The sequence below is a fragment of the Hirundo rustica genome, chromosome 1 (genome assembly GCF_015227805.2).
Source record: "Hirundo rustica isolate bHirRus1 chromosome 1, bHirRus1.pri.v3, whole genome shotgun sequence".
Lineage (NCBI taxonomy): Eukaryota > Metazoa > Chordata > Aves > Passeriformes > Hirundinidae > Hirundo > Hirundo rustica.
In genome coordinates this window covers 146,654,098-147,807,530 of record NC_053450.1, presented here as the reverse complement: position 1 = coordinate 147,807,530, position 1,153,433 = coordinate 146,654,098, and the positions used below count along the sequence as shown (strand labels likewise).

Here is a 1,153,433-nt window from a genome sequence, read left to right as displayed (position 1 = left end):
TGGGAGTTGTGAGGAAACATTTAATTTTATTTTGCAATTTATGCCATTATTTTCTAGCAATTCAACATCACAAAGACCCTGGAAGTCAGCTTTAGCCTGACCATTGTATACATTCCTAGGAAAAGGGATAGAGCCCCAAATCCCACCATTCTGGTGAATCATAAATCCTGGGGCCACAGGCAGCTGGGATTAATGAACAGCTGAGTGGCCCAAGGGTTAGGATGACTGTGTCCAGATTTCCTTTGTTCTCGTGCCTTCTCCGTGCTGAACACAGCTCAGCCTGACTGGCTAATCCAGCCCTCTTGTACTACCACCATGTACAAACAGGATTTGTGGAGTGGTGCTTTAACCTCGTGAAAAACAGAGTTTTCTGACAAAGAGGCAGAGCAGAGCATCAAGATCCAGACAGGTCCTCTTTGAAGCTGGGGGAACTGGGGATGTTTTCTGACAGACAAAATACCTCCACCCTTCCTGTGTGACTTATGCAAACTGCTGAGAGACTTGAGTGGAAGCTTCAAGTTGTAAAAACCTAAAAAAAAAAAAAAAACCGAAAACCCAACAAACCAAAAACTAAAAAGAAGTAAAAATAATAAAGGACCCAAATCCTGCTGGATTAAGCTGAGCCCCAACTTCTAAACTTTTGGGAACTAAGTCAGCATAAAACCCATCTAACAAAGTTACAATGCTTTCCATCCCAGGTTCTTGGATTCTTGTTCTGGTTTATTCATTATCAGCCCAAGTTCTGTAGCTGCAGCTTTATTATCATTCTAATTCCACATATAGTTTGCAGGTGAAATAAATTTTGAAACTGTACCAGATGTGATCTGAAAGAAACAGAAAAAAAGAAGCCCAGACCACCATAATTCTGTTACCATGCATTTAGATTTTGTAAACTGTAGCCTGTTTATTGCATTGGACAGCGCTACATTGTAAGGGGCTCTATTGCCTCAAATAGAGAGTCTCCAAACCTGAGAAGCCTTGTTTTGTCACAAAACTCATTAAAGGAATCCAAAACAACTAGAAAAACGCCAAACTTGTCAAGACCCAACACGAGCAACATGAAGATCCCTTTTGTCTCCTTATTACAGCATCCCATGATCCCAAGGACAACACGGAGCAGCTGAGTTCTGTAGGATTTTGGAGACAGGTACTGGCAAGGCAGAGTGGAATGGGGAGAGGGAGCCTGCAGCTCTGAGCACGGGTTTCTCTCAGCAAACGCAGGGCAAATGCCCGTGGGTGTAGATTAGCCATAGGTGTTTTTAAATACAGGGCAGTGAGAATACAGGGGATGGGGCCATGAAGGACAGGGGGGTTCTCATCTTGTGGATGTCTGAAAGGACAGAACACCTCCACCCCATGGTGGGAAAAGCCCCACTGAGTGGAACACAAGTGCGCTGGTGCAGTGTAATTCTGCTCCTGGGGATCAGCACCAGGGTGGCAGAGGGCTGTGGGTGAATGTTGACATTTACTGATGTTTTTGAATCAGTTTGAGGAATATAGTTAATACTTTAAAAAATGTATTTTAGGTTTTGGGGTTTTTCTCAGGAGAAGGTTTTGGGGGGTTACTCCTATGCCATCTTTGGTTAATTTGCAGGGAATTTTCCAGGTAGAGCACTGACCGAGTGAATGGGGCAATGAGCCCCAGAGGAAATAGGTCTGTGAAGGCAGCCAATTTAATCTCCTCCATGTAAAATCTTGTAGATGAGAAGGAAATTCCATCTGATGGCCATCTTTCATTAGACATTTCTGTCATTTGAAGTTTCCTCTATGAGGATTAGAAAGTATAAAAGCATGGAGTATTAATCACAACTCATTTGATTGTTAAAATGACCTCTATAATTTCTTTGGGGTTTTCTCTGCTTTCAGAACATCCAATTACTCCATCCTGTGCTTTAAAAGCAACATGAAAATTACTCTTACGAACACCTAAAGAGCACTGAGAGAATTTGTCTTGTTTCTTAAATAAAAGGTTCCTTCTACTTCATTATTCCCTTAAAATTAGCAGAGCTCATTGGTCATTTCTGTTTTTCCTAGATGGGGCTGGGTGATTTGGAAGGCGTGTGCTGTGATTACTCTGATCACTCTGAGAGAGAGAAAGATTTGATGTCTTGTATACCAAACACCTGCAAGTGCAATGAAACAGCTGTGAAAACCAAAGCCACCAAGGGTCCCTGAAGCCATCTGACAGATCATCTCCACATCTGCCAGTCTCTTGCCTCTGGTGATGTCCTGACTCACCAGCTGCAAGGCACCACGGAGACTGCTGACCCAGCCAGGAGCTGGCTGAAGTAGTCTGAAAAAAGAGAAATAGTGGCATACCCTAAAATAATTTCTTGTGAAGCCCAGACTGCATAAATGCCTCAGGTTTCCTTCCTTGTCATGAAAAAGCAAAAAAATTTAAAAGGATGCAAGTTCAGTTTAAAAGAGAAAATTTCAGGAAATCTTTGTGTAAAGGGATAATTCATGGTCCTTACTGAGACTGTTTCATCCCATTTCCTCCTTTTTTCCTCCCTGTGTGTCAAGTAATACATGATGTAATGCTCACATCCAGAGTGATTTGTACAATAGTCAGATATCAAATACAGCTAAAATAGCTTAACTGGAAGAAGCCACAATGGGACTATGAATTTTTGGCACCATGGACAGATTGTTCATGGGAAGGAGTGGGATTGCTGGTGGATTTCTTTGGGTTTATTTAAATGGTGTCAAAGCCATTTCTCATGGTGTTTTTACTTTCAAACCTGTGGCTGAGCATCTTCACCATGGTCCTGGAGCTGCTATATGAGCTGTACTGAAATAGCAATGATGGGTTCAAATCCCTGTGGGAGGATCCCCCCATGGAAATGGAGGAGGATGTTCCTCTGAGTCGTTAGGGAAGATCTCTTGAAAGATCCTGCATGGCTTAAAAATTCTAACAAAACCCATAAATTGTTGGGGACTTCTGATTGCTAGAAAATGATCGCCCTTCGCTGATTCAAATTTCAAGTTTTCTCCAGTGCCGTGGGAGCTGTAATTTTGAAACCTGGGAATCACACAGAGCCCCTCGCTCTAGGACAGGGCAGGGAGACAGGAAAAGCACAAGTCTGGGGCTCAGGCTGCAGGGATGGGGCTGTAGCAGAGGGGCTTCTTTGGCCAAGAGTTTAAAACTCAGTGAAGTGCTGAATCACTCAACTGGCAAAGTGATGTTACTCCTCTGATAAAATCTGTTGTCTCTGCTGTTCTCTGTGTGGCTTGTCCTGGAAGTATACAGTTCATAGCTTATTCTTCACAAGTGAAGAATAAGCTATGAATAGTATTCACAATGAATGCAAAACCATTTGTGTGATGCCATGAAAAAAACTTTATTACAAACTAATTTTGAAAGTAATTTTTAGCAGATACATTTTGGGAAGACTGCTCTATGGCAAGCTCTAGAATGTGAAACTGTGGTGGCTCTATGAAAGCCAAAATTTTACACATTAGTAAAGCTTAAAATAGTCACTGTCCTAGACTTTAGAATAATCTACAAATGGATCATTTTTCAACCTACAGACTTCAGAAACTACCTTTAGACAGATCCAAAGAAGAATTTTATTTGCCAATAAAATTTTCCAAAGGAGCTGTTTTAAAAATGGTTAGAACATAATGTAATGGCTTTACCTAACATTTTCATCTAATGGTTTTGGTTTCCTATGACTAAGAGTTTGGGACAGAGACATCTTATTATTCATGTATTAGAAAACAATTTCATTCCTATTTTAAAAACAAATGTCCACATAAACCCAAGTGCTGGGCTGCCTTTTAAATATTTGTCATCAAATCCATTAATCCTCCAAACCCTGAGTCCATTTGTGATTAGATTAATCTGTCACATTAGACAGCATCTTTTCTAAAACAGTCATCACTGGAACATTAAGTGACAACACCCACATGATGACCTGCAGATTGCAGAGGCAAGGCCCAGAAAGATATTAGTGAATGAACTCCCAATATCTCTCCAAATTTATAAGATTTTTAAACTGCCAAATTTTAAAAATAGCATACTGCCATTGCCATGAACATAATTAAAAAGGAACAATAAATCCATGGAATTGGAGATGCTACATTAGCAGATTCACGCAACCGGAATGTACCGTCAGTCTTTGTTTTGCTACAGTCCGGTAGCCAGATTGCACAGCAGTAAATCTCTGAAATGTATTTTTGTACCTTTAACAGTCCTTTTCATATGGATGCTTAAGTACAGAGTAAACATGACCAAACCCTCACTAAAAAAAAAAAAAAAAAAAAAAAAAAAAAAATCATCTAATAATAAAAAGAAAAAGAATGAAACCCCCAGAAGAAAACTTAGATTTTTCTTGTATTGTACAAGCTGCTAGATGAATGCATTTGTAAATTTTCAGCAAACTTACTGTAGTCAACTGCAACTTTCTATAGCACAAAAATAACTAAATTCCTGTTTTAAGGGCATATCTCAATTCAACTGTCAATGGAAAAAGATCTCGGTGGTTTCACATTAAATGCTGCCTCCAAATCTCCATCTGTAATCTTGTCACAGAAATCAATTGTACAACACAAATAATATGAAAAAGCTTGGATTTTTTTTTTCACACAAGAAGACTATTAACAGTAAAGGAATGATGTTTGAATAGATAAATGAATGAATCCAGTTTTAATGTTAAATATTGAATACGAACATCGTACTTCTTTTGGATGATGAAAAATTGCATCATTTGCCAGCTATGGTCTGATACTAGGAGAGGTCAATGTTCATAACAGCTATGAATGAATTTTATTTTAGTAATGTCATCACTACAGAGGCAACAGAGATTATTTTTCTGTAGGGTTTTTTTTTTTCCTAGTTACTTTTGCTTGAGTTATTCTGTGAACTAACGCTCAAATTGTGTCCATGTTGTTCTGCATTTATTCATTTGTCCAACAAAGACAAGTTTTATATCTCATGGCACTCATAAAAGTTGATCTGTTGAGCAACTTCATTCCTAGTGAACATGGAAACACTTTTCCTTTTGGACTCCTAGAGGATTTGCCTGGCTGAACAGAGCTGGTCTGGGCTCACATTATCTTGTGACTGTGTAAGTGCTGAGTGTGGACTGGGCTACTTCAGCCCATTTATCCCAGTGGCCTAATCAACTTGAGTTCGAGACATTACCCCTTTAAATTAAACCTTTCTCTGTGTGGATTTGACTATGACTAGAAACTACATTTCAATGATGACATCACTTAGCTTTGCTGTAAATACCAGCCACCTGTCTATTTTCTTTTAATTCCAAAGGTATTTGTCACTTGGTTATTGGACCATTATTGGACACCAATAATCAGAATTTTTGCAGCTTTTTTTTTTTTTTCATTGAAAAGCAATAAAACACCAGTTTCAGGAAGCCTCTAGATGATCTACCATGATCAGAATAACTTGAGTTCTAGACAAGTCTACCTCTTGCTTTGTTTTTCCTCACCTGTCACTTTGTATGTGACAGCGTCACTTTGTTTCCGTGTTGCAGCATTTGATCCTGCAGGTTGTAGCAGTGCTGGTCATTGGTGAGCATTTCCTGATCACCCTTTGCTACAGTGATCAGTTCATCACATCTCATTATCAAATAACCAGGTAAAATACATTATACAGGCATTGTAGGCAGGAGACTTGCAAGGTTAATGCAAGTACAGCAATAATTGCTCTTTGAATATAATTATACTTTCTTTGTATTCACTCAGCTCTGCTCTTTTCCTAGAGACCAGGGTCATGCTATGGAAAATGTTACTCTGCATCAGGCCTTGCTATTGGAGTTCTTGAGATTAATGTTCTTAAAATCAAAATACAATCTACAGAAGATATCACGTTTTGGAAAATTGTTGCCAGAGATACTTTATTACTTTATTTATTAAATTAGCAATCACCAGGGACACATTGCTGCAGCATATCAAGTACAGCGTAGACTACTCTGCAAAACCATCATTTGAGCAGGAACAGTCTGAAACTAAGAGTTTTCCTTGAGTTCAAAAGTTAAACATATCCATAAAATTTGGTTCCCTTGTCAGTTTTGCATGCTAGATAGATAGTGTACCGTGCAGGGCCAACAAAAGCATATCAAAGGCTGGATGATTTTTTGCATTCCAGGGTGTTTTGTTTGCTTCTGTGGCTCCTGAAGGCAGGAGATTTACCTAGGAATTATGTCAGTTTGGTGCAGAGTCAGGAAGAAAAATCATCATGGCAGTTTCTAAACATAAGTTAATTACAGGTAACAGCTAGCTGATATTCAAGATCTCCTTATTCTGTCTCTATAGTCAGGTAAGTAAATACCTGAAGATTATCTGTGGTGTAGTCCCTGGTGATTCCCAACCATGTGAAACATGCCATGTCATTGTAACTTAAGAATAAAAAAAAGTGGAGGCAGGGGATTTAGCTGGCTGCCAAATAAATAACAATAAATAGCATACTCACCTGAAAATTATTTACACCAGTTCTAAGCAATAAGGAGATCAGATGCATGGCCCAGTCTCTTTTTGAAACAAATCATGACCTTCTAGTCACTGAAGGTTAACTTTTAAATATACTTTTTCCAGGAAGCCTTCCAAAGGCAATTTACCCTGGAACTAAACCCAGTTTAAAAAAGGTTCACACAAACAAAAGAAAATAGCAAGGGCAGTATTTTTTGCTGTTGTTGCCTTTTTTTTTTTTTTTTTTTTTTTTTTTTTTTTTTTGTGTGTGTGTGTGTGTGTGGTTGTTTTTGTTGTTGTTTTTGTTGTTGTTGTTAAACTTTCCCTCTTGTTTAGGCTTTACAGTATTTTGGATGGCGAGGAGCAAGATCAAGGTCAAGTTGTCTGACATAATCTGTCTGCTTTGCATCATTATATTTTCCTTAAGATTACTGTAATCAGAGTTTAGTAAAGAAAAATTCCAGTCAAGCAGAAATTGTCTAAGCTGAGGGGTCACCAGAGATGTTCTCCAATGCCTGCCCAGCCTGGGGCTTGCCTTTTTCTTTCAATGACCATCACACAGTAATTCACCAGAAGTAAGAAAGTTGAGAGACACTGTTGATACTGAAAGGAATCTGAATATCCAGGACAAAGAAAGTATTAAAACCCCGAAAGTGCTGGAATCAAAATCTGGCTCCAAATTTCATTGTGCAAAAGTGTCCTTCTTTAGGGGAGCCATCAGAGGGACTTCTGCTGTATATTGAATTCAGCAGCTGAGAATATCTGAGGAAAAGGGAGATCAGGATGTACCAGTGAATACCAGGACTATTAGGAGGCAACAGTGTTATGCAGAGATGAGAAAAGTGAATGGAAATGCATTCACAGAAGTACTTCAAAGAGCACCAGGGAAGTTTTAATTTGAGGGAGACCTGCTCTGCAATTTGTCACCCAGCCCTGGCTAGATACCCTGGCAAAAAGTGTGAAGAAGAAGGGTTAATGAGGTGATTCTGGGAGCGGGGAGCTGATCTTACAAGAAGACACAACGGTTCCTGGTGGTGGCCTGAACAAGCCCAGTTTTGACCAGCTGTCAAACTGATCCTGCTCCCTGTATCAGCAGAAAACTCTTTTGCTTTCTGCTGGCTTATTTTATTGATTTAATCACCTATCTTATTTATACTGATGTTATCACCTACATTGAATGATCAGACAAGAGCCAGAACCAGTTGTGCAGGAAATACACACATGGATAGGAGAGAGAAGAGGAGGAAGAGAAGGAGGAGGAGGAGAAAATCAAGGATCATCCATTTCAATGGCAAGAAGCCGATGGATTGACTCAGCCTGTTTCTGGCAACCTCACCTAACTCAGCAGAGCAAGGCTTGCTCAGCCTAGAAAAACTCGACAGGGCAGAAAGGAGATTTTGTCTCCCAACATTCAACCAGACAAGACAGAAGCCAGTGCTGTTGCAAGAATAAATGGGCATATACTGCCCATGAACAGAGCTGGGCTGCAAGTTAAAAGAGTGGTTTTAGGTTCCATACCAGCCAGATTCTGCAGTTTCTAATGGGATTAGTCAGGAAAATGGGGAAGACATAGCCACTGAGGGACACCCAATAAACACTCAAGTACAAAACTTAGAGAGCTTTACTTTTTTCACCCACAGAGCAATTATAAGCATGCAGCAACAGGATTCTGCTGTTGGAGGATGTTACAGAGGCCACAGGGATAAATGGACTCAAACAGGGAATGGCCAAACTCCGGAAGGGGAAACAAATCAGTCTCTGCTTCCAACAGTCTGTGTTCCTAGGATGGAGCTCCATAAATTTGTGCAAAGGATAATATGTAAGGAATGTGTGGTAGCAGGGGACCAGAGTGCATGGTGCAGGATGCTTTTTCAAGTCCTAGATCCAAAGTGTGTGGATCACTGCAGAGGCAAATGAACAAAATTCCATGTCCTGTATTCCGTAAGAGACCAAAGGTGCATTCTTATCTGGCCAAAATATTTCCTCGCTTAAGACTAGGGTATCAGATAGTGCAAAATAAGCACAGCTTGTAGGCAAGTTTTCCATTTCTCAATTAAAAATATTTCACTTTTCTTCCCCACCACCCATCACTTTGCTGTCATTGATTTCAAAATGGTGTAGAGACTAATTGGTAAGCATAGAAAATTGAACCGATGAAAGTGAGTATTTAATTCATACAAAATCCGGTTTTGCAGATCTTATATCCATTATTTGATTCAAATAACATATTTTTCATATTACAAGTTTGTGTTCCAGAGATGCATAATACACAAGATCTAGTAAATGGTTGCACCTCTGTTACAGAGTTCCACAAAATACTATATTGCCAAGCTCAAATACTCAAAAATTGTGAATGAGATCCCAATAATCAGGACACACCCTTAAAAATATATTTCAAAAGGAATCAAGAAAATTCTGACTACATTAAAGTCAATGACAAACCTTTTGTAAAGTCAATGATGAAATCCATACGGGATCAGTTTTAATTGCCTTTTGTTTTTTATGAGCCTTCAGGACTCACCTACTTGCCATTTCCAGTCTCTGTAATCAAAAATTTAATTTTCCTCTTTTAACTGACTGATGGAGTTTTCCCACAGTATAATGAGTCTGGGAGTTGAGACAATAAGAGGAGGACAAGTTATCATAAGGTTTGTGCTCTAATTAAGTGTCTCCAGTCAATCGGAGAACAAATTTTTCTTTTAAACTCATCCTGCAGGAAAAGGGTAGTGTCTCACCGGGAGATTTGATGAATTGGACAGGAGTGCCCTGGAATTAAGGGCTGGGAGCGTGGCCCAGACAGCTCTGAGAAGATGGAGGGCCCAAGCTGGGAGACATAGGCAGGGGAGCAGTGGGAGCAGAGCCGTCAGACTGTGACTTCACCTGTGCCTGGTGTCCCCCCTGCCTGCTGGGCTGCACGTGGGACACGGGGAAGCAGAGGATTGCCTTTGGAAAATGTTCAATCGGGGCCACGTGTTCAGTTCAAGCTTGGCATCTCAAACAACGGCAGCTGATTGATGTAATTTACAGAAGATGGGTTTATGTTCTGCTGATGTTCACTGACTTTATATTTTAGACTTGACTGGCTTCACTCCTGGGAGCAGCTTCATGCAGCAAAGGTGATAGTGGAGCAGGGAAGACCTCTCTTGAGGCTAGAAAAAACCCATGGAAAATAGCTGGAAATATCTGCTTGGAAGATAAGAGCTTAGCCTAAGAAGAGAAAAAAACCCCTCAAATCCGTAAGAAAGAGAATGACAGGAGGGGGTCAAGAGGGACAGAAATGTTTTAAACTAAAAATAAACCTCAGTTCTGAAACTTAAATATATAAAGCTGTCTATTAAAAAATAGTACCAGATTACATTTCTACAGTGCCAAATAATTAATAACTTTTAATAACCCTAATAAATTTGGATTTCATAAAAATCTTGTTGCATATCATTGACTGTTCCAAGCAAGGACTTTGTGTTCTAAAGGGAGACCAGCACCTGTGTTAAAATGTACACTGCTGACATCCTTCCCAGGTACATCAATTATAATTAAAGTGTAATAAGAATGCCAGGATGGACTTCACAGGCACTTTCATGCTGGAGCCCTAGCATTTAAAATTAAATCCATTAATTGTAACTACTGTACGTTTGTGATCTCTCTGATAGCGTGCAAACTAATTCATTGCTTTTGCAGCCATGCCAGTCTTTGTTAATTAAGGTTTGTGATTTATTTAATTTGAGCAGTTATGTATCAGAGTGCCCCAAACTGGACTGATAAAAGTTCATTAGTTTGTACTGTTTAAGACAATTTGTAATCTGATAATGAAAAATGTTTCTAGGCGCCTGACGAAAATTGATGAGCAGAATGGTCTCTAATTGTTTAAAGGAAAGCTCCATATTTTCTTCAACCCACCATCTGAAAGTTCATATGTTAAGAAGCTCTTCTCACTCTGAAGTGGCTCTGAAATACATTTGAAGATAAAAGGCTGATTTAAAATTATTGTTGGCATTGCTTAGGGGAGGAGGGAGCCACTATGCTGTCATCATCTGGAAGGCTTTATTTCTTCCTTCTCTTTCCATACACAGCAGCCAACAGCAGGATCTCTGAGTGAGAGTCAAATATTAACAAAAGTAATTTTGGTAAAATTATTTTTACTTTTTTTGAAGGTTATTAAAATTACCTTCAAAAAAGTATTAAGGTAGGAGTTTCTCTGCTTTGCAAACGTGAAAGAGAGCTGAAGAGTGTGGGACTGACGTGACCAAGTCGTGGCTTAGAGGAGACACCCCTTTGTCATCAGAAAGATCTCAGCAATAGAGCAATAATCCTGACCACAGACTGGTGAGTCTCATCGTGAGGTTGGCACTGGAAGAGTCACAACAGAGATCCCAAAAGGAACCCAGAGCAACCAGATGAGATGCAAACAACCAGACCATAGCCATTATTTTGGTGAACTGAGTCACCTGTGAACAAATCAGGACAACAGATTGCTCAGCACAATGTGCAGTGTAGGTCCCCAAGGATGCAGGTTTTGCAAGGTATCTCTCTGGGTTCCAGCCAGAGTGTTTCACCACCATCAGCATGAAATATTTAGCTGAAAATAATCTAATTTCCCTTGTTGCAACTTGTGTCCATTGTAACTTGTGTCCTTGAGATGAGTTTGGTTCCACCCTCACTATCCACTCTGATTAGACAGTAATAAAATGCAAGGAGGTCTTTACTTCAGCTTCTGGTCTCAAGGCTGAAGAAACCAAATGTTGGGGAGGAAGAAGCCAAAAAACCCTATAAATATGATTGCCTATATTCTGAGAATGAGAAACCTGTAAGTGAGATAGAATTGAAAGTAAGTTTTGATGTTTGAGATGTATTAGATACTGGATCTCTGGGAAAACAGTTATGTGACCATCTGAAGGTTACCTGCAGCCAGACCCAGAGGTCAAATGGAATGTTCTGTCTCACCCCTCAATGTATGGTTCATCCCACACCTGTACCCCTCCCCTGAAGTATCAGGTATCTGTAACCCCATTGGCACAACCCTGTTCCAGCCCACCTTGAAGACCCCTGATAAGGGGTCCCAAGGGGGCTGGACGGTCTCTTTGCTTGCACCCTTCCCTGAGGACTTTCCTCTCTTGGAATTTCCTCTCCCTACTTCTCCCTTCCCCCACTTTCCTAGGCCTTGCCACGAGCTGCAGCCTGGCAGCTCAGAGCAAGGCCCCCACATCCCTTACAATAAACCTCATCTTCTAAAACCTAACTTCAGAGATCTCTCGTCTACATTCATCTACACCGTCCTGGAGTCCTCAGCAGCAAGAGGAAGCAATTTCTACAACCAAATCCTTTCAGTCTCTCATTGTATCATACAGTCCAGTCCCTTGTTGTGTTGTTGGTCCTCTGATGATTTCCTTCAGTATTTCAAAATCTTCCTTGCCCTCAGGAGCCAGAATGGCACGCAGCTCTCCAGATGCACTCTCAGAGAGAAGAGAGTGCAAAGAGTGCAGAGAGAAGCTCCATCAAGCTGCAGGCTATGCTCTAGTTAATACAACCTGCTAAACTGCTGGTTTTCTTTGCTGCAAGGGCACATTGGCCACTCATGCTCAACTTCTTGCCTAGGTGCAGCCCAGGCCCTTCTGTGCACAGGTGTTTTCAGCTGGCTTACTTGGGCATGATCATACAGCAGGTTAGTGCAAGTGCTAGGCATTTAAACTGCATCTCCTGAATCCTGTGGCAACTTCATCTCTTCCTAATGGCACTTTGAAAATCCAAATTTACTGAAAATCAAAAGAAAAATGTCATTTCTGTGTCTTTTTCTAGAGTAGATGCTAACTACAGTCTTTAGAATTGGTAAGATGGGAGTTATTCAGCAGTCTCTGACACTTTTCTCAACATCCTTCTGTGACACTAATAATAATCCTGAATAATTTTATTGCTCATTTGTCATTTAGGTCTTAAAATCTGTTTAGAAGTGCCTAAGCATCATTGCTCCTACTTTAAGGATAAAGAATAAATAATTTCTTTTTTCTTTATTGTTTTATTTTCTTTACTGGCTTGTTTTCAGTCGCATAGAAAGTGAACAGACTCCAGCTAACTTCAGCCTTGAATATGGCAAGCACTCAATCTCATAATGAACTTTCAGTCAACCAGCACATCCAGCAACCTGAACCCCTTATAAGGGAGGAGTTTAGAAGAGGAAGGAAGTGACTCTCTGTGTGGAGAAGTCTAGAGGAAGAGGTCAAACCAGATGCCTAATATTTAGACAGCTAAAATTAGATTACACTGATGTCACTTATAAAGAAATATAAGAGTAGGTAGGAGTAAAATTCAGGAACTTAATTCTAAGGCAGCATAAACTGTCTTAACTCCTACTGAATTCATGTGTACCCATGCTCATTTTTATCAATGGCAAACCTAAATGAATGGATCTGAGCCATTCAAAATCTAAAATTAGAGAAGAACCTATACAACTCATATAGGATTAAGCTAAAATACCCTTGCAGAAAATTAATCTGAATAACTTGAATGATACACAGATATAAATCAGAACAATTTTTCTCCTGTAGAGCTGTAGAAAATTCTCCAGAATAATTTTAAATATCATAATACTATTGGTTCCTCTTAGTTATCTAAACAGTTTGGTTTTTTTTCTTTCTTGTAATTATTTTCTGCGAGATTATGATTTGCGTCCCTTAAAATACTTTTTGAATGAGTCTTCAAAATACGAGTTTACTGGCTGCCTTTAATTTCAAGATGCTTCCAGATGAAGGCCGCTTCCACCTTATAAGAACTGGTCAGGGGAAATTTCCTTTCTGAGTGGACATGGTACTGACAGGTGTTTTCATTTTTATTTTTCAGTTACAGGTGCTCAGACCTGGTGCAACAAACAACCCATCTGAGTGCTCATACTTAATGAACAGAGGTTGAAGTGTTCTGGGATCTTCTTTAGACATTCAAGGCTGTTAACATTTGTAATTATGAGTAATTTGTTATGAAGGACCTCTTTAAATTCTTTTGTGAACTCCTGCATGAATATACATCCACAAATCCTTGTATCAATACAAGGATTGTATTGTATTGCACATGTAAGTATCCATGCGTGTATCTGCTTTTCTGGATCACAGGGAAGCTCAGGTGACCTAATTTTAAAATAATCTGCTCTGTTTTTTCTCAAATGAAATATTTGACTTCGACAAGGTTCTTGTTTACATGGGCACCAAGGGAGGGTAAAAATACTCCAACCAATTTAAATAGGAAATTAAATGGAACATGTTTTAACAACAACTAGATGTGTACTTGCCCATAGCACACATGTTTCTCTCAAGATAAAATCAACATGTTGGAATTGCTTGGAATACCAATTTTTATAATGCTTATGTTTAGGGAACGCTTCCAGGTGTAACAAAGGTGAGCCAAAGTTAGTAAGGTAAATATAAAGTTATGTTTGCTTTCACTCGAGGGTAATTATTCTTTAAAACCGGACTTTCAACGACATGCAAGAATCCTGAATGCTCTATTCCTAATAAAATAAATAGTTCAGGTTTTAGGCAGACTTGAAGAAGATGATCCTAATCATTACTATTTAGCTGAACATCTTTGCAGCAATAGTATTTGAATTCAATATGTTTATATTTTGAAACACCAGAAAACAAAACAGGATTTATGGTTAACTAACATTTGCCAAATAATGTCTTACAACTATAGCTCTAAAACTATAATAAGCCCTTACCCCCAGTGCTCCTCAGAAGAGTGGAATCGAAAAAGAAACAATCTAGCTCCATCAGAAGATGTGAATGAAATGCAGGCACCTCTGGGGGCGGAATTTTGCTGTGCAGATGTTGTAAAAGAGCTGAGACCATAGGCTAATAACTATTGCATCTTAGAAACTGTTTCTACATGAGGTTTCTCATCTCTTCAGCATGCCTTTAGAGGAATAAAGTGTCAATACTGAGAAAGATTCCACTTGTTTGACTCTTTTACATCCTTAAGAGCAGGGACAGAGGGCAACCAACAGATATTTTTAGATTTCTAATGGAACCCCCCAAAATCTCACTGAACCAAGCCAACAAAACATGGAATGATGGCCCTAGACTGGACTCCAAGCACATCACTGTAGTTTGCTGATGTGATTAGCTCTGTAGTACAGGATGGAGCCTGTCCATTTTTCAAAACTGGGCCAAAGCCTTGAACAGTTGTTTTGGTAATGTAGATGAGCCTTTAGGTCTTAATAGTTCCTACAATTACTGCTGAATCTGGCCTTGGCTCAGGAATAAACTCCTTGTATTGAAAAGATTTACTACCCTAACTATATCTGTATCTCAATTTAATGAAAATGTTAGGGATAATTTGATGGTTTCTTGCCAGTGTAATTTTAAATAAAATGTCTTCAGTCCTTGGCAGTGTCTATTGGCATTCAGGTTTAACTAAAGGAAGTGCTTAAGTGAAGTGCTTTTTACATTACAGTCTTGCCAGTATCTTCTCTGATAGAGTAGATTTAATTTTCAGTGTTTTACCCAGAGTAAATATATTAAAAAAAAAAAACAAAAAACCTCCCACCGTCAGTCCATATGGTAGCAAACCTTACTAAAAGCATTACTAAAAATCAGATATTGGCCTATCACAGCACTTGGACTAATCTCAAGCCTCATCTCCTGTAAATTAAAGCATTTCTAACTTATTTACTGTCCATTTTTTATGCACTCTTGTAAAAAATCTTTCTGTACCTTGGGAAATAATGTAGCACATAATGAGGCGCTGTCAGTGCATCTCAGATTTTCATCTGCGTTCAGCAAGTCAGCAAAAAAGTTTAGGACACTTTATTATAATTGCATGGGGAATGGAAAGTAATGGTAAGGTGGTGACAATTTGGCCATCATACCCTACAGAACTGTGCAACTGCCAAATACGGTTTTGATTGTTTACCCTGTCTAAATCAGGAATGTGCGTACAGAATGAGGCCAGAAGGACAATGCATCAGAACTTAAATTCTTTGGGGATAGTCTGAGAATAGAAAAAAAGATAGTAGAAATAAATCAATGCTCATTAAAAGGGTAAAACATGTGTAATATTTATTTTCCTTCTAAAATTTAAGTGCCATTGTTTTGTTTTAATACGTAGAGAGAGTATTTACAAAAATAAATTAAAAAAAACCCCTCCCTGACAGAGGCAGAGTGTGCTGCTACTTACATTAAGGAAACAGGAGCTCATAATTTTAAAAGTTCATAAGTCACCTCAGTAATGTTATCCTTGGCACCCAGCACAACTCAAGACCTTCATCATTGTTGGGAAGGAATGATTTTTCTTGTTATTATTGCTACCTACCAAATCTTAATTCCTCTTTTCCTTCTGCTCAACAAGAGACATCCAGAAGTGTCAACAAGAGACTTTTAGAAGATGGCTTTGCTCCGAGCCACTCCCAGTGAAAAGGAAGATCTTACAACAGCCTTTCGGGCACCACAGATTTTTCTTGTCCCTTGGTACCTAGAAGTAGGCCCTGGAGACACACTTTAGATAAGTTTCTCTGTAATGTGGATTGACATATTTTCTATAACCATGACTATCTTTGTGTTGCTCTTTTAATTTCTATGGCATGTATTTACAAGAAAAATATGGTATTTGCACACACTTGGGAAACCTGATGTCAGGTAGTGAAGAAAATGTTGAGGAATGGCATCTTTTTAATAGACTGCATCTGATAAACAACTGGACCAAGCCACCTGTACCTGGGAGTAGTGTGTACACGTGCATGCAAAGGCAAAAAGGTACAATCACAAGGCAGAGGACTGAGCAGGGGAACACAAAAAGTCTTGTGGAATGTGTAATAAAGAGAGGAGAAAGATGGGAAAGATAGCAGCAGGTGAGGCAGGTGTGTTAACACAGCATACATACAAGAGCAGTATTCCTACATCCTTGAGTATATGTTTGTCAGGGCCCTGGAGTGCCCTGAACAGCTTCATCCAGGGCCCCCACTCACTCACCCCACTGCTCATCGGTCCATCTGAGCTCAGGTGTGCCTGTGTCCAGCCCTTCCTCCTGGATGAACTGTGGACCTGCACCAGAGCACTCTCTGGCTTCTCAGGAATTATCCACTCACGCTGCCTGGGGCTGTCAGTGACTCCTGTGTAACCACTGCCAGGCTCTGCCCTCTCTGTCTCTCTGGATCCTGTGGAATTATGACCCTCTGACCTGGGAGGGCATGGCCTGTGCTGGGGGCATCCCCTTTGCTTTCTTCATGGAACAACTTGGTTTTGCTGCTCCCTGAGAATATTAAACCAGTCATGGCCTCGAGGGGCACAGGCAAATCATAGAATCACAGAATGGCTTGGGTTGGAAGGGATCTTAAAAACCATCTAGTTCCAACTTACCTGCCATGGATATGGACACCTCCCACTAGATCAGGTTGTTTGGAGTGCCATCTAGACTCTACTTGAACACTTCCAGGGATGGGCCATCTGCAACTTCTCTGCTCACCACCCTCACAGTAAATTTTTTTTTTTTTTTTCTAATATCTAATCTGAACCTACTCTTTTTCAGTTTAAAGCCATTCCCCCTTGTCCTGTCACTAGATTCCACTGTAAAATCTTTCTTTCCATCTTTCTTGAAGGCTCCCTTCAGGTACCGGAACACCACAATGAGGTCACTCCAAAGCCTTCTCTTCTCCAGGCTGAACAATCCCAATTCTTCCAGCCTTTCCTCATAGGAGAGGTGCTCCATCCCTCTAATCATCTTGGTGGCCTCCTCTGGACTCAGTCCAACAGGCTGATGTCCTTCCTGTGCTGGGGACACCAGAAATCACCAAGACTACTCAGACACTCCTCAGCTGGGACTGTGTCATTTACCAACCACTTCTGCAGAAGGTAACAGCCACGGTCAGCAGAAGATCTTGTGCTCTTCTGACACTGAAGGGAACATGTCAAATCTGAATCAGTGAAAACCCTGTTTCATAGAAACTACTCTCAGTAGTTTAATGTTTCTTCAGCTTCTTACATGAGGAGGGATTGCATCCCTAAGTTGTCTTTGCTAGTGGTAAAGATGGCACTAACTCATGACCTAACATTCTGTGCTAATGAAAATTAATTAATTAATTGCTAGGGACACCTAGACTAGTCCTTTTTTGTATGAGACTTACAAAGTTTATCAAGGACAAAGTCAAATCGAAAAGAATCTTGTCATGTTTGGAGAAAAACCTTGCTATCCATTTCAGTCCAGAGTGGTGGGATATTTCATCAGCAATGCAATGTGTTGAAACTATGAACAAACATTTGACATGTTTCACAATAGCCTAAACCCCATCTGCATTTGTAAACAGTATTTAAGGGGGCCAGGCTTGCTTATGCTGAGACGATGTTATCTGGGGAAATGCTTACTCTTGCCAAGCACTCCTTCCTTTATGAAAAGTCCGAAATTTTAAAATTTAGACTCTTCTGAATCATCCAAATCCAATGAAATCTGAAAAAATTTTTCATTTGTCAGTCAGCTTGACAACAGTTAAAAAGCATCGTGCTCTTGGTATGAACAGCTGCAAAGTGCATACATCTCTCCTGATGTGGGTGCTTGCCATTTGTTTGTTGTGATATGCCAATGTGAGAATCCACGAGCTAGAGCTCGTGAAATCAAATTTCCACTGAAGGGAATGAAAGCTGGATTTGGCCACCTATGTTTATTTACCACCTTGAGCTGCAGACTGATTAACTGCTTTTTGTTATTGTTGTCTGTGCCACTTCTGTATCTGGAGGGATGCAGTCACCACACTGAAAAAATGGAGGATGGGCTAGGAAATGTAAAGCAGCCTCAGGTGTAGTTTCACCATTCGGGTCTGCTGCTTTTACATTACAGCCTTTTTCACTTTCCGCTCCTCATCAGCTGAGGTCCCATTCCTGAGCCCACCTTTCTCATGGACTTTTTCGAGTGTATTTTCATGGCTGTGTGAATCGTCACAGAAGCCTGTATTGGTGTGTTCAGTGTTCAGTCCTCACCCTGATCACGAAGTCTTTGCAATGGCGCCATGTCCATCACGTCCATCTCTTCCTGGAGAAGAGATAACCTCATCTGTCCCTACAACTCCCTGAAAGGAAGATGTAGTCAGGTAGGGGTTGGTCTCTTCTCCCAGGACAGGAGAGGAACAGGCCTCAACTTACACCAGGGGATGTTCAGGTTGGACAACGTGGGGATCTTTTTCACAGAAAAGGGTAATTAGACATCAGAATAGGCTGCTCAGGGAGGTGGAGTCACCATCCTTGGAGTTCTTCAAGAACTGGATGTGGCACTTAGTTGATGGAGGTGTTTGGTCAAAAGTTCGACTCTTATGATCTCAGAGGTCTTTTTCAACCTTATTTATTCTGTGATACGCTTATGCTACTATAAGTACAAATTATATATACATACATGTATATATGTATACATATATATACACACATATTTATATGTCCGTGTGTGTAACAAGTGTGTTCCCACAGCCAAATGACGCTGAGAAGCGCAAGCCCTATGCCAAAGCCCGGCTGGACCCTCAGCTCTCTTCTCGCCCTCAGCGCGGCCCGTCTGGGCAGGATGAGGCATCACCGCGCAGTCCAGCCCCAGCCGCCCCTGCACACCCGGAGACAGCTCCCGTGGAGCCCGGAGCAGGGAAGTTTCCCGTGGAACACACGCAGCCGGGACAGCGGGGACAGGGGGACAGCGAGACAGCCGGGACAGCCAGGACAGCCGGGACTGCCGGGACAGCGAGACTGCCGGGACTGCCGGGACAGCCGGGACTGCCGGGACAGCCGGGACAGCCGGGACAGCGAGACTGCCGGGACAGCCGGGACAGCCGGGACAGCCGGGACAGCCGGCGCCGCTGAGGGCCGGGCGGGCCGGGGGCGGGGCGGCGGGCGCGGCCGTGTGTCGGGAGCGCGCCCGGCGGGCGGCGGGCGGCCGCCATCTTCTCTGCGCGGCCGGCGGGAGCGCTCCCGCTGCCCCCTCCTCCGCTCCCTCCTCCTCCTTCTCCCTCCTCCCACTACGCTCCGCCGTCGCCGCCGGTCGGGAAGGGGGCGACCGGGATAGCGAAGGCCGCGGGGAAGGCGGGGGACGGGGAAACAGCCCCGCGGGGGCGGGCGGGCCGCGGGGCGCCAGCCCGCGGGGTTTGTGCGGCCCCTCCGCTCGCCCTGCCGGCCGGCCGGGCCCCGCTCCCCATGGGATAAGCTGTAAACATGTTCAGCTTTGAAGGGGATTTCAAAACAAGGCCCAAGGTGTCCCTCGGAGGAGCGAGCAGGAAGGTAAGGAGCGGCGCCCGCCCGTGCCTGTGTCGGTTCCGCCGCCCCCCGCCCTGTGATCGGTGCTTTTACCGTCGGGCCTTCAGAAATGGGAGCAGCGATGACTAAGGTTTAATAGAGGGGGGAAAAAACCCTCCCCTCCCGATGGTGTGTTTATCTCTGATCTCCCTGACTCTCTGTTATTATTTTTTGTGTAATCAGGCCACACCATCCCAGGCTTGTAGTGTAGTAAGAATTGTGGGGAGCGAGGAAATGTCTCCTTGGCTCGTCCCCCTCGCAGGCGGTCGATCGATCCCGGCTGTCGTGGCCGGTGGCACCTCCCGGGCAGTCGCTTTCCGGATCTCCCATGGAGAAAGGACTCGGAGACCTGCTGTCATCTCCCTCCAGAGGGGATGTCTGGCGTGGACCTGCCTCGCCGGAGGGATGTGGGACACACGCAGCCTCACACAAGCCGAATTGCTGGGGGAGGTTCATCCACGTGAGCCAGGGCTGCCGGGTTGGTCTCTGTCAAGTTTAGGTTCAGTTAAGTTGTCGTGCGCGGCGTGAGTAGCAGTTAATTGTCAGCTCTATTTGATCTCCTTGCGTTTATTGATGGGAGAGAAGTAGAATGATTTATTCAGATCTTGCTGATTGGACAGGGTAAGCGAATGTTTAGTCGAGCACTGAAGGGCACAGGACTTCGGAAGAACGACAGAAAGGACAAAGTGTTTTTAGAAGTGGCCTGATCTGTAGGGGACACTTTAATTCAGTGTGCAAATCCTGAGTCTCCCGTTGTCATTGGAGATGACTGTGTGGGAAGATAATGAGTGTTTCCATTAGTATTTTTGAATTTTAATTGGGTAAAAAACCAAGTCCTAAGTTTTTAGTAATGTGCACTAAAAGCAAGTTTGATTCTTGGAAACATTTAAGGTTTGGCAGTACAGTGAGAAATGAGCAAGAATACTGCAGTATGTGATATTAAAATCACAGTGAAGTTTGCATTTTTGCATATTGACTTAATATGAAGAGAGTGTGTACAGAACTTTATTTAGATTATGCAGCTTTTCCTCTGATTCATCTTCTGTTTATCTTAAGACATTTCTGTTCATTAGGCCACGTAAACTGGCACTGCATGAGTCAAAATGCCATAAATACTCCCAGCTTAAGGAGGAGTTGGCAGAACATGCCCTGGTCCTCAGCTGTACACTTCAGGTACATTGCAACTTTTGACCCTGGCTTGCTCATACTGTTTCTTGCTGAACATGTTGCCTTCTACAGAAGTAAACAACTGTCATAACGTCTTCTTTTACACTTAGCAACTCATGAAAATAGATTAGAATTATCTCTTTTTTTAATTATATGGGACAAATTCATTAATGTTATGCAGGCATAAGTTTCCAAGGGCATGTAAAGGACTGGAAACTGAAATTGATGCCTAACCTTCACTGTGCAGTAGAGGCTGTGGTTCATGATGAGATTGATACTGACTGGTGCACAGATTTCGTGATTTTACATTGGTTCACCAAAGTGCTTGTGCTGCATCAGTGCAAATCAGTTACATGCAGCTTTGGGCATCATGGTTACACAGACATCCTAGAATGTCCTTGAAATAGCTGCTTATTTTCAGAACCTGTGTACAGGACTAACGAAAGAATTTATTTAAACAGTACTAAAAACTACTTCTAAATGCGGTTTACCTGAACTGTGAAAACATATTACAACAGAGAGTGATGTGAGAAATGCTTATGTGGGTTCCATGTGATGCCTTTAAGATTTTAGCTTTTATATTTTTCAAGTCCTATACTCCATTATTGCGTAGCTCTAAACTCCATATAAAGTGTAGTTAACTGTCTTCACATTTTGGTTAGATAAAACAATCCCTCTGGGCCTGTTATCCAAGGATACCCTACAGCCTCAGGCCCCAAAAACTATAAACAAAAATGGTTTGGGGGGGGGAGCAAACAGGAGCAATACAACTTCATTACCGGAAGCTGTAATTGGAGGATTAGTGCCTCATAGGTAGATAGACCAAACTTATATCTGTCTGAAAAACTTGTGGCCATTGTCCCTTTTGGGTATAGCCCCTTGGGAAGGCTTCGTCTGCCTTTAAAGTACCTGAAGGCCCTTCGTTAAATATATCTGCTTTTATCTTACAACTTTGTCAGGTCTCTGTTTTTAGGTAAGCCTGAATTAAGCATCATGTGAATTTCTCATTATTTCACATCATAGGTTCCTTGGGATCATGTTGCTCATATGTATTGGCTTAATTTTTACGGAAAGCTGAATTATAAATGATTTCCTTTCAGCTTTTGGTACACACATAAAAACCCCTCATTTTTTTGACAGATGCCCTTGCCTTCCCAAATGGTGTATAATTTTAGAAAGATCCAATGCTATACCTCTGCCGTGCTTTTGGTAGCTAGCTCCATATTTAATGCTGTCTATTGTGATTCCTTTGGTAGAAGAAGGCACAGTTCAAAAATACTGGGGCCATGCAGGCTGCTTAATGCTGAGAATAACTCTGTACTCAGTTTGGAGAAGTTTCCCTAACGTGGTTGCACCTCTGCAGGGCAAAGACAAAACCTTCTATGGACACAGGGACACCTGTTTGAGGAGCCAGTCAGTGCTAAAGATGCAATGGAGCCTGCTGTGAGTACAGCTACACCAAAACAATGATCAGCAACACTACTGGAAGTGTGGTTTTGCTGATGGAACTGCAGCTGCAAACAATAGGTGTGTTGGTCACAGCTCGTGTGTTGACACCTGTCTGGCACTGCCCTGTGTGCCTGTAGTGTTCTCTTGGGCCTCACAAGGGGCTGGCTTCAGTAAGTTCTATTAGTAGAAGCACAGTGATGGAAATAAAATTGGGGACTTGCATAATTGTGGCAGTTAGCTGCTGAATCTAGTGTGCCTTCTCATCACTAGCATGTATGGCATTTTTGAATTACAAAACCTGAGAGTTTCAGGTCTGTTTTTGTGCTGTTTGCATCTTATATTCATGTGTGTTATGGTCTGAATTTTGTATGCTCTTGAGAGGCACTTCAGTCCACCCATATCAAGCATCACTTGTTTTTGTTCTAGTCACAGGCTGCAAATTAATGTACTCAGAATTACTACCTTAGTGACTGATCCTTTCACAATATTATTGTAGCATTATAATAATGCATTGTACGCAAATGTAAAAATGTCAGTGGTATTGTCAGTGCTTAGACTTTTCCTTCCATACCTGCTTTCAAGAATCTGCTGATTCATCTGGACTGTTTGCCCTGTTGTACATGTTTGAAGGTGTAGATACAAGTTCTTATTTACAGTGTGATAAGCTAATTTTAGAGGGTTTTATTTATTTATTTTTATTTTTGGGGTAGTTTATTGTCACCTTTAAAACACAGTTCTTTGCTTTACAAGGCTCTTCCAAAGAAATTTTCAAATCCAGTTTAATTGTAACTGACAAACCATATTTTTGTGCTCCTTAAGTAAAGTAGCCTCCAAAAATGAAGGCTGTTATTGGAGTTCAATACGGGAACATCTTGAATTACTCGTGGTCGTTTTGTACAGGACAGTAATTGTTGCCTGCAAGACTGTGGCTGCAGAGAGTCTGTGGTGTGTCAGGCAGGAAATGCAGAGCTGTGCATGAAGAGCTGGCTTGGGGTGCAGCTCACATTGGCCTCACCCAACCCAACTGTGCAGGGGGCTGGAGCAGATGGTCCCTTCGCCCTGTGTCCCGTGCAGTGAACATATTTCTACTAAGTGGAGTGTCACCGGCCTTCTGGGGACAGCTGGCAGTTTTTGTGATTTTAGCATGAGGCTGAACACAGCAGAAAATTGATTTTAACCATGTCAGCCTGACTTGGGACAGTCAGGCCTAGTGTTACTCCATTAATTTCAGTAGTATTAAGAAAAATCTGAGGTAGCAATGCTTCAGTACATCCATGCAGGGGATCCCCAGGCCAATGCTGAGATGTACAAGGGGCTCTGGAGCTTCACGTTGTTTGATTACATTGTGAAATGTATGAATGACACCTTGGAAGTCTTACAGGAGAAATGGGTAAAAGAGTATTAAGTCAAATGTACAGTATCACTTGAGCTATCTAAACCATGCTTTTACAAGTCCCAAGACTGCTTAAAATAGAGTATTTTTAAATTATAATGCATTATGAGATGATTTTAAAAACCCTTTCCTTTTTCATAATTTGTAATACAGTTGAGTTAGCACGGTCATGAAAGTGAAAACAACTTCATTGAACTTGGGGTTCTTTTTGATCTTTGGCTTTTTTCTTGTGGAAGACATAGAAGCTTACTAATAGGCAGATATTGATGACTCCATCTCTATTTTAAAAAGTCTCAGTAATTTCTTTAAATGTGGACATTTTTACTAATCAGAGATCTTCAATTTACAAAGTTTGTTTATATTTTAACTTAGTAGTTACTGATTTGCTTTCTTAAATTAGTAGTATGACATTAAACATTAGATTCTTGTTTATATTTCCCTCTGCTTTCAGCTGAAGTGCAGAGGTAGAACTCCAGAAGCACCTGGTTTGCTCTTTGTTGTCTGTATTCTACACATGAAGTAACTTCCTGTGGAATTAAAATTAAAATTTTACAAACAGTGGGCTGTAAAATTGCCAGTGTATGGAGAGATCTGCCTGTGTTGGGATTGTTTGTTGTGGTAGATGCCTGTAAGATATAAGCATTGATGGGACAGTGAAAAAACAGTTTTGTTTCTCTCTTACTGATTGAGTGAGGAAAATGGTTAATAATTTTAGGAAGGAATGATTTCTATTTTATTATCACTTATTTGACCCTACTCCATGCCATGATGGAAGTGAAACGATGATAAGGATTTACAGTATGGGAATTCTAGATTAGAATTACAAATTGAGTGTTTATTTTTGAATGGTGGGAAAGAATTGCTGTGCTTTGCCCCCTAAGACCTTTGTCCTGTCAGGCACATGGTGTAGCTCTCTGGGCAGGTACATACTTTATTCTGAGTCAGCCATGTTTTATCCAGAACCTTGCAGGATCACAGCCTAAGTCTTTAAATACTCTTGGAATTTCAGATCTGTGACGTGGAAGTATGAGAAGACCATCATGTTGTGAAATAATGACTGCCTGTCAGTAGGAAACTACACAGTTAATGCATCCTTCATTCTTAGTCATTTTTTTCTCTCTGTAACATTTGAAATTCTCCTCATTTGAAAGCAAGCTACAAAAGATGGAATTGTAGTTAGCTGACAGCAGTGATTATGCTGTTATTTTCAGTTATGTGCTATTTTTTTAGATTCAAACAAAAAAATTTTGCTTTTATAAATATATTTTTCCTGCTTGTTCTTGAGAAAATGATGAGTCATAGAATGGTTGGGGTTGGAAGGGACTTTAAAGATTACCTAGTTCCAACCCCCCTGTCATGGGCAGGGAACTTCCACTAGAAATCGCTCACCTACAGCTCTGTGTACAATATACATCTTAAAAATTGTAATAGGGAAAAACTGAGCATAAATGTTAAAAGCAACGTTCTTGCATTTCAGTTGGCCTCTAGAGGCTCCAATCAAATTCTGACTCCACCATGTGTGGTTTTGTGGGTACCATGATAGGAGAGGTTCCAGTTCCTCCCAGCATCCCCCAGTAAATTTCAGCTAAGGTGCTGAGGTGTTTCCTAGCAAGTGCTGTGACATTGACTTTGCTGGGCCAAATGCCTCCTCCTGGGCATAGTTCAAACTCCCTTCTTCTGCAAGATTGTCTGCTCTACATGTAATCATATATCAGATTATTTACATCCTTATTAAGAAGAATCACAAACTGGTTAAAAGCGGAATATTTCAAGCTGCTGGACACACTCAGACATGTTCAATGGAATTTAAATTGTTGAGGTTCAGTTCAAGACATTGTAAGCCTTTTAAAACGCAAATTTCTTTTACCATTCAGATTTAAAAAAAACCAATTGGAGTTCATTCTTGTCTGAAATAATGTTGGGAAATAGAAACACTGTTGAGAAGGTGGGGTATTTCTCCCGGTGGTCACATTAGTTCTGTAAAAATAAATGTTAAAAAATTTCCATGTATTTCCTGGAGTTACTGAATACTTGTGTTGAAAGGAATTTTATTCTATAAATTACATAGGTCACTGCATTTGTTTTGGGAGTTGTTACATTTTTATGTGGTTCAAGTTAAATTCAGCTGTAAAGTCATGTTCCTTATTTTAAGGAAGGAAAAAAAGATTCAAGTTCATGGATTTTGTAGATGAAAATCGTACAAGTTTTTATAATTGTCCACAAAAATTAGAAAGATCAGGCTTTTTTTTTTTTTAAAGAAAATGTCATAAAAAATCATGCCTTTTGCTTTGCATGACATCTTGTAATGTGAAATACAAAGCTACTAATGATAATAAACCATCTTCGTTTATAAAGAAGCATCAAACATTTACTAATAATACTAATTTTTGGCTTCAGTATGTGTGGGTTGTTTTTTTTTTTTTTTTTTTTTTTTTTTTTTTTTTTTTTTTTTTTTTTTTTTTAAATCAGTGTTTCGCTAGTACCTGAAAATAATTATTCGGTTTCATCTTTGCACCTGGGCATATTTAGGTTTTAAATTTATTTGCTATAAGATAGCTTAATTAACATAGCTGTCCAGGAGTGTACAATTTCAGATTTTAGGAGTCAACAGGTATTAGAAGTGTTGAAAAGAATTCAATTATGTATACGTTTTGTTTTTCTGAATCTGGATTTTGAGACAAGAAGGCTGAAAGTTTATTTCTCTCAAGATAAAATCTTCAAATGCAGAAAGAAAAGAATAATAGTTTCTATGGTTGTGTACCTTATTCTGTCTTTCTCTAGGATATGTGAAAGCTAGGAGTTCTGCAAATACTTTTGCAACCAAAAGGTGTGCTTCAGCAAAATAAGGCTAAGAAAACAACTCAAATTCAATTTTTGTTAAGGATTGAACTGCTGTTTTTGAAGCACTGACATTGACATTACTCCACTGTCAGGTGGGGCTGCTCTCAACTGCTGCCTTACAGCAGTTCTGCCACCAGGAACTTTGCTGTTATCCCCACGTACAAATTAACATTTCAAGTGTTACTCAACATTTCTTTGGTGGCAGTCACACGTTTTCCTTTCCGTGTACTGTCCTCCGTCTGCTTCCCTGTTTTCACCTCTTTCCTCCTTCTGTCTTACCCTTAGAGTCATCGTCTGTAATGTCACACTGTGTTTTGCTGTCGCACAGCTTTCTCTGCTTTCTTGTTTCTTGGTGCTGTGCCTCACAGAAAACTTCTCAAGTTGGGTTTTTCATGGTGCTGCAGCTCACACGCTAGAGCTGAAGCTTGGTTGTCTTTTCTCTGTTGGAGAAAGCAACAGGCAGGAAAGGGACTGCCAGATGTTTCCTACATTGCTTGGAAACTCACGGACGGTGTACTGCCTGTTCTGCACTTGGGAGGGCAAGCCCTGAAGGAAGAAAACCATGTCATAAAAAATCAGGACTGTGATTCAGGGAACGGCTTTTCACTCCTTTTGAGCTAGAGGTGACAGTCAGGACAAGCTCACGCTTCGTTCCACTACCTTGTGTGCCTGCCTGCCTTGAAGGGAAGGCTCAGCACCTGCCGTGTTCCTGTCTGGCAGGTGAAGGAAGGCGGTGACATGGCCAGCAAGGATCAAGGCGAGGTGGGGAGTAGGAGTGAGCCAGGTGTGATCTTTGGGAGTTCCTCTCGGGCCATCTCCAGCTGTGGAGCTCTGGCTGGCGGCAGCAGGAGAGCTGCTGGAACTGCGGCTGTCGCTGGCAGCATCAGGAGACTCTGGGTGGGAGGTGTCAAACGAGTGTGGCTTGAGTAACGCTGTTGTCATTCACAACCAGCTACGGAACAGCAGCTACTGGCTTTGGCTGCTTTTCACAGTGCTGGTTGTCAAGGGCCAGTTCAGGGAGGATTTCAGAGGTGACTGCAGTTACCTCACCTTAAGAAATGATTTTGATAGAACGCCCTTTGTATTGGAAGGAGATTATTTCATGGTTCTTCTCGTGTCTTTCCTACTGCAGGTTTGTTTTCTTTTGCATGTGCATGGTTACTTTTTAATTTCTGAAGAGACAGTGTATTGCAGCTTGATTTAGTAACTCTTTAAGGGGATATATTTTCTTTAATTTAAATATGTTCTTTCGTCATAGTTATGAGCTGTGTATATCTTGTGAACATGAATAACAGTATTATTTTATGCATAATAATTTGTTAAAGGTGGGATGTACTAACCTGAATATTTTATTGTCGTAGGACAGTTCTGTTTTATTTAATTTATACTTTTACAAGTTGGCGGGTTTGTTTTTTTTTTAGAAGTACTCAAAGCAAGTATGTGGCTGATTAGAAACTTAACCTTTGTTAGTTTAAGAGTGGATTGGATTAAAGACTGGTTGCTACAAAGAGACCCAGTAAAGCTGGTGATACAGTAAGGATCCACTGCCCTCCCTCTTCAAATGACTTAAAATTGTTTGTTTCTGATAAACCCTCTGGCCACTTATCTTCCTTTATCTACTAATAATTTGTATTTCCTGTCTTTGCTTGTGTTTTTTCATAGCATTCTCTTCTCTATTCTCATCTGTTTTCCCTTTCCTGTATTTTGTTCTGCTTTTTCTTCTAATTCTCTCTGGTGTAAGGACAAATTACAGAACATTGTTTCTAAGCGGAAATGCACTTTACACGGTGCTGTCTGCGGAATGATCTAAACGGGAACATTTCACCAACTTCTTTAATGCATCAGGTATCAGCTGTTGAAAAAATCCTGAAACTTTAAGCCATTTGTTGGTTAGTAACTTAGTACCTTATTTTGTCTTTGTGTGTGCCTTTCTGTACTGCTTGAGTGGAGATAACATCGTCCTTATGTTGGATTTCCTTACATTTGCTTTTACTGTGTTTAACACATGGAACAAACCCTGTCTTTAGAGGGCAACAGCTGTAGTTAGTGGTGTCTTTGGCCATGAATACTATCTTTAGGGGAACGATGGTTAATCTTTTTGTGGCTTTTTTTTTTTCTTTTTCACTCTCTTGGTGGTCTGTGTTATTTTCCATCCTAAAGAAGCTAAGAGAATCATGACTTCACTTCCTCTGAATCATCAAAAAAGAAATGCAGAAGAGTTTGCTCTCATTTTTGTATCTGCTGATAGACATTGAGAATATTCCAGCACCGTTGTTTTAGCTGTAGTTAAATATTTTATAAACATTTGTTTGCCAACTTCAAATTGATTTTTCTGTATTAAAATGCAGTACATTTTCGGTTTGAGTGTTTTTTAATTTCTTAACTTCTCTAGGGTAATAGGGGCATATGGAGAAAATGAAATTGTCATATGTGTCGTAGTGTCAAGAAATGAAAATCGTTTCCTTAAATCTGCTGGGTGTTTTAGACTGGATTTAGGAAGGTGCCAGGGTGCGATCATCTCCTGTTGCGTGCAGTGGAAGCTGAATGCTGTGCATCAAAATTGAATTAATTTGTGTATTTCCTTGGAAATTACCTATAACCTATAAGTGTAAGACACTTGCAAATAAAGCTTTGTTTTTATATTGAAATCTATGAGTACTCATACAAGATTGTGGTTTAAAAGCTAATGCATGTTTTTTCTGTTTTAACAATATTGGGTTTTGAGGCCTCATGAATTCTTTAGTATTCTTGTCTTTTTCTCTGTTGGTGAGATCATTGTCCTGAAAGTTTTGATGTGTATCCTTAATTTAGGTGAAGAGTTCAAAATTTTAAAAGAAAAAATTCCTGCCATTTATGCTATGGCTCTCTTGACATCGTTTCTGGACAAGCTTTGAGAAAAAGGATAAGTAAATACAAGAGCTCCATGCATTTTTTGCAAGTTAGACAAAAGCATGGAGCTTTGGAACAGGATGTGATGGCTCTGAACGTGCCACAGCTTGCTGTGAGCTCCTGGGCCAGGGATTTATGTACCCTCCAGGCAAGAAAAACACTCAGACTTCTGGTGTGATCTGGTGGGACTGGGACCTTACCGTGCTCCAGCTCTGCCGTTTGTAAATGGGTGATGTTTGCCAGGGGAATTGGGATGCCCATGATCAGTAGTTTGCTTCTCTTTGCTGGTCCCTCTTCATAGGGACATAACTTCATCACTGTTCTTCTGGGAGGGCGGCATACCACGTATTTGTGAGTTCAGAATATGATTAACACCTACTTTTATCTATGTTTTACATGTTACGCATTTTGAGTAATCCCTGAAGTGGAGTCTGTAAGTGAATATTCTGAACAGGTTGAAGCACGTTTGAATGAAAATGCAGTAGTATCTTTCTTTGTGTCTTACAGGAAGAAAAGGCTTCTCTCCTTCATCGAACTCAGGAAGAAAGGAGAAAACGAGAGGTAAAGTAACCTGTAAGCGTTTGTCTGCCCCCTGGATTTTTCTTTGGTGTTCCATTTACATTGCAAAGTACTTCTGCTGCAGTCATACTTGGTTCAGCATTTTTTCTTTCAGTTTGAAAGTTCTGTATAGAGTTAAAGTATGCTTTAATTGGCAAAACAATTTGAGTGATTTAAGGTATTTCTTAGAGGTGTTTTTCATCTCAAAAGAAGATAAGCATACACTGGGTGCAAAGGGAATTTTTCCTTTTATTTCGTTTTTATTGGATCTAGTCTTTGTTGAGAAAAGATAGGGATTTGGTTAGTAAGATGCAAATTTTACCTTGTCCTGATCTCAGCAAACTTTCTTCTGCTCTTGGTTCTGCTGTAGTTTCTTGGCTGACCTTTAGTACTTCACTTTTCCAGTGTATGCCTCAATTCTGTAAAGGTAAAATCAGAACAGTAGCTTTTGAATGCTTTGAAAAGCGCTCAGGTGCTTTAAATCACCTGATAATTAAGGAGCAGTGAGAAGCTGATGTGTGAGCCTTTAAGCAACTTTAATACTGGTTTGTGATGGAAGCTTACTGCTCTGGAAAATTCAACCTGGAATAATGTAAAGGAGGAATAGGCACTGGAATGAAGAACCCAACATTTAGTAGTACAGAATTTGAGTCAATATGTTAATTTTGTAATTTTCCCCCTACCCCTCCCATATAAGTCGAAAAAATTTTGATGTTAAATACTGATTAAAAAACATAACTATGCAGGTTTCATGCTCGTGAAGAAAACAGCTCTTTGGCCCTTAAAGGTGTGTTTGACCCATGCTAGATTAAGCACAAGTTCTGCAGTGGCTCCTCAGTTTCTGTGAACTGTTGCTGCTTTTTTTTTCCTCTCCAACACGGATGTGTAGTTATGGACTAAGTTCAAGTATGAAAGTATCAGGATTTCACCCGTTAGTTCAGAAGTCCCATGTTAAGAATCAGCTTTATAATCAGTGAGACCTTAGCAACATGTGTAAAAATTCTTTGTGGTCCATAAACCCATTCAGTTGCTTGGCTCTGTCCTTTGGAAAGCTGATGCACTCATCCCAGTGGAGGTGCACATGTGCACACAGTGATTTGCTGTGGCATGGAGCACATTTTCACAAAATGAACGACTCCTCTGGGAATAAAATCAGCTATGGCTTTTAAAAGCTGCCTGTAGCAGAATCTTACCAGTGACCTCAGACTTAAAACCTTTGCAATTAGGAGTCTCTAATTGACAATTATGTGTTCTGAGATAAAACCAGATTATCTCTGTTTTAGTTGAGCCTTACATTATGGTTATGAAGAGACAGTGCCTCTCTGAAACTCCTGATTTCACTTTTACAGTCCATACTTTGGGGAGAGAAATACCTCTTGGACTATCAAAATTTTGATTTTGATCCATGATTTAAAGGCAGTTAGAGTCTTCAAGAATCTGCTTATTCAGATAAGTTGCTTTAAGAACCTTGGTTTTCCAAGAAAAATAAAAAAGGCCTTGAATAGTAAGTTCATCTGGTGTTCCCTCTGGTCAGTTCAGGCCGTGCTTTTAAGTTGGATGTGTCTTTATAGGACAGTAAATTGGAAATCAAAGTTTTGGGACTTTCCAAAAAGTTTGTGTGAACTTTCCAACATTATTTTAGTGAAACTTATGAAAACATTCCGGTGTTTTGTTTTGCCTGGTGACCCTCAGAATTATAGGTTCAATAAGGATTAATTAGGTTAAAATTTCTTTTTAAAGCAGGCTTCTTTATCCTTGTACTTTTCCTTCAGCCACTGCTTTTTAGCCCTAGATTCATGAACAACTCTTTATTTCCACTCTTTTATTCCCTAAGAAACCATATGGACGTTATTAGAAATATAATTACAGTAGCCACTTCCCATAGATATTTATTGTAATGGGATATGCCCAGGGTGTTGTCAGGGAACCCTCCAAGAGCTCTTTCTATAGCATCTCAGGCAAGCTGGCTTTCAGTTCCTCAGAGCCGTTGTGAAGGGGTGGCTTTTGCTCCTCTTTCCACCTGCTGAGGAAGATGTCATAAAAGGATTCACTAGATATGTCTGGTGTGGAAAAGAGACTAAGAATTTTTATTAATTTCTATATTTTGCTCCTGGGCCACGATGAGCTTTAAGCATCCTTTTGACAGAGGTCTCCAAATGACTGATTTGGTGTTTGGTTTTTTTTTTTTTAATATCTTCAACGTTTCTCAACATGGTATTAAGACTCTCTTAACTGTTAATGTCTTGCATTAACAATAAAATGATGTGAAGTAATAAAATATCTGTTGATTTCTGTAGTATTGCATACTTACTGAATATTAAAGTCTTTTGCAATATTTACTGGTAAATTTGCATTCAAAAACATAAAAAACATTCTCATGTATGCATATTGGGTACAAACGTTAACAAAATTTATTTTACCAATGATTACTGCTTAATTTTCATTGAAAGGCCATATTGAATACAAATATATTTGATAAAATGGGAGAAATTAGAGTCAGACCTATGGTGTTAATTTCAGTTTTCTTGGTTTGTTTTACAGGAAGAAAGGCGGAGGCTGAAAAATGCAATAATAATCCAGTCGTTTGTAAGAGGGTACAGAGACAGAAAACATCAAGTCAGTACCTGGTTATTTAATTAGAAAGATGCGAAATAATTTTGCTGAAAATGAGACTTTCTAGTAATAAATAATTTTATTGAAAAATCGTTCTGAGTGTTTGAGAAAGTGGAAGTTCTTTTTTCCTTCTTGACATTTTCATTTCAAACCCAGTATTTCAGTAAAGAGGTGTATATTCTGCAAAGCATGGATATGACTGGACCCGAGTAGGATCCAGCAATGTTTTTTTAGTTGATAAATTGGATAAAAAGCATTAGGTATTAAGTCCTTTCACACACCACTGGAGCTTTTAATTTTTTTTTTTTACAGTTTGGCTAAGGTGGTAGTGTGAGTCAAAAAGTTCTAAGTTGCTGTTGGGTAGATTCTTCTAAGAAAGAGTTTTGTTTAAATTCGTTCATTTGAGTAAACTAGACTAAAATGTTTGATGTGATAATGTGTGATAAGATTTGTTACAACTGTACTTTTTGAGTTACAGAATGGAGTTCTGGCTTTGACTACAATATTGTGTATATTTTGATCTCTTAACAAATACGTGTTGTATCTGTTTTACACCTTTGCCAGCTCACTGGATGGGAAGCTGAAATTGTGTGTCTCTGTTTTAAACCGTAACCCTTGCTGATACATTGATGCATGTTTTGTTTTTAAGTACTCTATCCAAAGAAGTGAATTTGATCGCTGTGCTAATTTGGCCCAGTCTGGAGGAACCTTTTCCACTGCTAATGGAGCCAATTTGACTCTTCTGGTTCGCCAGTTACTCTTTTTCTATAGACAGAATGAGGATTCAAAGCGTTTGGTGAGTACTGTTGCACACTTTGATCTGCAGTACTTGCATTTCATGCACTTTTAAAGTTGTCTTTCACTTGAAAGTGCACTTTTCACTGCATTCTGCTGTTTTTCGTTTAGTCTTAATAATAACAAAAACTTAAAATTAGATCTTATGAGTGTGTGTGCCCACACACGTACATAGTATGTGAAATGAAGCCTTGAAAAATCCTATGTGTAATTATTCACAGTAAGTTTTCAAAAATAATATACTTCTATTAGGATTTTTATTTTTAGGCAGTATTTCGAATTAGCCCCATGGTCGTTCCCAAGGTGTTTGGGTGATACTTTTTTTCTCACTGTTCGATATTGCTGGCGTATCAATTGCAAAGTCTCTGCCAGCTTCCCAAATGTATGAGTAAGTGTGATTCATAGTGGCTGTTAACAATGGCCATTAAAGAATTATGGCTGTTTGGAAACAAAAAAATTACCACATGGTGTAGCTCAGTCTCAGCTTTGAAAGTTTAGTACTAATAGTCATGGAGTTTATAATGAGTAAGTTTTTTTTCTCAGCTGAATGTGATTCAGTCTGTGTTTTGTACATCCTCCAAAGGTATTTACGAGAGCCATTGAAATATTACTGTCTGAGTTGCCATAGATGATAGAACTTGTTATTATAAACTGTAAACTTGTGCATGTCTTGTTGCAGGTATGGATGTGTCAGAATTTAATTAAACAGAGTTCTCAGTTTGTTAAGCAATTGGATGGTCCAGACAGACTTACTTGCTTATTCCAAATAAAAAGACTGTTGGGGCTGTGTTGCAGGTAAATTAATTTTTCTATGTGCTGCTATCTTAAAAGCGTTAAGAAATTATGTTGGGCATTTGTTTGTTTCTTTTTGTAGCAAGTGAAGTATTAAATGTACATTAATTTTATGTAGAGGACTGTTTATATTAAATATGTGTCGGCCATGGTATAGGATACCTGTTCCTGTGTGGAACAATCAAATGTTCTTATGCTCTGTTGACTTTCAAGTTCAACATGTGCTGAAGGAATGCTCTCCTAGGATAGGCCTGAGTATGTTCTTAACTGTTTTTGTATAGTGATATCATTGGCATATTTGTGAAAACCAGGCTTTTTTGGGAACTGATAGTGTTCAGATGTTATTATCTGAAGTAGACTAATGTTCCAAGAATATGCTTTGGATAGATGTTGCTTCAAAACTGATAAAATTTAATATGGCTTTCCTCACACTTTATTTTGAACTGGAGGCACATTAAGCAGTTACATTATTGGCTTTAGCATTAAGTTTGTTATTTGTAGTGGGAGGATCACAGGAAGGTAAATCTGTTAAGGTCACTTGAATATCTGGCAGCTATTGTTACTCTATTATTAGAAAACAATATATTTGTTCTTATCAATAATAGGGACTAGTTACACTCTGCAGAGCTTTAAAATACTTGTTTTTTAGAAAATTGTTTCATTTAAGTCACTGAAGCATGTGTTCTTATAAGTGTGTAAACTGTATGTGTGATAAACAGTGACACCAGATACCAAAGAAGACTTCAGTGGTGCAGTGGGACACAGCTGTAGTGTCACTGCATTGGATTGTACATTTTCACTACAGTGGAAACTGTGTTTTTGTAAATGCAGCTCTTAATATGGATGGGGAAAAAAGCACATTGTTAGAGCAAGTCAGCCCATACACATCTTGCACTAAAAAAATACTTTGAATTCTAAACAGGCTCTTAATCATCATATGTCTGTGGTTACTGGTAGCTGTTACATAAGCAACTTGTTAAAAGGGTGGGAATGGTTTTATTTTTAATATTTCAGTCTGTAATCAAAGATGTATTGTGTTAATTATGCACATGATGTTCTCTAGCACCTGTTCCCAGCCCATGTTGCTCTGGGGCTTTCATGGCTTCATTTGTAATATGGTTAGTGGTACATGTTGGTAAAACATTTATTATTCTTTGCTTCTCTTCCAGTTTATGCAGTAGGCCTCCGAATTTTCAAATCACTCAGAGCAAGAATTTAGTAGGATTTAAAGGCAGAATGCCATATTCATAGATACCCTAAAATCAGGAGTTATTAATACAAAGATGCCATCAAAAAGATGTAGCTAAACCACTGAGAGCACCTCGAAACCAAGTGGATAGAAATAAGTTACTTTAATGTGAATGTGTGGTGAAATATGAGAAATATCTTGTTAAATAATTTTAATTTCATTTACAGGCTACTGCAAAATTGCAATGATGACAGTCTGAATGTTGCACTTCCTATGAGAATGCTTGAGGTATTTTCATCTGAGAATACGTATTTGCCTGTTTTACAAGATGTCAGCTATGTGACATCATTAATTGAACAAATTTTGCACTACATGGTTCAAAAAGGTAAGTAGCTAGGAACCAGAAGTTCTGGGAAATAATCAAAAATTGAACAACTGAAGCCCATATTGTTTAATCAAATTTTTGTCTTTACCACAGACACGATGAATAAAGTGCTGCATACACTAACCTAAACATTAGGTGCATATTGTACTTGTAATGAGTTCATGGCTTGAGAAATTACTGCTTGATTTCTTTGGAAATTCTGTTTATAAATTGAATATTCTGCTAAGTTATTTATTTTATACAGACCTGTAACACAGATTTTGAGAGTAGGTGGATATCACCTGACAAAAGTTTTATTCCAGTACCTGTTTAACGCTCTCACATGGACACACACTGTGGCAGAGCCAAGCTTCAGTTGTGTAAAAGTTGCTCATTGTGTTGCAGTACTGCTCTCTGTAAATGTTAATATTCATTATTGTTCTAATTGGCATTACCTTTTCATCCTGCCAGCCCTCAGACACCTTAGCAGAGATGGTGGCCTGGCTTTTGTTTCTTGCCTGCCATCATCAGCAAAACTGTTTGCTAAACTGCAGTCAGTAACACCTGTGCAAACATAGCAAAAGTTAATGCATTGGATAGTTAACACCAAAATGATGCTTAGTTGCAAAGAAACTTTATTATTCTGGGAATATCCTAAATGAATTATTTTGCCTTTTTGATTTGGTGGCATGAGTTTGTAAAAGTTGTGGATTGTGAGGAAAGACAAAAACATTTCGAAATAAATCTCTTAGATCCAGCCTCTTTGGTATAAAATGCAGAAAAAGCATCTTCCAATCATTGATTATTGGAATATTTCTATATAATATTTAAAGTACATTCCGTGGACTTGACTACCTAATCTTTATGTTGAAGTCACTATGAGAAAAAAAATTGTCTTATTGTTGCACATTTATTTTACTTGCTTTGGCATAACAAAAACTGTATGTTTGTCTCAGTGGTTTCTGTATAATAAATATGTCTTCAGAAATGCATGTATTTGTTCTTTTAGTAAAATATTCTGTCCTTACAAATGATATATGAAAGTTTGAGATTATAGAATCATTAACTTTTTACTAAAATTTAGCTTTCTGATTACCTATAATGAAAAGAAAAAAAATGGTTTTGTGCAACTGCAAATGTTCTGTCTCCTAATAATTTTTGATGCTTAACTTGTAAAGAATCTGTTACCAGTTTTCCATTAGTGTATGTTTTTTGGATATAATTTGCCTTCCATGTGTGTTGAGTCAGCGTTGCTGAAGTCATTCCTTTATGGGGACTTCCACTGTGACAAGTTAGGTGGTCCCTGAAAAGGGTTCTAAGATTGGACCCTTAATGATGTGACACTGTTTATGCATTTACAGTGTTCCTGTAATTGTGGAACTTGTGCCTTAGTTTGGGAGTTCATTGAGCATGAAGGAAGTTGGTTTAAAAGAATGAAATCACGTGGTTCCATTTGTACTTCAGTGTGACAAAAATAAATTACTCTCTGTACATGTCTTTATGGCATGGGTGATAATGCATTTTATTACTGTCTGAGAGAGCCCTGTTCTGGAAATAGTGATTGTATTCTTCAGCCTGCTAAGGCAAGGTGGTCACAGAATTGGGACGTTCTGCCGGCAGGTCTCTTGCCTGTACGATGCAGTCATGTTTTGGAGTAGGGTGGAAAATTGTTCATTTCTGGAAGAGTGGAAGGACAAGATGACTAGAGTCATTTAAAGGAGAACATCTTTTTCATAAATCATCATTTAAAAAAATCTAATTATTTGCTTCATCAGCAAGAACTGATTGATCTTTGAAAATCAAGCTGACTCTGAATATGGTTATCTATGAATGATTTTATAATGTGATGTTTCCAAAGAGTTTGCTGGTATAGACTGTTAATTTTGTGAATGTGACTTGGACTATTGTAAAATGTTTTCCTAAGTCAAGCTTCATGTAATGAATTACAAAGTATTTTTCAACTTAATTTGTGTTGTTTTATATGGAAAAGAAGAAAAATAAAGCTGCATTTAAAAGTGATTTTTCTTTTTGCTTGCAGGCTACTACAAGTCGCTTTATTTGTTAATTAACAATAAGCTTCCCTCGAGTATTGAGTATTCTGATGTTTCTCGTGTCCCTATTGCAAAAATACTTCTGGAGAATGTTCTGAAGCCATTGCACTTTACATATAGCTCCTGTCCAGAAGGTGCAAGGTAAATAAAGATAACATTAAACATCTGTGTACTCATTTGCTATAGTCAGAGGTGCTGTTTGTTGTCTGGTGCCCGGCCATTCTTTCAGTGCAGTTTGTTGATTTATTTGTACACTAATAATTTTTGGTAACACTGTACATCACTGAAACAAAGTAGTTTCAGGTGTGTTTAAGAAAAAGGCAATAAAATGCTGAATGCTGCAATAAACAGCACAGAGAATAGCAGGTATCACAGTACATAGCAATGAGGGTGTGGAAAATTTAGATGAGAGCAGAGATGCAGCTAAGGGTAGATGAAAAGAATTTTAGAGTTCAAAAGAGCTTTGTGACAGCTGGGCTGAGGTTTATGGAGAGAAATGACTAAGGCAGCTTACAAGCAGAAAGAGTCAGGTATGTAGACAGAGGGAAGATAAATTCAGGTTGTATCACACATGGTAATGTTTTTTGTTACAATAGAATTTTATGTAAAAGGGTTTTTTAGATGTATTTTTTTTCCTCAATATTATAAAAAAAGTATTTTACTTCAGAATAGTTTTCTTCCAGTTCATGAGAAGTTTAAAGGATAAAACTGCTTGTAAGATCATCAGGAAGAGGATTTAGCGTAAGAAGTTAATTTTTGGGAAATCCGAGAAATTTGATGTACTGGGATGAAATTAATGGAGCACATCTTTGCAGTCCTCTTGATGGATGTGTTCATACTTGCAAAATGGTCTTTTATTCCATTGGTATAATTGTGGTAAGTTTTGCCTATATTCTCTATAGCAACCATTTTTCTTCCTTTCAGGCAGCAGATTTTTGCAGCCTTCACAGAGGAGTTTCTGGCAGCACCTTTTACAGATCAGATATTCCATTTCATCATTCCAGCGCTTGCTGATGTGCAGACCATTTTCCCTTATGAACTCTTTCTGAATGCACTATTACTAGCAGAAAGTGGATGTTCAAGAAGTGATCAAGCCCCATGGCTTTTCTACTTTGTGTTAACAGTTGGAGAAACATATTTGGGTGAGCAAGCTGAGTGGGCAATCCATTGGTTTTTCTCATGTTGGAATTAATATGTTATGTATTCCCAAGTAAAAAGGGCAGTATGTGGATAAAAGTATTGGATAGATCTGTTACCTATTCTGTTACCTTTTCATTATAAAAATGCACTAATTTGATAAGATTTGGCATAAATTGTTCTGGTCAGGTATTTCTGCTAAAATACTTTTCTATATATGTGTGTTCCTGCTGATGATCTTTTGTTTCAATGTGTGTGCTCTAGGCTCCCTTTCAGAGGAAGGACTTCTTGTATATTTGAGGGTACTCCAGACTTTCCTCTCACAGCTGCCTGTGTCTGCTACTGGTACAAATTGTCAAGATGCAAACAGTGATTCTGAAGATGAGGACGAAGAGATCAGTAAAATGACAACTACACCGGTAAGCAGCGCAGATTTCCTGTGAGTGGATTTGTACTACAGCAGCAGCAGCAAAGATAGGCAAAAACATGATCATTCCAAGTCCAGTGTTTTTCTACAGGTGTAGAAGGGAGCCTGTTTGCTTCTTAAAAATTGATGGCTGTTCACTGCAAGCAAATGGAATTGATTGTTTACATTAAAGCAAACTCCTAACTATAATAATAGATCCTAAACTACAGATAGCGTGCCTGTGAAAGTACAGAGGTTTTATTAAAAAAAAAAAGGCTTAAAATTGCCTTTTTACGTTTATATTTTATAGAGATTTTGTTACTTTCTGTATCCTCTAGGTCCACAAGGATGCTGAGATATCATGAAATACACTGATACTCCAGCTTAGGATTTTCTTTTTTTTTTCCTCATGGAAATAACTACAAGTTCAACTAGAGTCTTTATCCTGTAGCATAGGTCTGTATATACCCACTAACTCAAAAGCCCTCAAAGGAAACACCTGCTTACTGTGTTAATGCATAGAGACACTGTTATAAACAGAACTTCTTCACTATAGACTTATAAATAGAATAAATCTCTGCTAACTTTAGCCTCCTACCACTCACACCAAGGCTTTGACTAACCAAAGTTGGACAGATGTAAATTCAACAGTTTCTTACTGGCTTTTATGTAATCTTTCAGAAGACACAGCCATTCAAAGGACTTAGTGTGCATGCTTTCCTTCTAGAATGTGAGACATTTCACCATATTTAAAGTTTTTAAAAAGAAACTTAGGATGAGCCACATCATGGATGATGCCAGAGAGTACTTGCAGCATTTTACTTGAGTGTTTTTAGGTACTGTGTTTTACTGTTGCACCAAAATCTTTACTGGTGTAGTGTGAATAAAATACTTAATTTGCCAGGCACACACACTGTGTGCACCGTAAATACTGGCAGATTCTACTTCTGGCTTAGAGATCAGTGATGCTTAAGAGGTGGTTAGATAAAAACAAAGCAGTAATTCCTGTTCACAGATAACTTACACTAATTCATAAATTAGAAAAATAATTCTGCTCTGATGAGGATTTATATGAATAATACTATTTATTGCAATATGGTTTTTGTGTGTTTCTGCTGTGATTTTTTTGTACTTATTCTATATTTTCATTCATGCCTGTCTTACAAAAAAAACCCCGAAATGTGAGTGGGTGGGGATCCCCTCTTAAAGATTTATAACAAGTTAACTTGTGTCCATCAGTGAGCCTGATGGCTTTGCTCAGTTGGAGGCAAGATAAAGGTAGGAAATTAGAAAAGAAGAGGTGGAGGTGGACTCAGTTGCATGCCAAGAGAAGGCATTCCTCTTCACACAGTGCTGGTACTGCCCAGACATTTACTGACCACCCTGAACTTCGTTGTCATTTCTTAACGCAAGAATTGTGAATGTGAAAATATTCCTTGTAAAGGAATTTAGAGCCATCATGCATTTCTGGGTTTCATGTCCAATGCTGACTGATGTCAGTGGAGAAGAGATGATTATTAAGGTGTTTCTTGGCAGTAAATGTTTTTGCCTGATTGTATGCAAGCGTTGCAGAGCATACTTACAGTAAAGGCAGTATTTCCCCTGGCCTCAGTGAAGGAAGAATACCAAAGCACAACACTTGGCTGCCTGGGCCTTTAAGTTGGCTCTTGGATCTGATACTTTAAAGACTTGTATACACATCTGTGCTTCCATTTTATTTATTGTACAAGAAAACTTCATTCTAGTTAAATTTGGAAGTATCTTTTTATAGAAAAGGGGATATCATTAAAAAGAAATAAAAGTAAACTTTCCTTTGATGCATTTGTAGGGTGATGGGAGAATATCAGTCCAGTACATAACTGAGGAGTGCCTGAAGAAACTGGACACAAAGCAGCAGACAAACACTCTGCTGAACATGGTTTGGAGAGACTCAGCCAGTGAAGAGGTCTTTACTCTGATGGCATCAATCTGCCACACACTAATGGTACAACACCGAATGATGGTGCCAAAAGTCAGGCAAGTAGAAATAATGGTCATCTTGAGCTGCTGTACATCTAAAATTAAATTCTTTTAAATTCCTTGTGGAGTTTTTTTCTGTGTTTTCTTTTACAACTAGCTGAAATAAATCAGAATTTCAGAATTTAAACAGTAATTCCAGGCAAACCAAAGAGTGGATTCTTTGTTTTTTACTTTTCTTACAGTTCACTATTGCCTTCTCAAGATTCTTGGAAGCATTCTATCTGTTCCCTTGCTCAGAGGCAGTGTTAAGTGTCATTCTAGTAGAAATTGAATGACCTTGTTTTTAAAACATTCGGTGCTATGAACTCCACAGTCTCTCCTGGCTAGCTGAGCAACTTGAAACCAGCTTGTTCACACCCTTCTTTAGTGTATGCCAAAATTTCTTGCTACAAATTGAAATAATTCCTGACTATTGAAAATCACTATTGTTTGGGGAGCACCTGAGATGAAAATAAAGGAGATGTTCATTTGTGCCGTATTCTTTTACAAAGATTGCAAACCACAAATGTCAGAACAATGGGAGGAGATTTTTGACCTTTTTATTATCAGACTGAGACCCATAAGTATTAACACTCTTCTGGTGCAAGTAGTTTTGAGTACCTATGTAGTTGCTGGCAGTAAAGTAAGTATTTAGGGAATGTTGTAAACATAATTCAAACTGCACTGTAAACAGTGATACAGAAAACTAATTAGGTGCTGTCTTAGCCCAATGGTGTTTATAGCAGCTAGAGGAAGTAAGATGTCAGTGAAACTGTGATTGCTCGATTAGGGTAATTAGTTCTTTGTAGACTAATTGCATTAGAGCAGGATGTGAGACCTGAAGATCATAGCGGCAGTTGAATTAGTGTGCCTGCTTTATTGTTGCAAGTAGTACATTGCCTTGGATAGTAATTACTGAGCTTAAATGCATCGCTGCTTTGACTGGAGGCTTGCTGGTGAACTGTGTGGAAAAGGGTGTTTAATGAATAAAGAAGTCACCGAACTTTAATTGTATGAGTATGGCATCTATTTCCTCTGAGAAACTCTATTGGGTCTTTGCAATTATTTGTGATAACAAGCTGTTTACACACTGGATAAATTTTGGAGTTATGGAAGTCGTATTTGGCATCTTCTAGGTGACAATAATTGACAAATTGTAACTTTTGAGTAGCTGAATTTTAGAAATAAGTAGCAGATACTAAGATTTCTCTCAATGATACCAGTGCAATTACTTTCATTGTCAAAATGAACATAATTTACATGGATATTTGGTAAATTAAAGTAGACATTTAATTACTAGTTCTGACTTAGAAGTCAGCTGTAAGTGCTGGGTTTGCCAGGGATCATCATTCAGCAGGTGTCAATCTTTTGTCCTATTCTCCGTGCATTTTAGTCCTGGCCTAGGTTACCAAGCAGCTATTTTAAATATAATTTTTGAGTGGTTTTTGAACACTCAATGCTTATTTGTGGAATTTAAAAAGATAATTAAAAGACTTTTTGTCATTAATTTTTTTTGTTTGTCTGGTGACTTTTTTTTTAGAGCCCAAATAATTTAATCAAATTTAATGATAGTCTTTTGAAAGATCCTACACTTGCTTTGAAACTTTTAAATTACCTAATATCCAGAGTGAAGCATATATTCTTAATAAAACCATGTAGCAATAGTTAAGCAAAAATAATTTATCTCAAGTTATTTTTAATGTATTCTAAGAGTTTAATAGTGCTCTTTTATTTTGTGTTTGAAATCATACTGGGTCAAATGGTTTAAAATAAAGGAGTTGTTAAAAAGACTTAGTTTATTTAACAGTATATACATCAGTAATAAAAATGATGGAAAGAGAAGCTTCAAATCTGAAAAATGGGATGATAAATAGAGATCAATAATTGAAAATAATTTTTCAATAACAAGAAAATCAGGCGAAGATCAACGCAGGCTTTAGAAGGGAGCAAATGACAAATATCTCAGTATTGTTTTAATAGTTCTGAGGTTTTTTCCTCTTCTTGGACAACGATGAGAATTTCAGAATATAGATTTATGTCACTGTTAAAATTGAATTTTTATTTTCTTGAGGCTTCTCAGTACTTTTATAATTTGACTGATGATGGTGATATTGCGTGGTGTTAGGAACATTGGTGTTGCTGAATCAACTCAGTATTTTCCTTGATTTTGAGACAGAGACCAAGACCAAAACAAGATACTCACATGTATAATGTAGTTTTGAAAGGAGCAAGCCTGTGAAGTTACTTTATGATGCTCTAGACAGGGTGGTGGGATCCAGAGGTGGATATCTGAAAAAACACAGGTGGATATCTGAAAAAACACATTGCTTTGGGTTAGTTATTAGGAATTTTGATGAACAGTGAATAATTCTGGAAATGCTCAATCAAGCCAAATTAAAGAAGAAAGTCACAATACAAGAAAAATCTGACTGTAGCCTGTGTTCAGTAACGCAGAGGTGTAAAATAAAATCCTGATTGTAAAGGAGCCATTGGGAGTTCTGCTTGTTTTCAAAAAGGATGGGGCTTTATCTTTTCCCCATGAAGTTGATACATATTCTAGAATGGAGTTATTAAAAAAAGAGAAAATGTGTATCTTGAACTGTAGTTCTCATAGAGAGACTTGCAAGACATTTTTCCTCAAAAGCGTACTTTCAATAAATAGTGAGTTCTGTTTCTGTAGAATACTTTGGGGTGTAATTTAATACCTTAGGCTTCATCTTTATTACAGTGAGTATTAAATAGTGATGGAAGCTGTGCTGGTACTGGGATGTCAGTCGCTGTCAGCGCTGTGATCAGTGCCCCCGAGCTGGCCTTGGGTTAACAGCTCCATAGTCACTGTTCATCACTGCTGCCTAATGACTGTAACACTGCTCATCTTAGCCTGTGGTTCAGAATTGTTTGGCAAATGCCACTCTGGTGAGATCTGAGCAGCCTGTCTTCGTAAGTGTGCTGAGATACCCAGGCTTTACACGGGGTCATTCTGTTGGCAGCGTTCTGACGCTGCTGTGTTTTTCTAAAAGCCAAAATCATTGCACGTGCAGTTTTAACCTTCTTTTTTTAAGCTTTGCTTTACATTCTTGGTCCAGTACAAGCAGAGGCAGAAGCATAAAGCAGCCTAAAGAGCAGGACAGTTCATTTAGCAGTGGCTGTGCTGCTGTCTCATACCTGGGACTCCTCACGGTTCTGCAGTGACAGAATCCGCTGCCCCGGCAGCACTGACCTGTCGCAGGCTGTGTGAGCTCCTCTCATTTTCTGTATTCTCTTCATTAACTTAAATGGTCTCAGTGGGAAACTGGGCCCAATTTATGACCTAGACTGAAAATCTTGCCTTTAACTAATTAACTTGTAGTGGTGCCTCAGCTAAATTAAGCTTAATGGGTCATTTAATCTGTCCCATTGCACGGGAGGAATTTGACACTTTTTTTTAAACCAGAGGTGCCCAAAATGCTATTCTGGCAAGTAGACATAAATCATGTGGCCTTTGTGGACAATTAGATACCTAGAGAGAGAAACAAGGTTCTAAATAAATGATCGTTACGTACTTGCTTTTGGGAACAGATAATTTAATTTATTATGATTAAAATTGATACTTAACAGGAATCACCAAAGTGAATTTAACTCTATCACAGCCTGAGGCTGAGGCGCAGCATGTTTTTCCAGTTGAAAGAAGTTTATCCTTTCTGGTAGCACAGAAATGTTTCTTCCAAACGACCGTGCTAAATCTTAATATTGGGCTTTACAGAAAATCTATTAATGAATCCATTACATAAAGCATGTATAATGATCTCATAATAAAGAAGTTGGTGGTATTCAGTGAGATTTTCAAGAAAATGCAAAACCTCCAGATACGAGGAATTTAAACTTTAGCTGCTTGGGTTGTTTTTAGAATAGTGCAAATTTTGAAAATGAAACCCCTGAGTTGTATTTTACAAGTTTACATAAGAATTTAAATGTCTGTAATGTTTTTTATTTCTAGTGGTTTTTTTGTGGGTTTTTGTGGTTTTTTTTCCCTTAAAGAAAAAAGTGGTCAAGAGTGTATGGACACTCAAACTTATTATTAGCTGATCTCTAAACTTTGTGGATTCATAAGGCTTTTTCTTCAGGATATATAAGCTATCCCTGTACTCTTCTACAGTTTTTCAGGAATTCTTGCACTGTGTCATTTTAATGTAGCTCTGCCTGAAAAGGCTGTTTTTAAGCAGATGAACATCCTTTCTCTGACAAGGAAAAAGACCTAATAAGATAGATTTTGACCTATTTTAAGTATCAAAGTTTTAATTTTTTACTTAATTTTTTTTTTTTAACTTTTTCACAGTAGTTTTTTTTTTTTTGTCAAAAGTTTTGAAATTTTATTACAGCCAATTTTGTATAGATACAACTTTTCAAAGCCATCCTTGCATTTTGTGGTAGGTTTCTTTTTTATATTTTTCGGTTACAGTTGTCATTTTCAACTTTGAAAGCCAATTTCTGTATTTGGAGTGGAAAGGTAGCTGGTTTTTTTTCTGCCATCTTTACTTTTGCAATGGATTAAATTTCAAGTGAATCTAGAGCTGCAAATTTCTTTTAACACATTGCCCAAATTTCACCTTTCTATGTTCAGTTTGCGGTTCTGTGTTTGCTTTCTGGTCACGGTACAGAAACTTTAGAATGGAAATTTTAAGACTGATGAATTAATTTGCTTCATATTTACAGTTATTTCATATTAATGAAACAGGTTGTTGGTACCATTGCCTTCCAAACGTGCATTTTTGTACTTAACCAGATTTTTAGGAAAGGGAAATGTGAAACTTGAATGCATTCAGCATTTCTGGAACGGAGCCATGAAACAGAGCAGTTGCTACAATTGACTGCCTGAATCACGGATATGGAATAAAAATGGCTAAAACTTAGGCAAAGGTTATTATTATAAGCTCTTAAGGTTCGTCCTTTTTTCCCCTTCATTACTGCTGAATATTGCTAGAATGAAAAAAATGAATTACATTATGATAGGTTCATCGTCCATAATGTTTGTTCATTTCTGCTCAAACTGTTACATAATTTCCAGGGATGATTGTGAAATTAACAAGTTTTACTTGGAAGCTGCATGAGACCTGCCGGCAAGGTGCCAAATTACTTTTCATTTTAAATATGAGGCCGAAAACTGAAGGTCACCGAGGAAATTTCTCACTTCGGAAACCAAGACATCTAAGCTATCATTCAGATATTTAAACATTAAAATACAAATCCTTATTCTAAATTAGCTAGGTATGATAAGGCTGTCCTTACATGTTAATGCATAATTTTCACCAAATGTCAAAATAATGTAACTTTAGAAGGGAATAGAATTCTCATGTATCAAATTCAGATTGAATTTTTTCAAAGAAACCCACATAAGTAAAGTAGAACTTCATGTAACAGCAAAGCTCATCTTAAACTGGCCTTAGCTGCACTTGCTTCTGATCTGTGCATTTAAAATTCAAAGAGGCACACTGCAAACTCAAGGTTGCTTGTTTCATTTCCTATTTTTCTGTGTGGCCCTACTCTTATTTCCAAAACTGCCTGTCCCTGTGAAATGAGCCTTTGTGCTTATTGAGGAGTTCTGCCTGCCTCACACTGCTTTACCCCGGCACAGATCCTCGTCTGTGCGGCTGATCCAGCGCAGGTGAAGTGGGAGTTAAACCATTCTCCAGTGTTTTTTAGCGTTTATAGATATTTTACTTTTTTTTTTTTCTTTAATGAAATGTGTGTTTCTTTTCCTTTGCCATCTGCCAGATTTTAATTTCCATGTGGTCTACAATAAATACTTTGTTTTCTGCAGGTAGTCTCCCCTCTCTGCTCCCATTTTCCAGCCTCCTATCTCTTTTATGCCTGGTCATGGAGAATTTTGATGTTGCAAAACTATTGGCCACTGAGAGACGTCGATCTCAGTTTTTTTACTTACTTCCTAATAGGAATTAGGAGACCTAGGAGAGTAGCATCTAGAAAAAATAACTGAATATTGTTCTTTGATACTTGAAAAATGACTGTTTAGTCAGTGAAATCCAGTTTGGTTCCTAGAAGATATTGTTTCAAATGACTTTGTCTCATATGTTGTTTCCTGCAAGGGGAAGAAAATACACTAGGGGTGACTTTTTAGTTTCAGGGAGCTTTTTATTTCTCATTTCTATAAAAAGTTTTTGATACTGTAATCATGGCTGAAGTAATGTGGTTAAAGTCAGTCCTGTGTATAACTGGCTGGTGAAATTACACATTTGCTTTTCCAAATTAATAAGATATTTTCAAACAAGAAACAATTTTCAGTCTACAGATGGATTAGGGTACAAGTAGCAGTCCTGACATTGTTCTGTTGATGTTCTATTTCTCCCTGCCAAACTGAGTATAACCAGTAAAATTGCTATAGTTTTGACATAAATGAAGGTATTTTAGTCTACCTTTTGCAAAAAATTGCTGTGATGTTACTGTCAGAAGAACTACAGATGTGACATGTTAACTAGTTTGGTGTAATTTTCTATATTAGAATTTAAAAAGTCCCAGATCATTAATTCAGTGTTATATTATCTTTATTAATATATGTTGCATTCTGCAAAAGTCTGGAAATGTGGGTTTCTATTGTATAGTTTCTTGCTGATTTAATTAAAACTGTTATTTTTGGTATAAGGTTTTATATGGTTGATTTTCAGCCTTTGAGGCTTTCACCAGATTTGATCAGAATAAGACCCTTCATCTTGAAAATGTAAATTTAAATTGTTAATTTCTGAGAAATGCTTGGCAACATAGAAACATAGTGTTTTGGAAGATAATTTATTTGAACTTCTTCTTGCAGGCTTCTTTACAGTTTAGCCTTTAATGCCAGGTTCCTGAGGCATCTTTGGTTTTTGATATCTTCAATGACTACACGAATGATTACAGGGTATGTATTTCTGGAACTGATTCTTTGTTAAAATAGGGCATATCTAGTGAAAAGGGAATGGGACATTTAGAGGTACGGTTACTTGCCTCCTGTGATTTCATAAAACTCATCAAGATCTTGGAAATCGGACAAAATAAAGAAAATACTTATTTAAAATGAGTTGAACATTTTGTAGTTCTTGGCGTGCTTAAAAGCATCAGCATAACAAACACTGAAGCCCCAGGTTGTTCATCCCAGATGTGTGAGTTTTATCTCACAGGCTCTGACTAGTCCAGCAATGGATGGTGGCAGAACCATGTTCCTGGGAGCTGAGGATGTGTTCAGTGCTGATGTGCAGAGAATTATTCCCTTTGTTCGTGTCTCCAAGGTATCTGCAGTCTGTGTTAGTTAATGCCCCAGTTTATTTGTCATGGAGACGCTGAGGTACCAGTGACAAGAACTTGTGAAGAGTAACCTTATTTTCCAAGAATTGCAAATAATAGTTATTTAACTGAAAACAGCATTGTTATATTGCTGTTGGAGCTACTACCGCATTCTTTTATTAGAATGCTGAAGATAGTACTTTCTTAGAGTATTTTATTAACCCTGTCTTTCATACTGCATTTTGTATTTTAAGGTCTATGGTGCCACTCCTTCAAGTGATTTCAAGAGGCTCTCCAATGTCTTTAGAGGACTCCAGCCGAATTATCCCTCTCTTCTACCTTTTCAGTTCTTTGTTTAGTCACTCACTTATTTCTATTCATGATAATGAGTTCTTTGGTGACCCGATAGAGGGTGAGTTTTGAACATACTAAATAGCAGTGCTTTGTAAAATGTTTTCCTGTGAGGCTGGAGAGCTCCCTGGGCAATGATTTGCTGACATCTGGGAGGAAGGATCTTTTGGGCTGGCTTGCTGATGGTCCCCTGAGCACTCAGCTGTCAGCTGGCTCTTTTATGGTGATTGCATTTAGAAAAAAGAGGGAAAAATTAATGGTCTGCACCTTGGGAACCCTAGCTTTACACAGGGTCTGATATGGAAGTTCTTAATCATGATAATTTTTAATGAGTTAGTGAAGAGAGTGAACTTCTTGTGGACTGAACCTGTAGTTTAATGTATACATTTAAACATAGCAGGAATCACAAAAGAGATCACGGAGATACTATAATTAAAGTACTTGTGACTGCACACAACCCCAAGATTTGATCTCCTTTCTAAATGTTTGCTCATTCTCTTTTTCGGTGATGTTTCTTTTCTCTACCTTTAGATTATGTGTGTGAATATTAAAGTTTAATTAAATAAGTGGGGTTTTTAAAAGTCGTTTAAGGAAACTTAAGCTTGTGTTTCCTGTAGTTGTAGGTCAAAGACAATCATCAATGATGCCTTTTACACTAGAAGAGCTTGTAATCCTCTCCCGCTGCCTTCGAGATGCATGTCTAGGAATCATCAAGTTGGCTTACCCAGAAACAAAACCCGAGGTTCGTGAGGAGTATATCGCAGCTTTTAGAAGTGTTGGAGTAACAAAAAACACAGAAATGCAGCAGTGTATACAGACAGAACAGAAAAGGTGGATTCAGTTATTCAAGGTAAATTCTGTCAGTTTTCAGAACATAGCTGAATAAAATTTTCATGATTCTGCCGAAGGGTAGGAAATTAGATATTTTTTCTCTAATGTTATTGCTTTTGCAACAAGGAGTATGGACTTGGCAAGATTGCTGTTTGACATATATGCTAAAATTCAAGTAACTAAATTCTGATAACTGTAACATTTTTTTTCTTTTCCCTCTGTCAATTCTTTATTTTCTTGCTTGTCCTGATTATAAAACAGTTACTGTGTAAAATACGAGGTTTAACTCGGACTCCCATTCAGCAAGGTGCTTAAGCATGTTGTCATAACTTTGTATGGGTGTGAAATTCTAACAAAATCTAATGATTACTCAGGTACTTCTGTGTTAGAAGCTTCTTCGTACCATTTGGTATTGGTTCTGTTGGTGTTCTCCTAAAACCTGTTGGTATCCCTCATTTTGGGTTTGCTGGAGTACTAAAGGGAAGGTGAATCTAGCTTACCAAATGTGAATTTAACTATGCTCTTTCTGGTATCTGCCAGTGTTTTTCTGCTGGTTATATCTGTGGCATCCCAGCTAAGACGTGAGTTAAGAGAAGCTGGAAACGTTGACAGAAAAAAAAAAAAACCACCCTAATATAACTGTTGCTGAGAAAAGGAGTGCTTGACTTGTCATGAAAATTCTGCAGCAAACACATCCAGTCAGCTAAAATTGCTCATTAAAGAAGTGGGAGCAGAAGAAATGCATTTTCCAAATTGAATGCTAGATTTACAGTCTGTTTAATACTGGTGACCTCTCGCACACTAATGTTCAGTTCGAGTCATCAGCTGTCCCTTCAGGTCTTTTATCACTGCTTTTGTCAAGCTATCTATTTAATTGAAAGAAGTTAATTGAATGAAAATGATCAACTAAGCTTGTATTAATATTGCTAATGGAACTTTCTTCTTGGCCATGTTTGGAGAAAGATGTCATGCTAGACTTTAGGAAAGGCCCATTAAGGCTTGCACTTAACCTGATGGGCTAATTAAGGAATGCTTATTCATTCTACAAGTCTAAGGTAGCCTCTATCCAGCCTATTCTGCCTGATTTTACAACACATTTCACTTATGAGCATAAGCATTAATAGCAGCGAGAGTAACTGATAATGTTTTGATTGCACTGAATACAGTCCTAATGCACCACTGAATTTGTAATTTGCACAGATTGATCTAATATATGTTTGCACAATGTAATTTACATACTTGTCTTTATATTGCCAAATAAACCTTTGATTCAGAGGTCACTAATGAAACCCCCAATATGTCTTTTTTTTCCTGAAAAAGATGTCAGGAGTATTTTTATGTATGCTGCTCATATCATGCGTCCTTCTTTACATTTGCTTTAGTTTGTTATGCTGTATCAGTCTTTGTGTCAGTTGGTGGATTTCAGGCGAATTTGATCATATTTTGCTGTAAAATCCTGAGTTGCTTTGTCCCACTTTGGCAGTCAGAAATTAAACTTGTAGTGGAACTGCCAAAACTGGGTGCACTCTTACTATATTCAGGAGCCAGGCTTGTCTTCCATCAGCTGAATTGGAAATAAAAGTCTTGAGGGTATCTGAAAGGCTCCAGTTCTACCCAATAGCAAAGCTTCCCTTGTTTACTTCTTCAGAAACATGTTTGTTGTTACAGATAAAACTTGAATATGGATAAAGTTAATGTCATCAGGAAGTTCCCTGTGAGTCTCATAGCACTGAGTCTTTCCTGAGGGCAGCTTCAGAATTGCTTCCTGCCAGTAAGCAGGCACCAGTACCTTCTTCCAAATCATTAAAACAAAGCTAAAGTAGTTAATTATAAATTCAAGAAGAATTTTTTTTTTCTTTTGCACTATGTCAAGTATATCTTTCAAATATATGGGATTTATCTTTGCTAAAACTTTGGCAAACTGTTGGCAGAAAAAAAGGCACATTCCTTCCTTATTATCTATGCTTTTATTTTCTCTTTTTCCTTTATTTTTTTTAAGTCCTCACTTCTTTTGTTTTGTTAAACAAAAGAGTTATTTCACTGTCTTGAGTTATTCCTGTGAAATCAAGTTTCTGATTTTGCTGAATTTCAGTTTTAAATGTTGCTTGCACTGTACACATTATTGGAAAGAAATCACCATTTAAATATTTTTTATTGTAGTACATCATTCCTTTTGATGGAATACATAGTTAGGAAAATTTTTACAAAGGAATGCTGAGTTGGGGTGGTACCTGGGTTCATGTTCTCAGTATCCATGCATTCTGCAGGAGAAACTCCAATTTCATCTAATCTGATTCAGCTTCCTTTAAGGTTTCTTTAGCTGCTTGTAACATACTGTATTTACATGGTCTTCATGTGGACAATATATTCTAATTTTATTTTCCTTTTTAACAACATTTGCCTCACTTACAGTGGTAATGGGACCAGAGAGCTTCAGTGACTCATGTAACCTGCTCTGAATTTTATAAGGGAACGGTGATGAAAATTCCCATGTAATCAGACAGTTCCCTTAATAGCATTCTTTGTTCTGTCTTGAATAAAGACATTACCTGGATGTTGAAAGCTCTTTTGTGTAGCATCTAGGCACAGAATCCTTTAGAAGGCCCATTAAACTTTGTTACTCTTGACACCTGTCTATTAAGACTGTCTTTTAGCAAGATAATTTCAGAAAAGCTCTGTGTACATTTTTTTCTTGCTCATTTTTCAAGTGCAGTGCTTTAAAGTTGCCAAACAGATGGCTGTTCATTGTAGCAGTGATAATGCCTTTTTAGCCTAGTAATTTACTATTCTATTGATTCCACTTAATTATGTTTTATGTAGTGGTGGGTGAACTTGATTCAGCTTTGGACAGAAGGCATGCAACCGAGTATGGCAGCTCTGCTTGAGGTGGAGAACTTGTTAGCTTGATTTCTCTGCTTGGTTTTATTTTTTTCCTGGATTGGAGGAAACTGCCAGGAAAAACATTAAATTTGCAAGGATACCCTAGTGACCATGGTAACAATTTTTCTCAGCCTCTCAGTTTTGCTAGGAAGATAAGAGAGCATTATATACATACATAATATACATTGTGTGTGTACTTGGTTAGGTGTTATTTTCTTTTAAAAGTAGTTTAATGTTGATAATGATTTGTTTGGGCTTCCCTGAATTGACATGCAGCACTTTTGGTGTGTAGTACTACTAAATCCTGTGTAGTCCTGGTTCCTAGATTTGAAATGAAAGTTTAATCAGCCAGGGTTTTTTATGTCTTGCAAGTGAACCATGATTACTTAATTTCATTATAAGGTATTTAAGCCTAACAGCAAGTTTTTGTGAGTTAAAATTAAGTGGCAATTAGTTTAAAAAACTTGAGTTTTTTAAAAAAGCTTTTGCTTTGCAAATTACGCGATTTCATTCACATAATGTATACTGAGTGTATGTGTTTCTGACACCTAGGTCATCACAAACTTAGTGAAAATGTTGAAATCTAGGGATACAAGGAGAAATTTCTGTCCACCAAATCACTGGCTCTCAGAACAAGAAAACATTAGAGCAGATAAGGTAAGAGTCATATCCTTTTCCACAAAACTTTACAGATGCCAGATTTTCCCTGGTAAAGTGTTTGATTCCTGACAATATTAGTGATGTTGATGTTGCACAGATTGTATGGTTTAATTCCTGGAATAATGTTGCTTTTCTGTGTTGTAAGAGTCTTGCATCTGTTAAGATAATTTTCTGTTAAAGCACATTTCCAATCCATAAAGGGGAACTTGCCCTGCAGTGCAAGAGTGTAAATCATTGGCATTTATAGCAGAGGAGGTTTGGAAATCTGGTAGCATTTAGTTGCATCTTCTCATAGTAAAAATGCTAAATGAAAGAATTGCTCTATGGTGGGGAAAATTCTCTTCCAAAATAAAAGAAAATTCAGCAATATTTTCTGTACTTACCTCACCTAGAAATTATTTTTTTTTCCTAAGAGCTTTTGAAAAGAATGACATTAATCTGAAAAAGTGCATTATGTGTGTGCAAAAGAAAAAGCTAATGCCTACTGTGGGCTAGATTCCTTTGAATCATGACACATGCTCAATAAACAGAATATTTGACATCTCAAAATTCAAAGTCAGATTCTCTAGAATCATAAATACCAGAACTGAACCTAACATTGTGTGGCATTTTAAAGTACATGGGATTTATATTGTACCGTTGTTAATTGTGCAGCTCTCCTGTAAGGCACAAGTGTAAGGAGGCATCAGCAGAAATGAAAGATGTTAAGGTGTTCAGACACACTCCTGCATATGAGAACTCTGTGTATTTAGTATGCAGTAGTAAATGGTGATGTGTGATGAGGTCCTGTTTAACTGTGAAATGCTGTTAATTTGTGAGGTCACACAGCTGTATGTGCCGTCGGCCAGACACGTCTGGAGAGTCAGGAGGATGGGGAGAATAGGACCACTGCAATCTACTTTGGATGGTAAGACACTGTCTCTGCCATTTCAGCTTTGCTAAGACAAAATAAGGGTTTGCCTTATGCAAAGAAATCTGTCTTTTCTAGAACTCGGTTGAGTATTTTGTAGTAAAAACTTGGTAGCCAAAAGCAAGACAATCTTTCATAATTTTGGTGAATATATTTTTAAAAATTATGTGCTTGTATGCATGTGTGTATATTTTTAGAATATTTAATGCTATTTAATAATTTCTTTGCCCAAGATTCTGCTGGCATTGACGAGGGGAAAATGATAGATGGAGAAATGATGTGTTTTTAAAATAATGTATTAATATGTATAAAAGGCAGTTGCATAGAATAGAAATTTATACAGTTGCAGAAGATGTAAAGCATTGGGATTTTACTTTAACTGTATACTATAAAAGAAACACTTTCATTATGTATTAAACTATAACAAACAGGCTTTACATGGTAAATATTAATTCCTGTTAATATTGTCTCTAATTAGATAAGGCAGAAACTTAAACTTCTGAATTACTCAAAATATCAGGATTTTATGGAACTTGCAGAGAAAGATTTGAGAATGGCATAAACTTAGCAATCAGGGAAAATTTACACTAGATTAGTTGTGCCAATATGCTTTCTTATCTAGACAGTCTGTTTCTTCCAGCTTTTCATACCTTTTCAGCTTCACTGTTCTAGAGTTTTAGCTCTCTGTGATCAGGTAAAATAGTCATTAAACCACTGGCACTTGTGCAGAATTAATAATGAATTAAAAATGGGGCCTTTACGTGGCAAAATAATTCATCTACAAGATTCCTTCCTCTCTTTGAAGATGATGCAATCTGCTTGAGCTCGTTTAGCCAGATAGAGTAGATCATGGAGAGACTGACCCTTTGAATGCTGCTCTAGGGTTGTACAGAATTAAGAGCTTTGTCCAGGATTGAAACCTAAAGACTTCTAGTGATAATTTTTATTTGAGTAGCTATGATGGTAAAAGGTTATTTTGAGTACCTTGTTGGTGTAGTTGCCAGGTAATAACTAGTTGGCTCAGTTTAAGTACTGCTGAGAATTTTTAATTATATATTTTTTCAGTTTCGTTTCTTTCTTTGGAGGTCACCTCTTCTCCACATCAGCACTCCTTGTTTCCTACACTGACCCACTTCCACAGCTGTTTATACTGTCTGGATATTCTCCACTGTCAAACCTATTGCACATTTTTCACTTCCACATCCTCCTGGTCTCCTTGCCCTCATACCTACAGTACTCTGAGCTCTCTGCAGGGTCTTCCTTCCTCAGATGCCCCCAGTTCTCTCCATTTCATGCCTCCCTTGGTTTGGGCACTTGGGGGATAAGGATTGCCTGTGCTGTGCTGGTGTGAGCAGCTGTGTGCCCTCCTTTTCCTGGCTGGCTTCAGGTGAGCTGGTACAGAGCACTGCTCTCCTGGCTGGACCTGTACTCAGGTCAATAAAGGAATTTCTCCTCTCTGGCCCGTTGAAAATTTTCACAGTACTTGGTATTTTTGAATCTCCTATTCTCTGTAAAAGTTGAAGTTCAGCTGATAAACTCAAAAGGTGTGCTGGAGGCAAGATGGTGAGGAAAGATGACAGTGTGTTCATGTAAACCATGTTTTCATGTGAAATCAGGCTAAAATGAAAGTGCAGGCAACATGAATGTGTGAAAACAAGCAGGTAACCTTGTCCACATGACTTGTTTAATCCCTCTTGACTCCATATGGGTTAAAGCCAATTAGCATGAAAGTACTGCTGAATCACATATGGTCATGTTTATTTGTGCTTTTTCATTTACTTAAATGGCAGACTTGTGAGTTCTAAATGCCCTCTGTATTGATGACTCCATCCCATATTTCTCTTTAAAGAAAGAAGCTGTGATGGAGAAATGCAGATAAAATTGACTAATTGACTGAAATAATTGAACTGTCGAAGTCATGTAGTAGTTTACCTTTGCTGTACATGCACTTTTCATTTAAAATGCTTTTAACTGTTAGCTTAATAGGCTTCATACATTGACTTTAATTAAAAATATTTACTAAGTAAACTAAAGGTAACTACAAATAAGCATTTTATCAGAAATTTCAAAGGCTTGCAATGTTGAAACCTGCTCCCAATTAATATATATCAAGATTAGTGGTGTTCAGGGTCATATCCTATTAAATTGGTGCTTAAATATCCCTATTTGGAGTGTCTTGAGGATTTAAAAAGCAAAAAAGAACATTGAAGTGTTCAGTCCAGAAGATTGCAGAGGATGCTTGTCACCATGGGTGGAAGCCAAAGAAAAAACCTTGAAACTAATCAAAAACTTCCAGAAAGGGTAGTGACATGAAGCATTTACTTATTTTATAATACACTCTATGAATAGTCCAGACTCTGGAGTCTTTTTTCAGGGAGGTTGTTATTAAAGATGAAACTAAAATGAAACAGCCAAGGAACTGTGAGTGTTGTTACCTCTGTAGACTGAAGTCAGGACGACCTTTGGCCACTGTGGCTCGTCAGTGAGCAATAGTGTCTGCACTTAATTGATTTACAGTCAGATATGTGCTCACCAGAGTTTCCTCCCACGAATTAGAGCACGATTGTCATTTCTACTGTGCATCACCAAAAGTTGTTTCCTAAAAATACACTCTCTGGGTTCAAAGGAACTGCACAGTACTTTGGGAACAGTGTGAATGAGCCTCTCTGCTTGTGGCTTCTTGAATTCTTCTCCAGTATTTTTGTCTTAAGTACATTATGCAAGTTTTTGATGATGTTTTCACTGTTCTGCAGTGCTTGGGATTCAATGTGGTCACTGACTTTGCTGTTAGGAGAGAAAACTCATTGAAATAAGTGTTCTTTCTGTTGGTTTCCTTAGATTTGGTTTAATTCTTAAAGTTTTTACCTAAAGTGACTTGATTGAGAGTAGTGATGTAGTTGAAAGCACAATGACTGTAAATAATTTTGAGCATGAGGGTAGGAATACTGTATATTCCTGCAATGAAAATTCTAAATTATCACAGTTACTAACGGTTTTCTATCATGCGTTTTTTCCTAATTCCTGAGCTAAAATGTGTATAAGATTTTTTTGCTGAATAAGATAGAGGTACGAAAGTACGTATTTTTATATGCATTATTTTTGTGTGTTTTCACTACTTATATTTCAGTTTGCCTGTAGCAACTAATGTTTAAAGAAAGGTAAGGCTTTGAGTGGATATGTAGTAAAGAAACTATTTTAATGTATGTATTTTTATACAAAGTAAATTGAGTCACTTGATACAAAATAAATTGTTTAAAAAATGTTCTTTCCAAGCATTTTAAAATTATTATTTCTATTTTAAGTGGGTTTGGAACCAGCACCTCTTTCTGTATCTGAAGAACGACAACTTGCAATTCTGACAGAGCTACCTTTTGTAGTTCCTTTTGAAGAAAGAGTAAAGGTACCTAATTTCTAATTTAATATGCAATTGGTTTTTTTAGCTTTTTTGTTTCGAGTAAGTGTAAAAAGAGCACTAAGTGAAATAGAAACTGGATCAATTCCCTATACAGAAGGATATGACAGTCTGCACTGTTTTTATTCAGTACTCATGCATCAGCTGAACACTTGAAGCTAATGACTTCTCTCTAACTGTCCAACTTACATTGCACATCATGATATTAGAATTCGAGTTAGGAACATTTATTCCGAGACGGATGAGAGCAGTTTGCAGTCCCGGCTCAGAGATGGCTCTACGTGACTGCACCCTCTTGTGGTGGCACAGCACCGGCTGTGTGTCTGTACCAGAGTGCAGGGTCACAGCCGGACACTCGGGAGCGCTGGGTGGGTTTGCTCCAAATGAGATCATGGATCTCCATTTGGGAAAATTAACACCTAGAGATTAAGTTCCTGCATTTGTAACTGAGTAGCTGAACTCTATAATAGAGTGTATAGCTTCAAACGTGCAAGACTCTTGTACTTGGTTGATTGGATTTGCTTTTGAATGATTGAGATTTTATAGATGTAATTGTTAGTTCTGTTACCTATTTCAGTTTGCATGATAAATATTCTTAAAGGTTTTTTCCTGTTAAGCACATTTTTTTAAACTGGTTTAGTTTTCAACAGTATCAATTATTTAAAAACTGGTCCCTAAATTGTCTTGGAAATGTTACATTTCAAGACACTGTCAAGGCAATGAAGAGTATTTCCATGGGGAAAGTCAGTGTTTATTTGTCAAAACAGACAGAAGCAGCTTGGTAGAAAACGGGTGTTTTTTAATCAGGCTTCTCTGAAACAGCTGGTCCAACAAAACATCTTACTACTGTTTGGCAATCCCACACTAGGATTGCAGGGAAATGATAGGAACTGACCTCAAGCACGGATCTCTGTGTCACGACTTAGTCACTGCCTTCCAACCTCTGGACTTCTTAAAGCTGTGTTGAGATGCATACGTTATATTTTTGGAATTCATAAAGCCTTTTTTCTGCAATTGGAATTCATAGAACCTTGTGTGCTTTTATCGCAAAAACTGAAGTAACAATGGCATGGAGAGCTTGGAGATAAGGATAAAGCTACAACTGAAGTTCTCTAGTTCAAAGAGGAGATCCTGTTGCGCTGTGTTTGGGAACAAGTGTGTATGGTCATTTTTGTATAATAGTGGGAATCAGCATTCCTTTAGAGTCTCCCACTGCCTCTACAGAGCAGTTGCAATAAGGGAAGAAGATACCACGACCATAATAAGGGTTTTTTTTTCCCTTTTGGTCAGTTGCTGTCTATTGCTCTGTAATTTAATATGGTAAGCTCAGTGCTGCTTGTGTATGTGGGTTGTTTCATATGTCCTTTCATTTTCTGACTTCCTCATGCCATTTTTACCTTGACTTACCAGATAAGATACTCTTACAGGCAATTGCAGAGTCCAGTTCCATGGTAGGCTCTTCAGTTTTCTGGCCCCAGGGAGTGTTTTCCCTTTCATCCTTAAGGCACATTGGGGTGCCCCTTTCAGTCTGTGGGAGATAATGAATCCAATTTGTAGCAAGTGCCTTGGTTCTCCCCTCCTTAGGCCATGCTTTGGTCAGCTTGCCTGTGGTGATGCTACTTCCCATGGTGTGTGCTTCAGTCAGCATTGTGTGCTTGTCTGTGTTTGATCTGAAGTCATTGCAAATGCTTCAGTTGTGCATTAGAGTTCTCGTTTTCAGGACTAACATATCCATGAACATTGGGTTATGTAGGGAGTCAGAGTCAGCACCAGAAAGAGTTTTGCTATGAGATGTAATACCACATGATTTTTTCCCATTCAGAGTTGGGTAACAATAATTAATAAACTGTATCTAGTCCTGCTTCAGGAAGGAGAGTGGTGGTAAGCATATTCTCAATGCTCTGTGCATAAAAAAGGTGCCTGTGGCTGCATGTCTTGATGTTATAAAACTGTAAAAATTTAGGCCAGAAGGGACCTTGGGAGGTACTCTAGTCCACACCTTCCTCACATAAATTAATTTCAGACTTGGATCAGCATGCACAAGGACCTGTCCACATGAGTTTTGTCTATCTCCAGAGACAGAGATTTCACAAACTCTCAAGTAACCTTTTCCAATACCTAATCACTCCTATTATGAACTTCTTTCTTTATGTCCATCCCTTGTTTCTCTTTCTGCAGCTTAGGACTATTTTCTCTTGTTTTCCTGCTGTGAATCTTAGGAAAGATTCCTGCTTTGTCTGTACTGTAATCTTCCTGGTTGGAAAGCATCTTCTCCACTAGCAGCAGTTGCCCATAATAACAGTAGATTTGAGACCTTACTCTGCCTTTGTCAGATTTCCTCTTTCATGGTAAATTCGTTGTTTTTAAAAATCACTACAGACTCTTATGTAATCTACTTCATTTAAAAATGGTCTGGCATATTCCTGGGAGATTATATCCCTTGGAAAATGTACTAGACTATTTATTGAATATGGGAATGATGTCAAGAGAGAATATAGTAAACGTACACTCCCTGGACAGAGTGAATATTATTTAGGCAACCCCTTCCCATGCTACATCTTGGCATAGAAGCATGGTTAGCTACAGTTACTTTTCAGGGGAACAGGTTCCTGTTGTAAAGACTTGAAAATGGACAGTGTGAAGTTCAATTTGTACTTCACCTGGCATAATTGTTTGGAATTTTTATGATGCTCTGGTTCTTTTTTTTAATATGGCAGTAATGTCCACGATTTTAGTCTGAATTATTTGTTCACTGCTTATACAAGGGGCGCTGGTACCTATTTTCTTACTACTGAGAGTTTTCCTGACCATTGCAAACAGCAACAAAAAATTATTTACCAGTACTGAGAATAACCTCTGTGGGTGTAAAATACTCATGGAACTTTTTTCCTTTGTTTTTGAATACTTTGCATTTCAGAACCCTGAAAGTTAGGGAGAGGAAACTGGAAGCACTGGCCCAATGTCTGTAGATGTTCCTCTTCACGTAGAAAGAGCTGGGGATGGTATCTTAGCACAGAAAAGTTTTTTTCATTTCTGTCCCCCTCCTCCCCTTCCATGGGTCGTGGCTCTGTATTAAGTTTCTGCAGCTCAATGAGAGAAGATAAATCACTTGAAACTGAGTGCCAGAGGCAGGTCAAAGGACAGTAACAGTAGTGAATAACCACCTCTCGTTGAATATTTCGACCTGCACATTGACATGATTGCTCTTCTCACTCATTTTTACAGATTTTTCAAAGACTAATCTATGCTGATAAACAAGAAGTTCAAGGAGACGGGCCGTTTTTGGATGGAATTAATGTCACTATCAGAAGAAATTATATTTATGAAGATGCTTATGATAAACTTTCTCCTGAGAATGGTAGGTTTACAGTTATCAGCTTGTTACAACACTCGATTGTTCTTACCATGTAGTTCCATATTTGCTTATTTGACTGGCGTGCTCTAGGTGTATCAGCTCTGAGATGTGAAAGTTCTCAGAAGTTAGACTTCCTTGTTTTTACAGATGTAATTCTCACCCATGTTCTTTCTGATTATTGCAGTCTAAATAATCTCTTTACAACCAGTTTTTATGATGCTTTTCTTCCCATTTGCTTGTCCAAATAATTGTAATTTGTATATTTTTCTATGTAATTCATAAGGTATTAATTGCTTTGGTAATCTTTGAGAGCAAATACATATGGACTGGACAGGATTTTCTAGGTACAAATGTGTCTGGTAATAGCTCAGGGCTCTTTTTAATGATGGGACGTAGTACTATAAATTTTACTACATTGAATTAAAATCACGTTTGTGTGAATCTGTGTGAATCTTGCACTCACAATATTTTATATAAATACAATTTTCAAGTTATTCCTGGGTTCTCTTTTAAATATTTTGTAGGATTTTTTTTCTTCCCCTACCTATGATCTTAGCCACTTTTTTTTTTTTTTGACGACTCTTGAAACAAAACTTTTTCTACAAAGTGAGAATTTCACAAACTATATTCTAAAATTCAAGCCATAAATAATAAGAGTTTTGCTACTATTTACTAGGTCAGTTTTTATTCTAGCATATATAATTTATGTGTGTGGTTACATGTGTTTTTATCCATCCAAAACTGAAGCAGACAACTGCATTTGTCTCTCTCCTTTCTCTGCAGAACCTGACCTAAAAAAGCGCATTCGTGTTCACTTGCTTAATGCACACGGTCTTGATGAAGCTGGTATTGATGGTGGTGGAATTTTCAGAGAATTTCTGAATGAACTCCTTAAATCAGGATTTAACCCTAACCAGGGTTTTTTTAAGACCACCAATGAGGGGCTGCTTTACCCTAACCCTGCTGCACAGATGCTCGTTGGAGACTCATACGCCCGACATTACTACTTCCTTGGGAGAATGCTTGGAAAGGTAAAACCACTGTTCTGTGCTACAGAGCTAGGGCAGTGCTGAAGTGATTCAGTAGTGGGGGTTTTTTTTCTAATTAGGAGGAGTGGATGGGAAAAACAAAAGGCTTTCCCACACTTGAGAGACAGTAACTTTTAGATGTTGAGTATGAAGGTTACTACTACTGAATTTCTGGTTGATTTTAATGAATGGTACACTTGGGAATTACAGGAAGTTTTTGTTATCCTGACTGCCAGTTGGGTAAAGTTTCATATGTTTGCTTCTGTGTATATCCTCGTGCTTAAGGTTGTTTGAAGTCACCAGCTCTACCCTGCATATAGTGATTTTCAACCTGGAGCTTTTAGGAATATGACTGCAGTTACATTTCCATCATTTGGAATACATGAAATGAATGTTTTAAACAGTTACTAGTTGTATGAGGTATACAGTTCTTAGTAGCATTTAAAATTTGCCATCAGTTACCATTCTTAAGAGCCACATGCAAATTGCTTTTCACATATTCTGTTTGGAGTTTTGTACATTTTGTGTGTTTCTTGAGCTTTAGTGCTTGATAATTTGGTGATATGAATGTTCAAAGACTAAGAGATGTTTGCTGAGCTAGATGAAAAATGAATGGGGAGGAACAAAGAGAGAAACCATTACAAACATTAATTACATTCAATTTTCTTTTATGGTCAGGTTTAATACTGAGGCTATTTCATTCTAAGCACTTGAAATAATTCTTATAAAGCTAATAATTGTGAAACAAAATTTGGAGTACAAATTCCATTTCAGAAAAAAAGAAAAAGTATTAACTGCTACTTACCCATCTAATCCTGAAGGTATTTAAGATGTCAAAGTCTCATTTAACTGCCTGAAGTATTTTGTGGAGGATAAAATCCTACTGCTGCCTTGCAGCGAGGTTTGTTGTGCACTTGGATGTCTTTGTGGTGTAGCTGGAAATGGTTTCAAGGGATGTTGTTGGCAAATTGTAAATTGTTGAGACAGTGCTGTACTTGGGAGTTTTCAGTCATCTGATTTAGATAAAACTGCCTCTTTGTAAGCAAATTCCCTGCTGATGCATCCTAGCTACTGCCATATCCAAACATCCTAAAGAATAGAAATTACAAATTGGCCGTTTCAATAGATCATCTTTGAGTGATGTTCCCATTCCTGTTGGGAGATGGATTCAGTACTAATACAATAGTTGGTAATTATAGCTGATACTACATATCCAAGCTTCATTTTATTTCTGCATATGTAGATTTTTGGAGTGGGAAAGCAAATACTTGTGGTATTGTTAAGGAAGTTACTTTACCACAAAAATGTTTTGTGTATATCTAGGAAGGAAGCAGCGATCAACTGTCAGGGGAAGTTTGAAACATTATTTAAAAAAAAAATTGTAATTTTGAGTCTTCAGTTTCCTCTGTCAAAAGAGCACATTGCCTTCTGTAATTGAATTTCAAATATTAGCATAGAGACAGAAGTTGCAAAATGTGTTTTATCTCAGAGAGTGCTACAAGTAGAGATTTTTTTGTCTTTTTAAAATCAAAGAATCTATTATTTAACATTTTGAAAGCATAAATTGTATTTGCAGTATGTTTAGATAAGGTAAGAATTGACACTGCTACTTAATAATTACCCTTGCCCAGGTGCACAGACACCTTTTTAGGAGTGTATTTAGAGACCTGATGAATCAAACAGAAAGATAAGGCACGACCATGCTATTCAAAACTTGCCAGTATTGTGATCTTGGTTAGGTTATTGAATACCCACTCATCCGTTTTCAAAAATGTGTCCATTTTATGCTTTGCACAGGGTTATTTGAGAGCAATAGTGAATTATTAAAAGCCCCTTTGCAAACAAAGTAGATATAATGCAAAGGAAGCAATCAGGCATCCACAGCAATTTCTTATTTGTGGAAACGAGTATGTAAAGAGTGCTGCCACCAAAAACTCTCACGTAAGAAGCTTCAATGTTATCAGAAAACAAATACATTAAAATACAATAATTTATAGAAATTGTCCATCTCTCAGTAACCACTTCATACTAATATCCAAATGCATTTAACTTTCAGCACCATAAAGTTACACCTAAATTCAGTTTTTCTTCTCATCAGGAAGTTTCTAACAGCTTGGCATCTTCTTTGTTAATCGGTCAGAAGCAGAAACATCTGAAAATTTAAAACATATCTTGAAAAATGGTGTATCTGAAAATGTAAATAATTTTAATCCTGAATAAATTACTGACTTGGATGTATTACTCTGGTTAATGAAGAAACTAAAATCTGTGTACAAAATGCATAGCTTGTTCATGCAGCTTTTGCAGTCGCTGGATGAGCAAAAGGTCTTGTAGAAATAATACTGTGTGATCGTGTAATTGCGTACGTTGTCTGAAATCATCCTTTAAAAAAACCAAACCAGAAATGAGTTTGCTTAAACAGCAGCTACTCAAACACTTCCAAAGTTTACATTTCTCAACTGTCAGTGACTTTACTCTGAAATGTAAATATTACCTTAGCACTGGTGCCTTTTAAGCATTTTCCTTTCTCTTCCTTAAAAGTTAAAGCTCAGCTTGCCGTGCACACCTTTGGTAAGTCTCCTGCTGCCAGAGGGGTTGGAAGCTCTGGTGGTGCCCACTGGAAGCACAGCTGGGACTCTGAGTCCCAGGCTTTGCTTGAGAGCCAGGGCTGTCCTGGGCTCTCAGGAATGTTCACGCAGAGGAGTTCTAACCCCAAATCCTCTTTGTTCTCCTCTCTGGAAAGTAAAGCTGCCTTGTCCCAAGTGGTGTCCCAGAAGGCTGCATGGTCTGGATGCTCTGATGCTTTTACTCTTTTGGTAGTTTTGGGCTGTGGGCAGGCTCCTGGTTTGGTTCCACTTTCTTTCCACATGCAGTAGTCGTTTTGGCTGCACTAACAATCTCCCCATGTACAGACTCTGCTGTGTAGTGGAATTGGCTCAGGAGAGCACGAAAGGTGCTTTTTTGACAGGCTGCCAAGAAGCAACAAAGCAAGGAAATTTGGAAGCAGCACCTGAGAATCTCCAATGAGGATTTTCTCCATGCTGATTCTTGAGTGGTCTGCTGCAAACCTAGAAAGAGGGAAACACTGGTTAACCATTCCAGCAGAAACAGTGATAGAGAATTAAATCTGAACTTCACCATGTTCTGACCTAAACTCTGTCTAATATACAACATGTTTCTCCATTTCCAGTTTACATTTGCATTTATTCAATGATGTTACTGTGACAGATGTTGTGGAAAAGGACGTTATTTGCATTTGGAATTCTTTGACATCAAGCTGCTAATTCTTAGGATAATTTACTTAAATTTCATGAAGTACCAGCATTAGTTTAAGAATATGGCAGGAAATCCATAGATAGATTAGTATGATAATTTTTATGGTTTCCTCTTCTTCCCTTTTGACATAAACCTGCTAGTTCTTGCATTTATTTTGTTTTGCAGTGACTGTCTTTGCATGTTAAACAGAGTGACTCTGACAGTAGAGATTTTTGTATAATACACTCAGTATCTTTGAATTTACTGAATTCTACCACCTCTCTTATTCCAGAATATTCAATAGCACTTGTGAGTCACACATTCATGTTGCTGAAGAACATCTATTTTTGAAATGTAATATTAAGACCCCTTTTCTAAGCAACAGAACCTGCAGTCCTTGGAAGATATTAAGTTTTTTTGAAAAAATTTAGGTTTGTTTTGCCAAGACCCAACTTCTGTCTTAAATGATTGGGAAAGCAGTATGGAGAACAAAATGTTTTTTCAGTTGTTTTGAATTGAGTCCTTCCTTTGTGGAACCAAGTAAAGAAGTTTTATAGAAGAAGCAGCAAGTATTGAGAAAAACTAATGTGTTCGTTTTAAATTTTAGCATTATTTTGGTGGTGGATACAATCTAGGTTTAGTTCTTTGATCAATATTTAATGGTATATAGGAAATCGGTAATTTGCAAGGACTTGTGGATATTATATTGACAAAAGTCAGTTGTTTATTTTCCTAAGAGGTTTTGTAGTTTACTGATTTAAGATCTAACAGACCGTTCTTTGCACAAATCAAGATGTTATTAAATATATATAATAGAAAAAAAAAAGTTACAATATAAGTCCCTGGGTAAAATGTAGCTTTAGAAGAGTAATAGTAGATCAAATACAGATTTTATTACACTACAAGTAAATGTGGGACCAAATTATTGATTAGATTATTTTTCTGTGCATTAGAGAGTGTGCTTATGGTTACTGTTTATAACTTTGAATATTGTGCCTGTCTGGAAGGTACAGTTCTAAGATGAGCAGTGTCTGTAGAATCCATTCTGCAGAAGAACCAGAGTAGTTCTTGATCGTTCTCATCTAAGAAGTATTGAATCAGGGTGGTCTTTTCACAGCAAGATCTGCGTCAGATCCTCAACTCTTAAATAAGCTGCACATAGGGAGTTCAGACATTCAAGGAAATGTTCCTAATAACATATTTGAGTGCTGTTTGGGCGCCAAAAGCTTGTGGAAAGAAAACAAAGCAAGAAAACTGTACAATGAGAGCTGAGTTTCTTATCCTTGATTAGGTGTGTCAGACATTGCACTGCCACTCTGTTGGGAGGGTGGGATTTTTTTTTCTTTCTGATTTTTAGGCTGCCCTTTCCCTTTTCTTATTGCTCACTTAATTAGACCCTCTTTGGCTTGTTTTAAGTCAGTACACCCTTAACTGGTTTGTGCTGCAGCCGCAATTGATACTACTGGTACTTGGAATGGTAGGTATGGGGTTGGTGATACTGATGCAAAGAGGAGGTAATTGGTATAAACTCGTTGTTTTATTAATTTCAGTTACCCCACACGTGATTTTGTAGATTCAGCATTTTGCTTAAAGAGCAAGTCAGCTGATGATCATTTGTTTCAGAAATTCCTGAATCTGATATGGAATCAAAACAGGAATTTACCATGGAAAGTGGCACAGTCCTTTAGACAAACTTCCAGTGCGGAAACACAATCGTCAGAGAGCAGAATTGATACCTTATGGAAGTTATTTCATGATTTATGAATGCAGATGTAAACTAATCTGAATCTATTTTCTGACACAGTTCTTCAGCTTGACAATTCCTTTGTGTACTGGTGCATTTAACAAAACCAATTATCTTTTGATTACAAATAGCTGTGTTAGTAGCAACCTTGTAAATATATGTCTAGTGCTAAAAGACTACAGAAATGTGGTATTTTAACTCTAAATCTTTAGGGAGGAAAAGTGTTTATTGATGGATTGTGATATTTATTGGGTCATAATGTATTTAAATTTTCTTTAATGCATATGTTAGTGATTGTTTACCGTGATAAAGTGCATAGAGGTCTCTGCAAGGAGTTCTGCATGGAAAGAATTACCTCATGTCAGTGGTCACTCCTCAATTAAAAGTTCCATTAGCAGATGATTCCTGCTTCTGGTTTGTGTACTGATTGCATTTTATTGCCTCTAAATCAGGTTCCTAGACAGGGAATAAATAAACAGTTAGAGTGTGTGGTAATGGTATCCTGATCTTTTTTTCACAGTTGGGAACACCTACATCCATTTCAATCAGTTAGGTTTGGAATATTTACTGAAATTCTTAAATTGGTTTGAACTTTCAAAGTTACTCGTTTCACTGCTATTAAAATACAGATTTATGTTGGAAGCATATCCAGAGATTAGGTATATAATACTAAGTGTTTCAGTATGTCAGAAGATTAAACTTAAATAAGGAGGAGTAGTTTTCCTTTTATCTTCAAGTTCTTCCTAAATCATGTTTAAATTTAAAGCAAGAAAAACCTATTAAGCCTTTACTGGAACTTCAGTAGTGAATGATAACTATCAGTTATCTAGTGCATCCACAGGTATCTCTAGTGCTTTCCTCTCTCATCCCTCAAAAGCCCCCAAATGACATTGATAGCAATTTATATCATATTTATGGCATAAGTTACAGAGATAGCTGTTCCTGTTAAATGAGAAAGCAAGTATCAAGCTGATGAAATGGTAGTTTTCTGCACGTGCTGGCATTTCGGAAGCACTCTGTTTTGCTAATAAGCATTAATGTAATTAAAGACGTCCTAAATTCCTAGAATAAAAATACTAGCATGACTTTCTGTAGTTGATATGATCCAATGAAGTCTTCAGGAATGGATCCTTACATTTTCCTGGTCCTGTGTTCATGTGCTGGGAGTTTGGTCTGTGCTGCCACACCCCTGCCATCCATTTCAGGGATTTGCACCAGCTGCAGCACCTGTGACAGGCATGACCTTCATGTCTGAGTCTCTGAAACTTCTATAAACTTGTACTTACTGACCTTCAAATTCCCACTGAGTGGGAAATCTGAAGTAAAAGCAATTTACAAAAGGCTTTTTCTAAAAAAAAAAAAAAAAAAAAAAAAAAAAAATTAAAAATCTGATTATATTCACACTGCTGCAAGGGCTGTTAAAGCTCACAGAAGCCTAATTACAGGCATCAAGCTGTGGAATTTCGGACTCCTGTTCTTTTAAAAGACAGGACAAAGGCGAGCTATGATTTTTCACAGTAATGCAAGGAAGAAGATGCACCAGATTTTCCATTACAATGGTGATACGAATGCATCTAGACATCTGCTGCTGCTCAGAGGCTTGGAAACAGTGAATTAGAGCTCCCAGGTAACAGGACACATTGCTTTTAGACACACACCTGAGAGAATTAATTTTAGTTTATCATATTGGCTTTAGAAACAATATACTTAGGGGTTTGTTCACTTTAAAGCACATTATTAAGCGTATCTTTAAGGAATTATTTTGTCTAGAGAGTACTGAATGTTAGCTCTAAAAATGCTTCAAAAATACGAGTACATGTTAACTTTAATTTAACTTAAAATTTTAGTTTAATCTTTTTCATTAGGGTTGAAAAGTCTCTGCTGTCCCCAAAGGCTTTGTGAGTGTGATATTTCTAGGATATAAATAATAAGGCAGAAGGAAGTTCTAATGGTTTGGCTATTTTTCGATCATTTTTATTAATGGTTCTGTACAGCTTTGAAGATCTATTGCACTCTGTAAGTGCTAAGTATTATTTAATAGTAACTGTTTAAAATTACTGAAATAGAAAGGGTTATGGTCTTGGGGGCTGATTATGGAAATAACTGAATTTAAGTCCAGTCACTTACTGCCTTATCCCAAAAGCCATGCATCTTTCTGGGGATATGACTTTAGTATTGTTTATGCTTTAAAATACAGTTCTGGGTTGTGAAGGATTAATGGAAAGTAGAAGCAGTGACTGGTTTTTTTTTTTTTTTTTAAGATTTTAGTTGAAATAATACATGAGAGAATTAGTTGTAGAAAGTGTAAGTAAAGGCACTAAAGCTGCCTTAAAGGGGGGAGGTTGAATTAGTTCATCTGTGAATTTGTTTATGCAGTTCGAACCTTACTCAGCACATATATACACCTCTGCTGTATATAGCTAATCTGGCTGAAATGACTCCTTAATAGCTTACATTCTGTCCAAATTTCAAACATGGTGTGAAATCTTTTCTTTCTGAAGAGCAGTTTCCCAAATCTTGGGGTCATACCTGAACAATACCTTGTGTGACTGTGTAGTACATAAATGGTATTGTGATAGTTACCATCTGTAGACCCTGTCAGGCATTATTCTTATTTGGCTGAAAGAAGAAAAGTCCTCATGTCCAGAGAACTGTCATCCTTCTCTTTTTGCCCCTATGTACAGCTGTCCTTCAGGCCAGATCCTTCTTCCATGATATATTACAGACACTGTTTGCATGCCTGTATTCTGAAGGGTGCTTGCATTAAAGAACTATTTCTTGTTCTTCCACATCACAGATGTGTAGTGAGTGCATTCAGTGTATTCGTGTCTGAACATGATATTTTTATCTCTTCCAATCCCCACATTGTGATCTGTCACTGAACTGAGTAAAGGCCAATCCCTGTAGCAGTCAATTACTGTGGAACTGTACTGTAATCACAGGTACCTGAGATTACCTAAAAGATGAACAACAGACTTCAGGCTGCACGTGAAGTGAAAACTTATTAACCACAGTAGGCTTTCTGTTACTTTGGTGAGTTTTGATATTCTGGTGTGTTCTGCAGGCATTCACACAAAGGAAGAGACAGGTGGGTGAAGTTCCTTTTACTGAATACTAGTTTTTCCATAGTGAAACAATGCTCATGGCCTTTTAACCAGAAAAAAACCCTTATTTTAACAATCTCTTCAGAAAAATAGAAAAGGCTTGACATAATTAGGAGAACACTGGGTTGGGAAGTACTAAAAATAATTTGATGCTGAATTATAAATTTCAGAAGCCTTTAAGTTACTTTTTTTGATATGTAGAGATGTTAGCTTTAACTAAAGAGCATCCCTAATGAGTTTGAAAGAGTGCTGGGAAATCCAGGTTGGCCTTTTTAGCTTGGGACCTGTTAGCTGCCTGGGAATGTGTCACCCTGTGAGCATTACAGTGCTTGTGGGATTGCCCTTGATGTCAACATCTGTCTCTGCTTCACACCAGCTTCTTGCCCCAAGCTTGTACCTGCAAATTGCACTTCTGTCCAGCGGGAGTGTTGCTATCCCAGCCTTCCAAGGAGGCAGAGCTGTACAGGATCAGTTGAGGTTGTTTGTGTTGACCCCCATGTCTGAATGTTAGAAACTGGAAGTCTGATGCCGTATGTGACCACCAGTCGCTCCTTTCATGACTCCCCATCCGGATTTTTTGCCTTAAGTGGCCCTGCTGCAGTTTATGGGCTGCAGGGTGGAGGCAATGGAGTCAGGGGCTCAGCTGGGAAAGCTGGGAATGGCAGCTGTCAGAATTCATCATAGAAGGGCATCAGTCTCATTGGTGAAAGGAAACTTGCAAAAGGGTGAGAGTACTGGAAGTTTGAGAAGAGATTAGTTTTAGAATAGACATTGGTTAAGCTTGCTGGCTTTGATCTCCTAAAGCAGGGTGTGAATGGGAAGCTCTGATTTAGCCAAACAGAAGTAGACATCTCTGTCCAGAGCAAGCAAGTTTCTCCCATCACTGTTGTCGCTCATTGACTGTGAGAGGAAGGTAGAAGACAAGTTCTGTATGGAGAGCATGACCATATATTGTATTAAAGGTCTGTATAAGTATACTCTAATGATGCAGCTTCACACTGCAGCTGATTCATCTGGCATCTGCTTTCCTCTGGTAGAGGTGGTCACCGGTCCCTTGCCTGTTGCTGTTGCTGGGCTCCTTCCTCCTTGATGTTGATGTTGCAGAAAGCCAATTCAGAGAGTTCAGACAGGCAAAAAACTAAGCTTAAAGGTAACATAGAGCTCCCCAAGGCAGTTCAGTACGGAAAACAAGGAAGGAAGAAAGTCTTCCTCTTGGCCATTAGATTAGCTTTAGTAAGAAAAATCCCCATCAGGCTGGGCTTCCATGAGCAGCTGGCAGCTCCAAAGTTGTGCTCCTGGTGAAACAAACGGTCCTGCCATTCCCACCTCATTTCAGCCATGGCTGTGAGCTGGAATTTAATGAGCTCTAATTTAAAAGAAACTTCAGTGTCCATGCTGTGGCCACCAACACCCACTCACCCTGCAAACCCCAAATCCAACAGCCCAAACAAAGCACAGCACAGATAATTGGCAAGTTTTGAACCTTATTCCTGTTGTATTGACCCTCTACTGCACAACTGCTCTGCTTGCAGACAAACCCCGGAGGAGTCAGCAGCTGATTGGTTTCATTGCTCTGGCAGGAATGTGTGGAATTGCATTTTTTATCAACAACAGGTAGTTTGATCTGTTTATGCTGACTGAGAGACAGAAAAAGTTAGGTGGAATCCAGAAAATAAAGTTTCAGTTTATTCCTCATATTTTACACAGCATTTCTCAGCATCTCTGCACAGTGCTGGGACTGTAATGTTGGCATTCACCTCTTTGAAACCAAACCTAAGTTCATCATGACTTTATTCACCAGAGTTTTGGTGCATTTTTTTATTAAACTTTATTAGGATAGCTTGACTTTCAAACTAATTAAAACACTACTGTTTGTCTTCTTTCCAAAAATACTTTATTTTGAGTATTGCAATCACTTAGCTAAGAGAGGGAGTAATTAAAGTTGCACAATTTAGTTTATTTAAAAATGCTTTATATAGTTTTTAGATGAAGTTATAAATGTTCACTTTGGAACTACCTGAAGATTAATAGTGATGCATTTGAAATGCATTATTTTTTTATTGATTCTTAATGTAGTAAATTACTGAAGTTATTTGGCAGCAAACAGAAATAGCCAGTGATGTTGTTCACATTTATTTTCCTGATAGCATCACAATTTGCATTAATTGCATTGCAGCTGCACTCACTTATATTAAAAAGCTTCTACCATAATTAATCCTTTTTATTTCAAATCATTTTGGCACAATTTCTAGCAATAAACACTCATAAAAGACAGACACTTGAAAAATAACGTACAAGTTTCTTCAATATACCTATTGCTGTTTTTTCCTGACAAGGAATTATTGATAGGCTTCTAGGATCAAGTGTTGCAAGTGGTAAAGACTTAAGACCAGTTTGAAAAATGCTAAGTGGATTATTTTGCATAAAAAATAGACAGGTTTTGAATTTGTGTAATTAACCTGTGTTTAGAAAATACCTTGATTTATGTCTACATTTGTATTTCAGTTGCATACATTATGGAAATTTAATTTATAATCCATTTAGCTGATGTGATCATAGTTTTTAGTGCTATCATTTATTAGTCCTTGTATATTAAATGCTCTAAAGGCTTAAACCTGCCTTGTGTAAAAAATTACACCTCTGCATTTACATTTTATGAGTCATAGATGGAATTCCATTTTAAATTCGGGTAGCTTTGATATATTTAAGGAATTACAATAGCTTTATTGTTACTAATGCAGGAACAGCAAACACTGACCTTACACATTGCAAATTAATGATTTATCCCTCTAGTTTGCTTTTAAAGTCAACTATACAAATGAGGATTTTGACTTCTACACCTTGAATAAATCACATGGCTCTAAATATAATGCACCCTTTGGCTTTGAACTCGTTATTCTCAGGTTTTTTTGCAAGGTCTAACTCACCTCATAGAAAAATGTTCTTTCAAAAGTTTAAGGAATTTAAAGTCTTTGTTGGAATATCATTGAGTGATTAGAGCTACATCTATTCGTCTTTTTTCAGTTTTTTTCTTTTTTTTCTCCTTGGTGGGATTCCTTTTCTAAGGTTGCAGCAGATTATGGAGGAATTAAGTAACACCAAAACTCTGCTCTTGGAGAGTTAAAAGGGAACAAACAATGATGTTACAATGGTCTTATGTTGGTGATGCCTTTTCTGATCAGCCTGGCAGTGATATTAATGTCATTGGTAGAGATGCTGCTGATGTGGCAAACAGACTGGACAATGAGGAGGGCACCATGTGCCAGGAACGGGTCTTTCCAAAGCAGTGGTCCTTTATTCAGAACAGCTCTGAAGGGAACACCTCTCCTTCTGAGAGCTAACATAAGTATTTTCTTCCAATCAAGCAGTTGTTACTGACTAAAAAAAAAAAAAAAGCGCAAAGATACTTTGCATTACATGGAAATGTGCTCATACAGAAGATGAACCTAGAATGGTGCTGCTGGAGTTTGAAAATTCTTGAGGATACTTGGAGTTTGCAGTCAAAATACATCTTCTGTGAGTGCTGCAAATTTGGGTCAGGTACATGTTTGGTTCAGTGATGTTTTGATATCTGTAGCGGTGTCAGGCGTTGAAAGGATTGGATACAGTCAGAACTCTTGGCTTGGGAACGAGGATGTGGCACTAATGCAGTGGAATTCACCAAACTTGCAGCAATGCATCTGTGTAACATGCATGAGATAGTTTTTATTAGTTTAAAATGTGCTGCATTTACAGAGTTATTTTAAGGGGATGAGGGGGATGACAGTTCTACATGTAATGATTGATATGAATGGAATGATACTGCTTGTGATGGTGCTAATGGAAGTAGAGATGTAAACTTCTTTTGTGAGGCATTTTTGATGCAGTTGCATTGTCCTTTAACAAACCTTGCTTTTCCTGAAAACGAGTGCGATTTGGATAAGAAGGGTGACGACAGATAAGCAGTGACCTTGCATTTTAAATCACTGCATAATTAATTTGTGAGATTTGGGACCTTGGTGTTTCACAAGAATATTCGCATTGCAAATTTTGGATAAATATTGTTAAATTTATGCAATATCTGAGCTATTTCCATGCCAGAAGAAACTACTCAGGCACGGAATTAAGACAGAATTACTCAAAAGTTGAGAAATAGACAATAACTTTTGGAATTCCTACATGTGCAACAATAAAATATAATGTGCTTTTAATTGCTTTGTTTTTCAGGCTCTTTATGAAAATATGCTGGTGGAGCTGCCATTTGCTAGTTTTTTCCTCTCAAAATTATTAGGGACAAGTGCTGATGTTGACATTCATCATTTAGCTTCACTAGACCCAGAAATGTACAAAAATTTGCTTTTTCTCAAGAGCTATGAAGGGGATGTGGAAGAACTTGGACTAAACTTCACCGTGGTAAATAATGACCTTGGAGAAGCTCAGGTAAGAAGGGCTTTGATATTTTTTTTTCCCTTTTATCTATGACTGATGAATCTTTACTATCCCTACAAACTAAATTTTTAATTTAAATATGATAGGAAACAAGTGTTTAAGGTGCTGTGAAGCATCGGTTGGGATTCTGAATCAATATTTGGAGTAGAGAGTGACTAACTGTACTTAAAAAATAACTTTTGATGATTACTTAAAGGTCTGGTCTTTTAAGAAGTAAACTGCAGTGACTATTTTCTAACAGTCATACATACAAATTTCTATTGCCTGGGGATGTTTCTTGAACAAAAATATGTTGTTTTTTCAGTTGTACTTGTGATAACAGCGAAATTTAGATGATGTGAAACTGCAGAAGTACTGCCTAGTTTTAGAGTTGCAGTTAGCAGTCAGAGAGGTTTTAAATAATAATGATAGTAAAGACCCTTTATTGTGAAATAAGCATTGTCTCCTTTATCTGTAGTTTTCAAAGGAAGAGAGCCTGAAGTTTGACCAATATTATTTTTTTTACCTCCCACCCCTTTATTTTTAAAGAGTTGAGATACCAGATTAGTCAAAAGAGATAAATGGTGTTCAGTGCTTCTGAAAAGCAGTTACTTAGATTCTTAACTCTGAGCTTTTAACACAAATGCACTAAATAATTTGATCACAGCTTTTATTTCCTCTGTTGTGTGTACTGAAGATCACTCATAGTAGAAAATAAATGTCACTAGAGCTCTAAAAGCCTGCCTTAGTGTGCTAATGCAGGTAACCTTCTAGGTAGAGTCTTTTGTCCTGCTTCCTCTTTATTTTTTGAGGATTTAAAATTGAGGATTTCAAACTTACACTTGATTATGGCATATAATTGGATGAAAAAAGTAAACCTGACCACATTGTGACGAGCAGCAGCATCTGAATTCAGCCTCCTCTCGTGAGGAAGAAACAGAGACTCCAGAGAGGGGTGAGCAGTGCTCTGGGGTTTGCTGCTGGGGCTCTGCACATCTCCAGTGCAGCAGCACCACTGAGATGCAGTAACCTGTCAAGGAAATTGATGCCTTGAATTCTCTGCTGCTGCTTAAGTCACTGCAAGTTTGCTGGCCAAGACTTCTGCTTGAACAGTGTCAGGCTTGGATTTTATCTTACTCTTCTGACATCCATTTCCTACCATTTTTGGAAGATCCTAGAATCTGGATTGCATTAAATTTTAAAATTGTATGCTCAGATTTGGGGTTCCTAAAGCATGATAAAGGGGAGAGGCCACATTTGCCTGATACAAGTGATGTTTAATATTAAACACGTGCCGTATGTCATTTTCCTCCCTGGATTGCACCCCCTGTATGAGCACACCTGACCTGCACTGTCCTTAGAAAAAAACCACTCAAAAACTTGAGATAAAGATGTGATACAGATGTACCCAAGAGTACATTCTTAGAGTGCCTGCTCTGGGTACTGTGTGCTCTGGGTGGCTGGGACTGAACTGAGGTCTGCAGCACCCAGATGTTGGGTTCTGGGGTGCAAAGCACCCAGAATGGCAATTTCCAGTATTACCTGGGATTTTTAACAATGAGGGGAAAGTCTGAATGCTAAAACCGTTTATTTAATTCTGCTTAAAGTAATAGCTTTGTTGGCCACAGCCAATACAAATTCAGTTTAGTATCTAACTAAAATCAGGGCTATGGCTGCTATTTTCAAGACTTCCAATTTGTAGTTGTTTGGCATAACTTTAAAAGGATGATTTAATATATTAGTGAGTTACTGAATAACAGGATGAAATGTAATTTAAATAAATATTCTGGCCCTGGTTTGCTGTTTTTGTACTTGAAGAGAGAACATTTTACCCACAAATTATCAGCCTGTTTTTATGAGGCTCACTGCATGTTAGTGTAGTTCATCAGAACCCTTTGGTTCTTGTCACTGTCTTCTGCCTTTCAATGCAGCAAGTCTCTTTTTATACCTCATTTCATTACTTTAATAAACCTCATATGGATAAATACATTTTGTCTGCTATTTGACTTGTAACCATTGCATACTAATTGATTGTGCCAAGGTAAGGCTAATTCACTTTGGGAAAAGAGCTTAATTTGCACTCCTTATGTTGAATGTACATCATATGTAGTTTTCAGCTAAACAACCACTTTAGTGTTTAATAAATTAGTGCCCAATAAATGCATCATAAATCTATCATTGTAAATAGCTGTCCTCATGACAGTGTCCATCCACCAACTGTGGCACAAAAGCATTATCTGCAATGAAAGACACATTCAAAAGGGGCTCTATTGCCTCTGTCAGTAGTAGAAGGTAGAAATTCTATTATCAGTGTATTGATTCCAATCCTGTAATGTGCTTTTAGACCCCATTAAACTATTGTCAAAGTGCATTCACCAGAAGTTGAAAAAGGTACTTAATAATTTGCACATTAGACCTGCTAATTAGGGGAGCTATGCCATCAACCTTATCTTCCAGCCCCAAATAGCTTTTGATAAAGATCTATCTCTGCAGTGATACCAGCCTACGTTTCAGCTGTTGGGTCTCCTGCAGCTGAAATGGTGGCCAGTAGCACATTCTCAGAGGAGGTCAGCCTGTAGTTAACAGGTCTGCATATTGATTTAATTTTGCCTTTTATCTTGTAGATGACATGGTTATCAAAGGTCTGGAAGAATAAGGTTGGCAAATTCAAGAAAATACCTTCCCTTCTCAGACCTTCCTCCCTCCCCTTCTCTCAGTGGGGAAGGTGAGGTTTGTGGCTGTCCAGGGCAAGAGGGAAATGCAAATACTCATTCCTCATCCTTCAGAAATGTTGGATATTGTAGAGCAGAATCTCTGCTTGACAGTGTCAGCCTCAGGCACTGATACTTGAGAGTACATGGATCACAAGTTGAGTGTGATCGAAGATTCCATAAATAAAGTGTAAAAGCACAAATCCACAGAGAAGCCCTATGATATATATGGCAGTAGTTTTTGTGAAATCCACATCATGCAGAACTTAGTTTTGGGGCACCTTCTTGGGCTTTTCAAATAGGTGTGAATGCCATTGCTGTCACTAAAAATATGCTGACTCACCAAAGGGGAAATATTTGCCTTTACATTTCTTTGGGGGAAAATTTTGAAGCCTTAAAAAGAGTTGTGAAAGTTTCTGTCTTGACAACCTCATTCCTAGGATATAGTGGCTTTGATGGATGATGTTAGTGGTTTTCCCGCAGCAATGTAAGTAAACTGAGGCTGAGCCTTCTCAGGCAGAAAATGCATTTGTAGGCATTCTTTGGTGGTCTTCTACCTGGAACTCCTGCATGAGCATCTGGAAAGTAGATGACAGGTAAAGGAAAAAAAACCCCAAACTTTATTGACTTCTTTTCAAAATGGGGAAAAACTGTAGGGGAGATGTGAACAAAAGTAATCAGAGCCCAAGAGAAAAGAGAAAAGGTTCTCATCTTGTAGGAGTTGTTGAATATCTATAAGAGCTTTATGAATTTACATTGGAGGTTCTGTGATTCTGTGAAGAGATAATTGTCTTACGTCTTCATACAGGACTTTTCTGTCCTCTTTTATTTCCCCTGTATTTTGCAGGGGAGATGCACTTGGTGAGTAGGGAACCAAATTTGTCTGAATGATCTGAATACTTACTTAAATTATATCTACGGTTTGTTTGCCTTTAGTACATGCGATTTTGATTACAAACCAAGCTAAAATGCTTTTTGTTTGTTTGTTTAAACTTAGATCTACAGGGTAGAAACAGACGACACGGGGCTGTAGTTTCCTCGCGTGGCAGTCCCGGGTAACCTCGGTTATTGCCTTGCCCCATCTAGTGGCCAAAACTGGATGGATAAAAGTAAAAATGAAGCTGATAAAGCGTTTTAAGATCTATTAAGTCGTGCAATGGCCTTTTTAAAAAGGAACTCTTTCCTGAATTTTAGAATTAAGTGGGAATTTTACAATAGTTTCTTTAATGACATGAAAGCACTGAGTGCATCTACCTTTACTTTAGTTTTATGCTTACCAAGTATTACTGTTTTCTGTTTTACATCCTTCTTACCCTTTTTGGCATAAAATATTTATTATTTGTGTTCTGTTATCCCTTTTGTTTTGGTCTTGGATGAAACTTTGACACAACAGTGGTAAAATTAACCTCACACTGACAAACTCTGAAAATGGTCTCTGGAAAACCCCAGGAAATGCACTTAACTGAGTCCTGTACCTGTATTTGTGGTAATGCAGGGTTCTGGGGAGGAGGGGGAGCTACAGAAATGTTGCTCAGAAACCAAGATTTGTTACTTAAAAATATAAAAGGTATAATAGGATTTTTAAAAATCCAAACAACTTCATCCTGTTTTCTAAAAATACCAGTCAGAAAGAGCAACAGTTTTTTGGTCTTTGTTTTGCAGGAAGAACTTTATGGGGAGAGAATAGGTTTTTATTGTAGAATGAATACAGTTTTCCTGACATCCCTAGAGCACAGTGGAGCCAGTGCTATTACAATGCAAATAGAAATTAATCTGTGTCCTAATTCTATTTGCTGGCCTGCAGGGAAGGTCAGACATTTTACTTCACCTAGTGCTGAGATGAATCTTAAAATACAGAAGTTTTCTAGAACACACTGGCAGTAGTTCCCTTTGGCTATTTTGGGAAGGAGCTCAGTGCAGGCATCTTTTAGTGTAAATACTGAGCAGAGAGAAAGTGTTGTATGCATGTGGAGTGATACCTGTAAGTGTATTGTTGGTGTTCATATTCTTAAAAAATGCTTGATGAGTTAGGTGATACAAATATGCTTTAATGCATTTTAATATGGCCTAACTCAGTGTGTCCATACCTCAGAGAGAGGGATTGTATTAAATAGTGTAAGCAACCCAAAGAATTCTGCACTTCTGCAAAACAAGCAGAGAGAGTTTGTAAGTGGGCAGATAGTGAGATATTAGTAATACTGAGGTCACAACACTGACCTGTTCATGTGGAACATCGCTGGTTGCTCTGGTCTTGTAAAGCTAAAGAGGACAAGAGTTTAAGAAATAAGAGAAAGCTTTCTGGTCTTGTTAGGCTTTGTAAAAGGTATTTTATAGGAGGAAATTAAAAAAACCCACTGTCTTTAGTTCCACGTAAAAGTCTCTGGAAAGATTAATGAAGTTGCTGCCGTAAGTAATACACCATGGATATATTTGAGGAGGAAGGAAAGAGCTGATTAAGCTCTTCGACATTGAAATAAGGACAATGGGTATGAACAAACCTTACCCATTGGATTTGAAGTGAAAATTAGAATGTTTCTTGTCAATAATTGGATTAATCTGTTGATTAACTTTCCAGTGTCAGTAGTAAAATTACGGCAGTGGGATGAAACACAGAGAGCTCAGCAGTGCAGGGGCCCCTTCTCATCACCTGTTTCTATTCCACTCTGGTATGGAACGTGTCCCACACTTCTATTAATACTCCATGTGGACTTTACCAGTAAAAATACCCTCATCCTCAGGACAGCAAGTGGCTCCACTGGCCTGTACCCTCTGGAAATGGTCCCTGGCTGTGTCCCATGCCAGGCTCTGTGATGGGTGGATCCCAGAGAGAGAGCCCTCCAGGGTCTTGTGTCCCTGCTTCTTGTCAAAGGGAGCAACATAATGGTACAGGGTGTGAAATGGTGTCACCTATGCTGACACCTTCCTTTTGCTTAATTCTTGCAGGAGTAGGTTTTAATCATAATCAGTACCTGCACACAGACATGGTAGAGTATTGATGAGATTTTTTACTGTAGGTGTTAACAAAAGCCAGAAGCTTGCAGCTGAAGGATTAAAGTGGGACGTAAGACACATTTTTAACACCTATTGTAATTCAGGTTGTGGTAGCTTATCGAAGAAAGTGGTAGATACTCCATCACAGGATTGCATGTCTCTAAAAATGTGCTCTAACTCATCTGTGGATTTATGGAGTTAAATGCAGGAATCTGTAGACAGAATCCTTTGGCCTGTGTTATCTGGGAGGTCAGGATTCACTGATCTTAATGGTTTCTTTTGCCTTAAAGAGCTATGAATCAAGAAAAAATCTGAATGCTCAAAAGCACTGTGAATTTTTAATCATACCATTTTGCACATTTTGCTTAGTACAAGAGCAGCTCTCATTATTAGGTAAGATGTTAGAAAAGAAGCTATTCCTGTGTTAAAATCTCTGTGCTCTAAAGATGTCATCATTACCACACACTGAAGTGCACAGTTGGTGTAAATGAAGAAATTGCTGACTCCAGAGTGTAGGAAAAAAAAAAGAAACAGTTTTTTGAAGAGTTCAGAAGGTGACAGTATTTTGGCTTTTCAGGTTTTTTAAATTCGTCTCTTAAATACTCTAATAATACCTTCCAGTCGGGCTGCTGCTTAACAAAATTAACCTAATGTAGTAAATAGTAGAATATGTGAAAGCCTATAATGTTCTATTAACAGCTATCTTTGAAGCTGGTTTATATCTTAATGCAATTACAGTATCTGTAGTTTGGGTTTTTTCTTTAAAAATGCTCCCATACTGAGGTACCTTGGTGTATCTGAAGGACAAAAGCAGAGCTTCCCAGTAGAAAAACAACACTTAGGCTTGATTTGTTTGGTTGGTTTTTTACTTTCATTGAATGTGCTAAGTATGTACAACAGTACATTTTCCACAGGATGAATTGTGAATGCTGAGCATTCTGCAAATCAGGTTTGTGTCAGACTTCAAATTTTAACTCAGCAGACGTTGCTTTTACCGTAATGTGACCCTGCAGAATTCACCAGCAGCAGTTAGAGAAGACACAGCTTCCCTAACCCAGCTGCAAGGAGAGTGTTCTGTATGAGCCCTGTGGTGTTACAGGCTGCTCTCCCTTCCAGGGCACTTAGCAGTGAAGCTGTGGGGAGCTGCCGACAGCTCCTATGAAAGAGCACTGTGCTTTATCTGCTTTCTGTGATAAACCATGGGGCTGTGGGATGAGCTGCATTGGCAGCTGAAGGTCTGGCTGCACAGAATGTGCTCTTACACATGACCAGAAAAACCACCTGCCTTTGTAACTCCTCGTAATCTTCTATCTTCCTTTGAGGTGACTATTCCCAAGCGTTTTCTAGTCAGCTTCAAACGGGTACATCACTTCCTAGGGTGTTTTGCAGCCCCGTTTCATGGCTGCAGCACAGCAGTGCAGTTCACCAGGTGCTGAGAATGGCTGTGTTTGTAGGTGGTTGAGCTGAAGCCGGGTGGAAAGGACATTCCCGTCACCAGCGCCAACCGGATCGCCTACATCCATCTGGTGGCAGACTACAGGCTGAACAAACAGATCCGGCAGCACTGCCTGGCTTTCCGTCAGGGGCTGGCCAACGTGGTGAACCTCGAGTGGCTTCGAATGTTTGATCAGCAGGAGATACAGGTACTGCTGCTTAAAGTGCACAAAACTACTGCTCTAAACAGAAATAATTGCTGAATTCTGCCCGTAATGTGACGGTCTAATTTCCTAGGTTCTGACTTCCGGTGCACAAGTTCCTATTAGTTTGGATGACCTTAAATCTTTCACAAACTATTCAGGTAAGCATATTTTGCTTAAGTGAAAAAATCTATTGTGGCTGACTTGGGAATAACTGACCTTGCTTTTTGTCTTGCCTTTTAAGAAAATGTTACAGGGTCATTCTTGTTACTTTTGGCCAAATCTGGTGGATGTGACTAAATTTCAGAAAATTGGCTAAAATTACAACCCAATTTTATAAATGGTGGGAAATTGAGATACTCAGTTTCTTTTATTCACGTGCTTAAATGCAAGTCTATAACCAGGTTATTCGAGGATGTTTCTTTTCTAAATTAAAGGTAGTCACTGACTGTGTTTGATTGATATGAAAACAAGTGTGCAAATACTTTGGGATAGTAGTTTCTACTACCCCATTTAGATACTTAGCGTTACTCTGACAATCTGAACAGGGAAATCATATATTTTCCTTGTGAGAAATGCAAGGAATCTTTCTTCATTTGTCCCCTGCATTTATCATGAATATAATCAAAAAGTAGCTACCAAATCATCAGTTCACATCTGGACTTAACCTCAGGGTAGGCAGATTAATTCAGTAACATCCTGGGTCTTGCAGATTTTGCACACTCTTGGAGTGAAAGGCAATAATCTGAAGTTACTAGCTAAATGCTAAACTAAATAAAATTAATTTAAAATATGACTCAGGGAAGAAAACTGCATTTAGGAAGCTGAGGGATATAGTATCCATAGGTAAGCAATGAAACTGAAATTGCAGTGGTGACGGATCTGTAGGTACTGGAAGTTAACAATACAAGCCTGCTGGTTGTAGTATTTTCCCCATTCAAGACCGATGCTAGGTTTTCTGAAGAATTTATTTCTTACATAAAACTATTCTAGATAATTTAAATCTCATTGTAGGTGGCTATACAGCAGACCATCCTGTAATTAAAATATTTTGGAGGGTTGTAGAAAGCTTCACCGATGAAGAAAAACGCAAACTACTCAAATTTGTAACGAGCTGCTCTCGACCACCTCTTCTGGGGTTTAAGGTATGTCCTCTGGCTTACTGGCAAGCTTTAGAAATGCTGCAGATATTGGTCCGAGTGTCTCTTGTCCAGGAATCTACTGTTTGAGAATACTCATCAGTGACTACAGAAACAGCTTCAATGTTTGCATTTGCATGCTTAATAAGTACAGTTTTAAAATATGTAATGAAGTGTTCTGTTGCTCTCTATTTTAACTGTGAAATTTGATAAGCCTGCAAATCACTGATTAGGGCACTTGCTGCATGTGATGGAAGGTCCCTGCTGCCATTTCATGTTGTGCTGAAGCAGAGTTGCTACCAGTTCCAAGCAACAGGTTGAGTTAAGCCTAGTGTCTTCTAAGTCAGGCAAAAGAGAATTTAGGGTATAAAAGCAGTTACTAAATTTGATCCTCCTAAATTTACCATTTGAAGCAGGACATGTATTTTCTTCTAATTCCCATTTATCTGCTTATAGCTCACAGCTCATTACCTACCCTTAGCAGCAAAATATTTAGCTGCAGTCTCCAGATTGATGTTTACAGGGAAGCTTAATATGAAGAAAAATCTGCTGTACTGACTGGTGATAAAACTAAAGAGAGGCCAAGGCAAGGTGAAGACATTTTGAAACTAAGTTCTGGAGTTGTTCTACCCATGAATTTCAGTGGACTGCAAAATATTAGCTAAGAACCAGCCATCACATCATTTCCTCTAAAATGTGGAAACATTCAGTGCTGGTGGTGGTGTTGCCATGTGGATAGGCAGCATCCTCCATCTTCAGTATCTGTAATCTGTAGTTTAGCTACACTCCTTTTATAGACATCTAGGATTGGAACTGGCACTTTCAGTTGGTAATTGGTCTGACTGTTCTGTGTGTGTCAACTTCAGGGTGAAATGAGTCAAGCCTTAGACTCCCCAAAACATGCTAACCAGATCCCCTTTAACAGTAAAGAGTGTCCATAGATATGGATATGGAGATAATGGACTTGGCTGTTGAATCACATGAATTCTGTCTCGGGTATTTGTCGATTGATTTATGTGATTCCTTATTTAAAAGTCTGCAGGCTTTTCTCCCAAATCCCCCAAGTCCATGCAAATATCACTGTACAGCACTTTCGGTGTGTGTGCTGTATTTTTCTGAGAGAAACACAATTTTTGGTTTTCACTCTGAAATTTTCTGTGTATGCATTACATTGTGGGACCAGCATGTTTTCTGCAAGTTCGTGCATGTTGATTTAAGATTAGGAAGTATCCTGAAGGTCATAGCTTATAGATAACATAGTCCAGCTTTGCATCGTTTAAAAATTTTAAACTTTCATTGCCAGAGTCAGGTTCAGAACTACATTTACTAAAGCTAAGTAAAGTTTAATAAGTTAAAAAAATGCAATTGTTACGTACAAAAAAAAAAAAAAGATCATTAAAGCGTGTTTGAAAATTGTTAAGTTCCAATCAGGTCACATAATAAATTGATGATTCTTTTCCCTTCCAAACTATTGCAGTTTCCCGCTGTACAGTATTTAATTATGCAACAAATGGTGCCCTTGGCATGACATTTCAATTTAGAACTCCATTTTTCCATTTTTAAAGCTAGAGTAGGGGAATTCAATTAGCATTTTGAAAGGAACACTAAAAATGCAACATTTTAGCCATGAAATACTTTTAAGGCCTCCATTTGAACAATAATTTAGCTTAGAATCTCATTGACCTTTTGCCTTTGGAGATGGGATTTTTTTCCAGTTTCTAAAATCAGAACTTTTTTACCTCAGGCAAACATTTGATAAAATGAATACTATCTTACCAGAAAAAGCAGAGCTTTGGAGGTAACAAATAAATAGATTTTTCACTCTACTATTTCTTGGAAGGAGGTAAATGGGATATTATTAAAACAATTAATATTACATACAAAATGTCATTAAAGTGTTTTCTTCAGATCAGTAGCTAACACATCAGAAGAATAACCTGGGTTTGACAAGTTTATATCATTACAGTCTCACTATGCACATTGATACCTTGTTTTTGTTGCACTGTAAATTTGTATCGTAGACTGTATGAACAATAACAAGTCATTGTATTTTCCTTAGAATCATAGAAATTGCTTTCTGTATTGCAAATTAATGGATCTTGTTGAGACCAGGCAGAGGGAGACAATACACAATTAAAGAGTAATTTTGGTGTTGTGAAGAATGAGAGAAATGCCATTTCAGTGTCATTGTTTTCATCAAGTGATTGACTTCATAGAAATGTGTGCCAGCTGCTGCAGAGTAGGTTTTGGCTTGTATATTTTTTTGATATGTGGTTGTTTTTTGTTTTGGTTGCATCTTCCAGGAGTTATATCCTGCATTTTGCATTCACAATGGAGGATCTGACTTAGACAGGCTGCCTACTGCCAGTACCTGCATGAACTTGCTGAAGCTCCCCGAGTTTTATGATGAGAACCTGATGCGAAGCAAGCTCCTCTATGCCATTGAATGTGCTGCCGGATTTGAACTCAGCTGAGTCCAACCAATGCTTATTTGGATGATCTGCAGAAGAACGAACCAGTGCCTACTCTATAAGCAGCACCCATACCCAAGCAAGTTTTAAGGGAATTCTGTCTACATTTCTGCAGCTCTTGTGTCTTACCAATGCCCTCAATTAGGTTTCGTTTCTAAACACGGTTTCTTAGTTAGCTTCCATTACTGAATATTGCGTTGACACTGCTTTTATGACTCAAAACAATGAATGCTGTGTGCAGCGTGGCTGATTTCTGTGTTTATGTGAAGAAAGAGCACATTTAAAGAACAGTGACATCTCAGTGAAATTAACCAAAGAAGAAGCTTTGGCTTTGTGCTGTTCGAACATAAATCATTTTGCAAACTGGCAATAAAGTTGTGTACTGTGCGGTGCATTGGGATGAGACAGGGCTAACATCCTGTAATTAATCTTTGAGAAGGAAGGCAAGCAGATGTTTGCAGATATCCCAGAACTGAGAGCATGAAAATGCTCATTACTGACAACCTAACATCTTAACTTATATTGTAGAGTTGTTTACAAATCATAGACAGATAGGCAATCACCAACCATATGAAGTTCAACCAGGGCAAGTGCTGGATTCTGCCCCTGGGACAGGGCAGCCCTGGCTGTGTGGACAGACTGGGGAATGAAGAGGCTGGAGAGCAGCTCCACAGAAAGGAGCTGCTTGATGGCAAGTTGAACACGAGCCAGCAGTGCCCTGGCAGCCAGGAGGGCCAACTCTGTCCTGGAGGCACCAGGCCCAGCATTGCCAGCCAGGCAAGGAAGGGATTGTCCTGCTCTGCTCTGGGGCAGCCTCACCTCCAGTCCTGGGGGCAGTTTTGGGTGCCACAGTATAAAGAAGACTTTGAGCCATTGGAGAGCATCCAGAGGAGGCCATGAGGGTGGTGAAGGGCCTGGAGGGGAAGCCATGTGAGGAGTGGCTGAGGGCACTTGGTCTGTTCAGCCTGGAGAAGAGAAGACTGAGGGGAGACCTCATTGCAGTTAAAACTCCTTGTGAGGGGAAGAGGAGAGGCAGGCACTGATCTCTGCTCTGTGGTCAGCAGGGACAAGACTGAGGAAACAGCATGGAACTGGATTGGGGAAGATGGAGGTTGGGTATCACAAAATGGTTTCCTACCCAGAGAGTGGTTGGGCTCTGGAACAGCTTCCCCAGGGCAGTGGTCACAGCCCCAGAGTTCGAGAAGCACTTGAACAATGCTCTCAGAGACTTGTGACTCTTGGGGTGTCCTGGATGGTCCTGATGAACCCCCTCCAACTCAGCATAGTCCATGATTCTATGATAGTTGTTGCAGAACTGATTTTGTTTCATACTGCCTTCCCCCAAGATAATAGGCACTGAGATAAAATGGGCATAATATTCCATTTGTGCTTTCTGAAACACTTTGAAGAAAATGGATTTGCATTATTATAAGTTCAAGCTTTGCTGCATCATTATCACTTGGACTCTGTTCTGAATGGATGTGACTTTCCAGGTTTTCTCTGTCCTGTTTCTGTCTTTTGTGCCTGTACAGGTTTGTTGATTGGTTGGTTGGTTTTAAATGAATCAGTCTCCTATGGCATACACAGTACATACAGAAATCACCACTTTGGAAAAATAAACATGTAATAATCATTAAAGTTATTTGAACCAAAGTTATCAGGCTTTATCTTTTATATTTGAAGCCTGTGGTGTTCACATTCCTTTTCCCTATCATTTCTTTCCATCTTAAATGCCATATCTGTGCTGTAGACACTAATCAAATTAACTTTTTTTTTTGTGATTAAACAGCTTTTATATCCATTTCCCTGCAGTATTTCTGCTGAGAAAAGTAAGTGGGAATGTGCTGCTTAATATAATTTGATATCTGGGGAAAAAATTGCTCTCGTATGGAAGGAGCTGATCCTCTAGTAGTAGGCACATCATAGGGTTTCATGTGCAAACTCCAGGGAGTTTAAAAAAAGGAATTATAGTTCAGACTGTAAGATTCATCAGTCCATCCCTCTGAACTTTACTTTTATATTTTAAATCATCAGAAATTACAATCAAATTTGTACTCATCTCTTATGCAAAAAAAAAAAAAAAAAAAAAAAATTTGCTGTTACTGGAAACTCTGCTGGATTTCCTATTTAATAAGCAGTAACCAGCAATATCCTTTTAAATGTGGGGAAACTGAGTGGTTTTAAGATGTTTACTAGTAACCATATAAAAATGTATAATTTCCTAATTTGGGTAATAAATGAAGTGTTAAAATGCTATTTGTAGTCTTGATGTACAGAAATAAAATGATTGGTTTTCTTTTTGGTTTTGCTTTAGGCTTTTTATTTATGTTAAATGTTACATATTCAACCTATTCTTTATCCCAGATTCCTTTCTTGTATATTTTTCTACATAAATTATGAAACTTGTAAAGAAGTTGAAAAAGAGATCAGTAATAGTGAAACTGCCTCCTCCTAATTGCAAAACCTGAACACTTCTTTTAGATAGCATTATTTATTTTAGAACCTAATGCTTTAAATATTTTGAAATTATTTTTCAATTCCATTATTTTGCTACATTGGGTAGTATTGTATCTGTATTTTGTAAAATTAAATTAAATTTTTCTATTAAATATTTGTATTTTGAAGATTGTGTTGGAGTCATGCCAAGTACTGGTGACTGGTAACGTCCACTTTGTGCTTTTGAAAAGGAGCCAGTGCCCACTATTGCTGTCTGTGGCCAGGAAAGCAGCGGGTGCCGCAGGGAGGGTAGGCTGGGGGAAGCGTGACTTGCACAGAGCTGTAATTGCAGGAATCACAGAGCTGCAGAAACCTTCAGGAGAGAACTTGAGTTTGCTGCCAGTACTCTGATGTTTTATTTCTTCGGTGTGCAGCACTCGGTGATGTCTGTGTGTGCTGTACATGAAGTGTGGCGCTGGCACAGGCAGGGCATCAGCAGCTGTAGCCCCGAGTTCAGCGTGCACAGCTTCACCTTCAGAGTGCAGGCTGCAGTGAGAGGGCAGTGGGGCTTTCCTTTGGGAACCAGTGCTTCCAGCTCTGCCAGCTGGAACGTGCTTCAGACAGGCACGTTGAAGCACGAGTTCCTGCTTTTCAATGATGTATTCCTGGACATTTTGAGGAACAGGAGATGAAGGTGTGAGAGGTAACAGTCATGTCCGTGAGGAGCAGGGGAGTCAAAATGATCTCTTGTAGCACTTATGTAGCAAGAATTGTTTCTATATGAAATTGGATTTTCTGGATTTTAAAAGAAGAGCGAACTGTCCCCCAGTGGTGATGCTCCCAGAGTTTAGGTAGGCAGAGGCAGGAGCACTCCGTGTGCAGGAGCACTCCGTGTGCAAGCAACCTGAAATTTTATTGTACATTTGATCATCAGAATTATAGCAGTAATAATTATGAGTTTGGGGTTGGTTTCTGTATAGAAGACAACCCTTCCTTAAAATAAGTTTCTGTACAATGGTGTTTCTTCCTCCTAGTTCAGTGCTTGCTTTTTGAAAAAGCAAGCGCTTTCTGATTGGTTTTTGTTTTCAAGTAAGTTTGGCTTTGTGATTTTGTAACTTGTCCTACAAACATTTTTGTCAAGGTCTGTATGATGGAAGAGTTCACAAAATTTTTCATCTCTACAAAGTTCAAAGGCGTTGAAAGTGGAATAAAAAAATAAAATTAGCGCTTGGTCTCTTTATTTCAATGAGAGTTCTTCCAGTTGGGGATTCAGTGCTATTAGGTGGGTTAAAAAAATGAAGCATAGCAAACCAAACCAGGAGTAATTGGCCTTGTCCTTAATCTCTCTTGTCTTCCGTCATGGTCCTGAAAGCCAGACTTGTATAAATGTCACAAAATTGATTTCTAGGGAACATTTATATATCTTCAAAAGAGGAAAGCTTTTCATCCAGTTTCATGTGTAAACAGTGAGCTGACAGAAGTTTGATTTGAAAAGGATATCTTCAGGTATTTTTGGGGGAGGTGCTCCATAAAAATAATAAAAAATGGGCTTCCTGATGCTATTAGTAGCAATATTGACATTTTTTGGCATCACTTGAGTAATATAGCACAAGCATCCTTATTTAATCCTATAAAGGGGTTTGGAATTCAGAGAAAACACTTAGAGTGCAGTGAATTCATACATTTCAGTTTCTACCAAAAACTAATAGTTAAATACCAGTGAGACAGCACATATTCTTACCACCACTGAAAAAGATTACAGCACAGAAAAAAGGAAAAAGAAACAAAGGAGGAATGTTTGTTCAACCTGTAATATTTGCTCATATACATGAATCTGTGTTAATAATGGTCTGTGATGTAAATGCTTGTTACTTTTTTTTTTTTTTTCATGATGCTTTTGCCTGTCAGTGAAGGAGAAGAAATGAACATAGTCTGTAAAACTGATCAGGATATCTATATTTTTATTGACTTCTGCTTTTGTGAATAAAATAATATGAGTTTTCTTGAAACTGCAGAAGCACTCTTTCATTTTTTTCCAGTAAATTGGGCATTCTCTTGTTAAAAACTGATAGTACTGAATAGGTTCTTAAGGAATCTAATATTAACTGCTTGTTGGTCTTGAAGTTAGTACCGTTGGAACTCGCCACCTTTGGCACTGAGGGAGTCACCATTCATGAAAGGATTTAAAATTCCTGGAGATGTGTCACTGAGGGACTTGGTTCAGTGGTAGGATTGGCGGTGCTGGGTTAATGGCTGGACTCAGTCATCACTGAGGTCTTTTCCAGCTGAAACATTCCTGTGGTTCTACTGCTTTGGGATGGTTCATACCTTCAGCTTTCAAGCTGTCATATCCCACTCTGCCAAGGAAGCTGCAGCTCTGAGGTTTACCTTTGTTTCAGGATGTCTTTCAAACAATGCACTTTCTCTGCTTTGTAAAGACTTCTTGAGGATCTTTGGAAAGAATAAAACTCCATGGATAGAACTCTGAGAAGCTGTAATTCATAAATTTCTTTTTCAGCTGCTTCTGGGGATTCTAGCACATGTGGGCCCATTTGAAAGTGCAGTTTAGTTTTTATCTCCTTTGATAATTAGACTTATCTGCTTCCCTTTGCTTATTCATTATTTTCATTGCTAAATACACTTTTCGTTCTACTTTAATACTGATAAAGTTAGTATTGTGCATATTTATTTTTAAATGCTTAGAAATAGCAGCATATATGCTTCAGCTTACCTGCTACTAAAAATGCAGTAAACATAAAACTATAGAAAACTCTTGCAGGGTATTTCCTAATTTGTAACATTAATAAAAACATGAATGCCTGTGTATCTGACCTGTTTTTCAGTATGTATCTGGTAGTCCGGAAAGGGCATTAAATTTCTCGTGTGTAGAGAGACAAGGCAAAAAGTGATTGAGAGAATGGCTGAAGTCAGGAGTGTCTGGAGATCACCTTCTCCAACCCCCTGCTCAGAGCAGGGTCACCTACAGCACGCTGTGCAAGACCTTCACCTGTGGAGTTCTGAATGTCTCCTTGGACAGAGAACCCACAATTTCTCTGGGCAGCCTGTTTTCAGTGTTCAGTTAACTTCACAATAAACCCTTTTAATCAGGTTTAGATATATTTGCTGTATTCCAGTTTATGCCCATCGCTTCTGTGGGGCAGTACTAAGGAATCTGAGCCTTCTCCAGGCTGAACAACATCAGCTCTCAGCCTCTCCTCAGACGACACAGCCTCCAAAACCTTAACCATCTTTCCCTCTGCCTTGCTTGTTAGTGAACCCAGCAGCATCTTCAAAATACCTCTTGAGGTCTTTGATGCAACTGGGGACTGAGTTAAATGACAGTAAATCTCTTGTCAGATTCCTGTGATTGTTAATCAGTGGCACCTACCAGGTAGGGTTGGATTTAAGATTTTGTGGATTTCCTTTTTCAAATTCCAGTGCTGCTTTGACTTTCCAAGGATTTTGCAAATCTCTTATCAATGCGAAATAGCAGACTTGGTAAAAACTGAGCTCTGAATTGTTTTCACATTTTTTTTAATAGATAGAACACTAAACATTGATATAAAAACCATAGGACTAATGTTATATCACCTAAATGTATATGTGCTTCTGCCATCAACAGTATTAAATGCCCAAGTGCAGCCTCTTATGCAAACTCCTGTATTTTTACTGTCTTCTGAAGGTCCCGTAGCCCAGAATTCAGCAAAGCACATCAGACAGTCAAACAGGAGAAATACGGGAATTCTGACTGGCAAAAAATGGGACATAAAGGCAGGCACAGCTGTCCTGCAGCTTGGTTTCACAAGGATGAGGGGTGTCAAGCGATGAGCTCTTCTTGTGTGATGGTTAAATCGTTGCTACATTTATTGCCAGAATAGTTGCTCTCCAGTCTGGGACTAAGCTGCCCTGTCCACAGCAGAATCAAACATTCTGTTTGCAAAGTTGGTTCATGTATTTATAGGAACAGCATGCTCAAATTTCCTACTATATTTAACATCATTCTTTTCTGCATTCCCAGAGCAGCTGTTTGTTCGTTCTGTGTAACATTTAACTGAAAAGTAGTTTTGCATTATTTCTATTTTATTATTTGTTTATAGTTACACATGGTTCTGGATTGCTGAAGAAAGAAACAGGCATTCACCAGATGGTGTTATTTTAGATCCTCCTGCTACTGCTGCTTGCCCAAATGTTAGACCTGGGGAAAGTGTCTCTCCTCAGTTGCTATGTAGTTTTGCTGTATGTTGTCAAACAAACCTTCTGAAGGAATTGTTTCCTTCTTGCTTTTGTATCTTTATTTAAGAATAATTATTTTCTTTACAGCTCCGTTTTTCTTTTTTCTCCACTTTCAAGCAAACAGCAGCAGAGCTCCAAGTTCTGCAGAGATATTTTAGGTATAATTATCTGGTAGATCTATCTGGCTATTGATGAAAAATTACATAGAATTAACTAATATTTGGCATGGTCACATGGACAAAAAAGCATATCCCTGATCAAGTTAATGAACATAAATGCTGATCAAGCTGTCCTTGCAAAGAATAAGCACTTGGCATAAGCTGTGAGATATCTGACTGCCCCAATAGTTCCTGAGCTGTTGTGTGCTGACCCCAAATAATGAGCAGAATACATCTGATATTTCAGGAGGAATTGGCAAAAACGTCAACTACGCTGAAGTGGTTTAACCACTTTCAAAAGCATCCACTTAGCTCAGGCTTTTGTCCACAAAGAGGAGTCCAGATAAACTTGCAGCCTCTAGATTACCTAAGACACACTGTACCGATGAAAACTGAGGTTGTGCTCGGCAGGAAAACACTGGAAAAAGCAAGTGAAAATGGGTTATTTTGTGCTTTTAATGCTTTTACTGAAACTTTTAAACTCTAGGTGTATTGCCCGTTATTTCAAGTCTAATTGTTTCTGATAAGCTATCAGCAAAAAGTTAATGCTTATATTTAATTAAGTGGCACTTTCCAGAATTACTTTGCCAGCAGTTCTATAATTAGATGACGTGAGAACAGTCTGTGATACATATGCTCAAGTTCTTTGTTAACACCAAAAATAGAATCTGTAAATCTGTAAATAGAAAAACTGGATGCATTAAGCAGCAGGGTAGAGCAGCAGGCTGGGAAGGCTACAGCCATTACCACCTCAGGAGAACCAATATTAATGTCTCTCTAATGCAGTATTTTTAAGCATTTCTTGTGTTCTGATGGGCTTTATATAATTGACCTCCATAAATCATAAAAGATGGCTTAAAAAAAGAATCTGGGAACTATGTGAATTGCTAATACCTCCTGGAACGCTGCCACATTATTTCCATCATTAGGTTATAGCTACCAGTTAGGCCTGAATTCATCTCACTTAACTTCAGGCATATGTGAGGTGGCTGTCGAGGCACTTGTGGAGAAAAGGCAGCCCTGGGCCAGAGCTCTGGTGGGCTGTTTCTTCTTTACCGAAACACATCTCCAAAGAGGCTGGAATGAAATGTGCCTTGGAGGTGCTCTCTTCTCCTCTCTCTTCCCAATCAGTGGCCTCAAACTGGCTGATTGAGACAGCTGAAGTCAGGTGAAGTCACCACACCTTTCCCTCATGTTCCCAGAGGAGAGGTGAAAGTTCTTCAGCAATTAAGATTCTTTGATAGCAGCGTTTATTCTGACTCAATGACTCAGCACTTGGATATCAGCCTGGATCTCTGATACCAGCTTTAACAGACCCACCAGCCCTTCTTTTGTTATTGGAATGTTGATGCTCTGCCAGCAACATCAGATTTAATGCCCCTTAATACAGTACTCCAGGCTTCTGCTGCAAGCAGCAAGCCATAAAAACATAGGACACTTTGACTTCAGACTTTCGCAAATATCTTTGAAGGTTTTCTGAATCTAAAAGCTTTCCAGTTTTATTAGTCCTATAAATAGACCTAATTAAAAATGTTAATGAGCCAGTTATGTAATCCTTTTTGATTTCAGTAAAACTTTTGATACTGCCTCTCCCAGGATCCTTCTGGATAAAATGTCCAGCACACAGCTGGATAAACACATGATGGGATGGGTGAGCAATTGGCTCCCGGGTCAGCACAAAGGGTTACAATGGATGGGGTTACACCAGGCTGCTGTCCTGTCACTAGTGGCATTCCACAGGGCCCCAGCCTCACCCCGAGCTCTTCAACATCCTCATAAATGACTTGGATGCAGGACTAGAAGGGATGTTAAGTAAGTTTGCCAAGGACACTAAATTAGGAGGAGCTGCTGACTCCCTTGAGGGGAGAGAGGCCCTGCAGAGACCCAGACAAATCAGATGGCTGGGCAATCACCAACTCTATGAAGTTCAACCAGACCAAGTGCTGGATTCTGCATGGGACAGGGCAATCCTGGATGTGTGTACTTCACTATCCCCTGAAGTACCTCTTCTGGTGGGCTTAAACATGTGCTATTTTACTTGAAATCACCTGCCTCTCCCTGTAACAAAGAACATAAAATTAAATATCATTTGCACAATATGAGCAAACGTCTAAAAAGTAAACAATTCTTGTTATTGATCAGTGTTAGAGACAATCTTAGCTATCAAAGATTCTAGGTTAAAAGAAAAAAGAGGTGCCCTAATAAATGATATTTGTAATTGGTGGCTCTGTAAACTGCCCCTTCTGCAAAGTCATGAGAAATGTCTTCATATCTTCTTTGAAGACAAGCATAAACCACTTAAACTATATTCTGGATTTAAAAAAAAAATAATTACACAATCTTTTGTTTCAAAAAGACAAATCTATAACTTTGTTAGGAAACATTTATTTACATTCTCACTGTTGTGCTGTAGAAACTGCATTTTGTACAGCTCACCCTGCCCTCGGCTGGCACTTTACCTTCTCATACGTTCCTTTCTCCAAATAAAAAATTGGTCTCTAAGCCTTCCCAAATATTATTCCTATATGTGAAGGATGCTAAAGCAGGGCTAAGCTGTCTAGAGTCAGAACAGTGTTAGAAAATCTCTGGGCAGATTAATGTAATGATGCCAATTTTGTTAAAGAAGCCTGATTGCATTGATGCAGGCAGTGTTTTAATTCCAACACTAGTTCCATGTGGAATCATGCTCTTTGCCATGTTCTGTTTGCTTGGATTAACAGAAAGTGTTATGGTTGGTGTCCATCATACCTTAACTGTAAATATGAAATCTGCTCTTTAAACTATTAAAGCAAAGAAACTGCCTCGTGCAATTTCTGTCTTGTTTACTGCAGCTCAGGAATTAGGACTCTTCACACTTTTTCTTGCCTGTAATCGATTATGAATTGTTGGGGAAAAACCTTTATTTCCACATCAAGAAATGCTTAAAGGATTAAATCAAAATTTTATGCGGTCTCCTACCACACCACACAGAACTACCTGCCTTTGCATTTAGCAGGCTGCGAATCCTCTGAGGCTTGAACCTCACCCATGAGGAAGAGCCAGTCTAACCTACTAATCCTTTGGCTTTTTTCTTTCCAAGTGGATCAACAACTTGGACTTCACAGCTACTTGCTGATGAGAAACTAATAACAGAGTGAGGTGTCTCTTTGCTCTAATCTTGAAGAATTCACAACCACAACTTGGCATCAATAATCAAGAGTATTTCTTTTGAAGCTTGCATTTCCCCAAAGCACCAAGCCTATACTTAGGGTTGTCCTACTACTTATCCTGCTGATTTGTTTTAGGTTTTCCTCTGCCTTATTCCAAGCTGGCCTTTGTCTTCTTGAACTGACTCCACTCTCACACAAACACTTCCTAAATAATGAGTAGTCTTTTGGTTGACTTTATATGGGAAACGTACATTTTAGGTGTGGAAGCTCTCTAACTACACTTTGGTCATCTATGAATTAATGCCCACACTTTTTAAATAAGGCACAAGAAATATAATTTTACAGTAATTTAAAGCATAGATAAAGTCCACATTTTATAAATAGAATAATAACTTTGCTGCCCTGTACTTTTCTCTCAGCTATGGCACTCAGACCACAGACTTGAATATAACACAAAGGATGCTCCAATACATTCACCCAGTGCTGGGCTCTGTCCAGGTGCTACATGCAGGGAGAGGAATCTGACCTCAAAGGAATTGTGTGCCAGAGTTACAATTTTTGAGACTACAAATTAAACACACAAGGGGGAAAGAATTTTGTCACCTCACCTCTAGCAGCAAAACTCACCTATTCAAAGAGTGTGTCTTAAAATTATTAGTTGTTTTTCCACCTTTTCCTACAGCACCACACCCAGGCATCACTTTTTGCATTTCCCTCACAGAATCCCAGAACGGGTCAGGCTGGAAGGGTCAATGGGTCATCTGGCCCAACCTCTCTGCTCGAGCAAGGTGATCCAGAGCACACAGCACAGGATTGCATTCGGAGGGTTCTGGAATACCTCCAGGAAGGGAGACTCCACAACTTCTCTGGGAAATCTGTTCCAATGCACGGTCACCTGTACAGTAAAGAATGTTTACTGTTTAGTTTACTGTTTCCTCATGTTTAGGTGGAACTTCCGAGCATCAGTTTCTGCCCATTGCCTCATCTCTTGTTGCTGGGCACCACCGAAAAGAGCCTGGTCAATCCTCTCGGCACTCCCAGTTTTTGAGAGTAAAGACACAAAAGGGGAAGATTTTTTGTCATGTCACTTCTAGTAGCCAAACTCACCAATTCAAAGAATGTTTCTCAGCATTATTCTTTTTCCTTTTCCTTTTCCTTTCCCCTCAGCAGCACACCAGGGCATTGCTTCACAAAATCACATCGTCAGTTAGGTTGGAAAAAACCTCGAAGAGTCCAGCCTATGACTGAACACCAGCATGCCCATTAGACATCCTGTGATTCTGTGGAGCAGGGAGCAGGCATCGCTCCTTTGAGACGTGCGGGTGCACAAGCACCAATGTCCCCGCACGGCCCGAACACCGCCCCCCTCACGAAGCCCCGCCCACCCCTCACGGAGCCCCTCCCCTCCCTCACGGAGCCCCGCCCCATCAAAAGCCCCTCCCCGTCCTCTGCCCCGCCCCCGCGCAGAGCCGCCGGCTGCCGGCAGGGGGCGCTCTCCGCTCACACGGTCACCCGGCCGGGCCGTTCGAGAAACTTCCGGAAGCGGCGGGGCGGAAGTGACGGCGCGCGCTGCCGGCGCTTCCTGTTTGCGGCCGCTGCCGTTTGTCCCGGCGGGAGCCGCGGGAGGGGACGGGCGGGAGCGGCGGCCGCGCTGAGGAGCCACCGGCGGGTGAGTGCGGGGCACGCGGGCCCGGGCCCGGCCGGCTGCGGCCGTGCGGGAGGCCAGGACAGCGGCGGGGGCGGGCGCTCGGCCGGGTCGCGGCGCTCGGCAGCGGCGTCCCTGGTACCGGGGCCTCGCGGCGCGGCTGGCGCAGGCCCCGCAGTGCTGGAACGGACCCGGGTGTCGTGAGGGCTCTGCCTGGCTTTGGCGGGGATCGCAGGGAGCTCGGGGTCGGAGCGGCTGCCCTGGACTCCCCCCGGGCTCGGAGTGGGTTAAATCCCGGGACGTTCGGTCGCAGCTCGCACTGCCGCCTGTTCGCCGCAAGGCAGCAAAAAATTCCGGATTTCCATTCCTTACTCACAGTGGTGTGAATTTCCAGAGGATGAGGGCAATCCTCGGTTCGTTAAACAGACCTTGTCTTTAAATCTCTTTTCGTCGCAGCGTACTGCCTTGGCGGCTTGGGAGCGTTATGGTGTCCTCCTTTCTCCCGTTCTCTACAACTCCCTGAAAGGAGATTGTGATGAGGTGCGGGCTGTACTCTTTTGCCGTGCCTGCCGTGAGAGGACCAGAGGAAATGGCCTTAAGATGAGACAGCGGAGATTCAGATTGGATAATATAAAAAAAAAAAAAAAAATCTATATCTATATCTATATATCTCACATTTAGGATGGTCAGGCATTGGAATAGGTCGCCGAGGGAGGTGGTGGAGTCCCCATCCTTGGAGTGTTTGTGGAGAGCTTGGATGTGGCGCTGGGTGTTGTGTAGTGGTTAAGGGACACAGTGGCGGTGTTGGGGGGAAGGTTGGACTGGATGATCTCAGAGGCTTTCTCCACCCTTGATGAACCTAAACCAAACGCGCTGTTTTCCTCCCCCGATGGAAGCAGTTTAGTTACGTTCTGCTCTGTGTTTATTACTCAATAATAAGGGGCAGGAGGGAGGTTTGTTGTGGGTGAAGTCGGCAGAGGTAGGGTGTTTTGAACTCGCTGTTGCCAGGTTCCGAGCTGAGTTGAAAATTGACACCACCAGGTAAGCAACGCTGTTTGTCCTCGGTATTTGCTGCGCTTCACAGAGGGGCCGGTGAGCTGGGTTTACGAACCGCGTTCATGTTTGCTGTCGGAGCTCTCCTTGGCTGCTGAAAACATGTGCTGCAGCCCTCAGCCGTGCTAAAAAAGGTATTAGAAATGATACAAAATACTGAACAAATCTGTTTTAAGTTGTGATAATAATACACTGCTGCTTTTTTAGACACAGTAACATGAAAGCTAAGTTTATAACAGCGTTAATGTGCAAGTGGTCGGGCTTGTGACATGGCATAGTCAGTGATCAAACCCAAGAGTTTTTAGGGTATAAAGTGTCGAAAAGTGATAAGAGCAAGGTGTTGACACAAAGGGAACAACTGGGATGAAGCAAGGCTCTGCCTCTCCAGTCGTGCAGCAGCGGTTGCAGTCACAGCTGCCTGCTGACCTTAATTTTTGTTTACTCTTTGGAGATCCTTGTACTTCAGTTAGGGATTTTATGTTCAGCTGGCGATCAAGAGCCTGGTAGTTAAAATACCATTTAGTTAGATGGCTTATGTTGTCAAAGAAGATTTGTTTGGACCAATGAGTGAATGTATTTAGAGATCTTGTATCTGTGATTACGTTTTTTTTTTAATTGCAAACAACCAACTTTTTCACTATTGCACAACACTGGTCTAATTTTGTGTACTCTCCTTGGCTCCTGTGCTGACTTCTCAGTGGAGAATAAGAGTGTTTTGAAAATGGAAATTAAATCAGTATTAACTTTTCTTAACTAATCTCTATTGGAGGAGAAGTCTAAATTGCGACTTTTATTGGCAGCACTGTTTAGACTGCAATGCTGCTAATGTCTTTGTCTGTGAACTGCAGAGTTCCCTTTGTTCTCCATCAGAGTTGTCTTTTTAGTACTTGTGCTTTCAAACTGCAGCAGATTTCTTGCCCAAACAACTTCTCTCTCTGGTATTTTCTCTGTTCTTCCCAGATCGATGCAGTTGGCTAATTCATCTTGGCTGGCTTTGGGAAGAAGGCATACAAGGCTTTACTTTTGTGTAACACTGAAGTTTTAGTTAGAGGGCTAATGTGTTTTGCTACTGATTTTTTTAAAAATATAAATATATTTATTTACTGTCTATATTCTTTCTTTTATCCATTAGAAGTTTTGGAATGTATGTGGGGAGAGGGAACAACTTACGTTAAATCATCATCATCTTCTGTAGGCTGTAGGAGTTCCTAACAGTACAAGGACTGTCCTGAGGAAATAAATACCAGGTTTTTGGTTTGTTCTGCTTCTGTGCCGAGCTCATTGACGCAGCGAGGTCTGTGAGCTGAGGTTGCGTGGGACGAGGGCGCTGATTGCGTTTTACCCGGTCCAGAGGCGTCGCAGTTGTGGCCTGGAATCGATGGCAGTGTCAGCGCGGCTTGAGCGCCGGGCGCGGCCCGTGGCAGCCGGGGCCGCTCCCTGCCGCTGCCCGGGGAGGCTCGGCCGGGCCAGTGCGCCGCACCTGCGGACTTCCAGGAGCACACCTACTGCTTCGTGGAGTGATGCTTTGAAGGGAATTCCTTGCTGTAATTTTCAACTGAGCTGTGTGAGGTTTATGTTTAAGCGTTGTGCTCGTTAAGTAGGAAGTGCTCCATTTTTCTAATAGCATTTGTAAAGAACCTCGTTAGCTGTGTCCTGGAAACATTTTCTGTCAAAGCCTTTCCTTTGTTTTATTCAAGCAGTGGAAGGATTAGTGAGAAATCGCTTAGCTTTGTCAAAACTTGTTGGATCTTACACATGATGATTGTTTCTTTCAAGATAGATTTAAAATAAAACTGCAGTTGAGGGTATTAGTAGGTTTAAATTATATTTTGTTTTGGATGAAATACATTTGAGTGGATGTTAGATTTTCCTTATTTTAGACTTAATGAAATCATCCTGCTTTATTTATTTAACTGCTAGGGAAGAAATAATTCATGCAGATGCATTTCATTTCTACAGTTACTAGTTGTAGGTTTTATGTTTTCTATTTGTTCTGAATACAGAAATCCCACTGATATTAGTGAGGACTCAGTACTTAACAAGGATCTTAAAGGCATAAAATAGGTCTGAAGCCACTCATAGCTACATTGCAGCTGGTCTTGATTAAAACTAATTTTTCTGGTAAGAAATTTTTTTCAGTCTTAAAATGTAGTCTGAATCCATGACATCCTGTCAACACTCTGAAAAGGAGCTTCCTCTTTGCTTTAATGAAGCTTTTGGTTTGGCTTAAATAAAGTTATCATGACTCCAAAAACACTTCAGGGGAAATGTGTAGAAACTTTGAACTATTTTCTTTTACTTAAATGATCATCTGATTGCATGTGATTACTTGCCTAAAACTTTCTGGGCCTTATCTTTCATTTGAGGCTCTTACTGTATTTAATTGCTTAATCATACAGAGATAATATATTTTTTTAAACTAAGATACGAATTTTACTTCATATAAAATAGGGTTTTATGGTTAGTTTTAGGAGAGTGACAGTGTTCCAGATATTTGTGACAATTCTAAATTTGGACACCTGAGTTGTCATGTTTTGGAAAAATGCTCCTTTGCTTTAAGGAAAGATGGTGAATAAGTCCTCCTTTATCAGAGATCAGATGGATAAGCAGGAGAGTCTCAGCCAAGGGAGTGAGGGTGGCCTGTTGACTGATCAACGTCCTTGCCTGTGTTTTGTTAGCCAGCTTACATTTCTTCCACAGATGAAGATTTTTGGATTTCTTCTGTTCCCATTTTTTGTTGGTTCACTGTTTTTAGTGTTTCTTATTTGGTGCCTTCTACAGGCTTTCATTGCTCCAGCAGCAATACAGACCAATTTGTGTAATTCATGCCAGAGTTGTGTCTTGGTGCCCTGGGGGAGGAATGGAGTGGATTCTTTGTAACTTCCTGCCTTCAGGGGGGAGGGTGTCCTGTACCGGTGTCTTTTATTTGGCTGTGCTGGAGTTTTGTTGTTGCTGGCTTTTCTACAATGGAACATGAACTGCAAGGTGAAGCTGTCAGCCCAGCTGCTTTCTCCCTGTATGAACTGGTATAATAATAACTGTATCCAGATCCACTCTGCCGTCTGACATACAAGCAGGATGTTTGCTGTAAACACGAGATTAAACTAAGCTTTTTGGAATGTTCATGTTATTAAATTCATCTCCTGGGGATGCTGAGGGAGTATTAAAATAATGAGCATAAACATGGCTATTTAAGTACATTTTATTAATTATATGGTAAATTGACATTTTTCCATGAAACAATAAATTTCAGGGGCTTGTGAAGTTAAACTGACAGGTTTTCTAAGATTAGGTAAGTAAAAGCTAAAAGTATTGAAGCTGTTAACATGCTTTAGTCTGCACTGCACTGTGAATGTATAAGCGGGAAGAAAAAATTAATGCTGGTGCCTTGTTTAAATGTATTTTTCAGGTTTATTAATCACAAAACTTACACAGGTTTTCTTGCTCTGTGTTCTTGCACTCATAAGTAACTTTATTTGTTCCTTAGCGTTCTTACTCTTAGAAAAATTTTCTGGTAAACTGTGGGAATTCTTGTGTTAGCATGGTGGATTTTTGTGAGTTCAGTCCCAGTGAAGTGGGATTCAGAGCAGGGTGTTTGTTCCTCCAGAGCTGCCAGCAGGATGCGATCCTTTCGGTGAGTCCATGCAAGCAGGCAGGTGCTGGCAGCTGGGTGGCTGTGGGATTTGCAGAGGATGTTGATGACTGCCTGCTCTGTGAACTTCATGAATCAGGAGTCTGGAACTCCAGCCTGCTCTCCAGGTGACTGCTGTAGTCACTAAGCTCGAGCTGTTTTGGCATCTTTGAGGGCTCTGTGTGCTGCCTGTTGCTTCATTGCCAGAAATAGATAACTTTTCTGACTAAGCTGACTGCGAAGGTCGCATGCCCCTTGCTGTCTGAATTCTCTCCTGGCTGCTCTAAAGAATTTCTTGTTTGGAAATTTCTCTGTTCCATATTTAGTTAGGGGTGCTGCTTTGTTGTCCCTGCTGGTTGGTTGTCTGATTACTTGCTTTTCTCTGTCATCTGATTTATAAAAGTGTAGAGCTCTCTACATGTCTGTCTTCTGTAATACTTCTCAGGTTTTTTATGCAGCTGTGGACTGTGCTGTAAAGAGAGTTTTTGAGCCAGGTCTTGGGTAATGGCTGAGCGCTGGGCTGAGCTGAGCCTGGTCATGTGGCCCTGTCACTTGCCTTGAGTCACTGGTTCAGGGCCACTGCTCCATAAGCCGGGACACAGCTGCCTTCTGTGATGACTGAGAAATCGATGAGCTATGGAAACCTCTGGTTCACATAAACATTTGCCTGTTTGATTTTCATGCCCCAAAGAAGGAGTTGGAGTACTTGATAGCACACTGTAAACATAGCGCATTTTCCAGCTCAAGGAACTACTAGACTTCTGTGAGCAGGCACAAAGGCCGTGAAACATCTCCCTTTCAGCTGGCTTATTTTTTTTTGCTTTTCTTCTGAAATTTTGAAGATTTTCTGTGGATGGAGGCAGGAAATCATCTAATGTGGGTTGGCTTCCTCCTGGCTTTAGAAAGAAACTCCCAAGTGCCTAATTAATGAGCCTTGCTTCTATATTTGTAGACAAATTGTGTGACAGATTGGGTGTTTGGAGAGGATTTTTGTCATATCATTTTGGTTAGGACAGCTGAGTGGTTTCTTGCAGGGAGGTATATGGTTTGCATCTTTGAGACATGTAGGCATTTTCACCATGCACATTCCTACTAGTCTTAAAAGTACTGATTTTTTTTTTTTTTTTTTTTTTTTAATTGGCCATCTATTTTCTAAGTCAGTGGTCATTCATATTCTGCTTTATTATAAGCTGATGGTGGCTGTTTTCTTGAGTGAGTATTTTAGGTAGTTCTGTCCTGAAAAGCATGCAAATAGAGGTCTTTTCTAGTTTGTGAATATTGTTGGATTTTTTTTTGGGGGGGGAGGAGGGGATTGTGGATGTGTGTGGTGTTTTTTTTGGTCAGTCTTACTGGCTATTCAGGGGTTAAATATTAGATGACTTTTTTTCTTAAGCTGGACAAAAAAAGCTGCAGATGGATTTTTTCCTTGTAAATATTTTAAAACCCTTTTTACATACCAAAAAAGTTCCTATGATACGTAAATTTTCAGCAGTAGTTTATGCTTTATGATAACTAGCAGATAGAAATAACAGTATATCAGAGAGGAATTTTTGCTGTCATCTGACTTTCATGACACTTTGATTAGGAGAAGGAAAATGTTAAGTGTTTGTTTTCTTTAGACAGTTTCTGTCTTGATTTAATTCCAGACTTTATACTAGTGGCAAGTAAAAAATGAGCAGTAATACTCACTAAAGACAGAATATTCAATCCCTAATGCACGTCTTTGAAACAATGCTCTGCGGCATTGTTTTTAACCAAGCAGGAAAGTTTTTAAAAAGATACTGTGTTGAAATCAATATGACTACCTTTGTGCACAAAGTTCTGTAGGAAAAGATCTGATTTATTTTTTACATCTAAATTACTTTTCCTACATGCTTTTTCTAGTTAGAAGCTTGAGTTTTAAATTTTCCCTCTAACATAGGTGCCAGAGTTGAGAGCTAATGAAAGTCTTGTATGTCAGAAAAGGAGAATATGGAAAGAACACTTAGTGTTGTTGTGTATGCTCCTGTCCTTTGGCTTCTTGCTCTTAGCTCACTAGTTGTAGGCTGGTATCTCTTGTTAGGAGGGATTCTGGCCTCTAGCCTTAAGCTTGGCTCGGACTGGATCCTCCCCTTCTGATTTCTTTTTGTAATCTCTACGTTCCATAAGGCTGGCTATGGGATTTGATAAAATACTTAACCCATACTGACTTTGCTCCTCACCTCTGTGTTCACAGAGCTGTTCTAATTGTTGTGTGTGAAACGGAAAAACTAGAGAGGTCAGTTGATGGCAGATATCCTGGGATATTTTTGGTAATCTGTGTGTTTACATATTGAACCCTGCCATTACTATATTGTTATTGGCATTCTTAATGTTAATTTTAATGCATGTCCCCCAGCTTCCTTGGTGTCGGTCACAGTATTAACTATACCCTTATGGGTTTTTTTGATGTGGAGATTTCTTCAAAGGGGCAAAGGGCTATTTACTTGCTACGCTTTAATTTTGTGTTTGTGGGACTGTATGGTTAAGTAGATTGCTAAAACCACACAAGTTTTAAACATGTGGGTCCTCCAATACATTTGCTTCTGTAAGTATGGAGAGGGGAGGAAGCGTGGCAGGGTATCTCTTAAACTGGTTTTGCCATTTGAGGAAATGTGTGTGTAACCACAATCCATAATTAAAGTTAATTAAGCTTTAACCTACAGCAAGAACGTATTTTGAAGATGTACCAATTTATTTTAAAGGAAGTTTTTTCAATGTTTATGTCCCAGGATGTTAAAAGATACATGTAAAAGTAGTACAATAAATTAATTTCAGAGTATTTCACTAGGCTACATCATACTTGGTTCTTTCAGCATTTATGGGAAAGAAATGGAAACTGAGACTTTGCCTGGGCTAAAATGAAAAACACTGAATGACTTTAGGGGGGAAAGGTTATTTCAATGAATTTTTGTTGATGCACCAGATAAGAAAATGTGACTAATACATTGCTGTATTGTTACATATTCTGAGTGTATTTGGGTGACTTGCTCTGCAACAAGTTGATAACTACTGGAAAAGGTCGCTGTTTCCTTGTTCATTAAACCTGAAACAACCCAGCAGTGGTAGGATGGAAAGGGGATTGGAAGTTTCGCCAGGATGGAGACTTCTTACCGTGGTGCAGAGAAAGGCAGCATTGCATGAAACATTCTTAAAACTTTTTAGAAAGGTTCTTTAATCTTAGTGGCCATTTAGCTGGAGTAATGGTCAGTGTAAATGCTCCTTGGAATTATTCTCTAACGTTCTCAAACTGTCAGTATTTAAATTGCTTTTTTAACTTCTAGGTTTCTCAGGACTCTTGTGGTAACTATTCTTTTATACTAACAAACACTAGGTGCCTCTGCACTTGAGCTGGTTGGTTTACGTTGCAGTTGGAGCAATCTTGCCTGGTTTTGTTCTTCTCTTGGTAAACATAAAGGAGGCAAATGGTATTCGGAGCTTTGGCAACCAAGTGTGCATTTTTTGTCAAAGTGTGAGTACAAGAAAGGCTTATTGGACTTATATGTGCTTAGGTCATGACCAGTGTCATAGGTAACAGGTGAACTTTTGCATTCAGAATTACTAATATCTACATCAAAACTATGATCCCGATACCCTTCTTAAAATACTGATTAAATTTATCTTATCAGTCTTATCTGTTTCAAGAACTTCTGTATATCTATATGTATGTGTACTGTGTTTCAGTGGGATTAAAGAACATAGAAATTACAATTAAAGTAATTCTTTGATCTCTTGACCTAAAGGAAAGCAGTTTTACTTTTTGGGATTTGGAACATTTGAACTTTGTCTTTCTTTGATCAGGTGTGGTACAAGGCAATACCAGGCTATTAGCTGACTTTCATGAAGTAGCAGTAGCTGGACAAGCTTCATTTACAAGTTGTTCTTGTTACAGGATTTGAAAGACTTGGCTGGTGTTACCAAGACAACTTCTGAAACATGGTGGATTACTATGAAGTTCTGGGAGTGCAGAAGCAATCCTCAGCAGAGGATATCAAAAAAGCGTGAGTGTCGCTGGTGTAGATGTTACAGATTTGAAGGGACAGATATAGTTACATGGATTTTGGATTCACACTCTGTTGTGTTCCTGTGTTCTTTTGAAAATTCCTGCACGTGCTGCTTTATCAACTCAAGTGTCTGAACTGTGATCTTGGATGATTGCAAAACACATCAACCTAAGTGCAAGCTTAGCTTTGCCCCTCTAAGTAAGAAGTTATGAGCACTTTGCCTAAATTGTTTCATTTGAGAATAGGAATTGTGTGCAGGTGTAGCTGTCAAAGAAGGCACTGATGTTAGCATGTCACAGTCAGTGTATTCTTGGAGCTTTGTCAGCTTCTAACGTATCAGATCCTTCTTGATGCTTCCCTTGGTTGGTTGTAATACTGAATAATTCTAGAACTCTAAGGAAAAACCCACGGCAGAGATATTTTGGAATGTTTTGCTTAGGTCTCACAGATGTTGATCATCAGACGTGCACAGGAATAAGTTCAGAATAAGTAAAGAATGCCAATCCTACTTTCTAATTTAAAACATATCTGAGTAGGTGGTTCTTTGTGTACCTGCAGGATCTGTTGATCCCAACATCTAGATACAAAGCCAGGAATTTCTTACTTCAATCCCTGACAACCTCGTTAACCTGACAACATTGTGTTTATCTGTATAGCATATTCCATTATTTCAGAGTAAAATATCCTTTGTTTTCCTTCCACTCAGGTACCGTAAGTTGGCACTAAAATGGCACCCTGATAAAAATCCAGACAATAAAGATGAAGCGGAACGGCAGTTTAAGCAAGTAGCTGAGGCCTATGAAGTCTTGTCAGATGGTAGGTATTTTAAAAGGGCTCCTGAAATGCCCTTCTCTGTTCTGGGGATCAGTCTGAAAATGTTGATCTATGGTGCTTTGAATGGGTATTGTAATTTTGGTTCACCATCCAACTTGGCTACTTCCTTTTCAAAACAAAGGAAGGAGAAAGAAGCTTGCAGATAAGACAGAATAAGCAGAAATTTCATGATATCCCTAGATACGTAACCAAACTACTAAAAACTGAAATTCAGTGTCTGCCAGAAATTTCTGTAGAGACTTCTGTGAATCCCAAGATTAATTTTATTTTAGGAGGTGAGGTCAGTGTTGCCATCACTGTAGGGGTATTGTTTATCCTCTAATGTCAGGCTACACCAACTCTGAAGTATCTACTGTTGGGCCTATGGCCTCCAGTTTTTGTACAGTAAACTAGTCTTGACAAAGCCCAAGCATACTGTAAACCTTGCTGAAAATTTGGAATGCATTTGAATGAGTTCTGTAAATTCAGTCAACTGTGATACTAAAGATAGTGTTTATTTTAAATTGTTCTGAAAGAGGTGTTTAGCCTGACCTATGCAGTGCAGGAATGCAGTTTACAGCTCACCCATGCCTTATTGCTTGAAGAGTATCATTAACTTTTGCCAAGGTTCTGACAAAAGCCGCCTGAATCATAACAAAGTGATTTAAGCTACTTTGATTATTTTCCTCTGTAATTGACTGCAGCTGTCTATATGCTATTTCTGAAGTGTCCTTGATTTCACCTGAGACAGTGAGCATGGGAAAGCTCTATTTAAAGCACTAGCAGCATCTAGATTACCTCTCAGAGTTTGGCCTGATTTAGTGAGCTGCAGTTTCTGTACACTGTGTTTCTTTGCTTGGTTGTGATACTTAATTGACAGGGGTGAAAAAGAACTTAATTTATCATTAGTTCATTGTATACTTGTCTTTTGGAGTACTTCATCCTTCTTAAGCTAATTTTTTTAGCAGGATAAAAATAGGATACTGGTCTGGTTGTTATACAGATCTCTAAGTTCTTTGGAAGCAGTACACTGCTAGAATTTTAGAACATCTTCTAAAAGTACTCCCAGTTTTTGGATTTAGGCCAAATCCTAAGTTACTTAACAATCATTTGTGCTGCAGGGATACCAGAATCCTGAGCCCGGTGGTTGAGAGGCAGTCAAATGTTCTGCAAACTTAATGAAAATTTCTGACACCATTACAGGCTTGAATGATGACAGATTTTTGGCAGAAGAATAGTTTTGTAAGGGATCACATAAGCAAAGAATACTGAAATTGGGTGATCATTGAACACACTTCCCTTGTGGTTTCAAAAATGGAACATTTTTCGAGATGAATTTTAGTCTTTGTGAGCCCTCAGGGCATCCTTGCTGTTTCCTCCCTGTGAGTTTATCTACCTTCCTGCTTTCCTCTTCATAATTTGATGGGTAGGTTAACCTCCTTTCTTTGAAAACAGCTTTCTAGAAAGGCAATACAGATAATGTATCAAGCTTTGGGGATTTGTCTGCTTGTAAACCTATTCCAAGCTCCTATTATTTGAGACGATAACCATTATATAAAATTTTAATTCCTGTTAGTCAGAAGTATTTTACTTTCCAGCATTTGTTTGAGGTAACTGCATGTTGTTTCAGTGATGCTGTTTAAATTTTAAAAACATCTTCCACTGAAGAGATTCCACTGGGAAAAACATGATAATATTAAGAGACTAAAATCAAATGCCCTGATTGGTTTTTGACTGATACCTCCACTCCAGTGCAAGCAAAGTGAGCTGGCTATCTGCCTCTTTAAGGTCCTGAGGTTCCCTTCCAAAAGTACCAAAGTGCCATCTGATCTTGTGCAGTAATGTGGAGTTCATTTTTCTCTCCTTTCTAATGAATACTCTAAGGCTGGTCTGCAGTGAAATTGTCATTCCATGCCTTCTAAAATAATAAAGAGCAAGCAATTTGAGTCACATCCTTCCATGGCATTTTGGAACATCATTTCCTTCTTTATTATTAAGTTAGCAGAAGTGGTTATAATTAATTTTAGGGGTTTTGCAGTCACTCATGTAAATGCTGATCTTCATTCTCTTAACTCCCACAATGGACTCAGTCTTGTGCAGTAAAAGGGAAAGAGGCAGTGGTCAGTGTTTGCAAGTGGGGTAGAAGGAAGGGAATGCTTGAGCACTTGAACTGTTCTCCAGAGAGCCTGTAGACTCTTATCTTGGAAATTGTTGTGATCACAGCTTTATTCAGGTAAGATAGGACCAATTTCATTATTGGACTCGTGTGGAGGAGCAGGTTGAAGTCCAGAGGTCCTTCACAGCCTTAAAGCTTTTCATGGTAGCTGTCCAAAAAAGAATACTACCATATTCTTCTTAAAGGCAAACTTCCATGTGAGGTTTGTCCCTAAACCAAACTTCTTCTCATACATCAGGGCCAGACCTTCTACAACTCTAATGGTAGTAAGTTTAAAGTTCAGTAACTGTTCTTTCTGAAATAAATTGCTTTGTCAGTCCTTGTTAAAGATGTTTGTCAGTTATATGCCAGAACTTCTTTAAATAAACTAGCTTTGATAAGAGGCTTAACTGAGAAAACCAGTAAGTGTTTTTATTTTTTCACAAAACCAACAAACCTGTTTACTGATATGATATAAAACTTCTCCTTGTAGCTAAAAAACGTGACATCTATGACAGATACGGAAAAGAAGGCCTAATAAATGGAGGTGGAGGTATGTTGACAACCAGAAGTTTTTTGCTTTCTCTATTTTCTGTAGTTTTCTTTTCAAGACAGGAATCTGGAAATACTTGTACAAAGGCCTAAAACTCAGTCTTTTAAAAACTGAGATTACAATTGTTTTACAGTTTTTCTAGTTATTATAAAAGATACTACTGTTACCTGAAAACAGAGAAACTATTACAAAAAGTAATGAAGTAGTGTGTATACTTAAGTTGAATGATGTCTGAAAGGAAAACTTTGGAAACTGTTTATATTTTTAGATGATTTAAGTACCCTATAGGCCTGAACTTTCTTATTAGTAAGAATATGTGAAAGTAACTGAAATGTAACTTTTTTTTTCCCCCAGGTGGAAATCATCACGATAATCCATTTGATTTTGGATTTACATTCCGCAACCCAGATGATGTCTTCAGGGAGTTTTTTGGTGGAATGGACCCCTTTTCATCTGAGTTCTTTGGTAAGTGATCCCTTGGTTTTAGTTATGAGTATCTGAAGCGTGACTAAAACTTTACTCTTACAGAACAAACATAGCTAATGTAGTTTTATTAGAAATAGTTCTGAAAATGAGGTAAACAACTGGTATTTTATATTTGAAATCTTTGTTTCATACCTGTTTCTTGGTTAATTTTGTAGTACAAGACAGATATAGCTTGCCAATTCATGTTCTGTTGGAAGGCCTGGTTTTCCAAACCATAAAATGATATCTGCAGTGTCTCTAAGTTGAAAGAAAATAATACTCAAGAGAAAGAGTGCATGCTGGAATTTCCTCTCGAGTATTTCAGCAGGCTAATTTAGTCTGTTGGATTTTTCTCTTTTGATCTGTAAATAAATTCAAAACTTTGAGAGCTTCTGAATTGGACATTTTAACTGTAAGTGTTACACTATGACTCTTAGTGTGAGCTTGTGTCGTAGCAGGACTGATTTTCTTTATCAGTATAGGAACAATTGCATACATAATCTAGACACACTCCCAAATTCATGTCACGTGTTTGTTTGGGGTATAGAGCCCCTAGAGACTCAGATAAAACAGTTCTTGAGGCCTGAATTCTTCATTTAGGAAGCATTCCTTAAAGGAAGCAATATGTGATAAAAGTTGTCAAGGTAATCTTATTACCCTCATGCTGAAGGTCTTCTGCCTTGTGATGTTGCTTGCTCTAGTGAAGGTCTTTTCAGAGGTGCTGAGATTCTTATGCAACCTCTCTGTGTATGTTCAACTCAGCAAAATGCTGACCTATAAAGCAGAACAGTTCCTGTGTTCAGTATTTACTGTGAGAAAGTTCTGTACTGAAAACTGCTAGAAGTGTGCTTGAAAAACCAAGCTTTCTTCCTGTTCAGTGTGTAGGTATTGATTTATCTCTGTAATAAGGTCTGTAAATGTTTTAATATTTTTGAAAGTAATTTATTATCTTTGGCAGCATTAAGGGATAGTTCAGCTCAGATTTTAATTATATCTTTCTCTGATTTGCTATTTTAGGATCATCAGCTGTTAGATGACTAATGAAGGATTAGAAAAGGGGTTGAAGGGCTAGCAGTTGAGTGCAGGAGAATGCTAGTTGATGAATTAGATGAGTAGCTAGAGGAAGAATCTGGTAGAAGATAGGCAGCTGAATTGGGCAGTTGGATCCAGTGTGAAATCAGCTGAAAGTAGGAAAGGGAAGACTGGAGGAAGCATCTAGAAAAATACTGATGAGTGAAGTGGGCTCTGAACTGGGTAGATGCATCTTCTTCACTGTCTGCAGTAGAATAAGAGTTTTAGGAAGTACTAAACAAGGATTTCAGTTTAGATGAGTGATCTCAGCACTGGTTAGGACACATCTGGAGTATTGGGTCCTCTTCTGGGCTTCTCAGTAAAAGAAAGAGCTACTGGGTAGAGTCCAGTGAAAGGCCACTGAGATAATTACAGGAACTTCTCTCACCTGAAGAACAGGTTGAGAGAATTGCTGGAATTGTTCAGTTTAGAGAATGCTCAGGGTGAGGATCTCATGAGTGCATTGGGAAGGGAGTGCAGAGATCAGAGGTAATGACCACAAATGGAAGCACAGGGGCCTCTGCCTGAGCTTAAGGTGGCTGGCACAAGTGTACTGTGAGAGCAGCAGTGTGGAGCAGGTTGTCCAGAGAGATTGTGGAATCTCTGTGGAGATGGCCAGAAGGCATTTGGAATGGTCCTGGAAATCCCACTCCAGTTGTTCCTGTTCGAGCAGGGGATTGGACCGAATGAGCTCTAGAGGCCCCTGTCAAACGCAGTTGTTTTGTGATTTTTGTGGTAGAAAACCTGGAAAAATCTGAGCAAGATGTTGAGTAGGAAGCTAGTGTGGAGGAGCTGGGAGAGAGTGTTCAATTATTTTGTTTATTTTTTCATTGAAGATCTGTTAAACAAAATACTTGGTTTTCAATCAAATATCTTGATAGTAAATTGTATAGGTGAGATGCTTTAGCTACTAGTGGGATACTAACATAGGGTCTGTTTGATTTTGATTGTATTTACTTCATCAACGCTTTACAGACTTGGTATCTCTGAAAATGTCAGTATTCATGATTAACCTTAAAGCCATGAATTTTAGTTCTGCTGTTAAATAAATTACATTCTTAAAGAAAGCTGAGGCCTTGCCTTTTGTGTTCCTTAGAAGGAAGGCTGTACAGCACAGTGCACAGAGCTATCCAGCTTATCAAACTGGAGGTACCACTGCTGGCAGTGTTTCCATGGGATGCTGCAGCTGCAGTAGCCCCTTCTGTAGAGGCAGTGATTCATCTTGCATTGGGGCACCAGTGAATTTAACCACATACCTCTGCTCTAGTGACCTAGAGAGACATTCTCCCCCTGCTTAACACTCAGATTGATTTATTTATTCAAAAGCAGGTTATCTACTTCATGTATTGATTGCTGTCTTTGTCAGCTAGAAGATAAGAGTGCTGAGCTCAGGCTCTGCTTCTTGCCAAGGCTCTGGCAGTGTCAGCAGTGTCATGTGTGCTCCAATTAATGAAAAGTAATCGTTCCTAAGCTGCCTCTCTGCTGTGTGGATAGTTGCAGTGTCAGTGACCAGAGGCGTAAAACCCTCAGTTAAGCTTTGGATTTTGAGCATAAGCTCTTGAAATTTTTCTGGTCAGAAGGTTTCAAAGTGAGCACTTTCTTCTTTCTTTCTTTAAGATGCTTAAGACAGAGTAATTGTGACTCCAAACAATTCCTTTTCACAAATTTCTGTAAAAAGTGTTTGAATTGGTTTTTGCACATACATGAATGTTTCAAGATAGTACAACATAAAAATGTGTGCTTTCAGCTGAGTGTAGTGCATTTTACAATTCCAAAAGCAAGCAGTAGAATTGTGTGTATAGCATGAATATTTGTATTGGTGAACTAAAGCCCCTGTAGGTTCTGCTGTGTTGAAACACTAGTGGAACCATTCTGTCCTGAATAATAAGAGAATATATCTTCTAAAAATGAGGAGTTTTCAACTTGTTGATGAGTTTTCTGTGGAACTTCTAACTTCATAAGGAGCTACTCAAGTCATAATTGATATTCTAAGCCACTGAGTAAGGACTGAGATCATGCTTGCTAAAAATGCGCACCGGTGGAATCAAAGATGAAATTGAATAAATACTTTAAAACATTTGTACTTTTTATACAGTTTGAAGTGGCACATAGTGAAGCCTGCAGAATGCAGGTGGGACTCTCTATATCCTGATTGTCATTGAGTATGTAAAGAGCAGCTTTCATATGCATAATTCCTGTAAATTTATGGATGTGAAGAATTTCTGAAATTGTGCTATGAATTGAGTCTGTTCAACTCTACTGAGCTATACTGCACTGCTCTTGCAGTTACAGAAATTTTTTTTTATAAACAGAAGCATCTTTATTCATCTCTAGAAAAGAGGAAAATGTGCAAAGACTTTTGTGACGATTTTTAAATGAGTCCCTTCAGACTTTTCAATTGAAAATCTGTAATACTGTTGGAGACAACTCTGAACACTTCCAAATGGAGCAAAATTAATATTATGTGCTGTGTGTTGCACTGGAGACGGTCACAGTTCATTTTGACTGTTTTTTTCCAGTCAAATTCTTTGTAAAACTAGGCAGGGGTGCATGAAGGCAAGCACTTTTTAAAACTTGATCTGATACTATGACAGATGCTTAACTCTTACTCTGAGATTTGTGGACTTGCTTTTTGTGGCATGTGGTTACAGCAGAATGTGTATTCTTGGTGAGCTCCTAGGGATGGTTTTTAGCCTCTGACATCCGGCTGGGTGGTGATCCTTGTGACAGGAAGAAAAGCTGGTACTTCCTGTGCAGCTCTGCACTTCGCATTGCAGAGTGGTGCCTTGGTGAAGCAGTGTCTGGGATCTGGTGTTCAGCCTGTCTCGTACACCTCTGGCTCTCTGACTGTTGACATTGGAACTCACCGTTTACTCGTAATGTAGGGATTGGTTTCTCATGTCAGTGTACTTAAACTTTTACCCTTCAGCTATATCCTACTCCATTTATATGTGGTGCTTGCTTTGATGTGGCTTGTGTTACTTCTTGTGTTTTATTTGTATTTTACTTGTAAACTTTTCAAGGACCTTTTCTCTTCTGTTCTTCAGCAGTTCACAGAAGGGTAGAATCCCAGTGTTACCACTGGTAATGGAGGTGTATTGATGAAAGACTGCTGCTTAGGCTGAGAAACAGAGATTGATGGGTTTTGGGGTAGGCTGGGCAGTGTTTCTGGGCTGTTAAAGAATTGACTTGGTTTTGATTTAGAGGCTTTTCAGATTCTCACTTCAAGAGTGGGTTCTGTGTCGGAAGGTGTTGCCAGTGAGGAGTTCCTGTGAAAGATGGAGTTGGTACAACAAGATCATAACATTACCCAGCAGAAAATCCTTAAGGACTTAATTGTTTTTTTTTTCCTAGACTTGAAGCTGCATACACACCCTAAACCATCTCAGCTGTCTCCAGATGTATCAATGGTGCCTGAATAGTTTGTGTATGGGCTAGGAAATACAACTCAGGGCCTACAGCAGACAAATATCCTCCAGCAGCAATGTCTACAAGCTTGATGGGATGGTTTAGGGCATTTCAAACTGCTTCCAGTGCGTGTGTATGTTGTTAAATGAATCCCACAAGGATGCAGGCTTCTCTCCCTGATAGAATGTGCTACTAATGTGACATGATAAATTGCTTGTGGTGGTTGCCTCCCCCCAAGACTTTGATGTCCCAAGAGAAGTCTGTTTGTGGGATCTCTTTAAACATTGATTGTCGTCTTGAGAGTTTTGCTGTGGTTCCTAAACATTTTAATTTTCTCAGTGTACATTTGGAGATGGTAATATATAATGTCTTAAATGATTTTTTTTCAGATTGTGAAGTAGGATTCAGGATGTACTTTAATTCAGATAAACCCATAGGGATACTGTGGAGTTTTCCCTTGAGAATTCTGGTTACCTGGTTTATGTGATATTTCAGTTATCTATACTCTTGGAAGTGAAAGGTATCATGGAACTTAACGCCTTTCTACAGCTAGTTAGATACAAATATTTGTCACAGAGAATATCAGCTAGCTAGTTATCTGGTATGTAGTTTGCTTCTGTCAAAGATCAGAATTACTTCGGATTGACTACTGTAATGTTGATTACATAAAAAGAAGCAGGACTGTTCTGGAAAAGTACAGTGAGTTACTTTTAGTATCCAGGCAAAAGAGTCTTAACCTGATGAGAGAGAGGAAATTTTACATGCAGTAATCATTGCAAACTCTACATGATACGTGTTTTAGGATGTTTTTCCTGAGTGGGACAACTTCAACGTATTTTTTGTCTCAAGGACAGAAAGTTATCTTGCTGTGGTAAAAGATGCACATAAGAATCAGATCATGGTTTTAATTCACATGCTATCCATTTCTGATAATTGATTGTTTAAGTGTTCTAATGCAAAATGTATTTGTTAGTAAAATGGGTTATTAAAACTGAAAATGGAGGTGGCTTTCAGTTAAAGCTGTCTTGAACAGCAGTGTCTTTTTGGTAATTAATCTTTTTGTTGACGTAAATTTGCTGCTTTTGGTGCACATTTATGAAGTGCTCACAGATTTGCAATTGCATTCATTCTTTGGTATGAATGTACAGTTTTATTTCATAACCACCAGTCTTAGATCATAATTATTCACTGAATGGTCCAAATCTCACTATGATTTTTTCAGAAATAACTTGATACATTCAAAGAGGGTTTTTGAAGTACAGAATTGTCTCACCCAGACAGCATTATCATACAGGAGTTAGGCAGTGCTGTGGTTCCATGGCCAAACCAATACATAGTTACTCCTGCTGAAGGGAGGAGGCCTTGCTCTAAATTCTCATGTCTGTCTTAAAACTTTAATCTTTGTCTAATGTCCCATTAGATTGGGAAACTGTTCAATAGCATACTAGCCAAAGTTTGTCTTGGGAATCCCAGTCCAGTTGTGGTTGTTAGTCCCCAAGAAAATGGTTTGATTTGGTTTTCTCGGACAGGTAACTGGTTAAATTGGTCAAAGCACAAATGCTGAACGTTGCCTAAGGAGAGCAGCTCATACAGAGGTAATGGAAGTTTCCTCTGTTTTTAAGGTGTGCCTGAACATTTGAACATTCATTTGATAAGTATGAAATGCTGATTACTGTACTCCAGCATCTCTGTAATTATCATATAGATGGCATTCAAAGGTGATGTTTTAGGTCTCCTTTTCTAGAAAATAATGACTCCCAAGATCTCTGCTATATATCATTAGAAGGACTTTCAAATGCTTCTTCTGGTAATTTAGTAAATGAGTGGGGCAAACATCTGTTTGACATCTAATTTATGAAAGTGAGTAATTACAAAGACCATGCTGAAACATTAGGCAGGTGGAGCAACAGTGCTTGCAACATGTTAGTGTCTCCCCTGAGTAAGACATTAACAGTGTGCTTACTTTCTAAGGAAGACAGTATTTCCATGCATAAGTGCTTACAGGTTTCTGTGGCCCCTCCAGTTCTGATGGTATGTTTTTTAGTGTCTGAGTGCTCTCCGGAGCTGTAGCATGAGGTTTTGTGTGTGTTTACTGCAAATTTGCAACTTTTTTTTTCAGATAGGTACAAGGTAGGAAACACCTGCTCCAAGAATTCTGTTGTATTGTAGGTTTTGTATCTGTAGCCCTTTGCATAAACACATTGTTCAGACCTGCATTTGAGACTTGCTTCTGGCAGGATGTGTGGGTTTTACAAGGATGTATAAAGTCATTACAGGACAGCCTTTGCTTACTGCAGCACTGCTTGATGCCATTGGCTGTGGCTGTGCCCTTCCATGGGGGCAGCACAGTATCCTTTTCTTCATTATCCTGTGTTGCAGTGAGTGCCACCCTCCTGCATCTGCAGTACGAGCACTCGGCTCAGTGTTTTGGCAGAGGCATTGCTGAGGCTCTGATGGCAGAGAATAAAGGAAAGAAGGTTCACTGGCTGGGGAGATGGTTCAGTGAGTGGGGCCAGAGCAGTGGCCCTGCTTGGACAGGGTAATTCCCTTTGCACGCTGTCCTGAAAAGATTATCAGCATCTCTGACTGTGACAGTACATGCATGGGAGAGCATTTGCTGACAGCTCACCATTTATCTCAACACCTTTGATTTTTGGAGGTGAATGATGGCATTGCAGTGGAATGTGCTCAACACTGGGTCAGCAATAGCATCTTTCTGTGATTGAAAGAATCCTCCTGTGCTGCCTTTGACCCTTGGGCACTTCTGCTGCTGCCTGCCTTGTAACCAGCACAGTTCTGCGCTGTGAACTCTATCAGGGAATTGATGTGGCTGAACTTGCTTTCATCTGGAGATGCTCCTTTCAGCATCTCAGTTCCTGATCTAGTTCGCTAAGCAACAGCCAGAATACAGGGGTCTTGGTAGAAGTGACTGCCATAGGAAATGGGACACTTGTAGCTTATCATTATTTCAGCTAATGCCTTAGATTGCTATAATGAATTTCAAGTTTTAACTGCATTGTGGACTGCTTCAAATTGTGGGGTTTGCCTCCTTTCCTCCCTTCCCTCGTTGTATGGTGCTTTCCTGCCCATTTTTTTCCGATACACCAGTCTTTCCAGTGCTGAAAGAAATTAGCTCATGAGTGCAATAGAAAGAACAACTCAGTGTTCTCTTTTGGATCAGTGAATTAGTGCAACTTACTTCCATGATCATAAGGCAGGAAAGGAAAACAGTCACATCTTTTAAGTAGTATTTTGCCATGAGCTGAAAGGGAAAAAATCTCGTTTCTGTGTTACATCTGGGGACTCCTCACAGTGGAGAGATCACAACCTGCCTTATTTTGAGCTGCAGTGAGATATTTATTACAGTAGTTGTTGTTATTTGACCTGTTCAGAGGTGAAATTCTTTTCCCGTGACTGCAGAAAAGCAAGGTAATATTCCATGGTTTGCAGGGATCAGGTTTAGTATTCTACCCAGAGGAACAAAACAGTTGTTGCATTTGAATTAGCAATGATTTTTCTAAAGAAAGTAAATTTTCCTGGAAACATTATGTGCAATGCCATTATTTTCAGGCATGTTTGTTAGTGTACAGTCTTTTGTGTTGCTGGGGGTTTTGTGTTCCAGTCTACACGTTAGCTCTTTGGCTTCTGTAGCTTCAATCTTCCTACCTAGCAACAGGCCTGAAGTCCTTAATTTTGCCTGGTGTTTTGGTACTGGGCTACATGAGTTTTTTCCTGAAGCATTGGCCTTTTTCCAAAAAATTTCATGTCATCTGCTGGTGCTGATAGATAAGAAGTCTTTCTCACTGGCTTTCTTGAGGTTTCTCACCTTTTGTTCTCTCTTGATTTTTGCTGTTTTGACAGCACCACAAATTCTGCGTTAGAAGTGTGCTCCAACATTTTCATTGAAACTGAATCTAATACTCTGTCCTCCCATAAGCTTCTGATAATACCTAGATTATAATATACTGAATTCATCTCCAAACAGTAGTTAGTAATACTCTTAAGTATCACTGGTTTAACATTTTGATTTTCTGAAGCTTGGAAGTTGTATTTATATAGTATTTTTCCCTCTTTTTAGAAAGGCCTTGACTTTTTTTCTTTTCTTTTTGCTGCTTAGTTTTTTAAATCTGATGTGCTGCTCACATTCAGTAAAAAAAGAACTAGAAGTACCAAAATGACTATAGTAAGAGGAATCATGAAAAAAACCCCAGCACGCTTCATTTGAACTGTTTGGAAAAGGCCTTTTTTGTGAAAAGGTTATCAGGGATGGAAAGATCCTGCTAAAATAAACTTGCAGGGCTGAAATGTTGTTATTTTGCTGAGTGGTGCTATTGATGGTCCTGATTTAGGGAGTAGAAGCATAAACAGGGTCTGAGTAGCTGTGAAGTTGCTATATTAATGTGTATTTGGTGGTGGATACAACAAATGATAGTGCAGCAGCCTCCTGCTGCCTTCTCTCAGTGTTTTTGGTATTTTTTTTTCTTCTGCTTGCTGGCTTGACTTGGCTGTCAAAATCATAAAGGAGTAGTTTCTCTGACAAGTCCTGCCCCTTTTCCTGTCTTGGCATAATCCATCTTGCTTAGCATTCTGCAGTGCACTGCAGAAGAGTGCTTGGTCTTACTTGAGAGAATTGCAAGAAGAGCACTGGAGGATTGTTCCCAGGGCTGCTGACAGCGATCACCTGACGTTTGAACACGTGCTGATACCAAGTGCTGAGCTCTTCCTTTGCTGTGCAGGCTGATAAGGCACGGCCAAGTCTTGGTTAGGCTTTGGTGTGGTAATAATCAGCTGGGAAGCTGGGCTGGTATCAGAGATCTCTAGGAGCGTCCATGATCTTCCCTTAAATAACTTTGTTCCTGCAGCTGTTGTGCTGGGGAGGAGAGATTCACTTGCAGAATAGGCCGATACACTATGAGATTAAAAACTCAAAGCTTACATGATAGCTTGTTTTGTTTTTATTCAAACTCCAGGTAACGAGAAAATTTGGATTATAAATAGAAAGCTTAACAGTGGGAGTAATATAGTATAGATCATTTGTACACGTGAGTGAATGACCTTCATAACTAACCCATGAGTCATTCCTGTGAGAATAAATTGGACTACAAAACAATTAACTGCAGTGGTTGTACTTGCTGCTAGACTGACAAAACTGGCCTTTTTAAAAAATGGACGTAGTGCTTGTTTTGGAAATTATAATTCCCATATTTCCACACTGAAGTGTTGCTTAACTTCTATAAAGGTACTAATAGGTCATCTTTATATTGAGGAATACTTGCTTTACATGGGGGAAAAAAAAGCTACAAAAGAAAAAGCGTCTGAGGTAGAAAGAAGCCTTGCTTCTGCCAGTGCATGCAAGATAAAAGTTTGGTCCTGTGTTGTTTTACTCAGTGAATGTGGAGGTTAGGAGAGGTAGAGGTATTTTTTAGCACCTGCCCTTGTTCAGCATAAATACATTGTGATGTTTCACATTTAAGTAATTGCGCGTAAGTCAGATGGTAACTTATATATTTTTATTATCATATTGATTACTTGATGATGCATAATACATGTTGCATTAACTTGGTGATTTATCATAAATCAGCTTGGATTTTGTGGAGGTACCAGAAGTGGAACAAATACCGCATTTCTGACCTTCTCTTTGTCAGTTGTAGTTCTGAACAGTCAAGCAGTCACAAATCTTTCCTTCCTTTCGTATCTCTATTGCTGCTATCCCCAGGTTCTGCATTTTTCATTAGAAGATTATTCTGAGCTTTCAATACTAAGTCCCTATGTGCAAAACTTGGTGAAATCATTGGTGTTCTCAATAACACTCATTCTGGGCGAGTTGTGATTGATGAAGAGAGTAGTCGTAGTTCCTAAACTTTTCTGGTTTTAATGCAAGTGTTATGTTTATTGACTTTCTGGTTTATGGTTGCAATTCTTTTCTGTTGTTCTTTGTCTTGAGAGAATTAGAAAAAGCAGTTTTCTGATAATTCTAGTAAATAAAGACTGCTTGTATAGGTGCTGGCATTGTACCCCATGGTCTGACACCTCCCCCATCTTTTCTTTCCCCCCTTTTTGGAAAGAGACTATTGTCTTCCTGTGGGGATGGAACAATAGCTGTTCTGACTGACATAGCAGTGGAACTTGAATTTGAAATAGCATTGTATCCAGGACCTCCTTTCTCTATTTTTGCCCTCTCCCTCCTGCTTGGTACAGACCGAATGCCTCTTTGGGACGCTGTGTGTAAATCTCCGTACTTTGCTGCTAAAGGTGCATCGGAATACGTGTTTGGAGTATCTAATGTGGCGAGTGCTAAATTAAACACTTGGAACGCTTTAGGATTATGAGTCACCAATCCCTGGCTGCTGTTTTTAGATTTCAATAATTAATACAACCTATCTGGAAGTTACTTTTCAGATCATGGTGATACGCAGTAAATTTTGAATAGAAATAAGCTGGAATGTTCAGGTACCTGTATGCAATATTTTCCATTAGGTTTACTAGTTCTAAATGCTAAGCAGGTAAAATAAGGAAATCAACTACTTTATATATATAAAATTATTTATAGAATTATATATTATAGAAGAAGCAAGCAGAATTTAGACCAGAAGGAGCATAGGAATTACCTTTGGGGGAATCTTAGTTCAGTAGCCTCATATATTTCAAAGGAAGAATCTTACCTGTTAACAAAAAATGCCTTTTTTTTTTTTTTTTTTTTTTTTAATTAAGAATCCCTAATGATTAAATACACAATCATTCAGTAATACTGACCTCTTAAATGTTGTCTTCTGTTTTGTAGAAGACCCTTTTGAGGACTTCTTTGGGGGCAGACGGGGTCCAAGGGGAAGCAGAAACAGAGGTGGTGGAGGATCATTTTTCTCTGCCTTTGGTGGATTCCCTGCATTTGGAAGTGCTTTCTCTCCATTTGACACAGGTAAATATCATAATACTTAAGGAAGAAAGCAATTTTAACTCACAAAGGATTGCAGTATAATAAGCTGGCTTCTCTGTTCAGCCAATTCTGTGACTGATACAATTTATTTTTTTTCTAATTAATTCTCTCTGTAAGGTGTAAATGTAAATAAAGGCATAGTTAGAGTATTTGGGCTACCTGAAAGTTTACAGAGAGTGAACAGATCTCTAAGAAGTAGAACTTTCTGTTCTCTTTATTTTGGTGCTACAGTTTCTTTATGCCTTTAGAATTCTTTTGTTCTGTTTGCTTTCAGGAGTGTGATGGCTTTTATTACAGGTCCTGAAAACCGCATGCCTAAACCCCCTGGTACTGCTTTGAGTGCTGGGAATCTGGGTCTTGGTTGGGATGTTACTGATCCAGGACTTGTTCTGTCTGCCAGCTCGGGGCATCCCAACATCTGCACTGAAGCTGATGATCAGATTCATTAGAGTTACTGGCTTTCCCCTGAGTGCAGAGCATGGATTAAGGTTGAATGCCTTTTCAGGGGAGGAGGTGACAAATAGCTTTTGGATAATTCTGTACATTTGGAACTTGAACTGTGGGTCCATATGAGAGAAATGGATGGGGCTGGAGCTGTGGTTTTGTTCTCGTGCTGGTGTTAATGCCATCTAGTCACTGATGCTGTGTGATGCAACCAGCTGAGGGCTTCCTGAAAGTAGGATGCAGTCTGAGTGGATGATAAATTTGGATCCCACAGTCATGCAAAATTACATTTTATTCAAATGCCTTCTTTTTCAATAGGTTTTACTTCGTTTGGCTCACTGGGACATGGAGGCCTTACTTCATCGTTCTCCTCTACGTCATTTGGTGGCAGTGGGATGGGAAACTTCAAATCAGTATCAACCTCAACTAAAATAGTTAATGGCAGAAGAATTACTACAAAGAGGTAAGTGATACAAATATATTTATATGAAACTCTATGTAGAGACTTACATGCCTATAAGTGCATGCATATAAATACACTTTATCTTTGCACACACACGCATATAGTGATACATGTATTTATGTTGTTTTACTTTCATTACTATGTTCATCATATTACTTGAATTTGAAAAAACCACTTCCAGATTTCTCTGAATGATTAAAAACATTTTGAAATGTTTTATCGGATTCTCTGTTTCTTCTTGGCATTGTTGAGGTACTTAATGGTGTAGCTGGAGCTCTTTTAGGCTTCAGGACATCCTGTGTAGTGCTGCACCTTTTATTAGGATCCTTGCCTACTGTCTGCCCAGTCAGCTTGAACTTCTGGAAAGTGTGCTTGGTGTCTACTCATTGTGAAGCTTTTAACCGGGAATTGGGAAGAATTTTAGTTTTGCAGATGTTATGAAAGAATTTTCCCTAGTATCTGCTTAATGCTTTCCTAGGCAGGAAATGAAATAAGCAACTGAAGCCTGCTTTGGAGAAAAATGTGCCTGTTTGTTGGAATGTGAATTTTCAAGTCCTGTACATAGTGTACTTTCTCTCCATTTCATGCCTGTGATGGGGAAATCATTGAATTTGGGAAACCCAAGTCTTAGTTAGCTATAGAAAAACCTACATGGAATATTATAATCAGTATAGAGTACTGAACAAGTAATTAAATGTAATTTCATTACTTAATAAAAAATTACAGAAAAGCAAGGGAGGATGAATTTTGTTGGTTAACTTGTGTCCCATACTTGTAAGTGCAAGGTTCTTCTGTGAACTGTTGTACTGGAGAGCTCCTGTCATCCTGACCACTTAAAAACAGCCTCTGGATCACATGCTGGTGTGGTCATGATATTTTTCTGTGAGTGTATTCCAGAAAAATCTGCAAACTCAAAAACCTTTTAATAATCTCTCTTTTCAGTCAGGGGTACTTGAATTTTGTAACACGCATGCTGGTCATAAAGTTGATGTATAGTAGGTCTACAAATTACTTGCTCTGATCAGATTAAAAGTGGATTAAAGACTATGCTGTGTGCAAAATTGTGATCAAGAATATCATACATTTAATGAACTGGTAGGGACTAGATGCAATGTCAAGGTTGTGCAGTTGATCTGTTAGGACACTTAAGCCTAGATAACAGTGTGTGGTGTGAGTACAGCTGTGACAGTGTACGAGGTGGCAGCTGTAACTGTGAACTCTACATCCTGCCCAGTTCCAACTTCCAGAAGGCAATTTTCCTGACTAAGCAGTAGGGCAATGCACATGGTTCCTGGTGACAGCTCCAGCGCTGGTAAATACCAAAGCTTGCCAAGTACAATTGCGTGAAGCAGGTGGTGCTCCCTTACAGTTTGTTATCTAAACCCGAGGTTTGGCGTGTGTTGAAAACTGCCTGCAGTGCTCTAAAATGGCTCATGGTGTTTCTTGTCCTGCAGGATTTTTGAGAATGGACAAGAGAGAGTAGAAGTTGAAGAAGATGGCCAGTTAAGGTCGCTAACAATAAATGGTAAGGAGCAGCTGCTACGCTTGGATAACAAGTAATTCAACGCACGCATTTAACAGAAATTTTAAGCTATAACAGCCACCATTTGAGGATTGACAGGAACATTTTTTGAAGATTTCAAACGAATTCAACTTTCTGTATATCCGTACTCAATCTTAAGTAGTATAAGTAGCTCACAGAAGCTCGTATTTGTCATAGACTTTTGAGTTAATTGCTGGGACCACATCAATTGGACCATTTTTTGTCCTTAAAATTGTTGTAAACTTCTGTATGCACTTTTCTTTTCTTATCTGTGATCAAGGTGAACCATGATCCTTCAGTAGTGCTAGGGCAAGATGTACACTAACACTAGCATGAATCTTGCTTTTTCCAATTTGAAATGTGAGCCAATTAGTAGTTCAAGTCTGCTGTGAAGTTAACAGTTCCAGGATAACCTTTTTAATAATTTCAACTTTTTTTTTTTTTTTTTTAATGTTTAGTAGTGAACAATGTTAATACATTTCTGGTAATGCATTTCTGGTTTAAATAAATTAAGGATGTTTTCTAGTTGTGCATGAATGCAGACAACTTTAGTAAGTTTTGACAAATGTTTAAATGTGTAATGTAAGCAAAAGGTAAACAAAAGTGAAGCCAGTGAGCTGAGTCTTTTGTCATTTGCTAAAAAAAAAAATTCAAAATGAATAAATGCTGATGTTTGTGGTGCATTCTTTCATGAATGGCATTTGTAACCTTCCTGTGTCTGTGTGTGATTTGGGCAACTTGGGAAAACGGTGCTTTTTTTTTTTTTTTCCTTACCATCTTTTTCTTCAATCTTAAGGATGAGGGCCTTTTTTCTTCGCAGGTGTTTTCTTCAGTTTGACTGAAAACATGGTTTTTAATTTTATTTCTAAACCTATATTTGAAGCACCTATTTTTAAGAAGCATTCAGAGGCTGACTCTCTAACTCCATCTTTTGCCCTAATATGTAATTATTTTAGGTCTAGGCCTAAAGGAACTCTATTTTAAAAAGTTTTCTAAAGTTCTTCTGAGATTTGCTTCAAAAAAATAATCTGTAGTAAATATAAATATACATTTGAAAAATTTATTTATTTAACATTTAATAATTACAAAAAGACTTTGAGAATGATGAGATTTTTTGCTATTTTGAGAACAAATAATAATAATTCGAGAACAAAATTATTAGAATTATGATATCTCACTCTTATTTTTAGTCAACCAAAAAATCAAAAGATGGATTAATGCCCTTTGTTAAATTAATGTAGTGAAGTAAAGTGTTCATTTGTAGCTAAGACCAGATTTTCAAAGTTTAGTGAAAGATGATTTGGTTTTGGTGTGTCACAGAGAAAGCATGCGGGTAACTAATGGTGTATGTTCACACCTGCCAGGTTCTGGATAGTTCCATGCATAGATCGTGGATGTGCACTTTTCATCTGTGCACCAGCTTTGAACATCTGGCCTTCACAAAACTCTTCAAAGGGTGGCTTAGTATTTAAAAAAAAAAAAAAAAAAGCATGGTGTTTTCAAATGATCACCTAATGCCTTCTTGCTGAACACCATCTGCTTTGTACTAACAAATGTGTTTATTAAATACATTGAAAAAATATGCTCTTGTTTTTCATGCAGGAAAAGCATTTCAACTTAAGCCAAACCAAGCTAACAAACTGCTACAACAGAATTCGTATTTGCAGTAAAGTTAGTATATTGTACTTTTGTCCCTCTACCATTAATGCTAATTTGCTAGAACTTAAAAAAAATAACATGTAGAAGAAAAAATAAATATCTACTTTGGTTTTGGGACTAAAGCAGTTATGTACCTTTTCAAGTTCTTTGCAAAGTTCCTGTTACTTCAGTGTTGTGTTTTTGATGTAGAAGCACAAACTTAGTTTAGAACTAAACAGTGTTTTCTTGTTAATGCTGTTTTTTCCCTCCCCATGTATGTTATTTCTTGATCCCGATAACTAAACATGAAATTTATTTCAAAATTTGGCTTTGTTGTGATGTCTTGAGTTATTAAAAATGTTAATTTATATTTATAGGATGCAGTGTGCTCCTTTAAATTATGTAAATTGTAAAAAGTGCTTTAAAATTGATTAACCAAGTCAAATAAAATTAGGACAATCTGGAGTTGAGTTTGAATGCCTTCCTCTGGATACCCATAAGTTTTATATTAAAGTGCCAAACTTTGCCTTCTAGTTTTATTCCAAGTCATCTTCTTTAACATTTAAATTTCCTTGCTCAGGTTAAGAACACAATTAGGGTGGCAAATCTGTACCCACATGCTTATCTTCTTACCTAGGAAAGTGTGGTCCTTCTCACAGTGTTACACACAAACATGTCACACTAGGGTTCTATAGTGAAATTTTTTAACACTAAATGTGCTCAAGATCCAGTGTTTTGGGTAGTCTCTGTTCTGCCTTCAGATCCTTGTAGCTACTTGTCAGAGCTGGCCAAAATGCAGCATTAAAATGGCAGTGCTGCATTTCCTTGGTAGAAACTGGGAAAACACAAGGAATGAGTCAGCAGAAGGCAGAATTTGACAGTGGATTCCTGCAGGAGTGAGATACCCACACACCAGTATTTCCATAGGCTGGTGGTTGAGCTGGGTCTGTGGTCTTGGTCCAAATATATCATTGGACCAGCAATTCCAGTTCCAGGTTTAAAAAATTGTCATCATTCACTTAACCTATACCTAACAGTCTCCATCTCTTTCAGTGTGTCTTTTGAAATAATACCACATCCAACACTTTTTTTTTTTGATGCAACTTCTTGCATCCAGCTCCTTTTTAAAAACACAAAATAAATCCACATCCCATGTTACATTCAGAATTTCTTCTGCTGAATTTAGTTATTTTCTCCTGAAACCCCACTTGTTACGTTGCTTTGAAAAAAATTTTATGTAGTTCCTTTCTAATATATAATCTGCATGGATGTACGAAACCTGTTTAATAGAAGTGATGGATCATCAAGGACAGCACATTTCCTTAAACTTAAGTTTTGGCCAAAATAGTACAAAAATTATTAATAAGAGAAAAAGTTCTTGATAGCAAATGCTAGGTACAAATGTGCAGTGGGATGAGGCAGCTTTCAAAACCAGGTGCTGTTGGATTAAAAGTGCCATCTTTCAATACATGAGGGATCAGTTTTGAATGGTTAGGGACACCATCCCATTTAAATTAAGATTCCCAGAAAAAACAGCAGTTTGGAAAAAAGAAGATGGAGTTTTTGAACCTGCTAAGCCATTTACTTTTTCATGCTCTGCTTCAAAGTTCATTGGTGGATACAAGAACTTTGTAATGCTTTCTCCTGGTGCAACCTCTTTCGGGTCCCTTGTGCATGGCAGTAATTCCAGTGCAGCACACTAACCCCGGGTTCTCTGTTGATTGCATGGCACCTACCCCTTCCACTTGGCTTTACTGAAGGAGTTTGGGATTTTGTGTTAGAATGCTTCACATTGTAAAGTGGCTGCAGTCCTGCAGTGCTCAGTTCTCACAATACCTTCTCTGCTGAGAGTCAGAGGGGTTGGTTTGTGGCGTAGGTGAGTGACAAAGCTGCTCTGCAGACAATGTGTATGGAGTACTCGTAAGGTGGATCCTGTTTCAACTTGTGATTAATTGATGAGGTGAGTTAGAATGCTGAAAACAAGATTGTAAAAGATTTAAAAGCCCATAATCTGTAAGCCCAGAGGGTTTGTATCTCTTCTCAGTGTTTATGTTTGGTTATCCTGTTTCCTTGACTCCTTCAGCATTTTGGCATTAGGTGTAACTGGAGGTTTGTCTTTTGTATTTAGCTGTGCTGTGTTTCAGACCATCTGGGATGGTCCAGTGATAGAGTTAGATTTTTTTAAATTTTATGTTTGGAAATGTGAGTTCCTGAATCTGCTTTTGTTCTGAGAAGTGAGCTTAATACCTCCTTTGCTTGAGTTTAATCTGTGGTTGTAACAGGATAGTGCTTCTGAAGATGGTTGTATTGCAAAATGAGTGCTACAGCTGTTTGGTGCCTGTGGTCAGAGAACCTTTGGAAAGGGCTCAGTACTTAAAATATTTGCTAACCTTTTTGTGGAAGTGTTTCTTAGTATTTTTGGAAAATGCCTCTTTGGCTGTGATTTTTGGGTGTTCTGGTATTTAGGTTTATTTTTAAGTCATGGTATTCTCATGGGCCAGTGGCAGTATGGACATAGTAATCTGCCAGTAACCCAACTTTGAAACTTTCCCTTTTTTAACATAAGAAAGCTTGTTTGCACTGTCTGTTCCCTCAGGGCTTGTTTACTTTAGGATTGAATTGTGACCGCAGACTTGCTTTGCCTAGTACTCAACATAAATAGTTTGGGTTTTCTTGTTATTATTTGTCTTCAGGGGGTTGTCGTAGGTACAGAACATCTTACCTTCCACCTGAAATGCTGAAATGGTCCTCACATTGCACTAGGGCTGGAATGAAGAATGTTGATGTTGTTAGTGTTACAAACTGTACCTTTGAATTTATGATTCTAGTGGGTTTCCTACCTGGTTTTGAAAAAAATGCCTTGGCTAGAGTTGGTTGTTGAGTGACGTGCACTCCTGAAAGATTAGAGCTGAAGGTGGTTGTTTTTACTCTGCTATATAGGTCATACATTCACAAAATAATATACTTCATGTTTGAGATGCTGCTGTCAGATTATAAAAAAACCCCAAAAGAATTAAAAACCCGTGATGATCAGAGCTGTAACCCTGAACCTCTGCAAGCTGTGCTGATTTAAACTCTTTGAAACTTCTCTGAAAATTCTGTTCTGGCAGATTCAGTGCTGCATTAGGTGTTATCTCACTTCAAACAGCTGGTAGAAAGTTAATCAAAACCCTACATGAGTACTCTATGCTCTGTCATGCTGCTGTGGCCAAAAGATATGCAGGAGTTTGGAGGTGATAGTGCCCAGGCCTGAAAGCTGGGTTGTCCTGGTGTGAGGTAGATTGCACTGATGGCCTGACTGCTAATTATCTTCTAAATAAAGGAAGTGGAAGACTTTCAGATGCTGTCAGCTTCAAAATGTTGTGGGGATTAAAGTATGTTTAATTGAGAAGATAAGTAAAACATTTTATCTGAAAGTCACTGTTAAATAGAATTTTCTTTAGTTTCTCTGACTTTTACAGTAAAGTTAACTTTGCAACATATTGAATTAATTTTAAACTCACTAAAAATAGGTAATTTTTGAACCTGATTTAAAACTGACAGTCAAGAAAATATATTTTTAGAGGCTTCTGGTAATAACTTAAAATTTGGCTTTGGCCTATAGCTTATCCTTACCTCTGAATCTCTTATGAGGGCTCTTCTAGCTCTTTTCAATGCAATCAACTTAAAGTGAATTTCATAAAAATAGAAAAAACCAAAACCCTGTAGCTGCTAGTTGGCTAGCAGTGAAAGCAAAGCTGATTCCTTTCACTCACCTGAATGTTAGAGATTAAATAGTAACACCTAGTTTGTAAAAGCTCACGTGAGGCTGCCGGTCTGTTACGTGATAGAACAGATAACATGGTACAATGAGAACAGTTCCTCCTTTTTTTTGACTGTTAAAAGTCAAATTTGAAATTTCCTGCATTGTTTCTTATTTGAAAATTTATTTGAGTTATTAGAATGGGAGAGGAATCCAGCCTGAGTGACTGGTCATAGAAATCTTGTGGAACCCACATTCCTGATGGCCTGAAAAGAGCATTACTTGGCTGTGTCTGTAATGGAGCTCTTGAAGGTGTTCCTAAACCATCTGGAAATGCAAAGCAGTAGCTTGGCAGTCTTCTGTCGTGGTTCCAGTCACAAGCTTGATTGAATTGTGCAAGAGGGGAGTTTACCTCCCAATAATAAAAGAAGTCATAAGGCTGCAGAGGCTTTGAGACATCTGGTAGAGGAGCTGGGCAGCCTCATCCATCTTTGGGTTTCCCTCCAGAAATACATGTCAAGTCTGTGTTAATCTCTGTAATTGATACATAGAGTAACATTAACTTGCTAATTTATCACACTTTTGCATTACCATCACCATAGCCAGCTCTGGCAAAGTTTTCTCCTCGACATGTCTCCATGACTTTACTCTTCACAGAAACTAAATCTACATTTGTCATCCTGTTGTGATATTTGTCATACTTACCAACAGAACTACTGTGCTTTGCTTTTGTGAAAGAGCATTCTGCAGTTAGCAGGCTCTGTCATTTTCCTTCCAGGGGGAGCTAGACTGTGGATATTTTAAAATTGTTTTGAACTTCTCTGTGAAAGTATTTCTGAAGGAAAATGGAGAAAACTCACATGGCCAAGGCTCGGCCTTTCCTGCAGTGTTTCTTAGCCAGAGGACTAGGCCTTGTGTCGCCAGGGGACTTTGGCCAGGCTTTCTGTAATAACACTGCCTCTCATCAGAAGGCACTTTGGTGCTTTGATTTATTAGGACATCTCCTTTAAGCAGTCACTCAGACACCCCTGAGAATTACTCTGCTAATCTCATTTCTTACTGCTGGGTGCCTATGGAAATACAGTCAGGTCCTTATCACCAAATGTGCTTTGATAATGAAAGGGCACTATTCAGTCTGTTCTACACAAAGTGGGAGCTGGGTGTCCAGGAGAGCAGTAGTGAGCTAGACATTCACTTAGAGCTATTCTGGATGTATCTGGTACTGCCTGTAAGCAGGAGTAGCATTCACAAACCTCCTACCCTCGGTTTTGGACTGAGCTCCTTAGTAATTGCAAAGAGGTGGAAGATTTTCCCTTGGGGACGTTGACCGTGAGAGTCAGGACAACCACCAAAATGTTTCTTTTATTAAACACCTCTAGTGCTACTTCTGTTTTTCTTCTAGGATTGGATGGTTTAGCCCTTAGAGAACAGCGAATCTTAAGGTCCTTGAAACCAGTAAGGGAGAAGTAGGAAAACAATGCAGCTTGTTTTGTGCTGTTGACATAAATTTCAAGGACTTTTCTCCTCATTTGGTTTTTGCCTTTCTCATCAGGCAAACATGATCACGAGTTAGCACAGTGAATGCAGAAATGGTGGGTGTTTGTCTTTGTCTCCTCCTCCAGTGAACGCTGCCTGTTCTCAGGGCTGCTCTGGAGGCTGTTCCCCTGCCAGCACAAGCAAGGGAGGTGCTTCTGCAGCCTGAGGATGGTGTGCCAAATTCCACTTTGATTCTAAAAAATGTGTACACCAGTTAGAAAAACTGTGCATATCAAAGGTCGCCTTGTTTGGAAGAAGAGCGTAAATATTTGTACCAGGCCAGACAAATTCAAATGAGAAGATAAACATAACATTTTTAACACATGGATGATTAACTGTTGGAAGATGCTGCCAAGAGTAGTTTCTCTGGCTTTCAGTGTCTTAAAGATCAACTTTCTGAAAAATATCTCCTAGTGAGAAGGGAATGCTTGGGCTTTACAGAGTAGTGGAAGCTCTGGGAGCCTGGGGTGCAGAGTGAGATGCACCATAGAGCACAGTGTTCTTCCAGCCCTCCTCCGTGGTCTCTGTCTTGGCTTCTTCCCTCCTGATGTGTTGACATTACCGCACGGGTCTTGTTCCCTTACCGTGGTTTTGAGACTGGGGGATGCTTCTGTGACGCGGGGGCCGCTTTGCCACTCGGGAGGTGCCGAGGAAGCAGGGGAGCTGGCAAGAGAGGAGCCAACACCACGTGCATCTGGGGCAGCCTGATGACTATTGCCCTAAAGCATCCAGTTTGGGATGTGTAGGTGCCAAGAGTGGACTTCATGTGAGAGAAGACATTCTGGATCTGTTGAGGTAAGTTGCTTTATTGTAATGAATGAATTGGAAGTTAAGTGAGGAGAAGGAGGAACCAGGGTGAGGTCCATGATGACTGTGCCAGGGAATTAGATGTGAAATTTGCAATACAGTGAGCCCTTGTGTATGGCCTGTCTTCTCACCAACTACTGACTGCACACCTTGAGGCAGCCTAATTCCAACTCCTGAGTTGAAGATTAGGAGGTCTCTTGTTAATCAGTGTAATGATACAGCAAAGATCCATATTTCAGAGTAAACTATTGATTTTCTTGAATGCGGGCAATGTTTTAATGATGTAAAGTTTTTTATTTTTACCATGTGTTAAATCTTGTGGCTAGCAATACATGTGTTTTGAATTTTAAGTGGCTGTGATAAAAAGAGCTGGTTTTTTTGTTAATGGAATCACCTTTGGTAGTGTGCTAAATGCCTAAGACTACATTATGCCAGATAAATAGTTCTATAGAATAGCCAGGGAAGTATCCTGCAGGAGGTAGGTGTGTGAAAAACTTCTCTGTGGATGCTTTTTTGGGTTTTGTGTATAGCCAGAGCTCTGTTTATTAGGTTTATTTCTAAGGGGAACTTGAGGAAAAGCAACTTCCTAGAATTGTAACTCAGCAACATATGGGTCGTATAAGGAACAAACATAGTTTGTAACAAAACTAAGATGTAAGCTGTTGTGTGGTAAAATCCTGGTATCCCTTCCAAATTTTCTGGGAAAGGTATCCTGCTTCAAGGGTGCTGGAACTGCTGAACATTAAGTCTTCAATGGTCAAGTGAATGGTATTTTGAGATCTAAGTATTCAGCCCTGAAAATAGCCTTTGTGCAGTTTCCTTTCTGAGCAAGTAATAAAAACTGTGAGGCTTTTGCCAGTCACCAGCATGGACAGAGCCAGCTGTAGTGACACGAGGAATCTTGTTAATGGAAAAGCAAACAACTGTACGTGCTGTACTGCTCTGCCCTTCTCTGGCCTAAAGGGAGGCTCCGACAGAAGTACTTATGTCGTTTGTAAAGTGTGTAGCCTGTGTACACCTCGAATGTTTGTTAGCAGTAAACTGCTTCAAAACTAATTGTTTTTAAATGTACCAGAACTGGAACTTGTCAAAGCAAAACAATTCTATCAAATTTGTCTATGTTTTCCAAGGACCTGAAAAGATATGCATTGCATTCTGTGTGGAACCTGTTTCAGAGGTGGAAAATGCAGTTTTGTTTGCTGTACAACTCAAGTGCCCTGTTACATCACTGGCAGAGTCACTGCCAGGTGTTTGTAGACTAAACACCATTTTCTTTGAAGAAGCAGGTAGAAAATGACAAGTAGATGATTGTTTTTTACCACTGTTAAGTAAAAAGAAAATGATGTGTACTTTACTATGCATATTCATGTTTTAGAGGTGTTATATATCAATGTCAGCTACTACTATATAGTATCTAAATTGCAGGATCTATTGCAAGGGGGATGTGTCTAAATAATTTCAAAAGTACTTTTGAAACATTGCTATTGCCCTACTTTTGATCTATATTGAAAGTATTAGCCTGAAAGAATTAGAAGAAAGTCCTTTTGGTTAAAGGTTAAAAGAAAGTAATTTGTCTGGAAGCTTTCTCATAGCAGTTTTGTAGCCATTAATTATTTATTAATAGCTGTAACTGTCTCAAAAAGTGTCACAGAACAGGAAATGACTTTTAAGCGGCTTCTGACACAGTGACTAATTGAGAAGATGCTTCTTGTAATCACTCCTAAAACCAAGAAGCTCAGCTCAGGGAAATAAAACATTTTTCTGAGAAGACACAGGTGTTTAAACCTCCCAGCTCTTCTTAATGAACCAAATTGAGAACATAAGATTAATTGATTACTCTTACGTGGTTTCCACTCTTCCCTCTCCTCTAGCACTTGCTCTGAGATCACATGTATGCTTTTGCCCTCAAAATGTTTATAGAAAATGATGACTACATCCCTGGTAACTCTTTTCGTGGAATAAATCATGAAGCCAAGTGCATGCCCGTACTGCTGTGTTGCAGGGGAGGTGCTTGTTGCCCTGCACAGAATAGTTTCCAATAGTGGAAAGTTCTTTTATGAGAGCTGTTTGTGGGGGGGAATTTTGCCTCGTGCCTCTCAGCTCCTCCTGACGCCAAAAGCCAACCCTTGATTCACACTGGCCTCTAGATTCAGCTCGCTGTTGTCTTCTGGGCGTGGTGGCAAAATTATCCAAATTGTCGCTGTCTCTGGTGTTGAGTTTGGGCCTGTAAGTGGCATAGAGCCAAGCTGGCAACTTGGAGTGCAGCTTTCATGTAGGTTAGATGGTAGATTGTTAACAGAGGTCAAAGCCTCTTGGGTTTTCTATTTTTGACAATTCTATCTAATCTTTCCTTAAAATATAGGTCCTCCAGGTTTTCATTTGAAACTACGCTAGAGGTGGACACTTAGGTCCTAGCTGAACTGTCATCAATGTCTGTTTATTGCTGTTACAACAGTGTGGTTTTATTTATTGATTTATCATCTCAGTTGAGTTCAGTGCTTTGAAGTTCTTTGCAAACACATTGCATCTCCTGGAGAGTGATGTTGCTGCCCTTTTGGCTCCAGTTCTGTTTCCAGTCCACTATTCAGTCTTGACTGAGAAACTTTCTCCTTAGAAAAACAGTTCATGATTCTTTTATTTAGTATTTTTAAATATTACTGTAAAAGGAGATTGTTTCTGTAGAGACCAGGCTGTGTCCAATACCAGCAGTTCAAGCAAGGTCAGAATTTTAATTGGAAAGTGATGAAATGTTCTCAAATGTGCAAAGTCTGGGACTATTTCTGCCAGTCACTGACTTGCATGATAACAAATGTTAGGTGAACATCAGCCTTACCTGTTGTGCATCTGTTTCAGGTTTCCTTTCTCTGTCACAGTGCTGACCTCAGGACCATTCCAACCCTGCAAAGGGAGGCACAATGATTCACAAGGATGAGGAGAAATGCTTTTGTGTAAATGAAGTTTGACACCTTCACACTCAGTAAAACTCATGGCAAATGTTTCTGAGAAGATTCTGAGTTTGCTGGTGTTCAGGGAGGAGGTGGAGTAGCTCTGCTGGATGCTGCACTTTGGGCTTCCAGTAGTACAAATTTGTAGTTACACACCTCAAACCTCTGCAGTTTTGATCCTTGTTTTTACAGTTTTTCAAACATTTATACCATGCTCTAGTTAGCCCACTGACACAGTCACTTAACCATTCTTTCATAAAGCTTTCACTGCCATTGCAGAATTACAGGAGATGGGGGTGCATCTTTATGCTGGGTGATTTTGAGCAGAAGTTGGTTACGGCAACTTCAGGTGTTGAGTTGTTCAGTTGTGCAGTTTTGGTGCGTGCAGCTCTCCTCAGATCACATCCACCTCTCCACCAAGAGCCAGTGTGCTCTCCACCCTTCTGGAATGTGGAGCACTCCAGCTTCTCTGCCTTTATGGTAGTTCTTAAATTCTGGTCCCCCCCTTTATTGCTTTGGCACCAGAGATTGTGGTTGGAAAGGATTGTTACTGTCCTTGGTGCTTCATCCCCTGCACGGATCTCAAAGGTGTGTGAGAGGAGGAGAAGGTGGGCATGGGCAACCCTGGGGTGGCCTTCCTGGGTGCACCAAGGGGTACTAATGTCACTCTTCACACTCTCCTTCTCTTTCCAAAACTCACAAAGCTCTCTTGGTAAAATCTTGCCTGCTCCCACTGGATCTCTGCAGAAGGAGCGTATAAACTGACGATACTGTTCCCAGGCACAAAAGAGATTTGTAAGTATTGTTAGTGTTGGGTGGTAGTCATGTTCCTGGTTTGTGTTTGGGGTTTTTTCAGTTGAGAAAATCTTTATTTCTGTGTTCCCTTTGTTGGCCGTTTGGGTCAGAAGTTCAGTTTGAGAAGCATACATGGGACAGTTTATTTTTGTCTGTTTAAATACATGCATGTACATGTGTGCATACATTTGCATTTACAAACATTGTTACTGATAGGGTTTGAAAAATTAGTTGCATTTCCAAACTGTGGTGGGTTTTAAGGCATAGATTTTGACTATGGGTGGGAAGGGAAGAATGTTTGGAAACTTTGAGAGTTCCGTGGTGGATTGGACACGTCAAACAAAAGGTGGTGCAGCTTGGGAGTCATGTCTCCTCTAAGGCCAGTTGTAAAGGTTTCATAATTAAATACAGTATTTAGTCAGAATTACCACTGAATGTCAACTTGAAACACTATTTTTTCTTAAATTCAGGCTTGTCATTTTTGTATCAAAAGTTGAAACAGCAGCTAATGACTTAGTGTTCCTGTCATTGGGAAGATGTCAGAAACAGGACTGGGTTTTGTGGTGAAGGTTTGTGAAACACTTTGAAACCTGCTGAGCCGTCAGGAGAGATGTCCTGTTACTGTGAGCATGTGATGTTTTCAGGGTCATTTAAAAGATGATGGTCTCTGGAGCTCTGTAAATTGGGCATGTGTGCTCACACTGGAAGATGGGATTTGCTTGCTGTAGTCCTAGTATGACAGGGATGAGGAGCAAATTGCATGTTGGGTGGTGTAATAGGAGAGGGCAGGTATCCCTTCTTTCTTTGTAATTAATACGTGGAACCCGTAGTGTCAGAGCCCTAGTGTCATATTTAAGCCTCAAGGTAGAAGAGAGAATATTTTTCAAATGATTAACCTGAAAAGATGAGCATGTACAGTGCAATATGAAACGTGGCGCTTGCACTTACTGTCTCATGTCTGTGATATTTCAACAGCACTAACAGCCATTTGATGAAAGTATAAACTTAGTGATTTTGTGCTTTTGCCAAATTACTATGGAAGTGTTGACAAAACAGCTGGGGAAGTCATTCATCACATTTTTCTGAAGTCACACATGAGGATTCTTTTTAAATTTAACTGCATGGCTTTTTCTTGATGCTTCTTTCTTTTTTTTTTTTTTTTTTTTTTTTTTTTATGGTAATCAGGGTTTGCCATGCATTAAGGTTTTGAAAAGTGGTTTAAAACTGATAATCAATGGAAAAATATTTTACACAGCTGTACAATTTGCAAATTAGGGCTTGCTCAGAACTGTTCTGGAGACGCTCCTTTAGTGAGAGCCACTAATGGGAATATAAGATGACGTCTTGATACTTCAACTCTTAAAGAGTTATAAAGATCTGTTGCTAAAGTAGAAGAGCACTTTTCCTCTGCTTTTGCTGTTTGAAGAGCTTTTTAATTAGGTGGTGGTATCTCCGAGAAGGGCTGAAGACAAGAAGCAAAGTTTTGTCTTTGGAGGCAGTGAAGGAGCTGTTTCATCTGGAACTAGGAGGTTCTGGAGAACAAGTGTGAGAGGCGTGAAGGTCCATGGGGCTCTGCTTGGGCACAGGGACAGAGGAAACACTGGTGGGAGGCACCTCATGTCTGGGTACACCATGGAGGACCTGGCAGGGCTGCGTTTAGTTGCACGGTGGAATTTTTATTTCTTTGTTCTCCTCTAGTAGTGAGTATTAAGTTTCATTATAAGGGCTGGTTCCTTTTTTGTTGGTTTGTTGGTGTGTTTTTTTTTTTTTTTCTCTGTAGGATTTTGGTTTGCACTTCAAATACAATTTCAAAGTGAAACTTGGGCTGTGAAGCTTCCTCATTGTAGATATGAAACCCGTGGGGATTTCTGTCTGAGGTTGAAATACAGTTGAGATGTATTTCAGGATATTTGTTTCAGGACAATTTGAGTTGGAAGGGACCTTAAAGTTCAGCCAGTTCTGACCCCCTGCCACAGGCAGGGACACCCTCCACTAGACCATGTTGTTCAGAACCCTGTCCAACCTGGCCTTGAACACTTCCAGGCCTGTGCTAGGGCCTCACCGCCACGCAGTAAAGATTTCTGTCTAACATCCAATCTAAACCTGCCCCCTTTCAATGGTTTAAAGCCATTCCCTCTCGTCCAATTGCTATCTGCCCTTGTAGTTATCAAACCAAATCAAATAATTGGTGTCAGTGATACAGTTTCTGGAGGAATAGAAGCCATGTAAGAGACAGACAGTACAGTGTTCTGAGCTCCATCTCAGCTATGTGTTGTGTGAGGTGTGTTGGAGAGAGAAGCACAAAGAGCAGAAGCCCCTGGTACAGGTTGCAAATGGGTCTGGTCACTCAGTGTAGTGCTGTGCAATGGGGCTTGCAGGAAACTGGGGTAGACCTCTGACATGACCCTGAAAACTGTAGAAAATATAATCTTTTAAGTAGTCTTGATTGCTGTTTAAAAATCAGGTCCATTTGGTCAAGCTACGAGCTTGAAATCTTGCTAATTTGTGTTTATATATGTCAAGCTGTGAAGCTTATTCCTCATTCTTTGCTTCCTTTCAAAATTCATGCTGAAATGAATAAAAGGTCCCTGCTTGATAAAGTCTTTTAAAATTAATAAAATTCCCTTTGAGCTGCAGCATGCAAATTGGGTCATCTCTCTGCTTGCTGGAAATGTGAGGATTCATGTTACCTCCTGCCATTTGCATTTCCAACATCCCAGATCTTTTAGGATGAGAGCAACTGGCATTTTCCATACAGATGCCCTGGTGTGCTTTAACAGAAGGAAAATAGCTGCGGAAACATGGATGTGCTCAGCCTGTGCCTCCTCTCTTGCTTCAGAAACAATGTAGGACCAATTCATTGGGCTTTAAAAGGTTCTGATGAGCAAGTTTTGGCAGGGAAGAAGAAACTCCAGGCTCTCTCAGCAGCTCCCTCTCTTTAGGCCAAGCTCCAGAGCTTGATCTGGTCCAGCAGGGGTGGCTGTAGCCATTGATCCCTGACAGCCACCATGGGGAACAGCATGATGACATTTCCTTTCAAAGCAGTGCCGTTGTGGTTGGTGTGTGCTGAAAATTTGCTTTATTTTACCAGTTTGTTGCAGAGTGGGGAATCTTTGTGGTGAAATGTTGCCTTGAGTAGCTTGTGGTGTGCTGGGAATGCAGGATTCGTGTTGGTACACGCTGAGCTGAATGCAGGATATAATGGGGTTCTTGGGTGTGGATGGAGGTGGTAGGTAAAATCCACCTGAAAACAAAAAAGGAAAATCAAAAGTTTGAACTTTTTAAGGGAGCTGCTGCAGGGCAGGGAGGGTGAGCGAATCCAGCGTGGGGCTTTCCCTGCTCTGCTCTGCCGCAGGGGTACAGCTGGGCAGGAACAGTGTGAGCTGGCACTGGAGCAGATGAAGATGAGAGCAAAAATAAAAGGAGCAAGTCTATTGCCAGCTTTTAAAGCCAGAAGGGCAGAGGGCTGCTCTGTGCTCTGAGCAGAAAGCATTGAGCCCTGCCCTTTCCCGAACACAGGATGTGCTGCAGCCAGGCTTCTCCTGGGACAGAAATAGCACTCCATCAGTCTGTCCCTTTCCCCAAATCCCACACCCTTGTTTTTTCCATCACTTCCCAGGATTTTGCCACCACCTCCCTGCCGTCTGCTGCCACTTCTGGATTTTTCCTCCCCCCTTGCAGGAAATGCCTGGCTTGTATGGCAGGCGAGATAGTAGTGCTGGTCCTGGCCTGGGAAAGGCCAGCCCAAATCCCCTAATTATAAACTTAAAATGAGTTTTTGGGTTGAAGCAGGGAGACATAACCCACATCTGAGTGCAGTGCCATCGGTGCTGAGAGAGCTGAGCTGTCAGAGCCAGTGCAGGATGTGAGACAGGGAGAGGAGGGGGTGGGACACTGGGAGCATGGATTGGGAGCTGCTGGCATCTTCAGTTTCTGCTCAGCTGAGCACTCCAGGCACCACTTTGGATAAATATTTCCTTGAATTTTGCAGGACAGGAGACTCAGACAGACACCAGGAAACCCTGAATCACCTTGTGTTCTCCGTAACACTGAGTGCATTTGCTCTGGAAGGAAAATAATTGCCAATAATTGGTGAAACACACTGATCTGTGTGAGCTGACTCAAAACCTCATTGTTTGTCCTGTGCTTTTGGCTGATAATCGTCATTCCCTTTACAGTTTACAGAAGCGATGGTGCAGATGGGGCAGCTGCTCCAGCATTCCCCAGATAGTTTCTGAGTGATTTCAGGCTCTTTCAGCTTTCAAAACTATGTGAGGATTTTAAAATGGCTGCTTTTTCTTGTAAGCATCACATCAAATGGTGAGAGAGAGATTTTTAACGGCTGTCTAACGCAGAGACGTTTTCAAAGAGGGCTTGATACAAATTTTGGGTTCTATCAAGTTTGACAAACCCAAGAGAGCACAGGCTGAAAGAGGGTTTTATAACTCCTGATGAGCATCACGGTGTTGGTGTTTCCTGGCATTTAGAAACAAGTTTAAGAACAATTAATCAGAAGAACTTGCTCAACATAGCCTCTAGTAATGGTGAGGGAGTATTTTCTTGGCTGAGCATGCTGTCTACAGTTTCAGGAGAAGTGAGGGGTGTGTGTGTGCACGTGGTTTTGGAAAATACCCTGGGCTGGGTGTTTTATAATAAGCATCAGTCGTTTCCAACAGGAATTAAAAGAAACTGATGATTTGGCAACTTTCTGAAAACAACTTTTAAGGTGTGGTCCCCCAAATTAGACCATTTCTGCGTTTTAGTAGAGTCACTTGGTCTCCTGCTGTTTTCCCTGTGCTATCGTACATCAGATATGAAGCTTTCATGAGAAAAAACAAAACATCCAATTAATCTCCAGGATTTTTTCAGCTCAGGGTAATCCAGGCCTGTAGACAGATCTGTTAGATGAGTTCTCAGGTTGAACTGGTTCCTGTAAAGCATAGGATCTCCCAGCAACTGTTGGACTTCAGCCTAGGAAGAACCCTGGTAGCTTCTGCCCAGGTAAATATTGATATTGATATTGATATTGATATTGGAGCTGCTATAAAAATGGAAAAGTTTATTGGTAGAAAAATCCTATCAACAGGTTACAAAGATCGTAGTGCAATTGACTTCAGATAAATGTGTTTAAATGGGGATTTTTTTCTTTCACTTTTGATTGCTCCTTCCGTTGCCGTTCAGCTCTCCGCGGCAGCAGCGGATGTAGTTGAGTCATCAGAAACTCCAGTGCCCTCTGTAAGCACAGTGTAAATTCCAAACTCTTGTCATAGGAGGGGGGAAAAAACTCAAGAAAAGCTTTTTCCCCCCCCGCCTTCTGCCCTCTTTGTGATGTCAGCGTGCATCAGGAACAGCTCAGGTGAACCTCAGGCTTCCAGCTGAAGCAGCAATATGATGCTTTGCTCTGTTTACACTGCCCCTTTAGAGGCTTGAAGCATTAGAAAGACGCTTCGCAGGCCATCCTTCAAAGAAGATTTGAGTGGAGGAAGCTTCCTGCAAGCCGTCCTTGAATAACGGTGTCAGGACTCAGCTCGGAGCTGTGGTGCCATCAGATGCGGCCCTCACCTCCCATCTCCTGATGCTGCTGACCGGACCAGGGGCTCTCTGGTGTTGGTGGCATCAGGGAAGTGTTCTTTGGACTGAGCAAACTGCAGCACCTGCTTCTGATTTCACAATACAGGGGGAAACCCCGATTCTGGGTGTATTTCTTTGGTGAGGTGTGTAAGAACACAGCAGGGCCGCCGTGCGGGAAGTGAGCTGGTAAATGCAAATCAGCAGCTCCATCTCCCCGGGATGTTTACCCGGGTTTGGTCGGCATACTTCTGTCATTACTGTCTTGCCATTAATTACTGCTGATTCCTGCTAGGATTTCAGTTCAATTCCTGGACACACATGGATATTACTTAAACGGAACACCAAATAATAACGCTAGCCCCTGCAGGACTTCGGCGTGAAGCGCTCCGAGGCTTCCCTGTCCCAGCTCACCCGGCACGTCTCTGCCGCTGTTCTTATTCCTGCGTGTTATCTTCATTTTCCAGGATCGCGCACAGACCCTTCGGCGTAGCTGGTGGCTCCCCTAAACCCCCACCTGGGGCTGCTCCGGGACAGAGTAAAATCGAGTGAAATCGCGGTGTGACCGCCGCAGCCCGGCTGGCGGCCGCCGTTCCGCCACGATACCTGGCCGCAGCCAATATTGCCCTCTGCTGGTTCACTGCAGCTCCAGGGAGCCCTCTTTCCACGGCCACGCAGCAGCGCTTGGCTGTGAGAAGTTATTTTCCAGCCCTTCTTGCTTGGAGCAGAAGGCAGCTTTTAGCCCTAACACAGCACTTTAGGATGCTGCAGCTCGTGTTTGGTTTTTCCCTTCCCTGGAAGCTTTCGGAGGACCTGGCGCACCAGAAAACCAAATCTTAATTATTGTTTTTAAATGTTACTGGTAATGCCAAATCCGTAATTTTCGGGGCTAACCCTTAGAAACGTAACCTCTCTGAACTGGTTTTGCAAGTGAAATAACTGCTAGGTTTTTAATTATTATTTGCATTAGTAGAATAAGATCTTTTGCTCAACACCGTAACCTGGATGCTGATTCCAGCTGCCCTCGATAATTTCCCCCTTCCCTGCCCCAGCTGGGGCGGCTGCACGATGAGCTGGCTGCAGGCCCTGAGCTGCGTTAAAAATAAGCTGGCATTATTTTTAACCTGGGTCAGTCCCTGCTTGGGGTCACAGCACGGCTGCCCAGGCTCTCACGTGGGTGTGCTGGCGTGGAGGCGCAGGGGACGGCGAGAAGGAGGTGTTGAGGGAACCGAGGGCTGTTAAAGGCCTGAGCACTTCTGGAAGGTGCTCCTTGGGTGGATATTCCTGCTCAGAACTCAGGTATTCCACAGCCAGCCCCCACCCCAATACCAGCTGTCTTCCTAAAATCCATTTCTAGGACAACCATCACTGCTGACAAAGCTCTAGCAGCATTTAAACACTTTTTGGTGGTGATGTCCTTTGTGGCTGACTTCTCCCAGAGTAAATTCTATTCAAGTTTTCTATTTGCAGTGGTATAGTCTGGCTCGAATGTTTCAAATATGTAGAACAGGAGTTGATGCAAATCACGCTTTAGTTTTGCTGTGCCAGGTGTGCTAAAGATCTCATGCCGTGCATAACACTGGGGTTGATGAAGTATTTAGATCACAGCTGACATGATGTTACGCCATTTAACTAATTTGTGGTGCCATCCTGCTCTCCCACAACTCCTAAGGGGGTAAAATTTGGGTAATTTTTTGGGGTCTACTTGTCCAACTAAAATTTGCCTTTGCTTTGGGGATATGGAAGACTGAAGGACTCTGTTACGTGATCAAGATGGATTTAATCCTTTCAAATACTTTCAGAGAGCTAATAAGAAAGATGGAGACAGACCTTTTAGTAGGGCCTGTAATGACAGGACAAGGGGTAATGGTTTTAGACTGAAGGAGGGTTGACTTACATATGACGACGAAATGTTTACAGTGAGGGTGGTGAAATGCTGGCACAGGTTGTTCAGGGAGTTGGTTGGTGTCTCATGCCTGGAAACATTCAAGGTCAGGTTGGATAGGGCCCTGAGACTCCCTGATCTAGTGGAAGATGTCTCTGCTTATTACGGGAGGGTTGGAGCAGATGAGCTTTAAAGGTTCCTTGCAGCTGAAGTGTTCTGTGATTCCAAAGGTGTGCTGGTTCCCTGAGCCCAGTACTGAGGAGTTGTGTGAGTGTGCCTGGTTGGGATGTCTCTGTGATGCACAAACACACCCAGAGCCTCAGGAATGGCCTCAGCATGTTTCCCATTCCTGCATCTATTTGTGAATATAAATATTAAACATACATTAAGAAAGACTTCGCACATGAAAAAGAAATCCGTGCACTTTGTGTTTCCATGGGAGAGGAGGGATCTCCTATTTTTGGTGCACTGTAAATTGTTAGGAAATGAACTCTCTTGACTGGTTTTTGTATGTGCAGCTGATGTAAATAGGTTTTATGTGCTTTTTATTCTTAGTCTTGGCATTTTACAGGCTTACCTTCATAGACCTGGTATCATCAGCCTGATACCTGCTTCAGGTATTGTTTGTATAATCTGTAAAATCCTGTAGCCTATTATGAGTAATGATGGCAATTTTTCATCTGGCATTCCCTGAGCTTTTCCTTGCCCACTCTGCCTCTTGTGGCTGAAGTCCTGGTGCCATTCTGGCAGCCCTCTCCTGCTGCAAGGAGAACCACACACCCAGGGATTTACACGGGCGTGATGCAGGCGGGCAGAGACTAAATGCAGAAATCCTTGTCTTATCATCACTCGTGTTTCTGTGGCATTTGCTTGTGCCCCCCCCCTCAAATGTGGGGGACTCCAGGGTACAAAAGCAGGAGCATTGGGGTGGGGATGGGCATTTAACCACTCAGGAAGGAGAATCCTCTGCTAACACCCAAGCACAGCCCGTCGGATGCTCAGGCAGACGATGCGAGGCGCGTCCTGGGATCCTCCTCTGCTGCAGGGCCTCGGGTGCCTCACAGCACTGTGAAATGACTTTTTAAACATACCTTGCCTCCTTTTCCTCATGCCCTCAGAAGCATCTCCCCGTGTACGATTACAAGGTAAAGACAATGCAGCCCGTTGTGTTTGGAAGTGTTGGTGTGGGGTGCGCACAAAGTGGGTATTCCTGCTCTGTCCCCTGTTGCGTACGTGGTGCCTTTTTCATCTTCAAAGCATTTTCCAGCCATGAACTAAGAGCATACGCATTAGCTGAGAGCACACACCCCTCCCTGAGCAGCTGATGCTGGGCACATCCCAGGAAAAACTTCCAGAATATGACACACCACTTTTGATGAAAATAAAATGATGCCATATTTCATCAGCTCTATTAGAAGTACTTAAGTAATTGAACTAATGAAACTTTAAAAAGCCTTTAAGAGACAAATATGGTACACATCTTTGTTCCCAGTCTTCCCCCCTGCCCCCCTTATTTTCCCTGTAGAACGTCTTTTGTTGACTTTTTGGGATCCGTTTGTTTTTCAGTGTGTGGTTTTGCTGAGTTTTGTGTGTGTTATGGCCGTTGATTTCTCTGCTTTGCAGCAGTGGCACTGTTACAGTTTCTGCAGCAGAGGAAAGTGTCATCTGCAAAACAGCATGAGTATGACGGGAGTACCTCATCTTTCATACCAGTCCTTGCAAACATTGGGGTTTATTTCCATTGTGTTCATTGGCCTGTGCTGTGTGTGCCTGCCTTGCCTCTGGGCTGTGTTTAGCTGTCACAGCTTCAACATGATTTCTTGTCTTCATGTGTTCCATCACACATTTCCACCATCCTTCCAGCTGTGATGTCCAACATCCGGCCCCTCTGAACCCGTGTTGGCTTAATTCTTGTCCCATCACCCCTGTAGCCATCTTGGGTATTTATCTCTCCTTTCCCTTTTCCTTGAGCAGGACAGTCCAGGTGAGGTGGGATGTGATGACATGCTCCGCACAGGACAGAAATCCTGTCCAGGGCCATGTGCTCAGCTCCCTCACCCAGCCTTTTGGGAAAAAAGTGATCAGTGGCCCCTGAGTCGTCATGTCTAGTGGACTTTTTTGGGTGGCTTCAGTGTAGTGACTGGCCACTGCTGGAGCTTTCTGCTCCAGACGCTCCCCAATCTGCAGATTCACAGGAGCGCCTGTGACCAACCACAGCCAAGACGTTAGTTTTGTGCCCCCTAACATCCAAGCTGTATTGATGCATTCTGGGTGCAGCTTACTTTTCTTGCCTTTTTTTTTTTTTTCTTTTTGCAGGGGAGGCAGATGAAGAAGCGTTTGCCGAGGAGTGCAGACGGAGAGGACAACACGCGCTGCCCTCCCAGCCGACCAACCTTCGCCTGCTGAAGCCTCACAAGCCTGCCAGCTCCCCCCGCTTTGCCTGCCACTACAATAGTGATGAGGTGGAAGAACAAGATAGAGGCCGGGTTACGAGCAGCTTCGAGGCCCCTTTTTATTTATCAGGTGTGCACAAGCATGTTGGTGAGAAACGTGCAGAGAAGGACCCATCACATAGTCAAAAGCCAAACCCAAAAAGCCAAGCGAGAAGTTGGTGCTGTGTGTTGACTTAATGTTAGCTCCCTGGTAGATAATAAATAGCGGCTTGTTTGCCTTCATCCCGCTTTAGCTCTGATCTTCCATTTAGCCTAGATTCACTAACGCCCTGGGATATTTAAGGATCCAGGGCAAATACTGTTGTGCTGCTGAAGTGCCTCTGCTCTTTGTTGTTAAAAGTGAAGGCGTTTTAGAGGTTAACTCATCACAATACTTTGCACATTCATTTACTTAAATTGTGCTTGGCTTCCTTGTCCAAGGAGAAGTTCAGCAAGTTGATGCTATTTCTGGAAGCTGCAATTTTAGGGAACTAAATCCTAATAGAGGAGGCTGAGAACGTTTAGGCAAATGTGACAACATGGCAATTGTCCGGGTTATTTTTGGAAGTAATTAGTCCTTTGATATATTCCCAGTCTGTAACTTTTTAGCAATGTTGTCCAGAGGCTATCTTGGACAACAAAGTCCTCATAATTACTTGATTTAATTGGAACGTGTAGTCAGAGATCATCCAGGACTGCAAGGACAGGTTTCTCTGATATGTGAAAGATGCCTTTCTACTTGGATGCCCAAACCAAGGACCCTTCTCAGTAGTGTGAAATCAGGTGAAGCACTGGGAAGTGTGAACCTATGAGGCTTCTCAGGGTGAACACGGCACATGAAAAATATGCACTGTATCCCAAAACAGGTGCTCATGTACCCCCAGTGCTGTACCATCTTCCACTGCGTTTATGAGCCTTTAAACCTAACACTGTCTTTTGTATGGAAGATCTAAATATATTATGATGGATGACAGATTGAAAAACTAGAATAATTTAGATTAACATCTTCCTGATCAGTTGCTGGAAGCTTTGTGTCTTTAAAGATGACCAAGATGAATCTTTTCTTTTAGAAAAAAAAAAAAAGTTACAGAGGCCTGAATGTAACCTCTGGGCTGATGTCCTGAAGCCTCCCACGCAAGGGCTACAGGTTTGGGCTCCTGTGTCTGTGGCTGGCGAAACAAAACCTTGGCTTTGCCTTTGGTCACATGAGGGTCTCTGCAATCACAATATTTTGCAATGGATTCAAAGGAGCAGCTGAGTTTGACATGCACCATGCAATTTTTGGAGCAATTTTTAAGATTGCCTAGGACTTTTTGCTGTGAATTTATTTATGCTCCAAGACGCACAAGTTTCCAATTATAATTAATTTCCAGAAGTATTAATGCAATCACAAAATGCTCTCCCAGTAGATTGTGAGTTGCCAAAAATGACTCAGGGTGAAAACTTGATTGCAGTAAGACCAAGATTTTACTGTTGCTTTAAATATTTTGCCTGCTGTTCCTCTGATGGACAGGGCTGCTGAAGGACTGGTCGAGTCAGTCAAAAACCTATGTGAGTGTCTTAATCCCTCGCTGGGGAGTTTGTGCACGAGCCCTGGCCAGTACTGCCATTCCCCTTCATGGGTGTTCACCTCTGCTGACTGCCTTGCCCAGCAAGCAGCTTCACCAGCACAGCTCTGTAATTACAGAGACCACTTTACTTGCTTGGCTTCTCATCGATCACTGCCGTGCTTACACGGGCCGGCGTCGGGAGAGAATGGCATCGTTTCTGCCTCGCTCCAAAGCCCTCTCAATTCACTGGGGAATAGTTAAGTCCAATGCCCTCAAACCAGGGGCAGTTTCACCTTGAATCAGATGTTTTTGCCACCACCAGGGTGGGTCCCTTGACAGCAGGACCACGCAGCAGTTTTAGATGTCGTCCCATCTGGAGCATCTCAAGCAAACCCTCAGTCATTAATGATTCACCTGCAGGGAAGAGGTTTTCTTTTCCCACCTCTAAGAATGGGACTGTTTGAGTTTTGATTTGTAAGTCCATAGGAAATTTAAATGAAGGAGAAGGGGATAGGTTTCATCTTGACTATGTGGTGGGAATCCCTCTGGAAGTGGCATCTGTCTAGTGCCTGGGAGGAAAGGCTGGCTAGCTCCTTTAGACTGGCAACATCCAGAGGTGAGATGAATCCTCTCCTTAGTCAGGATTGCCAGTCATCACAGTGGGTATTAAAAAATGAGAGTTTAATTTAATTCTCCATCTACCGTGGGCACTTTGTGTTTTAGTGGAAATTGCTCTGGAAACTGTTCCTGGTTTCATAATGGCCTTTTAGAATAAAAATTCACCTCTTGTGCTCTGAAGTCGCTGCATATCTCAGTTCTCTAGCTGCAAACAACGAATTGTTGAAATAAGAATTCAGGTACTGCAAGTGATGTGCTCCCTGATAGTGTGATACATGGCTGACTGGTGGGATCTGAGCTGTGTCAAAGTGGTGTTAATGCCAGCAGAGACCTGGGGATGGCAGCTGTCAATGCCAGAGGTTGTGGTAACTACCCCTTAAAAACTACTGCTTTGGATTTGAGAGTTTTGACCTTTATCCAGCAAGAAGGATTGAAATGTTTAATTGTAAAAATAGTGATAAAATATAATACAAATTTCATTCTTTGGAAGATAATATTGCAAGGTTTGCTCTTCCTTTTCATAGAAATAGCTTGCATTAACCTACAACTTACAACATTAATAATTTACTTTTTGCTGCATTTTCATTTGCTGGCATCTGTGAAGAGGAAACCGCTCTAAAAGAAATAGCTTAACTAATCTTGATCCTTTCCTGGCATGGATTCCTCTGCTGGAAAGTTGAGCTGTTTGTACTTCATTTCATCTTTAATTCAGTCTCTGTTCTCTTTACCAACATGCAGTTTCCTAAATTACACTTTACTAACCAGTAACAGTGATGTTCTTTGTTATCCAAACTAATTACTTTATAATTCCATCACAAACTTTGTTTTGGGCATGTAATGGAAAGAGAAAGGAAAGCAAAGCCACTGGTTTTTGTGGAAATCTAATACATGAGGAATGCTGGAGGTGCGGAGATGGAGTTCCCCCTCCCTCTGCTCCACATCCCCTGGCTTTAACTGTGCAAGTGGGATGGAGTAACAGCTGTAGCTGTGTGGGGCAGGGGCTGGGAAGGCTGGCTGGTGGATTTGGAGACTGGCTGGTTGCCCCCAGGCTTAGCCCAGAGCTGCCTTCACGCATGGTGTTTTGGCTGCTGGTAGGAAATCACCCCGTTACCCATCAAAGATAGCTGGGCTGTGTGTGGAAGGGCTTCCATGGCTGCATAGCCTTGCAAGCTTTTGCTTGCCATTTGGGAGTCAAACCTTGGAAATCTATTTAGTGCTGGTGTTACTCTAATTAACAGGAGGCAAACAGGTGCTATCTGGCATGGTATGTCCTTGTGGGAATTCTAGGCAGAATTGGTAAGAGAACAGCATGGTGAGCAAGCATGAAGGAAGGCCCCTGCAAGCTGCTAAAGCTTTTCAGTCCCCTAAAACATCAAAGTTGGGATTACATCACCGGGTTGGCCAGTGAAACTGGAGAACTCACCCCTTGGATGTAACAGTGTGGATAATTGAATAGTGGAACAGCATACCTGGACAGGGTGGGAAGCTTTGTCACTAAGGGACTAAAGGCTCCCTCTCCACGATGCTCCATGGCACAGGCAGGAGCTGTGGATCAGGAAAGGGAATTAGTAGGTCAGGCTGTGCTGTGTGCTGGGCAGTGGCTCAGGATGAGGGGAGGGGATGTGAAAGTGTAAAGTTGTAATTACAAATTGAGTCACGCATGAAATTATATTGAAGCTGTGATCTGGGGTGAATTTTTACAATGACATGGGAGAGTGTGGTCAGTCTAAAATAACAGAGGGTGGCTGCAACTCAGAAGTAAGGCAGCTGCCTTTGAAATAGCAGTTTTTATTGCTTTGACTAGAGAGATATTTCTAAGAGCAGAAAATTAAAAAGAGCACTACAGAACCCAGCTTGAAAGTGCCTCACTGCCCTTCTAAAGCTCTGTGGGTGTTGGGGCCATGGTTGCTTCCATACTTTGAAGGAAAGCGACAATCTTAGCAAAAAGTTGTTAGATCTTGGAGAACATTTTTTCTGAGACTTGAGCTGAAAGTGTGAATCCCTCCCACCCCCAGCCTCAACATTTCACTCTGAAGGCAGAAGGAAGCTCTTCCAAAGTCTTCACCTTAGCAGATCTTCCATAAAAATCATGCCATGGCCTTTACTGCTCGCTGACGTGGTCAAGCAGCAGCAGTGCTGTGTGTTAATTGTCAGTTGTGACTGAACACCTTGTTTCCTTCTGCCGACCCCTACGCTCCTCCGTGCTGGCAGAAGGAAGGTGGAGCAGACCCGTGGCCGCTCTCTGCATCCTGGTAGAGCAGGCAGATGTCAGGCAGGGCAGGAAGAAGTCAGACACCAGAAATGCGTTGGGTAGGAGCGTCTTCCCCGGGACACTTGTGCCTTTGGATCGGCCGCCGATGGGCACACCTCCCGTGCAGCTGTCCCCCAGGAATGCGAGGAGCTTCGCAGTCAGTGACTGAACAAACTCGTGACTTTGGGAGGTGCAGATGGCAGGAAAGTAGAAAAGCCAGAAGGAAAGTCAATCTGGGACACAGCAGAGAAGCTTCCCAGTCTGTTTGGGTCCTTGCTGAGTTGAGTGATGGTTGAAGGAGTTGCACCTAAGCGTTTCTGGAAGCTGTTTTCAGCCTTCAGCAGCTTTATGGAATCTGGAATAGCTTCTGTGCTCCTTATGGCTCTTCTAGAAGTAGAAAAGAAGGGGATGAAATGGGAAGAGTTGGTTAGCTGATGCTGTTTGTTTTAGATAAGATTTATCCAAGTACTAAAGCAGGTGTAATTCCAAATGGTGTGGATTCTTGCTTCACCCATCTCTGCTCCTGGCAGCTGACAAAAGCAAGAAATAGCAACTTAGGAAGATTTCTATCTACATTTGAGTGAATCTGTTTCCCAAACGTCACAGCTTGGGGAAGCTCTTGGCAGCTTGTTCTCCCTCTGCCCCGTGAGGCATTTCTAGAGTTTGGGTGGCTAAAGTTTGCTGCTAAGGGTGGAAATTTGAACAGCCTTCTCCAAGGCCAGCACTGTTTGGCTGAAGCCAGCTCAGCCTGGCACTTCCTATGGGAAGTTTCTATGGACACTTTGGGATGCTGGTGACTTGCCAGGACACGGGCTCACTGCAGAGTGGTCAGTCATGGGGCTGCTGCTTTCTAATTCAGATTTTGTTGTCTCATGACTTTGGGGCTGGTCTGTAACCAAGGCAGCTAAATATGCTTTTAATTAGTGCTGGTTGAAGTATTTGAGTGAAATAGGCACCAAAGGGTTACAACTTCAGTGTGCAATTCTTATTCATGTAAGGAGCTGCTTCACTTGTTTGGATCAGGATTTTTGGCTGTTATCACCCAGCATAGCATCGCTGGAGCAACAGACTGGCAAAGTTTGACCTATCCTTTCTTCTTAGGTGGGAGTAGAAAAGGAAATGGCAGGCAGTGAAATAATTTATCACAGCAGGCTCAAAACAGAAAAGACCTGGCAGTTTTCTCTTGAGGAATACTCTGTGTTTGTGTGTTATCTCCTGCTTTGGGCAATCTCTTTCTGTGTGTCAGTGATAACGCTTGAAAGATTTCCACTTTTCAGCCTTATCATTCTAGAGGCTGGTAGGAGACCATGTTGTCAAATACCTAAATATCTTCATACCACAATATTTTAACGTTGGAGTTGTTTCATTTATAAGAAAATAAATTATGTGGTATTCACTTCAAGTCATAATTTACATCAACTCACGGCATTTTTAAGAAACAGTTGCTAGAATTGCTTTCAAAAGCTCAAGCATTTGAAGAAAATGGACTATTGCAAAAAAAAAAAAAAAAGTATTATGATATAAAATGGCAGCATCAAATGCTATCATGCCTGAATGTGGAAACCTTTTAGAAATACTGACACTGTTTTGAGAATGAAAAATGAAAAAAATTACAAAGCTTATAGCTGCTAGTGTTTAATGATCCTTTCCCAAATATCTGTGTTATTGTTTCATAGTTATTACACCAGCTAGTTCTGATCAGCTGATATGATGCTGTTTTTCCCTCCAGTAAAGGGAGGAATCCTTTGAATAACACCCCACAGATGACTGATTCTCAGGAGTCAGCACATCTCTTCCACCTCCATTGACCTCTGTGGGAAAGCAGGGAGATGCTTGAGCCCTTCTGGGATGGGTGCCTTACTCAGTGAATTGAATGCAAAAGGATCCTGGTTTTGGTGATGTACAGCTGACGTGGAAGGAAACTTCCTGGATGGAGTTCCTAGTGAGGAGATGTTCACACAGTGACTCCAGGGACAGGAGTTTAGCTCAGGGGGTGACAGAGTGCAGGGAAAACCCAGCATCATCTGCAATTCTGCTAAGCACTGCCAGTTTCTCTCTTCCTTAAACAAGAAAACTGGTTTCCAGTCTAACTTTGTGCAGGCTGATCACTCATGGCAGAATTTCTAAATGAAAATCCTGCCTCTTGATTCAGATGATTGCAAAAGATAAAGTCATGCTGTGGGTACGGCCTAGGAACTAGAGTGATGACCTAGAACAGTTTCCCGCTGCTACAAGTCAGTGTATTTCCTCTAAGCTTTTGATAATGTCTCAAATGGTTTTAGCTGAAAGACTTACCTCATGGTTCTCCCCGAGTCTTAAACTTAAACTGAAGAACTTCAGCTCTGCCGTGGGCACATCTCTAACTGTGCTTGGGAGGAGCTCTGGTGAGGAGCAAACTGCAGCCACAGCGTGGCTTTCTACTCCCCGGCCTCCCGCCACTTCCTTTTTCCATCTTAATTTTGCTATTGATAAGTTGATGGAGAACCAGGTGCCGTGCTTCCTTGGGGCCATCTCTGCCTGCCTGCTGACAGAACAGAGGAAAAAAGAGATTTCCATACAGGCAGAGCTGTGACTTTCCAGGGCCGTTCCTCTGACTCCCAAGTCTGCCTCTCAGCTGGGTTGCAGGGATTTCTCTGCCCTGTGCTGGTCCCAGTCACTGGATTGTGCTGATTTCCAGTGGCAGAGCACCACTGAGCTGAAAGATCCCTCCAGCTGTCCTAAAACATCACAGAATGATTGTCTGAGGGAAACGTTTACTGGCCCTCAGTTTAGATTTATGAGGGCACCTGGGTAGATGTGGTGGCTCACACAGTTCATTGCCCATGCAAGTCTGCCACCGAGTTGGATTTTATTGCAAATTTGGAGGAAAAGGTGTGAGGCCGAGCAAGAACTGTTTTTCACACATCTCTGTGGGGGTAATAAACTATCGGAATGATGATCACATGGCTGGAAGCTTGTGCCTACTGAACCTATAGCAAATAATTGTTGCTTGAACTCGATGCTTTCATGCACCATTGGGGCTGCAGTTGAATATAACCTGTGGTGCATAGTTAAGCATGAGCAGGCTGATGACCAGCATATAAAATATATATTGGTAAACACTGAGCACCTTCTTATTTACTCAGGATTCTTGGCATTCCCTAGTCTTAAAATGGAAATGCAAATTTCGTGGTAACTCTGACTACCGTGAGCAGGAAATGCCAGTACTTAAATTGCTCCTGCTGCATAAGTCTTATTTATTGCTTCCTTTTTGAAAACTATTCTGGTTTTGCATGTGCTCTAATTTTGAAGCTTTTCCTGAATGGCTTTGAAGTATTTTGAAAGTTCTCCAGATCTTTTCAAACTTCAAAGATTGGTAGTATTTTCTTTCTATCCTATGTAAGGGATATAGTAAGAATGGGGGATATAGCAGAAATGGCAATTAAAAAAAAAAAAAACAACCCAAACAACACATTAGGAAGCCAGACCTTTTCTTTAATATTCTTTAAACCATTCAGAGAACATGTGCTTTTGCTAGAAAGTCCATGAATGCTGTGAAAAGTGTTTTACAAGCCATGTTTCCTCAGGATACAAAGAAGGCAGCAAGAGGAGGAAGCAGAAGCAGAGAGAGGAACTGAAGAAGAAGAAGTCAACCAAAGCGAGTTTCTAAAATGGACTTCTCTGCTATGCCAATACCTTTATAATAATGACAACAACTTCATGTTACCTTTGAGCACACCTCTTCTGTGTGTATTTTTTTGGTTGTTCACACTGCTACCAAGGAAGTGAGTCATGTTTAAAACTGTACTAAAATTGCACTATGTTTTTCCTTTTAGTTTCACGGAGTGGCTTTCTTGCCCGTTCAGGTTAGGGAATTCAGACGAGGCTGGTTGTGGTTAGAAGTGTGTTATGTTTGCAGACTGGAAAGCGTTACAGAATTTTTTACCTCTTCCTTCCCTGGGACTAAGATGACTCTAGTCTAGTGTTTGTTATTTGTCTTGTAGGATATAAAAGGCAAATGCCTGCTTCTTTGGTCACTGGCATCAACATCAGGCCTGTTGAAAGAAGAATTCTGTTCACTCATGTCATTGGGAGTGGGACTGAGACTCTCATATGAGCTCTCATAGGGTAATTTATGCAAGATTAATAAGTGACTTTTATGGTTGGGATTTTTTGGGTTTTTTTTTTCCCCCCAGGCTGGGCACTTCTGCCCCTGCTATTAAAATGTTCCCTCATATTAAATTGTATCTTGAAGTTTTATCCTCTGGTTTTAAGAAATGTAGTGTAATGATGGTCTCCTCTAAGCACTCCTACTGACTTCTTTAGGCTTAGTTGACTCCTGATGAATCATTTAGTGAAATCATTCCTTATTTTAAAAGTTTATTTTCAGAACCTAGAGACAAATGATCCAAGTGCTACTTTAAAACTGCTCTGTTTCTTCTGAGTAGGTTTTAGATAACAAACATTTTTTCAGCATCCATTTTAGATTTTATCAACTTGTTTCTGCAAATAACTTATACCTTTATGTATGAAAGCATTTTGCATCGGTTTTATTGCAGGAGGGTTTTTTTGGTTTTTAGCTTGAAAAGATGTCTTAGATCTAAAAGAAATACATATTTCCTGGCAAGATGACTTCCTTGCTTCCCATACTCGTCTCATGTGCATGACACATTGCTTCTCTTAACCTTTTAGTGTGTACAGAGCCCCTCTGTTGCCTTAAGCATTTACCTGCATGTTTCTTGTCAGTGTGTTGTCTCCTTTTTTTAACCTCCAGGTAGGAGTTAGCAGCTTTTGGTTTTGTTTTGTTTCTTTTTCTTCCTCTTGCCAATATGTTGTTGATGTAACAGCCATAAACCTGGCAATATTGAAAGTCCACAGTTCCTGGAGAAACTCACTCATCCTAACGTTTCAAAGCTGTAGGAATGCACATAATGGTGTAAGAGAGGAGCTAAACAAAAAAGCCAAGTCTGCATTCTAGCATGGTTTGATGTAACAAATTCTGGTGTCTCTGGTATCTGAATGGTTTAGCTTCAATTACCCAATATAACCCTCTGCAGGCATCATATAACACACAATAACCATTTGTGAACTCTCTTAGGGTCTGTAAATTACGGTTAAGATTAAAAAAGGACTGAGTACTGGTTTTCTGTCACTTAGGTACCACTTTTTCTTTTTTTTTTTTTTTTTTTTTTTTTTTTTTTTTTTTTTTTTTTTGGTGCAGTGTTACTAATATTTAAAAATAAAGAAAATCTGCCTTTATACTTTGTCCTCTTGCACTGTACTGTAGACTGGCATCAGTTGTCTGGTTCATTTCCAATAAAGTTCAGGCTCTAAGCACAGCGGGGAGAGTCCTCATTCACACAACACCCACAAGCATTCCAGGTAATTCCTTTTGTTAAATCCATGAGCAAGTCAACACGGTCCCTGTGTCAAATGGCTGATACTGGAAAATGAGGGTTCTTTCTGGCTGGAAACATCACTATGAGGAGAGTATACTTCAAGCAGAGCTTGCAGATTTGTCATGCAAGGAATATTCATTCTGGATGATACACAACAGTGAACTGCATCCTGGTCAGGTTGCTTTTCTATACTCTAGGAGAAATGCCTCCCATACATATGTGAGTTTAAAGCTGTTACTTCTCATTATTTGTTGGGGACATGGTGCATGCTTTGGAAAAGCAGCAGAGGTGGAGGAAGGGAGAGGTGGCACCAGCACAGGGCTGGTCTCCACAGGGCTGTCCCTGTGCTTTGAGCAGCCTCACGTAATGGGACAGAGCGGCCCCAGATCAGGAATGTGCCTTGAAGAGTTGGAGCAATCAGGGATTTGGTACATAAATATCCCCTTGACTCAATCCCTGTGTTAGGCTTGATGGAGGCAGGTAGAGCATTAATTAGGAGACCTGCAGGCAGGCTCTAAATTAGTGAGGAAAAGCCTGTCTCAACAAAGGCATCCTTATCCCACTGGAAGGGAGCTGCCATGCTTGCAGGTGGCCTCCTACACCCAGCACCTTCCACTGGGAGAAACTCCTGGGAAGCAGAGTCCCCACGGGAGGGAACCACGGGCATCATCTCTTCCATAACTACCTAGAATCTGTCCAAGCTTGCCCAGAAATTAAGAGATGTGGGCCCATGGCCATTGAGCCCAATTCCTTCTTTCCCAGCCTAATTATTTCTGGATTTTAGCTGAAGGGGAACTGCTCAAGGGTAGCGTGGCTGTAGCACAGTGTTCACCTGGCTGTGCTGCTTCCAGAGCCTGGAGCTGGTTCTGTGTCTGTAGGAGCAGGCACATGGCTCTGTGACCCATCTGCCACAGGTGAAGGCTGCCTGATGATGTGGCTACTTAAATATGTGTCAGGGTAGGAAAAAATGCAGGTGGGTGTGAGACACCACAACTGATAACAGATGATGCTGGCCCAAGAGTGACTGTGAATAAATGTATTGTGAAAGTTGGGAAATGATTCCTGCCCATCCCACAATACTCCTGTGGAAGAGCTGAAAACAGAAGCAGAACTAGTTTAAATATGGGGCCTAATGTATAAAATGTATTGTGAAATGATTTTTTCTGGAGCGGATACCTGGACTACAAGACCCAAAATGTATCCCATAAGAGAATAAATTTACTAGGATAGATAACAGTTGAGTAACAGGAAGGATATACTGAAAGGTATCCCTTAAAAAGATACACTGAAAAAACCCCAATTTGGAGGTTGAGGGGACACAATTGCAAACAAATGCAATGCTGACAGATAAATGATCCTGCTCCTCACTTGGAAGCTGCCACTAGGAAAACAGTTTAAATTCAGTTGTTTTTTCCACACCTTTCAGAGATGTGCACTGTCTACTCTTTGAACCAAGATTTGGCAAGACTGATCTGAAATAAATGATCTCAGAGTGTGTAGGTGTCAGAACGATAAAAAAATATTTTTCAAGTTTTTGCCCAATCTCTGCCCCGTGCTGGTGCTTCGTGAGCAGCTTGCAGACCTGTACATCCTGCTCCTAGAGGTAACACAGAGCTCTGTTTCCTTCTGTCAGCTTGGCCGCCTTTACAGAGACTTCTCTTTTCCCCAAATTTCAAACTACCTCGTGAGCCTTTGTACGTATTTCTTGGAATAACACAGTGAAAAGATGGTGCACAAAGAAAATGTGCAGTAATCATCAGGTAGGCACTGAGCTGCCTGTTTTCCCAACCACACCTGAAACATGTGACTCGTACCCACTTGTTCTTCAGGAATGTTTCCCCCACCATGTGCCACCAAACTGGTGCCTATCGAGTGGTGGGATTGGCTTGTTACTATATCAAATGTCATTGTTTTATTCTATCTGTAAAGAATTCTATTAATTTCCATTTCCCCCTTTTGTTTTGTGTGCTAGTTGCACAGGATTCCCTGGATGCACAGGTTAGTCCTTCCTGCATTTCAGATCTTGGTCATCTTGTGCAGTTCTGCTCTTTTATGCCCAAGCTGAGCTCACATTTTAGGGCCCTCTCACGTTTCTTTGCCTGGGCAGCACTTTGCTGCCCTGCAACTCACACATTGATGGGAGGGTGGGGGTGGCATATTTGCCCATGATTAGCTATATTTAATTCATTTCTTTTCAAGTGGGAAGCTGGTCTTAAGAGACTTTTTATCACTCTTTGCAAAACTTTTCTCATTGCTACCTGTTGCACTAAAAACTCTAGGCAAGGCAATTTTCCTCCCTATTGATGAGAATTAAAAGAGGGCACTTACAGCCTCATACAGATCCTAGTAAATGTTCATATTTGGAACTATGATTGATTCACCTGCCCTGTGTCAGCACTTTGTCACTTCACAAGCTCTTGCAGCCAAAAAGGATTAGGTGGCGTGTTAGGAAGTGTCAGATTTTTTTTGTACCTTGTTGGTGTCCTCTTAGCCACCAGCTGATAACTTCTGACAGCTGGAGAAGCACTTACAAAGTGGCTGAGCTGATGTGAGAGGACATTTCCAAGCATGGGGTAGGTTACCGTGCTCCTCCCATCACGACAAGAAGAGACTGACCATGTCATTTGGCATATCTTGAGCTACTTGAGTTTCAAGTACCCCAGACTTGAGATAGGCAGGATCCTGCCTCTTCCTGATGGCCTCATATTGTCACTGCAAAACCAGCCCCAAAAATAAGAAGTGAGTGTGAGAGGGAGATTAAAACAGTTGTGCTGATAATGAGTCTGAATGCTTCGATTTCAGGGAAATGCCTCAACATTCGCCTGGAAGAGATCATGGATTTTCTAGGATGCCTTCAAGGAGGGAATGGGACCTCACTGCACTGGCTGGATGTCTGTTTGCATCTCTTCAGTGTCTGTTTCCATTGGCACACACATGCACCTTTCCACTGAAACAGCAGATGTCATTTTTTCCATCCCTTGTTTGGGAAGTGCTCATCCTTCGGTCAATGCTGAGCAATTTGCTTGTTCTTTGGGCTGCTGGTGGTTGAAATTTAATCAAGTCTTACATGGCAGGTATTATTTTTACATTATCTCAAGAGATTGCAGCCGGGAAAATTAACTTAAAAAACAAAACTTACTTCCAGGCTTTTGATACGAAAGCCGAGATGGCAAAATCATGGATCACACCAAAGCTTTTATGCACATACACCCCTTAAATGTAATGGGGTTAAACCTATAAAATATGTTTTTCTGCCTGATTTTTTGAGTTGTGTGTGGCACAACTCAACTTGAGTTTTGATGTGTGGCATTTTTGGACAGTTTAATATGTTTAGATGAGCAGTGCTATTGCATATTGCTACGTCAGTCCAGGAGATGGTTTGCAACCTCTGTAACAGACTGCACACTCAGAGCCAAGGAAGGGAAGGAGCACTGAGGAGAGGGAGCACTAAAAAAACACTTCCCACAGTACCTGGAAGGAACATTCAGGTGGTTGACTTGATCCTGGCAGCAGACACAAGCTACAGCCTGCCATTCTGGTAGAGCTGTGACAACACGGGTTTCACCGCTGCGGGATGCGAGGGGAGGAGGCTCCGCACTGGAGCCTTCCCTGGGCTGTGAGTCACGTTTTGTACCCATGAAAAGGATTTGTCAGCTGCCTGGCCCACTGTCTTGTCTTTGATAGTCACTAATGGTGGCTGCCTAAGGGAAAGCACACGAACAGGATAAGCGTGTTATACCTCACCTGTGTTTTCCCCGCTGTGGCACTTTGGGGCTCAGAGGCTCCTGGATCCAGAAATGGCCTTTTTGTTACACAGTGTTTTTTTCCCATTGACTTGTTGACCTAGAAAGCTGCTCAATATTCATTGTCCTCTGACGAGGCATTCCTCATGTGACTCCACTGGGTAATGAGATAGTGCTGTGTTTTAAAAATCTTTCCTACATCTTCCTTTGGCTCCCTCCCCTCCTCCATCCCAGCATGGCAGGAGACACTGCCCAGCACGTCCTCACTCACCTTTTCCGTGGCACTCATGATTTTACACATCTCACTCCTGCCAGCCTTTGGTTAACACTCTTATGGCCCAAGAGGTTCAGCACATCGAGCCACTCCTTGCAGAAAGCCTTTCCTACCTTCAATCACCCTCTCAGAATGGGGAAAGAGGGTTAAACAGTGGCTCCATAAATTGTGCTGACCACCTGGACGAGCATGAGTAGCATGTTATCAGCCTGCTAATTCTCCAGTGACAGGAGGAGAAGTGGGCCATGCACAGCCTGGGATGCAGGAAGGGCAGACCAGGGACCTGGCTCTGCTGCCCTCGGCCTCACCAGGCTCTCGCAGGATCTGGGCTGCATGAGCTCATGGCAGCGATGGCATCTCCAGAGCGTGGTCCCACACACCTTCCCTCCCCCTCAGCTGAAATCACGTCATGGGACATTCCTTGGCAGCCTTTGGGACGTGCTCCTCCTGTGGCAGGCTCAGCTCCTGCCGCCGCTCGTTGCTCCTCCAAGCGTTCGCTGCCTCTGCTCGGCTGGCAGCACCCGGGCTGGGGGTCTGTGGCCACTGCCAGGCTGGCTGCTCCCACAGAAAGCTGGCACTGGCTGAAGGATCCCTGCCAGCCAGGGAGATGGGTCCAGTAGCCCTGGGAAGGCACCGTGCTCCTGGTGTGACACATCCCTGCGGTGCTGGGAGTCCCGGGCGGTGCCACTCCAGGTGTCCCCGATTTCTCCGGCACTGCCCGTGGCTGTGCAACAGCTTCTCGTTCAAGAAGCAGAAGATGTTTCCCATCTGTAGCAATCTGGGCTCTGAGTTTCCCTGTTCCTGTCAGCATCTTTTGTGCAGGGACAGCTGCATGCAAGTGTTCACTTACTGGGTTTTTGGGTCATCCACGTCATCTGGGAAATCTGAAATGTCTGGGGAAATTGTTATGAGGAAACGTCAGTGATGAGAACATCCAGAGGGATGGGAGCGTGCAGGACAGCAAACAGTGATAGTTACAGTGCAAAGACAAAACCAGCTCATTGATCTGAGTCCCAAAAAGGTTGTGTCAGGACCTGTCAAAGCCCAGTCTGGCTCTGCAGTCCTGGGTCAGATCCAGCTCCACTGTAAATGCGATTTTGCCCAATATGTTTTTGCCCTGAGTGCAGACACAGACTCAGGTGACGGGTGACCCTGCCTGCTGTGCCTCAGCAGACAGCCCTGCTGGGGTGTGCGGGGAGGAGGTGTTCGGGTGCACCTGAGCACCTACTTTTCTTCGCAGGATTCAGGTCTGGTGGTGGCATTTTCTTTAATCAACAAAATTACTTCCCTTGGAACCACAGATTTTTCTATCATGATTTCTTAGGAAAATATTATTCAGCTCATGTAATGCAAGTCTGAGGTTGCATTATGAGATGGATGTGATAGAACACGATGGTGGTGAGTCACCTCATATCATGCTTTATTGTGATGTGTCAGCTTGGAGAGGTAGAGAGCTATAGGTGTTTCCACCAGCCCAATTATGAAACAACCACTGGTTCATGCAGGAATTAGTAAGTTTTTCCTAGGTTAGTTAGCAGATAGGTTTTGGTCTGTCATTTAACCATGTGTTTTTTTCAGTTCCTAACAAAGAGCTGCCTCAGAATCTATTTTCCACCCAGAAAAGTCATTGAACTCTTGCTAGAAAGGGTTATATGTGCTCAGAAGCTCCAGTGATCAGGATGAGACTATCTCTCTTGGCAGAGGGGAAAGGTTCTGAGACGGATTTTATTTTAGGACTATCTTCTGCTGGCATTGACTAGAAGGGGTGATGATGCCATCACCTGTTACTGCTGAGAAGTGAGACGAGAAAGGTATGGTTTGGAAAGCCAGGAGGTCACGGAACAGGCCCCGTTCTTCTCATTTTAATCCAGAGAGTGACAGATGCCTGCACACAGGCAGAAGTGCTCAAGGTGGGCTTTGTATTTCTGTCCCTGCTGGCTGTGTTCTTGGTGGTCGTTCACAAGGACAAAGGGCATTCGTTCAGGATGTTGCAGAAGTCTGTGGGATGTGGATGACGGAAGCGGTGGAAACCAATGGGTCTTGGTCCCTTTCCACCACTGCTCTGGTGACGCCTTCAGCCAGGCGCTTCGCTTCCAGCTGAAATGCCCATGGATTTGCCAAGGCTGCACAAGCAAACAGCCTCTCAGCCGCGCAGTCTGGAAGTATCTGGTCACAGTGGAAAAGTTGGGGTTTTTTTGTAGAAGTTTAGGCAAATGTCGAGAATAAGGATGTATACATTCAGCTTTTCTTGTGCTATTTGTTTTGACTGTAGTTTCCAGCCCCTCATAGAGGGGACAGATTTGGGGTAAGCATCGGTGTCTCCTCTCCCACAGCCCTTCTCCTGGCCACAGCTCTTCTGCAGCTCCCTCCCTTTAGCCTTGTGTCTTTTTGCAGCAGAGAAAATCAATTCACTGAAATGCTCTGGGGCTTTTGCCGTGTCAACAAACAGAGGCCAGGGCAGGACCTTTCCCTTCATTTTTGTACAACGGTTTAAACCTCCCTCCTCAAAGTGTTGGTCTCACACCATTAACCCCTTACATCCCTGGTCTGAGGAGATTTCCTAGTGGGGTCATAAATGCTTCAGAGGAGGCATCCAGGGCGGGAAGCTGAATAATGGAAACGTTAACAGACCTTTCATTACACACCTGATACATCATTACTTAATTTCTTTGCTTTTGTCTCCTGTTTTTATAGGTTTTTTTTTTTTTCACCCTGATCAATAGCATTCATCCTACTCAGTGAACAGTCTTGATACTGTTTTTATGGTGTGAAAATTACAGTTGCTTTGACTGGCTCCTATTACCAGGTGACACCGCCTGGCAGAAAACAATGAATCTTCCTATTCTTTGGAAAATAAATGTGATTTATGGGAGCGGCAATTGATAGTGGTCTCTGTTTTGCCATCGGGCGTGCTTGCTTTCCTGAAAGAAGGCTTTTGCCTTTGGAGCGTGAAGGCTGTTTGTCTAGTGCTGCAGATCAATTATATGTATTTTTTTTTCACCTCAACTTTCATTACAAATTTTTAAAAATATGATAAGGAAAAGATCTGTTGTCATTTTAAGGGCTTGGTGCCTCTGCAGGAAGCAGCTGTGTAGGTGTGAGGTTAAGCAGGCTGGCAGGGAAGGACGTGTTGTGGATGCTGGAGACGGTGGAAGGAGGAGGGGAAAGGGAAAAGCTGACCTGAGCACCTGCTGTCACTTCACTCACGGTAGAGATGATGGTCAGCACTGAGAATTTATTATTAAAATCCCACAATCCTGATAACAAAAAATGGACCAATGTAATTGCAGGGGGGGAGAACTGCTTCCCCTAAGAGCTGTGCAAGGCATTACCCAGAAATGTCTGGGGAGATCCGCAAGGCTGTTTCTGTTTTTTCTTTCATTTTCACTCTTTTTCAGCAATCTTTGCTGCCAGCTGGTTGGCCTTGCCAGAACAGAAGTGGGCCCTCTCCTTGCTAATGTTGATGCTGAAAATGTCTTGTGCTCCTTGAAGGACAAATAAATAAAGATCTCACCAATTTGGGAACACTTTTTAAACCTTTCATAAGGTAAATGAACTAAGAAATCCCCTGCATCACTTTGGATTTCTTTTAAATTAAAAGTAGCCATGGTGTGTTAGGTTCACCCTGGCTGGATGCCAGACACCCACCAAAACCACTCTGTCAATTCCCTCCACAACTGGACAAGAGAGAGAAAATACAAAGCAGGGTTTATGAGTTGAGATAAGGACAGGGGGAGATCACACACAGATTAACAGCCAGGCAAAACAGGCTTGACTTGAGGATGTTAATTGAATTTACCAATGAGAATCAGAGCAGGAAAATGAGAAGTAAAACAAAACTTAAAAACACCTGGCCCTCTCCCTCCCTCCCTTAATGTCCCCCTCCCCTCCCCTTCTTCCTGGGCTCTCTCTTCCCCTTGCCAGCTCTCAGCAGGTGGGGAATGGGGGTTACAGTCACCTCATCCACACAGTGTCTGCTGCTGCTCAGGGAGAGAGGTCCTTCCCCTGCTCCAGTGTGGGGTCTCTCCCAAGAGAGAGAGTTTTCCATGAACTGCTGCAGCTCTTGGGTCACTCTTCCATGGGGTCAGTCCTTCAGGCACAGCCTGCACCAGTGTGGGTCCCCCACAGGGTCCCAAGTCCTACCAGGGAGCCGCTCCTCCCTGCCCAGGTCCCTGCAGGTCCCTGCTCCAGCACGGGCTTTCCACGGGTTCTCAGCCTCCTTTTCAGGCATGGCTCTCCTCCTAGACCTCTGCACCCCTGGGAATCTCCACAGGCTGCAGGGGCACAGCTGCCTCACCATGGCCTCACCACGGGCTGCAGAGGAACCCCAGCTGTGGCACCTGGAGCACCTCCTGCCCCTCCTTCTCCACCGACCTTGGGGTCCGCAGAGTTGTTGTTCCTGTATATTCTCACCCTGCTCTTCTCTACCCACAATTACATCTGCCCAATAGCTTTTTTTGCCTTTCTAAAACACGTTATCCCAGCGGCATTGCCGTCATTCCTAACTGGTCCAGCCTTGGCCAGTAGCACATCCACCCTGGAACCCTCTGGCACTGGCTCAGCTGGACACAGGGGAAGCTTCCAGCAGCTTCTTCCAGAAACCTTTCCTGCAGGGTGGAAATTTTAACCTTACAGGAATCAACATCTCAGTCAACCACTTCTGTCCTACAATGCACTGCATAAGGGGCCACTTTTTTTTTTTTTTTGCAGAATTAGTGGTAAAAAGCTCCACATCCAAAGAGGTTCATCTGCACATTTGCACAGGAAAGGCTGAACACTGAACACACACCTATTACTGCTGCACAAAGGACCAATGACACAGGGACCAAATTATTTCCCTGTGCAGAACTGAGCCGCTCAGAAAAATAGTTAATCAAGACATTTTCATTAAGGTGTTTTGACAAAGATGAATGTTCCCAGAGGAAGCAGGTACATCAGATAGGAAGAGTTTGACCATTAATTTAAAAAAAGTCAATTTTCTGTCAGGTAAAGTTGTATTTTGGATCTGTTTTACTACTCCTTCCTGCCAGCCTGCTTGCTCTGCTTTGGAGCCAACTTCTGCTCCAGCTGAAGTGAATACCTTAAAGTTGTTTCTTTCTCCACAGAAATAGAAATTCAAGAATACACGTCCACAGGTAGAGGGACCTTAATCATCCTTTGGGATGTTTTTGCCTACTTTTATTAGGCCAAGAAGATGGATACTGTCCTAGCAGCTAGGAAGTTGAAGCATTTGAATACAATAAAGGAATAATAAAAGAATTTTCTTTATCAATCTTTAAGCAATGGAATCAGCAGGTTTATGAATACCTTGGGGCAGAGCCTTTATTTTCTGGTTTATGTTCAGGCAGTGCCTAACACTGGAGCAATCTAAGCCTTATTTGGGGTTCCTCAGTGGAATGCCTTTGTTTTATGGTCAAGAGGTGAATATTATGAAAATCTAATCTGCTACATTACATGGGACCATATCATTTCACTTAATGATGCCTGCGTTGAAGCTATGATCTCATGGCAAGTCCAGAGTGTATTTCATAGAGAAACAGCCATCCACAACTGGAATACTTATCTCTTTTCAGCACCATCCCATACAGAAGGCACTTCAGTTTACTCAGTTCCTCAAACAGCAGCTTCATCTACACAACTGCCTGTCTGGCTGCATGGTCTTTGAGCAGGTAGGAGCATCTCTGGCCAGGACTAAACACGGGGTTTGTCCTGAGTTAGCTACAAGGAATGGGTTTTAGTGAGGGAAATGGCATAAATACAGCTTCCAGGGTAGCTATAATTACATAGACTTTGATAAATATAATTACACTGTTGTTAAGGGGATTTTGGCGTATTTTATTTCTTCCACTTGCAAGAGCTGGATAAGAGATAGAGAGCTGTCAAAGGGAGTGCACAGTTTTGTTTCCTTATCTGAAATTAGAGCCTCAGGACACAGCTGTATTCTCACACTTTGAAGATTAATTTAAAATAAATACCGTGCTCTTTATATCAGACCTTTGCCTTCTGTCTGGGATTTCTGTCACGTGGATGCATTTCCTGCAGGTGCAGCTTTTCCCACTTTGCTGCCCCTTTTTGGAGGGGATGTATTTGTGTGCTCACCTGGTGCAGGACTCAGCACTGTGTGTTTTAGCACTGCATTTCTACTAATAAATACCTTTACTGGAATAATGACATATGAACTTAAAGAGGTGTTAAACGTTAATTATACCAACACAGATCCTGGAATTAATTAAGGCTTCATGCATGTAACATAAAGTATTGTTGTGTACATAATTACTTTGAATCTCACTCTTAAAGGATATTTTATTTTGATCAGAAAACAGAGAAGCCGAGTAACAGAAGTACCATGTTGCACCCTCAGAATCCAGTCATAACTTGATGACATTATCAGGATGTGCCCTCTATAAAAGATCCCCAAAAGGTCTTTCCTATTTAAATTAAACCTTGTGGAGTGCACAATGCTTTTCTGAATGGAGCTAACATTCCTTAATTTAGTCCTGGCAGCTGCTGTGCTATTTGCACTAATATATGCTGATATTCAGTGAATTAAATCTTAATGCATCCTTCCAAGTGCAGTGGGGAAGAAATCCCATCAAGGCACTTTACCCTAAAGCAGCCTTCACCAACTGCTTTGTGTCGCTCCAAACGTGGAGCACTTTGCTGTGATGAGTGAACTCCAACACCCACAGTAAACCCCCAAATCCTGACACCATTTATGAGCCTATAAGGAGCTTTGCTCCACAAAGCTTAACGTACTCCAGTCAGGTTCCTGACTTCATAAATAAAGCAGAGGTCTGCCTTCCCCCTGGGAAGAGGTTGCTGTGTTCCTGACTCTTGTCAAACAGAAACCAATACTGAAACAGCTTTTTGGCATCAGCCAAGTGCTTTCTGCTTTGTAAGCTACTACCTCAACCTCGTTTATGATACAGCTGAATTTCCCAACACATTAGCCTGATATATCAACTATGTGAAAAACCAGTATCTATTTCTCTAGAGTCCTGGTTTTCTGCAATTCCTGAGCATTTGGGTTTGCTGAACATATTACTCTGGAAGAACAATTTTTTTTTTTTTTTTTTCTGGAGGAATTTGCCCTTATAGACATGAAAATCAAAGCTGCAAATTTGCACAAGTGAGGCAGAAAATGGCTTGATGTGTGATGCACGGCCACACTACAAACAGAACTCTGTCCTTGACAAGGTGGGGTTCAGGGTTAAGAGACTGGGACTTGGAGGATTTTCATGCAGTTCCTGACTCTGCTCCTGATTTCCTGAGTCAATCTTTGAGTGGCTACCAGACAGACTCTCTGTTCCACCTCTCTCTCTCTTGAACTTCATTCAGAGCATTTAGCTCATTAATTTTTCAGACCAGGAAACCAAAAATACTGCTTCACAAGGCAAACAGACAGGGAAACAACATGAAATAATACAGAATAAACAGCCTTGTTTCATCTTATAAAGATGAAATTAAACCCTACAGGGTATTTCTCCTTAGAGCTGACACTGAGACAGCACATTTCTCCCCATTCCTGAAATCTAGACACACCTGAGAGGGAGATGGGTGAGGTCTGCTAAGTGCCCTGCTCCACCCCTGCCTGTGGCTCTCCTTGCATCCCCTCTCATTCTGAGTAATTGTATTTGCAGTGCAAGTATTTGTACAACCACCGTCACATCCGAGGGCTTTCCCAGAGATAAGGGGCCCTATTTCACTTCCATTCACAGCTATCTGCAATATAATGTAATTAATTTATCCTTTGTTTGTCAAGAGAAAACAGAACTGAACAGCTGAAATGGTATTTGGAGGAGCAGCACATTCCTGCCCTTTGGCATAATTCAGCCTATAACTCTTTGTCCAGCTGTTCCTGTGCTGTGATGTCCACCACTCCGGGATGTGACATGGAGCAGCGCTATAGGAAGATACCATCTTCATTTATAGGAAAACTTCAGCACATCCATTACTGATAAAGTTATTAAACTCCTTAAGTTATTTCTCTTCTGTATTTGTGACCTGTCCTTTGGTAGGCACACGCATTTTGGGGGCACAGGTTAGTGCAGAGGCAAAGCACCCAGTTGTCTCCTGGCTCTCCTTCAGCTCTGCCCCAGCACACTGGATGTGAGTCCCACTGGAGTGGAACAGATCCTGAGACTGTTCTCTCTGAAGGGTTTAAATACATTTTCCTGCTTGTTAGACAAACGTAATCGAACTCTAACTAGCCACGCCAACCAGCGTGGCAAAAAGATGCTGTAAAATCTCAAGAATCCAGAGCAAAAGGAGGAATGTTTAAAAAGACCCTCAAAGCAGCTATCTTTAATGGAATTAGATATCTTAGCTAAATAAATAAGAAGCTATTGCTTGTAAAAAAACCCCAAAACCTCAGTGATTTCCCTTGAGGCAAAATCAGTAGAGCAAAAGAAGGGGGGGAAAAAAAAAAGGTCTAAAAAAATCCCTCACCATAAACCCCAAAGGGACTTGTCAGCTCTACAGCAGAAATTGGAGAGACTACTCAAGCAAGAAGAGGATTAGGCTATCTCCTATCAAAGCACCCAGGGACTGGATTTTTACAGCAACTTGAACAGAAAGTGGTGCAGTTTTGGGTTTGGAATTTTTTTATCATTTTGTGGCAAAGACTGGAAGAAAAACTATACACAATATTACCCCAACAGTGATGTCTTTCCAGCACATCCAGGACCACTGCCTGTGTCCCCCTTCTAAGTCCATCAACTTTAACCATTTTAAAAGTGCTTTGCTTTGCACGGTGACCAAAGGCAGTGTGGAACATGTCCACCTTTGGGTAAATCTCTGAGGAGCCATGTCCCACGCTGCTGAACACGAGAGTGAGCTGGCCTGGCCGTGAGAAGGACAGGACACAGTTGGTGACGAAGGGCCCCTGATGCTGCCTGCTGCAGCAGAGCTGGAGGCAGCCACGAATCCTTCCTCTTAATCCTCTCTGACCTGGGCTCTTGATCCCAGACACATCTTCAGCTACTTGAATCTTCTCAGGCTTCCAAAAATACCAGGCATGGCCTGAGCAGACCCCTCCAGCATGGTCCAAGCTTGTTTGCTCCGTGCAGGAGCCCCACGCTGGCCCCTCGTGCACCTCCCTGCCCCACAGACAGCGTCGCTGCATTCACAAGTAGCAGGAATTGGGCAAATTATCACTGCAGTGTGAAGAGATCATTCCTTATTAAAACTCAACACCTTTTCCACTAAGCCCTCGAGTTTGAGACTGTGCCTTTGCTCATGTGTGTCCTGGAGTCCAAGCACTGAGGGGAGGGCACTGGTGACATTACTGCTGTGGAGTCCTGCTGTGATCTGGCACAAATCCCCTCCTTCCTCTGGTCATCTCCTTCTTTACAAGGTGCTTCCAGGGACCATCTCCTCTAGGCCCAGTCCAGCTCCAGCCCTCTCTTCTTCATTTCTGCAGCTTCTCAAGTTGGGCTGGTGGCAGCTTCCAGGGACACAGAGCAGTTGGTGGACCCTGTCTTCCTTGTTGTATGGCTTCTGCTGTGATTTGACTGTAAACTGTGCCAGGGATGCATAACTGAGCATCTTCACCTGCTCATCTTCAGACCTGTGTGCTCAGTGACTGCTCCTTCACTGTCCCTCTGCGCTTCAGTCCTGCTCCCACCATCTCCTCTATATCTTTAGCCAGTTTTTCCCCAAAGAGAGAACAAATAGGGTTTTAATTTGTAGCCTACTTCTGGGCTTTCACTTGCTCTTCTAAAAGTTATTAATTCCAGGATAAACACAATTTTCTCTGTTTTTCAGCCTCAGATTCTGGTGCTGTTGAGGTAATGTGTCTCTGTCTGTCTAACTTTATATAACTGTCTTCCTTTCCTTTTTTTTTAATTTAAAAAAAAAAAAATTTTCTTTGCCACTTTATCAACAACTGGAGAAAAACCTGTTATCTCCTTCCTACGGGCAGGGCACGAAAGAGATAAAAAATCAATTCCAAAGCCAAAGCTTGAGGTCTACCTGCCTAGCCTTCAGCCACCAACCCTCCTTGGCTAAATCTGACAGCATCCTAAGCCTGGGGCATCACCAGGTTCTCCTTGGAGATTTCCTTCAACATCCCTACATGTTCTGCATTCAGAGACACACAGCACCAAGTCTGTGCAGAAACCTCTGCACCTGCTGGGGGTCACCACCAAGGTTCTGCCCAATCTCACCTTCACAGCTGGCCCTGAAAAGGCCACGTGCCTGAAGGTGGTCTCGATTTATGCTCAGGGGATGAAACCTCCTGCTGGGGTGAAGTAACTGCAAATCTACCTCCCTCAGCTGCCCGAAGGCTTCAACAACTTTATCTGCTGCTCACAAGGCTCTGCAGCTCTAGGGAGAAGAGGAACTGGGCATACCTTAAACAGCAATTCCAGGATTTCATAAATGTGGGAAAGCTTGACCTTAACATCTGGCATCAGTGGAGTTCTCTCCATAGGAGAGCTTCATATGGAAGTGGTGTTTTTAGCCTCTTCCCCAATAACACTGTGTGAGGTCAGTTTACCTTATCTTGATGCCATTCCTTGAGGTGTTTGACTTGCAACAGTGCTCTTTTTACATATTGGAGCACTCAAGTTCTGCTTATAAACCTAAGTAACTCATCCAAGTTAAATTGCAATTTATTCTGAAGCTATCCATTTAGTTTGAATTTACATCACTTCTTTTTACCTCAAGACTTTTAAAAACAATTGCATCAGTATAGGAATATTATTTAATAATTTTCAAGGATGCTATTTGTCTAGATAGGGTTGTATCAAGGTAAACTGTATCAAAGGATCCATTGCTCATTGCTCAATATGTGACTACAATGGATTCCATATCTTTACAAGTTTACATGTTTAGCTCCAGGCATTTTATTATGACTGGCACTAAGGATAACCTTCCAAAATAAACATATGTATATTGTTCCATGCTGTTAGTGAAGTGATTCTAATCCCTACTCCTTCTAGTTTTCCTGTTTTAAAATTTCTTCTAACCAGGATTTTGCAGACCAGTACTGCCATCCTCGAATTATTTCAGATTAATAATTTTGATGCCAGGGAAATATTTTACTGGTAACTCCTCTGCTCCCTGGAAAACCCATTCATATTTTAAAATCTTAGAAGGACACCAGGAATTTGCCAGTTCCCTATTGTCATTTGCTCATTATAGCCTACTTTTGGAGAGTTGCCAGAAGCTCTCATCACTCTGCTCGTGGTGTGTATGTGGCTCTTTCAGCATCACGTATGGCTGGGGATGAGAAATAGGCACATGGAAACGACGGCCGCTGATTTCACTACGAAAATGCTCTTTGACCTTGACCCCTGCCTGGAAACCACAGTATTGTTAATTCAAGTCTCACGTTGTCCCTTCTCTGTACTGCTAATCTGTGTACTTAATACAGTATATAGGTTTCACAAACTCGGAATCAAATGACTCTGTTAGCAGGACACCCCCAAAGTCTGTCTGCCAGGGTTCTCATGGGAGCTAGTTACTCTTTGCACGGCCTCACAACCTTCCTACTGACCCAGCAAAGGAGCAGAGCTAATATCAGAAAGCTCTAAATTCACTGTTAGTGGAGAATAATTGTATTTAAAACCATTAACCTAAATCCCAATTGAATTCATTTGGCAAAACATGAGCCCCTGGAGTAGCACGGATACCATTTTTTTGTGTCTGTGACAACACAGATCCTTGCTCAGGAAGATTTATCTGATATAATGACATAGCTGCATTTAGATTGTGTGAAGCAGTAGGTGTCATAAACTGCTTGAACACTCGTTAAACCTGATGAATGAAATAACCCTCCTGGGCTGTTGCTGTTATAGATTATGATACATCATATATCACATCTGGTTGTTATTGTTCTACCCAGGTTATTTCATGTGTAAAAGGGATAGCACCAGCAGGAATAAGTCTTGCTTATTTTGGAAGAAACAGATGCTCTGCATACAGGAGACAGAGCAAAAAGCTTAGGAATTGGGAAGTCTGCTGGGAATCAGGAAATCTGCTGGAAATCTCTCTGACGGTCAGAGGAAGTGCAGGAGGACTTGACTACATGGAGAAAGCCTGAAGGATATTGTTATAGATCAGTTATTATACTGTGGGTTGTTTTTTTTTTTCCTGAAGTACACCAACTTGTACTCTGATTTTAATTCCTTTCATTCTGAGTGCTCATCCTCTGGAATGTTGCCACTGGGGCTGCTTATCCCTTGCTTGGGTCTCTCAGATTGGAGTCTGGTACTCGATGCCACTGTTACGTGTCTCTTATTCTGTACTCTGGATGCATTAGACCGGGACCCAGATCTGCATTTCAGTGATTCTCTAAACTGTCTAAATCTTGGGCAAAGGTAAATTCTCCTAAAATTGCAGGCCAAGCACCGCTCTCTTTGTGTAATCTGTATCAACTCATATTTTTTATTAACTGGTAGCACAATCCCTCCAGTTCGCAGCTTTACACTTTTGGTTGGCCGTGTATCTGTTGGCAGGCAGGGAGCAGCTTCTTTCAGCTGGAGCCGATTCCCGATGGAGGCAGCGGGTTCTGAGCCAGGCCAGCTGCCCTTGGCTGTGAACTGTAAAGTAAATATTTCTCTTAAACACCGAGCATCTTGACTATTCCAAGAATGTCTCAAAAGCCGATCTAGGCTATGTCAGCTCTTCTTCATATGCAAAGGGGAAAAATCCCTTCAGAACTGAGGCATGGGAAGCATGTAACACTGAGATGTGTCATTGTCTAAACTCTGGGCAGGGTGGGATGTTAGGGAAAGTTTCCAGGGAACCAGAAAAACTTTCACAAACTTACTGGCTGACATCCATAACAAATGTAATTCCAGATATGGCAGAGAATTAAGCAGCTCTAGAGTAAAGTAAAAGCAGATCCAAAAATAAAAATCATAATATTTATATTTTAATGTTAAATGCTAAAAAATCAAGTGCTGCAAAAGTCAGTGAGCGTAGAGAAGAGACTTACAATCCCTGACAGTACTTAAATGAGTAATTTTCTGTGATTATGATTAAAACCAAGTTAAGTCTTTAGATGCATTCAAATGTATGAATTGTTTCCTGGCTTTCAGAGGGGCCAGTCTTTAAGTTGCATGCAGTGTGTTTTGCTAAACTGTGGTCAAAATTTCTCTCACCTGGCCAGGGATACGTCATGCTGTGATGTGAAAACAGTGTCTCTAGCTTAAAGTATCCATACTAAATCTAATAAACAAATAAACAAAGCAAGCAAACAAAAGCTGCCTTTCATGAAGCCCACCTAGGACTCAAAACCTTCTCACTCAGGCTACATCAAATTTCAGAACTAAACTCTGCCCCTTACTGGTTCTCCTGTTTCACGTCCATTTGCTCCTTTCGCATCTCTCTTTCCAGTCCTCTCTGGGGCATCACTGGTTTTGATCCCAGTATCCTCTCAATGCTGACAACATCTGGATTACTGGGTTCCTTGGAAAACACCCATAGGTAGCTGTGTCCTTGGAGCTACAGCCTAAGCACCTACAGCAGACAGTGGAGCTCTGGTCAGGGCAATCCACTGACCCACAGGAATATTGGAGATCATCCTGAAGTTCTGACCTGCCTTTGGCCACGATTCCCCCTCTGGGCTCCAGAGCTCACACTGACTGGGACTGTAACAGGACCCTACACACATCCACCCTGGCAGATCCCTTGGATTCTGTGTCCTGAGCAGGATCTGGATCCTGCCTTTGCTGTCCAGACTGAAACCCTGGCACATCTTTGTGGCTGGTCAGTTGCTTTTTGTTCAGTTTTTAATCTTTCCTCACAATGTTTCCTCCTTTTCACCTCCTTTCCTAATCATGGCAGGTGATAAGGCTGTTCTGCCCTTATCAAACTCAGGCTCCCAGCCCAGCCATTGTACAAGCTGGGATTTGGCTGAGCTGTGATTACTGAAATCTCAACCATTCTTCATTTTTTGACTTCTCTAGCAGCCAACCCTTCCCAGCAATGCCCACAGGTAAACCTCTACTCCAGGCACCCAATTTTCAAGCTCAGATCCTTGCAGAAATTCAATCCCATCCTGCTCCTACCCATGGGCTACTAAAGGTCATTCTCAGCCTGGACTGCCTCTCACCTTTCTTTTTCCACACTGACACCTTTTCCTCAGACACTGACCATCAGCCTCTTGCCTTGGCTCTCTGGGCACAGCCTGGCCAGCTCCTGACCTTCTGCCTCAGCTTCCACTGCCTGCCAAGGCGCATCTCCCTGCCAGGGTGCCATCATTCCTGGTTCGCTCTTCCAACAGGAGCCTGTGTACTTTCTTCCACAAGCCCTAGGGCTTGGGAGAGACATCTTGCAAACAGCCACAAAATGACATCATTACCTGCCTTCAGAGCTCTTATTTTAATTATGCTTTTCCGTAAGGCTTAAGAAGAAAACCCTCCACCTTTGACGTAGTCCATTATACAAATAATGACATCATTACCTGCCTTCAGAGCTCTTATTTTAATTATGCTTTTCCGTAAGGCTTAAGAAGAAAACCATCCACCTTTGACGTAGCCCATTATACAAATATTTTATTATACAGAATAAATGTAGTTGTTCATGATTTCTTTTATTTCCTGTACATTTTTTATTTTTGACTGTAAGATCCTTAGGGTATGAACTTCATTCAGGAGTTTGTTGTTAGAGAAAACCAACGTACATAATTAGGATAAATTAGGAGGGCAATAACTTTTTCATTCTGGCCTAAATTTCCTGTTAGTTGGGTATTGTGAACTCCCTTTGGACCCGTGAATGTTGACATCGGTTTGCCTCATTCATTGGCTTTTTTTTCTAGGGTAACAGAGCATGGGGTTAGCTTTGGGAGACGTGAGAGCACCTTATTTCAGTCAGCCTTATTTCAGCATAAAACCCCAGCTGCTTCTTCAAGGCTGCACTTTTTGGAGAAGCCACTGGAGGGAAACCTCTACTACAAAACCAAACCCAGCTGCAGCCTCCTCCAGCACTTTCAGCCTCGTCCCTTCTGCTCCCTCTCGGATGGAAGACTCCAAACACAGTTATTTTTCCGGCTGCAGATTATTTCTGGTTTAAAAAAACCCCAAAGAACTAACGTGACATAAAGTTATCGGTTCTACAGACACAGGAGGAAAAGAAACAAAGAAAGGAAAAATGTTTGTGTCACTTTGAACCAGTGTTAAAGCTCACAACTTTTTAACAATGGGGGAACGACGTTGGAATTTCTGCTCTGGCAAAGCCCTGCTTGCAGAACACCTGTGCTGACACAAGAGAAGAATCCAAGACTGAGTGGTACAGCCATAGCTCGAGTCTGCAGCCACCAGACACTTTTGGGCAACCAAATAATCTCTGATGGCCAGGCTGCTCCTCCTGCTGCTGAGGGTTTTGTGATAGCCACAGCAAAGGTGAAATTATCTCATTCTGGGTCCCTGGAAGCTGCAGAATTTCCATTTTCCACACCATGTCTACTCCTGCTATTGCAATCACAGCTCCTCTAATCAAAATGAAGTAGTATTTATGGCTATCTGCTACTTTTCCAGAAAAAGGTAATAGTCACCAAGAAAGCGGCAATCTGGGGAAAATATGCCAAATGTGTCTAAAACATAGCTCTGTATAAACATGATTCTATTTTTGTCTGAAACAGAAGGCAGGAAGCATTTATGTTCCTGAGTGCCTAAATTTATCTTGAAAAGAATATTTATTAAAGTCACCATAGAAACAGAAATTTGGAGGTATTAGACTTATTCCAGTTGTTGCAATTACTATTTCCTCCACAGCAGGATCTGTTATATTACAAATAATGAACAGTTCAAGATCTGTTATAATCTTATTCTAGATACTTTTGCTCTTTAATGGAAAAAGCCCAACTCTCGTGGCACGAAAACCTTCCCTTTCACATCCCTGCTTTAATTCACTGACCAAAAAGAGAAAAAAAAAAATAAAAAAAATCCTTGAAATATTTACTTGGAAGTAAAGATACAAGGAAGAAGTTTGCATGGGCAGTATCCAGGAGTGTTTGTCAGATTTAAAAATGCTGTTTAATTTTCTGATTGACAAGCGAGGTCCATGACTGACCGTACACGGAACAAAGAATCTGCTCAGCCTGGTGGCCCAGTGCTCACTCCAAATTGTGCCATCAGTTGTCACAGCTGCTGCTTGCAAAGCCATTTTAGAAATGACCCCATCGCTGGCTTGCAAAGACCATTTTTGTAGCTTGACTTCTTTAACCACAGCATGCCCCAGCTGACCCGGCCATGAGCTGCAGCCCACGCTCTGGCCACGCTCAGGACATTCCCTCTGGTTTTGCAAGGGGATTACACACCCCACGTTCCTGCTGGATTGCCTCACGCTGACCACAGCTGAGCCAATGAGCTCCATTCCAGAAATATTGATAAAGAAGCATCCTACAAATGCTAAACTCTGAAACAGCTGGTTCTGTGCACTAAAAACCGACTTAAACCATGAAAAATTTAAAGTACAAAGCAGTCTCTGCTCTCATCCTTACTTTGTGCAGCCTTTCTCACCAGCTCCTCAGTGCAGTGGCTGCTCCAGAGTTTCATTGTTTCCAGCAGGGATGACACAGATGTCCTATGGTGGAAGCTTCACCTTTTCTCACTGGATGCATTTTCTAGAAGCGACAATGTAATCCTGTATGCACAGGTTATATTTATCACAGCTGGCTTAGGCAGCGACAGAATTAATTAGGAAGTGTCTCAAATGTCAGATCATTAAATGAAATTGTAAAAAGGTAAATTGTAGTCTTCAGCAAGCAAGGGAACTCAGAAGATGATCCTTGAAACAAACTGCAATTGCTGTAAAATATTCATTTCTTCTTTACAATAGGGACAGTGTATATGGTTCCACACAAACACTAAAACTTTCTAATTTGATGTGAAGGTCAGTATAGAGGTCGCGATGAGGAATTTCTTTTTGTCTCTGAGGAATGACTAAACACCGAACAAATATTTAATTTGCATTTTACATTACTATTGAATAGACTTTTCCTCTTCAAAAAATCCCTGTAGAGCTTATTTCAGTTCCTGTCAAAAATTTACAGGATTAAAATGGAAAGAACCAAGATATACAACAGCTAACTGTTGACAAATTCTGCCTTTTTTACTATTTTAGTAACAAAAACGGTAATGTAATAGCCAAAAATGGGAGAATGCAGCGTATTTCTCTCTTTCTATCCTAACATGCAAAATTTTCTAGCCTGAAATCAATATTTAGACTCAGTAATAGAAATACATTTAAAATGGAGAAACCCTTGTAATATAGCTTTAAAATCATGGATGTGAGGTCTGTTATTTAATGCACCCTTTGATTCCATGGACTAATAGGAGATTTCTCTATTGGGACGCCAATTCTCACCCACATTGCAAGAGGTAGCAAATTAAGACAGAAGACAGCATGTGGGGGACAACACATCATTTTCCTCCCTTCTCCCTCTTCCCTCCCCAAGTCAATCTGTTTGGACTGTGTCAGCTGTGGTGTCAGAGCAGCGCGTTACAAAAAGGGATGCTTTGAAGGGGCACCTTATATTATATTAAATTTAAACACAGCTCCTGTAAAGCAGGGGTCTGAAACATGGCAGGATTGATTAAAGGGTCTTGTTTCCTCTTAAGATTACCCCCATATCCACAGCTTCTGTGTGGGCACCCATCTGCCTGGTCTCACTGTGTTAAAAATGCGTGGCTCTTACACCTCCCACACTGATCGCTGATAAGAGGGTCTTGAGACTGGGCACCCTCATGGGAACCCTTCCCTGGAATTTCAGCTCAGTTGTGTGGTTGCAGAGGTGGTCTCCACCCCCTCCCCTCTGCAGAACAGTTTGGACAACCTTCTCCTGAACATAGTGAGTGCTTGGAAAGTGAAGCCACTTAAGTGGAAGGCCTCCAATATCTTTTCCCTATAAAACATTTTTGACAGCAATTTTGCTGATCCCTCCTACAATCCCAGAAGACTTTGGAAGAAGGGAGTCCTCAGCAGAAAAGTGAACATAGATACCTGTGCTGCTGCCCCTGTCTCCTCTGCACAGTGCTGGAGAGGGGAGCTCTTTCCCATCCGTTTTCCCAGCCCTAAATTCAGTAAGCAAGGGGTGAGCATGGCCTGGAGCACAGATGTTCCTCTCCACATCACTCCCTGGCACGGTGCTGGAGACGGCAAGGAACAAAAGCAGCCAGTAGTGACACTTGCAGATATGAAGCTGGATAACTGAAATTCAGGTTTCAACACTGCCCTTGTGACTCATCTTTGTCAGCACACGGACCTGCTGGACCACATCCAGAGGAGGATGATGAAGATGATCAGAGGGCTGGAGCACCTCTCCCATGGAGACAGGCTGAGACAGCTGGGGTTGTTCAGTCTGGAGAAAAGAAGGCTCCAGGGGATCCTCAGAGCACCCTCCTGTTCCTAAAGGGGCTACAAGAGAGCCGGAGAGGGACTTCTGACATGGACATGAAGTGATAGAACAAGGGGGAACAGCTTCAAACTAAGAGAGTAGGTTAAATAGAGGTATTAGGAAGAAATTCTTTACTGTGATGGTGGTGAGGCACTGGCACAGGTGCCCAGGAAAGCTGTGGATTCCCCACTTCTGGAAGTATTTGAGGATGGGTTGTACAGGCCTTTGAGCAGCCTGGTCTGAGTGGAAGGTGGCCCAGCCCATGACAAGGGCTTCGGAATTAGGTAGTCTTTAGTCTCCAATGCAAACCATTCTATGCTCCTATGATGTTGGTACCCACAGACACGTATGGCAGCTTCACCCAAGCTACAACACATCCACAACCTGCTGTAACAGAGAAAGTGTTCCCACCTAGAATTTGCCAGTTCTCCACTGCACCACCAGAATCACAGTGCTCAGTGAGGCTGGCAGAAAATGGCAGTCAAAGCGTCTGTGTTCCTAAAGGAACCCAAAAGGGACTGACCATCAGTGTCTAATCCTCCACCAGTCCCGCAGAACTGCTCTCATGCAACCTCCCTTGTGTTCTTACCTGGTATCACATGGACTCCTTCACGCACGCTCCTCCTGTTGAAAGCACAAGCCTTGGTCATCTGTTAGGAGGGCACAGTGAATGTTACATGAGTGAATTCTTGGATTTTTTTTGCTTTGTGAACTGTTAAAGTTGCTTCTGGAGGACATAAATGCCTCTCCTGACTGTCTCCACTCCTCTACCTTTATTTTTGATGCTGAGGACATTCAAGAAGCACAGGTCATGTTGCATGGGATGTAGGAAGCTTACTGCACAAATCACAGACCTTCTGTTTCAATTATAAAGAAGTAATAGGAGATTTTGTTTTCTCTTAAATAAATCTTCTGATTAACAGGATGATGATGGGCATTTTTTTAAAAGTAGACAGCAGTAACAATAAAGGGGTCTGTTTGCTTTTTGTTTCACATTATACAATGATTTGCCTGAAAGAGATATCAATTATATTTGTATAAGAACAATTTTTCCTCGCTGGTTTTAGCCCTGTGTGTTGCACTGATTAAGGGGAATTGATCTTTGCTGCCACAAGGAAATGGGAAAACAAACACGAGCTCAGTGGTTGTATAAGATGTGCTCGAGGGCCATAATTTGAGCCAAGAGGAACACTTTGTGGCTTAGACCAGGCAGACAAGTCTATCAAATGTACAGCGTGTCATATACAGATTTCTGTTTAGTGGACCTTTCTGTCCCAGCCTCCACATTTATCACTGTCTCCCTGACAGGAGCTCTGCCCTGTTATCCTGGCTTGTATGTCATTTATCAGTGTTAAGTACAACAAAAGAGTATCTCTTTAAACCCCCTTTACCCTTTCACATGCTTCTACCCTTGAATAATGATATCTGTCTCTGCAGCCACAAATATTCAATTTCATCCTTTCCTTTGTATTACGTTAGTTGCTCAAAAAATGATTAAATGGCATTAGTGCACTTTAAAATGAAAATTATTATATTATTGTTGGAGTCATGTGTAAGAGAAGAGATAAAAGCATTTGGGTGCTTTTGCCCCTTTTTTGGCCTGTCACAGCAAGAGAATTTTGTGTATATATATATGTATATACAAAAAACCCCCATCCACAAAGTCAAAATTTGCAATGCCACTTCAGCCCAAATCACATATCCCCAAGCTCAAAGCTGAATTTTCAGCTGTGGATATAAATAGCTCTCCCCAAAGGAAAAAAACATAAATTATGACATAAACACAGACATTAAAATAACATTAATGGTATTTGAACATACTTTCACACATGACTATTGCATTTGTTTTATTCAAGAACAAAGAGGAAAGAGGTGAAAACGGGCCACAGAAACCTTACAAAGGCTACACAAAAAGCGTAGTAACACTGAAAACAGTTTCTAGAAGAGATGTTTTCAAGCAGCATTTCATGGCCATGCCTGCTGCCATGTTTTATAACAACAGACTGCCTTTATAGGAAGTTGGTAACATGCTGGGAATCATAAGCTTCATAGAATTTATGTTTAGCTACTGCCTTGCTAGACATTTTATAGAGATGTGTTAGCAACTCTATATAACAGGTATGGTTCAGGCTCAGGTTATTAATTATAGCTTGGAGATTCAATTTATAATCAATAAAAAACCCAAATGAATTGCCACTTTGAAACTTTGCTTCTCATTTTCTCGTGTGTACATACGCATAAATCATCCAGTTCTCACACCTCCTGCTCTGTTTCCCAGACTTATTTCCCAGTTCTCTTTATGAAAGGCAGAAAACACCTCATCCTTCATGTTTTTTCCCAGCTTCCTCATGCTCCTGCACTGGCTGGATGCATTCCCTGGCACTCCTCATCACTGCATCAGGTCCCCTCAGACACCACTTGCAGGATGCTGGGACCTGCAGTCTAGGGCACAGCAGTGCAGGAATATCTGCAGGGGGAGAGGACACTGCACGGCACAGCCCCTGCAAAGTGATGGCACAGGAGAGGATGAAAGGATCCCTCTCTCTGCTCCGGATGTAGATCCTGAGACAGACATCATTTCTGCAACACGTGTCAAAGCCTCTGTGACAAAGAGAGGTAAGTTGTTGTATGGTGAAAGTACCTGATGCTGAAGGAATGCCCAGGAAAGGATTATTGGTTAAAAAACAGATCACCTGTTCCTGAAGCTGGTACAACAGGAATATGAGGATACATGGAAATGGGGGAGAAATTTGGAAGGTAGGGTGTCTCCAGGAGCTCTTGATTCCCAGGTCTGGTAGCTGAAAAGGCTCTTGGGGTGTCCAGGAGCTGGAGGTTCGTTGCTGTCCCTGAGCAGATTTGTCTTTTGTATTTGTATCCTTGTGACCATTTTCTTTCAATGTGGTAATGAAGAGCTTGGCCATATATCCTGCTAATTGCCTTCTCTTGTTTCGCCATTGAGTTTACTTGATCCCCTGCATACCCTGGTCTTAAATACATTCAGCTGAAAATCACTGCATTTCTACTGTGTAGACGAGGCAGGTTCTGGACCAGGATTCCAGCTGAGGGAAAAAACCCCACCCTAATAGGCTTACAAAAAGGACCATATAATGGTGTTTGCAGCACTTGTGTGCTGGCGTGGCAGACTCTGGAGTCTCCTTTTCACTGACAAGCTGCTATCACAAACTGGAGATCTGGGAGCAAGCCTCTCACAGGGGCTGCCAACTGGCACAATACATTTTCCAACTGGCAAGAAGTCCCAACCCCTGACTGTCCCAGGAGCATCTCTGGAGGGCAGTGAGGAAACCTGAACCTCCTTTCTCTGGCTGCTCTGCAAAGACACCAAAAGACCCATTGTGGTGCGACCATCACGTGTGTGCAATGCTTTGGATGAGCTCCTCTCAGACGAAGCCTTTCTCACAGCAGCACTTTTCTTCAAATGGGATAAACTGACCTAACAGCCACTTCCCAGTAGAATCAGTGCCTACCTCTTTCTCTTCCCCTCATCTCTGCTCTCTGCTACACACTCTTGTCATTAACCTTGTGGTAGGTATGTGGCTCTCTGAATCCCTCTGCAAATGGATGCAGCTCATTCACTCAGAAAAACCCCATTTTTTCTTCCTTGGTTACCAAAAATTGCAGGAGACTGGACTGACAGGCAGCATAAGACCATGAGAAGGGACTGAAGAGAATAGGGATGGTGTACAGGAGATAGTGGGAGCAGTGTCTGAGTGTAGGAAAAGGGCACAAGACTCATGTCTGGTTTTGGGGCAGGAGTGAGCCATTAGACCAGCTCAGAAGGTCATGACTCTTACCTTGATATATCCTTAGCTCTCCTAGGAATTTCACTCCTGGTACGGCTGAAGGCAGCCTCCTCCCAACTGCCCTGGGGCTGGTGGCTCACAGCTGCCACACAATCAGCTCATGACCTTTCAGTCATTTCCAATGATGAGCTATTTTGGGGGGTGTTTGTTCCAAACGTATCAGTTAATATTTTGCACCTTGAATGAATTTTACCGTTTCCATTATTTCAGTCCGAAGCACCATGCAATCCCTCCTTGTACCACATATCAGCTCTTCTCTGTTGGGAACACCTCCCAGCTTTGTGCCATCAACACACACCATCAAATGCTCCTGACATTCCTGGCAACTCAGTGTTTGCACTTAGGCTACATTTTCAGCAGACCACAGGTACTCCACAAACCCTGATGGAGCATGGCTTAACCCCATGTTGTCACCTAGTGAAGCCTTTGACTCTTTGACCCTCTTGGCAAGATTGTGTAACACCCACTGAATCACAAGGGGTCTTGGCAGGGATGAGAATGTGCCAGGCCACTGTGCAGAACTGGCTGGAAAGTTTGGGACCAATAAGTCTAAGCTGTGAAGACAGTGGTTTGAATATGCCAGTGTTTTTTTAGGGCAAATTTTGTAGCTTTTTATTGATCAATACAATGGAACACCCCGCCCATCCTGTGTTTAAACAAAATTACAGTGGATTGCTCAAAGGCAAAACAAAACTCTCTGCTCAGCTGTTTGGCTCCCATTCATCTCCCTTTACTCCTATAGAAGTGACATTTTAATTAACTGTGTCAGGTGGATGTGTAACATCTCTGCTGAAAAGCCTGTATCTGCTCAGCTGTGTGTCATAGTTTCCACACCACCACGATCTACTAGAGGTCAGGCTTTTGTGGCAGGAGTATCCAAATTCTAAACGAATACCTCCTAACACATAATCTGTCTAAGCTTTTCTTCTACTTGCACAAATGTATGGAAAGTAGTGATTTACATACACAATTTTTTTTCTAAAAGCAAGCAAATAAAATTCTATAGCAGGATCAAAAATCAGTTCTTTGTGGGTAATAAACAGTTTTGCATGGGACTGGCTGAGTAAATGGCAGTGATTTTGTTCCTCGAGTGAGTGCTTTTAGCTATGAATACCTAAGCGTGCAAATGTAAACCGCTGCTTCTGCAAATACATGTGCAGCTCTGAGGTTCACTTTCTGTGAATGTTAATGGACACAGAATTCAATCACATGAATATTCAAAGAAAGTGAACACAAAAGCTGCACAAGGGTGGTTGGAGCAAACAGATGTAAAAATGTAAGCCCAGAATTGTGGTTTCCCCTCCCTCATCAGTGTGAGTGCCTTCAACTTTGAGAGCTTTACAGTATCGACCAGATTCTGAATTTTTCAGGTAAATATAATGCAGTATAAGCCATGACAGAGTCTTGTGAGGAACATATCAGTCGTGTCAGGAAGTCTGATTTGGATCTGAAGCTTTCCTAGTCAACTGTCAGCTTAGACCTACATGGGAACACTGTGGTGCTGGAAATACATCTGTTGGGATGACAAGGATATGGTCAAAGAAGAGGATCACTAGCTTTATGAGAGTCCCTTGTCAACCAGGAGTCAGGGAAATTATACTTGTGAAGTTCTGTGAAAGGGAACGGATTAAGGTGAGCAATATTTTTATTATTTTACAAAATAACAATGTATTGCGGGGTTTAAATTGCAAGTGTGTGATTTTTAACACCGGTGAACAGCAGGAAAAAACAAAGAAGGAATAGAAATCTATATATACACTTAAACATGTAGTTGAACATATATTCTCAATCTATCACCATTAGATGTGCCCACTTAGCTGCAGCTGTGAGTGGGAACCTCTGAAAAGTCACTGAAGCGGGAGTGGGCACACGAATAGAGTAAAACTCCAGGTGGCTGGAGTACTGCATTTTGTTGTTCAGGAACTTTTCCTGATGCATTTTAATTTTACCCATAAAGAAATCACACATGGACGCAACCTACAGGGAAAGAACATTGGAGGTTATGAACGAAACCAGTTAAAATTAAAGAGAGGCAATTCACACCTTTGGAAAAGTGAGTGGCATTCTCCCAAGCACATCAGTGAGCACAGGCAGTGGGAGCTCACCACTCATCAGTAAGGGGAGTAAATGGCAACTTCCCTGGGGAAACTGAAGGGAAACTGAGGCACGTAGGTGACTGCCTGGAACTCTGCAAAGCACTTAAATATATGCTTCAAACATGGGCCAACCTCACTGATGGCAAATGTTGCTTTTCTGAACTCAGTAATTGTTTGTCTCAAATAAAAGAGGGATGATGTGATGGCTGTGTTTAGAATCATTCTGTGGTTAGAAGTATGCATCAGTTTAGTTTGGTGAGAAAAAAGCTACACGTATGTCTGAAGGCCAGAGCAGGAGAGGGTCCGAGATGGGCTTGAGACAGAAATATTGTTGAGAACATCAGGCACAACCATCACTGGGGTTTGATGGCAGTAGGAAGTGAGGAAGAGCAAGAACTCAGACTGGAGGTGACAGATGAAATACAAAAGTATGTAGGAAGCGTCAGGAAGATGCCCTGTTGAATCTGTGTTGCTGTTTCAACAGAAATTAAATGTAGCATGCTTACTTACCATGCAGAGTACACAGCAACCACCCTGGAGCTTCCTAGATAGCCTTGAACTGCATCAACTGAAGTGAGGGATACTGTGGAAAGGCTCATCTACCCTCATTCACTCTTTAAGATGGGCAAGACTGGGCAGGACAGAAACCAGCACATTTCTTTTCAGTATATTTCCTTTTAATTCTGTTCTTTAAAAACTAAGACAAACCTGTGCAGTGATTCATGTAAGCTCTATGCTCAGAATCTTCATTTCTTCATGACACTTTAATTTCTGCCACACAACAACTCGTTTCTTCAATAGCTACAGAGGAATATGGATTATATTTATTTATTTAGTTAATAGGAAGGGTTTGGGTTATGTAGACAATCTAGTAGGTCTTGAAAACTGTTCTAGCAGCTTAACAGCTGACCACAGATCCTCAATAATCAAATCTAAATTAATTTTCAAGGAAATTAAATACTACCTTTCATTATTCTATCTTTTTGGCACCATGTCAACTACTATTTTACTGATACTCCTCCAGAAAAATGAGATCTGATAAAAATTTGCATTTCAGTTTACATTATTTATCAGAATTTTAGTTTAGACTTCATAAATGTCTCATAATGATAATAACTGCAACTCTCTACACAGTTGCATGAAGACATACCAAAACTGTAGCCCACAGCATCACTTATTCTCTGCGTGGTTCCAACACAGAATAACTCCCTCTCTACTCCACTCAGTGTCAGCACCTCCTGCCTCCTCTGGAAATGCCACCAAATGATGTGGAGAGGGTATAAAGATGACTGAAATAAATTTAAATCAAAAGGATTGTGCACATTGATATATGGGGAGATCCACTGTGGTAACATATGGAAAATTGTGGAAAAGGCTGGTGCTGCCTGAGTGCTTTTCCTTTTTTCCTTCAGTGAGGCGATCTGGTGAAAAAGCAGAATTCGAGTAGGTTGCAACCCCCCTAAGTGGAGTAATTTAAGAAGCAGGCACATAGTCTACACCAGCCACGTGGGGTCCCTCTACATTCAGAGGAGAGACACCTTCATCCCTCTTATTGTGGCCTCTCAGAGCTTATGCTGAGGGGCCACTGTGATTTTGGGCAATCCTTCCTCAGGAAGACTTAATTTTCTTGGTTGGGGTTTGCCAAAAAATTCTGCCTTAAAAGAAAAAAAAAAAATCTCTTTGAGTGTATTTTTCACAAAACCCTGTGTTCTTTGAAAATGTTCTGATCCCTCACTTTGAACAGTATCCAAACTGAAATAAAACCTAAACAATACCTAGTTACTAGTTTTCTTTTTCCATATTTCAATACTCTCCGCCTTCTCTCCATTTTTTCTCTTTATTTTCCTTTGCTTTTGCAGTGGAAGGAAAATAGAACAGAAAACACAGAGAGTGTAAGGATGATTAAGCCTATTTAACTAACCTGTTAAAGGCTTTCTAAACATACAGCCAGCGATCTGCTTGGGACTCTTGGGGCAAGTATGGCTTCACCACAGGATATTCTCTGCAGAGCTGTGTGGGATTAAGTGAGCAGGGTTACCTCTTCACTTTCTCCTCAGCCATTAGCCCACAGCAATCTGCTCTCCACACTCTCAGGCTGCTCAGAGTTGAAGGGACACAAGAGAATTTACAGTAACGGCTCATTTCTGCCAGGTCTGTGCTGTGGTAGCAGATATTCCCTCCTTCCACCAACCTGGTGGCTCAAAGCAGGCAGGATGCTGCAAGTCAAACAGAGCAGCCTGGTTGATTATTCTGCAAATATTTTGCTTCTTCAAATTTGCTTACATACCAAAATATGGGTTTAGCTGATATAAGCCAACAGCTCCATCAGAGTTCATTGCAACCTATCAGGCACTCAGTAATTTCCAAATTAGCCCAATACATTCAAGCCATCTTCATAATCTCTCTTGTAAAAAAGGCCCACCGTTATAGGAATTACCTAAACATGGATTTACCAGACAGATAGCTTGCAATGTAAATGACTTGTGTTTGGATAGGTAGAACGCATATCAAAATGCATGCTCAAATGAGAGCCCATATTGACTCTCTGAGGTGTTATGGTCTATTAGATAAATATTATCTTGGTTCAGGATAGTGGTAGTTTTCTATATGCACAGTTTCCTGATAAGCCATATGGACTCTCAGATAAAATTGTGCCTTCAGATTTCAAAAGTGATATGGCTGAATAGCTGTAATGAGTACGAGGAGGCTCCTGTTAACCAATTAATCAGAACGTGTCACTGAATGCCCCCTCCCTGTTTTGTGTTAGGATGTGTTACAATACCCACCCAGCAAACATGCACTGCTCACTGGTATTTTGGCAAAAAACACATGTCAGGGGCATGGCAGCCAATCCCTGTACAAGAATGGTGGTTGTATTAGTATCGCTGCACTTCTGCCATTCCAGTCATATTATTTTTCATCCTGTTCACACAAATGCACACAGGCTTACAACCACTGCTCATCAATATTAGCAGAAAGAATTTTAATGGTGTCAAAGACATGGATTTCCATCAGATGTTGCTTTTTCTCACTTAATAATAATGTACTAAACACATTTTTCATCATCAGCGGCAAAAACTCAGTGGATTTACATTTCATCTACATGGAATGTGAGCTCCAGGGACGCCTGCATAACCTGTAAAATGTTCACATGAACTAAAGCCTGGGACACAAACCAAGAGAAAAATCATTTGCTGAAGCCAAATCCGAGCTTTGTAGGGGACACCGCAAGCAACTTCTCCCTCCTTAATAAACATGGGGATTTGTCCAGTGCATTTGTACACCACACTGATGTGGAAAATTACGTGGTGAATTCCAGTTTATTTCAAGTGACTGTGTTTCTTAGACCTGACTGTTTTTTTTTTTTTCCTTCTGGCTACACCTTGCAAAAGAGGTCTCTTGCTACCACACAAAAAACCTGTGACTTTACGAGGACAAAAAAGGACATTATTTCTGGATAAATTAAATTTTGTTCAGCTTTTCTTCATCATTATGGAGTAAACGTTCTCCTGAAGAGCAACACAAAGATGTACCTACACAGCATGGTTCAGCATCACGCAGAGATAACCGAGGCAACCTTAAGGTACCACAGGCTTTATAAATGACTTCTGGTGTGCTTTCCCCCTAACTGTCTCTCAGACTGGGCAGCACACCAGCGCACAAGTACCTGGTGAAAAGTTTTTTAAAAAGATGTAAAATGGTCCTGCAGCAGAAAAGGTGTCACATGGCTGCTGTGCCGGATGCTCCCAGATGGCTGCAGAGGGTGAGTCTCACTTTTGGGAAAGAGATGGTCCAGACACAGGCAAGGCCACGAGTGCCACGAGATTATTCCTCACAAATGGAATAGTAACAAAAGTTACTTCAGTTTTGGTTTAGACCATTGCTTATTTTACCTGCAGATCTCAGAAGTTAAGGCAGCAGACAGCATATTACAAAAGTAATTTTAACAGGTGAGAAATATAATTTCATTTGGTTCTCTGTTACATGACTTCCTTGTAATCTTAATATTATTTAAAAGTAGCTCTGCTTTGAATGGCTAAATTCATTCTCTGAAGCACACTGCTGAAATATAAACATCATACAACTTTGATTTCCTCTGAATAGAGAACACATGCTGTTCCTGCAACGACCATACAAGATTGCCACACTTTTAGAAATCAAATGTTAATTATGACTGGGGATTGGAGGACACAATAAGCTTTTGCCCGTTCATTGTGGACAAAGATAATTTCCAAGCCTCTACAAAAATTGTATTTTGCAGGTCTGTTTGGACTCTTGTATTTCATTAGGAGAGAAGTAGTTCCAGGCTCTAGTCCTAGCAGAGGAAACTGTGGCTGCAGGCACTGTCTAATGCTCTTGCCTACCTTTGCAAAGAGGACATCAGCTTCTTGCCTGTGCTCATGTTCACAGCCATCCTCCCATGAAAGAGTGTTAAGATTTCCAGCTCTGAACAGCTCTGCTGTGCTGTAAATGCGCTGTTGAACCTTTTATAGGCAAAGTTATACACAATGATGTTTTTTTTTCTGTGTACATTAGTTTGTATGGCAAACTTGCAATGTGAAAATAACACCATTGTAAACCTCAAGCATTCAGAGGTGTCAAAAGAAAACCAACTGCAATCAGTTGCTTTATCTTCCCAAAAATTTGTCCACAGGCAAATGAAGATGTGGCCTGGGTTTCCACTAAAACATGTAACTTACCAATCCAAGGTCGCACACTTTGCAAAAATTTTGAATTCCCTTTGCTTTTCCAGGCTTTGATAGTTTATGCAGTTTATTTTATCAATGAAAGAAAAAAAGTGGGAAAGAGCTGAGCATTGAGTATTTCAAAATTTTGTTTCTGCACCCTGTGTGCATCTTTGGCACTGCCAGACTCTGAAGCCAGCGGACCACTCTGTGGCTGGCCCTTCTGAAGGCAGCCCTCCCTTCCACTCTCTAAGGAACACTGCTCTCAGATTTCCATCACAGCCCAGGCTCTGTTCAAAAGGCTCAGATAGGCTTGAATAAACATCTGACCTCCTTGAGGAGGAAAATGTAAACTTCCCTCCCCTCCCACCCAAGCTGGGATCCTTTAAGGTTCTTTTCTACTATTTGTCTTTATTTATCAAACAAAGAAAATATGTTTGACCCTATATAAGAACAGAAGATTTTCACATTTAAAGAAGTTTTCAGCTAAAATGGAACCAAGTGAAGAGTTCAAAATTGTGAATAAATATAAAGTTTGTGGGAAGGAAATTTTTAAGTTTTTTATACTGGAAAGAGTAAAAAGAATAAATAAACCCCCAGGCACACAACACATGATGAGGCCCATTCCCAGCTCTGGGTGACAACTATGCTTGTAATTATATTGCAGGATTTGTGGAAAAAGTGCAGAACTGTGTGACTTGATCAGCCAGGATTTCATGTTTTTATTTTACCAGAGCACTGCTATTTTCAGTGAATTTTAATGTGTGCCATCAAACCCTAAAAGTAACTTAAGCAGATGTTGTTTTTCTTTTTTATTAAATGCATACCTTTTCTCTTGCCTTTTTTCACTGAACACTTCATGTTCTCCTCCAAACTGTTCTAGGTTCAACCTCCAAGAGAGCAGTGAGGGAAAATCAGGCCATTTAAAAATAAAATAAATTACTTCTGCACAGCTTTCTTTAATCAAAACCATTACAACTGAAGGCTCAGAGCCTTGATTACACCTCTTCAGAGGGCACCCCTTGATTTTTGCGCGACATCCCTGATTATTTTATTTACTTATTTATTTATTTATCAGCTTTTACTTTTGGCATTGATTTCTAGGTCACCGAGTTGAAGCTTTTTCTTGCTTTAAATGGACTTGCTTGTTTCTCAGTGGCAGGTTATTTTTCTTACAGGGGCTATGAAGTAAACATGCCTCTTTTTCAGAAGACGACAGAAATTCCCGTGATCACATATTCCTGGAGTTCTTTCTCTTTTGCCTTCCCCTAGCCCCTGTGGTGAGCAAGATTGGACCAAGAGTCATTCCTCCCGACCTCTCCCGAGCCCCTGCAGAGCTAAGGGCCAAAAGGTCATTTTCTCAGGTTCCCTCTGGAGGGAGAATCCAAAGGTCATTCCCTCCCCCCCCCCCCAACTTACCCCAAGTGCATCTGAGAGACATTTAAAACTCCTTTGAAGAGGGAGGGGAGAGACGGAGTCCATGTGCTTTACCTACTGCCCCTCAACAGCCAGGAGATGCAGACCAGGGTTGTGCATGAAATGTTTATCATAGAATCCCAGAATTGTTTATGTTGGAAAAGACCTTCACACCATCAAGTCCAACCATTTGCCCGGCACTGCCAAGTCCACCACTAAACCATGTCCTTAAGTGCCACATCTACATGTCAAAATATCTACAGGCATGATGACTCCACCACATCCCTGGGCAGCCTGTGCCAATGCTTGATAATCCTTTCATTGAAGAAACATTCTCCAAATATTAAATCTAAACCTCTCTTGGCACAACTTGAGGCCACTTCCTCTTGTCCTACCACTTTTTACTTGGGAGGAGAGACCGACCCCTATCTGGCTACAACCTCTCCTGTTGTAGAGAGTGATAAGGTCCCTCTTTTCTTCAGGTTGAACACCCCCAGCTGCCCTTCGTAGGACCTTGATGCTCAAAGCTACCCAGCCTGGCCTTGGGTTCAAAGTTTGGCACTGTGAACTTCAGTACGGATGGGCAGATATTGATCACACAGCTGTGTGATCAAATCAGCCTACTCCCTTTCACAGTCCCCAGAATCCTTCTTGTTCTCCCAGATCTGGGTTTTACTTGGAATTAACCAGATACCATTGGAGAACTGTGTTAAACAGCTCTGAACATCCTGATGTTCCTGCCTCTTGGGAATGGGGCCGTAGGGATCATTTTACGAGTCCCCTTAGAAAACAAGCCTCGATAGACTCCCACAGCCTCAGCCAGAGCTCCTGCTGCTGCTGCCTGCTGCCCTGTCATCCGTGAACCCTGTGGACCAGTTTTGGATTTCCCAAGACAGAAGTAAATAGTTAAGGCTAGGTCCTCTACACTTCCTCCTCATCCCTTTCAAGGAGAAAGCCTCTTCATTGCTTTCTCTTTGAATGATGAAGTAAAAGCGAGCCATTTCTCATCGTTAAATTCTTTGAGCTGCCTGAGGAAGGAAGGAAGAGAAGAGCAACACTTATTTCACAAGGTCCCCTGCAGAAGAGGGGCACCAAGGGTCACTTCCTCTCAATCTGTCCCCTCCGAAGGAGAGCAGTCAGGCTGTGTCAATGCCATGGTCCCTTTGTGGTGGGTAGGCAGCCGGAGGTCATCCTGTGCCCCAGCCCCGCTCTCGCTGGGACGCACACACGCTGCTGAGCCCTGGCTTTCTCTCGCGCCGGGGGGGCAGGGGAGATTAGTTCTTTTTTCCTCTCTCTGCTTTGTGTAGAGGGAACTCACAAGTCACTACCTGGGCCCCTTTCGGAAAGAGACAAAAGCAAAAGGGCAATCCCTAGGGTTTTTTTTCTGGGGATTTTCCAGGCTGCTGGGACACAGTAGAATTAGTTGAGTAAAGCTTTAAAATCCAAATAAAAGTGAAGTGCTGAAGTACAGACTTAGAGCCACTTGGAGGTTTTGGTGACACTCTCAGTGCAGTTGCAAATCCACAGCAAATCCATTGACCTCTCCCTACACATCAGCCTGAAACTTCAGGAAAATACTGAACTTCCATGAAATACTCTAAGATAGAAAGGATCATGTGAAATACACTGGAAAATTCACGTTCTGTGTTGTCAGACAGGAAACAATAAACAAAAGCACCTATCCTGCTTGTTGTTTGGGGTTTGAATTGTTGCAGGTGGCTCCTTTAGAGCCTGACCTCAACCTTTTGAAATAACTCAGGTGTTCTGGCTGAATTTCATGGGCTTTGGGTCAGGCCATGACTGGGCTTCTGTCCTTACATTAGTCTCTGGGCAGACCTTTAAGGAGCTAATGTGGAATTTAGAATCAAGAGCTACCTTTTTCTAGATATCTTCTGTTCTTTCAAGTCTTTGGGTCAAATTTTCTTCAGATAGGGGCTTGCAGTTCCCACTGAACTCAATAAGCAAGATTTGCTGCCTACAAAGCAGATACAGGGAAATAAGCACTGTTTAGCTGCTCAGTTTGGAACAAGAATTTGGACGTAAGATGTAATTGGTAAATACTTTTATCTTGTTGAAGTATCCTACAATTTCAGCCTTCACTATTTTAAATGGCACAAACAGCAAACTGCTCAAAAGAGATGTGCAGACTCTATATACTCCTAAGACAAGAGTAAATAATTCTGCACTTGCTGAGCAGAGAAACTAATTTAGCAGCATGAGTTAACATATGCCCAGAACCTCCATGTGAACTCATTGTCAAGATTCAAAACTCCTTTTGAAACACTCCGAGACCATTTACAGGAGAAGAAATTGTAGTCAAGGTTTCCTTCCGTCCGTCCTTCCTTCCTTCCTTCCTTCCTTCCTTCCGTCCTTCCTTCCTTCCTTCCTTCCTTCCTTCCTTCCTTCCTTCCTTCCTTCCTTCCTGCCCGCCTGCCTGCCTGCAGTAGCACTTAAACGTGGAACAACAGTTTTTATGGTCTAGATGAAATATATCTCTGTGATGCTGCAGGAGGGTTACAGTATGCTTCCAGTTCCCTTTATAAGTGTGCAGCATTGTTACTATACAGCATCTCACCACTGCGAAGCTCATCAGAAAACCCCCTTAACAAATGAAGACTTTAGTCTTTGCACATGGAGTGACAGATTGCTCCACACACTGTGTTGCAGTGACACAGGTGGGGGTCCTCTGCCAGCACTGAGCCTTTCTCCCCACACACAGAGTCATTCAAGGATGTGAGGGGGGACAGGGTCCCCTCTCCTGCACGCTCACTTGATTCATTCAAGCGTGAGCTCCTATTTCCACCTGTGCCTGCAGATCCATGTCTTTGACTTGGAGCATTCCAAGGCAAATGGAGCATTTGAAAATTGTTTATTAATTGTGATGGTTTCGTTATTGCCACACAGTGCTGTTTGTTAGGAAGACTACAATGAATTTCACTCATTGCAGTATCCTTTCCTCCTCTCCCTCCCCAAATGCAAATACAAATCCACTTAAAAAGCAGAGATCTTTTGACTTCTAACAGAAACTTTTATCCACATAAGAGGATAAGAAATTCATTAGCTTAAGTTGTGTGATCGTAACAGCTCATTAGAGAGCATTGTGCTTTTCACAGTGAGCATGCTTCCAATCCTACGTGGAATCTGTCACAGTTAAGGATAAAGGTATGGGACAACTTCACCATCTTGGAAGGCAATTTCTGATTTTTAACTATGCAGACCACAGGGTTCATTAAATGATTTTAATGAACAGTCACAGGCCTGATGTTCAAATCTTCATTTGTCTCTAATTGCAAGCAAAATATGAAATTGCTAAATTGATTGTTCTTGACAAGAGAAAAAAAATTATGGTCATTAATTATGTTTTCAGACTATTAGTTGTTGGGGTTTTTTTAAAGTAAAATAAATATTTTGATCTCACGTTTGTCTGCTGCAAAATACTGCTGTGAAAATCCTAACACAGCTTCTCTTCAAACAAGGGGGAAGCTGCCACTTCTGAACAGAAAACATAGTAATTAGTCGTACTAATTTGTTGAAAGAAAGGAAAGATGAAGAGTTCTCAGCCATTTATCAGATCAAAAAAGTTAGTGATGCAGTATATTTTCATCTGTGGAATCTCAGAAGGTATGGCCTTGAAAAGGCAGGTAGTTTGCAACATTTTATAAAATATATGAGGGGAGATTGGAATGTATTTTTCAATCTTCCCCGGCAGCCTCCACAGCTTTATTCAATTTATGCATCATCTCTTGAAGTTCAATAAGGGGCACTGGGTCCCAAAATGTACTTTGAAGCATCTATAGCAAATCTTCTGATCTCTGCTCTCACTGTCTGAGCAACACACACATTTGAGTGGAATTTGGGATCAGCTTTTAGGTTGAGGGGTGAAGCGCTTACGTAGATAACCCACAGTATCTCAGCTTCAAGTGCAATGTTCAGGTTTGGATAAATGATTGCTTTTCATTTTCCCCGAAGATAAAAGTTTTATAGATACAGTTTTATACTAGGATTTAGAGACCTCTGTACCCATATGGACATCAAGTATTTATTTTAAAATATATGTTAAATACAAATATTTCAAAAGCAGCTATTTCTTTATGCCATTCTGAAAAATGATAGAACTTTACAGAACATGATGGTTGCAGTAAGCTACCATCGCGTGCCTTTAGTGATCAACGAGCTTTTCTGCCTTCACGGCTCTTATTTATCTAAACAAAGCTCAAACCCTTTCCTCCCCCTCAAAGAAGGGAAATTACACATTTCTGCACGTGTAGCAGCACTACAACAAGAGTTAACAAAACTCCACAAAGGAATTGCATGTGGTGAGGCTCCATGTTTTCAGCACTTTTGTTTCCAGGTACAACTTCTACTACAGCAAATTTTTGGGTTGTTTCCGCCACTGTTCTTTCACTTGCATTTTTATTTTGTTCTCCCGTATGTCACCCGAGAGCAATGACTGTGTCGTGTGATAAGACAAGCCATGGGCTTGGAAGGGCAAAGCCACAACGCAATGATTATTGCTGGAGGCTGCAGTGGAGGGAAAAATAATCTGATTTTTAAGCTGATTCTCTAAAAGTGATGTGCCATTTATGGAGTAGTACAGCACGCTCTCGAGGAGCATTTCTGCTTCACGAAGACCAAATAAAAAAAAAAAAATCCTGTTTTCCCAAATTACACAGCGATTTGCACTTAAGAATCTTTGTTAGTAAAAAAGCGGGAGAAATTTACAGAGGTTTTGTATACACGGCATTTTCCCTCTGAGAAATTCTCAAGGTGAAGGTGCTTTAAAGTACATTTTTTAAAAAAAATCCTAAAAATAAACAAACGAGCAGATAACTAATCCGCTTCCTAGTGCTGAAAGCCCTCAAGTTTCCCTCAGTTTTACACAAAACTCACAGTTTAAGGATTTTACGGACACACATCCCAAACCACCCAATGCCCTCAGAACCCGCCCCACCGCCGCCGCCCGCCCTCAATTGTGCCGCGCCTCCTGATTGGTCCGGCGGCGGCTGTAAGGCGCGCGCGGATTGGCCGGGCGGTGCGCGCCGTTGCCATGGCTCTGTTGCTAGGGAGGCTCTGCCGTCTCCAGGCCCGGCAGGAAACATGTAATGAATTATGGATGCTTGGTTTGCTCAAAGAGGGCCTGATCTGTAATGCAGATGAGCTGCCAGGGCTCCCCCCCCCCCCGCACACCTCCTCCATCCCCATTTTCTTCTAGGTTCTTAAAAAAAAAAAAAGTTTAAAAAAGCGTGTGTGTATTTGTGTGTGTGTAAAATCAGTTTTAAATCAGAATCTGCCGTTTGCGCATCCCCTGCTGCAGCAGTGGCTCCCGAAGCCCATGGCAATTCTCATGCAAAGGTAGGGCCAGAGGTCACTATCTGTTATTTGTTCAGGAAAAGCTTGTAGGATTTTTCACTGAACTCCGTGACCTGCTGGGGTATTATTTTTTCCCTCCTCTTTGGTTCAGAGGCAAAATAGGATACAAACACCAGAAGTGGTATTTTCTAACAGCTGGAGAGGAAATTGTCCCCTCGGTGCGTGAGGAACGCAGCGGCCAGGCTGGCTTTTCTAGCCTCTTAAAACATATCTTTGCCCAGACGCGATCCAAGACTTTCCACTGGTGCAGCTGACGTGGCTCAGGCCTCTGGAAATGGTGCCAAAAGCCTTTGGCTGGGGAGATGTTCCCTGCGACTGCCACAGCTGCAATGTGCCTGCTTCACTTCTCTGCAAAACTGGATCTTGTTCCCCACAGATCGCTCGGCAGCTGGAACCCCCTGCACCGCTTGAACAAAGCCTCTGGTGCTTCATACCTGAATGGACAGGTTGCTACAATTCATTTAATTTCCCCTAATCTTCTTCGAATAAGAAGTAAGGTGGATGTTATGCTACAGAAATTATATTATTTTCCTATACGTAATGCATATTGATGTCGGAAGAGACGCCTCACTCTTGTGCAGATTTTAGTCTTGGCTGGGTTTTTTTTCCAAACTAGTGACAAATTGTTTCAATCCTTTCTGTGTCAAGCCTCCATGGACGAATGTGACTTGAAAAACTCTTAATTCTAGCAAAAATAATGAACCTGATCCTTGTTTTGAATCAGATGATATAACTTTGGCCAGATTCAGCTGAGAGTTGGACACCCTTAGCTGTCCAAATGCTGACATCAGCAGAGGTCTCTTTGTACCTTGATGGTTCATCACTGATGTGAGAGATGAGATAGTCCTGCTCCTCCTCAAAGCCCTATTTTTTCAGAGAATTCCACACTAAACAGTTTACTCAGAAAAGCAATTAGATGAATTTTTACTTCTTTTATATTGTGGAATTTTATGTCTTTTTCACTTCAGATCCCGACTGGTTCATGGTTCTTCCTCTGGGAGAAGAAAATACTTGAATAAGAGCACTAAGATGAAGACAAAATATATCCAACCCTCCTGTGATTCAGAGTAGAATGATGCCTTGTTTCTAGGATTGTTAAACAAAATTTTCTGTTGTGTAAAAGCCAAAGAGCACTTAAAAATAAGAAAGTCTGTGTAACACTGCATAGAGGAGAAGAAAACACTTATAGTGAGCTCTGGCCATCAGACAGTCCCTAAGAGCTTCAGCTGCAATGGTCCTTAAGTTTTGTTATTTTTTATTATTAAAGTGTTTTCTATTGAAGAAAATGATTAAGGAAAAAAGTATTGTTTATCCCACCCATTTTTTAAAGAGCTATTATCAAATTCCATTTAAAAAAATAATTTCATGCTATAGAATTAGAGAACCCACAGTGCTTATAGTTGAGAAATGTCTGAGATATGTTTACCTAAAAACATGGTATTAAAATCTGTATATATGGATTTTGGTGTTTTTTGTGGCAGTGATTCCCTGCAACATGCAGTCAAACAAAAGAAATGTTAACAGTTTGCACTTGCAGGAAATGTAGGTCATTTTTTTAAATCAAATAATTATGGCTTATACTTTTCATTTATTGATCTTCATGTTTGTATGCAATACTTTATGTCTAAGGCACTGGATGATGCTTTTTCCCACACCTGTACAAATACACGCTGCACATACCATGAGGTCTGGGATAACTTTAATAGCCAGCAGAGAGGCAGCAAATGACTTCTTAGGCACATAAGCAATTCAAACAAATCCATATTTCCAATGCTGTAAATGGCCTTAGCATCTCTCCCATGCTTTCTGTTGAGCAATCACAAGAAATTCAACCAGCAGCAGCCAAGGTCTTTCTGTAAGTCTGCTGTCAGGTTGTGGAAAGCTCTTGTAATGATGACTGCAGCACAGCTTTTGCCTTCATGCATTGGTCCAAACTTCACCAAAATAGTGCTTGAACCTTCAGGGCAGAGAGACCTGAACTCCAGCAAACCTTCCATCTTCCTCAGGACATTTTGTAGGCAGCTCCTCAGGAGGAACCTTGCTGAGTTGTCCTGATTAAGATTTTATAATTCCCTTTGCTGTGTTTGTGCGCTGAGGAGTAAAGGAGGGGCTGGAGGCCTTTGGGGTGTGGACCTAACAACCTGACTCAAATGGATACAATACATACTGGACAATAGTTAAGTGTGAGAAGGTCTGGAGTCACCAACAGGGAGAAAAATGATGCAGGAAGCTTTCACAAAAGAAGCAGCTCTTAAGGAAAGTGCTGAATGAGGAAAGGGAACATTTTGTTGCATGATGAGTGGGAGGCTGGTGTGTGGCCAGGGTGGAGCAGGAGGGAATCTTCAGAAAGCAGGGGCAGCTAGGAATAACAAAGGAAAAATAGTAAACAGTTTTTTGGGGTTTTTTTCCCCTTCATTTCTGTGGCATCTGATTGAAAAAAAGAATCAAATCTATTTCCATGGAAAATAACAAAATTATATTCCCCCCCAGATTTTTAATGTTATTGTTTCAGTGGAAGTTTCTTTATTTTAGAAACAAAGGGCTTCTTTCGATTTACTTAAAAAAATGCAAACTTTCTAATGCTCCTTTTTTATTAGGACTGTATAAACAAAAAAGCTTTGCATTTTTAACAATAATAGTTTTTAAATAGAGCTTTAGCACAAACATATTCTTCAAAAAATCCTTCTGTAATTTAAGTCATTTCAACCAGTTTATGCTATCAGTAATCTTCATAGAGTTTACATTAATCCACAAACATTGTATAGTGTGATGAAGCTGATGAGAATCAACAAAGGATAAAGTAGAGTATTGCAGCCCAGATAAAGAAACCCTCTGTTTAATGCCAGCTGCTCAGGAAATGTCAAAAGTAAAGTGAGTTTCAGGTCAAGGGCACTGGGAACAGTCTGTTAGCAAACCCTAAGACAGGCAGCTCTTGTTATTAGTATGAACAAGGATATGGTGAGTTCTTTTTAATCTATCCCTGGGCCTCCTTCTGGCTTCCCAGACATGAATTCATCCCATTTGGGCTCACCTCTGTGGGATTGCTGGGAGTTTTTCAAAATATACCCTCTTTTCTCTCTCTAATGTTCCCCATCAGGTTCGCTAAAGGCCAGGATTTCAGTGAAAATCCTGCTCCTAGGAGACCTGTGGGCTCACCGCCAGACCTTGAAAGTGAACAAAATTGTGGGCAACTGCTCTTTTTTTTTTTTTTTTTTTTTTTTTCCCCACTTGTCTTGACAGCAAGGATTTTCTTCACCCCTTGTTTTTTTTTGCCATGTACATGTGAGTGTACCTTGTTTATCACAACTTAAGGGAGTTTTACCTCTTGATAAAACACTAAGTTGACAGGTGGAACATCTGAGGAAATAGGACCAAAGTGTGGAAGTGTGGGAAGGGTAATAACTGGACGAACCTTTCTATTGGTAGCCCTTTCATGAAGGATGGGGCACTCTTTCATGTGACTAGGAAGCAGAGGAACTGGTTTGAGAGAATAAACATAATATATGCTGATACTGCTTGACAAAATGTCCCCATCAAGGTGCTGCAAAATGAGAAGACTTTTGACAACCACTCTGGAATGAACAGCAAAGCAGCTTGGTTCTTTACAGATATAAAGTGAGTTTCCTGAAGAGCCTGGTGATCCCAACACACCTACTTCCAGGACATGGGCTTGTCTCAGTCTAAGGAAGACAGAGCTAAATAAATCAAGCAAATTATGTGCCAAATAATGTTTCAGAGCCATAATAGGCACTTTGCTGTAGATGTCCCATGGATGTGCACCAAAAATACAAGGAATTTTTGTTCAGAATTGTGCAGGTTAATAGCACAGAATGACTCTTTTCTTGCTGAAGTTCCTTAATCTCTTCAAATTTTCAGGGATCCCTTAAAATTCATGTTTAGTTCTTGAATGCTGTGTTTTGGACCAGAGAAAAAATCCTAGTAGAAAACTCTGCAATATATTTTGTAACATGCAAACTGCCAACATGCTGTGGTATATGACTTGTGCATCTTTATGAAACAGCACTAGATGAAAAACTTCTTCAGTATAAAGTATGTAAGCTTAGCCAGAGCATTAGTCAAACTGATGAGGCTTACTAATTTAGAAATTGTCATAATATGCAAATATGTTCTCACATTTTATTGTTTGAATAGTGGATATTGGGAGATATGGATTGGGAGGAAGCAGATGAGTGACTCAGAGGCTGCTGGTGCCATAAATCTTTACAATTATTAGAGCCAGACAGTCTTTCAGATTTGGTTCTGTTTGCAGAGTAATTGTCCTATGAGAAAGAGCAGCCAATATGATGAAGTCTACTATGGGTCCAAACCTTCCTCTTCACAGTGAGAGCATTTATTTCATCTTATATTAGATATTTAGAGAGGAGGAATTTACAGCACAACTAGTGAGCCCAGGCATTGGAGATAAGCGTTATTTGGCACATAATTTGCTTGATCTATTTAGCTCTGTCTTCCTTAGATTGAGACAAGTCAATGCCCTGGAAGTAGATGTGTTGGGATCACAAAGCAAAAATGAATATTCTGTTAGTGTGTTGTGGTGATCCAGGCTCTTCAGGAAACTCACTTTATATCTGCTTCAAAAGATCTCTGTACAGAGCAGCCAGGGTATCACGCCTAGCCTGTAAGGGTTTATGAAATCCAGGCCTTGCTTTACCAAGCTCATCTCCTCCTATTGTCATAAGATAACCTAAGTGGGTGAGGGAAAGGCTGTAGATGTTTAAGTGGACTATAGTAGAGCCTTTTACACCATTTCCCATAGCATTCTCCTCCAGAAACTGGCTGCTCATGGCTTGAACAGGTGCTCTGTTTACTGGGTAAAAACTGTCTGTGTGGCCAGGCCCAGAGAGTGGTGGAGAATGGAGCCACACCCAGCTGGTGCCTGGTCACCAGTACCGGGGTCAATTTTGCTTGATATCTTTATCAGTGATCTAGATGAGGGGATTGAGTGTGCCCTCAGTCACTTTGCAAGTGACACCAAGTTGGGTGGGAGTGTTGATCTGCGGGAGTGCTGGAGGGGTCTGCAGAGGGATCTGGACAGGCCGGATTGATGGACCAAAGCCAGTGGTATGAGGTTCAACAAGGACAAATGCAGGGTCCTGCATTTGGTCACAACAGCTCCAGGCAGTGCTACAGGCTAGGAACAGAATGGCTGGAAGGTGGCCCAGGGAAAGGACCTGGAGGTGCTGGGCAACAGCAGCTGAACATGAGCCAGGTGTGCCCAGGTGGCCAAGAAGACCAAAGGCATCCTGGCCTGTATCAGAAATGGCCAGCAGGATCAGGGCAGTGATTGTCCCCTGTGCTGGGCACTGGTGAGGCTGCACTTCTAATCCTGGATTCTGTTTTGGGCCCCTCACTACAAGAAAGACATTGACATGTTGGAGAGTGTCCAGAGAAGGTCAACAAAGCTGGTGAAGGATCAGATGCACAAATATTATGAGTAGCAGCTGAGGGAACTGAGGTTCTTTAGCTTGGATAAAAAGAAGCTCTGGGAAGACCTTAGCACTCCCTACAACTGCCTGAAAGAAGGGTGTAGCAAGGTGGGGCTCAGTCTCTCCTCCCAAGGAATAAGCAACAGGACAAGAGGGCACAGCCTCAACTTGCACCAGAGAGAATTTGACTGGATATTAAGAAAAATGTTTTCTCTTCAAGGGTTGTCAAGCACTGGAACAGGCTGCCCAGGGAAGTGGTAGAGCCAATAACCCTAGAGGTATTTAAAAGATGTGTAGATGTGGCACTTAATGACTGGTTTAGTGGTGGACTTGGCAGTGCTGGGTTAAGGGTTGGACTCAATGATCTTAAACACCTTTCTGGCCAAAAATATCGTGTGAAACATCTCAGCCCTGCTACTCTTTGCTGTCTGTCACACAATCTTCTCTCACACAAAACTTGTTCACAGGCCTGGAAAGAGACTTTTTCTGAATGAGCCAGGAAATGTTACTCCAAAGCAACTGGTTACCGGTTTCCCCACTCTTTGAGCAGCAGCTGTTGGTAGGATCACAGCAAGTGTAGCCACAGAATCTGCTTTAGCAGCAGCTTGGTATCTGCTTCAGCTTTCCAAGACAGCTGGCAGCTGAGTTGTGAAGCTGCAGCCAGCCGGCAGTGAGATGTCTAATACATCTCCAGAAATCACTGTGTATTTGCCATGATTACCATAGTGACACGTCCCACTGTTTTGTCCATGCTCTGTGATCAAATAGAATCAGTCAAGAGGTTGCCATTTATCCAAAACTGAAACAAAACAGTGAGATAAGAGGAATAACAGCACTTTGGATGTGCATCCAACATGCCATAATTCTACTAGATTACAAACAGCTTCTGTTATGTATGGCCTGGGAAGAAAAGGTACCATGATGGATAGGTTCCTTCTGGAGAAAGGACTATGGTACCAGAATTATGGATGTTTCATAGGGAATAAGTGTCTGTGTTGCAGAGATGTTGATATGGTAACAGGTTGTGAGAATGAAAGCAGCATAGATAATTGGAGTGTAATAGTTAAAACATTACTCAGCTTATTTGCAAGCAAAAGGCTCCAATTTACCTTCAGCAATCCCTGCATAACACAGTGGGCTGCTGCATTGTGCAGTGTTTGAGCTCTTCAAGCAGGTCTTGAACTCATAGCTGCTGGCAAAGGTGGCAGGTTTGAACATCCCTGTGCATATATAAGAATTTTGTTGGAATTGGTATCAAAACTCATATTGTGATAAAGGAAAACAACGCTGATTCCTAATTTCTTAAGAGTAATTACTTCTAAGAGGGGAAAGCGTCATAAGATCCTCTAGTTTCATCTCCTGTACGACATGGTCTATTCAGTTTTAGTTAATACACAAATATTTTCATGGTTTAAATGATGGTGCTAGTTAGATTAAAGGCTTTAAGTCTTCAAGGGTAGCAGTTGCATGCCACAAGCATAACACAGAACAAGCTGTAGTGCCAAGCATGTGTGAGGCCTCAGATGATGGAGAGTTTATTAAATGGGACATCCCTAATTGATCACAAATAGTAAAAGTAGTGCTTTCTCCCATCTTTGAACTATTTTTTTTTCCAATTTGACCTGAGAAATTATTTTCAACCTTTAATCAGTATGGTTCCGTGAGTTTAAGCCAGAAATACATATGTAGTATCTAGGAATATTTGTCTCTGTCTGGTTAGAAGCCAGATCTTTGGTGCCTTTTTGTCAGTTATGGCAAGTTTGAAATTTTGAAAACAAACCACAGCCCTCAAATAGTCAAATAAATAAAAAAATCCCAATCTCCAAATGCCCAGTCATCTCCATCTGGCCAGTTGAGTGGGAGAGGGAGAAGGGGATCCTTCTTGCCCAGACTCGCTCTGAGGTTGTACTGAAACCACATTTTTAGGAAGGTGGTGATACTGCCTTGCAACCTCCAGCCAGTAGTGAGACCCTCACCTTTACCGATAATCTTTTAGTATTTAATTACCAGGTCCGCCAGAAAGTTCCATCTTGTTTAAAGGTTGAATTTGTCTAACTTCCAGCCATTCAATCTTGTTCAAGCTTTTGTCAACAAGATTGAAAGCCCTTTATTAGGTGTCTTTTCCACCAGGGAATACCTATATAAACTGATAGAGTCATTGTATAACTTACCTGATGTTCTCCCTCTAAAAATCACTTCCCAACTCTTGCTTTCCCCACACCTTCCTGCCAGAAATTTCTTCATTCTGTATGCTGGATGGTGAGAAACCAACACTGTCTTCTAATAAAAGATGAGGAAAGATGAAGAAATTATCTAAGAAAGAAAGAGGAGAGTTTCAAAAAGAATTGCTTGGAAGAGGCATTTTCTCTTGATTTCAGTTAATTTCTGCAATACTGATAAACAGTGCCATGTCATAGACCGCACCTGGCATAAACCAGACAGCCTCCAGTGGGGAGGTCAGCTCCTGTCAGTGGAGCTGTTGCTCTTTATAGCATTTGAGAATATAGAAAGTGTTTTACAAGGAAGCACATGTGTGTTAAGGAATACTGGCTAAAGCAGGGATAACCTGTAGTATCCTGTGTGGTGCTCTGCAGAGTCGCGGTGAAATCACAGAAAACCCAACCACTTAATTTAGCAAATCATGTTAAACATAAAGGAACAGTTACAATTTCACTACCAATTTGCTGTCAAGAAGTCGTTTGTCACTCTGCCCCTCCAACTGTTAGTTTATATAATCAGCACTTACCTTTCACATTACGAAAACATTAAGAGAGACCTGCAATTGTAGAACATCGCTAGATTAGGACAAAAATGTAATGTAGTCCCCATAACACCAAAATGTTGATCTATAATGTTAGCTATTTATACTGTAATATTTGCTATTTATAGCTGACCAGGTTTCAGCATTTAGTGTAAAAGGAGAGAGGCATCCAAAATAAGAAGGTGAATGCAGCTCTTCCCCAAGGAGGAGCCATGATCAGAATTCAGCCTTTGCTGGCCACGTAGTTTTTGTGTGTACCCTGTGGGTATAAGTTCTGCAGCAGTGCTTTATTTCAAACATCTTCATTTTTCCTCTCAGGGTGAAGCAAATGTTTTAAATTACAGCTATAGTATGGAAGAGAGGATTCAACTGAATCACAGATATGAGTCATGAAATGTTTGTGCCTTGTTTTCAGGGTAATCACTAAACACCTGCTAAATTACATTTTAAGAAATTACCCAGTATTTCGCAGTGGGTTTTATCCTCTTGTTTATTATTTTCTCTCTTAAGCCTCACTCTCAGTCTTTGATCTGCATGGGAAGATTGTCTCATCCATGCAGAGCTCCCAAAACTCTGCAGAGCTGTGCCTGTACTGATGCTCTGCCCATGCAGGGATGATTACAGGACAAGGACTGAGGTTTGTGCTAAGGGGACAGACCTCAAGACCTTTAGGCAGAGTCCTGGTACAGCACTGGGTGTGCCAACACAGCATGAGAGAGGAAATCATTACTCAGAGAAAAAAATAGACTTTTTTAAAAACTAGTGCAGCGGAAATAAAAAAAAAAAAAAAAAATATATATATATATATATATATAAATATATATATATATATAAAAGTGACTCATCCATGCTGATTCTGTCCAAACTTTATTTTTCCACATGTGGCTGTTTCCTTTTGTTAGCAACTTTAGTGTTTTAAAAGTGCCTCGTGGAGGAGAAGAATGTTGTAGATGGGCACTCTCCTTCTTGAGATGTGTAGTGTACACTTGGTTACTGAACCTCCTGGGAACATGGTGGAGGGCACATGCTCAGTTGCCTGTTTCACTTTTTATGTTTTCTTTAGTTGTTTTTCAGTCTGGCACTGAGTGGGCAGACAAGACTCTTGAACAATCTGTAATTACATCGTGTCACAGTTGATGAGGTTACAAAGGAGTAAATATCTAGTTGGTTTTAAAGAGGATGTTTTTAACAATACTCACTCTACATCTAATAGAGTGCATCTGTGTCTTCTGTGGGCACTTTGCCTTAGATAATATAAAAGGAGAGCAATGGGGAAAAGAGCAGCATAATTATATCTGCATAGTCTTCAGCAGAATCAGTTTCTGCAAATACACACTTGACATTTCAACTATTTCATACCAGTGCTGCTCCTATTGATGCCAGTGGCATCTCTGCCCTTGAATAGGAATAGGATTGTGTTCTGACTGTTGAATCTCTTATGACAAGAGAGGTGGAAGTTTCCCAGCATGACCTGATTGCCGTAGAAAAAGATAAAAGTTTTATTAGACCATCATGTCAGTAATTCTTGACCTGGGGTCGTGACTGTGTCTTGACAACTTTCCCTTCTTTTGGGTCACAAGGAGAGACCCGCAATCCAATATATTTTTCTGTTGTAACATGGGTCACAGCATAGAACAGAATAAAATAGTTCCATCAACCTGCCTCTGTTGGATTGTTACCTGCTGTGTTTCCACTGCTGCTAGCCAAATGTTGGCATCTTGGTGATACAGAGCAGCCTGCTCTGGACAGCATTACATGTCTAAAGCCATATGAAATCATATTGCATTTATACCACTCAGAGGTGAGGGAAAAAACCTTTTAAAGAGACAAGGGCCACTTTCACTTTATAATGGCAATGTAGAAAGACTTGTTTAAAAGGCTGTTGGATACTGAGGCTTGAGATTCTTTGATGAAGCAGTTCCTGGACACACTTGTGGTCATATTTATTAATTATTTGTACTCCAACAGCACCTACAAATGCACATGTCTGGTCCAAACATACAGAGTGACATTGCTTGAAAGCCCATAATTTCCAGCTTTCAGGGCAGGTGTGGGAACAGCCAGACTGACTTCCATGAAAGAGCATCAGCTCACATCAGCTCTACCTTTGAAACCTGAGGACGACTCAGGCTATTGGGAGCATCTCTTGCCTCTCACTTTCAGCCTTCAAGGTTTTACAAGTAGATTGAGCTTGAGCAATGACAGACTTCCCTCTGCACATTATGATGAAATGGCAGAACTCCCCTCTATAAAGGGATATTTTTCCCCCGTTTATAGTGCAGGAAAAATAACTTTTAAAAACACCTCTAGGAAAATAAGACAAAATTGAGAAAAGGCAATAGTACATTTAGTTTGCTAAAACCGGGATGTAAGTGTAGACCTAATTTCTTGAGTCACTTGCTGAATTTTTGAAGAGATTACTAATAATTTGTTTTCATTTTCCTAACCTTGCTCTGTCTCTTTCTTCTTTTCAGCATCTGACAATAGCACCACCTACGCAATACAGCAGAAATCATCAAGAAGTCGGGAGTGGTTAGGTGATCTGACTCTTGAGCAGCCTGCTAAGAACCATCTTCTGAATGAGAAAACTCAGATGCAGTGTAGGAGAAATCCATCAACCCTTCCTCACTTTTTTCCTCTTCTTTTCTCTAGCTACAGGAGACCAAAGCAATCTCTATCCCCTGGGCCTGTTGTCCTACGGAGGGATTATCCCTTCCTCCAGCATGAAGGGTTATTTGTGTCTTCTTTTCATCTGCTCTATTTTCCCTGTCTTGAAGTTCTTCCCTCTTATTTAAACAGTGCTGCTGTTTTTGGCAGTAAGGAGCGCAGGATACAAGAGAGCCAGGCCTGCCCTCATCTAAAATGCAGAAAGGAAAGAGTCCTTTTCCTTCTGGCTTTAACATACTTTGTGAGATCTCTGCCTAATCCTCACCATTCTCTTTCTCTGCCTCTGCTCCTCCTTTGGGCTGCCCACTCAAACACTCCTCTTGCTCCTCTTCCCCCTCCTTGTGATGTAAAACCTCGACATCCAAGTAATGAATGCTGTCTCACCTCTTTCTCTTCACTCATATGCCTGCAAGGTGAATGAACGCCCTCACAATGGAAGGAGGGGATAAGAAATTCCCCATGGAAATATCACAGATACTTAAAATAATTTGGAGCAAAAATCCCTGCCGGTTTATTGAAAGCACCCCCCTTGACACACAGAGATTTATTTATCTGCTTTACTGCATTTTGCTTACGTCAAGAGCTGGATTGCTCCTGTACAGCCCCCTCGCCAGGCAGATAATTGCTACATATTCTTTTGTACCGTTGCCACCACCTCCACCATTGGGCGTTTTCCCAAACAATCGCCTGCGCAGCCTCGGAGCAATCCATCTCCCTGCAACACTGGGAGAGCAGTGCTTTGGTATTAGGGGTCTTCCAGCAGCAGGTGAGAGCCTTGCCTCTTTTCTTGAAAGTCAAATGAAGTAAATGCTGTGCATTTCTCAGTCCTCTTCCAGATAATTAGCAAAGATGTTAAATAAAGCCGGGGTAGCTCTCTGACAGCTCCAGCCTCTCCTCGATGGTATCTTGTTGGCTGTCACTTCCATGCAGACACACTGACCCGATGCAGTGTCATTTATCTTTACCTTTTGTTTACAGCCACTCAGCCAGTTGTCACTCTGTGTGACAGTGTCTGTATTCAAGCCAATATGAATTTATTTTCCAAGGAAGACTTTCTGAGAGCAAAGCTTATGCCTCACTAAGGATCCAACTAAACTGCATTGCTGGCAAGACCTTTTCCTTCACCGTCATCTGTTATATTCATGATTAAACAAACGATAGCATAGCCCGGCCTTTCTTTTTTTTTGTTATTTCCTGCTCAGGATTTCTTCTGTAGGCTGATGCTTATATTTTCAGCTGAATAGTCATTAAGTTCTATTGCTGTGCATTTTGGCAATAATGGTTTTTAGGCGTTCTATGATTTCCTTCACCTGCCTCCAGCTCCTTAAGATTGGTTTCCTTCTCAGCTCCCTGGACATGGGACTGTCAGACTCCATTGGCTGTAAGCAGCTGGAGACCCCAAGAGTTCCAGGACTAATCATGGTCCCATGTTTTGTCCTAGGAGAATGATGCCTGACAAATGTGAAACCAGCGTATGGGAGGCAGGGCATAAACAGCTTTTTATATGTTGCTGTAGTCACAGCAGTGAGTCTTGGTTTTGAGCTTCTTCCTTTTCTTCCCTTGCCTTTTCCCTGGCTGCTCAGTGAAGGTGAGAGGAGAAGAGCTGGATGCAGGGGCAGCATCCCAGGGAGAGCCGGGCCACACCTCTTTATCCTCCCCTTGCCTGCACTTGTGTGGCAGTGTGCAGGTAGCAGCCTCTTTGCCATGGCCTTGGACAGAGGAAGGAGGATGCATCTCACGCACTGGGTTTCCTGCATTGTTTCCTTCTGGACAAGGGCAAAGTTGGGTGGACACAAAGTGCAGGGACTTGTTTTCCATGATGCATACCAGAAGCAGGTTCAGCAAAAGAGTTTGCTACAGTGTGGACAAATAATGACTCTCCTTTCCCTTTTTGCTGTTAATGTATTCATTGCCAGAGGAAATATTTCATTTCCCAGTACTAATGCAGCTCATGGACCAAGAACGTGTGTATTCCCTTCCCTAATGTCTCTTACCCCAAAAGCACAAAACATATAATTGCACAAAAAAAGCTGGGAGAATAAGGACATACCTTAAACTGCTTCCAGTCTGTCTACAACTTCAAAACCAGGATCCTTATGCTGGGCCCAAATACACAACCAGATGAACTATTTTATGCAAAACTTCTGGTGAACCAAGAGGCTTTGATGATTCTAAATATTTGTTGTAAAACTGTTGTAAAACTTGTAAAAAAATGTTATCTCACTGTGAATTTTGCTTTCTGATTTTATAGGAAGTAGGCTTCTTTGTAATACTGTCAGGGTGTATATTTGGTTTTTTTAATTGGAAAGTACTTTAGCTAGAAATGACATGAAAATATGTTCCAAAAAAGTTCTAAATTCTTAACATCAGATGAAAAATAAAATATTTTGGTACATGAAGCATTTTTTTTTACCTGATACAATGATTTTAAAATATTTTTCTGTTTGAAGATAAGTAACAAAGTAGTTTGGAATGAGACAGTCTTTTCAACATCATTTTTTCAGAGCCACTAGTGAGATAAAAAATCAATTTTCTGAAAAGCTCAGAGTAGAGAATCTAAGCCATGAAAGTTGTGTTGAAAGCATCTTGTGATCTTTAGATGGTAGATGCTGGCACATATATATAGTATATAGTATATATATATATGTGTATGTGTGTTTATATATGCACCTATATGAAAGCATGAGCATATATTTATAAACAAGGGCATTGTGCCACAGGAGTTTGCCATCAGATGCAGTGGCTCATGGAGAGGTGTGCAGTCAGCATTATTGTGGCTATTATTTCTTTACAGCTTTGGACCCAGGCCAAGACTTAAGCACATGGTTATATTTGAGTATGTCAATACTCGCACTGAGCGTTGTGTGAAAGTTTTCCTTAAGTCTTTCCCAAAATATACAGTGTGGATTTTGTTACTAACCCTTTTAACAGTCTCCCAACTCCCTCATTATTTTCTGTTTTGGAAGCCATGGTGATGTAATACATGTGTAAGATGCTGAGGGCAGTAGTTACACAGCTCTTGGAGAAGGTGTTCTTGCTGCCATCCCTGGCAATACCAAGATAGGTAAATTCAATTCCAAGCCCTCTATGGTGGGCATGGATCCAGCAAGCTGGCCCTGATCCTTCACCCTGAGGCCATATCTCGGTTTTGCCTGCCTCCTGAGTCAGGTTGAGCTGCTTTTGCCTTTATCTCTGGACAGAGATAAAGAGCAAGAGGTGCAGCAGGAGCAGCACAACCTGCTCAGCGATGCCGAACGTGAGCGCTCTGTCAGGGCGCAGGTGCCACCTCGTGCTGTAGGTGAAAGGAAAGCCAGGGAAAACAAGCAGATCAGCCTCTGGCTGCACAGAGCTGCAGATCAGGTCCCCAGTGCCCCGCTCCCTGCTGATGGACAGCAACGTGTTGTGGAGGCAGTGTAGCATAGCTTGTTTAATGCTGCATTATGGTAATGAATACCGGGGAGCCATTAACACGGGAAGCTCAGATTTCAAATATTAAGAACCACACACTTCAATGTTTTCTAGCAGTGTGTTGTTTGGAGCTGTAAGCACATGATTTTTTTTTTTTTTTTAATCAACTTTCTTCCCAAAGCAAATTTTCCCAGCTAAGTACCTCTTTAATCAATCTATTCACAAATATATATATATTTGTTATTAATAACATTTGTTCATATTTGCCAGAAATATAATGATGCTGTTATGTTTTATCCATAGTATGTTCTTTACCTATTTAATGTTATACAACCTTTCTAAAGCCAAATTAAGCAAAAGCATTAGTATCAATCCATTGAATTCAGGTGCTATTAAAATAAAGTAGATGTTTTCAAACACTAGGATGAATGGAAAAATATTGCCTTGACTGTCAGATTGCATTTCTTTCCCATTGAAGCTAAGTGGGTTAAATTAAGTGATTAATTAACTATGCATCTGCACAATTAGGTGGGCATTTTTATTTTGTTTGACTTATATATTTATTTCCAACTTGGGAAAAAAGAACTGTAACAAGACAAAGGGAAAGCATACCCCATAGCACTACTGTGGTGTGGTTTTTACTGTCATTTCCATTTGAGTGCTGTTAATTACTTGGGTTTATAACTTAGGCATAAATACAACATTTTCAAAATGGTGAAATTTCTCAGAGAAGATTTTGCTAAGTGTTATCAACTGCTGTTTTTAGATTAGAAAAGCTGAAACAACATCCAATAACAGTAACCACCTTTGTTGCAGGTGTTCTGAGTCTCTCCTTGTTGTGAATTGACTTGGTCCACTCTGGCATTGGGGTATCATTTCCAAAACCATCTCTGGAGCTGCTGCCTGGACCTTTGCCTGTGGCTTGCATGAGGGCAAGACAGACTAGCCCAAGCTAGTTTGGAGCAAAAGCAGCAATCAGAGTTTCAGTTTCTTCAGTCCCCTTTCCAAAGGAAACCAAACATTCCAGTAAAGCATTCAGTAGAAGGGCACCCAAGGCTTCCCCACGCAGAATGAAACTCTTCCTTCCCATTCCTTACACTGCTCCCCCAAAACAGCATCTGGATGCAGCACTGTGCTGGATTTCTCATTGAATTTCCTCTTGCATAGCAAAATGAGAAGCGCTTTTTAGCGCTGCCATTTGCCAAACCTCCTTTCCAAGACGGTTTTTATCTCGGTTCTTGCCAGAATCCCAGTCACTGGATGGTACAAATGCTGTAAATGGACTAATGTGGGCCCAGCAAGCGCTGGGACTGCTGCTTTGAGCTGAGCTTTTGAAAATAATGAGCTGGATTGGCAGAGCCCTTGGTCAGTAAGGTGAGAGAATGAAAACCCTGCTGCTCCCCTGCTCAGTTTGCAACTCTGGCTGCTGGCAGTGGCAACTATTCAACTGAAATTCCCTCCAGTGAGAAAGGTCTTTGGCAAGATGGAAATGTTGAGATTGTTTTCCCCTCCCCTGTAATTTTTGTGGATTTTTTGGCATCAGATGCCTTGTGTCTTCATACAAAAGTTCTTTTCTTTTTCTTTTTTTCCTTTATTTTAAGCTGACATTTTGATTCTGCCTTAATTAAACCACTTTGGAAGCAGCATGACTCTGTTTTGGAACGAGTTGCACTGGTACAAGTTTTGTGCAGAGGCATCTCTGTTTCAGAGTGACTACATCCCTTCTGACAGTCCTCCTACAGCTAGCTCACCTTGCCTTGCTTCAGGCCTGCATCAGGATAGGGTTTTTACCTGCATGAATCCTACTGCTCCGCGAGCATCCTGACCAGATGTCACAGGCCACTTTTCATGCCGAGAGAAAACTGCCTTTGCTCCTTTGCTTTTCTGCTTGCCTGACAGCCCTCTTGCTCCTTTTCACCCCCCTCCTCTTTTCCATTCAATTACTGACCCTGTGTGGATGTCATGCCCCAGGATTTCTCAGAGCTTTTATCTCTCCCAGAAAAAGAGCATGTCCAGTCCTCACTGGATCTGTTCTTTGCTGTGACCTCCCAGTGTCTGGGGCAGAGCATGCAGGAGGAAAGCACTTGTGGGGACAAGGGCCAGCACCCTACTGCATCCCAGGAACACGTGTGGCTTTACTGCTATACAAAGATGCTCTCTTGCTACTCCCTCCACCTGAAGTTTTGCACATGATTTTGCGAAGTTTTATATAGTTATAAGTAGTGGTTGTTAAAAGATAAGCGATTTTTTTTTTGCTGTTGCCCTTCAAACGCACCTTCCTCCTGCCCTGCTCATATGGTGCTCCTACAGCTTTATATTTTAAAAGCTTTGTTTTGTTCAGAGTGTCTAATTTTGCAGGAATTGGCCAAATATCCCACCTCTCCCTCATAGCCAGGTGCTTTATCTTGACTCTTTATAAAGCACTGTAGGATTTCAAGTATTAATATTTTGCTTACCAGGCAAAAAAATCCCCAAAAAAATGGTTCAAAAAAGCCATAAGTGAAATGCCTCTTATGTTTCCTAACTGCATTTATAGTAGAAGAGATAAATTGCCAAAATTAAACTATGACAACATGACAAAAACCCGTGGAGATGATAAGGCAGAAATTCCTAGACATCCTGTCTTGCAGCTCCACTTTCAAGCTCATGAGCTCATTCTTACCAGCTTGGGATGTGTTTCTCAGGCTGGAAAGCACCTTCATGAGGAATTATTGGTTATTTTCAGTAAAATCCTTGGAAATTTTAACAATGCAGATTCAAATCTGTTATTATTAAGTCTGGTTATTTGGCGGTGCACTTTTATAATCAAAAACCATATGGGAGAGGGTTTAAAGAAAGAAAATTAGTGCTCAGTTTCAGGGCTGGGCTATGGAATAATGGACAGCCTCTTCATGGGGCTGTGTTGATTCAGTGTTTCCTTCATAACCCAGCAAGGCCTTTCTGACCACCAGCCTGCTACGTGAGCATTGCTCCATTTTCCAGGTTTATAGAGCCTTTTGAAGGAATATACATTTCTGTTCTGCAACCCAACATTTCAAGAAAGCATCCACTTACAGAAAAGAAATCCATGGAGGTTAAGGAATAATTACAAAGCAACTATTAGAATTACAAATATTTTTACCCTGTGCTGTTGCTTAGTGGATTGAAAATTGAGCCCACTTGGATGAATGAAATGAAATGTGGGAAGAAGACTATTGGGAAGCGATTAGCTGGTCCCTGAGTCCTGGAAGTCTGCTAGGAAATTCATAGCACCCCTAAAGCCAAACAACTAAATACTGGATTCACAGGATGTTTTCCTAGGGCCTGCACAGCTACTTTGAAAAAATCCAGCTGTACAATATCCATGAAAATGCTATTAAGCTGGCATTAAAAATATCACTGAATGTGTTTAATAAAAATCTTCTATCAAATGCAATTTTTTAGGAGTGGGACAGAACTGCATAAAGACATGTCAGGCAGAACTAGGTAATTTCTGGAATTCTGGCTCTGTGATCCCACTCTTGAAAGAGAAACAACAGCAGCAGTTTAATTCCAGGAAAAGAAGCAGAGCAAATATTTCTCCTTTGGGCAAGCAAAGAGAAGAGAGAAACTGTGATCATTCCCTGTTCTGCCTGGGCTGCAGGGCAGCTCCAAGCTGTCTCCTGTGCAGGGCAGAGAGTGGAATTACAGCCAGCATATTCCAGTGGGCTACTCACTGCCCTACCAGCTATGTTTAGTGGTGGGTGTTTTCCACAGCAGGATTTTGTCTTGTAATCCACGTCACACAGCACCTGACTGGCAGATGTCCGGGTACACAGAGGGGCTGGGAGGAATCAGTAGCTTGGGAGTGCTGGAGTTTTTTTGGATGTGACAATTTTGATCATATTGTCTTTATTCCAAAAGTGAATTTCTAACTACACCCACAGTTCTGGGTGAGTAAAAAGCCAGACCTCACATAAAAACGATCAATTTTCTAAAGTTGTTGAAATGGCAAGATCTTTAAAAATCTGTCAGTTCATTAATATATAATAAACCTACGCCAGCTTGCCCTGAAATAATTTAGTAGGTAAGATCTCATTTTGCTGATAAATGAGTTTTAGAACATTCAGGGTATTTTGTTTTTTTTTTTAAAATCTTGTTTTCATTTACAATTGCTTGTAACTGTTTATATCCATTTAATGACTAAAAAAGCATGTCCACAATCTGTCCCTGGCTGAATTCCTCTGAATAGTTCACTCGTTCGGAGCAGTATTGGCTTAGCGTGTTGGTTCAGTGACCAGCGTGATTTTTGAATCAATGTAGCACAGGAGAGGGTTTACATTACTGCTGCCACAAAATGTAATCAACTGCCTAGCATACTTGTCTGCAGAATTATTAAAGCATAGAATGCAAAGTGGCAGAAATAGAAGTATAATTCTAGTAAAATCATCAAAGGATGCAATAACCGAGTTAGAAAATGCAGTGACAGATCTAATTAACGAACTAAATTGCAATTCAGTCCAAAAATAATTGTCATTAGAAGTAAAATCACATTTCTGTCTGAAGCGTCTCAGCATGTTTGCCGTAGTGATTGCTAAAACTAGAAAGAAACCCACTCTCATTATTTTTTTAATGCAATTATTACACACAAAAATCAGTCATGAAATCCAATATGCCAGTTTAGCAAACGATTCTCAGCAAAGAGCCTTCCTCTCACACCACAAGGTACAGATTTAGGCTGGGGCTGATGGCTTACAGCACTCTGTCTTTGTACTCATGTTGGAGTCAACATTATTTTTGGACTGACTCCTTCCTCCCAAAGACCTCTTTGTATTCTGACTTAAAACAACGGACCATTTAATTTTAATATTGACCTAATTGCACATCTGAATCTGTTGGAAGCTGTCTAACAAAACAAAAATACCAACAGGACATGTGCCAACTGCAGTTTAAGTTGGGCTGCTTTTAATAAAAGCTGAAGCGCTTTTGTATTAAGCTCTAACAATGGCTAATACAGCTGCTGAGCTGATTACTTAAGCAACTTCTGGATATATTCACGCATCAGATTTGAATTTCAAGTGTTTTGCATACTGTTTCCACCTATATAATTGTCCACTGGCCCTTATCATTATTTATTATGCAAAACTGATTTTTTTCCTTGAAGCGTGAAGAATGAAGTAATTTAGTATGCAAACAGTTAAAACTCTCATGTGGATTCCGATTTCATATGTGTTGATAAATTCACTTACGATGACTGACAGTGCGAGATATTTTGGGGTCATATCGGTCACTCTTTCCATGACACTGATGAAAATGATAAACTAAATGCCAGAAGTGTCCCTGGCGCATCATAGGATGAAATGTGTAAAATGTCAGTGTCTAGCCTGTGTCTATTAATAACTAAATATGATTGTGTGTAATGAGCAGAGATTTTCATGTTGATTGAAGTATGATTTCTTTTGATCTTCCAGATGTTGCTGCTTAGAAATTCATATTGCTCTTTTGCTGCTAAATGCATAATGACCTTTTAAAACCTTTTAACTGTTAAAACCCCTATTATTTTCAACAACATAGTCAAGTTTCCATCTTTTTTTTTTTTTTTTTTAATGTTGATTGGAAGTTTCTCTCTCTTCCCATCCTCACCTTCCCTTTTTGCTTTCTCTGGTCTCCTCTTCCTCTCTCTTTTTTATACTCTTCTTTTCCTCTAATACAATTCTCTAGTTCCTGACATCACACAGACTCCTGTGCTCAGAGGGGCAGACAGCATAAGAGGACAGTCACCACTTGTGTCACTTCTACCCCCTAAATGTCCCAGGTTATTACCCAGCATTGCTGGAAAATTTGTCCTGAGCAACCATGTCAGGCAAACACCCAGGTCACCTCGCTTCTGAGGTAAGAAAAGGAACAAAGGCAGGTGTCAGAAATGAAGAATCGTGTAGCTGATGTTGATAGTGGAGTGATCTGCTCTGAAGAAAGGAATTGTGGAGCATTGTGAGCTTTCTGCATGAATAATGCATTTGTGTCGCTCATTTTTGGGCTTAGTCACACCCTGCCTTCCACATTTGGCCCCTTTATGGTTGCACCTGTGCATGAATGGTGCCTGCCTGAGAGCCTGCAAGAATAAAATGAGTCCCTGAGTAAAGGCAGCAGCAGTAGCAGCAGCAGTAGCGTAAACATCTCTTCATTATTCAGCTTTTGTGCCAATCCCACACTGGCAGAAGGCTTTCTCTGGCCTGTGTGACTCAGCCATCTGAATGCAAGAGCTGCTTCCGCAACCTGAAGGTGTTTCAAGCGCTTGGCTGATTTGGTCAGCAAAGAAAGGAATCTCTACTCCTTGCACTTCTGCCAGTATGAGTTTAGGATGCTTCAAGAGCACTGAAGGGCCTTCCACAGCGCCCAGGTTTCCTCCTCATCACTGCACCCCTCCAGTGCTGTTCACACCAAAAGGGCCCTGGGACACTACCCAGTCCAAACTCCCATTTCAAGCAGGGCCAGCACTGGCCCGAGACCTATTTCACCCAACCCATTTCAAGTATTTAGGAGGGGTCTGGAAGGAGAGCTGCACCTGGCTTGTTAGGTTTGGAATGGTGTATAATTAATGGGTCAAGGGCCAAATCCTCATTATAGTCTCATTCTGAGCAAACGCACTGTCTTCAAGCAGGGCTCCTATAAATTAACATGAGGATGAATCTACTTGAAACAGTTTCACCAATTCACTGTAAAAGGGCTGTTCTATCTCAATACTTCCAAACCCTCCGTTGGACCTGCTGTCATCCAGCTTAGGAGTTGGTTCAGCTCTTCTCATTACCTGGATGCTGGCACAGGGCCATGCTTCTGTTGTTTTGTGCCCTGTGAAATGGGGAGATAGCTCATGGATCTATTTCAGCTGTTGTGTTACAGCAGGAAAATGCACCACTTCTGTTTGGGCAGGACGTAGGTGGAAAAGACAAGAAAGCAAAGCAAAGCATCTATCGAAAGAAATCCCATTTCATCAAGTCTTTTACACCTAGATCTGTTCCTGGAAATATTCTATTCTCTATTTCTATGAAAACATAGAGAACTAATGTTTTTGGTTTTAATTACAGGTTCTATGGCAAATATGACACACAGAGCCAAACCCAAGAAGATCCTAGACCCTTGGAGGCCCCAGCCGAGTCTACCATGACAGGTAAAGAGTGTCTATACCAGATGATTATTTAGTGATTAAAATGCTGTCTGTGATATGGCATCTTTGCAATGTCCTTGTGAAAGTAGATGCATTTTTTACTGGTGTCCCTGTGGGTTTTTTTTGTCCCTAATGGAATAGTGACAGTCCTGGGGCCCTATTGCTCTCAGCTACCTCCGGTTCCTGTGCAATGTGCTGCGCCCTTCATTATATATTCTGGTCCCATCTGGTCTGACAAGCCTTCTTCATCCTCAGAAGCGATTACAAATAATAATGATGACAAAACCCAGAGAATTTTTGCTTTATTTTGAAAATGATTGTTTTGTGTGGCATGGTGGCGCCTCCTGCCTCTCTCTGGGGTCGCCTGGCAACCATTTGCTAGCCTCCTGCCATCAGATCCATATCGAGCAAGGGCATCTGGAAGCTCATTTGGGATTGGAGCTGCGCCCTTTCACCATCCCTGCTGGCCTTCTATGGGCAGAGGTGAGGTTACTGTGCATGCAGTGGATTCATGACCATCACTCTGAAAGAGGCTATTTAGGCATATTGTAGCAGCTTCGTTTGTGTGTTGCCAAAATATTAAAAGAAAAGCTGGTGATAATACAGTATCAACCACCAACACTGCATAATTAAGCATGCATTATTTGCAGTTGATGTTTGTCTGTTTAATAGAATTAAGGATAATTAAGAGGAAACAGTGAGGAGATATCTCTGCACAATATAGCAAAGGACCAAAGCAAATGAAACAGGGAAAGCAACGTCTCTGAGCGGGATTCCTTACCCTGCGTGGTGTTTGACCCTTTGTTTCTTCAACAGGTCACTTATTATATATCAAAATTATATATTTGTATATGTGCGTGCATACATGGGTTAAATGAAAAAGTAACAAATCACGGCTAGGGCACATTAAGATTTTATAAAGGCATGCTCAGGTTTTGAGAGTAGAGGCATTTTCTACATAGGGCTAAGATGGACACAACCCAACTTTCTCTCATCTGGCATCCTTTCCTTTTGTTTTCACTGAGATGCCCTGTGACTGTTCCTGTCTGATCACATTCTCCACTCTCCTCACCCTGAAGCTAACATCTCTGCACTGGCTGGAGTAAATCCAAAGGTTGTTAAACACTGGTTTGGCCACTGGGTTTTGCTACAGGAGTGAAAGTGGATGAATGCCTTGTGCTAATCCATACCTTGGAAAGAGCCCCTTCTTCTGACATCCCACCTTGGGGCTAGGCCTCCTCCCCTGGCTGTGCTGCTACAGATAGAAATCACCTTTCTGTAGCTGGATAACTCTTTGCTTTAAGGGTCTGTTCCTTTAATCAAAAGCAGTAGGAACAGCGGAGGGAGTGTCGCTAAAGATGCATTTACTTGAAACATCCAGAGCGCTGAGTATATGACCAGCAGGGGCCAGAATGGCCTGGGGGACATCTGTGCTTCAGCTTTGCTCAACAAAGACAAATATGTCTCACTCAGTGCTTTGTTCTTATATAAGTTTCCATATTGGTAGAAATAATTCAATGTATCTTGGTAATTCTGTTAAGGCAGGCTCACCAGTTCCCCCACTTTGGATTCGATAGTAATTGTGTTGATATTACCTGCAGGTATCTTTGTAAGATAATGCTGTTAATGTCACTACTCCAGAAGCTTTATCAATACATTAATTGGTGCAGGAAAGTTGACAGCCTGCCCTTAAAACTGCTTGGCTTTGAGCAACCTGAAACTGAAATGATTACTTGAAATTATTTTCATTTTTGAGGAAAATGCTCTGCAGAGACAGCAAGAAGGAGCATCCTTGAATGGCACCCAGGTTTGATCAATTGATAACTAATGCAACCACTGTTTTTATTTGTTCCTGTAGTGAAGGCACACCCAAGGGCTTTGGTGAGGATTAGGGTCTCTTGGCTCAGTACCATGTTACAAACAGCTTGCAATCAAATGTGGATTCATATACAAGAAAATGAAACTATTCCCTTTCAGAAAAATTGAAATCCTTTCCCAACAGGTCGATAAGTGACCTCAGACAGCAATAGTTGAAAAGAAGAGACAGCTGCCATGGTGTGCAGCAGAGCTTCCTGATGAGGGTCCTATACCTCTAAAAGGCTCCAGCAAGACGAGTCCCTGCACTAACGCAGAGCTTTGGGGGAAAAATGTGCTGCAAGATAGAAACTTACATCTCTGTCTTCATTCATCACCTTTGCAGACCGGCAGAGTTGGTGTTTCCCTGTGGCAGCAGCGGCTGGCAGAATGCCATGCTTGGACAATGCACGTGGCAAAGCCCTCCCCTGTCCCTGGTGCCCAGTGCCTGTCTGGCCAATCTCTATTGCACAGATAGATTGCAAGGCAGATTCTGTTTGAGACAATGATTGCTAATCTGTTTCTTCCTCCTCAGCAGCAACTAAGGAAGTCTTGTTCTCCTTCCCAGGCTTGTCCCTTCCCCCTCTCACCTGATCCAGCATCTGTTCCCACTCACAAAGTTTTCAGGTAGATAGCTCAGAGACAACTTAGAAGAGCAATCTTCCCCCAAACTGGCTTCTCCCTGCTTTTCCTAGTCTTCCTCTAAATATTTTTTTGTTTTTGCAGAATTGAATTTTACCTGTAGTAAGGATCAGCCTTGAGCTGACTTTGCACTCTTAAGCTCTGCTGAGAGCTGATCCTGAATTGCAGATTTTGCCTGGATTTTGCAGAGTGCTCTGAGGTCTAGACCTTCTGACACTGCACAAAAAGCCCTGATGAGGTACCACAAAGGGGTAATGAACACTACTGCCTGGAAAAGTGCTGGAGGTCCCATCTCTGGAAATAGGGATGTTGACGGGGCTCTGAGCAACCTGGGAGATATCCTTTCTCATTCCAAGGGGGTTGGACTAGATGAACTTAAAAGGTCCCTTCTAACCCAAACTATCCTATGAATCTATGAAAGTGTCCTGATTCCAGCTGGCCTAGCTTGCATGTATGGTTGAAATTTTAGGGGTCTGGGCAGAAGGAAAAAGAGATGGATGCAGCAACATTTTGCCAGTCAATCCAAAGGTGTAAACAATGACAAAGACTTCCAGAGGTTACTCCTGTCTCCCTTATTTGAGACGTGTGAGGAAAGGAGAGGGGACTCACTGGAAATGTTAGTTGTCTTCATGCCTTTGAAATCTGACCATCACTCCTTTCTATTAAGGCAGGGTTCTAGTACTGGATGCTGCCATTTGCTATCTCATGAACTATGAGGCAGGAGCTGGAGCATTGATTTAAGATGGGGATTATCTAACTCTCAGCTTTCCTCTGATGCAGGAAGAAATGTTCTCCCATTTCCTGGATCTCCAGCCCCGATTTTCTCTATCCTGGACAAGAGCAATCGCCAACTCTTCTTTCCAAACCAAACCAGGATACAGCCAAGCTGTCAAGAGTCACGTGGAAGAGACAGCAAGCAGGAGGGAACCATGCATGGTCAGCCATAAGGCATGCCCAAGTTTCGCCATGGCTTTCTCCAAATTTTTATCCAGTCACGCTGAACTCCACCAGCAGATCTACCCCAGCACAGTGCAGCCACAACAGCAACAGGGAAATGGCTGCACCACCCTGGTGGTATCAGAACTCCTGGCTCATATGGAAGCTGAGAGAGGATGCAGGTGCCTGTTGGTCTGTGCTTGGGTTGCTTTAGGATCAGGAGCCTCAACCATGCCACGTGGACCAGCCACTGCAGCAAAGAGTGTGGGCAAAAGTGAGGCTAAACCTGTGTGGATTTAGCTGTCATCATCCAGATATAAAACTGTTGAAAAGGAGCAGTTTTGACAAACTGGACCGGTGTCTGATATTTGTAAACCAGCATGTGTCTGTGTTTATATTTATTCACACCATTCTTCAATGCTCCAGTTCCTAGATTGGTGTGAGGATAGTTCCTTGGAAATTAATAACTGTTAGAGCTTTGTGGCTCAGTGAGTTGTTTACTTCCTTATATCATTAATACTATCCTTGTAGGGAGGAGGAATGTTGAAAATAATAAACACTCTTTCCTTCATTAATATGCTGAAGGCTGTGGAAGAAAAGGCAAGACGTGACTGCTAGTTACTGTGGGGCCTCAAAATACACAGCTCCCAGCTGGTGCTTCAGTCCATGCTCTGGTCTTTTCTCCTTGCTGTAATAAAAAAGTGGTACAATCACACAAGCCCAAGTTTGCATCTCTTCTGGCATATTGACTGTTCTGCTGTCTGCCTGTCCATCTGTATATGTATTGTATATACCTCACTTAGAAAACATGCTGGATTTTACCTACTGGGTGTGGGTATCGCTCATTACAGGAATTCACCCTGAGCGCTGGGTGCTTGGTCCTTGGTGGGGTGCTGGTTCAGTAGGTGGCACTATTTCCTCTGGATTTAGGACCAAATCTGAGTTCCAGCACCATGTGTGGGAGCCTAAGGCCCAGTTTGAGTCAGTTATCAGGGCTGGTTGCATCTGTGCAGGACATGAAGCAGCATTTCTGGCCATGGGTGAGAGGGTGGGGGTTGACTTTGGCATCATAGTGAAAATTAATTTCTGTTGTTTCATTCTGGTTCTATAAATCCTTTTTGCACATTCAGCTGGGTATTGCATTGGTTTTGTTACTTTACAGTGTAAAAGCTGCTGTCTGATATTGAATATGTTGTAGTAACTCTCTTAAACTAGTTACTAACTACCCCAGAAATGGCTGCATTCCTACAGTAGAAAAGAAATGTGTCCCTATACATTCCTCCCCTCATAATGTTGAATCTTAATTAATTGCTGCTTATAAAGTGCTTTCAGATCCCCAGAGGAAAAAGAATTGTATGGAAGTGAAAGTATTGTTAATTGTTATTTTAGCACTTTAAAAGCATGAACCTGGCCCTGAAAACTAGCCACAAAATTATACACTAATTCCAAATTCTGCATGAGAAAACTCGAGGCCACGAGGGAATTTGAAAGGTTCCTAATTAGGCAGAACTCACAAGGCAGACAAAAACTGGAAGACAAAGGTTAAACAAAAGAGGCAAGAATATATTTCATAGGAATCCAAAACACAAGTAGAGAAATGTGGTGACAGACAGATACTTGGTGTGGACCCAAGGCCAGGTGCAGATGCACCCGGGGAGAAGCCTGCACATTTGCATACATCACTCTGCAAAATGTGCTGGGCAAACCAAGTCTTGAGGTAGCTTGAGCAGCTTCCCTGGAGTGACACCAGGGATTTGCTTGGCCCCTTTTGTTTTGCTGATATCACAAGAGTGGAGATGGGGAATTAGACTGACATTGATAACTGCCTGCCATGCAGTCAGGGGAGAGGGTGATCATTTGTGTGCTGCTGGCTCTGCCCCGTAGGGTCTTTGGATTTTGTGGTTTTTCCACCCATATTATTATCCTTCCTATTTTTAGAAAATTCTGTAGAAAAAGAACAAGTTGTTAAAAATGCTAACTTAAAATAAAAAAAAGTGAGCAAAAGCTTTGAGGCCAGATTTACAGGAAAGATCAGGATCCTAACAGCCATTTGATATTCTAAGTCTAAATGAATTTTTTTTTAACTGTCTCCTCCTCCCTTTAATTAAATTCATTCAAACAGAAAATGTTTAATGCTCTAAATACAGAAGTTTCCACTGGTCAGTTTTGCCAGATGCCGTGACACTGGGCATACACAGACAGGCCTTCACCTGGAATTTGATGACCCTGAGGTGCTTGACATCTGTTTCACTGTCAAATTTTCTCTCTTTCCCAGAGTAGCTGATCCTGAAGCCATCCTTTCCCTCCATAACCCTGCCTCTTCTCACAAAACACAGCCAAACACTCCTCTCTGCTACACATGCAAACCCCAGTTCTTTTGAGTATCCCTGAGACAAGATCCCTGCTCTGTGTGTTTTGGGACAGAAACTCACAGCCAGATCTCCCCTCTTTATGGAAACTTTCTGCCAGTGGGGTACTGACTAAGATAGGATGTGGCTGTCTCGGTCAATCCCATAAATTATTCTCAATGTAATATAAGCCCTTTCCTTTGCATTTGTAATTGAGTATATACAGACTAAGGCAGCCAGCCCTGCCTCTCGTCCAGTGCAGTTAAGGATGCAGCCCTCAAGGCTGCAGAATCAACTCTTTATGGCTTCTTGTTCCCTGTGCCTTAATGAATATGTATGTTTTTATTGCAGCATGGAATAGCTCAGGTCCCATGAGCACAGCAAGCAGGGAAATGTTTGATTTGTGAGCCTGAGATAGGGAGCAGCAGTAGTTGAAATTCAGGTGCCACAGGGATTTCTGTACAGGAGGAGAGCCACGGTATCTATATAATTTAGGTACCAAGGAGGTCTGGAAGATGGCTGGTTTGGAAGTTAGAACATAGACCAGCGATTAGACACCTCCAGCACCCCAGTGAATCAAGCTCCAGAGGCTGCAGCACAGTTTGCAATCCATATTCACATATTTTCATTATTCAAAAAGGTTTTTGCCTTGCCTGGAAATTAGGCACAAAGGGCCTAATTCTGGATGTTGCATGGGTATAACCCTTGGCAACTATCACTGAAGTTGATCAGTAAAACAGTGTTTCTCTTTTGCCTCTTTGAGAATGGGATTTTTTCCACACCTAACCAGACAGTTGTCGTCAGACTGATCCACACCTGCATAAGAAAGTGTCTCTTGTTTTACCATCACCACAGCATTTCCTCTTTAGACATTCACTGCCTCTTCTCAGGATTCAAAAGTCATTGGTCATTTCCCATCCCTGGAAGTGTTTCAGGCCATGTTGGATGAAGCTCTGGCCATCCAGGTCTAGTGAAATCTGTCCCAGCCCACAGCAGGGATTTGGAACTAGATGCTCTTTAAGGTCCTTCCCAACCCTGTGACTGTGATGAGTCTATGATTTTCTTGATATAAGATATGGCATTTAGGTGTAGCACCCTCAAGAGAATGCCACAAACACTTTATGGAGAGGTACAACATCTCTCTCTTGAGCTGATCTTGGCTAAGTACATGCACATTTTTAAGGCTAAATAGTCCCAAGAAAAGGTTAAGAGTTTATTTTCATTTGATTTCCCCCAGTCAGTCACAGCCCAGTTACTTAGAATTAGGTTTTGTGAGGCAGCTCAGTCTTCAGTTCAGTTTACAAAAATGTTATGTCTTCCTGTACAGATCCTGTGGTCTAACTGCTTTCCTTGCATTTACTCTGACCTTTGGGCATTGTAGCAACCAGCCTGTATCACTACAGAGGAAAAAACATTAACATACAGGAAGAAAAGCAGAAATGGGTGTTTAGTGTCCTAGCTGAGCCAATGTGAGGGACATGGTGGGGCAGCACTGCCAGCAGCAGGGGGATGTGCAGGGATAGGGGCTGTATTGCAGAGAAGTGAATTTTCCCTGTAGAAACTTCCCCCTCAGAGGTGAACCACTGTAAGATCCTCTGTAAGGTCCACCCCACAAACTTTCCAGCACAGCTCCCTATCTAGCATGCATGCAAGCAACTAGACCCAAATGCTTTAATTAGAGCATGCCACCATTACACACACCACACAGCAATCTGGGAGGGGTGTGGGAGAGAGGACCTAAGAAGTGATGCTAACTGTGACAGGAGAAAATGGATTGCTTTTCTTCTGTGTTTCAGGCTAATTATTTTACTGAGAATCTGTCTTGACTGGTGTCTTAGAGCTTTAGGGCTCAGTGCTGAAAGCAGGATAAGTGCCAGTAGCCAGGGAATGGGGTACTTGGTACAAAACAACAAAAACATCTTCATGAAGGCAGTGACCTGCAGGACTCTAATTAGCTCTGGTAGCAGCAGGGCCCAGCTGTGATGCTGAACACTGATCTGAAGCTTGAAGAGACTGGCCAGCTGCACGCAGGCTCCATGGCTGTGCCAGAGAAGAAGGGAACAGAGGAAAATTCTGCCACAGTGACATGAAAGAATGCTCAGAAGGTGTCTCGGGCTCCTGTGCCAGCTGGCTGAGTGGCTGCAGAGCGTGCGTATAAAGACCGCTTTCTGGGAAATGGAAAGACATCTATGTTTAATATTAGAGCTTGTGACTCATTTTCTGTATTTGCCACCCCAACTGCAAATCCAAACAGAGTCTCCAATCTTCCTTCCTGTGACCTTCAATCATCTGTTGGAAGGACACGTCACTCAGATGAAATGGAGAGGATTTATTCAGAAATTTCACTGATGGAGATGAAGAAACCTCTGTGCTGCATTTGTCCATCTTTCCTTGAAGACCAAAGATGAGGTGGGTCACGCAAAAGGCAGAATTTTCAGTCAGTCTGACCTCCCAGTACAGTCTCCATATTTTGTTGAATGCAGGAAGCTGATAACCTTATCCTTGTCATGTTTTCACAAATCTGTGCCTCTTTTCATCATATTCCTCCAGGCAATTCCATGTCTATTTTGTGCTTAACCTCATAGTTTTGTTTGGCATTACAGGTTGCCTATTCCTTTGCTTTTGCACATTTGTTTTGTTTAAGAAAGAATCCCATCCTAATCCCTTGAATTTGCCCATGATTCTGCCATTAATTCCAACCCCCCCCAAAAAAAAAAAAAAAAAAAAAAAAAAAAAAAAAAAAAAAAAAAAAAAAGTGCAAGATATACAAACAAAGTCTCCAACTGAGAGAAAAGAGCATCCCAGAGAACATCAGTGTTAAATACTGTTGTTTACCCATGCACTCCAAATGCACTAATAGGTTAGAAAATGGAGATGAGCCTAGGTTAAACAGACAGCTTTGTCACCTTGCAGATGACAGGCCTTTAGACTTACAAGATAAATAAGACAATTCAAGCATGGCTTTATCACTCAACATACTCCTCCTTATGTTCTTACAAAAGCTTATGCAATGGTGTATTGATGTAAAAGGCACTTTCCTGCTTGTGATTATTTATGCAATCAGTAAGGAAAAAAATCACAATGAACTAGACTCTGTGGGTCAACCTCTGATCATTCTAATTTGAATGTTGGATGAAGAAAAAAATGTCACAGGCAGCCAGTATCCTGGAAAAGAGAAGATCTGTAGGGTCACTGACAGGAGACTGGCAGTGAGGTGTCACAGTAGACTTCACTGGTTGTTTGCTGTCTTTCTGTGAATCATCTGGTCTTTGGCTCCTTGATCACAGGCTTAGGCTCCCCTGCATGCAAGACAGATGCCTCATTTGTGGGTACCAACAGGAGTCATGTCTAAGATGAATGTTGAACTGCTCAGATCTGTTAAAACTGAGAAACTTCTGGGCACAGCTGAAAATACAACATGAATTGCCACAGGAACACTGGTGCTTGAGGCTGTGATGCCTGCAGACTTTTAGATGCCCCTTGATTTCATGAAGAAATGGGGAGAAATCTGTGGCTCGATGTCTGGCTGATAGCTGGCCACGAACAGAGGGCTGGACTCTCACAAAATCCCATCAGTGCTTTTGTGTCTGGTTTGGGCTCCAGCTGAAGAAGGGCAGGAAGAAATTGCAGCAGGTGTAATGGGGGACTACTAAAATGGCATGAGGTTGGGAACTCATGGCTCACAAGAGGCCAAGGGAGTGGAGTCTGTCCTGCCTTCCTGGAGACAAGGCTAAGGGACAAACTCGTAACTAAAAGGACTTGATGGACAGCTACAAAGACAGAAGAGCCAAACCCTTCTTGGTGGTGCCAGGCACTATAAGAAGGGTTAAATCCAGAAAATCAGATTTGGGCTTTCAATCTGAAATTAAGAAAAGATTTCGGCAGGAGGCACAGCAGTGGAAGAGCTCACCAGAAATGTTGTTCAACCTCCATGTTTTGAAGTTTGCACATCTCAGCTGCAAAAAGCCACAGGCCTGGTCCCTTGTGGGTGATCAGTAGAACGACAGAGACTAGAGATCTCCAGATGTGCATTAAAACCAGCATTTCTGTGATTCTGTGATTTAGAAGATTTTTAGCATATTTTGTAGCTGAAATGCAGTTCCAGGCTTCTCAAATGAGACTAAGTCTGAGCAGGAGACTAGAACACAAAGAACTGAGAGCAAAAGTTTTGCTCTAAAAAATCAATGCACTAGAAAATTGAAAGAATTTTATCCATAAGCTATTGTAAGCTGAAGAGCTGCGTGTTTGCCATTACACTGAATGGGCTGACTGTGAGTTTCTCATCATGGTGTGAAGAGTTAGGGATAACTTCAGAAGGAGCCTGCTGGAAGGAAACTCTGCTTGCTGGAGTGGTGAAAAGCTGCCTCTCAGCTGACAGCAGAACAAAGTCTTTCTGTGCTCTAAAATGATTCTCACAGAGACCAAAGAGAGAGAGTGTGTGTGGGACCCCTTCTATCTCTTGACAGTGGTTGTGCTGTGGATTAAAATGTTGGGGATAGAGAAGGAAATACCTTGGGGAGAGAAGTCAGCATTAATTTTACTCTCACTGTGTTTTGGAGTGAGCCGCACTGAAGCCTTGGGCTTGCAGATGTGGGGATAGCCCCCAATTTAGTCTGCAACAAAGAAGTCTGTTGTCCACACACACACATAAACACATCTACCTCTTTCAAATACCATCTAGTATCACTCACCACATACTTTCTATGTGATTACCACATTCCTATTGAGCGGGCAAAAGTAGTTTTTGCTGTACTCCAAGTCTTTGACCGTCTGGGCTGGCAGCTGCACAGGGAGCACAGAGTGCTCTCCATGTCACCTAATCCCGTGTGTCAAACTGAAGAAGGAAATTGCAGCTATGCCAGGCACACAGTGGTGTGCATGAGTATGAAACCTAAAAAAGAAATAAACTTGTAGATCTCCGTGGATCTATTTAAATACAATATTTTATTCCATTCTGTATAGCTTTTTATACAGTTCTCATCACCATAGCAACAGAGGTCCAGCTCTTCAAATGGTATTTAGGTGTCTTTCAGCACCCAAATCTGTCAGCTGGTTGTATTGCAGTCACAAAAAGATTATTGAGCTTCCACACACTCCTGTGTCTATTCAAAGTTCCTGGATACAGGTGCTGCCCATAGCTGAGAATATGCTAATTGTTCCAGCTCAAGCTGAAAGAGGACTTAAAAATACCCAAATGCAGAATTTCCCCACTTCACTATCCAGTACCTTTGAAACCCTGGGAAGATGTTAAATGAGCTGTGGTTCACTCAGTGGACAGCCTAGGGACAAATATGGCCCTATATTCCTTTTTACCTCTGCCAGTCTTGCCACCCTGGCAGCCCCCTCCGGCTCGGTGGTTAAAGAACTGATGTGTGACAGGCGGGTTCAAATTTTGCTCTGAATCATTTGATGCATGGAAATATGACTCCTCTCCCACATCCTACTATAACCCTGCTGCCAGCTCTCCCTCTTTGAATGAACATGCTCAAGAAAAAAAATATTTCTCTGCAGAACACCTTCCCCTCAGGGGAATGGTTCGAATTTCGTCTCAAATGAAGCACAACCAGGGAACTGAGCTGGAGTTTCCTGCAGTGCAAGATTAACAATCATCTGTCATGGTTTGGTTCCATTATCTTTTTGTAAAGGGAGGTACGTACGCAGGGGGATTTTTAAAATATACATATTTCCGTGCATATAAATTGTGTTCCTCTTTGCGTTCTTCTACTTGGATGGATAGTGTGTGTGTATTTAGCAACACTGCACAGATTTTGCATGCATAAATATTGTTGTGTACATTTTTTATTTCCCCTCTCTAAATAGCTCGATAGATGTGGAATGCAGTGACGTTTATGTTCAGGCAGTGTGCGAGGCTGCGCATGGATGTGCCCTGTGTGATGGGGGAAGGGGATCTCCTTGACACAACACTTATTAGTATCATCAATCACTGGGGATGTCATTTCCAAATTCCCTTTCCCTTACCTAATTTGCTAAACCTAATTCTTTATCACACTACAAAACCCAGCATGAGAGATGGAAGTGATAATAAGAGATGGCTTACTCTACTGTACAGAGGCAACGTCAGCCTGGCACCTTCTAGAGGGATTTCCCATTTTCTCTCTTTCCGTGTAGGGTGCTCTGTATCTGCTTAGCTCAGAGCAATTAGAAGCCCATTGCATCCCTATTTTAATGTGGCTTTATTTACTTCTGGCTCCTCAGTGAGGTCTTTAGTTGATGGAGTCCCTAAGTCAAGCATTTTGCTTGATTTGTCTGCTGGTGCTTTCTTGGCTTATTTGCTAATGCATCCAGTTCAGGACACCTCCAAAATGCACTTCATTAATCTCAACAACCTAAGGCTATATATATTTTTTTCCAAGTCTGGCACTAAATTAGCCAAAGACCTTTATCAAAAACTTGCCTTATTGAATTTGCCAGTCCTGTCCTTCTTGTGCAAATAATTGCACGTCTGTAAAACTTGGAGGGAGGAAAACAGCAAGCCACGTGTAGAATCTAAACTACTGACTCAAAACTCCCATCCCTGACATGGACAGTGCCAGGATTTCATCCTATATGTGCTGTCACTTCTATTCCATATGCAAGTCCTCTTCCTGTCAATGAATTTAACTCACCAGAAATCATTGATTTCCCTGGGTTTGTTCACAGGGTTGTCCTACACATAGACTCCTAATGGAATTAATGGATCTGCATCCTGCCCAAATAGATTATAGCACTAGATTTGGGCTCAATTATTCATGGATGTGACTTTGTTTCACCATCAAACCTTAAAAATACACCTCACCTTCTCTCAGTTGTTATGAAGAGGATGCCACAGAAAGAGAACAGAAACATATGAAAACTGTAATAATAAGGCAGGTCAGAAGCCTTAGGAGGAGACGGCCATCAAAATTTCATGCACATTAAGGGAAAAAAACCTGAACAAGCTCTGTTTTTCATAAAACAGGGAAGGTGCATCCAGTGTGTAAAGCTTTTAACAGCAGCATAAAGAATCAGTGAAGCCTGACTCTTACATTTGATGAGAAATGAGTAAGATTCAGAATACAAAGTTGACACTAATTAGCAGAATCTCTGCTAAAAAGTGTGAATATTTTTAGAAAAGTGAAAGGATTTGAGACTTATTTTTAAACAAAGAAAAGGTTTTAATCACATGAAGAGATGGATATTATGAGGGATGTTTTACAAAAATCCTTTGGGAATTTGGTTGCTTAGTGCCAGAAGGAAGGGTACTTAACTCTTTTTTCTTTTTTTTTTTTCTTTTTTTTTCCCCACTTTGAACATCTGTAATTCCCCCAGTGACAACACCTCGAGCCAGACCATTGAGAATCCCTGTTCAGATGCTGTCGTGATGACATCAGTCTTGGTGGGAGCACAGGAATTAACACTGTGGATCAAGGCACACCATGCTGAAGATTCACCAAAACCAGAGTGTTCATACGAGTCCAGTAAAACTGACCACACTGGGAAGGTCCAACTCAAAAGATGAAAATTCACCAACTCAGGCCAAGAACAGACAGGATTTACTAGGAAGTTGGGAGACAACGTTTCTGACAGAGAAGCTGCAATAACAGGAGATGTGCAATGAAGGGTCTGCCTTGACACCCGGATTTGTGGGGCTTCACCTTACTCACTCCAGGCACTCAGGCACAAAAAAAAAGCATTGTTACTTGAATGCCCCGGGGGCAGCAGCAAGAATTCCAACCATGAACTCTGCTATTTGCCCAGATGTTCTGAGACCCCTAAAACTGCTGTTCCTTTGCAGAGAAGGTACCTGTTTGCTCAGCTTCCTCACTGAAAGCCATGTTCAAACAGCAACAGCTGGGAGAAAAAAGAAAAAAAAAAAACAAAAAAAAAAAAAAAGGCTTAAACAAGGTATTTGAGATTGCAAAACTCTTCTGAGCAGGGATTGACTACTACACTTACCCAGTGCTCTGTACTCAGTTCTTGGTTAACTTTCAGGCAGCTCTGTAAAATTTATTCTCCAAGGAAAATATAAAATCTTTAAAAGCTAGAAAATTTCAGTAATTTTATGCGAGAAGTAGCTAACATAAGAAAAACCTCTGCTTGCTGCAACCGAGATGTTTATGGTAAATGTGTTCTGGTCTTGTGATTTCACACCAGAAGAGATTCATGCCACTGCCAAATGTCCAAGGAAAACACCGTACAACTCCTTGTGTCCCATTGAATTTACCATAAACAAACCTACCAGATTAAGTCTTCTCTTCTAGAACTGTAAGTACCAAATGGAAATGCCTTTTAGCATAGGGAGGCTTCAAGGAATGCAGCAAAACTTTGGCACTGAAACTATAAGTTGCTTTGCAATGGCTGTTTGCCTCCCCAGATCCAGAACTACAACTCCTCCCTACAGTAAAGGCTCCAATACTCAGATTGTCTGAGGAGTATGGGTATTGTTTTAGCCTTTTGTGGAAGAGCTAATGAGTAAAAAAATTAAATAAATTTTAAGTGTAAAATTGTATGTGATTAGACACAGATAGTAAACCTCAATTCCAGCATATTTCGTAAAGGCTGGGAAAAGTCATTTTTGCATAAAATCTGCTATGAGAAAACATTTAAAAACATTTCACTAAGTAATGTGACCATATCTGCCAGAGGCAAAGGAGCAAACCCTATACAGATGATGAATTTGAGAGCTATTTATCTTAGCTGGACGACAACAACCAACTGCAAAGATGGACAAAGATCTGGTGGCTGGTTTTCTAATCCTCCAGGGCAGGTGGAATTTAGCCACATCTCTGGTGGTTTTTTTTCAGTCTGTAGAATATTAAAGAAGATGCCAAACTGTTGCAAAGATACAACTTTCTTGCATACTTTGAAACGAAACAATATTATGCTCCATGGCATAGAACTTTTTGGCAGTTAAGTATCTTATTCATATTGGGCCTTCATCAATCACTGTAGGCCTCTAAGATCTTTTAATACTGTGCCTGATGAATTTTCTCAATAAGTCTGAAAGATTTGTTGTATTTAGATGAGTACCACGGCCATTTGGTTGTCCTGTTCTACGAAAAATATTACTTTTGCAAATCCACCAAGTCATGTACTGGGGTGCCATTCAAGCTAGGAAGGTTATGAAGGCAGTTGTCCCAATCCTCCTGCTGCTCAAAGGGCTGTGCAATAATTTTGGCCCAGGAGCCAGCTGTAGGCTTATTTAAAATATCAGCAACTTTCACCTTGGTGTAAGGTTTAGTGAAACTCATTGTTTTTAATTTGCAGCTTTGAGAAGTGTAACCATCTATGTTTTATAGATTTTTCTTTTCCTGTGAGGAAACTCATCAACTTTGATGTCTGTAACTATTGATTCTCTGCATTAAGGGATTGGTAAAACAGATTAACCACAATAGCATGTTAATTAAGACCATGTTTTAGCTTTCCAAAATGACTCTCTTTTTTGCAGAAAGCTGATGAATTGACTGGCATTAGAGACCATCCAGCCCAAGGAACCAGAAGGTACAGATCACAGGGGAAATCAGGCACATACCCAAGAGAAGGTTTGGAGAGAGTGCAATCCCATTTTCACAATGTCCCGTGTGTGTCTGTAGTATCCAAATCTTTAGTGAATCTAACAGGATACTCTGCATATGCAGAGCCTGTCAGATCTTCAGCCAGGCTGGGACAGGATTTGCCATGCATGAAAATCCCAGGATAAGGGGTCAAGACTGGAAGCAGGACCTTGTCCCACAGAAAGATTCTGCCACACAAAGCCAATTTATCAGCCCAGGAACCTCTTCAAGTTTTCTATTACCTTCAACAAAAGCAACATTTTGCCTCATTCCATTGTTAGCATTCAAGCCTCTTGTGCAGTTAGGCTTTACTATTTGGAGCAGAGCTTTCAGTGAGTTTGTGCCTAGTCCAGAGGGTGCTCACCTGAGCTGGGACATCATGGCTGCCTCTGGTTAAATACCAGTTTTCAGCAGAAAGGAAAATCCAAATATCTTTGTGTTGTGTTGTCTCACCTTGGTCCTCCAAGAGCCCTGCTCTGGAGATTGGACCCTCTGCCTGCCTTTCCCCCCAGCTTTGCTCTGCCTTTCCCAAGCCCCATTTCTGGCTGCACTCTCACCAACAGTATTTTTTTCAGAGGCTGCAAACCGCAGGGCCAGCTCAGCTCACGTTAGTGTCTGAGAAGTATTTCTTGGCAGTTTACAAAAGAAAAAATTTGAAAGTTGAGTATCATTAATGCAAAATGTGATAGAGTGCCTATGCTGTACTTCTCTGAGGGGCCCGAGGCTCCAGCTCCCTGAAAAAGCTGATAACACCTACTGCCATCCAGTGATTCAGCTCCTCTCTCTACAATGGCCCTGGCCTGCTCTGTGTGGACAACTCACAACACACAGGAACTTTTTTTTTTTTTTTTTTTTTTTTTTTTTTTTTTTTTTTTTTGCCTCAGTCTTCACTGGTAGCCTCTCTTCCCAAACCTCCCAAGTGGACCAAAAGACGGGGACTGGAGGAGCAACGTCCCTCACACTGTACTAGGAGATCAGGCTTGTGACCTCCTGTGGAACCTGAATGTCCATAAGTCTATGGAATCTGATGAGATGTGTCCCAGAGTCCTGAGGGATTTGGGTGATGTGGTTGCCAAGCCACTCTCTGTGATATTTGAAAAGTCATGGCAGTCAGGTGAAGACCCAGGTGACTGGAAAAAGGGAAATGTTGCACCCATGTTAAAAAGGGGTAGAAACCTGGACCCTGGGAACTCTCAACCTGTGCCTGGGAAGAACATGGAACAGATCCTCCTAGCAGATGTGCTAAGGCACAGGGGGGACAGGGAGGTGATTTGAGATACCCAGCATGGCTTTGCCAAGGGCAAGTCCTGCCTGACCACTCTAGTGGCCTTCTGTGATGGGCTGACTCCATCAGTGGGCAAGGGAGGGGCTGCAGGTGTCATTCATCCGGACTTCCATGAAGCCTTTGACACAGTCCCTCACAGCACCCTTCCCTCCAAACTGGAGAGAAAAGGGCTTCTCTCTCCAGTGATGTGTGGACTGTCCAGTGAGTAGGGAGTTGGTTGACAGCTGCATCCAGAGGGTGGTGGTCAGAGGTTGAGATCCTGATGGAGATCAGTAACAAGAGGCGCCCTCAGAGGTCTGTACTGGGGCCAGTGTTGTTTGATGTCTTCAATGACACAGGCAGTGAGCCTGAATGCACCCTCAGCACGTTTATGGCACCAAGCTGAGTGGTGTGCTTGATGTGCCTGAGGAATAGGATCCATCCTGAGGGACCTGGACAAGCTCGAGAAGTGGCCCAATGCAATGTTGAACAAGGGTGAGTGTAAAGTGCAAAGTGCTGCACCTGGGTCAGGGCAAGCCCCAGCATCAATATGGCTTGGGGGACAAAGAGATTGAGATCAGCTTTGCCCAGAAGGACTTGGGGATGATGGTGGAATAAAAGTTGGACATGAGACAGCAATGTGCACTTGCAGCCCAGCTGGACAACTGTATCTAGAGCTGCATCAAAAGCAGTGTGGCCAGCAGGTGAAAGAATATGATTCTGCCCATCTACTCTGCTCTCATGAGACCCCACCTGGAGTGCTGTGTCCCCAGCCTTGGAAAGACATGGACCTGTTGTAGTGAGTCCAGAGGAGACCACAAAAATGATCAGAGGGTCAGAGCACCTCTCCTACAAAGACAGGCTGAGAGAGCTCGGGTTGTTCAGCCTGGAGAAGAGAAAACTTCAGGAAGACTTTAGAACTCCTTGCAGTACTTAAAGGGGTATATAAGAAGGATGAGGAGAGAGGTTTATCAGGGTCTGCAGCGACAGGATGAGAGGTAATGATTTAAAAAGAACAAGGATAGATTTAGACTCAATATAAAGAATAATTTTTTTTATGGTAAGTGTGGAGAAACACTGGCACAGGTTTCTCAGAGATGTGGTAGATGCCCCATGCCTGGAAACATTAAAGGTCAGGTTGTACAGGCTTTCAGAGCAACCTGATCTAGTTGAACTTATCCCTTCTTTTTGCAGTGGGGATGGGCTTTTAGAGGCTCTTTCCAACCCCGACTGTTCGACAAGTCAATGATTCTGATGCAGGCTGGTAGGTAGTGCTGCTATTCATTCAAGTTTCATTTGCATTGAAGTGTTAGCTCTGCAAATGCCCAGTGCTCTTTTGATGTATTCAGTCAGAAAAAATGATGAGAGTTTGTTTTTCATGCAATGATGTGGATTGCTTCTTTAGCTATTCTGTCTGGGAGCGAGAAAAATTGAATCAATGTCCAAGGGGTGTCTCTGGTGGTAGATCAGACTGGTCTGATCCACTGCCAGAAAGACACAGTACCATGTGGGCAGAGAGAGTCACCTCCAGCAAAATCCTCTCTCCATTTCTTCCCCACCCTCACTAACTAGTGCAAGGATATCCAGCAGACTCTTGCCCTCTTAACCTCATGCAAGTTCAATGTTTTTTGTAAAAAAAAAAAAAAAGAAAAAAAGAAAAAAGAAGAAGAAGAAGAAAAAAGATATTGTTAGCACAGCACTTCAAGATCATGTACCTTGCTGTACCCAGTTAATTTCCTTTTCGTTTGGGTGTATAAGTAAAATCGAGGAACATGAGCTATACAGCTTTTGAATATTGTTTAAAAATACATCTTTCCTGGGTAGATGGGAGTATGCTAAATGTGTGTATCTTTTAGAAGAAGCCTTAATTTTATTATTGCTATGATTTCCCACTTTCACCATTTTCTGGAAGGAAGAGGGTTATTTTGTTCAGAGATTATTTTAGTTGGTTCTATCCACTTCTCTGTACTGAATTCTTCCCTCCTTCCCAGAAAGCTTTCTTTTAATAACAGTTGTTATTTCTTTGCAACTGCTGGGAAGAGGAGTCCAATAAACCCCTCTTTGGGTTCCTTCCAGAAATAAATAAAAAAAAAAATCTTGGCTGTCACTCAGGCCTGCCTTTTCATTAATTCTATTTCAATGTATTTTGTGTGACTGTGTGCCTGCCTTTGCAACAGCAAGGAATCTCAGTGGGACAGAGCGGCTTAATCGATCAGCAATCTTGGTCACCCAGAAAGAGTGTTAATTGGCCTCAGTACTTGAAGCATGTGACACTGCCTGACCTAATCATCAGAACTGGAGAAGTCAATAAATTAGAGGAGAAATGCAGATGGGTGAAATAAAGACCCTGCTCTATACAACACGTTGCGAACGTCGCTCCTGAATGGCGCTATATGGAAAAGCCAAGTCAAGCATATTCTGGATAAGGCCCAGGGGAGCTAAGAGCAGGAATAATTTCATGTTTTCAGAGTTTCACCTTTTAGTCTTCCATCATGTACACTTGATATGTCTCAGCAATTTGTCTGAAAGCTCCTAACTGAACCTGTGAAAATCATTCATTCTCCCACTCTAATAACCAGCAGTGTAGCTTGCCTCGCTCCTGCGCTCCCTGGGGATGGACTGAGGCTGGCCAAGCCAATGTGACCTGGTCAGGGGTTTGCCAGGCACATGCCCAGGCTCACCTCCCTCTGAGAGAGGAGCAGTGTTTCCACAAAATTTGATGTTTGGGTTAAATATTGCAGGTGAGATCTCGGCTGCCTCTGCCACCATGGGAGCAGGTTTGCTTTGTCACAGGGTCCAGCATTTAACTTCTGATGAACAAATAACTTCAGGCTGCTAATTTAGACCCATGAAGAGGCTCCCACAGAACAGTCAGTGAAGGAGTGTGAATTGCCCTTGGAGATAGGGCAACCCACTGTCAGGGCAGTGTTCTGTCAGCCTTATTAAAAGTGTTCCTTTCCCTGTGCTGCCGGCCGAGGACTTTGCTCCCTGGAGCCAGCAGGAATGGTTTTCCAAATGTTGGCTGCAAAGGAAGGAGCATATGCAAGCCTAAGGCTGCCCCAGTGAATGTGGAAAGGACTGCCCTAGTGACTGAACTATGTGGGATGTAGGCCCAGGCAGAAGCTGGTGAGACAGAAGAGTCCAGAGTCCCAAACCTTTCCTTAGGTGGAATGGTTGTGTAGGGATAGGACCATTAACACCCCTCCTGAGGGACTCGGCAGTGTCAGGACTGGATGTGGAATAACAAAGCTCTTTGTCCTGCCTGCTCCAAAGGCAGTGAGTACTGCAGTGAGACCCAAATCTTCCCTTAAATGTTCAGAAGAAGAAGGAAATAAATATAAATGCCCAGTAAATGCATCTATCAGGCAATGAATGAAAGGGAGGATGGTGTAAGGTATCACTGCACTGGTTTTGTCTGGGATAGAGTTAATTTTCTTCATGGTTTCTAGTATGAGGCTGTGTTTGGGATTTGTGCTGAAAGCAGGTTTGATAATGTAGAGATGCTTTTGTCACTGCTGAGCAGGGCCAAGCACAGAGCCAAGGCCTTTTCTGCTTTTCATAGCACCCTGCCAGCAAAGGTGGCTGGAGGTGCTCAAGTTCTTGGAAGGAAACAGAGCCAGGACAGATGATCCCAGCTGGGCCAAGGGGTATCCCACACCATATGGCATCATGCTCAGTATAGAAAGCAGGGGGAAGAAGGAGGGAGTGGAGAACATTTGGAGTGATGGTCATTTTTTTCCCAAGTCGCTGCTAGGTGTGATGGAGCCCTGCTTTCCTGGGAATGGCTGAACACCTGCCTGCCCATGGGAAGTAGTAAATGAATTCTTTGTTTTGCTTTGCATATGGTGTGGCTTTTGTTTTACCAGTTAAAATGTCTTTATCTCAACCCATGACTTTTCCAGCTTTTACTCTTCTATCAGATTTTCAGTTTCTTACCAGTCAGAACCACCTTGTGCTGGTGGAATCACTGGAGGGGACTGATGGGACCGGCACTGCTGCCAACCAGGTATGGGGATGCCAGCAGATCCAGAACAACCCCCAGATCCCAGCAGAGCCAATGATGTCTCCTACACCAAAAATTACAGATGTCCAACCATGAGTAAGTGTGCCTGGTAGGAATGCTGTGATGCCGTTTAATCCAGCACAAATGTCTGTAGGGACATTTACCCATCTGTTGGCCATCCACATAGCTGTGCTCTTATTTATTATCTTTCTTTTTCCTGCTGTTTTTTTATTTATGTCTAGATCTGTAAGAGATATAACTCTCTAAAAGACCTCCAGAGATAGTTGCACAGATAAACATCTGTTGCAAGGTATGGTCCATAGAGAGAAAATAATGTGTTAGTAGACAAACCAACACAAAACTGCAGCCAAAAGTCATAGGCACAGTCCTATTAGTTGCAACTAGTCAACAGAATGCATTTTCAAAAATAAATGAAGCTTAGGGGAAAAAATATCAGAGAGAAAGTTAGCAAGGTGCTACAAACTCATTTGGTTGCCCTTCAAGTTCTAGAAGATGTTCAGAGACAGCAGAGTTTCTGATGTTAAGTCAAATGCGAAAAGAAAGGAAACTAGATTATTGTATCCTGGCAGACACAAAGGAACTTAAAGAATAGGAGCAATAAAATCTCCAGACCAGCCAGGTGAAAAGTGCAAACCTGTCCCCTCTGTCCATAGCTCACTTCTTCCCAGAGCCAACAAAAATTATCTGTACCATATCCTTTACCTGCTGGCCTTCCAGTGGGGCAGAGAGGATTTAAAAATAACAATAATAATGCCTTCTTATTTGTATTTTAATAAGGAAACATTTCTTTTTATCAGATTATCAGGCCTGTCATGATTCACCTTGGAGCCCTTCGCTTGGCTAATGAATTTATGCCCATCTCTCTAGGGGAATAAGATCTTGTCATTCACAAAATGATGCCATTATCAGCGTATCTCATGCTGAGGTGAGACAGGGAAAGAAATCTGTGCTCAGCTTCCTTGGTGCTGGTCTCTCCTTCCTCCTGTGTTTGGGGCTGTGAGAGGGCACACCACTGTTTAGCTCCAACCTGTTGTGCTCAAGGGCTGCTGTCTGGTCTCAGAGCCTTTGAGGTCAGGAGAGACCACAGGGTGCCATGGAAAACAACACACCTTTGTCCCTTCCCAGACCAGGAGCTGCTTATTCTGTTACTGCACAAAGCTTCTTCATTGACTCAATTTGGGCACGAAGTGAATGCAAAAGGCTCCCCTATCCTTCACCAAAAGGTTGAATATGGGTGAAATTTTGGCTGAAACATGGTGAAAAGAAGGCTGGATTTTGGGCCAGGAGGTGGTCCTGCACCTCTGGCATGGACAAGGTGCTAACCCATATGGCAACAAAATCCCCCAGATGGCTTCAAATTTTGCTGAAGACAGTTTGCTTTCCATCCCCATCTATTCCTGAGCCCCTTTACATCATGCCAGGGCAACTTCTCCACTCTGCTGCCTACTACCTTCACCCTCATCGGGGTAACTGGTGAATTTAAGTATGAAGATGGCTGAAGAGCAAACCTGTGTCACAGTACAGGGGGCAGACCTAAGTGCTGGAACACCATCTGGTATTGGTTTTAGAGTCCCTAGCCTAAAAAAGAAAAAAAAAGTCTTTTTTTCCCCCTAAATTCAAAGTGCCAGTTATTCGTAATCCTTACACAAATCTGGCCTATGCAGGGGCAATCCTCACTCTCAGCTGTGTGCTGCAGTCCTCCTGGCACAGCAGTGAGGATTTGTGGGAGCTGGGTCTAGAAGCTGCCTGTTGGCAGAGAAACATCCCCATAAGAAATGCAGTGTCCCTGATCAGAGCCCTGAACCTGCTGGGAAATGGCAACTTCCATGGGAGACCTAAAGTCAGGTGGGAGTCCCTCCACATCTCGTGATGCTTTCCTTCTGTAAGGGAGACTGTTTCAGTAGTGTCCTGCCTGCCTAATGCCCAGCCTGTATTTTCCACTGGGAATAGTATTTTTCTGCTCTTAGCCCACAGATAATTCTGGGCTAAGTAATTCACCACTGTTTCTTTCTCTCTGCTGAAAGGATTATCTGGGACTACTACTTAATTTTTAGCTGCTTGGATTAGAGGAAGCAAATCCCACCTTCTATACCTACCTTACTCAGTGAAGGGTAGGGGAGCAGATGGTGTGGGGAGAGGAAAGTGTGTGTGTAAGTAAATACTTATTGGAGGGTTTAGAATAATATCTGTGAGCGGTACACTGCTGTGCCTCTTGTCTCCTGGAAGGTCTAACCTGCCAGTGCATTCCCTGACCCTGGATATGGGCAGGAGAAGTTTATCGAGTTTATCCTTATGCTTCCTCTCCTTCTTGCCCAACCCTCTATATCTCACTGTGCATTAAAGGCAAACTCAGACAAGTAATTAAATTACTTTTCCCTGACTTAAAATACTTAATAATATTAAATGAGCTTTCACGGAAGCCAAAAGTAAAAGCCATAATGGCATTTTCAGCCAGCATTAAATTGTTAATTAATTGACATACATTAGAAATGGTGTAACTCATGCAGCATCAGCCATCTATTCTGAAGAAACATTTAAAATGGGATGGTCTCAGTGACTCACGCTGGTCAGATGCAGCTAGACATGTATATATAGCTACAGGAATCTGCTTTAGGAGGGGGCACCAGCATTGATTATGTACGGTAGGGCTGCTTGTGTCTGCCATTTATGTAAGTCCTGCTTTTACAGGACTGGAGTTCTCCAAAGAGAATTAGAAAAGCTTTTTCAATCCAGCATTCTGCTAAAAAAAAGAACTTTTTGTGGACATTTATATGGTTCCATGCACATTAGGTGTTGTGTTGGCAACTTACAGAAAACCAAGTTAGATGCAGAAAAAGAAGATCTATGAAGATCTTCCAGGATAAATACCTACAACACTGAAAAAAAAAAAAAAGAAGTGGGTGGTGGTGGTTTTTTTTTTTTTTTTTTTTTTTTTTTTTTTTTTTTTTTTTTTTTTTTTTTTTTAACGGATAAGAACAAGATTATTAGAGACTGGAACTTGCCCAGCAATGAGATGACAGCTCTGGCAGATCACTACAAAGACGTCCATTCATTCCATTCCTGGGTGAAATGTGATGATACAAGAACCTCTGTTGTAAGCCCTCTGCTGCAGAGCAAGCACCCACATCTTTCCTTCAAAATTCTACTCTTGTGCCTCACATCCTCATGTCAGAGGGGGCCCAGCCTACAAAGTACATCCATCTCCATTTGGCCTCATGGCCGTGGGGGATAAAGGAAGAGGAAGTCGAACAGGGCAGAAATTTGGCACAACTGAGAATCCAACAAGGGTCTGGTTCAGCAAACAGAGCCATAACAAAATCTTCCAGAACAAAATACCTGGATGTCTATGAGCAAATAGTGCATCAAGAAATGTTTTATTTCCCAAGTCATCTGATTAGCTCATCGTGTTGTTATAGTGTCTTTATTCTCTGAACTGCAGAGAAAAAAACCCAGGAAGGTAATTTAACATAACACAATCAAAGTGTTTCTTCAAAAAGCTCAGCACTTAGTGATATAACTGTAAGGAAAGCCAAATCCTTACTCCTTAGGAAGACAGTTTGGCTTGGTTGCCTGTCTTGAGGGTCTTTGCAATGAAAATATATGGCATGGGCAGAAAGGTAATTAATTTCAGATTAACCCAAACAGATTCCAGCTTGTTACATCAGCTTCTATATTACCATATTTAAATATAATGAAAATACCATGTCTTCTTAGAATGAAGAGTAGAACAGATGAGAAAGTCAATGCTAAAGACCTTTTGTTCTGCAAGGAACACATCACTGAGTCAGGCCACTTACCCAGCTCCTTCAACCATGCACAGCTAGACACACCAGATGTTAAACCAATCTCCCTTTCCAAAAATCAATTGTGTATTCCTGCCTATGGAAAGAAATGTCTAAAGAATCAAAAGCTTTTTCTGGAAAAAGTGGAAGTTTGTTTTTCCTCTTCAGCCACTTACCAGAGCTCTGGCAATGCTTTTATCAGGATCACAAGGCTGTGGGGCCACTTTGGCCTCTGCTCAACAGCTCAGGTGTAGCATCAGGAACACCTCAAGAACTGCTCTTACTGATGCTCTCTATTATAATATCCACCTTCAGGAACAAGCACTTCTAACTTGGACAATACAAATGAAACCTGTTGGAAAATTGAGCAGGCTTCCTGTGTGAAGGAAATGGATGCCAAATTTAGAAACAAGTGCTACTGGAACACTGCTGTACACTAGTTTTTATTTATGTGAACTCACGCTTTTGGCCAGTTTTCCCTCTTTTGCCCTCTTGTGCTGGAAAACAACAGCGCCTTTGATCCCACACAAAGCTGTCACTGGCTGTGAGGTACATGAAGCCTTTTAGTGCTACCCAGCACAAGGGCTGCTCTCCAGCTGTGCCCTGCTGTGGTTATTGCAGCACCTCGTGCCCGGGCTTGGCACACACTCAGGTAATGCTGCTGAAGTCACAGCCCTGCCTTGAATCCAGCTCTGACAGCAAAATGAGGGTTTTCAGAAGCTGCTGCCTGTTTTGGAGAGGTAGGTTATCTGGAAAGCTGCTGTCTTGTCAGATTCCCTCCCGTACCTTCAATTTTGGTAGAAGATAGAGACTCCAGCTACTAGACACATGATGTGGGATTCAGATCCCTGAATGTAGGCATCCAACATCATTTGAGGCACTGCAGGAGATTTAAGCCACCAGCACAGGGCTGGCAAACAAACCACAAGACCTCAGACTCAGCTGTTTGGCAGGAGTGCTGCAGGCTGGGCAGGGGACCCACAGCATCTGCAGTGACATCAACCACTCACCAGCAAGCACTGAATCCTGCCCAGAGGGTGAGATTCAGCTCACGGGTTAAGAATTTATTTATAAATCTTTCCATGTGTGCTACTTGCCTGAGTGTGCTCTACAATGACAACCTTGGTGGTGGAACCCAGAGAGGGATTCTTCTGCACAAGACATCTCCTTTTAGGCAGCTGGTTGGCAATCAAGCAGCATCAAGGGAAATTTCAACGAGATCTTCAAAAGATATTTTTCACAGAGGACACAGAGAGTCTACATCTCTGGAGATACTCAAAACTTGCCTGGGAATGACCCTGAGCAATGTGCTCCAAGTGCTGCCTTGAGTGGGGGTTGCACTAGCTGAGCTCCACAGCTCCATATTTAGCCCGTCCAGTAGCTCTCCACTGACTCCAAAAGGATACCAAAGCTATTTTATTGGGTCCTACTCTATAAGCTGCATCCACACTCCTGTGTCTAGATCCTGCATAACTGATGGTGTAAAGAGGAGGGAGAAGCAACAAGGCTGTTGCAGGGGAAAGCTGTGCTGCAAAAGCCTCCTAAGAGACTTTGAAGGAATCAGTGAGTTCGATGATGTGTGGGATTATTTTGTATTTGGCTTTCCTAAAAGCATTTGGCAAAACTGTCTCATGAAAGGTTCTTACAGAAACTGAGTTGCCATTGCATTATGGGGAAGTTTTTGTGGATTAATTAAGGGTTAAAAGTAAAGGCACACGTTGTGAAGGGACAATTTTTGTAGTGATGGCGATTCCCCATTTTAAACAGTAGGAAAAAGGAGGAGGTGATACTGAGGTAGCAGAGTGTGAATGACACATTATTTCCTACCATTATAAAATCGAAAGTGTGAAATACATCTTAACAATAGAGATACAAAGATCATCTAAAGAAAAACATTTGGCATTGCTGCAAATGAGTGTGAGCAGAACCTCGATGGTCAGCAGTGGAGAAGGGCAACAAAGCATTACACATTCCAAAGAAGAAGAAAATATTTAAAATATCTAAAAACATCACTGTGACACTGGACCACAGCCTGGGCCCCGGGCACCTCAGAGTGTAGTACAAACAGAATTGGACAAGTTAAGGTGAAGGGTAGCAAAGGTGACCAAAGGCACAGGACAGCTTCTGTAGGACTCCTCGTGTGGAACAGCAGAAACTAAGGAGGAATAGGATAAAGATATTTATAAATTCAAGGTCTACAAATCAGAAATCACTTCTCTTTTTCTCACAAGTGGTCCAATGCAGTTTTGAGAGAACAGGCTTACAATATAGAAAGGAAATGCTTTTGTACTTAGCACATAGCAAAATTACGATGTTCCCTGTTTCAGGGTATGGGGTGAATAGGATGAATCACCTTAAGGTGAAGTGGAAGTCAAACCAGGTAATTCTCACTCTAAAAATGCTCTGTTTTCCTTTACTGACCACAAAGGAAGCTTATGACAAGTTGGTTTGCAGAAGTCCATGAAAAGCTGCTCAGAGGCTGTTTAAGATGAATCCCACCTGTACTATACACTGGAAATGATGGGAGCAACACATTCCTGTATCTTTGAGAAATGTGACCAAAGCTACTGCAAGAAAAATCTGGGGCAGGGAGTCCATCAGCCAAACAGCCCAAACCTTACTAGGTCTGAATTCCCAGACTGGTCAGCCACATTGAGTCTTTTATCTGTATTGCTGATTTACCTGCATGTGAGGGGTTAACTGGCACACTCTCAAGGGGAGAAATTAATTTTTGACCTAAGAATTTCCCCAAGGACTCAGTTGTTTCAAGCACACAGTGCTTAAAAGTTCCTATGTGTAAGCCAAGACTAAACCCAGCTGACCTGCTACCCCTCCCTGTGGGTGCACAGCTCTTTGCTCAGCATCCAAAGCAGGAATACCATCAGCACTTGTTTTTACAGCTGTGTGCACCTGTGCAGTGTGAGGCCAGAGCAGCACTGCCTGCATGAATGAATGATGCACAACTGATGACTTTGGGTTCACCTGGAAGATTCACAATGCTCCAGTAGTTACACAGTTAAACACATTTCTCTTTTTGTCCTCGTCTGATGTTACCAGAGTTCTCAGAAAGCTGTCTTGGAGATGAAAGACCTCCTAAATTACACCAACAGGAAAATAGCTGTAATGGTGCATATATTTTGCTTCCAAGATGAAAGTCACCTTCTTACACTGAGAAAGGCACAGGTATTAAAACATGCAACTACATAAACAAGGTTAAAGAATGTAAAATGTGATTCTTCCGATGGGAAGGAAGTGAGCTGGACCAGGACCACTTTATGTTCCTGTTTACTTTTTTCTAGTGTTTTCCAGGTAAGTGGCAAACATGTTTTAAGTCTTCTTCAAAACACAAGTGGAATTTTAACACATAACACAGGACCATGAAAACTGCCATGTCAGGGCTGTCTAAACCCAAAGACTGCTCTTTTATGGGAAATTGCTTCCTATACCCCAAGAAAAAGACCCTTTACTGAATGCTGTTTTTGTCTGGTAACCTTATACTTTATTCCTCTTAACCTTATTTAATGTGAGAGTGAGAGGTTTCCATTACCTGTTCAAATACTCCTATGAATTTCTACTATTTTAAAACTATAAGTCCTTGGCCATTTTGTGATGGTCTGACCCACCAGCCTTTCCTTCCCAAAAACATTTTCCTGCCTTTCATTTTCCTGCAAGCAGACACCATTTAATCTGTTTGTTAACTTGTACGCTCTGTGACACAGGCTCTGGGTGATTTTTTTCCGCTTCCTGGCAGTACAAAGAGGGTCCCTGTAACTCAGTGATTCTTTCACCTGCTTCACTTTCGGCTTGAACACAGGAATCTGTCTCAACCAAAATCCTGTAAGGCACAGTATTATAGGCCACACACCTGAGCCAGAGCTGGCTGAAATCTCTTTTCAGAGCAGATGAAATGTGCATACCCAAGCCATCAGCAGGGCATCAGCATTTGTGCCCGTCCCTGTGAGCTTCCTTTTCCCACCCTGGATAGTCAGACCTCACCCCTCCAGTGAGACAACGGCCCTGCTCCCACCCCCCAAATAAAAGCAAAGCACCAGCTGTTAATGCTGTATTCACAATACCATACTCCACAGACAACGTGACTTTATTCGCAATTATGATTTTTACAGAGGTAGAACAAAATACTTTGTATAATCTTTTTTCTTTTTTAACTATATACATATAGAGAATATAATAGAATGACAAGAAAGAAAAGGTTGTAAACAAAACAATATTATGCCATCAAATACAGTACAAACAGCATGCATGAACAGCTTCAAATGAAATCTTGCTGGTGTAACTTTATTTTTTTTTTTCTCATGTGGTAAATGAAGAGCAGTAAAGAGTCATGCTCTAATTGGATTGAGTATGCCACAGCTCTGCAATTTTGTTTTAATTATTTTTTATTCTTTTATGATAAACCAACAGGATCACTTTCTTTTCACTGTGGTGGGGAATGCTTTCGTAATGCCCAATGTAATATTAACAGAAAAATATAACAATCAAATCTACAAAGTGTACTCTCATTTAAAAAGCAAAACCATAGAAACTGTACAGTTTTAAAAAGCGAATTATCTCAAATGCTTCTTAAGAGAATTTTCTAAAGAAATAATAAAATATGAAGAATAAAAATGAGGAGAGCTATTGTTCTGTAACAAAGCTAATCAAATACTTGTTTTCTGTTCCAATAAACTTTTTTTTTAAATTAATGACTATTCTGGAAATTATGAAGTGGGCCAGGTTTTACTAATGTTCCACTTGACTAATAAAGCATGAACTCCTTACAGGTACTATAGCTGTCATTCCCCTGGGGATGGATGGGGATTGGTTCTGCATGCATGCTGGAGACAGGGACAAGGTTTAGTCATGGGTATTGATTCTAAAAATATTTTGAAATGTGTTAAACATTTAGTAGCTTCTATAAAAATAATCTGGCTTGTTTTGCTACTGGATTGAGATTTGGATTTGTGATTTTCTGCTGAAATTCATTCCTGGCCAAGGACTTCCACTGGGATGGGATTTACCTGGGCTGCAGCAGGTCCCACGACAGTGGCCAACAGCAATGGTTACAGCTCACACCTGAACACCTGAGCCAACAGCAAGCCCACACTTCTGTTCAGCCCTGTGCCTCAAGCTGAACCTCAAGGATGTGGGATAGGGGGAATGGTGCTGTCCTGCCTCTCCATTCCTCTAAATCCCAGCCCATGTCATGGAAAAGGCAAAGGCTGGAGAGAGCAACTGTGCATTCACTCCTGCGAAACATCAGCTCTGGTGACAACTGCCTTTCTGTCCCTCCTATCTGGACACACTGACTGCATCAGCAGGGGTCTGGTCAGGTCCCTGCCCTGCTCAGGGACAGCAGCTGTGTGTGCTGCCTGTGGGAAAACAGGGATTTCTGCCTCTGACCAGCGAGGAGCAGTGGGGTTAAATTGCCCTCCTGCAGGTCGCCCCCTAAAATGTCATTTAAAGACTCAACAGCACGAACAGAACCCGTACACTCCATTTGTCTTTGTCAAGAATGTGAGCATGTCCAATATTAAACACATGCTGTTTGTGGCCAAGAGTCAGGCACCAGCTCCAGCTTCAATTGCAATGAATTTACTAAAGATCAGCAGAAAATTGAACAGAGAAAGATGGTGGGTCTCATTTGACTTTGAGCTCTCAGGTGATCCCGTTCTTCAGGCAGAAGCTCAACTCAACCTGACAGTGAACGCGGGGTGCGTCCCATGTCCAGTGCAAGGGACTGGGGCTTGGCCTGAATAACATCCTTCACCAGATCAGAAGGATTAACTGCAGTGAAGAGAAATACCTGCCCTGCATGGCTAATCCATCTCTGTGGCTTCATCCATGGCTTTTGCATCTTCCTGGGAAATGGACAGTCAGACCCCTCTAGATTGCCCTGGTGCAACTGAAACCTGTGTTTCACTAATTGACCCTGCAGCAGATTATCACCCCCAGAAGCAGGGCATTTTTTGAGAGGTGTGAACAGTGTGCTATGCACAGACGAAATATTCTGTGTGGTTGTTTACAGTCAACAGAATAAGCCTTGCACCTCTTTGTGGAAGAACTCTACAAAACATGGCTGAAATAACAGGATTGTCGATGACGGTCAGTGGGAGATACTCCAACCCTCTGAGTAAGACTGCATCTTTCTGCTGTGTAAACTGCTCTACAAGGATGAATAAAACAATACAGTCCTGCCCCATTAGCCTTGGGGAAGATTAATGCCCTCTAATCTACGCTAAATAAACTCTGAAGCATGAAGTCCCACACTCAGCTGCTTGTGAATTAATAGGGATCACCCTGAAATTGCTATTATGAAATGCAAATATTTGCAAAAGAACAATTAAAAAATATTCCTGAAGTGCAACGAAAGGCTTGTCAGTCATGTTTGTGGTATGCACAGGGACAGTCAGGATGCAAACACTAATGAATCCCAGGGCAGAAATCTGTGGTAAAACCCCATTAGTCCATTGGCAGTGGGTGATGGCACAGCATCTCACACTGGGAAATCACTCCACCCAGTAATCAGAGGGCTTGGCTTAGGATGCCCCAGTTTTGATTCTTTGGACAGTTTGTTTGCATACAACTACCTGTATTTTCAGAAAGCTGCAGTACGTGGCTCACAGTAAATCTACTTCAAACACTTGCTGATACAGCTCAAACTGATCTCATCTGCCCTGATCTGCAATTTTGTGTTAGCTAAAGCAATAAAAGAATCCTGTTAAACCTAAATTATCAAATGAAAAAGGCAATTTTCTCATTTATACTCCATTAGTTTTTTTAGTTATTGCTAGGAAAGCTCTAAAATGCTTAGGCCATAAAATAAACATGTGGCTTAATGTACAGTATGTGTACTTAAGAGGATGATGGCATCTGCAGTAACTGCTCTGCACTGCTATAGTAATGGGATGCACAAATTAAGCAACAGCATATATCAAGTAAAGCATACAAAAATGTATGGCAAAAAGTACCAAGCCTTCTGCGCCTTTTTTTTTTTTTTTTTTTTTTTTTGGTAATACTTTAAATTGCTAAAAAGAAGAAATCACCAATATTCACACCTACAACACAATTGCAACATGGATGATATTGATTGATGCTCATCACCTCTGTGCCAGCAAAACTGTGTGATAACATTATTTTTAACATTTCACTGATTACAAGTTTATGAAAGCTCCCCTTCCCAAATTAAATTCAATGATATATTTTCCAGTGTTGAAGTTAAACAATTAGCCAAATATGGTTTCAAGCACACAACACTCGTAAGATTTTGGGAAAAAAGCACCCTAGATTCTTAATCATGGAGATGTAGGATAGCACATGAAAAAGCATCCAAGTATTCACTTTTGAAAATGAAATTAAGAGCCTAGATCACTTAGGTACCTTCAGTAATTTTACTCTGAGGCCCTTCATTCAAACACATCAGAGTACTATCAATAACGTAAATTCCTCTAGAAGAGTGCCACAACTAAACCTGTGAAATCACAGAGGCAAGATCACATATCCAAACCATTTACAGACATATTTTAGCATTACTTTGCAACAGTAGGCATTAGGCTTTTGAGAACACATGAATCTCTGAAATTCCATCTTTGTGCTGCTTTACCCCTTCAGTTCAAACAGGTGTCCTGCAGAACAAGGAGTAAGCAGAGCCTCTGCAGAGAGCTGCAACAAATGCCTGGATCAGACAAACTCAGAGAGAGTCATAAAATGCAGATTGGACATTTCTTCTTCTTCAGCCAGGCTGTTACAGAAATATACTTTCCTGGGCAAAAAGGATGGCACAGCGGAGCCTTACAGAGGGAAATGCAAAGACATGAAGGAGAGAATCCCATTTTCCTCCTCAGTAATCCCATGGAACAAACCATCTTTTTCCATAACAGCTCTGGACAATTAGCTGACTGCTGATAGGACCTTTCCCATCACCTGAGGGGAGCCTATGCTCTCCTCTCCTGTGCTGTCAGTGCCAGGTACACAGTCAGAGTTGTGCTCATTATCCCCTGGCTTCCCATTCATGTGACCAACATGTTTTCTCCCCAGTTGCAACAACCATGCAAGCCTCTTTTACTCATGGCACAAAGCTGAAAAGTAAACAACAGTTAAGAAAACATTTGCTTGCCAAAGCCTGGCATGAGAAGGTGCAAGCCCTCCTTGCCAGAGCCTGGACCTGTGTTTGCTCACACCCACAGTACTGTTTCATGCTCCAGCTTGGCATTGTATGGGAACAATCACCATCCTCTTCAGGCCCTCACTCTTATTCAGCCTTGGAGAAGTTCCAAAATATAACAGAACACAGTTTTCTGAGACTATATTGACTGCACTAATTACCCACAATATTGTATATTTGCTATTAAGAACATGAATGTGTGCTTTCAAAGTGTGACATTCAGGGCTTCAAGGATGTGGGAGGAATTAGATGGGTCGCTCTGTCACTTAATCCGAGGCTTCGATGTATTTTTAAAAATTTGTTTAAAACCCCCAAAAAACAGAAAACACATTTTAACTGTTGAACTTTTACCAGCTAAAGGAGTTTGTAAGGACCCTATCACTATGTGGTTACAACAGAAGATACACAGGTAAGGTCAGATCACGGTTTCCAAGAACATTCACAGGGACTGAGGATGAGGAGAACGAGGGATGGATTCTGCAGGAACCTTCAGGAGACTCAGCTGCTCACTGGGGAAGGGCCTTGAGTATTGCATTCACTTCCTCTGCCACCGCTGTCAAAGCAAACTCAAACTGCTCCTGCGGAGAGAACAAACGCACACCCTGAATAATAAAACAAAACCCTTTCCAGAAAGCCTAGTGCTCTATTCCACAGCTGAACGTCCTCAAGACATTGTTAAAAATATGAATATGCAGGATGAACTGCAAGGGAAAGGAACAAAATGTTCTGGGATTATTGATGTCATATAACATGTTTGACAGCATCTCGAAGCCAGAGTCATTTTAATGGAAAAAAATGTTAGTAGCAGAACCCAAGCTATTGGGACACTGATATATTGCCATTGCATGGTCAGAAGGGTTTGGGAGTAGCTGATCAGCCATTTCCTTCTGACACAGAGATGGGAACTTAATACACTATTGAAATATGAAGTAAGTGAGATGCTGTAAAGCAGAGACTTTGGCTTTTCTCAGGACTGCTTCTAGTTGAAAGAATCTAAAACAAATATCTCTTCCCCTGATACCTACTACATAGAACAGTATCAGCTTTTTGGCTTACCTGTCAATGATCTTTTTAAGCCTCTCTTTTTAACATCCTTTCCACACTCAAAAATTCCTCAATTTTCTTAAGATCACTCCTATATAAGAAATACTTGGGAAGGCTTTTCTCTGCTACTAATTTACTGTTACCTCAACACCAAAATGATTTACAAGCTTCTGTGCTGGGTTGGCAGAGGTGTGAGGGATACAGCCATGAATAGGTAACCTAAGTGCAACCCTAACACACTCCTGAACTGTGTAGTCCTACAGAAGAACAAAGTGGTTTTAAACCCTCAAAGTTAACAGGTGTTGTATTTTCCAAGCAAGTAATTTTTTCTTTATCTCAGCAATTTAGCTTACTGAAATATCTGACAGGGTGATTTGAAGTTTTGAGACTTTTCAGTGGAAAGTTTTCTCAAAATATAGGCAAATCAAAGACACCAGATAAGGACTGTGGAGAAGTTCCTGGATTTTCTGGAAGTACTCCAGAGGTTTAAGCCAGCTGGGGTCAAGAGCTGCTGAGGAATTGATTCTGAGGATGCAGGTTTGAGATGCACCCTGCAAAGCATCCCAAGATCACTGCTGGGATACTGTTTGTGTCTCCCATTAGAAAATTGGTGGTCTGCACCTGCAGCCCCTCAGCTGGTGCTGCCAGGGGCTGTACGGGATGGCTGCAGTACACAGCCACCCCCAAAAGCCATCACTGAACCGGTAACAATAATTTTCCACAGCATCTCATTTTACTGCAGAAATGGACAGGAAGGATGAAAGAACAAACTACAGATGTACAACTCATAGTTCAGAGAGGCAGCTGACTCTTAATTCCTGCGATCCAGTGCCAGTCTTCTCTGCCTTGTCTTACCCGACTGCAGTCAGCTCCCATGTGGAGACGCTTCACAGAAGCAATGATGGGCACAGTGCCAGAGCATAAAAAGCAGAACAAAACTCAGAATAATTTCTCAGTGACACTGCCATTCAAGAATTTTGCTGTCTGCTTGGTGCTGTCAAAGTGGCATCCATGTACACTTGCTGGACTGCAGCCAACAGCTTTTAATCAGACATTAATTCACCCTAAAGAGTAGGACTCACCCTCAGTAGGCACTGAAAATGGTGTGCATGACTGCCTAAGGCTCCCTGCACTGCCTAAGGTCTCTGCAATTCAAAGAAACACTGGGAATGCTGGGGGCCATCCAGGACCATCAGCTGTACTTTAACTGGAGCACAATGAGTGGGTGAGAGAAGCTGGGGAGCAGCAGGGTCAGAGAGGGCATGGACGGGACATGCTGGGGCAGAACCAAACTGGGTGCTCGTACCAGTTCAAAAAGCCTGAGGAAGAGTGTCTGCCTCGCCCAAGGACTGAGCAACAGGAGGTGTGCCCTTAATGACTGAGGCAAAACAATTTACAGAGCATAATCTGCACAGCCAGAGCTCAAAACTGACTGCAGTAAAGGGGACAGGAGAGCAGACACGAGATGGGAGGGAACGTGGCCTGCCAGGGATGGTGCAGCTGAGCTCTTCCCCCTCCATCCTTCTGCACAGCACACCCTGGTGAAAGGCAGGGAGTGCAGCTTCCACTGATGTGCATCACCACCCTCCCAGGAAAAGCCTTCCCACACCTTCCACACTTTTCCATGAGGACAGCTGCAGTTAGAGTAAATTAATGTCAGTAATTTTAAAAGGAGCTCAGTTTGTTGCTTTGTACAGCTACACTGCCATTCACATAGCCTATCTGCAGATACAAGACTGCCTGGAGATGAATTTTAACATCTAGTTTGCCTAGAAAACAGAGCTTTACAGACATTCTGTGGTGTCAGTTCACCTATAATGCAGAGGTGACAAAAATGTACTTTAAAAATGACTATGGCTATGTTTCATTAAGTCTACAAATAAAAATTCCCAGGAAAACAAAGTGAGTTCATGTAGCATACATAACACAGTAAGGAATCTATCTGCTATTTTAGGTTGTGAGAGGATATAGGAGACAGGAAAAAAATGAAATATATATATTTCACATCACAGAGAATACACTTCCTCCTTCATTACTTTTTCCTCTCACATGTGCCATATCAATTTTTTTTTACGGTTCCCCTGCAAAAAAAAATCCATCAAACCCACAAACCCTCTATTATGCTTCTCAGAAATGCAGAATGTCATTATGATAATTTCATTACAATTTATTATATACAGTGCTTTTGAATTAAAGATCCCTTCCAGAAGACAAAATGCTGCAAACAAATCTTTCCCATGCCTATTGGAAAGGTGGAGCGCTGCCTGCTGGAAACACAATAACATTGCTGAAGGAAGTTGGTGTTTATTTTGCCTAGGGATATTCTGTAATTGGCATTTCTAACCTGACTTTTAATCCATCGTTTTAAATTACTCCAAGAATCTAATATTCCTCATTTGTATTCAGTTGGGAAAGCACAGGGGTTTGTTTAAATCCATCAGAAAAATTCTCTGGGGATTGTGCATTGCTAGCATGTAACCAGATATTTATAATTTGCAAGACATTAGCTTGAATAAGTGATTTGGGTGGTTTTGAGAAAATGACAATGATGGAAGAAGGAGCAAGAGGAGAGATAAGCAATATCCTGAGAAAATTTTTCATCCTGGATGAAAACACAGGATACATTTGTTTTCTGGAGCTCTTTCAGACAAATGTTTGGAGGGAAAAAAAAACCCCAACCATGTCTTGAGGGAGATTTTCATGGAACTCAAGTAACCATTGCTGAGCTAAGCAGGAGAAGTTGTTCACATAACCTCATTCTTTGGTTCTGGAGCGATGTTTTGTTTTTTCTTCTGCTGAAGGCAACAAGCTGTAATTTCTCTACCCTGAAAAGGAAACTGAGCTCTAGGTTGCCACAGAGCTGCTACATATTTTGAATGTATCCGCAGAGTAGTCCAGGATTTACATCTTACCTCAGAGTAAATATACATGACATTGGATACTGTGTGCTATTTGCCTTTTTTTCCAGTCTGAATAACCAAAGCAGAAGAAAGACTCATGCAATTTTATGCCTTCCTTGCAGATAAAGATTAGTTAGTTTTGACTGGCTCATCTTTATTTTTCATGCACTTAATTGGTAAATAATAATTAACATTCCTCAAGCTGTTCTTCAGCAGTATTTTCCCTACTATTAGTAGGAGATAACATGACTGGGAAGAGATTCAGGAAAAATTATGAACCAATGATTCCTGCAACACACATTTATTTCACCTTTGCCCCTCAGCAATTTCAGCTCCCTAAACACTGCAGAATTTCCTATCAGTTCCAGCCTGGCCAAGACACAGTGCTGTCACATTGCTCTTGTTACTCAGTTTGGGACTGTAACTAACATTTGATATTTTATAAGGCCATAAACAGATTTATTTCACCTCCATACCATGAAAGTTTCTTTATTGTCATATTTGCAGCTCTTAACTTGCAGCACATATCCCAAAATATCATTCCATACATCACTGGAATTGTTAATAACAGGAAGTTTCATTTCTAATTTAAGGGACTAGAATTGCACCATCAGCTACTATGTTTAAAAGTTTTACACTGTGGAAAAATGTCAAAACTATTACAACTGACAGGAATTTGAGAGTACGGCATTCATCTCACCAAAGTGTAAAAATATAGTTACTATGTCACATCCATAAAGGCTGAAGGCATGATGCAAGCTCTTCCATTCAAAGATACTAACATGATTGCCTGCAAAACTTTATTTCCTTTAATTCAAAACTTTTGGGTTATTTTTTCCAGGAAAAAGCATCAAATGCAGCAGTTACCATCTTTTTAATGAGTAGAAGCATTAAAAAAATATTACATGCACAGTTAAGCACAGATACTCTAAGAAAATAATCCATAGTTCAGGATGAAAGCAAGAACATTCTTTCAAATGCACATTTTCTTTAGCAGGCTATAGATTGTTGTCTTGACTGCCCTTCATATATGGTAATCAAGATAGATGTTGGAGATGTTACAAGAAAGAACAGTAAACACCAAAGAAAGTAACCTAGATAAATCTTCAGCATAAATAAACCTCAGTTGGTAGGGAGCCAAACAGAGTAATCAGCAAGCGACCTGCGTTAAATTAGGTCATACCCTCTCTCTTCTGTCATGAAAACAACTACTGTGAAAGACCTTTAATGTATTTAAAATCCCAGTGGATTTATTGACAGTACCTTTGTCTGGACCATGCCTGGTCTCTGGTCCCTCAAGTGCTCCAGGGTAGCAGCAATATCAATCTCTTTAGCACCTGCAACAAACCACAAATTGGGCTGAGTTCAGAGCACAAGATAATCCATGCTGCATCTGTCAATCTCTTGCTATCGGGTTCCCTTTGGGCTAACAGTCCAATTGAAAATTATTACATCCATCTCTCAGCAGACTTGGCAGGCAGCTGCAATTTTTGTCTTCATATAAAAAAATAAGAGGTTGGGGGACCTTTTACTAACATTAATTCAAGAGAAGCCAGAGAAAAACAAATTCTTAAAAATGTCTCTGCACCTAGAGCAGGATATATTTTGTGGAACCTGAGGGTCTGTGATGGCAATGCCACTGAGCATCCCTTTGTCACTTCTTAGAGTAGGCACTGAATTAAGGGCCTGAACCACACAAAGATTAATGCTGCAAAAACAAGATTTAGGTGACCTTTTGTTACCTGCAGCTGACATCCAGAAAACCTGTCAGTGGCTTCCTAGTTCAGGACCTGTCAGACCACCTTGCTGTGGTCACTGTTTCACCTGGCCAATCTATGGCATTTTCTTTAGGTTCTGCTCCAGGTGTCTGGACACAGCTGCCCTGTAGCCATTGGTAGCACCAGGACATGTGAAATAACACAGACAGCCTGACTGGTGGGAATGGCTCCCTGCCCCATGCACACAGAGGAGCTTTCTTTTAATACATGAACTATGGGGATCAAAGGAAGTCCTTGAGCCTCTTCCCTTTCTTATAATCCACAGAGACTAGAGAACTGAAGGGGACAGGGAAATGCTGATTTCCTCCTCAGTTTCCTCCGATGACTGATATTTCAAGACCACTCCGCATATCTTCCTTAAGGTGCCTAATTTGATGTTTTATGAAGGAATTGAGGGGAAATCAGGATTTTGGTTCTTCTGGTATGAACTTCAAGAGTAGAAGCCTGGCTGGAAATCCTATGAGGTGAAAAGTTCACCTGCAGAACTTGGCTTTCTTGTATCTGCTCCATTCTGCATGTCCCAAGAACACCTCACGGTACCACAGCACCAGGCAGACGGGCAGAGGGTCATCCTAATGCAAGTGTAACTACTCCGTCCCTGCTCCATTGTGCCCTACTGCCCTGGCTGGCTGTTCATCCTCCGAGGGCTGATGGGGGCCCATAGCTACAGGAGCTTGGAAACGTGTCGACCTCAGGTCTCTCCTCTTTCGTACATTCACTTTCATCACTGGATGGTTTGTCAAGGGCAAAGATTGCCCCCAATTCTGAAATCTGCTCTATTTTAAGGGATACTCAGTGGTGTGCTCTGAAGAAGATTTGTCAACCACTTCCCATTGCCTAGTCCTACAGATTTTCTGGTCCACCCTCTGCCAGTTTGGGACTTCCTTCTGGAGGCACTTAAATATCCCCAAATATTCACAGGGGTCTCAATGGCCAACCTGTGGGCCATGCACCAAAGTACTGCTGCTGTAACGTAACTTGTACACATCTAGAACACATTCTTGTTGAGTTCCCAGAACTGGATTTGGAGAATTGGATCCAACACTTACCACTCTTCCTACAACTCTTCTAATTTAAGGGCTTGTCTACCTGTAGTTGGGTTCATATCAATGTAAACAACATGCACCTCCTCATTTACCCAACTCACCTTTATAGCTCAGCACCATATTTTTAAAAATAACATCAGCTCTACAAGAATAATTGATTTCGAATATGTTCTTCAAATCAATGAAAATATGTTCTTCAGCTGTATCAGAAATGAAATGAATTAATTCTGTAAATATAATAGTTACAACTTAGAAATGGTATCTGACAGACAGTTTTTCCAATTACCACGGGTTAGGGCATTTCATGCCTTTTCCTCCCCACCTCTCCACAGGATTTACAGGGATGAGCTTTGAAAAAAAAAAATGAAGGTTGTATTTTAAAATAAAAATCCCCCAAATCTCCTTACAACAAAGCAATACTTACATGCACTGTAAAGTCTGATAACAGTGACAGTAATTATACCTTAAATCTGTTGCAGGTTTTCAAGTGGCAATTCATCTGGAAAGCATCACTAAAGGTACCCTCTTCACAAACCCTAACACTGGAGTAACACAGTAGCTCTCTTCAGTGCTTACCCTCATGCATACATGTGCAATTAGGTGGGATTTTCCTGTTCCACCACAGCTGTGGATGGAAGCAGAGCTATGTGAGTACTGCACATGCTTTACAGCCTCACTTGTAGCCTTGTTTGATTACCAGGAAAGGAAACGTTCCAGTAGCATCTTGGTTCAAAGTAAGAGGAATTCCCCTTTCAGAAATTAAGACACAAGAAATATTTAAGACACTGTCATCCATGGCCAGTGTTAAGCACAGTTCTGAGCTTCCCAGGTGTATGCTACAAGGATGAGCCCAGAGATTCTCCCACTGCAGCTGGCAGGCTCAGTGACTGTGAACATGTATGTCCCCCCACCACTGAGGGATGACCTCTATTTGCAAATACTCTACATCCTCAGGACAAAAAGAGAAAAGATTCGTGACAAGACATAGTTACACTCTTTAATGGACAGACAGGCTTCTGAGTTTACCTTTGAAAGAGTTAATTCCTCCATTTCTGTGATGCAGACTGCAGGCATTTACCACTGAAGTGATGTTTGCTTTTTTATCATCATTAAGGGAATGACATGACTAATAGCATGAACAACACTTGATTAAAAAATCCTGATTTAGAAAAACACCAAAGATTACGCATGCACTGGAACATAAGAACAACCCTAGTGGGCTGGTGTGCTTAATGGGATGCTTGTTCTCAAGTGTTTTGTCAGTAAAGTCCCTAAAATATCAGTTTTTACTCACTAATGTCCCCAGCCCATGGGCTGAGATCAGCAGGTCACCCAAAAGCATTTCTGATGTCCTCAGCCATTGGTAATTTTAAGGACAAACAGAGGAAACCAAGTGTCTTGTTCAGATGGCATTGGGTTAGACAATCCAAAGGAGAGACATGGATTGGTTTATTACACCCTTTTTTCCATCTGTGAATGCCTTGGATACTATGGTGATGGAAAATACATAAGTGCCTGGAAAAACTGATCAATGAAACTTAGTGCTGCAAAGACAGGACCCTTTTCAGAAAAAAAAAAAAAAAAAAAAAAAAAAAAAAAATCTCAGAAGAAGAAAATTCACAGGAGAGAAGATGAAATCAACAGCATAGGAAATAGCCAGCATGATTTCTTCTCTCTCTACGTGAGTAAGCCTCTCTTCCTCCTCAGCATCTACATGCTCTGCACCTATTCCCTTATTGTGACTAAAAAAAAGTGCTTAAATACATATTGCTAATCCTCTATTAAATCTCATTTTGTGATGAGGGCTTTTTTCCATTCAAACGTAGGACACTCTGCTTCTGGATTATGTAAATTCAGCTCACTGCTATTGGCACCTACAATAATCTGTAAAAAGTTTTCTGGTGACAGACAGACAAAGAAGAGATTTTCAAGGCACAAAGGGAGGTCTGAACCCAACCTGCTTTCACAGGTGAGAAGAGTTCAGTGTTTAAGTGCAGTGTGAACTTTTGACTCTCTTAAGAATTATTTTGCTGCAATCTGACACAAATTCAACACTTTCTTTGCCATGCTAAGGCTTTCTCTTTTATCTGGGAGTATGACAAGATGGCATTAAATTCTACAGTACCCAATAACAATTTATTTATGCTTTTGAGCCATTTCAGGTGGCAAAAAGTACAGCATATGCTACATGACATTGGGAGAGATGGATATTGCATCTAAGGACATTAAGGTCAAGTCATGCTCTTACTGAGATGGCTGCAAAATATCCAAACACTGCTAAGGCATCTGAAACACTGCTTATCTGGAAAGCCCAAATACAAATGAAATTTTATGCAGTGGTTTAGAGCAAAAGCTGGAAGAGCTTGATCCACTGGTTCTAAGGATATCCAATTATTGGAAGTCTTTTGCTTAGGCTTCTAACCTATTAACTCCAGTAATAGATGCAGACGTCAATTTATTGTCATACAACAAATAATCCACAGGAAGGGTTAAAAATACTCGGCTGGACAGCAAGTGACATTTGGAAAAGAAAACAAAACATCTCAAAAATGCAGTATTTTCTATCTTTTCTTCCCACCAATATGTGTCTGTCTGCTACTGGTTTCAGAAGCTAAAGGGAGGGATAAAAGAAGAAGCATTTAAACAGTAAAGAACTGCCTTTTCACCTTTTGACTATATTTTACTCTGCAGGGAATAAATCTAGGTTGTGTTTGTGACAGGCTTTTTCACAATGGATTTCATTGCTTGTTTTAAATGAACATATGAATGTAACTTAGTGTGAGACTGAGCTAATATTGTACCAGCAGTATTGTGAAAAATGACTGTGCAAAGTGCTATTTTTTTAAAAACAGAACATACATTTGCAGTAATTTACTGTGAGCCAGATACTGCCAGCCTTCCCCTGCCCCTAGCAGCTCAGTGAGCTGGCTGAGTAAATACCTCTGAAAGCACTTCCACACCAGTGCAAGCCAGATTTTAACTTCAGTAATTAACTATCATCTTCCTAAAGGCTCGAAGCATTCACAGTGAGTGCACAACAACCCACATCAGGAACATTAACTGCATAAACTAAAAGAAAACAAGAGAAGATGCAAGCCGAATGATATTTTGCCCCCAAGGAGAGAAGCGGTTTCTGAAGTTTAGGGTCATATCCTTTGCAACCCTGCAGGCATGAATGCTGGATGCATGCTGGCACTTAACAGCTGGTGCTCCTGATTAGCAGATCTCGAGGGGTTAAAGTGTTTGCCTTCAGACAGTCGTGCAAGTGGAGTATCCAGCACGTCATACAAACATGGGCAAATTCCCCTTTTCTCCTGCAATAAATAACGACCCAGCCTAATTCTGCTGCAATAGGCTCCATGAGGTTACCAGCAGCTCACAGTATTTAAAGTCAGTGCGAATTACCTAATATTAGTTTTATGACTGTAATAATGAAAGCTTCCCTCTCTTCTCATTCCCCTAGACATGGCAGGGGTCCTATTTTGCGAGGCACAAGACACACGAGAAACACTCTGTGGAGGATGGTCCCCTCCACATTGCAGCAGCACTGCTGTCACCACGATGGCGCAGGAATATGACAATGTTTGTCAAGAGGAGTAACATCTTTAAATGCATCAGATGGGGAAAAAAAATGAAGACACATCATTAAAAAGTTTTTCTCAGGTTCAGCAAACTAAGAGTTTGTGCATCTGAAAATATGCTGGGTTGGGTTTTTTTTCAGTTATAAGAACAATCAGCATTTGTTACATAAATGCATGAGAAGTTTTAGCTTAATTAAGGTAATCTTTAAGATTTTTATGTAATAGGCTTGAACATACACTGAAAGCAAAGTCAAATGTTCTGTTTTATTCAGTACTAATGAAAAGTGCAGCATAGATTCTGTGAGATGGATAGAATTTTATATTAAAGCTCTGTCTTAAAAGGAATATTTTAGATTCTAGATGCTCTGAATTTTCTATGTATTTATAAAAATAAAATTATGCTTAAATACTTCATCAAAGCAGTTATTTGTGGGGGGTTTTCTTTTAAATAATCCAAACTGAAGAGTTTTCTTTGTGAATGTTTCACAAATACATTTTGCTCATAAATATTAAATTAAAAAGGATTTTTCTAGTTGAGGAAAACTTACAGATCTACCATCATATATACTCAAAAAGATGTAACTCTGCAGAATGGCTATAACTTTGTTACTGTGAGTCCTAAAGGATGGCTTGGTCATTAGGGGGCTATGTTTAGATAGATTTCAGTTCTCTTCCAGACTGAGACTTTGACTTTTTGCACCACTTGGGCTAAATCATTAAATTCACCCTATGTTTCACACCATCATTTATAAAATGAACCGTTTTTTTTTTCCCCTGCCTAATGAGTTGTTATGAAAGCAAATCCATTAATGATTATAAGGTACTTGGACACCAGAGAGGTGAAGACCTAGATAGATCCTCTTATTTTTTTTTTCCAATACCCCTTGCACCTTTCTCAGCCCATTTTCTGTTCTCCTTGATAATAAAGTGATTGCAATACTGAACATATGAGGTAGGAGTCATGCTGAGCACTTTTAAAGGGGGGATTATTAGCACCTTTACCATTTCTCCTTTAGGAAATGATGATGATCGGTGCGGGAATAAGCATTTATCCCAACAGAAAAAAATGGAGCACTAAGGGCAATACAGAAATGATTTGTCAAATGCCTTTCCTCTTCTAGCAGAAAGTATTCAGCTTCATTCTAGTCAGATATTACCTGCCTAATGCATCTTTTTATATTTATTATATTGTATAGATTTTGAATTAGGCCTTGAAGGGCAAAGGGACTTGTTAGCTAAGATTAAAAACTGGCTTGTTAAAATCTTGAAGGGACAGTCCCTACTACAGTTCTTTATGCTGTTGTTGCTAGAAGCTGAAAAAGAACCAATTAGTGTTTGCAGGATGCTGCTGATCCGCAGCCTTTAGCCTCGGATCCTGCACGGCTCAGTATTCCCAGGCAGCTGGGAGTGCTGTGGAAGACACGCTTGTAATAATGTGAAACAGCAAAAAATACACTTGAGAAAGAAAATAAGGGGAAACAATACAGTGCCAGTGAGGACACTAAGCTGTCTCATCAGTGTGCCTGTGTTTAGGAAGAATAAAAGTGCTTGTCATGTTTGGGTGATGGCTGCATGACTCATGTCTAAAAGCGGTGCGTCATGGTCAAAGCAAACTGGCGCGGAGCGGCCTCACGCTGCCTTTCTTCCCTCCCCATCTGAAGACTGACAAAGAGGCTTTCTTAGGTACTGGACTTTCTGGCCCTTTTCTGCGTTCAGCTTTGCCACAGCAAGGAGACAGTCAACTATGGAGACCAAAGGACAGACAGAAAATAGATCCAGGTCTGTCAGGAGCCTAATACACAAACACACCCACTACACTTCTGTCTGCCGTAGTGCATAGAGAAGTGGGCTCTCGTGGGAGTTAGGAGGGTAAATCAGCACCCATGGACTATTACACTGTCACAGCCATGCTGTTTCCAATGTCTAATGTAGCTGGACATAGCATGGATATGCTGTAGATCTGCAAATCTCCTAAAGCCCTACATGCCTCCATCTTCCCACTGGCAGCTTTTAAAGGAAGGCTCATGTAGCTGCCCCAGCAAGTGTTTGCCCCATTGAGTACTTAATGTTGCAGCAAAACGTTTAATCACACCATATGAGGGGCAAACTCAATCTGATTAAAGAGAAAAGGGTCATAACTAGGGGGAGTGTAACACCACTTCTTCACTGACCATTAGTTTTAATAGCAAACCGGTAATATTTACTAACTAGCTTAGTCTCAAAGGCCCAACCTCATCTCATCTACTCCAGCCATCCTTGAAGTTCCAATTGGAGTTAGTCATCTCCTCTCTCAACAGCTAAGAGAGAGAGAGGATAAGCTCTGATGGGCAATTCATTTGCCTGAGAATTATCCTCCAGAGGTGCGTATCACTCTCCTTGATGACTGAGGGGACCCAGACAACTAGGTTAGGTGAGATACTTAACACTAGGTGTTTTATGTGTCATAAGTTAGCTGGAGTGAACCTGGGCTGAAAAGAGCTGAGTTCCTGCTCTTCACTTCTGGGCTCACAAATGGTAGAATCTGCTAAAGCTTACGGTGTTTGAGACCCGTGCTTTGCGTTTGTAGCCTTCCCTGTTTTCCTTACCTCCACATTTGGTGATTTTGAGCGAAATGACAGAAGAAAGGCAACATGGAGCCACAATATAAAAATAAACCAGCAGCACAGTGTAGTGAAGGCCATGGAAGTGAAAAATGTGTCCTATAAGTAGCTGTTGCTTGTATAGTGCTCTGCAGCAAAGAAACAAGAGTATTTTCTTCAATTTGCATTAAGTGCCCGCTAAACAAAAACATTTGTAAGTATTAGAGATAAAAAAGGGGCCTGACCATCAGTTAGAAACTGCAAAAATAAAAGCAATTTTCCTTTGTAGTTATCCAGATGTCTCTTGCTGTAGCTCTGCTCTTGGCCAGGAGGATCATTTGATGCTTTTCATGGAAAGAGAAAAGCATCAGCAAAATCCTAGTGAGGGCTACACTTTTAAAGATAACAAAAAAGATTAATGTATTCAGGTTGGCATTTTCATTATAAGCTTATTCACTCTTTGAGATGGACAAAATCTGTGTGCATGTGTGTGTAGTTAAGGATGGATCCAGCCTATGCCTGAGTCAGTAAACTGTCTGTAATTTCAGACAAAGTACGTAAGTGCTTCTATGCACCTAACAACAACCCAAATTAAAACTTCATTACTTTTATTAAAAAGAAAACCAAACAAAAACAATTTCAATAAAAGTACCCAATGGGCAAAGCAAGCATGTAAGTGGAGAAGGGAGTGCTTAAAGTGATAAAAGAGAAGTAATTAAAATTATTGTGACAGTCATGTACACACAGTATACATTACATATATGCATTACATAATGTGTTACTGTTTACACAGTTTTTTATTAATACTTGAAGACTGCATGTAATAAATGTACAAATGTCATATGGCTTTGTCAGTACACAGTCCAAATGAAGGTGACACTGAAGATTGGGCACAATCTACTGTTTTAAAAAATTATACAGGAAAAAAAATGCTTCTAAGTTTTACACCGATTTTAACAGCCTTGCAGGGAGAGAAATCCACTGCTGACATGTCAGTTTTTAAGCTAATATCCTTTGTCGATGCAGAAAAAAAACATGCAGAAACCACTCACTGTAACTGAATGCAAATGGATGCTAATTTGAGGACCTATCCTTCCTCACTTCCAGTGTGTGTGAGAATTGTCACATTGTATTCCATACACAATAGGAATTGTTTCTCTTTTACAATTAGATTTCCTCCACCCTCCCCAGAAGTTAAAATGAATATGCCTAAATTACTACAGAAGAACTGCTAAAGAAATGGATGTTAAGGAGCTTTATTCCATATGGGGTAAAATATCCTGTAATCACCTATTGTCACTGTAGAAAATACAAGTGCACACGTCTAAATTCAACTTACATGTGCATGTGCAGACACACACACACACACACACACACACACACACACACACACACACAAAGCACATACAGAGCAAGTATTGTGAATGTGCTGTTACTTCCTGCTAATAGATGTTCCCCAGGATCAGCTCCCATGGAGTTTTACACAATTTGCTTCCTTTAGTATGTCTTCCAGAAACTCTTGGTACATTACCCGAAAGGCAGTTGATCTCCAGGTGACGAATCAAACACGAACAAAGTTAAGATGCTTATTGCAAAAAATGACATTTGTGAAAACATGTCTCACTTGGCCTTAAAAAAATCTTCAAGCCCCCTTTGGAAAATATGCACTTTCTTTCCAAGAGACACAGAAGTAGCTCGCCTACATAAATCTATTAAATTGTAAGAACTACACTTTACATTACTTTCATTTTACGTTGCACGTAGGTGGTAAAGCTCTCACAAGACAGTACATGGAGTGACCTGAATAAAAGATGCCAGCGTTATGGATTCATTCTTCAAACTCTTTAAACAGAATTTATCCTTAAAAGTGACTAAACTGGTCCAGCTATAGAAACTGTGGAATAACTACACTTTAGCTACCAAATTGTGCCCTTTACAGCCAGAAGACCACCACTGGTCAACTTAACACTTCTACATGAGACTAGCTACCAGAAAAGAAATTATTTTACTCTCTGTATATAAACTTCCTTTTCCAAACACGTGTGCAGCTGCTTCCAAAGCACAGTACTTCTATGACCCAGCTTTTTCACTTTTCCATATCCAAACCTACTAATTTGTGAGAAAAAAACACTGCTCAAATTCCTTATCTGCTTGTCTCCTCCTTAGTTTCAGTCAATGACCTCTTGTTTTCAAATTAGCCACTATCTCAAGCTGCTTACTGACATCAATACATTTCTTTCAGGGTCTTCCAGCGCTCTGTGGGGACCCCCCTTTGTGCTCCCTCTCCCAAGGAATAGCCCATGTCTGATCAGTCTTTCTTGACAATTCATTTGCCCCTAACCCTGGATAATTAGGACTGCTTTCCACCATACTTTCCTACTCCCAAGTGGTTTCCAATAAAATCCTCAGAATAGCAAATAACTCAGGAAATATGGCACTTTTAGGGTAATACCTGACCACTAAATTATATACAAAACCCCACAGAAGCTAAAGAAATTGTATCAGTAACTATTGATACAATATGTTGGTTTGTTTTTTTGCTTGAAATCTTAATATTCCATAAAGGAAACATAAAAATGCAGACTGTACAAGATACAGTGGGAAACATCAACCAAGAACACCTTCCCCGTGGTCACTAATTCATTTCAGAACAGAAGCTTGTAGAACATGCTGCATTTATATCTTCTTTTTATGATCTGTTAATTGATGACTCCATACATGCAATAACATGCAAAAAGCTTTAAAGCATCCTACGTCTAAATGTGTTTATCAAAGGAAATAAACACTGTTTTAAACAGCTTTTTCTACATAGTAAGAATTTGCTGAGCATCTCAGGCTGGACTGTGAAAAACTGTCCTATACATTCCCTATACACTCGTGCATGTAGCTGGGGGCCCAGCTCTCATTGTGATTAATTATCTGCTGGGAAAGGAAAGGCTGCAAGAACGAGCACTGTTTGCCTAATTGTGTTTCCAGGGTAACTCATTACATAAAAGTTACAATACATAAATGCAGCTCATTCGAAAAACCGGCCTTATAACATACGATATGTTTACATGGACACGAGCAGCTTCCTTTGGAAATTGAAATAGCAGCATTTCAGATTTACGTGGTTGGCTTTACTGCTGCAGGTGGCCTTGTGGACAGAACAACAGTAAACAAAGCAAACCCCAATTTTTTGGCTCTGTATTTTTTTTTTTTCTGTGCTCCTAGGGATAATAATGCATCTCACCCAAATCTCAAAGACCAGCCCCATGTAATTAATTCTAACTTAGACCATGAAAACAATTACATTTTTAAGTCCTGAATTTTTTGGCTGTAAATTTTTTTCCAGAATAACACCTATTTCTAATCCCACTTTTTGACCCTCTAACCATTAACTACCTTAAAAATATATATATATTCTCCCATTTACACTATATATTCTCTCAACTTTTGTATGAAATGTAGTATGTTAAATTTTGTTTTCATGGGAGAAGCTTGATCCTGGGCTGAGGAAATATTCCCTCACTCACCAAAAGCATGTCAGAAATAGTCAGCTCTAGAATTGTATCAGCACAACAGAACAATAGAATTTTCTCAGACTTTGCATAAGGACTCAAAAATAAGCAGATTGAATCCATTTTAACACGAGTATGGGCAAGCATTTCCTTTCATAAAATCCTTTCAGAGAGGAGCTAACCCCAGAACTTCATTATGATTGTTAAATCCAAACAGCAGATAAGCAAAACCTCAGCAAGGGTTCAGATTAGCCCAAATCATTTGATCACGATGAGTCAGAAGGCGAATTAAGGAATCTTTTGTTTTGCCTTAAAATGTCACGGTATAAACTGCATCTGCTCAGGAGCTGACTCACAAGACCCTCAGACAATAGGGTAGCAGGGGCAAGGAAAGGACTTGGGGAGATAACCTCCACAGCCAGCCCCGGCCAGAGTGTGTGTGCTCATCAATTATAATCCAAGCTTTTGAATGCAAGAGAATAAACCGTTGGTTCGGCTTTGCTAAATCAAATCTTTTTTGCTGGGTTTTAGAATTTGGAAATCAATACTTTAAAAGGATTTTAAAATTCATATTCGCCTTCCCTTTGACTCATCTCGTTTCAGCTAGTTCAAACACAAGAAAATGGATGGTCAGCAAACCCTAAGCAGCTGCTGGCTGGATGAATATCTAAAAATCAAACTATTATCTACACTATCCAAGCCTCTCAGTTCAGAAAAATGAAAGTGGGAAGACTCATAGTCTCATCTTTTTTTTTCTTTTTTTTTTTTTTCCCTTTTTTTTTGTGCCAGAAACACTCAATAAAAATGTCTTGAAATATATCACACTTTTAGTCACTACAATAAGCCTGCGGGAAAAGACATGAAATGAGAAAATTCTCAACTTTCCTGTAGATCACACAAAAAGAAAAAAAATCTGATCAGCTCAGCATTAGTGTGAGTTTGGGGTGAGGAAGAAATATCAAGTAGTCTAAATCTAAATCATCTTATCTTCCCTAGTAACAAAGGATAAAACTTGTAAATACATCAAGAACATTGAAATTCTCAGCAGAAATCAGCCTCAGAGAAACACACCCTATCAAAAATCCAGCAAGCATTGTTACCTACAAAAACAATCCATTATAATTTTCTGTATTTATTTAAATCATGAAAATGCACATGGGCTGAACTAAAATCACTTCTCAGCTTCTAACTCAAAACTAAAGCTTGTTCTAAGATGGCTGTCACAGAAATGAAAGGTGATTTGGTAACTGTCTTAAAACCCTAATACTCATGTAAAAATAGTTATCATAGTTAAATAGACATCATAGTTGAAACATGTTAAATAGGATTTAAATATGTTACTGTAAGGCCAGATGCAAGACTGTTTCATTTTTCTTATTGCCTTGATGGGTATAGGATCAGGGTCTCTGCATATCACAGCATCACAGAACACCAGGCTGGAATGGGCCCCTCAAGGATCAACTGGTCCAAACTTTCTATGCAACAGCGTATGAAATTAGGAAGAAAAAAAAAATTATAGTAATAAACTACACAATAAATAGCTACATTAATTATCGGAACAATGAAACAAAAGGATATTCTCTGTGTTGAAAGTTCCTGCTGACATGACACAGGAATGACAGCACTGGATAGACACTGCTGCTCTCTGACTACTCCAGTATCTCAGATCATCTAATGCAGACGTAAGGCATAAGTGCACAGATGCAGTCACTGCATTTACTGCACTGAGGACAGTGAAATTCATTAAGAACCTCCCCCAACAGCAAATCCATCCCAGTGCCCTTGTGAACTCCTGAACATCCTTCCACCAGCTCAATTCACCCCCAAAGTACACCATGGAAGCATTTCTGCCCTTGGTACCAGCTTTTACTGTCCTGCAAGTGCCCTGAGCTGAAATGCTTTGCTTCTTTAAATTTTCATTCTTTAAAATTCCCTTCCTCAAAGGGGTTGGGGCTGTCAAACTGATGTGGCAGATGTCAAACACAAAATCCTTCCTAACTTGATTTCTTTTCTCCTGCTTTAGGTTTTAGGAACAGGTCCCTTGTTGGTGGTTCTCAGCATCTAAAATGATATGAGGGTTGGCAACAACAGGGTAGAAGATATGAATTTATAACGTGTTTAATAGACTAAGTGTTAGCACTAATTCAATGAGCAGTAGAAGAAATTGTAAAAGAAAAAAGGCATTTACAGTTAACTGTCTAAGAGAATGCAGGGAAGTAAATCATTACATGAAAAAGGAGCTCCTTTGCCCAACCTATTAAAGACCCCACTAAAGAGCCATGGCATTTATTGATTGCTTTCTACTTTCCCACTGCTGAAACTAAGTACTCCTCTATTTACTTTGATTTAAAAATGCATTATTGTCTACTTTCTAATAAACCAGACCATGGAACAAGAAACTCAAATTATTCTAAGTTTATTCTTAAAAGTCCGTGGTGGGTTTTTTTGGTGGTGTTTTTTTTTTTTTTTGAAAGACTGAAGACCTTAATCCTTAAAAGCCTTTTTGAAAGAAGGGTTCCTCGATGCTGGCCCTGCAGCTGGGCCCAGATTGAAAGTGCACTTACATTTTTATGTTCAGCGCTGAAGGACTCTGAAGTTAGCCCTCGCACTGCACATAAAAGCTTTGGAAAGGGCATTCTTTGCCACTCGTGCAATTCATTCTCTAAGAAAAGGAAATGGAAAGAAAGATTTCATGTCCAGGGCTTCAGGCCTTTGATCATTTGATGAACATTGGATCCTCAACCTGGGCCTCCAGCTTCTCAGGCCAGACAAAGAGGGCCCCGGCCGCACAGGCTGGGCCGCGGCTCCCGCCCGAACAAAACCTTTGGCGGCCGCACAGTGTGACAGCCTGGGAAAGGCCCACCTCAGCAGGGCTGAGATGCCCGCTCTGCCCTTTGATCTTTCATTTAAACTCCAGCCAAAGCACCAGGTCAGGGGATTTCGCGTCGCACACCCCCACGGGCAGAGGGGAGCAGGTCAAGAACAAAATGGGGGTGACCGATCTCCAAAAAGCCCTGTGACGCCTTTCTCTGGCCAGTTTCACATGACTTGTCTGGCATTGTGAAGCGCTAAGCCCACACTTAAAATGGAATTTGACATTACATGGTACAATGGAGTCAGTAAATGGCATTCTTCAGTGCTTTTACAACAAAGTCAACCCTCCCTTAAGTGGCTGAAAGCCCCGAGCTAGAAAATACTTCTCATTTACTTGTATATGCCAATAAATTGCATATACTTTAAATCTAGCCTTCATTATGGCTGCTGATGGCTGAAATGAGTGAACAAACACTTAACAAAGGTCCACATTAATTTTACGATGTACCACTGCTTCTATTTTTAAAGTCTAGGTTGTCACGTGGCAAGTAACGAGCATAGGAAATATCTCCACATTCTTTCACAGAGCAAAAATATATTTTCCAATGAGCAGGAAAAACTAATCTCATCCCACTGAAAAATTTATTTTCAGTACAGCGCAAAGGAGAAGGCAAACATACAACTTCTTTTAGCATCAGTGGCAAGTTCCACATGATGCTCACAGGCAAAAAATTCAGTACATGTTTGATGAGACATGTTAACAGAATCTGGAGAGAAAAAAAAAAAAGCTAAAATCTTTCTAACGGGACCGGATGCCACCATGTCCCAGAGGACTGGAATATTCAGGATGCAACAGCAGATGACTGCAAAACATGGAGAGTATTTTTAACTACATATAAAAATATGTCTATGTTAGAAGATATTAAACAAAAACTGTTAAGTGATTAAAATTCAAAGAACTAAATACTGTTTCTCTCTATAAATTAGTATGTTTTTACAACTAATCCTTTTTCATTAAATACGTGCGTGTATCTTGCGCATAATGCAAATCTGGCTTAAGAACTCAGATTAAGAATCAATAAAGGCAAATTTCTTTTTGTTTATTTGGTAAGGTTTACACACTCACTCTCATCCTCCTTCCTTCTGAAGACAGTATCAGCGTTAAAAATTCAGTTCTAACAAAGATTATTTCAGAGTACCTCAAGTACTTCCCACCATGAACAATTTACCAATCAAGAAAAAAAAAAAAAGGGAATGTTCCCCATCTCTTGAGAACCTATAAACTGTTCATTTTAACAAACAAGTTCGTATTTAGTTGACTGATTATTTCCCACATCATAAAATTACATCTCACAAGAGACTTCTAAGAAACAAAAAAGTTAAATACATTGTTCAATATCAAACAGATAGTGTCAGAACTGGCAACGGAGATTTATTTTCAGTCCTCTGTTCACTACAGTCTTTTTCCTTGTAAGAAACAAATCTGTGCCAGACACGAGGCCCTGTCTGGCATCATCACTTCTGCACATGTTGGTGGCAATGGGCAGCTCCAAAAAGGAAAATAATCACATCTGACTGTTGTTGTGGGGCAGGTGACAGGGGACTGGGCAAGAGCCTCGACACAACCTGGGACCTAGCTCCTGCAACCACTAAATTAAGGTTGTACAGCCCCAAGGCATCTATTGTAAAAACTGTAATAAACTATTTTAAATGATAAATATGAAAATTCAAATACTTCTCAACAGCACAAACACGCCTCTCATTCACAAAGCACTTCAGTTATGTATGAAAATAAAACTACAGAACATTCAGGAAAGAGTACAATTTGCCTCTAATTTATTCTCAGATTTTCTGTGAATATTGCTCCCCCACTGTTGTCATGGCAACACAAGCACATCTTTCAGTACTGAGGAAGTAACAAGCCTCTCGATTCTCACCTTTGGCCATTTTATTGAGAACCATGTCAATTAGAATGTAGGTTCCACTTCTTCCCGCACCATCGCTGCCAACAGAAAAGGAAAAAGAAAAAATAAAGCCTATCAATGTGCATCTAGACTCAACATGAAGGTACCTGCCCTTAATGTTATAGTGTTACACATGGTGGGAGAGGAGAGAATCAGGGGTTAAAGGAGGGTACTGAGGGAGGAGAGAAAGCTTGCACTGAATAAACACAAGCTGGTTGTGGAAGATTAACTACTACCCTGCATGGATAACAGGGCTTTGTTTTGATTTTTTAAGCCAAATTATGTTTATGCAAGAAAAACATTTTAAACGACAGAGGAAAACCTTAAGCCAGGAAAATTTCTGTTCAAAAAGTGTACATATTGTGTACCTTACAGTCACTTATATATGAGACAAAGAACTCAGAGTAAGTTTGACTAGAACATTATCCAGAACAGCCAAAAATGCTGCAGATTGTATTTGAACGCAGTGGTCAGAGGGAATGCAGGGATCTGCTCAAGAACAAATATTTGATTACTAAGGACTGCAATCTTTCTTCACGATATATATAGTGGTTTGTTTTTTCTCTGTACCTTTCCCTTGAATTCTTCCCTAGTAGCAATGACCAGAAAGAAATATTATCTTTTAATTCCTAAGAAATGGCTTTAACTTTTGTGTATTAATAGCCCTTCCTCAGAGATGTGAGACCCAGCCTTGGGAGGGGGAAAGCTCCCTAATCTGAATGCAGCTTGTGTCCCTTTCAGAGAGCAACGTGTAATTGCCAGCGTGATGCTCTTTTAGAGCTGCTGTTAGCAAACATAATTAAGACTTTAAGTAAAAGCTTTTTTTCTTTACCTCCCCAAAATTTTTACAAAGGTGCATGTGTGACCCATTAGGCTGGTATGTAGTTTTATTAATTAAGCCATTCGTTTTATTGATAGCTCAATTTGTGTACAAGAATTAACGAAAGAAAAAAAATAATAGAACAGCATGAAGCATGTTACTGCATACTGCATTCTACATGCAGGCTATGAAACTTAATTTCAGTAGACAGAGATTTTTTTTCTTTCAGTTACTAGATCACTGTTTAGAGAAAAGGAGCTAGCGGTAATTGTTTTTTTCTCTGTCCATGAAGGGAACAAAGACACAGTCTTATTAGTTAGGCTGAATAATGAGAGAAAAGACAGCAATCAGGCCCAATAAAAACAAAAACTGCTGAGCTCATGGTAGATATTTCCATCCATCACAGTAAGGAAAGAGCGAGAAACTTGAAGGCTCTTCATTGTGCGTCAAATCATTATTTTCTCACTTTTCCTGAAGGCAATGCAGACAAGCCCCCTCTGGAGCATTCGGCTCTGTGCATCCTCACTCGGCTGAGCCACACAGGAGAAACACATCCCCTCCCTCCCCACTCCCATCCAAAGTGAAGTGCCACATGCCTGACATCCTGTTTCTTGCAGGGCTGTTTTTCTGCCTTCATTATCTACAAGGATATTCTGGATAAACAAGTCAGAACCTCCAGTGGCAGAACCCAACATTAATGATATTATGGTAAACTTTTCCACTGAACTGCCCGACAGCTTTCGCGTGCATCTATCGCATTGTGAGGCCTAAAAGTACTCCGTGCTTAAAGAATTACTCAATCTCTGGGCTGGTTTCCACTCCCTGCCATTGCCCTCTTCTTACCCTGATTGCTAAAAGCAAGCAAAGAAGAAAGAAAACGTAACTGAGTGTTAATAAAAGAAAGCAGACTGAATTGGGAGGGCATGCAAAGAACATCTGTAATTTTGAAGGAGATGTATGAAACTGAAGTGCTACTTATACTAGAAAACGTGGCCTAGTCACAGCTCAACATCGAAAAAATCATATGGAAGGATAATTTTAGGATGAAAACAGATCCTGAGTATTAAATAGCATTAACAAAATTAGTTGAATTATACTTAAAACTTTTAGCCTAACTCACTGCTTAGTGATTTGTGTACACCTTTAATTCGCCCACTTTGTTTATATCTTTGTAAAATTCTTACACATACAGATCTCTCTAAAACTATTTTAGAAATTGTACTTGCCTGCAATGAACAACTACTGGACAAGAGCGACCCCTGTAGCACTTGTTTACTTTTCTGAAATAAAACAGACACAAAAAATTAATTAAGCATATTATACACCCTTTCTTAAGCCAACTGTCAAAAATAAGCAATAAGAAAATGCAAATATTGCTGACTTTAAAGAAACATTCAGGTTAATTGTTTCCAAATATAAGAAGCTGTTAGGTAGATAATCTTGTTTAAAGTTTGATTCTGGTTTGCTGCCTAGGAAATCCCAGAAAACATTCCATTATTACTGTTGTCTGGGCAAAATAAATGAGCTATTTTCTCAAATGGTTCATGTCTTAGCTCCTTGCGACGCCTTGATTTTGAGGCAAACTTTGAGTTCATGAGCTTGCTCAAGGAAATATCAAGGGGAATCAAACTGAATTCAAAATTAAAAAAGGTGATTCCATTACACTTTGTACAATGTGTGCTGAGTTGTAACACCACCTCCTCCCAGAAAGGCAAACACCAGATCTCCTGAAACTCTTCTGAAAAATTCTAAAAGGTAATCTTATCATAGTAAAAATAACTAAACCCATCAGTAAGCTTTGGTTCTATTGCAAAAGTCTTATATATTTAATATTTACACTGTTGTCTTTGACAGCTTCCTGCTTAAACATTCTCAGTGGCAAGAGAATTATGTGAAATCAATCAATAAAAGTACAGCCACAGAACAGGTCAGCTGATATGCAAACTCAAGGAAAGAATTAACTACTGCTGAAGCAAACCAAGATATTCAGTCTAAGAACAGAGCCCACAAAACTGGTTTACATCTATTTAAATTGCCTTACAAAAACCAAAATCCCAAGCCCTCTCTTTTGCTCTAGGACATATTTTGCATGTCAAGTATGTTGCAGGCCAAAAATCCATAAAATATGCACACATATGTTAACAAGGCAAGATGAATAAAGGCTAAAATGGGAAAGCATTGCTTCAAGAAATCAAAACCTCTGATTGAAATTATTTGATGAGATGTTTGGAGTTTACTGGACCTAGAAGGTCTCCTATAAATTAGTTTCATAGGGCAGCTTCCAAGAGGTGCTCTAATAGTCCCCAGTTAGTGTAAGTGCTACACAGGATCCTGATAACTAAACTAAAGGGAGCTGCTGAAATTTGACAACAGTGGTGTGATGTTATTATGAATTTTAAAGCATTACTGAACTACTGAATCATTTAGTTCTTGGCTGTTCATCTATTCACTAACATCTGTGCTGTGAAAACATGCACATATCTTTAAACACTGCTTACAGTACAGCCTGAAGATGCCCAAACTTCTGACAGGGTGTTGGGATACCTGGAACTCAACCCAAATGGGCTTGGCTATGGAGGTATTGGTGATACCCCATGAAACCATGTTTTCACATTCTTCTTTTTGTTACTTCAGATTCTAACCAAATTTGAGAACAATATTAAGCTCTTGCAGAGATCCCCTTTAAACATCTGAAATCAGGGATTTCTCACAATTCTTACCCTCTTGCTTACTTATGTAAATCATACTTGCAGAGCCATTCTGTCTCTATTTATATTCCCTGGATGTAAGCAATTAATGCAGTAGAACAATGTTCTTATGAAATGAGTGGTAAGTCATTGAGAAGCACATGATTTTGGAAGTTAAATGGACCATTTATATGTCCATAAATATATCCATATGCAGGCAGTACCAAACAAAACTTCAACTACTTGGGCTACAGCAGAGTTTTCACATGAATGAACCATTCAATTCCTGATGGTCATATCTTGAGGATTAGCTCCTTCTATATGATATAAAGCCTGGTTTAGTGATTTGTTTGTTTGTGGGTTTTTTTGTCTGTTTGTTTTGTTTTGTTAAATTATTATTTTACAATAAATTATATTTGAAATGTCTGCACCAACATCTGATACAGTCAGCCTGCATTCCCCAACTTACAGCGGGTCACTCTCCCCCCACCCCCATCATGTGCATTAGTAAAGAGTTGTTTTTCCATTTCAAGTATTAAATAAAAGCTAATCACTACAGAGGGGTATTTACCGTTTCTCTTTCTGCTTGTGTGGTTCCTTTGTTCCTTGCGTGGCACCACTAATATGATATTTGCATGTTGTGACTAGCCATCTACCCAAGTCCTAATATAATTTCAATGACAAACTCGATCTAAATCTATCAGACCTCTCAGTAAATCAGACAGCCAGAGACACGTGTTAGGGAAAGACACCTTATGTTTGTCAGTTTTATTGAAGGCGTTTCAAACATTTTCATTATCACACATTTCAGAAAACACATTAAAACAAAGGGTTTCAATCCAGCTGGTTCATAGCTTTGTCTATATATAGCTCATGAAAATATTTAGAAGTGCAGCAACATCTCATTTCATTCTTAGTTCTGGCTAATGAGAGTGAGCTGAAAATTCATCAGTAAGCAAAGTTCTTGAATGTTGAAGAAAATATATATTATATATATATATATATACATATACAGGAAGAATTAACTTAGAAAGAATGATTAGTAATACAAACCAACCCTTGGCTCATTGAGTGAAAAAGAAATCATCATGCAAACCATCAGCAAGCAAAGGTCAGAGGTCGTTAGAGGCTCAGAAAAGGGGTTTCCCACATTGTCCCTGCAGCAGAGTCACAGTTTCCAATGATCACTTTTGTGACTATGCAACTGGGCTCATATTACTAGCTGCAACATCACAAAAATGACACTGGCAACCGCTAATTAGCTGGCAAAATAAGAATTTGTCCATTTTTAAAGTGAGCAGTGTTAGTAAATGCCATTGCACACAGCGAGAAGTGATAGCATAATAGATATATATTTTAAGCAAAGCCCTCACATGTGATGCTAATTATCTTTTAGCTTAGCAGTCCCTCTTTAAAGTGTAAATGTTCTCCCTCTGGGCTCAAGAAATATTTAATGACACATATCAGTGCATGACTAACAAGCTAGTCCAGAGCAATAATGATTGGTCTATTGTTCAAAATGAAATTAGGACTCCAGAAGCATTTAAAACTGACCAGGGGTTTCCGTAGTAGCCTCACCTCTCAGGGACTGTCTTTTGTACAGATTTATAAAGGATATAGAATGATCTCTTTTTGGCAATTTATTCCCACATTATGAAAGTATGATAGATTATTCAGCAAGGTTTAATGTATCTGATAGATGCAAAATCATCTAAATCACTGTCTGATACAGAGCAAGAGAAACGTAAGCTTTCGGTTTTCAAAGCGACTTACAAAGTTTACTTCAATAAAAATATTTAGGTCCATATTTCCACAGACTCTGGGCAAGGTAATTTTGGGAATCCAATTTTTCTTGGTGATGAATTATAAAAAAATAGAGGGTTGGTTATGTATATGCTTAATTTCATATATGTATGTGAATATATAAATATACACACATATCCATATATATATATACAAACACACTGAATGCACATAAAAACATAGGTAAGATTAAAAGAAATGAGAGCAGCCCCTTCCTAGCACTACCCTACTAAGAGTATGGTAGCACTGTCAGACATTTTTCTGGGGGCTTTATGACTCAGCTGTCGTAATCCAGCAGAGTTTGTACTTTAAATAGAAAGCTTCAGGTGCAAAACATGTATTGTATTAATGAATTCCAAATACATTATTTTAGCAATAGTGCATTAGGGGTTTTTTTGTCATTAAAAAAGAACGAAAAAAAAGAAAAACAACCCAAAGATCAGATGACCAAGAAAACTGAGATTCACAGACCAGCTATTGTGCATGCCAAAATTCCTTTTCAGGTGGAATTTTACTATGCATTCAGCACTATGAGTTCATTGTACAAAATCTGCACGTAGCAAATGATTACAGTACCCTACACTGGACTGTGAATACATGTGAAATGAACACTCAGAATTCAATTAAATCTTAACAGGTTCATTCCCATACTGGCTTAAAATACAAAGAATGGCAGCTCTGCTACTTTTCTCATCTAGTTATCATTTTTCTTTTTCAAAGTATTACACAACACTTCTTCAACACGGCTATTTAACCCTTACACAATGTCACTCTAAGAAGCGCTTTCCTGGCGATGTGAACTGTGACTTACTGTAGATCTAATCCTGCAGCTCACGCAGGGACCTCAGTCCTTATTGAAACAAGTCAGAGGCGAGGTGCTCTGAACTTCAGAAGTCCTGGCTGTACAGGCTCATTTATGCTCTAGTTAGAATTGCTAGCAGATTTCCCACTAACTTTGAAAAGAGCAAAGCCGGACGCTGCACTGGCTCTGTGCTGCAGCCTCACACAGCTTAGTGGAACCGAGTCACAATTCTCACTACAGAAATTCACTACAGGCAACCTCCTCGCTACCACAGGCAAAGGGAAATCAACCTATAAAAATCATATTAAAGTTGAACCCAGAGAAGAAAACCTTGAAAATTCAATTACAATTTCAACTCCATCCTACGGCTGTGCTTCCTTGCTCCACTACTGCTTTTGTGTTGTGACTCTGTAGTACATCCTTACATCCTCACCTAGCAAGAGCTCCAAGTGACTCAGAGCAGCTGCACTCCATTACCTGACCTGCACCGTGTGAGATGTCTCTCTGCTTTGAAAAGCCTTGCAATACGTACAAGAATACTGAGTGGATGAAGGGTGGCGTTTAGTCCTAGATCTTTAAGGGTAAAATTCTGCCAACAGACAACTGTGCAACCGGCTCCTGCTGGCTGCACGCCAGCTCCTCCCCTCGGGTGCAGACGCACAACTTCGACTTGGATCAGTCAGAGCTCCCAGCACTCCTTGAAAGAAACAAGTTTGGACCTTTTGAGCGCTGAGCCCCTTATAATCACTTTGGGGGGTTGTAGATAATATTGTAGAGCAGAGAGAACAACACGCGATCCCACAGGCCGCCGGCGGATTGAGCACCAACTCCCCAAACCTCCTGGAGATTCTTTTCATTAGTCATAAGCGCATCGCTGTGGATTAGCTGGTACACGCTAACACCTACACGTGATGCACTGGGCACGGTTTGCAATCAAATGAAGATTATTTCGCTCCAGTATTTATCATGCATGGCTTTAATTTTCAAATTAAAATTTAGATAGGCACAGCAAACATTAGAGAAGGTGGCGAGGACTTTGACAGCTTTTGCCTTTGTATGTTTGTATTTTAAAGCCACACTGACTTTCTTTAAAGTTCCAAAGGGTATGCTTTGTCAACATTTTCATCTGCTTTCTCAAGCTTCCACTTTCCTGCAGCCAAAGGTCTGCAGACCTCGCTGTTGGATCCGTATGAGCAAACGGTCCCCCCGGGAATGACGCTATTGCCATATGACTCTACCGTCATTCTTTTTTTCCAAGCATGCTCACGCTTCCTAAATTACTTGTGAGAGTCCTGATATAAGGATCTTGGGGGAGCCACACAAAAAGCCTGGAAGTTGCAGAAATGGATAAATACTTGAAAAACAAAGAAATACAGAAGCGCTGAGATTATACAAAGGCAGGAAAGGTATTGATCTCTAAATGGGAAATGAGTATGTCTTAAACCCAGGCAACATCTCTGTGTGAGGCAACACTAAACATCAACCTCCTGAAGATATTTCTCTTAGTTTAGCATTGTGGCATCACAGGCTGAGGAGCCCCTTTCAACCCAAAAATCTTTAAAAGATAAAAAATGCTCCAGTTCCTCAGACCCGTATAGTTTTAAAAGAAGCGCCATACTTTGTGCTTTACCTGCGGAAATCCAGAAGTGATCTGGTGGAAGCAGGAACCCTCTGATCGTTCCAGCTGAGGAAGTGGAACTGTGTCACTGTGCGGGTCTCGTTCGTCTGCAGGTTCTTTAGGTAGAAGCTCCTCACGAGGAAATCCTCGCACCAGATGTGCTCGGAGACAAGATTTACCTACACCCACAGGAAGGAACAAACGGAGATCAGCAATTTTGGCTGCAAGTCACGTCTTCAGGATTGCAGGTGTAAGATTTCTGCGATGAAGGAATTGCATGAAAATTTTATTTTTATTAGCAAACTGGCCAGTATGGGGGGGAAAAAAAAATTGATTTAGCAATCAATACAGCTGTCAGAAAGGGGTTAGCTGCCATAGCTATTGCATTGAAAACATAAGAAAAATCTTGACAATTTTAATGCAAAAGGAAAATTCACCGAACTTAATCTTTACAACATTATGTGAATACAAAAGATATTTTGTATTGAAAATGTGCTAGACTGGCAGTTCCTTTCTTTTCAGAAATGTCCACAAATGCATTGCCCAGGCCACTCTCAGAGGTCTTAAAAATCTGAGTTGAATTCACATGAGAAGTGAAAATTCAGTTTCTTTTGCTATGAAGAAAAATAAGCACTAAAAAATGCAGCTTATTTGCAGAGCTCATCTTTTCAGAAAATTACTTTATTCCCATTTTAGTTTAAATAACAGTATTTCTTCACAATTTCTCCACATTTCTTCATATTTGGCATTGTGGTATTATTTTCTTCCTCTACACAGCTGGACCACTGGAAAAATCTGACAGTCGTTGTCAATGTTGCATTGCAACGTAACTCGTGATGTGATATTTTGGGCTAGAAATGCAAAGCAGAAAATAAAAATATATATTTGTTGTTGTGACTGAGGCAAGGGATAAAAATAGATAGGGTTAATTACTACAGCAATATAGAGGTTTTTCCGCAAAGATTTACATATAGCTACGTATCCTAAGGCAAAAATTCGCTAGCTCTAAAAATACTATTTCCCTATAAAATACAAATACACGCTTTCGCGTATCAACCACTTGCAAAACCGTTCAAAATGCAGAAATTATTGTCCTTTTTAATACTGCAATATTTCACTCATTATTTACTGTATTTTATTCGGTGGAAACCACCTTGCTGTGAAAGCTGCGCTCCAGGTTTTTTTGCAAATGCAGAACTACCCGAAGGCACAACCAAGTGTACTTCAGAGTCCGCAGCTCGACCTGCAGGTTAGAGCGTCTCCAACATCGTTCTGCCCCGTATGGAACCAGCCCCTGCACTTACTGTCACGTTTGCAACCAGGTATTTTGTGCAGGTACCTCGTAGATGTGGTAGAGGTTTGACCCTTCGTCTGGCCAATAGTGGTAGCACTGTTTGACTCCGTTCTCCACGAGGGGTGTCAGCATGACAATAACGACACAGCCGTTCTCCCAGACCATCTGCAGACAAAGAAAGACACCGTGGCCACATTGTGACTGCCTAATTACTGCGTGACATGTATAATTACTGCACTCAGACACACAATCAAAATTTATTCCATTCACAGGAAATTTATTTCATTTTCATTAGACACTTTTACTCTGCAGCTGCTTTCAAATCCGTGAATAAACTGGCACCATATTTCGCAGGCGTCCATGAAATATTAAAGAATTTCCTGCGATTTCAATTCAGGTCATCCACAAAATCTCTCCTTGCTCCTGGTTCAACTGCTTTTCTGTCAAACTTTTACATCCACTAAAAGAACACTGAATGGTGCTTGCAGAACACCCACCTATTTAAGATTTGATATTTAACACTGAAGCAGCACAGACCTACTAAAGTCACGTGTACTGAAACCTGTTTTTGTTCTCAACCCCATGCCTGCTTCCAGTTTTCCAAGTAGCAAAAGCCATTAAAGTGCTGCATTGCTGAAACAATCACAAAAAGTTGCATCTGAACAACAGTAATGAAGAAAAGGTAGGGAAAATTCAAAGCAAATGTGTTTTTCCAGGAACATTTTGGATGGAGAAGTCATCCCTCCAAATGCACATTTATAAAAGATTTGTTGCAAATGTGCATACTTTCTTTTTCCTTCTTTCTTTCCTTCCAGCTTTCCTTTGTTTTCTTTCTTTCCTCTTTTTTTTTTTTTCATTTTTATTTTCTTTTTCTTTTCCTTCCTCTTTCCCTCTTATCTACTTTTTATTTTGTTACCTTTTTTTTTTTTTTTTTTTCCCTGTCCCCTCCTCCTTTCTAGTTCTGTTTCTCCTTTTCTCCACATTTTCTTTTTTCCCCCCTGGAGGTAGAATGAAAGTCCAACTTGTGCTGCAGACTCACAGGTGCAGCACAAACAGAGGAAAGCAGAGTATCTTCACTGCCAGCATGATCACTTAACAATTTAGACAAGCCACAGAGTAGGATACAAGAATCAAGCACATCCTAAACTAAAGGATTTGTGGACGTCTCTCACAAACAGCGAACAAGCAGAGATGCTCTGGTCTGGCATATCTCCGTTCCAAACACAGCCTGTGACTGAACAAAAAGGCTCCTATGAATTAATACCAAGCAGCATAATCACTAAAAACTGTTATTATTATGCTGTACGTTGATGTTATATTTGCATACAACTTTCATTGTCTTTTTGCTAGCATATAAAATTACTAAATGAAGAGTAAACTGCTCTTTTTGTGAAGGGTTATGTTTATTTCACAGAAATATTTATAAGCAACTGTATTGACATGTAAATTTTGTCAACAAAAAAGGCCTTTGTCTAAACTGTGCAAAGATGAGATGATACATTCAATTCAAGGATTATTTTTTTTTAATTACATATCAAATAAAAAGGTTTCCCATTCATGGATAATGATGTTGTCTTCTCTTTTAAGAATAGCTTGCATATAGAGAAGCAAATAACATTTTTCTTCCTTGTTTTCATTCTGCAACATAATTAAAACTACTTTTAAAACCGGCTTAGAATTATTTAGAGAAATAAATCTAGGGTTTACACAGAATAGAGTTATTTATTATTTTGAAAAGAAGTGGGGTAAAAAAATTACAGTGGAATATATGATTTTTTTATTATTATTTTAACCCTTTAAGCAAGGTTTTTAAATGAAAATGTCTGTTATTTCCTCATCCTCATGTTGAAATCTCACAGTGCCACAAAACCATTTAAACATTAAAATTATAGACACTTTACAGACAGATTTATATTTATCATTCGTATCTTTTCTGTACTGCATTTGTTTCAGGCCACAGCTGGAAACCTTCTTTATACATAAGGAAGATGATACAGATTTCATTCATTCTAAAGTAGTTTCACCTTTTTCAGCCAGCAATCAGACTAAGATAAGAATTCGAAAGATGCATCTTACTTTAAAACTAGCCCCACTAAATCAGTACTTTCATCACATAACGATTTAATGTGCCTCTAGAAGGTATAGAAGCTCATTGAAGCCATTACGAAAATGAGGAGAAACACAGTTTTTATGAGTGTAATAAAAATACAATGATCTAGACCATAAACTAATCATCGAGCACTCTGCTTGTGCCACCCAAGTGTAACATTATAAAAGCCCACTCATTTAGAGAGGAATACTTGCAGTTCGGCAGCCCTGTTCATTGGTTCAAAGACGGAGCATTTCATTAGAGAGGGGCTGTCTGCCTCTCTGAAGATTTCATTAAGCATAAATCCAAATGAAAGTTAATTTAAACAAACAATTTAAAAGTTACTCTGGGGTATAATATTTCTTTTAGGTCATTGTGTGAAAAGTAGAAGTCAAATCTACTAAATCAAGAAGGCAATATGACCTACTGCCTTCATTCCTGCTACAAGCAACTGTCCCTGCATCTCCTGTGCTTACCACTGAGATGGGATTTTCACTAAGGCTCACAGTCTGTGACTGGAGGACTACAGCATTTTCTTTGTTTTCTTGCTAATTTAAATATTAGAACATAAGGCTGATGTCTATTACCATATATTTCCAAATAACTTGGAAGCAGTATGAGTCAAAGGCAGTTCACGGAGTTTTACGCTGTAATCTGCTCACCACCCTGTCTTTAAGCAATTGATGGGGTTTTCAGAAGCTGCATCTCCCAACACTTCACACTTGGCAGTGCTCAGTGTCCAGACACACCCCCAAACTAAAAAGTGGCCCCAAGGATGTGTCTTGGTAAAGAAAGAACAGGTAGCCCGGACCTGGTCTGCACAATCCCAGCACAACCCCTGGAGAAGAGCCTGTGGTTACCAAAGATATATTTCACCTGGCCTTGGAGAATGGAGAAAGAAGTTCAGTAGCAAACATGCACTAATTCACATATTTCTGACCTTTGTATGCTTGCACAATGTGAGAGAAGAATAAAGAGAACATCAGGTCCTCAGGGCAGAGGTTTTTCTTTTTATGCAAAGCCTTAGACTCTAAGTGTCTACAAAACGAAATATACTTTTATATATATATATACACATCATGTAATATACACATGCGTATATTTGCAGTATATAAAACTAAATTTATTTAAATGACTTAGCACAGGCAGGCTTGTGTTTTTAATTCATGGTAATACTTTCGGTAGAAGAAGAAATGTTGAATGGAGTCCTGTGAATGGGAGTGAAAAAGCCCTAGTTCTGTACAGGAGCTCACTGCAGAGCCTGCCGCGTATTCTTTGCTGAAAAGGGAGGACACTGCATGATTTTGTGTGACATGTCCACCTTCAGCCTGTAGGCCTAGAGAGTAACATGTTAATGATCTTTAATGAGGTTCTGCTGTATGCATCATTTTCAGAACAATTCTTGGACAAGGATAACAACATCCCATTCCATTTGTTGCAAATTAAAGGCTGAATCCTGCAACCCAACGATGAGCAGAGCATTTAAGATTCTCAGAATTCCCTGTTGATGAAATCCACCAAGTGTAGAGACCTCATGCTGTGGTTATCCAGCATTGCCAGCCCCATATAAAGGGCTTCCAAATTGGTATGAATTATATTTAGCAAGAATTACTTGAAAAGGAGCAAAGAATTGGTTTTTCATGTAATGAGAAAAACAAAGTTACAAACAGCAGAACCAGTGTTACAACACTGCCATAAATCTGATAAAACATCAGTTTTCAATAGCTTATACTTTAGAATGCCCTTGCTTTCTAGCTTGTAAATAAAATGGTTAACATGAATCCCCTTTCATTTTTCAGACACTTCATCACTTTGAAGCTTCTTTTTATAATACATGATTCTCCCCAAACTCCCTTTTCATTTCTGTCATTTTTGTGATGGGGAAATGACAAGATAGGAGCTCTGCCCAGACACTTCAGTTAATGGAGACTAGTGGAGAAGTTTCTAAAATGCAATGATTTAAAAGTAGAAAATAGATGGGATAATTAGTTAAATCCAGCCAGTTCACTAAATATAACATGCTAATCACATCAGCTGCTCTCCAGGAGAGACCTCCAGCAAACTACAGAATTCACCTTTTCAGTCTTTTAAGCTTCCCATACAATTGGTGTAACTGGTAAATGCAAAGACTTGGGAAAGCAAATGAACCAGCAAAGAGAACCCAAATAGTTTCCAAGGATTATCAAAACTCAATATGAATAAATCTGACTCCCAAAAAAACAACAAGGCAAGGTAATAACCCTTGCTGCATCAGATAACATTAATCTCATTTCATATTGTGAAAATAATTAACTCAACTGTGATGTCTTCCAAGCTTTGAAAAAAAAAAGGGGATCTTTTAACAAGGAAAAAATTGCGTTGAATTTAGATTTTTGTTACCAACTCCACAATGCTTACCAGTAAAAAAAGTCATACAAATTTTTTTTGCAAACTATTTTGTTTGTAAAGCACATAATTTTAATATGACATAGGTCAAATCTGGCAAGGTCAGAATTGCTGTTTGCAAAACCGTAACTGCGCCTGACAGTTAAGCAAATCTGTAGGTTGAAAGATTAACGATCAAGAACCTGTATTTCATTAAAAAAGTATCTGACTGCAGCTGGAAAAATGTCTTCAGAGAGGACCATGTATAAATATACAGTTTTATTATATCCCCTGCTGTTGCAGCAACACTTGTTTGGAACTCACTGAGAAAAGCAAATTCAAGATGACTGTATGTGTTGCAATAATTTCTCTTTCTACTTCCTCCTAGAGACATAAACTGCTCTTATTCTTCTCAGTAGGCTCCTAATTCAAGCCTTATTATTAAATAATTTAAATATGAACTCTGTTTAGAGTTGCACTGCTGACAATACCACATTAAAGAGCAAAAGTCCACCAAAATCATCAGAAATTAGCTTTTGCTATAGTACTGAAAATGTGGAAACTAAACAATAAGGGGATACAAATTTTAGGGGCCATTTGTAAGTACCTTCTTCAACCATAGCCATAATTAGAAGGGAGCGTGGTAAAAACAGACTCCTTCACTGAACGCCTATGGAATTTCTAATGCTATATTTATTTCTCATGGCTTGACAAGTTACTAGAGCTCTAGGGGCTACTGTTCTGTGCCTATGCCTCCCTTGCTGTTTTTCCTTTATTAAATTAAAATATGCATATTTTACACATTGAATTGCTTTCTGTTGGTTTTCATCTGCTCTTCCTTCTGAAGGTGAGAACTGATTAGACATGCAGGAAATCCCATTCCAGGCAAAGAAAATAAAACTTGGGAATCACAACTGCTTGAAAGCACTGTGTCTGCACAGAACAAAACGCAGAAGAATAAATTAGTCTGTAAATTAATTTCAGCACTCACAACACGTGCTGAACTGGGAGCACAGAAACCAGCATTTAGAGCAGACAAGGGTTTGGTACAGTTGTTCCTACTCAGCCCATGGGCTTGGAACACTGATTTTGCTGGAAGCCTCCTTCAGCCACAGGGACATGGTCCCCTGCTACTGGGATTTGCCCTTGGAGACTACTGATGACTAATCCTTTTCACAGAGAAAACAGTCAACTGATGGCATTTTGTATTTCTTTTGTTGAATTCCAAAACTGGAAGAGAGAAGCAAGTGTTGCTGATTAGACATGCAAAGATTTATCACGTCCTCAAGACTCTGATTCAGGAATCAGTTCTTAATATGCTGTTGTGATCTGGGAGGAAATCAACAGTCAGTCTTTTGGACTGATCCTGATAACTTACTCCTGAACAGGGGTAGACAAAAGTAAAAAACAGATTAAGAAATGCAGGACTGGGGCAACAAAAAGCAAATGGCAGTTGAACTCCCTGGCTCATGTTAGGGCTATGGACTTTACCCTTGGGAACCCTTCTGTACTTTACATTTAACAGTCCTGCAATAAAAGTAAAAAATAATCAAGAGAACAGAGATGGAGTTTCCCCAGTCACTATGGCCACAAGAGTGCAAGCCTCCACTCCAGAGTGCGGTCTCTCTTTGTTCATCAGCAAGATTTGGGCAGCATTAATAAGAAGGCTGAAGAGCATTTCCAGTTTCAAGATTATTTCATGTACTGACAAGTAGTGGAGGAAAGATGGGGCAAGGAAAAGCATGGGTTTGAATCAGAATGTGGAAGATGATGAAGCTTTTCCTTGTTTCCTAGAGGAGCATCCCAACCACAAAGGGGCAGCTCTTGAAGTCTGCCTTCCTGCTCCTGTCTGACTTGGTGCTGTTCACGAGTGGTATCTGCTCTGTCATCCTTGCCAGAGTAAAGCATTGGGGGATGTATTCAGCCTGAGCTACAGACCTGTTTAGGCAAAACCCACGGAGTTTTCTGGTCTAAACCATGAGTGTGTCCACTACGAATGTGGACTGTATTTAACCTACTCCCATGACTTACTGTTATAGGTGCACTGTACCTTACTCAGCATTTGCAAAATGAGGGAAATCATATTTCTCTACCCCCTCTGCAGAAATTCTGTAATGTTCAGATAATGACTAATTATGTTCTCCATGGAGGGAGGACATCACAGGAGCACAACAAATGCTTACAAAAGTATATGTATCACATGTAACTTTATTTTCTAAGGCAACTAAAGCATTGGCAGGAAGTGCTTGTTCCCTCCCCCTATTTCACTTGCTGTGGTAAAATAAAAAACCATGAAAATGCACTTCCCTCCAAAAAGAAGGAGGGGAAAGAAGGGAAAACATGGGTAGATTCATGAAAGAAAGACGTGATATGGGGTATTTTCCCGAGGGAAAATTTATGGCCTCCTACAGAAATCTCCATTTGGAGATGATGAACCTTAGCAGACATGCAATTTATAAAACCAGCATAATTAAGATTTTTTTTCAGTGAAAGGACTGTTGGTTCCAACTCTTAGAAATAGTTTCTTGCATATTATCATCCCTTGCTTCTTAGAATACTTTGCAAGTTAAGACATGTACTTAATGTCAAATATTTTTTGGAATTATAACCCAGCACATACTGAAAATAATAAAATTTTATGCCTGTAGAATTATTCACAACATGGAACTCCTGCTGTGAAAACTTGTTATAGATCAGAAATGTTCTACATCCTCTTTCTTTTGAATTATGTTCAAAGAGATGTTGAATTTTAATAGCGCTATGTGAAAGAGCTGAGTGAAATCTCACTGAAACTGCTGGACAAAATCATCACCTTTCATTCAAGATAAATGTAAGAAACAAGCAAACTCTTTTATGAAGCCTGATAACTGAAATTACAGAAGTTATCATCAAAAACAAGAGAAACATGAAGCATATGGACCCATGAGTTTCTCTAGAAACTGATATGCTTAATGCAGAGAGAGAGCATTAATCAAGGCAAGATGATTAATCCCGATAAGCAGCATAAATGTGTAAAATGAATAAAGAAACCGCCAGCACAGCTCAACAAATTGTGATGCTGGTAGAAGAAAAGCTGAAAGAGAGGTTGGGGGTAAAACACTGGGTGAATGAGGTTTGGAAAAAAGAAGTTATTGACTGTTATTTGATTCTGTCTTTGTTGAAGGAAATAAAACTCTGTTCTTTCTTTGTAAATAAAATGGAACTCTATCAAAGCAAAACCCTGTCCTGAGGATGAATTTTCTTTCCAGCTGAGAAGAAAACAACCCACAGACCAGACAAATTGTTTAACCACTCAGGTAAAAATGGATTAATACCATGTGAGGACAGTCATCCAGTTTTTGAGGAAGGGAATCGTGAGGTGGAATTCTCACTGAACAAAAATAGAATCAATGAAGGATGTATTTCTCAGAAATCATAATTGGTAAAGAGAGATGAAAACAAGACCAGATAAAATTAAAAGAAGACTTAAATCAGCTGGAGGCTTTTCAAAATTAATTAAAGTAGTGGCTGGAAAACTTCCAGAGTGGTCCAAGAGATGACAAGCGGGTAGAGATGAAATCTCTGCTTGAGCCGCAAACACGGAACATCCAGACAGATTAGGAAGCCCTGTGGCAAAACAGATCAATGAGATGACTGACAACACAACTCCTGAAAGCTAGAAAGTTTTCAAAGAAATAGGTAAGCCAGGAAAGCTGCAACTAACTTGGCACTTGATGACTTAGAGATGCTATGCCAAGGATCTGAGGAGCTGGAGAAGTAAACTGGAGGGACACAGATAACCATGGAGGTTTTTTGCCATTAGAAAAGTCAATGTAAGGCTATTGCCATTTTTATCATTATTTTTCTTAGAACATATACAAATTCGAACACCTTTTGCAAATGACCAATATCCAGGCATTTGGACCATCTCCATCTAAAACACTGTGCCTTTGAAAGAAAATCTTCCATCAAGCTGATCTCTCAGGTCAACGTGGAAACCCAAATGAATAGAAAGTTTTGTAGAAAAATCTGGGACTATTGGCCAACTCTAGTGGCTCAAGTTAAACGGTACTGAAGAATGATACCTGCTCTTCTCCACACTACCAAAAGGACATAATCTTCCAAGAAGTGGTCACTTGTCAGTGGAACTGGTGCCTCTTCAATCTCACAGTGGTACTCGGCTAGGATCTGCTCGCCTGTACTAAGAAAGCTAAACTACATGAGCTTGGACCAAGCACCAACAATGTTGTATGAAAAAAGCTCTGCCTAGTTTAAGAAAGCAAAGGCACTGAGCAACTATGATCTTTGTTTGGATCTGGGCAACTCTAATACAGTAAATGGGAATTTGATTGCTAAGTGTCTAACAGCACTTGCACTAAAATACTGGGCACTGGACCAACATAGCAGGTTTTAGAGTGGCCTGCCAGTGAAACTGGAAAAAGGATTGCCCAAAACTAAATTATCTGTTTGGTAAAACTTACCAACTTATTGTGACATTCCACAATTCCATTCATAGCAGGCCAGACGGCTTGCTACTGTAGAGGTAGTCACTGATTGGTGGAAGAATACAATGAAAGCTTAAGAGGAAGCTGGTTTAGAAAAGATGTATCTGGAATGAGAGCATGAAATGTAGACAGCACAGATCAGAAGGATTTCATTGTGGGTATCAGCTGTGCTGTAAATGATAAGAAAGTTGCCTCACACTTTCAAGTAAAACAAATGCCCCGTAGACAAGAGTTTTCTAGAAGTCGGCTTGAAGTGCCTACAGGAGTAGAAACGATTACAACAGGTTCTTGCTGGGGCTACCTTTCAGCCAAGTCAACGAAGTGGCTCATGCCCACTGTGCGCCCTGGCTCTTGAGAATCTCAGTAGATATATCTCTGCAAAAATAAGAAGCAATAGATCCGGTAAACACCTCCATGGAAGGTGATGCCAAGCTCCAAGAGTTTCTGTTGGACTTGCTAAAGCATGACATTGTGCATTTAGACAAGGAACAGCAGAACAGTCCCAGAACTCTCTGGAGTCAGTCACTCTTCTCACCATCAGTCAGAAAACTGCTTCACTGAGCACAAAATGGGGAAAACAGCAACGCAACTCTGCAACAGCTGGCATTAAGTGGAGGAGGGAGAGGGAGGAGAACCACTGAGAAGATGTATCAGGAATGAGTAATTAAATCTTTAAACAATCCCTGGTGGCAGCATCATGGAAGCACCGTAAACTACAGAAAACTGTATCCAAGTAAATATCAAGTAGTGCCTGACAGGAGTTAAGACTATTTTCTATAGCAAGTTCAGGTTTCCTATGTTTTACATTTAAATAGGCAGCATTAGGTGAAAAATAAGAATTAACTTTTCTCCTGCAACTGGGCATAAACTGCAACATGTTCAAGCCTTGGCTTTTGACTTGTACACTGGCTCTCCTTCATTTCAGTGGTTGTGGATGCAGTGGTGAGCAAGGATGAGAAAGGAGCTCATTTCTCTTGGCCTGTTTATTACATCTGTTGACACCCTGGGCTGTGTAAAAGGTTCGGGACAAGAAGTGGCACATCGAAATGTGATCTGCATGAAGTTTAAGAAAAGTGGGTAATGGACCAAACCAGGATGCTGGCATAGGTAGATCGTTATGTTGAAGTGACAGACATCATCAAAATAAACATGAGAAAACACCTTTTCTATGGAACCTAACAGAAGAAATAGTAAAAGAGCATCACATCAGAAATGTACACAGCCACACTCCAATCGAAGCTGAAACACAGCACCCAAATGGTTTCTGAGGAGACGTTTACAGCAAATCTGGTAGGGAGCTGGAGTGAACTTTCACTGATGGATTACTGAAGAGAAATAGCAAAAAGAGCAGAAGGAAAGTGACGAAACACTCTTTCACACAAAACAGCACGAGGAAAGTAAGTAAAGAAAGAGATCTTTTAAGTATGGAGTGGAATGAAGAAGATTGCACCACAGAACAAAGAAACAAAGTTGTCTCTGTGACCATGCAAACAGGTTGCCTAACTTTTCAAACTCTGCAGGAGAAGAACAAAAGATATCCTTCACACTATACTTGTATGATTGATTCTGATTTCTGCAATGCTTACTCAAAGTGGGCTTTTAAAATGCCTTATTTATGAATGAGAACATATATTTTTCAACATCTAATGGGACATTTACAGGTAAAAGTATACACAATGCAAATGTACAAATATGAAAAAATAAACAATTAAAAACCTGGGCCATAGAAATAATGAAATGTCATTAAAGAATAGCTAATATACTACTTGATTTTGCATGTGTAACTTAACAAATACATTTTCAAGTATCATGCCTGTTAGAAGGAATACATGTGCCAAGAAAAAACTATCAGTCTTCTCAATTCTAGCTAACTACCAAACAGCGAAGACAAAAATCACAAGTTACTTGAAAATTTAAGCCAGACCAAAAGCTCACCTGACTTCAAACAGAAAGCATTTGCTCTGTCTTTCTAGAAAACAGTCCCAAAATATCTTGGACCGAGTACTTCAATATCCATGCACCCAAAATTCAATAATATTTTTGGGGAATATCCTGATTTCTCATCAGAAAAACTGTGACATGAAAAGAGTCTTCAATAGGGATCAGTTAATACTTTCTAATGCTAGGTCAAGTGATCCAGATATGAAGAGATGATTTCAACTGATGCAAGCTCTGAAAATACAACATTTCTGAAATTGTCACCCAGACATTCTCTTATTTCAGAAAAAAACCTTCTAATAATGCAAAACAAAAAATAAAAGCATATATTCATGCTGATAATAAGCCCCAGCTGGCCTTCTCCCCAGGAAGCTTCTGTAAACTTTCAGACACAGTTCTGCACTTCCAAAAGAATATCTACCACTCGTATCCACCACACCATCACACACATCTACCCTGACAATGTGTGTTGGTCCAAATCTGGGAGCTGCACCAGCACTAAAACACCTGCATACAAAGTAAGCTCCTAATTGTGCATCAATAACTAGTCCTTTTAGCCCAAATCCTGCAAAAAAATTCTGACCCTACTTAAATTTATGCAGCTGGATACTAACTGCCTGTGGTAGGGGAATTGCATAAGGATTTAAGCATATTGGAGAACTGGGACGTGTGGAATAGATTTCTACGAAAAATTCATGGTACTCAGTGGTACTTTCTGATCTGGAGAATGACAACGAATTCTGGCTACACTCTTCAAGCCCTCTGAAAATCACTGACTTGGCAGAATTTTAATTACAGAGACAGGCACTAAAATATGAATACTTTGCCCTGAGGTTTTCAGTATAATTTTCAGATAAACTATTCCTTAAGCCAGGCTTGTCTTATACATAAATGGCTTAAATATCCATGTACTAGATTTTAAAAAGATGTCTGAATTAACATTATTTCACCTAGTGTGACTCAAGCACAACATCCTTTTATACAAATTACATTTCAAGAAGCACAGGAAAACTTGTGACATAAATTCTGTTTCCAAAGAGATGTTTAACTTACCTGCCAGAAGTCAGCGACAGTAGCAGGGAGAGGGCCCTGGGTGGCAATATATGCAGGGTTTCGGGGGTCATGGTCCATCTGGAATAAGGAAGAAGAGCACAGACTGGATTTATTTAAAGGAAATCCCTTGCAGCGTTAGAGACAGAAAGTATGTGAGGGCAGAACAAGGGCCCTCCTAAAGGCCTGTCATGTCCCTCCATCCTTTACTGGCAAGCAAAGTGCTTTATTTCTATTTGTAAGCTCAGAGGAGAAGCTTTCCCCCAAAAGACTGATGACACCAGATGAATATCAGCACACGTGATGAACAATGTCCCATGTCCTCAATATGCAGAGTAAGATCATTTATGGTGGCTGACAAAGGCATTTATTGGAGATCAGTACTCGTGGTTTCATAGCAACCTAGGAGCCTTTTGAAACATTTTTCTACACTGAATGCTAAGAATGCTCCACGCATCTAAATATGTTCTCCATTTCCACCATGCCAGTCGAGGGCACACGTAACTAAAAACCAGCAAAAATGGGGAACAAATTCAGTTTCTGGCTTTTTCTGGTTAGCTGATTTATCTAAATGCATGGATTTGGCCTCAATGGAGGAAGTTCTGCTTAAAGACCTTAATTATTACGTTTAATTCAAAGAGCAGAAAATTCACTGAGCGGAAAAAATAAAGAATCTAAAAAACAAAGCCATCAGGAGTAAATAGGATTAGCGTGTTACAATGAATGTTTTCGAACCGATGGGTGGTTTTCTTGGTTCTAAATCTTAGGACCCATTCTGCTGAAAAAGAAGATCTGCTGATAGGATTAAAAAACAAACAAACTCTTTCTAACCCTGAACTGGGCAGGACAAAACTTTGAACATAAAGAAAAGAGACCCATTTCAGCTCTGAGATGTGTGGGTGTGACTCGGTGACACTGAAGTCGGTGAGAGTTAACTTATACCCATGTAGCTGAAGGCAGAATTTGTCTCAATACACAGTTCTGTCCTATAAGTAAAGATCTGAATAAGAATGAATGTGAGTCACATTTGCATTAACAGGCATCTCCTGAATTTATTCATAGCCTATCAAAATTTTCAGTGATGGTACGTGTCAGAGTTAAAGAAGGCACCTCATAATTATGTGCAACATAAAAGAGGGAAGAATCATAAAAGAACAGATGTAAGTTATTCTAATGGAACAACAATATGATGAATGTTGCAAAAAGGAAGAGAACACTTTTATGTTTCTAATTTTCTGATGTATAATTAAGCTGGACTTAATATTAAAATTCTCCATGACAACACAGGTGAAAGTCACTGAATCCATTTAGACTAAAAGCTTACTTCTGATTCACCACCCATAGTTACAAAAAACCTTGACCAGGATGTCTATAATACCATCATTTTATTCCAAGTTTCATTGGGATGCCTCTCTTATCAGCAAATAAATCTTCCCAACAAGCAATTGCTCACAACAAATTTCAACCTTGCTTTCTTTACCTTTTGACAAAAGCAATTCTGATAGCAGGACATTTACTACTGTGGGTATTTTGAGACCAAGGAAAACTAGCTCTCTTCAGAAATCAGCATTAAAAAAAACGCCCTTAGGAAACATTTCAAAAGAGGCAACTTTTTTTGTTTTGTGTTGTTTTGTTTTGTAAGAACTGAGACACACACAGCTGAAAACAATAGCAAATGTGATCAAGCAAAGTCAAGCTTAAAAGCTGGGTTTTTTTATTCTCCACTACAGTGGAGTGATATGTTGTTGTCTTGTTTTGAATTCCAAAGATCTACAGGATTTAAATTTGCGGTGAAATGATTTCCTACGCTGGAACTAAAAATCTTAACTTAGAAAAACTGACCTACACCAAGGAGAATGTGCTACTCTCAGTGGAAATTGTTGTGGGTTGCATCCACTCAAAAATGATGTCACTTCTCCAACAGGTTAGAGCCTGGCTTGGAAATGTAGCCAACAGTAAATACACCAAACTTTAGAAAAAAATATTTTACTTCGAATTCTTCCTAACATTTTTTTTTTTTTTTTTTTAATGTAGACTTGCCAGAAAATAAAGTCAGAAGAAATCAAGGATGATGCAAATAGTGCTGTCATGGAGGAAATACGTCTCAACGTTCAGCTGATAAATCAGGAATAGGCCAATCTTGGCACTTCAATATTAATCAACCTCTGTCACAAAGGTGCTTGTTGGAACGTGGCAAACATTACAATAAGCACAGAGTGGTGAAGTATATCAGCAGCTTAACAATAATTCAAAAGACAATTACAATTATTACATTCCAAGCACATTGTGTTGCACAAAAAACAATTATGAGCAGAAACTCTTCTTGCTTGAAGCAAATAGAAAATGGCAGAAAATGCTATCACACTATTAAATGATCTTTAACTAAACAAAAATAAGAGCAAAGTTTAAACTAATTAAATGAAATTCCTGGTTTCATCAATTTTGTATTACATGCACTGTTTAAAAGACCACATATTTCAAGAAAAGTGTGAAAAATCCCTAGTCAGGTCACATTCAATTTAATGTGAGTAGGTGATGGCAAGGGACAGTTCTTGAATTTTTTTGCTTTTTTCTTTTTTATTCCCTCAAGGTCACCAAGAACACCAAGGGCACCTTAATCTATCAAAGTTAACAGAAGTTTGAATAAAGAAATAAAGTCAGTAATGGGTTTTAAACTAACTAATCAAGGATCAAGTAAAGAGATTTTTTATTTTTTTTATGTCAGTAGTCATTACCTTCTTCTCACTTCATGAAAATAAAATGGAAAATGTATTCTCCAGAGAAGAATGGAGAACTCCAGACTCCATACAATCAAATATTAAAACAAAAATTGATTGTTTGCTAACGTTTTACATCAGAACAACCTTCAGAAATCACCCTAATAGTAATTGGTCAAAAAGAACACGGTTTTCCCCTCTATTTCCCCATCAAAGCATCAAGTTCACAAGGCTTATATTAGAATGGGATCGAACAGCCATTGCTGGAAAGAAAAACCTACAATTATTACAACTGTTCTACTATGGTGGAATTCTCATTTTCTGCTGCAGTACAGCAAAGGCAAGTCTGTGACAATGTTTCAATCTATTTTGCCATGATTTTATATTAAGGGCCAAGGATTACTATTACTGGCCATGCAATTGATTGTACTGATTTACGTGACCACCAGTATCAAAAGCAAATGACAAGTAAAAAGAGGAGCACTGAGATTTTTTCTTGGAAAAGCGAGGGAAAACTTTAGTGGCACAACTTTTATTTTCCTACAGGGCTTTGTAGTATAAGGTGACTTACAGTACCTTAATGTAGGAAAATATATGAAGAACATTATCACAACTAGTTGCATCTTCTTAATATCAGACCAAGATTCCACCTTTGCTTTACTACAGAATAAAAGCTGGTTCTTCCCTCAAGAGTTCTATTATCTAGCTGCCTTATTCTAGGACTTTGCAAGGATTCCCTGAATAATGCTGAATTTTGTTGAGTTTTTGATAGAGATTGTGCTGCTGCACGATTTCACTGACAGTGGTGATGAAATACAGAAAAATCAATACATTGTTGAAGTAAATCCTTGAGAGTGGTACATGTAGATTCTTGTTAAGCAGTCTTGTAAAACTGCAAACTGAGGTAAAAGTGTCAATGGGCATCAATGACCACTCTGAAATTTCATGTAAATGGTAATACTGATTAATTCCTTTCCTTTACCTTCCCTTTCAGCATCTCAAATCTTTACTTTCCACAGAGAAAGATGCTGGGTGAGATGTGGTCTCAGTCACACCATATTTACCTTCACCTAAATCCTCTGTCCATCTGAAATATTCCTGAATCATGAGATCAGAATGAAATCCAGTGTAGACCAAACATGACAGAAAGGAAGTTGAAATCTGATTAGCACCTTAAAAATTCATATGGTTTAAGCTTCTGTGTGGCTTCCAGACTTAATGAGTTTATAACAGCAAGAAAATCTACTTCCATGCATATATTTATTACACAAAGTATAGACAGTCTCTAAAAGAAGAAGTGTTTTTGTTTTTGTGAAAGCAAGCATATCCAGCAAATGCAGATGAACCTTGAAATCATTCACCTCAACATTAAAATTAAAAAGGTAGACTAGTCCTCATCTTCATGTTTGAATTAAAATTTAAAACAATTTTTTAAATCCTTCCTTTTAAGCCCCTAATGGAATGAAAGAAGCAAATCTGGTTGCCTATGCCATTATGAATTTCAGAGTCTATTCTTGCTGATGAAATTTGTATGCTGTATTTGAACAAACTGTCATGCTAATGACATTCCTCAGTCTGGTGTCTTCAATAATAAGCAAACTGAGTTTTTAAATGTAGTTGATGGGATTTTTTTCTCTCTCAGACACCCTATGAGGGAAAACAGAATTTCCCATTTACTTTCATGACCTCTGATTTAAAAGCAAAGATTGCACATTATTTACTACTGGATGATTTTCCTGAAATTTAATGAGGACTAAGTACAAATATGACAGAAGTAATTATCACAGTTTTATTCTGCACAGTCAGGGTCTCCTTGTGCTGTAATTGCAAGCCTTTCATTCAGCTGTCGATACCAGAGTTATTATCATAGTACTTTATGTTATTTCAGAGAAGAGGGAAACAGATTTCTACCTCACTTTTACCCTGCAAATTTATCCCAAGGACTCATTTTGCCTGGCCTCACGCTACAGCGAAATAAAAGACATATGGGAAGAACTTGGACTAAATCTTTTCTGATTCTCCTCACCCATTCCCAGCTGCAGTGAGGCCACCGATATAACCCCAGTTTTCACATCCTACTGTGAGGTATTGAGGTATAGGGGGGGGTGAGAGCATTTTTTAAAAGGAAGAAACATGTGGGCAGGTGGCCAGCTCATTGTCTAGCACGGGGATTTTTTTACGGTGTGCTGCTGCACTCATTTAGACTTCAGTGAAGGTTGAATGAGCCCCAGCTGGAGACTGGACCACTGACCCAGAAGCTGGAGATACCCAGCAACACGCACAGGACTGGCAGCCTCCCTCTCTGAAGCTCAAATATAATTACTTTATTTTACACTCCTCCTGCACCAGACAGCTCCCACACGTGGGGAGGAAAAAGCCTCTTCCGCTCAGTTCATCCCGTACTGATCCTGTGCTATCAACGCCCATCTCACGACAGAGCTCGCTCCTCACCCAGGCACTGCAAGGAGCAAATGCACCAGGACCGTCGCTGCATTGACCGGACAATTACTGAGGTTATTTAAGTTGAAACAGTCTGAAGGAAAGAAATGGTAGGATTTTTGCAAGAGTGAGTGAAAGCAGTCGTACTGATTCTCCACATCCACTGTGTGCTTACACGGACACTGACTAAACGCGTGCCTGCTACCAGAAAAGATCCCAAGTAAACAGCAGTAGAAATAGCACATATGTGCAACTCAGGCTTCACTAGCTGTATAAACACAGTAAATATTGCAGAATCAAGTGCCCAATTCAATATTGCAGTAGGCATTGGGAGAACAGAGACTGAATATCGCTGCCATGTCTATGTTCGACCTCATTATACAAAACTACACAAGATTAACAAATATGTTTATATTAATCTGAGCATATTTAATTTGGCTTGAAATTCAGCAGTTTGCAGGGAATCTTTCCAGACCATGAGCTTGCAAGGCAGGGATTTCCTCCTATCAGCCCCCCACTGCATCACCTTCAGGAAACACATTTTGATCTACTGCTTTCAAAATAGCAAAATGACTTCTGGCTTAATGGAGCAAACTCATGTAACTAACTGGAGCATCTCCTTCCTTGGAATAGCAGGTCTACACAAACATCAGCTGTGGGACTTCTCACAGTAGGGCCTCTATCCCACCGTGAAGAAGAACTTGAAATTTTTTCTTGGCAGTTTTTTCTTGGCTATGCAAGTTACTGGGCACTTGTCCCAATCTAATGAAACACTTGTCTCTTAGAACCCACTTATTTCTGGGCATAGAAGTATTTCTGTAAGAGATACAAAGATAGCCATAAGAATTTTTGGTTCATCAGTGTGACTTGTATTGAACAGAACTCTGGAGTCTGAGAAAACTACAAAAAAGAAATACGTTCTAACCCTGCAGAAGGACCCTTATTAAGAGCTGGATGGAAAGCCAAGATGACAACGCTTTGTAAAAACACAAGAGTTAAAGCTGTGGGAAGGACCCTGTGCTTGCATGAGCTTTGGGCATCCTGATAAAGAAACCTCTTCCCTTTTTTGTCAAAGGGTATCTTAGTCCTGTTTCTTCACTTCCAACACCACTTAATTTAATACTTTACTCTTTTGTGTAATTAAAGAAACAGAGTTACACTGTAATCCAAAACTACAATTGCAACAGACATATACACACATGCAAGAATTTACCCCCTTCTTCCAGGCAAACCTGTGTACTCAAACTAGTTAAAATGCGTCTACACAGACTTTTGGGCAGGCTGCAGAAGCCCAGTTACTCAGTAAAAACCCAGCTGTCAACACTGAACCCGACTTAGCACTGTCTACAGATGCTGTAATTCCACTTTGATACCACGTCGTTGCCATGTGAATTACAACCAAGCTCTTACAAGAATACAATATCTCACTTCCAGTTATCACCTCCCACTCCTGTCCTTCCCACAAAACCTCTCAGTTTCTACTATCAGATGAAGGCTTGACCAAGCATAACTCACCAGCTGGGTGCTGAAGACACAGACAGAGCACTGAAGCCCTGGAGCTGCACCTCTGTGTATGATTTTAGAAGCAGGACGCATATTGCTTGGAACACGACCTACTGTGATCCCCTGATCCTGGTGCCAGATAGAGCTTGGTCTAGTCAGAGACATACCTAAAAGCAGTCTAAAAACTCTAATCTGTGCCTATCTACCCTTATCCTCTGAAATGGAAACTGGCAATCCTGAAACACACAGGTGCTTTGGGTTTCCCTCTACCCTAAGCCAAAGACAAAAATATCCCAAAGGTGTTTTCTGGCTTCTGTGTGTTTTTTAACTCTTTGAATAAAACGCTTTTATGCGTTGAAGGAAATGAAGCTTTGAACTCTGCTGAAACAAGGATCAGGGAACAGCTTCTATGTAGCTGCTGGCTTTTTTAAGAAAAAAACTATTGTCAACAACATTGGAAGGAAGCAGCCTGTAATTTCATGCTGTTGCAAATTGTCAGCTGCCTTGCCCACACAGTCATTTCACTGGGGGAGTGATACTCCCCAGGAAAATGAACCAGTAATGGCAAATACAGCCCACTGCAGTGAGATCTTTTTCTCCATCCTAAGTTCTTTCTCACAGTTGCACTATAATAACTTTTTGGTGCCTAATTAGTGTGAATAAAAACCGAGAAAAAGCGACTGCAATACCAGCAGTCCCACAGAGGTCAAGGACACAGTGCCTTTTTCCCCCTTCACATAGACATCCTGACACTTCCATTGAGATGCTATGACAGGGCAATGCCACTGGCAGTACCTGTTCAGTGTCTACAAATAGAGACCTTTTCTCCCTGTCCCCTTCCATGGACAAGAAAAGGATTCACATTCAGCTCACACAGCCATGGGAAATGGCAGCTGGGCCACACTGGAGTATCAGGACACAAAAATTGGACTGACCTACTTTGCAGTAGGAATAAATACACAGGGGCTAGGGGATCTTGTTCTTGCTTTCTAAAAGCAAGCTCAGAGAAGAACCAGGAGAGGTACAGAACCACCAGACTGTGCATCACTAGGTCAACAGATGAAGAAAAGTTAAGAGAAAATGTCACTTCCTAATGCAGAGGAAGCTCAGAAGTCTGTGGAGCTCAGCTTTCCATGCCTACAGATACCAGTCCTCCTACTGTAGCTAGCAGGACAATGCAAAAAAGAATTTTTACCTCTTGGAAGAAGGATAAGTTCCACTAAAGTAAAGCATTGGATTTTATAATCTGTAAATTAATAATGCCTAACATCAAGTACAGAAAAACTGACAGTATTACAAGGTAGAACAAGGGTTATCTAGTGACTTTTTCTTAGTAAATAAACTTCAAAGGTATTGCATGCATATAAATTTCTCTTCAATTTGAAAGGACAGGCTGAAACACCAGCATTGTGAGGCGCTCACAACCTGAGATTAGCAGTGAGGTGCATGAAATGAGCCTATTTTGACAACAAGGAATAGCAAGGATCAACGATTTGGAATACTTCTCATAGGTTACCATACTTACAATTGGACTGGCGTTGATGTAGTCTGAATTGTCGTGGCTACTTTCACCTTTCAGGCATATCCTGGAATGGTCATCTGCAAAGGAGAAAACAAACTAAGTACCTATACCAGTATTCTCCCCATTTTATGTTAAACAATTCAAAGTCAGATTAATGTCCTTTTCAAGACAGGTGAATATCAGAAAGGACATTTCCTTCTGACTCCCAGCCTAGCCATAGGGTTGATACAGCCACACAGCCTGACTCAGGAACGAAGCAATGGGATATTCCAGAAGCTCAGTGTCACAAAGCCTGTCTTCATGAGATGCACTGTGATGTGCTACAACCACTCATAGGAAAACTCCCTTCTGTTCAGGGAGTTTAAGATTTAAACTAGGCAAATCACTAAACCCCCTCATATTATAGCAAATGTAGTATATTTCTGTGCTTGCAAGGCTATGGAAGAGGGAAGAAGAGGGAAGCTGATGGGACTTTGTCCACCTGGCTTCTCTAAAATATGAACAGCAGGAGCATGGAAGTACAGCTGAGAGCTAGACATGAAGTTAATCTGTCCTTGTCAAAGAGCAGTGCTGTGTGGTGCTCCAACAGTGACATGGGGAGACAATATGACTTGGAGATGATCATGGGAGAGAGAAAATGCCAACAACTTCACTTAAAGTACAACTGGAGCACACACAGACATCTTACATTGCTGTTACTATAGCTACTTAAGGTACCAGTAAAGAAAACAGCAGTTCTGGACATAGGAGACTTACCTTGTTTGCCCATCATCAAGATTAATTTATCACTTTTTCACTTGTAATTTTACTGGTGCTAGCTCAATTTCATTTAAAGCCAAACTCTAGTCCTCTTTTTTTAAAATTATTTCTACATCAGAACATGTATAATGGATGGATTTTATTTGTCTATACACAGGCAGAGACAATGCACGTGTCTGCATCTCTTCCAATCATCCAGACTCACTTTCTGCTAGGAGAAAAGAAATGTTTCTATGTGATGAAATATTTCATCCTGATTTAGCTGTCTCAAACAGGCCAAACTGTGTTCAAGAAATGCCATTTCTTTCCACTGACTACAGAAAGAAAGCCCAGATCACACTCAGGTAATTTAAGAGATGTCTAAGTCTACATATGAATCTCAAACAACTCGTACCTGATACACAACCAGCACAATTTGTACTTCTCAGGAAACCTACCCTGCACAGTATATGGTAGAAAGAGGTTGTAGAGCTGCCCTTTCTGTTACCCTCTACAGCTGAACACAGATACTGATGTTTTGAGAGGATGGAGGATCTTTGCACTGATTTTTCAAATAGACAAAATAAGAGTACATTGTCTAGTGGCCTGTGACACCACTCAACACCAGGATTCCAGGTTGGTTGTTAAGTGCCTATCATTATTTTAATATTGAGGAGTAATAAATGAATTACCACACATTCTAAGGACCATACAGGAAGGTAGAGACAGAGAGTTTGGGCTTTGCTTAGGTTTATTCAACAGCAGTAATTCCATGGCAGTTCAACAGATGAGCATGACAAAGGGATGTTTGTAAGAGTGTTGTTTATTGTCACTCAATCTCACCCAACAGTGTCAGCAATCTTCTCCTGGAATAAGATTAGTGATGACCAAGTCATGCCAAATAACTGAAGATATATTCTTTACTATTCACATAAAATTACTCTCCCTGCTAAGGTTTCAGGATGAAGAATACAAGAAAGGGAACAAGTTCATGAACATTATTCATTTCCACCCCACTTTGGCACCACTGCACAAAAAAATCCAAAACATAAATTTTAACTTTTGACACCTGAGATCTTGGGCTACCCAATATTTTTTATAGGAGATTTTGCAGTGAGCGTTGTCACAGAGTGCTTGAAGAATTGCAGCTCTGAAACCTTCTGGCTTTGCAGGAGATACACAGGTTACATGCACTGAATGTGGTCTCTCACATACCTCAAGCTAAGCAAGCATTCAGGATAAGCCCTGCTCATTGAATAGCAAAGGTGTTGAACTATTCACCAAAGGAAACGTGTGAAATGGTTTCAAATGGATGAAGGAGAGAGAGCAAACAATGATTCATCAGTATTTAACAAACAGATGTCAGGGTGACTCTCCAATGAGAGTCCGGTGTGAGATCAGTAACTTCAGGATCTTTTTTTTTTTTTAAAAAACAACCATAGCATTTAATCCAGACCCTCTGATTTAATGTGCCATGTCATTACCTTGCTGTCTTGGAGGGTTTATCAGAGGGCGAGACACGTTAAGGCTTTGGTAGTGAAAAGGTGTTGAGACTTTGTATTTGCTCTTAGAAAAAAGAAGTGTACAAAAAAGGCTGTACATATTTTTCTGCATATATCAAGAGTTTACACCCATGTGTGCTTCAGTTGCAGCATCAAACATTCATATTGACAAAGAACAGATTGTGCTTGTCTATGCCTGTTATCACCTCAAAGCTTCTAGGAAGTAGCATAATAGCTCTTCTGAAACAGGCAGGGGAAGAAAAGAAAAGAAAAAAAAACCCAACAGAATACCACGGACACCACTGTTATGTTAACAATGGGAGCTATGGGGAAAATGCTGAATGCATGGCTTTTTTTTTTTTTTTGGCAAACTGCGTATCGATTATGTGAGAAGGAGGAGAAGCAGGAAATACCAGTAAGGAATGTATTTCAGAAAAGGAAGATGCATAAGAACAATCTAAAAAAAACGAGAAAGAAAGATGAATGAAGAAATAGGAGAGGAGAGGGGTGGTAATAAGGAAGTGAGAGAAAAGACAAATGCTGTTACTAGCTACTGCAATCTGGCCAAGCTACAACTTGTCATCATCCTAAGTATCTACAATAGCTGCTGCTGAATGCTGAACTGCTTTGCATTTGCTATTGCTCCAGCCAAGCCACAGCTGAAAGAAAAGCAAAATATATAGATGGACATATGTGGCAGAGAAAGACTTCCTAAATAAGAAGGTTAATATTAACCTGTAGCTCCAGAGAAACACAGCACAATGTTGCATTTTATGTACATGTAAAATATAAATTACAAAATAGAGAGGATAGAGCATCAAGGGCATGATATAAGAAAATGCACATGAGTTTGCAGTATATAAATCTCAATTTATAGACTGAAAAAGCTGCGTTTTGGTGTCTACACATAGATATCCTCACGTGAAGTGGTTAACAAAGCTTGATTAAGGTGGCTAAACATGAACATGGACTGTTTGAGAAACTGTAGGGTAGACAAGACATCGCACAAGGAAAACAGACAGGACGCAAGACCCCAAGACTTTTACCCTATTAGACCAGCATCTGAAACTCACACAGTGGCATCCTAAGGCAATTCATTTCACTATAAACCAAATACCAACTCTGGCCATTGCACAGCTCTCCTGATGTCACAGCAGTGGCTCTATCAGGGGCTTTGACACCTGGCTCATATGGAGGCAGCTACACAGAGACACTTAAATTCAGGCATCCTGATCTACAGTCTCACAGACTCATGCCCAGAAAACTTGGTTTCAATGCCTAAATGTAGGTTTCTATTGATATTTGAGAGTCCTAAGGACACTTGGGCTAGGAGGCAGGAGGGTCACAAGCCTCCCACAGAGCTGGTGTTACACCTACTAGTTCTGCATGGGCACCTTGAGTACTTTAGGCATCTCAAACAACACTGGATTCCTGTGCTTAAATGCCTTAGTCGTGCATAAAATTTCATTATCTGAATTATTAAACAGTGACCAATACTACAGTAGTATGTCATCCCAGTCTTTTATTTCTCTCACAGCAGCCCTGCAACTTAATGAACATTATTTTTGTTATTAGATGGAGATTGAAAGCCTGTAAAAGTTAAGACTCACATTTTCCCTCTGTCTTTTGTTTCCTTTTAATCAGACTTCTGAAAGAACAGGACCAACAAACAAGGTTGAAAAGAAGGAATATGGGCACATTTGGGTTGTCTGAACCCAGGCACCACAGAATAAGGCAAATTTTACATCAATCAACCTGGCACATTCTGCCTGGATCATCATTTTCCTTCTAGATTCAGACTGATTTTTTCCCCCCCAATACAAAGCACTACACAGGACTCCACTAAATTAAGAAAGTGAGGAACTACCAAGGAGCTAAAGTGGTGCATCCTGAAGACTATGAAGAATCATAATCTGCTGATTATCATTATTTTGCCTATAGATGATCTGCAGAAAATTGAACCTTTCCTTGCTCTGAACTGCTCAAGTTCATTCACTTCACAGCACAATTTGCACATGCACTTGTAACACGGATGATGCACACAACCCTCTGCCCAGGTGTTCCCATCTTTGGTGCACAACCCCAGGCTGTGCTCTAAAGGCAAACAAGCCTCAGATCTGGGTGCATGTTCTGCCCCTAAATGCTCTGCTTTCATTTAGAGGAAGGGCAAAGCACAGAGATGAACAGGTTGCTTAAATATACACCATGACCCATGGACACGGCTATGGTGGACAGTTTTTGATAGATGTTTACCACAAAAAGTTGTTTGCCAAGTGTTTAAAATACCTCTATATATTCATGATGTACATAAATAGAAACATACAGTATTGATTCTATCGAGATGGGTTTATTTTTCAGAGATGCAAAAAGAGGAAAAAAAATTGGAAAGCTTTTCTTGAGCTGCTCATGTATTCATAAACAAAATAGACATCAGTAAATTATGGCACTAAAAATAAACACCGTGTGCCCTAAATTATAGCAATCTGCTTCTTGATTGGATAAAAGGACACAGTTTTGTTAATCTAGAAGGTCCAGGTAACTTGAATTGCTACCATTTTTTAAACTAGTAATTAGTAAAGTGCAGTGTCATCGTTTTCTGCTATCAAGTATTTTAAAAGTTGTTTGTATAGAATAGGAAATAGAAAAGTTAGGTACAAAAGTAAGCTATGATAAAATTGTGATGATAATAATTAAATCAGTTATCTAATCAGTAAAAATAATATTTTATTACTTCAAGACTGGTTCAGGAAGAAAAACACAAAGCAAATACAACATCATATTAAAGCTTATTTGAAGCCTTTCTAAGAGGAAATCTTCTACATGAACTGGCAATCTTGTTCTACCTTGTCAAGGTGATTATGAATATGAAAGGGATAAGGAAACACTAACAAGGCATTTCTCTGTGAGAATACACTGAATGTAGCATAACAACTCTGCAGAATATCAAAAGCATCAGGTTTGCTTCTTCATACATTATGAAGCAAATGTATGGCTTTTTTTGCTACAGTTTCAATGTCTAGCACAGTTAAAAGAAAAAAGTGGGCAAACTGGGCCTTCTCATCTCTATCTAATCTTAAGAGTCTAAAATAACCACCACCTCATCAAAATTTAATATTGTTTAAACTCTATGCCATACTTTCCACCCATCAACGAAGTAGTAAGTAGTTCAAACATATATAACATGACAGCTGTTTATCAGTGCACAGCAACTTCAGAAAGTGAAGGCAGGTAGTTCTGTGCAATTCAGTCAAAAAGAAAATTTCCCAGGGCACTAATATTTGTAATAGAAGCTACCACATTGAAAAAACAAAGCAAATGTACCATTTTACCCTTTTAAACGTACTAAAATACTTTTAGTTAAAACTTCAGATAAATTGCAGTCACCCTATCCATGTCCAAATGCTTTCACTTCACCAAATCACCTTCAGGCAGCACTTATCCAGTCCAGACGCAGATATGGGAAAAACAGGCTTAACAACATGCCATGGAAGGAGCAATGGCAGAGAACCAAAGGCTGGTCAGTGCTGGCTGATACATCCACACAGTACATACAACGTGATGAAAAGAGACAGACCACCTGTCACCATCCCTGAGTGTATTTAGAAGACGTGTATGTGTGGTATTCAGAGACGTGGTTTAGTGGTGACCTGGCAGTGCTGGGTTAACGGCTGGACATGATGATCTCAGAGGTCTTTCCCAACCCAAATGATTCTGTGACACCCAAGCTAAAAATCTCTGCTCTTTAACACTGTCACAGCCATGATACTCCTGGATTCAGAGGTAGAAGAGTCTAGTCTGAATGTTTCTATCTTATAGCTCATAGTAGCATGAGGAGACAGCTTCTACATCAGTCAAATAACCAGCACCGATTTCTGGCAACATCTGTAGCTCCCATGCTGATTCTGCGGCAGCAACCAAAACCAGTCTAGCTTAATTTATGAGCAGAACTTGAAATATCTTAAGATGGTCTGACTGTAAGCCCATTCCATATTGATAGAACACTTTAGGCAGGAAAATTAACTTAGATCAATACGTATTTTCACGGAAAATTTTCACTGCCTATTGTGTCAGTTAAGTGCTGGGCTTTTTTTCAGGATGTAAAAGGGCACAGAAGGCTTGCACTACTTTAACTTTCATAGTGACTTCTTTAGAACTTCTCAACAAGCCTGATCCCAAAACATGGAAATCAGCAAACTGATGCTGTTGCCCCAACAGACTTTTGACCCGCACCGTATTTACTGAGGAGAATTAATACTGCCAAGTTGCTGTAATCTTCTCCTGAGTAGAAAAGTATTGCAGAAAGAGCCACTACATAAACAAAAGAGACAAACCCTGTTGAAGCAAATATGCAGGGACTGATGGGCTCAGTTAAATTATCATGTCTTTCCAAAGAATCTTCACTCTAAATCTGGCTATGACATTTACTCAACGTGTTACCTGTCATTTCCCCATTTCTAAAGGAGGAATACTACTTACTCAAGACTCTCTTAGGGAAAATTAATGTTTTCAGGGCACTTTAAAAACTAAACCAGCTATATATGTTTGCCAAGCTATCCAGCTGGATTGTGGGCACACTGATTGAGAGCATTTTGGTTGCTGTGGACTATGCATATATTCTCAGTTTCATTTTTGTTTCATTGGTTGCTTAATGAAATATGTGTCCATACACTACCAATGTAATCTGTGAGATATATATATATGTTTGCAAAGGAAAAATGTTACTTTTATTTCAAGCTCAAAAGGTGGTTGTTTGCAGGAAAGAGCAGATTCTAGGAATATGAATGTCAGTTACTTTTTTTTAAATAATTATTTTTATTTTCGTGTGCTTAGAGAAGCCTTGCAGAGACAAGCCAGTTTGCAAAGTTATCCACTGAAGCCTAAAGGGGCTCCTTCAGTACTGCTGAGTATCTGATAAACAGATCATCTATCTCTGCCAATAGACTGCTGGTATTACTAGTGGATGGACAAGAGACCAATTTATCTTGGTCAACATCCAGGACACATAGAAACCACTCCACACTGTTCACCTGCCTTCTGCAGCTTTCACACCACTGTGCAAAGGACATTGGGGAAGGCATCAAGACCTTAAAATGCCATGATGCAAAGGGAAGTGTACGTACATGGTACTACAGCCCGCGAGCGGTTCTTCTGGACGTTCTCCTCCTGCTGTGCTACGGTGCTGTCGTTGGGCTCAGCCTGGTAAGCACACAGAGCTTCCCACTCCTTCTCCAGACGATTCTTGTTTTTCAGGTGATCTTCCATGTAGGACTGGAATTAAAAAAATACTGCATTAAGCATTGATTTAGCTAGGCTGAAAGCTAAGCTAAAAGGATGCTTCTCAAAGCATGGGAACCCTGAGCTTGGGGAAAAAAAGAGGCTCAGTTTTAAAGTTCATTTATTTACTTAGGAGAGTTAACTACAAGCTTATTTGTGCTATCAAAAAAAGAGAATTATAAAATGTACCAGGACTAACACAGAGGAAATGCATGAAACATTCAGTCCCTGAGCTTTTAGAAGGAAATTATTTCCTCTTCAGTACCTAGAAAACATAAGCCCAAATGTCTCTTTCATCAGGCAATGGAAAAGAAACAAAGTTCCATTGACAAAAATTACTACAAACAACAACCTCCGTCAAAACAAAGGATTTTACAACTAAAGTTCAAGCACATATGCATGTCACAACAGTGATTGAAATAACTGAAAATATGCCAGGCTGAACTGTTGTAGCTCAAGCATTGGGTCATCAGAAACTCATCTTGCAGATGAACTGGCACAGGGAGGGCCTTGAACTGAGGAGGTGCTGTTAAAGATTGTACATTGCATTCAATAAACAGTATTGTGAAAATCATCACCAAAGAAAACTGACTGTGGCAGGAATGATGGGCCATCAAAGTATATTGGTGCTGGTCTGAAGCTTTTGCAGATCTCCCAAGGCTAGAGCCACCATTCAGCAGTGGATAGGAATTCAGTTATAAAGATTTGAGAAAAATTAACCAAGACCCTTTTCCTTCACCCCATGGATCAGAAAATAATCCAAGTTTGTGAGGGGAGGAGAGCAGAAAGGAGGAAGGGTGGGGAAAGCCAGAAATCTTCCCCTCCCTTTAACATGAAAATGAAGAAAGTGATCACCTGGTATGTTAAGCCTACTTAAACAAGCGCATTACCTTGCAGAGCCTGCCATCTTCTCCTACAACAAGCAAGAGAACCATCACACATTATAGCCCGTTCATATTTGTAAATTAAACTCCATACTGCCTTTACTAGCTAGGCTGAAACTAACATTCCTAAACAGATTTAAAGAGGACAGACTCAGGGCTGGGGTCAGCAGCAGAACTTCTGGAGCAAACATCAGTGACAGTAGTTATTGCTGGAACATTCATTAATACAGCCCAACCTGTAGCAAAAGATTATCTAGAAATATTATCTAGAAATCTTATCTAGAAGGTCCCAGAAAGGATTCACTGTAATGCATAAAAAGCACTTTAATTGCCTAGAAATCCTTTTCTGCAGACTGAGTTGTCGAATTGTTCTTCCCAACTGTGCTTTAAAGAAGAAAGGCTCTCACAACCTCCCAACAGGTTTAACAGAAGGTGTAAAAAGCTTGCAGCTTGTCCTCTGCCAAACAGGAGCTCTGCAAAGCTGTTGTGCCACTGTGCTTCCCACCTGGCTGGCAGGGCAGCACACAGCTCCCTCTTGCAGCTTGAACAGTTTTTTGATGACAAAAGAGCCCCTGACACACGGCTTTGTTTGCTGCAGGGTTTGTCGGGAGCCTGCGTCTTTACACAAGGTTTGTAAATCAAACCTCGTTCTGAAAAACCAATTCAAGAAGTGACACCTCCAGAACGGATGTCTTTAAGGACGCAGGAAGATATTGCATTTAGAAGAAAGGTTTCCAAAGGAGGTAAAAAATTGTGGTGGCCTAGATACTATCCAAACACCTACAGTGTGATTGCTTCTTTTCTATAATGAAGGAAAAAGCATTGCAGTGGACAGAGCTGTGACTGGACAGACGAGGAGCTGGGAGAGCAGCGTGGCCATGTGTCAGGGTGTGAGTCAGGTAACATGTTCCTAGCACTAACTTGCAAGTTAACGGGAGGAAACCATCCTCTAACAGTTTCTTTGTCCTTGTCAAAAGGCTGTTGCTATAGGGGAAAGGAGGGAGGCTAAAGATCCTGTTCTGTTCTCCTAGCAAATCTGTGCCTGGATATGTATACTGAAAACACAGGGGAAAAAAAAAAAAAAAAAAAAAAAAGATAATCCCTCCAGAGCAGGAGGAATTTTTATGAGGCAAAGGGAAAAAAATAGCAAAATCTTACGATACCATAGTGCCAAGACTTCTGGCTTCAGAGCAGCTGCTGAGCATGCAGCACAGATCAGGCAGTCAAGGACCAGCCTGTAGCATCTTCCCATTTTAAACCAGTTTTATAATCTGATTCATTTTGACATGCCCATCCACCAATGTCCCACAGACTTCAGGGACATTTTATGCAGATATACAGATCTGCCAGCACTGAATCTCTCCAAAATACTGCTCTGTCCACAAAGCTGTAGGAAAAGAGCCATGAACATTTGATTCCTAAGGCAGGACTGAATGTAGTAAGGAGCTTTCTGTTGACTCCAACTTGTTTCTTTGATGATTTCAAAGACTGTATTTTAAAGAGAAATTAAATTTCTTTTTTAAATCATCAAATCTGACACAATTAAGGTAAAGTTTACAGTTAAGGTAAATTGACTGCTTTTATTGCACATGAACTTCTAAATAACTCAATGCTCTTTAAAAATTTTACTTTTACCTTAATTTTTCAGATAATCTTGAGTGACATGGATTTTCAAATGAAAACACACTGAAATCTTTATTTTAACCAACCAACCATATTTTTTGCATGTGGTTTCAATTTCTGCATCATACGGATCAGATTCACAGGGCACTTCCTGACAGACCTTGAAGAGATGCTTGACTATTTGAATGGACCCATGGAAGGCTCTGCCCCATATGAACATCTGCTTTACACACATTTTTAAAAGCTACTGGGAAAGAAGCTTGCTTTAAAACATTCAGGAGCCAGACAATTCCCTTAGAGTTAAGTAATCTTTCATTTACAGTCCTTCAGAGCCCCTATGCTCATCCCCACTTTGCTAAACAGAAGCTTAGTGATTTTGAAACACTCTCTTGGGAGCTGCTGGATGTACATTAAATTGAGTGGAACTTCTGATATTTTAGAGATTGTATGTCTACTCAAATCCACTCCTTAATTAGGATGTTTTGATGAGACATTCTGCAGTGTTTGCCTGGTACAAAAGAAATTCATTACCTACATGTCAAACACGCACATGATTGTCCTTGTCTCAGAGCAGCAGGTAAAATAAATAGAGGTTGTCACCACTGTTATTGCAACGCTCCTCAAGCCTGCCGAAAAAACCAGAGGTCTATCCTCACCAATATGTGCACAACAAGGCAAGTCCTGTAATCCCAAGTACATGCTATTATTTAAGCAAACACCATCTGCTTGCACAGGTCTTCTGATGCACCTTAAATTCCATTAACCATAATTTTCCTTACACAGGGCCTCACCTGCGAGGACAATTGGTAGCCCAGTCCATACTTTTCTCTTGTTTAGACAGAGGAGATACTCTTGCCACCAAACACGCTGGGGGGAGGATGTGCTGACGTTACGCAGACAGAGTTATAAAATCTATTATTACTGTGTGAGACACGCCAGTTGTAAGGCAGAAGAGAAGCTTTCAGTCAGAGGATGAAAAGCCATCCCAGGGACAATGAATGGGCTAAAGAGATGCTGCCAGTGGCACCAAGAGATTGCATGTGCCTGAACACAGGTGCAAGCACAGATGACAGTGGCCTGGCTTAGCTTTGATAGAGCTTGGCTTTGTTAGAGCTTCCTTGATGCTGTAATAGGGCGTCCAACTACTTCTGGTTTTATTTTTTCTTTACTCTTTTATCAAAAGCGGTGTCCAACGCATCTTCTGTGACTAAACAAGGTTTAAAATATAACTATCAAATTCTAATCGACTGGTCTTTGAATCATAGTATCACAGAATCACTTAGGTTGGAAAAGTCTCTCAGATCACCGAGTCCAACTGGTAACCCAGCACTGACAAGTCCACCACTAAGCCATGTTCCTCAGTACCACATCTTTATGTCTTTTAAATACCTCCAGAGATGGTGGTGACCCCACCACTGCCCTGGGCAGCCTGTTCCAGTGCTTGAAAGCCCTTTTGGTGAAGAAATTTTCCCTAATATCCACTCTAAACCTCCCCTGGCACAACTTGAGGCCATTTCCTCTTCTCCTATCACTCCACTTGGGTGAAGAGATACCTTCTTCAGAGAGAGTATGGTTTGCATCTGTCAAGATATTGTTTTAAAAATGCCTATTTTATTAGCTGATGTTCAGTTGCCACAATTATTTTTGACACCGTACTTTCAATATGGTACTTGAGTGGGAACTGTTTTCATGACTGAGGATGCATCTTGCAGTGAAAATGTGTGCAGCTCTCAAATTGACAGGCCTTGACAGGTCTGATAGAATTTCAAATGTCAGCTGAAGACATGGATGTGAAATGATCTTAATCCTTGTGAATGGGGACCGCTCAAGCCCACACTGTTCACCCAACAGTGTGGGAGCCACTGCTTTCAAAGTGCTGGCTGCTGCTTTTTCCAGAGATGCAGAGGGCCAGGCAGTGCTGTTGTGCTTCCCAGGGTTCCTCAGAAGGAACGTGCAGAGGAGAAAATTTGTCCTAGCTATTATACAGCAAATTGTGCAGTACAAGACTATGCTTGAAAAAATTTGCTTTGTATTCTTGTCAGTTAATTTAAATAATGAGGTTTTTTTGCCTTTGTTCCTTGCTCACTCATGGGTTGCACCGTTCTGGCCCAGGACACCCCAGAATTCTTGCTACTCTGTTTGAACTTTGTGTTCTTTAGCACACATTGCATTGACTACATGTAAGAAGAATACTTTTCTGCATAAATCCAATTTGCTTTCAACACCACATATGGTTTTGTCCTTCCATTTTCTGGCTTAATACCTTATCATTAGTGGCTTCACAGTAAATTTCTCTGTTCCCACTCATATTACTCACAGCGCTATAGAATTCAGAGACAGAAGCAGCCTATCTGATTACTTGATTCCAGGCCTTCAAAGAATGTAATTTCTTGTACTTCACTAGAATCCTTCTAACATTTGACTGCTCTGTACCTAAAGCAGAAGCCTAAAGCACAGTTCATTAGTACTTCTTGGGACTCTAACTGTTCTGAACTATACATTGTATACCTGGAAATATACAAATATTTTCAATGAGGAACACTAGTTCTCATTTGAGATTTTTTTTTTCATAAAGATGTCAACAATATGGCTTTTCTGTTTTAAACTTAATTTGCTACTCGTTTTCACCAAGCCTTTTATCTCAACTTCAGTCTGCTTGCTCAGAATATTGCAGTTCTCCATAATTTCTGCTTGTATATATTCTCGTGTCTTCACAAATCATGAATTAATGGATCTATGCAAATTATAGATATGTCTTCTTGTGACTCTTTTCTTCAAAGATAATTTATTTGTTGTATGTGTTTTCAGGTTCAACATTTTCAAACTTTTGAATTACTCCTCTGTCATCATGTCTGTGCAGGATTTTAGACTGTGATGAAAATCACTGTCACTTTCACTCATTTCCACATCATTATCTAAAAAGTTAAAGATAACTGTATCTAAGAGCAATTTCTATACTCTGCCAGACACTCCTAGACAGATTTCGATCATTACTTTTTGTGTATCAACCTTTTGCCTCATTTCAATCCACATAATTGTCCTCTAAAAAATTGGCATTGATTTTTCAATTAGCTATTCATGAGACAGTGTCACGACTTTAATAAAATCTGTATGTATTACATCTGTTGTTTTCACTTCATCTACTGGGTTTTGTAGTTTTACTTAAATAAAAAGCAATCGGGCAAGATTTGCTCTTTATAAAACTATGCATATTCTTACTCATTGTTCAGCTATCCAATGGAAAGGGTGAAAGAGATTAGCAAACACACAAAGGAAAAACTCCAGCCTTCCCCATCCTCTTAAATGACACCTTTACATTTATTTTCCTTTTATGCCCTTGAAAAATCTCTCTCTAGATAATCAGCAACTCCTTTTTTAATATGTGCTCCATTATCTTCTAGGGCTGGAGTCTGGAGTCAGGGAACAGCAGCAGAAAGGTTAATTTCTCTTCTCTTTTCCTGTTTCCCACCCCTCTTTTGTGTAATTATTACTTTATTCTTCTACTTTAGTGCACCCAAAGTTTTCAGAACTGACCAAATAAATCCCCCCGAGATCAGTGTCACTATTACAACTCTGAGCCATATTCAGATCCTGCAGAGCACCACAATGTTTTTTTCTACACTTTTTAAGCATTTCTCACTTCCCAGCATGGTTTCCCAGTGACACTGAAGGGTGGGGTCTTGCTTGCAGAAGCTCAGACTTTCTCCCTGAGCTGCCCTGGTGTCCCTGCACAGACACTTGCTGGGACCTCATCACATGTCTCCATGAAGAAACTTCCAGTGGTTCTGAAACATGGGAGCAGGGCCAAACTATGCCCATGCTTCCCCACTTTTCTTCCTAGCAAAGCAGAACTTAAATAGAGGATGCACTATCTTAACCAATTTCAGTCTTTCCATCAACCATCCTGTTAAGAAAATCAGTTTTTTCCATTAGTTAGTTGTTCCATGGAAGGCCCACAGTTGTTTCTGGTGCTCTAATCCAACCAACCTCCAATTCAGAGCCTGTAACTGGTACCAAGACCAGCTCCATCTCTGAAGCATCAATCCAGAAACGTTAGAAACACCAGCTTTAGTCCTTAATATCAAGTTTTTAATATTAACTGCAAAGAAGTGTGACTTTATTGGGCTAGTTATATTTGGCTTATATAGACATATAAAATTAAAAATTCTGTTGTGGCAGCTCATTGCCAGTATCTCACAGAACTTGTATCTGGAAGAAATCTCAGTAAATTACCATCTGGCTATAAAGTCTCACATGCTTTCCATCCTGGGGAGTGTTCTGCATCCACTGCCTTACTGGAACCAGGATTCAATCACATGATTATTCAGTCATTTCAGGCTGAAGACTCCTTTCTCTTTTCAAACTTGTCTTTCTAACTATGATCCCCATTCTCCTGCTTACAGTAACCACAAACGAAAAAATATGGGAAATAAAATCTTGGGAAATTGTATTTTCCCTTTGCAAAAGACAGTGAGAAATTATTTTTCTTCCTCTGTTTGCAGCCATATTACTACCATGATGTGTTTTGATCTAACAGTTCTTGCATTTCTCAGAACATGATTACACCAGTGAAAAAAATAGTTCTGAAGCTTTTTAGTTATGTACTGTAAAATACTATGGAGCTCTACTTGTAATTTGGCTTGAAGCACTACTAATATCATACATAATATGGTAGGTGATGAAGGAAAATTTAAAAAAAAAAAAAGCCAGAGGGAAGCAATTCACTGACAAAGCAACTATTCAGTGTGGTTGAGAATAATATCCCTAGATTGCTTCAAATAGGCTGCATTATTTGGAAATAATTTAACTTCCATGGTGATACCAGCCAACAATAAAAATGACATTCCATAGTTCCAGTTTCATATTTTTAGACGTAAAGCTCATTGTAGACACCTAAGCATGCACACAGAGAGCAGTTGTGCTTTCAGCATGCCATCTCAAATAATGTTAAATTATTGCCCCTGGCTTGCTAGAGAAGCTAGAGAACCTTAGCACAAGCAGCAGTGTAAGGCATTATCTACCAAACTGGACCAGTGTGCAACCTTGGCAAGAATGGATGTAATTCACAAGTATATTAGATGGCAATCTACGTTCTGTTTGCCTAAATTAATATACCCTTGACGCAGCGCTCATCACCAATCTCCCTCTCTCAATGCTCTGATAATAGAGTTTTGTAACTTGCAAAAGGATTACTTCAATCCAATCAGCAGGTGCTGGGATCAGTGTGTGTCACACAAACACTTACTAATCCCTTTTCTTACAGCTCCAGCTGCCAAAGGTGTTCAATGAAATCCCAGGGAAATGGATGAATACAACCTGGTCTGGACTGACACAGGTTGTCATCTCTGGAGAAAATCTTGGAAAATAAGTGTGATGCTAAGCATTGCTTCAGCTGGAATGGGGGAGGCAGGTATGCCTCTAAAAAGAAATGCAGATAAGAAGTTAAACAATAAAAAAATGGAATGCTTAATTATTAAATATTTACTCTACCTGTCTCTCTAAATATAGCAGAAGATAAAGAAATTCACTCTACAAGGAATCCCTTCTTAAGGAATATCAGCTACTTAATGGTGTCATCTAGGTCTTAAAATACAACCACCCTCATCTCCTCCTCCTTACCCCCTTTCTTGAAATCTAAATTATGCCTATGAAGTTTCACCCCTGCAATTACTTTGCTTTAAATAAACCTCAACAAAAAAGAGAAGATGATTGCCATAAAAGGAATATAATTTGCTCCCTTACAATCTCTGTATTTCTATAGCTCCTTCTTGTCCAACTGTCTGAAAGTGCTCACATTACTTCTGCAGGGGAGGCAACTATCACTGCTGCTTCACAGATGGGAAATGAAAAGGAAGAAACATTGAAATGAATTCCTCAGGGTCACAGAATATACTCCTAAAACATTAATTTTTGCAGGAATATACCCGACAGCTGTTTTTTACCCAATGATTGTGTTTATAGACATGGCTAAAAGTCAGGACACATTAATAAATCTTTATCTGATAACATTTTTTAATTACAAGTATACCAAATGTTTTATCTGTGATGGAATTAGTACCAATTTTGGGTAGGGGATTTTGTTTAGAAGTACATGGTTTAAGTGTCTGGTGAGCAGATAAATTGATGCACTTGCTGAATGCTCTTTATGCAATGACATGCCAAGGTAAATAATATATATGTAAAAGATGAATTCTCCAGAAGCAGTTTCTAAAATTTCTGTACTTCTTAGAGTAGATTTCACTACAAAAATCTACATAATAAATAGCCTTCACAAAAAGGAACAATATTGCTTCAAAAAATTAACGTCTAAACCTCCTAGGCAAATACTGCTATTTCACAGCATGGGATATGTTGTGACATTTCTTAAAACCAAAAATAAATCCAAAACAAGAGAAAACTCAACACAAACCTCCCCATTAAAGACAGCTCTGCAGTACAGGAACTGGTGCCAAGGAGAGTGTCAGCTGAATTCATCAACTGAGACATTCTGGGAAGCATTTCTGGTAGCTTTGTTATAATGTAAAAGCACAAGCATGTAAAAAGTAGCTGGAAAACTGAACAAAAATATACAAATCAAGTCCTTTGACTCTTTGTGATAAATATTGACACCCAACACCATTCTCACAGAAAACTGCTATTTTCTTCTTACACATTAAATCAATTTTTCAGATGATCCCTTCTCACTTCGTTTTTTTACTAATGTTTTAACACCATACCACAATCCGAGATATATTTGTGATTCATTTATACGTCTGTTGTGTGTCTGAAATGAAAACTTTAAAAATATATTACTGCACACTAATTACCTGGCTGAAAACACAAAACCAAATTCCCTGGCTTCTTCTCGTAGCCCTGCTAACTCAATTAAGCATCTAAATTTAGGTTCCCTGTTGGGTACTGTATTTTCAAATTTAAATTTTAATGAATTACAGTCTGTGTTTCTTTTCAGAGCACTTGTATAGTCATCTTCCTTTACTATATATATATACAAATTACCAAGAGATAAATAAAGAATTCTGAAAATATCATGTTTAAAAATAATCCTCTCTTCAAGTGTGGTCAAGTTCAGAGATACAGAGACCAGTAAAACCCAGATAACCATGACCAAATGATACAGAAGATGATGTGATTTACAGATAGTCTAGAAAAATATCACTACGTTAGACACTGGCCATCTTGAGGGCAGAAAGGAAAATATTACTGTTACAGACATAATACCCCTGCTAAAGCAAAGGGATAAGTACTTGCTGCTACTCTTAAACTTGTGAATAAAAGTCAAAAAGTGCTCTTCCAGGAAAAAATAGTAACTCATAAAGGAAAACCCCTCTGCTTTCCAGTGTGGGTTTGGTTTTTTTTTTTTTTGGGTGGTGGGGCAAGGTAAGATATTAAACTGACAGCGTTTGTACGTAAACACACACAGAGGTTGCAGAAAACTGAGAACATGTAACGTCAAATCCAAGAACTCTTGCAATTCATGCTATACCCACAGCCAGAGGCAGGGTATGCATATAAGCACAAGTGACCATTAGGTTACCTGGGAGAAAAAGCAGGGAAAGAACAGACCTGATAATCTGCCTTTTCCTTAGAAATCTCCTGTGACAGAGAATGGACACCTCCAACTCCACAAACATCTTCAAGGATCACATCCTTGCACTCAGGACCATTTTGGAACCAAATCCACTACCTATGAAGTTCCATGTTTGCACATAGAGAAACAACACAATTAGTGAACTGCCAGTCCCATGGATGCAGAGCAAACTCAGTGCAACAGGAAAAACAAAGAGCTTGACTATAACAGACAGCTCAGAAAGCGGGTTGAACAAAATATTGATGTTTTTAATGGTAGGACTTGATACTGGAGGTCTCTTCCAACCTAAATGACTTTATGATTTTATGACCGTAAGAAATGAAGAAACTCTTTTTTTTTCACAGAAGCTCTTTCAGGACTTAAAAGAGACAACGGTGGGAGAAGACACTTCTGCCCTACCCCTTCCATGTCACACTCACAGCCATGTTGAAACAACATGCAGGAGGAGAAAAAGCAATGCTGGCTGTGAGAAAGATGCAGCTGGCATCTACCCAGCTCCCAAATCTGGAGGAAGTGTCCCATTTTTCAGGTAACCTTTTATCTATGCACCATGGGATTTTCAACTGGCGCTGGCCTAGCTCAGTGATTCTCAAATATTCTTCTCATGAAAACATTCAAAAGGGATTGTGAAGTGATGGTAGAAAGGCTTTAGAAGTGCACAAGCTGAATCCTGCCTACTCCTGGGACTCTTGGGTTTCCATGGAAGCCAGTAAAGGATAACACTTTAAAGAAGTTTGAGGAACACTGGTCTAATCCACAGATGAAAATATTTGAAGTGACAGAGGGCAAAACAAGAATAAGGAAAAAACATTGTGAAAGAGGACAGAAGAAGAAGAAGCCACGAACAGACTGCAGAAGTCAACAAAGAAGTGAAATGATGAAAGAAGACGCTATACTGCAAAGGAAGTCAGGAAAAAAAACCCCGGAACACAGCTAAATGCTATGGGAAGAAGCAAATTTTGGTCATAGCTGGTAACTCTCAACATTTCCTTGCATGCTGTTTCCTTTCCTTGGAACCCTTCCCTTCAATGGCTGAACAAGGAGAATACATGGAGGGAGTGACAGTAGTAGTTTTGAGTAGACAGTAAAAGTACAGCTGATTGTTAAACAGAAAGAAAAACAACCTAAACTTTGGTGCATGTGCATGATTGCTAAAGATTTAGCAGATTGGGGATATATTCTTGAAGAAAACTGTTATCAATTCAGAAGAGACTCAAAAATGTGTGGAAGGCATCCTTTTTCCATCATAGAGTTATTTACTATAGACCGCACATCCTCAGTTTGGTTTTCACAAGCTTTTTCAGTATGTATTTAGTATCTTTCAGTCAGCTCTACAAATAAGTAATATTTTGCTCTTAGATAATGAGGTGAAAACTAAATTTGCAGAATGAAATCTGACAAACCCACGCCCAGAATTCCTTTATACTTTCATGTCCTAAAAAAGAGTAATGAGCAACAAAATAGGGCAAAATTATTATCCTTCCATACAATCCTTTTTCTGTTCAAGTCAATATGATGAGTTGTGAGAGCACAGCACTGGGATACCAGGAAATGGGGATCTACTCCTGGCTCTGTTTCCAACCTTAAGGTTTGTCTTGGTCAAGATGCTTCCCTGTCTGTGCATGAGTTTCCTGGACTAAAAAGACAGGATAATGATAACGACCTTTAAAAGGAGCTTTGAATCTGTTGATCAAAAGTAGTATATAAGCACTGGATTATTATTATTATTTTGGTTACTGAAGTGAATTGAAAGGATCCTGGTGACTTTAATCAAAATGTTTTTATCAGGCCCCAGAATCCTACCTGAAGGACAAAGTTTCTCAAAATTCAGTTATGAGGACACACACGTGGTAAGTTGAAGGCTGGTGGACACCCTCAGATACCACAGAGTTTTCTTGACTACAACAGAGCTTCAAATGTCACAAAGGACTTCCATTAATGGAAGAAACAGTGTATTGCACACCATTAGTACATTTACTATAGCAATTAGACACTATTGTGATGTTTTCAATCAAACTGGTCCAATGCAAACAAAGACCCCAAAAGGTGAAAAGAGACAATGAAGAAAGCACTTTTCTCAGGCAGGTATTACACACATACACCCGAGAAGCAGCAGGACACCACTCTGCTGTGAGCCAGCACTGCCCTGGGCATCTTAGGTTGCTGTACTCAACCCTTCCAGGTTGCCTTCTCCAGCAGCAGATAAAGCAGTAGATAAATAGCTGCATCAGAAATACTCCTGCATTTAGAAAAGCTTTGTGTCTGGACTCTGCATTAACTTCATCATTGAAAAATTCCATCTTTTAAGTCCACCCCAGCCAACCACACTGGCGTGGTGACTGTCTCTTACTGCCATGGTCAACACAGTTTGTTATGATTCTTACAGGTTAAGAAGTACCCTTGATGCCTTTGACCTAACACACAATTATAATATGTAAAAACCATGGTTTTATGATGAAAGTGCCTCTCTGGCTATCATTACTGCCTGTTATTTACCAACTGCTACGTTTAAGCTTAAACTCCTTTGGTATTGTCTGATGAATGAAGTGAATGCACACTTCAGGACACTTCCTGCTGCAATGGTGCTCCCTCTGCAAGTCTCTTCCAAGGAACATTGTAGGACGACAGATAAAAGGTTAGTTCTGTGACCTGCAGTTTTTGGGGTGAGCCTAGTAAAGTTCCACAGGCTCCACACAGAGGTAAAGCTTGGAGTAAGCCCATGGTAAAGCAGGTCTATGAGGGTTTGTTGCGTTGATGGTCCTTCTATACACAGTCCATCTATTCGTGCAAATAATGTCTTAAAGCATTTAAATGATCTCTATCTATTCTACTGGTAAAATTTATCACTGGCAAAGATATGTGGCACCTCTTCTACTAGCTTTTTTCTGTAATGTGACACAGGCAGATTAAAAGGGTTCTTTAACATACATCTCCAACAGTACTGATGTGGTTGAGACCACTGCAAATTAAATTTTATAAATTATCACTGCTGTGCTTTTCACCATTTATGTCACTATATATTTGCAATTTCCTCATCCCAAGGAGCAAAAGCAGTTTTGTCAGCTTGATTTCTACACAGCTGAAAGAGACAACAATTGCAAATATTGCAAGGAAAATTTTTAAAATTTAAAATGCTAAACGGTTTTTCATTAACACGGAAAAGTTGTAGATATTGTATCTCTGCTCCCAAATATTTATCTACACCTGTGGAGGATACCATTGCTGTTAATGGTATTTGTACACAAGCATGCAAGTGGGTATAAAGCACCCACCACTGAACAGTCATCTCAAGGCACATGATCCTGAAAAAAATATACAAACTCTGAAAATATGCCAGTATTTCAAGGTATAAGAAGGCCTAAATAAACATGAAGTAACACAGTGTCATAAATATATCACCAAGATCTAGGGCCTGATTCTGACTGGGCTCCCACCTGCTAATCACTCATCTGCAGACACAGCCGTGGGTGCAATTTCAGCTCTCAGATTTTCCTGCTGTAGCTTTTTTCCCCTTGTTATCTCAGTAGACATCTTCACTTTGGTGAGATGGATATTGAACTACTATCCAGCTACACATTCTAGGAATATGCACACAGCAAGCAGCTTGGCATCAGCTCACACATGAACAGCCTTAGCTCCCATAAAATATTCATTCATTTAAAAAATATTTGCACCCTGCTGTCAAACTTAGACAAATTCATACTGAGCCTCAGAAAATAGCTGTTTTAATGGTAAATGATGTTCCAGAAACCTCTTTCAGGCTAAACACTCTCGTCAAAATTATTTTAATAAGAAAGATTAACAATTTCAACATTAGCTGCTAATCCCCTTTCATTTGAAACTGTGCTGATAAAATTCTTTGCTTGTCATTCAAATAGTAAGTAATAATTATAGATTTGGGGCCTCCATCTCTTGCTTCATTAATAGTAAATTGCATGGAAGTCTGAAGCATAAAGTCAGCTTTGATACATCTCAAAATGCAATTTCCATAGCTTTCCTTAGCTATGTACAATTAATTACAGAGTTAATAAGGGGAATATGTTAATGAAAGGGAAATTATTCACTCAGACCACCTGGTCTTATCTAATTTCTTTAATATGTTTCCTTCTTTCTGTGAATTTGCATGACAGCAAGAGCACAAATCATGGCGTGCATTGTTAGTCCTTTAGTATTTTTATTTGCAACCAGCTAAAGTCCACTTAAATACAGAACGAATGAAAGAAGTAGTCAGTGGTGAATAACTGACTGCATTTGTTTTCTCAGGTTCAGTACCTTTATAATTTTAAAATAAAATCACTTAAACAGCTTTATAATAACCAGACTCTCTTCAATGCTGAAGTACAAATACAATGCATCCAAAAAGGAGACACTGTCATCTTCTATTTTCTTTAAACAAACGTGCTGCATGTGCACATATTTAAAAAAAGATGTATAGAAACGTGCTTCAATTCACTGCAGTCTGACAGCTACTAGAGCTCAGTTGCTGTGTGCAGTAGGGTTTCTGGATGTTCACGGGAATATAATCGTTGGTACAAACAGTCCAGTCAGAAGGTGGCAAACCTTCGCATAAATCATCTTAAAAATAGCACAGTTGTGATACATAGTCCAAGAAATATTTTTTAAAGATGGGTCAAATCCAGAAACCAACTGCCTTCAACAAACCTTGATGGATTTACTACTGACCAGACAGAGGACAATAAAAACATTTTAGGACCTGGATACCAGCCCTCACAATCATTCCAGAAAGAAGAAGGCCAGGGAACAATTCCTAGAGCAATGGCAGGTTGTGTTTGGAGGAGTGATGCTTGTGAGCAGTTTATCACCCCTCCCTTCTATTCTTACTTCAATGCAAAGGTCCAACATACAGACAGCAACAAGAGGCAACTCATAATTCTCCCTTGCTATGAACAGGGTTTTCTTGGCCAGCTTGGCAACCTAAAGCAGCATTACCTCATGAGTTTAGGAGAAGAGGATAAGGGAGACATGACAGCATTGAGGGAGAGCTGCCAACTAGAAAAAAAGTAAGATATTACTCTGGTCTGAAACAAGAGGACAGTTACATAAAGGAGACAGACTCTGTAGAATTATTTCTTTTATAAAGACATACTGAGGTAGGGACGTGATATTTGAGGGTGGAATACTTTACCTGATTTTGACCAAAAAGTAAAACAGTCCTCTTTTATTGAAAAGCAAATACTGTGTCATCCACTTCCAAGCAAACTTCACAGATTATTTTAATGTTTATCTCCTTATTTAAAAATGTTTCCACAGCTGCGTCGTGGGTGCATATGCAAAATTTGATCATCACAGGAGCATTTTGTCTGTGTCCTACACATCAAATTTTCCAAATACCACCCAAATTCTGTTACCTTACTCAGAAAACACTGCCAAATTATGGTCTAATCCCAGAAGGAGTTGCAGAAAGCAAAGTATAAGTTTTTTTTAATCTTGCCCTGAAGATGAGCATAACCAAACTTTGTTGAATCAGTGGAGGGACTGAACTGTATTCATTACAAATAACCAGGCCATGTTTAATAACTTTTGCTAGCATGGCCCACAGAAAGAGAATGAGCTCTCCAAAATACTGATGGGAGTTCTGTGCATCCTAAACTGCAAGCGGCACAGCAGTGTAAAACCACAGTGACAATATCGTGTCTTTTTGGAAGTATCGCGAAGCAAGTCCCGGTTTCACCCTGAACTCTCACACATTTTGAGAAGTTCTGAAGCTGTAGTCCCATTTACCACATGTCATTTGATCTTAGCAGTGCACCATGTCTAGCAACCCATGTGAGTAATTTCTTTGCCCCACAGTGAGTCAAAACTCACCACCTTCTCATATCTGCACTCTGCCACCAGCTCAGAAATACTCTGAAACATATATTATCATCTTGGGCCTCCTGCCTGAAAAGTCTTCCTAAATTGCCCTCTTTCTATTATCCTTCTAAACAGGAATTTCCACCTGTTAGATCCAAAATATGATTTACTGCTGTATCTGCTACAATGAATTATCATGGATTTAGAGCATGATGTGAGCGTGCACAAACAGGAAAAACAAAGCAACTGAGGATGCATTTGGAGCCAAAAGCCAAGATCTCCTAGATAAATGTTCATTCTCCAGGAAACTCCACGGTTCATGAGACTCTCAGAAGCAGCTGAGTATCTAATAATATTCCTTGTCTTCAACATGAAGTATCAAAACTCAGATATCTTTCATGACATCCCTATCTATTGCTACTTGCTATAACTGATACTTGTCTTGCCTCGACGTTACCTCGATGTCCTCTAGAAATGCAAGAAGGGTGGGTGAAACAAAAAAAAGTCCAGATAGCCGCCAAGATTTGTTTCAGCCAAGAAAATGATCCTTTCTTTTTACTCGGTGCACACAGCTGCATAACCTAGTTTTGTGTCACATATTTCTCCCAATGCAACACTTTTAAAATTAGTACTCTAGAATATTAAGAGAAATGTTTTCTTCATCTTTCTACTAAAAGCCTTAGGGAATGATGCAAGTTGGATAAAAGTGTTCAACCAAAGCAGCTTAAACAAAGCTGCAATAAACACTTCACAGTCAAACAACAGAGCAAGATGTAGGCACAGAAATTTGGTGAGTTATTTCTAATCATGAGTACATTAGGGGAAAACAACTGGCATGGAAGAATTTAGGGAAAAAAAGATTCTGATGTCAATTTCATACCATGTTCCAGAGGACTGTTTTTCTCGATTTAATACTGACTCTGCAGTTGTCATTATTTCCTAAGGCCCACTCAACAAAATTAATATAGAAAATGGGGGGCAACTTATTATGAAACAAATAAAACTGGAAGAATCAAAGGGTAATGTGTTCATGAATATTTTTTCTGATTTTATTGATGTAATCTATGTAGTACATACATCCATTTATTAGATTTACGGCTCTATTAGTAGAGTTGTTTCCATATGCCACAAGATTTTTTTCACTTTTCTTTGCAGCTTTTCTTTGCTCTTGCATCTCAAGTCCCAGCTTTAAACAAACACAGGCAAATGCTTCAAAACAACTTTTAGGGAGGGGAAAAAAAGATGTAAAATGAAGGGATAAACACCCTTTCAGAAGAACATCTTTCAGGAGGCCTGCCTGTCCCTTAAAGCATGACAACTCAGGAAGAGATGGGTAAAGATTTTCCCATCCACAGTCTTTATGTCTTTTTTGGGATATTGGCTGTCCTGTCACTGAGTAATGCAATACACAACAGCCCTTTCCCTTGTGACTCCTCCTGTCCAACTGCTGATGATGAAATGGCCTTTAGGGCCAAAGCTTTCTTGGGACTTAATTTTATGAGACTTCTACAATTATTTATACTGGCACAGCTGAAAGATAAGGTGGGGTTTAGATCCACTTAGCACATGTGTAAGGAGTTCATGCTTTTAGTTAAACTTTGCCACTGACTTTTTTCCCTGCCCCTGTGAGGGAGGACTTTCTTTTTCTCTATTTTCTCAGTCGCAAGCTTTTTTTAAACAGGGTATTTATATTCTTGAGATGCATGAAGAGGCATTAATGCTGATCAAAGGAGATGGTGGGAAAAGGAGAAAAAAAAATATCAGAACCCATTTAATAATCGAACGAATGATTGTGACAAAGACCTTGTTTTCCATATCTGCACTCCTCACCTTTGTCCCTGCCAGCATTAATCACCTCTGCAGCATCTGTGCCCCAGGCAGTGCACTGCACTCATGCCCTGCGTGCTGCTTCACTCAGATGTTCAGGGTGTATATGGATTAAGGTCAAGGTGGAAAGTACACCTGCTTCTAGCTCAGTACTATTTGTCCTTACATGCTGGAGCTTCTCTCTTCTTTTAGAGAAGTGTGTTTAGATGCCTTTTGCTCCCAGTTTTACTGCAGCTTTAGGGATAGAAGGAAGGAATTTCAGCAAGATGTAGTACAGGATCTAGCAAATACCTTTTCTTGTTGCAATGTGTCTTCAGTCACTCAGTTCTACACCCTTCCATATTCAACTAAAAAAAAATCTATAGCAGCTACCTCATAGAGCTCATTTTAAAAAGAATTCACTTCAAAAAACGAGAGTGAGGTGGAAATTGCTACGAAACCATCAGAAAGTTACTATTCAGAGAATACAGGACACCAAAATTATCAAAATCCCCCAGGTTTAGTCTTGGAAACTACTCCCTCCTCATTACCCTCCCCAGTCCTATGTTACCCAGGTTTTTCTGAGTTTTTTATTAGCCTTTTGATTTTCATAAATGGAGTCAGATCTTTTAGTTACTGTAGAATATTAGAGCAGTTCTTCTACCTTTCCCACAGAAGTAATATAAACAAATCCTTTGTTTTTCATTCTTTGTCCTTTGTTTGCATATTTCTAACCTGAAAACAATTGTAACTGACAATTGGTCTGGCCACTGAGGCTGAGGGGTGGAAACCCCAAAAAGCCAATCTTCTGCTAGACCCACAAATGTATAAAAGTAAAAGAATAAACAAAGGGGTCTCTTCTCTCTGCTCTTTCAGCTGGGAGCTGGATCAGAGGAACCTCTGCGAAAATCTCTTGTCTGCGTGTGATTGCTTTGTGTGTCTCGGTGACAGTCCTATAGCAATCCTGCCAGTGATTCAGCATCAAAACCAAAGTGGCTGCAAAATTCAGCACCTGGGGTTTGCCCATTTTAGCAGCACCAGGCCCCCAACCCATGTCCCCAGCTGAGGCGGTATCACCTTCTGGGACACAACTGTCCCAGGACTTTGACAGAAAGCTCTCATTTGAGGCCAACCTTCACTTCTCTGAGGTGAATGTCCTGGTTTTACAGGCAAAATGACAAAGACAAGGGGATTAAGCAGACTTACATCTCCTAGATAAAAGGCCATAGATTACAGGCTCTAGTTCATCTGTTCCCATCACCTCGTTTAGCCCAAGTATGAAACTTTATTTTCCTTCTGAAAAGTACATCATCACAAACAATCACATATTATTATTGTTTCCAATACATAAAGCAGTTTCATACCCTCTGGGAGAAGACTCCTCTGACTTCAGCTTACAAAAAATATTGAAAAAGACCTTTTGTAAATTCACACTTTCTGAAATTCTAATTTATGTATAATGCTCCAAATCTTGCACATCTGTCTTTACAAGGAAAAAAACCTGCAAAACACAGAAAATCCTGCAAAACACAGAAAATCACTTCTGCTTCTGCAAATTCCCTCTCTTGTATGGTATTCAGATAACAACCTCATAATGTTCTCATCAAAAGCATACATTCCCTACTCGCAGCACTGTTCTTCATTTAAAATCTCATAAAAGATTATAATTATTTTACCCCAAAAAGCATGGTAATACATGAAGCAGGTGTAGGATCCAATCCACCTTGGTGCTGAACTTGTGCTACAGCACAAACGAAAAAGATTTCTTCACGTAAGCTGCAACCATCAACTGGACTATGCAGGCACAAAGGAGGCATCTCAAGAGAAATCCACTCTTCTGCCGAATTCTCTGGAGGCCTTCATAGCCACCCGCTCACCTCATCAACTAGAGGGGGAATTTATGGACTCAAGTCAACATCAACACTTCATCAAGTGCCTAAATTATAGGAGCCCAAGTTAGGGAGACTAAATCTCTCCTGATCACCTTTAAAACCCCCTCTGGTTCTCTTGCTGGACTGCAAACAGAATTATCGGCCTTTATTAGAACTTCTCTCGTCAGCTGCAACACAGACATTCACATGAGAATAAAGTGGGTGGACATTTAAGTTCCCATTCTTTCCCTTGCTGTGACCTTCTGAGTGATGTTTCCTTGCAAGACCACTGGTGACCAAAATGAGGGCACACATCCTGAGCTGCTGCTCGTGCTGAAACCAGCCAGTGCCACAAACATGACTGCATTTAACATGCTCCTCTAATTATGCTTTCCAAAGCGCTCAGATTTTTCAGAAAGACGGAATCAAAATGTGCCATATGCGCCACCCTCCTGTTAGAAATGTGATGAAAAAGACAGTGAAAAGGGGGGGGAAAAATAAAAAAGCTCTGAATGTTGTTATTGCTGTCCTTCTGGGCCTCCTGAGCCCTGCCTGCTTCCTCCTGCCAAGAGCTCAAAGCACCTCGCGGTGCTGTCAGCAGCGCAGAGGCATCGCCTTTGCTGCACAGGGAAGGGGCAGAAATGCAGGATTTCTCCCTCCGAAGGCTGGTTTCAGTCTAAGTGAGGACACTGCCCCACAGCCACAGGGCTTGGAAGCCTCCTGGCTTCTCCACACCTCGAGCGCTATAAACAATGGGCTAACACTAAACCCCAAGCTGAGGGGACTTAGAGATGACTGCAGGTATGACTGATAGCATTTTCCAGCAAATTAAACAGCTTTACAGAAATATTTCTGACCAATGCTATCTCTGAATGAGATTACACGCAGTCATTCAGCAGTCACACACTTCTAAGCTAGTTTCATTAAAGTTTTATTCTGTTTATGAATCAAAATAAATTATTTCCTGCTGCCACTTTATAGAGTAATCCATTGTTTTCTTTTCTCTAGGGAAATCCCGGTCCCTTGGAGCAGGATGAGCAATAAGGACTGAAGAACCTTAGCTCAGCTAACTACACCTTCATTGCATATTGTAGAGCTCAAAAACACATTTACAGGCCTGTAAGTGCATTTACCCTGCAAAGCAGAGGGTATTTGCCATTCTTACTAGGCCTCTTCCTAATATTTCTCATTGCTTTTTTGGGCACTGAGATATTTTTCAAAGAAAATATCTATAAATTTAAAAGGTAAGAGGATTGTGGCAGAGAGAAATGAGAAGAACTGAAAAATGTCTTTTATTGAGTGGTGTAAAAGTTGCAAAGTCCATTTGTATCTGCAAGGCAAAGTGAGGAAGAGTTCACCTCTGGTGAGCTGTTTCTGTTGCTGAGGTCCAACAAGCCACAGCATCCCCAGAAGGAGAGAAATTCAGGTAAATAAGGTATTACAGAGATGTGCATTTATTTTTCAGCAGAACATAAACTGGGTCAGCTCTCCAGTTTCATTGTGACCCACGGTGACACAAAACATGAACAAGCCCAATCATCTGCTTCTGCGCTGTAGCTGAGAGACGCTGATCCTTCCATGTAAACCTAACCCAGCTTTGCCTTCAGCAAATCTTGTATTTATAGTTTAACTGCTTCTGTAAGTAAACATCCCACTGCCTGCCTGACCCTCCTATTAGGCTTGCCCTTGTAGCAAAGCTAAATGCATCCTTTCGATGCTGCCACATATTTTCTTCCCAACTGTATCATCTGAGCCCATTAAGAACAATTTTTCCCCATCCTGTATGCCACAGGATATATGCAGACTCCCCTGAATCACTGATTTTTGTTTGTTCAGGTTAGACTTAACAAATGAACTGTTTTTCCTCTCTCGGTGTGGCTTGCACTCTCAAAACACGACAGCATTTCTTTACCTTCCTTTGAACCCTCATCATCGAAGATACATCTGCTGTTAGATAGTTAACACATGCATGAGTTCGTCCAGGGTTAAACAGGATTGACTGAATTATGGACACTGAACACCGTAACAGTGGTCTTGACCAATCTATTTTTTAAAGTTTATTTACTGCCATATGAAGACAATTCTTTCTTGCAATTTAGCAGAAATTTGCAGAGCCAGAATAAGTGGTTCCCATATGCAACTTTCTCTACTTAAAGCACGAATTGAGATGCTTTTTTTGCATTTCCCAATAATGCCACTGAAAACAATTTTGCTCAATTTGAAGCAGTTGAAACTGTTTGCAAATGCAAATGTTAAATGCGTATTTCCATCTACATAGGAATTTTTGCTCTTATTTCCACACAAATATATTGCATCAGAACTTCTTGAACCTTGCCTCAAAATCTGTACTTATTTTGAGGTTAGGTAACTGGAGATGTTTGGGATTCCCCATCCTCCCCCTGCCAGCCCCCAAGTATTTTACTTAACTATGAAAGGAAATCAAGTGAATTTTAATTACAGTTAGGCAAAAGTGGAACAGTCAAAACAGTAACAAATGGAACAACCCTTTCAAACTGCACTTGTCTACCAGATATTAACATAATAATTAATTACTTTTGGAGGGGGGGATGGCAGAGATGTATGTAGTTGAGATGATATACTCTGAGGAAGCATCCGGTTTAAAATCCTGCCCTGTTTTTGCTCAGTTTTATAGCTGACTTGATCAAGGCTGAAGGAGGTCAGTAACTTGGCTGAGGTCAAATTAGGTTTTTGGGTTTTGCCTGCCTTCATTCCTTGCTCTGTTATGTGAGGTTGGCTTGTAAGAACTTGAAAAATGCTTCAGGAGATACTACTTTCAAATATAACCCCAGAAAAATAAAGAAGTTTAAAAATTATGACCCCAAAGCATGGCAAATTATCAACTGGAAAGGGAGTTTACTTTAGGTAAAAGCAGAAGTCAAATATATAAAGCAAAGTAACACAACTTTTGGTCAAGTTCTTCACCACCACCTAACTTCCACTCAGCTAACGTCAATGCACTCTAGCGAGACAGTAAATATTTAAAGAAAGATGAAAATAAGGCACAAAAAAAGGAGGATTACTCTACAGCTCTCCCAGCAGGACAGAAACAAGCTCCAGCAGTCCCAACCACTGGACTCTGACTCTTACATACAAAAAACTCTTCCTGTGTCTATCTCCTACACTGACACTGGTCTCAAGCTGTGCTTGGAAGTAACCCAAGATTTCCAACATAGACTCCATCAATAGAATATATTTGGATCATTTCAAACATGAGAAATCCAGCTTGGAAGAAATTCATCCAAGGACAGAAAAAAAAAAAAAAAAAAAAAAAAATCCAGGCAAGGCTCAAAATTCAGATCCCTTTTCTTTTCTAAGGGTGACAGAACAAATTGTTCCATATCACATATCTCCTTCTCAGCTCAGATACCTCCACACATCGGAGACACATGAGAAAAAGCAGTGAGCTGATCAGAAACTTTGCAGCTTTCTTCAGTTGTCCAAGCTGAGGTAAACATAAATAAATAGGACAAGAGGACAGCACAAGTCTTTTTTTTTTTCTTAAAAGCAAGCATGCAAACAATTCATGTGTCCAAGATAAAAGAATTTTCCCAAGAGAAGAAAAACAAAGATACAATGAAAAAGAAATGGAAATAAAAATGCCTTTAGTTTTAATTATACGAAGTTTGAAGCTCAGGAATATTTTCCACCTGTGAAAAGACATCTTCCCTGTCTTCTAAAGCTACCTCTTTCCAAAACCTGCGCGGGTGCCTGAAGTTCTGCGGCGATTTCTCGTGCCACGAAGACCAAAGCGCCTTACCAGGATCATGTGACCGGTGGAGATGTCCATGTTGGACTGGACGGGCTCCTCACTCCAGGACGAGGTGCTGCTCCGGGCTGAGGGGCTGGGGATGGGCCCATCACTGAACTGAGAGGAAACGCTGTTTATTCGGGAAGAGTGCAGCGGCTCCGGGCGATCAGAGGTTTTCACTGCCATGCGCTGGCGGCATAGCTCCTACAGAAAGAGAGGGAGAGGAGGAAACAACCTACTGTTAAGAATAATTACAGGATAGAGTCTACTAAAGACGTATGATTTACAATATGTTTCCAGGGCTGGAAGTGTTTTCCCCCTCGCTGCAGTAATTTTTGGGCGGCTGTCTGTTCTGTTAAGCACAGCTACAAAGGGATGCTCAATGAAATTACTACACGATGACTACCCTAACCTTTCAAAAGTGCAATTATGATTGCGCGCACATCTTCACACAGATAACCAAAAATCGTATTCTGGAGCTTGACTCCTCTAAGAGATGTGTTTTTTTTCTCCCCCTAATATCGCCCCGCGTTCTGCAAAGCCACTTTTGAACCACACGACCTCCTGAAATTAATGGGGTTGCACAGGAGTAATTGAGAGCACTGCTTGGCCCTGGATATGCAAACTCAGCAAGCTCAAGGCAGCTGAATTGATGTGCTCTCCAGTGTAAATCCTAGTTGATAGATGCCTCATTTCTCTTCATTAAAATAGCAAACTCGCAACACTTCCTCCCTGATGTGGGGCAGAGAGGATGAAGAATGACATTAACGAAGAATAAAAGCAGAAATCTGTCATTGTATTGTTTAAGCAGCTTTGGCGAAGAAAGGAAATTCAAGCTATCACACACACTAATGCAAGTCATGTTGAAACACCAAAATAGATAGCACTGGGAATACGTATTTTCAGTTGCTCTCATGCATAGAATTCGTGCAAATATACAGAATTCTGGGTAGGTAACAGAAAATCCTCCTGGTAAAACCAACTCCTGATAGTATAAAATTCTAATTCTCACAGAATGAGCAGACCCACAGTTACAGTGTCATGTTGTAATGCTGTTAGAATCAGCTGTGGTGGTGAGATCACAGACATTGTAATAAAGTGATTGTTTTTTTAACATATGACTATTGACCATGAGAGGTCCTTGGCTGCCTGTGCCACACAATGAGACAGACAAGTCTATAGGATGTGGCAACGCTGCACACATGGTGTGGGTACACATTTGTCTCAGATTACTCATTCTGCACAGACGAGTACTAAGAGCACAATCTCTTGCCTCAGGCTAACAAAACAATACAGGCTGAAAAATTCATACCATTGGAATGCCATGGCTTCTGTTTTCTTATTCATTGATAATTTAGTTGCAGCCCAAGAGCCATCAGTAGGATGATCTGAAAACCATTATCTATCAACTGCAATAAAATCTTCTTTTCAGACAGGAGTTCAAAATATAACTTAAGACTATGTTTGGGGCTTTTTTTAACGTTGCAAACTTTAGGACACTGAAGGGGGATCCTAATCCATGCAGCAGCAAGCATTCAAACAAACTCCCTGAAACCACTGTATTGATGTCTATCAATGTCACCACACTGTCATGTGCTAACAAGAGCCTCCTCTTGCTACCATATGACAATGATTAAAGCACCTTCAAATATTCTTTTCTGCCCAAACTTGTCTTACTTGCCATTAGAAATGCTTATGTGGACTATTACTATTTGATGGTGTTTAATACAACATGTGTGTGTGTGTATATAAATGTATGTATGCATATACAAATTAGGATACACAGATGAAATTAGTATAATTTATAAAAAGGACATAATTCACTGTCTATTACAAAAATGCAGTCAAAAGAAGCTTGGGAAGCAGAGATTACTACATGGCATCAGTCATGCCATTACTACCTGACTCCATCACTGCATTTTTGTGTATTTATTAATTTTGTCTAGGCCATGAAAGAGTTTTCCTAATTTTTACCAAAGGTAGGGGTTTCCCACACTAGAGTAGTATGTATTCTGTCACTAGGTACTTTTGTAGTTTCCTACTAACCTTAATATGAAAAATATTAGAAAAATAAATTAATTTTCAAAAATGCATTTAATTGAGTCACAGACATCAGTGTTAGGTCAGTTAAACTATCAGTATTAAACACAAGACTTCTTAATAAAGGAAAATACGTCATTGTATCTCTTATTTTTAAATACAGGAACAAAGAAAAAATCTATTTTTCTCCTTTTCTCTGGAGGATCACACACTTCATAAGAAAAGATAGCAACAGTCCACAATGACGATTACTAACCTCAGAATGACCTTGCAGTAGTGTAATTTCAAATCCCTGCTTTTAGCAGATTTTGGGAAAAGTATAACACAGCGGAAACTTTTTAGACAGAAAAATAAATCTACAGAAAACCAAAAAGCTGCTCAGATGTTTAGGTATCAACCATTCCCAGAGGGAATGGTTTACTGGACTAAGCAAAAGCATAATAAGTAAAGGTATAAAAATAAGAAGTCTATCACATAACTGCTAGAAGGATGTGTCTTCTGGCTAGCATGCCATGTGGCGTTGATATGAATTTATTATATTCTAATAGACATCCTGCCACTTGACTCACCCCAACTCTGTGCTAACAATAGCATTTGTACTCAAACAGGATCTTTGTTTTTAAGTTGATCTGTTCCTGCTGTTCATATCCTGACTCAAGTCATAATCCTCTGCTTTTACAAGTGGTTGCTGTGGAAAGGATTATAGAGCGCTGCTAACAAAAAAGAATTGAGATCAAGCGATCTCTAAGAAATTCATGTACCATTTTTACATGAATTATAATGACAAAAGAAACAGTATTATAGACAACTGGTTCTGGAATAGATTAACCTCTAACCAAAAAGAACTTTTTGGACATAAAGTATTTAATATGTTACTAAGAAATGTTTTAAAATTAAGTTTAATATGTTCATGGTCCTCGTGGAAGAAGGTGAAGTTGAGAAACATAACAAATTTAAATACGTTGAAAAAAATGTACCTGATCTCAAATATTAACATATTTCTTTCCTGACATATATAGAACCAAACCAATTATTCCCAGAGCTGCTGTAACTGTCAAATACCTCAAACAAAGCAACCACGTCACTACACTCTGCCGTAAAAAACGTTTCATGTAAACAGGAAGGTCAAATCATAGCTGAAGCAAAAAACCCACTAAATTTCTTGATTGCAGTTTTAAATCTCCATCACAATGGGTTTTCCCCTGCCTGTAAACAGAAGTTTTTGGTTTGAATTTATTTCCAGATCATCCTGACATCCCTTGACAGCTCTTCCTTCCCCCTCTCCCATCCAGCCCAGCCGTGGCTGAGGACGCAGCCCCCTCCCCTCACACACATCAGCCACCTCAGGACAGCTCCAGCTCCTGCTTCTCCAAAGCCACCTCTCTGTTAGCCCAACCATTCCAGCTCCCACTTGGGTTTCCAGGCTCGCCCCGCAGGGATAACACGTTCCAGACCGCCACACATAAAAGCTTTGATGCATGGGGTGTTCTGGGGAGCCACAGGGGTCCCTCCAGGACATACGGACAAAGGACCCGCAGCTCAAAGCAGGGAAATGTCTTTACGTGGGATTTGGCCTCGAGATGGGTCATCAACGTTCCCTTCCTAGGAAAGGCATTGGGAGTAGTGGGGTCTCAGGGGGGGGTGTTTCACACCATCCCATGGCACTTACTGAGCTGGCATCTCCTCACAAATGCACAGAGCCCTAGCTGGTTCAGACCCTCATAAACACAATATCTGTTACCTGGGCACTCCTCTGCATGCTCAGGTATACTCTGCCTTCCCCTCCAAAATCTTCACTCTCACAAGCATTCTGCAAATCAGCCACTTACCAAACCACAACTAGAATTCAAACTTGACTAAAATGTCAAAGCTTCATACTGTGAGAAAGACATGAACTGTATTTCTTTATTGCCTCAGCCATTAAAAATATTTTCTAAAAATGAATTCAATTTACTGCTGCATTTCTATATTTAGCAGAGTGGCTGAGGCTATTTCTGCCATGCTGCGACTCAGTAATGTCTAGCCATTGTTTGTGTATACTTCGAGATCCATTCTTCATTTAAAAACATCATTTACACCTAAAAAAGCAACCATAATGCATACAGTGAAAGATGAAGAAATGATCCTCCTGACCTTCAGGCTATGATCTAATGGATGGGTTGGACATAAACATTTATTTAAAAGGTAATTTGAAGTTTATGACATTATTTCCCACCACATGGGAATTGCTATCATACTGAGGCACTTACTCTGTTTTTTATTTCCCAACATTTATTATCAAACTTATATGGTGGTCACATGCAGTACGTAATGGAGAAGTAATATCGCTGTATGACAAAAACTGCCATAACCAAGATAAATATTCTGTAAATAATGTTGAGTTAAATGAGTTCAAAGTACTGCACGGTGATCATCTGCAGTGAGCTTTTTATTTGACACACAATTGATAACCTTAAACAAACCATAAACAGTATTCTTGGAAACCCCCCAGTTGTCTTCATGATGAGGTTCTAAAACGTCCCTAATACTTGGCTGTCCACACAGACACCGGGAGAAGCACGAACTGCAACTATTTCCTCAGGTACAACAAATAGAGTCTCGAATTCATTCACACCACTAGTGAATGAGCCACTCTGCAGCATAAATGTAACTTATCCCATTCAAAGAAGGACATTAAGAGACTCGCTGCACCTCCTGGACACGACTGGGAGCCAGTCTTGCCACCAGTCTCTGCCAGCCAGTCTTTGTTAGGAGGGTCTCTGAACCTGAAGAGGTAAGAAACTCTCCTCTCAAAACAAGAAGGCATCATGACAAGTCTGTTCAGAAATGGAGCCCCCAGATACCTGCCCAGGCTGGTTTGGAGATGTGACTTGCTTACCTGCACAAGGGTCACCAGCCAGTGACAGGAGCTGCATCTTCTGCCACGTGGCTTTGCAATGAACAGCAACCACTGGTGTCACAGAAGGGTAAGAGAGCAAAAGGGAACTCACAGGAATTTCTACCTGTCGTCTACTGGAAAATCCACTTAAGCAAATTGTAAAATCCATTGAAGCCACACAGTTTACTGAAATGTTTGGTTTTAGAAGTATAAGTATACGCCCTGGTAAGGATTATGAGTACAGGTAACCATAGAACTAAAAAGCAGATGTAACTAAGGCTAATGGGTAATACTGAATCTTTTTCCTTGCTTTATTTGGAAAAATGGCATTTAAGAACCTCAGGGTGACACAGCACAGGCAGGAGAGCTGACTGGAGCATCCCAGTTAAGAGATGGCCAATGCTCACCTCAGCTTTGCAGTCACTAAAGACAAGCCATTCCACCTCAACACTGCCTCCAGAGAGGAGAATTGCAAATACTTAATGAAAATCCTTTAAGCAATTCCTTCAGGTATTCCAAATCCAGCCAGTGACCACAGCACATGAATCATTCTCTTCTAGCTGGTACCAGGAGCATGATAAATGTTCAGTACAAAGCCAACGAAAGTAGCTTCGTATCTAAAACACTGCTCTTCTTCCACAGCCACTGTCACCTCGGATCTGACTACCAAGAGATCTGGGATCTGAGGGAAATGTCAACTTTTTAGTTTATTTAGAAAAAGAAGTGTAATTTCATTACTATAGATCAATGAAAATAATCTGTTTTTTAACTGATCCCAAAATTTGCACAAAATCAAAAATTAAGTCTAGGAAATAGGACTAACACTTCCATGCCTTAAAGAATATTTTGTTTAGCAAATTAAAATGGAAATCACTTGAGTTAGAGAAACAAGTGTGGCACAATTATTGTAGAATTAGCAAAATATAGGAGAGAAGAAAGCTTTCCATGGATAATTATTAAGAAAATGCAGAGACACTAAACAAAGAAATTACTGTTTATTAAAAGTGATAGCTGAGTGTACACCAAGCCCTTCCAACCTGACCTGCCTAATATTCTATCAATCAACAAACAAATCTGGTTAAGCAGGCATGATCACAAGAGCGCTGTGTTAATTTTATATGTAAAATGAACATATTTCACAGAAATTTTAAATTAAAACGCTGACGCTTAAGTCTAAATGATTCAAGGCTACACCTCTTAATAAAATGTATAATGAAGATTAAGAATATATGTAATCTATATGTTAGGTATGAAGGAATAAGACCTTTAAAATGCCTTTTTTTTCCCCTCTCAGCTTTAATATACTTAATTTAACAGTAGTCTCATTCTCCCTTTTAGGAGGAATTATTCACAGGATGAGCTAAGGTCTGCATGTACAACCTGGATTTCACTGTTCTGCGATGGATAGAGTCATAAGACAATACGATTTAGAAAATGAAAAAATAAGGTAAGTTCTTTTTTTAACAAATGAATCTAGGACTATAAACACCATTATTCTCTAACTAAATTTGCTTAGTTTTACTACAGGGTGAAGCTAAACTCATTTGGCTGCCTTTGTTTTGCCTTTGCATACTTGATAAGCTTGCAGGTGTTATAAATTTAACTTTAACTTATTTACTGTATTTGTAGCTTTGGGGATAATTACAGCTTTATTACCATTTACTTTTGAGTTATTGAAACATACTTGTAAGCTTTTGCTTAATTTTAGCATGCTTTTTGTCCAGGAATAAAAGAGCTCTTTCCAGCTATGTGGAATATCTGCATGTGCATTTTCTATCGTTATCAGAAAAGGCAACTATATCTGATATCTCTGGCCCTTCAGAAAAGGGATAAAGGTATATATTGTTCGAGAGTAATAATTTGAAAGACACAGCATCAAACATAACATTACACATCCATACTCTGGACAAGTCGTTTTTTTCTCGACTTGTATCTGATAGCTCTTGGGAGGAGCAGAAATTAAAAATATATATATATATATATATATATATATATATATATATATATATGTATATATATGTATATATATATATATAAAAGAAGAAAGTAAAATACATTTCTTTGATTGTCAGGGCAGTCTTCATGTATCCAGTTCAGTTTGTTATCTGCCCTCTTGTACCACATTTTGTATATCTGAATATAACTCCGAACCTTGGGACCGGGGAAGGGGGGATTGCTTTGTTTGATTTTTAAATCATCTAAAACTCAGGAATGCTGTTTCTTTTTGAGAGCATCACAGCCAAATACAGACATGAGAATCATTCTCCTAACAAAACCTCGAAGTTGATTACGGCCTGTGAAACTTAAAATTTCAATTATTTTATCACAGTGTGTGTCTCCAGGTGATGACTCATGTAATTTCGATTCCCTTTTCCTCCTGTACACAAAGAAAGTCGAGGCCATGAAGAAAGGGAAAGGCAAAGAAAACATGGGTAACTTTAAATGGAAAATGACTTTTCCTTTTTTTTTTTTTTTTTTTAAATTCCTTAAATTTCTTTGTTTTATTCCCTCTCCTTAAGTTCAAACATTTGCACAGTCTTATCCTACCAAATCAAACTAAATGCTATCATGGTCTTGTACTCATCTCCAAGTGTCCAGCAGACATTAAAATTCCTTGCTTGCACAGATCCAAAGGTGCTGTATATGCAATACAGCTGGAGAAGATATTTTCCCTTTCATTCTTTCAGCAACCTCTTAACAATGAAGTAATCTGAATAGTCCAGAAGCTCCTGAAGGAGACAGACACCTCCTACATGGCTCACACTGCCAAGGAAGACATGACAGCATAGGTCTAATGATATTTCTCTGAAATAAGGATAATATTGTCCTGCAATCCATGCCAGGAAAGCACATGTATTTTTGGAGATAATACTGCTTTCCAGAGGGTCAGTGAAATATGAAGAACCATGTTTAGGTTACTCGGCTGAGCAATGTTTTCCTATACAAAAATACAAAAGACCACTGACTGGGGCTGCGTGACAGTTTAGAGCCTTTATTTCTAAAAGTTTTGTGAAACAGTTGCTGGATTAAACAGGACTGCAGCACCCCGGTCTTCACCAACAGGGGACACACAAAGGAAGGTCCTGATTCTTTAGATTGATTTGAAAGAGTATCTTCCCTGCATGATGACATCATGGTGGCTTCCCTAAGAATTTAAAGGGACAACCTGGACGACTCCAAGGAAATCAGTGTCTGCTTCCAACAGGATATATCTGCAAACTGTGTACCTGAAGGCACCTGAGATCTGCTGGTGTAAAAGCACACTTTTTTTTTTTTTTTTTTTTTTTTCCCCCTCCAGGTTGTTCCTGACAATGTCAGAGTTTTACTGACTTTGCCGTTCAGACAACTGCAATTCTGGAAGTGATGGTACATAAGATTGACCTACCTGCAACACACCCCTCCCCCCCTCCAAAAAAAAAAAAAAAGTGCTTTCAGTCAGTGCTGGTTTCTAAAGTGCATTTCCCACATTTCAGCTGTGCCTGCATGTAACGTTTTTATGGGTATATGAGAATATGGCAAGTATGAAGCTGAAAGAGGAAAGACTTCTTAAAGGAGTAACCAGAGAGATAAAAAAAATGACATCTCAAACGAACTTCACCTCTGCCATGCTTTGTTCATCTTAACTAACTCTAATACATGCTCACGAGGGCACAGCTGCTCCTTAATGCGCAAAATTCACAGCGAATTCACCTCTTGCACAGCAAGAGCCACACAGCACAGTATGGGTTACAAATAAACCAAAGCAACAATGGAATTAACCTGAAAGGCTCTGCAGAACCACGCGCAAATCCATCATGTATTTTGACTTTTGTCTAACCCACCCAAAGCCCGAGCAGCTTCCAGCAGATGCCAGCGCTCTTAAAGATAACTGCCACAAATGTTTCCTTTCTCACTCCCAGCGTTTATAGTTGCCTGGGGCCCAAAGTAGGCAAAAAATGCAGTCCCAAGACAGCTGTAGTTTCTCAGGAAAGCTATACATTAAGGCTGTGTAGTCCACTATTTTATTGCCCTGCAGGACTGAAAACAGGAGATCATTTCTGCTAGAAATAAGAATTCCCAGCATCCAGCAGGACTCAGCGTGCACTTCCAGCCTGGAGAGAAACAAAATAGCCACTGGTTTACGTCTAAAAATGTTATTTTACCCCACTGCAAAGATGAGTATTGCTTCTCCCTAAGTCTGTGTAACTGCATTCATGGTAACACTTTCTAAAAGCAGTCAGAGAAAGAGGGAAAGTCCTAAAAACCTCAAATACTTTCTGTTTTTTTTTTTTTTTTTTTTTTTTTTTTTTTTTTCTCCACAGAAAGCAGCCATACACCAGAGGTGATGCAAGGATAAAGGAAGTATTTACCAAAGATGGCCATGAGTGATAACATTTTTTTTGTATCATCTATCATGACAGTCAAAATTGCCAGTCATTACTCCTTCCTGATTTGAAAACTAAACTCACTGCTTTTCACCCATTCTCCACTGAAAAAAAATATTAAATCCCTCTTCAGCTCTGCTAGGAAGACCAAATGCAAATTTAGTGCACAAGTGTTAAAAAAGGATCTATAAAGAACAAAGTTGCTACTAAGTCACAGTAGGTTATTAAGAGACAAATCTTTAGTAATACAGAGACACCCTATTAAACTACAGGAAAAAACAGTATGTACGAGTTTCCTCGTGTCTCTGAGTACAGACATTCTTTCTATCACACGTCACAGAAGTCTTCAAGGATTAAAAAAATGCTCAATATTTCTATACTTTCACTGCATTAGTGTCATAGGAGATATTGGAAAAACTAACAGGGATTTAATTCTTGGTACTGATGGTCAGAGATAGAGACCTCATATTGTGGAGAAGACAGCAACAACAAAAAAACACGCAACAACAGCCAAAATGCACAATTTCTCTTGGGCTGCCCCACGTCTCTCTGTACAGCTGTGCTCTCAGCTGGGTCAGTGTTGTGCCCTGGCCAGAAGAGAGCTGCAGCCCTTTCCACTGTCCCTGACCTATCCCATGGCACGAGTTCCACTAAACACCCAGGAGCAGCAGCAAGGGATTAGTTAATGTGTGTGTTTGCATTCAGAGAAAATTCAAAGACTTCTCTGGCCTTTACTGAGGTTCCTGATTTTTTTTTTTTTCCCAACCCATACAAGCACAGGGGGTCACTGCTCCCCCTTGGACCTCTCCACCAAGCACCAGTTTGTCTGCAAGATGCACCAAAGGAACAGCACAGGAGGATAAGTTCAAAGTTGGCCCATTTCTTCAATGGCAACACTTCATACCTGGATTATTTTAAGACCTGAGGCATGAAGCTACTGGCATCTTCTAAAACATTATTAGATGTTTTATCACAGAATATTTTTTCTCATGAGGCTCCTTTGGTTTTTGAGATACCTGCTAACAGCTTGTGCATCAACAACATTCTGCAGAAAGTGTTGCTTGTTGCAGTTGTGTTCTGCTGATAGCTTTTCTTCTACTCATCTTTTATTTTACATACTTAATATAACAGAAAATCTTTGCCCTGTAGTGCTTGGCCAAAGGCAAAACAAAAGTTTTACTCTTTCTTCAGTTTCTCATTCTATATACCTTTTTTTTTTTTTTTTTCTTTTCTATACTACTACTTGCTACTGTTTTAGAAGAAATAATCTGTCTTTTCAATCTCTCTTCATATGAATTTTCCATGCCCTTAATCATTCTTGTCACCTTTCCCTTGCTCCCTCCATTTCTGCGTTGTCTCTTTGGCGATGGAGTGACCAGCACTCGCAGAAGCCTCGAGCATTGATTTATACTTAATTAACTTCTAAAGCCCTCAAAGAAGCAAACAGAATTCGTAGTTAACAATGCCTGCAGAGCAATTGAGTTGACCCAGAACTCCAAAAAGAAGCTGAAATTTGGAATAGCTTGCTAGGCAGCCCTTATAGATGATTTAACTTCACACCCAAGTGCATTCCAGTGAGGTTAACTTGGAACTGCAGTTCTTTCTTTTGTTCTTGGGGGTCACAATACACAGAATTTACATGCTCAAATTCCCATGTTACTATACATACATATTGTTACCACACAGTACAGAGGGAGATGTATGACATAATTTCCCTATATAAGATAAACTTGTGTACATTGTTTTTCTCACAAAAATACACTCAGCTCCATCACATTTCTCCTTCTATCTGATGTAAATAACCAGCAACTGGCATCTTGTGCTGTGAGCCACTGCAGCAAAACCTCTTCCAGCAAATCACACCATTTCATTCCACTCGAGGCACTTTTCTTTCCCAGAAAGCCAGAATGAACTCCAGCTGAGAAACTAAAAAAAGGTAAAATCCAAGTTTCTTTTCCCCACGCTGTCAGAAAAGCACCAACATAGCGAATTTTACCTTTTCATCTTTCCCTCGTTCTTTTCTTAGTAGTTAGTGGGCAAGATCAGTGTCTCCAAAACGCGAATATTCTCCCCAAATAACTTCTTAGGACCAGGGGGATGCTGAGACCAGCAGTACCAGAAAATGGGTGGTGTTGGCCCTTAGGGCTCTAGTGCAGCCCACTTCAAACCAGGCACCTCTGCTGCTGTCAGCGTGACCAAGGACAAACCTCCCTTGCACAGCTCCCCAGGTCAGACCACACGTGATGAGGGGAAAAAGAGTGATTTCAACCAGCCAAGCTAAGCACGTAATCCCAATACCAAAAGTGAGTTTTATCAGGATAATGTTGAGCTGTTCTCACTTTGGAGAGCAAGATCAGCCATTTCTGAGATCTCTTGAGAGGCTGCCAGAATGTGGTTCTGCAAAACAACAGCAGTCCTATGTAAAAGGAAAAAGCTGGAATCATCAAGAAGCCTGCAACTATGTCAACTAGACAGGAAAACAGAAAAATAAAAACTGCACCGAAAATCAACAGTGTTTTTCAAGTATGAAAGATCAGAAATGTGTAAAAACTACTGCCCTGACCAAAATCTGTGCTTGTTCAGAATGCAGTCATCTCAAGCAACCATCAATAAAACATCACTCATTTTTCTTTAGCAAAAAGTACAGAAACTGGTCAACAAAGCTAGAGAAAACCTCATGAATTTTCTCCTCTGGATAAACCACTTACCCTAAATTTGATTTTCTCCTATTCAAAAGCTATTCTCTCTCACTCTCCAAATTAATTTTGTTTCTTTGAAGGATTTAGCTTTTAGGAACATTTTTTTACAGTCTCCCTTCTTCAGTCTTGATTTGGTTGTTTGCAAAGAATACAAGTGATGAAAACTGAAAGCTGGGAGCCTGAACTGGACTGGGAAGAGCTGCAGGAATGCCCCAACTGAATTAAAGTACAGGGACAGACACAGATGCTATTAGAGCTTAGAACAAGTCACAAAAAAAAAACCCCTGAACAAAGAAGTTGGGTGAGCTGTCTCAGTCTTTTATCACGCCTTGCTGGTGTGCATTAAATCACTCAGGTTGTCTTTTACAGTTCTCTAAACTGCTAGAAAGAAATTTAGATCTCTGTTATGCACGAAATTACAAGAGAAAGAAAATATCTTGGATAGAAGGCCCCCATCCCTGGAGCTGGAGCTTTTTTTCTGTATAGAGGAAAGAAATTTGGCCTCTTGTCCAGCCAACACAAATGACATCCTCAATGTCTGACTTGTTGTAGCACAGCACACAGGCCTTCCATGGATCTCCTTGCCCTCACCTGTCAGGAGGCCCTTTGGGATGACGCCTCTCACTTGTGCCCTTAAGAAGACTGGAGCATCCCTGCTCCAGGAGAGCCCCAGCCTGTTCTACCCAACCTTATCTCAAAGCTTGTATCACAATCCAACAAGCAAAACTGCAGTCCACTCTGAACCTTCCACTTGGCAACATCCCTCCGAGAGTCCCTGCAGGCAGAGGAAAGTGGAGGATTTGAGACTCACCTCAGCTCATCCCACAAAGCAGCACAAACCGTCCCACACCTGCATGGGCTGGCCAGAGGAAAACCCCCGGTGGCTGCGGTCAGCCTCAAACCCTTCCAAAGGGGAAGCACCAACACGGTGCAGGAGGGACAAAGGCCCTTGGAGGTGAGGTGTTGGTGGTGTGGGCAGGACACAGACCTGCTCTGCGCACACAGCCAAGCACGGCACAGCCTCCCTGCACGTGGGGAGAAGGAGAAAGGGAGCGACACAGCATTCCCTGCTCCTCCTCCCTTCGACTGCCCGCCCTGTGAGACTGGGGCGCAGGAGGAACAGATGTACCAAGAAGCAAGCAGTAGGAAGAATGCTTTTATAGACCTTACAGGCTGCAGAGGATAAACTGCAACCTGTTCCTGCTCACAGGCAACATGGTCCTACAAGAACGGACAAACCTCATCTACCACAGTTCTTTATGCATACAAAATTATTTCCACTCCCTTTCAGAGGCCCAGGTATAAGATTTATCCTGAAAAAACCCAAATCCAAATCTCTCCAGTTAAAAACTTTTAAAAAAAGTATTTTTTTTTTTCTCCCAGTGCAGCACTCTGGAGGAATATGAAAGGATCAGCGAGCCAGATTGCAGTGTTAGCTGCTGAGCATTCAGAGAATATACAATAGAAGAATGTGTCAAATCTGAAACATGATAACAGAGCTGCTGAAAAAGAAAAAGGAAAACCCTAAAACAGAAAAAAGGGTAGAAGTGTGTAGGAAAGACAGGCCTGATTATCCTCTACATTACATGGGAGAGAAAAAAAAAAAAAAAAAAAAAAAAAAAAGCCACTGAAGACAGTATAGTTATTCCAGAAAGAGACTGGGACACTTGAGATGATGTACAGCCTGGGACTGCAAATCAAATACTCTCCAGCCCATTAGGCAAGGCTGTGGTTATCTTTGGCTTCTTTATAACATACAGGCACTGGGATGTAATCAATTTACCAGGGGGAGACAATCCATTGTACTTATCCAGAACCAGCCCACACTCAGCTGGCAAACAGCCTGTGGCACCACAGGGATGGGTGAAAGGAGTTCTGAAGCAGGAGCAGAATGCTCAGGAGCTGGATCCTCAGGAGCAGGAGCCCTGAGGACAGGGAGTTAGGCCAAATAAAAGCAACAGGAATTCTTACCCTCTAAAACCAGGTGGCTATAGCCATATTATTAATAAAACTGCCTGTTGAGTGCATTTATCTCTTTTTCTTTGTTTGTGCTTATTCTGTTAAGAAATTGGGGAAAGTTGGGTGGCCTGACCTGAAATGGTGCCAAGACCATTTGAAATATTTACTGGTTTAATTTACCAGGCGAGATGCAGCCTGCAAGTCCAGAGCAACCTCCAGCACATTTTCTAAGAAATGCCTGTTTGGGTAAGAACTCTGGATTTCCCATTAATTAAAAATGAGTCACTAACTTAATTTCATCTCTTACTATTTTTACTTAGCATTTTCTCACATCCTAGATATACAGAAATTATACTGTGGGATGCTTGGGGCACATTTGTCCTTGTTTCACTAAACACCAAGCTCAAACACAGTACTCTTGAAAAACAAATAAAGCTGGCTAAGAGGAGAAGGTCAGCATCACCATTTCTCTGCCACTTTGAACTAGTCTTATGCAGAAAAACGGCCAACTACTTGAAAAACATAGTTTTTTTATGAAAATGTAGACCTGCATGGCACCTTCTCATCCAAACACTCCAGGACTCCAGGACTATAGGTTCATTTTCCTTCCACACCTGTAAAAATATAAGGAGTATTTTACTCCTAGGTGTTGCTGCACTGCCACTGGTGCAGCAGCCCAGGGTCTGCGCTGTGAAGGTGAAACCTTCTCTGGTAAGGGCGAGTCCATTTCTCCAGCACTGAGTAATTCACAGAAGTTATTCAAGTAGGTAGGAAAAGGCTGGAGGAGAGCCATCAGTAATAAGCCCAGTAGGTCCCTTTCCTATGGCCCGTGTGGCTCTCCCAGGGCTGCCCCTCGGCCATGCTATGTGCATGGAGCAGAGGGGCAGAGCAAGGACAGGAGGTGACAGGAGGTGACAGGAGGTGACAGGAGGTGACAGGAGGTGACAGGAGGTGACAGGAGGTGACAGGAGGTGACAGGAGAGCCCTGCTCCTCGAGACACATACCACAAGCTCAAATAAAGACTTCCAGAAGCGCCCTCTGAAATCTCTGCCATCAAGCTCCAGCCCTTAAGATGGGCATTCCTCATTGAGCAGTATTTCAAACACACCCCAATTGGTTTGTATCCTGATTTATTGACCAAGCAAGTTTGATAAATTTCTGCTGATTTATAAATTCTTATAGTATTTTGGAATGCTATTTGGAACACTGCTACCATTTAACTCAACCTGACGGCTACCACAGGAAGCAAGGTTAGGGAAAAACAGAATCCACTGCACCACAGGAATTGTGGATAGGTCTGAACACTAATCAGATAAAAAACTGACTACAAGTTAAATCCGATTTGTACACATCATGTTTTGCTTCATTCTGCTTTGGCCATCCGCTGTCTGACTTCAGTGAAGTGTTTAAACATAAGGCAAATTCTTCTTTCTAATCACTTTGAAACACTCCCCCAGACTTTTCTCCTGTCCCAGACTTGCTATGTGCGACTACAGTGAATTCTGTGTAGTCACACATATTTTGTACACTGTGAAAACTGTCTCACCTTAAAGTGGTTTATGTAACTACTGTACATACAAAGTATCTGCAGGTTCCTGAGAATTTATTCTGAGACAAAATGCTAATCAGAGACAAAATTGTTCATGTAATACACAATAAGCAGACTTAAACGGACAAGAACACTGTTCTAATTCATATACCATGCCGTGTATGTTATATCACAAACAATTACAGTTTGTCCTGTCGCTTTACACAGCCACGAGATGATCTCTTTTTGCCTCTTTCAATAAGGACACAGGAAAAGAAAAGATTAAAAATGCAGTATGCCCTTTGTTTTCCCAGAAGAGAACACAAGCAAGCCCTTCACAGCACTCTGCCTTAAGGCAAAATTTTCATCTATCCAAAATCTTTACAAAATGTATTCCTTCTGAAATGTTTACTAAATACTCATGTACTGAATAACCTTATCCTCAGTGATATCTTCTGTGCTTAAATGTACAAGGGTCCTTGAAAATTAAGTTTTATAAATATAGAAGGCAATAAATACTTTATGGTAGGGATTATCCCCAGTTTACTGGCTTTCCTTCGTACTAAAGGTGATGTTAATTGGAATATTACTGAGAACACAATAAACGAAAAAAGGAAAATTTTCCTTTCCCTCTCCCCCTGCCTTTACTTAGTCCACAAAATTCCAGTTTCTAAGGAGCTGATATACAATATTAGTATAACATTAAGGTCTAATATTATAATAACAAGTTTGCTTTTGAAATTCAGTCTAGAGTGTAAAATATTAAGCCACATTAGAGGTAATAAGTTATCTGTATTTAAACACACAAACCATGCATGATGGTTAAGCAAAGGGTTTGTTTCCAGCAGATCCTTTCATCTGGAGCCTTTTAAAATATTTGCAGCAAAATATTTATTGTAATTGTAGCAACTAGTGTGTTCTTAACATCCCTAATAAAAAATACCAGCGGGATCAAATCTGTAAGAGCACAGAGAAGTTCTTAGGGGCTTTGAATCCAGCAGGATCATGTAATTAATAAGACTGCATTTGACAAAGGAATATATAATTTATACATAATACAATACATGTAATAATGTAGAATTTAACATATAATTTACAATTATATGCCTGCCAAATCAAGGTAATTGGACAAGTTTTTAAAACAGCTGATGATGTAAGCCATCTGCATGTAACCTTGAATACTTCAGGCAGTTTAAGAAAGAACTTCACTGTAAACTGTTTGGTCTTTTCCTCCTCACTTTTTAGAGGAAGTCCTTTTGGCTGAGATGAAGGAAAATTAAAAAGAATGTTACTGACATAAAATATTAAAAGGCGAGCTTGCTGAAGCCAGCTTCAGAGCATTTTAACTTCTGCCTTTTAATTCCATTATGGGCAAGGTTTTGCTGAGCATTATCAGTGATGCAGAAGACCACGCCCATAGGAAAGTTCTGCGGTGCAAAGTATAAAATATGCTGATGATTTAACAAGCACACCCCAGCGTTCCCCACACAGGGGTCAGAAGCCAGGGTTCAGCTGGACTCACAAATACATCACCCTGAATCAAACAGAGCATCCCTAAATCGTAGCAGTCACTACCACACACTCATTACATTAATAAATTGCTCGCTAATGGGAGCAGTGACAAGTAAGATGTGCACTTAGTGGCCCTGTTTGCTGCCCGCTCCTGATGCCTGAATGCCCGTTTTTCTCTGGGTTATGTTCCAAAGTCTTCAAAGTGCATGAAGAAAATCTGCTCAGTGCTGTGAAATAAATCAAAGAACGTCTGCTGAAAATTCCTAAAACGCTTCTGCCCTAATCTCCTGGACCAGAGAGTGGGCTTGCAGAATGCTAAACTTGCTTTTCAAAGAAGATCAAAGCAACGCCAGCGACAATTAAAAGCAGGGGTGCAGGTGCGCGCATGCGCGGGGGCTCCGCGGAGGCACCCAGAGCCTCTTTTTAGTCATCCCTGAATGCTGCCGCTGACTTATCTAATCATTACACGTGTGGTTTGAAAGGACAAGGAGATGTGCTTGTGAGAGACACAAAAACTGTCCGCCTTTATGTGTAAAACGTAACACTTTATGAGACACGCTATTTCCATTAATTTTGAAAAGCTCCTCAGCTACTGTCTAATTAAACCAGCGTGCAATTCTGTTGTTTAGTGATTCAAAGATAAATGAAGTTGCAATTGCGTATATGTCCTTTCTCCCATGACTTAGTCTTTCAATAGGGTTTCCCTACTTCAAACACTTTGAGGGGCAGCTGCTTGCCTTACCCAACACCTGAACAACCAGGTTTGGCAACTTATCAGGAGCACTGCAGCGATTTAATTTGCCTGCTTCAACTTTTATACGGTACTCGTTGTCCTGCCTAAGACAGGTCCCCTCTTCATGCAGTTACACAAGAGATACTTGTGTTAGTAGCTAAGTGTAAGGAGTGTTCGTGCCTGAGGGAGGATGATGCTGCATGACAAGTGCTACGCCTCCAGTAGCGGGGGGGAGACTTAGCAGCCAACCTGCTATTTCCCTGATAATACGGTTTGTCTGTTTTCCCCTTCTCAAGACGGCATTTCACTGCACAAACCAGAAAGGGAAGAAAAAAAATAACCCAAGCACCCCCCAAAAAACAGCCAGGGGAAAAAACTCTTCAAAGTTCACAGGATGAGTAAGGAAGGAGTAAAACCCTGAATGAACTCTCCTGGCTGAACTGGGTTAGGATGAAAAATGTTTCTGCTAAATGCTGAAAATTTAGGTCAGTCTTGTTTATGTGAAGACATAAACCACTGACATTTTGAGAAGCATGTGAATCGAAGTGATATTTCTGTGTTCTCCCTGAATCACATTGGGCCACAAGGCCCTTTTATACCGACCAATTTCTCCCCCTTCAAATTAAAAAAAATAAATCTGAATTGTCATGTCAGCTATAAGCAGCAACACATTGGAGTACTGTGCTTTAAAGCCTAGTGGCAGCAGCCCCTGAAATATTTCATATTTTTAAAAACATTGAATTAAATGAGTGGCTACTTGGGAAACATAACAGAGGAGAACCAAGTAGGTACAGTTTTGAAAGACACCTTTCCCATATTAATACAGGTTACATTGTCCCCCTACAAGTATCAAGAGAAGATGAGGGAAAAGAGAGTGGATACCTTTCTGAGACCTATTTGATGTTATCCAAAACATGCATCACACCAGATACCCACTACAGTTAACACAGCTCAACATAAGGCGATTCTGACAATGCAAGTAGGCTCAATCCTATTTCTCTTCAAATCCATGTGAATAGTTTATTATATACATACCCAGGCTCAGTTATTCATTTTTATAAAACGCTACTTAGCAGCATCAAAAATGCCTGAGCATTTTGCCTGCCTGTACTAGGGCTTCCTACTGCTGCCATTGAAACAAATGGCAGAATTCCCATTTACTTCCATGGGAAGAGAGCCAAGCTCTAAGAAACCTTTGTGTTTAAGGAAAAACATTTTTCCTCCCACTCATGACTACAGTTCCCCTGAAAACCCAATGGAACTGTTTAAGAAGTCAGGTGGTTAGGACTGGGCCCAGAGGTCAGGAACAAAGAATATTAATACAGTCTTGCTATTGAAAAAACTGAGCAGCAACCTCGAAGCATTGTTGTTGTTTTTAAAACAGAAAATGTCATTCTCAGATCTAAATATGAAGATTTAAAAATATATATAAATCTGTGAAGAAAAAAGGAAGCACACATTTCATTTAGTGTCTGGATTAGAGATTCTTATTAAACAAACCGAGCTCATTATAAAATCAATATCAACCACTACACTCCCAGGAGAAATGGCAAAAAAGGTCACTCCAAGAAATTCAAACAATTTTCCTGCTGGAAGGGCACGATTTTAATTACAGATACTATTAATTAGAGCTGTCAGTAGGAAGATTGTCCTGTTAATTATCACAAATTCAGTTTCAAGTGTGGTTTTGGAACCTGGAGGGCTTTTCGAAAAAATTAAGAATTCCTGTATTCACAATAAACGGAAAAAAAAGCCTACCTATTGCTTCTGCACTTTAAATAAGCCAACAGCAACTCACCTATTGAAATAAGAAAAATATTTATGGCAAACAAAACTGATAAACTGCTGTTTTGTTCATACTTTATCCCAGAGAACACTCCTCTTTTTGTCTAGAGTAAATGCTCTTGCTCCCACTCAGTCTTGCTTTGGAAGTCATTAAACGCAAAGATGTAATTCAATGATTTTTTTAAAAGTAAACATTTCTTTGAAAGTGAAAACCAAAACCATTCCTGAAGATACTAATGGTTAAAGAAACATTCATATTTATTATCCTGTACTTAATTCTCTCTAGACTCAGCCTTGTGGAGATATACTTAATACATTACATCTTTAACATCTAAGAGGTACAGACAGACCCAAACTTTGTGAGGAAATATGAGTTTATTCCCATATGACTCTCAGCTGCCAACTTGAATCTATCTCAGCTCCAGGATACAGAAAAGCCAGAATGTCTGATCCTAAGCAGAACAAGAAAGTAAAATAAAACTTGACAGAAAAGTGCCATTAGCGAGGCACTATGGGTGCACAACAGACAGAGATACTACGGAGACAATGTTTACACGTTCTCAGATTCTTTTTCCTGGTCACACTCCAAATATTTTTGGATAGCAGACCAGGGCTGTCTGGTATATGACCGTAACACACGCACTACCACACCAAGAAATAAGTGCCATATGATCTAAAACAAACTTCAGGAAGATACAGTGTCTCTCCACCCAACACTTTTGAAACTGAAAGAGAAAGCTTGAGGTTTCTGATTTATTTCCGAGAAGCTGAGTGCAGTCCTCCAGCATTACTGGGCACACATCTGCTATCATTGTTCTCCTAGAACGAGTCCTGGTTTACCTCCCATCTATCAGCATTAGATTTCATTTTATCTGAATAATGGCACAAGATGGCAACAGATCGGGTCAAAGGCTCTTTTCATATCAGACCTTGAAGAAGTCGATTACTCAAGAAGAGAGACATCTTCAGATAACCGTGCAATCCATTCCTCATAAATGTTAAAGATTTTTTGTTATTAATAGTGGCAGGGGTGACAGATTATGGATATTAACGTTATTTTTCTGAGCATTTCAATGGCAAGGGCTGCATTTTTTTTTTTTTTTTAATGTTTCTAATTAGGCACGAATTTACAGCAGCTACCAGAATAGCCAAGATTAATACCCAGTAGTAAAAAGCTGCTGCACGGAATCCGCGGGACAATGAATGGAACGGGGGCGGCAAGGGTCGGAGACGAACCCACCCCCGCGACTCCCAAGGCGAGCAGGGCCCCCCCGGGGGTCCGCGGGCAGCGGGGCAGGGCCGGGGGAGGAGAGCTGGCTCCTTACCTGGTAAGCGGCGGGCGCATCGGAGCCGGCGTCAGCCCCCAGGGCCGAGAGCTTCTCCTTCAGGCGGTGGTGGGCGCGGTGGCGGAGGCAGTAGGCGACCCCCGACGCAGCCAGGACCCCGGCGATGCAGGCGAGGGACAGGAGGGTGAGGAGGAGGAATTTCGCGGACTCTGCCTCTTCCCCGCGCTGCGCGAGCGGCGGGACGTGGCTTTTCTGCAGGGGAGGAGAGAGAGGCAGCGCCTGAGTTGCGCGGTCACGGAGCGGCGCGGAGCGGGGATCCCGTCGGGGGGAACACCCGGTCGCCCTAACTTTCGGCCCGGGAGGGAGGCAAACAGGGAGGCAAAGCAGGGACAGAACCGCTGCCGTGCCCCGCTCCGTGCCCTCCCCTCCGGCGGGTCGCACTTAACTACCGAGAGGCGGAGGCGCTGGATGCGCGCAAGCACCGCGGAGCGCCCCGCGGCTCCTCGCACCGCTTCCAGGGCCAGGGGCAGCGAGGGGCGCAGCAAGAGAAAATCCGGTATTGTTTTTTTTCTTAGTGAAAAATAAAACGGGGTGGGGGGGGGGGAAGAAAAGTAGGTGGCGATCCTTCCTTTTGTCTGTTGTAGAGGGAAGCGGCTTGAAGAAAACCCCGATAGTTCCAAACTCCTCCAGATTACTATTATTTTTGCAGCAATAGGAGAGAATCCTTCTAGTGCATTTCACTTGTCTCCATGTGCTAAAAAGTTGTACAATAATTTCCCCTCATTAGCTTCATTATAAGCTATATTAGCAACAATTAAAAACGCAACATGAAAATGAAAAGACCAGGCGCGCAAATTGCAGCAAGACTCATTTGGCCTGCATTCCCCCTTTCACAATTACCAGGGAAATGAATTGAAAAGCACGCCCCTGCCTCAGTCCTGGTTGCTACAAGACGAGAACAATTAGCAAACTCCTTTCCACCACCTAATTTCGCGTGGTAACAAAATGGATTTTTCCCCATGAATGCCTAGCCGGCCTATTCATTATCTCTCCTCTATTAGTAATTTTCTGCTCCGTATTCAGCTAGCCAGCTCTTAATTTCCTCCTGTCTTGCAGTGTACACAGTGGCTCTTATGTCAGGCCCGGTCCATTTTTATCTTGTAATCATAAAGGCCACCAAAGCAATTATCGCTGGTCTTGACTGTAAAAGCTTGTCATTAATTAGCCTCCTTGCCTTCAGTGCTGCGGATTAGCCGGGGCTGAGGCTGAGTTAATGGAAATGCAGGTTCAGTCAGACTCCCGGATTTTCTTGCCTGGATGCGCCTCGCGGAGGAGGATCGCCGCTCCGTGCGCCCCGGCGGGGCGGCGGGGGGCGGGCGCGGGGCTCGCCGTGGCCACCGGCCGTGTGCCGCCCGCGTCCGCGCAGCCACCGCCGCGCCCGCCGCCTCCCCTCCCCTGCACGGCGGCCGGCCCCTCCTCCAAATCCCAACAGCCACCAGGAGGAGGGGGCTGCGCCCCCACCCCACCCCGCCCCGGCCGCGGGGGGCTCCGGAGCCGCCTCCTCGCCGCCGCCCCCGCCGGGCACCTGCCCCGGCCGCCCCGGGGGGAGCGCGGCCTCGGCTCGCACCGGGCGGGGGAACAGCCGGAGGGGCAGCACCGACGGCAGCCGCCGCGGTCTCGCCGCTCCCGCCGCCTCGGGCTCGGGGGGTAAAGGGCTGCTGCGCTCTCCATTAGCATCTCCCTGAAAGGCCCCGTCCTCCCGGGGCCAAGGGTCGCGATCTGCATCTCAATAGGCGGCTCCCGCCGAAGTGCCGGCGCCCCCTCCCCGAGCGCCGCGCCCCGGGACGCTAATCCTTCTCGCCGCGGTGTTTGGCCCCGCATCGGCCAGGCAGGGACGAGCCCCCAGTCCCGGACTCCCCCGCGGGCCGGCCCCGCTCATCGGGCGGCTCGGGCCGCCTCGGACCCCGGGTGGGTTCAGGGGTACTGACGGGAGGAAAGAGGCTGGCGGGCAGTTTCGGGCACTGTTCCTGTGCTTTACTTCTCTGCTGTCTCTACTACAGTTTTAAACGATTTTCTTGCTCTGGATGCTGTGTGACAGAGCCGCATCAAGAACACGGGGAAAGGGAGAAACGAGACAATGATGGGAGCAAAGTGCTGTCAAAAGCCCCGAGTAAATATTCAGAGGAGAAAGGGCGGCAGGCTCTCCCACTGGAGTTAGAGCGATTTTAGATGTTCCCTCCAACTTCGCCAGGCAGTTTTCCCCGCAAAGCTGGGGCTGCCGTCTCCGGAGCTGGCTGTCCTTGACAAAAGAACTGCTCGAAGCCCCCCCACGACATACAGCTATATGTGCTACGTACAGCTGCACTCGGGAGCCTGAAACATGGGAGAGTTAGAAACCTTCCGCGGGGCATTGCTTACACCTCGGCAAGCGTCTGCCCCGGGGGGAGTCGGAGTAGCCGTGTCCCTTGTGACAGGCTTCGGGCAGGCGAGGGCTTGCAAAAGCCCTGCACGTCCAGGGGGAGCGGCGCCCACGCCCGCCCCGAGCCCTGGGAGGAGATGGAGGCCCCGCCGAGGGAGGGCAGGGGCGAAGGGCCAAGGGGCACGGCCGCTGCCCGCTGCCCGGCTGTCGGAACAGGGGAAGGAAAGGGAAGGGAGAGGGGCTCTGCCGCGGAGCCGCCAGCCCTTCTCCCACTCCTTTCCTCCGTCCCGCCTCACGGGGAGCAGCTCCAGAGCCGCTGCCGTCGGGGGCCCGGAAGACTCCGCTCTCCCCTCCCTGCCTGCGGAGGCCGGTGCTTCGGGACACCTCGGCCAGCTCCCACGCCTTCCCCGGGAAACACCGCGGGAAGAGCGGCTGATGCCCCCTGCGCCGTCCCGCAGGAACCACCGGCAAAGTGCCATCGCCCGGCTCCGGCTCCAGCTCCGGGCCGCGCCCCGGCGGCGTCCCCGGGCCCCTGGCTGGGGACACCCGGGACCGCAGAGGGTGGCCCGGTCCGGCCCCCCCGGGCACGTCCCATCAGGACACAGCCCCCACTGTCCCCAAGGCAGTTGGAAGAACCCGCTGGCCTTTCATCCTGCTCGATGCCTGACCGAACGTCACGTTATGAAGCGGGTAAAAATTAATCCGACGTGTTAGTTACCAGCTCCCTCCCTCCTCCCACATCTCCCCCCAGCCGCCCCCGCTGCCTCTAGCCAGGAGCACAGATTTCCCCACCTCGCCTAACCCCCTGATTCTTCCCTGCAATAAGGCCCCAGCCTGAAACGGAGCCCAGGGTTAATTAGAGGCGTCCTGTCAGCCTTGACTTGAAATTGAAAGAAAAGTGTTTAAATATTTATGAATTTGACATTTACAGTCGGATGTCTTTTAAAGCAGAACACCTCTCCCTGTGCTGGTTGGGGCTGCCATGGTGCGAGTGCCATGGTGCGTGTGCCTGGGGTGGAAGGGGAACAATAGCTGTTGCATAACAAGAAAAACAAATTACCTCCCCACCCAAGGCTTAACAAATAAATAGACCACATAAATTTCACGCAATTAAATATTAAACTCGGCTACATGTAACTATGCATTTTTTTAAACTTCACATAACAGAATATATTGACGTTTCTCTGAATTATTTTCTCTCTTGAAAAGTGTGGAGTATCACAGTGTCTTGTGAAGGAAAAACAATCAATTCCTAAATGAATGGCTTCGAAAGTGAATCTGAATGAAGAGGCTTTGGAGGTGTTCATCCAGTCTTTACTTGCTTTGAAACAGCCCGACCTAGCTTAAATGGTAGAAGGCAAAGAACAACAGTACACCCAACACACACAGTGTTTACTTGAAGTACACTGCTTCTGTGAGGGTCTGTGGGCTTTTTAAGAGGAAAGAAAATGCTTAGGGTCTGATCTCATGTAGGCTTTCCCGGTCCCTCGACAGAACACATTTTATATACACCCAAAAGTGAGTCATTAACTAGAGCAGCCATAACACTAAAGTCACAAATCACTGTTCTAATCAAAGAGCAGCATCCCGTTCCGCGGTGTCATCCCATGATGCAGCAGAACAGTCGACATTTCAAACGAATTCCAGGCAAATGTCAGTAAATATTTAATGTACGCTTTCATGTAAATAAGTTCTCACACCTATGCTGGAAGTGTGGGAGAAAGTCTTTGTAAGAGCAGAGAGGACCTCCCCGTGCAGTGATGTGGGAGCTCACCATCCAGATGCCTCAGCAGAATTACACTTCATTATTTACTTTAGGACACAGGGCATGATTCTGGTCCTCGCAAAACTCTCACTGAAGTTGAGGTTTTGTTTTGCTTCATAAATTTAAGAAGATTTAAAACCCAATTTGGCAGTTACTGCACCTGACCACTCTTCCAGTTAACAATGGAAAAATCACTACAATTAATTTTAAACATCTCAACATTATAATTTTTTGCAATTTTTTGCATGCTTCGATTTTTGCATTTATATTACACAGTTCTGTTTCAGAACAATAATAAAAAAATAAGATTTCTTAGTAAATACGGGCAAAAAGAAGAACTTCAGAATATGATTTGTTTCAAAATATTAGAACGTTAAGAAACTCAAGAGGTGCTATTTTTAATTTGGAATTCACTATAGAATCTAATAAATGAGAGAAGTGAGGCGGAAATAATCATGTATTAATTCTGTGCATTACAAAATCTTTTCAGAAGCTATTATCAGAGCAAGAGGCATTGTGGTTTGGATTCAGGGTGGGAGAAATCCTTTGTGCAACTGAAAGCTATTGTTCCTCTGTGCAGATGAAATTGTACTTGCAAATATGCCATTCAAGGAAGGGAAAAAAGTACCTAGGCAGGAAAAAAGAATTCTACAAGAAAATCATTAGTCTTAAAAATAAACTTCAATTAAAAAAAGTTTTGGTTCATTGTTAGTTTGTTTTCTAAAAAATATCCTGTGTTAACACTTGCAGCCACTGACATTACAAGAAAATATAAAGGATATGCGTATTATTTCCTTATATAGAAAGCATGGAGAAAGGGATGTGTGTGTGTGTGTGTGTGTATATGTAATGTGTGTGTGTGTTCATATATATATATATACACACACACATCCATGTATGCCTGCTCATTTATATAAATCTAAACTTAAATTCACTTCTAGTCATTTCCCTCTCCCAGCGGTTATCTGAGACATAAGTTGATACTCTCTGCTGGTTAAGTTTTGATAGGTTACTAGAAAACCAGAGAAACACTTTACGTCAGGAGGAGCCTGGCTACCGTAATCTATCCCCAGGAAAGCTACAGTAAAGATTTTTTTACCTTTCAAAAAGTAAGAAAACAAAACAGAAGAGAAAGCAACATTTCCCTCAGTTTTGGGGGGAAATGTTGTGTCTCCTCCCCTACGGCGCTCCCAGTCAGGTTAGGCTGGGGCAGCAGGGCCTGGGGATGTTCACTGAACACTCCTTGTGTTCAGCACTGCACTCCCAAGCTGTTTGGTCCAGGCTACTTGTTGGTGTTTTAAGGTACTATCTTTAGAGTTACTGAGAGATTTCTGAGGCTGCTACCTTCTGCCTCCCTGTTCACACCCCCTCCTTCTCTCTGGAAAGCTCACCTGATGCCAGGATCACTTTCAGTAAATGTCAGTTCATCACCTGAAACGAGGTCAATTTAATGCTTTTACTCGGGAGGATGAAATCGGATGGGAAGGTACTTTTTGCTTCTTTTAGGGGTCGGAAAGATTAGACAAATTGACAAACGCAAAAGGCAGATGGATTTCTGGGAACAGCAGCTTATTCAAATCACTGAGAAAGGTCACTGCAAAAGCCACAGATCTATTCATCTGTAGGGGTACAATGATCTTTCCACAACCTTCAACACCACAAAGCACTCTGGAGCGTCTCTATACCTTTTAGTAGGATTAATACCATGAACAATGACTGAATACAATCAAGAATTCACTGAGTTCAAAGATCCATTGATCAATGGTAGATATTTTCTTCTGGTTTCCTAAAGGCAAACAGAAGTGAAGTTTCTGGTTAGAGTTACAAGAAACTGGAGCTATTATTCTGAATCTCACTACAAGGTGATGCTGAAATGCCAGAATGTCCAAGCACGGTGAAGAAGTTTGTGGCATGGAAAGAATAAGGTTGTGAAAGAGGAAATTCAATGAGCTTCAAGATTTTTGTGAGGATCTGGGTATTTTTTTGAAGTCAGCAGTTTGATAAAGAGCAAAGTACAAAAGCCTACAGCATCACTGATAGTGTAGGGATAACACACAACTGAGGAAACCGGACAGCCACATCCATGCCTGTGGAAGAGGTAGGTGAGTCGGAGATGGAGGAACGCGGCCCATCCTGCCCGAAGCCGCTCAGTGCTCCTCTGAGGCGGCAGCGAGGAGAGCTCGGAGACGGTGAAGAAACCACGGTGAAGAAACTTCGATCCCCGTCTCTAAGGGCTCGGGGGCAGTTAGGGCAAAGCAGAAGAGTGGGTGCACCAAGAAGTAGGTTTCCTCCGAAGCCCAGGCTTTGTTAGCCAGAGTAAAACCGTGAAAGAGAGGGACTCGGCAGGTCTAAGTCACAGAGTGTCAGAGCCCGAGCCAAGAGGACGGTCAGCGGCAGCCGAGCTTAATCAAATATCTTCAGCTAGCAAGAGAAACACGAGCCGCAGCGCCAGCGCTGATCTAATGCTGATGCTGAAGGCACATAATTCAGGGATTAGATAAGGCGCCCTTACAGCCGAGTGCCAGCGAGCGAGCCGGCTCTCGGTAATGCCGGCAAGCTCCGTCGGCGGAGCAGCCGCCCCGCCTCGCAGGGAGCCGGGCCGGGCCCCGCGGCCGTCCCCGCCCGGGAACGGGGCTCCGCGGCCGCACGCCCGCACCCACCGCGGGGTCCCGTCCTCGGGCCCCGAGCCGGGAACACGTCCCGGCCCGGCCGGGCCCGCTGCCCATTCCGCCCCGCTCCCGCTCGACGGCCCCGCGCCGGGGGCATCCCCGGGGCCGCGCTCGGCCGGGGGCGCGCAGCGCTTCGGCGGCCGCGCGGAGGCGAAGCGACCCCTCCGTCCGCCCGCGCCGCTCCGCGGAGCCCCGGCCCGGCCCCGACCGGCGGCGGACGGCGGCAGCAGCCGCCCCATGCCGGCCGGCCCCGCAGCCCACGCCGCGCACAAGGCTCCCCCGAGTCGCGGCCGGGCCGCCTCCAGAGACGCGGGCGCTCCCCCCACCCCGTCCACCGCCGCATGTACCTGCTGCCGGCGTGCCGGGACTCGGGAGAGGGACTCTGCGAGGGCTCGGCGCACCTCGGCGGGCTCCAGCAATCCTCCTCCGGTGCCAAAACTTCCCCCTTTCCCCCCCTCCGCCCCTCCTCAGCGCAGACAAAGGCGGCGGCCAGCACAGTCGCCCCTCAGAGCCCGCAGCCTCCTCCCGGTGCGGCTCGGCGGGGGCAGGCGGCGGCCCCGGGCGGCCCGGTGGTCCCCGCGGGGCGCGGGCGGAGGATGCCGGCGCGCCCCGGCGCTGCCCTCCTTATATCGGGCTGCTCGCAGCCCCTGCCGGCTGCCGCACATGGCCCATCCACCGGTTGCTATAGCGATGCCTCCCCTCCACATGTTGCTGGCAGCAATTGGCTAAGGAGGTCTGGGCTGTGCAGAAACCCTTCGCCGGAGTGCGGCGATGAATGGACACGGGCTGTGTCACTCATTCGGAAAAGCTGTTCGGGGTTTCTGTTGGGGACGTGCGGGGTTTTGGTTTTTTGTTGTGTTTTTTTTGTTGTTGTTGTTGTTTTGTGTATTTCCCCCCCCCCCCCTTTTGGTTGATTTTTTACTCGCACCCTCCCCCATCTTTTTCTTTTTCTTTTCTTTTCTTTTTTTTTTTTTTTTTTTTTCCCCTTGGTGTCTCTCTTGCAAGATGGAAGTGGAGGGTAGAACAATGACAGAAAGCCAAAAATAAAATCAAACAAGGACAGCAAGAAAAAGCTACAAATCATCTGCATCACAATACAGCAAAGGAGCCCACAACGCTTCTCCCTGAAAAGACTTTCCTCCTTAAAAAAAAAAAAATATATATATTCACACATTGCCAAGCAAAGGAGATACAAACTTTCTCCCCTCTCGTCCTCGTTCTCCAGGATACACACGAAATTAAGAAGGAGGAGTGTGCTCCCACCAGCCCCGGGACAGTATCAAAGTCCAGGTGGATAAATCGCGGCGGGCACTGCTCAGAGCCGGCGCGGCGAGCGGGGCCGAGCTGTGCCCAGCGCTGCGCGCCCGTAACTCGCAGTCAAAGCCACGCTCCCGCTCAGGTGCCCGGGGCAGCACCGACCCTTCCAACGAAACGGACCCCGCAGTCTTCCCCATCTCCCTCAAATTCCCGCATGCCGCCGACAAGCGCGCCGCGGGCCGACCCTCCAGCATCTGCCCACGAAGCGCCCCGGCTGCGGGAGCGGGACAAGAGCGGGCGGGGAGCGGCCGGGGGCTGCCGCGCGTGGGTGGCAGGTCCCTTCGATCTTCCCTCCCCCGCCGATGAACGGCCTTCCCGCTTCCCCGTCCCCATTGTTTCCCGCTGTCACTGCGTCTGGGGATGGCAGGCAGGGCAGAGCCGGCTTTCCTCTGTCCGTGGAGGCGGGCAGTCCTTGGCAGTCCTTTCCCTTTCCCCTTCCTCTTCCCTTTCCCCTTTCCCCTTTCCCTTCCCCTTCTCCTCCGCAGCCGTCCCGCCCCCACGCCGCCGCGGCCGCTGTGCCCCGGGCGGCCCCGGCCCGAGCTGTTCTGAGCCTCCCTGCACACACCTCCCCTCGGCAGGGACCCCCGGCCCCGCCCGCCCCTTCCCAGCCGCGGAGCGGCCCCGGCGGTGGGACGGTGCGGAGAGGCAGTGTGCGGGATGGGATGGGATGGGTTGGGATGGGATGGGATGGGATGGGATGGGATGGGTTGGGATGGGATGGGATGGGATGGGATGGGATAGGGTGGGATGGGATGGGATGGGATGGGATGGGATGGGATGGGATGGGATGGGATGGGATGGGATGGGATGGGGTGGGATGGGATGGGATGGGATGGGATGGGATGGGGTGGGATGGGATGGGATGGGGTGGGATAGGATGGGATGGGGTGGGATGGGGTGGGGTGGGATGGGATGGGATGGACAGGACAGGCCGCCCTTTCCCCACACCCCTGCTGTCCCGGCAGCCGTCTGGGGCTCGGCCGCTGCCGCTTGCCCGGCCCCGGAGGGCTTTGCCTTCCCGGCTGGAGCGGGAGACCCTGGCTCTCTGCTGCTGTCCCGGGGACACCGCAGCAGAGCCGTATAGCAATTCCTATGCCCCCTTTTCCTCTCGACAGTATTCATCCTTCTAGCACCCCTCGGCAGCTGGCACCTGGGTAAGGGACATGCACCTGTGCGGGGAGCCAAGGAAGTGCAAGGGCCGCCTGAGTTCCCGCCTCAGAGCGACACTTCACTTAATCTTGCAGGACGGCACCGAAATGTCATCACCATCTCCTGTACAGGGTCGTTCTGCCGTGTCCAGAAAGTGCAGAGTGGTTGTGCCACGGGCTCACCTCCACTAACATCTCACCCACACCCAGCCTTCACATTCCAGGGCGAGGAAGATGCTCTTTACATCATCACCGTTTCCAAAAAGAAGCTTTCCAGGCAGGAGAGGTACTCCTCACCTGGCTTCTGCTCGAGCAAAATCCTTCACGTTCCCCCAGATTAACACAAATTTGGCTTCTCCAAACATTTCCTCAGCCACGTTTGTAGTGCTTGGTCTGAAAGCATTGCTTTGTCAGTCTGTCAGCCTGAGAGGACCCTCTCCGCCTGATATTCTCCTGGCCCCGGAGGAACCGGAGCATACATAATCTGCTCACTAACCTGCATTGCTTAAGTTGAAAGATAAATGAACCCGCCAAGTGATTTCATTAAAGGGACACTTGTGTTTGCATATTGATCCTTCTAATGAACCGTCTGAAACTGATAAATACTTCCGTTAGCTTTGTAGTTTGTATTTAGTATTTAAAAACATATTCATTAAGATTTCCTGGGAAAATATTTCTGTATCTTTTCAGAACTGTCAGGTTGAACATGAATTTGGCTGGCCAAGTGTCAAGAGACCGCAAAATACTTGTTAAAACAAATATTTTTTTAAACAGTGAGATTTTGAGAAATTAAAAAAACTTTTCACATTTATGTAATTTTCATTACTTTTATCCCATTCTAAATACGACCCTTGAAGCAATGACAGATACTTGTGAGGGTTTTGTCACAGGGAGAAAATATTTAAACATAGATTGTTTAACATGTTATTCATTAAAAATGTAAAAGGTGTTGAGAGATAGAAGAAATAATTTTCAATTGTTTATTAATTTAAAATTTAAAATCTGTTTTTAAAGTATCTATAGAACTGTTGGTCACACATCTGTTAACTGACTTACTGATAAATTTTCTCACATGATTTAATTAATTATAAAACAGGAAAACAAAAGAAACCCCTATCATCAGCAGCATTTCATTATAAAATTTATAGAAAGTTTCATGTCTTGTTCTCAGGAAAAAAAGTTGACATTGAAAGTATACATGACTTTGAGACAGTTTCTTTGGGCTTAGCGCATCTAAAAATACCGGTATTTTTAAGGTTTACATTAAAATTCATCCAAATTCAAGAGCTGTATTTGAACTATGCCTAAAATATTCTAAAATCTTGCCATTTCAGTGAGAATGATGCTGAAACGTATTTCCATTTTGCACAGAACAAAACCCTTGCCTGAGATCCACCAATGTTTGTCAGGGCTCCCTAAAAATCTGTTCTTCCTAACTGGGCACTGAAAACCACACTGACCATGTTGCCTTGATTTCTGACTACAGATCTGTCTGCACTTCTAAGTTTAGTCACTTCTTTCTGCAAATACATGCACAGTGTGCAGCATGAAATAGATTTTAATTCTTTTAAAGCATGTATGATAAAGCTAAAACACCATTTAATCTCATTTGTTGTTCTTTTTTCATAAAAAACTCCTTTGGAGCCTTTCTCATTAAATACAGATCCAAATACGTTGTAGGGGATTTTCTGTAGATTTTCTGTCCATGTGGATCTTGAAATCAAAGTTGAATTTCCTTCACTCTGGTGAACAAAGCATCTTTTTTCAAATATTAACTTCCTATACCACATGCATTTAAATTACTTTAACTTTAGGAATATGCGTTTTAAGAAGGAGGCAGAACTCCCATGTGTTGAAACCACACCTTTCTTATAAACAAAACCAACATCTAGGACTATAATTTAAAAGTAGAGTTAGCAGAATTTTAACCACTAGACTCCATTGAGTTTCATGTCTTATATTCTCATGCTCAGATGTGAAGATCAACAACAGACACATTGTACTTACAAGTAAATTCTAGAGCTCTTAGCTTTATTAAGAAAATTATTTCATTCTGGCTAAGATTTGAATCTAATTAATCTGTCTTGCAGTTTAAAAATGATAACTAAATTCAAGCTGCATACTATTCTTCAGAGACAGCTTAAAATATTAATTAAGTAAAGAGTGCATTTTCCATTTATTTTAATTACATTAATACAGTTTCAATAAATAAAATAGTTCTATGCTTCATCAAAACAAACTAGGATGCAGATTTTCCTATTGATTAGTTCTCTGCTCACATTGGCCCTCTTGACTGTTTATTTTTAAATTGGAAAGAGATGCAGAAATGTTTGGGGGCTCCCATTAGTGAAGTGAGGTCCAACGGTCTGAAAAGGTCAGTTCAGTTTTCCAGGAGGCTGAGAAGCCCTGTTAAAGTGGCATCCTGATAATGTATTGCTTATAAAGGTAGTCAGTGGGATAAAGCTGGATGCTTTTATAGACATTTTTAAACAAATAAAGTTTTTAGTTTATTGCATTTTCCCAGGTAACTCAAAAAGCCCCAAAGCTGTTAGATCTCTCTGATCCACTTGCCTGTGATGCTTACTGATCCACAGACAAAATATTGCAAGACCAGTGGATAAATTGCATTTTTAATATTCAATTTAATTAAAGACAACATGTTCTAGATTTGCAGGTGCACCTCTTTCTTGAGATAAATCACAGGACAAGGCAGAGGAGTCTTGTTAGTAGCTACATCAAAAAATAAAAAGTGTCATTCTACCTAATTCAGTAATAATTCTATTCTTCAAATATTTGAGCAGCAGCATCAGCTGAAGGAAAACTAAATATTGAAGACAAGGTTTCAAAATACCTTAGGAGTCACAGCGGGTGTTTTGAAACCTATCCTTTATATAGAACATTTTGAGTGTCTTTATAGGGCCCAGTCCTGCCTCCTTTATTCTAAGAAATCAAAGATAAATCAACAGAACCAATCAGAATATTATCTGAAACACAGTAGCAAAAGTTTTCATAGTGAGGCTTTACGTAAATTGGTATTTCACAAAATAAAAAAAAAAAAGAAAATTATGCTATTGAAACTTTAATTCCATTGTGATTAGGTTTATATTCACAGACTATAGATTAAAATATTAATCTAAGTTTTAACATGGGACTAAATACTATTATTGTGAAATCCTGGTTAAGAAGCTTCTATAAAAATGCCAACTTAAAAACTGTTTCATGGCAAAACATGATGAGAAATGCATGATTTTGCACTGTGATCTTGTTATAACAAAATGTGGCTATCATTGAAATGCTGGACTCCTTTTATGCATCAGTACTGAATGTGCCAAGAATTCAGAGAACTATGAGGTATCAATTTTCCCTACTGTAACATCAGCAGCTTAGTTTGTTAAAGTGCTATTTTAATATCATAATGGAAAGGGTGTTTGTTTCTTCTTTCCTGAAATGAAAACGAACTAGTACAGTTCAACTCTGAAAAAGTATTTTCAGAATAGTAGCTAGTGCTGCAAATCTGAAGGAGATCTGAAGTCACGATGTGTTTTTCCTGCCTTTGACACAGATATTGCTCTTTCTGTCTTATCTCCTAATACTGGTAGCCTCAGGACAAGCACAGGTTACGTTAGAAAATTGTCCTTCATTATATCGATCGAAATTCACTTCCAACCTACCTCAATCTGATGTTTGAACATTTTTATTAGCTTTAAATTGTTTGCATTATGAATTTAAATTAATAAAATGCTTTTATAAATAGGTTAAAGTTCTGAAGCAGATGGCTTACAAAGTTCTTATATGCTTCACAGAGTCCCACTGAGTTTCTTTTGGCACTGACCTTCCATTTCTAACTGCAGAGAACAACCATCTCTGTGGAATATTCAGCAATGCCTTCTATGAAAATGGATGGAGATAGCATTTAAACTGGTATACAAAGTTTTGAGAAAATCCAGAGTTGCAAAGCATTGTCTGGGCAACTGAAGTTCATGTACTGCTAGAATTCCACTTTATTTTAGATTTCTAGTTGCTGCTACCATTGCTTTAGGGGCCCTGATGAAAGCCTTGATTTTATGTTGTGGCACACAGAAACGGTGGAAACCTGAGCAGCATTAGAAATATCACCAGGAATACTGGTCCTGGAGCTGGGCTTCAACGGATAATTTGGCAAAGATGGCAGACACCCAATAAAATCCTAAATGTACTTTCACTGTATCTAATAAAGACACCACCTCCGCTCCCACCCCACTTCTCTATTTCAGAAAGCAATTTACCAGGGTTTTCCTCTTTTTCTCCTCCTACTGAAGAAATGACAAAATGTCCCTTCTTCGTTGGAAGCAGGCCCTTAGCCAATAAAGCAAGTGGGCACTATGTCTGTGGCATTTGTAATATAACGAGAATCCTGAAAATATTAACACTTACCAAAAAGAGAAGGAAGATCCTGACACTTAGAGAAATGAGGATAGAGACTACATAACTTTCAGAAAGTCCCTTTCTTCTCTGAGTCATGCAAGCATTTGAGAACATTGCAAAATTTCACCTTTTCTGGCTACAGAAAAACAGAAGGTGACTGCATCAGTTTATGCAACCCCCAGCTATAAAATCTAGATAAACAATCGTGTGTGACAACAGGCTAATGAGAGTGTGCTAGCATGAATGGGTCACATAGTCATTTTAAAAATATGTAGCCTCAGATTACGTATGAAATCAGAAAGGTTGTTGAAAAAGCACCTATGCTATGTTTTCCACCTAATGAGGCATGAACATGCAGTCCTAGCAGAGTTTTTCAGTTGATTTCAAAACAGAGTTCAAATTCAAAATTCCAGTTAAACCAGTATGGCTTTAGAGTCCTTGCTTTACTGACACGGGTGTGTCCATCCCCAGCAGATGTAGGTATGGTCTCTGAGCTTTTACCTGGACTCAGACACTTGGTGCTTGAAGCAATTATCATGAAGTCTCCTTTTTTTATATGGAGGAAGAAGAACAATGGTGTGATTTATATGAACAGAAGCTTTCATCCTCAGCTGTGGTCTTACAAGTGACACCAAGAGCTACATCACTGTATTCCCATAACTTTGTCAGAGTTTCCAAAGGGCAAAGAGTGGAGGGGTCATGTCAAAGCTTGAGAAGACGTGCACTGACAAGCCTCTCATGCAAAGCTAATTGCACAGGGAAAGCCAGAGTTTCTGAGATCTTCTGTTTATCAGTGTTTTTTGTTGGTTTTTTTTGGTGTGATTTGCTCAGTACTTTGAGAGAAAGACCTTGCCTCTTCCCTCCTTTAATCACTCAGTGTATGATAACTTTGTACAAGAAGTTTTTCAATAAATCTTAAAGACTTCTCTTAATTCAGCATCAAAGTTTAAATTGTCAGTAATACTTATGATGCACCCCTTTCAGACACAGAGCTCAGGAAAATTTAGGGTTTTACCATCCAAATCCATAGAATTTAGTATTCCACAATGAATTAGACAGTCACCTACACAGCTGCTCCTAAGTTTTATGTGTTCCATTTCCTTGTAAAATCAAGGAATCAATGAGGAACAGTACTTATGGAAATTTTTCATCTGGAAGTCCTTCCAGCTTCCCCCTGGTCCTGGCCTCAGAGCTCCCAAAGGTGCCATGGAGATCTCAGGATATATTTTAAATATACCCAGGGAAGAGCTACAGTCTTGGTGCCTGGATCAATTGTTTGGTGCATGAAAGTGTAACTCTCCCAGAGGCATCTGAGAGGCCAGGAATCGTGTGCCATGATCAAAGTTTGCACTCTTTCCTGCTACCCAGCTCTGCTTGTAGGAAAAAAACACACTAGGGTCTGACATCACAGGTAAAAGGAAACTATGCCTGAGAGTATTGTACTGTTTTAAAACACACATGTACAGGAAGTTTTAAGAATTGTAGCTTAATTATTAATTAATAAAATTAATTAAAAAATTCTGTTCTTCAGCTCTTCAAGGAAATTGAGAAGAGGCTTTTGAGGAAAGGATGTGTGAAAATACTCTTTAAGGACTTCATGTTCCTATGTCATTATCTCTAACTCACTGGTTTTAATAGTTTTGTTTCTCTAGCTACGTAAAGCTGTGGGGTTGACTGTCCTGTCTTCACTAAGCTTCACTGGCACTGCTGGGGATTTCTTGGCTGTAACCCCACTGTGTTCCCCTAAACATGTTTGTGCCTTTTCACCCTGCCCCTTGCTCCCAAAACCCCAAGTCAAGTCCATGAATCACAGAACGTTCTTCAGCTGAGGGCTTAGAGTGAGATGCAACCACTGCCGTGGTCTCCTGCTGGTCTGAAAAGGCTCATAACAAATATAATTTCTTTTCTTTTATGTTCAATATTTTAGTTACTCTACTGTTGATCACAATTAAAATCAAATGAAAAAATGTCATCCCCCTAGAAAAGTTACCATAGAAACAACACCAGAGAATTCCCTTTAAAAATGTCAAGATTTCCCTCACATTTAAATACAGACTCGCAGGCATTACTCATGCCCCATTAAAAACTGCAACACATCCAGTGAGTCATTAGGTTAAAAATACATCTACAAACATACACTCTTTTAGGGTAGTGATGTTTTTGTCTCAATAAATGTATATCATGACATGACCCAACTTTTGATTTTATCCTCTGCTACCTTACATCCCCAGAGAAAACTTGAACACTGTCGTCTCTTGTTCAAACACCTGATTGAGGAAGGAGAGAACAAAAATGAAGAGTGACAAAACACACAGAATGTAAGCAATGCCAGCAAAAGCTGCTTGGAAAGGAAGAAAAACTTTGAAAACATATTTATGTGGTAGTAGACAAGATGAATGGAAAGAATATCGTCTGAAATGAGACACAGTGCAGACATTCTCCACACACAGAGAGAATTTTAATGTTGTATCCTTAAGTAAGAAAATCTTAAATTGAAAAATGTCCTAATTTAATGTAATCCAGGCCATGGTACTGGGCTTTATAACTCAATTTTCATTTCTTTGTACCAATCTGTAGCATAACATTAATCTCACCTACGATGCTGCTCCATCCTCCTTCCATGGCATAGCTGGCAAACTCTGAAATATTCTGGCAGAGCAGAAGAAGTTCCTTCTGCATTAGACACTTTGATCATATGGAAGCTGAAGAAAATAAGCTCTAGTCAAAGTGGAAGGTGCTTTACAAGTAATAATAATGTAAATTTAAAGAAAATTCAGAGCTGGCCACAAAGAAAGCTGATAAATAGTTTATTCATAAACTCTTGCATATTTAGAGAAGATAATAATATAAAGGCATTGTGCCTTCCCTTTGCATTACTGGGTCTGCTGTAGATAAACAGCATGGCTGAATGGAACCAGATTAATGATAATAATGATAGTTTTCTCATTTTCTTTGTAGTAGAGCCAACCTGAAAATGAGGAAAAACAACAAAATTGAACTATTTTTTTGTTCTTCAGGCTCTTATAAAAATGTTTCATTTCTTTCATTTTCTTAATGCAGGGAGTCTTAGAAATTTGCTTCAGAATTTTTAGTGGTAAAAATCCTATTTTTGCTTAGCCCTATTTCCTCTTTTTTCTCCTTTTTTTTTTTTTTTCTTTACTTCTTTCTCTATTTTTTCCTCCCTTACTAAAAGAGAGAAAAAAATCCCTTCAGAGGACAGATATAAGGAAAAAAACAAACCCAGTCAAAAAAAAAAAAAAAAAAAAAAAAGCATGAAACAAAATAGTTTTTCTTCCTTCCAATACTGAGCTTCCACTGAGCACTTAGATTTGCCAAAAAGGCTGCAAACATTTTCCATATTAAAGAGGATTTTCAGATACATTATTTTATCTTCTTCTTGTTGTTGTTGTTTGGTTTGGTTGTGGGGGGTTTTTTGTGTGTCTGTGGGTTTTTTGTTTGTTTGTTTTTGTTTGTTTGTTTTGTTTTGTTCATTTGTTTGTTTGTTTTTTAATCAGAATCACAACACGGAGGAGGTTGGAAGGGACCAATAGAGGTCATTTAGTCCAACCTCCTGCTCAGACAGGTTATGCTAGAGCATATTACTCAGGATTATGTTCAGACAGCTTTTGAATATCTCCACAGAACCTCTCTGGGCAACCTCCTTCAGTGCTCAATCACCTGCATAGTAAAGTTCTTCCTCATGTTCAGGGGGAACTTGCCACTACCCACTTGTTAATTCATATAATCATCATACTCTGATTGTTAAAATATAGTTTTAGGTTTTCTGCTATCAGAATTGGATTTTGTGTTCCCAATTCAACTATATGACATGGAAAATGAGAATGAACCCAAGGAGCTAACTGAGATTATATAAAAGTGAGGAGCAGTATTTTATCAGGACAGATGTTTGTAGAACACCCCATCAGAGAAACATATTCTGGAAGTGATGCCACTCTTTAAATTAACTTAAAATTTTGATTAGAAATTTCCTGCCACTCAGAAAGATAAATGTAGTATTTTCATCCCAAAACCAGGAAGGGCAGTGCATAGTACAGCTGTAACTGAGGTATCCTTGCTGTGCTAATTTATTATTTCTGAAATGAAAGAACAGGTTTTGGAAATACTTAGATATGATTTATATACTTGGATATAGTTTTTCACCAGCACCAGTCTCACAAAGGGTTATATTCTGAGTTATACCCCAAATTGTAGCCCAGCCGTACTGATAACAGGCTTTGCTCATTAGGCATTAGCAAGAGGCAGAAATTTGCCACTGCCAGCATGGACTGAAGGGAAAGGTTTAGATATGAAACACAAGCATATTGTGGCAAGTTTTCAGCTGGAAGTTGATTTCAAATCTTTGGTAATTATGCTTCTATTCAGTGCCACAGAAGGAGTTTCACATAGCAGTAGATCTGTTTGTTTCCAAACGCAGTTGTTCAACATTGTCTGGATCAGCAAAACACATTTTTTGGTTTATAGACTCAGTGCCATAACATTCAGGGCTGCCCATGAGAGCTGGACGTCCTATCTGGATATCAAAGGCAGGTGATTAACGTGCTGAAGCTGCCCTGGCAGAGAGCTCCCCACTGACCACACACCTGAACAGAGGCTATTTTTACATGAAGTGAGAAATTTGCTAAAGGGAGGTGCTAAGTTTCTTCAGTAGCCCTCCTCACCTTGTTTCTTCAGCAGGATATATTTAATGTCTCCATTGTGAGAATTTCTCTGTGTTTACCTCATCATTCATCTGCCTTTAGATGAAATACAAAATGGGACTAACTCAAATCTTCAGCCCTGAAGCTCCTTCTGCGTGGTCCTGTTCCTCTGCCATATATGAGTAACAAACCTTGCCCTAAAACCATGACAAAAATCTCTGTGCCACTTCTCCTGTCTCCTCTCTGAGAGACAAATCTGTGGAGCTGTAACAGTTTACGCTGGGGAAGGTCTGTCCTCATCTATTTTTATTCACACGTATGAATCACACTTCCATGCACCACAGCTAGAAATAAAACAGTAGTCCACCTCAAAGCTTTAAATTACTTAGGGCTTAATTAAGAGGATGATAGAACAGATATGAAATTTAGGATGCAGTCAAGTGGGTAAATTAATGTAGACACAAACTCATGTCTCTGCTCTATACCTCAATCTGGTGGTTTCACACAGACCAAATTTCCTACCCTTTTTTCCCCCCTAGGCATAACGCAGTGTAACAACCATAATTACCATTATATGACAATTATACAATTTTGAAATTGCAGGGTTTGGAGACATGACTATCATATGTACGACAAAGAAAAGTGATATCTTTCTGTATCAGTTTATCGCCTCCATGAATGAGTGTTGGATCTTGGCCCACTCCAGTTGCTTTGGGCCACTGCAGTTTGCAACCAACTGCAGGGCTGGGGCAGGCAGGTCCTGGAGGATTCCCTTCCATCAGAGAGGCGGAATAGTGGCTGTGTATTGATTCCTCTCAGCCTTGATAGAAAAGCCACTCCTTCAGGATACGAATATGACATTGAGTGCATTAAAACAAGAACATCAAGCTTCTTGGTAGAGATCCCCCTTCTCACTTTGAGAAGGTCCCTCAAAATGGGAAATGTCTCAGGAAGAAGACCAGAACTCTCCAGTCTTATCCATGAATCTTATGAGTCCTGCATACTCTTCATGACTTAGAGCATTCATCCACATGGAAATAAGAGCTGGAATAAGCTTGCAAATGACTTCTCATCCCACCCATTTCCTCTGGCACTTCTTTCAGTAGGACTCCTTGTTACAATTGAGTTTTTTTACAAGGAATTTCTCCACTGCACTTGGTAACTTGCAATAAATGCAGAACTGGGCTAAAATACAGCTTATTATCCAGTTTCCTTGACAGGACTTTTGTTCTGCCAAAGCTTTTATTCCAAAGCCCAGTTTACTTCAGCTGATGGAGGAGTGGAGGGGAGATGCTTAGGAACAAGCTCTGACTCTTTGCCCTATCAGACAAGTTCTAACAGAGTATCAGACCAGTTTCTAATTTCTCTTGGCAGTTCCCATTCTGTCTCACCACTTATATCTTTGAAACAACCTCTCCATACGACTTTGGATTTTAAAAGGCAATTCATCTGCCTGAAGGAAAACGAGCAGAAAACCTAACAAACAGATCATCAAGTTCATTATTTATTTTTAAGCTACTATCTTTCTGTGGGTTTCCTACAGGGCCCTGACTTTTGCTTTCTGTTGTGCAGAACAGAATTTAAGGAGAAGACTATGGATCCAAGACCATGAAGGCTCTGTTGTTTTATACTCTATTACAACAGTGAATTACGAGATCCAAAAGTTAGGCTTTAGTCCTGGTTTTGTGTCTAACTAATGATGTGCTAAGGATGGGAAGAGAATTTCCAAAGCGTGAATTAACAAAATACAGTTTCGATTGCAATTTGTTAACACATTTATCAAAATGGATGTTAAACAAAATGAACTCTACATTTGGCCAGAGAGCTGGACCTCATTGTAATCAAGAGCTAGAAAACAAGAATGTTACAAATTGCTTCCAGTGGCTAAGAAAAGGAATAAATCCAGAGGGCTTTTGAAAGGAGAAGAAATCAGACAACTCTGCTACCACACACTTACAGTGTATGGTTTAGAGCTACAATTACAAATCGTATTTTTCAAGGGTGTACTTCCTGAGGGGTGAATACAGGCTGAGCTACTGCATCTCTCAGGTTCATGCTGAGGAAACCCGGGCTGCCAGCGTCGGTCCATCAGCTGCTGTGCCTGCATCAGCAGGTCACTGCTAATTGCAGGGCTGCAGAGCGATGCTGCAGCTCCTCTCCTGCTGCTCAGAGCTGGGGGGCATTCCCTCCTTCCCGCTCCCGGGCGGTGTTTCCTTGGGGAAGGGCTCCTGGGGCACTGGGGCTGTGCCCTTTTTCAGGGGGGAGAGAGAGAAGGTTGCCGGGAGCAGACGTGACGCTGCTGGGAGGGAGGGGAGTCACGACTGCAGGAGCCCGCACACCCGCGATGAGCACGGCGCCGAGCAGCAGGGCCTGCAGCTCCAGCCCAGTCCTGCTCCCAGAACACCAGGGCACTTCGAGCAGGGGAGCAAAGATCACCTCGGAACCATCCTCTGTGCCTCTAAAAGCTGCTCGCAGCCCACGCTCAGGCCCAGAAGTGAATTTTGTCACATGCTGAGACTCAGGCATCGGAAAACTGTGTAAGGGTGGGGTGGGGAGAGCTCGTTCCGTAGCACATCTTTGACCTCTCTCTCAGAGATGAGTGCTGGAGCCCACCACCACCTCTGAGCAGAAACACCGGCCATCCCCGGGCAAACTGGCCGGCCAGGCTCGCTTGCAGAGAGACCTGATGTGGGTAACACAAATAATTGCAGACGAAGTCAAAAAAAAGTTGATACTTTCTGCTAAATTCACAGATCCTGGAATGCCGTGCTCTCGACTGCCGCAGACAAGCTCTCCCAAAGGCACTGGGCTGCCCTCACCAGGCGCTGCCTGCGTGTGACCGCTGAAGAAACCAAACACAAATGCTGCCAGACCTTCATGATCGCACAGAGATGTGTCTAACTGAGGGAGAGAGAAATGAGGGCGGCTGGACTACAATTTTGGATGTAGGCTCCTAGATCCTGGGCTGAATTCAGCCCCAGGTTTCAGGGGCAGCAGCTGCATTATGCATTTTCCTCAGTGTCAGCTCTCAAGCTACTCAGAGTAGGGACATTCATCATCTACCAAACTCCTGGATTATTTATCATTGAGAAAAATCAAGGACTCTTAGTTATACATTAATTTAAAATATTAATATCAATCTATTTGTCAGTAAAACGCTCTAAATGGCTATGAAATATGTGTAGTGCAACAGATTTTACTTAGAGGAACACCAAACCGTTCCTTAATATCTCTTTTGTTGGAATTCGGCTTTAAACCCTGTGACTAAGATGTGCTATGTTTTTAACACCTCTCCAGTGGCTTGCTGCTTCTCTTTATTAAAAAGGATCCCAGCAGAGAATTTTTTTTCTTGCTGTAGATCACTTTTGCCCCTCACAGTAGAAAATGTGTGCTCACACTAATTTCTATATAGCAGATTATTATTATTTTATTGTGATTATCAGATCTGAACAACTTGTCCTGGCAGAATGATTTATGTACCTCATTTCAATAAGAATAGGCCTCCATTTGATTTTAAAGAGAAGGCAGGATTTTTTTTTTTTTTTTTTTTTTTTTTTTTTTAAAGCAACTGAAGTTAGAGAAGATTACAGAGACCTCCGGAAAAATAAAAGATGCAAACATTTTGTTTCTTTCTTTCCTTACATGTGCCTAATAATATCGTCAGCACAAAACCCACAGGTTTATTTTAAAACCTAGAGGATATCATAGGCTTTTATCGGTAGGTATAGGCTAAAGCTGCTAGCTGGGGGGATTTAGGCAGGTAGGAGGGGGTCTGTGGATTTTATGGGCTGACTGGGACACTAGAAGGAGAAATCAAGATGCCTGCCTGGGGTCAGAACAAGACACCTTCATGGAGAGCCCTGTTCATCCCTGGCCACGCAAGGCAAATCACACTGGCATAAAACCATCACACAGCTGGACCAATAAATCCACAGCTGGGGTTGGTACCAGTGCACCTACTCCAGATGAGGGGGAAAATCAATACCTTCCTCAACTGCAGCATTTATCAGCTCTTTCTAAATCCTCCAAGGTGCTCATCCCCAAATTAAAATATTTAATTTCATACATTATCCTCTCCTTTTCAAACTAAAGGATTTTGTTGGCACACAGTGGGTCAGATGGAGATGAAAGGATGAATGGGAAGAGGACAGGCTGATTTCCATCTTCAGATTCAAGCCAGATCTCATCAGAGCAGCCTGAAAAGCCCTCCAGAACTAGCAATGACAGCAAAGTGTTTTGTTCTACAGATTTCCATATGTTTTTGGACCTTGGGAAGGTAAAGTGATAAGTGGACAATGAATTTCTAGTTTTCTTCCCGTGTCTGCCCATGATACTTGGTATAATCTTTCTCAAGTTACAACATTTATCAATTCCCCAGTTTTCTTATTTGTAAAATGGACATGGCAGAACTTCAAACCCTCACAAGGCTGTTGTAGAGTTCGATTCATTAAAATTTATAAGATGAATTCAAGTTTTTAGCCAAAAGTTACTGTATAAATTGTGAAGATTGTAACATCTGTTTCCCTACACAGCTGAATACAAACCAGAAGAAAAATAAAATCACATATACAGGTTTTCTTGTGTCACCATAGCCATTTTCTACATTTTTCTTTGGGGCACAAGTGGGAAAGTTATAGGTGGGTATCCTAAAGTGGCACATCCTTTTTGAAGAAAGTGTAACTTCCCCTTGGGACCACCAAAGGAGAACTGCCTCTGGACTCCGTGGATTTCCAGCAAACAGAAGTAACATGAACTCACTGAGTGTAGGGTCAGATCTCCAAGCTTACTGCAAGACTTTGATAGAATACTACTAACAAAAATTTGAAAATAAGACCAGACACAGAAAAAAATAAAACTAAATGAAGTAAGATGTCCGAGTATTTTCCAAGTATTTTCAACCTGGATGAACAATAAGCAAGAGGGACACAATGCAGTTAATTTAAATATCACAGCTGATAGACAGATGTTCAGACAGATTCCTGTAACAAATGCCATAAAGCAGGAATAAACAAAGGTGTCTTTGTGAAATATACCAAACACAAAACACTAAGGGATTTTTTTTTTTTTTTTTTTTTTTTTGTGGGGGGGGTGTTTGTTTGTTTGTTTTATGTCTGAGGATTCCAACAGATCTTCAGGATGTTTACTTGTATAATTGCAGTGCCAATGCTGCAATTTCATAACCTCCCTCAGATCTTATAATATGTCATGGAAATGCAAAGTCAACTCCACCCATAAGATGAAAAATCTAAAGTTTAATGAGATGGCTGCTAAGGGATAGTTAGTTTCATTTAAAAAAAAAAAGACAAAAAGAACCTTCTGTTTCAATGCGGTCTTGGGAAGAAAGAAAAAATAAAGAGATAATGATTGCTTGGCAAGCCCCAAACACATGAATATCTGAACAATGGATTTGTTACCTGCAGGTGGGTCAGAGGGATGAACTGCTTGGTCTAGCTAGGAAAGTCTAATGACTTATATTCCAGTACTGTGACAAAAAAAACCTCAGCCCCAAAACAGAGGAGATATCAGATAAAATGAGTAGCAAATTTAAGTTGGGACCAGAACTCTCAGGCTCTATTTCAAGCTTTTGGCTTCTCCTGGGAATGCAATTTAACCTCCCAATGAAAGATTTTTCATAAGCACTCAAGGGATTCAGAAGTGCAACTCATTAATTTTTATTAGACTTGTGGAGCTCTCACCCCCTGGGTACTTTGAAAATCTCCCTCCCTGTGTTTTTTAGTTGACTCCCCTGTTAAATAGGGATAATAATTACAACAGATCAACCTGTTTAAATAATACAGTTTTAATATCACTATTATTTTCATAGGTTATACTCAGCACTGAAATAAATGCATCATAATAAATAATGCAGAACTTTAACATCTGTTCTGGTTAGTAAATAATTCACAAGTCAATAATTAATTTTCTAGCTGTTCATTTATAATTCATAAATATTTTCCAAATATTCAGTCTGAAATTTTTTATATGAACTATTATATGAACTTTTCCTTTTAATTATTACATACTTACAATTTGTGTCATTTAGTTGGGCATTTAATTAACACAGTATTATGTTCCTTATCCTGACTGATTGAGTAAAATTTTTCAAAGGTTGGAAAGGAAGTCGCTGTCAACACCGAGTCATGAATATTCACTTAGCATGACTTTTCAGTGCCCACAGAAGCTCCCAATGCTTTGAGGACTCACCAGGATTTTCATGAACAGAATGATTTGTGGAGTCATCTTGGTGCAGTTACTCATGTAATGTACACTTGTACTATGAGACTTCATCAGCCAAGTCTCCTACTTCCCAGTTGTTCCATTAGCCAGTTCTCCAGTTGACTCCCAGTTCTTATCTACTTCAACTATTTAATATCTTCATGATAATTTGGAGCTTGAGAATCAAATTTAGGTGGCAATATTTTTTTAAACAGTAACAGTTTTTACAGGAAAAAACCCCAAACCCCTTTAAAACATTCATTAAATAATACTCCGAGAATTTAAATGCCTTTTATACCCTGTCACATTAGGAAATGGGACAAAAGCATCTTTGGCACATCCGACTATGACTGTTTTACCAAAAAAAAAAAAAAAAAAAAAAAAAAAAAAAAAAAAAAAACAACCCAAAACAAACAAACAAACAAAAAAAAACCCAAAAAAACCCCAAAGCTCAATCCCTGCTTTTTATTCTGCAAAACATGCAGTGCTAAGTATTGCAGATAATCATTACCATCAGTGTGCATTTGCAACAGAGTTTAGCAGCAAAAGTCCTGAAAGATTGAGATTATCCAACCTGAGGCACCTTCCCTGGCTGGTTAAATTGGGGAACTAATTTCTGTAGGCTACTTGGACTATGGAAAATAATGAGTCTGACCTGGCTGTGAATTAAAGTATTTGAGGACACATATCTTGTTCTTTCTCCAGGGGCTCCACACCAGGCCAGAACAACTTTGCTCTTTGATCACTTAATGGCAAAACTGAGCCCTTAACCGCTGTCTGAAGAAGGTCTTCTTGTTTCAAAAGCAGAACAAATAAATATTCACTCAATACTTTCCCCTTGAAAAGGATCTCTGCATTCACCAAATGGTCCTGATGAGACTGCTGAAATATTCTAGAATCAAAATTGACAGGTTTTGTCTGGTTCTCCAGAGGATGCAAACTATGAAACTATTTAACATCTGGATTTAAATGCTTGTTCAGGATAACTTTCTGCATGCAGCTCGTGCCTGTGTGGGTGCATGGATAGAGGTATAGGGATTAAAAATGTGTCTAGAAGACAGGCTCAGGGCACAGCCTTCTGTCTGCAGCACCAGTGGCTGCACTTCTTTCACTAATTAGACCTTGATCAGATTAATCATGTATGCAGTCTACTGAATGCAATGGGACTACTGCTGGGGACAAAAGTAAAAAGCAAGTTTAAGTGCTGCAGGTGGTTAGATCATCAATAACCAGAGCCAGAACCTTTCATACAGCAACTCAAGTAGGGAGAAGCTATCTTCTACCCAGCATTTCCATACCTATTACTTCACCAGAACCATTAGGATTGTTATACCGTGAATATCCCTGAAACAGCAAAGTATCATTATAATGGATTTTTTGTTAAGAGTTCATAGCATCCATAAGCCTATTCAGACGGCAATGTGCAGCCACAAAGCTTTGAAGAGAGAGCAGAAAAGTAGCACAAAGGTAATTCAATAAGATGTTGGTCTCACAAACAGTATCAAAAGACTAACTTTTACATAGATCGTGACATTTACTTTTAAAGCTAAGAAGATTTTTTCTTATTCATATTATTTTCATTAGGAAGCTACACTTGTTACAGATTTTTTCCCACTTGGGCACAGATGAATGAGACAAAAAGCCATATATTTAAAACATTAATATAATGGCCTGATACCTTGTAAATAAAGCTTTGTTGATTACCCATTTGCTTTAAGTGTCTCTTTTGTTAAGCCACCAGTTTTTAGGTCATCTCTGCCATTTAATCCAAAGTAGCTGTAACAGGTATTGGCCCTTGAACATAAGCATCACGTACAGATGTAGGAAGCAGATGGCAGGTGTGCTCATTGTACTCTGCCAGGAGGATCTTTGCAACTTTTAAAAGGGATTTTGTGACACCCAGGGTAGGGTCTACATTTTTATCCATGCTAAAATGAATTTTGAAATAACAAAAATACTCAGGGAGATGCCACTATAAAGACTGTCAAAGGCACTGCCACAGTTTCTTACCTTATCTTGTTTTAGCCATATGTGCACTTGTTTAGCAATGGACACATATGGATTGGGGGGTGGAGTTCCTCTCCTCTGAGGAAAGCCTGAGAGAGTTGGGGTTTTTAGCCTGGAGAATAAAAAGCTGTGGGAAGATCTTACAGTGGCGTTTCAGTACTTGAAGGGGACATTTAAAAAATATGAAAAAGGTTCTAATAATAGGAAAAGGGGTAACAGTTTTAAATTTAAAAAAGGGTATATTTAGATACAATATAAGAAAGAAATTCATCATGATGAAGTTGGTGAGACATTGGAATGGGTTGCCCAGAGAAGCTGTGGATGCCCCATGCCTGGAGAAGCTCAAGGTCAGGTTGGATGGGGCTTTGAACAACATGATCTAGTGGAAGGTGCCCCTCTGTGCCTGCCCATGGCAGGAGAGTTGGAACTAGGTAATCTTTAAAGGTGCCTTCCAACCCAAATCAGTCCATGAATATATGATTTCATGATGTCGGCCCCTTCTAGCCCAACAATCATTTAATTACTCTATGTACAATGCAACAACTTCAACAGGACAGCTTGAAATAAGGCATCTGAGAACACGTTGGTGAGTTACAACAACTTCTAGGAGACCAGACATGTCAGTATATTTCTCAAAGCATGGAAATTGAATGTGGTTGTCCCATGTCCTTGGTGATCTACAGGTCAGAAGATAAGGCATTGTCCATGGACAATGTCTCCAACTACTATTGTTTTCTTTTTCTTGAAATCTGTCTGGTGGATAAAAACCTACAAGTAGAATAAGTTTCAAGGTTTTAATTCCCATCTTGATCTCCTAATCTTTTGTGTTTCCTTAAATATATGTGACTTAATCCTCTTTGGCTTCCTTAGGCAGTTCCTGGTCAATTTTATGGTTCATATATTGTATCTGCAAACCCCCCACACTGAATGAGTAACCTGCATGGTGAATTTCTCACATGTAGTCTTGGTTAATAAACTAGTTGTCATTACTGAGAGTTTTTTAACTAAGAACACATAGACGAAAGTTACTTTCAGAAATGCTTATGAATTGTGTTACCTTTATTCTGATCACATCGGTGAGAAATTAAATCTGCATCGTATCTAAAGGAATAATCTAAGTCACAAAGAGGTAATTTACTCCAGCACCTAAAGTGTCAGGAGTTTTGTGAACAATTGATAGATCCTGAAAGTAGGCAGACTTTGACAGAGAAGCATGTTTCAGGTAAAAGTATAGGCAGGCTGATTGGGAGTGAAGGAATCCATGGCAGTTTGCCCAACCTTTTCCTCTCGATTCTCAAATAATGTGTGATTTGAAGTGAGAGCAAGTCAGCATCTCATTATGTGCTGGGCCCTCCTCTCACAAGTCACATCAGCATGCAGATTCCCAAAGTGCTGATTCTCAAAGGTGCAGCAGATTGTCCAAGCTGTTCTGAGCATCAAGATGCATTTTATATAACATGATATTGGAAATAACTTCACCCAAAATGTCAAGTTTATCCTAAGCATATTTGATGACAAGAGTTCCTAATAAATTGCAAGACTAGAGAAGCCTAAGGAAAAGAAAGCTTTGTAAGTCCTTTGTTGCAAAGGGACTAGCTTTTAATTTTTTTTTTTTTTTTCTGAAGTGATGACATTTTGCCTTTGGATGAATTTCTTGGCAAATACTATAGACCAGTGTCAGACGGGGAGGAGAGATAGAGCGACTGTACAATACTTTCTGTTATATGCATCACACAGTGCCTTTTGGTTCAGTAGACATAAACAGCTTTAAATTTCAAGGCTAATTCAAATTGGATTTTAGAAACACAAAGTCTTAAAATATTTGCACCAAACTAAGAGATTATACTCTTATCTTATCCTTAGAAAAGCTTTTGGTTTATGGTATCTCAGATTTAAATTGGATCTTCAAAACCGTCTTGTCTGTAGCTGTGTCATCTGCTTGGTTGCCTATCTTCAAAAAGGTAAAATGTTGTATAGAGAAAAGGATTTGCATAAAATGCTATCACCTGCTGGCCATCCAGGTTAATGAAAGGCAGGGGGAAAAATAAGGAAGAAAGCCTTTGAGCCTAATCTTTCTTGACTGCTTCTGTGCCAAAACAGATGAGCAAAATATTACTGTGATGTTCTTCTTAACCTGCATTTACAACCTGGGCCTGGCCTTTCGTATTGCTATCACTGAAATCTTTATCTCCACCTACTGAAATCAGTTATCAGAGGGTGGAGGAACCTTTTGATTGCACAGATGCTTTTAGCCTTGTGTTCCCCACAGGCGCCAGAAAAAACGTAGTACAGGAAACCGTGGGAACAAGCTGTACCAAGAGAAATTCCCCTTAGTGGCTTGAGCAGAGCATACACAGTAATTGAACAGTCAGGCCAGAAACAACAACATGAACAAAAAAAGCATTAGGGAAATGGTTGTACTCCTAAATTAATTGAACATTTGGTAAAGATGGGTTAAAAGGGCAACCTTTAGCACCCTGCAGCTACCTAAGGGTTGAAAGAGGTGACAAAGCCAAACTCTTTGCAGCAGTGGTAGATGACATATGAGGCTAGTGGTCACCAGCTATGGCCTGGGAGATTAGAATAACCAAAAAAAGGCAGTAGAATTTCCACCCTTGGCATTTTCAAGATTTAGGAAGACCAAATCAGGACTTATCTGAGAATGCATTGGCAGTAGCTGCAGTTTGAACTGGAGTTTGGCCTAGGACTGCTCATGTCTCTTCCAATCACCATTTCTGTGACCCCAAATAATGTTAAGTTAAAGTTAACATGATGAATATAACTATTTACACAAAAGATACTAAAAAGTATAGCTGTTGTGAAAGCAGTAATTTTGTTCTGAGGGATAAAGAATGGTTCTGACAAATTACTACAGCATAAGGAATTTTACCAGTCATGTCAAATGAATTGGTTTTTATAGTGTCTGTTCTTTCCTGTTTAGACAATTCTCAAGAAACTACCATTAATATTCATGGGGATTTTATATTTACATCAGAAGAGCAGATAACAGAACAACAGAAAACATTTAACTACAGGTGAATCTCATTTCAGAAGCAGTCTCCACACTACACTCTATTATCTGATATAGTTTGCCATGTATGACTCTCCAAAGTATACTCCTTTGGGGGTGCAGCAGAAGAAAAGGAAAGTTGGCTTATTGCTGAGGATTTTTAAATAGTTGGTGAGACTGACCAAAGCGTAGCCTGGAAATCTGAGCGAAAAGTAACTGCACACATCAGGCTATTCTGGTTCATGTGCTATAACAAATAAATTACCACATATATTGAAACACATTTAACTGAGAATGATTATAGTAGTGAAGCCCTGGATTATGCCCTGTAAGATGATCTATACATGAAAGAGGTGTTTGAGGTACATCTGCATTATTGTTCACAGGCGAATCAACTGTGCTATGCTGGGACTGCTGCCGGGTTTGTCTCAGCTGCACCCAGCTCACTGCACAGGCTGTGCAATGCAATACTCGGGTTTCTTTCAGGGAAATCTCTGATTGATTTTATACCTGGCTATATGAATGAGTACAAAAAGCAGTGCAAGGGATGCCCACAGAAAGTTATTCCATTTTCAGAAGTTGCTAAGTAACAGAACCCGGAGCTCAGGATTACCTGTTACTTGACAGCTCATCCCAAAGACTTTGACATGTGTTTTTCTTGGCTGAAAATCACTATTTCTTGGTAGTCTGGGCAGTATGGGTTGAGGGGGAAAAAGAGAAAGCCCTCTGTTGATTTAGATGTGCCTCGTCTCACAATTGTGAAGTTTGAATTAACATCTCTGTAAAAACTCCCTAGTCATGAGAAAATGCAGTGGCTTCTGGACTGGTATATGCTAATATACCAAATGTTACTCACTCTGGCTACAATAGCACTATCTCTTTAGAATGCAGAAAAATTCATTAGAAGGCAGGTGGAGTAAATTTGATTTTGTGAAGCTATCATGTGAGTGCAGTATTACATATAGAATGGAGCACACTTATGTTTTGCATATCCTAAGTAGTTAATTTCTGTTTGCTGGAGGTTCTTTTCTGTCTGCCAGGGATTTTTCCTCCACCTTTTTAAAGAAATAATCCATCAAGTTTCCTCACAGCACACAGGTAAATAAACATTTACCAGAAACCGGATTAAGGTCACAAACATAACCAATATTCTGTAAATATCCAAGATTAAAAAAATGTATTTTTATTATTTCTGTTAGAAATCTGTCAAATATTTGAATGTTGTGACATTTGAAAAATAATAATCTTTTTGCTCTCACTGACATGAGCATTTTTGTCAGCAAATACTGTAACACATGCCTTTCAGATTCAAAATAAAGTTCTAGCAAACCTTTACGTAAATTAAGAACAAGACCAAAGCCAAAGGATCTACATTTGGTTCATGGCTGTCATTCTAATATTAGTGAGTAATGATGTACGAAATAGAATATTAGCTAAAGCTTATTTGATGTAAACAAAATGGCTATTTCAAAAACATTTAAAAACAATATAAAAGACATCAATTAATGTAAAACACAATGAACATGCAATTCCTCGTAGTGAAAAACATATTTTACAGGACTTTGGCAGACAGCGTGTGTGTAACTGAAATAAAAATCAGCATAATTTGTTGTATAACGTAGACATAGCTTTATCCTCTCCTACTCAAATTAATATATGGGTTAGCAATTTATATGCCAAGTCTCAGTTCTCAGGGATTAGAAACAGCTGAGATATACTGCAACACTGAGGTTTATGATGTGAAAATGCTGACAGACTCAAATGAAACGGCACTGCTGCTACATCAGGTTGGAAGAGTGATCCATGAGCCATCGCTGGTTGGGTGTAAATGCCTGAATCCCCAGCCTCAGTCTAAAGGGTGCACGTTTGCCCAGAGGATGTTGCCTAGCCTATATCTCTTTGTTTACAACACTCTTCAAAGTGATATTGTACAGTAAGTGAGCCTCAAATCGGCTACTTGTGGAAATATGCTGCAGTGGATCACCAGCACAAGGCTTGCATGACAGCTGAGCCTGCTTAACACCTTAAAGAAGGGATTAACAGATGTATTTTCTCAAGCACTGTGAGTGAGCCTCCTTCCCTCTCCTTTCCTTGCCTCTGGGTTTGTAGCACTGTGGTCCCTGCCCTGCTCTGATACCCCAGTGCCCAGCGCACCTGGTTACTGCAAGCAGCTTTGCAATTCAGAAGCACCCCAACGGAAAAGAACACTCTTTCTAAATACATTTTTTTGTTGTGGCCTTACCCTGAAGCTGAAATGCCTAGATTATGCAGAAGCTCACAGCTAGACCTCAGGCTAATCCCTCTGGATGAGGGGATGTTGTGGCTTTCACCAAGTAAAGCTTTTTGTCAAAGTCATTTTACAGTGCAGCATGTCCCTCTCACTGAGGAGCTCTTCTCACGAGTCCTGACCATCCTGGGCAGTTCTAAGGGAAAACTCAGCCTCAGTCAGTGCATTTGATCCCCACAGAGATGATTATGTTTTACTGGCTCCTCAGGACATGGCTAAACAGGGCTCGTAGTACCTTGGGAGTATAAAGGTACATTTTTCTTTCAAGACACATCTCTGCTCTGCTTTCTCCAATACTTCTCCGAAGTACAAAAAAAGTAGCCAAATAAAAACAAAATAGCAGGAAGCATACTCCGAATGCTGTACTAAGCATGAAATTCCCTGAGGTGTGAGGTAATTGCAGCACCTAGCTGTCATGGTAACAGGCATGACTGCAATTAATACAATTTAAAGTGCACTAGATGTGGAAAATGGTACAATCTCCACGAGCCTGTTTGTTTATAGCTACTGCAGCCTTCCCCCTTATCCAATCTGAAAACTTTCCTGATGCATCTCGGCCAGGCATCAGATCTCCTTCAGGGATTTCAAACCTTTGTGCAAAGCTGCTGCCAGCCATTCATAAACAGAATGGCACTCAATTTCTCCGCCCTAAGGAATAACACCAAACACTTATAATTTGGAGAACGGAGCCTTCGGTTTTCCGTAATGTGTGCTCTTGAATACCAGGAACTAACCTAATACTGCATAAACCTCCTTTCAGCGCTCTGCTGGGCAGCCATCACATCAGCATGGCTCTCTAGCCAATGTCATGCTGCCCTGGAACTGCAAAAATCAATGAAGGTTAAAATCGCACACATGAAGGCATTGTGTTGATCTGCACTGCCATTAATTTAAACCATTTGGGGAGGCTAAAAAAGCAACCTAATTATTTTCTATTTGCAATTCTAGTGTAGGGCTAATACACACAGCAATACCTAGTATATGAGGAAATGTAAACCTGTCAGTTTGCTGCTAAGTGACCCATCTTATACAGATGTAATTAGAAAGTTATTAAACCAGAGTCCCTTTAGCCATGGCTTCAGCTGAACAGCTCTGCTACTAATACTAGCCATTAAATTGCATCCATTTATAGCTGGAACACTATCACTTTTTAATAGCTCTACTCCTAACAATCAGCCAGCATATGCTGCTTTAAGCATTAATCCTTGCATGCCATTGACTGCTTACACAATATACATTAAAATAAAAAGAACTGCGGTAGCAGTACCCTTGCAGGTGGTGATTAGGAGGTGCTCCCTCTCTTTGAGGTGTGCAGGTGCCAAGAACCAGACCTAATCTCTTCTGGTGAGAGCAGAAGAGGCCAGAGGGGCTACACCGTGTCCCTGGGTGTGGAAGTTCACCTGGGGCAATGGCCCACCTGAGCACAGGAGTGTGCTGTGTCACCTGCACATGACCTTGTCACCCTGGTGGTACCAGAGGCCTTTCTAGAATGCCTTCACAGCTCTTTAAAGAGTCTGTGACCAAGAGAAGGCAAAGTTTAGCAGAAATCAGACAGGTAGGACTTACATCAAGGTGCAGCTGATTTCTTTTCTGGGAGAATTTTTGCCCCATACCCATCCTCTCTGAGAACAGCCCATGAGATCAAAGAGGAACCTGATTCCAAGTGCTAGTTGAACATGGGGATTTTTGGCATGCAATCAAACACCAGATCTCCTCTGTCTAGTCCTTGAGAAAGGTTGAATCCTATCCCCAGGAAAGATGTTCTCATTCCACTGAGCCCTCTGGACATTTCTGAAATCCACACCTCTACACAGGTATGTACAAGAGTTCATTAGATTCACAGAAAAAATATCTTCAAAATAGGTTCAATTGGAATGCAAATAAAGGCCTGTGGCAAGATGACAAAATTTCCTCTTTTTGAGTTGACTTTTTCTATTTCCATCCATATTGACTAATCCATATTAGCATGAGACACAGTGTAATTTCAGTCGCAGCACCTTTTGAAGTCAGGTATTTTCCAAACTCTCTACTCTCTCAGTGGAAGGTACATTTACTAGACATTGAATCTGGAATCATCCAGGCTTCTGAGGTTGTACTGTGTGAAATAGTTTAATTAGGTAATGGTACATCAGTATTTTTAGGAGAACTTTAATTTATTACATGGAAGTGATCATAAAAGTTGAATGAGTTCTGAAAATAACTTGTTCTTTTCTGAGACTATTCAAAAACCTCATCTTTATTTTTAGATTTAAAATCTGTCTTAATTTTATACTGTATAGATACAGTGTACTTAGAACATATATAATTAGAAAGGAGAAGTCTAGATTGCTCTAGATCAAGAGCAGTAAAATTTTCCTTAAGCCTGGTAGAAGACTGAGTGTGGTTTAGCATTGGAGAAAAAATATTTCTTTATCATAAAATGACTTGCTTCTCAAATTCTTACAGGTATAATCTTCTGTCAGCTGGGTCTGCTGGATCTAATGTCAATTCTATAGACATCAAGACTAACAGAAATGAAGGAATTCTCATCCTTTAATGGCCTCTATGTAGTATTTTCTTTCCGTCTCCTCTTCTGCATAGGGTGTGATATTGAGCTCTCAGCACAAAGGATACCACAAGGGACAGTGCCCAAGGTCCAAGGCGCTGCCCATCCCACACTCCCCATGCATCTGTGGGGGACTCTCACTTCCCTGGAGACTGCAGGAACTGTGTTTCTGATCACATAGTTTTCTGTATGGATTCCATCTGAGAGCTTCCTCATTTTCAACGAGGCATCTTTAAAATGAAAGCATTCAACTCCTATACTCCAAAAGTACAAAACACTAAGGGGCAAAGAGAGAGCCTAGGTTTCAAGCATTTCTAAGAAAGACCATGACTTCCAGCAGGTAACTGGCATTAGACAGAGGAAGATTTTAGAAGTAACAAATCAAATGCAGTTCTAAAATACTGCTAACTGCACAGGAATCATAGGTTTTGGAGCAATAAGAAGTATATGTGCACTTCTCCATAAGAAACGTGTGTACTGAAAATATTAATGTGGAAAGAATCAGTGCAGACAAACTTCAGCATACTGAGGTAGGCTGTCTTTAACAGTGGGGAGGAACAATACTTAATCACAGATGAGCAATCTTAATTGCCCTGATCTTTGAAACAGCAGAAAACTACAGCACAGCTATGGCATGATTTTAGATAAGCTGCACAAAATTCTTGCACTGTTGACTCAACAGTACGTGCTCTAGATGAGGCACGTATTACAAAAGAAAATTTTACTAGAAGAAAAGTCTCCTTTCAAATTTCTGTTTCGTGAACAGTGATTGTATTAGCACAGAAGACGCAATGTTTCCTGCTCAATTAGATGTTCTATGGTTCCTCAGTTATAGCAGTTGACTACATATATTTATATGTTTTACAAGTAAAGGGCACAAAGGGTCCTATCCAAAGAGAACTCCTGAGCCTGCACATTACCCCATTATAATCCATATAACCAGGTCTGACCCAGTGTGGCAGCTTGCTGATATATTGCAGTAAGAGCTACGTATACACATTGTAATACAGTTCAGGCTATTACCAATAAAAGTCAGTTATTTGGCCTCTGACATTTATACAAGCCATGAATATACAGAAATAAAAAAGCTAGATCCTGCTTTCCTACTTCTTGTCTTCCTAATGATGCAGGTTTTTTTCAAACTTGTTAACAACCCTGTGTCCAAGAGCTGTTCAGCTCTATGCAGTCATTGTGCACATTTCTATTTGCCTAAATAAATGCAAAAACTTTCACTGAAGCTCTTTAACAATGATTTTTCCCTCTGTGCTTTTGACACCTCAGTTACATTCTCTCTACATTGTAAAATGAAAAAGTCTTAGATGCTCTTACAAATAGTCCAGTTTTGATGATTGTATTGTGACGTGCTTCCCTCCAAGGAATCATTTGCAGTATAAAGCAAAAGCTGGTAGATCAGACCAAAATTTTTTTATATATATACTGCAGCTAAACCATTTCAAAATAAAAAATAAATGTAAAACAAAAATACATTTTCTTAAATTTTGCGAAGCAGAAACACAAGACTTTTTTTTTTTTTTTTTTTTTTTTTTTTTTTTTTTTTTTTTTTAGAAACCCCAAATATCCTCTATTCCAGGCACACTTGGACATATTCTGTTTTAGATTGGCTTTGGCCACTGCAACTGTCTTCTACCAGGCATCTATGAAAACTTTAAGTACTTCCATTCAGCCTTGGCACAGGAGCTCCTAGATGCACTTGGATGGTTTAGTACCTTTACTAAAACGTCTTAAGTCACTTGGTTCAGATAAAACATTTAAGTGTAAATGGAGAGAAGCCTCATGCCGCACTCAAACTGTCCAATCTCAGCAGTCTGATCTCAGCACCAAAACTCCCTTAAATGTGCCTGATTTCTGATTTAAAGAGCTGGTGGGACCACACAACTCATCCAACTTTAGACATGGGGTAATGAACACATGGAGAATTGTGCCTATTTTGACACTTAAATACAAGCCTTGCTGCCCAACCTGACTGTCACAGTAACAAATGTGGGATTGTTCCAGACACAGCCCTAAAGTCAAAATTGCACTTCAGGTCAATGGGGATTTGAATTAAGCCTAAAGGTTGTGTGTAGGGATGGTGAGCAACAACCTAGCTGGTTTGTTGTACAGCCCAGCTGGGGCTGGCCCATCTTTCCAAGTGGCCACTCTGCCAAGATATGTAGGGTGCACGTCACCAAGTACAATCCCAAGACAAACACAAAACAAGCATCTACATGACAATCACCCTAAGAATTTTGTCCTGCTTTGAAACCTGACAAGGCCTTGACTGCCAGCTTCAGACCCCAGCATGTTTTTCCTGCAATGCCAGCATTTGGTCCCAGGCCCCCTCCTATCTTGCTGGCATCTGAACTACTCACCTCATACCACACTCCTGCCTTGCCCTTGTTTTTCAGAACTTCCATTTGTGGAAGTCTTGTTTGTCAAAACTTGTGTTTTTTCACCCTTATTCAGCTGAGTTAACCAACAGGCAGGACCACCTGTGCTCCAGTCAACACAAACTGAATCAGACAACAGCTTGATTTCCACAAAGTTTGAGAGTCCTGTCTACTGCAAACATATAATAAAAGAAACTTGTTGAGACTGGGAGAATCTACACTCTGCTCAGAATTTTTTTTTAAAATAATCGAATGTAACATGATGATTTTGGGAATGGCACATCTACTCTCCTATACAATTTTAAGGGGAATGTTGAAAGTGAGTTAAAGGGAGAAAAAATATATATTAAGGGCTATTAAACACAAAATACCATCCCTGATGCAGGAAGTCCCTGAAGCACATATCACCAGAAGATGTAGAAATACATCAGCAAAGTGTCACTGGTCCTACTCCTTCTGTTGTCTGAAGGTTGGACACAGAGTTCCATGGTCCAAGAAAGATGTTTTTATGTGCTCATGTAGCCAGGGGGAAGATCATCATCAATATAATCAACTATATTTTTTGCTGGAGTGTGGTTGGAGTGTGTGTGTGGGGGAAGAAATTGGGAGGACTGAAGGTGGGAGTCCCCATCTGCTTCATAAAACCACAGCTTTGGGTACCTGGCCTGAATGCCAAAGAACCAGTCGATGGCACCAGTAGACACCTTCCAGAACAGCACTATTTCTATATGGGTGTCTCCTCACGAACTTTAAGGCAGTGCCTTTCCAAACAACTGCCTCCTAGCCGGAGAGAAGATGGTGATGGTGGGAAGAAGGGAAGAGGGAAGGCAACAGGGGATCTAAAGAGTCTACTGAATTAATGGAAGGGGACAAATTGGAACAGCAACCCCATCCCCGCCAACAGAATACATGTCTTCTGTTAGAGGAACCAAAGAGCAAAGTCCCAGGCACAGAGGAAAAGCCGAACTTTTACGGCCTCTGTTAGCAGAGAAGACCTGAAAGAACTGAGCTGGGCTATGAGTTTGGATGGCAGATGCCCCAACAGAGAGGAGCCTCCTGATAGGGGTTATGTGCAGGGTATATATCCCTACTGTCAGGAGATATCACCTTTTGAAACCCCCCTAACAGGGGGTGCAGAGTTAAATAACGTGGAAACTTGCCAAAGGCTAAAGAGGATCACTCAATTTCCGAACAACTTTCAAAATACAGGGCCATACTGTGCAGACTGACGGAGCAGTGGAGCTTGTTTCAGGTTTTCACAAAGAAGGACAGGATCAGTCAGCGTTTGGGCTGGGGTAGCACAAACCCTGAGCCCTAACACTGTTGTATCAGAAAGCAGATGTGTTTCTTTTATGCCCTGAACATGCTTGCTCATCTCAGACCCCAAGTGCCGAGGAAAGGAGGGTGCCTGCCACCAGGCCCAGACATGTGGGCAGGAGGTGCCTGAGGCAGGTGCAGAGACACCACAGCGCGGGCGGCTGACATGTACCATAGCCCCGAGCTGCCTGGGGATAACCTGAGCATCTGGCAAGTCTATCTGCTGCAATGTTCTACACCATTTGTCCAAGATATTCTCTTCTCTCCCTCTGTGCGGCTCTGTGCAGTGACCTGGTGGACCCCTAGGAAGAGTCCAGCTCCAATGCAATTAGCACGAACATCAGAAAACGTCTCCCTGCTGCACAACTCCATACAGCCAGGGCACAGCTTGAACGTGTTTATTCTGTGCAAAGCTTATGAAGAATTTGCATTAGAAAACAGAGACAAATGGAAATTTTGGCTTTCACTGCTGTTTTTAAAGGAAGTGCCACCCAAAGAGCTATTTACCTATTATCTAGATTCTGTTGTTGATAGTGTTAGCTTTGCAATATGAATTTTTGAAATTTATTTAAAGTAATATTAGGAAATGCATTTTACACCATGTAATTATATTAATAAAGAAATTTGTTTGATGTTAAATATTTATTCTTCTCTCCCTGTAATCATACTTTTGATGCCGCATACATTTAAAATGAAAAAATGCAATTTCAAATGTCTTCAACCTAGTTTCATGATTGTTTGTCAATCACAATCTATTAAAACATTTAGCTTCTGAGTGGAGGGTTTGGGTTTTGTTGTTTTTGTTTCATGGTGTTTTATTTGGATTTTTTTAGTGGGGGTCTGTTTCACTTTGGTTGGCGAAAAGTAATTTGGGTTTAGCATGTAGAATTTAACTAAGCTTTATTTATTTTATTGTCAAAAGTAATAATAGGGAGTAATTTAAGTACTTTGAAGACGTGCCTTTAGTGGTCTTTGAAGCATAATCCCATTAAGATTAATAATGAATTACAACTGAGAAAGACTAGGTCCCTTAATGCTAATGTCTTTTGCAAGGTGGATAAATCACTCAATTTAACAGCAGAGACAAATATGCTGAGGAGCTGTAGTTGCACTGGTTTATTTGAGGTTGGGAGGGTCTAATTTTGGTTTTTGTTTGTCTGCTTTAGTTTGTTTTTGTGTAGTAGTGACTCCTGGTGATTGAAAACAATCAGGTGCATCAGGCCCAGCATCACCAGCTGGGCAAGGGAGGGGATTGTCCCACTCTGCTCTGGGCTGGGCTGGGGCGGCCTCACCTCCAGTCCTGGGGGCAGTTTTGGGCACCTCATCATATGACAGGTATAGAGGTGTTCGAGATCTCCCAAGGGAAAGCCATGAAGATGCTGAGTGGTCTATAGGGGAAGCCGTGTGAGGAGCAGCTGAGATGGCTTGGCTTGTTCAGCCTGGAGAAGAGGGGACTGAGGGGAGGCCTCACTGCAGTCTTCATCTTCCTCATGAGGAGAAGCAGAGGGGCAGGCACTGATCTCTGTGATGAACAGTAACAGAACCTGAGGGAATGGCCTGAAGTTGTGTCAGGGGAGATTTAGGTCAGACACTCGAAAAAGGTTCTTCACCCAGAGGGTGGCTGGGCACTGGAACAGCTCCCCAGGGCACTGGTCACAGCAGCAGCCTGACAGAGCCCAAGGAGCATTTGAACAATGCTCTCAGGCACATGGTGTGACTCTGGGGTTGTCCTGTGTAGGGCCAGGAGTTGGACTGGATGATCCTTGTTGGTCCCTTCCATCTCAGAAAATTATGTAACTCTATGATTTGCATAAAGCCATTCACAGAGAGGAGCAGCTCCCTCAAATAATCACCATCCACGTCTCATGACTGCAAACCTCACTGAAAGAGTTTCAGCATTACCAAAGGCTTCCCAGCAGGTCTTGGTCATGGTGTGCACAGAAAGCTTGAAGCAGCTAAGATGGGCTGAAGAGCTAAGCCCTAGTTCTAATTTGGCTTGATAAACTGTGCTCCTAAGCAACTTGGGGGGTCTTTCACAGACACCAGCATTCAGGATATCAACTTCCCTCAAAGGTGCTGCAGTGCCCCAGAGGAAAGAGATTCTGCTCCTTTGCCAGGAATAGCAGCATGTTTTGTGATGTGAAATAGCTATGAAGTAAAAAGTAGATCAACGTTAAGCCTGTTTTGGCTCTTTTAAGAGCAAGATGAATGGACCCAAGGACTGACCCAGAGCCTGCAAAGGAAAGCCCTAAGTTATGGCTCACACTAGCCTGAGGAAGAAGCCATTTCCCTTTGGCATCCTTTCAGGTCCTTGTAGCCGAGACCTGGCGGAGCAGCTGCCCATTGCCACTCAGAGAGGATAGACATCATTGGCAGGACACCAGGCAGTAGTTCCTCCTGTGCCCTGGCATTACATTTGTGCCAGTCAGCTATGTCTTCATCCTGTTTAATTTATAAGAGCTAAAGAGATTCACATTATGCACTGGTACAACCACAAAATCAGTGCTGCTTTGCCCAGCAAATAATGGTATATGTCGCTTCTGATTACAATTGGTTCAAGGGGGCAACAAACCTCACAGTATGTGCAGCCTTCAAAGCACCTATTAAAAATACACTTTTATGTTGTAATTGCTTACTAAAAAAGATGCATCGATTTCTTTCCCTCACATCTGAGAAGCAATTGCTCAGACCTATTCAGAAGAATGCACATAATATACTTGAAAAACTAAGCGTGAAAAATCAGTTTAGATTTCACTGAGTGTGAATTTGGGGAGAAAAATTATCCCTCCACCTTCTCACTACTAATGCAGTAGGGTTTATTTTTGAATGAAGGCAATATGAGCTTAAATTAAATGTCAAATATAATTTAACATTAAGGCATGAAGTGGCTGAGCATGTGCGTGTCAAAGCTAGCAGCTCTTCTGAGTGGTTAATTGCTATCTACAAAATAATAACCTATAAAAAGATCTCTCATTTTCAGTAGTGAGGCTTAAATTTACTGTACTGGAATAATTCTAACAAAATAGAGCTTTTTAGTCACCCATGCAACATGAAGACACACAATGACAAATAAAAACATCTGCAATCTGGCTGCCTACTTCTCTGGGAGATGTCTAGACTCCTTTTATAATCAGCAATGAGAAATAGACACTTCTAGGCTGTAGTTCATCTTGTCCTAAACTAGATATCTAAAATAGGCCAGAAGAATCACATCTGAAAAATGCCTGTTTCTCTCCACTGACTGTAAAGAGAGCCAGCAGTGATTAATTCAGAGGTAGAAAGCTACAAGGCAATGTGTAGTTTTGATTATTTTCTGCCAACATGATCAACTGACCAATTCTGCAATAACGTTTTTTTTCCCACTGACATCTGATAGGTAATTATTATTAGTGTTAGAAAGAGATTATTTTATGCAACATGCTGCCCACTTTAGAAAGTAGTGAAATCCTTGCTAAAAGAAACTCCCAGTCTGAGACTTTATCTTTGGGGCAGGACACCAGAAAGATATTACAGGAGCCAGAACAGGTAAAACTGAGCAAAATAGTCCCAAGAGACCTAACCTTCCATGCAGTTGCTTAATTCTAGCTACAAAAATGGTCCCATGGGGCAGATATAGATGATTTTTTAAAATGAATGTTGGCTACCAGTGGGCAGAGCTCGATGTGCTGTAGTACAATGAGCTGGATGGAAACCACCACTGAACCAGCTGAGTTCTAGTTGAAGGAAGGGGCAGCTCCAGTAGGGGAGAAAAAACAGAGAGGCCAACACATGGTTTTTTTATTGGTACATTTCTTTCCCAAAGTTAAGTTATTAACTAAGTTCCCCATTTTTTTGTTATTGTTTGGTGGTATTTCTAAATATGTTAAAGTAAATAATACAGAAAATCAGAATCAAATGCATTAGGGACAGCTAGACAAAATCCTGATATGTGAAGCTAACAGCAAAGCTGTCACTGACTTCAATTGATTCACAACTTCAATCCTTCAGTGTTTAGAACAATTAAAAATCTAAGATTTTTTTCCAGAATATGAAATAACAATATGTGATTATAATATCTCTGTACAAATATATCTGCAAGAAGAAGGAAGAAGAAATTTGAGATAAGGAAAACAATAAATGATTTTTGTAAAGGCATTATCTCTGGGGTCAATGAATATAAAAACAATAAACTGTAATTTTCATCAAGATTTCTTGTTTGTCTCCAAAGTGTTATATCCACCAGTACAGAAGTTTTGATATAAAAGCTGACAAGTGTCATGCAAGTTACATCATGGAGAGTGCTGGAAAGTTAAATTAACAGAGAAATCTGAACATGAAATACACCTTAAATAGCAAGAATTACTATACAATCATAAAACATAGAGTTAGGCTTCTAAATGCTAGACATAATGAGGAGTGAGTAATATGGATGAAAGAAATGGAGCGTAAGCAGGAATCACAGGGAAGCAAGTACACAATTCTTGTCCAAAACTTTCTACCAAAACAGGTGCCTCTAAGTGCTACTGCAGTGCCTTCTTCCTTTATGACTAAAAACTTTGATACCAAAGCAAGGCCCAAGTCTCGTTGGAAATTACTCTGTTGTTTGCTCTCCAGTGTCCAAAGTCAGCACAGACAGCGGGCAGGAGCCCAACACGGGACAAAGCCAAGGCAGCTCGTGCCCTGGTGCCACAGCCACGCTCTGCACAGCCACTGCCAAATGTACAAATCCGTGGGAGCCTTTTACACAGCGGCACCGTCCTCGGGCACGGTGCTGCCGTCCTCCGCTGCTGCCAGCTTGGCCGGCGCTCGCTGTCCCCGCGGGCAGTCGGGTGCCAGCCATGAGCTCCTCCTGCCCGCTGGGTCTGGGCTCAGGGGCTGCCGCCTTGGCAGCGGCATCCTGGCACCGTCAGGGCAGCCCTGAACCTCCCCACGTGCAGCAGCGGGAGCACAGGCCTTGGTCTGCCACAGCTACAGGGGAGGCACAGCAGCCATAGTCTCATTCCTGTCAGCTCTGGCTGATAAAGACTGAGGCCCAGAGCGCTATTTCCAGCCCTGGCACAGTGCGCGCAGGACAATCCTCCTCTGCTGCCCTCCCTCCCTTTGACGTACCATGAACAAGCACAGGGTTATTTCACGCTTCCAGCCAAGGGCTAAGTTGGTGTGGGCCTGGAGGGGAAGCCGTAGGAAGAGTGGTCTGGAGGGGACTGAAGGGAGACCTCACTGCAGCTCCAAATTCCTCGTGAGGTGAAGAGGAGGGACAAAGACAGATCTCTGTGGGGGCCAGTGACAAGACCCGAGCCTGAAGGTGTGTCAGGGGAGGTTTAGGTTGGATATTAGAAGAAAACTCTAGAACCAGAGAGCGGCTGGGCTCTGGAACAGGCTCCCCAGGGAAGTGGTCACAGCACCAAGGCTGACAGAGCTCAAGGAGCCTTTGGACAGTGCTCTTGGGCACATGGTGTGACTCTTGGGGACGGTCCTGTGCAGGGACAGGAGGTGGACGTGATGATTCTTGTGAGCCTCTCCTAACTCAGTTTATTCTGTGATTCTTTGTATTAATTATTTCCAGTTTGATGACTGTTAGGAGCTTGCTGATGTGGCTCCTGCTCCACATGTAGCTTGTGTTAAGCTGTCTACAACCTCAGTGCCTTTCCTGCTCTGGGACTTCTGCCAGCTCTCTGCTGTATGGGCTCACAAAGGAACATGGGACTATCTGCCCTGGTAATAGGCTCTGGTCCACACCACAGAAAGCAGAAGGCTGTGATAATCATATCTTCCTCATTTCAGAGGTATCCTGTATTTTGATACCTTTTGCCAGCCCAAGACAGGAAAAACCAAAGAAAGACTGGCACTTTACTGGGTATAACAAACACCAACTCAGTTTACTGAAACAGACAGTGTAACATCCAGGGGATGCTTTACTTTCTGGAGCAAATTGCATTGAACTTGCATTTCAAGAGAGACAAGAACGTCCCTGTGCAGTGACTCGATGATTACATGGTGAGAACAGAAAGTGGGTCAGAAGAAAAGGATGTGGAAACAATGGCAGTAAAGCTTGGGCAGGGCAAATGTTACTTAACCTGGCACAAGGTCTGCCGACAGCAGTCCAGCCAGGAATATTATCTATTAACTGTTAGTAATTTGGAACTTGTGCAGTAATCACTGATTTATATCATCTTATAATCTAAAAGCTCCTTTTTAGCTTTAGTTCTCAGGCTACTCTACAGACCTAGAGATCTCTACTCCTGCTACCTGAAGTCTGGTAAGATGCTCCATTAATGCCAATTCACCAGCAACTCTGTCTTCTGAGGTCATAATGAATGTTTTAAAACAAGAAGTAAATACCTTGCCCAGCAAGAGAGGATCTGCATACCTTTATGGTCATCATCTTAAAAACCTACTGGCAGTATTTGTTGTATGGTCTCCTAGTCTTCTGCAAGTTAAACTTCATCATAAATAATTAGGAACTTTGAAGCCTCAAGATTTGCTGATTTAACAGAAAAGATATCTTGTAGCAGATGAACTTCAGCAAATTTTGCTGAGGTAGTTTAGATGTTACTGCTCTCAGTTATTTTTCCCATCTTCCTGCCAAAGTTACTGCCCCTGGACAGAAGGAAAAACTAAAACCTAGGCCCGTATCTCAGACAGCCTTTTCAAACTGCTGAGATATCAGTCTGAAAAGGGATGTCTTTGAAGTACAGGTGTCCAGTCTTTTTCTGTTGACCTTGACACTGGGCAAAGTTGAAAAAAATGTCACCATCAAAGCCTTAATAACAAAATATATAACCCCCCAAATTTATAAAAACTACCTCAGTTTTCCCTCCCACTTGTTCTCAATGAATTCAAGTCACAGCTTTGTATCTTTACAACTGTCCTGTCTCTGCTAGCTTCTAATTTTAGCCAGGGTACTCCATTATAGGGCAAGATAAAAAGCAAGATATGAAAGGATCTGAGGCATAGCTTTCCTAAACCTTGGTATTTTTAAGTTCCTCACTCAGCTCCCAAATACCTTCCCTAGTTCTCTCACAATTCTAGCATACAGAATGGAAACACAAAGTGCCAAACAGATGCAGCTATTTGTGAGAAAAAAGCCAAAGCCTTCTGTCCTCTCTCAACGATCTCTGACTTTCAGAATCTTGCCTTAACATTCATCAAATATTCCCTTTGTCTGCTGTCATCCCTCTTAAATACATAAAGAGCTCATTCATGAATGTATAAACTTTTGTCAGTCTCTAAAGTAAATGGAGTTTTCTTTTAAAATGCTTTAAATCAAACTCAGTGCATGGTGCTCTGTACTGTTATCCTCCTTTCTTCAGAGACTGTGTCTGCGTTTGATCCTTTATTCCTGACTTCTCCCTAGCACTGATTTCTCTGTCAATTTGGGAGCTGTGCCTTGTGTTAAAGTTTAGGAAGAGTATTTTGATGTTTTTCCTGTCTCACTTCTCTTAAAACTGGTGCTGATAAAGGTTAAAGATACTCAAGGATAATGTAATTGAGACTTTTGTTCTCTCCCCCCAATCAGCATCCCATTTTATGAAGAAAAATTCAAATAAATGTTGAAGGACCAGAGATTCCATTTGAGATGCATCAAGCTCTGCACCTGCACAGACAACAAACTTTGGTTCAACCCCCTAGAGTGTTAGGGCTCAAACTCACATAGGACCAAAGACCACAGTCCAGGAAGAAGTTTCCCTTCAGGAAGCAGTACTCAGTTTCTAAATTTCCTACTTGAACCTATTGCATGCTGAGGGAAATATGATCTTGCCTTGCTAAGCCCTTTCTGTCATGCTGTGCAAGGACGCCTCTACTTCGGATTCAGGAGTCAGGCCATCTCTTCCTCAAAACCATTCGATATTCTTTGGACATTGCTTAGTGTAATACCTTTCTCTAATGGTTAAATCATCTTTATTCTTCTAGTGAGAAGACTGGCAACAAAGAAGCAGACACTGAATCAACTTTAAGACAGAATATAGCTGAAAGAGCAAAGAAATCTTTCTTCAGTGTATGTGTGTATATATACACACATTTATTTTTGTATAAACTTTAGTATTACACTCGCTTGCAGAGATAGAGACATCTCTGTTAAGAAGCAATGGAGAGCTCTGAGATAGAGTAATTGGAAACGTGTCCTTCTGCAGCTCCTATTCACTGCTGGTGTTCAGCAATAAAAAGAGAATTGCAACCATGAATCACAAACACTACTGTGCTGTCTTAATACTGCCTTTCAAGAACTGAAAAGACAAATACCACTTAGTCAAAGAGAAACTCTCATATATCTGATACACCTCCAAATGCTCTGTGATTAATCTTTTTTCTTAAAGCCAAAAAAACCCCAAAACAAACAGTGGCTGAACAAAAAAATCCCACATCCGACAATCTAGATTTCTAAAGCTTTGATGGAATGAGGCCACTGGTGAGCAACAGTAGAACTTTACATAGAAAAAAACCCCAAACACTTTACTAAAGCTATCAAAAGAGCTTTTCTTTTAGGTAGTTTTGGAGTAAATAAAACAACACTTACTCCTTTAAGTGATTTGTTTGCATTAATGATTCATTTGCATTTATTTGTCTAATCCCAGAGAGGTTATTATGCTGCAGCATACTCACACATTCAATTGGGCTGATCTCTAAAGCCAAGTGGTGTGGCTTCTAAAGTGGGAGTGTGGATGCTGGATTGCAGCAGAGTTGGAATCCACTACATAAATTGAAAGAGTTGGCTATTCTGTATTGTCTGTATCACGCTTGCTTGTTGAAAGAGCATCAGCCTTTCAGCAGTGGGAAGTGGGTGGCCTGGGCAGCAGGAGGGATTCCTGAGGCATCGTGTGGCCCTTTGGGAATCCCTGTGAGATGTGCTTGCAAAAGCTCTGGTGGCTGCCTCTGTTCTCGCTGTGAGCACTTTTTGAACAGCTTCCACAAGCCTCTTCAGGATTATGGTCTCATAGTGCTTAACTGGAAGGCAGTGAGAGTTTGTAGTGCAGATCCTTCCACAACATCATGAACGGCCCTCATGCTCCAAGACAGGATGAGAAGGTTTTGGTTAGGCTGGCTGCCACTGCCATTTCTGCCTACATGCTCTTGCTGCTTCTCTTGCCCCATCACCGGCCCTCATCTGGATCGGGGAGCTGAACCAAGAGACTATAAAGAATACAATGTCAGCAGATTTTTGTCCATTTAGCATCCTGGATTGGTTCACCATGATTGACCGTGGGTTAAATATAAGAAAGAAAAAGGTCACAGATAGCTGGGATAGGTCAGAAGAAAGTTTTTACAATTGTTAATTTATATTCTTAAAACATACCCTCAGTTTGTCTATCATCCATCTATCTATCTATCTATCTATCTATCTATCTATCTATCTATCTATCTATCTATCTATCTATCTATCCATCTATCTATCTGTCCTTGTCCATGTGCCAGGATTTAGGAACTGTGGCTGAAAGAGACACTTATGTAAGTGCTAATGCAATCTGAATAAATGGTGGCATTTAGGCAGGGACAATGTGGGGGTGAGACAGCCATTACATAATGTAATTGGAGATTTACCACCAAAGCTTTACACTTGGAGGGGGACAAACTGGATATCCCAGAAACCAGCAGTTAAACAAACACTGAATTTGTAAACCCATTCAGAATTTGTAAAAAGTATTGTTGTTTTATTACTGTTATTTATCTTGATCGCATTTGTTCTGCTTAGAAGAAATAAAACACTGGCAGTCTTTGCCTTAATTGCTGGGCCTATTCTTTAGTAAACAATGAAAAGTGATTAGAGATGTTTTTTGGCATGCACAGTCCAAAACCACCTAGTGAGAGTTCAAAGAACAAAGCAAATGCTTATTGAACGAAATTACTCAGCTAACTAAACTTGTATATCTTTGAGTCAGACATTTTTTCGGCATCTTTACCCCATTTATCAATGCACAATTACTGTCAGTATTGTGTTGTGTCATTAGGCGTAAGGTTACAAGTGCCAGTCGGAATAAAAAAATTGCAGTAATGTTGGCATAATTTTTCATTATCATCTTCATTAACCACAGCTAGTGGGAGTAAGAGTTTATCCTTGCTGTTGTCATTGTCATGACAACGCTTCCAAAGCTTGTCTGCCGAGAGTTCACCAGATACAAAAAACTGAATGTCCTCATTATTCCACTTCTCACACTCTCACCCATGCCAAGGGTGATCTGAGATGCACAGGGCCCTTGATTTATCCCCTGTGATTTCTCTTGACAGCCTGGTATGGTGTCTCAGCTTAAGGCAATCGGTCTGATTTCACAGTTTAATTACTGCTAATCTGAAGGAGCGTGGCCAATGCTAATGAGCCAGCAGCAATCAAAGCAGTAATGGCTAAACTCACCCTGTTTAATTCGTCTTCTTCTTTTTTTTTTTTTTTTTTTTTTTTGTTTTTTTTATTTACAACACCCCTGTCCTGAAATAAGCAAGTAATTTCTCTTTTTCAGCACAACTGCAGTGAAAGAACAGATGAGCTTCATGTACAATTTGATGTTATTTCAGAACTTTCAGAACCAGACCATTAGATTCCTTTCTATTTTGCGCTTAAACCTCTCCTTAATGTTAGTTTCCAAACAGCTTTGAGTCAAGAAAAGGATCAATAATTAGAAAAGACTCATTAGCAGATCACTAGCTCAACTGCAGAACATCCATGCTGGCACACTGGGGCCAAATTTTGGATGGAGGTCTCCTTGATTTTTGCAGCTGAGCATCACTGAAAAATGCAGCAAATAAAAATATCTATAATGGTACTGCAAAAGAGAACCAAGAATACCCAGAAAGGGCTTTATTGTAACAGGAATTAATTACATAACTGGGTAACAATCTGCCCTGCAAAATGACCTGCATCTTCAGTTAACACCATCCAATAGCAGCAACTTGCACATTCTTCCTTTTCTTGAGCTTCTCTCCTATTGCTGAAATGGATGAAGAAGGGCATGGAAAAAATCTTCAGAAGTGATTTTTGTCAATTGTGGCAGTCAAATATCTGGAATAACTATAGAAAAATAAACCCAATTGGGTGGGTCTTGCATCTGCTTTTCCATACATCCTACAGCTGTGTCAAAAATTTCTTCAGAATTTTTCCTTGGTTTTTTTTTTTTTCTTCTTCAGCAGAAGTTCAATTTAATTTTTTTACCAAACTTCACTGTGATGATTTGATTAACATACAAAAGCTTTCATTCTTTAATGATTCTCCAAACAGGAAGCCACTTATGAGAAGCAAGACCCCCAAAACCAGTCTCAAGCCAGGCAACTTTAGCCACCTTCATACAGATATTCCATGTTTACTCTGGTGAGCTATGTGTATCTCATTTGAAGGGAGCCCTTTTTGGAATGAAGAAGAAAAGCTGTGTTTTGGTGCCACTGTGTGTGATACATGATATATAAATAGAAGGTTAGGCAATATTTTGCTGGTTAAATGACATGGGAGGAAGATGTATAGAGAAATCCTCCATAAAGAAAAGGGTTTAGAGCAAATTTTGAAGAATATAAACTGCTTGTCTCGTGCTTGTCCCAAGCTTATCTGCCATTACTTCAAATTTGGTGTTGCTCAGTTAACCTGAAGGAAAATATTTTTTTCACAATTCTGTGGCACCTAGGAATACCTGACCAGTGCACAAAATCATATCTTCCTTGCAGGAAAAGGTGCTCAATAAAACAGTAAATATTACGATGTATGATATGCTTTCTACAGCAGCATAATTTAAATATGTAATATTGCAAGACAGTGGCCCTTTGTAAGACTAAGTCCATTATAAACCATTTAATCTCATCCATTCATTAAAAAGCTATCCCATCAAGGATTGTTTCACATTCACAATGTTGTATTCAAAACCACGAAAGTCCAGATTGTAATGCTACAGAGAGCTGTTCTTCTGCATTATTTTAAAAATTATATAACTTCCTTTCCCCCCTTTTTTTTTTTACTCTGTCTCAGTACACAGAAAATAATGCTATGGGTACTTACAAAATATGGCTATTTCCATAAGATATATGAGAGAAATAGAGTGTCACAAGAGGGGAACATCATTCTAATAATATTTTGTACTTCATCATAGCACTGTCAGAAGATGCCAATGGAGACTCTAAGTCATTTTAAAGAACCACTTCATTTACAGGGAAGGAGTTCACTCCTAATTAAGTTGGAAAGCCTCCAGGGCTTTTTCCAGCCTTTGCAATTCTGATTTCCTTGGAGAACTCTTGGTAAATCTAAGAGATCCAGAGATTTCAGTGTGATTAAGACCCTATTGACACAGACATTAAAATGGCAGTAGTCAAACTATGCCATAAACCTTACACAAAAAACCCAAACCAACCTGTCGACAACAGCTTGGGTAAACTGAACTGGAAGTCCTTTGGAATGACAGTAATGCAGTGTAGTTATGAAGAACAAGTGGTAAAAAGGAAAAGAAGGAGAAAAATCTCGGTCCAAATCGCTAAAAAAAAAAAAAAAAAAAAAAAAAAAAAAAAAAAAAAAAAAAAAAGCTAGGAGCAAAATTCAAACTCCCTATGAAAGTGTTACAATCCTCTTATCTTCTCACTTAGAATGATTCTATATCGCAAGAATTTAATCAGATGCCACCAAGCTGATGTTGTATAGCTACATGAAAGATCTGAAGCCCTGTAAATAAAACTAACATTTCCATATAAGGCTAAATTCTCTGGTTTGGTTCACTGAGAAACTCCCCAAATCTATCAGTACAACAGGCAGCAGAGAAGAAAGGTGGCACAGTAATAATAATAATAATAATAATAATGATTTACAGCTCTAAGATGAGACTCAAATAACCTGATTTCCTATTACCTCATTCTGAACTCAACTGTTTATGTCTAACATATCAGTGGACTGTCCATATATACCCTCTCTGACCCAGAAGGCAAGGAAATATGCATTCTTATTTGTAGTTTGTCCTTTTTTATTGAATATCCTTCAGAAGGTCTAGGTTGATAAGAAGTTGTCAGTCAGGAGTAAGTAGCAAACACAGGGACTTGGGCAAAATTGAGGCCTTGTAAATTTGGGTCAAAGAGAGCAAGCTGCACTGAAAAGAAGTAATTTTATGTCATTCTGAATAATGGAAAGTACCACAGCCATTGAATTATCCTTCTCTTCCCATAAATGGGAATTACTAGCAGAAGTGGAAAGCGTTTTTGTTACAAAAGTGATAGAAGCATCAAGTTAGAGATGTCATTAACAAATGTAGGGTATTTTAGTGAAGTGTGGTGTGATGGACCCTGCGACAAAGGAAACACAATGATGAGAAAAGACTTCTAAAAAACGATGCAGGGACACATTAATCACACAGAGGCAATGAAAACCAAAGAACAGACTGTCAAGAAATCTCAGTTGATTTCCTTTCGGATGTGGTGAATTGGGAGGTCATCTGTTTTAGTCAGCTGTGGACTGGCATCCTGGCACTCTCCCCCCAAAAAGGAACTGCTCAGATAATAATCTACCATAGAGGCCAGACCCAGAGCTGCTGAGACTGCACTTCTTGCACAGGTAGAACTGCTCAATTTTTAAGTTACAATAAAGCAACTGCCTTCTATTATTCTAGAATAATGTTACTGCTGAGGCTTTTTCATTGCAAGACAGGAGTGAGACTGCAGTATCAGGTCACTGCTGTGGAAAAGAAGGGATCTGAGTAATCACACAGAAGAGTCAGGAGAGGGGGCATTTGAAGTGAACACAAAGGGAGAAAATGAAAATGAATAAAATTGGAGTGATCTTCAAACAGAAACAAACGTCAGAGGCAAAGGAAAATAAAAGAAAGCAAACTTGGTTTGTTTAGCCACCAAGACTAATTCCCCTTCCTGTTAGAAAAGACCTTCATAGATCAAAGTATTAGAGTGCTCTGAATTTCACTTGGGCTACCAATGATATCCTGATTAGATTTGTATTTAAACAGAATTCTCATACATTTCAATTATCAGAATCATTGGAGCCAAGTGCTCTTTCAAGTTAGACCTAAATTATCCATTCCCTAACAAAAAGTGAAAAGGCATACAATATTGATACCCAGCATTGCTCTGCAGAGCCATATATACTTTTAGCAGTCATGAGCATTAAGAGAAGTGTTCTGTATTCATACAGTTCCACTGGCAAACTTAACACTTGCTACAGCAAACAAAAGCAAGCTTGTTCTTGGCTTTTCATTTTTTTAATATCCAAAGGCTAGTCTTTCATCCTAGTCTTCAAAATTGTTCTTCGGAATAAATCCTCCTGTGTGCTCAAAATGATGAAAGAAAATAATTAAAAGATACTACAAAAGGTACTGATTTTCATGTATTTGGGCTAGGCACCTTCTAAAAAAATTGTCCTTGATGATGTGCCATTTGAGGGGTAAAACCAGAGGTACCCCAAACCAGGGGTCTCTTTAAACAGTGATGTGTGATCTAGGGAGTTGCACATTTCCATACTCCAAGCAGTGAACAGGACTCTAATATATATTGATACAGCCCTGAAAGGTAAACATATTCAATGCTATTGACAAACACCATAACACCATCCAAACACGACAAAGAGAAATGAAAGGAATCCCTACAACAGGTCTGGGCATCAGCAGGAATTGTAGCTGTTACTTAAACGCACATGTATATATATAAGGTGAGAACATTCATTTGTCACTTTGAATTCATCAGACTATGAATTTTGCAAGCATGTGCTATTCTAACTTAACACCTACGTTTTGGCCCTTGGATTTTAAAATTACAAAGACTGTTTTGGGTTTTTTTTGCAAGGTGGTTCCATATTGTCTTAACTTTTACTTGCTGTTGTTCAGTATACCCTAGGGGTCATGCTGTTACCGTGTTTTATGCTGTCTGTAAAATTATGAAGAGCATGCAGGATAATAGGGAAAATTCATTCATCAACACAGTTTTTCAGCAAATAATCTTCCAGATTATACCAGCCTCCTACCTTCCATAATTTTACTGCTCAAAGGTGATTCTAAATGACAATACAGCGAGAAAAATTTCATCAGTGCTTGATGCTATTGTGGACATTGCATATCGTTGATGCTTTGTGGCTGCTTCCATCCTCCCTGCTCTGCTGCTGACAGCAGCCTCTTTGCACTCACTGTGTTTTCTCACAAATCCTTTCCAAAGTATCTGCACAAGATCCTATTTCTACTCCCAGACACTTTCCTTATTATAGCAATTTTCTCTGAAGGATGATGCTGTCTACCTCATCTGCAAGACACAGTAGAAAGTAAAAGATGCTTAAAAATGTTGGGGTCACCCAGATATAGCCTTCTCCCATATCTCCTGCTCAATTTCATCTAAAAGTTCCACTTTCGCTGTGGGACCACATGCAGTTACCTGGGACAGAGACCAGCTATTTCCCCATCTCACAAGATGTATCTTTGAAACCTTAATAATAATAATGCACTATAATAACAATTAAATACCAAAGACTGCTTGCAACTTTTCCCTTATCCTGATGAAGTCAAAAGCGAAAGAAATCTACAATATATTCTTAACACCACACCACCAACATATCTGAATTATGGTTTTCTTGGGTTTGATAGTTTAAATAATTTTAGAAAAATGTTAGGTGAAATGTTAGGGGCACACCTGCTATTTCCACAGAATACTTTGTCTGGAAGGTAGGATAACCTACCCACAATTCACTGTTCTCTTGCACAGAAAAATAAACAGAAATTATAGTCTGAATTTACCAGTCAGGTTCAGGCCTTATTTCAAGTAGGCAAAATGTCTGGACTGGAAAATTTAGATGTAATCCGTATGTGCAGTGCGTCCTCTTGGGATCCTGTAGAGTGTAACTGTCCATTACCCAGTTCTACCTCACCAGGTGAAATTCCAGAGTCAGAACCTCACTTTGCTTCTCATCACTGAGAAGGAAAAACATCAAAGGCCCTTCCACTGCTAGAGAGAAACAAGGTCATCATCATTATCAGTGACAGCAGATCTAAATGGATGTACAAAACTTTTGCAGAGTGGGAAATGTGGCACAAAGAAGCTCAGATGCAAACTGTTCTGTATTATCCAAAGCCTCTGCGCGCAGCATTTTTTCCTTTTTAACCCTTCTCTATCAAACAGCAGCTCTTTAAAAGGATGCCTGCAGCCTCCCTGCCATTTTTGTGGCAATATTTAGTATTCACAGAGTCACGTTTCGAGGTGTCAGTAGCTGCAGCTGTCTTTATTTGTGTGGTCCCAAAAATAAGGTTTGAATAAGACTTCTACTTATATGGCCTGGTGAGTCTGTCAGCCTGCAGCCCCAACATTTAGCAGATGGCCATGTTTAGCCAGTGAGCCATGGGAATGACAAAGAGCAGGAACCCTCTCTCCTTACGCCATTCAGAAGGCACAGAAGCACAATTATGAGCAGGGGTTCCAGGGCAGTTATTTATATAAAGGGGGGGAAAATCAATCTTAATTCTAAACTGTTTAATCACTTTAGTTGAAATGATGAGCTAAGTCAGGCCATTCTACCTGCCCCTACTATTTAGTTGTCTCCCATGACAGCCAGTGTTATCCTCTACAATAATCTGTGTAGGACAGAAAGAAAACCAAACATACACCTTCTATTTCTAATTATTTTTAGTAAGTTGTATGAGCCATCTTTGTCAATATAACCCAGAGGATAATGAAAGCCTTCAAAAAAGCTATCTCAGGTTACTCTTTCCATCACACCATTAAGCATGTGCAGAATTCTTTTAGTCATGCTCTGTAATTTTTTTTTAAATGTTGTTGAGCTTTGAACCCATGTTCCTGAAATAAGAAGAGATCTGATTTTTCTTATATATGTTTCTTGCAAATAGGAAAAAGAAAAAATTTTCATGAACAATCTTTAGGCTCCCTGTTTGGTATCTTCATTTGATTCAACACATATGTGTAGAACTAGTTTAATTAAGCTTAATTACTACCAAGGAATTATTTTAAAATTATTTTTGCTTTATTTTTTAAATTTGCTCTTTCCCAGCTATGCTAAAACAACAGCGGATGGTAACAGGCAGTGTCAAACATTTTATACTTTATGTATAAAACACTATGTGTCAATATTTTCTACTCGTCTCCTTCATAATTTTTAGCAGTAAAAAAAGAGGCAATATCATCCTAGCTGGACATGAAGTAACTCATCAGTGCAATGAAGGCAGTTTGCTTTTGTCGTGTTTTAGACCATCTTCTGACTCATACAATCTCATCCTGTTCATTTACACTTAATTTGCCCCATTATCTTTTCAAGCATAAAAAGATGATAACGTCTTTGCTACATAAATAGAGACTCTGGACATAACAAAACACTCCCCATGGACAAAAAAAAAAAAAAAAAAAAAAAAAAAAAAAAAATCAAATCCAGACCACACTGCACACTGTAAGGATATTTTTAATTTCTCCTTTGCCTTAAGCCAAAGTCACCTGGGCTACTGAACAAGTAACATTGATGACCAATTTTGGAGTTGTACCCCTTTGTGGTTGTTACTTGAGCCGGTTTAACTGCTTTTTATCTCTAGCCGGAGGATATGCCTGTTCCTGCCTCCAGTCCTCTTCCAAGAATCCTCAGTTTAGCATAAACAAAGCAAGGGAGTGAGATGGACAAAAAACCAACCAACCAACCAAAAAAACCAAAACACACAAACAAACAATCAAACAAGTCCAAAACAGCTGTCTGGGAAGCCAGAAAGATGGGGAGAGGGAGAACAAGTTTGTGTCTCTTGAGGTTTACCAGAAGAGCACATGCTGAAAGCAGAGAGGGATGGGAACTTCTTCCCTTCAGAAAGATGGGAAAGGTATTAAAATAGTAGTAATATAATTTTCCAGACTTGAGCCTCAGTAGTCCATTCTCATGAAAGAAAGCATGTAAAATATCCAGACAATTGAAGGTAGCTGAAAAAAGGATTCTTTTACCAATCTGTCCTCATTTAGCCCAAAGCTGCCAGATGATATTCCCCTAACATAAATTTCTATCTTCTCTCAGTTAAAGATTTTGTGTTTTTCTGAGCTGGAAGTTGTAACCAGACCATTGTATTTATCAACCTTTGCTGCATCTTTCTGTCTTGAATTTGTCCAATCTGTTCTTCAAGTTCTTTAAACATGTGGTATCCAAAGAATCCTGTATCAATGAAATCCTCAAATTATTTTGCATTAGTAATTAAAAGTGCTTTCCTGCTGCCTAGCAATTTCATGGTGCCCTTGCTTCTTATTCTGTGGTAGCAGGGGATGATCAATGCCTTCCTGCATCCTCTAGATCATTTATAATTTTGTACATCCCTTTCCATCTTTGTTGTTCACACCATTATGCACATCATGAGACTGTTTTTTCCACAGGATGAAGAGATTTGGTGCATTCTGTCCCTGCCTGTACAGAAACTGCTCAGTTCCCCTGTTCAGGCTGGCATTTTCTCTGCAGCTCTTCCAGTTCCATCACATCCAGCTGGAGAAGGGTAACAAAAGCTGCACATAGCTTATGAAACACAGGAACATCACAAGTTAGAGTTGGAAGGTATTTTCTTCTCTGTTCTGCTCTTTTTCGGGTAACTCCCGTTTGTCTGATGAAGCTGCATTTTTACAAGCTTCTGGGCTGCATGCCAGCATGATGTGAGATGACTTGATGGTTTTAGTGCTATTCTTCTAAACTCTGACTTCTCAGCAGTCATGTGTCCTGTGGGATAGCTTCCTGGGAAAAAACGAATTGGCCATGACTGAAGTGTCACTGCTACCTGTGTACCAGCCACCTCTGCTACAGATATCATCTCAAAGCAAGTGTTGCTGCTCTGGGAAGGTCCCTGTGGGAGAAGGCAGGTCCACACCATGACTGAGCAGCTGCATTAGACACCACAGTATTCTAATGTAATTAGAAAACAGCTGGGAAGGAACAGTCAATTGTTTTTTGGCAGTCACGGCCAATTTTGCACCAATGCAAATGATGAATCAAATCCTGCAAGTTTACAATATCTGCTGGGAACATAATGGCAGAAGCCATGCTAATGATTTTAAATCTTGTTTATGCCATTTTTGGCTGATGGAGTATTTCCCTGTCCCCAAGAAGCCTCCAGTGTGAAGGAATCCCCACATGCTGCACCATTATACCAACTGGGCGAGGGAGAGGAGAGCCAGTCGGTAGGGTATGGAAATCAGGCAGCCACCTTTCTGCCACAGACTAGACATAGTGTGTTCTTCCTTTCTGGAGCAAAACCCATGCTGTTGAGCCATGCATTACACAACCTCAGCAAATAAACATAAAATTTTCAAGAGAGAAGTACCCCATTACTGCCAGGCTGATCCTCCCTGACTATCCAGCTCAGTCCCCCCTCTATATAGCAAAATATCAGAAACAGTCATGCAAGAGAAGAGTATTATTCCTTTAAACATGTTCCTTGTACCAGTTCTTTTAACAAACATCCCTTAAGGCTATCAAATACAGCCTGTAAACTATCATCTGCTCTTAAAATGTGTGCAACTTTACTATCTCAATGATGATGATAATCTCTAGGGCCACATTCTCTTGCTGAGGCCCCCCACACGATCTTTTGAAATTATGTGTCAGCTGGGATTGAAAATGCTTCATGGGAGGAAAAGTGCTAAAAATATATTTTTGTGTTTGCAGCAGTTCCTGTTAGCATGAACAAATGGAATCCACTTAGCAATGTTTGCATAAGTGCAAACTTTGAGATAAAGATGTTAGAAACAACATTTCAAAATGGCCCTTTGCCCTTGTTCTGGCCCAAAAATAACTACATGTTAAGTCTTGAGACGGCAGTACTTTTGGCCAGATAGTCAATAATTTTAATAGAATTAGCATGGGACAGAAATGCCATCCAAAAATGGATACATGTTTAATCTGGTAATCTGATCCCATATGGCACTTTAAAGAGTGGGAGGAATTAGTGTTTGCTGCTTAAAGAAATTACCCAGAAAATGACTGCTGAAGACGGACCAAATAGTACCTCATCAGCATTCAGTGTGAAAAAGGCAAACAACACAGGAACAAGAGAAGTTAAAAGGTGAGCCAGCAAAGAAAGCCAAAATTTGTTCCTGCATGGCTGGGAAAGGGATAACAATCAGATGCTAAAGGCAATCTCACAAAGTACTGGATATAAATAAAGAGGAATTAGAATATATTGCACAGGAGGGTAGAAGATAGTTTAAAACCAAAGCTAACAATAGGGCAAGCTCCATCCTTAAATGCCCATTCACCTTCTCTGCAGTTCTGAGGCGTTAAGAATGCACACTTTTGTCCCATAGTTATTCCTAATCATTCTAATAAGGGAAGCAAAGGTTTGGGGCACAAGGATCATAATGACAAACTTGTTTCTGACACTTCACTGTGTTTTACTTCACAGTTTCAGGACACATTTCTGGGAGGCAAAGCTGGCCAATGTGGCTCTTTCTGCCTTTGTCCTTCAGTCCTGCAGATGTTTGTCTGTCTGACCTTGTGGTGGACTACATAGGGAAACTGAACATACAACCAATCCTGTTAAAGAACTACAAGAAAGGACTGAGTATCGTTTTCATATAGGTGAGGTCAACCAGTTCATCTATAGCCCTGCAAAAAGTGGCAATGGCACAACTGAGGAGCCACCCCTGGAGAGAACAGTTGGAGCTAAATGGAATAAACAGATGGAGTTGAAGAGGAGAAAAGCAGGAACAGCTCACGCTGCCTTTGATGCCAAGAGCGACGTCCGCAGAAACACGGCCTCGGAGCTCCCAGTTTGTGCCGTCTCTGGAAGTGTGTTAATATCTGCATAAACACAGTAAATACGGCCTTTGTGCTAAAAAAGAATTGTAATGGCCAGAGAATAAAAATAGCCGAGGGATGAAATGTGATGAACATCCAAAACACTTCAGATTTGGGCAGGCAGAACAATAATGTCATGATGCCTTTTCTGTTCTTTGTCTACCAGGAGGCTCAGCTAGTCTGACCTCCCCCATGTTGGCAAATCTCCGTTCATGACATCGACCTTCCACTTGGCCCATCCCCAAAAATCCTACAAGATATGAGGAACTCTTCTCTTTTACTGAAATTACGGAAACTGAAAGGCACCAAAACAATGGCTAGTGAGGTTGCAGATAAAGCAGTGCATGGGTTGTGGCTTGCAAATGTATTTGGTGTTTCTATAACTTGAAATAGACATGTAGCATAGGTTAAAAACCAAAGAAAAGCTATTTTTGCCCTTCACACCTCTCTGGAAAAGAAAGCATTTAGCAGAACAAAACAACTGTTGTAAAATGAAATAAGATGTGACTGTTCCCATATAGGGATTACACAAAATACACCCCTAAAGAATTATTCTGTTGCTTACTTCTGGGGCAAGAATACAGGATTTATCTGTAAAACCAGCTCAGACCAAGGGCAGTGCAGTGGCTAATGAAACCCATGCCAATATATGTCCAAATCCTTTCCTTTGTGTCACCAGTCCAAGCACACCAATTTGTGACAGAGCTCTGAAATGAAAAATCACAGCCCAGTGCACAGAGATAATACAGACAATAACTAAGCTTTTGCTACATGCTTATGCACACATGCAACACCCAGCATTCAGCTCAGGCAGAGCTTGGCTGGCTCACCAAAGCCAAAAGCCCTGAGATGGAGAGTCCAAACTGGGGGAGGAAAAAAAAAAATCTCTTACGTGCAAGCTATAAAAAAACCTTACAATACTTTTCCGCTTTTATCCTATGGTTCTGAACAGGCACAGGCTCTGGGTTCTGCACCAATGTCCAATGGCAGGATTACTGCTATGGAATTACATCCTTAAAGGATATAATTTTCTATTTTTATATATATTCTCTTTTTATTTAATATTTTCATTATATATTTTCTCTCTTTATTTTATAAAAAAGAATTTGCAGAATAAAACATTTTTTATGTTTTGTTTAGGCAGCAGTAGAGGCAGAGGGAGAACAATATCCCTTTCTCTGAAAAAATTACAAATTCTTGAGTGAGATTCCCTAAAATTAAATATAACATGAGTGCCCATAGCAACTTACATGTCCTCACTTAATAACCTGGGTTTCGCAGCCCATGGCTAGTCTGGGTGTCAGAGCAGCAGCTCTCAGCTCTGCACATATTAAAAACTTCTTTGATGAATGAAAGAAAAAGCCCCACCACATTTATGAGAGCAGTATTTACTCACCAAGGGGGTAAATCAATACAGGTGTCTGTGCGTGTTCAGCCTTGCCTGCCCTTTCATACCATTTTCTATCTGTGAGATGCAAACAGACTCTCAGGGTCCCTTTCACTAAGGACTGGGCACTTCTGGCAGTTCCCCACTCTCATGCCACACCAGACATATTTACATGATTTTATGTGGGTATACATTAAGGCAGAAAGGTTATGATTTGCCAGGCTGAATAGAGCCAGGCTAGAGGCCTTCCTTAATTAAAAACACCCAGGTTTCACCAGGGACATCTTCCAGGCTTGATTTCTCTTGATTTTCCTTCTTCCATTTCCCCTTTCCCTCTTCTAAAGGCCTTGTTTAACTCTTTGCAGAAAAATAACGACAAGTGAACTGAGCTGACATAAAAGCAATTTCCCTACACTCACATTCTTTGTGCTCAGTTCAGCCAAGATTTCCTTATTTCACCCAAGAGAAAGGCAAAGAACACGTTTCTAAACCCAGCTTTTTATTTGCCCAGCAGTCCATCGGGTTGTGCCGCTATTAGAACATCCAGCTCACTAACAGCACAGTGGTCACTTTCCATCAGCTTTTGCAATAAAGTGTTTATTGACAGGTCAGAAAGGAAAAATGTCAGATTGAATAAATCAGAGCAACTGTAACCATAATCTTTTGCTAAACATACCCCAGAAGTGCCCTTGACACACATTCTGCAGTGTGATTAAGAATGTCAATAAATTATGGTTTTTATTTCAGGATTTGGCTAAAATAAGGATGATAGCCTGCCTTTTTGACTGCAGTATTATTTATTTATTTTTGGGGTTTTTTATGGTCTTTAGATTGTGTCCCTTGTTGTGTTCTTTCCAGTTCAGGAGTTCAAGTTCCAAGGACTTTCTGCATGTCAAATAGAAATATCACCACTTTGCATCCCTGAAAGGGAATCACATTTAGAAATCAAAAGGTTAAACTCTATTATCTGGAAAGATCAAGTTCCCCTTGTATCTCTGCAAGCTGACTGCTTTTATGCAAGTTCAGATTATTACTTAATATGAAAAGCACAGGCTGGAGATGGGACAGGAGATATGCAAGACATGTCATGAAAAAAGTTGGAATTAGTGGATGGGTCTCATCAATCTCATCCTGTATTTGTGATGAAGACAGTGCAAAGTGAATGCACACCTTTAATAAGAAAGAGAATGTCAAAAACATGACAGCTCTAAATCCAAGGTCAACTGTAGCCTTCAAAGAGTTTTCTTAAGCAGTTATGATGGATTCCCAAATTGCTGAAAGTTTTACATAGAACAGCTTGACGCTCTATTACCTCACATTTCACAGCATAAGAATTTCAAGGCTTTCAGCACACACATCTGAAGGAGATTATAGAACCTTGGCCTCATTCTTGGTAGCCATGTTAGTGAAGCCATGAAGGGGTTCCCAAAAACAGGAATGCCAAATTTTGCTTAGCAGTGGCCATAATTTTATCTTTGACTAGTTATAAACAGCTTAGAATAAGCCAAAGCCCACAGAACTCTTGACAATATTACCAATGACTTTCAGAGAAAACCCATAATGTCCTTTTCATCTTGGAGGCTATGTAAGCATCCCACACCTTCATACACTGGTGATGTTCAGCAGCTTTCAGGCTAGTGTACAGCAACCATTTAAAAATTTAGAGCAAACCTACACAATTCTTTAAAAGCAAATGTGAAGTCTACTCTAAAACAGCACTTCCAGGGTTATTTTAAGTGGGTACAATGTAATCACTTTCACAGTTTAACAGCATATATTTTGCCTTCGATCACTTTATAGACCCTCTGAGAACATAACCTTACATAACTTAAAAAAAAATATATATATTTTAAAGATAATCCCTGAAAAAGCTTTACCTTGTTCTCCCACATCTTTCTCAGTGAATCCCAAAGTCTCTAAAATCCACGTAAAGCCTCCAGTTTTCAGGGAATGACACAGCAGTTCAGAATAGGTTTCCCAGAAAGACAGCACTTTCAGGCTGCTGCCATTAAGCACTGCTCTGCTTCAGTTCCTGTAACTTCTTCCCTGTTTCCTCTTCCTCCCCAAATCAGCATCATTATCTTTACACTGTTAACACTGCAGCTCATTAGCTGCAGTAGTGGGCAACCTAGCTTTGTATTTTTCTTCTTCCACTGGTTTTCCATTATTCTCTGCCCATCCAAGTATGTTAGTACATTTCTAGTTCTTTTACAGGAGTTTGTTCATGCCAAATCAGAGGACAGTTGTTAGATACCAGAGCAGACAGACACACAGATGTATTTATATGTGGGATTCCTCCCAATCTCCTTTATGAGAAATGATTTTTTTTTTCTTCCCCAGCATATATTGTGAACTAAACCAGGAAAGCAAAAATACAAATATTAATTCCGCAGAATTACCAGAACAGAGCATTTGCACTTGTACTGTGGCTCATACTGGCATCAGTTATAAAACAGCACATCCACGAACTGCAGCATGTGTCATGGTCTTATTTCTAGCCATAGAAATAGATTCCAAATTTTAAATCTGGTCTGAAAGACAATTTCCGTGAGCAACCCATCTCCTACTTGAAGGAGCACAACTTTTGGCGCAGTCTCTTTTCAGGGGACTGGATCCTTCGCTGCCTCGCCTCGGTATCGATACTTTGGCACAAAAGGTATAATGTGCTACACTTCCTGCTGGAGCACTCACTCCACTCTCCTCTCCTGCTGAGCAGGTGAAAATGAACAAAGAAGCTGCAAGGCTGCAGCAGTAGAAATCCTTACACTTGCTTTTCCAAATTGTTTCTACCAGAAACATAGCATTTGAAAGTCCTAGCAGAGACGAGCTTATTTTCAAAGACAGAGAAATTAAATTTTTCTGTCAACATTTCAAAAATTCAAAGGGCCCTGTATAATTTTAATACTATTTTACATCTGATGACATTCTGAAAATTATACTTACACCTTTGAAAAAACCCCAATATTATTAGCTTTATTAAAGTTTTTCAAACGTTTCCTTTTTTGGGAATATATTTTAGAGCTTTGGTTGAAGGAATAAAAAAGTACCCTTTCCTAGTTAGACTTCTCCCTTGAATGAATTTGATCCTCATTCCAACCACCGTGTCCCCTTTGCTTCTCCTTGAAGCTCCTAAATGAGCTCTGAAGCGATCATGGGAAGGGGCTTGCCAGGTAATGGCAGCCAGAGGCAGCAGGGGGGGCTCACACATAGGGTTACTTTGCTGGCCTTGCATATTTTCATCTTTATTTTCCCTCTTTACTGATGGTAATGGCAGAAGACAGAATTTCCATAGCAGTACTAAACTTTGGAACCTAAATTTTCTGATAATTTTCCTTGGAATTTCTGTACATGAATGCTTTTGATGATAATTTATATCTATTTCTTGCATCGAGACATTCATCAGTAAATCTCAAAGCACTTTAGAAAGGAGATCAATGTCATTATCATCATTTTGAAATTAGCTTACCAAGAGATTATTATTTCTGGTACAACGTGATTGCTGTATAAAAGCAGTATGAGTGCAATAGCATTTGCCTTTGTGCCATAATCCTAACACTGCTATCTAAAGATTTCTTCAGCCAAATCAGAGTAAGACTGCCTTAGTCTTTTCTTCTATCTTGAAAAAAAACCCCCCAAAACGCGACAAAAACACAAAAACAACAAAGGAAGGATTTAAAGAAGTATGAGTCTTTTGACTAAAGGAAGAAATAAAAGTTAATATTACTATATATTTTACTTAAATCCAGACGTATAATTCCAAAAAGACTGACAGACATCAAAAGGAACCATGTTCACTAAAGGAAAGCTTTGCTGCTTGAAGGCTTGCTGAGTCCTCTCCTTCACAGAAAGGGCTTCACTGATATATTGTGGAAAAACTGGCCCAATCTTGAATAACACTGTGCTTTCTCTCTCTAAACAGAGAAAAAACCAGAGACCTTCAGAGAATTTCATGCTAAAATGCCATATAGAAAATGCTGCAATGCATCCATGACAGGGTTTCAGTGTCACCCTTGCAGCGCAATGCAAAACTCAGGGAAGCCCCAAGAGCTCCTTGCAAGAGAGGGAAGAGGAAAGGAAAACAAATAAGTAATAGCAGCCAAAGGATCTCTGAGCAGTATGTTCTTTTGTGAACACCCTTAGTACAGCACAAATCTACTTTTTTTTTTTTTTTTTCAGTAAGTGCGTGAGAAAAAAAAGTTAGTTAAAGAGAAACCTATAATGGTTAGTCTGAAATCGTAATTATTACACTGCCAAAAGAAAAAATGTGGACAAATCTGTGCTTTGAAATGAAGATACATGTATTGTAAATAAAAATGAAAGGTGTGGGGTTTAATAACTTGTCTGTTTTTACCATTCAAGCATCAGCCTCAAAACAAAAAAAGCACACAGAGCAAGAGAAAGTTCTGTAACTTTTTCAATATTCTTCATTAGACTCCACCATTCACAGCCCCCAGAGTGAGCTGCATCATCAAATCAATTGCACCAAAGCCTCCTCTGATTTATGAAAGGCCTCACCATGGAGTTTTCATATAGTAGTTATTTAAGCACTGAAAAGTCTTACCTATAGATCCTCAAGTAATTACACACTGAGAAGGCTCACGCAGAGCAGACTTTCAGCAAAGGGAGGCCGCTGTAGGAACAAAAGCCTTTTTACAGCCGAAATCAGGCATGTATTACAGGTTTGTGTTTTTATAGGGTTGCATTAAGAGCTGAGCCCCAAGACTAGCACAAAATGAGAGCAAAGGGACTTTTCCAGTGATAAATCTGAAGAGATATAAAGGAATTTCCAGGACCATCACTATGATAAAATCCAGGCACAGGTTTTTCCTTTACAACTCTCTGTTTAAATAATCATTTGATGACCTTGATGGCACACATACATACGCGTATAGTAGGTGCTCCATACATCACCTTTCTACAGTTCAGCTTGGATTTTCACTTTTAATGTTCTCATCACCTTTTTTCCCACCCCCCACCAGCACAGTCAAATAGAACAGTCAAGTTTCTGCTTGCAGGAGTAGGATCTGCGGCACTCCCGCTTATGGAATTTGGGCAGTGGACTTCCAGCCACCACACTGTGTCATAATGGTCTGGGTAAAAAGAATGCTCATCCCTTTTCTCTGAAACTTGTCCTTCAAACACAGCAGAACGGAGCTTTACCCACTCTGCAACAGAGTAAAACCAGCAAAAGCAGCTGCAGCATCCTCCTCTTCACCAGTGGAAGTATTTTCTGCCTTTCCTTCCCCCTGTCCAAAGTCTGTCTAAAAAATGAATTGGATAAGTGAATCAGCACTCATCCCTTCAGAGAATGCAAGAAGACCATGTTTATATGCTTTATCCCCTTTTTAAAAATTTATACACAATTTATAACCATCGACACATGTTTATGCTCATTTAGGAGGGTGGGCAAACAGAAATTTTCAGGATCTTTACACCAAACTCAAACAAACATAACCCCTCTGGTCAGCATCAATCAGTTCAGATGGCAGCTGTACATTCACTGATATTTTGGAAAAATTGCTGTATTTTGTGACTCCTAAAGAAATCTACACCCCCTCAGTAGCAACACCTAAATTGATCTCTCTGCTTCAGATTTAGCTGGAAAACAGTTACACATCATCAAGTTATATAGAAATATATTTTATATATGTTACATCTCTACCAAAATGCAAATGAAATTTTAATACAGAAGAGTGAGGTATTGCATCTCTGTGATGCAGCTCATGGGGGCAACTCATGAGCACAGCCACGAGGCATTACGAAGGCACCTTACCTCTGCTACTTCTGTACAGTGATATATTAATAAAGTTACCATTTCATTGACATCCCAGGACCTACAGCTACTTATGGGTGTCCTATTGTTTACAATTATTCCAAGTGATTAAATATCACAGACTGTGTGATACAAAGACGTATCTTTGGTTAAAATCTACCGAAACAAAGACCCTCAGCTGCTACACCCTAACCATTATCAAATAAAATCTTAACCTTGGCCCCATTTGTTGAGAAAGCACATACTAGTGCTTTATGGGGAGATTAGGAGGAAGATTAGGTACCCAACAAAAAAAAAAAGCTAAAACATCTAAAACTGCCAGCAGGTGGGCGCAATAAGACATCCTTGAGTTTTAGCCTGTGTTAAGGCTAAGAACTAGCAGCCAACCTGATTGTAGTTGGACACTTTTATTTTAAAATATTTTTTGAATAGAACATTTTGAATGAGGTTTTTTAGTCAAAATTTAGAGAAGGCCAGAATTAATTTTGCTATCCTAAACAAAACCCCTACTACAAAGTGAAAAGGGCAGGTATTTTTAAACGGTAAAACACATGAATTTGCACTGTACTTGTGCGTATACAAATCACCGTCTTCTCCTGGGTCACCTAGCAGATGCTCTGAATGTTTATGAACATATTTTTCCTCTGGAAGCTGAAACCTCATTGTAGTCTTAAGATAGGATTTTCAAAAGATTGAATCCCTAACTCCATTTAGGATCTTTCCCATAAAACCTAATCCTAACTGCTTGATGGGGCTTTTCTCTAGATACCCTATCTTTACTATTTTTAAAATATAAAGGCAGCAGAGCCGAGGCTTGGGCTCACCTAATAGAACTCAGAATAAAAATACAGCATCAGGTCACCAAGATTTTGCTCTCAAAAGAGGCTGATGTTTTCTGATTTGTCATTGATCAATGTGCAATTTATCTTGGGGAAATAGGAGTGACACAGTATTTTCCAAAAGGCGTGACTCACTCACCGCTTTCTCCCGGTGAACTTTCAGTGGCAAAATCATCATCAGGTTTGGCACTGGGTGTACTGGCTGTCCCACAGCTGCTGTTCCTGCAGTGTTAATGACTTGTGCTTGTGTTGGATCACACTCAATGGCCGTGCCACGAGGCTCCCTGTGTCCTGAGGGATGCTGTAGCTCTCCAGCAGCACATCTATTACCTGATGTCAGACAGCACTGTCCCCAAGAGCAGCAGCATCCATCAGCTGCCACAAGCTAGGGAAAAAAGCAGCTGTTTCCAAATCTTTTTGATATGATGTGCAATACACTCAAGCGAACCTCTCTTCCTCTCCCCTGGGATATATTATAAATATTATGAATTTGTATTATTAATACTGTATGAGTGCTGGAATATTTACTGTTAATGTGGGGCCTTAACATTTGTACAACTCAAGTGTGTCTAGGGAATCTCTCACTAAGTGCTGATATGCAACTGCTTCTAGATAAGTGTAAATATCACAGGACAGGATTGCACAACTGTTTAAGATGGAAAGTAAAAAAATGTCACATTATCCTACAGGGCTGATGCTGGAAAGTATGCAGCTGTATGACAGGCAGCCGAGGGTGAATTTTGACAGGGTATTAGGCAGCCAGCAAAAGTGTAATAAGATCATTAATGAACAAAAGATCAATAGCCTTTTAATTTCTCCACCTGAAATACTGTAAAATGCTCTCTCTAACACGAGGTTTTTCAGGGAAGGATGTCAACTACTCACTAATCAAAGCTACTTTCTGCAGCAGTGCTGCGCCTCACAAACCACCCTCTAAGAAAGTGTTCCTGATTTACTTGCGAATCAAATTGCTCTCACAGTCCAATGTGGGATCGCTGTAATAGGAGAGAGCAACAAGGGAGGACACCTACTGATACATTACTTTTCTATTTTATTAGCAGGAACCGTGCTAAAGCCAATTAAATTTCATAGAACTGAGATCAGTTGCGCTCTTCTGGAGATTCCTGTGAAGGTTTAAAGCTAAAATGAAGAGCCTCCCACTGAAACCGTTAATTATAATTGTTCTTAATAAAGAGGGAGCACAAATGCAACCAGAATTTGAAACTAGTGCTGCAGATCTGGCAGGTCTGCTAATAAAATTTTGTTTGTAAAGTCTCTTCTCAAAACTGTCTTTAATAGTCCAGTAACATCAAAGCTCATCACAAGCAAGACTATTTTCTGATTTTCAGTGCACAGAAATGTACGACATTTTTAATTAACTAGAAATTTCTGTCAAAATTTGGTATTTCATATTTCCAGCTACCAGGACCAGGAAATGGCCATTGAATGGAATTTTTCTCTTTTTAATGCAAAGCACAGTCTGTTCCGCTGGACCTTTCATAATTGGGAAACATTCTCAATTGTTTGTAGTTTAAAGTGTTCAAGAAAACTAACCTAGAAGAGAGAAGTTTAACCTAAATTCCTAAATATATAGTTAATTCTTTTGGAAATAACAACCATTTTGGTTTTATTTATGATTAAACACCGCCCCCCCCCCCCCCCCCCCCCCCTTTGTCAAATTTCCCCTCCCCAAAATGAAAAATTGCACTTTACAATTTTTTGAATGGCATTCTTGAGAAAATGTGATCAGGTGTTGCTCCAGGAAAGAACAGCCATCCTTGTCAAGCTGCAAGTATTTCATGGCTGACTCAAAATAATGCTCAGGAGAAGGAAAAGCCAGACTACCCCAATATATTATCACCAAGTTACTCACAGTCTCAACAGCTGCAAAATTCTTTCTGACCTCAGCAAGCTCCAGCTTTTGGGAGCTGCCACCCACCTTCTCACACATGCTAAGTTATCACTGCAAACCAACTCTCCCATAGCTCCAAACACCAGTGTAAAGACCTTCTCATTTTAAAAATTGTGCAGGAATTTGCTTCTATCACCATCAGAGTTTTTCCCTGTTTATTTTGCAGTTTCTTCTGATAATTTTTGATCACTGGGCACATTTCTGCTCTGTGGTACAAGTTCTATAGCGTTACACTGGAGTCTTTCAACCCAAACCTAACTTACACATCAGCCTCCTCTTTAGAGCCTCCACTTAGACCTACCCCTCTCGGCTTTGCCTTGGTTTCCCATCTCTTCCCTCTGCAGACTTTCTGCTTTTTTCATTTATATTTATGTATAAATATGTATACATGCATAGAAAAGAAATATAAAATAAATATAAAGTGGTATCTAAAATATTCTGATTTTTTTTTTCTTGTGGAAGAAACATTCATACTGTTAGTAGAGGTCAGAACAAGATTCTGATGCAACTCCCAATTCAAACGTGAGTGGTGGTGAGTAGGGGTGTAGTGTTCCCCTTCTGCTCTGCCATAATCTTATTTCCCCTACACGAAGGGCTCACACTGGAGTAGTCTGAATGTGCCATGTATGAGCTCCCCAGCTGCCACCTTCTGGAAAAACACGTGCAACAAACTGCTTTAAAATTGGTTTCTACTTATTCATGCATTTGGCACTTTAAAGCCGTGATATATAATTTAATACAAAAAAATAAAATCAATACTGATTTAGTTCCAACTATAAAGCAAGTTGAGCACAGATCAATTTTCATAACATGCTTATAATCATTTAAACACCAACTGATGCCTGATAAAAAAATCGGAGAAGCATTTTGCTGGCTGCTGCCTTATGGAAATAGATTAATTCTGTGGGATAAGGACTCGGCACTCAGTAAAACAGAGAATTCACTCTACAATCCTCTTCCTCTCCAACATTGCTGTGTTATGGTCCCTGTACAAGAAGCACTGGATTAGGACTTCACAAAGAGCTATTATACTCCAGCATGTCATGCAGAATTAGCAATTTTCAGTCCCAGAAACTTCCACAGAGCTGTGAACCTGAATTTACATAATCCCAAAGAGGCCAGATTAGCTGGGCCATAAAAACTTTACTTTTTGGGGCTGCCAATGCTGTGGCAGGGACAATATGGGTCAGCCTCTCCAAGTGACTTTAGGCCTTGCACTGTTGCGTATGAATCAACAAAATGGAGACAACTGGGCTGCTTCTGGGCAAAAGGACCCATTTTCATGGGGTTCACAGTCAATTCTTGTAAAAGAAATAATGAGTACTAACATAAATGCATTCCATTACACTTGAGAAAGCCTCATGAGATGTTGAGACAGCTCCAGAGGGGACCACCTCATTCTCAAACATATCATCAGCCTCTAACTTGCTGTATCTGTTGCTGTTACAACAGAGTCTTGAGCTTCTGTGACACCTTTGTGCCCTTTTGGGCTGGAGCCTACCTCCAGCTGACCTGGGACTTGGATCCAGAATCAAATCCACCAGGAAATATGTGAAGGAAGCTGCCCAGGTGTAGCTCATCACCTCTCGCTGCAAAGGACAGATGTTACACCTCTGAGCTAGGTGGCTTAGACTTAAAATTCACCCTGAGGGTGGATGTGATGGACGCCTGGGCAGCCAGAGGAAAGGGACCATCAGTTCACCAAGATGAGCGGAGACAGCAATAGGTTCCAATTCTTCAAGACTTATTTCTATGACAGCACAAAATACTAACCCCCAATGCAGTAACTACTCATCAGGTAGCGAAAACTCAGCAATGGTGAGGCTAAGAGTTTTGGAAATGGTGACTTTCAGGGCCTTACCGGATCAACCCAGCCCTGACATACAACTCTGGACACATGGACAAGTCTCTATAGGCTCAGTGTCCTTGCAGCAGGCAGCTCTCCTCCTCTTCCCAAGCATCTCTTCTTCTCTACCCTTGCAGTAGACCTCTGTTTGCAGCTCCTGCCCCCTGCTTCACCTGCAATCTCTGACACCTGAGATCTGGTGTCCTGATTTCTGCCAGTGGAAAGGGAAACAGCCTTTTTGGAGAGAGCAGAGCCAAGATGAACAACACAGATAGCCTGCAAACAAATAAACCAGCTAATTATACCTTTGCCAGAGTGAGACTAATTTCAGATCCTTTCTTCAGCAGCATTTCATTCTGAGCTAATATAATAAAGGATTAGTTGCCAGAGGAGTGGCTATTCAGTTTTGGGTAAACTTGGATAAGTGACAGCTAACTGAAGTCTACAGCTGCCTCAGACATTGTGATGTACAATTAATCAGATATCCTGATAAAGAGTACCATTTCAGACCAAACTGACAAGCTCAGATCAGGGGAAGGCAAGATTTTGCATTAGCAAGGTCTTTGCTGGAAACTAGCAAATCCTCCATGAAGATGTGTAAGCTGTGGAATGGATCCTCTTCTCTCACTGCTTCCTGAAGCTTTAAGTGGGATTCCCTATATTTTAATTAAAAAATTGGCAAAGCTCCCAATACCCTCAAATGCATGACATTCATCTTTCCCCAGTAAAATGTGTTTTGATTTACTCTGGGGACAGAAACGCGATCAAGAGTAGCAATCATTTCCCTATTGCATTTTTTTATTTTGATCTTATTTCAGATTAAAAACAGGAACACCTTTTCAAACCAAGAATTTCAATAAAGAGATGTCACTGCTGCAGCGATATCTAGTGACACAGATATTTCTTTACATAGAATTGTATTTACAGGGCAAAAATTATTTTCTCAGTAATGCATAAGCGTCCTAAAGAGGCAGCTCAGCAAATTATTTTGTTAGTGCTGACAATTTACAAGTTCCTCATGTTAACACGTGAAGTTGTGGGGGATTGTGTGAAAGCATTTTTAGGATCTATTCTGCTTATCTGCATAATAAAACTGACTCTTATACATTTCATGTCTTCTAAAAGATGTCAATGTTCCTCACAACTTAAACTAATATTCCAGCTGGAGAGACAAAACCTAATTCCTCACTGAAAGTCAGCATTGGTTTAACAACACACATCACTAAATAGGAAATCATCATGTACCCTCATACCTGCTTCTGAAAAATGTAATAAAGCACTAATGAATGGAAAAAGATGAGCTTGCTAGAGTTCAAGGGAAGCAGTTAAGATAGTCTGTTGAAAATATGAAATAAATTGAGACACCAACACCAGCAAAAATAAAGCACTTCAGTCATTGACGACTTACCAGAATTTACACCCGCTTCATATTTTTCCAACTTCGATGGAAAATAGATGAAACTTTAACCTTTTGTGGTTTATTCTCCCACTGATACTGGGGTATCCCAATATAAGCCTGTAATGAGTCGCACTTGGAAGAAGGGAAGCAGCCCCACAAACCTTTCCAAAGTGGGGAGAGCTGGGGGCAGAGCAGGTGAATTGAAGCAAAGCCTTAGCTGGCAGAGGGATATGAGTTGTTTTGCTCTTTCAAAGGTCAAAATGGGAATTGACCTTTCCTGGTTTGCAAAGGACAATCCAGGATCTAGATTTGTATCAGAGACCTCGTTCCTTGTGGTCAGCAGGATACTCATTCCCAGACCCAGAGCTTTCAGTTCAAGTCTTGCTTCTTCCATCCTTTTGGAATAATTTCTGAAGTATGTAATTCTTTTCTTCAAATCTGAACAGACTTTCAGTCTTCGTTGAGAGTGCATTTAGAGTGAGGTATTTTTGAACAGAAGCATCAATTTCCCAGAGGGTGACTATTTGCTAGAGCAAGCTAGGTAATTCTTGGTAACACTTGCATTTTCTAAACATTTTCATCCTTAGATAGTTATTTAGAAATACATTTTGTTCTTTATTTACTTTGCTCTTTTCAATTGCATTCAACAATATTAAAATCAGGGTTTCTTCAGTGTTTCTTGCCCTTTTGCAAAATCAAAAATTTGAAAAGAAAGAAAAAGCAAACTCTTGAAACTTTGTTTTAAATGTACTAAATCCATACCAATCATATTGAGGACATTTGATTAAGGCCATAATCATTCTCAGAATGTCTGTGTTTCACTTAAAGTGTGCCACACAGAATTTAAACATTTAAATGCAGAGCAAATATTGTCATATAATTTCATTTCCAAAGCATCAGCGTGACATTTTTCACCTCTAAATAATACAAATGAATCCAGGAACAATCTGCTTATAAATAAGCATGAACCTCTGGAAGCCCTGAATGATGAGCCACCACTACAGGCAGTGGAAGTGTTTTTATTCACAACACTAGGGGCCTGACCCAGACCCTTGATGAGTATTGTAATTCCCTGCGTACACAAAACAAAACAGAAGAAGAGTTAGTGACTGGAATCAAGTTCTGTGTCATAGGTTGTTTTAGGAAATTGCGTTTTTCAGTTCCTTCTCTTTTTGGGTGTTCAAGCCATACCTCTCTTTCCTTGTTCCTTTTATCTCCCTTTCTTGTATTTCAGAATCAGAAATGTTTTGCTCGGTCTGTCTGAAAAAGAGTTGTCTCTTGCAGCTAAAGTTGTCTCCCACAGCTACAAATCCACATTTGACCTTCACACTGCGTTTCAGTACATCACTGCTTCATTTTTCACACATAATCTGATTTCATTATACAGGTCAGAATTACTCATAATGAAAAGTTGAACTAATAACAAGGGGCACAATTGATGCCTCTTGTCTCCTCATTAAAGCATAAGGCTTTAGTTACAATGAATGAAACCATAACCAAATATACATGCATAGGTACCGCCAGATATTTATGCTTTTTGCCTTTTTTTTTTTTCTTTGTATTCTTATTTTCTGAATAGCAAGTATTTAAGTTGGTTTATTTAGTTTTATTTAGATTGGAAAGTCTTTCATTTATGTGTTTGGATAAGATGTTCGGCTCACAATACGACAGCAGCAGCACATTTTTTAATGCACAGCTCTGCATGAAAACAGAACACAAATCCCCAGCTCTCCACCCACTGTGCACTGGAATCTGTGGGTGACAAAGTGCAGCTAGAAAAGCACATTTGCAGCCTGTAACAAAACAAATGTTATGATGGAGAAGAGAGGAAAAAATGAAGCAATTTTTAGAAAGGGTTTAAACCATCATTTACCTTAGCGGGAGGATGTGACTGACTTGCCACTTTAAGGCTTTATTGATTAATAAGATTTGAGGATACAGCATAGTAAGAAAAGTTTCCTTCCTTTTCTAAAATAAAAATAACTTCAAAAGATGGTACACAGCTATTCAAAGTTGCTCGTACTTGCTTTGGGATTGAAATGAAGCCTTTGAGCATCAGGAATCCATTCCAGTGGGAATGAATGATGTATTTTGATTTTTAGGTTTGCTATTGTACTTTTAACACATCTTTTGGCAACAATTCAAGTTCTTATTAGTTTAAGTTGGAATGACTTGCTTATCTGTGGTTGAACAGACCAAAGCCGAGGAGCCAGAGTTCCTGTATGCTGCTGTGGAAAATGGGATGCTTACTGTTTTGTAAATACAAAACAAGGCTCCAGACCTGCAGTTGACTCCAAGCCCATTGCAGTCAGTTCCATGATCAGAAGTTATGTATTATTTAAAAGTGATGGATTTTTATTAACCTGGAAAGAAACAATAATTGTAAATGTGTGTGAATTGTAAATTATTTTCACGTGAAACCCCTGATCTTGTTTGGATCCAGTCAGCGTACATCTTTGTCTGAGAGAAGGCTTGAATGGCAAATCTACGACCTCAGTCTCTAATAAACAGCTCTAGAAGGAAAAAAAAAAAAAAAAAAGGAAAGGGGTAAAAGAAAAATGTGTAGTTTAATTCCATACTAGTTGAAGAAATGAGTGTTTTCACAAATGGATTTAGGAAAAGCAAATTCTAATGTTGAGTGCCATCGCCCAGGCTAAGCTAGAGACTTGCCCTGATGGAAAGCTGAAGCCAGAGAAATCTAAGACCAAAAGAGTTTTCATTTCTTCCAGCTATATTCTGTTTCACTTATTATTTCTTTTATGTCATGTACTAGAAAGGACTCCCTTTTTTCCCCCCACAACACTTTCATTAAAAGAGAAATAAAAAGCCCCAACCCAACAACAGTAATTCAAAGCTCAGACAAAAAATAAAGGATGCCAGATATCAAGAATGAAAGAATATTTTTCTTCGTTTTCCTCTTAAAATGTCCTGGTTAAGAGTTCAAAGCCATTTTTTTTTTTCCTTATAGGCTAAGCTGGAATAAAATGCCATGCCCAAGATTTCAAGTACAATTTTGAAAGTGCATGTAGAATTCTAATTGGCAGCAGCAGGAGAAAGTGCATAACTAAGAAAAATATAATTTTTCTTCAGAATCACTAGCCTTTGCAATTTTCCTTCTTTAAAGAATGCGGATCAGAATTTAAACCACAATAACTAAGCTGCATTTTCTCATCCATTTAATTTAAAGACACTGACCTAGACCTATTGCATTCACCAGGGATGCAGCCACATGCAGCAGCATCCTTGTAATGTGGTCACAAGCAGGCCAGTGGAAGAGCTGGGAAGTGAATGAAATCCTGTGCCTCAAAGGAGAGCATTGCATTCATTAGGCAGGACAGCATTCCCATTTGTAAGCAGACCCTTGTGATGCTTCCAGAGTTGCATAAGGAATGGAGGGCAACCAATATATCTTAAAAATTTGAAGACTCTTCCTGCATTGAAATGAAAACCGAAGAAATAACAAAAAAAAAAAAACCCTGTCAAAGAATAACTACTGATGTGCAGAATTTTCTTTGAATTAAACAGATTGCATAAACCCATCATGATGGCTGCCTCTCTGCTATATAATTTCACTTACCTGATCACTCTATATAAACATTCAAATTTTCTCTCTGACATTTAAAACAGTCCAGCCTCTTATTAAGGCTCTACACCAATTTTTAAATCATAATACTTACACGTGCCACAAGTAAGGGGCACATTCTAAATGTAGGAAATTCCGAAGATCTGTGCTATTACAGTAGTTTGCTGCACTGTGGACTTTAAAGGGCCATTATTTGTAAAAGCCCCCTATGGCCAGCATCCAAATTTCAGCTATCGATGAGTATTGAGTCCTTGGGGAAACATAATAAACAGCAGAGTTAAATAGAGCTTTTTAAGAGCCTGGGATTTGGGTTATGCCCTAATTATGAAGTTAGAATTTGTTGCTGTGTCTGGCTGTGAAAACAAAGCCCCATGCAGGCTATACTATTACAATCCCCACCAGCAGCAGAATGAGCAATCTGCACATTTGCTGTGACTCTGTGAGTGTTGCATCACTTCATAAAGATGTTTGTCATTTCTCAAAAGATACAAGAGCATCCTACAAAAAGCCTCCACCGCTCTAATTCAGATTTTTTCTCCTCTGGAATATAATGTATACAGACATGCTTTGGGTGACAATATACATTCAAGAATGGTTACATTCAATGAATCCTTGACTTGAGGGTCAGTGATTTAAAAACATTCCTAGATTCAAAAAAGAACTGTTTGTACTGTAAATGCTGGTGAGCAGCCCAGTATGAAGGACTGCTTTTAAAGATTTTTAGAACCTCTCTCATTTGTGGGGTTTGTTTTACTCCTTTGGGTATTTTGGCTGTTGTGCTATTAGCTTTCTGTTAATACATAAAGTAAATTGCTGTCATGCATCAAAGGGACAAATTTTGGCTATTTGAATGCTAAAATGACCAGCGGTTTCTGTTTATTTTATAGCTGATTAGAAATCTGCCTTTTGCACCAAAGCAGTATTTACAGGGTATTCATGTAGCAGGCACACAGTGTAATCTTCTTTCTCTGCAGCTGACAGCACACAGAGATGTTCAATGTAAAACTCAATGATGTACAAAGAATTTGACTGCTATGAGATAACTGGTCCTTTTCTTAACCCTCTCCTGATGGATTATGGGAGGCAGAAAAAATAGGGATCTGCTACCAGGCTGATAAGTCATTTCTGTTCTCTAAAATAGGAAAGCAGGGCCATATTAAAGGTGAAACCATTTATAAATACAGTCCTGTGGAGAAGGAGATGGACAAAAGGTTGTATGTGGTGTTTGAGTACCTATCAAAAGAAGCAGGTACACAAAAACTGAACAGAACAAAATATGCCTGTTTGCATATGCCTATTAATTCAGAGGCAAACTTTTGATGAAAACTAGCCAATATATTCCAGCCTGAGTAACAAAACTGGGCTAAGTTCACAGCAAAGCACTTAAATAAATCACTGATTTTCAGAGGATATTTGAAACACAAATACAAAATATAATTGCCTACCTTTAGGCATAAAATAATGAAGCTGCTGACAAAATTACTAACTCTCAGCAGCCATGAGTTCAAGGAAGCTCAAAGATTGAAACCAAACATTCATACACAGGTAATAATTATTTTTTCTTCCCCACCTCCCTCCCCCATGTTTCTATACAATGTCATATGTGATCCAAATTTTTGTAAATATATAATATTGTCGTAGGCACAGCCATACCTGACAATGAGTGAATGTGATGGAAAAGCTCACAGTAACTGGCTACTGACTCTGACTTTAATCCCTCCTTTGGTGGAGATTGTCACAATAATAACAGTTTTCTCCTTTAGATAAATGTGCAACACTGGCATGTGTTCATCTCTCTGGGATTTAAGAGCGTTAATGAGATGGTATCTTCCCAGAAGGCTTTATATATGTATTTACACTCATGTATACGTACTCACAAGCACATGTACATGGGAAAGTTCTAATATATTTTATAAAATTTTACCTTGAAATTGTCCTTGCTTAAAAACATTTAATCCTCTGAAAAAGCCCTTGCAATGTTTATTTCAACGCAATAAACCAGTGATGTAAGAGGAAGTTGATTTTGGGTGCTCTGCTTGGAGGCCCACCTCTAGCAATTACTGGCAATTTTCCATTAATCTTTTCTACAGTTTTACAGAGGAATGGAGATACTGAAAGTGACATAACAACCACAGAAACTAGGGCAGGCCCTGTTTCTAGGTGAAAATGTAATAAAATTATTTATCAACAAAATATTTTTATAAGAATAGTTTAAAAATAGTTATGTGGATGTGTATTGTGATTCTGCATTTCTCTAATCTTCAGTTAAACAGTTAATCTCCTTACTGCTCTGTCCAGGATGGTAGCACAGAGAGAGAGACCTTGAAAATCTTATGTTTCAATGTAATCTTATTTAAAAAGTGCAGAAAAAATTCTCTTTCTTGAATTTTTATATTAGCCTATTCTGACAAAACCTTTATATTTTAGATCTAATGCTTTTTCTTAGCTGTTCTGATTAAAAAAGACAAACTTCCTCAACACATTTTTTTCTCCACAGGAGCCAGGGTTTGTTTCAGTTTCAAACTTCACTTGAAGCATCAGACATCAAACCTTTGCCCTGGAAATTACAGGCTGCACAGACAGTTTCTGAAGGATGTGCAGGAATTTTATTTACATGTTTTTGCTGCTTCTAGTACTTTGCCTTTACTACAACCCCTGTGCAGAGAATGTGCAAGCTTAAATAAAGGGGGCTGGAGTGATAAAGATCTGAGATGATATTTATTGGATATTTTAAGCCATTCAATTTAGTAGTTAAATAAATCTGGTGACAGCCACCCCAAATTTCCTTTTTAAATACTTTAGGTAGTCCCTTTCAATTCTGATTTCTGAATTTTTAACATCACCTACATATGTAAGGCAACTTGCATGAGAGTGGGAAGAGATCAAATTCTTTCTGTGAGTTGGATCACGATCTCCGATCAAAACCATAAAACTCTTTCCTCTGCCTTCTATCAGGAAGGATAGTTTTCACAGACTGACTCTTCTGCTGGAGAGACAAAAAGGCAGTTTGGGTTGTTGCCTGGTACCCAAAAGCCAGGTAGGCTCTTAGAAGCAGCAGGTTTGGGAGCCAGTCATGCCTTCTTTTGCCACACTGACTGACATGCTACACATGCAGAAGAAATGTTTTAAATATTAAGATTACAGTGACAAGTACTCAAAATTTAGGAAACACCAAAGTCCATCTAGCTCATAAATATGTATTTTGCTCCTGTTGTTGATTACATGATCACAGACCCCCTTTCAACAAAGTCCTCAGCTGGTGCTCTCTGAATGAGCAAATGCTGAATATTTTATCTTCACTATGTAGTTTTTGCACTAAGCCTTGGGGATAACGTGAGAGAAGGTAGCCTGCATTACCCATGAAGTCAAAATACTTGAGGAAATGACTGCTGTGAAGTAACTGAGCATGCTTTTGGTTTGCTCCATTGTGGTAACTCTTCTGTAACCTACCCAATTAACTGCATTCTTGGAAAGTATCAGCTGGTCCCAAAAGGGGTCTTTTGGGACTGATGCTGGGCCCCATGCTGTTCAACATCTTCCTAGTAAACTGGCTGTTGGGATTGAAAGCACCAGTTTTGCTGGTGACACAAGCCCAGGTGGTGAGATGAACACAGCAGAAGAGTGACCCACCTTACAGACAGCCCTGGACAGGGCTGGGAGGGTGGGCAACGGAGAACAACATGAAGATTAACGAAGGCAAGTGCAAAGTCTTGCTCTTGGGTGACGTAACTGATGAGCCCAGCGCACACCAGGTTCTGGGGGCTGTAGACACACCCCAAACAGGAGTCAGCAGGACACCTCTGAGCAACAAAGGCAAAGCAGATCCTGAGCTGCATCCACAGGGCGATACTAACAGGGACAAGAGCTGTGATCATCCCACCCTGCTCAGCACTTGACAGTCTGCACCTGGAGCACAGCCCGGTTCTGAAACTACAATTCAAGAAAGACACAGATAGACTGGAGATAGTCCAAAGGAGGGCCACAAAGATGATCAAAGGGCTGGAGAGCCTGCCCCACGTGGAAAGATTTAAGGAGATAGTTCTTTTGTCCCTGGAGAAGAGAAGACTCAGGGAGCACCTTGTCCCAGTATTCCAGCACTTACGGGCAGAAAGAAAGAGGATGGAGTCTTTCCCTTCACAAGGAGCCACATGGGTACAAGTTCCAGGGAGTTCCAGGGAGAAAGGTTTCATGTCAATATAAAAACAATTGTTTACAGTAAGAACAATCATCAACTGGAACAACCTCCCCAGGGACATGATGGAGTCTCCATCACCACGGGTTTTCAGTATGCTGTTGGACAGATAATCTCACCGGGGTTCCCTTTCCAATGGCAGGATAGACCTGATGATCTCTTGAGGTCCCTTCCAATCTGGGCATTTTAGGCAATTGCAATGGTAGACAGTGCTGCAATTTCTCCCTATGCATTAAATGTCTTGAATATTTTGGTTTTATTTATTCCCTAGAATTAAATTCAAGTGATAAAATAAAGACAGAGGCCTATATAGAGGCAGGTAAATTCAATTAATGTGAAGAAAAAGAGTAATTAATGAATCTATATTAATCTGAAATGCTAAGACTTTTCAAATGAAAACATATTGCTGTTCAATGTACAATGAACACAGAAAGGAGTTTTTATGGGAGAGATAATTGTATAAAAATAATTCAAAAGCAAAAGATAAAATTAAAACAGCTTCAAACTAATAAATACAGATTGCCAGCTTTTGAAGACTTAGAGCTGTCTTTATGAATACAAAAGAGTTATCTGCATGTAATTGAGATTATTGCTTCTGAACTATGCATAAGACAGTGATTACAACAATGCTTCACTGGCCTGGTTAGCTGGGTTGAAATACTACTCCCATTAAAATTGTTAGAAAGTTACAAGTTTCACTTCAACATTACTGAATTTCTAAAGAAAATTTAGGAGTGTGGTGACTCACATGGCGATCAGGCTTGATTTGCAGTGAGGATGCCATTAGTGAGTAAGATAGAGCCCTGAATTTCTTTAACTCTTTTCATTCTTCACTACATGACACACAAACCAGCAGTACTGAGCTGGAAATAGGGATTTTTTGCCTTAATTTTCCCGATTTTTTTTTAAAAATTAAGAGGTTTCAAAAATCAAATTGTATTCATCATTCACACACAATAACCTGCATTTTGCCCTACGGCAATTTTTAACAAATTATTTGAATCACAGTAAATATTTCATTTAAATAAGGTACAATGATTGGCAATTTTTAAGTTCTAGATTAGACTTATTTCAAAATTTCAGAAAAAAAATATTCATGCAGTTATGCAAACATACCCAAGTGTGCATCTCAAAATTCCAAAGCTTATTAAAAAAAAAAAAAAGCTTGAATTCAAATAATTCTTTGAAATTGTCTTCCATTAGAAAACTTTTAGATCCATCCTTTAAAACAATTTAAAAGGAAAATGTTTGACTAGTCCCATGAAGTGTACCGCATGCAGTGCATAAACCTAAGTATTAATTCTACATTTTTTTGCTAAGTTTGGAAAGTAAAATTCTAACTGCTTTATAGCAGCATTTATTTAATTTTTTATTATCATTTGGTTTTGGTGAAACATCCAGAAGTGCCTGGCTGGGACCTCAGGTCACTTCCCAACATCCCAGGCTGCTGTGTGCTTGTTCCACAGTAAATACCCACATCCATGTCCTGCCTTCCTGGCAAATTGGAAATCAAGTGAAGAACATCTGACCATGCATCACTCCAACAAAAATGTTAGTTACCAGCAGAAGCCCTCCTTGCAATAAGATCTGATCATTTCCTAATCTGCCACAAGCTTTCCCAGTGCTCAAGCCTCAGCTTCCCAGTGATTGTGATTGTTTCTCAGGACTTATGGTAAAATTAAGCTGAACAGATCTTAGAGAATAACTTCTGTTGGTCACATCATTGAAGTGCTAAGATCTTCATTCTGCATGTAGCTCTGTTATTAGTCCAATTGAAGCACAAGGAAATATATCCAATTTGGGAAAATTATTGAAATGCAGAGAAATTGTTCTCCCAGCATGAATAAATGTTACGAGATTTTGGCTAATCTGAGTTTTCAATAGTAAGGGTTAGCAGATTTAGGGTGTATTGTAACTCAGTTTCAGACATTGCGCTATTTATTGCCAATCTCTTTCTTATTTTTAATTGTAATGCTAGAGTTCATGTAATGAACAAGAACATTAGCATACCAAGGACAATGACAGGACTTCCCTTGCTGCTGTGTCCCTGCAGCATCCAGCTAATCTCCTGCCAGCACCAACCACCCAGAAAATGCCACCTCCCTGTCACACACAAACACTTCACAACCTGTTGATATTCAACAGAGGAATTAGAGCAGACCACTTCCATTTGCAGCTATAAATCAGTGCTAGGGATGTAATTAGAAGTGCCCTAAAGTCTGATTTCGTTAAAACCATAGGAATTACCCAAGAGCCAAAAAATCATCTTGATTAGCACAGATCCGTTCCAGCAGAGCCCTCATGCAAGCATGGATTCATCACTGCCTTTAGCAAGAGGACTTGCAAACACAGTTTGGGAGTGTCACATATAGATGATTGCTTTTGTTCGCAAATAATCCTGTGGGCAAGATCTGAACCGTGCTACACCAGCACACTCAACCCCCCCTTAAAACAACAGAAATAACTTTGCACTGTAGCATTGCAGCTTTGGATGCAGTCTCAGCTTAATTAATAATCAACCCTTACACTTTGAAGGGCCACCTCTCAGTGCTGTCACACATTTCTTTCTGTACGCTTGCTTACTTTTGGAGAAATAGCTGCAAGATTGACAAGTGCATGGAACAAAATTACCCCCCTCAAACCAGAAAGAAGGTGTCCTCTCAAGGTCATGCTCAGACAAATGGCATGAGCTGTGTGCTAAATCTCCAGCAATTTACCTGGGCTCAGGGTAAACAGATCCTTCAGTATCCTGTGAAGCTCTAACGCCAACTCCTCCTCCTTTTCCTCCTCTGTCTTCCATATCAAATTCACTGTGAAGTTTCAAGGGGGAAAAGTACTCACAAAGGTTATTCTGAAGCTGAAATCTAAATGCATTTTTAAGCACTACTGAACTCACTGCAGATGCCACACACTAGACAAAGAGCTGCAGAAGGCCCACAATAATACGCTAATTCCATTGCTAGAAGAAAGGCAGAAGACTTCAATCAATCTCGAAATTAACTTTGCATTTAAAAATGTAACAGCCTCTGCACTGCATTGAGTGTCAATTCTTTTACCATGATTACTTGTAATGTGTCAAACCATTTAGTCTCACCTCCCATTGTGCTGTGATTGAGTTCATGACAGCAAACATACTGGCCATAAAAACAATGGAAGCTTGAATGCTGTCTGAAATATTTGTTTCATCGAAGCTGAATAATCAAATGCACATTATGATTTTTTGTCAACAACTTTAATTTAGTTCTGTTTAATTGATTGCCTATGCCTTATCCATTTTTTTTTCTCCATAAAGGAGGCCTGTAGGACAAACAAGAAACAAGATAGCTAGCTAAAGCTCATACTCTGTAAATAAAGAAATGGCTGAGAGCTTTTTTATGAATTTGTTTCACAAATCCTCCTCTTTTTCTAATATCCCTTTTGTCCATTTAAAGCTTCTGCACTCAGCTGGTGGCTTCAAACTTTTTGACCTGGATGCCTAAAACATTTTTGGGGAGCTACAAACCATTACTTGGATGGCTTGTAACATCTGTGAACTTGTTTCTTTCAGACATGTTTTGGTGGTCCAAAGTCTGAAAATGTCTGGACTTGCTGGAGTGACCACTCCGTGAGCGTGCAGGATGTGTGGGATGGGCAAACGTTCCGCTCAAAGGGACTGGAGAGAAAATGGAGGCAAAGCTCCCCTCATCTGCAGTGCTAGTGTGTCACCCTGGTTTTTCTGAGGTTTTTTTAAGCCTTCTGATTGTTCATAAGATGGAGTCAGTCTCTTTAGCTTCTGCACAATATTAGGAGCAGTTTTTGCTTCTTCTCACACATGGTAACATAAACAAACCTTTTGTTTTTCATTCCCTGTCCTTCGTTTACATATTTCTAACCTGAAAACAACTGTAACTGACAGCTGCTCTGGCCACTGGGCTGAGAGGTGATAACCCCAGAAGCCAATCCACAACCAGACCCACAAACGTATAAAAAGTAAGAAATAAACAGGCAGAGAGCTCTCGGCCTTGGCTCGGCCTTGGGCTGTCTCTGAGGAGCGGCTCTGCCCTGCACATCTCTGGTCTCCGTGTGGTTGCTTTGCGTGCCGCGATCACACTCGTGAGCACCGATGAGCCTGGTAGAGAGGATGTCCAAGCCTGAGGGTCACTGTGCTGCCTGGGGACACCCTGTGAGCGCCCCAGTGCTTCTGGCATCTGCTGTTGGATGTCCCAGTCCCACTCCGCACCTCTGCGAGTGCAGAAGGTGTGAAAGCATGGAACGGACAGAGAGGAAAGTTTAAAAGTGGCACGGCCAAGGAGGGAAATAAATCTTCCAGCACGCTCAACCATGTTATTGATCTTCTGATAATTACTGTTGGCCACAGCTGCAGTAGACATGGGATCCTATGAACTAAACTTATCTTGGGCTTATTTGTTTGTTTTACCCTTTTAAACCATTTCTGTTTTTAAGAAGTTCTGAAATTTGTATTGCAACCTTTTAATGAAATCCCTTTACTTGAAATCTTGTGTGAAAATCATTAAAGTTTTGATTTTTCTAACAACTAAAGAAAGGCCATGTCCTGTAGCATACTTTTTATCAAATTCCAGTTTGATAAAAAATGTTTTACTTCTTCTTTGAAGTTAGGTGCCATCTTACCTTCCCTGTTTATTGCAAAGACATTTTCACCTAGAAAACAAAAATGATGCTTCAGCCTTGTGGTCCCGGTGTGAATATTTGAATACAATCCCACAACTAGATGAAGAAATATGCCTGGGTGAATATGTATAGAGAGGGAAAAAAAAAAAAAAAAAAAGGAGAATGGGCTGTTTTGGCTGTGGTTAAAAGCAGAAAACAGGGGGCAACACAATGATGGAAGACATGCATTGTTATTCACTGTGAATTTCGCAGATCATTTTCTCTGCTTCACAACCTTTAAGTGCTAGTCCACTTTTTAACCTGCTCCACAGATCTGAGAGCACTGCAGTTCTGCCCACAATACTACTTTATTAACTGCAGATAATGAGGTATGCAGCACTTCAAATAACAATACATCAGTCAGCAGAACGGGGAGCCAAATGCCTGGCTTGGTTTGGCTTGCTGTTTACCTTCGCACCAGCAATTATAACGGCTCCAGGCTCAGGCTGAGAAAATGAAAGAGATGGTATAATTTGTCTTTTTTTTTTTTTTTTTTTTTTTTTTTTTTTTTTTTTTTTTTTTTTTTCTCCCCCTCCTTTTTTTCTTTTTTCCAGGAAAACCTTTTTAAGAAAGAAAGATATTGTTATTTTAAAACTGAATTCGTGTTTCTTATTTATCCTTTATTGTGAGTACATTTTTGTCCTACAGGCAAAGTCAACCACTGCCAGAGATAATCAAAGGACTTTGGTTCTTCTGCCCACTTTGACCATGGCACAGCACTGACCATCCAGGCTAAGAAAGGGAAAATTTAGTATGTGACTTCTGCTGAGGTAAAGGTTGGAGGACACTGTTTCCACTATGTCCAGATTTGTTCCTCACATCTCAGCAGTAAGGGCTTCATCCTCTCTCTCCATCCCTCTGCCTGTCCCTTGGACTCTGGATTAGTAAAATTTTTTTTTTTTTTTTTTTACTAAATAGTGGCTCCATTTTCTATGTATTAAACTCTGAAGGAGAGGATGGAAAGAACTAGACCATCTAATTTTCCCAGTTAGAAAATCAGGCCCCTAACATCCTGTGAGACAGTAAAAAGTGAGAAATATTGGGAAGACAAGTAAGAATAGAGATCAACTACATTGAACATTTTTCTATTTCAAAAAACGATAATGAAAAAATATTTTCATGTGTTTACTGGCTTATTTTTGAAAATAGATATTAAATTAAATCAAAACTGTCCCCACTCATACTGTCCAAAACTAAAATACTTGCACAACAGCCATTCCAAAAATAAGGTATCAATTGTATACTGATATTTCTAAGGTCTTAGAAACAATGTAAACAAATAACAGTCCTTCAGATCATGCCATATTCCTGATGAAGGCTGAGAATATACTCAGAAAACAGAAAAAAAATAAATTAGTTCTTTGACATTTTATTTATTTTTGTGACATTAATGTTTTCTGTCCATCTACATTTATAAATATTTTAGAACAAATTAAGAAATTATATAAGTGAGGGGATTATTTTAATACATTCACAATTTAGTTACAGGACACCTTAAATTGCCTCACTGAAGAAAACTATTTCTCATTTTTAAGAGGGGAAAATTAAAAAAGAAAAAAAAAATAATTAAAAAAAAAAAAAAAAATCACCCCACCCAGCCTGTGGTAATTTTTCTCTGTTTTTGTCCACATTTTCTGTCTTACTCAGAAAACCCATGATCAGTGAGAAAAGAATCCTCTGTTTTGTTATGATTTTCCATTCAGGAACCATGGCATGATCTGGACTGTATTTGCTTTATAAGCACATACCGATGGGTGAAAATGGTTCCAAGACTGGTACAGGGGGAAAACTGAGGAAAAGCTAGAAATGCTCATTCTATTATTGGAATCAGTTACAGAACCAGAGAGCTGTTTACCCACAAGTAAGACATGCTGATCCTCCTCCACAAAGGGGCTGGAAAGGGGCAGTGGATCCCTGTAGGTGATGTGGGATGCTGCTCTCATCCTCACATGACAATACCAATGCCTGAGTCACTGATCCCCTTATCATTACAGGACAGGTCTTTCAACATCCTGGATGAAAATCCCACAATTAGAAGGGCAGAACCTCCCTCTTTAGGAAGTTTCAACTCCTAATTCTGCAAATCTCAGAGGTCAGACATGCACCATGTAGTTACCCAACAGTGCAAGAGTGCTGGGATTCCCTCCTTACTCCTCCTGTTGCATCCATGTCTTGATAGCAGAAAAAGTAAAAGAATTCTTCAGTAAAAGAATTCCCAGTGTCAAAAACACATCAGTTAAAAAAAATTGTGGTTAAAAAGCCCAACCTAATGTGCCAGGTTGTCAGTGCTTCTACAAGTAGCATACTTTATAAACCTGTCTGAGAGGCCAGAAAATGTCTGAGAGCTGTCTATTTGCCATCATCTTCATATTAATCTAATACTTATTTCAGTGGTCACTAGCTGAGATTGACAGCTTTGTGACAGAGGTGTAGTAGTTTTAGATTCTAAATCAATTTAAATAGCAACCACAGAAAGACTGTCTGGAAATGACATAAGGAATGGTTTGTAGCATCAAGGTTTGAGGTTAAAAAAGTTATTTTCTGCCTGTATTGAAATGGAAAAATCTTCTATTGATATGGAAAACTCCTCTCGAGCACCTAAAAGCAGCTAGGGAGTGAACAATAACTACAGATTGCAAACACCCAGATCAATGGCAAATGAAACATATGGTAAAAAGAGACAGTCTCCTTTAGAGGAACACTGAGCTTGGCCTAATTTCCATTGAATTGGCTATTGTGTTTTGAATTCAGACTAGGGAATTGCAACTGTCTTTTTTGGACTTCCAACTGTCTTTTTTAGACTTCCAACCTCCTCTGTTCCAGTTCCACAGCTGGAGCTCAAATCCAGAGATCAACCTCCTGGCTCAAAAGGGTGCTGCAGAGCAAGAAGGGAGAATGCCAGACACCTACCTGACACTAGCAATCCTTCCTAGCCATGAACTGGCAAAATAATGTCTCTTTTGAAAAAGAAGGGAAGCCAAGGGGATTTTGGACTTCAAAGACGTTTTGTGTTTAAATATGTGGGAAAATAATTTTGCATGGAGCTTCGTCCCAGTTAACTTCAGGACTATGAGGCCTGAGGGAAAGATATTTCCAAATGTGTGTATAAATTTAAGAATTTAAATAGTTATCTGACTTTTAGTTTCTAGATAGCTGTAATTCTCATTCACTAATTATTGCTGGCTGTTTCCATTTACTGAAGTCTTTTAAATTAGAACAGGTGAATTTGAGAATATTTGCCTAAGCACTTAGCAAAATTTGGACTCACAAACTTATGTCCAAAGGAAGGAGTACTCATTGTGTGTTAATAATGATAAAGGAGGGACTAAGACCTGCTTTCCTCCTATAAATGCATTATTGTGTTGTGCTGCATCAAACCAGCAGTGACCAATAAGCTGCTGCAAAATTCAAACTAATTATGGAGACAGAAAATATTGACTGAGAAAAAGGACAGGTAAGAAGGAAAACACCAAGGTAAACTTCTCACAAAATCTATATTTTGTATCATCAAGTCCTTTCATGAAAAGCTCCATCTCTGCTCTTTATATACATAGAAAAAATTAGCATATCATTTGATGACCTATCAAAACCTATGCTTTGATTACAAGCAGCTGCTTTTGATTACAATCAATGAATCACTAATTTGTGCTCAACCACATAACAGTTGGACTCCATCTATTATTCATTCTTGAAGTGGAGATCCTATTTAGAACTGGATTCCGAATTTGACTAGAGCTTTTTACCCTCTTGGCTATTAATAATTTTGTTTTGAAGTTAGGTCTCTAAGGTTTCATGATGGCCTCTTTTGTTATGATCAAACTCTGAAATAATATGCTCAGCTTTTGCCCAGATGTATACACCTTTCTCCCTGACTGTAAGCGTGGAATGGCCTTATTTAAGTCTTTTAACAATCACATGATACTCCTTTGATTTTCAAATCTTTGGCTTTTATTTCCACTGTAGACTGAGCCATATTCACAAGGGACTGGTATGACATTTATTGTCAGTGGTTGTATGACGTGAGATCTGTAGATCTCTGGACTTCTTTACAATGAATATATATATATATATATATATACACACACACACACACACACACACACATATATATATATATATACACGACATGATGAAAAAATATACAAATGTCACATGGCTTCTCAGTTCAAGGTATTTAGCCTGAAGTCATGGGATATAATCCACCTTTGTGATTATATTCTGTGTGCATAAACAACCAAATTCTTCAGATAATTCCAAACCTTTCAAGCTCCCAGATGCCATGTTCAACAGCTTTGATTATATTGTTGCATGTTCAAGATAAGGAACAGTATGTTGTTTCTTTTGGATTACCAATGATATTGTTCATAGGAGTGTGTGAATGACTTCTACTGTGGAAAAAAAACCTCTCTGGTCTGAGCTGCTTCCAGAGTAAAACTGTCTGGCCCACAAATCTGTGTGACTCAATCAACCAAAGTGACACCACATTGGGTAAATGAATGATGATTAGACTCAAAATGAAATGTGTGTTGGTTTTCTATCAATCCCAAAATAAAAATAATTCACCATCAAGCAAGTCAATTAATTTATGAGCCAGAATGTCAAAAAAATGCTCTATCATTCTGTTTGGGTGGTGCAACTGAGAGAGGGATGCCTGTAATTCAAAAGGTTCTATTCTAAAAACTGTTAAACATGTTCAATCTATGCAGAAACACTTCATAAAGGTGCTCACGCCTCAGAGTCTGGGTACTGTCCTTAGTCTAAAACTGAAGAAGGCAGCTCAGGATTGGGGCTCAGCCTTGAAGAGCATCACCAGTGCTTGGTGAGGGTGAACACAACCTTGCTTCCCAGTCATGCGTTCTCTTACGCCTCAGATCTTGTGAAATGTGGCAAAAACTGTGGCCCTGAAATGCAGATGTAAACCAGTTCCAAGTAGCCTGGGATGATTTCCCAAACTGTAAACCTGAGGAAAGAAACTATTAATATCTTGCTTATAGTGGGGGAGTACAAAGAAAAAAACCCCAGTTTTTACAAGACAGTCTGCTTGGAAACCAATACTCTTTCTTAGATTTACTCCTGAATTGCACTCTACTTCTGAGATTAACCACCCACGAGAAAAAGCTGAGTGAAAGTGAGATACCTTTTCAGTTCAAAATGATGGGCAGGAGTAGTTGCAAGTGTAAAGTGGCACCCACAAAACCAAAGATGCAATTTAAAAATCACACTTCAAGCTCGACAAGCACAGGCTCCCAGGGACCCCAGTGTAGTCCATGACTCTAATGAGTGCCTCCTGCTCTTCCAACCTCTGCCCGTTGACTTCAATATGAATCATTCCTCATGATTTTTTAAATAGTCAACAGAACGCTGAAATCTGCAACTATTACTCATGTTAATAAGTGATTAATCATCTCAACAGGATTTGGATACACATTGGGACTGCTCCTGAGAATAAATTACTTCCCATTGAACATAAGGACTCAGGCCCATTTTTATTTACACATTGTATGTGAGATTCACAAAAAGCCTGTGAAAATTCAGCCCGAGGTCTCATTGCAAGAGTTGCTGGGAGCTAAGTGCCTCTGAATAGCTGGCACATAGCACCAAACAGCTGACAATCAGTCAATCCATGAGACAAATTTTGCCCTCAGATATATGTTGCTTCCACTAAAGTCAGCAAGTTACACGTACTTCACAAGGGAATTTGATCATAAAATAGTTGCTAAAGCAGACTGGCATTTTAGAGTTCATTTTTAAGCAAGGTGGTTCATTAGAAAAGTTGCCATCTAACTAAATGTCTAACAACAACCCCATAGATTTGAAATGTTAGGGAGGAATAAGTTTTTGCAAGCCTTTTTGCTTCCCAGGGAAAGATGCATAATTCACTAGCCCTTTTATAAACCAACTAACCAACCAACCAACCAACCAACAAATTAACAAAAAAGGAAAAGAAATGTCTGCCTGCTGAAGAAAATCTTCTGTGAAAGAGAGTGGCTGAGTGGAGCCACACAGCAATTCAGCTACAATGGCCAGTAGCAGACTGAAATCTTTGCCATAGAGTTGTTTTCTATTAAGACTCAACATCACCATATGTTCTAATTACTGTTAAAATTCAGTGTATCATGTCTGAAATCTTTCAGTTTATAAACACACCCACAGGTAGGTACACAGTGGCAGCCCACGCTGAAATTATTCTCAGCAAAAAAAAAAAAAAAGTAGGAGGGAAAAAATCCTCACCTAAGTGACAGAATTTTGGTGCTCAATACCCTCTGTATGTGACCAGACCCCAGGCAAAATCATAGCCTCTGCTTTGTAAGATATCACCTAGAAAGTAAAATTGAACCTGTGTGGCTCATTGCATAGATCTAGGCTGAGGGAATCAAGCTAATGACATCTTTGTGTTGAACACAAAACACTCTTCTAAATGTTTTCTGGTTTAGCAGAATTTGCCTGAATGAAAGTGGAAACCAACCACGTAAAACTGAATTCAAGGATTCTTGAGTGGCTCATGCTGTTTTAAATACATAAAATATAAAAGATATAAAATCTCGATGTGATTATAAAGGTACTTTCCTATGGAGACAAAACCTAATGTGAACAAAATTTTCACTGACGTGTGAGAAGCATTATGAATTATCATTATTTTATATGTATATACACATATACTCAATGCAAGAAAATATATATGTACTATGTACTGAACAGTATGTATGTATACACACACACACACACACACTCAATGCTGAAAAATTGGTAACCCCATCAGACAACCAGGATCAAGTGAATTCACTTGAAACCAGGTTCCTTTCTGGTTTGCTGGGGCACTAAAGAGCTCTGGTAGGTTGCAGTGTGGGGTTTTGCTACCAAATGATTCAATACAGAAAACACATTTGGGGAGCCAATACATTTCATTGTTAGGATTTTGCATTATGGTGAATCATTCCCTAAATTTCCAGAAGCCTGGTGTTGGTGAGATGTGGCTGTCTCATGAAATTTCTTTTTGTTCATTTAAAATACAGTTTCTTTAAATGAAAGGCAGACACAGAAATATCTACACACAAGATCCATGTGCGCTTTCCTTCAAAGTTTATTTTTTCTCCTAGTTTTCCTGAGCATAAACAAAAAATTTAGACAGTGAAGAAATAACAAAATCATGTAATTAAAAATTCAGTAATTGCTTAGTTTTGAGTGGTGCTTTAGAACATGAGTGGGGTGATATTTCAATGCAACTATTAATGAAAGAAGTCCCATAAGTTGGATGAATATGATATGCAGCACTGAAAGACAGGTATTTTGCAGCAGTAGCAATTATCTTGCATGAGATTTAAAAAACACCGGTGAAACATGTGACTTGACTTTCACATGAGAGGTAATTGCACCTTCTCTAAAGTTCACTGTGGTTCCTGGTATTCTGGTGCTTTGCTCTGAAAATTGACTTCATCAAACTAACTGTATGAAAGACAGAACCTTTTATTTAATAGCTTTCCATTAACTATCATTTTGTCATCTTAGTACAATCTTTGGTAACATGTCTGACCAATTTGCCATGGGAATAAGAAATCGCAGATTGGGAGAGGCTACTGAGAGGAGCAAATAAGTTTCAGAACCTACAAGTATCTCCAAAAGATATTCCCCAGTCTGCCATATGCCAAGAGACTTCATCCTGTTGTTTCCATTCAATCTTTACTTCTGTTTAGAGCTTCCTTCTGAAACTGAAGATCTAGGGTTAAACCAAGCTGTGGGTTATCATCAGATAGATCATAAGAACGAAAAAGAGGACAGGATAAATGCTGCACAACAAAGGGTATAAAAGCAAAAAGCAAAATGGTAGGTACCTTCAGAAAACAGAATTATTCCCAGAAAAGCACTTTCCTGCACCTTGATGAATATTAGTCTTTCTGCCATCCGGCAGCCTAGTGCTGGCTGGTTTTCCCGGTGGTGTATTTCTGGAGGCTTCTGAAGGAGACACAGGGCTATAGCACAACTATGACATAATTCTGATTTTAAAAATCCCCAAAACTATTGTTCCCTGATGTCCATAGATTGGATTGATTATGAGTGAAAAGGATATGAAGTAAAGTTGAATTTTTAAATATTAAACCTGCCAAGATCTGAAAAGCTGGGCAGCAGGTACCATCAAATTGGAGAGACATACACTCTTCAGGGGAACCATTCCCAGGGGTGGTATGCTGCTCTTCTTACCGATTTGCATGTCTGGGAGCACTTTAAAAACATGATTAATAGTTCTAGAAATGTCAATATTCACTGCCCAGGGAGCTAAGTGAGTGTAGCTGCATGGGAAAAGAACTGGTTGTGACCTTCATTTTCCAAAGTTTAAACCTGCAAAGAAACACAGTCACCATTTTGTTTCACCTTTGTGGAAGCGTAGATGAGAGACAGCCTTTCAAATTCAGCTATGGTGAAAGTTAAATTAACATAATGTCAGCATTTCATATTGCCTTTTCTTTAAAAAAGAAGATGCACCAACTAGGAATCTTGAATAATCTGATAGATTTTTTTTTTTTTTTTAATCAGCTTGTATTCTGATGCTTGAATTGGTCTCAGAACCACCTCCCTTTTAGTATAATTTTCTTTAACTGTGGGGAAAGGAGGAGCAGAAGGCACGGGTTTTGAGAGAAAAACAAACAGCAGAGACTAAACTTAGGTCTGTGTATTCCACCTGTGATGCCAAAACTAGCTGATTACTACATAAAGGGAACTAAAGGCATGACCTATACATTTATTTTTGCTCATGGTTTTCACTGTTCTGTTGGTTTTTATTGCAAGACTTAATTAAAATTAATAGCAAGTCAGACTGGCTTCAGATTGTTTGGAAACACTACAGAACAATTGGATTGTATCTCCACCTACTGTTAGTACTCAGCTTGAGAGGGGTGTGACTATGGCATTTTAAAGCACTGGCACAAATGATGCTCTGGGATGCAAGCTGGGCAGGTCATGAGTAAAAAAACAGCAGACTGAAATAATGGAGAAAGTTGAGTTTTGGCTAAACCCCATATTTTATTATTAAAATAATAAAAGGGCTGCAACTGGGAGCTTTGAGCTTTTTCTGTCTACTGTTTCCTTTCTTCTGTCAAAATCAGGTGCATTCATGCAAAAGGAACAAACAGCCTTTCCTCTTATTTCCAAACATTACTTCGGAGATTTTCTCCTTCTTTGTATCTATGGCAAAGTTTCTTGTGAAGCCAGGGCTCACAGAAGCACCAGCGTGCTTTGAAGTGCATAGTTTGAACACACTTCAGAAAAGGCTTCTCAGGAGCAACCTTGTATTTTACATTAATGAAAAGCTTTCCTCTGAGATTATGCATATTTCTCTGCAGATGCTACCTAAGAATGTGTGGATTACATCTTGCCATGCCTAAATATCCTTTTTTCCCCCTTAGGCTAAAGTAGCCAAAGGGCATTTGGTAATTTCACTGCAACAACTGCTTCCTTAATACCATCGTGCCAAGGGCTTTTCCCAGCTGGAATTAGGCATTTTGGGGTAAGAAAAAGGCCAGACTGAAGGGTTCACAGCTACCACGTCACTGGATCTGCCCAGCCTGGTCAGTAGAAGATGGATATGACTTCAGCCTGCCTCATTCAGGGCCTCACTTGCACAGAGTCCCTGAGCTGCACTGAGGGCTCAGACAGCTAAACCCATTCTTCAGGTAAGCAAAGGAGGTCTGGTCTTCCTTAAGAGCAAGACGATAGTGCCCCTTTTCAACCAGTAGCTCAGTATTTAGAGCATCTGACCATATGATGTGGGCCCCTGCCTTGATCAAACATCTCCCCCTGACCTCAGGGATCCCTCCTGCCAGACAGCTGAAGCCACCAGAGCTGAGTGTCCTGTGGAAGCTCCTCTTGGTCCATTCTGATGGAACTCTTCTACTTTGTATGGCCCAATTAAATATTCATTGGGCCAGAGAGTAGTGAGCATCCCACTGTAGCTCAGTAGTTTCGTCAGCCCCTAGGGACAGAGCCCCATCTCTGCTGAAGTATTTTCTATGATGGATTTGCCAAAACAAACATGTTCTGGTCAACAGACACCCAGAGGAGCCGAGCACGTGGGGTCAAGTGCTGTGATGGGGAGGGGAATCTGGCCTTTGCATCCTGGATCTGGGATGCAGGTTGAATCAATTTGTATGCCCAAGGATTGAGGTCTTTTTTTAGATTTACCTGCTGCTCTCACTTGGACCAAAGAATCCTGGGAAACTTTTCTTTCATTACTGGACTAAGTTTGGAAAATAAAGTGCTCAGTGTCAGGAAAAGCCAGGATTATGGTTGCCTCATCATCTCTATCTCGCCCTCTACATGTATTTTGAAACGGTGTTTTTATAAGGACCACTCTTTGTTCAGGGCACAGTATTTTTTTTTTTTTTTTTTTGCTTATTTTTGCATTTGGCCATTGGCCTTATTTACCTCACATTACACAATGCCCTCTGTGATGACAGGTGTCAGCTCTAAGGATAGATTATTAATTTTCAATATTTTCATTTCATTCTTTGGTACTTATTTTCCTAGTATGCAAACACTACATTATTTTAATGAATTTCATGTCCTGCTGGGACATGTGGGTGTTATTCCCTCTGTACAAAGTGGATTTGAAGCACAGAGAGATTTATTTCAAAAGGTGCTCACTGATTTTGGGTACAGTTTGAGCTGTCTCTTTATTTTTTAGTATTTCATATATTCACATACACTTCAGTTCATACATTTGTTGTGCGAGTGCTCATCAAACCCATGGGTCAAGTCCTGTATGGAAGGTCTTGTACATCCAGAAAATGAGAAAGAATTGGGAAAACTGGTGTAAGAAAATTGCCTGCTGTCATAAAAGCCTCTCTGGTCAAAACAAAATTAATTTTGCTGTATTAAGCAAGAGACTATCCTGTCTGATTCACTCTATACTTTCTGACTTACCTAACAAAGAAGGTGGGGGACTCTTAATCATTTGCTTTACTGAAAAGTCCTAGTACACTGCCAGACCTGACTCTTCCTGCATATGAATGAAGCATGAGTCTGTAATTAAACATGCTAGCTTAATATACATGGAAAAATGAGACAAATTAAGGATGTACAAAAAAAATGTATGTCAGGCATTAAATTTTGAGGGCTTAACTTTGCATTTTTTTTCAAAGAAATTATTATTTTCAGAATAAAAAATTATATCCACAAGGTTTTGATTCTGAGAGAAAAAGTACTGTCCCCTTTGTAGTTTAAATCTTTGCTTTCATACTGACTCCAATATAGCTTGTCACTTGACTCAATATCCATGATCCAGACCTATGCCATTTAGGTTACTGGAATAAGGTATAGAGTCAAAGAATCATGGAGTCCTTCAGGTTGGAAAATACTTCTAAGATCACTGATTCCAGCACTGCCAAATCCAGTACTAAAATGTGTCTCTGAGTTCCATTTTTACACGTCTTTTAAATACCTCCAGAGATGGTGATTCCAGCACTTCCCTGAAAGAGAGCCACTCTATCATCATTGGTTCCACATCTCTCTGCTGATGCAGGGAGTCTCTCAAAAAAAACCCAGTGACTTCAGAGCACACTGTGAAGAAAGTTACTCTACGTAATGTCTTCCACATCTGAGCCCATCTTTTTCCAGACCCTCAGTTTTTCGCCTACCCAGTCCCAGTATGAGTTTCTCTCCACGGCTGTACCTTTCCTGTCAAATTCTCCTGTAAACCAAGGTGTGCATTACTCCTGGTGGCCTTGGTACATTTCTTGTCACAAGATGTCATCCCTGATATCCATCCAAAATCTTGACTGCTGTGTCCTGTGGAATTGCTGGTGCAGCAGGGAAGTTAAAGTCCCCTCTATTAACTAGGTCTGTTTTACAAAATCTTCCTTGTTCTATTTAGAAAAGATCTCATATATTTCTCACCTTCATCATGCAGTTTATAACACACTCTCTGGATCGTGGTCCACAAGCTCTCAACAAGCTTTTTGTCTACCCTGACCAATGATGGGATGTAGTGCCTGGTGAATTCAGATGCTAAAACACCGCAAAATTCTTCAGGGCATGTGCAAACCATAGATATACACAGATTTATAACTACCTTGGAAAGGGTTTCCTTCACTTCCATTAAGAAAGGGCAAAAGATCCTTGTAACATGGCTTCCCCTATCCATCAGCAACAAATGAAAAAGGGATGAATCACTGGGACGGTTAAAAGAAAAAAAAAAACAAAGCACCATAACTTTTTCATATTGGCTTAGGTTCAGTTTTCAACACTGCAATTTCAGAAATGACTGAGTTGTTTTTGCTGTAATTTTCTTAGGAAAATTCAGCCAGAGGCAGAGAGTACGTTAGGTATTTTCAAATTATTAAAGTTTGCAGCTGAAATTTCTAACAAGAAGAGCCAAGAAACTTTAATGGTTGGTAATGTTGTCCAAGGTATAAGCTATAAACAAAATAACTAAGGAAGAAGTTTTTATATGCTTGTATGTGGCATATTTTCACCATATCCTGAAAGATGCCATGAATGGAGACAGTCTGTACCTCCATCAAAAGTGCCTTTTATCTTCCAGAGAAAACACACATCATACAAATCTATCCTCTGTTCTGCTTCCAAAAGCAGAAAAACTTTAAAAACAGATTTTAAAAAAGAGCAAATACTCAACAGAATTGCACAGTATTGAGCTCCTGGGCTGCACCGTTTCAGATTCAAGTGGATTCATTTAGCAAGTGCAATTGTCATAATTTTCCATTAAGCTCTCAGGACTGGTGGGGACAGCCAGCTTAAAGGAAGACTGCAGCATGTATAAACACCAACTTGTACTTCTGTCAGTCCCAAAATTAAAAAGAAAACTTCATGAATTTTGTGGGGCCCTCCTTTCAGCCTCATCTTTAATATAAATATGATAATGGATTTAGGATTTCTATTTTAAATGGGTGCATACCTTGCTTCTTATTTATTGGTTATGCTTTCTGGGTTATCTCTTTTAAATTAAGTCTGTGATTAACTTTGATGTGTCTATCAACAGTAGATCATAGGCTTACTCATCCAGTACTGCTGGGAAGCTGAAATAATTTAATGACAATCTAGAAATGAGAAAAACATTAAATAAAAAAATTACTAAGGCTCCAAGAAGGTAACATTACATTAAAGCCTACCTCTGAGATGTCCACTCAAACACACAGTCAAAGACAGAGATGAACTTCACACTTTAGTGTTGCTACAGAGTCTCTCAATTATTGACTATCATTGCTAAAAAGTGAATTGAATGACTAAGAGTCCAGAAATTTGATCTTTGCTACAATATTACCAGATTGCTACAGAATTAGTCGATTATGAAGGTACAACCCAACAGTCACATCACTTACATTTTCAGATCTTATCCAAGCAACAGTCTATAACTTTAAATAATCTGTGTGAGGAAGTCAAATGAGTTGAATGGGTCTACTGAAGCATCCTGGAACACGTATTCCTGATTGACTGCAGAAAAACATGAACTATCCTCACAAAGAGTTATTTTAATAGTCCCAGGAATCAATTTTATCTGCATAGCACTTTAAAAGAAAACTGAAAAAGCTAATGACAGTAGAAAAATGTATTTTGTGTCTCAAAGGTGATGCAATCATATAATTATTTAACAGGTTTTTGTTTTGTTTTTAATTTCTATTATATCTTTTAATTTGAGCATTTGGTATCTCCCAGTGTGCGAGGGAGGGCTTCCTCCTCCCGCAGCCTTCTGCTCCAAAGCTGATTCAGAGTTATGTGCTGGAGCCAGGAGTCTGGAGGAAATGCAAGTCCTCAAGAAAATTACCCTTGTTCTCAGGAAAAAAGTTCTGACTTAAAAGAGCCCCTCCCCTGATATTGCAATTGTAATTTCAAATGTGTATGGGATATCTCCTTTTATGTTTTCCACTGATTGTGCTGATAGTGCAAGATAAAGAAGAATGTTGTGTTATTGCAAACCACTATAATTTTGATGTATATAATTCATTTTTAATAAGGAAAACTTATTAAAATTTGCCCACATATTTCCCCTTAGAAATGTATTTAAAAGAGCCTGCAATAAACTACATTCTACAAAGGAAGGCTATTTATAGGCAAAAAACCAAAACCCAACTAATGCTAGTTTCAAAGAAATTGCTTAAGGAGGTGCATACTAAAAAGCTGAGCTTGTTTGTGCACAAAAGCTCAAACAAAGATTTTTACTGGTAATTCAGAAGCTTGGTGTGCATGTAGGTGGGCTAAAAAATAGCAAGTATACAGTATTTCCATATCAAACAAATTTTGATATCAAAGATTGTTCCTGAAAAATGTAAAAAAGCAACAACTTTCCCTATAAATAGATATCCTGTCTTCAGAAACAAGTTTTGAGATTGTTTTACTGGAAAAGGAGGTAAGGGACAAAGGATCTCAAATGAGAGGTCCAGCTAGAGCAGCTTAGTGCAGCATTTCAGTCCAGCCCCTTTGAAAGCTACCCCTGTGTTTTCCAAATCTGAATCCCTCTGCTTTCCTCTCCAGACTGATGAGAACTGTATTTCTCCTGTTCACAGCTTCCATAGAGGATGCAGAATACAGTGCTTTATGCCATGCAATGTATGGATGTCTTCCATACACTCATTTATGCCATGCAATGATGTCCTTCCACACTTCCACTGAAACCATCAATAAACTATCTTTACACTTGAACAGTCAGGGAGTTTAGGTTTGGATGTTAACACAGACAGAAATCAGGTGTTGCTGTGCATCTAGCTGCATTTAGGTCCCGCCCAGCCACCCCCCTGCTCCTCAGCACTGGTTAGGATTTCTTCCTCCGATGAGTATGAGAAATGGAGGAATTCCACTGAGGAAAACCAGCCCTTTTCAGCAAATCCAGGCAGCCTGGGCGGGGATGACTTCCTCAGGGGTGCATTCCTTGCAGCAAATGAACACTGCAGCAAAGACAGAAGGGAGAATGTTGCAAGAGCAAGGAAGGTGTCTATTTTACCCCTTCTCACAACTGAAGAAATGACAAATGTCATATTGGCATTCTAGTTCTGCCATCCCCCTTATAACAGCTGCATAATATACTCCAGGATTGCCTGCTCTCTGGGTCCTGTTTCCAATGCCTGGACTTGGCCCCCTGCACGCCCTGCCTGCATGCAATTTATGGACAGGAGGTCAGTATGTGATAGGCTGGGCCAGCCAGCAAAAGCCTGTCAAGTTCCTTGGATGCTTCAAGGAAGAGAAATGGATGAAACATCCATTGTGGCCTTCAGCACCCATTTAAGTTGGGATGATATGAAGAATAACAGAATAATAGAAATTTAAGAGTGAATGAATGATGACTCATATGGGTTAAACTCAACTTCTAAAAAATACACACTTGACATATCTGGCCTACAGCCTGCTCTGCATTTTTACGTTGTGTTTTCAGAAATAAGAGGATTTTTTTAGGTTGATCAGAGGCAGCTGTACTTTTTGAAATGGCTTATACTCTATCTGTACTTTACACTACACTAATGGACTTCTCTGATGCAGCAATCCTAATCCATTTGGGCTGCTATGGATGGCTACGTTTCTGTAAACTGGAGATAGTTTTGTTCCCAATTTAAACATGGATTTGAATGAACATTAGTGATGGGCAAACTGAAATTCTGGAGCTGCAGTTCAGTTTGAAAAGGACTGGCATATTTGTTTTTCCAAACTTCCTGGCTTTACACAACAAATAACTTCAAATGACCTCAGGAAGAGAAAAGCCTCTTGTGGCACTTTCAGCACTTCATGTATTCAGTGAAAACTAAACCCACAAGGAAGGAAGTGTGAGTGGATGAAAAAAAACGTAGTTCAAATGACTATTTTGTTAATGTTTTGGGCTGCACCAGTCTACCCAAATTGGAATTGTTACTGGTTCATTTATTCATACTTTTATTAAAATTTAAGGCTGGAGGTCACCAGAAACTGTGCTGACAGTATTTTCATGCTGCTTTCTAGTACTTTCTAGTTCCAAGGGTGTGCTACATTGCTCTGAAAGCACCTTCTCAGATATACCAACAAAACTTCTGAAACTCGTAGCGTTCTCTGAGGGCAATAAGCAATTTTCTCAGCACTAAACACTTTCAGCACAGCACTATTATAACAGAATCAGAGAATATTCTGAGCTGGAAGGGATCCACAAGGATCATTGAATCCACCTCCTGGCCCTGCACAGGACACCCCAAGAGTCACACCAGGTGCCTGAGAGCATTGTCCAAACATTTCTGGAACTCCATCAGGCTGGTGCTGTGACCACTGTGGAGCCCTGTGGAGCCTGTTCTCACCCACCTTTTTCTAATATCCAACCTAAACTTCCCCTGACACAACTTCAGGCCATTCCCTCAGGCCCTCTCACTGTCACCACGGAGAGATCAGTGCCTTCCCTTCCTCTTTCTCTCACAAGGAGTTGTACCTGCATATATAAAATATATATTCTATTTATTGTATTGATTGTTTTGTTTATTGGGTTTTGGTGTTTTTATAATTTTTATTTGGAGATGGTCCATGATACCCAGGAACATATCTCCATGCAGTGCTGTAAATCTTTAAGAGGGAGCAGCATTTGATCCTATAATACTTGACTTGAACCTTGACACGTTATAAATAAAGTAGAACTATTGACTTCTAAATTCCTTAATCTAGGAATGGAGGCAAGATCTCTTCTCAGAGTGCCAGAAGAGAAGGAAGGCTAGCCTGTAGTCACTGTCTTCCTACAGAGAAAGCATGAATATGTCATGGGCTCAGCCTTCAGAAAGACAAATGACAATTTGGACGCTTGTAGAAAGAAACTGAATTAAAAAAACAAAACAAAACAAAACAAAACAAAAAACAAAAACAAAAACAAACCCCCCAAAAAAAAAAAAAACCACCAAAAAAACCCCCAAACAAACAAACAAAAAAAAAACCACAAAAAAAACCTTTGGGAAATATGTTGAGTGTGTTTTCAAGAGAGTCCTTTTTGCCTTTTCACCAATAAAAACTTTATACAAGAGTAAGCCTAAATTATGGGCTTTCCCCCCTCTGCTTTTACTACAAATCTCTCAAAAATTTTCTTGCTTCAAAATCAGCAGCCAAGTAACTTTTGTCAAAGACAAAGAAACAGAAATCTCAGTGTTGCTAATTCTTCTTTTTCAAGTCAGGTACAACATTTAGTCCTATCTCACTGCCTCCTGCGTGTGTCACTTTTTATGAATGGCTAAAAGCAGAAGTGTGTGATTCAAAGAAAAAATCCAGCAATTAGAAGGAAATATTTATGCTTTGATTATTGAGTTTGACACAGCCTGTAAAGCAGACATGTGGCATAAATACACATTCATCTTTTCGGCTAATGGAAGAGATTTCAAACAATTTATATTGGTTATTAAATAGAAAACATGAGTGTAATACACATATTTATGCCTAAAAAATGCTTCTAAAGACATCAAAGATAACTGGAACTATTTAGTGAAGTATTGAAGCTGCTATCAGTTGTAACTAAGGTGATTGCAACATCTGGACACTTCAGCTCTGTTCCTGACCTTGTCAGGCAACAATCAGTGCCCTGGAGTCCCCTGTTTTCTGGCCTGGCAGAGTCGGCTGCTGCCTTCTGTACTATACAATATAAACTGGGACCAAATTAAATAGATTTAAAAAATCTCTTAAAAATAAAACCATGACAGAAAAATAAAGGCAAATCAGAAAATCTGATTTTTTTTCCTATAATTTATTTAAAAAATTGCATTTTTCATAGAGCTGGAGGTGCCCTTACTTATTATTACAGGAACACCTTCAATTTTGCATGTTTCTCAGTGCTGACTTGCTGTCCACAGGGTGCATGCAGAACAGCATATGGTGCACTCTGGACAATTCTTCCCCCTCCTAGAGAGCCACAGTACAGCTTTGGCAAGCAAGCATTTTAAGGATCAACAGAAAAGTTGGGAGTTTATTTTCTGTGTTGGTCCAATTAGAGTTACCCTGTGTCTTTCTATTCTCTCACCTACCATAGCTGTCAGGAATTTGGAAGTGTGTACTCATTTGAATCGATACCAGATTGCTTTAAAACCACTCACACAGTATGCTCAAGGCACTATTATTCTCTTCAAGAAGTTCCCTGTTTCCTTTACATAAGGGCCTTTCTCAATTAAATTCCATTTAGGCATCTTGTCCGGTGTTGATTATTAAATGAAATTGTTTTTTACGCTACAAAGATGATGAAGAATATGAATCCTACACAAATATTTGATAAACCAATCACACAAGTACAAACACAGAATGAAACACATACCAAAATGAACACTTGTCCATGTATGTGCAATTTGGAAAGTAAACCCCATTTTTAGCATTTGGTTTTGTATTTCTGTGGTTTGTACAATATTCTCATCAATAAATCCCTCAAAGCACCTCCAGGCTCTTCACCTAAAGTCTGTAGGCATTAGCATACTGCCACTGCAGCTGATAGGAGTCCTGTTTTCTGAAAGTCAACTGTGTGTTGAGTCAAAAAGTTGAGACTTCTCAGCATCTGAAGGATGCAAGCTACAAGATAATTGGGATTCAGTTAAACAGGGATTTGGAAATTCAGCTCTATTCAAACTTGTACTCCCACTGATCAATTTTTTTTCCCCTTAGTCTTACAGAGCCTCATGCCTGTGTATCTGATTTATGATGTATGGGAGGTTACTTTTAAAAATATTTTCACAGACCCAGAGAACTCTAAACAAGAAATTAGACTAATATAATCGAAGACCAGCTGGCAATACATGTTGGGCAAAAAAGGAAGATGTGACAACTTCAGCTAAACCAACAGACAGAATTACTTGATTTGGTCTCTGCACATCTTTGAAATCATGCTCTGTGAACATTGTTATGACAGGGAAAAACAAGATTTTTTTTTCCCCTGTAAAATTAAATGTCACTCTTGATAGCATAATATCTGAAACATCATCCTTCCAAGTCCATAGCAATACTTTACACAGAAAATTAAACTCTCTCTCTGTTTATTGAGTGGATAATGCTGTCTTCGAATGTGTGAGAACCCCTGCTAGGTGAGAAATTAAAAAAGAAGCACTATAAAGTCTAATGGTATGTATGAAATACAAAAAAGAGAGAAAAAGGTAACTTAATTGGTAATCAGAAGAAATCATAAAACTAATCATCCAATTAATGTCTTAAAAAGTCAGCATATGAGGTGTGTATAATTACCAGAAAACAATGCAGTGATGGTTTCAAGGATTAATGAATTAATGATTGTTGGGGGGAGGAGGATTTGATCTGCAATTTTAGATGTTAGCTTTAAATCCATGCTTAAGCTATTACTTTACTTTGTTTACAGGAAGTGCCCTCACCATACACATAGAGAATTTATCTCTGAAATTAGTATTTTTTCAATATTACACTGGAAACATTTTCCTTGATAAAGATGCAGATGCTTTTCCTTGATACAGCTCCCTATCCTCCCCTCTTGTTCATGAAAATTGAGGACTCTTGGCAAGGAGAAGAGTTTGGGCAACACATACATCAAAATGACACAAAGCCTAGAGAAATTCACCAATTGCAGGTGCCAGAATAAATTAAAAAATATCTTGACATATATAAATATTTTAATTTTCTCTTTAAAATGTAAAGTGCTACACCACATATTATCAATTGTCCTTTGTTTTGTACACGCATTAAAAATAAATTTGTGTTCTGGTGCTGATTGCTAATTTACTGATGATCTTATATATCAAGATGTTAATTTGTTGATAAAATGAGGTGATAGAAAATTACAAATGATTTAAGACTGCTGTACATCAAAACATAAGCATCCCTTTGATTTAGTTGCCAGCTACAAACCATGGTACGTAAACATTGGTCTTTGTTCCTTTTTTTTTCCCTGTCGTGTGGTTCAAATGTGTGCATCTGCTGCTAGACGTGATAGCAATGCATGACGGATGGAGGGAAGGATGAAAGGATTCCTTTTTTTATGACAGCAGAGTCCCAGAATTCAAAAACATTCAAGGAAGGGCTGAGAGGATGGTCCAGAGAAGAGGATGCTGGCTTAGGAATGAGGAGATCTGGGATACAAAACGCATCCCTAGGGCAAATAGCCCACCCCTGACTTGACTCCCCATTTGTAATTGAAGGATACACATTACTTTCCTACCTTCATGAACTTTTATAAAAGTAAATGCCTTCAAGGCTGCCAGGTAGATGGATGCTATAATAAAAGCAGAAAGGTGAGTAATACAGGTAGCAGCTTTAAAAATTGTACAGCTAATAAGGCAGAGACTTTTAAACCAAAAAATGGGTGAATCCTTGTAAATTGCACCACTGCTAGAAATGTAAGCCCTTTCTATGAGAAACTTGGCAGCGGCTGGGTTCTTACAATATCCGTGGTGCTCCAGGACTTGAGCTGCTCGTGGGTAGCTCAAGTCACAGCACAACTCCTCTCTTCAAGTCCAGATAATGCTCTTAGCTAGGGAAAGGAGGAAGGGAAGGAAAAAGCAAAGGAAATTTGGAAATGAGACTGAGAAGATATCAAGCCAGTTCTCAAGTCTGTTGCTGTCTTTCCACATGGGTTAGGGGCACTCACAGTTCATTTATACGTTCCAGCTCCCAGCTGCAGCAGTGGTTGTGATACTTGGCTGCCCCTCAGAGGGGTTCCATCACCCCTCCTTTAATGGCTGGAGCAGTCAGTGGCAGGGACAGGGCTTTGAGACAGGCAGAATAAATATCACAGGTGAAAACTGTGTTTGCACATAGGGTGTCTGTACATTGAAGGACTGAGGTGCAGCTGGGCAACAGTAGCCACTTTGCATTGAACAGTCACTCACATCTAATAAACTCTGAAGTCCCTAAATCCAGACTGATCCAGCCACTGCTCGATGCAGCCCCATTCTCATGTGTCTGCAGGAAGGCACCAGAGGGAATAGGATCATCACTTCTAGGTGTTGCGGCCCCAGGGCTGTCAGCTGCCCCAGAGAGGATCCAAGTTTTTTTCAAAAGAATCACGCTTCTTTGTTTTTAGTGCATTTTCTTCCTTCAGTGAGTTTGGGACTTGTTTTGGTGCAAGCTAGAAAGTGTTACAGCAGTTTTGGTATTTCTAGATCACTAATTTCTATTTGGCTGTTGCTGAAGCTCTGTGACCCCCTGAGTGAGACACTGACTACCCTGTCATCCCAGTGAAGTTAGTGGCACAAGGCTGCTGGGAGGGCTGGACAGGATCATATTTGGGTTTGGCAGAGCGATGACTTCACTGACCCTCACTACTGAGGGCGAACAGATGCCTTTGTCTGATTTTGCATAAAGCTGGACTTCTGATGTTCTTTGAAATCACAGTTTGTGCTGTGTAAATAAGATGTATTGCTGCTTTTTCTGCTGGACACAGAGAGAGGAGATATTTGGAGACAAAAAAAGACATAGTCTAAATCATATACATCATCATCAGTTTTCTCTGTTGCATTCTGCAGGATAAGCCTTGTCTTTTCTATTTTTGCGCCAATAAAATAAACACTGATCTACAAAATTAGCATCTGATCAACAAGAGAAACAATTATTTTCTTAACAGCCAAAGAACAACTGAGATGTGAATTTCTGAGTCTTTAAAAACATACGTGTGATTTAACCAAGTTAGACCAAAAATGTGCATATTGAACCAATATGGGTTCAATATGTGTGGGTGCTCGGAGAAGAGTAAGAACAAATAGAGAAGAAATTCAGGACACTTGCACTCACTCAGCACTGGCCATGTGATGATTCTCTCCCAGTCTCCACTCTGTAACACGGTGGGATTAATTTGGAGGCTCCAGGATCTTGAGCTCTTCTGTGGATACCCCCTGACCTAAAACATGGTCTGACATCCTGTCTCTAAACAGAGAGGAGAGGAGAGGAGGGGTATTCCTGAATCTCACACTGTGGAGGCATCCCATTTAAATTGTCCTCATGTACTGAAGTTTTGGAATCTCTTGACTAGTCAGAACCAACTCTTTCCTAGCTTAAGATGTTAAGAGATTTAAAGCGAGTTCTAAGGCGTTTGCCTTTATCTCGCCTAATAAAATGTCCAGCAAGATTTGAATTTTTTACTGATGGAAATTTGGTTTCTATGCTTTATCAAGGGGAGCTTGAATTCAATATTTAACCCCCAAGCATAATTGTGCATTTCCTTGAGATGAGAAAGCAGGGCAAGGAAAGGCTGAACCAACAAATCAATGGCTCCTGCAGTTCTGCAGTCTGTCTCCTTATCCATATCCTGCAACATGACACAAGGGTATTCGAGAAATTTCACAGAGTTCTGCCTTGCTCTGACAATCCATAAAGTCAACAAAAATTAACTCCCTCATTTTGATGAATTTCCCTTGACAAATATCCAACCTCAGGAAAATTCTACTTATAGCGCTAAAAGAAAATTTCTCAGTACAAGTCTTTTCTAGGCCTCAAAGCCACTGAAAACAGTCAGATCGATTAATTTTCCTTTTCATAAAAGTTATTAAAGTCTTAACATTTCTAACTGTATATTTTATAATCAGAAACGTTAACACTTCATCTTGATGTAAATCAAAATTTTCAGATCAATTTAAGTGAACTCATTCTTAAAAGTTAAACATAAAAATACATGTTTTGATTAATATGACTTGTTAATGCCTGAGTTAGAGAAATAGATTAATGGAATTTCTACCCTAAACCCACAGTTTACTGTATAAAAATTTATGCTGTAAAGTTCCAAAAATAAGACTTCATTTTCAAAATCGTCTGGCATTTTGGATCTCATCTGATTCAAACTGTAGCTTTGAGTACTCACTAGCTTTGAAAATCAAATGACAGTGACACATGCTAAACACTGAGCTCTGAATCTAAATAATTCAGAATTAAAAAGTACTTTTGAAACTCTAGTGAGAGCCTTGATAAAAAGTGAAATAAAGTTTTCAGCACAGCGCAGAAGAATTTCTGAGTCTTCTACTAGAAATATTCAATCATGTCCACAAGGCTGCTTTTACTCCCCAGACATGATCTAGTTTATGCTAATTTCTTTCACCCAAGCTGTTCCTTAATCTCATTTTTCCTGGCTTTTTTTTTTTTTTTTTTTTTTTTTTTTTTTTTTTTTTTTTTTTTTTTTACAAAGCAATTCAGCATTATTTAATCCTATGTGACACTCAGACAGTGACTTAATAATTAATATGCCAAGTAAACTAAATCACCTCTTAAATTAAGAAACCAGATCCTTTCTATTAGAGCATAAACATAATTTAAAACATTGGTCTAAATAACTCATGCACTATTAAAGAAAGAGCAGGTGACTTACTGTTGCTAATGCTGAATTTATAGTACAGAAAAATATGAGAATCTTAGGTTGGTGTATTATGTACTTCAGTTGCTTTCTAGCTGTACCATCAGCATTTAAACCATTAAATTAGATTCCTATTCATGAGACACACTCTTCTGAATTTTAACGTGCATATTATAATTATTTTTAGAAATTTTAGAAATTAAGGGATAATGTTTATTCCTGGTGGATACTATTTTTTTTTTTAAATTTTATTTTTAAAGTAGCGTGGTTTTAAACATTACTAAACTGCAGGAAGCAGGGCAGGTATCTCCCTGATAATCAGTAACCAAACACGCTCTTTCCATAGCAGGTTGGGTGAAAACAGAGGCTGAGTTGGTTCAGTGTACACTGAGTGCTCCAGCATTAGAAGTTCAGCAAGGGTCACTGATGGGACTGCAGACAGTTTTGTTTGGCTCTTTTGCAATGGCCATTTAAAATATCCCCCCCCCCCTCTTTTTTTTTTTTTTTTTTTTTTTTGTGCTGACAGACCTTCACCATAAAGTTCTTGTGCACAGTTTACAGCTGCTCAGCATCCCTTCCAGGCAGAAATGAAGAGTTTGTCTCCTGCCTGCTCTCCAGACCAAAATTCACCCTTGGTTTCTGCAGAGCAACATTGTACATCCTAGAGAGCCAGGAGCTTCCACTGTGATACATTCAAGGAGCTGAAAATAGGGACACACTGTCTCCTGCTGTACCCTGTGCCAATTTTGCAGTGGTTTTTGCCCTTTGTGGTGAAGATGTATCATTTAAATACATACTGCAGAGCAAGGCTGAAAGCAGATGCCTAAATGGTGGTATGTGGAATCCACTGTCACATCATCATAAATTATGAAGGTAAATTTGTCACAACGGCCACTTACTCGTAGAACTTTTCTGACTACCCCTTGTATATTTTGAGCCTTTAGATATTCATTCATCTTCCCCCTAGTCAAACAAAACCTTTGTTAAAATACTGGTAGTATTTTTGCATCTAGATATTTGCATCTAGATCTCTTTTTCACATTGGGCACATTTAAATGATGGATTTATTTACACAACAACAGAATGAAAATACCAGGGAAAATAAATATCACAGGAGGAAAAATCTTTACACTGTGACCTGCAAAACAAGATTATTCATTAAAGGTAAGTGTAGTTTAAAATGCCTTACTCTAAGATCTGCAAAGACCCTGTAAGAAATAAAGTCCAGACCTGGATGCAAACTCAGTCATCTTTTCTGTCAACAGAAATATCAATTCAGGCCAAAGTCTACTCTTTTAGATTAAAAATAATAATAATAAAAATGTAAAAAGTTCTACAAGCAGGGATGTGCCCCGTAGGAATTTTCTAGTTGATAAGGTAATGGTGTGGTCCAGGGCTGTCTTCTGACTCATCATCACCTGTGCCATGATGATGTAGTTTTACTACTGTAAGATTTTCATTGAATGCCCTTGTTGATACTGAGGGTTGACAGAAATTGTTATGAATTTAACACTAGGATGGAGGCAGAGTTAGTGATCTCACAGATAATTTAACTTGTGACAAGTCCTTTCACAGGGAATACAATTTTCAAAGAGTTCATGAGTGCATGTGAAGCATAGGTGTCAGGGGCAGGTGCTGCTCACACCTGCCAGACAAGCATTTGTGTCACAGCACACAACACAGATTTCAGATAAACCACTTGCTATTTAGATGACATTTGTATCTAGAATGGTTCAGGTTTTGGAGGGATTTGGGTATACAGGCTCTATTTTTATAATTATTCACTTAGGTGCTGTTAAACAGGTGTGCAAAAGAAGGGAATGAAACCTGTTGTTACCCAATGCCAATGGAAGCAGAGGCTTTCAGTTCAAAGCTTTTGTTGAGTGTGAAATGCGGCAATAAAAGAGGATCAAACATGCAGCAAAATACTCTTCTGGGAGCTAAAAACCCTTAGTGCAGTCAGTGTTAAATAATGTGCTCACATCAAATTGAAAAACAATGTGGCCAGTGCCAGAAGAGCCGTGCATGTGACGTTGTCACATAACTAACAAGAGATTGCTCCTCCAGCACACGGCCCAGGGCTGTGTGCACTCTCCTGAGGATGACAGGGAGGCTCCATTCGAGATGTCATTAGTAACTCCAAATCTGCCTGCTAGGATTTGAACATCACTTATTTGAAAAGAATAACCACGGACAGGGGAATGGGAGACAGGAGTCTTTGGTCCCAGTTTTGGTCTTATTAGCTTAATTTAACAAATAATTTCCCGTTATCTTCATGCTGCTGCTTGAAAGCTGCTTTTGATGAAACCAGAAGCAAAACACCTCCCTGTACTTTCAAGCAGGGCTCACATTCAACACAGTCAGTTAAAAAGCTAATGAGGCAGGGATGTAGCAACAGCTCCTTTCACTAGCCTGATCAACCACTTTACAAATGAACATGGTGCTTCTTTAAGAGACCCAAACATGCTGAAATGGTCCTTCAATCAATCTCCAGCTATATTTGCCCCTCAAAACACAAAGAGATGAATGTTTTAAAGTTGCCGTGGAGCTGACTGGGAGAAAGAGCCAGACACATGAAAAATGCTATTTTTGTGGAGAACGGCAGCTGCCATGGTGTAGCACCACTTTGTGGTCTGGGGCTGCTGCTTAATAAATGACAGCACAAATCCTGCTGCAATCCTTTAGGAAAACTTCTGCAAGACAAAACATCCTGTATACATGCAGTGATAACCACACATTAGAGAATGAAGCATAAATGGATTGTATGGCAAGAGCCATCTGTTGTACCTGCAGTTTATATTTAGTACTGTATGATAAAATATCTCCAAAATCACATAAATCATTGTGATATTCTAACCCAACCCCTGTGATCTCTATTCAGAAACTGCTGCAGCCGTCTTTAATAGGGTCCTTTTCAACAGTAACAAAAATCTGACCTTATTAATGAAATTAAAGCTTAAAATTACTAGATACTACATGATGGAAATTATTGTTCTGTTACAATTAATAAAATTCAACCCTTGTAGCCCCATAAAACACTTAAAATTTTATTAAGCTATAAAAAGATTGGGTTTCAGCTCACACTAACACATCAATAGGAACTGGGCTTATGTGATGCAGATATATGTAGTCCAAGGAGTAGGATTTACAGTAGGAGCATAAACTTATAATATATTGTAATATATTATATTGTAATAAATTTTTGTCTACAGTTCACAGTAGAAATAAATTTTTGTACATTTATCTCTTTGTGGATTCTCATAGACCTTATAACCATTAGTAGCAGATTTAAGTCCCATTAAAAGAGACAAACAGAACAAAACTCTGCCTGCTCTTCCCTGTGCTTGTAAGTGTAACTTGCACGGGTCTGTGAGATACCAGCTGCAATCTGTTGAAGCTTTAAGAAAGCCCTGAACCTGAAGCAAGTGATACAAAACCTGGTCTGTGCTTTTAAATCTAGCAGATGCTATGTGGTGGGTGTTTGAAACTCAGACTAAGGTTGTACTCAAGGAGTCCACACCAAAAAATTCCCAAGGGGAATCCCTGAAGAGATCATGGCAATGCCACGGGCAGCTACACCACTGCTTTCAAAGGGGACAGCTCTTCTTAGCAGGGTATTGGCAAGCAAGGTTGTGCTCTTCCTTTTGGGATAGCTGCCAAGTGGTGTTTATGACATGGAATTAGACCAAGGATGTGAACCCAAGGACTATAGGAGAGCTCCTTAATTTTCCTTGTCTCTTCCTTGTATTCAGGAACAGATGGGTGTAGTAGACTTTCTACTATTGGTGCTTTATCTTCCATCCTAATGATTCTAATGTATTTGAGACCTAATCAAAGCATTTCCTCCATTTTTTTTTCTTAGCATTTTCAATTGCAGCAGTTGTAGGCACATGGTCCCCAGCTCCTTCAGAGCTGGAAGCTGCAACAGGGGAATAAGCTCTGCCACTGACTGTGTCCAGAACATTTCTAGTCTATTCTAAAAGCTTTTCTAGGACCAAACAAGACTGCACACTCCTGTAAAACCCCTGGTGACACACAGAAGGAAAATAGCTGCAGGGAGCTTTAAGTTTGTTTGTCAAGCTAGTTCAACCAGCCAATCCACAAGGTAAAGAGAAAGCCATGAAAATCATGGCATTCCTCACCCTGCACAGGCCTGCCAGGAGAGGGAAAGAAGGTTCCCTGTGATTATGGGTGCCAAAGACATCTGTGGCAGATACATTTATTACATGCAGAGTGTTTGATGTATGGCTTTGAGCAGGTGAAGGAAGACAAAGAGAACTCATCATTATTTATCACATGCCAGATGGCAGGAGTGCCAGAACCAGGATGGTTCTCCTAGGGACACACCAATACTACCATCAGTCAGCAAAAGAGGACAGAAAACAAATCCTTGGAAAAGGCATGAGACCAGATTGCACAAACAAGTCAGTAGCATCCAAAGGATGATATTTCCTTACAGCTGATGTCATAATTCCTGCCTTTTCCTTCTGCCTTCAAAAATTTGTCCACATTTTCTAATGCTGGAGCTCAAAGTGCCAGTACAGAAGGGAAATCTGACACAGGATTGGCAACCACCCCATTTTGAGCAGGAGATGAGACAAGATGGATCCGGGGTCCCTTCAGACAATGTTTTCTAGGCTTTGTTTTCACTTGTCCAGATGCTTGTAGAAGCAAAGAGGCTTTGAAATATGACAGCGGTATGAGGAAACTTGATCATTGAAACAGAAACAACCTTGCAGTCAGCATGGATGGGCATTACATGGTGTGGTCATTTGGGCCACAGGAAGAATAAGGCACAGCTGACAGTTCACCTCTGTCCTTTGGAGCTACGGACTTCATACAGAACCAAATGCTGCACGCCTGAAGGATGGCAGTAAAACCATGTGCTTTTCCTGCTAATCTAGAGAATTCACTGTTCCAAATTTCATAAATGCGTCATGCAGAAAAGAGGGAGGATTTAGAGGATTTTCAGGCATTTGATGAAAAACATGCTCAGAGCTAACTGATCTTTGCAACAGGAGAAAAAAAAAAAGAAAAAAAAAAAAAAAGAAAATGTCATGGTTTTAGTAGAAAGTTGTAAGGTTACAAAAAAGGGTAAAAAAGTACCCCAAGGAAAAATACCATGTGAAGGGTTGCATCAAAACACTCAAGCACTGCTGAAGGCTTGATCTAAGTTTGTGGCAGTCAAGTCCCACTTACACCATGTTGTAATATCTGAAATACTGGGTCATGAATGCACCCCATGATACTGCTGCATCTGAAAGATCATTTCTCTTGCCTGGTCCTAGTATGATGTGGGAGATGCAAACAGTCTGTTCATCAGGAGATTTGCAGGTAAAATGTAAATTATAAAAAGTCCCAGAAAATGACACAGATATCTTTTTGGCATTTCATTATTTTCCCTTGGTAATGTACTTAAGTTGTAACAATCATCTGAAAGACATAAAATATGATGAGTAAGGTGGAGGAAAGGAAGCAGCTTTCTGCTAACTCTATGCTGGTGAGATAAGCACCAGTGATAATCTGACCTGATATTAATTTCTGTATGAGAAGGGGTTTTCAGAAGAAATCAAATACTAAATACTTCTATGTAATTGTAAAGAAAGTAACCTGTGAAGTCATGGGCTATTAACTAATCACCATACTTCAACTAAGGACAGCATACAGTTGCTAGGTAACCCCTGATAAGATGTGCTGGCTGAGAATTGCTGGAGGAAAGTGATTCCCCCTGCCAGCACCACCACCACCCAAACCATCACTGAGTCAAACTGATTACAAAGGAGTTTCTGTTTTGACTGATTTTATAGGAGATAAATGGTGACTACATTGTGTTTAGACAGACCAAATCCGCACGCTGGTTGATAAAATCTAAAAAAAAGCAATCAATGAAGTGCATTTGTTGCTTTTTCAATGGGTTCATTTACCCTTGACATCATAATGCTGCATGCTGCAATCCAGCTGATTTATTTTTATATATTGCATTATATTTCATAAGATGTAAAGAGTCAGATGACTGGAAGCTGACTCTGAAAATCAATGAGGAACAGATACCTACTGGCATATATGAGCAGTGCTTCCCTTCTACAATATTTTAATACTTTTTACTCTCTATTTCACACTATCACATTTATGTGTTTGATAGAAACCTCAAATTCAATTCCATCTGAGCATTTTTTTTTATTTTCATTCACCAAGTTAATATTAAATAAAAATGAATGCTAAGTCAATTCAGTAAACAGCTTTTGAGGAAACATTATACTGACTTATTCTGAATTGAATAGAAATGAAAACAAGTCTAAAATCAAAACAGAGAAGACATCCCCAATATCAAGAACTACATGGAAACTACTGGCAGAAAGGAATAGGTTTAATTTTTTTATCCAACTTCTTAACACTCAGTGTAGTACCCATAAACTCCAAACTATTTTGGAAAAAAGACTTAATGACATCTAACAACGACCTGTAATGCTTTCCGTGCCCTGAAAAATCATACACTCTCAAGTAAATTATTTAAAAGCAATAAAGATAAATTCAAAGGTATTTCATCCTTCTAAAGTTCTGATTACAGTGTGGGAGAGTTGTCTCCCTCTTCTGGATGATTCAGACAATCTGAGGGAGCTACAGCTTCTTGAATACAAGAGGCCTCAAGTTTGCAGTGAGCACAAGCAAGAGTCAGCTGCCCTCATGTATATGAACTCATATAGATATTTTCTTCATGGTAAGATCTCCTAGAAAGGGGTGAGGAAGCACTGGAAAGAAAGAAAGAACAAAAATAAGAGATGACGACATTATTGTCTTTTTCTTCTGAGTTAGCTTCGAGATTCCAGGGACGCACCAGGGGTTTCTACACTACCAGAAGAGAACCACAGTTGTTTGCATACACTTCAAGTGGCATCACTATTTCTGCATCCCCATCGCTCATCTCCAGTGCTGGCATCAGCCAGGGCTCTTTCCATGGCATACATTGCTCACAGCTTGATGCGACAAACTGCCCGACAACTATATTGAGAAACAGCTTGTTTGGTTTTTCTAATTTGGAAAACAAAGGCGCACTGCAAGCTGTGCTGACTGGGAAGTCATACATCTTTAACACAAAATAAAAAGGAAAAGAAAAGAAGGAAATATCCTTTAGATACTGCAAACACCCTCCTATTCCCTTGTAAAGTGCCCTGTCAGCATGGCCGACCCCATACCACTTCTCAACATTAGCCAAGAAAGAATGAACTCTTTGTTCTATTTGTGTTCAAAAGTTAATATTAGGGAATTCGCCTGTAAAGAGCGGGTTTCAGGCTACTAGAAAAGACTCTTGATCAGCTGTGAAACTAATGCAGACTACAGACTATTCACTGCTTAGGCCAGCAGTTGTCAGAGGGTTGCCCTGGGAGGTAAATCACCCACTGGGCCATCAGTACATGGGCTACATGAAGTGTAGGACAGAAATAAAGACCTCTCATATAGACTCCTAGGAATGCTCAAGGGTTGGGAGACCTGCTGGACTTTGAAATCTGACTGCTCAAGCTCAGTGTGCTCAACCAATCTGTGGGCACAGCCTCAGTGCTCTGTCAAAGATGGCCATAAATGGTTGGAGATCAATCGGGTATCCCCAGGACACGCTTATCAGACTGACATGGAGTTTGGTGAACATTATTTGCACCATTTGCACCTTCAGCTAACACTGAAGACTGTGTTATCCTAGTTTATCTAGTTATTTATATGACACAACCTTCACATCTTAGATGTAACAGAGACCTATTCAGTCTTAGATTTTAAACTGAATTCCATTTAACTATGCAGCCCCAGCTTTTGGCTTTCCCTCTAATCAGCAATGGGAAATAAAAGGCAATTCCAGTCATAGTTGGACTCTGCTGATTATAGAGCTCAGCTGACTACACTCCTATCACAGATGATTTAGTTAAGTGTCTGTACAACTAAGTTTGGGGTGGATAATGTCACTTTTCCAATCAGAGGACTCATATCTCACTGGAGGCTAAGGGTGCAGGAAACTGTGAGCCAGTCTTTCAAAGCCCTGGGAAAAGTCGGAGCCAGTCTTCTGGACTGAGATCCTGGAAACCACAGATCTGTCATTGCCCACTCCTCCAGTATCCCATGAAACAAGAGCTGGGGTAAAGTTCTGTAAATGAGCAGGATTGCACCCAAGAAGTAACTTGCATGTACCATTTACCTTCTCAGGAAATGATCCAGCAAGCCCCTGAGCATCTGCTAATCTGTCAGGTATTTAGCACGAGGGAATGCAGCCCAGTGGTTCCCTGTACCTGCTACACCACAGTAATTAATAATAAGCATATTAGAGACCTGGCACAAAGCAAGGAAGAGACCTTGCTCTGAAAGCTGTGCTTCCTGAATGGGCTGTGCAGGAGCCGAATTCAAACCCTGCAAATAAGTCATTTTACTACAGAGGAATTCTGTGGTTCCTGTTCTCCTGAGCCAGAAAAGCCACAGTTGACACAACTTTTCATTCTGCTCTCCTGATTTGTGATCTGATGGCAGATTTTTTAGACTATGTTTTAAATTAAAGGCAGGTGCCAATGCAATATACTGTTGTGACATATAGATATATTAAAGATGGCTTCCTTCCTCTGTTTCTTTGGTTTATTTGCATTCTTAATCAGAGACAGAATTTGGCTGAGAATCTGGGAGTCCCCAGGATGAAATAGAAAATTTAGCAGAAATTTAATTGCTCAAAATGCATCATGTTGCCATATTTTGTTTATTTCCTGAGATTCAATTACGAAAATTGCCAGTCTGCAACTCCAATTTGCATGACAACTGTTGAACTTACAGTCTCACAAGGATAATCACCCCAGAGCACAACAACACACACACCACTCCACTACCATCAATTAATATAAGCTACCAGTAATTAGAAAGGGCAGAATAAACTCCACACTTCCTTTATTCCCTGACTAGTATAATGAGGATGTCATTCTATTGCCTCCTGGGTGTGATCTTTTGGCACCTCTATTGTTACCTTTTTTCCCAAGGCATTTTGGGTACAAATATGGTTTCACATCACAAAGTGTCTCAGTGCCCTCACCAGTCTGTTCATCCTTGTCAAATCAGGATTTCACACATTGTTTTCTGCACATTCCCTAATCTTAGCAAAAGTTTCATTTCCCCAGCCCATTGCCACTGGCTATTAGTCTGGCACAAAACTCAAGCTCAAAATGAAAAAGATAAAACAGAGAGAAGACAGCAGACACAGCCACTATTGCTCTGTTTTATCTTGTCACACCTAACAAAATATGGTTAATAGCACTGTTGTGTTATTGGTGAGCCAGAGGGACAACAAGGTGTGTCTTGTCATGCCCTGTGAACATTCCTGAAATATTCTGTATCTGCCCATTAGTGTTTCCAAAGTTCAGCATGTCAATAGACAGAGGAACACTTCATTGTCTAATGAATAAAACCCAGGAATAACAACATGGTATTAGCCACTGTGGATGTTACCCACCAACAGGGTCACAAACAACACCTGGATCTACTCCAGGCTTTGACTGTTGAAACCAAAATAGTAAAGTATAAAAATGGTAACTTAAAATTTAACAATTAATAATATTTTTTAATATTATAGTATCCTGATATGATCTTACGTATCTGACAGACTTTTAGCATTTTTGCCTACTTGGTACTAGCAAAGTAGAGAACTTGAACTTGTTTAGAAAGGAGACAAAATTATTTTTATTTTATATATTTATTATATTTTTAAAGATGTGATGAAACCCATCAGTATGTTAAAAAAGTTATCTGCAGATTCTGGCTTATCTGCATGAAAAACTCTCTTCTCTGGTTTAGAAAAGAATGATTTTCCTTTTAGCATTCAAATTTGCATGCCAATATACTTTGCATATAATTTACATAACATACAGTATCACAACCACTTTGCCTCTTATTGTAAAATCCAAGATCAGCTCCTAGCATTTCACAGCTAGGATTATTAAAACATTTTGTTAAGTCAAGTCTGAAGATAAGCTTCCACCCTGATGCTCCTGGAATTGCACACTAATGGGCAGGAAAGGTGAGCGTCTGGTTCTGACACTGGATAGGTCTTTGGGTCCTAAAAATTTCTCATGGGCTTGTTTTTAAATCTGGGTAATTTAATTTCATATCTTTATAGCTTGTATACTTAATTTTAAAAGGAGAAAGGTGATAATTTTTATTCCCTTTCTTTCTTAATCTTGTCTTTTTCAGTGATTATCTTAATCACTCAAAGGCACAGCTTTCCTGTCACTTTATGTGTGGGCAGGTACCCACTGAGATCCCAATCCTGTCTAGAAAGCGTTACTTTAATGCTCCTGTTAATCAAAACTGCTCAGCCTTTTTTCAATTAAATGATTTATGCAAAGAAATATCAATTTGCTGCAGAATTATTTTTTTAATAGGTCCACATAAGTTTTAGGGAAACTGAATAGGGAATTTATTTTTATGTCACAAGCATGATTTTTTGTTAATGTTCAGTTGATAGAAAATTCTATCACCATTTATGGTTTATTGTCAGAGGGCTCCTATGGGAAACCAAAGTCCAAGCCTTCACCCATCTGACTTGGAACAAGAATCTTGGTATAAATCAGGAGCCATGTTGAACAAACACCTGTCCCAGGGTCTCGTAAGCTATCTAGAATATTAAAATAGCTAAAAAAAAAGAGAAACAATTCTAGGAGGCCAATGCTCAGTGTAGCTAACGAGGTTCAGCCCACAGAGAAGAGCCAAGCAGAAGATCAGGGTGTCCTTCCTTCTGCATGAGGACCTACACCTCCCCTGAAATTTGGGTCTCTGCTGTGTTTTTGTCACAAAAATCTTCATCCAAATGGGAAAGCATTAATGCTCCACAATATCAACAAGCTCTGCAGCACACAGAACTGACTCCTGCTGAGAGCTGCCAAGCATGCACGTGGTACTTTCGTGGGGAAAATCAGAGCGCACATCCTGAAGCTGCCCGTGGTGCTTCAGCAGTGTGTGGTAGCAGCTCCCTGCATGAAAGTGACTGGAAATGGGACCCAGGACCACAGCTGAGGTCCATGAAGCACCTGAAGCCTCTATCCTACCTGTGGTAAGAACCTGAGGACATTACTTCATACACGGCCACCTTAAAAAGTTAAAATTGGCTGCAGGGGTCAGTGGTGTGAGTCATCACACAATGTTGATATATTGCTCACAGGTAGCAGCATTACACTGCTTTTCTCCAGATACTGCTTTGAGGTGTACTATGGTTTAATATATATGTGGCCTGGATGGCACCTGCAGCCACCTGGTGTAGTGGAAGATGTCCCTGTCCATGGCAAGAGGGTTGGAACTGGATGATCTTTAAGGTTCCTTCCAACCCAAACCATTCTATGGTTCTGTGATTCTACGACTGATGCTCCTCTGATCATAATCTCTCCACTTAAGACAAACTCGAATCAGCATTTCAGTGGAAGCTACTAAAACTGGTTTGGTCATTTTTCCTATATATCCATCTATTTTAGCCAAGTTTGCTTATTATTTATGAAGGATTAGCAATGTTCACCATGAAGAAACAATGCTAAAATTAATAGTAAAACATGTTAGAAGGTGAAGTGAATAAAGAAGAACTCGGTTCAAATTACGCTGCCTAACCTCAACACAGGCTGCTGCTGTTCTACTGCAGAAACTGATGAACTTCGGAGCCAATTTAGTGTCTTAGGAAAAGGCAAAGGGGAAAAAAGTCAGTTCTCTAAGAACCACTCTGATCAAATGGGAAAGAGTTAAGAGGGGCCATTAATACTCCCAGGTATGCATCTTGCTGGAGCATTGCTGGTAGCACTAGAAGAATCTTTCTTTTAGGAACAAGTAATGGAATTTCCCAGAAAATATCTAACTACCTTACATCATCTGGCACCTGCACACCAGACACCTGTACAGCTGAACACCCATCTGCTATATATGCTACATGCATTTCCTTTCTCTTTTTTTAAGCTTGGCAAAGGAGTTGATTAGGAAGATAAAGTCTCTGAAAAACATTTTGGACAAAGATGCCAGCACAGATTGTACAGTTAAAGATATCAGGTCTGCCAGTACTTGCACACCACACTCTGCAGGCTACTTATACTTGCCTCACAACAATCTATTGCACAAATTACTGGAATTCTGAAACAAGTCATATCTCCATATTCCTATTTCATATAGATTTCATAAAGAAAGGGTGTAATCCCCAGAACAAGCAATATTTGTATTCTAACTAACCTCTTTTCTTGGTCAGTAGGAATATCCTTCCTTCCAGAGCAGGCTCTGTCTATCTGCTCTCTCCTGCTACAGGCAATATACCTGTATTGTTGCTGATATATTTTTTGCCCAGTTCCAAATCTAAAAAAACCATGCTTTTTGTATGGCAATTTCTCCAGGAATTCAATAAACTCAGTGAAGGCGTTTTGAGTTTTAAAAAGACTGAGTCAGATGTTGCTGGTGTGTGTACAATAATCAGGAGCAGAATGGAGTTGTCCAGTGTCCAGTAACACCCACAGGTCTGTCAGATAAATGTCAGAAAACACAAGACCCTTCCAAAAAAGGATGTCCTTCTTCATACACACAGATACATATTTGTATATATGTATATATATATGGGATTATTTGTAGTCTCAGGATCTTACTGACATTCTAAATTTTTTAAAAAGGTCATAAAATCCCTGAGAAGCCCAATGAAGAACAAGATACTGTGGACAACTACTGACAATAATAATAATAATAATAATAGTAATAATAATAATAGTAATAAGAGTAATAATAATAATAGTAACAGTAACAGTAATACTACTAAAAATAGTAAAGTATTTCAAAGCAGACACTTTTTTAGGACAAATCAGATTTTCATACTAGTAAAGACACAAAGAAGTATGAAGAAATATTTTAAACTGAGTATTTTAACATGCAAGTATATTAGTTGCACAAATTAACTGAAATAGAAAACATACTAGTCTCACTTCTGGATAAATTATAATACATTTTTTCACACTATATTTTTGCCCAGCCAGTAACAGCCTGACTCTTCTGTTCAGTGCGCAGCACACAAAATACAAGTTAGCTCTTCAGGCTGTGCATGTGCACACAGATACAGAGATACACACAAAAAATCCTAAAGCAGCAAACTGCACTTATCTTCTTCCCATTTTTATATCATACATATTTCATTAAGCTTCATGCAGAGTGTCTTCTGATTTATGGTAATTGTCAACAAAAGCAAAAAATGCCGACAATTTTAACCCTGCAGTACTGAGGATTTAACTGGGATAAAATTAAAATGTTTAGAGGGGGAACCCCCGCGCCCCCCCCAAACACCCTAAGCCACTGGGAGCTTGACCCTTGAGATGTTGTCAATTTTTTATTTTATTTTATTGTGTTTGTTGTCTGTAGAAGCAGATGCCAGCAGCAACATCTGATGTGCCGGACACCTCCAGTGTTATCCCAGCATGCTCATGGCCTGGAGGACTTGGAGTAAGACTAATTTCCATATCAAACCCAATTTAGATGAAACATCTTGGTTAAAAAAAAGAAAAAAAAAAAAAAAAGAAAAAAGAAAAAAAAGAAAAAAAATAAAAAAAAAAATAAATTAAGCCAGTGCATCAATAGCCCCTTGATTAGATTTTCATCTCCTGAGCAGACAAATATGAATATTTATTACCATGAATGCAGATTTCCCTCTTTCCATTGCTCTGATCTTGAATATTACCCACTGCTAATTTTTATGAAAATTTGGGCAACATAATGTTTTCACATAAACTGACAGTTCTTGAGATAATCCCGTTATTGTTTGGTGGGAAATGACAGTTTCCGCTTATTCATGTGTTAACGAGGGATTAAATATTGTTTTTCATCACCATAATCTAAGATGGACTGAAAATTAAAATTCAAACATTGTGCATTAGCAGAGCTTTGAGGACCAGAATTTGTTTGCATTCACTTAGTAAAGAACTGTAAATTAACAGTTTAACAATCAAGTGAATTCCGAATCACAAAACCAGCACTGACATTTGTAAAATGAAGTCATTACTCTACCTGCTAAAGGTAAAGGAGCAGACAGGCAATGACATTCCTCGGTGAGAGCAGCGGGCACAGTGAGCTGCTGGTCCCTGGGCATTAATGGATAAGGTCACTTTTCCGTGGCACAGAATCATGTCCCTTTGCCTTGTCACAGGTGCTGGTACTCACACTCTCGATATGCTCACATTGAAAAATCACATTGAAAGATCACGTTGAAAAATCCTTCCATGACAGATCTCTCCACAGCACTAAAAGCAATCTCACTGAGCCTGGAGCTCCTTCCAGGGCTCACACCCTCCCCAGCTCGCAGTGTGCAGTGCACAGACACATATAATTCTCCACTGAGCTGGGTGTTTTGCTGGACCTGCACTGTATCTACCAGCTCTCTCCTTATCTATCAGTTATCTCCTCGATGCTTGTGCATAATGTCCAGCAATGCAAATCAAAGATACCTGCATGTTCCAAAGTAAACACAGAGACCTGCTGGGGACATTCTGCAGTCCAGAACCATTTCACTGTTGTTTTTACAGAAACTTCCTGCAGTCCACTTCATTGTTCTTTCTATAGAAACTTTGAGTTTGTAAGTCAGTGAAGTATGTTTGCATTCTTATTGCAAAAAACCCCCAACATTTTGATACCAGTCAAAGTGCACACAGAACTAAAACTATGCTTAGTCAGAGCAACTCCAACATGTTTTTTTTTTTTAACTAGATTTTAAAACTATCTCATTGAGATGAGTCTGCTGATTAATGCAAAAAAGAAACAAAACAGAGCTCCGACAAACTAACTCAAGAGGAATCATCACATTTACATTTAGAGACTTGTTGAAAGTTTTCTGATGAATATTCGCTTTAGTATGTATAACAGATATTGCATTCTGAAGGAGTTTGAAGTGATGGACGCTACAGCCTTGTTGCCTTTGAGGGTGGAAATTTAGTGATGTACACGTGCAAACAGTGTGCAAGTGCAAAATAAGTGCAAAACAATTCTGAGAAGGATGAATAAGAATGTGTTATTAGGCCCCCCCAGAAAGCAAAGATCTTAAGGTTTTACTTAAGGATTTAAAGCTTAGTACTAAAAACCCTATAATAAATGACACAGTTATTTTAACCCACAGCTGAAGTTTTAATTCTATTGTTCTTTAATTTTAACATGCCTTTACACCCATGCTCCAAAGGTGACCACACTGAAACTGCCTGCTGTGATCCTGGCCAGAATCCTGCTTACATGGAGAAGCAAACAGCCTGAAGAGTCCTAACTGGCACAGGACACAATGTGAGTGACTGACAACAACTTGACTGTACTGACAAATGTGGGAGCATGACAGGCTCTGGATCCTGTTCCTGTTCATTTTACCAGCTCTGATGCAGCTACAGGGCCCTTGATGTCAAGGACTCCTATTGGAAGGCTGGATGTCTCAAAGTTTGAATCTTAGAGCCAGACCCTTATTCTCTTGGGCTTACAGACCCAGAGCAGAGGTCCTGACAGGTGTCTTTCCATGTTGATCTATGTGGGAACATTTCCTGCCCAGGGTCTGCTAGAGAGAGGGCTGAGAGATTAGGATCTTCCACTTCTTCCTCTCTTTAAATAGTTAAATATGTGTTTGAGATTACTTAAAATCCATGGGTTCCCGCCAGGATCAAGCTTCTATTTGTGGAGATGGAAGAATCTTGTTTCTTTACAATTTCTGACCATCTCTATCCCTCAAACTTTAGACAGTTTAGGAGAATTTATTCTACAGATTTCCCAGCTGACCCATTACACCACCCAAGATTTTATTTTCCTTTGAGTCATAATAACCTGGCTGATGGTAGAAGAAGGTTGCTGAATTTCATGAATCAGTACGATATCTAGTACAAACAATTGTGTTCTCCTATTTAAAGATTCTTTATAAATATATTGAGTGCAGGCTGCCAAATCACAGTTAAGGTGAATAATAACATTGATTCTTAAACAGAATTACGCTGCAGTTTGCTCTATGTAGCCAGGCTAGTATCTAAATCTCTTTTCTCTGCAGGTTTATAATGGTTTGTAAGGGAAACTCTGCTTTAGAAACAATGGCATGACGTGGCCTAAACCCGAGTTAAATCCTTAAAACAAACACACGCTACTTTTTAACCAGCACAATGTTAAATAGGACAAAAAGGAACAACACTGGTAGGATGCATAAGTTCCTAAAGCCACAAGGCAAACCACATCTTGTTTCATTTTACATGATACTGAATAAAAATTGAATTGCTGTAGTTGCCATGGCAACTGCCACATCACTTGGCACTTCTGCTCCTTTAAATCACACAGTGCTACTGTAAAGGAATTCATGAACCAATGTGACACTTGAATACTTGTGCTTTATATACTGCTTCAGGAGGAAAACATAAATCAATATAGACGGATAGTTGTCTCTGAAAATCAGGTTTGCTGTATTTTTCTTTACATTATAATCTCCTCATTTCCTTGTCGTGTTCTTTAAAAATTTGTAAAGAAGATGGAGGGCGTTGTCACAATCAGAGCACAAGAAAAGAAATTACTACTGACACATGATTTCCAAACTGAAGCTGTGACCTGTCATTCAGATGTCAAAATACCTCTGCTATGCAATATTCAAATCAAATAAAGGGGGTAAACATTGGAACTTTGCCCCTCCACAACCAGAGACGGTGTGATATGTGACAGAAGACAGTCTCAGGAGCATCCAGGCATCTCTTTAACTCTAAACTTAGCAGCAGCTTAAAAGGAATATCTAACTATATACTTAAAGCTAAGCACATCCTAAATATTTGTAGATTTGGGGCCATGACTTATATTGTATAAGTATGCTCTGTATATGACATGCAGTAGCAAAAGATAGTTGACAAAATAATGTGGTCAAATGATACACATATTTCTGCTGCATATTTTTTGTTTTAAAACATTTAACACTTTTATTAACACTCTGGATGCAATTTATTTGAAAAGCAGCCCTCTAGTGGGCTATGTACTGTAATGAATAGTTAATAAATAGCATTAACATTATCTCTAAATATTAGCTAGAATGCATTTTTCAAAAGCATACAGGGTCTTAAATAAATGAGCCATAGATCTTCATCATTCTCTTTGAAGAAATTTAATGTTGTTTAGCTTTATTCCTCAAATTTCTTAAAGTATTACTTCTAAATGCTACTGTGTGACTAAGTTCTGATCAGCATAACTTTACTATTCATGTAATTACAAACTGTAATAGTGAGATATTATTCACTGCTAGTGAAATTCCACATAAGTAGTATATTACTACTAGAATTCTATGTAAAATATAATATACTAATTTTTAAAGGTTACACAGCTTTAGAATCTGTAAATTGTGTGTGTGGGATAAGGCAAGTCTCTCATTATGCCTTCACCAAAAATATTTCAAGGATTGTACGCCTAAAAGTTTTTTATTTAATGTTATAGCTCTTATTTCTATATATAGAATTAAAGCTGCAAGCCTTAAGGCAAAGAACTAGATCCCTGCCTTGCCCACAACAATGCATGTGGCTCCAAACACTGCCCCTCCTGGAAATCTCTGTTTGGCTGCTCATCAACACAGCCACAGTGATCAGCAAAAGCCAACAGCAAGAGCTGTCTGTGGAAACTCCAGTCTCACATAACAGGGAAAAATAAACCTGTTGATCTCTGAGCCATGGGGTTTGCACGAAAAAATGCTGAAAAAATGCTGAAGGCAGGCACAGGGAAAAAAGCTCTCCCTGCTGTCCCCTGGTCTAAGAACGCTTACCCTGTAGTGCAGAGGTGTCTGCCCTTACATGGATGTGCCTGTGCCTGGCTTCAGCCTAATTAGTTCTGGTAAAAGAAGGGTGGGTTTCCGTGGAAGTTGAAAAACCTGGGGCTAAAAGTTGAGTATTGAGTTGGTAAACCCAGTATCCTCTCCTGGGTACCCCTGGGCAGTACCTGCTCCAGGTCAGGAGCATTTGGATTGCCAAGATGTCATAGTAGCAGAGACAGCTGGAGTAGATCCCAGGCTAATTTGGTCTTTACAAGCCAAAAGCCAGCACTTAGCATTTTACTTAGTAGCCAAAGATCAGAAGAAAGGTTTACACCTTATTCTTCAACAATTAAAAATGATTTGTCAATTCCACACTCCATTTTTTTTATGGATTTCCAATCCAGTATAATTCTAGGTAAAATCTGGATATATAGACCTAAGTGACAAAATCTGGCAACACTAAGGAAGGTAAGCTAAAAAACTGACTCCTGCCTCAGAAGCTTGCACATCACTGGAAAGTCTGTCTTATCACCTCCTCTAGCTTCACTGGAATTTTTAAATGCTGATTTTTTTTATTGTAGTGACATCACTTTATGCAACATCAACATAATTCTACACCTATCAAAATATATATAAATGAGAATATCCTGAAACATGTCAAAATATCACTGCTCTATTTTAGAACATCTAGAGGTATGGTGAAGTATTCATTTTGCATATATTTTGAGTTATTTCCATTTGCTTTAGAAAACTGTTCTAATTTTTATGTCTGCCATATGAGAGCCATGATTCAAATCCTACAAATGATGTTATGATTCCAATGATTAGTTTCTTCTGTGCATTCTTACTGGGAAGTTGAAAGAGATAATTTAATATAGTGGGTGCTGTTTTGTCAGTTCAAGACAGGAACAGTGCCATTCCCATGGTTTGTTTCGGGCCTTATTCATTGATTATTCAAATCACCGACTCTTATATCCCAAAACCTGATTAAACTTTCTTGAGCCACTGGAGAGCCTGACTTGTTATTCAGAAACTGTGGTTGAAAACAAATTTCAGCCAAAAGCTGAACAAACATTTATCCATGTTACAGTAATTCTGGTCAAAGCCAACCAAAGCATGGAATTGAACTTAAAAATACTGTGCTTCTATACAATCCAACAGCGCTTCTGTGAAGAGATAGAAGTAGTTAAGTTCCTAAAGGATGCTGAAGGGATAGCTGACATCATGATCCCTGGGCAGGGCTTTGGCTCATGGTGTGTGCTGAGCTCCCTTGGGCTGGAGAGAAACTCCTGGGTACAAGTCCAGTGGGAATAATGTTGGTGTGGGACTGGGGCTCCTGCTGCTGGTGATTCCTGAACTCAGGAAGAATCAGGTGGAGCTGTGCAGCTGATGAGGAGGCTTTCCCTTCATGTGAGACAAAATGTTGTCTCCAAGGTCTTGCAGGAGTGCTCAGCCATGCAGAGAAACAAGTTCAACTCAAGTAGTGGTTCACATCAAGTTGGGGCAAAGAAGAACAGAAAATGCTGTTTAGCTCTTCAGGGTTTTTTTATCAGTATTGTGTCTCTCATGGTATTATGCAAATAGACAGCTAAATAAAGACACCGCACATGCATTCATACCCTCATGGATACTCAGCTATAGGAAGTCCTTGAACAGCTGAAGATGACCTCAGAACTTCAGAGATTTATTTCATGTGTAAGAGATCAAAAGAAAATACCTCAAAGCTTCATTGTATCTGAATAAACAAGAAGGTGTAAAGTGCTCATGATGGATTTGTGTGGCACAAACACGCATAACAATGAGACCAACAAATCTCACACGGATGCCGTAGAGGAGTACAAGTTTTTTAGTTTAAATTTTTTTGCAGCTCCTGTTATAGCTGCTGGAAAACTGCAAATAAAAAAAAGAAACACCTTGGCAAATATATCCAGAGATAATCAGTAGTACAGCACTGCACAGATCCTCAAGATTACAACCTCAGCACAGGTTTTCTCTACAGCAGAGTTATTCTGGATTTCTGGTATAATAGCCTTCTTGCAAACAAGATAAGTGTCAAAATAATTCTCATTTTAAGAGTGATACACATAATATCAAATTCTAACTCTCTGGATCTTGTATTGCTGAATATTCTGTTACAAATGTTCAATGTTGAGGTGGATGTACTGTGGAAATACTGGTAATATCTGTTCTATAATGGCCTGAAAGAAGATCTGCTTGCCCACAGTCCAGAGAGTGCTTTGCATTTTATCATTCACACCTTCCCATGAAATGTACAGAACTTTGAAGTCAACATCCTGAAACATGAGCAGCTTCTGAAGTTGCAGCTAAGGAACTCATTTCTAATCCTGCTAAAGCAGAGCCTACCCTACACTGACACAGTGCAGCTAACTCAGGCCTAGCCAAAAGAATCACAAGCTGTGGAAATCTTTTACATGAGATAAAGATGATGAACTGCATTGCAGCTGTGGTAGACTCCAGACTCATGTTGTTAATGACTATATAGCACATGTTTATGCAGTGACATAAAAGCAATTCATCAGCCCTCCCTGGACTTGACTGAATGGCTCAGTAAGCTTGGTGAGAATTTTTATAATCTGTTGTAGCTTTTGAAATGTTTTTCTTGAGATAGGGGAAAGGAAGTGAGAGATTGAGGAGCTCTGAGAAGCATTTCTCATCTCCACAGAGGAAGAGACAGTTTCCTTCTAGCATAGCCAAGGCATAGGAAGTCACAAGTGTCCACATATTCTTTACTCAGACAGAAATCCTGTTATCATAGATCGACACCTATAACAGATTCCAAGGTCCAGAGCCACACATGAATTACTGCTGAGCTTAGGAGAGTACCTGCATTTGTTTGGACAGCAGCTCCATTTCCACTACCTTCTGGGCTATATTTCTCTTGAGGTATTTCAGATATGAAAATTGCCTTGTAAAAATCAATCCTTTTTATTTTACAGGGCTGCATGTGAAGATTATATATCCATTAACTTTGTCATGCATCTTACCTGCTGTCCAAACAAAAAGGCCATTTCTCATTCTCTACTAAAGTTTTTTTTAAGTACTTTTGATTTGAGCATCTTGACTTTGATTTACTGTCACCATTATATATCATTCCATTCCTAATTCCAGTGTGAAGTAAAAGGAATCCTTATCAACAAGAAACTCCTTCATTATCTTTAAATACATCCTTTCTATTATTTCAATAATAATTATTCACCAGGGTGAATAAAACCCAAACTGCAAAACTGGATTACCATAGTTAAATTTACCCCGAAATAGCCTGAATTTGATACTGTATCGACAGAGAAACAGCTTGGTTACAACACTCCTCTTTTTTTTGTTTATGTGAGACCACAGAAACGTATTCATTATGTACACAATCATATATCTGATAAGACTTGGAAAGGGGAATGTACACTGCTGGGAGAATTCACATCCAACAAAATACATAAGCAGCTGAATCAATGTTCTTCCATCACCCTACTTGGTCAAAACCACTTGGTTCTTTCTCTGCTGATCACCCTTTTTTGGATATAACCTGGAATATATTTAGGCTAAAATGTCTGCTTTGCTTGGGTTAACCAGTTTTCACTTTTTGCCTTCTAATAATACATATTTTTAGAGTGTAAAGCACAAAATTCTGTCAAAGTCTTCATTAATCCAAGTAGTATCATTGTTTTTTTATAAAAACTTACGACAGCCTAAATATATGGAAGGTGAGTTCTACAGTGACTTTTTCTAAACCAAACACAAGAATCTGGCTGTTGAGGTCTCTGACCTAAGAACTCTTCAATTTTTCCCACTCTGTTAGCTAGTGTTAGAATCTAGGAAGTCCTCAAGGTTATGGCTCCAGCACATCCTTAGACTACCATGGTTACAACAACCCTACTGCTACAATGGGGATTAATGATACATTTAGCAGGTGAAAACTTCCTGCATTCCAACTGTCCAAGAGGGAATTCTTTCTGCATTGACCACATATAATACAAAAGCTGATTTAACAGCAAGCATCTGAAGTGGACTTTCATTCTCCAGCTGATTTCTCAGCAGACTGGAATCTGTTCAATGACTGGAATTGGACAATTGGCACATGGAGGTATTTCATTAGCATGGATGAATCCTATTGGGTAAAATTAAACTGAGTCTGGTTTCCACAGCCTGTATCCTAGTCCTGGTTCTCCTGTTATTTAACAGAAACCAGGGGCTGCAGACAGCACAAACACGAACTTCAGCCTGGCCTGAAGTTAGGGACATAGCCTGAGGTGCACAAACATGCCCCAGGATGTACTTCCCAGTTTCTAAGGTTATGCACCCACAAGAAACAATCCTAGATAAATCAGGTAAAGAGAAATTATGGCTTTCATCTTCTGATGATTTCACCTATCTTTGTTTCCAAGTTCTAATTCTTTCAGCTTCAGCCCTCAGCATCACAGCAGATCTCAGTGTTATTACCTCTTCAGGACCAAGTCTTTCAATAATGTGAAGGAAGTTGCACAATAAACCTCACAAATCTTGGCAAGTTAAGTTCTTAGGCATGAACTGATAAAAATCAGAAATATAAACCCCAAAAATCAGTAAAGAAAGAAAACAACCTATTCCTTCAGTATATTAGAAGTTAGTAATTCATTATTTTTAATGCTGAGAATAATGCAATCATGAGAAAAAGGCATTTGCTTAGCCCTGTGAACATTCACCACTAGTAAAATTACTTAAATGAAAAGGAAAAAAAGAGATAACTGTGTACACAAAATTAGCACGAGAATTAGCAATCAACTGTAGTTCATACAAGGTTCTTAGCAGATAGCATCATATTTATTAATAAATGATGAACTGCTTAGTGGAGTTTTTGCTTAGTGATATCACTATAATAACAGACACATGTTTTATTTATGTTTCAAGTTACATCCAAAATAAGTGAGACATTCAGATGTCAGATTCTCTCTAATATTTAAAGATTCTTTACCCCAAATTTCAACTTCCACTGATCTAGATGAGATAGCACTCCATCAAAACCAAGGGGAAGAATATGATCACTTCAGCCGCCATGCTCAACTTTGGGGATTTTTTTTCCTCTGATACAACAGAGCAAAACCTGCATTTCTTCAAGCTGGCTGCACTTTTCTCATAAGGATGATATATATTTTTTTTTTCTCTGTGGGATACAGTGCTATTTGTGCAGCAGATTGTATTTTGACAGATGCAACTGTATCATAAAAAGGCCCTTAGCACTATGAGACTGGTAGCTCACAAACGTTCATGAGCTCCAGAATTTCTTAAAAAAATCCCAATAACTAAAATATTTTTGAGAATGTAAAATGCCTGAAAACCACTTACCTCCCCCACACCAGTCTGCAGAATTTTCAGTCCAGTTGTTTTTTCAAGCTTCTCTTTGTTTATGGCTGTAAGGAAAAATTAAGATTGAAAGAGTTAAAGGAAAGCTGGAATATGTATGATTTTGCAGCATTTCTCACCGACCTTCTTTCCTTCATCAATATATTCATGACAGTTCCTACCTGTTCCATCTATGGAATATCTTTCCCTGAGAGCAACTCTGTTAGTTGGTTTTTTGAATGCATATTTATGCTATTAATTGTTCATTACTACGTGAAAAAAGAAAACTGAGCTAATTTTGTTTTACACAATATTACATACATTTAACACAGATACACAATTTGTTTGGAAAGTTCTTTTCTGAGGATACTTCCCACTTCCATGCATTGAAGAGCAGAGCAGTAGTTTACCATGAGAACAGCTCCTCAGTCACTGTGTAGGACTTTTCACAACAGATACAGACTCTTATCTCACAGGTAAAATAAAGAGTTTATTTCACACCACTAGGATGCCATGCACAATCTTCTTTTTTTTTTTCAGCATCTTTATCACTAAAAGCATTACAAACTAAAATAAAACAACCCAGCATAAAACAGTTAAATAAAGGCAAAAATCACTAAGACTACAATTATACTTGCAACCCAACACGCTCAGGGCATGAGCTTGAGCGCTGCAGTACAATTGCCCATTCTCTTAAACCTGTATTGGGATATAATTTTTGGCCTGTGACTGTTAGAAGCCTCGACAAAACAGTGTTCAACCCCAGTTCTGGGAACAGCAGAAGGATGACATTATTCCTTGCTGGGTGTATGGGTAAGGCCATCCCATTCTGGATGGGAAGGTTTTAACCTTCTAGATGCAAACGTTGTCAGCTGGACTCGTGGTCAAAATCCAGGCACCTGGCCTGGTTTATTTATGAGGAGCAATGAAGCCTTGCAGCCTTGTTAACCTCTCCTTCCTTTAGCTGCCAGTAATCCAAGTGAGTCATCGGGGTTCTCTCTGCTGTCTTTGGAAGGGGATGCACATTTAATCTGGTGAGTCATCCCACACATCTTACACATATCTGCAGGCACCTACCTCTTTTCTTTGATAATAAACAAAATTTGATAGATGCAACTTCTCAATTTTGGTTGCCTAAAGCAAACCTTCCAATCAGGTCAAGAAGTGCTAGGACGTACTGCACACTGTAAATTTACATGAAAAACCTAAGGTGATTAACACATTTGTTTTTTTCGTTTGTGAAGAATTCTCTTCAACTGTTGCCATTTGAAACATTCAAAACAGCTCAGATTGCGGCAGACATTTCTTGAAGTCACGTTATTGTGAACTGATACTTTATTGAGTTTGTCCAAAGTGTAAGAGAAATGACTCACGCTTATTACAGAGGTAAATCGGATCATTAGGCTCCATCTCACCACTTATGGAAAGATTTTTGTAAGAGTTTTGACATGCAAACACTCAAGAAGTTACACCTCTAGCAATTCTAACACAGAAAAGCTTTTCTGACTGCCTTCAGCAAGGGGTGAAAAATGCCCTAAATTTAAACAAATTTTAGATCCAGACACTTTTATTTTTGCATATTTTTAGTATGCTACTGGTGAAGCAGAGAGAGGAACATGGAGTCCCAAGCTAAGAAAGCTTAAATGCATGTTTTGCTGAATGACAGCCTAAAACCTGCATGTAATACTCACAACTTAACACCTGTGCCATATTTTACACATTCACAAACATTTATTCCACACAGAGCCAAAGGGACCATGCGAAGGAGAGTTGACAAAAATGAGATTTGAGACCACGTTTTTCAGTGTTGTATATCTTGTGCAATATGAATTTCCAAAAAACCAGTAAATCTTCGCAAAGATATGCCATGCTACTACACTGACCACCTCACACCCAGCAAACACATTAAAGGCAGATTTCTATCAAGCGCAAACATGTAGATCTATAAAATGAGAAAGTTCCACAGCCTTCTTCAAAGAAACTGAATGGTCCAACAAATGATTCTTTGGCAGCTCTAAGATAAAGAAAGCTGCACAGCAGAGTGGCTGCAAAATAAATGGCTGTAAGTAAACAACAAAGCTCAAATCCCACTGTGTAATTTCTTACCACATGAACAGTTAATAGAAAATATCGGGTTTGCTGAATCGCTGAATTTTATAATTACTATTACAGATTTGACCTCCTTTCTGTAGGTTTCCTGCAGACATTAATTATTGAAGCTTTGATATTAAAACAACAACAACAAAAAAGGTTTATTTAATACCCCTGCTTTCCCCCTTGATATTGGCTGAAACACAAAGGACAGGTCTGACAGCCATGCTAACACAAACCCTGCCAAAATTAGGAGGCATGAAGGCATGAGGTGTTATTGATTAAATCATAACCGGAAAATGGTCAAGCGCAGGCTCTGTCAGATCGTGGAGAGAGACACAGCCGACAGTCTCCGGCGTGCTCACTCCAGGCGTGTACAGGAGAGAATTTTAGCTAACCTTGAACTCCACAAGCTGCCCAGGAAGGTCAAGAAATTCTGTCAAAAATGGTGCTGAAGCTGAAGCAGCAACTACATATCAAGCAGCTGCTTCAAGCTGTGGAATGGTGAATAGGACCACTTAACCTTTTCTATGCAGAACTATAATGGAGAATTTAAGATGAGAAGACCTGGTCAATATAGATAGATGGAAGAAGTGGTGGGAAAAATGTATTCAGATATTACGAACAAGCTACTAATTCTCTGAAAATTGGCCCAAATTTTTGAAAATATTTTAGTGTATTAACCGCTAGCTGTTATTCAAATACCAGTATACAGCAGCTGATGTTTCAGTAGAAAAATTTTATGAAAATGGAAATTACAATTCTGGGTAACATGGTATATTGCACATTTCATCAGTTATTTTTATGGTCACAGTTTAAAGTCCTATAATACTAATGGAGAACTGACAAACTCATCAGTAAAGAGACATAATAAGAACAGCTATTCAAAATAATAAGAAAAAAGAAAAAAGAAAAAATATCCCAACAAAACCCCCCTCAAACCAGTTAGCAACATATAAATCCATTTTTTAATCTTCCATTGAAACAAAAACGGCTTCCAAACACACAAAAAGGGAGGCCTTTAAATTAAATTCACTAGATGAAGGATATGCAAATTACCTGAAGAAGCAGAGGCCTATAATGTTCTCAAAATTCTGCAATAGCCTATTTAATTAGTATTTTAATTTATCAGAATAATTCTTTGCACTTGACAATTTATGCAGCATTCCATATAATTAAGCACGTAGCTACAGTGGAATAATTTTGCCTACTCTCTGTATACCAGTTATTTTAACCTGAAAGAATCTGTGGAAGACTCTTCTGTGATCTAAATTACAATGGGGACAATTTAATGGCTTTGCTCTATTAGAGAGCATGATGAGGGTGTTACTGAGTGTTTAAGGGTAGGGATTGTCACTGCTCAGTCTTCACTAACCTGAGGTAGGTCTGATGTGTTTTCTGAGGGCAAACGTTTATTTCCTTTAGCAAAGTTATCAGTCAGTGGCACAGTCAGGAATTGGAGTGTGTGGGTTTGGCAGGTTTAACCCCAGAGCCCATCAGTTATTAGAAGGAGCAAGTTATGGAGAGCTCTGAGCAGAGCTCCAGTCTCATTACCGCGCTTCTGGGGAAAGGTTTTCCATCAAGCAGGCTGCAAGCACAGCTGCACCCTCCAGCTGACTCATGGCAGACTGAGGGGAAGGGAGCCAGGGAAAGGGTTTCACCAGGAAGCATCCCCAGTTTGTCTCCCAGGCTGTTGGAGAATTTACCTGCCACAAAGTAGAAACCACCATTGAGTATGAAAAACGTGTCTGGGAAGACGGCATCACTCACAAAGACAACCTGATTTTTGGTGTGTATCTGACTTCGAGTGTGTGCTGTATTTAAATGAATGTAGGAAAAAAAAAAAAAAAAGTACTTATGGGCATATGATTCCCTTGACCTCTATTGCCTGCCCATTTTAGAATGAGCCAATTCATGTTCTAGACGTGCTAACTATATTGACTGGACCTCCAGTCAATAAATTGAGGGCAACTAATTCAGATTTACTGTAGGCTGTCAGAGGAATTCCACAACCACTGTTTTCTTCCCATCAGCTTTGTTGCAAGGCTCCTTTCAAAGAGCCACATTTAGAAGAATTTAATTTATTTCCCTCTCTGAGGAAAGAGAAAGGGAGGAAGGGAATTCCAGAGAGATGGAGCTTATTACAGTTTTTAGCTTGTTAACAAGTATCTCCAAGACAAGAAAATGTTACATTTATTTATGTCAAGTTAGACTTTTCTTTCTCCTCCCCTAAGAGGCGCCCTAGAATATTTGGAAAGCTTCTTCATAGCATGGTTCAGAGAGAGAGCCTTTGTCTTGGGCAGGGCCACGCATTGTGCCACTCACATACACAGCAAGTCAAGAGCAAAACATGGAATATGCAGAATGCACCAGCTCAGAACTAGAATGACCAACACAAGTGGCCAGACAAAGTGAAAAGAAGGGTGCTCTGTACTAAATTTTACAATGCAGTTAGCGAGGAACAAGTACACAAGCTGCAGGCAGAAGGTATTTTGTCCTCCAATCTTTACAGGGTGATGGCACGAGATAGCTGCTCTGTGTACAATCTCTATTTAACTGGCAGCCAGGCCTGGAGTGGAAATAGTTGCAGAAAAGTCAAAACCACATTGCTGTGCTAGCAACAGCCTGCTAAAATACTATGTCATATTCAATTTTCAAGTCATTTTTCAAGTGATTTTAATTAGATATTGTTTCAATCTCATGTGCTTTAATTTAATTTCTGATATCAACATTTCAGCTTTCAATCTGTTCAGATGCAGTACCTTGCTGCCTGGAGTAATTTGAAATATTGTTTGCATCTCCAGCAATTTTGAGAGCAAACATCCTTTACAACCTACTCTAGCCAATAAAACCAGCAGATGGAAATTCAGACCATGCTCACCACTCCTGTGTCCCTTTGAGCTCTCACAGATTTTGGTGTGAGGCAGCTAAATCTCCATGCTCACAATCAAGGAATTTTCCATCTCTGTTTGTCTTTAATTCTGTACAAAAAATACACACAAAATCCCTTTGTCAGGGAAATAGCAACACTGCATGTTTCCCTAAGAGGGAAATTGGGCTGTACTTGAATAGCTGTCAAGAGCTGTACACTTTTTAAACTTATTCACTGAAACAATGTCACTTTTCCCACTCTAAATTGTCTGCCTCTTACACCCATGACCAGGTAATCAAGGATAGAGCAGCAATGATTTTTATACAGCAGGATCTCAGGTACCTATGTCTTTGCATAGATTAGGGTGTATTTTAAACACATTCTTTCAGCATGACTGCTTGTATTGACTTACTTCCACTTCTTCAATAAGTAACTGCTCAATTGTATGTCTTCCATTACCTTTCCTTTAAAATGAGCACACTGCTATTCCAATAGCTGATATTTAAATTGTAGTAAAGGAGTTTGGGATGTATGAAATGACTTTTTTTATTTCTCTGGAGCTTTTTTGCTTCATGATGGGATCCATCTCTACAAACTTTGCTGCTTCAACCAAGAAATCAGGCAGATTCCCTGCCTTGTCAAGAGAAGTAGATAATTACCACCAGAGATTTACTTATCCCATCCTGAGGTTGATATAGTTTATTTATGATATATATATATATATAAAAATATATGCCCGGAAAGGCCTGTTGTACCAACCAATCCTATTTATTTTTTTCTGCAGGCATTCCCTTGTAAGAAATATACGAAGACAAGCTCCAAATACTTCAGCAGTAAAACATTTCAATAGACAATGCCATGGCCCCAGAGAGGGATTTTTGAGGTGTGGTGTGAGGATGATCAAGCTTCTGAGTTACGAACAAACTCAGTTTATATGAATTAGAACTGCAGGAATGAAAAACCTTTATCTATCCTTCTTTTTGGCAGAGCTTCAAGAACCCATTATCAAAAAATATTCTCTTAAAAAATATAAGCAGATTGCTGTCCATCAAAAGAAGAGGTTTGAGGAATAACAAAAATAACCATACTCTGGATATGTATCTTTTGTTATATATTGTGTATATGCATATATGTGTGTATATATGTGTATATATGTTGTTATATGTTGTATCTGCTTTAGAAACACAAAATATATTTCAGTGAATGCTTAGCAGTGACAGTTCTTAACACTACTGGCCATTTCAACAGCGACAATTCAATGCTGCACATTATTTGACAGAGTGCAGTACATGTATGTGCAACAACTCACTTGCATACTTAAAACACTTATCCATTATTTATAGCAAAAGTTGTACCAATTCAGCCAGTGCTAGCAGAAAATGAAAAAAAAAAAGAAGTGTCATTCCACTTTTCACAACAAAATTTGTGCACATAAATAATCCTTGACAAGTTTCAGCTCTGAACAGAAACTTCAGATGAAACAAATTGCAGGATGTTGAGCTGAAACTGGAGCAGAGCAGGTTCAGGGAGACCAAAGTGCTGTGACTACCAATGCAGTGCTTCTCTGCAGAGTTATTTCTGTATGATTGCTAATGTCTACATCAACTATTACTTGTCCTTTTTAAAGTCCCACTTAGCTTAACGTCAAAGTTCATCATCATGTCTCCAAACTTAATGTTTAAAAAGCAGATGCCAAGATTTGTGGTCCCAGGGGATGGATGGGCAAGAAAGACCACCTGGACCTTTCTTAGCCCTTCCCATGAAGGGCACTCTTGGTCTCCTCACCTTCACCGCACTGTGAAAAGCAACAGTCCATAGGACAAGCACAAAGCTACAGCTTTTTTTCCTTTTAAATAGATGAGTTTCTGGAATAACAGTATAAAAGAACAGGTTTTCTGCCTTGTTTTATTTATAGTCAAGAATTCAACAGATTGCTTTAATTTTCTTAGGCTGAAAATACTAGCAAAAAAAAAAAAAAATCAAGCAGATAATAGCAGTAAGTCAGCTTTTCAAGATTAGCTAATATTCTAGTTTTGTATCTGTTTTTTCCTTCTATTTGAATAGTCTTTTCTTCCATATAACTCATTTTGATCTCTCAGGATATCCATTGCATCTCCTCTTTGTGATTGATTATTTTTAAATAAGCAGAAAGAACCACTGAAGTCATCCAGAGGTTGATACTTATGGCTGTAGCTTTGTAGAAATTCAGAAAACCCTGTTATCTGGAAATTAACAGACCTTCTGTGCTTTCTTTAGAATACACAATGTCTTACTGGGGCAAAGGAAAGGACTAAACCATCTCTCCAGAAGTCTACAGATACTTTTTTTAGAGTTTCCATTATTTTTTAACACAAACAAAATGGATGGACTCAGGAAAACAAATCCAAAAATAGTTGCTGCACTTTCAAAGCAATCCACTCCTCCCTAGGGTATCCCTGGAAAGTACACTGACCCTCTTTCATAGCATAATACATAATATTTTAAAATACCCATATTAGCATCTAATTAATTCTCATCTTTGTTATGTCCCACTATTTTAGCATTCTCCTGCTTGCACCATTTTGAGTCTTAGTCTGAAACAGTAAGATATGTATGAATTATTCTTACACTTATTTAAAATCTGTCAAAATCTTTGGATGGACACTGTGGTGTATTTGCACTGGTTTATGAAAAATTTAACAGACACTACCACTAATTCTCAGCATGTCAAATGTTATTTTTAATAAATACACATTCAAGAACTGTCGTTTTTTTCCCAGTCATTTCCTCAGTTAATAAAACAGCACCCTGTAGGTTCATTTCTTTAATGATCCAAAACACAACTTCGAGACATGTTATTTGTTATTCATCTACGACTACACTTAATGTCATCCTCGTGGCACAAATGTAACAAGACTGAGTCACAAAAAACATTAGCAATATTTCAACTGACTGGCTCACTAAATCACGAGTAGCACAGCTAATGCACAAGGTCATTCACTAACAAAATCTATTTGCTATGCCTCAGAATAAAATGAAAATATTTATTACCAAGGATGCCACTAGTAGCAATAAAGCTTTCAGATGAGAGTGAATAGGGACAATGTTAACTTGCCCATTGTTTTTCAGAGCAGTTTTTCATAATTCTGCCTTCATAAAAATTCTGGAGGCTACTTCACTACCTTTTAAAGGAATTCTTGAAAATCAGCAAGAATGGAAGAACCCTTACATTTCAGAAATACAGGCCGAACACTTTTTGAAGAATATAAACTTTAATTATGTAAAAAAACCCATTATTTTTATCCTTGGATGGGTGAAGGGCAAAATAAGGAAGATAAATTCTTGCCTACAGAGGTGTGTCCTAAATGCATTTACAGCATCTGAATGTGCCTGTGTCTGCAGGTATGCGCATTTGAAGGGAATGAGGAGAAGGATATAATAGGAAAGATCTGGGTCCATGAAGGATGGCTGCTTTGCAGTACTCAAAGTATTATGATTATTATAACAACCTCACCTACAATGCTTTTCATGGCCAGAATCACTGTGCCAAAGGCACTGTGTAAGCGTGCTACTAAAAGGTGGCTCCTGTGCAAAAGAGCTTATGTCTACCAAATGAGTGGAGACAGTAACTGGCGGCAGAGGGGTAGAGATAACAAAGAATGGATATTAGGCAAGAGAACAGCAGAATGCCAAAGCTGCCTCCATCCACACAACATTCTTTCTCTTATTTTTTGGCATGGGAAGTGATGTGTTCAGCTAAGCCTTATAAATCCTTTAAAAGCTGCAGCACTTTCACTGTTTCACTGTTAGGGGCAGAAGAGACTTATTGGCAGGGTTTAAAATAAGGAGAAATGGCAGGAAAGGACACTGATCAGCTCTCCCAGAAGTGCTGGAAGCAAAGGCAAAGCTTTCCCATTCTGTAAATGGTGTGATGGAGAGGTCTCTCCTTTGTGGTAGGTTTAACCCAGTGCACACTGGAATGAGTTTCTGCTGGCACCATCCCTCCTCTAATGACGCTATGGAAACATATTTTAGGACATCTCTTGAAAGTGTAGAAAAGGATACCTGGGCCGTGCCACTCCCCAAGGGGCCAGTTCCATCTGAGCAGGTTATAAATCCCAGTATAAACCTCTCATTGGGCAAAGTGCTGTTCTGTGTCCCAGAACTCTGTGTGCTTTCTGTGAGAATCCTACATCCCAAAAGAAAAGCATTTTGTCATGCTGCGTTTTTAAAAAGAAATCATAAGCAGCTGCAGAAATATTTAAACTAAAGAAGACAGGTGAATTGACAGTGAGAGGCTGTGGAATAATTCTGAGAATCAGGAGTCTGCCCTGCTGATAAAACTGTTCACTGTCCATCAAAATGCCAGCTACACCCTCTTATGAGTAGCCCCTTATCTTTCGTATTTTGAAAATGTGCATCATTAGCAAAAAATCTGCTATTTAAACTAGTTGAGCCTACTTGGTAAATTTTGGCTGACATGGTTTAGAGAGTGACCACAGGAGCAGTTCCACCAGCAGGCACACAACAGCAGTAACCCCTCTCAAGGGTATGATAACCTCTTTCATTGGCACTGATACATTCAAAAGGAGACATTGGCCCACAGCCTTTATAAGACTGTCAGACTTGTATGGATTATGCAATTTAACACATAGGGATCATTACTGCATACAATTTTCGAGAAATGTAAATGAAATGCCTATCTGCTTTATGCATACATGGACATAGGTCACTATTACAGTGCCAGCAATTTCAAGCAATTTCTGCATGCTATTTTCAGAAAAAAATTAGCACAATAGCATCCTTGTGGGGTGAAAATCTATAGAAGAGTTAAAAGCTCAGTGAAACATTTTCTGACTTCTGTCTGACTGCTGTCTTTGTCTGGCAGATGCTGTCCTACCAAGACAGGCTGTAAAGTACCCCACAGACTGAATAAAGCCATGCTTTCGCCTCCCTGACACTGTGGCCATAGCATAGGTTTGTTTCCAGGATTTCTCCTTCATGGAAATACATGGAAACTAGACTTAAAAGTAATATTTGCTACTGACAAAAAAAAGGTGGCTATTGCAAGAGCAATAGGAAGATAATGGCTTCCTTGGGAAATAATTCTGTGAGAAAGGTGTTTGCATATTTCCTGGCCCTCTTGCTTTTGTAGACTGCTGGATCCATGACTAATTTCTAAAGGAGAGCATGCAGTTGTTTTAAAATTCCATTATATATCTATCTATATCTATATCTATATCTATATCTATATCTATATCTATATCTATATCTATATCTATCTATATCTAATCTATATCTATATCTATATCTATATAATCTATATCTACATGCCTATATATTTATATTACACACCAGAGCCCTGTACCTTATAAATACCTACAGTAATCTAACACATACACACATAACATGCATGTCTCAATATAAGATGTACACATATAGCTTATTCCACACTCTAGTCTTCAAAAGGAATACAGAACTGTAGTATAAACATAAATTAAGTATGAGGTATACATCTCTACCCATCAAGATTAATGTATATTATTATCCCTTGACCCCTTCTTAATGTTCCATTTTACCACGTTTCTAAAATATTTATACCATACAGGGTGTTAAATTATAGCAATTAAGACCACAGTATGGTTTTATTAATATTTCATCAAGAATGTTTCATAATTTGAATTTCCTTGGTGTCCTTCTGTTGCTTTGCTGAACACAGGGAATGAAGGGCATTTCTCTCTTGTTCTTCTTCATCTTTGAAGAGCTTTACCATCATTTTGCTTTATTTAGCCAGATTCAGAGCTTTGCAGCTACTGCCTTTTTACCTGGTAACTGATTCATGTAACAGTTTCGGGTTTGTTATGGCCAGCTCTGTGTCTCCAACAAAATAAAGACATCAGCAAACCAGAGAAGGTCCAGAGAAGAGCCACTAAAGGGACTGGAACATGAATGAAAGAAGAAGCTGAGACTCATGGGTTTGTTCAGCCTGGGGAATAGAAGCCTAAATGGTAATTCAAATGCTGCTGGCTGCTGCTTGGGCAAAATTATAAAGAAGATAGAGCCAGAATTTTGCAGAGACTCACACCAAAAGGACTTGAGGAAAATCACTACCAAGGAAATTCTGGTTGGACAGAAGGATAAACCAATTTTCTTAGTAAGTGATGAATAAGCACTGGGACAGGCTGCCATGAGAAGCTATAGAATTCGTTGATATTTTCACAATTCAAGTGGAGCAAGGACCCAAGAAGACAAATTTCAGATTTGACACTTCTTTAGTCTGGTTGTTGGACCCAATGAGCTCCAGACATTCCTTCTGACTTCAATTTTTCTATGATTATAAATACATATGTATAAGACACCATTAAAGACAATTATTCATCACAAGAAACTGTGTGATTTCATCCCAACATTTCTGAAGTGCTGACAAACCCTTCCTTGAAATGGGTGCTACATGCTCTTTTGAGGAAAGACTGTCCTCAAAAGTACCATCCTCTGTCAGACCTGCTATCAGCAACGCAGTTTTATTTCTGGATCAGTTTGTTCTTATGCAGCCAAGCATGTTCAGCTGATCAATCACAACCCAAAAACATGGAGTGAAGAAGAGAAAGTGAAAAATTTGGGAAAATTCAAAACCAATTAACATTTGGGGCATGCAAATCTTCATGGTCATCATAATAAAACTGAATTAGGTTATAACAGCAAAACTGGAGACATTGCAAGAATTAAAAATTGGAATATTATGTGAATAGTGAAAAGAAAATAAAAGGAACTTTTTTAGGGAAAAGGAAGTTCTCTTCTTGAAGCAGTGTAATGTCACTGCATAAATGGGAGGTGGTTAAAGGACACAGTGAGTTTTATCTCAGAGAAAGCATGAGGCAGACAGACACCAAGGGAGAGGAGAAAGAGAGGTCAACCCATGGAAACACAGAGGGATGGGGTAAGGAAGAAATACTCAGGACTTCAGGTTAGGTTTGGCTACTCCCTACACTTTCCAATCTCTAATTCAAAGGTGGTTTCCAAATGTAGTTTTAGATATCTAAAATTAGGCGTTTAGTTAAAGTTTCTTTGCTACTTATAGCTGATAGAGGCACTTCCAGAGAGCACTTCATCCTCTCTGAGAAAGACATAATTCACATACAAACACAATGTCACCATCCATTTGACATGCAGCCACGATACCCCAAAAGCAGTTGGGGGCTGATGCAAAGACTCCCGGAACTGACTTTCATTTTACAGAAGCAGGTAGGTGATCTTTCGAGGAAGGGGGGGATATCAAATTAATGGGAAGAAAATGAACATGCAAAGAAGGGGAAATCTCTCCTAATCACAGGCTGAGTCACCCAGACTACAACAAAAGAAATGGTAATATTTTGGAGTGAGGTTTTCCTATGATCGTGAAAGTCCAATTTCAAACACAAAAGTAATTCTGGATTTTCTCCTTTAAAAATAAATAAATAAATGAATAAATAAATAAATAAATAAACAGTATTTTTTTCCCCATTCAGATATATATTTAAATTTTATACAGTCTAGAATATAACATGGTAATATGTTAGTAATAATAATAATATTACATATTAATATATAATAATAATGATATTAATACAAACATAGAGTGATAAAATTGACCTAGAAATACTCAAAGTGAGAGAATAGAAGACTTAAAATTACAGTTGTAAATTATTTCATTAATTTCAAAATATCAAGAATGTTTTTTACTAAGCACAGATTACAGCACCCTATTTTTGTATTCTGAATGATTAAAGTGGTTTTTTTTTTACTGCAATTATGTTACAAAATAATATATGAATTGTTTCATTCAGTACTTGCAGCCTGTTTTGAAACTAATGTAATGTTAAAGTTTTTTGTATTTCCACTGGGGGTTAAAAAAAAAAAAAAAAAGAGAAAAAGGCAGAATTATGTTTATTACAAGAATCAGGTTTGATTGATAAGTTGTACAAAAAACTTCCTGGCCCATAAAATTTTCTGAACAGATAAAGTTGACAAATTATCAGAAGGAACAAGTACCCCCAGGGTTAAGCTGAAAAGATTTGGTTGTTGTGGGAATTCGTATAGATGGGGGGCCCAGCAAAAGAGCAGTTCTCTGTCTCTGTATTTCATTGTCACATTGCAGGAAGGCTCCTTCAGGTAATGTTGTGCCAAATATAAAAAATGAGCATTTTCAAGCAATTAGTGGCACCAAAGGTTGAATGAGAAGCTGAATGTCCTGCTGCCTTACAGCTGGGGCTAGGAAGGAGAAAGGAGGATTGCTTTTCAGGTGTTTTTGATGGCTGAGGAGATGAAGGCAAGAAAATTTACAGATTGCTCCATCTCTTTTTGATGGCTAATATAATTAGATTTTCTGTAATTTTGTATCTGGATAATTCCTTGGGTCAAGTTAGAAACTCAAATCCTACAAAAACTCATCTTTGGCATTTAATGGGTAAAAACACCAAAGTCCTGTAAATAAAAACAAATGTAGGATGGAATTATATGTAAGGTGTATGTGTTTTGTGTGTACGATGTATGGAGCTGCAATAGGACTTGCATATATTTGAATATTCATTAGATCTTCAATATCTTGTGAAACAAAATGCAATAAAGGAAGAAAGAGAAACTGAGATAACAGGGAGAAGATGCATCTCTTTCATTTCCCTAATTTCACAGTGCATAATGATCTACTCATCTATTTTCTTATTTAAAAATATCAACAAGATGTTTGGTATTATAAATTACATTAAATAATAGACATTAATAATGCATTATACTCTTGAATCAATTACAATCTTTAAATTAAATCCAAATATATTAATACTTAGATAATAATTAATATAAAATTAACTTTTAAATATAGCTCTGTATTACTTGGTGGGAATTATATTAGTAGTTAGAATACTTTACAGACATAAGCCTATCTAAATCAAATTACAGGCACTGCTGACAATTCATTAAAAGGAATTAGAATATACCATCTATTAGATAATTGCAACATGTAATTCCATTATTATATAGATGGCATCTACCTCATTCTTTTAAACTGCCACACTATTACTTGTGCAATTTTACTATGTACTGTGCCACTCTTTAAAATTATTTCAACAGCAGTAGTGCTAAAGGAAAAGAGCAATTTTTTAAAGCCTAATACATCTGAAGGGGAAAGCACTCAGAGTATCTAAATATGTTTTCTATGCGCAGTTTGAACTGCAGTTGTTCAAAGTGGAGCGTTGCCTTTGGTGTGGAACATGAAGTACTTGGGAGAGAAGAGCAGAGCGGCATCAAAGGAGGCCCCACCATCTGATGCCACAGAATGCACGTATTGATTTCATATTTTGAAAGGCTTCCTCTACCTTGAACACTTTGCAGATCCAATGAAAGTCTGAGCTGACCCCAATGAATTTAAATCCTGCTCTAACTAAAATGTAGCATTGGAGAAGGACACACAAGTTATTCTATTATTAGGCTTGTTATCAGCAAGCATGGTAGTAATTCAGAGACAAATATATGACACATTGAACTTTTGGACCAGAGAGATGACAAAACCTACAAATATTACCTGTATTTAAAATTATCAGTAGACTGTGAAGAAGAAGCTGCTTCAGAGTATCTTTTATAAGGTAGGCAGAGGTTGCTTTTTTAACAACAATTAAGTTAAAATACCTAAATAGCCATTTTTTCTGACCAGTTAATATTATACATGTTTTTAGCCTTCAACAAGTCAAATTAAAGTGACTTTTGGATTTGGCTTTGGCATTAGGTCTCTTTCACACTTGCAGCTTTTAATTTTATACACTGTTTAGTTTAATTATTAATTAACTTTCAAAAGGACCATGATAATTTTTTAACTTGTAGCAGAATCAAGAGATTCTTGTCATACTCAAGATACTGATCCCATTTTAAACCTGGGTGCTAGGTAATCCCATATGTGAAGATGCTCCCGGTAGGGAAGGGAATATTGCACATATGTTAAACAGTTTCTTCACTAGACAATGTGGTTTTATGAAAAGGGAAAACAGAATAAGTAGATAACTGTCTTTTACTTCCATTATTAGGTGTTGCTTCAAATTTGTTTTAAATTAGAACTGTGTTTCTAATGAACACAATTCTTCCCACTGTCCATGTAATCAGCACCAGACCCACGGACAAACTCCCTGGCAGTCTAGGGCACACACTTGAGGGAACCTAAGATGCTGTTAATAAAAGTTGCAGCTGGTACTCCTCTCACAGAAATTCCTACTCTAGAGCAGGATCCGTGTTTGTGTCTGGGCTGCCAAGGTAGAATGCTGCATCTTGGCATGCCTGGCAGTGACAAGGGACAGCTGGACATATGCCCCAGTCTGTTGAGCTGCCATGGCAATGATAGCCCTTGGCAAAATGAACGAGTAAGAGCCATACATAACATTTCCCATCTTGCAGCTAAAGCTATCAGAGCATGTCTGCCTCAGTCCCATAGCTGAAACCATCCCTGTGCATCCCTGAATCTCAATACAGCCAAATTAATCTCACTTTATTTAGAATTCAGCTCTGAAAAAACCATATTTTCCCTACTGAGCTTGCATTTTTTCCTGTTTTGCAGTTTTTGAGCACTCATGGGCTAGGCACAGTGTTGGTTACTTGGCTGATGATAAAAAAGGTGTCTGAACAATGTTTTTGTTATAGTATAAAAGTCATAGTATAAAAGTCATAGCATAAAATACATAAATATGAATTCATACAAAATTCTTACATGTGTTTGCAAGTTGTCTCCAACATCTTAATCTCATGTCTTTGTCAGACTTAATTTGAAGAACAGTTTTCTGGGCATAACTCCTAGGTCATAACTCAGAAGTTCACCCAGGGCTGAAATTTGGAGTGAGCTCGTGGCCACCTCACTGATTTCACTGCCTGCTCCATATCGGTGCCGTCAAGGGGGAACCATACCCTGTTGATTTTATAGGGTCACGTTTTCATGGGCAGCTGGTTCGACACCCTCAAAATATAACTGCTGTGCATCAACTTCAGTTAGACATAAAAGTCATATCAGGCTGCTTCTGCTTTGTGATTGGGAAGAGATTGCATAATACAGACACATTCCCTTTATACAGAAACACCTGCATCAGTAAAAGTCTTTGGCTACCATATAAGATAGGATAGTTGTGAAAGGGTGAGATAAAAGTGATTTGTGTAAGTCACCAAGCAGCCTACTGCCAAAACCAGAACCCCTCAATGTCCTGTCAGCTATGAAAAAATATAATATTTCTAAAAATACTCCTAGTTTAATATGTCCACTCTGGCACAGAACCTGTAATCAAACACTCCTGGGGGTGCAGGATAAAAATAAATAAGTGAAAGTAAAATAAAAGTATAGAGCTAAATAAATCAGCTGGGATAAATACTTTTTCTCTTTTTACCCTCAGCTTTTTCCCAAAGAAAGTTAAGGAAATTTTCTGTGGGAAAAAGAGAAACCACCTTTGGGAAAACAGCAGCAATCAGTGCACAATAAAATAACAGATTAAGTGAAAGATTCTTTATTATAAATACATCTAGCAATTCATTGTACTTGATACTTTGGCCCATTTAAAAATGAGCTTATAAAGCAACATTATTTCTTAGACTGATAACCAGCCTGTTGGATTTCAGCGAGGTCAGAGGCTTCCCTGTTTATTTAGCTGAAGTAGTCTTTTAGCTCTCTGATCTCCTCAGTCTGTCATTATTATTAGTCTTCCTTGAGTTCTGCTTTTCAAATACCTTGTCTCCAGCTCACTTTGCATTTCCTAGTCAGCAATTTAACCCTACAGACAGTTTATAAAACAAGATAAAAATCCATAAATTAGGCGTCCATGGGTGCCTGTGCCCTATATCTTTGTCAAGGATGATCACAATCAAACACTTGTTTCTCGAGACAGCCTGTCAGCAAGCACAATTACAGGTTTTCAACTTGCCCTGCCATAGCACAAGGCAGGAGACTCGTGTAGCAAGGGAAATAGCTTCATTTCATTCTTCACCTGTCTCTTTTCTGTCTCTTTTCTTATTTCTACTTATTTTCTTTACAGATTGTCATTAATACTTTTTTGAGAAACGAAGACTTTATTAACAATGCTATATTATTCATTTATATTCCCATATGGGCTCAGTTATTTTAGAGACAGTGTAAAAAAAGAAAAAAGGAGATTTTTAACCCAGGGAGTTTGGCAGCTCTGTCACATCACCACAGCAGCATGGGGAGGCCAATGGGAGGCACAGGTCCAAGGTGCCAGAGCTGAACTGCGAGTATCACCCCCACTAGTGCAAACCCTTTGAAACACTGACATCCTCAGGATCCTATATTTCTAGAGATGAAGGCAAAATCCTCACACAATTGTGTAGAGCAGAAATTTTGCCATGGACTTCACTGAAATCCTAATTGTGTAGGGGTTTGTTTGGTTTTTTTTTCCCCGTTTTTTGTTTGTTTGTTTGTTTGTTGGGTTTTTTTGTTTGTTTGTTTTTGGTTTTGTTTTGTTTTTCCCTTTTTTTTTTTTTTTTTTTACAGCTGAAGAAGATATGCTAAGGACTGAGAATGTAACTTACAACTATGACTCCTGGTGCTTGGATGGTAGGAATAGTGTATTTAGAAACATCTTTCCTGTAAGTAGTGGCAATTTTTGGATTAATGCTGCGGACTACTCATCATCTGAAGCAGCACCTATTATAAGAAGCTCCAAATTGTGCTCTGTTGAGGGAGGAAATATGATAATGATGTATTAAAAGCCTGTATGCCTGTCATGGGTTTGGAATTCTTTGGTTTAATGCTCCCACTGAAAGTGTGCTGCCAGTTGCCTTCCCTTCCCTCTGCCTCCTGCAGTGGGATGGAGAGGAGAATTGGATGAACAAAAGGCAAAGATCATGGGCTGAGTAAGGACAATTTACTGAAAACAGCAATGACATAAGAAAGAAACAAACAGTAATAGCAACAATACTAATAACAAAAGTTAGAGAGAGAGTAGGTGTTGGTTTGGTGGGGGTGTGTGTGTACAAAAATTAATCCTGTTCTGAGGTTAATTAACCTGTCCAGAACCAGGACAACACCACAGGTCATTATGATGGAGTTTAGTGACAGGAGAGAAAATGGGTACGTATTTAAAGACCCATCCTGAAGTGAGCCTTAGTACATTGCTGTAAGGAAAAACAGGATGATGCTGTATTAGTTTAGTGTCTTTTCCTCTCAAATTCCTCCAGGAACCATGATATATTAGGAAATTCTGCCATGGTCTGAGGGCTTCCCTATGCCTCAGAGCCTCCTCCAGGAGGGTTCTGTCTTGGAGCTCTACCAGGAACACCCACATCATATCATCCTTTGCTCCTGTCCCTGATGTGTCTGTCTCATCACCCTCACCCTAATACGGCCCCAAGGAACAGTCACTGGCCATGCTCCAAAGTCTCATCAGAGTCACCATGCCAAGAATCTCCAGGTACAGGTAAATATTTAAGACACTTTTACTTCTCTCTCTGCATGCAGCAAAGAACTTAATATTGCAGTAAGACTCCCACCTTAATTTTCTATTTCTTTCCTCAAGGAAGCAGATCTATTATCCCAAATATGAGCAAGCATTTAGACAGCCAGGCAGAGCACTGACACAGTGGTACATCTCAGTCACTAATTCCAATGCTGTCTCCTGGCTGTCACATTTTCTGCTTTTCTGACAAATATTGCCACTTGCACAATATTATTCCACTCATAACAGGCCTCCAGGCAGATTACAAACAATTAATTAGTTCCCTTTGATTCCAACAATTCAGGCAGTTTTTCACCTTTGTACTAATATACTCATTGAGACTGAAATTCTGAACTTAGATTCATGGAAGCTACAGGAGATCACATTAAAAGCCTTGTTTAGGTCACAGTAGATAACAGTCACTCTGTTCTGGTTATCCACAGAGCTTGTCATTTCCTTGCAGAAGGCAATGATGTTGGTCAGACATGGTTAACCTGTGATTAATTCATGCTATCTAGTCCCAGTCATCATCCTGCCCTTCATGTGCCCAGTAATAGCTTCCAAGAGAACACAGTCCATAATTTTCTCAGGGTTCAAAGAGAAGCTGACCAGCCTCTGATTCCTGGAGTGCTCCTTCTTGGTTTTTCTGAAGATATGTGCAACGCTGGCTTTTATGCAGCCTTACACCCCAGTTTTCACAATTTTCAAAGAATATAGAGTGACATCAGCTACCTTTCTGACCATCATTCTATGCATCAGTCTTGACCCATGGACTTTACTGTGTCAAGATTTCATGAGAGATTTTTGACTCAACTATCTTCTATTATTGCAGATTGCAGTTTCTCTCCTTAAAAACTCAATCTGCATATACTGGTATATTGGCTTGGGAGATCTTATTTTTGCTGCAGATCACAAAGATGACGCTGAGTAACTGCCTATTCTGCATTTGCCTGTTTGTACCATCTGCACCTTCTTTTTTTTTTTTTTTTTTTTTTTTTTTTTTTCTTTTTAATTTCTGTTACTGTTAATGCAGTGATAGAAGTTCCTCTTGTCAGCATGTCCTTCCTGTATACACCTTTTTGGCACTGGAACTCACTCCTTACTTCCCAAGCCATTTTCCTGGTACATCTCATTTTCCAGAGTACCAGGAAAGATCATTCTTGAGCTGTCTTGGATACCTGCCCGCTCTCCTGAGCTGTTTTTTTTTCTTTAAAGTTCCCTCCCACAGGACCTTGCCTACCAGTGTCCTGGAAAGCCAAAGCCTGACCTCTTGAATCCTAGGGCCTGGTACATGTTTTCCTCATTCCCCTCAGTCTCAAATTCCCTTTTTCTAGGTCACTAATTGCCATAAGTTTAATACAATTATATATGTTGAGATGAGTGCAGAAACATGGTTTATCACATTCTGTATGGATTTTCACTTTTACATCTTGATTCAAATTGTATTTGGACTGGATTCAGGGAATCTTGTTCCACAGGAAGGACCATGAGGTTTAGGCATCAGGTTCCCAATGTAGTTACATATTTACGTTGTACAAGGGTACTGATCTGGGACAGCCTGTTGCCTGTTGCCTTGAAAACACTCTGCTCGTGAACATATTCCTTAACTCTGACTTTTGTTCAGTGTTCAGTGTTTGGGCTCATTCATTGCAGTAGTCCACACCTTGGCACCACATGGTGTCATTTGCAGTTCCTGCAAGGTATTTGCCTTTAAATCATACCAGCTGCAGAGCTATAAATTAATTAGATGTGAGGCAGGAGAGGATCAAATCAATGAAACACAGTGCTATCACAACAAGTGGTGTGTATTTTCAGAAAGCCTGTTTTTTCCTGGTGAGTCTGAACTCATCCAGAATTGCTCTCTGTTTCACTGCTTTGGTGATTTACTTTCTGGCCTTTCTAAAAAGCTTTAAATAAATTTCTGTAGCTCACCATAGTTGGGAAGTCATGGACTTTATTCTCCCTAACTTGAAGTTATCCCTTGTGAGGATTTTAAGACTTTTAAGTTCAGCATTCTCTAAATTAATCCAAGCAAATAACCCAAAGAAAGCAAAGGAAACAATGTCTGGGATCTCAGGGCTCTTGTGGTCTAACAGCACCGTATCATCTCACAGCATTTCAAAGTCTTCAGTCAAATAAGTATTCAGTCCAACAGCAAAATCTCTTGGTTTTCAGGAACCAAAGCTCTAGGGTTTTTCATCTCAACTCTAAATCCTTAATCTTTAGATTTGGCAACGTCTTCTCTTTTGATGGACCTTATTACATGCAGGGTCAGAATCTGAGATGGCTTTTTGTCATTTTAAATAACTTTGCTTATTTATTTATTACAATTTTTTTTTTTTTTTTTTTTTTTTTTTTTTTAGTTCTGAGGACATCGAGGAACTGCAGAAGTGTTGCTCCTTTGGTCTGTCATTACATGAATCTTGCTAAGAAGTCATTAAAGCATTTCAAATAAATAAATGTATCATTACAGTTATCAGCATGTGACCCTTGATGCTCTTGCAGTTCCAGTAGCCTTTTCATCAGATAGGAATAAATACTTTGAGAACTGTTGTACAAGGAGCTGCTCAAAACAGGCAGATAAATGACCTTTAAGACAAGCTGTGTGGTTTGTTTCATTGGGGTGTGGTGTTTTTTTTGGTGATTGTTTGTGGGTTTTTTGGTTTTTTTTTTTTTTTTTTTTTTTTTTTTTCCAGTTAGTTAGTTAAAGAAATAAAACCTGTAAAATAAACAGGAATTCCAATCTTCAGAATGTAAAGCATTGAAGAAGGAAAATATATGGACCCATCCCTATGGATCAAGCACGAACTGTTCCATGTTGATCTTCTGCTTTGAGTTTACTTAATAAACACCAATCCCCTCCAGAGCTTGCCTCCAGCCCACAGTGCTCCTGATTGATGGATCTGTTCTGGATGAGCCAGAAAGGGGAGAAGCAAAAGGCACAATTTCAAGCTTCAAATGAAGGACCATAAGGTTGGTTTGAGAAAGGAGAACCTTTGCTAGTGATCTGAAAGATACAAGTTAAGTCTGAAGATAAATTATCCAGAGAAATCAATAGAGATTTCTATACAGTCTTGGGGTGGAATTCTGATAAGAAGCATTAAGTTCAAGAAAAAAAAAATCCTAAAGGTGAGATCTATCAGATTGTGGAACAGTCTCCTGCTAAATGTAGTGAAAGCAGAATGGTTTGAGTTACATCATTCAAATGCTTCACGTGGTATCATATTTACACTGTCAACAGAAAGCATTTCCATTAAAAAAATTGCTGCTCTACATTTGTGTCAAGCACTTTACATTTAGAAAAGTGAAAGACAATATTCACTTTTTCACTTCTTCTATGTTTCTAGTTATTATTTTCTTACTATTGGGAACACTTGTATTGCTTTCTGTATGTTTATTTGGTTTGTTTTGTTTTTATGCAGGTGGCAAACAGAAGAATAGGAAAATGCAGAGTGTTCATAATGTGGAGTTTCAGAGGTGGTTTTTTCATCCTTCAGAGAGTAAAGATCAGAATGAAATTGTCTCCAGCAATTTGAATGTTTTATTTTTCCTGAATGGAAGAACACCTGAAGTGTGGAGCTGTAATGTGGTGAAGAATATGTACTGTTACATTGCCAGGAATATATTTCTCAAGGACCTATTCTCCTCTTATGGCAGACAGAAGGACACTAATGACAACAAAAATTATACATCTGCCATAGGAAACTGATGATGGTTCTTGCCCTGATATGGCCATTTTGCTACACTGGTATTTCAAGCACTCTGTACCTTATACTAACCACAGGTTAGCAAAATGTTTCATAAACATGATTTTTACTCACCAAAAATATACACATATGGAAACACAGACATTTAACACTGTTGCATGCCAATGCCTAGACTTCAGTAGCATAATTCCTAAGGGAAAAACGCCTATGTGTATATATAAAAACACACTTAATATAAAATTGGACTGAAAACCAACAGGCCCTTCAAAGCACGTATCTGTTTGAGCAGGGATGTATCACTGCCAGTACACAGCCCCTGGACAGCCGAGGCCTTTGGTGGATCAGAAGTGCTTCAGAGACAAAAAACCAAGCATAGCTCAGCTCCCTCTGCCAGCCTGGCTCCCCTGGCTGCTCAAGGGCCCCGGCAGCACTTTGTGCTACCTGGTGGCCCAGATGATTTCTCACAGAAAATTTGGCAGCAGAGATATGTGAGGTATCTTTCAACGGGCTACATTTTGCAGCCAAACCACTTAACCTGGCACTTTGCCTGGGCTAATTAGTCCTGCAGAGAAGATGGGCAAACCAGCTCATAAGACCATAACACAACCAGTCTGCTCCTTGCACCTGAGCTGGCCGTGGAATGTTACCTGAGGCTTCTGTTCAGGGTGCAGCAATCATGGGATATTAATTAGTGGTGTATCCAAAGTCATCAGCCCACAGATGAGGGGGCAAATGAAATGAGCTAATGGGAATGCACAATAAGAAGTTTAAAAAAAAAAAAAAAATCCTATTGTGTTTAGTCTCTCAAAAATATCATTCTCTTTGAGCAGATACCTCTTGACAGGACAAGCTTATTTTCAAATCTTAGGGTTATATGAAGGCAAAGTAGTGCAAGAAGTTCTATGAATACATATCATGGTCATGTAAATTATTTATCCGAGAAAATCACTGGAGCTATTTCAAAAATATCCGTAGGTCATATATTTTCAGGTACATGAATCTTGCCTTAGCAGCATTGCTAGCTTTTCTTGGCTTATAATGCTGTATTTTTTTTGAAATTCACACAGAAAGCTGGTGAGCAAATGGAGAAAAATATTGTAGAAATTGAATAAAATTGAATAAAAATCAGAAATCTCTTTTAGCTAATTCACTTTCTGCCAATGGAATTCAAATGTACTACGAGAGAATAAGCTGAACATAAATGATTTTGAAGTCACAGTGAAGTCGATGATGAGCACAGAACAGAAAAGTTAACTCTTTAAAGTTAAAAAACACAGTTAGTACTGTAAGTAGTAACTCTAGTTCTAAAATCACAGAAGGGAAGAGGCACTAAAAGCGTACTTCTAGGACATATACTTAGCTTTATAAAATGCAAGCATCCTACGTGAAACTGCTGGGAGAGAAACATGAAATTGAAGATGGCTGTAAATGGTGAAGTTGTCCAGCTCAAATCGTATGCTAAATTATCCCAGCAATCTGGAACTTGTAAGATTCTTTGGTTTAACTTAATGTTTGATTCATAGTCATAGAAAATATCAACTTAGAATGCTGGGTCGCTCAGCAATTTGTAAGAACATGATAACTCACCCCACAACAAAATTATTATTTCTTACTGGTTATTTTATTATCTGTTCAGTATTTCAAAAATCCAAATACTCTGCTAATTTGTCCACATTTTGTAGTGGTGTGGATGAAACATGTTTTGCACAGATTGTCTAAGACTTCCAAAATGCTTTCATGGTTTTACTGCTGCTGCTCCGAGTCAAAATGCAACAAATTGCTTGGAACAGTATTTAATCTGTCCACAGTCTAATTATTTGTTTCAAAGAATGTTCTTGTACCAGAAGATAAATGCTATGGCTCTCTAAAGGCTTCCCCAAAAACAAGGCTTTATACCTCAAACAATAAGATCTCATACTTTCCCTTATAGCACTTACACGGATGCACACTTATAACACCAATGTGTTGCGCTCTCCAAACTCAGAAGATGGAAATTCCAAAAAGTCTTCTGCACAGCAGAGATTAGGGCTTTTCATGGATCACCTTTGACTCAAGCTTTTGCATGAGTTGTGTTTAGCACTACCTTGGCCCTGAGCAGAGGAAGTGTGGAGCGGCAGAGGAAACCTCACAGTGATCAGGGCAAGCACATTTATGTCCTGATTACAAGTTTCCTGCCAAGGAATGGGACACAAAGAGACCACATGTGAAAACTGGCCCTAACTAATAATTATGGTTGACGTTTTAAATTTAGTTGTTTTCTACGGTTTCATTCCTTTCTTAGAGAAAAGATACTGCCACCACCATCTATTTCTACTGCACTCAGATCCAGCATGCTATTGTGCCAGGGTGCTAAATCATGCAAAGACAAAAAAACACCCCAAATCCTCTAACTTTAAAAGCTGGATCCTAGATTCACAATAAACCAGTTCAAAAGATGAATGCTCAAACCCACACTTTATCATCTGTGTAAAGACACTTGTAGGTCTAGAAGGAAAAGCTCTGAAATATCCTAGGTACCTATCAGAAAAGAAAACAGAGGTATCTACCTCTCTGTAGGGGCTACAAGGGTATATAAAGTGACTAACTCCCACTTACATGTCTAACTTTTGATGTGTAGATTAGGGCAGATAAATGTGCTCCATACTGTGAAAGAAAAAAGTGACTTAGAAGAATGGAGCAGAGTACAATCAAATATATGCATCATTATTTTTTATTACTATGTAAGAAGAATTGTAAACACCATCTATATTCATCTCCCTCCAACCTGCCCACTGGTAAGTGATTTATGTTGACACATATTATGAGACAAGATTTGTAAAAGAAGGCAACAGCTTTAATTCAATAGATCATATAGTTGGGGTTTTTGCAGCTACAAGAGTGGGCCAGAAAAAGGTATTTTCATCTTTAGAATCCCTCCTCCTCTCACATCCCCAAGGAACACAACTGTAGGAATATTACCACACAGAGAAGTTGCATGATAACAGAAAAATCATTTGAAGAAGAAAATGCTAGCTAGCGGGTCAGTTCTAGGAGACCCAAGTCACAAGTCCACTAAGGAAAAGAGTTATTTTTATAAAAAAACCAGAAAATTGTAAGATCAGAGTCATTACAAAATAACAGGTCAGGATAAACACTGATTATACAACCTCGTGAGAATGATTTGCATTCTAGCACATGCACACAGTAAATTAGAGATTGGGGTGCTATCAAACAGAAACTCCTAAGAGGAATCATTGCATTTGCTGGTTCTCATCAAGTATTCAATCAGTGCAGAGCTCAAACCAAGCCAAGTCTTGACACAAAAATACATTGTTAGTCCATTACTGAAACGGCTCAAGCGAAGGCTGACCTTTGGGAATTGCAACTCCAGTCATCATGGCAATCTTAGCTGGAATCAGAGTTAACCAGACAAATCATAACATCCACTCTGAATAGTCATGCACCACTTCCCTATCTCTGCAATCAACAGAGCAATCCCTTCTGTATTCCTTCCTATGGGACACGTGAAAAAAATGCACTTCGGCATGCCCTTGTAACAACCTGCATTTGTTAGAACTGCAGAGTCCAATAAGCTTCAGTGCAGACGAAAAAGCCAATAAAAATACTGATTAAAGTGAAAGCAATGGATTTGCCAGTAAAGCACACAGGAGAAACAGCACTTCAGTCCTTGTGTGCTGATTGCCACATGCCTGATAGAATCGTGCTTCATCATTGGCCTCTTTATTGTAAAACCACAGAGAAAGGAGAAGAGAAAACTGCTGGGACTTTGGTGAGAAATCTAATATGTAAGAAAAATTGGAGCACAAAATCAAAAATAGTGACATTCAGAAAAAAACCCTCTGAACCTGCTTTAAAGGGGAAGGTACTGGGTTGTCAGGTTTTTGGCTCCCAGAGTAAACTGAAGAGGATAAATTAATCTGCTTTAGAATAGAAAGATGTTTGTGAAAAATGAAGATGAAAATAAAAAGGTCCTTCAGCATTTCCTGGGAAGGAGTGTACTGGGTTTGCATGGCCAGGTTTTGGTAGAGGGGGTTACAGGAGTGGCTTCTTGAGAACCTGCTGGAAGCTTCCTCCACATCCAGGCATCAATCCCAGCCAGCTCCAGGATGGACACACCACTGGCAAAGGCTGGATCAATCAGAAATTGTGGTAATACCTCTGTGGTAACATATTTAAGAGGGAAAAAATTAATTACTGCAAAGGTGTAATTGCAGACAGAGAAGAGCAGAGTGAGAACATGTGAGAGGAACAATTCTGCAGATGCCAAGGTCAGTGGAGAAGGAGGGGCAGGAGGTGTTCCAGGTACAAGAGCTGAGGTTCCTCTGCAGCCCATGGTGAGACCATGGTGAGGCAGCTGTGCCCCTACAGCCCACAGAGGTCCCTGGGGATGCAGAGATGCACCTGCAGCCCATGGAAGAGACCATGGAGAGGAGGCTGTGACCCTCTGGGAGGCCTGGCAGGGACCTGCAGACCTGTGGAGAGAGGAGCCCACACTGGTTTAATGGTAGGATTTGTGACCCCGTGGAAGACCCATGCCAGAGCAGGCTGTGCCTGAAGAACTGCACCCCATGGAAGAGTGACCCACATTGGAGCAGTTCATGGAGAGCTGTCTCCTGAGGGAGGGACCCCACACTGGAGCAGCAGCAGAAACAACTTGTGATGAACTGACTGTAACCCCCATTCCCCATCTCCTGAGTAATGGAGAGTCCAGGGAGGAGGGAGAGGTGTGGAGAAAGTGTTTTTAAGATTCATTTTACTTCTCATTATTGAGTTTATGATCTCATGGTTTTGTTAGAAATAAATTCAATTAATATTCCCAAGTTGAGTCTGCTTTGTCTGTGATGGTACATGGTGAGTGACCTCTCCCAGTCCCTATCTCAACCCATGAACTCTCTGTTATATTATCTTTTCCCTGCCAGCTGCAGAGGGCAGTGACAGAGCAGCTTTGGTCAGCGCCTGGCAAAGTCAGGATCCTGGAAGAGCAGACCAGTGATGGTGTGGGAATCGCTTACAGGCACCAGAAGCAGCAGTGGTGGCTGTGCTCTGCTGGCTGTTGGTGGCCCATGGGACACCTCCATCACCAACACCTGGCTGCCATGTACTGTTCAGTGACGTGCACTACTGGTGCTGAGGAACAGCACTTTCTGCACTCTCCAGTGGGTTACACAATTTTATGCTTCATCCCCCTACCTCACATCCCAGGGATGACATCCCCCAGAGAACACAAAAGCAGATAAATGTGAAAAAAGTTACTGTATGAGGTTTGGGAGAAGAGTTTTTTCCACCAGAGTCAAGTTAAAAGAGGTTCCAGGTGAGAGGAAGCCAGCTGCGGCTGCCAGGATAAAAAGGCAGCTATTTGAACCTAATTTGATATTTTAATTCCAGCAGCCTAAAAAGCCTTCAGTTAACTAAAGGCCAAGTGATTCTCAGCAGAAGAAAATTAAAAAAAAAAACCTGTACAGAGAGAAGGACGCTTTTTAGTCCCTCTAAAGTGAAATGCTGTGAACCATACAATTCCAATTTCAACCTCCCACTTAAGTATTCATGTGGATATCCTTTGCACTGCAGTGGGAGTAAAGGCACTCCCAAAGTCACAGTAATATAGCTCTTTTTCATGGCAATATACTTCAAAGGAATAGGTTTACAGATCTACTTACAGGTGCTTAGGATCGATTTGAAAATGTGTGAGGCATCAAGACTCATCTGACCTCACAGATTAAACATGATATGTCATTTCTACTACAACTTGCATAACCTTCTCATGGATACTCTTGTCCCCATAAATCTTGGGGTTAGCTAACCGAAGAGTGAAGAGGAACTTCTGTTTGCCAGTGTCTCTGTAGCATATTCAATCATCAGGGGACAACAAAGTCTTTCACAAAGCCATTATAACAACAGCTAGCAATGCAAAAGAAGATAACAAATACGGAAACCTGAACTGAGGAAACCACTGTTTTCTTTTGCTTTTGCTTTTGTTTTTTTTTAATATTATGCAATTACATCTATTAAAAATACATATTTGTGATCTAAGAGAATGAGGTTGGGAAAGATGGATAAAATGGGAAAGATGGACAAAATATGAAAGAAAGGTTCAGAATTAGTAATGCTGTAGTGTTATGTTCTGTACTTTATGACTTAATTCTCACAGGTAAACATGTTTACACAATCTAGATTTTAAAATGACTTCAAATATTTACTTTTAACAGTATGAAAAGAACTACTCTGTAACTTTATTAGTCCTCTTGAAACATGTTTTTAGACATATGAAGAAGAAGGACATAGATCAGTCAAGGAGAATTCACCAAAATTAAAATGCACCTGACCAACTTCACAGCCTTTGACAAAAAATGGATTTGTGTATGTGCAAAAATGTGTTTCTCACTTTTAAGTGCAGCATCACCAATAAAGTGAACACACTTAGAAATAATAGGTATCTTCAAGTTGTTGGGCATGATTTATCTTCAGATTTCAGCATGTGGCAATCCAAAATTTTAATATGTGTCACCAGTATGATGCTATTGCACAACAGTACATTTCATTCTGAAACACAAAATTCTGTTTGTATTTTTCCTTTCGTGAACACTAATATTAGGGAACTCTGATGGTTGGACTGGATGAACCTCAAGGTCTCTTGCAAAATCGATGATTCTATGACTCGATTCTATGAATGTGAGTGGCTCTCCTCTCCACTCAAGGCCCTGCTTTTCCCTGGGCTGTGTAAAATGTTACCTCATCCCTCTCCAAAATGTGATTTTGGATTGTATGAAACATATTATTCAATCATTTATAGCCTTCAAGGACTGTCATTTCATCTTAGACAAGGTATTAGTCATATATATGAGCCTGTTGTGTTAGTCACCTCTTGGCTTGGCTGTTTCGATTTCCTGGGTCTGAAACAGAGCGAGAACATACAACACTGCTCTTTGACAATTAGAAAGGTGTTCAACTACACATCAGCTTACATGATATTATTTTACATACAGAGTATTTATAGGATAAAAAAGCAGTAATTGAAGGAATAGAATGGAATCACCAAGAAATGCTGATTATTTTGCATTGTGAGGAGGAAGCAAAGTATCCACCATTTTAAAACCTTTGTCTTCTGCAGAACAATATGGTGCAGGAGCCCTGACGGAAACACAAATGTTTAATTTACATAAATGTTAATTTACCCAGTGTAGATGGTATTCTATTTTAGAGATATGCAAGATAACACAAATTAAGAAAAACAATTTTTATGCTACATTTGTCAAAATTTCTCACTACTATTGTAGCACATGCTGACCTTGTAAAGACTGAAAACTGTGAAGAGTTGCTTTGCTGAAGTAACAAGAGCTACAATATTGTGAAAATTAACTGAATGGAAGGTGAAAAAAAACAGTCTCAGACCATCAGCATGAGAATACACTCTTTCTGGTGATAAGGAAAATAAAATTTAAAGGAACAAATAACTCTGGCTTCCTGTCACTATTAATGAAATTTCATTTACCTTTTCTATTTAGCAGCTATCAGTCTTCATATATCAAATTTAATTTTGCACAGTTATACATTATTCTTCAGTTGTATCAAGAAATTAACCTCATAGATTGTAAAGCCAGATGGGACCACTATGAGCATCTAATCTGACCTCATAAACCAAAGAACATTTCTCTTAATTAAGTTCAAGCTGAGTGTGTGTGTGTGCACACATATACATATATATGCATATTTTTTAAATTGAGTGCCTGCGATTATAACAACTCAAGTCCTAATCTAAACCCAAGTCTGCTTAAACCACTGGATTATGGATAAGAGCATTAAGGCTGACACTTCCAAAAAATAAAAATGGTTTCCTTTTCTTTTTTTTTGGTTATTTGGTTGCCAGATTGGAAAGATAGTGTCACTTGCCTTTTAGCGTTCACCAAATGTATTTCAGTGTGGGAAAATAATCAACGTTTTAAAATTAAAATTCAACACTACCTTTTACTTACAGCACCTGAATAATTGTTAAAAACAACTAATTACCTGCATACCAGAAAGCACATTTAATTAGCTGCTCATAAACAGAATACATTTCAAAAGCCCTCCAGGGGGATAGGTGCAGAAATTCCATTAACCAAAGTTGTGCATGAATTTGAGCACTTCGAAAATATACTCTGGAGACTGCTTTTATGCATATTAGTTTTTCTCTTCAGAGTACATTTCCCTCTTCCATGTGTGAATGCATGAATGGGAAGTTCTGTCCACCAAAGGAGTATGAGATTTTATGAATGAAGGAACAGCGGGGTTTTTGCCTTTTCTAACTGGGGGTAACAAAACTGATGTTGGGGGTCTTTTCTTTTACAGACTCAGGAAAAGCGATGGAAATCACATCGACAGAAAATGGGAAATTTATATGCAAGAATTAAGAGAGGGACAGAGTTGGCAGTCACTGGGAGTCTGGCTTTGCCAGGCAGCTCTGCCATGGAGCGTGAGTCATTCAGAACCTTCTCTTCCTGTTTTGCTACAATATTAAGACAATAGCAGGGTAGCGGAAAAACACATCACCCCCTTCTTGCCCAGCAATATTAGGGCCCTGGGAGACACACACAGACACACATCCCCGCACCGTCTCTCACATGCATTCGCTTCATCCAATTTTCTCCTCTCTCCAGCCCGAAACAAAGCTGCAGCCAACTTATTGAAGCAAACAAATGCATGGTCTCTTTCTCTTTTAAATAGTACAAGTTTTCTGGGTTCCCTCTTGATGAAGTAATGTCAATCCTTGTCTAACTTAATTCTTTACTGCAGAAATTGTCACCTTCAAAATTAATGGTCCTTTTCAGAGAAGAGTGCCTATCTCAAAGCATTTATCTGATAGAGCTGGCAACATTTTCCACGAACCATCCTGCATCAGGAAACCCTTTTTCATTGAAATTGAAAGTCTTACATGAACATGTTGATTTTTATAGCATTTGACAGAAATTTTTTTTATGTTTCAAATAAAACTGGAACATTGAGCTTTCTTACTTGGTTTTGTTGTGATGGTACAGTCTTGTTCTATTTCTATTTGCACTTGTTTTAGAACTTAATTTCTAAATAATGCAATATTGTTTCCTGTAATTCAATATTATATTCTAATGTTCTGAGATTGCCAGGCTGAACTGTTTTGACACTGCTGAAATGGAAGTTTTAGTAACAGTTATATAGATGTCTAGAAATATATTTACTTCAAAGTTTCTTCTTGGTTCTTCGGTTGCAGTGGTTTTATTCAGTGTTAAAATATTGATATTTCACTGAAGAAGGAATTTGGTTTTTGATCAAATGTCTAATAACTATGTAAGTAGGTAAGTGCATGCAGACAGTTTTTTACGTAGTGGTTTTTTTCCTCTCTCTTGACACAGAGAGTTCAATGTATTCTGAAATACAAAAAACACATGGATAACTTCCACATGTTCAGATATGAATTACCTGAAGGCTACACACATTACTGGTTTTCTTGCTTAAAGAAGAATTTTGAAGTGACTCTATTTGTATTGGTTGTAGCAAATTGTTTAAAGCTATAGGACATATATTTGCATTTATGCGTGCATCACTGTATATTTTCCTCACAGTTTTATACATCATGTAATGACTTGTGAACTGTGATGACTTAAGAAAAAATTAGGCAAGTCCAATGTAGAAAGTCTTGCAGTTTGACTCTCTAAATGATATCTCAGAAGCTGAAGCCAAATTTCTTCCAGTATTATTGATCTGCTGGAGGCAAAGCAGCTGCACCTACAGGATCACGTAGGTAGTTTGTCTCATGTGATTTCTGCATTAATAAGCAATTTTACGGTACTCTTAGACGCTGCTTATATTGCAATAATGGCGTCAAACAGCCTAATCATAACGTGATTGATTCCCTGGTCAGAAGAGGTGAAAAAGATGTCGAGTAGGCAAGATGATGAGGGGACGAGACCTCACCATGTGCCTGGAAATACTAAATCCCTCAGCAGACTCCTGTTGTATCCTAGGCAGCAAATGATAATGTTTGGAGAAAGCCACACATTTAATGTGTGATTTTGCCAAGTTTCAGACACCCACTGGTTGTGCTGTGGCCCAGTCTCCCAGTGGGTACAACGTAAACAGAGACAGCTCAGTCACCTCCTTTACTTTGCCTTTGAAACATTAAGCTCTACACATATGAAGCCAAACCTTCCCATCCTTCAGAGGAAAGATTTTTCTGCCTTTATCGTGCCAAAAATCATGTTCCTTATCCTTAGAAATAAATAATAATAATAATAATAAATTAAAGAAAAAAGGATGGGTCTGTCTAAATATGTCTTTAACCATGAATTTAAAAAGTCATCTTTTTTTCACATTCTAGATAGAGCTGATGAGCAATCACAGTCTCCAAACTGAATAGAAATTTGATTTGAAGAGCTTTACTCTTTCTTTTGCATTAAAGACAAAATACTGTAGAACACAGAAAAAATGTTTCTTGACATTTTTGAGCAAAGGAATTATGAGATTTTCTTTTATATTTTTAAAAGTGCTTTGAAATTATGAAAATAATTTCTATTATTTGGTATTTCTTATAACATTAGTCAGGATGAAATAATTTATAGCAAACAAGGAGTTCCTTGTGAATATCTTCATGGTATTTCCATAATTTCCACAGTTTTTCAGCATTAAGTGAGTGTAAAATATCAAAATTTTTAGCATCAGCTGAGACAGTACATTTCACATCTACATTAAGACACATGGATTAAAAGAAAAAAGAAGAAGGTGCTTCATTGTTGTAAGAAAACCTATGGTAAAACAGCAAGGCTTTTCTTGCCTCAGGCTACAATAGCTACTAGTTTAACTCAATGGTCAGAGCACTCCCTGGAGAACAAAAAGCCTTAATTCTATTGCTGGCAGTAACTTCCCTTTTGTTAGTGGCACACGTACAAAATTATTTTTAAAATAACACCACATGTATTAAACACTCACTCCAAGATTACTTATAAAAACAATGTTCCATATGTGCAAATGAGATTTTGGCAAGCACAAAATTATATGCAGAAATTACATTTGGGCATGGAAAAGACTCTCTTCACTAACACAGATAGATATTTAATTTCTATGGGATAAATTGCATGCTACCTATTCACTAACATAATTTTCCTGCTGATGATTGACATTTAGATATCAAAGAGGAAAAAAGATAGCATAACATTAGATTGCACATCTCGGAGGAGTAAAAGGTATTCATTAGGCAAGGTATGCCAGCAAATGGCATGCTAAAGTCTTAACAAAAATCATGTCAAAAGTCATGTCAATCTTTTTTTTTTTTTCTACTTCAAAAGCACATCTGTCTGTGGATGACAATCACTCATTCTGGCACCTGAAATATAACAAATAATATCCACACTCGAAAAAATGAAAGCTGGAATCAATGTGCAATACCTAGCATTGCTGACCGGTATTCAAGGACATGAAAATGCAAATAGAGAGGGCTTGCTATTCCCACGGGGAAGGTGTGCAGCTGAGGGGCAGCGTGGAAAGAAGGAAACCACGGCAAAGGAGCTCAGGCCTTCACAGGCTGTTTAAATCCCCAGAAGGGGAGTGATGCACAAACAGCAGCAAAGCCCCGGAGCAGGGGGCAATTGGCACACTTTCCTCCACAGGGCATCCTTCAGCCTGTTCAGAAATTGTGTTCAGAAATTCTCTCTGGCTCCAGAGAGAACCCCAGCCAGTGCCTGGAGTTGAAAAGAAGATGGTGTCTCTGATGAAACATATTTGTGTAAGGGTTAAATCAGAGGGGAAAATGAGGAATGATTTTTTTAGACTTTTTATGGGGATGGGGAAAAAAAAAAAAAAAAATCAGACTTCTCCCAGTGGGAGAAAGCCAAGACCTGCATTGAGAAAATAAAAAGAGAGCTGCATTGCAGAGTAACTGGACAAGGATTACTTTCTCCCACCAGGCTGAACTATTCGGAGGAGATGCACTACATATGAGAATGTGTACCCTGCTTTTGTGCCTAGTTTTGCTTCCCTTGAAAAGAATAATGTGAGCAATATAACAATAGCAAAATAAGGGAAGGAAGAAGATTTGGATTATCTGTGTTCATTAACCTAAACTATAATGCTTCTCTTAAATATTAAATACCTTTCTATGATTAGAAATACATTTTGAAAGGCTAAAGAAATAGATGGTGGATTTTTTTAAAGAATATTTCTCTATGAGACAATGAGCCAAGCAACACAGCTCCTCTAATCCTGTAATCTCTCTGGTAGCAATCAGCTTGGGGTACATTTCAGTTTGTTCACTTGTCATCTACATTAAGAGTCCTTCAATGAGCTTTTCTTTTAAAGTAAATACAGAATGACACATTTATAATTAGATCTCCCTGACCATTCCTTTCTAGGTTTGAAGGATATGAGACATGGACATGTCATGCAGACCCTGCTCCTGATCAGTGTGCTAAGGAGCTTAGACTTTCACTGTTGATTAGTGGATTGTAAAACAACCAACAAAATACACCATGGGTGCTGTTGGTTCAGATATTGTAGCCTCAGTTATTCCCTGCATTCAGGAACAATCAGACACTCAAGAAATGTTTTGAACCACACTGAAAAATAAAAGAAATTCAAACCATTCCTGAATTTCAAGTAAAGATTATTCAGTCATTTAAGAACATAATCCTCTGTGAACACAGCAGCAAGTAAACCTCCTGTTTCTGTTGAGCCTAAGAACAATAAATATGTCTTAAGATTATTAAGACTACAGTATTGTATTATGGGTTAGTGTTTGTAATTCCTCTTGATATTTAAATAATTTCTTAAACTTCATGGCCATTCAAAATGTCCATAACATTATTTATTACTAAGGGATAAAATGAGATTGTCTTGCTTGTTCCCTCTAGTTCAGATTCGTGTTTAATCACTCATATCTTTGGTATTGATGAGAAAATTTTTCAACAAATGTATCGTATAATTTTCTTTCTAGGAATAGCCTAATGAAGGTTAATTTTTGTTAGCTTTCTAAAATAAGAACTGTGTTCCAATATAGGCATCTATGTTTGCCAGCTTTCTTTCTTAATATATATATAAAAAAGAGGTGGGTTTTTTTACATCCTTAGAAGAAGAACCAGAGTTAATTACTCCACATATGTTCCTTGGTTCTATGTATTCGCTGATTAGAGGAAAATACAAGAATCACTCCTCAGTACTTCAGTTGTGCAACACTAACTTTACTAAGGGAAGACAACTTTGGGGATTTAGTGAATCAGCAATGTTCTTGAGCTTTCTGATTTTTAACATGGTTATTCAGCACCAATGTGGACCTCCTGGGGCCTCAACTCTTTCACTTCCATCATGATTATAATGTTAAAACAGATAACATTTGCCACTGTTCTGATCTCCCTCACTGTACTGGGAAAACAGAGATTTCCTGGTAATAACTTCCCACATTTAACTTCACAAAGTTTTCCATCCATATTTTCTACAGTTAATAAAATCTCCCTTGCCCATTTTAGTTTGTTCTGCTGTGTATTCTTCATTGGGTTTTTACATTAAGTGAGTCATTTTACCAAATCCCCAGCCAGTATCACCTAGCATTTAAACATTATGTTCTGGTTTTGGCTCAAACTGGCTATTTACTACCTCTTTTCCATCAGACCTTTTTTCAAACAATAATACTCTTGCAAATTCTAAGAACCCTGATCCTTCCGTTCTGGTAAGTATAGCTTCTCCAGCAGATCTAAATGAAATATGGCCAATGACTCAACTTCAGCCTTGAGGCACTACTTAATCTCCTTCACACTTGGCCATGGGCCTCCCTTTGGCCATTGCTCTACCCTATGATCATAACATGTAACTATTTAATATTTGTAGGGTGGGTTTTGAGACATCTGGGAAAAGGACTGTGTTGTAGCTCACCAGAGCTTTATCTGAAATACCTTAGTTGGCACCAATTTTCTCTCACACTAACTAGAACCTGAAAAGAATGATTACACCATCATTATGTAGATTAGATGTCATCTAATGTTTGGGATTCTGAGAAGGCTGCGTTCATGGGATTCTGAGAATGCTGCATTCAAGTCACTGGTTACAACACATATTGTCAACTATTCTTAATCTAACATTATGCTCCAAAATTAATTCTCAAACAAGCAAACTTTACCACAGTGAAATATTTTACTTGTAATTCACAAGAAACAAGAGCAAATTGTTCACCTGTCTCAGGTAGTATTGATTTCCTTGGGCATCATAAGTACACAGTTCCTCAAAAGAGAAGGATTTTTTTAGATATGGACCTAAATATGAATTTGGGAGCTTGATTTCAGACATTTAGCTTTACAACAGGAACACTAAAATTCTTGGAAGATTATGAAAGTAAAAATTATAAGAAATATTGTCAGGAAAGTTGTAAGGGATATAATATGACATAGAGAAAAAAATACAATCAGGTAAACAGGAAAGAAAAGATCAAGAATTATAATTGTGTAATGGAACAAAGGAAGTCTGTACAGATACTTAAAGAGAAGAATGAAATGGTCAAATCACAAGCTACAAAAATACACCTGACAGATACACTTGGTAATAGGTTTGAGAGCAGATGCAAAGACAAAAGGTTTGAGAATTAGCAAAACTTCTGTACAGCCTATAGATAAAAAAAAGAACAAGGGAAAATAAAGGAAATGACACCCAAGTCTGTGGGGAAGACGATGTTGTCACCAGCAGTATGCCTTAGCTACCTACACAAATCAACTCCCTGGAAGTTACAGGCCATCATCCAAGAGAAGAGGTTCAATACATTTTAATTTTGCTGTTCAGTTTTAAACTCAGCTCTGGAGTACAATCTGCATAAATTAAATACAATAACTAAGCCAGAGGATTTTCAGCAAATACTGAGGAATCATTCCATGGGAAAAGTATATTTAATAGTTCAAGTGAAATCTAAGACTGCACCACTTAGCAGGACATGGTCTGATTACACTAGGCAAGGCTCTGTGTTAGCAAATCTGATAGCTCTTTCCAAACCAAAGCAGTAATTGATGTTAAAATACAAGAATCAGAAAACAGAATATGAAAGAGTCCAGTGACAATATATGACATTAAAAAAAGGCAGCTAATTTCTCATCAGTGTCTTATTACTAGTAAAAACAGTAATAAATTTCAAAGGACACTGATTTTCAGAATTAATGGAATTACAGATGAGAAAACATTGGACTTTTTTTTATCTTCATAGCATTCAATATGTGATCAGAACATCTCATACTGTTATAGCTCCATTGATTTCAATTAATTTAACTTTCTGGCTAACTATAAATCAGAGACCAGAATCAGGACCAATTATCCTCAATGAGCACAAGTATTGCAAGGAGCCAGCAAAACTCTCAGGACTACTTGTAAGGAAAGAGCTTTCAATCTAGGGAATATTTCATGTGTCTCAGTGGGAGTCACCAAGCAGTCAGTGTAATCTTTGCATGGATTTTTATACAACCATGTACTAGGAAAAAAACCACCTTAATTGAGCTAATTTAGAAATGTTCTCTCTGATCAATTTATTGATTTAGTTATAATTTGATTCTGAGCCTGGTGATCATCTTTATGTAGCTCTGTAAGTGTATTGTGAATTTGAAATGGACACAAATACGTAATGAAATACATTAACTAATAAAAGAATGATCAGTCAGCTAATGAGAAATGGTGCAGGTTTTTATGATGAATGGCTAGTTTTACACAAACATTGCATAATTTGATGCTACAGCATCATCTTGTTTAATTATGAGAGAATAGTGGTGTTGTAAAGAACATGAATTTGATATTTATTACTACTTTTAGAGGAAAATACAGTAGCAGGGGATTCCTGTCAAAACCAAAAGGAGAGCTGAATTTGTTCTTTCGTACTGAACCCTAAGCACTCACCAAAATACTCTATTTCTAAATATATATTCTCTCTTCACTGGACCTTTCATCATAAAAATGTTGTTTTGAAACAATGATTCTATATTTTGACCCACTCATGATTGCCTACATGCCTGTGAATCTGGTTTAAAATCTTAAAGCCTGGTCTCCTGCACAGGATAGTATCTTTGTAAGATGTGCCACAGAAATCCTGTTCTTAGAATGAATAAAGTTACTCAACCACATTTAAAGGAAGAAAACTAATGGATACCCTGTGGATGAATTCTCATCTCTTACATCACTGTAATTCAAATCCCTCACAGTCTCTGGAATGAATCCAATTTAAATTAGATAACATTGCTGTCTTGATTTAAATTAGTTGATATTGCTGTCCTGCTGTCCCGATCAGTGTTCCTGATTTATTTCTGCATGGTGGACAACCAAAAGATGTCCTGAGAACTCCACAGTGACTGCAGATCTGATACTAGTTCTTTCCTCTCTTGAGAATACAGAACAGAATTTACAACCAGTTTTCTGTGAAACACCAAAAGCAAAAATACTTTCCATTTTCTTTTTTTTAAATGAACTTTGTATTTATTCAAACAAACAGTGGAATTCACCATAACTAGAGAACTTTGGACTTCCTGCACTGCTTAGTTCAACTTGAGCAGGAGGCAAAGATTTTCATTTGGCCTCATCTTTTGAACATTTATTATTTCCTTGCTGGCATGTGTTTGCCTATTGTCAGTAATAATCTCCATGTTTTTACATTTATAAAGAGCAGCTAAACAATCTAACCAAACCCATAAACTTTTTTTTTCTTTTTCCTAGGGACCAAAGTGGCAGCTTTCCCATTACATATCAATTTACAGCTCAAAATCAGGAAGAGATCAATGCAAACCATCTGCACCTTGCAAGTTTCAGCCTATCTCCTTTTCGTCACTCTGAGTAAAACAGAGGAGGTTATGCAGAGCATGTGGTCTGCTTTCAAAAATAATTTCTATGGAAAACAGCAGTCAGACAGTAATACAGGCCCAAGGTGACCTCATTACTGAAATTTGTTCTAGTTGTCATTAGACATATCACACTGTGTCACTCAAATCAGGAAAGGAATAAGAGATACTGACATGCAGCACCAGTGATTAGAGATGAAAAATACTGTTACGCCATAAGAATCCCTTGGTGCAAAAGAAATATGTAGTGTTTAAGATTCATTCACACCCCCCCGATCTGTCACTACCACCTTCATGGCTTTATTCTTTTTTCTCCTGGTTAGTTCTCCTTCACAAGGGACAACACCTTTTCTTGAAGGATATTTAAGGGGCCAAAGGTCACTGGCTGGAGGCCTTGCATAAAGTATTGCTGAATTTTTGGTAGTGACACCCTTATGTTGTGTATGGATATTAGCTGAAGTTGCAGCAGGACAACTTGGACAGATCCTTTCCGTGTTCATCAGTGCAGACTCTTGTCCCTGCCCAACTGCAGTCATGGCCTCATTCCTCACAGTTGCAAGTTATGGTTAGACCAAGCCAAGTTTTGCCATGACCCTCTCCAGATTGATAAGCTACGAGGAATGATACCAGCGACTCAGAAGATGGTATCTCCCTGGTCAGAAGCCAAGTATGGTTGACAAAGACCCTACTGCTCCTACAAAGTTCTGATTTCCAGCTTTCCCACTTGGTGACCAAAGATCTTGGTCAGTCTGGCTTTACGGCCCTCCTGCCAAAGGATGCACTTCCACCCTGGATAAATATTCTGCTGCTGTGTGTCCCCACAGAGACAACATCTCTTGGGAGTTTCAGGACACATCGCTTGAAGCACAACAGTTTGGATGAGATTAGTGCCACGTGCTAAAATTTAGCCAATCAGAGGAAAAAATAATAAAATTTTCACCTCAGTTACTCAAACATAAATCTCACTTTAAAAAGTTTGATCTTCCATGCCCCAAATATATACTTAATTATTTTGTATCATGTTTCTTATTTATGTCCTGTTAAATTCTTAATTCCTTTCCAATGCATTTTGTACTTTGTTAAGTCTATAGTGAAGAGGAATGCTGAGCCTGATTTCCTTACTGAAATTAAAATATTTGCTTCTTCATTGTCCCTTGAAAATATTTCTTTTGCCATTCAGACATCTGCCACAGGTACATATTTTCTTCAAACAAATGGATTTACTGTTAACCCTCTCTCTCTGAAGTCTAACATTTTAATTACTGTTTAATCACAACTGTTTAATCACTTAAAAGTAAAGTTTTAATCACTGTCTTCAGAAGGACCACCACTAGATTTTTTTGTCAAAATACAATCTCTCTTAAGCTTGTCATAGTGTAGAATTTTCCCCTGTCACTAAAATTCCTTTCAGTGCTAACAGCACTTACTGCAGAGTGTGAAAATAAGTTATTGCATTCAATCACAATGTTGATAGGCTAATTTTTTTTCTCAAGATGTATACTTTTTTATCCATATACTTTCAGATTGTTGCCTACTACATTTATTAGTCCTTTCTAGAATAGTGGCAGTCCAATTCTACTATTAACTTTATCAGTAAAAGAAATAGGGCAATCTAAAAATGAGAAGTCCAGCCTGTGACAGCTCATCATACATTATAAACCAGCCTCAGCACATCTGTGGGTAAATTGTCTCTTGTGAACTGTTCTACAGCTGTTAGGGTTCATGTTGTTCCCTTATAAACCAGAAATAGGAATTTTTATTACCTCTGGCCATAATTTAAATTACATGAGCCCAACTCCATGATGTAGATTAGTGTACTGTCATGCAGTTCAGCTTTTATTTTGGCATACTACAATGCAGCTCACACATGAACTCTACCGTCAGTGGACATGTGATAGGAACAGAAAGGATAAACACACACGGAATTAAAAATGCTAGAACAAAACCTTAGGTCTATAAAGAATTATTACTGTACTTGCACTGATTCTCATAGGTTATATTCTTGGCAGCTTTACATCACCAGAGTGAATGGTTTGAGCACTTCACTCATACTCGACAAACACTCTAAAGGTCAGTGCTGTCACCCTTTCACTAAACATCACCAAAAATAGCTACATAGCTGTTCCAGGAGCTCTTACTTTATTTATTAAATAAAATTTGAGCTATAAGGTTTTTTTTCTAGGCCTCACACGGCAAAAAATGAAACCAGGTTTTTTAACAATGATTAAAAGTTAGCATTTTCAAGTAATCTGTCCAAACAAGAAATGTATTCCACTACAATATTTTAAAAATTAAATTTACTTTTCAAATTTAAAATATATCACATCAGGCCTAGGAACTGCTTTCCTTGTCATAAAAAATGTCACACACTCTCCCTCTTCCCTACACACATTTCTCCAACTAGAAAAAGGGGTATTTTAAGAAATATGGAGAAGTTGCAAAGGATATAAAAAATTACACACCCCAAAATGCAGAGTTAGAAGAGGGGAAAAAAAGAAAATCATCTCAAAAATTCCAGAAAGAAGCTGAAGTTGTCCCTGACTAGATGTAACCAGGAACTTGTACTTTCCCAGTAAGTTGCAAGCAGAAACATTCATTTGGCACATTATACTTAATGGAAGAAATACATACATTATATTCTGAATTTTTCTCTAAGTCATATTCATTACATTCTTCTGTTAAGTCCTACACTTTGATATACCTTAGAGTGAGCTGCAGTTTATAAATTGCCAGGATGCAAAAGAACATGAATGTTACTCGAAACCTGTTCCAGCAACTTGCTTTAGAAACTCATAAACATTATGGTTAATTAACAACGTAATGGAATGCTGAGAATGAAGGTCTTACTTCTCTGTGCACTACTGGGCTTGCCTTTAATAGGTAAGAAATTTCCAGGGCTATAAAGAGAACTCAACATCTAAGCAACACTCAAAATTTACTTCTGGCTTTTCATCGCAAATAAAAATAGTCATTATCATTAGCCTTCTGATTAATTTTCATGAATCATCATGGCTGAATAAAGAGTTGCACAAACACAAGACATAGATTAAGGATTTTTGCATGTCTCCTCTTCGATTTCATTCAGTTTGTCATTGTAGGAAACAGTCTCTAAATAAGTAATTAATCTTTCATTTTGATTGCAGCACAAAATGCAACAGACAATCATGATATCATATCAAGGAGCTGTGATGGTTAAATGTGGACCCATATTCAGAAGCTCTCAGGACTCTCCTTTCCTGCTATGCCCCACTTTGAACCACATAACCTTGAGCTCAGCATCTCAACCTGCAAGAAACATTTCCATCCTTTGTCTCTTAACACTGAAAGATCAAGGAAAGTGGTGGTGGTGGTATCAAGCCTGGATTTTCAAAAAGCCCTGGACAGACCAGAATATCACTAATTTTATTAAGCTATTCCTTATTTTAACCCCTGATATAAATAGTGAATTAATTAAAAAACTTAGTCCACAAGAATTGTTTCCCACAGTTTTTTAAGCTTTCAAGATGTGACATACAAGAGAAGTAAGCTGTGATTTCTTTTGAGACTGAATAAACAGGAATACAGCTCCAACCAATCAAAGGAACTCTTCCAAGGTTTGAAAATAAAATACTGGTTTTAATTTTAGTTTGGGGGCATTTATTTGGCTTGTTTGTTTCTTTTTTCCCCCACAAGGAGGAACACAACTAGCTATTCCAGATGTGAGCTTCCCCGATAGTTCTTTATTAAGTGCGAGGCCTTGCTCCAACAATTAAAACCTCTGGGACCGTATGCAAACCAGAACATTTGCATTTGGCCTTGAGCAATATACCTCCTGCACGACAGTGTGCTCCCCACAGTTTTGAACATGCTGACAGACTAAAGTAACCAAACCACCAGAGAGCCAAGGACTAGAACCTGCAATAATCCAACGGGAAAGGTTACAGGCTTTATAAAGAATAACATGGTAAACCAGCACTAAGTCTGGGAAATAATCAGGCTCTTGAGGTGACCATTGCTGTAAAGTTGGAAAGGTTTTGCCATGGATACCAGATAGCCAAAGGTAGAATATTAAAAATAAGAGAAGACTCATTATTTTGAAGCTGATGAATATGATTTCTGTGATTGACCTTTCGGGGCCAGATTCTGATCTTGAGGGAATAGGCTGGGTGTTATCAACTGCATGGGTTCCTGGGGATCTAATGATAACATGCCCCCATGACCTATCTGGCCAGCTGCTGTCCATAGTCTTGTACTTCATAATCTCCTGAAATTAAAATGTAAATAAATATCTTTATAAATAATTTAGATAATTTCTAAAAAAAGTAGCTTGCATCATGCTGTGCAGAATCATAGCATTTGTTTTCATTTAAATATAAATCAAAAATAGGCAAAACATTGAATCTATAGTTAATTTAACTTTTAGTTATTTGCATGTTACAAAAATGCTTCTTTTTTTCTTTTCTTCTTTTGCAATCTGTGGACCTCAAATGTATAAACTCTACTCCTAGATAAGACTAATTTTATTCCTGCAAAATCAATCAGAACAGCATCTTCCTCTTTTCACAGCACCTTCAAAATAGGACTTGAGTGGACACAAGTGCTGGGGGCCGTGCCAGCAGCCTATTCTCATATCCGTGTAAACTACGTCTCTAGGGGACAGAATTAATTTCTATGCAAACCATTCACTTTCCTCATGATTCGCCAAGAATTTTATCGTATATATCTTAAAGTGAAATTTAAGAAAATATATATATAAATATAAATCTTACTGGACCAGAATAAATCCCTAAAAGAGGTTTGAAGCGATGATATTTTTTAAAGTTTACATTAAAGTTTCGCTGATTTTTATAAAAGTATGTAAGTGGACTACAAACAAAGAAACAGGTGCCAAAAGCACAGAGGAAATCAAGATCAACGTGACTTTAATCCCTGAGCATAAATCAGGAGAAGCTCTATATAAAAAAAGCCAGTAAAGTTAATAAGAGTTACTAGAAAATGTAAAAGAAATCCTCTTTGCATGTGAGCTACAGCTGCAGTAGTCAAATGGAGAAACCTGGTTAAGTTTGAGGGAAAATATACAATATGCAAACAAGCCATAGCTCCTTTTGTGATCTGACATGCACTAATAGCTAACAAATGAGAGGCTCTTTCAAAGGAGCTGGTCCTGCACAGATGAATTATGATAGGCAAAGGGGATAGGAATGAATTAAAGAGCAACACTCCCTTTCACAATATGCCTTTGCAAAAGCTACTTCTCTTCAGAAGTTATTGGCACCTGCCAAAGCCACAGGGATTACCCTTCCACGATATAACTGGAGAGCAAATTTTGGCTTCTGACCAAGAAGCCAGAAACTGAAAAACATCCTAACAAATGAAGTGAGAAAGCTAAACAAAAATTCTTTAGGAAAGCAATAGATTTATCCCTGCCCAACCCCGAGGCCTCATTGACATTTAGCCTCTGCACTGCAGCATTAGAACTGCTCACAGAGGACTTTAGGAAACGGCAAACAAATCTGGGCCTAACAGGGCACACTTCATCACCCAGCCACGATTCACTGAAAAACAGCAAATGCACAGGGAAATTTGGCCCACCAGTATACTCTGTCCCTCTGGCAAAAAAATTGTCAGTGTGTATGTCCCATGGCCCAGAAAGCAAAGAGCCAAAGCCCAGAAAGAAACCATGGGGAGTACAGGCTTGCTGTGGGCTGCTGCAGATTTCACCTGGAACTGCTGCCTTGAGTTGAACAAAATACCCTGACACAGCCTGGGACGTGTCCAAGGAATAGCTCTGATCTGCTGGTCAAGAAACAGAGACCTAGGTTCCCTTCGGCAAGTATAATAGTGGGAATCCCCATCTGGTTGCCCAATTCCTTGTACACTCTTCTTCGTTCCAGCCTCCTGAAGGTCTGAAGAACCTTAAAGCTCTTCAGCTCCATTCAGTGTTCTTCCTAGTGCCCAAATGTGGTTATTACTTCTAATTTCTTTGTACCCTCTCTCTCTTTACTAGTTCTTTTAATTTGCTAACAAATAAATACACACAGTCACAGAAAAATATTCCGTTCTGAAGTGTGTGATGACAAAAAAGGGGCAGAACATGTGCAGGACAAAGGGACAAATGTATAAAAAAGGAGAGAAAGAGAGCCTAGACATAATAGAATTGATGGGTCTGTTGTGTATGTATACACCAAGGTCCTCCCTAGACATGTATTTGATGGTAGAGATTTAATACTTTATGGGATTTTTTTTGTGAAAATAAGGTGAACTTTGTTTTTACTCTAGTGATTGATTCTTATAAAAGTTAAGTAGCCATCTATGAACAATGTTTACTTTAAGACCTCAGGTGCTAGTTGTCTCTACTATAAAGATGAAGATATAAATTCTGATCATCTAAGCTCAAGGTCGGTATTATTCATCACAGTGGAAAATCTGTTTTATTATTTCTTTTCAAAGTCTTGGAAATAATTACTGAAGACCCCATTCAAATTCAAGTATTCAACAGGTGGGAAATGCCAGATTAAAACTGCTTATGGAACACAGCTTGGACCTCTTGAATATACCTGCTATGAAGCCATCTTCTATTATGTGATTACAGACTACTTTTCCATGGCATAGCCGCAGTGCTTTTTGTGTGCACTGTGCATGGTATTCTGAGAAATGGTATTTGGGGAATGAATCAGGTTTATCTAGTGAATGAGGCTTTCATTTCTCTCTGCCTCATTTGTTTCAGGAACTGGAAGGTATATAATGAACCAGCAAGGGACTACAGAACGAGAAAATAAGATTTAACGGTTAAGGCAGCTGCCACCGAAGAAGTGAATTCCATTTCTGGATCTGCCACAGAGCTCCCATGTGATGTTGGACAAATTACTTCACATTTCCCAGAGATGACCATTAATTTGATGTTCTTCATTTTCTAGTCTCTATACAAGGTGACTGAGCTGAGCTATTGAACACTTATAGCTGCAATTGATGTAAATTAAAACTGTATTCACATACATATAAAGATTGATTAAAATTATAGAGACTGTGAAAGAAATGCTATTTAGAAATTAGCTGATACATTGTCAACTATTTTCCTCTGCCACCTATAGGGATAAAAAACCCATGAATGGCTAGGGTATTATGCAGGAAATTTCATTACTGTGTGTGAAGCATTCAGGTATCATAGCTGTGAGAACAATGAGGCAACCAATAATTTTATATTCAGTGCAGGTTTTGAATGATGTGGTGGTAAGGAAAGCCCTGGGGCCACATCCTACATGAAGAGGATGGAAAGAAACACAAGGTAACTGCTGATGAAGCAGGGTCATGTGGAAACAAAATGTATTAATTTTTAAAAGTATGTCAGAGATCCTGCACTCCAAGGGGCCAAGTTCCATTTCACAAGAGCAACCTTAGGTCTGGTAGCACTTAGCTTCTGCATGGACTTGATGTTGTTCTTTTCATGTAGATATAGAGCTGTGTTGTCGAATATATGTTAAAGGTTCTATGTGAGAAGAGAAGAATCCAGGCACCTGCCCCCTCTCCCGTTCCTAACATAGGCCACAGAGGAATGGCAGCTTGAATCTAAATCCATATCTCAAAGAGATGTAGAAGAGGCGACAAATGTGAGAAAGATTAATGATTTGGGAATGAACCTCCAGATTGACATGGCTCAAAATGAACATGCAGATGGATGTGGTCCCACTGCCTGAAAAGGCTGCATCCAAGCTTGTTGTCAGAAACAGGCTTGACTGCAAAAATGAGATGTTCCTGTGGGGAGAGAACCACTTGTTACCTGGACAGGACCCACTGTCTCAGCCTGTTCATTCAGGAAGAGCACTCGGGCTGAACAGCAATGCCCAAGGCCACCAGTGGACATTCCCTGCTCATGACCCAGAGGATCTTAAACCTTATCTGGTCCATGGGAGATGGCCTGGGAAGGCTGAGGTGTGCCCTGGAGTTTGGCTTTTACCTCACTTCTTGTCTGAGCTGGGCAATTTCACCACTGTGTCTGCACAGCCTGGGACAGGACATGTGGCCAGGTGACCCTGAGGTGTGACCTGGCTGACTTCTGTGCATGCACTGAGGCTGTACTTGTACAGACTGAAAACATGGGGAGAATTGTTATTTCCTGCTAATACAAACAGATTCTGCTGGAGGAAGGAAGGAATTGGAGATACTTTGGCAATTCACTAAAACTTGGAGTTATGATAAGGAAATCAAAGTGCAGGGAAGTCCTATCTTGTTACCACCTTCCCTATTACATGAAAGGCATGAAAAAAATGAATATTGTGACAGGGTCATGACTTTGCTTATAAAACCTGCATATTAAGTGGTGGAAAAGATTACTGCCAAATGCCTTGTTTTACTGTTCACCCTCTCTTGCAGTCTCCTATTTTCTGATACCTGCTATAGCTGACACTCACTTCACCAAAATATATTACAGGCCACATGGAAGATCATATATCAGCAAATAATGGAATCAAGTTAAAATGCAAGTTTCCTATAATGAGCTGAGCCAGCCCATTTCAGCATTATGTTCAGGTGTTACACTGGGAGAGAAGATAGGCTTTAAGGTACATTTTAAATTTGATTGCCTGTGAGAAAGAAAATACGCAACTTCAAAATTTCACAATAACATGCCTGCTTTTTAAAGCTTAAAGCAGTTTCATTCATGAGGTTTATAATTTGTCAAAGTATTTTCACTAGATTTGCATGCAAATTATGAAATACAAAACCAATTTAGTACAGCAAAGAAAATGATTTCAATCACTGAGGGAAATAAAAGTAACTTTTACTTAGAGCATGAGAAGAAAAGAAAAGCAAACAAGAGATTAAAAGTATAGTCTCCTGATGAATTCCATTGTTTGGCCTAAAGAAGATTAGCCAGAAGAGTAGAAAATATTTAAGAATTTATTCATAAATATTACCAACCCTAAATCCACATTCTGAATAAATTAAACATTCCTAATCTTTCATATCTTCATTCTACGTTTTCCTGATCAGAGCGGAATAGAACCTGACCTGGACCTTAGGACAAAGCGGGGTGAAATTTCCTCATGCCAAGCTCCAGATGGCATAAATTTTCATGGATTTATTGAAGTAATTTCAGTTCTGGTAGTTTCCACTGTGTTAAGATTCAGCTTCACATTAATTGCCTCTTTAAAGTAGTTTATGAATGCTCATTTTGAATATCACCAAACCAATGGATCTGAGTTTAAAAAAACAGTGAGTAAACATAGCCATGATATTCATAGATTATCAGGAAGACATTACTTACAGAAGTTCAATACTGAGGGGGAAAAAAAGAGTGTTTAGCAGATTTATGTCTGCTCACCTGTGTCCAAGCCAATGAAGCCCCTTGGTGTTCATGCCTCAATCAGGGCAGCATTTCAATTCCGAAGCTGTAGGAGAACATACTAAGGTGGTCAGCGCAACATTCAACTGAAATCCTTCACCCAAGTATGCATCTCCACATAAAATGTAAGTTTCCCACCTGGTATCTCATTGATACTACGAAGAAAACACCATTCCCACTTTAAAAGTAGATCTTAGAATGATAGAATATCCTGAGTTGGAGGGGACCCACAAGGATCAATCGAGCCCAACTCCTGGCCCTGCACATGACATCCCAAAAATCACACCATGTGCCTGAGAGCACTGTCCAAATGCTTCTTGAACTCTTGTCAGGCTTGGTGCTGTGAGCACTGCCCTGGGCAGCCTGATCAGTGCCCAGGCACCCTCTGGGTGTTTCCAATGTACAAACACCTACAGGAGAACTCTGAGCACAGCAGAACCTGGTGAGGGAACTGAGCTACAGGAACTAAGCACCTCCTGTCTAAGAGCCCTAGTGAGATATTGTGGAAACAAATATTTTCAGATATTCAATAGGATCTTTCCTAAAGGAACTACAGAGTTAAAAATATTTTGAATCATAAAGACTTAAAAGAGCCCTGTGTCTCATTGCCGTTTGAGTATCAGGAAATCAGAAATACATAGGCTATTATTGCTAATTTGGCTGATCACCTTGCAAGCAATGAATGATCCATGAACAAGAGGTATAATTCCTTCAAGGATTCAAATGAGCTATTTTTCAGCTGACAGAGTCAGATCCAGATAAATAGATTTCTTTGATTCTTGATATTCTTTCATCCAAGAAAAATTGTCTGAAGACAGAACAAACCAATTTCAAGCTCCTGGAAAGAATATAAACATATTCAGATATAAATTCCTAATATCTGGGTTGTTTTATTTTTTCTTTCAATAGACCAAAAAGACCCCCTTTCTTTATTAAACCCTTTTTCATTTTCTATTACCTGTTTGTGACTACAGTCCCCAATGAGAATTATGATTACATTCTGGTATCTGTCGTAGGAATACAGAAAGCCTCAAGATTTCTCTGCACAATACTGTCAGGATTCTTCCTGATGCACCTGATACAGCAGAAGAGGAATGATGCTGATTATCATAATTGTGATGATAATGATGATTTGACAAACATCTTACAAAACACAAGACCACAACAAAAAAAATTTAAGAAAATGAGACAAATAAAAGATGTAGAGGGTATTCTGAGAAAACTATACAATTACATATGGCAGTAAATGCAGAGCAAGAGCAGCTTTAATGCAAATGAATATTTTGTATGGATCCAACTCAAATATAGTGAAGAAAAAACATTGTCTTTTACCACAAAATGCTTAGGGGACCAAGAGCAGGATGTGATGCAGGAAAGACCCACGTCCCTGTGCTGAATTTATTCTGAAAAGGAGAGAGCATTTCCATACAGCTCCAGAGAGCCAATGGAGTGCTGCACAGGCATTTATGTGGCACAGCACTGCAGAACCCTGATCTCTGTGCACCACTGCAACATGAGCTGTTTCCACAGGAATTACTTTTGGGAAGTAAGGAGGGAAAATTATGCTTCCCCCATAGGTGACAAGGCAGAAGAACCTCACACCTACCTCTGACTTTGATTTTGCCAACAGGACAAAGCAGCAGGACAAAGAACATTTGGGAAGCTTCCATTTCAGCCAACAAGGTAGAAGGTGGTATTTGCAATAATTAAATGTAACATTCCAGCACATGTACATCAGTCTGAAGAAGGAGATACTGTGACCCACTCCTTTAGGCAGCACCTTGTGAAATAGTGCAGAGGTGCTTGTGGACACAGCAAACCATCACCTCATCTCAGTAAAGCAATTAATTTGTGTTTCACCAAAGCAATTTCTTAAGATGTGCTTCCTAGAATAGTGCTACCATCTGATAAATGTCTGAAGTGATAAACAGAAAGTTCTAATGTGCAAATGTCCAAGCTCCTTAACACAAACTGTCACATGGTTTTGGATCCATGTGAAAACACTGCACTGGGGACATTTGACTTTTGATAAAGCAATGATATCCACCAAGGATACCTTCATGTCTAGGGTGGGATACTCATAAAATTGTTTGAGAAAACAGTTACCATACATTCAGGCTACAACTCAGATCTAAAAATCTGGGTATAAGAGCAACCTGCACTACCTACTTTGAGCTCTAGACCAAGCCTCTGTATAACTCTGCTTTTCAGGAGCAGAGTGGGGACATTTTTTCTTGTTTGTCTGCCAACTTCTTGTTTTATTTTTCTAGTTAAGACAAAAAAGCTCCTGAATTCAAGGATTATCACCATCTCATATACCTGCAGCTCTCAGCCCCATCATACTGCAGCCTTGGACTGCTGGAATACAAAAAGCAGTGTTTTGTATTGAAGTGCAGGGCTAGACAGCATCACGAGCATCTCAATATGCATATAGTCCTACAACACGAGCAAGCACAGTTATTTCATGCATGAATTAAACCTGCATGACAATAAGGAAGTTCAGTTCTTCTCTGCTTTTAATACTAATGGGGATATTCAGTGCAAAATGACAGCAGTTCTCCTTTTCATGTGAAGTTTACATTGGAACATTTAGCAGCAATGTGGTGTATGGTGTGGATGTACTGAGATATTTCTAAATGCTCATTATTGCAAAGGAGTTGAAGGGAGAGTTTTTTATTCACTGTTTTGAAGTAACTTTTGTGTACTTTGCATAATTTATATTTAATCAAAGTGTTTACAAATAGGGCTATACTTCCCTGAGAAGTATTAGGCCAAGCCTTTTTTCTACAGTTAAAGTAGTAAAATATTAGGGAAAAAATAGCAATTCCTACTATGGAACTTCAATATAACTGCAGAATGAATTTATTTGCAATTTATCTTAAATGTACAGTAACTTCTGGAACTACAAAATTAACACTAAGGTGAGCAATTTACTTCCCTCTAAGTAGAAACTGAAAATAGATTTCTTCAGATAAGGAGGTGCTGAAGTGGGACTTGAGTGGTATAACTTAAAGAAAACTATAAAATGTTGCCAAAAATGATAGAAAACTGTCCCTGAAGTAAATGCCTCAGGAAAATACTAATGAAGAGTACATCGATGGAAGTGCCATTTTTCATACAAGAAATAAAATCTTCTGATCATTTTGTAGACATGAATGACCTTGGGTATATTTTTTGCTAATGCTGGAGACCTTTGACCCTGAATTTGTGCTGAACTAATTTGATTTAATTGCATTCTGCACACCTAATTCCTCCTGCAAACTTCTAAACTATTCTAGAGTGCTAATTTTTCTTCCCAAATACCTGTTACCCTCCACTCTAGGAAATTTTGAAATTCTCTGCCTGTATTTCTGGGTTTGATTAAGTATATTTCTTATATTTTGGGGGCAGGGGGGGGGAGGGGAAAGGTTGTTTTGAGGCAATAGTTTTTCAAAATGTAAGCTTTTAAGAAAAGAACTGTGAGACTATCAAACAACACAAACAGGAGTCTCATAATGCAATATGTGTGCAAGGATTTTTAATTCAAGAATTTGTTTAACATTCTCCTTTTGTGTTGGCTGTTTCTTAAAAAGTAAACTGTACCATCTGTATAGACCATCTGAACTGAATGGACCCTGAACAGGAACATGAACAGAATGAACCCACAGATAATCCACAGCACTTTGTTAAGCCCAAGGATAGCTAATTTACTTCCAGAAAATATGGACAGGCAATTATTACCAGAAAACTCTAATTAAAAAAAAAAAAAAAAAAAAAAAAAATTGAGAAGAATTATTTTAATTTTGCAAGCATTACTTTCCATAGGAGTTTGTTCTGTGGCATAGTTTCCAGCAGTTCCAAATTAGAAAGAAACAAGTCATCGGGGCTGGTTCTGAAACCAGCATCTGTTTTCCTACTCCTGTCAAGTCCATTTACCTTTATTTAGTGTGAAGTTTGGCTCCTACATGAGCAGTGCCTCCGATACAGGGTATCAGCACACGCCTGTGAGAACTGTGTGTGCTGCTCAGCATCTCTGGTGAGCTGCCTGTCCAGTCCCACATATGCTGCTGCTTCCACAAATGCCACCAACAGCGGCAAATAACAATCACAGAGTGGCAGATGAAGAATAATTATGTTTAAGGAACAAGGCAAGAGTATGAAGAAAATCAGAACACATCAGGATGTCCTTGAGGAGATATTGCCTTCCCAGCCTTGCTTTCACGCCTGCTTGGTTCTCAACAGCTCCATCCCCACCTAGCCTCTTCCAGCACCCTGCCTTTGGGCACCGGCCCCAGCCGCAGTGGATGGAAATCACTGGTACGACTCGACATCCTAATTTGCTCCAAGCGCTCAGCTGCTGCTGCAGGACCAGCCCGTGCACTTCTGGAGCTTGTCTCCCCCGCAGGGAAGTCAGGATAACTCGATTTGCTGCTGTCAAGGAAAGGGGTGCCAAACCAAGAGATCTGCTTCTGCTGAGCCCTTGGCACTGAAATCAAGCCTGTGGTTCTGTCATGCCCTTTTTGTTGCTTGGATTCACAAGGAACTGCTTCCTCTCCCTGCACAGCTAAACTGTACCACCGTGGGAGGCTTGAACTGTGTTTTTAAACAGGCTCCCTGCTGTTCTGTGTCACATTCTTTCTTCTCTTTCCACAGCAATTTCATATATATTACATTCTAAAACAGGGGGCAAATTCCAGAAACGAGCATCCTGCACACAATTTTCCAACGTTCATGGCCAATTTGCTGCATTGTGCTGTGAATTTCATGACAAGGGATTCAGAAACTATTAATATTGCATTTGATCCTTCCTCCTTTTTCCCTTGTACCCACAGATGCTTGTGTATTCACAGTATGTGAAACAAAGAGGGGGGATCTTCAAATTCCAAAATCTTCCTACTTACTCATTTTTACATAAATTAGATTAACCCTGACTTCTTGAAAATGCTGACTTCAAGAAAAAAAATTACAATTTGAAGGGTATAACTAATAGTACTACAATGGAAACACCAATTAATGTATTTAGTCATGTCCAGGGATTGATCTAATGAAGAATTCAGATTATTTATGTTACATTCCCATTTTTACTTTTCAGTCATTTGGGTAATGTAAAATAAATGATGTGTTAGATTAGCTTCTTGGTTTGCACTAAGTATCACCATGTATTTTCTTATAAGGAAGTGTTCTGAAATAAGCACTAATGATAAACATTAAAGGTAGGAAAAAGTTAAAATTCAAAGGAATCTCTCTGTCTTTAAGTCCCTCATTCTTTGCCAAATGCACACATACCTATATATATGTGTGTGTGTGTGTATGTATGTACGTATGTATATATATGTATATATATGTATATGTAAATAAAAATCAGAGGCAGTGAAAGAAAGAATTTCATTTCAAAAAATGTCTTTGATTTCATTTCAAGAAAAATGTCAAATGCAGAGATACATCCACTATCCTTTCCTAGATATCAAAGCTATTTTCAACAGAAGGGTCTCTGCTCAGCCAAAAATATAGTCTCTTTCCATACTGAAGATGAAGTCTGAAAAAGCTCAGAGAAAAGAGGGGGGAAAAAAATCAGTTTTCATGGCCGTGTACCAATTTCTACAGGATGAAAGATGAAAGCATTTTTGGTTGAATCAGTCGGTATCTTTTAATTAGAAGCATTTCCAAAAGTGTCTAGTTGTCTCTAGGAACACAAGTCTCAGTCACTGACTTCAATTTTGCTACAAAAATTATACTATGGCTTAGTGACATCTTTCACAAAAATGGATCGATTTTTCTTTCATAAAAAATGCAAGAAAACCTGACTTTCAAGTCATTTGGCCTTTTATTATAATATATTACATCCCAGGTACTGTCTTGATGACATTTACTGTTTCCTATGCAGGATCCCACAGTATGTATGAGTTGTCCGAAGTTCAAAGAGGGCAATCATTAAAATTTGACATTTATGTCAATGTGTGCACAGGGAGTTTACCTTTTCATTAGCTGCATATATATATATATATTTTCTTTCTGGTGGAAAAAGCTATTTATGAAGTCATGAAAGAATTGGAGTGATTTTGTGTGATCCCAGTTGAGACTAATGGGTAATTCCTTATGATCGCAACTGAGATTACTGGGTAAAGTAACTGATTAAAGATAAGGTTTTTTTGTTGTTATTTGCTGAGTTGTCAGGAGGTGTTGAGTCATGCTGTGAGAAGTTTGAGTGCTGAATCTTCTGCTGTCATATACAGAAATGTCATGTTATATTACACAGCATGCTGAACTAAGTTAAAAAAATTCTTTCTATATCATGATTTCTATATCATACAGTAGTTTGGTAAACAAAACCTATCAACTTCACAAATCTGGTTCCTCATCCAATTGTATTTTATTTTTCATGCCTGGTAGGCTCAAATGTTTTTCAGTGCACAAGTCCCAACATTTGTCTTTCTCCAGATGAACAAACTGATTTAAATACTGTAAGGATATGACTGTTGACAACCAAACTGTAAAAGTTCTTTCTTTTGGTGCAGAAGTGTTTATCAAACTCCTCCTGATAACAAATTTCATCTCTTGCATCTTTTCCTTGTTTAACCAGGGTACAACAGTCCAGAAAACTTTTGCTTCTCAACTCATCCCAAAATACTTTTTGTAAAAGCATTGTGAACTTACTGAGAAGATAGAAATATGATGTGATAGCCAGAATTAGCTTACAGACTCAAGGGAGTTTTATGCCTGGTCATGGCATGAAGTCAACATGAAGAGGAATTAATGAATTTTTGTGCTGAGTTTTAATTTTAACCAGTTTAGCTGTGTTGCAGTGAAGCCAAAATCCCATCCAGGTGGGTCTTGGCTGGCATACAGATGTGGTCCCAAATACTTGGGAGAGAAAAGGAGAGCCACTCCAAGGAGTAAAACTACCTGACAAAAAAGCATCCTGACCATTTCCCCTCCAAAGCCTGGCTTGAAGGAGACCAAGGACAGATGAGGACAAGGCCATCAGCATTCCACTTACGAACTCTTCCTGAAGGGTTCCAAAAGGAAGAGGCAGTGAGACATCACCCAGAAATATTAAGCCAAAATTTTGGCTTTAGCTCTTATTTGGTCTCACTATGATCTTGTTGTTCTTTAATCCTGTGATTAAAAGACAGCTTGACTCTCCGGGCCTTTAGGAGAAGTTTGCTAGAACTATCTCCCACTAAGTGGAGGCAGTGAGCATTAAACTCATGTGGTATTTTCTCAGCACTGCAGGTACCACCAGGTACCTCATGTTCTGCTAAAAGCAAGACCATACCATGCAGGAAGTGGCCACACATTTAAGAGAAGTAGGACATTCAGAAGTCTCAGGGCTTGTTCTTCAGGAGCCTGCATTTAGTAGCTCTTTTTCAGGCTCATGGAGGTCAAATTTGCATTAGAAAAGTGGACCTAAAGATCTCTGCAGACAATGAGAAGGAAAATCCTACTCCCATCAAAATAAGGAGGAAATTCCTACCTTCTAAAATCTTAAAAAATAAGATTTTCCCCAATTACAGCTGTACAAGCATCTTCTAGATCTCCATTCTGAACTTCTACTCTTTGCTAACCATTTGGGTGCTTAGTTAAAACAAAACAAACAAAGAAAAAGACTTTTTTTTTTCCTCTCTTTATTTTTATTGACCTAATTCACCTCAGGAAAGAGAAGCCCTTGATAAGACTATTTTATTCCACAATGCAATGTCATTAAGGTATAATTTGGCCCAGCCCATCACACCCTTATGTGTTTCCCATATGTCTCTTTAGAAATATGCGATGCAACCTTGGTTATGATATTTACTGAAAGACTTCTATTGCATGTGTTGAAGTAAATATTCTGAAAGTTCTTTTAAATAGTATTTATACATAATTATTTCTGTAAATATTTTAAAAGCTGCCCAAAATGGGGAGGAGTTTTAAAAGGTTTGTAGCTGCAGGTAAAGTTCTGCTTTGTTCAGCTTTCCACTGCCGTTTTTACTAACCAGCCTGCAGCTTCTAATGCACTGCTGACAGCCACCTTTCAGATTTCTGTACGTCTTGTAAAGACAATTACTGAATTTACCCAATGAGCCAGACTAGGAACATCCTAATAGGTGTGTGAAAGGCTAACAAGCTGGAAGCCTTTGAGGTGGTGTCAGTGTCTCATATCCCTTGATGACAGTGAGTTGATAAAATTGTTACTAGTTCAAGAAGGCACGCACCCATGGTTTCTCCTTTCAGTCATTCCTTTCAACCTAGGCTAGATAGTTAAGGTTTTGTATCTCAGATGTGGTAAATGGGCTGAAATGCCAGAATTCACTCCTCAGGAACTTCATAAACAAGGGATTTTGTGTTACAAGGAGGACTGAGCTGTAAACAGGGAAAAATTATCGCATTTCCAAATTACTTATTTATTATTATTATTTTTAATCAAAGGAGTGCCATCTTTAGCCCTCTTTCTACCCATAACCTGAGCAGGATGTTGATGAAAAGATAAGGCTTCTTTAAAGATTATTCTTTCTTGGAATTACCAAGCACAATGCAGCTGTTACTCTGTCACATATGGTCTGACAAAGTTCACCTGTGAGCAGAGATATCCCACTCCTTATTCAGCCCAGGAAACTGCTCAAGACTGGGGAAAAAGTTCAGGCTTTAACTCCTCAGAGCTGACAGCCTCCTAGCATTGTGGAGTCAGCCATTCTCAATTCCCACCAAGCTGAGCCATACCTAGGCTGAATGGGATGATTTCAGCTACAAGCAGCACTCGGTGTGAGCCCAAACAGCAGAACTCACCCAGAGCTCCCATCAGTAATCATTACAGCAGTACTAATAAACTCACCAACTTTTATGTTCATAAAACCGTGTGCATACCCATTATCACAAAAGAAATAATGCAGTAATGAATATCACCATCACTACAAGCCATTAAGAGTTCAGGAGAACGCAGCACTACAGTGTAGCAATCTAGGACAGCATGTAGAGATTAAACAGCTGAGTCTAAAAGTATCATTTGCATAGAGGCTGCCTACTGAAATCGAGTGTAAACAAAGATACCGGTCCTGGTATCTGTATAGAAAACCACTTGTACTGTGTAAAGGCCTGGGATCAGATGCAGAGCAAAGAGTGCCACCTACAGAACTGCTGGGAGCAGTCACTTCAATGTATTAGGCCCCCTTTCCATTTGCAGACTGTCTGTGGTGACGTTTAGTTAGCACGTCTGGTGAGATTAAGCCCAAGCTGCAGTGCTCTCAGAGCCAATAAATTAACCGAAAAGTGAAGCAACATAAGAGCAAAGCTGCTAAACAAAAGAGATGTTTGAAAAATTTGCTAATACTGCAGCTATAAGAAATCATCTTGCCAGCTCAGAACAAGCCTGCTTTGAATGTACACTTCCCACGTGTTTGACATCCTAATACGGCTCATTTAATACTTGCACAGAATCCGTAATACACAAGAAAACCTCAGAAATGCTGCTGCTGCCATTTTGCTTTCATAAGGGTGCCCTCAATGAAAACAAGCCCAGAAGTTAAAATCTGTGCTTTTCTTCCTACTTTGCCTCCATCAGTGGAAGTCCAGGAACTTGCTCCTGGCTGGGGTTAAGGGGATGGAAGCTTTTTTGGTAACTAGGGGCTGGTTGGCAGCTCAGAAACAGATGGCAGGTTAAATAGTCTCAGCTGGAAAGAATTCTTGCTTTGGCCTTTTCCACCTCCCTTTAGACTAACACATGACCATATTGCGAGAGGAAGATTTTAGGTGGTGGTCAAAAAGTCCAACAGACATTCCTTATCCACATGCAAATACTTCCCTATCCAGCCTATAAACTGCTGTCATGCATTTAATGATGACCATACAGTTGACTGCAATAATATGGGTGGACTGTGAACTCCCATTTCTATTAAGAAATATGCTTGTTCTGGGAGTGTTAACACTCAGGTATTGGGTCTACAATAAAAAATTAAATTATTACACTGCTGTGGCAGTGGAGCGAGTAAAAACATTTTTTTTCCTTTCACACATGATATTTGTAAAAAGTTTTAAAACCCTTGGGTTTTGTGCGTCAGATGGCTTGCATATCCTGAAAAACAGACTATTTGGGGCTGAACCTGGTCAGTCTGCTTAGCTCCTGTACGTCTGCCAAGATTTGAGCCAATAACATATTGCAAGGGCCAGTGCAGTAATTACACAATCTGATCTCTCCATGCTACCAAAATAAACTCATAGCTAATGATGGCAGTGCTACCATCATTTAGCAGGGTGAAGAAGTGTGCCATATTTAATGCTTCCTCATGAGATTGCCCTCCTAATCTGAAAGGGATTTAAGACACTTAGAAACATGCAGCTTCTCCTTTCTGCTTTTTTTCCAACTGCTCCTGATCACATTGGGCCTCTCTGCTCTATCCCTCAAATAAACAGAAAAGCTGCTTTCATAGCTCATCTCCAGATACGAAATTACTTTCACGGTGGCTGAGTGCTCTCTGCTATCCAAATTTCTCACAAAAAACATTGCTTTCATTTTCTTGTGCTACTGAGCTGAACAAAGATAAAAGAAGTCAAATAAAGATTATTGATTTATTGTTATCATTTCTCATCCCTTCTCTTCCTTAGGAGCATCATTGTGTATTTTATACCAACATATGCAGCAGCAGCAGCAATGCCACAAACAAGTCAGGTTTGTGACTCTTTGCAAGCTCCAGTTATCAGCAGCCACCTGTGCCATACACTGTACTGAGGAATTAGTGATTTGGAAAATTATCCAATCCATACTATCAAATCAAGGGAAAGATCTCTTGTTTGCAATTACTCCCTCAGAGCTTGCTGCTGCTCCTTCCTGCATTTGATAAAATTCAGGCAGTGGAACTACAGCACTGGACCTTTACAGTGACAGTTCACCGGGCTTTATAAGTATATTCTCAATGACACAAAAGATGATAGAATTATTACTCGAGGGTAATTATATTGATTTTTTCCCCCTCTCAGGTTGAAGGTAGGTTGTATAACTGGGAATTTACAGTTAAATTCCCATTCCTACCATGCACACAGCCCAAAAGCAAGGGAAGTTTGAAATTCAATGTAGCAGAAGCTAACACCCTCTGCCATGGCAATAACTACAAAATAGCAGCTTTCTCACATCTCCTGTAGATGCATCGTGAAGCAACTTCTCAAGAACCAGAATGGGAGCAGACATGAGGCCTTCCTTTTGAAAGAGCTATTAACATGGATCCATGGATCCATTAAATATTTCTATGAAGGGCAGTCCCCAGTCCCCAGCTCAAGGTGATTTGTTGTTGTTGTTGTTGTTTTGTTTGTTTTGTTTGTTGTTTGTTTTGTGTTTGTCTTTTTAGACACAGAAACTTGAAAAAGCCCCTGGCATAGCTGACAGGTCAGCATCTAAAATCTGTGCAATTCAAAAAACACCCCAACCAACTTAAAAAAAAAAAAAAAGCCACAAAATTATCACATAGTAACAAGACTTTGAGAGAACCCCAACTAGTAAAAAGTCCCTGCTGTACCTCAAGGGTATAGAATACAAATCAACATCTTGGAAACAACTGGATGCACTTGTTTTCAGAACAACAGAGTTTACATTGCTGTAACGAAGTACTCAACTTATCCTGCAGGATGTCTTTTATGACAGACTGGGAATAAAAACAGGCTAACACAGTTCCCCGGTTAGGACAGACACCTCAGGCTGTGGTAAAACATGACCTTTATAGATATCTAGCAAAAAAACATTTAAGAAACAGATATAACATCATGACCTTTTTAGATACATAGCATAAAACATCTAAGGGAAAGTCCTGCTCCTCTTCCCTTCTGCCACCGAAGCCACGGACACAGCAGGAGCTGCCCAAGGCCAGCGGTGGCACTGGGAGCTGCAGGTTTTACTGAACCCTGAGATGACAGTAATGGTGGCACTGATTACACTGAACTTTGCCACCTACGTGCCTGTTATTTTGGCTCTCCCTACAGTTGCTGGAGGGCAGGAAGGCAGATCCAGAAATGGGGTTTAAAATAAATGTCTCATGTAGAATACAGGAATTGTAAAATATACTTTATGAATTCTTCTTTGGGGACACTTCCATTGGTTTGACTACAAAGGGACTACTAATTACCAATAAGAGTTCACTTGGATGAATGGCACCTCAAGGCATGACAAGGGACTGCTTCTGTGGCTCCAGCACACAAAAAAGATCACATTTTAGTGGAATTAGTGCAGTATATAGGATTTCCTCTATCAAACAGAAGTCAAAGCTTAACGCTATTGCACTGCACTTTCACTTCTTAATGGAACATAATCTTGGAGTTACTTCTCTGACAGACTTTTTTTTTTCTCACATAAAAATAAACCAACATAAAAAGCAAAGAGTTGTTTTCATTAAGACTGAGCAACTGAAGACATGGCACTGCTGATGACAGTGTTTTCCTGCTTCTATGGTCCTACCACAGTCAATCCCATTCCAGATAAAGTCTGTAGGGCATTTTTAGGAAAACACCATGTTAGTGAACTTTCAAAGGAGAAGTTTTGGAAGAAAGATAGCCCAAAGGCTAAGCAGAACTGGAAAAACAGAAATTAAATAAAATCTCCAGGAAAAAAAACAAGTCCATTGAAGAAATCAGGAAGAAAAGAATAGTTTTGTAATAGCAAGATTCAAGACGCCAGTTAAGTTAGATGGAAGTTAATTAAACTCTGGAACAAAAGAGTAGAGCCCCAATGGAAGTCAAGAGCCACAGCCAACACTCTAAAAGAGGAGAATCTGAGAGTCTAAAACTATCTTACAGTGAAAACCAAATAAGAGATACTCAGAGGACACTGGAATAAGGAGAATGAGAACAATTTGCTGAAGACTGTCACAGGTTAATGAAGCAGTTAAGGAAGAGAAAGGTCCATCTGAGAAGGCAAATGATCCTTTGCCTCAGTGAAACAGGAGACCCTTGCTCCTTTCCACTAATTAAGAATAAATTCTACCAAAAGAGAGGTGTCAGGAATTCTGGAACAAATATCAAGTTTCTGAGAAAGCATCTAAAAGTCATCTGAAGTGTATAAAATACACTCTCGGTGCTTCTCTGATGTGTGCAGCACAGTGCAGCTGTATTTAAAATCAGTGCAGAGATACAGAATCACTTTGGGGGATTACTGACCAGTGAATGTAAATGCCATCTCAAATCAGAAAAACAAAACACTTGGAAGATGATGACAATAAAGGGGCTAATCAGTGCTGGTTTTCTGAAGAAACACTATATCTTTTCTCAACACTATATCTCTATGAGTTATTTTCTAGAAAAGCCATCTTAAATGCCCCCTAACCACTGTTTCCACTCCCCTCACATATATTGTATATCCTTACCAACAATTATGCCACTGTAATCGTTGGAGAACCTCAATTAGATTACAAGTACAATAAATTTCCCTAAAAACTATATTTAATAACAAAGACTGTATAGCCCAGCTCCCATAATGTTTACTATGGAGGAGGCAGCAATAGGGGCACAAGAGAAAAAACACGTTCTTCAAGTTTAGTTTAGTGCCAAAGAAAACATGTCTTGGAATTACAATCTTAGAAGCCTTGTGATACGTCGATAAAATAACGAAGAAAGAAAAACCTTCTGACAAACCTTATTTGGATTGCCAAAATTATTTTTCAAGATCTGTTACAATAGATGAGTGTAGGTAAGGAACTAGAAAGTAAGGAGGAAAACGCTGCCCCAGAGAACAAATGACCACAGGAGAAAAAGTCCAAAAGGTATGATTAAATGGTGCATTTTTATCATGGTGAAAGGCTAATGACAGGGCATCCTGTGGTTACTTTCTAGGTCACTGGCTATTTAATAGATTCATTAATAATCTAGGAAGGGATGGTGTGTATGTAGGCAGAAAAACAGCCACAATGTAATTTTTCATGTTATCAGGACGGAGAGGACTGAGAAGTGAGTTCAGAGTTTTGCCAGAATGTAGGCTTGCCTTTTTTGGACAATTCTGTCTTAAGTTATCACCAACTAATACAGTATCAAAACCACAGGCCTCCTCCATATAGAATACAACAGTTTTATCATCACTTTATGCTTTATGAGTTAGATGTTATTTTTATTTTACCAGATAAGTCCACAAGTTACACATATTTTTTATTTCTTGTTCTCTTTCTTTTAGAAAATCTCCCAGAAAAGAATGTGGAGTTTAGCAGTAAGACTAGTAAAATATCGTGAAACTCCAGAAATCAAGCTTAATCCAGTAATGTAAATTCATCAATGCTGAGCTTAGACTTATTTTTTATACACCAATACTCCTCATCTGGCCTATCCTTCTCTCAATGGAAGCAAAAATAAATAATATTTTTAAATTAACTTTTATTCTTTCAAAAATAAAGTAAAACGCAATAAGCCTATTTTTTATTAAACAGAAAAATGAAACTTTTATGTTTAACATCACCTAGAAGTTGATTTTTTAAAGAAATACCCAAAATTATTTCTACAATATAAGACTTGAGAGACTTGCCATCATTCTATTTTGTGCAAATGCACAGGTACTAAAATATACCTAATTTCTTTGTACCCCACAGCCCTAAGAAGAGAAAAATTGTCAAGGTCTTGAAATCCGCACAGCAGCCGTACCCTGTATACAAGTGTGGAATCATAAGACTGCTTCTTAAGGTCAATGCAGCTTATGGTAATGAATATGGAAAGGTTACTATTGTTGTCTTTTGTTGATTTCTCCTCAAAAAATGCAAAGAACAAAAAGGTCACTAAGCAATGTTTCTAAGCTACTTTGGAATTTACTAATCTATCACTGAAGAAAATAATAAAAAAATAGGGTTAATAAAATATACTCTAGACACAGAAAAGCAGATTAGAAGTGGCATTTAACTGTGAAACCGTCTTTAGACAGAGAAAAAATAACCCCAGAATCAGAAAGGAAAGCTACTTTCAGGCTTTGATCACTAAATAAATATTTACAAACTGAATAAAGCTTTTTAAAATACAACGCTGGAGCACCATAACACGTCATTGAGGAATACATCTGTGACAGCGGAGCTGACATCTATCACTGTAATGAGTGCTAGATGCAACAGTTCTATGAAAACTGTGCTTGTCCAGACCAGTGACAGAAATTACTGTGATTGAGTTTTGCAGCCAAGCCTATACAGGAAGTGATTGAAAAAGCAAACAGAGTGACAGTGCCATGGCGAGAAGAGACCCCAGCATGGTGCACTGAATTACCAAATTGTGAGATATCCAGGGGGGATACAAACCTGCAGTTTTGAGCTTGGATAGTGAAGTGTTTGAATTAGGGGAGCTTAGAGATGAGAGGAGGAGCCCTGTCAAAGGCAGTCTGGGATTGGCAAAGGGATAAAGGAACTGGGACTCTGCAAAATATGTCCAACGGCACAGTCTTGGGTCCAGTCTGGGGAAACTTAGATGGAACATTTAAAACAATATCTCTGTCCTCTGACATGCTTTGGTTCTAAACAAATTATAACTGGGTTTCATTATTTGGTCACCACCAGTGTCTCCAAGTGGAGGATTTGCAAGTCAGAAGGGTTTCCACTGTGGAAACCCCTGGTGATGACTAGGAGCTGTAGGGTCAGGAGATCACCTGAGAGAGGGATAAACTTCTAATTTGATCTCAATACACAGAGCTAGGGATAGAGAACCAGGAGAGCACTCTGAGATGTACATCTGAAACAGCATGAATAAAAGGTAATTTTTTTCTAAGAAGAATTAGTAAGAAATTAATGGTGTTTCTATATAGATATTCCAAAATATCTGTCAACAGCATATGCACATCTGAATTATTACACATATTTGTATTTCTGTGTTTTTCTCATGTTGTGTGGCCCTTTAGCTTGGCAGTGACTTGTCTACACTGTTTGTGCAGTGAGATGACAGAGCAGAAGAAGCAGCATAATCTTGACATTTTGGCATTACTCTTCATCTATCTTGCCTTTTGTGGAGGTTACTATATTATTTAAAATGCCAAATGCTCAGAACAATATAGATAAGCCAAATTCTATGAATTTTAATGGGAATATTTTATACTTTAGATTCAAAATAGGCTTCTTGTTTGAGAGGAGGATCAGCTTTGAAGATAACTGTGCAAACAGTGACATCGTCACATTGAGCCGTTTGGTAGAGTAAGTTTTGAATGAACATGTGAGAAGTATTTTCATGAAACAGCCCTTTCACTGATAGGGGATGGGTTAATCTATTTTAGAAATTGTGAAGTCACAAAGCAATGGATGTTTCCTATGTAATGGATGGAGCCGCTGGACTTATGTGATCATTTGTTCGTACTTTATAAAAATAGAGATTATGGAATAGAGGGACATAATTACACACTTTGCAGAGGAAAGAAGCACAACTAATTTATCCATTTTCTGTTACAGAGAATGACATCTTTAACAAAAGGAAATTCTAACAGAGTTTTAAATCTGAAGGGCCATTTTCTCATGTGAGCATAATCTTTTACGTGGGTACATATATAGGCAAAGGTTTGAGTCTGAATTTGCTTCGCAAGCCAATTTTACACTGCAGCCACATATGATGTTATGTTCAGATGGAATGCAGAGAGAAAAGAATTTCAGATTTCATCTGCATTTTCATTTCAGTATATATGTCAAATGCTTTGCCTTCTTTAAATAAAGGTCAAGAAAACACAAAGATTTTCTTTTTATCCTAAGACATTCTGTAAAACAAGGAAGATGTGGGTGGAATGATTTGGAAATTAGTTCTTTCTGAAATTCTCTACTGCAGTCAATTCAAGACTAATGTCCTGAAAATAAATTAACTGTTAGAAAATTAAGCACACAATTAAGAATGAGATTTTGGACAAAGTTAGCTCTGCATATCACTAAATAATATAAAAAATATGGGATTTATTTTATTGAATAATTCACAAAGCATTGTTTTTGGCAAAATAAAAGGTATTTTTAAAAAATTTGGGTAACTTAGTAGAAGGCAAATACGTAAAAACACAGCTGAAGGTCAGCCACATTCTGAAGAGAGATTCTTTTTAGTTTAACTTCTTCCTCTCTCTGAAATTACAAGAGGTCATCTCACTTTTTCCTGAGACAAATATGAGGTTGATACCTGTGGTTGTGGCTACTCCGAGGGTGCTGTAATGATTGGCTAACTCAGCCCTGCACGGAAAGGCAGAGCACCCACGCATTGGCTGGACAAAACCAGAGCATAACTGATGATGGTAATGACTCAGAAGTGATTCACGGCCACAGTACCTAACAAGGTACCAAAGAATGAACGAACCACTCCAGTACTCCTGAATGTCATGTCTTTTCACTCAATATGGGTAAAACAAAATTGAAAATAAAGTTATTTTGGGTCTTCTCAAAAAAAAGCCAAAAAACCACCAGAAAAATATCTAATTCTCTTTTACCCATTGTTTTGTCTCTGTAGATAAACTGGATTTCCACACCTTAAAGAGGAGAGGCAATTTCCAGAACAGACTATTCAGGTGGACTAGAAACAGATTTTTTCTTTCCCTTTCCAGGTATCAGAGAATTCTTTAAAACACCTGAACTACTCGAAGAGTGAAATCAGTTGCGTCAACAAGTACATGCTCAAGAGAAAGAATACATGACAAATTTGACACAACTTCTTCCACAGAAATGTTTTGTTATTTTTCACATCAGATATTAAAAAAGGGAAAAAAAAAGGACTCTGAATTTTGAAAAATAGCACCTTTTTTCTCATCAGCCTGAAAACTGAAAATGTTCAGAATTGTTGGTGAAAGTGACTTTAATAAAATATTTATCAAATGAAAGAGTTAATTACGTCTTCATTCTGATCAAAATTATTAATTTTCCATAAAAACACAAGATTGGAACTTTCAGTGCATCTTGATGCAGGTGTCCTTATATTTAAAAAATGGTTCAACTATGGTCTGTTCAATTAATATCAGCAGAAATATTTACAGCAATAGAGATGTGGTACACACATATTTTAGAATCAGATACGTTGGCAAGTTTTTTTACTGAAACATAATATACCCATTTGCAAACTGTAAAAAGCAATAGTACTCACATATATCCTTTTCTCATTCAGGGGACAAAACTCAGCTTTCCATTTCTGCTCCCTGATCGCTTTTAAAGTGCAAATACATTTCCTGTAACCATGCTTTTCAAGCAGAAAACAGCCAATGGATTGTTTTTTTTTTTAAAAAGGAGCTTTTTCAGAGCCAATCCTAACTAAAAGAAATGGGACAATTTAGAACTTTGTCCTTCTGCACTGAAAATTTTCAATTGACTTCACTTGCATTGGGACTGAGGCTCTAAAGGAGATGTAGAAATTAGCTTTGAACAGCTTACTAAGTAGCCCTAACTGCACTCCTTACTGAGATACAAAGATGATCATTAATAACTTGGTAATTTAGGAGAAAAAATCAGGGTTCTCAAGCACCTTTCAGAAGCAGACTGGAGGACTGCATTCAAGGAATAATGACAGAAATTAAAGAATAAAATTGCAACCGTCTTTCTTCCACTTAAAAAAAAAAAAAAAAAAAGAAAATCAATTTCTGGATAAGCCCAGGGTCTTGGATACTCTTCACACAGCAGAATAGAAAGCATTGTCATTACTTTTTAAACATATATGAAGATAAATGCCTTAATCGGTGAAAGATAAGCACATGATGGTGATTTGAAGATTTTTGGTTTTTTGAAAGTAAGTCAGCTATTGTAAAGAAATTCAGCAAAACTTCAAAGAGATTAAAAAAAAAAAAAAAAAAACAAAGCGGTCTAGCCTTTGCTTTATGTATTTTTCTATCTCATCAAGAAGAATCAAACTCCTGCATGAAAATACCTGTTTCGTTCCAATAACATATAGCAGGTCACTTCCTGAAGCCCTTGCACGGACTAACAGCTCGGAATTGCCTCCACAGATAAGTTAGCTCACGGCTCTGCTTGACTGGAGCAGCTGCAGCCAAAGGCTCAAATCAAATTTATAAAATGCAGGAACTGATATTTTCAAAAGAAAATAACAGCTAATATAGATGAAAATAAAAGAAGGCTTGATATTAATCTCCAAGTTATTTAATTTTTAAAGATCAAAGCTCAGAATAGGGACAGGGTCAAGCCTAGAAATGAAGCATTCTGAGGACAAGGAAATTTGGTGCCACATTCAACAACCAAATTTTAGCAAAGAAGAATAGGAGGGGTATGAGCCAGAGGGATGGAAAGCTCCTTTCTGAAAATGTTTAAATGTTTAAAGAAATTCTCTGCACTAACTCAGTTTGAAGAACTGACATAAATGATTGCAGCTCAGGTAAAGAAACACCTGATATCCTAGCCTGGAGACTGGTTTTATACCTATTCCTCAAGAAGGTGGTGTTGTAGCCCTGTGGGAGAGGTGCAGCAGGAGACCGGTGACTGCAGGACCATAGATTTAGGCTGGTGCTGCTTGGTGAGATTTGCAGATGTCAAGACCTCACCACAAGGAAGGTTTGCAGGTCTGTGGCGTTTCCACTCTCCTAAGCTCTGACAGTAATAACAAAAAGACAGAGGAGATCACAGTAACAGAGATGCAGCCCCAGTATGCCAGTTATCTTATTTCTTCATTAATGATCAGGATCAAAACTTTGGAATCAAAGATTTTAAAGTGAGGAGATCAAACTTCAAACATCCTGGCAAAATAATTCAGATAGTTCCCTCATTTAATGGCATTTTGAGACTCTTCTATAAATTTTCCTCTGCTTCAAGATCTTCCCTTCATTCTTTTTGGTGGTCTTCACCATTCACTCATTGAATGTAGGTGGATGTAGGTAGCTTTATCACTTCTGAATTTTTTTTATATTTCTTGCCTGTTTTCATCTACTATGTCCCTAAACTTTCCTTTTTATTTCTGTCTTAAATCCCCAGCTGTCACTCTGTTGGATCTCTCTACCCTTGGAGCCTCCATATACCCCTTGGTAAGTCAAGGATCAGCCTGCAGACAGGGAAGGAGGACAAGCATGGCAACAGATTTCCCTCTTCTTGTCTGGGCAAAAAGCAAAAACCCCAAGGGCTGACAGTAGCCCAGGGCAGCAGCCAGCCCATCTCCTGTATCTCCAGCTCTCCCACAAGCGGGAGGCAGGAGATTCACAGACTTGACAAAGCTCCTCTGGCACCTTCCCATTTACCTCAAAGCTGAGGATTTTTACTAGGTCAATGCTCAAGTCCTAAAGGCCAAAATTATTCCTGGTGGAGGTTGAGATGAACAATGTGCACAAGGCCGAGGTGTCATTTGGTCTCCAGGATTTGAAAACAAACCCACAATCCTTCTCTGTATGACAGCTCCTCTATTAATTGGCTATCATACAGCACCCATGCATGCAGTGCTGGTAATTAAGGCAGAGTCAACACCCCCAGATTTAAAGAAAGATTGCTTGGTTAATTAGGATGCAATTTGTTTTTGCATGCTTCTAGAAATTGCTCCAATAATAAGTTTGTGTATTATTATTACAAAATTAAAAACCGTCAGCAAAGCTGCTATAATTAATGTCTCTGACTTAAAGGTATAACTCTTGAATGTTGAGAATTACCTATTCTAACAGTAGGAGGAAAAATATTGTTTAGGTTTAAAATATTGAGTTTAAATCTGCTTGTTTATCAGGAAGATGAATATCGTATTTCCCCCCTATTCTGCCAGGATAACATATCCTATTAAATTTATCTTTTTAAAACTTTTTTTTTTTTTTTTTCTTTTAGAATCACTGCTATTTTGAAGTAACCCATTATTAGAGACAGAAAAGTGACAAATTCCCTCAGCTCAGCAATATAAGAATTTCTGGCTTAAAGACCTCACCCTAGAAACTTTACATCCTGTATATGACACTCGGTACCTGCTACTAAAGCTATGCATCTAAACACTGCAAATTGTCATTTTTGGGGCAATGCATAGCAGGGAACAACAATAACAAAGGGTAAAAAAAACCCAGCCCACCTGACAACAGTATAAGCTACAATAACAGAGTTTAGGATGTAATCACTTAGCTGCTTGTCTCTGACCACAGTGGTAGAATACTACTTTCCAGCTGGGTTTAGGCTCTGAAGGTCATTAGAGATGTGTACCAATAAACATACACTCTGCTATCAGATTAGCAGACAAAACAGTTTCCATGGCAACCCTTGGACCAGAGAGCTTGCCTGCATTCAGTATTCATTTAAAATATTTTTTTTTTCCTCCCTCAGTCTCCTCAGAGTCAGTCCTGTGAAACACAAGTGCTTGCAAGCTCTCTAATCTGCGGCTGCCTTTGAAAACCCATCCAACGGGTGTTGAAGCTGAGCCAATTAACAGGACGAGAATTGGGTGAATTGCAGAGAATCTGGCAAGGCTGTGTTTACCAATTAGGGGTTTTTTTATGATGCAAATGTTGCACACCATGCAGCAGGAATAAAAGCCAGCTATGCTGAATATGAAACTGTTAATTGCATTTTTCAGAGACACGGCTACAAGGTGAAACTAATCATACAAATGATAACTGGGTTTTACCACCTACAGTGCTTTGGTATTGCACTTGCACTAATCTGTATTAAAATAGCCCATAAATTTTTACAGCAAAAGAAAAAGCAGGCCTTAGTATACCCTTCTGAATTTTGGGGGACATAAAGAATCAGGGAAATTAGGTATAGGTAACAAGGAAAGCAAGCAAATTATTGCTAACAAATGAAATAGCAACTTTGTTTGTTTGTTTGTTTTAGAAAATATGCATTTGTTACAAAACAAAGAGAAGTATAATTTTATCAGCTGAAATGAAAATCCTCCTGACAAAAGAGATTGGTAAAGATATCAATGAATAGGAAGTTTTCTGAGGGAATCAGTCCAATGGAAAATTGGGAATGTGGATGGAAAATGCTTGAATCAAAAATCCTAACGAAAAATGGATAGAGTATATTATATTTATGGAAAAGTTTATTAGATACTTTATAAACAGCAAGAGAGTCCAATATACAAGACCCCAGATTGCTGACAGGATTTGGAAATACTCTAATCTGAACAGGGATGTATAAAGAGGACATCATGTTTAACTGGTCCAAGTTTCAATACAATAATTTAGCATAGGAAAGGGCAGGCAAATTAATTTTTTCATCTAGACTTCCCTGTAAGTTGAGCAATATTTCTCCAAGGGAAAAACTCACCCCAGTTATGGGAGCCCTCAATGCTGAATACTTAGAAAAAGTAGCTAAATTAAATCCTTCAATAAAATTTTGATGATACAGCGGTACCTGGAAACAGTGACATTTGATTTTTTCCTCAAGGATTTCTCAATATGGAAGAATGAAGCTAACAAATTTTCTACCATTTTCTCCTGTAAATGAGATGCTGAAGTTTTATCATTAGATGAAATTATGAGATTACATTTCTGCTATGCACCTGGTGAATATTTAGACAGGAAATACTGTCATTAATAACACTAAACCACAAACACTACTACTACCGTTACCTCATCCAATTGGAAGTACAAGGAACTTTGAGCATACTTGGATAATCTTTTTCCTGTGACAAATTAAATTAAACAGCAATGAGGAATAAAACAAGGTCCTAGCAACATCTGAATAAGTACATTCAGTTGTCTTCAGATAGGTTAAAAACCACAATAATTTTGGGATCCAGATTTTCACAATGCACTAGAAAATTTAATCAGTTCTTCACTGAATCCTTTTGAGAAAAATAAAAATTACTTAGATAATTTCTGTCAGGCACACAGAGTTAGAAACACAAAATCTTCTGTCATCAATGTGTTTATAAATTTATCTCTATGCCTGTACCTTTGTCTCTTAGAGGACAAAGAATGTAGCACAGCAAACATTTGGAGAGCACAAATATTTGCTAAACTAATGTATTTTGTGGTCAGCAATCACATGTACATGACACTTAGAAAGGGAAGAAAAGCATCAGGCAGAGAGGGTTTTCAAATATTGCATTTGAAGAAGAGGATCAAAGTAAAAGCTGCAAAGGATAACCACAACTAGAGTAATACACTAGACAACTTCAATTGAAAGTGGCATGGCTTAAAGTAAGATAATGGAGTTGAATAATGCAAATGACCATATCCCAAGTGGGTTTGCACAAGAGATCCTAAACCCACAGAAAATTAGGGAAAAGGCATTGAAGAGCAGATTCTTGAAGAGATTTTCCTAAAAGAATAGAGAAAATGAGGACAGCTGGGAACCTTGAATGCACAGCAGGATGAGGGGCAAGGGAATGATTTGCTCTGTAATAAGAACTGAGGGAAACAGTGACAATTGTAGAAACTGCACGAAGAAAACTACCCAGGAATGAATGGCCCATGTGTTTCTGAACTGCACTGGCAATCAATCATCTGTTTTCCAGCAAAAGACAAAATAGAAATTTGAATCGCAACTGCTGCCAGGGTGTGCTTAGCCCACATCAGTTCGGCATTAAGACAGCAAGAGAAACTCTGTCAGACATGATAAAATGGTTATTAGAAGGGACGAGTGTTCATGAGCTCCAGAAGACAGATGGGTCATGTCAGAAACGAACTGCATCTAAATGACATGCTTCTCTCCATTCCTTTGTGTATTTATTTACCTGAGTTTCTCATGTTCGTGGGTTGATTCACAGGATGCTAAAGACATCCAATAGTGCTGGCATATACACATCTCATAGCTGAACATCTGAATTCTCTTCAAAAGTTTCTTCTAACCAGGAATTTACTGCAGGTCTGCTCACTTCCACTGGCCGTAATATTAAATGACACAGATCTGTAAAATCTCTTTTGCAAGAATTTAGCAGCTATTCAAATGTGGCCAGAAATCATTTTGATTTCAATTGTTGCAATGTATAAATTCAAAGACCTTGGATCTAGGGATTAAACTGAAAGAGAAAAAATAAAGTAATTGTGATAATGATCAAAGGATAACAAAACAATTGTCACTGAAGATTATGAAGTGCTGAAAAATCTGACTGATTATCTCTGCAAACAAGCTATCAGATTGCTGGAAATTGTTGGAAGTGTGGAGGCCATTAGGAAAAAAAGATAGCTTTGCAAAGAATGATAAAATTAGGATCTGCCTTGTATCCCTGAAGTTGTAGATAGAGGAGCAAAAATCCTCTGATTCCTGAGAAAGAAACATTACTTTAAAATTACTGCATGAATAGCAGTTCAGTATCACAGTATAAGGAAAGTCATCATTTTTGAATAAATCTACCTGGCCACAGAAGGCAACTGTGAGGGTTAGGAGCACAGAGCAAGTATTTCAAGTTATGGTTTTAGAGTTATAAGTGAGATGTAGGACAATTCTCAAGGCTTAACTGACCATTTGGGAATACTTTATATGCTCAGGCTAATAAACTCAAGGAAACAATTTAGAGCAGAAGATCTCAGAGATTAAAACTGGAACCTTTCAAAATTATCCTTTTTTCAGACATGTTTTTTGTTTGGATTTTGCTTGTGGGTTTTTTTTTTTTCCCAAAATAAGAAAATCCTGCTTTTCACATTTAAAATAATGCCTTTTAAAGCTATAGTGTAGAAATAAGCAGTTGCTACCACATTCAGAATGCATGTGCTAAAAAATATTCTCTTCCTTGAAGACTGATATTATAAAGACAATAGAGGAGGCAAAGGGCAAGAATGAAACACGAAAGTTACTAAAATGGAAACCAGACAAGGTTTTGTCATACCGTTGCTCACCCTTGAACATACTTGGCTTATCCGTCTGCCTGGGGATACACTGCTCCTAGTTCTTGCTATGAGCTAGTGGGGCTTTTTATAAAAAAGATTAAAAACCAGAAAATAATTCACATTAGTGACCTAGAGTTATGAAGATATGCTCATCCTCCTAAAGAAGTCTGAGAAAGGTGGGGCTACAATAGCATCTATGACATGGATTTTAAAAAAAAAAAAAAGTAATATTTTCTATTGCAGGAACTCTCATGCTTCATTTTGCTCCAGGTTTGCAATCCCATCATAATGAAGTAGCTATATACACAACAACAATGCATTCTGAATATACTGTAAATCTGATTTTTTATTATTTTCTTCTCAATATTGCTACTTTTCAGATGTTGTAACACAGATGAAAATCTTTACTATGTCAAGAGGGAACTTCTCCAAGTTGTTATCATACAGAAATGTTTTCTCTCTCCCAGGCACCATGGTGACTGCAGCACTAAAAATAAGCACTGTCTAAAGAGAGATGAATGAAAACCTGAGCATGGCCTCCTGCAAGCCACAGCCAATAACATCACTGAAAGCTGGATTAAAATTATGTGGAAAGAACACTCACTGTCATTTTTTCAACAAGCATTTGATATGCAAGTATCACAGATCTGGAGCCACAGCAGCTTGAGTCAGGAGTATCCTACCCATCCTTTGACCAACTGGGACAGTCTCAACAGACTTCTACACACAGTTGACATCATTGCTTGACTCAAAGTCCAAATGCTGTGGTAGCCCTAGGAGGTGTAGTATCCTAAGGTGACAAGGTTTAGCACAATAATCATGATAGACCTGGTAAGGAAAACACCTAGACACACCACTGGCCCAAGGTGAACCCCACTGCCATGACTCATCAGCTTCTCCCAAATTCCGACTGACTTGGAGAAAAAATTTGCATTTTCTGAATTGCAATGGTATGTCCAATATGTTTTACAGTAATTCATCTGATGAGTTACGTAACTCCAAACAACTATGAGAAGTCAAAGTGGAAAGAAAAGCTGAAGCCTGTGCCTCTTGAGAAGTATTTTAATCAGGAGGTATTTGTTTTTTTAATCTGACCCATGTTATTGTGTGTTTACTACTTGTTTCTTTAAAAAGTTTTCATAATCTTACTGTGAAAAGGAACAGTTCTTCCTCTGTGGATCACTGAGACTCCAAAGAGAGTAAAATCAAAGTCCAGGATAAATCTGAATAGTATAATTTACAATAAAAAGCAGTAAAATATTTTGTAGATTTACAAAATAATCTTCTATGCCAATGTAAGGTAATAGGGGAAAATAAAGCCCTGGTTTATCCTTGCAAGGTTTCCACAAGTAGAATTTACCACATTCACCCCCAATGGGTAGAATACCTTTATTTCTTTCACAAAATAGGAAAAAAAAAATCCTTCTGGGTTAAAACTAAATGAAAACAAAGGATGCAAGAGCATCCTAGACCTGGGTTAACATTATGCCTTTCATTCCTTCAAATGATATGGTTGCCATGTCAAAAAGAAGCTGCTGTGTAGGATATCTGAAGACCATGACATTTATCAAGAGTCTGAAAGGCAGAAACTTTTCAGAGTGATTATTTCCCATCCTAGGCATACAAAACTCTACAAAGTAATGCAGTGCTGACTTGTAGTTTTGAAGTGATTGAGGGGAGAGGGGCAGCCAGCTCAGACACCCCTGTGAATGCGAAGATTTAGGAGCAAACCAACTCTGAGAAGGAGCGAAGAAACCAAACCCAACCTCAGGGTCACTAAAGGGATCTGCCAGCACATGTGATGAGCCTGGTGATTTGGTTGTGTGGGCTCACTGTGAATAAATGAAATCATTGAGTTGAGACCATCAGGTGAGATGACAAACACAAAATAAACAGTTTTACAATACAGAACACAGGTAAACTCAGTAATCAAGTTGGAAATATGTTTGTTCAGGTATTGGTATTGAAGATTTAAACTTGCATTGAAAACCTTTGACCTAATTTTAGAGTCTATAGATACTTAAATATATTTAGTATATTTATATTAACTATATTAACTTAGTCTCTTTTATAACAGACTAAGTTAAAATATATAGGTTAAATAGAATTGTAGTGATTGAACCTGCATTGTAACTTAGATAACATCATGTAACACATTTTAGACTTAGCAAAATTTATGACATATAAATAGGGAATTTTTAGTGTAGATTTCTCTAGTTAGCAATCTGTAATGTTAATTATGCAAATAAACAATACTTCTTCATTTTGGTCCTTCCAAACTACCAGTGAAAAGAATGAAATAATGGAAATGCACAATGCTTAAATAGCAAACTGAAAACAGATATAGAAACAAAAAAGAAAGTCAAAAGGGCAAAAGATTTCCCTTTTTCCATTTTCTTTCCTTTTTCTAATTCTTTTTAAAAATATCTTCTCAAATAACAGCAGGGGTCACGATTGCTAGAGTGGTTGCTCAAAAGTTGCAAAAGTATTTTCCAGCAATGGTCATGAGAGTTTGAAAGTAAAAACAAGAGATTTACAGTACATTTCATGTATTGATTGACCTTTGTATATGACAGAAAAGTACCTTCACTTTGTGAGCACAAATTGCAAGAAGAAAGTTTAAGGCAACATTTCTACCTTTGTACTCACAGACCTCAATTTTCTTTTCAAGACTATAATAAAGTCCAACCTGCAGCTCCACTACCCTACTGTAACCACAAATTGGCTGAATTTTGATGTTTCCTAGGGCTTCCCAGATTTTGGGAAGAAATGCATACTGACAAAAATGTTATCACCTCCCAAATGTTCCACTATATCCCAGCCCAGGTAGAAGTGGTGATCACAACCCTCCTCAGGGAAATAAGAGCAGAAGAAAATTGTATGTTCCCAGGGCACTGGAGCTGCACATCGGCTGTGGCCAAGGTTGAAAGATGAAACTCACCCTCTTCAAGACATAGAAGAGGATACCTTCTGAGTAGGCAGGGCAGGTTTTTTGAAATCTGGATCACAGAAAACAAGTTATTCTAATTCACAAGTTTGTAGCTGGAACATGAGGTTATATACAAAAAACATGTCCCCTAAAAGTAGAGAAATATCACAGGATCAGAGAATAATCATAGGATGGCTGTGTTGGAAGGAGTCTTAAAGACCATCTAGTTCCATCTAGTGCCATGGGCAGGGAAACCTGCCGGTAGTGCAGGTTGCCCAAAGCCCTATCCAGCCTGGCTTTGAACACTTCCAGAGATGGGGCATCCACAGCTTCTCTGGGCAGCCTGTGCCAGTGCCTCACCACTCGTAACAGCTGAGTGGTTCTTTAAGGAATACTCTGAGATTTAATAGCTACTTGTTCAGCCACACCAGGATGCCTTAAAAAGGAGGAAGCAGACCAATTTCACCTTTTACAAAGCTTCTACATTTTTTCCCCAGTAATATAACTATTGTATTTTGCCATAGGGAACATTTTGAGGCTTATTCTGTCCCCCATACATTTTCAGCCCTGGCAGAAATAAGCATAACCACATATCACTTAGGAAATCCTCATCAATCCTTGAATTTCAGCCAGAGCTAATATTTTTATTTCAGCATCTTGTAAGACATATTGCTAGCCATTACACTTTATTTCCCTGTTTCCATTTCTAGTACTGCATATGAAAATTCAAATTTCATCATATTTCCAGGAATTCAGTCAGGTAAAGGAATGGATCTGTAACTATACTTTTAATGATTGACTCAAAATCAAATTGTTGCTGTAGATATGGATATTTCCTCAACATACTGCTAACAAGGGGAGGGGGTAAAAAAAGCAAACCAAAGCCTGGGACTAAAATAATTCCAGAGGTCAAATCCACTTATTTCTAGAAGAGATGTAGTATAAATTACTTTATATAGTAACAAAGGTAAAGACCAGAAAGAAGTGTAAATAAATAGAGAAGCATATATTACCAAAGTTAAGCTTTCTGGATTAGTGAAACAGAACCTCCTGCTACAGATCCAAAATAAAAGTTTCCTTTCTGTTTATTTTCTGTTGCTTGGGTTACTTTTCCATTTCAGTGACTTCTGTAACAGAGGCAATTGGTTGTTATTGACCACTTGTATGGGGTTTCATTGGCAGTAGCATTTTGAAGGAAAAAAAGTGCCTTTCCAAAAGATCCTATGTTGCTTTAAAGCATGTAACAGTTTCAGTATGCCAAATGCAGGTCGTGCTGTGAGCCATCACAGCAGTACACAGATATTGATTTAGATAGAGACTAGAGAGCTGGGGAAGATAGAAAGGGCACAGTGTGCTTTCTGATGTGTATGCATTATTTAGCTTTCATAGTTTCATCTGAAGTTAGTGCCTATTTAGATAAAATTATAGAATCGGTATCACTAGGTTCAATACAGGTACATCAAATTACCTCTGCACCAAAGAGATACAGACGATATGGCTTGTTTCTCCTTGGAGCTACTACAAAAATGGCTTTTAGTGATGATCCATTTTTTTTTCAGTTTGAAAAATATACCTGGAAAAAGTACCATGTTGTGACAAACAAAGAAAAATAGCATCTTACCTGCTTGGTTCCCAGAGAGTTGCGCTAGAGAAACCTAACTCACAAATTCCACTGATTCTAATACCTATGAATGTCAAATGATTGACTTGAGACTAATTGGGAATTTCTCCAATATTGAAACATGCTAATTATTACAGAGCATGGAAGACAAAGGCAGAAGAAGAATGCAAGGAAGATGTATTCCGCTAATGTAGAGAACAATGGAGAGGTCACAAGAGATCATAACATTTACATGAGTATCTTGGATTAAAGTTCCAGTGTTTTATTTATTTTCACTTCCACACTTCCATATGTCTCAAACTGTAAGAAAAAAAGAGTAGACTCAAATCACCATAAATCATAATTTTGGGAGACTAGATCTTGTACTTGAAAATGAAATTACAATAATTTGAGCAACATTTTCCACATGCAGAAATAATCATGAGAAAAAGCTGAGACGCACATATGCCACTGAGAAATATTTTAAATAGAATTTGCTGTTTAGAGTTTCATATTTTGCAATTCTTTCCAAACTTGTGTACTATAATTAGGCCATGTGGAAATGACTGACAAATCCTAAAGTTTCAGAAGATGGCCTTTATCCTTATATTCATCTGCTCATTCTGATCCTGACCTACCAGCCATTTGCACAAAATCATCCTTAATTAGCAGTATTAGTATCAAAAGGATTATTGTGTGAATAAGCCCGAACTGAAACACGCAGAGTCTCTGACAACAAGCTGAAAAATAAATACATTCACGTGGAATCATTTATTTGACTTAGCAGTGCAGAAACATCGACTTCCAGTCAAAAACATACAAGCAGAGGATTCTTACACAGGAACCTCTGAGAGCTGAAACCTTCTAGCAACAATGAGCCATTTTCTAATAAACAAATTAAATGTTTCCTGTTGCATGTTTCTACCAAAACATTAGATAATTAGTTGATTTTAAAGATTATCTTATGCTTCACCTGACAAATATTTTTTTCTTTTAAGGAAAAATAACGCAGCTACACCTGTCACAAGCATCATCACCAACTGTACATTTATATTTAGTAGAAGGTTAAAAACCCCAACACACGAATTCCACCAAAAATGGATGTAATGGCAGGGGTTTTTTTCACTGACATTGATTTATTTGTAAACATGGTAACAATAGGAATTACTATAATTTTCTGAACACAAAATACCCCAATCACATATGGCATAAGGAGAGCCTAATTTATTCAAAAAAGAAAAGTTTCTTATTATAATTAATACTGGTCATTACATTTCATAATGTAGATGGTACCTCAGAAACACGATGATGTTCTGGGCACATTTGAAGTTTTATCTTTAAAATATTTAAAACTATACTATTCTATATTTACTAGAGATGGTTCTGACGCAGAAGTGCACAAATAGAAAGATTATATTTTGTTATGGAATTACATGCATTGCTATAGTGGCTTCTTTTCTATTTTCCATTGCTTGATTTAAAAACTCCTTGAAGACTTGGTTAATTCATGAATTGATATCAAGCAAAACTTCAAAATAGCATTTAAAATAACAAATGAGCTGTATTTTATTATTTAAATGTGGGTTAAATCCCGTTTTGTCTAAAAGTATACCACCAAACAAACCTCCTGTGTGCTACACACAAATAACCACACATGGGATCTTAGCAAAATTTACTGAGAGAATATTTCTGATAGCAAACCAAAGTTCTGAAAGTAGGAGATGCACAAGTCAGGAGGGGAAGAACACTCCTTCCATCTTTAAACCTTGGAGAAACAACTACAAGGGACAATTCAGCAGCATCAGAATTTGGGGCCCAGGTCCTGCTGGTCTTTTCTGCACAATTTCCTGTTGAAAACATCACAAGGACAGCTGCTTTCACAGGGTTATTCATGGACTCTCAGGAGATCTTCTTGTTATGTTACTACAGCCCTTTGAATGACAGTCAGACAGCAAAACCAACAAGACATGATCCAAAAAGAAGAAAGAGCGAGGAAAAATAGAAATTAAGTGAAAAGGGGGAAGGGAAGGGAAGGGAAGGGAAGGGAAGGGAAGGGAAGGGAAGGGAAGGGAAGGGAAGGGAAGGGAAGGGAAGGGAAGGGAAGGGAAGGGAAGGGAAGGGAAGGGAAGGGAAGGGAAGGGAAGGGAAGGGAAGGGAAGGGAAGGGAAGGGAAGGGAAGGGAAGGGAAGGGAAGGGAAGGGAAGGGAAGGGAAGGGAAGGGAAGGGAAGGGAAGGGAAGTGAAGGGAAGGGAAGGGAAGGGAAGGGAAGGGAAGGGAAGGGAAGGGAAGGGAAGGGAAGGGAAGGGAACGGGAAGGTGAGGGGAGGGGAGGGGAGGGGAGGGAGGGGAGGGTGAGGGGAGGGTAGGGAGGGTGAGGGAGGGGAGGGGAGGGGAGGGGAGGGGAGGGGAGGGTGAGGGGGAGGGGAGGGGAGGGAGGGGAGGGTGAGGGGAGGGGAGGGGAGGGAGGGGAGGGGAGGGGAGGGAGGGGAGGGGAGGGGAGGGAGGGTGAGGAGGGGAGGGGAGGGGAGAGGAGAGGAGAGGAGAGGAGGAGAGGAGAGGAGAGGAGAGGAGAGGAGAGGAGAGGAGAGGAGAGGAGAGGAGAGGAGAGGAGGAGAGGAGAGGAGAGGAGAGGAGAGGAGAGGAGAGGAGAGGAGAGGAGAGGAGAGGAGAGGAGAGGAGAGGAGAGGAGAGGAGAGGAGAGGAGAGGAGAGGAGAGGAGAGGAGAGGAGAGGAGAGGAGAGGAGAGGAGAGGAGAGGAGAGGAGAGGAGAGGAGAGGAGACGAGAGGAGAGGAGAGGAGAGGAGAGGAGAGGAGAGGAGAGGAGAGGAGAGGAGAATTAAAATGGATGGTTTGAGTAAGGCCTGACCACAACTTGCAGTAAGAGGCAAGAGATGAATAGAAAGAAACCTGATGCTGTGTAACTAGGAGGACAGAATAGACAAACTGTGAATAAATGGCATTTACAAAGCAAATCCAGCTTAGAATGCATGTGTTACTTTATTTTCCATTATTAACAGAAACATGTGTTGAGTTTGTAGTATCCATTTATAACTTCACCAAAACCTTGCAGGAGCAGGTAGGACTAATATGAACTTGCCTGGCACAGGTCTGGTAAACAATGATTGATTTTTCTGTATTCACATGTGGTATTTTTGGTATGTGTTTCTTCCCCTCTTCACAATAACATTGACATCAAGCTAAAAATCACTTCTAAATGCACATACAGAGAAAGTCAAGATGCAAACGTGTTTGCTTTTTTGAACAACTAAAAATGTTCATATTATATAAATGATGCCCATGGGAGCCTGTTTCTCCAATGAGACTGTATTTAAAATTTGATTCTCCTCCTTTCCAGGCACTGGGGACTCTGAAATTTACGTGTGCAGTGACCATAATGGTGGATATTCAGATAGGAGAGGGAAGACATGAGTCATGATTTGAAATGAGGACTTAAAAAGGAATTAAAGGTAGCAGCAATCATTGTGTGCTTTAAGCCTGAACCGAGGGCCAGGGATGTCAAAAGGAATGCTTTCATTAGCTTCAGTGCCCTCTGACTCAAGTCCTTTTACATTGTACAGGGCAGGAAGGATTATGTTTTGGAGGGATGCGAGATTGAAATCATACACAGGCATTAAACATCCCTCTTCTCTGCCTCAAGTGTGGCACAGCAACAATTGTGTGATGGGGGCTGAAATAAGACTGGCAACTCACAGTCATGAGAGCACAATCACAGTCACATCACTTACCAGAGTTGAAAAACATTATAATGTTTTTCCTCAAGTCACCTGGCTACTTAGTTCCCCTATTCTTTTCATTTTTAGTGATTAAGCATAGGAAAAAAAAAAAATCTAAAATGCCTAGTATTCTGATATTTCTATAAAACAATCATTCCATGTAGATTCTTATGGTTAAGTAATGTTAATTACAAGGCAGTATTTTGACTAATTGGCGAAATTACACTTCCTCAATATTACATTCTTTCTTTTCCTCTCAATATTGCAAACAAAATATATTATTTTAATGGAGAAAACCCTCCAAGTCTCCACAGACAAAAATAGCTTAATAAGATGATGCAAAATGTTATACTTCTTCTAGTCAGCCTCTCTTTTCTTTTCCCCATGTCCAAATCCCCAGAATACAACTGAAAAAAATTAGTGACAGCATGAGCAAAATAGCAGGACTACAAGTATGCAGATGTGTAATTTTCACACTTGTTTTTCTCATGTAGTTTTCTAGAATTAGCTTTCTAAAGGAAAAAAAGGAGACGTATTATAACTTGTAAATCTCTCTTTTCCATCTTAAAATATTGCTAGTACAAGAACTGAGAGGGTTATGTCTATTTTTACTTTAGAGAACATAGATAAAAGGCAGGCAAAGCTTTTTTTTTTTTTTTCCCCTGGACTACTGCACATGCACATACACCCCTTTCCAGTGTTGTTTTAATCTCAACTGGAGGTGACTACTCATTTGTAAAAGAAAAGAGGTTAAGAGGCACTAAATAAAGATGACAGATAGCTTCATAAAATAATTTAAATTACTCTGAAAAAGAACTGGGTAGAAAACAAAGATGACGCTGTTTACAGTAACAATATTTAAAATGTATTAATTAAACCCAGAGCAGAACTACAAAAGGGAGAGGTGCTTTGAAGATGGAAAGCTCTGAATGCCACAGAAAGCTTTGAAGTTTCTCAGTTTCCTTTGTTTCTCACTCATAATACATGAGGACACTCTGCAGTAGCTAAGCTTTAACTTTCAAGGGACCTTTTTCTGTTTGTTTCACCATTAATGAGAAAAAAAAGGAATCATACCCTGCTCTTGCTAGATGTCTTTAGAATTCATGGCGGAGCGATCCACTGGCGCTGCAAGAGTTTCTGGTTCCTGTTTGGGAAGGCTGATTTAATCTGCTGAAGGTTACACTGCCCTCAGTTGTGCCAAATCTGTGCCAGGCTTGAGCACAAATTAATCAAAGCAGTGGCTTGGTACAACTTCTGTTACACGGCAGAGGCAGCAGAGCCACAGCTACAAACTGCTCTTAAAGCTGAATCTAAAAGCTTTAGTTTCATATCCTACTACTTGATTTTCTCTCTATTCCTTTCCAAAATGTTTTCCCTCACAGCCATTTTAGCAGAAATATAGATCAATAATAGGACAAATTTTCTACTGCTACCTTACTCATGAATGAGGGTATAGAAATCAAGAGAAAAGGAAGAGTTTGAGGAGTTTTTTGTTCACTTGGGCTTCTTGGAAGCTGTCCTTCAGTCCAATATTTGAATATATTGAATCAAAAGGATAATTCACACACATATCTTCTTCCAAGAAGAAAAAAACAACTTAATTTCTTGCTCATGATTCCTGCAGCAACAGAGGTGATTCCCCCTCCCCTTCCTCCATTACATTTTATAGATCTAGGTACAGCAGTTCCACTATGTATATTACTTGCATTATCTCCTGAGATAACACAATCACATTGTCATGCAAACATGCAAATCACCCCTTCTAGTTGCCATGGTTTTAAATTGAAACACTGGCATCCTTTTATCATGGCCCAGCATAACTCACTGTAAAAAAAAAAGGCAGCAAGGCAGCATCTACAGGTCCAGCCTGCATTACACCAGAGGAATTCAGATAGCTCTAACCCACCTACTATTTAGAGGACTAAATCCTAGGTATATATTTTTTTAAATTCCTCCAGAACTTCTGATGCTGCATCTGGGTCCTGTTAATTAAAACATTTTTACATAAACTGGCTCACATTGCCTCTAATTTAGAACTTAATGAAAGGAATGAACGTCAGGTTCCCAGCCACAACACAATACCACTGGGAATGTGCAGCCTTCCAGTTTTAGCGCTCAGAAAATACTGCATTAATGGGGACAGAGCGGATTTACGTTAAAAAGGAAATTAAAAGCAAAGTTTTACAAGTCTGCTCATGGATTGCTTTTGCAAAGGCTTAGGAATGAAATACCACAGAAGAGGTGAAGTCCAAAGAGGGGCAGCACAAAATTCTGTGTCGCCTTGCTTGAGGTGCTCCTGTAACCCCCACGTATGAGCCAGAAACAGCGCGCTGAGGTTCACTGCTCTAACCAGTGCCAGCCCTGTATGAGTGGCTGGAGAGATCTGAACACATCTGCTGGAAACAATATGAAGGCCTCAGATTTTCCCTGTATAAAATTGCCCAAAAGCTGCTAAAAGTTTTGAGTGCCTATTAGCAAAAAAAAAAAAGGTTCAAAAGAAGAAAGTAACTGCTGTCTCATGTCTCAACAATCTGCATTTCACTGCTGGACAGCTCATTATTGATTAATTAGATTAACACATTAATCTAATTCGTGGTGTGTTTATGAAAAGGTTAAATTTCCAAAGACCTCTGGAAGAGAATGGAGAGAAAGAACCTCCTACACATGGTGAGTCAGAGCTGCATCTTAACTTAGTTGCTCTGAACTGTCCTCTGGGGAATCTTCGCTCAACCTGAGATCTGCATAAGGTGATTGTGTTTCTAATTTAGCCATATGAACTCTTTGGCCTGAATTATGGGGTCATAAACTCCTCCCCAAAAGCTCACTTCTACCTGTCTGGACAGGAACCAACATACAGACTCAGCCAACAGAGAAATAAAATATGAAGGCCAGGTCAGAAAAGAAAATCCTGCTTGTGGTAAGCTTCTAGAATGAAATCTGAGAGCCCTGGTTGTCCCTTCTCAGAATCAGGGAGCCTGGACTTGATCCTCCGCATTCGCGAGCATGGAGGAGCTGTTGTTACTCGCATGGGTGCTTCTGTGGAGGGATGATGCCTCGTTCCTGCTGCCTGTCCCACAGCAATGTTTTCTACTGGTGTGTGCCTCCAAATCCTAAAGTGTAGGAGTTGTTGTTTGTTTCTATTTCACTCGAGATAAAAAAAAAATAATATCAGCCAGGTGTAAGTCAATAAAACCCAAATGTTCTACGTTCAAAAACAGAAAGTAAACTAAGATTTAAAGTATCTGCTACACAAGAACGCTCACTGTTATCTTCTCTCCCTAAAATTAATATTTCTCATACTTAAACTATTTAACATCCATGTATACTCCGAGCCTGAATACTAAATACTATTAATTACTATGGTTAGTACTCTGACTCGTGCAAACACAAGTCACACTTCTCTAGAGTCTAGAAAGGTAGGCAGCTTTTATGAGGGGAAGTCCCAAGACACAAGCTGTGGCACTCCAGATTTTATGGAAGTTTCCTGTGTGTTTGTGACTTTTTTCAGTAAGTTAAGATGGAAAGTATCTTCACAGCACCTTGGAGCCTCTGTAGATAATGTATAGTAGCTTTAAGGGAACCTTTCCACTGCCTGTGGCACCCTCATGTCAGGGCCAGAGAATGTTTGCTGTTGTCGCTTTATTTTGTGATTTTTAGAGAAATGTGACCTCTTTGTTCACCATTAAGACCAGAAGTGAGTATTCCACAAATTATTTCAAGACAATCTATTTGCTTCTTACATCTCCCAGTGTAAGAAGACCTCCAGTTGTCTTTCTATACTTTTAAAATTAGGAATTAGAATTAGGAAAGTTACTAGGAAAAAAAAGTTTTTCCACCCATACTCTCATTCACAGGTAAGTATGCGCCTCAAACAAGAACTACGACACTTCAAAAACAACCTGTATCAAGTGCTATTTTTAACAAAATCTATAACATAACATAATCTATAGCTCAGAAAAATCAAAAATCTATTGAAATATAATTATTATTTTTAATAAAATTGCAACAATTAATATTCATGGCTGTGAAATCACAGGTCCCCAGCTACATTCTGGAGCTTTTTATCACTGCCTTTGACTAGTATCCAGTTGCTTTCAATAGTCATCTCTCTCTCTCCTCTGTAAATACTATGGTTGATAGTCAGGATAAACCAAACACTTCATGGGGCCCAAAAGAAATCCTGATTTATGGAGGCTGGGCTTGGTGCACTCGAGAAGCCTCATCATTCTTTTAAAGAGGAGTTAATGAATTTTTCACACCTAGGAAACACACATGTAAAATCCATATATCCAAATACTAATTTATTCTACTTTTTCTTTCACATACAATACTTTCCCTGGGAGTGGGGGGGAAAGAAAAAAAAGAAAAAAAAAAAAGAAAACAACAACAACAAAAAAAAAAAACCACAAAAACCACACCACCAAAACACCAGCATATGATTTGTCTTAAGTAGGAAAAGCAGCATAATTTTAATGTCTATCTTTGTATTAAGTCTCTTAAGAAAAATGTTCTGCCCCATCTGCCAGCATAAACTGAAAGGCTCTAAAGTCCTTTCCTCTCCATTTCTCACTGATGTTTATCCTCCTATGTGTTCTCTGCACCTACTCTTTCTCTGCAAATTGTGCTGGTCGGATGATTCAGAAATATGTAACTGCCTCATGGCTACTTTGTTTGAAGTAGCTTTGACATTCACATCTCTGTAACATCTTAGTCTTTGAAATCAATGGAGGAAAAAATACCCTAAAGGAGACTTTATGACAATCCTTACTTCATTGATTTCAGATAAATTCAAGTAGAAATAAATCTGGACCAAGCATCCAAGACAACATTATTCTGTTAGGAGCACTTAAGAATGTACTAATTAGTCTAAATTATTATTATGATATCAAGCTGCAAATGCAAGCATTCCTGAAATACAGAGACCCAAATGCAATAATACAGTGCTAAAAAGACAAAAGCAGGAAGAATACAGTAACTCTGCCACCTGATAAAACACCTGATGTCATAAAGGATTTGCTTAAAACCCCATCCCCAACAGTGACTAATCCTAAATACTGAGGAAAGCCTATGCAAAAATGGGACCTGGTAGAAATGATTTCCAAAACAGTGCTGCAAAATAAGTCAGAAAATTTCTAAGTCAGAGGTGGTGTTTTTTCCTTTTAGCAATTAATGTCTTTTCATTACACTAACCTGTGCATGAGGGATTTTTAATCAACCTAAACTTTAGTGTTAAAATAAAACTTAGGCAAGGTCTTTGCTTGATAGTGCATTGTTTGCAAAGGCCCTTCTTTCTGCTTGTTTGCAGCTTGGTTTCACACAGTTATCGACACTGTACATACAATGTTAGGACTGTTTACTATATAAAGCATAACAAAATTGAAAGTCCTTGGTTCCTGTTCTGAAGACAGAGGAAATATTCAAACCCTACACAATGACTCCATGCCAGTCATGATTTCACAGGCCTCTGGCATATCTTTCCATCAGTCATATCACTTTTGGCAGGCTCCTATTCTATTAAATCTTTCCCTGCACACCAGATGTTGCATACCTTTGATCTTCCTTGTCACGCCTCTCTCTATCTTTGCCCATAATAATATACTTTTTGGAGGGGAGTGGAACAGAGCTTCATGCATTTAGGAACTCAAGCACAGCATGGTTTTGTATGATCTGTTCTCCTTTTTTCTCTTTCCTTCCCTAACAAGGAATTTGCTTTTATTGCTGCTATTGAGCACTGAACTGGTATTTTCATAGAACTATACATTAAAAGCAGAAATGTCATTCCCAAGTACTTATAGTTAGCTCACTGTCCATTGCTGTATATGCAAAGTTAAAATGGAGGGGGTTTTCACCCCTAAGTATCTTATAAAATTCATAAAAATAGAATTCCATTGGCTAATTTATTACCCAGTCGCTCATATGTCCTTCTTCAATGTTAAACAGTCAGCCCTTGTCTTGAACATCTCGAATCCTCCACAAGTTATTCTGTCCTTTTCACAGATCGCTTATGAATCTGTTGAAGAGCACAAACCTCTGTGGAATTCAGCTGGAGACACCTCTGCATTGTGAAAGTGGAACATTTATTCTTAGCCTCGGCTGCTTCTCCTTTTACTGACTATTTATCCATGTGAAGACCTCCCTATTATCCCACAGCAACTTAGCTGCTTTGCTGAGAGATATTGCTGAAAGCCTTTGGAATTCCATGGGACCCCTTATCAATAGTATCTGCCTCTAACACACAATTGTTACTGAATTCAGAGGCCTGAAGCTGGGAGGCAGGACTTGCCTTTTTAAAAGTTGAACCACTCCTAACGTACCATACACACCCACGTGTCCGCTGATTTTATATTTGGAATAATTAACACAAATTTATAAAAATACAGATATTTGGATAAGTGATTTTCATTTCTGTCAATCTTCTCTGTGACCTTTTCTACAAACTACTTTTATATTTACTGTGTTCCAGAGGTGACCCCATGTCACCTGCTGACTCAGCTATTTCATTCCGGAGAGTATGAATTATTTGGAGCAACTATAATCTGGTAATGGTGACCTATTATTCTTAATTTTGTCTGTTTGTTGTATAGATTCAATTTCAGACATTGTCTGAGGAATTTCTCATAAAGACAGACTCATTCCTAAAAACCTTCATAATTACTTAAATAGTGAGTATAGCCTTATCAAATTAACTTCTTCTTCTTCTTCTTCTTCTTCTTCTTCTTCTTCTTCTTCTTCTTCTTCTTCTTCTTCTTCTTCTTCTTCTTCTTCTTCTTCTTCTAAAATTTATTGTGTCCTTTTCTTAGAGTCACTTTTCAAAACCTTTGATCCTATGGAATCTGTGAAAGGCTCCCCATCCCTAGTGAGTCTGAAAATTATTTACTATTGGTATCTAAGAATCCGCAGGTTGTTTGTTTGATCTTTTTTGCCTACTTTACCACATTTTTATTGTTCTTTCGTCATTATTATCTTTTCTTATTTTTCCTCTTGAACATGCCTCAGATTTCTTGACATAACTTTAAGTAACTCCTATTTTCATTCTGCTTTACCATGCTGTCTGGATTTCAGTCTTCTTGAAGTATTTTTCTACACTTACTCCAGTAAGGATTTTGCTGGAGTTCTTAATATCATCTCCGTAGAACTAGAACCCATGTAATATTTTTCACAGCTTCTTTTATTATATTTTTAGCTATATTAATATATTATTAATATATATATATTATTTCCACTTATTGGGTTTTCTGATTCTGAAATTAGGCACAGGAATAGCTTCTTTTTTTTTTTTTTTTTTGGGCATTTGCTGGCATGTTGAATCTGAGTAAAACATGGTTTCTCTTACAGAGCAATTATTGAGAAAAACATTATCAATCAAGTCTTTTCACCAGCACTCAGGACCAAGCTGAATTGCTCACAGATTCCGTGACTGCCTACTTCCATCAAACAGCCATTAATGGGGCCAAAAAACACAGATATGGCAATTACTCCAGACAGGACAGAGCATTTATAATCTCATTCAGCATATCACTGTATCCATTGTAATTCTATTGTATTCCCCTTACCATCTTTCTTATTTTATTGCTTGATTATGTATTTTTAATTTTTATTTTTATTCTGTCTTCCATTTTCATTTTTATATGTAGAATGGCATTTCAGTCATAACTCACTGACATGGCTTTTCATGATCTGATTTGATTATGAGCTTCCTTTAATGTAAAAACTTGAAACTAGAGCTCCACAAAACTCAACAAGAGCTAAACTGTCCTTTGCACATTTTGTATCCTGGAGTCTTGGAATCATAGGATTCTTTTCACCAGATCAGGCTGCTCAGGGCCCCATCCAGCTTGGCCTGCAAAACTTCCAGACAAGGGGCGTTCACAACTTCTCTGAGCAACCTGTGCCAGTGTCTCATCAACCACACAGTAAAGAATTATTTCCTGATATTAAATTGAAACCTGCCCTCTTTCAGTTTAAAACCCTTGTTCTATCACTATCTGCCTGTATAAAAACTTCCTCTCCCTTGTATTTATTAGCTCCCTGAAGGTACTGAAAGGCTGCAATGAGGTGTCCCCAAAACCTCTTCTCCAGGGTGAACAATCCCAGCTCTCTCAACCCATCTCCCTAGGAGAGATGTTCCAGCCCTCTGATCATGTCAATGATCAATGCCATTTATCTATACACAATCCACAAATAGAAACATTTCAAATACTACTTACAGTTCAGAAAACCATAGCATGACACATAGAGATTTTAATAAGGTTGCAGTCAGGCAACAAATATGCAGAAGCTGAAGCAGAGGTGTTGAATAAAAAGAAGCCTGAGCAATTTTGTGCTATTACCATGCTGTGGAAATCTCAGTAAGATCCAAATGGTAAAATATATTTTACATACATTATACATGCATACACAATGTGCAATTTTCCATAACTTGAGCATCCTCACTTTTCAAGGAAAAAAAAATGAGCACGTGTTCTGGCTTTACCTATGTTGAAGGAGATCCAGACTGTTCACCACAAAATATTAAATCGTGCAGCAAGCCTTCCCCACACTTTGTGGCATGCAGAGGAAGTGCTTACTTTCCTGCCACCTAAGAATGCTGACACATCGCCTGCTGTGAGTAAAGAATTGTAACTATTTACTAACCTTATCCAGAGACGGTGAGGAACAGGAAATAAAGCCAAATACTCGTGGATATTAAGCATCTGGGCAATCAGAAATATGTTTTTCATCACCCCATGTTCTGAAGTTTCTGCTTCAGAACTCCTCTCCTCTGTGGACTGCACAGCTCTTTGCAAACTTCATTAAGGCTCAGAAAACTTTCTGTGTTAGGCCTTCTGTTATTTTTCCCACTCCAAAGAAGATATAGGGGACTTTTCTAAGGCCACACAAATGACACTGGTTAAATTAAAGATATTTGTGATAAACTGATTGAGTTTAATATGTGGAAGACTGTGACGATCATCAAACATTTGCTGTCTTCTCAGATTCTCTGTCCTCAGTCAAAAAAGCAAAGAGAGCTACGGTAAACAAAATAATAGTGTCGAAAGCAAAATCCGCATCAGCTTAACTAACTTAAAAAATACTTCATCTTAAAGATTTAAGCCAATTACTTCCTTATTTTATATTTCAAATAGTCTTTTACTTTCCTGACACATGTATTGGTAAAGAGTAAATTAAGGCAACAACAAGAAAACTAAAATTATATATGATCAGCACAGTATATTACTCTTATTACCAGAAAGTACTGGAGTACTCCAAACCAAAGAAATCATAAATGTACCAACTCTCTTCCTCCTTCTCTTCCTTAGTAGTACATAAGGAAATGCTCTTCCTAACACTCCTCTAATTATAAGGGTCATTAACACAAAGGCTGCATATGAATTCACCTGAACTGTCTATATATTGCAGTTTGACCCAACATACACATAAATAAATTACTCACAATATGAATGCAAGACTGAATGTGGGAGGAACTATAAGTACATTCAAATATTTGGTAGTTAGGACACCCAATAGTAAAGAACATAATGTTATGCTCCATCATCACTGAGAGGTACAAAACCAGTACACACAGGAATCATATTTGTGAGTTCTTTCCTATTCCACTTTGGCAGCCCCAACCCCAGGCCAGTGTCTGGCTGTGTCAGGCTGGGCACCTCTGGAGCCAGTACTGCCCAGCTCCCAGACGTGTGGGGCAGCTTTTACAGCAAGGACAGAAAAGATGTTTCTCTTCCCCTTTTCCCCCTGTAAATTCCCAGTGTCTGCTCTCCAGAGACAACTTCAATGGAAACTGTGGTTTCCATTCTCCCTGAGGAGTGATATCTGTGGACTCTTGAGGAACCCAGTTCTTGGGGAAGAATCATTATGTTTATTCTCAGAATGACCTCTGTTCCCACGATTCTCAGTAAACCTTATTTTCAGCTCTATCCAGGTAGGTAAACTCTACTGAGGTATGAAAACTGAGAGAACCTTTTTATCCATTTCCCTCCCCCAGCCAGTGCTTGTGGCTTCCAGCACATTATTTAAAAGTTTTGCATGATTTTCTCTGCTTCCCCACTCTTGGACTCAATTCAGGTAAAAGGCTTCCTTTTCCTTCCAAGGTAAATCCTCAGTTTTGAGGTCCTGTGGCCTTACCTATGTCTGTAATTGTCTGTTTCTTGTGCAGTCAAATCTAAGTAAAATATTAGAAACTAAGATTATTTTCAGTAAAGGCCAGAAATGAGTAGTTGAATCAGTCTGGAAATTTAAATGTGCTAAACTTATGCTTATGTTGTGTTATGCCAGAAATTATGTAGGTATAGTCAACCACAAGAGAAATTAGAATGAGTCTGATGTGATCACAAAAAAATAGATCTAGGGGTACATTTAAAAAAAAAATTGATATAGACTATCACTTTAAAATATTAATTACCAGGGAAATTCAGGTACATAAACAGAAAAGGAATTCCCATACTCTCCTGAGAACTGTAGGCTCATACATGTGGATATGTAGTAGCTGGTTTACACTGGCATGGCTTGCTCTTGCTTGAAAGTGAACCACTGGCACCTGAAAAAGTCAGAGCTGCTTATAAAAATATATATTTTAAAAAACTATATTCAAAATGCTTGAGCAAATCCCTAGGGCAGACAGAGCTGAAGTCTAAATGTCAGTGCTCTTTTGGAGACAAGATCAACCTATAACCTTATCAGAACACAAATTATGTCAGTGAACAACATCCAAAACCTGCAGAGGCATTTGAAAGATTTTTGGCATTTCTAATTTATGGATTTCAGTTGCTGTTTTCTAACTTTCAGACTGCTCAGAAAAAGATAGTTTTTTCTTTAGTGTGTGTTTTGGGGGTTTTGTTTTGTTTTTTTTTTTTTTTTCTTTTTAATTGGTTACAAAAGTCCTGGAAATCTATCACTTTTATCCTTGTGCATTTTGATGATGCATAAAACAGATTAGGAAGTGTCTCAGCTGGTAATAAGTTTCCTTCATAATTTTTTTTTTCAAATGCTGTTTTTATGCAGTTCATACAGGAATCCAATTAGCATATCATTGTGACTGATTAAATATGCCTCATGTAAATTTACATGTCAAAATACATACTGTACTTAAACAAACAGCCAAGGATGCCAGTCTTCTGTAAACAGCTTTGTATTCATAAGCTAACTCAGGAACACAAAAGCTTATATTTAAATTCTCAAAGACTACCTGAATAGAGTGAAAGGGAGATAGAAAGGTAATGTTACTCATGCATGAAGTGAGAGAATGAATATAGACATTTGTTTCTCTTTGTCTCTGAAAAAAACTATTGACAAGAGATTCCCCATCTGCATATGAGGCTGTCACGTCAGATTAGCTCATCAGGTAATGGAAATTTGGCCTCTGATCCAGAAACGGTCCCTATGCACTAAGAATCAAGACTGTTTCAAAGAGATTGTATTATCTTAGACAGCAGGATTAAATTAATATGGGAATGACTTCTACTGGAGGAAATTTTTTGTTAAACATGTGCTAATGTTTATTATGCAGAGCATCCACTTCTCATAAGTGATCTTTCTTGACATTTATTCATTACTTGTTGACCTTCCTTGCAACTGAAAAACAAACAAGTGGACCCCCTCTGAAGCATGGAGCCAAGACCTCTAAAGAGGCATTCATAATAGCACAGATTACAAAAGAGTAGAAGAAACCACACTGTTGTCAGGTAGATCAAAATGATTCCCCAAAGGCGGGAAAATTCTTGGGGTCAATCAGTAGGGACTGGGTTCACAAGTGGATGTTGTAGACCTCCTTAGTCAGCAAAGAGAAGAATTCAGCTTCAATTCTTTTTTCAATGAATAGTTCACTAATTTACATTAAATATACAGCAAAAAGAAGGAGTTTGAGATAACTCATCAAACAGCTACAGTGCAGTGTTCCCTTTGCTCTCCAGCACTCCAGGTCATTGAATGTTCAATTATTTCATGCAAAGCCTAACAGCTTCTGGAAGAAAGGCTGAGAATCTCCTCCCAGGACTACCAGCATTGTGGTTAGGGGTATAGGTTCAAACTCACTAAGGCACAGGAAAAGGGTGAATTCCTCTATTCATCCCGACCAAGTGCATTTCTGACAACAGAAGACTGAGACTTCATCCACAGAAATGAATCAGGAAGAACTGATTATAGATTATAAATTTTCATTGTGGTTTGTAGTACAGGCCGGAGGGAATAAACACAACAGGAAGGGTATCAAGTAGTTGTAGAGCAAAAGTCTGTGTATATGACTAGATGTATTCAGCAAAATATTCAAGCTGAAGTCCAGTGTTTTCGATGGAAATCAGATTAGGGTACCACTGAGTATGGCAGGGGAAAAAAAGACCAACTTAGCCCTGACTTTAATGATGCCTCACATGTAAATAAAGTATGGTTGATTTGATCCGTATAATCTCCTTCTGATTTCACATTAACCAGAAGAGGGAAGGGAAGATCAAAACATAGCATGGAGATATTTTCTGCACAGCAATGGTGTGTGTCTACCAGAGAGATAATCTATCCAACTGCATGTGCTTATTACTCCATCTTATGTGTATTGTAGCACAGAGAGATAAACTACATCAGTCATTTAAGAGTCTAAAAGAAGAAATGGAATTGCAAAGAATTTCAAAATAAATGTAGGATGTTGAAATAGTGAAATAATAGAAATATTTGGACAATGAAATGACGTCTTGATATTAAAATTATAAAAAGCACAGGTCTCATATAGTATAAAATAACTGATATGTGCCTGTGGATGTTATTGATTCCATATACTGTTTCTGCTATTTCATTTAGTATATATTGAAAAAATTAGAACTGATTTCGGCATTTTCCAGTATCTAAAATCAGCAATTTAGACTGTTTCTTTGACAGATTTAATATTGACAGAATTAAATTCAGTTTATTTTTAAACCCAAATGTGAAAAAATTGTTTTTAACACGTTCCAGTCTACATCAGAAGCTTCAGTCTCTATTAATAGGATTCTGAATTGTGAATGTAATAAAAAATGTTGAAAATGGGAATTTGATATTTAGCTCTAACTGCTGTTGAAGCAATAACATTATAAAATTAATAGTAATAAGTAATGTAAAATTTTCAAATACTATGGCAAGAATAAAACTGTTGTTTTACTAGATTCAAATCAACTACCTATTCATTTATTTTTCTTTACTGGAAACGTGATACAGATGCTTAATAAAAGTACAAACAACCATTACTGGAAAACAACAGGGGAAAAAAATAAATCACCTGAAGAAAGCTTTTTGCCTCTTTTACCTTCCTAAAATTTAAGGATATCCCTTTATGAAACTTTATCACTAACATCAAGCTCCTATCAGTGTTTTAATTGTTGACAGAAATCTGCAAATGAGCTCTTATTTAGATAACTGTTTTCATTCCCTTAGCCTCATTTAAGACTAAATTGCAATTTGAAATGGATCTCTCACAGTTTGTGCAGAAAAGTCAAGGCAGACCTACACTTAGTAAACACAGCCAGATTTTTTGGTGCTTATAACTGAGAAGCATTTTAAAGTGCCAGGAAATCAAATTCAGAGGAAGGTATGGGTGGAATTCAGTTTTCAAATTAAGACATCTAAACCTAGATATGCTGACATATCAGTTGGCTGTATAAGCTCCCAATGTAGTTAATAAAGGGCAGAAAAATGGTGGAATATATCAGTAAATATCATTTAAAAAAAAGACATGTTGCTTTTGTTGATTGAGAGAAAAATTCCACTGTCCATTACCCATATACGCTGTGAAAAAGAAACGTACACAGATAATTTTCTAGAGGGGTTTTTTCTTTCACAGCATTGTGCAGTTGCATGTCATATGGACAAAATCTTTCACGTGTTAAAGCTGTATAAGTTTTAACTCTCAGCACCATAAGAGTTATACTGAGTACTTTTCAAAGAATGTATAAATTTTTCAGCTGCTGATTTTCAGACTCCATTTGCCTGTAATAGGGAGATGATTCAGTAGCAGTTCAACCAACAATGCATGTAATATTGTCTCTATTAAAGCTGAGAAAAATCACATGAAAATACTGAAAAAGTGAAAATCACATTGAGTGAAAGTGACAAAATCACATCTGTGACTTAGTAGCATATGGCTGTTTCCTTATTTTTTAAAGGCAATGACATTTAAAGCTGCTAATTAAGATATGTCCAAAACGGCATTCCTTGAAATTCTTATTCATAATGCAACTAAAATTGAAATTATTCTTAAAATAATGAAAAATATTGTTTAATAACACAGTGGATATTTTAGGAAGTGGCACAAATAAAACACTGTTTCATACTCAATGAGGCTAATGGTCTAAGTTTAACAGGTGATAGAATTGCATTCACTGAAATATCTGTTCCCTTCAAGTAGAAGATCACTTTCCCTCACTCTCCAAATTTAATGATACTGTGTTTTGTGGGGTTTTTTTAACAAAACACAAACCAGAAGGTCTCACAGAAGATCTGCTAACCTCCAAACATCTCCTAAGAGGCTGAGCTAGAGACACCCCCCAACAGGTTTGTAACAATGAAAGAATTTCCTTGGCAGTCTGCTTTGTGCCTAGCTTTTCTTCAGTATCCAGGAAAAGGGGTAGACAAACCAAAGTTTCTCCTAAAAGGACAAACACAATGGGAATGTTATGGCGTGATGACAAGCAGAGACTCAAATTACAGTGTAGTTAATCCCTGAAGGGATCTCCTTGCCTCTATTGCTATAAATATTGTCAAGAAATAACAAAATAAGGATAATTTATCTTTTAAAATCACAAGAGCTTTTGCCAAGAATCAGGAGCAAGTTGAGAGAAGAATTTTAGAATGTATGTATTTTGGATTTCAAGTTTCAATGTTGTGCTTTGCTGTTCTTGTCAGCAATTTAGACAGAGATCTGCTTATACATATGCAGATTGCGCATCTAACAGTATTATTTATCTATATTAGATAATTTTGTAGAATCAGATGCTCCTAGAAGAACACTCAGAGAAGCTCCAGGCCACAATAATGCAAAACACTTCTGCAGAGGTGGAAGGAAAACCGGTTGGGGGGGAAAAGTAAGAATAAGTGACAGTTTATGTCAAAACCAAGGTAGCCTTTAAAAGAAATCAATTTAAATATCAGTTGCAACCTACCAGAAAATATTTTTCAAAAAGACCTGCTGTTTCCACACACTGATGTGCAAACTGGTGACAATACTTCCATCACAAACTTCACTTGCCAAAAATGGCAGCCTGCTTGGAGAGGAGTCAAAGGCATTGACTGCTGCAAAACTGAAACTGCTGCAGTCATTTCTGCAAGAGGGTTATTAAGAGCATTACTTAATTTATTTTAAAGTGAATGGAGTTTTCTCTTAGCAGAAGCTAGATGTGCACTGAAGTAGAATAAAACATTTGAAAATTACTTCTAAAAGCCACCGGCACCCAAATACTACCCTTTGCCCTTTTCCCCCACTTATTTATTCTGTTGACTAAACACAGCAGTACATGCCCTTTGAGGTGACCCAAGCACCTAAGATACCAGTATGGGGTGGCCAGAGGTGACTGAGGGCCATGAGAAAACACCGCTTTTCTGAAAGAGCTTCTGACAGCCAATGTATTGCTCAGTGCCCAAACTACTACCAGACCATGCTGGGTTTAGTGAGGTACAACCCGTCCCCCTTGCACAAGAGAAGGTGGAAATACCTTGCTCCAAAAAATGCTGCCCTTCCCTTGGCAAAAGATTTCCATGGACATATTAATTCTGAAATGTGCTCTAAGGGTGCTTGAAAGAGATCTGAGGGATTTGCTTTCACTGGGAGATGTTGTTTAGTGCAAAATCTAAGCAGGACTGCTGTTGTAGTTAATGGAGAATAACAGGATCCTCAGGGGGATGATATATACTTGACCTGTCTTAGACACCAATCATAAGCGTGATAGACATGTATGAGATAGATGAGACAGAGGAGTTCCAGATGAGACAGACACCTCTCATGGGATGAAATGTATTACCCTCTGGAAGCACTTATTACACTGCACTGATTGTAACGGGAGCCAAGGCTGACTAGCTTATACTTAAAGCAGCTAAAACGAAAGACACCTGAGTTAGAGGAGACGAAATCCACTCTTACATTTAAATTTGATTACAAAGAATTGAGTTAGCTGACACAATACTGACCATGACTGATTGGGTCCGTGCTCAGAAGGACAAGTCCAATTCTACACTGAGCTGCAAGGTAGCCACTGTAATTAGCTGGCACGATGCTAAACACAATTGTTTTTTTCCAATGCATTCAGTCAACTCATTTTTAACAAGAGCAGAATCACCTACCAGTCAAAGGATGCAGTCTCAAAAATATGGGACAGTTAAGAATAATGCCCCTGAGGTATTTATGGAAAAAAAATTACAATTCTATTCAGAGTACTTCAAAATATACAATGGCAATAAAGAGAAAATATTCATTCCCATTTTAAAATAGGAAATTACATATGTTCTGATGAATCTGTGAATTAGTTTGAAATAAAAATTATAATTCTGCCTTGCTAAACTGAAAGCTTTTTCTAAAAAGCAGAAGTGTATGAATGAAAAAAAATCAACAAATTCTGCCATTGTAAACCGACAATACCTGAAAGTGTTTTCTTTAAAATGTGAAATTAGTCAGTATACTGTCATAAGTTGAGTGAAGCTATCTTGATTTAAACCACCAAAATTTATATTACCATAAGGACAGATAAGGGAGTTTATGCATGTATTGAAACTTTGAAATTCCAGTACCACTTACACATATAAAGATATTTATGTAAAATAACCGGTATATAATTATAAAGAGAAACAAGTGACAGCAATAATGCATGCATGATATTTTATGTTTTGCTAAAGAAGATTAATGAACCGAATTTCTATGGAAATATAGTGTGCCTGACATTCGCATACCTACCCAATGAGCTAATAATGATTACTGCTATTACAATGAATACAAAATTAATGAATAATAAATTAAATCCTTACACTAAATTGATATTAGGAGACTCTTTAAGTCATTTTTTGTAACAGTCAACTCACAATCCATAATAACCTTCTGAGAATAACAAGTTATGGATTTAATTACAGATAAAAAGAAATATCTTCTATTAAAATATGGGAAATGATGCCCTAAAAATTAAGAATGCAGCAGATTCTGGAAAGCAGCAAAGAATGTTCATAAACTAAAATAATAATATTAATGAAAAAGGAAATTAGAATGTCATGTTTTTGCTTGTGATATTTTCAAAAGAAATATGCCAGGGTTAGGATAAAAGATGAACTAGCCAAGCATACTTATGAAAATTTGACAGGTTTATGACATATAAATTTAAGGAAAATCTCTAATTTCTGTATACAAAAATCCTGTCAGAAGAATTTAGCTAACAATCAAAATAAGTGTCATGTGTAAATTTGGTAATCATCACTCAGGATTCATCAGAAATATAAAACATTGAAGGGAATTTTTGTTCTTATAATCCTTCCAGAAATCTTCTGGAGAAAAAATAATTGGAGAAGAGTAGCATTTTGAAAGCTTAAAGGCTCTTGGAAATAAAAGATGGAAGATATTTTAAAGGGGCATTACCTTCCTACCATATTTAGTGGTAGAGGTTCTGTGTGAAAATATTTCGTCAATATGGACATCTTTCAGAAGTAAAAATAATTTATAATTTCACTATAAATCATAAACATTTTGATTTATCATGATGAATACCAGCCTCTAAAACGTGATTCTGAAAAAGTCACTGCAGTAGCTTGGGCTCCCTCGCACACTGCTGGAGATCTGTGACTTCCACCTCCCGTGACACAAGGGCAGAGCCCATCTGCGCATCCTGAGACATCTTCAAGAATTCTTTAAGATCTCCACAAATAGAAGATGCACTCAAGTGCATTTCTATCAGGTACAACAGCTCCTGAACAGAATGGTGAAGAATGGAAATTACTCCTAACTGAAGTTTCAGAAGTGAAAAAAAAAAGATTTCAAGAAAGAATTGTGTGTCTCAACACAGAGAAAGATGCAGAACATTTAAAATCTGTAAAAAGTGATTTTGCCCTGGCTGGTTTCCATATGAATGGCCGTATCTGGTTCCTTTAGCCACGTATTATGGAAGGATATCCGAAGGAAGAGTATGGAAATCTAAGACGACTTGTTTCACCTTTTTTAAAAAATATGTACACTGACTTCTAGGAATTCTCTCTTTAACGTGATAAAGGTCTCATAAGAATGCAGGATATCTTTAAATATGAAGAGTATAAATGGACTATCTAACTTTAGCACATGTAAGCATCAACAAAGACGATGTTTTTGTTATCTCTCCCACATAAGTGCCTGGGAGAGGGTAGGGCTTGACCAGTGACAGATTTCATATTCCTGCAGGGTTCTACCCCAATCTCACTTTTACCTCTTATGATACCACTGTTCATTAAACCAAGAACAGTGGCTTAATGAAGGTGCGAACTGCAAGTGTTTACCCAGAACAGGGACTAGGAGCATCAAGGATGCTCATCAGTGGCACCAGTGATGACCTAAGAGCCATTACTAGATACACTAAAAGCCACATTGAAACCTGTTCCTAGGGGTGCCAGAACTTGAACTTGAAGGTATCCATGTGATAGTGAAGACATGCTGTGAACTGTCTGCTGTGTTACTGACCATTCTGTCGTGATAGCTTCCATTTCTGCTTTTTCTCAGAGAAGAAATCTGAGATTTAAACATCTTCTGGGATGCGGATTCTTAGATGCTTACTGCCTTCTGTCTAAAGCAAAGATTTATTTAACTGTATGGCAATATTCCACTAAGTTTGTTTAAAACTCTTAAGGGCAAATTATAATTCATTTTGGTACATACGACTCTACACATAAATATCTGCCAACTGTAACATTTATGGTTGTTTGCTGCATAACAGATATTAGTATATAATGGATATCAGTTTAACAGTTTAACCAAATTAGAGCTCTTAAACTCTCTGATGTTCCTTAACTAGATCTAACACAGCAAAAAAACAATATAAAGTGAGAGATAGTTGCCCTTATACACACTGGCAAAGAGTACCAGAGAAGCAGAAGCAATATGTAGAAAAATATGTAATAAATATGCAAATACTGCCACATCACCGCTTTAATAACCAGAGAAGAGAATCAGCTTCCTTGTCTATATTGTCACTTTAGCATCTACCCATACCTGCTTTCTATCCTTATCACATCTCCCAACTTCCAGCATGTTTTTGTCCCCATTGCTGATTTCAGATATCTAATTATTCTATGAGAGCTTTGTTGCCAGTAGAAAAAAGAGCCTTGGATAGAATGAGAGGAAAAGGTACCATTCAAAAAAGCAGAATTTCAGAAGGATGGAGAAAACCATTGCAAATGTTTGGATTCATCCATGTTTACATCAGAAAACCTGAGAGGGGCATCTCTTTCAGATCTCTTTCTAACAGAAAATTAAAAGATATTAACTTATCAGCAAATAATAGTCATTAACATATTTTATTAAACCTTAAAGAAAGCAGAGTATTGGGAGCTGCCAAGAGCAAACAGCTTACTTGCCTAAAATGTGACCTAACTTTAAAATTATCAAGTTGCAACATAAAATAACCGGTTCTATAGCAGGCGGATTTCTCAATTTGAAACACATTAAAAAACAATTTTAAAATACTCTTAATTTAATATAAAATAACATAACAACCTCTCTGACTTCCAAGTTCTCTAGTGGAAATATTTCCTGTTTGAATGTTCAAATCAATTTTACGGCCAAGGGTAGTAACTACACCCAGTGTGGTTGATTTTAGCTGCACATTTCCCATTAATGTTAATGTGAGTTTCACAGCTATATTGCTACACATGGGTGCAGGATATACCCTCAAGTTGTTAAATGAATGAAGAGAATGAATACATGGTGGATTCCTATGAAGAGGAAAAATGCCAAGGAAACAAATGTCAGGAATAATAATATAATACACAAAATCCACTCAGAGAAGGAAGGATGGGGAAGGGAAAAAAGGAAGCATTTTCTGATCTCTTTCCAAAATTAGTTGTGTTGTGGGTTCCCTGCAATGATATAACAGTTCAAAAAAGGCTTAATCATCTCCTATAAAACCTCAGTCATGAAATCCAGAAGGAAAAAAAAAATCTTTTTCTCAATGAAAGTCAATGTTTCAGATTAACCTACTGTTTTTCAGACCTAGATTTAAAACTTTATCTCTTTTTGTTCTGGATTATATATAAAGTCAAAAATTGTCAGAGGAGTATTTTCCTCAGTGCTGCAGCCCCATGACTCTTGACTGGTAACAGTTCTACAGTTTGTGTGGCAGAGCTGATCAGGGTTAAAAACTACTCTGCGAAAAAACAATGCTACCAATGAAGTTCTACTCCAGCTCCAACTGCAACCACTGAAATATTGCAACCTTCTCTCATTCGGTTTAGGTCTAAGATTTGGCCATCAAATCCTGACCCCTAATTCCACAGTACACACCAATCAGTCCCAAACCATTACTTTTTGATGGTCTGCATTCTTTCTCCACATACAGTAAGAATTTCATGGTCACCAAATACCTATATTGGGTATTTTAGCTCATGAAGCAAAATCAGAGGGAATGAGCACTTAATTGTGTGTGAAATCACTGCAGACCTGAGGGTCTGTCTGGAGTTTAGGAGCACAGCTGAACACCTTGAACTCCTCTGAAACATTCCCTGTTTCTGTCTTTTAGATAGATAGATAGATAGATTAGATAGATAGATTAGATAGATAGATAGATAGATAGATAGATAGATAGATAGATAGATAGATAGATAGATAGATACTTTCAGTAGCACAAAGAACACCATGATAAGGGAGAACAATAATTTTTACTTTAGTCTGATAAAGACATGAATATAACACACTATAAGATAATCAACATTATTAAACAAAAGACACATATTATAAAAATCTTCATTGTTTTCATAATTGTATTAATAAAATTATTTGTTTGGGGTTTTTTCTTTCTTATTTTCTCATATCTTGCTAAAGTACTTTAGCAGTTTAAAAGCCCTCATGATTAAACAACTCCATTCACAGAGTAGTGATGGATGAAGTGAAAATGCCTGCAGGAAAAATGGGAATATTTTGCACGCATTGAATTTTTGTATTTGACGTTTCCAGTAATTTTTTTTCCAGCACCTTTATTAAGTACAGGAAGTACATCCTTTCCTTTCCTTTCCTTTCCTTTCCTTTCCTTTCCTTTCCTTTCCTTCCTTTCCTTTCCTTTCCTTTCCTTTCCTTTCCTTTCCTTTCCTTTCCTTTCCTTTCCTTTCCTTTCCTTTCCTTTCCTTTCCTTTCCTTTCCTTTCCTTTCCTTTCCTTTCCTTTCCTTTCCTTTCCTTTCCTTTCCTTTCCTTTCCTTTCCTTTCCTTTCCTTTCCTCTTTTCATTAATATTTTTCAATGTAAATTGAAATATTATCATTATTTATCTCTGTGTACATGTATAGCCAAATGCACTCATACACAGTAAACATGTATGATGTATATGTGTGTATATATATATAATATCACACATCCATATATATGCATACAAATATACATTTACTCTGTACCACAGATTTCCCATATTTTTCCAATTTCATACTGGATGTTTACTCCTAAGCACACATTTTGCTAATTTTTGTGAACTATGATAAATGAAATTACTCTGTACTACAAGTTCATTTATGCTCAGTGCAAAACTACAGTGAAAACTGGTTTCCACAACTTCTAATTACAAAACATTAGCTACCTGAGACTTCTCCAGCTGAGAAGATTAGCATAGATCTTCTCTGCTGACAGCTTTGACCTTCACTCCAGCAAACACTTGTCAAAATGCCAAAAGTAATTACCTGGCTGTTTAGGAAGGAGTAATGGGGTGTAGCTACCTACCTTTTCTTGTTACTGATCTAAAATGTCTATAAAACTTTGCCAAGAGGCACCCTCTGGATTTTGGCATATACATTTTTTTCTCATCTGTCTTTTTTGTCTTTATTCTTTGTCTTTTTCTTTTTTTTCTTTTTTTTTTTTTTTTCATATTTGCTATATGATCTCCTGCCAGCCAATCCCATCACAATTCTGGGGGACAGTCTAAATAACCCACTAGATGGGTCTTTCAACCAAAACCATTTTATGACTGCTGTCATCCTGATTTTGTTGCACCCATGCAACCAGGAAAAATATATTTAAAAGCAGCAGAAGCAGCACAGAGACAAATGATTACAATTTGGTGATGGTACCGTCTATCCTCTGAATTAACTTACACATTATAGCTTATTTTTTTTTTCATAAAAAGCCTTTTACTGTTCATTATTCAGATTTACAATTAAGAAAACTGAGCTACAGAGAATTTACAGTACTACTTGAAAGATCTAAGGCTAGATTAAATCTAGAGATATCTTTTGACTTCAGCCAACATAAAGTCATACAGTTTCTCTTAATCTGGAAGGTACACATTTATGGAAAATTTCTCTTAAACATAACAAAGGGATTTAACATTTTCCTGAGGACTACATAATGCTAGAAAGATTTAAGTATTGGCAGATTATTGCAATGGTCAATAATCTCTAAATCCTGCAAACAACTTTTGTCAGACAATGGAAAACATCATCCCCAAATCAGAACAAGATCAAACATGATAAATCCAACTTGATCTTATCTTGCGTGTCAGAACGGATATGTGGAGTTCAGGAAAACTCAGAAGGGGAAAAAAAAACAACTTCTTTGGCCATAGATAGTCCAGAAAACTAACAATTCATGCAAATCAAGTGCCTTGCCTTGAAGTACCAAAATTCTCTAACAATTGTGCACAGTATCAGGCAGGAGCAGCAGCTGCTGAAGTAGCCTTCAGTCTGTCGGAGAAAGACTGCTTAAAGTGAAGGCAACGTTAACATACAGGTCTGAACACTGCTGACAAGTGTGCCCTTGTGAGCGCTGCCAAAAAACTTCTCTCATCTTCAAAAACTCTCCTGAAGCTCTCAAATTATTCCTAGTCCCATTATCAAGAACTCATTACTTCCCCTTTCAGATCCATCCCTCCACGAGCTATCAGCAGTAGAAGGTCATGCAAGTGCCTATTTTCAAGACAGATGATACGTGAATACCCTGGACCTTCTAACTAAGCCTTTTTCAGCCAGAAACCCCCCACCTGCCCTTTAATCCAGGGTCATATTTGTGCCTTCTTCCCAAGATGTCAACCTGTAAATTGTGTTCTACCAAGAGAATAAATTGCTCGCAGGTTCAGGGCAGCAGTCCTTACACACTGTTACCAAAACACCACACTTCTGGAGAAGGGCCTTTTCCTGTTATTACTTTTCTCCAGGTAAAAGGAACAACAGCCTGATTCTGAGATGAGTATATTGATTTTCTGTTTTTTCTCTTGTGCTTTAGATAACAACTATTTTTCATAGACTCCTGAAGTAGCACCGCTCTCCCGAACAATTTTTATTCTTTTTCAGATATGAAAGTTATCAGCTAAAATCACAAGAATGCTAATCATCCAATTTAATATATTAAAAATAGGATATTTAGTTACATCAGATAAAAAATATTTTCCTGTTTGTACCAACTAAAATAGTACGCTATCTGTTCCACATTATCCCTGTTCCACATGGTGCCTAGTGTTTATTTGCATGCATAGTTTAAAATAGTAAGGTCAATCTTGTTGAGATTCATACTTTGAGAAGTTATAATCAATCTGTCTAATAGGTGGGAAAAAAGGCACTGTCTATTCTTTTCGAGGTAAAAATGAGGTTACAATGCTATCTGATCTAAATCAGGGTTTCTTTGATTCCCATCTTTATGCTTACCTAGAAAGTTACATAACCATCAAAAATATTACATAGCCAAACTATTCTCTATATAAAAGCTGCCTGGTATCTATTTGTATTACCAGATTTCTTCTAACTGTTGCATTCCTAAATAATTTGCTTTAATATGCTTGGGATCTGCTGTAAACAGAGATAGCATCTTAAGTGTACTGCACGAAACTGCATAAAATTTTATTAAAGGACTATAACACATAGGGATGTCTGGAATTGTAATTATTATTGTTGTATATGTAAAATTGCATGTGTATTTCAATTTTCCTGGAAAACGTGCTGCTTCTCATTAAAATGCAAAATAGAAGAAATTTGGCCAAATAATATGGTGAAGTACAACATCAAGCAATTGTCTTGGGTTTGGGGATTTCTGCTTGCTCTAAGTCAGGAATAAAATTAGTTCTCAGATATTTTAGTGTGGAGACTTTTTGATGCTATGTCCACAGTGGGACCCCAAGTACTGCTGCTATACAAAAAATAAAAGTGTTTTGTTTCAGTCACACGTTCTCACTGCCATGGATTTTAGAGCTGCTATTTGTTGATTTGCAACAACTGAAAACCATCCTACACATAAAGTGTACAGGGCAGTTTCAAACATCTGTGAATGGAAACCTGTAGCAAGCTTAAATGGAAAAAGACTTCTCACTTCTGTAGTCAAAAATGCATTGGGAGATTTCTTTGGCTTGAAAGGAAACCACTTTGCACTCCAAATACAGGGCAGTTTCATCCTGGATTATCAGTTTTGTAGGTGTGAAGAAGCCAACTGCAGGTATTTGGTTATTTAATAGTAGCACACATGGTAATATTTATCAAAATTTGAATTTTTGTATTTTTTTACTTGATCTTAAATTAATTTTGAATTCTTAAAGAGCTTTAAATATGTTAGCAGAGGACAACGTGAATAAAGGAGACTTATGTAGAAAAAGTCAGGATTTGCACCAGAAGATTTTAAGACATCTAGCAACAGAATAAAAATATATTTTTGAGTATGTTACCAAGCAGTAATTACAGGAAGAATCTTTCCAGTGTACTAAATTCCACCATCCTGACTTCCACCAATCTCCCCAGATTTACATGCAGGATCTATGTACAGCAGCTCTATCATCAACAAAGTCGCAGGGATTCTGTAGATATTAGTGATGATTTCTCTCTCAAAATTTTAGCAACCTATGATAAATGTCACTTCATATAATCTATCTTTTATCTTTGAACATAGAAGCAATCTAGGCAACTATTTTTGAATAAATGCCTAATATTTAGACAGCTGTAACCCATTTAGATGAATTCTATCCTCACTATTAAAATGCATTTAGATATATCACCAGAGGGCTCTTTAAAAAATTCAGCTTTAAAATCTCTATTAACCTCTAAACTACGACATAAATTACTTAAATAGGAGACTTATTTTTACCAGTCTCCATAGGCCTGCTTATAGATTTCAGGAAAAAAAACCAGCTAACAGAAATACGTGAGTTTCAATCTAAGCTTCAATTCTGCTCTTTCCATCGAACTTTTGGTATAACTGTGCTGTTCAGGTATTAATTATTGTATTCCACAATATTCTAATACCTATTCTACACCAATGAGGTGTTTCTCCTTATTTTAGTTTAATTGACTTTTCTATGAATGGGTGTAAATAAGAGGCATGAGAATGCAATGAAATAAACTATCATTGCTTTAAATTGAAGACTATTAACTACATAATGCTACTTAGGTCTTTTTGTTTTGCTCTACAAAATTATTAAGCAGCTTTACAGTTCCCAATAGTTAAGCAGCTGGATTTATGGGTTCATGCCAGAATAGACGACATCACTTTAAAAGTTGAACAGAAGGAAGTTCTGCAATTTTCCATTAAAACAGAAAGTGGTTTTAAAGACAAGAAATATTTCTTTCTAAAATTAGATATACCTCACAGTTATTCTTAGAGGAGAGCAGTGTATGTTAAAATGAATTCCATCTTTACTAATCACAGCAATGAATAGAATAATTAGAAGGAAGTCCATGGAGGAGAGTCATAACCAAAGGTATTTGTTATTCTTCAGGATTGAGACACATTTTCTGAATGGTAGTACTTCTCACTTGTTCTGTTTTTCAACAGAAGAGCAAGGTGGGAAAGAAATGCCATCTTGAAAACTTATTAATCATTGTATCAGACATTTGGTACTGCAGGAAACGGTTCAGTTTCTGAATAATCTTCAAAACCGTAATGACATCCTTTATTCAGTAACAGAAGGATTTGAGGAAAATAATTCAGATAGATTTGGTGATACAGTAGGTGAAAGGAAATCGATCCACTACAGAGGGCTCAGGAGGTGAAAAAGGACAATATGAACTAAGGAGGCTTGAGTAAAAGAAATCAGGATTTGCACCAAACGACTTAAGAGAGGTAGGAACAGAAAAAGACCGGTCAAATCTTTACATTTCACATTGTAGACCGAAGGATCGTAATCCTGCTTAAACCAGGGACATGGCAAGTGAAAGCAGATGAACCTCACAGCCTCCTGGCTATGTTGTTCCAAGTTTCTGACACAGAAGCTGTCAGTTCTCTTCAAAGATGAACTTCAAATTATTCACAGACACATTCTTTGTTATCATCTCAGAGAGCAAGATATCTAATTGCACAGTCTACAAAAATCTAGATAGAGGGAAAGAATTCATCTGAAGACTTTAAACCTGTACTGTTTACTTCATCACAGCTGAATTATGATCTGACAATGAGTGACCAATGAATATTTTCAAAACAACCATCATTGTTCACAGTTGTTGGGTAGAAAAAGGAACCAAGATGCTTTGCCGATGTGGACATGTTGGTGCCTGAAACAACAGAACTCATCTTACTCAGACATCTCACAAGATTTGCAAAGCTTATGCCAAAAGTCAACAAGAAAACCAAGGCTGCCTGTAATGATTTTTCTTTCTGAAATTGAAATTTCCTCCTTTTGATTACACAGAATTCATATCTCCAGCACAGACAGCCACCATGTAGAACAAGGTGGATGTTATTAACAAACCAGCACAAAAAAAAAAAAAAAAAAAAAAAAAAAAAAAAAAAAAAAAAAAAAAAAAAAAGGTCGAATTTCATGATGTCAGCAAGAGAAGCAGTATATTGGAGGCAGACAAAGGCATAAATACTTTCTTCACCACCTGGATCCAGGCTCATGAAGAGCTTGGCCATTTAATAATCCTAATTAAGAGCAGAACTGTCTTCGACCACTCCAAACCAGTAAGAAAACAGCAGCTGAAAACACCATCCAGGGAAAGTTAATTTTAAGGGGTTTGAAGTATTCATTTCATTCAAAAGGACTGTTTAATGTTAAAAGCTAAGGATGAGGTTTTATCTGTTTAGAGCTGCCAACTTCAACAAAAATATTCAATGTCAAAATGTTCTATTGCATATTTTTTTGTCATGGATATTTCAGCTCCGCTGGGACATGACCATAATTTGTAGATGTTAAATCTCAAAATCTGTAAGGTCACAGATTTAATCATTCGCAGTAATTTAAAACTGCTGTGAAATTCTATGTTTTTTAATCTATTCCAATAACTTTGAGGCAGTGTCTTTATTCAAATTAGCCTATTATATTGCATAATACAGTAAAATTTGAATAACTTTTTTTTTTGCATTTTTGTGTTTCAGTGGAATTAATATTGCAATGTTTTATTTTCAGAATTAAATCACTCACAGAGAAATGATTTTTAGATAAGAAGTTTGTATGATTCAGCAACCCACTCCAAGTAAGGATAATAATCCCTTTCAGACCATATGCAGTGTGAAAATGGGAATTTCACCAACAGGGCAACAGAAAAGTAAAAAAATCCCACCCCACCCCCAAAAAAGTTAACCGCAAAACTATCCATACCATTGGTTTAGTTACAAGTTATGACAATTAAAAAGAAAAAAATTGACAACATTTCTTTATGTTCCTATATATACATTAAATAAATTGAATTTTCTGACTTTCCATACTGGTGTGCATCACAAGGTTTCTTAAGCACAAGGACTTCCACACAAGACCTGTTAATTCCCTAATATCTGGTTACGCACTGCCTTTTGTTGTGCTGTCTGTCCCCATCACTACCATGCCTACAGTATGCACACAGCCCTTTGCTTTTCAGTGCTCACCTAAACACCTAGAATGTTGCACTTCAATACAATACAGAAAGAGATGCAAGCATGACTCTAACACTAAAAAGCATTTTAGCAGTGCTGAGCACCTGTGCCCAAAACTTCTCTCTGACATCTCTTTTTCATGGGTTTAGTATATATATGACCATTGTGGGCACCTGGTGCCAAAATCTTTGCTTGGAACTTCAGAAGTTTCCACTTTTCTAATTACCACTGTCCTTGCCCACATGGTAAGATTCTGGACTACATATAAAGCAATTTCTCTCCTCATTTCTATATCAAAAATATTACAATTTTATTACAATTGTATACAGAGTTATCTCACTGATAATTTTTCTCTGCTAGGTTTCTTCTGACCTTTAATCTGAAAAGAAATACACATTTGTTTGTCTAAATTATGTCGTGCCAACTGTAATTACTCCTAGAGCAGGTCACCTATGTCTTGAGAAAGTTTATTTCTTCAAACCGTTGAGATGAAATTACACTGCACCACTGAACCTGACTTATTAAACAGAAATAGGCCAGAGGACAGCTGCTTGATGAAAGATGTATTCTATCATTTGAATGTCAAAGTGTGTGAAGCTGGCAAAATGTTGGGTGTCCTGCTCTAGAACAAATACAGGTATTGTTAATGTGAGAAAGCAAGCTATTCACAATTTTAAATTACTCTGTTGTCAGCTTCGCCATATAATTATGTATCCCTAGAAACTGAAAAAAAAAGCTCCAACCATAAGTAATCATTTACAGGACTGGAACCGTGAATTACTGGGGAAAAAAAAGTTTTATCAGCAAGAATGTCTCTAAAGGATTTTAGAGAGCTTCTTCTGCCTCCAGACAGGTTATGTGTGCACCAAGATTGAACCTCAAACTCCAAGACAACAGAGGAAACCATTTTTATTATCATACTCCCACATCTCTGGTTTTAGTGGATATTTTAAGTCATCCACCTCCTTGCATACATGTTAAATAGTCCCATGTCTTCTCTAACCTGCACATTTTTCAAACTCCACAGAGGAGGATGGAAAACTTTAAATGTAGTTCCCTATATTTAAACTTTAAGTAGTGCAAAGAAAATATGAAGTGTATCTATTTTAATTACAAAAATATATGCTACATGAATAATAAGATCAAACTGCAGCACAGAAACTGTTCCTGTGGCTATCAGAGAGACTTGCACGTACATAACATCCGCACAAATAGATTCTTTTTTGCAAATCTGAATAATTTACATTCCTACAATTATTATGGCATCTGATTACCTCAGTTTCCAAATTCTTTTCATTTCTGAGGATGTGACAGACTGTGAAATTCTTCTGTCCATTTGGTCTATTCATTTTCTGTAAACAAGATCTGCTTTCTGAGCTCCTGGAGGGGTGTCAAGTTACCTAACAGCAGTACAGCATGGAATTATGCATTTACCTGTGCCTGCCTTGGAAGTATGCTTGGATTTATTCTCCTTTGGCTTCCCTTGGTAAATTAAGTACTTGGAATACTTTTCTTCAAAACACCATTGACTTAAAAATTTTGTTACAACTAGAGCCTGAAAAAACTTCTTATGTAAGAATATATTGCTGTTGATTTTTTAAGAGAATTTATTTTTGGCTTAGAGATCTGGAAGTAAGAAGTTTGCTTAAAATAAATGAACAGCTTAATGAGTACATTGACAAGCACAGCAACTTCATGAGTCAGAAAGGAAAAATAAGATACTTTTAAAATCTAAAATATTTGATGGCTGGATAGAATTGTGAGCTTTTTGTTTGTTGTTGGGTTTTTTGGTTTTTGTTTTGTTGTTTTTTTTCTTTGTAAAGGGCAAACACAAGGTGAAGTTTTAACAATGATATAGCCTCACAGAAATACCAAGAGGAGCTTATGTAAAACTCCTATAAACCTCTTTCTGCAGCCGCCAAAACCTGAAAGTTTTTAATCACTAAGCAAACAGAAGTTAGAAAATGTCTGGGATATTAATGTAATAAAGAGAAGATAAAATTACTGTGTAAAACATGAAGTTGAATTGGTGAACCTGCAGAAATTCATAGAATCATCGAACACTATAGTTGGAAAAGACCTCCAAGATCATCAAGCCCAACCTTAATCAAATACCACCATGCCCACCGAACCATATCCCAAAGCGCCATGTCTGGTTCTGAACACTTCCAGGGATGGTGACCCCATCACTTCTCTGGACAGCCTGTTCCAGTGCTTTAAACACCCTTTCAGTGACATTTTTCCTAATGTCCAACCTGAACCTTCTTTGACACAGCCTGATGCCATTGCCCTTTGTCCTGTCATTTGTCTTGGAGAAGAGCCTGACCCTCATCTGACTGCACCCTCCTTTCAGTAGGTTGTAGAGAGGGATAAGGTCTTCCCTAAGCCTCCTTTTCTCCAGGCTAAACAATCACAGCTCTCTGAGCCACGCCTCACAGGGTTTATGTTCCAGATCCTTCACCACTTTGTTGCCTTTTCCCTGGGGTGGCATTATTTTGTCCCCAGAATCTGCCTTCTCTGTCAGCAGCATTTAAGTTAAGGAAGTTGAAATCAACTACTTTGGTTTCAGAGTTAAGAAAAATCAGATTGTTATACCTTGAGTTTTGCTGGAATAAATGAGTCACAGCATTTTTACTTTTCTGAGTAGCTTGTTAGGAACAGGCCAAGGCACATCAGGAACCTCCTGGACTTGAAAATGTTTCCACAATCTTGCTAAATTTCAGTGGATGTCAATTGCATTAATTTCCCTACATGTAAATTTTTGAACACATGTAAGCCTCATTATCCACAACTGGAAAACTATGAACTGCATTTAGATTTATTTTAAACCTGCCTTCTGCCAGTTTCATCTGTTCTTGCATTGCAAAAGCAATTATACAGTCCTGTCCACATTCACTCTGCAACTCAAGAGCTGACAGACCTTCCTCATAACATACTCATTTTTTTTTTTCCAAAATACTTTCCTTTCCTACTGTACCATTTGTTATATGAAAGATATTCCATACTTACACCAATGCCTTCTGCCTTTCTCTGAATCTTTCCATTTCAATCACAATTTCAAATCTCTCTGAGGTATGAGAAGCAGTGCTATATGTGGTATTTAAACACAGGCAAAGGACATATTTATGAAAGAACAAATGATATTATTCTGTTTTTTATCCCTTTCCAAAAAATTCTTAAAAACACTTTCCTTGTTTAACTGATAATGGAGACTGAACTGTCATTTTCATCAAACTACCTATTACTACACTAACTACATTACTGCATAGACCTTGTATGCAAAGTTATTTTTTCTCTACATGAAATTTTTTACAGTAATTTACAATGAAATTCATCTGCCTTTTGGAGGCCATTCACTCAGCTTTATACATTTCTATGATTTCACCTTTAATACTGTGAATAATTCAGTATTAGCAGAATTTCTCACCATCCTGCTCACTCTCTTTCCTAAATCGCTTATAACTATGTTGAACATTACTTACCCAGCAGAGATCCTTCCACCTTTCTTGCTGTCTTAGCCTTTTAGAAAACTAATACTTTATTCCTAATCTCTGTTTCTTGCCTCCTAACCAATTAGTGATTCACCATTTTTCTGTTCCATATTCCACATTCCAAGAAATTATTCATTTCCTTAGAAACTTCCAGGAAGACCTTGTCAAAAGTCTCTGGCAAACCAGACAGGCTCTACCAACAGCATCATATTTGTTGATCCTTTCAGAGAGATTCAACAAGTTTACAAGGCAGGGAAGGTCATTGTTATAAAAAAGCCATATTAATTTTTCCCAGGGAAAAAAAAAATCATACGCATTCATGAGACATAATTCAGTGCTTATTTAAAATTCTGAGTTCTGACAGTACACATCTAGGGCTTTTTCACGTGATAAACCCTTGCTACTCTGATCACCAGTTAACCAGACCCTTCTCCAATGTAAAGGGTTCTGCAAAGGAAAGTTCTGGCGCAGGAGCTACCCCAGTTCTTTCTGTAACTAAATTCATCCATGGTGAAGCAAAAGGAGAAGTTAATGAACAATTTGGGGCCCACAGTGCTTACTTACATGAATGTTTCATTTCTGTTTTCAAGTAATATTGCAACTTGTTTACTTCTGACTTTTAAAGCCTATCAATTGAGTAATTTGGAAGAAAATCAGTTATCAATTCAGATACCTTGCAGAAATTATTTCTCATAGTCAACACCTCCATAATACAGTTAATAGCCAAGCTGAAAAGGAGCCAATAGGAGTCCCTAGAACAGTGGTACTTATTCAGAGGCAGCTTAATTTTAGAAATACAACCTTTACTTCCAAGATTAACTTGTCATTGAAACTGTTTAAACAGCACTCCAACAAACGCATATTCCTACCATTTTTTGTTCCAGAAATTAAGGCTAAGGTGTAATAACATTTTTTCCCCTGAAAAAGGCTATCAGAAAAGTGAAAGTATTACACCCTCTTTTACAAATGACTAATGTTTTTTATGAGTTTTTCACAACACTGAAGAGTTTTTCACCATTCTGGAACTTGACTACAAGCATCTATTTAATTTTCTTGACAAACAAGGAAGCCTCAAACGGTTTTAATGGACTCAAAGATGTTAAACTTCAATTTTTCATGTCCCACTCACCTCTCAACTGTCTCTCCCTTTAAATTTCAGTCTTCTGGGAGAATAGGATGTCTGTGCTGTCTGCAGTGGTACTGACTGCTAAACAGACGTGGGTGGTCACAGTTTGGGAAAGGAGGACAAGGACTTACCTGCTTCTTTGGCAACATCTGCAGTTGAAATATTTTGGAGGTTTGAGTGCACTCGGAAGGTCACAGCTGGTCCCAGCACGCTGAAAGAGATTATTAAAAAAATGTAAGATTCATAATCAGGAGACATGGCATAATATTCCTTATCAAAATAGGTTTTTAAAGAGAACCTATTAAGATGCCATTTAGCCCTCTTCCTTTTGCTTCATTAGCTACATTTGCATACATTTTTGTACCTCTTGTGGTTTCCTGTGTGCATTTTGTGCCCGTCTGAAAGAATTTCAATGACATTAACTAAACTTCAGAATACTCCTGTAAATACTGTTCTTATTATGAAGATGGCAAAATGGAGGCACTGAAATTGCTATTCACTCAAGTACAGCATAGATCTTCGCTGGAATTCAGCATCCAAAGATTACATGTATTTTCACATTTTATATTCCTAATATCAACACAACTTCAGTTCCTGTTGTAACAACTACAAGTCAGAGGGACAATACAGAAACTCGAATTATTTATCTTATTCATATTCTGCAAGAATATGTATGGAGAAGAGATTCTGGGCATATCTATTAAAATAGCTGGTTTTGACCAGAAAAGTACCACACAGTATTTATCATTTAACAGCAGAGGTGAGCAACTCTTGGAAGAATTTTTGAGAGGAAATTATTTGACTCAGTGTAGACCTTTCTGTGTGTAGCCTGATGGTCATTTATGGCACTAAAATCTATAAGACATTTACAGAGGAAGATACTGATTAGCTAGATGCAGAGTGGCAATGTACTCAGGGTTTCACCAAAAAATATCATTATGGAGCTTTAAGGAAAAATAAATCTGCATTAGTAATGTTGCATTCATTCTCCATGCATCCCAACAAACATCCTGCATACATATCTGATGAAAGGAAAGAAGAAATTTCAGGTGCGATGTCCTTAAAACTATGCTTAAATACTTATCTACATATGAAAAAATAACATAAAAATATAGTGGATGTATTTTTGAAGAAAAAATTCTGGGGAACAAGAGACGCTATAAATAAAAATGCAAGAATTTACAGAGGACAAGAGAGTAGGGTCTCAAGAAAAAAAAGGATTGGCACTATTTTATAAAAGTGTACCTACATTATATGTATTATGCAAGTTCCTAAGGTTTTTTTAACTCATCAGTGAAAAGAATTACATTTGTGATATGAAGAGCAACGCTGCTTAAAAGATAAAGTGTGTGGGCTGGATTGGTGCATGTAACACTGACTTCCTATAGCCATGGCTTAGGAGAGAATGAAATCTGAAAAACTGCTGCATAAAAAAAATAACTTGAAAAAAATTTTGTTGCAGGGCTTGAAATGAAGTATTAAGTTATACTTTTAGTAACATGCTCATCTCTTACAATCACAGAATGGAGAGCACTTAATGAAGTGTGCTTAATTGCATCACATATATCCTAGACAGAAATACCTTCAAACTTTTCCCATTTCAGGCAGAAAAAAGCTTTTCTTAACTATAAGACTTTGCTTTGAGATCACAGAGGGAATCAGAGTAAGAATAAGAATAAGAAATATCCTTTCATCTTTTACTAGCAAAGCATGCACTGCACACATTTTATTCTGGAGTTAACATGGACTGCCATTAATCAATCATTTTTCTTGAAGTACTCTTAGGGGGAGGGGAGAAAAACCCACATTTAATTGTTAGGGGATACTGTGAAAGCCTGGTCACTAATGGCCAAGAAACACTTTTAATAATGCCAGGCAATTATAAAACATTTTTCAACATCTTATTAATATTATAGATTAAAATACTCAACAATTGCAAAGTACTTTTTATTTGAGCTACTATTATAGTTAGATAGATATTACATAAGTATTATCTAGATAAATTCTATTACAAATAGATAAATACTATCCAGACTATTCTGTCACTAACCCTGAGGTAATCAATCTTTCAGGATACCAAACACTGACTCTAACTAATCCTGCACTGTCCTTCTTTCTGTGTACCAGCCTAAGAGAAAGGCTGATTCCTCTCCAGCTGCTCAGATATTTACAGTGCTATTAGCAGTCTGCTTTAAATAAAAGCAGCATCACCTCAATATGCAGTTCTTGCATGACCAAGATATGAGGGAAAGAAAAGCCAGTTTCAGATATTCCCCCCAAATCTTCACTGCACAGTCCATTATAGCTGATAATCTGGAACCAACACAAAATTTCAACCACAATGTTGTTATGCTTTGGCTCTGTCAGCCAAGACAAAAGGTTTCCTGCCCTTCTTCCCTTACCTGAATGTTTTACTTTTATGTCTCAGCCACTCCCCACTTCCCCGCACTTTCCTGTTCTGCCCCATTCCCTGCAGCCCAGCACTTCCTGGCATCAGTAAAAACATAGAGATTAAAACTGGATCATTTCTGTGACCCAGCCCAGGCAGTGAGACAGGGATTTCCAAAGGAGTGAAGCCTGTCAGAAACCATCCCACTATTCTCTACTGACTCCACCTGGATAATCCAGGAGCGTGGGAAGATCCGAGTCATGCCCACATCAGTGTTTCCACAAGTACTGTCATGTCTCCTCATTATTCAGGGGAAACAAGAACAAAAAACAGGGTGAGGAAAACAATTCCATATGCTGAGTTAAGACCATGCTTTTGCGGGAAAGAATAAAGCTCTGAATAATTTCAAGCACCCATTCATATGTTGCTCTGTGGGACATTGTTTTCCTCTACTGTAGCAATTGAATTCTTGTATGTAAGAAATCACCTGAGCACCACATCTGCATGGATTCAGTAGGAATATTTGCAAAATACAGAAAATAAAGAGGCTTTTGTCACAACTTTTTGCACATTGGCATTATGTTTATTTAAAAGCAAACAAAAGACCTTGAGATTACTTGGTCAAAATTGCATTTCTGTTTGATGTTTTGGGAACTGACTGCTTCAGGAGCTCATAAAATGAGATTTTTCTCATGGGGGGCTTCTGGCAAAAGCACTCAATAAATAAACATTTCAATAACAAAAGATGCCCTTTAGGGAATTCCTCACTGTTCATTATGTGTTGGATGAGAACATTTAAACAAAACCAGTAATTATTTGACTGCAAAATATTTTTAAAAGACTTTTTAACAAGAGGTCAACCAGCCTTAAAAAAGGTTCCAAGATGTATAAAATGCACCCTTGACAGGAGCTTTAAGTTGGGTAGATGAGACTGCTTTTCCATGTCAGACCTTCTGAAACCTGGCTAACATTAATGGCAATTGTCTTCAAACTGCTCTAAATACAGGGGCTCACTGAAGTGCACAAATTTCTTTGTAACCTGATGAACTGCAAGTAAACCAATCCCACAGATGAGGGAGGTGCTGAGGGAGCAGAGACATCACTCCTGGCTGGTAACTTACCCCAGCTGGGCAGAAGAGTCAGACATGGAAACCACAATGGCCAGGCTGAAACCTCACCCACATCTGACATCTGCTGCAACCGAGGTTAAAAATGTTAGACAGTATTTTTGTCTATCCCTCCCCAGAGCTGCATGCTACTACAATTAGCTCCAGGTAAATCTGTAGTCATTTTTTCTGACACAAATTAACTTATACTCACTTAAATAAGTGAAGATTGTGAATTTTAGAAGGTATCTGGACTATACAATGTAATTGCACTTATCACTTTTTTTTTTTGGATACAAGTAAGCAGTTCTGGCTTCAAGGCTAATAAATAGTGATTTCTCCCCATACAAAATATGATGTCTGTTGCAATGCCCTGCTAAATTTATAATTCAAACTTTACCAACTAATTACCCCCCCATTGGCTGCCAAAACTTTTGCCTCTTTTTTTTACTTACAATAATATTGCCTTCAGTCATAATAAGGGTTTTTTAACAAAGACATTCAAAACATATTGCAAATTGTCACCCTTATGTGCTGTTGTCTTTTATTCTGTTTACTAGAGATGAAATAATTACAGTGTTTATACCAAAATGACTTGAAGGTTGATTGCTGATTTAATAATATCCCCTCCCCTTGGGTTTATATTTCCCATCTGAAGGTGGGAGGGTGCACAACACAAAGAGAAACAAAGAATATTCTTTGTGTAAGATAGAAGTACTTCCTTTTGTTAATTGTTTTACAACTAACAGCATTCTTATATTTTCCCTGTCAACAAATGAATGATCTGAATAAACAGAGCTGGAGCGTGATCAATATGGCAAGGTCCATATCACTTTCAAGCCGTAGGTTATAATTATATTTATGAATGACAGGATTTAAATCTCCATAAATTATGTACCAAGCTTTTCATGCCTGCTCCTCTCCCTTGTGTGCGTGTACTCCCGTATTTCAGTATCACACCGCATGTTCACTGAGAGATGCAGGCACAGTCTATCATACCCCCTAGTGGAAAAGGATTTGAGAAACAAGTGCCAACATGGCTCTGTGCACTCCTGGAGATGAGACATGGAGCTGATGCCAGACGGAAATGATTTGAGGTGGCATCTCATTTTTAAGATACAGGCAGAGTGCAATTTCTCAAGACTGGGGGAAGATGAGGAGATTAGGATTGGCTATTTCCAACATGAAACATTCCCTTAATGACCCTATTTTATAAAACAGGGCTTGCCTTAATAAAGCTCAGATTTGAAATGAAAGTCACTACTTGTCTATATGTTCATTTCAAAATCCTTTAATCTCTGGAGGTTAAGAAAAGCAATTAGTAACGCTCCAGAGGACTGTGCAAAGCAAATTTTATAGCAGTGAAGGTAATTGTCTCAGGAAACGTTTGGTGGGCTTGAACTAATGACTTGCAATGTGTACACATTTCTATGCCTTCTGTGTTTAGGAATTTGAAGCTTACGTCCATTGTTTATATCGCACTGAAGCCGCCTTTTCACCTTCTCAATTTTGGAAAAATTAAGATGCTCATGCTGCTGGAAATGTTTTATATTTTATATTTAGAGGTATATAAACATACTTATGTCAAATCAAATCCATGGGGAAAAGCACATAATTAGCGGAGGCATTTTTGTACTACAGTATGTTTGTACAACATGATTCACAGAGAAAAAGCAAAGGCAGAAAATTGCAGCTGGACATTGACACATAATACATGAATGGCTTAAGTGTACACTGGCTATTTTGTTCTCCTTACGGTACTCAGAGTAACTGTAAATCAATTGACCCCTTGACTCAAGTTTGACCAACATTTTTGACCAGAACTGTTGACCAGAGTTTATCTTGTGAAGCATTGCATCATGCTGTATTTACATTACACAAGCAGCTACCTGACTGAGCTTCACAGATTTAGGAAAGTTTGCAAAAGATGTGTTGTGCTGACCTGCTACAAAACAACATCCCTGAACTGTTGAGTAGAGAAAAATTGATCATCACTCAGACTTAATACTAAAAAGGCACACATCTCTCACTCTTTAATATCCTTACTGTTCAAAGATTTGCTTCACTTTGCACCTGGACTGCAGAAATATCAATGTGGAGCTGTATGTATTCTCACATTCCTATTGACAGGTTTGTATGCACAGCCAGCGATCAATTAAAAAATCTTTTTCTGATTTAGCAAAATGAGTTTTTCGAGCCCTTCTCAGGAAACACTGAACATGCCCTCTAAAGTGCAGAGTGATGCACAGTGTTCCAGAAAACCCTGCAATACAGCAAATAATATATTATCTATTAATATTTATATCCATCATATACACTAAGTGTGAACAGTTTGCACCATTCTCTGAAGTGCTCCTGCACTAAACACAGCACAGAGAGAGAAAGTTAAAGACTTGTTGTACTGCCATTACACCTGGTGTCTGACAGTGACCGGGTACTAAAGATGGGAAAGCAAAATCCCTGCTAAGGGAAAGACACTAATTGCAGTGCCCACCAGGTAGTGGCTGATTTCCTACCACCACTAGAATTTCATTAGAGAGGTTTTCACCAGGCAGCTGGGAGGCATAACAGGTAGACCACAAAGATTAGAAAGATTGACAGTTTCAGAGCAATCACATCTTGCAGATGTAGCTATATGGAAACAAAACTTATGCCTGGATTTGACGGATGCTGCCCAGATTTACTTCTGCAAGTTACATTCTTCATAAATCAGGTAAGGCCTTGGACACCTCTCCCCCTGACATGATAAGCGCTGAGGAGTGACTGCACAGAGCAGCATTTCAGGGGCAGAGAAGAGCCCACGACAAGGTGCTCAAATAATGAAATGCCTGACACACTACTGTCATTAGAATAATTTCCAGACTGAAGTCACAGAAAAGGGATGACTGGTCCAGAAAGGGATGCTTTCCAATAACAGCAGTCCATGTCTGGCGGGTCCCTGATACCGATACTAAAAGATGAAGCTTTAATTATTTTACATTAATCATTAATTCTGTATTAATCATTTAATCTATATGCATCAAAATTGTGCTAAGTACACTGATCCTAATTTACATTGCAAAAGACGATGAAAGAGTATTTTAAAGATTTTACAACTTGCTTCATCTGAGGTGAAGATTATTTTGCTAAGCCTACAATTTAAATGATTTTAAAAAGAGACAACGCTTAATTTAGAGATTGATGCTACACTCAGTTTGCCCTATTTTTATTCTTCACAAAATGCAACTTTTGATGATTACTCAATATCTATGAATAATTTGCAGAGTTTTAAAATAATTTTTCTATTAATCTGTCACAAACCATGAAACTTGACATTTTCACCACACTGAGTACATGAAAGTTGCCAGCTTTGCCTGCCATGCAAATAAGGTTCTTAATTACAGTATTTAAAAGAACAAACCATACAAGTGCTATAATTTCTTACGGTAAAAAATAAAGTGTTTGGACCCTGCGAGGGTGGGAAAATGGTCTCAAAAAGCTTCTTAAATGTACAGTAATTTTTCTTCCACTCCCCAAGAATTAAGCTAAAGGATAAAATTTATGTAATAAAAAAAAAAAAAGGCATTCTATTTATCTTTCTATTCTCCTTCTTTATACTTTTATATCTACAAACAGCACACATTTTTAATTTTCACCCAGTAAGCCTTCAATGCATTTTACTGGCCTCAGCCCCACTCACCCTCTACACACCTGTGTTGTTAATGGAACTGGCTGAAAGCACATATAAAATTTGTCTGCTGGGGTGACAGTCACCTTTTGCTCCACTTGCACAAGTGTCTTCTAATCCTTAATGAGGAGCATGACTCACACGTTAGGGCTGTTACAGAGGTGCAGGCTCAGAATTCTCAGAGCTTTGAGAGGATCCATGTAGGACACAAATTTCTCACATCAGTGTTAGGCAGCACAACAAAAGACAAAAAAACCCAAACTTTGCTACAGTCTTAGGTCAAAGGGCTACCAAATTCTGAGTGGGCAGCCAGAGCTCTCCTGCTTGTCCTCCTAAGGACCTGTTGGCTTCTCCGTTAGCTCTGAGAACACCAATGAGAAGATTTGTTCTTGAGGCTCCCTTGCCATCTGTGACGTAGTGATATTTCCTTGGCAAAGGAGGCATTGCAAGTGGAATTTATTGGGCTGTTTCTGTTGTACATACAGATGTATATTTTCCTCTGTCTTTATGGCTCTTAAGGAATACAAACCCTTGCACAGGCAGGTTGTAATTCAACTCATTGACCTGTTTATGCAATATTTGCTGGCTAGGTTGTAACAAAAATGCAAAATAATTCTTTATCTTTTTTGGCTGGGTCAACAGGTCTGTAATGCTCATGAAATCCAACCATCCAGGTCACAAAATAAGAGAAAAAAATGCGTGTTTGTACTTCTAGGAGAATCAGGTAGCCAAGTGCAGGAGGATCAAGACAAACATAGACATATAATAAATATTATATTTCTTCTAAGAAATTAGTCTTTCAAACAAATCCCTACATGAAAATCTTTTTTAATTTCTAATATTCTAAAATTCTATTTGTGGATGAAGTTCAAGAGTGAGAATCACAGTTCTCTGTTTCTATTCTCATATCTGTCATCAAGTTCTTCTACCATTTTAGGGAAAATGAAGCAAACTGCTTTGGGTTTCAATCTACCCATCTGTAGAATGGAAATTATTACCTGTTAATAATATGTGAAGATTTATATAAATTAAATGCAATGGTACACACTCAATGACTGACTTGAAAGAAAGGAGTATATCCTCCCTACCCCATAATGTTATGAACTTTGATTTTATTAAAAAAGGAATATGATAGCATTCTCAGTCACGCAGGGAGATGAATAGTAGAGAAACATGAATTCAAAAAAAGACAGACTTCAGAAGTATCGGTTAAAACCTTCTCCTGAGCAGGGACCTAGGAGTTCTTGGAAATGCACCAATAATACTGGATTTATACTACTTTTGATTACCAAGGTGCAAATCCTCTGTTTTATTGAGATGAAATGTTGCAATGGAAAGCCAAGCACCATACATTTTATTTGTAAGAATCTCCTTAGATTTTTATGGTTTTTCTCTTCTGTAACCCAGAATTCATAAAATGCTGCAGGCCAAAATCTTTCCTGTTATTTTAAAGATGTTTATATTTTTTCTAACAGGAAAGTTACAGTGGAGAAGGAAAAATTATCTTGGTTATATGCACATTCATTTAAGAAAAGAACACAAAATGTATTATACCTCAGGGGGAAAAGCCACAAGACTAATGTAATGCTAAGGCTGAGAAATCACTCATTTTTAAGTAAGGAAATGCATAGTTTAAATTTTAACCTTTTTTTTTTTTTCCCCTTATCATCATTCCTCTAAAAAGTGATGCATCTTTATATTATAAATTAGTTGTCAAATAATACAATATGTACCAGAAAATACAATGTAATTTCTTATAAATGCCTGCATGCGATGAGTTTCAGCAATACATTTTTCACATAATTTGTTTCCCAGACTCATTAAATCTGTGGGAGAAGTCAAGTTTGAATAAAAGGGGTTCCATTATTTCTGAGATATGCTTTTATAACACTTTAAACAAGATTATGTCAAATAACCACAGTTATTTTTTTGCTATTTAAAATCAGAAAGAAGATGACAAATACTGCTCAACTTTCTTGAAAGGTCTATCTTTTTATTGAGACTAAACATGGTATAGTTCAAATTGAAATACAAATCTTGATTATTTATGAACAATAAATGGAGTGGAAATAAAAAAATATATCTATTTCTTGTTAATATTACAGCACCTTAAGGAGAGCGGGATGAGTTAAAGAACATTCCTCTCAGTAAATATAAATGACATAGACAGCAAAACCCAGAATCTGACAAAACTGGAAAAAACCCAAACTTTGCAAGAATATTAATACACAGATGTTCAACATACAGAACAAGAAAAGATTAATCACACCAAATCAAAGAGAATGGAATCATGGAGAATCTGCACAATGGAGGGAACTTTTCAAATGCAAACATAACGAGACCCTGTGTGCTACCTGTCCTACCACTGCTCAGTGGGTAAATAACCCTCCCTCACACTGTCCTGCCTCTCAATAAATCCTCCAGTTGTTTACATTTAGAACATACATACACCACATGTCATAACCCATCAGCACAATGGAGTGAAAATACCAAGTACTGTTCCAGTGTTTAGGTTCTGGATGACTGAATGTGATTAACTGGTTGATTGAATTTTGCAGGTGTTATAAAAATAACATGACAAACAATGAACAAAACCTTTAGTGCATGATTGGGACACTACAGCCGATGCACATGTTTATAAAGGGTGAGGCTGGGAGATCCACTCACCACTCTGCCTGCCCAACACTTCCAATTTGAAAGTGTTTTAAGCTTCTCCAAACTTTCACCACATGGTTTGATTTTCAGATATCTTCCTCAGTTCAAGTCTGGGATGGTTGGCTGCCTTTTCAAATTGTATTTATTCCAGCCCAACCGCTCCAGCTCTTCCTAAGAGCAGAGATAATGACAGGCAGTGTTTGGTTGTGTAAGGTCTATTCTTTGAAAAGGAGGTGCAAAAAGTCTCTAACCCCAGTACTTGGAAACAAGAGATTTTAAGTACAAAAAGAATATGCTTGTAACTGCCCTCATAGTAACCCTTCCAAATTCAAGCTTTTGTTACAATCACTTTTTACACAAAACTATTAAAAAAACATGATTAACACTATGGATATGCTACTATATAACAGGAAAAATCAATCTTACTTCAAATACAGAAATGCAGCCCTTCTTTTAAAACTATTTTTCAGTAGGATCCTTGAAATACAAAGATGAATGGTGGTCAAGTAGTAGAGAAGACCAATATTTTCAAGGGCCTTAATCTCAATTTTATCAGACTTTAGGAAGCATGTTGCAAATGAAGTGTGGAATAACAAATATTTAAAGGTCTTACTGTTACTTTAAATTCTACTGGAATCATCCACTGCAGACTTAGACTCAGTCTCAGTTCATTTGAGGAAATTAATTTCAGGAATTTATTAATTTGTTTGTTTATGTTAAAGGCCAAATACCAGTGTCTGAATGGAGAGCTGACTTCTGGGGCTGCAGAATGCTCAGGTAATTGATTGCTCAGCAGATTGAAGCCAATGGGATCCTCTGTCTCAGTCAGGGAAGTTCATTTTACGAGAGGCTGAGTAAGTGTTGCGGTGAGACATCACACTGGGCACCTCGTAGTGGTAAATGCTTTGACCCCAATCTTTTCATGCATAACGCCAGCTCTGGATGGTCCTCATAAAACCCCATCTCTCATATGAGTTAAATATATCAATTCATGTTTGCCAAGCATTTTGATAGTTTAGTAAAGAGCATGATAGGAAAAAAAAAATCCAAACCGAAATAGAAGGAAATAGGGTTTCTGACCTCAAAGCAGAATTTGAATAAAGTGCAATAAATAAAACCTGAAGTCACACATTGAACAATGAAAATGAAATGAAACATTGAAGAGCTTCTCATTATTAGAGGATTTGTTTTCTGATCATGAAATAAAACAGCTGGCTGTAGAGAAATATATAGATGTGATTCAATATTTCAGAAGTCTATCATAATTACTGTTATTCAAAAGATTAGTCACCTGAACAAAACAAAACAAAAAATGGATGGAGTTCAGTCCAAAGTAATGTTTTTATTTATTCTCATCACCTAAATAAAAGCATTTTCCTTATAAGTTAAGCTTAGTTAAATTTTGAAACTAGTTAATAATTTGAATTTATAGTATTTTCTTTTCAAAATGTCAAACGGCATTGCTGTGTCTGATACAAAATTTGAAAGGTATTTTTCAGCTGAAGTTTCCATATGGTTCCTTTGTATACCTTCAGTTAACCTGAATTTTTCATTTTTCAAATAATAAACTATTTAAGTAAACACTGAATTCATCTGTAGTTCCAGTGTGGGTAGGGAGCACTGTGAGGTGAAAGCTGAACAACCAGCCTGAATCCTGGGTGTTGGAAATTTAGATTCTGAAAGATGAGGGATTTGGTCTCTTAGTTTAGCTTTGGATGCACAGTATAGATACAACAATTCATGATAGAGGAATACTGGTTAAATGAAATGGCTTTGCAATCCAGGATGTTATGTTAGATAATCAGAATCAGTCTTTTCAACTTAAAAAAAATTGTATTTACATAATTCCAAATTTAGCCTAAGTGTCCTGTTCACTCTTAACATTATATGTATAGATTATATGGTTATATAGTGAATTGTTACATTTCAAAACAACAGCAGCAGATGGAGATTAATGTAATTTTATGGAATGAATATAGAGTGGTCTGCTAGAAGTTTTTCCCTGAAAAATTAGGTATGAAAATGGAAATGCTGGTGAAGTTAGCACATCTGAAAGTTCAGTTCTTTGAGTACTGAGTTTTGGTGCATTAGAAGGTAAAAATGAGGAAACTGCCATTGAGATAAATGGGTGGAGGAAGCTAAAGGAGAACAATATGGAGAAAAAAGAGACACCTAGAGTGAAAGATCTTCAGTGGCAATAGAGAAAATCATATCAATCTAGAGAGAATGTAATATTCAGCTGAAAATCTCACTCTTAACTGGAGGTGGAAGAATGATAGGATATAAGGCCTGAAATCCTATGAAATCAGAATAATCTGTTTTCTTTTCATACAAAGGTATTCACCTAAAGTCAGAGCTGAAACTCCCCCTGTACAATGTTGGCAGTAATACCCCAAATGTGAGAGCAATAAATACAAATTCAAAAATTATTTGTATTCTCATCAGAAACCAGTTAAATCATATATGCTCTACTCAATGATTTTGACTTTTAATTCTGTGTCTTTTCCATTGCTTTCACAGTTGAGCTGAGAGCTTTTGATATTTGGATGCTTCTTGATAGTCTCATATTGTGAATAACCCAATTACATGAAGAGGGCCAATGTTGGAGACTGCTAAGTCATATTAAAAAAAAAAAAAAAAAAAAAATACAAACTCTTCTAAACATTAGTACAAATCTGACTTCAGTCCCCGATACCAGTCCAACAATCAATCACCAGGGGCATTGGACACCCATAATTAGATTATAAAATCATAACTATAGCAATTTTACGTCTGCTTGCATAATTACATCAGCATGCTAATATCCTTTTAATGGTCTCTAATGATGTAATAAGAAATAATGGAATTTATTTGACAGCTACATAACCATTAACAAAACATATTAAGCATAACTATTACTTCCATAAAGATTCAGGCTGTATCCAGAAGTGACAACTAACAAGTTGGATTTTTTTTCAATATTGAAATACTTCTAAGTCTGAATTCCCTAAATCTATTCCCACTCATCTGCTTCACAGGGTGAGCAAAGTTTATGTCAATGCAAACTTGATGACAAATCAGCTGTAGAAATGGACTGGATGCTCTGGAAGCCAAGCCTGAGGATATCCTATGAACTGAAGCCTATCAGTTAAAGTTGTCAGGATGGTGAAAAACAGAAGATAAAATAAGCTGATTACTACCAAACACCAGCTAATCAAAAGCTAACACAGGGTGTTGGTAGGAATCCATGGCAAAAGCAATTGTCCACTTACTTAACTCAAAAGCACAGGGAAAAACTAAAAATATAGGGAAGAATGAAAGATATTTGCAGACAAAACTAAGTAAAGGCAGTAATTTATTAGTGAAGCAGTTCTTTTATATCTTCTTTGGGTTTTTCTTTTTTCCTTTTTTTTTTTTTTTTTTTTTTTTTAAGAGAGAAAAGGACAATAAACTGGTAATTGAGAATTTAAAGAACTTTAAAAGAACTCACCACTTACCCTCTCTACTCAGTTCTTGCACTATTCCTATTTGATGTGATGACTTTGTCTACATCCTCAAATTAACCCCATGATTCTCATTAACATGTCATTACTCTGAAATCTTTGCAATTATAAAAAATCCGAGTCTACACTGTTACTTTCTAACCATTGGAAATTCTTGGAGGGAAAAGAGAGACTTGAGAATTCCAGACCAAGAAACTACTCGGGTCAGAGTTAAAGTAGGATAGCACAACAAATTCTCATCCCTTTTGTAACTCCTATTTCTCCAGGCTGACTGATAGTTTTTCCTACATAACGCCCAATTTTTAGAAAATAATGAACCTTTAAGAAAAAGGATACTTTTAGCTGCCAGTGAAATAAAATAAGTCACCCATGATGCCTTATCCCAAGTAAGAAGCATATTTCCTGAGAAATATTTCCTGATATATCAGTGGTGACTATGACATGACATCAGGTTTTTCCTGAAACCCCTCTCCATGAGGCCACTGAGAAGCTAACCAGAGTATTCAAATCCGTACTCTTTTCCACTGATAGTAATGCAATGGCAAGAAAACAGCAAATCCAAAAACTGTTAACTCTTTTTTTGGTAAGGCTAAAGCTTCTACTCCAGCTTTATCTACTGGTCAGCTCCACCTTCCTTTATTGCTTTGACCCAAGTCAAAGCATCTCATTTTCCTGAAGAAAGAAAATTTATTATTGATTAATTCTTCACTGATTTGAGATTTAGGATAACCCTTCACTGATTTATAGATTTTTAAAAAGGCAAAGACTGATAAAAGCATTGTATGGATAGAAAGAATGCTCAGTCTTGTTTGGATTTCCTGTAATCCATACCACACTTTTAAGGTACTGATCATACAAATATTTTCAGTACAGTCATATGACAGAATATTAATATATGCAAAATAAGCAGCTAATTCTGCACACTAAAAGAGAGGTCCATCACAGCTGGCTATATCACTGGAGGGATATTTTTTATTACAGAAGGAATCTACAGCCTATCAACTGCAATGTGTTGGGATTTATCAAATTAAAAAAATAACCAAAAGGCTTTATACTAACTATTAGAAAGGTAGGTGAAAGTGCTCTTGTACTGTAAATGATTGAAGTTAATGAAGCTGAACCCATTGATTCCAGAAGAGAAATTGTTCCATGGGATTTCTCCTTTAAACATGCAGTAGACTTTCTTTGCTAGTGTTCAAAGTGGAGGGTACAAATTCTCTTTACAAGATAATAGAATATCATATTTAAGACATTAATCAAAATAAACAAAATATGGTAATATTTTCCTTCTTAATACCTAAAACCAATATGGCCTGGTATTTTCCAGGTTTCTGAAAAGATTTTCTCACCAGTAGTCCATTTCTCCATTCAAATACAGTAATAGAGAGGTACAGTTTGTTTGTTTGTTTTACAATCAAGAATAAACACTTCCACTAAAGATGAAACATCATCAGACAATGATTTAAAACAGAGTATTAAACAATGAATTCCATTCTGTAAATGAAGATTGAATAGTAGCTGATGGCAGCACAGGTGAGGCTGAGAAAGACGCTGCACTTCAGCAACCCGACTCATGGGCCAAGGCAAGTAATTCCAAACCTTCTGAAACACAGGCAGGAGCTGGATGCTACCCATTCATCAGTTATTTCCTGTGTGCCCAAGATGTGGCTTCTTTTCTCAAAACTTCCCCCCACAGCTGACCCTTCTTTTCAATTACCTTTACATCAAACTACTTCTGTTTTATACAGAGAGGACGAAGTTTTGTGAAGTACATGTTTCTTCCAAAATGCCTTCAGAAAATCCTCAATCTAAAACGCTTTATTGGACATGGCAGATGTTCATGAGTTCATCAGTATGAATCATAGGAGGAAAACCAGGGCTCAGCATAGCTGAACTCCCTGCGACTTGTTAAAGAAGTAGCTGACCAAAATGCGTGACCTACTGCGCCGTGTGCCAGACTCAAAGCCAGGCACCCAAGTTTTTATCCATCTCTGATGTCTTTTTCCCCCTGGCAATGCTGGACATAATGACCCTTCAGAAGACATTCCTTACCTAGGAACTGTTAAATAAAGTTGGTAATATTTGTACAGCATTTGGAACAGATTATTTTTCCTTAAGAAAGCAGAAAAAAAATTCATTCTTTATAATTTTCTCAAAATAATTTGTTCCCATGTGTAGAGAATGTTACAAAGATCATCAACATTATTTCTTCCCCTCTTGCACGCTCTCCTTAATTTTGACAGTAAAGAGCAGATATTTCTTTGTAAGACAAACTATACAAAAATAATGAGACATCCAATAAAATAAAAAAGGAGAAAAACCCATGTACATACTTGACATCATCGAAGACACTCATCTGCAGCTTCAGGAGATCTGCCACTTCCTTTATTAACTCCAAGCCCTTTTCCACACTCAGGGGGCTGTTGAAAGGGAGCAAGAAAACAGAGCATTAAAAAAATGGAACTCATCAATACTTGAGAGGCTAAAGGTCCCAAAAGAGTTATCACCTTGGCCTCTTTGAGTCTGAAAGCCACCACTAACTGTATTCCTGTCACATAGTAATCGTGATATCAAGGGAATTGGGATCAGGTGCTTCTTCAGGCATGATGAATCACCTGAATTTTCCAGCAATAAGACAAACAATAAGGTGCAAATGGAATTGTTAGGAAGTGTAATGGGCCCATGATGCAGCAACCAGTTCATCTCAGTCCTCAATAAAAAATGTAATAAAGTAAAAGGACAGAAAGAAAGAAAAGGATTGACGAGACAAGGAGGGAAATAAACAATGAAAGTCAAATTGCAGGCTTGATATCAAATGGACAGGTGAAAAGCATATTTTTAAATTCATTAGATTTTAAAATTAATCTTTGCATAGTGAAAGGATACAAAATTGTTATGGATTTGAAAGTAAACAATGGAGCAAGATGCACACAGTCCAGAGGACACTGATTAGATACATAGGATTTAGCTTGGTGTGTGTATACACTGCTGACAGAGCCCCCTTTAAATCTTTTTAACCTTTGTCAATGCCACATTTACATTTTTTAATTTAGAAAACAGGTTGCAATCAAGCCTAATACAAGATGACTGCTATAATTTTAAAAAGCACTTATCTAGATGCAAAATTTATATTTGCAAATATTTCAGATTATTAGAGTTGATACAACTCTAAAGATGTATTAAGACCATTCCATCCCTAATATACAGATCAATCCTTGCTTAGTTGTTGTTCAGGACTGTGGAACAAAATAAAAAAGTATTTAGAAAGTAAAAAGATGCAGGAATGATATAATAGTGTCCAGTGAAAATAAGAGAGACAACATTTTCTGTCAAAATCATGATCATAGATTTATTCTCAACATTGTTAAGGCCTCAAAGACCATAAAATTCTACTTTACAAGCTTATCTAACTTATGCCACGGTAAAGCAGAAACAACTTTGCTGAGATTAAACCACACAGGAAAAAAGGTTTTGTATTTTTTCCTTCAGGATTTATAATAAGTAGGAGAAGGAGGTGGCAAAAAAAGCATGCAGTATTAGACACAAACCTTCCAACTGGACTAAGAGAAAAAGATTTTTTTCAAAGCTTGTTTCAAAGATCACTATTTCCACCTCAGAGCTGAAGTTTTTTAATCTAATTTTACATCATGGAAATTCATTGCCACTATTTTATTTATTGTCTGCAATAAACACTGGGGGTTTGGGTTTTGGTTTTTGTTGTTTTTTTCTTGTTTGGGGGGTGGGGTTTGGTTTTGGGGTTATTTTTTTTGTTTTGATTTGGCTTTTTGTGAGTTTTGGGGGGTTTTTTTGGTTTGTGGTTTGTTTGCACTGGTTTCTGCATGCACTGCCCTAAGGGCACCTCTATTTAAATAATGGGATATCTCATGTGGATCTTGGTTAGGGCGGAATTGCTCAGCCTCCCTTCATGCTACTAGCCCCAAATGCTCAAGAGACCTCCTGTCACACAACCAGAGGTAGCCCCTCAAGGCACCAGATAAATATAGAGTTTTTCTAGATGTCTAAGACAGAAATGTTCTTGTGTGAAAGTAACAAAAGAATCTGATTGATTGTGCAAGGAAAAAAAATGTACCATAGATTATTCATAAAACAGTTATATTTCAAGGACTGACAGTGGATAGAAATGTGATTATTCCCATCACTATGAAAGCAGATTGTCATAGTTGCATCTGGGGTTTATGTGTTAATTAAATCTTTTCTCCCAAAGAGGTTGGCTTGAATTTTACAGAAATGATTGGTGTCAGCGAGTGAGCTTTCACTGTAATAGCAAGTCTGATGCAAGCAAAGGCTGCTGTGTACATTGGTGCTGCTTTTTAACCAAGGGAGCTTTGTTTGCAAAGCTCAACCCCCTACTCCCTGCTTGCCCCTCCCTACTCCCCTGAAAAAGCATTGCCCAGCTTCAAAAACAAGGTATGCTGCAACAAGCCCATGCAGCAGCAGTAAATGGGGGGTGTAATCAGAGCATTTGAATGCTACCGACCAGCAATAATGCTGAAGGAAAAATGGGTGAGAAAATGGTGCATTGTTTTGCAGGCCTGAGCATCCAAGATCAGCCTTAGTAACTCTCACGTAATATCAAACTCAAAGGTTCACAAACTCAGATGCAGTTTGACAGGCTAAGAAATTATCATTCATAATAGCACAGGAAAGCTGCAGGATGGGCATTCTATGGTACCAATATTATTACTGATCCCACAGTCATATTTGAGGATTCCCATTATAAATTATTCCAATCACGACATTTTCCAATGCAATTTTTCCAACTTCCCAACACTGATACAATCTAGTACTGTTTATTACAGTTCTATGACAGCTGTGTTGTTGGACAGTAGAATATTCAACACCTTTCTCTAAAAATGCCAGGCCATGATTTTCCACACTCAGTTAATGCTTTGCTTTTGTTTAGCGCTTCATTTTGCTCATTCTTGCGTGGTTTGTACGGTGATCGCCTTTAACTTGGTTTACACCGAGAGAATCACACCATTTCCACCAGCACAGTGCTGAGCAAACTGGCCCACCTTGCAACAGCACCGTTCACCCACATCACCTGTCTTATCTCAGCCTTTCACAAGGACAATCTTTCAAGCATCACTTACTCTCCTGCCTGTGGCCCTCGCACACATCCTCAGTGCAAGCACTCAATACTTGCAGAACAGATGACATTTGTGATCTTTCGCATCCTATGCTTAGTTTTCAGCCTGCTTGATTCAGTTGCCGTATTAGGGAGTAGGGGTTTTCTTAGAAATATGTTTCATCTATTGATTGTGAGGGTTCTACAGCTGTGGAATTAATTCAATGGGAAGTGTTAGACAAACCAAGAAAGAAAGACAAAAAATACGTGTTCAGATAAGGAACAATAGTGAGACACTCCAGACTGAAGTTGTAACAATAGAAAGAAGACTGTTTAGACAAATCTGACAACTGAACTATTTTATCAAGGACAAAGACTTGGAGGAAAATTATGAGTAGGGTTCAGGCCACTTCGCCTGAACTGTCAAGTTGGTCATTGCAGTTCCCAGTGGGGGGACTGGGAACTCCTTTGGTGCTGGGCCTTGCTGGCGCTCCAAGCAGTACAGCGCAGAGTGAGTCCCTGGGCTGTGGTCCCTCACATTCTAGGGCCATATGCTTTTTTTCCAGAAGTCTGTGATAATGCATCTCAGTACACCAGTAACAGTGAACCCTTAAAAACAAAATCACAATTTACCTAGGCCTCAGAGATACAAAGCATGAGATAGAAAAAAACAAAAGCAGAAAAAGGACCTGTCATGGATGCTATTTATGTTTTCCAAGTTCTCTTGAGGCTGGTTTACCCTTTCTATGGCCAAGATAACTAATGGTTTCTGCAGTGCCTTTAACACACTGCTAGGTGGCCCTGGAGCAGGCTCCCCAGGTCACAGCGCTCTCAGCAGAGTTCAAGAAGTGTTTGGACAATATTCTTGGGCACATGGTGTGATTTTTGGGGTGTCCTGTGCAGCGGCAGGAATTGGACTTCAGTGATCCTCATGGGTCCCTTCTCACTCAGGATTTTACCACTACTTTTTTTGACTGCCTTGAAGGTTTCTGATCACCTTTGATCTAGATTTTGGCCTTAGGAAGAGTCAACTGCTGGATGGCAGAACACCTTTTTGCAGATGATATAGATGTTGACAGATGAGGTCTTGAGACAGTGCTTATTTCAGGTTTCATAACTTTGCTCTCATTCCATTTGCTGTAGATTTCTCTTTTGCACCTTCTTTCAAGGTAACTGTAATAATAGCAGCTAAAAGAAAAAGTGATACATCTCACTGTTTAAAATAATTCTTTTGAGGTCCTTTTTAGGTTTCCATCTCCAGTTCTCTTGGAAGATGAAAAGAGAGTCAGAAAGTATATAAAATTCATGTATAATGTACTTCCTTCCATTGCTTTATCTTCTAATACAATCTCTGTCTGTGAGCGCTACCCTAATTGCTATTTTTTTTCAGTTGAGAGATTCAAACCCTACTGAACCAGTAGCAGAACTCTGTCTCACTCAGATGCCAATCTCTATCTCATATTATTGTCAGAATACACTTTGACACACTAATGAAAATTAATAAATAAGTGGGGAATGAAATATAAATATTTCCTTTAGGGTTTATAAAGATAGATGGATAGATATATCTTTAAAGACTTTCAGAGTGCCATCTGCAAAATATTTCACAACTGCTTTTGTTTGATCTCACTTTTCAGGGCATGGCTCTTACACTGTTATACATCCTGGAGAATATGGTTTATATCTCTGTTAAAAATAGCCAATATTATAAGGTAGTACTGCATTATCCCTTCAAATGAAATGATTCCCCAGCTCAGTTCAAGACAGATGTATGATTTAACATCATGGCATAGCCATGAAAAATTCTGTATCCAGTTTAATCATGTCAAAACTAAATAATCCAATTCAGATCTGCTTGGCTGACCTAAAATAATCCCAAGCTAATCAGCTCCCTATAAATTCATCAGGAGTTTTATCTAACGCGCACAGGTCATCAGGAGTTTTATCTAATGCACCCCCACAAAAAAAAAAAGGAAAATCAAACCAAACAAAACAAAAAAAAAAAGAGGGAGAAAAATACACACACACAAAAAAACCCCAATACACACACACACAACCCCCCCCAAAAAACCAACCCCCCCCCAAAAAAAACCAAAAAACCCCACGAAAATCAAACCAAACAAAACCAAACCAACCAACAAACAAACAAACAAAAAAACCCAAAAAAACCAAAAACACAAAAACACCAGAACCAACCACAAACAACCAACCAAATAAAAAATTCTAGGATCTAGGCTATAAAACAATTTTATTTAGAGAAGAAACTGAAATGGAAGCACAGGAATAAATATCTTTTAACTTTAATCTAAGCTGCTGAGCACATCTGAAAATTAGTGCAATCCATTTAAATGCTCAGGAGTGGATTTGGAAGCCCAACTTTATGTAATTGTCAAAGTGTTTCCACAAAGTGTACTGGACATTGAATAGAAGAAAATTAGATTGTCTGGTGAAAATAAGATTTTGTATCTTCCAGTGTCTAGATCCCTCCCAGTGAGGAAGCTGAAAACAGAAATATTTTAAGGAACAATCTACTTACAGAGATAATTTAAATAATAGAACACTGAATGATAATCTTCCTTGGCTATTGACTATTAAGATTTAACTTTTCAATTTACAAGAAAAATGCAGTGATGAGAAATAATCTTTAAAATCTGCTCCAAGGAAGTTGGCACAACTTAGAACAATCCCATTGCCTTTCTTCTTAATTCCAGATGCAAAATATATAGTAATCCTAGCCTTTTTTTTTTTTTTTTTAATCTGCCTATACAATCCCACTGTCTTCAGTGGTTTTATACATAAATGAGAGGATACGTGCAGATAAACAAATAATTAATGAAGAACAGACTATGTCTTCATCTGGGAGAGGTCTATCAAGTTCCCTCAGTCGAGACATCTTCCTGATCTCAAATTCCACTGTCCATGAAATGAAGGCAATTACATCAACTTTCCTTGGCAGGTGCCTGGTATTTTTACATAAAAGACAATAATATTATTATTTGACTTGCATCAATTCTGGATCTAAGAACAGGAACACCAACACTATTGGCTCTATATACCTCTCCCTACCAAATATGGAGGAGATGTAGTAACAAATACTGTGCAACCTGAAGATTAACTTAAAAACTTCACTCATTCCCCTATCAAAATTTTTGTTCCAGACTTTCTTAGCACAGAGGTTTTGACTGGTTTTAGAGCACATCTTGCCAATTTTGGAGCATATTTGGAGAACCCTGGTCCCGGTGAAGTTAACTTCTGCCTCCCTGGAAGTCTTGATAAAAGCCTGCTATGACAAAATAGAGAAGGAGACCAGAGCCTTATGGACCAGGCTTGCTTCATGAATGGCTAGTTAGACCACTTTAACAGAAGAGTAGTGCTGAATATTGGATGCTGATCTCAAGACCAGTTCAGCTTGATGCTCCAATCCTCCAAGCAATGTTACAAATGGAGTCCACGTTTTCCAGAAATTCCCAAGATTAACTACAGATCTGATGTATGAGAACAAACATTTTGAATAATGGCCTATTTTTGACCTGGACCTAATGATTTATGCATTCAAGGCTCAAAGTTTCCCCTTCTGGTTAAAGAACAAAAAGGAAACATGTAAATGAAGGCACAGGAGGAGTTCTGTGGGGAGTGATACTGGCAGCATGGCCAGCTCTGCATGCTGAGCTAAATGGAGCTCAAACTCTAATATGAGCCAAACTCTAATATGAGTGGGCGATGTCAAAGGGAACAAGAGGAAGAACAGAAGTAAACAATGATGAAAACTATATGTTCTGTATTCCCCAACATGCCTGTCAAAACAGTCGCATAAATTGAACTGTTTTGGTAGCAAGAAATCTGATGCAGTTATACAGATAGCTTGATTGCCGGCATTTGCCAAGCCTGCTCTCAGCCCAAGGAGCACAACCTGCAGCTCAGTGTTATGCTGAGGTTATGTCAGTCCCACAGGCAGTTGGTCTCGCTTGCTTTTCCTCCTCCCAATTGCCAAGTGCCTTTGGAAACCCACTTACTGAAGTCTGAAATGCCCCCTTAGTGCCATCATTTAAATCATGTATTGTCTTTACCAGACTGTACCTAGTGCCCTCCCAATACTCTGTTTAGCAATTGTAATGCAGCACTATAATGGACATCCAGTCAGCCCTGTCAGATTAATTCAATTGAATCATTTTCTGCAAAAATGAAGCATAATATATAGTACAGTAATGGGTCTGACACAGGGAATTGCACTCTTTAAACCTAAATGTCAGTCTAATCCCCAGAAAAATCTTAAGTAAGGCAGGGTTCAATCCACCTAAAATTTGCTTAAATCAGAACACAGGCAATGATGGCCAGTTTGCCCATTTTCAAGAGTGATGAGCACTACAATGAAATTGCGAGGCATTTCTCTGTAGACTGAAAGTTGCCTAAATGCCTCACTACAGTATCCTCCCAGCACTAAGTGTATTTTCTGGGCAGGTAAATACCACTCACACCCAGCCTCTTTTGTTGTCCAAACTCAAGCACAGTGGCATGGCCACTCCATTCATCTCCCTAAGAGAATATTCAAAAGTTTGGCTACACTTGAGCTCAGCTTGAATACATACCTTAATCAGAGAATGAAGCAGAGCTTGGAGCCAGCATCTAGGACTTTTTGGGAGAAGACATTTTACTCAGACTTATGCTGATTTTAAAATCACTTTAAATGCACACACACTCAAAAAACTAAGTTTGGACCAGAAGTGTTCCATACTCCTGAGTTCTGCAAGTTAAGAGTCCTGTTCTCTTCTGTGCATTTTTTATCTTTCTCTGTTGCTTTTACTGCTGAAGATGAACCACTGAGTCATCAAGAGGATGAGTTATCTCTAATTTCTGGTACATAGAGCACTCTTCCAGCATATGGGAGTTAAAACTGCTCTGACCAACTTCAGTAAGGTCCCTTCCATCTCCTGCTATTTCTTTTTTCACTTTCCAAGCCCCACAGTAATAAGCAGAAGACAGACAGAAGACCCTGGACACACTGCCTGTCATCAGAACAGCACTAGGCATGCTGGATCCCCGAACATCCAACTTGTTTGGCATGTCTCAGTGACACAGGGAGATATTTTGCAGTTTGGCCTGTCCTCTGGAGTCTTTAAAGGTCCCTTCTAATCAGTGGAGGAAAGAAGGTGTCTAACCTCCCTGTGTGGGTATGTCTTCACCTGTCTCTCAAGAAGCTCAATGATGTGAAATGAAGTGGATGACATCATGGGGGAATATGGGCAGCATCCAGATGTTCAGTACCTAAATGAGGCAGTCTTCACTTTAAATTCTGAAATAACCACATTTCAGCTTTACATCTAGCAATGTGCCTTAAAGGGAAAAGATATTAAACACATGGGTAACAAAACACATATTCAAAGCTCTTGAAAACAGAAGCTGAATGGATGAAATCTGTTGAAGAATTTAATTTCAGTAATCAACTTTTATTAAACAGTGTGAGCTACACATAGATTATGTCCTGCAGGCCAAAGTGTTGGGTTGTAAGATTTTTTCTCATTTGGTTCTTTATCCCACACATTCATTTTAGCAAAAAAGAAAGTCTACCAGAAAATCTGCCTGGATGAGTTCACCAAATACCCATGGCTTCTTGTGGTGGTACTTTACTCTAGGATCTAATCCGAGTTTTGAACTGAAAAACAATTTTGTCGGTCCTGCCTACCACTATATTTATTCTGAATGTTTATATTTAAGATTTTTTAACAGTCATTCTCTTAGTGGACACAAATAGGGACTTTTACACTGAAGATTTTTTTTTTTTTTTTTTTAGCATTGATCTGAGAATTGAGAGTCATTTTTTTTCCCCTCAAGTCTTTTTAAATACTGAATTTTAAGAAAGATGAATTCCATAGTTTAATTATTTAAGGAAGTTCCACCTGGCCATTTCTCAGTAATATCTTTGTTTTGATTGACATCAAGTCAACTTCCTGTCACTGACAGAGCAACAGTCTATGACAGTATCTCTTTCTTAATATGCAGCACAGTTTCCTTAGTACTGAAGATAAAAAGCTAAAACCTAAAAAAAGAAAAATCAAAGTTCAGAGATCTGAATGTGGAATACCATATGGAATGGATTAGAGAGTCAAATAAGGAATCTGTCTTTAGAAGAAATAATGTTGAGGACTGGTTTTCTCTGGCTGCTAACACCATTTGGCAGCAGTGTGGACATTGACTGGTGCAGGCAAAAACTGGTGCAGACAAAATCCCTGCTGGTGGGAAGCTGGGAGGAGCAGCTTGGCCAGCTCCAGCCAAGCTGCCATCCTTCCCCCATGCCTGGAAAAGAGCAGGAATGTCTGTCACAGGCTGAGGATGAGTGACGAGACTCTGAGGTGTGTGGAGGTATTTTAGAGCTCCTATAAAATGACATACAGATATGCTAGGAACTGTCTGCTTATCCTTGCTCTAATGAATACAAAATATTAAATCCAGTAGAGGGGGACTGTTGGAACAGGTGACTTCAGCATTTTTAATCACCCACCTTCACGAGGCAGCATCAGGCTTGGTTTCTTTCCCATCTCATCTCCTCTCTCAGTGCACTGCTTGGCAAGGAGAAGCGGAGGAGCCAGAATGCCAGGATTTGGGCACTGCCTCTCCATGGTCCAGGGGCTGGTGCACACCAGCCAAAAGCAGTCAAGAGAAAAGGATAAAGAGCAGGAAAGCAATTTCCAGTTCCTGCTGCTGGGATCAAGGAGGAAGAGCCACGCTGAAGGAAACACTTTCCCCGCAGTACATACTAACCCCAGATCCTGAGTCGGTTCTCAGCAGCAGCCACCAGCACAAGACTGGAGGTGATTTTAGGCCATCTCAGACATGCTACTGCCTAATTTTCTAAAACCAGCACTAAATACAGGCTAGCCCAAAAGTAAGTGCTAAGAAATAAAGTCCAAGAAAATTCTGGAAAAATTCAAAGGGAGGGGAAGAGAAGAATTCAGCTGGGATCTGCTTCTGTAAGGACCACCTAAGGATCCATCTATCCTGGGAAAACCAATGCTTTGACAAACAAAAAACATTAGTTTTTAATTTATTTTTTTTTCTCTTTTTTTGGCTTGGGCACTGTTGTGTTTACACTGCTAATAATCAAGAAAGAAAGACGAGAAGACATTAAAAGAGTTATTGAGTAATAGCATTCGAAAAATAATATTTCCTCAGTTCCCTGAGGGAAAATTTAAACAGTGAAAGGGTGTCTGTGAAATTGCCATTATTCAGGCACTTGCCCAAAACCCAGTCAAAAAGTAGCAAAACAGATATTCTATCCTAAGAGCACTAGAAACACCAGACCAAATAAATGAGAACATTATACATGAAAAAAATCAGTCCAGCTGATTCATTCTGATTCAGTCAGAAATGGTGCCATGTTTTCCTTACATGATACTCATGAAACACATGAACCTTGTGTTCAAAAATAATATCAGCCAAATACTTTCCATTGTCACATGTGTACTGCCGCCTAGGCCAAGAACCGACAGATATCAGAAGTGAATTCCTCTTGCCTTATACACTGTAGCAAGAGTATTCCCTCTGAAAATGAATAAGATTATGGTTATAATTCTACAAACAATTAGTTAATGTGATTATGTATTTGCTTATCAATTAGAAAAATTTCTCTTAAAAAAAAAAATCTTTTCCTGAACTCTTAACCTCAGTGATATGTATTAGACTAGTTTGTGTTTTAGAAATGTTGGAAATGGGCCACTGCATTCAGGACTTGCATGCTTTCTTTTAAATTTTCAAGTCTGAAAATATGTGCCACCATACAAAGAGCAGGATTCATGTATATAGATATAGCAAATCTTTCCTTCAAATTTTCCACAGCCTCAGAGAACAGACTATGAGGAGTTTAAAGAATACCTTTGCTTTTTCTTTTTTTTTTTTTCCCTCCCCAAAGTGTTACTTTTGTTAATGTCTATTATTCTGTCACACTTATTCCAGCTGAATTTAATCTACCATTGTATTCCTTAATCCCTCAATGTATTTAAATCCATCTGGAATTTCTCTAAATCCTCCATAGTTCTTCCTACAGAGACAATTTGCCAATGGGGTACCACTAATCTCTGCGCACACTGAGGAGCAGCAGATCATGACAAATCTTTCTCTCCTATCTCATAACCAGCTCTTAATCCGCAGTGACACCCTGCCCCTTGCTCTGTGACTCACTCTCCTTAAAGTCAGTATGAAGAGCATCCCATTTATCTCCTGTTGATTTGAAGGGTAGGTACAACTTGTGGTTTTGCTGTGACAGCAGCTTTTCTCCCAGGAGAGTCTGATGTATCTCAGCAGAAGGTGCTGCGGACCTCAGGGTCTTCCATGTGTGGTGCTGCCACAAAGAAGAGAGGGTCCCTGGCACTGGCTCCTGGAGGCCCAGGCTCAGTGGCCCTCAGATATAAATAGCCAGGATTTAAATTGCGTAGATTAAAATAGTAGCTTATCATCAATGCAGCCTCAGAGTCTGTGATCAAAGCACTTCTCCATCTTAGAGAAGCTGTAAACACTAGGGAAACTTTTATTTTAAGGACACAGGTTCATTCTTTTGGATTTCCCTATTTTGTTCCTTTCTTTTTTTTTATTTCTTTCTTTTTCCTGCTAAGATAAGTAAATGTTTTAACAAGCAACATTATGGGAAACTCAACTCCTGATGTATGAAACATTGGTGTGAAATTCCTTGTGTGCAAATTTCAGTAGTAACTGAGGCATGGGAGAGCTGCTGATGGTACTGCAACAAGCAGCGACAGCTTTACCAAGGTTCCACTACAGTTTTTCACTCCCCTTTTCCCACTGACTCCTGTCTCCTGAGAATTGGCTTCTTGGCACTTTTTAGCACACTGTTCTTTGATGTGAAAGGTCATTTACCAAGCCTGGCTCATGTAGCTGCTACTGCCAACATCTGAGCCACACACCTCACAATCCAAGGACGGTTGTCCCATTTGCCTGAGGAAGGAATTAACAGAGAAGGGTGTCATCTATTCCTGCCCCACGGATGGAGCGAGTGCTCCTGCCACCTGAGGCAGCACACAGCCTGTTGGAAAACACAGGGCAACACCGTGACATGACTATGCCATCCTCCTCAGGCTGGCAACCAACAGTATAAAGCTATCAAATCCAGCCTTCTCCAATTCCTATTCCACTTTTTTTAGACACAAAGGAAGTCTTGGCCATCACAAGAACAATGCAGATTATCCATACAAATGGAGATGAAATGGAGACATTAGAGGAGTTTGCTGCAGGTCGTAGAGGAGGTAAGTGTCATGGCAAAGATTACTGGGAACATTTTTAATACCAAATTTATAGTCTTGCCATTAAATTCTTCCTGAGCCTACCAAACTTTAAAAAATCACCCCAAACACTTTATACACTTAAATTGTATTTATTTCTCTTGTCTGGAAGTGCCACTGAGAGTAACTCATCTGATAATCTATAATGAAAGTCCTGGGCAGTGATGCTTTAAGTCCATGGTGTTAGAACAGCCTGCCTTGCCTGTCTGAGTCTGACTTTTTTGTCCATGCTTCAGTGTAACTTCATATATCTTGAAGCACACATCTCCAGTAAAGACTTTGGGAAGGAATGCATTTCATGGATTTATTTTTGTTTGAACATGGTCTCTGTCTTACATTAAGTTAAATAATGATTAATTTTGTATATGGCTCACATTTATCCAGAATTCATGAGAGCAACCAAATAATTTCAAAGCACAGAGTTATTCACGGGATTGTTTGAGAGCTGCCTGACCTCAAAGCACTGTTATCGTAATTATTTTAAGGGCACTGCAATTTTATTGCATGGGGCTGCACTTTCATTTTTCATGCTTGTTTCCTCAAAGGCTTTATTAGCCAAAAAACCTTTTTAAGCTTACTTATGTTTTGACATCTCAGCAAATTCCCACTTTCCATAATTTCTTCCCTCCTTCCCTACCATCAGTAAGTGTGAATCTAAACCTCTTAATACAGACAGATTCAAGTCCAGACCAATTTGTAACACAAATGACACTTGCTAAAAATCAATGGCAGTGGTTGGGCTATGAAGGTCAGAAGAGATAACAGCATCCTGGAAACAGGAGAGTGAGAGAGAAGTTGAGAAGGATCAACTCTCTGGAGTTATAATCAAAGTGTGACACTGTGCCAGCCTGTGCTTGCATTACTTCAAACATTCAGTACCTCCAGCTGTGTTAATAGTAACAAATTCATACAGATGCTTTGTCGCCTGCAGAAGCACAGAAATAATGGCAATAATCTGTGCCATGATTGCGTTGCCCTCCCTTCTGAGGCTGAAATGGACCCCACCAAAGTACTCCCTAATGCATTTTAAGCTGAATGCTGGAAACAGCTACAGGGTTTGCTTGTCGTGCACTCTCAGTCTCTGACGCAAAAAAGCCTTGAAAATGCAAACCTGTTCTTTCATATCAAGTTACTTCTTCATACAAGTAATTAGTAAATGAGATTGAGGAAAAATGATGATACACATTTTAATGCACTTTTGACTTTTCTTTCTTTCCCTTCCTTCATATCTTCCTTCAAGGCAGCATAAAGCCCAGACCAATTTATAATGCAAAATGACACAGAATAGCCAACAATACAGTGTTCAAAAAAGGAGTTGAAGGAACACAAATACTAGTTCGTAAAGGGACTAAAACGCCTCCCCAATGAAGACAGGCTGAGGAGGTTGGGGTTGTTTAGCCTGGAGAATGGAAAGTTATGGGGGGACCTCAAAGCAGCCTTCCAGAGTCTGATGGGGGCCTACAGGGAAGTCAGACGGGTCTCCTCATCAGGAAGTCTAGTGACAGGACATGGAGAAATGGCTCCAAACTGGAAGAGAATAGTTTTAGGTTAGATGTTAGGAGGTGATCCTTTACTGAGATACTGGCACAGGTTGCCCAGAGAACCTCTGTACAAATTTATTCGTGGATTTTCTATTTATGAAATTACTTCATTCTAATTTTTTAGTGGTCAAGCATTTACATTTTTTATACATGATGTGAGCTAAGAAATTTTAAAAAAAAATAAGGCATGAAAATTAAATGATGGCATTTTTATATCTGAGCTTCCCAGGACTGGGCAGAGCAGCACTGATGAAAAAGTACTGTCAGATAATAGACTGCACTATGATTCAGTATGCTGCATTCCCAGGAATCCTGATCTTTGGCTTTCTTGTTCTCACTCATTTCAAAAGTTTAAAATTCATTACTGTTTCATAATGACCTGAATGGTAATTACCCGCAAAGCACTGTGATATCCTAGAAGAACTGACCATATGTTATGGTGAGATATTGCAGCATCTCAGAGTTTTAATGACTCCCACTATTTATAAAAACAAAGCACAGCCCCCAGCCCCATCCTTGGTTTGGGCATAATTAATGTGCCCAGTTCTTTAGCCTGGAGTCAGCAGAGTGACCTGAACCTGCCCACTGAGAGCTCGTGGGGTACCTGAACCAGCTGCTCTTCCAAAGACGGGCATGTAAGACCCAAACTCAGGATGCTAAAGCAGGGCAGAGGCATGGAAAGAGGAATGAGTGTCTGGGAATGAGAGTGTCAGGCCAGAAGCCACTCCTGTTCACCTAAGTGAAGTAACACAGATCTGAGCGAGTCCTTGTGGTGCTACAGGGGACTCCAAAATTGCCCATTGCACCAGGACCAGAGTGAATCCTTGCCGCTACTGTCGTTGGTGCAGCACATTGGCTGGTCAATTAGACCAGCTACGTCCATTAGAAAATTTTCCCTCTATGTTCCTCTAGAGGTACAAATGCAGAGCTGGTCCCAAAAGAAATGAGAGGAAAACATGTGGGAAAGCAAAGCCCTTCGAGGAGGGAAAGATGGACACTGGGAAGGACTCTTTTGTTGTGAAGTGATCTACATCAGCAGGTGAGAATCACGTTCTGTCACAATATGTTTCAACAGATTTTGAAAGCACCAAAGCTAAAGACTGCTGAAGTAGAACAGATTATCATATTATCTCTGCACATATAACAGATAATAAAAATATTCAAAGCTGAATACACACATCAAAAAGAAAAAAAAAAAAAGGCAGTATTTATTGCTCTCTGTGACAAAGCCACATTAACTACTGCTTTTCTGTTATTTTCTTGCAGATGAATAGGAAGCATGAAGTATAATTTTCCTGTGGGAATATATAATATCAAAATTGAGGTGGTGAAGCAGTAATATGGGGGATACGATCTGTCACTTTCTAAGAATCACAAGAAAACTGAAGAATTATGGACGGAAAGAAGATTTTATGTCTAGAAAACTCTAGGGATCACGAGTAATTATGTATGAAGAGTTTGCAACAGAAAATTCTAGAATTGTAGAATGTCTCTCTACAAGTTCTGGTGCTGAGACAAAAAGACCAAATTGTGCCTGCTGGATAATTTCACAGGAAAGGATTTTCCATGTGTATTATTCGGATGGGGGTCAAGCTATGTTGTCAGAAGCAAAACCTTTGGCTTTAAGATCAATGATGGACATTTATAGAACTTATTTATACAAGGGAAGAGTTATACAAGGGAAGTAAAAAACAGCAGTAAAAATTTTACATTTAACTTCTTTCCTAACGTCAGTAATGCTGTCCTTTGGTGATTTTAACAGACTTCAGTATCAACAGATTTTCTGGTTTATGTGTGTTTATAATTTCTCTTAGTTTGTAAAGCTAGTTGTAGAAATTAAGTGAGGAATATGCCCAAATATCCTTCCCATGGTAAAGTGCACTTGTAAGTAGAATAATGATTTTAAAAAGGACAATGAGATAAACAGAGAAGGTCAAATCAGAGTTTCTTTTAGAATATATGTATTAAAGACAAGACCATTCTGTTATTATTATTTTCTAAAAAGAGCTTCAAAGCCTCATGGAATATAAATGTCTAGCTTCTAAGAAACATCAAGATCTTCTAGTAACTGAGAATGATAAAACCTATCAGCCCTGTTTCATTGCTGTAGATATTGTGATTCATTTTTCCTATTAATTTTAAATTTAATTTTTAAATGCAATTAAAATTTTCCACCTGGTAGGGGAAAAATAATGAAGATCATAAAAATACAATTCTTTAATGACCTGCCTAGGAAAACAGAAAACTTTAGGAATAAACCAAGACTTCTACAAAACCCAGCTTCAGGGTCCTAACCCGAATGCCATCCTTAGGAAAGTAATCATTATATGCAAAGCAGTATCATTTATCACATTTGTAAAGGTGGAGAAATAATATCAAGCATTTGCAATTAACCCAACCCTTCAGCACGTTAAATGGGTCAGACTAATCATATTCCGTAGCAATTTTACACTATGAACACAAGACCCATTTTTTTTTCCCAGCACCTGAGCAGAATAGCAGCTACCTCCAATGAACTGCAGAGCCATGCAACCAGGATCCAACTTGGTTAACGTGCTGGGAACAGATTTACAGCCTATACAATTTTACATAGACAGTCTGGAATTGAGAGCTAACATATGACAAGACATGAACTATCCTGGAAATGCATAATACGACAATGCCAGAAGTTGGCTCACAAGCTAAGAGAGCTGCCATGAGCTGTCTGTGATCTAGTATTTGTATGAAAAACTTCAAGCACAAGCCTTCTGATAAATCACTAAACAGGACAGGTTGCTCTGCATTAGATGTCCAAGCATGGCTTCAGACAAGCATGACTTGATTTTGAAGTTTGAAAGACTTAAAGAAGCAGTGGAAAGTGATGAACTTTCAAACTTGGATTTTTCTTAGTGAATTTAAGTCTAGCTACTCAATCTCATATTTGAGAAATTGCATACCAGCTTGGATATTTAAACTGCTGAGCATGCAGCAGCTTACATTTAGATTTACTGGAGGTGGCAAGAACTACATGTTCTGGAAAGTCAGCTTTGGGTTTCCTCATGAGACACTCAGGAGACTAAACACTGCGTAAATGTTTTGATTGTGGGATCTAGGCCCTCATTTTAGAGCAAATACTGCCAAGCAAATGGGAGAATTGGCATGCGGAAAAAAAAAAAAAAATCCCAAATGTGAAGAACTAGAATTTCAGAAAACAGAAAGAGTCCAAAGGCAAGACTTCTCTGATTAGAGAGCTCACACTGATGTATCCCAACTATAACAGAGGTATTTTATAACTAGGGAAAAGTAGAATAAAAATGAAAATAACATCCTATTGATTACTTTTAAAAAATAAAATTACTTTAGAATTTTAGGGTTAGAATTAATAAAACACTTCAAAGCAATTACACTGAGAAAGAAAGAAATCTTACACAAATTCTCCAGTGGTAGAATAGCAATTTTTTGAAAGGAAAGAGAGTAAACATAGTAAATCACCAATTTGATTGGTTTCTCAGAATAATAAAGTACAGATGCAGCACAGTGGAGGATTTGCTGGACAATTTTCTACACTGAAAGTGTCAATTCATTCCAAAGCTTAGCACTGATGGATAATATGGATTGGTATAGATTGCAGTGCTGCAACCACCTGAAAGGTCACTTGACAAACACAGCAGGAGTGACCTACTGTTCTTGCCATTGACAATCAGACTGTCATTTTGACAAGCCTTTATCAAAAATCTTTACTTCAAGTATTAGATGGAAATGTTTATCTTTGGTTTGTGGCACCATTATATGCTGGCATCTTCTTAACATTTCATGGTGTTCACTGCAGCAATGCTAATACCTACTTGGATCATACTTGCAAAACCTTAAAAGTAAATAGGGAACTGTTCTCCCCATAAATGTCAGCTATAGCACTGAGCAGAATCATAGGATCATAGAATTATTTAGGTTGGAAAAAACTTCTAAGATCATTGAGTCCCACTCACTGCCAAGCCCACCACTAAATCATGCTCCTAAGTGACACATGTACATGCTTTTTAAATACCTCCAGGGATGGTGACTTCCCAGGGCAGCCTGTTTCAAAGCTTGACAACCCTTTCTGAGAAGTTTTTTTCTTTAATATGCAATTTGAACATCCCCTGGTGCAAGCTGAGGCTTTTGTCTCTGCAGATCTTTCTTGCCGTCCAGAAGATCAACACTCCCTCCTAACTTGGTTTCCACCTGAAAACTGACTGAGGACACACTTGATCCCTTCATCCAGATCATCAATAAAGATATCAAACAGAACTGGATTCAGCACTGACCCCTGTGGAACACACTTGTGACTGCTCATAGTTACAACCATGGATGTAACTCCATTCTTCACCACTCTCTGGGCCTGGTCATCCAGCCAGTTAAAAACTATTAAAAATTATAAAGAAGGTAAATTATATTTGTGTATATGGGCTCCTCTAGAACCAAGAATCTCTGGACAAATGAACTTCTTCAGCAAGTTTCATTGAATAATAATGGACATAATTCAGGGAAAACCCATCAGTGGGAGACTAGCTAGGAAGAAAATAAGGTAAGATGATACAGTGAAATATCTCCAGGTTGTGAACACTGAAATTTAGAATGTCTCTCATTTCACAGAGCTCTGACATTTCTAAACTTTGCCACATTTATGAGCCAAATAAGTCTGGATAGTCAAAGGAGATGGTGTCATTAAGATACTCTTTGGAATAAAGGAGTCTTCCAGATTGATATGAGTTAAAATAGCTGGGGGAACCAGGGAAGTAGTGATGAGCTGGGGAAAAACTGTCTCCTACTGCTTCACACAGCACTCCTAGGCAGGAATGAAGAGGTGCAGTTAAAGGATATTCCACCAGTTTCTAGTCTGTTTCTAACGTGCAGCCACATGCATTTCAAAGTATCACAGTATATGATGAAAACAAGAGTCCTCCACAACCCTATTGCCTTCAATCCCATTAATAAGTTAAGACAGTCAAAATAATCAATACATGCTAAAGAAATTTGTGCCTCAGTTTCTCTATGATGCTGGACAGTGATTTGTAAGCTTATACTAGAAATTCCCAATTTCTCACAGAAGAGGAGTCAGGATCTCTAATCACATATAACATTGTCCTACAGAAGGGAAAAGGATGTAGAAATGCCTACATGGTTCTAAAATCCCAAATCCTGTAATGAACTGTGTGCCATTAGGGGGCTAAAGTTGCCTTTTTGAAAGTATAGTATTAAATGTCAAATTCATTAGTGGCATGACCTGAAATCATTAGGTCTTTCTTTCTAAACTAGCTGCATATGTGATGTTTGGATTCCTATACATGTTATTTTCAGATCAAAATGAAACCACAGAGAAAATACAGCGCTTTCTTATTGTGTGTCATTTTTTTGAAAGAATGACTCAGGCATTGATATTTAGACTACTTTCAAGTCAAATATTTAAAGCTCGCATCCTAACCATAAGCACACTTACTGACATATTGGAAGGTCACTAGAACATGAGAAGATAGAGAGAGGTCTAAGCGAAAGACCTACAGATTTAATGTCTTCTGCAAGGGAGGAAAGGCAACTGTACAAAAACAGAACTGTTTGCTTGTATTTTCATCAAAGTACTGAACGGGTTCCAAATGGTTTCAGATGTATTAAAAATCAGGCCTGTGGCATTTTCCTCTTGTACATTCATATTTCATTAGGTGCAATGACTTTATCTTTACCCCAGTTAAAAATGCCATTCAAATTGGCTGTTGTACTTACTCTTTCACTGTCACAATATAGCCGTATTCCTTCTCCTCAGAAGATTTCACTTCAAGCTGTAAGCCTTGTCCTGTGTTTTTCTGAGGATTTTCATAGGAGTTTCCTTCCTGCATTAAAGCATTCTTAATCCAATAACTGGTCTGGCTCGGGTCTTTGGAGTCAGATTCACTGTTCTTTGCAGTTGTCAGCTCCCTTGAGAAAGTCTCACTTTTTACATTTTCCACACCAGCGTTTGTTTCTTCTGAGGAAGAAAAGTCACTTTCTTCAGATTTCTTAGTTTCTGTCTTGGTAGGTTCTTCAGGAATAAGGTCTTTATGCATATTTTCATCTAATGCATTCTCATTCAAGAATCTAATTAATTTTGCAGTGTTCTCCTGTATTAAAAGAAAAATATTATTTTTAAAACTAAACACAGGAATGTTATACTCCCCAAACCTGAATATAATTTTTCAAACTCTTATTAATATGGTAGAATCTAACCATACAACTGTTGCATGGTCATTTTCTTAATTTCTTTTAGCTGCTAGGCTATGTTAAGAATATGCTGTTTATTCAGTAATAATAAAAGAGCAATAAAATATGCCACTATATTTTCCCAGTTGTTTCCATGTCTGTGGATCTAAGTATTGATGAAAATGAAATTTTTTTAATCAGATAATATAATGACAAGGAGAAAAAATAGAAATGTACATCAATATGCCTGGGATGGGCCTGAAAACTTTCATACCTCTTGGGTCTCACAAGTTATAACACCAGAAAAGGAACAGAAATTATATAACCAATTCTGTTTCCCTTCTTCATCTCTAAAAATGGTGACAAATTGCATGTGAGTGATCCAACAAGCTAAACATATGATCACAGAAAACCAAAATCTGTCTAATAAATCAACAAAAAGCAAATGAGCTAAAGTCAAAACAGGTGCCTGGAAAAATTCATTAGCTAGTTTCATTACATAACTTTATTGCAGCCAAGTATTTGGGAGGAAACAATGGCAAATGGGCACTTTGTGCTCTGTGTCACAATAACTCTATTCAAACACTCCCTGCTCAAACTGTCACTAAGACATTTGTACATGGGATCCTCTGTAAGTCTGTTGTGACTACAGCACTTCATTCCTTAAGATTTTCGTGTGGGTGTTTAAAGCTCCTGTCACACTGTCCATGTGCGTTTTCCTTGGTTGGTAGAAGGGCTGAAGAGATTTTACTGTCAACACAAGAGGATTTGCCCGTTTATGAGTCCTGCAATATTAGCTTTTGATAGAGTACATAGTGGAAGTTTCACACAGTTTTTTAAAATATTCCTTTGACGTTTTTCTGCTCCATGCAACTTAGGAAAAGGAAAATGAATACACCTCAAAAATGGCTAAATATTGGACAGCAGTCCAAAGGATATGATTCAAAGCTCAGGAGGAATGTTGTGAATGTAATCTGGATTTAAATGCTAATTTTTATGTTACTAGCTAAGGTAAGAAATGTAATGCCTAGAGCTTTTGAAATACCTCTGATGTTCCCTAGAACTAAGGGGCAAAGGACAGGGGGAAAAAGAATTTTCAAGAACACCTCAGTGCTCAAAATTTACTGATTTGAGGAAAAGCCTGAATTTGTCTGAACTTTGTGAGTCTATTTGAATTCTGTCTATTTAAAAAGTAGGGGTTGGGGGGGAAGACTTGATTTTTCTTTTTGAACATCAAAACTCATTTTGATTTAAAGGTTCAAATAAATGCTCATTTAATATTTCAGTGTATCAACAACAACATGTCTATATGTGGTACTGAATCAAAACATAGAACAAACATAGAACAAACACAAAACATAGAACAAGTCTTATATTTCAGAAGTGTGTTTGTCTTTCACTGCACAGAACCCTGATATTCTGAGATACTGTTTTAATAAAATACTGATACTCTACCTCTTTATCAGTTCTCACACTGGCTTCATGCACTCCATTGTCTGTAGGATAAGAAAAGCACAAATATATAATTATGAAGGGCAATCATATACAAAACAAAGACTTCTCATAGGCTGCTTTTTAGCAGTGGCTTTTTTGTGTGATTTAGGCATTGAGACATCAAAGCTGAAAGGGCAGAGTAAGGAGCACTGTATCATTTTTTTCGTTATTTTAACCCCATTTTGATAGCAAATTAATGGGAGATCAATAGACAGAATACTTCAAGGGTCAATGTAATAGTGTTATTTTGCTAATTAAGTGTCAAATCATCATATCAGTTTACCAATATTTGAGGAAAAAAACAAAACAAAACAAAACAAAAAACACCCAAACAAACAGACAAAAAAAACCCAGAATAAAATGGCTTTAGCTTGCTGAATGGACATTTACAGTAAAGGAAAAGGAAACATATATTTCCCTCATATGTATTTTGGTGGAAGAAAATGACATATTTTAATAGATATCATTCACCAAAATCATGTTTCAGTTTAACTACAGTGATAATATTCAGTCACGTCCTTAACCTCAGTCAAACAACGCTGGCTTTTTGCTTTGTGAACTGAATGTCATTCATCTTTCACAGCATGATTCAAGATAAATCCTTAAGTTTGTTCCTTTTAATATACAACAAAACCTGGCAATCAGAATAACCAGAATATCCCTAACTAGTAAGAATTTCAGTATATCACCATGAAAACAGACAGTCAAAATCATTTTTTATGACTTACAGTATACATTTCTGGCATACTAGATATTATAACATTCCTAAAATAGAAAATGGATGAGCAGTAATTTATGTTCCACTGTGGTATCCATTCATTAACGGCAATTACTGCAGCTCCTGAATCTGCATCCCCAGGAAAATATGTGTGCAGACAGAAACAAATAACCATAATAATTCTTACTCCCTAAGAAGGAAAGGGAACAAGTGGGTTTTACCTGTCCTTGTCACAGATTTTCTTCTGCAAGTAACTGTGCATATTGAAAGATGATTATCTGTAAAATTATTTTTTTTTCCTCTGTATATTTTGAAATACATCTTGTAATATAATAATTTCCATTATCATTTTGCTTAAACATCTCATTTTCAAGAATAGGAAATTAAACCACACAGCATAAAGCAACTCTTAATTCAATATAAATGGGTGTGTAGGTTTATCATGTTTGTGAAGCTTGAAGACCAAGTGCTCATAAACAGATTGGGGGTTTTTTTTGTAAATTAAGAAGCTGCTGTAAAAAGTAAACAACAATCTAAAATTCCACAGCCTTTCAGGAAATGCAGAAACTTTCCCTCCCATCTTCTTTAAAACAGATTTTTAGAAGTCTAGCATTAAGATGAAGCAACAGAGGAAAATTGGGGTCTGTCTTTTGCTTACTTAACTTCTTAACTTCTTAACTTCTTACTTAACTTCTAAAACAAATACCTGGAATATTAACACTGTTTTCCATTAATCCAGTCTGAAGCTCTGGCCTTCCTTGTGCATCTCCTTTCTTCGTTTGAGTTTCTGTTTTGTCTCCTTTAGTTTTTCCAGCTTTTTTTCCTGTTTCTTCCTGAATGTCAACGCTCTGAATGGCAGTGGCGATGGTATCAGCGATCTCATCCAGTTCTGCTGAGCTGAGATTCTCCACATTCACTTGGTGTTTCTCTAGGTCCTTCAATACATTTTTAATCAGTGTCTCTGGATCACAAAACGACACAAGCACATGATTTAGCTGCATACACGAAACACACGTGCTTATATCTTTTTACTAAAAGATAACTTTCGCTTCATGGAGAGATTGTGTTTTTGAAGGAAGGCACACTCATTTATGCTGCATTCCTTACAGAAAACACAATATTGTTAATGAATTTTAAATTTTATGATGAGGTGAATCTGTGCCAGGACAGGAAGATGTACGCCATTATAACCCAGCAAAGTCTCCTAGAGAGAGGGCATGAAATTACCACTTTTTCTTTACAAGAACATTCTTTACTAGTCTAAATTGACTTAAAATACTGAAGACAAGTGTTGAAGTAGCCTAACCTTTTTTTAGCTGCAAAACAGTCCAAACAACATTACTGTTTCCTAGAGATCAGTCTTCTTTGGTGATTTGCTTTCACAAGATAAATAGCTATCCAGAGTTCTGGGAAAAAATGAGAGTCAGACATTTTGTCTCTCAATCACAAAGCTCCTCATCAGTTAGAAGGGGATAGAAATATATATCCATTATATACATGGATACGTAAAGGACAAAATTTCTAAATTACACTAATTTCTCTTGGAAGATATATGATTTTTCAAGTACAGATATAGATAGATATAGATATCTACATATAAACTTATAGAACTAGTTTTGGTTTGCCAGCTATGAATGTTTTACCAGTCACATTGAGAAAAAAAACAACAAAACAAAACAGCAAAACACCTTTGATGTGATAAAAATTTTGAAGATAACGAAATTCAAGGACAATGGATATTAAAGGTGAGTCAGAAGATGGAGCATATCATCTCCCTAGGGAAGGCACTTTTCTGACTGCATATATTGCATCTCCACTTCTCTATCAGTATGTAGAACTCTGCAAAACTCAGCCTAATGTCCCGTGGAGTATAAGACACTAAATTTAGTGCACACCAAAACCATTTCCAAACATGCCTCTGTTCTGCTTATTCATGTTGGTAAGAAATTTAACATATTTATGCATATGCATGCAAGCAAGAAAATTCTTTCACATAGTATTGTGTAGGAAGAGGATAATAAGGGCTGCCTTTAAATCTCTGTTGAATGTATGAATTTACATATAAACAGTTTGAAGACACCATCCAACCTTTTTTTCTCAGTACTAACACTCACCATATTAAGCCCAGTGATTGGACATGTTCATCACCTGTAAGCAAGACTTTGGGACCATGCTGTCAGCTTTCAGGCTCACATAAAAGTGAATTAAAAAGTAGGAAAACAGGGAAAAACAATAAGAAGGGTTAAGAATAATGATTTTTCTTTTTCCTCACAACAAAGGAGGAAGAAGTACACAGAGACTAGGAAATAAGTAAAAGCAGTCAACAGACTCCTGCTTCAGGGAAGAGGCAGTAGAACATGTGTGATTTTACAGGCAGACAAGCATCAAGGACTATTTTTCATTGGGAATAAGAGGTGAAGACCTTGGACACATCTGTCATATTTTGGACTCCTCAGTTTTAACTGAAGAGCTCACCATCAGCATCTCGCTGTCAGCTTCCCAATTCCATCTCAAGAAAAAGACTAATTTCTCCTGACCTGACCCAAAATTCACCAACCAAAACAATGCCATTTTCCCTTAACTAATTAGTCCATAAAAAGCAAAAGAACTTAAAACAGCTTAAATAAGAGGTTTACTGTGAGCGTGAGAGGGTGTTGACGTATGGGCAAGGTTGTTCTTTGATGTACTTTCTTTTCCAGGTACAAAGGAAACATCTTTCCAATAATCCACCATGATGTTATCACAAAATTCTACTGATTTATTATAAAATTCAGTAATATAAAATACAAGCTAATTTTGTAAAAAGTGAACTTTTGAAATTTCCTTTAAAAAAGCATAGTTTTAAGTACACTTAATTTTGACTATCCATAAAAAAAGACAGGTTGTATCTGTGATGTTACTTCAAACTGACAGCCAACAAAGATTTTGGTACCATACTGGAATAGCAGAGTGCTTTGTACAGGAAAGCAAGTGTTCAGAAATGTGAATCAAAGATATAAACTCAATCTGTGCCAAACTCTCCGGGCCAAGATATGTGGAGGCAGAAAAATTAATACAGAAGTTTGATGGAAGCTTAGTAACATTTCAGAGAAAACTTTGAAAAGTTTCCTTTTGTTTTATTGTATCCATCCCCTGCTATGAATTTAATAATATAGTAAAAGTATAGTGATCAAATACTTTCATTTAGGAAGATAATTTACAATAGCTAATTAATCCAAACTGCAAAAAATTTTTTCAATACATTTGATCAACTGAGTTCAAGACACTTTTTCAAGAAGCACAAGGGCTACCCGGCGGAGAGGTGGAGAGGATGTTACATAGTAACAATGCAGAAAATTAAGCTATAGGAAGAAAACAGTACTGTTGCATTACCACAGGAGCCTTGTGTCTGCTTAGGTATCATTTCTGATCTTATCTTTTATAGAACAATTGGACAATATCTTGACAGAAAAGCCTGAATTATTGAAGCGGAGCTAATAAAGTCAGGAATGAAAAGGCAGAATATATGTCAGGTCCAAATCAAAACTAAAACTTTACAAATGAAATATCATTTGAAGACAAATCTTAAAAGAGAATTATATTTCAGGACATATATAATTAAAAGAGTTATATTAATGCAACACAACTAGATTTTTGTTTATTTCATTTGATTCACAGCCAGCTGTCAAGACCAACTACTGAGCTACTCAATGTGTAGGCAATATAGCCTCGTCATTTCCGTTCCATTTTTTCCAAACTAACTTTTTTCTCTCTACCTATATTCTTAGCCCACTCTTATCTCTCCAGTCCATCTTCAGACTCATTCTTAATATCCATCGTCAACAAAAAAGCAGTCTTAATCTCAAACAAATGCGAATGGGGAAACAGGGCAAGGAATATCATGAGAAAAGAATGGCCACAGGCCCTATTCCAGATAATACTGACAGGCTCACTGCAGGTCCTTCTGGTTCACTAAAACCTCAATATTATGTAGAGGAGCCTCCTGCTCCTCTAACATTGGCATTCCTGCCCTGGCCATTGCCACCCAGGCACAAACAGACTCCTAAACACTGCATTGATGTGACTAAAATTTTGGCATTATATCTAATTTTACTTAATAACTACAATGAGACATAAAATGTCAAGGACCAAAGGCAATAACCAAAGCCAGTAAGTTAGAGGAATGTCATGTTTTTACTACTCTAGGAGGGACAGTCACCAAAGAGTCTGTAACAGCCTGGTGAAATGCAGGTCTACATAAAGAGTCTTGCTATCTTCATGTGGCTACTGATATGACATTAATCCTTGTCCATGGTAAATATGGATATTTACACTTCCTGTTATGGCACTTGTCCACATGTTTGCAATAATTTGTAAATTACTGGATAACACTGATAAACAGATAAATATCACTGCATCTGTTTACAAACACCTTCGTGTAATATGGTGAATTTATTAAAATCAGAAAATATTGTTGGAGAAAGACCAAAAAGCAGATGGATACTCCAATGGCACAGCATTTAAGCAGGACATGTACTTGAACATGCATTTACCTGTGCACAGCTTTTATAGTCTCCCACTGACTCCCTTCTAAGTAGACTCAGCAATGCTCAGTCATGTTTCACAGGGTTTGTACTGCAAACCAGATTTCTCCCTCAGCTCCAGCTTTCCAGCTGATGAATGCAAACTGCCTTTTATAGTTACCCTGGAACCATAATGGCAGTAAAAGCATATATGTCCTAGAAGGTGTAATTTTTAATATAAGCTCCACCAGTAGAATTCCCTAGAAAGGAACAATAGCACCTTATCCAGGGGAAAAAAGCTTTTTACTGTACAGCATATAAAAGATGTCTCATACTCTGCTGGCACAAGAGCCAAAGCCAGCTTGCCTGACAACCACATGGTATGGGAGCAGGAACTTTGTTAGAAATTCCACAGCGTGGTCTGTCCTCTTCAACCCCATCGCCGCACCGACCACATGTTAGCTGCCTCAGCAGCTGAGCACCATATGGAATGGTGATCCCAGCTTTGCCAGAGAGAGGACGCATTAAAAAAAAAAAAAAATTGTTCCATAAACATGGAAGTTTGCTATTTTTTTAAGACATCTGAATTACTAATCCTGTGACCTTTTCAAAGTAACAGAGAGACATATTCTGTAATATTTAACACATAAAAAAAATCAGTAGACTAGAACAAACCACATCAAACTGAGCCAAATTCTAAATACGGCTGGTGCAGAGGAGAGATTAACAATTCCAGAGTTGCACAGTGACTACAAAGGCAGTACCCACGCACATCATGCTACTCCTAGAGGTAATAACTTCCAAATCTGATAGAAAAATAACTCCGCATTTCCTTCTTTTGTATTTCTCCCTCAGGGTGCCTTGTTAGCGAATTTACCTGCCACTGCTTTGCAGCAATTCTCAGTTCTAATCTGCTCAGTACCTTCTGGATTGTTCTCCCAGTCCAGTGCCTTTGTCTAATCCTCTATCAGATGGATCAGAGAACTGAGCACCCCATGCTTTCCAGTTTTTTACAGTTCTGTAGTTCGCAGAGCACAAGAGAAAAACAACCCACAAACCTCTAATAACCAAGAAGCATGAGAGAGATTGGAGAAGGGTTGAAAGCAGACAGAGGTTGTGTGGACAGCCTGGGAAGTCTGAATCTAAACCACTTTCATTCCAATGGACAACATTTTAAGCAAGAAATATGCTGTGGTCTGTCCTCCCCACTTTCTTGTGAGATTATTAAGTGGCTCAAAAATACAAAGGCAAGCATATTATTTCCTACTCAAACAATTCATAATGCCTGGTATATGCAACATTTAAAAGGAAATGGAATGGCAAAAGTCCCTACAAGGCATATTATATATGAGAATTCAAAGTAGTACAACCCAATGAATTGTGAAACATGTTATTCCCTGGAAGTGTTAAGCATTTTTTTCCCAGTTGGCTCCTACCAGGAAAGGTGAAGTGGAACAGCTGGAGGATAATGAAACCAGCATGTGCCTAGTTTGTTTTGAGTCTAGCAACAAAATTGTCTAACCTGTGCAAGAAACTTACAGTGCCACCTGGATTTGATTTTACATTATAGTTCATTCCTTGAAACCTATTATCTCTGGGCACCATACCAAGAATGCTCGAACTTCTGAGCATCCTTTAGACTGCAAGCATTATCTTTCCTCTGCTGAAACTCTGACATTTCTCTCTGTGTGTGTGTGTGTGTGTGTGTGTGTCTGTGTGTTCTGGTTTTGGGGGATACTTAAAAAAACCAACAAAACAAATTAAAAAAACACTACACTTTATGGATGATAAAGAAGGATTCAAAGGAACCCTCTTGCATATCACCAAAATCCATTGGGATAGTAGTGACTGCAGTGTAATAGATACAAGCGCTTGGCAATGGCTGGGGATCAACTCTTTCATTTTTCAGGCATTCTGAACCACTGGAATAACATCGATAGTTAGATTCGTTTAGAGAAACAACAGAATGAATCAGAGTAACAAAGTCTACGTGATTCCCCAAAACTCATCTTACAAAGCAGTGCTTTAAGTGTATCACAGCATGGGGATGGTACCCTCCATTTTCATTTAAATATTTGTTCAACTATTATGTACAGACGAAACTGTGATCCAATCATTGTTAAACAGCAAAAAAAAAAAGGATGAAAATCCAGGAAATGTTACAGAATGTCTAGACAAAACTGGGTGCAACCCCACCTTCTTGCCTACCCATCCATGGAAACGACAGACTCTTCCCTTCTCTGGGTTCTGCACCAGAATTCATCTCAATGTTAATTTCTGTGCTTAACTTTGAATTTTACCCATGGTCCTTGAATTTCTACTTAAATAAAGAGATGTGGAACAAAACCAGGCATTTCTGTATTATCTATATATATAGTGTGGGATGACTGCATAAAAACAGATTTGATAGCAAAGATATACCCATAATTATGCATTGTTTGTAAAATGCTTTGAAAATATAATAAATTACATAAATGCTATGTTGTACTAAGTGCCATATATTTCTGCATGCATATGGAAGGTGGGCTGAAGAATGTGGGTAGATGTTTGCAGGGAAAGAGTAGCTGGAATGGTGAACATTATTACTGTGTTATGGCAGATATAAATATGCCAATACCAGGAGATATCTCAAATGTCTAATTTTATTTTCTTTTTCTCAAAAATGCTCAGTAAACACGAGGGAAACTTCAGGTAAGCAAAAATAAGTAAACATCAACTTTACCATCCACAACGCTCAGAGGGTCCTTTGGATCATCCTGCGAAGCAGATTTATGACTCAGAATCTCCGGGGTTGGCCTTAGCACTCCAGGCCTCGGCTGGAACAGCTTCCTCATTTTGAAATCTTCTGCTTTTCCTTTGGCAAAAGTTCCATCAAAAGGACTGACTTGTGTAGAGTACAATCTCTCAGCATAAACCTGAGACCCTTTAGTCCTGCTGTGAGGGCTTCTATCACTGCTCTGTGCAGACAGGTTCTGGGTGATGTAGGAGTGCAGCGCGGCCATCAGGCTCCTCTGGTCGAGCCCCGTTCCCGACTCCGGCGAGAGCTGGTCTGGTTGGAGCTGGCTGAGGGTCCTCCCTCGGGGAGGGAATTCCTGGTGGGATTTGGATGCATGGGCCAAAGGAGGTGACGGCTCTTTGGGGTTCTGCCTCGTGTAGTACTTCATAGGGTCATTGTAGATGTAGCTCTGGAGAGAGTAGAAGATGAAGAGGAAAGAGTCAGAATTGCTTTGTAATTATTGTTGTGTTGGGATTGGAGGTATAACCCTTAGTGCTTTACCAACCAGGAAAACAATAATTGGAACCTTCAATGCAAATGTAAACTTCAAACCTCAAACTGTTCAATGTGCTGCAAAGAGGCATTACTACTAATGTGCAAAAATCCAGTTTATCAAATTATTAAAAAGCAAGAGAAGAGATTAGAGAGAATAACACAATTCAATGTTAACTACGTCTGCACTATTTGTATTCAGTCAGACAAAGGGTATTTAACAAATCCACCTTCCCTTTAGTTTTAACTTAACCCGTAGGAATAACTGTTTTTCAGATTACTTACAAAAAATGAGCATGTCAAATTAAAAATGTTATTTTTAAATGAACACCAAGTAAGTAAGCAATTTTTTTTGCATACATTAAATACTTTGCTCTATTTTAAATGAAATATTTTTCTGCTAAATTAAATTGAATAAATATATCATCTGATACTATGAAAATAAAAGTATAAATGATGTTTAAATTGTTTTTTAATTAGATTATTATTTTCAGGAACAACACCACAGCAAATTAAACAAAAAAATGTTAAAAACATGTCAATCAAGCTCAAACCACATTTTTACTGAAAAAGAGATGGGGAATAAAAAGTGGAAAGGTGGGCTTGCTGCACAGATTTCTATTTTCAGTTTGTATTTTCATGGACACACCAGATGGACATTCTTTTTACTATGATTTAATCCCAGAGACATTTTTGCTATGATCACAGTCTGAAGGCAGGCCTTTCTGGTTGTTGTTTTTTTTTTTTTTTTTAGCAAACTAGTTCCATCCTCTTAAATAATTTCAAAAATTGTTTTCATTCGGTTCTTGCTAAATACAGCTTTGAACTGAGAAGTTTACCTATATCCTGAACCATTCCGATTGGATTCTTTGTTTATAACTCCCTCAGGACACCTTGCTGAAGTTACAGCTGTATGTGTGTTGCAGGATGGGTCCTGCTCCTCGGCTCTGCTTTCTGGGTTAAACTCCCACACAAACTACATCCCAGTGTGGCAACCTAAGGACAGGGACTATTTCAGCTCTCACTGCTATAAATTATAGTGAATCACCGGTGTCCCTGTGCACTGATGACACAATGATTTAGGACAGAGGGAGTTGCAAAATACAGAGGGGGTGAAGAGACTATATACTCCAGAGGAGAGCAATTAGAAGGATTCAGACAGAAAAATCATTATTTATGTATTTGCCAACGCACTTTGTACAAAAAAAACAAAAAAAGTAAGATTGCTAAACTTCTCCAGAGGTGAAGAATTACTTTTAGATTTAATCTAGGTCTTAATTTCTGGACAATAATTTTGCTCTCCATCTGAACAATTTTATCTCTTCTGATGACAGCCAGCGGATTTTGCAATACATATTCATATCCATTTATTTCCAAGAGGGTTTTCTTCCCCTTAATAAATGACTGAAGTGGTTCATTCCATGGTTCCATATCATGATTTAAATAGAATTATGGTATAGGCAATTTTATTACAGAGACAAATGGCACTTTGGCCACTTTGTTTTGTGACCTACCAATGCAAGGCTTTCGATTTCTGCAGTTGGTCTTTAACACAGAAATGTGCTTTGTGAAAGCCAAGAAATAGAAATTGGGCTGCAGTGAAGCAGTGTCAAAAAATACAGAGCTAGAGATCAAGCAGCTTTGTGTATGAAATATTTCAGTGTCCCCTGGGAACTGTATCAAACAGCAGCAGTGCAGCTCTGGTTCAGTGCTCCAGCTGCAGGGTAGGCATTGCTCTGATCAGCTCCAAGGGGGAGCCAGTTGTCAAAATGCAAGTTGAACACTGTTTACATGTTTAATAGCAAAGCCTAAATGTGAAAAACTTACAGTCAAATGCATTTATCTCCCTATTTGAACGAGTCTTTGCCTGGGGTAATTAACTCTCTAATGATACTCACTCCAGAGTGAGGAGGAGCTGCAGAGGATGACAAAAGCAGCCCAGGACACCCTGAGCAGTTCACTGAGAATTCACATAAGCTGCAATCTGCCTTCCACAGTCCTGTTCTCTCTGCCTTGCAGCCTTCCAAAGGGCCTCCTGGACTCAAGGGAAGGAAGAACAGGGAGCTGGGAAAGGGAGAAACACAACAGGGGGAAGAGGACATTCCCCATTCAGCCATGGAAAGACAAGAAATCGCTCAATCCGACTTGGTAATTTGGATCTGTGTCCCATATCCAGCTCTCTCTTTTGCCTCTTAAGCTTTACTAATAAGTGTTAGAGGGGAAGAAACTGCTGGACACTCCAACCATGTGAAAGATAAGGGTTAGGACACGTGGGCTGGCTTTTGACAAACTGTTTAACAACTCCAAATACCCTTTAGCATTAACAGATCAGTGATTTTCTGTTCTTGCAGACAAGAACATCAACAAAGAGAAGACCAACAACCCACCAAGTGATCATGCACAAATTAGATATAAGTGTGTGCCAGTCCTGGGCTCAGAGCTGCACCTCTATCAGGAAGGGGCAGCCTCTCAGCAGCTTGACAGGTCACACTTTGGGCAGTAAGGGATGAAATATTAAAAGTTCTAATTAAAGCAGAGCACTGACAGCTCAGCTGTCTTCACTGAGATAGCAGCCCTTCTGATGTAGTTTACTCTGACTTTAATTAAAGGGGTCTCACAGCTGTATGGCAACCTTCCACTTGCAGGAGAAAAAATCCCCTTCCTTGCTGCCTCCATCTCAAAAAAACACCAGAAGTTTATGTGCAACTTGACATATGCAAGGTGAAATCCAAGTAAAATTGCAGCACAGATAAATACCCTAAACTATGGGTTTTTGCCTAAGAGGTATGGGAAAACAACACCTAAGTTTTACAGAAAAATATAGGACAAAAATATCAGTCATGTAATTTAGAATCCAGAGACAATTTATATCTCAAGTTATTAATAACAATGTACAGCACTGTGATTATCTTATTTGAAGTGGGTTTTGCAAAACCCACTCCTGAACATGGGCATTGCCAGTTTGATTAATGTCAGAGTTAAATGGCATAGTCCATGGTTAGTGAAAAGAATGCAAATTCCCATATTGGTGCTTTGGAGAATCTTTGAACATTGTGGAGAAGCAAAGGGAAACACAAAGCTGGAAATTTTTGAAATAAAATACATTTCTGGATTGATTACACAGGACTCAAACGAAGTATTGCCAGTAATAGAACAAAAACCCCCACCCCAAACAAACATTAATGAAATGTACGAAAAGTAAGGAATGCACTAATTACCATACAGATGGTTTATACTGAATAGGGTTGAAATACAAGCCCCTGTTACTATCAGGAATATTTCATTTTTAAGAGGTAAAATACTGTAAAATTATCTAGTGTCACTGACACAAAGCCTTTGAAAAGTACTCTCAATTGCCAAAACCCTCAGTTTAAAAAAAAATCTTATTTCTCCATCTGCACAGGATTTCCCTCTCCTTCACCACTTTTCAAATAAGCTATCTCTATAATTCACACATTACAAAAAATCCACACACACTAACCTTTCTGAAGATGGAATTGTTAGGGCAATGTCTTCTATGGTTTAGGTACGTAACTAACTGACATTTTTTGCATGAAAGTTCATAGAAGGGCATGTTAAATTACATCTGCAGACACACTATGTAAAATTCTATGGACTATACATTTTACTGAAAAAATAAAAATTAAAAGAGGGGTGCAGGATTAGAGACATAAAACACAATGCTGTTCAATTTATCCAGTAAAGGCTAGATTGACTTGAATGTTTTACCCACGTGCAGAAAGAATAGAATAAAATTTATGACAAAATACTTCCTTTCTTGCACATACATTTGCTAAATCTTGAAGGCATATAGATAACAGAAATCCCTTAGAAATCCATAAAGAAGAAATCTTCTGCCCTCAATTTATGTTTTTTTCTGTTTGATGCATTTGCAGATATTAACCCATGTTTGCTACTACCTAAATTTCGTTGAAGCATGATTCCACCTACAACTCTTAATTTACTGTGCCTGCTTGAGATATTGACATTATGGTCTCTGAAATTAGAAGATAAAAACACAACAAACACTGGAAGGCCCGTCTTTATGCATGGTGGGATAAAATAACATTTTCCAAAGACTACCAGAAATTAAATTACCTCATACCTTGACTCACTGTGTGGAGTAAAAGTTTAGCTTTTTGTACCAGACACAGTCTAGATGTTCTGTGACTAACACACACTTGCCTCATGCTAACTTACTACATGGAAGATCCATGTATTCACATGAACCCCCAAAATAAATACCAGCAAAAGTGGCACTGCCCAACTGCTGAATCAAAGGGTACACTGTGAATTTATATTGCTTAATTTACCTTTAAATTGATAGAAATCCACCTAACAATGAAACCTGAGGGCCAAACTTGTGTCATGGAGTGGATGACAGCATGAAAGTCCCTGGGATGGGGCTGAGCAAGCAGCACTGTCCTCAGAGCATCACAGCTTAAGTCCTATGACAACAAAGCCTTAATTCTTTCACCTGGTGAGCTGCTGTGCCCACACAGTGCTGTTCTGTCAGGATATCTCAGCAGGCTTCCAGCCAGGTTCAAGCCGAAAGGGGGAAACTCCCCTGACAAGCTCTGTATGCTCTAGGCATGACCTTACATGCTCTGCACCAAATTCAGTGTTAGCTTTATCTGAAAATAATAACTACAGCCAATGAAAGTTTTCAATTGTCTGAGTAATAATGAAGCAAAGGGCTTTGCTAATGACCTTTTCACTAACGATAATGATAGTATACCATGCACAGACCCCAATTTGGAAGAATTTGGAAAACGAATTCAGAATCCAGAAACTGGAAAAGAGGCCAAACCAGTGCTTCCTGCACTGATGGGACAGCATCCCAGATTCCACAGATTCACAGGTCTAAGGCTACAGGCAACATTACAGTCATCTCACCTGACCTACTATTTCATTAATAATTTTCTGTAACTAGCTTCTATTTTCTTTCTGAAAATACAGTAGCTTTGAAACAATTTAATAACTACATCAGAGAAGGTGGCAGAGATTGTTAATTAACATCCTGTAGTCTGGAGTGTCAAAAACTTGATCAAGCAAAAGCAGCCTTCAGAGTCTGCTTTGATCAAAACCATTCGTGACTTTATTTCCTAATCCTTGTGAAACCACAGTGCAACAGGAATGTCCAGGCTCTGACTCTACAGCATTCAATAAACTCTATTGCTGTAACTTCAGTTGATTTCAGAGATTTGGCTTCTACTCTTAAACAAAACAACACTCAAAAAAGATAAAAGAAAAAAAAAAAAGAAAAAAAAAAAAACCACAGAAAAAAGAAAGGACAATACATTGCCTTCTTGCTTCTTTCATGTATATGTTACTATTTAATAAAATCATTTTTAAGTCTCCGATGTTCCCGGCCATTCTTGATCTCCTTTGGAATGATTGTATCCACTTGCCTACCCTTCAGCTATCAATAATAGACTTTCCTAAAAAATGAATAATTTTTACTGTCAGTTGATGTAATTTACTGTCTTTAGTTTTCATGACTAAAACTGCTCTTTTTCTCTATCCTTCTGACACATCTCCATCCCATGGGTCAAAACAATGTTCCCTTTGGTGGAGAAGGATGGGTGGTCTTTCCTCAGCACTTATGATTGGCTTGAGGTCAGTTTTACACATCGAGATACATGATAACCTGGCTTGTCTCCACGTATAAAGGATAAAACACATGGAGAAAATCGAAGGGTGGGCGACACCCAATAACCTGATTGATGGCAATGGGCCCCTGCCCTGGCTCCGTCCAGGGCCACCACAGTGAGCCATCAGCCATCATGGCCAGGAGTGCCACCCACCAGAGGGTTGATGGGAAAATCTCTCTGGATCACCCTGCAGACTGAAAGGGGTTAATGTCTGCAGGGGTGTGGGACTCCTTAAGAGATGCAGGACTCCTTATGGGTGCCATCTTGTCATTGTCCCAGGCATACTATGGGATGTTTAGGATAAAGAAATAGTCTGGAATGGTAGCATGTAAGCAGGCTGACCAATACACCTGCCTGACCATATCTTATGTCTGTCCTGTCTTCACTGATGCCTAAGAAGGCTGACCTGAAAGAGAGAATGGAAAGAGCTAGAGAATAAAGTAGGTTTTTATTGAAAGGCCTTTAGGGTACACCTTGGGCTACACCTGAGGTAGACTTAGAATGGTCACAAAATAGTTGACCGGTCACGAGGTCTCATATTTTCATAAGTCTGGGTCCATTTGCATATTGGGGTTTAATTGTCCAATTACAGCTTCAGGTTGTGAGGTCTGATCCTTCTTGTTTTCTCTCTTCAATCCACCATTGAGCTGAAAGTTGTCCTTGGTCTCCAGCAGGAAAAGGATTTGTTTTGTCTCCCTACTCTGTCAAGAGAACTTACTGGCTCTTAATATGAGGCTCAGAACTATGTTCATAGGCAGCACAGAATCTGCAAATATGAAAGCTAAAACTTATGGCATCATCTCAACAAACTCAATTTCTAAGGTTTCTCCTGGGTGGGAAGCTCTGTTCCGTACCTTGTGCCTCCTGGCAGTACCTGCCCCACTTGGTCACTGCCTGCACATGGGAACACAAGTCTTGGGGCATCTTCGCCTCTGCCAGGCCACTGCATTCAGGAGCTCCCTGACACCACCAGCAGGAACCAAAGAGTGACAGGCAACCCGCAGTGATGGTAGAAATTGTGCAGCCTGCTGATCAGTGCTGATAGATCTACCAGGGTGTATCAGCTTCCCTTGCCTGAGAACATTTTGCTCGCATGCCAATAAGTCTGTTACTCAAGCTTTTGGTGAATGATGTTTAAACACATTTTCTGTAGGCATATGCTGATATATTGAACTATCTCGTTAGCTAAAGATGATTTTCATAGAAACATGATGATCTTCATCTGCCAAAAGTTGAGCACATTAACACCAATTTGATATATTTATAACTCCAACACGTGAATCTCGAAAACACTTTTATCCTAAGAAATTCAAGTGAATAGAGATCTGCAGGATCAATGTCCACAACACTACTTTACAATCACATTGAAAGGAACATTCCATTTGCTGGACAAGCGCTTGAGGTCAGCTGAGGTCTTTTCCCCCATTAAAAATAAAGAAACTGTTGTTCCACTGTCCTGAAATGTCTACACCAACACACTCACACAGAGGTAGATAAAGTAAGTTTAAATTTCTACCCTCCCATTTGATAAGTATAATGGAAAAATAAAAATGGAATGCACTTTAAAATTTGTGTCAGCTCCATCATCTTCTGTTTACTGATTGCAATTGTACTGAAGTACGGGGAATAAATATTTGCAAGACAAACAGCAAACTTGCAGGAAAAATTACAGAAACTAACCCAAAATATATGGTATTCAGGAAAAAATAGTTGATTTTGAAGGGAAAGGTTTGAAAAATAATTATTCAGATAGTATTTGAGATTTTAAAAATATAAATCTATGTTTCATCTGGGAATTACTAGAAATTAATTAACTGCCCTTTTAAATAAGACTCCAGACTTGACACAGATCATTTATAATAACATTTCTATGTTATATATAACTTGTATCTTCTAATAATTGAAAAAATAATTAATCCTTAAAAGATACCTGTGTCATAAGAGAAATGGTTTCTGTGTCAGATGCTGAAACTCTGTCATTATATCCTGCATTAACTGATGGGTAGTAGGTAAAAGTACAGGTTGGATCTAAGACTTGAGCATAATACTTAGCCCTAGAATGTTCCCTTCCTAAATTATTAGTTAAAAAAACAAATCACAAGTCACGTTAGTCACCAGACTGTGAATTTATGCCACACACGACATGATTGCAATTTTGCTAGGCTTTGTAGCCATGATTCTATTAAAGCTTTAAATGTGTGGGTACCAGTCCTTCCAGAAAAAATTGCAATCTACACCAGATTCCTGTGGAATGGCCAAGAGGATGGAAATTACATTATCTCATTTTATATACTTAAATTAAAACAAATGGATCACAACTTGAAAATTCTCTTCTTCCCTCCATTGATCACAGAATGAGTTTAAGCTGACATGCACCAATACAGAAACTTTTACACGGTCAAATGATTTCTGCTCCAGTGCTTATGGGGATTTGTTTGTTGGGTTTGGGGATTGTTTTGGTTTGGTTTTGGATTTTGTGGGGTTTTTCATTGGTTAGTTTGGGATTTTTTGTGTAGGTGTGTTTGCTGGCCTTTTTTAGGAGGATTTAATGTTTCTATTTTACCAGGAGAATGATCTGAAAGATGAAATATTTTTCTGGGATTTGAGGCTTAGCTTTTAGTTTATGCTTCACCAAAAAATTATTGCATGACCTCAGAAAACCTGTCTAATCTGTCTGTGAAGTAGGGGAGTTAGCTCTTCCCTACTCTGTAATGGTTGTAGGTAAATCAATACACCAATGCTTGGGAAATGTTCAGATATCATTGCATACATATGCCAACAGAGAGGCAATTCTGTAGCTTCAAGGAGATAGTCTTTTATCAATTATTTCAGAAATATTTTTATGAAAGTGTTCAAGCACAATCACAAGCTGAATGACATTTCTAATACATAATCCCTTATATATGAAATATTAACTTTTATTTTTATATAGAGTTTAAATGTATACACTGCAGGAAGTTTTTTGACATTTTGTCAAAATTCTGATGAACTTCATTCAGCACTGCATTTAAATCAGTGTTAGATAAATAAGGGCGCACCTTTTTTGAATCAAAGTTTCGGGTTAAAATGTGCAATGATTAAGTAATTTCTTACTAGTCAATCAGTAATTATTACTTGCAGATAAGCTCAGAGTACATTTTTGAGCACTCATGCACACATTCTCTATAATAAATAATAATCCTTTTAAATGATTATCGCACATCTTAGGGTTTTTTTTTGTGATCAATTACAAAGATTCAAACAATTGATTTTTTAGGCCAGCAAATATTATATATGATTTATATGATTTTTACTTGCAGGTTCTCCCCTCTCAGCACCACTGCACTGCTGAGCCACAACTCTCTGGCACTAACCAGTCACTTTATCTGTTTCTTTTCTCCCTCAGTTTTCTGAAAAGGTTTTAACTTTATTAGCCCCTCCTTTGATGTAAAGATTCGGGGGGGGGGGGGGGGGGGGGGGGGGGGGTGGTTCCCCAGAAATCTTTGCTTTAAAATTTATAATAATACCTAAGATGTGGAGATTTCTGTAATCACTATATCTACACAAGAAGTCTACTATGAAAATGAACATAACTAAAACACAGAGTGACAACAGAAAATTAATGAAATTCCCTAATGTACCTGACATAATTTTCTCTTTCCTCGCATCCTACCCACGAGGTCCTGAATATCACTCTGGCAAAGACCTCAGCAGCAGGGAGGACCAGCCCTAACTGAAACCCTCAGAGGCCAAGTCAGGCAGAAGGAGAAAAAGCAATTCCATGAATCTCCAAGCCACAAACCCCAAACCATAGAACAGAGGTTCCTGCAAGAATAAATACAGCCACAGCACAAGAGTGATGGCAACTTCCTTATTCCTAGAGCCTGTCCAGCAGGAAGTACATTTGGGTCAGGTTTCAAATAAGTTCTCTTTCTGTGATGATTAAAAAATTTCTTGGTCAGATGAAAGCAGGACAATTGAAATCTCCTATAACTATTCAAATACAGGCACACAGACCAACAAAGCCAGCAAGTTCTCCTTTACAGCCTCTGAGCTTTAGCAATACCAGCTACGTGCTTTGAAATCCAGCAAAGCCCCCAGCCTCAGTTTCTGTAGGAATGTCAACAGAGCAGTGGGTTTTTCAGGGGTTTGAGTGTTTTGATACGAGAGGTGTTTGTTCCAGCTGGAGGGGAAAAGCACAGGGCAATACACACGTGATTTGGAGCTTCAGTATTTCTGGCCTCTGTAGCTAAGATAATCTGATTCTCATCAAAATATGTGCCTGGCTATTTTTGTTTTCCATACTGCATCCAGGTTTGGTGGAAAGGAATCACAAAGACTGATAACTCAGCATTTTGTGAATGGTAAAACTTTCACAAAGCCCAAATGTATGTGTGTGGGGGGAAGACCAAGAAAACCAAACACAAAATCCCACTAGCTAATGCTTAAGTAACAAATGCCACCAAGTGCCCATTTCCTGAACAACTCTTTTCAGCTGAACTAAAATGAAATGTTCTCTAACCCTCGAGAAACAGACCCCCCCAAACTTCTGATTTGCTGCTATTTAGTCCCTGGTAGAGTCATTATCAGCTGGCTGGATAATAGCCTGCAGTAGATACTGCCTAAATACTGAGAAATAATTGTAAGTTAGTGATGAACTTCAAGTGCTTCAAAAATCACCCCAAGAAGCTCTTGCAGTAAATAGTAGACACCATAGAAATTTTGGTCAATCACATGATTTAAGTTTACTGGTGTTTTTTCTGTCACTGTTGTTTCCAACCTCAACCTCAAGCTGACAGTTGTTTGAACAAGGGAAATAGGAAAAGAGTTACCTGTTTTAAGTTTTGTGATGTTTTATCTTACAACCTTCTGCATAACTGTATGTGTGATGTCTATTCAGTAATTTTGAAGCTCTGTAGTTTTATTCTAATAATACAAGTGACAATAAACATTTTTTGACAATAAACAACAGACATTGAGTCAGATATGTTACCTATAATTTAAACTCAAAAAAGAAGAAAATAAAAGGAAAATAATTTAAAAACTAGTGATCAGCCATGAATTTTAAATGATCCTTGAGATGTTTTCCTATCCTCCACAAATAAAATGCAACTGCTCTTCTTGAAAAAGCAAGAGGGACATGGTATTTTTATCTTGATTCATTGTTTTACTAGTGAAATAACATTGAACAAGAGAGAAAGCAGGACTTTTGCTGCTCCAAGAACCAGAAAAAAAACTCATAAAGAAGAAGAAAGTTTAAAGTCATAAAATAGTTTAAAACTCATTAAAAAAGAAGAAAGTTTAAGAAAGTTTAAAAGATCAGCTCTTGCTACAATTATTGACAGTAGGGCAACTGCAGACTGAAAGTCTGTGAAATATATTAATGATAAGATACAAAATAACCCTTTCAGGGTATAAGGAATATTTAAAACCTCTTTATCTTTTGTCTTCCTTTGTTTTACTTTTGGCCAGAGACCTCTGATGTCAGGATGGAATCTGAATCCAGGCAGGAAGTCTGTCAAGAAGCACTAAATTTCTGCAAGATTCAGCTCCACTTCACAGCACGTAAGGTATCAAAGCACCCAGAGCAGTGTTACATCTCCTAATCCCCACCAGCAGGAATGAAGTGACAAAGGTAAATATATACTTGAAAGAAAATTATTTTTAAGAAGGGCAAAACCAAAAAGTTGCAGTTCTAAGTAGGATAAATTACCTTTGTCTTGTGTTTATATTAATCAGAAAAGGACAAGAAAGTTTAAAAGATCAGCTCGTGCTACAACTATTTAATGTACGTTTGTAATTTATCTATATATTAAGTAAAAAAAAATAAGGTACCCATATTTTGTTGAAACTTGCAATTAAAGTGCATAAGGTAGCTATTTCCAACTTCAAGTGGTACAACCATATCAGAGGTAGCTCATTCAGTTACTTTTCTGCCTTCTCTTTTCAAATTGTTAAATTTTATGACTCTTTTTTTTGCTTCTTGGAGCAGCAAAAATCCTGCTTTCTCTCTTGTTTAAATGCTATTTCGCTAATAAAACAATGAATCAAGATATAAATACCATGTCCCTCTTGCTTTTTCAAGAGCAGTTGAATTTATTGGCCGAGGATAGGGAAACATCTCAAGGATCATTTAAATTCACAGCTGATCACTAGTTTTTAAAATAATTTTCCTTTTATTTTCTTCTTTTTTGAGCTTAAATGATAGGTGACACATCTGACTCAATGTCTGTTGTTTGAAAATGCTCCTTAGTAAATAGAAGTGTACAGTTTGCTCCTATACGTGCTTCATTTCCAGATTTTCTCCTCTTCATCCCACTCCCCCAGGCTTCAGAGTACCCATCTCCATGGCAACACTCGATAAGGTTGGTGGGTGGTGTTATCACAGCAGGCTTCCCCACAGAAGGTCTCAGCCATATGGATTATTTATGAACTTGCATGACAACACCAGACCCACTGAAATACTTCCTGAGCAAGTTGTTGTTGAAAGTCAGTGATTCAAAACAGAGCGTCCTCACTGCAGCCAGCGCCCATGAGGAGAGAGTGGAGAAAAGCACCACCAAGGTGGTCCCTGATCCCTCCCCAGAGCTGCCTTGCCACTGCCTGAAAGCTCCTCTTGCCCCAGATGAGCACCTGATGACATGTGCCATAAATCATAAGTGCTGGATATAAGTCAGTCAGAAACTGGGAAGGTGTGCTTGTGACAAGAATACAACCATGAATAAATGGTTGCTACAACTGGAGTTGTTGTTGCAGGCACCACAGTGGTTTGGTGTCTCTGAGTTAGACCCTGAAGTAAACTAAAGCAGTTTGGCTTTAGCACTTTAGTCTCTTTACCTAATACTTTTCCCAAAACTTCAGTATATTTTTTGGCAGATTTTGCATTTATACCATATGCATTGAAATAGCACAGACAATTTCTTGTAAAGGATTGCTGTCACAGCAGCCTAGTTCTTCGAAATCAAAGACTGCACATCTTTTGAGCAAAAGATACAGGGCCATAAGATCCTGTTGTATGGAACACCTTCATCCAGTAATTGAAATAAATTTATCAAGTTGCATCTAAGTGTGAGACAGATTTTCTCTAGGAAGAGGAAAAAATGCTTCAGTTCTCAAAAAGGCATGATTGTTGTTTTTGATATAGTCAATACTTGAGATTTAATGGTTGTGATTTATCTTCACAGCTATCTGTACATTTATAATGTATACATATGAACCTTAAATGGTCACAGTAAGCTTTCCTTTTGATCAACAGGAGTGTTGAGGCACAATTTATCAGACCCATTATTAAAACCTACTTAAAGATTATGTGAATTTTACCCTAAGCAGCAGAAATACCAGCAAGAATTCACATCCTGGTAGTTCAGCCAGGTTTTTGGAGAGGAGCAGTTCAGATGCAGAATTTCAGATCAGCCAGTCAAAATGTTAGCAGCTTTATCCCACTCTTCCTTCTTCATCACATGCAATCCATCCCTAGTTAGGGTAAAATGCTCCAGATTTGACAAGCTGAAGCATTTACAATGCTGAAGGTGATTAATTTTGAGAAAACTTAGTGCATTATGAAAATCAGTTGGAGGAGGCAGTAAAAAACAATGTCTGGTCTTCAGACAGAGGGGAAATTTAAAAATGAGAACTCAGAGAAAAAGGAAGCCAAAATCACAGAATGTAAGACCCCCATTAAAAACACTACCTTGACAGAAGCTTTGTCGCTTGTCTTCCTTGGATACAAATTCTTAGATGCAGACTGGGAGAGAATTCTGAGATATTTAAGGTATTGCTGAAGAGACTTGGCCAAGTTCACATCATTTTCCACATCGTAATTTCTTTCATTATCTTCATTCTGTCCCAAAGTCCTGTACAGCAAAAGCAAGGAAAAGAAAGTTACCAGCCTGTTCAGTGAACAAAGTTGCCAACTAAAAAGGCACTGCCAGCCAATATAGTTCAATACATAACCGAAAAGTCATTCAAAAGCTTCTCAACCATGAAAGTTTAGAAAATTCAGTATTTCAGCAAAATCAGTCAAAAGATCTTGCACTATTAACAATTTATTGCATGAATCAAAGTTAATGATTCTAGAGTAAATCAAATAAAATGCCACATCAAGGCAAAGACATATTCAAAAGAAAAGAAAGTGCTTGTAAAAAGAAAATGCACATGTTTAAATTACACCCCAAAGAAATATGAGATGGTTTTAATATTTAAAATCTTGCTGGATGATGATGACATTCAATACCAATTTGGCCCTGCACCAATGTAAAGAGTAGAAGAAAGACTACTGTATATGCAGAAATAATGGAGCAAGTGAAAACTCCAGTGAAAGGCTTGAAAAGGAATCTTCTCATGTGCCTGGGATTCACAGAATCGTGGTGTTTCCTGAGTGGTTTGGACAGATTTTGGTGACATTTGCAAAGAAAAGCTAGAAATGCGATTAAATAACGGCAGTGTGGAGGTGTTTATATGGGATTCAGAGTGCTGTGTGCAATGAACCTGAATTATTACCAGCTGTCCCCATCTATCTCAACAACACGTAAATGGTGATAATCTAAATGTCAGCATTTGTAACTATTTCATTCCTTGGGCAAGAAAGCAGAGAGAAAGTTCCCAGCCCTCTTCCTTCCCTGTGAGTGAAGCTGTTTGAGGGAAATCACCTTTTGGTGTCACCATTTCCTGCTCACATACCCACACACTTCTCCAGAGAAGAATTCCAGGTGGAAGAGCTTTACAATTCAGTGAAAGAATTTGACTTTCAACATCTCTATGCCACTGTAAAAAAAAAAACTATTCTACCAGCCCACATCTTGGCACTAATGTAGAGGCACAGCCTGAGAGAGCACCATTATATCATTTTCCAAAGCTGGGATTTAATTATATTACTTTAATCAAAAATTAACAAACTTCCTTCCATGCTCATGGTTGTACCAAATGTGTGTCCCTACTAATTTAATACTAATAGATGTAATTAATAATCTAATTTACTGTGGTGGCATTGCAACCAACAGTGCTCACAGGTTTGCTCACTTTGAAACACCAGAAAAATCCTCCATTTCTCCCCAGTGCGTAACAGCAGGTTCCCAATCAGGGACACAAACTCTAGGAAAAAGAGGGGTTACTGCACAGAGCACTGTAGCAAATCTGATATAATTTACCATCAGTCTTGCTTCCTTCTCACGCTGTTTGCCTTTTTCTCTTATTCCAGAGCTCTAAATTCTGCCTTCTCAGAGAGCATGGACATGCAGGTAACATTATCCACCTTCTTTTCAGCTTAAAGCCAGACCAAAACTGTTCTGCAGTTTTAGAAAAACCTGGGCACTGTGCTTTCTGCTTCAATAGAGATGAACTAATCCAAACAGGCCCTCTTCATGGCAAGGATCCCAGTTGCTAACACTCATCTTTCATTCATTGATTAATTCCAACACCTATCTTCTGCTTTCCTCACTAATTTTAAAAGGAAGGGAAAATGAAAAAAAAAAACAAAAACAAAAACAAAACGCAACAGACCAAATTCTGCCACAAGGATTTCCACTGAAGATAACAGGAATTGAATGCACCGACAAAGCATTTAGGTTGTTTTTTCAAACAATTATTTACAATATATAGTCACTGTCACTGGTGGTAGAAGTAAAATCGGGGATCTAAGATTTCTCATTTTTCATACGGAAACAATAATTGCATTCATATTTACATTCCACATTAGTAATAGTTTATGCAATAAATATTTAAATAATTAAAATGTAAAAGACTACAAAGCTTTATGTTTCATTTGATGACAATTTTAATAAGATACTATGAGTACATCTGAAGGATTTTTAAAAATCTCTGTAGTTCACCACTGCATGACCTTGTTAACTCAGGAATGAAAATGCTGACCAATGAAACGGACCAATTATTGCAACTAAATTAAAATATTTCTTTTAAATATGAAAAAGTCATACTGGAAAATGGATGAGAGACAAATATATAAAAGCACTTGGTGAGTAGAAGAAATGACAGTCAGACAACTTCTTTTTGTGCACTTATTTGGAAGTATTTTCAGTTTTAATTTGCTCTGAAAAATGACTTTGTATACAATGAACTTAAGAGTATGAAGACAATGCCACATATAATTATTTATCTACAGAAATAATTATGTGTTTCCTACAAAACATAGCATTTCAGAAGATTTTTTTGTGGAGATATCTAAATCACTGCACCTCTGCTATTTCTGGAATGTTCCCAATTAATAGATACCACACATTTTAGAATAAATTTCTCCCTTTTAAATGCTGAGAGTTTCTTATCACTGAATTAATGATGGTTTTATTACAGAAATAATACTATACCCCATTTCATACACTGAAGTTTGCTGGAAACATTTGTGGTTTTGCCTAATTGCACCAATGAACACTACTGACACTTATTTCCTCTGTGCAGAATGGACTTTTTTCCTTTATCTTGAGTCCTCTTTCAAGAGAGGGTTTTTTGAAATTTAATAAGGACCCAGGAAATACCACGTACACTCCAGTTAGCCAAAAAAGAAAGAACTTTCATCTTGAAATCAAACTCCCAGTTTCAGCTTTTTTTTTTTTTTTTTTTTGAGATGAAATCCATGTCTTCTGTTTCATCAGATTTCATATGCACTAATTTAGCCTAAGTCAATTTACCTTTCAAGTGTCTGAGTCTATTTTCTTGCTCTCACCAGCTCTGTGGGGATTAATGACTCATTAGTATGACTTCATATTGTCTTATTACACACGTTACCCTTAATAAAAGGCCTTCCTGACATAATGTTTCTTTGATAATTAGATACCTACTCTAAGTTGCTTTTCAAATTATTTAATTATTATCTGATAAGATTTTAGCAAGCACACTGAGCACACTGAACATATAACACACTTGATCAGAATCTACAAGACACCAGATTTCCTACTGTTCTCTGACCTACAAAACACATTGTAAATGGACAACCAGAAAAATCAATTAATGCTTTAAACAGTTGGCACATAAGATAATGCTTTCAGAAGCACAGCTTGGTGACTACAGAAAATCTATCCACAATAGAAACTGCTTTACGTGAACACATTTGAAATTCTGATGTTCCTGGAGTATCAATATACAAAATGTTGCAGCTTTTTTCTAACACATAGTTCTAGTTAAACATGTAAAACATCTCAAACTTGTTAAAAACAGGAATTCCTAAAAGGAAGCATTTGTTTTCAATCTAAACCTTAAATAATTTCCTACATCTTCTTATATTCTTTATTTTTATATAACTACGAATCTGGAACACTGCAGAATATGGCCTTGATCTCATGGAAATCTGGCCCATTTTCTTTTACTCTCATGAATAAAAAATTTAGGTACTCTTTTTAAAAAAAAATCCCCAGAAGATATTGAAGATCATTTCTGATACCATCTACTGAGAGTAATCCATTCAATACTGACATTTTGTGTATCTAAGCAATGAAAACATGTTTATGGACTCAACCACATGTTGTTATCACTTTTATGGTAATCTTTAGATCACTATCTTCTTTAGAAGGTAAGTTTCTACCTTACTGCACTTCTGAAATTGTGCTGTGATTTTAAGAAATGCTTTTGAATCAGCAAACATGTGAAATACAGGGTCAAAGTCTGTGAATTAAATTAAAACAAAGTGAGGCAAACACAGTTGAAAACACTGGGAAGTATCAATTACACAGTATTTTATTTCCAGAAAAAAATATCTAGAAAAGAAATGGTTCTGTCGTTTATGCAAACCACATCCTGCAGTATCTGAATTCCGACATTCAATATTTTGCCCATCAAGGCTAGAAGCTCAAATTTATATAATGAAAGTTCTTCTAACAAAAAGCCCTTTCTTTTAATGTTACTTCTTTTTGAGAATGTATTTCTTAAAATAATATGAGAGAAAGCAAAATTTGACAATTTTAATGGTTCCTAAAATTTTGTTCTGGCGTTTGTGTGGTTGGGTTGCACTTAAAAACCTGTAGGACAGAACAGACGTGGTAAAAGAGTCTCTTTTTATGTGTAACTGTATATGAAGATGATACAATTGTAGGTTCTACAACCATATCAGTCTACAGAATTAATGATGTGTCTCTTGCAATCAATTACTGCAAAGTCACCCCTCAATACCTTTCAAGCCATGTCCCAACATTATTTTCTGTCCTGGGAACTTGTAGGAATCTCTCCTTCCTGAACAAATTTTGCAACTACCACTAGGAATCTATGGACTTCAAATCAATTATAGGTACGTTTTGGAAGATTTTGACTTTGAAAATATAATTATTCACTCAGAATGTCATTCAGTGCTTAGTCCAGAATAAAATATCTCCTGTAGTTGAGTTTGCCTTTTTAAGCCAGTCATAGGTAGGGATGGCTGAACTGACACTAGACAGTGCATAACCTTAATGAAAGGCCTGATGTTTTGAATTCTGACACCTTAATTAACCGTAGAAAGTGGATTTCCTTAACCTGATGATAAACAGAAGAACAAGGTCCTGGGTTTTAATTCATTCTGCCCCCCTGAACACTGGTGGACACCTTTTTCACATAGATAGTGGCTTTTGTGATTTTTTAAATTCTGCTTCTGGGCCAGCCCCTTTCTTAGCATTTAGAAAACTGCCCAAAACCCAAGCAAGACTTACCTTCCTGTGTCAGATCCTTCAGGTGCAAATACATCAGGGCGTCTGCTGTGGATTTTGTGAATGGTTGAGAGTTCCTGACCGATAACATGTTGTGTGTAATCATCTCGCCAGGTAAAACCTGATAAAAAATGAAACAAACAAACAAAAACAGAATTTAAAATATTCACTATTTAATAACTTGGAAGTTTTGCAAGAATGCATCCTATATAAACAACATTAAAAAAAAAAAGCAAAAAAGAAGCCTCACTCGGCTGGAACCCAAAAGTGAACTGCAGATTCTTCTCTTCTGCATGAAAATTCTGTTAATGAAATTTTGCTAATGAAACTTCCTTGCAATGGAAGGAAGGCAGTAAGTATTTTTGGACATTTTGAAAGCCTTTGATCTTAGTAGAATCTTAGCTAGTTGCAAGCCAGTTTTAATAGATAACAAAGGGTTATTTTGGACAGCTATGGAAATTACCTGACTAGCTGGTGTCTGTTGAAAGGTTGCTTTGTTTCCTCCCCACGCACAGCACACTGCCCCCTCTCTGTTTTTCCCATGAAACTTTAAGGTTTAGAACAGAGGAGCTGGTACTGCAAGTTTTAGTATAACACACGTGGAGGTCAATTTAAGTTATATTTAAATGTTGTGACAGAGAACTTTTTAACAAGGGGGGAGCACAACTATGTAGGCAAATTACAGTGACTGCTGGTTAAGTACATGAACTTCCAGTCTCATGGTAATTATCCTTGAAATAATGGTATAATCCCAAACATAATTGTTACCTGATTTGTAGATTTTTATGTTACAGTAACACTTCAGATCATAGAATTTGCCGATGCAATTACCTGCAAATGTCTAATAACTAAATATCCCACAACGGAAGGGAGTTTCTGCTGTTTTGCCCTGTGCAACCAGGGCAAAAAAATCTCTCAATGAATATTGTTACAAGTTCTAGATATGGTTACTCTGATAATATCTTCCTGTAAGAAACCTTCACCTAAAGAAAAATCCTCTCTAGCACCAGTTGTAGGCAGTCGGATCTGGTTGTTAGAACCAGGAAGGGAAATTGCTACAACTTGGAAGGAGGATTTCTGGTTCAGTCCCTATTTTATATACAAATTATAAACTTCATCACCATCTGGAGTCAACATGATGTGTTTTGGTGTAGGCACACCCTTAGGATGAAGATAAGGCACCCCCAGCCTCAGCAGAACTCAAACTTGGCCACTTCACCACCTGGATGGGTGCTTTATCCATTGGGCTCTTCAGATTTTTCCACTGTATGGAAGCAGAATTATTTACCTGTTTCTTAAATTCTAGAATTAAAAAAGAAGCCTAAATAGGACATTTCTCTGTTCTGCCAAAGCAGACAATTCTGAGCATGCAGAAGTAAAAATTATTTTAATATTGATCAAATTTTCATCCTAGAGAGGAGATACTTAAATAAGTTCAGTATACATTTAGACAGGGCTAAGAAGCATTAAAACTATGCTGCTGTCTTGTTTTAGACAAGATTTAGGGGGGAAAAAAGGAGGGCCCCACTTGGGAAAGATTTAGGTGGCTTGCATCCCAAGCTTTTTTCATTAGTGAAAATAATAATAATACAAATCAGAACCAATGTAAGTACGCATGAAGGCTTTAACAAACAAAAAAAGCTTTCAAACATTCCACTTGTGAGCCTTCTTTCTCCTTTCCTTAAATAAAAATGTTACTCAAGTTTATTGAGGAAAAACTTCACCTGAAGCCATATTAGATGTTAATGGCTACAGCAAATTACTCCAGACACTTAGAAGGGGAAAGAATATCTGTGTCTATTTAATCTGGTTTTATTTCTGATTCATCCTTTTCAAATGCAAATATCACCTTTTCAAAGATGCCATGTAAGAAGATGGATTCAAATAGTTTCAAAAATCTAAATCTAAGGCTGCTCAGAACATGTTTTTAAGTGAACATACAAAAATGAGTCACCATGCACCTATGATTACTTTGAGGTAGTGCAGTTACAAAGATTTTTAAAACAAAGTTGACATATATTCCATACCTATTTATCTATCTATATATATGTCTATATGTTCAACTTTATTTCTCTGTTGTCTAGCACTACACATATGTGTTTGTTTTATAATCTCATGAAGGAAAAAAACTAAGATAGCTTTCAATTTAGGAGAATGTGCAACATAAAAATTACAGCTAAAATACATCTACAGTAAAATCATTAGCATAGCTTTAAAACTACTAATTTATGAACTATGAGTCCAAAATTACTACAGTTTCACTCTCTAGCTCTAAGCCAATACCAACTCTATTAAGGGCTAAAGAACACACAATAAATAACATAAATTTTGAAGAAAAATACATTGAATTATTCTGAAGAGCTTTTTCTCAAATTAAAGCAAGAAGAGTTCATCCATGGTACCTGCATACAGATGAGAAATTAATCTCTTTGAATCCTGAGAAATACGGAGTTTTGTGCCTACAAACCCCAATGTTTTCAGTAAAAGAGCATGTGAAACCTGTGATGCCTGTTCTCACTGGTCAAGAGAATGGTATGTCTCTTGCTATATTCAATCTGGGGTTTTCTTTTCTCCTGCTGCACTGTTTTAACATCTTTTCCTAATGCATTTCAAACCGGTAAAGATGCATTGTCATCCTTAATACTGTAAAAAATATAACTATGGCACTAAAAAAGAGTAAATAGATGAAAGAAAAACAAACTACTTATTATAGAGCTAGAAAGAACTACAGCTAAGGGAATGTGCCCTCCCAACTGTATCTCCAGCACTTCTAACTCACTTCAGTGTTAGAACAAGAAGACATGGATGAGAACCAAAATTGTAACTAATTCAAAAACCCCCTTGTCAGTAATTTAATATTGCTGTCTCTTATGCAACGATCTCAGGCACTGCAGCTTGCCTAAAGTTAACCTCATGCCAATCATTTTCCAGCATTGTTTCTGTTTCAAAAAAGTATCTCCCACACACTGAGCTGAATAAAACAGCACATTCAGGAGCCATAATGCCACGCTGACAGCTGCAATCAGAATTAAGGTTGAGAAGGAGCATATGATGCCGTATGGCGATTTCCCGTTCCCTTTGTCCGTGCCGTCACACCTCGCACCAGCCCTGCCCTGGCCACCCAATTATCACGATTTGTGTCCAGTGGCTGAGCAGGATCACAGCAGAGCTCCTGTGCTCGCATTACTTCCATGTCACTTATGGGGAGCGGCGTGGGGGACGCCCAGCCCCTGATTAACCATCCCCCCCGGGGCTCTCCCAGCCCAAATTCCCACAGAGGGACAATGACAAGGGAAGAGAAGGAGTCTGGCGGACGCTGAAATGACGCAAACGCTGTGACAACGGCAGACACAAGACTGCTCTCAGGTGAAGGTCATTGATGGTAGTGAGACCCCACAAAAAACAGCCATCGATACAAGTTTTCCCTGCAGAAGCAGAACTTTTCATTGGTGTCAGCCCAATGTTTAATTTTTTTAAAAAATTAGTTGGAACTCCACAACCTAAATGTATGTGAAAAGGGAATGCCAGTATAAAGACAGTGAAGACAAGACATAAATACCATTATCAAACCCAACTGGAAGGTCAAATCTAATGGAGATCATCTGGATATGACACAGTCTTTCCTATCATCAGGTAGCTCCCCATGTCTTTTATTTCCACAACACGATCTACTACTACTACTACTATTATTATTATTACTATTATTATTATTTATCCACAACTACAAAAAATAATAAAATTGTTTAGGTCCCCCTTATATTCAACACTTAGCAATGGCTATGTCAATAGAGAGAACTCTTCTAAGAATTATTAATCAAAAGCAAGCAGTTTAAACAGTGAGGAAAGCAGTTGCAGGGATCTGCAGTAGTGAAGATGTTAACTTCAGAACTATAGAATGAAAATAAAAGTTATTTTCAAATTCAACATAAAATGTCACTTAACCTGCTTAATTGCCTTTGCTGTTATAGCAATTACAGAGAATGACTCAAAAATACTCAAAATTCAAATATGTATTTCCTTCTCCCAGCTGTTGAATTTTTCTAAGCAATTGCATTCTTTTGTGTGGTTTTGACTCTGATTTCCATGTTAGAGAAACTGGATGACACTCCAACTATACCTGACCACATCTTTAATGCATGTAAATTATTACAGCAGCTTTTGAAAACATTTATCTCAGATTTCTCTGTCTAAACTTATTCTAGTTCACACTTACTTATACAAATTAATTTCCCTCCCTCTGCAGGTCTAAGCAAGAAAACTAAAAGCTTTTTAACAGTTTGGAGGAGTTCTGCTGCAAGTGAGAAGAGCTCAATATAAGTCCTTTAAAGACGCAACACTTCTCACTGCCCAGAGATCTGGCTGTGCAAATCTTCCTGCTGCTGTTCCCGACCCTTTTCCCGAGCAGCCTGAGGCTGAATCGGGCTCTGCAGGAAAGTCCAGCAGAACTTTGTTTGACTCTTCCAGCTCTTGTGCCAATTGACATCTAAAATTATTAGTTCTGCATCAATATATTATCAACAAAATTATTTTTACATACCAAGTTCATTGAATATGACAGGAGGTTATTCTAAATTTGAAGAAACCTATATACTAAAACTTGATCATTCTTTGTCAGGAAAATCCCCTTTGTAAAGGCCCAAACCCCTCAGAATTATTCAGAATCAAAGCAGGATAGGCACTATTTCTGAGTTATGACATTATTTTTTCTCCAGTTTTTGGTAATGTTAGATATTTTGTCCCTATATGGTAGATTAAAAATATTTTTTTTTTCTCTGAGCTACCTTCAACTGCTACTTCATTTCAGCCAGGAAACTCTCATCTGTAGAGCTCAGAGACTTTCATCCCCCATGCCATGTGTTGCAAATTGTTAATGCCTACTTTAGCTGTCAGAATGTCTGCAGAATTGGGAATGATTTGCTTTCTTTGCTATTTTCACAACAGACAGGTCAATGTAACATACAGACATGCCTTTCTGCAGGCTGCCTTTCCACATCCTCCAGAGGAGCTGCCCTTGTTCTCATTCCAGACCTCCCTTTTCAGAGCTCAAGGACGTACCCAGCAATGCTCACATATTTCAGCTCTGGCTAAGTCAAAATTGCAGCTTTAATGCTGAGGTTGCTGTGTACAACAAAATTAAGTCTTTCAATCTCTACTGCTATATTTTCTACCTAAGAGTGCAGCCAAAAGAAAAAATCCTGGTGTTTTCTCTTAAAATAAAACTTCATCCAAAAGCAATCTTGCAGTACAACTTAAATGACAAGTTAATGGCAAAAATAGAAATAGATAAGTTAAAACCCGCTCTTAAACTACAACCTTTTAATTTCCCCATTTCTTTGTATTGGAATATTCATTTTCAGTGAAAATTTTGACTAAGATGTTTTCTACAAAATTGGAAGAAAGTCTGCCAAAACACTTCGCATTACACTTCCACAAAAACTTACTTTAATTGAATTTTTTTCCTCTGATGTAACTTTGTGTTTGCCTTCTAGATGACAAGAAAATCTGGTTCAGAATTTATTTGAAGAAATGACTGGGGGTTGTAAGCAGTTATCACCATTCTTGTCCATTCCATTTCAGCTGGAGCTGTGGTCATCTCCTGAAAGTCCTCTGGAGCATTTTTTGTTTCATTCCCTTTTCCACTCACACAGGTTTGCATTGGTGACTTTGTTGCCTTCTTTTGGAGTTTCTAGAGAGACCTTTCTAATGTGGAAGAATTTCAATTGCTGCATGCAGCAGCAATTCACTCAGAGGCAAAGAGCTTCTGTTTTATTGAACAGATGAAAGGACTGCCTAAGGATTACTGCTTCAATTTTTCATATATTGTTTTATTATACATAAAAGTGATAATCTCCACAGAATTAAATTAAATAAAATTACAACCATGATCTGCTTACAGTCCTGATTTTAATTTACCCTAAGTAACTATCCCAGAAGGTAGAGGGAAGGCTTTTCTCTTCAGTTTTTGAAATTTTTCTATTATTTGAAAAAGCCAAATGAGTGCTTCATTTGCCAAGGAGATTATAAAATGCTCTCACAGGACTCAGTATGTAATGTTTCCTTACCTTTATTTCAGCTCTTGCAGAGAGCTACAAATAATTTGGTTTCTACAAGAGAAAGTTTCTAAGTGTTTCATAAGACTTTTCTACCGCTGGAGCTGATAGTAATAAAAGAATAATATGATAATGCAAAATATATCTCCAGACTTCCACACAGAGCAGGTTACTTCTCAAAGACTACAGCAGAATGGATACATGATTCCCAAACCCTTGAGATGAATTTCATGCTATTCACCATGTCATATAAACCTTCCCACAAACTCTTGACCCTTTACCCAAAAGCGTATCATTCCATTCACAGAAATGCTTTTCAGAAAGAGAGCTTGTCTTGTGTCGTTACAACTTTATGTTAATGTTCAACTTTAATTTAACTCATGCCCAATCCCATCTTTGACTTTAATGTCTTTCTGCCCTGCCTAGGCTGTGACATATTTATTAAAAAAAAAATCAACTCTAATACATGGTGAGTAAAGGTGCACCTCCTATTCCTCCATCTCCTTCTGTCCCTGGATTATGCACAGATATTTCCTCTGTGCTGTCAGCCCAAGGAGTTTTCATGAACATGAGGAAATATTCACAGGCACTCAAAATAGTGACACTAAAATAAAGATGGGACTACTTTGCCTGTTTCACTGAGCTTTGAACCCAAATACAGTAGCTGGCAATCACACCAAAATGCATGTAACTATTCCAAATTTAACCCAAAAAAGTCTGGTGTTAGTTCAACACTGCAAAACAGCTCTTTAATATATTAATCCTCTGCAATCTCCTTTTAGAACAAGAAGTGATGATCTTTTTCTTTCTGTCAAGTTTACTTTCATTTTTCTGTTCATTTCTCTTTCCTTTTCTATCTTATTATTTCCTTCCAAGATATCTTACACCACTCTACACTTTCATTTAAACTCAAAGTTTTTAACTCAGGATATCTTTAAGTATGCAGAAATTAGTTGGAATGCTTGACTGTACAATGCTAAGAATGGAGATTTTGTCCAAATAGTAGTTGTCAATGCATCAGCAGGTTTTCCTCCTAATTTTATTTTATCCAATTCATTTCATGCTATCAGTAAGATGACAGCCTTATTGTCACAAAAAATATAGTTCCTGGGAAAGGACTTCTGAAGTGTCTTCAGTCTGGAAATTAAAACATCACCTGTAACAAGGTAGAATTGGTTGAAAATGTGCCAGCGCTTAAATCAGTACAGAAAATTAAGTGGATATACAGGTTACACTTACTCTGGCAAATTCATCTCAGACCTACAGTTCTTCATGTATTTTTAAATGCTTATGAGCAGAACTGTTCTTTCAGCTCCACACAGTGGTTCTCACCCCTGTTTTATGTAACCGTTGGACTCTCATTGATCGTGAAAAATCAATTTTCGGCTGTCAGAGCAGAGCTCTCACTGCACATGCAAAGCCAATACCCAGGGGTGCCACCCCGGGCTGGACAGTGAGGGTGCAGCTGCAAGGGCACCTCCACCCTTGGTTCGGAACAAAATTCCCTCGGACCAAAGCACAGACAATGCACCAGCAGCATGGAGGGAGGGTTAAAACGAGCCAGAGCAAAGGCTTCTCCAGGACACTCCCAGTCTATCCCATTAGGAAACTCGATATTCCTGAAACACTGGCCCCAGGAAGGGCCTTAGGTCTGCTGCTCATCACATTCTGTGCTGCATTATGACAAATACAAATTAAAGCATGTAAAAGGTAATTTGTTTATTCTAAAGGATTGGAAGAAACTCTACACACAGTTTATGCAGAACCATATCTTCCATTTTCCACTTTTAAACCATTTCTCTGAGATTGTAAACTCCTCCTGGGAGAGACCATATATTGCACGCATTTGCAGAGTCTCTTTCTACTGCAATAACAAATAACAGTAATTGTTATTGTTGCTATTATTATTAATAAAAGCCCAGCAGCTGCAGAAGAGAGGGTTCCCTTAGGAACCTTGTAAGGATCTTGGTGGCTGAAAGCTCAGAGTTTTCCAGGGAACTGCATTAGCCAAGTCAGTTTGCCTGCAGCAAAGACGAACAATCTGCAGGTCATGCTGTTCCCCCAAAATCTGATTAGAGCTCCTCAGGTTTCATTTTGAATTCACCCCATGTAGAGAAAATACACACACTGAATTTCAGCAAACCTGAAAGGCATTTTCAGCTGGAGGAGTACGTGAATTATCTTCTTTTTTATTTTCTCTTGCACATAAAATTTTTTGGGTATTGACCCTCTAAGCAACTGCAATGGAGGGTGCAATTGTACATTGCTACAATGTACATTCAACTGTACATTGAATGACAGATAAGTTTTTAATTAAAGCCTTTTTAGTCTTTGCATCTTGGGGCTCTGATTTACAACTCAATTCCAATTAAAAAATTACTGTACTACTTGTAAGCCAAGGTACAGTGTCTGCCCATGTATTAAGCTGGTGTCCATGGGTAAAATTTCCATCATTTGATATTTTTTAGCCAACAATGAAAAGGATTTCATGAGGGAATTTCTGACTGATGTGATTTCCAGCATGGTATTCATTTTCCCTCCCTTTTCTCATGCAGTTAATACCTCAGTGAGCTTTAATAACATTTTTAGACAATTCATACAGTGCTGATTCATGGATTCACACTGATGCTTTGTCAGCTGCATACACCATTGTTTCTTTATTGCTTTCTGGGGCTGATCTCTCTAAACACTTAAAATGTGCCATGATAAAGCTGTGACTCAGTTTTATCACAGCATACCAAAATGCTACTAAAAAGTATTTTTTGAATATCTAAATTAGTTTTGAAAAAAACTGTCAATGAATTAAAATATTTGCACTAGAAGAGCTAGAACAAGTTCATCAGATATGAACTTTAAATCCCTAAAATCTGAGTCTTTATAAGGACACTTTCTGTTGATGTTTATTCATACACATCACTTAATTCAAAAAGCTTCATCAGTTTTTTACTCATAACTCTAAAGAGCAGCTAGGTTTAAACATAATTTACTGGAAACTCTGACATTACCAAAATGCCTCCAAAAAAGAAACAGTGACATAACACTGAAATAAAATATACAGAGGCAACATAAAATTCCTATCAGTCCTGGGAGAAATTTAATCTTTGTGAGTTCTATGCTCAACTAAAATCCAAATATTCTAAAATAAAAGCTCCAGTAATTTCGTGCTGCTAAGGTCCGTGCTAATTGCATGGACCTGCTATTCCCAGTGTGCTCACTACGAACTCAGAGAACTTTCTCTGGGCACAAACCATGGTTTGAGGTGCAGCCTGGACCTGCAGGTTGAGCCACAGAGTGGGGAGCCCCAGGAGGGGGGGACTGGAAGCCCTCACACCTCCTCTTGGATCTGCCCTTCCACTTGTAACGCAACACCAGCTCTGCGGCTCATTTCCCTATCTGCATCACACACATAACACAATTTCGGGGGTTAAAGTTGTACTGCATTTCAGGAGGCATTTGGTTGGATATCGTAGAACTGGGCTGGCATAAACAAGGAACAGTGGCAAAAACAGAATTCACCAGGAGCTACTGCAATGTGCCACGAAGTAAGTGGCAGGTACTTGGATTTTTTTCTTAACTTCAGTGTATTTTTATTGTTTAAGGACTAATAACTAATATCAAGGAACTCAACATATTTTCAAAACCACCATTTATTCTAGAACTTTGTTCATCAGCAGTTCTGAATGCTGTCAAAAGTAGCAAACCTGCGTTAAAGAAACACTGAAGTAAAGCAGCAATGATGGTAGAGCATCATAAAAACACCGGTAGCGTAGATCTTACTTTTCACTGTTAGCATTTTTACAGAGGGTAAGTCTGATCAGTGGCTCCCAGCTTTAAGAAATAATGATATATTTCTAGATAATCGACTGCCACCTATTATCATACTTTTGATGTGGTGGAACAGCCATGTGCCTTATTTTCCACATCCTCAGGGTATCCTGGTTAAATGTCACATGCACGTCTCTCCCATGTTAAGAAAACAAAACCTGCACATTAATTCTTTTTTAAGGGAGGCATAAAATGTAATAAGAAAAGAACATTGATTATTCTATTCATCTATAAACTACTCCAATAGACATATAAATAATACTGGGAAATGTAATGTAGCTTTAATTAACAGCAGAGCTCCCCCCATGTTATAACAGTCTTGGTAGATGAAACCTGCAGCAATCAATGTGATTGCTCTGAGGGCAGTTTAAGCTAATTCACAACAAAAGACATAAAGTTCAAAAGCCAAATCTTGCACAATTTTTACAAGTACTTTGTTTTTTAAATTAAGATCTCTGTGTCACTGACCAGATTTCTTAAGTAGAGAAATTACAAGCAACTCTCTCTGTAAATGTAACCAAGAGCTGAGGTGTCCAAGAGTTCCGTACACTCCTCCATGGCTGTTCCAAATATCAGCATAAACTGAAAAATAACCGCCCTCTTCTAATTCCAAAATGCTTGTGGTTCAGTTATCTAAATCTGTAGCTCAGTAAAGCAATCTACAAACAAAATATTTGCTATCATGGCCCCAAAAGGCACAAATCTTAGAAAGGAATGAGCAATGAGTGAATTTCACACATTGTTAGCAGTTTCAAACAGAAAAAAACTACTTTATCTAGAGGAAAAAAACCAGTTTATTTTACACTTCGGGACTATTTGTTGAAAGGAGGAAACTAGGATTAATTTATTTTATTTACTATGACAAAAGAGAAACACAGGGCATTGCAAATTCGATGATTTATTGCTAATTTGCTATTCTAACCATTTATTTCTATGTATATGTATAAAGATGAACTATATTTACAGATTTTACTTAACATGCATAACATTACATTAAAGAAAATATTTCCTTCACTCAATTACTTCTCAGCCAAATGCCAGAGGTTCAAACATATAAACTGAACATGTCTGTCTTGACAACCAGATAAAACTGAGCTTTTGTACTTTACATTATATTTAGCAGTGAGTCAGGTTTGGTTCATTTTGCTCAATGCAGTACCAAGCTATGCCCTTAGATCTATGGCATTTTAAAAGCCAAATATATCCAATGTTACTCAGAAAGATAATTTCTGATCAACCTTTTTGCTTGAAAGTACATTAGAATTGGTCAAGATTTCCAAGATTACAGCAAAGAAGCAAAGATATTCCTGTTCACTGTGATATGTCAGAAAAAAAAGACAATAAAGTCATTTTCACATCTATTCTGTATTTAGTAAAAAACCATCTGTTTAGCTGAGTGTTATGTTTATATACTTTGTGGATGTAATGGTTTGGAGGTTTTTTTGGTGGGTTTTTTTCAGCTTTGTTTTGTTTTTTGGGTATTTTTTCTGTGATCCCCATTACAGCTGAGGCTAAATAAGATTGTGCAACCACACCAGATTACAGCTGTGCAGGCACCACCACTGCAAGGCATGATGAACCTCCCAGGTGTCCTTGTTCCTAGAGCTCCTCTCCTGCACACTCAGGTGTGACCCAGCAGTACCTGACACAGAATTTATTTCCCATGGCTCTCCTAGAGATGGAGCAGGTTATGCTGTGTGGATAAACATGCCCCAAAAGAGATGGAGATCAAAGACCTTTATCTCCATCAGTACAGAATTTTAGCTGGAAGTGTTGCCCAGAAAGGTCCTGCCCCACTGTTGGTGTAGCCTTGGATGGTGTGGGGCTTTGTCAGAAGTGGTTAGATGAGTGGGTGCAAGGAAGCACTCCTGTATGGGAACTTGTGTAAATGTTGTCCTGAAAAGCTACGCTAACCTTTCCCACTCTCCCCACATTATGGCCTTACATTGCTAACAGTAATAGGAAGCAGAAAGTGATTTTTCTATTATTCCTGTTATAATTCACATTAGTGCCATATCAACAGATCGGATAGTCCAAATTATGATCGTAAATCCTATCTACTTTTAGTGCAAGCTCTTCAAATGGCCTTGAAGAATGCAAGGCATTTTTCATAAAACAGAAGTCAGGTGCAGGAAAGAAGAGCTTCTAGGCAGGTGTTTGGGATTCAGTCATCCCTAGCTATTATACAAATCACCCTTGGGTATACAGCCTGGATATATCCCTTCTCCTATTATACAGCATTTTTGTTGGCCAGGGAAAGTTCCTCTGATATAGTTTTGACAATCCCACAATTAATTTGTCTTCATTTCACTGTGTCCTTAACAACACTATTTAGGCACCAGATTTCAAGCCTTTCCAAGTGGAATGAAGCAGAAGTGAGCTCACATCACTAATAAATTGTTTATTGAATATGCATTTTTACTTGGATGACAGAGTGCTTGTGAATCTGCTGGTGGTAAAGCCCATGCTTACATGCTACAGCACAACATTTATTGAAGCAGATATTCTTGCCAAATCTATATTGCATTTATAAATCTTCAAAACAAGCCCTGGTAAATGTCACTTCTTCTTAAATGCTTGGCAGAGTCAATGACAAGTGATGCTGCATTTGCCCTTGAAGAATTCATGTTTGGATCTGAGTCTAAATTCTAAAAACCAGTTCAGAAACACAAGCAACATAAACGCACATACAATGCACCAGAGGCACTGAGGAAAGAAAGAAGTTCCCCTAAATGCAAAAGTTCAATATGAAAAGGAAAGCTTGTCTATGGATTTTTAAGATTTTCATTGTAAGCTCTGTGAAATGCACTACTTAAAGCCTGTTACCTTCTTTCCATTCTGCATTGTAATATTTTGCAATGGTCATCCATATACTACCCAAAAGCAATCAGCTCATTTTGGTGTGGCTTTAGTACCTCATCAGACACCTCTTGAAATAAGTATATATAAACTAAGAATCCAAATATGGACTTATAATACCTAATTCTAAAAACAAATGTAGAAACTACCCTAGCATAACATCAGGCAATGCTATGTGCTGTATATTTGTGTTTCCTGTGTATCCTTCACTTTCTGAACGATAATTCTGATTTTTTTTAATTATATCTCCAGCTTCCAAGAGAAAGAAAATGCAAAAACTGAGCAATACAGTTAAAAAAATGTTCTATGTCCTCCAACTCCTTGCATGCTGCCAGTGAATTGTGGAGCAGTCTGCTCAGTGTCAGTGGGATGCCCATCTCCAAAGAGTGGAGCTGCTCTGTTAGCAGCACAGTCCAGATTTCCTGTCATGCCTGACACGACACAACCCAAATGCTTTTCCAAGGAAAGCGCTGCAGCGTCCTCATTTTCCATCTGGTTTTGTAACAGCAATGGTTTAAAAGGGTCTGGGGTAGTCTAGTCAAGGCTCTGAATTATACAGCAAATAGTACTCTTCAAGAGCACGTCAGCTGGCTTAGGCTAATGACACGTTTCTGCGGCAGAGCTGCAACTATATCAGCTTTTTGCCCAGAGTGGATTTCTCAGAGTTAGGGGAATTTCCCTGAGGAGAAATGTTGTCAGCACAGAGACCAGATAAAGAGAATCCATGGAGATCCAGCAGAGAAAAGTCTTTCTCCTTCGGATTTATAATCCCCACAGCACCTTGTACCAGAGTCTCCCTCCTTTCATAAGAATATTTCCTTCTGGGGAGAATCTGGTTATGTGATTCTCCTGGCTTGACCCACAGCTGTCTTCAGGGCACCTCCCTCACTAGCCAGAACTAGCATCTCTTTTCTTTTTAGCAAAACCTACATTTGTTTCACTCCCAAATGATGCTGAATGCATTAATTAAACAGAAAATCATTGGCAGAGCTTGTCATAGAAATGACACTGCAATGACAGATGAGATCTTGGCGCAATATTAATTGATAAAACACAAAGTGAAATGGAAAAAAAGATTGGTTCAAATCAAGCCTTTCTTCTTATTGGTAGAAGTCATCAGAATTGGAAAAAAAAAAAAAAAAGTCTCCATCTTTCTCCATCTTTTGGTGCTGTCAGGCTTCTAATTGCTCCAGAATGGAAAACTGGCTTTGAAATGGCAGTAGTTCAACAGGAAACAACCCACAGCCTAGATGGTGATGATGAGCAAAAATTACTTCTCTAGCACACATCCAGGAAAATGAAGGACAAAAAGATTATGAGGTACTTTGCTACACTTCATTTCCAAGTTAAACAAAGCACATTCCCCCTCCACCCCCTAAAAAAGGATAAATAACCTGTTGGCAATTTCACCCTATTCAGTAACATCCCTGGGGATGGTTACGTTGTAGGAGGTCTGAAAAGGTTTCTTGGGCTACATGAGACTTTAGAAAATGTGATTATTACAGCCATGCATTGTTTTATTCTAAATAAAAGATAAACCCATTGCTTTTACAATTTTGATTTGTGTTTGATGTCCGCACACAGTGATTTGTAAAGCTTATAAAAAATGCTTAGAGCACACACCACTTCTTTTTCTCTAATTCCTGTATGCTTTGTTAAATAGTTGTCTTAATGCAACAACAGCAGGATATTTTGGCTCTTACCAGGAGAGATGGATTACATGGCAGCCACTAAATATTGGCAGAAGCATCACACGTACAAAGTTTTCAAATGTGTAATGCAAAGAGTCTTTCATTTCATCCACCAACCCTGAAGATATCTCAACTGATAAAAAGAAATATTCCAGCTCCCTGTTTGAAAATTACTGAGAGCCAGGTGTCAAGATGCTGGAAAGCTGCCCTTTCATCAGCTCTCTTTGGCTGTGTGACAGTAAAGCGAGAACCTGCTGGAAGAAGGAAATGATTCTCTCTAAGTTCCTTTCCAGTCTGTGGTATTAACTCCATACAACTGTAACTGACAGCCTTGACATGGAAGAATTTGGGGAAATATTTAATGTTCCCTAAGTGCAATGAAATAAGGGATTAGAATGAAATGGGAGGGAAGAAACACAACATGTTCATGGTATGCATTGCTATGAAATCTAAATCTGATACAATTTCCTATTACATAAGAATGTGTTTATTCATCTCATATTCTTCACAGTGCTCCCTGTATGTCCCTAAAAAATGTTTAGGGTTGTATGACAGCAATGAAGTGTGACAGGTTCCTAATCTGCAAAACAACTGAAAAATTATATTTTTTACAGAGGCAATCCCACATTTGCCTGCTGCCTGATTTAGAGTTTCCATCTGGGCAGTTGGCAGTCATTCCTTACAGTTCAGGCTACCTCAAAACACAGCACAGAGGCTTTGAGCAAACTCTGAGATAGATACTCAGTAAAGGAAGATTTTTCTCCCTAAAAACACTTCCATTTTCAGATATTTTAATCAAATGAACAGTAATTTCATTTCCATTATTCCAAAGCAGAAATATAGGAAAACACTTGAAAGCTGAAATTATCATCATCAGAAATTTGTTGTGTCCTAAATCTCTAGATACAATTTCAAAAAGACAGGTTTTGTCCATTCATTTCTCCTCTATAATTTTTTCATTTAGAGATGGATTTTATTAGGAGAGTTGAAAAAATGCAACTAAGAAATCTGTAATGAAGAGAAAAATCCCTTATTTCTAGAAACATTTCATTGGCGGCATTGTCTGAACATCACTGTTCTCTGCATTACACACAAAAAAATGGAACTGCAGCTTCCTTCTCCTCTTCCTGCTTCTGTTACCATGTTGTTAATTCCAACTGCGAAGCCACTGACCCTTGAAATGATTTTCACATGCCTGGAAAACACATGTGGCTTTTCCTTACCTTTATGTTTCTAGAACTGTTCCTTCAAAATTTAGCGTGCCCCCTAGAAAATACTAATTCACACAGGTGAATTAACAAATGTCAAAACTTGGCCTTTGTTTTAATCTTAGAGACCTAAACCCCCTAATGATGGAATTCTGAGTTCAGCTTGCATTATTCCTCACTAGAAACATAAAACCAGTTTCAGCACATGTAACACAGCTGCAGCTTAAGCACAGCAAGATACACCCTGAACTTGCAAATCCCTTCTTCTTATTTGTACAAGCCAGGCTATGAGAACAGACACCTCTAATGAATTCACTGAGAAACCCTCAGTAGAAGTAGCAACGGCAGACTTTGAGCTATAATATTTAAAGCAACTGCAAAATTGTGCTTTCATCAGGGAAGGAACAAAAGCTTTGTTAGTTTTGAAGCTTACATTTATATTCAGCATAATAATTCAAAGTATCATTGCCTGCCACTATTAGGACACAGAGGTCAAATATGGCAAGTAAAAAAAAGATTACATTCACAAGCTATACAAAAGAGAAAATAGGCTCAAATTGTATGAAGTGCAGTGACATTATTTAAATGTCTTTGTTAATCAGGGTCCTGACATAAGAGATGGTGCTGAGAAGAATTTGCTCTTCAGACTCTTCTCAGCATGGGTCAAATCTGCTTAATATTCCAAACGCTGAGTCTAGCTGAACTGTGTTACCCCTTTATGATCTCTCATCTATTTTTTTTTCTCCTTTGAATTCAAGATGCACTGGTATTTTCAGTTTTCATCACTGCTAAAGGGCAGGCAAGTTATAGTATAAACAGTGGAGTTCCTTTCATGCCTTGTTTATAATGATTTATACATTATATAGCTGTTAGACCTGCAGAAATTTTTGTAGAAATTCAGAACACACACACAAAGAAAAAATAAGTTTGGGAATGTTTATCTTCAACCTTATGTATTTTGGGTTTTTTCAGTTGCTCTACGAGAGACAAAGAATAGGACTAGTGCTTTTCACACTTGAGAAAATAAAAGTAATCCAGTTTCGATCCTATAGAGCCACAAAAGTGTGAAGCCCATGCAAAGCAAAGAACAGTGGGGCCCACAGAGCATTTAAGATACAGATGCTGCTGTTTACTAATCTACACCAACATCCCACTTAAGTACACCCACGAGGACTGTGAAGGATGTTTCAGGTGCTCAGTTATCACTCTTACATGGAAGAATAGAAAATAAATAAAAAGACCAAAGTTAAGCAAGTGGTACATCTTAGCCAGTAAATCGGTTTCTCCATTCACCAGCACTGTTTGTGGGGAGCAAAAAAGGATTCTTTAAAATAAGTTAGCTCTGGTTCTCATGTTGGCCCCATACTGAAGAGGACGTGCTCTGCAATCACGGGAACAAGACTTTGCGTTCTTCTATCATTCCTTCTTCCCCCAGCACTTGTGTAGCTCCCTCAGCCATCCACAAGCTTTATCTCTGCCAGCTGCTTTCCCTTCACCCAGGCTTGCTACCTGAGGGCTCTGGAGGCTTTTTCTGCTTCCCTGCCAAAATACTCAATCCATAAAAGACTTTCTCCCATTTCAAACAAGACATACAGCACACTGAGGGGACATGAAAGAGCAGCTGGCCAGTTTATTATGATTTATTGGAAACATTATGGGATTGCCCAAAGGCCTTGGTCAGAGTCCAGTTGTGCTCAGAGCTGTTCCAGCCTGTCTGCAGCAGTGCAAAGCAGGAAGATAGATGAGATAGCTTGAGACAAGAGAGATCCAGCCCACTGAGGACAAGTCTTTTCACAGTGGGGATTTAAGAGCTGCATATTACTATAAAGACCAACTGCACAGTGGTTGAAGATTTTGATAGTCTGACCTAACTGCAAGATTTGAGAAAGTGCAATGACACAAATCAGACTGTCTGACAGGACCCTTTCAAGCATTCAAATAAATGAACCAAGTTTTCACTCTACTGACCAACGTTTAAAAAGCTAGTTAAAAGCTAGTGTCCAAAATGCTCCTGTTCAGAATGAGAACCAATGAGTGAGTACTAACTACTCACTCCCCAGAATGCCATACCCTGTATTTACACTTAATGGTTATTTTTTTTAAATTGCAGAGAAAGTAGGGGATGCCACTTCAGCTTTGAGACAAGTTTCATCAAACCACTGTATGTCTCAACGGTCTCCACCCATGATGGAGAAAGATAGTGGCATATTGATCAGGTAGCTTGTGTCAGACAACGTTTTCTATGTTAGACAACAAGAATATTCTCCATGTTTCCAATGGTTTTATATATATTTCATTATTTCTTGTCTGTGGCTCTGATCCCTGCTGTAGACATCAACCCCAGTGAGAGCTAAGGGGCTATAATTAGAGCATTGCAAGTTAGAAGGAAACACCAAAAGTGTTGGAAAGGCTGAATATGTTTTAATACCTCCTTCCATGATGACCAACACAGTTAGTAGCGTAGCTGAGATACTTTTGGGAAGGAGAAGGGTGCCCAACTCTGTCTATATACAGCAAAATATAAATGCACTGTGTTTTGTTTGAAATCAGATACTTGCACTTCATTTATTTGAAAAGTCATCAGAAGAAGAAAATAAAATATAAAGAATAGATCACAAAGAGAAGAGAGAGATAACAGGAGGAAGGATTTTGAAATAGAAAGAGGGGATAAAAAGGTTTAAACATATTTCTTTCTCTCCTTCTTACAATTTTCTTCATGATGGTTTTACCTTTTTCAGGACCAGCTTCATACAGGGAGTATTTAAGTATCAAAAAGGAACTCTTCCCTTCAGTGAACCAGTTTCACTAAATGTAATGTTGACAGGCACTGTACAGCTACGGTGTGTATTTGGGAAGACATAATAAATACGATCTGAAAAGGTCACATCTCACACAGGCACCTTTGACGACTCATGCAGACTCTCAAAATACAGCTCAGAAGTAGATACAGTAACACGTTCCTTCCCTCCAGCGTTCGCAGTAAGTAGGGTTTCAAAACCACTTAAATTTCCTATTAAAAATCTCAATTCAGGAATATACCCACTTTCATTTAACACATTCCTAGAAAGGCAGTTGTGCTCTTGTGCTCCATGCAGCAGTCCAAGTTCAACCTGGAATGATTTCTTTTCATAAGAAAAAATAAAAATTACAGTTTTCAAAGGAAGAAACAAATAGGCAGCAATATATTTACGGAATCTTACTCCTTCTTGCTCACACCCTTCTGCCATTAAATATTTAAGAGACTAATGAAACTTCAAATTATAGGAAAACAATAAAAGACTGTGGTGGTTTTAAATAAAAATCACATCTGACTTGATTCGTCTTCTTTTTTCATGGTGGGAGTGAAGGGGTTAACTATTCCCTGAGACAGAAGACCTTAGATAAGCTTGCCAGTTATGTAGGCATGTCTGGGTTGCTAGGAGTTTAACCTATCAGCTTGCAAATGGAGCTATTTCAGATCCCAGGTGAACCAAAGAATAGGTCTCCTGCACTAAACGATTCAGGGATTATGTGGAAAAAAAAATTATGTGATCCCCTAATCAGACAATACACTGTAACACATAAGCAGAAAGATGCTAATTTAGGCAGTGTGGAAAAGACCAGAATTACATTCGTCTTCCTTCTGAATGCTTGATTTGCAGTCTCAGGAGATTTTTGTTTAATATTATTTTTAATATTGACAACTATTGTGTATAAAACACAGGAAATATGATACAGTACTGGGTAATAATGACACCACTGGTGTGCAGCTCTTGCTTGTTAACTGTCCTGGTATTTTTCTTATTCGGACATGGATATTCCAGTGGTTAATAATATAATATCTTCTGTATATCAGCTCACTCATGCATATGACCACTTGATTGCCTCACATACACTGTTTAACCTAATTATCATGAACACTGATGTCTCAAGAATTTTCTGTGCCTCCAGGATGCGCACTGTGGCAAGCAGGCATTACTCTCTAAGCAATTTCTGAGCTCGGTCACAACACAGTAAACCTGTGCCACTTGGCTAAGCCAGATGCATCCTTGATAAACACTGCTGAACCACTGCCAGCAATGTTCTGTGCCCTATGATATAGTTTGCATTAAAGCAAAGGCTAAAACATCTAGAGAATAAGAGCAGCAGCTTTGGGGGAAAGGGAATTGGTGCTGTGGGGTTTTTATAATAATTTATACAAGCATGAGAAACACCACAAACTACTTAGTAAGTGACTGGGTTAAAAAATGTAGGCTCGAGTTTAGCTGACAATGAAAGTAATCAGAACCTGCCGCACATTATATAAAATATGTGCAAACATATATTTGACTTTAATTTACTGGTGCTAAAGCTCCCACTGAATTAAACTGGAGTTCAGGGTGCTAAGCACCCCAGTAAATCAGAAGCTTTGTGCACGTGTGGTTGCGGTCCTGGGCTACCTGTTCAACAAGAAATCACTTTTATCATCACAGCGACTCGAGGAGAGAAGCCTATGACCAGAATGCTTTTCTTATCTTCTGAATCTGTGACTCTGTGTAAACTATTTCTACAGGAAATAAATCTGTAAATGTGGCATCAATTATTACAGCTTCAATTAAGGTATTGAATGGCAGGAGACACCATGCGTAACAGAAATGACTAATTTGAAAAGGGAACAATGTATATTTTTTAGATAAAGCTGAAGTAATTTTTTAAAAATAATTTACCCAGGATATTTATTCTCTTTTCAACAAAGGAGATGACAGTATCCACACATGATAAAAATCTTCTCTCTTCCTCTTCTAGACAAAGGCAGAGACACAAGGCTGGTTTTCATATTCAGGCCCATCACTTATTAGTCTTGCTACATTCCCAGCTCTTGCCAAAAGCCTCAGCTTTCCCTTTTCCTTAAAAATCAATGTAAAAATCCTTAATGTGTCATTCTGAACTGAGAAACCACACAGACATATGTGTGCTTGTACAAGTGTTCAGATCACTAGAAATTATTAGCTTGTGTACGATTATGCTAAAACATCTTCGTGTTTGCCTACATGATATGTGATTGTTGGGTTTTACATGAAGCAAAACAACAAACTATCTGCTTTGTAATGTTTTGGGTTAGTAAAAAAGTTTGAGGAAAAAAGCAACGATGGCAAAATTAATTAGCAGGAATTACACAGGAAGGGATCCAGTTTCCACTGAATGCAGCAAAACTACTCCATGTGCTACATGCACTCCATTTAACCCACCTTCCAGAATCACCAGCAAAGTGGTTGAGAATGCAGGGCATTTTTGCAAATGAGTAGTTGAAGTGACAGTACTGCTAATAACACAGTGTCCTACATTTATATAGTGCCTGCCACCCCCAGGGATGCTGGAATATCTAGATCCCCTGCATAAGGAGTAAAAGTCACACAGGGGTGTCCAGTCATGTCCCTAGCACTGATTCTGGTCCAGGACAGCAGATCATTTTTCTCAAAAACCTGCATGAAACTTTCCACTCCGACAAAAATGGAATCTCTCTGATCTCTCAAGACATGAAAGATCAGTCCACGTATAATTTCATACGACTCAGATTCCTCTCATGCCTGAGTCTTTTTCCTGCCTACATTTCTCTGCTTTAACTTTTCTTTCCCTCCAGTCAACTGTGAACATATATATGGAGATTAGATTTTTGGGAAGCACCTTCAACTCGATTCACTTCAGCTGAATCTTCAAATGCTCAGCCTCTTTGACTATCAGGCCATAAATATGAGAGAAGCAAATATCTGTACCTTGCAAACTCTCCCCTTCCCTCTTTGTGACAGTGCTGCTCATGGCTCCCCCAGGGACTGATTAATTCACGAGGCTGGCATTTTAAATTCAACAATATGCGATTTATTTCATAGTCCTCAACAATAACAAATACCCAGTTTTAAATTACTGAAGCATTCATTTAACTTAGTATGCCTGAAAAATATAATTTTTATGGAAAGTAATAAATTGTAATTGCAAGTAATAAAAACGTAAGTGAAGAGAACGCCTGGACGTGGCGAGAGAAAACACCTCATTCTGTAAGGGAATGTCCTTAATTAATGACGGTTTCTAATTGTAACACATTGTTTACAGAATTAGCACTTTTTGTATCTCTCTGTTAACCCCAATTTTAAAAGTTATTTCATCTGTGAATGCTAATACTGATTTCTCCGAGCCCAGCCTTCCAGAAGCAGTGAGAGGCTCTGGCAGCTCGAGCCCCCACGCAGAGCATTTTCAAGTGGGCACACAACTGGCTGTCTGGACTCGTGCAAAGGTTCACGTTCAGGCCTTGGACTGTGAGGTGATGCAGGGGCTCCTGAACACCACACAACAAGTTAATGTGCCTGTTCAAGTGGCAGCCAAAGTGACACCAGTGTAACCCAGCTCAGGGTCCTGCAGGTGCTGCAGGGACCATTCCTGTCCAGCTCCCCTGGATGACGCTGCAGTGTTGGACACATGCTGGAGCACTGGCCTTGTTGTAAGGACACGGGCACCTTTCCAGGACAATAAAAGCCTTTCCAAACTCTCCCAAGGGCTCTCATTCAAAGGCCATGTCCTGCTTAAGAGACCAGCAAAGCCCAAAGCCTCAATTGTAGGGAGTAAGCTGCTCACACTGGTTGTTGCCACACTGCTTGTACAAAACAATAAATTATCATATTTATCAATGCTGGTGGCTGCTAGTCTGGTATTATGATTTATTACTGTGAGATTCAAAATCAGAGCCTATCTCATCTCAAAATATACTGGTGATGATATTCTTTCAATGTAGAATAATCCTTTGCACTGTTTATTTCCCAAGTTTGGCAATAATGATACTGCCTCATTGAAAAAAAAAAAAAAAAAAAAAGCACCTTGCTATTTTCTATTTTTGCACTGTTTATTTCCCAAGTTTGGCAATAATGATACTGTCTCATTGGAAAAAAAAAAAAAAAAAAAAAGCACCTTGACTTTCATTTTTCATGAAGTATTATTCCGTGATTAAGGCTACTTGTGCTTTTTATTTGTTTCTACTTTCCCATTTGAATTCATCTAGATTCAGCTTCCAGCCTACTTCAGCCAAATCTTGTCTTTCTCGACTAGATTACAGAGGTAAACAATATTTTCAACACATTAAGGCCCTTCTGAGCTGTAAATAAATTGTCTCTCCTTGAGAGGAGCAGAACAGATGGAGCTCTAAGTTCCTTACTACAAGCATTCTCTCAAAATTATTTTTCTTGCTCCTTTTTTTTACCTTCTTCAGTTTGTCAACATAATTTAAACAAATGCAGACAAAGTTGAAAAAGATTTTCCAGTAGTTGCCTAACACAACACATATAGACAAAATCACTCCCCTCTCCCTAAATCACTGGTTTAATCTCTCATCCACATCAGCCTTCTTTGCCCCAGCTCTCATAGCAAGCCCCAGTGAACTGCTGGCCTGGTTTGACACCTTTCTCAACAGAACAGATATCCTTATTGAAACTGCCAGCCTCCATTCCTTTTTTTTTTTTTTTTTTTTTTTTTTTTGCTTTATGAATGTCCCAAGTTGGCAACAATTCTAAATTCTCTGGTAGAAGTCTCAATTACTATTCACCATTCCAATAGTCTATCAGTCATCTGGAAGTTTCTTTACTAGCAGGTAGAATATACATATCTCCAATTTGTTGACTAAATTGTAGATGAGAATTGAGCCAGCATCTCAATCCCTAAGGAATTTCACTGAAACAATTTACTTGGGTCTCATTACTATTTTGTGAGTGAAAAGCATCATTCTATCCAAATAAGGAGTAAAAAAAATCTAAAAAATAGTAAGAAATATATGCAAAGCCAGTATTTTCAAGGCATAGGGAACAGCGGGCTTAAACATGTAGAAGCAGGAAAGCTGTGTATGAAAATACCATTTTTGAATCAAAAACTTAGAATCAAAAACTCCTTAAAATCAGGAGGTTTTCAGCAAAAATCTTGTGTTTTCCTCGATTCAATGTGCATAAAGAAAACACAAAATAATTCTGTTAAAAAAAAAAAGTACAGGTTTATACTCATTTGGGCTACAGAAAAAAGAATCAACAAAAAATTTCAAATAACTGCAATACAGTATGGTAGGCATAGTAGATAGAAATATATTAATGCTCCATAATAGTGACATTTTATCCAACATGGGCTCTATCAGGGATATAAATTCTTTCTGCCTGTCTCTGGGGTCCCCAGGCCTCAAAAAAACATAACATTGACTTCCATAACAGACTTTTTATTTCGAGGAGGGGAAATAGGCAGAAGGAAAAATGCTGTGTCACCATGACAGAGGAAATCTGAAAAGAAATACGAGTTCATAACAGGAAAAAAAAAAAAAATACTATTTTTCAGATTACTAGAACTGCAGGATTCAGGAAAGCACTGAAACATGAAGCCCATTCATTCCTCTGGATGGAACAAATGCAATTTACAGCAATACTAAAATATTTCTTGGAGAGAAAAGCTTCTAAGGGGTATTCATGTTACTCTCCTGACTCCACCTCTGTTCCTCCTCCTTTGCTCTCTGCTAACCTAGAAAGGTGACCAAGGCAGCACATCTATGAGTGAAATTCTTAATATAATCAGTAAGATGACACAAAGCTGAATATTGGATGCTGGCTTATTATTCCCATTGTGCTTCTGCAGGTTGAGTCTCCCTCCCCCCAGCCAGCTCTCTTCCCCCTCCAGAGGCACAAACAATTTTAGCTCAAAAGCTGCATTACCTCTCATTTTTTGAAATTTCTGCAAGGAATAACCTTTAACCCGTACTTTGCCTCCTCCCCTTCCCTGCCAAAACCTTTATTCATTCAATCCTTTTTCAACCTCAATTACTTCCCATTTAACAAATGGTTGGTGTAGCAGTGAAGCACTACAGTAAGAACAAAGGTTGGTGCTCCATTGCAATCTCTTCAGGGTAGAATTAAAGGCAAATTCTCTATCAGAGAAAGCCACCTCTCCTCGATTTTTCTGTCACCACATTATTATTATACAGCTTGTCTCTGAAAAGAAGGCTCTCAGGGTGTCATGAACTCTCAGAGAATTTCTAGTCTACAATTCCTTTCAGTAAAAAAGAGAATGCTCCGGAGAGAAAATAACCTTTGTGTAAGGAAAGGTTTGTTCTGCAATATTGTCTGAGCATTGGCTTTACAGGGGAAGAAATGAATTCTTTGCATTTGCATTACCAGAGCGTAGGAACTGGTCCAAAAGAATATGACTGTGCACAGCCTGAGCTGTGCTGCTCCCTTCCCCCTGTCTCGGGGATGGGGAGGCTTGAGCAAGGTTAGGCAGCACATGCAACCCCTCCTATTGAAACATGTCCACAGCAGAACACACACAGCTGAACTGGGAAAATAGGAACCCTTTTTGCTTCAAATGATATTCTTTAATTACACAAAAATGCCACACCGCTTACACCACTTTCCTGATCTCATTCGAAAGATAAGGAATGAACATATTCCTGTTCCTTATCCCTCATTCCTAAATTATTCTCTTATTTTTTCCCACCCGATTTTAAATACTTTAAATGCAGGCATTCCTGCCTCTTGCAAGCATGTCTACAGCAGCAGTTTATGCCATCAACAGGACAGCAGCATCCTCCTGGAGACAAATTAGATTCCAAAAGAATCCTAAGGTGTCTTGTCTAGAAAAGATAAAGACAGCTTATGGCAAGTATCACTCATACAAATACAAGTACACACAGCACAGACAGAAGCGAGAGATATTCTTAAAAAACAGAGGAAATCAGGAGACAAGAGTCCAAGCTGTGCAAATTGTTAAATGTCCTTTGAAAGAAAAGGAACCCTGGCAATTAATTTCAGCTAAAGATCTGTCCCTGAGAATAAAAACCACCTCTTAACCTGCTCATATCCTACTTTCCTGAGTTACTTTGATTATACAAAAATTTAGAGGGCTTACTTTTATTTCATATAACTTCATGTATTCCAGTGGTCATTTTAAAGCATTTTGGGTTTCTATTTTGTTTTAAAGTGAACCACCCAAATAAGAACAAGAATGTTGGAAGGTAAAAGGATAGTAAAATTGTTAATAGAGTATATGACTTATAAATACATAGGAAAAATAAGCAACGGGAAAAGAAAATTAGATTTTGTAGTATTCAGATTCAGGTTGAAGCTCAACAAGACGTGTGATCAAAATGTATCCTCCCTTGAGAGTTACACATTACTGAAGACAGTGGCACTTCATATGCTTTTCTTAATACTGTTTACAAATTATATCCTTCTGGGAGTTCTAGAAAAAAAAAAATTATACTTCAAAGGCATGCAAGTGGGTTATTAGCTAAAGTTAATGGCCACCATTCCCACATATCTGAAAGATTCTTTTTCCCCCTGAAAGAAAAATGAACCAAAGAAAAATGGTATCATGCTTGATGTTCTGCAAACATTTTAATAATACATAAGTCTGAGTTAGAAAGGAAAACAACTCAAAACCAAATCAATAAAGTCTGCAAAAGTAAAAAAAATTCAATTTAGCCTCCAGTTACTCTATGTCAGTGTTTACTGCACGTCGTACAGTCTACTTCACGTACCTGCATGCCTAGGATATTCTTAGTGATGTAAATCCTTTAGATGCATCCCATACGCTAAGATAACGCTATTTAAATCTATGGAATAATGAACAATTAAAAAAAACCCCACTACTGCTGTCATTCAGTGATACTTTAAAAATAACACAGCTAAGCAGGTGGTGAGTAGTGATTACTGCACTCGCTGTCACTGACTGACTGCAGATTGTGCACACAGCACATCTATACCAAGATATCCAGTTATTTTTGTTACTCATCTTCTCCCTTCCTACTCATCAACTTTACCTAAATGTGTTTTTTAGCTGTAGCATGCTGAGTTTTAAACTGTAGCCTCCTCAAGGCAGGGATTATCATGCTAAACCTGGCTGCTACCCCTAGAAAGGGTCTTAGACTGTAAACTAAACTTTCAGCCTATGACCTTAGTAATCACTCTGTGGCATCTTCAGAGACAGATTGACCCTTAGGGGTAAATAGAGCAGTAAAGAGTTAAGCATTTTAGTTTCTGAAGTCTTTTTGACAGTCATAAGTGCTGAAAAAACAAGTAAACTGGATTTGGTATGCAGTGAAAGGAGTAACCTGCAGGTTGTAAAATTTTAGGTTAATCATTTGTTAAATTGCCATCTATTTTTAAAATTATTTCACGTTTGAGTGGGAGGAAAGATGAAGATAGACATAAATTAAGTACACTGCAGTTACCTGCAGCATTTCACATTTCATTTCCAGAATATTTTGGGTCTTGTACTCTGTGGCTCTTTTTTATAAATGGTTACTACACTTGGCCAGCTCATCATGACAGTACTTCTCCACTATGATGCAGGAGAAATCATAAAAGGCTTTTAAAAAGAAAGAAAAAAGAGGGGGAAAAAAAAAAAAAAGTAAAAAAATAAAAGGTTTTCAAAACCATTGTCAAAATGAGGGTCGAGAAATCAATTTGTAATTATCTGCCAACACATATCTAAAGGCTTTTCTGTGATAAGGGTGGTAATACATAGGGCTGTAATGTGAATTATTTCAAAGAATAAAGGACTGATTGTCTTCATGACCTATATAGCTTTTAGTGAGCTTTAAAACAAAATTACATTTTATACTTCTCATGAATGGTTTTCTCCCTCCTCTTTCTCCCTTTAAAAATGCAGGGGTTTTGTCCCATCTAGTAGGCTTTCAGCTTCAAATAGGACTTGGTTTCTCCCAACGTTGATATATTTCATTGCACTGAAAGTGATGGCTCTGGATTTGCAAAAGGGCTGAAGCTTGCCCTGTACAAAGGCAAACCTTTCCAGAATTCTAAAAGCAAATTAGAAGCCACATGATCATGTTATTTTTACACAAATGCTCAGTGCTAAATTTATATTTTTCCCTTCCTAGAAAACTTTTAGCATAAAACCATGATAAAATAAATATCCCACACGCAAAGCCATCAGGAAATAACTCCTCTTAGGTGAAAAAAAAAAAAAAATTTCAAACGGTTATGAGGGAAAAAATACAGAGCCAAGTATTTGCAAAAAACTGAAGAAAAACACAAAGTGCAATATCTTTTGAGTGTGAGGACTGTATTCAGATCACTGTCCTTAACCACCTCTGCTCCTGGGCTTGCTGTCAACAGGGTGATTCCATCTGTAGGAGGCTCCAGGCCTGGCTTTGGACCAGCAGTGCTCAACGTGCAGCGCAGTCCTGCAGAGCCAAACCCCCAAGAGATCCTGCAGGCATCACCAGTTGCAACCTTCTTATGCAAAGCTGCCCTCACACTGATTTACTTGTGGCCATTGCCTGCTTGGAAATTGTTTTCCAGGAAGTTTCCATGGTACTTTCAGTGAATCATGACGTTAAGAATATCAAACATCTTATGCAATGCATTTTGTAGGGGGTATTGCTCTATAAAATTGTTTCAATTTTTGAAAGAATGTTTGGGTTTGTTCCATTGCCTTATCCAGAGATGAAAAATAGCAATTATTACTTAAGTGTATCAGTCTGAAAATTTTTTAAATCTTGGGAAATAAGAGTTCCCTGGGATGAATACCAGTCTTATTAACAATAAACCAGATTCTTAACTCAAGTATCTGCTGTTGTGTATGTTGGGATTCCTTTGCACTAACAGCTAGGTTCTATTTTGAAAATCTGATTAATTTCTTTACTAATCTATGATTCTTAAAACTGTGCCAAAATTCATAATTATGGGATTTTTTTAACAACAGTTCCTAACAAAATTTATATTAAAAAAAAAAAAAAATAAATTTTGCTTATTTTTGTTTGTTTTTTTTTCTGCTAATCAACCAATTTTATACAGGAACTACCAGGAAATGTTACAGAATCTTCTTTGTTTTGACTTCAGGCAAGGACCTGAGACAAGGAATTTTTTCCTTTTACATAGTTTTAATCTTTAGGAAAGGGTTTTCTAATATATTAATGTGAGAACTTGTCATTACTATATCTACTGATTTTTTTCCTGAGAGACTTTCTCGTAGTATCATTTCTGTTCCATTTTGTAATCTCTTCCTGCTTGTAACACAGCACAAAATTTGTGCGTTGACCCTGTACGTTCACACACTGCCTAGAATTTTAAGGCCATATTCAGAGGCCCTGCATGAGGCCTTTTAAATAATAAATAAAAACTACAGTGCCAAGGCATCCCTGCCAACTTTTCTGCAATTGGCAGGCACTGCTCATTTAATAACTTCACTTTTCACTAGAGAGTAAACCTGTCCCCATAAGCCATATGTCTTTTTCCAACATTTTTTTCACTCAAACCTAAATTCTAAAGGGACAGTAAAGTACATAATGTTACACCAACTTGCTGATATATTTTCTAATGCTGCAAGCAAGGTTATCCAGTCCTTTCTCAAGCTCCAAATAGTTTCTATTGGGTCAAAAAGGAAGCAAGGAGATTAAAACTGCTTGGTTCCCTGTCCCCCCCCAACCCTCCATAGTAAATTAATGTTTGGTTAAAAATGAACTGGACACTTCATTTAATCTGATGCAAAACTACCCAAGAGACTCTGACAATCTCTCTTCTGTGTTATGACTCTTCAGGAAATGTTATCTCCTGAGCACAAATAGGGACAGCTCAGAGGCTTTTCTAAGCTACCCCATGGAGAAGGGAAGACGTATATAATCAGCTGGCACAAACATAAGGACACAGAATTACCTTCAGCATTTTATCCCTCTCCCTGTTGTTCAATCCGACCATGGCATCTGGTCTTTGAAACAGCCAAATGAGGCTGAAGAGAAGAGACAAGTCCACAAAACTTCTCGAACAAACTTTGGAAACACAGAAGGAAAACCCACTGCACCGTTAATCAACTGTTATCTTTTAGGGGGAAAAAAATGCAAATGTAACATCATTAAAGAAATGAAAACTTTTAATGAAAACAAGAATTACTCATACTGTTCCACAGAGGATAAAAGATCTCTCTTTGGATTCCACTCTAATCTAGTTTCTGGGTAATTGTTAAAATGTTTGAAATATCTTATCTCTCCCTCCCCCTGTTTATATTCTTGACTTCTTTAACATACAGATTGCTTTTAATTTGGTTAGTTGGGATGTCAGTTCTGTATGAGGCTCTCATTTAAATTCCAGTTAAATGAGCATTTCTCAAGAAATAACCTTCTGTTCCTTCTTCTTTCCAACGCTTTCAGCCCAAAATGCCCACCCCAGTTCTCATGTAAAAGGAAACTTATTGTCTTCTCCTCATCCCATCTTGCAGGTTCCTTCCCACAGATGTTCAAGGGAGTGGGTGCTGTTCTCAGACCCCAGTCCTCTGCCCATGGCATGATTCTGTTCAGAAGCCATCTGGCTCCAAATCATGGCGCTAGATCCTCATGTACTTCTCCATTTCCCTGATTCTCAATGACATTTCTCTGTTAAGTAGCTCAGATTTTCTCTTGATAAGAAATGTTTATCCTGTAGAGTGAATCATATGGCCTTTTTGTAATTATCAAGAAAGCAACACAGTAAACTGCTTATACTGTAAGGATTTATCACTAAGGCAATCTACTGTATAGTTTTGTTCACTCCAGTTGTTTTCCTGAAGTTGTCACCCTCTGTGCCTTTGAATAGTCCTTTATTTTTGCATTATTTTTCTGACTGCCTTGAACTAGAGATCAGGGGAACCGAAACTTTTGTGTCCCAGCAAGAAACCAGTAAAAGTTTCTCAACTTATCAACAATTTCCTCTAAGCAGTCACACCAGTGCATAGGAGAAACCATAAGGGCAGTGTAAACTCCTTGAAAACATTAGTTCTTTTCTCTGGTTGTATCTACCTCAGTAGGAAACGATCCCAACAATACAGAATAGAAAAATGTGTTAGGTCTGAAAATGCATTTTGTGGCTTGGGGTCAAAGCCTTTTTGGCTTTCTTTTCCTTCAATGAGATGCTGGGCAGCATGTGGTAGCTCAGCATGCTTGTCACTACCTCCTCACCTCCAGCTCTACAGTTTGTAGTAAGATCAGAGCTGAAGAACACTAAGGAAGATTCTATCACATGGATCATGAAGCAAGACCCAGTGTTTGTGCCCTCTGTATACAGAAAAACCTTCTGGGTACTGGCACTATGTTCTGTTTCTCTTCACTTTTTCCACACCCTGAAGTATTGATTGGTAAAATGGCTACAAAGAACTTCATTCAGAAATCAGACTTTGAGTAACAGAAGAAAACTGCTGATAATCACAAGAGAAGCTGTAATAATTACCAGCATTTGACTGAAACTCAAGTAGGTAGCAATGGTTGAAGAATCCACTGATTCCAAGGAGATTGCAAAAAGGTAAACTGTCCAACTTTTGCTTCACACTCACAGTACAAAGCAATCCACATTATTCTCAGAAATTAGAAACTCACAATGATTCAACCCACCATAATCCTATTTTTTTCCACTGAACAATTTAAAAGCAGTGTTTCTCTCCAAGTCCCATTTGAAGGTAAGTTTTACCCTCTTATGTTTTCCTTAAGATTGGCCCAAACCCATCCCCTCTGTAACTCAGTCTCTCTCAGTAATCCAGCCTGGCTCTCCACTGAAGTCACCATTAACACACTGCAACAGCTGAGAGGAGTTACAAGATCAGAGGTCACTCTGTGCTAAGAAGATTCCAAGAATCCTTAGGAAGGAGAAAATAGCAAACACCTTTACTCAAATGTCCTCTCACTTCTAGCCTTCATCCCCTTTCCCTTCTGCACTAAAGCAGGTGTCTCGATGTATGTATCACTGCCGGTATCACCCAATGATTATTTAAAGCTTTATATTCTTCCTCCAGCATTCCTAATAACATGTTTTGACAACTTGAACACCATGACAATTATCCTTTGGGGAATCAAAAGAACTTCCTATCATCAGCTGGGAACATAACCTTGCGGAAGTACAACACCAGGATTGTCATCAGGGTTGGGGTGTTTTTACAAAACGTCTGACTGAGAGCTCAAATAGGGACTACCAGGAGGGACACTGCAGTGCACTGAACAAGTGTTGGTGACCTGCTCAGTGCATCTGACAGCACCACTGAGTATCTGGGCTTTTGGAACATCACTGTTATGATGCCTACCATGAGTTGTTATAGAGTCTTCTTAGATTTAGTCAATGGGGGAGAAACAATCTCTCATTGTGCATTTGTACCATGCCTGACACAAGGGGGTCCCATCTTCATGCTAAAATTAACACTATTTACATCAGCAGCTAAACCACTGACAGAAAAGGTGATACTGCTTCCTTCATCATCTAGTAAACGCATCTTAATTTTTTGCAAAGTTATGATTATCTTATCTTCTCCATCTCAGTAGGAAAATTGATCAGACTGGCAAGAATCACAGTAAAACAACAGCTGATTTTTCAATTCTTTTCATTTTAAGTATCTTAGATTCTAAAATGACACTCTGGAATCACTGTTGCTTCAATTGTGAAATCTTTTTACTGGTGAAAAATATCACCATAAGATCATAGAATGGTTTGGTCTGGAAAGGACCTTAAACATCATCTAGTCCCAATCCCCTGCTGTAATCAGGGACACCTTCCACTAGACCAGGTTGCTCAAAGCCCCATCCAGCCTGGCCTTGAGCACTGCCAGAGATGAGGCTAAAGTGCGAATTGTCACAGGAAGACATTCCTCCTGCTAATCAACAGCTGAGAGGAGCCACAGTGGTTCACAGCACCAACATTACTGCTGTCAGATACTGCCAGTAAGAGTAACTCAGATTATGCAAATAGCCCCAGGGACATGGCCCACACTCAGGTCACTGAAAATTTAACTGCACTGCATCAAATTTACCAGAAAATCACAAGGGCAATCACCAGATGATCACTGGCCATTACTAGAGCGTGATCATTCTTTCTAATGACATCCCCAAGCCATATAGGATGTTATCAGTTTTGGTCAATTGCCAGACAAAATAGTTTAACCAATATTAATGCAATTTAGAGTTTAATGCTCCCTCACGCAAATGCTTTCTCTTTCCACTCCATCAACAATCTCTTCTCTCCATCTCATTTGAAGCAGTAATTTTCTATCAGAGAGGTATACATACCTGGGGTGATTCCTCAGCTCTGCTGAAGAATATTTCAGCTTTAGGTCTGTAAGACGCCTAATGAGAATTCCACGTACTGAGAAAAAAAATGTTGGAAAAGCAAAGCACAGAGCTTTATTGTACTGCTGGTAGTTTTGAACGGGTAACAGGGACTACTCAAAAGGAAGCATGGTTTTAATGTAGTATTAGCTTAGAAGTTTACAGAGACAGAGATTCTGTTTAAGAAAACATTCTGGAAAATACCTCACGCCAACTTGCTTTCCTACCTTTTCACCTAGGAAGAAAAGCTGTACAAGAAGTCCTGGGAGCTCCAGCCTGTCAGCTGAAAGACTGGAAATCCTGGCAATTCTTCAATTCACAGGAGCTGAAACTCCAAGGAATTCCAAGTAGGTGGTGCTTCTCAAGCCTCAGGGAGTTCTAAAGTAATGACTTATATGCAATTTATTTCAGAATTATCAAAGTTTCCCCCCAAGCATCAATCTATATGCCCCAAGACCATGTCTTTGAGATGTGAGGATTTCTCACAGATGAAAATTTCCAATATTTGATTTGTTCTACTCTAAATCCATTGTCCTGCAATTTGCTCTGGCTCAATACTGCTACAAGGACATTCCTGATTTAATTTATTCCAAGTTAGGATAAAAAAAAGTGGCACATTTTGCCCACATTTCTCAAAATTTAAGAAAGCAGACAAAATAGTAGAATTATAACTTCCTTTCCAGTGTATCTCACTGTAAATGCACAGGCTACTTAAATACGACAGCTGCACAATTCATTTGAGGGAAAATACTTTCAAGGACAATTTTAAAGCTTAAACCTCCATCAGACTCTCATTTCTCTGGATTTCTTCCCATCCTTCCCATAGCCCTCAAAATTTTGTCTCATTTTAACAAGTCAGCAGGAAACAGAAACATACACACTCATTTTTCTTAGATAACAATTTCTATTCTGAGCTTTTACTCTATCCCCATTTCACAGAATGTCAATTCCTTTTGGAATAATGTTTTCTAGGTTTGGGGTTCTAAGATTACTCCTTTTTCTTCCTTAAAAAGAATTTTGGTACCCTAATTGGCATTTCAAGAGAAAACCAGAATCTCACCATTCCTTTTATATGCATACTTCACTCTTTGAAATGACACTAAAAATGAAAGAACCAGGTCTGAAAATAGAAAATAAACCAAAAAATGATCCATCATGCTATCTTGTACTGAAAGCAATTTGGGTTTAGATTTGATCTTGCTAGTAATTCTTTGGGAAAAAAGCTGGCACTGAGCAGTTCTTTTATCTAACAGTGCATCATCTTGCAAAAAAGTCTGTGGAATGTTTCAATTAACTTGTTTAGATATATTTACTTTATTGCCATGCCCCTGAGAGAAGAGCTTTCTTCCTTGACGCAGATTTCTATAATTCAGTTTAAGACACAGAGGCTCCCTCCTGCAAAATGACAAGCAGTTTCTGCTAGGATTTGGTGTTGTTTGCTCAGACTGGAGTTATCCTGTGCCTTTCAGAAACAAGGTCTTGCTCAGTCCCAGTCTTCTTAATCTCCTGTAACTTTTCAGGTGAGGAAATAAATGTCTTGTTCTGAACTAAGACTGTAAAATAGTAAAATTTCATATGCACTCATGCAGTTAAAAACATTATTATGCAAGTATATGAACTTGACATCCATGCTGGCAGTGCCTGATTAAATGAATGTGATGGTTTACAGCTAATGTAATGTTGTGGTGGTGTGGTCCTTCCCCTCCCCTTCCTTTCCTGCTTAAGCAATAGCCACCAGTGGTGGTCATGCTGGCTGCATCTGGCTTGAGCTGGACTCTGGGAAGACAGAAAAAAAACAAAATAGCTGAAGGCCAAACATATCGCTTGACAGCTGAGGGCTAGTTGAGCACACGCCAGCTGAAATACATCCGGAATGAAAATATGACTATAAATCAATCATTTTATTCCACAAACAGGGACAGCCCAGGGCCCACTGAGCTCTGTACAGCAGTGGCCTCCATGCCAGGATTTGCCCTTGATAGGGACACCTCTCAAGGCTACACATCAAAACTGAGAGAATGTTTATAACACCAGGAACTCAGTAAGTGAATTGGAAATAAGAGTGCTGAGACTTGGGAGTCTTGGCTAAGTGATGCAAAGAATTAATGTGCACGTATAATCCTTTAGAATAAACCACTAACCAAGCCTGGGACTAAGTCTTGAACCAGCCACACCTAAAACTCCCATCAGAAAGGAATGTAGAACACAAGGGTGTGCTTTATAAGCCTCGTTAGGCAATGGCAGGGTCTTCCTGGCAGTTTTGTCTGACCCTGTCGTCTATGCAGTAAATAATCAAGTGTGCTCTGCCATTGAATCTTGTTAAACCACTGTAGCATTTACTATCAAACTCCGTTAAATCACTGGTTTATATCAATAAACTTTCTGCTACTTCTCCTACAAGCGAAGTGTGTCACTGTATCCATGACAATGTTCATTTGTTACTCTTTTTGTGAGGCCAATCATTTTTCCCACAATACATTTTTTTTTCCTTAAAATGTATTTATAAATAACTGGAGAGATAATGGATATTGTACAACCATTTATCTGAGAATACTTTGACAAAATTCACTTGTGTCCCTTAAAGCAGATTAGATGAACTACCATTTAGTGGTATTGATGATGGATGCAGTAAACAGCTTTGGGCCTGGGAATATAATCTATGACTCCTAGAGAATGTTAGTGTAGCAAGGAGGTGATTTGCAGCATTTAGACAGCACTATCAGTCTATGCCATGTAAATGGGAGGAAAAAGGTTGTGTTTTGGGATGCAGAACACTCTGTGAAAAGTAAAAGGGCTGTGGCTGTACTCACAACCTCTCCCTGGTGAGCACTTCCAAACCACCATGGGCAGTGCAAAGGTTTGGATCAATTAGACAGCAATAACATTATAATCCTTGGAGACCTGAACAGATGAACACTTATCACTGACAAAACTTCTTTTTCATCACTCTCAAAAAAAAACCTGAACAAACACTCATCTTTTCCTCTCAGTTTAATTCCTCCGAAGCCTACTAGGCAAAATTCCTGTTTGTGGACAGGGCGATACAAGAATAATTTCCCCCTCATTTCCCATTTAAAAGGCATCCATGGGGAAGCACACAATGATACCCCATTATTCATCGCTGGAACGGCAAAAAAACTTGTTTTAGAGGGCATCTAAACCTTGAATTATCTACGCACTAGAGATGGAAGAAGAGGATTACTTCAACCAAAGCACTGATTCACTGTCTTTGAAAACACTCTATTCAACTGTTCATCATTCAGTCCTGGGCTTGTTCATGCACCGGCTGCTCCAGCAAAACCAGCTGCAAAGATTTAGGTAGTGAGGTTTTAGTAACCTGGACAGTCCATACAGAACTGTATGACAAATTTTAAAGCCTACAAAACTGCTAGTAAACAAAAGGCAAATAAATCTCTTGTGCGTAGACTCGCTATCACACTAAACAAAAAACAAAAACAACAACAAAAAAATCCTCAGAGAAGTACCAGACAAAATATGCATATAGTGCATTTGAAGACACTAGTCCAGGTTCATTGTATAGAGACTAAATTGTATCATAAGAGGTTAGATTCCCATGGTAAATTAGCAAAAGAACTCAAAATCTTTCCTCTGTGAAAAGATAAGAAAACCAGCAAACTGGATAAGGCTTTCACATTGTAAGGCAGTTTAGAACAGGAAGTCAATACAAATAGGCCTTATTTAGAAATCTATTTAAGAAATAATACTCAACCCACTCTACTTCTAATGATCAATATGATGAAATCACTAGAAGTAAGCAACGGTAAATAAAAAAAAAAAAACAAAACATGGTAAGCAGAACGCTGATAACCTGAAAAATCGGTTAGAAATTTAAGATAAGGACTTTGCATTTATAACACCAAGAGAGCCTAAAATTGACCATAGATAGCATATCTGTTCAATAAATGCACTGCCACAAAGAGATACTTAAGTTGGCACTGTCGAAGCTAAAATGTGTACAAAACAAAGCACTGCAGATCTTAGCAGGGCTAATTAACCCAGGAACAGCACAATGCTGACACGGCTATACTGAATTCCATCCAACCCCGTATATTGTTCAGTGGCTAACCAGGATGCATAGACATTAGAGCATACTCTACTTCTCTAATGAAGACAAAAACATCTTGGACACTTTAACTCATTTTTTTAACATTAAAATTTCTGCCTGGATTCACTCACTTGAGGCGGCTGAACATGTTGAAAAAGAAACCTGGTGACCTGTTAAAAATATTGGTGTTAAAAATATTGCCTCTCTGTGGCAGTAAAGGGAAGAAAAATCAGGGATGAGGTGGAGGAGGAGAATAAAGGCTTCATTTAGAGTGTTCTGAGATCCCATCAACCTTGCAGCCCTACTGCAATCACAGTGAGATTTCATACAGCTGCCTGCTACTTCCCACCTGGTTCTTCCAAATCTTGTGCAGGTGAGCCTGCCAATTAAACCTAAACTGAGGTTTAATTGAGAAGAGGATCAGGTGCTTTGCAGCTCTCATTTTATCATATTTCCATTTCCTGGTTAAAAGCAGAGTATGGCAACCTCTTCCCTTTATCTCTGTCTCCATTCGGTCAGTACCAGACTTGGACTTGTTTATCTTCAAAGATCAAAACCTTAGCTAGAACTGCAACAGGATTTTGTTACAAAAGCAACCGATGAGGCCTTGGGAAGAAGCTTTGTTCATTAAGTCTACTAACAATTATAACTTCTTTGTAGAGCTCTGTGATTTCCTCTTCGCCTGCGATAACCAGGTTAGTGCCCTCGGTGCCAAATCCCTGGGCCCCATCTAAAACCAGCAGTCTGTATAATGGACATCTCTCCTTAGACAAGATAGGTTTTGTTCTCTGTTTGATATCTGGTTTCTGCAGCAAAATGTAAAAGGACTGTAAAAGCAAAATCCGTGTTGGGACTTTTCTGTAACAATCATGGTGATGGTATTAATTTTATTTCTAAAAATGTTTATAAAAATACTCTATATTCAATATAAAATTCACAGTTTCATTTAAAAATTTTATAGACATGGTTTTCCCCCCAATTTTTCCGTACAGGGACTTTTCCAGACTTTAGCATGGATAGATTTCTTTCAGAGCAGCACAATGCTCTTTACCACTTCCCTTTGGCAATGACAGGTCATTTTGTACGCTTGCCCATCCCTGCCTGGATCTGATGCTCTTGACACCAGACACACACATTTTAACAGAATTTCTAAAAGGGCTGTTTGAAAGACAGGGTAACCTGACAGTAAAAAAAAAAAAGTTACTAAAAATCTTTCACAGTACTTTTCACATGAAAATCTGTTGTGTAGTCACATCGAAGCTATGCATACTCTTAGAGCTTCATAAAAATGAAAAACAGCAGAGGAAAAAAAAAAGCAAAAATCACTTGGGGGGAAGTTTACAGAAGCCTGGAGGATAATATAACATTTATCTAAGAAAGAAATCTCATTCTTTGTTATTGAATATGTTATTGTATATAATGTAAAATAGTTTTCAGTGAAAATATTTTGAAATAACAAATACGCTATTTGGTTTCACTTTAGATACATTTTAGTGTTACAAAATGAAAGGAATAAAGCAATTTCTATGGATAATGTGGGAATGAAAAATAAACTGTTAGCTGGACCTTCAAATTGTTACTAAATCAAACAGTATTAAGCATAAAATAATTTTTATTCCTGTTAACAACAACTTTTAGTATGAAAGCACTGGAAAATTATAGCACTCTTTTTTTTCAGCTGGGATTAATATGTTGCCCTCTGAGAGCTGGAATACAGTGCCTGTCTGATAGCATAAAACAAACCTGAACAGCTGATAAGGGCAATGATTAAATAAATATAATGGATTTTATACGGGTGTGGGAGGAATTCGGTAAAGAAAATTGTCCAAATTAAGTTTGTGTCAGTCACTGAAATTTATGTGCTGCTTCATGCAAAAGGTGCCTATCATCTTTAAAATCCAGAGGGGATCAAGGCATTATACTCTGCAGTGGCATCTGTGCCTGAAAGAGCACACTCCTCTTTAGAACCATGCTGGATTATTAGTTTAATGTTAAACAGACTCAGAAAGAAGAAAAAAGATAAAATGGAACAGCAGCAAGACAACTACTTTGTATAACATCCAGTTTACCACTGGTGGTCTCCATTCAAGAGTTGACTGAACTCAGCTTCAATAATTAACTCTTGCATTTTGGTTGATCTGACCTCTTCAGAATTATATCAAAACTCCAACCCACCAGAACAACTATATTTCCTTTTTCAAACTGAAAAAAATAAAAACCAGAGCCATTGAATCTGTTCCTATAAGTACAGGCAATTTTTAATATTCCATACCATTTGGGGATTTCTCCTCCCCCCCTCCCCCTTTATGAAATGATGACACTTTTTGGTTTTGACATATTGCTCAATACCTAACGAGAATCTCACCAGAAAATAAATCCATAGTTGTTTTCATGACAGCAAATTACATGCCATAGTGTGACATTTAAATGTTGAATTTTAATAGCTTGTCAGCAGAAGTGAAATGCATTTAAAAAATTAATATGTGAGAGAACAATGTGTCTGTCTATAAAATAATTCTGTTCATAGTAGACATGAATGGTAAATACAGTGTCAAATGCATTATATTTCTCAAAGAACATCTTCATTTAGTGAGAAAGGAGCTATATGAATAGGGGTTAAATTCACCTCTCCTGCTGCTGCACTGGATCTCTGTTGCAGTAATACAGGTCAGGAAATTCCTGCCAGTATCCATTTCCAGGAGTCTGCGTGTGCAGGATAATTTTAGCAGAGGCAGTAAATGGTGAACTGGGCAGCTCTGGCGAGGGAGGGGTGTCACTCTAAGTTGTGACTGCCACACACTTGTTGCCTTTTTCCTTCGACTATAGGTAGTAGACAATACTGATTTTCAGAGAGTAAATCCAAGAAATGCTCAGCCAAAAGCATTCTAATCACATTTAGTCACATGCAAGTGTTTTCTCCTTGCTATTTATTTGAAATATATCCATCAAAATTTTTTTCACTTACTAACAGTAAACACTTGTGTTATGGAAAATGTTGATATTTAACTTAAAAATAGCAATCAGAAGAATTCCATTTTTATCCTGCATTTACAATTATATACATTTTGATTCCAGTTCAGTTCTCTTGCTGACATATAAGATCCTTTAGAATCTTTGGATTCTTCAATAATGGTCTATAAATGAGCTGGTGACAGGTGGTATGGCCATCTTCACAGGTTAGTATATACCCTGACATTAAGGAAAATCTGACAACTTTGTGAAAAATCAGCTTCTTGGTAACATGTGGGAATCTGAGAAAACAAACTGCTAAAAAATGGAAATTTGTATACATTGGTCAAAATAACCTATAGCTATACTTTGCTGGGAACAAATTTAATTATCTTCTTTCAGGGTGAAATAAATGGAAAGCTTCACTCTGCCCAGCTATGGACACAGGAGTGCAGGAATGCTGTTACTAGTCGTAGAATATTAAAACATCTGAATGGCCCCACTAAAATACTCTGCTGGCCTGCTTATCTAAAACCAAACAAGGTACAGATTTGATACCAGACAATGAGAATGGCTAAAGAAATAGAAAAAAGATTAAGCCTTTATTCCTTAAGGTTTGCTCATATCCCACCTCTACGGAAATACCAACTCCCTCCAAGTATTCTCTTCCTCTTTGTCCTGCAATTCTGTCCCATTCTCCTTAAGTCACCACGGGTCCTACACCAGAATCTGTATTTCTCACCTTTATTTACCCTTCTCATTCTTCTAAAATGTTCTTTGTCTTTCAGGTGCTCCCCTGCATCTTGTGGCTGTTTCAAAAAATATCTGTATCACCCAGCCAAACACATCAAGGAAACCCTCTGGAGGGGTATTCACTTGGGAGCTCTCCTCGAGCCAGCCACCGAATGTATACACTGAAGGTATTTCAAACCTTGGCTTTTTGTTCAAATTCAAAACTCAATGAATGACGGAGCTGAATGAATGCAATGGGCAAGCAATGATCATCCTTGCAATGCTATGTTAAAAACAAACAAACAAACAGCAAAGTCACATCAGGTAAATAAATAATTGAGAGGAATTCACTGATACCTGACTCAACGACTCTGGTAGAGGAATAACATAGGGTACTTGTTTGAGTAAATACAAAGGTGTTCAAGGTTCTATCAAACAGGAACAAGAGACACCCTTTGTCCAATAGGAGACACCTGCCCTGCAGCATTTTTTTAGAGCCAGTTACCACAGGAGAGGGAAATGCCCAAATTATAGAATCTACACAACCTCCAAAGTCTCCTTCACATCTTGTCCTGACACTGTCAGAAATGAGATACAGACTTATATAAAACAACAAGGAATCGGAGTTTTCCCACCTACCTGGACAAACAAAGTACACATATTTAGGTGAACCAGTGCATTTATCTGATCCACTTGTAACTTGCATTTTTATTCCATGCACAGAATTCCATGTACAGAAACCTGTTGTTTTTTTGGGTTTTGTTTTTTTTCCCCCTAACACTTAAACAGAGACATTCCTCCTTCCCCAGAAAGATACAGATGACTTCTGCCAGACTGTCAACATTAGAGGCTAAAACCTCACCCACAAAACAATCAGTGCAGGGGAAATAGCAAAGCATAGCTCCTTCAATGCCTTGACAGTATGTCCCCACCTAGGGGCACATCACTCCAACTCCTGTGCCTGCTCCCCTTCCCTATTTATTTTAGAAGAAAGGCTGACATGTCAGAAACTTAGCTGTTTTTTACGAAGTATCTCAGCTCCTACAATAATTATCCCTTCCTCCAAAGCACACCTCACTCAGAGATCTTAGCTATAACTTCCTTTATACTGCCCAAATTATATTATAAAAAGGAAATTCAGATCACCTGCAGTAAATCTAGGCCTGTTAACCCAGAAATAAAAGAGTTGCCTTCATACCTAGCATCACCCTAACACATTTGTTCTTCTGATGTCGACACTCATGCTTTATGATGATAACTTCTTTTGAGTTAGCTTCAAGGTGTATTTTTAAAGGAGACAAGCACCAATCTGTTTTATTCTTTAACTTTTATCTTTTCTATTTGTGGGTAATACACTGAAGTTTTGTACTCAGACTATATGACCTTGTCTCCCTTCAGGTCTATAGGCGCCACTTGCACTGCTGGCATTGAAAAGCCAGCTGAAAAAAAAAAAAAAAAAACTGGCACTAAATTCAAATCCATTGCATGGCAGTGAAATTAAATGCCTTTAATCAGTCAAGCTTCTTTAGAACAGATGAAACGAGATTTAAATTAGATTTAGGATTTGCAATTAAAAATATTTTGGTCTGTCAATCAAGCCTCAGCCAATTAGTTAGCAACATATATATTTTATTTCTAGAAAACATGTGCAAACATGATTCAAAACCAGGCAAATCAAAGCTCTCTATACTGCCAGTTTTCTAACTGAAAAGAAGATTTTTAAATCATTTAGAATATCTATACAGTGAATTTTCATAAGTACTCAGGCTGGAGACCATGTTACACAAGTCACAATGTACACAGTCCCTGGAAAAGCCTGGTATTTTAAGAGTACAACTATTGAGCAGGACTGTTGAAAGCAGCATTGTCTAATTAAGCAGCAGCGATCTGACAGAAATGTCTTCACTGTGGCTTCAGCCTCCAACATTTCAAGAACCTCACGTGGAACTGTAAGAGAAATACAGGCAGCTCCACAGCGAGGAAGAAGGGTTGTCAATACAGTGACATTAGCATGCACTTTTGATTTTCTCCAACTAAACACTTAGTTTAATAAATTGAAACCATTTTACTGCTCTAAGTGGTAATATCAAGATATCGGATGAAGGGAATCCATAACAGAATGGTAATGAGGCTGCGGTATTGAATTTACACCATTAAAATCCCCAGATAAATTCTCAGTTTTCTGGACTTTTGATGGAAGGAAAAATCAGCCAGAAACCCCAGGTATAACCTACTGATTTCCTATCACCAATCACTTGGAAAGTACAGAAGTGGTTGAACTGATAAAAATGCCTTTGCACGTAGCAGACTCGAGGTATCTAATATTCTTGCCTAAAGCTGTATGTTCAAGTCTTGACAGAAAGAATTGTGCATGCAAAGACATATCACCCTTTTCTCATCCCTGTAGGGTTCCTGCCATAGCAAAATAACTGTCCACATGCCAACCCAGGTTGTTCCAGAGTTTCCATGTGCTGCACTGATGTTCTTTAGGATCTGGCTGTTGTCTCTGAAGTTGTAGGTTCTCCAGCATCTGCCTGTACTGAGCCAATTCTGTAGGCTCACAAAGTCTGCCAGAGGAGCTTCTAACACTATGACAATACTGCAGAGTTTGGTTAAAAGATTTCAAATTCTATTATTTGGAATATATTAGTTTAGTTTTTCACTTACCACTTTTGATTAAAAAAAAAACCTGCCTGATTGAAACCAAAAGAAGTTTGCTTTGCTTTTCACAACTGTGTTCGCCTCAGGAATCAAAGATCTATAAGGATATAGATGCTAAATAAGTAATTAAACCCTTGTTCTTCAAGATGAAAAGGATTACAAAAAAGCTGTTCTTAGGACCAATCCAACCTCAATTTAAATCAGTAAGCCTACATCCTGTACTACCTTCTTGGACTCACAGGTCTTACATTTGATGGCAGGCAGATTTTTCTATAATTTTTCCCACTGTTTTACTACACTGTTTTTTAAACAGTCTTTCCTTTACTCTTCTTTTTTATATTTAACACAAAAAAGACTATATTTTTTCATGCAGGAGAAGAAAATACCCTTACTGTAACAAACAATATAATTATCCCCTTATCCTATACTTTGGTATTTACATTCCTCTCCAAAATTTATTCAAGTAACCTTTGTTGCCTTATCAACAGCTCTTACATCAAAGTGGAAGAAAGAGACCTTAGTTATTTATTTTCAAATCAGATCTGTGTTCCCAGTGGTGAAACTGAAGAACAGAATAAGTTCTTCATCACATTTTGGAAGGTGTTTTGACCTGCATGTTATTGCCAATACTGTGAGTGTCAGTGCACAGGTGACAAAAATAGCAGCAATATCTTTTTATTGATACTGTATTCAGTTTATCTCCCAATGTTAAATTTACAGCTCTCCCTAGAGAACTGATATCACATTCACATCCCCAGCATTCCAGCTGTATGAGGACCCCTCTAGAGCCAATATCAATCACACCATATGTTGGCTTGAAAAGCAGATAGTGCAGGCAGGTCACCTTAGCCTCTGACCTGGAGAATTAGGGCTTAATTATGAACACAGGCTCCACCTCCTTTGCTTTCAATTGTGCAACAGCACAAAAGAGGTTATAAATATTCAGAAATTGTCACTTTTACCTACTCTGCTTTCCCCTCACCCACCCCCCCACCCCCCCTCTGCAATTCTTCTGATACTGATTCTTTTAGCAGTACAGAGAGATTTTAGTTCTGTCCCAAAGCTGTATCTCCTCTGGCTTTTGATCCAACAGCCGTGTTCATCTCCCAGAAAGCACTAGGTCACTTGTAAATGCCTTTTTAAAGTCAATTGTGTTTTATAATGCCCAAGGCAAACAGCTATCAAAGCAGCTTTCTCTACCTCTGTCCCATTATGCTAAAACCAGCTTGGTGAGAATGGAAGGCTTAGACTTCACATAATCTCAGCAAGCACACAGCAAAAAAAGATGAACTCAAAGAACACTAAAGGGTTCAGATTCCTGTGTCACTACTGATTTCCTGTAAAATGTCAGCTAATCACCAAGGTCTGTGACCAAAAACATATTTAAGCATCTTATGTAGGTAGGAGACTTGCTACTGAAATCAATGGAAATATAAATATTTACATATCTCTGTGAACCTGACCCTTTAGTCCTCCCATGTCCCATCTGTGAAATGAGGATAACAGTAATTCTTTATCTACCAGAGATAGAGAACACAAATATTGAAAATTAAAAGGTGCTCAGATTTTACTGTGATATATATTAAAAAACAAACAAAAAAAACAAAACCAACAATCAAACAAAAATAAATTTAAATGGGGGAAAGCCTTAAAATTGGGGCGAGTGGGGATGAATATACTCAATGATCTGTTATCCTTCAGTGCAAACTTTCTAAACACAAAGGAAAGATTCTAACTTCACTTGTGCTTTTATCTCATTGCTGCTTTTCTGGAATATGCTGCCCTGATTCCCCCGCAGAGACTGGCAGTATATGATACAGCAGATGCTGAACCTTTTAAGTCTTTGACAGTTGAGGGTTTTTTCATAAATTGTAACATTAAGCCCAAACACTCTGCTTCATGTTTATGCTGCCTCATTTAGATGAACCTGCTTCTTCAACAGGAACACAGAAGCAAAATAGTCAAACTAATTCAGTTCTGCATTATTTGCCTGGCAACATGTTTTTATGAGATCCCAGAACATTTTTGACATCTCTGAGAATAAGGGAGAGAGACCCTTAACTCTCCTCCTCAGCACAGTGTGTCCCATCCAGATGCGCCTGCTCTGCTGTGGACAACATCAAATGAATTGATGCCACCTTCCCTATCACTTCTCCAAGCAGAAGGGATGCAGAGCACACCCCCAGCAAGTCTTGCTCATATGTGGGCTCTTCTTCAAAAATTCATTGGGCAAAAAAATGATGAAAACTCTTTGAGAAGAGCACCAGTAACTATTTTATGCTCACTACAGGTAGCCAGTTTTATAGAGTTAGTGGACAACCAAAAAAGTGTCCTAAGAAGGCATCTTGTCAAAATAAAACCCCTTAGCAATGACCACAAAGAGAATTTAGGTAAGGAGACACAGTTAGCCCAGATCCTGCTAAACCACTGTGGGACAGCATCTGGAGTACGCTGGCACACGTCTTCTGGCAGGTTCACAACACTCCTTTTCTGCTACTCTAATGCTTCCAAAAAATTAATCCTAAAAATCAGCTGTGTCACTGATTTCATAAAGAAAGAAAACAATATAGAAAAAAAAATTTTTTTTTTGGTGTAGTGAAAAATATTTTTTTTTCCTAGAGTAATGAAAATTCACTACAGAACATTAAAAATGAAGCTCAATTCCAGAGACAGCAATGGAAAATGGGGCCAACATCAGTGTTTCAATGCAACCAGAATTTGATACTAATTAACAGCAATGTAAGAAATTAAAGGGTAAATGAACCTATTAGATTATCTACTAAGTATACTGTTCATAAAGAAACAGCTTTTCTAACACTCAAATGATGTATCATATGGCACAGCCACTCTGAATCCCAAAGCTGTCCATCCTTAGAGGCTGCAGAGTTTCTTAGTGAAAAATAAGCCAAGACACAGATTTCAAGGCAGATGGAATGCAGCTTCCAGGAACTTAGTTTGCAAAAGATTAAGGGGCAAATAATTGGGTCTTTTCCACAGCTGGATCACAGTTAATCATGGACTGCCAAAATAGGATTTGGAATTGGTCCATGGCAGATTCAGTTTTGCTCTTAACTTTCCTGTACTTTTCCACACCATCATCATTTCAGTGAAATCTCTTTCCCTGCCCAGTCCAGAAGGTGCTGGTGTTTTCCTCTTCCATAAAAGCACAAATATATGATGCATAAAAAATTCATAATGAGAATCAGTGGTGATGCAGCCAAAGGAAGGATCTAGAAAATACAGTGGATATAGTTATGTTATATCCCAAAAAGTGATGTTGGGACAGTGGACCAATGTTCTATTACTGTGAAAACCTAAAGCAAGTCTCCTATGAAACATGCTCCTACTGTGCATATCACCACTTACAAACCTTCCAGAAACTAGTTTAATTTATGAAGAAAACCAATCTTTAACCCTGGTAGGCATAAAAACCCCCCATTAGAATAAAAATACCAGATCTAGGTTTCATTTACGTCATACTGCAGTAATTACAATTAAGGAGAAAGTGTCCTCTGATGTAGAAGGTGGAGGAGTAGCTCTCCCTGGGCTTTGGCACCAGTGCAACTTGTCCTTAGAAATGCAGAACTTTTTCCAGCTTTGACTCTAGAATAATTTAGGCTCCTTTGAGGGATGCCAAGAAGTTGTCCACAATGAACTTTGGAGGCCCTGGCCAAAAGAGGAAACTATTAATTATTTTAGAAGTTATTTTAATGAAAAACAGAACAGCCACGCCAAAATGTGCTGTATCATTTTCTTGAGAAGACTCAAGAATCAATATAAATAATAAGGATTTTTTTGCTTGCGAAAAGACAGTATTCCAAAAAAATGTCACTAATATTCAGAGACTGAATTTCAGAGACTATCACTGCTCTATAAAGCATTTTTAAGGGAACCCTGTGGTGACAAGATGTAATTATTGCTCATCTTTCCTCCTATTTCATCACATCATGGCTTCTTTGTTTTCACAGCAGCTTTTAGTTGCTTCTATGTATTACAAGTAGTTTTTCCATAGTAAAATACAAGAATTGTGAAGTCCCTAAAAAAACCAGAGTTTTAGAAGTGATACAAAGGAAAAGCTCATTCTGTACTTGTTTGGCGTCTTACACTTCTTCACTCTACCCCAACGTATCTGCTACCAATCACTGTCAGAAGAGGATGTTCAGCTGGATGATTCACCAGAGTGAGCTAACACTGCACTTCATCGTTTACCAGCCCAGAGAAATGGGTTTTTACACTTATCCAGACTTGTTAGCTGGCTAAACCAGACAATTGCTTCTGGACCTTTTATTTCAGTCTGCTGAAATATATTAGCAGACCTAATGGCTTAACAGGGAAGGGCAGGACAAATGTAAATATTTGTTTACATTTGTTTACAAAACCCTAATGGTGCTTGGTTGCCTTGGGGTAATGTCAATAAAAGCTTGTTTCAGACTCATCTACAATTAAAAAAAAAAAAAGCCAGCTACATGATGGGACTGTGCTTTTTGCATCTTCCAGGTATCAGCTGACTAAGTCTTTCCCCGGCTTTGCCAAGACATAAAAAAACAAATTGGATTCTGTTCTGAAACTGATAGGGAAGCCAAACAGAGTCACTCAAGGAACTCAAAGGCTCCCTTTGAAGAGCCCTATTGCAGGTCAGCTTCACAATGCTCAGTATGAGAAACGCTGGATGCAATGCTGGACAATTGAAGGAAATGGCCAAAGGTTCAGAGACCCTTCACGTTTGACTTTTAAACAATTCAAGTAGACACAGAGGTTAATGAAAATGATTACTGAGATTGAGAATGTAATTTTCGCAGTCTTAAAGGTATGACTTGCAAGCTAACTCCTGGCACAAAGAGCCATATATCCATAACTGGTGTGTTGGAATGAACACATGGAGCTCTCACTGTGCATGGCCCAGCTACAGCAAACCTACTGATGAAGTGACGCTTCCTTCCAACACACAGCAGCCTACAAATGTACACACACGCTGCAATGATTGACTTTTTATTGCTTAACTAACTCAATAAAACAAAGCTGAGCAATTCCACAGCCTGGAAATGAAGGATGTACTGTAATTTGATATAAAGTTCCTTATATCTCACATTTATAGGAGCTGCAGTAGGCATTTCACGAGTTGTAAAGAATGTCAATATCACTTGTGCAACAACAGACCATGCTTAATACGACAACTAAATCTAGAAATACTGAAGTTAAATCCATTAATCAGCACCATAGCAAAGCAGGTGAGGAGACTGATTGTTGATCATTCTCTATATATCTGTGATTCAGCCCCAGAGGAGTAATTTTTTCTCTCAAAAATAGACAGACACCTGATGAATCCTCCACAAATTGAAAGAGCACATGTAAAATACAAGATTCATTATTCAGAGCGTAGAGTAACACAGCAAGCACCACCAGGAAGGAAATGCTAAGTCCACACTGCAATTCATAACAGAGATAATAGCCTCAGGATATTTTTTTCTCCATCTCAGAACTGGTGACTCTACTCTCAGGGCTCTGGCACTTTGTTTAAATTGGGCTTTGTGGGATTCAAAGTCCTGCAGTGACAAAATCAATACGCATGCTCCACCTGCTGCTCACTCTTCATGGTACCACTGAAGTTGTAGCATCTGTGCAGAGTGATGGATGTTTTGGAAACTCCTATAAAAAGTTATAAATGCTCTGACTCAAATGAAAGGTTTCACTGAGTTCCTGATATGATACCGGATTTTCATATCTGGAATTAACTGTAAAAGCATCTTACCAACTTACTTAAGTACATTTGCATAGGACACAGAGTCAGCTAGCCAGACCTTTTAATAGATACACTTGGGAAATAATTCATGCAGGAGAAAATTTTCAAAGAGAAATTATTTTTTTTAAAAAACTGTAAAAATTTATAAAATAATGCCTGTGCAAAATAGATAAAGAGAAGCCATTGCACTTCTACCTTGTTCTTATGCCTGTGCCACCAGTCATTGGAAGCATAATAGCAAAAAGCCATATGGTGTTAATAATACTCTGCTTTCCAGAGAAAAACATTGTTACACTTCTTCAAGGAATTAGATATTAAATGAAGAGCTTGTTGGCCTGCAGCTCAGCCATCCAGGAAGGAAACCAAGAGACTCTTAATTCTGTCCTTTCGATCTCTCAAGCCCTAGGTGGTCATACCATTGCAAAACTGAGTTGGGAACAGGCAGTTCACCCAACCCTTCCAACATCCTAGCACAGAACCTCCAGAAAATAAGGGCAGTTTCTTCAGGCATCTTTTGACTCCAGCATCCTCGGCTTGAACTTCTGAATATTTTTCTCCTATTTTTCTTGAATTCTTGAAAAAGAAAATTAAAATAAAGAGGAACATCTTAAAATACTCCTGTATGACAAAAGTATAAAACCAATGTAATTTCCTTCTCAGCATCACACACCCTCAGCTGTATCTTGCTCAGTGAAACAGCATGGAGGTGAAAGTGTCTAAAATGCCAAGTTTTCTTATAAAAATTGATGCTTTGCATAGCCTTAGCAAAGCATGACTAACATAGAAACAGTGAAACAGATGCAGTATTTTTAAATTAATGAAATAAATATTAAATAAAGATATCCCCTTTCTTTTTAAGAGGGAAAATACTGCAGTTTAACTATTTCAACAGATTTGTTTGTACCGCATTTATGTGAAAATTATAGATAAAATAGCTTTTTCTCCCCACAAAAAATAATATTACACAACACAGTCAATAAAATATGAAAGACATGCAAACAGATAAAACCTGTCCCTAGTTCAAAAAAAAGCGGTGAAGGACAAAAATAAGTGAAATTGTAAGATCACAAGAATGTTCTCAAGGCTAAAAGCAGAACTTCTTCCAGTGAAGATGAGTTCATACGATCAGTTGTCAGGCAAGGACCTGTACCATGATCTGGCCAACTGAAGTTCAAGAAAAACCCAGGACCTATTATAGCATAAGTTGAACTAAGAAGTTCGTGCCAAAATAACACAGCAGGATTAGAAATTGCCTGAGCCCCTGCTATTCAACAAAGGTCAGAATTTGAGGGCTGATTAGTTTATGCTGCTACGTGGATAACTGATGAGTGCCCAGAGGATTCCAGAAAAATAATTAAAATGTTGCAAGAACAAGGGCCAGAGCAAACTGGAGCAAAGTAGATTTTTTTTTTTTTTTTCTCAGTGACCTTGGCACAGGGAATTTGAAATTGTTTCTCAAGTTCTGTTCAGTCTGAATAGGACTACTGATGTTGTATCCAGAAGCTTCTTATCCTTAGAGTACAAGGGAATTCCTCTAAACACCTCTTCACAGGGCCTGGAACTTGGCTGAACTTAAATACTGCACTCAGTGAGACACAAAGTACCAAATTTATGTGACTAAATGAAAGAGGAAATCAGCCAGGGACTCCCCAGTCAACGGACCGCTAAAGCAATATTGTCAGTGAAATCAAAGATACAATTCACTTCATCCTACAATTTTCTGAATTTACACCCTTCTAGGCACCCTGAAAGTGCCTGTTTCTCTGCTGTTTATAAAGAGCCCCCTAAGAGGGAGGCTGCAGAGGCCTGTGTGTGTGACCTGGGGCTGTTCACCCCATGGGAGCTCACAGGGTGAGTTCAGCAGCTGCAGAGTCAAGCCAGGGTGGCAAAGTGCTTCAAGAACCATCTTGGAAGTCACTGTCATTAAGAATGCAATGGGATGCGCCAGGGCAAATGGAATGGGATGTGATGGGAGGAGTGGGATGGGACATGAAGAGGTGGAAGATTAACAGTTTTGTAAATTTACAACCCCTTAGCTATTTATATTGACTCGAGCCAGCCCCCATAGAGCAAATGTAAGCCTGCTTTCAACAGAATTGCTAAGAGCAATCGAAATAACATCTCCATCCATTTAACATCTGCTGGAATTACCAGAATGTGGGTCATCTGTCTACACACTGAGCAAGCTGGCATAAGGAAGATCCATTTCCTTAACTCGAAATAGTAGGCTTTGTGCTACAGCTTTCTGCGACACTTAGCTGCTGGCCTAAGAGTAAGACATGAATGTCATGTCTTGCCAAAGTTCAAAGGAAAACAATTATGAACCTGGAATGAGGTGAAGGATTACAGGAGAAAAGTAAAGACCAGGCTAACAGAGAGAAGGGCAGAGTCATGTGCAAAAAATAACAGAGAAATCTGCACATCTCATTCAGTCACCATAATCTGGGAAGAAAAATGGAGTTGTATTTTTTATATATTAATTTTTACATATTAATTTTCACACTAAAGTGTCACTGAGACAGGCAAAGCAATCATGCGTAGACGAGAAATTTCGCAAGGTAGAGAGGTTCCTCCGTGCCAGCTCAGGGCTGAGTCAAGGCAGAGAGAGAGCCTCCTTGTTTATTTCTTACTTTTTATACATTTGTAAGTCTAGCTAAAGATTAGCTTTTAGAGTTATCACCCCTCAGCCTCAGTGGCCAGACCAACTGTCAGTTACAATTGTTTTCAAGTCAGAAATATGCAAACAAAGGACAGAAAATGAAAAACAAAAGATTTGTTTATGTTACATCTGTGAGAAAAAAGTAGAAACTGCTTCTAATATTGTACAGTAGCTAAAAGGTCTGACTCCATTTTATAAAAATTCAAAAAGCTTTAAAAAACTCAGAAAAACCAAGGTAACACTAAAGGAGTGTCTTTAATACACCCCAGAACGATGCCAGTAATGCTTTATTGTCAATGGTAGGCTGAGCTTTCAAATAGTTTTTTAGCGTAATGCAGGAAGGAAATCTGTTGTTTCCTAAAGGATATGAATGCAGTAGTAAAGATGAAACAATAAAATTACTCAGGAATATTTCAGCTATTTCAATATTTCAGAACATGTAAGTGACCAATTTCATCTAAAATCACATCAAAACATGAAATGGGATTGCTTATATACTAAGTGCTAAAGCTGAGCACTTAATTAGGCTGTCAAATCTGAGAGGACCAGAAGCAGATTAAACTTTGGATACTTATACACAGTGATCAGACACTGCAGAGCAAAGGAAAGATTAGATGATCACAACTAATCTAAGTTTTAATTAAAATTTAAAAGCGGACAGGTTTTGCACTGCCCACAAGGGAGAAAAAGCAGAGTTACAAGAAGATGGGTTCAAGAGTATTTTTCTAATTTCTGAATTGAATTTGGTATCCACTTTTTCTAAGGTTACTCTTAGCTAAAAGAAAATTCTCTCAGTTTAAGTAACTACCACAGAGGATCACATTCCATTTTCATTTATTGACTGGTGGAATTATCTCACAGGTTAATAAGATGGGTAGTAAGAAGTTTTCTGTGTTGATGAAGGTTTTAGTTTTAAACTTAAATTTAGAGCCTTGATTTCTGAGCACTGACTGCCCTCTGCTCAAGCCTACAGGCAATGTCAGAACAAAGTTCACTTTGATGGAAGAAAAGAGAAGACTATTGCATCGTTGTCTCTCCCACATACATGCAAAGATGTTAATGCCACGTCTTGCAGTTTTCAATGAAGACTGCTGGTGATATCAGAGACATCAGAACCCAAAACATAAAATAATGTATTTTCCTTCTTATGTAGGGCTGATTGATTATTTATTATGATTTAATTGGGTGGAGAGTTTAACCCTTCTTCTGTATAGAAATTGTTTGAAATTAATTTCTAACTTGTGCAGAAGTATTTACTACCCATAAATTTTTAAAGAAGGGTTAAGGTGAATGATTTTCCAATTTAATGAATTTTTTAATCTCTATTTCTTTTTCTAGGAAAGAGCAGCCTGGCCTAAGCCACATAGAACTGACCTTACCAATACTTTCAGTGCATGATGATACTCATTACAGTTAGGATATATAGAGAGCTTTTTTTGAAATGAGGATAAATATAACCAGTCTATCAGGTTAGAAATGTATGTATGATGAGTATCAAATACATTTGAAGACTCTAAATATTATAATTTAAAGAGCAATTGCCCAAACCTTTAGAACTTGCCTTTTACACCGCTGATCAAATGGGAAGCCTGGAATTTCAGAGAGAACAGACCTTTATCATGGAGAGTTGTAAATAGAAAATGTATGTGAGCAAACAAAATGACTGACCTTTTGACCATGTAGAATTTTGAATTAGGTTTTACACTGTTTTGCAGTATTAGCTGGTATTAAATCCTACCAGCATCTTGAATGTGACTATAAGCTGAATCCCTTCTAAAACCTAATAACTATAAAAGCAATGAAAAAGTCAATGTTAAACACTATAATGAACATCAGTAACTATAACATTATCAGAAGTGAACACAGTTCAGTTAGAATTTACTGGAAAGAATTGAAACTCATCAGCAATTAGAAAAAGCTGAGCTGGAATGCCGAAGTCTTTTCATTTCATTACTCTCTCTAGTGAAGAAGGGATGAAGGGACATCTAAAGACTCAACACAGCTTTCTAGGATTGTATTAAAGAACTAGAGGATGCTCAGGCAGGAATTTTAGCTCTTCAAAAAGAGACACATAAAAATAAAAGGAACAAAATGATGTTCTGAAACATCACAGACTCAGGAGCCTTATACTTTCTATCCCAGTCAGGGGTTTTGCATTGTTGAGTAGCTCACAGATAAAATAAGGAAAAGAAAATCAATTATCTTACCATGTTAAAGAAATGTGAGAATACAGCATGTGAGGAAAACCTCACAAACCTCAAAGTAGGGTAAAGAACAAAACATAGTTTAATAGCTATATTCATGCCATATGCCAAGTCAAGCAGGAAGAACGTTCAATGCCTTACTAAAAGACTGGAAATTATTTAGCTAAAAATGTAGTGCAGGTCTATGCAATGTTTAATTAGAAACCAGACAACAATAGGAATAAAGACTAAAAATGGGATAAAACTCCTTTTTTGCCAATTTAAGGCTGGGAGAAGCTGTAAAAGAAAAACTGAGCAATGGAAGAGTGGAGAGATACTACAATTTCATTATCATGAACTGCTTTGTCTATCCATGCATAGGCAAAACAAAACAGGAGGGGAAGCTTGAAATGTAGTGAGTATATCCTAAGAATCAGCATGAAAAAAAAGCCAAAGTAGAATTTAAAAAGAAATTTAACATTACTCAGCCTTTTCAGGAAACTGCTACATTTGTCAGAAGCACTCTGCCACAGCCATGAGGTAAAGAACGAAAACACTTTAAGGGGAAAATAAAAAAACACCAACATATTTTATATGTGTGTGTATGTGTGTGTGTATATATATATACTTTTTCTGCAGAGAAGGGGAAAAAAGAACTGTTATGGGAATTCACACTTGCTACTAAAACAAAGTAAAGATTCAATCTTATCACGATCATGTGAAGGATAAAATCTACCCACTGAAGTTTTGTATTAATATATTAAATAATGATTTAAAAAAAAAAAAAGCCTAAAAGTTTCAGAATTTAGAGTACCTATTAAAAAACTCAAAAATACGTCAAACAGAGGGTGTCATTAAGAGTTGATACCTTAAAAGAACGTGAGGCCATGTAGATAGAGATTAGAACTGTAGATAAAGATATGCAATGAATACAGAAATAGAAAAGGAAAATATTCCCCAGTAATAAACAAGTCAAGAAGAAAGCACTGGTAGTGCAATGATAAAAAACAGTCTTATGTTGAATATGTAAATAGGCTATAATTACAGATTAATGGCACAAAATGGCATAATTAGTCTGGATATGCTATATTGTTATTCACAGTTTCCAAAAGTGGTGTTATTAGAGAATATAGCAGCTAAAGAAGTAATCTCATGCTTGAATTGAGACTTGTTGACATTCCAAGTGTGGGAACAACGGGTAATGAACTGCAATTTGATTGATGCATTTTCAAGTGTGTTTTAAAAACATATTATGCACCTATATCACTTCATGCCTGGTGTTTGCCCAGGCCAGTGGTCCTGTGGAAGACTCCAGAGGACATCCAGAGGATGCCTGTTGAGCTTGTTCAGTGAAGATCAAAAGAAAAAAGAAGGGGGATCTGCATCTTCTTCCACAGAAGGAAGAAACAAAGACGGACCTCAATTTTCAAAGATCAGAAAGAGAAAAAATTGCAAAAGAGCCAGCACAGACATGGGAAAGACAAAACATTAATGCAAAGGTTAAAATCCACGGGTTGTCACACAGATCTGCTAAACAAAGTAAGCGAGGTAGGAATCGACCAGCAGCCTTGGATATTTACATTATATTTTCACTAATTTCTAAGTTTCCTTTGGAAGAAGAAACTTCCAAAGGAAAGTTAAACTTTAACAAGTTTAACTACAACTTAACTTGTAAAGTTACCTGGTCACAAAGAGTTTGAAATAATTGTCACTCCTAGTTGATAGAAACATGACACAATGGACACATGTAGACGTCTTCTCCTTTTTACCCAGCATATGAGTTAATGTATTATTTTATCAAAAACACAAGTAAAAGCTCTGATTGGTCATTCTTTTTAAACAAGAGAATGTGATGCTATTGTGATGACATTTATGCCTTCAAAAAAAAAAAATTCAAAAAGCTTCAAAAAATCAAAAAGCTTTACACAACGGTGTTGTGGATGCAGATAAAACACCATATACATTGCAAAAAACTTTCCCCTATACTTTTTTATATCTTTCCCAGGATACATGGAATCTGTTTCACTCCTATAAATTTTTTTGCAGTTCCAATGCATTCTTCATAAATACCAATTTCCCGAAAAGAACATTTTTCACAAATATATTATGTGGTATCTGACAAGTCAGTACCATGTCAGATTGTGGTATATGTCCTAAAGTTAATTTGTGTTAAAAGATATAAAATGTAATGCAATCTCTGTAAGGATAAGTTTCTGTTTTAATCCCGTATGTTAAGAGTTAACTCAGAGAAAAGTAGCTCAGAAAAGGCACAGGAATTTCTCTTGCCTGAAAGACATGGGAGGGACACGAAAGAAAAATGATTGGAATTACCAGAAAGGGAGACCCAAAAATGCCTCTGCTGGGAAACGTTAGAAGAAGAACAACGACGACGGAAAAAGGGGATGAGAGCCCGGAGACACGGATGATTACATCAGATTGATATCTAGACCGTCTCCTCCTGAAATTAACATCTCCACACCACACCTGGCCACAGCCATTAACGGCATTGTCCTCCCCCTCCGCCCTATTCAAACTCTTAGAACTGGAACATGAATGTTTAATGAAGATGCCTCGGAGGAAGAACCGTCAAAATCCCGAGTTTCTCTCAGCGATCCAGTGTATAAAAAGAGGCTGCTGCAAGCCAGAAATGTGAACTTGGGGGATAACAGACTGGCAGAGTGTGTTATTGTTGTTCACCTGGCGCCGACCCCGGGCTCGACGCTGTCCTTTTAATTGTGGCTGTCCGAGACTGTCATTCTGTCTCTCAATAAAATTCCAAAATTTTGATTTATCGAATTTGGTCGATCGTATTTATAACAAGATTATAGCTCAGCAGCTATGCAAAGAATCAGAGAGAAAAAATATAAAATCTGTGGGTTTTGGTTCTGGTGCTGTGTAACTCATGGGTGTTCAAAACAGGATCTGCTGCTCTATAAATCAATCTTTTTGCTTTTTCTGAAACACCTTCTTTTCTGAACTTCCATTTATGTCTATGAAGACCGAAAAATGTCAGTGGTGCTTCAGCACTTAACAAAGGCAGGAAATTTCTGCAACCTTTGCAGCACGTTTCTGTCCATTGAGCCAAAAAGTTAAGGCAGCGTGACAGAGATACCAGGAGAAGGTAACTATGTCCAGTCCCAGCTGAGTTCCTCTGGTGCAGCTCTTCATGGGACTTACGCTTCAATTCCTGGCTTCAGCAGCCATCTAGGAAAAGAATTTGCTCCGTAGACAGATGTCTGGGGCAGGCTGATGCCCAGGAAATGAGATGTAAGCACACTGCTCCCTGCCAAAGAAGAGTTTGCCTTCATTTATATCAATATTTCAATTTAAAGAAAAACCTGCTTTCTCCTACCTCTCAGGGTTTAAGCTTTCTCTATTCTTCTTTAATGATGTGATAATCACCTCACAAATATGTGCAAGAACCGCATTATTCCTTTTAAGTTTATTTCAAAACTGAGCTTATAAAGGCTTACTTTCAACTCTTACCTTTCTTGGAGTACAAAATTATACTTTTTTCTTGAAAAATAGTCCTGACTGAAAGAAATATTTAGCAACCCTTTTGCAATTCACAAGCTACATGTGACAAGTCACATTCATTTCAATTTTCAAGTTAACTGATTGTAAACCATTTCAGTTTTTTAAATAAGTTTGCTGTAAGAGTATAAAATTATTTCTAGCCAAGTTATATTAATCACCTTACTTAACTGATTAGAATTAATTTAAGACAGATAATTTTTTCTCCCTGCCAAGAGCTTCCTGCATTGCAAAGAAAGCAAATAAGAGGGGAAAAATAGTATTTTTTCAAATAGTCTGTAAATGTTGCCTATTTCCACAGCCTATTAATCTCTCCAGAATTTCTTATTTACTTAAGCTATATGAATTTAAAAGCAAAAACCCTTTTTTGTTCTCTTAATATTACTGTGTTGATATCTGAATATCTTAAGGAGGATTTTCTTCATATCAGAATGAAATAAACTGCTTTCTTCAAAACTATCATTTTGAACAAGGTGTTATGGCAAAAGTTACGTAGCAACAAGCATATTGAGCAATTATTTAGGAATGACTCCAGCTCACATAAAAATAAAACAAAATATAACTGATCTGTTTTTCAGTCACTCTGCACATTTCCCACAGAAAAGTGAAAAAGAGAGGTAATTCAGTTACATTTTGAGTGAAACAGAAAGCAGAAGCTGAAATACTGCTTATCAGTATAACATACTTTGTTTCTAATAACACAGCAACCTGTCAAGCTGTGCTAGAAACAGCATCCACAGAGCATGGAGCAAACACAAACCCACGACTTCCAGCTGAGGAGAACCACATGACACCAAGGACGCATTGCTGAGAAGATACGAACGCTGCAAAATTCTTCTCTGGGCTTGGAATCCTATTACATTTTTTTTCCCTTAACATGCAGTGCCCTCTCCCAGAGGCAGAATCCCAAGTCAGATGGGCATTTGTTGTGACTCTGAGCAAATCTTCTCGTCCTGATGTTTTTAAGGAAGTGTGTCCTTCATCCTCCACCTCTGAGCTCCTCTGTCAGGGGATGCTCATGGCTGTGGCAGCTGCACATTCAGAGTTAGTACCACGTTATCTGGGTACTATTTCTAACCACTGGTACTATTGCTGTTTCCATGAAACACACATAAATGCCTCTTGGACCATGCAAGCTGAGAAATGCTACTGTTCTCATTTATTACTGCTCATGATGGTATTTCAAGTACTATTTATGCTTCGTGTTTGAGTTATGATGTCCCATGCTTTGCTCTCCCAGCTCATCTTTCATGGTTCTGATTTACCGGTCAATAATAAATGTGGAACTGTTTCCACCAACTTGTTAAGAATCCTATTTTGGTGAATACTTTGCCTTTATAATACAAATGTGACTATTGTAGGGACAAGAAACAAACAAACAAAAAATAATAAATTTAAGGCACTTGGCTAAAAAAAAAATATAGGAAAAAGTATTTTCTGCATTTTAGCTTAAACCAGGAAGTGCACACATGGTTTATCATTCTTGCATACTCCAAAAAGTATCTTCTTCCAAGTTGGACAAGAGGATGCAGAAGACCAACCTCAGGGATAAGTATCTCCCTTTCCTTCAAGCACTGCTCATTCACCCCTCTACGCTGACACTTCCTTCACTTCTCTTCTCAAATGATTCAGGCCCATTAACATGGCATCCTTTTGACTGTCCTGTTTATCAGACAATGAAAAATGTTTCAATTCCTCATAAATTATTATGAATTATAATATATTGTACCATCAGCTTCAGAAAGTGATCTTCATGTTTCAGCAACAGCAAGAAGGGTTTTTCCCATATATACAGTCCCATTTGTAAACACTGAACCTCCAGAAAATCTCATAAGGGTTTGACTGACTCAAGGACAGTGTGAATGAAAATTACATGAGCAAGGGTATTTGAATGCTAAAAGATCATTTCTGTGTAGGGAACTATCTAATATTCCAAGGCATTCATTTCTATCATCAATCTACCCAGGAGATAGTACAGATAGATCTAGATAAACTCAATGTATAAAGAAGACATAAAAACAGTATCATTATGAAATCTGGATTCAATTTAAGTCAAAGTCCTTTATTAAACAGATTATCATCAGGTGTGTCACTCATCTAAGCCTGTGTCTTATCCTTCCCTATTGTGGTAAACATTTCAAGTTGGCAGAGTCACAAATTCTATTTGCTATTCACATCACATCATTGTCCTTTTTTTTATACATCTCACCACACACTCTTCCATTTGGGCCATGATTCAGACATAGGCACCACAATCAGCAAAGAGGGATGAAAAAGAATGTACATTTTACAAGGGGGTTTTTTGTGGGTTTTTGTGTTGTTGGGTGTTTGGTGGTGGTTTTTTGTTTGTTTGTTTGTTTTGTTTGGTTTTTTTTATTATTATTAATCTTATGGAAATAGATGTCAGCAGACTACTGTCAGGGTTGGGGAGGGAAAGGAAGATCTTAGTAATTCCACAAGAATACATCAGGAAGGAAACAAGACAGACCAAGTCACATTAGAAAATTAAATAAATAAGAACCTCGAAGACCACTCAAGTTAATTACCCTCAGAATATCTCATTCTTAAGTCTATATACATCTAATAAAAATAGAAAGGGTGCAACATAGGCATTTCTAAAATTTTTACAAATCATGAGACCTACTGTACAGTCTTTCAAGGAAACCTCATCCTGCTGTTTACAGAAAGTAGAGAATAAATGCTGTCCCCTATCCTTTCCAGGGAACTTGGGCATCACCAAGTTGAGCTAGACAGAAGTCTTTTGGAGACTACAAGAATGGGGTATCACACAAATAAAAGAAATAAAACCTCTGAAAAAATTAAGCCCTTTCTGGCGGTTGCCTGAAATATTTGTGCAGTTTTGACAATATTTTGCCCATCTTTACTGCAGAAATGGCTATCCCATTTTGCACACCATGTGCAGAACAACATTAACTATGTGAGTGACCATCACAGGCAGAAAACATGACATGAGAGATGGATGTTTGGCATCTGACAGCACCAGAAAGCAGCAGAGTCTGGTCTGAGCAACCTTGATCCACAGGTTTGATCGTATTGACTCTACTCCCTCCATATTTCTGTCCCCACCAAACAAAATTTGCGAGATACTAAGGGCAGAAAGAAAAAGTGATTGTATCACATCAATGATTTGAGCAAGAGAATTCCAGCATTCTCTTATGTTTCATGGATATATTTAAGATTCCCTTCATTGGAATATCTCGAGACCACAAAAAGAGCTTGCAAAAGACTTGTACCAGCTCAAATACATACATTTGTGTATGCACCTCTGAATATCACAAGTAAAGCAGATAAAAGCAGAAGTCCTTTAGTTCCACCATGGTTTCAATCTGTGTTTTCCTTGTCATTTTCATGCTATAAAAAAGTACGAGGCAAGATCAAATTTCAATGTTCAAGTTTCCCTAAAAAGAAGCATACTACGGTTTCCTGAAACAAAAAAAAAAGTTAAATCCAGGGAGGTGGGTTGTGAATAACAGAGGTCCTAGGACAGGTTGTTTTATTGATCAGAGGAACACTTAGAAGGGGAGGCCACATCAATTCCATTGAACTAACCCAAATCTTATGGTAAGCAGGGAGATGTGTCGGGGGCTTTCCCCAACATTCAGGTGGTTTCAGGGTCCTTGCTCCCCTGCACAGCTCCGAGCCAAGCCGAAGGAAGAGACGGAGTTCTCAGGTTTAGATTTTTCAATGTTGCATACTTCGTTTATTGTTTCTTATCTTACAATTTTCTCAGAGTCCGACAAGATGTTCGCAGCTGCATGGATTCCTCACGTCTCCCCCCGAGCTCAGTTGTCCTTATCTTTTATACTAATTACTACATATTTCTTGTTTACTATTTCTTACCAACGTCTATCACTATTACTAAAAAGGTCATCTTTACTTTGACCCAATCCTTACTAACTACTTTGTGCCACGTCAATGCAGCAATGGAGTGAGGTCGAAGAAGAAGGAGAAGAAGAAGGAGACAACGCCCTAGATTCTCCATCTTGTCCCCATTCACTTCAATGCTAGGAACCTAAAATTACTATTTTCTCACCCTGTGATAAGCTAAACTACTATTTTTTCACATTCTTGTGGCCTGTAAACCTTCTCTCAGTGTAGGAAGTTTTTCCCATGGACAGAAATCAAAGCCAGTGTCTCTCTGAGCTCTGGGCTGGGGTCCCAGACCCCCCTGCCCAGGTCCCTGACCCTCCAGGGCAACCAAAGGAATGCCCTGGACTCCAACAGAGATGGAGGCAGGTGAGCATCCTTTGAGATGGCCTGGGGTATCCCATCCCCTCTGAATGTTCCCTTCCCAAGGACATCAGCCTCCTGCAGGTTTCTCACCTCTCACATCCTCATAGGAGAAGCCTTACATAGGACACCTGACCTATATTCAGGCCATGTAAATAACTACTGCCTGTCGATGTGTGCATGATCACTTTAGGTATTAATTTAGGTGACTTAATGAGATGAATGTGTCCTCACCTCCTTCCTCACTATATTCAAACAGAGCCCAGACACAAGTTTTTTCACTCATACAATGTTACCCTGACAACAGAGCATTTTCATAACTTTGCTTGCATTACTTAGCCTTTAAAAAATGACAAGTGAAAGAGCCACAAGTACTATTCGCATGTAACTGTTAATCAGGCAGGAGCTACTACAATCAAATTTTGCTGAGTTTGTCTCATTTGGGTAGACTTCTAGACAGCAAATAAATCCCTGGAAAAAATTTTAAATGCTCTAAATGAGTGTCCAAACTAGTAGTCCAGTCTCTAAGCAGAGCCCCAAAGTTCTGAGAAACCATTTTTTTCTCATAAACTAGCACCATGCTAATATAATATTACTACTTTGTCATCGAGATTGTGACTGAAAAATATTTGGGTACAAACACCCACACAGATGATGCAAGTGAAAAGTTAAACATGCCAACAATATTCTTGGAACAATTTGGATTACAAAAACATCTCGGTCCAGTGACTGTCTACAGGAGACGTCTATTTCATGTATTAGTATCTGAAAGGTTTGTTCACCTTGCTGGCTTTCACTTTGTTCAAGTTTTGTTCTGTTAGTTCAAGTTATGCCATTCAAAGGCTAGAAAATCCTTTCTAGCTTTGGAAAGAGCAGGGAGATTAACATTGGAAAGGTGAACAAAAATTAAAAGCAACAGACCAGCTGCAGCTGGTAATGAAATCAAAGCAGTTTTTTATCTGAATTCATTAAAAAGTTCAGAACTGTTTCCAGCTAACTGGAATTTTGTGTTTTCTGCCCATGAACCCTAAAATATGCTGTGGTGCAATAGGCAAACTTTTTTCCTTTCCGGCTGATTTATTTATGTGACACCAGCATTCAGAGATGCTAACATTTTCTAGTACAGTGTCAGTCACAGACATCTGCTACACAGGGAGGAAACACTTCTCCTGGAATTGCTTCCCCAGGTCCTCCTGGCAGATTCAGTGAATCCAAAGGCTTTTAACTTTTATAAAGTCTACACCAGCAGGGCTGAAACACAAAGGTGTTCAAAAACTTCTGGAGACATCACCTCAGAGGGAGCACAAATAATTGTAGCGCCCAGTGCACCAAACCCCGCTGTAGAGTTCTGACTGTACCTCTGTGAGAGAGCTGCTCCAGGATGATCCTCAGGTGCTGCAGAGCAGGGGCTGAAATGTCATATTTATAGATGTCTATTACCGGCACTCGCTGACATCTCCCAAATATTCCATCTGCAGGGAAGAGAAAAAAGAAAAGGAAAAATACACATTTCGTTTTCTGAGAGGAAGAAGGGCGTGATGAGATGCGCATTTCCAATGCATCCTAATTATATACTGAAGGAACCTTTTAAAAGACACTTTAAAAAGTTATCAAAGGACCACTGAAGTCATGAGACAGGATATTTTCTATCAAAAGAAATAAATACTGGAAAGAATATTAGTTGGAGGAATATCCCATTTTGTGAGATAGGCATACAGTTTATTTTATAGAGTATTTTCAAACTTCTGCTTCCCAAATCTTTAGAAGTCAGTCTTCTTTACTGACAATTCGGTGAGAGAAAACCTTAATGTTCAATGCCTGTGTTGCAGAGGAAAAGTGCAGCACCCAGAAATATAAATATTAATTTTCAGAAACTATGGTGGATTTGCTGAGACATATTTAATGCGGGAGCTGTGTTAGGCATTGGTAAATGAGAACTGAATCCATAATGGCTAGTAAAGGCTCATTTCAAGAAGTACCCTCTAATGAATGCAATAAAAGAAAGCTCCTCACAGAACAATGAGATATTAATGTGGCCTAATTTATTTAGCTCCATTCCATTTGTCTGAAATGACAGACTCTTCTCATCAATGTCTTTTCAAATCACACCTTCTAATTAATTTAGCTTCTTATTAGTCTTTATTTAGAGAATTGTTCATTTTGAGGCAAGCTTCCTGTGTATGTGTGGGAGGAACAGGGAGTTCAAACATTCAAATTACCTTTCTCCCTTTCATACAAAAGCCTAATTCAGAGTCTAGGTGCTTCACATACAATCTGACCATCTGCAATTCTGGGTCTCTGAGAAAGAAAGTGGTTTCATTTATTGTTCAAAATAGTTCTCTTCTATATAGTGATCCAAAGGAAGCAATTTAAATGCAACAAGTTTAATTAGCAAAATATTCTACTGCAATCCTAGTTTTAACACACTAATTACTTCTGCTCTGATACTACATCTATGCTCCAAAAGGAGAACTACATCAGATGAGCAGAAAATAAGGGTAAGCATTAATTTGCAAATGTCCATTACTTTCTGTGCTACTTCACAGAGCTAAAAGACTACAAATGGGAACTACTGGCCCAGCTGTTCACTAAACACAAATAATGGCCTAAAAGAAAGTAAACCAAACCAGGATGCAGAAAAAGGGCATTATTAGCCCTCACTGTTAAACACAAATACCTCATTGAAATTAGCCAACTTTTTCTTTCTTCGCCTTTCCAATCCTCCTGTCACTTACAACTGCCAAATTAAGTTAATTCAAATTAAAACCCTACATCTGAATCTAATTTTGCAATTGGAAACTAGGTTTAATTTGGAAACCACATAGACGGATATGGTTTGGTTTTCTGACATGCAAAGTGAAAAGCAGCCTAACAGCAGATTAAAATATTAATCTCTGTTTAAAAACCTGCTGCAGTTGAATATAAGCAAAGTATATAAATATCAGTCAACTTGTAAATGGATGGATAACAGGAATAAGGTTTTGATTCAGAAAGGAACAGAAGAACATCTCAGTGTTTAGGAACAAGATTGTTCAAAATGAAACATAATGTGAAACAGCCTGTTCTATTTTGGAATACCACCATTACTGGCTACAAACCATTAGGACAAAAACTATGTTTACATAAACAACAAATATTCCATGAAATTTTGAGAGATAATATACCTTAAAAATAATTCTAATCTTATTTTAGAATCCAGAAAAGCATACACATTCAGCAAAAATGAAAGATTTTTGTATTAAGTATCATTTAAGGATATCTCCATGGAAGCAAAAGACTAGTCACTCACAAACTCTAAAAGAGACCAAACCATTTTCCTAAACTCAGAGTTTTCAGAAACCTTCAGCCTGCTTAGTTTGAATAGAACAAAACCCATTTAAATTCAAAAAATTAACAATTAGCACATGAGCCTGAGCTTCATTATACAATCTAGCCAAAAACACTGGGACTGCTTAGGGAGAAACTGCAAGTTACTTTGGCTTTTGTACTGGAAATATGGGCATAATAAGCTTTGGAGGGGCTGCAACCACAAATAGCACTGGGCTCTGCTAAATGCAGCACGGGGAGAGTGAAGCGAGAGCAGAATGCCCCAAGGAGAGGTTGGCAAATACCAGCTCTAAAATACAGAGGATCTTTGTGCCGGGGATTACAGTTGGACTGGAATCGTGCAAATAATACATTTCATAGTTCAGCTGCTTTTTCTGAAAAAGTTGGAATTTTCCGAGATTTTTCTGTTTGCTTCGTGCTTTCTTTTTTTGGTTTTGGGTGTGTTTTGGCTTTTTAAATTTATTTTTTATTTTTACTTAATAAGGTTTCTGTAGCAAGATATAAGACCTAAAAACTTCAATTTAAGTTGGGCATTCAATTTTCAGGGTGTCTTTTAAATAAACTTGCTTTCAATTACACAGACTGCAGGGGAAGAAAAGGCAAGGGAGAGCCATTCTACCAGGAAAAATTGTCAAAGGTGCCCCTCTTTTGCTTTCAAGAAACCTAAAAGGCAGCTGTGGGGTCAGAAATGGCGTAGGTCCAGCACAAAGCTCATTTTTACTTTTTTACTTAAAAAAAAGGTTAGATTAAATTAAATTAAATTGCAGCTAATGTTTAAAATGCCCAGCTTAGTCTGCCATGAACTGTCCCAGCCACTGCGGTATTTACAGCAAGTCAGTACATGGTGCATCTTTCTGCACCCTGATGTGCACCCAGCTGGCCTCAAACGGCGAGAGAAATGCCCAAAGCTGGGTATAAAGCAAAAAAGGAAGTGGGAAAGCTCCCAGATCAGATTTTACAGTAGATGTATCGGGGCAGAGGAAGTTCAAAGAGAGAGATGTTTTAATAACAGCATGCTCTATATGCCTATAGCTGCTGAGAGTGTGTTCATACTGAACTTCCATTAAAGTTGTGTTAGGAGAGGGATTGTAACACACAAAGGACACCTGCACTTTACACAAGCCCAGACTGAGGGAAGGTTCAGACTGATCAATAGGGACACATGTTTGCTATTAAGCTGTTATCATTTGCTGTCAGCAAAAAGTAGAAATTTCCATAATAATATCTTAAAAGTTACACTTAGACCTGGAAAAATCTGCATTAACAGGATACTCATGTTGGCTCTTAGACAGCTGCTAGAGTTGTTTTCAAAAAGAGAATAAACTAGAAGACTAATACACCCAATATACCCAAGGAAACAGTGAAATGCTTCTTTATCCATTTGGCTCTTTTGCTGATAGGCTTAATATTTGATAAGAAACACAAACATAATTTTTTACAAGCTTTTATTTAAAATCTTGAATTTTGACAAATATTTATATACTAAAGAGTTAGATGCTAAGATTAAAAGACAAAAATTTACTGTAACTCAGGTGCCCAGTAAGACCTCAAATAGTGTCAGATGTCTTTTACTACAGACAACAGTCTGGAGCATAGTATGCATATTTACACTGAATATTTATCAACTTCTAGTAAAAAAACTTATAACTGATAGATTAAACCATAAGCAAGTCAAAACACAAGCTCTGGAAGGCTGATTGTTGAGAGAAGTTTAAAAGATAATAGAAAACACCCATCATTATTCATTATTATTGCCCATTTGTCATGAATTAGTGCATATTTATGACCTCCATTACCTACTGAGGAAGTACCACATTACATTTATGATTGACATCCAGGTACTGAATTATGTAAAAGGAGACCACAAAAACCTATAGTTTGAAACAGTTTTGAGGAGTTGATTGCACCAGTTTATTCACTTTGTAAAGGAGATAGGCATCAAATGCTTAAGAGGTACTAATAAAATCTTTGGAAACTTGGGCTGAGTGACAACCTTCACCTTGAAGGCAGCACCATCTGTGGGCAGCTGATTCATTAAATTCTTTTTAGGCAGTCTTTCCTCAAAAAAAAACCCCAAAGCAAACAAAAAAAATCTGTATTTAATAGATGTGTGCAATAAAGAAGCTGTCCTTGGCAAGAGAAACAAATCCCATCCTGGAGGTATGGCTAATCTGGTGACTGAAATTAAGAAGTATCCAAGACATGGCACAGTGTTGAATAATACCAGCAAAAAAGAGAATGAGTTCTTGTTGAGTGTCTTTTGCTACTGAACAAACGCATGAAGACCGGTAGAGACCCTGGAGTTTGTCTGCAGGCAGCTGGAAGCTTGATATCTGTAAATTAGAAGAATGTGCTGTGCAGTAATTAATTATTTAGATCTGCATGCAGTGAAACTTTCACATGGCACTGACAAATGACCTTTGCAAAGGAGCCTTGGAGCAGATGCTTTGAAGCACCTGGTTCTTCTGCTCTTCAAACTTCCCTCAGCAGCCAGGAAGGAGCAGCTCCCCAGACAGTGTCAGTACTCACACACCTGGGCCAACCAACTCTTCAGCTTCCTGGCACTGATTACCTGACAACTGTTAGCAAATCAAAGTAAAGCTTTGTATAAAACTCAAGTTTTTCCCCATACTGCAGTCATTGTGCTTTGTTCCTGTGTTATGTAGAAAAGAAAGTCCACAGGCCCAGTGGTGTGTCAAATGGCAACTTCTGCCACCTTGGACTGCATCGTTTGTGCTCTTGCAGTTAATGAGAGAACCAGCTATAAGGTATTCAATGGGCATCATTCTCCAGCAACTTAACCTTCCATAAGTAAAAAAAAAAAAAAAAAAAAAAAAAAAAAAAATCCTTTCTTCTCACTGAATATGGGCATCACACTACTTCTTCTGGCTAGTGGTTTAAGGTGCTATAAGGTCCAGGACTAATAAAAAGGTCAGTGTTACAGCCCACAGTTAGAGCCTGAATTGCCTACTGGAGAAATTAAATCCTTTTCCAACGGGAAGCATATTTGCATCTCAAAAGTCTCAAGACACTGAACTTCAAGGTCACAGATGTCAAACGTTTTGGAAGAATGAAGGAGATTGTTGCAGTATTTTACTCTTCTCTCCTTGCTGTTTTCCACAGTATGGAGTTTGTTTACAAAATCTCTTTTCAAAAATTAAAAAGAAAAAAATCAAATGTTACTGTTCCTTGAAGGGGATTTAAGTCGTATGCCAGGAGGCTTATTTCCAAAGATATAGTCCGCAAATCCACATTCAACATTTACAAGTAAGGCCTTCAGCAAGGAACCTATTTTTTATATTCCATCTTTTAAAAAAGAGATTTGTTCATCATTTATATCTCTACTTTTATATTCACTTTACAAGCACAGTTGTGATAATACAGACAGAGCAGCAGTGGCTTCTCCAGCGCCATTTCTCATCCAATGTTTTGAAAATGTTGAGTCCAACAGCAAATCCTGCAGCGGCCGAGCAGCAAAGCTGCGGTTGCACTCAGGGGGAGCTGCACTGCAGCAGCCCTCCGAGGGACACCCTCCCCCTGCGCGACTTTTAAAACCTTCCTGTCGTTTTATTTTGCTTATCTCCGCAGCCCTTGGCTGTTTTCCTCAGCGGCCCTTGGTGATTCCCGTTTCGGAGCAGTAATAGTGGCATCTAGCGGACAGGGATCAGTCCTGGAGCACACGCTGCTCACCTCCTGAGTTCACTGCCCCCGGAGCCTTTGGCATCATCCCAACACAGAGCCGAGCACTTCAGCCACCCTCAACACACGCCGTCCTTCCCTATCCTAATGGCCGACAGGAAGACTTTAAGGCAGCTATTTAAAATTAAGAGAGATGATTTTAAAATTAAAGGCCATGACATTTGTTTCTAGAAGTAAAGCGTTATAAAGTAAGGAAAGTGCATTGAGACTGTTTAACAAGAGTATGTGGTGGCATTCTGCTTTTGCTGCCGTGTGAGGCACAAAGCATTATGCAATAGAAGAAAATCTTCAATTTCAAGCAAATCACAACATATTTTTGTAAATTTATTTTGTAAATATAATAGAAACACCATAAAAGCAGAAAGCAATGAAGTAAGACATTCTAAACATGGTTGTTGGTTTTTTTTTTTTTAATCCAACCAAAAAAGTGCTCTGCAGTGGATAACTAAGAGTCTAGTAAACCCACTCTTCCTCAGTTACTGAATAAACTGCTGCCTAGAAGGCAAAGGTAACTTTAATAAAATTCTGCTGCAATCCAGATCACCTAACAGCACTATAAAAGAATTCCAACAAGACTTAATGCCTCTTCTCAACTCTCTGGACCCAGATATGTAAGGAAAAGGGTGGATAGCGGGTCTACTTTGAAAAATTCCTCAAACCTAAAACACCCGAATATTTCTGCTGATTGAAAGAATCGGGTAGGATGTTAGTGAGTATGAAAGTCATGATATATGCTGATATTAAAAGATAAAAGCTAACATTAACAGCAGCATTAGTTAGCTGTTGTGCAAATACTGTGATAGGGCTGGGATTTGCAAAGCTCCAAGTCATTCTGAGGTATGAATAGTTCCTCTGGGCATTACAGTCCCCTTGTCTCAAGGAGTAATTCCGACTGCAAGTTCTGGAGGACTCAGTCTTTCCTTAAAAAAAAAGATTTAATCTTCAACAGAATAGAAATATAATTTCAGCAACTATTTCTCTGTTAACCTGCTAATTTAAGTGGTGGATTATACAGTCCTAAAGCAGTATGCACACTTACAGATTTTTTTTAAGTTACAACAGAAATATGTAAATTGTAGAGAAACTAACTAAAAAATCCTCAGTACAGCAAAAGGAGGGAAGGAAAGGCCTGTGAAAAACTGACTTATAGGCTAACAAAGCAAGAGGACAGCAGGTTTGCCATGAAGGAAGTGCCGCCTGCTTCCAAAAAGCCCCTAAGTTATTCAGCTAAGAGAATGAGAGGTCCAGATTTCAATGCCTACTTTATGTGATTCAGAGCACAGAAATGAAGCTCAGCCTTAACAGGTCGTACTTATGCCTTGCAAACATCGAAATAATGGCCATGCCTTGGAAGGAGAGGGCAGGGGGGACTTTAAGGAAAGGAAAAAGTAGAGATTAAAAGAACCCAAGTCTTCACATTTTGCTGCTAGAGCTAATGTTCAAGTAAATGCTTCAATAACTTGGTGCTGCTTAAAGAACCAAATTTGAACTTTCCACAGCTTAGGTAACTACGTGGCATGAAGGTTATATTTTTGGCTCTGTGATGAGGATAATAAAGGATCAGAAAACGGTGACTGAATCAACATCTTCCACATCCGGATAACCACTGCAGTCTGTGAGCCAGAGGAACCATCTGCCTCTAATTTTGATCAGAGGCAAATCCAGAAAGCCTTTGAGGAAAAAGCCCAAGAACTTCTAACTGTAATATGCTAAGAGGCCTTTTCTAAGTAAAACGATGCCTACAGTACTAACTGTGATGCTTTTAAGAAAAAAGAGCTTGCAATCAAAATCCTCTGAGCAGCAACTCCCTGTCTGGTCGATACTGGTAGTAAAGAGAAAAGGAAGGAAAGATTTAAACATATAATCCTCCTCCAAGAGGATAAATACTTTAAATTCAAGTATAAATCATGTATTAGTAGACTTACAATAAAACTATCTCTTCCTTTAACATGTTTAGCCACCGGACTGCAAGATTAACATGTGGGTTTACCATACACTGCTATCTCAATACTGAGACATCTAAGGCATCTGCCCTAGCCTAGTTAGAAAAAGCCTTTTTTTTCCTAGAAAAAAGACAGAATACTGCATCAAATTCTGACCACATCATTATCTGAAAGATACAAATAAACTAGAGAAGTTCAGAGACTAATGAAAGAAAGGAGGCAGTCACAGGGAGCCTTAGAGCACTGAACTACCTGATTCTCTACAAGACACACTAAACATTTATACAACCTGGTTGATTAATTATTTATGACATTATTGGGAGAAATAGAGTGAAAAGACATGAACATTCTGAATCAGAACAAGTTTGAAGCAGGGAGAAACTATTCTGGAGCTATTCAGCTCCCTTCTGGAAGTGTAATGGAGCTTCTATTGCTTGCACTGTTTAAAATTAAGCCAGAGCAACAAAGAATGATGAAACATTAACAAATCTTTTTTTTTTCTTTTTTCTTTTTTTTTTTACACAGTATGCATTTATGAACAGAGGTTACTAGAGGGACTAAGAATTTATTTATGGAATCAATGAAATGCAAATATACTAATGCTTATTTATGTGTAATAATTTTCCAAGTATCACTGAGATGTACTTCAGTCACTTCAAGGATCCCCATTACATTTTTGGTTGGTGCCAAGAACCACTTTGGTGCTGGCAATGTCTTCACTGTGTGATCAGACTGTAGCTGCTCTTGCATCTGTATTCCCAAGGCAAAAATAACTGCAAGGAAACACGTTCAACAAAATACATTTCTGCATTAATTTTAATTTCATATTAAAAACAAAGTAGTGAAAGTTTTAACTTGTCCTAAGTGCCAAGAGCTTGTATTTTAAGAGTTAGTTATTATCTGTTTGCAGGAGACGCTGTTCTCATGAAAACATGACTAATGACCATTCCATTCATATTCACCATCTGCAGTGTGTAATAGAGCAAAGTGGGTTTATTTCTGTCCTTTGCCAAACTAGAAGCTTTCTAGATCTTTGCAGGACAATATTTATTGAGACAGCAGATTGCTTTTGTAAGCTGTGTTACTGAATTTATTCCTAAACGGATCTGACTTCAGACACGCATGGAATTTTAGCAATAAAGATCTCCATCTTGTTCCCTAGCTGCAAAATATTAAAAACAATTTGGAAAATTATATTATGTGAACCTGAAAATATCAGCAGAAAAAAAAAAAAAAATCAGTCCTTTAGGGAGGGGAGGGGAAATCCTTATAAACAAGGATAATTTCAGAGTGCTGCACCCTGTGGCCTGATAAAAACTGTTTGCAGGTATCTCAGAATTCTTTACACCTTGTTCAAGTCTCACCTAGGCCTACAGAAGCCACTGCACATCAAGCTGCCTCTGGCAGCCTAGGCTTGGGCGCTGGGACAGCCAAGCACCTCACTCAAACTTTGACATCAGGATGCCAACACTTTCAACTGAACCGTTTGAAGAACCTGAAAAATCGGACGGTTTTCAAGAAAACTGTGCTCTGAAATAGCTAAATGTGATGCTACACACCTCGGATCACCATCAGAAGCTGCATCCAGAGAGTTATTTGTTACAACTAATTAGAGGTCCTGACACAGCTTTCCCCCAACTGTGTGCCAGACCCAGAGCACTGCCTGCAGCTTTGCTAATGGCAACAGGTGAAGAGCAGCACATGTTATTGTTCTCTTTGCCTGATTCAAACCCCAGTGTGCAGCCCGAGACAATGTGAGGGCAAAAACACAAAGAGGCTTTGGGGATATATATGAACATAACAGCAATAAGTGGGAAAAAGGAGGTGACATCATTCAGTATGCAGCATTGGTAAAGTCAGTATGGGCATGCAGAGCTCTGGAGAAAAGAAATCTGAAGATGAATGATAAATTTTGGGAAGAGCGTTGAGAGGAGCAAAGGAGATTATTTATGGGCTGGAAAAAGCCCTAAGGTGCAATGCCTTTTCCAGCACAGAAGTCTCCAGCACAGCAGATGATCTTTTGTCTCCCTAAGTAAGCCTGCAGACAGATTGAACGATATGGGAACGGGGATCAGGGACAGGGCTGGGAGCAGTTTCAGAAGTATTCTCCTCAGTTTTGTGTGCCACGATTCAAAACAACTTTTAAGACCAGCAATATCTGAAATTATTATAAGAGGGGGTCTGAAAAGCAAGACTTCTTTTGCTTTTGCAGTGGGTATAGAGACCCTTCAACAGATGTGATATGTGCAACTCCCAATTGCTTCCCAATTAACTCACAGAATACATACAACTCACATAAAATACTTACATTTCTGCATACTTAAAAGTTGTAATGGCCTTTTTAAAGTACTGCATGCAATTAAAACCCATTCTTTGACTGGACTTTGGGGGCTGGATTTAAGCTGCTCACACCCTTTGAATATCCTGCAATTGGAGTGGTTAAATACAGAAGTTGTACACTCAGCACATATACTTAAAAGATGATAGAATAAATAAAAATAATTTTGAACAAAATATTCATGCTACAAAAGGATGAAAAAAATGTTCATCAAAGATACAAAATAAAAAACTTGGAAGACAGGACTTTAGAATCAGCAAAATTAACCACTGAAATAATATTTTACTAATGAGCATCAAACTGTATCTTTCTAAATGTCTTCCTGATACTATATTGCTTATGGGTGCCAGATTCTTGATTGGAGTAACAAAACCACACAGAAAATATTAACTCTGTTTGCTGTCATTTCCTCCATTCCAGCAGAAGCCATCACTGTTTTTTAGTATGTTTTGATAGATCTAACAGAAAGGGGCTGCAATCCTACGTGAAGGGAAATGCCTCTATCCAAAATCTAGTATTCTGAAATTTCTGCTGCATTATTGAAAATAATCAGACACATTTGAATAATACTGCTGAACTTATGACATTTATTAGATGGATAACTATTCACTTTTCCAAAGCATGTCAACTCAGAGTTTCACTGTTTTGTCAGTGGTTTTCCACTCCCCACTTATCCAAAAACCAGCCCTGCCTATGCTGCTGTTCTGGCCAACAGAGAGGTTTGCAATGGGCCAGCCGATACGGGGTGGTGGTGTGGATGTCACCAGAGACCTCCCCAAGGTCAAAAACACAAACAGAACTGCAGACTCACTTATGAAAGCAAAGGGATAAGCCAATATTTTTGAAATGGGAAAGGAAACAAATGTAAATCTTGAGGAAGGAAAAAGTCACCAAATTCTCTCCCTAGTCGTATTTCATAACTAATTTTTGAGTCAGTAACAATGCTTCTGTCATGAAATGTCATGAAAGATTTCTAAGCCATGTACAGAGTGAAGCAGATTTAGATGTACCCAGATGTTTTTGTTTCATATACAACAGCATTTTCTCCTAGAGACATCAAGTGAAATAGTGAATTTTTATTTTTTAATCCAACTTTTGCATGCCTAGTAGCTGCAGTAATTTTACTTTGTAGCTCATGTGTTCTTTCAATGTCACTGAGAACAGCAGCAAGAGACAACTGCTATGAATATTTGCTACTACCTTCAGTGTAGCCACGGGACATCCCATTTCTCTCAGGTCCGGAGCACCACCCTTTCAAACAAAAATGTTTGTCCCTAAGTCAAGGAGCTGCAGTCCATAAAACAACCTGCAAAATTTTAATGAACGCAAGATTATAGCGTCAGCACCCGAAGTGTTTTGCACAAATTTCATTTGCCGCAAAGTTCATATTCTGCCCAAACCACTGACTGCTGTCATATTTGGTGCAACTTGTTATGGGTGGAAAGATAAGCAGCAGGGCAGCAAAAAGAGGAGGTTTATCTCTGGCAGCTAATCTCCTCAATCAACAGCACTCAGCTCTGCTTAACAGCCGTTGCCAAGGAACGGGGACCAGCTTTTCTTATCGGCTTCATAATGTTTCATTGACTATTCAGACTAGAATAGAAAGCTGTGACACTCAGGGTTATAAGCAGCACAAAATGAAAATGGCATATTATGTGGTGTGAAGAAGAGAAGTCTTTTAGCCCTCACCTTATCTGGACAGTGACTGTTACTCAGGAAAAAAAAATTTAAAAATCATCTATCATTTTCTGCTCTGCTTATTTTAATATCACAAAACAAACAGAAAAATATACCTACACAAATAAGATTACTTTTTTTTAACATTGTTGGCAGGTCCTCAGCAATTCACTGACATCACTGATACCTCTTATGCAGAAAGACAAGGGTTGTATAGATCCCTTATTACATTACTGAAAAGCAAGTGTTGGCTGCTTATTCTAAAGCTATGGCAATGCTTTGAGGGACTTCTCACAGGAGCAGGGATGTTCCTCAATCCTTCACAATCACAACCAGAATACGAAAATCCCTGCAAAAGCGTCAACGTTTCTTTTACAGTATCACTGCTCTTCTCTCCTCTCTTCATCTCTGCATAGATTTTGATTTTCAGGCTGAATATTGATACTCTTCATGTACTTGAACAGGATTAAAAAGGCCTTATTGCATCTCTTCTGATTATGAATTTTAAGTATAATAACCTTTCCTGAGTATCTGGTTACTAAAATTTAAATCTGGGGCCATCCAGATTCAAGATGAATTGTAACTGTCATTGTATTTTCATTTTATAATCAGCATATACAGAATTATATCATTATCCACCACAGGAAAAAGTGGTAAATAAGTAAAAGAAGATGCTTAGACACATTCACTGCATCAGAATGAATCACCTAATGAAGTACATCCAAAATTAGAAAATAAATTTGTTTACCTTTATTCTACCCCAATGAATGACTAACCATGCTCAAGGTTACATATCCAGAAGGCTATGAGCCCTCCTATTTATAGATGTCCAGAAACTCAAAGGAATATCCTGGAACAAATTTTACAGTCACAGACTTCTCTGCCTTTCACACAAAGCTTAGGTATGGACTTAAGGCAAATATTCATAAGCATTTAAGGCTGCAAGTACTTCTGAAGGATGTCAAGTTACCCAGTCTCTTCCTGTATAAGCTCCAATGCATCCAGTTACTATTAAAGATATGCCTAAATTTCCATTTATTGCAAGCCTCCCAGGGGCTACTGGGAAGGTTTTTATGCTTAAACATAACTACTTGCTTAAGCAATTGTCTTTACTGAAGCCTCAGACTAACACGGTTCTCTCACTTTTCCACAGTTTTAGGAAAAAAATGCAAAAAAATGACAAGCATTGCAAAATGCTTCTAGGATCATACCACACCCTTCAGGAAATGTTAAAGCTTTGCATTAACACAGAGACTGTGGGATGAAGATGTACTGAGGTAGAAACACACTTTTTTTGGCACTGAAGCTTCCTCTGCAGATCTGATTTCAAAGCATGGACCATGCTTGAAGTGTTTCGTGTGGTGATGGTACAGTGGGATAGGACTCTGAGCCCTCACATTCAGGCTGGGATAGATGAATTCATTTCACAAAGGCATCATTTCAGTGACAAATAACTTCTGAAATATCCTCCCAAAGCTCATCACACTTGTACTAGTAAACCTGCAGTTTTATCTAGACAACGTCCTTAAGTTATCTGGTGCAAGCTTCTCAACTTCTCTACTTCATTTCCTTCCATTTTTTACTATTAATGAGAACAGAAAAATTTCAAATAAGAGAAAGTATTCTTTCTAATAACAAAGGCAGCATTTCTACTCACTGCAAATAGCCTGATTTTTACAAAGTGCTTTTAAGTCTGACACATCTTACCAACCCTTGCGTAAGAGATTGGACAAGTAATTTAAAGGTGTATTTGTGACAGATTTACTCCATAGATACCAAAGAGGCACATGCTGTAGGTGAATTGGCTAAATTAAAATCTAAGTCAAGAAATGGAAGAGATACCTGCCTTGATAAGAATAAAAGCATGAGGCTGAGATGACTGGATTAACCATAAAAAAAAAAACAAACTCAAAAAAATGTAATGGATTCAGCCATAGCTGAGGTGCTTCTATCAGTTTGCATCCATTTTGGCTTTTCAGCTAATAAACACTAAGAGAAGGTGCTACACTTATTTCAATTTGCTTGACTACAATCATAAAGTAAGAGAAGATTCAAGTAGAGAGGTACTGGATTTTCTTCTATCAGTCAAATAAGTAAAAACAATAGATTCAAATTTATGATTTATCATTAATTGAATATATTTGAAATTAGTGCTATTTAAATAATTTGGGTTTATTTATGTTTATTTTTTGGTGTGAAACACCAAAATACGTTTCCAAACATTTTCACTTCACAGCACTTCCATCAAGATACATAAACCATAGGGGAAAAAAACGAAACTATGCACATCGTTAATTTTGGTTCTTCAGACTTTCGTTTTTTGCACTGAGGCAGAGAGTGACTGTGAAGATCTTGGTCATGGACAGCTGACAAGCTTCATTGGAAGCAAATGACGGTACAGACTGAAAGAAGCAGGATGTGCTTCATCTCTTCATCTTGGGTTCCATCTTGGGGCCAAGTGCTGTCATGTAAGGATGGATACTTCCCGAAGTTGCTTTGTAAAATATTGCTACCAGAAAAACAACTAATTCTCTTGCAGTTCATGAAGAGTATCATATCTCAAAAAATCCATTTAAATTTCTTTGAATAATGTATAATTGTCCCCTTGCTCCTGTGCCGTATCAGTAGTGACATTCCATTTGAACATTCACATCAGGATCCCTAAGGGTCAGGTCTTAGAAGCTGAGCACTTAAGGAGCAAAGGAATAAAAAATATCAGATAAGCACAGACATGGAGATTCACAATTTTGTGTGTGCATAAAATCAGTCACACAGGTTGTGTGCAGGTAAATATATGCAAATGCATATATGGGAAACATTTCTACATTCTACCATGGAAGTTAGGTAGACCAAAATCAGGGCAGAGGTTTCTGCTATTGTTTTGATGTCTATCTGTTAGAGTTTCAGTTCCAAAACTGGAATTTTAAAATTCCTGTTGTGTTGTTTCTGTCCCTTCACAGTTTTGGTATCTGAAGTAGAGAAAGGGGGGAAGGAATTGGTTGTATAGAAACTTATACTACTAAACAGAGAATGGAATAAAAATTTTGCAAAATAATTTGGAAAAAAACTTACTTCAACTTGAGTGCAAAATATTACACTAAAACCCAACAGTAATTACAGAGATATATAGTTTTCACCCAGATCCATCACTAGACATCATTCAAGCAGCAGCATTAGAAGTGCCCTCCTTTTACCCACAGGCAATACCTTATGCTAAGCTGCCTCCCTATATTTAAGGAATTGATTTTAATGGCACTCTGGGTTTATATTTCTTTTTTGTTGTTGTTCGGTTGGTTTTTTGTTTGTTTGTTTGGGGTTTTTTTGTTTTGTTTTGTTTGGGGGGGGTGTTTTGTTGTTTTTGGGTTTTTTGGTTGGGTGTTGTTTTTTTGTGTGTGTGTGTGTAAGAAGGCTTCAGAATAATTTCTACAAAACCAACATGGATCATCTTTAATTACTGCATTGCAACCATGGCTATTTAAAAACCCAGCCTCAGCAAAGTAGATGACAAACATTAATGAGCAGTAATGCACACATGGTATTGTAAATGAAAGGATAATGAAAGCAATTTATTTGAAAATTAAAATATGATTAAGAATGGCAGTCTGTTCTAGGACCCAGATGCCAACAGAAAGCAACCAATGTGCAAGCAGACTGTCATTAATTTGGGAACCATACAAAATTGCTTTCATTTCTTTGACAGTTTTTAATATAAAGTATCTTAACTAATAGACAGCACATATACCCTGGAAGCTATAAGACCTATGGAGATTTTTAGAAGAAATTAAGAACAGCACAGGGAAAGTCTCCAAGAGGAGACTCTCCAAGAGAAAAAGAGAGAGGAATACATTTGGAAGAAATTTTCAATTTTAGGAAGGATGAATTACACTCTGTAAAAGTGCCTCTCTACATTGGCTGTGGAGAGCCTGTCAGTTCTTAGCTCACATGGGAATGCCTAAAGTGAGGTCAGGTGAACTCAGAGCAGATGTCCAAAGCAAGTGCTCACATCAGCACCTAAACAGGAACAGGACAAGGGTAAGCCTTAAAAGCAGGTGCACTGACTTAGCTAAATGTATGCAGAGGAGGGCTAGAAGCACTTTGACCACAATACTTTTCTCCTTCACGTGTGTTAAAAAGCCTTTCTGAGATTCTGCATATGTGTTCAGGATCTAAATTGGTTCCATCTGCACGGTGTGGAATCCTAGTTCAAATGTCCATCACTTCAAGGACCTCTGAAATTTTCTCCAAATCGGAATAAAAAATAGCTTGAAAACATGAATTATTATTATTATTATTAAATAAAGTGAAAATGCTCTTATTTTTTGAAGTATGTTCCTACCCCAAGTTGACACTGACAACAGCAAACCACACTCAGAGGACTGCTATTAAGTTGTTGCATATTTAAGCATTCAAATGTGAAAATTTCAACTAAAATAACTTTTTCAGAGACAATACGTCAGATGGGCTTGAGTTCCATGACCAAGTACTAGACTGTATGTCTCCAAGACCTACAATCATATCAGGATGCATGGAAAAATTCATTCAGAATGATTTCTCTGATTAAAGAACAAGTTGGAGCTCTGCTCAACAAAGCCAAAGGACTGCTCCAACCTGAGCCCACTGGTTTTGTTCCAGATGCAGTAGGTCAGGTATGAAACATTTATCAGTCCAGTTTCAGAAATTAAGCATATGTTGTTCGGATAGCTGTTCTCAGGAAGATCAAGCTCCTGCTAAGACACACCTTCTGTTACAAAAGTCCGCTTCATAAATGTGTTAACCTGGACCTAACATAGCACAACCAGCTGCTCAAAACAGATGATTATACCTGGAGTGCTGTGTGCAGCTCTGGGCCCCGCAACTTAAGAAGGATGTGAGGGTCCTTGAATGCACCCAAAGGAGGACAACAAATCTGGGGCAAGAGCTGGAAGGTGTTTCCTATGAGGAGCAGGAATGGGCTTTGGGTCACCCCAAAAGGTGACCTTGTTGCTCTCCACGGCTTCCTGAGGAGGTGAATTGGAAAGGAATGTGCTGAGTTTGTTTCCCTGAGATCCAGTGATGGGATGCATGGGAATGGTTCAAAACTGCACCAGGGAGAGTTAGAGTGGACATTAGGAAGCATTTCTTTGCTGAGAGGGTGGCCAAGCACTGAAACAGGCTCCGTAGAGAGATGGTTGATGCTCCAGGCCTGTCAGCATTTAAGGGGGATTTGGACAATGCCCTTAAAAACATAGTTTGACCTCTTATCAGCCCTGAAGTGGTCAGAGAGTTGGACTGGATGATCCTTGTAGGTCCCTTCCAACTCAAATATCCTATTCTAATCTCCACAGCAGCACAGAATACTCCGCCACTATGAAGAGCATTTTGTTGTACAGCTACTGAAATGCTTGCACAGTGTTCACAAGATATGTATGCTATAGAAAATCAAGGTAATCAGTCAATATCTTCTTTCATTATCCTCCTTCTTGAATGAGATTACACTTTATGTACATAAATCATTTATTCCCCTAACAAAAGACACACCAGAAAAAAACCAAATTTCATCAATATGGCTCCCAAGAAACACTATTTTCCACTCTCTCTAAGATATGAGGAGAGCTTCTTATGCACAGTAAACACAAATCCTCCTATCAAGGATGTAGACTATTGAATGCTGCAGATATATTCCATCCATTTTTGTCCTGGATATTACATAATCGATGTATGTATTACAATTGCTAAAGTAAATATTTAATTATCTACAACAAAACCAGCAAGATTTTAGGGGTAAGGGCTGTACCCCAGCTGAGGTGCACTGATATCTTCTTACCATTAACAGCACAGAGCACTGATATCTTCTTACCATTAACAGCACAGAAAAGACAAAGAAAACAGTTTTATCTTTAGAACTCCTTGCATTAACCAAAGGCTACTCCCTGGCCAGAATAGATTTTCCCCCACATCTTTTTTTTTCTTCTTTCTCTACTTTTGCATTGCCTTAGATATTACTAAATTTCACAAAGATTCCTAGAATTTCCAGCTTCTAATTATTTCTTTTCTGTCAGTCAAGCCAATCACTCATATCTTCTTAAAAACTGCTTCTATCTCTGTTCGGACAATGCCACATTTGGGTAGGTGACAAGGGCTAATCATCAATGAAAATATATAAATAGAACCAATGGCTGCTTAAAACTATATTTTAATCCTTAGGAAATCCACTGGGATATTAACAAAAGATGGTTTTGTCTGCAAAAAGGCATTAACATAGCCATTTATAAAACTAATAGGAAAGCGAGCAGTGCTCCAGTAATAATGAAAGTACACTGCAGAATAACATTATGGAAATAGGATACCAAATTGAAGAATTGACCTTGGGGCCCTGGCTTATCCTGGATGAAGATGACTTGTGAAATGAAAATTTGGCTGTAATTTGCTCTTGCTTTCCCTAAAAGGTTGAAGGCATTTCTATTTCAAATGAATAAAATGACTGTTAATTTCCTAGCATTAAGCAGGATATTCTTAAATATAGTTATTTAAGGGTTTTGAAATATATTTTAAAGTCTTATTCTTAGAAAACTTGAACTGGTTTTCTGTGATTTCTACTAGTCATTTTCTAACAGTTAATTTTTAAATCACTTCAGGGAGAAATGTGTGCTACAGCTGAATTAGTTGGATGCTTAAAGTATCGAGTGTTTATTCTTAGCAGGATACATTGGTCTGAGCAATTGATACTATAAGTGAACATGAAATACAGAACATGAGGATATTCCTTCAAATAATCGTATCACTTTCAAATAATGGTAAAAAATGATAATCTGTTATAGGAGACAACAACAGCTAAAAATATGAGCTTAATAACTTTGCATAACGTGAGACTTTAGATTTTGGGCACCCCATTTCAGGGAATGGGAAAATGTCACAATATGGTGGCTGAAGTCAGAACTGAAATAATTGGCAACAAAGCAGAAGTTATAGGAAGATAATACTATATGTAAAGTCAAAAATTTGCATAAAGTATTCTTCGTGAAGATAGCAAGCATATATCAAATACCTCCAAGAATCACAAAGGAGAGGAACATTGCTGTAAGATCCACAAGTCCCAAAGCATGCCTTTTACATCAGTTTTAATTATTGGTATCCTTGTAGTGCCTAGAATCCTCAATAATTTTTCAGGGAATGTGTTTAAAATACAAATATACAACAAAAAAAAAAATCATTTCTATATATTGACATACAGCTGTATGGTATATGTCTCTCTCTCTCTCTAGACATATAGTATACATTTATAACATATATATGTAATTTACATATTACATACCCATATAAAATTAAATTAAATAATAATCTAAAATACTCTCCCCCAAGGAGTATTTACAGCATTCAGACACAAAGACATGAAGTAAGATCTTGGCAATACCAGGCAGAATGGCAAGTAATACTAAACACTGTCCAGTTTCCAGAGCATACTTTGTATGCTCCATGGAGGAGAATTTCAAGAAGGAATCTGAAGGACATCTTTAAGTCAGCTCAGGAAAACAGCATCTGTCAAACATGGTGGGTAAAAGGGAGAGGGGCAAAGGTGCTTATCTGAAAATGAATACAAAGAGAAATCCTGAAGTTACTGGTAAAACAGAAAAAGGAATTAAAACCTGTATTACTTATTTTAAAAAGTAAACCTAATACATTCAGAGTCTGTATTCAATGTAAGAAAAAATCTCAAATCACATGTCTAAACATGAAGAGTTTAAATTTGTAAGTATTTCACCAAATCTCAAATTTAAAACAAAAACATATGTATCAAATTAGTAACCTCTTATGAGATCGTGCTATTCAGTATTATTTTCATTTGCTCACTAAAGTGGAATCACGCACAAACAGTGAAAACCTTTCAGCAAGCCATGATTTCTAGGACAACAGCATTCAGTAGCAGCTTACCAAACTCTCCTAAAAATATTTTTTTTTCTTGTTTCATTCCACAGCAGATTAATATTTGATCTACTGCTTTACACCATGGAAAGTTCAATGGGCTACAGCACTCCAAGGCGCACGTGTGTGTCAGCGCACCTCTGCCTGGCTTTGACTGGAGATGGATCACTCTGTGCTGCTCAGATGCAGGGCCACACAGCGGGCCCCAGCCATTTCGGTGGGCCCTATGGCCACTTATTGTTAGCAAGACAGCATACACAGCAGTGGATATTGATTCTTCCAGAATGTTCTCCTTGAAACATACAAGCATCGCTCAAGCACCTGGCACCATTAACAGAAGTGCAATTTTGTGTAACAGGTAGTGTAGCAACTAAGTTTAAAGTCAAGTGTAGGATGAGAAAAGTGAAAGAAATTTCCTCTGTGTTGCATATAACATGTCCTCTGATATAAATATACCAAGCTTCACCATGTCACTGTTTTGTTCAAAGCTCCTATCGGGAAGATAGCTCCAGAGTCCAAAGTCTTGGAAGAATCTCGAAGTCTGGCTCTGAACCTACTCATGAAGCATTAGCTCTCATGCTAATGGTGGCCTTATACAGACCTTTTATCTCTCTGGTCTCTTATCAACTACACACTGACAGATATCATCTACATCATCCTGTATAGTCTGCCTATCTGCATCATCTCTCAAGGTATAATGTGCAAAGCTAACTAGAATGCCCTCCTCTAGTTTCCTCATTGACTAGAGACTTCACTCTCTAACCTTAACATCAGCCTTTGTTTTCCCATCCTTCAACTAAACACCAACTAAACTTTCTTCAATACATTTAAAAGAAAATGTCCATATGGATATTACAGGCAATGTTTTGTTAATGTTGTGCACATTGCTACTTGTTTCTCTCTTCCTCCATGTCCCAGATAGATGCATTCTAAAATTGTTCATATGGTCTTCCACAGTAACACTGTAGTAAGTAAATGAAAGTTACATACTAACCCCTCTCCTCCACCATTTCCAACCAGGAATGTTCTAATAATAGTCAAATGTTTAGTCCTTGGCTGTATCAACTTTCATTCTGTACTATTCATATGAGTTTATTGTTCTACTTCTCACAGCTGCACATTCCTTTCATTGTAATATTCTTCATCTTTTTTATCAAGAAAAAAGCACTGTTTCGAGACAGCACTATCTTAATATTTGCCCTAAAATAAAGAGTAAGAATATAAAGAGAGATCTTCTAGAAAATTAATTCTTCAGAAATTCTTTTAAAAAGCTCAGTCCAAGTACTTCTCTCATTAATACTTCCCACTGACATTCTATTAAGATGTTGTATTCACTTCACAATTCCTTCAATAGACCACTTCACAATTCCTTCAATAGACCCTGTACTCTGAAATTTAAATAAAAGTTTCTTATATAGATCAACCAATGCTCTACTGACTTCCAGTTGATGCCATTGCCTCCATTTCCTGTCTAGAAACTTAGTTCTCCTTCAAAAATGAGAGGACAAAGCAAAGCAAAGCTTTTCAGGTCATTGGTATGATTCATCTTGGGTAGATTTACATTATTGTTTTCCCCTTTAGATCAGATCTGATTCCCCAGCTTGTGTTTGCCCACCTCAAACATGAGCACTACTACCTCTGCTCCCCCTGTGCCGCTGTGTTTACAATACCAGCTGCCAGAACCACCATTCTGGAAAGAGGAATGGAGATTTTACAGCATCAAGTTCCTTAAATGGGTTTTCCTTCAGCTGGAATAACTTCTGGTTTTGCCAGTGTTTAGTCATCTTGGTTAATGTCAATTAAAAAAAAAAAAAAAAAAAAAGGCATTAATAGAGAGTATTGTCTCCTTTGAAAATCTTCATAGGCATGAAAGCAGTTCAGCTGGAATTTCTGTAGCTATCTTATCACGTGGAATATTAACTGCAGCTTTGTATATCTCCTGTCCACTTACAAGGCCATGTTTGGAATAACTACCTCTAGATGGATAGTTTTATTGACACATGGTCCACACAACCTCAGCCATTAACTAGACAACAGAAAAAATAGATAATAGTATATACGTCTTTATTCTGATAATACATTTCTTGACTAGTATTTAGAGGATCAAACAGGAAAGCACCAAGAGAGAAGAATCAGAAGAGGTCTGATATGCTACCAACAGTGTCTTTCAGCAGATTTCACATGCTAAAAGAGAAGCCTGATACACAGATGCCCTGAGGAGATTTTATGCATCAAACACAGGCTCTTTTTACTCAATCAGCAGAAACCTCTCAATTTTTCCCAAAATACGACAAGTGAGCTGATGGCAAGAGGAGCTCACAGCTCTGCACACTCCCAAGTTGACAACTCCTTTCCAATACTTGCACATCTATTAGTTTTTCCAAAAACCACAACACAAAGGATATTACAAGAGTGAATGTGATTTCTGAGACTCTCCTGTGTGGCTGCACTTAGCAATATGTTAATAATTCCTTTAGAAAACAGATGTAACTATTACAAAACAAGGGTGTGCTTGTAGAGGGAAATAAATACAGGTATTTCTCATATCAGTTTATGTAATTCACTCCCAGATAATGGTATTATGTCAAAGACTTCTTAAAGAAACACTTCAGTTTTGATTCATGAAACTAAAGAACATGCAAATTCCTAAATAGGATTAAAGTATATGAAGTCAATCTATCATGTTTCATGATAAAGACCAGCAATGTGGTTAGGAAGAAATTTCTGCACTGAAATTAGCATGTGGACTGACAATTGTATTTGTTGAACCTCAAAGTGCTCCCATTTTATTCTATCAGGAAGAGAATTGTTAAGGATAAAAGAATACATACATTTTTTGCTGGCTTGCAAGTTCAAAGATAACAAAAAATTTTTAAAAATCCTGCAGTTTGTTAAAAGTCTGAGATGTAGAATATTTTCTTTCTACTTCAATGTAATAGCATTTTTATTACTAGACTTAAGTGGGACGTCTAACTAAACAACAAAAAAAAGAAAAACAGAACTGACAAAAATAAATGACACAAAAAGCTCTCACTCTCTTCAGTGTTCAGAAAAGTGAATTAACATATTTATTGAATTACATTGGGAATGAAGACAGCAATATATTGAAATTCATTGATTTTTTTTTTCTTGACTTAAAAGCAACACAGATGCTTATTACAAAACAGCGGTTCCTCTTCTCATTTTTATCAACCTCTTTTTAACAGCCACTGACATTGACAGTTTCAAGCTTAATTGTACATTCAGCATGTACTGTTAATGACATTAGATAAATGGATCACATCAGAATGCAGCATCGTCAAAAGAGACCACGTGCCAATCTTACAAATTTAAAATCAAACAAGCTACTCTGTAGACCCTGACTCTTCAAGTTGTTTATCAACTGAGTACTAGAGAATATTTTGAATGTCATTATACATCAAAAGATGAAAGATGTGCCTACCACAGCCCATGTTCCATTTATACAATGAAATTTAATTACATGTTATAACTATGCTGTCTTAGAACTATGGTAATTAAAGGGGTACAGTACATTGGTGTTTTATTCATTGTAAGCCCTTATTTTCAGAGGGCTTAACTCAGCCATGCAAATTTACTCCCTTATCAAAGGGAGGAGTCTGTCACAAACACAGCAATGCCTGCTGAGACTATGCTAAAACAGAGCTGAAATTTATTTGCAGCATCATTCGGGATGTCATGAGAACGGGCCTTAAAAGTCTTTTCCATTGCAATTTATAAGGCCTCAGAATAATACCTGTTTAAAATACCAGTTTGTGTTGAGATGGAAGTTCGGTTTGTAGACATGTCTAATCAAATCTCTGAGCAAAACTCTCTCAGCCTTATGCAAAGTATTTCTGCAAGCCCATTATAAGCACAAGCAGTGAGCTTCCCAACCACTCTGGATGCAAAAAAACTATGTCCTTAAGCAGCAGGATGTTTGGATAAAATTTTCACCTGTATAGGCAGTTGCAAATTACAATCCTCTGCATCCACATGGGCATCCGAGCAAGACGGGGTGGCTGAGCGGAGGCAGCTTAATTGGCTGGCCGTGCTCCACAGGAGCAGTGGAGACTGCCTTGGAGAGGTGACGAATTAACACATCTCACAGATTTCCCAGTCCTCATTCACTGCTCTATAAAACCAGCCCTGCCACCACAAGTCTCCCAGACACCCCAGATTATGCAGGCTGCCTCCATGTACGTGCGGTAGCACGGAATATCCAGATCTATCTTCAGTGGTGTGTGCAGATACACCATGAAATAAGTACTGTGCTTCCTTCCCAGACAAAAGCCCCTGTTCGTGGTCTCATTTCTTGGATTTCAAGTGAAAATGAAAGAAATCATTGTACCAATTCCCCACAAACTATTCGTGATTCATGTTACCTTCATTAGCCAAAATCCAATATTTCACCTGTTCCTAATGCAAGGATATGTGAAACATGTGGGTGAGAAGTTTTCAGGGAATCTAATCTCACTAGATTTATTGCTTCCACTCAGGTTATGTAGTGTGTGTGGCATTTCTTTGTGTATGTTGGGCAAATGCTTCTTTCTCTGAACATACATACAAAATATAGAAGCACAAAGCATCAATAAAAATCCCTTTATCCTCAATCCACTGAAGGAGGCATATGATTTCCAATAAGCAGTCATCCAGTGTAGCAAAATCCTGTGACAACCAACAAAAGGGGCAATTTAAGGATGGAGCACTGCTTGCTTCTGCAGATCTAAGACTTATTTTAAGCTTTTTTTTTGTGTGCGATCAAATCAGCATCAACCCAATTATGCCTGAGGTCTATCTTCTTGTTAGATGGCAGGGTCAGTCACAAATGAGCAGCCTCTTGCAATTTTCCATCAAATCAGCTCTGTAATTTGAGAGCTAATGCAGACATCTCATGAAAACAAATCATCAGAGAGTGTCGGTTCTCCCCCTCCTTCCCAAAATGAAGCGTTCGGAGGGATTTGGGTTTCTCTTTAAAAGCCAATTCTCATCTCTGTGAAAGCCAATGCAATCTATAGTAAACAAAACTCAGTAGTCATTTTTAGACTTCAATGAATATTTCAAACCTCTGTGCACCTCTTCTCCAAAAGCTTTCTCACTTTGTTCAGTAAAAGACAGATTATCAACTTTAAGTAAAGGTATATTGCAAGAAATGAGACATTTGCATGAAACAGCAAAATGCAAATCTGTTGTCATAAACTTATTGCTGAGAGTGGAGCACTATTTAAATAAAAACAGAAAAAAAACCCTTTATGTTCAGTGCCTCTTATATTTCATAAATCCCAAAAATCTACAGAAAACCCTGGTTATTTCTAATGCAGGGAGAAGAACACTGTGCATAATGAACTACAGACAAAGTCAAACTTGAGCTGTTCCAGTCACCCAACCTCTGACTTCTTTCTGACAAACTAAGGCAATGACTCTGTACATCTAAACTGCCAAGGTAAACAGTAGGATGATAAGGAAGATCTCTAAATTATTCAAAGTGGTTTCTGGGCTTCAAAAGACTCTTTCACTTTGTTCCTTTATATATCTACAGCTATTTAAGTTTGCCTCCGGCTCTGACACAGACAGCATTGTGCCTGTGATGTTGAAAGAGAGGAGAGATTCTGTAAGTTTGGGTTGACATCTCCACTGGAGTGCAGGAAGAATGAGACGGCCACTTGGGCAGGCATTGGGATACAAGGATTGGGACACTGAAGAAGCCGTTCCCTTCTGTCTGCTTTTTTATTTACTGTTCCTTGCACACTATAGCACTTCTATGTGTTCCAGCCAGAGCTAATCCCTAAGCATCAAAAAGTAAGGTGGTATCATAGAATTGTTTAAGCTGGAAAAAACCTCTAAGATCATTGGGCCTATCCAGTAACCCAGCACTGCCAAGCCTGAGGCATGGCCTCACCAGTGCTGAGTACAGGGGAACAGTCTCTGTCCTGATCCTGCTGGTCACACTTTTTCTGGTACAAACCAGGATGTCATTGGCCTTCTTGGCCACCTGGCTCATGTTCAGCTGCTGTTGCCCAGCACCCCCAGGTCCTTTCCCTGGGCCACCTTCCAGCCATTCTGTCCCCAGCCTGTAGCACTGCCTGGGGTCGTTGTGACCCAAATGCAGGGCCCAGCACTTCATTTTGTTGAACTTCATACAGCTGTCTTCGGTCCATCAATCCAGCCTGTCCAGATCCCTCTGCAGAACCTTCCTGCCCTCCAGAAGATAGACATCCACTCAATAGCGTATCATTTGCAAACTGACTGAGGGTGTACTCAATGCCCTTGTCAAGCTCACTGATACTGACAGTAAAGAGAACTGACCCTGGGGCACAAAACTTGTGACCAGCCACCAGGTGGATGTAACTCCATTCCCCACCACTCTCTTGCCCTGGCCATCTGGCCAGTTTTTCACCCAGCAAAGAGTACACCCAGCACAGAGCAGCCGGTTTCTGCCAGGGAGTGCTGTGGGAAAACGCCAAAGGCTTTACTAAAGTCTGGTAAACACACCCACAGCCTTTCCCTCATCCACTATGGGTCACACTGTCACCGAAGGAGATCAGGTTGGCCAAGCAGGACCTCCCTTTCACAAAGTCATGTGAGCTGCTTGCCCCTTCTCCCAAAGGTCATAAACTCTCCTTTTTATTCTTCCTGAGTTCCAGTAAAACCTTTCTGTTCAGCCAGGCTGGTCTTCCTTACCACCAACAAAGATCATCTTATGGCACACTGGGGTGGCCTGCTCCTGCAACTTTAGGATTTCCTTCCTGGACCCCTTCACATTTCACATGACAGTCTTCCAGAGGACATTGTCAGCTCTTTTCACAAACAGGACAGTCAGCCCTCTGAAAGTCCAAAAGGCAGCCATGCTGCTGACCCCCTCCTTACTTTTCTGAGAATCAAAAACTAATCAATGCTATTAACATGTGCTTTAACTGCCTAACAGCTTATAGACAGCACTTACAAAAAGAGGGGCTGAGGCTTCCAAGGAGGGGGAAAAAAAAAAGATATCAGAGTCAACATCCTGCCCTAATTCACAGGTCTACTGCTGGCAGAGCTCACAAGTGTTATGCTGCTTTTTTGTGCTTCTCTAATGTCAGCAGCCCCATTCTTAACAGCAGAACAATAGGCTGACACTGAGCTTAGGCAGGTTTCTAGCACGTTGCCTCTTGGATAAAGATATCTTTTTACTCTCATATCTGCAGAAAAGGAAATATCCTTCTAAGGCCTGCCAGCTGCTGGCAAAAGGCTCCAGAGCATACAGCCTTTCATACAGGCTCCCACTGAAGTCAATGGGATCATTCACATGAATGCAAAGTTGCTAAGCCAGACACTCCAGAGGAATTGAAAAGCCATCTGCTAATTAACTTAAAAATCTATTTTCAAGAGATATTGGATATACTTTATGCACTTCTCTGTGTGCTCCTCAGATTTATAATCCAAATCAGGACCTGAAAACTGGCAGTCAGGGTGAGGATTGGGGCCTCATACCAAGAAAAAAAAATGTTAATGCAGAAGCTCATAAAAACTTTATTCACCAGCTAACCACTCACAATGCAATGCCACCAGTGTAGTCTAGTTTAATAAGAAGTTTCCAATTTGACCCTAAATTCATTATGTGCACAGTATTGCTGACACAGGGATAGCAAAAGTGGAACAGCAGCACTGGGGAGAATTTTGATGCCATTGCCCTTGGAAACATCTTGGAAAATCAGCCATGGTTTAAGGTCAAATCACAAGTATAGTCAAGCAAAAGATACGTTGCCTTACAAAGCAACACATACACTCCCCTCAACTACCATCTATCCCCAATTTTCATACAAAAGAAAAAGGCAAAGAGCAGCAAGAAAAAGGAAAAAAGTGTCCCTCAGCCCTCTGGAGGATAAGCATTTCATTTTCTTCCAGTTAGAGCCCTTTAAAGCTGTTTTTCAACAGTGGTCTGGCTCTGTCTCTGCTTCCACTAGCAGTAACATCAGTGAGCTAAGACTTATAAGTGAAGGTTGCTTTCTCAGATAAAAGGGATTTTCTAATGCCTGGTCTTCTGGATGTTTCTTGTGAAGTTGTTTGGCATTCAGAAATACTGCCTGGTTATTTCTGTTCCAGAAATCTTTTATACTTTAGCAAAGATACTGCCATGTTCCACACGCTCACTGGATCCCGTAAGCTCTCCCTGTAACACTGTGATATATTCAGAATAAAAATATTTCTCTGCAAGCCTTAAAAGCAGGCTTAGCCTTTCCAACACATCTGCCACAGTTAAGTTCACATGCAATACCTCAGGTATGTGATACAATATTGTACATACAAACACATATTATGCATTGTATAATAACATAGCTAGAAACACTATGTACCTTTAGCATAATGCAGGCTAACACTCAAATTACATCAGTTTTGGAAATATCAGTTCAGCTTCAGCAACTACTAGTTATATGTAAAAATCAGAAGTTTTTAAAATCAGCTTCTTGGTGGGTCTGCTGAGCTGGACACTGCAGATATCTACCATCCAAAGGAGATTTTGACATATGTAGATGACAGATGTCAGACCTTCATGTTGTTTATTTTTAAACATAGATTTGAAGTCCTTTTGAAGATTTTAAAGATTCTGAGTCTGTGACTGTAAAAAGTATAGTAACTAAATATTTATCATTAACTTCTAATAACTTTAATGCCCACGATAGTGAATTCTTTAGTGATATTTTACAACACACATTTTTCTGAGTTTGTGGTGTTACACATAGGTTAGCATCGTCCATTTGTGATGATCTTTCTGTCTGCATCCCAGAATTACTCAGTAGCAGCCAAAAGAGAACAAATCACCCAAGTGAAGACGTAGCTGTGGTGCAATTTCCATCATGACTTTATTCATGTGAAAGAGGGGCAGGAGGAGATAAAAAAAAAAAAGCAGCAGGAGTTGTTACAGCATTTACAGCCAGGGCTGTGCCTGTGCCTGCATTAAAAGTCATGTCTCTATTTCTAGTGCCCTGGATTAAAGCAGATACTGTCTGACTTGCCATTTATTTATTTGCACTGGGTTTCAAGCTACCAGGTGCAGCAGGAGTTCAGTACTGGAGGGTTATTTAATGTGGGAGCTAACAAGGCTTCCAGGGAAAAAATAAAATAAAATAAAATTTGGTATTCACTAACTATATCAGTAAGAAGTGTGCTTAAAATTACCCCAAACACACTTCCCTCTCTTGGGTATTTCCTTTCCATGTCAGACATCTGACTTTTCTTCTTACACCCTAACTCTTTGAATCAGATTGTGCTGATAAAATCCTGCAATTCTGCAAAAGCCCTTTAAAACCAACAAAGCATCACAGAGATTCCCTCTTGCAAGGGCTGAACCAAGGCTTTCAAGGAGGCCCTGACTAATTCCAAATCGGCGAGCAGCAAACCGTAACTAAGGGCTGACAATAAGGAATATTGCTACGTGGGGCAGGAAATGCCAAGGTCCTGCCACAAAATCCATTTATTGTACACCTCTCACAGTGAGAGCTGCACCTCAGGAAGTCACCGCCTTTGACCGCATACTGCAAACCACCAAGTAATTACCATCAAAACAACCTGTGCATTTCATTACACAAATGTATGAATTCTCAGCACACAAAGATTTAGAATGAGAAATTATCTGTATTGTCCAAATGACAAAGGTGCAGGACTGAGGTCTTTTGATATTATATTTGAAACAGGGAGGAATATTCTCATGAAAATTCAAAAGTTCTCACCTAATGAAATGCAGAGTAAATTATCCTTCTCTTGCATGTTCTTTTTCTATCTTTTAGGAAAATGATGAGAACAAAACTCTAAATATAATAGTCATATATGGGATCTAGAATGTACTCAAGTTATAGGGTAAGGAAATCAAAAATAGCAGCAATTACATGCACTATAAAAATATATTTTCAGTTGTTCTGAAAGCACCTTATAGAAAATTTGCGAAGATACACACTTTATAGCCTATAATGACAACTGAAAGAAAAATAACATTAATCTAGGAAAAACCCCCCAACCCTGCCATTTTCAGAGCCACAATACAACTGTAATTCAAGCAGGTTAGGATGAAGATATAATACAAAGCAAACCACTAATATTATTTGCTTTTTCTCACATCCTTTTTTCTTCTCAGTGGCTTATGGAACTACAGTTGCAATATCAGTTATTTTCCAATCTTCTGCAAATGGAGAAGGGGGAAGGGGAAATAAAACATCTCTTATTCACTCATGTTTGGATTTTCAATATTTTTTTCCCTTGATAGCTTCTCCTTTGAGCAGTAGCAGTGTCAATTCCCCAAGGGCAGAATTCAGGTCTCAGAAATATGTACACAGCATACAAATCTTCCCTAATGCTCTTTCTAATAGTTTGTTAAACTCTGAGAAATGTTATCTACGGAAATACATATATGCATTTCATAAGCCCAAAGCCAGGTGCTGATGCCATCTGCATTGAGCTGTAACAACCATTTATTCGCTTTATAGAAAATGCTCATAGTTTATACAAATAACTGAGTTTGAATGGCTCCTGCCAAGATGAATACAACATCTATCAACACACAGACTTCTCTGTGCAGTCCCCAGGAACTGTCTTCCAAGTCCACATGGAAATGTTCACAGGCTGCAACTTTGTGAAAGGTTTCAGAAATTACTGGGCAGGCCTGACTTCAAACTTCCAGCTTTCTACCAGGCTGAAGAAAGTCCTTTTTGTACAGCTATCCACCAGCCTGCCTCGAACCTGAGTCTATTCCCAGTGTCACTGAAGGGCAGCTTTGCTTTCGTGAACCATGAAGCTCTGAATAATTTTACCTATTAGGATAAAATGTGCTGAATTTGTGGTGTGGGGTATCAGAAAAAGAGTAGTCGCCACAGTCACAGTGGTCAAAAAACACCCCAAACCAGAAAGAACTACTAAGTACTCCTGATTACAGATTAATCTGCTGATGCACAAGCAATAGACTATTGAGGTAATGTAATTTAACACAGCAGACTTTTACATAGCACATGCCAATGTTACACTGTCCAAACTGAAGATGATTTACTGGGCAGACTGCTCTTAAATCAAATCTTTAAGTTTGCTGCAACAAAAGCACCCTGCTGACAAGAATTCACCTGCATGTATTGTTATCAATTTTCAAAATCACCCGCAGATAGCTACCATGAGCAAAAATGCAAAGATTAAGCAAAATGACACCATCTACACTGGTACAATTCCAGCATACCTCTGAGTAATATTTCAACTCTAAATATTTTTTTCTGTAAAACTGTCACAACAACCATCCCAAGGACCTTTTTTTTATTATTATTATTTTTATTTTTATTTTTTCTCCTCCACATATACTTCTAATAAGCACTGAATTCTGCTTCTTTTTCTAAATCTTGCCCCCCTAGTTTATTAGTTTAGTTTGAAGTCACAGCCTGCAGGTGAGCAACATGAGTCTTTTATCAACCTAATATTGCTCTGGTATTTTCTGAGAGATGTTTTACAAAGTTGAAACATTTTATTGAAATTATTTAATGGGTATAATTTATCACTAGCAACAAATTTAGAATTTCTACATTGTCATAGTTTACAAGTCATTAGCTAGAGATATCAACACACATGTGTCAGTGCCTTTATCTTTGCTCACCTGCAGGAATAGTCCTTAGGAACTAAATCTCTAAAAGCATTTTCTTACTGTAGAGTGAAATTCATTTTCAAGGCACTCATTTAGAGCCAGGACTGACAAATATAATGAAGCAGTTCTCTATGCAGTGCTGTCTCAGAGGAGTCTCTGAACACCACCTCACTAAAAAACAAAGTTCACAGCATGAATTAGCATTACATAGCTTAAACACAAAACACAATGCCACTAACAGCAAGTTAAAAGTTTAAAATAGCCACTAATTCTGTAATTGTAAGCCTGGGTATCTGAAAATAGCATATATACTCAGACAGTGAATGCTTTCTGAATGCCTTCCTCATTCTTTGGCCTTTATGTATAACCTTGACCGACAAAACACTTCTTAATTTTATTAACATATGGCATGAAAACTAGTTACAGAGATAGATATTTTGTGTGGAGCACAATAATTCATCTGATAAAAGTGCAAAGTCTATTGCCAGTTACTATAAATACCTGTAGGTTAATTTTATTTTTTTTAATTGGCCACTTTCAGGCGAAGTGTAGACAGTGGCAGCCAGAGCCGTGGCTTAGACTGACATGTGGCAGAAAGTGATTATGGCTATAAGGACAGAGTGAGCAGAATAGCACGTTCCCAGATGTGCTTTCCAATTCAAAGAGGCACTTGAACTTTTCAGGGAAGTTTGGTTGAAGCCCAAGATAACAAGTGCAAAAATACTATAAAAGATTACCATGGTGATTAAAGATCAAAATTTATAAACAAAAATAAAGACTACAGTTGTTTGATCTTAGGTTTATGAAAATACCCATGCTGAAAGAACTACTGAAGCCAGCCACACGTCCCATAACAACAGAATCAATTGACGAAAAAAGCCATGCTGCTGTTAAAACATGCTAGCCCGAGTCATCATGCAAAAAACACCTGATCTAAACTGATGTGCTAAATACAGCAGGCATTTATTATATATATTCCAGATATATTGTCTTCCTTCACCTCAATTTTACATACAGTGCTGTCACAAGAAAAAATTGGCCAAGTCACAGGGTTTAAATGAAATCATAGTTGAAGCGGTTTATTGATTTATTAATGGGACATAATTAACTGGCAGTCAGTGAGCTATACATTCAGGATCAATATCAACAAAAAACCAGATAAACCACAATACTAGGCACTTACCAAACGATAGCAAATGCTCACAATTTTCTACACAGTCTTTTGCTACTAGATCCCCGAAATTTCTAATGCCCACGGCCACATTCACAGTTCCCTGCACAAGCACAGCCTACTGATGGCATTGTACAAAGACTTCCCTCCTTTGGGGTACAGATTCCTATTTACAGGCATCTCCTTCAGGAGATGTGGGGGCTCCAGCTCGACACAAACCTGTCCTGCTTCCCTCAGCTGCATAACTTGCAGGCAGAGAAAAGAACCTCCCAGAGCCAGGTGGGAATGCCCAGGGTATGTCCCAGCAGTGCCAGACACCCACAGCCTCCAGCGGGGAGGAAACACCACCCAGGACAGCACAGGCTGTGACCGTGGTGGGGCAGCCTCCAGCAGTGCAAACACCATTCTGAGGCTGCTCTCCTCCCACTCCTGTCTCCCCGCTGTTGCGGGTTTTCATGCTTCTTTTACACTTCTCAGACTACCCCTCCTTTTTTTTTTTTTTGTTTTGAAGCTCCCAAAAGTCTCTAGGTAACTCCCTAGCTACCACTTCAACCAGATAAAATTCCTGTTAAGCAAACTTTGTTCTTTTTAATTTCTGCTTTAGTACTACCAGGTTCTGGGCAAACATCCTCTGAAGCAGTTTTGGGTGTTCCATTCACACAAGCTGTTTACTCTTGCATTCCTCTTCACAGTCCTGCAGGCCATGTTACTAAGAGAAGGAGCCACGCTGACTGATCCCGTGTTACCAATAGGGGATTATAATTAATAAAACTATTTTTGTTGAGCATAGGACAAGAGATGTGATAAATGAGACAGAGTTCAATGGTTGAATTCGGCCTGCAGCAATGTTTATGGCTCGACCTGTTAGCCCTCAAAAACAAATAAGTAAGAATTAATATGAGTTCTGCCCTGAGGAGAAAGATGTGGGTGGATAAGAAGCTCAACGTGATCTGGCAACGTGCACTCACAGCCCAGAAAGCCAAATGTCTGCTGGGCTTCATCAACAGCAGTGTGGGCAGCAGGGGAGGAGAGGGATTCTGCCCCTCTACTCCGGTTTCAGGAGACCCCATCTCCAGTGCTGGGTCCAGCTCTGGGCCCTCCAACATAAGAAAACCATGGAACTGTTGGAGCAAGTCCCGAGGCTACAAAGATGATCAGAGGGTTGGAGCACCTCTCCTATGGAGACAGGTTGATGGGCTGGGGTTGTTGTGTCTAGAGACCAGGAGGCTCTGGGGAAACCTTGTAACACTTTCCAGTACCTAAACTGGGCTTGGAGGAAGGATGGAGAGCGACATTTTGCAAGGACATGTAGTGGAAGAACAAGAGAAATGGCTTCAAAATGGCAGAGGGAAGGTTTAGATTACATGCTAGGAAGAAATTCTTTATTGTGAGGGTGGTGAGGCACTGGCACAGAGAAGCTGTGGATGCCCCAGTGGTGGCACTGTTCAAGCCCAGGTTGGATGGAGCTTGAGAGATGATCTTTAAGGGGCTCTCCCATCCTATTATATGGTTCCATTAATTCTCAGTTCCAGGTGGTGTTTTTGTGGAAACCCCCTCTCATGTAATGTACCCATAATCCTCAAGGATTAAAAAACCACCACTGTTTGTACATGCTCAGTACTGATAGTTTCAGCCTTATTCTCCCCAGGCCTCATTGCCCAATTGGTGACATATCAGCTTTCCCAATTGAGTAATTTAATTAATCATGTTGAAAAATGTAAATAATACTGTAGTGGTTGATATTGCAACATGTGACAGAAAATAATTATGGACTTAGCACAGGGTTTGGATGTGCTGTGAAACATACACAGGCTTATGAAAATAAAAATAAATACAGCTATGAAATACAGAATAGGTACTATTCACTGAGCACAGAGAGGCATCCTCAGCTGCTTAAATTCAAATAGCTACTTAAATGTGGACTTGCATAAGCAGAGGTCTGGTAGCATGCATAAGTACTTTTGGGGACTTGTTCCACTGATTCTCAGCCTCTTCCAAGTATGAAGTCACAGGACAGAAAACTGCAATTCTCTCTCCCACTTATGCCCAAATAATAACATTCAATTCAGAATGTTAGATAATAAATATCACTTGTGACATCATCCTAAAGGGTAAGAAGCGATTTATATTTATATGAATAGACATGGAGGACAAATATGACCTATGGGAATATGTTAAATGTCTTCATGTGAAAACCAGAACTCTAATATTAACAGAAAAATTGCCTCTCTGAAAGATATCTTCTTGCATCCCAACCAATATCAATATACACATCTGCTAACATTTGTGTTGAGTAACTAGATTCACACACCTGATCATCTTTCAAAAGGGCAAATGTCTTGGTTTCATCAACAATATACAAATACTTGAAAGAAAAAAAATACATTTAAGATTATAGATCTACTAAACTGGTTTGGAAGGCAGCAATATAAAAATTCAATTTCTAAAGTTCTCTGTGCTTTTGAAACAAAGAAATATCATTGTTACCTATTTAAATAGACTTTGCTGCTTTATTCATGTTGGCAGGGAAATGGATTCGGACCACGGCATATGCCTGGTAAGTAAACATCTCCAAGGAAAGAAAGCAGGTCACCAGTGCGTAAATTTGGGAAGTTCCCAATAGATTTGGGAACTGTTTAACTATGTTTCTTCTTGATATTCATTACAACAAAGCACCCAGGGCATCTATTTGACTTTACATTGTTTATTGCAATTTCCTCTCCTGAGAGCTTTAGACCTTGACAACTGAAGTCACAGCACCAGCCCTCAAACCAAAGTCCCTCACAAAAGGGCAGTGTCCACATTCAGTGTGACTGTGGCATCCCAGTGAGTCTCACAATACTCAGTCCTGAAATGCTTCTGGGTCTTTTTTGGTCTTGACACTCAGCAGTCACACCAGCACAGCACACAGAAATCTCTTTGATAGAGGCTGACTTTTCAGTGAGTTTAATAAAGAAATAGTTCTGCTCATCCCAAACTATATCATGTGACATGATTGACTTTCATGACATTGTATATGGGTTTGACATAGAATAATTACGATAATTCTAAATTTTGAACTTTCATCAATAGATTACTCAGTTGCTTTTTTTTTTTTTTTCTTTTCTCTATTTTGTTTTGGGTTTTTTTAATGAGTTTGACCTTAATTATCCAAATAAAGCTCTGGTAATTAGGAGACCTCTCTGATGAATTCTCCTAAATTCAAAGCCCTCTTTAATGAAAGGCATGGTAGCTAGTCAGTATTGTAACTCGACAGAAAGAAATCAAAACACTACTGGAACTCTTTTTTTCCTGTATATTCTTCATCTCACTTAGGAAGGATTTACTATATTGTCAGTGAATGAAATGCTTCACCTTCCACCAGGCAAGGTTGGGCAATGGTTCATTTCCAATAATTAAATAATTTCATAACTAGAAAACAAAAAAAAAGTGCAGAGGGTTTTGTTATTGCTCTTTTTCCTCAATGAGCAGAGATGGCAAGAAAAAGGAATAGTAAGAGTAACAAAACAAAAAATTAAAGACTATGAAATGGTATAGACAGATACTGTAAGATTATTATGCACTAAAGAAATTAAATATTTCCAACAAGAAGCAGCACTTATCACACCAGCATCAGTAGCTGGAGAAAGGCCAACTCACGAATCTCAAAAAGGGTGGAAAAATATACGTTCCAGTGATCTAAAAACTTTTCTAAGGTAGGAAAGAAAACTAATGTAGTAAGAGAAAAGTTCTGAGCGTAAGTTTTGTACTTTGACCTTGGCTTTTCTCGCCCATGAATTTGCATCACACTTTTGACTTTACTGATAGTAAACTGATGTCTTATTACCGAGACTTTATTTTCCTGCAAATACCTGAAAATAACCCTGTATTTTCACAGTCATAGATATGATTGGTCACCTGAATTAATTCTCCTGATGCTTTCTGACTACTCTTTAAATTGCTTTTTGGAGAGTGTATTTAGACCGGGCTTCTAAGCCATGAATGGTTTCATGGAGCAGCTACGATGGCTCATCTTGTGTTTCTTCAGCCACTCAGAGCAGACAAAACTGGGGAAGGCAACCCCATGCAGCCTTTTACTGGCAGAGCATTTCTATAGAGGAAACATAGAGGAAATGTGAGAAGAACTGGGCAGGATATGCTCCTAAAACTCTACATTAAGATTCAGGATGCTCATTCATCTATAGACACAACAAAACATTCAGGAAAAAAATCCTAGTTTTTTGAAAACAAATACATATCTACAGTCATGGAATTCCACCATTAAGTATTCACGAAGAATTTAGCATACACCTAAATAGTGTTGCTGAATGTTTAATAGATTTCCATTATTTCCCTTTCATCCTCCTCTATCCCAAATAAAATACTACACTCAGCGTAACTTTCTTTCACATAATGTCATAAAAACACTCTAGTTTAAGGACACAACACAAAATCTACTTTCTTTCTTGCAGAATTTAAATCTGCCATTCCACAGCTTCAAGCAGGGACATACCTTCAGGCAGATATGAAGGCATCAGCAGTGGAACAACATAGTTTTTGAATCATAAATGGAATTTTTTGACTGTTGGCATTAGAAGGACTTTGGCAAAAAAGCACCATATTTTACATTCAAAAAGCAGTAATTAATTCCAAACAAAGCCAACAGCTCACTAGTGATACAGTTCTCTCTAAATTTTCTTCAAAATAATCATGGTAAGAAAATAAGCTGGCTTCATTCAGTAGCTGCAAACATTTCTACACAACTACGCTGTGTTAGTCAAACTGACAACAACTGACTCAAGTATGGCCAGCAATTTGTGACACCTGCTATTCACAGGAGAAAAAACCCACACCACTGATCATGTCTGCCTGGGATGCTTTATTTCCAAACATGTCTAAGCTTTCCAGGTGAAAGAATCTCCTGAGAGAAAGAGAGGAAAAAAAGGATTAAATAAAACCCCCAGATCTGCATATTTGTTGTGAATATATATTAAATACCATTCGCAGAAAGAAGGAAATTGATTCTTGCTGAAGTTTTACCAGCCAACCATTCTGCTAAAGATTTTCCCTCCTGCCTTGCATTTTTTATGTGCTGTACAAGGAGCAAAGTTTGGCATGGCAAAGGTACCCTTGTGATATACACATACAGAAGAAGCTAGAGGAAAAACATTGACTTCAAAAGAATTGGCTGCACAGAATACTGGTGAATTCACTGCCAAGGTAACGTCAAACCTGACTAGTATTAAAAGTGCCTACAGATTTTGGTCTAAATGTGCCTACAGATTTTGGTCTAAATTTCAGACATGTAAGTTCATTAGAAAATTATTTATAATGCTTTCCTCATACCTTGTCAGTTCAATTAATTCCTTGGCTGAAAAATGGACAACACCAGATTGGAACTTTTTAAATTTTTTAAGATATTAAGTAATGTGACAGGTCACAAACTTGAGTTGACTTATGAGACATTCCTTCATCCCACCATTAGACCACCCCTCTGGCTATATATTTTATTAAATTATCTATTTTTATATCTATGTCATACATATACTATTAATGAAATTATTCCTGTAGATCAAATCAATGTACAACATTGAAGTGTTCCTGCAAGAATCTGTGCTACTTTTCTTCCACTTCTTTAGCTGAGGCTTAAGACTAAATACCAAAGCTACTGAAAATCTGAAAGACTGCCTTCTATTATAATCTGGAATTTTATTACTAAAAATATTGCAACTGGCACTGACTGACATGAAGAACAGGCTTTCCCCATATGATTACTCTTTTGGGTTTACTACCTATTTACAAGCATTTCCTGCATAAAATTAAGATTAATCTTTAACTCAGCTCAAAAACCAAATGGTGAGAGTCAAAACATGTGGCCAGTAGGTTTTTTTTTTTCTAGCTTTCTGAAGTTTTGTTATCATGTCTGGAACAGAACACATGGACAATATTTAGCAAGGTGCAAGTTCTGGTAAACTGCTTCCCTTCAGCTGGCTGGGATACCAACATTCCATGAATTTGACACATTACCTTTGAGTCTGCCCTAAAAGCAAAAGGCACAAGTGAAATAGGAAAAAGACAAAGGCTACAGAAGGTGAAATCAAATTATAATAATTCCAACTCCCAAATTAGTATGTGATCTCAGAGCTACACTGGATTCAGTCTTAGCTTGATCCAAGTATCCACAGCACACATCCACATTCAGCTCACACCCACTGCAGTTCTGTCCCAGCTGGCCAATATGCAAAGGATTCCATGTATTTTCCCAAGACTAGTGGCACCAGCTGCATAACTAAGTCAACCACTGCAAATCTTGTTTCATCTTCCTCACTACAATTCCAATTTTCCCCATCAATTCATTTAACTACCTCCACCGCAAAATATTCCAGAAACTCTGTTTCCCCAAGCTGAATTTTAACTTTTCACTGAGAATTATTATCAAAACTGGATATTAGCACAAGCATCCCTTCAGGGGATGCTGCTCCAGGACTGGACACAAGGAGCACGTGTCAGTAACCCTCTCTGGATAGGGAACAGTGTGTCTTGCTAAGGATAACCCATGGAGCTTTGGTGGATTGGACCTGTGGAAAAATAGCCTGAAAGTTTTGGAGAATGACCACAAATGCCCAGTGTCTGCAGTGGATTGAGAACTTTTGTTCAACCAAAGGGACACATAAGTGTTTGTATGGAGAGCCTTTTCCTGCTGCTTTGTGACAGAATTACAGATAAACACAATCATGCCATCCATCATCATTTACAATAATTTGTTTTTATATTTTCATCTGTAACTTGCTAACCTCAGACTTCTACAGCTCAGTAGATCCTTGTTTAAACGCACAATTCTTTGCAGGGCTTTCTGCTGGATAAATTTCTTCACCCAATTCAGTGATGCACACCCACAACACTCCCAATTACTGTCCTCAGTGAGCTCTGAAGGAAACCCAGCACCAAACCTTTCATCATCTAGTAGGTTACCAAACTACTTGGAACATGACATTTCTGCTGAGGTGCTGGAAGATACAGTGGGGACACAGTTACGTGCAGACTCACTACATATTGTGTGCTGCAATCTAATCCATTTACCAGCCCTGAGAACACTGACCTGCATCACCCCAACAACATTAACTGGTAAATTTTAAAAAGCCTTCCAACTCAATATAGAGGTTTTCAGACTTGGACAATGGACATGCTGGGGCACTCAGTGAATGCAGGTCCGTATTAACCTTGCAATGCTGTTGTAGAGACACCTTGGATCAATGAGGTTGCTTTTATTTAAAAAGTAAATGTGTTTGTTCCATAGCAAAGGTGTCAGTTCTGTATTCTGCTTAAAAATAGAAATATTTGCAGGGCTGTTTTGTTTCTGTTAAAAGTCAAGGCATCAACAACACTCAAAACAGCCAAAATGCTATGACAAAAATGTCTGAAGTCTTTGAAACAGATCAAAAATACAGTGATTTGTTTGATCTAATTTGCTTTAAAAGTGAATATTGAAATATTTAACATGCTTAGCTCTCACATAAGAAAATTACTGTGCTGTTTCACTCTTTCCTCTCTCTTTAGCTTTTTTTCCTGTAAAAACATTACTTCTACATCTAACTACGGTAATCAACAGGAAGAAACAAAATTAGAATTGTGCAGCTATATTCCATTCCACAGTAGCTGAATTCATTTAACCTCATGATCAAGATGAACAGTACATCTCACTATTTGCTCTCATGTTTGTAGGAAATTAATATTCTAGCTAGGTGCACTCAGTGTGTGACTAAATTCATAAATGATGTTATCAACAATAAAAAAAAATAAATCATGTTTCAAAATAAGATACTATGGCTATTTTTTAGATGAAAATTATCCTGGAAAACAGACATAAAATATAATCAAATAGACCAATAAAAGAATGAAAGAAAATCTCAGAAGGGTTTAAGTATTTGAGATAAAAGACATATAAAGCAAGTTTGCATGTAGGGGGAAAAAATCCTACTTTTGAATAAAAATTGAGAGAAATATTGAACAGGAGCAATACTGTTGTGCTTCAGAGTCTCTCTTTCTTTCAGCAATCCCAGTGAAACCAGTAAGAATTTTTACAAATACGTACTGGAAGAGCGACAACAAAATATGCAATAAATGTAACAGGAGAAACTCAAAGACTGCAAATACCCTCACTATGTGATAATGTATTTCATTAAAGACTATAATTTCTACTGGTATTTCATAAAATTATGTCAACAGTAAAGCAAGAAATACAGCGGAGAACATTGAATCAATTTTTTCTTACCAATAGGTAAGCATTTTCATAAACCACCAAAGAAATTCTACCATTCATTTTTCATACTAGCTATTGGAGCACTACTATACTACTACATTCTTTAAAAAACTTTGGCACAGCATAAACCTCTTCAGTACTTGTATCTCAGCCATGGAATATGTAGTCACAGTGAGATTCCATTTATAAAATTCTCCTCAGTTACTAGTGGGGTTCAGCAGGGCTCCCTTTTAGGGCCAGCGCTCTTCAACATCTTCATAAACAATTTGGATGCTGAACTTGAAGGTATATATAACAAAAAATCAGCCCACATCTCAGACACTGCCATGTTAAGGCACTGTCACAATCTTTTCTTAGTGACCTTAACTGCCCTCTTCACATAATACCCAAGTTCAGCACAAGACCAATTTCTGCTCAGTGCACGTGCAATACGTGAGGTTTTTTAACAGATGTCCAAAAAGTCCCTCTGTTCTCTTAGGGCTGGGACCAGCAGCAATGTCATTTCCACACTGATGAGAGAGAAGGACTGGGCTGGCCCAGTGAAATCAGCACTTTAGTGGAAATGACCAATGTTATGAGAGTGCCCATGAATTGGATTCAGAGCCTGGCAAAGGTGTGGAAGAGTATAACCTTCTTCCGTACCCTTCTGAAATAATTTTGCTGGCATTACTCTCAGAGTCAGTTATCCAAGTGAGAGTTGCTGGACATCTTGCTGGGAAGCACCTAAGCTGGTGCCCTGCCTGTGCTGTTCCCTGTTCAGGAAGAGTGGCCGTAGGGCAGAGCAGCATTCCAACACCAAATGTTTCCCTTTGCCTGAATAAAGCTTTAGAAATTAATTCACAAAGCAAATATCTGGGGATTACGTGAATCATCCCATCTCTGAAGGCTTCATTTTACACTCTATGGGACTAGTTTTAAATATTTTGCAAAATTGCTCTAGCAACAATGGGAAAAAATACAAAATCCAAGTTGAAGCTAAATTATCCTCAACAATCAGCCTTTTGAAACAGAAGCACAAATTAATCCAATAATCAATACGCACTGGAGCAGGTATTTTTCTACAAGTCTGCCAGAAATTATGGAGAACAGGAAGACTCTACAGGACTGAAAACTGGGAATAATGATGAAAGACAGGCTGCACTCAGACTAAGTCATCAACATTGCCTTTCAACTTGGCACAAGAAAAATTAGTGGAAGTTTCCTAATTGGCTAAATCACATCTGTCTAACATTTTGACAGAATTAAAAAGAATTCTGTTGCTGCCACTGTGTTATGTTAATAGAGATCAGGAAACTTGCATGATTATAAGATAGTCATTTTTATATATGTTTCTATGAGAAGTAGCATTTTCGTAACTCTAAAACTTGAAGATATTGAATGACACAGCTCTTTCCTGATTGAATTATAAGCAATGGCTCCATTAATTTATTTCACCAGGATGTTCCTAGTGAGCTGGGATGACAGAATAGTACCTCACAGATATAAAAAAATATTCCTGCATATGATAAACAAGCAAACAACAATAAAAAAAACAAAACCAAAAGCCCAAAACAAAAAAAAAAAAAAAAAAAAAGGGCAAAATCTCTTTCTGTACCCTTATTTTCCACTTCAAATATGTATTTACTCAGTGCAATGCAACATCATGTTAGAGCCAAGCTCAGCCAAACCAGTACATTTACACAGCACCATGCAGGGATATTAGCTGAGGTCTCAGAGAGAATATAACCACGTTAGAGCAACATTGTGCATGGGCTAATTAGGCCTGCCTCTCAAGCAAAGCTAATTATTCCCAGTACAGCACCATACTGATACTGCTCTGTTGCTTCTGGGTTCTGGAACTCGATTTTTCAGCAGTAGCTCAGGGATCTATGCCCCACACTGTATTCAAAGTTATAAACAAAATCGTGAGAAATGGATGCATCCTTCTGAGATAGCAGCATGACGCACTGCACTTTCTCAAGTCATCTATCAAGGACATCAAAATGAAGGATTAACATGTTTGTGCACCGAGATCTTCGCTTACATAGGAAATTCCAGCGCTAGACCAACAACTGTAGCACTGAGAAAAGCTGGAAACAAATATCCCAGGACCGGAACCCAGAGTGGATACAATCATCTCATTAGGCACATGCCACACTCAGTAGGCCCTCAGAAACAAAAACTTGTAAGCAAGGCTAGAGAGAAGCTCCAAACGTCTGGGTTTGTTGTTTTTTTTTTTTTTTTTTTAGAAGACCAGCTCTGAGTAAAAGCTAGTGCAAAACAAAAGGTTTCTTATTCTGCTGGCAAGGCAGGTCTCAAAACTCCAACAGTGCAAACAGAGCTCCTGCACCGTGGTGAAGCATTGAGCACAGTTAACCTGAGGGACCTCAGGACGTCTCACCACAAATTTCAAGGCTTAGGAGGGTTCATCTTTGCTGCTTCAGATGCTAAAGCTGAGAGCAAATCCGTGTCAGCATGAGACCTCACAGAGCCCAAAGTTAAAAAACAACAAGAGAGCTGGGACCAGAGCCAGCTGCCCTGGAAACGTGCCAGGTCCCAAGTCCGGATGCAGTTGCAGATGGGACTTTGTGCATCAGGTGGATTCAACAGAGAACAGAGTGATCTGCACCAAACAGGGAAGAAGGGACCATCTGACACACCATATAAAAGGAAATTCCAGGCTTTTACACAAAATACACACAGAGGAGTCAGCACAATTTTTGTGCATAACTTGGAAGTTTTTTATTTATTCAGCAGAGAAGTTTTCTTTGTACCTTAATTCAGCTAGCTTCTTATGAAAAAAAAAAAAAAAAAAAAGGTCTTTGTAATCAAAATGCAAGGTGAGGTCTGTCACATCACCACAGAACTGCACACATGTTGTTCTCACACATTTCTAAGAAGCAGGCTCAGGAACAAGAATGAAGACTTAAACTCCTCCAGGATTTGAGCTCTGCTTTGCTGACACACACTTCTGTGATAAGACTGAATTACCAAGAGCCTTCTGTTAAAGACAGCGGTTTTGTTCCATTCTTGTTGTGATGCCAGGTAGCAGCAAATCTAGTCTTCAAAAGAAACTCTAATTTCTAATAAGGAAATGTGAAATAATAGAAATGTGATGCCAAAATCAAGATTTGAAAGGACAAGTAATATCTTCTAATGAAAAGGAAAAAAAAAAAAAAAAAGAAAAAGAAAAAAAAGAGAAAAGAAAAAAAACCCCAACACCACACCAAACAAACAAACAAACAAACCCAAACCACAAGAGCTGAATATCCAACCGCCTGGTCTCCAGCATTGCAATAGGATTAAACAATCAGTTTTGATGAGGGGAGCACAGGGACAAGACAGAAATGCACCATCAATTTAAAGTCAATTTACCTTTGTGGTTATTGTGCTGTGAATGAACACCTCTAATAGCATAAGCAAAGAATTCATTTGGGGTTTTAACTTAATACCTGCTTTTTATAAAGGCTAGTAGGCAGAAATTCGAAGTCTTGGCCAACATGTAATAAAATAAGTCACAGAATATCAGAATTGATTGTGCCCTATCCCCTCCTATTCTACCTGCTCATTATAAATAATTTGTTATCTTTTTGTTTTGTTCTACCCGTGAATGAAAGACCATGCATTACATTGCCCACATCTCTCATGGCACAGTTTAGCCCCTGACCAACGCCCAACGCAGCATTTCAACTCCAGCAGAAGAGAAGCAAATGCCATTAAGACCAGTAGGGATTGGGCTATTGTGAATTAACACACACAGAGGCATGAAAGACAGAGAGAAGATAAAACCTGAGACATTTGGAATCTCTGAGTTAGGGAACAGAAAGAGGAGGAAACTTATTCAAAAATAATTAAATCATAAAGAACATTTTAAAATTCCAGCTTACAGAAAGGTAAATACTGATAACAACAGAACATTTAATTTTTAATGTGTGTGTCCATTTTCCACCACGTTTTCAGCAATGTGGATATCTATTCTCTATCAGTTGACAAAACGCAAGGGTTTAGTAACTCAAAGCTTATCCCATCCAACCTCTGCACTTCTATCCTGTTTAACATGCTAGTGCCTGATTGTTCCTGATAGAAAGATATCCTATAGCTTGCAAGAGCTGGTGATGTGCCAAGTACTCAGTGACACAGTGACAAATTGCCTTCTCTATTCCTGACAAAATACTCCCTCTGCTGTACAATGCACATTGTTACATAAAGCCCAATGCACAGCTATACATATTTAAACTATGAGCAGGTCATGGGTATAGATAGGATTCATAAACCAGAGAAACAATTTACTCTTCCAGAATGGTCTTGCTGAAAATAGAAATAACATTTGTATCCATAGAAATGGGAATTTATTTGTGGCTTAGCAGACAGGATGAATCTAGTACAGTATAAACTATATGGGTGCCTGGGCCTTAAAGACTATGACATCCCTAAGTTACTTAATTTTGTTGTGAATGACAGAAAATAAAAGGTCAGATGTCCTGTTAAGACATACCTAAGTCAAAATACAAATATTTTTTATAAGGAATGCAGAATAAAGAAATTAATTCAGCCACAATTTTGTTTTGCTTTCCTTGTATTTTACCGCTTACATTATGTATCCAGAATCTGCCTTGATTAAAAACTGCTCTGTGTCCACAGTTTCACTGTGCTTCTGTATGAAAGAGTAAGGTGGCCAACAAGACTGGAAAGGCTAACAATTCTTATGGGCTGGGACGAACCTCTTGAGATAAATTTTCCATTCAGAAATTACGTGGCATAAGAAAACCTGGAAACCCCAAGGCTTTCAGGACACCTCACCTGGAACAAACTGAATCAGCTGTGTCAAGGGCATTCAATGAAGATCTGTTTTTTGTCATGTAAAGACCAGCCCACAGAACTCCTGGGGTGGCATCCACATGCCATCCACGTCGTGGAGTCTCTGTGCCAAAAAGCATGGAATGACCCCTCCAAGTTTGTATCCCAAATCTGTTTTAATATTTAACAGACACAGTCACTCCTCTTCCTCAGGAGCTGAACGTTTCTAAGAGAGCACCACAGTACATACACAGCTACAGAAAAGTACATCATTACCCATAAACAGAGGCATAATTTTCAGCTTTTACATAAGTTAAAATTCATTTTTAAGGGTAGAGATTAGGGTGGGCTTTGCATTTAGAAAGTCCACTAATCTCTTTCATTTTATAATAGCAGTGCTTGACACAAACACCTTCTCTCTGCTCCAGGCTCTACCACGCATACAACTTCAATTGCTCAAAACATATTTAAGAAAACTGTAACTGGGGGACAAAATCATCTACATGTCATGATTTCATTATGTATGTTTTGGGCTTATGCCACAGAGGTGTTAAGAAATTTAAGTTCTGAGGTCTATCTTAAGGCATATTGTCATTAAGAATTCAAAATTTTATCTGTCATGAAGACAACTTAAAGAAATTAACCATTCCAGAGTAGAAAGATTAATACACTGCAATAAAAAGAATGCTGGCTTATCTGGGTATATATAGCCAAAGAGAATTTCTTCCCAGAAATTCTACTAAAAGGATTCTTTTTGAAGTAAAAGCTAAAGAAATAATACTTTTAATCACATTAAATAGAACTCACCTGTGTGAGGGTTGGGTGTTTTTTTTTTTGTTTGCTTGTTTGTTTTTAATTTAACATTAATAGTTAATATAACTCTATTTTATTTCAGAAATGCATCAGTTATCCAAAGAGCCGTATTAAGAAGAAATTCACATTTTCCTCACAGGAAGCACAATAAACATCATCCTTTTCTCTCGAACAGGAAACAATTGCAGCTAGCTGCAGTGAGTGCTAAATTGCAAATACAAGGGGGAATAAAATCTATACAGTTGATTACCGGAAATCGGAGTACTTGTGTTATATGGATATACACCAGGAAAAACACCTCCATTCAAAAGAAGGACCAGGGTGTGATTCATTACAGATTTACTCCATAGTCCATCTTTTTGCAACGTTTAAGGCCCTTTGCAGTGTATCAGGATTGCCACGGGATGGCAGAAAGAACACCTGATAATTCCCTACTTCTGTGAATTCCCAAGATGCTGCTGAAAACCTTCAGCCAGCTGGACCCTCTGCTGCCCACGTCCTGTTGCACTGCAGAACAGGCACCTGTTCCATGCAGGGGCTCACGGGCAGAAGCTCATACAACAGCGTTAGAAGCCTGAAACATTGTAAAAATCATGAGTGGTTTTACTGCTACTCATTTCCATCTTATAATCGCTTCAGAGAGACAAAAACCCGGTTGCCGTTTATGGCTCATTAGGAAAGGGGAATCAGCTGAATTTTTAAACATTATCAGTCGGTTGGTGTCAAGTAGGACATCCCCTTGTGCCAGTGTTAATGTAAAATGACCCTGTGATGTCCCTCTGAGCACACAGTCCCACAGATGGAAAAACCCTGGCAGGTAAATCTTCAGGCCTCCTGTTCAAGGGCTGCGTTGTGTGTACACAACACAAAGGAAAAGCGGCATGCAATGGAGAACAAACCACCAGCACAGTGCTTCTTGCCCTCAGGCAGAAATTCATCTCAGGAGGTATTTCATTTTTCCTTTTCAAGCAGTTTGCTGCCACTAACAGGTATTTAAGAGATGAAGAGCAACTTGGAGACAGTCACTTGATAAGAGCCTGAACATGAGGAGCTGGCTTGCATGGGACATCATTGCTCCCACAATTTGAATGTTCTCCCTGTGCTCACAAAATTAGCAACAGCCTCAGGATGAGCAGAAGTTGCTCTTTACCCTGCTCTTAACTTACAGCACTGGCACAGTGAGCCTCTAGGATGCTGCAGTGTGTCTCATCCACAGCAACCTGATGCTCTACAAGGGAAAGTTTGGGGAAAAAAAACGGTGGGAAACTTCTAAAGTTCAGAAAAAGGAACCACAACTTTGGGTTTTTAAGAAGGGATTATTGGATCGTACTTTCATCTTTCCAGTGTAGCAAGCCAAGGAGAGAAAATTTTCATCACAGACCCCGTGGGAGATTTTAGACAGAGATTTTTCTCCCTTAGAAAGAAATATTACATGATTTCACCTCAGTGCTTTTGAGCCTCACTGAAATTATGAAGGGATTTGCTTTCTAGGGTGGATAATGTTTGTTGTAACAACAGTTGAGACTTGCTTCTTTCTTGCTGCATCAAGTAATAGCCTGAATTTAATTTCTATCTTTTCCCCTTGTCCTCTACCTACAAAATCAAAGACTTTTCACATTTCAATTGCTATATTTCATTCCTTCTGAAAGAAAAAACCAAGGAAGTAACTGATATTGCAGACAAGATCTCTGCTTTGAATAAGAAGAAAACTGCTGCTTGCTGAAAGAAAGAAATTTAAGTTTCAGAATACTGATGAGAACAAAGAATAGCCTTTTCCTAGGTTTTGGACTAGGATTCAGCAATTTCAGTCAAATGAGCAATTCTTACCTTTTAGCTAATCCAGAGGAATCAAAGTGCTGTTTCTACTACTGACCGTGAGAAAAATGTTAACATAGCCACAGCCCAGTCCTTCCTGCAGTATTTGGAGTGTAATGCATTTCCAGCTGTTTTGCAACAGACCTGCTAGATATGTTCAGCTGGTTCTAAAAATCTTTTTCCCCAGCAGAGAATCCATTTCTGGATTTAAGCAAATGGAATTAATGGAAGCCTCTAGAGCAACTTTTATTTTCCAGACTCTACTTGTTTCCTCTTGCCGCTTCCTTGGAAAGTACTGCACTCTGCTCTCTGCTTTAATAAGGCACTGACTTAACCAATGTGAAACAACCCAACAGCGGTCTGAAATTAATTCCAGTGTCACCCAGCCCCTCCCATGACATCTGAAGATGACACCTCGTGGCAGGTTCTCCTTCAGCACTGTCATTTAAGAGTGATACATGATTGCAATTTCCTTCCATTTTCTTGGACTGCGAGCATAACAGCAAGCCTGGGGACTTTCTGGGCTTGCTGATAGTTTTTATGATGACAGATATACACCTTTAACACCTATGGTTATATCGGACAGTGTGCTATCAAATCACCCGATTTTGACCTGTTCTGCAATTCTGTCTGGAACTGTGTCTTCATTTTAGGCTGCACTACTGGCAAAGCTACTGATTTTTTCATCATTGCAAGCCCTAGTTTTGTTATCTAACTAGGCTTGAAACTTGCTGCATTTGGTTAAACAAACACACCCTGGATTCCAGCTGGCCCTTTGGGATCTGCAGCTGCACAGTGACATGCAGACCTTTGAGGTTACAGCCATTACTAGAACACAAACCATGTGGGATTTCCTTTTTTTTTTTCTCCAATAAAAGAGAGTGCATGTCACCTGACATTTTCAAAGAATTCTTTTCTGATTTGCTAGATCAGGGAAGTGGACAAATTGGCACTATGAATTGCCTTTTCCTTTCTTTCCTTCAGCAAACCTTTGAAATGGCACAGATTGCCCTAAAAGCAGCAGTAGAGTCTTTACACTGGCTCTGGAAAAAGTATCTTTGCTAGCTGCTTTTTAACCATGTTTTATTCATAATTTAGTGAGGGTTTCGATTTGCATTTGAGCAGTCTCCCATGCTTCCTAATGGTTTCACAATCAAAACCCTTGCTTTTCTGTTACCTGCCATTGATTGCTTCAAGGGGGTTTAATTTATTTAGTGACTCTGAAGACAGCCCATAACATTAAATAAGTTTTCATGCTCAGCCCAACATAAATTTGTGCTAAAAATAAACATGAAAGGAAAAGCATTGCAACAATACATCATACACTGGAGCAGCTCTGTTGAAATAATAACTGTGTCATGAGCATGGATGAATCAAGAACAATTGTTAACACCTCTCCACTGAGCACGTCACGCACGCTTTCTTTTTCCCCTCATACATGAATCAAGAATAATTCAGTCCTTACATCCTGACAGGTGGGGAAAAATATCACTTTGAAGTGAATTTCCAAATATCACTTTGAGTTTCATTTCAGAAAGATAGGTGGTAGATATTTCAGCAAGATTCTGCTTAACGCGCTCTGTCAAGAGATTGGGACTGTTGCAAAGAAGCACAAGGCAAATCAATTCTGATGTCTGGAAAATACCCAAAACCTTCCTGTTCCCGTCAACTTTCAAAAGTCTTGCTTCAGCTTTTCATCTGTATGAGGTATTGGAAACTTTTCTAAGCATTTTCTGTGACGCCAGCACTTTTCAGAATGTATCTCACTTCATGCTATAAATTAAAGATAATGCTCAGCACCTTTATCACTAAAAGTTAGTAGAAACAAATCTACTGGATTCTTATACTTGAGGCCTCATTATGGGCCCCTCCTGACCCTCAAAGCTCTCAAATATCCTAATTTAACAATCTGCCAGTAAACATGAGATAACCTTTGCATTTGATCATTCAGCTTTTCGTACAAGAAAATATCCCAGAAGACAAACTAAGCCTAAAGGTAGAAGCACGTCTAGAACAATAAAATAGAATAAAATAGACCCATTTTAAAGAAATTTGAATCTGCATTTGAATTTTACTTTTCATTTTAAAATTTTTGAAGACAATTTCATAGAGCAAGTTGGAAGAGGTACTTCAAAACCACGTTCTTTAATATCAAATTCTGCATACCCCTCACTTCAATTATCTCTGAATAAGAACTTTAAATAAGAAAAATATTGGTATAGATCTCATACAAACCAACAAGAAAAGGATCTTTCCGTATTAAATCCAACAGTCTGCTGCAAAGTTCTTCACATCAGTTGTCTTTTCAATGACCAGCAATGGGTTTTGGAATAAACATCCTTCATCCTTCAAAGATTATTGGGATCACATTGTTTTAAGCAAACCAATTTCCATATATGAGTTTATCTACTAGTTACAGTAAATACTGCTGCATTTATCCTCACTGGGTTCACAATTTAATACCCATTTTCATAACTACAGTGGTTAAGAGCGAAAAATCATGGTAATGGAAATTTTGATTTCAGAACACAAGATGGCAGCCTCCAAAAGGGAATAGGGCACCATCCCAAATCACTTCCAATAATTATGGACCACAGTGACAGCAGGAGTCCAAGCTTTATCATCCCTTTCCTATGTATTCATCACTGAAATCATTATTAAAAGCCAGTAAGTAAATATGAAGCCAATATATATTCATTAAGAGAAAAGTATATTAGAAGTCGCTTATGGGAAATATTTTGCACATTCCCATCTATGACTTCTCAAAAGGCTTTGCTTCCAAGGGAATAAAATGTATATTCCACAAGCAAAACTGACAGGTAAAATTTGCTAATACATACATGTAAGATTATCCAAGAATGATTCCCAGATTTACCATGTTAAAACAAAACAAAACAATCAATAAATGCTCCTGCCCATAAACAGTCCAATTTTATAATGTGTGACTATATCATGATTTACAGGGAAGCAGCTAAAAGCCAGATTTCAGTTACAAAGCTGGATAAAACTAATCTCTACTAAACTTCATTGACATCGCTGATTAGCTGAGACTATGCTAAGTATGCTATAAACCAGCACAGTTTGCTTTCCTCCTTAAACCACATGCAAAATATTTACATGCAAACTCCATGGATGGGCTTCATCTTCTGCAACTTCTACCTACCAAAGTCAGAAAAGTTCTCTCAGAACTCATGTACCAGAGAAGAAGATTAAATTACAGGTGTTATAAGGAAACCTGGGGGAAAGAGAACCTAAAAAGCTATTTTTTTTACCTTCTTTAGCCTCCAGTCAGCTTATTTGCACAGTTCTGGCTCAGTTATAGGTTGTTTATATGATCCCACAACAAAGTACAAGTAACAATTAATGTTGTTCCTTTTGAATTCGTATCACAGTATTAATAATGATTTAATTATGTCCTAATAAGTCAAAATATCTTTAAAATACCTGTACGACTAAGTCATAGCAAAATTTTATTATAAGAGCTACTCAGCTGTTCTCATTTTCTTACACAATGCATATTCCAAAACTAACAAACCTACACAGCACAAATTTAATTACCCTAATGACTAATTAATAAAGAATAGACACTTTCCACATCAAAGACAAGTGACAGTTTCCCATTCTTTTGTAAACAAAACTTTTACTCTCTCGTTTCTTTCCAGACACAAAGTCCTTTCCTTCAAAATTAACCACTAAATCCTCATCCAAAGGCACTTATTGGCATCCACTGCCTGAAGGAGAAACCTAGAGTTGTTTAGGCTAAATACCTAAGCCTCTGGATTGCTAAAACTATGTGAAATTCATCCCATATTCAAAGCTGGAGCATCCAACTGGATAGGTCCTGTGATGACAATAAAGAATACCATTGTCAATGACTAGAAAATTAGATTTGCTGTTCTTAAGACATCAGTTTAGAATACACAAGGAAGCAATTAGTACAACAGGAACCCTCCAAGAACCACTTCATCTGGAAGGTTTCTGTACTTCCCCCACAAGCCATGTGACACCTCAAACGAATCGCAATGTAAAAGACCAGAAACTTTCTCATGAAGTTTAAAGACGATTTAAAGCGGGAGGTTGGGATACAAGAGGAGTGTGTAGGCAGGCAAACCCTTTGCAAGAGCAAGGCCTGTGAGATGCTGCAGTGAGGCTCATCACCAGCGTGACAGATGGCAGAGCACAGAGCACTCTCGTGCTCTGGCACACTGCAGGCACTGCCTATCATTTGGTTGCACCTGTGTCTTTCTCTACTCAAAGATTAAAGTCCTGGGAAGCTGAACATATTTTGCTTCCATTTTTTGTCTCTTCCACACGGTTCCTCTGGCTCTCGATTCTCTGAGGTCTCCACCCAAGCCAGCTGGCAGCTCAAGAAAAATAGGAGGCACTTTCAGAGAGCTAGTGAGAGCAGACAGCCCATCACCCACCTCCAGGCAGATGCAAAAATCCCTAATCCATTCCTATAGGCTATTCTCACCAAGAATCTATTTATATACTCATTGTCTCAAGCTCTGGACATTTATCCTGGTGCCTCCTCCTGATATCCTGTGATGTAGCTTAAACTACAAGATTTTGTTCTCACTATATGGAGATCCTTTTTCTACCCTATGAGGCTTTTCTTTTTCATATCACTGATCCTTCACTGGTATTTCTTCACATCATTTCTTCATTGCTGAAGCAGATCCCTTCCAGCACCAAAAAAGCATTGCTCCAGAATGAGCCTCCCTAAAGTGCTGACTGAAGCGGAAGCATTATCTCCCATACATTCACCATAAAATTCCCTGCTAAACATACTGTTGGGATTCTTAATATTTCTGCAAAAAGGTGACAGGACTGACTCCAGCACAGCTGGCAATGCATTTTACATCTCAGAGTGTTTCTTCCTTCTTAGTTAGTCTTGCCCTTTCCTTAGAAACTATTTGGAGAAATAGCCCAAAGTCATTTTGGATTTCAAGTGCCCCCTTTCACATGTTGGCAGGCCAGCACCAGGTAAGCACCTCCAGCCAAGCAGAAGTTGCCGGTCAGTGAACGCCCCCAGGAAGACATTTGCTGAAGTCACAGCGTGAAAGGACTCAGTGCCAGCAAAACCACAGGATCCTGCTGCCCACGGGGTCTCCAAAAGCAGCAGAACCCCTCCTGGAGTGGTTTTGCTGCACCAGGTTAATGATGCTTGCACCAGGTTAAGGACGTCCACACAGACAGTACCTGTACAACTTCTTTTCAGGAACCCAAATCTGAAAAATCTCAAACACCTGATTTAATCGTGTTTACTGCATAGGCTTAGCCCAGTCAAAGGAAAAAAATTAGGTCATATGAAATCTTTTTGGGTTTTTTTTTGGACAAATCCATCTTATCTGTTTGTTGCTATCCTACATTATTTTTTTCTTTTTTTTTAATCAGAGACTTATAAGCAGACAGGTGAAGTACACATACTTTAGCATTTTCACAGAAATTAAGATATTTTTTTTTTCCTGGAGCCTTTCTATGACTTCTCAAAAATTTCTGCTCTGAGACAGTATTGACTTAATTTCACTGCAAAGCACCGGGAAATAAAGTGAGGCAATCTCATATTATCTCACTTAAATAGTTTCTGGCTTTTGCTGCTACCCAGTTCCAGCAGGGCTGTTACTCCATTGCTGCTTGCGTCAACTATGCAGAGCTAATCTTTTTTGCAGACATTGTATTGAAGAAGGGAGAGCAAACCATTTTTGTTTTCACAATAAACTTCCATTTTTATCTCTACACTGGGTAGCAAAACAACTTTGCATTAATTCATGCAGCAATGTATGAAGAAAGAAGTAATAAATACTCTCATTTGATCTCATTTTTTTCTCAACTATTCACAATTTTATTGCATTGAAAGATTTTATTTGTTTGTTTAGCTTTGCTTTTATTCCTAATGAGAAAGAGTACCCTTAAATGGGTTGGGAAAAAAATAGAAAAGCTCTGGATGATCTGCCAGAATCTCAGGTCCACAGAAGATAAAGGTTAAAGTGAAATCAGATTGATGTACAAACCTGCACAAAGAAAACAGGCAGAAACAGAAGCTGAAGACAGTGTTGTGGGAAGCAGCTCAGCTCTGATTGTGGGAAACAATCAATAACCCTGAGAAGGAGGAATACTGCTGAAAAATATAGCAGAAACAACAACAACAAAGCACTTCAGGAACTGAGGAGTGCAGCAGTGACTGTTGATAACAGCTTGGTTTTGAAAGCACCTCTGCATTTGCTCTGTTTTAGAGGATTTTTTCAGCATTGATTAAAAAATGCTGACAATATGTCAGCATGATTAAAATAAAATATCCAAGCAAACAAATGAGACTTCACCCCTTCTGCCCTCCTTTTCTACAAAATGGTCATATAATAGTTTATATTTTTCAGGGTTTGGTAAGCATTTCAGTAACAGAAGATGGTGTTAGTAGAGCACTGCCACCTTCATTGCTCTTCTGTCCAGGAAATTCCTTTGATTTCATACTAGGAAACATATTTCAGACAACACCTAAGTTTGGATGGGGTTTCCATAAGAAATTTCACATTTCAAACACAGTCTTTGGCACAAAGACTTAGAAAAATGGGAGGAAGGTGTATTTACAGTACTGTTGATTTCACAAGACATATGTTTTTGCAGCAAATCTCTGCTTCGCCCTCACTGAACACTCTCTGGCTCCCACAAAGGAGTACACGCATTCGTCTTTTTCTTGGAAATAAGCACCAGTGGCTTTCAAGCCCTGGCATTGGACCAGAGGTCTTGCAAGGGAAAGCACGTCCTGAGATCTGTGCAAGCCTGGATGTCAGGTTTGCAAATCAAGTGTTTTGCTTGGTAGGTCTGCTCCAATTGCACCACATTATGTGCAAACATAAACACAGCCAGAATCTAGCTGAGAAACATTTTGTCTTCCTTCAAAATCTATAATCACATTTACACAGTCTCTTTCTCTTTCCTTTGCAAGAAAACATTCTGTCATACCAAATGTTCCCTCACTATTGATATTTACTCGTTCTGTGAGTTTTGTTCTCTCCGAAATGGTAAAGTTAGGATCTCCTCATACCAAATACTTTCTTCCTTAGATTCGTCTGTCTCCCTCTTGTGGGAGAAGGACTGAGATTATCCAGGAAAGTGCAGGATGATATTGGAAGCTAATGCCCCTTTTCAGGCCGTGTGGTTGGGGCGCAGTAATCCTGTTTGTTCACAGCTCTGCACAGGAGCTATCAGCAGTGTGAGCACCACGCTGTAACACACACAGCTCTGCCCCACAGCAGGACCCCAGGCTAAGGTCAAGGCACAGGTAGGATAAATGGAAGAACAACCCAGCAGGACTGTTACAAACACACTGTTGCCACAACAGCCACTCCAGCCTGCACAGACGTATCCTCAGGGGTTGTGGCACGGACCAGATGGCTTCCCATTCACATTTCCTGCTGTTCTCATCACATGGCTATCCTTAAAAGGATTTATTGCCAAGTAACAAATGCACCTATTTTCCTGAATAAACTCCCAAGCAAACATGTTTTAATATTCCTGCTAAACACAGCCCTACATTACAAATGTAAGGCTTTGTTCTTTGCAAAGAAACAGAGAGCAAGAGGTGAAAGTGAGAACAAGGTATTAGAGAGATGCTAAGAGATTTCCATCAGTGCAAACCTTGGATGACAACAGGGACGGAACTACTCTTGACCTACTTTTGTCAGAAAATAAGAATGGAATTGTACTTTGCTGTACAGAGATGAGGTGCTGGAACAAACGTGGAGGATGAGAAGCAATAAGGCATAAGCCTGGTAACATCATCATCAGAACCAGGATTCAAAAAGACAATTATGCTTGAGGTGTCACAGGCAGGCGTGACAGGGTGAGAGAGACAGCAGGTGATATTTTGAGTTTGCTGAAATCAGTAGGATTTATGCATCAATCTGATTCAAGGTGTTGTGCTTCAGCATTTCCACAGAGTAAATCTCACGGACTAAAATGTATTGTTTGCTATTTTTATGACTGATCACCAACCTAACTTAGTATGGGAGTCTGAAATACTTTTTATTATAAAGCTTCCGTGCTAGTATTCAAAAGCACATTTTGCAAATAAATTGAGGTCAAGCCCCTGCAAACCATAAAATGTTGTACATGCTAAAACCTGAATATCATAGCATCTCCTGTGTCATACATGCGCCTTGTAAAGTGAATTACAAATATTTTCAGAAATTACACATCTGCCGTAAAAGTGTCAGATCTTGCTGACTCTAGGAAAAGTACAGGAAGAGTTATGGGAGCAATATGCCACAGATGAAAATTCTCCACTGAGTATGTTTTGATTAATGCTGCTGCTGCATTCACTAATGAATGACAGGCAAGGTCACAAGCAATTTCAGTAGTCCTGTATACAACAACCTCTGTACAAAGCAAGCCCCACACCTTCCAGGAACTTTTACCTGAGATTTACTAAAACACTTCAGAAACAAATAGTATGTATAAAGCTGTGGCATTTACCTCAGATATTTGGTTATATAAAGTCATAAGAAATCATCCCTCACATTTTCATTTGAAATATCAAGAAATCTTAAAAGTCTCAAAGTTATTAAACTCATTTTTCTTTCTACAGTACATTGTCTTACTTGAAAAAATTAGGGGATAAAATGAAATTTCAGCTTTAAAACAGTGAAGCAAAAGTCTGAGGACAGGGACTACCTGGCAAAGCTGGACCATTTTGTTACTTTGCCTGCTGAGACAAGCTTAATTAAAAAGTGTCTGCAAAAACTCTCTACTACTCTTAATTTGAAAAGTAAATTATAAAACACCAGAAACCCATTAGTTACTTGTACCTTCCTGCCACTCAGACAAACCCCACTTACACAAGATTTAACTCTGAATATTAGGTGAGATGAGCAGAGAGGAGTTTTTAGTTTTATCTGCATTTGACAAGGCTAAATCCCATAAGGGAATACCAATTCCAGAGTGTAGCTTTAGCAAGCCCACAACAGCATGGTTAACTGTTCAAACTCCCCACACATTCTTCACTCTCATGCTAAAATTCGCCTCAATTCATTATCAGCTGAGAATGATTTCTGTCACATCAGCTCTGCACCACTCCAGCTTGTTTGTAACAGATGTTATTACCAACTAAAGAGGAGCTCTACCTCCAAAATGCCCTCTCCCAGTTGTCAGCATGAAGCACACAATGAATAAATATTCTCTCTTTGGCCAACAGTTTTACTAGCCACTATTCTAAACAGCTTAAGAATAATAAAAGTTGCTTACTTTTCAGACCTATTCAATGCCAACTGATTTTATTGGGGTCCATATCAGCTGCAACTCCTGCTTTTAATCTCAACCACTCCTATTTGCATAGCTAAACAGAAACAGACTGCAGCAGAGGAGGGAAGGAGGAAATAATGCATTTTATGCATTTAATACCTGGCCATCTGGTACCTCAGAAATGTGTTCAACTTCAAACCAGCAAGAAAATAAAATGAGGGAGCCAAAAGAGGCTTTGATGAACCAAAAATACATTTATTTATATAAACAGCAATTGGCAGCTGATGCAGAGGATACATACATAAATCCCATTGCAAATGCTCAGGGATTGTATGAATAGAAATGCCACAGGTAAGCAGTAGCAATATTAGAATTAAGTCTCTGTCCATGCCATCCCTATCTAAATGATTTTTTTTCCCAGTTTCTCCCCAGTTTTCTCTTCTGTATGTCACAGGAAGAGATGCAAGAAAACGGAATCCTTAAGGAATTTCCCTTCACCTAGGGACGAAAACACAAGAAATGCAGTAATGTTTAGCAGCTTCAGCATCCTCAACATTTGGTGGATGTCCCAGGAGAAACAGAGAGAGTAGGTGAAATTTCTCATTAGCAAGACTACATGACTGCAGTACTAAAGAGAGAGGGAGTCATACTACTTTGACCAGAACCCATAAGTCAGGTACAGACAAATGGGTTTGTCTGTGGAGAAAGGTGGTGAACACACCACAGAAAGAACTCAGATAGGAGAAGGCCCCTGACACCTTTCAGCAAACACCTGAACTTCTCTGAAGCTCTCTCTTTTTTTCCCCGCTGAAGGATGCATGGGAGAAAAATGCACCAAGCTATGTTTGATATGAAACCACAAGTTCCACGATAGCTACAAGGGAGAGCTATAATTATCCAATTTCCCTATATTAATGATTTTTAAATACAAATGGCTTTGAATTTTTTTTCAGCAGTCATCTGCACTAAACAACTGAAGTTCTGTGATTCTTGCCACACACAAAAAAACAGTAGCAGATGTCAAAGTGGCAGAAACAGAGTGGTGCTACTCTACCTGGTTGGGGCAGAAATTATGAAGTAGTACAGGGTGATTCTGGAGATAAAGATAAATTCTGTATAATGTAATCTAGATTTATTATGGGTTTTATTAAAAGAATACTATTTGTTATGCGAGTTCACACCCAGATTAGGAAGCTGTCTGATACTTGCAATTTTTACCAGACATGCCAAAATATTTTGCTGCTCTTGAACCCAAGTCCTGTAACATTTCAAGATGAGAATCTCAATTTTTACTGTCAAATAAGTTCATACCTTACTCAGCTATTCAGAAATTGAATGGAAAACAAAAATGCTCAGAGAAAGGCAAAGCATCAGCATACAACCTTTTCTGCCACAAAACAAAACAAACAAAAAAAAAAATTATAAAAGACTTTGCCTTAATGTTCAGAGTCTCTAAGTTCATTGCAAATGATAAAACTTGACTAGATATAATGAAAATACAGTCTTCAAGTGACACCATTAGATTGCAAAGCAGGTGCTAACCTTTGCCAATTCTGAGTGTAAAACAAAGCTAAATCAACATTCTCCTTGCAGTTTGTTTGCACTTTGTAGGCATATACAATTCTCTAGGCATATATTTGTATGTATGCATACACTACTGAACAGCATTTTACAGATTTCTAATGCTTCACAATCAATTACACCAAAAAAAGGAAAAAAGTCAAGAACACTAAGTACAAAGTAAAAGAGAACTACACCAAATGCTTGCTGGAAGCAGAATGCAGCAGGACACTTTGGGCTGGTTATTTATATAAGAGCATGTGACAGCAATAGAGAAATACACTCAGCAGCTTGTTCTGGCAAAAAATAAGGGCTTTTCAAGAGCTGTCAAAGGAGCTATGGGTGCAAAAGATGGCAAAATGGCAAAGGCCCTGATTTCTTCCTAAGACAAATGCAATGAAGACTGGATTCTGGAAAGTCTAAATTTCATTGTGCCTGGAGAAGTGGTGGGTAGATAAATCCCAAGGTCTTCAAAATAAACCACTTTAGAAGCAAAGTTAGTAAGCAGGAATATAAAAAATAACAGGAATACAATGGCACAAACGTCAGAAAGATGAAAGTGTAGCATATAACATAAAGGAACAGATAAAAGGACATGCTATAAAGACACAGAAATAGTACGAAAACAGTCATGAAACAGATGGTTCAATCCTTCCCAGTTTCTCTTTCTATGGTTGCTAGATCACCTAGGGTTCTCTCAGAATACAGTCCATATATGACAGTAGTGAAAAGTGACAAGGGGTAATGGTTCTAAACTAAAAGAGGGCAGATGTAGACTAGGTGTAAGATAGAATTTCATTACAGTGAGGGTGGTGCAACACTGGCACAGAGTGGTGGTGGATGGAACCACCCTGGAAAAATTCAAGGTGAGGTTGGATGGAGCTCTGAGCAATCTAATCTGGTTGAAGATGTCCTTGCTCATTGCAGGGGGTTTGGAAAACAAGTTTTAAAGGTCCCTGCCAACCCAAACCATTACACGATGAAAATTACCCATGTAGACTGTGAAAATATTCGTACAATTTTCTGGGTAGAAAAAAATGGGAAAAAGAAAGTAAAATCCTGCAGTTGGTTCACAAATAAGAGCCATCAAAGTTATACCACGGGAAAAATACATGGATTGTTTTTGAATGATTAAGCAATGCATGGATTTCTCTGGGACCTTTTTATAAAAATAAGTGCATTGAAAATAAGAATTGCACATTACTCAGGAAAATTATGAATAGATGACCATGAGAAAACACTCAAACTGCTTCAGTTTCCTTTTTCATTAGAAAGAGAACCATGATCAGACAATTAATCACTATGCACTAGGAAAAAGAAGAAATTGAAAGCTAAAATGAAGTGAATATTTAACCATATTCTACATTTTTAAATCACAGACCTGACAAAATTAATTTTTAGAAAGCACACCAAAGGAAATTTAGAGCACTTAATACTTAAGAGGACTTGTGGGAAAGAAACGTAGCTCAAGGAGGTTGGAAAAAACAAATCAAAGTACTTCTCTTCAGAATGAGAGAAAATCAAAAGTTTTGGGAAATATGAACTACTTGGTTTAAGCTGAAGTCTCAGAAAACACTGGAGCAAATAAAAAGCACACAGAAGATAGGACAAGTTACATAAGTATTGTCAACACGAATTCTTAAATAACAGATTTCTGAATCAAGTTGATTTTCTCCATGACAGATAAGAGCCCTTGTGCAAAGGAACAAGTCAGTAGATGTCTTATTTTCACCTTGGCAGGGCTTTTGGTACCATCTCACATGACAGCCTCATTAGTAAGTCTAAATAAACCCTCTAAAATTGGTAAAACTATTTTGAAAAACAGATTCAGACCTAGCAATGGATAAATGTCAAAACAAGATGACAGAAAAGTCAGTATCAAGGAAGACTGTGAGGTGGGTCTGCCCTGGGTCCAGCAGTACCAGTTGAATAATTTCATTAATCATTTAGATGATGGAACCTAGTGAATGCTTTTCAAGTCTGATGCTTCTCTGCACACAACACAGGGCAGGGCCTGCAGCTTCTTTCGAGCCCCTAGAAAACAAGATTAGGATCAAAATAATCTTTTCAAATTGGAAAAATGGCATAATAAAAAGGACACGATTCAGTAGGGAGAAATTTGAGATGCTATGCCTGTACCTAATCAGACATAATCAGGCGTACAAGATACAGAAGAGTCATCTTGAATCTTCCTGATGAGAAATTTAGGAATTTTAATGGACTACCTACATGAGACATCATTATCACATCTTTATAAAGCATGAAGTTTGGTAAATAGCACTTGTCTTTTCTTAAAAGAGACATTGTTACGAGTCCTAATGTATTTAAATTTTCAAAATATTTAGAAATCCTAGGATGAAAAATAAAACTCAAGTTTATAATAATTCTTTATATTTTTTGTGAAAGAATTTTTTCTTCCACAGCACAAAAATATCAGGTTCATGTGAGGCAGAGACTCATATAATTATGTAAAACTATCAGTCAGGGATGAATCATCACCAAAACAAGGTCTGACAATCTCTTTTCACAAGTAGATGGAGGAGCAGCTAGTAGCCATCTGGAAGCAGCAATTTCAGATGCTCACTTGATAACTCAAATCAAGTACAAGACTTACTTTCCCACCTTGGGAGAAGCAATGCCATCCTCAGATCCCTATTACCCACAGAGCATGAGCATACTTGCTTATCACAAGAAATCCTTCCAGTTGGATAGCTGCAGCTTTAAAAATTTGAGCAAAACTCAAGCGATCAAAGATTTAAATAACTTTCCTCATAACAAATGAAGCAAAGTGGATCGCTCCTGTTGTTACAATTATCATGCTCATAAATACATATCTATGGCTTCTATGAAATGCCCCTTACCTCATTTATTTTCTCTACAGTGAATTTTTATTCTGTAAAGTACTTAATGATTATAATTTTCAGATACCTGTGAATTAACACTTTGGTTTTTACTTAGACAAAGGGGAATGGCAAAAGAGGCAAAACTAGTCCTCCTCATATCTTGAGTTTCTACAGCCAGTGTACCTTCCAACTGCTTATCTATAAGATTACAACTCCCAGGATTCTTTAAGTGGGATAAGTTTCTGCAGAGAAAATTAGTCCAAGGGATAAAAGATGACCAAAATTTTTATAAATGTGCTAAATTTTTTATCACACCAAAACAACAAATGCAAGCTTATATCTAGAATTTTAAAAACTCCTTTTGATTATTTAATGATCATGCATCTACACATCTCTAAACCTGTTCTAATTTCTGGCCTTTGCTGAGTTTTAATCCCACACACAGATATATTAGTACAAACACACAGAGCAACCTGAAGCAAAGGCAAATGATAGATGAGCTGTGAGGCCGTATTGATTCCCTCTGCTGCAGTGCAAGTCAGGAGTGAAGTACAGCATCCTTATTAGAGATGCTGTCCATTAACTTTTCCTTGCTCTACAAGTCCTTAATTATAACATATTAGCAGTGTATGCCTGAGTGAGCACTGCTCTAATTTGAAACTGAAACAATGCTTGCATCCCACCGCGAGCAATATTAATTAACATCTTTCTTCTGTTTTCCCTGAACTCTCCTCCTGACATTTCCAGGTAAAGTTAAATAAAAATGTATGTCAATATGTAAAAGCTGGCTATCGGCAAATGCATCCTGTAATTGAAGTGCTGGATGTTGAATGTCAATTAAAATAGTTTCCCTTTGGAAACTGAGTGTGTTTATCCATAATATATCATGTTATGGTCTTTGTTAATAACAGTGATCATAGCAGGCAGTCTTTCACATTTGACAAGTTGATAATATCACAAAAGATACGTGCTTGCTTAAATAAGCCCTTAAATAAGGTAAGAACTCATTTGTCCATTTATTGATATACCAGCTAAGTCACAAAAACAAATACATAATTAAAAAATTGCAAAATGAAGTGGTCCATTACTGTTCTGATGACAACCAGATTAAGCCTGTGAGATGCAAAATTCAAGTGATGTCAAATTAAATATTTTCCAGGAGTGTCTCTCATTTGAGAGAATATATCCGTTGGCCTTGAAGATTTTTGTTCTCTTTTTATGAATTTTCTTTTCTTTCAACTACCTGGATAAAAGAACTCAAAAATGTTAAAAGGCCATATTGAACCACCTTCTAAAAATAGTTTCTTTGTAGCATATAAAAATTACCAGTATATCAATCAACAGTGGCAGCCACTTCTGGCTTCTTTTTTTTCTGAAAACCAAGCCAGTAGGTTGTTTTAATGGAGCACCCTTCTACAGAAAACAGGTTCTTTTTAATATAATTATCTAGTTAAAAATATGGGGGGAGTGCCAGAAAAATAGGTTCTGATCACCTTTAACAAGAGGAACTCAATTTGTAATTTAACTGCCCCCAGAGTAACTTAATATAACTTGGCAGTACATTTTCAATTAACATGTAAGTACATTAAGCTCACATAAAATTCAAAGAGCAAGAAACTGAATTAATACATAAATATAGTTCAAGATCTGGGAGACATTCCCATGGCACGCAGAAACAGAGCCTCGTGTGTCACCTGCTATTGAGCACATATTCCATTCCTTACTATTATTTAGTAAAGCTAACAGATTTCCCTCATTTCTCGTGTAAGATATCTGCAAAAGGATGCAAATGTAGACATCCAGTCACACACACTGGCGCGTCACTCCCAGCTGCAGGGTGCCACACAACCAGCTCCCAGGTCCAGTGCTGGCTTGTGTCTGGTTCCGTCCCGCACTGGGCGGGAGATGACCTCCGGCTAGCTCGAGCCAACACAGCCACAGAATGGTCCCGGTTCGTTTCGGCTTCTCGGCTTAGCAGCTGGACCCCAAAAGTGTTGGCTCTCAGCTTAGCAGGTTAAAAGATGTTTATTAGCTCCAGAGTTGAGGAGCAGAGAGGCTCCAAGGCTGAGACGCTGAGAGAGAGAGGCTGAGAGAGAGTTTGAATCTCCCTCCTACCCCTTATAAGCGGGGGAGGGGTTCCAGGGGGGTACCACAAGACAACAAATAGGGAATTCAGGGGGTAACAAGGTGTGCCCACCCCCAAGCCTTGGACCACTAAAATCCAGAGCTAAAGGAATTCCCCCCCAGGGGGCCTATCACCTGCAGCCCTCTCCCTGAGATTTCGCAACCTGGGAGGGCTCCTCAAAGTGATAGACAAGGTGCCCCAGAGCGAGGAGGGTGGGAGGACTGACACAAAACACCTTGTTATACAGACAACACAAAAAGGGTTACAACATTGGGGATACAGTGAAATGAACATAACATAAACTTCTTATAAAAACCTAATAAAACAGTTCTGCACCACCACACTGGCTGAGATGACAACGTCACCAACCTGCAGGAGGTCAGTGTCCATTGATCTCCCACTGCCAGGTGAAAATCACACAAATCTACCTAAACTCAGCTTCTTAAGGGGCAAAGTTAGGATCGCTTGCAAGCCCTGAGATACAAGAGCTGGTCCTATCTTATCCAGGCACAATCTCTGCTTCTGTGGCTTCATCTGTCCTCACAGCTCAAGTCCCAGATGTAAGACTGTGGGTTTGTGTCCAGTGGTTTCAAAGAAGCCACATCCTCAGGTGGTTTACAAGCCAACAAGTTATCAAATAGCAAATGAAAGAAGAAAGGCCACGCCTAAATACAGACTGGAGGTAATGTTTTAAAAACATGAGGTGGCAGAGGTTTCTGAGCAGATCTTGGTACAGCACCAAGGAAGTTTTAATGGAACAGTTTCAGCAAGAGTTCAGGTTTTTCTCATTGTGAGGCCTCTTTCTGCTTTACGTCTCTGTTTCAGAGGCAAGATAATTCTTGCATTTATGTGGAAGAGAAGCAGATTGTCTAGAAGACATGTGGTAGAGCTCACATTTCTTCTGCTTGGACTTAACCCAGAAAATTTGCAGGAGTTCTAGGGGAGTGGCTACAGGGATTTGGGCCTTCATGTAACACAAGTTTCTTAGGTGTTTTCTGACCACCGGTGGATGACCACTGCTAATTTACCAAGTACTTGTGGGAAAAAACAAACTAAAACTAAAGTCACACCTTAAAATACGAAGTAGACCTCATCCACTTAAATCAATAAAACAAGAACATAAGAGTCTGACATTCTATTAATTAGTGGTTGTAGGACAAAGGGAAACTTTTTAAAAAGTAGCATCCTTTGAACCACAGCAACAGTACTTGATATCTGTAAATAAACAGTATTTTATAGGCTTTGAAAAAGGGTGCAAGAATATAGTTGAAGGAAGGAAAATATTGAAAACAAACAGAAATTTTATTCAGTGTTGTTGCAAATAGTGATGGAGAGTTATGACAGCAAGTTCCCCAGATAATTGCTGCAGTATTTAAGGTTAAATCCAGCCACCTTCAAAATATAAAATGATTCAGGCTAGTCAGAAATATCAAACAGCTTTCCTCAGAATACTTCAGTATTTGCACAACAAATTTTCAACAAACCCACTTACAAGTAGGTGCAGTTCCCACAATACTGATGTCCATGTATTTAGTACAAAGCCCAATGATTCATAAACAAATGTGCCACTAGGTGTCTTAATTGCTGCCCTTTAACTAAAACTAAGAAAAGACTTTTGAATCAGATGTAGACATTCACCAAAAGCCAAATCAGTCTGCTGTGCAATCCCAAAATAAGGTACTGCTCTACTCAGGAATTTCAACATGCTGTGTGGAACACAGCTCCTTGCACTCAAATGTCCTCAGACTTATTCACTTTAAAAATCACCTGGAAATGAGTCAAACATAAAACTCATTGTATTTTGTCACTAAAAGGAAAATTTTTTTTTTGCAGCATTACATAGTTGTGTAAAGAATATCACCCTCTGTGCTGCATACCTGTGTGTGAGGTAGGACAAAAAATAGCAGTAAAAAAATCTAGTTGTATTTATGTTAAAACATAAAATGCACTGCAAAGAATATTGATAACCTCAGTATAAAACCAGAACGACATAATCCAAGCCATTCATTCTTATACAGAATATTTACTTTTTTAATTGTTCCAACCTGCATTCATTACAATAAGCAGTAATACAGAATATTTACTTTTTTAATTGTTCCAGCCTGCATTCATTACAATAAGCAGTAATATAAATCAGACTTTATTTACAATATTCTCATCTTAGATCTGAAATCGTGCCCTCCAGTCCAAATCTGTGATATAAAATCAAACCTTTTGAAAGACTGTGGAATGCTTAACCTCCAAAAATACCACAGTGACTTGCAGCATTCCAGCAATGCCCAAGCCAATCACATTCCATTGGCATACTGAAAAAAAGGCATCAAATTCCTTTTCTGTATCTTGGCAGGAATCACAGCATCCCCCAGTGGGCATAACCAGTGAATCAAAACCACAACATACATTTTTACACAGGCACAGCACAAGTATCACCCTCATTTTACCTGAAGACTACGAGTGCTCTGTGCCAGTGCACATCCCCAGTATGAAGTCACTGGGAGCCAGAGTGCAACTGAAAATCCATCCCATGGCCAGGAAAGATCAGCAAAGCCCCGTATTTTTCTGCTTTGAAAAAATACAATCCCCACTGCCATCATTCTTGGTGGCAAACTGGAACAGCCTCTGAACAAGCTGGGAATCCAGTTCACCCAGTGTGCTGAAAGAACCTACTGGATCCAAATGCTCAGAGGGGGGGTATTCTCAGCATTTCTTAAAAGCATCTCTTGGCTGACAGGAACCGTGAGGAAGTTACACTTAGGCATATATACATATAATATTATTTTTTTATAAATATATTTTCAAGTATGTATATATATATAGAGAGAGAGACTACTGACTAGCACTTGTAACTCAGGAAATAAGAAATCTACATTCTTCAGTCTGAAGGTGGTTCACTTCCTGAGCTGCCATACCACAGGATAGTCCCAGGCAATAATATTTTAAGAGGGACTGGGACAACTCCTTTTTGCTGAAGCCATGTCAATGAATAGAAAAGCTGCATAGAACCAGAAAGGGAGCAAAAGGAAAAGTATGACTCTGCACCCTAATAGGATATTCAGCTGGAGAGAATGCAATTATAATTTCCAGCTTCTTCCCCCAGGATTGCTAATGTATTGTACATTGAGTAGCTATTCAGTGAAAATTTGACAGTCTTGGGAACAGGACTCAATCACAGCATAACCACAAGGGTACAATCCTGTTCCCTTGTCTTCTTTTTCCAGCTCTGAAAATCTTGTCTTTTCTATACAATAGCTTCAGCAAAAGGCAAAATCTGTCGTTGCTCCGTGCAGTCTGTAGCTCAGTAATTATTGTGCTGCCCCTAGGAGTTAACAAGATCTTAGGCTGTACTTGTGGGTGTTCCTGCTGACACTTTTTAAACTGTTGGCATATCTAATCAACCATGGTTTGAGAGGGGAAGGGCGAGAGGCAACAGCTCCCAGAGCCAGCAAAGGTCTTTTCTCCCTGTTTGCTTGTGGCCAAGGTTACACTGAGTTTTGCTGTTCACTTGCCCAACATAACTGGTACTTGCTTTACCTAATTAGAGCAAGTTTCCTTCACAGGGGGTAGGTTTTCCATTTCCCTTTCAGACAATCAAAGGAAGGAGACAGGAGTTATCCTGGGGAGTGCTGACTGCTTTAGGTACTTTGTGGCTGCCAGATCTTTTGTTTTGCCTGCCAGTACCAGGAACTGGCCATTATCCAAGACAGCATGAATGGGATTCACAAGGTTAAAACCAGATCTCAACAGCAGACCCAGTCATGCTAACCACTGTGTTTGCAGAGCTGCAGTCAAGGGAACAAATTATTTCTCTTACTGAAAAGACCTAAAGCATGTTAGATCAGCTATCACCTAAAAACTGCCTGTTTTACTCTCAACTATATGGCAACATCTGGGCAATCAGCTCAGACATTGACATCCAAACTTCAAATATCTAAGCTTTAGGCTGATTAATCCCCCTTCACATGTATCTTTCTCTGACTTCATCCTTTCTCCTCCTGTATGCTGACATGAACGTACTGACCACAATCCTCTTTTGGGCCAAAGCAGAAGACAAACCTGTCCCTTTTAAAATTGTTCCAATGTGCATTCCATACAAAAAGCAGTAATATAAATCAGACTTTATTCACAATATTTTCATCTTAGATCTGAAATCATGTCCTCCAGTCCAAGCATATTTCATAGCACTTCGGGTAGATTTCAGCTTCAATAAGCACCGGATCAAGTCTTATAAACTTAGAGGTTCTCTTCCAGTATCTCACTCCCTACTCAGCTCTCACTAATTTAAATAGCAAATTGAAGTAATTCTGATCATAAAAAAGTCCAGGTACTCATCACAAATTTGCAGTTCAGCCATAAACTTAAACATGTATGTTGTACCCAAAGGAAAAAAGAGAGCACAGTTCGCCCATTAGATCTAATGAAAATTTTCAAAAGCCCATCACTAGTTTTGCAAAAGAAATTAAACATGTATACCTACTTTCTTACCTGTTAAAGATGTTTTTCAAACTGGAATGTCAGACTGCAACTTGCCTACACCATCAATGCTCTGGCATAACATTCTCATCAGTGGTAATTTCTTTTCAACAGAATGGACTAAGCTAGGAGTGGCTATCATACATAACCCAGGCTTTTTAACATGGTAAGAAAGCTGAAATAAACCCATAAATTCTTCTGAGACAAAATTTATGCAGAAAAGATTAATTAAGAAACCTGGCTAGAATGCCTCCAAAAGTGAGGCACTAGACTTGGCCAGGAAGAAAGTGTTCACTCCAAAGAAAACAGTGATCACAGGATTAATTGAGACAGGGACCCAGGACTGACATCTCAGTCTTTCCCAAACCTCCCCTGCTCAGTGTACTTGAATGAAAATCCTGCCCCATCCTCGTTATTGTAAAGTGCAGCTCTGCTGTTAATGGCAAGGCTATGATTAATGCAACAGCCCTGCTCTAGGAATTGGGTTATTTCAATCTGAGGTGGTCAGATCTAATTAGGGCCATGTTAAAAATGACAATGATGGCTCAAACTCCATCACAACAAGCCATGTCACCCACAGTAGTATGCAGTTCAGAAACAGGCCAGAAATCACACAGAACATGATTTGTGTTGTTCCAAAATTATATTCCAAATGTCCTTTAGTGCAGTTACAAAAACCTTTATTACCGAATTGCAGTCTGTGTGCTCCTATGCACTGATAGAGCAAGTGACCCAAACTGCTCCTTTGCTTTGTAAAAATTGAACAGCCAGAGTTCAGGCCAGAAGAGATGATTTGGCCATTTAACCAAACCGCTCATGCCTTTCAGACTTCAGCTTCACTCCTCTCTTCTTATCAACTGCCCAAAATTGCAGGAAATACACATTCAACTCAAATATATTTTAAAAAAATACAGATCAACGAGGTTTATTTGAAGACAAGTGATAAATTATATTCTTACTTATTCTCAGTCTTTGCCCACCAATTTATATTTAGTCTCCACTCTCTTTGAAGAGATACTAATGTGTGATATCTGCTGAGCATTAAAATACTATCACACAATACTCTTTGAAAAAATGAACAAATTGTATTTTATGTACTTTAGTGCGTTCTTTGGCTTAAAATAATTTCAGCTACTCTTGTCTGTCTCCATTCCAGTCTTTGACAGCAATTTAAAAGGCTGGCATGACAGTTTTATGCAGCATTTTCATAGCAGCTTTATCACTAGATTTGATGAAAGTTAAATCAAAGCCAAACCCCCAGCTGCTCTCTGTTCTCACATCATGAATTATGTTAACCTTTTTTGCCATAATGCCAGAGTAAAACCTGTATTAAGCTCCTTGCCACCTGTATCCATTACTGAGGAGCTGCCTGCAGACTGTCCTCACCTCCTTTGCAGTGCTCCCTTTCCCCTTTGAGAAGCTCCTCTTTCCATTTGGGTGCCTGGAAGCACAAAAACAGCCATGCCCTCATCAAAACCCATTCTGACCATTACCACGGTCATTCACAATTATTGGGTTTTAGGAAAGTAATTTTTTTCCTAATCATTTTCTAAACAGAATAAAGCTACATACAGTAAAGCTACAACAGAAGAATCCTACATTAAAATCCAGTTAATGACTGGTTTGACATTGGTCAACTCTAGCTCAGAACAAGGCCAAACCAACCAAGCCATATTCCTACTACCTTTTTCCTAGCTCCTACTTCAAAATATTTTTGAGGTTTAATTTAAAAACCAGATACCTATCTGTTAAATGAAAGGATAATTACATTCTGCATAACTGGAAAAATACATTTACCTTCATTAATAGGTTTAAACAATATATTTTAATTTGTTAATTTGATTAACATATTTTAAAGTATTTAAGAAGCAGAATTTAAGAGAAATCAACAAAAGCTTCATAGACCCACATTCTGGCTTATACAATTGTATTCTCAAAGTATATTAGGTTATTACTGGGGCTTTTTGTTTATACTTCCCACATCCTCAGAATCCCTGCCTGTCTCCTTTTGTTTTCTATGTCCATTGGAAGGAGGCAAGGAAGCTCCTTTCCCTTCTGCCTGCATTGTATTTACTGCATGACTGGAGCTCCCTGCTACTGGAGCTGTCCAAATGGTGAAAACATGGAAGTATGCAAGAGGTGAATATATTGATTATTCATTTATATAAACATATATCATACCTGAAAATTAACATGTTTACAATTGCTTCCTATTGAATTTTTAAAAAAACAAACAACAAACCACAAATCCCTAAGTCCAGGTGTGTGTTCACTACAATCTCTATTGCAATTACAGGTCTAGTTAGTTTCCTAATCTGCTTTCCGAGAACTTAAACTGCTGTTTAACTTAAATTTAGGTGCCAGTTTCAATGCAGATGTTCAGCTTTCTGCTTCGTTTAAGGATTTGCAGTTACATCCTGTAGATTTGTTCTTAACTGTCAGCTCTATTATCAATAAAGCAGAACTAAATTCTGGCTCAGTGTCATCCCTGCCTTCTCGAGTTATGCATGAACCTGAGTTTTTTGTCTGTTTGGGAAGAAAAACAGCTGCAATATGGGAACTTAATTTATTGAAAATGAAAGAAAATTTTAAGACGTTAAGGAGTTTTTTTTTTTTAATTTGAGCTTCTATATCTTAATAAAAATTTCTTTATTTTTATATAAACTTTATGTGTTTATACATGTATTTGTTGGGAATTTTTAGGTATTTGGCTTTGGTTTGTTGGTTTTGTTTTGTTTTTTTTTTTTCATTTGCAACACCTGGTCATTCAATATGCAAACCTTGCTAAATTTAATTATGATACTGTACACCTGCACTTTGTTCTTTTGCCAGAAGGCATCCCTTCCTGAAAATAAAAAACTAAAAAAATAAAATAAAGGAGAATAAAAGCTGACCCTTCACTTCTGAAGGTTTGTGCTTTGGCATGGCTGCCCCTTGCATTACCAGCAAGATATTTTTCACTTATTAAATTATTACAGGTTTAATTTCAGAAAAATTCAAGTAATTCCAAGGAAGACAAATGATAACCAGCTTGTAGATACTTGTAAAGATTTAAGTTTTAAATTTTGGCACTATACTGAAGCAATCCAGAGCCTACCAAACGTGTCAGGAGTTAAAGGCATTGCACAGTTGGCACTTCCCACACTGGGACAGACACCTGGATTTGGGGTTTTTCATTATATCATTGTACTGGGGCTTAACAACCTTTAATATTAAGACGACAGGTTTATATAAAAGTGATCTGATGAGTCCTGTCCAACCTTTAGGGGACAGAAACAATCTCCCTTACATATGACATGTAACAATCCCAGCTAGAGAGATCAGCAGATGCCTGGACAGAGAGACTGATTTTTCTTTTCATTGCTGAAATGAAAAGATGAACCCAACCCTAAGTAGCCTGAATCCTCTCTGAAAAGCTTTTCCAAAACTTTCTTCAAAATTCAAATGAAACCATAAAATCCAGTTTAAAATATATTCACCTATTCTAATACTACTGAAATCCATTGAAGCTTGGCCAAAGTTCCAGGCCCATTTCATTGCCCAAACTCTGATCCACAGAATTTCCAATTGTGCACTAGACTTACATGTTTACAAGTCTTATTCACTGCAAGATAAAAGTAGCTAGTTAAGTAGCTGCATCCTCCTGCACCACACACCTTACAGTGAGTCAAGCACACCAAAATGATTATGTAATTTAATTACACCCTTGGATAATCTCTTTGAAGGCAGGTTGCACTTTTAGAGATTGAAATCCACGTAAAGCCTTCACAGAAGTGCCATGAGTCCAACACTCATTGCACAGACACACACATTGGTTCTGTCTTCTGCTAGGACCAAGCTGGGCTGTGAGGTGAAGAATTTCAGTTATCTCCCATTTTGCATTCTTAGCTACAAATTTAAGCAACAGCAACAAAATCTATTTCTAGCAAATATTAAACCTCCACATATTCTCAAAGCAGAAAAAGTTTAACACAGTGCCTTGTTTGTAAACAAAAAAAGCTCAACTCTTACATAGAAGTTCCAGTTTATTTTTATAGAGGCTGTTTCCATTTTACAAAAAGGCTCCTCTTTCGAGGAATGACTAGATATTTTAATAGTACAACTATTTATTCCCTAATAACATCATTAAAAGGACACATTTACTCTGTGAAGAATGCAGTCCAGCCAAAATATGTTGTTATTATTATAGATAATGGTTAGCTTTTCCATGTTCCCAACTGTGTGTTAGGTTGCTGACTCAAACACATTTAATAAATGACTGTAAAGGCTTGATTTATTGCTAAAGTCTCTCTTAATTACCTCTGCTGGAAAAAAAAAAAAATTAATTTCATTTCTACCTTCTATTCATTTATACTATTTAGTTTTAATGTGGAAAAATTGAGCATTTCAAACCCCGCACTTCCCATAGCAGCATGTGAACCACAACACAGAAGACAAGTTCATTAAACTCCATTATTTCAAATGAGGTTGCAGAATAGTAGGAGCAGAGGCCATGGCTCAGACCTCTGCAGTGAGAGCCGAACTGAAATGCCCACAAAGCAGAGAAAAATAATTCTAGTCCTGGAGCTGAGCTAATAAGGAAGCTGCTCAGCCTCACAGGTGAGGCAGAATTGCAGGCAGCAAACAGAATTCCCCAAGCAGTGTTTCGGGGATGCCTGCCACTCTCCCTCACCCAGCTATGAAGGCATGGTCCTTATCCACCAGCCAAACTTACTGAATTCCAAAGGACCCTAAAACCAGAGAAGAAAGGTCTGACCCAAAAAGACCACCAGGTGCTCATGGTTTGGGAGAGAGATGAGACAGGAATCACCCTGGTGCACCCTGAATTGCACCCTAAAATTCACCTCTGAGGAGAGCTGCTTATGTCAAACACAGCACAACGACACCACACAGCTGCACAGGATCCAGTTTCATGGTCACCTTCATTTTGCCAGAAAACAAAAGGGTTTGTGTGTTGCCAGCATAATTTGGTGTGCTTACTTTGCAAAGGTAAATAGTAAATGTAAAGGAAAATCTGGAATTAGTGAATGCAGCACAGTATTCACAGAATTCTGGCAAAGTGCTTAATTTCATGAAAATTCTGTCACAGAAGGCTTTCCCCTCTGACTGCACTGTGCATTGTTTCCTCAGCTCAATTTTTGTGCCATTTACAAAGTAAAATGGACAGGGAATTAATAATTTACATGCTTATGTTGATATCATTACTCTAACTCTCCTGTTGAGAAAAAAATGCAAAACAAATTAATACCTGAATTCGTCACAAAAGTAGCTGCATGTTTGGCACAATTGATTTTCTCATTTTAAATTAAGATGAATGGTTTCAGATGGATTGATCCAAGATTTTTTTTTTTTTTTTTTCATTTAAGGTATTTTCCAAACTTCATAAAGGTACATTATACATGCTAAAAGTACAACCCACCTCCACTTCTAGTGTACAGTTTTCTTCTTCATATGCAATACAATAATCTCATGCATGAGAACCTGGAAGGTGGAAACAGTCCCTGGGAGACATTTATATTTAGTTCAAGTGTCTTACTTGCTAAAAGAGCAAGCATTGCAAATTAAAACATTTACTATATAGGTGGAAATATGGCTGCTGTTACTCTTCAAAATGTCTCTCAGAAACACAGCATTACATCCAAAGATTCTACATGCCATGTTAAACACTGAGAAAAGAATAAAACTTATATAGGTTATACTCCTTAAGTCAGTCCTTTGTACCTATATGTTATGAAGCACTATTTTATCCCTCTAAAACTATTTCCTCATTCATCTCTATGTAGCTTTAGAGGGTGTGAACTGAATTCTTGCTGAATAAAGTTTTTGTGAATTCAAAAGTAGTATTTCCTTGTGGCTTTCCACTATAGCAGCTAAGATAGACTGCAAGATACAGCCATAAATGAACATGCATAAGCAATTCCAACAGCCTTAGCAGGAAATATTCTCCCATGTGGTTCGAGTTGGGTCTCTAATGGTTATTACACACTCTCCATTTCTGCTGATTTATACGACACACACTTGGTATAACTTGGCGCTGACACAAACCCGAACAAGCTTTTGATAAACACATCCTGGCACCGCAGAAAGCTGTCCCATTACACACTTGTGCTAGCATGAATTAAACAACTCATTTCTGTATTGTTTGTGGTCTCCTACCACCTAGTTAGAGAGCTGCATTTTGATCTCTAACATTGTACACTGCCAACAAAAAAAACACCAACTTGAATCCTCACCTCAAAACCTGAAAACCCAGTTACCACATGAGGGCTTCAAGAACAGAGCTTCCCCACTCACACCCCTGGCTTTCCCAAACAGAGCTAAATAAAGACAAATGGAAAGCAGCGGTAAAAAAAGGACAAGCCCAAAATGACCCGCTACCCTTTTGAATCCACTCCTCCTTTGGCACTTGTGACTGATGGGTTGTTAATTAACAGCTTCCTCACACCATTACAAATCAGTCAGAGCTCACTGACAGTTTTCCAGCTCTTTTGGCAAGGCAGTTCCTTGCCTGTAAACTGGTGCCTTCTGCAGGATTTGCTGCCCCTGAGGAAAGGTGCAGCACAGCCACGACGCCTGGGCTGCTCTCCAGTCAGCTCATCCAGAGATGCTCACAGTGAGCTCATCATGCCCAAGCCTCTCAGCCTAAGGTTTACTTTTCAGTCTTGTGCCTTTCTCTGGCACAGGTACAAAATGTTTTCCACACAATCTGCTCATCTATGATATAAGCGGGGTCAGCAAAATGTTACATCAAAGTAATTCACACCTATTGGTGCTGAATTACCAATAGGGAACACATCAGGACCAAGATGAAGCTATCTACAGCCTTCCTCAGGTGAACAACCCTTCTGAGAGGTTCCCCTTGCTGCACATGGAACTGCCAACCACACACAATAAAAAGACTTACCAGGTACCATTTACTCCAGCTATCTCTGAACACTTAAATGCCAATTACACTTGCTCTAATGATATAACAATCCTAATTTTAAGAACTCAGCTCTGCAGCCTTCTAATAGGTTGCTTTTCTATTAAAAACAAAACCAAAACTCAAACAAACAAAAAACCACCAAACCCTACCCCCTCCCTCCTCCACCCAAACAACACAAGTCATCAAGTCTTTCTTAAGTAACTGAACCAAGATGGGTTGTGGGGAGAGGTGGCTGGTTTGTTGTGCTTTTAAAACTTGAGTTTCAAAATTCCCTTTCCTTGCGCAATTTCAGGATTCACCACAATGGCCCAGACTACGAATTCTGCCGTTGAATCAGCCCTGCCCATGACACCTTCAGTGACGTTCACAGGGCACCTTTGGATCCTGAGCTGTGGCTCCTGTGCTCTCCACTCTTACACCTGCTTCTGAGGGATGCCTGCCTCGGCAGGGTACAACAGGGGGAGGCTGATGAGGAGCCAAGAGACAGAGACAGAGCTGCACTAAGGCAGAAAGTAAAAGGTCAGTACTCAAGGAGGGACTAATGAAAGGGAACAGGAGGAGAGAACAGTTCATTCTGGGGCAGAACATGCTGTTTGCTATTTTAAATTTCATGTGAATTATTTTCTCTTAAAATAAATTATTGCAGGTTGTTTTTTTTTTTTCAAGATGACAGTACTGCTACACAATTTCCTTTTCAGTAAAAGTAGTCCTATTATAATAAAAAACTATGAAATAAAACCCCACTAAATAATTATAATGCAAAACATTGCATTTTGCTGAAACATTTCATTTCCCCTCTACTACCACCCAGGAAAATATTAAAAAATTGTAAAATTATTGATGAATTTCAGCAGTTTTAAGCTTTCCCTACTTTTATTTGTAACTATTTCTCATAATAGCAAATAAAACATAAAATTTTGATCATATAAGGCTTTATTCTGCCTATTACTGACCATGAATGAACAGCTACTTAAAATAGTTTGCATATATTTGTAACACCTTGAAAAGTGCTGACAGATCCTTAACAACAACCGACCCCCTAAACACCTCTCGTACAAATTCATCTGTTTAATAAGAATGTCCTCTAATAAGGAGGTCAGAGAACTGCAAAGCAAACAGGGCAGCTCTGCTGCTGCTACTGTTCCCTAGACAATATTCCTATCTCATACAAGATAACCATTATACTATATACACCATTATTAGAAACAAATTATTTTAGATGTACATTTTCTGGATACTGAACACTGATGTATTTTTTTCTTTCAATCTGTTTGTTAAAGCCATACTCTTAGATGTGAGCACTGCATCTCTGTGGACTCTCTGAAAACAGGTCCTTAATTAATCTATGATTATTACAGCAGAATAAACCTATGTATGGGAGAGGGAAATTAGTGCCAGGACTGTCCCCTAAAAGGCACAGAAATATTGACTGACTATCAACAAGGTAAAGTTATGCTCCAAATTATGCTCCCAAAGTACTTTCAACAAAGGTATTTTGATGGTTTTCAGGTTGGTGTCAGAAAACAAAATATATATGGAAAGTACCACCTCTGCTCTGTTCTTAACATGGCTGCAAAGACCTCGTGCTGTGAGCACATCTCCAGCCACAGGAGGATTTCTCAAAGGCACATCACCAGCTTGGCAGGGACAACCTGCAGACAGGAGATGCCTCCCACCAGCAGCACAGAAATGGGCACAATCCAGAGGAATTTCAGGAGCCAGATCCATGCCCCCATGACCCAAACACAAATTCTAGCCCACCTGGGAATCGTACTCCGATAGCCAGAGATGGGCTGCAAATCTGTGTCTTTGCTGGGTCAGGAAAGGAGGACATTCTCCAGAGCAAAAATGGGATTTGTGCTTCTGCTCATGATTTTCTGATAATCTAGATCATCATGGGTTATGGAGCTGTGTGAAGGGCAGGACACACTCTTTAAGCTGGGTTTAAATCCCAGTATCACCTTAGCTCTGTGCTCAAGGGTTTCTGAGGTCAGCATACAGGACCCCACAACATCAGACCTTTGTCTAACCACTTCAGACTGGCACAAAGGTCACATGCAAGCTATGTATGGACACATTAACCTGCCTCTGCTCAAGCAGAAGACACAACCCAGCTTAATAATCAATCCTGTTCCACCTTTTTTCAATGAAAACCAAAGTCTGAAAACTTGGGGTATTCCTGGGATGAAAGCAAGAGGCACACACCAGTGGCCAGACAGGTTTTCATAAGGTGTGTCAAGCCCAACAGGAAAACCTCTTCATCCTAATGCCCACTGCACTGCACAGCCCACATGGGATATGACCCTTGCAGGGTCCAAGGTGAAAAGGTGACCCCACATCCTGCCTGCACTCTGAGATGGACAATCCAGCCACAACAGTCATGGAACAGAAAAAAAACAAGTGCTGCTTTCACATTACCAATATTTCTGACCAGAGAAAGGGGAAAAATAAAAGGCAGGGACTCATGAGAACAGCCAGACTGCCTGCTTTTGCTCATGAAGATGCCAGGGAAGATGAGCAAGGACCATCTGCAGGTTGGAGACAGCAGCCAGGAGTCTCAAACAATGCTTAGGATTTAGAAAGGGCATCCTGGCCACAACAGCACAAATAAGGTGGATTTGAAAGAACTGTATCTGCTGAGGCCATGCCCAAAACCAACATCTTGCCCAGCCAACAACTTCTTTTAAATATGAGTTTTCAAAACCTGTAGTAACTATATCACAGACACGGATGACACAAACATTACACTAACTTCTCTTTTGTGTAGTCAGAGAACATCTCAATTCTTTGACTTTTTGCACATCATGTGTGTTCCATTTTTATTTAGCTTACAAGTACACATAAACATTATTGTAATACAGGTAGCATGACACACATACAAATAAATAAAAACCACATTTCAACAAGTTGTTTCTAAGACATTAGAAAACTTTTTTTTTTCCCCTGGTGTACCGGTGACCTTACACCTTACAGAGATCCCAAATACTTTTGAAAAAACAATAAAGTATCAGTCACTGCTGCCTCTTGCAGCTGATGCTGAATCATTCTAAGCAGCAAAGGTTTGCAGAGTTGCAAAGGTCCACACAAATACTGTAAAACTTTGCCATCTTGAATTGCCTTTCTACGTATTGGTGATTTTGTTATTTCTTTTCTTTTTTATCTAACAGCTCTACCAAATTCTCAGAATATTCTGTGGCTATGAAATTCTTTGCTACCTCTACTGCCTATTACCAAAACCACATCTGAATCATCAGATTTCCACATCCTATTATGTTATTATTCCTTGCTATTGCACACCGATTTCACCGATTCACTTCCATTCTCTGACAATTAATTTTAATGGGAAAGGTACATGGATAAATGTATGACAGATGAACCAGCATTTCTAGCTCTCTCAGGCTAATCTTAAGCATTACAATTTCTTTGGATTTCTTTTCTATCACACATAACGCCACTACATCTGGTAATTCAATTATGTCACAGGAACAAAAAGAGAACACACATCAAGTATTAGAAATTCAGTACTAAAAGATACTTTTGAAGCCATATTATTGTTACTCAAGCTTGCCTTAAAGCAAGTATTTCTAAGAGACAAAATTTGTTAGATTAGTGAGCTCACCTTTGCAACTTCCTTTCCTACCAGTTTCACATTGTCTGCCACTGTAATAACGCTGGACATGCCAAGAAGGCCATTAGGTAGTTCTGGAGTAGAACTTGTCATCTGGCTGTATCCATTCATCCAAAATTTCCCACACTATCAATGGAGCTGCCTTTATGGCACCCATCCACCACTCCACATTGGCACCAACCCCTGACAGAATACATTGCTGCTTAAGTAATGGGGTTTTTCTGCAGACTCACAGGTTATGTTGCTCCATTTATGCTTCTCTTTGCAGTAATTTCTGTCCTGACCCCAACACTGTGGGGCTGTCACTCGAGCCTCTCCTGCTACCAGCTGTACCCTGCTCGCACCCTTCCACCTCATCTGGCAACCTAACAAGGGCACCAGGCAAAGAGATGATTGAGAGATTGCCTAATTCATCCAGTTGCTGTTGAACCACTGCTGGTGAGGGCAAGGCAACAAGAACAGACTAAACCTGTCTAAACAGGAGTGGTGATAGGCAGAGGCAGACAGAAAACAAACCCGCTGTGCTGGCTACTGCCTTTACCCAGCACTGGTGACCGACAGACTCTCAACTGCCCACAAATCAGGTGAAAGTCATTAAAATACAAACAACCACTTCAACTCATCACATAATTTTTCCTTTGTTGACTGACTAGGAAAACAAACAAGCAACAAAACCAAACTGACCTCCCACAACACCTACAGGACAAAAGGGATGTGCTTACAAGTGCTGGATGTGCCTTTTCTGACATGTTCTTGGGTAAGCTCCCACTTTAGATAAAAATTTAATTTGCTATTTTTTCATACTTCTTTTTATCTCAGAATAAGACTTCAAAAGGATACAAGAGATTCAGGAAAGGAAACTTTCTTCTCTCTATGTGTCTATCTTGGATTATTTTCCAGTCTTCTGGCACTGAAGCTCGTTCATTTCTCCCAAGACTTTTGGCCCTTTCCCTACACAAGCACCCTTGATCCAAATGAGCAAACAGTGGCTCATGGAATAAAATTAGGGACCAATTCTATAAATTATTTTTCCCAAGTACCTTGTACTTTTCCCCCTCAAAATGCAAGTTTCCTATTTTAAAAGTAAACAGTCTTGTAAAAAATGAAAATAAAATACTTGGTATATTTTTAAATTATAATAAATTATGGATTGATTTAAACATAAAATAAGAGTTAAAGGCTATTGACAGAAGAAAGCATGTAGATCTTAGTTCTGAATATATACTAAAACCCTCATTAGGTTCCATTTTTTACAGTTTTTTTCTTGAGAGTTGCTGGTGAGGCATAGTTGAACCAAACATTATTTATCTTTCAGGTCCATATAAGCTTTTAGAAATGCCTAAGCTACTCATATACCCTGACAGTTGACTCAAAATTCAAGACCTAATGCAGTAATATGTGTGGCGGGCTCCTTTGAACTTAGAGAAAAAATTCTGAAATTAATATTAGTTTGGGTTAGCAATTAGTTTGGGTTAGCATCCCCACAGATTTGGGGATGGAAGCAGAGTATAAGGGAGTGTCAATGGAACCTGTGTCCAAAGTTTACCTGTAGAGATCCGGTATGCTCAGCAATTTCTGTGATTTTGACTCACCTGGCTGCTGCAGAAGACAGCAGGTAAATTTATGTGAGCACCCAAGAGAACCAGGTTCTTTATGCCAGTCTTGATGAAGCAAAAATAAAAATCACTTACACTGATTTCACCCCCCCACTCCACCCTCAGCATTTCTCCATCGGTGTCCTTTTCATGTCTTCTCCTAACCCAACTCCTAGGCTCCTTTCAGTGCTCCAGAGTTCCTCAGCTATGGAGGCAAAACTAAATTTAACTGTTGGTGACACCCTGGGAAGGAAGGGTGAGGATGCACATGGGAAGCAGGCTTGGAGGAAGCCAAGGTTTCCCCAGACTTTCATGACCTTTGGGATTCCCTCATCTCTTCCTCCGTCCTGTGCATGCCTCCAGGCTCCCTCCACAATCCTAAAGAGCCTCATTTTCCCCATTCAGGATCTTTTCAGCAGCCCCACACTTGATTTGCAAAATAGTCTTCCCTCCAGTAGTAACCGCTGCTGACAGAGAGGATGCCAGGCTCTGGCAGGGAGAAAAGGTGTCAGGTCACAGTCAGACTCTGCTCTGATGAGGCAAGGACAGCATGGCCAGACACATAAAAACGCTGAACTGAGGGGCTCTGGGGGACAGAGCTCACTGTGACCCAGGTGAAAGAACGAACTACAACTTCTGCTGCCCCTGTCCCCAGCGCCAAATCTGCTGCAAGGACAAATGAAATCAGAACATCTCATCATCCCCTTCTCAGCCTTGAGAGAATGAGCTGCATTCCTCAGGTGAGTCTAAAGTTGATTCAGATATTGTCAACGGCAAAAGATGAAATTATGAGTTGTTTAAGTCTCACTCAGATTCTTTTTCACCTTCCATAAAAACAGCCACTAATTAACATTTTCAGAGTTACTCCAAGTGCAGTAGTGTAAGGTGGGGGGACAGTCAGCTCTGGGCACACAAAGCTCAGACCTGTGCAGAGCACAGACCCAGCCCTGCCAGACAGCACGGCTCACAGGCACAGGCAGTAAACAAGTAGAAATAAATCAGTCTGTTCCCCCAAAAAATTGCTGCCACTTGAACTGCAGTAGCTCACACACTGATACTGTAGATAATTCGGTTTCATCTTGATTACAACCTGTATTAACATCCAAAGTAATAAAATCTTTCACTTTCTCATTTTACTGAAGCCGAAGGACAAACCCTCTGCAGTGACATATGGCTCTGCTCCTCTGCAAGTATGTTAGACTGCTTACAAAATCTCCTTGTCTAGCAAAGGATAATGCTTTTTAAAATAAATTACCTGCATTAATTTGTATTTCCCACCCAGAAAACCTCACATATCATCATAATCGTCTATCTATACAGATATATGAGTTTCTCACATTGTTTGCACTTTTTTTTCACCTTTAATCGGGTGATTTCAGACTATGTCATTGATTATATAGCTGTAACATGCAATCTTTTCCAGCACAAGAGTCAGTTTGAGGCTCACAGACTACAGAGCAATTCCCACATAGTTCAAACAACATCGAGAACAGTCTAGGGGACATGAATTGAGATGAGATTAAGTTTTGCAGGACTTTGAAAATAAGAGATATTTCATATCCGAATACTTAAGTACAACTTTCAACCTCAGGGGATTTGGTATTACATATAGATTTTATATTTTATTTTTTAATCCAAAAGCTTTCTCTGTAGCGTGTGTTGCACTGTTACATAAACTTAAATACAAACATAAATACGCCGTTGCATAAACTTTGGGATACTCCCTTTGGTTAAAGACTCTCCTGCTCTTTCCCTGGCTGCATAATTCCTCCCCACACCCCTGCAAGATGACCAGCTGCCATGGGGAGAGCAGAGACTATTCTAGATCACTGTTCTAGGAGCAAGAACTGACACTCCCAGCTCTGGGAGGCAGAGACAAAACCATAGTCCCCAACCTCCTGCAGGAGATCTCTAAAAATGGCTCCTTGTAAGATTTCTTTGTGGCCAGGGACCAGATTTCATTTTTGTGTGATGAGAAGGTATTTCTCTGCTTGAGGAGGCAGGTTCAGATTAAAAAAGGATTAGACAAGAAAAGGTGAAAATAAATCTATTTATGTCTCCACTTGTTTTTCCATCTAAAAACTATACTTCTGAAAATATCCGATTTCAGATGAAGAAAATTCTGTTTATTCAGTGTTTTTAATAAAACATCTTCTACCTGTGCCAATGACTTTTAAACACCAAACAGGATGTGAACTGCATGACATATAGAGGTGGATTTTGTTTAGCAAATGCTTAATGTCATTGTCATGGTTCCTAAGAAGGCAGCCTGCTGCAGTGGCACTGAAATTTGCAATTACTGCAGCTTAATTAACAAATGCCCATTTCCCGTTTACGTCTACTATGGAGACATTCAAGTTTAAAAAAGGGAAATATTTATTCCTGTACCACTGTCCTTGAGTGAAATGCATGGTGAAAGCCCCTAAGCTGTGGAAATTTTGAACTATCATTTCCTTTGGTCTATGACGAACTACTGAAGTCATTCTCCCCATAACTGGGGAGAAATCATGATGTATTATTTGAGCCAGCTGATCCTGCATCATTTGTGGGAATCTTGTCTAAGCAAAGCAGGAAGGAACCACAACATTAACTTCACAAGCCATTGCAGCCCTGTGAAACCATGTCACGTTTTAACCCAGCCAGAATTTAAGCACCAAACATCCACTTTTCACTGCCCCCACCCCAGCAAGGTCGGGGGGGGAAGAGAATCAGTAGGGTAAAAGCAAGAAAACTCCCGGGTTGAGACAAGAACATCTAAATAATTGAAATAAATTAATAATAATAATAATAAAAAATAGTAATGAAAAGAAAAATAACAAATCCAAGAGAATTAAACCCAAGAAAGATGAATTATGCAAATGGAAATGCTCTCTCACCGCCCACCTGCTGATGTGCAGCCAGTCCCTGAGCAGCAGCCCCCAGGTTATGACATTGTGGGGTGTGGGACATGTCTGTGGGCAGCTGGGGCCAGCCCCAGCAGCTCTTTTGCTCCCCAGACTCCTCCCTGTGGGGTCATATGAGGAGCAGAAGAGGCCCTGATGCCATGCAAGCCCTGCTCACCAGCGCTGAGAACATCCCTGAATTACCAGCACTGATTCTGGCACAGATCCATAACAGCCCCATACCAGCTACTGTGATGAAATTTAACTCCAGCCCAAGCCAAGACACTGTGGCCTCTTCAGAATTCAAGAATTAGTTAATGTGTTGGCTAAGAGATGCCTGAGGTAAAAGAAGAATGCTTTCTGTTAGACTGATTCTTTCCTCAGATTTTTGAGATGAGATAGCATTTTTGAAGCTCCAGTTTTCTGGCCTTCTAAAATATGCCATTAACCTCTATGCCAGTCATAACTTATTTTCAATTACCATGCCAACAAAATACATTGAGACCAGTAAATCTTTTTTGGCATTGTATGTGAAGGGTAATATTTCACAGAACAAGAAAATAATTTTAATCAATGACCTTATTCCTGAGAGGGGAACGACCAAAATTTTGGGGCTAGTATAAATCTCTTGAGATATTTGAAATAAAGCCCAGAGAAAAGTCCTGACTTCTAATTGGGTATGCAGTGGATCCAGAGACACGAAATGGGCACTAACAGCCTGATTACCTTTTTAGTGAACATGGATTTATAATTTGTACTGCAACATTAAGCATGTCCATCAACCCTTTGCCACTGAAAAAAAAAAAATAGTGCTGAAAGAGGGATCCTTTTCTGCCCAAACTTCCTTCAGAGCTCTCCATTCCTTCAGTTAGAAAAATTTCTGCCTCAAGTGTTTGGGTGGGGGAGCTCTAACCGGAGAAGCAGAAAGACAATGGAGAAAAGAAATCTTAGTATTAGACAAGTTCAAATCTTTGTAACAAAAACCACTGTGTGGAAGTTTGACACCAAAAGTTAGATTTACCATTGCAAAATTGAAATTAATAAAAAAGAATTTGAGTCATGGAATAGGACTGGTATTTCTCAAGTGTATATTGATCCATTTTTGTCCAACCACTATTCAGAAAAACTTTTAAGTAAGGAAAAAATAAGTGAAAGAGTTTTAAAGTCCAATAATTTCAAAGCAATCGTTCACCAAACACATCAATCAAAATTACAGGTAAAAATTGAGAAGACACTTTTCTAACAGATACTGTCAGTGAAAGAAGTTTGTTCGATTAATTTACTCAGCATAAGCCATCACCAAAATTCCACTAATATGAAGACAAGCCGTCAACAAAGTAGGAAGCCTTAATTATTGTAGAAATCTAGTAAATCTACACATCTCTAACTTGGAAGTGGAACAGCATCCTAGAAAAAGAGATTAAATCAGAAGACTAACGATCGACTAATATAAATTGGAAAGATTTGGGATTTTTTTTTAAGTCAGTAAAGAAGGAGCAGTCAAGTTTGCTACTTAAATCTGGAAAATTAATTAAAATTTAAAAACAACCACCTTGAAAACCACTCCTCCTCCAAAGAAAACAAATCAATTTAATTTTAGAAGTACAGAAGCCATTTAAATGCTTCCACTGTGACTGGGTATTGCAGATTGCTTTAAGTGTTCAATAAGCCATGAAACTATTAGCAGTCTTGCCATCCAAAAATCCATTCATCAAATTGTCCCCCAATACTTTTCTTATCTTAACCTCACAGAAAGAGAGATGCAGCAGCATAATGTGGAATAAAGAGAAAGGACTACAGGATAAAGACAAAAATCTGAAGGAAGGTCTCAATAGTTTTCAACTCCCCTCAATTTATTTTTCCCCACCAGTACATCATAGTTTCTGGTTGGGTAATAGACCACTTTCTCATCTACTATAGTTTATGATAGAGAAAACATCAATTGCAGCTCAATAACAGACATTGTCTAAATAAATAGACATTTTTGCCAGTGCGCAGCTGTTCACAATCATGCCTGTCCTGTCACTTCCAGGAAAAAAACTAAGATGATACAACCTTATCTCCAGAAGATTCAGTGAGATAGTGCAGTTGAAAGTCTAAATACAATCTTTAGAGGGCTAACATTAAATAGATTAAATTAGGTACACATTTTAAACCTTATCATAATATTGCAAATTCATTACTAACACAAATGTTTACTACATTACATTAAAAGCATTTTGCGTTCTACCTTGAAGAGTTACGAGTCCAAACACTAAATGTTGTATTCCCTTATTTGGCCTCAACATCCACTGCTGTTACCAGCCTTAAATCACACTGATCCTACCACGGGGCACTAGAGGAACATGCTGACATAGCAGCAAAAACCACCAAATACTCTCAACTTATGCAGAGCAGCAGCCAAAGCTATTTCAGTAAAGACCAAATTACAATAAATAGTTTGGGACCATAAAATATATTTATTGGTCTGTCTACCTCTAGAGCAACTTTTGTTGCTGTTGCTATGGGGTTGGAGGGAATGGAGGAAAACTCTGTTTAAATTAGAGGCTTGGAATGTCATATAATGCAGGATGACTTTTCATTAACAGACTTTACCTGTTAATCAACAGCACCATAATTAGTTCACTTTCAGGTTGTTCTTGTTTACTAAATGACGACATATAACAATAAAAGCCTCTCACAATTCTTTGTTACAAAACATTTGTTCTAAGCACTAGAATAAAGAGAGGATATATTTTCTCATTCACTTTGGAAGAATCAATCCAAATCAAGGACTCTGAATAGTAGGTACACAACCTGGGAAAAAAACTTCTACAGTCTTTATTTAAAAATAATTTATTTTTAAAAAGCAGATGTTGAACCTCTTTAGTACATCTATTCTAAACAATCATGGTAATTAAAAGGTATTTTTGTATATTACATATTTATTTTTTTCATGTGCATATAAACTCGCATCTCCTTTAGAATATTGTAAAGTAATATCTTTCTCCTTGGCTTCTTACTTGACAAAACAGATGTCAAGAATTACAGCATATATTTTTCACACACAAGCTGTCTTGAGACAAAACAAATCCCTATTTCATGCAGACTCATCACTTTTGCTCTGCTGCAATAGATGCACTTTTGGGTGAACCATGTTGTAAGGTTTTCTATTCATTTCTCCTATAGCCTCTGAGAAGCTACTTAGCCAAGACCACAACATCCTCCCCCAAAAAACCATAAATATATTTTTCCTATTATGTTTACTGTCTAAAGGCAGACTGAGAGTCAAAAGACTATTAGTGCCTGTCAAATGCTATGAAGTCAGAAACAAAATTATGTCCACTAAATGATTCTTGGAATGCAACAGCAGTCAGGTGATGCAAAATTTGTGCAGCAAACAGGGGGAAGGATTTTAGAAGAACATTTGAAGAAAAAAAAAGCCAGAAAAACAGGGGAAAAAATGGCATCTGCTGCACAGAAAAACTTGTAACTGTGAAGAATTATCCAAAAGAATGTTATTCAGAATATACTTAAGAAATCTACAGCTTTGCCTCCTACACACTCAAGAAAATGCAGAGTAGTCAAGTCATTCATTAATGTCCTTGCAAAATTGCTACATTTCAAAAATATGTTTGACTCACGACCTCATGTCTTATGCTTATGTACTGTTAGACAGCATTACTGAAGTTTTCAAAAAGAAAGATACAAGCAGCATGAATATTTTAAGAAGCACAATTTTCCCAAGCAGGGGATGGGTTCAAAGTTTTCCAGTCTGTCTTCTTTTAGACATTCCCATCAGTCCCCTCAGTTAATTACCAAAGTACCTCAGTAATTAATCTGATTGACCCAACTAACCACGGCTACACTGAGACAATGGTCACCGATATTTAGGGGGGACAAAAGCAAACACCAGTTTCCCTTCTGACAGAGAACAGATGAAGCTCAAAATAAGCAAGAAGTTAAGCACTTCATCTTTGAAATTACACATTTTTAACCAATTAAAATGTTAAGTAGAAGGTATCCTTTAAATCACAAGACAGTTACGTAGCCATCATTGCCAACACATTTCACATCTCTTTTGACCATTTTATTACTACCTTTTGTTCATAAAAAATTTTATGGGGTTTTGGTTTGTTTTTTTCTTAGTAAAGGTGAACAGTTAAAGAAAAAAAATGTGCCTATTATTCTATTTTTCCAAAAGCTGTAACCCAAACATCTTAATCATCATGAAGTGATCCACATTCGTGAATGTCCCTTGACACAAGAAGAGCACAAACGATGATGGATTTAGAGCAGAGGCACACTTCTGCAGTGTCACTGTAGTGTCAATCTGAAAGGATTCATTTGCTTTCCACCTCATTGCCAGAGCATCATCCTTTGGTGTTCTCTTTTCTCCAGACCACACTGTCCTTTTCAGGTTCTTGTGTTTCATCATTCATAGGCTCAAACCTTACTGAGACTCCCTAATGCCTTTATCAAACAAGCTGAACTTTTCCATGGCCTCTCAAATGTTAAAACATTTTTTTTTCTTGTGTGTAATACAACAGTGAAATAGGGAACGTCCCTGAACGTGCCCACTGAATGTGCTATGTAGCTTACCCAAAGGGAGTTAACAAAAATATCCACCACACACTGATAAGAAACATGATAAAAGCAATATCTCTAATACTCAAATATATTTTCATGGAACATTTAGCATGCTAGTTTAACATACATGTTCTGAGTACCCTAACTTGTGTATGCAATGCCTCGTACACGTCCAAAAAAACAGCAGAAAAATGAGATTTGGTTGGATATTTTTAATTAACACATCTCATAAGGCTGAAGACTTCCTATCGCCTCAAATATTTCAGGGAGAAATACTGTATTTAAAAAAAAAAGAAAAGACAACTCCAAAAATTTCCTAATGTTATTCCTACTTAACATCAGACCATTACATTAGATTTTAGAGATTCATCCACCTTATCACCACAAATGCATAATTTGGAATAGAGAGATACCAGATAACCACGGTTATTGTCCAGTGATGTCAAACCCTCCACCACACACACCTCACATCCCCCCAACCTGCTGGTGGAGAGGTGGAATCCTGTAATCAAAATTCTTGACTCAAACACAAAAGTGTCCCCAAAAATCACTCAAAACTACACTGGTTAAAACACTTCTTTGCAACGCTTGCCCTGGTTCTGCAAAACCCAAGAAAATACATTACCACAACTTACAACCCTGAGAACTAAAGTGTCCTTGTGACAACACAGCAGAGTTTGTGCCTGAGCTCTGAGCAAAATCAGGTCTGTCCACATGAAATAATGCTGTGCAGCACTCAGCAGCTCCAAACTTATTTACTAGCATAAGACATGGGAATATAAAGGATTACCTATGGCTGGGGGGAGATTTATGGCTGCCTCTCATGCCTGGTGCTGAACAGCACACTGCCAGTGAAGCCTGAGTGATGCTTTTCTGCCCTGCAGGAGCTGCACCTTGAGATTCTCCACAAAAAGAACCTCCCCAAATTTTTTTACTGACAGCTGGGGCAGTGGACATCTACAGTGGCATTATCATGCTAAACTCTTTTCCTAAGAGGAGTATAACTCCACCTTTGATCACTACCCCAGTTCTAATGTCAGTTGTGCTGGGTGTTTCCATCCCACTATCACACAGGGAGCTGTTTTAACACCACATTGAGACAAACACAAGACACAAATACACAGTTTGGAAGACAGATAGGGCTTTTTTCAATGAGGGAAAAAAAAAACAACCCACCACACTGTTTCAAAGTAAAGGGGATGAAGTCATCACTGTATTGACATTTTAACCTTAAGACCTAAAATGTTAATTTTTCACCCCCAATACCTCAAATAGATCAGGGGAAGTGAGAGCTAACACGTGGGAGAACACAGGCTAATGGGAAATCGGAAGCTTCCTCCCAAACCATTCATGTAGTTGCTCCTATTACACAATTGTCACATAACCTAATGAAGAACAAGTGTGGGTAAAAAAAAAATTAAGCCAATTTTAATCCTGGTGTTTATTTCCACAGACTTGTTATAAAAGGTGCATGCATTTCCTTAAAAATTATAAAATATTCCTAATAGCTGAGACACCATCTTCATAGTCACAGATTCGCAGTAATATTTAGGTGTTAACTCACCCTTGATTTCAGTTGAATGAGGTGTACAAATACTTCTAAAAATGTGGATTTTCAGAATACCATTATACAATGGCAGATTTTAAGCTCTACTCCTTCTTGAGAGCCACACAAGATTGTGACTTCTTCTGACATTACTTCTTCAAAGTATATTTTAAAAAATTAAATGTCAGACAAAAATGTCCCATTATTTCTTTGAACTGGTATGGAAGAATCGCTGGAAGTAAATCCTAATATTTAAATAATTAGTCAGGTTTTTAATGGAGACATCCATGCCCTCTCATTTATTTCAGAACTGAGGTAAGAAATGACATCAGCTGGTATTTGAACTTCAGTTATTTGTGAAGAATCCCCACATCCTTGAAAAGCACAAAAATTCTATACTAACAATACAGCAAGTGCATGCAGAGGTACCACTTAGTGTTACTCCTCAGAAGTCTGAATTTAGTTATAACAAGCACTGATGCTCACTGAAAGGGCTCAGAAAGCTTAGGCCCAGATTTATAGCGTCATTCGACAAAAATTCAATAGCTTTTGGAGAGCAGTGCCTTGCAAACGCAGACGTTGCCGCAGACATCTGTTAGCTAAACAACGCCGAGGTGCATCTCCCTCTGCAATCCCACCCTACCAGGCAATGGTCTGGAAAACCTCAAAGCATAACACATTAAGTTCAGGAAACCATTTCAGGGATCCTGACTTCTCTCCCTTATCATCTGTAGCACACGTTTACTGTTTATGGCTCATCACCAGCACACGCAATCACTTATATTCCAAATGTTCAAGGAGCTCCGTAGCTGAGGAAGAAAACGTGTTAATATTCTGAACTACCTGCAGAGATCCAGACTTGGAAAGGTTCATGACTTTGTGCTGCAATGCCTGGGTGCCTCTGACACACCGTGCTAACCTAAGTCCCTCCTAACAAGTGCAGCTTGCATACATAAAGCAATATTGATTCAGCTGTGCCGTGCTGTTTGCCCAGCCTTCCAGAAGCACAGCTTCCTCAAACACTGCTGCAGACATCAGACCGTATCTTCCAAGGAGAAGGTTGGTGTTTGTCAGCCAGGCTTGACTTAACGATGCACTCTGCGCCAACGACTGCATTTAATTAACTTTTCTTGCTTGGCCTCACAGAGTTCTTTTCTACTATCTGATCTTGTCTGCATGAACCCCGTTATGATTTCATGCAGGAAGAAGGCTTGCAGCCAGAGCCTCTTTCATACAAAAACTGCCCTGATTTATAAGGGATCTGTTGATAGGAGCAAAGATACCGTGGTATCCACGCCCGCATAAAACACAGCACAAAGCTGCTTTCTGACGCAAAATATCTGGAGATTAAAGCTAAAGGAAAGAATGCCACCCTTCTAAATGAGCAGCTCAAACAGTTTAATAAAGAGAGGAAAGAGGTCAATAAGGGATGGTTATTTTGAAATTAGCACTTATCTGTACCACATGGTGTCTTTCCCAGTGGCATTGCTAGAATTCTATAGCACAATTTCATGAGAAAGAATAAGAACTTGTCTTTGTTTTGCTGTTTTCAAGAGCCAGTTTGTTTAAACTTTCCAACGAAGGAGATATAAGGACTCATGTTTTACATGAACTGCTTTATCTATCACCTAAAATGCAAAACAAAGCATGACATATTCCTACTTATCCGGCTGTACTAAATTTAGTATATAAATACAAGGACTGTTCAAGGGTAAGCAAAGGATTTCTGTCTCAGAGATCCTCTAAAAATTCCTTCTTGATGTCTTTTTCTTTCCTTTTCATACAAACACATTCTAGGAAGGACTGTTAAGGCAAAATTAACACACAGGCAAAGTCTTTTGCTTTACCTTCTTACCCAAACAGCAAAATGTATGTGAACATGTGAAAGCCATGTCCCTCTTTACCCACCCAGATATGTCACTGCACACACCATCATTGCAAATACTATTCCTCATATTAATATTTTCATTCTAGATATCTTCTTTAATTAAGATGTTATTTGCTTTCTATTGGCTCTGTACCAGGTTCTCAGCATTTATTGGAGGGGCAAGCATTTCCAAGCTTATAGTATGCCAGATTACTTTCTATCAGAGTCTGCAGCTCACAGGCATATTCACCTTTCCCACTGAGTCTTTTTAGCTGCAGGCTTTCAAGCTTCAAGCACTTTAGATGGGTGAAAATGTCAGTTTTCCCAACTCTAAGAAAGAAGCAAAGATAAATAAATGACAACTAAGTCATTTTACCTCTCAAAGTCCTGGCTCTGAAAAGGAAGAGTCCAGGAAAAATAACTCAGTCTTTTTGCCTGGCTCATCCTTATGCCATTAAAATTAACATGAAACAATATGTTCCTTTTTAACCACTTGATGAGTCAGTCCAGCTCAGAAAACTGATAAAAGGTTTGTGGAAATAAATTAATATTGCATGAATGCTGCTGGAGCTATTAAACAAACATAAGCAAGAACCCATCGCTAAAGCCAAAAGAGACCTTTACACAATGAGGGAAAGTGGCAGAAAAGTCAACAATCATTATTACAGCAGGTCCTTTACCCTGCAAAAATGGCATGTAATCTAAACAGATGTAAGCAGTGCTTATCTCAGATCTTATAACTCTATTACATTGCTTTTAACAACACAAGATCCATTCTTTCGACAACAATTTTTTCTTCATGAAAAGGAAAATTTATCAAAATCTTTCAGTCAAAATCTCTCTTCAGAAGAAATGAGAAGGGAAGAAGATTTTTTTAAGTGGAAGATAGATTTTTTTAAGCTATGAAATAGCTCAGTTACTGGTGTTTTGGTTATGCTTTTACAAGTCTGATGCATGAAATGCACTTCAAGTCTACAGCTGATGACAGATGTGAGACAGCAAATGTTGTGACTTATGTCTTCAGCAGGCAAACCTAGCTTTATTTCTGAAAACATGGTCAGTTCTGTTGCCTCTGCTGGAGGCAGAGAAAAAGATCAAAATTATCAGCCTTCCTGCAGGAGTCAGGAGCAGATCTGCAGATCACAGATGCATCAAAGGTGCTATAGAAAAGCAGCTGCTGTTTCTTACCCACTTTCACACTGTACTTCAGAAATCCCCACTTGTGTGACAAGAAAGGAGGCAAACCTTTTCATGACCTTGAAATACACAAAGTAAGCTCTGCTTCTGAGCACAGTGACCTCCACAAACTTCAGTTCTTGAGCTTTCAACCCAGCAAAGCACTCACATTTTAATATATCAGAATCTCTGAAAAAATTCAGAGATGCAGGTGAATCAGCAGTTTGGGCAGGAAAAATGTGAAGGACTTCTCAGAAGCAAGAGACCCACTTCCTTTCTGCTACATATAAAAAAAAGTAAATTCTGATAGTTTCTTAGTACTTCAATGTATGATCTTCCAACAATCCTGCTTATTTTCTCAAGAATGGTATATCTCCACCTGCATCAAGGATAGCATTTAAAATACACTCTAGACAACATTTTCCCAGGAACAACAAAGAATAAAATATTTTATAGTTACATTTAATTCATTGACAGAATCTCTGCAAGTATTTTTTTAAAACAAGATCAGACATTAGACAATATTATTGATCAACTGTCTTATTCATTACTGACATTTCTTTAAGTTAGTTGTGCCAAAATATGAGTAGATCTACAGAAAAGGTCCATTCAAATTCAAAGATACAACTTCCGTAATTTAGTTTTAATTTAATGAGTGTCACATGGAGATTTTCCAAACTGAATCTTCGTTTAAGAAAAAAAGTAGAGCAAGGAGTTCGGAATTTATATGTATAGGAACAGCAAAGTGTTCAATGGAGAGATCCCTTGAAGTACAGAAATTTCTATCATCTGTTGCATAAATTCCCCACTATGCTCTGTCTGCCACATTGCTTGCACTGAGGAAGACTCCAGCCTAGGCACTGGAAAACATTAATAGCAAAATTCACCCTGTAGAAATCTGTCACTGCCCTTCCTAGCGTCAATCATGGGAACTGTCAATACAGAATTCTTACAAATTTACATTTGTATGATGTTAAACAGTACTGGAAATTTAATATAATTTCATCTCAAACATCCATTAGATAAACCTTATTAATATCTTAATGTATTAATAGACCTATCTTATTGTTTCTGTGTTTGATGGAAAACAAACTGCTCCTCTACAATGAGGTCACAAACAAAATTTTCATATAAAATATTTAATTTAAAAAATTAACCCCCCTTATTACAGATCTACATATTGCTATATATTTCCATGTCAAAAGACACTATTAAAACTACTCTCTTCCTACTTTCATCACATGTACACATATTTTATAACAGTTATTGTTTCAAAGAACTCTCAAAACATCCTCTGTCCTTCACTGGGAATTAAATTATTTCATATAGCACATTTACAATCTCCAACTATTATTAGAAAACATCTTTCCTACTATTCCATTAGCCTCATCCATATGTTGTGTTGGCTTTTTTGACTTACTGAAAATAAATTATGCAGGACAGCAGAGGAAAGCTGTTTCTGCATAATTCAAGTAAAATCACAGAAAAAGGAAACAGTATAATCAACAACTGCAGTGCTCCTTTGAGACCTTCTTTTTTATTATAAAAAATAGCAATCTCCTGAAGAGGAGACTGATAATTACTCAATATCATTCTCTAAAAAGAAGAACAAACTGAAGGTAACAAAACTGTTATTTTCACCCATATTAAGACAAATTAAATGTTAGCATATTTCAGTGTTTAATTAAATTAAAATCTCTTACACATAAAACTAAATGGTTTTGCTCAGGGTTGAGAGAATATTTATTTATTTTTAGATCCATTAAATTTTTCCTAACTGCTGTCCAGATTAGCCATACCTGGTGCTTTTCCTTTTCCCCTCCTTCTCACTCACACGTGTATTTGGTTTATTGAATCAAACATATAGCAATTACAGAGTGGAGGAAACACCATCCAGCAGAAAAAACATGGAAGACTTACCATTTACACAGACTTCAAAAGATTTGCAAAGGTCATCCTCAAACAGGCAGCCTAAAAACACAAAAGAAAGGTAAAAATTAACACAGGTTTCAAACTGTGGATAATCAGTGCGTATTGAAGACCTGTTAAATGCTCTGCAAGAGTCAGACATTTGGTTGGCCTTGGGAGTTCAAACTGGGCAGTAGAGAAAGTCCAGAACAGGTCTGATTAGACAGCACATCTTACTAACTGGCTTTGTCCAGAGTAACCCTTGATGTTTCTCCTCTCCTCATTCCTCTGCTGAAGGTTCTGTTTTTCCATGTGTGTCTCTCTCTCATTTAGTCATTTGAGGGACTTCGTGTTCTCTTAATTTTGAGTAGATTGTACCACAGCACAGTATGCTGCACTACAATACAAGAACATACACCGAGAAACGAAGAGCATCCTGACAATATTGCTACTGCCATGAGACAAGCCTATAAATCAGCCTATAAATTGCTCAGATTAAGCTTGGATTTGGTACCTGCAACCACTGGACATAGCTAACTCCTTGCAGAAAGGCTTCTGAATTAAGCTATCCCTGATACATCACAGACAGCAGGCAAATCAGTATAGGTCCATGATAAATATCCTTGGATTTTTTTCCATTTAAAATAGGAAATTTGTTCCCAAACTTGCTGCTGGATGAGCCCCTGCTTCACAAGCTCCACTCTTCACCCTAGAAACTTCATCTAAGGTTGGCAATCCCAGCTCTTTCACTTGCACACATCTTCATGGATAAAGTATTCCGTTCCCTTGTCACCAAACTGTTCTGCTCCCTTGGTGTCACCCAACCAGGTATTGAGACAATAGTGATGATTGCCTTTATCCTCAACCACAATGAGGCCCTGCCTGATATTTGTGAGGGCAGTAGGGAAGTGGACAAGGTGTGCCTCTGCTCTGGTCACTCCACACGGGGGCACAGGGACAAGGATCAAGTTCAAAAGCACTGTGAAATATCCTGCTACTGTTAAAGGCACTCACTTTGTTAACCCAACCAGTCGTTTCTTCATTTTCTAACAAAGCTAAAGAGCTAGGACTGGACAAAATCTGAGGAATGAAGCTGTATGTTGGACACAAACACTGCCCTTAAGAAGGTATTTTCACAATCAAGACTTTCAATTTTCTTGGAAAATATCTTGTTTATAAATGGACACACGGAGTTACAGATATTAAGCAATACTGAACTTTTCCACACTTTGCATCAAGAAACCAGCCAGGAACTACACCAGATCCAACAAATGAGCAAATCCTCTCTCCCCAGCCATGCCCAGCTCCATGAAAGCACAGAGTACAGCATCTCTATTCACCAGGGAGTCCAGTGAATTATGTAAGATATCCTTAGAAAAAGAACTGAAAGGTTCAAAACCCTCTGACCATGAATTACCCAGCTCCTAATTCTGCTAAAAGAAAAGTTTTGGTGAGATAGAATGACTTAGGAATTACTGCAAAGCCTTTCAGCTAAGTCTATTAGCACATCATTAAGCCTGAACGAGTATGCTGGGTCTCTCAGCAGGATTGAGTAGCACATGCTAGGTCTGGGCTACATAAATTCAACATTCTGGAGAACCAACAGAGTCCTTTACATCCACCCCTGCAAAGACCTCATACACACAACCTCATGCAGATTTACAATATTCACACACCTTAAGCAGATTTACAATATGCACATGAATAAAAGAGTCCATTCATGCTTTTATCCGTGCCACAGTAAATTCTGGATATACATTTGGTCCCTTTTGAAAAGGAAGTTTCAGACCAGGAAAGCTTCTTCACACAGAGTATAGCAGAATGGCACGTGCCTACACAGTACACAAACTGGTTTGAGATGTGGATGATTTTGCTCCAGACAAGTCTGTTGTAAGAACCATTTGACCTGAAACAGTGTCTGGAAACTCACTGGAGATACCTGGCTGCATCCCTGCAGGAGGATGCCTGAACTGTATTCTGACTCATAAAGAGCATCAGACAAGATTGATGACAGGCAGCGACCAAAACACATCCGCACAGAGCTCACAGCACAAGAAGAGTCTAATTAAAAGAATTACAATGATCACTTTAGAAAGGCATTCTTGCAGAAAAAAAAATAAAAATAATAAAGACTTCAAGCACCAACATAAACTAGATGTGGAAAGGTGAAATTCAGTGTTCCTGTTTCTAGAAATCTGAAGGTATCTTTTCTAAAATAAGGCCTTACGCCTAGGAAAAAATCAGAGTTCCTTTTCTTCCTGAGAGATTACAAAAGAATTAAAAGCAGAAGACTGAAATATCTGCTTCAGGCAAAATGCTGCTGAATTTGTCCTGGGATGGAGGGAAGACAGGGAGTTTTGTAGTTATTTCCCACCCTGCAGTGCTGTGGATCCAAAAGGTGTCAGATGAGAAGTTTCAGCCAGGAATATTTCTAGTGGAGTGGCACAGTAAAACAGCGACTGGGTCACCTAGGCACTACTGATTTTGAAACACCTGGGAACTGGGACTACAAGCACCTGCTGTCTGTAGCCATCTGCCAGAGGCAGGCCATCCTATAATAATATACTGATATTCTCAGAAGCAGAAAACTACAGATACAAAATGAACAAAATGAGCCTGGCTTAGGTACAAAGAAATCAACAGTTAAGTTAGCTCTATACAGAATTCTGATTTTTCTTTATTGACGAATATATTTTCAATGAAAAGCACAAAAGAAAACTGGCATTATCAAGTTTTAGTTTCTTGTTTATTTGCTGCTCAGTGCACCAAGGAATTTGATGCAATTAGACTTGTAAACCCATGTCTTGGAGAACAAATTAATAAAGTTGATGCATAGTAAACTACATCCATGCAGGATTACTCTAAAATAAACAAGGACCTCAAAAATGCCTTGAAAAATATTTTGTTTTGAGTTATTTATTGCCGGAGTTGATTGTTATGCATATTTCACCCAACCAGACAATATGCTAATTTAGCTACTAATTTATCTCCTGCTATTTGCTGGAACATTAAGAAGCATCATATTTCATTTTAAGTATCATCTACCCACTATTAGTAATGGTGGTAATAAGTAAGCTCTGAAGAGTGAAGTGGGATCATCTCCAACATATATTTAATTCAGTTCATGCCTTATGGGAAAAAAACTACATTGCATTTTCTATAAAAAATAAATAAATAAATAAATAAAATCTGTACCAAAAATAATCTCCCAGCTCACATAAACTTTGATACAACACTTTCAAACACCAAACCTAAAGCCCCAATCTCACTTCACACAGCAGCCCTGCAATAACAAAATCTCCATATAATTATCCAGCATACCTTTCCTTGCTAAATTTAGAATTTTAAGGGTTTTCTTACCTTACTTGCATTGAAACTGAGCTCTTTGCTAACACTGCCATGGTCTCCACATCTCAATAGTGACAAAACAGTGCAATCTATTGTATATAACATATACCACAGCGCATGGTGCATTATTAAATAGCCACAAAAAGAGATTCCATAGGGCCTTGCAAATTCTCCTGCCTCCCTTTCCTTCCCCTCTATATCTCCAATGTTGTTTCTCAGAAAGGCAGCAAAACATAACCACAAAACACTGCCGCAAGTATGGTACCTAAAAGACTAAATTTCTTTTTTTCAACTTATTCTTGTCATGCTACACTAATAAATCTATTTCATTCTCTTCATCATACAGCAGTTCTGCTGTCTTAAAGAAAAAACAAGGAAAGTTTAAATTGCACTGGAACATATTGTTTGTGTCAATTTATATGAGGAGCACATGAAGGTTAGAACAGTCAAGGCAGCAAATGAAATCACTTGAACTTCATCTAGAAAAAAACTGTAAAAATTCACTTACAAGGAAAATATTATTTTAAATGTTGACATTGACTGATGATTCAAATAGATTATATTATGTTTATTTCTCTGTCCTCTCCCCCTGTTAACCAACTCATGATGATCCTAAACTAAACATCTCTCCCAAGAATGACATAAATCTAGCAATCATTTTTCTAAATTAAAATTAAAAAGTAAATCATAGACCCTGTTTATCAAAAATTGTCTTCTAATCATCAAAACAAAAAAACAACCAACAGGCAAGAACAGTTACATTCCTTCTGACACTGGGAAAATACAAAGCTTTTAAAACTTTTGTGTTGTTGAGGGCTCCCTCCTTTTCCTTTCACTCTCTTTCTACAATTTCCACGGAAATATTTCATGTTCCCTCACATTTGCAGACCTTAACAACCCCTCCCCATCACAGCATTTTAGCCAGTACACGTTCCCATAATCAAAATATGCCAACAATCTTAAACATTTTAAGAGTCCAGAGTGAAAGCACACCCCACCTTTACCTGGTTATTTCACATTTGGCTGCAAGATAAAGTCAGGAGACCTTGAAGGGTGAGCTCATCACTGCTGGTGAGGTTAAGAAACAAGGAAACACCTGGGCAGGTCAATGCCTCCTTAGGTCTTTAGCCCCAGCTGTGGAAAGCTTTAAATATGAGTCACATGTTTATTTTCCTATAATAGGATTAATAAATATGGCCCAATAATTACACTTTAGAAGTGCTCAACTCACACAGCTGGGATAGCTTTAACTGAAAAAAAACAAGATGATGCCCAACACTAATGAATGGTAATCTGAACACATTGGTAGGAAAAATCAGACAAGCAAACTGATGGGAGAAGTCATCTGTTTGAGAGAAAAATATTCTGCTCACTAATAGAGGTGAGAGATAAATTTGCTCATTCTGCTAAAGCTGTGATCTATTCAACACATCCTCATCTGTCTGCCATACATGTGTGCTTAACAAGTCTAGAATTACCCAAAATTGCAAGAAAGTCTGGGGAAAATGTACTTTAAGCTGATCACAGGCTTTAATCAAAGTTCATCCCATTTTCTCAAACCCTGGGGTTACATAGGTATGTGCACATGCAATGTAAGTATGTGCTTATTACTCAAAACTTACCAATTGCTTGTGAAAAATCAACTGATCAACCATCTTTTTTACTTTAGTTTCATTTTGGCATTCACTTTGATAAAAACCCCTGGATGTTCCCTTTCAAATTTTCATTCTTATCCCCTTTCTCCCTTGCTCGTTTTTTTTCTTTTTCTGTTCCAAACTTCTCCATTCTCTTCCTCAGAAGCGTTTTTTTTGAACTCTTACTCTCCAAGAAAACGTTGTCCCACCACCAGAACGCCCCTTCCTGACCCTCCCAAACACGTGCATGCCATCCCCCCACGGTGCCCTGTCCTTTCACTCCTGCAGGTGAGCAGCTCTTCTCCCACCTGAGCAGCACTGATTGCTGGCAGTCCATGTCCACAGATGGCCTCCACTTCCCTTCTAGCATATTCTGCCGTTCCTTATCTCCCTCCCTTCTGGTGTGTGACTGGGAGAGAGCTAAAGAGACAGGAGGTAAAAGGAGGGCAGGATTTGATCTCTCGCTACCTCAGTTCAGAGCTCTTCAGAGCAGGAGTACATTCAGTTACATTCTGGTTTGTCTCCTCAGGTTCTCAGGATATCCAGAATGTTCTACACTGAAAAAAGGTATTTTATCAAGCCCTGGAACCTGTGGTGGTTTATCAATAACTGCTTTTATAATGGCTAAGTGACGAAAGAAGAGTAAATCGATGTGGTCAAGAATAATATTGAAGTGGCACATAATACTAAAAGGGGTCTTTCTCCCAAGAGGGAAAGTGAGAAAAACATATGACAGCCTAAAATGTACTGAGCTTTGATCTTCTTTCTCTACTCCACCTTTTATGTTTTTTGAATGTAATATGTGCCTGATGTTTTTGTAATACTGCAAACTCTTGAGAGAAGGGTTTTTTCCTTTCTTTTTTAATTATGTGCATGTACAAAGCTTCATACAAAGGAGCACTCATCCCTGGTGAAGAACCCAGGCTTTACTCTAATCCAAATTAACAGTCATACAGATGACAAAAGAAATCCCTGCAGTGGTTAACTGCAGGACTGTGCAATCTTTCACATGAAAAGTTTCCAAAGTAAAGTAAGGAAAGATTTCCCATAAGTGTAACCATATGGTGCTAACACTTCCTCATCTCAGATTTACCCCTTCTTTCAATCATTTTTCATACACACGGATTTGTATATTACTCTAGCCAGCATAATTCATCACAGAATAGAGTTTTCATTCATTTAGGAAAATTTTCAGTTCTAAACTTACAGCCAAGGTTTGCTCCTGAAGCCTCAATGACATTTCATAACAGTATTTCAGTTACCTTCTTTGTGTCACTTTGCCCTTCAACATGTATGGATTAGTGCATGAAATAGGCAACACAGTACAGAAATGCTGTGGTGTATATTATTAGTTCTCATATGTAAATCTTTACTTAGTCCTTTCTGCATTTAGGGGAAAAAAATAGGTCTTTTCCTTTGCATGTAAGTAGTCTGAGCAGGTCCACCACTAAAGAAAGCAATTGGTTTGTGGTGAGAATACCATTAGCTTATCTGATTACTAATGCCATGATTGCAATGACATAGGGCTTTTCTTCTGGGGAGCACTGAGAAAAGGTCACTGCTAAGAATAATTGGAGATGTGAGCAGTAATAACAGGTCATGAAGAGAAGAGACACTGAAAGTCCATCACTAAGAAAGCTTTAGAACCGCATTTGCATTTGCCCAGGGCTCAGAAGTAGCTCATACACCTTTGAGTTGTCATTTTGTTGTTTTTTTCACAGAAAATATTAAAAGAAATTCCATTATCTCCTCTGAAAATTTGCAGTTCTCTCACTGCTACATTGTCTGTTTCTTTAGCAAGAACCCCTTCAAAAGAAAAGAAAAGAAAAGAAAAGAAAAGAAAAGAAAAGAAAAGAAAAGAAAAGAAAAGAAAAACCAAAAAAAACACCCTCAAAGAAAAATTAGGAGCATAGATATAATCTGCCAAACAAATAGCTCCACTAATACTTAGTTATACTGAACACTAACATACTCTCTATTTATATTTAAAAAATAGGAGATTAATCCATTATTGGAGAAAAAATAGAAGATTTTAAAACATTGCAAATATTACCTCTTAGGATCACGACTGAAATCTTTTACCTTTAATTGTGGCAGAAGGGGTCAAATGTCATTTACTCAAGTAACACAGCCACGAACAAAATATTTTTTGCCATTTTGGTGTCCCATATTAGAAAAAAAATAACATCTTTACAATATAAAATGTAGGATCTGTTCCTTCGAAATTACAAATTGTTAATTTGAGTGCTCACAAACTGTAGACAAAATGTCATAAAGGTCAGAGCAGACCTTCAGTCACTGCGATTCAATACCTTCTGGTCACCAGTTGTTAAATTAAATTCCTTATTGGGCAGGAACTGAAATCACCCAACATCCACTGAAATCCCAACTGCATCTAAGCAAAAATTTCTTTTGTGTCTGTCAGAGACCATAAAGACTAAATTCCACTTCACTGTTTAAATACCTCAACAAGCAGCCTGATTTTTTTACCTGCCACTGCCTGTACGATATCCTTGCCTACAAAATCTGTTGGCAGCAAAACCTTCTGGTACTCTACACAGCCAAAAGATATAACACTGAAGCTTCCATACAGCAGAGCAATGAATTCCTCAATATCATTGCACACAAGCCAGCAAGCATTGCACTGCAGAGGCCTCTGTGATATTTATTCCATGAAAGAACTGCTGCCAGCGTTACATCTGTCAACCTCATTTTGCCCATCACTAACTGCCAGTCTATTCCAGCATACTTGTTTTACGAAATTGCAGCTCAGGAGTGAATTCTAAATCCTAATTATAACATAATTCTAGATGTCTTCCACAGCGAAGGGTCAAGACAAGCTGGGTCAAAGAAGTAATGAACCATTAGCTAAAGGAAACTGGAGCTCTGTCTGGGGGTTATGTGCTTTGGAAGATAACTTTTTTATGTAAAATATCCAAAACACTTACAAGGTTAAGAAACTTATGTCCTATTCTCTGAAGCTACCTAGTCTTCAAGAGCCAGATTCAGTGACAGAGGGGTTTTTTTAAATGGCTCATTAAAGTTTTGCCTCCTGTTTTGGGAAAACTCCCATTATTTCCATAATCAAAGCAGGGAAAGAAGACATGTTTATCATTTCCCTCTAACAAGTACCCAAAATTTTCTTTTCATTATTTGGCAGACATTCTTAATGAGTATCTCCTTGGTGCTTAAAAAAACATAACTGGAAATTTCGGCAATTCTCATCCATTTATATCACCTCTAAAACTGAGCAATTACCCAATGTTTAGGAGTAATATTCCTCTCCCAGAAATGTCTTAAGCAGACTTCAAAGGCAGAAACTATTTTTACTGAGGACCTCTCTGCTATTACTGCCTTTTCTGTTCTGTTTCTCTTAGAAAACAGTACAGCATCTTTCAACCAATGATGCCTGTACCAAGAGCTGCAGTATGACCAAGTGCCTGTCACACAGGATCCCCTCTGTTTTCCTTCCTCAGACTTTTAAAAAAATCCCTCCCCTTTTTGCTTCATCTCTGCTTCACAGTTAATTTGAGCTGAGTAAATTACCATGTAGACGTGGTGAAAAAGGAAAAAAGAAACGCATAACTCCGAGAAGTCTAAAGTGCAAGAGGCTAGTTCAGAGTCATTTATTACAGGGAAGTAATTCTCATCTGTGTGGGAGGGAGCTACATTTACAAGAGCTCCAAAAAGGAAGGCAGGACTCAAACACTGGTCTAAATATGTCTGTTTCTCTGCATCCATATGGAGGTCTGATAGATGTAGAAAACAGTAAAAATTGCTGTTTGGAAAACCAGCTCCATGCCTTTATCATGCATTTCTGAATCACATTATAATGTTAATTTAGAGTGTTGAATTCATCTGTGTTCTTCTAATGGAAGAGACACTATTATATACACTTGGTAATTTCTTTAATAAAGAGTTTAAAGAGTCCAGAGTTATCCATATTAATTATTCATGTGCTGGAGAAACATAATGAAAGTCAATGAAGAAAGTCATAGTCTCTAGGAGTTCTTGAGGGAAAAATAACAATAATAGGTAAAATTCAATGGACTGTGACATCAAGATTTATCTCTACAATTTACCCTGGGAATCTGAATTGCGAATGAAGCTGCAGCATCCTCTAGGATGGGACAGAGTTATGAGAAGCAGGTCACACAAGGATACTGAGAGCACATCAAAGTTAACAGCTCTTACTAAGATGCCCAAAACTTTTCCCTTTCCACAGTGGGAAAAAAAAAAGTATATTTGTTTATCTACTAGATATTTTTTAAAAGCTACCAAGAACTCAGCTCCCCCTGTCAATACAAATTATTTCTAGACAAACAATCCATGTGCAGCACCTTGTGGCTTGTTTCAAGTCCTCTTGGGCCGTAGCGTTTGCAAGCACCTACACAGACATCACAACGACAAGGGACAGAATTAGAACAGTGCATTGCTATGCTGATAAAGAATTAATCTATTCTGTATTGATTCAAAACTCATTTCAGGCAGATGTTTAAATTTATCACAGAGTAAAATGATCTGCTTCTACTTACTTTTGTGAAATTACACCTATTTGAAAGGACTGAGAGTGAATGGCCTTGATTTTGACCAGTAATTGAGCTCTAATTACTCCTGACTCACCCTGATGTTTCTGAGGCTGGCAGTAGAGCCAGCTGTCCTAGAATACATCCTGCTGTTGTGTCTGTGAAGCAGCTCTGCCTACTCTGTGAGACCAGTGAGATGGTTTTTTCCCTAGGCTGGTTGTTGAGAGGCAGCCACAATAATGACACACATCGGAGATGTAGTTAAGAAAAAGCCTAATGATTAAAGCAATTTGGGGAGGAAGCCAAGAAAATTAGAGATGATTCTGAAATATGACAATTACTGTGCATGCTGAGTAGCACCAGAATTCATCTTCTGTTTCCTTCCTAAAAAGTACACAAAAGACTATTTTTCACTGTCTGGGGGGAAAAAAAATGAAAAGATCATTAGACGACCAAACCTCTCAGATTATAGTTCATCTGTTACACTCCTTTAAACACCATGGAGAAACTGCACTTAAGCAAATCCATTTATGAAGGAAAAAAAAATCTGAAGGTTGGAGGCTGTCAGGAGTTTATATAGGTGCTTTTCCCCATCAAGAGTAGACAAAAGCCTTTGCTGCACTGTAGCCATAGAGACACCAGCTCTCAATAACAGCCTCCAATGTCTGTTGATTTTGATGGAATTGAAGTATCTGAGCAGGGAAAAGGAGTCCAAATGCCAATTTTTTTTTTTGTCTGTTTATGTGTTTGGGGTTTTTTTGTTTGTTGGGGTTTTTTTTGTTTGTTTGTTTGTTTTGTTTTTTTTTTTTTGTCTTTGCTGTTTTTCCTTTGTAAACTTTATTTCCATATTACAGACTCCTCTGTGCTCATTCCCTATCCTCTCCTGGATATTCTCTGCTACTGAGTTACCAGGCAGGAGGCACATAATGGAAAAGAGAAAATAGAATGGAATGGGGATTTTCACATCACTATCCACCAACCAGCTTCCTCCACTGCTCCACCAAGCTGCTCTGAACTCCAGAGCTGGTTCTGTCTGCTCAATCCAGCCTCTCCCTAGTAACAACAATTAGCCTAGAGCATACACAATGAAAAAAGAATGAGACCTAAAGGAAGTCATAAAGGAATTACCAACATTTACTTCAGAGGCTTGGGTTTTTGCTATTTGTATGGTTTGGTTTGGTTTTTTGTTTTGTTTTATTGGGTTTTTTTCCTGCATGGAAATATAGAGAATCAAGGGGGTTGAGGAAACATAAAAAATTGGTAACAATAAAAGGTACAAATTCAGAAGAAAATACTGGAGGGGAAACAGAGGTAATAGTGAACACTTCACTGTGCAACACCTAAAGAAGAAAAATGTACAAGAAAAGAGGAAATGGGAGAAAATAAGAGGGTCTGAGAAAGGAAGAGCAGGAGAATAACCTCCACAGAAATTTCGGTAATGCACGATGTGTTAAAAGTGATAAAAAGTCCAAGGTACAGAGATAAGACAGTGGCAGAGATAAGAACAGCCCTGCATTTCCCTGCTAGCATCTTACACTGACTTTACACAACACTGTCTTGGGATTTCTGAGAATTTAGAAGAAGAGGACTCTCTCATTTCTTGGAGGCACCCTGAGAACAGAAGCTGTTTTACAATAATCTCATTGATAGTTCTGCAAGTTGATTCCAACGATTCATCAATTAAAAACTGGATTTTATTTTTTCCTCCAAAAATGCTTGATGTTAATATTTCATGAAGTTCCACACATGAGTCTTCAGTCTGCAGTTGACCAGCATTTGCATAATTCTGTGAGACATGATATTCAGCAAGGTTTAGAATCAGTCTGGCGCCTCATATGGGAGCCCTCCTAAAAATTCTTAAATTATTCTAATGAACCAGCATTATTCAAAAAAAATTTTTTTTCCTTCAGGATTTGAACTTCAGCCAAAACATTAAAACATTATGTTTAAAACTATACTTGGAGACTTTCTATTTGATGAATATATTACAAATCTAATTTTGTGTTGTTTCTGAATCCAATACTCTGCAGAAAGCAAGGAATGCAGTGTTTCTACATCAATGCAGTGTTTACAGAAAATCCTAATTATAAAACCTTAAGAAAACACACACCAAAAAAAGCAATAAATAAATAACCCTAAAAATCCAAAGTTTTGTGACCTTTATTCTCTGTTCTACAACCTATATATCATGCAGCAGAAGTAAAGGCACAAGAATATTAAAATTACGCCCAGATGAGTAAATGAATTACATTTTTTTACTGTGCAATCTCATTTGAAGTATTCTTGCAAACCAACATGGACTTGGACAAGAATGCCTGAGAGATCTGAACTTGTTTCATTAATGGTATGTCAATAAAAGCAAAATGTGCCGTGTTATTACACACTACTCTGTACAAGGAAACCACACTCAACGACTTCTCTTCATTTAGCTTTGTTAAGAATAAAACTTAACGATCAGATTCACATAAGCACTGGCCTGTTTTGAGAAGGGGGCTTCAGTTTCCTGCAGGCACTTGGAGAGTATCAGGTCAAGGACCAGAAGAAGAATCTCTGTATGTACAGTTCTCTTCCTTTTGTATCATTTCCTGGAACATTTTTACAGAGGGGTACACACGGGGGAAAATGCTGCTCTTGGATTATGAGCTGTATTGTTATTCTGCTGTTGAAAAATGTGCACTGGCAGACTCTTGGCTAAAATTTGGTTCAGGAGAGACTCAGGATTTTTACAGCTAAGAGGTTTTGGCTATTAATTCAACCTGCCTTTAGCTATTCATGTGATGGCAGAACAACAAAATCAAAAAAAGCTTTTGTGCCATTTCTTGAGTAATTGCCACAACATTTTTTAGCAATTTTACGTAACTAAAAACATTAAGTTAACATGTAGGTTCAATGAAAAAGCAGTCCTCAAGGAGCCAAAATCTGCTGGAGTCTTATATCAGAGTAACCCAGCTTTTCAGCTTCCCAATTTAAATGAAATATGAGGACAGGGAGCAACTCTGAGGAAGGGGGAGAGAGCTGCTCCTGGCTGAGAGTATGTGGGCAGACCTGTACCTTCCCTAACTCTCAGAAAATCCTCACTTTCCTTACACTCAGCAGCTCTGCCCATTGACATCTGATGATGTAATAACACACAAGCTATGTAATTCTTGGTTAAAAGTAAAATATATATATAAAAGACAATTACTGCTCAGTTAGTGCTGCTTTTAGTTGTAATACTTTATTTCTGCAATAGAAATGAAAGTGTCCATAAGCTTTCAAATGACAGCTGGGTACTGGAGCCATTCATCGTTCCAGATCTTCCACACCCTTACCTGCACTGTTGGTAAAACCTTCTCTAAGGATGCAGTTCCCTTGTCATTTTTTGATAACACTGTGACTCTATTCTAACCCATTCTCTACCACACCTGCCTAAGCCCAGACCCTACAGTCACCAATAAAGTCCTTATGGGCAGGACAGTGACCTTAGGCCATGGATTATCCCACCAGCCCCTACTTTCCCAAATGTGTGAACACCTTTATTGCTACTTCTGATAGTCTAGTGTAGAACTACAGAATTCTGCGGCCAACCTCAGAAAAGTTTACCATCTTTTTTCCTCTTACAATCCACACAGCTCACTTTGTAACATTTGTATCCCCAGATGCATAACTGATTCTTTAGCCTGAAGAAGTTAAAAAGAAACATTAAAAAAAGCAACTATGTCACACCGAAGAACTTACGAGTTCATTACTTTATAGAACTTTTTTAATATATTTTTTTACTAAAATATCCTAAGAGATTTAGGGTGACTCACAAATGCCTAAAAATATGGAAGCTATTTTCCTCTCGTATTCTTTTTTCCTCTGTGATGAAGGGAAGCTAAAAGTGCTTTGCTTTTGTTTCTTGTTATTTTTTGCTTGGTTTCTCCCTCCCCTTTCTGTGAGGATAATAAAGTACATTATGTTTTCACTTGCAAAGCTCCTGAGTGTGCAGCGCCTGCCCCAGCGGGAGGCACGACGCACAAAAGCACGAACCACACAGCTGCAATTACAGATCAAAGAGGATTGCTAATTTCACTGACTGCTGCACCCCAGCTCTCCCACCTTCAGTCAGTGCCAAGCACCCTGCAAAACTCACTATCACTGTTTGTCTTTGCAAACTACAAGTATATATATCTGTGTATTATACCTGCATGGATACATATCTATTAGGCATGTCTATATGATACATGTAGAAAAAACATATTCTTTATTACTGTTAATATTGCTATTATTGTAAGAGAAGAGGGTTGAAATTTGTTGCCAAAACTTTGTCTTCTACTGCCATCTGAGATAGCACAGGCTAAGGTACCCACACAGCTCTGAGAGATACAGTAGGAGAGTCAGTCCTTTCTGGAGTATCGGGGACATTAGGCAGAGTACCCACAGCACATGAAACAGCCCAAGGTACCCTTTGTCAGGCAACTGAACCCAGACCTCTTTTCTAAAATAATCTAAGTGAGCCATGTCTTTTTTTCTTTTTTTTTTTAACTGGTCTTGCAGGTTTCTCTTAGTGATCTTAAAAATAAATCAGCTGCCTGAGTATTACAGTTACCTGAGATGAGACTTCTCTACTTAAATGCGTTCCTTAAAATGTCAGAAAACCAAAAGTCTACCTCTTCAAAACCGGTAATTTTTCCAAGACTCAATCATTTGAATACTGTTGAAAAATACAGATTCAGACAACATAAGGACTCCAGAGGAAGGAAGAACTAAAAAAGGAGGCCCTGTACATTGTATTGAGCTGCTCCATGAAGTTTCAAGGTTTGCTGAATGTCTCTGCTTGATACTAGTTCTGTGGGCATCATAACCTTGGCTTGCCTGCTCCTCTGTGCCTCTTTCTCCAGCATTGCAGGTGGTCATATTTCCACAATATAGAGTGGAATAGTCATCAAGGGAGTATCTTGTTCCTGGTATAGGCACTGAAAGGCCTGCACTGATTTTTGAAATAAGAAGTTTGGATCCTAAATATTCAGGACAGGAACAGGGAAAATGCTTCTGCTGCATTATAGAAGAGATGCTGTTCCTCAACTAAATTAGGAATATAAAAGTGAATTAACCTTTCTTTCTACTTGAAAAAGGAGAAATATGCTTCCCCTTTCCTATATTTTGCTCTAGTCACACAGAATGCCTCCTGTTCTTCAATGAGCAACTCTGGGAATCAGAAATAACTCCAGGCTGGAAAACAGTTTATCCTGGAAGCATGATGGTAGAGATGGGGGCCTAGGACAAGAAAGAGTAGCCCCACATGGGCTTTTAAAGGAGAAGGTAGAAACAACTAAATAACTTTGCATTATATTTTTAGGATCCTTTCCTAAAAGTACTTGACATTATCTGCATATTATTGAATATTTTAAAAAAAAAATCTTAAATATGAAGATTTTCCACAGAGACCTCAGGCTCAGAGATGCAGTCACCATGCCAGGTCACTGGCACATATTGAAAGACAAGTTTGTGTGATATAAACAAAACTAATGGGTTTATTTTTAAATACAAGCATTTCATAATGACTATTCAGCAAGACAGCTTCAGCCTAAAAATCATCCTGGATACAGACAAGAATGGTTTCAAATAATCATTGCACCCACGAAAAAATTCAGAACATTTCTCACAGGTTGCCTCTAGCCTAGGTATTTGGGATTATATTTCTTTTGTTATGTGTGATATCTATACTTAAACAGTATTTAAAGACAGTTTAGAAAACTAAAAAAAAAGATACATCAGGAAGCAGTAAGATTCCTGATTCCAGACATAATCATCTGCCACTTGTAAATGATCGTACATGGAAGAAAGGTGATGGTTTATAAAACTTAGTTTGGATTTTTTTCTCCTTTCAACATCATGAGAAGGTAGAATCTTACTCTGTACTTGTGCTGTCAATATTAGAACCAAAATTATTTTAATGGTATTTACCCTACCTATGCTGGCCGCTTAAAGAACAGGAGAACAAAGGAAATTAACATTTCAATCTTTCTTGAATCACTGCTTAGTCATTGTAAAATCATGGGGTAATAAACCAGTCGGTTTATTACTGTCATCAAGCACACATGCACACAAACACACACACAAAAGGAAAAGTAATTAAACTTCAAAATTCAAGCAGGACAGCACCTACCACCTTCAAATCAGGATGGATGTCTTCATAATTGTGAATGATACAGCGCTGTTGTTCAATACATCTCCTGTCTATAAAGTGGTTTTAAAATTCATCCACCTTAAAATTAATGGCAAATTTCTACTTGTTGCAACTGGCACCAAAAATGTTATTTTGCAGATTTATACTGCTGATCAGAACATGAAATTTCCTTGCTGGGTACAATGAATAGGTATGAACAACAGTTAGCATATTTTTAGACCACCATCTATGCTGGGAGCAGTCAGGCTTAAAAGATGACAAAGATCTCATTCATAGAAAATTTCCAGACATTTCTCTTCTCAAATTATAAACTTGGATATCACTTATTGAATTATTCATTCTGCACTTTGTGTGTAACAGAAAGTCGCCATGAAACTGGAGATTCTAGTTATCTAAAGGCATCTTAGTTCAGAAGGTTAATTTTCATTTTGACAAGTGAAAGATTCATTCTCTATTTCTGTGCCCCACTGCATCTGAATCCCTGAATGATCCCTACAGAAAAAGTGTAAAGGAGCAAAACTGTGAGGCTATTTCAAGTCTATTTCAAGTCCTGTAGGAGTTTGACAGTATTTCATTTTTCAACATATGTTAAACACCGTGGGATGACTTTTAGCTTCTGCAGCTTCAAGCAGATAAATATGGCTAGATAGGATCTGGATGTTTCCTGCAGTCAGAGAGATGTAAGCACAGCACCAGCAGGTTCCTTTCTGCAGTGAGGTCCTAATACAGAACAGCCATGCAGGAGCCCTCCATAACCAGTCACAGCAGCTGGAATCCAAGCACAAAGAAACAGAGACCACATCCAAGCTCATTTGCCCTGCTCACAAAGAAAGGCTACACAGGAGCTGAATTATACTTTACTACAGCAGGCTAGTTCACTTGGGGCCAATACCTCAAACACTGGAGGATGACTAATTTATGATGACTAACTGAAGTGGTCTCATTTTTAAAAGAAATGGTTCAAAGCCAGAAGAAATAATGAGAAAGGGGGAAAAAAAATTCCTGTTATGTGACCCAGTTCAGGCTTAACTCTGTATATGCTGTTCCTATGCAGTGAAGTTTTTGGTCCCATTGTATTTCCTATTCTCCTGTTCTGTTGGAGGCTGTGCTGTCAACCATTTCCAGCTGAGACCTTTTCAATTCTGATACTCCAAGGGCTCTTTTATATCTCCTCAGCTCAGCGGAAGGAAACACAGGCAACAGAAGATAAAATGTTTTTTCTCCCCCTTTTATGACTGTTGCCATTCGGTCAACTCAGGTGGCACTGATGGCACAATAAAACCACCAGCGTGAAACTTAACAGGTCCCACAGCAGCGTGCGAATTTTAAGAACATCAGGCTGGCCATTTGCAACAGGGGAGTTCTGTCTGGACCTGGACTCTGGCTATGGAAGTGACCATCAGCAGATGTTCAGGGAGAGAGCATCAGATAACTGCTCCAGTGAGAGGCAAGACACTTTAAATACCTAGAGTTAAAGGCGGTGTCTGGACTGTGGTGTTTGAAAAGTATCAATTCCCCTCCAGGGCTCATTTATTCCTTTTGGTTACCATGAGGCTCTTCAAAGCCCTAGTGACAGGCAGGTAAATAAATATTATCTGCTTTTAACAGGCAGAAGAAAATGTGTTATATAATGTGTGCCAGATGTTGTGAAAACTGAGCAATTAACAGTCCTAGCTGTGGTCTATGTGCCACTTGTGTATCTCATTTTGCCTTAAAGATCTTATGGTCTAGACAGATGGCATAAAATACTCCAGCAGAACAGAAAAGTGTCTGACACTTGGAAAAGTTTTTTTTGTTTGGTTGGTTGGTTTGGGGGTTTTTTTTAGGTTTGGGGGGTTTTTTTAATGCAGGAGTACTGACTGCTTTTTTCTTTTATTTTATTGCTTTAAACCTTCTGGTTGCCAATATCTGTTACAACCATATTGCATAAAAATGCTTCCCTGTTTTTTCTTTTACTTTCTCAGTACATTCCCTTCCCACCATAAAATAGTCAGACAATTTTTTAAGCCATAAGTAGGTGAACTATTTTACAGACCAGAAAGCATGGCCATCTTCACTACAGTCCAACTACTTAATCAGTAAAGTGAATATATTATTTTCTTATTCTTCAGTCATAAGTTCTAAGTTATAAAAGAGACAAATAGTAGAATTTTGTCTAGGCTGGAAATTCAGTGTATTTATCTTTCTAACTTTCAGCAGCAATATTTACTTTCAGTTAATTCAAAGACAAACCTCTGGGATCTAAATGCCAAGGAGATTTAGGTAGGGTAGAGTATTTTGTGCTCAAATGAGAAAGGTGATATAAACATGTATAGGTTATATACAACCAGCAGCATTTTTCATGCTAATGATATTTTCTTTATGCACAAACAATATTTTCAAGTTGAGTAAATAATAATAAAAAAATCATTTAGTTTTAGTTTTCTTTGAATGATTGTAAAATTCTGGCTTTTCCTTTCCAGTTGGCAAACATAACATTCTTCTCATTTAGGTATTTGAAAGAATTTGCCACAGTTTTTCCAAGCAGATGAATCTTCTTGAAAGAACAAAACTTTTAGTTTAAGCTCTAGAGATGAAACTTTTGGAAATGTATTAGCATGTGATAAAAGAGATCAAGAACACACCTTTTATACTCTCCACATAACCTGTGTCATCAGCTCCCCCATAAAAGTGCTCACTTTTCTTCTGCATCACTTAGCAAGTTTCAGGTGAGCAGAATCTTTTCAATACACCTGAGGATTAATTAATACTGCCAGTATAGTATAACTTCTGATGTTCATAACATAAAGCCTAACTTCTAGTGTTTATAATTGTGCACTACAGGTCTATCACTTTGTGGAAAGATGATTTATCCTATCAACTGTAGCAGTACGGATGAAAAATGTCAAGGAGTAAGAGAGTTGTCTGGAATTGCTTGTATTCAGCTTTCCATGTGACAATTAATAACAACCATAATTAAACATCATCGCAAGAATAATTGCAACTTACAAACAGTTTGAGGAAAAAAATGAGTATCTGAATGTATATTTCCAGCTAAGTAATAAAATAGTGACTGGCATCTTCATTATACCTATGTTTGCTGTATAGATTGCAGAAGTTCAAATTCAGTCAAAACCTATTATATTCAGCTAAACAAGGAAGCAAGACTCCCACTTTGAAAAGGGATAAAAGATATTTGTCACATGCTCTTCACAACACTCAACAGCCTCCCTCAGCAGAAGCCTCTCATCCATGGCAAAAAAATAACTGTAGATAACATTTAAACTGATTAACATTCTTGTGCCTTCTGTTTTGCTCCAAAGAAGTTTCCACTCTGTAGAGGATGCCTTAAAAAAATTATACATCAGTTCCTTCATTCTGTGAGCAGTAGTGGTCATTCTGTCACCTGATTAGAATCACATTTGAGAACCCTGGATAAAAGGCATAATATTTTATTATCAGCAAATGTCTCCTGCTTGAACTTCACCTATTTTTAGCCACTTCTGCTATTAATCTGCAGCATGGCTCCCCACCAGGGTGACAAGCCCAAGCTCCTGACACTTGCCAAACAAGAAATGGAACAGAAAGCACAGCATGAGCAAACTGAAGGTGACAGCCATAACACAGGAAACAAAACAGACCTTGAGAGAACTCTGCTCTACAGAATGACCAGGACTCAAATCTTTCACATTTATCTTCTGTAATATCTGTGCACAAGTGACCAGGAGCCAAAGCAGAAAAGTTTGTACAAAAGTAAAAATTAGCCAATCCAAAAGAGTAGTCTGGAGGAATGCTAAATTAAAGCAGGAGTATTATTCATTGCTTTGGGAGAAAGGATAAGCACCTAGGAATTTGAAACCAAGAATCAAATTGTCAATCTGTAAGAAGCCTAAGTGCTACAGCAGATTTTTATGATTTTAAGAAATGCTTAAAAAGTTACTTTGCTTTTACTTCTTAGTCAGTGAAAAAAAAAAATATTCAAAACTCATTTTACTATCAGGTAAATACTTCATTTAAGATCTTGTCTCCATCTTGCAGCTGTATTACCTCCAGAATTTCCTGTACACTGGATGCACTTCATGGCACACATCATCTGTGCAAACGGAGATAAACACGAAACAGAAAAATGAAAGATTTTTACCTGAACTTTTCTTTCTATTAATTCTTTTCTTCATTAATACATAACCAAAATGCAAGCAATTTTGTATTGGTATTGCTTGCACCTTATAATTTTCCTCATGAACTTCTAAAATAAAAATTAAAAGAGATTTTCATCACCTTGTACAGTTTGTTCCCAACTAGTCCTCACAGTCAATATACTGCTTGAATGAAACAAAGCCACATGCTAAGAATAGTAGAAACAGAACATAGAGGATGATAAATAATACACACAGTATGAGCACAAGTCAAGAAGAGTCCTACCACAGGCTTCTGTCTGAAACTGAATTTGTACTATACATTTTCCAGTCATCTTGACGTGAAAAGAGACTTTTGAAAGAAAAAATTGCAGTGTAAGCTTCTTTGTAAACAACAGGTTTAAAGTTCATCTTGATTTAATTAATCTATATAGTTTTCTAGTGTGCAAGAAGTTAGGTGCCATAGATTCAACTACTTTTTCATGACAAGAGGAAAAATAAATAAATAAATAAATAAATAAAGAGCTAAGTTCTCTGCCAGAGAAAGATATGCTTAATGAATCCAAGGCTATTTAAAATATTTACACCCTAAGTAAAATTTCACCAGCCACCCTAGAAAGTTCTTCAATTGCCAGGTGGCAATGTCCCTGGCTGCACACGTCTTTTCATCTAGAACAAAAGGACATAGGGGCATGTTTGCCATGTATCATTCAACACCACCATCATAATTTGTTAGGAATTTCTCTATGGGTTCTTTGATGCTAGATTGTGTACTGGAATTCTGATAAATTACTCCATCTTGTGCACTTTGTTAGCATGTAGGTGTACTGTTCCTAAATCCAAAGCTGGGCAGTAATATCTGCATTTGATTATAACAGTTTTTATCCACAAGAAGGAGGATCAACAAGTCATCTGAAAGAGATAACAGGGTATCCAAGGCTGAGAGGCCTTCTGGGTCCATGGCTACTGTATTACTGGACACCAATCTGGGAAAGCCAGAGAGGCAAACTGCACTGAATTATCAGCAGTACAGATAACTGCTATAGCTTCAGTTCTCCTACTCTTTTCACAGCCTGGCTGAAGTCAGCACTGGACCGAAGACCAGATGGCTACCCCCAAAAGCCAGAAAATATGAAGAAAGTATTGTGAAAAACTTTTATTAATTTCCATTAATGAATAGAAATTCCAGCACAGAGAAGGACACCATAACAGTGAGCCCCTTCCTAGCATGTCTCAGAGAATATATATATTAATTATATTTCTATAAATTTAATTTCCAGGTATTCATTAAACCAAACTTCTAAAAGCTAGAGTGCTAGATGTGACCATGTAATCTTAAATAAAGTCTTACTCACTCAAGAGATGCTGAGAGAGATCTGTGAGAAAATTCTATTAAAGAATAAGTTAAAAACTATCCCAGTGTATGTGTCAAAGGGATCCATTTAAAAATAGGTGTTTTCCATCCTTAAGTGCCAAAGACACAAGAGGCTGGGCCCATATCACATAATGCTGTCCTGAGCTACATTTGAGGAGTGTTGCCAGTGATCCAAGGCGTGATCCTTCCCCTCTCCTCAGCACTGGTGCGACACACCTGGACCCCTGCACATGGACATACGGGAGAGAGCCCAAGGAAGGACTTCAAGGATGGTTAAGGACTGGAGAATCTCCAGAATTTCCTGGGAGGAAAACTGAGACAGCTGAGACTGATAAGCCTGGACAAGGCTTGGGGGAGATCTTACATGTAAATATCTGAAGGGGGAGTGCAAAGATGGAGCCAGGCTCTCCTGGGTGGTGCCCAGTGGTGAGAGCAGAGGCAAAGGGGACAAAGTGAAACACAGAATGTTCCCTCTGAACATCAGGAAACATTTTGACCATAAGGACAGCAGCACCAGCACAGGTGGCCCAGAGGGATTGGGGCATCTCCTCTGTCGCAGGTACTCAAAAGCCAACTGGACACAATCCTGGGCTTGAGGAGCCCAGCCTGAGCCTCTGGGTGGGACATGAGGACTTCCAGATCTCCCTGCCAACCTCAACCACACTGCGAAGAAAAGGCTAAGTCACCACTTAAGCTGAACTCAAAGAACATCACTTTACTTCTGAGTGCCCACACAGAGTGTGGGTGTTTAACAAGTGTGGCACAACAAATTCTCTTTAAATTCACACTTTTCATAATTCAGGTTATCTTGTTTATGTAGGCACATGCAGAAAAAAACCCTAAGCAGCCATATTTTCATTTGGGGGATGTGTTTGCTTTACACTTTTTTTTAAGGAAAAAAATCAAATTATCTGTAACTGCTGCAGATCCTGTGCATCAGCAACTGAAGAGGCCCTCGCCATTTAACTTGTAGGACTACACCCTCTGCTAAGAGCAGTAGAAGATTGAGAGCCTAGCACTGCTTCAAGCTGACCTTGAGCTGGGAATTAATTTTTAAGAGTCCCTTCTTTCCCCTCATTGTGCTTTAACAAATTTTAGGCTTTCCTTCTTCAAGGATCGTTATTGCAAAGTTGGAGTGCAGTTACACTAGGGTGGTTCATTGTTTTATTCCATATTGGAGATAAAAGTGCCAAGAACACACTCTGAACAAAACATCTGTCTAAACGTTTAATTAGATTTCTAACTACAATCAGAATAGTTATTCCACAAATTGGTGGAACAGAGCAGTTCTGTACTTTTATTTTAAAAATACCAAATAGTGCACGATTGTATTCATTGCTTTAAAACAGTTTCTACCTGAAGTTATAAGCTACAAGAATTTACCTGAAGCAAAATGAAAGCCATGTGCCAGCCAGCACAAGAGATCATCTGCAAAGATATTAACCAGGTAAATGTTGCAACAAGACTAAAACAAAATCACAATAAATACTCTTTATTTGCTAATCTTTTTTATTTAAAATGTTGACAAAAGACCTTCATTATTTCTAAAGGGAAACATAATTTTCCAGTTGAAAGCACTTCTTCAGCTTTTCTTTATATCAATTAATATATTTTTTCCTAACTTACTTTCAATAATGAGAAAGCTGATGCACATGACTAAAATCCTGTCACTGTTTCAATTTTAAGACTGCTCAAGGAGAAGGGACATCACACTTAGGGGGATTCCAAGTTGTCAGCAGTGCCTTTGTTTCACAGCTAAGTCCTTGCCAAGCTGTTTAAAGGCAAGCTTGCTCTTTTGCACATCACTAACACCCACCCATCCTTCACATTTCCCTCCACTACTGCCCTTTTGTATTATACATCAAAGCACGGACCTCTTAAGTAGCAAGAGGGAAAAGAAAGAAAAAAAAAAAAAAAAAAGAGACACACTAATGTTACTTACATCCCATCACACTGCTACTCCTTGCTTCTACTTGTCATTCCCTTTGAATCCCCTATTGATGTGACACATTGGGACGTGGATATAATACAGATAGAGCATGATTCATCAGGAGTATATGGCTCCACTTGCAGCATAAAAATGTTTTTAGGAGATGCCCAAGTTCTTTGACTCCGTGTTTCTCTCTAGGAGGCCATTTTAACAATTCTCTTGGCTTTCTCAGGCCACTTTCCCTGCATCCCTGCTCTGGAATTAAGGACTTGTTCTTAAAGAGCTGTGGGCAGTGGGCTGAAGTTATGCATGCTGGATTGTTCCCTTCATTCTGCCTTCAAATACCCTGAGTTGGAAGGGACCCACCAGGATCACTGAAATGCAGTTCTTGACCCAGCACATCATCATGTGTCACATCAGGAATCACACAGTGTGCCTGAGAGCATTGTCCAAATAACTGGAAACAAACTTCTAGGTGGGAGAAACCAGAGCAACCCAACCATGATAATGCAGTAACAAGAGGTAAAAGGATAGAGGGCAAAATAAAATAATCCTAATAGTTTGAGACAATAGCAATCCATAATTAAGGATTTTAAAAACATACTGTTGGCAGAAAATGTACAGAGCCGGTGGAAATTGTGACTAGATTTGATGATCCCCTGAATTCCTGACACTTGACAAGTTAATTGAGTCATTCATGCCCCTTTACCAGCTCCAGCTACTTTCATTTTCTAAGAAAAAATTCCTCTCTTAGATCAAATCTTTCTATGACACAAGAATATAATATCTCCTTGAAGGTGAGTAGCCTTGAGGAGCTTATATTGTGGTCTGTCTCAGGAAGAAAGAGGACATAAGTACCTGCAGAGATAGAAAGGAAAAAAACACTGGAAAATAACAACTTCATGAGCATTGAGTACTGGCATAGAGAGGCATGATCACAGCCCTGACTGTTCATTCCTGCCTGTTTCACCTCGGGCTGGTTTTAGCTGGGTTTAGTTCCCCCAGCCTGCAGAGGACAGCATAGATTGCCAGCTCAGGAGAAGGCAGATCCATCAGGCAGCTTTTTTGGCATCAGGGGAACTTTGTGCTATGTTAAAATGTGTGTGAAACTTCTCTGTTAATACTTACGTGTGGCCAGAACCAAAGTATGCTTTAGTACATGTTCTATAAAACCCTGGAATTCCACAGGATGAGTATTCAGATGTACTAATCCAAGTACCTGACCCCTGGTTGTGGCCAAACTAAAACTGAAGCCCAGCTGTATTCCTTGAAAATGACCATCTCTGCTGAAAGTTCTGTGCCTTCCTGCTGCTTTGCAGTTTCATTACAGTTTTGTCAAGCTTGCTACTGCATGTGAAGAATATAGGCTCTCATGTTAAAAGAAACATACATATATTCTGTAAAGTTATATGAATTTTGCTGTTTCAAATAACTGAGGACAAATCTGGCTTCCAGTTTCTTTAAAAAGTTTGTCTAACACTCCCTGCAAACCCATCAAACAGTAACTTGTCGAAAGTTTCACAACTGAAAACTTTTTGAGAGAGAAAAATCTTTTAAGCTACACTACACAGGCAAAAAATCACAGTTATCCAAGGAGGCTTTGGGACAAACAAGAAGATGGAGAGAGATTTCTTACGAGGACATGTAGTGCCAAGACAAGGGGGAATGGTTTCAAACTGAAAGGACCGGTTTAGATGAGATATCACAGAGAAATTCTGTACTGTGAGGGTGGTGAGACACAGGATCAGGTTGCCCAGAGGAGCCGTGGATGCCCCATCCCTGGAAATGCTCAAGGTCAGGCTGGATGGGGCTTTGAGCAAGCTGGACAAGTTAAAAGTTTCTCCCTGTGGCAGGAGGGGTTGGAACTACATGAAAATGAATGTCCCCTCCAATACAAACCATTCCACAACTCCAGGGCAGTAACTAGTGCAGCCAACCCGACAAACTTAATTGCCACCGATGAAATATAACACAACACAATATCAGCTTCCAACAAGAAGCTTCCACTGCTCAAAATTAAGGAAGAAATCCATAAAACGTGATTTAGATTTGATTATAAAATTGATCCTGATTTAGGAAGCATCTCATAATAGTTCCGATTTTTGCAATACTGACTCTATATTATTTGCAATCCCATTTAAATATTTTAAGATGCTAACCCATTTTACTTCCGTATTTATTAGAATGAAATTTCTAAATTCCTAACATGTCAGGGCATGTCTCTATCCCATTTCTGTTTGAAATTTATGACTAAAAATTATTTCATGAGAAAGTAGGTTATAATGGAAAGAATGTATCTGAATGGCATTCTAAAATGTAAAAACTAAAAATTGTATGAGCAATCGGAAAAGTAGCTGGACATTGAATAACTACAGTAACATAAAAAGAACTCGAGAGGGACAAGAGTTAAATGAAATGGAATGACAGAATGAATTACAACCTAGGCCTCAGTTTTTACTAAAATGCTAAATCAAATTTTAAAATTTTCCCACCATTTCTGTCAAAATTAAACACTATTTCAATTCCAGAAACCTAAATAAACAAGTGAGAGTGGCAGTACTAGCACATTTATAAACCTCAAAAGTTCCAGGGTGCAGACAGAATAAATTACTCTTTGTCCCCTCTGATTCACCTCAGTATGGGTCTGGAGCAGTTTGCTTTAAAAGCTGCTCAGTAACCAAATGCAAGATGAATGATAGCCGCTTCTTGCAGGAGGTCAGTGGTTTAACTCATCCCTGTATTTCCACTCAATTCAACAACTAAATATCACACATCCATGGGACAGATTTGAAGGAAAGAGAAATGTGTCACCTGATTTGAGATACAGCCAAACAGAAGAAAGAGATGGCTAAAAGCTGTGATTCTGAGAGATATTAAATAGCACTGTGTCATAATACCCTTAGTAAGTGATGATACAAGACACAGAAAGTATGTTCAGAGAATGAAGAATGCATTTTTCTCCTGGGATGCTTGTAAATATTTAAAGTTAGGGAAAAGACACAGTAATTTATTGGTGATTGTCAGAGGAACAGAGGAGGAAATTTTCTCACCAGTAAATCACTTCTCTTTCTGCCAAGAAGTAATCAGTTATTCCACACCACTACATCTCAGCTGCTCTTACTTGTCACTGTGATGTATCTCCACTTTGAAAAAAAGTTTCTAAATACAAAATTTATAATACTTTGTAATTAGTGCAGTTTATTCCTTAAGCTCTAAAGCAGAGTTACTATTGTAGCTCAGCGGAAAAAAAATATAATCAGCCAAATTCTATCCCAACATACTTTATGCAGAATGCAAATCAAAGTAGTCACTCAGGCCCTGTGATGATGAAAGGGAACAGTGCAAACCAGAAAACGGAATCTTTTGGGATGGAACAGGTAAGGAGGACTGAGAGCATCTGGTATCCTGAGCTTCATCCAGAGCTCAAAATGAGAGGTGAGAAATCCCAGATGACCTCACTTCAGAAGCAACTGGTATGTATCATCTTAGTTAGAACCCATTTTCAAAGCTGGCAGCCCTGCTCCAGGCTATATGCAAAAATGGGCTATATAGGGAATGAAAAAAAAAAAAAAAAAAAAAAAAACGTGAATTAAACCTAGCATCATGAAAAGAGAAGCAAAATATCCTAGCAAAGTAATCAAAAAGAATTTACATTTTTGGTCTAAAAATTCTCTAGGTTTTTGTGCAATTTTAAGTAGAAAAATAAAATTATTGATTTTTACTTAATATTAAAGAAAATTTATTATTCCTATGAATAAATCTAATCATAAACATGACAAAACAAAAGAATTATCATCTTCAAAGGAAAATTTCCCTTCAAGATGACAGCATTTCTTTACACCTAGAACCCCAGTTTTTTATGTTCAAACTTTTGCCAGAGCTATGTTCCAACTCACTTCCATTCAAAAGCCTCATAGATTATATGAGCCTTTCTTACCTCTACCATTTTGTCTGTACCAGGTTTTTCCAACCTACAGCAATTAGTATAATTCTACTCAAATTGCACACACCTACTGTTTCCTACTTTTTGCAGTTATCAGCAAATTTGGAGATTTAGAACCACACTAGTTCAGGGTACAGCATCATCTCATTAATTTATTAATTTAACTTTTCTAACTATGTCTCATTCATTACTCTTTAAGTGCCATTAGTACCGGGCATAATCTCACAAAAAGCTGATCTTTTGTTATCACTATAATGCAGTAATTTAAAAAACAAAACAAAACAAAACAAAACAAAACAAAAAAACAAAAACAAAACCCAACCACCATAGACTGCTCAATTTGCATAAATGGTCTTTAAAAGCCTTCCTAGTGTTGAAATGAGTTTAAATTTTCCACGTGTCTTGATGCCTATGAAATTGGATTTGGGTAAAACTGCCCTCCAAACTCAGGCAGTTAATCAATGTCCTCTGCCCCACAGCACTATTTTTTTTAGAGCTGATTTACTTAAACATTATAAACAAGATAATAAAGAAGCCTCAATGCAGGAGTTTTTATGGGAATCACATCTGTTTCCTATTGATGTAGAAAACCTCTGTTAACCTTAATTTTCTTCCTCTCAGAAAAGGTAGAATTACAAAATATTTCTCAATATTAGTAAAGCCCAAAATGTAGAATTATCAATATTGTGAAAAATTGCTTTTATTAACATGCTTCTTATGAAGTTTGTTTGACATTAGTGCAAACTAAGATTAGAATAACAAAATTTAGGATGTAAATGGTATTTGCCAACAGAGAGGTTAGACAAACAGAAATTCACCTCTCCTTTTAGAATTATTACTAGAGAACAACACCTTAGACTTATGTTGCTAGGTTCAAAAAAACCACCCCATGTTATGGTCAAATAAGCAAATCCAGAAAAAAACAGTGAAAAGGATTCAGTTTGTTCTCCAGCTGGAGGAGGGAGTGGGTAAAACAGAAGGATTAAAATTTCCTAATTAGCATGGAAAACATAAACATGAAGAACTAAGTTCACCATCCTGTCAACACACAAGAATAGTTTTTTTAAAGAAGGACTCATAACATTCTAGAAACTAATAAGCAAGAATGTGATATAAATTTTGATTTAGCACTTTCTGAGCTGAAAATTTCTGAAGGCTGGAAAAGTAAACTAGAGAAATGTGAGTGCCCTATTCTTTTGTACTTTTTTAGGTAAATGCTATAGGCCATCAGTGCTACAGGTAAATGCTAAATGCAAGAGAGAATGTATGGGCTGTGTGGGTCTTGAGTGTGGCCTGAGAACTGCTCTTACCAGGTTCACTGGTAAGTTAAAAATAGGTTCACTGTTAAAAATAGGACCAAGGTTAAATCAAAGAAAATATAAGCCAAAAATAGATATAGGAGTTCCCTGGGATATTCAGTTCCAAGTTCTATTTCTATAGAGCACATGGATATAGACGACCAGCTGGCTACAGGTCTTGTAGTGAAGGGACTTATATTTTAATTAGAAGAAATAGTCAGTAGGGTAACCAAGATATGCTGGAGATCATTCTAAACTCTTTGCTTAAAATGCAAATGTTGCAGAAGTTTATTGTGATGAATTTGACCAAAAAAGGCATGTTCTCACAAAGAACGGAGCAGCTGTGATGGGTGACCAGCAGACACAGCAGTCACAGAAGTGTCTACTGTCCAGCTGTCCAGCTCACTCTAAGTGAACTCTCCACATCTGATCAGCTGAAAAGGCCTCTGGCCTTGACAGATCATATTAACTATAATGGGAGCTTAGGTAAGTAATTCATTACAGACACCTACGTGGACACGTCTAAACATGGGTGTCATAATCTGAAGCTGAAACCAGCCACACTTAATTCAAATGTGCCTTGACTAGTCACATTTAAGTAATGCATATTATGATGCTTTTATGATTTTATTATCTTCCAGCCAGGCCTGAATTGCTGACCCCATTTAGCTTTCCAGTTAATAGCTGCTTGATGATTTGCCAAAACGAAAATCATGTGTACAGATTGTTCTTTGCCAAATTGATTGATTCAGGACTCATTTTCAAGATCATGTCTTCCCCATTTGCAGATGTTCTGTTCTCCTTAATAAGGACAGGAAAACTGACAAGACTTGTTAGAAAATTCATATCACTTCTCTTCTGTTATTCCAGTCTCCAGCTTGTCTGAAATTTCGCTGCTTCTATTTTTTTTTTTTTTTTTTTTTTTTTTGTCAGAACCAATAAATCCTACACTTCATCCAATTTTTATTTTCAGATAGGATTTTCAAAGAGACCTGAGGGATTCTCGGGTCTTATTAGAAGTCCCTGGGAACTGGGATTTTAACTTTTTGAAACTTTTTATCTTGTTCCAGTAAGCTTTCACATTCTGCAGCCCTGAGTCAACACAGACAGTAGATCACCACTGACACGAAGCAAGGTTTAAAGGACAGGTTTTAAATCAAAGAGCTATTTACCTGACCACAACCAAAGCTGATGCCTGTACCATTGCAATCTTGCTATCAAGTCTTATGATTCCTCAATACATAACTTTAAATGTCAAGATAACTCTGGGATGCTGCTACCCATCCTTTCAGACTGCTCCTAAAAATATATTAAATGGGCCAGCAACAATTCTCTGACCCTGGTATTTATTAGCAAGCATAGATCACATGCATTTGGCTGACTTCTGTCACTGTATCTCCTTTTCCTCCAAGATAAAACAGTTGCATCCTACCTCCCTGGATCTTGGCCCGTAACATATCCCCAGTCTTTGCCTGAGTATTATCTGCAAAAGTGCTTATTTAATACTCCAAACTGCACCATGGACAGTGACCATGCTCATAGTTCAGGAGCTTGGATGATCTTATATCTGTTCTTCAGCCCGAAACTGTGTCCAGGATTCGTTTATTAACCAAGACACAACCTCATGCATCTAGAAGATGATGTAGTTTAGGTGACAGTTGGAGGTTTATTTTTTTTCCTGGAATTGTTAAGAAAAGTAGACTTCTTGATGGGTGCATTTCACTGCAGATTTTTTTTTTCATAAAGCATTTATATTCTTCCCTGGGGAAGTAGCTTTCTCTGTCCTTTCTTAGCCTGAAGATGTAATGAATTTTTCTGAAAATGGAGAAATCACTCAAGAATTACTTAGTCGACCCTTCAGTGTGGTGGGCTCTCTCTGCCAAGGGTTGGGTGAGTTCCATAAAACAGCTTTAACAAACCCCTTAACAAAAATATTTTGAGAGATGTCTGTTTCATTCACCATCACAGTGTAAGTGTCAAAGTTGAAAGGTGAAGGCTTGCAGTCTCAGCATGGAAATTTAACCACAACTTTGAGACATGTGCCAAATCCTGATGAGAATTTAGAGTGCTGCTTCTTCTCAGCCCCCAATTACTGCTGTATATTTCCATTCTTAAGAACCACATTTCTATCAGATGCTTAACATCCTGCTCCTTGTTTGGAAAACTCTGTTGCCTAAACTGAAATTGCTTAGCCAAACAATTTATAGGCATGTCTGGCACAAGTGGTCCTAACGGTGACCAAATTCTTTGGATCTGTACCTCAGCATTTTTGCTGCCTTTTCTTGCCTAATCCAGATACACTTTCCTCTCTTCCTGTGCTATTCTCTTTCTCAGCCCCTTCTTATTTCTCTGGTTTCAGTTCTCTCTTTCTGAAACCACCAGTCATTCCTTAAACAACATGCTGTGTTATGCCACATCCTTGCTTTCCCCTCTTCCTTCTGCAACTTTTCCCGGGGAAAGATGTGCCTTGTCTGAGGTCTGTTCTCTGTCTCTCCTGCCATATATTAAAAAAATTTAATCTGTTGTCTTATTATACTCTGATTTTATTCTTCACTCAATCTTCTTCTAGATATGCAAATCATGTATTTTATATGTGAGTTCTTCCTTATGCAAAACACCAGTTTACAGTGATGTCCTCAGGGCTCTGAGTTCTCTCCCCTCCTAGAAGCAGCTCAAGGACAGTTCACTGCTTTCAGCTGTTGTGACAAAAAAGCTGGAATTGGGGACTCTCCACTCCATCTCTTGGGAGCTGCTATTATGCTAAGACCACGTCCCCTGGTCTGAACTGCACTGCAGCTCTGTTGCCACCATATCAGTGCCTTGGCACGTCCCCTATTGATCCAGGCCCTGATCCAGACCTTCAGATTTAATATCTCAGCCTGATCTCAGGCCTTCTTCATCACCATGGGCTTGCTGTGGCCCAGACTCTCAGCTATACCTGCGTGGGGTCATCAGTCTGTCCTGCTTGCCTTGCTCAGATGTGGTGGGAGTGGTTCCTTGTCCGTGAGGCTCCTGCCTGTGCCAGCCATGTTCCCATCCTTGGCTGCTGGCTCACTTTCCTTTGGGGACCAGGCTGCTTCTGCTGTTCCCTGGCAGATTCTTTCTGGGCCATTTTTCATTCAGACTTTTACTTCTGCTGAAATAGCACTTGGCTTCTACCGTGTGAGAGATAAATACATCCAAAAAGCTCTTGCTTCTTTCATTATTCTTGATTTAAATACTTTATTTAGATAGTGTGCATTGATGATAGGAGGTTTGGTTTTTCTCCTTTAGGAATCCTTCAGGAAATACGGACATTATAATCTCTTTGCTTTATTAATAGGCATCTCCCCCGAGTCTAGTAATTTCCTTTTTAGCTCTTTCTAGTGCTTTCCTTCTTTCACATACCTTTCCTAAAGTGGCTTTTCTCTTCAAAGTTACAGCTTCTATTCTTAAATCAAAAGCATGCCTCTCCAGTCTTTCTAGACTATCTTTACTACTACTTCCTCGCTTACTGGTATTGACTCCCTGGAGATAAATAGTTGGACACAAACATAAACTAGGAAATCCTAGTTTTCTTCAGTTGTCACCTGTATTTACAACTACTTAAAAGTTACTTTGTATACACCTACACTCTTATAATTCAAATGTGAAGGTGTACTGTAAGACCTGATCTTGCTAGGAATTGTTCAGTTAGTTAATATTGTTATACTTTTCTGTCTCTTGATCTTTACTTTTTTTTCCATATTTTTACCATTTTGATTCTATTTCATCAATTTCTATTCCCTTTAATATCCAGGCAAAGGACTGTGTGTTCACCAACTTACTTTGTCGCAAAAGTTATTTCACTGTCACACTCTCCTATTGTTCTTCTCTATTTTTTTTAATTTAAAGAGCGAAACATCAGATCACGGAATCACAGAATCACAGAATGGTTTGAGTTGGAAGAGACCTTAAAGATCATCTAGTTCCAATCCCCCTGCCATGGGCAGGGACACCTTGCACTAGACCAGGTTGCTCAAAGCGCCATCCTATCTGACTTTGAAAACTTACAGAGATGGAGCATCCACAGCTTCTCTGGGAAACTTGCACCAGCATCCACAGCTTCTCTGGGAAACTCACCACCCTCACATTAAGGAATTTCTTCCTAGTATCTAATCTAAACCTGTCCTCCTTCACATGAAGGCCACCCCCCTTGTCCTATCACTCCACACCCTTGAAAAAGTCCCTCTCCAGCTCTCTAGTAGCCTTTTGGTTCTGGAAGGTGCTATAAAGTCACCCCAGAACCTTCTCCAGGCTGAACAGCCTCAACCCTCTCAGCCTGTCTTCACAGCAGAGGGGCTCCTGCCCTCTGAGCATCTTTGTGGCCTCCTATGGACTCACTCCAACAGGTCCATATCTCTCTTATGTTGGGAGCCCCAGAGCTGGACGAAAAATTCCAGGTGGGATCTCACCAGGGCAGGGCAGGGCAGAGCAGAGCAGAGCAGAGCAGAGCAGAGCAGAGGGACAAAATCCCCTTGCTCACCTGCTGCCCACAGTGCTGGGGATGCAGCCCAGGATGTGGTTGGGAATCAAGAATCCCATTGTTTACTCCACCTGAAAGTCTCAGTGGTACTCTAACACTTCTCCTGTTCTTTCATGTCCAGGAACACATTATTCTCCTTCATAAGTTTATTCTGGAGAAGGCAGGATACTTATGCAAAACTATTGAAACTAAATTAGGGAGTACATGTGATTTTAGTTTTTTAAAAAGTTCTTTGTGTCACAACACAAAGGTTGCATTAAAAAAGACTGTTTTAATTGGGCCCTTGGAATACATCTTTATTAAGAACATTTACTGTCAATGATGCAATCTTTTTATGAAAGAATTTATACCGTCATGATCTGCATTTGTGTAAACCCCTTTGCTCTGAGTCATTCAGCTGATGGCTACTTTCCAAAATGCTGAAATTACTCACCACAAATCTACTGCAGTGACAGAAATGTAAGTTTTGAATAATGGATTTAAGAAGCCTATATTACATTTTGGCTCATAAGCTGTATTACCATAAAAGAGATATTAAATATATGCGTGCAGTACAGCAAGCTCCTGAAACTCATCAATAGGGTGACAAATGACACAAGAAATTTAAGGTTTTGAGTTTCAGAAGTCAGTTGGGATCCAGTTTAGAGAAAGTTACTCATACGATCAGAGACACCAAATCTTTAATACCAAATTGTTATTACTTTCAAAGAGGATGTTATTTGAAGCTTTCATCTACTTTTCAGAGCAATGAATAAACCGGGTGACAAATTTCAGGTTTTCTTGATGAGCAAAAATAACAGAAGATGCAGTACCTTCTTTCCATTTTCTACTCTTCTTCTGCCTCCTTATTCTGATATTCCAACCTTCTGTGTTCTGCCAATTAAATGCAGGCCGAAGGAGGGCAAAGGAGGATAACCTTCAATAAAACCCAACAGGTTTCCTCACCTTCCAGAGCTCCAAGCAGGACACATATATATTGTTTTTTGAGTGCAAGAAGGAGAGAAGGAACTGGGAGAAATTTTGACAGACCAGCAGCAAAATGTTGAGGGTCTCATGTGCAGAAGTAGCCCTGGGGGAGTAGAACAGGGTTACTGTTAATGTTCTTATTGCTTTTCATGTTCAGAATGCAGCTGGGCATTAGTAGGCAGCACTCCTAAATTTACTTAATTCTGTCAATAATTCACAGCAAAGTACAGAGAAATGATCATCATGAGAATCAGTGGCCTCACCACAATGATGAATCAGACTCTCAAATGTTTTAATATTGAGAGAATTGTACTGACATCAGGGTGGGTGGGAGCTGGGGGGAACCAGAGAGAGTGGAAAACAAAATAAGTAATTTTTTTTCCCAAGAGTGAAGAAAATTATAAAACCTATTTGCAAAATATTAATCCTTTTAATAAGTCTTAAACAAGTAGCCATGGACCTCACCTGCAAATCACATGGTGACAACCATGAAGAGAATCATGGCTGTGGCTGCCAACTTCACAGCATTTTATTTTATTAGTATAATGGTAAATGTATGTTTCCAGCAACATAAATAATGAAATATATTCTGAACCAGAACAGTACTGCCAATCTGACCAGTATAATTAGTATTATGTCCTATTTTCATTGTGCTTTTTGTCTTTGCGCAGTAAGAAAAATAGAAGCTTATTATAATGCTCGACTCCCCATTCTACAATGAGATCTAAATATCCTAGATGTATTGGGAGGAGTAGGGCCTTCTGCCTATATTGAGGTTTTTTGGACACATTGGTGAAGATTTCATTGAAACAGTCCTTTTCAACCCACATATGCCAACAACAATAAGAAAACCTCTGGAGTTGGTCTTAGTCAAAGATTATGATAAAATCAGGAAAAAATCATAAGAACATTGTAAAAAGGGGGGATTGGCCGTTTTTTATTTTTAAAAGTAATTTCTATCATTTCAAGTTGTGAACAGTCTCTTTTCATACAGTGAAGAATCTGTCTACACTGCAGAAAGAAAACAAATATAAACTCATTACTCTTTTCTGGCCTTCGAAGGACTTATGCATTTGAGAAGTTTTTTAATATAGGCTTACAAGCACTGTCATAAATTATTCAGAGTTTGATCTTATATTGGATTTGTTCCACAATGCAATGATCAATCTGGGCTACTTTCAGAAATGAGAATGGCAGTTCCTGTGAAATACAGAAGTTAATAAATCCTGTTTTAATTGTCTATAGTGTGTCACTGTGGGTCAGACAATGGGTCAGACATTTGGTTTATTAGTGCAGACTCTGATCACTGTTTTGCCGCATAGTCGACAATGAGTTTCTCAGTTCACTTCTAGTTTTTCATTTAATGAGATACAGAAGAGACATTTCATGTGTATTGGTGGTTCTATAACTCCAATGGCTTGCAGGTTTTGCAAAGGATTTCATCATTAGCAGATAATTACCATTAACACTTTCTGCCATACTGCTCTCCTGTTCTTGGTGTAGTCATAGAAAGGCACTTCATTTGACACCTACTTGACTTTCACATCTATCTTAATATAAAAATTTTGCTAATTTTCAGTGGATTGGGAATAGTATATTTTGCTCAGGAGATAGCTTGCCTACAGAGAAGTATGGTCAAAGAAAAGGAATTACTGTGCCTTCCAGCTTAGAATAGATGGCATCTCATGTATCTGAAGGAAGTGTGTCAGTAACACATTACTGCTAAAATAAGAAAAACTTTCTTCACGAGGAAATACATAGGCAAAAATATTCTTTATCAACTTGATGAGATCTGACAATATATATCAACATTTCTCTTCTTAAATGCTTGTAGATTTTCCCATATGTTTTCCAATATTGTCGTAATCCTAATATTTTTAGTAGATTATTATCAATCTTTCTATTTTCCCCTCTGTCCTCTCACCCCTTACTATGGGTGATCTGGGCTTGCCTTCTCTCATGATTTCCTCATTGATGCTCTCAAAACTTGCTTTACTTAATGCTGATTATAACATTCTCAAAATATACATTCAGCAAACATTTAGAATAGAATGGGATAGGATAGGATAGGATAGGATAGGATAGGATAGGATAGGATAGGATAGGATAGGATAGGATAGGATAGGATAGGATAAGATAGGATAGGATAGGATAGGATAGGATAGGATAGGATAGGATAGGATAGGATAGGATAGGATAGGATAGGATAGGATAGGATAGGATAGGATAGGATAGGGTAGGATAGGATAGGATAGGATAGGATAGGATAGGATAGGATAGGATAGGATAGGATAGGGTAGGGTAGGATAGGATAGGATAGGATAGGGTAGGGTAGGGTAGGATAGGATAGGATAGGATAGGATAGGATAGGATAGGATAGGATAGGATATAGGATAGGATAGGGTAGGATATTTCAGTTAGTAGGGACCAACAAAAATCATCTAGTCCAACTGGATGACATGCAGAAAGTTGCCAGTTAACCTTCTAAAATCTCAAAATACATAAATTAAACCGCAGTAAATTATCCACATTATCAACTGCAAGAAAAAACTTCTTTTTTCCTTCACTGTAAATTAAACTTTTAATGGAAATAAAGCAACATCAAAGGACTGTATTCTTTTCAGATTCAGGAACAAATGCAGCCCGTCTGAATGAGGAAGCTGCACGTCCGGCTGGTATGAGATGGAAGAGGCTGGATTTACCAGTGGGTATAGATTCCTTCATCCCTTCAAGCAACATGTACCTGATAGCAGTGCCAAAATCCTGAACGGAAAGACAGGTGTAATATAATCAAAACAACAGAATGAGAGCTTGAAAAAAAAGCAAGCAAAAATCTTCTTTAAAACAATAAAGGGTTATGATGAAAATTCCTCTGGGAATGCAGTTAAGGTATTTCTGTGCTTGTACCAGCATAATCCTCATGCACATTTTTTGTGAAGATCTTGGAATTTACCATGTAGCATTTATTGATTTTGAACCTCTGTAAGGTAAAGGGATTTCGTAAAGCTTTGTTCACTGAAGTGCATTGCAACTAATTTAAATAGGATATAAATATATCCCAGAGCTTTCTATGGCAGCTGGGTAAAACCAAATGAAACTTTAAACCAGCCCAGTTTTACTGGGGAGATGAGGCTCATTTTACCCATGTTGAACCATGTATAAGTTAGATCAGCAGTATATTATCTCCCTGTGGTACAGAAGCACTTCAGAGAAATATTCATCAACACAAGCAGCAACAAAATAGTGTTTATGAGCTGCCTTCCATCCAGCATTCACATATAATCATTTTGCACAAATCATCTTCATGACTTGTGCAACTTTACAGCATATAAAGCTATGAATCTTACCTTTTACTCTAAGTCTCTAAGCATTCCAGGCTGCTTGGAAAAGGTATGGGATTCCCAAGATTTTCACATGAGTTTTGCAGTTGTTTGGTTTTTGTTTTTTGTTTTTTTAGTGGAAAATTACTGACAAAACCTCCAGCCACTCACACTTGATTACAGATACAACATATCCCTGCCTTATCCTCAAATCCTATTTATCTTGAACTGTAAGAAAAATGTTGACCAAGCTGGGGATATGTCTGTGGTATATTTCTCTTTTAGGTGTATTTGTAATTGATTTTTATATAGCCATGGAAACATACCTAAAAGCATCCACCTGGTTTTAAAGTATGAAGATACAGATGCGGGCCAATCCTCTGCTGTCTTATTCCAAAAGAAGTCAGACCCTCTCAGAAAAAAAGAACTTCTCAGAAGAAGGCTGCTGTATTTCTATCAGATGCTCTGGCCTTTTGCTCAAGTCCTGGTATGTAAGATAAGCTTTTCATTAATGCTCCAATTTTTCAAAAAGCTTCCTTATACTCCTGAGCCAACAGGCCTCCAGTTTTCTGCCTTGGATATCATCCAAAGTATTAACAACAACTGCCGAAGTTTGCTTAATACCTCAGTAAATAAACGAGTTTTACGTTCCACCTCCCATGGCTGTCAGCCATCGCCTGTGTTCCCAGACACTGCTGCAGCAATGGGCCAGCTGAAGGATTTAGCTGCTACCTTGGAAGAAATGGATCTGTGAATATCTCTTCAGTAAAACAGTTCATCAGGGTGTCCTCACACGGCAGTCTTAACACTGGTTTTACTCTGGTGTTTCACTATGAACTCCCTATTTCCAGATTATATTAATTCTAATAAATAATTTTATTATCTTCTGTTCTCTTACTAAGCTATATATTAACTCCATGAGTACTATAAATTAACTCATGAACAGCATTTTTTAATATTAGCAGTAGTGGGTAAGAAAGACAAACTGTTTTGGATTCCAGAGGAGAACCACAGGATGATTTATTCACACTGATTAAATTAAACCCTGAATCTTGACTATCTTTTATAATTAACTGTGTGATTTATCCAGACTGGTCTATTGGGTTGTTTTTACTGCATTCATTTTTTTTCACTTGTATACACTTTAGGTCCAACACGATATGTACATTTTAACGGATCAGACAGGCCTAATGGCTCTTTGTAGTTTTGCTTTTCTTTTTCATTTTAAATTGTGTGTTTTTTCCCAGTTGCTATGTGATGTTTGAAAATCAATTCATTAAAATGCACACTTTTCTCATGCAACTGCTGCTTCATATTTGAGTGGACGTATTTGAAGGGCTTTTGCAGATGAATAGTCCTGTGCTTCCCCAGCAAAGAAGCTAGAAATGGTTTCCAGCTTGGAATCACAGACATGTCACGTATGTCAATGTTGATCTTTTCAACTCACTGCTAATAAAGCCTGAAATGAAAAAAACATGTAAAGATAAGAGATGGAAAAACCTATATCTGTGGAAAAATAAACCTTTTCTATCTGCCCAGCCAGATCTGCATCTTCATTACTACTGCATCACTGAAAACAGACATTAAATCATAAACTGGCTCTAGTAAGATGCTCAGCACTTTCTGGCAAAGATAAATGTAATTTGCCTGTAATTTTAGAAAGGGTGGGGACTGTGAGAGTACTAAGATCTAGTTGTATGAGGAGAAATAGAGAAGGCTGAAGCAGAGCCAGTAGTCTTTTTATTTTTAATATAATCACTAAAGACATATTTTTCATTAAAATCCCCAATAAGGATGGACATTTAACTCTCTTACATTCCTTAGAGATCCAGTCCAATCTTACTGTTCTTCTAATCCATTTTACAGGTAATAAAGGAAGACTGACAAATCCCGTATTACAGAGATTATAAACAGTCAGTCTGCTACATATTTACTATGGCATAGCAACAAAGACAGTTGCTGAGATCATTCAACATCTGCCAACTAGTTAAAACTAAATCACAGGAGACTTTCTGGGTATTTCAGCCTTTCAAGTGGGAATCTAAATTCTATGCAAATAAGTCTGTCTCACATTGCTTTTGTATTACGTCTCACACCTCAACAAGCTGTATTTTGCACTTTTTTGCTATTCTTAAAGGAAAAAATCAATACATAAAGTTTTATCAAAATCCATCTAAATATTTCCTTCCTTCCTTAAGCAAAAGAGAATGAATAGTTCAAACTGCCAGTTCTGGCTTTCTACATTTTATCAGTGTCCCTCACTCCAAGATGAAAGGAAATATTTGAATTAAGAGTGTGTTTCCTGTAGGAAGAGGAAGGCAGAGGAAACCACATTGTACACGGCCACTTGCAATTTTATATGAATCAGAACAACTGGAGCCTGAACAAAGATATGCAGCAGAAATAAAACATAACCTGTTACTGACATTTATAACAAAGCTTTCAGAGGGCCAGAAATACCATGTTCAGTCCTTAGCCAGAAAGGTGTTTCTGACTACATCTGTCACCGCTTACAAATCACTGCCACATATAAATTCCTTCAGTATATGTTCATGAATCAGTCAACCTGATATAACTGCTCCGGCCAGGCTCTGTACATCTATTTGTCTCTTTCTGAGCTGCTTACACTTGGAAAATTGACATCTGTTGGAGTCAGGGATGGTAAATCACTATTAACATTGCAGCTAAGCATTAGTGGGGATTTGTAAGAGTAGCAAGATCTTGCTTGGAAGCTAAAAGAGTACTATTTATTGGGGGAAAATGTATATAATATGTTCATACAATTAAATTCTTGCTCTATATTGTATTTATTATGAACCAAATATACTTATTTAGTCTTGGACATGACACTCAAATTGATATGTCCACATTACCAGCTCATCAAAGAATTGTGTGTATCTGCAGAAGGTGGAATTTGTTCTGTAAGGCCACCTAAAACAACCTTTTATTGAGTTACTCCCTTTATCATCAAAAGCTTTGGGGAAAAAAAAAAAAAACAACCCACACAAAAAACCACCAAAGCCTCAGACATTTACTATTCCAGCCTGTAAAATGACTAGATACAGAGTTTTCATCTAAGTATAAAAACCTCATGCTAATTTTTTCTTACTGTCTCAGAGACCAGCCAGTGGAGCTCAATGTCTCTTTTAATCTTCTCTTTCTTCATCCTGTTCTGCAGGTAGGTTTCTCCTCATTATATAAACTCAACAATAGTCTGTGAAAAATAGTATTTGACAGCTCATTCCAATCTGTGCCTCTAGGATGGCATGAAGCAGCAATTCTCAAACTTTTTGGAAATGCAGCCCTCCTTTGGTAGCCTGTCTTGGGTATGATAGCTCTCCTCCTTGACAGCTACTCAGGTTTAACCTAATATGCAGCATGATCCAGGAGTGCCAGGTTTCATAATTGTTAGCAGAGGACAGGATCCTCCAGGACTGAAGGGTGAGAAGAGGCTGCAATTACTTCTTATAGATTTTTTTTCCATTTCCCATGGAGTTGTTAAATATTGACAATTAAAAATAGGTACCACTGTACTGTTATGAAAAAATGGAAATACCTGCTTCCAGTAGTGACAGCTGCTTGTAGTTCTCTTTCCTGGAAAAAGTGAGCTGCTCCTGTCTTGCCTGAGTACTCCTATGCCATACTCCTAGAATCTCATCATAGTGCTGCATGGCAGAATTACTACCTGTATGAAAAGCATGGGTTTATTCCTCAATTTTAAAAACCAAAAAGAAACCAACAGTCTTCACCTTGTTTTTAAATACTAGATCTAGCAAATTGCTTCACTGAAGTTTGATTCACCAAAGATAGTACTTTAAACCAATCTTCACGAGACCAGTTCTAGTTCAGTGATTTCAGAACCCTGCAAAGAGTCCTGATGGAGAAATCACAATGTGGTTGCGGTTCTCTGCTATGCTGCACCTTAGCAGTGAGGTCTATCAAGAAAATGTAAGGATTTAGAGAAAAAATGTCCTTGCAGCCTCATGGAAACAAAAGACCTGCACCCAAATTTCCACTTACAACCCAAACCACCAGCAGTTCCACTGGTTGGTTCATGCAGACTATAGGAACAGATTCAAGAGGACCAGCCCAGCTTTGAGTATCTCTAGATCTCAGAATGAAATAGACCAGCTGAAGAGTCTGGTGAGAGAAGCAGAAAGCACCACATTTACCATCTTTACTATTTTGGAAATTATGGCTAAAGCCTCTTGATAGTCTAGCTCTTAATTTCTTTTTGTTCTTACTTGTAAAATGTTTGCATTTTTTCCTCAAAGTATATCTAACAAAGTATCTTTAAAAATCAAACAATTTGATTTCAGGATGACATAAATTTGCCAGGATTCAGTCCCCAATAATTTATGCTGTTCTGGCCATGCTATCTTTTAATATGCTTCAGCTAAAGCAACTTTATATCTCAAATTTATGGATTCTAGTCCAACAATGTCCGACCCTTACATCTTACTTTGTATCTCCGGTGATCTCATGTTCTAAATAAAGTGATATAACTTTCAATGGTGTTAAAACTCAAATTTTGACAACCAGAAGGAGAAATGTCTCCTCTAGAAATAGGTGGCAGCTCTGGCAAGAATGTAGGCTTTCCATCACAGGTAGTTACACCACAAGGGTTGTTCTATTCTGGAAGTAGGTGAGCAAATCTTGTAAGAATTTGGATTTAATTCAATAGTGCTAAATAAACCAATAGACATGGAAAGTTTTCAAATGTCCATAATCATATGGACCACATATATGTGCTTTAAAATATAGGTTTTCCATAATTCATATTTTTAAAAAATTCTCCTTTTCCCTCTTTTCCTACACCAAACATCATGCCATCCATGATGTTTTTAGCCTTCATCTGGTGAACTGTGAGAGTGTGCTGTGTCACAGCAAAGATTTTAGTAAAACTACCCCATATTTCTGAGGGGAAATCTCCCAATTCCTGAATCATCACACTCCTAGAAAGGCAACTCCCTCACTCTTTCAAGTAACTCTCAGACCCAGAATCAACACACATTGCCAGTGAATCTGCCTTCGTAAGCCTATGTTGCTCCAAGTACTCTGAGATGTGTGATAGTTTCTAATACATAAGACCCTCTAAAAGGCATGCAATCATTCCTAAATATTGGTATTTCTAATGTTTATAGGAAAATGTAATAAAATAAGTATTATAAAATAAACTAAAGAATCGGTCTTACTAGGTGCAATTAAAAAACAGCCAGCATGTTGTCTGACCAAGGGCAGCAGAGGTAGGTCAGTATTTGGGTGACATGGGGCCATTACCAAGAGCTGTCCTCTGTGTCTCCAGGCACACAACAGCATTCTCTGCAGCTCCAGATGCCAGAAACAGCTTTCCTTAGTGATCATTGAGTGTATTGTTTCTTTGCTGTCTTCACTGTCCAAACATTTTCTGGCTCTCTTTTGTTTCCTGTCATTTGGCAAAGCAGCTGTGACACTTCTGCACCATGAGCTCACTCCAGCTGAAGCTGCCCATACATTAAGACTGGGTCGATAAGGACATGCCTTTCTTCAGGACAATGCTAGCACAGAACACTATTTGGAAGCACCTCCCAACCATGACATTTATCTCTTAATAACTTTAAAAGGATAGAAATATTTCAGTAGCTTCATTCCTTCAACAGCTATGACACAAAAAATTTCAATAGCTTGAAAAAAATGTGTGAGAATATGGAATAAAAGAAACCTCTGCAGCTTCATAAAAAGCTGTTCTTGTCTTACTTTTTAACAGATACCTGCAGTATCTTTTGGCATAATACTATTAAATAATAATAATACTAATACTAATAAATAATACTATTATTTTTTCACAGTGAAAGACTGCAATTTATCTCCTTATTGACATTTTGAGTTACACAAATTTCTACACCATAAAATGGAAGCAAAATACAGTGAAATTATTTTGTATCTCCAGTTTTATTATCCAAGCTACAATGGCTCCTGCTCTCAACAAGAAAATTTAAGTTTAGTGCCACTGAAAAATGAGTCATCTATTTTTGTAAAACACATGAGTTGAGTGTCAATCAGACCACACCTCCTAAGGACTCCCATTCCATTTGTCTCTACAACACCTATACTTTCAAGGAAAATGTTTTTAATAACACACTTTATTTTTTTTTATAGTGATGTTTTTGTTGTTACATATAAGATTCTATTTCAAACAAGCTAAGGGCAGGTAATCCTTTCATGCTTCTGTGGTCATGGCCATTTTTGGTTTTGTTATTATTGGTATTGCCTACCAGTTATTTTTTCATGTCATTTGTGTGAAACTTAAAGCCAGCAGTAAGGGGTGAGTCATTAGGAGTAATTTTTTTTAAAAAAAGAACATTTTATTGCCTAATCATTAAAAAAAAAAAATCAGAGGACAAAGTATTGTCTGCAAAACTTTCTGTTCATTTATGAAAGATGACTGTATTTCAGCCTCTTCTTGCTCCCTAAAAATCTCTGCAGCAGCTGCAGAATGTGAGCAGAGAGAAGCTCAGATACATTTCTCCCCATGCAGTATGGGGAACACCTGCTGCCTTCCTTTTCTTTGATGTGGAGTTTGGCAGTGAGTAAGAGGACTAAAGCTCTATATGAGCCAGTGCCCACTGGGACATGATCCTGTACTGACCTGAAGTCACAGGACTCACTCTCTCATTCTCTTTCTTCAGTGTGCAACACCACAGAAAAACCTGAATAAGGCACAGAAAGCTGCACTGCAGCAAAATATCAGGCCAAAACCAATAACAATCCCTTTTCTATCAAAAGAATAAGAATTCATACAGTGCTTTGGGGTTGAAAGCTATAACTGCTATATTTTAAATTCAGATTAGTCAGATTTTTCTCTGTGTAACCTCCTTCCTAGTTACCATAAAATCAGCTGGGCTGATTTGGATTGTCTGACCTCAAATACTGCAGAAGGAACTTAACAGACAAATGCAGAAGAATCCAGAGGTAGTTCTGATGCTTTGGTGATGAATTGCAACCAGAACTCTGAAGAAGAATTCAGTGTGGAGGTGTCTGTAATGCAGTGAGTATCTAAAGGGCAGTGAATAGCAGTGAGCACTGCTAAACCAAAATGTGAAAGCATGAGAACTCTGGGCTTGATTTGATATTAATCCACACCAACTTCTACAGTCAACCCATTGCAAAATACATTCAATAAAACAACATTTTGTAAACAAATGAGATCTTAACTTAAGCTGATAAGCATTTTTGTCTTTGTATGCTGGTAAGATGGGCAAGACTTTCTTAGACCTTATTATTTAGCATAATTAAAAATTATGGTTTTTTTAATAATAAAACCACCATAAAATCATTTTACTGCAGAATTAATAGGTACCACTCTGTTATATGAGAGTGATTGATAGATTTCAAGGTCCAAAAAGACTGTGGTGAGCACATTATACATTTAAAACATCAGAGAATGTCATCAAGTATCACCAGGTGGTCAGTGAAATTAGTCCACAATTTCTGTTTGAATAAAAGTATTGTAGTGTATTGTAGTGTAGTGTGTTCCTCACTTGAATAATTTTGATGGCTTATCATCCCAGTGATTAAAAAACCCTACTCTTTTAGTAATAATTTATTCCATTTCAGATTAAATTTTCCACCACTTATTACGACTTTTTTCTTGACAAATTTAACAATTTTTTTTTCCTTTACCAGAACTACAAATTTGTCAAGTAAACTCCCCAAACTCTTCTCAGTCCAAATCTCCATGTTTCAAAAATAACTTTTTGAAGAACTACAGAATGATTTTATTACACTGGATATTATAAATATGTTTTGATTCATAGAATCACAGAATAATTGAATGGTTTGGGTAGGAAGGGACCTTAAAAATCATCTAGTTTCAACCTCCCTGCTGTGGGCAGGGACACCTTTCCCTAAATCAGGTACTTCAAAGCCCCATCTAACCTCGCCTTGAACACTTCCACGGATGGAACATCCACAACTTTTCTGGATAACCTGATCCCTGTCTCACCATCCTGATCGTAAAGAATTTTTTCCTAGTATCTAATCTCAATTTATCCTTCTTTGTCTTAAGGCCACTCCCCATTCTGCTGTCATTACGTGACCTTATAAAAAGTCCCTCTCCAGCTTATAGACCCCGCTTCAGGTAATGGAAGGCTGCTATAAAGCCACCCCAAAGCTGAACACCCCCAGCTTTCTCAGCCTTTCCTCACAGTAGAGCTGTTCCAGCCCTCTGATGTTCTTTCTGGTTCTCTGGACTCCCCCCTCCCCTGTTCCATGTCCTTCTTATTTTGGGCACCCCAAAGCTGGATGCAGCACTGCAGGTGGTGTGTCACCAGAGTGGAGAAGAGGGACAGAATCCCCTCCACCCCCCGCTGCCCACGGTGCTTTGGATGCAGCCCAGGGCACTTTTGGATTTCGGGGCTGTGAGTGTCATGGCTGGCTCACGTCCAGCCTCTCACCCACCTGCACCCCCAAGTCCTTCTGAGCAGGGCTGCTCCCAATCTGCTCATCCCACAGCCTGCGTTGATAACAGGGGTTGCCCCAAACCAGGCACAGCACCTTGCACTTGATCTTATTAAACCTTGTGAGATTCCCATGGGCCACTTCTCGAGCTTGTCCAGGTCCCTCAGGATGGATCCCATCCCTCAGGCACATCAAGCACACCACTCAGCTTGGTGCCATAAACGTGCTGAGGGTGCATTCAGGCTCACTGCCTGTGTCATTGGTGAAGACATCAAACAACACTGGCCCCAGTACAGACCCCTGAGGGCACCTCTTGTTACTGATCTCCATCAGGATCTCAACCACTGACCACCACCCTCTGGATGCAGCTATCAACCAACTCCCTACTCACTGGACAGTCCACACATCACTGGAGAGAGAAGCCCTTCTCTCTCCAGTTTGGAGGGAAGGGTGCTGTGAGGGACTGTGTCATAGGCTTCATGGAAGTGCGGATGAATGACACCTGCAGCCCCTCCCTTGCCCACTGATGGAGTCAGCCCATCACAGAAGGCCACTAGAGTGGTCAGGCAGGACTTACCCTTGGCAAAGCCATGCTGGGTATCTCAAATCACCTCCCTGTCCCCCCTGTGCCTTAGCACATCTGCTAGGAGGATCTGTTCCATGTTCTTCCCAGGCACACGTTGAGAGTTCCCAGGGTCCAGGTTTCTACCCCTTTTTAACATGGGTGCAACATTTCCCTTTTTCCAGTCACCTGGGTCTTCACCTGACTGCCATGACTTTTCAAATATCACAGAGAGTGGCTTGGCAACCACATCACCCAAATCCCTCAGGACTCTGGGACACATCTCATCATGTCCCATCAACTTATGTATATTCAGATTCCTTAGGTGGTCATGAACTTGGTCTTAACCTATAGTGGGAAGCACTTTGCTTCCCCAGTCATAATCAATAGTGACTATAATTCCAATAAAAATACAAGTAATATTAGCAGCAAATTGTTTACTTACTGCAGATGAGAGAAATATCCAAATACCAACAGAAAGAAAAATTATTTTCATTTTAATTTACCTAAGCCACCAACTGACTCAACAACCCACAAACTGACTCATTCAGATATAGGTTTTCTCCAGATCTCTCAATCATTTTGCATAAAATGTTAACTTTAGAAAAGATAAGTTTTCTCAAATGTCAATAAAATTATTACCATCTTCAAACATGATCTCCATGGTATTTTTATAAAGAACTTTTTGTCATTATGTGTTTTTGGATTGCTGTCATATCCAACTGTTTTCCAGTGCATTGACATGATTAATATGTAACTTTTTGAAGTTTTCTCTCTATTGCTTTCTTTCTGGTTTTTTTCTTTCTTGCCCTTTCCAGTGGTATTCTTACAAACAAGGGTGTAGGCTTTGAGCTTGATCTGCAGGAAACCAGTATTCAAACCAGAATCCAACTCACCTCTGCCTGTGCTGCTGAATTCACCCAGTGCCTTTTTCTGCATTAGCAACCTTTTATTAAAGAATGGTAACTTTAAACCACAGTGTATTACCCTACTGAAATCCAGATGAGAGGCAGTGAAAGGATATAAAATCCAGCTTTGGTCATCAACTTCCAGCATGAGAGACATGGTACTATAGCCAGCTGGAGCCAGAGAAAACAGGAGTTTTTAGAGATAATACTGTGAGATCATCATGGATATAATGGCAATTCTTGAACTTCAAACAGTCAATTCTCAGTATTTTTTAACCTTCAAGCAAAGGAATGTCTGTGTAAAACCAAGTATTCCCTCCAGAACACTGTAGTTTCTCTGCAGTACTGTATTTTTCTTTTACAAACTGTACCACTCTAAGCATATCTTATGTAGTAAGTTCTTATTTGGAAAACAAAATCAATACATGCACGGATTGCTTCTGCAGCTGGCAGTAGTATTGCACATGTTTCTCTTATGTAATGAATGGGGACACTAAATTTAACAGTTAGTGACACAGTATAATCTCCTTCCTATGTATTAAAAAAAAAGCTTGGGATCATGAAGTAAAAAGAGAAAGACACTTCCTCATTAGCTATTCAATATGGCTACAGATTAGAAAGAAAATCACCTTGTAGAAACTTGCTTTCCGTAAATAAAAAGCTTTGTATACAGAAATCAAGCTCTGCAGAAATCTTGATTACAGAAAAATATGTTAATGAGTACTACAAAAAGTAAGTTCAAGGAAAATGTGAATCTAATGTTTTTACATCACCGTGTTCATTTAGGAATTTTTAAAAATTAGTAAATTAAATATCTCATTTACATTGCACCAAGATCAGAGCTGTCACCACAGTTTGCTACTTGATATGCAAGCATTATCCACGTTTTCGACTCATAAAAACCAGAGAAATGTCATGATTTGCCTAATGTCACAGAGCAGGAAACAGGAATCAAATCCCATTGTATGGCCACTTGACATTCAAAGCCCTTCACAATCTGCTTCCTAATATTTCTCACTTCTCCCATCACCCCCACCTCTCCAGTCAAACAACTTGAGTCCTCCAACTACTTTTACTCTCGTTTGCTGTTGCCTTCCTGTTAATATATTTGGAGTTCCCTTTCTGAACCAAGTTACAGCTTCTCCTCTGTTTATTAATGCTCATCTTAAAACTCAGTCCCTCAGGATTGTCAGGGGCCAGCACAGATGTCCCTGTGTGTGACCAGTTCTCAATCCTTCCTTACCCATATCCATGGACTTTTCAGCCCCTCAGGCTTGGTGCAAGTGGGTTTTCAGCCCACGGTGACTACAATATTGCTCTTTCTTCAATGCTTAAATATTTTTCTTCTTACTACACCACAGAAAAGAATTCATGGTCAAAATAAGTTGACGTAACCAGCATATTGTTAACCATCTTTACACTTCTATTATTTTATGCAACCTCTAAATCCTTGCATTAATTATACATCCTATCTAATTTGTCAACCCCTTCAGGCTGGAAGTGCATCTTTTCAAAGAGATTTAACATTTCCAACATGTTAGGTGGCAACATAAAATAAATAAGCACTATATAGTTCACAATAGATATTTGAAAAAAAAAATGGAGTGTTTCTACATACAAAGCAGTCTACATCAGATTAAATACAGGTTTATTTTCTAATAAGCACAGGTGAAAGAAAAATCCCTAAAATGTATCTCTGAACTTTTTGCAGTAACCCAAATAAGTTAGTACTGGGAAAAAAACTATGCTGAACATGAGCAAAGTAAAATAATAAAGAAAATAATCATCAAAAATTATGAAACTTGTTATACTATAGAAGAAGAAGGAAGGAATGTATTTGCAGCCAAGAGTGTCTGTGCTGGTACATTTGCATGATTATATACCATGGCCAGAATTTTTCTGAGCTTAGGAACAAACTGGAATTTAACTGCATCTTTTCAGTTTAAAGTTGGTTATATATAATAAGCTAATTGCTTATTATATTTTCATTGCTTATTTCAAACTAAGAATTTATTTACAAACAAGAAGATTACTTTTTTAAAAAGTCAAAATAAATGACTTTTCAAAAATATAATTTAATTCCAAATCATAAAATACTCCATTACTGTAGAGCCAAAATGTGCTTCAAGAGAAGGAAGACAGTGCTGTCCTTCTACAGAGTTCCTATTACTGTGATTTTCTTAGTTTTAAAAAATTTTGCACAAGAATGTATTTAACTTCTACATGAAATGTTTTTAGGTGTGACAAAGGCACCACTAAAGATTATAAACCTTAGCACTACAAAGTACTCTTAAGGCAGAGGATTTGGAAACTACCCCATTTGAAGTTAAGATGCAGAGCTGAAGTTTAAACAAGTTCATGGAGATATTTCAGAAAGTTTGGATGGGAGCTCATACTCCTCTACATTTCTCTAATACAGCCTTTGCTCACACTTTGCTGCTTCTGCAGTTGAAGGAAATTTAGTCAGTTTGCCAAATGTTCCTGGAGTACCACTCATCTCCTCCTGACGCAGACACGTAAAATAGGTCAGATCAAATATGTCCCATGAGTACCTCTTCCCCTTCAGTGACTATAAATGGGACAGAGTGACTGACTCAGCAGCAGAGATCTGAGGTAAGATGAATCCCACACCATACAACTATCACTCCAGCAAGTTTTCTCAAAAAAAAAAAAAAAAAAAAAAAAAAAAAAAAAAAAAAAAAGGTTGAAATGCTTCTTATCAAAAGCAAATCGAGAACAAAAATCAGATTTTTAAATATCTAATCTAACAGAGTCTTATTTCTGAGAGAGTACTAAATTGTTAGAGTTGAAAAGGAATTTGGTACATGTTGCTATGGCCCATGAAGTTTGTCAATAGGTGTAGCTTCCAGTCTGTCTGGGATTAGAAAATAATTGAAAAATTGTGCAGAACCCATTTTGTTGTAATTCTCACTAGAGGATAGATGTCTACATATTTTGTGATAGTTTGTGAAAGCCGGAGCTTTTGAAGGCACATAAAAACACACTTTTTTTTTTTTTTTTTAGTGAAATCAACATATTCTTTGAAGACAGTTAAGAAACAGGATTTCTTTTCCTGGTATTAAAAAAAGCAGACCAGGTGGCAGATACCTCAAGAAGCATAAATAAAAAACTAACATAATTTTCAGGAAAATTTCACTCACATTCTGCTCTTGTGTAATAAAAATTAAAAGAATTATTTATTTTGGGTTGTTTGGGTTTTTTAACAAAACAAATTGACTTCTCTGAACATTCTGATCTTTATATAAACAAAAGCTGACAGAGGTAAGTCAACAGATGTTTGAAAGAAAAATGTAGCTTTCAAAAAATTTATGTTCTACAATACAGTTCTAATGAAACAAATAATGGAATCAAACTATTTAATTTGAGGTGAATTTAACATTACAATGCATCTGAGCCAGACATGAATGGTGGGACTTTAGATAAAAGAAAGAAGGTTGGACGTAGCAACCTGACATGGTTAAAGATGTCCCTGTTCATTGCAGGGGGATTGGACCAGGTGACCTTCAAAAGCTCTCTTTCTACCCAAACTATTCTGTGATTCTATTCTGATTTTGTGATTTTTGGGTATTTCAAATGCTCCTTGCAGAGCATGGCCTCCTGGATCAGGTGAACAGGGAAGCCTGGCCCAGTGACAAGATTGGGTTCTCCTGCCCATCATGGACACACGAGATCTGAGGATAAAACTTCTAGGATAAGGGCTGGCAAATCCCTCACTCTGCCTTTGGGCTGACAAACCTTGCAGTTCAGGCTGAAAAAGTTCAGTGATAACATAAAACCTCCCAAATTTTTAAATATTTCATTTAAGTATTTAAACTTCTGGGAAAAAAAAAAAAAAAAAAAAAAAAGGCTTATTCCATTAACACATTTTAATTTACTGTTCTACTTTTGCCCTGAGATGGAGCAAAAATGAATGTTACAATATAAGAAGCTCCAATAAAGAAAAAATTCCACATGTTGAGCAGATAAAGTAAAAACCTCTTCAAGGAATACTCTCTGCTGCAATTGAGGAATGAAAGCAAAAAACCACAAAAACTATAGAGACAAAACCTTCCCAAAATATAATGTATTTCTTCATTCTGTTGGGTTCTGTAAAACATAACTTTATTATCTGTTCTACATTTAAGATGTTTAATCTAATGATCACACAAAATCAGTGGCTCAGTTAAATACAGCAGCTCTATACAGCCACACTGCGCTTGGGAGCAATTTGAGATCCCTTGCTCTTCAAGCAAAAACTCACAATCATTGCTCAAATAATCTATATACAACAGCCAGAGATTAGAGGAATTGCCTTTTTCTGACACTAGTAATTTTGGGGGAAGAGTTAAATGTTTCCTTCGTTATTTTAATTTTTTTTTTTTAAAAAAAAAGTGATAAACACATTTCTATAAGCTTGTTTTAGGACAAACTTGCTCTGATAGCTGGAAGATTCAAGGAGCTGTTCTGTTTTAAACTGCATATTCAAATAAATAGAAGTGTTATTAAAGAAGCAAGGAAGTCTAATTTTTTTTTAAATCTTTCACCTTCCTTCTTTAAAGAACCTTCAAAAGTTATGCTTCTTTAAACTCTGTGACTTCAAGGTTAAAAATAGTAACAGATCCTGAATCTGAGCTGCCTTTCTCATTAATATTATCATCCTTGCTTTGTTTGTCTCCAGACTTATTTTTTAAGACTGTTCACTTGTGAGACTAAACCAAGGCAATGAAAAAAAATTGGTTCAGCTGTGGTTATAATATCCACCAATTTGATATAAGATCATGATGAATCAGCACACTTACTGTACTTCTTTCTGCTTTATTCAATTATCTATTTTCTGAGTGCCCTATAGAGCTACTTTCTCTTAAAATTCAGCACGCTTGCAATTTAACCTTCCCTCTCACACAGATGTCACGCACAAAGATGCGCTTTTATTATTTTACACCCAAGAAGTAAAACAAATCCTAGTTCTGCTCCTTCTCATCACCTAGAGCACAGAAATGAGCTGAAGGCCACATTGAAATCCCACTTGCACTTGCCTACTCCAAAGCCCGTGCTTTCACCTGCTCTCACACGCCGGTGAAGGCGGAACCGCCGCACGGTCTGAAAGCAGAGGCAGGACGATGCAGCGGAGGCCTGGCAGAGGCTGGGTAGAATGATCCCGCTCAGCAGACCATAATACTCTGTGTGTCCTGCCTTGATGTAACATTTTATCATTCACGCTTTCTTATCTGGACTGAAATCCAACGTACAATGCAAATACACAGCTTTTTCCCTCACTAAAGTTAGTTACATGCTTTCCATGGCTACGGGAATTCAGAGCGAGCACTTTAACACAGAGACAGTTGACTTCTGGCCAGAAGTCATTTAACTACTGCATTTTCTGCCCACATTTAGCACCGCATTAACAGCTCAGTAGCAAAAAAACCATGGAATTTTGTTTCCCGTGAAATATTTCTTATTCAGGGCCTGATAAGCAAACACTAGCAGAATTTTTGGTTCGCAATTACAGTGAATATATCTATTTCTTTTTCTTCTAAGGAAAGTTTCTGAATACCTGCACCTAGAATCTTTGTTCACATCAGAATTGTTCTACTGCTCTTCAGAATACCCTCAGCACTGCAGCCTCCTGGCCCCATGGGTCTGTAAGGGAATCCAAGTTGGCTTTCATCAAAAGGGGCAAACCATACAAAGAATCAAATCAGATTAAACTGAAATCATTCTCTGACAGAAACCAGTGGCATTTGCTGAGGGAAAGAGGGTAAGAATGGGGCCATAGATCACAACCCTCACATTGGTGTGACCTTCCCAGCTGCCGGCCATCCATCACTGTGGAATATCCTCAGATCTGCCAGGCCTCGTACCAGCCTGGAGAGCTGATCCACCAACAGTGCCCCTCAGCAGATCCATCAACAAAACAGGAAGCGTCACTTTATTAAAATTTTAAAGCCTCATATAATGGAATGGCAACATATTACTGTAGGTAAGATTATTTTTTAAAAATATCGCTATCTGAAATCATCCTTTTTGTCTTTGCATCACTTGACTTTTTTTTGGTAATTCATCCAATAAATACCATATGTGACTTTGAAAAAAAATCATACTGTGAAATCTGGAAGATACAGTCAAGAAGGACACTAAAGCTTTTTTTGTCAAATCTGAAAAATATTACATTTCTGATGCTACAGTAACATCTTCTGAACAAGTCCTTTAAATTTAAATACTGTCTTAAGAGAGTTCTAGGTCAACTTAAAAAGCACAGTTGAGCTCTTCAGAGGAATCCAGTTCATATTCAGCATGGGTAAGGATGGAACAGAAAAGGTGAACTAAAATTTCTATCTATTTCCATAATGACTTCCCACTTGCTGTGGTCTGTCCTACTTTCTTTCCCCTTAGCCACCCAGTAGTCTCTCTTGTGAGAAGAGAATTCTCAATGGTCTCTAAGGAAAATTAACTAATAATTTTTTATCCTAGAGCAACTTATCATCTTCATTAAAAAAAAAAAAAAAAAAGAAAAAAGTTTACATTTGCAAAAAGATATATTTGCAGAAATAAGTTTTCACCTCATGAGATGAAACCGAGAATAAAAAGCTAATTCCAATTTGTCACATATGGAGAACAACTACACACAGATAATATATGAACTGAGAAATTGCAGAGTGAATACAAAATTCATTCATGAGGCACCTGGGGATTCTGACAGGAATTTATATTTATTTTTTCTGTAACCATGCAATTATCTCACTGGTCTACAAGGTAAGGTCCAGAGCTCAAGTCACTCTTCTGGGGAAGCACTGGCAACATGCATACTGAGGACCATCTTTGGAAAAGGAGGAATAACCTCTTTCAGTTTTTATGAAGTTGTAAAGCATCAGTCTGTGGATTTTTGGCACCAATCTAGTTTCAGAGAAATATTCAGTTCATTTGCATATTCCCAAATTTTTTTACAGTCCTTCCCAGATGTCAGCAGACACCTACTCATTGGAGAAGAATGAAAACCAAACCTTCTAGCTCATCTACATATGTGGCATATTAAATTTTAAAAAGTAAGTGAATAACACAAAGTATTTTTATTGTACAAGGCACTCCAAACGGCAGATTCAAGGCAAATTTAGGAATTTCTATCTAGTCTCATTTTAGAAACCCCGTTCTAACTATCTTGGAAATGCAATGCATTCTTTGAGTAACCTTGAACATGTACACAAGTCACAGCACTATAAAGTTTGAATTACAAGTTTTTCTAGTGTGTAAAATTTTGATGTCATCAAAGTGCTCAATTACCAACTAAATGAGTGAAATAAAGGTCCGGATTCTACAAAAATTCAAAGAATAATCAAAACTACTGTGACCTGTATTTTTCCATGCTGAAAGCATAAAGGGTGAACACTCATGTTTACTAAGGACAACAGCATTTACTTATAGTTGGGGGCATGCTTAACTCTTTGCATTGGCAATCAGTACCAAAATTAAACAGACAGACTTAATCACAGCTTTCAGGTAATAAACCATTACAGAAATAGCTCACCTTTGATTTATGAAGTGAAAAAAACATCATTGTAGTACCTGACACATATTATTCACAAATGAAATGTGACTAAAAATAAATTATGAATAAATATAATGTAAAATACTGTGGAATGAAGAAGCGGTAAGAAACTACTGAAATTAATCAATTTCCAAATGAGCTGCCAGTTCAACTTTTACTTACAAAGACTAGGAAAAAGAGCTGTTGCATACTGACTCCAACATAACAGATAATATTACTCTGACTCCCAGCTTAATAATGTGTGTTCAGGAAGAGTTGTACTGGCTGTCTGTAAATGGTTTGGGGGTTTCTTTTTTTGGTTTAGTTTTTTGTTTGTTTGTTTGTTTGCTTGTTTGTTTTTCTCAAACTGTTTAGTTGACATCTGTACAACTGGGAAGGGCTTTCCAAAGTTCCATGGCAATGACAAAACTTGTCAAACAGAGTTCTGCTAGCACAGGTGAGAAGAGCTGAAGGGCTGGAAGGTGGGTAGAAATCCCAGATATGAACGAGCCTTCTCCCAAGAGAAACCGCAGCAGAAACAGGTCCTTCATGTAAAGTCAGTATGCATTTTGGGGGATGAGACTTGACCAAAAATAATCTGTCTCTGGAAAAGGTAATTAAGCATTCTGATATTTACTTTACTCTGACACTCTGGCAAAGGTTATGGAATCTTATGTGATCTTTCTCTGCACCTATTCTATTCCCTGACCCTCCAAAGCAACCAAAAAAATGCCCTGGACTCCAACACTATTCTTTTGTATAGAGTAGAATATTTGCTTTTCATTTGAACATGAACATTGTCTAAACCTGGGGAGTGACTTAGGTGTGGCCAGCAGAGCATGTCGTCTGTTTCCCAGAGTGATATTCCCACACAAGGTAACACTCACACCCCACTCTGTGGGATCAGAGTTGTAAAATGGAACTCCACCAAACCACCAAAGCCCATCATCTGGCAAGAATTCCCCACACTGAGAAGAATTAAGCAGAGTATCTTTGTCAAATAGAAGGAAAACATGGGAGCTCCTGAACCAAGTCTGTCTTCCAGACTGCAACAGAGACAATGGAAAACTGACTAGAAAGAAAATGTTCAAATATTTATTTGGTAATGCTTTGTCTTAAATAGAGTTACGCATATTCCATAAAAGCAGACAAGCCTGTTTAAATGTTTGGTGTCTTAAATCCAGGAACCCTGGACTGCTACCAGTGGCATCAAAAGGAACTGAACCTGCAACCCCTACAATTTACACCAAACACAGTAACAAATACAGGAAAACTGGTGAAGCTACTCATTAAAGTTGTATTTTATATGCCTCTCTCGATAGCAGAGTCTCCCTGTGCAGAGATGAATTTTCATCTGAATGCAAGTTGATATTATTCTAATTCGAGATGGATGAAAAGAAAGACGCTGAACGACGAGAGTGTTAGGTGGCCAAACATACATAGCATAAGTTCAGATTCTGGCAGCCTCATGCAGACTCATCCTCTCTTAATGCACTCCTATTTAATTTAGACTCTGGCAAGAGCTTCCTTAAACTGCAAGTTAAGAGAAAGAAGCACAACCCTACTCCTCTTACAACCTGTGTAGTGGGTAGCTGATCCTTTCAGAGCCCTTCCCTACCTGCTAAACTGTGAAAATAGTTCCATAATCTGAAGAGGATAACAGGAGTCTAGAATTCTCCCAAGTAATTCTTCAATTAGGAAAGTTTGACAACTGGGTGTGATCAGTTCCTCCATTCAGGCTGAATCAGATCCTCCATCAAAGCTGTGTGTTCAACTTTCTGAAACAGCAGCCATTTGACAGCTGTTTATTCTCAAGCCTGTGTGTTGTGTCCATTTCCTCCTCCCTGCGCAGTTATTTACTTTCAGATTACAAACTCATTAGAGCAGGTGTTACCCAGAGAAACAAAAGCAAATGGACAGAAAATAACCCACCCTCATCCCTAGATTTTTGTTGGGCAGCATAAACCCCAGCACATATAGTACTAAAAAACCTTTCCATTCTGCTCTTAAAATGCCACTTGATTATAGCATTATTAATTTTATATTGTCTGAAAGTGTGAGTGATTGAGTTCAAAGAACATGATTGTGTTATTTTTCTGCAGCTCTTACAATGGAAATTAACCAGATAGCATCAGTTAACTTCGGGTTTTCCTGCAAAATTTCAGTTTTAATTCTTGGCATATTTATTCTGAATGTGTAATTTTTATAGCTGCTTTTTGTCCTTGGAATTTATCCCCTGCATCTAACATATGTTGGTAAACTGCAATTATGAGCTGACCTAGTTAACTAAAATAAATTTCCAGGTAGGTACTAACAAGAATATTTTAACAACTTTAAAATTGAGGCAAGACAACTTTGCAGAACCTGACTCCAGTTTTTAAGGGGGGGGAAAAAAAAAAAAAAAAAAAAAAAAAAGGCAGCAAAACAAACCAAACACAGCCAAACAGATACTTCTTAAATATAGACCAAGCAAAAATCAAAATTTAATGAATGCTCTGCACTGAAAAATATTTGGGGTGGAGTTAGGTCTGTCAACTGTGTCACTACCTCCCAGGTGACCTACCTAAATACTTGATGATATTTAGCTTGTTATCTTGTTTTCATTAATATTCAGTTATCTCCAAACAGTCATGGCAGATGACTAATTCCCAAAGTTCCTTTACCCCTCCTTTTTTTCTTCCTTTAGGACATCAAAGTAAGAATTTGGATAGTCACCAGTGAATACAGGCATCTCCAACAAATGGAAGGAGTTGCATAATCCACAGAGTGATGCCAAGCTAAGCAGCAGGGCCGGGAGGTGTGGCCAGGTCACAGAAGAGACTTGGTGGAAGATTTTGATAGTTTATGCCTTGAGTAAGGCATTGACTGACTACATATTGAGACTACTGAGTTTTGCTGAAATCTAGAACAAGGGGGAAGATTTCATGAGGTATTTGAGGTATTTCTCACTGAAGGCATTTGATAGTTAACATCTACCACATCAGATATCAAATAAAGCTGAAATGTAAGTATTTTATATATAAAGTATTCTACACTACAAATTTAAATTAAAACAAACCATTTTTCCAGGACAAAAAAACCCAATAAAGTATACATTCTTAAAAAACCAGAATAGACATTCACATTATTTGGTGGTGATTTATCCACATTAATCAAGGCCTATAATTTTTTATGCTATTTTTTAAATTCAGCACTAAAGTGCAAATACAATGTAAAGCCTGACTTATAAATCTACTCTGTAAGAGAGGCCAGATTAATAGGATTGTATCTTTTACACAGAAACAAGCCAAGACTTCATGCCTTTGAGACCTTAAGAGAAATAGTGCATAAACTAATCCTACCCTCAAAACCCATCTCCCTGTTGCTACGTCAAGGATAGCAGCACTAATAACAACCTCATGAGCAAGGCTGTGGTTTAGGTCCATTTTTTTATATTTCATCCAAACCAATACCCTTTACAAAAGCAAGATCAACAGCCACTGTTAGGAATAACATAAATTTTTGTTACTGCCATTCTGTGCTGCAAAGTTGCAGGCTGGTAGTAGTTGAAAAAAACAATTGCTTAACACACCAACTCTTCCACGGGCCTGAAGAGGAGGCATGACCTTCCAGGTGAAGTAAAGTTGTTGCCTGAAACAACTGCTCTAAGTTTAACTGAAATGTATCAACAACTAAAAATGTTGTAGAGAAAAGAAAACTTCTGCTCTTGGATAAGAAGCAAAGAGGTTATATCTTTATCCCTTCTAGGGCAGCAACAGACAGACAGGTAATTATCTCCTGCAGAATAATGTGAGCAGATTTCTGTGCACCAGAAATTCAAAGCACCTCATTCAGCATCCATGACTGATCTTCATAAGGTACTTTGTAGAATATATTGAGGTTCAAACTCAACAGATCAAAGATTAATTGGGGAAGTGGGAGTAAAAAAAAATGGGGGGGTTACACATACCTGGATATTTCCTGAGTTTTGTTGGACTTGGCAGTTCATTGCAATACGTAGCGTGTGTTTGGTCCCTGCTGCATTGTCCTCTATGAGGATATCTGGAAGTATGTGACATTTTGGGAGGCGCATCTAACTGTGTACACGACCTTGTGCTTGCTGCCTGTGACTTCAAGCTTATGTAACCATCGTTGCATGCTGCTAAGTTATGACTGAAGGAAGAGACCTTACACCCACTACAACCAGCTGTACTTCCCATAAAACTAGTTACTCATTTTACATGTAGAAACAGCTTGTTTAATCAATGTGCTACTTGGAAGCAAAACAGGTAGGCATTGTAAGCACTAACTCTCTGTCAAGAGAGACTGTGTATCAACAAATTATGTTTGGTATTAAAGTACCATTTGCTGAAACAAACTACAGTGGAAGAAAACACAGTAAGATGCAGTAATTTACAAAGCTACTTCTCAAGAAATTTCTTCTCAAAATCTATAAAATCTATAAAGTTCCTCTAATCTTTTCAGAAATAAAACTCCCTAAATGTTGGATGAGTACAGCTGTTCTGAATGACAAATTTTTACTGGGAATGCGGTGATGTATTGACTCTGTTGGATGATTGAGGTATAGAGCCCTTCCACCACCTCACAAATAAAGGCCCTGAAACTCGCATAAGAAAGCTCGTTAATGTATGTACACTTTAACATCCATTCCCTTCATGCTTTCACTTGAATGTCCATAACTCATGTTCTCATGGTCTCCTTTCTTCCACTCTTCAATACCAGACTCCCTTGCCTTTTTCTCTTTCTTGCCTGCAGACCTCCTGCCCATTTACCTGCTTTTTTCCCTTTGCTTGCTCATTCTGTTACACCCATTTCTCCTCTGTCTCATTGGGAGGTCACTTTCACTTGCTTGCAATTACGAGAGGCTGATTTTCTCAGAGAAATTTCTTCCAAGTATTATAAATATCCATCACCCACCTCACTTCAGTCCTTTATGTGACAAACTTGGTTGATACTCACAGAACCTCCCTAAACAACTCACTGGCAAGACCTATAGATCTCAGAAAGGTTTTGAAGAAATGTAGCTGGCGATCCGCAAGCAACCTAACTTTAGTTTAAGCTACTTCATTAGTCTCCCCTAGAGGGCAAAGACAGGTGAATCACTCTCCAAACGTGTTTAGCTCTCCCCAGGTTTAACCTGGTTTTTGAAGAGCTGACGTGCAGCACCTACCATGTAGATATTTACAGATACTTGCCTTAGTCTGAGAAATGTATTAAGATAATACTAAGTGGAAAATAATAGCTGCACTCAGGGAGACATTTATCTGACCTGTGTTAGATATGTACAGTTGGGTAAAATTAATTGAAATTTATATACTAGAAACAGGTTAAAAAGGAGCCTAGAGCGATTAGCTCAATTAATTACATTTAGTAAGATGATTCCCAGCCCTTACATTAAGAGAAATAAATCCTTTCTATTCCCAGAGCAGCTTCTCATAGTGTATATGCATTTCTTGACTCCACTTTTTTTTTTTTTTTTTTGTCACAGCTTTGGCATGAAAGAATGAGTTAGTAGTTTTATTTTGTAAATCACTTATCCTTCTAGTCACCTTCCTTCATCTTCTCATGCCTCAAGCTGATCCACTGAACATCTCAGGTTTGCTGCTGCAATTGACTGTTTCTTCCAAGAGAAAAAGTAACTCCATCTAATCTTAAATTTAGATCTTTACAGATCATATAACTCACCAATCTCCATTTCTATCTCCCATTCTAAAGATTTTAATTTCTCATTCCATCCTTTAAACATCCACATTTCAACATGCCTCTCTCTATTCCTTGGCTTCTCTTCTGCTTGCTTCCCTTCTTCATCTGCATCTTCACCTGCTTTCTCTTCGCTTACAAATATAAAACTGTTTGACCAACAACAATATTGCTCACTGCCTTCCTAGATTAATTAATAATGACCATGCTGAGCACAATCAAATAAACATCCAGCTCAGCACTCCTGTGATGGGAGCCAGCAGTGAATTTTCCCTCTTGGAGATTTTCCATCCTCTGCCAAATTTATGACCAAAACCAAATCAATCTTTCCTCCCAAGGAAATTGGGAATTTGAATTTCCTTCCAAATATGCCTGTAAACACCAACACAGGGTTTAGCAAGACAGTAGATACATTGATTTTGTATGAATAACTGCAGAGATTTTTAGCTAAATTTTAGGCTACATTGTCAGCGGGATAAGACCAAAACATGTATCATTCTCAGGCAGCTGGAATGAACACTGCCTTTTGACTTGCACAAGTCTTATGGGTTTGGATACATATGAATGATGGCAACCACCTACATCTGAGCTGATGTTCTCATGCTCTCTTTGCAAACAGTGGAAATCTGACTGCCACAGAGGACCTCAGCTCCTGCTTTTCAATGAGCTCAGCACCCCCAGGGATTGCAGCTGCACTTTCCTCACCATGGCAGTCTCACCACAGTGCTGTCTATAACCCACACTGTTCAGTCACAAAGTACACAGGCCACTGCCTATCTATCAGCAGTGTGTCAACATGACCAGCCCTGGGCTGTACTGGAGGAACTGCCCAAATGTTCCGGGATCTAGGCACCAGGAAGAACGCAATTCCCTCTTAGCAGGCTGACTGACGTCACGGCACTGTGATGGTGTGGTGTGGGGAAGCTTAGAAGTGCTGGGGTGCACTCAGGTAGGAAGCAGAGACAAGCTTATCTTGCAAAAAAATTTCTCTGCGTTTTCTCTTAGTCAGTAAGACAATCAAGAACACAAAAACAACTCCCAAGAAATCCCATCCTATGAAGAACCTTAAGAGCACCCTGCAACTGTTTCCTTTGACTGATAATCCACTTCTTGACCACTTGCAACTTTGAACACAAACAAGTTATAGTAAAAAAGCTATTGTAGAACCGTCATGGCATGATGCCAATAATATTAATGCATGTTCTTACCTGTAATTCTGTGGAACTGACAGATAGACGTGCCTTGATATCAATCTACCTTAAAGCTGCTTTTTAACGTAACTGATAACTTAAGAAACATTTCTAGAATAGGCAAAAAATATTTTTGATGAAGGGAAGAATCCAGTTTCCTACACTGAAACCTTCACATTCTGAGCACACTGCCTTGTCTTAATTGAATTCTTTTGCTGTTTTTTCTTACTTTCTAGTATTATATCATAAATTATACTCCACCATCAAAAATTACATCTAATAAAGACATTATTAAAAAAACAGAGTGCCTATGAGAAGCTCCAAATTAATGCAACTGGAAAGTCAGGCTTTTTTTTTTTTTTTTTTTTTTTTTGGTACTGAACAGATGGTAACACTCTAATTCTCCTACTTTCTCAGCCAGTCTGCTACAAGCCTCAAATCAAAACTTTGATCCAAATGCTACTGAAGTCAATGGGAAGGTTGACATTGACTTCAGTGAACTTCAGCTCAGTTGCTGCAAGAAGCAGAACTGTCCTCATGGATCTTCAAAGCAGTTAACAATGATGGCTGAGAACAACAGCTATGGTAATTTTGTTAAGGTAACATCCCTCCAACAAGAACTAAACCAAGATACACTTCTTTGCTATTCCCCATGAAACATCCATAGTCAAAAGCTCTCTGGACAGTGTGAAACACTGAATGAAATGCAAAAATTCTAAACAAAGAATTTTTTCACCTGTCCTACTCTTTATTTTTCTCTCTTGTAATTTAAGAATCAACATTGGAGAAATGTTTTTCACCAACAGTAACTGAAATCTCTGCTCTTGCAGCATCTTAATTCTGATCAACTTTAGCCACTTGGAACTCCTAACCCACCTCTAAAATATTTTTTTCAGTGGTTAAATATGCACACACTACTTTGTGAAAGTATTAAACTTGACATGCAACAATTTTTAAGTCTTTGAGTATAGCTTATATCCTAGAGAAATGTAAGACACTGTCTTTGCTCACTGTATGTGTCAGGAAATCACAGCTGAAGGTTTAGGAGTATATTTCATATTTATAAGCTGAAATGTGACTTGTCTTTTTGTTAGCAAGTTAAAAACTGAATTCACACTCATTTGACAGACAAAAATTCTGCCTGTGATTACTTGAATACAACCCTGAAGGAACTTTTACACAGTGTATGGAAGCAATTCGAGTGTGGAACAAATGTTTCTGGAAATCTCCACAGCATATCAATGTCCTCATTTAAGAGGAAAATGCACACTGAAAAATGGGTTTGCACACGGCACAAAAGATCAAATTATATTGCAAAATTATATTCGCTGAAGGTTATGAGCATCATTTTACACATTAGAGGTCAATGTGAAGGCACTGAAGCAAGCATATTTACTCTTTTCTGAAACATGTGAGGACAACTTCTGCTATAAAGTACTGATGTTTTAGTACTAATGAAAGAATGTGCTTAAGAATGTTCACAGCTTACTTTGTTATCAAATTCTCTATTTCACTCAGCCTACCTAAAATGAAAATAAAGTACCACTGCAACTTTCTGAATCAATTAGTCTACTCAAAATGCTGTACAATGAAAATGTTTCATTGTACAGTAGTTGGAGCTGCAGTTTTTATTGAAGGTACTGCTTAGTGTTTTGACCATCAACACAAGAATGGAATAACCCAATCCTTTGGAATTGAGCAAACGTGATCAGGATGTATTTTTCCACAGAAGATTACTTTGTAAAACACTTAAAAAGAAGCTCCATAATCTTAAATGAACAATGTCTTATAAATGAATAAAGATTTCTTTAGACTATTAAACTCCCAGCCCCAGTGTTTCATTAAAGACTAATGAATACCACCATGTACTCAGCTGATTTTTTTTTTCCTGTGGAAAAGATAAGAATCTCACTCCTGGCCTAGACCTAGGCAACGAAAAAAGAGAGGGAAAAGACTTTTCCTTATTTGTTCACATTTAAAATGTTACTGTAGATCATCACAGAATGATGAATGATGAAAGGTAAATGTCAAGAAATGGAAGGATATGTGCTTCTCTTGGTAATTGCACCTTAGCAAAACACCTCCTCACAGGAACAATCTACAAAGTTTCATGAATTACAGAGGCAGAAGAAGCAGGAGTAAAAATCTTGTATCTTAATTAACTCCAACTTTAATCTTCTAATTTCTTAAGCAAGTTTGTAATTATGTCGCAAAATAAAGGTCAACATTTAAAGATGCTCACTATACTGGAAAGTGCAGACAAAAGTTGACCGTAAAAAAGAGGGAAGGAATGAAAGTGGATTAATCCATCCCATGAAATGGTAAAGGTCATGAACTTCTGCTTCTGAAAGAACTTTTAGGAAGAGTTCCTGAAATAATGGGGGAGAAAAACCAATAAAAGTATGTTTCTATAATTACTTTGCTTTTAAGGCAGTTTTCAGCACACATTCTAGAGGTCTCATAATGCATCTATCTGTCTTCAATTTTCAGTTAAAGAAGATGGGACTGTGCACAAGAAGAAACCAAATTAGTATCTTTCACATTTAACCACAAATAATCCCAAAACTCGGATACCTCTTACAATTACAGTTATGTCTCCTTATGACTGTGTCTAAAAAACTGTACTCCAAAATTGAACAGAATCTACAATAATAAATAGTTTGAACTCAAGATTAATGAGATCTGATGCACTGGTCAATAAAAGAAATAAAGGAACTCTAATGGAAGTGACAGCTAAAACTGTTTCACTTCGAGCCATGCAAACATTTTCCTGCATCTTGTCAAACACAATCAATCTCTTCCCATCTTTCAGAGAGCCGTGAGATATCAGTGAGGTCCCTATCCCAGCAAGAAGTAGGGAGGCTCAGCTTGTTTTGCTGCCGCTGAAATGCCTCCAAATTATACCTCCAGACCTGTGGATCCACTGTGTAAAATCAAGGCTGCTCTTCCCCCAGTCCCTTCCACACAAGGAAAGCCTTAACTGGCAGGCAGGGATCCCTGCCGAGGCAGGAGCACAGGGAAGCTGGAGGGAAGTAACAAACACACACGTTGTTTCTGCGTTTCAGCTACAACAAACTGAAAAAATACTCTGTGACCCAAACTGATCTGCAGCTTGCGTTTAGGGAAAGAGAATCAAAATCCGACTACTTTGAAAGCACAGTGCAGGCTATTGCACTGGTAAAGGTAAAAATTACAGCTACTACTTGCAATATTTTTATGCAAGCTTTCTCTTCAACAGATTAGGAGAAACAGTCTATATCTATAGCAACCAGGAGAGAGGAGAGATGGATAAATCCAGTCTAAACCATTTCTCCTTAAAACCTTGCATCACTACCTTCACTATAGCAAGCATAATAGCTCATTTTTATTGCCACTTGACTGAAGCCTCATTAAAAATATGGTCAGCTGATTTTAATTCCTTCTTAATAAACAGAATGTACATGAGGAAAACTGCAGCAGTATTCCTCTGGAAGGCTTTCTTTGTTTCTTAAAGGAATTTAATTTTTTTGTCTTAGAAAAAGATTTCTTAGGGACAGTTTGTTTAGCTTTCATTCTGATCTCTATAATTGCCTTAGGTAGATATTAAAATGGGAAAAAAATACAAAATTCCCCTAGTCATGACCTTCTTGACTTAAAGTGAGCTTTGAGAAGATATTGTAAGTGAAATGAGACTGACTCTATTGATAGATATTAATATTAATAGACAATTTAGGTGAGCAGACAGTGCTGAGTGCCTCAGTGCAAGGAAAGGACTGCCAGGGAGAGTGTCACGGGAGAATTGCACCGATTTGAAACACACAGAGTTTGTTTTCAGGATCCCTTCGTGCCGGTGAGGGTCACCTCGCAGGTGGGGATGCTTAGTGCAGATGGTACCTTCGAAATGAAGAAAGGGCCGGTCGAGAACGTCTCAACAGCAAGCGGCTGCTTAATGATCCGCACTGGGCAGCACTGGGGATTTTCTGACAGCTCTGAATGAGCCTTAACCCGCAGCCTTAACCCGGAGTCAGCCAGTGCTGACTGCCACCTCCAGCAGCATGAGTTGGAGAGGGGACTCCACCACAGGCTGCATCTGGGGGATTGTGGCCCGGAGATTTCCTGTCGCCACCAAATATAAGGGCGCTTCAGTGGGCTGAATCCAGCAAAGCGGAAGAAGGGTAAAATATGAGGAGGCTGGAAGCATTTTCGGGGACTCGCCACCGGCGCACCTCGGTTCCAGGGCCCTCGTGAGCCCTGGCGGAAGTTTTCAGCATGCGGGCACAGCGGGTGAGAGCGGCCCCGCAGAGGCGTCCCCGAGACGGGACACGGCGCTGGGGCAGCGGCGGGGGCAGGAGGTGCGAGGGGCCGGGAGCGGGTGGTGAAAGACCGGGGGACGGGGACAGGCAGCGGGAGGCGGTGCTGCTGAGGCACCGGAGGACGGGGCCGCTTATCCGGAGCCGGCGGTGAGGGAGCAGAGGACGGAGCTCCGGAGCCGGCGGAGAGGGACCGGTGGCCGGGGCCGCTTATCCGGAGCCGGCGGAGAGGGACGGGCGGACGGGCCCCTCAGCGTCCGCCGTGCGGGCGCGGCCGCCGGGGCCCTGCCGAGCCGCCCGCGGGGAAGCTCCCGGGCGGCAGCGCGGGGATCGCTCCCCGCCAGCCCCGCGCCCCCCGCCCCTCGCCCCACTCACCGATCCGCGCCTCGGCGGCGGCCCCCGCGGAGGGCGGCTGGATGCGCGGGGCGGCGGCGAGCACCTGCGGCAGCGGCGGCGGCGGCAGCAGCAGCAGCAGCAGCGGGAGGACGGAGCCGAGCGCGCCCATCATGCCTGGCCCATCGCATGCCCCGCTCCCCTGCCCGCCGCCGCCAGCCCTCAGTCCATGCCGCCCGCCCGCCCTGCGTCTCCCGCGGCCGCTCCCCGGCTCCGGCAGCCGCAGCAGATTCAACACCCAGGACAGCGACCAGCGCCGCCCGCCCCCGGCCCCGCCCCGGCCCGCCCGGCAGCCTGAGGGGGAGCGCTCCCCGCCGCCCGCTCCGCCCTGCCCGCCCCGCCGGGACCGCGGGGACAGCGGCTCCGCCGGGCAAGGGCAGCGCCGCGGCTCCCCCGGCGCCCTGACCCTCCCCGGCCTCCGCCGGCAGCCCCCGTAAAGATGGCTGGGCACGGGAAGGGAGTTAACGTGCCGGATTCACACACCTGTACGGGGAAACAATGGAGCCGTGCAAGGGCAATGGCCATTAACTGAAACACAAGAAGTTTCGCCTCGGCAAGAGGGAGAACTTCTTTACGTTGAGGGTGTCAGAGCGCTGGAACAGGCTGCCCACGGAGGTCATGGAGTCTCCCTCGCTGGGGACATTCCAAACCCTCCAGGACACGTTCCTGAGTCACCTGCTTCGGGTGACCCTGCTTTGGCAGGGAGCTTGGACAAGGTGATCTCCAGATGCCTCTTCCAACCCTAAAAATTCTGGGATTCTGTGAAACCAGTTCACCCTATCAAAGTTTTGTCCTGAAACATGTACCAGCTGAGTGGGTCCTCCCTGTGGCCTCCTCGGCAGCTGTTTGTGTGCCAGTGCTTTCTCCGCAGAAAATTACTGGCTGTTCCAAAGGATTTAATGAGCTTTCAGGTAAAATACCTCTGTGAGTTTGCCTGGGAGACGTCCACATGTGTGACATGTTCATCCTCCCCCTCCTGTCCCCAAATCACTCCACACGAAGCGGGAGCATCAGTCCAGGCTGCCAAGAGGGACCAGGAGTCTCAAGCTCATGGAAACCCTCCTGGTTCACAGTCTCTCCTTTACTCACAAATTCACTGTACCAATACTCAGCCTTTAACGCAGCAGTCACAGCCACCAAGGTGGCACAGCACAGGTGCCATGTCTCCATATAAGGGGATGTGGTTTTGGCCAGGACACCCAGCTCCATGCCACACCAAGTGATGCTGGTGCCAGCCCCCTGTGTCACCTAAACATCTACTTTATTCCTCCCTGAAGTTTGAGATTCTCACAACCTTCTTCATACTTCAGGTAAACTGCTCTAACTATACCTGACATGCCTCATCTCTGGCTTTAACCAGACTGAGGCACACTCCAGGCATTTAAAAAGAGTAAAAAATGTAGTACATGAAGTGGCTTTGCCATAGAGCAGAAAAGAAAATAACAGAAATCCACAGAATAAACTAACCCTAAAAGAGCAGACACCTTCCTCCTTGCTCACTTCCAAAACCTGGGGCAGGGGGACTGGGTGGGAGCTCATGGGGAGAACAAGGGGCACTTACAAACAGCTGCAGACAACTCTTCTCCTCTCAGTTTTGCTCTGTGGGAAAAGCACAAACCTCTGTGCTGGAAAAAAAAAAAAAATCATTGGTTCTAGAACTGATGCAAAGACACCTCCTTTCCTTTGTGGTTAAGGTTGGTGACTCAGATCCAAAAAAGGGCAATACTTGATTCAGAAAAAATATTTTTAAAAAAAAAAAAAGTATTAATACTGGATGGTATTTTTGAACATTTCTGCTCTTGAGGTCTGTTACATGACTGCTTATGTCTTGCAGGAGAGTGGTTTCACTAAGCCAAAAAGTCTCTGTACCACAGAAAAAAATCAATTTTGACGACATTGAGAGAAATCTGAGCACTAAAAGGGGAGAAACAAAAAAGGAGGGAAAAGCGTTCTGTGGAAAGGACAAGATGAGAAATGAAAGTGCTGAAACATAAATTAGTATATTCTCATGGGTTATGCAAACCATCTGGCTTTAAAAGCTAGTAGTGGGAACAAGGAAAAAGGTCATCAGAATTAGCAGAGAACTGCAAAACAACTGAAGGTAAGAAAGCAGCAAATGGCAGGCACAGCGAGAGAACAAGTTGTACGTCAAAATACAAAATAGCAGTGATATTACTGGGAACCGGTGCAGCTCTGCAAGGAATGATTTGCATATTTCCTGTGAATTTATGATCAAATACTATGCAGATTTTAAAAGGAAATTAAAATTCTCATAGTCACTCCGTGCAGAGGATTAGCAAAATAATATTTGTTCAAAAGTATTTGAAGTAATGTGAAAAATCAGGACAAGAAAACGCATTCATTGAGGACAGGAAGAAATCCTTGAATATACAAATTCAGTAAAGACAGGAGTCAGGTGTCGAGGAAAGAGTAATGTGTCAATGAGTAGGTGAATAAACCATTTGGAGAAAGCTCAAGTAGCAATTCTCAGGACTGGGAAGTGCAAGGCATTCCCTGCCTGGCTGTACTTTATGGTTTTGCAGAAGGCTTTACCTAACAAAGATACACAGATCTGTCTTAAAGCCCCAGGAGCAGACAGATTGAAGTAATGGGTATTAGGTATAATGAATTTTGTTAATGAGGTGTAAAAACTGCAAGGCTCAAGTCTGTGTGCAAATTAGATGAAAAACAGTATCGCAGTGTAAATAACATGTCACATGCAGCTTCCTTGCTGGCTCACAGTCATTTTATCAAGACAATTATCAGTGCCAAGGTTTTTAAGAGTTCGTATAATAAATTGAGCATCCACGGTTAGGTCTACCAACCTTGTGAGGTTGTTTTGATTGTGGTTTTTGTTATCATGTTTTCAATAACATGAACTGTGGAAAAAGAAATCCTAAAGTATGCAAGTCATTTGTGAAAATTTCTAGGAAGACTAGAGAAATTACTCCATTCCTGAAGTCAGGGATGTTGTGGGGCTCAAACAGAACTGTAGGACTTGATATTTTGAAAAAACGATATCAGCAAATTATTTCTGTAAGGGCATATTTAAATCTTTTTGGTAAGGGATTCTAAAGATATTGAATAGTGGCTGAGAGGGTAGCATATCAGCTCTCTCCTGCTAATGTGTCTGGAGGTGAGTGTGAGGCTTCATGAAAGAATGATATTGGAAATTACAGAACTGAAAAATTCAGTCCAGTGAGTAACACATTGAGGTTTAGCATGTCCTTAATTGCTGGAGCTAAGTCTTTTTATGATGCCCATTTAGATGTGAAAAACATGCTAGGCAAAGTTAAAGGAGAGCTGGATAATCTATATTATTTTATGCATGTGAAAGATTTACATCCTTATCCATGGCAACCACAGCTGAACAGGAGTTTTTCAAGGGAACACTTTTCGGTTTGAAAATGCTGTGTTGTCTGACTAAGGTTTTTCATGAGAAACATACATGTTTTAATCAAAAATCCACTAGTAAGGGCTAGAAAAAAAGATCCAGAAGGGGCCAGAAATGATCCCAGTAGGAATTTAAATCCCATTAGCCCAGTAGCCAGGACACCTGTGTGGCCTGGTATTTTAAAGGTTCAAATTTTTGCTCTGGTTGATTCAAAGACAGGAACTAACCAGTGGATATTTAGGTCAGCCTCCCTCAATTTCACTGGGCCATTCACGATTATATTAAAAGCAAATGACCCTGCTAGAAAAGACCTTGTAGGCAGTGGTTTAGCATGGGAGATGCAAGAAGATCATTATAGGAATTATTTTGTTGATTTATTATTGTTTAGAATGAAATATTAGGAGTAGTGAATTAATCAGCTGGGAATTGAGTAAATGGTAGAATGTTTTAGAGATGTAAGAACAAAAAGTGCCAAAATTACACAAACCAGACACTGATTGGGTGTAAAAAAGAAACACAGGATTCAGTTAAAGTAGAACATTGCCAGAGAACAAGTTAGGCATAAAAGATACACGAAGCAAAAATACTCCTAACACTTACCAATTTGTAAATAATTGTGATATGAATAAAATGTTGTAAACGGAATTTATATAATACAGGATAGTTAGAGGCTAATTATTAGAACTTAGAACACAAAGGTAACATCTGAGTTTCACTGTGTACTTAGTTACTGAGGTCGTTTGAAAGCCTTTGCAAGTCTCTTGCTTAATTACAAATGGGAATTCTATTTATAAACATAGGTACACCTGCTTGTAGAAATTGTGTATTTTTACTGGATAGAAGTGCCTGTTTCATCTAAGGATCACAGAGCTATTTGTCAGTTTATCCAAGTATAAAGAAGAGCCTGAACAAAAGGTCAGTTCCAGCTATGCTAAATACACTCTACCTGCACAGACAAACAAGCCCTTAGAGAGAAAAGAAGCATTAAAATTACCTTCTTCATTTTCTTTCTTCCTCTCATCCCCCTGTCCCCTCCAGTCCCCCCTCCCCAAATCAAGACTTCTGAGCACGTTAATTGCAGATCATTTGTCCTGCTAATGGGCCCAAAGTCCACAGGGAACAATACCTATCAGGAAGTTTATCTTAGATTCAGTAACCTAGATATCTTGGCAGAGCTTTAAGATGTATTGGAGGGTTAAGGGTGAAAGAAGAGAGAAAGAGATAGAGAGGTTTGTGCTATATCTGTGCCTGGAAAAGACAGAATTTATACTGTTTGATTATTTCCATGTTCTGGCTTGAGAGGATGTAGGTAAAATATTCAAGGCCTGTAGATATATCTACAGACACTGAGGGAGATTTTGAAGGCTCTGATGCACATGTAACCTTCACCACACCTTTCTGAGGACAGAAAGAGCTGCTTGAGCAGCAGTGAGCCTCCAGCACTTGTGTGTGATTTGAGAACTTCTTTCACAAGACTGGTAAAAATGAGGCCACAAAAACCCTCTCTGGAGCCACATCTTGGGGTGCCAGGGTTACAAGAGGAGCAGCACCAATTGCCACTTTGCAGGTTGCTGGTGTGAGCAATCATAAACTCTGCTCTGGCAGCTGACATGCACCGGACACTCTTCAGGGTGATCTTGCAGAGACACTCAAACAGTGACTGCAGAATTGTTCATATGTTCATATCCTAGCATATTTTAGTTACATTTATTCACTATTATTGATGGAAAGTTTAAAGTCACAAGATTTATATTCAAATTATGTGAGAGGGCTACTGCAATTGTATTGCAGAGGCTGTAATAGCCCTTGGTATTAAAAACTATCATGAAAGTTTAATAGAAATTTTGTACTATGCACTTAACCAGTAGCTTCTTTTACTCATGTATGTTGAAAAAGTACAGGTGTGGTCATATAGCTTTGTGTATTTCATCCTTTCTGTAAGATAAAATGTATAACTTATTCCATGTACACATTTTTTAAAATATAGAATATAAATAGTTAATATTTTAAAGCAATTAAAGGAAGGACTTTACTCTGCAATAACTATAAACAATATGTCTAAAAAGCCATCCAGTGCCTGAGACAATAAGAGTGTTTAAAACATAAGAAGCTCTACAGAAGCCTGGATTACTGAGACCTAAAATCCTACCACTCTCTCCATAGCAGTACAAATACTCACTTGAAATTCAGTATGGTGGTATTCTGAATTTGGGGACAAAGTTTTAGGACAAAGCAGTAGAAAGTTTCTAAAGGGAAAAGTCTTTAACTGTTGTGAAAATGTATAGTCCAAAGTCATATCAGCAGTGATTGTGGTCTTTTTTTTCAATTGTTGAATATCTCATAGTGTAACTAAAAGTACTTGAAAGGATTTTAGCATTTGATGCAGCATTTACTGATTTTCATTTTTATTTAATGTCTATAAAGCTAGCAGAACCTTAGAATTTTTTTTTTAATTCATACTGAATACAGTTTAGCATGAAAATAATTATATGCACAGTCTAGAAGATATCAGAGTGCTTGAAGGAAGATAGTAGTAGGATTAACTTTATGAATGCAATTCTGTTATATCTAAAAATGATGTTGTCTGGCTGTTCTCAGCTATTTTAAAGCTTTTTTCCTTGTTTCCAAAATTGTATTAGAAAATGTCTTTGTTCTGGTGCACACTAAAAGTTTTACTCTACATATTTCAGCATCACTGAGGAACATGAGTTCAATACAGAACCACGAGGAAAAATCCTAGAGAACTGTGCAAGTCCATCCACGACTGATGAAGTTTAAAAAGGAGAAAAAAAAAAAAAAAAAAAAAAAAAGTAGGTTGATTTTATTTATGACTGATAAGATGTGAGCCAATGTTTTATTCCCTGTGCTGTAACTGAATGATAATGGTTTTTATATGTTTCTGGAAAGGAGCCTAAAGTGGAATGTTCAAGGCCTAAGAGATGAAATGCAGCTAGAGAAAATTATCAGCAAGAATAGCAGGAGAAGTGACTCACATTAACTGAAGACCTAAACATCTTTGTATATGAGTGCTCAGGGCTGACTTCCAAGGCTCTAAGAAGCCTTGGTACCAGACCAGCCACTTCGGTGTGCATGTGTGAGGAAAATTTCCATCATCTCTCCTGCTGGTTTGATAGGGATGCTGGAGAGAGCAGCTTCTGTTAATGTAGGCATTTGCAGGTCTGGATTGAACCCAAATTCGTTTAAAACTCATCTAAAATTCTAGCTGACTTGTTCAAATACCACTTATGGTGATACCTACAGGAAAAACAGGTTGCTGAAGCTGCATTTGGTGTGAAGTTGTTGGAAGAGAAGACAAAGGTGGAGTGAAGCAAGAAACAATGTGTGGATGTCCAGAGCCTGTGAAGAACAGACCCCTGGTGTCTCGAGGCAGGGCTACAGTAACTGGTGAGTCAACTCTGAGGCCGTTCTGACATCTTTATATCTGGTGTCAGGCTATAAAAGGGAATTTGGGCTTCCCTGGGAGAGGGATGGCCTCTGTGAGAACAAGCACAGGTGACTCAGGTGCTCCAGACCTTGTCCCTTTTCACTGAGAAAGGCTGTATTCCTGCTAATACCCACTGTCACCTCAGTTCAACACAGGCTGAACTGTGACTTGCCTCTTTTGTAGTCACTGGAGACAGATTTCAAAACAAAAGCACCTGAATTTCTGCTGATTTTTATGGGCATTAAGAGGCCTCAGCACAGCTTAAAAACTTGCTGTCTGAGCACACCACGATGGGATATCCAAGTGAAAGGATCAGACAATTGCAATGTATTCTGATAATAGGTTCTTGTTCTTCAAAACCATCGTGAAAACCTTAGGTGTGCAATGAATAATTAGATTTGGTTACCATTGATCAAAATTGACCTGAAATGTCAATAGGGAGACTTTTTTTTTTTAAGTTAATTAGGTTCTTTTAATGGGAGGGAGTTCAGAAACAGTTTAAAAATTCTATTTTCATCCAGCTTTGCTGATCTGTAAGACTTGATGCTTGGTGAATGGATTTTACGAGTAACCCCCTGGGATAACCTACCCACTCTTCTTGTGCTCAATTAAAGGAGGAATGACATTACTGCACTTTGTCATTCTGAAAGAGTTGGCCTGTAGCTGATTGAAGCTGCTGAGGAGGCTCTGGCTATATGTCCCCCACTTGCTGTACCTGACTCAGAACCTGCAGCCTGGTTCCAGTGCTGAGCACCCACAGCTGGAGACGGGTGCCTTGAGGCAACAAGCATTACAATCTGGTGAACATGGGAAAAAATCCCATGGAAATTTTTTACCTTAGTGTCACTGTGCATTTTTAAGATGGTGATAAGTAAGCCTACAGAGAGCTGGAAAGAGACACGAATCACTGTGAAATTCTGGGACTGCAGTGAGTAGTGCCATAGTAACGCCATTGCAGGAGCTGGGTATGAACAGCAGGCAGCAGGCTCAGTGTGGAGCTGTGTGCTGAACCACGAGGGGATATAAGCACTGACCATTTGCTGTGTCATCAAAGCAAGGGGTTTGCACAGTCCATACAGCAGGTACAGGGAACACTTAGTGTGGAATGAGAACTTCTCTTAATGTGATTGAAGATGTGTCATTTGACGCATAATCACAGGAGAGATTAAAGCTGTGCACATCTTCATTTTGATACCACTTGACTTTTGAGTGTCTGACTTTTCAGCTCTAATAACACTCTTAAACCATGTCTTTATGTGTTTCAAAGGATTATAGAATCTTTGAGGTTGGAAAAGACCTCCAAGACTGAATCCAACCCAGCAACCCTGTGTTTGCCATAAAACCATATCCCCAAGTGACACATCCACACATCTTTTGAACACTTTCAGGGATGGTGATTTCATCCCTTCCCTGGGCAGCCTATTCTAATGCTTGATCACCCTTTCAGTGAAGAAATTGATCCTAATACCCAATCTAAACCTCATCTGGCACAGCCTGAGGTTTCATCCTCCATGTCCTATCCAGGAGACATTGGCCTGCTTACTGCAAAACACAGAAACAAACCTGGTGGTTGCCCAGAGTTTAGAATATTTGCTATAGTTGCTGTGTGTCCATAAGCTTGGAGCATCCTTGAGGATATTTTCCTCCTGGTACACTATAAAGGAAATGTAGAATTCAGCAATATGTTTGATAGTAACTCAGAATGGAGCAGGAGCTCAGATCCTTTTCACTGCAGTTTTATAACAATGCTTATTGACATGGGTTATTTTGAATAGCAAAAAATTAATTAAAAAATCAAGTAAGGTCATAATTTCCAGTTTAAAAAATCAGAAAGTCTTGCTGAAAGCATTCTGGTATCTTTAGAGTACAAGACTGCTTAGGCCATTGCCTGTGATATGTTTCTTTTAAAGGAAGGTCACTTTTTGAGGGTATGCTGTGACTGGGAGAAAAAAAGTATAGGGAAAGTTCATGGTAATGACAGCTGGGGAGTGGAACATTGTTTGGACTACACTGATATTACATTATGTGTCTCTGCAAGTACACAATTATGTTGAGAACAATCTTGGGTTTCAGAGAAAGTATTAAAAGTTGAATAATAGAAAAGACAATGCTCTTTTTCTGTTCTGAATCACTACTTCAAAAACCCTTTCTGTTGCTCCCTGTTGTACTTCAGTGTGTTCCAATGGAGCATCAAAAACCAAACAAAACCACCTACTTTGCTTCTCAGTGGAATTTCCCTCCTAGGCTGCGCATTTCCCATGAACTGTTCTGCTCTGTATAACAAAGCTTCTACTGTGCGTGATGAAGGGGTACACAAACAGGTGAACAATGTTCTTGCTCTGAGGTGTGTGATGGATACTTAACATTCTATCATTTCATCTCCTAGACTGCCAATGAAAAAAGGAAAATCATGGTGAAAAAATGGTAAAGCCACAGAATTCTACTGGCAAGAATTACATTAAACACAATTAGAAAAAATACCAAGACAAAAATAAACTTATAACTGACATTTTCTTTCATTTGCAGATCAGTACGATTAGAGGTAGAAGAGCTGTCCTAAACTGGAAGTGCAACAGGAAGCTTGAGAGCCAAGAGGCCAAAGATGGTCTTGACAAATAGGTTTATAAAAGAATATATATATATATATTTGCTTCCCTCTCACTGTAATTTAAAAACAAATAAACAAACAAACAAACAAACACCCCAACCAACAACAAAAAAATGGTTCCATGTACTTTTTTTCCACAAAGTCACTTTATTTCCAGAGTCAAAACCATGACACCTGTTCAGATGTGCTAATTGCCCAGGAGAGTCTCTCATCAGATAGCACAGAGCACTTTCTAATATTAGATCACACTAAAACAGGCCTGCTTTTAAGCATCCAATCAATGCACCATGATCCACTGATAAATTAAAAACTGCAGACTAGGTTCCCTGATCTCGATGTGCTACTCAGGCAGTTTAAGGCTCTGTGATCTCAAGTGGGAAGATAAGAATCCCCCAGAGGCTGGCTGACCTGTGATGGATGGCTTAGGAGCCAGAGTTTGCTGTCAATTCCAGTGTAGATCAAATCTGGCAACCAGGAGGCTGTAATCAGATCCCTTGATCTCTTTCTTGCATCAAATAGTTCTCAATTTCATTGCAGATAGACTGGTTTTATATCCTTTTTGAGCCCGAGCATAACATTAACTTTTAAAATTCTGACAATAGGAGACACCTCACCAACAAAAGGAAAAAAAAAATCTGATCTCGAAGATGGCAATCCCACCTTTAACTTCTTTCATTTAAAAACCAGATTCTTGGGACATAGAGCTGCACCATGCAGTGCCCATCTCAGACATTTTTGCTACTGTCCTTGAGTTTGAATATAGGTTGTTGTGGGCATTGCACATTTCCTAGCAGCTCTTGTACACAAGGCAAACTCACCTGCTGTGCCCAGTGACCAGCTCAGGCACTGGCAAACAAGTGTTTTACACAATATGGGGGGATAGACCACTGAAAGGGGAGCAGCCCATGAGAGGGAAACTGGGGACAGAAGAAAAAGGTAACAATTTTTGTCAGGAACGATGATCTCCTTTAATAAAGGACCACTTTTAAATACAGAACAAGCCTTAGAACTTCTCTTTGTACAGAACTGAGAAAATATTGAGAGTAAAAGCCTTTTCTTTATCCTGTGTATTGGTAGTTTCCACCATAGAGGATGGTGTAAGAATGGACACAGTTTTTGGCAGTGTGATCAGTAAAAGGAGCCTGCCCAGCCAAAGGATTGTCCTTCAATGCAGAACAGTCCTTAAACAGCCAGAACTAGAGCAGGAAGTAGAGTTACTTTGGGTTTTTTCTTTTGTTTTGCTTTGTTTTGTTTCTAAGTACTGTCCTAGACTGGTCTAATTGAATTTGTAGGTTCTTACAGATGCTGTATTCTTCCTTTAGAGGCTGTTCTGAGAAAATAAAGTTGCAAACACCTAATTTTAATAATCATGGCAAGATTTCAGAAAGGTCTGTGCATGAACCCTGAATTTCTCACTAAGAAGCTTGTGCTCAGGTACCATTTCAGGCAGTGGGTACGTAAGGATGTCAACAGTAGGAAACAATAAAAAAAAGAAGCTAAATCAATATTCTTTATTCAGATGGGAGCTGAGCTAACACAAACAGTTTATCTAAGTGTTTAATAATTACCCCTAAAGGCAGGAAGCACACGCCATTGCACATTGTAAAGGACCCTGAAGGAGGCTGGGCTGGCTCTACGTCCTTTGATGTGGGCATGGGGGTCACAGAGGATTCACGTACCTCTCCAGCAAGAACTGCTAAAATGTACCTGCTTAAAATGTAAGGCTTTACAGCAGAGCATCTGCTACTGCAGCATAATAAAAATGTATTAACCCAAGACAAGGATTTATTGTGGGTGTAGTAAGATGGGTAAGGAACCAACTGAACGGAAGAGAGAACTAGATTAGGCTGAAAAGTAATTACTAATGATGTTTTGGAACAGCATCTTATTTAATATTTTCATTAATGACAGCACAAAAAATGAGCATCAACTAATGAAGTTTGAACATATATTTGAAACTGGGACAAGTTGACAGAGTATAAAACAAAATACTAGAATTTTACATAGGAAGAATCTAGTAAAGTGATGTCTTAAGTAATGTAAGCACTGTGATATAATCTGTCCAGCCATGTGTTTGCGAACCAAGTTATTTTGCTAAGAAAAAGATGGTCCTCTGGTTGAAAAGAACGACAGAGAGAAAAGATTGGTAACAGCTTCTGCTTACTGGAGTCATGAGCAGTAACAAAATAAAAGTAACAGAACTCCTACTGCCACACTGTTTTCAAACAGTGGTGACAGAACAGAACAGAGAACTGAAATTTCCTCACTGCCACAGCATATCATTTCTGCAGCTTTGCTAGAACCATGATGTGGAACTGGAGAGAGACAAAGGACTCTGATTAGAGAAGACCCAGAACACATCTATGCTGAACACCCTAACCAAGTGAAAAGCCCCAGTGGCTGCTGAGTAAATGAAAGCCAAAGCTACAGCACTGCTGGAAGCCTGGGGCTGTGCCTCAGCTCATGCTCAGACAAGCAGAAAAACAGAGCCCACAACCAAGAATTCGCATCTAGAGCAGATTAGGCAAGACCTGTGCGGATCTGCAAGGGCTTAATGAACCTGAAGAACTGCTGGCCTCGTGTGGAAAGTTCTGCAGCTGTTCCTGAAAGCTGCCCTTGGCCAGCTGCTCGTCACAGTGCCAGTACTAACCCATGCTCTTCTCTCAGAGATGGGCAGCTGCCACAACAGGGGCTCCTGGCACAGGCACCCTGGACTCTGCAGTGGTCTTGGTTTGCAAGACACTGGAGCAGATCAGCAAAGACTATGGAAATTCACTGTTGTGTGCATGGTTTCACATCACAGTCACTCTCAGGAGTGTCCTTCACTAAGCATCTTTCAAGGTGAAAGAGTGTGTCAAAATTAGGCTGATTTCCTTCAGAAAGTCAGACCTCAGAACGCTTGAGTACATGGGAGTTTAAATACAAAGTGAGTTGCAGCTCTCATGGAGTAAACAACAGGTGCAAGGTGAATTTTTTTAACTTCCCTGGCTGTTCTGAAGGTTAGTATGTTTGGATCTATACCTGAAGATATTTATTTGCTAAGGCAGAAGTTTGAGAATTTCTCCTGTTTTTTTTCCTTAGCTCACAAGTTGAAGCTGTGATAGGTAGCAAATGCTGGGCTTTGTTTCCCATCCAGACAACAAAGCAAATGAACATTGTCATTACAAAAAGAACCCAAGTCCTTACAAATAATCTTGATTTCTAAAGTTATTGCTTTTTCCAGTCTCATTGATCCTGAATGCATATGCACAAAGGGAAGAGCTCCAGACAGGGCACTCACAAGTACAACTGTGACCGGAACGTTTCTTCTGCAGGCAGCTCTTCATCATCAGCACCTGCCAGGGCCAGTTGCCCAAAGGAGTGTCACAGACTGGTGTTTTCTTGCTCATTTTTCAAGCAATTTTATTAATCAAAGTCAGGTTCAACTTCTTCAAAAAGCTGAACAGATCTCAAAGTCTGTCTCAAGATTAAGGGAAGTTTTCAAACATACTCAAAGAACACCTCTTCCCCAACAGCACTTTTGATTAATAAGATGAAACAAATCTGTTTTATAGGTTTACAAAAGATAACAGCTTAAGAAATATCCTATTTATTTGTTATCTTCCAAATAGAAGGAAAATGTAGATTTAAATTTTTGCAAGATTAAAGTTTGCAATGAGAAAGAAAGTGAAACATAGAACTCCTCTGAAATTCTTATGGAATTTGCCACAAAGGACTAAGGAGAAAGCCCTAACAGACCTTGGCTCAAGGAATCCCAACACCATTATTTGTGTAGCAGAAAGCCGATGTTTTTTCATGGCAGATCAGTTTAGTAGAGCCAGACTAGAAATTGAGCTGAAATATGTTCACCAGCCGCAGGACTAACATAAAATTATTTCAACCCTCTTAGGAACCACTTGAGTACCAGCCACCAGGAAGACAAAGGTTTACCTTGAAATTTTTTACCCTTCCTAGCAGTATCACCTCTGAGTTCTTCAAAGGAAATCCACATATTTCTGATGTTGATGGATTGAACTTTATTTCATTCAGGTGCAGGGCTATTGCATCTGTACCATGAATTTCATGAAAAAAACGAAAACTATACATTGAAGAAAAACAAGGCAGTGAATTTGGATTCTTTTCTAATCTAATGATATGAGCAAATACTGAGAGACTGAGAAGCAAAAAAATAAACTTATTTACATATTCATTGAGTAATTTGTTTAATCAGAAGATTTAAAAGGTCATTACCGGAACACCTGCCTGTTAACAGATGTAAAAGAATGAAGGCCAAAGAACACAGTTTTTATAAAGATGTTGATAGATAAACAGTTGGCAGATCTGCAGCTACCTGCTGGGGCAAGCATTAGTTTCTTTGGTCAGGCCACTGTTGTGGATGAGGTAAATTTGGAACTCATGAATCCATGCACACATGGTCTTTCCTGTTGCAAAGCTTGCCAGTTTTTTATTAAGAACTGCACTGCTTTTAAATATCATCATTCCAACTAAAACAGCTTTTTTCAGTAGGAAAGTTTTATGTCCCAAGGTCAAGTATGTCAAGTACGGTCTGATGTTTGCACTGACAGCACTGGCTAGGTGGTTTTATTTTCCTCTCTATCTCTTTTCCTCACAAATTGAAAATACTATTTTTTTCTTAATTATTCTACTATTTCTTTTTGACTTGTAGCCTTTCAGTCCTGCCCCCATGTCCAAAGGGGTGGAGGCAGTGAGGGAGCAGCTGGGTGGTGCCTGGCTGCTGGCTGGGCTTGAACCACCCCATGAGCTCATTTACAGGTATCTCCATTAAGGCAAAATAACACTCTGCAATCAGCATTCTATTAGTCTTGGGACAGTATCTGGCTGCATGAAGAAAAATAAATATGTGGCTTAGATGCCTACATTATCTGCATCATTAGTACTAACTTATCAAAATAGCTATATTTTTAAAAATAGCTAAATGTAAAATAATTTACATATTACTCAAGTCTACATTTAATAGTTAAGACACTTCTCCCCAGTGTACTGGGTACTCAATCACCTGAATATTCAAGTTATTAGGAAGCTCAGGGGAGAATCTGGTCCAATCCCCAGCTCAGCAGGGCTAACTCCAAAGCTATGACACCATGGAAGGTGGGAGCCCTCCTTGTCAGCCAAGTGCTGCACATCTCCAAGGATGGATATTCCACAGGCATTCTGAGTAACCTCTTCCAGTTCCAATTCACTCTCATGATTTTTTTCATGTCCAACAAGAAATTCTCTTGCTCAAGTTATTTCTGCAGCCATCTTCTCCTCCATTCATCTCTGGGGAAAGTGCTTCCTTTATCCTCCCCTGCAGGCGTCTCTGGGGAAAGTGCTTCCTTTATCCTCCCCTGCAGGCAGGTGCAGGCAGCAAGAAGCCGCCCTCGTGCAGGTGCTCGTGTGCGTGGTGCAGGATTTGTCCATCAGGTCCAGGTCCTTGCTGAACATCAAGAGATGCCCCTCGGTGTCAGCTGTGGCTCCCAGCTGCTGTCATCTGCCATCAGTCCGAGGCTGCTGCTCACCCTGTCACCAACCAGCCCTGGCAGCAGGGCCTGTCCTCAGCAGTGCCACAGCCACAGCTGCCAATCTCACCCCTTTATTCTTCCACTCTGATGGTCCAGCCAGTTTCCCATTCACCTTCCAAGTCTACCCATCCATCCCATCTCTCTCCAGCTTGGCTGTAAGGATACTGTGAAAGACTGTAAAAGTCTTTGCCAAAGGTAGGACCCAGCACATGCTGAGCTCTCTCTTCTACAAAGGGGGAGGGAAGTCAGGCTGGTTAGGCACAGCTTGCCCCTGGTAAAGCCATGATGGCTATTCACAATCACCATTTTGACCCACACATACGTCAAAATAAGATTCATTTCCATAAGCCCAAGGAATATGCTCTAGTCCTCCCAGGGACTGAGATCACTTGTTACCTCAGTCTCAAGAGTATTTATGATACAATTATTATTATTTGTTTCACAAAAACAATGGTACAAAAATACTGATTTTACACTCCCCCCAACAAGACATTTTTATACAGAATAACCCCTTTGCAGCTGTTGAAAAATCTTTACTATTACAAAATTTCTATACACACTTTTATACATTTTGCTTGCTTTAAATGTACAGAATAACAGAAAGCAATCTTAAACAATTCACAAGTTTACAAGGTAGGTTTTTCAAAAAGCAATATATCTTCCCTCAATTTTCACGACAAAAGCTTCTGCGTGGTCACGGATTCAAAAGCTCATCCAAAATTTTCAGGGATGATTCATACAGGAATCTGAAATGCCATGAAACAGTGCATAACAGAATTAGAAATGCTAAATGCCAAATCAATCCTCAACTATTTGATTGTCAGACTTGAGAGCCACCACATGATTTCATTGACCACTTAGTCCATATTAGTTTATTAGAGTGCCTTTACAAATTACTTTTGAAAGAGCTGGATTCTTTTTCTTTCAACTTTTCCATTTTTCTGCTGATCATCTCTGTCTCCAGAATATCCAACAGCAAACCAGTTTAAATTGCTATGTCAATTCAAGCACATTTTCTAATATTTCATCATCTAGTTAAAGAACCCATTCGTTTTCTGCACAGCATTGTTACTCTTTTGTTCAAACAAAACAGTGAAATTCATTCTAAGACCACTTTTCATTCTTTTACTTTCTTCATTTCTCCCTCACTCTTCAGTCTTTATAATTTTTCTTCTCACCTGTGGCAACTTTTTCCAAGCCTGAGCTTTCTATCTCATCCTTATTAGCAGCTGCCTCCTCCAGCTGCCCTCACACTCCCCTTAGTCCCATTCTGGCTCTGATCTCCAATCACACGATTCTCTCTGCGGTGCCACAGCCTTTAAGCCAGGGTGAAACTCCAGCATCAAAGTAAGGCAGTGTTACAAGGTACTACAGAATTAGCATAATTAGGTCTATGGGTTTAGGCATAATGCTGCTTTGTATAAATTTTATTTTGTTACAGTTTAAGGCTATAAAACCAATGGATTTGTAATGTGGGACCATTGTCACATTGGCCAAAAGCCATCAATTGGAATAACTGCGCTCTTCCCCAACAAACAAGCTGGAATCCATTTTACCAAGTACCTTTCTAGGGAACTTAAAGATGGGAGGCAGAGAAATGATACCCAGAGTTATACACCAAAACAATTCAACAGACATGATTTACAGATGCAATGAGAGCGCAATTAAGAATTTGGGAGCTAGCTAAATGATAATACTAAAGAAATATCTTTGAGCACAGCCATTAACTAAATTTAAATTCTAATACTCATATCAAAATAATAAATAAAGTAAATACACAGCATTAAGTAAAAGCTATTATCCTATAGCACATTAGGTTTTACAGAAGGTGAGACATTTTTCTCTAGCCTCCAAATGACTGCATTGACAACATTATCTGCTTTTTTTCGTTAGGCATAAATATTTGCATTTTATAAACTAAACTCATGTGTGTGCCATTACTCTTGAGGAAATTCTCTCAGTACATACTATGTTGTCCAGAATTTTTAAATGCACTGAACAGCATTTTTAAAATACAGACCCACGGGACCATCTGAAACCACTAACTCAGCTGAAGAGAGAGTAAATTGCAGTGAAAAGTTTTGCTTCTGAATTAATGCAACAATTCTTTGTATAAGGGCAGCACCTTAATTACCACACCAGACAGCTTTTTTACTTTTTGCTTTCATTGCTAATATGTAAGAGATTAGTCCTAAGTCTGAAGTTAAGATGCTGGCACAGAACACCAGTTCTCTTGGGAAATTAAAGAATGTCACCATTTCCTGGTATACCTGGGTATTGAATAAAATAATCCCTCGAGGAGTTATTAGGAGATAATGCATTCAGAAGCGAAAAATAGTAATACTATTAAGAATGAGTTAAAACCCAGTAATGTATTTTAGCAAGCAGTAGCACGGTACTGTGTATTAGAGGACTGTCTTCCAATTAATGACCAGTGATCTAGCTTGGAGCATACCACAACTAAAATTTGGTGTTTGGTAAGCCGAGTAGGATGATAAAATAGTTTACAAACAATAGGGCACGATTTAGACCATGTATAATCACATTCTGGCTGTACATTAGCACACATGCAGCAGAGCACTACAAATAGCACATCAGAAGCCACCAGAGGCCCAGCTTAGTCTGACGTTCTGTCTTAGCTGTGAGACTGCAAATACACTTTAATTCATTGTGCAAAACCTAATCACTGCAGAACTTCCTCCAAACATCTTTCCAGCATCAATTATTTTACCCTTCTGGAGAGAAAAAAACTCCCCAACATAACTGTACAAATATGAATCCCTCCCCAAATTCTGCAAAGCTGTCTAATAGCTTCTGAATTTTATCACAGTACAATTCCAATTCATAGAAAAAATCTTCCCGTTATCATATTCATATCCCTAACCCTCAAATTTCATCTGCAACTGTCTCCTAGGCTGGTATTATACAAAGGTAGCCACTCATACATCACAAAATTAAAACACTGTGTAGCATCTTATACTCTTCATGTGCCCCAACACGCAGGTTGATTTGTCCCAGTTCACTGGGCAGAGACGATCGTATAGATTCATAAAGCAATTATCTGTGTTCTCACTGAAATTTATAGTCAGCAGTGCTCTCAAGTAGCAGCAATTACTCACTTTAATGTTCCTATTTATTTAATCATGTTAAGATTCACTTTAATTTCACAGCTTTTTCTACTGTCTTGATTACAAGTGCAAACTGAAACACAATACCCTGCTGCTCTCCGTCTTTTCCAGACAATTATTATTATTATTATTAGAAATATTCTAGTAGGACACTTGGCAACCCATTGTAAAATAATTTCATGGAGAAAAGAATGGGGTTTTGTTTATTTGTGTTTGATTTTGTTTCTAAACTAGGTCCTGACCAAAGGCATTTTGTTCACAGCCAAGCAACAATCCAGCTTTCCTGAAGGCCTCTTCCAGGTAGTGGAAGGGATCCCAGAGCACCATGGTCTGGATGGAGGCACCAATGTTCACTGAAATGCCAGAGAACAACGTGCCTCGGGCCAGGGATCCACGAGGAGAGCACACTGGGAGAGCTGTGCAGGAAACCATTGAGTAAATTAAGCTCCTATACAGTGAGGTTCCTATACAATGGGCTTTTTGGCTTGTTTGGGAGGCTCTGGTTTGGTTTTTTTATTTTAAACTCTGTCTACTCTACATCCATTGTTTGACTGAATTTTAAGGATGACTAGGTTGAAGGGCCTCTGCATGTTCAGGTGCATTGCAAACTTCCTCAGTAATTTTGGATTATGGTCCATAACCCCAGTCTGGTTTCTTCACATTCTGTGTTTGTGCTTATAATGTCTCCTTTGCACACTTTTTGATTCCACAGGCAGTTCAATAACTAGGCAGAAATCAGATGTTCACAAATTTTAAGACTTAAGCAAATTTGAGACACTAAAGGCTAAATCATTCATCACGATTCTCTAGACAGGCTTGAGATAACAGATTGCAAATACAATGCAGCCAGTCACTTTCCAAAAACTCTTCACAAAAGATACACCAGATATGACTGAAAACCCCCAACAGAAAGAGCAAAATAAAATCACCTGTGGAAAGGTCTCAAAGTCATTGTTATACTCAGTTAAATTTTTACTGCCAGCATAGGTTTGGATTCATATGCCCAATGCCAAAATGTAGGAGAAAATCCTTCTAGCAATAAGAAATAGTAACTGGACTATTTTGTTCTGTTCCATCCCTGCTGCAAACAGACCTGGATTTCAGAAGTGAATCCTGCAATATACAGGATCAAGTGATAACACATTCAAATTCAATGAAAAAAAGCCTGAAGCTAAATATGTAAAGATTGCAATCACAGCAAATATAAGGGCAGGAAATTTAATACTGTGCTGGGCTCAATACCTCCCACTTTCCCCCCGCCCCCCAGTATTTTAAACCCTGCAATCAATCATTCAGAAGGCTCTAACAGTGTCATACAAGTACAGAACAGAGCCAATTATTGCAGGGAGGGGACAGGAGAGCTCAGTGCTCCATCCCCACAGCACACCCACCTTCCAGTGCTGCTGGATTCTCTTGTGGCAGCATCCTTGCACAGTATCAGCTTCCTTTGCATGGCAGGTGCAATATCCTTTAGAAGTGAAGTTTTGTGCTTACCTATTTGAAATGAGTTGAAATGTTGGACAAAAATAATAATTTATCAAAAAAAACAGCCCCACCCTTCTATATTTTCATAGAATAAATTTAAACAGAAAAGATTGCTTAATGGAAGATTAGATATTAAATTGGATTTTCACTATCCTGGATTAATTACTGTGTATTTCAATGCAGTACATAAAAAGAAAGATGGAAAAAGGAAAAAATGTTTTAACTGACCTTTAATTATAACCACAATGCAGACAGTAGCTGTTAGACTAAAAATCCCTTCAATTTCTTCAGAAAGAATGCACTCCATTATTTCATTTAAAAATGACCTAAGAAAAAAAAAATAAAGAAAAAATGTTATAAGCCATATTTCTTTCAAAATAGAACATGTTTGTAATTATGCTACCCTGCCACCAGAGCTTCAAAGGTACCATGCAGGACACAGCAGTGTGACTGGGTAACTGAAAACTATGTGCTGCCTCTGGAACTGAGAATATCAAAGCATGAAAAATTGCTTGGGAAGAAAATAAAAAAGGCTGCAAACAGAAAAAAGTGGCTGTTAAGACAAGTGAAGAGCTTGTGGTATATTTTAGGAAAGTCAGTCCATGAACAAACTACTGGTTCTACTGGAATTGAATTCACAGAATTTCTACTGAAATTTCTAACAAAGTTTGAAAAAATATATTCTGATTGCTCCATTGGTTTGCTAGTACCTACTCAGGCTTAATTCACATTTTGACCTTAAATATTAAGGTCATAAATATTAAAATAGATGGTTTTCCAATCACAACCCAGTGAAGATCATTTTTAATTAAACAATGTCCCGAAACACTTACAAGCAACATTTTAGTTACTGAAACTATTGACAGAATAACAGAACCATGGCAGCAGCTCTTTGTAAAATACTAACTCAATATGTATCTTAAGAGATTTTGTCACTCCTAGCAAGAGATTAAAGTATTACCACCAAACTCTAGTGGTGTTTTGGGATATATGTCAAGGTAAGAGAAATGAAATGAGTGAGAGTCAAAGATGGGGCCCAGCAACCAAACTAAACTGCAATAGGGAGTAAGTCAATACCACAGAATGGGAACAGTAACTGGTCATTAGTGTTTGTGGTAAAAAACCCAAATTTAACTCAGAAGCGATTCTCAAAACCAGAAAAAAAAGAAAAGAACAAGAGGGATAAAACAGGAGATGTAAGAAATCCGTAATCCTGCTACTCCTCAGAGCACAAAGCGAAATGCTCTGTGAAGAACTAAAGGGGAAACTGAGAGCAGCAATGTTACAGTAACTTTCCCTAACATATTTCAAAATACCTTCAGCACTATTATTATATGTCATGAAAACTGAACATCATATATCACCAGTTCTGACTTCAGTTGTTCTTCAGGCTTTTATTGTGCCAAGATATCAAAATGAAATGTGCAGTTAAGAACCAATTCAGTAAAAAAGGTTTTGCAGAAATTCAAATATTGCTTCTAAGAGCTGAGAAAGATGAAAAAATCTTTAGCTTCAGAAATAAGCATTATGAAGTTGCTCATGCATTGCATCAGTTTCATTGTATCATTGTGGACTAATGTGACCAAGCATTGATTCCATTTCACCTTGCTCTTAAATTGCTAATGGAAGTACTGGGATCAGAGTCCTGACTTTGTTGTTAGCATTGTTTGGGTCACTAAGCACACTCTTAACCCCCATGAAGGACTAGAATTTCATTAAGCTGTAACAAGACTCACTGCAGCTCCCTTTCCCCACCTCCCTCTGAAAAAAAGTTCACATGAGCCTGCAAGCAAAGATAAAATAGCTTAATAGAACAATACGCTATTTAAAAATACATATAAGGTTCAGAGGTAAGTAATTGGTTCCCATACAGATTGTTCCCTACTAAAATGAAGGATACTCACACAATTGGACAGACATTGCCAAGTATTATCATTGCTATGGGGACTGAAATTCAGTGCTAGAGACTGACCAGTTAGTATTGAAATAAAACCGATTCTGCAGAACTCAGAGCAAGATGAGCTCTGTGAGCTGAAGCTCACATCAGATTTCATAACGCCAAAGGCTTCCATGTTATCATAAAGATTTCTGAAATACTGAATGATTTACTACTGGACCCTGACTGTGGCCTATCAATACAGATTTATTAAAGAGCCTTAAAAATACTCTCGATTCTGAAGCACCAGTAGAACCAGAGGGAAATTATCTCCAAATCTTTGCCCCAAAAAGATAAATACTAGAAGATACATTTTTTCCCCAAGTACTCAGAAACAGCTTGGCCCAAATTTGCAGTTTTCTCCACCAAGAACAGACAAGATTCACCTTGATTACTGCAAGAAAAAGTTTCAGAAAAATTAACTCACTTTCTGCATCTCTTTTGAAAAGAGATGTTCAAAATAATAGTTTCACTAGAAGAGAACACCTTGACAGAGAGCTGCTGCCTCATGGAAGAACAAGATTTGGATTAATTGAACTATTGCTGGAGTCTCTGGAGTCTTTTGTTTTCCAAGTTCAACTAGAATTGGAGAAGGATTGAGAAGAAAAAAAAAAAAACCTCATGACAGCAGAGACAGGGATATTCAGTGCCTGTCAGATGAAGAAGTTAGGAAGAGGAATTAGTTGTGGTAAGTCAGGGAGAGCAACAGGACTTCTAAGCCCCTGTATAATTTAAAACAAATCTATTGTGTACAGTCATGTTAAGAAAAATTGAATATGAACAAACCATGCAAAATGAAATTCAACTGTGACAATTTTAGAAGATATTCAAGGCCCCCACTAAATAGAGCAAATACCTTCCCTCTCCCAGTTCAAGTCTCAAAAACTAAATAACATAAGCTCACTTTTGGAAACCTTTAGCACTCAGATACTTTCTATTTTGAATGTTGTGACTTTTATAGAGACAGAGGTACGTGTCACCTTGTTGCAGATGTTCAGCTAAAGGATTCATTCTATTTCTGGCAAATATTTTATCTCATCTTAATATCTCTCTGTTGAGGGGACTCAGCTTTATAAGTATCTTATGAAAGAAGCAAGCCAAGATGTATGATTAAAACAACTCATCATCATTAACAGTCTTGTAAATAAGAAGCACTCTTGGTTAAAAAAATGGACTCAACCCCAGCAATCAATTCCTACAGACAATATGTCAAGAAAAGGGATTATTAAATAGTCCAGATAAATTTAGAAAGCAACTAGTTCTTCAAAATTCATTTAAATTAATAAATTAAAATTTTATTGACAACATATAAACTGTTCTATACTAGCAAAAACCTTGGAAAAATTAATATAGAAACATTTACCTGACAACATTAACTGACTTCATAATTACAGCCATTAAACTGCTTGAAAGAGGGGGAAGGTCTGAAATAGTCTTTGGCATAGTCAAATCTTTTTCACTGGAAGCCTAAAAAAGAAAAAGTCAACAACTGTTATAGCTCAAGAAAGGTATGGATGCAGAATATTGTATTTCAATAATTACACTAACCAGGACCTATCCTTAAATAATTAGAACATTCACAAGTATTCTTTGAATAGCTTTAATCCAGCTGCATTGTGTCCAAATAAACAAAACTGATTTAAATTAGAAAGACTAAAACTACACCACATAAACAGTATTTGTACCAAGGCAAACATTCTCTGCAGTTGTTTTAACCAGAAGTTTCATTTAACTACATTTGTGGTCACTTTTTATACAGGCACAGACAATTAAACACAAATCAGTCTCCTCTGTGGCCCCAAGTTGAAGTGTGCATCCACAATTTCTAAATGTAACTTCAGCAATACTGATTTTCTTGATACCTGCTCTTTTTGCTATAGAACTGAATTTTTATTTACAACAACTTGGGGGCAGGGAAAACTCCAGCTCAGACGAGTGACTGGAATGAACACTCAATCTGTGAGTATGAATCTCCAGTATATTCAAGCCCAGAAATGTTTCCTCTGCATCATCTGTAAAGAGCACTTGTGGCCCCCCAGCCTCTCAGCTGATGGATCAACATCTGCAGGCAAACAGCTGCTACTCCTTCAGTGCCTCCTGGAACAGAACCTTCCTTGGAAGCCGCTCTGTGGTACTTCCTAGCAACTGTTTCTTGCTCTGTTTCTGACACATCCAGAACCCACAGCAAAAGTACAGCCTCTACTAAAGAGCCTCTGCTCTTCCTTTTTAGTCCTCAAAGCTTCCACTCTTACTAATCATATTTGCTCCTAACACTACCTGTGTTAGAAAAATGGGGTGGGAATGCTGCCCTTCTCCTTCAAGGACAGTTGTGGCTCCTTGGACTTTCAGAACATGAAATAACCTCTGTCTCTACATTCTTTTCAGTATTAGAGGTTCTTTCTTTACCTTCCAACGCAATGCAGATCAGATATTTGGAAATCCTCTGCACAAAAACTAAAGAAATCAAAACAAAAGATGAAGCATGTGAGATGTCTCTGTATGGAAGCAGAGACTGCACAAGTGATCAGTGCCAAGCAGGGCATCAGCCTGCCTTGAAAAAGGACTACAGAACCTTGTAGAACCATTCCAAGAACAGGGAATGGGAACCTGTCACACATCAATGGTTCACTTCCAAAGTTCCCTAATGCTGGGTGAGATGAAGCAAGGTAAGTTTAGAACAAGCTCCTGTCCTCCTCCTTTCCCTGACTCTAATTGCTGAACACAACATTGTATGGTGTGGCATAAGCCTTAGAGCAGTTTGGGTCCATGGTCTCGGCTGTGTCCCCTCCCAGCCTCTTGCCCACCCACAGCCTTACTTTTATTTAGAGTGAAGGTGAAGGGACCAGGGAAACATTGACACTCTGCAAGCACTGCTCAGCAACAGCCAAAACAAACTGGTGTTTTGGCCACAAATGCCAACCACAGCAGCACAGGGACTGCAGAGAGGAAAGATGACTCCTTCCCAGCCAGACCCAGACAAAAGCACAGAGAGAATATTTCAGAACCCATGTTGTTACTCTCCAACACTGCCTAACTGCTAAGTTCTCCTTCAGAGGCAGATACTGAATTACGTACCAGGACAAGTCTGTTCCTACACAGCTGTAGTCAGAAAACTGAGAGATGAACTCTAGTATGAAATTATAGCAAATAAAATTTCCTGGTTTTTCCATGCCAACACACACAAAATGCTCATCTGCAGTACAAAGATCAATTTTCTGAATAAAGCTCTGTCCTTCCAACATAACATTTAAAAAGCACAAAGTGTTAAATAGAAAAAAGAAAATCGGGATTAACTTTACCTTCTGTAGCACACAATTTATCTCTGCTACTATTGCCGCCAAGAGAGTGGAGAGCACACCCTGGTGAACTGCTGGGAATGAGGAATGCCAGCACTGCAGTGCATGGATGAATTCTCCAAGAGGAATCTGAATAGAGCGAATCAACTAAAACCAAAAAGAAAACCACATTTTTTGAGCATAACTGAAGCATACCAGCAAGGCTCTCTGCAAAGTGCAGACCACACCTGGAAAGCTTTTGAGGTGTTCTAGTCACTTGGGATCAGAGGGAATCAGCAACTACTGGGAAGTCTACTCATAAATTTGAGAAATGAATAAAGCAGTGGTTCTTACAAAAAAGAACTGAATGTTTTTCAGAAGTCCTAAAAAGTAGATCAAATTTCCCTGTGATCCACCCATTTCACTACTATTTAGCATCTGCTTTAAAAAACAAGTCAATTTATCTGTGAAGATGTGAGATTTTCAAGAATTCTGGAACATCATATATATTTTGAAGTTGTTATCATTCAGGCTAAAAGATATTAATAACAAAGAAAATTTCTCCTCCCTCCAAGATCATAATATATATAAACAAATCCATTGCTCTGGATTGAGGAAGTTCATCTAATTGCAGATAAGATTAACAACCTAGAAGTACCAGCATGGTCCAGGATCATTGGCAACAGAATGCATTTGTTCTGCAATTTAGTGGTTCTTCTGTCATGATGAGACCAAAATGGACCAAAAAAAAAAAAGGTAACAAGAAAACTTAGAAAATGTAACTGAAAATTTAATCATGTGTCTAGCCAAACAGTAGACACATGATTTGAAGTAACAACCTCAAAGTGTCTAAGTACATCTCTTTGCATAAAGATTATGGATTATTCTACAATTTGAACCGTGATATGATACCTGAATCCCTTCTTCCTGTTCTTTCTTAAGTCTATGTGCCACACATTCTAAAATTTTCTGAAAGACGTTTTGCAGAGCCTGGAAAAGATTTGTCACTTCCTCTGTTGCAGTATTCTGATTTAAAGAAGCTTCAATAATTTCTTTTAGAGTGCATAGCAACACTGGAGCACAAAAGCCACCTCTCTCTAGAGAAAGAGATAAATACCACAATATAAAAGTTGTAATATTCATCAGATACAAGCACAGAATGAAACTCAGTTAGTTACAGCAGTGATAGTTTACAAGTGTAGACAATACATTTAGGTTCTGAGCACCATTAGCCGAAAGTTCCTATAGTGCAATTAATACTTTAAGTATGAATACAATGTTCCCTCCAACCTTTAAAAGTTAGGGATTAATTAACTTGCTAAAACAAGAAAAGTCAGCTAAGTATAAATGCAGATGCTGCTACTAGTACGAAATAGGGTACCTGTTTGCACAATCAGAAGAGCCAGTTCTAAAAGGTGTGCTTGAAATGTGAGATTACCCAGGCCCACCATTATGACATCTTTACACACTGTCAGGTAGCCCTAGAAGAGAGGTGCAAAATTACAGGAAACCCAAACTTCATGTAAAGTAACCATTCAGTAAAATTCAAAAATAATAAAACCACGAACTCTTAGCCAAGGTGCCCTGAGAGCTGGTGTATCTAACTGGAGTTACTCAGTTCACACCTGTTGGAAAGCACAAATTCCAACCAGTCCTTCAAATGCTTCCACTGCCCTTTCCCAACAGTAAATGGTTTCTCAGAAGGCAGTAAATACTCTTTTTTTTGCTCAGATCAAAGGCATTGAAGGCATTAAAACCAGCAGACAAAAAGAGCTTTCCCCTACAGACACACAGTTGTTATATACTAAACAGATTATGAGACAAAAGTACAGACAGAGTGAGAACTTGTAATCAGTCTGTGTATATGTGAGCTGGGCTGTTCAAGGACACTGACTGTGACCAATTAGCCAAATCTTTCCCATCACCAAATCTTTCCTTTCACCAAAATCTGGTAACACCTCAGAGCTGAAATCCACCTTGGGTTAAATGAAATGTCAGAGGAATGCAACAGAAAACAATTCAGAATTAGCTAAAACGTCACCCACATTATATCATCAAATGCTTTCTTTGAAGGGCAAATCAAGATCAGGGGTAAGGGACACTGTAAGTGATGACACAAATGCCAGTGCAGTTTGTCTGCAAACAAATTGCTACACCTACAGCTTTTCAAACTGAAAGCAGCTTGATTTATAGTATAAGAATCCTCTAACCTGGATAATTAGCTCAGAAACATCACTGTGTTTTGAAATACCATCCTCTTGATCACTTGTTAGTATAAAAGGTAGAACTTGACTTTCTATCCAAGCACCTGTCTCCTTCAGAAGTGAAAGGTAATCTTCTCCCTCTTCAGAAAACTGGGAAAAAAAAAAAAAAGAAAAAAAAAAAAAGGAGAAGTTTATCCATTGTCTCTCCAGTTGTTTTGGAATTTCCTTACAGTGTAAACCATAACTCCAGCTTAGTTTGGAAAGCTATAACCATACCTTGTGCTGAAGATGAATAGTCAATCTGCAAAAGAGGCTGAAGGCTCTTAAGCTGGTTGCTTGATTCCAGCCACCAGAATCTGTTCCTTCCAGAACTGAGCCAAGAATCCTCTGAAACATCAAGGTTTACATTTATATTTTTCAGAAAACCTTTTCAAATCTTTCATTCCTCAAGAGCTTTAAACAAAAGGTTAAAAACTCCCCCAAACTCACAAAAACAGCAAAACACCAACCCCCAAAAAGCAACAAACATACTTTAATAACTTCCATTTTGCAATGCCGTAACTGATTTTCAGACTACTCCTTATTTGCATATTCAAATGTCAGGTCCCTTAAAAAGACTCAACACTAGATGAACAAAAATTTTGAGACACCTAAAACTGAGAAGCTGGTTGGAATCTGCCACCTATAAACAATTCTGAACTACTATAATTCAGAGTATTTGTTGGAAGTACAAATCAAAAGGAAAATCTTTGTAAAAAGAGAGAGGGGATCATGGACCTCATTTATCTGTTCTTACAGGCCTTTAGTTTGACTCAGGCAATATATGATGTTAAGCGCTGATTTTATAAGCAATATTTATGTTAAGGAGAAAACTACCTTTGCAGCACCCAGGATCTTCAAAAGCTTCTTCAGTTTGTTTTTAGGAACAGAAAGGAGGCAACCACGATTGACAGGATGAGTCAATAAATACTCAATGTAATCAACTGCTAAGTCTGGCTTTGATTCCTGCGTTACGTGGATACGTACTCGACGCTTAGATGGTTTAGTATTCTGAATAGGAAGGAAGCACAAAACCAGCACAGCTCTGTCAGAATCCAACTGCAGAACTGATTTCAAAGCAGAATAATACAGCATTAAAGAGCCCTATTCTATTTTTAAAAAGCATGATGCCTTAAAGCAGTCTGGCAGTTCCTGTACCCCCTGTCATATGCACGTGCACACCTTTGTTGGGGTGAGTGAGTCACACAGCCAATCGCAGGCTAATTCCATGATGTGCCCCACTTGGCCCCAGCGGCACAGGCAGTCGATCAGGATAGAATATTTGCTCTGGTCAGCTCCACTGTCAATATTTCTGAGTCTGGAAACCACACCACAGCTTAAAAGAAAACAGACAAAGACCTTTACACCCATAAGTGCATAAAACAATTAGTTTTCATAAAAATAATACAAACAAAGGATTCATCAATGACTTAGACTTGAACATCACAAATTTTACTGACTTATCACAGCTGTTTGGTGTCTTAATTTAACCAAATAGGCATTTAATATATCAGATGGTGAAAAATTAACAAATACAGCCAACAAGAAATTTCTTGTAATTTGCATTTTGAATTTCCAAACAGTACCTGAATGTAGGAATAGCAGCAGGGGGCATAAAGGACGCCAGAATGATCAATGGAGTCATGCACCGCTCGTCCTAGGATAAAAGAATTACACTGTATGACGTAAATGTAAAGGTACACACATGCAAGCAAAACTAATGAGAGTACTGAAAAAGTATGATCACATTTTCTCAGATTAAAGATTTCCCTTTTTCACCACAAATTTGCTGAAAGAAGCTCAAAACAATATGTGGCTCACAATCTCAAATGTTTGATTCCTGGTTTTGGAGATCAATTGTCATATCCTTTAGCTTTCTGACAAACTGCCATGAATAGTCATGGCTCCATTAGGTTAACACTCATTGCAAAAGAAATAGCAGCTCTTACTTTTTTTTTTTTCCAGTAGTGACTAAGGTTTAATTGAACAACCATGACACCATCTAACTCCTCTCAAGTAACCAGTGCCTTAAATGAATATTCATTCACATCACAAACTTATTAAAAAGACTCTAAAGAAAAGGGTTCTTATATAACAATGGTAATGTCTAATGCACTATTATTCATTACAACATGTTATATAACACATGGTCTAGGCCACAATATAATGTCACTCAGGTTATACAAAAACCAATCTGTGTTAAGAATTTTTGAATTTCTCTTCAAAAATGGTTTATCTCTATGTCCAAGCTTCAAGGAAACAGCCAAATGAAATTATTAGTTAGCCATTCCAAGATCTAAAACCTTTTAAAGCTCATATTTTTAAAAGAACTTTTAAAATACATTTGTAGCTTTTTCAGGAAAGAGACGGGCTATTTCAGTATGTTTGTAGTCTTTTAGGGACTAAGCCTCTGATGACAGGTCCTTTTAGATCCACGCTGCTTATGCTGTAAGAATATCAAAATCAAAGAGGCTGCTTGCTAAAGCTGGATATCTTGTCTGTTCACCAGTCCCTTTCAAGAAAGGATGCTACATCCCCGACCAAAAAAAGATTTGGAATGTTTTTGATAACTTCCAAATGCTTTCAGGGTAGAGAGCACTTGTATGTCTGCGCTGCAGAATAACAGGTAGCAATGAGCTGCTTTACACTCCCTGATTATAACAGCCACCATATTTCAGGATACTTCAGCATAAAGGCCACCACATAAGAAAAAGATATCCAGCGTGTAATCCTTCCAAATTCACTCTGGGACCAGCAGCCACTATTGGCCACGCTCAGGACAGCATCCTCCTCAAGAATAACACTAAAACAATTAGAGCAAGGAGACTGACAATTAGAAAATGACTGATTTTAATTAACTGCCTACATCAAACCAAAGCAAAAAATAAATGCATCAACAGATCATTAGAGTATTCAAAATAGCAGAAACCTCAGAATCATGGAATGGTTTGGGCTGGAAGGGACCTTAGAGATTATCTTGTTTCAACTAGGTGGAAGGGACACTTTCCACTCGGCCCCGTCCAACCTGGCCTTGGACATTTCCAGGGATGGGGCAACCACAGCTTTTCTGGACAACCTGTGCCAGTGTCTCACCACCCTCACAAAAAAGAATTTCTTCCTAACATTTAATCTAAACCGACTTTCTTTTAGTTTGAATCCAATCCCCCCTGTCCTGTCACTACACTCCATTGTAAGAAGTCCCTCTGTCTTTCTTGCAGCTCCCTTCAGGCACTGGAAGCCTGCAGTTAGGTCACCCCAAAGCCTTCTCTTTTCTAGGCTTAACAATCCCAATTCTTTTAGTCTTTTCATTTAGGAGAGGTACTCCATTCCTCTCATCATCTTGGTAGCTTCCTTTGGAGTCACTCCAGCAGGTCAGCAGGACATGTTTGGCTCCCTGGGCTGTGAGTGCACCCTGCCAGCTCACAGTCAGTGAAAAAAGAGCCACAGCAGCTTCAGTTGCAGCTGAATCATAAGAAGTGGTGCTGGTCTGGGGGACAGTGGGTAGAAAAACATGTGAACTCTAATGTACACTGAGTAATTATTCTGCAATGGCACATTTGTATTTACTGTTTTCCAAAAGTTCTAAAGCACTCCAAAGAATAAAACCCTAGAAAAACCTTACAAGGAGAGCAATTTGTTACAGAAGTATTTCTGAGCTGACTATTTAGATAATGGTTTATCAGTCAGACACTGCAGCTGGAGAACAGTTTCCACCCATTTGTGGGATTCCAAGAAACTCGCTGCTCTTTATAGTTTATAGCAACAATGAAAAAGAATACTTAAGGCCATAAAAATAGAGAAAAGACATAAAACATGAAAGCATCTGAAGAAAATACTGAGAAAATACAGGAAAATGTGGGCTTTCTTTACCTGAAATACTTTAAAATATTCAGGAAGTACAGAAGCAAACTTCCTGATAGCATAATCTTTGGCATCTTCATTGTGATCGAGTGCTTTGTGGATACTTCTCCAGAGTATTACAGTGATCTCCAACAAACTTGCCATGCTGGCTACATCATTTACTGACAACACATTATCCAACACCTGAAATACAAACACTGAGATATTATCCATTGTATTTTCAAATAGAAATAAGGCTTAAAAGACACTGAAGATCCTTCTAGTCCTTTTACAAAGGCATTGTGGTTGCTGTAGAACAGGAACTCCACAAGTCAGTCCTAATCTTTCTAACTTCACATACCATGCAATGGTAATTTAAAAAATAATTTAACTGCAAAACCAAACCAATTTATAATCAGCACTGGAATTAGGCAACTATTAATTTAAAATATGTTTCATATTCCTTCTGTCTTATTCTAGCTACTTGACCAAATTTCTGCTACTGCAGGACACGGAAATCCAATAACTGCAGTTCCCCCCTTCCCAAGGGCTTTACTTTAGACTTTGTCATATTCTGTCTCATATTTGGCACCACTGAAGTTACCAGAATGTAGCATAAAGTGGACTTTCTTACACTGCTGTTCTCCCTTTGACTTCCATCTTCATCCTCCTCATCATCCCCACTATCATGAAGACTCTCTTTCATTGCTCTCTGGATGCAGGCATTCAAGCAGCGCCGAATAGTGAGCATCAATTTAGCTACATTACATAAAAATGAGTAAGAATAAATTAGACATTTGATATTTCCTCAGAACGTTGGTAATAAATGCTTCTAATTATAATGCTGAAAAGTCAGTATGAAAAAGTAGGCAACAGAAACAGCTAGAAAAAAATGGAGAAATTTCCTTGTAAGGGAAATGGGAAAAATGTGGTTTATATCCTCAAGCACGAGGAAGAAATGACAACATTATCATCAGGCTCTGTTATTTTATTGTTGAAACAGTATACTAAAGAAAAAACCCCAAATAACCCCCACCTTATCAAATCAGAATCAGAGAAAGCTCCCACAACTCCTACATTTAATTTGGTGTAGCTGTTAACCTAATGACCCACATTGAAGAACACATTCCCTCCTATGTCAATTCCCATTCTTTGGAAAAGCTGTCCTAGCCCAACCATTGCACTCCTGAATGAGGAGCTCAGCTCTAGTAAAAGTGAAAGGGTTATGCCCACTCTGGTGGAAGTACAACAAGCTGATTTCATAATTGTGCTTTTGTAACCTTATCAAGATGATCAGTTGAGAAGCAATGGTTTGGGCATTTCACCAAGTCATTCCATGATGATTACTTGGGTTTTATTAGAACTCTGAAACAAAATTTTCCTGATTTTACTTGGTTCAATAGAACTTTTTAAAAAAGTAGTGACATTCTGGGCAGAACACGCCCTCTTCATTGGAACTTTCTGAAGGAAGACTTAGATTTTCTCTGAGCAACTTGAAAATACTGATCCACAAATCCCAGATAACCAGATTATCAGATGTAAACATTTTTTCAGTTTCTATATAGTCTTTCATGTTAAGATCTCAAATCACTTAAGGCACATGGGTATCTCCTACCCTATTTCTACATGAGAAAAAGGTAACAACTAAGATAGTTTTAAGGTATGTATGAGGAGAAAGGGGAACAGAAGGACCAGGTACCACCATGGGTGGAATGTATAGTACAGCATCTAAAAGCAGAGGTGAAAAGCTTTGATCTCCTCAGTGCTGAAAAAGCTGATGACTTTGCCTGCTGTGCTTATTGCTGGTGTCAAGGATTTCAAAAAGTACGAACTAATATTACACTAAACCCCCAAAGAATCTAGCAACAATGTACCACTGTTACAGAAATAATAAGAAAAAAGCATTTACACAGCGTGTTATCAGTAATTCCAAAAGCTCACAACGTTCTGTACTTTACCTATATTGGTGGGGGCAGTGAATTCGTAAGCATATTGATAGAACTTCCTGGCTGCTGCTGGATTCATCTGGATCAGGGTGACACAGCGCTCACACCACACATCCTCGGGCTGGGTGGTGGGGAAGAAGGAGTTCAGCAGGAGGTTCACGATGCGCCGGGACACCGGCCGAGAATCAGCTTCAAGGCGAGACAGGAGATGCTCCATGGGACAGATATTCCAGAACTTTGTGAAGTGAGAACAAGATATTCAAAGGAGTCAAAGAAAAATCAAGGGAAAAATGCATCACTTTCATTAAGTGATTTCCATATCAATAGTCTAAACAAATATAAGGAACATTAACCTGGAAAACATGAGCGTTTTTTATTTTTATAACAACGTACTGGAAGTCAAATTCTGCTGCAATAATGTTATTTGGCTGTGCTGATGTTTTAACTTTCGTAGTATCTCTGACTCACTGGTAAAACTGTGGTTCAATTCCAGCTCAATACACCTGCAATACTAATGCAATTCCATTGATACAGGGAAGAACTATTTACAAGGATATCACAATAAAATACAATTATTTGTCATTATGTGCTATGTTTCATGTTCTCCTCACAGAACAAAGGAGGACCAAACTGCTTACGGGTATTGTGTATACCTTAAAAACCTGTATGGATCAACACCCTTTCCAAAACCATCCCAAACCCTACATTACTAAATATTTAGTGCATCCCATTCTTAGCAGAGCCCTAGTTTATTTGTAACACAGAAATCAAAGCCTGTGGAATTCAGAAAGACTACACAGCTGTTATGCCAGTAGTAACACTACATTTGTAATTTTTTCAGAAGATTCTGGATTAATTATGCTGGACAATTTCAAATTAAAACAAACAAAACCAAACAAAAACAAACAAACAAACAACAACAAAAGGCATTTTTCAATGCCAAGGAACCTATTTTGCTCTTGAGTAGAAATATGTGCAGCAGCTAATTACCCTGTGAATTCAAACTACGGATGTCCCTGTTAGAACTGTCATAAAAAGTGAGTTTAAAGTGATCCCAGGACTTAGCAGAGATACACATTACAGCTTTTACATCAATAGGAAGTTATTAAAAACATTTGACACTCGCTAGATATTTTTTTTCTTTATGTAAGCCTGATTTTTCCTCCCTCTAAAAAATCCCTGACATTGAGATTTATCTTTTTTCTCTGCCTTTAACAGCAGCAAACTCAGAATAATTCGCAAACCAAGTGATCTCAGTCACTCCTTGTACGGCTTCCCCTCTACACCCTTCACCATCTTCAGAAGCCTCCTCTGGATGCTTTCTAATAGTTTTATGTCTTTATTAGGCTTAGCAAGAGACAAAACCATTGTTAAAGTAAAATATAAAATTGAAATTAAGAAACTATTAACATTAGAGAGTGGAATAAGAGCTCAAAGATGATATAATGCCTGCAGATGGACAGTATCACCCTAAGTAAGAACCCACAGCAGAACACAAACTACACTAAAAATCACAATAAAAAGACACCAAACCAGAAACAGACGTTATAAAAACAGGAGAATCAAAGCAAAAAAGCTACTGGGTTAGGGTGTTCGGCATTTAGAAGAGTTGGGCAGCTGAGGGAAGTGTGGCTGTAACCCACTGCTCTCCCCTGCCCATCCAGAAAGAACAGGGGCCCACAGAGCACTCAGGATACCACAAATATTAAGAGCATTACCAGAGCAAAGCAGGTTACTTCTTCCTTTTTTAGGAACACTGCAGCAGTCTCAAAATGTGCTTTTTTTAAAAAATAGATGCCTTGATTTTGTCTCTTTGGTACTTATCAAGTGCCATCCTACCTTAGCAGCCTTGGTGGCCTTCACTTTGAGCAGCATTTCCACAAAAGCCACTCGCACTTTCTCAGAATTATCATGAAGACTGTGTTTGGTTGCAGGCAGGAGCTGTTCCAGGAGTGGGTGACTTAGTTTGTTGTCCAAAATTATTGGTAGGCACTAAAAAAAAAAAAAACAAAACAAATACAGAAAGAGTAGAGCTGAAAAATCTATAGTTAAAAACTGTTGAAGAGGACCATGTCACTTCTCATGTTAAATAAAGCAAAGGCTGCTTCACTGTGTTCAGTGAACTCAGTTCACCTGAATCAGCTTCAGACCTACACTAACACCATGGTCCTGCCCTTTACCTGAGGGCACACCAGCTCTCTAAAATATGATTTCAAATTAAAAATGTATTTCTTTCTTCCAATTCATTTTTAAATCGGCACTCTCTGCTTATCCAGCATAGTTCCCCCTTGAGGCAATGGTAGAGCAAGTTAGGATTAACAGGATGACAGCTTCAATTTAAGGCTGAACTGACAGAGACACAAAATCTTCAAGTGAAAATGCTGCTTTGGGAGTTCATTCTCCTGTCCAAGCTATCAGTTATTTCTCACATGCCAGAAAGATGCAGATGAACTATTTCTAACATTGTGAGCAATGCATGAGAGGAAGCATCACCAGACAAACTGTGGAATTATATCCATCCAAACCTCACACACACAAAGTGGGGTACAAAATCCTAATTGTGCATGTCTTGGGATGCATTAAAGCTGCGATCCTGGAACCTGCCTACAAATATTTTCAAGTTTAAGCATCATTTCTAATAGCTAAAAAAAATTAAATTATTGGGTCCAAACAGCGTGTGAACAATTGGAATTGAAAAACCTTAGAGAGTCAGAAAGTAATCAGTTACCATTTTAAAAGATGTTTGTGTTTTCGAAACATGTGGCTTTTATGAAATGTGCAAAACCTCCATGTATTAGGAATTCTATTGCCTAAGACATTTTGAAGAACAAGTAATTTCCTTGATTTAAAGTGGCCTATACTAGAAACCTGTACAACAAGTAAAATAGAAAAATGACAATCATGATAAAAAACATTTACTTTAAAAACAGAGCATCGAACATCAGCAGATGTTATATCACATGCCAGCTCTCCAGTTATCTTTTTTAAAAGATCAGCAAGAATTGTTGGAGGAATCATTTCCCAGTACTTGGATGTGATCTGAGTAACTCCAAGTATCCCCGTAGAGCGGACAACTGGATGAGGATCTTCTAAAAGACTCTAAAACAGAAGAATGATACTGTGAGCATGTGGATAATTGTGACTCTACTGCTGTTTGACCTCAGCCTATCATAAACAAAATGCATTCCATTACCTTTGAATCATGAAAATTGTCATACAATAAAAGAACTGTAATATTAATAGTCCCTCAAGGCATTTTATTATGCAGAAAACAGGAAAATTTAAATCAGAAACAAAATTAAGATAACTATTGTCTAACATTTTCCATTGGACTTTTGATTTTATTTTTTTTTTTAATAAATCAAGTCTTGCATTTGTGACTCAGTTAAGAATATCTGGATTTCTATTTATATGAGTCTTACACTGATCACTATTCCTACAGAACAACATAAAAGCTTTGAAATTCATTCAATTATCTGATGTTTACTCAGGAATCCCCAAACATTTTCTTAATGAAAATACTATGCCCATTCTCACCCATCTGGACTGGGAAGGAGATTTTTAGGTCTCCATTACACTTAATTTCAGAAGTATTTAGTAATACAGTACTGAACTTCCACTGAGTGCTTCCATAGTAACTGTGAAGCTCTCCCCCCAAACCTAGGTTAAGTAAGGATCAAGAATCATTACTCATGCATTTAATCATCCAAAGGCATCTCTCATTCACAGATTATTGAATAAAAAACCAAAATATTTCCTTTTTGGGGTTATAGTGGTGTACAGCACCTGCAGAAAACACACTATGGAAATTTAAAATATTCGCTTACTTTTGTATTTTCTGTGCCACAGACCTCTATTTCCCTACATTTACCCAGAAATTCCATAAATTTTAATTGCATCAACAGATTTTTTTTTTTTGAGGTAGCTTTGATGAAAGTTTCATTTTTAGCATTTCATTAAAACTTACAAAAAGTTCTTCAAATTGTTTCTGAATTTCACTGTCCATCTCTTCAGAAGTAAAACTGGGATCACGAAGAGGAAAAACATCAACGAACAAAAATGCTGCATTTGCTCGAACTTCTGAGTTTCTGGCCTGTAACAATGGAGGAAAAGACATTTTTTCCATAAGGATGAACTGTTAATATCCAAAGGTGTATCCTGTCAAATACTGGTCTCCAAACATTTTATCAAGGTTTTAATTAAGTAGATGGAAGAGATGAATTTATAAATGGAGGGAAGAACTTAAAGTCACATATGAGTTTTAATGTTTTATCTTACATATCTGCCCATTCAGTAAAACCTGAGTTAGTGTTATAATTAGTTTTCAAAGCCTATCAGCTTCAATGACCCTGAGGAATCACAGTCAGAGCCTCCCTGCTTTCTGTAATGCTGAATAAATTAAAAGCAGTTGGGATTTCTCTTGGTGGCCGTAATGCTCCTCTTCAGGACAGAAGACTCTTGAATTCAATCAGATTGGATTAATTAACTTGCTTGTCAAGAGACAGGTGATTTGATTGAAAAGCTCAAGCCTATTTCTTCAAGAAAACAGTATTTAGTAACTAAGTACCAGAAAGCTTGGAGAGTAACTTATCCAGCAAAAACATATTCAGTTCGGCATCTCTGCAGAACATAACAATAAGATAAGCACTAGGACCATGTTCTGAGTCCCAGGCAGCTCATCAAAAATCTATGGGAAGCCTCACAGCATTTTACCACATTTAACAATTTTCAGTGTATTCCACCATATATTTTACTGGTTGTAGAGCCACAACTGCAAAAAAGGAGGAAGAAAAAGGTGCATATTTAGACACTCATTCAGAGAAAGATAATTGATCCTGTGGACACTTAAAGGACAGAAAAAGAGAGCAGGCGATGAAACCATGAAGAAATTCAAGGCATCTCAAGGAGAAAGCTGAAATCTAACCACTAGACTCCATTTTATTTATCAAAGATAGCAGTGCAGTGATGACGAGCCTCTGCTGGCTACACTTGGAAAGAAGAGAAAACGAAGAATTTTGTCCAGATTTTGCATCCAATTAAAAAAAAAAAATTCTCAATATAATAAGCAAAGTAGGCTTAATTTTAACAGCGGGATGCAACAGTTCAGGGAAATTCTTGACTATTCTAACCATCCAATTTTCTTCTGCCCTTGTCATAATGCACATTGAGATCAAAGGCATGGAAAAGAAACATGGCAATAACCATGTAATATTTAGACTTAAATAAACTAATGACAAATAAAACCAGAAAAACACAGAAGAAATGAGTAACAATTGCTTCATTTACAATCTGGTTTGGATTTCTCTTCTTGACTAATCCTGACATGCTTCATTTACAATCTGGTTTGGATTTCTCTTCTTGACTAATCCTGACATGGTGGAGTAGAACCACAACATTTCAAATTCTTCAAGCCAACAAAATTACTAGGAACTCTAAATGGAATACTACAAAAACAAATAAAGCACATACATACATTCCTTAGTTAGGGACTTGTGTTTCTCTTTATTATGGATAATGCAAACAGTTTAAAGGTGAAAAGATCATCATTCTTAATTCTATCCTAGAAAGTTGTAGAAAATCCTTTAACTCTGAGCTTGTTTAACACATAACAAGATAATATGTGAATTCAGGGTGAAATAGCTCTTCTGCACTAACATTGCATGTGAAAATTAATTCAAATGTGTTGTTGTGCAATAACCTAGACCTTGTCTACCATAGCCATTCCAGAAAGCTAATTTCCATAAACTTTTAAATTGCATTACACTGAATTCCATCAAGCTCACTTTTAATTCTGAACTGAGTACCCACAGTTCAAAATCTTGCCTTTAATTAACTGGAATTTAGCCCAAATGTATTTGCATATTCAGGCTGATACAATGTCTTCACTGAGGTAGAACTTCAGACTTTAAATTCATGGCCTGTTTTAATCCATACTGACTTTTCCATGCCAGAACCAGCACTTATTTAAATGACTAATATTTCTTTACCATTATGCTTGTACTATTCTGAGGAACTTTCAGACCCTTTTGAAACCATATTTTAATTTTTTTCTTCAGTTAATTTTTATAGCTTTCTTTTAAATTTTATCTGGTCTTACCAGTTCTGAAATTCACTTCCAATTATTTAAAACACTGCTTCCCCAGGACATGTTAGTTTAAATGCGTGGGATGTTAAAAAAAAATTAAAAAAGACAACCAAACACTTTAAAGGAGTCACTTCCTTCAACAGCTTGAATTACTGGAGGAGTGGTTCTTGACTTTTTCAGCTTGATAAGAAATAGCTTAATCACTACTTTCCTCCCACTAAATATCCATATTTTTTATATCCATAGATCTTCTCATACTAACAATCAATCACTGCACACCTCTTTTATGCTTGCATGACACTTGCTTTTCATAATAAGAACATGAAAAAAGATGAAGAAGTTACATATGGGCTTATATTATAAAAACTTAAGGTTGCATAAAGGCTTATAAAAGATGTGTTGGTAAAAGCCCCAACAGAAGCTTGTGCAATCTTAGTACTTGCAAAACAAGCAGCTGAAGAAAAAAGAGATAACTGCATTACAAATGTGCATTCTCAGTATAAAGATTTCAGAGGTGAAATCAAGTAGTTTCAGCATCAACAGTTCTGGAATTCATTGTATTCTTACAACTCCAGTATTTTTGCTTTCGGCAAGAAGGAGGAGTAAACAGGCCTTGTGTGTCCTTTCAGTTTCATAATCAGTGTTCTAGAACTGAATTTGCTCTTCACTATATTAAAGTAGGGATTTGGCTAAAATAGGAGCATCAAACTGGTTATCTAAAATTAAACTGACATCTCAAGTTTGGAGTAGAATCCATCACAGTAAGAACAGCTATATATTCTTAGGTCTGTATCTTAAACTATTGGTGATTCTGAGTCACAGCAACAATTCAAAATGCCAAATACTTCATGCAGTATTCTATGATTTGTTCTAGTAATGGAACCGTTAGATGTGAAAATTATGAATAGCAGCTGTTAAAAATTTCAGACACTTCTGGAATCAGGAATTCTCCCACTGTCTTGCTGCAAGTCAATCATTAACCTTTTTTTCCCCCCGTGACACACCTTCTGTTACATTTCTCAAAAAAATGTATGCAGATTTCATTAGGTTTGACAGAATCTTCCTCCAAAAAGTTGCCTAGTCTCACATTTGAGTCCTAGGCTTTGGAAAGTGACTACGACCCTCCATGGACAGGCAGCAACTCCCTTAAAAATGGAATAGTGTATTTTGTTAACTTACCAAAAATCAGTTAAAACCCCTGTTCTTTTTAGAGACAGAAATGTAGGAATTAAAGGAAGCCATGCTTTGTAGCTATTATTCTCTGGCACTAGGACATAAATGTTTCATCCAGAAGGTTCCTTGCTTATATTAATTCTAAAAGGATGGGATCCAACCTTTAATAGAAGACCAAACAAGATACTGAGCTAGAAACAATTCTGTTCATATTCCCACCTCTACCACAGGGCTCTGTTTGAAATCAAACTCCTTCCTGAAACTCATAAAATCCATTCTAAACAACTTTTGAAGTTAATAGTAAACACTCTCAGCTTTGAGAATTTCAAATACCTTTTCATGTCTAGAGAAGATGCTTATGACCAACAGGTAAGTGAAATTGTCAATGTTTACCAGAAATTAACTTGGGTGTAAGAGTAAGCTCTCACAAACAGGGATTTCAGACAGAATAAAAGCTGTCACCAAAGAAGGAAGAAGCTTAGCTCCTCTTAATCACAGAGTGTAGCAGAGTAAACAAACAGCAGAGGGTCCCCTTTAGCCCTTGCATGCAATCCACAGAAGGATACACACACACCATAAAAGAACTACAAGTAAGAAATTTCATTCTGAGTGCACATCCATACCATGAATGTCTGTCCATTCAATCCAACTAGAATAAAAGCTTTCCTAAATTAATATTCTAATAAATTCATTGAGCTGTATTCTAAGGCTGGGAATTAATCAACAGGTGAGACTAAACCATCCTCTGAACATTTCTGGCTTTGATCAATAAAACAGTGATCATTCCCTAAAGATCTTGGAAAAGATAATACAAGATTACACAGAATTTTCAGACTGAGAAGATAAGAATACCAGCTGCAATCCTCAAAAGCACTCTAGGTACCTGTAAATAAAAGTGAATTTTACAAGTAAATTATATCAACAAATTAGAATATTATTGTGCAAGCTATGCTGAACTACAACTTACAAAGTTACTCAGCTACATCCATGATGTTAAACATTCATTTTGGTTTTCGTGGCCATTTCATTTTAAAAGCAAATAATAAAAATAGAAGATGTGGAAGGGACCCAAAATTTAATAGCTGGAGAAAGACAGCTGTATTTTCTGAAAAAGATAATTACCTTCAGTGCTCTCCAGAGGATGGGCTGATACAGTCTATAAAGCATTTCTTCAACTCCTTGACGAACTTTACTTTGTTTATGAAAATAACTCAGCATCTAAGAAAATACAAACAAAACAGGCCCCAAAGCCATTTTAACATTCTACATTCAGGAAGTGGTATGGGGTTGTCTCATTTCATAATTATGTAAGACCAGAGTTTTCATACTAAGGAAATGATAAAACTAAACATAATTCATTGACCCTATATCTTACTAGGAAGTCTCAAAAATAGTAAAATTAAAGCAATCTAATAAATATAGTATTTTATAAATTTATAGAGTCAATAAGTTTGTATAAAGATCTATAATGAAAAAAAAAACCACCCATGGCTAGAGAATTTCACAGGAACACCTCCTTTTTGTTACTGTAAAAGATTATTTTTAAAGTAACTGACAGAAATACTTTGAAACCATGAAATTATGAACTACAGATAAATAAGCCTTTTCCCTGTTAAGAACAAAGAACTTATCTGGTAAGTGGAGTTATCCAAATACACATGTACAAACCTAACACATTTTTTATGCATTGATGAAAAGCAAGTATCAGCACTCCTTGGGATTCAAAACTGTGCTTAATTAGCTAAAAATCCTGTTATTTTTGTATCTGAATTATGCAGAAAAGAAAGTGGAAGACCAGAGCAGAATATGAGAAAGGACATCATGTAACTGGATAGAATTCCTCCACTTGAAACACAGAGCAGTTTGAGCTGTGCTCTAAGGTTGGTAATTAATCAGAAAGGGAGACAAGATCATCCTCTGAACATTTCTGGCCTTGATCAATATGGCACTGATAATTCCCTGAAGATCTTGGAAAACAGAATACATGAAATTTGAAAAGAAGCTGACCCTCTAGTGGTCAGTTCAAATTCATTCTAAGACCTACTCCACTTGCAGCCCAAAGACATATTTATTCACTGTCCTCTTTCAAGATCATAAGCCTTAGAGTCTGAAAAACATGAAGTGCCCTGTCAAAAGCCTGTTCCAACAATCAGGAATCACAGGACAAGGAAATCCTATAGTTATGAGAAAACAAAACAGAACAAAGCCCCTAAAAACCAACCCCAAAAAATCCAAACCAAAACCCCACTACCGTATTGTACGCTGGTATGTCAAGCTGCACATTGCACACAGTATCGACTCTGGAGTCTGGGTATTTGGGGGACAGCATGGAAGGGGAAGGGGCATTGATCAAATACAAATGTCTTAAAAAGCCTTGTACACTTCTCATTCTGCTTCAAATGTTCAGCTCGTGACTGAACGCCACAGACAGAGAACTAGGATCAAAGCTTGTCCCTATAAAGATATATAAATCTCCTATATATTATAAAAAGAAAAAAGCCAAATTTCATTTCAGACCCATCTACTAAGTTTGCCTCAAGAAAGTTATGACTTTTCACCCTTGTGATCATCTATGGGAAGGTCGATTCTATAGGTAAATGGAGCTTGGACAACAGACAGCAAAACCTATTTCTGGCACTCTGGAAAATCCCCTTCTATTTCTAATTTTGAGCAGCAAAGACAAATCTGGTGCAGAACTATAAGCAGGGTCCTCCTAAAACTCGTTCTAACATTGTTTCACAGAACGTGCTATTTTTTAAGTATTTGTGGTGGGCTGGCCTTAATCACCAGCTAAACACCCACAGCCATTCACACACTCCCTGCTCAGTGGGGAAGAAAAAGAATTGCAAGAGAAAACCAAGTTCATGGGTCAAGATAAGGACAGTTGAATAAATGAAGCAAAGAGGACCAAAAAAACCCCAAAGGAGTGATGCAAATGCAACCACTCACCACCTGCCACAAGCAGACCAACACTCAGCCAGGCTCCCAGCAGTGGCTGCCTGCCCCAAACCCACTTTCCCTCAGTTTGCTGAGGGAATGATGCTTGTATGGCAGGCAATATCCTCCTGGTCAGTTTGGGTCAGCTGTCTCCTCCCAACTTCATGCTCATGCCCAGCCCACTCCCAAGGTCTCCCTTGAGACCACACAGGCACAGCACAGCAGCAGCCAGAACACTGCTGTGCCACCAGCACACCCCAAACACAGCCCCACACAGGCTGCTGTGGAGGAAGGTATTTCCATTCCTGCCACACCTGGAATGGTATTTTATTATGAAATGGAAATTTTCCATTTTACAGCAACTGATCTCATTTTGATGCCACTAGCTCATGTCCTGCTTTCCTGGAACTTACCTCTCTAACTTTAGAATGAACAGGAGAACTTCTGGGAAGATGAATTCCATGATGCATGAAATCCTGAATGCAGTTATATTCAAGTACCTACAATAAAAACACACACATGCTCCTGATAACAGAATAAAACAGTAGTAAGGATTGTAGCTGTGCAGCAACTATATTTTTCCCAAAAACAAGCAAAAGAAAATAGTATCTGCTATTATTTCTTACTTGGCTTCTGCTTGGACCAAATTTTCTGCATGCTGGGGGCCTCAGTCTGCCTCAACTGATTTTCAAAATTTCAGAATATACAATTAATCCAATTGTCAGAAGCTAAAAGCAGAGTATATAAGAATACTTTGATATCTAAAATTTTGCTCTAGCATTGTTGTGATCTGCAATTATGCCTTTAATAATTTCCATGGAAATCCACAAAAACTAGATAAACACTTGAACTATCAACCATACAGACTTGCACATACTGAATAAAAGCTTCAATAATTCAACTAACGGGTATGTTTATTAAAAACAATGTGTATATGCACATTTGTGTGAACCAGTACTTCAGCAGTGGAATTCAAGGTGTTTAACTGCAGCCAAGCTGATCTCAGTGGGAAAATATTCAAAGCATGACATATAGTTACTCTATGACAGAGCTGAAGAGGCCCTTTCCTTAGAGAAATAATTCTTTAAGGCTTGTTAAAGGAATCTGTCTGAGGTAGAAAGTCACGAGTCTTTCCCACAGTGAAATCCACAACTACCCAAATGAAATTCCAAGCACAGTGTTACCTCTGTGAATTCTCCTGACACCTTCTTCCAGGCCCTGAAGTAAACTTCTGAAATGTATTCCATCAAGGATCTGTATTAACATACAGAAAACACCGTCAAGAAAGCATACTAACCATACCTGTGTACAATTCATAAAGGTGAAGCATGAAGTTTTGTATAAGGATCAATATTGTTCTGTGCATCAAACTGGGTTTTAGAAGAAGAAAACTCTTTTTCAAGTCCATACCCATAACTACCAAGTTAACTCTTAATTAATGAACCCAAGCATTATTACATGATACTTGAAATATCTCTTATTGTAGGAGAGTCAAAACATTCACAGGGATACTTTACCATTTATGTCACAAAGAATGCCTTAAGTTCTTTATAGAGATGTACAAGAATGCATTATTCTACCTGAAAGCATTAAAAAGCCTCTGATTTTAATACATAAAATTACCTCTGCATTATTTCACTGAATAATCAAAGAAAAAAAACTCCATATTTTTCATCCATCAGCCAAGTTCTCAGGCTATGATTTATCCTGCAAGTCACTTCTTATTAGAATGTCTTATATAGAAACCTAGCAAATTAAATTAGAGACTACTCACAGGAAAAAATAGAAACACCCTACAAAAGGAGAAATGGACCTGCAAACCTCACACCAGCACTGCAAATAATGCAGTCCAATTTCTATCAAAGTCATTTGCTTGTCAATGGCAAATGAACATTTACTACTCCTGTAATTGTACACCCAGGCACCTCAGAGCTACTATTAAATGAAGTTGCTGAAACAATATAGCAGTTATATTCAGAAGATTTGTGAGTTTCCAGATACTGATATATTTTTTCAATACATTAGGTATTTTTAGAGTGAGACAAACAAGATTTTAGTCAAGCTCTTACTAATTAAGTACTCTAACTGGGGTGCATACCTTGGAAAGAACTGTAATTGGTTTTTAACAGTTCCATGTATCATTTTAATGAAGTTAATATTCCAACTGAACAAAAAACTCAAGAGTCTTCTTCCCTGTGGGGAGGGGAAAAGAGGGAAAAACAAAGCTCAGAAGAATACCCAATTTACGAGCTACCTCAAAAATCAGTACATACAAAGGAAATTACATCTTTAATTTTAAAATGCATAGGTGAAATGGAAAAAACTATTTAAGATTCTTAATCATTAAACAGAATTCAAGCACTACTTTTATTCATACAGTAGAAAAAACACAGAACAAACGAACACATGGATCACATATCTTCCTCCACTCTTTCAATGTCCTTTCTGTTTTGGTGAGCCTTCAAGCAGCATTCCAGAATGAAAACAGACTCTGCAAGCATCACCCTCAAGGCCAGATCAGCGAGCTCTGCCAAGGGCAGTATCATCCCAGGATGACACTGGAATGACGGTGAAGGCATCAATAAAACACCACAACTCTGCCAGTACTGGACACAGAAGCATTTTTATCAAAGCCACAGAGAACAGCTGGGTCACTGAGGAAATTGAATGCTCTGATCAGCAAGGACAATTCCTTTCCTCTTGCCACATGAAAGGTAATATTGCAAACCTTCTGGAGCTGCTTTCATTCATGAAAACAGAAACTATTTTTCCCAAATTAAGTTTTCTTCCACTTTAACAAGTCAGGAACAATGATGACAAATCTGATGAGTGACGGAATTTTGCAATAAAAGGCAGTGAAGGCTGTGGATGAAGGAAATAAGCCAAAGCTTTTCCAGAACCAGCAAGATCAGCCCCAAGGAACTGGAGACTTGTACAGTATCTGTGGAGGCAGCCTCACTCTGACTTAGCTTACAGATGAAAGTAAGACTTCAAAAGGTTTGATCACACATAAGGGTGAGTCGGCCATTTGTAAGGGTCCTTTGTATATGCCAGCTTTCTAGCCAAAAATAAATTAGGAATATTAATAAAGGAAGTGCAGTAGTAGAGAGCATGTTGGCAGAAGTGCAAAAGGTTCACTGAACAAACAGCAGAGGTTCAGAGACACTTCCATTGAGAGTTGGACCAAGAGTTGTGCTCACACCTAAGACCAAACAGAGAAAACAGAATGCCAGTCACACTCAGAGTTGGAATGTCACAAAGTAGGGCAGAGAGATGGAAGTACATAGAAACTGCCCTGTAGTGTAATTGATAGGTGAAATGCCTTTGGCTGAAGAAGTAACTCAGAAGCTCATAAAAATCAAGACCTAAAGGCTAAATACAATGTCAAGATTCTTGTCTACAGGTCTGATGGAATCCTTCCTGTTGACAGCAAGAGTTGTCTCTATCTCCAACTTTGGTGGCCTAATATAAACATAGAGGAGTCCCACTTGGCATGTCACACATCAACATCCCTGACAAAACAAAAGGTCAAGGGAGTTTTGACCTACAACTCTTTCCTCAACAAGGCAAGGATGAGGACAAACTTGAACTCATCTTCTACAACCCCAGCAGCAAGACAGATGATAAAAAGCCAAAAAATAGCTTTTAACCAATTCTTTATAGCCTTAGGTGACAAAAGATTGAGCCTGCTCCTGAAAACGATGATGTCTCTAACTTCATCTGCTGCTTGTGATTAATGGATCTGAAATAATTATTGGTATCAACATTCTCATTATCATGAGAGGTAACCTGGTGATAGGTGAATAAGACTGTGAACTTGTCACCTTTGGGATTAATGCAGTATCAGAGTGTTGGGTGCCTGGTACTGCTGTGCTTGTGGACACAGAGCACCTGACTTTGTTCTGTAACAGAGGTTAGCAAGGAAAGAGTACAAAAGACCCATCTCTAAAACACAGTAACATGCTCTGCAGCTGTTTGACTGGAAACCACATCTGAACATGAATGTTTTCATAAACCATAAACAAAAATTCAGAGGATCACTCCACTAATGCAGCCTAATAATAAGCTTCTGAGAAATATTACTGTATTGAATAGCACAGCCTGGGAAGGCAGAAACACTGAACTCCCTGATCTTGCCATGATGTATAAATGTGCAGATCTCTATCAGTTTAATCTGATTTAGAACTGATGCACTGCATTCCTGACCCTTCCCTTCCTTCAGTCTTGCATATGATGAACCATTCCAGACAGTTAATCTGTCTGAAAATTAATCTTACTAGGAGAAAACAGCTACCTCCTTCAATCAACCCATGACAATGCTGCTTGAACATTACACTGTGGAAAGCAAAAGAGGAATGCTAGCCCGTGGCAACCCCGGATCATTGTAACCTGGAGTTATAGCAGCTTAAGCAGCTATAGTGCTGCACTCTGGGATATGTACTCTAATAAAAATAGGATTACTGCTCTTAGGAACTGTAGGACAAGCCTGCAGGCATTAAAGGGAGTATTAGGCCTGATATACAGAAGTTCAGTTTCACCTCAAAGCAATTCATACATCATGTTGATATTTGCTGTTACTTCAAGCATTTTAGAAGCAATACAGGATTCAAAAAAAAAAAAAAAAAAAAAAAAAGGTCCAGCAGAGATACTGGGGGAGTGCTGGTTGGTTGTTGTTACAAGAAATCTATCATTACTGAAATGAGCCAGAAAGGGAAATTAGAGAACACACATGAGGAGCGTTATCACTGCAGCTGAAGTCCCACAGCATGCAAATCCCAAACAAAAGGAATTGCAACTGAAGTACAATGGCTTCAAAACAACAGGAAAATGCTTTGAACACTTTGAACCTCCTATCTGCAGAGCTAGGAAAATCCAAGTTGGTTACCATTCTGGATAAGCACTGGAAGTTCATACAGTGAAGTTGGATTTCTGCTCACAAACTGAGACATGTGAATTTGGATGTTTAAGTCTCTGAAATGCTAATCGTCTGAAGAGTGATTCATGGGATTAGTTGGTTTAGTCAGTTTAGTTACTGTTTTATGGAGCTGAATTGTTCTGTTGACTCTGTTGACTAGGGTTAACATGGCACACCCTAGCCAATTTTACATGCTCAGATGGTTTTCCAGAAGGCACAAATCTCTGACATGCCAGTGTTTCACATGCCAGCCCCACATGGATATCTGAGGCAATTCAGGTCATTTAATGTAGCAGGGGTCATTCACTTAAACAATCAAATCCTTTCCAGGACCTGTACTGATTATACTCCTGAACAGATGTCTAAATTTATTTCAGACACTTAAGTTAACTGAACCCTATCCTGGGATCTTTCCAGAACAGGTTATGGTTCTCCTTTTACTGTGAACTGTTATCCTCCAGGGTGTCAAGTGACCTGTGTATTGGGCTGGCATGGCAAGGTTGTGGTGGTGGAGGCCTGCAGGGGTGGTTTCTGTGAGAAGCTTCCAGAAGCTTTCCCCATGTCGATAGAGCCAATGCCAGCAGGCTCCAAGGCAGACACACCACTGGCCAAGGCTGAGCCCTTAGGCTAAAGCTGGAGCTGCAGCTTTCAGTCCATCCTTCCAGGCAGAAAGTCAAGAATCCAGAATGAAGGATTTAAACCATTAATGATCAGATGACAGAGCAGAAAGTGCAGTAAGGTGCTCTCTGTATCTACCTAGAAAGAGACAGGCCTATGAAAATGCAAATGTGACAAAATGTCAAGAACCAGAAATCTGTGGGAGAGCAAAGAGAAAAATCTCAGGCAGAGAAGTGAATGTGAAAAAAGTGTGGCCAAATCTGCACGTTCTTGTGGAGCAAAGTGGATAAGTTTTAACATGCCAAGAAAAATATTCATTACCAAGTCTGATTACCACTGCTTTTTTCCCCTCATATTAAAAAAAAGACAAAAAAACCCAAAAAACATAAACAACAAAACCACAACTTTTATACTGAAGGCTGTTTCACTCAGAGTCAAGGTGCAAACTTCCTTTAGAGAAGCCCTGTAGTAGTTAACACGTTATACTAAATGTCTCACATGATGTGGAAGAAAAAAAAAAACACACTACAAAAATTTACTTCTGAAGTCTAGAGAGCAGTCGTATTTTACACATATAATTACCAATTATTTGCTGTGCCTATATTAAGAAGAAATATTAAAATAATACAGTGGGTTCAAATATAACAGAAGAAAAAAAAATATAGAATCAAATATAGCTAATGCATTTTACATACTGTGATCAAGAACACACACAAGTACACACTTTTTCCAGATGACAAAAAATGGCTTAAAATTAAATATACCAAGGACGTAAAATTAATTGTGAACTCTGTCAATAAAGTCTTACCTGTCTTTCCTCTTTCCACCCGCATTTTTCTCTTTTTCCATTCCCACCTCTCACATTACCTTAGTACATCATAATTTTAGTCAAAACCAAGATACCTCAAAATATGATACGTAACAACCCTCCCCCAACTTCGTGGTAGGTATCCAAATCCTGCTCTACCAAACATTCCACCTAACTCCTTTGCTATCTCCATTTTTAAAATGCCATAACCTTATACTGCCACAATCATGCTGCAATCTCAGGGCTCACTTTATGACAGAAGTTCATCTGTTCCACAGGAAAAGGAATATATCTATTTTACACATGCAGGGAGGAGTTAGAACTTCAGAGACAAAGTCAGGTGGTCTGGTCACCTGACCAGTGGCTCGGACACCACTATTCTGGGGCACAGGCACAATCTAAAAACAACAAAACATTTCTCTCAATGAACAGTTGCTGTATGTAGTTAAATAAAAGTAATTCTCATTTTTCTGTAAAGTTGGGTTCTTTTTACGCTACTTTTAGAACACAGTATGGCAATGCAATCTTCTAGACTGAGTAATTTAGAAGGAAAATTATTTTGCTACAGTTACTTGCTTTCACTAAAAGGAAAACTGCTATAAAAGAAAAGAATTACACCAGGGAATGATTTTAAGTATTGAGGGAAATGCACTGGAAGCAAAGCACTTGATTCTTATTGCCTCAGGATAAAAGAAGTGGACTGAAGATTTAGACATCAACTTTCACAGTTTAGAGTCCGGAATAGGATCAAATTTTTCAAATGAAACAGAGAATCAACCATTTCTAGCTTGGAGTCAGAGATGATTTGTCTCATACCTACTGTACAGTAAAAAAGGACAAACTGCAAAACTATTAAAAGTGACCAAAGCTCACTGGCACAAAACCACAGCAAGATAGAAGTTGGCTTACCTCTTCTTTATTAATGTGTTTTACACTCATAAAACACTGAAGCAACAAGTCCTTGACTTCATTACTCTCATCAGAATCATAATCAAAACAAAGTAATGTCTGATGTAGATTCCATACACGAACTAGATTTGCACCCTGACAGGAAAGAAGAATCCCACATCAGATATGCACAGCTTTAATGTAAAACAGCATTGAGAGGATTTTAAATAATGAACTTGAAATGCATTGTTACAGACTGTGGAATTATGAACATACATTTCATCACAGTACTGGGAAAAATATACATAACTGCAGGAATTCTGACTTCCTACAAATGAAGATGTGCTCAAGTACAGAAAAAAAAGTTGCCATTCCATGCAAAATGTTAAAATCACATCATTCCACTTTATCAACTTTATACAGTACGTGCAGGGAAAAACAGAGAAAAGAAATAAGGATACATCCCTTGGGTTGTTTAGTTACACAAAAGAGGTGTATCACAATATTCCAAGTAACTCACACACTTTGAAAAATGAAAGAAAAATTATCTGTAGAAAGTTAAAGAGAAGATGAAGCTTCCCATAAAAGCTGTCTCTATGCGTAGCTGAACATAAAATCCGAGTTGACAAAAAGAGTTAATGCAATAAAAACCTTGGTCATTGGATTGGACAGAATGAAAAGATGAAAAGGAATTTAAAATAAATAAATAAACAAACAAACAAACAAATAAATAAATAAATTCCAGTTCACTTGTGAAACTGATGCCAAAAATCTTTAAAATTTTTTCTAGAGAAGGCAGTGTTTTATTGGAGGGATTATCTTTCTTGAACTATTCAATAATAACCTGAAAGTCAATACAGCCTCAGCATACCGTAGCAGCTTTATTCAGGCTTTTTCTCAGCAGAATGACAAACAGAGTCTTTCCCAGCTGCTCCTTCCCTTCCAGACCCTTCTCCCACCACATCTGACACACACGTTGGATAGCATCCTGTAGAACATTTTCAGATGCAGGTAATGCAGGAAGAATACCTACAAGATTATGAAATAATTACTTAATGTAATGAACCAAGTCATTCCTGTAAAACAGTAGTCTGTTAGCACATTAACTACACATCGGAGTATCAGCTAGCTCCTGTCACATTTACACACCTTCATGGTTTATGTTCACTGCAGCATTTAGGCAACTCTAAGGTTTGGCCCAAGTTTCTGGATCAGTAACAACGGAATATTAAGTTTCCCTTAAAAGTAATATAAATCACAGGATAATCAAAGTTACCTTCCACTGGGTGAACAGCTGGGAGAAAGAAAACTATTTACATTCTAGCCTCTAAATTGTGCAGCTGACTTTTAGGTAAACACTCCCTTAATTTTGTCTCATAAATATGACCTCAAACCAGCACCAACTTCTCTCCTGTGAATTCTGTTTTGCAGGCCAGCTGGATTTCAGTCAGATCAAACAGCCTGTGTAAAATGCTGCATTCTGTACCGAGAAGTACTCACCGTTTAGTATAAAAACGCATTCTACAAGAGCTTTGTAGTTTACATTTTCTTCCACTGCAGGTATGGAAGCAGTAACAACAGATGCCACTCCTTGGATCACTGCTACAGTTTGTTTCTGAAAGAAAGCAATGCTGAGGAAACACTTCTGCAGTTTGTTTTGGACTCACAAAACAATTCAAACCTGAAATAAACCTTAGCAACAGAGAGCAAATCTGAACTGTGATTATGCTTCCATTTTGAAGATAGAGCATACTGGCACTCAAACCCTATCAAGTAAGGAGGCAAAAGAATGGATTTTTAAAGTTCATCTTTTCAAATAGTTTGGAAAGGGTTTTCAGCTCAAGCTAGCAGGTAACTTTGTGACTGTACATTTGCATCCACTCCCACACAATTCTGCAACAAACCCACTCAAACATACATCCATTTCAGAGCCCCTAATTAGCAGGGTCCTGTGTAACTCAGAGATGTGTACATCTGATGACTTCCACTCCAAGTGTGTGAATCCACAGGCCTCTGAATGGATGACTGATTTTTCTACAAGCCTCGTGGCTTCTCTAATGATTTCCCCACTGCATTTCTTTTCTCCCCCCAAAATTAAATAACCTTTTCCCCCAGTATTCTCAAGGCTACACAGATGACAGCACAGGAGGCAGTATATAAGGGTCTGAGCCAGAAAAATTCTATATACTCAAAATTTGTGGAAGGGGCACTCAAATCTAGATTTCATGATCATTATTAAATAAAATGACATCACAAATCAAGTAGTGAATTTCTTATACTACATGCCAGCTACTTAAACTTAACATCTGCAACACTAACATCTGTTTACTGAAATAAGACATAGAAAAATCCCATTCAACTCTACTGAGAAAACTAAGTCACATCTTTCATATTAGAAATTATCAGCACATCTTGTCTTTTACAGTATGGACCAATCACAAGTTCAGCTTAACCCACGCATAAATTAAGTCACTTAAAGAATGGGCAGGAAGGTGATATTTGGAACTGATCTTATTTGACAACCCTTGCATGTTTTCAGATGTTAAGGAAATATTCCATTTTATTTCCCAAAATGAAACATGAAACACTCATCATATTTGCATTTTATAAGATTCTTACCATTGCTGGAACTACATCAACTTCCATGTTGTCATCACTTTTTTCATCTCCAGACCTGTGCCACATTTCCACAGGGTTCTCCATCAAGCTCTCTGTCAACAGCTGTGTCAGTCTCTGCCATAGCACTTCTTTTTGCTTTCTTGGCAATTCTTGAAGTAGCTCATCCAAGTCAAAATGATCAAATGGATTTTTCTATAAATGGTTAGAAGATACCACACAATCCCACATCAGTGAAGTGGCTCACACTTCATCATCATATTTTCTACATTTAATGTGGGGTTTTACATTAATGATTAATTTATATTCCTCTGCAGTTATAGAGACGCAATACATTTTAGAAGTTACATTTTTTAAAAATAGCACACACGAAATTCCTGCTAATTAACTCTTTATCATGAGCCAAAAGTGCTGCTTTTAAGACAAAAGTCTTTAGTCCTTGATAGCAATGAAGACAGTTCCAAACCCTTAGCTAAGAAGCTCAAAACTGCACAGAATTCAAGCCCCTGATAATATCTTTGCTCTCTTAAATATCAATTGATGATGGCAGTTGAAAGAAAACCCTTGGTCAAGGACTGGAAACAGAGCAGTCAGTAGAGCCGTAGGGACAGCACTGATTTGGGATATGATCTGCACACATCAGAGCTCTGCACGCTGCACTGCTTTAAAGCCCCACATCAAACTCAGCTCCTGAGCCTGCTGACCCCACACCTCCTGCTGAAGCCCTGCTGACAGGGAAGCCACCATCAGCCTCCAGCAGAGACTGCACCAAGAGGCTGATCTGAACTATTCCCTAGTAAGAACTTTGCTAGCAGAATTTACCTCAGAGACACAAGGAGTCTGTGAGCATCAAAGAAAGGCAGACAACCGGCTAGGAAATGGAATATGCAGAGAAGATGAGAAGGAAAACGAGGCACAACCAAGAGAAAGAACAGATAACTTCTGAGATGTAATTTGCAGTACTGAAGTGAAGGTTTACTGGATGAAAAACACTTCAAGAAGAAAGAGGGAGAATGTCCATGATCTTGAAATAAATATATTTTTAGTTTGCAGATATACTCAAGGCATCAAAAAGAAAAATTCGAAGGTAAAAACAGAAAAGAATGAAAGAAGCACCAATAAGTATTAGAAAGTTCCCAGAAGGGTACAAGAAGAAAGATCCTGTTAAATATTTATAAGAGAATTTCTATTTTATTCTGTTTTACAACTGAAAACAAATACAATAAACCAAAGACCTCACAGGGAGCTCTGCAGCCCTGTGCTTCAAACAGAACCAAAAGACAGGATACTAAGATTGTACTGTTTTGAACAGGAAGAATGAATTCATAATAAGACCAGAGCTTTTGGATTTTTCTTTGGGATGATATGAAATAGAATTGTTCCAAAACTTATAAGGGGAAAGGATGACAGTGAATGATAATCATATCTGTGATTCCTATTTTTCTTTCTAAGAAGTTATATATTTTCTTGTATTGGAATGGGATTTAGTGGAAAAAATTAGCAGCACCTGTTGAAGATCTCACTGTGAACAGCATCACAACACGACATTTTTAAAATATTACAAAGGAAAAAATTGAAAAGCCCATGAGAAACCCTAAAGGAAAATTAGCAAAGCCCTGGAATTTTAGAAGACACAGACGAATCTAAACATTGAGAATGCAAAAAAGAAAAAATTCAGGGGGGAAGTAAAAGGAGTTGGGGCGTGTCTAGAAAACAGGCACTGAAAGTAGCAGTGATGCTAAAAACAACTTTCAAGAGAGTTTAAAAGGCAAATTCTAAGACTAGAGCACCAATTAAGTAGCAAATATAATACAAAAACTAAGGAAAACAGTGAAGCTTTAATGATGATTTATTTAACCACAGCCTCCTCCAGAAAAAGTCAAGAATTTTTCAAGGGAATCCAAAAAGGAGGATCCTTATACTGATACAAGACATGGTCACACATCCTCCAATGCCGAAGATTTCAAAAGGAAATCAATAAAATAACTCGAGTCCCATGGATAGTCAAAAAGTCATGTGGATATTTGTGTTCCCTTATGCTGCCAAGGCATTAAGACAAGTTTAATCAATATACTCATTGGAGCTGGTGACATAAAGCTTCCAGAGATATTGGCAACAGCTGGAAACTGTTGCAAGAGAACTCCTGTGAATTGGTGATGAAAAATAAGAGGATGAAAAAACCCCAACATTTTTAATCCAAATAGCCCATGGCACATTAAAATAAATTACTGAATGTAGATGGCAGAATCAACACAACAAAATCAATTGAAAAGGAAACACTGCAAGTGAAAACTGAAGTGAAATAGTTTTTTGTTCAAGTGTTTAGATTTAGGGGAAATGGGAAGGAGAATTTAAGCAGAGGCAATTAGGTAATAAAGTTGTCATCTATAACTACATACAGGCACACAAATGAAAGAAATAGCAAATTTCTTGAGGAAAGATTCAAGGATATTTGGGAGACAAACTTTGTAAGCTTATCATACACAACATGACTGTGGGTTTAATAGAGCTGCTGCACTAAATCAGTTCAGGCCTCTGTGCACACAGAGGTCAGCTGATCCTCTTTATCCTGATACAGGTACTACTAAGAAAATACCCATTAGAAAGCTTAAGAAACTACTTAATACCATTTATGGCAGCAAGCAAAAGATGTTTAGAAGAACTCAGGTGTATCTTAATACCAGACAGATTGAAGCTAAGTGGAAAACACCAGATTGCAAAGTATTTTTTCTCATTATTATGCAACATATACAGAATGTGAGAATGAGATTTTAATTGCAGATTTCAGGGGATTCGTTTTTTTGCTCCTCCCTGTTCTCTCTTCATTTAGAGAGAGCAATCTACCCCCTTCTCTAAAGCATTCAGTAAGAAAAAGAACAATTCAAGTAAAATTAAACACTGACCAAAGAACAAGTGGAGAGCCCAAACTATCAAATGAGTGAACAAATACTAGGGAAACACAATTCTGCTACGTTTGCACATTAACTCATATTCATTATATACCAATAAACTCAAAGGTGGAAATTTAAAAATGTAATACTTCAGCAACATCAAATTAGTATTTTTTACTACCACAGTACTAATAATTTATTTTTTAAAAATTGTATGTGGAACAACAAAATATCAAAAAATAAGTTGGTTTATAAATATTCATATTTCAGATTCCACAACTTTTTCAGCCTATATTTCTTCAAGTGCCATTTGAACTCATTTTCTACAGCAATTATGCCCACACATCTGTAAGTACCAGACAGTTCCTATCCCTTTGTCACACGATTTCTTCACCTGTAACAGACTTCTGACTCCAGAAGTGACGTATGTGTACACTGGCTCACTTACAGGATTCTGAGTGTAACGCAGGAAGTCCTCAATTGACTCTTTAGACACAACTTGCAAAAATGCTTCGCGTTTCATCCTGGAATTGATCTTCCCTACTTTATAAACAAAACGTAACAGTTGAGAAGGTACTGAATATCAATACAAGATCATTTTTGTCTCAGCTGTAGTCATGTATCAGTTACATACATAGCATTTATATATTACAGTAGTTACACATGTGCTACATAGTTAAAGTAGTTTTTCCCTCCAACATATTTTAGTTATCTGAATCAGCATTTAGATTCACATCACTAGATTGCAAGGCTTGCTTTCTTTTTAGTTTGTTGGTTTTTTGGGTTTTTTTAATAAATAAGTCTTAAAGCAGAATGAATTTTTAATAGTAGCTTGATTTTTAAAAAGTACAATGCATTCTCCAGCACACAGCCATCACTTAAATAGTGATGACCACTATGTAAGCTGGTCATCATTCCCAACCACAGTATTTATTTGTATCAGAATCACAGAGGGGTAGTAAAACGGTCTCTTTTCTCGACTGTCAAGTGAAAACTATAGGAAATGGGCAAGGCCACCAAGAGCCTTATTTGCTCATATAAACATTCCCTCCATCCTAGGTGTCTCCTGACGCGCTTTTCCAGTTGGGAAAATGACTTCCACAGCATTTAGAGTGTGTGAAACCACATCACAGAACGGGGCGAGAGCCGCTCCTGGGCCCCGTCCCGAGGCACCCGGGGGCTCCCCAGGCCCGGGCAGAGCAGGCAGGGGAAGCCGGACGGGCCGCTTACCTCGGGCTCCCTCAGAGCGGCCGAGCCCTCATGGATCCGCGAGATGCGCTTCCAACACGGCGGCGGCGCCGCCTCAGCGGAGCGGAACGAAGCCGGCGGACAGGCGCGTAGAAGAGCCCGCGGCGCACGGCAGCACCGCCGGAGGAGCCACTCGGGGGAGCCGCTCGGAGGAGACACCGGCGGACAGCCCGGGACACCCGGGGACAGCTCCAGCCCCCGCCCGGCCCCTCCCTCACCGCCACTTTTCGAATCCTCCCGCGGCCGACGTTGAGCGCGCGCCGCGGAACTCCCGTCTCGTCTCGCGAGAGCTCGGCCACCGCCCCCGCCCTTTCCCGCGCGCGGCACCGCTGAGGGCGGGGCGGCGAATGGCGGCGCTGCAAACGCGGGCGGGGCACGGGACAGCGTGAAAAACTTAAAGATCCACAGAGTCAGCTCGGCTGGGGAACGCTTCTGAGGTCATCAAGTCCAACCGAACATCACCAGGTCAACTAGACCATAGCACTGAGTGCCGCGTCCAGTCTTTTCTAAACACCTCCCTTTCCAGTCACCCTTTCTGTGAAGAATTCCTCCTGGTGTTCGACCTGAACCTCGCTTGGCGCACCTTGAGGCTGTGTCCTGTTGTCCTGTCGCTGGCTGCTTGGGAGAAGAACCCGACCCCTACCCGGCTATACCCTCCTTTTAGGGAGCCGTAGGGAGCCATAAGGTCCCTCCGGAGGCTTCACTTCAGGCGGAGCCTCGCCCCGCTTCCCCAGCCGCCGCTTGTGGCGTTTGTGCCCCAGCCGCTTCCCCGGCTCCATCGCTGAGCAGAGCCCGGGCAGCGGGGTTGCGCTGCTCCCGGCAGCTTCGGCCGCGCTCGGAGGCTCCTTCCTTCGCTGCTTTCTAACACTGGCTGGAGACACGGCTTATCCCGCGGGAACAGTCACCCAGAGCTGCCATGGTTCAAACCCAGAGCCCCGCTCACTCTTCCCTTACTGTACCGCCCTGCCAAGTGTTAATGCTTCCAAATGGGAGCGAGACAAGCTCAGTTAAATTCATGCTCATGCTTAAGAAGCAGTATTCTTTCTTCCATGGATATCTGGTAACCCAGACGTAACTTCTTTTACAAAAACATCACGCATTTGATTTCACTGGTGGCTTTTTTCTCGAGTAATGTTATTGTTGCTATTGCTGACAGCTGGGCTTTTACTCACAGTCCTGGTAAACGATATGAATACTTTGCACTCTTCATCCAAAGCAATCAAGAGTTAAACAGCCTATATGCCAAAATGTATAGGAGGCTGTGTAAGACAGAGGATATTCAGAATTTGATAACTAAGAAATTTTTTTTTTTTGTTTAAATATATCAGGAAATTATGTATTCTGTTTCTTCTTTGCAGTGTTTGGAAATAGTCAGATCTTGAATTCTGTAATATTCCCCATTCCATTTGCTTGAACTCTTCTGCAAACCAAAACCAGTCAAAGTGTCTTGTTAAGGGCCTCATTTATGTCTTTCCATTTGGCATTTTCAGTAGCATTTCTCAGTGTTGGCTGTTCAGAAGAGAGAGGTGCATAATTGAAGTAATTTACTTTCAGTCTGTAGAAGCAGTGCAGCATGTGCTGCTTTACTGTGCAAACAAACAGAAAACCAACTATAACTTCTATAGAAGTTCTCACATCTGGTTGGACTCCTCAGGATTATAATCTTAAAAAATAAGATGTAATTCAGATTTTTTTTTAGTATTAAATGTAAAAATTCACTCCTTTTAATGTAGCATTTACATCTTCTGCTGTTTTAATTTTTAACATAGAATCTCCCTAATGACCCTGCCTTTCACAGTTTTAGTTTATATTAAAATTTAAGTTTTTTTCACATCTTCTGCACATTTATTTGATATTAGAATCCGACTTGTTTCAGATCCTGCGGACCTGACTTTATTTCCCAAGTCTGGTATTCAGCTAAGTGCAAGGAGCCTGTGAAACAGTTTGCTTGGAGTAAGTTGCATGAGCAATCAGCATACCTGTAGAATTGTAAAAACAAAGAAAGAAGTATAACACCTTACATTTAGACATTGTGCTAATCTCTGCCTATATTAAAAATTTTCTGCCTAAATTAAAAATCGTTGCCATTTTAGATTCAAACTGATGGATTTATTTATCATGACTCATGTAGACTGAATACTTCATTAATACCTTGATTAGTCTTTAATTAGATGCTACAGTAGTCACCTGGTTACTGTTTATTTAGTTGGGCTTGTATCCATTTAGCAAACAAACTAAAACATATTATAGCTTTTAATTTCTGTTGCATAGCAACCACAGAATGATTTTTTTTTCATCGTATTGAAACTAGAAGTTGACACTGATAACAACAGGCTGAATAACAACAAGTGATTCATTTTAAAGGACCACATAGAGAAACCAGAGAGGCAGAATAATGTTTTCTAGGTTTTTTCAAGAACTGTGCATGAACTGCAAGCCAGTAATAAACCTACAACTCTATTTTCAGTTTCTCTAATATTCTCCCTTTCAAGAGTACCAAATTACATGCCTTTCTTTGACATATCTGTTCATCTGTTCAAAATAATCTATACCCTGTGATAATAATCTAATATTTATTATCATTTTCCTGTCAAGTTACAGCAAAAATGAAAAATGGGCCTTTTGCACATGGTTGCTGAGCAACAGCAAATAAAGATTTGCTTTTGTGCTACTGCTCCATGAACCAGTCTTTATTCTTGTTGGTGGCCTGCATTAGAGATCTAGGTTACAGATGGCTCACACCAGAATATCGTTGTTTGGGCTAGAGCAAGCATTCCATTTCAACCTCTAAGAGTCAACAATATAAACTTAAAAATAAACAAGTAGTTCCCTGAGCGTCAGACGCTTTCTTGACAATATTTTCTGATATTTACAATGTTATTTTGTAGGTAATAGTTTCTTAAGAGATTATTTCACGCGTTACCTACTACCATGTTGGAGTTGTAACTCCTATTTCTTTTTCTTTGAATATGTAATAAAATTTGTTATAGTTAACACAGTATGAACAAAATCTGCTCATCCTCTGAGGCAGGCTGTTAATAATTTACATGTATGCATTTCCCTTGATTTTTTTTTTTTTTTTTTTTTGATCTTCACATACTTTGATAAATAATCTGAACAGCATGGGAGAGAGATGAAGTTTCACACTATTCCACTTCTCCAGAATCTCCCCTTGCCTGAAGGTAATCCTGCCAATCATGCCATCCTTTATTCAGAGGCAACTGTCACTTCTCAAGGCTGGTGTGATTAGACCGTGAAAAGGCTTATTTCCCTTAAATTATTAATATTAACATGAATCAATTTTAGAGTTTAAGAGATTAAGTAGGAAAAAAAAAATCACTGCAGAAGAAAAAAAAAAAAAAAAAAAGTATCTATCCGTGTTAACTCACACAAAAATAAGGAAATAAAATGCGCAGAGGGAATGCAAAAGCTGCTCCGGAGAGCCACTCCCTGGAGTCGCTGCCGAAGTCCTGAAGTGCCGCCCCGCGGGAGCTCCCCGCTACTGCCGGGTCTGCAGGGATCCACAGCCAGCTAAAACACAGCAACTTCATCTTCTTTGCTTTGTTAACGACGCTTCATGGCAAAATAATTAGTTATTATATCATGAAGAGCTGGAGCACCTCTCCCATGGAGACAGGCTGAGAGAGCTGCTGTGTTCAGTCCGGAGAACTGAAGACTGCAGAAACTTTAGAGCATCTTTCAGTACCTAAAGGGTTTACAAGCGAGGAGAGGGAATTTTTGTAAGAACATGGAGAGACGGGACAAGGGGGAATGGCTTTAAACTGAAGGAGGACAGGTTTAGATTAAATACAGGGAAGAAATTCTGTACTGCAAGGTGGTGATGCACTGGCACATGTTGTCCAGAGAAGCTGTGGATACCCCATCCCTGGAAGTGTTCAAGGCAAGGTTGGTTGTGGCTTTAAGCAACCTGGTCTAGTGGAAGGCAGCTCTGCCCATGGCAGGGGTGTTGGAAATAGATGATGTTTAGGGTCTCTTCCAACCCAAACCGTTCCATAATTATTATTTGCTGTATTATTATGCCCTTACTGTTATCACTCGTTCCTTATAAGCAGTGTTACAAGTCACAGTGATTTTTATCTGTTCACTATTAGTACCATGAAAATGGAAGGATTTCTGAAATGTTATAAGAAGCTCACAAAAAGAAATTACAATAACAGTATTTGCATAGCTGAATCCATCCCACTATAAAAAAAAGGGAGTGTAATTTTTTATTACAACTACAGCAAACATTTTCTAGCATAAAGTCATTGTTATCTTTCAGAATATTATGTATCATTGGGTAAATTAATAATACTAGTTTGTCATTTAATTTGTTTCAGATATAAAACACTCCAATTACAAATGCCATGTCTGTATTGCTTTAACCCTATTAAATTACATTCTGATAGAGATTTACTGCTCTTGAAACAAGTGTCCTGTCTCCTTGCAGCTCTCATTCTGTTTTAGTCTTTAAGAGAAAAATTGCTTCTAAGGTACAAAATCACCATTATTATTAATTTTACAAGTGTTCTTAGAGGTTTCATTGTGATAGACATGCATCATTTAGATATGACACCATCTCTGTTCCATCTGTCTAGTACAAAACATGAAAATACCACACAAATATCAGAATGGACATGATTTGCTTATACATATTAGTTTATATATATGTAAACACACACAACAAACTGATTTACACTGCTTGGGCATTATACCAGCATTCACTTGTCTCTCACATCTGTGTTGGCTTTGTCAGCAAGGGTGTTCCCCATGTCCTTGATCCAGACCAGGAGCCTGACCAAAGCCTACTGGGGTTCACTTCAGGCTGCATGTCCTGCTGCCTTCATGCAAAACTGGCAGTAGTGTAGCATCAGCCTGGGGGAAAATGGGGAGCCAGGCACCCGTGAGAGCTTCCATGTCCACTGAATTTAAACATAATTGTCATTTATTCCTGTTCTGGGCATCAAACAGCTTTATCATCACAAGATCTGTGTTTTAGCAAACTTTCTGAACATGTCCTTAAACAAAGGAAAATTGATTCCTTATTTTTCTAGTAGAATTTTATGTCTTCCTTTACCCCATGTTTATTGTACTGCTTCATGATGGATTTCATTGTTAGCTATCCCGAGTTTCTAACCGCATGCTTGAATCAACAAAGCATAGTGATGTTTCAAATGTGCTGGTCAAGGCCATTTTCCATGTCTTAAACTGTAATTTCACTTCTGCCTGCTTCTGATTAATTTCAACTTTTTGCACTTAATCTCATTAAAGTTGTGACAGCATCTCGAGGCAGTTCTAGAATCAAATCTAATTTGGTATCTAAGACATGAAACAGCTGTGGTGAATTGCTGACAGAAGCATGCAGAATTTCTGGTGAACTGAGAACCTTAATCTTCCAGAAGTTTCGTGTTTCCTCACATGATGGACCATTTTAAATTTCCCTGTGCCTCATGACTAAACACCTCTACAAAACCATTTTGGCAAATTGAATCCCCCATTATGAAACTCAATTCTTTTAGGATCTTCAGTGCCTCAGAGGAAAGGGGGAGACCAGAGCATGGTGAGGACCATACCTGTTGTTCACTGCTTTTAAGCCAGGGTGACTTGAGGTTGCACTCCCAGACATGCCTCTCATCCAGACCACTTCCTTACTGCACAAGAAACGCAGTGCGCAGGCAGCAAAAAAGGACGCTGAGAGTAGGGTCTGCACTACCATCTAGTGGGACGTAACAGTACCTTCAGAAATAAACACCGGGCACTAATGATGATACACGGAAAAACTTTAATGTCTCAATGTGAAAAACAAGATAAGCAAAACTGGTTTTATATTTTAAAAAAATATAGAAATTAAGTGGGTTTTTTATGTCTCAAATAATCTGAACTTGAAAAAGCGTATTGAATAAAAAAATAGGGCATTGACAAAGTTGCCTAAAACTGAGATTGAAACTTGTCAGAAAGCTAATCTTAGTACTTTAAACTTTTGATTCCAACTTATTTTACACACAAATTAATTTTTATCAAATAAAACAAAGAATCAGCATTGTTACCAATGCCATTCATGAGTCATAAATATCCATTTCCATTAACCCATTTTTACTCTTTATTCCATTGTCATCACCTGGATAAATAACATGTCTAGAGACAATCCAAGTCCTTTGGATGCTGCTGTCAATTCATCAAATGTATCCAGTGGGACTCTTGAGCTGAAAGTTACAACAGAGCACCCATTCAGTGGCTATCATAGTTACTTGAGCTCAGAGAATTTCATGATTTGTGCAAAACTAGATAAGCTTTCCTATAAATTGTAGGTGGAAACCATTGCAACACAGTAACTTCAACTTAACCTAAGAGATAGCAACAACACTCATGCAAAATACGTCAGGGATTTCAGCCTATCGCTTGAAGTATTTCTCCCATAGGAAGTCTGCATGAAACTGTCTTGCAAAATATTCTGTATTAAATTATTCATCATCGTGATACACTTAGTAAGCTCTAGTCGCCAGGCTCTGAGAGTTTGTAGAATAACACACTAGCTTGCAAATTCAACTAGAATAAAAGAGCAAAAAAACTTTTTTGAAATTTCATGCTGGAAACAACCTCTGTTAAACCTATGCACCCTTTTTGGGTTTAGGGATCCTGTCCCAGTTATCGAGTAAAATTGCTGACCTTCATTCAGTACCTACGATTACTGTTTTGCTAGCATTATCTACAACTCAAGTTCTGTGCACAGATTAATGTATCTTTAATTCCCATCAAATTTTTGCATCCTGACTTGGCAAAGCTTGCAGCTCCCAGCTGTGACTCCTTGTTTCTGCCCAGCTGGAGCAGGTACATGCCCATCCCTGAGAGCTTGGGCTCAGGAAGAAGAATGGCCAGGAAGACCTGCAGTACAGGCCAGGAGTGCACAGAGCTCCAGCACATTTACTGAGCTTACCTTAATGTTTAAAAAAACATACTTGAGAATCATAGAACTGAGGTTGGAAGGGACCTCACCAGGTCATCTAGTGCAACATCCTGCAGAAAGGAGCTACTTTGCTTAAATAATAAATAAAATTGATCATCAAATAGATCCTTACCCCACAGCTGAGTGAATTCAGAGGACACAGCTGGGTGCAGGGACACCACAACTTTCTTCTGTCATTTCTTGCACAGAGGCTGAGGTGCTTGGTGCCCAGCTGAGGGTTGGGTTACCAAGTTCTGCAGGAATGGCCCATGTGTCGCCAGGCCACAAACCACCCTGGGCTGGAACCAGCCCTTCCACTGCCTGGCTGGGAAAGGCTGGAATCGTGCCTAGCTTTGGGCTGTCCTTGGCTATGTTTCTATATGGATCTTAAAGGGAAGAATGATCACTATTAGGCCTTAATTCCTTGCTATAAAGTTTACAGCTGCTAAGGACTCAAAGATTAACGTGAAAGACAGACTGGCCTCACTTTGGTGGTGTCAGAGGAAACAGAGATGCAAGAGACTGCTCAAATTGGATTCCACTGTAGATGACTGGCAAGCAATATTCCCTGCAGACAGTGAGAACAGAGAGTATCACCTCTATCACATGAATATAGATTAGAGAACTTTTCCTCCCAGAGCTGCCATCTACTCTGGCAGCTAAATTTACTGCATAACACTGAAAGAAATACAAGTGAATTTTTGCATTTCTCATAAAATATTATTTCAGAAGGTGCCTGAGAATATTGAGAGCCTGACTGCCTGAGAAATCAGTAGGAAAGCATACAACAGTTGGACACAGAATACACAAAACTACCATTTGGGATTAAATAACCTGATTGCTTTAACAGCCAACTACAACCACAAATGGGTCCAGGACAATCTGCAGGTTTTGGTTCTTCCTACCAAAGGTACCGTCCAACATTCAAAATTTGTTTGGGAGAAAATATAAACAATTAAATTGATTAAAAGAGGTACTTTATAGGAAACAGATTTTGTATTCAGCTCTTAACTGAGAAAATACTGAAAATAGCCACATTGGTAACCTTATTGGCAAACACTGCTCCAAGGTGGAGACTGGATGAACTAAAAGCCCAAACCAGTTTAAACAGCAAATACGAAGAAGAATCCTAGGCTGGGGTGAGCCCATCAAATTAATCCCAAAGCCACGTGCAGGAGCATCTTGCAGAGTTATTTCTGCTCTCTAATAAGATCCGTGAACACACAGGCAGTGCTGATCCAGGTACCACCTGTCTTGCAGGAATGGAAGCTTTGATCTTGACCCAAGTCAGAAAAATGTCAACACCTGATCAAGGCTGGCACTGCCAGGGAGCGTGCAATCCAGAACCACCTTGCCAGGAGGGAGCTTTGGAGACAGCCATGCTTTCCCTTGGCTTTAGGTGCCTTCCCACTGATTAGCAGATGTTTTTTATTCTGCTAAAAAAGAGATGTATCTCCTCAAAGGAAAAAAAACACAAAAAAAAACAACAAACCAAAATGGAACATAATTTCGTAGTTACCAGCATTAAAGATAATCTGGTGGGGCCCATTCTAAATTAGATTAGTAACATGTTGATGAAGTTTTGCAGCTTTTATTTATGACTGATGAAAACTGACTAAATATGAGTTCAGACAAGCTGTGTAGCTGGTTATAGGAAAAGGTATCATAACTAATTACAGAATTGTAACTAATTATAAATTAGTATTTAATGCAAAGAGCATAATTTCTATGGCAGTTTTTCTGGAATGGATAGAGGATACAACACCCCTTTTCTTATTTATGCAGCACATCATATTTTCCATCAGTATTTGCCTTACCAAGCAAATGAAAAGAATGGGAAAGAATGCCACAGGTAGAAATCTGAATCTAAATCTAAGGCAATTAAATATAGTTCTAGGTCCTTTTGAAAGCATAATGAATGACAGGTAATTGGTATGTGCTAGAATCATAACAATTTGTTCAACTGATCAATTTAAGAGGAAAAAAAATCGACACTGAGGTTGAACAAAGGACCTACTAATTCTTGTGTGAATCTATTCCAGAACAGCAAGCACATAAATCCCCATAAAGTAGTATCCTGCATTTCTCACTCCACTTTCTCTCATGAAAGACCCCAAAATCTGCCTACAGACCTTACAGCAAGGCTCCCTAGGTTACAGGAGTCTGGATACAGAACTATTTTAAAAATTCACTTCATTGTACTAACAGTAATAGGGATATGCAAGAGAGGAGAAGGGGTGTAAGTTGTGTAAAGGGAAGAAACACACTGACTTCCATACGAACCATTTATTGAATAAATACATGCATCATAATGTAGAATTACATGAGCAAAAAAGGCAATCTGTACAAAATTGATTACCCTTTGTTCTCATTTTAACTCTCACCATTTGCTGCAGCTCTGATAAAGGATTCAAGACAGAAAATTAAAACTCTTTTAGTCCACTTCCAAGTGATATGCATGCTGATTTGAGTTCGAGTTATACCACTGCTATAGTTAAGAAAGCTGGTTTTCTTGTCAGTGAAGCAGAGTAGTTCTAAAAACAGTTTCAATAGTACAGAACATGTGTTGGTACATACAGGTAACAAAGCTTATTTTTAACCATTTCTTAAACATCTTCATATGTTCATATTTTAAGGCACTGGATAAACAAGAACTACATGAAAAGCTGTCAGTTGATATTGAATAAATGACTGGATAATGAGGTGCAATTTTTGCCCAGAGGCAAAACTGTCCTTCCTACTTCCATATAAACGGAACAACTGGAATTTGGTAATACAAAAGTTGCATCTACTATCCAAAGAATCGATCTCATCTAGGCACTCACAGTCTGATCCAAATTCACTCAGGAGAATGTTTCCGAAGATCTGGCATTCAGAACTGATTATAGACTATGGGAATTCTAGTTGCTGCATTGCAATGACAGTTCAGTCTCTTCATTTCAGATTCCTAAATGGAAAATGGGATCTCTAAATACCAATCCCTAATTTTAGGTAGTGAGCTATTTTGAAAACCTGCCCTATATTCTTTATTCAGTTACTCACTTTGTGCTATCCTTTCACATTTGCCTGAACAAGGTATTATTTTCAACCCTGAAACTTCAAAAGACAGATTTTTTTTATTCAAGTACGGTTTTCTGTCCCCAGACTTCATCTAAGACTTGAAACACTGAATCAGTTTAACACCCTATTTGTTGGCTGCAGATGAAATTCTTGTACAGTCACTGGCCAAGATGTAGAGCAAAAATCCTTCCACCTCAGACTGAACCAAGGCAATTGTGTTGAACTGCCACTCTTAGACCTCATTTATTCAGATTAGCATTTGGTTTCTGCATTTTCATTGCATTAAGAACAATTCTCTTTCCATTCTTACCATTTTCATGGAGAACTAGCAAAGAAAATATGTATTTCATTTTATATGAATAGGTGAGTGAATATATTCATACTCATACATTCCAATATACAGTGTAGCCTTCAAATGGAAATGTTTTCTTACAAAGAAGCTCTATTGCCCAGCCCAGTAACAGCAATTACAGTACAATTTACAATGTAAGATTGTTTGATAAAATTGTCTTGTATAAAACGTGGCAATGAGAAGGCCATCACTTTATAGAGGTGTATGGTGCAGATCACACATATCCATAACAAATGTCCATGTTAAATTGAATTTAGACAAACTTAAAGTTTTACACTTGAAAAAGACAAAAAGCTACATCTATGGTAGGCACTTTGGTACATCTAGTAATGTAGGCAAATTCTACATCTAGAGTTAAGGTTCTGTCAGTAGTCTTACAATAAAGCTAATTTCAGGAGTTTATCATTCTGCTTTAAAATTCTTTCTTGGCTGAGACATCATTCTAGAATCTTAGCTAAATAATACACTTTGTCTAATTGCATACTTCTCCAAGGATGAGGACACTGGCTCTGCGAAAGCCAAGCTGTTCTCTTGGATTCTTAATGCGCATTTTTCTAACAGTCTGAAAAAACTTACCAGAAAAAGAAAAATCAGTTCTCAATACAAAAAAAAATTCCCATAATTCATAAAATTAGAGTTACGAGCTCAGCTGTTGGGGCTGATTCTCTCCCTTCAGATCCTGCCTGCCTGGATCAGTTTGTGCTAATGGTGTCCCAGCTGCCCAGCCCACAGCAATGCTTCAGGAGAACAGCACTGCTCAGAAACCTGCGCGGACTGCTGAAGTGCTTCTTGTTCATGCACCAAACATACTAAGCAGCAACGAAGCCACAGTCAAAGACAGTCAGTTTCATCTCAATTCCCCACTTTCTTACCTACTGATGTTCATTTGGGGATTACAGAAGCTATCACATAACATAGTACTGTATAATAAAAATAACATATGTCTTGTACATATGCCTACTATATGAACTTAACTTGCAAGCTGATTTGTCTACTTATAAATCAGTGAAACATGGTGGTAAGGACAGTTTAAAACGGTTAGAGATCTTTTTTATAATACAGAAAAATCCATGTCCTCATACCTTCAAAAGATCATGTGTATAGTACTCCAGAGTACAGGAATAAATAACAAAATCCAACTGAACCTGTATAATAAAACTGTACTGTTTGTTATGTTTACTCCATTAAATGAAAACTCAGATTTAGAAACTGTGATTTGTGGACCTCATCCTCTATTTATACAATATTTATAGAATTCTCATTTTTATTTATAATATTCTATAGTACGATTTCCCAATAATACATTTATATATAAATATTAAAATGTTAATGTTTTATACACTTTAAGCTAGCCCCACTGGGCCAGAAACACAATAAAGTAAAAATGTTTTTCTGCAGTTTCTTTTTGCAGAGTATCACAAAATGATTAAGACCATTGTGCTGCAAAGACAAAAGAGATTCATCTGAAGAAATGAACATGCATTTAGAAGAAAATATCTGTATCCTTTATCTAATTTTCTTCTGAATTCAAACCAGCATGAAAGAATTATAAAAAAATAGTATATATTTACATGGTACAGTATACCTTGGTGAGATATAAAACAAGGCAGGAAAACAGCAGAACATGTTCTTTTCACTTTCTAATAGGTACAGCCATCATAAAGATCAATTTAAACACAGAAGGTTACTTTACTGTACTATTGCACATTACAGTAACACATAGAACTGTTTAGCAAAATAAAATACAAAGTTTAACAATGAGGAAGGCTATGTCTACATAAAATGACCAAGTGTTATAAAATTATTGGGGATGTGTCTAAGAACTAAATCAGTAAAGCTATAAAAATAATATTGGTACATCTCTGAAAACAACACGTTAAAAATATATAAAGGTTGGCAAAATTATGATGAGGAATTCCTGGTGTCCACGGGCCTAACTTGCACCTTGTGGCCTTGTACCATCTTCTGTCAAATCATACCTGAAAAAGAAAAAAACCGAGGGATTGGTTTTTTACATTTAGCATGTACTGTTAAAACTATTAACACAGTAGTTGTTAGGATGTAGTAGTAGTAGTAGTAGTAGTATTAATAAAGGAAATGTTATACTTACCACTGGGTCCAGCCTTTAGCAAGCTCTTCAGATGCCAGAGGTATTAATAACTGCGGAAAGTGAGATTATCAATCAATGCATTGTGTTTGCCTTTCATTCTATTTCTATTAAAGATCGAATCTGACAATCCTGTAAACTACAGTGTAAGCAATGCCATTGGTAAATGATGTATTTTCCATCCTTTGTCATCACAGCTCTCTGCTATCTGCCTGAAGTTTCGAGTTGCTGGTTTTGACATTAAAATCCACACCCTTCAGTGGTACAGTCCCAGAGCACGTCACAGCATGACAGTGGCAATCAGCAGATGTGTTCCTACTAACAGCCTTCTGGATGAACAGGAAAACTGAGGACACTGTTCACCATCAACTAACCATGATTCTTTCTCTCTCATCCTCTTCACAGAGCTCAAATACGGCAATTTGGAAGGGTGCAGGAATTTACTATTCCTTTTTCATGCTCCAAATCACGTGTGTAGCAAATTGGGTGATTTAATGTGTGCCTATAGAACACTGAAGTTACAAACACAACAGCTGGTGTTGGCATTAGGAATGTCTCCAGTAGCAGCTCTTTCTCATGGATTTTACAAACTGGGAATTTAATTACTTGTATGTTTCCCTAAGAACTCGTTTATCTTTCCAGTTTTGTCTGAACATTTTCTGAAATATTGCCTGGTTTCTACTGGTTCTTTCCTTTCTCTGACAGCTTGACAAGCACATTTCTTTTGTAAATGGGAACTTACCACTCTCTAGAAGGGATTACTGCCTCATCTTTTTAAGTGTGTCTCTGCAGTTTGTTCCTTCCCCTACTGAAGCCTGACATCTAAGACACCTATAATTTTTGAAAGCTTCAATCAACACTAACTCATATGTCAAGAGAGTTTTTGTTTCATATAATAACAAGCTGTATTAACAGAACTTGCTTATTGTCAACTTACTTTGCCAAGCAGCCCTTTATCTTTGGACAAGAATCCACCACTGTTCTTCACTGCTACATCTAGTGTTCTTCTCTGTACCTCAGGCAGGGAAACGCTGAAATCAAACCTGACAGGCAAAGAGATGCTTTAGAGGGAATTCTGTACCAGAAGTGCAAGTTCAGCTCCTACAGCTAAACAGCCCCTCAAATCAAAACCAAACCATCTCCCCGCCCAAATTAAAAGATGAGGACAATGAAGAAAACAATCCCAATGTTTTGCCTAAAATTTTTTTTGAAAACTGTGATCAATACCAACATTGAATGTTTGAGACTTCTGTTACCTTTGGCCTCGAGGCCACCGGTAAAACAAAACAAACACATGAACAGGACAAAAAGAGGCAAAGGTCAAGCACTGACTTTAGAGAAAAGAGAATGTAGAATCCTACTGTACTGACAGCTCAGTATTAGCATTTTCCAGAAGGGAAAGCTTGGTCAGTCTTACTGATCCTTGGTACTTGATAACTAGAGCTCCTTTTCTTTCCTGGTTGGCTAAAGAAAACTACCAAAGATAGCTCGGTGCTAGAGCTAAAACTTAGACAAAGTCAAGACAAGGTTATGCCATAACCTACATCTATTTGTCACTACAGTTCTTAAACAGCTTTATTGCTTTGCAATACATTTTCCTTGGAAAGGCACATTGAAATAAAACTATTACCTGGAATGAACAGGAGAGAACTGCACTACCAAGAAAATCTGCTGGAGCCTCTAACTAATGATTCACAGATTTGCCTTGGACAGAAGGGACTGAAGTGGTGTTTTCCCTGAGTCAATTTGCTGTCTGTAGAGAAAGGTCTTTATTGAAAAGTGATGGGTGGGAGAATAAGGGGCAGACATGTAAGGAAAACTACTATCAAAAAGATGAGTGCAAGGATAAGGATTTTTATGCAATATAATATTGCACAAGCTGGTACAACTTCCAACATATGGGGCCAGGATATAATCTACAAAGAGATTTCCTGACTCTCTGGATGCTAAGAAGTGCCACCAAGTGACTGAGCAATGTGGCCACGCACAGGCACTGGCTGGCAGCATCAGCCAGGCACTCAGCCAGCCAAGCTTTCTGGCAGGAGGGGAAGGGAGATAGCTGCACTGGCCAGCTAAAGGCACTTGTGTGCTCACCACCTGCCAGCAGAGCGAATCCTGCAGCTGAGCTAGCAGCACAAGGGGCATGGAACCTGGTGTAGGAAGGCAGGAAAGACAGAAGTGGCTGCTAACAGCAAAAAGAGCTGTAGTGATAACAGGGAATAGAAGGATAGAAGAGAAAGATATGATCAAGTCTAACGGTGACAACCAGGAACTTCCAACAGCTCACCCTTCAGTAAGCACAGAAATCTTGATTTGACAGCTTTGTAATTACATGATACAAAACTACTACACATAGTTTAGAACGTACATTTGATCAAACACCGGGTTTAATGTCTTCTTTGATACATGTGTTTTTCTTCTTCCCGATCGTCTCTTATCAGGCAATAAATACATTCGCACGTAGGGATCGGATCCTTCTTCGGAAAACGCTATTAGATTTCTGTGAAAGTGAAAACCAAGGAAAAGCACTTAGAAAATCAACGAGACATTGCTGAATGTGTATGTCTATACTACCATCACTTAATTTAGTAGATGAAGCAGTTCCCCTGCACAAAATATGATGTGGAGTGACTTGTGTAAGACCAGATGAACAGTAAGCAGAGAGCAGAGGTGGGAATGCAATGAGTTTTCTAAATTCCAATTTGAAGTTTAGATATGGCTTTTTAGAAATTATGTGAAAAATTCAATCTCTTCCAAACAGCTTTCAGATACTGCTGATAAAAATCTAAATGTCATTTTCATTTAAAATCTGATAGAGGCATAATAGACAAATCTAAAATCACAGCAACATCTTCCACAAAGTTTTTACTGATTCTGAGTACAGCTCTGTATATTTCTGTATTTATGCATACGTTGTTTTAAAAATAACAAAGATTACCCAATCCACTTATGAGTAAGTCAGGATACGACAAACTTTAAAAAGAAATATGCTCAGATGTGAAACTGTGTGTTGTATGCTCACCTGCAGGAATGCACCACCACAATCAGTTTGTTTCTTTGTGAACTGTGACGAATTGTTAGCTGAATCTGCCCTAATGGAGACTGCCCCAGAGTTGTTCCACTGCAGGAAAAAGCAGAACATTATGCTTAGTTAAAATGCACATTAGAAGGAAGACTTAACTGAGCAGTTTTCCCAGAAATCATGTATTATCCATTTAACTTCTCTAGACCGATGTGAAGCAAGAGAACACGTGTAAGCATGTGAACATATCCTCATGAGACTCTTGCAGTTCAGTTCTTTGGCCAACAACTCTTGCTCTCCAAAATCAGCCAGGTATTCTTGTCAGTGTAGAGGTCAGCTGCTTCTTACTACTTCAAAAACCATTATGAGTAAAGAACTTGCCTGCCCTAAAATAAACATCAAAGCAGCATGTAGGAAATTGGAAAGAATAACAGTGCTAACTGCAATGAAAACCTCAGCCATGGGCCACTCTTACCTAAGGCCACAAGCCAATCAGAAGACCAGCTCATTCTTTTCTAAATTCCCTTATCACAGAAATATAGATATTCTTGGGATTAAAATAATGATAACTTAAATCCACTTGCTGTCATAAAAGCTCAAATCACAGTATAAACACAACCATTTTACTTTTCTATAGCTAATGCCACCATGAAAATAAGACTAGAATAAATCTACTCTTCCCAGTCATGTTTAAATAAAAAGCAAGCACCATGCTTCGGAATTTGTGTTTTACAGAATGGCCAACATGTGCAGTTCCCTCATCTCCATGAAACGCTCATCTGAGTTTGTGTGAACTGACTACAAGTATTTTCCACATCACACAGGACAGTATGTGCCATATTTGCCATTTCTCCAGCCACCTGAAGGATACTTTATCCTCAAGGGAGAAGAGTGCCTGTTTTGTGAATACCTACTACACAGTGATTGCTCCATTAAAATTCCCAAGTCATTCACTTCAAAAAAATAGAATGAAGATTTAATTTCAGTGTTTTCTTAGTTAAAATTAAAAAAAAAAAAAAAAATCACGAGCACCTAAAACCATGGGGTCTGCAATAAAGGACCTCATTACCTATAGCTTTACCACTCTTATCAAATGACAAAGAATGACATTTGTGCATTGCATGAGTAGTATCTCAATCTTTGCCACAATTAACAAACTCTAACTCAGTTTTGGACCAGGAGAGAGGCTGACAAAAGACAAGTTAGCATGTGACTATGCAGACAAATGGGGGTCTAGAGCACAAAAGCAGGTGGTGTATTTGTACCAACTGGAGAGAGCCAACACCAGACTCAACTGCAGCCCTTCCACTATTTAAAACAGACCTTTTAGAGAAGACTAAGCCAGACTCCTCACTGCTGTACACAGTAAAATAACAAGAGGCCATAGTGAAGCTGCAGCAAGCTAAATTTCAATAGAAATAAGGAAGAATGTTTTCACAGTGGAGTGGTTAAGCACTGGAGTTTTTGAACAGGTTTACAGTATCTCTATCCTTGGAGACAACCAAAAGTTGTTTGGACAAGGCCCAAGAAACCTGATCTAACTTTGAAGAGGGATTTGCCTTGAGCAGAAGGATGACCAAGCAGAGAGTCTGTCCAACCTCTATGACTCAGTTGATTCTATGAACTCTGACAGAGAAAAAGGAGAATTGGTTCAACCCCTTGCAAATAAAGAAATAAAACCGTTCTACTTAGATTCACAGAGAAATTCCCTGAACAGGGAATGAATAGTTTCCAGTCTCCTATTCAGAGCAGGATGCCTGCTCAGCTGTCTCTACTTGCTAAGTATAGCTTGCCACTGAAGCAAGTTAAAAAAAAAAAATCAAGAATTTAACAAAGTATGGCTGCAGTAATCTTCAGTGACTGTATAGTAGCTGATAACCCATTTAACATTCTTTATAGTCAAATAACCCTCTGAGTTGTTTTAAAAGACAAACTATTTCCAGCTTAATTGACTTAATTAATGCTAACGGATTCAGTGGCGAAACAGGCAACTACTGCCATGAAACTACAAAGTGCAGCTATGAGAAGAAGTGGGACTTTATCCCGCAGACGATCACAATGGTAAGGAACTCCTAACTGCAGCTCCTGTCTGAGACACCAGGAAGAAGCAGAAAACCCCAATGACTGAACAGTAAAAAGCCATTTCCGAAATGTGCGCGAAGCACCGCTGCTGCGGCGCCGTTCTTTGTTAACCGCCTGAGATGCTGCCCGAGCAGCGGTGCGCGCCGTACTTCTCGAGCTGCCGGAGCCTCTGGCGCAGCTCCTGCGTGGCGATGGGCAGGGAGATGTCGGAGGCGATGCTGGGCGTGGGCTCCTTCACCGACAGGTGGCTGGGGGAGTACGAGACGTTGGAGGCGTGAAGACTGGAGGAGCTGCGGCTGAGATCCGTCGGCCGCTGCGGGCTGGCGTTGGGAGGCTGACTTTTATCAGCTGCATCAGTCTTTTTCTCGCTGTCAGTCACTGGGGATGCTGGAACGGGCTTGTTCGGATCAGATGTCGGCGAGACGGGAACCTGAGGCTTGAAAGATGATTTTCTTGCGTCTTTGGAAACAGACGGCCTTTTTACTTGGGCTGAGTGTTGATGATCTGGAGATCTTGCCTGCTTTTCAAGAGAAAGGACCTAGATACAGGAAAATACACATAATATTACTATTTTGTAGTAGAGGAAACAGGAAATTTGTTTCTACAAGAGCTGGTTGGTCACAAGTTGTAAATTTAAGACACCGAAGCAGAACCAAAACCATTCATGCTTACTAACTCCACAATATGAAATGCTTTGCATGACAAAACACATCTCCACCTTCTTCATGGCAACTGCAGTAACCATAAAACAATGTGAAATTCTCCATTCATTAAGAATTATTCTCCTCATTATTCGCTTCCCATATGCTAAACACTTCTGGTGTAAGTGCTATTTACTTTGCAGCTCTAGTCATCTGGAAAAATATTCTGTAATTTTTTCTTCTGCATCACAATTTTTTCTCATTAATTGTTCTTACTTTCTCTTTTATAGGTTGCTTTAATTTATTAATGACACATAAGCAATGAAGTGCTTTAGAAAGAAAGTAACAGAAGTTTGACAGTGTTTGCAAAGAGATATAGTACCTCAGTAAACCAAGTAATTTAGATGGGGAAAGAAGACAAACCAACTTTCAGGTATGCAAGTTTTGTTTTCAAAACTCCAATATGCTTGAAAGCTGGTTTGAATTTTTCCAGTACTAAGCAGGTGCTCTCTTTCCTTACACAGATTATTTTTAAAAACCATTAAAAACTCAGTTGTATTTCTAGATAGAGGCTATTTCACTGATCTGTAGCCCACTGGGTTCAAAAGAGATTTCAAGGAATTCAGATTCCAAACATGATTTCCAAACCTAAAACCACTGGGGACCCCAGTTTTAATTAATGCAGGTGACTATTGTTTCATTTTGAGCACTGTACAGTTTTCAAATGGAAGATATTTAAATTAGAGGCTATCTCTATGTGTACTGATAGCTCTGCACAACCAAGGACACTCAGCAGGTGACATCAAAGGAAATGTACTGGCTTCTTTGAAAGCTGGCAGACCAGCAGTCACCACAGCCCTAAAGATGCTTTCAGATATTCACAATGGGAAAAGTTTGAGTACCCTGAGAGCAATCTTCATGTTTATAGTGCTGTTGGGACCAGAGTTGCTCAGGTGGAACCGCTGATGCATAGTTAAATCTTCACTCTCTAGCAACTGGCTTAGAGGCAACTTGAAATTCCCCAAAGAACACTGGTGTTGTTCATCCCTCACCTGAAGGAACACAGAAATTAAGTCACTTTGTATCATCTGCTTTGTAAGAATTCAAAGAAGGAAATTACGTTTTTATTTAAAAGCAAAAAATGCAAACAATATTGAAAGTAGTTTGTTCTTAAACCGTGTTTCCCTGATTTTAAGATTACTTTACATTGGAGGTAAAAATAAATATTCTCAATGAGTCATTTCTTCAACCTTAACTTCCACAGAAGTTAGAAGAGTAACCACCACATCTACATCTACCAGATCCTAAAAAAACTACATGTTTTCCAAACTGTCTATGTGAAAACGGATTCTCACAGGTATTGGAGGAAGAGTGACTAAGCCAGTCCTCATTTACACTTCAGTCTCTTAGAACTGTGTAAAGGACATTCCAGCAGTGTAAAGGGATACAGTATTTGGATAAAGTGAATTCTTCCTTGGTATGAGAGAGGAAAGATTCCTAGTTCCAAACTGGTATACCACATTTACTTCTGAATATTTTTAATTAGAAAAGACAACCATTAACTTTATTATTCATGTGAGAGACTGGTTATAGACTTCCTTCCTTTTAGTAATAAATGGAAATAAACATTTCATTGCTTGGTTTAAAAAAAATACTTTAAGCATAATTTTAATGATGTTCACATTATGTTCAGTCTCATTTCATAACAGTGTGAATGTTACTACTGCAACATCTTTGAAAAGAAAGGTATCTAAAGAGAGTGAGACACATACCTCAACTTCAAGATCTTGCCTTTTGGGATTGTGTACAAAGAAAGTAAAGTTTTCCTCCCACACTGGTTCATTGGTCTTGTATCTAATCTGAAGTTAAGAAAAAAGGAAGTACACAAATTATAAAACAGTCTGTCTCACAGAGGTGGTGTCAAGAGATGATCACATTTTTCATTTTGGTGTTTTATTTGGTGTGTGCAGAGAAGGACAGCAAGGCTTGGGAAGGGTCTAGAAAACAAGTCTGATGAGGAACAGCTGAGGGAGCTGGGGCTGTTTAGTCTCCAAGAGGCTCAGGGGAACCTTTTTGCTTTCTATGAGGAAGCAGCCTGAAAGGAGGCTGTAGCCAGACGAGGGTCAGCCTCTTCTCCCAGGCAACCAGTGACAGGACAAGAGGACAGTCTTAAACTGTGCCAGGGCAAATTTAGGCCAGACATAAGAAAAAAATTCTTCACAGAAATAGTGATTGGGCACTGGAATGGGCTGCCCAGGGAGGTGGTGGAGTCATTGTCCCTGGAGGTGTTTAAGAAAAGACTGGGTGTGGCACTTGGGGCCATGGTTTAGTTGATAAGGTGGTTTTAGGTCATAGGTGGCAATCCTTGGCTGCTTGTTGCCAGTTTCAGTTCTGGTGGCAACTTAGTGTTGTGCATATGCTCCATGGTTTGGCAGCCAAATGCCAAGCTCACAGACCAACCAAATATGTGAAGACAGAGCCAAGTCTGAAGAGTAGGAACTTACCTTACTTTCCTGGGCCTTGTGTCCAACTGACAGCAAAACAAGTGGGTTGGGATTGCTGTTTATTTTCTTTCCTGACTGGTAAAGAAAAAGCAAAAACTTTGCCTTCAGAATAAAGCAAAACCTCTCCCCTCTGAAACTTAAATGTTTGCATCTTAAAAATACAAATCATATGCATTCTGCTACATGCTTCTCTATTCCCAGTATTTTGTTCAGCAGGCTGGAATGGCAGACTGGCGAGTAGCTGGTGAAGACATTAACACAAAGGCATCCGACTACCTAAATATGCTGAAGCAAAATGCTACCAATAAGCAGAAGTTTTAGACTCATTTCCATTTTCTTTAAATGAAACTGGTAAGATGCAAATTCTTATCTTTTAATGAGCATTACAATCCCCAAAGCTAATGAAGCAGAGTTAAAACTGCAAAATGAATATTGCATGCAGATGGGAGATATGAAGAAAGCACAAACTCAGGAACTTTATATACAGTGCTGCGCAACTATTACATTGGATGTGGTATCCAACACTGATGTTCCCTGCTTTTCAGTTTGGGGAGAAAGAATGTGCACTATAATGTATGTGAGGGATATTTCTACAGTTTACCAAATACTCTTTAATAGAGAATCAACCATCTGCCATATCTGAGCCTTGCTCACCAGCTGTATAGCATTACATCAAACTGTGAAAACAAACATCAGTTTAGAAACAAATTATATATGCAAAGGAACATTCCAACGATATGTTTCTTTCGAGAATTTCCATTTAATCTGACAAAAATTCAATTCAGAAAGAAAATTTAGACATGAAAGTTAATCATCTCAAGCCAGTGTTAATGCAGTTTAAAAACCCTAGAAAATGTAGGATACATGGCTACTTTGAGTTCTACCCTGTAGGAAAATCAGGTATAACAACAGAAAGTTAGTTAAAATCTTCTTAATGCATGTAAGGTCACAATTACAACCAAATGATTGAAATATTTTATGTTTTTAAATTAAGGAAGTGCATGACTTAGATATATTTTTTGATCTGAACTTACATTTTGGACATCATACTTCAATAATAATTCTCAACTTTAATGTGACATACTAGAACCATACTTTCCTTTAGAAATAAAGCTGTTAAGAAAGCACTCCTTTCTTGGATGAATGCTGCCCTTCTTTTTTTTTATGATTTCTAGTAAAAAAAATATTTAGCTCTCTAATAAAACCAAATATAAATGTTTACAGAACAGAAAGAAATCCGTATTACACAGCAACTGATGGTGTTTTAAAATGGTAGGTGACATTATCTTCATTTTTTCTTCGTCCACAAAATAGTGCCTGAAACTTTCTTCATAAAATGATGAAACTACAGGAGTTGACAAAAAGATCCTGGCCTAAATTTCTTTAGCAATCATATAAAAGATGTAAAACCTTCTAAAAACATCTAGCAGGAACAAGATTATTCCAAACCACCATTCAGAGTTGAGTGATAAGACATCACTCAGTGTGTAAAAGATGTCTTAGCTTTCATGTCAGCTTCATTCTTTAGTTACTACTATCAATTAGTTCTCAGCACTTTGCCCCGGTCTTCTCAAGCAGCCTGTACTCCACTAATCTGATCTGGAGTTCAAATCACCACAAAATTTTAACAACATCTTGACATTGGCTTCTTGAAAGCAAATTCAAGTAAAACCGAATTACACTAAGTATGTATCTGGCAACAGAAATCCCATCCAGTGTTGGAAAGTGGAGTGCTGCAGGCATTCGTGCATTTCCAATAACTTTTGTGACCTTAAATGGACAACTATATTAATGTTACCTTTAGGGCTTTCTGAACAGCAGCCTTCTTCAAGCCATCAGGGTTAAATTCTAATGGATTATTCTTTTAAGTCAGGAGAGAATGAACATAGGAAGGGTTAATAAGACATGCAATGAAGCAATTTCACTAGGTTAATTAATTATGACATGACAACATAGGACAAAGCAGGGGGAAAAAATCAACCTAAAAAAAAATAAAAACAAACATCTTTCAAACAAAACAATGAAGAACCACCACAACAAAAAAGTCTGACAAAACTTTTTTTTTCTTCTTCTCCTCTGGATGTTTTTATTCTGCTTCAAAACTAACATACCCAATGTCTGTCTGCTTGTATTTCTTTGATCATGGTGGCTTTTTATCCTAATAAAGATAATTCACAAAATATTTTTATTTAATGCCTGATGCCCTATGAACTGCCTTCTGAATGAACCTTTTTAGAATTTAGTTGAGCGTATTTTCACAACACAGAAGCCTCTCTGAAGATAAGTAATTATGCAAAGGAGTCCTTTTATGGAAGAAATTACAACATCTAATTGATAGGAATTTATATAATTATAAAAGTCGAAGTTCTTTAAGCCTCTTCAGAAAAGTGATGCAAACACTGCATGCTAACTAGAATGAAGGTCTGCTGCTAACTAGAATGAAGGTCAGCTGCTTTACTCACTTGAATGAAGACATTCAAACACCCTAAAAATTTAAACTGGTTTAGCAGTTGAAAACCTCAGACTCCTTTCCATTAAATATGTAAATTTTAGAATTTTATTTTAAGATTAATATATTGTTCTTGAAGGGATACAATCATGTCTAGGAAAATTTGCCACTTTGTTTGCTGCAGTTGTGGATTCCCCATCCCTGGAAATGTTCAAGGCCAGGCTGAATTGGGCTTTTGAGTAACCTGATCTAGGGCAAGGCGCCCCTGCCCATGGCAGAGGGGTTGGAAGGAGATGATCTTTAAGGTCCCTTCCAACCCAAACCTTTCTGTGGTTCCATGATTTATTTCCTAAGGCTGCACTCCCTCTGCCAGCCATGGTTATTGTCTCATCATCATCAGTGCTGGGCTCCAGACCTTAAATTGCTACAGCCAAGATCAGGGCCTTGGTAATGGCTAAGCAGAACAAAAGGATAAGGCCAGATATCTCACAGGCTGCATTCCTCTTTTCTACATAGAGTAGTGTTATCTTTCATTACAATATGACACAGCACAACTGCAAATCTCTTCCTGTAGAAAGATATCTGTTCAAATCTCTTTCTTTCTATTTCCATCTCACATTTATAAGGATGCAATGACTGTCCTCTACAGAGGAGTTACCTGATTTTGTCAGCTGGCATCTGCAACTCACCGAGATACTTTTGAATCTTAAACTACCACTCAACTTACTGGACATTTTATCCTTCCCATTTGCACCTGCATATAAAATACAAATCTTTCCTCTCCTATATTATTATTTCAAAGAATTTTAGAAGTCAAAACCAAACCTATGTGATCATGCATTAAGGCAGGCAACCACTGACCCCTGAATATTGAACATATCTCAGTTCCTCTGGAATCACAGCAGGACAGGCCAAGAGAGACAACAGCTAGGGCAAATATGTTTAAGTCAGGCTTTAGGTTTCAAGGGAAGAAGCTGCACATCCATGAAGATGGTGGCTGAAAGGCTGGGAAGAAGAAGACTCAGAGGAGAAAAGAGAGTGTCCAATATAAAAAGGGAAGGTCTTGCTTTGGGTGACAAAACAATCTTGGTATGGTTCTGAGCGTTTCTGCAGTTGTAGGAAAAGAGGATGGGTTATCCAAGAAATATACTGATAATGGCACAGCGGAATTCCCTAACAGCCCGTGACATCTGCAGTAAATCCTAGTAACAAACCCATAAATTATACAAGTAACAAACTGGTTTGTTACTCAGGCAGCTCCTGATTCAATATGCTTTGGTAAATGACTCAGTACTTCTTCTGAGTCCCTAAGGGCTGCTTGGGGTATCTGTGAGTGCATCCTCACCTGATAACCAGAAGACAGTCACTACCTGTAAGAGCTAATTTTAAATATGGATAATTATATATTATAGGGACACTAAAATTGTTATGAACTACTGATTATCATAAAACTAGTGTTACTTTTGGAAATTAAGCCAACCCTATTCTTACACCTTAACTTCAGCTAAATCAGATTTAGATGGGTAAATGTCTTGGTGTCACAAATCTAGGTTTACAGTGAGGAACAGAGAGCACTCAGGATTTTCCTCTCCCCACAGGAAGCTCCCTTTCTAACACTTCCCCAATAACTCATGTTACAGCTTAGTTACAGACTGAGCTTGCAGGTGTGAATGTTTGTATGACAGCCCACGTTTAAGGATGCCCTGGGAATAAGGGCAGTTCTAGGGCTGCTGAAGCTGGTTTTATCCCTGGGCTACTACAGACCTCTCCTCTCCCCTGGCCTCCAGCCACAACCCTCCTCCTCTTGCCTGCAGCAAGATCAGCATCCAGGAAACTGCAGAGCCAGGCAGTTCAGAGTGCTGCAGAAAGGAATCCAGACCTTTCTTAGAATGGTTCCACTCTGACTCACTAATCGATTCAGGGATTCGGAAAGTTTTGTTCAACTTCTAAATAGATGTTGTTCTATACAGACAACGTGTCCTAATGCACAGATCCTAAGATCCACAAAAACCACTAGTGCTACACCCCTTAATCCAGCATTTTGATCTTTTTTTTAAAAAGTAATAACGTTAAAGATGTATCTGGTATTTGTATAACTAAAAGAAACAGCAACTCCTTAACAATTTTAACACCAGGGTGATGCAACTATAGGTTATAAATTGTCTTTCTAATTTGTTAGTTTTTAACAAGATTTTAGCATGGTTGTAACTGTTTAGATACTTTAAAATTAACCTCTACCAAGAAACTAACAGAAAGGGTTTTGCTAGGCTTTGGAAAGGCGTTTCAAAGTCAAGGATTATGCTGTGGCCAGCCAGTAACAAATTTATCTGCACAATCTCCCAAAGACAAACCCACCTCTCTCTGGCAAAACAATTCTTATCCTGAATAAGATCTCAACCTTTTTGAAGACACCAAGGTTGTACTTCCAGATTTAAGTGTAAGATACTCATAGGCTCATCAGTTTTTAATAATTTTGTAACATTAAATTCAAGCAAAAAATATTACTTGGTAGTTCACCCTCTCCTGGATTCTCCCAACTACAGACTAATTTGAAAAAAAAGAAAAGGAGCTTGGGAATTTGCAAAACAAGGAGCATCATGGAGTGAGATAGAATTTACAAGGGAATTTATAGTTTGGGAAGCACAATGAACTGCACCCATTTTTAATGCAACTTGAACCAGGGTGGAGAGGTTGCAAGTTCTTACAAACATTGAATGTGTCACCTTTTAAAGAAACTATGGGGATGCTGGTTGCAATATTTATTATTTTGATTTCTTTGCAATAAAAGCCAACAGTTAACCAGCACACAGTGTGCTAGTACAGTATGAATTTTATTTCTCAATGAATCAGCAATTTAAGTTAAATGTAAAGAGCTTTTACAATAAACTTATCTTGGGTCTTTATCATAAAAGGCTAATTACTTACCCAATGATATGCTGATCAATCAAATTTAAGTAGCCTTTAAAATGCAATAAAAATAGCACAAAAACAATGCACACTTGTTGAAACCATGCAGGAAAACAAATGGCATGCTCTCATTCCACTAGAGTGAGTGGCTTTAGTAGCACTAATCCACACTCTGGCAGAGAAAAGGTACAATACAAACAACACCAGAGAACTCACAAATAGTGCTCTATAGAGTGAGGTAGTGTTTTCACAAAAGACTAGTCCCGATGCTCTCCTCTCTTTTAAGTATCCACACCCAAAGTTTCCCTCGTAGATACTCTTAGGAAGATGGAAATGGAAGGAGAAAGCAGAGTGATGGGATTGTGGCAGAATGAATGCATAAGCAGCTTTACTACACAGAAAAGTTAAGGAAAATAGTCAAAGGATTCCAGAGAAAACAGCAGGTAACAAAAAATAAATATTTGTCATTACAAACAGTTTCATCCATTAAATGACTTTCTGTAGCACAGCAAGGTGGAATGCTTTTTGAATTTTATTTTTTTATTAATTATTCAAATATATTGACCCACTTTCCAGGCTCACTCTTGGTAGTTCAGATTTATACGGCAGATCCAACTCAAGTCTACTAACTTAGAGACCAGCCTTCTACACCATTTCTATTTCTTTTCCAGATAAACCATTCCAATTTGCCAGAAACTCACAACTATGATGCACCTGTGCAAAAGGAAGGCCTGTACTGGGGCAATTCAACTCTGTAACTGGAACAAAACAAGGCTGAAGGCATGATCTAAAATGTACCAGTGATAAGCATTCACTTAAGGCAATTTTCAAGGTAAAAGTAATTATTCACGTGGAAAACATTTCACTGTAATGTTATAGTTGTGCACAAAAGTCTTCAAATAATTAATAAGGATCAGTGTAATTTTAACCCTTCATTCTCTTTGAATTCTCTCTTCACCATCAATACAAGCAATCCAAGAGATTAATTTGCTATTGCTCTACACAATCCCTACCACTGAACTTGAGCAGAATGTGAGACACCAGCAAATTTCATATTCATTTAGTCTTGTAAATGTTGCTCCATATTAGAATCCCATGGCCATAAAAAAGCTCTATGTTCATGTTCATGTAGAAGCTCTATGACATTGTCTTTCTAGAATGTACAGGAACCTTTTCAGTTCTTCTGCATATAAAAGTCTCCCCATGGTATTTCCCCCCTATTTGACAAAACTGTGAAGCTTTTTGTTCTCTGGTTTTGGAAAATTTGATTTAACGTAGTATCATATAATTCTATTGTAGTAAGCTTGTACATAGAATTTGCAATTGTTCCACATTACTTTCTATTATATTCTTTACAACACTGGAAAGAAAATGACTTGAAGGTAAATATTGAGTCATTTGTTGCAACTGCTTTTCTGGGCTGGTAAAGGAAGAAAGAAGCAGGAGGATTAAACAGGTCCCACACTATGACCATCATTCTCAACCCACTCAGGCAATTCTTGTACTGTAGACAGAATATCAGATGCAGCAATAGGAAATTTGGGATGCTGTTCCCAAAGTTCCTAACTGGTCAGCTTTGTGCAAAGAACTCCCCCTTTCTGTGCCCTAGAGTTTAGAGATCTATTGATTAAATGCACTGAAATTAAAATACCATCTGCAAAATTAGGTAGAACTCAAGACATGCAACCTCCCAAAGGAGGGAGACAGTGTTAGAAAACGTTTGTTTTAAACAAAAAATTTAATTTATGACAAAGCCTCTGAGTATTTGATGGAGAATGTAATACACAGAATCAGAGGGGTATGGAAAAGACTGGAACTGGTATATAAGAGAACTTTACACTATTTATTTTAAATAAGAGGCTTTAGTGTATTTTACCAAACAAATCTGTAGCTGTTTCAGTAAAACTCAGTAGTTGAACAAGAAGATAGATACTTTGGTTCAACTGAATCTTGTACACAAAACAGATGGCAGACAGAATTTTTCTATCTGCTGCAGTACTCTGAAACTGATGCTAAACACACCATAACTCTATTCTGTTCTCCTACTGCTTACTCTGTGGTGTAGTAATTCTAATTTTTTTTCTGCTAAGTTACAGATTTTGCCTGAATTCAATATACAGTGAGGCTAAAAAGGTAATGTGAGGATCTATTCCAAAAGAGTACTTTTAGCTTTTAAAATAGCCTAGAAATACTACTTTCAAATTCTGCTCTATACACCCTGGAACAGACATGAAATCACTAGTCAGTCATGTAAACTGTTTGGGCAACTAAGGCTTCATTTGTTACCACTCTGATTTAACTTAATTTTAACTTAATTTTCCACAGACAAATCTGCAAAATGCATGAAAAAAAATCCAAAGCTTGAAAACTGTATTGTCTGATTAATATTTTAGTCATCACTTCCAGAACCTCTCATCTAATAGCAATGCTGAAAACCAGCAAAACTCAGTTAAGCTTCACGTATCTCTTTATGGGAGGGTTAACTTTATTACTGCTGTCAATTACAACCAGGAACACTGAAATAAACTCCAAAACAAGTTATTTCACAGTCCCACAGGATAAATCCATGGACTGTGAGAACATTATTTATTTCTGTTTTGCACAAGCAAATAAACCATCCTGCAAAAACCAATCTGATAGAAATCTCGTACAAGAATTCTGGCACTGTAACATCAACTGCATAGTATTAATTTCATGATGAGGACTTCAGTACCTTCAAATCTCCAGAAATACCCTAAGCCAAAGCAAGTGAGTTTACCTGATCTCATGGAAGTGGTTTGTTTTTCCCAGTTAGTTCCTTAAAATTCCTCATGCTAATCCCATACGATTTATGGAAAACATCGTGTAATAAAAACATGCAGCCTTTCAAGTCCAGGAAAGGAGCATTTTTTAAAGAAAAACCACACTGATTAAAGAGTAATGCTTTATTAAACATGTATCTGTAATACTATGCTACTAAAAAAGTGGACCTTACATCACCTGTCTTGAAAGAAGAGGAATTATAGAGAAGATGGCACAATGTGTGTTAGTAAAGCAGTGTGTCACACTACCAAGCAAGACATGCTGGGAGCACCCAAGAGAAAAAGGTAACCATGAGAACATAACTTACAGGCAGATTTCTTGCTGAGTCCAAATACAGTATAAGCAATGCAGATGAAAGCCCATCATTAGCTTGGTCTTTATCAGCTCTAATGCTTGTTAGCACCTAAACCAAAAACACACTGTTAAGCCTTTCTGGAAACCAAGTATTAATATTTCTGTCCCATTTCTGGGAAAAAAAACAAAAACAAAAACCTCCCAAAAAGCAAACATTCACAAATTCACAGCGTGAAGCATAAAAAAGGAAGTTTTCAGGACTCATACAGACATTTCAAAACCATTTGCATGGAAAATTGCACCCCATTTCCTACATATTTTTTTTTAGGTTGGACAGATCGTGATATCCTATCCAGCTTTATCTCCCAGGCTAATGAAATGTTAGCAGATATTATCAAACAGTAACATTAAGAGAAAAGAACCACAAAAGCTTTTTAAAATCTCATTTAAACCATTGACACTTATGACTGGTTTGAGATTTCTAAAGACAGACAGCTTGGAATAAAGTTATAGGTTTCTCCAAATTCACAGCAGCTAGAGAACTGGTTACATACTTGACAAATAAACAAAAAAAATCACCCCAAAACAATTTAGATTAGAATGAAAGTAATGTGTTCCTTTAATACCTTGTCTAGATTGTCAGCAGTTGGCATCAATGTGAGCCATTCCAGTTTTAAATGCAACTTTCCTTTGGACACTTCATCCAAAGTAAACCACTGAAAATTAAGCAAAGTAATGTGAAATAATCTGGCAAACAAATATAAGATTGCAATTGGTTCTTCAAGACATTTAGGAAGCACTAAAGTCTACTAAAAATCTCTCAGAGCTCAAGTCCACATAACCTGAAAAGATCTGATCCACTAAAATGTTGTATTTTACATGAAGTATTACAACACAGAATGGTAAAACCACCCAGACAAACCCCTACCATTATAAGATAAAAGCATATTTAAAACACCAAGAAAATTCTTAAAGTTCTATAAAGATGTTCTGGGAAAACAAACCCTGCACAATGTTCCCATAAAATCTCTCTTACGCATACACATCATCTCTTGCAAAAAAAACCTTCTCACCAAATATCTAAGTTACTATTTTTTGCATTTGGATAGGAGTAACCTTAAAACCCCAAGTCCGACAAAGAATGTAATTATTTTTCACATTTCACCAGTTTAGATGTCTCTTAAACCACTGTACTGATCCTCAGGGCATCTATTTGTACAGCACTAAGGTTATTTGTGCACATACAGGAGCTATGCCCAGGGAAACATAATGCAAGAACTACTTGTACAATGTACGGGCCTTTTTAAACCAAACCTTACTGAACCTGCTTACCTCGTCTAGAAGACGCTCCTTTTCAACTTCAATTAAATCAATCATCAAACTAGAAAAATGGAGAAAAAGAAGTAGTATTTTAGCCAAGAAACAAAAGATCTAGCACGAAACTCAAGCACCACCCAGTGCTTGTTGAGTATCCACTGAGATCCAAAGGGCAGAATACCTTTAGCACCTAAGAAAAGGAGGGATTGAAACGGCTGAGCAAAGATGAGTGCAGGAAAACAGAAAAATGCCTAGAGCTCATTTGGGAGCTGTGAGGGCAACTGGCACAACGTAACTCACATATGTATGAGCCAACTCTTAAAACAGAGAGCACATCTAAACTGGAAATAGTACCTGGACATATGCTGTGACCAAATTCATGCCTTGGCAGTGTCTGGGAGATTTCTAGTTCACACAAGCTAAAAATGTAGCAGGGAAAGAATCTGCTAAAAATTAAACAGGGCAGACAACTGCATGCCAGTGCATGAACATTTGTCTGGCTTTTTATTTAATTAGTGCTGATGTACACATTATGTCACTTCCTCCCACCATCACTTCAGTGTAAGACTAGGGAAGTGCAAAGAAGAAGAAGAAGCCTTTGTACTACCTCCTTCTTTATTTTAATGAGAAGTAGGTACTGTTGCTAAAAGTTGGAGTTGGAAAGCTAAGGGAGCTCTACTCTCTATGGGAAGCAACAATGGGAAGTTCCAAAACTCTGCAAGAAATAAAGGTGACAAATTACCAGAGACAGAAGCTGGCTAAAACCCTGAAATGTTTATGGGAAACACCTATGGCCTATGGAGTCAAAGAGTGAGTCATGTTTGTGAAAGCATTACAGCAAATTTTTTTCTTTAATCAAATAGTTAAGATCAGCTCTTAAGAGGAAAATGAACTCGAGACAATCATTTGGAAGCTATGAAGATGAAGACGATACAGAGTTATAAAACTATATTAACTTTGCCTAAAGAAAGAATTAAGACAGTGCTAGCTCATTAGAGAAGCTAGGGCACAATTCTGGGTACCCACAATATTTACCTGGCTTTTTTCAAAAAAGATGTAAACATATAGATGTGTATATACACACCCAAGCACATTTTCATATAAATGTATTTACATACTGAAGTAGTTAGGGAATTATTTACTACCAAGATAATTTATTTATAAATACAATTAGATAGCAGAACAACTGCAATAAAGTAATAGTAATAATTTTTTTTAAATTACAATATTTCATCTCTTTCCAATACCTACAAACATATTCTCCATAACATTTACCTTCCCAGGAAGTCATCTTTATCTGGATCTTCATCAAAGAGCTCAATCTCTAGCTCCTGTCCTGGATGTTCATACACTAACGCCTGCAAGTTCAGGGAGAGGGCACCATCAGTAAAACTGACCAGCTTGGTTAAAGGGCATAGTACCAGTAAAACACTGAGCTGCAGTACCTTCGTATAATAAAATACATCAGTAAGCAAATGCTCTAAAAAAATTGCAATTTAATGAGTAGAGCAATTTTAAGACTTTTCAGATAAAATCTGTCAATGTTGGCTCTAAAAGCCTAAACTACTTTTTCAGAATCACTGATGCTCAGTCTAGACAAAAAAAACAACCAACCAACCAACCAAACAAACCCTATATAAATCAAGGGAGAATTTCTGGTTTGTTGTAGAACTTCGGGCTTCTAGAGGGAGACATCAATAAGCTCCTCAGGGACACCCCCAAAATAACCTCTTTAACAAAAGACAGAGAAGATTTCTTCTTCTGTAAAGAAGAACATACAACAAGGTATTTTTATTAGATATACCTCATAAACTTCATTCCATTTTGGATTGAGATTTTCTTTGATGACCTTGCTTTGGAAAATTTGGTTGCCCACACGGATGATTCCGTAAGGATCTGACTTTCCTTTGACAATCCCTTTTAGGTAAGTATCTTTCCCCTCCAGGTCCTGAGCTTCAATAAAGTGTATCCTTAGAACACCCTGAAAAAAGAAGAGTTTGTCTAGTAATCTGAAAGCTTCCATGACATCACAATTTACACAACAGATGTTTTATAATTTTCATTACCATTTCCTTAACACAAAGCTTATTTTGGACATACTGTAAATAGAAGATGTCAGTGATGATCCACACACTCAACAGACCTAGAACTCAAGAGACTCCTGAAAAGAAAAACTGTCATCAACCATCAGAAACATTCCCGTTTCTGATAGCACACTAACAGTAATTTTCCATGATAATATAAAGCACATGCTATTTCATTTTTATCTATACAGTTAAACTAGATTGTAGCAATCTAGCAATTGTAAAAGTAAGATGTTTGAGATTCCAACAAAACAGATTAAATAAAGAAATCTTTCTTGGTGTTCTTTGAAGCATCAACTTCACAGAAATCGTTTATAAATTAAAGCAGTTATTATCAGTGACTGAATTCACAGCAACTTGTACCAGTGCAGTAACTGAATTTCAAAATTTACACAGATTATCTTCAACAGTTACTGCAGAAGAAACAAAATGCCCAATTATTACTGTTAACAGAAACTTGCTTACCTTTGGTATAGGAAACCGCAGCTGAGCGATCTGCACCTCACTGACGAGGGGGACTGTAATTCTATTTGGAAGGACCAAGTAGTTGGATATTATATCCAATATTATTGTATCTGATAAGCCACTGTTGGAGATAAGAATCCCTAGTTACTTCAAAGAAATATTCCTTTTTCTGCTTAAGAATCGAAATGGAGAAAATATTTGCCTTTCTGTTGGAGTAGAAGACACATCTGGTTTGTAAATTTCAAATAAAGGGTTCTTGCCCAAACAGCCACCAGGTGGAAGCAGATGACACTGAACAGCAGAAACCGCAGGGATGAATATAAAGTTCCCATTTCCCTGCCACAGCCAAATTTCACCCTCCCCCCTGCCTTTTAAAACCGGCTTGGATAGAAGGCTGTTGCGTAAGTTCTTTTGCCTCTAATGCATATAACCAAGCAGATGGCAACTGTTTATTTACTTCTGTATTTCAATAATCATTTCTCTGTCCTTGGAAGTTTGGCTACCCATTCCTGTATTGTTATGAAACCAGTTGTCCTCTTGAGCTGGGAGGACCATCACTTAAACCATAGACACACAGAACACAAGCTCACGGCTGAGTAAAATGTAGCCTAGGGAAGCAAAACAGGTTTTGTTCAGCGAAAAGGGAGTGGCAGTCCAACCACACTGGTAATGAAACATGTAAAACACAACTCCACACCCCTCCGCGGAGAAGAGAACGATTTCCTAAGCTCCAAGGTCACCCAGCTCAGGTCTGAACTGACAACAAATCATTGTCAGACCAACACATGCTGCCTCCACAGGCAAAAGGCAGAACACAGAACTTGAGTACTCAGGACATCTCAGGAGGATACACAAAGGTTCAGACAGGTAATTACAATACTTGAGATACTCTGAACTGCAGAGGTGCATTCTCACTAAAGCTGGTGGAGCTGCAATTTCTCCTCCTAAATACACTCCATGATTCCCTTTTTACAGTCTTGGTGAAATCAAGATGCAGATAATGTTTGATTACTTTGAACATTTTTTGGATGAAGCACTTGTGTGTGAGCACCTTGTGAAGTTTTTCTAAGACTGAATCTGAAGCTGGGAATAGCTCTGACTCAGGAGCTAGAATATAAAAACACAAAAGCTGCAGTGAAATGTGATACATGTTACAGTTCAATTTGGAAAGAAAATGTAGTGGTGAGCAATTAACATTATGCTAGAGATGGGCATCAGAATGAACCCATTAAATACAATCTGGCCTACTAGAAATGCACACTGATTTTCATGCCAGAGATTTGCAACCTAACAGCCTGCATCCTCTTGGCTGCCCACTTCCACTGTAAATCCAGATAACCACAATACATGATGGAACACGGCTGACTTCTTAATGGTACTCAGAACAACAGGAACAGAAGGAGCTCAAGGTTCCATTAAAATCAGTGGATAGGTCTGTGCAGGCCTCTGATTAGAAAGAAGAAACAGTGGATCATGTTAAGATACTTCTCAGAGGAAAAGGCTTTCCTCTCCACTTCTATGAGCTAAGGCACATCTGCCCTAAAGGATCTTCACTCCCCTCCCCTCATGCAGAGCTTATCCTATCACATTTCCAGAGATTTTCCTTCTATGAGAACCTTAGAAATTGACAGTTTCGGTAATTTTTAAGACAAATACTACTAGATAATCATGTTATCTGAAGAGTAGCTTCATTTTGCCATTATTTTAACATGTCTTTCAAACATTTAAGTTTCATTTTGCCAAACGTCTAATTTTCAATTTATGTAAGCTAAACTCTCTGAAATGAGCCAAGAAAATAGAATTGTTTTGTTACAAGCTGACAAAAAAAAAATTGAAGATAAACATCTCAAACAGTCTTAAAATTAAAAGGAAAAGGAAAACCAAACCCAAGCTGAGGTGATGGTAACTATACAAGCAACAATCACACTTTTCAAAACACAAGTCTAATGACAAAACTCTACTATAGAGATCAGGTAAGCTTTCTTTGTTCGTTTTCATCAGTGTTCCTACTTGGCAAGAAGAGAAAGCTCTGCCTTTATGCCCAGTCCCTTAAGAGCAGATGAGTAATGGAGAAAACCAAGTGACCTGGGTCACAGAAGGCAAAGAAGCAGTGGCAGGAAAGCAATGGTATATTGGCATAAATAAACCTACCCTACTCTAGCACAAGGTTCAGAGACTGACTAATGTTCAGATGGAGCTACAGCAAATCTCCTTAAATAAGAGAAAGAAACACAGCCCAAGAACAGTGAGGACTCACAATCCTTTATGCCAGAACCAAACCCCAACTCTGATTCCAAAGGTCAGTCTCACAATTTTATCCAAACATTACTACCTGAATTTCACTAAAACACCTGAGAAGAATGAGGCAGCATTAATGAAGTTTCATGAAGTTTTACACAGAGAAACTGGGCTCTAGAAGGTAGCAGATACCATAACTTTGAACACAGGGAGCTGAAAAAGACAGTGAAGGTTGTATGTAACTCACTAATGAATTCAATGAATACTAAAACAACATGATTCTATCAACCAGTTTAAATCTCATCTAGTATTAGCCAGCTGTGGTGCTCTTGTATGCAAAGTATTCTTCATGAATACAAGGCAAAAATTACAATCTTTTGCATTTTTTGTTACCTAAAGTAAGTGGTCTGATCTATGGAAAACAGAGACAAAACACTGCAAGCAGCAGAGAAAGGTGCATTAATATAAACCCTTATGGTGATGCATCATTAAAAAACAGCTTTCAAAGATCATAAAACTTTAGTCAGTGCTTCTATGTACAATTATTTTTTCAGTTAAAATAAATGAAAGAAGTGTGCAATGTTTGGTATGGTTTAGTAGACTGTCTTCAAAAGATTAATTTCATTGCAGAAAAATAACTGTTAGTTGCCTACTAGTTTGTATTGCTCTCTACTTAGCTCTACTTAATTTTTATCAATTTTTATCAGCTGTGTGTTTTTCCTGTGCTCTCTTTACTCATATTGCACAGGCAGCACATTTCTGACTACACAGTGTGTTTTCACTGTATCTCAAGCAACCCCAACATCTTCCCATCACCCACATCCCCTCCTGAAAGCACTTGCATATTCTCACAGCCTGGCTCCTCCTCACATGGAGATTTTAATTCCACTTCTCCACAAGCTGCACTAATGATAGGATATGAATTACTTGTGTGTCCTTCTCCTTGTGGAGTCATATAGGAAAAGCAATAAAAATTGTTAACAGCTGAGAGGGAAGCTTCCAGCAGCTAATGCTGAAATTCAATTAGTAGAAGACATTTGCAAACAGAGCACAAATAAGCAGTTTAATGTGCAGCCAACAGCTGTAGGACTAAAAAGGTACCCGTGGTGGCAGCAATCTCTTGTTCATCATTGTTTATAACAACTACAATATGTCAAGTTGTCAGACCAAAATACACAACTTATCTATACAGATAAGAAAAACAAATACAGCACTAAAGAAACCTCTTGGCACTGCAGAGCATGAGTCACCTCAGTTACAGTTACTATAGAAACTATACCACGTCTAGATGGCACTGCTTTGTGCATATGTGGCCAAGTTTGGTTGCTCTGGAAACCATAAACTTGAGATATTTGGCGAGACTTTGTTTACATCTGAGGTTTTGTGTTTGCAGTCAGGCAAATATGTAGCAGGATGTGAGTCTCAGGAGCCTAGTAAAGTTAAGTACTAAATGTAAATTTAGTCATGTTATATCAAAAGAGAGAATTATTACTCAGAAGCTGTATTTTGGAAGACATTTTCTCACTCATCAAGAAAACCTCTATCCTCAGAGACAGTCCTAAGCAGGCTTGAAACATGAGCAATTCTTGCAGCCATTAACCTACTTAATGCAAGTTCTAATTCCAAACTGTTCAGCTGGGATTCCATGCAATGGCTACACGTGTCTAAGGAAAGCAAAACTCACTTCAGTCATGCAATTGATTACCAAGGGATTCATTTAATACCTAAATTCAAACTCCTGTTTTGAAGCAATAAAAATAATTCTGGAGTCAGCCAACTCTTGAGAGTAAGGCTCTAATAAACGGGGAAGTCACAAAATCCAAGTGTGTATCAGATCCTCCATTATCTCCTTGGACATTGTCTCCGTATCAAAAAGCCCCACGGTAACTATTAAAACCTGATAAATATTAATATATTCACAGATTTAACTTTATCAGGTTTGTAATGATTCAAAGCAGCCTGATTTGCACCTCTATTGATGCTTTTTAATTTGGGATTTTATCATGTGGTATTAGGAAAAGCTCTGAATTAGCTAAGCTGTTTTACAGCTATATACAGTCAATATTTTTGCTACTCCACTTGATCTTCACATAATAAACTGAAAGCTTTAAAAGTAAGCCCTTGAAGATATTAGAAACTTTATTTAATTTGAATAGTCTTAAGGTATTTCTAACTACCTTTACACAAGGAAATAGAGATGGATAGAGATGGACTGGCATAGAAAGCCAAGAACCAAGATGTCATGAACCCACTGGCATAAAAGGAAAGCTCTTTGTCCTTCTGCTGTCACAGGAGATGGCAGGTAGGGAATTCACATGATTCTGGAAATCTGGAAAGGCTGAGAACACTAAAAGAAGTACATTATAAATTATATTTTCAAAGTATTTTTAACAAGACCTACTAGATATACTTTTGTCATAACTTTGACTTGTGGTGAAATCACTACCTTCTGCAAATTGAGCAATTTCATATAATTCTACATTAAAAGAGAACTGCTCAGAGTCATCTAAGCTAGAAACTATTCAACTGATGGTCTTGAGATTTTCTGGGCTTTACTAGAGTGCAAACATATCAAACACTGCTTTAAGTTTACTCACTTCAGTCCTGGAACATCCAGAAGATTGGTCAGTCCAGTCCAGTTAATTTCCAAAAGCTGTGAATTACAGAGAAAAGAGGGAGGGGAGGGAAAAAGGACAGAAAAAAAAAAAAAAGAGAAGCAGCTTAGAATTCGTAACTCTGAAGAAATAAACACAATAGTTATGGATTCTGATCAGTGGAGAACTAACCAGTTTCCAGGATTTTCTTAAATACACAAACAAAACAACCCTCTTCCATTCTTAAGAATTTTTAGACACATTTTTTAAAAGTTATAAAAATTTTCACCATTCTCTTATTCACCCTTCCACCATTCATATAAGTACACACCCCAATATACACGAATACACAGGATCTACTCTGTACAACCCATATAGAAAAATGAAACACGGTCCTATTCCCTGGAGAAATATTTCTGGAGTCACCATAGACCTGTTATAGATGAACAGTCGTTAACAGGAATTCGCAAACTATAATAAACTGACAAAGAATCCCATGTGAGACCAGGAAAACAAGAGATCTAGAAGACATAACTGAAAGAAAGAATGAATAATTGGGATTAAGAAGGTGGCAGGAAGATGTGGTAACAGCTAATGTGATAACATAAGAGGCTATTTTTTAAGGCACAAGTTTGTTCTATCACTGATAAAGAAAGGTATCAACAGAATTAAATATCAAAGTAAAAAATATCCTTAGAAATAATTAAAAGGCACAACTCATTGCTAGATAATGCATACTTTCTTCACTGAAAATCTTTGCAGGAAATTATGCCTTATAAAGGTACTTTTTCTGTTTCAGGATTGCTGGCATTAAAAACTTATTTAAAATACTCTTTTTGAATCTATAATATTCTAATCTAGATAACAAAACCAACAGACCCAAGTTCCCTTAGTTCTCTCTTCACTGAATGATTTCTATTAACTTCACAGAAGTTAACAGAATATTTAAGCAACAAACAAATCCAAATCCACCCAGTTACCACCAAGTTTCCAAATCCAACTCACCCAATCTAAGTATAACTGCATGAGAAAAGGATTTTGATATTCCTCAGTTAAGAAACTAATTGTGGTGGTTCAGCTACATGCTAAAAGGAAACAATAAATCTCTTAAAAGAACAAATGTATATTTTCACAGATAGGAATCATTACCCTACCTTCACTTTCTTTTTTAAAAATAGCACAAGCCATTCTTTTACAAAGGATCTATTAATAGTTTAATTAGTGATTTCCTTTGAGAATACTTCCAGTAAAGATAACACATAATAGATTTACTCGTCTAGGGAGCATTGTTACTTAATAGCCTTCTCTAATGGTGGCAAATATTTTAACAACAATGTTACCTATGAACAATATTACCAGGCCTAACTGTAACAAACAATTAAGCAGGGAAAAAAAAAAATCCTTTCAATGAAAAAAATAAAATGTAATAACCAGATATTCCAGAACAGAAGGCAAGATATATCACAGCATGTATTGCAACAAACTATGTGAGCTAGCACCATGCCCTTACCACAGCCAGGGCTCAGGCTATCCTGGGAGTCATGAGGATGAGGAAGGGACTGGAGCATGATGTCATGAGAGATGCCCAGTACCTTCATTATTTTTGTGGCCCTTCACTGGATTTATTCCAGCAAGTCCCTGTCTCTGCTGTACTGGGGAACCCTCCACTGCACTCCAGATGTGCTGCACCAGTGCTGTGGAGAAAGGAACAATCTCCCTCAGCCAGCTGGCAACGCTTCTCCTAATGCAGCTCAGGATGCTGTTTGCCTTCTTTGCCACAAGTGCACACCTCTGACTTCTCTCCCTCTTTCTGTCCAACTCAACAGCCTGTATCTTTTTCAGCAAAGCTGCTTTCCAGCCATCAGCCCCCAGCCTGTCCTGGTTACTCCTTTCAAGGCACGAGACTTTACATTTCCATTAGCTGAACTTCTTAAGATTCCTTTTGGCACATTTCTCCAGCTTAGCAGTACAACTATTGGGTGTATCAAGCACTCCTTCCAGTTTTAAGCCAGCAAACTTGCTGAGAGCACACTCTGTCCCACCATCCAGGACAGCCCTGAATTTGTGTTGGTTCCAGTATTTACCCCAGGGTAAACCACTACTGACTGTCCTCCAGCTAAACTTCATGTTGCTGACCACAACTCACTGAGCCTGAAGAGTTTAGCCACTTTTCAACCAAGCTGTCCATATATCTTCTCTGTACTTAGCAATTTACCTAGGAGGATGTTGCAGAAGACAGTGTCAAAAGCTTTACTGAAGTCAGGCTAAGCTGTATCCATAGTTCTTCCCTCATCCACCGTGCCAGCCTTCTGATCACAGAGGGTTACTGGCTTGGTTAACCATGATTTCCTGTTCCTGACTCCCTTCTGCCTACTACCAATCACTTTCTTGTCTCTTCAACCTTACCAGCAGGACCGAGATCACCATTTGAGCCCCTGTGCCCCTGAACTGCCTTCAGAGCCATGCTGGAGTCACATTTCATGCTTTCCAGGTCTCCCCTGGAAGCGGTATTGATCTCCACACAGAAGAGCAGCAGTGGGTAATAGTCTGAGGCCAGACAAGCTGTAACAGTTGACAACATGCTGCATCTGAGGTCCAGGCCATCACAAACTTCGTGAGGAAACAGGTCAGGATGGCACACGGGCACAGGAGTCTCAGTAGTGACCACTTCCCCCCTTCTCCTGGTGCTTCAGCACAGTCCAGGCTCCGCTGGCTTGGATGCTCCCAAACCCTCCTCTGCTATATTGGCCCAAATCTGTTCCACGGCTGCAAATCTGCAGATGGGGTAGGTAGGAGTCATCTTCCTTGTGGCAGAAAATTTCCATCTTTCTCTGTCATGGAATAATTCCACCCAGTAGTTTCTCCAGAAAGTCAGAGTTCCTGTTTCAGATGTCCCCTCTCAACAGAGTTACACTCTGTGAGAGAAACTAAATTCAGACTAAGCCATCTACCTGATCATATAAATTTCTTATGCATGAAACCAGGCTATAAGAATCTAGAGTGAAAAAATTCTTGAGCAGTTCTACAGAGATCGCTGACCTTCTTGACTGATTCCTTCTTTAGGTGAAAGCACAAAGCTGTCACTGGCTGCAGGACCACTTTGTGAATGTCTTTTTTAAGGTACCTCATTTACAACTAGTTTTGCCCGCTTTCTATTAGAGTACTAGCAGGATTATTTTAGTGAGAAAAGGTTAATGCTCACCTATTTATGGAATACTAGCAAGGCTAAATGGCAGTAATACCTCTGAGAAGAGAGTAAGTCCTTAGCTACAACCCATACTGTATATGGAACAGTCTTTTAATATTTTTTTAAGGTGCTGTAATTTCTTTTCTTACACAATTATCAACTTAAAGCTTCATTTCCAAATGTAAGAAAATCCTTGCTGAAAATAATTTGTTATAAAATGGATTCTTTTACATTGGTATGTAAGCTTTAGTCGTACAGTTCTACAAAACCAAACTATGAGCTAGAACACAGAACATTTACATTCAGGAAAACCAAGATAATTTCAGGACAATCTTTTCTGAAAGTTAATTGTGCAAATTATTAGTGTATGTTCTCAAATCTCCTCTACATCTTAAATCTGAAAAAAAAAAGAAGTTGTTAAGAAATAACTAATTGAACCAGGAGGAAGTCCAACTTAGTGTGAATAATTTCAGTTTGATACTACTTCCTCAATCATGCAAACCCACAGATGTTTAAGTAATATAGCAAACAAGTAGCTTGGTAGTAGCTGATAAGACTAACCACAATTTGAGTACTCAGACTAATTCTCTTATTCTAATCACAGGTTTTGTCTGTACATTATGAGACACCTTAAAATCTATGCAGTCTACCAAGCTTCTAGAAGAAGTAATTTTATACTGTTTTAAGACAAAGAACCCAGTTTATTATACGATTTATTTTTTCTTGATTCATAGGCAAAATAGAAGCAAATGGACACCATAAATACTTTCCAAAAGTGATCCCTATCCTGATGTCTTCATGTCTGCATCCTGTATTTAACAGTTTTATATAATGATGTTTTCAGATTATTAAATAGCAAATGACAAAATACTTGCATTTCCTTTTGTTTTGGTTTTTTTCAGTGTATTGCATGCAGCAATTAACACAGCAAATCCTGTGCTGCATCCTAAACAGACTTCACTGAATAAATGCATTGAGCAACGCAATGCATGTTGAAATTCAACATTGAGAAACAGCTCCTGCACTGGACTGAAACGTTTATAACAGCAGTCTCTGTATTAACTGCCACAGCCCAAAAGAAAACCAAGAACAACCTAAGAGATGCCACTGAGAAGTGACACTTTCCATTGATGTGACTAAAAAACATTTCAAAAGGTTGCAACACAGCATATGAAACACAAACAGGGCCTATGGTACAACCTCACTGTCAATATTTTGATTATTACACACCTCTGCTGAAAAACAAGCCTACCCGTTCATTCCATCATCAGTCCTTACAGCATGAAGCATGGAAAAACAATTACACAAGAAACCTGAGATTTGTGCTACTAAAACTGGTCATTTAGACAAGAAATACAACTAATACATATAATATCAGAAACTCTCTTCATCCACTTAATGTACGGGAATAAAGACAAAGACCAATTTCAGAAATGTTAAAAACAAATCATCTTCCATTTGAAGCTGAAGCTCAGAAATTAAAAAACATTATTACAGCTAAGCACTTTACAGGATTATTAGAAAAGCTTTGCAAATAAATCTTAAGCCATTAAATGTTTTGGAAGGAATATGAGTTTTCAACCTCCTGGCATAATCAAGCTTTCACTGTTTCGGCTTTGAAGGGAAGTTCTCCTTGCAGATAAAGTTTCTTGCATTTGCCCATCACAGAGCTTTGTTTCCAGTTGTACCAGAAGCACCCAGCAGTGAGCCACACTCTAATCTTAGACTGGAGGTATTACTGAGAAATGTGTTTGTTTTCTTCTCTTATGGCTTTTTTTGGTGTTCTATCTCACCCTGCCATAACCCCAAGTTCCTTTCAATAAAGTTGTTTCAAGTGTGCACTTAGTTTCCAAACATAATCAGATCAGCAACAGGTACACTGTTTGCAACTTAAGAAGAATTTTCCAAAAGGCAACTCAAAAAAAAAGAAAAAAATCCTTACACCTGCAGAAGTGTAGAAATAATACCGACAGCAGATAGACACACAGCAGAGTGAGAAGAAAGGAGGCAAAGAATTTCTTCATAGGCAGGAGGGAGCCCCCCAGCCACAGTTCAGCAAAGTAACAAGGGGTTTTCGTTCTCTATTTTGGGCACTGATGTGCCATCTCAATTTGCTGGAGAAGAACAGGATGCCGTAAGGTGTGGTTCTGACAGAAGTTACAGCAATGTTGCCATCACAACTATCTGAAGAGTCCTATGGAGAAAAAGGGGGCAACCAAAGGACTGCCAGCTGATGAATCTTTTATGAAGCAATCTAACAACTTTCCATATTTAAAAAACAGCTTAACAATTTAATTTCATTTCACCACTTTAAGCAATGCATAATTCTCTTAGTTTAGCTAAATTCAGAGAATGCCAGCTGGTTCTCTGCAGCAGAACTAACAGGGCACTGGAAAAACTGCGTGCAGGATTTGTCACTAAATGAAATTCTTCCAGAAGCCAGAAACGATGGTGTCTTTCCACAACACACTGCAACTGAGAGAGGTGATGTGCCTTGCAGACTCTACCAACCAGCTCACTGAAAAAGGCAAGATTCCAGACACCAGTTACACTTTCCAAAGAAGCCGTCTTGTGTGTCTTGTTACTCAAACCTCTTATAATTCCTCCTCTGCTCAGAGAAGTGAAAACAAATTTTGTTATCTCCTTGAAAACCAAGAAATTCACATCTTACCAAAGCTCTGTACTGAGAACCAATGCACATACACTGGAAGAGGTTAAAAAATAAAATTTAAAAAAAAAAATTAAAAAAACCTTGAGCCAGTAAGACAAGACAGGCTAAAAACTAACTATACTCATTGAGTCTTCTCAAAACGCTAGAAACCCTTACAAAGAGAAAAATACATGCTGGAATGTAGAATACACAGGGCCAATAAATAAAGTTCACAGAAGTACAAAAAGCAGCCTCTAAACACTGCCAACCTTGTGGCTTGATTTGGCTGCCATAAGCAGTACTAATTCTCAGAAGAGAAGCCACAGAGTGTTTTCAAATCCTGGGTAACAACTTCCTGCTAAATGAGTTATGGAAGTGTAAGACTTTTGTAGGAAAACTTAGGCTCTACTACAGGCCAAGAGGATACAATTCCATGGGATAAGGTGTAATTCTTCTGGAATGTATTACAAGGAGGGGACTAACATGCCCTCTACTGTTACTCGTGAATGGCAGTACAGAGACGTGGGACAATTTGTTTGTTAGTACAGCAAAGCCCATCACCACCCACAATACTGAAGTGCTGGCATCGTTGTAATAATTTAACATGTAACATTATCCAGTGTACCTCCCAGGAAATATATAATAAACTCAACCTCTCAAACAATACTACAGAGAGTAGGTGCTGTAGTATTCCCACTTGCTGCTATAGGAAACACGGCATATCTTCTGCCCAGAAATGGTGTTTAGAAGTTTTTCAGTTTTAACTCTGGGAAAATTTAAATGAGACAACTGCTAGAGAGGTAAGATGTACACGTGAGGGGGTAGAAGACACAGTAGGCAAGCGAGCTGAAGAGACCAGAAGAGGGATTACAGTTGACTTTGCACAAATCCAGTGCACCTGCTGTTCTCCATGGTGCCAGCTACTCACAGCTTCATTCAAGCCAATTCCCTCCACCTTCTCTACTCCTTCCTACCCTTCTACCAGTCTGCATTTTGGTTCACACCCTCACACCAGTCTTGATGCTGTCCTGACTTTAGTGAGCTGGCTCAGGCAACTAAAATACATCTGAAGGACAGGAAACTGGGCACTTCTTATGGTGTTTAATATCCTGCCAGCTCACGCCCCTTAGCCAGCTTCCTCCAGCAGCAGAAGTTTCAGCACTGGAGAGAGACAACAATATTGAATGGGAGGGCACAGGGAGAAAAGAATAAGGTACTGTGGAAACATCAGCTGTGATAGCCCTTAAAACATCCCGTAAGCTACCAAAATCTAAAATCACTGAGAAAAAAATGTACGTTATAGCAAATTATAAGTATGCTGAGTAGCAGTGCAAATCATTCACTTCATAAGCAACAAGACTAATTCTTAACAAATATTATTCTAACAGTAGCTGTACATCAGCATTTATCCAGCTGTTCCACAAACCTGACAGTGCCATATGTTCTAGAGGCGTTCTATACATTCTACATAACCACTTTGTTTATTTCCAGCCATTTCACTGGGACTCATTATGGCTGCAAGCACTTTTTTTTAGGTCTAATTTTCATCAGGACTTATAACTTTGAAAGTGCCATCTAGGCAATTTTCCAAAGGCAGACAATATAAAATGAAATTAAACCTATATAAAAATTAATCAAAACAAAAGGACAGAACCAATCTGTAAAGTGAGTAGAAGGAGAGTAATACTCAAGTCAGCAAGAGGAAGGCAAAACTGTGAATCTGAAAATGAGAGCTTTGGAAGAGCTGCCCATTTTTCCTGGAAGACATCCTGTTTTCCAGCCATTGTTCTTTTTAGAACAATAGTATTTTTATGTGTTTGTCTTATTGGGAGGGTTTTGGCTTTTCTTAAGAGAGAACGGTCGAGTTAGGATACACCCTCAATTCTGAGTGTACCACTGAACAAGCTTTTGAAAATTACCCATTTACAGTAAACCACACAAGCTTCTATAACTGAATCACAAATCAAAATAACTATGCACTGATTTCTGCTAAAAGTAAAACGATAACTAAAACTTTGAGAATCAATTATCTGGTAAATATACATAACCTTAATATAGTGAGAAACAGGCAAATAACCTCACAAATCCTGACTGTTGATCCAGTGCTACCTTCTCTCTAGCACTGACACTCAGAGATTTAAAAGACTATTTCAAACATTAGAATGCACATACTTCCCTCCCTTGAAATGTCCTACATATTTGGGCTTATCTTATAAGCTGATGAAACTTTTAGCACCTTCTTCACCATAACACCAACCAAATACAGTATATAGATAATTTCATAAGATTTAAGAACTCTCAAAAGATCAAAAACTTTATGTATTACTCAGAAATATGAGAGTGGTAAACTCATAGGCCATGTTGCCTTATATAGTCATTAAGTCCAGCAAACAGATGATACAGAGCAAGAGGAATTGTTGCCAGTTACTTTAGACTGGAAAATATGAGAACAAAATCTAATGCTAGCTGCCAGCTAATTCCTCTTCTCTTCTAACAAAAATATTTAAAAAAAAGCTTTCTTTGGCTGCGGCCACTCGCTCTCTAGTAAGAGAACAAAATTTGATTCTTGCTATAATAAGCATTATTTTACATTTTTCTACAGAAGTTAGAAAAATAAACACTGAGAAAACACACTGCGGTGAGGAGAGAAGTCTGCTTGGAAAAAGCTGAAAAGCCATGGATAACTCAAAGTTATGGACTATCTTAGGGGTTTTTTTAACCATTCACACTTAAGTTCGCTCAGACCTTGACCACTACCTTAGTTTTTAAATTAAAGGAGGGTGGAAAACACTTTTAATGTTTTTGTAACTGAATACTTTTGGGGAGGGCTTGACTTCTTCTTCTCCACTCTACTTCCCATCCTTTTTTTGTCCCACTAAGAGTCAGGGGTTAGGACAAAAGACAAAATTACTATGAACAAAGTATTTCCTAAAGTTCAGGAACTTTGACCAGTCCAGAAACTGACCCCAAAGGAGAGGTTTTTCACTTGATATGTTTTCAGTTTCTTCTCTCAAGTGCAAGCTGTCCTGGTTAAGCACTTTGCAGATGCATCACACTTAGAAAAGAGTGGGCACGGGTACAAGAGTTAAAATCTACTGGAGAAGGCTCTGGGAGTACTAGAAGGGGAATGTTTGGATACCTCCTTCCAGAGCAGGATGCTGGCAAGCAGAGCGGAGCCAGGAACTGCTTCTAAGGATTCCTGCTGATCTCTCCCTCCCCACCACCACCAGCTTTCCTACCTCTCCCCCAGAAGGCACCAAACAGAAGCATCTGCAGGAGGTACCCCAGGGCAGCAATCAAGGCCATGGCTCTAGCACAGTGTGTGTCAGACTGGCTTCTGCAGAAGGATTGTACCCAAACCACATCTAGACAATGGAGAAACATTATTCCTGTGGGAAAAAAAAAAAAGGCAACGCCTCCATCCAGACAGCTCCACTTTTCTCGCTGCTCCTCTAAACCAGAGTGTTTGCATTTAACTTGTTTACTGGATAGTCCCTGGAATGAGCTGGGGACTGTACTGAGTATGGGAATTGTTTAGGAGAGGATTAAACAGCAAAATTATATCAGAGAGTATGCTAACAATTACATAGTGCAAACCAGCAGAAGACAGCATTCAATCCTTTTCCATGCCATGCTTACTTTGTTAGGATAAACATGGAGATTAACGGTTGTGCTACAGGCACTGCTCAGCCAGAGATTAAAAATGAGGTGAAATTTAAGCAGACATCTCCTAGTGTTTAGGCTCACTTCAAAATCTGTGGAAATCCAAATTTGGTTCATGCCAATGTACTTCCTCAACTATTTCCAAATAAGAGCAACGGTGCTTTTTATCACTTTTGCATGAACTAATTCTCTTTTACAAAAACACTGACTAAACCAGGCACAAAATATTTCCAAATTCTTGCATATTTTACTAAGATTTAAGTCTCCATTCCTTCTACCCAAGCACACATGGTTTCTCTAGACAGATGAAACAAGCCACATAAATAATACGTGATGGAAGCTTTTTCGTGGTTGAAAATACATACATAAATACATAAAATCAAAAACCAAACCATACAAAAACACCTAAAACCAAACCTATCTTTTCAACATGGTAGCAAAAATTTATCATTGAACATTTGTTCAAAAGAACAGTATCAAAAGAATGTGATTCTTTGAAGAAAATAACAACAATGTTGAAGAATTCACTTCTCACCCCCCCAAGCCTAGATCAACTTTTCACACTTTTCAGAGTTTCAGGCTGCTGATGAAACCAAGATGATCAACTGGAGATGCTTCAAAGTGTCGAATGCTGTGCACTTATAATTTGTGACCTGCCACTCTGAAACTGTTAAATCTTGACATAAGTTTCAATGATTAATTAGAACATATCCAAGGAAAGCTTCCAACGGAAAATATACTTTCTAGTAAGAGATGGAAACAATTCATTTCTTTAAAGAAGTCTGTGGAGCATAAGAATTTCCACATTGTTCACATTTTCTGTTAAGCTCTTACTTATTAAAAGCAGTACCAAACTTCAAATTGCTGAAACTGCCTCACAGACACATACACAACATCAAAGGATTTTCCACCAGCTAAGTGCAATGTGTATTATGTTATCCTTTATACTTTTTTTATAAAAAAAGATTTGTTGAAGTGTTGTAACTAAAACTGAAAGCATTTGAGGGCTGTCCTCTTGTTTACCCATGCCATTTTGGCTGTATCACCGAGGTGAGTCTTGCTGCCTCACCTTTGCTTCACTGTTATTCCTGCCCAAACATGCACTTTGGCCTAGCACATTTTCTAGCTGAATTCTGTGACCTTCTCTCCGATTTCCTCTTCTGCTACTATCATGATCATTTTGAATTCCAACTCCATCTCACTATGTGCTGCGTCCACCCTCAAACTCGGGTCACTGGTAAATGTAATGGAAATTGCCCACTTCTATCTAGGACAACAGCTTCACAGTAGGTGGGTAATTTCCCATTCTAGTTTTAATTTGTGCTAACACAAGCACTAGTTTTCTTAACAATCTTGCACAGGTTTGTGAAATTTTAAGTTAGATCACACTTACCTACAGAATGTCATGAGAACAGGAACAAAAGGGTTTTTACAACCAATCTAGATAGTATCTATTGATCTTTCCTTACCCAGAAGACTTGTAAGAAAAGTTTGACAGCTTTGACAAAACACACTTCCAAATTCCAAGGCAATTATTAACCATCTTGGTTCCTGCTAGCATTCATACAATTTTTCCACTGCTTATGTCAAAGTTCAACTCAACAGCAGTGATTTCCCAAACTCTTTCCTTTTGCTGCTTAATTCTTGCTCCATCATTTTCTAACTACTGTCATCAGCACTCTAAAAAAGTGGAAAGGGAGATAAAAGCACTTACAGGTTTCCTAAGGAAAAAAAGGGATAGTGCTCCAATCAGGGGCATGTCCCCAATTAGTGGTTCCAGGATAACCCTCATTGTGCCATGGATCTGTGAAAGGGGAAGAAAAAAAAAGACGATGAAATTGAATTTAGTCAAGTTTTGAATAAAACTTCATTTGCTGTCAATGCTCACACTTTTAATTCATTAAATTCTTGCTTACATATATATAAATTCTTACTTTTATACATATATATAAATTCTTTCTTTATATATCATCCAAACCCAGAAACATTCATACAAGCACTTAACAGTTGTGCTTAAAAATTCATTCCATTCATCTGTATCAGGCAGTGCCATGTCGGTGGTAATTTCTTAAAAGTGTGAAGTAGATTATTTCTACAGCTCCATGTAAACAAACATGACACAAGAAGCACAGTGGCATCCACAGGTACTGGAAAAAAAGCAGGTAAATGCTTATAGATGTGTCAAGACACACAGGCAAAAGAGCTAATTCTGCTCCTTAGGGAGAGATGTGTTATCAGAAAGTCCAGGAAATCTCAGAAACAAATAAAGAAGGCAAGGCTACTAATAGTAATTGCATCTAAACCAGTAACTCTATCTGATAGTTAGATATTACGTGAAATAAAATTTCAAGCTCTGCGGTGCCTTTATAAACTGACACATCACTTGAACATGACATATTACATGACATCATTGGCTTGATGTGAAATTATCTTCAGCTTTTCCTGTAGTAAATGTTGTCTATTTGTTCTACATCTTAAAGGATTTTTTTTTCTTTGTTGTCATGTTACTGAAATTCTAATGCAGTATCAATACTAATCAAATGAGAAAAAAATAGTAAGCTACAAAACTACGCAATTACTGTTTCTTTCTTATCGATTATTTCATCAGAAAATAGTTATTTAGTGATATGAAAACCAAAAGAAAAAAAACCTTAATTTCACCTGTATACTTTTCACACCAGCTCTGCAGAAGTATCTCTTGATCTCCAAATCAATTTCACAGTTTCCAACAAAACTAAACCAAAAAAGAAAGTATACATTTCAGTTTTACGGACTCAATTGCAATAAACTGTTTTGCACTGTCATGACAATGTAATTTGTGTCTCAGTGTATGCACAAAAAATGCACGTTGAAATATCAGAACATAAAACAATGTCAGTTTGCTAAAACATCCCCTTCAAAATATCACCACTGTCATCAAAACCACTCTAATTAATACCTATGCATAATAGGAAACAAGCACGAGCCCCTACTTTTGGGAAATAATGGACACAAAATTCATACTCCATTTCAGGAAAGCTCTCCATAGATCTCATTGATTGTCAGTTAATCCAAACCCACTCTCACCTAACATAATCCTGAGTAGCACTAGATAGAGATGGTGGTTATACTAAAAATGAAACTTGTCTGAAATATTCAAAGACTTGCAAAGCCAGTCGTATTTAGAATTTCAATAAGCAGGGCATGCTGAGTTGAATGATCTTCTAAGCAAGTTTTAAGCCAAAAACAGTTGAGCCCTTTCTAAAGGGAGAGAAGGCAGGAAGCAAATTAGAGAACATATTAAAAACTATGTAGATTTTTCCCTGAACAGTTTTTGCATCCCATTTTTGGGGATGCGAGGTAAAGTGATCGAAATTTTCCAGATACTGCTCTGTATTTCAGATTTGTTGAAGTTGGTAAGAAGAAGTCCCTTCTATTTTGTCCATGCTACAAGGCTACAAGATTATTCACACACAACTCAGGCTTGGACTTCTAGCTGCTTTCTCTGAAGCTTCCTGCAAGTCAAGCATGTACCTGCAGAGCTGAGCAACCCTTTTTTTTCAAGAGCTGGTACTGCTGAGAGACACAACGGTTCTGAAAACAAACTGATTTTGAGACTCAACAAGGAATGAAGGAAGAAAGCTTGAGACTCTGATTTAGCACGGAATTGGTCAATGACTCTACAGAACGAGAGCTAAAAGCAAAACCCAACAGGTTGAAAACCACGCTCCAGGCAGGGAGAGATGAGCTGATGAGGACACTGGCTAAGAAGATAAGAGGCTGTAACAGAAGGACAAATGAAATCTGAAGAGCTTTCTGAAGAGACTGCCCGGGTAAAGAAAATGGAAGAAGGAACCAAGTACGATGGAGATAAGCCAGATTAAAGCCAGACACTGCTGAAAGGAGAGGGAAATCAATTCCTCTGCAGGGCATCCTGTTCCAGATTCTGCAGCAGGGCCCAGCTTTCTGCACATCAGTTCCTCAGACCTGACCTGTACAGTGAAACACTGTTAACTGTGTTTGGGAGTATGAAACATCTTACTACAAAAATGTTTGGGGAATTGTGAACAAAATGGAATTGCTCTCTTCATCGGCCATTCTGGGCTCAAGTCAATATAAAATAAATTACTCTTACAGTAAGAGCAGACCAGCAGGATTGCTGTTCCCACCCCCTGAGCCTGATGGCCACGAAGTACTACTAAAAGAAATAAAAGGTGAGAGCCGCTGCTTTCCACATTCTACATATCAATTATCCAAATCATCTGTTTCTTCCTCTGTTCTGTGTGTGGTGGTGCTGTCTTTGGGATTTCAACAAAGGCAAATCTTATCAATCCCTTAAAGAGAAATAAACCATAGTACCAAGACTTTCCTGTAAACATCCATCACTGGAATTTATTTTTGACTATTCAAAAGATAACACTATGCAGAATCTTTTTTGTTCAATGGCCAGTATGGGGAACTGGAAGACAACAACATGATGGGGTATGTGTCAAAGGAAGGCGATAGCTGCTTTCCCTGGAAAGAACGTAGTGTGACTGTACAGTTTAAAAATAGGTATGTAACTTTTAATACACAATTTAAAACTAAGTAATTTCTATTTTTAACCTATCTAACTATATTTAGAGCTAGTAGAGATATATATAAATACACTCCCACATATATATATATAATTGCATAACAACATGAGACAGAGAAGCAAGGTCAATTAAAACCTGCAACTGAAACCTCAATCTCAGCACTCTGCAGCATCAGAACTATTTGTGTTATGAAGGCTGGGAAGCAATATGCTTGTTTGAAAATCCATAACAACACGATGACAAACTGAAGTAAAAATAGTAACAAACTGCATTTGAGGGGACTAAGTCAACAACATTTAACTTTATAATAAAGCTAAATATGGTTTTATCCCCTAAGATATTTGTCTGGGTCCATTAACAGTCAATGCCTACAAAATTCTACTGTAATATACTGTACAATTTGAAAGCTCATTGAACAAGCAAGTTCTATACATTCAGATCATAATATTCCAGAAATATTTATGATCCCTTTAAGGTACAGAACACAGAGAGAGATTACAGTTTAATGAGGACACTCTTGTAAGAATATTAACAGCAGCTGTACTGAATCAAGAGAGAAGCATGATGTGGTCAATGCAGCCCATCGAAAATACCCAGAAGAAAAAGAAGAAAAAGTAAAAAGGTTATGACAAAAATATTTCCTATATTACAGTGATATGTGGTTCTGTACACTGTACACTATCTTAATTGTTTTTAGAAAGTCTTTAGGCCCTATTTTTACGTCTGTCTTCTTCCAGTATAATGCAGAGAGTCCCCCCATTCAAGTATTCCACATTTGAAAAAAATCTGCCATGTGTTTCAATCTTCAGCCTAAAACTCTTTCAGTGCATCAATTTTTCTGTATCATCAGAAGCTGAAAAAACTCAGGCTATTAACAACTACTTCTTCAGCTTCTCAACTTTTTTTGCTTTCTTTGCTACAGTTCATGATTAAATTGACTGAGTTTATCTTGTTTTCTGTTGATCCATAACTATTACCCAAGCATTTACTACATTCACTTTAGCAAATGTTAGATTTCTTTTATATTAACAATTTAGATTTTATCTTTATTTGCTCAAGTGGTTGAAATTTTTCCCTTGCCCATATTTGTCATCAACAACTAGACTTTTAAACTGTAATGAGTTTTGATATTTTCTAAACATAAACTCCACGGTAAGAGAAAAGCAAAGCATTCCCTTCACAAATATTCTTCTCAAACTGAACCTTTAAATCCATTCTCCAGTGAGTGCTTTGTGGATTAGTTATTCAAGCTACTTAGAGTGAAGTTCTTAACTGGATCCTGAGTGATGCACAAAACCTGTTCCGAACAGTTCTGAAAAATACTGAAGGAATGATCATAATGCACTCAATATCCTTGCAGAAACAATAGAGACTAAAGCAAAACACACTCCTTTTGCAATTAAAATTAAAAGCAGACCAAAAAAAAGCCCTCAAGGATGATGCAAAAAAAACCCCAACTCCAGAGTTTTGGAGACACTTTGAAAACTACTTAAATGGACTATGGAAGATCCAAAGCAAATGCACACACCCCACCACATACAACTGACAGTAGAAAGGGCTAAAGGAAGCCACAACAGTGAAACCGCAGGATAAAAGGGGATTCTTAAAAGAATTAATGCACTTTAAACTGAAAAAAAATATAAATAAAATCTTTCCTTCCTTCCCTCACCACACACCCCACAGGGCTTGGCTTCCTACAACTATTCTTATGAATGTTTAGAGAGCTTGTTTTAGAGGTCCTTTTCAATTGTATTTAGAGAATGAAAGGTTTATAGAAAGCTCCTAACTTTAAACTTAGAAATAAATTAAAATTATAACAAACTAATTTAACTGGAGATTAAAATCTACAGGGGTAAATGCTCCAAAGGATGGACTTTTCTCCAGCAGTGAGACTGTTCTTTATAATCTTGCAAAACTGCAATATAAGACATAATTTAGGGCTGGTATCTGTATTTAACTCTGTATCCAAATGTACCAAGGGACACTTATTCTTCCTGATACTACTGAGACAATCCCAGTGATAAGACTCTCAGAGGATACACAAATCAAACTATTAAAAAGCAAGTAACATCAAACAGTAACAACTGGTACAGGGGGCCGGGGGAGGGGGCCTCTCTGTCTGAAACATGCACACTAAAAGCCTTTGGAAAAGAGCCCTTTCTGAATGATGTGCCAAGGACAAGTCTTAAATATGAAACAGGACTTCCTCTGACGATGGTTTTGTCTAACCCTTAATTCCTAGAAGCTGTGATGGTTACTCCAGAGCTCTCGTTTCCATTTTCTTCCTGGAAACCTGTGCCACCGGCAGCAGGGACAGGCTCTTGGGCTCACCAGGCACCCAGCTGACCCAGCACTGTTATTGTTACCTAAACCACTTCAAGGAATTTATTTCAGCCTTTCACACTGGATTCTCTTGTAGCAGTCTACCACTTCTCTATGCGGGCTGAAAGGTAATACAATGTGGTAGTGATTTCCTTCAGGTCTGTGTAACAGGACATTAATCCTGAAATTTTTGTACCTATTGGCCTTTTTACTTGTATCTACTTCATGAGGATGAGCAGAAATTAAAAAAATATAATAATAATTAAAAAAAAAGTACTATATTTACTTTGTCTTCCTATTAATATTTCTGCCATAAAGGGAAGAAGTGGTCTTGAAAGACAAACAGCTTTTCACGAACAATTTCTAGGGACTGTTTGGTCAGACAAGATTGTTTTCCTGAGGGCTCATCTCTGAAGAGGTAAGGCTGCTGTCCCAGCTGCTGTCAAAAGTGGCAACAAAGAGAAAACTAAAGGAAGTTCCTCCATTGGGGCTAACGCATTCACCCAGTGAAATAAGCTCTCACGAGTCAATCCTGCTGTATTTTGTCCAGCAATACCATTCCCTGATTTGGACAGCTGTCTTTTTCCTACAGGAATAAAGTGATTCAATTCAATAAAGGCTGGGCTCTGCTCACAGATGTAGCCCCCACCTGCTCTGGAACCCAGGGAAGGAGACAGCAGCCTTTTCTCTTACCACTTTGGGTCCTGCCCAGCTCTGCCAAAGCAGCAAAGGCTTCAGCACAGCTGCATTTTAGACAAATAATTCAAATTTAAGAACAACCACGTTCACATTTTGGAAGTGCCTCTGAAGCTGAGATGCCTGATGACCCTCCTGCCTGCTGCCAGGGAAGCAGTGAGGAACACAGAATGCTGCTCCTTCTGGACTGTCAATCACTGATAAAATTGGCCTTTCCATACCTCACAAACAGGCAAAAGTAGCCACGGTAACACAGAGCTGTGATGGTCAATTATAAAAACATTGCTAAGTTCACTGACTGAACTTTCAAAAACTCTGCAACTGTGTGGAGAATGACTTGGGGTAGACCTACTTAGAAACCAATATAAAAGGGATCATGATGAAATAGCAAAGAAACGTGAAGCAATGGAGCACAGTCATTCTGGCATTTTATAATACACTGATTTGCTCTGGCAAAGTGAACACAAATTCCTCTGTAGCTATCATTATTTTTTTCTAATACTGTATTTACTTAAAAAATCTAAGTAACTGAGAAAAGCAAATATCAAAAAAAATCTTACATCTTAGATTTCAGAGTACATTTAATGGCAATTAATATATTCAGGAAAAAAGTCAAGGATAGTGCTTTATCTCTGGAAACTATTTTTTTATTAACAAACATGACTTTAATTATGAAACCACACAGAGTTTATATTCCATTTCCCTCAGATAAATGCTATTTACAGCACGCAGTTTCTTCCTCCATTTACACACAATTAGAGCTAACTACATTTGCATACTGAAGCAATTCCCCTTTCAGGCCAACGTAACTGCCAAATCAAACAATGTGCAGATTATAAAGCATGGACCCCACTGTAATATAGTAATAAAGTTTACCTGATTTGAAGATCCAAAATGATCTGCCTTTTGTCCACATTTTCAGTGTACACTTTTACACCATTTATCCTCAGAGGCTGGAACAATGAAGTAAGTAAAAGTTGGGTTCTTCTGCAGAAGTACATTAAACTCTTAACTTTGAAATAAAGGTGAATATAAGCATGTTCATGCCTGAAGTTAAGAACCTACTATAAACATTAAGAGGTGTGAAGTAAGGCTATCAATTTAGTTCAATTACTATTTCAAGGGTAAAAATTAATTGCTAGGATCCAATTAACCACAATCCTTCCAGCAATTACCCCGGGTACAGACCACTAAACTTCAAGATTTACAAAATATTTAATAATCAAGCTTTCCCTCTCCCCTGCATAAACATTAATTTCTCTGTACAGCTGTTTGTCTAACATTCCCAAAACATTCTTTTCCACGCAAATACAACAAGCCAAATTTAGTTCACAAAAACACAGTTGCCTTAAGAGGAATTTAGTGAGAATAGATGGAAAAGAATCCTTAATTCCCATCAAAAGTTGTGTCAGCCATTCTGTGCTGTGTCTCCAAATCACTGTGTTCACACACCCCTCTCTCCCTTCCTCAAACAGAATTAACACATATCAATCACACACTCAGGCCTCAAACATTCCTCAAACAGTAGGCAGGAGAGGATGATGAACAACATCACTTTGGAGTTTTTCTTTCTTGAAAAGTTTTCATATTTCTATTTACGTCTTTTTAACAATTTATGTAATAGCAAAATCTCACTGCTGTGTTAGGGCTGTGCAGCTCAATTAATTAAGGTTGCAATATAATGTAAGAATAGCTGTCATGTCCAAGGTTACTCAATCCAGCTGCAGAACCATACAGAGGTCTGGGAGCTAATCTAAAACCTACTTAAATTAGTATAGCTTAAAAGGAATGCTACAGCCTGTAATACAAATGTATCTAGGGCAGGACAGGCCCTGTGTAAAAGGATTTACAATTAAAAAAAATAATAAACCAAACGCACCAAAGGTGCAGTAAAGCATAATGAACTATAACCTACACGAAATAGAGTCACAAAGAGAGGAAAAACAATTTCCCTCTATCACGCCTGAAAATTAATTTAAGGTTTCCTAACATTTGAGGGTGGGGGGGGTGTTGATTTTTAAATCCTTACTTGAAATTCAATTTATGACAAGCAATAGAAACACGAAAGACAACTTCAAACAAAAGCTGTTTAACTGCATCTCAAAGCAGTAAAGTTCTGGTTAATGCAGAGAAGATAAAGCAGTGCTGAACTTGCTGCAAGCAGAGGGAATCACTCTCGGCTTGCACTGGTCCAACAGGCTCTCCTGCAGGCATGACACCCCTTCTTTCATGGGCTGGAACAGAAGACAAACATCTGTATGCCCCTTGATACTGTGTTATGTGCAGTCCTTGAAAAGCCAAGCCAGCAGCCTTGTCATTGACTCCACGCATAACGTGATTAGAAGTGCGTGTTACAAGAAAACTGCACTTGCATCATCTGCCAAAAGGATAATGGTCCCTGCTCACTTAATGTAAAGCACTGCATGAACAATATTAAAATCACATTGCTGTGAGCTCTTCATGTGACCAGGCATTAATACACTGAGTCATCTTCAAATTCTCAGTCAAGTTTCTGAAGCACAGATCCCAGGAAATGCAATAAGGCCTCAGCTGAAAAAACCCACACATTTTTATTTTAATGTTAAAACAGAAATCAGAATCAGACTATGACCAAGCGTCACAGAGAAGTATTTCTGTGTGGATTTGAAGACACTACATGAAAATGTTATGTAAAACAGGGTCTCTTAAAAAAACTTCACCAGACACTGACCTGATGACCAATATCAATCTTGGTAAAACTGAAGGTACTGAGGTGGTTGTTTGCTCCTCTTACTGCTGGTTCTATGGTTTCTCGAAAGAGTTTCTCAATGAATTGACAAATAAAAGGCCACATCTGTTTTACAGTCTAAGGAGAAAAAAAGATATACATGGAAGTACAGTTCTTAAATACATGAATAAGTTATAAATGTAAAAAAACCCAGATCTTCACTGCATCTGCATTTTCTATCTGAAAATTCTATACTGTCTTTTTTTCTTACTATTTTCCAATTAAGTCATGCTCTTCTATGCTCTTTGAATGAAAGATATTTTTTTAAAAATCAGCTACACAGATTTATATCTTAGATTATCACATATATACAAATCGAATCTGCAAATTTCATTATTTTTAGATTGTAGGTCTGGAACCTACAGTAACTGGAAAGTATCCCAGGCAAGTAGAAAATTAAAGACTGTTTACAGCTGCTATGATTTCCACACAATTATAGCTGTCATTACTGTAATGCCATTTTAAATCATTCCTAAAACTCATAATTTCAGGACCATGAAACTAAATTTAATCTTTCTTGTGTCTAAATGGATCAACAACCAAAGACTTCAAGTTATAAGATGTGAAGTTAAAACTACTCTGTTCTCAGATTCTTGCCTCGCCTTTCATTTTAATCTCAGCTTTCCCTCCTGCCCCTTCCCATTTGGGAGTAATACTTCTTACCTTGTTGAGCCATTCTGCCCTCTCAGTGTCTGGAAAATGCACCTAAAAAACCAAAACAAACACAAACAAAAAAAATTAATACAAACACAAACCACTTTTTAGTTAATTTTATCCATCATTTATAATACCATAAAGTTTAGGGGTCTCTCTAGACAGTGGACAACATATTGAGCAGTTAACACTCTTGACAAGAGAATTAAAATACAAGCAAATTAAAATACAAACTCATTTCTGAACTACATAAAATATGCTTGGACTTATTTCTAATAGTAGCATCTGGAATAAAGTACTGTTGTACACCATGGACAAACTAAAAATCAAGCACAGCCAACACAGCTTGTGTCAACCGATATTAACACGACACACAAAACTGCCCGAGTCCCAACTGCACTTCTACTTCCTTTCATTCATGCCGAATCTTTTTCAATGTCAATAAATCATGCCTATAAATATTCTATCAGTGAAGCTGAAGCTCAGGAGCATGGATTTAAGTTCAGCCAAAAGCGCTTTGAAAGGCATTTCTAGTGATTTCTTTCTTAAACAGTAGCAGACACCAGTCAGAGACAGCGTGATGTTTTATACACGGGGCAGAAAGTGCCCACGGCAATAGGAAAACATCAATTAAGTGCTGGAAGAACAGACACAGTTTACCAGACATCGAAGGAGAGCACAGTTAGTAGCTTTACCTTTCACAAACACAGGCACACAAAAAAAATCCCCACCAAACATCACCCCCAAACAAAAATAAAGCCCTGAAGATGCAGAGCTAACAAGAATTTCTTCAGAAACTCACAGGCTGTAGAACAAGATGCAGATCACACTTCAAACACAAAGAGCCTTTGAACACACTAAAAACCCGTGACCTACATATAGGGACTTTCGTGAAGCAACGTCTCTACCAAATTGCAAAGTCTTAATCTCTTCATGGCATAACAGATTGTACCACTGGCTTCGACAGCAGTTATTTTTATTATGCATATCCCAGATGTGAACAGTCAGTGAAAGACCTACTCTTTAAACTGATATTTCAACAAGATTAATTTGAAAGCAAGCCCCATTAATGACTTTTTTTCAGTTTTTATTCACTTCTTGCATTAACAACCAGCACTAATACAGCCTTCATATCCTCAATCTACCCTCAGAGCAGTCCTTAATTTCATCTAAAACCTCAAATTTTTGCTATACACTTTTTGCTATGCTGCCCCCCAGCAGCATAATCAAGTGCTTCACAGTTATCTCTCCAGTCTGTTTCTTTTTCAACAATCCCAGATCAATTTCTACAGACTCTTCAAGTACTACAAATGCTGCTGTCTTCAACTGTCAAGAACGGCTCTTAGCATCTTTTTCAACTACATCATGCTTCTCAAAAGCATTACAAGTGTTACAAAAATGTCCAGTGATCTGTTTGACTGTGAGAAAAAATATTCAACACTGTCTATTTTACTAAGTAAGTTAAAAGAACAGAATTATTAGTAACAGACAAAATTATTTGGGAGTCATGTTGTTTTATTTATTTAGAATTAATTTCCTAGGAAATTATGGTGGGTAGAATGTCAGCACTCCATACTTAGAGGGTTGGGGGTAGTGTCCGCTTTTTGAAAACAAAAAATACTTAATTTTTTACTTTTGCAACACAAGAACTTACAAGTATGTACATGAACTTAAAGGTGAACGGAGCTTACACTCAGTTTTTAATCTTGCAGGGTTCTCAAGTTGCACCCAATGGTCAAAAAGTTAAAGGAACAGAAAGAATGAACACTGTTAACCCCAACACTAATAAATAACATTTTGATCTTTACTCTAAAATATTTGCCTACTGAACCTGCAAACAGAAAAAGTGCCAATTCTCAGTAATGGCTTATGCATGACGTTGGATCAACATTTCATCCTGATTTGCTTAGGAGAGCATTCAGTGATGTTCAGTTTCACAGGGTGAGAGCTGCAGAGCCGTTGCACGTAGGGGAACAAATATAATCCAAGAGGAAATGGCCAGCAACCTGCTACGCCACTTAGACAAGCACAAGTCTCTGTGGCTGGAAGGAATCCACCTAATGGTACTGGGGCAGCTGGCACTGCTGGAAGTGGCTCAGAGCCACTTCCCCATCCTTTACCAGCAGTCCTGGCTAACTGGGGAGGTCCCAGGTGACTGCAGGTCACCGAATGTAACCCCATCCACAAGGGCCTGGGGAAATACAGGCCTGTCACTCTCACCTTGGTGCCAGCAAAGATCATGGAGCATCTGATCTCCTGTCACGACAGCGTCACCTACTCAGTGGATGAGGGAAAGGCTGTTGATGTGGTGACCCAGACTCCAGTGAAGCCTCTGACGTGTTTTCCCACAGCATTCTCCTGCAGAAACTGGCCGCTCACAGCTGGGACCGGCGTACAACTAGCTGGGTAAAAAACTGGCTGGATGGGCAGGCCCAGAGAGTGGTGGGGAATGGAGTCACAGCCATGCTTTTATAACTCTGGGCAGTCACAAATGTGTTCCACAGGGCTCAGTGCTTGGGACATTCCTGTCTACTATTGTTATCAATGACCTGAATGAAGGGATTGATAGCACCCTCAGTCAATTTGCAGGTGACACCAAGCTGGGTGGGAGTGTTGATCTGCTGGAGTGCAGGAGGGGTCTGCAAAGGGATCTGGACAGGCCGGACTGCTGGACCAAAGCCAGTGGTATGAGGTTCAACAAAGCCAGGTTCTGGGTCCTGCATTTGGGTCACAACAACCCCAGGCAGTGCTACAGGCTGGGGACAGAGTGAGTGGAAGGTGGCCCAGGGAAAGGACCTGGAGGTGCTGGGCACCAGCAGCTGAACGTGAGCCAGGTGTGCCCAGGTGGCCAGGAAGGCCAGTGACATCCTGGCTTGGAGCAGCAGCAGTGTGGCCAGCAGGAGCAGGGCAGGGATTGTCCCTCTGTACCAGGCACTGGTGAGGCAGCACCTGGAATCCTGAGGCCAGTTGTGGGGCCCTCAATACAAGAAAGACACTGAGCTGCTGGAGCATGTCCAGAGAAGGGCAGTGGGGCTGGAAAAGGGTCTGGAGCACAAGTCTTAGCTGGAGCACTTGATGGAGCTGGGGTTGTTTAGCCCGGAGAAAAGGAAACTCAGAGGAGACCTTATTGCTCCCTCCAATTATCTGAAAAGAGGTTGTAGCTAGGTGAGAGTTGCTCTCTTCTCCCATGTGAAAAAGAGGGTAAGAGGAAATAGGCTCAAGTTGCACCAGGGAGGTTTAGAATGGATATAAGAATTTTTTTTTTTCATGGAAAGAGTTGTTAAGCATTGGACCAGGCTGCCTAAGGAAGTGGTAGAGTCACCAGTTCTGGATGTGTTAAAAAAACCTTGCAGCTGTGGCATTTAGGGACATAATTTAGTGGTGGATCTGGCAGTATCAGATTAATAGCTGCACTTGATGATCTTAGAGGTATTTGCCTAAATTTGATGATTCTACAGCCACTGCAATGAAGGGCAACAAAATAAAATAAATAGAAACAACAAATTAAACACACAGATGAGGAACAGAAAATTCATGAAAATACCAAAAGCAAACCTGTCTGCTCTGAGTAATGCAAGATGCAACAGTTGTCATGTTCACAACTCATTTTTAGTCTTCTGTACAAGTATCCAGTTGACATTCAACAGAAGAGACACACTAGACCTGAGAGAGGCTTCCCGCTCTAAATATAACCTCAGCCCAGATGAAATTCACCTTCCTCCAAAGGGTGATCCAACTTCCTAGATTCAGAGTATAAACTCCTGAAGGCACAGGCCACATTCCCTGCACCATGCACACAGCTGACATCCAGTACACCTCTGTGGAATGAGGAAAAGAGGAAGCATCTCTCTTGCACCTATCAAGACTCTTTGTGTTCAGTCCCAAATTATGCAGAAAAACTTGAGATAGGTTGGGAAACAAACAAGAGGCCACAGATACTCAAATCTACCCATATATGCTAATTTATTATTTTTTGATTTTATCTACTGTACAATCAAAATATTCAGACCCTGCTTAACAGGACATGACTTGATTTTTCCACAGATTTAATAACTGTCCTTTAGTGTTTCACACCTATCATATTCCTAGAGTTACATGAGTTGGAACTAAGCCAGCTCCTCAATTACGTAAGCCTAGTTTACTCCTGCAGTTGTATGTGATAATAGGCAACAAATAATACAGTATCTTCTGTTTCTGTTTCTCATCCCTTTTCCATTCTTGCTTTTCTGCTTGCTCACTCCAATTTTATTATAATTCATTTTGGTGCCTATTCTGACACTCAAAACAGAGAGAAGAGAACCTTACATTTTCAAGACTGAAATTTTCAGTCAAGCCAACCTTAAATCAAAAGCTGGGCTTTGCTTAATCTTTAATGCTACAAACCCAGGTTGGCTGAAAACAAAGAATAAAATATTTATCCATCCACTAATCCCATATATTTTTAGCCTGCTATATGAGACCACAATAGCAGTGGCAAAATTATATTTTGCTTTAAGAGTTTTTTGAGTTCAAGTACAATCTTATGCATAGACAGCAGAAGAAAGCCTGAGGGATGGAAGTTGGTACACTGGATCAGTCAAGACTGACACAAGAGTATTTAAGCAACTGCACAAACATCTTTATGGCCAGAAGCAAGAATCAGATTAACTGATATGCAAAATCTGTTAATTCTTGTATAAAAATCTACTGACAAGCACGACAGAAAGCGACAGAAGTCAAGATTTCAGTTAAGACAGTTAACTAAAAGCATTTTCCTCTTGGCTTCTTTTAGTAAATTGCTTATGCAGATTTGGCAAGTACTGTGTCATTTCCACCACTTGGTGTAGTAATTTACTATTCAAAGCAAAGTATAATAAAAGAGAACTATTGCAAGAAATGACCATGTCCAACACCAAAAACATTGTAATATTATGTTCCAGAAAGTTCTGTTATTCTATGTTACCTTGCAAAATACTTGGAAGTGCTCAAAAGATGCATTTCTGCACATTAAAAAGAGACTATTTGGCTTTCTCACACAACTGCTTGTGCTCAGCTCTAAACAACTTTGACGTTTACTTTCTATTTCTGATCCTGCACTTTCAAAAACTCAATTCAGAACACAGTATTTTTTTGTAATGATCAATAAAATACCAGAAAGAGCCCAAGGAATGCAGTTCCTTGTTCTGTCCTGGAAGTCAATAAAACAAAAAAAAGACAAAAGAAAACCACTTACAGTAACAGTAAAAACGTTTCTTACCCACAATTATTTTACTTTTCAAACTCTCTACATACACTCTTCATATTGGCTAAATTGACTCCATTTTCTGGCTAGACTATCATCTGCATCTTTCCAAGGCAACAAAGCTAGACAAAGAATTAACAACTATTACACTCAAATGCCACAGACTAAGGATTGGTGGGAAATGTTGAGAAGTCAAATAGCAATCAGCAAATAACATGAAATGAGGTTCAAAGTGCAAATAATAACATTAATGCCTTAAATATAATTCTTCATTGAGATAAAGGAAGTTTCTACATAAATATCTCTGAAAGCAAGCATTGACAAGAAATTCAGAAGGAGAGACAGGACAACACCCTTCTGTAAGTAATGCTGAATTGCTCTGAACACAAGTCACAGGTACTAATAATCTACTTTAAAATATAAATTGCATAATAGCTGTTACTATTTACTGATGCCCTCACAAGTATTAACCACAGCATTCCAAACCCAGAAAACTTAATTTGTGACAAACCAACCACTTTCTCATGAATCATGAATTACAGCAAAGGAAGAAATGGAAGCAATAAAAGCAGATTAGATTTAAAGAAGAAGAAGGGGAAAAAAAAAAAAAAAAAAAAAAAAAAAAAAAAAGCCCCAAACAAAATCCCCCAAAATTTGGGGTTTCTTCCATTTTACTTTCAAAGACTAAAGGGAAGAATTCCAAAGCTCTCAAGCACATGGTGTGATTCTTGGGATGTCCTGCTTAGGGCCAGGAGCTGGACAATCCTGATGAGTCACTTCCAACTCAGAATATTCTACATTAAAAATAATGTATTATCATAACTATGTTTAACAGATACTTATCTGAGTCAGCATTAGTTAACTTATGCTTAGTTCTTTTCATTTGCACTGATCATTTGTTGCTCTAGATGTAAATCTTAAGAGAAACTACATCAGTCATTCTAAAGTCACACAATATAATCAAGTTTCTTGATATAGTTAACAGTGCAGCAAAGTATTCTTGAGCAGTTTTCCAGCTATTTCACAAATATCTCTTCTATTAGATATCAATCCTTTCTGCTTATTCTGGAAAGCTAAAATTACATATAAAAATCCTCCTATCAAAAGTACATTTGTCTAGTTGAAATGTAAAAATGCGTAAGGGTATCACAGTAAGTTTTCATAGTCTCTTCATGCATAATCAGTGGATAGGGAGACCACCACACCACAGAAGGAAATTTAGGACAGAAGCCCAAATTAGGTGCTCTAAAACCTTCTGGATGTACAGCACAAGCAGTTATTTAACCATTAAGCCCAAAGCCAGTGATGTGGCAAAAAACCAAAACACACTGAAATTAAATTATCCTTTGAATTATAGCTGACGGTTTGTCTAAACTCACTGCACTTGTAACTCAAAAAGGCCAGAGAAAGAAGAAGCCCAGGATGGATACAATAAATCGTGTCATATAGTGATATTCAAGCTCAATTTAACAGCTATTCACTGCAGTGTTTTCCACTCGGTAAAGCAGGCTGGCCTAAGGACATTTTAGGTAAAACCGAGCTGAGCAGGGCTAATAGCTTAATCCCATGTATTCAGCCAGCAATCCCCTCTCACTGTCTGAAGCAACAAGGAGCAGCAATAGGTGAACTGTTTGCTCCCTTCCACAGAGGAGCTGACACAGAGTCTTCTGCTACTTGACCCAGCCTGCAGAGGCTTCTCCTCAAATGCAGACGGAAGGGACGAGCGCTCCTTTCTGACCTAAAGAAGGGGAGCTGTGAGAGAAAGCAGAGCAGCCAGGCTCTGTCACTTCGGTAATTCAGGATTAACGGGCAGTCTTCCTAACTTCTATCAATACCAGAAATACCCTGGCTCTCTCCTCTTCTCAATAACAAGAAAATCCCACAAAATATTTACTATTGCAGAACTGCAGGGTTCAGTATTTCTGAAAGAAAAGGTTAAATGCCAATAGTGGGGGTGCCTTAAAAATCCTGCAGGCCCTTGTTACTAAACTAATAATCAACTGCTATTTCCATTACTTCTGGTAATCTGATCCAGTTTCTGTTTAGCATGCCTTGGGATGGATTTTGTGTTTACAGTTTTAAATGTATTAAAATGATTAGCCTCTGCACAGCAAAATTCATGTTCAACACTACAAACATAGTGTGTCTGTAGTATGAGAATTAAGCCAGAACTCTTGAAACAGTTTCCCTGAGAATCATTACAGATGAGCTGCATGTGCCACATCTTTCAACAGAAACATCTGGAACGTCCAGCAGACTGGAGAGAGAAAATCAGTTTTGTTAAACACACTATTTATATCCACACTTCACAGAATAAAAGTTAGAAAGATCCATATAACTCAGAATCAACTAACCTAAAAGTGTTACAAAATAAGCAGTACAGATTTTGACAATAATTGCCCGTGAACAAACAAACAAACAAAAAAAGTTTTAAAAAATCAAACATCAGAGAATTAAGGGTAGGGGAAAAAAATAAAACTACCCCCCCACAGAGAGAGTACGCAGACACGGAGTAAGATACAGAGATAAAGGAGGTGGGGAAGAGTCTTAGAATTTTTGCGATGGCTCTATGATCATGGCAAAACCTCAAAGTAAAATAGAAATACTGGAAAAAGTGGAAACATACTTAAATGAAAGAAACAGCTGTAATACCAAGCAAGGTTAAGGACTGTATTTATTTATAAGCTGGAACATAAGCGATTTAAGTGCTTGGACAACACACTGGAAAACAAAATAAACCTTTATGAAAGAGGCAATTACATGCCCTTAGAGTCAGATTTGCACCTCTAAGACAAGAGTGGCTTCAGAAACACATACTTGGTACCCCACCAAACATTCCCAAAACACTCCACCAGCACAAACACTGTCATCCCACGTGAGCTGCCTCTATCAGTTCGAGTCCTGTGAGGTGCCACAACAAATTACAGACCGCTGTTCAGCACGTGGTTTCCAGGGGGATCTCTGTATTCCCCACTATCCTGAACTATCTGCTTCAGTCACTGTGAGCATTAGGGTGAAAAGTCTTTTTTTCAACAACACAGCAATTAAAGACAAAACAAGCTGGTGCTTGGAGAAATTGAAACAAACAGCTTTTCAACACCTCCAGGGCTCAATGCTAACACAGGAAAGTTACCACAATAGAAATTCATATGCCTCAAGTAATAAAACTGACATTCTCTGTAAGGTATAGAAAGTTTAATTTCCTTGTAACCTTCTGTTACCTCTGTTCCTCTTCCCCTTCTGAAAGGTCTAAAGAAAAGCCTAACATCCTGAGCAGTTCAAATCTGGAATTAACAGCAGTTCACATACACAGGACATTTCATCATCCTGGTATGGCCTGAAGGACATTATTTCCTAATATATATTCATAAGTACCATATCTAGGAGACAAGAAAAACAACTGGCAGCACATAGGCTGTGTCTTGTAAAGTCAGGCTAAACTAGCATAAAACAGACCTCCCTAAAATGCTGCCAATAGCTATCACTGCCCATACACACACCCTTTGAACTTCACTAGAGCCCAAATTCCACGGAGGGATCCTATATCCAACCTTTCTGCTGTGCTAAAATTAAAACATACTATTAATTCAAACTATAAAATGTCTTTTTTACATTTTACCAATAACCATAAAAGTATCTATATTTCTCATTTAAATAATACAAACATATTACTCTGCTAACATTATTTTTTAAAATCTATTATATATTACATACATACAGGACTGTAATTGAGAAAGTTGTCCCTCTGTTTTCCATCTCATTGCAGAATTCACTGCAACAGCATTCAGCAAATTAACAATCCTCCATGTTTTGCTAGTAGCCCAACAAAAGCCTGATCAGCTTATAGTTTTGGCAGCTGAGGATTGAGAATCCATTCTTGTGCAGTCCTGCAACACCACCAGAATATTCTCACCTGGATACTCTCAATTTCTGTGGCAAACAACGTCTTTGGGAATGCAAAATAATGCTGTATTTGCAAAAGATAAACCCTACCTAAAAAGAGGCTCCAGAGCTCTCATATGACTGAAAAAGCAGCCCAGAACTCAGTCTTGCAATTCAGAAGTGCAGAGTGCTGAGCCATTTCAAAGCACAGCAGCTTCATTTTTTCATGTGCATCTTTCATTTCAACACCTATTAAATATGCTTCACTCACAGTGGCAGCGTAACTTGTCAAAAGCTGCATTCCTTTTCAGCAATTTAACTCACCAATACCAAAATTAGATAGAATTTGCCTAAGTGCTGCTATTTTTGCAGAGATGGAGCAAGCATGCCACAATAGAAAGTTACCCAGAGACCTCCTACTTAGCAGCAGCTTGCTATAACAAAATCCTCCGGGACAGGCATTATAAGCAGCTGCTCTGGAAGAATGACAGAACAGTAGTCTGCTAGTAAGGGAACTGGGAAATCTTGCTTCTAGCCTGACACTCAGCCTCTGCAGTCCCAACTAGAGGAAAGAGGTTCAGCCTAGAAATCAAAACCCAATCATCATTAACTTCCAGAAGCATCCAGGCTTAATCACCTGACAAACAACATGAAACAAAAATCCCTTTCTCTGCCAGTAAAGGTTTGGGTTTCCTTCCAAATACGTGGAAGTACATTGGCATGGTTCTCTAGTATCTGGGTGCAGAATCAACCCTAAATACAGGATGTTGGCCAGAGGGAACCACATGGGTTTGCCTTGCTCAGCTTTCACCTCCCTCTGAACAGAAAGCCTGAAGCTTTTAGTCCACTACCACAGCTTCAACTTCTAGTACAGCCTAATTTCAGAATTATCTTCAAGCAGTCATATATTAGTAATATATACCATAACTCAGGCTTCAATCTAGAGATGACATCAACACTGTAGCCAAACTGCTTTATTTTCACTGCAGTTTAATATCTAGTAATTTTTCCTGAATTGCCATGTTCACATTTCTTTTTCACTTTCCATCTCAAAAAGGACAAAGGCAAATTTTCAGTGCTTAGTTTGGAGTGAAACAGGACAGTAAAAAGAAGTAGAAGGCATATGGGGGCAATAAGTTACAGGAACCTTTTAATGGTTTCCACTTCTGAGGAACTGACATCCAGAACCTCTGACAGAAGACTGATACCCTGACAGAGGAAGAGACATTTTGCAAATGTAGCACACCTGCTGAGCACATCTTAAGTGAGGAAACCTAAGAATTTAGGTTAAACATTTTGACTGTTCACTATCCACATTTACAACAGCGTCTTTGTCTATACCACTTCCTCATTCAGAAGACCAGAACTCAACATTAACCCTTAGGACAACAGGATGCCCTTTTCCAATCTCAATTCTACAGGCATTTACAGCATTAACAGTTGTATTTTACAAATGTTGATGTCCAACTGAGGACCCAGACAAGCCCAGTTAAAAAAAAATAAAAATTAGTAGCATAAGACTTTACACATGCAAAATATCAAAAACTGGATTTATACTGACCAAAGTCTTGTTCTCACACCATGTTACAGAGAAGTAGCGCAACCGAGGTTTACAAAATGAAACATTTAATGACAGCCTGCATTAGCACATCTCTAAATTCCCATAAGCATTGCAATCACTGAAAGCAAAGACCCAGATTTTATATGTTTAAACTGCTACAAGGCATAGGATGTACCATAGCTCTCAGGAACTTTTACCACTTAAAAAATGGTACAGTACTCTTTTTTGACGTTATTGACTTTATCCTTTAATTCCCAGGAGTAATTTAATTTCTTCTTCTTCTACAAGCAAAGTCTTAATACCTTGAAATTCCAGTTTTTGTTTCTTAAAATAAAATTATAAAAGCATTAGCACAATATTTTTAATTTGTCACATTTCAAAAACATGCCCTCTTTTGTACTTTCAAGTCTCTGTAACAAATTCCTTTTCGGTTCCCTTGAGAATCCAGGCATGTTCCCACCCCACTGCATGCCAGTGTCTTATTCTCTTGACAGTCAACAGAAGACAAATTTTCCTCTCTGGACTGCTAAACATTAGCTTTCAAAACAGCTTATACAACCAGTGTCACAGCACAACTCACTATCCTTTGAACTGTCTACAGCTGTGAAAAGAAGTGCTGGGCTCTGCACCAAACCATCAGCCACTCTTGCTGCTGGTACGGACAATAAAACATTGGAGGTTTCCTGTCCTGTTACTCCACTGACCCGCTGCCCGCTCCCCGAACCCTGCAGTCAGCTCTGATGCACTGAGGCTGAGCTCCCTGCAGCAGGGAGAGCCCAGTGCTTCAGCACTCACTGGATTACACAGTTCATCTCGCTAAGGGAACCATGCAGGTGTTCTGTGAGGCCTAAAATGGGCATCAGCTTTCAGAAAAGGCAAGTGTTAAGAAGCAATGATCACCTTCTGCAAGACTCCTCTTTCTCGGGCAGATTAAATCTTCTTCCCTGTCTTTAGCCTGAATGATTCTTCCCTGTCTTTAGACTGAAGCCCTACCTTCTATTATTTTTAATGTAATCTATAATTCACAATACATTTGAAACAAATCTATGTGAACTACGACAAGTATCGCTCACTTTGTACTGGTTGGGAAGGAGCAAACTGCAAATTTATATTTGAAAATACAAAAGAGAAAAATGGAGAACTTGGATTTTTATTTTTTTGGTGGTATCCAAAAAAATGCAGCATCACGACATAAAATTCAAGCTAGGTTAACCTGCATCCCAAGAAATCAAACAAGTCTGTAGAATACACTCAGTAGTTAAAACTTTATGCTTATTTTGACTGACTCTGACCCAACACCAGCAAAGGTGTTTAACTTCCACATACTGCACTGCATCCAGTATTATCCAGCCAGAGCTTATTCTTAATATTAAAGCATTTTTGAAACATAATCAGAAATCATGCAAGATATAACAGGCATTTTAAAATCCCCATTTCATTTCTAGTCAAAACACTATAAACTCACTATGTAAAATCCAGAGATAAAGAATACAGACCAACAGTCTGGGAGTTTTGTGGAACCTGTAAATAATCAGTGATTAGCCTCTCCGAAACTATAAAACTTTGCTGACAAAGTAACAGAAAGCAGAGCATTCTAAAAAAGTGAAAGCAAAAAGAGCCAAAAATGTTTAAATCAGGTCTCAGTTAATGCAGTGACAAATGATGGGGAGGAAAGCCCCAGTTAACCTGGGAGCATCAGGTACAGGATGACAAGCTTCCATGTGTAGCTCCTCCTGGTTCTTTCATTCAAGCATTTAACCAAATTCTTATATGTTCTGGTTTAGGGCAAATTTGGGAGGAAATTTCCAAAGGGATCCCTCTTCGGAAAAGAAAGCAGATACAATCATCATAAAGTCACCCTAGGACATTATACCAGGTTCATATACAAAGCTCAGTATTTCTAATAATTAGACACTGAAATTTTTAAGTTTTATAAAATTTGTTCTCTCTTCTCTCTAGAACAATTCTGCCCCCCTCAAGGAGCTGTGTATCAGCACTGGATACACAACAGTGTTATTTGTTAGAAAAAGATATGCAGTGCATGTCATACATTTCACTGGCAACATACAACTTCTGCACTAAGCAAGATCAAAGGTCCAGCTAACACAGCAATCAGAAGTGATGCCTAAGGAAAAATCAAAACTGAAACAGTACTATGGAGTTATCCTCCCCTGAATGCCCTCTCAGCTTTTGTAAAGGATGGCTGTAACCCTTAGAAGCTGCTGGCATCCTCCATCACCCCTTCTATCTTGAGGTATGCTCAGCCCCTACCAAAGAAAATGAGCAAAAAAACCCCACACAATTCTATTTCATGAATACTCTTCAGGTAAGTTTGCTTAAAACAAAAATAATCCTCTAGAGTTTCAGTGCAGCCCTCAACCTCATATAGAATCACACTGAAAAAGCAAGACCAACGAAATACATAACTGGAAAATACCCTGACCACTGAATTCCAATCCCCTACAATTGCAGGACTCGTTATCCTATTTTTGCTCATAAACTCCACCTTAAAACCATGGAGTTTGCTACTGCTCCTCAGTACAGAGCAGGGCAGGAAGGGCAGCTCTGGTGTGTTTTGGTAGGCTGGGTTGCTAAGGAAAGACATTGAAAGCACTCCCTGCTAAATCAAGTTTCTAAACTTAGGAATGCTACATCTTATGTTTGAGCTACAAGGTGGAATCAAAACCCAGACTGCTTCCCCAGCTAAATTAACTATTATCCTCATCCTTAAATATCAGTCTTATTATTTTGACTCTATATGTTAACAAAAGGTACTTTAGAGGGAAAAAGTCCTCAAAAATGACAGAAGGTAATGTTCAACAAAATCCCCACCCAGTAATACAACTTTCTTTTGAAACAGAAAAAGTATTTTCATTATTTATTGAAAGGATTTTACAAACATGTAAGAAGATTTTTAAATTTGCACCCACAGCTTTTAATGCTTGTGTTCACACAAATCACGTTTGGACAGCCTATCTTCCAGCTGGAGTATGTATCCCATGACTGAGCTTAGCACCTCTTATCCAAGAAGCTATTTTAGAAAAAGCAGAGTAAGTGTACTTAAATCAAACCTGCAGAAGAACAGGCCGCTACTGAAACTGCATCCTCTGAGGAAAATTCATGTGCTTATGTTACTGGGTTGGCACATACGGCATCTTTACAGTGGAACATCCAGCAAGTTGCAAATCTCCTGGGTTTGCAGTGTCTCTCTAGAACTGTACTATAATTTTCATCAGAAAGTGAATTTAATAGCAAAATACACCATCCACAGCACTGGGAGATTTATATTCATCCACAAACAGAGGGACACTGCCTGGCAAACACATCACAGTCTGCAACAGACTGAAGTCCGCACATGGCAAGAAGAAAGATGAAGCTCCTCAAGTGGAATTGCAGCAAACATGTAAATGAGCACCCAAGGTTGGCCTGTACCTTTTTTCAACAACACAGTATTACATGTTTTAATATTTCAGTTAAAACACATCTGGATATTTGACAATCCTGTTGATCCTTTGACTTGAGTACACAGCAATATGTGTTCAGTCACTTGTCCAACCACTTAAGTTTTTACAACTCAACAAAGCCAAGGGAAAAGAAATACGGCCAATACGTAGGAAATCTGGAGTTCAAAATCAACATTTCATCTTTTGGGGAAAATAAAAGAAAAATAATGATGAGATTTCAAGATGTTGACGTCTTTTAAGACATCAGTAATAAGTACAAAAATGTAAGACACTAAACAGAAATTAAAAGTCCAGTCAGTTTGCAACACTCCCCTTCACCCTACTAGAGTTCCTCCAGGCACTGCTTCCACGCAGCATCTCCTAAGATTCCAGCTTCCTGCAGACACTGACACTTTCTCTCATGTTTTAACTGCAAACCATCATTGACACAGTCTTTTGAAATAGCTGTCTTGGAATGCTCTGCATCAAAACATTCTTCAGACTCTGTTAAGAAGTTTTTCCATCTTAAAAAAGCAAACAAAGTAAGTGATCATAAATTCCAAAAAATGTAAATGCTCTTTCTAAATTAAGCTCTTTTTAAAACAATACTAGAAACTAAAGAATCTGCTTTGTCCCATGTTTTGGGAAGTTTAATATTTGGCCATATATGCCTTAAATGATACTCCATTTCAATTCCTCTGTTTGTAATGTAAGTTCATTTATTTTATTTGCGTAAATAAATATTTGTTTGGAGAGGAGTTCCTGTGTTGTTTGAGAGAGTATACCCTATTTTTCACAGAAGCAGTTACAAAACCAGCCCTTCAGTGGAAGCACAGACTGTGAACAAACTATCTTAAGTCTATACCAAAGATTTTCAATAATACCATCAGATCACCTCTAGAATGGCCAATCAAGCGTGCAGTGCTGACCTGAATGACATAACCTTACTCCTATACTCAGCCATTGCTTACGTTCAGCACCACTAGCATGAAGATGTTTTACCCACACCTGAAACCAGCCCTTATGTAAAGGCAGCTCTGCCCTTCAAACAAACAATAGGTAGCAAGTAGCTGAGTGATTAGGATTCAGTATCTTCTTGGCCTTGGAGGAGAAATGTTCCACCATTAGAACTGTTGGGTGTTTGATAGACAGGATGCAGAAGTAGCAAGAATAAAGATGAGTTAGATGCATTTTCCCTCTTAGAAACGCAACAGAACTGTCACCTCTCCTATTACTGATTATCATCAATGCTGAAGGTAATCCAAGCATTTGGGGGTCTCTTGAATATTCTTTACCCCTAGCTCAACTATTACAGATACACTGCGTTCTTTCACTTAGCCATATAGCAGCAAAAACAGCCATCATAAATCAATACCATTTTAATTAATGACAGCAGTAGGCAGTGTCACCTCATAGAGATACTGCCTACAATTAATCATAATATTAGGCATGTTAAGAGCCTTTTAAGACTGAGTAGTTTATAACTGATACTTTAGCTCACCATGTCTGCATTTTAATCTGCATCTACTGTCCCAATCTGTGTATTCGTACAGGCCATAGCTGGAACTGTGATAATCAGATCATACTCAGTAGATCTTCATTGCAGTTTATGACAGAGGAAAGGTGAAAAAAACTTTTTACATCTCAGCTACCACTTTTACCTACATACCGTTTCACTGCAATTTCAAAGATTTCCAGTTTTTAAGATTCAAATATTGTTAATCAGTAAGCAATTCCAACTGATTAATTACTTTTCTTTAATTCTCAAAATTCTCTCTTTTATACGTCCAAGAATAAACAAGTCACTCTCTCTACACCTTTTATCATCCACAAAAGAGAAACAAAGGCCTCTGGAGAGAGCTATCTGACATCTTGAAAATTTTCTTATAATCACACACAGTCCTCTGGAGATGTGTATACCAGAAAGATAAACTCCAACTAATTTGCACCCATATATTTAATTTAAGATCAGTAGATTTGAGCTCTAAGGGGAGGCCAAACACCTAGTGCCTAAAACCCAACTTAGTAATAATTCTGTAAATGAAATTTCCGTATATTCTAAGACAACTGCCTGAATTGCCAGCAAATGAGAGTAAGGCAATTGTCTAAAATTCAGCTCCAATAAATTTTGCCCATGGCAATGCCAATTTATTTGACTGCTCCTGAGCAAAGCTTTGCTTAAGCTGAATTTCTCTTGGAGAGATTAATCTTTGTGCCCATGCAGGGAATAATATATGCTGCCAAGTCACTGTCAGCTCTGAAACTCTCAGCAGATTTTGTAACAGATGCTAGTAATTTTTTTAGAAGTTCTACCACAGAATATTTACTACACGTATTAATTAAAATCTAACAGCTGTGGCCCAAATTATTCCTTGATAAATTTAAGCATGTAAAAAGTAGCAGTGTAGTTATGACCTCGTTACTGTAGGTTCTTATTATACAGAACAAAGAGACCTCCTGCAAAGAGTTCTGTTTATCCCTTCCCATTCACCAAAGGTGCCAGGGAGAGACCTTCATCTCTGGAATGAGGTGCCCAGGTCTGGTATTTCAGTTTGCTGCAGGAAATGTGACTGTGTATACTAACTGGCAACAGATTCTCTTACAGGTTTTACTGTTTATTGTGCTGTTCCGGGCCTGAATCCCAGCCCTGTAGAGCTAACACATTTTCAGCAGTCTTAGATCTGTACTCAGCTTTTAATCACTTGTAATAACTTTCTTGCAAAAGACATCACTTGAGTTAGAAGAATGCAGTGATGACAGTTGAAATGAAATCAACCCCCTTGAGTAAAATACCACAGTTATTTTCAGAGATCTGCATAAATAGCAGCTAATTTGCAACTATATCTTCCCAACTCAAAAAAAGTATTTTCAAGAATCTGATAAAGTCTTTTACATCTACAACTAGGCTCTGAGAAGAAAAAAAACCCAAGTATTTTATTTCTTTTCAACATCAGAGGGCTGAAGTCAAGTCCACTGCCCTTGTTGCCATATATGATTTGCCTTACCTGATACAGTCCTGACTACTCAACATATTTGAGATCATTAGGACTTGAATGCTAAGCTGCCAAACTTTTCAGTTGTTAAAAATACATTAAAGAAGTCTCCTTCAACTGAACAGTTTAAGATTGTATTGAGTGTGTGTGGCAAGGCCTTGGGAGCAGGTAGAGGGTTAGAGCCACAGGGGGGGCTTCTGTGGGAAACTGCCAGAACCTTTCCCTACAGAGTTATTTCCCATTTCCCTCCCAACAAAGCCAACTCCAGCCAGCTGCAAGATGGACTCGCTGCTGGACAAGGCTGAGCCCAGCAGCAACAATGGCAGCACCTCTGGGATAACTTCCTGCAGAAGAAAAAAAAAATATTGCACAGAAGAAATTCTATCCAAGAAAAAGTGAGAACGTGAAACAACTCTGCAGACATCAAGGCCAGTGAAGAAGGAGGGGAAGAGGTGCTCCAGATGCCAGAGCTGAGACTCCCCTGCAGTTCGTGGAAGAGGAGATAGTGAATCAGGAGGAAAGTGAAGTTCAGGAAGGAGGGAGGGGTAGGGGGAAGATGTTTCTAATATTTGTTTTACTTTTCATTATCCTATTCGGATTTGATTGGTAAAAATCTCAGTTGATTTCTCCACTTTGAGTCTGGTTTGCCTATGTTGGTAACTGCTGTCTCTCCCTGTACTAATTTGAACCCTCAAACTTTTCAGTTGCATTTTTCTCCCCATCCAGCTGAGGAGGAGTGATAGAACTTGCGTGGGCATCTGGCATTCAGCCAGGGTCAAACCACAACAATTGAAATTAACTTGTAAACTATGTTGGGGGAAAAAAAAGGGTTTTAATATATTTACTTATTTGTCACAATATCATATAATTACCCTCTTTTAAAACAGAGACATCTCAAATCCCTTGTAATTGACTCATCTGGACTGCCTCAAGTGAAGATGTTTTTCTATTTTACTTACTCAGTGGGAGATCACAATATACATTGCCTTCTCCACTGGAACATGAAAGGACAGGAATGTTATTTCCATGTGGCTGACAATGCAAACAACCACAGGAGCAGAAAGCAAAGCTGGAGTTTGTAACTTTGCTGGAAAAGAAAACTAGAACAAATGAAAACCCTCAAGACAACTGGGGTTGACAAAAGAAAAACCATTTCCCCAGGCACTCCAAGTCTCCAGCAGGAAAGAAAACGACCTTGTAAGTTCTTACATGTTAAAACTAAACTAGAATCTTATGTGTTACATGGGAATCAAGAATCAGAACTTAACAGCAAAGGAAATTCCAGAGTGATTTGTCAGAGCTTAAAACTCATTAATTTTAGGAACACTGATGAACTAATCTTCTCTCTCTGGCAAGTGGATACATTCTCCTGCTCTCCAATAAATTGAACCTACAGTTTATCAGCTTTTTCCCTGAGGACAGATATGTGAATCAAGCTCATTTCAGTCAAGGATAAATGCTTTAAAACTGCAATCACTTCCATCCCATTAGCAGAGTTCACTTCAAGCACCAATATCTCCACTTCTTACACCAAAAAAAGTTTTACAAAATATCTGCTAAATATTCTATATCCCAAACTCACTCAAAGTGAAAGTTCAGGTGTCTCCCACCAGAGCTAATCAAGACTGTCTTCCACTATCCCTTCAAGTGTCCCTACTGCCCATTTCCCTTGGGAAATGTTTTAATATCATCTAAAATTTTCCATTAGTCCTTGATGGTCCTGCCTACACTTATTCCCAAACAAGAACTGCCACCTACAATTTTCTGTCACTTATGTCATATCCAGAACACCACTCTGCAGACTCTCTTCCCAAACCCAACAGAGGTTCAAGCACTTTGTCAGATTTACTGTCATGGTGTTAGTACAACAGACCTCCTCACTGGCTGTGCCAGAAAACCAAAAAGTTCAGCATAAAGGCAGCAGGCAGACCAGTAACAACTTGTGCGTACTTGAAGCAAATCACTGAACATTCAAATACTGTTTAAAAGAACACTTTTGTAATTCCTCATCTCTCAAATAGCAAAATTAAAGTACACATTATTATATGAAAACTTTATTTGTAAACTAAGCGACATCCAAATCAGATCTACTGTCAAGATGTCACTATGCATATGTCTGTGCATAATGGATTACCTTAATGAATTAAAAAAAACTTCATTAGGACTTTTCTTTTGGTAAATCGAAAGTAACAAAATTAACAGATCGGTAACATTTTGTTTATTCACTTGAATACACCAAAGATAGGACAGAAGGGAAAGAAATGTCAACTATAATTGCAAAACTTTCAAACACAAAGGACTTGAAAAACAATTGTTGGTAAATATGTTTTCTGTTATTAGACATCTATGTTAAGACCTGAAAACAACACAAGCATATTATATGCAACTTTCTAAAAAGCTTTATACATAGCCAAATGTAGCAGAAAATTAATTCCTATTATAAACACTTATGTGAACATGACAGAAATAAGTGATTTTATCAAATGAATATGGATGGTTCAGGCACATTCACATCAACACTGCATTCATACCTAGCACACCCTTAAGAGAAAAAAGAAACTCAAACACTTTCAAAAGCCCAAATATCTTCCCTAAAATACAAACCAATATAAAGATTAACATGGACAAACAACACTTTCAAAAGCCCAAATATCTTCCCTAAAATACAAACCAATATAAAGATTAACATGGACAAACAAAAAACAAGAAACTACTATAATTTAATCTAATCTATCAATCTCTATTGAATATGCTTTTAATACAAACAAGTCAGATGACAACACTAGTTTTCTGTTCCCCCCCATAAAACACTCTTATCATTTCCTGGCCTCCATTTGATATTTAACTGGCAGAGGGTGGGTGGGTGGAAAAACGTTCTTTTTCTAGTTCAAGTATTTTAGGAGAAAGTCATTGAGTGAGGAACACCACATTTTAAGATATAAATTTAGTCTGCATCTTAAAATTTATTACTAGACTAAAGCAACTTCCTAGCCACACGCAAGAGAGAATTTAGCATTCCAGTTCAACAATTAGCAAGATGAATCAACAGCCTGTGGGAGGAGGGAAGACTTGCCTCAAAACAAACTACAATATTCTGAAATTCTGGACCAGCAATCTTACTGTATTAGGAAATACTAACAAATGAAGAGAAGACATTTCCACATTTAAAGTACCATTACATTAACAGTCAGCTTGAACCATGCAGAGAGCTGAAACATGCTAATTACCAAAAAGTCCTGAGAGTTCGCCCTGTAAATCTGCACAAAAACTCAGAGCTCAGAGCATGTCTTCTAATACTCTGCAGAAAAAAACCACCACAGGCACTCTTGAAGAGCTTTTGGATATGAAGCTGTAAACTTATTCACTAGTCTACAGAGTATGCTATGTGAAGAAGGGCATCTGAGAAATCACAGACACGGGGGTTTTTTCTATCAAGCTATGCAGAGCTGAAATAAGACATGAAGAACCACGTAGTACAAAGAAGCAGTAATAATGCTTAAATATAAAGTAAACTGTGAGTTCCCTGAGCTGTGAAGTTCCATTTCAGTTCTCCCCACAAGCTTTCCTCCACACAATTCATTTGTTTTTAGTAAGCTATTTTTGGTAAGACCACCTATAAATTTTAAGAGCAGAATTGTGGATCGTAACCCTGCATAATTAATTCAAATCAGAGCAATCAAGGTTTTACAGCTACCTTCATGCTTCAGCATATCCTGCGTTTTCTTTTAAAAATTAAACACGAAGATATTGCATACTTAGACATTCACCTTCTTCCCACCTTCCTGCTAAGGACTGGCAATGACAGAATACAAGACAATGGATTGTCAATACATTTAACTTTACCTTCTGTGCTGCATCTTTCAAAATTTTCTCAGAGGAAACTATTTCAGTCTGCTTGGATAATTCACTGAGCCAGTATCTAACTAAAGGAACGCAAACAAAGGTTATGAAAACAATAGTGTAGTCTGTACCAGACTCAACTGAAATTTTCACATAAACAGATGCCAAAAATTATGCAATTTATATTGCAAATATAAATCTCTCAGGTAAAAGTGCTGCTACTGAACTAATGTAAACTTGACCCATGCTGCTATATGATAAGGACAGCCAAATGACAATGCAATTCTTGTCTGTCATATGACAGTTATTTTCAGCCAAGTAAAACTAGTTTCGTGTTTCTAGTATAGTAACAACTTCATGGTACGCAAATCCAGACTGCTTCAACTGAAAACTGTCAGTCCTGGCTCAGATTTTCAGCTCTTAAGGAGAATTCTGTAGTTACATCAGGGTGTAGCAGACAAAACTTTGTGCAATGACTCATTAAATGGGAACGTTGGTCTTACAAAGGTTATTTATATAACAGGAGTTCCATTTGAAAAAATGGTGTGTTTTAACATTTGCTGCACAGAACTTTTAATATTATCTATTTAGTTGACAGGCATCCAAATGATTTAAAAGGTGTTACTACCTCCAACAAAACACCTCTCTAAAGATAGACTCTTTGTTTTTTCTTGCTAGTACACTTAATATTTTTATGCAGAAAAGAATTCTTACCATTTGTGAGCCATAAATGGAGACTGTTAAATGACAGCTTAAAACAAAAAGGAAAATGATAGAACAATTCAGGTAAGAAGAGACTTCTGGAGTTCATCCAATCCAACCACACACTAAAAACACGGTCAACTTTTAAGCTGAATCAAAATACGGAGAGTTTGTATGCCTGAAAATTAGATGTGTTTACACATCTGATGTTATAAGGTAAGTTAGATATGCAGATTGATATTATAAATAGCTCCCATTCAAACTTTGCTTTTCCACAAAGATACCTCAGCAGCATTATTTGCCACCTTTTTTCCAAGAACAGCCTCTGTGCAGGCCACTGCTTCATCTCACTTTAAACCTGAGCACAGGCTTCCGCCACCTCCCTTTTGCAGGCACCGGCACTTGTGTCTCACAGTAAACTCATGAAATTCATCCAGCTGAACACCCAACTTGGCAGAAAACTCACAATTAGTTGGCCAAGTAAATTCTAATGTTGGCACAAGGTGGCACTGGGAAAGTGCAGTTGGATGCAGAACACCCTTGCTGTCAGGAGTGCACATTTACTTCAGTTTGAAACTGCAGAATCGGTCCCTTCAATAACCCCCGGTCCTCTCTGCCACAAGCATGAATGAAGGAATGCAGAGCAGAGCCTACAAATGAAATTTGAATTATCCTAAATAAGGAACAAGTAGAAAGAAGCTTTAAAATTCTCGCTGCTGCTCAAATTTTTAACTGTATCACAGGAAGCACATAGAGAGAACAAAACAAAGCTAATCAACCAACAAAACCCATGCCATTTAAAATAAAAGGAAATAAAAACTCCACCAATGTAACAAAGACTAAAAGATTGGTGCATGAAGCTTGGTAAAGCTGTTGGGAATAAAACACTAGAAGTAGGTTGGGGATGGGTATCAAATGATGTGCAAGAAGGCTCAGGAACACCTCTTTTCCTCCCTCTACCAGACACTACTAATGGGATTCAAGAAGAGATGGGACACAGCTTCTTACCAGAACCCTGACATTAGGATGGAAATTATAAGGCCTTTATAAAGGAACAAGGGATCAAAAAGTATCTTGAAAAGCTGAGGTCAATGGGAGAGACTTCCCAAAGCTACTGTGCTGGTTTAACACAAGCCCCTAAAGCCAGGGAATGATTTCTAATTCTTGAACCTTCCTTTTGAAATGAGGTCTTTACAAAGCAACTTAAATCTGAATTAATTCCAGTCAATGGAGTAGAAGCCTACTATCAGGTATGACCCTAGCTGATGGGGCAAGTTTGTACAACCCTCCTTTCCACTCCTGATGATCCATCCATTATACCAGCTACGAAACAGAGAATGTGGCATATGCCAGCAAAGAAATGCAACAAATTCAAGTTAGTTATTTTTAGAAAGTAAACAAACATGTTTAATTATACTATCATCTTTTCTACCTGCCCCAACAGAACTTTATGAGAGGTCAAGGCCTCCTCAAAATATTTAAGACTGTCTAAGAAATGAAAGGGCAGATCCATTTCCCCCCCCCCCCCCCCTCTACAAAACAAGAAAAGCATTTAGTACATGGCAGATGGAACCAAAGAAGGGTCCTGGATCGGTTCAGGCAATCTTGGATAACTACAGCCTGTCAAACACATAAATCTGGTAAATAGGTTTCACCATTTCACACACTTTTATCAAATTCTTGGTATAATTCCTACCTCTTGTTTCTTATCAAACATTTTCTTTCTCAGCTTCACAGAACTCCCTCCTCACTCAAACTGAAAAAAGCCTTACCCAGAATCAAAGTGTCATATGATCTAAAAGCTATACAAATGATAAAGTCTTAGACTTCTCTAAACAGTTCAGCTTCAGCATTTACTGAATTTCAAACAGTTGCTTCAAATAAAAGCACTCTCCCCCTATTCTTATCAAAACACTGTTTCCCCAGTGTTACTCACATCTGATTCTATGTTGAACACACCAAGTCTGTATATCCTTTATTTTCATTAAGTGTTCACAAACAGCAGCCAAAGATAAGGAGTTCATTTTCTTCTTTGAAGTGGTACAGTATTTACCCTGAATGTGGAAAAGCAGCCCTACACATCCTACATTTGAAATTCTGCTGCCCTTTCAAGCTCGGTACACAACCCTTAGAAGGTGGCCCCTGCTAGGCCACAGGAAAGCTCCGAAGCTGCTGGAGGGGTGGCCATTCCCCACTTCCTTAGGAAAGGGTACTATTGGATTTAATTTATATTGTCCAAGAGTAGAGAGAAGCAAAGACAAAGATAAGATACCACAGGTATCTTATCTCTCTATCTAAACTAGCAATGTCTCATACCACATCTATTCTTTCTGTAGTACATCCAGAAGAACCATATTCTTTCACTGATTTCCTTTTATCTACATATCAGAACATACCAAATCAGTGGTACAGATTAATTCATAAGCATTAACTGTTGCTTTCAGAACCTTATATACAGTTATAAGACTCTGACAAACTCATTTCAGACACTACAGAGGATATTTAGAAATCAGCATCCTTTTAAAACTTGCTATTATTTGAAAGAAAGTTGGGTTTTTTTAAAAAATAGATTCAGTATGGGTATATGGCCAGCCAAGTTCAAAGGAAGTTATGCCAGAGGCTATTTCAAAAACTAGAGAACTAGTGATGAATTGATAAATGGGAGACAAATAATTTGATTGATAATAAAGTTTAAGTCAAAGAACTTTATCTTACCAGCAACAACATGCCACCTGTTCCTTCATTTTGCAGAAAAAGGACAGGACACCAAAAAATTGTTTTGAACACTTCAAATGTATAAAACAGGCTTTCATTACTATAAACTGCAATGAAAATATTTTGACAAAAAATCCTGATTCAAATTTATTTCCCAGAAAGCTATCATGTTAAAAATAAGTTAAAAATTCTTAGATTACATACCCCACCACACCATGATATGCCAACAATCTCAAAAGGCAGTTGTAATTTAAAGTGAGAAGAACCTTGTAAGAGAGGCAGAAAAGGTTGACTGTTATCCCAGATTTATTCTTCTTCCACAAAACCTCAGTCTCTACGGACAAGATCTTTCTGACTCCTGCATTTTCAAATATGGTTAAAGATGGGCCAGTCCTAATATGCAAAGGCACTTAGGCATGCAAACAATGCTAGCAGACTAAAATGCAAAATTAAAAAATACCAAACAGGCAAACACAAAAAACTAAAGAGGCCTGTGCACATCTTCCTTAGTTATTCAGACAAACTGTATATTTAAAGAACATTTACAGCAGTCCCAAAACTCAGCAGTAATTTTTATGTAATAATAATTTGTTAGATGAAAAAAGAATGTATTATACACATATATTTAGAAAGCCTGTGTCACCTACAAAGAGTTTGAGAGGTGTACTAACACTTTCAGGCTGATGTTTTTCTTTGGTAGCTTGATACCATGTTCATAAACATCAACTCAACATATGAGTTTCTACCATAAATGTTTTGGAAAGGGATCCTTATGTATGAATCACATAGTGAGGCTCACCATATTACTAGGGGAGAGAAGGTGTTTTGGGACAGACATCATCTCAGCATAGCTTTAACAGACTCAGCTTGAAAACTGAGAAATAGCGAGATAGGATCATTTGTCCAATATATATTTCCCCCCCCCCGGCTTTGGTTCTCCATTCCCAAACCCATTCTCCTAACTATGGGGTACTCTTAGGATGTCACTCAGGTTAACTAAATTTCAAGTAATACTGAACCAAATTACACTTCTTCCTTTAAGAAGAAAACCCAACCACAAAAACACAGACAACCCACAATACACATATGTGCATATTCATATACTATGAATCAGCTAGAACAGAACACAGTTTAAAACAAAAAATGATCAGGCAGAAGAAGGACAAGAGTTCAGTTGTGTAAGTACTCACATGTTACTACTCTATTCTTACTCACACCCCTTCACCCCTTCCAGATACAGGCTGACAGCCCAGAGCAATGACCACTCGCAGTACTCACCACCCAAACTGAGCAGATGCTGCCTAACACTTACATGGCAGTAACTTTTCTTATAAATCAGTCCTTGGGAAATTCCATCTAACATGCTCAACTAAGCTGGAGAATAGATCAGAACAATGTGTCACAATGTCTCAGTGTCTTCAAATTTCATATGCTGCAGAAAACCCTTCCTACGTTTTACAGCTGCAGCAATAACAGCAGTAACCAAAGGAATAACAAGAAAAGGAACATCTTTTTCTTCTATAGCAAATAACACACATTGTATTGCAGAAGTCCATCTGTTTATCAGGTTTACTGAGTACATAACTGTTGGAGTTATGTACTCAGTAAACCTGATAAACAGGTGGATTTCTGTCCATCGGCACGGATTCTTTGGAGATTCCTGTCCTGAACCATCTAAGATCTAGCTAGAAAGTCTGATTCTGTCTCATCAAGAAAGCTTCATATCAAACACACACAAGAGCATAACCACCTTAACCCTCTCTGCAAATGTCACTCAGTACAGGTGTGGATCCTGCAGCCAGAGCTATCAAACTGCTTTACTTTCAGAAACGCTGGCTCTGTTTTTCCAATACCCATAAAAACCAAAGTCTTTGTTGCTCTAACCATATAACTGGGCATTATCTCCATCCTCTAGGTGTAGCAGTGGTCCAGCACTTCAGTGGTGACCCACAACATTCACAACCTGCAAAAATTTCATACAGCTTCCCACAAGAAAGAAGACCTACCAAATTTCTTTGCAACAGTACTCGAAGTAAGTTTAATTTAAAAGGTGATGACACCTATTTAGATTTAGGCGGGCTTCTTCCTTTTTCTTAAGTGAATGAGAAAACAAAACAAGAGGAAAACAAGCAAACAAACCGCATAAAAATCACTCCAACCTAGAGCAGAAACTTAAGCAAGTGTGTAGGACCCAAAACGGTGCAGCAGACTTGTAATTAATGTTCCAGCATGTCACTACTTTTACTACAATCACATACAGTACTTCCGTGTCTGTATAATATTATTTTAGCATTCTGTATAATAATATTTAGCATTACAAAGAAATTATCTAAATCTGTTTTCAGAATCAATTCTTTAAAAATGCTAAGATTTGTTCCCATTTTGGTCACCTGCTGATTGTTGACAGACTGCACAGCTCCTGGTACCAGGCCAGATTTTCATTTAATCCAGGGAAAACAAATTCAGCATGGCTTTTTATCTGTATGTTGAAGAAATCAGGAGCCAAAGTTTCACTAATCCAAAAACATGTTGAACATAATATGTTGGCATGTTATGAAAGTGGCACTCAGCAACAGGAACCACTGCTAAAATGGAAAAATTAGATTAACTTTTTCGGCTGATCTGAGAAAGAACAAAGTAAATTTGTTATACTCCTTAGATTATTAAATTCCATTATCGTTTTTAAAATAAAAGGCAACATGATACCTGGCCTTTAAAAACTTAAGATTCCTGGTTCCTACCTTTGCTCCTTTATGTAATGATACCTAAATTGCCATTTTTCTTATATACACATTTATGTCTAAATTACATTCATTCCAGTATAAAATACATCTGGTGCATAAAAATGATGCAAATAAAGGGGAAATGTCTTTCTCTAAAGACCTTTTCATTTTTTAAAATGTCTGTCTTTAAAGACAACTTTGATCTCTAAGTCTTTATCATTTTAAGTTCTGCTGCCTAGTTCTAAATTACTTGGAAAAGCACCCACATCTGCTCCCACCTACCCCATATTAATCCATGACACCTTTCAAACATGCAGCACAGCCAGAACTATTTGTTAGCAAGTCTATGAGTACAGATCTTCTTTTAACAGTAAATGCAGTATTTTTCAGTGCATACTTATCTTTAGTTAATTCTGTGTTGACATTTTAAGTAACATAACTTGTATTCATGTTGAATTAATTCATTTTACTCAAACAGTACAGAATATTCTTGATACATAACCACCTGCTCATGGAAGAAGTAAATCTGATTTAGGAAACTAATAATTAACATTACAAACTCTATCTAGTGTGGTGGCACAACAGTGTCGTTTTCAAAGTGCAACTGAGCATATTGCCAGTAGAAAAACATTCTCTTGAAATAATCACTTCTTAAAAAATAAATAACTCAATGCAGTATTACTGAGTACTTAATATGAACCACTAAAGCAACAAACAATACCAAGGTGTGCGGAGAAGGGGAATCATACCTAACACACAAAGCTATAGCTCTTCTCCAATCAAGGGCACAGGAAGATATCACCCATCAAATAAATCTTTGATACCACATAATTTTAGTTGAAAAATGGTTTATTACACCTCAGTATCAGTCCCAGAAGAGTATAAAGTTTCCTATATTTAAAACACAGCATTTTCCTACTCAAGCAATTTTAAATTTTAAGTTTTATTTCATCAGAAACCAACGGAAAATACTTCAGTTTAGAGTTCACACTGAGATGGATCAAGTAATCCCTATTAGAGATGTCAGGTTTCATCCAGCTGCTGTTATTTCAAATATGACTGAAATTCATAAATCTCCAGAAAAATACCCATAATGCAGAAGGAAGAACAACAGCAGTTTTTCAAGATGTATTATGGAAGCAGCATAAGACTCACATAAACGTTAAGGACTAAGACAGCAGACACTGAAGGCCACTTTTGATTTACACGAGTCTTCAGTTTTCAGAAGTCTTCTGTTTTCCAGATCACATTTACTCTGGAAGCTACTTTTATCTGAAAGAAGGATGCTTCCAGAACATAGCAAATACATCAATAGAAAGAAAAGAACCCAGACCTTTAAAATTTAAGAACATGGATAAAGAGGGAGAAAAAATAACAAAAAAAAAAAAATCTACAGCCAAAAAAAAAAAATCTACAGCCTTTGCCAATTGATATGTGAGAGGGTCACACTCTTGGGAAACTCTGCATATTGATCAGCTGTTTTCTCACAACGCCATAGGATATGTCCAGGCGCTTGCAGCCAGCTCTTGGCAGTTTTTTTGCCTCTGACTTCAATCAGGTGACCACTTTCTAAATCTTTAGTTATTTGGACAACTCCACAGAGAAATTAATTGCCATTTTATCAAAGGTAATGAATTCCGACTTAAAATAAAACTAACACACAGCACTAAGCTTCAATATCTACGGCTTAGTTACCAGCAGATTGTTGCTATACACAAGCACCCTCCACTACAAATCTAGCTTCAATTAATTCATTTTAAATGCACCATCAGAACATTTCCATTATATTGCTGTGTGATTACAGGAAAAAACCACACAACATACAGGTAATGTGAGAGCTATTAACTATGTTATTTAGATTCACATCTCTGCTTCAAGAGGTAAAAATCTCCAGTACACTGTACTCGTTTTTATCATGATCTTCCATCAGAACTTTGGCAAAAGATATGATGAAAGAGGAGTAAAGGACTCCAGTCTCACACCTACCCACTCTGTTCTTTCCCATAATTTCCTTAGTAGAGCTGGAACAGGTCACATCAGGTATTACAATCTGATCACATGAAAACAGCTACTTGGACTCTTATCATCTCAACACTGCTAGATGCACAGTCACTGCAGATTGTCCCTAGGAGAGATGTGGGTGACTATAGGTCATGAGCAGAGAGTAGTCAATAAAGGAATCGCACGGAAAGAATCAGCAGAAACCCTCAAGACTTCGGGTACGGGCACTAAGAGAGCAGCAAGCTCTGCACAGCGCATCACAGGGGCAGAGTAGGGCACAGGGAGGCCTGGTACACTAGCACTGGCGGCTGGCAGCCGCATCAAAAACATCATTAATCCTCCAAAGGAGAAATTACAAACAAAAGGTATTCAACCTTGAAGCTGGATTTAAGCTAAAAAAGAGTAACGTTAGTTCTGAAGACTTAGTAGAAAGCCTAAAACTTTCAAAGAAAGATTCAGAAAAAGCCTTTTGAAAAACCCACCACATCAATGCACAAATAAAGTGACCACAGCCCCGGCACCTTAGTCCTCATGTCACAAGCCCTGAAACCATTCAGAAACACCACCTCACTTCTGGTTCACGCCCCATCTGGTAACACTCGACTGAAAGACCTAACGGCACTAAGAGCCCGATTCTATTTCCCTCCCATCTCAACTTTCTAAGGAACGGCCCAAGCCGCGACATCCGCGTTCTGCTGAGAGACCGCGCTAAAACCAAGCCGCGCGCGTCACTGGCACCCGAGGGCAAAGAAACTCAAACCCTACAGTAAAGTTTATTTCTGCGAGGGGAACCCTGACCACGGCAGGCTGAAGCTGTCACCGCCGTCAGCGCCGCGGAGCGGGCGGCGGGGTCGCGGACAGGCCACCCTGGCGAAGGGAGAACGGGAGGGAAGAGACCCTCTGCCCGCCCGCTCCCGCCGCTGCACCGTCTCGGAAGAGGCTGGCGAACCGGGACAAGCAGCCGCGGGGAGCGGGAGATGCAATGCCCTCACCCCGCCCGCCAGGCCGGCTCTGGGGCTCCGGCCTCCGGCCTGTGGCGCAGCCCCGCGTCCCGGGGCGGGGGGGACCGCGGTGGGGTTGGGTGTCACGCAGGTCCCGGGGCGGTTAACAGGCCCCGGCCCGCCGGGCTCGGGTGCTCGCGGCAGAGCCGAAGGGTGTTGGCCACTCACCCACGCAGGCAGATCCGCGGAGGAGACGCTGAGCCGCACCGCCTCCTCCTCGTCCTCCAGGAAGGCGAGCGCCCGGCCCAGGCGGGAGCTCTTGCCGCCGCGGTGCCTGCGGATCCAGAAGAGCCCGCACAGGGCGATGAGCACCCAGCTGAAGCTCAGCCCCAGGTAGCCCAGCACGTACACGGGGAAGATCAACACGAAGCTCCTCGCGAACTGCGACACCAATCCCGTCACGTCCACGCTCAGCAGCGGTGGAGGCGACTCCGGCACGGGGTCCGCAGCCGCCGCGTTCTCCGCGGCGGGATCCGCGGCGGACCCCGCGCCGGGGGGCTGCTTAGCGGCTGCCCCGCTCATGCTACCGCAGCGGCGGCTCCTACTGCTGCTGCCGCTCCTCCCGCTGCTCCTCCTCCTGGGGCGCTGGCCGCGAGCGGGCAGGGGGCAGGGCGGCGGCGGCGCCTCCTCGCATCCCGCGCCCGGCCCCGCTCACCGCGCTCGGGCACCACCCGCCGCCGCTTCCGGGCTCGGCCGGCCCAGCTCCGAGCGCCGCAGCCGCCGCCGGGAGGAGGCGGCTCGGCCCCGGCCGCCGCTATTGGCGCCCGGCCGCCGCGCGAACGCCTCTGCTCGCCGCCTCCCCCGCCCCGGGCAGCTTCTTCCCCTCCCCTCCGCCGTTCGCTCATCCCTCCCTCGCAGGCCTGCCCGGGAAGCGCGGGTTCGCGCTGCCGCCGGGAGCCGCGTCCGCTCGGGCCCACGGCCGTCGCTGCGCGGCCTCCGGGAATGCGGGAAGAGGAGCGCGGCTCTGGGGGCCACAACGGGAAAGGGGCTCTTGGTGGGTGGCAGGAACAGGACGAGCGTGCCAAGGCGTGTGTGCGCTTCCTCATGGGCAAACCGCACCGTCTCCCTTTCTCTTCAGTCACGTACGCGGCTGGACGGTTTCTACCTGTTACACCCTTCGATAACAATCTTCGTGTCTCGCTTTGTTCCCTGTTGATGGGTGTTATTAAAGGAGAGCGTGATCAGTGCTTCGGGGGAACCAGACGCTGGTCACTCCGCGTCTCAGTTACAACAGGTGTTTCCTGAAGCTTTGCTCGCACATCCTCACATAAAGCTGCCTCCTCTGTCATCTCGTTGTACACACACGAGTACTGAGGGTGGCACCCACTGTCTGAGGGTTTGTTAAACCGAAAAAGCTGATTTTATAACAGGCTTGTGTCCTGTGTGCCTTTAACACCTGGTTCCCGCGACATTCCTCCTATCATTCCTTTACCTTTTCAAATAGCTTTAAGCGTACCCACCAGTTTCATAAGAGGCAGCTGTTGCTTGTCCTTAGCTGTGTCCTAATCCTTGCTGGTACGCACTCACAGATTAAACTCAGCATTTACCAGGAGTTTGGTTTTGGTTTATTTTGTTGTTGTTGGGGGGGGAGAGAGGGATTTGTTTGTTTCTTGGGTTGTTGGCGTTTTTTTTGTTTTGTTTTGGACTTTTTTCTTTTATTTATTTTTAAATAGCTAACCTTTCACTTAGTGTGAATGAGGGTGCTTTCTCCTCTCTTCAGGTGCAAATTTTCACAAAATGTGTAGGACTTTGAGACTCAATATTTGCAGCAGTGAAGACGGGAGGATGACTTTAGCCAATAGGCTGAAAAGTTATGAAAACACACACAAATGGGCAAATAGGAAAGCTGTATAAACTTCATTTTCTTAGGAAGTGAAAGTAACCTCATCTCAATTATCCAGAGAAAGGGAAAGTCCAAAAGGCAGTGGCATCAAAGGAGATGTTGTTTGCTCAGTGTGACACAGCGGAATTAGAAAAAGAATCCGTATTTTGACAACGGAATGTTTTGTCATCTTTCCTGCATGCCTGCCATCAGACTCAATGGAGCACTCTAAGCTAAAACAATTTCTGGCCATAGACTCCTGCTCTTCTTTACATCCTCTTTACCACCAACACTGTATGTTCCCCAGCTGTGTATTTAAATTACTCAGGATGAATATTCAGAACAACCAAATGATACAAAAAGATGTCACAAAATCAGTGATTTACAGCTAGGTGGTAATCCAAGCTTTGAAATTACAATTTACTTTGGGTCATCTAGAGAACTCAAAACACCTACAGGCTGTAACCATGAAGGACCTGAAGAGCACCATGAGACCCTAGGAAAGCTTGTGACCTTAAAATGAGAGTATCAAGTATGATGCTGTGACCCCTTTGGACACCAATGAAATTAATTACAGTAAATCTGACTGATTTTTTGCATTTATTGAATCCTGGTTCTAATTACTTACTTTGCTTATTATGTGACTTTAATGTCACTCACTCCTGAGTTTCAGTAATACCTAGTACACATGACCACACTGTATGTTTGCTTCCTCTATTACAACCAACACTATTAATTTTTTCGAGTCTTTTGTTCTCAGCCTTGGAGTCCATTGTCCATTTTATTTCTCTATCCGGCCTCACAGTGTCTGAGTCAGAATACAACTGTACCACAAATTAAAATGAAAATTCAAAATGAGAGGGAAAAAAAAAAAAAAAGTGATTGAATAATGTGATATTTGGCAAGTAACATTTTACCATGAGCTACATATTTTTCTGCTCTCATGTATGTCCAGCGTGTATTTTGAAAATGAGCTGGATATAGAATTTGGAGGAGCACCCCATTCAGTCAAATTTATTAAAATGGAGAAACACAACAGGAAATAAAAATTAATCTTGTAAGAGCATTTAGGCTGACAAACATAATACAATTGTAGACCAGGCAGCCTAGCACTGATCCTGTGCAGAGCAATTGATATGGAAGTTTTATTAATCAGAACTAAAAGTCGGTGATTCTGTGCCAATCAAACAGGAAAACAGAAGTAAGATCTTGTAGCATGAATTTGATAACATCTATCTGTAACATCAAGAGGAAGTTCTGATAAAGAGGTTACTGCTTCTAACAACTTTTGTAGATAACTGACTTGGGCCCACACAATATTTTGATGAAGAGACTGGGTGGTATGAAATTAGCATAGCCATTGTTGTAATAGAGACAAAAGAGTCTTGTTAAATCAAGATATAAAGGTTGCTGCTAGGGGATGAATGAGGGTTAGTTACTCCATTATAAAATTTTTAATAAAATGTTCTAAATAAACACTAGTTATTTGTTTATTCTAATACTGAAAATGTTAATTTGCATATTTCCTGATCCTATATTTTAATATTTAAAAAAGGTAGTGTTTTATGCATTAGGGTCTCCTGAAGATAATCACTTATGCCCCAGAGATTGCTCTGGCTTCTCCCTAAGAATCCTATAATCAATTGTATCAGCTACATAGCTGATTATATTAATTTCATTTAATAACATTTGTTCTTTTCACATCCTGTCTTTTTTAGGCCTGTTGCATTATTAGAATTTTAATTAATACTTTATCTTTGCAACATTCCTTTATACCCACTCTTAGCCATATGTTTGCTTCTCCTTTTTGCTCTTTCAAATGCCATAGCTTTCACTGCAAAGTGGTGTCATCCAATGTTTACATTGCATCATCATCAGTTTGCCATGAAGATTTTTTTCCAGTAAGTACCAGCACTGCTTTCCAGAGTAACTTCCCAAAAGATCTTGTTTGCACATCATTTTTGACAATGAGAAAAATTGGGAAAATTTGTTTTATGTGTTAAAAAAAGAAAGCCTAAGTTTTCCAGACTTCTTTGGATTTCACACAAGAAAACCTGGTTTGGAAACAATTTTAATTGTTACTTCATGACCATTTTCAGTAATAGTTTATTTCCCTGAAAGACAATGTGTGGTATTACACCTTATTTTACCCAACAGCATTATTGCAGTCTAATAGTTCTCTCTAGATTTTTGAGCTATTGAAGAGAAATCTTTATTGAATAGAAATCTGAGAACTTTTGCTGAGGATCTTTATCTTTAAAAAACTGAATTCTTAATAAAAATATAATTTACATGCAATTTTATCCTAGTAGGTTCTCATGATGGAATACTCTACTTCTGTGTTTAATTTTATGCAGCTATCTCAACCTGCTCCAGATTATCTAGTGCAGACCACAAATGTTTCTTTCCTGCTTCAAATTATCTAATATATAGCACAAAGAAGAGTCAAAAGACTCTAGCATACCTGAGTTTCTCTTGTTTGGAGAAAAAATATGTATCTTATCCCTGCTATCACCCAGGCTGGCTTCAGTTTCACTGAATGCATAAATTGTATTCTCGTGACAAGATCCTCAAATATTTATTGTTCCTGAAGACAGAAATAATTTCCACTAAAATGTGTTTCTTAACAAGTTTTCGCAATAATTATAGTCTTCTTTTTTTCCCCCTCATTGGATTCTTACAAGTTCAAAACTAAAGACGTAAACTTTACTGCAGAGATCCACATTTTTGCCGTTTCTGTTTATGAATCTGGAGGACTAATGTCTGAAAGAAATTTGACACTTTGCAGGAGGTCATTTATGCTTGTCTGCTGAGAGAAATATTTAATTTTTTTTTTCTCATCTTCTAATGACCTCAGCAAAAAGTGGTTAAAAAAAAAAAAAGGGGGGGGGGGGGGGACACCCTAAAAAGCCTAAATTCTAACAAGTTCTTTTCTTCATTAAAAAAAAAAAAAAATCTTAATAATAGAAGAGTCATGATTTTTAAGCCTGGTGGAAAGTTGCCATGTTGTCCCGTTGTCCCTATGAGGGGTAATATTTCCAGTAACTTTTTGGTATAGTACTGTGATGTGTCATTCCACAGAGGTGAAGAAAAATGCAATATTGCTTCACAGGTTTAGAGAAACATTGGAAGATAAAAACATATAAACAAAAGTTTATTACTACAGAATATAAAAAGCTGTGCTATTATATCTTCCTGTTTTTCAGATAACAGTGCAGGTGGAGAAGAAGGTATATGTACCAAGGCAGACTAGAGAAAACCTGTAGGTGCTAAAACTGTAATAAAATTCTCAGGGCTACCAAACCCCTTGTTTACAATACTTTTCTTGGAAAGAAAATCTAGGGCATCCTTTTATGCTGACTTTACACAAAATATATGTGTCATTTTATTGCCTGTATTCACTGAGTGTAACATACATTTCATAAAAGCAGTCAAACCACTGGTGTATTCATTTTCTCCACTACATTGGTGACACATTGTAGTTTATTTCAATACATGGTGGATGCATTTAAGCATGCACAAATTTTAGCATCGTTATTCCAAATGTGCTGTTCTATCTTGTATTCTCATGCAGCAGTTAAAACTTCAGTTTGAGCCCTAGGTTTAAGGTTTGAAAAATTCTTTCCAAACCCTCTAGTGGCCCTTTCCCACATCTGTATTTTTTCTCTCATCATAGAGATGACTAGTACACTATCATATGGCTAAGAAAAAAGCTATTAGCAGCCAAAACTGATTTTTTTTTTCAGTAAATATAAATGCATGTTCTAAAGGGTAGACAAGAGAAAGAGAACTTGAAAAAAATCCTGCTTTTTCTATCCAGGTTTTGGTATCACTGCCACATTTGCTTATTTAGTTATTTGTGTTTGCTATATTGATGTTAAAAATAAATCCAGTCAAAAGGTTGTTTTGTCCTTCAGTATCTATACATAGGACAGCATTTCTGTAGAGATCCCTTCCTAAAGCAGATGCCTAGTTCCATGTGTTTGTAACAGTGTCACCACTCTAAAGGGCTCTTTGAGTTAATCCAAGATCACTTTTATGCCTACTTTTGTTTGTTCGGGGAAGAAAATAATAGAATTATAGGAAAGTTTGGTTGGAAGGGACCTTTAAGATCATCCAGTTCCAACTCTCTCGCCTTGGGCACAAATATCTTCCACTAGTCCAGGTTGCTCAGCGCTCCATCCAACCTGGCCTTGAACACTGCCAGGGATGGGGCATCCACAACTTCTGGCAATCTGTTCCAGTGACTCATCACCCTCACAGTAAAGTATTTTTTCTCAATATCTAATCTAAAACAACTTTATTTTAGTTTGCATGCATCCCCCTTGTCCTGTCACCACATGACCTTGTAAAAAGTCTCTCTCCATCTTTCTTGCAGGCTGCCCTCAGGTACTGGAAGGCCACAATAAGGTCACCCCAAAGCCTTCTCCAGGCTGAACAATTCCAGTTCTCTCAGCCTTTCCTTGTAGGAGAGGTGCTCCATCCCTCTGATCATCTTGGTGGCTTCCTTTGGGCTCACTACAAGAGGTCCATGACTTTTTTTCTTCTGGGCACCCCAGAGTTGGGTGCAATATTCTGGTTGGGGTCTCACTTGAGTGGAGCTGAGGGACAGAATCCCCTCCCCCCACCACTGCCCGCAGTGCTTTGGATGCAGCCCAGGACACATTTGGATTTCGGGGCTGTGAGTGCCATGGCTGGCTCATGTCCGGCCTCCCACCCACCTGCACCCCCAAGTCCTTCTGAGCAGGGCTGCTCTCAATCTGCTCATCCCACAGCCTGTGTTGATATCGGGGGTTTCCCCAAACCAGGTACTTACAGATTATTATTGTTCTGCCAAAACCGGATAAATAATCCATTAAAGGCTTATAAATATTTTAGTATCCATAGATGTTTATATTTAGTGGATGTAATTTAGCCCTTAAAAGTCATACTTGTGTTTAATGGTGTGTTTAGGCTTTGGTTGTTGTTGTTGTTGTTGGAGTTTTGTTTGTGTGTTTTGGTTTTCTCCAAGAAATTATCAAGATGGGTTGTTTTTTTGGGTTTTTTTTTGCTCATAATTGCATGCTTCGTTTACTTTTCTGCTACATGCAAAACGAAAATATTTCAGAGCTTGGACAAGTGAAAACTTCTACAGCTTTCTTAATTTATCCTGGAAATATGAATACGAGGCAAGGTATCACAGGTTTGTATGAACTTGTCAACTGACTATTTAAGGCCAAGTATAAGGGGTTAAATTTTATCTCTTTGAATTCAGCCACAAACTCCCATTGAACTATGGCAAGAATGTTTCTCAAATGCAAAAATACCTCTTCCTTTGCTTTTCTCCCCCCACTCAGTAGTCAGTTTTCTACAACCAACAATATTAACAGTAGCAGCTACTTTTTGTTTGTTTGTTTGGGGGTTTTTTTGGGTTTTTTTGTTGTTTTTTTTTTAGCACTCTGAAAATTTGGAACAAAGTTAAAAGAACCCAGAGGAATTTTGACTTGGTCTTTTAAATTGCACGTGTTAATGGGTTGTAAACATTTGCTGTGAAATGGCACACACCTTCCCTGCAGGCAACCACCGAGCTCATTCCAGGTGATGTGTGTTTGCTGACCTGCCACTTGCACTTTGTTGCAGAAATCAGCTCTGGTACTTGTCACTGGGGGAAGATTATTAGCATTTTAATTTATTTATACAAGTGTTGTTCATACCTGCCTCTACCCAGTGTCTGGATAAGTGGCAGATTAAGGATAGCACCCTTTTACAGGGTTTTTTTTGCCCTGCAGTAATTGTGCACTTTATTAAAAATGAGTCAGCCACGACGAGGGCTGGTTTCATGATACACTTCACCTACAATAGGTCAGTGCTGCCGAGAACAACAGCGCTTTAGGGCTTTGAGGATGCCCCGTTCCCAGCTCATGGGTCCGAGCCCTGACGGGGGCAAACCCAGCTGGGCACCAGCTCAGAATCACAAAATGGGTCAGGCTGGAAGGGAGCACAGTGTGTCATCTGGCCTTTCCATCACAGTTCATTAACTCACCTGTTTTCAGCAAAGAGGTGATTGATGTACTCCAGTTATTGAAATTAGAATATGGCCGGTGGGTCATCTGGTCCAACCTCCCTGCTCAAGCAGTGTCATCCCAGAGCACCCGGCACAGGATTGTGTCCAGATTGTCCTGGAGTATCACCAGAGGGAGACTCCACAACCTCTCTGGGAAATTATTCCAGTGCATGGTGACCTGCACAGTAAAGAAGTTCTTCCTCATGTTCATTTGGAAATTTCTCTGCCCATTGCCTCTTGTCCTATTGCTCAGCATCACCGAGCAGAGCCTGGTCCGTGCTCTTGGCACCCTCCCACAGGTAACTATACACTTTAACGAGTGTCATTTGTCTCTTCTTGAGGCCGAACAGAGCCAGCTCCCTCAGCCTTCTCTCAAAGGACAGATGCTCCTTCAACTCCTTCACTGCGGTCCGCTGGACCCGCCCCAGGGGCTCTACGTCCCTCTTGTACTGAGGAGCCCTGAGCTGCACACAGACCCCAGATGTCCCTGGGCAGGGCTGACGAGAGCAGCCGGATCACCTCCGTGGCCGCGCTCTCCCTGCTGCGCTGCCCCGTCCTCGGCCGCGCGGATTGGCGGCCGGTGAGCCCTTCCCGGCCGTGCCGCCCCGCAGGCGGCGCCGCCGCATCCATCGCTCGGCGAGCGGCTGCCGGCCCTGGTTGCCGGCCCTGGTTGCCGGGGCGGTTCCGCACGCAGCGCCCGATCCCGGCCCGCGGCGGCGGACGCGGCCTCCCGGCCCATGGAGGGGGACAAGGTGAGGGGCAGCGGCCGGGACAGCGGGGCAGGGGCCGGGGCGCAGCGCCGGAGACTCGACTGCTGCCCGCGAGAACCCCCGCGGCTCCGCGGGGCCGGTCGGGTCGCCCTGTGTTGTCGGCACGGCGGTGAATCCCCCCGCAAGAGCGAGGAAATCCTTATCCCTCTGCGGAGGAGTGAGGTTGTGCCGAGCGCGCATCCTCCCGCAGAAGGGGATAGGTGGTTACGGAAATACCCGTTGTTTCACATCCTAGATAAAAGTGTGTTTAATAATTGATGCTCCTGTAACTGCTAATTGTCGGGCTTCAGTTCTCCGGGAACACACGTAACTTTTGCATTAAGGTGTTAAATTATTGAACGTTTGTAGAGCTCCGGAATAAAGGAAACAAAGCCACACGCGCGTGCTAACATCAATTACCGTGTGACGTTTTCACTTGAAAAGGTAGAAGTGCCAAAGCAGTGAGCTAGCGAGCTGTGATGGAAAAGCTAAACTTTGATCTAAAATATTTCAGGTGTGTCGCTGTGAGAGTGCCGAAGAGCCAGAGGCAGCAAGAGCTGCACTGAGTGAGGAGCCTCCTTTTGCTGCCTCTGTCCGTCCTGCTCTTACCTATTCGAGGGCTCTCAGATTGGCGACTCATACTGGAAATAAGAAACATTTACATGCAAAAAATAAAGTACTTTTCTCTGGCTTAAAAATTAAAGAGAGGATTTTGTCTTCCTGTTCTTCTTTGTTCTTCTTTGTTTCTTGTTCTTTAGAATCACATTTAGCTGAGTTCTTAAATTACTTAAAAACAGTATGTTCTGAAAATCTCTTATCTTTCTAGTTGTGAGTGGAAAAAAAAAAACACCAAAACCCTGTTAATCTCTTTCAAAATTTATCTACAGCAACAAGGTTTCTTTTTCCATTGACTGCTTTTTCTTTAGATTAAAGGACAGATTCTTAACTGGTAAAAGCGTTCATAGCACTTCTTGAGTTCAGTAAATCTGTGGCATTTCATGTGAGCTGAATGCTCTCAGGTGGATGAATTGAGATAAATCCCCGTGTCATTTAAGTAACTAGTCTTAATCTGGATTTAAATGAGTATGCAAGTACTTCTAAATTAGCAGACAGGTGAGAAAGTTCAGTAAATCCTTTGAAAGTTTGTGTGAAGCATTATTGTGCGGACATTTCCTTACAGAGGAACAGAGGTCTCAATGCTTTATAAAATAAAATATCTCATATTCCCTGTTTGTTTATTATACTTCTGCAAAAGCAGAGATTTAAGTGGAAGATCAGCATACGCAAAAGCAAGAGTTTCTGGTTGTGGTGGGGAGGTGAAACTGCAGACCCCAGAAAACTGACAGACGCATATTATTGGGTTCCAGAACCACATGTGAATGTTTGCTGTGTGCTTTTTGCTTCAGCTTTGAAATAAATCTGAAGCTGCCTTATCTGATGTTGTCTCTTGGTTATGCTGATTTTATGCTATTAACATAATTAACATTCTTTCTTTCTTTGCTGATACATAGCTAAATATTGTCTAAACCCAAAACATGATTTTAAATAGGTTGCTGTTTGAGACAATAATACAGCATTCTGTTCTCTTCCTATCCATATCCTTCCAGGTTACATTCACACAAGTTTTGTTGAGTTTCTTAGACTTTGTTAAAGCTTGACTTAAGAAAATTATCACCTTTGTTTTTACTTTCTCACCTGACTTTCTGCAGTAGTAAATATTTGCATTCTTTGGTTTCTTGTCTTTTTTAAGTATCAGAAGAAAATAAAACTGAAAGGGCACTTTCTGTTTGTTACAAATGCTGCCTTTTTGGGACTTGTCATTGACTTTAGAAGTTTACCAGTCCACTGCAATCTTCTATAAAATCCAAGTTTGAAAAGACAAGATTTTTTGTAGAATAATTAAAAATATATGTATACTGTTAAAATACTGCCTCCATATAGTGAAATAACAACAACAACAAAAAAAGGGGCACTGTATGTTAATTTTCTTCCACCAGTGCAGCTCATCATTACAATATTTGGCAGTGATTTTTTTGTTAATCTTCAGCAGCTTTTGCCAAGTCTAAATTAGAGAATAAGGATAGCCTGACCATATCACTTTGGATATGGTCATCATCCTATCATGAACTAGTTAAAATAGTCTATAGATTAAAATTCCTCCTTTCTCTTAGTGATCTCAAACAATCTGATTTTTTAATTTAGTCTTTTTAATGACAGTCAAGCAGCCAAAAGCAGGAGCTCTGCAAATGCAGATAGAAGAAATATAACCTATTTTACTAGGGAGCACTCGAGTGAAGCAGTCGTGTAATTTGATTAGTTTCATTATCTTTTTGCTTTTTACCTTCAGTGCTACATACAAAAATATTTTGTGTGCAGTCAACTTACACATGTAGTCTGAGCTTCAGGCTTCTTCCAGGTCCAGTCAGGTGAGATTTACTGTAAATAGATGTTAGAGCTAAATCAAATTACTGTTTGCATGATCCTTTCAGTGATACTTGCCATGTGTACCTTGATCCTTTCCTTAGAAATATGATTAATTGTTAAATGATTTACTTCTCTCTGCAAATTGGCTACTCAGTCTTTTCTGCGTTTTCTGTTCTAGAAAAGAACCAAAGAAGATACTTGGAAAGCAGAAGAACTTAGGAAGCATCTAAAGGTGAATTTATTATTTCTGCTAGTCTCAATGCTAAGCTGCCTTACAGCACTAGAACTATTGGTGGTCTGACATAAAGAGTTGACTCTTTGTTATACAAACCACTCTGCATTAGCTCTTTAGCGTGTCCTGGTGCACCAGACACTTCCAGTCTGCATCACTGAATCTAAGTGATGCAGGGCTTTAATGTGTAGCTGCTGAGTTCCTTGTCACCACTGACTGTTCTGGAATCTCTGCTGTCCAAGGTTAGCCACGGGCTGGCCCCACTCAGCTCTTTCTAGCTACATGAGTCATGTAAGAGTAGCCTACAAATTTCTAAATTAGGTAAATGGAAATAATGCATTGTTACAGTATTCACACAGGAAACGATGGGATCTGATTTGCTGGCCACCCAAATCCAAGTGATAGCTCTGCTTCATATATATTATTCGCTTTCCTAAATTGTATGTCATCATCTATCATGTTTAGCCTCTGTGTTTGAACTGGTTAATTACATTATCCCTGATCAAACAGGTATTCAGGATGCAGTCAGTTACATCACTGATATTCATATTAGGTTTGTCTTGTAATTTTTAAAAGCTGTTTTCCCATATTATTCCATTTATTAGTTTGTTTTTTTTTTTCCAATAAGCACAGACATAGTATTTACAGAGTAAGCCTAGAACTTTATCAATATTTTAACATGGTTTGGGAAATTAAATACGCATTTAGTAATCCAGCAATTTTTTTTTTTCACATGAATGTACTCTTATCAAAATAGATTGCTGAATTATAATGATACATCTTTTATTTTATTTCAGGCATTACTGCCAGATAGTCAAAATGAAGACCAGAAACACAGAGAAAAGAAACTGCGGAGAGAGAGGACTGTTCATGACATAGACCCTAACAGGCATGAACGCAGAGACAGAGAGAAGAGCAAGGAAAGAACAAGAGAGAGAGAGAGGTTTAAATCTACTGAAAGGGACAGGGATAAAAGGAGAGAGAGAGAAAGGGAAAAAGAGCACCAGAGAGAACACCGAGAGAGACACAAAGATAAGGTTCGAGAGTCATGTTTGGAGGAGGGCCACAGTGTACTAAAACATAAAGACAGGGAGACTGATAGAGAGCGAGACAAAAAGCACAAGACATATGAGATAAAGCAAATCGATCCACAAAATTATCTGAAATCATTTGAAGGAAGAGATACGGAAAACCACAGAAGAAGAGAAATCAGGCATCTTTTGGGTAAGTAACTTTGGGTTGCTGTTGTACTTAGCAGTATTTCGTATTTAGATAGAAGTACTGAAACCATGCCCCATCTGTGCAGAGAGGATAGAACAGGCAGGTGTGAGTACCTACTGGCCTGTGGATTTTATGGAATGCTTTGGTAACCTAGTTCTATTCGGATGCTTTTAAAAAAATTGATGCTGGTTTCCCTTCCTCTCTAGAGAGGATGGGTGTCACTGTTTTTGTTGGTCAGTGCCTAGACACTCTATTGAGTGATTCATTCACTTGCAGGGTGATTGCTGAAATCAGTAGCGTGTTACTGCTCTTACCATTACAGAAGACTGGAGGGATTCACTAGGAGAGAAGGAGTAACCAGCTTTGGAGAGAGAATTTCAACAGCATTCCTTTTTAGAAAGCTCTTATGTTAGAGAAAACATGTTGCTAAAATGCTATTTTCTACGTGCTAGAGTTAATTATGTACAGAGTCTGAATTGTATAAAATCTATTCCCTAATTTATGCATCTGTTTTCTAGAGGAGGAGAAAGCAAGAACTGAAGAGCGAGAAAGAAGACATAAAGCACAGAAGGTAAAAGAAGTAAGTGAAGTGTTTCCATAACAGAATAAGATAAAATTGTAGAATAATGAAGAAACTGGATCAGACTGCAACTCCCAAGAAATTCAAGAGATGCATATATAGTAAGGTGATGGCAAGTGCACAAAACACAAACAAAAATATATCTCAGCTACCCAATTTTAAGGACATATTTTATTGTTTTGGGGTTTTTTTAAGTAAACATGAAATAAAATTTTCATAGCAAATAATGCTTCATTTTTGTACAGCTACATCAAAAGTTTCCATCTGCTATTTATGCCTTTATGACAAGGGTAATTGATGAGTGTACATCCTAATTTAGACCATGTAGTAGACAATAAATAATTTTTTTGTGTGAGGAATATATAATTCAAAGAATCTTTTGTAGCAAAGTGTGCAGTGTCCTAGAAGAAACACCAGAATCTCAACTGCAGTCATAATTTGAAACTTGTTATCATACGAAATAAAAAAATGGCTGGAAGATCTATGTGACAGAAAGATTACTTACAATTCAGTCATTTTGATGGCCAAATATGGAGAGATTTGTGAAGATAGAACAATCTTGGAGAACTTTTTAACCATTTACAATTATTTTCTTCTTTGCAGGATAATGATTTAAGAAAGAAAATTGAGAAGGTTTTAGCCTACAAAGGTGAAGAAGGTGAAGGTGTACACAAGTTAGAGGAACATCAAGAGTTGGATAAAGAGAGAGAAAGAAGACACAGAGAAAGAAAAGAACATTCTGTTGGGATAGAAAAAGAGAGGCTTTCTAAAGAGAAAAGTCATAAACATTATGGAAAGGAAAAGGAAGAAAAACATAAATCAAAGAGATCTAAAGAAAAATCTTCCCATAGAGACAGAGAAGGGCCAGCAGCAGAAGCTAATGAGAGAGTAAAAAGTAGAGAAAATGAAAGAAAGAAATATGATCTAAGGGTAAGTTTTGTTAAAGCATTACCTTATCATTTCAATTATTAGCATATTGTCAATAGGGCAATGATAAAAATGCTAGGATTTTAAGTCAACATTTTCTGAAATTTGAGGCTAAAGTGGTAGTTGAAAACACTACATCTGCATTTAAGTGTGTGAATTCAGAATTGATTTCTTCCGTAGAATTTAAACGAAAAAAATTGCCTGTATGTTAGAAATGTCTTAATAAAATTCTTTTTTGCTATGACTTTTGAATTTTTTGCTAACACTTTGAACTGGAGATGCCATAGGGCTTTAGGTCCATTAAAGTTTTTGGCTGCCTTTATGGCAAAAAGTATGATTTTAATAGAAGCTACTTTTATGTTATCTATGAGGGGAGCACAGGCATGTGAATATAGTCCCTTTATATTTGTGGGGTTTGCTTCTACTGAAGCCATAGAATATCTTTTATGTTTCTAATATGGAGCATGATCTTATATCCTAGAGACTTAATCAATAATTTGTCATTTTTAAGCTGATTTTTATAAGTATTTGTTCAGCAAAACTGAGAGAAGGAATCTCTAGTAATTTGTAACTCTTAAAATCAAATAAATTTTGTGAGACATGCAACAGTTGAGATGATCTATGGCAGTTTCTTCTGCTGCCTAAAGAGTGATGATGTACAAGCTTCTGAAATAAAAGTTCAGAAATATATTTTCTAGTGACAATATGAGTAATTTTCAGTGTAGGGGCCCTCCATGAGTGATTCCTGAAGCCAGCTGACTGCAGCAGACAACAAAAGTCTGTCAGAGGTTTGTTCAATGTTTGACTTCCTAGGAAGTTTACTCGGGTATCTGTTAGAGGATACACACACTGATGCTTCTATCCTGGAGTTACATTTTTTTTTCTGTCTCTGGATGGACCTTTATCTTAAACTTACTGAATAAATTTTCAAACTTAAACAAACCTGCATAATACAGAATTTAGGATTCAAGTCCCTCTACTGGGGATTTGAAGTGTCTGAGACTGTTCTCTGTCCCTCCACCCAGTTTGAGTGAATTGTAGTACATACTGTTAAAATCTCATTTTTTGGGACAGCCTTCCATGGTCAGCCCTTAGCCCCTGCCAGTTTTTCAGAGCGTCTTACAAGCAATGGCTGAAATGAAAAATAGTCTGTAATTGAAACAATTAATTAGCAACCTTTTTTACTGTTTGATGGGGGTATTACTAATACAGGCTCCTATACATATTCCCTCCCAGCATTTCTGACTCATGAATATTGTGACTTCTTTCACAGAACAGTGAATACAAAAAGGGGGAGAGGATTCAAGAAGAAATGAGCCATCAGCTTGTAAGGTAAGTTCAGAGTTTGAAAATAATTATATACTAGATGGTGTCTACTAAGATTCAGTCACCACCAAACCAATAAGCATAAATTCTTAATCTCATTTATCTGGGGATAATATAATTTTTTTTTCATAGGTCCAATAGTACAGCAATTAAAAAAAAAAAAAAATCTGTGTGTTGCTTCTAAGATGATTCAGATAAAAATGTATGTATTTGTATTCCTTCAATTATTTTTCTTCAGCAGGGTAGCAAGAGATATTTTTCAGTCCTTTTAAACTACTTATGTATTAATCTGGGCACTTAGTTTTGGAGACAGAAATGCTGTATTTTACCACCTGGAAATTCACTATGTAGTCATGTGGACACATGTAAGGTTCATGATGAACAACATTGGACTCTATTATGTTGTTTAGTTTGAGTATCAACACTCAGTTCCTATCCTAGATGGTATCTAAAATATTATATTTATATATACAGCAAGTTTGCAGCTGAGTATGAAAGGAAAAGTTCCAGATACCCTCAGTAGGATCAGTTAAATTTTGGGATTATATTTCTATATTTTATTACTAGCAAATATAAATCTTAGAGACATTTCCTGTATATTCTAGTACTTTGAATTCTTTAATTCTTGAGCCTTGTGAAATTCTTACACGATTTTCTGAAGTCTAATTCTCTGGGTGCATTGTTGGTTGCAATTCTCACTCTTAAACCCCAGTTTAGCTTCCAGGCTCAATCCAAGTCTGGTTGGTTGTTTCTGGGGACACTGGCAGTGAGGTCACTACCAGAGTTGGCTGAGTATTATTGACGTTGAGCATGGGACAGACCACTTTGGCTGAAGACAATTTGTGCAAGTGTATTCCTGTTGAAATATTTCTGAATGCACATGTTGGGATGCTACCTGGCAGCAGCACTCAGCTGTGTCAGCAGTGCTGAATATTCAGGCAGTGTTTTGAGGCTGTTGCTGCTGGGGTTGTGGCTGAGTCATTGTTTGTGCATAGCTGGAAAGAAGAGTTCAGCCATTCCTGAATGGCGGGGAAGGCAGTGTGAACCTGTGAGATGTCTTGAAACTGTGGTTCAGCTTCAAGCACTGTAATGTTGAATTCCTCCAGTTTTTTTATGACAGGATCCAGAAACCAAAACTGAAACAGAAACTGCTTTCTTAGGAGTTAACCAATAAAATTGTTGTTCTCTTTTTGAACAGGACTGTAAAAGATAAAGGAAAACTTATTGAAAAAGAGGACATGGACACAAGACAAGAGGTAAAACTAAGGAAGAGGAAATTATTTTTATATTTTGAAATTATTTATTTAAGTATTTTTAAATGGACAGGTGCAGACAGAACTGATTTTTCAGCAAGTCTGAAGCTGTATAGACTTGGGTTTATTTGGAAGAGTCTGTGCAGATACAGCCTACCTCTACCATAAAATTTTTTTGAAGTTTTGTTATATTTTCGACTGATTGATTCAGCTCATCTTTAAGTGTGAATTTCTGTGCTGAGGACCTAAATTTCATTTGTAGCTTGTAGAGAGAAATAGGCAGTTCAGTCCTCTTATATTTGGTCTCCTTTTCCATTATCTTCTCTGTCTTCATTGGCAGTAGGAGGCAACCCAGGAGGGCAGAATTCCTACTTAAAGACCTGATTCAACAGGGAGACTTAAATTCCATGGGTTTGCCTTCTATGCTGTTGATTCTTTTTGTATATTTGTTGCTCCAAATGCCACAGCCTTCCAGGTATTCCAGCATGACTTCCTAATCCTGCTTTGTATTGACAATATGTAGATTTTCTCTAAAAATTCTTTAAAGTAGGAACCCAGACAACTACTGACAGGTGGAGGTTTTTTTAGTGTGTAAAAGCCATATGTGTACCAGATGCATCTGTGTTATTAATAAAGCTGAGAGCTCTGCAGGCATTTTCTGAGATGATCATAGGTAAAAAAACCTACAAAGTAACCTAATAGCTAATAAAGACTCATCTTTGTTGAGTGTGTTACTAAAGGTATCTATGTAAATGGAATAAGAATTTTTTGTAAGTTATATGAATGAAACTTTACGAATTAGTTACTGCTGAGTACCTGCAACCTTGCAGGAAGAAAAAATCAGAGAAATTTCTCACAACCTAAGTTATACTGGGGTATTCAGTCTGTTAATAAAGCACTGCAAATGTTGAAGCCAGGAAAGTTGCCATAAATAAATGGCATTATTTCAATCAAGTTACTAATCTAGACAAAGGAAATGTATTTGAAGTTATTGCGGGGATACCATAAATCTTATTCCATGGAAATAAAGTAGAGGATTCAATGTTAGCAGAATTATTTAAGTATAAAAATTACCTTATTCTCTTGTTCCATCCATGTCTCTGCTTTCCTGGTTTCAACATTTGCACTATTTTATTAACAGATTGAGTCCCCTAGTATCACTTAGGTGTAGGGATAATTTTGTCTTGTTCTCAAAAGGGTAGGGCAGTCTTCTTTTGCTGTTAGCACCATCAGTGACACTGCAGGCAACACAGCAGTTTTTATGTTTTTCCAATAGAAATACTGCTAGAAGAACAGTTTGTCTTCCTAAGATAAGGTTGAGTTCTGTTTTTCTTCCTGTACTATTAGCTTAATTCAGTAATTATCACATGTTAATATAATTTTATTTATCTGTACAAACTATATGCTGTATGTTTGCTCAAAAATGTAGAGATATCTGAGAACAGCAACTATTGTATGCTAATATTTGGCAGATAAGAGGGGGTTTTTTTCGGTGAGATTATTTAATGGTTTCATTTATTTTTCTCATTTAGGAAATTAAAGATACACACATTTCTAATCCAGACACAGGACTTGAGGATTTTTCAACAAATTATGAAGATGACTTTGAAGTAAGTAAAAGTATACAGTTGTCTGTCTGAAGTAACTCTTCAGTATCAAAATGGAGAATAACTTTGTTCACAGAAATAAACAGGATGTTACATGGTTTTTAGTTAGCATTTTGGTGGAAGTGACCTTAATTTGGCTAACAGTAGATAGTGAGTAATTAAAATGTAATGTTGGAACTCTCTGCTATATATTTAATTAGTTTTCAGCAGAGGTTGGGAACCAACTTTAGTTTTTTTAGTTGAAGTGTTCGCAAAATGTTTTCTCTGCCTTTGTGGCTTTCAATTATTTAAATGACTTTCTGTGAAGAATGCTGAATTGTTTAAATAATCAGAGCTAATAATTTCAGGTAAAAAATAAAAATGCCTGTTCATTTATCACTGAAAAAAAACCACAAGAAAAAGGTATTGATGCACGGCAGTCTCTTCACTAATTTGTTTAATTGAATTCCCTATTTTTAGCTCTCTTTTGTCTACTTTAAAGTTATTAAGATGCAAGAGTGTGTGGGATGTGCTTTCACTGTGAGCTGAACTAGAATCATCTTTGCTCAGTGAGAGTCAAATTCATCTCCACTCGTGTCAGGAGTGATGATTTCCACTGCTCAGCTGGTCACTGCAGTAGCCGTTTACCATTCAGTGAAGATAAATAAACACATTTAAGACTTGTTCATATCATATGTGTTTGGTGATAATTTTGGCATGACATGAATTGTCTTAGTTAAAGGAATTTATTAAAGGTTGACCCTTAGGCATAGACAGGGAGTGTGGCATTTCAGTAAAGGTGAGCCTGCCATTAAAGGACAGCTTGAATTAAAACTGTCAAATAAATAACTTCATACATCCCTGAAGCATTTATGGTACTGAACACTGTTATTTTATGTCTTTAAAGAACATAAAATTCACCTAAACATTAAGTATCTGCTTTAGGATATTAAATAAAAAGTCTATTTTGGGCACTGTAGAACAACACTGAGATTATCTTTTGATTAAAATTGCTGCACAATCAAGAGAAGCCATTTTCTTTCCATCAGTTACTTTAGAATGCCTTTCAATCAGAGGATTTATAGCCATCTGTATGAGGTTTTTATTTTGACACCATTTTATAATTTCTGTGAAAGGTCTTGAAAAATGCATCTGTAGTTTTTGTTTACCATGTACTGGAAGTTCTATTACTTTCAAAGGATTATGCAGATGATTTTGAAGATGATGAAGACCAAAGTGGTGAAGTAGGAGATGCAGAAGAAAACCTAAGAGAGGTTCCATTTTCCAGAACATCAGAAATTGAAGAAATTCAAAGAGCAATTACTGCAGAAAATGATAGGATTTTTACTCCATTGCCAAAGAAACTGAAAAATGAAAAAAAGGAACCAGTCATGGGTATGTGACTAGATAGCAGCCTTTTTTTATTAAATGTATGAGTAACAGGTACAACTTACAAGTCAGCTGGCCACTTTTTCTAAAAGACTGCCTAAAGACCAAAATCTGGTCCTCTGGATGAATCATGTAGATTTGTGGTAAGCACTGTAACGTCCACATTACTAAATGATTCATAGGCATTACTAATCATTTAAATTGTGAAATATAAAAAGTACAGACTGACATTTAATACATCTTATTTTGGGTAAGAGGAGCATATGAGAGTCTGGATTTTGCAAACTTGAGGAGTGCTGGAACAGTCTGGGGCTTCCGCTGGCATTAAATTCACCTTTTTCTTTTAAGAAAAGTTGAAGCAACTGTTTTGGAGGGAAGGCAAGAAAAATATCAATACTACTCAAATATATAACACTTTACCACTTTTAAATGCAAGCTCTTTCTGAAACGTCTGGCATTCAGTTGATCTGACACATATGAGTGCCAGAGCTGCTTATTTAAGTACAGTTGTGGTTCTCCTTTGCAGTCTGCACTGAAGTGAACAACTGCATAGAATCATTGTGCAGAAGAATATTTAATAGCTTTTTTGTCAGGTTCTAAGTTAGGAATAATGGAAGAATGGAGTTTCTGTAAGTCTTTACAGTATCTATTAAAGGTCTTTTCCATTCTGGAAGAGTCTCAGATTCTGTGAATAGATTTTCAGTTAATGGTCATTGCAGCCAGAACAGGCATACTGTAATGTGAATTTCTTCTTGCAGAAGATTTATGCAATTACTATTTTTCTAATGAACAATACAGAATAGATAGAGATTTTTAAATGTAAGAATTGTAGCACTTGGTGGTTTATTCTTGATTACACAACACACTTCTTTTTTTGATAAACTTTCAGTCTCATTTGCTTAAAAGTGGTTGATCAGTCTGGCAATGATTTTTTTAAGTTTAAAAGCATTTTACAAGTATTACCTAAAAAGGCAGTCATCCTTTGAGGAAGTGAAGCGCCATTAGTCATGGAAATTGGATCTTAAGTTCGATTAGCTACAACCTAGCCAGGAAAGGGACTTAGACAGACATGACATCAGTTGTTGTAGTTGGTCTGTTAACTGTGGCTTTTCAAGGAACAGTTTTCCATGTTTTCTTTATTCATCTAAGGATGTTAAGCCTGTGTTGATGAGGTTCTCCTCTACCTGAGTTCTTACTCAGAGGTGTAGTGTGCATGTGGTGAAGTCTGTGTGACTTTAATGCAATCTTTAGAATTGATTGCGGAGTGTTTTACTGTACACAGAGGAACAAGGCACCTGCTGATGGCAAGAGATAGAAAGAAACACTTTCTGCATCAGTCTTCTAAAGTAAGAATTACAATGATCAGTCATTTTGAATTGATTGATAAAAAAACATTGTAAGAGCTGGCCCATTAATGATGTTAAACTCATTGCACTTAAAATAGTGATGGAGCTCTTTGTGTAACACGTGAACCAGGAACTTTTGGTAGCTGTGTTGTAACAAATCTGCTGCTTTTTAGACTTAGTGCTTAATATTTTCATGCACTTTTAAGTGTGAACTATAACACTGTGTTTTGCAATACCACAGAAAGGCAAGATTCTTCTGTCAGAAACTCTTTTCGTGGAATATTCATGGATTTCCAAATGGCAAGCCAAAGACAAAGCAGCCGAAGTATGGCCAGTAAGCAGAAGTAAGTGTATTTTAAATAATCCACACAAAATGGCAGCTTACTGTGTGCGATGCAGTTTTTTCATTATATTTGAAATATGTGAACTTTATAAACTCGAGGCTTATGGGATCAAATATTTTATCAACTAGCAGTTATTAGTTATTAAGTATATATAATTTACAGGTATTGCTACATGCCATTTTATAAGGGAAATGCATCTACATATCAGTTTATGGGCATCATTTTATTACAGAAGGTGTTGCCAGGATTGTAATTTCTTTGTAATGCTTCAGTCTTTTAATTAGATATTGACTTAAAGTACTAAAGAGCAAGCCTTTTTAGTTACCATCAGGTCTCTGCAGAGCCATAACTTCTTGAAATAATCAAGAATATGATGGTGCATATATTTGCCAAAATAGCACATTCCTTTTCAGGGATAACATCAATTGCTGTAAAAACAGGTTACTGATTTAAAATTCATCTAGATATGAGATACCTAAGACATCTCCATATTCTAAAGAAACAAATTGATGCCTTCTTCTTGTGGAACTTGCCAGGCGCTCCAGATTTTTCGGAAGCACTGTATATATCTCCAATTTCTGGTTACAATGTTTGGATGCATAAAGCAAGATTATTAAATGTTATTGTTAATACCAGATTCCACTGTTTCATGGCTGCACATCAGTGGCTAATTTTCACATAAGGGAGATTTTGTTTTTTAAGTTATTTAGTTCACATTTAGTTCACATAAAATTATATGCTCAAATTTTACACAAGTTCTTTGTCTAGGCTTCCTCTCTAGACTGTAGAGAGAGATTAAGAAAGCCACAAAGGCATCTCTGGAGAACTGCCTTCTGGAATGTTTGTCAGCCTCTGCTGATCATGTGCCATGACTGATTATAACTTTTTATAACTTTGTGCATGCTAACAGCGTACACAGCCTGTGAAGATAATGAGCATTTTCACGGGAAGAGAAAGGGGTTGTGGAATTTAATGCTGTGATAATACATTACTACCAGCAAATAGACTGAAAGCATCCCGTGGATAAATTGTGGCACTTGAGAGTTGTAAATTACAAATACTTATTAGTTTATTTTAAGGATTTGTCTGCATGTATCATTAAGATTGGGAACTAGTAAGCAACTTTCATATGTCTGAGTTAGATCTCAGCAGTCTATGCCCATGTTTGTGAAGAGATGATACATTAAGAAGGACAAGTTAAAGTAAAATGTAGGTAAGAATATGCAAGAGATGTCATCAAGTAGCAAAGAGATGTGAAAATTATCCTTATGCATAAAGAAAATTTCACTTCAAAATACTGATGAAATTCTAGCTCTTGTTGCTCTAGTCTTTTCTTTTGGAAACACCATCTTGCCTCAGCAAGAAGTTGTAAATAGAATATGCATCTGCAAGAGTATTTAGATATGGAATTGCTATAGATCCATAATTATATCTGGTTTGTATTTATGTATCACTTTTAAGTACATTTAAAAAAACTGCAAGGGAGAGAAAGAGAGACTGAAAAAATTGTCTAATTGTCAAAGACTGTACTACAGCCTGGAATTGACTTATAAGCAGTTATCTTTGTGTGATTCAAGCAGTTCACTCTTAAAATGAAATCTCTTAAGAGCTTTATGGCATTAAAGAGGATCGATAGTTGTGTGAATTGTGTGAAAGGCTGTTAGTCTTTCCCTGCATATGTGTAACAAAGCTAGGAAGGACATCATAGAAGATCTTTATAAAGCATGGACACATATGTCCATGAATGGTGTGAGTTAATGAGTTTAGGATAATTAGCCACTGTCCAGTCTATAGAAGGAAGAGACATTCATCTGTTACCTCACAGAACAGCTTTGGAATACTTAGGCAAGAGGATCTGCTGAGCTTTTGACAGTTTAGCTTTAGTAATAAACCATACTGAGTTTGCTATTTGCAATTAGTACTGCATTTTCAAATACAATCATTATCTCAATGTAACATTAAATGAAAACTCTTAACAATAGTCTGTGTATTTCTTTTGATACATTTTTATCTGCTAATTAACTTCAGTACAACTTCAATTCCCATAGATTCAGGGATTGTTAGGTACAAAATCAGGTTGTCTTTCTTTAGGAATACAAAATATTTGGTCTTAACCATTTTTGTGTTTCTCTCTTGTAATTCATCCTGAAGAAAACGGATTTCAGAACTTCTCCCACTAATTGACCTGGATTTCTCTGTTAGTTTTTCATTACTGGATTTGCCCCCTGTCAATGAGTACGACATGTATATCAGGAATTTTGGTAAAATGAACACTAAACAGGTGCGTAACAAATAAATACATAGTAACATTTAAATCCTCCGGGGGCTGATTTTCCTTCTGGAAAAGAATTTTCCTTAAAATATAAAGTTGCTAAAGCTACCAGGACATAAAGTAATAAATTAATCATACTCATCTCTAAGCCTCAATTACTGTAAAGCAGTGATCTCAAAACTTTTGGCCAGACAGGCCATTTCTTTTCCGTATTAGAAGAGGACTCTTTCATTTTCCTTTCCCATTTTCTAAAGAGCTTTTTGTCTGTCTATGGCTTGATGTCCCCCAGTATGCTGGGTTTGGTGTTTACACATCATGGAAGACATTCTGTATTTTTGCAATATTATTTATTTAGTGCTCTGGTGTGAAATGTGATAAAATGTGCATGCATGAAATAGTGATGGTGTGTCAATATGCTCAGGTCTGAATTCACAAACAGAAGAGGTTGAGCTTTAAATTTCAGTTTTAAAATGACTAAGTTCTATTCAGTTATGTGCTGTCATTCTTAGCTGTGTCATCCCATATATTGGTAATTTTATCTTTGTACTTCAGGCATATGTTCAGTGTAACGAAGACAATCTTGATAGAGACATTCAGACTGAGGAAGTTGAGACACTGGAGAAATGGACACAGCATCCAGGAGAAAGTGCTCTTGTATCTGGAGGTGAAGAACGTTTTGATGAGTGCATGTCATGTAAACTTTCTCTTTGGTATCCATTACTTGTGAGAATCTATAGAGTGGCAGGCTGCAGTGATAGCAAGCTGACATAGGCACTCTGAATCCTCATGTGGAAGGTATGAAAAATAAGTGGCAGAAATAGTTTTTCCTTCTGTCTTGATGTTTCTGTTGGCAGCAAAAATGAGTCTCCAACAGATCTTGTTCTTCAACACTCTTATTTCTGCTGAAGATAAGTTGATTCCTGCCACTCTCCTCTTGCTTAAAAATTAATTTGTCCTTAACACTTTTCTTAATTGTTTCCCTTTTGAAGTTTGGTTTTTGGTTTTCTGTTTTTTATAGGTCCCGTAAACAGCCAGGATACATCAGTGAACGGAGCTCCAACACCTAAAATTGATTCACAAAAATTAGCAAGTTTTCTCCGGTCTGCTTGCCAGGTACACTTATATCATTAATATCCCTTATGAGCTGTGTGCATAAGTATACAGTGTGATAGATCACTTACAGTTCTTGTTCTGACTGATTTAAATAAATTACTTAAATAATACTTGTTATCAAAGAGAATAATCTGTCTGCAAAGGAATGGAATCAGAGCTGTGCAACTTTTATGTCAGTAAAGCTGTATTTGCAAAGTTACAAAATGAATAAGAGAGTTGATGAAGTTTTATGAAATTAATCCACATAACTTTAGAAAGCTACAAATAGCAAAGCTGGAAGATAAGATGACCCTTTTATTTCTATAAATGTAATTATGTTTGAAAGGTGATTGCTGTTTTGCTAGAGGAAGATCAAGTTGCAACACAACCCAGGAAACTCAGATCTCGACAAACCAGTCTGTCTATTAGTGATAGCTGTTTCCAGTTAAATACTAACCAGCCATTCCTCCATGGTAAGGGAACTTTATTCTACACCTTTTAGTGTACAGATCTCTTCTTTCTTATGCAAAAGTGCCATGTTCTTTGTCATTACTGTGCAAACAGCACATACCAGGATACACAGATGATGTAAACCCCACTTTCCTTTTGATTGCACTTTCCTTGCTAGAACTTTTGTGCAGATTGGTTTCACGTAGCGAACATCAGAGCATCTTACAAGAAATACATTTCATCTATTCCTACCAGAAATAAAGCCAGCAGTTAACATGATATGTGTAATTTCTTGTCCCTGTTGTTGAAGCCCATCCCAAGGGGTGTAATTTTGATTGGGCTCTTTATGCTGACAGTAGGGTCAAAGTTAAAAATAAAGGCAGGTTATTCAACAGGGACACTGTAGCCTGATATATTTGAAAAGCAATTATATTTTCCCCATATCAACAGTAGCTGTTCAGATGATAAGTGAAAAATAGAGCATCTGTAATTATATTATAACTATTACAACACAGAACCCTACGTCATCTAACATGAACACATGAGATGAAGCCAAAAAAACCTGGCCTGTGCTGTTTCCTGTTTGAGACTCAGTTTACTCTTTTCAGTATATTTGCTGACATCAGATCAGATTGGCTTGCTTACTCCCAGAATAATTATTCTATTGATTTCCTGACTCTTCCTTTTTCTGCTTTCTACTTCTAGTATGTTGAATTCCTTCTCTAGTCCCTCCTTTTTTATTGTATAGCTTCCAAAGCAACACAGTGTTAATAGAAATATTCTTCACAATTGCATCTTTGTTTGTTTGTTGCTATAGCAGCTGAATATGCTTTTTCATCTGCAGCGAATTTGCTTTTTCATGTCTTGCTTTTCTTTCTTGGCTTTTTTTTTTTTTTTTCTTTTTTTTTTTTTTTCCATGGTTTAGGCCGAAAAATACCCTGCTTGTATGTCTCTCAAGTTCAGAGGCAGACATTACTTTCTGTTCATGGATTACCTGAAAAGGCAGGTGTTGGTTTGCTGAGCAGAAAGAGCCTTATATGTGTTTGGAACATCTGGCAGCCCTCCAGTCCTCAGAAAGTTTTAATATGTGATTCAGAGGTATGTTTTAATAACATTGTATATTTGTCCATCAATTACAAGACTTTATTTAAAGATTTTATTTTTACTTGGGGTCTTTTGTTTTCTTGCTGCAAAATATACCATCTTCTATCTTCTGAGAAACATATTTGAGCCTAGTGAACAAAGACTATTCTCATTCTATTCTGTGCTCCAGAACCAGATTGTAGTGCTGGTCATGGTGTTTTGTTGGTTGTTTTGATTGTTTCATTTTTATTCTATTTCATGGTTGAGGAGTGAATGGAAGTAAAACATCTGGGACAGATGTTGTTAGGGCTTCTCTCTACCCATCATTCCCATACAATTGAGTCACCTCTTTCAGCTTTGTGACAGTAGATGCAGATTACATAATGATTATTTTGAAAAGGGAAGGCCTACTGAAGGTCTTGTATCCTACTTTCCTTTTAAAATAGATTTCCCTTCTTCCATAAACAGATGTAATCTGTATTTGCTGGGTTTCCATGCTCACAAACCTATTTCAGGTTCATCAAACCATTGATCTTTATCATAATCTCAACCCTGCGTGTTTTTACTGTTTTACAGGTGATATGTTGCTGCTTTAGTCCCAGTAAAGCAACTTTAGTTTTTGCTGGAACAGCAGATGGTTCATTGTTGGTGTGGGATCTGCGAGAAGACTCAAGAATGCACCCTTGTATGATGATCACTGAAACTGAGTGGACATTTAGAGTTCCCACATTTTCCACAGGTGAGCATCTCTGCGTCCTGTGTGCACAGTGAAGTTGTCACCTAAGTCTTGATGTTTCTGTAATGTTCATGCAAGACACACTAGAATGGAGAATAACATATAGCAGTAGTTTTGTAAATAATTTTATTAGGAGTGTAGGTTTAGGTCAGTTATTAGGAAGACATTTTTTTCTGTGGGACTGGTGAGGAGCTGACACAAGTTGCCCAAAGAAGTTGTGGATGCCCCTTGCCTGGCAGTGTTCTAGGCCAGGCTGGATGGGGCTCTGTTCCAGCAGAAGATGTTCCTGCCCATGGCTGGGGGTTGGAACAAGATGATTTTTAATACCCCTCCCAGTCCAAACCATGCTATGATTTTCTGATTTAACTTTGGCTGTGGTACTATTATTTTTGTAAAACACCCCCGCTACACACATTCACAAAATCCTCTTTTCTTCACAAGTGTTTCTAATTGCAGCAGCCATGTAAAAGTAAGCAATAGTTGGTTGTAGACAGACTTTTCATTTTTTTTTAGGAGGGCAAAGATGCTTGGTCTAGTGTTGCACACTGGTATTCAAACGGATGTGTACAGTTTCATGTAGTTGCTTATGTAAGCAGGCAGGTTTAATGCTGGTTACTTAGGAAGCTTTAATGCCATCTGTCTTAAATGAGATTAACTTTAGTGCACGGTCCAAGTCCAGAAATCATGAGTATCTGACAAAGAACACACATTGAAATGAAACACACATTTGCCTTAAAATGTTATTAAAGGGTAAATATGTATTTTCTTGGGGTGGATACTTTGTTTCAGGATTTTTCAGTATACTTTTTACTAAGAGTAATTTTTCTTCAATTTTGTCTTCTTTTATAGTAAACTGATTTATTTCTACCCCTGTTGCTTATGGAGCTTGAAATAATTCTTTCCATGCTAACCCTGAAATGGCAGATTTTAATGGAATGTATGATACAGTGGCATAAATGGTGCAACAGTAGTTTGAAAAATGAGAAGTGAATGGAAATATTGAAACATTGATTTATCTAGTAGTATTTTGTTAATTTAGAAGAGAGTTTGCAGTATTGTATTTGAGACTTGTGCAAAGTTCATTATTTGTAATTCTTTCTTTGTACTCATCGTTCTCTCATAAGCTGAAAAGTGATTATGATTATGTTGCTGGGGTTTTTTGTGGGAAATACTATGTTTAACTTTCATGATCGTTCTTTACAGATGGCATTCTGAACTCAGTAAACCACACCTCTCCTATACTGGCAGTGGAACCTGTCTCAACTTCTCTCAACAGTGACCACAGTTATGGGCTCTCAAGCCTCTCTTATCAGGAGGGTATGTAAACTGCTCTTCTAAGCATCAATACATCAATACCATTCTTTAGGTATCTAGTTAAACAAATATATCATAGCCAAAATCCAGTTTATAACCCCAGTCTGCCTCTGTTGTTTGTAGTATTAATTGCATGCAATATTCATGTTTGTTTTCTGCTCTCATTTTTATGTGATGTTCATTTAGTGCAGCTTCATATCAGATGTGGTTGTGTGCTTGATAATGTCTGTTTTCTAGACCATATTTCCATGATAAAACATCACTCAAAAACTGCCTTTGGAAGAGTCTTAGTGCTTCTCTAATGTCCAAAAAAAAAAAAAAAATCCCTGAGTCAGTGGGGCAATTTGTTTTTATCTGAAAGCACTTAAAATGTGTGGCTGTAAATGGCTTTTCCTGTGCCTTTTGCCTGTTCTTTTTATGACCAACCTTTGCAAAGAAACTCCAATCCTCAAATTTTCAGACAGTGTTCTAGGGAAGATATTATCACTTCCGTTGCAGATTTGTACTTTGAAATCCACAGTGGTTTGAGGAAATGTGCTGCCTATTTGCAGGTTTTACAAGATTCCATCTGTTTCACTTTATGTTCCCTTCCCAAGTCCACACAGAATCCAGACATTTTAAAAAAGATGCAGACTGAGATCATCTGCCTTTCTGGTAGGACAAGCTGCACACACTGGAATTGACAGAGGTGTAGACCAGACTGTTGGAGTTGGAAGGGCCCTGCAAGGATCATCCAGTCCAACTGCCTGATCAGTTTGGGGCTGACCAAGTTAAAACTTGTTAAGGGCATTGTGCAAATGCTTCCTTGACACTGACAGGCCTGAGGCATTGACCACCTCTCAAGGAAGCTGCTCCAATATTTGACCACCCTGTCAATAAAGAAAGTATCATGCCTTTTTTTTCCTTTGGTAGAATTAGGGCACTTTCCCTTTTCATGCATCTGGGAAGATTGTAGAAGCTTCAGAGGATGTATTAATGTAGGAAATGTTTCAAATCCTTTGCTGTTGTTCAGGAGGAAAGTCAGTGTGTGAATGTAAATTGTTGCCATTCCTTCCATAGAAATGTCAGGTCCTCCATTTCAGATAGCTTCAATGGATGAAAATGGAATCCTCAATATGTGGGTGAGTATGTATGAAAAGAAAGAATATAATGTATAGTAAAATACTTCAAATACAACAACCCAAGTTCAGAATTTCTGATGAGAATTGCCTCCCTGAAAAAGTACAGCAACACTAACCAATCTGTTGGAATTCCTCTTAAAATTTTGATCTGACTCCATGGTGTTATCTTTAGTCAAAAGTATTAAGAGATACATGAATTCATGAAAAAAGGTAATCAATTGTTTTACTTCATAAAAATACGTTCACCTATTTCCAGCAGCCGATTAATAGTTCTCAGTCATCTTTCACCCGCCTACTTTATTTCGAAAATCACAGTGGTGTCAGAGATGATACTGAATGTAGGGGAGAAATTAAGTTCCTAATTTATATAAAACAAATGTTAAAGAGATAAAAAGTGAAAACCAAAGGATAAGATTTCCTTGCCTAAAATATGATGGTTGGGAAAGCACCAGGTCTGCTGCTCTTAATACTGTCCTGAAAACTCTTCTATCGCATGTTTTCAGTGGTTTTTTAACCTGATACAGCTTTGGCCCAGCTGCTGGACTTGTGAATAATAGGGGATAAAAGTATTTCACCTCTGTGTCAGTAATCATATTCCTTAAAGCCTTAACTTTAGTTACTTTAGTAACTTTAGTAGCAGGAGAATCAGGCCAAATGATCTACGCTTTTTAGTTCATGTATAGTTCATTTTTCATGTATGGGAAAGCACAGGAAATGTATTACAATTCCTTGTTTAGGCTGGGGTTTTTTTGTGACTGACCAAACCAACAAGATGCCAACTAGCAATTAAGTATGGAATGTAGCTTTCCATATTCTGCTTTCCATCAGGAACATCCAGCAGGCATGTGAAGCTATTTTTAGAATTACAGACATTGACAGGGAATAGAGAATCTACCTGGAATCATTGTGATGTTAGGCCTGCCTATCCAAACAGTCCTGAAGAGATATTACTTACTATTACAACTTGTTAAAAAACTGTGAAGTCTGGTAAATACTGGCTGTTTATTAATGTTAAATATTGACCTTTCAGGTAGTTGTTGAATTGCAAAAAGTGGATCTAGCTGGTTCACAAACTGACTTAGGTGAGTACTGCACATTAGAGGTAGAATAAAATGCTCCAGTCTTGAGACTGTGAAGTTAAGAGAGAGAGGAAGAGTCAGTGATACCAAGAAGTAATTTAGAAAAAGGAAGAATTACTGAGGATAAGATTCATTCTGAATAGTTTATAGCTGATGTTTGAGATTTTTGGTTAGGTATGAGAATCATTTTCACTGCTGTCTAAATCTCATCTGCTAGTTCGGTATTGGTATTTGCCACTAGACACCCACATTTCTTACAATGTCAGAGTAGTTTTCTGTGTTGTCAACAGCCATTTATTTTCCAGAGAATGTGTGATTCTATGTTTTTGGTCCTCCTCTCTGTACTTTAGTTTTAACCAAACCTGTTATAGTGCTTTTGTTGTTGCCTGTGTCTCCATTTTTGGGAATTGCCCCAAAAGCTCTTTTTAGGTAAGATACTTAATTCAGCATGAGAAAATTTTCTGTGAGAGCACTGAAGAACCAGGTCCATTCAGCCCTTTTTGAGTTATGTAAATGGAGAAAATGACATTCTTTGTTCTTTAAACAAATTAACACTTACATGCTTGCCAAACTGGAAAAGGCTGTGACTAAATTCTTTTACATTGGAAATATATAAATACACAATGAAGTAATGCTAGCAAACTAGAATTTTTGATCAGTTTCTATAAGCTCATGTGCAATGTCAGGCTTGTTAAGCTGACATTATGTTAAGCTGCTAAAGCTGGGTATTGTGTCTGTGAAGAGGTACATTTTAAAGCTGTGGTCATGTGCTGATACATTTTTACTGCAACCAGCAGTAAATTTTTTTCCCTCTTCAAAAAGTTCTTTTCTTGGAAGGATTTGAATTATATATGTTGTTCTCTGCTAACAAGTAACATAGACCAACTTTATGGATGCATTATTGCACTGTCTCATTACTCTTAATTCATTGAACAAAGATCCAAGTAACATAAATGTGCATTTTAACCATTTCTAGAATTGGATTTTACAGAGTGCTGAAAAAGAAATGTGTTTCTATTTCTGTCAAAAATTGTAACTCTTCAGATTTGACTTCTGAAACAAATAATTCTAAGTTATGTAGGATTGTTACATGTCAAAGGCTGTATCTGCACTAAACTAATTATGAAGTATCCTTTTACGTATTACCTCAAGATTTAATTTATTGATTGCACTTTTTTAATGCAAAGTGCTTAAATGAGTTCAAATAATTTTTTATAATTTTAGGTTTAGTTCCTGGAGGGAAAGTGAAGTTAGTACATAGCTCTACTATGGAATTGAATAACAGGTAAGAAAACTGGGGCATTTCAGTTTTACATATGTTATCTCACAGAGCTAATTTTTCCTATACTCTTCTAATTTGCTGTTACATAAGATATAATTAACACTATTTTCTGTTTGTGGAGTTTTTTTTAATACACATTTCTTTCTAGATCTAGTCATAGATCAAGTGTTTCTGTATGTACTTGCACAGCTTTAGGAGAAAAATTCCTATGTTAATGTCATCTTTTGCCTTTGCCGTTTTCCTCAGCCTTTTCCCAAAGGATATTAGCCAGAGAATGCCACAGACACTGAATATTAAATTTCTGTCTTCTAATCCCAATCACTTCATTGTTGGAACAAACATTGTGAGTACCGTGCTGGAATTCATCTTGTGAGTTTTTTGGTTTGGAAGCTGTCTCATTTAGTTGGAATTTTACCAGTACACCGTATATAAAATTTATAATTTGAGCTTATATTACTAAAATCTGTTAGCTATTAAAATTTGTTAGCTAGTAAGGATCTTTTAAAGTATCAGCTCATGAATTGTTTAACTTTTTCCTGTATTACCAATAATGCAACTTTTATTTTGTTCTGTTTAATTAATTTTCTTTATATTGTTCGTAGGGTTTGGTAGGCCATGGTACAAGACATGATTTAAAAGTTGTTCCAAGGCTATTCAGGCCCCAGGAGAGCAGACTGAGATCAATAAGCATCACTGCAATTGATTTCTTCCCTTTTGGAAAGCCACTATTTTTGGTACGAAAACATTTTAATAAAAGTTTCTTCTTTTAATTACTTGCTAAGGGAGAATTTCTAATTTGTATTTAAGGTATTTAACTAGATGTGATAGTTGATTTACCTCTAGTAATTCAAATCTGCCATGAATGGTGACAGAAAAAAAAAATCATAGAATATGATTCTATGAATAGGATTATTAAGGTTGGAAAAGACCCCCAAGATCATCAAGTCCAACCCTTAACCCGTCATCGCCAAGCCCACCAGTAAGCCATGTACCTAAACCCCACTTTTTGTATCTTGCTTAGTTTGTTTTGCCCCAGAAGGAGTTTTGTTTTTATCTGTGCTGCAGGTTGGCTGTTCAGATGGAAGTATCAGATTACACCAGATGACATCGGCGTATCCGCTCATGCAGTGGAATGACAGCACAAAGGGCCAGCCCATCGTTGCCCTGCAGTGGGCTTTGACAAGGCCTGCTGTGTTCTTTACCTTGGATGCATCATCCAATATTTACATTTGGGATCTTCTGGACAATGATTTGCTGCCTGTGGCAAAGCAGACTGTCCCATCGGAGAAGTAAGTGCTCTCTTTTTAACAAAACATTAATATTGTTGCGTGGGGTTTTTTGCTTGACTTTAGATGGTCATTAGAATTTGCTTTTCTAACTCTGTTTTGTGAACTACTGAAGGTGTGGAAACAAACTACAGTGAGCTAAGTTTTGACTGCCTTCCCTAGGCTGATGTTAGCCCCTCTGGATATCCCTCTAACTAAAAGTTTTCCTTGTATCCTTGTAAACTGTAGCAAACACACTGCTAGTTTTTGGAGAAAGTATTACCATTTTTAAATTTATTACACCTCACTGGAAAATGCCATCAAACATTGTTCATTTTTACAAGCTTGAAATAATTTACAACCACTATTAGAAATTGAGAATGAAATGCATGGGGGAAGAATTGCATGTTGTATTTACATTAAATGGTTGCAACTGGTGAAAAGCTAAAGAACACACCGGGACTTGAGCAGAAAAGAAGAATCATTTGAAAGTACCAATTTCTATTTATTTTGCCTCAATTAAAAAATTGTTCTTTTGATTTCAGGGTTGTAACTATGACTCTGCTGGGAGAGCCAGAAAAAGCAAATGGATTGTTAGGCATTGTGCTGGCCAAGGAATCTGGGCAGATAGACATTCAGTATGTAAAGAAGAAGTGGGCATTACCTCAGCCTGAGGAATCTGACAAGCTGTATTCTGTTTTATTGCAGTCCTTTTAGAAACAGTGTCATACAGTTTATAGCAAACGTGTTGTTTATTTTTTACTTCAATTAAAAAAATTGTAATGCAATTTGTATATAGTTTGTATATATTTTAAAGAATATCCATACAATATTTCAACTGAAACAATATATTTTATCATAAAAATGACAGAATCAAATTTACCATTACTGTACTCAACAATGTGATGGCTGTGTTTCATAACTGAAAGTACTCTAGATGTACATATATTTTTAAAAAATAGCAAAAATGCATTCCTATAAATCGCACTGCTGTTTCTCCTTATTTCACTCTGAAAGAAATCACAGCAATCCTTTGGCAAACATAAAGTTGTGTTTCTGTACAACCTGTATGTGAGGAGATTTCCACCTTTGGGCCTCTTCAACATTTAAGCTTGGTAAAACTTTCTTGCGTCTACCTACAGACCATATACAAACATACCAAAATAGAAATTACATCACACATACCTATTTCTGATTTTCACCCTGGAACTGTGCAAAAGGAGCACCTGACTAACTCAGGTTCTGAGATGTACACTCCCTGTTTGGATCAAAATAGGTGAACAATATGCCTGGGAGATTTATTGAGATTCTAAATCCGTTGTGATTCCTGATGTAAAACAGAAAATACCTGCTTAATTCTGCAAATAATTTCCAAAGCTCTTGTAGTGAGGAAGAGGACAGCTGCCTATAACTGTCTATAACATGATGCTAATTTTTGTATACTACTGGTAAGGGTTGGACCAAGATGAAGATTGAAAATGTCTTTTGTAACTTAAGAAAACCTGGTTTAAAGAACTTGAGTGAAACCTTGATTAAACAAGCTCAGATTTGGTGAAAAAAAAGGACAATTGACAGACAATCTATTCAGTATTTAGTGAACAGATATATTTAAGGTATGTACCTTCTCCTTCTAAAATAGATTGAAATATTTCTAAGTTTAAATTAATGAATTGCAAACCTTTTTCTATGTAAATTTTTACTAAAGTTGAGAAAACTCTAAGTGGCCACACGATGGTGCCAAGTCACAACAGTAAAAAGTGAAAACAACATCCACCACTTCGGCAGTGAGTCTGTTGTTGTCCGTTGCACAAATCCAGAGAACCCAAAGAACTGCTGGAGAAATTAGTATTTCATAGACCATTCTTGCAAATCCTAGTTCCTTGATTAGCCATGAACCTTCTTTTTAATGCCCATAAACACAAGTGACTCTTCTTATCTTCATTGCTGGCAATAATATACATTACAAGTTAAATAAGAATAACTTTAGTAATGCAGATAAAGAAAGGGCAGGTAGTTTTTCCAGTAAGATATCAGAGCATCTCTACTGGTACCCATCATAAAAAAAATCAACCCCAAATCTCTCACTGTCACCGAGACACACAAAGAAATCACACGCAGACAAGAGATTTTCGCAGAGGTTCTTCCGATCCAGCTCCCAGCTGAAAGAGCGGAGAGAAGAGAGCCCCTTTGTTTATTCTTTTACTTTTTGTACATTTGTGGGTCTAGCAGAAGATTGGCTTTTTGGGGTTTCCACCCCTCAGCCTCAGTGGCCAGACGAATTGTCAGTTACAATTGTTTTCAGGTTAGAAATATGCAAACAAAGGACAAAGAATGAACAACAAAGGATTTGTTTATATTGCTTCTGTGGGAAAGGTAGAAAACTGCTCTAATATTCTACAGTAACTAAAAGATCTGACTCCATTTATGAAAATCAAAAGGCTAATAAAGAAACTCAAAAAAAACAGGGTAACATCTCACTCTTTCCATCCCAAAGTAAGAGACACTCATTCCACCACTCCTTCCTCCCAGATCAATCTCCTGAAAGAAATCCAATATAATTTCATCACTTTCAGGACTTCCCATCCTGAATTTTCTCTAGTGTACCCAATTCTGTACATGGAACCTGTAAGCAGAGGGTTGGTATTTTCTGCCTTGTGCTGTGTGCACTTGTGGTGAGCTTTTTCAATATGTAAAAAGGAAAAAAAAATAGTGTCAGGCTTTGCACACAAGTACCTGTCACTGCTTTTGAGCAGCTGTTGTTAGGTATGCCTGAATTCAAACATCCAAATATTTTATTATCTTATGCTTGTACTGCCTGGAGAGTCAGTTCTTGCACTGCCTTATACTTCTTGCCTAAAGGATTTTTCTCTCTTGAACTGGAAACTAATATAAGAGTATCAGTAATAATAAAAGTATACTGGGCTGACAGTTGCTGTTACGAGAATGTGAGGAAAAAAAATTGTCATTTTTTGCTTGCTCTCAGTGGGTAAACGCAGATCCTTAGAGTGCAGGCCATGCAGCCTTAGCAGTTGGACGTTTTGGTATTGGACATGAACCATTTTGGAGCATATATCAGCCACGTGGGAAATATTGGCAGGCCACAGTACAAGGAAAGCAAGTCCATAAGGATTTAAGAAATTGTTTCAAACAAAACACTTAATTTTCCATCAGCTACTTCTAATGATTGTCAGGTTATATAAGATACTGGATTTTATTCATAAGAAGGCAATATGATTAATTAGAAATGAGACTCTTAGAAAAAAAGTTCACCGTATTTTCCTATCGATATCATTTTTACTGGTACTTCTGGTATGAGTTCACATGCACACAAGTTGTGTTGAATGATCTTAATGTAGGATGTAAACATTGCTATCACAAAACATTTCAACCAGACCCAGTAAACATATTTTTTCCCACCTGTGGGCAATTTTGGAATACATATTCATAACAGTATGAACTGTAGTTGAAATTAACTGTTCCACATAATAGAGATCATTCAAATGACATAAAAGTTCACCTATATTAATAACTTCTATAAAATATGATTACTTGCTCTTAAATCAACAAATCCTGATGAATTTTAAATTTGAAAAAGGCCAGAAAGTTTTCTTCTGCTTTTATTTTCCACATTATGAACATGCTTTGAAAACCTTTTCTATTTGGAACATAAATATTAATACTGTTTTCATTCAATTTTGTCATCTCGCAGATGGGAAAATCAAGTTTTCAGTAGCTGAATAGTAAGTTAACCAAGGAACAGAATTGTTGAATCAGATTGCTGATTTCTTACGACTGTTTAGAAATGCTTCTGTTAACCTGTCAGCCTTTATTTGCAGCAGAGCTTGGGAGAAAAGGAATAGAAACTCTTCTTTAGTCCCAGAACATTTTTGTTAAGTTTTACTGAAGGTGTCCATCCTACCCAGTGCAATTTTGCCTTAATTACATATAGCTGTCATTTAATTAAGTAACATTGAAGGAAATGGGTGCTTTGTAGCCTCCAGAGGAAGGGAATATTCTGCAACCCGGAATATTTTTACCAGAACACATTTAAATTGTAAAAATAGAAGCATTTTTCTGAGAAGCTGGAAAGTCCATCTAGGTAAGTTCTAGGTGTATAAATTGGCAGGACTGAAGCAAATACTGAAGTGTCATTAGATTGCAGAGGCTGTTGGAATAGACCCATGTTGAATTCACTTAGGATGTAACCAGAGTGTGGCCATCAGTCATGAAATGCAAACCAGGAAAACTTGGAATACCAGGACAGGGAAATGGCTAATGAGCCATATTTCCATTATTAGCTTCTATTATATTCTGTTTACAGACAATTGCTTGGTTTTTTGTTTCCTCAGCAGACAAGAGTCAAACTGATAGCATTGATGGGCTTGATTTTGAGCCCAAGGAAATCTGTGGTTTTTTCTTCACATTGGTTACTGACAGTGTCAAGTACAGACTCAAAAGCACTAGTTAGAAAAATCTGTACTTTTCATGGATGTAGCTTAAACTTTTTAACACTGTGCCAGTAAACTGATGGAATCTCAGCTTCCAATAATTTATATCCTATTCTAAATTAAGGCAGCCTAAGGGCTCTGTGTCCCAGTTTTACACTGGTGCAACCCAATTGAAAATTGCAATGATACCCTATCAGAAGCAGGAATAAAGCAATACAGTAATGGCCTGTACTACTCATTGACATTTAAAACACGATTATTTTTTACCTTTAGTTGAACTCTTGCTTCCCTTGGATTCATTAAATGTTGTGATATATTTGCTGCCCTTTTCTCCCAGATGTCAAGTGGGTTTTACTTTTAGGAGTCTGAAATATAACAGCTCCACTGGAAACTAATCTCATGCACAGGTCAGACAATCTGTTGTTGCTGAATAAGTTCAATACAGTAAATAAAAAGCAGGGAGACTCTATTATTAGTCCTTTAGTCAGGCCTTGAGGTGCTACAGTGTTCTTAAAAGGTCTTTCTTAGCTAAAAGCTCGTTCCACCAGCTGATAAATTTCACTGCTGTTCCTCTTTTACGTTGTCTGTCTTGTGATCAGGCAAAACCATCCAATTTGCCCACCCAGCAATTGCTGCACATCAGGGATTTCATAACTTTCCTCTAACTCCAGCTGCAATGTTTTCTCTCTCTGTTAATAGAAAAAAGAGAGGCATAACACAGCAATTCATTAGGTACACGTTTTAAAAGTCAGAACTTATATGAGGTAGGCAGGAAAGATTTTTTTTTTGATTGCTCCATTTATTTGCAGTGGTGATAGGATACTCCTAATGCCCATGCAGTTGAGCCAAAGGACAGGCTGATCAATACCAGAAAAGTAGGATAAAGGAAAAAATGGATGTGAAACTGCCCTTCTAACCTTCACTTAGAAAATTAACGATTACTTAGGTTACTTTAGCTATCCAGCTATTTTTCATGTTATGAGACAGTGTCAAAGGGCCTCATCTGAAGATCAAGTCACCCAAAATGATGAAATTCATATTGAGTAGAAGGAAATTCCTTCATTGGTGCTATGGAATGCAGGACATAGGTTAGACACTACATTACTGTAGATTCCCTAAATTCCCTGAGGCTTTTACTTTACTTGCTCAATACTTAGCATTTCAGCAGTTCTGTAAGGTCGATTCATTAAGCAAATTCATTACTATTTATGTGGGTCCAACGGAAAACTACCTATCCACAATCTTCAAAGACATTCAATGTAGTTTGCACTTGTTTAAGTTCTGATTTGCATTCTTTTCATATTTTACAAAGATAAGGATTTCACAATATACTGCATTTCTTTATATAATTGCATCCACGTCTTTAAAACCAAAACCCCTCATTTCTTTAATGCCATCACCAATCTCTGAAGTTCAAGGTCTTTCTGAAAAATCCATCCATCCATGAAAATAACCATATTCAGACAACAGGTTGATCTTACCCCACTCACAGGAGACAACAGCAAAGGCTGAAGGAAAAAGGCAGAGTAACAGGGGGAGCAAGAGGAACATGCAATGACACCTTTTTTTCCAAGTCTTGTGTGTCTTCCAAGCTTCTGGAAATCTGGAAGGCAATTCCTTGGTCACAGAGGAATTTTCTGACTCAGATGGGAGCAGATCACACTGCTTAAGAGAATTTTTTTTCCCCAGTGATTCTTCCAATAGCTTTTAAAAACTATTTTTATTTTGCCCCCAAAATATTTTGTGGCAATATATTCCACCAAATAATTAGACTGTGTAAATAAATACTTCTGTTTCAAGCCTGCTGGCTGAGCAGCTCACTAACTACATCCTACATCTTGTATTATCTGAAAAAGAAAATTTTAACCAGGAAATAAGTAGGAATTCCGTTATTTCTCATAGTATCTGTCTATTTATCTGATTTAAAAAGTCTATTATGATTTTCTCATTGAGAAACTTTTCCAACTGTTCACCTCTATGTTGAAGTTAGTTGCATTTAGAGCATGATTTAGGCTTAAATGTCTCACTTTCAGCTACAAAGGTGTTTTCATAACAGTCGTGCCTGGGAATACCAGTAAATTGCATCAGCTCCAAAGACACTTGTTTAGATAATGAAAGCAGATATGTGTTGAAATTAGCCTCAAGCTAATTATATCAACCAATGGAAGTTTTAAATATAAATGTTAATTGAATAATATAAACATATATATATATATATTTTTTTTTTTCCCTCTGTATCTGCATCTTAGATACCTCTGCCCAAGCAGACCTAGCAGAGGAGAAATCAAGCTATAATTAAAAAAAAAAAAAACAAAAAACAAACCCTTGCTGTTGAATGATTTGTAATATCAGGTTGAGAGATCAAACAAGTTCCATTTACTTGAAACACTTTGAATCCTTCATCATCCGGTGATGCATGATCACACCATCTCCCATCATTTGCATTTATTAAAGGGGAAAAAACCCAACCAACCCTAGAAATTGGCTTTCAGAGCAACAAATGTATGAGCAGAGATCTAGTGGAAGAACTCAGAAGGAGGAGGTGGACCCCAAGCCTCAGATAGCTGGAACATTTAGAAATACTGGATTTTAAAAAATGCACCCAGACAACTGGAAGTACTCACCAGTCTTAAAGTTGAATTGGTTTTATATTTCGTATATCAGTGTTTTTTTGTTGTCACTTTGTAATGAGAAAGCTGACTGCTCATCCAGCCCAGCTGGTGTGCCCTTGCCTTGGGCAAAAGGAGAAGCCTACAAATTACAAACGCCACTGTCACACTGTGTAACAATCCCAAGGAACCTACCTGCCCCAGCAAGTGTCTAAGGTATCCTTAGGCCAAGAAAGTTTGAGAATTAGTCTCCTATTGGATATACAGCAGTGCTGCCACTGCCCTGAGCTCCAAGTGAGCCTTGAGCAGTGACTGTGAGCCTTAACAGTCCCAGGTTTTGCTCTGTGGTTCTAAGGCAGGCTCACTACTTCACTTGGGATATACAGAAATCCTGGAGCACAAGCTCTCCAGTACTTTCCCACAACTTCATCCCTTTCCACTTAGATATGTGCAAACTATTGAAGCAGCTTTTGGGTCCAGAAGTCCATGTTTGGTAAATTATTTTTGGTTATTTTATTTATTGAAACTCATCCAGAATCTAATCTACTGTACCAGCAATGTGAGTCACGTTGTGAGAAGAGGCTAAGCATTGCATTTCTGCTCAGCTTATATTTCAGAGCCTCATAGTAATTCTGCTCAAGGTTTTGGGGCTTTTACAGTACTGTTGTTTATTTGTGCCTATTAAAACATTCCAAAGCACCTGTAATTCCTTTATATGCTGTCTCTGCTGTCTTTCAAAATTAAGGCTCTTCTAGGGCCTTTGCTCTTGCTGACACCCAACACAAGGTTATTCACATTCTATCAGAAAAGAATTAATGTATTTGATTCCAAGCACTTTGATATTTTTGTTAAAATAGTTGTCACTCATTGTTTTGTCAGTCTGTTGCATCCATTGCATTCAAGGCATAGCAATACCCAACCAACCATGTTAGTGGGCAAAATCCATCAGAAAGTTTGATGCCTGACTTGAAGAAGACTATAGCTCATAAAACTCTGCTACTCTAAAAGAATTATCAGCTGCTGAAATCACTTCAAAGTAATTTTCTGTTTCAAATTAGAGTGCATCTTTGCAGCTTAATCAGGTAATTTAATTTACAGCTGAAGTTATTATTTATGGCTTATCATTCATATATTATAAGCAGTTTGCTGCAAACTACACTTGTAATGTTGATAGGTACATTAACATACAGAATTTAAATCAATACATTTTAAAAACTAGAACACGCCTAATGGACTAGTTAACAATCACTGTGATGCCTTCAAAATGTTGTCAAAAAGCACAGGGATTGTATAACAAGCTGTTTGCACTAGAGAACTAAAAAATTATCAATTTACAATAGTAGCAATAGCATTGCTTAACATTTTGTTAAAAAATGCCTCCAACACAGAATAAGATCCTGAACAGCAGGAAGGAAAGAAGGGGGAAATATTTTATCCAGGTTGCTTCAAGGATAGGCACATATATCCAAATATAAAAAGTTGCCCGCAGAGTGTTTTAGAGTTCAGTGATGTGTGTGCTGACAGATACATAAACTAAAATACTGCAGTGCATAAGGACACCGTGGAATTGCTAGTCTCTGTCTTCCATCTGCCTGATAAACTTCTGACCATCATCTGAATAAAAGTCCTTGTGTTTTCAACCTCTAACTGCAGTGACTGCCCAGCTTGCCTTGCAAGGAGCTTCAGGAATGTCACTCACTGTATTTAATGCTTAAACACCATGGAAACACCTGCCTCAAAAGACTCACTCAGAACAGCACAGTCATCCCTGCTGACTGAATCTATTTTTCCAACCACACAGTTGTGAGCCTGTGAAAATAATTAAGCACAGGTGTTTGAGCAATGTGAATGTGCTGCTGTAATGGTGTACACACCTGTGAAAAATAAGTATAAAATAGCTACAAATGAGTAGAAAGTAAGCGTAGAACTCTTCCAGTCTCCCTTCCTCTAGCTCTGCAGGAATTCAAGGACCAAGACAAGGTGGGCACTGACAGATCAGGGTCTATGGGCTTGGCAGGATTCAGCTCCCTATTTCCTCAGCATATCAGTATTCTGGGCTCTATTCTCTCATCTGGACAGCAGGTTTTTTGTTCACACTCACAGTTTTGCCTCCTCAGTTTGTCTTCATTCCACCTTTCACTCCCTTGTCCACCTTCTTGCAGCAGCACACTGTGTACCACCACGCCTGTCAGGCTGGTTCCAAACATGCCAGTTCCCTTTCCACAGCACCCTCCAACCATCCTCAGTCAGTCTGAATGAGGCCAACAACCCTCTAGGATATAATCTGTTCTCTCCTTCCATACAGCTACAGTGACAAAAATCTATCCTCTCACCATTTTGGATCTTGCTTATTTCAATTCCCTTTACTTTGACATCAATTAAAATAAGTAGATGGATAAATTAAGTTGTCCAAAGAGATAAAACGTGCTCCTGAGAATTTGTATGATGCAACATTTGTGAGGTAAATCAGAATTTGCTATTCTGATTTGCAAATGGCACATGGAAAATGTATGGCCTTTTCACCTCAATGAAAAGCTGATGTTTCAGCCTGCTGCTGAATTCCATAATGGGTGTTCAGTGCTTTTCTATCATCAGCAAATCCAGAATTTTACAAATATTACTGTGTTAGGATACTGGCTTTTGCTAGCTCAGCGCTGCAGCCTCAGGAAGTAAATACATTATGGATAAAACACAGATATCTTCAGGATTAAGGGCTGGTTCCATAAAAGAGCACAGATAAAAAAACTCTGCCTGTCACCTTTGAGTTTTTCTGTGTTTGCATTATTTCCATTTATAAAATGCTAATAAAGGATCAAAAGCATTGGAATAGCTGTAAAAAAGTGCCACCATCCAATGGCTTATCAGCAGTGCAGCTCTCCTGGAACTTTTTCCACTCAGCTGGAATAGAAGAACCCACTGGTACTCCTTTAGCCATGCAGACAGCTTTGGCTGCACATCTGGGCTGCTGCAAGGAATATGAGGTTTTGGGGGGCAGTGCCCTTTCCAGGGAGGGATAGAAATACCTGTTGTACTAACTTGACCCCAATTCCATGGCCATCCTTTCTTGTGTATCCCTGCAGGATTTTCAGGGACAGGAGACAGTCACAGGGGTTTAACTTCACATTCTTTTGTCAGTTTTGTTTGGGCTAGGGTGATCACTTTGAGTGTCTATCCTGTAAGAAACAGAAAATCCATAATCAAAGAGCAAATGCACCATCTTGACCAGGAGATGACACTTACTGGTAATTGAAGTAGTCAAAGAATACTGATGTGAACTGATGGAATTAAATATTCTAGTAAAAACCATAAGGAATAAGTCCAACTGGAAGGAACATGAAACTCACTAGGAAAACCTGAGTCCTGACAGGCACTAACTAAACTAAAATCCAAACATGGCTATGTTCTTGGATCCAATTCATTATTTGACATATCAAGAGTCAAGAAAACCTAACCATCAATCCTTCATTAAAATAGTTTGTGCTTCTATATCCTAGTTAATAAGGTTCCAGGAAAGATGAATTGTTAGTATGCAGTATGGGGAAACCTGGAGTTGTGGGAAAAGTGGACGCTATGGATGGAGGGCAGCATCTCAGGCTCAGCTACTGCTGTGTGACAGACAGAGTCTGTGCCCAGTGAGGGCTGGGAGAGAAGACAAGAGGGCACCATGGAGGCAGCTCAGAGGGAGCTGAGAGCAGTTCCCAGGGTCAGGATGAAGAGTTCTGCAGAGAAGTGGTCACCATCTATTCAATGCACTAGGGCTGCCTTACCCTGGTACTCATAACCTGCTTTTAACTTCCACATTGCTAAAGAGTGCTTTTCCCCTTATCTGCTCTCACAACACACCTCTCTTTAGCTCCTGGGGCCACAGGGGAAGAAGCAGCACGTGCAGGTGGAGAGGGTTTTCATGCTCTGGTTTCATACCTGTGGCTTCCTTCATCTGCAATCCCAGACAGGCAGGATTTGTGCTGCTTTTTTTTTTTTTTTCTGACGACAGCTGCTCTTCCTTTGCACTTGCCTACCAAGTAAACTGTGATTAAGAACCTTTTATCGCCAAAAAATGTGTCATTGTCACGAATAAGTGGAATAATGTAAAGCAATTAATTGTGCTGAAACCCGCACGCCAAAATGTCTGAAGTAATCAAACGTGTTGTTATGATGAAATTACCTCAAAATATTTTCAATGCTATGCAAGCTGATTTTGAAGAGGAAGGAAGCTGGTTAACAGCACTCATTAATGTTTATTCTGTGATTTTCAAATGCTGGAGAATGGAGGTGTTTCAAGAGGGTGGAGGGCCCAGCGTGATGCCCGCTGGCAGAGGAGCCATTCCCGGGGAATGGGGGGATGCCAGCTCCCTCTGGTGCCTCCTGCAGTGACTTTGCTGGGATTTTTGCCATCTCTTTCTGTTTCAGCAAGAGCACTGAGTGCAACTCTGGAGCAGCTGCTGACAACAGAGCCTCCAGAACATGTTTGCAGTTCAATGTTTGAGACAACTGTCTTTCATTCAATGACCTTGAGACTGGGGGGAGAAAAAAAAAGTGATAAATTGGAGAGAGACAGAAAAAATAATTTTCCTTGAGTATGGCTGAGGTGGACAGGTAAATGCAGGTAGGAATTTCAAAAGCATTTCAGTGAATTTTGTGCCATTTTAAAGGTGCCACCAATACTTAGAAGATCATGAGAAGTGTGTAGACATGTGGAAGTATTTTCTACTAGACCTGCACAACTCACTTTTTCTGTTTTCTCTTCAAGTTTCACTTTCAAAGCTTTTAGTTAAACTTACTTTTGCGCATCAAATGTTGCTCTGTGATGTTTTGGCTGCGCCAGTCTCATGGTGAAAGCTTCCTGGCATTTGGAACAAGAAGTTTAGAGCCACAAGTTTGCTAAGAGGAATTGCAGGGATTGTGGTGTCCACTGACAATCAGCAAAGCACCAGGGGTTGCAGTCACTTTGCCCCAAAGATTAGTGGGGAGAAATAGCACATCCCTCAGCCTTCTGCAAAGCCAAGTAGTATTAAAAGAAAGAAAAAAAAAAAAAACAAAAAACCAAAACCCCCACCACCCAGAACCCAGTAACTGATTTCTGGTGTCAGTTAGGAGAATTCTGACATTTGCTCTCCTTTACACACATCGTCCCTGCACCAGCATTTTCTACTCACATGTCAAAGACTGAAGGGTTCAGGAATTCCTCCTGAGCATCATAACCAGAGGAGAGAGATTGCATGCCAAGGGGAACCAAATCCCAGAGACTGGTGCTTATTATATGGGCTGTGCCTAAAAATATCACTATAAATAAGGGGGGAAATGCATGCAAAAGCAGTAAAAATCTTAAATAAAGCATAATATTCTAAAATATACACCTGGAGCAGATCCACTGCCAGGTGGAACAAAGCAAAAAGATTTTTACAGCAGATAAATGCTGATCTATTAAATCAAGCAAGGAAGGAACTTCTCTTTTAAGAAAGGATAAATTATTCTCTCCCATCTCCACAATGGCTATCAAGAGCTCTTGTGCCTTCTGTCTTAGATGGGTGAAATCAGAGTGTCTCCTCCAGAGTCCAGGCTGCCTCTGTGAAAATCTAATAAATATGGACAACATTTTAATAACAAATTACATTTGTTTCATTTTTCAATGCCCTCATGGAAACCAAAAGGCCAAGATAATGCCAAGAAGAATGAGGAGGTGTCCTTAAATTGACAAAATGCTATTTTCTTCTTGGAAAATGGAGTTGATAAGAGTCTCATTGGGTGAACATCCACATAAAGGGAGAAACTACAGGAAGGATGTGTTTACCCAGTTTTTGTACAAACATAGCAAAACAGGTGATGTTGGAAGTAGTGTTGGAAAGACCTCTGAAATGCATGGGTACAATTTAAAGTAAATTCCAGATATTTCCATCAGCATCATGTGAGATTTCCATCGGTGAGATTGTGATTTCGTTTGTTTCTCTGAAACTTCTGCCCGAGTGAGAGGCAGGACCTGACCTGGTGACTGCTCAGGGGGAAGCAGCTCTAGAGCTGAGCACAGGAAAGGAGCTCACTTTTTAGAGTGTGGTGGCTAAACTCGGCTAATCTGACTTCTCACACCCAAATCCTTGTCAGCTAGGCTAATCATGGCTCCTAATTCAGGTCCATTGAGAGTCAGGAATGTTTTTTCCTTTGGGGAAGTGGGGTTAAGTGGAGTGAGTAACCTCGGCTTGCACATACACTGTTTGCTGCCAGCAAATGTGGCCTTTGCTTGTCTCTGGAAATAGCACTTGCTGATAGCCTGAAGTCATAAATACAATTATTTTGCATGTCATCACCACCCCTCTCGCCCATGATAGTGCTGCACCCACCTATCACAGAGAACTGCTGCACGATGCACTGCTGAGTGCTGAAATTCTTCCCTCTGCAAAAATAACACACAGGTCAGCCCACTTGTTTTCAGCTCACTGCTGTCACCACCCTGCAGTACAAGCTGTAATGAAGTATCATTTAAATGTCTTTTGACACTTGCTATTAAGAGGACAGCATGGTGCCTCTGCTTCTTGCTGGTGTTTGAACTTTTGTAGATTTTCTTCCTCCAGCCCCGAGACTCCCAGGAGCAGGGAACTGGCCCGGATGCTGTGTGCTCCTGTGGCAGAACAGAGTAGCCCAAACACTCCAGCAAAGTTCCAGATCCCACCAGCTACCTCTGGAGACAGGTGATATGGTATGAGAAAGAAAAACTGCGTAAGCTCAACATGAATTATTAAGGATGAACTCAGGGAGTGAAGTTAAGCTGCCTCTGTTTTGTGTGGCTGCTCTCTGTACTGTTTGCACACAGATCCATTTCAGGTGTGTTTTCTTATGCTTGGTAACATCACTGAGCATTGTTGCAAGTCGAAATATAAACTGAATCCTGAATGTCTGTACATCAGTGTTTGTTTTCACAGTCAGTGTCTGGCAGGGATTGCTTTGTACAATCCTTCAATTGTCTTTTGAAAGTGCAGTGCATTAGTGTACGCAAAAATTGTTTTCGGTAAAAGCAAGGGAGAACACATTCTTCTCTAGCTCATTCTGAGTCCTCAGAGCCAAGCTAGCTCCTTTTGACTTTAATTTAGGTTAGGATCACCAAACCCTTGGTGAACTCAGGGTTGTTGGTTAAGGGTGAATTTCAGAACTCCCTTGTAAGCAAGTATGAGCTGCAGTGCCTGGCTGAATCGCTGCTTGGGCTCTGTTAAAGAACCAAATCTCCACCAGATCTCTGAGTCTCTTCTAGGTGGCTTTAGGCCTTTTCTGTGCTCAAGAGAGTATAACTGCTCTTGTACATTGGTCACCACTCACACACCCTACTTGTAGAATAGAAACATCCGAATGATCCAACCTCCAGTTCCAGCTGCATTTCCCTGCCTGGAGCTCCCTGACCTGTGTCAGAGAGGACCCTCAATGTGAACCAGCTCATGCTTTGCATGGACAGTGAGGAGGGCAGAGTCTTGGTGCAAAACTGGCTGTGCCTCACTTTGACAGAACAAACCAGTTTTCTCTGTATAATTTTGCACATGCTAAAGTCTTCTGATAAGCTTCCTCTATTTATCTTACTGTTTGTAGCCATGGTGGCAATTTTTGTGGAGTCTTGCCAGGAGAAATAATACTGTCAAACCCTCACAGATGAGCCAGAGAGTTCAAATCAAAGGAGCTAAGATAAAAAAATTAGTCTGAGTATCTGCTTCTTGTCAAATGAGTACGAGAAGATGTAAATGCTGAGTATGTGGACAGTCCTTGCATTAGAACAAGCCACATGTGCAGGCAGCAAAGCAAATTTCAGTTTCTGGAATTGATTAATTACTGAATTTGGGACTGTCCCAAAGGTAGTGGGACAAGTGAGGTGGTATAAGCTAACTCTTTTCACCTTGCAGTTAAGGTAAGTGAAATGCAAGTGTTGGCTCAGCGGCTCTGTGGGGATGGATGCAGAACAAAGCAGCAATAGCTCAGTTTCTGATGGCTACAGAATATCCCAGAGGATAATGAAGAAAGGTCAAACAGAGAAATATCAAACAGCTGGGTGTCCACATTGGACAACTCTACCTCCTACTGATTCAGTTGTTGTTACAGCAAAGAGATGGGCAGGCTACTTCAAATTTCATTGTATGAGTTTGCATATTTTCTGTAATTCACAGCTTTTGATTAAGAACCAGGCGACCTCATAACTCCTATGTGTCCTGCAATATCTTTCTCTAGAACTCTTTTTTTTTCCCAGTATTTTATAATTCAAAACGGCAGTAACCGCTTCTAAAATGAAAAATCCTTTCTACACTATTTTGTGTTTAGTTATTTTAAAAACACCAGCGATATTTTCCTATTAACTTGGCTCAGTTTCTGCTCATCCTATTTTGTTCTAGTATTGACGTACCTTCTACAGGCCTGGATGGTTATTTTTATATGCCAAACTGCTGTTTACAATTTGATCTTAATTTGCTATATTTGATTTAATGTATTTCTATTTAGTAATTTCCATCAAGACACTATTTAGCCAAGCTGACCTTTGCATATTTATTATAGCTAATTATAAAAATAGTATCTCCTACCTTGTAAACAGTCTGTACCTCAAATTATTAGAGCAGAAATTCATAAATAACATATGGGAAACCCTTTGATACAACTCTAGTTAAATCATCTGTGGTAATAATAGTGGAGTTATTCAAGAGCTATATCCAGTGGCTATGAATGTATTAATACACAACAGTAAGTAATGGAAAGTTAGAAAGATTGAGGTTTACATCACTGCATGCAGACATACCAGTTTAAACAGAAGCCAAGAGCTCAAACAGAATATAAAAGAACAAAAAAGAAAGACAGTAGAAAGTTTAAAAGTGAAAAGGAGTCAGTAAAACATACACAAGAATGCTGAAAGAAAACCTTAGTCTTCTGAGCACCTCACAGCATCTTGAGGGACCTTAGAGAAGAGAACAGGCTTTTCAAATATTCCTTTTTATACCATGCTGGGGAGGATGAAGAAAAGTTTGTAGGTACTTCCTGACTGGCTGAGTGCAACTGAAGGGAATAAATAGCTTGTGATCCCAGACCCTTAGGAGGGTTTAAGAGAGCCAGAAAGGCAGTGAGGTGAATACCACAGTATTTCTTTAGTCTTAAAACCAGTTTGATCAAGCTGCACGTTTTGGAAATCCCACTTTTTTTTCAAACTCTGGGACATCTGGAATTGGTAAGAAACGAAAACAATGGGTGAAATCCTGAAAAGACTTCCAGGTAAAGAATTACAGGCCAGTGGCACAATTAGCTCCAGGCAGCACGTTTTGTGTTGAAGACTGACCAAAAAAAAAAAGCATATCCAGAGATGGAAACTGCCTTTGTCTTGCACGAGTAAGGAAGGCAGGTGTGTGGAGGTGGCAGGTGTGTGGTGGTGGCAGGTGTGTGGAGGTGGCAGGTGTGTGGTGGTGGCAGATGTGTGGTGGTGGCAGGTGTGTGGTGGTGGCAGGTGTGGTACCTCGTGTCACTCCTTCAGTGTTTGATGTGTGTGGGGTGGATGAGATCCAGTCTGGGCCATCTGACAGCGGTGACTCTGCAGTGGAGAGCTGCAGGAACTAGGAAACGAGAGGGGAAGAGAGAAGTGTATGAACCTGCACAGGGCTGCTGTGCCATTTTGATGAGCATATCAAGGGCCAGTAAGGGAGCTAAGGAGGATCTCCAGGGACTTTTAGCTGCCACTGACTTTCTGAAGTTATTCCAAATGCAGCCACTGCTGGCAAAGATTGGCAGCTTGGTTAGATTCCAAACAAGGACCTGAAGGTGTGGTGCACAAACCCAGTATTCCTTACCTCAAGCAGTGAAAACAGTTCACAGCTGTCATGTCTAGTCAGATGAGCTTTTACAGATTACACAGAGTCAGATTATTCATTTAGTTTAAAGCAAGGTTGTGTTCCCACAGTTGAAAATGATGGAATAATTGCAGACAGTTTGCAGCTAAACGTCCTCCGTTCTGGAAGTTATTCAACCCTGATGGGAGAGAAAAACCTTCATTCTGCTGAAGCTAGTGGAAAAAGTTCCCATCAAATTCAATGGTGGTAGAGTTTCAGTTTGAACTTTCTGAGATAACCTGGCACAATTTAGAGAGTGGGTGTTGCTCAAATGGTCATCTTCTACCGTACAACCTGCCCATGGCTGTCCCAGTTGTTGGCTGGGACGCCATGAGAAGAGTCAGCCTTTTCAGCTTAGGAAAATCAACTCGTCCTTCATGACTTTTCCATCAGCTGTAATTAGAGTAGCTAGATTAGAGTAAAAGATAGGGGAGGTTCAGCATAGACAACATTTGCATGCCTTTATGGTGCTTAAAAACATGGCAAACTGATTTCTTGGTCGCTCAGCAAGTGTGTAGATGTTGATGCTGTTAGAGAGTGAAAGCTGAAAATCTCCTCCAGAAGATTTATTACGATTTATGTGCCTTTCTAACTGCAGAGTGGCAAGATTCTGTTTTGAGATTCTCTGTTATAAATTCAAAGAAATTGTGAAAAGAACCTTGGGAAAGGCCTGCTGATTTATTTTCTCATTCAGTATCTGGTAAAATCAAAGTGCCTTTAGCAGGTGTGTGTCTAAGACATCCACACATGGTGTATAATCCCAGACCTAAATCTTAATTTATGGGTATATTTACACGTTGGAGATTCTTTCATCTCCCATGGTAATCTGCTGTAGGATTTATGTATTCATACATTATGTGTTCATTATGTGTTCATACAGTTTTCCTAAATCAGATTCCTCTGACTGCAAATCAAGTTGATTCCTTTTTAGTTTACATTACTGTAAATGAAAAAATCTGGATTATCCTATTCTTTAATAATCCCTGCATGTACAGGAAAAATATTATCATGTTTCTGCAACACTTCTTTATTCTAGAATGAATAAAGATAATTCTTACAAATTTTTTGAGATGCTGAGGATTCCTAAAGTTTTTGGTTTTTTATTTCTTTCCTCTAGCACTTCTAATTTTTCTAGAATAGTAAGTGAAATGTCCAGGGCAAATTGCTGTACTACAGCAACAACACTGTGAAATAAATTGAGATGTTTAAAGGGAATGTAAATGTAGAATGACTTGCACAAAAAAATAAAATTATTTCAATATGCCATTAACTATTTCCATCTCACTGACCAAAGCAAATTTGTCATTGATTGACCCACTGCCAGCAATATAGCACCAGTTAATATATCACTATTTAAAAGACTATTCAAAAAGTATTTATCCTTTTTCTCTGTTTTCTTACTGTTCCCATCCAGTAAGACACTTTCATGGCATCAGTTTGGGTGGTGCCGTTTGGCTCCTGCAGAGGAAAAAAGGACCAGTTTTTCTGTTATGCTGGCTACCATTGAATCCTGATTTATTTTCCACCCTAAGTTCCCAACAGCATCTTTCAGGTCTTGTGGCCTTGCAGAAAAATTGAAATGCAACTTGCCTGCATTTTAATACCTGCATATCTTCCACTGAGTGATTAGGCTCACGTCCTAACTTCAGTGGACGGCAAGGAAGGGTTACACATTCCACAGCTGGGGCTGGAGTGACACCTGGTCTAACAGAGCAACGAGGAAAATCAAGTGCTTATGTCCTCCCAAAGATTAATTGCCCTTGAAGACGAGAACAGAAGCTCTCCAATTATTAGCATTTGTACCTGGACCAAGAGGTACAGCCTTCTCCTTCTGTGCTAGCAATTATGCTCTGCAGCTGCCTGAAAGGGGAAAAAACATTTAGCTTGGGATGGATGATAGCATGAAGGACATTTTTATTTCCATTTAAGTATAGAAATTCTACTCTACTGCTGAGACTTTGAAAAATGCAAGGGAGGCTTATGTGCAACAAGACAGAAGCCATCTCCAGCTGTGGAATTGGACAAAGTCATGAAATAGGAAGTGCTTGTTTTAAAGTGCGTGAGACACTGTCCTGGCTTGCAGCATAAATTATGAATCTACTCCTTCCTGCAGGCTTGCACTGTGTGTCCATGGCTGAACACACAGTCCTTGGCCACAGATAACAAAGGAAATGGAAGATTTTCTACGAGGCAGAGCAGTCATTTCTCACTGAGCCTTGTCCTTAATGACATGGAATGTGCTGTGGGGCTGGATGCAGCTACATTGCTGGGAAAGGAGCACTATCTAAAAACAATCACTGCTGCACTTCTGACAGCCATTCCCAGTAATTATCACCTTGGAAGATGAAAGGGAAACAAAAATCAAAGCATTTGAGGACAACTCGGTGTCTGAAAAAAATTCTTTAATGCTTTCTCATTCCAAACTGCACCATCTTATTGACATCATGGTCAAACTCCCTCAGACCAGACTCTGCTCCTCTTCCTCTCCCACAGAAATACACTGTTGGTTAAATGTGCATCCAGACCTGTGTAAAGCGCAGTCCCCACTGACATTCACAGTGTAGAAATTAGTGCTTAATATTACTTGAAATGATAGTAAATGCTGCCCAAGGGAGCAATTTTTCACTGCCTAACCTGCTGACTTGACAATTACTGTGAAATGCAATTATAATGAGTAAGGGACAGCAAAGGCATGGAGTGACTTCAGGGCACAGGAGAAGCCAGTGGATGAGTTGGCTGTCCTGACTGGCTGAGCTCTGTCTCTGTAGGGAAACCCTCAAAACTAAGAGAAACAAACACAAAGACAAAATGTGTCTGTCCTTGACTCCTGGCTACAGAAGTGTGTCCTCTGGAAAACTGCCCAGGAAGTGTAGCACACCTTCAGATGTCATGGGAGATATATGATATGTATGTTACAGCCAAGAGCGGGCTGTAAAGTATAAAAAACGGAGAGCAGTCATTAACAAGGCACTAGTTTAATTTAAATTAGAGAATAGTCAAGCTATGGCAGTGATACAGATCATATTCCTATAAAACACAAACTTGTCTCTGACAGAGCTGCCCCTTTATAATCCATTGTCATAAAGGTTACTAACTGCAAAATACTGCTTGGCCCTCATAAAACTGTACTCAGTTTTTGAGTGCTTTATTTATGGGATAAGTGGTGTGATGACATTTTAAATGCTTTCTCACTGAATAGGGATAATGATCTAATGATTATTGAAGTGATTTTCTCAAATAGTCCTGCACCGAGGAAACTGAAATATATGAAAAGTATTGCCATGTAAATGTCAGTGAAAGTAATTAAGCAGTGAGAAATTTAAGAAGGTGTAATTTGTTTCATTTTCCCCTCTTCTGTGGAGATTTTAAAAATGAGCCGAACTAAAATGTCCTGGAAAATATTATGGGAAAATAATATGACATGATTTAAGGAAAGTTTTCCATCTCCATTGCAGTTTGCACATAGTATTTCTGTAAAAGATTCAGAATTAAGTAGAAAGGAACTGTACACTGGATCCCTAAAGTAATTTAATGGTGTACATTCACTTCTGAGTGTAAACTGGTATATCCATTAGAACAGAAAACAGTTTATCAGGGGATTCCTCACTGAAAAGTCATTGAATATTTCAAAAGAAAAAGAAATAGGCTGGTGAGAATGTTGTCCAGTGATTCTATGAATTTCTGTTAAGAAAGATTTTTAATACAGTTGAAGCTTTAGAAATTGTTTAGCAAGGTTTGTCAAGAGAGGTCCTTCACTCTTCGCTCCGCAAAAATGATGAATTAACGGCATAGACTGAGATGATCCTTGAGGACAGAAGCTGCAAGTCAGTTATTTTCATGAGTTCTTCTACAGAGGATTGGGGCTTCCTTGTTTCTCTGATCTTTTCGAAAAACCCAGTCAAATTAAGATTAAAAAATAACAAGGCAGAAGTCTGTAGAACTGAAGAACAGGTTTTATAATAGATTTTCTAATACTCTTTTTGTTATTTTCTTTTTTTTAGATTTTGTGCATATATCACTAAGACGTTCTCTTTCTTTTCCTGTATATAAACACTAATGTAAATATCATAGCGCTGATCTATTTGTATCTGATTCATTTTCATATATGCCATGTTCTCTACTCAATGAATTCACTCATTAATTTTCTATGCAGCAGCTTGTATTTCATCAGATATGATTTCCCTCCTGCAGGCAGAAATAGCTCTGAAGAAACATTTATCACTGATTCCTGCAGAAAATATTCTTGAATTGTGAGCTGTGTAGTGTTTCTCTTTCTTCTGATTTTTTGACTTATTCTGTTCTTCATGTAAAAGTTATTTCCAAGACAGAATCTCCCATGTGGCCCTTCATTCAGTTACAACTGATTATTATGTTCAATCATTTTTTCTGCCATTAGTGAGGCTGCATTATTTTATTAATATTTCAAATACTTTATAGAGACTACTATGCAATTTTTTTAATCTTGAAGGAATTATGGCTTTACTATTTGCTCAAATAGATATTTTACTAACAAAATAGAATTAAGAAACCATCTGTTGCATGTAGGTAGTGTTAATCTATTGTTAAGGTAGTGTATTGTGTGTATTGTGAATATACATCCAGATATATAAATGAAAGTAGAAAAGAATTCTGTAGCTTAAAAACTGAGATTTCTATAGCTGATTATGGAAATTATATTTGATATATTAATACTTTGCTTCAGTGCACAGAAATCTGCCTGGCCTTAATTGAAAACAGGCTTTATCCCGTCACTAACAGGAATGCACTGCAACATCCTTGATAAGTGTAGGATTCCTCATTCAAGCAGGGCACATGAGTTACCTGTTGAGTGTTGTGGGAAAAAAAAGGTGGCAGGAATTGTAATGATGCAGTTTAGTGTTGCTGCGAAAACATAGCTTTTCACCAGGAGATGTGACTTGCCTGGTAGGGACCAAACTCAATTTTTACTTTCAGGTCATTAACAAACATAAAAATTTTTACAGTTATAAACCAACTAACCAAGCAAATAAACAACAGTGATTTTGAAAGCTGACCACTTCCTAACATCCCCAGAGTCAACAGCAGATAAAAATATTTTCAGGAAGGAGGTCCCCACAAGAGGTTGCAATGAAAAGCATTTCCCCTGGCCAGTATCTTACGCTTGTGTCCCCAGTCCCCTGTGTCCCATACATCTAATATGGGACTATTTTTGACAAAATTGAGAAAAAACTGTTTTAGCACTCCTCTCATCTGTATCAAGCCTTGGTTCACTGGGCAGCGCCTTTTGCACCTGCCATGTCTCAGTCTGCAATTGCACATGGGCAGAGAGTGATGTCTCAGTTCTCAGCTAGACCCAATGCACAAAATTTTGCTCTGAACTTTGATTAACAGAAAGCCCTTAGGAATATCTGCGTCTTCAGAAAGGATCTGGTGCAGAATGAGTTAGGACTGGTGAGAAATACTATGAGCCTCAGCAAAGAAACCAAACTATTCTCTGCCTCATCTTCTTCTTGCTTCCTGGCCTAGCCATGACACTGGACATCCCATTCCTACACAACGACATATTTACCTCTTGCCCTCAGTACAGCGGGAGCATCCCTCACCCCACACTTCATTTGGACTGCCAAACAATCCTAAGTCCAAGAACAAAATGTCTTCTTTGTGTTTGATTTTCTGTGAGCATATTTTATTCAGTAGTTTCAAAACTCTACATATTTTAAAAACATTAGTTGGATTTATCGCCTGTGACTTCATGGTCTTCTTCCAGAAATTCTCTCTTTGAAGTGCTTTTCCAGAGAATATTACAACTGTGTCTGTTCCTTTTTAAACTTACTGACACTACTCTGTCATTTCAGATAGATAACACAAGCATTTCCCAGGCTGCTATAATTTAAACTTATCTCTCAAGCATGCACCAGAGCAGTGTAGTGAATAGATATCCTTGATGTCTTTCCATGCTTTGGAGACTCCAGAGCCAATGGTTCCTAGGAAAGGAAGAGTCCCTGCCAAACTTGTACCTGGTCTAAATCCTGTGACGTGTCCTATCCAACTTCAGATGTCGGTACTCAAGGACGTGGTGCTCCTGAGTGTAAAATAGGAGGATGGAGTTGGGGTTGGATACTAGAAACTCAGGGCTAGGGTTGTTCAGCCTGGAGAAAAGAAGCCTCTGGGGGTTTGTGTGGTTTTTTTTGTTTTTTTTTGGGGGGAGGGGTTTTTTGGGTTTCTCTTTTGGGGTGGGTTGTGGGGTTTTTTGTTGTTGTTGTTGTTGTTGTTGTTGAAAAGAAGCCCTATCCAACCCAGCCTTGAACACTTCCAGGGATGGGCAAGCCACGGCTTTTCTGGCAAGCCTGGGCCAGGGCTTCACCACCCTCACAGGGAAGAACTTCTTACTAATATTTAATCTGTGGATATTATAGATCTTCTTTGAAGATCTAAAATGATCCATGAAGAAAAAGAGAGGTCCAGGGATTCCTGTACTCATGAGGGCAACAGAAAGGCCATAATCCCAGAGTCACAGTATTCCTGTTATTCCAACACTGGTGTCCATTTTATGACCTCCATTTCTATATTTTTTTCCTTGCAAAAGAAAATGAGAAAATTCTCTTGCAGAGAATGAGAAAAGAAGCACCTTCTCGCTGCGTGGTTTTTTGAAAGCAGCTTTCCAGGAGGTGAATCACATACCAGTCTCCAGTTCAGTTTAAAGGATAAGGGAGTATTGGCCTATCAACATGATTCCACCCTGAAGTACTGAACTAACAACCTGGGTTCTTGCTCTGAAAGTGACCATCTTGGCATATCATCTGCTCCTTCTCTGAGTGCCTGTTGGCTTTGTGTGTTTGGTCTGCCATTGTAGCAGTAATCATAGAACACTTGAACTGAAGGAAACAACTCTTGAAAGGAAACCCAAAAGATGCATTAATGTAGGGTATTGAAATACTCTTCTAGAACTGAACATAGAACGGGCTGGGATGGAAGGGATCTTAGAAATCATCTCATTTCAACCACCCTGCCAGGAGCACCTTTCACTAGACCAGGCTTGTCAAAGCCCCATCCAGCCTGGCTTTGAACACTCCTAGGGATAGGGCAGCCACAGCTTCTCTGGCCAGCCTGGGCCAGGGCCTCAGCACCCTCAAAGGGAGGAATTTCTTACTAATATTTAATCTGAATCTACTCCTTTTCCATTTAAAACCTTTGCCTCTTGCCCTGTCTTTCCATGCGCTTGTAAAAAGTCCCTCTCCAGCTCTCTCAAGTAGCCCCTTCAGGTACTGAAAAGTGTTTTAAGGTTTCTCTAGAAGCTTCTTTTCTCCCGGCTGAACGACCCCAACTCTCTCAACGTGTGTCCATGGGAGGGCTGCTTCATCCCTCATGCCCCAAAAGGTCACATTTCTTTTGATGGAGCCTGGCATATTTAAACATTGAGACTGAGCTGGGTAAAACAACTCTTCTAATAAGAGAATAAATATTACTAAAAATATTTTGATTGCAGAGATTGTAGAAGAGGGTTTTGTACCTCAAGACACTTAGATAGAAATTTGAAATATGTTAATAGTTTTGGAAAGTACTAGGAATTCAATCTTGATTTTTATCTCAAATGCCATAATCCCCAAAACTGTTTAACGTGGATTTATTACTCATGTAGGTGCCCTTTGTGTTGCTCTTACAGATAGCATCACTGTTCCCACAAAATATATTACATGTTGTTCTTAAATGATTACTCACTCCACTTTCCTATTAACAAAGCAGTAAATGGGATTCTAGTTTCCTTCCTCCCTGCTGAGCAGATAATTTTATGCAGTTTCCTCACAATAGATAGTAAAGGAGAAATAGAGACTGGTTACTGTGAATTGCTGCTATGGATACAAATATCTTCCCTCTCTCAGGGTTCTGGCACTGCATGGAGCGCTTGCTAGCATATTAGCCAAAAGGCATTCAATGCTGACTATAGCTGTATTATATTAAAGTCTACTGCCCATCTTATTTTGTTATAGTCTATTCTGTAGAAACAAATGTCAAAGGTTTGTTTTCCCTGTAAGCTGTTAAACTTCAAAACTAAGACGTACAAAGCTTTAGCGCTGATGTTAATGAGAGCTGACAACCTCATAGGGTGCATAAACTAGACCAGAATTGACTAAAGAAGAATTTACCATGCACACAAGTCTTGACCACCCATATATCAAACATTTTAAAATAACTCTTTAAACAAAATTTGGAGGAAATTAACTTCTGCTATTGTTTGTACAGTGATCTTTATGCTAGTGGTGACATATTTGTAGGTCACAGCTATTTCGCTGCAGAACACCAAACAGCATATCTTGCCTAAAGACATCCATCTCTTTGATGTCAGAAAGCTCAAACATAAAAGCAATAAGATAAACAGGCAAAAGAGATCGATTTAATTCAGTCACTGGATATCACTGGAAGGATATGGCTTGTACTTCTTAATAAGATTAAATAAATGAAGACTTAAATGACTGTGCTGTGTGAAATGACTTGATTTGTTTCGTGTGTCCACTCAGTGCTGTGTTCACAGAAAATCTCACATGGGGCACAACAAAGGAAACAGTTCTTGCATCTGTTATTTGGCCGTGGTAGAAATACAATACACAGTTACTGTGAGTGAGAAGTTACTGATGTCATTCTGTAAGTCTCTCTGATATTTCTTTCATTTTAGGCTCTATGTAGGTGATGTTTTCAAGAGCCTTCAACGCTGAGTCGTGTAAATGATGCAAATTACTGTTTGCATAAGTGAACTGTGCTCTAGCACACACAAAAGTGTGAATTATAAGATTTTTTTCAGTTTGCTTGAAAAAATTCCAGCTTGAGAGACGTACACTGTACATTTGCACCCAATGAACACCTCAGCCTGTTCTTGAGTGTTTCTTTTAGTGCCAAACCCCAAGCTCAAATAATTGGAAGATAAAACCAACAGAAGGTAACATTTAAACAGTATATAATATTATTTTCAGGACCTCTAATAACTAACCATATAGAGTGTTGTATGCCCTCTCTTTACCCTGTTGAGTTACGTAGCTTTTATAAAATAAAATGTCAGAGCCTTTTCAAGTTCTTGCTAGTTAAGATAGTGTTTGTTGTAAGGAAGTAGACCACTGCAGTCTGGGACTTGATCCAAAGTCCATTTAAATCTCTTGAAAAATCAGGTGATGACTGGTCGTACTGTATCTTGGGCACATGCTTCATGTTCATGGGATTCTTAATCAAACATGTTTTCCCGGCAAAGCAAGCACATGAGTGACTTGCTTAGTCAAGGTCTATGAAAAAAAAGATTATCCTGTCAGCACATAATGATAATTATTTTGTGCTGCTTGGCTTCTGAGGCGCTTCCTTACAACTTGAACTAATTCAATACTAACTCACTGAATGCACTAAACCATAGGTATTGTGTCATGAAATTAACTTAAATATCTTTTTGATAACCCTGCAGCAACTCAGCTGGTATTGCAAATATCTTCACCATCCTTCATTGATTTTCCCTAGTGTCCCTACAAATTGATGTCTTTTACTGGACTTTTATTGGTGGGATCCATTAGTTTACATATGAGCTACTGAATGAGAGATTAACAGTACAAATATTTTACTTGTTTTCTTTTGGCAGCAGATGAAATTATTTCAAGAAATCAATTATATTTTTTCTTCCCTTGATGTTTGATCTCACAATAATCTTCTTAATGCTGAGATACAAAATTATTATAAAACCAAGCTTTGGTTTAAACTCACTGAGCAAATTTTGGGACTGTTCAAGAAGCAATTTAATTACCTGCTCTACAAATTGCACAGAGCAAGCACAACTGCAGACCAAAAGACACTGCACAATTACAAGTTTTGTTTAAAAACTGTCAGAGCAGGCAGATTGGATTTATCTGAACAGATTTATTTAGTTCGAAAATTTATGCCTTGACTTACTTCACTGATGTACTCAGCAGATGAGAAATTTCAGAGATTACTTTTGGAATAACCATGTGCTAATATTTATAGATAAATGTCTGCTGAAAACATGTTCAGGTTGCATTTTGGTGGAAACCTTCATGAAGCAAACCCACTCACGGGAGCTGTTGCTGTGGTATAACACATGATTAATGGGAAACTGAGGATGGGCCTTGATCACTGCGAGGGAGCTCTTAATGAAAAAGGCTATAAAATTTATATCAAGAAGGAAATTTATTATCTGCATTGTTCAAGAATAATCCTTATTAAATCCAGAAAAAACAGGTTGTCATGGCTCTGAGAGCCAGACCACAAGGCACTGACCTGCAAACAGGGCCTGCATGGGCAGATAGGCACAAACAGTGAAGATTTAAAGACTTGATTTAAGAATTAGATACAAATTGGCCAAAAGGACCAAGCAGACCCTGGGGGTACTTCAGGCACAAAATCCCTGGCTGGTCTAAGGAGGGGATTGTCCTGCTTTACTCTGTCCTGGTGTGGCTCAACCTCAAGCACTGTGTGCAGTTTTGGGCAGCACAATACAAGAAGAAAAAGCTATTGGAAATTGGCCAGAGGAAGGACATGAAGATGATGAGGGCCTTGAGGGAGAAGCAAGAAGTGGCTGAGGTCACTTGGTCTGTTCAGCCTGGAGAAGAGGAGGCTGAGGGGAGAGCTCCGTGCAGTGACAGCTCCCTGCGAGGGGAAGAGGAGGGGCAGGCACTGATCCCTGCGAGGGGAAGAGGAGGGGCAGGCACTGATCCCTGTGGTGACAGTGGCAGGACCCCAGGGAATGGCCTGAAGCTGAGTCAGGGCAGGTTTAGGCTGGATATTGGGAAAAGGTTCTTCTCCCACAGGGTGTCTGGGAGCAGGAACAGGCTGCCCAGGGCACTGGTCACAGCACCAGCCTGACAGAGGTCAGGAAGCATTTGGTCAATGCTCTCAGCGACACGGTGTGACTCTTGAGGATGGTCCTGTGCAGGGCCAGGAGCTGGACTCGATGATCCTTATAGGTCCCTTCCAGCTCAAAGCGTTCTATGATCCCATGATTCTATAGAAAAGACTAAAAGGAATTCCAGATCACCATATTTTATTTAAGATATTAGTATAGCATTAAGATTTGTTTCACAAGTAACAATTGCTATACCCTGCAGAAATGAAAGAAGTACCTCAGATAGGCAAGTGGCTAAAAGACATGTATTAAAACTGCAAATTTAAGGTTGATTTTGAGGATTTTCATTACAAAGGTGAAGGTGGGAAAACCACAACCCTGCTCTATCAAAAGTAACAAATCATTTATCACTGACATGAGCCTGATGCCAGACACTTCCATGGCAATAGTGTGGTATGCTTCTTCTGAGAAACGCTGATCTGAATGTCATACTTCCTGTACTGGGAAATACTCTGGAGAAAAGTAGCCCATTATTCCCATAAATGAAGGTTTTGTAAGAAATGTTTCTTGCAAGGCACAAAAGCACAGAAGGAGGGGAAAAAAAATTGTGTCAGAGAATTTAAATACACTTGAGTGTATGGTACTAAAATCTCTTAAAATTTGAATCATTGTAAGTGCAATGGCAAAATGTACAACAATCAGTTAAACATCAACAACAAAGGACTGAAGTGTCCCCAAATAAAATACTGTAAATTTTTAAGTCAATTATTGAAAGAGTGGGTATTAAAGTCTGTATTCCTCCCTCTCAATATTCATGCAGAAAATGAACTTTCCGTTATTTGCAAGGTTTGTTTCTTGCAAGTTCTGAAATTATGAAGTGTCTTAACTGTACCTGAACTGCAATTATGAGAAAGCCAAAATCAGAATAGCTAGAAGTGCATGTTGAAAAGATCTTCAAATCAATCTTAGATATAAAGAAAAAAACAAATATCAAGGAAAGAGCCTGTTATATGGAAGTAAAAGTGAAGACAAAAACAGAATGGAAAAACCCACTGTTTTCATTATTAAGGCTGACTTTGGGAGGACTTGGCAAGGTGGATATTGGCTAGACAAAATAACAGTGATTAAAGAGCTATCTCCTCACCTCATCAGTGACCCAAGAGACATCGGGACTGGACAGAGAGGGGAGCAACCACAGACACCCATTAGCCACAGTATTTTTCAAACTGATAATGGCACTCTGTTAAACTGAGTTTGGGAAGCCTTGCTTGAGGCTCCCAGGTGTTCCTGAAGATTTGACATTTTTACTTATTATTAATAATTATGTATTTTCAAAGAGAAAAATAGTAGGATTTCTGTTGGGTTTAAAACACTCAGCAACCATTTACCACGTGTCTCTCTAGAAAAGTCCTTCGTTAGATATTTTTATTAATTTGGTTTAACTAAAAAGAAATCTATGTGATTAATCTCCTGCTCATATTTTTCCATTTCTAAACTGTTCTGATAATCCTTGATAAACTAATAATCATGAATTTCTCTTAACTGAAACTCCTCTCACGGTCTCTTAAACATTTCTGATCATGATGAAAAGTGAAAAGACTGGTAAAAAGGAGTTATGGCTAGTATTTGAGAATAAGAATTTCAGGGTTTTATTTATTTAAATAAAACAATTTCTGTTAAAGGAAAAGGCTTCCTATTACAAGCTCTGCATATACAAACACACCAAAACTGTAACTGAAGTAACAGTTTTAGCAGTTGGGTTTGGTTTGGGGTGGGTTTTTTGGTTTTGTTGGTTTTGGTTTTGTTTTACCTTGGGTTGTGGGTTGTGGGGTTTTTAAATTTCCTTAGGAATCAAATTACTCTAAGGACTGCATTGATTTTACTTGACAGTAATTGCAGTATTTCCTAAGACAGGAGCAAAACTGCATAAGAAAAAAGAAATGAGAGGCTCATAGAAAGATGGATATGAAAAGAAATGTATATTATATACAACTTTTTACATTCTATTTTCCACTGATTATAAATTACTTTTCAATCAACTCAAAATACTTCTGCTATGTCATGTAATGAAAAGAGAAACCAAATGTTACAGAAAAGAGTATTCTGCTGACAGAAAGATTCAGATTCATGTTCAGTAATTAATTTTTTTTTGCTCTGATATTTAATGTAAATTCACAGGACTGTGCTTTAAAACTTCCAAGGTAGCGTGTTCTGAAAAGAAGAAATTGAATACATTATGAACGAGGTTCAGAGACTCCTGATGCGTTCTTTTCAGAGGTTCATTTTGCTTTGAGTCAGTTTTCTTCTGGAAGGTATGTCTGTCGAAAGAGGAGCAGTAAAACCCCCAGCTGTAGGTCTGCATGGCATAAAATGAGCCACAAATACAGGAAATGTGTTCACTCAGAAAGATGCCTTTAGATAATTTTGTGAAAATGCGGTCTTGCTGCTTAGTAATGACCAAAAGTCAAAGAGAATAATAAATAAGAGTCTTCAATTAAGATCCCTTAGTACATATTTCTTAACAAACACAAATCATATCTAAGTCATGGAAAGCAATGGTGGAGCCATTTCTTTATCACTATGTGCAGCTCTGGTCCTCTCTGGGAAGGAGATGCAGCAAAACTAGAGATGAAACAAAGAGGACAGGAGGGACAGAGCATCTACTGCACTGGAATATATTAAAGTGTTGTTTTGGATTGACCCCAAGAGGCAGCTCAGCCCCACACTGCCGGGTACTGAACCACCCTCAGTGGGAAAGCGACAGAAACAGAAGGGTGAAAGAGAGAAAACTCATGGGTTCAGATAAAGGTAGTCCAACAGACAGAATAAAAGCCATGCATACACAAGCAAAGTAAAACAAGGAATTCATTTCCCCCCTTCCCATGGGCAGCAGGTGTTCAGCCATACCCAAGAAAGCGAAGTTCCATCCCACATAACAGTGAGTTGGCAAGACAATCATCCCAAATGTACCCCCTTCCCTCTTCTCCCCTTATGACAGTTCTGGCTTCTTTTTCTCTGCCAAGGTCATGATGAATACACTGGAGTCGCAGTTTTCGAGTTAGGTCTTGGATGTTTATTAATTCTTATTTATTTACAGACTCACAAGCTGTGAGCTCTAACTGGCAAGTTAGAAAAACAAGGATAAAATGGAGTATCTCTAACTCTTTCAAGGTTATTTAAGTGCTATTTAGCCAATAATGAGGTGACACCTATATTATTTATATTTCTGACCCAATAGTGACCACCAAAGGCCCGCAATGCAGACCTTTATCACCCAGTTACAGAAAACCACCCAAACCCACGAGGAAGAAGGAAGAGGGTGAAGAAGCATGTGGACAACACCTCAAATCCTCCATATTGCTTCACACATATTACTATATACTAAAATCTTAAAATCTAAGTTTCCAGAATTCCAACATCACCTCAGCCTTTATTAGTGAGATACCATGTGGTGTGGGACATCCCTTTGGTTAGCTGGGGTCAGCTGTCCTGGCTTGTGCCATCCCAACCTGTTGTGCACTCCCAGCCCTTGCTGGAGAGGCATTGTGAGAAGTGGAGAAGGTCTTGATGATGTGTATGGGCTGCTCAGCAACAGCTGAAACATTCCTGTGTTATCAACACTGTTTTGGTCACAAATCCAAAACAGCACCCTAAAGACTGCTATGAAGAGAATTAATTCAGTCTCAGCCAAACCCAGGACAGCTGCCAGGTGCTGGATTTAGAAGAGTGGTGACTGCAGAGAGGCAGTCATCACTCTGGAGCCAACTCGTGAGTGGGCAACAAGGGAAGTGTTATTCATGACTTCCCATTACAGAAAACTCAAGGGACACACAATTAGATTATTAAGTTATGGTGTTAAATAAAAACAATTGCTTTTTCTGATAATGCATAGCAAAATTGGAGTACTCAGATTTTGAGGATGCTGTGGCAGTCAAAAAGATGTGATTGTGTTCAGTTGAGGCAATGGAGAACAAGTCTAACACTGAGCACTAACACTGAATGCAACTTTGACTCAAGATGCTTCCAAGCTTATAATAAGCTGGAAATTGGAAGGACAGACATAGGAAACAATACATTTACCTGTAGCTTTCTTCCCATTCCTTTTCCTCTTGCATCCACCACAAGTTCCTGCCAGAGGCTGACTAATCACCTGGGCTGACCTCTGGGTCGATACAATACAATTTATGTTCTTATTCTCCCCAAAGTTTTTAACACGTGAGCACAAACCAAGACTGAGAGAGGGAAAATCATCATGTCCTGCATGCGTCAGTGTGGCTGCAACCACCTCAAAACATCAAAACATCACACACTCCAGGACATTAGGAAGCTCAGTTCACACTGCACATAAATAACATCTCTATGAAAAGACTGAAAATGCATCTGTAAAATTAAAGCTCTTTGGAGACGGGAATTAAACAGTGTCACCTTGGCAAGCAAATATTTAGAAGAATGGAAAAATCCTCAAAGTTATCCACGCAGTTATATAAGCAGTAAATGCAGCTTATGGGAGGATGTTATTGTAACCCAAGCTCACAACCACCTTGCTATTCTCTGCAATTGCCAGGGGAAAACATTTCTGCAAAAATATAAAGATAACGACTCAGTTAAATTTAGTAGACTATTTAAATCTTCAAATTCAGCCTCTAAACACATGTAATTGATAGTATATGAATGAGTCATGGAAACTTGCTTTTTATGAAGAAAATTACTAATGTTCAGTTCTGGCTCTTTTCATTACTTTTTATATCACTAGCTTTCTTCCAGTATGCAATTTAGTGATCCTTGATCCACAACATTTACAGCAATTTAAATGTTTTTCAGATGCTGGTAAGATGGCTCCTGCCGTTTCAAATGTTCCTGAGTTTCCAAGCTATTCTGCTTCCATTTTTGTTCTTTATGAGCAAATCATTATTTATGAAGTCTTTAAAGATAAACTTCTGCCTTCCTTAGGCTCCATCCCTTTCACAGACAGATTGCCAAATCCTCTGCACCTACACTCCCAGTCCAGCACAACTGGCCAGCTGTGATCAGCAGAGAAACGGCAGTGGGACCAGAAAGGCAAAGGAGGATCTGGGAGATGTGTGAGGGGTACCCTGATGAGCTCAGACAGCAGCTGATCACAGAATCACAGAATCAGCAGAGCTGGAAGGACCCACAAGGATCCTGGAGTCCAACTCCTGGCCCTGCACAGAACCATCCCCAAGAAGCACACCATGTGCCTGACAGCACTGTCCAAACACTTGAACAGTGATTTCAGAAAATGTGGGTTTCCAAGTGAGACCTTTTATGCTGCTGTAGTGATGTGCTTAGGAACTTTAACTTAAAAATGTGCTAAAAGAGCAGGATAGGACTAGGAGTCAGCCAGATCTTTGAATTGTACAAAGTATCATAAAACACAAACTATTTGGGGGGGTTTCAACAAAAATTGAAGATTCAGTGGAAAATAATTTTAACCAAGTAATAACATTTTTTTAAAAAGTAAGATAGAAGTGAAATATCAAGAAACCAAATTTAGAAGGGATTTTGGGGTGGCTCCAGTCTGGACTGTAGGATAAATTGCAATGTTATGTTTTTACGTTTCTTCCAAAGTTCTGAATAATGTCAGATTTGAGTTTATCAGCACACTGCTAAACTGATGGCAGGTAAGGAAGGAATAGAGAGTAAAAATTTTCATTTTGCAAGTAAAGCACGTTACACAGACTATCTCTCTTCTCCAGAATGATTTCACAAGAATAGTCCAACTCAGTCAACAGAAGTTTTAGTAAACTAGCACATATTTCATGAACAGGTGAAAACCAGCAGGCAAATGGCTGATTTGACCTTGTCATCCAGAAAGGGATTAGACGATGTCTCATCATGTACAGTTTTGGGGGATTTTGGTTTGGTTTTGGTTTTTTTTTTTGTTTTAGTTTTGGGTTTTCGTGGGTTTGGGTTTTCATGTGTTTGGTTTTGGGTTTTGTGCTTGTTTGTTTGTTGTTTGTTTGTTTTTTTCAGTGGTGGGAAGGAGACGGAAGAAGAAGGATCTTTTGGATTACAAGATACGACTCAAAAAAGGTCAAGTCTAAGGAAAGTTGAATTTATAACTAAATACAGGGCTGATATTCAGAAGATCTGGATTATATCCTGGACTGCCACAGACTTCCTGTATGATCCAAGCATATGAGAAATATTCAGTTTTCTCCTAGGAAAAATGTGACTATTTCTATCAAGATAATAAACTAGGAGAATTTATTAACTGATATTTTTCAAGTGCTCTGACATGTTTGTTTGAGACAGTATAGAGCCACAAAAAATGGATATAAACTATATTTCATCACTATGCACAACAGGGTGTCTACACCTGGAACTTACTCTCTTTCTTGGTAGAAATCTAAATTATTAATGCACTGCACATTTTTTGCCATTAAATATTAGTATATTCTTATCTCTCACTTGGTAAAATTAATTTTATTTGATTTGTCTCTTCATCATTTATTTTCCAGCCCTTTCTCTTGAAGCTACTAAATTTTCCCAATATTCATACTTTACCAGCCGTTCCTATTCTATGGAGATTGAACTTGCAGCTCCTTTGAAAGGCCACAGGTAGGACTTTATATTGTCCCCACACATGGGCACAGTGACAAGTCTTTCTTTTTGGCTTAAGCAGCTTCTGGCCCCCTTTTTCTGTCCCCTTTCCTTTGTCAACAACTCTCAGTGTGCCAAATTAACCATTTGCAGGACAACATGAGGAAACAGAGCATGGAACTGCTCTAAGATAAAATAACCATATTTTGCAGGGTGATTTTCTTTTGGGATAGACACCCACAGACAGAATAGTGCCTTTGCCAGAGAGAAGGTGAGATTGATCAGCAGCAGCTCTCGTGTCTGTGCTAAACCACTGCCATTCCCTTCCCTTGCCTGCTGGCCCAGGATCTTGTGCAGATTGCTCTGCACCACCTACCTGCTCCTGCTTTTGGGGAGAGAGGCAGAAACCAACCCTCAGCTTTCAGCTCCACTTCAGTGACAGTAATCTAACATGTAATGAGAATTGACAGCCCCCGCAGGATCATTAACCAAATGGTTTGATTGCTTAATTAACTGCCTGATCCGTCTTAATTAACTGTCCTGCTCCTTTCCAACAAAAGCAGTTCAATTGTCCCTTCCAGCTCCACACAGAAGTAAGCTGGTCTCTCCACAAAATCACTCAGAGCTGGCAATACCTGGGGTATGCCACTTTATTTGAATGCTGGATATCACCCTCAGAAAAGTACTGTGAGCTGAAACCCACAAACACAGCCAACATGCCCATGATTTATTCATGAATGGAACAGGAGATGAGTGCAATGCATCCTGAACACCATGTATTAGGGAAAGGGATATTAGTCAAATTAAGTAGCTTTGTTTCAATCTCACCACCTGTGATATCTTTAGATCTTTTCACAGCCTCACAGGCAGAAAACAGCTTTGAATCTGGCAAAAAAATATGCTTTGAAAATTATTCATATGACGCTACAAAAGGTTTTACTAACCGTTTTCAGAAGGACATGATACATGAAAGCAAAAAAACCAAAGGTGAATAAAAGTATAAAATGGGAACTACTGCACACTTTCAAAGAGAAAATTTTCCTTATTGAGATAATAAGTATCATAAGACATCACCAAGAAACAAACAAACAAGGTTTTGTGATAGACAAATAGGTACAAGGCTCTCTAGCTTGCATGAACATATGAAAATTCTGGCTTTTTATATAGAGGGCAAGAACAAAAAGCAAGAGAAGGCAGGAATCTTAAAACACCATCTTAACTTCACAAAGCTAATTCCACCTTCACTGAAATTGGAATGAAGGAGCCAAAGAAAACTTTTATAATTAAATACATTCAGTTGATATTTTGTAATTTTATTTGTTCTTGCAGATCTGTAAGTTTCTGAAACAGTAGAGTCTGAGACATTTGATGTGTGATGGACTTTTGGTGTGTTTTTATTTTTCTGGGAGTGGAAATCCTGAACAAAACCATCAGTACACAGGATTGATTTCATTTGTGTAAGCAGCCTGGAAATTGCTATCCTAAGGGCTGGGGAAGGGCAAAGAGCATCTTCCAACCTTCAGCAATAGCAAGAAAATGTCTTGGTGTGCAGGAAAGCAGCATGGAGCTGCACAGAGAAATGTTTCAGCCCAGAATTTAGTAAGGAAATGCAGCACCCTAATTTGGAGACTTCAAACTAACGCAACTACTGTGTTATAACAGCAAGGAACCATTGAACTTAAAAAATGTACTGATCAGCTCAACAAACAGAGCTGAAAAGAAAGCTACCCTTTAGAAAGGACAGTCTACAGTGGGTGGGACTGGCAAACAGAGAATCAGTCTCAGGGGAGTGTCAGGGAAGAGTTAAAAGGTAACACAGGGAGCTGGGTGTCGAATGTGTCTGGGTGTGAGTCAGGAACTCTGGGTTAGAAGGAGACCAAGCAAAGGCTCCACAGAAAAAATGTTGATGGGTTTTTTCTGAAGCTTTTGCTATATATGGACATTGATTTGATCCAGCATGCTGTGCTGTGTATGATATAGCAATGCATTTGGAAATGTTTCCAAATAGATAAATAAACAGAAAAACCCTCTTGAAAATTAGCAGACATATACACAGTTTATACTCAGTTTATAACTGGCAGTTGCAGTCTTTATTTTACACCAATAATTTCCTTTTGTAGGGATATCTCATAGAATCCAGTTGAATGATTCTCAGAGTAAAATGGTATTTGTAGTAAATCAATGAGGATCTGAACACTGTACAGATAAATAGAAAGCACTCACTTTTAAGCCCATATAGTTGACTATTTCTGGAACACTAATTTTATCTGTAAGCAAATCTGTGTCTTTCTGTCACTACTGACTTGAAAAAGTGAAGTCCAAGCTTTCTTAATTTTCCCCATCCAAGACATAGCTTTAGTAACAATTATTGCATTTGGATTGTGTAATTTTATGGAGATCCTTAAGTACTTTAAATACACTGAATCATTCTCAAGTGCACTCATTAACTTCTCAGAAACTTCTGCACTAATTCAGTGTCTTGTGTCAGTGATTTACATCCTATTTTTCAGTGTCCAGGCATCATCTCTGGGGTTTGTTAATTCAGTATTAAAACATCATGTCATAAATCACAAAAAATATTGCTGGGGTAGTGGAGGGACATAGGAAAAGACAAAAGAAATATTATATATGGGAAATAAAGCTCAGAAAAAAGCAGGAATTATTGTAAATATCATTCAAGATTACTATTCTGTACAAAAAGTGCTACAGACTACCGTTCTTATTGTCCATCCATAACATAAAACCATTTTAAAAATAGGTTTGCATTGGAGGTTGCGACGAAAATCTAGTGGGCTTCTGTCTCCACTTGCTAGAAATCCTCATCTTCATTACAGAATCTGATTTTTAAAGAATGCTAAGTGATATTGGGACAGAGATGGACTTGTCTAAGTGTTTACTTGTTTGCTGTCATTTGAAATACAGCTAGAAGCTTTCTTCAAGTTATTATTCACCAAGAAAAAAAAACAAAATTTGGCCTAATGGCTCTCTGTGTCTTGGCTGGTTCTGTATCCTCAAACTGTGAGACTGCTTTTAATTTTCTTAATATCTCTTCTTCCACAGTAACAAAATCATAGGCCTGGTAGGAGTATTCAAAGTATCTCTTAAGTTCAAGTTCTTAATAATTAACTATGATACAAGCCATCCTGATTTAAGTAACTGCCATGAAATTAAAACAAGCATCTGCGAGGAGATATCTGAAAGAATAAACAGAAAATTTGAGGAATGAAAGTGAGACTTTTTGATGTATAAGCCAGAGGTCCTGCTGGAACCCACAGCTGGGAGGTCACGCTGCAAACTCGGAGCTGTCTGCGCTGTTATCCAATGGCCCCAGACAAGATCAGGATGATTTAATCCCCCACTGGAAAAAGTCAGCTAAAGCCTTCAAAAGAGCTCACTTAGCACTGGTGCAGCTGATCCAAGCTCTCCCCTTATGCTCTTCCAGTGGGTTGTCAATTTATGTCAACACCAGGATCACCTAGGAGAGGGTTTCAGACCCCGCTGTGGGAGGCACTGTGCTCTCTCCTTGGGTCTGCCTGTAGCAGGATGGATGCTCGCTCATTCCTGCTGCATGTTGACATGCTTTGGTCTTCCAGCTCCCTGCCCTGGCACTTGCCCTCTTGGCTCAGTGTTCTAATCTGTTTTCTCCCCTGAAGGGTGTCATGACTGTCTTGTCTCAGATGTAGTTTTCCTCCACCTATAATCCTGAATATTCAGATAATACTGTATCCAGAGACCAAAGTCAGCAAATGTGTCCATGTAAATTAAAGGGAAATATGTACAACAACATAAAATATTAACAATATTGTGAAAGAAGAAACTGCATCCTTGGTGAAGTGCAAAAGATGAGTTGTAAATATGCTGTAAGATGTGTAGATAGATATTGATAAGGGTTTCTCAAGATCATATATAATTTACACAATGGAAACCATAAAGCATAAGCATGGATATTGCTCTAACCTGTGTTTGCGATCAGCAAAACACCAGATCAGCATCCCAAGTTCTGCTGATGTTTCAGGACTTGAGTACAGGCTTAAAGCTTGAGACGTGCACATAGGTGAATGGGCCTGAGAGAATGTGGTTCTTTTGTAGGAAGTGGGCACCTGTTCCTAACTGGTGCCAACCTGTCACTTGTACCCACAACAGATGCAATAGTACAGTAGCTGAATATTTAAAAGCAATAAAAAATCATAGTAGCAGATATCCGGATGCTTTTGGGTTTTGCTCATTGCAGAAGATGAACTAAAACATATTGCAGAAGCCTTATTTTAGAGCAGCAACTGACTTCCTTCAAACGACTGCTATATGCCATGACATCTGCGGATCTCATTGGAAGAAGAATTGTACAGAGAGCATAGGGGTTTCTCCAGCCAAAGCTTGTGACAAACACCTTCCCTGAGAGGATTTCTGCCCTCTTAAGATTGTTCAGTGCCTGTTGCTGAGGGACATGAAGTTCTGATTGAATAAATATGTCAGGAATAGCAGGGACGTATTTAAGGCTGGGACAGGTCACAGGTCATCTTGCAGGAATTTGACTCAGCATGTCCAGAATTCATGGTTTTCAAAGCCAGATGGCAAAATTTAATCTGTATTAATAACAAAACCAAATGCTAACTATTTTCAAGTTGAAAATGGAAGGACAAATTAATCAGTCGTGCACAAAAATTGATTTCGTACTTAGCTGGTGTTGAGCTATGCTTTGATAGTTGGCAGCCTGCTGGCCACTGGGATTGTACCTTAAGTGAAGCATTTGCAATTAAATAGGTACAAACTGGACACTAGTGGAAGAGTGAAAGCCAAAATTATTGTGTTTTGTATTCTCCCTATGATTGGGAGAATAATAAAATAAATATTAAAGACATATGAAATATAGAGAATATTATTTTTTCATTAATGACTTTTGCTGTGGAAATCACAGCACACATAATCCATCAACTGACACAGTTAATGCCACAGTGTTTAAGTTTGGTAATGAGATCAATATTCATTATTTATGTTTAATGCCCCCAACATGCAGTACCTTTTTAGCTTATTGGTGCAAAAACGTTTTCTTGGTCTGGTGGTGTGAAAGACTTTCGCCTTTTCTGTCTTAGAAGATGAATCAGTGCTTTCCTATTCTCTTATTTACTCAGAAAAGTTTTCATTTCTTTTATATGTAGAGAGCCAAAAAAAACGGCCTTCATGTAATCTAAAATGTATAAAATTTCTATGTAAAAGGACAGGAATGTAGGCCATCAGTTGACAGGTGAATTGTGCCTGAGCACCTGAATTTTTCAGACTGTGTATCTTAGCTGCAAGCTGGAGCAAAGCTGGAAAGGTTTTACCTGCAGTACATGTTTCTGAAAATTTAGGTTCTAGTTTAGCTTCACACATGGTCAATGGAAAATACTTAGCAAGATCATTCACAAATCTTCATGAAAATTGTCCTCAAGTAGTGATTGACACAAATTATATCTTCAGCATAGCTTCTCTCTACAATCTCTTTCCCACCCACTTCATTCTACATGTAGCCTCCCCAAACCAACCCTCCCTTTCCACTTCTATTGTCCTAGAGCATAATTGTATTTCCTCAAAGCTAGATCTTATCTTTTTACCTCAGTTTATTCCCCAACTTCACATCCTTTTTCTTGATGTTTTTTCTTCTAATTTACCATTTTGCATTAATATGAATTTTTCAAATGTGCTAAAGCAGTGGAAAACCAGTCAACCACAAGTTAGATGCGAAGGTCAGAAGCCATTTTCCACCTCACAAGCCAACCAAATACTTCAGTATCCAGATTGTCCAAAGAAACTACTATTTTTGAAACCTGATGACACATTGCATGAGGAAAGTTAAAACCACTTGAAAACATTTCCAAATGTTGAGATGAATAATTACAACTCAGAGGAAATAAACTATTCAGCCCAGACATTTGGAGAACATATATAGCAGTACAGTTGTACTATTCATGGATCGTTATATGAATAGGAAATTGGAAGAACTTTTCTAGGCTTGTGATGAATGCAGAGCACAATAGAGGGAGACGATGAACTGAGACTGAAAGTCTCTTTATAGTGCTCACATTTCTTCCAAAGTATCTACGTCACAGCAGTTTCCATTCATCCAGGCACAATGGAGCAGCACCAGACTGAATCTACAGCAGAAATAAGTGACTGAAATGGCATTAATAGCCAGTTTTGTAATAGCAGTTGACAACAGATCAAAACTTAATGATTTTTGTGACTAATTCATCTGTCTAAACTCTCTGATTTGTATAAGTTTATAATTTTTTTCTAAGTTTTTCTGTTTCTTTCCAAAATTTTGGATGTATTAGTGCAGTTAAGATCCTGTAGTCTGATGGGAGTGTAGGAAGTATAAGTGCATGGGTCATGAGGTGTAACCCCCTGCTGCTTTAGACTCATAAGACATTATTTTTTCCTAAGCCGTATAAATAGGAATCTAAAAGTGGAATTTTTCTGAGATGCCATGAAGGTTTTTCAAAACCTCACTCCTCTGTTTATTGTAAATAACTTTCTAGCTTCCAGCCTCAGTTTATGCGATGCCAGTCAATATTTGACTTATATGTAAATTTGCATAGGTACCAGAACCATAAAAAAACCCCCGCTGCTGAATTTTTGTGCATCTAAGAACAGTTTTAATTCAACTCTAATCCTTTAAATCCATTATTATGTTTGAAAGCGTTGCTCTAAATTCAATATTTCACTGCAGTGAAGCCAGAAAGGGCTGTAAAGTATCTTCCGACTGGATATCATGAGAGTGGGACCATAAAATCAGGGATCTCACAGTTTAAATTAAGATTCAGATTTTGTGAGCTGCTCAAAGAGTGGGAAAACCTCAACACATCTATGGCACAGCCCTGTCAGACTACCAGGGAGAGGGGAATTGTGTGTGAGGGGCAGCAGCAGACCTGCAGACCTCTGCAGGGACATGGCACTGACTCCCCAAGGCAGCCCCTCGTAGGCACCACGCAGAGCCTCCTCTGGGCAGAACATCAAACATCCAAGAGGCAGAAGCAGTGCTTGGGCTGGATTTTTAGCTTTGCATTCAGTCAGAAAGGGGAATTATAGATAGAAGCCTTAATTGAGATGTTTCAAGTTAGACAGAAAGGGACTAGGACTCAATGACAAAAAAACCCCAATATTGCCTGTGTCTTTCCAACTGCTCTCGGCTCATGTTTGGGGCATCAGGACAATCAACCAGAGCTACATGTTGATCACCGAGCCTTTAAAATATTTTAAAAAACTCCTACTTACAAAAAAATATTAATTCCATATGTTGCATGACAAAAAGTTACTTTCGAGTGTCTAATTTGATAAATTATTATCCTGATCCAAGAAACAGGATGTTATGGCCTTCAAAGGCAAAATGGAAACTATTTTTTAAAGATGTTGTGTATTTGAGGGAAACAGTGTTTTTGTTCATGTTTTTGTTGTTGAGTAATAAGGTCAAGTGAAGTGTTTTTTGAAATGGGCCATATGATTTTGGTACTTACCTGAATAACAGAAGCTGCAATCTGCAGGAATTATTAAATTGTCCAATTCATCGCCTGGCTAAGGCACAAACATCCTCTATAGCACAATTTTGTGTATTACTCAGATTATGTCTTAATTTTCAAATTGCTTCTTGTGAATGCAATTCTTTATAACAAAATGTCCCCTTGTAGTCAGGATCCATTATTAATTATACTGTTATAAACTTGCTTACTGATTTCCTCATTAATTTCCCTCAGTATTTTTTCATATCCCACAGAGACAGGCAGGCAAACCCAAGGCACTAATTAAGAGCAGGTGAAGAATATAAACAGGAAACCAGGGATAAGCAGTGGCCAAGGGCTATTACTAAATAAAGCCTTTCTGAACAGAGAATTTCACAGCTTGATGGGATTGTGTTGAGAAGCAGTCTCAATTACAAAGGCACCAACTGAGAAATCCAGAAGGACTTCAACATAAAGCACAGCTCTTAATTTCAATTTCTGTTGTCTTCCAAATCCAATCTCCATATTTAATGGAATATTCTGGGGTAATTTTTAGGATATTACATGAAAAATATTTATTTGTCCTGTGTGAAAAATATGTAACTATTTTGATCCAACATACAGTTATTTAATGGTTTGATGCAACATATGCTTGTTAAATGGTTTGATACAATAATTCAACTAAATTGCATGTCAGCCAGCTCGTAATATATCCCAGTCTATGTTAGGATAAGGATATTAAAATATAGTTGATTGTAAATAATAGAACTTAACTAACAGGTAGCATTTAATTTTATTCAGTTGGACACATATGGTTTGATTATTTAGGACTTTCTTAACATTTGCAAACTGGAATGACCTGCACCTATCCAGAGTGACTGCTTTGAAAAAGACACCCCTAAGCTCCACAGACAGGGCAGTTGCAGGGGGGGCACACACAGACTCAGCTTTTGTGGGGAAGAGGCTGCTTTTCCTGAGCATGGGCTCTCATGAGCTCCCTGTTCCTCCTCATGGTCTCTGTCAACACTCTGTCATCTAAGGGCTGACCTGTGCCTTGGCACAAGCATGACTGGGGACAGTACTGGGAATAGCAGCACTGGAACTGGGAGATAAATGGGGATTTGGCTTATGCACTGCCTGGGGAAAACAAGGTGTTCTCTAAAAGTAGCCTCATTCTACAATCCACAGCAAACTGAAACACACACACAGAGTTTGCAATACCTTTTCTCTAACTCTGCTGTAGTTCTTCGGTTCAGCTCTCTTACAGAGATGAAGGGAAGACAGATGGTCTTTCTGACTCTTCCACCCTCCCATCCACTGATCTCCTTCACCTCTCCAAGTGTCCCAGTTAGAAGCTGCTTGGTGCAATCAGAGGAAAGGGAGTGTGTGTATTCACATACAGTTTGTGCTGCGTTCACAGCTGCCTGTGGGCCAGTGGGTACGAGTATAGAGCTGATTCCTGCTGCTGAAGCTGCCCAGTGTGACCCTGCAGGGGTGTCTGAGAAGTGTTTCCATCTTTAAGCTGCTTCTGAAATGCACACTCCCTTATTCTTCCCCTCCACAGTACACTGCTTGTGTTTTGGGGATAACCATTCCTCTAATTATCCAGAACTTTCTTAAGGGATCCATTTCTGTGTTTGAGAGGACTCAGATGTGCCATGGAGACCTGCAGGTGCTGCTGTCAGAACCGCTGGGAACCGGTCCGGTGTCCCTGTTCATCTGCACCCTGGCTGTCCTGCATGTTCAGGCTCATCAGCTCCAAAGCAGCACACTGCAGACATCAGGGTGATCCGGTTTTGGGGCTGCCCCTTTAGCCCTGAGGGAGAGAGGGCATGCATGTGGGCAGGGACAGTGAAGCGCTTTGCAGACGCGCTGTTGGTTGCCAAAGGGTCCAGACTGACTCAGCTCCTACAAGAACTCACACAGGGTGGGAGAGGATGAGAGCTCAGGTCTCCCAAAGGCTCAGAAGAGCCCTCTGGATGGGGTGGCTTCTGTGATTCACACACAGAAGGGGATGGACCCTCTGGTCCATGAGAGACACCAAAAAAGGCTCTATCTTCTGTCCTTGCTTGGTGTCGCTGCCAGGGCAGGGGTTGCCCCATGAGATGCCACCTCCTCCCCCACATGTACTCTCCCCGCTCTCTGGCCCCATCAGCAACACACCCCTGCCAGTCTCTTCCCTGTGTCCATTCTCATTACAGGTATAGAAAGAGATACATATCTTTTAGGGGAAAAAAACCCTTGATATGTGGTGTTGCCTCTACAGGAGAGATTCCCCAGCTTTCCTTTGTTCTCACTGCATTATACTGTACTCCTGACAGACACTGTACTTCTGACAGATAACTGGGCAGTCAAGTTTTGAGCAGGCCATGATAAATCAAAAATAGCTGCTGGCCATGGAGATGGTGCCATACACAGCATATGGGATCACCGGGTTCTGCTCTAGCTGTGTGCCATTCTCATGCCCAGTAAGCACATCTAAGTCACAGAAAGCTACATATCCCTCAGTGAAGCTAGGGGCGGTTTTTCTTTAACCTGTGTATCTAAAAGTTGTTGAATTAAAACATGAACTATTAACTTAGCCACATCCTTCAGCATGGCCATGACCCAGTGAATCAGTAAGAAAACTGCATCATTGTGCATAATTTTTAAAAAACCCTTAAATAACGGAAATTTTGTGCAAAACTTTTAAAGTTTTTATTCTCTGATTCCTCTTCAGTCCATTATGGTGTTATTGACTACTATTGTCTGTAATAGAATAAAGATGTAAACACTTATTTGTTCACAGCTTTATATATAACATCTCAGAGGAGGCTGTTAGGTTTGTGACATTAAAATCTGAAACCAGAAAAGATCAAAAGAGCAAAACCAGAAGAAAACTATAGTGAATTACAGTATGAAATCTATTTACACACATTAATCTATACAACATCATAATCTGTACATTTTGTAAAAAATAATCACATTCATTTACATCATATTTAATTTTTACCATACTTGACAGATATAGCAAAGATGAAAAAAAGGAGAAATTTGAAGTAAAGCTCATACTAATGTGCCAGGACAAAAAAAAGCTGCAGGTAATCAAAAACTTATTACAGGGCTTTGGGAAATAGAGGGGTTTGGGACATTTCAATCACTTTTTTAACTGACAATGGAAATGTTCCTGACTTAGATTTAACTACAACCTGCTATCATTGGGCAGAACCAGATTCAACACAGAGTGGTTAAACCCTATCACAGAATGGTCCTTTTAAATGCTATCCTGATGTACTGTTCTAACATACATGTTAGAACGCGCTTTTTTTTTTTTTTTTTTTTTTTTTTTTCCCCAGCAACAGAATAGCACTGCATCCTAACTTCTGCATTTGGTCAAGTCAGGGTAGTACTGACAGCCCACAGCTGATATAGGCACTCATGGTAACATGAAGGTACTTCTGTTGGTAAAGGTATTTCCTGTATCACTATGCACAGACAGTAATTGTTCAATGACCCATACACACATAGCATCTTTGTTTGCAGGTTACTTGCCAGTTCTCTCTCTTTGTCAGAGATATTTAGGGCTTGATTTTTTCCATAAGGAAGTCTGAAAAAAACCTGTATAGACTGAATTTGGACTTTATCCCAAATCACTTTGCTGAACTGGGCAAATTCACAGTTAACAGAAGAAGATTTTTAGAAAGATAGAGGACAAATGATGCAGAGGATTCATCTTAGCCTTTGCACATGGACTGTGTGCCACATGCACCTGGCAATGCCTTATTTCATCAATCTGCTCCAGACAGTCTCTGGTTTGCTGAGGGTCTATGCCTGTTGCTTTCCCCTTTGGCATGTTAAAGGCAAAGGGAAGCCTAAGGTGAATCAGGACATGAAGCAGATGCTACAGAGTAAGGTAGGATGGCTGCAGCTTGACTGTAGAAGGTTTTTTGTAATGCTGTTTGCCACCAGTAATCTATTTCTGCTACAGTACAGTCCCATCACAAGCTTAGATTGGGTATTCCTCAGCTGGCTACCTGCTGTACAACATAAAGAAAATTTTGGGTACTGTAAAGCACTTGCTTTTAGCATATGGCCCCCCCTACAAAAGGCAAAATGCCAAACACTTAATCCAAAACAACAAACATTTGTTGGAAGCTGAGGTCAGGCAAATCAAAATGGGACATAAATGGGCTGTGGGCTTTATCATGGAAGTCAGGGACAGCTGACCAAATGAACTGCAGGATCTTCACTGCCTGACCTTTTGAATTACTCTGCACATTTCTTGGAGGATAAGTTTTGCCAGCTCAAGATAATTGGCTTAAAAAGGAATATCTTTGTAATATTAGCCAGACAGCTTAATGATCTCTTCTGGAGGGACACACTTACCTGGTTCTATCTATGGAGTGAGGAATTTAAGTAGTAGCCAGCTACTCCAGGCTCAGTTTATAGTAACTACAGAGAGCACTAGGTCCAGCTTACCTGTCTCAGATGCCCAGCTGAACACAGAAGGAGTCATCTTCAACTAGTGCCTATTTCTCTATGACAACTGTAGAAGGCACTTTAAAAGTGGCTTTAGCTCAGAGATAAGCATGCAGCTTTTAGACACCAAAACCAGGGCAGATTAATTTCACCTGAGTTTATCAAGCACCCAGCTGAAATCGACTCTGCAGAGGAAAATTTAAGTCAGTGTCCATAATATATTTTAATTGTGGTTAGGAAGTGAAGAGCAAGCTGTCACCATGTTCCTCACGCATCAGCAGCATGTAATGCTGACAGAAATCACTCAGAATTAATGGTGCCTCCAGGGGAGGTAAAGCACAACAATTAACCATAGTACTGAGAGTGAATTGTATCACCATCCATGTTCAGTAAGTACGAGCTGTGCTACTGGCTTTTCAGTGAGGATGGATGAAAAACCCCAGGCTTCCTGCCTTGCAGACTTTACAACTCAGTTTGGACCCTGATGCAACCAGAGGGAAAAAAGGCAGCAAAGGAATAAATAAAGGGAGGCGCAGGGAAAGGTTATACTTGTCTTGCAGCCTCTACTTCCTCCCCTGATGCTGCTAGGACTGAGTGAGAACTAGGATTAGGCATGACAGAAGGCCAAATGATGTTGCATTGCGTTGTTCTTTAGAGACACCACAGCGCAGAGCAAGAGCATTTAATCCCATAGTCCTCAGCAAAATGCAATGAAAGACAAAGCCATAAGAAGCTGTCTTGTTCTGGGTGTTGTAAAGATGAAAAACATTGACCAAGTTCTAGATTTATCAAACTGTTGTTCACCTTTTACAGACATTTTTATATTATGTGTATCTGTCCATGAAAAGGCAGCTGAAAGCCAAACCGGTGATAATAGGGTTGATGCTGTAACTTTGCATAAAATTATTTGGAAATCAGGAATTTTCTGGGAGTAAAAACAAGTGTGTGCAGTGCCCTCTGTGTCATTATTGCCATGATAATGGTTGCACAAAGCATTATGAAGTTAAACAGTCTCACAAAACAGTATTTAGATTATCTGCATTTACGTTATTAATAGAGGGATTAGGTTCTCCCAAGTACTGTACTTTTCACTGGTTTGAAAGAAGAATATATAGAGCACCTCTCTCCTTTGTGCCATTCTTTGCATGTCCACACTGTCCTTTACAAACTTAGAGATGCCTCTATGCTCTCCCACTGCAAATATCTCGTGTGGAATTTCACCCTACATGAAAAGTAGAATCAAGCCCAAAAGCACCTGCACCCTGTTAAAGGAAACAATGCTGGTTTGCTGCAATATAAAATGTGTTTTCTTATTAAGGCTTTTCTTTTTTATAACCCAGAAATAATTAAAATGCAGATTTTTTTTTCCATGCTCACCTTATTAGAACAAAGACAGTTTTCTCGAAGACACAATGTGTTATAAACACATATAATTGGTGATGCATCATGCAGAACAGACTGATGGAAACGATTGCCTGAAACATCTATTTCTGTGCTATCATTCTGTCTGTGTGTCAGCTCGCTCACATAACCTCATTTGAGCAAAAGGATGAGCACAGTTGAATGCTTGTCATGTGTGCATTTCTACTCTAGAAATTAAGGGAAAAAAAGAACATCCTGCATGCCACATCTCAGGGAACTGAGCAGTCCCAGTACCACTGCAAAGAATCCTAATGTGCACAGATGTGTTTAATTTAGGTGTAAAAGCAGCTCCCAAAGCTCCAGCGGGTCTTCATATATTTGCAGTTAAGAGCTTGTGATGAGTTTTTCCAGAGATCCAGGAAACATACTAAACTTTAGCAATGATTCCTCAGTCTACAATCTTTGGGAATATATTTAGTTTAAATACATGTGTAGGGGCACATCTTTAGACCCCATGGGAATGTCCTTGGGCAGCCTACTTCCATCCAGGATCTCATAGTTACTTTGCCAAGCAGAAAATATTATGAATGGTCTGGAAGTGATCAATAGCTTCTTTAAACTCAATTTTTGTAAGTGACAATTCTTTGAGTGATTGTTGTTTAACTCAAATGATACCTACTTGTGTCATGTAACATTCACCACGTTCTGCAGTAGCCATGTGAACCACGGGGCCCTTTCTGTCTTCGGTCTGACAAAACTTTGTGTGACTCCATGGCAATCCCATTAAAACCAATTGTGTTTGACTGATAAATAGCTGGATTAAATCTGACCAAGAATTGTAGGGACACTGACAGATGTTGACAATATTCCCAGTACTGGTAATATTTTCAAGGATGCACAAATACGCCTGCCAAGAGGTGCCCTTGCTGCTGTTCTTCCCTGGCTCTATAAAATGTGTTATCTGAAATATGAGGGCAATGGTTTGTATGGAGGTACTCAGGCAAATACATATTATTCCCACTTGTAATGTAGGGTGGACATGGTTAAACATTGACATGGGAAGAGAACATCACTGGGCTTATTTCTTTTAAAGAGTGGAAATGCTATGTGTATGTTTATAAGATTCCCAGTTCTCTGCCTTTTTTTTTTTTTTTTTTTTTTAATGTGGCAACATAAGAGGCTTGGCATTGTTGAAAACTCCTTCTTTATGCCTTTTATGGTAATTTTTTGGGATTCTATCTAATTTTTTTTTCCTGGAGTCATGGTCAGGACTAAATTTTAAATCATTTCAGATAGATATAGACCTTAATAAACGTAAAGGAATTTCCATTTTCCATTAAATGTGAGTCGTAACTTCACTGCAATGTTCCTTGTGTTTTGCGGTCAAATATGTTGTTCCTAGAGACAGATTTCAATGATAACACTGTAAAAAATGGTATTTTCAATGTGTAATGTGTTATCCAAGGAAGGCTGTCTATCCTATGCCAGGCTGCTTTAGCAATAAAACATACCTCTTCCTTCATGGAAGATCAGCACAAATCTCTGACTTTAAAACAGAAGAAAACAACTGAGAACTACTATATTCAAAAGTAATATAGTATTTTTTTCTGTATGGATTGTGAAGGTGGCCTTACACTCTGCACTCAAACATTAAATTAGGCACTTTTGAAAATAGCAACAGGATTGGAATCAAACTCTGTAGAAAGTAATCTCTGAAATTTATGCCATTAGCCTAGAAGTACTACCTTTTTCCCCTCTGTGTAAATCACGTTCATGATTTCCTGGATTAGCACGCTGAATTCCCAGTGTGGTTAATTATGGTCTTAGATTTATTTTGTTTCTAATTTTATTTTCCATAATTAGAAAAGGATTTCCTAATCCTTAAGGCAATGTTTCCTTAAGTATAAATAAAGTGTAAGAAATTTTCTTCCTTCCCATCTTAACCCTTACATGTGCCAAAGAATTCTGCATTAAGCTGGATGCCCTGCATGGATTCTGTAGCCATTTTGGAAGGCAAAGGGACCTTTATGGAAGATGAATATTTGAATTTTTATGGCTAGTAAACTGCAAGAGAACATCAGAATTAATATGAATACCATTTGAACAAAACAGAAAGCATCCATGTGGCAGGCTTCTCCATTATTAACAGCTTGGCTGCACAAACCAATACCCCAAACACCAACATGTAGAAAAGCAAAGCACTATACTGTACATTTTATAAAATATCACATCAAGCTGCATGATGAATGTTTTTCATGTTTTGGGGGATCTAGCTCATTTATATCATGGTGGTCTCTGTCTGCATAAATGAGTGAGCTCTTGAATTCCGGTGGAGCTGGGCAACACTTTCTGATCCATTTCGAGAAATGGAGCTGTGGAGTCTGTAATCTCTGCCTGCTGTCTGCTTCCAGCACAAACTCCGCCACTTTCTTTTCAGCTCCCCCTGCACCTGTGTTAAAAAGAAAATGCACCATATGACCTGATAATTTTCTTTAATGTGAGGAACTTTTCCACGTCTATTGGCTGTCACATGGGGATCTCCAGGAACAGAATCTTGGAATGGTTTGGATTGGTACAAACTTTTAAAGATCATGTAGTTTTATCCCATTCCATGGGCAGGGACACTTCCACCAGACCAGGTTGCTCAGAGCATCATCCAGCCTGGCCTTGGGATGGGGCTTCCACAACTCCTCTGGACAACCTATTACAATGTCTCCACCACCCCTACAAAAAAAGGGAAAAGATTTTTCCCTTTCTGAATCTACCACCTATCAGTTTAGAAGCGTCCTGACACTACAGGCTCTGCCAAGAAGTTTTTTGCCCTCTTCCTTATGATCCCACCCTATTTTAAAATGCTATAAAGTCTCCCCAGATCCTTCTCCTTTCCAGGCTGATCAATCCCTACTCCCTCAGCCTGTCTTCATAGGAGAGGTGTTCCAGCCTTCTGAAAATTTTTGTGACCTCCTCTGGACCAGCTCTAACAGGTCCATGTCTTTCTTGTACTGGTGACATTCACCTCCCCTGACCTGCTGGCCATGCTTCTTTTAATTCTGAACAGAGTTGGCTTTTTGGGCTACAAGTGCACATTGCCAGCTCACGGTCCATTCTTCATCCCCATGTCCTTCTCTGTTGGATGGCTCTCAGCCCTTTCACCCTCAGTCAGCACTGCACAAACACAGGTGTGGGACCTTGAACTTGGCCCTGTTGAACCTCTTGAGGTTCTTTCCCCTCTCTCCACAAGCCTGTCATGGTCCCTCTGGATGGCATCCCTTTCCTCGAGAGGATCCAATCAGTTTTTACAAAGGTCACATAACTGAGGCAAAGACTGCCTACATGGTCTGTGAAGAGATGCCCAAAGGTCACTTTCAAAAATCAGTTTTGTATCACTTGTGCTGCAATGTTAGGTTTTGGTATTGAGCTATTTATCTCATGTACTTAAGGCACAGAATCAAATGATTAGCCCCAAGTCAGGCATCTCATATCCAAGACCAGAACAGCACTCAGGAGAGCTGAATGTTAATTGTCTGTGCAGGCAGGTGTCTTCTTCAGACAGATTCCTTCTGTCAGACACTGCATGGTGGCTGAAACCAAAAGGAATTCCTTGCATCTTTCTCAGTTGAGACTATGAAAACTACGACATGCTGAGCACTTCTGAAAATCCACTGCTGTTCTAAGGTGTAGATGCTGACAGAATATTTCCCCTAAATACTTACTAAATGGTATTTCAAACTCCAGATGAATTTTCAGGCTTGTTGGACCTCACTTGCACATTGCTTCTGACAGAGCCAGATTAGATCATACTAAATAGCAGAAGACACTAACATCTCAGTTTGCAAGGAATTAGATTTTACACAGCTCTTTAAACTCTTCACCCAACTACACTGATTTCTCCTTGTATAAAACTTGTCATAAATATATCTCACTAATAGAAATGCAGACATCTTCTAACACAGTTTAACGTATCAGAGCAGAATTACAGGGGCATTTACACATTTACTAAAACCAATATTTAACATTCTCCATAGGAAAGATGAGACTTACTTCACTGTTCAAAAAACAATACAGGACTGCAACAATCAACCCCTGGAAAGAGACAATATTCCTTAGTTAGTAGGCAGCACTCACCTAGCTCAATAAAACTTCTTTTGAATAAAGACCTTTAAATTTACCTGAAAAGATCCCAAACACAACTCAAAGATTATTTTATAATTGTTGGAGCTGCGGTCAGGAAATAGAGCAAACACTGTGTAGTGAACTCCAAATAACGGGATGAGCAACAACGTGGATTTTGCAAGTCTCCTGGGTAAAGGAAAGAGAAAAGGCTGAAATTTAATGATGAGCTCTTGTTATACTGAGATGAATGTATGGTTACTCTGTACAGTGCACATGCACAGTATGCAAGCAGTACCTAGGAAATGGAATCCAGATCACCTCAACTGTGAGATATTCATGAGCTTCAAATACTAAACCTTCATAGCTTTATTGATGGTATTAGGCATACACCATTAAATAATTTTCAATGTTGTAAATTACAGAACACAATTTAGCAGTACTGAAGTTAAGGAAAGAGAACTTTAAATTTCTAAGCAGAACTGCTCTGACAAACAGCTTGTGAAACTACTGAAATGATAAATTGCTACTTTTACCTTACCTGTCATTTATTTCACTCTAATAACATCAGTTTTATATATTATACAGGGCCAGTCATGTACAGTTTTGGATGTCTGGTATCAGATAAAATTTGAGAAGTTATAATGCTGAGTTCAATTCATCAATATCCTGATGAGTATAACTTGATTCAAAAATGAAAGGATGCTGTTGTGAATTCATGTATTTTAAAAGAAAAGTTAAGGTATTTCAACTAGTTTTATTTTTTCAGTGTCAATCTTCATGGCCTTGCTTTGTTCATAATGTCCCAGGGCTGCATCTGTTTATCTGGAAATAATAATTTCTGACAGCAAACCTTCTCAAGAATAGTAACCCCCTCACATCTAAAGATGATACCAGAAGCAGGAAAAATAGAGATTCCTTAGCAGAAGAAATTAATTTATAACTGAAGGAGATGACTCTGGCAGCAAATTTCCTGGTTTCCCAAGTGAAATGGAAAACTGATCTTATTTGAACTTAGCCTTATTCACTACAAAAGTAAAATGGACAACAAAAAGGATGGAACCAGACACAAGCAGGTTCCGAGGAAGGGAAGAAAAATAGTGGCTTGCATGAGTAGTACTCATTTTAGATTCATATTTCACTTTCACTCCATGCTTGGCTTAGTAATTTTTGTCAAGTTAATGCTACTTTCTCTATAATGCACTTATATTTTAGTAAAATAAAGGGACAAACAAAACAGCCTTTTTCTTCTCTGCATTTTAGAAAATGCATTTGCAATTTAATAAACGAGCCTCCCAGATCTTTTAATTTGCTCTGTAGATGCAGTTTCTTGAGGAGGTTAATCTACTTTCCCATGGGTATTGGCTAAAGACCAGAAATGCAAACTTAATCAGACAATCAAATGCTAAAGGCAAAGAATTTACAGGGCTGAATAATGAAGTACAAGGTTGCTATTATTGTGAATAATTCATATTATAAAGTGTTACAGTAAACTGTGGAAAACGGTGGGACTGAAAATAAGGGAATGCCTAGTTTTCAAAAAGTGAATAAATACCACGTGGAAGTTTACTTCTTATGTCACAAGAAGTAAACTTGAGATTTCCTGCCTATAAGTTGGTATTTGTGCTACATAATAATGTGGCAACTGCACAATTTCATCTAGATTCAATAAGCTCTCCCACATGTTTAGATAATTGAGTCAGCAAACACAAATCAAGACCTTAGAATCTCTGCAAAACAAATGTGCTTGTCAGTTCAGTTGTATTGATTTTTCTGTGGCACATCAGAATTTTTCACTTTTTGCATCAAACGTCAGATTGTCTGCAAAGCACATAAGGTCCTGCTTCTCTTGGCGTTAACAAAATTCTTTATTTCTGCATGCCATGTTTTCTCAGCTTTTAGAACAGAATTTTCTTTCTTTTAGAAAGAATTCAGTATTCTTTACATGAAGGAAAGATGCTATCCAGGAGCACATTTTCAAAGGCCACTCACATGGCTTTGGATTTTCAGTGTTCATGTTAGGTTTTGTCACTGAAGTATCATATTGACACCCTGAACTGTCAGAGTCTGTGTCTGGGCTTTAAAATGAGACCTACTACAACAGACACTTGATTGCAGATTATTACACATCCAGCAGCTCTTATAAAAAACAACAATAACAGATATGGTAATAAAGAACAAAACCAATTTTAGCAATGCATTTGAATTGTGCCCCAACGTCCCTTGATTTTAAAGCTGTGGAAACAAATGGACATTTTAGGATTTTATGTTCAAACCAAAACACAAAAGAAGGAAGTCTGTACAGAAATGAAGTTGATCTAAGCCAGAAACAACTGTTTTCCTCTAGAAGAGTAAAGATGGAACTTTAAATCAATATAAAGAATTACACTTAATTTTTAAATTTTTGGTAACAATATAAGTTCTTTCTAGCCCTAAAAATATATTTAAGTATTTTAGAAATTTTTAAAAAATGGTTTTAAAGAGGTTAAAGGAAAATGTTTTGATTTTGAAATTTTTCTTATATCAAAATGAAACATTTATATATCAAAAGAAAAATATTACTCTCCATATATTTTGTATTAACATATTCATTCATCGATTAAACTCAAATTCAAGGAGAGCTTGTTTGTCTTTCTGAAATTTAGAACTTTTATTTTATTTAGTGTTTGATAAAAATATATTTATCCCCATTTCAGCATAGTTGTATTTATTAAACTATATCTAAAAGTAGTTCTAAATTAAATATAATCGTAGTAATGCAGCAGTTATTGGTTTTCAGCAGATGATCTCTTAAAGAGATTATTTTGATTCTGTCTATAGTATCTAAAAATATGACTCACTTGTACTGTGACTGGTCATTTCCTCCGACATCTGGAGATCTTAACTTCTGCAGCAAGATTCTTATAATGCTAATGAAAAGTATAAAATTCACCTGTAAAGAAAAAGCAATATAATGGTGATTTCTGAATTCTCTGCTCGTTATGCAGCACAAAGAAATGCTTATCAAATCAGACAGGAGCCAAGTCAGCATGGGAGCCGAGCTCCCCTGTCCAGAACCCCTCAGCTCTGCAGTGCCAAACCTTTCGTGTTCTGCAGCACCAGTTTTGCCATGTCCAGCAACCACTGCATGCCCACCAGGGCTGCTCTGACTGGCAAAAGTCTTTGAAAGCCCCAGTTTTCAGAAATATCTTCCTTCCACTACTATAGCTGAGGACAGGTTTCCAGCAGGATGGGACACTGGATGTGGTTTTCTGCAACCAAGCACTGTCCTAAATTGTCACATGGATTCACAACTGGAAGCCCAGAGGCAGTTTTCACCCTCCCTTGCTCCACACCTCAACTTTCAGTATTTTCTCTTTGAATTAAGGTTAGAGAAGATTGTTGCGCAGCTGATCTGTCTACTCCAATCAAGCACACAAAGGGCCTCTCACAAGTATCTGACTGCCTTTGCTATTGATGCTGACATTATCAATGAAGAAATCACAGAATAGCTGGGGTTGAAAGGGACATCTGGAGATCATCTGATCCATCCAAATCCCTGCAGCCCAATTCTCATGACAGCCCTCTAAGATAGAAAAGTAGCACTATTTTATTTTGCATTTTATTTCATATTTTACTTTACAGGAGGGCACTTGCATAAAAGATCATTATGATCAGAACCTAATCAGTCTAGAAAATTGAAGTATAAGACTCAGCATACCCTAAGTCTCACTCCCATTATTTCTTCAGCCTTGAATTTCAACTTCCTCCACTCACCATCCCTCCTGGTGTTGGATTCTTCAGTGTGGTCTAGAAAACTGCACACTAAATAAAGCACATCCTTCCTGAAATAAGGGAACAGTTGGAATCCACACTTTCAGAGCAACAGTGTGCGCCAAACCAGTGCAACTCCAGAGATACAAACAGCTGCACCTAATGCACATGTTATAGAATAAATTAATCTAGAAAAAAATTTCTATCACAGCGAAAATGAGAATTCTGTTGTTTTAAACTAACTCCATCCCAAAGCACAAAGTCAGGAGGTGGGGTATCTAACCAGGCAGAGCCTGTCCCATTGCTGTAAATCTCTGTCTTCATGGTGGAAGATGATCTTGAAGGTCTCTTCCAACCTAGTGATTCTGTGATTTGGAATAGACACATCCAGCTGAATAACTCTGAAGTGTGTACAGCTTGAAGTGTGAACGTCTGCCAAACAACTTCTCTCGAGCCAAAATTCTCAGGAGGAAATGCCAGGGAGGGTTCTGACACACTGAATTAACTGAAGCCATTACACTGTGCAGGATGGTATCAGAACTTGCTCTCACAATACTGCTGGATAGATCAAGCTTTGCTGCCTGACCAGTGATTTGTGATTTGTTTAAATCACAACTCTCTTCCCAGTCTTTACTAAGATCCAGCTGCAGCTCAGGTCTGCCAATGCGCCCTGGGATAACTTCCACTTCCAGGTCTAGGACTGCTTTGGAGGAACCTTCTGGCACACGAAGACTCGGAGAGCTGTTCAAACTGAGCATCCAGAGAACAGACTCTCCTGTAAACACCAGGTGGTTTGTTTTGCTTTTATCTTGCAACATATTTTCTTCACTCTGGATTGTTCTCCATTCTCCAGCTCCTTTGAGGTCCAAATATTCCCTTCATGCTGTAGTTCCGTTGTATGCTCATTTCTTCATAACAAAACATCTTTGGGGCCTTACCTTATATCATTTCACATATATGGCCTACTCTTCTTTCTCTTCAAACTGCAGAATTCACTTTGATGGTGATGACAGGAATTTCACCCAAAATGATTTTCAGCAGGCACAGATTGAAAAGCAAGCCCAAGCATAATGAAAGCTCCTGAAATCTTGTGTAATCTAATAATGCCCTAGATTTTCTGCCTACAATTTTAAAAAAGAATCTAAAATGCATTAATTTGCTCTCTGACTATTTTCAGAAATGGATATATAACAATAGTATATTATGTCCAAAGTTAATTACACAATCATTACAGTAACAGGAATATCATTACACTACTCCAGTAATTCTAATGAGTTCCAAACAGGAAAAGCTCTGTGAAACATTCTCAAATGGTATTATTTTGCAAATACTTCTTGTTCAATATATATTTCAGTAGGCTAGCAATTAAAGAAAGATATACACAGCCATACATTTTATGGCTATCAGATTCTCAATTGCAGGACTATTTATTTACACACAAAATCAAATCCGCAATTCATTGAAAAGTATAATTAGATTTTTCCTTCCTCCAGGCTCATAAACAGGAGAGATGTTAAAGAAAGAACAACACACAAATAAAAGCAACTGCTCATTTAATAGGAGGCAGATAAATTTTGAAGGCAACAAATTTTAATGGCCTTGGCATCTGTTTAACATTTCTCCTGCAGCACAATTTCTTTTCATTAAAACAGAATTCCAGCCTATCTGTAACTAGAAGTAAGGAATAATGGCTACATGCACTGCACAATGCTGAACAGATCTATGATTCATGCTCCAAATTTTACTTACTATAATAGAAATTAAAATTGGTATTCGTATAACCCACCAGGGACCACCATGCTCATTTGTATCCCAGCAACTATTAAAAAAAAAGAGGGAAAATCATGTTGATATTAATATCATCTGGCAAGCAAGACCTATGAGGAGAAGTATTTCTTATAAACAAGTCAAAGCACACTAAAATAATGCCTGCTCTAGCCTAGAATTTGGCAATTATTTCCTGCTATTAATTTTATTTCCTTTGTTTTAATATACATGCTTGATTTTCCCACCACTGTGGGAAAATATACATGTGTGATTTTCCCACTGTGTCCAGGTGTAGAGTCCTCAGCATAAGAAAGATGTGGACCTGTAAGAACAGGTCCAGAGGGGACCCCAAAGGTGATCAGAGAGCTGAATTACCTCTCCTACAGAGGCAGGCTGAGAGAGTCGGGGTTGTTCAGCCTGGAGAATTCAAGGCTCCATGGAGAAATCATGGTGAGCTATCAGCACTTAAAGGGGGCTTATGAAAAAGAGAGAAAATGACATTTTGCCAGGGCAAAATGTAGTGATAGGACAAGAGAGAATGGTTTAAAAATGAAAGAATGTTCATTAGAATGATGTCAGGAAGAAATTCTCTACTCATAAAGTTGCAGAATCATTTAGGCTGGAAAAGACCTCTGAGATCATTGAGTCCAACCTTTGGCCAAGCCCCACTAGACCATGGCACTGAGTGCCCCATCCAGTCCTTTCTTGAACACCTCCAGAAAAGCTGACTCCACCACCTCTGTGGGCAGCCCATTTCAATGCTTCACAGCCCCTTCAGTGAAGAAATTCTTCCCTATGTCCAAACTGAACCTCCCCTGGCACAGCTTGAGGCCATTTCCTCTTGTCCTGTTGCTGCTTGCCTGGGAGAAGAGACCAACCCCACCCAGCTACAACCTCAGTTCAGGCAGTTGTAGGGAGTGATAAAGTCTCCACTGAGCCTCCTTTTCTTCAGACTAAATATCCCCCTCAGCTCCCTCAGCTGCTGCTCACCAAACTTGTGCTCCAGACCCTTCACCAGCTCTGCTGCCCTTCCCTGGACACACTCCAGCACCTCAATGTCTTTCCTGCAGTGAGTGGCCCAGAACTGGACACAGGATTTGAGGTGCAGCCTCACCAGTGCATTACTCTGAGGGTACGGAGGCCCTGGCACAGGCTGCCCAGAGAAACTGTGGATGCCCCATCCCTGGAAGTGTTCAAGGCCAGACTGGACGGGGCTCTGAGTAACCTGAGTGTGGCATCGCTGCCCACGGCAAGGAGAGTGGGAGCCAGCTGGTCTTTGAGGTGCCTCCCAACCCAATCCATTCTATGGTTCTATGAAATGAGCTAAAACATCAAGCACGCTGGGCTGTACCATTAGACATCATGGAGGATGTTGACCTTTGTGGGAACCAAGCTTAGTTTCATATTGTGTAAGGACACTTGTCCAGTGTGCACTTAATGCTGACCTCTGGATTGCAGGAAGATCTAAAGCAACTGACAGGTGCAATTGAAATTACACAATTTCTTGTGGGATGTTTCGGTTATAGATGCCTGGAACTTGTTTGTGAAAATGTGAACTTCGAGATCTGTCTGAAAAATGGAATAATTAATTTTCACCCTGGGCTCAGCACTTTTGATCCAAATACTCTAAGTGTTCTGAAAGGTTAGTGAGTTTAAAGATTAATTACCCTTCAGACTTCCTCTGTAATCATGACAAAGTAAAAAGGAGTTTGCCTTTGCTTTACATGTTAGAGGATTTGCAAAGAAAGCCTTGAAATTATGTAGGACATGATTTTTAAGATTAGTTACAGAATAAATTGAAAAATAAGAGTTAGTTGGACAAAACAGGACTGTGCAAACACTTTGTCCACTAGTTGGGAATGTTCTCCCATTCCTTGGGAGCAGCAGGACCAAGTCTGATCTTCCTACAAAATTCTTGTCTCAGTTCCCCTTCGCATCCTGGAGCCAGGCTTAACTTTAGTTAGCTTTAGCTTTACCTGGCTACATGCATCTGACATACTCTTACATCACTTCACTCTTGGGAATTTAATTTATATGTACTCACAGTTATCTACACTCCAATCTTCTGAGTTGTTAGCAAATTAGAATGCCCAGCACCTTCCTGCATGTGTTGCAACACTGAACCCAAGAACCCCACTGCTATTTTAAACATTACTTTGACTCCTCAAGCAGATGGTTTTAGATGTGGGGGCCAAGAAGTAACAGTAGTCACAACATATCTCTGCTCTCTCCTGCTCTCTGAGTTTTCCAAATAAACATCGAGCATAAACCACAGCTGAAGAGCTCCCAAACACCTGTCCTTTTGTTGCCATCTCTGAAATTTCAGTTCTGTGCTCGTCCCCTCCAGGGCAGCAAACCACCTTTGTGAGAGAACACCATCCAAGGCAAGGATTGTACAGGCATGGGGGGGCTTTTAAGCTTCTCTCCCACATACACTCACCCAGTGTCCTCTAGAATGATCCGTGTCACTGTCCACGTAATAATGAATACCGTAGGAATTCCTGAAAAATGACAAAGAGGTTCAGAGAATGATCACAAAAATGTAAGTCCAAAAAAAAAAAAAAAAAAAAAAGGTTCAGCCTGCTAGTAAGCAGTTATTCCCCAAATACACAGCATATTGTAGCATACAGTAAACAGTATGGATGGAAGAAGAGGCCCGTCTGATGAGCTACATGATTACTTGTATACATCAGCAATGTTTTACATACAAGGACTGCAGGGAAGTAAGTTTATTTCTCATAAGAATGCAGCCATAATTACTAATACACAAAAAAATGCCATTCTTAGGTTTCTTGCAAGGTGTCAGAGTGACTTATAGGAAGATAGATACAAGTTATGCATTTCCAATGCACCTCCAGGGACTACAATATAAGATAGAAGTCTAAATCATTTCATAAGGAACCTTGTCCACGCACTAGTTTATTCCCATTTCCCAGCAACAACCAAATGTTTTATGACCACCTATTACTGGAAGTATTGAAGTGTTCCATATAAATATCATCGCACTTTCTGTAAATGAAAGGAATATATTTATTTAAAACCGGATGGACAGTATTAGTTGTCTTTTCAAAAAGGAAAATTGCATAGTATAGCTCACGGCTGTGCAGCTAAACTTTAATTTTCCTCACAAATTAGGACACCCTGAATCAGATGCTTTGCAGTGTCAGTCCTTGCACCAGAGCAATTCCTGGGTGTAGTGCAGATGGTACAGGTGAAGGCTGTGCCAGGAATCAAGCCAGCAGTGATGCTCCAGCAGTTTTGTGCCTGCTCTTTCCCGTGCTACAGCAGCTGTAACCTGTGCTGGGGCTGAGCTGAGGAGCCTGTGAGGCTGAGGGGTCACCCCCAGAGACATTTCGTACCTTGGTATGAAATACTAAACCTGACCAACACACACACAGAGAATAAAGAACATTACTGGAAGATGTGCAAGTTCTTACCCCATCCTATCAGCAGGTAGACCGTGAAGTGTCTGTTGGGGGAGAATATTAGCACTAGGAGGATGTGGAGGTAAAGTCCTTCTACTAAGAGCCAGTAAAAGTTTGCCATAACACCATACTGGAAAAACACCAGAATTGCTTTGCAGCCCACCTGAAATATGAGAAGAAAGACTAAATTTGTCACAGGAAAAATGCCACATTATTTTTATTACTACAGCCAAAAATCTTAGCTGTGTTTGTAATATCAATAAACCAGGTCCAGTAGAAATTTTTATATTCGGTCAAACAAATTGCAACATTCTAAATGTTACTGTATATATGAAAAGAAAGTTAATTATTACAGTTATTTAGATGATTCTCATTGCAAATTCACTCAGAAATTTAAAAAATTTAATAGGATAAATATAGAAAAATATGGTGGTTATCAATAAATGCACACTTTTGCAACAGTTTATTCATGAATGGCTATAAAATTAAATTATCATACACTAGGAGTCTAATAAATGTATTAAAACCTCACATGGCTTTCTAACATAGTAAAAATTGACAAAGAAACTGATTTTTTCAAAACGAAATGTGAAACTGAGTGAAAAATAAAACTTTATGTGATGACTAGTAGACTTAGAAGAAAATGTTGGCTGGACCTTTAAAAACAATGTTTTCCCTTTAGAAAATATTTTAGAATTTCTTGGTTAACAAAACACATAGACATGTATCAAAAGATGATACTTATAGTCTGTGTGTTGCTCTTCAGAATTAATTTTCAGATGTCTGTGCTGCTGATGTTCCACGGTGCTGGCTGCTGCTACTTTGGTTCTTCCCAGCGGGAATCTGGGATGTGAGAATTGAATATGAAAATGTTCATATGCACTGAGAATGTGCCAAGAAATGTGATGATGTGGTTAATGTAACAGACTAAACAAACTGGACCAAATAAGATCTCTAGTTTCTCCCAGCTTTACTCACTTCTCCATTTTAAATACCCTTCATACCTGCAATTCTCTGTTAAAATTCCAAGTACACCAGATACCTAAGCAGGTAACTTGCTCACTTTCAGTGATTGATTCCTCTCTCTAAACATAGAAGTTTATTAAGAAGTGAGATGCAGTCACCAGCTGCTAAGCCAGAAGGGCACAGACATCCTCAGGGATACTTCTTTGTATCCATCAGCCCCCCATGAAGTCTCAGATACCTCGGTGCATCCCAAGGAACATTCACTCACGCCTGTGAAAACTAAGGGGAGTCCAAAGACTTGAATTCATTTCACCTGATTTTAGCTGTCTGCAACCAAAGTTTGAAAGTTAACTAACTTTGGTAACACTGATCTTACCTCTGGACTTTGGGATATCCACTGCAGATCAGCAATGGGGCAGAAAATGTAAGATGGATAAAATTAGGCATTTTAAAATGTGTGAAAAGCTTAAATTTTCAACAAAGTTGAAATCTGCTTTTGTGCTTAGGACTCCTTACAATCAGATCAGCAGTGAAAATTTTGTAATCCTTTATAAATTCCAATATTTCCTTGTATTACATTCTCAATTTGCATACCAGAACCCTGCATCAAAGTATTTTCTCTTCCTCCTGCAGGTAACCCTGTATCAGCTGTGTTTGCAGATGCTGAGCAGTGAAGGTATCTATCAGTAAAGTTAGCCAAAATTAATTCTCCATGTAATCCAGAGCCAGGACCCACTTACAGAGCCTTATGAACTGAGTGTTTTAGACCTCTGTGAGTGCAGCAGAACTGTGGAACATCACACTCATGTGATAAAAGGGGAAAACCCGCGTGCTGTTAAGTGTGAAAGGCAGCACCAAGCCAGTGCAAAACAGGACAGCCTTGTCAGGCTGGTTCCACATCATCCCACATACAATGCAACAGAAATTAGCCAGCACTCCACAAAATCTGACATATTTAAATAGGAAAGTATAAGGTTTTGCAGCCAAGAAAAACTGGAGAATAAATGAAATTGCAGAAACTAAGTAGTATTTTGAGAGTCCGCTGAACAATCTTTCAAGGACCTAAGAACTTCTGATTACCCCAGGCAATCTGACTACTATCTACTTTGCCTAATTGGGGTCTACTAACTCAGTGCCTGTTTTTCTCCATTTAAAATATCCCAGATTATGAACTCCTGGATACAGCTTGGTATTTAGTCACTGCTAAGAACTTCATGTTTTGGAACAATATGGCTTCATCAAGACAAAAGCATCTTCTTCCATTTTTCCTCACAAGCTTAAACTGTAGTTAATTAAAATTAGAAGGGATTTTTGACTGAAACAACAAGGCAGAGAATGGGACATATCATATAAAGGTCAGTCTTTTAACAGCAAGACTTTTTAAACCCTGTGTGTGAAAATGCAGTAAACATATTAGCTTGCCAAGAATGCAGATGATAACACTTCTGTCATAGCCCAGAAGTACAAGGAGCTAATGAAGACAATGCCTGCAAATATTTAATTTCCTGAGTTATTTCCCTCCCTCCACTGATACCTGTCCAATTCCTGGACCCCTGATAGTGCTGCTGGAACACTTCCAGAGCAGCTGCCTTTAATCACTCCCAGCTGATGGCACTCCTGTTTGTCTTCAACTGTCCCAGCTGATTAATGCAGTGGTCATATTTATTCTGAGCTGTATCTGGTTATGATTTGTCTTGGCTGATGACAAGTTGTCCTTCATGGACGTGCAAACAATATTAAAGTCTTCTACTTGTGCTGCAACCTTCTTTATCTGGATATGTCTAACATACCATTCTCCTAGTCATTATATTCTCTTCAGAATTGTCTACACTGAAATCTTGGTACTCCTAAAAGGATCAGGGAGGAAAATTCAGTGACAAAATAGTGTTACACTAGGTAGAAAATGAGGTTTATTACCCATGAGGTTTGATCCTCTGGACAGTGAGCTGTGTTGGAGCTGGAATAGAGAATATCATCCTTGACTAGAACAGAGATGGCTTTTAGAATGAAAGAGAGGAACAGGTTCAGATGGATGTAGTTCCGAGTACAGTGAAGTTTTCTAAAAAGAGATTTTAAAACAGGCATTTTAGATTATGATGCAGAAACTGTTGAACAGGCTTCCATTACTCTGCGGACATTCCGTAGCAATATGAACCTTGAGTAAGAGCATACCCTTTCCTTTTATGTCATTTTGTCACTGCTGCCTTGCCGTTTTCTTTCATCTCTTACTTCTGTTCAGTATCTCAGACTAAAAGATCCCAGCGGTATTTCTCTCACATTTTAACATAAGCTGACAATAAACATAGGTTATTGCATCCTTCTCTGTGTGCACTCATTCCAGTATTTCTCTTGCAAATTCAGCTTTGATTATCCTGGATATATCTCAGACGTGCTCTCACCTATTATTTTCTGGTTTCGTTCTTTCATTTAGCTCCTGTATTTTGCCACACTGTCCTGTGACTTTTGATCCTATGATGTTGGTGTACGCAGGAACAATTAAAAATGCATTCAGAACATGTGATCATTTATCTTTTCTATGCAATGAATGCAAAACTTCTCTTCTTTAGCCTGGCAGCCATGTGAAAGCCTTACAAACAAATGACAGAATAAATATTCCAAGTAAGTGAATGACTACTCAAGGAAAGCAAGCTGTAAGTTGAGGGCTTTTCCCTTAAAACACAGTCCCTTCAAGATTTTCCTATTTAAAAGATTCTTTTTATAGAAAATCCCTAGAAACCAAACTGCTAAGAGGTTTTTTGTGGTCACAACCAGCACCTTGAGCTGCACCTGGAAATAGACCAGAAGCCAAGGCATTTTAGCCAGCATGAGCAGTGAAAAAATGAAGATGCAATAGGTGCAATGGCAGTGTGCAGTGGCAAATTACGAGTATTCTTCCAGTTGTGATTTTTACCAAACATTTATAATCCATTCTGAAACTATTGAAGCAAGGATAGTTACAGTGAGTGTAAGGAAATAAAGAACAGGTCTGCCTTGCTAGCCCTGAATTTGGCAAAGGACATTATACCAGGCTGAATTTTAAACAGTTGTCAAAAATGCAGTGATTGCTGTGGCCATGCACATCCTTTGCTGAAATACCACTATTATGTTGGACTGCATCACAAGTTCCTGCAGAATTCAGATACAGGCAAGCTGCAAATAGGAGGAAAATATTTTTCTTGAATAACTCATGTAGATGATTAGTTATTCATCCAATTCAGTAGCTCAAATAATAAATGTGGGATATATACAAGGCTATCAAACCAATATTTTGGAGTTAGTGGGCAAGAAATTAATTCCTAATTCAACTCACTATGTTGGGAGGCCCTGACACTCCCTGCAAATCACAGAGAAAAATTCTTCTTTGCTGGTAGAAAGGAGTATAACCATGACTGGCTCAATTAATTTTTTAAAAGGTATTCAAACATAATTATGGGTTATGTATCTGCTCTGAATAGTCTCTGAATATTTAGATATTGAGAAAATTTGATGGCAGACTGAAAGGCTTATAGAACTTGCCATAGGAATATTTCATGAGAGGAATGAGGCTCTGACAAACAACGTGCTGTTATGTACATATTATTTATACTTTCTTCCTAACAAAACTATTGGAAATATTTTCCACCAAAACTTGTCTTTCTTATTCCTAAGTGGAGCAGAAAATCTGTGTGAAGTTCATAATGGAGGATATAAAGGCTATTCTGTTAAACAGGTGGAAGTGATACATAAATGCATGAAGGTGGAGGGACTGAGAAAAACTGTGATACTGGTAAGACCATTTTAAAAGTTATTTTACTAGCTGAAAATTGCCTTCAGTCTAAAAAAATCACAGAAATTGGGCAAAAGCAGTAGGCAGTACTGCCTTTCCTAACACTGCCTAACGAGAACATTGCAGACCCAGCACAATTATCCATACCATTATTGTTGTGCTTGGAACTGGTGAGGTTTGTACCTCGAGCACCGTGTTCGGTTCTGGGCTCCTCCTTCCAAAAAGGACATTGTGGTGCTGGAGGGTGTCCAGGCAAAGGCAGTGAAGCAGGTGAAGGGTCTAGAAAACGTGTTTTGTGCAGAGCAGCTGAGGGAACTGGGGCTGTTTTGTCTGGAGAAGAGGAGACTCAGGGGAGACCTCATCATACTCTATAAGCACCTGCAAGGAGGGTGTAGCAAGATGAGGGCTGGTCCCTTCTGACATGATTCAAGTGAAAGGACGAGAGGAAATGGCCTTCAGTTGCATCAGAGGAGGTCCAGATTACATATTAGACACAAATTTTTTGCTGAAAGAGGGATCAGGCATTGGAATGAGTTGCCCAGGGAGGTAGTGGAGTCAACTGTCTTTGGAAGTGTTCAAAAGGTGTGTGGGTGCGGCACTTGGGGATATGGTTTAGGGGTGATTATGGCAGTGCTGGGTTGATGGCAGGAGTAGATGATCTTGAAGGTCTCTTTCTTGGTGATTCAGCTATATGGTGATTCTGTGATTTACAACCCCAGCTGGACAAATTAGTGATTGCCTTCAATTACAATATTCCTGGAAACCACTCAGAAGCTTCTGCAAAATAATGGCTACACTCTTGTCCAGTGGTGAGACCAGCATCCAACTAATTCTCAAGAGCAATTCAAGGTGTCAATTTTAATAACCAAATAGAAAATGCTTTATATAATCATTCCTAAATTACTGTTCTTTCTTACATGGGCTATAATGCCTGTAAAATGCTTTGAAGATTGGAAATATGATCAGTGCTAGCAAAAATCTAGTCAGCATTACATTACTGTCAGCTGTTTAACTGCAAAAAGTGTAAATTCAATGCATTTTCTAAATAGTTGAGCAATCAGACAACAGTTAAAGATGTCTTCTCATTGTTAATATTTACTCATGAAAAACACATACCTGAAAAGGCAGAGAATTATACTTCCTGTTGTAAGAGCAATCAGAGATACGCTGTGTCCAAGGGTGTAGATTGCTTTCACCCTCACATAGAAGTTGACCTGCACAGAAAAAGATATACGCAGAAACTACTTACTGATATGTCAAATTGTCTGTGACATGATGTAATTGCCCATTAAATAGCTCAGAAAGCTATAGCATGATTTTCATTCCTTGCTTTACAGTACATGATGAGAATATTATATCTCTATTCCAACACATTTTGCAAGGCAACATCTCAAGACAATTGACTTCAGTAGAAAATTCAGCCTCAGGAACTCAAAACTTAGACACACAATCTGGTACCATTCCAGTTGATTATACCGTGTCAATGAGGTCAAATAAAGTATCAGATTCATCAATTTCCATGAACACAATCCAACTGGTAAGAGCAAGTCAGTTTGAAAGAACGGATTATCTCTAAAAGAGATAATTTCACTCAGTCCTGCTCTAGAGTACTTTATAATGTAGTTATACATGAATTTAATTTTAAAGACATGTTTAAATCTCATTAATTTCCTATTCTAAATGTTCAAATACTTTATTAAATGGTGATGCAAACAACCTTTCTTTAGTAAAGTTACTTGATAAAACTTGGAAAGAAAATTGTTCAACAGAGGAAAAGCAGGCTGAAATGCACAATCTGCTAATTAACTGCATATATCTTTAAACTTACCAGCTACACACTACATTAATTCCTATTCTGAATAACAAATATTTTCAGAATTAAACTACTTCTCCATTTATGCCTATAACAATCATTAAACTGACATTAGTTTCCACTCAAACTAGATAAAATATTAAAAGAGTGAAGGTTTTTTTATTACATTATGAAATGAAAGATTTTAAAAGCAACACAGAACATGCTACATATAAGAGACAGAATTTCAGTATTTAGTGCACATGGTTATCTTTTGCTTTCCCAAATGATGCTTGTAAAAAGTAGCAAGGAAGCAACATTTTAAGTAAACTAACATAGCCAAAGGAATCTCAAATCACCTTGTGTATTTATTTTTACAGCATTCAAAAGGCCAAGTAAGTAGGTTATCTTAGTAATCCAAATTCATGATGAAATTTGCTGAACATTCCCTTTGCAAATGTTATACAGATATGGAAAAGGCAAAATCAAATGTGAAATGAAATGAAGACTCTTGAAACTGCACTGTTGTAGGTATGGCTAAAGTGGAAAAATACGGGAAGCAACTGCCATGGATCGTAAGCACATTCATAGCAACTGTTATGTTGTTATATATTTCAACCATTAGATTGTAGAATAAGAGAGTCTTTTGTTCTTTGGTATAAAAGAAGTAGTTGTTCAAACTGCACTGGATGATTGAGACATGCCCAACAAGAAAGCTGGACTGGTTTAATTTTTCATCATTCCACACAATTTTGAAAATTCCAGATTTGATTTCAGGAAAACTCCCCTGACTGAGACTCTTGAAATTGGACCTATCTGGTTTCAGAATTCCTAAATGGAGGAAGAAAAGGTGGAAACCCTGCACGAACTTACTAACAAAGCATCACTTGTCCAGCCACACTGCTGTTACAGTGCCTTGAATTCATCCTCTGGCCATGTACTCTGAGCTTGGCAGAAACTGTCAGGCTGCTGCACATGAAGTGACTCTGTCACTTCATCCTGCTAGGGAGAACAGAAGAGGCTGTCTTCTGCCAGGAAAAAACCCCACACTCTTTCATGTGATGTTTCTGCCATTCTGTACACACACATGACCCCTACAACAAGGAGTCTGACTGAAATCAGAAGTTTTTAAAAGAAGAACCCTGTGTACTTTTTACAGCTGTTGGTATCAGCAGGACCGAGTCTCTCTGCTGGCCATTCCTCTGCCAAACAGATAAACGTGAAATAGCTGCCTGGAAGTATGCCAGGATCGAAGTTAATCAGCCAAGAGTGTTTGGACAGTACCTTAATAATGTCCACAGTCACTTTGTTCAAGCTGAGCATGAGAAAATAAGAAATAATTACACAGTTGCAACTATTTTATCATATGATAATAATTATCGTGTGTTCTACACTTGAAATGGTAGAAAAGAACACCTTTCCCATTTTAGTGGTTTAGTTTTATAATGGACAGAAATCTTAGATGCTACAAAATTTCCTACTGACCAAAAATTAACCCTGCCCCTCAATCTGTTGCAAAGGTAAGTAAACACTAACCCATTCTCAATCCATTACATCAAAAATTACAATTATTCAAATTATTCAAAATTTAGATGATTAGAATGCCTTAGATTATTAGCATGAAGCACTTTACCAGACTCAGCACCAAAGATGATGCAATCACAACGCTCCTTACATTTCCTGTGTGAACGTAAAACAGATGTGCCTTAATTTGCCTGTAAGACCTCTACAACTCCTAGTGACTCAACAGAAATAAAATTGGTAAATGGTGTTCTCAAATCATATGGCAGTTAAATATACACACAAACCCCATAAAGGCAAAGAATTAATTAAATTCCTCATTGTGCTGTGGCAATTGAAAACCAGGAAATTCATTAAACTAATATTGACTTAGTCGCAGCTATTTAATATTTGTCACTCATCTGTATTTTAGCTAGTACCCTTTAGAAACAAACTCTTTGTTTTGTATTAGTGCGAAAGAAACAGGCAAAGCAATGCCAAATCTGATAGCACAAAAAAAAGTCTTTTATACAAAATGGGCTATTTTTTTTTATTTCTTACTACTCTGTGTGAACTGTAATTACCCAGGTCTCAAGTAACATTTAGCTTTAACCTCTAAACTTAATATATAAATGTGCAAGATTGGCAGGAATAAAATGGTTGCAACAAAGGCATGGATTGACCAAAAGAGTATTTCAGAAATTATGTTTTCAGCATATTTTGCCATGGAAGAAATATCATAACCTCTTCAGATTTTATAGCTCATTTCAAAGGAAAAAATTATTCAAGCCATACACATGAAATTGAAATGCCATTATGAAATTGAAATGACATGAACTTTTCTGCAGGTCTAACAAAATCAGTACTTTTGCAGCATAGGAAGAACAACTGGCCTCTGCAAAATAGTCACAGGATTATTTAAGCAATGGTGATTCCAAAACTGAATTCCAGCTATTTATTTTCAAACTTCTGAAGGAAATATTAAAATTACAACCACTAAACCAAAGTCAATAGGCGGTTAGGCACAGAAAATAATCAGTGGCTTATGATTTTCAGAAAAAATAATGGAAATTGAAGTGTAAATGTTTTCTAAAGAGCTAATCCTAAAAAGTTTCCTTTTTTTTTTTTTTTTTTTTTTTCCTGGCTACCTAATCCGAATAGGCTTTAAAAGGAAACAACCCCCCCCCCACATAAAATGAAAGTGGATTAACACAAGTTTGCCTAATTTGTCTAAACTTCAATAATTTATTTTTTTGTAAAATCTATTTTTAGGCACAATTTTTTTGTTTGTTTTGTTATAAAAGACACCTGTTTCTGCTAATGTTTTCTTTAAATTTAGTTTCACGTTATTCTTACTGAGTTCAGGAGACAGAATTCTTCTGTTTATTTACAAAATAGCACAGAAGAGCGGAGGCACTTCCTAGGCAAAGCTGACAGTCACTGGTAGATCTCTCAACCTCAGCCTTGGTGTGGAAGGACCTCTAGGGGTGAGAAGGTACCTCAGTGCTGAAGGAGGAAACTGCAGAAAGTGAAAAGCTTGATTCTTTGTCCAAAGGAGGTCTGCTCTTGACCAGAAATCCCCCTTAATGTAAAAGAAAAGCCTTCAACTTTTTATTCATTTACTCAGAAATATAATTTATCATCGCTAAGGAATGTGTGACCGTAATCATCCCAATAGACTCTTCATTTTCTTTATTCCGTGGGCTAATATAATCCTGTAATACTGCATGTACGAATTTCCTCTCTACACACATAATTACTCACAACTGTATTAAAACTGGGGATCTTAAATTTTCATGATCCATGTGTCAATATTTCAATATTTCATAATATTCGAATATTCATACTCAAACAACATATCAGAAAATCTTAAACTGTACAATGTAAAATAAGAAGTGGGCCCTAGCAAATGAGTTCAGCGCCACAGAAACAGTGAAATGAGCAAATGCAAATAGAAACGGAGTAAGGAACCCTAATTCTCTCCTTCTGCAAAATTAACTTCAACAAGGCAGTAGCCATTTTTAAAATCTTGTACTTATACAAGAATAAATACAAACTGAGATAAAGAGATGGATTACATATTGTGGGAAATTTCTCTTACGGGTCACCTTTACACATTTTTAAATTATGTATGTAGAGGAGAATAGACTTTACCAAAAAGATGTAATAAAATTGGTATTCCTCATGGTATTTAATAATCTTTAAACAAGTAATTAATGGTATCCTTTTTCTCACATTTTTCCTTCAATTCGCTTTGAGCCTAAACACCACTCAAAAAAAAAAAAAGATGAGATCAGCATGGCCACAAGTATCTCTTAGTAATAGTGGCATCAGTGACTTTAATTGTCCAGTCAGAATGTCTTCTTATTCAAAGTTCCCTAACCATTTGGAATTCAGCAGTTTATTGAATATTCTGCAATTAAAGTGAATATCCTCTGTGCTCTACAAGAGAGAATATCAGCTAATATTCAGTCCTAGTCCTCACTTGAAGTCAGTGGAAGATTTTGCACTTATTTTAAGGAGCACTGGTCCCTTAATCACACCTCATGGAAAAATACTAATGAAAAATGCAGCATAACATAAATAAATTTAGCATGTCTTACAGGCACAAGAAAACACATTGATGGATGTCTGCCTTGTGTCAGATTTTGGTAGGAGGCAAGGATTCAATTTAGACTCGCTACAAACCCTCCATTATTCCAGAGCAGTGACCCACCGCACAGACAGCAGCAATGCATCTGTTTTCCAAAGGCAGCTTTTCTTAAGCAGCTTGTCTTTTCTAAAGGAAACCAAGGCACTGCTTGAGTCACTCTGCCCTCACTGCCTCCACTCCTCTCGTCTGCACATCCAGGCTGACGTGAACACTACAGGAATCTGGGCAGGTGGGGGATGCTTCTTCCATGGATGATGCTTCTACTAAAGGCACAAGCTGCAACAGCATCACCACACTTACCAGCCCTGAGGATCTTTCTCTCCATGAATTTCTCTTCATATGACACTACACATTCAAATCACACAGAATCACTTGTGTATAGTGGGGCTTTTGTGTGATCTGATAAATCCTGGGCCAAGTCACACTAAGATCAGACAAAGCTGTAATAACTGATTCAGACATTATTTTAAATAAAGTGGACTCATTTCAGTACTTTACCTTTCACCAAAAATCTTGATGTTAATAATGCTGACACAGAGTTTAATACCTTCTGACAACAGCTAGTACTTATCTCCAGCTTGTTCAGTCTAGATAGAAGATATCAAAGTATGTCAAGGAAAGACTGAAGTGAGGCTTGAGTTTGGTTAACACACCTTGATGTGTGTTTCTAGCATGGTGCAATCAAGCTTGCTTTTTTTGCTCTTTGCATGTTGTGCTGCCATGAGCTCCACAGAATATAAAAGGGAAAAAAAGGACACTTATCTAAATACATAAGATGAACCTAAAACTTGATCTTGAAGGTTAACAGTAACTAGTTTATTCACACAAAAAGGCCTGGAAGTATATAATAAAGGTTTAATCTGCACTTTGATGCTGTAACAACATACAAATATTTTGTTCAGACATTATCAGTGTTGTGCTTTAACCCCAGTAACAACAAAAGATCACACAACCACTCCCTCCCTCCTCCCCCTGCCGTGGGGTAGGGAGGAGAACTGGGAAGAAGGTAAAACCTGGGTTAAGATAAGAAGACAAGTGATGCCCTCCTCCACCTCCAAGTGATGCCCAGCAGCCCCTGACTGATGCCCAGCCCATCCCTGAGCAGCAGCAGACAGCTCCCAGCCAACTCCTCCCAGTTTATTTACTGGAGATGACATCTTGTGTGGGGAATACCCCTCTGGGGTCAGCTGTCCTGGCCGTGCTCCCTCCAGTTCCTCCTGCTCCCTGGCACAGCACGGGAAGCTGAAAAGTCCTTGACTTAGGGTAAGCACTGCTTAGCAACAGCTAAAACACCAGTGTGTTACCAACATTATTCTCCCACTAAAATCAAAACACAGCCCTGTACCAGCTGCTAGGAAGAAAATTAACTCTATCCCAGCTGAAACCAGGACAGTCACATTTATCAAACCGATCCCCCATATATAATGGCAGGAGCAGTAAAGAACACTAAGATCTAACACAGAATAAACCAAGGGGTTTGTATCAGGCACTTACAGTTAATTTCGAAATGTTAAGCAAATTGTTTTGGTTTTTTTTAACAGAATCTGCTAATACATCATTAACATGGAATAAATATAGAACATTTAAATTTGAACATAAAATCAGTACAAACTGTGGAAGCATGCATGATCTTTCAGCAAGGAAATAAGAGGTGACATATTTATGCTATTTTTAAATAAGCTTCCTCATTTCAGTGCATTTTTGAGCATAGCAATTTGGTACCTGTTAACAAAGTATTCAGTATTTGCTCATGGATCTTTATCATTTAAGCCTTCTCTAGAACATTCAAAGCTTCCCAAAATAAATGCATATCTGCAGAGAGATATATGCCTGTGTGTATGCATATATATACAATATGTAGAATATGTATAGAAATAAGCCCCCTTTGCATTAAGGATGAAAGACTGTATCTTAAAAGACAGGAAAAAAAATTACAGGAACAAATACTTAGTTTATCTATAATGGAAATTCATTCAGCAGTGAAGATGCAGGCACCAAACTTGCACCGAAGACAGATTCTACCTACTCCTCTAACATCATCTTCAAAGGAAAACATAAAAAAAGAAAACTTAGGATTCACTCTAGGAAAATTATTTTGCCACCTTCCCTAAAATATCAGTTAATGTAACTTTGAGGACAACCTCATATACTTCATATCCCATACTGCAGAGCATGTTGCATGACATTTTTATGCACAGAATACTCTGTATCCATATATTAGGACTTCATTTTTAGCTCTCATAGTTGAAAAATGAGATTAAAAAAAAAAAAACAACAAACAAACTAAACCAAAGAACTATACTGATTTATGCTGAGTAAAGATTTGGTTTGGGGCTACCATTGAGCACTAAGATCTGAATTCCAGCAAACATCTTCTGTGTAAACAAGTAGCTGGTGCAGATCCAAAAATGCCTCCTGAAATCTCACTGCTGCATGATACTCACATTTTTCTATTGTCTCTATGATTTATACTATATGTGTGATATTATACTGATTGTATGTTTGCCAATAATTTTTCAGTACCTGCTTTCCACATCCCTCTCCTGACTTTCATCCTTACATTTTTATTATTTGCTTTTTTCGAGGCTTTTGCAAATATTGCTGCTATATCCTATTTCAAGTTGTCTTGGTTAATTCCTGCAAGTATATTCAATTTGCATTTCATTCACCGCCTTCAAACTGCTAATGAATATGTCAAACAAGAACTGCTTTTCTATTATACCAGCTCATCTTCTAACTGTTTCTCACTACTTGAAATATTTTGTTAATTTGAATTTTTATGTTTTTACCCATTTTCACACCTCATAGCAGTTCCTGGGTTGAGTGACCATGTTTAAAGTGGCTGTTTTAGCAGCAATAAACGTGTGTTCCTAAGCTGTCAGATGACACAGATGTTTTAGAATTTGTCTTCAAAAAAGTTGGGAAAACAATGTATTCTCTCAATTTTCTCTATTATCTATTTTGAACTGCAGTAATGGTCAGGCTTTTAAATACCGAAAAAAATGTCAAAACCTTCCTGCCTAATCTGGAATACCAGTGCATCTCTGCAGATCTCCTACAGATATTCCACACATACTAAAATCCAGGAAGAAACAACCAACTGGCCAAGTATCTTTGTTCATGAGAGGACTTTATCTGTTTTGGGTAACAGAAGTTTTACCGACATTATGAGCTCATCCTTGTAAACAAACTCTTGCTCTGTTAGCCTCAGCAGGAAAACAGACAGAAAATACATAAAACATGATGGTAAAAACCCTTCCCTCGACAAGAGATCTGCAAAGTGAACAAATTCAGTTTTCCATGCATAGTGCTTGATAGCTTTCTGAATAACTTACAGCTGCCAGCAAAATTTTAAGTCCAATGTAAATCTGCCAATAACTCCAATGACCTAAACCAATTCTATTTTACTTATAAATTTAACACATATCATCAACCAAGTGGTGCATGTAATATTAACAGATTATAACAGATTATTGGTATTAGGTTTTGAGATAACTTTTTAAAAATATTCTTTTGAAATTACAAACTTCTAGAAATGACACAATGCAAAACATATGGTGAACCAGCTGAGTAGCACTGCAATATTAGATATACAGATGCTTTACTGCAATTACTAACTGTTTATAGCCTTGAGTTTCAAACAGTTACTTAGTTCTATATTCCTGATTTTATCTCATTAGACAACTGCAATCCAAGCATATTGCAACCAGTGCTACTACAGATTTTCATTAAATCTCATTTTTATTCAGTCCGGGTAAAATGGGATTTATTTAGAAGCAGAATATATCTGATAGCTGTACTGAACACTATCATCTAAATGAATAGAAAAAATATTTTTCCTACCTTATAATCGTCTTCGTAGTCATTATATCCACAAGTACTAAAGATGTCAGGAAATATATCCGACCATCCATTACTCGTGCAATTTTTGCTAATGTTTCCTGTAAAGCAAAATTAGAGAGTTTAAATCAAAAAGATTCAAAACTCTTCTCATCAATGACTCCTTAAACAATCTAACTGTGTCATTAGCTGGTCACAACCTAGCTCTTTTTCCTTTATTTCCTAGAACTCAACCCAGCCATTTCCTTCCATGTGCCTTGAATTAATAGTACTTTGGCTTTTGCTCTTGCTTGGAGTTGCCTTTGCAGTACAGAAAAACAGAAGTAAACCTGAGCCTTCTCCTTCAGTATAGCAGCTATTTCTGTAACATATCTGCAAAAGCCCAAACTGTTCTGTTGTTTTATTTAAAATACTCAGAAGGGAGCCACACACTTTATTCTTTAAAGAGGCTATTTGTAGGTAATTTGAAAGAAAAGTAATTTCAGTGAAAGTTGTTCTAACCTCCTATTTAAGCCTTCTGGGAAGTCAATTCCAAGAGATCTACTGAAGAGTTACAAAAGCTCTTATATATTAAGTTGATGACTTACTGCTAAGCAAATGTTGGTAAGTTTGGTATGAAGTTTAAAGGCCAAATTATGTCATAGGCTGAAGAATGAGGGATAAAGATGCATGCTGAATTTCACTTTGAAATACTGCAACAGTGTAGTACAGGGAATGCACAGGACACGTGGAAGCATGGCTGGAAAGGAATTTTGAACATTTGTTAATTTTAGAGAGTTTCTGTTTGGAATTGACAGAAAAAGTTGACTTTTTCCAGAGACAAAGTCACACTGATGATATGGGGGCAACCCATGATTCTAGTTCTTAATCTAATAAAAAATAATTATTTTTAATCCAATATGGAACAGCTTCAAGTGGGGAAAACAGATAAGCCTGATGTCAGACTAAAGAAAAGTCATCACATTTATTATAACTTACTCTTACAATGTTAATTCATAGCTAACTTACCCTCACATCTCTTAGAGCAATTTGTATATCTATGATACTTGAAATCTAGAGTAATATACTGCTTTGGTTTGGACTTTACCGCTGCCTTATAATTGGCTTAAAGATGCCTGGTTTCCACTATTGAAAAATAAATTTATGTGTCATAGGTCGGTGCTGGTCAAGAATAACCAAACTTGTTTATATACACTCCAAACTAAAGCTTTTGTGATCTTTGTTGACTGGAATTTCTTTGTATAAAGTCTTCGGTGGAAAGTTGTAAATATCCCATAAATGGTTCACCAGCCAACAACCAAATCTTTCCAGCTTATAAAAGGGCCTTGACCTAAACCTACAGGCTCAAACAACGGGACCACTTTTGCCGTTTGGCATAGAAATGACATTTTTAAAAGAAAATGTAACCTATTTATACACTAGGAAGAGTCTTCACTTTAAAAGTACGTCAAGATTCTCTGACTAGGCAGAGCAGGGGAATGTGTTAACAGAACCACAGATTGCGTCAAAGCCAGTTTGGCAAGAAAAAACTCAATGTACTCAGGACGCTCAAGTATTTTCTACTTCAAATACTGCAATACCTTTTAACCTAAAGAGAGTTGGGTAATGTTCTGTGGAAGGCAATGTTTATTTCTACAGCATCTTTTTATGCAATTAAATATTTCAGAGAGCAACCTTATTTAAAACCTCTAACGTGACACATACATTTGAATAAAAACTTTACAGAATAACTTTCTGATACTCATAAACTTGTACAATACAGGAAAAACATTATGGGATAATATGACTTTTTTTACAGTAAAAATTATTATAATCAAAAGTTACTAATATTCAACACAGAATTAATCATGTGGTATGCTTAGACTATAACATAGAGCACCACAGAAGACGTTTTAAAGATGAGAAGATAACTACTTTTAAAAATTCACAATTTAAATTGGGAAATCCTTTAAGGAATTTATGGTATTTAAAAGCCTATTTATGGTTTGGAATATTTGCATAAAAATAAGGTAGTGTAGATCATCTTGTTGTAGAATTTTAACTCCCCTTAAACACTCAAAGCTAATATATATGTCTCACAAATTTTTGGATAAATAAAACCAGTTAAATTTCTTCTTTGAAGTTTTTTTCATAATTTTCCACTATAAGAATGAAGTTAATTTGTAATGTGCTGTGTATGAATTAAATAAATTACATATTCCTGAGCATAATCAACTTATGAAAGTACCAAGATGCTTAGTTAGCTCTTAATTGAATCAACCATGCAAAATGTTTGTTGTCTTCCTTCTTAGAAATTATAGAAAGACAAGGTTTAAAAAACACTCGTAATTGAACAGGAACTTCTAAAAATCAACCCTGTTAGTTCCACAAGCAGGAAGTAAACTGGTAGCTACGAAAACAAGCTGGATCCGGGAAAATTACAGCAAAGTATAAAATGAAGTAATCTTTCAGTCTCGCTGGCACCATGGTGAAGTGAGAGAAGGTTGTAATGCACGTGAAGGTTTCAGACTGAAATATTTACTGCAGTTGTTTTATAGTAAAATTAAAATGTTGTACTATAACTAAAGTTTGTGAAATAAACTCCAGAGAGAGAGTGCATGTCTAGGTTTTGGCAAATAGAAGCAGTGTGATTTAATTATTTTGAATTTTTGATATTTATTAGTTTGTCGTGTCCCATGACAACACTTCATTATCTTTGTTTGAGTAATCTGAAAACTTTTATAGATTTCACAACATTTAGCAATGATTATACATACTTTCCCCTTTACAAATTGTTTAGACTATCCATGATAAACTAATCAAGATTCACCAGTTCCAGGACTGAAAATCTCTGCTCATCTGTAGATTGTTTTACTTATCTATTTTTTACTGGAACATGACTTAATCAACAGTTTTGAGTCTAAAGGTATTTAGTCATAGCCCAAATTAGCCTCCAAGTTAAAAGTAATACTGTTAAATCTCTCCACAGAGACACCAGCCCCTCCCTCCCCTCCCAAAAGAGGAATTATATAACTGTGGTAAGTTTTTCATCATTCACCACCTCTTCATGACAATGGTTTCCCACCTGAGCAATGGGGATAAGATTTTTCCTGCAGCATTTTGAGATACATATGAAATACTCTATGTGCATCATCTATTTTCAAAACCCCACTTAAATGCCACAGGGCAAAATATGATATATTGACAAGATGGTGCAGAAGATGGTAGACTTAAAGCAGTTAATTGTTTCAGCCGTCTGAGACACTGATGAGCTCTTTTCAGGTTCCATTAAAAAGCGGAATAAAAGGTTTCATAATAACTACCGTAAATTGCAATAGCAGTAATTTTGGGGTATTATCTGTTAATGTGGGCTCTTTATTCTCATGATGGCAAGGCAGAGCTCCCCTCTTGAGGCACAGAAGGAACAACCTACATGTGACCTGCTGGCAACTGTTAGAGATGTCAGTCAGGCTCTGCTGCCTTAATAATTAACAAAAGAGTCAAAAAAGAGCAAGCAATGTCGGCAGCTTTGGTGGGTATCACTGTATCAGAAAATATATTTAGTATCTAACTCAAAGAACACCAAACAGAACACAAAGGTGATAATTTGGTCTTTTCATGGTGTATCCTCTATGGCTCTAACAAGAATTTTAAATCTATAAAGAAAAATAAACCTCCAAATAAACCATTTCTAGTACATTACGTTACACAACACCAGAGAGAAGCCAATAAAAATACACCTTAAAATAAAATACCTGGTTTGCCAGAAAAAAGACTAAATACTTTTGGACAAGGGACAGTGACAGTCTCTCCAATCTTCGCAGGACGCCAACAGGTGATGTTGTCCCAAACTCCAACACATCCTGAAACAAAACCAGCGTTAAGAGACTTGAAATCTGGGTTTACCTTATAAAGACCTGGTGAAAGCTTTGGACAAGTGGTTCGAAAAATATTAGATTCCTTCAAAAAGTTGCAAAGACAATATTTTCTATGAAAACCTTACAGGAATCATGAGTCTGCTCAAGGCTGCTAACTAGCCAATTTTTAGGTCAGGTAATACATTGTTTGCAAAATTTCTCATTAAAACCAGGTGATTGTGATGTGAGGATGCTAAGAAAATGTAAGAAATATTAAAAAATATTTTTAAATAACTCCTTATCATCGATATGGACTATTAGGAATTGCAAAATTTCGAGAATTTCCTAATCACAGTTAAAATGGAGCTTTCTATCAAGCAGACTGAATACCACAAATAAATATGTAAGCAGGCCATTGGACTCAACACCACATATGATAAGAATGCATTATGATTGGAGAGTGTTTGGAACAATAGGTGTGGACTTACAGAATAATCTCTCAAACTAAATAACAGACATTTGAACAAAGAATGCTTCTATATATTGGTTTCAGGAAGGGGGGGAGGCCTTCAAATTTCATAGATGTTTTATAGTGGCAGTAAATGCTTGTTACAAGTAGAGAGCAACTTGCTACAGCTTTGCTCATGTTGATATCCATATTAATGTGGCTCAAAGGCTGTATCTTGTGAATTAGTGTAAATCTTCCTGTAGCTGCTATGGACACTTGGCTCAATCATGCCCTGTTTAAAGGTGTCTGTTCATAATGCATGTCTTCTAAGCTAAGCAAAGAGTTATCAAAGTTTATCAACACAAGTATTGCGAGTACAAAGAAGTAAGGAAATGTTACTCAGTTCAAATTACTTTAAAAAAAAAAAAATCCTGCAAAAATTCTGGGCATTTATGTCTTCAGATAAGGCAATTAAAATTTTAAATTTGTAGTTAATGGCAAAGACAGAAATCAAACTATTATCTCACTGGTATTATCTCCATAAGATTATTATCAGTATAAGGAACAATTTGTTCCTTTCAGTACAGTAGAGAACATATAACTTGGACTGGGAACTGCTCACAGCCATATTATTCTTCAGAATATTTATAGTATTAACAATTCATTATTAATTTATTTTGTGCAATTGAAGTCATGCCCAAAATCAAGCCACATGAGTTAAATGAAACTTGAAAAGGAATATTTAGAAGTTCTATATTTGTATAAAATTTTTTTTAGTGCAATTAAACTTGGACAGCTTGTGTTGACTTAAAATATGCAGCATCCTACTTTTAAAGTTTAAGTTACTTTCAAAGCACACTTAAACTAGGGAACCAAAGAATGTGTAAAAGGACCAATAGCTGGATCAGTCCCAGGGCTATGTCCCAGCTGCAGCATGAAGAAAAGCCAGTGGCTGTGTTCCCATGAGCCTTGCTCTCCTTTGGAAACATCCATCCTAGCGTGATAGCTGTGAGGGAGCCTCTGCATGGAACCAAGAACAGGTCTGGAGATGATAAAATGAAGATGAGAGGAGGATTATGGGGAAAATTCTGCATTTGATCACCAATTCCACAGAGTCCTCTTTATACAGTTTCCCAAGGAAGTGCAATTCTCCAGAGGATTCACTTGCTTATGGGGATTGGGTCTTCACTCTTCTTAGGATTGTACAGTTCTAAATGCAGCATCTGTTCTATATTCAGAAATATGATGCCAAAAATAAGGGATTACAAAGGGAACACTTCACAAAGTTTATCCCCATGAAGAGACAATGAAATGCTTTATCCTCCACTGCCCTGTATGCTGTGCCAGCCTCTCTTGGCATTACCAGCAGTATCCCTGAGAGATCTGAGATGGTGGCTTAGCCATCTGTACACAATTTCACAGGTTTACACTAGCAGGTCACCTTCACAGGCTTTGAAATGGAATTTCAACATACTTAGGCGCTTCCTGAGCTGCAGTCCTCGGTCCAAATCTCTATGATGCAGCACCAGGGCTTATGCAAAGTAAAAGAATGTTTACCTGACCAGCTCAGGTCATGCTTCCTCCCCAGCTGATTTAAAGCGAAATACAACATCAACAATACAACATACAAGTAATCAGAAAGACAAAGAAACTATTTCCTTCACCTGTCAGCACTCAGAAATAGTGACAAAATGGAACTCTTCCCGCTTTGATTGATGGTTTTATGCTGCCTGAGCCAGCGTAAACAAGCCCTGGAGTACACAAGAATAATTATCGTCTTGTAAGACCTCAGACAGTTTTATTTCAACCCCATTTCCACTAAGAGTGAGAGCTATGATGAGTCATGAAACTGTTCATGCACACCCATGGAAGCTGATGACTTTCTCAAAATTTCCCTTTTATTTAATCCACTCTCTGTAAAATGGTGGTTTTGTTACAGTAATCTGCAAACAGCTCAGAGGCCTTTATAAATTTTTGCTATGTTGCTGTATATTGACTAGGCAAAGGTTTTGCCAAACAAGCAGCAGAACAGCGTGGACTTCAGAGCTCCATTGCTATGTTTTCCACAGAAAACACCTAAAAATCTTATTCAAGCATTAATTGCATGGAATAATATATAGAAAAATTGAGGTACAAGTCCTATTCTTACCAAAATTAATCAAATTTGTATCAAATCTCAAAGTTAGCTGGAAGGAACTCAGTATACAAGTTTTTGATGTTCAAAATATCACACATCACTAATGCTTCTGGGGAATATGGGGTTTTTTCCTATATTTTCCCTCAGTATTTTAGGACTTTACAGGCATCTATGGCCCAGGAGAGAAGAATATGTCTGAGATCCCTTAAATCACACGGAAGAATCAACACCAAAGAAGTATTTCCTACGTGTAGACTACATTCAAATGCATCACAAATCATGTGAGTGAAACTAAAGTGGCTGTCTCCAGAACTCCAAGAATATCAAGCCTCAATTTATGTATATCTACAGGCTTATTGATAATGGTACAGGACATCTGAGAAAACTTCCAAAAAAATGCCAATGGAGGCATTTATCATCACTGAATGACCACAGTGGGCATCCGACAGCTGGTCTGGTCTGATTGCTGAAATGGCATTACTGGTGTAATTGCTGCTAGAATTACAACTGTTAAACAACAATGCACCTTCCAGGCTTCCAAATCACGCCATTCCTCATTGCCCCCTTCTTCCAGTTACTACAGATTTTTAACAATATTGCATCCATGTATCTTCTTTTTCAATTGGGAAACATACCCTTATGCAGAGGTGGGATACAATTAACTTGATTTCATCCTAAAACATATGAAATTAGGCCACGTTCATTGCTCCCAATGATCGCCTCTTTCTTTCCAGCAACCACAAAGCAGTCAATGGTGCTTTAAATACCCCACTGTTGGGAAGTGAAGGTATGCTAAACACTACCTTAAATGTTTCAGTTTCTTTACAGAGAATATCTAACTTGATCAAACTTAGTATTCTCCTCTCTACTCACTCTCTACAGCTCTGTCCAGACATTAATTCATTCAGTGTTAGGATTTCTGGACTGTCATCCGTCAGTGCAGCACTCACAAGATCATTATCTGAAGTCTCATTTTCTGGACATTTTACCCGTCTCTCACATATATAGGCCTGCTTTCTACTGTCTCTGGAGGATATTAATCAAGTAAGATAAAACATATACATACTTTTAGGTTTAAATAAAGGCTTACATTTTAATTCTGGTAGCAATTTTACCAGTAAAATTATACTTTCTATAGCTCACTTTCTATTTCTTTCTGTAGCTCACTTATAAGAAAAAAAATTCAATTGCTCCAATGTTTATTTCATGTAATGTCTGTAATTTTTATTAATAATATTTTGAAAATATTATAAGTACCCAGATGTACTTTTATGTACATATTCTTTCTTTTATGTTCATTATTTGATTTAGTCTCTACGCTTGGACTATGCTTCAATAACTCCTCAAGCATTGAGTGTATTTGTCTTTTCACTTTGATATGTACACTTAAAAAGTCAGTCCAGCTTAGATCTGTGTTAGCCCCTCAATTTTTTCTGCACATCCACTACTATATTCTTTACCTTTTTCTTGAACTATCGGGCTGGTTCTGGCAGGGTACCGGGATTGAGTTAATTTTCTTCACTGTTGCTGATACGGGGCTGTGTTTTGGATTAGTGCTGAGCAGTGGGTTTTTGCTTTTCCTTAAACTGCCCTTATCTCAACGCAAGAGTTTTCCGGCTTTTACCTTCCCAACTCTCTCCCTGATCCTGCTGGTGGGGGAGTGAGCGACTGTCTGTGCTGGGCTGGGTTGATCTCTGAGGTTAAGCCATTAACAACTGTTAATAAAACTAGCAAACGCAGAAAGAAAAAAGGTCCTTCATTCCTGATTCTGTGGTGCCTACAAGAACACTCCTGCAGCCTGCACAGAACAATCCCTTTTCAATCGCTTCATTTGCACCATTTATTTCTCTGATAAAATTTTCCGTCATTTCGTCATGAATGACGTTTTCCGTCATTTCACGGCATAGCCGAGGAAACAATCCAACTTCCCTGAGAAACCTTTGCTCGGTGACTGGCCCAAAAGTCTCTTCTGCTGATCCCCTCTCCTGTTCCTCCAGAGGATACTGCAGATGCTATTGTTAGCTAGTTTCAATGAGATCACTTACTTTATTTGAATGTTTGGTCTTTAATGCTCGCCATGCATTTGCAGATAGTTCATAATAAAAGGAAACATAACAGACTGCAAACTACGTTTTGTTTCCCATTTTCTTCAGCTTACGTAAGTACTGTCGTCCCATTCATCATCCTGCTTTTTGAGATCCAGTCTTTGAGCAACAAACCTTACCTACGTGTGCTTCTTCATCTATAAAAACGTGAAACACTGGGCTTGTGCTAGAAAATTTTATCAACACATTTCATAAATATGTAACCACTAGGTGGCACTTTGTATTTGGATTTAAAAATTGTCACTTCCAAGAGAGGTTTAGCATTTTTTAAAACTGTCTAGGCCTGCACAAAACATGAAAAAACAAGAGAGTGCTTTAAAAATGAGTCAGAAAGTCGACCGCTAGCCTAGAGTTTATTTTTCAGTGTTTTAATTTTTTGTATTTAACTTGGCAGAGCAGGAGCCATCTCACCTCTTATGGGCAACGATTTCTAGACTGCAGGTCCGTGTGCCACAGCGCGGAACTTAGGTCGCATGGGAATGATGAACATATATGGACTGACATTCCTTCTGCATTTTCACACGAGTGATAAAAAAGAAATGAAAAGGAGGTGCTGCACAAGCAGCAAGCTAGCAAACTGGGAGCAATGAAAACACTGGCTGCAATGGGGCCAAGAACCGGCCCCGATTACTCAGAAACACCGAAGAAAAGACGATGTAAAAATTTTTAATTTCCAGTCAGCAAACACTGCTCGTAGACAGCAAAGAGAAATTATAAATTCAACAGGATACATCAGATTTAACTACTTTAAAGAGAATGATGAAACCAATAGAGTTTGTCTCATATTAGCCTAAAATATTTGCAGTTCATAGGTTCTTCAAAAGCCACTTCTATCACCAGGAGTGGAAAAAATACTGTTTCTGAGATTTCAAAGGGATTTCTGTATTTTGACACAATTAAACACTTCAGAAGAAATGTCTTGTTTCTGTTTTGAAGAGAAGTTTCCCTTTGGAGAATCAAAAATCAATTGGCCAGTTTTACACTTCATATGTAAATTTTTTAGGATTCTGTGGGGAAATATGGAAGTTGCCAGCTAAAACTTTGAAAAAATCCTTTCAAAAAAGAAAACAATTTTTTCGTCCAAATTTTCCAGATAAATTCTGCCTTCCGGTCACTCAAAATGTCCTTTGGAGACAAGAGAATTTATTTTTGTGTGACAGCATGCTAATCTTACCATAAGAACATTATTTTCTATTCTTATGCAATTATATTAATGTACATATAGTCAAAGCTGTAAGAAGTACCTTCATCTTTATGTTGCCCCAATTCTGACATGCTTGCAGATTCTTTCATTCTTGAAATTTGTAATTAAAAATCAATCTTCTCTTCATATAGACCCCACCACAAAATATTAAAAGTCCCTATTAAGAAGTAGGATCATATATTTCTGCTAGTATGTATTATGTCTAACCCATGTGTTATTTGTTGTATTGGTTGAAGATTTCTCAATGCTTTGGTACTCAAAATTACTTCCTTGCGATATTTCAGCTTTGGATGTCATGGAGAATAGGCTGTCATGACCACTGCTGCCTTTATCAGACAGAAGTGCAAGACTATGCTGGGCAATATTTCCTTCAGAATCTTCTGGAAAACTCAATACATTCATTTATGGCTGTGCATTTTCCTTCTTCAGGGCTACAACTTAATGTCTACTGCTAAAGTTCTATTTACATTTTGGGTAGAATAGAAATTTCATGTCTTCAAAATCACTGTGGACACCTGGTGCTCCTCCTGTTTCCAAAAGGGTTTGTAATTGTCACTCTTAGTAAACTTTATTATGTGAGATTTTTGAATGAGGCTGATCAGGAAGTTTTCTTGCTCTTCACCATTTTATTTACAGTTACTTTTCAGTAGGCAACTCCTTTCATTCAAATCTCTTTCTCACCTTTCTCACCCAGCCTTCTTAAAAGACGAGGCTCTGCCTCTCTTCTGTCCTCAAATATTTAAGTATGGTTTCCACAAAGCCCAGACATTGTCAATGCCATAAGGGACAGTTTTATGTGGTGTCATTAATGATGACATTTCAATCAGTGAAAGCCAAAACATAAAAATATCCAAAGCAGCCCCTTTGGCTTCCTTCAATAAAAAAATAGTGTGAACTAAAAAGTAGCAACGTATCTGTACTACAGCTGGAAAAGCAGCAGCACAGAGATTCAAGAAAGCTAAAGTTGTTCTTCCAAGAGTTACTGGTGCCGCATGAAATAAGTTCCATGGCATCACCATCTCATTTAATTCCACTTTGAATGCTGCCTCAGGTGACTGCCCGCACCAGTGCAGTCTGAACTACTGACTCATTTCACAGAGAAAATAGCTTCAAAACTAAACAAAACCTGATGCAAAACCTTGATGAGACATGGAGCATTAGGAAAGGAGGAACCTTGAGGTGATTTCTTTTCCAAGACCTCATCTGGCTTTGTGTCAGTCTTCTATTTACTAACGCAGAGGATAGAGTGATCACGTTGGTGTAGTTACAGAGAGAGGTGTGTGTATTATTCACAAAGGCATGAGGGTGTGTATAAATGCAAAATATCCACCTTTCTTCCTGGAAAAACAACCTTAACAGGTAAGTTAGTCACGTACATTTACCTTCTGGACAACTTGCCACGGGTCCAGCATTTGAATGTTCATCCCACTGTTCTGAACAGCTCTGATTCATCCACAAGATCGTGAGCTCAGTGCTGGAATCGCTGAGGAAAATTCTATTGACAGTGCAATTTAGGAGATTGGATTACACAGCAATATTGGCCCCTCTTGCTCTAAACTTACCAATAACTAAGAGCATCATTTTGCTGTCTTGTCTCTTTTAATTTCCTATTAAAAGCTGCATTATAAAGCTTCCCTTTGAGAGGTTTATGAAATTCCTTCCAAAGCCATTTTTCACTTGATCTACATTCCTTCCTCAAAGTTAAAATGCTGTATCTAAAATTACAAATGTTGTCTGACATATGGGTCTCACAAAAATGTATTTTGGAAATCAAAATCCAAAAAGACACATTTAACGGTGCAGCCACTCAGTCCAAGATGAATCAAAAATCTCTAAACTTCATTATTTTCATAACAAAATCTTTTTTTTTAGAACTTTCAGTTGCAGAAACCTGTTAAAAAATCTCATGAGATTTCACATTTTTGACAATAAGATTTCATTTTTCACTTGAAGGTGAAGAGAAATGAGCCTGTTACTTTATAGGGAAAAAAATCCAATTACTGAATGAAGGCAGAAATTTGAAAAAAGACAATTTTTATGTATTTCCAATCACTTTTCTTGAGAGCTTTCTATTTTTTTGTTTGAAGACAAGCCATGGGTAGCAGATAAAAACCTGTGGGTTTTTCCATATAGACCTCAAAATCTGTAGCTATTATGAGCTAGTTAGAATGCATTTAATCTGCCCTTCAAAAATAAAGAAATGTGCACAAATAGAAGAAGAAATAGAAGAACCTCTCCTAGGCTTCCAGCTAAGGGGCCAAATTATAGGAGGAAAGAAGACAACAAATGTGGATAGAAGCAAATACAGTCTTCATAACATAAACAACCAGATGTTCTAAAGAGCACTAGAGAGAGGAAAGCACTGCCACAGGTCTTTGGAGAGTGACTTCTTCCCTAAGTGGAGCATAATGCTGTCCACTAATGGAAAAGTATGTGCTAATGCCTGAAAATCCCCCAAAGGGTGCAAAGAAGGACGTTTGGGTGTCTCACGGTTTGACAGTGGCAAGTGAGCAGAATTCAGACCAACTGGGTCCCTGATTTTAGCATATCCTTGGCATTGTTCAAAGGATACTTACACTGTCTTTATGCAGTGTTTCTTTGCAAAACACGCTGCTACTTTATTAAGCCATGAGGTAAACAAGGGTTTCATAGCCTCCATAGTCAGTGATTTTAGGTGCAATGCAAAAATTACTCAGCTAAATTCTCCAGCCCATGTCTCGAGGCAGCTCAGGTGTAAGATCATTTTATCATATCCAAGAAACCCCAACAGTCTTTAAATGTTCCCTTTTTATCTCCCTAATTGGGAGCTGAGAAGATTAGATAAGATATTCAATACATAATTGCCATCTAATTCAAAGGAACTACTTGTCCCTTACAATTTGGATCCTCCAAAGTTCAGAAGCTGTGCATGCCAGCCAAAATCTGGAGCGTGTGACATACAAGTGCAAAGCTTTCCCAGGTGCCCAATAAATTAATGAAAATGTTCCCACTGATTTTGATAATGGACATCCAAGCCTTCCGTGGAAAATCCCAGGGAACCCTTATTTCCAAATTCAAGACAGTACCTTCCCAAGATTTCATTAAGAGCTTTTGTAAGTCAGGTAGCACATACTAAAGCTAGAGAAATATGACAAGGGCTGCATAACCATCTTTCCCATTCAGGAAAAAGTGGAATAGCATTTGGGTATTTATTGTAAAGAGTTATGTTTCCAATGTACTACAAGTTACACGTGGAGCTACAACTTGGACTAACTAGTTCCAGCTTGGTAATTTTCATTAGTAATTCTTCTTTATCAGCAGTCAGAGTATTACTGTTCAAAATAGTCCTTACTTCTTTGTATGATTACAGAGAGCTTACTAGGAAAATAAGGACACAGAGAATGTCAGTTTTTGTAAATATAAATGCATATATTTAACATAGGCTACTCTCTGGAGGTCCTTGGTGAGGGTATCTGTAATAGGAAGCATAGAACAAATTCTCCTGTAATATTGCACATGCAGTTTCTATCACCACAGGGGATTTATCCCAGTCCCCAACAAAATGGAATATTCCTTTAGTTTCAGATGGGCATTCAATAAAATGCCTAAATCCTTTCACTGCTGTTTTGTCACTGCAGGGTTGAATCAACACCATCAGGCATCCTGTGTCCTTCCATGACATGAGTTTTCTTTCACAGCAGTTTACCTTCAGGAGGCATCCCTCTTCCAGTGAAAAGAGGCTGGGAAGAAAATACTGACAGCAAAGTTCTTTCTTCCCCTAGGGAACCCAAAATAAAACTGGTGTGCATCACGAAGATACCCTTGGAGCAGTCCAGTGTCTGGATCACAAAAGTATATCTTGAGGAAAGCTTGACTTTCAAAGCCATGTAACAGCTAACAGTGAATTTATTGGTTCATGATTTAATTCATTAAGCTGGGCTACTAATTATTTCTCCATCTGGCTCTGCACTAGTATTATTTATGTAACAGCCATCTTTCTTCACCACTTATATATCAATAAAAGCTATAAATCTAGATTAATTATTCCAGTAATATTTTACATTTTTAATTACTGATCTTGATTAATAAACTGGAGAAATTATAATAAAGTACAAACTGTTGATGAGCCTTTGAATTTTTTTATTTTATACCAATTAGTATTAGAATATGCACTGAGACAGTTACACATTTAAATTGAGGAGAGGTGGAAAAAGCATCATAAGTTGAGACTCATGTTTATGTTCAAAGAGAACTGCAGATGGCAGGTCTCTGAGGTCCCATAATCTTCAGAGTGCATTTAAAACAAAATTAACACAAAAAGCCCAAATAAACCACGTATTGACAATCTGAATTTATCGGTCACCTTTTTATTCCGCTTGCTGAACAAATGGCTTTTACCAGAAGCTTCAATTTACAAGAGAAATGTTAATTTTTCATAAACTTTTTTTTCTCCTCACATGCAAATGTAGAAAGGAAATCTAATAGAATCTTAAAACAAAAACAAACAAACAAACAAAAACCACAAAAAGCCAACACCCCACAAAGAAAAACCCCAAACAAAACAAACTCCAACCCCAAAAACCTAACAAAAATCCCTACATCTACTATTCTTCTTCCTTCCATTAAATTACACTTTGCTGTATCACTGGCTATATATTTATCTGTCTATGCAGACAGGAAATTAAAACAACACAGTAACAGAGAGAGTTGGGGTTTTGGGTGTAACACAAGTGTCCAGTTTTCCCTTCATGGTCCCCTGGGTGTGAATCTCATCTTCAGTCTGAAACATTGCCCACTTGGGAAACCCAGAGATCCTTCCTGCCACTGGTACTTTACTCTCCACCATAGCTAGGGAGAGATGCTTGGATCCAAGGCTTTCAGCTTTCCCTCAGATTTGCTCTTTCAGCGGGTTCCTTTCATCACCAGCCTGCAGCTGCTCTGCCGGCCAGAAAATACTACAACAACATCCCAGCACATGAGAACGTGTTTGCTCCCAGCTGGTGTCCCAGCCAGGTCATTCTTAGCACCTGCACACCTCTCACATTTAATGCAAAATTGCATAAATTCCAAAAACCGTAAAATCCCAAGCACAGTTCAGACAACTAGGGAAACTGCAATCACACCAGTAAGGAAGGTAAAGAGAGAAAATCCTCAATACTCCAGTTATCTCTACATTACAGTTTTCTTACCTTTGTAGTCCACTGGCTTTGCATTCTTTAGAAGTTCCATGCACCTGGTTTCCTCCTTGTGAATCTCCAGCTGAAATCTGCATTCTGGATGGACACCACTCACCTGTGTCAAATTAACAAACAGGTTATGTCTTGCAACTAGAATTAAAATGCTTCACGAGGAATGCAACTATCAATAATGAAAGCCACTACTTTAACTGGCACAGGTTTCACCCAAGCATGTGCTAGGCATTTTTCACACTCGATGACCATTTTAGCTTCTCAGACATTGGCTTTTCAGAACAAAACAATGAAATTATCTACTGGCTTCTTTCTGTAGCATTCATTTAGCTTTCTAGTGCATCCCTCAATATTGTGCCATCAGATCTTTTTCTCCAGAAAAACTCTGAGCTGTAACTGAAACAGGAGAGTAGATACATTTGCATTTTCCCCTTTTGTAGTAGGTTAGGGAGCTGAAAGTTTGATACAAATCACAAAACATGAAAATTGATCAAACTTCATTCTCTTTACCATGGTAAATTCTGCTTTTCTTCCCTTTTCCACCATGTATATTTTATCTCCTGAAGGTCCCAGAGCATGATTATTTGATTCAAGCAAGTGCTACACAGGAAGAAAACCCCACTTCTTAAAAATTAAAGCACTAATGCCTTTACTGGTTCAAAGCCCTGCCCTCAGTTCTTTAGCTTTCAGAAAAGTTTTTATGCATGTCCACAGGAATAGACAGGAATGCAGCAGTACTGGGGAGAGAAATGAGACCCCAGAAAGTTGTACTGGGGTCAGCTGAATTGAGAGAGGCAGTCAGAGCCTCACAGAGAAACACATGGAGTTCATAAGAGACTGCACGGGAGAAATTACTGCAGGAGGTGGCAAATGGAAAAGCTGGAAACATCAGTGGAGCTGATGGGACAATTTGATCAGCTCAAATGAAATCACATCTTAAATAAATAAAATGGGAGTATGCAGTACTTCAGTCATCCTCACACCTCACACTTGCAATTACCAAAAAATGTGGTCTCTCTCCAAGTTTCTGTCTTTTCTTTCACATATTTTAGGATACATTTAATAACAGAATCTGGTAATGATCTCTGATGCATGACACAGCAATTTTTTAAAAATGATAATAATTAATTAAGTTGTAATTCTGGGCCCAGAACCTCAGATCCAGAGATAGGACTGCGAACCTGCTGATGCTGCAGTCTCTTTGCAGTGGACAAAACACTTGCACAGCTTTTAAAAATACAATGCAAGAGCCATAAGCATAATAGCAGGGGCTGTTATGAAAACTCACAAAAATATCTCTCTTCTCCAAATGTTTCATTCCACCATCTACAACATTAGAACCTGACTTCCTTTTCCATGTCTTTTCTCTATGTTGAGTATTGAAATTAGATGTTCTGAGTGCAGAATTATTTTTCTTTCAAAGACATATATTTAACATAAATTAGGATTTGTAGAACTTGTAATTTAAAGTTCAGCATTATGCTAAAAATACCTACATTTCGGTATGTATGATTTTTTTTTTGCAGATAGCAGCCATGTAAAAGAAATGTCCCATGTATGCATAATGTTTTTAATAGCACTTTCCTTTCACAAAATATTCTTTTTTGCTATTTTTCATTTCCAAGTGGAAACATTCAGTAACTGAGAGTGGATTTCCTACTCATCAAGAAGTATTACAATTACTGGGTCTTGGAAAGGAAGGTTCAGTAAATAAAAATGTTAACTAAATGAAGGATAAGTCAAATTAGCTCCTGCAATTAAGAAACCTGCTGAATAAACAACTTCTCTTTTTGGTACCTCTGAAATACCACTGATTAATAGTAAAGGTTAATTTGAAAACATACATTTGTTGCTACCCAAAGATAGCATATTACTTTCCACAGCTGGCCTACATGCTAAACTGTACTATACTTTGTTCTAACACATCCAGTTCATTCAGGTGGACTTCACAAAGCTAAAAGGGATTTAGGGTTCCAGACTACGTGGCACTGACCACCTCCCGAAACACAGCAAGATTTTGAGGGCACTCACCACTTTTTAGGATTTGTGCTCATCCATCTTCCCCTCTGCTTAACCAAAGATAGGTTATCCTTAGTCACCAATGAATACGGGACCACATGCAAAGGTGCACACTGTGCTGGAAATCCAGCTCAGGAGTCTCTCTGCGTTTTAAGCAGCTCAACAATTTCTAAAGCAACTAGAGCAGCGGTTTGACGGATAAACGCCTCCTCTGACAAGCTCATCTTCACTATGTTTCCTCACTTTTGGTATTACACAGTAACAAAAAAAAATTAAAATACTTTAAAAAACCCTTTTATGAATCATATTTCCATCAATGTAACTGATTTTTACAAACTACTTAAGAAACGCTTGGAAATATAAAGACGATAAAAGCTGGCGCCCTAAAGAAGACTTCAATATCCTGACTACTTTGCACATCGCAGTCCCACTGTACGCATCACAGAGCAGTTGTGGATGCGGGGCTTTTCCCCCCACGATGACGGCCGGATGATGACCTCCTCCCTGAAAACTCTTCGCGAACCAGCGGTGTCCACCGGCTACGGGGAAAACTGCGGGGACCAAGCGGCGGCTCGGCGGGGATGGGACCGTGCCCGGCGGAGCGGAGCCGGGGCGGAGCGGTCCCGGGGATGAGCGCGGGGGGAGCGCCCGGGGGTCCCGGCGGGGGCTGCGAGCTCGCTCCCCTCGCCTTCCGTGCCCGAGGAGAGCCGGGGGGCAGCGGCAGGAGGCACCGCTGTCCCGGAGCCCCGCACCTGCCGCTCCTGCCGAGCCCCCGCCCCGCGGAGGCGCGGAACGGGCTCCGCACGGGCTCCTCGGGAAAGAGCCCGGGATCACCCCCGCCCGCGGCCCGGAGCGGAGCGAGCGTTCGCTCGGGCGGGCCGTGCGCCGGACACTTACCGGCCGCAGGCTCCAGCAGAGCGAGAGCAGGAGGATCGGCAGGGTCCTCATGCCCGCCGAGTGCCGGGCCCGCCGGGCTGCGCTGCCCCGCGGCGCTCCGCGGGCCCCGTTCGAAGGCGGGGAGCGGGCTCCGGGTCCCGCCCGGCACCATAGGGCCCGGGGCCGCTGCCGGCTCCCCCGCTCCGCGGGCAGCGGCGGTGGCGGCTCCCGCACCTGCCCCGCTCCGGCGCCTCGGCTGCCGGCCCGAGCGCCGCCGTGCCCGCCGCCGCTCTGCGCGGAGCTCCTCCTCTAGCCCCCGGCTCCTGCCCGCCCGCCCGTGTCTCCCCAGCCCCTCTCCTCTCCTTCCTTTTCTCCTCCTCCCTCTCGCTGCCGCCGGCGCTCCCCCCGTAAGAGGTGCGAGTCGCTGCCCCGAGCCGGGACGCCCCCCGCCCATCGCTGCGCCCCGCAGGTGCCCACCGCCGTCCCCGGGCTGCTGCCGGGCGCTGGATGCCTCTTACCCTTCGCTGCCCGCTCCCAGGTATCGGA

The 1,153,433-nt window shown here is 39.1% G+C and overlaps 7 protein-coding genes and 2 long non-coding RNA genes across 18 annotated transcripts; 3 read left to right on the top strand and 6 right to left on the bottom strand.

The window, feature by feature from the left end:
- The first annotated feature begins 19,510 nt into the window (after positions 1 to 19,510).
- UBE3C (ubiquitin protein ligase E3C) lies at positions 19,511 to 89,891 on the top strand. Its single transcript, XM_040058573.2, has 23 exons — positions 19,511 to 19,652; positions 29,914 to 29,967; positions 32,506 to 32,580; positions 33,227 to 33,373; positions 34,052 to 34,167; positions 35,581 to 35,738; positions 37,756 to 37,909; positions 38,693 to 38,910; positions 39,170 to 39,324; positions 41,140 to 41,327; positions 48,112 to 48,198; positions 48,815 to 48,972; positions 49,529 to 49,761; positions 53,175 to 53,279; positions 54,102 to 54,189; positions 57,495 to 57,592; positions 60,830 to 60,962; positions 61,743 to 61,990; positions 74,297 to 74,509; positions 81,654 to 81,842; positions 81,931 to 81,997; positions 82,851 to 82,981; positions 85,279 to 89,891. The coding sequence occupies exons 1-23, from the start codon at positions 19,587 to 19,589 to the stop codon at positions 85,447 to 85,449; spliced, it is 3,252 nt and encodes a 1,083-aa protein (XP_039914507.1). The 5' UTR covers positions 19,511 to 19,586; the 3' UTR covers positions 85,450 to 89,891.
- A 6,139-nt stretch (positions 89,892 to 96,030) lies between these two features.
- LOC120763142 (uncharacterized) lies at positions 96,031 to 97,624 on the bottom strand. The gene is made up of 3 exons (XR_005704026.1): positions 97,444 to 97,624; positions 96,530 to 96,666; positions 96,031 to 96,317 (listed from the first exon to the last, which is right to left on the bottom strand). It is a non-coding gene; the product is annotated as an uncharacterized LOC120763142 (long non-coding RNA).
- DNAJB6 (DnaJ heat shock protein family (Hsp40) member B6) lies at positions 96,981 to 154,550 on the top strand. Of its 4 annotated transcripts, XM_040086239.2 has the most exons (10): positions 96,994 to 97,091; positions 105,662 to 105,770; positions 106,480 to 106,589; positions 109,235 to 109,294; positions 109,649 to 109,759; positions 121,020 to 121,154; positions 121,935 to 122,079; positions 123,534 to 123,604; positions 144,855 to 145,061; positions 152,956 to 154,550. In XM_040086239.2, exons 2-10 carry the CDS (start codon positions 105,706 to 105,708, stop codon positions 153,036 to 153,038), a joined length of 987 nt encoding a protein of 328 aa, XP_039942173.1. In that variant the 5' UTR covers positions 96,994 to 97,091; positions 105,662 to 105,705; the 3' UTR covers positions 153,039 to 154,550. The 4 variants fall into 4 exon arrangements, with proteins under 4 accessions (XP_039942157.1, XP_039942173.1, XP_039942181.1 ...); XM_040086223.1 differs by lacking the exon at positions 152,956 to 154,550 and having other exon boundaries at positions 96,981 to 97,091; positions 144,855 to 146,057; XM_040086231.1 differs by lacking the exons at positions 96,994 to 97,091; positions 152,956 to 154,550 and adding an exon at positions 98,235 to 98,254 and having other exon boundaries at positions 144,855 to 146,057.
- LOC120763145 (uncharacterized) lies at positions 98,885 to 99,581 on the bottom strand. Its single transcript, XR_005704027.1, has 3 exons — positions 99,463 to 99,581; positions 99,291 to 99,348; positions 98,885 to 99,112 (listed from the first exon to the last, which is right to left on the bottom strand). It is a non-coding gene; the product is annotated as an uncharacterized LOC120763145 (long non-coding RNA).
- An 89,838-nt stretch (positions 154,551 to 244,388) lies between the features above and the next one.
- Positions 244,389 to 881,706, bottom strand: PTPRN2 (protein tyrosine phosphatase receptor type N2). Its single transcript, XM_040062696.2, has 23 exons — positions 881,574 to 881,706; positions 815,491 to 815,541; positions 721,219 to 721,332; positions 658,406 to 658,523; positions 653,470 to 653,632; positions 639,601 to 640,063; positions 633,083 to 633,337; positions 631,620 to 631,660; positions 629,712 to 630,085; positions 610,392 to 610,478; positions 594,891 to 594,970; positions 481,185 to 481,249; positions 350,498 to 350,710; positions 329,683 to 329,877; positions 306,165 to 306,312; positions 298,808 to 298,881; positions 290,627 to 290,704; positions 278,744 to 278,863; positions 277,417 to 277,583; positions 271,721 to 271,774; positions 269,648 to 269,712; positions 253,676 to 253,749; positions 244,389 to 249,046 (listed from the first exon to the last, which is right to left on the bottom strand). Exons 1-23 carry the CDS (start codon positions 881,704 to 881,706, stop codon positions 248,975 to 248,977), a joined length of 3,204 nt encoding a protein of 1,067 aa, XP_039918630.1. The 3' UTR covers positions 244,389 to 248,974.
- An 11,852-nt stretch (positions 881,707 to 893,558) lies between these two features.
- NCAPG2 (non-SMC condensin II complex subunit G2) lies at positions 893,559 to 938,843 on the bottom strand. Its single transcript, XM_040080901.2, has 28 exons — positions 938,575 to 938,843; positions 937,793 to 937,887; positions 934,457 to 934,648; positions 933,338 to 933,452; positions 932,709 to 932,866; positions 931,859 to 931,993; positions 926,707 to 926,801; positions 925,793 to 925,862; positions 925,022 to 925,108; positions 922,794 to 922,889; positions 918,381 to 918,506; positions 917,333 to 917,512; positions 916,253 to 916,405; positions 914,426 to 914,648; positions 913,102 to 913,226; positions 912,498 to 912,671; positions 910,214 to 910,284; positions 909,810 to 909,963; positions 909,465 to 909,638; positions 908,865 to 908,975; positions 908,595 to 908,738; positions 907,766 to 907,865; positions 907,297 to 907,481; positions 906,409 to 906,552; positions 904,473 to 904,576; positions 901,402 to 901,499; positions 901,080 to 901,182; positions 893,559 to 897,306 (listed from the first exon to the last, which is right to left on the bottom strand). Exons 2-28 carry the CDS (start codon positions 937,865 to 937,867, stop codon positions 897,255 to 897,257), a joined length of 3,444 nt encoding a protein of 1,147 aa, XP_039936835.1. The 5' UTR covers positions 937,868 to 937,887; positions 938,575 to 938,843; the 3' UTR covers positions 893,559 to 897,254.
- An 8,963-nt stretch (positions 938,844 to 947,806) lies between these two features.
- ESYT2 (extended synaptotagmin 2) lies at positions 947,807 to 1,027,552 on the bottom strand. 4 transcript variants are annotated; one of them, XM_058419393.1, is made up of 24 exons: positions 1,027,199 to 1,027,552; positions 996,958 to 996,999; positions 996,238 to 996,372; positions 994,404 to 994,480; positions 988,615 to 988,687; positions 987,668 to 987,757; positions 976,457 to 976,512; positions 971,622 to 971,742; positions 970,877 to 971,053; positions 970,348 to 970,430; positions 969,088 to 969,136; positions 968,382 to 968,471; positions 967,769 to 967,864; positions 964,876 to 964,977; positions 961,102 to 961,164; positions 959,304 to 959,378; positions 958,572 to 958,658; positions 957,702 to 957,851; positions 956,308 to 956,696; positions 954,077 to 954,175; positions 953,423 to 953,554; positions 951,992 to 952,097; positions 951,058 to 951,107; positions 947,807 to 950,926 (listed from the first exon to the last, which is right to left on the bottom strand). In XM_058419393.1, the coding sequence occupies exons 1-24, from the start codon at positions 1,027,550 to 1,027,552 to the stop codon at positions 950,881 to 950,883; spliced, it is 2,742 nt and encodes a 913-aa protein (XP_058275376.1). In that variant the 3' UTR covers positions 947,807 to 950,880. The 4 variants fall into 4 exon arrangements, with proteins under 4 accessions (XP_058275376.1, XP_039931481.1, XP_039931567.1 ...); XM_040075547.1 differs by lacking the exon at positions 961,102 to 961,164; XM_040075633.1 differs by lacking the exon at positions 964,876 to 964,977.
- Positions 1,027,553 to 1,035,563: 8,011 nt separating this feature from the next.
- Positions 1,035,564 to 1,061,213, top strand: DYNC2I1 (dynein 2 intermediate chain 1). 2 transcript variants are annotated; one of them, XM_040080516.2, is made up of 24 exons: positions 1,035,564 to 1,035,647; positions 1,038,247 to 1,038,300; positions 1,039,098 to 1,039,524; positions 1,040,040 to 1,040,092; positions 1,040,705 to 1,041,031; positions 1,042,302 to 1,042,360; positions 1,043,553 to 1,043,610; positions 1,045,140 to 1,045,217; positions 1,046,393 to 1,046,588; positions 1,048,170 to 1,048,272; positions 1,050,424 to 1,050,553; positions 1,051,097 to 1,051,208; positions 1,051,563 to 1,051,657; positions 1,051,983 to 1,052,109; positions 1,053,012 to 1,053,184; positions 1,053,746 to 1,053,908; positions 1,055,109 to 1,055,222; positions 1,056,279 to 1,056,340; positions 1,057,371 to 1,057,422; positions 1,058,644 to 1,058,704; positions 1,058,948 to 1,059,044; positions 1,059,304 to 1,059,435; positions 1,059,767 to 1,059,990; positions 1,060,512 to 1,061,213. In XM_040080516.2, exons 1-24 carry the CDS (start codon positions 1,035,633 to 1,035,635, stop codon positions 1,060,681 to 1,060,683), a joined length of 3,084 nt encoding a protein of 1,027 aa, XP_039936450.1. In that variant the 5' UTR covers positions 1,035,564 to 1,035,632; the 3' UTR covers positions 1,060,684 to 1,061,213. The 2 variants fall into 2 exon arrangements, with proteins under 2 accessions (XP_039936450.1, XP_039936441.1); XM_040080507.2 differs by having other exon boundaries at positions 1,040,040 to 1,040,101; positions 1,060,512 to 1,061,212.
- Positions 1,061,214 to 1,104,375: 43,162 nt separating this feature from the next.
- VIPR2 (vasoactive intestinal peptide receptor 2) lies at positions 1,104,376 to 1,153,040 on the bottom strand. 3 transcript variants are annotated; one of them, XR_009208074.1, is made up of 14 exons: positions 1,152,909 to 1,153,007; positions 1,149,993 to 1,150,095; positions 1,138,829 to 1,138,936; positions 1,135,098 to 1,135,195; positions 1,126,426 to 1,126,523; positions 1,123,461 to 1,123,602; positions 1,120,590 to 1,120,740; positions 1,119,593 to 1,119,653; positions 1,117,135 to 1,117,204; positions 1,114,473 to 1,114,564; positions 1,111,692 to 1,111,821; positions 1,111,564 to 1,111,605; positions 1,106,161 to 1,109,971; positions 1,104,376 to 1,105,715 (listed from the first exon to the last, which is right to left on the bottom strand). XR_009208074.1 is itself a non-coding variant. In XM_040069853.2 (13 exons), exons 1-13 carry the CDS (start codon positions 1,152,957 to 1,152,959, stop codon positions 1,109,801 to 1,109,803), a joined length of 1,317 nt encoding a protein of 438 aa, XP_039925787.1. In that variant the 5' UTR covers positions 1,152,960 to 1,153,040; the 3' UTR covers positions 1,104,376 to 1,109,800. The 3 variants fall into 3 exon arrangements, 2 of the variants coding, with proteins under 2 accessions (XP_039925787.1, XP_039925792.1); XM_040069853.2 differs by having other exon boundaries at positions 1,104,376 to 1,109,971; positions 1,152,909 to 1,153,040; XM_040069858.2 differs by lacking the exon at positions 1,152,909 to 1,153,007 and adding an exon at positions 1,152,024 to 1,152,104 and having other exon boundaries at positions 1,104,376 to 1,109,971.
- Positions 1,153,041 to 1,153,433: the final 393 nt, after the last annotated feature.

What these genes read in the sequence shown, in the direction of transcription:
- NCAPG2 (XM_040080901.2), bottom strand. Translation starts at nt 937,867, where the DNA reads ATGAAACGCGAAGCATTTTTGCAAGTTGTGTCTAAAGAGTCAATTGAG. An exon ending in AAGTCAGTTAATGTTGTCAG is followed by an intron (nt 901,500 to 904,472) that starts GTAAATGTTTCT and finishes TTTTTTTCTTAG; the next exon opens with GTCATTTTTAAATGAAATAA. An exon ending in GAATCCAGCAGCACTGGAAG is followed by an intron (nt 897,307 to 901,079) that starts GTGGGTGTGCTG and finishes ATGGCATTTCAG; the next exon opens with ATTCCTGTATGAATCATCCC.
- PTPRN2 (XM_040062696.2), bottom strand. Translation starts at nt 881,706, where the DNA reads ATGATGGGCGCGCTCGGCTCCGTCCTCCCGCTGCTGCTGCTGCTGCTG. An exon ending in GTGTGAGAACTGATAAAGAG is followed by an intron (nt 630,086 to 631,619) that starts GTAGAGTATCAG and finishes CTTTTAATACAG; the next exon opens with GAGAACACTGCAAAATTAAT. An exon ending in TATATTGTGACAGTGAAAGA is followed by an intron (nt 610,479 to 629,711) that starts GTAAGTACAACA and finishes CCCTTTCAACAG; the next exon opens with CCCCCTGAGTGTGGAAAAGG.
- VIPR2 (XM_040069853.2), bottom strand. Translation starts at nt 1,152,959, where the DNA reads ATGAGGACCCTGCCGATCCTCCTGCTCTCGCTCTGCTGGAGCCTGCGG. An exon ending in TCTGCTGGAGCCTGCGGCCG is followed by an intron (nt 1,150,096 to 1,152,908) that starts GTAAGTGTCCGG and finishes AATTTGACACAG; the next exon opens with GTGAGTGGTGTCCATCCAGA. An exon ending in CAGAGGATCAAACCTCATGG is followed by an intron (nt 1,120,741 to 1,123,460) that starts GTAATAAACCTC and finishes CTCATATTTCAG; the next exon opens with GTGGGCTGCAAAGCAATTCT.
- DNAJB6 (XM_040086223.1), top strand. Translation starts at nt 105,706, where the DNA reads ATGGTGGATTACTATGAAGTTCTGGGAGTGCAGAAGCAATCCTCAGCA. An exon ending in CCTAATAAATGGAGGTGGAG is followed by an intron (nt 109,295 to 109,648) that starts GTATGTTGACAA and finishes TTTTTCCCCCAG; the next exon opens with GTGGAAATCATCACGATAAT. An exon ending in TTTCTCTCCATTTGACACAG is followed by an intron (nt 121,155 to 121,934) that starts GTAAATATCATA and finishes CTTTTTCAATAG; the next exon opens with GTTTTACTTCGTTTGGCTCA.
- DYNC2I1 (XM_040080507.2), top strand. An exon ending in ACATGGACACAAGACAAGAG is followed by an intron (nt 1,043,611 to 1,045,139) that starts GTAAAACTAAGG and finishes TTTCTCATTTAG; the next exon opens with GAAATTAAAGATACACACAT. An exon ending in TAACCAGCCATTCCTCCATG is followed by an intron (nt 1,052,110 to 1,053,011) that starts GTAAGGGAACTT and finishes TCCATGGTTTAG; the next exon opens with GCCGAAAAATACCCTGCTTG.
- UBE3C (XM_040058573.2), top strand. Translation starts at nt 19,587, where the DNA reads ATGTTCAGCTTTGAAGGGGATTTCAAAACAAGGCCCAAGGTGTCCCTC. An exon ending in AAGAAAGGAGAAAACGAGAG is followed by an intron (nt 29,968 to 32,505) that starts GTAAAGTAACCT and finishes TTTGTTTTACAG; the next exon opens with GAAGAAAGGCGGAGGCTGAA. An exon ending in ATGACCTTGGAGAAGCTCAG is followed by an intron (nt 74,510 to 81,653) that starts GTAAGAAGGGCT and finishes CTGTGTTTGTAG; the next exon opens with GTGGTTGAGCTGAAGCCGGG.
- ESYT2 (XM_058419393.1), bottom strand. Translation starts at nt 1,027,552, where the DNA reads ATGAGCGGGGCAGCCGCTAAGCAGCCCCCCGGCGCGGGGTCCGCCGCG. An exon ending in AAAGATGACTTCCTGGGAAG is followed by an intron (nt 969,137 to 970,347) that starts GTAAATGTTATG and finishes CCATTTTTCTAG; the next exon opens with TTTGATGATTGATTTAATTG. An exon ending in AGGAGCGTCTTCTAGACGAG is followed by an intron (nt 968,472 to 969,087) that starts GTAAGCAGGTTC and finishes CTTAATTTTCAG; the next exon opens with TGGTTTACTTTGGATGAAGT.